Below are 1,137,518 nucleotides of genomic sequence, written 5' to 3' on the forward strand. Positions count from 1 at the left end.
CTGTTAAACTGCAAGGACAGGATTTATAAACAATGCTTTTAACACCCATGTCACTGTTCTACCTACTGTACCAAGTGTAGCCAGTCTTTGATCTCATGGACTGAGCCTGAAGAGACCCTGTGTGCCCTGGTATCTTCCAAGTCTTTTCCCTCTAATACTCCTGTGTCTATTTCAGTTCATAGGACTGGAGCTCTCCCTTAGTTTCTCTGCCTAGACTTTTTATTATTTCCAATAACAGCCTACTAGCTAAACCCATTATATAACTGAGATTTGTCATGTTCCCCTTTCCTATGTCAACTTCTGATGAGAACTCTTTGATTCTTGTAACTGTCAGAAACACATCTGACCTTGCCCAGTTCTTTATTATTATACATTATAGTCTTCTCTAGGCTCCATAGACAACTCCCATCCTAATGGCCAGGCCTGCCATCTTTTCTACCAAAATTCCATCAATCTTGTGGTCTAATCTACTTGGGAAATTATGATACTCTGCCATAGTTTTTCCCAAAGACTTGGAGTAGAAGAGATTTTGTGTCGACTGTTTTCATTTCTCTCTTTTAGTGTTAAGATTGAGCTTGCTCGTTAGCAATTAATTGTTCATTTAAGAACTAAGCAAACAGCTATTACTGACTGCAATGGACCCAGAGATACAGCCACATGAGATGATGCAAGATTTAACCCCAAGTGGATAAACTAATAGAGAATAGTCGACACCCTGTTTTACTGAAAGAATTAGAAATCTCCTAGATGGACATTCCAGATAAGTTAGCTATTTCAGTTTCCTTATCTCTACCTTGTCTACCCACTGTGCTTGCTTCTCCAAGGCAAATTTGTTCCACATCCCCTTTGAATTATCATCTTAATTCTGCCTTGGAGACTTCGTCCATCAACCTTTGGCTCAGAACAGTTCAGTTTGTCCATTTATTATGTGACCATCTCCTGAATATCTGATTATTCACAAAGCTTCCATTTTTCCTCTGACAAATTAAAAGAGAGGTAGAAATCTCCCAACTCTACCTTTTCCTAAACAACAACTACCTTTTCTTATGTATTACTACCTTACAGACACATTCATTAATTAAATGCATTGTTACAGCTCTAGTCCAAAAGAGATAAAAGAAGTTAGAAAGATAAACTGTATTTTAAAATAATACCACAAATAGTGTTAATTTTACTTACAATCTGTTTTTTATTTCAGTGACTAGATGGTGTTAAGAATCAGGCAATTGGTAATAAATATTAAGTTAAGTGCCCAAAGAACTGGACAAGATATCAATAGGACTTAAATTCTCTTCTATCTCTTTGCTGTTCTCTGTGATATTGGGCAATTCTTTATTATATTTTTGGATTCCCTGAAGTACAGAAAATTAGACCAAATGGTGTTTTAGATTCTAGAACATTTTGTTGTGGTAGCATACTATAACCTTGTTTTAATGTTTTATTAAGAAATAGATGAAAAAAAAAAAGAAATAGATGTTAACTTATTTAGGTTTCTTTTATCTCATTGTAATCTACCAGATAATTTATTTCTACACCATTGAAAATTTCAAAAAAAAATTTTTTTTAACTAGACTGTTGAGACTCCTGGTACACTGTTTATTTCCACTTTATTATACTTGACTCTATAATAAAATTTCATTTGCAGGTTCTAGTCCTGCCTCATCTGGAATAAGAGATATTAGGAAAGTGGTCCAGTGTCTCTTCTCAGATAGGAATGTGAAGAGGGTGTAAGGTCAGCATGGAGACATCAGGAACAATCAGTGACAGGCCCCAAAGAGAAAGATGAATCTCAGAGACAGATCTGAGCTGATTCACTAGTTACCTCTTACCTCTGAAAGATTCTTCTTCTGTTTCCAACCTAGGCTGTGGGTTTTATATTTGATAAGAAAGGAAGCTTTTTATTTATGTACTTAACCTTCATCTAAATGAGTAATTACTACATGCCAGGCATCAGGCAAGGAACTGGGGACACAGAGAAAGCAGAGGAGCTCAGTGCATGCAAACAGATATTAATCAAATAATTAATAAATGCAATTACACAATGTGGTAAATGCTGATATAGCACTTAAATTGTGAAGAAACATAAAACCGAGGAAAACTTGACTTTGTACACAGATATTAGTTATGGACATTATTAAAAAGCAATGGTGGCAAACAACTAAATATAAACTCATTGAAAGAAGATTTAAAGGCCCCACCAGAAACACTCAAACCTCAAAATTCAAGCCAATGTCAACCATTTGTAGGTTCGATCCTATTGATTCATTTAGTTATTCATGCAGATGTATACAATATTATCTACCATGTATGCAATATGATGGTAAAGACAAAAAGGTTTTTTTACAATTTGACCCTTTTATTTATCACAAATATACAACTAGTCAGTGTTGATTGATTAGTTGTGACATTTAAAAGATATACAGGTAGTTCTGTTTTTATAATATATTGCCCCTGCATTAACAGTGTGAGTGATCTGTTATTCAATGTCAGTTAATTTTTTTCTGACTACCCCTTATTTTTCTTGATTATTGAGGAGTGTGATTCTGTAGTCAGTGTTCACTCTCCCTTCAGTGGGAGAGAAGGGCCCAAAGGGTGCTCTGGGAACCCTTTAAAATAAAGGCATATTCTTGAAAAGTATAATTAGAGAAACAAACTAAGACTTATTAACATATGACCATGTCTGGAATTTGTTCTTTTACTCTAATTGCTGGTTTCACTATTGGAATGTTCATAGATATGTCATTAGATGAAGGCCAATGCATCTCAGCATAGATGCTGGCAAAAGTCTCACCAAGAAAGACTTGGCTCTATTACTAATTCAACAAAAGTAACATAGGACTGAGCAGCTTGTAATTACCTGTAGAAGTCTTTAATGTTGGAACTTGAGATCCAATTCAGCCACATTTGACTGCATGTTAATAGTGTTCCCTTTTAATAGGATAATTCTTGAGTGTTGTTGGCTTGGCTTTTGAGAGTTTCTTGAGTGTTCTTAAGCTTTGCAGAATGGTGCTCAGAAAATCTATCTTTAATGTCTTGGGATCCTGATGAAAAAGCTAATAAACTCAGACTGCATTTACCGAAATTTAATATCAAGTCAGAAACAGATTACAAATGAAGTATTATGTCCTTTTCTGGATCAGTACTTCAACAGTGACACTCACAGTTATGAAATACAAGTTGCAAGAAATGCCGCTTAAGAAGGAGCCTTGGAAGAAAGTTTTACAAATAATAGTTGAGAGAATACTGGATGTTTTCCCTAAAGAAATAAAGACTCAGGGTTGGGGAAGATGTCAGGAATTGGGGAGAAGTGAAGTTACAAAGGATTTGCTTATTTAAGTTTGCTCCAAAATTCTGCATGAAGTCTCAGTGGAAGTTTTTTGCAGGCAGATTTGGGGGTCTGAAACTAGGAAGCTATTCAAATATAGAAAGAGATATCTCTCAAAACAGAAATGATATTTCAGATGAAGCTGGGGACTCCCTATAATCTATAGAAGGGAATCCTGTGATTGGAGAAAGTCAATATGATTTAAAAACAAAGGCCTTGGAATTGGGCACATCTGAGTTTTTAGACAAGCTTATTAAGTTTTGGTCTATAAATATGAGTAAGGTATTTACCTTATCTGAACCCAAGTTTTATCTTTTTAAGATTTTATTTATTTTTATTCATTTTAGAGAGGAGAGAGAGAGGAAGAGAGACACGCATACAGAGAGAGAGAAATGGGGGAGGAGCATGAAGCATCAACTCTCATATGTGCCTTGATCAGGGAAGCCAGGGTTTTGAACCGAAAACCTCAGCATTCCAGGTTGACGCTTTATCCATTACGCCACCACACATCAGGCCCAAGTTCTGTCTTTTTAAAAATAGAGATAATGTGTTTCTCAACATGTTTGTTTCATACTGAATAAGTAAGACTTTGTATGTCTGTAGTCTATTGAAATGCTTGATACATAGAAGGCACTCCTGCGAGCAAACTGTAAGATCACTTCCAGTTTTAAGAATCTCAAATTCTGAGAATGGTACAATGAGTATAGAATAGTTTTTGCTAGTTATTTTGTTTCATGCTAGTTCTATCTTTTCTTATACATATTATAGCCTTGCTTAAATACTTCATTTACTGGCTTGGAGGACCCTACGTTGAAAGCTGTGATGAGCAGTTCTGAAATCAATGTGAGATTACTCAGGTGGCGGTTAGTTTGTTCATCATAAGCAAGTCTACCGGAGAGCCCCTTGGTTAAGAGGAAGCTAAGTAACCAGCCACTTCTCCGACATGCATGGCAACGACATGCATGGCAACGAGAGGTAACGGCCTCTCTTTGAAAAATGCACTTTCCAAAAGCTTCACTGTATTTTCCCCTTCTTAGTTCTTCTTGTAATGACTAGAGGTTCCGGTGCTTCTCACAGGCCCTCAGGTAAACTTCTAGGGGCCCATTGCTCTTAAACGTGGCACACTTTGTGGTGTTGTTTGTCCTAAACCTTAAGTGGGCCTTACCTGCCCATTTGAATTTTTATACTGTTTGAAAACTGAATTGTTCCTAGAACTATGTTTTTACCTTTTAGCCATGGAAGTTTAGAAAATCAGAAGAAAAATGCAGAGGCTTCCTACCCCGTCTCAATTATTCAATGGGAGAGCTGAAGTCCAAAGACTTGAGCGGGCCTGTTCAAGACTGCATATTTGTTATTGGACACTGGAACTATATCAGTTAAGATGTTCTTAGTTATATAAAAAAACCCTGACTCTAAACTGTGTTAAACAATAACAGAATGCATTATATCATGTAATGGGAAGTCCAGAGGTGGAGCATTCTACAAATAAGGCACAGTCAAGAGCTCTGACTCTATTACTCTGCTCTTCTCTCTGCTCCATCCTTTCACCAAGAGTCAGCTTTGGCTCGGGCTTGCATCCCTATTCTCTCAACATGCTTGCGGACTGTAATTGTGGCAAAAATAAGTCTTTGTTTTTGTCCAACTTTTGAAATAGATTCTTTCTTCCAACCATGGAATAGAAGTTCTTTTTCTGTAATCTGATTGAGCCAAATTGGTCATGTGTTCTGCACCAATACAGTCACAGGGAAATGCCTGTGCAGTGATCAGTTTAAAGCTGGATCCCTGAGTAAATCACTAGCTAGGGGATGGAATGACTGTAATTGGCTTAGTTATTCGGATTCATTTCTGGAGTACAGATAAATTAACCTTTTCCTGAGTCATAAATATGACTTTCAGGGAGTGGTGAAGGGTAGTTACTTAAACAAAATTAGGGAAAAGGAGAGAACAAATAACGTGTAAGCCATTCACGGTGTCATCTACAGGGACACGGGGACCCATGCTGTCTAGTCCTGTGTTGATGATGAAGGAAGAAAGATGAGCTCTGGAGAAATCCAGTAACTGAAAAGGTACCACATTCAAAGTAGACATTTTTAACTCATGGACACAAACAACAGTGTGGGGATTGCCGAGGGGGTGGGGCAAAGTATAGGGAGGCAGTGGAGGGTGTGGGAGGGTAAATGGTAATGGACAGAGACTTGACTTGGTGTGGTGAACACACAACACAGTGTACAGATGGTGAGTTGTAGAATTGTGCATCTGAAACCTTTATGATTTTTTTAACCAGTATCACCCCAATATATTCAATAAAAAGGGGCAAAATAGAAATTTTTATAATTCTTCGTATGAATAACGATGCTAAGACATTCCAAAGAGAAAATAGTAAACAAGAAAGTCAACATTTTTATTCTTCTGCCAAGAGAATGACATCTGCTATGACATCACAGGTGGATACAGCAGCATATTGTATCCTGATGTTGCCAAGGCAACATAGTCCAACCCTGACAATAGGGTAAGGTGACAGAATAGAAACCAATTTTTTTAAAGATTTTTTTCACTGTGAAGAACAGTTTAGACTAAAACAAGACATTGTTGAAGAATATTTTAGTTTCCCAATGTTAGGTTAGCCAGAGAAAAGAAAATGAATTACTACAGATCTATATTTTTTGGATACTTTTTGGTGGGTTAAAAAGAACAACAAATCCTAATGGATTGGAGCCCTTCATGATGAATCTCAAATGCCTTGTTTAATTTCTTTATCTAATTCTTGTTTAATTTTTGAATTTCTTATCAATAAGACAAAGGTCTGTGCAGATGTGGCTTCTTTTTTTCTTTTAAGAGACTTTATTTTTTTTCTATCATTTTTGGCGTAATTCTTACAGCTATTTGATGGGGCTTATTCCAATACTTTTTCATACCTGCACTCCACAGAACTAGACAAATAGAAAGTACTTAATTATAGCCTGGCCTGTGGTGGCACAGTGGATAAAGTGTCGACCTGGAATGCTGAGGTCACCGGTTTGAAGTCCTGGATTTCCCTGGTCAAAGGCACATATGGAGTTGATGCTTCCTGCTCCTCTCTTTCTTTTCTCTCTTCTCTTTCTCTACTCTCTAAAAGGAATAAATAAAAAAATGTTAAAAAGAAAATCATTCTATATTTGTTGGTGAACTGCTCTTTCCTCATGCTTCCTTATTTTATTTTATACTCCACCATCAATTTTCCAAATTAATTTCTTTTATTTGCTTCTTTTTTTAAGGATTTGCCCAAAACTAATAATGGGTTACAAACACAGTTTACAGAACAGCATGAATCTCATCAAAGAAGCATAACTTACACTACCTTTTACCAGCCTCACATATAATTTGTGATCCCTCATTTATCTTCCCAGTTGACTGAAATTTCTATATTCCCTGTGAGCAACAGAAAATTGTCTCAGTGAGTCATCAACACTAATTATGCAAAAATTGTGGGGCTTTCTTATTTATTCATTTATTTATTTATATAAAAATTATTATGGCGTGACCATTATGTGCCAGGGCACTGTTCCAGGTGTTGGATATATAATTATGGAAGAATTCTACTTTCAGATACAGAGAACTAGAAAAATCTATGTCCATAAGCACTGATGCTTTGATCATTTCTATATGATTCACTATATGATTTTTACCATTTTATACCAACATTTATTTTAATCATTGGGTTGAAACCTGTTTACCATAATGTAATACATTTAATGGTCAGCTCCTTAGCCAGTGTTTCTTTAGTACCTCACCTTGGTCCAGAGTTATAATACCTTAGTTCAAATTCATAGCCATTTTTCCCAAAACTTATAATCGAACCAGAGAAAGTAAATCTAGAAGAAGTGGTATTTGTGTGAAATGAATTGCAGTTAACTTCACTTTTTCGTTCTTTTAATATTTTTTACTGAATTTATTGGGGTGACGTTGGTTCACAAAACCATACAGGTTTCGAGTGTACAGCTCAACAAAACATCATCTGCACCTTGCACTGTGTGCTCATTGCCCAAAGCAAGGTCTGCTTCCATCCCCATTTATCCCGCCTTTGGCTATCACACACTGTTGTCTGCGTCTGTGTTTTCTGAGTGTGTGTTTGCTTGATAGTTGACCTTTTGTCACCAAGCCCCCCAACCCCCTCCCATCTGACAGCTGTCATTCTGTTCCATGTATCCATGCCTCTGTTTCTTTTGTTTGTCAGCTTATTTTGTTCCTTATATTTTACATATAAGTGAGATCATATAGTATTTTTCTTTCTCTCACTGGCTTATTTCACATAGCATAATCATCCCAAGTCTATCCCTGCTATAGCAAAAGGTAAGATTTCCTTTTTTATGGCCAAATAGTATTCCATTGTGTAAATGTACCACAGCTTTTTTATCCAGCCCTCCACTGATGGGCACTTGGGCTCTTTCCAGATCTTGGCTATTGTAAATAATGCTGCAATGAGCATAGAGGTGCCTATATTCTTTTGAATTAGTGTTTTTGGTTTCTTTGGATATATTCCCAGAAGTGGGATTGCTGGGTCAAAAGCAGTTTCATGTTTAATTTTGTGAGAAAACTCATACTATATTCCCTGGTCGCTGTACCAGTCTGCATTCCTACCAACAATGTGTGAGGGTGCCCTTTCCTCTATACTCTCACCAGCACTTGTGTATTAATTGATGATAGCCATTCTGACAGGCATGAGGTGACATCTCTCTATGGTTTTAAACTGCATTTCTTTGAGGATTCATGACAATGAACATTTTTTCTATTGTCTATGGGCCATCTATATGTCCTATTTGAAAATGTGTCTGTTCTGATCCTTTGCCCATTTCATAATGGGGTTGTCTTTTTGGTGTTGAATTGTATATGTTTTTTATATAATATGGAAATCAAGCCCCCAACAGATATATCATTGGCAAACATGTTCTCCCATTCAATGGGTTTCCTTTTCATTATGTTGGTGGTTTCTTTTGTTGTGAAAAAGCTTTTTAGCTTGATGTAGTTCCATTTGTTTATTGTTTTGTTTCCCTTGGCTGAGGAGATATATCAGCAAAAATATTTCTGCGAGAAATGTCTGAAATTTCATTGCCTGTTTTATTCTAGGAGTCTTATTATTTTGTAACTTATATTTAAGTCTTTAATTCATTTTGAGTTTATTCTTGTGTATAGTGTAAGTTGGTGTTCCAGTTTCATTTTTTGCATGTATATTTTTAATTTTTCCAACACCATTTATTGAAGAGATGGTCTTTACTCCATTGTATGCTCCTGTTTCTCTTGTCAAATATTAATTGACCATAATGATGTGAGTTTATTTCTTAGCTTTCTGTTCTGTTTCACTGATCTATATGCCTGTTTTCATGCTAATACAATACTGTTTTGATTACTATGGCCTTGTAATATAACTTGATACCAAGTAGAGTGATGCTTCTAACTTTGTTCTTCTTTCTCAAGATTGCTGAGGCTATTTGGGGTCTCCTGTGGTTCCATATAAATTTTTGGATTATTTTTTTCTATATCTATGAGATACACCGTTGGTATTTTAATAGGAATTGCATAGAATCTGTAGATTGCTTTGGGTACTGTGGATATTTTAATGATGTTAAGTCTTCTAACCTATGAACATGGTATATGCTTCCACTTACTTATATCTTCCTCAATTTCTTTCTTTAGTATCTTATAATTTTCAGTACAGGTCTTTCTCCTCCTAGGTTAAATTTATTATTCCTATTTTTCTATGACCTTATTTTTTTTTTTGTTGCCATATTTAATGGGGTTGTTTTCTTAATTTTTTGACTTGATAGTTTATTATTGTTGTATAAAAATGCTACTGACTTCTCAATATTAATTTTGTATTCTGCTATTTGCCAAATTAATTTATTAGGTCTCATAATTTTTTAGTAAAGTCTTTAGGATTTTCTATACACAATATAATTGATCTGCAAATAGTGATAGTTTTATTTCTTCCTTTACAATTTGGATGCCTTTTATTTTTTCTTCTTGTCTGACTGTTATGGCTAGGACTTCCAGTACTATGTTAAATAAGAGTGGTGAAAGTGGACATCCTTGTCTTGTTCCTGATCTTAAGGGGAACACTTTTAGTCTTTGCTCATTGAGTATGATGTTGGCTGTCAGTTTGTCATAGATGGCCTTTATTACACTGAGGTTATGTTCCTTCTATTTCTTCTTTGCTGAGAGATTTTATTCTAAATAAGTGCTGAATTATATCAAATGCCTTTTCTGCATCTATTGATTTGATGATGTGATTTTCATCCTTCATTTTATTTATGTGGTGTGTTACATTTATTGATTTGTAAATATTGTACCAACCTTGCATCCCTGGAATAAATAAATCCCCCTTGATCATGATGTATGATTTTTTTTAATGCATTGCTGGATCTTGTCTGCTAATATTTTGCTGAAGATTTTAGCATCTATGTTCATCAAGCAAGCCAAGTGAGTCAACAAGTGTGGGATGGAGTGCTGGCAATGTGATCAATGTTGGAAAGAATAGGCCTCTTTCCAAAGCTACAGTTCAATTACTGTCTGAGTCTTTGGCAAGAGGTTCTCCAGAAAAAGAGCACCCCAAAGGTCCCTGCTTGGCATAGTTAGCAGACCTCCTCTGCAGGACCCAAGCACAGCAAGGTGGTATTGCCTGTAGTTGGAGGGCCAGGCAATGCACTCCCCAGGCTGATGCTATAACAGCGGAAGTGATCAACCCTGGTATGGTGGCATCTGGAACTCTAGTAGACTTCCTTCTCTCAGGTAGACTGAATTTCCACTGATTTTCACCACCAGGTGCTATGTAGGATCCTCTTCCCATCTCTGTTGCTCTGGGTTGAGACCCCATGTGTCTGGGCAGAGGAGCTTTGCAACCAATATATCCCTCCAGCTTCTTAGTCACTGCACATTGATGCTGGTGTCAGCCCCTTCTAGGTCTCTACCCTTCTTACCAGACTCCATGTGGCTTCTTCTGTAAATCTTTGGTCATAATATTTCGGTTCAGCTAGACTTCCTTCAGTTGGTTATTAAGGTTTATTGAGCTATAATTTAGCTGTAAATCCAGTTTAGTGCCAGGAGCAGGTTCCATCTACTCTGCAGCCATCTTGAAACCCCTCTTTATTAAAAAAAATATATACCTGTCACCATAGCCTAATTTTTAAAATAGCAAGCAAACAGTAAATTTGTGAATACAACAATAACAAAAATCACTAAAAAACAATACATCTGGAGACTTCTAGCTTCCATATAGGCAGTGAAAAGCTAAAAAAAATGCTGCTTCTATCTAACAACAGAAGATTTCAAAAAATTTTAAAATAATCTAACTTTTCTTGAGAGCCTTTCAGAAAAGCACAAAATCTTATCCAGATCCTTCTCCCTTAAAGAACAAATGTTCAACTTGTCAATGAAAGGCGCAGAAAACCTCTTTGCTCCCAGAAAATAGGTAAAGACTCATTTCATCTGGGAAAAGTGAAAAGGAATAAATATCTCAGTGATTAGAGGAGGGACAGGAAATGATACTGGTCCAGACTGTTTGATGTCTTCTACTCGGGGAGAAGGACAAGCTCACCAAGGAAGCCTAAACTCTAAGACCCTCTTACATGGGACCTACCAAAGAATGAGGTAAAGCAGGGCAACAGAAATTTCCTTCATACCCCATTACAACTACCATAATAGCAACCAACAAATAATAAGCAATAGAAGTCTACTTCTGCATGAAAGGCAAAAGTGTTGGGGACACAAGTTCTCTAATATGAAGGTACACCAAAAAAATCTAAATCTGATAGTAGAGCAGGAACACTGACAAGAGCATCTGGCAAACCACAAGGTAATACTAGAGGAATTAAACTAGTGAGGCATTGAAGCAACAAGAAAATTGAAACTAGCTGAACTTTTTGTCATATTGACTTAAATCCCAGCAGAAGATGATATATTCCTCTTTGCAGGCATAAATAATATTTACCTCATTCTCTACTATTTTATATATACTTTATTCAGCATGAAATAAAAAGGTATAATAACCACTGTCAAGAGACAAAGTAATCAACAGAACCAGACCCACCAATTACCCAGATATCAGAACTAATAAGAATTTAAATCATCAATGATTAATATACAAGGGTAGGTAAAAGTAGGTTTATAGTATTGTTTAAGTCTCTATTTTCTGTTTAATTACCACCCATCATTACCTAAAAGATAATTCATAAATAAGGATACAAAATAATAATGATAATAATATAAATAAATAATAATACAAGAATCTCTGTGTCACCTACTCATAACTGTAAACCTGCTCCTGCTCACCCCTGTATTAAAGACTCTAGAGAAAAGGTGGACAACATGCATGAACAGATGGGAAATATCAACCCAGAAAACTGAAACTGAAAGAGAGTATCAAACAGAAGTGCTTGAAATAAAACACACTGGAAACAGAAATAAAGAAAAACTTTAAAGGACCCACTTATTGTAAAAACATCTTGTTTTAGAGATGGTAAAACATGAAAAAATATAGTCTTAGAATTGATGATATACAGGTACATTATTTAATCCTCACAATATTCTGAGGCAACTACTATTAGTATCTCCATTTTACAGAAAAGAAACTATCTTAGTTCAGAATGCTATAACAAATTACCACAGACTGAGTAGCTTATAAACAACAGAAATTTATTTCTCAAACTTCCAGAGGCTGGAAGTCCAATATCAGGGACCCACCATGGTCAGGTTCTTATGAAGGCCTTCTTCTAAGTTGCAGACTGCTATCTTCTTGTAATTTCAGGTGGTAGAAAGAAATCTAAAGAGCTGTCTGTCTCTTTTATAAAAGTCCTAATCCCATTCATGAGGGCTCCATCATCATGACCTAATTGTCTCTCAAAGGTCTCACCTTCCAATATTTTCACATTGGGGGTAAGGATTCCAACATTTAAATTTGGAAGAACACAGATATTCACTTCAAAAGAAAACCCAAGTATCTTTAACAGTGCCTGATCATAGCAGACACTCAATAATTATTTATTGAATAAATTGAAAAACTAGACTCAGAGATCCCAACCATACATGTTTCTTTTTCAAAATTTTTAAAATGCTGGAATATGTGTCATAGTAAATAGGAATATGTTTAATATTTAGTGGTGTCCACTGTGATCACTGCCTTTAAGAGGTTAATAGAATGTAGTGGTGATGACCAGAGATTATAATAACAACCTGCCTGGACTTGAATCTTGGCTCTAATACTAGTTATATGATTCTGGGAAAGTAACCTAGTGTCTCTTTACCCTAATTTCATGGCCTTTAAGTTAACAATAATAATATATTTACCACATAGGGTTTTGTAAAGATTAAATTAAGACACTAAAAATACTTAGGAAAGTGTCTATCTAGTACATTTAAATATGATATAAATGTTACCTATTATTATCAACAACTTATTTGGTCACTGGGCACTCCTATAGTTTTAAAATTGTTTTAAATATTTTCATACACTTTACTAATATATGTATATTTTGTGAGTACCTTCCTCTCTAAGAGTCAAAGTACTTCATTTTAAGTTTCTACATATCTTGGAGGAAACACAGGGCTGATAATCATGCCCAGGGCATATATAGACTCAGGTGAAATTATACAAAGATTTACTATTATTTATTGTGATAATTATGGTAGCGGTCCAATTTTCAAAACAAAAGCAATAACAATACCATTCCAGGAAATCAAGTTATTCAAAATGTACACAATCATGATATTGGATTTGAAAAGGATTTTACATAAATTGAACCTCATCAAAATTAAAAATTTTGGTCCATCACAGGATTTTATGGACAGTGAGAAGGCAACCTACAGAATGGGAAAAAATATTTACAAAGTATATATGTAATAAGGAATTAATATCCAGAATTCATAAAGAACTCCTAAAACTGAAAAGATAACACAATTCAAAAATGGGCAGAGAACTTGAGTAGACATTTCTCTTCAGAAGAAATACAAATGGCCAATAACCACATGAAAGGATGTCTAACATTATTAATCATTAGGGAAATGAAAATTAAAACCACAATGAGATACCACCTCATGGTTTTAGTTTGGGGTGATTAAAAATCTCTGGAGACAGATGGTGGTGATGTTGTGCAACATTGTTAATGTACTTAATGCTACTGAATTCTACACTTAAAGTGGTATAAAATGGTGGATTTTATGTTATGTATATTTTACCCCAAATTAAAGGAAAAAAAAGAACAATACATGTACACACAATGCACTGATATCTAGTTCTCCCCAGTGGCTGATAATCTCCTTAAATCTAAGCACCTGTCATTCTTTTTTGATTGGCCTATTGTGTCCAAATATTGATAACAAGGTGAATATTCAAATAAGCTTCATGTGTGGTCATACCCAACCAGTTTTGCCTATCCAAGCTTTTCATTCTAGAGGAATGGCACTATCTGTTATGGGCTAAATCAGGGGTAGTCAACCTTTTAATTCCTACCGCCCACTTTTGTATCTCTGTTAGTAGTAAAATTTTCTAACCACCCACTGGTTCCACAGTAATGGTGATTTACAAAGTAGGAAAGTAACTGTACTTTATAAAATTTATAAAGCAGAGTTACAGCAAGTTAAAGCATATAATAATAATTACTTAACAAGTACTTTATGTCAGATTTTCGCTGTTTGGCAGAATAAATCTTTATAAAACAACTTACTATAGTTAAATCTATCTTTTTATTTATACTTTGTTGCTCCACTACCGCCCACCATGAAAGCTGGAATGCCCTCTAGTGGGCCGTAGGGACCAGGTTGACTATCACTGGGCTAAATTTTCATCCAACCAAATTCCCAAGTTAAAATCCTAACTTCTACTATCTCAATATGACTTCTTTGGAGATAGTCCTTAAAGAACTAATTAAGTTAAAATGAGCACCTTATTGTGTATTCTAATCCAATATGACTGATGTCCTTAGGAAAAATTGAGACAGTTACTACAAAGGGATGACCATGTGAACACATGGAGAAGGCAGCCATCTACAGGTCATTTGAAGCCATGGAGGGAGGTCTAAGAGGAAACCAACTGCTGACACCTCCAGCCTCCAGAACCGTGAGAAAATAAATTTGTATCAGTTGAGTGACCTAGTCTGTCGTATTCATTACAACAGCCCTAGAAACTTCATACACAGTCTTTGAGCAAAATCTCCATTTCCTAAGAGATTGAAGCAAAAGAACTTCTTGGATAAAATGTATGGTATTTAACTAAACATTTCTCCCCAGAAGTTAAGCTTATTTCTGCCTATATAATTTGCCTTTCAGATAAAAACAGAAGACATTGTATGCTTTAATTTTTTTCTTTTTCTTTTGACCAGTGAAAGACTGGGTGAACTACTCCTAGAGACATATTTTATCTTACACTATTCTGCCGATCTTTACAACAGATACTGGCTTTCTTACTTTTTTCTTCTTTCCTTTTTTTTTTTTTTTTTTTTTTTGTATTTTGTCTAAATTAGAAGTGGGAGGCAGTCAGACAGACTCTCACATACGCCCAACCAGGATCCACCGGCATGCTCACTGGGGGGCGATGCTCTGCCCATCTGGAGCGTTGCTGTGTTGCGGCCGGAGCCAAACTAGTACCTGAGGCCAAGGCCATGGAGGTGTCCTCAGTGCCCGGGCCAACTTTGCTCCAATGGAGCCTTGGCTGCAGGAGGGGAAGAGAGAGAGAGAGAGAGAGAGAGAGAGAGAGAAAGGAGAGGGGGAGGGGTGGAGAAGCTGGGTGCTTCTCCTGTGTGCCCTGACCAGGAATTAAACCTGGGACTTCCACACCCCAGGTTGACACTCTATCATTGAGCTAACCAGCCAGGGCCCAGATGTTGCCATTTTTTATGCCCTGCTAAAATGCTAGCACTTCCAACTAAACATGAGTTTTCTCTTTAAATTAGTTTAATTTTCAAAAACTTTTTGTAGTCCAGCTGGAAATGAATAAGCTTAATCTTGATCATCAGTTTAAAAGAGAGCTCCCAAGAGGTTATAATCAATTGTCCCAAGGCAAAACTTATAGTGAAATTCTGAAGAACAACATCTTCATGTCTTTAGCTGAAAAAAAATCCAAATTATTCTATAGGATTATTTAAAAAATTTTTTGTTTAAAGCAATATTTTGTGTGTTTTATGTGTAATCACCAATTTAATTTTTACAACATCGTAGAGGCTCTTACTATCCTTATTTAACAATCCCAGTGAGCTTGTTACCTGACCTACATCACAAAGCTAAGGAATGAGAGAGCTAGCTTGTGAGCTATGGCAGTGTGGTTCCAGGGCCCATCCTCTTAATTGCTGATCTTCAAGGCCTCCTCCCACTTTCACACCAGTTTTTACTTCTGTGACTCCAGTTAGTTGGGTTAGAATTTGCTTTCCATGATCTATGTCTTTCAACCCATTGATTTGTATATACCACCTCTCTGGGCTGCATTATAGGCAATTCCTTCAAATTATATCTTCCAACTCATTGTTTCTTCAGGCCTATTTAATTTTTGGTTTCATTCAGCCACTGAAATATGTGTATATATAGTGAATTTGAAATCTACAAGTTCTTTCTAAAATCTACCTTATCATTATATATATATATATATATATATATATATATATATATATATATATAATACATTCTTATTTTTCCCTCTTTTATTTGTTTTAACCTTTTACAAATGGTTGTTTCACATTTTTATTAGATTATGCCAATATCTAAAGTTTTTGGACATTCTAAATCTTTTACTTATTGCTTCTGTAATTTCTCTTTTGTTTTGTGGGTTTTGTTTTTGAATTGTGGACCATGTTATATTAAATAAAATCTGTAAAAATCCCAAGAGCCAGTGGGGGCATGTTGACTGCAATGATGTGAATATCTACTTCCATGCAGACCCATCTTCTAGCTTCCTCCTCTGCTCACTGACTTCCCACTCCCCACTCTGGTTTTAGTGCACTGATACTATTTATTTAATTCTTAGGCCACCCCCCTACTAAGTACAATATTAAAATTATGTTCATTGTATTTGCATAACTCACTATTAATTATATTTCATCCAGAAGACCCTTTAGAGTAAATAGTTGGCCAAATTAGTGGAAATTGAAATCTGAGTCTTCTTTAGGAAGTTAAAATTTCCAGGTCAGGTTGTCTGAATGTTTGCCTACATTCTCCAGGAGGATAACACACCATCCGATTATTCATGTCTAATCATCCTAGATTCTCTAGTTCTCTAATGAGAGCAATGAAAGTTAGAGGGATAAAATGAATATCCAAGTTACTTCTGCAACTGAACAACAACAGAAAAGATTAGAACTTATCGCTAGAACCAAGAAACTTTACAGGCTTATCTAGCTCTATATCAATTGGACTCAAATAAATATTCAAAGAAAATGGTAAAAAGAAGAGCTCTCCTAGCAACAGACTGCTTGGTCTGTATAAGTAATCCAGAATGTCCAGCAAAGACCACTTCACCACCCATTTAGTATACAAACCACATTTCTTTCTAACTTGAGTTTGATTCATACTCACAAAGTGAAGTCACCATAAATTGGAAAGAAGGAAAATTTACCAACTGACCAGATATTTTTGAATCCTGGACACATGATATGTTACCTGTTTTCGAGAATATAAAAGAATGACCCAAATCTAGATGCCTTACTCAAGAAAGCATATACATTTGCATTCTCAGACTGATAACAACTGGATGGTAGTTTTTCTAAGGAGATTTTGCAAAAGTCTCGCTTCCCTACAAATGCTCACACCAAGAATTTATGGTTTAAGAAGACTATTTTCTGGGGTCTGAGCAGACTGGAGTCACTTTGGATTATAGATTAAGTAGTGAGGAAGATCTGTCTTAAGGACCTGCCTTGTGTCTTAGAACTGATTCACCTTTTTTGGTAGTAAAGATAGCAGATTAAGGAGGCCTAAAAGGGTAACATGGACAGGTCTTTCCAAAATCAATATATAGGTTGTATAAATAACACTTGCTATGCTCCCGGTGGCTGGTGTAGAGCCTGACATTTCAAAGGCTCTCAAATAAATATCACCTGATTGAATTTTTTAAAAAAGAATTACTGAATCTTCTTTGAGCTTTAGTGACAGTGTTGTTTTGTGCCACTGGATGGTGCTATAAAACTACTTACAGACACTTAAATAGCAAGCTATCAGGCCTTCCAAGTGGCGATATGTCATTGTTTCAGCTTTTCAAATCGTCTTCATGTGGGCGTCATGCAGCTTTTTCTTTCTGAGAAATGAAGAAATGTTTCTGATTCATTCTTTTTTAAAAGACTGTTATTTTTAGAGCAGTTTGAGGTTCACAGAGAACGATATGGAGATTTTCCGTATATCCCATACCTCTATGCATGCAAAGGTTCCCCCATTATCAACATTATCCACCGGAGTGGTACATTTGTTACAACTGCTGGACTACAATTGACATGTTATTGTAACCCCAAAGCCCATAGTATATATTAAGGTTATTTTTTGGTGTTATACACTTTATGGATTTGGACAAATGTATTTGCCATTACAGTATCATACAAAATATTTTCAATGCCCTAAAAATTTTCTGTATTCTGCCTACTCATCCCTCCCTTTGATTCTTTCTTGAAAGCAGAGATCATAACAGAAACACTTCTACTAAAATTGGATCCACACTGAGAAGATTTCTACAGCTTTAATGCTCAGAATAGAAACACATCTGAGGAGTGTTTTTGTCAGGAGGGGCAGCCTAGATTAGCTAATTTAAAACCAGAAATTCCAAATTTTGCATTCTAGGACTCTCTCCTTCAATCCTTTCAACCAGAATAGCTTCATGTTAGGGATGGGGGTAGAAATATGCTTTGTCTTGTTTTTAAGAATGTTACCCTATTAGATGAAGCATTTTTACAAACTACCAGGTACAGTTATTTCAATGGTCCTTCTAGTTCTAACATTCTGTTCTAACTTCTTTCGTTTTCTTGGTTGACTGTTTCACCTTGGTCAACTTGTATGCAGACTAAAACCACGTGGGGCCCTGGAGTAGCCTGTAAACAACACAATGCAAGTCTGTGCTCACCCTCAGTGCTCTTATCTCTGTCACCCTGAGCTCTGGCTGCCTGGCTCAGACAAGCCTCCACTCAGGAGGACGTATTTGTGGGAAGGTTGTAGAAACACAGCACTTTTATGGTAATCCAGTTACTTAAAGATCAAAGATAGCACTTTTTACAGTGAGCATGAGGAAGTACATAGGCAGAAACTGAATGCAAAGTCCCTCAAGCAGGAAAGCACCAAGCTGGGGCAGCCTGTGCGCAGAGGCAGAAACAAAGTGAGCAGACAGAAGAGGGTCAGAGAGGTGAGCATGCGAGAAGATGACGTGAACCAGCTCCATAAGCGCATCTGAGTGTCTGTTATGTGCTGGGCTCTAAGGATACCAAGATGAATGTAAGGAAATTTCAAGAGCTTGAAAATGGACACATAAATGGAGAGCTAACAGGCCACATTTAAGTGCTTTGAAAGTGAATGAAACAGGGTGCTTGGGCAACTTAAAGAAAAGGCACCAAACCTTGTCGAAGGGTTGGAAGTCTTTCTAGAGGAGTTGGTGCCTGAACGGTATCTCTGTTGTCCTAGAAACTACCACTGCAATCATTCTTGGTTCAAAGGTTCTTATCAATTTTTTACAAAAATTTTTTTCAATCAGACTTCTTCCTTGATGATTTATCTTTTGATGGTTGCTTTCATATAAATTATATAGTATTAATAGCTACTCTTTGTTAACTTCGAAGCATAGTGCTAAGCACTTTACCTATTATTCCACATTTAATCCTCACAACAATCCCATGAGATGGGCAGGTAGTAAAACCCTACCATTGAAGATTTTTATGGAAAATTTAAAGCCCATTCAAAACTTTAAAATATAAGTACAAATAACTCAATTATACCCATTCCCCAGTATGAACAGTTATCAACCTCTGCCAAAGGTTTTTTATTTATACCCCATGCATTTTCTGACATCAGAATTATGTTGAATCAAATTTCAGACACCGTGTCATTTCTGTACTTAACTCAATGTGATCATCTAAAAGATAAGACTACTTCAAGAAACTTAACCACAAATTTGCTTCTAGCTAATATGAAAGACAAGATCTGGGTTTATCCTCCTACCTGAAATAACCAAAAAAAAAAAAAAAGACAAAATATGTCAGTTGATGATTTTCATGATAGTGGACATCAGGCAACGAAGGACAGTGATACCTGGGATAGGAATAACAGAGAAGCTGCACCCTCCCCTTTCCCCAGCTTACTACCTTGAGAGAGTCCAAGTGGAAGGAGGAACACAGCACAGTCAGATGGACTCCCTGAGCAGGCTTTTTGTAAGAGTAATCATTTGATTGTAAAATTAAAATGGAAATAAAAATGATTTAGAATAGACAAAACAACTTTGAAAAAGAAGAGCTATTGAATAGCTTGGAGGAGAAATAAAATAAAAACTATAAAGTTACAGTAGTGAAAACAGTACCATAAGCTCTGGCCGGTTGGCTCAGTGGTAGAGCGTTGGCCTGGCGTGCAGAAGTCCCAGGTTCGATTCCCAGCCAGGGCACACAGGAGAAGCGCCCATCTGCTTCTCCACCCCTCCCCCTCTCCTTCCTCTCTGTCTCTCTCTTCCCCTCCCGTGGCCGAGGCTCCATTGGAGCAAAGATGGCCCGGGCGCTGGGGATGGCTCCTTGGCCTCTGCTCCAGGCGCTAGAGTGGCTCTGGTCACGACAGAGTGATGCCCCAGAGGGGCAGAGCATCCCCCCTGGTGGGCAGAGCATCACCCCTGGTGGGCCTGCCGGGTGGATCCCAGTGGGGCGCATGAGGGAGTCTGTCTGACTGTCTCTCCCTGTTTCCAGCTTCAGAAAAATACAAAAAAACCCCCAAAAAACAGTATCATATTGGCATCACCATAGGCAAATAGATCAATGGATCAGAATAGACCACGTATATATAACAACAGATTTTTGATGATGGTATAAAGAAATTAGTGGAAAGAGGATAATATTTTTAATAAAAAGTGCTGGAACAATTGAATATAAAAAAAGTAAAGTTTAATACATACTTTGTACTATCTACAAAAAAATAACTCAAGTGAATCTTAGGACTAAATTTGAAACCTAACACTATATAATCTTTAAAGTTCTAGAATATGGGAAACCTTTGTGACTTTGAATTGGGCTAAGTCTTCTTAGATATGACATCAAAAGCACAGTCCATAAAATAAAATATTCATCATTTAGACTTTATCAAAATTTAAAATATATATTCTTTGAAAAACTCAATAGAATAGAAAGATAAACTACAGCTTAACAAAAGATGTTTGAAAATCGTGTATCTTATGAAGGACTTGATCGTGTGTGTGTGTGTGTGTGTGTGTGTGTGTGTGTGTGTTTGCGTGTGTTTAAGGCACTTCAACAAGGAAGTTCCTAATTTTTGAAAATTAGGAACTTGAAAAGATGCTCAACACCATTAATCATTAGAAAGATACAAATTAAAACCATAGTGCAAGACACTATATACTTATTATAATTGTTAAAATAAAAGATGGACAGTACCAAAATGTTGTCAAAATTACAGAGTTTTAACTAGTATAGAACCTAGAGGCCAATCTCTAAACACATTTCTAATTGCCTTGCTTTACCAATAGTATCAAAATGTTTTGGTTAAACACTCACATACCTAGTTAGGGAACCAAAATTTGAGGTAAATAATTAAATGGGCCCAGAAAATGTGGTCATTTGCCTTCTTTTCAAGTCAGGGACATTGAACAATTAGGGACTCTATGAGATTGGTGAGTTTGGGGAGTTTTAATGCATATTGTGGACTCCAAACATGAAACAAGATTTAGGGGGCTCCTAACCTAACCACACCTGAAGCTTCCCTATGAAAGAAATAGAGAGCCTCTAACCTGGGACAGTAGGACACATTTCCTTCCCTTGACTGTCAGTCTCCACAGTTCAAATACCCATCATACATTGAAGTGTGATATTGTAACTCAGCTAACTGCTAAGAATAGGAGGAAATCAGTGGGGTGGTTTGGAGGATGGTTGTTATATGTATTGTGGCAAATACTGGATGTTTTTGCCTGGTGAGGATGACCTAGAAATGCAAGGAAAACTCAAGTAGTATTTTCAAACAAGCTGGACAATAAATTATTACAAAAAAATAACATGAACTTAAGCTCTTGTCTCTGATCAATAATTTAACACTATAAATTAAGACAGTAAATAATGGTTATTATTACTTAAACAGTTTAATAACTGACTTAAACAGTTAAATTTTTAGCAAGAGAAGTGGCACATTCAGGATTCAAATCATGGAAATTAGAATTGAAAATTTTTCATTGTTCTGAACACAGCTCCTCATGTTCTGCTGTCCTTCCTCTTTCTTCCTCCTTGGCCAAATTGTGAGGTTGTCTCAAATACTCCCTTCAGTCACCAAGTTCCTTAATTTTCTCATCTGCAAAATAGAGACAAATATCACTATACTCAAAGAGCATAACAAGAGTCTAATATATATCCCTTAAGTGAATTAATGAATTGGTTTCTCCACCACTTAAGTACTATCACAGATCACATCGGTGATGATAATCTTTCAGTGACTATAAACTCTACAGAGAATGTAAACTATTTCCTGACTCTGTAAAAACCAACTTCCTCATTTCAGAAGAAATGACACCATTAGCAATGAGTCAATACCATAAAGCTTTCATTTCCTATTACCTACATATTTTTTCAAAAATTTTCAGTGCTTTTAATATTTCTTTTTAAGTTGGAAATCATCTCAGCAGCCTTCTACTGTTACTGCCTTTTTACATAAGAACAAAGTAAAGGCCTGAATCACTGAACGACTGACTTCCATTTAGATAGCAGAGTCCCTAGGCCTAATGATCTTTCTTCTGTCCAAGAGCAACTATTAATAAAATTGCCCATCCTCAATTCAATCCCAGGATAAATAACAGTATCCTGCTGCCATTACATCTGCTCTTGGTACTGGGTAGCAGAATTGAATCTGTTGTGAAAATTGACTAAAGAAGTGGTAGGAGCCATTAAGGAGTATGGCTGTCAGACTGTTTAATTCTCTAACACCTGAATTATCCTGAAGTGCTCAAACATCAATAGGGAGTGCATATCAAAGAGGGAGGATGTGGAAGGTTTGTTTAGTCCTGAGGGTAGGGCATTAATGCCACAGCACAGGATGGCTTCAACTTCCAAAGAAACTGCAGGAGTGGGGGGTAAGGAGAAATGATTTGAAAAACTGTTCAGTGCAAATCTATGCCAATGGGGAGACCCATCTCAGCCAGGCTAGTTCTGGAGAGACCTTTCGTAGGGATAGAAGGGTTCCTAAATGATAAGATGGGTCACAATCCAATGGGACAAAAAAAAGCAATTTCCAGAATATGAAAATTTAAAGCAAGTAATCTGGGGATACTCAGGTGTTATTAACAGAAGTTACACATCTACTGCTTTGAAATGTACACCATCTCAAACAACTGACCATAGCTTAGTTTCCAGAGAGCAGACAGGAAGCCCTGCCCCAAGTTTTACCTGCCTGCTTGGTGGACTATTCCAGACGTAGTTAGGAGATAGAGCTGGCCATTCCTTGCCATACCTATTATTGGAAATCATACTCTCTTTCATATTACAAGAACAATTGTAACTCAGAATCATAAAACTTTAGTGAGAAAAACCCTAGAACAGGGTTCTATCTTTGACACTACTGATATTTTGGGCCCAGTAATTATTTTTTGGGGGGAGGGTTGTTCTATGTATTGTTGGGTGTTTAGCAGCCTCATTAGATGTCAATGAGCAGCTCCCCAAAAATGTCTCCAGACATTGTCAAATGTCCCCTGGGGAGCAAATCTCTTTCTGTTGAAAACCACTACCCTAAAACACTACCCATTTCTTCTCACATCTTGTGTACACAGAAAGGGAACATATTTGTATAGGACGAGGATTAACAGGAGGGGATCTAATAGAAATGGCTATATAAAGCTCGGTAAAAAAAATCACTACACTTAATTATTTGTATACTTGGAAAATTTTAAAAATTTAGGAAAGTATTACATAAATATTTAAATTTATATAAATACATTTTAAAATAAAATCATTTCAAAAATTTAAGTGAGATATTTGAACTTGACTTTCTCTGGCATAATATCTTTTAGAAACAGATATTATGCTTGAAATGGCTATATGCAATACTGGCCAAGACATTTTAATGATGGTTACTTTAAATTCTTAGTGGTCTCTGTTAGAAGGAAACTTTATTTTCACAAGATGATAAAAAAAATTTTAAATGATTTTTACAATCATTTGAGATTTGTAACTTTTGATATTAAAGAACCTAATAGATTATCTTTTTGTTCTTTTGACAAATCAATGCTTAAAATTTCTTATGACAAAGCAAAAGTGCTTCAAATCTGTACTTTTACATATTATGTGTTTCAAAATAATAAGAAAGGTCCAACTTCTACATTTCAGATTCATTGTAAGAGCAGTGTCCTGCAGCTAGCTTGGAAATAACTAAGTGGGATTCTTTTCCATCAGCAGCAAATGATAAGAGAATCTGATTTATGTAAAGACAGAGATTCTGAGCTAATACTTGTTGCTGGGCAGACCAGACAGCCCCACCAAGTTTCAGCATATTTCTATCTCCAAGTGTATGCATATTGGGCTGAGTTTCAAGCTCTGAGCATCTGGCAACAATTCCCTTCTAATCGTCAAGACTTCCTCTAAGATGGTTAGTGGTGTGGTCTGAAGTTAACTGCTGACATGGTGGAAAAACACCTCCTCGACATCACAGTTGAGCAATGCATGGCAAATGTAGCTCATTATGATTGCTGTTTCCTTTTTCTTTTTCTTTTAATTTTTAAATTTTATTTAAAAAATTAATTTTAACAGGGTGACATTGATCAATAAGAGTACATAGGGCGGTGACGTCACGGAAATGGCGCCGTGAGAAGCACGTCCGACAGCTCTCCCCTAAATCACAACAAATTTATCAACTAGAAACAGAAAAATTTATCCTCGGAGCATTCCGGAGTTCCACACAAACTGAAAGCAAAAGGACTGTTATCACTTGAATCTGAGAGACGAGGGTGTGGAGGAAGCTACCGCAGCGACGCTCATTTAAGCCGCCAGGGAGTGCGCCTGCGGTGAGTCAGCCCATATACTTGGGAACCGCGAGCCCCCGCGAGCTGCCGCGAACCCCCGCGAACCGCCACCGCGAGCGACCGCCACGAGCCGCCGCGCGTGCGCCCGGTCCGGTTGAGCACCGCTGACGTTCCCAGCGGCCCGCACACTGCAAGTGGGGGTCGCCGGCCACCGGTGCCCTGAGCGCCCCATTCGCGCGCGTGCCTTGGGCATTCCACGTGCCCAGGGCGCCCTACTGGCCCGCACACCCAGGGGGCTCCATTATCCTGCGCCTGGTGCGGTCCAGCCGCCAGCGGCGGGGCGATCGGGAGAGGCTTGGGAGATTCTCTCCGTGGGCGGGGCACCTCACCCAGCCATTCAAGCTAACAATCAAGCGTTGGGGGAGGGGTGCGCGCAGGCAGCCTAAAATACCTTCGGAAACACAGCTGCGACCCAATCACTGAAATTAGCTTAACCCATAAAATCTGCGCACCCTCGGTTCTAATTGATAAGATCTCTCTCAGTTCAGCGATCCAAGACAAGAGGCGTGATATTTTTTAGTGCCTCTCGCTAAAGGGGCGGGGGCAACTTCTGATTGATAGAGCCTCCATATTCAGGGATAAACGCTAACAAGAAGGACTTGGCAGATAATAAGGTCTATACTACACTAGTCGTAAGCAGAGACTAGTGCCTCTTCTTCCCTGCAAAAACAGGCTACAAAGTGTGGAAAGCCTGTGGTGAGAGGTCCAACTAAATGATAGGCGCTGAACAGTCACCTTGACAACAATTGACTCCCACCCCCGCCTGATTACACTGGAGGCCCTGACTGTCAGAGCCTTTCCCAAAGCCTTGCACTGAGTGGGGATAGAGTGGGGATTTCCCAGCTCTTTGAGCCTCTTACTCCCCAGGCAGAAGCAGTTGCAGCCTTATAGCTGGATCACCAGGCTGCTAATTCAGAAAGGGGGGACTAGGAGAGAGAATCCAGGAAAGCAAACTCTCTCATCGTTGGACCCTGCAAACGCCAACAAGCCTTTACTTCCAGCAAGACTAAAGCCAATTATATGACATTGCCATAGAATCCCATCAACTGCAAATCCCTACCTAAGAGTGACACAGGGGCAGAGCCTGGGGTACAGAGTCACCGACTAGGAAGAGGGAGAGAAAAGAAAAAGGAAGAAGTTAACCTCTCAAAATCAAGAAAAACCCACAGACTTTACAACTTGATCCACTAATTTTTTTTTGTTGTTGTTGTTGTTGTTGCTTGTTTCTTCTATCTTTTTGCCTTTATTTCCTCCACCTCGGTCCTTCTATTCTCTGCCCATCTTATGCTTCCCCTTTCTTGAACTACACTACCCATGAGTGTTGCATTTTATTTTTCTTCTTCATCCTCACCCTCCTTTAAGGTTATACTCCAAAACACTTAACTCTCACTCTCTCCTCTTTTGTTTTTTTTTTTTGTCTTGCTTTATTTTGTTTTTTTCTCCTCCTATTTTATTTCTTCCTTCGTTTTTCTCTTTTTCTTATTTTTTCCTTTCTATTCGTTTTTTCTTTTCTCATTTTACTTTCCTCCCATATAATCCTCAATCACGAACAAATTAGTTAATTAGGCTTTTTTTGGGTTTTATTTCTCTTTTTTGATTTTGTTTTTATTTATTTTTTCTCTTGTTTGTTTATTTTTGTGGCATTTTGGGTCCTCCCAACCCAAGGTCTCCATTGTATTTAGTCTTCGCTCCACTTAATACAACAGATTTTTACTTATTATTTTTATTTTTCCTTCTTTATTATTCTTTTTTGGTCCTTTTTTCTGATTCCCTCTTATCCCTCTCATTATATCTCTTAGTTGACCATCACTTACAAACAAATCATCTTATGCTTGTCTAAGATTTTCTTCCTTTTTTTTTTTTTTTTTTTGCATTTAGTAGGTCCCTACTCCCTTTTTTTGCCCCTTGAACTCTTCACCCCAAATCAGGCCCTCCATTATAGGCACAATATTTCCCTGAGGAGGGGAGAGGAGGGAAAGAGAAGAGAGAAAAAAGGGGGAAATAATAAATTATTACTGTTTTTTTTTGTGGGGTGTTTTACCCTTTTTTTTTTTCTTTTTACTCTTTATTAATTCTAATTAGTGCTATCAATAAGACCACCCTCAGATGCCGATAAGAAAGAGGAAATCGAATATTATGGATACAAAAGAAAGAGAGGTAACACAAACAGATGTGGAAAAATCTATGGAGAAAAGACTTAACATATTGGAAGCCTTGGAGCTAAATGACAGAGAATTTAAAATAGAAATCTTAAAAATACTCAGAGATATACAAGAAAACACAGAAAGGCAATATAGGGAGATCAGAAAACAACTCAATGAACACAAAGAATATATTACCAAGGAAATTGAAACTATAAAAACAAATCAAACAGAAATGAAAAACTCAATTCACGAGCTGAAAAACGAGGTAACAAGCTTAGCTAACAGAACAGCCCAGATTGAAGATAGGATTAGTGAAATAGAAGACAAACAACTTGAGGCACAACAGAGAGAAGAAGAAAGAGACTCAAGAATAATAAAAAATGAGAAAGCCCTACAGGAATTGTCTGACTCCATCAGAAAGAATAACATAAGAATAATAGGTATATCAGAGGGAGAAGAGAAAGAAAATGGAATGGAGAATATACTCAAACAAATAATAGACGAGAACTTCCCAAGCCTGTGGAAGGAACTAAAGCCTCAAATTCAAGAAGCAAACAGAACACCAAGTTTTCTTAACCCCAACAAACCCACTCCAAGGCACATCATAATAAAGATGACACAAACCAATGACAAAGAAAAAATTCTCAAGGCAGCCAGGGAAAAGAAGAGTACAACATATAAAGGAAGGCCTATTAGATTATCATCAGATTTCTCAGCAGAAACTCTACAAGCTAGAAGAGAGTGGACCCCAATATTTAAAGCCCTGAAAGAGAGGAACTTTCAGCCAAGAATACTATACCCATCAAAGCTATCCTTCAAGTATGAAGGAGATATAAAAACATTCACAAATACAGAAAAGATGAGAGAATTTATCAACAGAAAGCCCCCACTCCAGGAAATACTAAGGGGGGTTTTCCAACCAGATTCAAAGAACAAAAGAAAACAACACCACAAGTAACAGCTCCACCAAGAACACAATAAAACCAAACTTAAACTGTGACAACAAAGGAAAAAAAGGGGGGAGAGGATGGAGATTAACAGTAGCAAAGGATGATGAAGTGCAGAAATACTTATAAGATAGGGTACTACAATGAATATGGTAGGAACCCTTTTCATTACTTAATGGTAACCACCCTTAAAAAAACCACCACAAAAACACTTGACTTAAAAAAGGTAGCAACAGAGGAAAGAAGTATGGAACACAAACAAACAAAAACAAATGTTAGAAAAACAAAAGAGAAGAATCAAACTAGATACAAAACTAACAGAAAGCAATTTATAAAATGGCAGTAGGGAACTCACAAGTGTCAATAATTACACTAAATGTAAATGGATTAAACTTACCAATAAAAAGACACAGAGTAGCAGAATGGATTAAAAAAGAAAATCCAACTATGTGCTGCCTACAAGAAACACATCTAAGCAACAAGGATAAAAACAAATTCAAAGTGAAAGGCTGGAAAACAATACTCCAAGCAAACAACACCCAAAAAAAAGCAGGTGTAGCAATACTCATATCTAATAATGCTGACTACAAGACAGAAAAAGTACTCAGAGACAAAAATGGTCATTTCATAATGATTAAGGGGAAGTTGAATCAAGAAGACATAACAATCCTTAATATATATGCACCAAACCAAGGAGCACCAAAATATATAAGACAGCTACTTATTGACCTTAAAACAAAAACTAACAAAAATACAATCATACTTGGAGACCTCAATACACCGCTGACGGCTCTAGATCGGTCATCCAAACAGAGAATCAATAAAGATATAGTGGCCTTAAACGAAATACTAGAACACCTGGATATGATAGACATCTACAGGACACTTCATCCCAAAGAGACAGAGTATACATTTTTCTCTAGTGTACATGGAACATTCTCAAGAATTGACCATATGTTGGGCCACAAAGACAATATCAGCAAATTTAGAAAAATTGAAATTGTACCAAGCATATTTTCTGATCATAAAGCCTTGAAACTAGAATTCAACTGCAAAAAAGAGGGGGAAAAACCCACAAAAATGTGGAAACTAAACAACATACTTCTAAAAAATGAATGGGTCAAAGAAGAAATAAGTGCAGAAATCAAAAGATATATACAGACAAATGAAAATGAAAATACGACATATCAGAATCTCTGGGATGCAGCAAAAGCAGTAATAAGAGGAAAGTTCATATCACTTCAGGCCTATATGAACAAACAAGAGAGAGCCAAAGTAAACCACTTAACTTCACACCTTAAGGAACTAGAAAAAGAAGAACAAAGACAACCCAAAACCAGCCGAAGAAAGGAGATAATAAAAATCAGAGCAGAAATAAATGAAATAGAGAACAGAAAAACTATAGAAAAAATCAATAAAACAAGGAGCTGGTTCTTTGAAAAGATCAACAAAATTGACAAACCCTTGGCAAGACTCACCAAGGAAAAAAGACACAGGACTCAAATAAATAAAATCCAAAATGAAAGAGGAGAGATCACCACAGACATCATAGAAATACAAAGAATTATTGTAGAATACTATGAAAAATTATATGCCACCAAATACAACAACCTAGAAGAAATGGATAAATTCCTAGAACAATACAACCTTCCTAGACTGAGTCATGAAGAAGCAGAAAGCCTAAACAGACCAATCAGCAGGGAGGAAATAGAAAAAACTATTAAAAATCTCCCCAAAAATAAAAGTCCAGGCCCAGACGGTTATACTAGTGAATTCTATCAAACATTCAAAGAAGACTTGGTTCCTATTCTACTCAAAGTCTTCCAAAAAATTGAAGAAGAAGCAATACTTCCAAACACATTTTATGAGGCCAACATAACCCTCATACCAAAACCTGGCAAGGATGGCACAAAGAAAGAAAACTACAGACCAATATCTCTAATGAATACAGATGCTAAAATACTAAACAAAATACTGGCAAACCGAATACAACAACATATTAAAAAACTAATACATCATGATCAAGTGGGATTCATCCCAGAATCTCAAGGATGGTTCAACATACGCAAAACGGTTAACGTAATACACCATATCAACAAAACAAAGAACAAAAACCACATGATCTTATCAATAGATGCAGAAAAGGCTTTTGATAAAATACAACACAATTTTATGTTTAAGACTCTCAACAAAATGGGTATAGAAGGAAAATATCTCAACATGATAAAGGCCATATATGATAAACCATCAGCCAACATCCTATTAAACGGCATAAAACTGAGGACTTTCTACCTTAAATCAGGAACAAGACAGGGTTGTCCACTCTCTCCACTCTTATTCAACGTGGTGCTAGAAGTTCTGGCCAGAGCAATCAGACAAGACAAAGAAATAAAAGGCATCCATATCGGAAAAGAAGAAGTAAAGCTATCACTTTTTGCTGATGATATGATCCTATACATCGAAAACCCGAAGGACTCCACAAAAAGATTATTAGAAACAATAAACCAATACAGTAAGGTCGCAGGATACAAAATTAACATACAAAAGTCCATAGCCTTTCTATATGCCAACAATGAAATATTAGAAAACGAACTCAAAAAAATAATCCCCTTCACGATTGCAACAAAAAAAATAAAATACCTAGGAATAAACATAACAAAGAACGTAAAGGACCTATATAATGAAAATTACAAAGCATTGTTAAGGGAAATCGAAAAAGATACAATGAGATGGAAAAATATTCCTTGTTCTTGGATAGGAAGAATAAATATAATCAAAATGGCCATATTACCCAAAGCAATATACAAATTTAATGCAATTCCCATCAAAATCCCTATGAGATTTTTTAAAGAAATGGAACAAAAAATCATCAGATTTATATGGAACTATAAAAAACCCCGAATAGCCAAAACAATCCTAAGGAAAAAGAATGAAGCTGGGGGCATTACAATACCTGACTTTAAACTATATTATAGGGCCACGATAATCAAAACAGCATGGTATTGGCAGAAAAATAGACACTCAGACCAATGGAACAGAATAGAAAGCCCAGAAATAAAACCACATATATATGGTCAAATAATCTTTGATAAAGGGGCCAACAACACACAATGGAGAAAAGAAAGCCTCTTCAACAAATGGTGTTGGGAAAACTGGAAAGCCACATGCAAAAGAATGAAACTCGACTACAGCCTGTCCCCGTGTACTAAAATTAATTCAAAATGGATCAAAGACCTAAATATAAGACCTGAAACAATAAAGTACATAGAAGAAGACATAGGTACTAAAATCATGGACCTGGGTTTTAAAGAACATTTTATGAACTTGACTCCAATGGCAAGAGAAGTGAAGGCAAAGATAAATGAATGGGACTACATCAGAATTAAAAGTTTTTGCTCAGCAAGAGAAACTGATATCAAAATAAACAGACAGCCAACTATATGGGAACTGATATTTTCAAACGACAGCTCAGATAAGGGCCTAATATCCAAAATTTACAAAGAACTCATAAAACTCAACAACAAACAAACAAGCAATCCAATAAAAAAATGGGAAGAGGACATGAACAGACACTTCTCCCAGGAAGAGATACAAATGGCCAACAGATATATGAAAAGATGCTCAGCTTCATTAGTTATTAGAGAAATGCAAATCAAAACTACAATGAGATACCACCTCACCCCTGTTAGATTAGCTATTATCAACAAGACGGGTAATAGCAATTGTTGGAGAGGCTGTGGAGAAAAAGGAACCCTCATTCACTGTTGGTGGGACTGTAAAGTAGTACAACCATTATGGAGGAAAGTATGGTGGTTCCTCAAAAAACTGCAAATAGAACTACCTCATGACCCAGCAATCCCTCTACTGGGTATATACCCCAAAACCTCAGAAACATTGATACGTGAAGACACATGTAGCCCCATGTTCATTGCAGCACTGTTCACAGTGGCCAAGACATGGAAACAACCAAAAAGCCCTTCAATAGAAGACTGGATAAAGAAGATGTGGCACATATACACTATGGAATACTACTCAGCCATAAGAAATGATGACATCAGATCATTTACAGCAAAATGGTGGGATCTTGATAACATTATAAGGAGTGAAATAAGCAAATCAGAAAAAAACAAGAACTACATGATTCCATACATTGGTGGAACATAAAAATGAGACTAAGAGACATGGACAAGAGTGTGGTGGTTACCAAGGGTGGGGGGGGAGGGAGGACATGGGAGGGAGGGAGGGAGAGAGTTAGGGGGAGGGGGAGGGGCACAGAGAACTAGATAGAGGGTGGCGGAGGACAATCTGACTTTGGGCGAGGGGTTTGCAACATAATTTGATGACAAAATAACCTAGACATGTTTTCTTTGAATATATGTACCCTGATTTATTAATGTCATCCCATTACCATTAATAAAAATTTATTAAAAAAAAAAAATAAGAGTACATAGGTTTCAGGTAAACATTTCTATAGCATTTGAACTGTTGATTATGTTGTATACCCAGCACCCAAAGTCAAATCATTTTCTGTCACCTTATATTTGTCCCACTTTACACCCTTCCCCTACCCCTTCCCCATCCGCCTCTTCCACATCCCCTTCCCCCTGGTAACCACTTCACTTTTATCTATATCCATGAGTCTCAGTTTTATATCCCACTTATGTGTGAAAACATACAGTTCTTAATTATTTCTGATTTACTTATTTTACTCATTATAATGTTCTCAAGGTCCACCCATGTTGTTGTAAATGTCACTATGTCATCATTTCTTATGGCTGAGTAGTATTCAGTTGTATATATGTACTACATCTTTATCCAATTTTCTATTGAGGGAAATTTTTAGTTGTTTCCATGTCTTGGCCACTGTGAATAATGCTGCGCTGAACATGGGGGTGCAAGTGTCTTTACATACCAATGGTTTTGAGTTTTGGGGGTAGATACACAGTAGAGGGATTGCTGGGTCATATGGTAATTCTGTTCTTAATTTTTTGAGGAACCATCATACTTTCTTCCATAATGGGTGTACTAATTTGCATTCACCCTCCCAGTGAATGAGGGTTCCTTTTTCTCTACAGCCTCTCCAACACTTGTTATTACCTGTCTTGTTGATAATAGCCACTCTAACAGGTGTGATATGGTATCTCATTGTAGTTTTGATTTACATTTCTCAAATAGCTAAAGAAGATGAGCATCTTTTCAGTTATCTCTTGGCCATTTGTATGTTCTCTTGAGAGAAGTGCCTCTTCAGGTCCTCTCCCCATTTTTTAATTGGATTGTTTGCTTGTTTGTTGCTGAGCTTTGTGAGTTTTTTTTTTATATATTTTGGATATTAGGCCCTTATTGGAGCTGTTGTTTGCAAATATTATCTCCCATTTAGTTGGCTGCCTCTTTCTTCTTTTTTTTTTTTTTGTATTTTTCTGAAGCTGGAAATGGGGAGGCAGTCAGACAGACTCCCGCATGCGCCCGACCGGGATCCACCCGGCATGCCCACCAAGGGGCGATGCTCTGCCCATCTGGGGCGTTGCTCTGTTGTAACCAGAGACATTCTAGCGCCTGAGGCAGAGGCCATGGAGCCATCCTCAGAGCCCTGGCGAACTTTGCTCCAGTGGAGCCTTGGCTGCAGGAGGGGAAGAGAGAGAGAAGAAAGAGAGGGGGAGGGGTGGAGAAGCAGATGGGTGCTTCTCCTGTGTGCCCTGGCCGGGAATCGAACCCGGGACTCCTGCATGCCAGACCGATGCTCTACCACTGAGCAAACCGGCCAGGACCTGCCTCTTTCTTTTGCTGCCAGTTTTGTTTGTTTGTTTGTTTGTTTTTCTGTGCAGAAGCTTTTTAGTTTGATATATATAATTCTATTCATTTATTTTCACCTTTACTTCCCTTGCCTTTGGGGTCTAATTCATATATTGTTCTCTATGGCCAAGGTCCATGAGCTTAGTACCTATGTTTTTTTCTATGTGATCTGTTGTTTCAAATCATATTTAAGTCTTTGATCCATTTTGAATTAATTTTTGTGCAGGGGGACAAATGTCAAATTTTATTCTTTTGCATGTGTCTTTCCAATTTTCCCAGCACCATTTATTGAAGAGGCTTTCTTTTCTCCATTGTGTATTTTTGGCTCCTTTGTTGAAAATGATTTGTCCATATATTGTGGTTTTATTTCTAGGTTCTCAATTCTGTTTCATGAGTCTGTATGTCTATTTCTCTGCCAATACTATGCTGTTTTGATTATAGTGACTCTATAGTATAATTTGAAGTCAGGTACCTGACTTCATTCTTTTTGTGATACCTCTGGCTTCATTCTTTTTCCTTAGGATTGCTTTGGCTATTCAGGGTTTTTTATGATTCCATACAAACCTGGTGATTTTTTGTTTTATTTCTTTAAAAAATGACATTGGGATTTTGATTGGGATTACATTAAATTTGTGTATTGCTTTGGGTGATTTGACCATTTTAACTATGTTAATTCTTCCAATCTATGAAGATGGAATGTTTTCCATTTCATTGTGTCTTTTTCAATTTCTTTCAATAATGTTTTGTAGTTTTCAGTATATAGATCCTTCACATCCTTTGTTAAGTTTATTCCTAGGAATTTTTTTTTAAGTTGTAAAAGGAATTGTTCTTTGAGTTCATTTTACAATGTTTCATCATTTGCATACAGAAAAGTTGTGGACTTTTGTATGTTAATTTTGTATCCTGTGACTTTACTGTATTGATTTATAGTTTCTAATAATTTTTTGATGTAGTCTTTGGGGTTTTCTATATACAGGATCATGTCATCTGCAAAAAATGATAGCTTTACTTCTTCTTTCCCAATATGGATGCCTTTTATTTCTTTCTCTTGCCTGATTGCTCTAGCTAAAACTTCTAGAACTATGTTGAATAAGAGTGAAAAGAGTGGGCAACCTTGTCTTTTTCCTGATTTTAGAGGAAAAGCCTTCATTTTTTCACCATTTAGTATGATATTAGCTGATAGTTTGTCATATGTGGCCTTTATTATGTTGAGGTACTTTCTTTCTATTCTGATTTTATTGAGTGTTTTAAACATAAAAGGATCTTATGTTGATATTATTGAATGCCTTTTCTGCATCTATTGATAGTATTATATGATTTTTGTTCATTGTTTTATTGATGTGGTATATTATGTTGATTGATTTCTATATGTTAAACCATCTTTGTGCTCCTATAATGAATCACACTTGGTCGTGATGTATAATTTTTTTAATGTGTTGTATTAGATTTGCTAGTATTTTGTTTAGGATTTTCACATTTGTATTTATTAGAGATATTGGTCTGTAGTTTTCTTTTTTTGTGTTGTCCTTGCTAGGTTTTGAGATGAGGATTTTGTTGGCCTCATCAAATGTGTTAGGTAGTATTGCTCGTTCTTCCATTTTTTGCAAGACTTTGAGAAGGGTAGGTACCAAATGTTTTTTGAATGTTTGATAGAATTCACTAGTGTAGCCATCTGGTCCTAGATTTTTGTTTTGGGGGGGCTTTTTGATAGTTTCTATTTCCTCCCTGCTTATAGGTCTATTTAGGTTTTCCACTTCTTTATGACTCAATCTAGGAAAATTGTATGGTTCTAGGAATTTATCTATTTTCTCTAGGTTGTTGAATTTGGTGAAATATAATCTTTCATAATATTCTACTGTGAACCTTTGTATATCTATGATGTCTGTGGTAATTTCTCCTGTTTTATTTCAGATTTTGTTTATGAGTTCTTTCTCTTTTTTCCTTAGTGAGTCTAGAGAGTAGTTTGTCAATTTTATTGATGTTTTTAATGAACCAGCTCTTTGTTGTACTAATTTTTTTTCTATAGTTTTTTTGTTCTTTATTTCATTTAGTTCTGCTCTAATTTTTACTATTTCCTTTCTTCTGCTGACTTGGGATGGACTTTGTTCTTCTTTTTCTAGTTCCTTAAGATGTGATGTTAGGTTGTTTACTTGTGATCTCTCTTGTTTTTTTGATATAAGCCTGTGATAATATAAACTTTCCTTCTATTACTTCTTTCACTGCATCACAGAAATTTTGATATGTTGTGTTGTCATTTTCAGTTGTATATATATATATATATATATCTCTTGAGCTCTGCTTTTATTTCTTCTTGACCCAGTCATTTTTGAGAAGTATATTTGTTTAATTTCCCCATTTTTGTGAAGTTTTGTACTTCCTTTTTATAGTTGAATTCTAATTTCAAAGCCTTATGATCAGAAAATATGCTTGGTATAATTTCAATCTTCCTGAATTTGTTGATGTTAGTTTTGTGGCCCAACATATGGTCTATCCTTGAGAATGTTCCATGCACAGTAGAGAAGAATGTATAATCTGACATTTTGATAGGAAATGTCCTGTAAATGTCTATTATGTTCATTTGGTTCAGAGTGCCATTTAAGGCCAATACTTCTTTATTGATTTTTTGTTTGAATGATCTTTCTAAAGCCATCAGTGCTGTGTTGAAATCTCCAAATATGATTGCTTTTTTGTCTGCTTCTATTTTTAGATAGTTTAGTAGATGTCTTATATATTTTGATGCTCCCTGATTCAGTGCATATATAGTAAGAAGTGTTATGACTTCTTGACACAATGTTTGCTTTATCATTATGAAATGACCATCTTTGTCTGGTTATATTTGTTGTCTTAAAGTCAGCATTGTCAGATATGAGTATGGCTATATCTGCTTTTCTTTGGATAATATTTGCTTGGAGAATCATTTTCCAACCTTTCACTTTGAATCTACTTTTGTCCTTGCAGCTTAGATGTCTCTTAAAGTCAGCATATGGTTGGGTTTTGTTTTTTAATCCAACCTGCTACTCTGTGGCTCTTTATTGGTGAGCTTAGTCCATTTACATTTAGAGCAATTATTGACACTTGAGGATTTCCTATAGCCATTTCATGTTTTGTTTTTTGGTAGCCTTGTTTGGTTCTTCTCTTCTTTGTTTCTGTCAGTTGTTTTTGTTTGGTGGTATTCCATACTTTCCCCTGTTTCTTCTTCTTTTAACTAGTGTTTTTCAGTACTGGCTTTTTTTTTGTGAGTAGTTACCATTAGGTTATCAAGAGAAAAATATACATATGCACAAGAGTTCTTTGTCTTATGAGTGCTTCTGCACTCCATCCTCCTTTGCTACTGCAGATCTTTATCCTCTCTCCTTTAATGTTATTGTTGTCACAGATTATCCTTGTTTTTATTATGAGCTTGTTGGAGCTTTTATTTGTAGTTTTGATTTGTTTTGTTCTTTGTAACTGGTCAAATATCCCCCTTGAGTGTTTCCTGCAGTGGGGGTTTTCTGGTGATATATTCCCTTAGCTTCTTTATGTCTGTAAAAGTTTTTATTTCTCTTTCATACTTGAAGAATATCTTTAATGGATATAATATTCTTGACTGGTAATTCCTCTCTTTTAGTACTTTGAATGTTTGGGTGTACTATCTTCTGGCTTGTAGAGTTTCTGCCAAGAAGTCTTATGATAACCTAATGGACTTTCCTTTATATGTTATGTTCTTCTTTTCCCTATCTGCCTTGAGGATTCTTTCTTTGTTTGATTCTCAACAACTTTATTATGATGTGCCTTGGAGTAGGTCTGTTTGGGTTGAGATAACTCGACATTTTGTTTGCTTCTTGGATTCAAGGCTCTAACTCAGGGATCCCCAAACTATGGCCCGCGGGCCACATGCGGCCCCCTGAGGCCATTTATCTGGCCCCCGCTGCACTTCCAGAAGGGGCACCTCTTTCATTGGTGGTCAGTGAGAGGAGCATAGTTCCCATTGAAATACTGGTCAGTTTGTTGATTTAAATTTACTTGTTCTTTATTTTAAATATTGTGTTTGTTCCCATTTTATTTTTTTTACTTTAAAATAAGATATGTGCAGTGTACATAAGGATTTGTTCATAGTTTTTTTTATAGTCTGGCCCTCCAACAGTCTGAGGGACAGTGAACTGGTCCCCTGTGTAAAAAGTTTGTGGACCCCTGCTCTAACTCTTTCTATAGACTTGAGAAATTCTCATCAATTATTTGTTTGAATAGGCTCTCCATTCCCTTCTCCTCTTCTTCTTCTGATATGCCCATTATTCTTATATTGCTCTTTCTGATGGAGTCAGACAATTCTTATAGAGCTTACTCAGATTTTTTAATTTGTTAGTGTCTCTCTTCTCTCTGTAGCATCTCTAGTTGCCTGTCTTCTATGTCACTGATTCTTTTCTCTATTTGGCTTGTTCTATTAGCTAAACTTGCTACCTCGGTTTTCAATTCATGCATTGAATTTCTCATCTGTTTTAAAGTTTCAATCTCCTTGGTGACGTATTCATTTTGTTCATTAATTTGTTTTCTGAGCTCATTAAATTGCCTTTTGGTGTCTTTTTGCATCTCATTGAGTATTTTTAAAACTTGAATTCTCTATAATTTATCTCCAAGGCTTCTATATGATTCAGATCATTTTCTGAAGATTTTTAATTTTCTTTCTGAACTACATCTCTGTCTTATGTATAAATGGTATTTAGTTTCTTCTTCCTTGATAGCATTTGAATGTGGTATTGTTAAGAACCCTAAAGAAAAAAAAACAACTAAAAAAATTTAAAAAATTTAAAATGCAATAAAAATATAAAAACTTAAAAATTATAACAGGGCCTGACCTGTGGTGGCTTAGTGGATTAAAGTGTTGACCTGGAATGCTGAAGTCACTGGTTCAAAACCCTGGGCTTGCCTGGTCAAGGCACATATGGGAGTTGATGCTTCCTGATCTTCCCTTTTCTCTTTTTCTCACTCTCTCTTTCTCTCTCTTTCCTCTCTAAAATGAAGTAATTTCTCTAGGATAATTTCTATTTAAAATATTCATGTTGTAAGTTACTTCTTAAGGATAAAAAAATCCCTCTCTACTTCCTCTCTGGTTTCTTCCTCTAATCTTATTTAAAGCTAAGAGAAGAGAAGGGATGTTTGGTGTTGTCCTCAAATGAATGAAAGCCACTTTTAACAAACTTTTAAATACAGTTGACATACATAATATGGACTAATGGATAAAGAAGATATGGTACATATATGCAATGGAATATTACTCAGCCATAAAAAGAATAAAATCTTGCCATTTGCAACAACATGGATGGATCTAGAGGATATTATGCTAAGTGAAATAAGTCAGACAGAGAAAGACAAGAACCCCATCACAAGTGGAATAGCTAACCCATAAGCTTCCTTAGTTTTCTGAATTTTGGCCCTTCGCTTTGTACCCCAAGTCCAAATAATTGCTAAGGTTTCCCTTGTTCTGAGCAACCTGATTAGATACACTTGGCCTAGACTGCCACTCTCTGCTCCCCAGTAAAGGTGAGACATGTAGTGAAAGAACAGGATAGAGATAGTGTGTTCGTGACAACCTTTCTGAAAGTAGAGTATAGGAGAGCAGGAAACCACATGGTAAATTCCATACTGTAGGCCAAGAAATGGGCTTATAAACACATTCTTACCTTTTTGATCTTTTTCTTCTCAAGGTTGTCTTAAATAAATTTTATTGTGTACATGTATCATACTATGTTGTTGTTGTATGTGTGTGTGTGAATTATTGCTACCATTTCAATAAAATACAAAGAGAAGATTGGAGGCCCTTGACATCCAAATCAAGTAATATGATGTATTTTTTTATTTGAATCTCATACTTTGTAAGGTAGAGTTAATTTTATTTCCCTCATTTTGAGGAAATGGAAATTTAGAAAATTAGCAAGTTGGATAACTTTTACAAGTTATCCTTCTCTTCTGAGAATCTGTTTGTTTGTTTTTTTCACTTATAAAAATAGGGGAATTGGTATAGCCAGTCTTACAGTAACAATATATTATAATTAACCTGGCCCAGATCACACAGCTAAAAAAGGACTTTCATCCAGATAGCCTATCTCCCAATTTTGTATATAATCTTCAAAATAACATGGCTTATCTGAAAGGATGACACTCAAAGAAAACTGGTATGCCACAATCTAGGGTAATAATGTCAAGAAGTGCTCTTTGAACTGCTATCCATTTGAGAGCCAGGGTAATCTGTGTGGACCACCTCCTCTGTGTGGTCATGTATTAGGGTTTCCCTGAGGAGGTGGTCATCTGGTCCTGGCTATTTCTAAGAACCTAGATGTTCAGAGTGTGAGAATCAGGATGTGGTAAGAGAATCAGACAGCAACAGAAGCCTTGTATCCTCCTACCTGCCCCCCCCCACACACAAAGCCTGACCTTCTTAACCATAAGAGATAGACATCAGCCTGCTGGAATTTTAAGGCATCTGCATACAGTAGGCTTGAGATCTAGTCTTTCTGCCTCACCACTTAGAAAGTGAGGAAATAGTGCCTTTCTTGTCATACCCAACCATGAGATATACATCTTGGCTGGCATGGCATAACAAGTCCAGACTGCAAGTGAGAAGGCCTCATCTGAGTTCTAAATAGCCATGTAACCTTGGGAAAGTCACTAGACCTCTTTGAATCCTGGTCTCCACATCTTTAAAACAAATACAGATATATTATTGGTCAAACAATCTCTAAGACAAATGTTCTCATAAGTTTAAATGGTATTATAAGTAACCTAAGGACCTTTTTAGAATGCATCCTTTATAAGGGTCCTGGTTCCTGTGATTCTGATTCATTAAGTTGAAATAGGGAACAGGAATTAGATTTTTAACAAACACCCTAAGCAATCCTGCTGGATGTAGTCTGTAGACATCACTTGCGGCAGTATTTCAGGGCTGAGAGCCCCTCCAACTCATACTGAAAAGATTGTCCATCTCCCTGTATAGCCAACCAGTCATTAAGTGCTGTTGACTCATCATGAAAAATATCTGCCTCATCCACCCCTTTCCTTTAATCCCACAGCATCACCAATTTTATGTCAGCCTGATGGCAATGACTTCTGATTTGAATTCCTGCCTTCATTATTCTGCCCTCACGTTCTCCCATTACAGTCTGCCTGTATTCCTAAAACCTCATCAAAATCATGCAATGGGTGTTAGTTATCTGTAAATGAAATCCAGACTCCTTAATCTAGCAATTATCTTCAAGTCCTTATCTTCTGCATGACCTCCATAAGAACTTTTTGCAAAAGAAGAATTTGACTGCTTAAGGTTTCCTGAATGAGCATCCTCGTGTATCCTAAGTACCATACCCTTTGCTCATCATCTTCTCTCTGACCTTCTCTCCTCAGTCCCTCTGTACCCACTGTCTAAATTCTATTCATTCTTTTGAAGCCCAGATTTAAAGTTTCCCTCCTTTACAGTGTCTTTTCTGACCATGCCTCTTGATCATGAGCTCTCTCTTCTTTATTCCTATAACTCTAGTCCAGTACCACAAAAGCTCATTCTAACTTTTCTGCCTACATCGTGTGCTTTCGTTAGATACCTGGCTCACCCAAGCACAGTGGTGTCTCTCAGCTGTTAGGCATCTCTTTATCTTCTATAAGGCTTTATATGGCATTCATTGCAGATTTATGGCAGTCTTTCCTCACAACCTTTATTGGTTAAACAGCAGAACTAGTATGTACTTAAATGAGCCAATTAACTTCTGAAATTTTTTCTGTTGGAAAAAATATAAGAACCAATAAAAGACACTCCTCATCCCAGGATGTTACAAGAAACCATTTTATTAAAATTATTTTTTATTAAAATTTTAAATGTATTGTGTTAACATGGGTACAAGTATCTCACTCAATATAACACCTCACCCCCCAACAATGTTCCCCCTATTCCACCCCTTTTGCCCCCCTCCATCTGACTCCCTCTCTCACTTCCCTCTGGGTTTGCTGTCCTGTTATCTGTATCTATATGTTATGTATACAGTATATAATTTCACAAATCCCTTCACCTTCTCTGATCCCATCCCTTCATCCCCCTTCCCTCTGACAGCTGTTCCTCTGCTCCCTATGACCCCGCCTCTGCTTCTATTCCATTCTTCAGTTCACCATGTTCATTGGATTCCACATATAAGTGAGGTCATAAGATATTTGTCTTTCTCTGTCTGGCTTATTTCACTTAGCATAATAATCTAGTCCATTCATGACATCACAAAAGGTAAGATTTTCTTCTTTTTTCATGGCTTTGTAGTATTCCATTGTGTATATGTACCACGGTTTTTAATCCACTCATCCACTGATGGACACCTGGGCTGTTTCCACATCTTGGCTATTGTAAACAATGCTGCAATAAACATGGGGGTGCCTATCTTCTTTTGAATCAGTATTTGGGATGCTTAGGATATATTCATAAGAGTGGAACAGCTGGGTCAAAAGGCAGTTCCATCTTTAATTTTTTGAGGAAACACCATACTGTTTTCCACAGTGGCCACACAAGTCTGCATTTCCACCAGCAATGCAGGAGGGTTCCCTTTTCTTCACACTCTTGCCAACACTTGTGTGTTGATTTGTTAATGAGAGCCATTCTGACAAGTGTGAGGTGGTATCTCACTGTGGTTTTAATTTGCATTTCTTTGATGAATAGTGACATTGAACATTTTTTCATATGCCTATTGGCCATCGGTATGCCCTCTTTGTAGAAGTGTCTATTTAGTTCCTTTGTCCATTTTTTAGTTTATTGTTTACCTTCCTGGTGTTGAGTTTTAGAAGTTCTTTATAAATTTTGTGCATTAACCCCTAATCAGATATCCTGACAAATATGTTCTCCCTTTGTGTGGGTTGTCTTTTTTATTTTGTTAATAGTGTTTTTTTCCTTTGCAAAAGCTTTTTAGTTTGTATAGTCCCATTTGTTTATTTTGTCCTTTATTTCACTTGCCCATGGAGATATACTAGCAAAAATATTACTACGAGAGATATCAAAGAGTTTACTGCCTGTTTTCTTCCAAGATATTTATGGTTTTGTGACTTACATTTAAGTTTTTTATCCATTTTGATTTTTTAAAATATTTTATTTATTGATTTTTTAGAGAGAGAGGAGTGAGAGAAAGAGACATAGAGAGAGAGAGAAGGAGGAGGAGCAGGAAGCATCAACTCCCATATGTGCCTTGACCAGGCAAGCCCAAGGTTTCGAACTGGCGACCTCAGTGTTCCAAGTCGACGCTTTATCCCTCTGCGCCACCACAGGTCAGGCCTCCATTTTGATTTTATTTTTCTGAATGGTGTAAGTTGGTGGTCTAGTTTCATATTTTTTTGTAGGTAGCTGTCCAATTTTGCCAACACCATTTATTAAAGAGATTGTCTTTACTTCATTCTATACTGAACTCTTGCCTTCATTGTCAAATATCAATTGACTGTAAAGGTGTGGGTTTATTTCTGGATTCTCTGTTCTGTTTTATTGATCTGTATGCCTATTCTTATGCCAGACCCAAGCTGTTTTAATTACCATGATCTTGTAGTATAACTTGATATCAGAAAGTATGATACCTCCCACTTTGTTCTTCATTTTCTAGATTGCTGAGTCTATTTGGGTTCTTTTTTGGCTTCATATAAACTTTTGGAATATTTGTTCTAGATCTGTGAAGTATGCCATTGGTATTTTAATAGGAATTGCATTTAATCTATAGCTTACTTTGGGTAGTATAGACATTTTAATGATGTTTATGCTTCTTATCCATAAACACAGTATATGCTTCCACTTCTTTGTATTTTCCTTGATTTATTTTTTCAATATCTTATAATTTTCAAAGTACAAGTTCTTTACCTCTCTGATTGAATTTATTCCTAGGTACTTTATTTATTTATTTTTGCAATAGTGAAGGAAATTGTTTCTTTAATTTCTTTTTCTCACAGTTTATTCTTGGTCTAATAAAATGCCACTGACTTGTGAATATTAATTTTATATCCTGCCACCTTGCCAAATTCATTGACTGAGTAGTTCTTTGACTGAGACTTTAGGGTTTTCTATGTACAATATCTACAGTATCCTGTCATTAGCAAATAAGGATGTTTTGCTTCTTTTTTTCCAATTTGAATGCCTTTTATTTTTTCTTCTTGTCTGATTTCTGTGACTAGGACTTCCAGATCTATGTTGAATAAGAGTGTTGAAAGGTGACACCCCTGTCTTGTTCCTGATCTTAAGGGGATTGTTTTTCATTTTTTCTTATTGAGTATGATGTTGGCTGTGGGTTTGTCATAGATGGTCTTTATCATGTATGTTCTCTGTATTTCCACCTTGCTCAGAATTTTTATCATAAATGGGTGCTGGATTTTATCAAATGACTTTTCTGCATCTATTGATATAATCGTGTAATTTTTATTCTTCATTTTGTTTATGTGCTGAATCACATTTATCAATTTGCAAATAATGTACCAGTCTTGCCTCCCCAGAATAAATCCCACTTGATCATGATGTATGATCTTTTTAATGTATTGCTGAATCTGGTTTGCAAATATTTTGTTGAGAATTTTAGCATCTATGTTCATCAGGGATATTGCCCTGTAGTTTTCTTTCTTTGTAGTGTCTTTACCTGGTTTTGAAATGAGGATAATGCTTGCCTCATGAAATGAGGTTGGAAGTCTTTCTTTCTCTTTAATTTCTTGAAATAACTTGAGAAGGATAAGAGTTAGTTCTTCTTTGAATGTTTGGTAAAATTCACCTGTGAAGTCATACAGTCCAGGACTTTTGTTTGTTGAAAGTTTTTTGATAACTGTTTAAATTTCATTCATTGTCATGGTCTGTTTAGGTTTTCTGATTCTTTGTTTCTGGGAATTCATCCATTTCACATAGGTTGTTCAATTTTTTGGCATACAGATCTTCATAGTATTTTCTTACACTCCTTTGTATTTCTGTGGTGTCAGTTGTTATTTCTTCACTTTCATTTCTAATTTTATTTCTTTGCATCCTCTATCTTTTTTTATTGATGAATCTGGTTAAAGATTTATCAATTTTGTTTACCTTTTCAAACAACCAGCTATTGGTTTTATTAATCTTTTGTGTTGTGTTTTTAGCCTCTATGTCATTTATTTCCCCTCTGATCTTTATTATTTTCTTCCTTCTAATTCCTCTAGGGTTTGTTATTCTTTTTTTAGTTCTTTTAGGTGCTGGGTTAGGTTGCTTATTTGAGTTTTTTCTTGCTTCTTAAGGTATTCCTGTAATGCTGTGAACTTCCCTCTCAGGACTGCTTTTTCTGTGCCCCATAGATTTTGGGTTGTTGTATGTTTGTTTTCATTTGTTTTAAGAAAATGTTTTATTCCTTCCTTGATCTCATTGTTAACCTATTTGTTAATTAATAACATGCAATTTAGCCTGCAAGTGTTTCATTGTTTTTCAGGGGTTTTTTGTAAGTGATTTCTAGTTTCATGTCATTGTGATCAAAGGAGATGCTTGATATAGCTTCAATCTTCTTAAATTTATTGACACTTGTTTTGTGTCCTAACATATGGTCTATCCTAGAGAATGTACCATGAACACTTGAAAAGAATGTATATTCTGCTGCTGTGGGATGAAAAGTTCTGAATATATAAGTTAAATCCAATTGATCTAGTGTGTCACTTAAGGCTGCTGTTCCTTTGTCAATTTTCTGTTTGGTGGATCTATCCATTGATGTTAGGGGGGTATTAAAATCCCCAACTGTTATAGTATTGCTATCAATCTCATCTCACCCTTTATTTTCATCATAATCTGCTATATATATTTAAGTGTTCCTATATTAGGTGCATAAATAGTTACAATGGTTATGTCCTCCTGTTGGATTGCTCCCTTTATCATTATGTAATGACCTTCTCTGTCCCTTACTATAGCCTTTGTTTCTAAGGCTTTTTTGTCAGATATAAATATTGCTACCTCAGCTTGTTTTTTCATTTCTGTTTGCATGAAATACTTTTTTTCTATTCCTTCACTTTCAGATGATGTTTATCTTTTGTTCTGAGGTAAGTCTCTTGCAGAAAGCATATATATAGGTTCTGTTTTCTAATTTTTTTTTTTACAGGGACAGAGAGAGAGTCAGAGAGAGAAACAGACAGGGACAGACAGACAGGAACGGAGAGATGAGAAACATCAATTGTTAGTTTTTTGTTGCGCATTGCGACATTTTAGTTGTTCATTGATTGCTTTCTCACATGTGCCTTGACTGTGGGCCTTCAGCAGACTGAGTAACCCCTTGTTTGAGCCAGCGACCTTGGGTCCAAGCTGGTAAGCTTTTTGCTCAAACTAGATGAGCCCGTGCTCAGGCTGGTGACCTCAGGGTCTTGAACCTGGGTCCTCTGCATCCCAGTCTGATGCTCTGTCCACTGCACCACCACCTGGTCAGGCTATAGGTCCTGTTTTCTTATTCATGCAGCTACCCTATATCTTTTGACTGGAGCATTTAATGCATTTATATTTAAGATTATTATTTATATATACTTATTTATTGTTATTTTAGTCTTTAAATCTATAATCCTCTTTCTTTTCATTTCTTTTTTCCTTTCCTCTTTTTATAGCAGACCCCTTAACATTTCTTGCAGTGCTTGTTTGAGTGTAATTAATTCCTTGATTCTTTTTTGTCTGGGAAGCTTTTTAATCTCTTCTTCAATTTTAAATGATAACCTTGCTGGGTAAAGTAGTCTTGGTTGTAGGTTCTTGTTTCACATAACTTTGCATATTTCTTTCTAATCCCTTCTGGCCTCAAGTGTTTGTGTTGAGAAGTCAGATGTTATCCTTATGGCGGCTCCTCTGTAGGTAATTTACTTCTTTCCTCTGGTAGCTTTTAGTATTCTTTCTTTGTCTTTTAACTTTGGCATTTTAATTATGATATGTCTTGGTGTAGGCCTCCTTGGGTTTCTCTTTAATGGAACTCTCTGTGCTTCTTGTACTTATGTGACTTTTTCCTTCATCAATTTAGGGAAATTTTCAGCTACAATTTCTTCAAACAGGTCCTCTAGCCCTTGTTTATTCTCTTCTCCTTTAGGAACCCCTATGATGTGGATGTTGTTTCTCTTTATGTTTTCACACAGGTCTCCTAGAGTTTCCTCAGTCTTTTTGAGACCCTTTCCTTTTTGCTGCTCTGATTCTATATTTACATTTATCTTGTCCTCTAAATTGGTAATTTGATCCTCTGCTTCATCCAGCCTGCTGTTGATTCCTTCTAGTGCAGTCTTCATTTCTGATATTGTATTTGTCATTTTTGACTGGTTCTTTTTTATGATTTCAATGTCCTTTTTGATGCTAGATATGTATTTGTTTAAGTTGTCATTATGATTATACATTGTTGCTCTAAGATCCTTGAGCATCCTAAAAATCATTATTTTAAGCTCTGCATTTGGCAGTTTGGTTACTTCCATTTCATTAAGTTCTTTTTTTTGGGGGGGGTTCTCTTGTTGATTCCTTTGGGTCATATTTCTTTGCCTATTTTGTGTGTGTGTTAAGTAGCACTGTCTGACTTTGGAATTTATTATGGTGTCTTAGTGAAGATCATCTCAGTGGTACTGACCTCCAGGCCACCTGAGTTCCTTGCTCTAGGAATTCTTCTTAAGGGTGGTATTTACCCTCTTGTTGTATGTGTATATTGAATGCAGTTGGTCCTTTTATGGGTGCAGTTATCCCTTCAGGCTGGCTGGCACTAAAGGTCAACCTTATCATGTGTATTAGACTCTGGTCATATTTATATTCTGCAGTGTCTAGTGTCTGCTGGACTCCTCCTTTGGGCATGCTGCTTGTGTAGCTAGCTGAGTCTAACATTGGTGCTGTCTTCCACCCACTACTTATTGTGTTGGTTCTAGGTCTTCTTGGACTGGCATTAGCTATTGTGTGTAACCTGCCATGAGCTACCTGTCTGAAGTCACTGCTCTGTTCATTGTTTGTGTCTGAGTTTTCTGTGCCTGGGTAGAATGGGAGGGCCCAACCTGTGTATAGGGATCAGCTTCCTCCTGCTTAGAGGAAGCAGCTCTGCAAAAGCTCCAAGCTCTGCAAGATTTGCCTCCACTTTTCAGCTGTTTTTGCACCTGTGTGGTCTCCCCTAGAGTCTTCTGTAGAAAGACTATAGTATGGGTTCAAACTGGCCTCACCCACCAATGCCCCTATAGTTTGCAATCTTGATGGGTCAGGGCAACTGAGGCTGGGAATACAACATTCGTGGGATCCCCTACTTTAGGGGTCTCTTGGTCAGGAAATCAGTATGGGGAAAGTGGCCCCTACTTCAGAGCTTAATCCCTCAGACACTGTTGGATACTCAAATTCTATTTCTCCCCAGTGAGGTGAGCAGTAGGTTCAGACTGGGTGGGGCTGACAATCTCTTCTGCAGAAGTTCTTACAGCTGGTGAGCCCCTGCTCTTAGGGAGGAAGACTGAGAGAGTCTTCCCCTGGGGCTGACTCTGCTCCTCCCCCCCGAAAGTGGCTAAGCCCCTCAACCAGACCAAACAATAAGCTCACGGGACCTACACTTTAAATGACTTTACTCCAACCCTCTCTCCCTTCTTCCTGTGGAACCTAGCCCAGCAGGGCAGGATATCCAGTACCTGGGCTGACTGACTCTGAAGCTCCACTTTGTCCAATGCACATGAGCTGCTGTGCTGGTGCTGATCATAGAAGAGCAGAATTCGCCTCAGCTGGGCCAGATGTGAGGGGCCCTTCCTTAGGATACCACACTAGCAAGGGTTACTAGGTCCTGAACCTAAGCTCTCTGCAGCTGGCCACTGGATGTGCTGGCCCTGGGCCTCCCTGGCAGGAACCCAACAGAGATTTATGGAAGACACTGCCTATAACTGCCCTCAGCAACCTTCTTGAAGTTACAAGCGATCCAGAGTTTATGGCTGCCTTTGCTGGGTCCAGGTGCACATGGAAATACTAAGCTGCACTTCTAGGCTGGCTTTTACCTACACTGGGCCTGGGAGAAGGTTTGTAAAAGGCCAAGGTTCCCTGAGCTCCGCCTTCTGCAACCTCTGTCTGCTGGCTGCTTGTTGGGCTAGGCCACTGAAAAAACCTGTAGTAGAGTCTAGTGCCTGCAGCAGCAATTCAGGGATTAGGAAGGTGATGGGTGTGGCTTTGCCCCTAAACCCTAGGTGTCAGTCTGTCCAGACTTTTTCCATAGACCTCAGTAGACGGTAGCCCCCAGTAGTCCAGTGGGTGTGGCTTCTGAGACCCAGAGATGTGGACTGTCTGCAGTCTGGAGAGTTTCTACTGAATCTCCCATGAGTTGAAAGTACCAGTCATAGTGTTGGGAGCATGTTGGGGGGAGCAGATATCCTGATTCAACACCAGAAAACTGAGTCACTGACTAGCCCACAGCTTCCTGGCTGACTTCTCAGAATGACCCAGTTTCCATAAGGTGGGGCAGGAGAGACTCCCAAGGGTTGGCAGTTGCTTTCTCCCAGGCTGATGCCACATTTAGGGGACTGCTCCACCCAAGAATAATGGTAACTGTAATATTGAAGAATGACTCAGCATTGGGGTTCTGGTGGTCTTCCCCCACAGTGTCTCTCCTTGGGCCACCAACTTCATACTCTCCTCCTGCAACTCTAGTCCTCTCAGCCCTCCCCCTCCAGAGCCCCAGGTAAGTGGTTGTGATTGAGATTGTCTGTGCTGGCCTTGGCTCTCTTCACTGCCAAATGCTATGTGAGAGCCTCTTCTAGGCTCTGGGGCTCTAGGCTGGGATGCTTGGCCTGGGGCTTAAGACACCTTCCTCTCAGGGTGATTCTCTCATCAGTGAAAGTCCCTCCCAACCCTCTTCCACTGCTTACACCTGGGAGCAAGGCAGCCCTTTCTGCATCTTGGCCCTTCCTACCAGTCTTGATGTGGCTTCTGTGATCCTTGGTTGTAGACTCCTTTTCATTCAGTTCAAAGTTAGATTTTTCAAGATGATTGTTCTTAAATTAAGTTGTAATCCAATTTGGTTCTGGGAAGTGGCAGTTTGGATGTCTGCCTACTCTGTTGCCATCTTGGAATCTCAAGAAACCATTTTTTGAAAATTAATAATTGTTGACTAAAACAAAATGCACAGGTGCACATGCCTGCTTAGATGAAGAACACTTCCTTCAAGTAGTAACGCAGTATTTTTCCTCTGTGAAGGATTTCCTGATGGCCTCAGATACACTTCTTGTAGTGAATAATAATATTTATTGAATGGTACCAAAATCAGGCACTTCTAAGTACTTCATATACAGTATTTTATGTAATTTTCACAATCACATTATTTATTAATCATTATTTACTTTATTTTAGAAATGTGGAAATTGAGGCCCCAAAAAATAAATAATTTAGCAAAACTTACCAGCTGATGTCAGAGCCAGAATTTGCTCCTAGGTCAGTATGATCCCAAAGCTTAGTCATGTAGTCATTACATTATGCTGCTAACCTAATATCCTGCTGACCAAACATCATCTGGTTTCCAGTTATTGCTTACAAGCTAGTCATCTGGGAAGACAGTGAATTCTTTGGAATTGAGCTCTTTAATATTTGGCACTTAAGTAGATGTTTACTTAAAGCTGAATGAATTCAGACTGAAAAATAAGATAAGAATGAGACATAGACTACAATATACTAGGCCAAGGATTGAGACAATAAACAGCATCAACAATGTGAGAGGAGGCCCTGGAAAGTTGGCTCAGTGGATAAACCATCAACCTAATGTGCCAGAGGTTGCTGGTTTGATTCCTGATCAGGGCACATACAAGAAGCAATCAATGAGCACACTATGAAATGGAACAACTAAATCAAACAATGACAAAGGGAGGACTTAAAGTTTGCCTTTGAGATAACAATGCCCCCTGATCCTACGGTCTCTTCTTAATACTATTGACCTGTACAAGCTCTTAATCAGTAACCAACATGGTATGTGCAGCAAAGTGCCTAAATTACTTAATAATTCAGATGATCCATATATTACCTGGAAAAACAAGTGCAAAAGCCCTGAGGTGGGAATAAATTTGGCTGTAATAAGACTAGTATGGCTATAACACAATGAATGAAGGAGAATGTGCTTGGAGATGAGCTCACAAAGATAGTCAGGGCCAGGTTATATGTAACTTTGAAGCCATTCACTAATGGAAAATACAGGTTTTATTCAATGCAAGAGTAGCATTGAAGGATTTATAGCAAAGGAGTGCCATGATTTGATTTAGTTTTAACTAGATTATCATGGATGCTGTGTAAAGATTAGCCTGGGAATGGGGCAAGGTTTGAAAAAGGGAGGTTGTATGTAGGCTATTTTATCAGTAGAACAGAAGAAAAAGCTTAGACTGGGATGATAGTATTGGGGTGGAAAGTAGGGTCTGGATTTTGGATGTCTATTTTGAAGGTGGAGCAAATCAGTTGCTAATGTATTCAATGGGGGCAAGGAAGGAAAACTGACTTGAGTAACTGGTTAAATAAAGATGCTACTTCCGAGAATGTAGAAGACTTAAGAAGAAGCAGGTTTGGAAGCTCAACCCAGCCTTCATTCTACTTTGGATATGGACACTTTGAGGGGTTTATTAGGCATCTTAGTGGAAATGTTCAAAGCCATTGAATATGTGAGTTGGGATTTCAGGAGAGAAGTCAGGACCGTAAGTACAAACTTGGAAGATATGAGTATACAAATAATGTTTCAAGTCTTGAGTCACAACAGGACCACTTTAGTTAGAAGTGAATAAATATTTGCTAAATATTGTTTTTGTTTGTTTGTTTGTTGTTGTTTCTGTTTTTTTGTATTTTTCTGAAGTTGGAAACGGGAAGGCAGTCAGACAGACTCCCGCATGCGCCCGACCGGGTTTCACCTGGCATGCCCACCAGGAGGCGATGCTTTGCCTATCTGGGGCGTTGCTCTGTTGCAACCAGGGCCATTCTAGCGCCTGAGGCAGAAGCCATGGAGCCATCCTCAGCACCCGAGCAAACGCTGCTCCAATGGAGCTTTGGCTGTGGGAGGGCAAGAGAGAGACAGAGAGGAAAGAGAGGGGGAGAGGTGGAGAAGCAGATGGGCGCTTCTCCTGTGTGCCCTGGCTGGGAATCAAACCTGGGACTCCTGCACGCCAGGCCGACACTCTACCACTGAGCCAACCGGCCAGGGCTTATTTGCTAAATATTGAATGAATGTTTAAGGATAGAGTTTGAGTCAAAAGATAGGTCTAACTCAAAGCCATAAGGAATGTGGCTTACACTGATCAGTTGTATGACCTTGAACAATATCCTTTCTGATTGTCAGAACCAGAAGAGAAAACAATTTTATTGAAGGAAAGAGAAACAGAGACCAAGAGAGACTAATAGAAGGGTAAAGCTACTGAGAAAAAAGAAGTATAAAGAAGAGTACCAGAAGGAGCAAAAAACATAAAAGGAAGAGGCCAGTGGGGGATGGGGAAGAAGAAAACCAGAGTCTAGATTCCTGGCTGGGATCCTGATGTTTCATTCTCCAGCAGTCACGTACGTACTTGGTCATTTGTGTACTAACAATTGCCCTCTACCCATTGAGTGCTTTCTTTAGTTTTGGTGATCGAATTTTCCAGAAAGACTCATGGAACTTACTCTACAAGCCCTCTTGAGAGCAGTTTATTTCTATTTGGCATCAAGAATAACTATCTTTTCCTGAGAAATTTTAGACAAATCCTGAAAAATCTAGCAATCCCGTAACTAATCAGGCTTCTTTTGTGTGTCAATGTTGGGAAACTTAAAGCCTTATGGGTAGCATTTTCTTCATAAGCCTCATTCCAACTTTATTTTATGCCCCAATTATGCTTGTCCTTTTTATTTATATGTACTTCTTGTTTAAATTTCTCTGTTGTCTTTAAATATCCCTGAAAACCACCTCAACTGCTATATGGAACAAGGCAGGAAATAACAAACAATGCATCATCTGAAAGCACCTTCATTTCCAATTATTGTCCCATTGCCCTTGTAAACTTATTTGTCAGACATGTGTCTCAACTTCTGGTAGAGCAATTTGTCATTCAGGTCCACCAAGAGATTGTGCCTTGAATTTATGCTCTGCCTTCCTTTGCCTAGGGGGTGAAATAAATGAGCTCAGTCCTCCTTCCTCCAGTCACTCTACAAATGAGGGGCAGTATTAGCTTAACTTATACCAGGCATAAAAGAGATCCAAATGTTACCAACACAGTCACCATCACCTCTTTTGTCAAGTTAGGCTTGTTCAACTCCATCTGGGAAAAAAAAAAAAGGCGCACCAATACAGTTATTTCCCTGCTTTGGCTTATAACAGGGGTCCCAGCTTGACAGTCTACATTGTTCTAGAATACAATTCTTAGCACATATGGAAGACAGGTAGTTTGGACGTCTTAGAGAGTGTCTATATGAAGGCTTACTGCTTGAACCAAAGTCAGCTCATATCTGGAATGGAGAAGAAGCAAGGTCATATTATGGAGGCTTTGGCATTGGTCATGACAGAAGACAATGCTGCTACAAACCTGAGTGGGAAAAGAGAAAAATAATAGCCAAGAGCACTGTATGAAATGGGCCACTTTCGGGAGATTCTCAGAATGAACAAGGGAGGAGTTTGAAGGGGCTGGAATTACTGCAACAGCAGGTAGGGGAAGAGCCAGAGAAATACTGATTTGATATTGAGTTATTGAAATCCAAGCTGGGTTGGCCTAGAGACATTCTAGTTAGAGACTATTTTTAGAAGGAGTTGTACTATTAACAGCATAGAGAATGCTTACTTAAATGTACTTTGATTAGCTTCCAGGAACTGAGTAAATTTCCCTGTCATGCCGAAGAAACCTTCATGCACTGTTGGGAATGAATAAGGTGTACACTGGAGATGGGAGATGATCTTCCAGTCATTGACCAGTCATTTGTGAACATTTATTAAGAACTGATTACAGGCCCTGGCCGGTTGGCTCAGTGGTCGAGTGCCAGCCCATGGTGTGTAAGTCCTGAGTTCAATACGCAGTCAGGGCACACAGGAGAAGTGACCCTCTGCTTCTCTACTCCTTCCCCTCCCTCCCCCCCTCTTCCTCTTCCCCTTCCACAACCATGGCCTGACTGATTCAAGGGCATTGGGCCTGGGTGCTGAAGATGGCTCCATGGAGCCTCCACCTCAGGTGCTAAAAATAGCTCAATTGCAAACATGGCCCCAGATGGGAGAGCATCAGCCCCAGATGGGGGTTGCCAGGTGGGTCCTGGTCAGGATGCATGTGGGAGTCTGTCTTTTATCTCCCCTCCTCTTACTTAAAAAAAAAATTATAGTTTTTGGGCAGATCAATTTATAGAAACAAATAAGTGGTTGTCATAGAAACTGCAGATAATGACAGTCCCCTCTAGACTCCAATGAAAACCAAAAAGCCCTCTAACCAAATTATTATCTGTAGCCAAAAGCCTAGGAGCTTCAAGACTGTTCTAATACTAGACTTCTGGTTTTATGCTGGACTCTCCCATTCTAGTTCTGAAATATGCTATGAAATCATAGCCCTTCCAATAAGGGCAGATAATAAACCCTTCAAGGTCTATACTACCTTTCTTTTTAAGTGATAGAGACAGAGAGAGGGACAGATAGGGACAGACAGGCAGGAAGGGAGAGAGATGAGAAGATGAGAAGCATCAATTCTTTGTTGCAGTACCTTAGTTGTTCATTGATTGCTTTCTCATCTGTGCCTTGATGGGGGGGGGGGTTCCAGCTGAGCCGGTGATCTCTTGCTCAAGCCAGCAACCTTGGGCTCAAGCCAGCGACCATGGGGTCGTGTCTATGATTGCATGCTCAAGCCAGCAACTTCGCAGTTTCAAAACTGGGTTCTCTGCATCCCAAGCCAATGTTCTATACACTGCACCACCTCTTCATCAGGCTATGCTACCTTTTTTGGAGCATGCAAATCCACCCTTGTCTTACATTTATTTTAATCTGGCTTACATTGCAGAATGAGCAAAGGGGTAGGGAAGAGGGCAGGGCATCTGATATATAAGACAGCTGAGTTGATCATATACTATTTCTTCTATTTGGTTTTCACTAATGATTTAAACAGGCTAGAATCCCAAAGATGGATGGCAAAGGGTAAGGTCAACTGGCTTGCCTTTCACTTTAAGCACCCGCCCTCTCAAATTCCAATTCTACTACTTGAAGATTCTTTGAAATTAGGCAAATCCTAAGGCCCTCAGAGACTCAGATGCCTCAGAGAGCAAATGAGAAGCTAAATGTGAAAAGTTTTTGCTTTTTCTTTTAAATAGTAAGAATTGATGGTACATTTATTTAGTTTTCTGGAGAAAGATTAGCACTCAGTTCAGGACTCTGTTGCCTTCCTTCAACTTTGTGTGCTCAGGCTCTTTGTTTAGTTTTGTGTGCTCAGGCTCTGGCACCATGCCCAATTCACTGAGGGGTTTAGTAAATGTTTGTTGTTAAAGAAATAAGAACGAGTTGTAATCACTTTGCCTGGAATCTCTTTGATATTTGATTCCAAGAATCAGAAGGAAAGTCTTCAAATCATTTTGTCTATGCCTTTGCCTCTGGCCATACAGGACAGGCAGTTGATATAGAGTGAAGCTGTTTTCAGACTATGAGTGTTTGTAGTTCTTACAGCTAATCAATAGGGGATTCGGATAGAAGCTCCAAGAGGACACAGAACAGAGCAGATTCAGCCTACCTGCACACCAAGCAGTCTTCTTTCTGCACAAACACCAGCTGTGAGGCCTGTCTCCTCTAAAATAGTCCACCATCCTTATGTTCCCGTTAGCTGATGGGATAATATTTCTAGAAAAGTCCTATTAAAAATGCAAATGTGTTCTCAGAGAATGGTATTGTAGTTTGCAGAGTCATTAATAAGTCTTTGAACCATCAGAGGGTTGGGACCACTGAACAGGAAACATGTTGGGCAGGGAAAGAGAAATTGAGGATAGAGTAGATAGAGGGTTGTTTTTTCTGGGAACACAAATAAGTTGAGTGCCCCCGTGGGTCCCACACAAACTGAGGACAACTCAAAAGCACTGGGGAGAGAGGACTGAAAGTGTGGGGTGGACATGTAAGGCGAATGTGGCCAAGTCTGCCATTTGAACCAATTTTTAAGGCAATGAAGGATTTCAAAGCATGATCACTTTAATTTTCTCATGTAACTCTCATGACAACTGTGTGTGGTAGTCAAAGATGATTGTGATCATCAGCCCACAGTTTCAGGTGAGGAACCTGAGACCCAGACCCATCACGAGGTCTAGTTAAAATCACTCAAATATTATGTCGTACAAATGGTATACAGTTTACTTCTTTTGACTCTTAATTGAGTACTCTTTTATTAAATTCTTCTGCCTCTCTTACTTGGGTAACCTGCCAACAAAACAATGATAATAAAATAAAGTTAATATTAGCAGCCCTCTTTCGTGATGCTATTACTGTGTAGCAGGCATTGTGCTAAATAACTGAGAAACATTTTATCTTTTTTTTTTAATTTTATTGATTTTTAGAAAGTGAGAAGAGGAGTGGGAAAGAGAGAGAAAAGCATCAATTTATTGTTCCACTTATTTATGTATTTATTGGTTGATTCTTTTGTGTTCCCTGACCGGGGATTGAACCCACAACCTTGGCATATGGGATGATGCTCTAACCAACTGAGCTACCTGGCCAGGGCCTTAATTATCACATGCATTATACAGGTGTGGGAAATGAGTCATGGGGGATATCAATAATGTGCTCATATGCCTGTATCTGGTGAGAAATGGAGCATGAATTCAAATTCAGGTCTGTCTGCTGTCAAAGTCTGGGAGTACTCAGATCTCTTGCACTAAAGGACCTCTGGAATGGAAGGATCTTAAAGGTAGTTTGGTATAATTATTCATCTCCTTTTCCAATGTTCCCCTAAATGGTTCTGTATGTGTTTGATCTAAAGAAATCATTCTCCCTTTTTCAGTGGGTAGCCTGTTCCATTTTAAAACAGTTCTCTTGCTTATGTCCAAAAGGAGAGAATTTTATGTTTTCAGAAGTGGCTACAAGAACATTTTCGTAGAAAAACATGACAGGACCCTGGCCGGTTAGTTCATTGGTAGAGTGTCAGACCGGAATGTGGATGTCCCAAGTTCGATTCCTGGTCAAGGCACACAGGAGAAGCACCTATCTGCTTCTCCATCCCTCCTCTTCTTGCTTCTCTCTCTCTCTCTGCCTCTCTCTCTCTCTTCATCTCCTGCAGCCATGGCTCGATTAAAGCGAGTTGACTCTGGGCACTGAGGATGGCTCCGTGGCCTCCACCTCAGGCGCTAAGAAAAACTCAGTTGCTGAGCAATGGAGCAATGCCCCGATGGGAAGAACATCACCCTCCGGTGGGCTTGCTGGGTGAATCCTGGTTGGGGCACACACTGGAGTCTGTTTCTGCCTTCCCTCCTCTCACTGAATAAAAAAAGAAAGAAGGAAAAACACTTTGATCATCTCACTTGAGGATGATCATAACCTTTCAAGTTATGAGAGTTGACTGCTGCCTTTTTTAGAGAAAAGGACCAGGGGACTACAAAAGAGAGGATGAATTATAGCTTTCAGAGTGCTTGGTGAATGAGATCATGAAAAGGGGGTGGGGTGATGAGGGAGGGTAAGTAAAGTGATGGCATGCTGTGTGCTTCTTCATGTATCTCCTCTTGAACCACCGCTCACCAAAATAAAAAAAAAAAAATCAAAAAGTTGTGAAAAGTCTATAAAACTCTAAAACATTTGTTTGGATTTTTATGGAAACCTTTGGAAGGTTTGGTCTGGGATATTCCCAAAGAACAGAGACAGTGCTTGTTCAGAAGAGCTGCTCCTATGAGCATAATGCCCAGAGATCTGGCAAAGGACTTGGAGACTAAGGCCCTCCTGAATGGTAGGAGTGTGGTAGCTCTAATTAGAGCTCCTAAATCTAGGGAGGCCCCAGCTGATGCTTGGGTTACAGTTAGAGACATTCTCCAGACCACTGGACTTGTGGTTTTTCTTTCAGCTGAATTGTTCCAAGTGAAAAAGGAGAAAGATTAATCCAGTAGACTCTGGATGTGAAATGATATACTTTTTGAGACTTCCTCAAGTCCTTAACTTCAAGAATATTGCCATAGCCCATGACCTCCTATACATTAATCTATAAGATGAGGGTGATAATATTTCTTCAACGGGGTTCTTTGTGAGGATTAAGTAGAATTATGTACCTGAAGGAGATTAACTCCATAGAGAATCTGATGCCAGGCAGTCAGTTAAGCTCATTCATTTGCTTAATGACTTGCTTTTCATAGTATGATCCAAATCTGTGCCTCAGCAAATTAAAAAATGGTGGCAAAACATAGCCTTTGGAGGGGAGCTTGAAAATAACCGAAACCTCAAATACAAACATTTCAAGTGCCGTTATCTAGCACAATATTCAAATGATTCTTCTATATTCTCTGGGTTTGAAACTCTTTGAGTCTTTGCATGTCAGCCATCAGTTTCACATTTGAAAGATGAATGTGTCAGAATAATAGTGCTATCTTTTTTTCTGCCAGCTTTTCCTTCCAGCAAATGGTGATCTCATCTCTGAGGCCCATTTCTCCTTCTTACCAATTAATATCCAGGGGCAGGTGGTAACTGTTGATTAGATCCCCACTCCTTGCCTATTATGTCATCAACAGAGCTAGAAGGAGATGCCGTTTAACTGTGGCTGGAGCTACGTTCAGGACAAAGAAAAGCCTGGGATCAGAGATCAAAGCTTGGCTGGAAGCCAGGGGTGTGAGCTAAGATCATCTTGTTTTTGTTTCCTGGGGGATTTGTAAGAGGCAACAATTTCATTTGCTTGATTAGAGAATATGAATCCTAACAGCCGAGAGAGTGAGTGAGGTCAGTATCAAACAGTTTGGGGAAGATAGGGTGCTCACAAACACATTGTAAGCATCCCTGGGTAAGCTGGAACACTGAGTCTGTACGTTTATACCATCTACGTGAGTGCCTGACCTCCGCACGTGGGATCATTGACTCTTGTTGGAAAGTGACCAGTTCAGGTGCCCCAGCTCCCTGAAGATAAGACAGAGGAAGTGATGACAAGAAGGGAGAGGCTGAAAAACTGCATTCCCAGGATGAGGAGGGGGGTCAGCCGAGTGACTTGGGAATGTTGTTTCTTGCAGGAAAGACATGGCGTTATCTCTGAACCATCTGGTGGCAGTGGGAACAAGACTGGGAAGAAGGCTCTGAGCGGTGGTCACGTAGCCTTGTCTTACTATTTGCAAATGCCTATGATCAATTTATTTCCTGACAGAAGCGGGTCAGCAAATAGCCTGGGTTCAAGAAAGAATGGAGCTTCAAGAAATGAGAGAATCTGCAGAGGCTGTAGGATTCCTTCAGCAGAAAACTGAAATGCTTTCTGAAGCTTCTTGTAATATGGGAAAAATCGCCAGACTGTGAGAATGGAGGGTGTCTCTGACCCTTCAGTGTAAGACTTATAACTCCCTAGGAACCTTTGTGCAAGGTGGCGTTTGTGGCACCCTGAATTTCAGTCTGGCTCTCATCTAACTTTGGTTTATTCCACATTAGTGATTACAAAACAGTTGGATTCACTCACAACATTAAAATATCAAGGTATTTCACATAAAATATAGATTACTGGCTCTTCTCAAAGAATGGGAAATGTGGCAACACTGGGTCTGTGTTTTCCAATAGCAACATTTGACTGGAGTTGAGTAGTAGCTGCTCCCAGAAGCCAGGTAGTAGCTCTCCACTCCCCATATGTCCTGCCATATACCTCACTCAGAGTCCCCATTTCTATTTATATTTGTGACTCCTGCTCAGTAATGTAACACTGGTGAAAGCAAGAAATGTGAGCATGTGTCCTGAGTAGAGTTTTGTTCCCAGCACATGTCTGCATAGTGCTGGGCAGTGCATAGGCATTTAATAAATATGTATTTACTAATAGTGAATGAATACAGCTCTGCGGAAGCAAATCAGGTCTGCATTTAAATCCAGGCTGTGTGATTTTGGGTGAGTGATTGAACTCTCTGAGCCTATTTTCTTCATTTATAAATTAGGGATTAAAAAATAGCGACCTCATAGGGTGGTCTAAGAGAATGAATACAAAATACTTAGTGTGGGGCCAGTACACAGTCAGCACCCAATTAAAAAAAATTGCTGAATGCCTGACACAAGAATTAGAGGGTTGTGATCCACAGGCCTCCTATGTTGAACAAAGTAAAAATGTGTTTCACTAAGCAAGCCTGGGAATTGAGAGGAACCAGAAAAGAATCATAAATAGTGACCAAAATAGTGTCTCTCACAGAAAAATAACTTGCTCCTCAGTTTCACCATTGACAATAGAGGTAACAGGATGATTTCTTTGCAGGAATATAGTGAGAAAGCTTCTGGGAGGGAATGGAGGTTGGATTCCAAGTCCAGGCTTCAGAGATAAAGAGGTGTGTAATATCTGCCAGGTGCTTTTCTAGACTACTAGATACATTTAATACTTCAGCTTCCTCTGTTAGAAATTAAAGGTTGGCCTGACTTGTGGTGGTGCAGTGGATAAAGCGTCGACCTGGAAATGCTGAGGTCGCCGGTTCGAAACCCTGGGCTTACCTGGTCAAGGCACATATGGGAGTTGATGCTTCCTGCTCCTCCCCCTTCTCTCTCTCTCTCTCTCTCTCTCTCTCTCTCTCTCCCTCTCTCCCTCTCCCTCTGTCTCTCCCTCTCCTCTTTAAAATGAATAAATAAAAAATAAAATAAATAAAAGAAATTAAAGGTTGTAGTATCTATTCTATGAGATTTGATCTGATTAGTTAATATACGGATTCATATAAGACGCTTAATACACTGGGTAGCAGAAAGGAGATGATCAGCAAATGATGTATCTGTTAGTTTGAGAGCAGAAACACCACTTTGAGGTTTACAGTCCTGAGTACTGTTCTTTTTTTTTCTTCCTGAGTTCTGTTCTTTATTCTATCACTTTACCATGTGACCCTGGGCCATTCACCTTTCTTCTCTAGGACTCTGTTTCCTGTAATGTGAGAATTAGTGTGTGTAGTGGATGCTGTGGAGTGCTTCCCTTCAGAACAAAGGCATTCAGTCCCCTCAGTGGCAGGGAGTGTTGGCTGCTGATGTCCAATAACTGAGCTCCTCTTGGAGAATTGCTCTCATCCAAAGGTAACTGACTTGTGACATATACCCCCTCCCTGGGGCCGGTCCGTGCAAAGGTACAGAGTACAAAGAGGCTAATGTAGGGCATCTCCGAAGGGCCTTCCCAGCTTCAGGGCTCTCCCATGGGATCAGCTATATCCTCAGTTTTATTGTAATTCAGCTTGTCCCTCTGCTCAGTCCTGTTTCTCACACTCCCTGTTGATGGGCCCAGAAATCACTCTCCAAGAAACGTCTGAGTACAAACCCTTCCTGAATCTGTTTCCAGGGAACCTGACCAATGACTTTTTGGGTGATTGCAGCTTCTGTCTCTCTGAACTCAATTATTATTATTTTTTTTTGTCTTGCTGCATTTGGATTAGATTATAAGGAATTGGCATGTAATATAGAGGAAGATCAAGATTATCTTCCTATGAAATTCTTAATATAGACTCCAGAGAATTCTCTAATAAGGATCTTAAAACAATGTGGCATTCCAGCATGTATTTTCTGGAAAGATACTGGGATCCAACTAAGTGGAAAACCTCATGTCATGAGGTGACACAGAATTTTGGAGCTTGAAGGACACGTACACAGTTCTGTGAGACAGGCCTTCCAAAGGTCTATGTAAAAACATGGAAGGAGTTCCTTCCTCAAGCCTGAGGAACTGATTAAAATTTACTCCTCAAAATGCTGCATGCAGGTTCTGCCCAGACTCTACCTTCTCACCAACAGGAGGAACGGACTTTGGTAAATGCTGCTTTTGATCCAGAAGGAGGAAATTGTGCAAGTCAGCTGGGAGGGGGAGATCCCATCCAGCGGCAACACCCCCAGCTGGCAGTCGCTCCCTAACATTGGCGTTTCTGTGTGGGAATGGTGAGAGAAGCCCACCTTTCTCTGCAGAGGTGCAAGAATTGTGACCGAAGCAGGATGACCTTCAGCTTGTCACTTTAGTTCCCAAAAGGTGATTGTGTGGCCAGCCCTCAGACTGTGCATCTGGGCCCCTCCAAGAACACATGAGCAAAAAGAACCATGGCTGCAGCTGGTGTTTGCACACTCAGCCCCTGGGGACCTGATGCTCAAAGTCACATGAGTCCTCTCTCTGGTTCAGAAGCAAAGGGGGAGCCAGACAGCTCACCTCGTCCTTCACAAAGACTTGCAGGAGAGGGAAAGCACCCCGGCTGGGGTCATAGGAGGTCATTTATGCAGATGGTTTGAAGGTCTGAGAAAAGGAGGGGAAGAGAAGGAGGCCCTCCCTGCGGGACTGGGTTCTGAACATCTGCCAGAGATTCCTGGGGCATCCAAAGGAGTGGAGGATGTGTTTTGGAGTCAGAAAACTGATTTGAGTTGTATTTCCCCCTTGTCTGAAACAAGAAATGATGGTAAGTGCCCTGGCTTCACAGGTTCACAGGTTACAGTAAGGATTAAGTGGAGGTCACAGGTCTAGAGCAGTTCACTTAGGCCCTGGCCCTCAGCAGACATGTTCCCTGAGCATTTATTTTCCCGGGAGGCTGGATTAGAGCAGTGCAGGCTGTGGGAGTCTGGCTCCAGGTGCTTCCAGGCCAGGTGTTCACCAGGAGTCTGTTCAGGAAATCCTGTAACACACAGCGACTAGTGCCTGGAATTGTTATTGCATCCTGAGTAGGTCAGCCTCCTGCATTTAAAGTCTGATCATCATCATCACTAGAGGAGGATTGTATTTCTCTTCTGATTTTCCAGACTAACTTCTACTGGTCCCTCTTGAGTCCTCTGGGCATCTCACTTAAATTGGCAGAAGGAATCAGTGGAGTTGTTTTCTCCATTATTGAGGCTACTACTACAACAAACTCTTTGAGTACTTCCTACGTGTCATCTCACTTAATCCCCCTGCTCAGTAGTGAGTGGGGCAATTTCATCACCTGGAATGAAAGTTTCATGGAAGGGGGTTGCTGGAAGAGAAGAAAAATGGATCGAAGCAACGTGATAGTGAATGAAACTTGTTATTGAGTACCTACCAGACCTGACCTGAGGGCTCCCAATCATCCAGGTGCACTGCCGAGGACCTAGAGTTTCTTTATTAACAAGTGGAGGCAAGAGTAGCCACAGTCCATATTAGAGCATCCTCCCGAACTAGCTCCTTGTCAAAGGTTTTGTGTTTTGCTATAAAATACCTTCAACGTGTCCTTTTCAGCATCTCTGGGCCAAGATTTTCCTATGCCAAGAAAAACAAACTTCAACTTTTACTGCTTAAAACTCTTCTTGATGTGAGAGCTCACCTCTTAAATTAAACCTTTCAGTTCAGGTATGGGGCTGTGAGGGGAAGGATATTTGCCCCTATGGCAGTTTCAGGATTACTGAGAAAAGTTCAGCATTGCCTGTGAAAACCCAGCAAGAACTCTTTGTGGACATTTCTCAGAAGCTTGGGGGGGGGGGGTGTTCAGAGCCAGAATGGAACACTAATGCATTCCTTTGCTGTGGAGTCAGAGAGGACCTTCCCAAGCCTCTCTTGTTCTAGAGAGCGCCTTGAACACAGGAATTATCTGCCTGCCTGCCTGCTTTTTTCTTTCTCTCCCTTCCTTTTTGTTTCTTTTCTTCCTATAATTTTTTTTTAAATAACCTTACTTCCAAGTTTTGGTTTGCCACTCTCTATGTAAGTTTGGGCAAATTAACCACTCAGAGCCTCGTTTTCCCTCTCTAGAAATATGTAAAGTGATTCCTAGCACCCTCTTCAGTCCTCAAATCAAATTGACATGAATACCCAGGATAGTACATAAGCGGTTGGGTTTGAATCGCATTTGTCACTTCATAACCTTGGGCTAGGAAGACACACTTCATTCTGGCTTATTTTTTCTAACATGGAGATATCAGCCTCATTGGGTAGAGGACTGGAAATGACCATTGTCCCGAGCACACTTACTTTATGCCTGATTCTTCTCTAAGCTCTTTCCATGTGCTGGCTCATTTAATATGCCCACTGTCTCTGTGAGAAGACATTTCATTTTTGTTAGTGTCCTTGCTCATTTTTTCCTGGCATATTGAGGATTTTGCTTGCTCATTTTAAACTTAATTCCGTTACTTATTTTTTATTTATCTACAACTGTAGTGCAGGTGGCTTTTCTGTCTTATTCAATATATTCTTTAAAAATATATTGTAAAAGCTATGACCAAGCACAGACCACTAAGATAATAGTGCTAAAACTTTATACATTATAACACTACAGAAATATACAAATGGCTGATGTCCATACCAGACAAATGTAATTTGAATCTCTGAAAGTAAGGCCAGATATTGATGTGTTTTAAAAGTTCCCTGTTTATTCTAACAATTTTCTAGAACTAAGAACCACAGCCCTGTGTCATGAATCTAAAGATACTTGTCTAGAATAATAAGCCATGAATAGATGTGGGTAAGGTTGTTATCAACCAGGACTCTGTCTTATCTTTGCACCCACATTTCTACAATTAACCTACTTGTCAAATCTCCCTCTAAAATCAGAATACATGCTCTAGGATATTTCCCAAATTAACTGCATGGGTCTATCATTCCTGAAATTCAGCTTTTTTTTCTTTTTGCTTTTTAAAAAAATTTTTATTACAGAGATAGAGAGAAAGACAGAGAGAGGGACAGATAGGGACAGACAAACTGAAAGGGAGAGAGATGAGAAGCATCAATTCTTCATTGTGGCTCCTTAGTCTCCTTAGTTGTTCATTGATTGCCTTCTCACATGTGCCTTGACTGGGGGGCTCCAGCAGAGCCAGTGAAGCCTTGCTTAAGCCGGTGATCTTAGGATCAAGCTAGTGATCTTGGGTTTCAAGCCAGCTAACTTTGGGCTCAAGCCAGCAACCATGGGGTCATATCTATGATCCCACACTCAAGCCAGCAACCCTGTGCTCAAGCTGGTGAGCCCGCACTCAAGCTGGTGACCTCGGGGTTTCAAACCTGGGTCCTCTGTGTCCCAGTCCGATACTCTATCCACTGCACCACTGCCGGGTCAGGCCTGAAATTCAGCTTTTTGAAAATGAGAAACTTTGCTTATTTCTTGATTTATAGAAACTTATTCCATAGTCGTTAAAGATTATATTAAAAATGGCTCCTTCATCACACCTACAAGCTTTCTCAATCCTGTGAGTTACAATTGATATGTATTTGGGGGCTCAAGGTTAATGAAAGAATCCTTATGTTCCTTTTTTAATTTATTTTTTATTTTTATTTTTTTGTAATTTTCTGAAGCTGGAAACGGGAAGAGACAGTCAGACAGACTCCCACATGCGCCCAACCGGGATCCACCCGGCACGCCCACCAGGGGGTGATGCTCTGCTCACCAGGGGGCAATGTTCTGCCCCTCCAGGGCGTCGCTCTGTTGCAACCAGAGCCACTCAAGCGCCTGGGGCAGAGGCTGAGGAGCCATCCCCAGCACCCGGGCCATCTTTGCTCCAGTGGAGCCTAGGCTGCAGGCGGGGAAGAGAGAGACAGAGAGGAAGGAGAGGGGGAGGGGCGGAGAAGCAGATGGGCACTTCTCCTGTGTGCCCTGGCCGGGAATCGAACCCGGGACTTCTGCACTCCAGGCCGACGCTCTACCACTGAGCCAACTGGCCAGGGCCTATGTTCCTTTTCCATTCCTCTCTTACTTTAGGTTATATTCATGTGTCAGTTATTCATTCAATAAATGCTTTTTGAATAGCAATGCTGTGCCTGGCAATGTGCCAGAAAAATGATAACATATACTAAAACCAAGAGGGAGCTAGCACTGCTGGCTCACTAACAACTTTCTCTAAAAAAAATCTTTTTCGTAAACCCCCTCTTCATTTCAGCAACCTAAACCTCTCACCCTTTCAATGTGTCTGAGTCATCCAGTGGATTCTTGATTGCTTCCTTTTTGTAGCCATCCTGGGTGGACAGCCTCAAAATTCACTTCTGTGTCTAATACCTCGTCTATCTTGCCTCGTTTACATCTTATTACACTACGAAGGTGGATAAGCCGATAGCCCGTTTATCAAACCTGGTAGATGAATGCAGAACACAAACCTGCCCACGTGGCTATTCATGTAAAGGTCTATTGCAGAGGTCAGGAAACTTTTTGTCTGAGAGAGCCATGAATGCCACATATTTTAAAATGTAATTCCGTGGAAGCCATACAATGACCCGTGTATGTTACGCATTATCCAATAAAAAAAATTGGTGTTGTTCCATTGTCCTTCACAGCTGTCGGAGGACAGCTGTGATTGGCTCCAGCCACCCACAATCATGAACATGAGCGGTAGGAAATAAATGGATTGTAATACATGAGAGTGTTTTATATTTTTAATGTTATTATTATTTTTTATTAAAGATTTGTCTGCGAGCCAGATGCAGCCATCAAAAGAACCACATCTGGTTTGCAAGCCATAGGTTCCTGACCCCTGGTCTATTGTACAGCATTCCTACCTGAAGACAACTTGTATTCTCCAAAACATGCTTCGTGTCCTGGAAGCCTAATTCAACATAGCCTACGTGCTGGCTGTCAGTTCCCTGGGCTAAGAGTTTACACAGTACACAGAAAACAAGCCAAAATCTGTTGTGAAAAGGTGAAGTAACTGGCCTTTCTATTTTTTTCCCTGCCTGTGCACACTAAGGTAATTCCCACTTTTATTATTCCATGATTATACTTCTAAATTCCCTTTTTATGCTAAGGAAGTTTATTATATGAAGCTAGAATGTTCTGGATTCTTTAATATTTTAATTCTTCTGATCCTCAGAAACCCCTTGAACGTAAGTACTGTTTATCGATGCTACAGCTTGCGAAGCTGAGACTCTGAGTCATTATGAATAAGCTGCCTAATTTCTGGCAGACAGCAAGTGGATCAGTCTGAGGCGTGAGCCCCTGTGCTTTCTGCAGCCTCAGTAGCAGCAGCAAGCTCCAGCTCACCCCAGGCCACATCGTTAACGGATAACAATACCTGTTTCCACCGGATCCAGATACACCCACGAAGTCCTCAGCACGCTCTTACCATGGCCACTAATTACCCTTCAGAGTTGGTAGGCAAGTTGAAGACTGTCATCCCTTCCCAATATGATGGGAACTGTCATATTAACACATCCGAAGCAGATTAGTCCAACTTTCTACAGTATCTTGAAAAATATTAATATTTTTAACCTAAACCCCTCTCAGTCCTCTCAGAATAAAGATCAAGCCTATGTGCTCACCAGTGTTCTGCATACCCTGGTCCTTTCCTATCTAGCCAACCTCATTTTGAATCTCTCTTTTTTCTGTCCTCCAGACACAGTGAGAATCTTTCACTGTGCTCCCTTTTCCCTTGGGGCTTTTGCACATGCTGCTCTTTCTCTCTGTAATATTTATTCTCTCCTTCCTCACCTAGTTAACTTCTCTTCTGCCTTTAGACGTCTGCTTGCCGTCTCTTGAGTCCCACCTACATCAGATCAGACCCCCATTTATCCTTTTTAACACTACAGAACTTTTTGTCATGAAACTTACTATGGTTTATGAATGTGCATTCATTGTCACAATTTAATTAATTCTATCCCTTATTCACTTACTTTTATAGCTTTTCATAGTTCTAGTGTTTGGTACATAGTAGGCTGACAACAAACAAACAAATAAATACAGACCAATGTTTTAAAATTTTAAATTAGAGGAAACTCCTGAATTTCCAGTTTCCTTTGAGCTTTGAGCATTTGAAGTATACTATTAACCACAATAAATGTTCAGAGAACCTGTCAGGAAACAATGCCTTTGTGCACCGAGGCAACATGGCAGCTCCCCTTTCCCTGGCAGGCCCTTGGTCACAGGTATGTGCATACATGCTCTCTGCTGGGCTTCTCTGTTTCCACCTGGAGGCAGTGGACAGAGTGATAAAGAAAGAAGTGGAAGTGTTAAGGTCAGGCTGGGGTTTGAATCTCAGCTCTAATGCTCTGTAGCTGTGCAACATTTGTCATGTGGCTTAGCCTCTCTATTTCTCAATTTCCTCATCTGTAAAATTTCTCATTCAAACGATTGCTGGAGATGTGATGGGAAAATGAATTTGAAGCGCCCATCCAGCACAAAGATTGGCTCTTTCTTCCCCTAGGGAAAGCTACAATGGTGCCTTTTAAAAATTAGGTTATATGGCCCTGGCCGGTTGGCTCAGTGGTAGAACGTCGGCCTGGCGTGCAGGAGTCCCAGGTTTGATTCCCAGCCAGGGCACACAGGAGAAGCGCCCATCTGCTTCTCCACCCCTCCCCCTCTCCTTCCTCTCTGTCTCTCTCTTCCCCTCCCGCAGCCAAGGCTCCATTGGAGCAAAGTTGGCCCGGGTGCTGGGGATGGCTCTATGGCCTCTGCCTCAGGTGCTAGAATGGCTCTGATTGTGGCAGAGCAATGCCCCAGATGGGCAGAGCATTACCCCCTGGTGGGGATGCCGCGTAGATCTCGGTCGGGTGCATGCGGGAGTCTGTCTGACTGCCTCCCCATTTCCAACTTCAGAAAAATACAAAAAATAAATTTAGTTATATGATTGAAGTAGCTGGCATTGTGTCATGGCACATGGTTTTAAACACCCCCCCCCCAATATTAACCCATTTTCAACTCACAAGAGCCCTATGAAGCAAGTCCTGGCATTATCAGCCTCATTTTTCATATGAGGAAACTGAGGTTCAGAGAAGTGAAGTAACTTTCCCAAAGTCACACAGCTAAACTCAAGTAGTTGGTTTATGCTCTTTAGACAACTACGTGGCTAGAGAATTAGCAAGGAATCATAGGCAGCAAAGAGATCATTGAATTTGAAAAGAAGAAATTCTTTACAGTTTGTTAGATGACCTTGGTCACTTCTGTTCTCCCTTCTCTAAATCAGGGCTAATACTCCCTCCCTCCAAGGGGAGAGAGCCCAGCGAGATAACAACTGTAAAAACCCCTGTACACATCAGGCATCGGATAAATTTTGGCCCTTGCCTCTCATGATAATAAGCGGGAGCAATTTCTCTCTCTCTCTCTCTCTCTCTTTTTTTTTTGTAAAAGCATAACCTTAGGATTTCCTCACCAATAAACTGGGCAGGGTAAAGAGAACTTTGGCACTCAGCCAGCTCTAGAGTTTCTCGGACAAAAATTGTTGACAACGAGCCCACGCAAACCTGGAAACTCCCAAAGGGTAAACTGCGCAGGCTCTGACCCAGAACAGACTTCCCTTGGTTTCTACAGAGTTTCAACACATCTGAGGCTCTTAGAGAACTAAGCCCAGGGTTCCAGAAACGCAGAGCTCAACACGGAGAGAAAGAGCTGTGTGCCTTTAAAAGGGAAAGAGTCTTGGTGATTGAGTTTAGCAAACATGGCTCCAGACACACTGCCCCTGACCTTCAGAACCATCAGGAATGTGTCCCTAGGAGCCTCCTCTGCATAGCATCATCCCGAGTAGTGGTTTTCACATTTTATTTTCTGACATTGGCCCTTTGATTATCAGTCTCTCTGGTCTGTAAAGCAGAAGGGTCTGCCCAGGGTGGCCTCGGGACATGTGCTGAACACTCTGAATCCTAAAGGAAGGGTTGGGTCTGTATAATGCCTCGGTTTTTCCCCTGAAAGACAGAGAAAATAATGGCTCCTATCTCCTGTGGTTATTCAGAGGATGTGGTGAAACAATAAACATTCAGAACTGAGGACGGGGTCCAGTCTTCAGTAAACACTCAATAAATGTGGGCTGTAGCTGTGTTGTTACAGTGGTTAGACCACTTGCCCTAGATCACACAGCAAAGTAAGTCAAGAAATTAGAGTTGGAGCAAAGATCTCAGAGAACGGTAACCCAGCTGTTCTTGTCATCTGAAGCAGCCTTTCTCTGCCAGGTCTGAGCCCCAGTTTCCTCCTTTGTATAGTGAAAGGCTGAGTCAGTGTTATAGAATTGTGTAGTGTGACAAAGCCCCCGCCCCTTCATCCCATGTGGTCCCACCTCATTCCAATCCTTCCCAGGCCCTCATCCTTCTGAGATGTTTGTACCCTGACAGGCTTCCTCCAGCCCCAGAAACTCCCTGTGGGATAGAAACATACACAGATTTCTCTGATCATTGTTTTTCTGCAAATTCTCATGTTTTGCTGGGCAGTGGACTGGATGTGTCCATCAAAAAGGTGTCTGTGACTTGCAGCAGTCCTGAGCCAGTGTTGTGCATACTCTGGCCCTGACACATCTGGCTGTGTCCTGGCCTGGGTCAGCTTGGCCAGTAAAACAAAGGCAAGTGCCAGGTCTGCATGACAGAGGGGAGAGGAGCCCTGTTCCCATGGCAGCAAGTATGTAGGGGCAGGTGACACTAAGCTCGTGAAGATTTGAGCTAAGGAAAGCAACACAGGCTGAGGCGCAGCCTAACTGGTGGAACAGGCAGGAATTTGGGAGGTAAACAGATTTCTTCTCTGCATCAAATTAGCTTAGCATCTTACACAAGTGACTTAGCTTCTCTGAGTTACAACTTCTCTGGAACTGAGAGGTACTTGTGCCCTCCTTGTGGGGCCCTGAAGAAGGTTAAGAGGGTAGTTAGTGTAAAGCATTAGACAGAGACTCAGTAGGGAGCTGTTTACATATGTATCCCTTCTCTCATCTCTTCTAATATCAATGCAAATAAGGGAATGGGGTCCCAGGAAAACGAAAAGAGAAGGAAGAGTTAACATTAGTATTCGGTATATTCTTTATAACCTATGAAGTAGGGTCTATTATTATCCTCATTTTACACATGAGAAAAATGAGGCTTAGAGAGGACAAGCAACATGCCCTCCCCACAGGAAATGATGGCAGTAGGACGTGAACACAGACCTCTGTCCCCTGACCTCGTCCGCCACCCCAGCATCCGTCACTCACAGCGTCTGTCCAAGCAGCTGTGAAGCAGGCCTCCTTTCCTCATTTCTGGGAGATCTTTCTCACAGCTGACAACTCTTCTTAGCAAAGTTCTGCCACTTCCTCTCTTGATTTAACCTCAGCTTCGCCTTATTTATTTATTTATTTTTTGAAACAATAAATCTATTAGCTGTTCGCTGTGTCATATGAGAAGGAAAGGTACAGCTAGGGCAGGAATACTGTCCCTGACCATCCAGATACACTAGCCGAGGACATATGTTCAGGCTGGCTTGGGCCTGGGCCTGGGGCTTTGGGTGAATCTGACTGTAGTCTCTCAACTATGTGCTTCTGATTCTTTGCTGGGCCGGTTGACCTGCTCTCGGTCAGTGATTGGTCCATCCTCTATGAGGGACCAGGACTTGCTCTGCGCATCTCCTGCTCTCTTCCGTTGCCCGCCCAGCTCTTGACATCCACAGTTCTCCTTCCCACAGTCTTCAAAGCCTTTAAAAATCCAGTCACATCAGCTGTCAACTCCTCCCACTTCCAGGCATCCCTGAACTTCTCATCATACCACGTCAGAGCTCTGGGTCTTCCCACACGCTGTCCTGTTTGCCCAGGCCGCCCACTTCTGCCCTCTCTAAATGGCAAACTCTTTCACGTCCTTCAAGACCGGAGCCATGACATGGCATGACTGCCATTTACATTGTAGCTTGTGAAAATGACACCACTGCCTCCACCCACAACACATCCTTTCGATGACAGGGACCTGAGTATTAGAGCAGGAAAAGAGAACCATGCTATATTTGGATGCGAGGTGGGTAGAATGCCCTGATTTCCTCAGTTCTGTCACCAGGTTCTGTGCAAAAAAACTCTGAATCTGCTCAGGAATCTGGGTAGGTGAGGATTGCTCCTTTGGGCAGCAAGACTAAGGTCTTAGTCAAGTGGCGAGAACTTGAGATGAGTGATAAAGAACCATTGGTCTTCTAGGTCATGTCTGCAAGGGGATCATCTGAGATAGTCTGGGGTTTGGTGAGAAACACCTACTTTGCTTGCAAATAACACCTGGCCTTGCCAATCACCTGCTGTATAGGTCCTTGATTTCTTTATCTGAAAAATGAGAAAATTGAATCAGAAAGAGCTATGCTCTTTCAAGTGCTGACATACTATGAGCTGGAGATCAACACTTTTAAACATGCTTTTTCTTATTTTTTTTTTTTGGATTATAAAATAATGTATTCTAATTGGAAAATCTGAATAGCATAAAAACTATAAAACAAAAACCAGTCAAAAACTTACCCCTTAGCCTGACCAAGCAGTGGCGCAGTAGATAGAGCGTCAAACTGGGACATGGAGGACACAGGTTTGAAACCCTGAGGTCACTGGCTTGAACGTGGGTTTATCCAGCTTGAGCGCTGGGTTGTTGGCTTGAGTGTGGGATCATAGACATGACCCCATGGTCGCTGGTTTGAACACAAAGGTGGCTGGCTTGAACCCAAGGTCACTGGTTTGAGCAAGGAGTCACTCACTCTGCTGTAGTCCCCCAGTCAAGGCATATATGAGAAAGCAATCAATGAATAACTAAGGTGCTGCAACAAAGAATTGATGCTTCTTATCTCTCTCCCTTTCTGTCTGTCTGTCCCTATCTGTCCCTCTGTCTGTCTCTCTCTGTTTCTGGCACATACACACACGCACACACACAAGCTTACCCTTTAGAAAAACCTAATACTAGTATTGATGTTTTCTTTGTCCAATAGTATGCATTAGTATGCATTTGTGTGTTTATGTGCTGATTTGTTTTATATATTTTTATACAATTTTTAATAAACTTAAACCTAAATATATGAGACTATACAATTAAATATTATTTACAGATATTATTTTAATGGCATCATAACATCTCATCATTTAATTTTTTAAATATTGTTGGACATTGAGACTGTTTGAAGATTTTTTGCCAATATAAATAATATTATAATAAAACCTATGTATATACTTACATTTTTTCTTAGTCAATTCTACTTAAAAATGGAATAACCAAATTTAAGGATTAGAATATTTTTAGGCTTTTGACATACAATACCCAAATCCCTCTCAAAGAGTTGTATTGATTGATAGTTCTACCAGGAGTGTGTGAGGATGTGAGTGCTAATTTCACTGGAGTCTCAGTATTGGGTTTGATCTTTTAAAATAATTTTGTCAATTTGAGAAATAGATATCATTGTTATTTGAACCTGCATTTCTGTTGTTACTTGTAAGATGAATATTTTTCACATGAAAATTGGCTATTTTGATTTCTTTCTCAAGTGAACTTTTCATAAACTTCACTCATTTTTTCATTTTCTTACTAATTTTTGAAACTCTATTAATTTTGAGGTTCAAAATTAATTCTATTGACTTTTAGAAAGTCTACTCTATAAGTTTTACCTTTTATATATGTGGTATATATTTTCTACATTTATTGTTTCTTTTACTTTTGCTTGTGGTGAGTTATAACATACAAAGTTTAAATTTTATGAAAAAATTAATCAATTTTTTCTTAATAGTTTCTTTCCTTGTATTTATGCTTAGAAAAATCTATATCTACCTTGAGATGATAGCCTCCTTTTATTTATCATAGTTCATTTCTACCTTTAACTCTAAAACTAATTTAAATTTAATTCCTATATAATATAAAATGAGAATATATTTACTAATAATTAATAACGGCTCCAGGTTTGGATAATATTAACCAAGACTTCCTTTCAAAATTGATTTGATATAAAGCCTTCATTACTTATTAAAGTTTTATATATAAGAAGTTTAATTTCTATGCTTTTTGTTACATATGCATTTTTTTATTTTATAATACTGTCTCTTGTCTTAATTGTTACAGTTTTACTACAATTTTAATTATCTAGAAGTTCATGTTATCCATAATTTTTTCTTTCAAAAACTCTTCAGCTATTTTCTCTGCTTTGACCTTTTAGATAAATTTTAAAATCAGTTTGCTTAGTTTCTTCTCCAAAATACCATTGATTCTTTTCTGAAATTACATTAAGTACATATGCAAATTTGAGGTGAATTTATATTATTATATGAGTGAGTCTTTCCAAACAGGAGGATAAGTCATCCTTTAGGCATTTAAGTAAAATCTCCCAGTTACTTTTCTCTTTTTTAAAAAATGTTATTTATTGTTTTAGAGAGAGAGGAACGGGGAGAAAGCCAGAGAGAGAAAGAGAGAAAGAGGGAGACAATGATTTGTTGCTTCACTTATTTATGCGTTCATTGGTTGATTCTTGTACATGCCCTTAAAGGAGATCGAATCTGCAATCTTAGCCTATGGGAGCAACACTCCACCAATTGAGCTACCCAGCCAGGGCCTCCAAATTTTTTTGTATATTTCCTGCCTGTTTCTTCTTAAATTTTTTCCAATGTATTTTCTACATCACTGTAAATGTGATCATATTTTTATTACACTTTTTCCACGGTTATTATTTTATACTGATTGTTTAGCATTAATTGATCAACAAATAATATTAATGTGGCTTAGGTGATAGCATGCAAATCATATGTACATATCATTTCTTCTTTCCTAGTGGTGTGAGGAGACAGGAAATTCTGTTTTATTCCTGTTCCTAAACTTCGTCCACCAACCATGCACCAAGTATTCATTCCTAAACATATTGAGTGTGCCTACCATTTGCCCTGTGTTGTTTTTGGCAATGGTATCAGCCACTGCCACCTTCAGCCTTTCAGAGTTTGTCCTTCAGTTTGTCCTCTGCCTCCTTAAGCCACAGTAAGAGGTTGAGTGTGTGTATTAATAACACTTTCTGGCAGCCTCCTGATTCTTATTTGGAGGTTTCCTGGATTAGGAAGCAAGAGCTCCATTTTAATTAGCTTCTCAGGAGGTGTTTGCACAATTCATAAAACAAATAAACCTGCTTTGGAAGCCAGAAGCTCAACGCCTGGAATTCTGGTCTCTAGAGTGAAGTTCCCTGGAGCAGTGTTTCTGGGAAGGGTGATCTGAATTGTGTCGGGGAAACAGTGGCTCCGGCTCCGCTCCTCCTCACTCTGGGTGACAGGCTTGGGCTGTTGCTGGGAATTAGTGCCAGCATGACGCGGAGTCATTCCGGAAACCAGAAAGAAAAATAAAATCAGTGATCCTGTCTTTATTTAAATGTCTTTATTTTGTTAATGATTGAGTTTTTGCATTAATTTTTATTTTGGGGACTATTTTATTTAAATATTGTTATTATTATTTTTATTATTATTAATTTTTAGTTATTTAGATTACACAGTTTTTGGCATCCCTGTCAAATTTTACAGCCGAGTGCAGTGCCTCGCTTTCTTTACCGCAGTGCTGCCCCGCTGGGAACACCTCTGTAATGGGTTCTGTTGGGGCCCCTCCTCAACATGTGCCCACCTTCTAGAGCAGGGGTAGTCAACCTTTTTATACCTACCACTCACATTTGTATCTCTGTTAGTAGTAAAATTTTCTAACCGCCCACCGGTTCCACAGTAATGGTGATTTATAAAGTAGGGAAGTAACTTCACTTTGTAAAATTTATAAAGCAGAGTTACAGCAAGTTAAGCATATAATAATAATTACTTACCAAGTACTTTATGTCAAGTTTTTGCTAAGTTTGGCAGAATAAATCTTTATAAAACAACTTACTATAGTTAAATCTGTCTTTTTATTTATACTTTGGTTGCTCTGCTACCGCCCACCATGAAAGCTGGAATGCCCACTAGTGGGCAGTAGGGACCAGGTTGACCACCAGTGTTCTAGAGAGAAATACAGGCCCCAACTTAGAAGTTAAAGACAGTTTCTGGCGGGTTAAATGTACATGTGTATGTGTAAATTTTTGTTGATTTATCAGGTATTTATTACGTACTTTCTGTTTGCTGACCCTTTCTGTAGATGGTGTATGATCCACGCACACCTCTGTGTGTTTGCCTGCACAGATGTGCATAATCAAATCTTAAAAGAAAGAACTAAACTATGAAACAACTCCAGAGTTCTTATCAGCTTTTCCAGAAATACTTGCCACATCTCTTCCAACTCCCTAAGGAGATCTCCTAACAAAAGCTTCTATGATTGCATAACACCTCTATTTTCTGCTAGCATGAGACTTTCCTCGCTGTATCAATGAAAGGTTCTCTCACCTGTCTTCCCCATAACTGTGTATATATTTATATATACGTGTGTGTATGTATGTATGTATGTATATATTTACATATATACATACATACATACATACATTTATACTCAGGTGCAGAACTTAAGAAGGTACGAAAAAAAAAAACTCAGATAAACTAGAAACATAATTAAGCTGTTTTTTAGAAGACCTGAATAATATTTTGAGGAAAGCAATGAAGACCCCCAGTGTTAGATGTGTCTAATGAAGACACAAAACTTTTAACTTAGAAAACTTTTACAAGCAGAAATTTCCAGAAAACAAAACAAGCTAAAAACAATACAAAACAAAATAAAGGTAATGCAGGTAGTAATTAAGCCTGCAGACTCTAAGTCTGAGCTCCTGAGCTGTGTCCTGTCTCTTCTTCATTAGCTTGCCTCCTAGTTCTCTCAACTGTGTGTAAAGCGTCAATAAATTTTATCTTTTCCTTATTCCTCAGAACTGATTTTATTAGCCAATGTACAAAAGCTATAATAAATTTTAGTGGTGTTATTATTATCCATCAAATATAAAACTTTGAGCAATGTAACATCCTTGTGCATTCTCCAAAATACATTGGTAACAAAATGTACTTCTGGAAAAATCATATAAAAGTTGTTAGCTTTAAGCTAGGTAAGTGTCAAAGGTTTGCTGACAAAAATGATAACATTGATTTTGAGCTAATTGTTTATAGGATGTTCTTTTTTATACATACATATAATAAAAAGCCCTACATAGCACTCTATTTGTACTATACCTGTCATTTATTTTACATTTATGTATCTTATAAACTCTGGGTTAAATTGTTTTTATTTTTGCTTAAGCCAATTATGTTCTGAAGAGATTTTTAAATAAAAAAATGTATATAATTTAATGGCATAGTTACCATTTTTGGTTCTCTTCGTTTCCTGATGTAGATCCAAGTTTCCATCTGGTTCTCTTCCTTTTGCTTGAGGATGTCTTTTAACATTCCTTGTGCTGTGAATCTATTGGCCATACATTCTTTCACATTTTATATATCAGTAAAAGCTTTTGCTTCTTCTTCATTTTTAAAATATCCTGACTCCTTATTATTTATTATATTTTAAATTTTATTTTTCAATTACAGTTGACATTCAGTATTATTTTTTATTTCAGGTGTACATAATGGTTAGACAATCATATAATTTATAAAGTGTTTCTCCTGATTCTTCAATTGCCTACCTGGCACCATACTTAGTTATTACAATATGATTTGACTATACATATTCCTTATGCCAGGGGTCCCCAAACTACGGCCCGCGGGCCGCATGCGGCCCCCTGAAGCCATTTATCCGGTCCCCGCCGCACTTCCAGAAGGAGCACTTCTTTCATTGGTGGTCAGTGAAAGGAGCATAGTTCTCATTGAAATACTGGTCAGTTTGTTGATTTAAATTTACTTGTTCTTTATTTTAAATATTGTATTTGTTCCCATTTTGTTTTTTTACTTTAAAATAAGATATGTGCAGTGTGCATAGGAATTTGTTCAAAGTTTTTTTTATAGTCCGGCCCTCCAACGGTCTGAGGGACAGTGAACTGGCCCCCTGTGTAAAAAGTTTGGGGACCCCTGCCTTATGTTGTACTTGATATCCCCATGATTATTTGTAAGTACAAATTTGTACTTTTTAAAATCTCCTCACCTTTTTCACCCATCGCCCCAACCCCTCTATGATCTGGCAACCAGCATTTGTTCTCTGTATCTATGTGTCTGTTTCTATTTTGTTTGTTAAATTATTTTGTTCTTTAGATTCTGCATATAAGTGAAATCATATGGTATTTTTCTCAACTTTTTTTTTTTTTTTTGTATTTTTCTGAAGCAGGAAACGGGGAGAGACAGTCAGACAGACTCCCGCATGCGCCCGACGGGGATCCACCCGGCACGCCCACCAGGGGCCATGCTCTGCCCACCAGGGGGCGACGCTCTGCCCCTCTGGGGCGTCGCTCTGCCGTGACTAGAGCCACTCTAGCGCCTGGGGCAGAGGCCAAGGAGTCATTCCCAGTGCCCGGGCCATCTTTGCTCCAATGGAGCCTTGGCTGCGGGAGGGGAAGAGAGAGACAGAAAGGAAGGAGGGGGGGGTGGAGAAGCAAATGGGCGCTTCTCCTATGTGCCCTGGCCGGGAATCGAACCCGGGTCCTCCGCACGCCAGGCCGATGCTCTACCGCTGAGCCAAATGGCCAGGGCCTTCTCGACTTATTTTACTTAGCATAATACCCTCTAGGTCCATCCATGCTGTCACTAACCATGAAGGAATTTATTGAACCACAATGAGATATCACCTCACATCTGTCAGAATGGCTCATTAATAAATCAATGAACAAGTATTGGGCAAAGATGTGGAGAAAAAGGAACCCTCGTGCACTGTTGGTAAGAATGCAAATTGGTGCAGCTGCTATGAAAAAACAGTATGGAGGGTCCTCAAAAAATTAAAAAATGAAACTGCCTTATAACCCAGCAATTCTACTTCTCGGTATATATCTGAAGAAACCCCAAAAACTAATTTAAAAAGAGATATACAACCCTACTGCAGCATTATTTACAATAGCCAAGCTATGGAAGTGTAAAGCCAGAAGCCACGGCCACCATCACAGCCGCCTGGCTCATGCAGGTTTAGGTTCGCATTTAATTTGGACAGATAGTAAAGAAACTGCAGAGCCAAAAACTGGTGGTCCATTTTCCTTTATTCTAGACTCCTATCGGCCAACGAGTAAAACACAAACACATGGGCACCAAAACCCATTCTTTCTGTTTTTTTCCTAGAATCAAAGGCTCCCACCTCAGTTCGCCTCTGTTTTGGTTCTGCCTCCTCCCCTCCAACCACGTGGCCTCTCTCCCCTGAAATAACGTGGTCTCTCTAAAATGGCCTCCTAGCTCCTCCTTTTAAAACTTTTTGGTGTGAAAGCCCTCCCCCAACACACATTAGCAAAACCAGGCCCCTTCTCAAGCATGAAAGGCAATTAGCTGTATCATGTGAGAGCAGCAGCCATCTTTAACAGAAAGAGTGCACATAAAATAACTTATCTGCCCAACAGGAAGTAACCCTACTGCCCATCAATAGATGAGTGGATAGAAAAGTTTTAGCATATATATATATATATATATATATATATATATATATATATAATATGAAATATTATTTGGACATAAAAAATTAAATCTTCATTTTATTTATCTTTGTGTGTGTGTGTGACAGAGACAGAGAGAGAGACAGAGAGAGGGACAGACAGACAGGAAGGGTGAGAGACGAGAAGCATCAATTCCTTATTGTGGCACCTTAGTTGTTCATTGATTGCTTTCTCATATGTGCCTTGACTGTGGGGGAGGGGACTACAGCAGACTGAGTGACTCCTTGCTCAAGCCAGTGACCTTGGGTTCAAGCTGGTGAGCTGTGCTCAAACCAGATGAACCCATGCTCAAGCTGGCAACTTTGGGGTTTTGAACCTGGATCCTCTATGTCCCAGTCCAATGTTTTATCCACGGTGCCACTGCCTGGTCAGGCAAAAACCTTCATTTTTAAACAGTATTTTTACTTGGTATGGAATTCTTAGCTAACATTTTTTTTTCTTTCATTAGAAGATGTTGTTTAAAGGTCTTCTATTGTTTTTAACAAGAAAGTTATTGACATGTTTGTTTTTAATCAGGCATTTTAAACAATTTGAGTATGTACTTGTAGTTTTCTTTGAGATTTTTACTCTTGGGCTTTCTTCAGCTTCTCAAATTTGTGGAGTTATACTTTTCATCAAATTTGGAATTTTCCCAGCATTTATTTTAAAAGAGGTTTAAATAAACTCCTCCCCCTTCTCTATAGGACATCAAAGCACAGTAGTAATTGTTTCATTTTTTTTTTTCAATTTTAAAGATGTCACTCCACCGTTTAGTAACTGATTACAAAAATAACCATGGTAGATATCTTAGTTTATCCTTCTGATAAGCCTGTTGATCTGGTCTTCCCTGTTACCAGCATCCCCACCTTCTGCAAAGTGGGTGGTCTTTTTCTTTATTCCACTGCATGGATAATTTGAAGGGCCACAGGCAGTTGTTTGCCTCTTTGAAGTGTTTTCCAATGGTACAGATCTCATGAATTAGATCCTCCATGCTGATTGTGCCACAGTTACCAGGAGATGAGTGACCAGTGCATTATCTTTCAGAACAATTCGGTTTTTTGTTGATTTTGCCATAAACGTCTTTGTAGATCAATTTATTTATTGACTTCAGGTTTGCGTACCCCCATGCAGTTTATGGTCCCACGATCCTCAGCATTTTAATCGAAGCCTTGTTGAGCTTCATGGAGGTGCCATTGAGCATGGTGCAGGCGCAGCAGCTGCAGTACTTTGTGGACCTTTGGGCGCACACCACTGACACCTCTGATCCTGATGACAAATGCCAATTTGGGTTCCACAGGTACATAGAAGTCGCCAGCCTTTCTCTCCATTCCTAGCCACTTGAATCTCAGTTCTGTACATCTGCCTGTAGGCCTTGTGATAGTGCTTAGCTTTTTTGTAGATGAGCTTCCTAATGGCCTTTTGGAGCACCTTTTTTTTTTTTTTTTTTTTTGTATTTTTCTGAAACTGGAAACGGGGAGAGACAGTCAGACAGACTCCTGCATGCACCCCACCGGGATCCACCCGGCACGCCCACCAGGGGCGACGCTCTGCCCACCAGGGGGCGATGCTCTACCCCTCCCGGGCGTCGCTCTGCCGCGACCAGAGCCACTCTAGCGCCTGGGGCAGAGGCCAAGGAGCCATCCCCAGCGCCCGGGCCATCTTTGCTCCAATGGAGCCTTGGCTGCAGGAGGGGAAGAGAGAGACAGAGAGGAAGGAGGGGGTAGGGGTGGAGAAGCAAATGGGCGCTTCTCCTATGTGCCCTGGCCGGGAATCGAACCCGGGTCCTCCGCACGCCAGGCCGATGCTCTACCGCTGAGCCAACCGGCCAGGGCCTGGAGCACCTTTTGGGCAGACTTACTATCTCAGGTGCTTGATCTTCAGCCCTGCGAAATTCCTTTGCTTTTTCTTCAGGGTTTCCAGCACAACAGGAACCTCCTTCTCACTGGAGTTAGCATTCTTCTCTCTGACATTTGTATTCTCATCTTCTGCACCCTTCATGGTTTCAGCCAGAAAAGAGCTGGTTCATTTTTTTTTATTCACCTCTTTTTTTATTTCATTTTGAGTACTTTCCATTACTATGTCTTTAAAATCACTAATCTTCTTTAATGTTTAATCTGTTACAACTCTCACTTATTGCATTTTTATATCTTTCTTAGCTCTCCTTAACATTGTGAACATATGGAATATGTTCAGTTGTGTTCTTATCTCTTTTAATATTTTTGCCAATTCAAAGTCAGTTTTCTTTGATTGATTTTTTCGCTCATCATGGACTGTATTCTCTTCTTTATGAGCCTGGTAAAATTTCATTAGATACCATGCATTTTGACTTTATCTTGTTTGGTGCTGGATAATTTGTATTCCTGTAAATATTCTTGAGCTTTATGCTGTGATTCAGTTAGGTTTCTCGGAAACAGTTCAATCCTTTTGGTCTTGCTTTCAAAATTTATTAGATGAGACTACAGTAGTTCTCAGTCTAGGCTAATTATTCCTTACTGGAGGCAGTCCTTCCTGAGTACTTTAATGCCTCATGAATCATGAAATTTTCCAGTCTGGCTGGTAGTTACAGACACTCTCTTCAGCTCTATGTGAGCACAGGATACTGTTCTCTCTTATCTGCTCCAGTAATTCTTACCTTTGTCTTGGGTAGTTTTCTCATAGGGATGTGCTGATCAGTATTGTGCCATTCACTCCAGGGTTTCTTTCTTCAGATATCCATAGTTCTCTCAATGAAGTGTGAAGCTCCCTATTTTCTGGTACTTCATCCTGAATTCTAGCCATCTTGTTTTCCCTAGTGTAGGGCCTGTGGCCGCCACCATCGTGGCCATGGAGGTTCACACTGGATTTGGGCAGACAGTAAAGAAACAGTGGAGCCAAAAAATAATGGGCCATTTCTTTATTAATGTCTCGCACCAGCTAACGAGCAAAAGGGCAAGGTAAACACTTCCTTTTCATTCAGGGCTCCCAAAGCCCTGAATCATTCTCCGGTTCCACAACTGGCAGAATCTTCTCTGGTTCCTCCTAGAATCAAAGGCCCCACCAGTATAAGCGGAGCTTGCAAAGCCCTTCAGCTCTGGTTCCCCATCTGCACACTTTCTCTTTATCTCTGCAAAACTGGCTTCTTCAACACTTTGCATTCTCTTCGTTCTCCCTGCAAAATTGCCTGGGCCCACAAAGACCCCCTCCTCCAGCAAAACAATGGCCTCTCCCAAGCAGGAACCAATCCGCAATTTGCAATCAACTACCCTGCTCTGAGAGCAAGCACACTTGTAGCTGTCCAGTGCCATTTTTAACAATAAAAGTGAGCAAACTCAAAAATTATAAATTTTATGCTCATTTGCCCAACACCCTGACTCTCAGCTCTGCCTCTTCAACTCAGGGAGTCATTGGGGCTCTGCTGGGGTTACTGCTTTCTATGCTATAGCTTGGAAATTTTCTCAAGGACAATTGTTGGGCCCACAGCACTTGTTTCCTGATATGACAAAGCACTCTCTTTCGCTGACTAACACCTAGTGCCTTAAAAGTATTATGTGTTATCAGGTTTTACTTTTTGGTTATTTTGGGCAGTATGGTACACTCAGTTTCTATTATTTCATATTAACTGGAAATAGAAGTCTAAGATTGCCTTTTTAAATTTTATATGTACCAGTCTCTGCAAAAAATCTGATACAGAATCTATATTTTGCAAAAGCAAGGTATTCTGATGGATTCTTCCAGTTATAAACCAGAAGATTACATCTTTATATTTGGAGTGTTACTCATGTACTAGCATCATCAGCATCATCTATATAGGAGCTTGCTAAAAAAAGCAGAATGGCAGGTCTCACCCAAGACCTACTAATTCAAAAGCTGCATTTTAATAATATTCTCAGTTGATTTGTACGCACATTCAAGTTTGAGAAGTGCCAGATTGGTTAATTTCAAAGTTATCTTCTAACTTGAAAGTTCTATGTGCCTGTGAAATAAACAAGGTAGTTTCTAAGAGAGTAAGGTACATTGTGGAAAAGTTGTCATTTGTTAAACAAATAAATTTACAGTTTGTCATATTAACTACAAACATAACAAAGGGCAAAGTAAAAGGGCTAGCAAAAGGCCAAAAAAGAACCAGACAAATAATTACAGACTTAACTTACATTTATTTTTGCAATTATTTGATTAATATCTCTATATGCTATATATATATATATATATATATATATATATATATATATATATATATATATTGTGTTTCAGCAATCTATCCTAAGAAACGTGCTTGGCACATGTCAGCATTCAGTAGTTTTTGACTGACTGATTAACCAACAGAATTGAACAGTTAGATAGTTAGATACACGGTCAATGTGGATATTTTTATGCCTCTGAAAAAGGCAGTTGAGACATGGAGAGCTCAAAAGGAGCAGAATAATTTGACTCAGAAGAGATGGCTCGCACTATCTAAGAAACATTAATATTCAAGAGAATTTAGTCAGAAAGCTTACTCAATTATTTAATAAACATTCTTCATAAATGAGAAAGTAACCAAGGGATTTGCATTTTTATATAATTACAACCAAAGGAAAAGAGATTGTTGTTGAAGAGGAAATAGCACCCTTGATGGCTGCATAATGTGGGGTGGTGCACTCTTATGAGGAATCCCATTTATGCCTCAGATAAGTGACTTTGTATCAGAGACTTCCTTATTTGTATATTTGATTAAAGGTTTTTGGTTTCTACACTATAAAGTGGGGCAGACTGGGAGCTTACTCTCTCTCTGTTCCTGAGATTAACAATAGAACAGAGAGCAGAGTAAGGCCACGTGGAGGAGAGGAAAAGCAGCCAAGATAGAGGAATGCCGAAGAACAAATCAGTATGTGCAGAGTTTGTGCAAGGAGAAGGAGATGGGGAACAGAGGTTATTAAGTCTGGTGAGCTAGGAACCTTTGGTTCTAGGAAACTCAGATAAGTCAGTGGCTTTGTGAGCACTGAATGAGTGGGATTTGGAGCCCAGTGTGTGTTTTTACTTGCCCGCCAGGTGCAAGCTAGGATTAAAGCTTATGGCCCACCAGTTCTTGGCTCTGTTGTTTCATTACTATCTGTCCGAATCCAATGTGAACCTGCATGGGCCAGGCGGCTGTGATGGTGGCCATTGGCTACTGGCTTTACAAAGGTGCTATCATCAGACTTGAATTTTGGAAAGATCATTCTAATTACAGTATGGAGGAAAGATCCTTACAGGATAATACAAAACATGGTAACAAGTCAATAGCTAATCACAGGAGTTCAGCCAAGACAAAATAATGTCTTGAGTGAGATGGGGCTGTGGAGATGGAGAGAGATGTGTGAGTGTGGAGTTATTTAGGTATTGCATTTACAGATTTTGGTGATAGATCATATTAGAGAAAGAAGAGGAATAAAACTAAAGAATAAATCCCTAATTTTTGCCTTCTACAACTGAAAAGATAGTCAAGTTGTTTTCTGAAAGATAGAACACCAGGAAAGTACTGGTTAAGGAAGAGGCATGGTTTCAGCATTCAATGTGTTGATTTTTTTATATTTTTGTGACATCGAGTAGATATAAAGTTGAATATGATAGTCTAGAAATCAAAACAGCCTAGGTTGGCGGTATCCACAGATCATACATATGATACTTGAAGCCCTTGAATGTCCTAGAAAGACACTACACAGTAAAAAAGAGGGTTGGACTAATCCTTGAGGAACTCTGTTATTTAATGAGAGAATATAAAAAGGATAGACTTGTAAAGGAGATTGAAGAAGAGAAATCAAAAAACAAGGAAGTGGAAGTATACCAAGAAAATCTAGTGTCTAAAAAAGCTAAAGGAAGGGAATAATTTAAAAAGTATGTGGTCCACAAAAGTGAATCCTGCTAAGAGATTGAATACAATAGGAAAGAAAAAAATATTGATTTTATTTAGAAATATGGATATTACTGGTAAACTTAAAGAGATAATTTTTATTGGAGTAATTGCCCATAGACAGTTTTCAGTAAATAAAGAATAAAGGGAAGGTAAAAAGACAAATAAAGGCAGTAAGAACAGCCAGGAAGCCCAGTTATAGAAAGACAACTGAGAGAGAATAAGGGAGGGAAGACTGCAGGATCACTGACAATGTCTGCCGGAGAAGGCAGAAGTGGTCTGGTTCAGAGCACTGATGAAAGGGTTAGTCTTAGGAAAAAGATCACTTTTTCCATTATATGATAAAAAGGAAGATAAAGGTGTAAGTGGATTTGTAAGTTTAGTAGAGGAAAGTTGAAAGAATTCCTTTCTTCTGATATCTTTGATTTTTTTTTTAATAAAAGAACACTGACCCTTTCTCACTCATCATTTCTTTTACTCAAGAAGAATATTTGTTTAAAATTAAGTTAAAATACTTTCAGAGGATGCTAAAAGAACTCAATCATCCAATTGTTGGGGGAAGATGAGACTGTTGAGCCTAAAGAAATGATAACCTGAAGAAGGGAAAGGCTAACAATCTTTGAATATATAAATAATTTTTTTTACTGGTTTTTCTTTTTAAAGATTTTATTCATTATAGAGAGGAGAGAGAGAGAGAGAGAGATAAGGGGGGGAAAGCAGGAAGATTCAACTCCCATATGTGCCTTGACCAGGCAAGCCCAAGGTTTCGAACCAGCAACCTCAGCGTTTCCAGGTTGACGCTTTATCCACTGCGCCACCACAGGTCAGGCCTATAAATAATTTTTATGTTAAAAGATAGTTTTTTTCTAAATTATCCTAAGGGTGGTACCTGGCTAATGGAAAGTGTGAAAAGGCCTATTTTGACTCAAAATTAAGACAAACTGTATTTTCTAACTGTTCTTGTTGCCCAAAAAGTGAAATAATATGAAGATGTGGTAAATCTTGCGATACTGGAAGTGGTTTTACAAGGGGACTTTTACTTGTTGGGGCAGGTGCAGAAAGGGAAATTCAAGCAGGGAACAGGGTGCTTCCTTTTACATCATGAAGACTATTTGTTCTCCTCTTTTCCAGCATGAAGTTCATTCCCCCAAAGAAGATAGAAAAATGGGAAGATAGGAAAGAAAGATAAGATAGGAAGAAATAATTATAAGCCTACAGTTTTCCTTTAAATCATGTTACTTCTACACTTTTGGCCCAACTCACCTATCCTTTCTTGATTTGTGTGTGTGTGTGTTGGGCGGGGGTGTTTAAAACAAAAAATATGAGCATTTGTGCTACCCATAACCATTTCAGACAAATAAGTAGCGACAGGGATTGAATCTTTTATGGGCACTTGTAAATAAAGCCAGTAGCCACGGCCACCATCACAGCCACCTGGCCCATGCAGGTTCGCATCTGATTCGGACAGATGGTAATGAAACAACGGAGCCAAGAACTGGCGGGCCATTACCTTTTAATCCTAGCTTGCACCTGGTGGGCAAGATATACACACAATGGGAAAATACTTCCTTTTCCATTCAGGGCTCCAAATCCATTGATTTATCAGAGTTTCCTAGAATCAAAGCTTTCTACCTCACCAACCTTATTCATCTCTGTTCCCCATCTCCTTCCCTCTGCACAAATTATGCATAAACTGGCTTCTACTTCAGCACTCCAACATCTTGACTGCCTCTCCTCTGCAATGCTAATTTCAGGAACTGAGAGAGACAGACGCTGGTCTCCCTTATTTTATATTTTAGAAATTAAAGCCTTTAAGCCAGTATACAAATAAGGGAGTCTCTGATACAAAGCCACTTATCTGAGGCATAAATGGGATTCCTCATAAGAGAGCACCACCCCACATCATGCAACAGTCAAGAGTGTGGGGAAAAGTTTAGTGTTGAGAAGATCTTAATATTAAAAAGGTGGGAAAGGCTTAGTCTTAAAACTAAACCTTAGGCTAAAGGACCTTGCCTGCTTATAGTCTGTCCCCCACAGCCAATTCAAACTATAAGTGAGCAAACATTTACATCATATTTGCAAACTTATTTGACCCACAGCACTTTATTCAGATGGCCAGTAATCTGCGGAGATGGGAGTCATGTACTCAAAGCCAACTCAACCTCCTATTGCAAGCCATTAAGTCCACTGACCACAACCAAAGCTATCATTACTCAAGCTAAAATTTTAACTCTTGACATTCTCGCTATCATTTTTTTACTTGATTTTCATCAGAGCTTTGAATACTCCTCTATTGTCCTCAGCAATTTTTCACCTAACTTATTCTCATTTTCTTACTAAGCACATATTGACGTTCATCAAGTCGCCATCTTGATGCTTCTTTTTTTTTTTTTTTTTGTATTTTTCTGAAATTGGAAATGGGGAGGCAGTCAGACAGACTCCCGCATGTGCCCGACCGGGATCCACCCGGCATTCCCACCAGGGGGCGATGCTCTGCTCATCTGGGGCATTGCTCTGTTGCAACCAGAGCCATTCTAGTGCCTGAGGCAGAGGCCATAGAGCCATCCTCAGTGCCCGGGCCAACTTTGCTCCAGTGGAGCCTTGGCTGAGGGAGGGGAAGAGAGAGACAGAGAGAAATGAGAGTGGGAGGGGTGGAGAAACAGATGGGTGCTTCTCCTGTATGCCCTGGCTGGGAATCGAACCCGGGACTCCTGCACGCCAGGCCGATGCTCTACCACTGAGCCAACCGGCCAGGGCCGACGCTTTTTTTATGGTCCCAAACTTTTGCATTTGTTCTGGAAAAGTTGTTCCTCTTCCTTCATTGTTTTATACCTATTATTTACAACATGAGCTCTTCAGACAACATTTTTGTACAGTACATCAGTATTTTTCATTTCTATTTTGACATCCAGGAAAAATGGATCTTCACAGATTTCACAATTATCCATTCATAGTCATCAGTGCATTTAATTATCACAAGGACTCCTCGAGATGTGAGTTATGTGCCACCAGCTCCAACAGCATCACCACTAAGGTAGTCACTATCACAGTTCTCTCCATCCATGCTGTTTAAAGAGACAGGTCCAGAAAAGAGAACTGAAGTGCCTCAAGTCATCTTATCAGACAGCTGAAAAGCAGACCCATACTGGGATGTGCATGACCCTAAAAACTAGGCTCTTTCTCTATGTAAATCTGTTGCCCCAGGACTTGTTTTGCTATTGAAAATTAGGAGTTGGCAGAATCACTGTTTCCACAACAGCCTGCTATTTCCCAATACAAACTGTAAGTGAGCAAACATATATATCATATTTAAAAACTTATTTGACCAACACTCCACCCTTTTTGCTCGCTTCATAATCTAAAGCACAGGTATTCCTGCACAAGGAAATTAGGCACATTACACAAATTACAACAACATGACAAATCATACAATTTCAACAATTACAAAGATACACTTCACCAGTCTCTGAGCACTTTGCCAAAATGTCCTCGGCCTTCTTTCTAGCCATGGGAAAAGCTTCCTGGGGCAGGGAAGGGCATCCAGCAAAGCTGCTCCTCACCCCCATCAGGGTATTTCACATTGTCCAAAATCCATAAGTCCATCCAACAAAGGAGCCAGTGCTCACTTCAGTCACAGTCCAGGAATCAGTCCACACACATGGGACCTCAGCCACCCCCCTCATCCCTGCCGTCCTGGAAGGTCTTACACTGTCCCAAAGAGGAGTACGTGGCAATGGTAGTCAGCATTTTCATCTCTGCTCCGGAGAGCATGATAGCATTCACCCCTATGTCCCAAAATTGCAGACCTACCAGGGGCATAGTAAGAACTCCTTGCTGCTGGGCTCTCATCTTCTGGAGACTGCGGATTGCAACTCCAGCCTGATTTTCCTCATCCTCCAAAGAGGAACTGAAAACATCAGCTCCCGCTGCCGGACATGAGTCCCAGGCCGCTGCCGCCCTCTGCTCCACGGGCCTTGCAGCCCTGGCCTCCTGCCACTGCTGGCTCTCTACAACATTCAGGGCAATCTCCAACTCACAAACCTGTGATTCCTTCTCCAGTGGCTGCTCCATTTCCAGGCTAATCTCGCAAACCTGGTCGGCCTCCTCCAGTGCTTCCTCAGCTCCAGGGTCAGCATCTGTTTCTTCCGTGTTTGCTCCAGCTCCTTCCACTGCTCGGTTTGCAGGTCCCAGGCAGCCTCTTCCACAGAACTCTCGGTTTCCTCACACATGGCTGTAAAAGTCAGCCAGTCTATGATCCCCAAAAGGACAGCCATGGGGAACCATAACAGCAGCCAGTCCTCTACCATGCACCTCAAGGGTGATGGCTCCATACCCATCTCTGAATCCTGCCACAGACTACGCCAAATGTAAAGCCAGTAGCCACGGCCACCATCACAGCTGCCTGACCCATGCAGGTCCGCATTTGATTCTGACAGATGGTAATGGAACAGTGGAGCCAAGAACTGGTGGGCCATTAGCTTTACGCTGCAGGCAAGAAATACACACAGTGGGAAAACACTTCCCTTTCCATTCAGGGCTCCCAAAGCCACTGACTTATCCGAGTTTCCTAGAATCAAAGGTTTCTAGCTCACCAGACTTATTCACCTCTGTTCCCCATCTCCTTCTCTCTGCACAAACTGGTTTGTCTTCAGCACTCCTCCATCTTGGCTGCTTTTCCTCTCCTCCACGTGGCCTTACTCTCCTCCCTGCTCTCTACTCTAATGCTAATCTCAGAATCCAAGAGAGAGCAAGCTCCCGGTCTGCCCCACTTTATAGTATAGAAACCAAAAACCTTTAATCCAATATACAAATAAGGAAGTCCTGGTACAAAGTCACTTATCAGAGGCATAATTGGATTCTTCATGAGATTGCACCACCCCACATCATGCAATCAGTCAAGGGTGTGGGGAAAAGCTTAGTCTTAAAACTAAGCCTTAGGCTATAATGACCTGGCCTGCTTACAGCTTGTCCCCCCACACCCAATACAAACTATAAGCGAGAAAACATATATATTATATTTAAAAACTTATTTGACCAACAACCTCCCTGCTTAAAATTTTTTTGTGGATTCTTTTTGGGTTTAGGGAAGAGCAGAATCCTTAAAATGTCCTGTGAAACCTTGCCTGTGCATGCCTCACCAGTCTCATTTTTTAAATTAAACAGACCTTTTGTTCAGTTTCTTCTATGTGCTCTGCTTCCTCTGCGATAGGGCTTTGGCACGAGTTGTTTTTTACAGTCATAAAATGTTTTCCTTTCCTTTTTTTTTGCAAATTGGCTAAGGTGATTTCTCATAATTACTCTCATATTATTAGAAACTTGTATCAGTTCTTAGTAACATTCAACCTTTTAAAAATTTGATAAGTATGTGTCTTTCTAACTACAAATTTACTTCACGAGAGTAGGGCCTTTTCCTGAATATTTCCAGTGTCCAGTAAAGAACCTGGTCCACAGTGTGAAATCAATAAATCTTTGTGGAATGAATAAGTATATGGATGGGATTTAGCAATACTCTTTTATATCTCTATTCTTTTTACGTGCTCTTTCTTCCTCTGGAATATAGCCCATCCCGTCCTTCTTCCCCTGTTCCTTTTGTCTACTGATTGCTTTAGTACCCTTGAAGACTCAGGCTTAAAGATTCAATCTTCTCCTCTTACGAGAAATACTCCTTGTTCTCCCTCACTCCCCCTAAAAAGAGTTAGGTGCTTCATGTTTGTGTTTTTTATGCATACCTCTACTCTAGCACTTCTTATAATGCGATGAAATTTTACTTCACATCTGATTTCCTAAATCTTCAAATACACAGGGAAGACAGACAATGACTTGGAACAGTGTCTGAAATGTATAAAGAACTCAATGTATGTTTACTAAATTAATCAATGGCAGGTGCTGATGAACCATTATTTAGAAGAGTAAATATGTTGTCATCCTTCACAGTTCTATTGGCCTCTTTTCTGAAACTAACACTTGGGCACAGAAGACAATTTTCTCAGTTAGAAGGAGATAACCCTTAACTAAGAGTAAACAAATACCATGCTTGACTGTCCAATTAAAGCAAAGAGGTGTGAGGAGAGCCTCTCTTTTTTATGTGGTTACATGTCTCTCAATGCAAGATTTCCTAGGATATTAAAGAGAACTCAAAATATGTCATGAATCTGTTGGTGTATGATAGACAAATATCTCAATCACTAGAAAGAAAGAATCCGGCAGTACAGATTGTCAAACATGGCATCAATTGTATGAGAACTTCTAGAACAGATTATTAAGACATGGTTTGTAGGTCATTTGAGAGGAAAGTAATTAAGATGAGCTCTTTAAGAGCAAGTCATGTTGTAATAGTTTCTTTTCAGGTAGTAGATTGTACCAAGGAGGGAAGTGCTTTAGACACTGTGTGTCTGAATTTCAGAAAAGCCTTTGATCACATTTTTTCTGATATATTTTTGCACATAGTGACTTTATAGTTGACTCACAGCCATTGCCCATGGAACACTGACTAATGGATAGATGCTGAGTGATGCTGAACATACCTCCATACCTTGTTCTGTGCTCATTAAAAATTATACTAACAGGGTAAATGAAAATATAGAACACATTATTATCAAAGATCACAAATGCTGGGGTGGGGGACATAGATAATAAATTATCAGAATCATAATTCAAAATTATTTTTAAACTGAAAACAATGAAGAGCCCTGACTGAATTGCTCTGTTGGTTAGAGCATCATCCCAATACACAGAGGTTTCTGGTTCAATCCCTGGTCAGGGCACATGCAGGAGCAGATTGATGTTCCTTTCTTTCCTTCTCTTTCAAATCAGTAAATAAAATTTTTTAAAAAGTGATGAAGAGCTTTCCCCCCATACATATATTATCTTATTTAATCATTTAATTAGGTATTAATATTACCAATAACTGTCAAACCTTGCATGCCTGAATGTATTAAAATCTTTGCATAAGTTATGTTACTTAGTCTTTCTAAATAATCCTTTGATATGGGCATCATTGCTCCATTTTACAGAAAACAAAACTGATGGATCAAACAAGTTAAGTACTTTCTCTAAGGTCTCAAAGGTAGTGCTGGAGCTAGGATTTACACACAGGTCTGACTGACACCCAGACTGAAAACCCTTTTCCTTACACTCTACTGGTTTTTCAGATGAAATGTCCAGGGTAAATGTTGCACTGAGTTATAGAAACTCAATCCTACAAAGAGAGAGCAGAGGAGACATGGTTTCACAATGGCTCATGTGAAAGGTGTGAAAGGTTTGTTTGCTTATAAGCACCTTATGAGTCATCAGGGTGAGTCAGTGACTTTTCCTGAATGAATAGAATCTTAGGTTGTAGAACAGCACCCAGAACAAAGAAGGGCAAGAGTCACATTGTGCTCAGCCCTGACTGAAATATGGTGTTTTCCTTTGGGACACTCATCCTAAGAAAACAGTGTCAGTGTGAGCAACCCCAATATCTTGAACATCTGACCAGGATGATGTATTTAAGTCACAAGAAATGACCGAAGGAACTACAGTATAGAAAACACGCTACCTCCAACTATATATAGTTAACATTTGTTAATGTATACTATGGGCACTATTCTAAATATCTCACAGCCTTCATTTATTTAATCTTTATAATAATATGTGGTCTAGGTGCTGTTATTATTACTTCTATTTAACAGATAAGAAAAGTGAGGCTCAGAGAGGTTATATAATTTTCCCTAAAGTCTCATCATAAACTCTTAACGTTTGGCTCCTATTTTCAACTGGAACAAGAAATTAGAAGAGGACTTATATATATTATTTGGCTATGGAAGGAAAAAGTATAAACCAGAGAGCATGCTTTAGGAGAGTACAATGTGATTTAATTTCAAAACCTCAAGAATTTACATCATCTCAAAACAATATTGCTGCCTTCTCTGTCATTGAAAACTTTCCAGCAGGCATATTTTTGAGGCATTCTGTAGCATTGGAGAAGGGTGGGCTAAAATGATTGACACATTTTCTTCCATTTCAGTGAGCCTATCCGCGTCAGCATAGTTCCGTATCGGTGGATTGTAGTGAGAGAATTTCTCCTCCTGGAATCTTGAGGTGTATGTAGAAAAATCTAGATTAACTGGAAATTGACCTATGGAACCCTAAATTAATCAAAATATATTGCTGCATTATGCTTTTTAAAGACAAACAATGAGTTTTTTCAAGTATTTTAGTATCATTTATCTTTTCATCCATGAAAACATACATCCAGACAATAAAAATTTATTGAGCACTTTCTATATGTAATATGATTCCATCTTTAGCTGTCTATTGTTCATTCCATTGAACCGTGAGAAAATTTAGACCTAAATTCCCACAACTAGGAGGGGACAGAGTAAGGCCTGGGGCACAGGTTTGTCAAATCTTACTTTACCCCGCATTCTCTACTCCTTCCCTGAGAAAGTCAGATAGATTTATTTCATAAGTAATTTCAATAACAGGATTTTCTACCTTGTGTCTTGGGTCATTAGCTCAACAAACATGACAGGGCACTCCTTTCATTTAGGGCCAACAGAGTGTTGACAACTGATACAAAGGTTAAAAAAGAAACAAAACAAAATACATTGTCTTATCTTGGAGGGGCTCAGTGTTGAGTGGGGGAGACAGATCTGAAAACAGATCATTGCCATCTAGTGAGAGAAACTGAGCGTCCACTTGCTGCAACATACATTCTTCTCATCTTCCTATTAACTGGGGTTGTACTATCATCAACACCCAGATTTATTCCAGAAAAAATGTCCTAGCATAGTCGAGCCAGGCATGATGCTAGACATTGTGGAAACAGGGCAAAGCACCAGACGTGACCTCTGCCCTCATGGAGGATAAAGTGACTTGATTTCATGGGAACATTCTGAGCTGACTCTTCTTGAGATTCCCATGTAGACACAATGGAGAAAACTGTGGAGTCACATATCACTTGGACATTAGGTTAGAAGTCAATGATAAATATATAATAATAGAATATAAACCAAATAAAAGAGCTATACTGAACATGACTTGTATCTCAAAGCATACAAAGGGCTGGTTTTGTTTATCCCACAGACCACTTTTCCTTTGTTTTTATTTTTACCAAAGCACCAAACAACATGATTGACTTGCTTTGAGGGTTCACGCTTTGCAGAAAAGCATATCTTTAACATCCCATTCAGCCAACACAGTGAGAGGCATGCAGGGACTGATACCAAGTGAGGAAGTAGCATTTTCGTGTTTCCACTCACACTCCTCCAGGGTTTGCCCTCAGAGCACTGAATGTGGAGAGACATGAGAGTTGCTTAGGCTGAAGCAGGAGATCCAGAGAGTGTTCTCAGGCAACAAGGGGGTAGTAGAATTGCGCTACCAAAGATCTATAGAAGAATTTCTGCCCTTGTGGGGATGGGATAAAATTTGAAGGATAGGTAAAAAAAAAAAAAAAAAAAAAAAGAAGGAAGGAAGGAAGGAAGGAAGGATGGAAGGAAGAAAGGAAGGGAGGGAGGAAAGAGACTCTGGTAGAGTCACACTCAAGACTCCAAGTCGCACCCACTGAGCAGAGGGCAATGCTCAAGCATCAGTGCAAAGCTGGCAAAGAGCACGAGCAGGGCTGGGCTGGGCCAGGAGGTAGGGGTGGCTTGAGTGCCACAAAGAAACATTTAATCTTTGTCTTCTTTGCCACCTCTCAGAGCTTTGTGAATGAGCTTCCCATTTTTATTGGGGGAGATATAATAAGATGGAAAAAGGTTCTGCTATCTGAATTTTTAGGAGAGCAATGTGTACATGTGTATTTGCACAAAATAACTGTTGAGAAGTTCTTTGGTTTGCAAAGTGAGATAGATTTCCCTAAATTATGCTCCACCAACAAAAAGCAAATGATAACTGTGGTGCAAATGCCAGGAAGAATGACTGACTTTGCTCCTGAGAAGCAGGGTTAATGAGTTGAAGGAGAGAGGGAATATGGCACCTGTGTGGTAGCAGAAAGCACCATGCTATGGAATGTGACCTCCCAAGACACTCTGTAGTTCCAATTAAATCTATAAAAACACAACATGCTTGGTGTGGGCAGATTTCTTGACAAAACTACTGAAGAGATCACATTTGAGGTCAGGGATGACCCCAAACACAGGGCAGCTAATTCTGTTGGCTCTGCTTAAAAATATATCTCAAGTCTTCTAACTCTCAACAACTGTGCCACCACTAAACTTGTCAAGTTCCTGTCACTTCAGAAGACTATTGCAGTAGCCTCCTAACTAATCTCCTTAATTCTATGATCCTCTGTATGCAATGCAGTTTATTATCCTTATAGAATAATCTTGTAGAAATGTGGGTCTGGTTACATTAGCTCCCTGCTTAAAACGGTCCAATGACTTCCCAAAGTCCTTACAGCGCCTGAGGACTGTCTGTGACCTGGCTGCCATCCTCTTTCTTCCTCTTCTTCCTCACCTGGACTTCTTGCTGTTCATTGAAGTTGACAAACCCATTGCGTTTTCAGAGCTCTTGTATTTGCTACACCCGAGTCTGGGCCATTAATAATGGGTGAAGCGGAGATTCCGAGCCAGGTGGGTGAACTTCAGAGCCATTGCTCTTAACCACTGTCACTAGGCAACCTCATAGCATACATTACACTATTTGATACTATATTATTTATCTTTTTATTTTTTCCTCCCCACTTAGATATAAACTTCCTAAAGGCAGTGACTTTGTCATGTCTATTATACAGCGCCTTACACTCAATTGGCACTTTATAAATATGTGTGGAAGAAACAAAGTCTTAGCTGACATCTGTGGTACTATGGCTGGACACTTGATCCCTTGCTTAAGCCAGCAACCTTGGGCTCAAGCCAATGACCTTGGGGTCATGCTATGATCTGTTCAAGCCAGCACTCCGTGCTCAAGCTGGTGAGCCAGCGCTCAAGCTGGCAACCTCGGGGTTTCAAACCTGAATCCTCAGTGTTCCAGGTCAATGGTCTATCCACTGCACCACCACCTGATCAGGTGTGTTGAGGGATTTGATTGATGTGGGAGGTAACCAGGTTGGAGAATTCATGGCAAGGGATACAGGATGCACAAAACATGTTTATATTATAAATGGGATTTGCCAGCAATCCTACCACATCTTGGTTCACAGGTGTTAAGGCTCATATGATCATTAATTTGATCAGTGAGGAAGACATGGGGCTCAGAGAGGTAGTGATGGAATGGTGGGAAAAGGCCTGAGTTTATTATACCATTCTAACAGATTTATAGTTCCCATTTTACTGAAGCCCAGGGAGTAGGTGACATGTCTAAAATTGGGCAATTAGTAAATGGAAAAGTTAAAATTAGAACCTAGGCCACATGGCAAGGAACTCCACTCAATAAACCTTCTTTTTCTTGGACTCAATTAGGCTTTCTTCAGTGGAATGAGAATTACTATGACCCTCCCCCTCCACTTAATTATGTCAAAATTAGCCTGTGGGGATATATTAGGAAAATGCCATCCTATATGTGAATACATGCTCACACACATGTATGTATTTCAACTCTGAAGGTTCCTGAGTCTATAAACCAGCCTTAAGCTCCTATGTAGTTTGTTAAGTACTATCATCTTCAGGCTCGGCAAAAACGTCATAATAATTTCTGTTTATGCAGGTTCTCACTGCCCTCAGAAACACTGGTGTGCCGTTGCAGGTAGGAGGTGGTTATACTGGTGGCCAGTGTTCTGGAGGCAGCTGATTAACTTTCTTTTGAACTGACCTTCATTGTGGGTTTCCTGAGAACAGAACTAGGGTTTAGCATTCTGGAAAGCAAGTGGTGAGCAACAGCAGCAGCTTGCATGCCCCTGGGGTGTAGAGCTCTGTCTTATTCATCTCTGATCCCTGTTTCTTCTCTGTATCGGAACCAGCGCCTCGCCCTGGTGAGTGCACAATGTCTGCATACAGTTGCTGGGAAGGAAAGCTGCTGTGGTGTGAATGCTTGAATCACCCCAAAATTCATGTTGGAATCCTAACCCCCAAAGATGACATTAGGAGGTGGGACCTGTGGGAGGAGCTGGAGTCATGAGGGTGGAGCCCTCACAAATGGAGTTAATGGTCTTATAAATGAGAACTCAGATAGATCTCTAGTCCGTTCTACTATGGGAGGACACAGCAACAAGTCACCAGCTATGAACTAAGAAATGTGTCCTTCAAGTGTATGGTGGTTATGGCGGGTGGGGAGGGGAATGGAGGGGGTGGGAGGAGAGGAGGGGCACAAAGAAAACCAGATAGAAGGTGACGGAAGACTATGTGACTTTGGGTGATGGATATGCAACATAATCAAATGTCAAAATAACCTGGAGAAGTTTTCTCTGAACCTATGTACCTTGGTTGATTAATGTCACCCCATTAAAATTAATTTAAAAAAAAGAAAGAAATGTATCCTCATTAGAATGTGAACACATTGATGCCCTAATCTCGGACATTCTGGTTCTAGAACTGTGAGAGATAAATTTCAGTTGTTTTTCAGCTAGCTAGTCTGTGGTATGTTGCTACAGTAGCCCACATGGATTAAGACAAAAGCCTTAGTTACAAGCCCATTTCTCTCTTCTGGAACAGTGGTTCTCTACTCACAATTACACATTAGAATTACCTTGGAACAGTTTAAAATATCTGATTCCCAGGGCCCCACCGAAAAACAATTCAAACAAAAATGAAGTGAGGATGGAGCCCAAACATCCATATTTAAAAAAAGTTATCCTCCAGGTTATTCTCATTATGCAGCAAGGGTTAAAAACACTTCTCTAGGCCCTGGCCGGTTGGCTCAGTGGTAGAGCGTCAGCCTGGCGTGCAGGAGTCCCAGGTTCGATTCCCGGCCAGGGCACACAGGAGAAGCGCCCATCTGCTTCTCCACCCCTCCCCCTCTCCTTCCTCTCTGTCTCTCTCTTCCCCTCCCACAGCCAAGGCTCCATTGGAGCAAAGTTTGCCCGGGTGCTGAGGATGGTTCTGTGGCCTCTGCCTCAGGCGCTAGAATGGCTCTGATTGCAGCAGAGCAATGCCCCAGATGGGTAGAGCATCGCCCCCTGGTGGGCATGCCGAGTGGATCCCGGTCGGGCGCATGCGGGAGTCTGTCTGACTGCCTCCCCATTTCCAACTTCGGAAAAATACAAGAAAACAAACAAACCATAAAAAAAACACCATTTCTCTATAGAAGCAGACCTTCAAACATTTATGCTTATGTATAGCTGTAGATATGTTGTTAAAAGCCACACTTACGGCTTTTCTAACCAATTCATTTTTGTCCCTCAATCAGTAAGAGCTCAGGGAAGGGGGGTTGGCAATCAGAAGTCGGGGGTGGTGGTAAAGTGCTATAAATATTAGCTCTGAAACCAGCAGGCAAGCTGGTTCTGCAATGTGGCCTCGCCTCCAATTGGCTTTATACAGAAATACTGTAATTTCAGTCTATTGTGTGAGTTCTTTTAGAGCAAACCCTCTTAGGTGTTCACAAACCACTACCCTGTCATTAAAACATCACAGGCCAGTCACTGATTCTTATTTGCAAACTTTGTCACCACACACACACACACACACACACACAACTTCTCAGGATAATTATTTTTTAAAGCTGACTTGAAGATTTCAACAAAATATTTAAGTATTTTGCTTGCAAGGTTCACATAGTTTTTCCCAGAAAGAAAAGCTTAGCCGTATGATTAACAGCAGACTCTGGGGACTGTACTTGAAGAGAACTCTTTGCACCTCAGATTTCTCATGTACCAAATGACCGGTGGGACCATCTGACTACAGTAGGCTAACGATCTGTGATTCTGTGGTTCACCTTTGAAAGGATCCAGCCAAGCTGGAGATTCCCTTTTTTTATCTAGTAGATTAAAATCTTCAGAGTCATATGGTGGTTTTTGTTTTCCTTCACTGGCTCCCTGCTTGCACCACTGAGCTGAGTGAACTGTTGCTAAGAAAATGTGTAATGTCGCAAGCTCGGGGACTTTCTGGACACAAATTCTGAAACTTCAGTTTTGATAGTGGTGAAGCAAAGCGGTTGGTTTTCTTTGTGGGGTATGGTAGGAGAGAAGAGAAAAGAGATCTGCTTTAGATACGTCAGAGCTAACCCCAAATAATTGGGCTTACGGTCTAATCTAATCATGCTTTTGTTTATTCACTTCATAGAAAAGTCTCTTAAGAATGCATTTGAACACAATATATAATAATAATAATAATAATAGTACTAGAACATACATTGTGAGAAACTTTTGAAAACAATAAAAGGTCCACCTGAAGTAATGCAGTGTTCATAGACAGACAAACCCATTGGTCATGCACATTGGTGCCATTTCCATAGCTCTGAGTCACAAAGCTGAACTGAAAGCATGAAGTATATTTTACAGACTGAGACTGAAGCCAGTAAGAGGCCGAACAAGTGTTATCAGAAGCTTCACATTTGCATAATTTACTACATCAGTTCACATTTTATTGTAAAATTCACATTGTTTTATTCTCTTTTGTAATTAATTGGAACATGACATCCCTGCTTAATGGCAGGCAGGAGGCTTTCTTTGCAAAGTCAGTAGCTCAGGAACACTCAGAAGGACCATCTGTGTGCAAATGTAGTGTTGTTGCTTTTTAAACTGAAACCACAATTATAATAGAACCCAGTTATAACCCAACTCATGTGTACACAGATTTGGATAGAACATGGGAGAAAACCACATCCTGTTGCCCCCTACCCCTATCAAGCTATACAAAAGAAAAAGTTCAGTATAAACTGTTTAGTATCTAATGTGAGAATCCTGTTTCCAAAACTGGTTTGTAAAAGGGTTGCGCAGTATTGGCAACTCAGACAGGGAAAAGGGCAGACCCTCTGAGTGAAAGCCCACTGATGTCCTCTCCGGTGAGGGGCCCGTATGTCTCTCTTAGCGATGTTCAGGTTATATAATACACCATACAAAACATTACAAGAGAAGTTGCAACTCTTAGGCAGAGTTTTCTACACAAATTTAACACCACCATTGGCAGGCAATGTTAGATATATAAATTAATAACTTACAAAAATTACATTATATACAATAAGTAATAAATACACTGCTATAAACAGAAATGGAGGTGTTAGTGCAGAAGGTAGTGCAAGAGAAAGACGGCAGCATTGAATGGAAAACGGCATAGTTGGGTGTGAGAGTGGTGAGAAGAGTGAGAGGACAGCACGGAGCCGTGCAGCTCCGGGGGCACAGGGGTTCAGAACACAACGGGACACACTGCTTTGTTAAGCTGAATCTTATACAGACTGTGACTGTGAACAACACAACTTCCTCTTCCTATCTCTTAGTCTGTTCAAATTGATTCTGTTGTCGGCAAAAATGTAAAATTCCAGAGGAGAAAAAAAATACTGTTCAAAGCAAGCAAACAGAGAGAAAGTTGGAAGGGCAACTGTGGAGCTGGAAGGGACAACAGGAGAAGGAAATCGAATGTGGTTAGAAGTGTGTCTTTTCTATTTGCAAAGGTAACGGTAGTAAAGTGAAAGGTATTGCCCAAGAAAGAAGGAAGACTTTTCTTTCCTTTTTTTTTCCCCCCCCAGAAAGAGTCAAAAATGTTTGTATCAACCTTGAAAGCTTATCTGTGTAGAAGTTGATACTACACTGTAGGTATTCAACAGACATTTTTAAAGACATGAAAATGTTTTACAAAAAAGGCACACAGGTTGGCAGACAAAGGGACAGGTGAGCAGGTTTATAAATGAACGGATTAATCAGTTCAGTCACTAGAGGGGACAGATTCCCAAAACTTAGTGCAGAAAAAATCTCTCAGGTTTGTGTCTTCTATTTTCAAGCCATTTAGTCGTGATCTGAACTTGGCCTCCAGTACCACATAAAGCTTCAGCTCTCCACCAGGCTTGAGAGCAAGGCAAGTCAACTGTGGAGTTTCCTGAGCTGCTGTTTGCTTCACGGTCTTTCACTCTGGCTCCAAACTCAAGTAACTGGAAAAGCCACATGGCCCTTGTCCTGTGCAGGCCTTGGCCCCCATGGCGGGCTGGCCCTACCATACAGCTGGCATGCTTGTCAAGGGTGGAATGTTCATCTCCACACAGAGAAGGAGATTAGGTGTCGATCGGGGACCTGTCTTCTGTACCAATGACTACATCAGTTTCTCCCAGTGAATCCCTAGTTTCTGGGTCAATCACACAAACTGTCTTTGTGCTGCTGAAATAGCTATGTCCCTCTCCCTCTTTTTCAGGTCCTTCAGAATCCTCCTCTTCCAGGGTCAGTTCAAATTGAAACTTCTCCATCAGTCCCTGGCAGTCTCTGTTCTGCTCGTCCAGTGGTGGGGAGGGACTCTGGGGTATCATGCTCTGATACCAGTTCCTGTTATCTTCTAATGTATCCAGAATGTCCTGGGCATCAGGCTGTACCAGATCTGCCCAGGTTTCCCACAGTGGATGGACAATGTAGTCAATGAAACCAACCTGGAGAAAAATAAAGTTACACGCCTGTTATCGTGATTGACCCTTGAAAACCAAACAAACTGTCCCAGTTTTTATGCAAAAGTAAAGCGACAACAACCCAAGAGAGATCCATAATAATGGATTCCATTATTTGAGCACATACTGTACGATATATCTTGGACATAATATATGTTATCACTCTCAATCTTGCAAAGTAAATATTGTTATCCACTATTTACAAAGGAGGAAGCTGAGACTCCCTGAGATTAAATATCTTGACAGAGGCCGCAGAGCGGCGAGTGGCGCAGCTGGCACTTGGTCCGGCTTTGTCTGATTTCAAAGCCTGTGTTCGTCGCACGTCTCACTCTGACTGACGACTTTTCCTTTTCCGTGCGCCAGATAAGAAGTCTGGACGTAACCCTGGCTGGGAATGACTTTGTCACTACTTGGATTCTGTGAGTCATTCTCCGAAGAAGGAAGCCCCAGGTCCAATGGGCTCTGACTCAACATGCTTTCCCTGATAACTTGAAAATAGGCTGCTGTTCCAAAATGAAAGGGAGCCAGCCCCTGACTATTCTGAAACATCTCGAGTTCCGCGGAATGCTTTTGGTTTGTAGATGAGTTTGGCAAAACATCTGAAAATACTTCAAGCTCCTAAACCAAAAAACGATCCCCTTTGTGGACACATCTGCAATTATAGGGCCCGCAGTCATTTCCAGCAGGGGAAAGAAGGGAAAATAAAAACAATGAAGCCATTCCTGTGCTGGTGTTCCTGTGAATGAATGTGAGGCTTATGGCTCTGCGATGGTTTACACAGGGGCTGTGCATCCTGCTTGAGCTGGCTCTGTGGCCATATGCTGACCTCCTCATTGTGAGACAAACAGGAAACAGTGGGAGTGGGGGCAGGTTGAGGGAAAGAATAAACAGAAGTGGGATGAGAGAATGGAATTCCCCTGTCATGGTCTCGGGACCTGGAGAGATGCTGGGTCGGGATTCAGGGGGAGATGAGCAAGGGCAATTTATAGGTACCCATGGGGATACTATGTAGCTACCTTTCCACACTCTTGGAAACTTCCTTTTATTAACATTCTTGTTGTACCCTGTTAAAGAATCTTAGTCACATGTGACTCTTTTACATCTCTCTGTTTATTTATCATCTACCTATCCTCTATTATCTATCTATCTATCTATCTATCTATCAATCATCATCTGTCTTTTCTCTGGTGCTTCTGTAGTTTTAACAAACAGAATTCAACATGAAAAATAGGGCACCTCTAATCTGCACTGGTTTTCAGAACCAGACTGCAGGTGATTCAGGTATTTCTCTTGCTTTCACCCACACCTTTTTTTTTTTTAATCTCTTTTTCTTCATTATGTGTGTTTAATGGATTTTAGTGACTATTTTCAAGGTGTTTTCCAGGGACCTGAAAAAAACAAGCTCAATCAGCTGAACACAATGCAGTCATTTCCTTTCTTCATTTGTTTTGCTTCTGCTAAATGCTCAGCATTTTTCAAAAGGTGGCCTCTAGTTTCTTACTTCCTGGTCCTGGGAAGAGAGAGCTCTACAAATCCTGAAAAGCATCTAACCAAGGGCTTGATTGCCAGACTACACAGAGAAGGGACACTGGAGCGCATCTGTGGAAACACCTGGGTGGACCATGGTGTCAGGGCCCCAGAGAGACCTGTTCACAGTGATGGAGTGAATCGCTTTGGGTGGAGGGTGGCTGAGTCACTGAAGAGCTGGTGAAATGGACCAAGAGGACAGTTTTTTTTTCACCTGATACACTGGGGAAATACATGTTGTGTCTGTCTCGCAAGGCTGTGTGGAGGTTCAAATTTCAAATAGGATAATGTATGAAAAAATACGTGGAAAACTTCAGAGACACTAGCTAAATGAAAAACATCACTGTATTAATTATTCCCACTAATTAATTAACTACTGTCTTGTTCTAAGTAAGGCTTTAAGGCAGCGATTTTCAACTCATGTGCCACAGAACATTTAAAACATGCAATAACTGCCTAGTCATGGGCACTGGCCTCTTTTCCCTTAGATTGTCAAATTAAAAAAATGACAACCGCAAGCCCGACAGCTGCTATCCGGTGTGAACGAATCAAAATTATACCTATTTTTTTTGTCAGATCAGCAAAAATATATATATTTTTGGTGTGCCACAGAATTTTAGTAATTAGTTTATGTATGCCATGAGATAAAAAGGGTTGAAAATCACTGCATTAGGGGTATTTAAATTGTCCCTAAATTAATGTTATCTTGCATTTTTAAAGCATATTAGATTTTTAGGCACTTTCACAGATTTTAAACTCATATGATTGGTTTTTTTTAAAAGAAGCAACAAAACAATAACTGCAAAGGAACTGTACATTACAGGTGTATGTAAACTTGGGGGTAGCAGGTAGTGAGGAAGGAGGATAAATACAAACAAAAATACTCTGAAGGCTTGTGTGATAAAGACCCTGCACATCCTATAGACTCATTCTCAGTCCTGACCACCCGGCTCAGGCCATTTGTTGTCCTGAAAAGAAATAACATTGCCACAGGCCCTAAACCTTTGTAGGGATAATTGCACTTGTTGGCACTACATTCTATGCAGCTAGAGGCCTCTGGGGCATTTCTGAATGCCACTGCCTCCTGTATATTGTTTCCAGTCCTCAGCCCACAGGGAATTTGTAACTTTGGATACAATCAGAAAATGACAGCATATTGTCAGAGTGTAGATGTAATCTTGGAGGAGGACACAGGACGGAGCATGGACTATGAGATAGAAGAGAGCTGTAGGAATGAGATGTACTTCCTCTGAAGATGGGGGCAATGTGCTTGATTATGAAGCCAGCACAGATGGGGTGCAGGGAGCAAAAGTAAGAGATCCTGGGTAGAGAGAGAGCTGGGAGAAATCTGTATGGATGAGTGAAGGAGGCTGTAGTGTTCACGTTTATCGCTGGATGCGTTAAGGTCATAGAGAGCTAGCTAAACTGTTGAAGGCTACATAGTTCAAACTTCACTGTATAAAATTGAGTGTAATGAAGAAGGCAAATGAGTCGTGAGTATAATGAAACTAAATGGGTAGTTGCTCCTTTATAATTTCATATATATATTCCATTAAAAGAAAAGAACTAGGCCCTGGCCGGTTGGCTCAGTGGTAGAGTGTCGGCCTGGTGTGCAGAGGTCCTGGGTTCGATTCCCGGCCAGGGCACACAGGAGAAGCGCCCATCTGCTTCTCCACCCCTCCCCCTCTCCTTCCTCTCTGTCTCTCACTTCCCCTCCCGCAGCTGAGGCTCCATTGGAGCAAAAGATGGCCCGGGGGGCAGGGGATGACTCCTTGGCCTCTGCCCCAGGCGCTTGAGTGGCTCTGGTCGCAACAGAGCGACGCCCCGGAGGGGCAGAGCATCGCCCCCTGGTGGGCAGAGCGTCGCCCCCTGGTGGGCGTGCCGGGTGGATCCCGGTCGGGCGCATGCGGGAGTCTGTCTGACTGTCTCTCCCCGTTTCCATCTTCAGAAAAATACAAAAAAAAAAAAAAAAAGAACTAAACAGAACCCTCCAGTTCCACCACCAGCAAAGCTCACAAATATTTTGAAAACCTTCTGTTAGATACCTGGGATTTTTCCACAGAAGCCGTGTGCTTGTCACACATTGGGCTAATCTCCATTCCCCTCTCCCGCTCTTTGTCTCCCTGCTGGAAAAATTCCTCCATGATGCGGTCTGTCCATTGCCGATACAATTCCAAGGACTTGGTGGGGTTGCTCAGGTCTGCACAGTGTACCATGTTGCGAAGGACCTGAAATCATCAAGTTTTGGAAATCCCATAAAATAAGGTATAAATACTACCAGAACATCTCATCCCTCTTGTACTAGTACACTTGGTACCAAACCCAAGAACATTTTAGTTACATTATAATTATAATGTGTGCACCAAAAAAGCAGACTCACAATGGTGCTGGTCAGAGTTGGTTATTTACCAGTATAGGAGTCCCAAAAGGGAAAATGTGTGTCTTTTTAAATTGATGGTCATTGGATATAAAAACTGGAAAGGACATTAGAGGTCACATATTGCCATCATTTCCTTTCCTCACTTTGGAAAAAAATGCTAAGAATTACTCAAAGTCGATCTCTTCACATTTTCCACTTGTCCAAAGAGGAGACCAGCTGATAGTAATTTGTATAACCAAAACAGACTTCACAAACAGCAAGTCAATGGTATTTATATCCAAACATAAGTTTTAGGGACCAGCAGTCACGTACACTCTATTACAGATAGATCTTGCCATTTATTTTTAGAACTAAGCAATTCCATAATTGGGGTTATGTTTTTCCTCGTAAATTAGAGAATAAGCTGTAATGTTTTCTTTAGTTATTTCTAAGTTTGCTTACTTTGTTCTTAAAATAAGCCCAAAGTTATAGTAATAACCTGGGACATGCAACTAACTTAAGTTTCTTTTCATTTTATTTAAATTGTTGTTTGGTTTGGCTTTGTGTCAGATCAAAGACTTTTATAAAATACCTGTATACGATCAGTGTAGTTGTCCAGCAGAAGGACTCCTGAGCTTGTAACTTTCTTTGTTTCTACCATTGTCTTCAGGTCTGCCAGCAGGCTCATATGCTTGGACATATCAGTTGCTAACACCTTGGGCAAAAACAAAACAAAAATACTCAATGAACTCAAGTTTGTCAGTGAGAATGTGATTTTTCCTCCTGCGACAGTAAGAGGAAGAGAGGCACACAGAGAGGCTGCAGCCTTACCATATCAATAACCATTTTCCTGAGTGTCTGACGCTGCTTCTTGGTGAGATTCTGAAAGATGTCACAGTGCTCTTCTTGCAGCAGTTTGAAACCCACAGCCAGATGGTGGTTTTCCAACACAGATTCGTCATTGTACATCAAAGCAAGTTCTGAATCTAATAAACAAGAAAAAAAATGACTTAATAAAAAGGGGTATAATTCGAAAGTTGGCATCAGCTTAATGTGAAATCTGATCTAGTTCTAGTCAAATAGTTTTAAGAACCAAGGTCCACATGTCATGTCCCCTCAGAGAAAGTCTCCCTCTACAAAGGAATGCAGTAAGTTTCTAAGCAAAATGTGGATATTAGTATATAAACTTTTTCTGTTTAAAATTCATTAATTTTAAAATCCTTTTTCTCTTTTTTCACATTATAAAGAATTTGACATTAGGTACAAGCATTCTTCAGCTGCTAAATCCTATTTTTATCTCAGATTGTAATTTCCTTTATGTCTTCACACATTTTGTGCTTTAGAATAGAAAAAAACTGAGAATACCACTAAGCTTGATCAGATGTATTAGGATTTTCAAACTTAATGACTTTTTTATATGCTTGCCAGCTTTGTGAATTGCAAGTTTTGGATTTTCGGAGAAGATAATGGTGTGAATGTAAAATTTCATTTTATTCAAATAATGTAGCTTTTTAAAGCATTCCATAAACATGGTAACAAAACAATAATACTTTTTAGAACAATCTTGATGTCAAATTTTCTGCTATCTGGGTTTATACATCAAAGATGGCAACATCTGGATATATAAACTACGGCTTCCAGACTGCCTTTCACACAGAAAAGTCAGACATCTTTCATTAGGCAGAGCCCTGGTCTGCAAATGAGAGTATGGTCATCAAACTCATGAAGTCATATTTTCTTTTAATCAAGAATAATGGTCAAGCGATGGCAATATGTCACTAATTGCAGGTGCTATTACTCACACACCATTGCTTTCACTGTGTGTTTGGAGTTATATCCTCAGAAAAGGTAATGGGATATATAGTCATTTCAGCACTCTTGCCCTGCTCACCCCTTGTGGTCAAAGGTACAGAGCTGTAAAATGTCTTTATATGTTGTAATGTTGTAGTGGCTGTAACAGAATGACCTTTTTTTTTCTCTGTGAAGGTAACTGGCCTGTACATGGATTGATTTATGACTCCACACTAGGTCAGCTGATATAAACTGACACAGACAAGTAGTTGCCCAAAGTTTATGTTCTTTCACCATAAGGACTAGGTAAAAAACAAGGTACCTGACACCTAGATGACTCAGATATTCTGACGATAAAGTATGACAAGGAGTCTGTTACAGTGAGTAGCTCAAACATTTCTATGAAACTATTAGCATTTGATGTTAATCCTGAAAACAGGAAACCAATATTCTCACAAAAAAATTAGATTTTTGGCATTTAGAAATAGTGCATTAACTGAGAGAATTTATGAATTTTCATTAGCATATATACTAAACATTCTGAGCATGACAAAAGCTTTATTGAGGATGGCTGAGGATCCCAAGGCTGGACCAGCTGTGAAAGTCAATCCTTCCTACTACAGACTAATCCATAATCAAACTTATGCAGTTGGAAGAGAGTTTGTGGGGATGAATTTTGGAAACTCATTCCAGTGCTTTTTCTCTGAGTCTTATTTCTGTTTAGAGGTTTCCAGGCTCAGATCTAATATTTGGGCCTGCTTCCTCAGCAGAGAGGGACATTAGTGGGTCACCATGCTCTGTGTGAGAGCCTTGCATAATACTGAAACTCATTATCACATTGTTCCCAATTCTTTCCTTGTGCTTACTGGATAATTCCACATCTGTTACTCTTTTCTCACATATCGTATTTTCCAAACATTGAGTACTTTTTATGGCTCCCCTCTGACCCCATGCAAGTTCTCCATGCAGCTCAAAAATTATATTGCCCCACTGGACACAGTATCCAGGAAAGGTCTGACCAGTGTGAGTGGAATGGAAGGATTACCTCATTATCACTTTTATTATTGTCTATAACAAAAACATTAGGAGGGAAAAAAAAATTAAGCAGTGACTCATACAATTATCTCAAATGACTTTTCTAGTGGTGAACTCACTTGTGTTGATGAGAAACTGGTTGGATACTCCAGGATGATCAACATCATGAATAGCAGCTGCAAATATGGCAGCCAGGATTTCCAAATCTGTGAATACAGCCTGCAGAGCAAAATGAACACATTCAACTCCCTGTTCCATCTGCCAATCCTGTTTATTCACTTTCATGTTAGAGTATCCCATTGCGTTCTTGTTGGGAGGAGGACTGTTTGTTGATTTTTATAGGGTATCATAAGTATTTTTAATTAAATGCAGATTCCATCCATCCCCATAAGGTTTCATGTGAAAGGAGGGGCGGCTGGAGACCACGCCCACAGACTGAGACCCGGGAAGGCCTCCGTACAATGCTGGTTGTGAACGATCAGCTGGTACCCGCTGTGTTTTTCTTGGCTAAGTGGTATGGCAAAATGGTGCTTATATAACACAAGCACACACAAGTTAAAGAAACTAATCAGACCATCTGTGCTCTGAGATAGTTTTCAGGCTGCACAACTTCAAGAACAAAGGCCAAATTCCAGACTCATAAAACTGGCAGTCAATTATTTCCCACAACTAAATTTGCTGTGTGGTCAGAAGATTTCATATATTCATTCGTCCATTCATTTAGTGCCTATCCACTAAATGTTTACTAGAGGCAAGATTTAAGAACAATTCTAAGAAGTGAAACCCAGTGCCCCACTGCTCAATTCCTGCATGCCATGTCATGAAGCCTGTGCCCTCACTGGTACACGATGATTTAAATTTCATCTTTATATAAGTATATATTCCTTCTGGCAAAAATGTATTTTTCTGGCTGATAAACAGTGTTGGTCTATTCTGACATTTACACAGAATATTTCCTTCAGGGAAATAGAAGAGCCTTAATTCTATCTCACTTTCACAAGTCTTCCTGGATTTCTTCTCTTAAAAAATATGAAACCCAAGCAATAGAATTATGATCTATTTAATCTTTCTTCACCTTCCAAATTTACCTTCCAAATTTACCTTCAACGGTGAGGCTGGGTTAAGGTTGGCCAGTCCCTCCCTGCACTGAGCCGCTCACTTTGGACAAACTGACCACTACTGCCACATGTCCAGGAGGAACATGGTCTGCCGGGCACAGTGCTGCTAATATCAGTACAAACCAATGCATTAATCTGGTGCGGAAGGAGTCACAGTCACCTCTCAGCAAGATGTCTACCAATTTTCAATTCTAGATTTTTAGTTACTTTTTCTTCAGCCCATAGAATCAGTATTATGAATTCGTAGGAAAATAAGTCTATGGATGCTTATTTTTAACAGGAACTAGACAGAAAACTTTATATTATGTTTCTGTGCTATACCTCACAATGCCTGGGATGGTGTGAGCAGTTCAGATCAGAACATGCATGTTGAGGATATAACATATACCAGTCACTGAACTAAACACGTATTAGATACAAGAGATACAATAAAAAATAAAGTATCCTGTTAATTGCTTGATAATTAAACAATTTTTCAATTGCAAGGGGTATAAAAGGAAGGTTGCTTTGATATGAGTAACCCAAATGATAAGTATTATACATAATCAAGAACCAGTTCAAGAATATGCAGTCATCTGATGATATTATTTCTGCAAATATATTACATATTGTATGGCACTTTTTGAAGAGGATGGGCAGGTATGCAAAAGAGATCATAACTACTCACATCCAATGCTGGTGTGGAAAGAAGAACGTGGGTTGACTGGGCGACATCAGCAGCATGTAGGCTGTTATGATATGCCACATCAGAATGGTAATGGTCTTCTAAAGTCATCATGTAGGTTACAAATGTATCAGAAGAGATTTTGAATGTCTTTAGGAGGTCTCTCTCCTATATCGTAAAATGGATTAGAAAATAAACAAGTGGATATCCAGAAATGAAGAAAAACCAAATCAGAAAAGTAAACTGAGATAGAAAAAAAAATCATAGTCATCCAATAGACTAACTAACATCCTTTCCTGTTTACTCACCTGGAATATGGCATACATGATACATGTTAGGGGCCTATTGTGTGAATATCCAGCCACATTGAAGATATTAAGGCCCCATTTGTTCAGGTCTTCCAACTCCTGTAATTAAAATTAGAGGAATTTAGGGAAAAGGATAGGATTTCTTTTTCTTTCTTTTTAGTTTTTAGCATACCTCATTTTTTTTTTTACTTACTTTTTGAACAATGGCTAGTTAAGTCATTTGAGTGTCTATTTAGAGTGTTCTACTTACACAAAAATGTTAACATAGAATGGCCTAGGAGGTTGAGCATTCTCTTCATTCTAGTTACAAATTTCTGTATATTTCATTTATAAGTTTAGTTGCTGAACTATATTTGCCTCATCAGTTCTCAGCTAATGTTGTGCTCAGAGGTAGCTGAAAGTGATTAGAGCTAGAAAACCATTTCGGAGATATTCCTCTGTTCTTTGGTTATTATCACTAAGGGCCAGGTCAGAGAGACTCAGCAGCTAAATGTGCATTAATCAACCCTAATTTAATGAAGAATGCCAGTCATGTACTATATCCTATATGGTTCCTAAGCCACAGAGAAACCTGGAAGAAACATCCTTCAGTCCTATGTTGTAGGATTATTCTAAGGTTATCTGATTAAAGGAACAATTTATTCCATTCTTAATTATTGTTTAGAGTGAGGGATCTAGATACTCCTTAGAGGGTTAGCCCAATGTGTAATCAACCTTACTCTAATGATATCTTTCAGAAGGCCACATGGAATGTCCTTTTGCTCACAGTCAGCTCATTTCATTTTCACGAGGCTGGAAGACCTCAGCAGTTCCCTGCGTAGCCTCCTAAAGCATGTGTGAACTCTTTCTGTGCCTTCTTCCACTACCGGGGTTTGGGCTCAAGAGTCAGTGCTGTCAGTTTCTCTCATTTCTTCTCCAGCTCTGCCCATTGGCCCTTGGCAGACCGTCCCTAAAATGTTCTCTGGGGTAATTCAATCCTGCCACTGGCTTCCCCTTGGATCCCTCCAGTGTGCCTTCAGTATGATTCTCAATCATGAGAAACTATCAATTTACAAATCCAAGTTAGGGTAAAAAAAAAAACAACCCTTTGATATAGAAAAGGGGTCTTTAATTAGGCACCAATCAATAGACAAGAAGGCCATACCATCCTCCTTATCATACAATTTAATAATTAAGCAAAGGCGACCACTACCATTTTCTGGCAGGTAGGTTGAGGCATCTGTCTGCTATGAAGTAGGAAGCTACATGCACACACCCCCCAGGGCACACCTACCTTGGCCAGATGATCTTCATTTTCTGTGTTGACTCCAAAGCGTGAGATGCTTGTATTGTTTAAGCTTGAACTATGCATCAGTTTCTTCACTCCGCTTATCTGTGTCATGAGCTGTTGTTTTTTCTTTTTCTCTCTATCTTTCTGGGTGGGAGATGGGATCTCAACATCATTCTGCTTGTCTGCAACAAAGATATTTGTTTTTCAGACCACGACTGTCAATGAGAACCCATTGCAATATGCAAAACAACTTCTAAGCATTCTCAATGGATTTGCATCTTATCAAGAACTGTCATGCATGATCTCACTTGATCTTCAGGACAATCCTGTGAGGTAGATGAGAAAAATACTTTGCTCTGTTTTGTTCCTAAGTGAACTGAGGCCCAGAGGAGCTAAATAAGTTGTCTAAGAAGTGGCAAAGGTAGGATTCCATCCCTGAATTTCTCTCTGCCGTCTAATTTAGGAGAATCACACTTGTACATTTCCAAGGTGAAGCATCAATATTGGTTTTGTTTTTGTTTTTGTTTTTTTTCTGAAGTTGGAAACGGGGAGGCAGTCAGACAGACTCCCGCATGCACCCGACCAGGATCCACCTGGCATGCCCATCAGGGGGCGATGCTCTGCCCATCTGGGGCATTGCCCTGTTGCAACCAGAGCCATTCTCACACCTAAGGCAGAGGCTACAGAGCCATCCTCAGCGCCTGGGCCAACTTTGCTCCAATGGAGCCTTGGCTGCGGGAGGGGAAGAGAGAGACAGAGAGGAAGGAGAGGGGGAGGGGTGGAGAAGCAGATGGGCGCTTCTCCTGTGTGCCCTGGCCAAGAATCGAACCCAGGACTCCTGCACGCCAGGCTGATGCTCTACCACTGAGCCAACCGGCCAAGGCCAATATTGGTTTTTTAAAATTAATAACTTATATGTTTGTATAATAGAAAATTTTCATGCAGCCAAGACCAGGTGCCTAAAAACAGGCTTTATATTCTGCTCATATTTTTATATGTGCATTAATTTTTAAATTTAAAAAACTACTTAACTTTAGCTGTCTATAACTTAGAATTTCAGTTTAGGTAAGCAGAATATATGTCAGACTATAAACTTCAAATAATTACTTTAAAGCCTTGGGTTATTACCATTTGAGGTTTAGAGGAAGACTATAATTTCAGTTTTATTTCATGTCTTGTATCTATTAATTCTATTATAAATAGTAATAAACAGTGTCTCTCATTTGTAACAGGCATTACATTTATTAAAACATGTATGCTTACTAAATATTTATGATCATCACATTTAATCTTTTAAAAAATTCTGCTACCAGGTAATAGTAGAACTAGAATTACTGGGGGGAAAAGCATGTCTATCTGCTCATAGAAGCACTTTTCTCTAGATCATGCTACTAAAAGTATCAGCAATCAAATATTCTTCATTTCGCAGAGGGATATATCCTGAGTGCTTCTGAAAAATGCATTCACTCGCTCAGGCCACAGGAATGCCTGGGAGTGCACTGAGGCAATAATTTATTAAATAGCTTAAAAGCTACTGCATTAAACTAAATGACGCTCTGTGGCTGAAAGAGTTAATGTAGCTTTCAAAAGTTCTGACATTTATCTCTCTGCTTGTTACAGTGAAAATTAGTACAAATACAACTTTTCCATTTGAAGATGGCATGTGTCCAGGTGGCATTCTGTGATCTACACTATTTGCTGTCGACTCTTGCAGATGATGGCATAGTCATATGTTCTTCTCAGTGGCCTCTGCCTGCGCACAGGGCCCTAGGGACAACTCGTCAAAGCAAAGCAAGCACAGGAAGACAGGAGCAGCCATCATGTACACCTCAACACCTGGCTGTAGGGCTGGAGTGAGGATACTTCTCTCTCCTCAGCATCTCAGTATCTCTGTTGCCCACAAGCTCCTAGACTCATCAGCCATACTGTGACTTTTGCTTAGGGAGGAAATTTAGTGGTCATTTCAATGAGTTTAGGGGTTTCCAACCTGGTTCAGAATCAGAACCACTCAGGGAACTTTCAAAAACTACAGACGTATGAGCCCCACCCAGCCCTACTGAATCAGTGCTTTTTAAAAGCTTCCCAAGTGACTCTGATGGTCAGAGCCAGGTTTGGGAACCAGTAATATTACCACACTCTCACTTTTCAGATGAAGTCAGCAACTTGCTCAAGCTCAAAGGGCAATTTGTTCAACAGATATTTATTTTGCAATTACTGTGTTCCAGATACAGTGATTTCATAGCATAGAACCCAGGCCTTGAGGTTCCTATAAAAAAATTTTTTTTCTAGTCTCACAATCTCTGGCATTAAAGATGATATATTACATTGTTTTTGAAATTACTTTTCTCCCTTCCACTTCATGCCTAATATTGACTACTTATGCTAAAATGAAAGGTCACAATAGCCCATGACTTTCCCACCCAGCGTTCTTCACCCTTCTTCATGTCTAGTTGAAAAAGCTGTTGGATTCTCTTGTGTCTCTAGTCAGTGGGACTCACAGCTTTTTCCCTTTGTTTAATTAAAGATCCCCTGCAGCAGTGAGTAATTGAGCTGAACCACTACTGTGTCTAAGGCTGGAGCATTACAATAAAGAAGAAAGCCAATGTTCACACAGTGCCAATTTGACATTAATGGGTGTTTCCCTACGCAGGCACTGGAACAATTAATAGGTTTCCCCTATTCTAAATTTCCTCTGTTAAATGCTTTTCCCTGTTCTGAGTTTCCTCTGTTAAATGCTTAGCCAGCATAATGTGGAAATAACCTGAAACCCAGACTCAAAGAATCACAATAAATCTTCAGTGAATTTACATTTACAGAATGGTCAGATGACAGTAGGAAAACAGTGGACCCACAGAAAACCACCACCACCAACAGCAACAACAACAAAAAAAACAGATGTAAAAAAAAAAAAAGTCATGTCAAAATTCAGCTAATGGCATAATTTGAGGTGCTTTACTTGCTAAATGATAGCATTTGAGCATTCAAAGTTCCCAAGTTCTTTTCCTTGTACCTTGAAAATTCTGTGTTTTGGCTTTTGAGACAGTAAGGAGAGTTGTTTTTTTCTTCTGTTTATAACAATATTAACTAGATTGTAATACCACAGCTAAGCACCTTGCTTTATCTATGCTTCCTCCCTGCAGGTCCTGCTTTACTTCTCATACCAGCACCTGAAGTCCATTTCCATATAATACCATCCAGAAGGGCCTGAATGGTAAATAGTCCCTTGCCCGCCTTTTGGATTATCTGGACAGCGTCCTTTTTGCTGGAAATGTAACACAAATTTCACAGACCCCTGGCGTAAGGGATTCCCTCCTGATGATGAAACATTTTAACATTCAATGACTCTTATTGAGATACTGCTCTTCCAATTTAACTTAAATTGTTAAGGTCTTCTCATTCTGTGCTCACTGAGATGGTTGCTATCCTCTAATAAGACCTTTCTAGGTATATTAATGGAAACTGTTAAACATTTAATTTTTATGTCCAACAATCCTGATTCCTAAAGACTTTTCTCCAAAAGAATAGGAATATTACTTAAATACGTTTAAATGTGATTTTCTTCCATATGTTCTAAGTTCCTACCAGCCTTCTTTCCTAGTTAAAGAAGTGGCAGGATATTTAGATGTAGGACTCAAGAGAGCCAGGTCTTACTTCCGACCCAGAAACATATTAGCCACATAATCTTGTTTGAGTTACTTTGCCGTTTTGTAGGTCTCAGTTTTCTCTCTTGCAAAATGAGGAAACTGAATTACGAGGCCATTAAAGTTCGTTGTGGTTCTGACAGTCCATGAAGAAGGCTTCATTCATGGTCCTCCAGGAGTATTCACCATGCTCACAAGAAAGGACTAAGAGTTCCATATCCGGCATTTGCAGTTTGGAAACAAGCTTTGTTTGTTTGTTTGATTGATTCATTGCTTTTTAAGACTGTCAAATTGAAAGTCTACAGTCTATTACAGAGAGTTCAGTTTGCCAGGTATGTTAAGCAAAACTAATAAATGCCATCTATATCAGTCACAGAATGTTAGAATTGGAAGGGATCTGGGATATCGTCTATTCCAACGTTCCCATTTTACAGATGAGGCAACTGATGCATCTTGTGGTTATATGATGAGGTTTCTATCTTCCTATATTTTCCTAAGAATATTTAATATTTTAATCTGTCTGTCTAGTCTGTTAGATCAGGCCCACTGTGTGCACGCACACATGCTCACACACACACACCACCCTCTTCATGCTCAGTCTGCAAAGACTGAGGTCCTAACAACCTTCCTCAACAGGGTGCTCTTGATAATTTAATGTTTGAAATGATAAGAAGCCAAATAATTGGTCTTCCTCAAGAGATGGGCCTAAATAGCAATGAAATGTTCAATAGAGAGTTGACATTTGCCTGTTCTTGAGAAACAAAGTGTTGAGACTGAGAATTCATCTTTATTATCTTATCAGCTTTTGCACTTGATAGCCTTGGACAACAAAAAGATGTGAATTAGCATTCTACAATACACTTGTCCCTGGCAGGTGGGTAGTGAAAGAAATGACAGTGAGGAGGACTGCTTAGGTGCAGTATTAAGGGCTCAGGGACATTATGAAGCTTTACTCTGGTCACAAGTATCTCTTCTAAGACAGAAGAGCCCTGGTATTTTAAAATGCAATATTCCTGAAAACAAAAAGGAATTCTTGCACTTAATGATTTTATTCTTCTCTTCCACAGTCCTGACCTGTAAAATGTCCCTAAAACAGTCTCCAGCTTATGAAAAATAATTGGGTGCTACACAGAAAGGACTACATCTGAAACGAACAGGGGAAGATGTCTTCCTTCAAAGGAGAAATGGGGAGATAACGGAGAATAAAAAGGATCAGTATATAATGCTTCCTGTTCAATTAGATTCTAGCTACCTCTTGGAGCTCAGATGTCTGAAAAATTTTTCTCCTTTGTTCTTTCACAAAGGCCTAACACAACTGCAGCTGGAGAAGACCAGGTGTTACAGACACCCACACACAGGAAACATCTGGGAAAGCACTTGTTAGTCGTCAGGTTCCTCAGGTGCCCATTGGCTGCGGAGTAATTCTCTGAGCTTTGCACTAGGCCAGTCTAAAACTGGCCTGCTGATAGCAGGAACTGTTTTGGTGTTAGACAAACAGGATTGATTTTTAAAATAAAAGCAGAAGAGGTACGTGTTTCTATAAGGCATCAAGGCAGATGCACATTGATTTAATGATATGTAGCTCTGTCAAAAAGAAGGAAGGTATATTCAGCTCTAAGAACAGGTCATTTCCCTGGAAAGTAGAGTTCTGGGTACAGGCATAATTCAGGGGTAATTGAAAGTCCACAGAATCAGAATCTAAATGCCATCCATTTACTTTGAAATTAAGATTTACAGATTCCACTAAATAATTCTACTAAATTATTCATTAAAGAAAAATATAGCCCAAATAAATTCATTATACAATAGGATGGCTTTACATATGAGGTCGGAAACCCCTACTAATCAAACAGGATGCACGAAGTAGTTAAGGAATCACTGGTGGAAACCCTTTTTGTGTCATGTGTTAAATACTAGCAATGTGACTACAGAGCAGAATAGATAAAGCCTCAGATTGGGAAGATAACAATGCTGCTTTCAGGGAGCTAAATCTTTCAGTTACAAAGATTCTTTCTCCTCTACCTCCAATTGTTTTTTAAGAAATAGCAAAACAGTAGTCAAATTACTTCCAAAGCTTATCCTCATGGGCCAAATTACCATAGTTATTCACCAACCACATCTCTTAAAAAACACCTAAGAGGAAGTCTGTTCATAGCCCAGATATTGAAAGAATTTAAAGAATACCACTTCCCAGGAACCAATGGAGTCATCCTGAGAGTTCGGGGGATTGAAACCACCATTTCCAGCTCTTGGCAGAGATGAAAATAGGTGGGTAGATAAGGGTGACCTGAGGTCCATAAAAATACACTTAGATGATAATAACTTCTGTATTTGATGGATATTTTTATTTTTTATTTTTTCTACATCTTCCTGCTCCTTTTTACCCCTTTAAGTATGGCTTTAGTTCTTACTTTAAATGGATTTGTTTTTCTATGACTTTCCCTCATTTAAAACTCACATAGGGATGTTCCTGGTTTGTAGGGATTAATACTGAAAAACTATCAGTTATGAAAGAGGTTTCCCAGTTAATATCTTACCTAAGAAAGTATTTGAAATGTATTCAGACACCTGGTTCCCCGATCGGCTCATTTCTGAGAGGTGTGTCAGCTCCCGGTTCAACATCCTTTTGAACTGTGTATAAAGAACAAAAATGTATTAATCACCCCCAAAATAACAAATTATCACTTTACATGTTTGCAAATTTGCTATCTAAGAACCAAGAGAGATTCGATGAGCTGATACCATTAGATAAAAGATGCTGTTTCCACGAAATACCATGCCCCCTTAATAGTGAATTATTCCAATGTCATGTTAAGAAAGGTTTTCTTAACATTTCTTAGAATTTGAATTTGATTTCTTTTGAAGATGCAAACACAGGAAAAGGAATCTTAACAGAGGTCTACATAATTTCACTTGAAAATCTAAGAACATTTAAAAATATATTTATTGGTAATAAACTCTAAAGCTATAATTTGAGTTAATAACCTACACAGTGAGAAGAAATTATATGTGAAAAGATTTAGGGGAAACAAAGGAGTAAAAAAACATCCTTTAAAAAAAAAAAAAAGAGTTGCGTAAAAGTTATTGTCTTTTAATCTTATTAAGCAAAAGAAAAAGGTTGTCTTTTAATCTTATTAAAAGACAGCACGGTCTAATTTAATACAGTGTAATAATATAACATGCCCTTATTTCATAATAAGCAGCTTCACTGGACTAAGTGACAACACAGATTAAATCATTACAGATTTTTTCCTACTTCATAAGAAAGATACAGATATAAATGTTTCAAATTCTATCAAAGATACACAACAGAATCAAATGAACCCACCTTGATGTAACCCCAAGATACAGATAACAAATAGTTTGCCTCAGGCATTTTGGAATGCTCTCCTTGCCACAATCCACAGATCCCTTTGAAAGAATTCACAGTTCTGAGAGAGCAATCCTGAAAGGTTCAGGAAAGCCTTGCACATTCAGTGGCAAAATAATCAAAATTTAGGAAAGACAAAGCCTCCAAAACTTAAGGTATTTCCTAATCCAAGCAAAGTCCATCTTCACACTCCATTCTTGCAAGAAGCCTGTGCTCCTTGCTTCTTTTCTGGCAGAAAGAGGAATAAAATCAGGAATTGCAGAAGGAGTAAGAGCCTGTCCAAATGGATACAGCTGGCTGGTGTGCAGCACTTATGAATTATGAATAGTCCTAGTGGCTGAAGGGATTTCCACCCTAGCTTAGTCCTGTTCAGCTGAACTCTGAAAGGAAGGAGCAGATCTTCTTTGCTGAGGGGTTGCCAGACTGGGAAACACAGCCATCTTTTAAAACGGAGAAGATTAAAATGGAGGAAGCTCCATGAATATTAAGTAAATCTGAAGTCAGTACCCTCCCCCATTTCAACTAGGTGCTCTTAACCCTCTCTCCTCTGCAGAGACCAACATTCTGCAGACACCGCCTCTCTGCAGAGCTCAGCCACTCGAATGGTTTCAAAGTGATGGTGCTCTAATATGCTTTCTGAACATTCAAAAATACAATACAATAAAAAAAGGTTAAGACTGTGGATGTTTTCAGATGAGGCTTTCAGCGTATAAAAAATAGTTTTAAAAAACTTTTTTTTGGAGGATTTTCTTGCTCACCATCCCTGTGCCAATGCATGTAGCCTTTTACAATGACACGAATGGGAAAGAATTATTTTATTTTGAAACCACTTCATATGCAGAAGGCACTTTTCTGCACACCATCAGTTCATTAATATACATACTAGATGATGTTCAACAAATTAAACATATTTAACCTTTTGATCTAGTATCTAGAATGTGTTCAGAAATAAAAGATATTGCTTGCTGCATGAATAGTGAATTATTTAGGGTTCTGAACAACTATGCTTTTTTGGTAATTTAGTGTTACATCTTCTAACCCATGTTGGAAATATTTAGGAGTTAAATTTATTTTCATTTTATTTTAGCAGGCCAGGACATGTTGAGAAAGTCATTCCTTTCCTCAGGTGCTTCCCCACCCCCTCCTTGTCAGTGTGAGAGAACAGGCAAGTGGGATGTCTAAGGCTAGCAGTGCCCTACTGTAGTGGGATTCCCTGCCCTGGGCCAACCACTCCCTGCCTCTCTTCTCTCGGTTACCTCACCCCTGACTCCCAGCAGTTCAGGTACAGCATGTTAAAGGAGTAGCAAAGCACCATGGCAACAGCTCCCCCCACCCCCACACAGACAATTGACTCTCTTTCCTGTGAGGCATTCCCCTTTCAAATGAGCATCCTGCGCTGGCAGTGGCTTCACCGCACACATCTCAGCGCCCTTTATACCAGTGTCTGTGCCCCGGGGACCGGGCATTTTGAGGTAAAGCAACGCAAGTCAGTACTGCTGCCTGCTGACTTGCTGCACCTCATACTGTTCTCAAAGGGGCACAGTCACCCCTTCTGGGTGACCCTGTTGTGTACGTGTGTTTTCCCATGATACAATATGTATGTTACAGTAACCAGGGATCTCTGAATCAATCCCCTCAGCTACTGCTGAACCTCTTTGTCATTTTGAATTCCAGGTGAATCGAGTAAGTTCTAAGTTATTTGGTTTTTAAGACATAACTGCTCAGTCTTGTGTGTGTGTGTGTGTGTGTGTGTGTGTGTGTGTGTGTGAGAGAGAGAGAGAGAGAGAGAGAGAGAGAGAGAGAGAGAGAGGAACAGATAGGGACAGACAAGAAGGGAGAGAGATAAGAAGCATCAATTCTTTGTTGCGGTACCTTAGTTATTCATTGATTGCATTCTCATCTGTGCTTTGACCAGGGAGCTACAGCAGACCGAGTGACCCCTTGCTCAAGCCAGTGACCTTAGGCTCAAGCTGGTGAGCCTTGCTCAAACCAGATGAGCCCACGCTCAAGCTGGCAACCTCGAGATTTCGAACCTGGGTCCTCTATGTCCCAGTCCTACACTCTGTGCGCCACTGTTCAGTCTTAATGGCATCTCATTTTCAGTTCTCTAAGGACAGGCACTTACACTAAAGGCTTAGAAGCTGGAAAAGACAGGTTACTGTGCTCTGATTGATCAGCTGAATTTTGGCAAAGAAGCAAGCTTTACTTGGAACATTGCAAAAATATCTCATAAAAAGCATATAGAGACAGATGATTTTTTTTAACTAAGTCTCTGCACTAAGACTTAGCCAAATGTAACATTCGAATAATCATCTTTATTTTGGTTCCTTTGGTCTCTCAGAAATATTTAGAAAGATTTTGGAGTTAATCAGGTTTATATTATTTAAATCATATCATTTTATCATGTATTTGTTAAATATTTATTGAAGCATTGAAGATATAGCAGTGAAAACAAAAACCTTTTCATACTTTTAATCAACTTACATCGTAGCAGAAATAGTAAGATATATTAGAGCATGTTAGTAAACCCCGAGAGTTAAGAGTCTGGGGAGAGTTGGGAAAGTTATTTATTAGCTTTATTGGTCCTTGAGCTCAGAATATAGGAGCAGGCAGAAAATTCAATTATAAACAACTGGGGAAGGAAAGACTTTTCTCCTTTCTTCCTATCGCCTCCCATTGTCATAGGACCTTGTTGGCATACATTATAAATTGGTCCCAATGTGAGAGCAGGGAAGTGGCTCTCAGGTACAGGGCTGAGAATAAACCAAACTTCTCACCTTTCCAGCCTAGCCTACAGAAGGGGCCAGTACTCACGTAAGTAGTTAACAGATGAATACCATCTCCCTACAACTCCTGCCTAAAATAGTACTGTGAGTCTTCGCTAGAGGCATGGAAATGCTACCAAAAAACAAAGTCATCTTAAGGTAACTGTAAAACTCACATAATGAAATACGCAAATGGTGGTCACTCAGTGTCAGAAAGCAATGGAGTTCTTTAAATGTTGCTTAGCAACAGCCGTTGGTTTTCCTCCTCTGTAAGGGAGGGCCCAACCACACTGACTAAGGCAATCACTGCTCTCTTCAGAAAGCATTTATGAAGGGCCCACTTATGTTGTGCTCTGTACACACTAAGGAAGGCAGACACAGCCTTCAAAGAGCAAACAGGGGGGACCTTTTACATTCTAGCAATGTGGAGTCCAATTAGTATGATTAGTACTGGCTTGTGAGAAGACACATCAAGGAATGGAATAGATCTGAACTGTGTTTGAGGTTAAGGCTGAGGAGACAGTCGGGGAGCTCAGCTCAGTGGGGTTTTCAGTGTCTGACTCCCAGATAGGAGCTGTTTCTGCTGAGCCAGAATCAGCAGTGATGTGCCAGACGAATCTAACCTCTCATTCTCAGTTCTCAATAACAGTCCGGCGAAGTCCCTTCACCCCTCCTATACAAAATGAGAGTGACATATGATTTTAGGATCTCAGCCTCTCAGCCTGAACCTGTCCTGACTCTGACACATTGTGTGGCAGTCTCCTATAGTCTGCACATATTATTTACCAGCAACCAATATTTCCCAGAAAACAAAACCCTTTCAACACTACGGAAAAAAACAACCAAAATTAGACATGCTTTAGCCCATGAGAATAAGTTGCCAACAAAGGAAGAAAAGTATTTATCATCCTTCCAGAGTTTTATATTTCAAGAGTCTTGTTGGAGTCTCCCTGCCCTCTTATCAAGTTGGGTATTCAGTCCAAAAAGAAAAGTAAAATAGGTCTGGAAAGAAATCATGTCTCAAGGAGTTACAAAACTGAGAAGGGACAGACATTATTACTTAATCAACTACTGTAGAGAAAGCCACACACACTATGTCAAAGATAAATGTGCCTGTACTACCTAACATATACAGATTCTGTTTTTCAGTTAAGAATCTGCCTTCCTTCACAAGAAAACCTTGTTGGGGCCTACTTAGAAATAATGTCCCCAGAGGAAATGGCCGAAGCCCCTTTTCAACACAGACAAGCAAAGTTTGTGAATGAACCTTCAGTAACATCAATTCCTCTGATGCTTTCTTAAGCTTACATCTGACGCTAGATTCGCGAGCACTGTAGACGCTGCAGTTTTGTTTTGTTTTTTGAAAAGAGAAAAAGATATTCCCTACATAAATGATTTAATATTGTTTGCCTAGACTGTATGTTATAAAAGCACATGAATTTTTTTTTTAATAAGCTATCTTCAATAGTGGGAAGTTATTGAAAATACCTCAGTAGCAGAAGCTGAAACTCACAGTTGATATGAACATTTTGTTTATGGCTTCAGTTTTTCTTTAGCTTCAGTGCTACATACAAAGAGTATTTTTTTCTGAGACAGATTCTTATGAAGTGATGGAATGTTTCATTATTTTCTATATTTCTCATCCGACAACTAGTCTGAGCTTTGTGCAAAGATCCACAAGCAAGCTAGGGGCTCTCTTGATAATGTTCTTAGTTAAATTAATCACATAACAGGGGTGGACTAGAATGAGCTCAGAGATTCATTCTAGTCCTAAATTTTAGTGTTTTTATGTTTTTAAGAGTAAGATAAATCCAGAAGAGTAATAACACAAGGGGCTACTATCCAGCACATGAAAAAGCTACCTTAAATGTAACCTGGGCTTGTCAGGGGATCACCTAAAAATCACTTAGGAGCAAATCTCAAGTGATCAAAAATATCCTTCTGCCTCTCAAAGACCAGATACAGCAAGTACTTTCCTGTCCTTGATAACCTCATGATGAAAGCGCTAGGTGAAAATTGTGTGCATTAAAAAGAACAAAGTTGCCAAAGAGAGGAAGACGTCTCAGTTGATACCCTTGTGGGTGACTGTCTCCACCGGAGCCCATCTGTGAGACAGGCGCCTTATTGTGTGAGATCTTCCTGTTTTTGCAGTATGAAACAACTGCCCAAGTCATTAAAGTCACAATGACTTTGTTCGGGGCTACATTTTGACTCATATTTTACACTTTGTTCGTCATAACCTAATAAGAATTCCCGGGTATCAGGAAAGTGGAGGGGGCCGAAAATTCCTCCTGAAATCACAGAATGCCAGCAGCGGTAGGCGGCAGTTGGAGCTGCAGCGGGCGGCACTGTTCAGTGAGAAATGGAAGTAAGGACAGCTTGTCTCCGTCTTGGTTCTGGCACTAACCAGACGTGTAATCTTGGGTCAGATGAACTGACTTTTGGGGCTCAGTAATTTTTAGCTGTGGGTTCAGTTTCTTTCATTATAAAATGGCTAATTTCTAAGATTTCTTCTGATTAAAAAACAAACAAACAAAAACTTGCTTCTTCCATACCCCTAAGCTTACATGGGAAGATATGAACGAGGACCCCAAAAAATGAAAGACTCTAATTCTTAAACACCTACACTTTTCTTTGCAAAATCTGATTTAAACAACCACTAAAATAAGAATATAATGTGCTTTCTCTAAAGTCCTTTATCAAACTCACAGTTTCCACAATTCTTAACATTTCAGATGATCTGACAGTGTGCATCTTATCTGTCTCCTTTTTGTCTTTCCCCATAAACTCTATTATCTGTTTGTAACTTGGTTTCTTTAATGAAATGTTTGTCATATTTGAGAGGCAAATAAAATCGAAAAGAGTTAGTTTGTAAGTAGATTAGCACCTACTTTACTAGAGACTCTAGTTTCATGATGAACCACCCTAGCAAACAAGTTCTACTGTATTAATATCTGTAGCAAACGCCTAGTACACCAGGAAATACAGTTAGGTCATTCTAACTGTCTATGTGCCAAATAAGAAAGAAACTCATCTAACTATATTAGAATTGAGTGATTCTCTTAACTGCCCCATAATATGGTACTCCACAATAAATAAGCACATAATGAAAAACAAGCACAAACATCTCTACCATAATTCTGCAACAAAAGTTGGTATTTATGGTGATGCTACATAGAATAAATTCACTTGCTGGTTAGAGGACAAGTATCTACCCAAGTAACATTTTAAAAGTCAAAGTAGGGCTTGACCAGGCAGTGGCACAATGGATAGAGCATCGGACTGGGATGCAGAGGACCAGGTTCAAAACCCCAAGGTCGCCAGCTTGAGAGCGGGCTCATCTGGTTTAAGCAAAGCTCACCAGCTTGAGCCCAAGGATGCTGGCTTGAGCAAGGGGTCACTCGGTTTGCTGTAGTCCCCTAGTCAAGGCACATATGAGAAAGCAATCAACGAACTAAGGTGCCGCAACAAAGAATGGATGCTTCTCATCTTTCTCCCTTCCTGTCTGTCTGTTTCTATCTGTTCCTCTCTTTGTCTCTGTCACACACACAAAAAAAAGGTCAAACTAGGGAAAAACTGTAGTACTTTCATATAGAGGATTGAAATAAAATATCAAAAGAATTTAAATACAACTTAGAATACAACTGCTGTACCACTTGAGACTAGCTCTGGAACAACCCTCAAGATTATTAGTTTTTTCTTCCTATCTATCCGTTTGCTGCCATTCATTTGTCTTGGAATTTCTGAAAACTAAGAATGGCACACATTATTGGGACACTAAAAATTGATCTTGCCTAGCCTCAAAGTAATTTCTATAAGAATGCTAACAGAAGTCCTGGCCAGTTGGCTCAGCGGTAGAGTGTCGACCTGGCATGTGGAAGTCCCGGGTTTGATTCCCAGTCAGGGCACACAGGAGCAGTGCCCATCTGCTTCTCCACCCCTCCTCCTCTCCTTCCTCTCTGTCTCTCTCTCTCTTCCCTTCCCGCAGCCAAGGCTCCATTGGAGCAAAGTTGGCCCCGGGCTCTGAGAACGGCTCTATGGCCTCCGCCTCAGGCACTAGAATGACTCTGGCTGCAACGGAGCAATGCCCCAGATGGGCAGAGCATCACCCCTGGTGGGCATGCTGGGTGGATCCCGGTCAGGCGCATGCAGGAGTCTATCTGCTGCCTCCCTGCTTCTAACTTCGGAAAAATACAAAAAAAATGTTTAGAGAAATATCTCAGATCTAATATTCCCCTATCTTCAAAAGTTGCTCAGTGACACAGTTAAATAGACAAAAGGTACTATATTTATACCCAAAGACTTATATTTTCACTATGCATTTTTAATTATTCATATATACTCACATACTATACTTACAAACTCTCTGTGTGTGTATGTGTGTGTTTGCACATATGTAGGATTGCTAGTTTTAGTAAATAAGATTCAGGACACCCAGTTAAATCTAAATGAACAACAAATGTTTCTTTTTAGTTAAGTAAATCCTAGATATTGCATACTAAATATCCCATAAAAAGATTAGACTTCAGTCATATGCTCATAATGTGTCAGGTTTAGAAGTCCTGTATATTTTTAGATCAGTTAAAACATCCATACTTTTTCTTTTTGACAGAAGTCTTTCTTTCTGGTGAAAAATACAAGACCTGCAAGTGTTAGTGGAGCTTCACGATTTTCTTTTGTTTCCTTGGCCCCTCCCCTTTAATCTGTATGTTAATAGAGATAAACAAACAATAAAAAGCACTTTGGCAGATTTAGTGACCTAGTGTAATAATTAAATATAGGAGAGACCTTTTTCCTAACAAATGACAAAACTATTGTAGCAACTGAGAAAAATCAAGGAAATAAAGTACACTGCTTAGTTATTCTTTTGTTTCTCCATTTACATCTTCTACAACTTTTTCTGTGCATAATGATTAATATTTAACCTACAACTTCTCAAGCCACGTTTAAAGCCATGGGATGTTACTGTGATTCCAAAGCAGATGACTAAGGTCTTTTGAATCACTTCATAGCCAGAATTCTATAACCTATTATATATGGTTTTTTTAATCTATTATATTTTCAAAATTAGAAATCTTACCATGGATCAGATCCAGTCTAGTGTTCTCCCCTGACTAGTGGGAAAACAAGACTTAGCTTCATGACCTTCCTACCTGACTTGAAAACGATGCAGAACAGGGAAATCACCCCCCAAAACTGTAATTTCTTTTCATAACCCTTTTAAGTATTGGTCTTGATCCTCTTTAAGAACTAATTTACAATTATATTCTATAGGATCTCCTAGATTGTTTAAAATTCTGCGTTAAGTATTGCCTTATTAAAATTTTCAATACTTTTGCAGTCACAAATATGAACCATAGCTTGTTTTGAGATGACTACCCTTTAAAACATACCATGTATATATAATATTGTGTAAAATATTAAATATATTGATTTCAGCTAGGAACTTTTACAAATCCCTGAGATAAAAGATAAACTTGTCATGGAAATCCTGCTTCTAGATTAGCAATTTCTCAGAACTGAGACAGACCCCTGGTCTGGAAATTTTCAAAATCAACTCTAGAGACTAATAAATAAGAGAAAACTCATATCCTTTCTTTCCCTAAAGGCCAATGCGTTGGCCTGACCTGTGGTGGCACATTGGATAAAGCATTGACCTGGAACTCTGAAGTTGCCGGTTTGAAACCCTGGGCTTGCCTGGTGAAGGCACACATGGGAGTTGATGCTTCCTGCTCCTCCCCCCTTTGTCTCTCTCTCTCTCTCTCTCCTCTCTCTCTCTCTCTTTCCTGTCTCTCTAAAAATGAATAAACTAAAAATAAAATAATAATAGAAATAAAAGCCAATGTGTTATCTGTTTTGCTATTTTGGTAACAGAATATATATATATATATATATATATATATATATATATATACACACACACACACATATATATGATTTCAAATTGAAAAAATTCTGCCATAAGTTGGTATTTTAAAATAATTTTAAACCATAAAAGATAAAAACAGTAGTCTTAAGCAATTTTATCATTCAAAAAAAAGATACACTTGTTTTGCATTTTATTTTTACCATAATTAGCTACCATAATTTAGAAGAGATGCATGGATGCATTGCACCGCAAAGTACCCCAAGATGTTTGCTGGGTTTATGGAAGGCTTATAAAAGTAGTTTCAGTAGGATGCATAGGTCATACATGAGGTAGATAGGGTTCTGGTTACCGGTTGACCCTACCAGTCTGACAGCATTAAGAAGACTCTCATAGAAAACCCAACAATATTCTTGCATGAGATGGCATCAGCTGAGCATCCAACTGAGTCTGGAAATAAAATCCCGTACTGTAACTTAGTCTGAGAAACACAGAAAATTGTTGAGTTTCCTGGAGACTTTTTCCAACTTTAAAATAGGAAGTTTAGAAATAATGTATGTAAAGTGATTGGCAAGGTATCTAAGGCCATTATAGGACTTGTAGTTTATTCCACAGGATTTGTACTTGAAGCTGATTTTTGCTTCTGAATTTTAAAAGAATATGAGCTCACTTGAGTTTATATTTGGGTGGAGGTTTCGGTTGGCTCTTTGACACTTAACCTCTTTTCTTCTCGTTGTTGACAACTGCTTGTATAATTAACTACAGAATTCTCACAATACGCTGCTGCAGGTGTGATGCAGGGCTAAGTCATATAGATTACATGACACAGGAGTTACTCATAGAAGTTCTGGCTTGCTGGTTGATATTTAGATTATTCACTAGTCTAAGGAGTGTAAACCAGAATTGCCAGATAGATAGAGCTTGTCAAATGAAACCATAAATCAAAATGGCCTTGTACTGGAGCCATATCATTTTTTAAGAAGCTTATTTGGAGATTTCTAGATGTCGCTAACTCTATCCATTCATAATTCCATGACTTAGTTAAAATCCTTAAATTAAGAGACTTTAGAACTCTTTGTGTATTAACCAGAGGCCAAGAATGCTCACAAATTGCCTGACATAAGAATAATTGCTCCAAATATGCATTTTGCTCAGATTTCCACAGTTGAGGTCAATCTAGTTACACATTTGAAGTAATTTGAAGTAATCAAATACAGTATGTGGTTGAGATAGGGATGAGAGGAGCATCAGCAATATGTCAGGAATGAAAAACATAACCAAACAATGTCAGAACGGCTAAGATGCTATTCTCCATACACAACAGCTATGGAGCATGGCTGAGTTTCAGACACATGTTCACAATCCTCTTTCCACCTGAGTATGCACTAGCTACTGCCAGTCTCTGAAGGACTTAGATGCTTGCCCAAAGGATGCACAACTTTCAAGAGAAAGGTAAGCTGAATACCATATTGCCAAATGAAACAACAACAAAAATATGCTTCACAGTTAAGCTCACAAGGAAAGAGCATTTGTCCCTATTGACTTTGTTCTCTGCTATCCAAATTGGGGAGAAAGCTCAGGGATTAAGATTTCACTGCTTTGAAGAGTCACTGTGAAGCAAGTATCTATGTGTGGGAAGGTTGTCATTGAACCTAACAATTAGAAATCTGGAGTTAGGCTTGGAAAGCACTTGCATATAGCACGGTGCACTGTAATAGGAAACAGGATTCTTAGCTTCTAATGGATTTGCCACTAACAACATAGCTGGTCCTGGACAAATTAGATTACATTTCTGAGCCGCATGCAATTGATCCACAAATATTTATTTGAATGCCTACCAAGTGCCTAAAGGTATGCTAAATGCTGTAACTACATAGCAAAATGGTGGGATCTTGATAACATGATACGAAGTGAAATAAGTAAATCAGAAAAAAACAGGAACTGTGAACAAGGTAAACATGATACATGTCTCCAATAAGCTTACAGTCTATAAGAGTACAAATTAAGTTCTACAACAAAACACAAAACCCATAAATTATGATAGCAAATTGTAAAGCAAACAAGCTGTTGAGTTAGGATAATTAGAGAAGAGATAACATCTACACTGAGGTCTGGAAAAATAAGAAGGAGCCTTGATCCAGCTCTATGATTATATTATATGTTGTATAAGCAAGCCATAGAATAATATAATAGATTGATTGCCCTGTGAATGTATCTTTAATTTTTAAATCATTTACTTTGGAGCAAAGTGAATAAGATTGGATTCTAAGCATCTCTACTTCATAGCTGAAGGGTTTAGACCAATCAGTTATCTCTCTTGCATCTTGGTTTCACACTGAAAATAAGGATATAATACGTTCCTTAAGGTGAGCATTATGTGAGATAACATAAATGAAGCCTATGTGAACAGGAAAGGGCCCTACAGATGTGTTTCTATGCTACCTTGGAGCTGGGAACACAAACTTTTATACACTTAAAGAGAATGGCCCTTTAAATAATGCTCTACTCTGGCACCACAGGAGGCTTTGAGAGCAAATAAGCTATAAGTGAAGAGATAGGCCTTAAAACTCCCTGCATAGCTCCATAACTAATGTTCCCTCAGACACGATTAAAGTTCTTGAGGAAATGCAGTCCTGGATCATGTGGCTAGATTTGAAAAGCAGAGATTAAAAAAAAAAAAATCTCTTCTGGATTATTCCTTAATAATACCTCCACCAAGGGTACAGGGGGATAAATGGCGATGCACGTAGACTTGGCATGGGGTGGAGGACGAACACTCAATACAGCACAGAGATGTGTTGTAGAAGTGGGCACCTGAATCCTATATAGCTATCTTATAGCTATCTTAACCAGTGTCCCCCCAATAAATTAAATTAAAGATACCTCCTCCTTTACTACCTTTATGGAAACAAACTCTCATATTTTACTCATTTTCACAAATATATTTATCTTACTTCAAAAAGAGAGAGAGGGAATCCATTCCTGCTCCAGAATGGATTATACCTTTGTTTGCTTTTTCTTTTTTTCTTTTTTGCGAGGTTCTCCTATTTTATGATTTACTCAGAGCTCTGAAGGGTCTTTTTTAAAAAGAAATATATGCCCTTTCTCAGTTTAAAATTTTTAGGATCCCCAGAAATATAATATATCATTAGATTATGACTTTATCTTAATACTTTAAACATGCAAAAGAAGAATATTTGTAAAAGCCCACTTTAAAATATTGCAATAAAAATAAAATAAATTCTCTGAAGCTAAACTATACTGATTTAAAAATGTTTAAAGAATATACTGTTGAATCTTGATGAGATATTATCATAAGCTTCCACGCAGTGGGTAAGAAAGATGCAAATAAATTTTGTGCAACTAGATCCTGCGACCTGGCAAGACAGCAGGAAAAAATTCAGTGGCAGCTTACCCTGTCAGGAACACAAATATCGTTCTGGACCTGGCCAAGAAAAACATATCCATTGCATCAATAACCACAGATATATCTAAATCATTCTGACTCAATTACAGATTGAAACCAGCAGTAGAAGTCTCAATGAATTGGAGCTGTGCCCTTTCAGCTTAGTGGATGGGTAGCATTCTGGCCAGTTAAATTGACCCTTGTGGGCCATGGGATATTTAGAGCAAGAGTTGGAGTCCATTTCATTAGTGAGCCATCACAAGGTCCCTAGCTTCTCACAATCAAATGAACATGCATATTATCACTGGATGGTCAAAGGACAGTCCATGAATTTAAATTCTTTGAAAATGCTAAAAAGTTTCCTTTTTTAATATGGATAAAGTCCTTAACCAACTTAGCATTGTTCAAAAAAGTTAATTATCAGAAGTCCCCATATAAACAAAATTTCTTATTTTTTTTTTAATTTTTCTATTGATTTGAGAAAGAGAGAGCAGGAGAGAGAGAGGAAGGAGGGGTAAAGACATAGGGAGAGAAAGAGAAGCATCAACTCGCTGTTCCACTTAGTTGTTTACTCATTGATTGCTTCTCACAATGCCCTGACTGGTGATCAAACCTACAACTTCAGTGTACTGAGAAGACACTCTATCCACTGAGTCGCCTAGCCAAGACCAACAAATTTCTTAAATGACCAAATCAAGTAGAATTGCAGAGAGCTTTCTAAAATAAAATAAACCCCAAATCAACTACCACCAATGGACAAAAGCCTTCAACTGCTTTTTACTTCTCTTTTTACAGTTAAAGAGGTATAGAGCTGTGCTTCTTTGATATTTTTTGGCCTTACTACTGTAAGCAAACATGGTGTCTCAAAAATTTAAAATACAATTTCAGACCTCAAGATTTTGCAATCTGGAACAAATATAAATAAAACCCCAGATAACTAAACTGTTAGCTATGATACTGACTGATAAGATAAGTAAGAGAGTGGTCTATGAAAATCTAAATAAAGTCAGAGCATTTAAGGTAGAGTTGCAAAAAAAAAGAAAAAGAAAGAGAGAGGGAGAGATAAAAAGAGAAAGGAAGAAAAGAAGGAAGAAGGAAAAAAGGAAGGAAAGGAGGGAGAGAGGGAGGGAGGAAGGGAGGGAGGGAGGGAAGGAGGAAGGAAGGAAGGAAGGAAGGAAGGAAGGAAGGAAGGAAGGAAGGAAGGAAGGAAGGAAGGAAACAAGGAAACAAGGAAACAAGGAAACAAGGAAACAAGGAAACAAGGAAACAAGGAAACAAGGAAACAAGTTTGGCATACCAGAAACAGGTTCATAGTAAAAGCCATGCTTTCAGTAGATCTTCTGACATCATGGATAGAAAGAGAGTTGGAAGTCTACTGTTTCAACCAACAGTAGCTATTAAAATGTTTGTGTATTTTTTTAAAACTGTCAGTTATTTTCTTATACTCAAGCAATTATCCTGGCTATTAAATTATTGAGCACCTTCCATGAATCTCCTTTTATATATTTTAGCTTATTAATTTAAGTCTTCTACATCTTACTTATCCCTAATAACCAAAATATTAAACTTCCTTACCCACCCCAAAGTTAGGAATTTTCTTTTCATTTTTTATATATGCTAAGAAATTGTATCTCACTCTGTCCTCCTTAGTAATATAAGTAATAATTAGAAATGGGTAGATACCAAAAGACCAAAAGTAAAACTCTCAAGTATATCTTAGGCATGAAATAGTTTCCCATATAAACATTATAACTGAGATGACCAAGTATCCCTGAGTCATTTTCCTTTTTTAAGTAATTAGGTTAATAGTTCTGAATTTATAATATTTTACAACAAAATATTTGCAATGTCTGCTTAACTCAGATCTCTATAAATATTAAAATCATTTTAAGACCCTTAAATATACACATAAAATGTTCTGCTATTATATAAATGAGGATTATTCGATTATAATTGTTTAAAGGGTATTAATTACATTGATGTTTTATCTAAATATGTAGCTGCCAACACTGTTGAACCCAACTCTACCAAGATGTCAATCATCTAACTCAAGAATCCAGAAATCATAATTGAGTTGTGAGAGTTCTGCATAATCTGGGTCACTGGGCAGAATCAATCTAAGGTGTAGCAAGAGGGCCAATTGGAGATCTCCATCTTCCTAAACTAAGAGCTCTGCTAAGTAGCAGAGAGAATCCAAGCACTATTTTTTCACCAATTGGTAAAACTGTCCAATTTATCAACTTCAGAGAAAGGAAAAGAAGTTGAGGGCAGTTATATTAATCACAGGGATTTTACTACATAAACTTTGGCATTGGGATTAGTGGGGAAGCAAACAAGTATCACAAGTGTTAAAAATGTTCATGTCCTTTAACTATTAATTCCAGTTGTGGGAATCTAACCTAGGAACAGCATCAGATTGCCTTCATAAAATGAGATTTCTTTTCTTAATGATATACACTGCTCACAAAAATCAGGGCATCAGGGATCATGCAGATACTCCAGTACTCTCAGCCTTTTGTATAGTGCATTTTCACCAATGAAATAAAAGTTGGTTTTGCACCTTATTTGCATAACTGAACAACTTTCTTTGACTTGTCATTTGCTTCTCTGATGTTCTTGTTTAATAAAAAAAAAATCAAATGCTTCTTTTTTTATCACTTCATATTCATTTTGAAATATCTCTTAATTTTTGTGAGTAGTATATATATTTTAATTCATATATACATATGAATTAAAATATAATATGTATATTTAATTCAGAAATTAAAACAGCAAAAAGTGAAGAAAGACACCAATAGCAGGTGTATTTAAAGCAACTCACAATGACTTCCACTGGATTTTGATAAAAAATTTTTCAGGAAAACTAAATTTGTTCTCTACTTGTAACAATTAAGACATGTATAGCTTTAACTCAAGAAAGGTAAATAAATGGACAATGAGAAAGTTAAAACTCAACAGTAATGAAAGAGGGGATGTCCCAGGTCTTTCTTAAGTATAACCAGCCTTTAGCTGCCAATGAACAGCAAGCTGAATGTGTGATCAAACCAGTATTTTAGTACCTAGTTCTTCCACTAACTAACCTTATGACTCAGGAGAAGTGATGTCATAGTATAATTATTTTTCATATAGATTGTGTTTTATTTTTTACAAGGATCTTTGGAGTACATTAGCTATTTAATCCTCAGTTTTTATAATCCTCATCTATAAAATGAAGTTGATATAGATAATATATAAGGCTCCTTTTTGGGCTTAAAGTTCTAGGATTTTATCTAATGCAACTGTGCAAGACAATAAATAGAATACATTTAGATAAATTTTAGTTTGGTTTATCAACTTTCACCATCCACTCTGACCAATGACATTAGATCAGGGGTCCCCAAACTTTTTACACAGGGGCCCAGTTCACTGTCCCTCCAACCGTTGGAGGGCCAGACTATAAAAAAAACTATGAACAGATCCCTATGCACACTGCACATATCTTGTTTTAAAGTAAAAAAACAAAACAGGAACAAATACAATATTTAAAATAAAGAACAAGTAAATTTAAATCAACAAACTGACCAGTATTTCAATGGGAACTATGGGCCTGCTTTTGGCTAATGAGATGGTCAATGTCCGGTTCCATATTTGTCACTGCTAGCTGTAACAAGTGATATGATGCGCTTCCGGAGCCGTGATACGTGCATCCCGCGTCACCGGAAGTAGTACTGTACATGAGCAACGCTGCCACATACAGTACTCCAGGAGCACAGGATGCATCCTGTCACTGACCACCAATGAAAGAGGTGCCCCTTCCGGAAGTGTGGCGAGGGCCGGATAAATGGCCTCAGGGGGCTGCATGGGGCTCACGGGCCATAGTTTGGGGACCCCCTGCATTAGATAGTTGCCAAATTATCACTTCACTTTGCCCTACCTGATCAGTATTAGAACACAGACTATATGATGCAGTTGGAAAGATATTTAAACTTCTTTATATTTTCTTTCCAAAGTAACTTTTTAAAATTTATCTTTTCAGATATCAAATGCCAGAACCCCTCATCCAAAATCTAAATTTTAAAAATTGTATTAATCATTTTTTACTGCCTATCTGTACTCAAATTTCATTTTGGTAATTGCTAAAGGTTATAACATTATGTACTATGCTGTTAGCAGGAGTGAAAGAAACTTAGCCATTTAAAGTTTTTAATGGTCATTTTTTAAGATAGTCATATTTTGAATAGCTAAAAAACAACAACAAAGAGATGAAATTGAACCATGAAGATAAATTTTCTTTACATTCACTAAACTTTCACTCATCTATGAAGGCTTTATGTTTTGAAAGTGGTATATTTTAAAATTGCAATCAGTTAGCAGAAGAAACATTTGACTGATGAACAGGATTGTGTTATTTAAAGCTTTTAAACTCTACTCCATAAAAAGAAAAAGATTCTCAGACACTTCCTAAAGAGAAAATGATTATCAGGCATTTCCCAAGACAGAAACAAAAGAAACAGGAGTTTTACTGTCTTCTTCATTTCTAAATAACTTAACAGTCCTTTCTTTGTGGAAATGCTTGGCTGCTTTAAAGTAAATCAAACAAAGGAAGTTACAGTAAATGTCCAACAGACTAAACAGTTTAGCAGCAGTTGAGGTGAAGTATCACGTACGAATGGGCAAGACAGAGTCCTTGAATAATGCTTAAGTAAAGGGATGTGCAGGGATGCATACTACCAAATGGCAGAGAGTGTGAATCTATTGAATGTGACACAAGTTTGCCCTGGCACTTTCTGATTAGGTAGGTCCTGGCTTCCAAGGAACCGAGCTCTCCACTTGCTGAGCACACATACTTAGAAGTAAAACATTTTGGAAGCATTAACTCCACCCTTGGCTTTTCTTTCATAGATAATAGTGGCATAGATTTTGGGAGCCTTTTAGGCCGAGACATATTTTAAAAGAAAAAAAAAGGCAACAAAGAAATGTAAAACAGGCCCTGGCCGGTTGGCTCAGTGGTAGAGCGTCGGCCTGGCGTGCGGGGGACCAGGGTTCGATTCCCGGCCAGGGCACATAGGAGAAGCGCCCATTTGCTTCTCCACCCCCACCCCTCCTTCCTCTCTGTCTCTCTCTTCCCCTCCCGCAGCCAAGGCTCCCCGGCGCTGGGGATGGCTCCTTGGCCTCTGCCCCAGGCGCTAGAGTGGCTCTGGTCATGCAGAGCGATGCCCCAGAGGGGCAGAGCATCGCCCCCTGGTGGGCAGAGCGTCGCCCTTGCCGGGTGGATCCCGGTCGGGCACATGCGGGAGTCTGTCTGACTGTCTCTTCCCGTTTCCAGCTTCAGAAAAATGCAAAAAAAAAAAAAAAAGAAAAAAAAGAAAAGAAATGTAAAACATTTTTTTCATTAATATATTGGAATTCTATTTTTCAAAATTCTATTGTTCTAGAATTATATTTGACACTCTAAACGTCATCATCTGATTTTTTTAAAGGGGAGAGAAAGGTTCCCCTTAAAATGACTAATTTATCAGATTTTGAGAATATATGATAGCAGAAGAAAGCCAGAGGTGCTAGCCTTGTCAGCTAGCCAGAAGTGCAGCAATCAAAGATAATGTTCCCTCACTTCATTCCCGCTTGTTTTTTAGAGATTTGTTCACTTGGGGACTTTAAATGAGTTAGCTAAAAGATTGGACTAAATTAATCAGAATTCAGGGAAGAAAATAGTGTTGTAAATACCAATGCAAAATATAAAAATTAAGTAAAATATAAATCAAATTTACTACAAAGCACTAGACAACTTTTAAGATCTTTTTGTTTTTGTTTTTATTTTTATATAACACTCGAACTTGGAATACTGCATTATACTCTCAATAACACAACTCAATTTTATCTTAGAAAGAGTAACTGAAATAATGCCAGATAAACAATCAACAACTTAATCTTCTCTTTTATCTTTGTTTAAAGACGAAGTCCAAGAAAGACAGTCTACATGATACTTCTAGGAAATTCTCTATATTAATTATGGCTACTGAAGAAGCATCACTCCTCTATTTTATGGTCATGTTGCATGCACTGGATAAGACATAGTTTATGATGAAATTGCCCTTATTATCTGAATGATAGTAAAAAAAATAATTTGTAAGTAGATTAGCCTCTGTCCATTTTCTTTTCATTTTGACTGTTAGAGGGGTGGGGAAAGAGAATTTGGGGTAGGTTAAGATCCTTTAAACAAAACTTTATCTTAGGCCATGCTGGGCAAATAAGTTTGTAAAATTTGTGTTATTTGATTTTGCTCACTTTTATTATTAAAAATGGCCGCTGCCCATGTGAAACAGCTAATTACCTTCCTGCTTGGGAGGGGCTTTGTTATGCTAATGTGTGCTGGAGGACAGGTTTTCATGACAAAAAGTTTTAAGAAAGAAGGAGAAAGGAGAGGAAGTAGGCCTTGCTTTTGCAGAGTGAGAGCAGGGAGGAAGAGTGTTGAAAAAGAAGCCAAGATGGCGGGGTGCGGAAGGAGAAGCCAGTTTGTGCAGAGAGAAGGAGATGGGGAACAAGAGGTGACTGAGCTGGTGTGGGCCTTTGATTCTAGGAAAACTCAGATGTGTCAGTAGCTTTGTGAGTGCTGAATGAGTGGGTTTTGGTGAGCCCTCTGTGTTTTTGTGTTTGCACACTGGCCGGGTACAAAGCTAGAATAAAAGGAATGGCCCACCAGTTTTCAGCTCCACTCTTTCTCTACCATCTGTCCACATCACATTCAATGAGAACCTGCAAGAGCATGGCCACCACAGCGCGGCTACTGGCCATACAGGCCACAATTCAGAATTTTGGGAAATAAATAGCCTCGAATTTAGCATACTGATCCACTATAAGCAGTGGATTAGTTTAATATTGTTATTTGCAGTTTTATAATCATTTTCTATAACTATGGGCATTCTTCCTCCTCTTCTATGTTAATGGATACTGTTTCTCATCAAAAAGACTGAGCTTGAGATGATTAATTGTTGCTCTAGTAGAGTCCAAAATATGGTAATTGCAGACTTAACTAAAGATGGCCAGAGTTGAAGAAATTCTGTACATCCTCCCAGAAACCATGACAAAAATCCCCTTATAAGAGATATTAAATAAATATCTTTATATTTATCATCCCATTGAGATCATTGATGGTGAGTCAAATGGCCCTGGATATGAATCCTGACTCTCTTCTTTACCTTAGGCAATTTATTTTAAGTCTCTAAGCCTCACTTTGCTCATTTGTAAAATGGGGACAATATTACCTATTTCAAAGGTTGCTGTATTAATGGAAGAATATAGGCAAGGAGCTTAGCACAATGTCTGCACACAATAAATACCTGTAAATAGTAGGTGGATTTTTACTATTATTGTTCTATCAATGAATGCAAAAATTGAAGGAGACCATGGAGATAGTCTTCTCTATTTTGTTTTGTAGATAAGAAAAAGATTCAAAATGATTAAATTGATTAAGATAATACATTTAGGACCTGGCTCAGTGGATAAGGCATCAACCCGGCACACCAAGGTCGGGGGTTTGATCGCTGGTCAGGGCATGTATGAGAAGCAATCAATGAATGCACAACTAAATGGAACAACTAAGTGGAACAATAAGTTGATGCCTCTCTCTTTCTCTCCCTTCTCCTCTCTCAATCTCTCTCTCCCCTCTTTGTCTCTCTCTCAAATCAATGGAAAAAAAATTTTTTTTAAAGATAATACACCTAAATTGAGGCCGAGCTAGAACTCAACTCATGGCTTATTTCTCAGGCTGTTCTCACTTTGCTGCTTCCAGTTTTACATAAATCTGAACAATAAAGAAAAAAAAAGTAAGAGCAAAATATGTATGAGTCCCCCATTTGGCTTTCAGAACTGATTTTCATTCTCTTCTGCCCTCTGGTCCAGGGTCACATTGAACATTTATTTGTGGGGCCACAAACCATAAGTGTAAATATGTAAAGATTTACATTGAGCTCCCTTCTACCTTGACAGACAGCTTGGAAGGCCAAATCAAATTTAGAATTTCTCAACTCCTAAAACAGGACAGGAAAGGATCAGGCAGGATCTAGTTCCTGGATCATGGCCTGCCCCTTCTTTCCTCATGTCCTACCACCAGCAGAGACCAGTGTGTGAGCCTTTGAATAGGCTCTGCCACAGCCATGTCCAAGTTCCTTCTGCACAACTGTCCCAACTAAATGCAGTCTCTTTGCTACTCTTAGGGCTTCAGGGTGTATACCCTGCATCACACCCAGGAAAAAGCCTGTTCAGCCCTCCATAGTGGGTTCAAAATCACTCAGAGAATGTGGGGGTCAAATGAATGCAATGTGGTCTGGAGTGGGGTACACAGGCTCCCTTGAGCTGGCAGGTGCCTCCCCTCCTGGAGCAGAGTGCAGCGGGAGGAAGAGCAGGCGAGGGCTCTTTTAAATTACGGGGCCCAGGAAAAGGACACCACTTGTCCTAAAGGTGGTACTGCACTAATTATATCACTTAATTTTAGGCAAAAGTGGAATGAATACCTTTCAATAATTGGTCACCTGCTTATCATCTTCCTGACAGAGTTCTAAGGTGAACTTGATGAATAGGATCTATATTCTTTCCGTTCTGCTGGATCCAATGTTTCGCATACTTACTGATTATTCAGTTAGATACATAGTGACTCAGTCAAATTTAGGGTAATTGTGGTAGGCAGTTAGACAAGAATGAGCAGACAAAAGACAATAAACCAGGTAGGAAAGGTCATCAGGGTGAGAAGCCCCAGGTGCCTAGCAATAGGCAAAATCGGGAAAATAAGAACCTCATTCCCAGGGTAACATTTATTCCTGTAGCATATCGCTTGTCATGTATGTGGTTTGGACCCTCGCCTTTCCTTCCCTCCCCGGGCATGTTGCTAGCCAGGTGGTAGACCCCCTTAGAGGAGGAACAAGGGGGCTTAAGAATAACTGCATATGACTCCCATACAAGCCCTTGCATGACTACTCACTTATGCATTAAGCCATCAACACAACAGGGTTCTGACTGGCATCAAATAATTGCAGGAGCCAAGTTTCAGGTCTGTTGACCATGAACACATGAGTTTTGGTCACATTAAAGATAAAATCTAGGCCTCAGTTGTGTTTCAGCTCCAGGCCCAGAAAAGCAGCAAGGCCAGGCAGGGCAATGCCATGGCTGACATCAGGACCAGCTGCAATGACGAATGACCACTTGCTCTGGCACTGAACAATCATTATAGCTCACAACCCTGAATGACACACCTAGAAAGCTGGTGAATAGTTTATTAAAATCCTTCCTTGAGACCTCCAGGATCAAGTCCCTCGGGACTGAGGACCCAACACGTGTTCTGTCTCTCTGGAGCACACCACGCCTTTCCCCAGGCTCAGTACCTCTGCTTTTCTTTCTCCTACGCTCCAAGGACCCTTCTTTTGCTTCTGTTACTTGTTTGCTGAGCCCAGGCAGCCCAGCTGGCTCACTTCTTTCTACCTGTGTAACTTTCTAAATAGACTTTTTCCTTCAATTGAAGTCTTGGCTCTAGATTCTTTCTCAGCCAAACTCAAGAACTGAGGTGTTTGAACTGAGGTTCCGTCTAACTCCACCAGTAATATTCTGGTTTCATTCCATGGTAACATAATCAGTCTACCATGATCACATTCCAGTGTCGTACAGCTTGGGTCCCAGGTGGTTACAGATTGGAAGATGTATGCCTTTATCCTTCCCATCCAAGAGCACATACAACTAGTCAATTAGTGGCCTTTACACTCAACACTCCAGTAGGACCACACTTGAATAACTAGAAAAAGGAATTTACGCAGCCAGGGGGACTCACTTCCCCTGTGATGGTATCTGTAGCTGATTTCATGATGCCTTCCGAGAAAAGGAACTGTCAATCCACCGTTCCTACCTCATAGTTTTTCTTAGCAAACATTTACTGAAGTACTAGGTCCTGATGCTTCGGTCCAAAGAAAGTACTGATATTATTCAGGATTGATATTTCCTGCTAGGGCTCAAACCTGTGTAGTACACATAGAATAGTCCCAAAGCAAAACTAGTCTAGAAAGAAAAGGATAGTGAGGGTGCTAGTCAGAACAATTTGGAGTTGCTTAAACATAGATCCTTCATGAATACCAGAGCATGTTCATCTTTCAAAAAACCTGCAGTGTGCTGGGTATGAGTGATCCCTTTGCCTGTTTTCACCTGAAAATGTTAGGCGACCGTTTCCCAGTAAAAGCTGCCCTCTTTCTCCTCAGTCACAACTATGCTTCACTGGGATTGTTCTGTCTTGGTCCTTCCTCAGCCACTGTTGTTGCAACTCTGTACTTTTCTGACTGCATCTGTCAGGAAGGAGACAGGAAATTCTAGTCACCCTCACGGCAGCTGTGCCGTTCCTCCTATCCTCCTCCAATGACTTCAGTCAGCTTCGGTGACACAGGGCAGGAACTGAGCCACAGTGAAGGTCAGGAAGATAGGTCAGTGTTTATGCCCGTTGGGCTGGGGATCCTGCTGAGGCTATTTGGTTTCTTCCTTTCTATACTGTTTCTTTTTCCGTTCCTCTTTTTTGTAATGCAGAACCAAAGCATCCTGTTTTCAAAACATCTGACTGTTTTGCCACTGAGGAACTCATGCTCTGATGCATGTCACTGAAGTATAAAACAATTCTTCTAATTCAGGAGGCAAAAAAAGTTGAAACACCAAAATCAATGAACAAATCTAAGAAACCAATCTGTCGTTAAAGAAAACAGCTCTAACACATCTAACTGAACTTGGGCTGCTAGTAAAAGGATCACTAGACATCCATTTCATCTTGAAAAACAATGTCATTGCCTCACACAACTCCTGTTTAATTTATTCCATCTTGTTGTAATTCTTGGAGCAAAATAATCTATGCTATCAACCCACCTGACTGCATCTTTCTTTATGAATCTGGGTTCCATTTGGCCTGTGGCCAGCATAAAAGACTGAGGGAAATTTAGGCCAAGAAGACTATGTTTTTATAAGTCACAGAAACAGTTCCTTATCTAACTTTCTGGGCTCTAAAGCACACTTGGGAAAGCCAGTTACAATCTTTGAGTCACAGTTTTCTTCAAAATATAAAAGGATTAGGAAAAAACAACAAAATCCACCCAACCCTACCCAGATGAAGTAAATATGGAAGACCGCTTACTTTTCCTCCACTAGACCCAGTCAGCTCTCTACCAGCTACATATAGATGGGCACATAGGAAATTTCCAAACACTACTTAAGGGAAACACTTGCTCTCCCATCTTAAATAAGTTCAGAGGCTGCAAAAAAATTCGGTAGTCACTTAGCTGCTCAGAATTAGGGACACATAATTTTTTGCAAAGATGTAGTATATGCTACTAATAAGTTATCAATGATTAAAGTTTTACTACACATCAGGTGCTTTGCTGAGTGCTTTAGATGCATTATGTCAATCACAGCAACCTAGTGAGGTAGGTTTACAGATGAGAAAATTAAGTCATAGAGGGGTTAGGTTGGCCAAGTAAACTATAGGAACAGGATGTGAAGCATGATCTTTTGACTCCACAGCCCATCTTCCTTCTTGGAGGATGCTTTTCACATACTTTATAGAACGTCTCACACTTACTGTCAAGTATGTACCTCTGAGATTTGCCATGGCTCATTTTTTTAAGTGAGGGTAAGCAAAAGATGACTAAACCAAAGACTACACAGTACTGAGAATGATTATGATGATGACGACTAGATTTTTAAACAGCAACTAGGATGGAATGCTCCAATAATTTCAATAGCATTTAAAATTGAATTGACCACAAAACTATTCATATTATATTATATTGTATTGTGTTTTATTACATGATATTAATGTGCCATGGATTAAACTTTACCTGAGACAATTATCTAATCAGGACTTGGGGGGGGGGTAAAGGGAGCTAAGTAAAAAGAGAAAGATCTTTTTTAAAAATTGAAATTGACTTTAGCTGTCAGCTGGGCATTATTCATCCACTGATTGACTCCTTAGCCCTTCCACCTTTCCCCTGCAGATTCAGAAAATAGGGGAGGCGGCATGCTTAACTGCATGAGAACTGAAGTAAGGGTTAGCCCTTTCTTTAGGGTTAGCTCTATTCAACTTTCATTGCTTCCCGCACACAACACCATAAAGGAGGAGCGGAAGCTTGAAGTGACTGGGATTCTTAGCCGGACTGACACAGTCTCTCTGGTCTCAGAGTCTTATTAACTATGACACTGACTATAAAAAATTTTAAATACATTTGTAAGACAGACAATGCTTAACTTCAGCCCTCCAGACACAAACCTAGCTGGAATCTACAACTCATCAATGCTCAAAATGAAAAACAGGGGCCATCTGCAGTTTCTCAACGACTAGCCTTCCCCCGCCCTGCCCCCCTGAGTTAATTACCTATTTTATCTTAGTGATTCCAGAAGAAAGTTCAGCGTGTTTTTTTATGGTGAAACCTGCTGAAAAACTACCCTCAGAAGTTGGATCTACATCTTGTATGGGTGTCAATGGTCACAAAATGCACAGGACAGGGGATCTGTTGATGCTCCAAAAGTTAAATAAAGCATGTATGAAAATGCTCGCACATGGAGGACAGGGTGGTTTAGAGAAATTATGCAGTTAAGCCCTTCTCATGGAAAAGCAGTGAATCGAGATTTACAACAGCCTGTAAAAACCCAGGATTTAGCCTTCAATTGAGAACTTCAGAGAAAAACAATTTAAATAGTTAAACCTCAAAAGTTTTCTTTCTTTTTTTTTACTTGAATGTGAACTAAAGTGTAAAAAAACGGGGGGGGGGTTGCCCTTTCATTAACGGATAAACCAGGAGAAAGAAGAATCTCCCCTCCCCTCCTGCAGGACCTCCTACAGAGGCAATGCTTCCTCTGCTCAGATCCTTTGAGCAGGAGCCAGCAAGCCTTGATAGGAAGGTGATACTTTTAACTCCAGGAAAGAGGGAGGAGGGACCCACATTCACTAGTGTACCTCAGGGCTGGAAAGGGCCTGCTGGCAGGTATGGAGAAAAATCTCTTCCTAGTCCCGGAACCATGAAACAGTAATACCTCAGGCTAGTATAATTAGGGATTCTGGAAATGTGAGCTCATGAGGGTAAAGTGTGAAAGCTTTCCATCTCTATATATGTGTATGTATAATCACTCACGCACATACATGCCTACACTCTTCAAGGGAAAAATATATGCAAAAACAACAACTCTCACTACATCAGTTAGCAGTCTGAATCCAGGTTAATAAACAAATTCTGTAATGATAGACCATTAAAGATCTTCAATACTAAGTTTTGTCTGGAGATTGTATGTTAAACCATTTCTTTGCAGCATGGGTGAAACTTGATTTCAAATCTACACTTAGAAAAGCAGCAAACTTTCTTTTTTTGGAGACTATACATTATTTACTTTTTTTTAATCTTAAATTATGCCAACATAAAAAAATAAATGTTAGAAAAATCTCAGAATGTCCTGAGAAGAATTTCATAACTTATTAAACTTCAGGGGAAACCATTCCCTCCATCGATATATGGAGGGCACATTATTTTCTCATTAAAAAATAAATATATATATATTATATATGTAAAACACCTGATTGCAATGCCACATTTTTACATATTTTATGCTGTATATTCGTTCAGATTTTATCTTCCTGATAGTTGTTTTTAAAAAATGTATTTCCATGTGTTCAGTGATTTGTACACTTTATAAACACTTTTTCAAATCTATTCTGAACTACATCAAGAAGAAAGTTCGGTTTCTGGAAATTAAAGCGTGCTGAGGATTTTAAACTTTCCTGAAGCATCAAGATACAAAGCAAGTTTGGCACTTGGGAACAGAATCTTCTGAAGCAGATCAACAAACCCACTCTTACAACTGCGTCCCGGGTGCACCTCTGCGGCAGGCAGGGGCCAGGGGAGCCCGGAGCTCCATGCGCGGTCCCACTTGAATGAATAAAACGGTCCCCTCTTACCTTGTTAGAAGCCATCTCACTGACAGAGCGGTAGGTCTGTATGGTCTCTAACTGGTCTAAGCACCAGTCCAATTCCTCCAGTGTTTCCATTGCTAATTTTTGATAAGATTCTTCTGCAAACAAACACACAGACATGTAGTTAGGCTGGAGCGGCTGCAGGCTGTCCATAGCAGAGTCACCGTTGCCGCTGCTGATCCCGGAGCTACTGAAGGTGGCCCCGTGCTCCTTCATTATTTGCGCGCCGACTCCTTCCTTCCAGCTCTCTCCACCAGGAGAACAAATCACCGTGGTGCTCTCTGGCCCGGATGGCTGGTGCCAGGTTTTCACCCCCCCTGCCTGGATGAGGTGTCTGTGATCTATCAAGAAACTTCCCCTGAGGAAGGAGGCGGGGAATCATCCCTTATAAACTCATCGTCATGCATGTGTCCTAAATCTAAAGGCAGAGCAGTGAGCTTTCTCAGGCTCTGTCTGCCTTAGTCATCTCGGGGCTGTTTAGGGTGCGTGATGTCACTTCTGAGTGTTTGCCGTCTAGAGGAGAAATGAGGAAAGCGTTCGCTCATTTTGCTTTTCTTCTAAATGAAACAGGCGAAAATGGGGGGGGGCGCTAACAGTTTCATTGGAAGGCTGCGCATTCATTCATTCCCCGGAATGTGTGCCTGTTGGATTAACTTTTAATTCCGCAAACACTGACCCGCACAAGTGAGAGGCATGGGTTATTCTTCCCCCTTCTCTGAAGCTCTCCCCTAAGTAGAGCCAAATGAGGTCTCCCTGATAAGACCTCAGGCTATGGGGGACTGTCTGGAGTTCTTTGTGAACACGTTTATTGGCCTGGGAGTCTGGCAGCTCTTGTTATACTAAACAAAGCTAAAACTTCTCTGCTATTGCCAGGATCGCAGGGAAATTCTGAACCGGACTTGCAGGTGGAGCCAGATGTGAACGCTGCAGATTTTCATTTTGATTCAAGTCAGGGGCACTGGTTTGTTGTTGTAGGAATCTGGACTTTCTGGGGATATTTCTCAGTGGACTATTCAAAAAATACTGTTTTTAAGATCATATATTTGCTGGATAAAATAAAACCTCTTTTTAAATTTAAGTTCTCAAAATGTCATTCCATAAGCAAAAAAAAAGAAATAAAAATTTGTGCATCTAAATTAATACTTACTGACGTAAAAAAAAACACAACCCACGTTAGCAACCACTGAATGAATCTTTATAAATGCAGAATGAATTAATGGTGCTACAGCCAATTATGAAAATCAGTCAGACTCTCCTGTATATACGACACCAATGAACTCTACCAACCTTTCTGGAATATAAACAATAGGCACTGATAAAATTAAAAATCTTGTATGAAATTATATAAAAAAGAAAAGATGACACACACTTCTGTCAGATTTAGAATACATTTTTCATGTGTTCATAAAGAAATTCTAGGGAGACCATGTAGCTTTTTAATATCATTTAAATAAATGTATGTGTGGAGCATTCACACTTGAAGCTGAAGAGGGAATAAATAGATGATTCCTGTAGTCCCAGATGCACATTTCGAAGAACAGGTGTTCTGTTTATTCCCCAACTATGTGTTCACTTCAGGATAAACGGGTCAAAAGTCAATATCCTGTGTGTCATACTTTTAAAAACCCCACAAAACCACTGGAGATGACTTCCTCTTTTTTTTCACACTCCTCAAAACTGTGCAGACAAGAATTGAGGTGTTTTCAGTAAACCCCAATTCAAGCCAGACGTGCCTGTACCTTGCCTGCTTTCTTCCTCAATTTTGCAATGCCGCTTCAACATGAAAGAATCTCCTTACTTTCTCTCTAGTGTGTCCAAAACACCCCCTGCCTCCTCTGTTTCCTTCCACAGAGCACTTTTTCCAAGAAGGTTTTTCTGAAGAGACAGAATGCTCCCATCCACGTTCCCAGCCTATCATAAAAGAAAAAGTCCAACCAGTTCCCAACTAGCTGGTCTTTACTACCTTAGTGTCTCCATATCGCAGCCTGTGGTGACTTAGATCAGCCATTCCTTAGGACAGTGGGGGATGAGCAACTTGCTCAGAGCCTTTTGAATTAATGATATGCAGAATGACTGTAAAATGAGAGGATACTTTTTTTTTCACTGAGAGGAAAAAAGGGATCCGATTTCCCCTCATTTCTGACAAAGAAAATACAGTAATTATAACAGCAATAGCACTGAAGAATGAGGAGGACTCTGTAAAGATCCAATTAAGTGTTACCACCACAGCTCATTCATCGTCTATTATAGCAATTTTCTACTGATGTGCGACAAGAGGCACACTGGTGTGACGCAAGCATTTTAAAACCATGCAGTACCTGACTATTTATTCAGGGACACTGACCTCTTTTCCTTTAGACTGCCAAATAAAACAAAAAATGACAACAGCCGATATGACAATAGCCGTCTGGTGTAAATGCATCAAAGGATACCTATTTTTTTTTTCAGATTGGCAAAAAATACATTTTTTTTGGTGTGCCACAGAATTTTAGTAATTAGTTTATCTGTGCCACAAGATTAAAAAAGAAAAGGTTGAAAATCTCTGCTCTATTACATAGAACAAGCACATATGTGCGCCCAGAGCTGGTGCAATACTGAGATGTCAGTGACAAGCCAATAGATATGACAGAACCTTCTTACTCCACTGCCCTCTCTTAATTCTAGCCAGCCAAAATATTGTGTCTGAGATTTTTATTTATTTATTCATTTTAGAGAGGAGAGAGATGGAGAGAGAAAGAGAGAAGTAGGGGAGGAACAGGAAGCATCAACTCCCATACGTGCCTTGACCAGGCAAGCCCAGGGTTTCAAACCAGTGACCTCAGCATTCCATGTTGACGCTTTATCCACCTCACCACGACAGAACAGGCCAAAATATTTTTAAGTGAAAAATATTACATTTTGAAGTTAATGAGGATTTGTTTCTTCCCAGATTCTTAATGCATAGTCAAGACTCTGTGTCCCATTTTTAGAGCCTTCTTATCGTAGAGGAGATTAACTAAGAGAGGAGGCACAGATGTCAGAGGGGGCTAACTTTGGGGGCATTGAACCCCTGCTGATTATGGGTATAGCCAAAGGACAGGTCCAACGCAGCTCAGGATTGACCTTTACATTATAACTTTGTAGCACCAGCACCAGATCCAGAGCTTGGTACCTAGCAGATACTAAGTGCTTGAAGGAATGGAAACCAAAGGCTTGACCAAGCAGCCTGCAAGTGCTTGGGCACGGAGAGGCGGGATGGAACAACTCTAGCATCCTGGAAAGATCAGCAGCTTTGCAGTGGGACTCACACACTTTGACTTTCTCTTCTACCACTCAACGGTGTGATCCTGGACCGTAATTTCTTACATCTTAAAATGTAATACAAATCTTACATCTTATAATGTAATACAAATATTTATCTCATAAGGTTATAAAGGGATTAAATAAGAGAAAGTATATAAAGTGTCTGGTATGGCGGCTAGTTCTTAATAGGTGATCAATACATAGGAGTATAATTTTTGTGTGTGTGTGTATTTTTCTGAAGCTGGAAATGGGGAGGCAGTCAGACAGACTCCTGCATGCGCCCGACCAGGATCCACCCGGCATGCCACCAGGGGGCGATGCTCTGCCCATCTTGGAGTGTCACTCTGTCGCAATTGCAATCAGAGCCATTCTAGCACCTGAGGCAGAGGCCACAGAGCCATCCTCAGCGCCTGGGCCAATTTTGCTCCAGTGGAGCCTTGGCTGCGGGAAGGGACGAGAGAGACAGAGAGGAAGGAAAGGGGGAGGGGTAGAAAAGCAGATTGGCGCTTCTCCTGTGTGCCCTGGCCGGGAATTGAACCTGGGACTCCTGCATGCCAAGCCGACACTCTACCACTGAGCCAACCAGCCAGGGCATAGGAGTATAATTATTAATGGCAATAAAATAACCCAAAGGCTTAGCATTGGGAGGTGAGGAGAAACAGGAAAGAACAGAGAAGAATTGCATATTTAACAAGGGTTTTTACAGTCAGGGACAGTTACATAAATTGCAGAATCCAGTACAAAATGAAAATGCAGGGCCCCTTGTTCAAAAAGCAGGAAAAAGTACTTTAAAGGGAGTAAAGTAGGAAGTTGTAAGGACACTGGCGTATATTCCACTGTCCCATCAGACTTGACTTTTTCCCTTCTTTCTTTCTTTACCTGTCATAGTAGTGTTATCTTTCCTTAAATTTTTTATTTAAAATAGTTAATTTACAGAAAAATTGCAAAGAGTTTTTATATATTCCACATCCAGGTATTTTTTATGGTCGACATCTTATGTTATTCTGGCCCAGTTAATGAATGGTGTGGTGTGTTTTACTCACTCTGTAATGTCATGTTTCCCCAGGCATGGGGATACCAAGGCAAGAGTGCAGACCCTCGTAGGACTCTGGAGGCCATGCCTCCTATGGCTTTGGACACACACACAGCTCGCCAGTGGCTTGGGTGGGCCCCTCTGCCAGTTGCTGTCTTGGTGTGCTGTGCCCTAGCTAGGGTCAGGCTCTGAAAAAGCCACCCATTTCCCTTCCTCGCAGTTCCAATGTGCCAATCCACAACAGACAGATGACACCTAAGGGCACTACAACCTCTGTACTAGGACATGCTAGATACCCAGATCAGAGGTGAACAAGAGGCTCACCCCCACCAAGACATGGCCACTGTCTACCATGTTACAACCATCCCAAGCCAGGGCAGAAATGACTACTACTATGCCCCCCTTGAAATTTTGCAAAGCACACAGGTCCTACTCTTTGCACCTGCAGCCAGACCCGCTCTAGAAATGGATGTCAGCTGTGGTCATGGGTGGGGGCAGGGAGAGGGATGCTGGGTGAGTCCCAGGGTGCCATGGGTCAAGGAAATGGGTGGCTGAGAACACATCCAAGGGAAGCAGGCAGGTAGCAGAAGGCAGCACAGTGTATTAGCCATGGCCCTAAGGCCATTGGAGTATACTACTACACATTGTCCCATCAGACTACTTAAAAAACACTTAAAATAAGATGAAAATTATTTGAGTTTCAAGACAGTAACTACAAGACTCTTCTGAGTGTGGGGCCTGTGCAATTGTACAAGTTGCATGCCTAAGAAGCTGGTCCTGTTTCCTGTTTTACAAAAATGGCTCTGTAAAGAAACAATGCTTAATTCCACAGAAGCAAGTCTCAAGGGGAAACAGGCAGATAATGAAACAGTGTACGGTCATGGGGTCAACCCTATTTGTCAAGAATTTTCAGAGGGAAGGAGGAAGAAGGAGAACCAACCTCCCTTCTATTTTTCCCTTCTTTCCCTCTTTCACTCCAACAAGAGTGGCAAAGGATGGTTTACTTCCTTCTGCAGATCTGGTAGGTATTGCATTGAACCCTGAGAAACAGGAAGAGAAAATGGATGGATAATTATACTTAACGCTAATCTGTAATAACATGCAGAATTCATACAGCTTGTTCTCAAAGAAACTCCAACTCACTACTCATTAATCCTCGCAACATGTCTGTGTGACAGGTATTAAAGAGGTATGATTATATTTAATTTACCTTAAGCACTAGCTAAGAAGTCAGAAGTTAAATTATTAGAGCAAGATTTCTGGCAAGACTATATCTATCCAGATCTAAGAAATAAGAAGATTTAGCTCCATGTTAAAAATGCATGTAGGCCTGACCTGTGGTGGCGCAGTGGGTAAAGCGTCGACCTGGAAATGCTGAGGTTGCCGGTTCGAAACCCTGGGCTTGCCTGGTCAAGGCACATATGGGAGTTGATGCTTCCAGCTCCTCCCCCCTCCTCTCTCTCTGTCTCTCCTCTCTCTCTGTCTCTCCCTCTCCTGTCTAAAATGAATAAATAAAAAAAAAATTAAAAAAAAAATGCATGCATTCCTGAAAATGCTGCATTTATAGTGACATCTTACTCTCAGGTCTTTGCTATTTGAAATTGTGTAATTGCTTTATTAAATTTGTCATTTCTTGAGTCTCCTGTTTCCTTTTCTGACCCACCTAATACAGCTATTAGCACAGGGAGGCTGTGCAATATTCACTCCAAAGGCCTGGTTGGTTCTGGTCCTGCATCTTGCTTCAGTGAGTGACCTCAGGCAAGTTATCAGAGTTTGCTGAGACTAAATTTCTTTCTGTAAAATGAGGGAAGAAAATACACCAAATCTCACAAGGAAGGCAGAAGAGAAAAATACATACAAAATCAGCCTAAATATTTTATGTATTATGCACATTTTGTAAATACTGCATTTATAGATGGAATATAGGTGCATTACAAAAATCAGAAAATTACAGAGAAGTAAAAGTTTGCAATGATAAAAATGTCACATTTTGCCAAGCTGAGGTCACCATGCTAACTACTTTGTGCATATGTGTAAGTGTGCATATGTATGTACAGAATCGAAATGTTGAATAACATTCTTTTTTATGATCCCCCTTTTCTGTTTTAATAATTTTTTTATTTCAGCTAATATGTAGGCCATATTCCAATTTCCCCAATTTTTTTTTCATGCAAATCCAGTAGAAATGTGTGTGTGTTAGCAGGGAGGTGTTGAGAAGGAGAGATCCAGAGAAGGGTGACAGGAAAGGCTAACGGGAAACCTCAGCCTGGCCGCAAATAGCTTGCTGCTCATAGTTTGAAAACATGGAAACAGATTTCAGCAGTTATGAAGTCAGTGCCCCAGGTGGTAACAGACCTCAGGTGCCCTAAAAGTTTCCTTCCTCCCACTGTGTGTGTGTGTGTTGTGTGTGTGTGTGTGTGTGATAATAACATTTAACATAAGATCTACCCTTTAAAAATTTTTCATATATGATTCAGTATTAAATATATGCACCATACTCTACAGTAGATCTCTGGGACTTTCTCACCTTGTGTATCTGAAACTAAGTACCCTTTAACCAACACCTTCCCAATTCCCTTACCCCATCCCCTGGTAACTACCATTTTACTCTCAGCTTACGTGAGTTTATTTTAGATTTGATAGAAGGGGTCATTCTACCTACAATTTTGACATAGTTCTGTATATATCAGAAACATACCTGTCAAGTTTCCCCTACTTTCTACTCAAAGGCAGCACATAGAAATGTAAATGACCTTCTGTTTATCTGCCTCACTTAATCAAATTCTCTTCCCACTAGAGAAGGTGCTAACAACTATTTGCAGGTTCTGGGGTGGTAAGTCAATCAGCATAACTGCCAGGGGCAACAACAGTGATAAACCAGATATTAGAGCACATAAAAATATGATTCAGCTATAGAAAGTTTTAAAAAAAGCAAAAATGAATTTATGCTATTAGAAAGCAAGATAGGGGTAGCTTGCAGGGTTAGTGACTGGGAGGGGCCTTTGGGGGGGCCTTTGGGGGGCTGGCAATAACCTATCATTGGGCCTGGGTACTGGTTATGTGGGTGTGTTCGTTTTATGAAAATTCACTGACTTCTACACTTGTTGTTTATGCACTTTTCTCTGATTTTCCATGTAGGCTTTCAACGGATAGTCCCGTCTAGGGAAAGCCCAAAAGAGCAGGATTTCTAAAAGTAGCTTTCTTTTGTTGAACTATAGCAATGGCTATCCACAAAGTTTGAGTAAATCTCACATAGCTGAAAAATGACCCACAAAAGACATTGGTTTTGATATTGCACACACCAGGATTCTCCTAATTAAAACCAAAAGTCAATGGAACACATTGACGTTACAATCTATTTACTAGCAGTGTGACCTTAGACAAGGTAAGTACCCTGACCATGCTTCCATTTCTTTATCTGTAAAACAGGAAGATGGCATAAACCAGCTGCTGAGAAGTCAGTGAATCAATGCATGCCAAGCATTTGGCACAGCCACTGGCATGTATCAGGAACTTCATTCTCTCTCTCTCTGGTCCTGGTCCCTTTCCTGAGGGGAAACTACCACGTATTTGTTAGCCGAGTGGAGTTTTGCTCTTGTGCTAAGGAATAGAGCATGCAGCCATGGAATTCTAGAGTCCTCCCCACCGTGTGACCTCAGATCGGTAATTCAGTCCAGAGATATATTTTCTTTTGATGAACATTGGTAAATAAAATGTCCCTGTGTTACAGTCCAATGTTTTAAAAAGCATGTTGTTTTAACCTCTAATAAAACATTCTTAGAACAAATCACAGGAACTGGATAACACACACTACATAACACAATTCTTCTAAAGGCAGTTTGTAAGCCTTATGTGGCCTTTCTTTAGGCAGAACTTTGTGTGTCTTTATAAATATAGAACTTTCCAATTGCATATGACAGGGATTTCACTCTGCGTGGATTCAGAGAAGAAGAGGGTCACTAGCCTCAAGGGAAATAACAGTGAAAAGTAGGTCATTTTGATGCCAATCTCCTTAGCAAACTCCTCTAAGACTACGTGTTAAAAAACACTCCTATTACAACTAGCTTTTGTGTATGTAACTTGACAGTTTACCGAGCACTTTCACTGGCAGATCTCATTTTTTCCTTGAAAAAGAAACCTCATGAGATAGAAATTATTATTGTTATGACATACATTTTCCATTATGCATGTGAGAAAATATTGAAGCATGCAGATATATTTAATGATTTAGTCATCTGATGAGAGAGCGGGGGAGGGAAAGAAGAGAGAGAGAGAGAAAAAAGGGAAAAGAAGGGAAGGAGAGGGTAGAAGAGGAGAGATGAAAGATTGAAAAGAAGGAGGGAGAAGGAAGGGAAAAAGGGAGGAGAAAAGAGAGAACTTAAGTTCTCTAAATTTTGTGATTTTTTTGTTGCACCACAGGGGCCTGTGATAAACTGTCCAAGTTTCTCTCTCCCCCAGGCAGGCTTACACAGGCATCACTATGTCTTTGACACGCCAACCTCACAGCCCTCCTTCCTTTTGCTGTACCTCCCACTTTTTTGATGTCTTTACCCTTAACCAAACCTGATCTTCCAAAGGACCTTGACTTGGCATTTACTTACTAATGAGAATCTGTATTCCTCCAGATGGGGTGGAGAATAAGCACTTAGTAAATTGTCAATATCGGAGACTATTATTTGTAGGAAAATTCGAAGAAGTAATGAGAAACTTGGGAATGCAAACTCATGCAGCCACTGTGGAAAAGTGAAGTTTTCTCAAAAACTTAAAAATGGAACTGCCTTTTGACCCAATGATCCCACTCTTGGGAATTTATCCTAAGAATCCTGAAACACCAATTTGAAAGAATATATGCACCCCTGTGTTTACCGCAGCATTATTTATAATAGCCAAGATCTGAAAACAGCCCAAGTGCTCATTAGTTGATGAGTGGATAAAAATGCTGTGGTAATTATACAATGGAATATTACATGGCCAAAAAAGCCCCAAATCTTGCCTTTTGTGACAGCATGGATGGACCTGGAGATTATTATGCTAAGTGAAATAAGCCAGTGAGAGCCCTGGCTGGTTGGCTCAGTAGTAGAGCGTCGGCCTGGCGTGCAGGAGTCCCGGGTTCGATTCCCGGCCAGGGCACACAGGAGAGGCACCCATCTGCTTCTCCACCCCTCTCCCTCTCCTTCCTCTCTGTCTCTCTCTTCCCCTCCCCCCCCTCCCTCTCCTTCCTCTCTGTCTCTCTCTTCCCCTCCCGCAGCCGAGGCTCCATTGGAGCAAAGTTGGCCCAGGCACTGGGGATGGCTCCATGGCCTCTGCCTCAGGAGCTAGAATGGCTCTGGTCACAACAGAGCAATGCCCCAGATGGGCAGATCATCGCCCCCTGGTGGGCATGCCGGGTGGATCCCGGTTGGGCACATGCGGGAGTCTGTCTGATTGCCTTCCTGTTTCCAACTTCAGAAAAATACAAAAAAAAAAAAATGTTAAAGGGATTAGCTAAAAACATATATGCATAACACATAGATACAAACAACAGGGAGGCGACAGCCTGACAGGCAGGGAGAGTAGGAGTAGGTGGAGGTGGACAAGGAGTGGGAACATGGGGAAAGAAGAGACTTTGCTCGGGGCTGACAGTGCACAATGCAGTGTGCAGACGGTGTTTCATTGAGTTGTATAATTGAAACCTGTATGGTTTTGTGAGTCAATGTCATTCCAATAAATTTTAATTAAAAAAATAAAAAAGAAGAAATAATGAAGTCCCAAACTGGGGTGTTATTAGAGGGAAGTAAAGGTTTATTTATATCTTAAAATGATCTTCACTTATATATTGAAAGTTGTCAAAGGAATTTCAACAATCAAGGGAGAGTAGAAGCAAAAGTGTTGGCCATTGGGGGTAGAGGCGGTTGGTGGCAGGGAGAAGAGGGCTTGAAGTTTCTGTCTCTGGAAACATTGGCAGCTAAAATCTCTTTCACTTGCCGATAGGAAAGTGCCTCCTCTGGTGCTCTCCTGGGTGGTGGCTCAGATAACATAGGACTTGGGGACTTGACCAGGTGAGAATTGTGTTGCATTTGACCATCAAATGTTGCAGAAAGTCTACTACATACAGTCTTTTCCAGTCAACAAGACACTCTCAAGTTTGCTCGTTTTCTTGTGTAAACAAACCCATGAAAGTTATCTCCATTTTTACAAATGAGATCATTGGGGCACATCAAAGTGAGGGGACTTACTTCAGAAATCTGGTATTTCCTCATTGTCCAATATGGTAGTTACTAGTCATGTGTGGCCACTGAGCATTGAAAATGTGACAATCTAATGTGAGATGTGCTTTACGTGTAATAGACACACTGCATTTCAAAGAGTTTGTAGAGAACAAATGATGTACAATATTTCCATAAAGTTTTATATTAGAATACATGTTGAAATGATCATTTGGATATATTAAGTCAAGAAAAATACATTATTAAAACAAATTGTACCTTTTTCTTTTTACATGTTTACTAGGAAACTTAAAATTATCTGTGGAAATTGCATTATATTTCTATTGGACAGCATTGTTCTAGAGCACAAGGCTACAACCAGGACTTGAACACTTCAAGGTCAACATTCCTTTCGTCACAAATGCTTGCTTTAAAAAAGGTGGTATAACAGTAATGATTATAGTCAATATTTATTGAGTACCCGTTATAGTTCCTAAACACTTTACATGCAAGAACCAACTTAATTTCCATCCTAATTTCCCGAGAATTATTTTATGTATAATAGGTCACTTTCTTTTGCAGATGAGAAATAGAGAAATTCAGTAGCTTTCTCAGGGTCACAGACTTAGTGGAGCCAGAAGTCAGACTTAGGCAGTCTGCCTCCAGTACCACTGGAGATGTCTCAGAGGTTGCCTTTGTTGGGTATGTCCCAGGGAGACCTTTGTATTGGCTTAGCTTTACTTTTGACCTACCATAAGTCAGGCAGTACACGAGAGATTTTGGATGTTACCTCATTTAATCTTTCCAACAAACCCATTAAGTAGTTATTATTCTTATTTTATATGTGAGCAAACTGAGGCTCAGAGAGGTTATACAACATGCTGGAACTCGGTACTCCAACATTGCAATGGTCTTGAAAAAGCTGAGCCTGAACCTCCCCCGGCAGTCCCTTTGGAGTGGGCTCCAGGAACCTGTTGTTTGTAGAACTGCTCTAAGTGACCTTCCTGCCACCCAGGTTTGGCAAAAACCACCCGACCAGAGTCTTTCATTTTCACATTTTCACCCCTGAGAGTCTATCCTCTTCTGGCTCTTTGGGGAGTTGGTAAAAACATTCTTAATAAAAATGGATAAAAAAGAAAGAAACCAGTATTTCCTTCATGCAGCCTTCAGTAGGGCTGGCTACTCATTTAGCAGGATCCCTGCATCTTTCAAAGTCATCATCATCTACCCCCAAATGTGGGCTACAGTGGTTCAATTAAGCAGAGATAATCATAGATTTCAGAAGACATGCTTAAAAACATCTAAGCAGCCCAGCGGTGTCTGAAATGAGAAAGGTGGAGTTTCAGGGAGTATAGAGGTGTCAGGGCTTGGAGGAGGGAACACAGCAAGAGACTTGTGTTCTCAGGGTGATTTATGGGGTTCAGGATGATTCAGTCAGAACCACTGGATGTGAATGAAGGCATAGAACTAGAAAAACCAAGTGACTTTGTGTGTGTGTGTGTGTGTGTGTGTGTGTGTGTGTGTGTGAGAGAGAGAGAGAGAGAGAGAGAGAGAGAGAGAGAGAGAGAGAAAGGTAGGAAGATTAACAGTATGCTTTTTTTTGCAGCCTTGTTTGCAGGTAGACAAGCCATTGCTTTATGTGACAGAATCAGAACTTCCAACTAGCATATAACAAAATATAAAAGTATGCCCCAGGTTTCATGGCAACTCAACCCAACACAGTAGCAAACAAGAATTGTTTGAGATTCAGAGAGAGAAGCCAGCACTGTGTGTGTCACAGCCGGCTGGGCTTCCTTTGGCTAATTTCTCCTGATTTAGCGGTACTTCCGTTCCTGCCCTAATTTCCCCTGGTTTGTAAACTACGTCACTTAACTGAACTCAGCTCCAGACTTTAGAAAAACAAAATTTTGTATTTCGGCAGTGGTTTTCTTGGCATTTCTACTTCTGACGAATTTAACTTAACTCTGATTTTTCTTTTTATCTTTTAAAGATGGTGGCCAATCAGTGGTGCTTACTCCTCTATTTCTACCTTTCTAATGCAGTGTCTCCTGCCGTATAATGCCGTGTCTCCTGCTGTATAATGCCGTGTCTGTTTAAAAGTGATTAAAGATTTCAGTATTTGCTTTAAACCAATGTTTACCAGTGAAATCCCGCCAACATAAATGTGCAGGCGAGGTAGAAAATATTGGTTTAAATCAATCTCTTCCTGAACACCACATACAGACAGGGACTGTAAAATGTTTTGCATGTCACTTCAGAGATTCTGGCTTCTTTGAGGCAGTTTCACACATATATCAACTTAACAAAGATTCAGAATAGTCTTAGAACTGGGATAATCTAGATAATAGATTCTGATAGTAATATTTTTATTTCAAACTTTTCTTAAAATTTATGATTTTTTTAGAGTGAGTGAGGGGGAGAGAGAGAGAGAGAGAAGCATTAATTTGTTGTTCCACTTATTTATACATTTAATGGTAGATTTTTATATGTGCCCTGACCAGGAATTGGACCCACATCCTCAGCGTATCAGAATGATGCTGATGGTAATTTTTTTTTTTCCCCGAAGCTGGAAACGGGGAGAGACAGTCAGACAGACTCCCGCATGCGCCCGACCGGGGTCCACCGGCACGCCCACCAGGGGGCGATGCTCTGCCCACCAGGAGGCGATGCTCTGCCCACCAGGGGGCGATGCTCTGCCCCTCCAGGGGGTCACTCTGTCGCGACCAGAGCCACTTCAGCGCCTGGGGCAGAGGCCGAGGAGCCATCCCCAGCGCCCGGGCCATCTTTGCTCTAATGGAGCCTCGCTGCGGGAGGGGAAGAGAGAGAGAGGAAGGAGAGGGGGAGGGGTGGAGAAGCAGATGGGCGCTTCTCCTGTGTGCCCTGGCCAGTAGTCGAACCGGGACCCCTTGCACGCCAGGCCGACGCTCTACCACTGAGCCAACCGGCCAGGGCCATCTGATGGTAATTTTTTAAAAGTGGTTTTATTAGCTAAGGTTGTTGTTTGTTTTGTTTTGGTGGTTTTTCTGGCATTTATCACACAATGTCATGTAATCTAGTTTAAAAGATTTCCCTGAATTATGAATAGTATTCAAAATAGTACTAAACAAGAAAATGCTGATCTTAAAAAAAATAGATTATACTGTAAAGCTTATTGCAAAAATAGCAGACATTTTGTGATTAAATCAGCCTTGTTGAGTGATTGCTTTAATTTAGCAAACATTTAGTGAATTGAATTCATTCACTGATTGAATTTATTGAATGAATGAATTACTGCTACACTTTGAATGGATTTCAAATAGTTGTAGCTTGGAGTAGAAATTATTTTTCTGAAACTGAATAGCACAGGCAGCCAGAAGACGGAAGGCCCCAGCTGGCACCTGGCAGCTACAGCCCCAGGAGAAGAACGGGAGAGGGTAAAGAGTGAGTGAGTTTTACATGGCCCAGGCTCAGAACTAAGCCCTTCATGGAAACTTGGAATTACAGTTCCCACACCACACTTCCTCTTAGGTAGCGCAGGCTGGGTCTAAGGTGTGGAAGAGGTAATGGCTCATCTATAAAAAAAGGCCACTGAAATTGCTAATGGCAATTCAGGCCCTGAACAGTGCCTGGTAAACAGCAGGCGCGTAATCAATGCTTTCCTTATAAACAGATAACATGAAATGCAATAGTCCACTACGATTTTGGGGGTTGAGTATAGAATGTTCCAATCCAGATTTAGAGACAAGAACAATTTCAATGTCTAGTAATGACAACATCTTTACTGTTACTTTCTCTAACTCCGAATGCTCAAGAGCCTTGTTCACTGAACACTGAAGGACCATGGGAAGGATGGATAAGAATAATGTTCATCACAGCCACTATTAACTGAGAATCTATCTGAACAAATACCTCTAATCTTCAAAACCACCTTGTGGGGTAGACTGTAGTATTGTCATCAATGTGTAGACAGGGGGCAGAACGGGTGGAAAAGGAAATGTAAATGAAGCTGTAAAGGTAGTCTGGGTGCCTGGGCTTGATGGCAGGACTGAGTTGGGGTTGGCGTGGTTACAACAAACAAAAGAGACAGTACTGTGGTCCTCAAGGAATGTGTGCTTCAGGAGGGGAGCAGTAATGCAGACACAGAATCGAAACAGCCAGGGCCCACCATGGGCTCTGGGCTAAATCATCAAGGAAGGACTGGGAGCAGCAAAGGTGTGCTTGTGCTTTGAACAGAGCAGGTGTTTAATAAACATTTGTGCAAGTGCACTAAACCTAATTGAAATAAAAACCAGATAAAGGGTAATCTTAGGAGGAAAGACATAGAGTCCAAGATGAAATACAAAGTTAGGTGAGTCTTACTGAACAGAGTGTTGAAGAAAAGTGGTTAGAAAGTCAGAGCTGTCCAGATTATGACAGGAAGTGGAGAACTCTGAACTTGAAGAAATAGTAGGGAGCTATGGAGGGAGGGGGGTTCATGAACAGGAGAGAGACCTGAAAAAAGAGGCAATTTAAGACAATAGGTCAGCAGCACTACTTAAGATGGCTCTCAATGGGAAGTAGCTAGAGTTAGGGACCCCCAAAGACTTTATTTAGGGACCTAAGTTGAAAACCTTGCAGGTAAAACAGGTGGTGACAACAGGACTGAGTATAAGAGTTGAAACTGCTAAGTAATGCTGGAAGAAAAAATCTGTCTCCATATGGAGTAGGGAGGGGTAGGTATCCAACATTGTCACCGAGGTTTCTAACCTTGGAGTGGGACATAAGAGGAGAAGCACCGACAGATAAGAGGGAATTAGGGAAAGAGGGGAGGGCACTGAGCTTGCTGTGATTCCTAGATGGTTGCAAGGATTTGGGGTGGACAATAAGTGGACAGAGCTTCAGGCATGGGTTGCTACAAGGATTACATGCTGGGGGTGGTAAGCATATACTGCATAGCCATGACTTTCCAGGACAGCTGTCCAATTGGCTCTTGGAGAAAGGTTAATAACAAATACTTAAAAGATTCCTCCAGCTTATCTCACCAGCTCTATTCTCTCTTCCACTCCCCCCCCCCCTCTTCATTTCCCCAGTCCCCAGTTGCCACATAGCCAAAGCAAAACTATGAGTGATGTATGTCTTGGATGATTTACAGCTATGTAGGACACAAGCCTGGTATAAGAGATTTCTCTCTACTCAGCATCTGTAAGGAACCAGGCCAAATTCTCTGTAATGGTAAAGACCGTTAAAGCTGGGAGGGGCCTTAGAGACCAATCATATTTAACCCAACTTCTTGGTTTGTAGGCGATGAGACTGAGGTCAGGAAAAGGACATTTTCAAAATCATACAGCCTCCACATATCAGCAGAGATAAATTTCAATTTTTTAGAGAACCTATTGCCACTAAACCGTGCCTCATCTCTGACTGGCAATATTTAAAGTACCATTCAATTAAACTGCTGTTTATTGAATACATAACACAAGTCAGTCCCTATGCTAGGCACCGAGAATACTGAGAAAGGCATTGCCATTGAGGCAATTACAGCTCAGAAAAACTGTTTTGAGAATATGAGTAATTACTTCTCCTTTGGTAGAGGTGTTGGGGAAGGTTTCCAAGAGGAATTTGCACCTAGGCTGGGATTTAAAGGATGAATAGAAGTTTGCTTGGCAGGAGATAGAAAAAGAAGGTAAGTGCAATCTAAGCAAAGAGAATAGCATATATCAAAGTAAAGAGACAACACACTATATAGTACTTGGAATTACTACTAGGGTTTGGTAGTTTTATGGCAGGGTAGAAGAGGAATAGTAGGCAGAGCACTGCTAGAGATTTTTAAAGTATGTGTTGTGGGGGATGGGGTGTGAAAAACATGGCAATGATATCCATAAGGTCCCTAAGTGATGTTCTATAGAGCTTCAGTCAGCATTGGAGATATATGGAGCACAAATCAATAAACTTTTTAAAGAGGGCACTGTATTAATTATTTTAGGATTCTGGGCCATTTGGTCTCTGTTGAAACTAATCAACTCTGCCATTTAAAATATAAAAGCAGCCACAGACAATACATAAATAAACGCATGTGGCCATGTTCCAATAAAACTTTATTTTTGCAAAAACAAGTGGCAAGCCCATGGGCTGTATTTGCCAATCACTGTGATAGAGATATCCTGAAGTCCTGACAATTACTCTTAATACTTGTGGTTGACAGACTAATGCCCCCCCCAGGTGTTTACGCCCTAATCCTTGCAACATGTAGATAGGTTATATGGCAAAGGAGAGTTAAGGTAGCAGATGGGAATAAAGTTGCTACTAAGCTAAACTTGAAACATGAAGATTATTTTGGTTTATCTGGTGGCCACAATGTAGAAGTGTCTTTACATATGGGAGAGGGTGACAGCTGAATGAGTGTCAGAATGATGGAAAGTAAGAAAGATTCAAACAGTCATTTCGGGCTTTGAATATGGAAGAGGGCCAGGAGCCAAAGAATGTAGGCAGCCTCTAGAAGCTGGAAAAAGCAAGGAAGTGGATTTTTCCTCTAGAGACTCCAGAAAGGAATACAGCACTGCCAAAACCTTAATTTGTAATGTTTTAAGCCACAAGTTAGAGTAATTTGTTACAATGGCAATAGCAAATGAATACAATACCCACGTGGGCTAAACCTAAATATTGTGGAGCAATCCAAGCCTAGTCTTCAGGGTTAAAAACTCAGGTTTAACGTCCATTTAAATGCCTTGTTAGATGAAAAGGGTAAGTTTTAAAAAGCTGGGTTTGGACTTGGGGAAACTAGGCAACACTCTCAGGGAGTGTCTGGAATAAGGAGCTGCTTTCATACTGAAAAGGCTTTGTGAATCCCTGATGCAGTGTAAGAGGAATTGAAACAAATTTTCCCTTCAGTTTGTGTTTCTCCAGAAGCTCCCAGAGCTGCACACTTGGGGATTTATGTCTAAGGAAAGAAAAACTCTGTGAGTGATGGTGAAAATGAAAGTCCGAGAGCAGGGCCCCGAACACGGTGCTGAGTGGGGAAGTGGGCTGTCAGAGACCAACCCCTGACGTTCTATTCCGCTGGCACCAGGCCACCCTCTGCCCCCTTGCTGTGCCACTGTCCCATTTACGTCAGGGGGAATACAGTCTGCTGCTTTAAAAGTATGTCATGACGGAAATGAGAGCATGGTGCCGGTGACATCTGACAAAGGTGGGAATATTCCAGAGCCTCGCTTGAACAGCGCTAGCATTCATGTGCTGTTAGGGGTCATCTCAGAGACAGTGGCTGCCAGGCACACTGAGGTGGCTCAGTGGAGGTCAAGGGCTCCCGCCCACGAGCTCTTTCAAACTACCTGTCATGGCTGGGAGCAGAGACCACGGGTTCTAACCTCCCTTCCACACAGCGAACATCTTAAGAGCAAAGACCTCCAGCAGCCCACACATGCCTTCCTTCTACTTCACGGCAGCTGTCACTGCCCAGTGGCTAGCTAATCATTAAGTAAAATCAAGGAGACGGCAAAGGCAGATCTTGTCATAATAATGACAATTCTCACAACAAATCCAGAAAGTACAATTAATTTACAAACCACTCTAACTTATACTGTCTCAAATTATTTTCTTAGGATGCTTTGATACAAGTAGTAGCAAACCCATTTTGCTTATAGAGAGAATGAGTTTCACATACGTGGAGTGACGATTTTATCACTCCACAGCTAGTAGTTCAAGAAGCTGGGGTCTCAACCTAGGTCTTGGGCTTCTGAGGTTGGAGATCAGGTGCATCCAACAACTACCCCACTCCCTCCCTCCTCTTCTTCTGTCCCTTCTAGAAACATCAAGCATCTATGATGTATCAGACAACACTGTAAAAGGTCCCATGGATACAAAATGCACCAAGACAAGGTTCTGGACCTGAAGAAGGTCACACTTAACAGGGAAGCATGTGCTAATTGTGATCCAACCTAATAGTAAGACATTTACTGAGACATCTATGTGCCAGGCATTGTACTAAAGATTTCACACACTATTAGTGTTTATCATGTTAAGAGGTAAGCATTATCTTCCCCATTTGACAGAAACGGAAATGCAGATTTAGGGTCACTCAGTATCTTGTACATTGCAGCCAGAATCCTTATTCTGTCTTGAGTCCCAACCTTATACTCTTAGCCTCTGTGCTGTGCTATCTCAACACAAGCACTAGTGCAGTGATCGGCACTGAGGCAGTGAGAAGATCGGAGAAAGATAAATTGACTGCTCAGTGGAGTGAAAGAAGGAAGCTTTCCTGGGAAGTGGGACATTTGTGTACACTTCAAGTGAATCAGGTCACTTGAAGATAATCTTTAAGCTTGGCCCCTGGTTCTAAAAACAATATGAGAAGAGAACATCCCAGAAATTTATTCCGTTTGAAAAAGAGTTTTCTGAGTAACTACTAGGTATAAAGCATTGTTCATGGAACTCCATGAAAAATCAGATTCAAGCCTGACTCTCTTTTTATTTCTTTATTATTATTTTTTATTTTTGGACTTCTATATTTAGATTTTATTCATTTTTAGAGAGGGAGGGAGGAAGGGAGAGAGAGAGAGAAAGAGAGAGAGAGAGAGAGAGAGAGAGAGAGAGAGAGAGAAAGGGGAGGAGCAGGAAGCATCAACTCCCATATGTGCCTTGACCAGGCAAGCCCAAGGTTTCAAAGCAGCAACCTCAGCATTTCCAGGTCAACACTTTATCCACTGCGCCACCACAGATCAGGCATCAAGCTTGACTCTTAAAGAGATAGCAATCCTTCATTTGTGCTGAAAAAACGGAGGTGAAGCTACCTCTTAAGGGCAGGATGGAGCAGAAGAAAAAGTTCTGAACTGGGAGTTTGGAGATTTTGGTTCTAGTCCCAGGTTTGTCATCAGTTCATGCTGGAAGGGCCCCTCCGCCCCTCTGTGCTCCCCCACTCCTTCAGTTGTGAAGTGGGGGTACTGGAACAGATTATGTTTAAGGGGCTCTTTTAGTGCTGCTGTTCCATTATGCTAAGACTTGTCAAGAAAGGACAGAAAAGGGACTTACCCGAGAGAGCTGGCGGGTGGAAAGGGAGAGAGTAGGTGTCCTCATCAGAAGCCCTCCTAGAAGAGGTACCTTTGTCACCTGAATCTTGCAGGCACCCAGCAGCCACATGATGTGAGCTGCCAGGGTCCCAGGCCTGTTCTCTCCTCTTGGCCTAGCAAGATCATCCCTAAATAATGAAACCACAAAACAGGTGCCTGAAGAGGTCAATGTCTGTTGGATACCTTGAACATCAACAGCAGAAGTGGCTGCTTGAAGCTATTATACTATTATAGCTGTTGTTATTTATAGAATTACGGTAACAGACACTATTTACTGGGAGTATTCTATACACAAAGTGTCATGAAGAATGTCTTAATTACAATGATCTATTCCTGTTGGCAATTGTAAGCAGTGTTCTCTCTGCCCTAGAAGCAAATCATTGGCTTGAGAAGATTAAATAACTTGCTTGGAGTCATAGAGCCATGAATAAGTGGCAGAGCGTGTCCTCTCGTCCTAGACTGACTCCAAAGGCTCAGCTCTTCACCCCCTGTTAAACTCTGCCACAGTCTGTGACGCTGCCAATCTGGGTCCTCTTCCTTCACTTAGACCTGCAATGAGCAACTGAAAAGATATGCAGCCAGTAAGAACCATACTGTCCTCTTACCTTAAAATACGCAAACTGCTTTCTCATTCATCACATCATTTAATTCTCACAGCAGCTGGAGAGCTAGATGGAGCATTACCATCTAGCTCCATCTATTTTATGGAAGAAGAAACTGAGTCTTAAAGTCGACTGAGTAACTGGGGGTTTTCCTAAACCTACTTGCCTTATTAATCATGTACTTGTCTAAACTTCTGACTACTCTGGGACATTATTTGTCAGAACACGGTGTCTTGTGTCTTAAAGCGTATCCAGCTATTTATATTTGCATTTCAGAATGGTTACCATCATAGGGCCTTCCTGGAGGAGAGATATTACCAAATGACAGCTGATGTTTCCTTAAACCTTCTTCCAGGACTAAGTGAATATCATTTCCAAACAACTAGAATAGTTCAGTGAATTGTAGAGATCCAACCCCTCATAATGATACAGTTTTCTTCTTTCAAAATGCTGGTACATTCATTGAACCCCATTCTCTTTACTGAGTTGACAATATATAAATACATGTAAACTGCATAGAACATTTTGAACTTCCTTTTCTAACTATAAGTCTGTATGCAATGCTATAGAGCAGATCATGAAGCACTCTCTTATAAATTTTCTGCACACTATATCTAATGTGATTTTAACATAGCTCTGTATATATCAGAAACATATCCATCAAGTCTCTCCCATTTTCTACCCAAAGAAAGCACATAGAAAAAATGTAAAAACTTTTTTGTTTACCTGCCTCAATCAGACTTTCTTTCCACTAGAGAAAGTGGTAGCAATTCACAGGTTGTATGGTGGTTAAATCAATCAGAACAAGTGCCAGGGGCAACAACAGGGATTAATCTCATAAACATAAATGTCCAGCAAAAGAAACCAGATATTAGAGCACATAAAAATATGATTCAGCTATAGAAAGTTTATAAGAAGCAAAATGAATCTACTGTATTTATGTTTCTCCCATCTAATAACAACTGAAAAGGCCCTACATCAGCAGTATCTCATCTTTCTGCTTCTACTGCCATCTTCCAGAGAAATAGTTTTAAATCCTGTTTCTACCTCCTCTCCAGCCCCTCATTCCTTCAATGTTTATTATTTTCCTTCCTGCTTCTGCTCTCTCTAGTCAATGGCAACTGTTTCCTCTCTCCCAACTTCAGTGGTCTCCTAAATGTAAATTTAGTGATCACTTCTCAGTATTCACTGACCTCTGTCATGTTGGAGTTAGCAACTCTGATCTCTTCATTGGCAATCTCTTTTGCTCCTATCTCTTCAAATGTTATTTTCATTTTGATGGCCCCCAAATCTTTGGTTCTGAACTTTTACTGAAGTGCCACATCTACTTTTCCAACCAACCACTCTATCTTACCACATGATTACTCCATTTCTACAAACTAAACTCATTGTAAGGTAAGATCATCTTATGGAAGAAATGCTGTTCAGGGAAAACAAGATATATATTTTTAAAACTGGTTATTCCACTAACTTGCTGGGTGATCATAGAGAAGTCATTTCCTCTCACTGGATTTCTTCTACATGAAGCCAAGGGACAGGGCATAATCATAATAACTTCTATAGCTCTAAAATTCTATAATGCTATGTTTAAAGAGATAAAGCCATCATTTTCTTCCCACCTACAAACTGCCCTTTCCCCTGACTTTCATGTTTTTATTAATGTTACCACCATTCCCTAGTCATCTGAACTTAAAATCTCTGTTTTACTTCCTATACCTTCGTTTTTTATAATTTCTACAACCCATCACTTGGTAGGCTCCATGGGTTCTAATTCAAAAATATCTATTGCATCCAATCCCATTCTTCCCTTTCTCATTATAAACTACAGTCAAGCCCTCATTTAACTAACCAGATTTTGGCTAATGGTCTTTGATAGTCACTTTTTCATTGGTTTTCATGTTTCGGTCACCAAAAGATTGATTTTCTTCACATGTGGTTCTTATTACAGTAAGTACCAGCTCAAAAATCTTTAACAACTCCCATGACTTATTAAATACATCCAAACACCTTCATTTAGTGTTTAGAGTTCTTTATAGTCCAAGTCTAACATCTGATACTTTCTTCCTTTACTTATTTTGTGCTACAACCACAGGGGTGGATTTGTTACCCAAATAAGTCCTGTTATTTTCAGCTCCCTCACCTAGTCTGTGCTGTTTTCTCTGTCTGGATGATGTTCTCTATAATATCATGTTGTAATCCCTTGAAATCCATGCCATCAATCAAGACCCAAGTCAGATATTAACTTCTACGTACTTGAAGACTTCCTGGATTCCCACAGCAGAAAGCCATCTCCTCTGCTCAGAATGCCAGTGCCTTTGCAGTCCTCTGCAGTGACCATTTATCATGCTCTAAGCTGATTTAAAATGACTTAGATGTGCTCATTTTTCTTATTATCTGGAGGGCAGTGGAGCTGTTCCCTGTGTACCCAGAACAGTTCTTCTATTGCAAGCTTGCAATAGAAGAGGGATAAAAACATGAATAAAAGTACTTAATGCTGTACCTAGTGCATGATAAAATAAATGTCAAAAGGAACATGCCCTTAAGGAGTTGTTAGGGAGACAAATTACTATCCAATGAGATAATTAGAAAACTAAGATTTTCTGAAATATCAGCACCAAATTGAAATATTTCTGCATTAGATTCAGATTTTATTCTGGGTCAGCTCCAAGTAACGAAGATATTAGACACAAATCATCACGGGCCATTATTTCCTACGAGTAAAGTGTAGAGTTGTCAGATATAGCCAAAAACAAACGAACAAAAGACCAAGACATCCAGTTAAATTTAAATCTTTTTATGCAACAATTAGTTCTTATACTAAAAAAAATTACATATTTGAAATTCAAATTTACTGGGCATCCTATATGTTATCTCACAGTCCTAAATATGGGGACAGTTCTCAATCATCTTACTTTCTACTCCAGAATTCTCTGTTCAGTAGCATTTTCAGAAAAAGAAAAGAAAACCGTGCTGGTCCCTCAGCTCTTAATTCTTTTCCCTTAGATCTTTGCACTCAGGTTTCAGCTCAATGAGAATAGGCCCCAGGGGCCCTGCTGGACTCTGTCTAAAGTAGCACCTCGTTGTCCTCCAGCCCTGTCTCCAGTCACTCCTTATCTCATTAGCTTGTTTTCTTTTCATTATCTGCAATTACCTTCTTCACTCTTTTGGGCTCACGTTTATTGTCTGTCTCTCTTTGTCACTGGAATGTGATATTCAAAGAGAAGAGTCTTTACTGTCCTGTTCACAGCTATATCCCCAGCATCTACAACAATGCTTGCCAGATGAAACACTTAAATAACCAAATAATACAGTAGGTGCTAAAAACAATTTTTTTTTGACCAAATGGCTAAGGGGATCCAAGAGGGGAATAAAAACATTGAATATGGGTTAGTGTGGTCAGCAAAGGCTTCTTAGAGGAGTGGGATTTTAATAGTTTTCAAGCTGTGGTTTGGAGGGAGGAACATTTTCAGGCTGTACATGTTCCTGCCCCCCGCCCCCACTTCACAGGGCCTATTGCAACATAGGGCGAGAGATGAGCAGATGTTTCATGTCAGAAGGCTTTGCAGAGAATTCTGATACAACCCCTTTAAGTCCATTGAAGAACATCAACCAATAAGAATGGGTGGGATTATTTAAAAAGATGAAAAATATCAATTAATAGCTTAAAAAAGAATGGGTAAATCTGATTAAATAGAAAGCATTTAGAATGGTATTAGTAGTACAGAACAATGTGAGGTGAGCACCAAAAGAAGAAAATGAACAGTAAGTGTTGGGGGTAGGAAAGTGCTGCTCAGATCAGACTCGAGAGTAAAAGAGTTTGTGCCTCAGCCTATGGACAATGGAGAACAAAGGAAGGCTTTTCAGAAGGAAGTGAAATCATGAAAATAAGAATTGATAACTATAACTATTGCCAAACACAGCCTACTGCTTATTTTTGTATATAAAGTTTTATTGGAACATGGCCATGCCTATTTGTTTATATGCTATGTCGACTTTTACTGGAAGTTCAGTACAATACCTATAATGTTTATCTTTTATAAAGCGATGTAAAGCTCTACATGCTGTTAAAGATTCTGCCATTGCAGAAATAGCCTCACTGCCAAGGCTCAGTGAAATCATTTTATATGATGATGACATTCAACATACATTAATTCCTAAATACTTTTATAGAAACCTGTAAATACAAGTATAAGGTTAAGTGCTGGGTTTTATATTTCTATGACTTGTGACTCTTAGGTCTTGTTAATCATCTATTATATATACCATATTCCATCTCTATGTGAATCTGATAATATATAACAGTCATATTATAGGGTCTTCTAACTCACAAAAAATAGGAAGATATAATTATAAACAACCACGTACAAATTTAGGTCTATTCCCAGAAACTGATATCTGACAGAGGACTGGCATGAAGCTTGGTTCCCAGCAATAGCACTAGACATAAGAGCAGGCTGGGTGTCATGGCTAAGCTTTCCAGTAACTCCAAAAATATCTGCTCTTACCTCTTTCCCTATTTAGGTACACAGACACTAACTTCCATTCATGTTACACTTCTAGTCTTCTCCAAACTCCAAGTCTTACTTCTGGGAATAATCTAACATTCTATGTAGATGGCCAGAGTTTGCTTTCCTGAGAGCCTCCTTCTGGAAAGTGTACTGTCTTAGATGGCTTTAAAACAGCTTTCAATCTCCTCTTAACCCTCATAGTAACGTGGAAGCAAAACTTCCTGGTTACAGTAAATCGTGCAGCATGGATTCAAGAAATATTTATTCAGAATCTGTCATGGTATTGGACTTACAATGGTGAAAAAATAACCACTAGTGAATGACTTGTGGTTTTAGTGCCTAGATGGAATTATATTCCAATATGTGGTAAGGATAGTGCAATGGTAGTCACTGGGTGTCACAAAAACCTATAGGATGGTCACTTAACAAAGTCATGAAGACCTGTTGGAAGAAATGGTACCCAAGTGATAAACTGAAGGAGTTACATAAATGAAGAAGAGGATGGAGGAAGGGAGCCAAAAGAAGAGAAGTTCTGAAGGCCCAGAAAGAACAGAGTACCAGATTCTCATGTTAACAGTCTGTTATAATTGGTTGCTGATTATCTGAGTATAGCTACAAAGCTTTAAGGTAGATTCTAATCAGGCTTTGGTGTGTTGCTCAAGAAAGCAAGGACTTTGGCTTCTATTCTACTTTCATATTGCCATTACAATTTGTGTGTGTGTGAACTCTGGCCATCACTTCACCTTTTAGGACATCAATTTTCTCATTTGTCGAATGGGGTTTATACCTGCCCTCACAAGAATTTGCAGGGATCCAACACACAAAGTGTGGGAAAGTGCCCTGCAATCTCCATAATGCAAGGATTATTAATCTAATTCCTGCCACCACCCAGGCCACTCCCTGTTTCCTCCCTCGTTGCCCATTCAGATTTGCTCAGCAAATGTAAGCTAATTTTAATGTCATCAGCTGACAATAAATCAAAAAGGGTGATCCAGAGTCAAACGACCAGTTTTTAAATTCTCCCAGACCACATCACAGTCCATGTTGTAGTAACAGATAACAATAAGATGACCATCAGGGAAATTTACAAAACTGGGAAATTCTTTTTGCTTTTCTTGAATTTGAACAGGGAAGGGCCTCAGGAATGTTACTTGGTGAGGGAGAGATGCTAAGAGGGGCTGGTTTGTGGATGAACTATGCATTTCCATTGTTTCCTATCTCTAAAGCCAATGAGTCCCTTCCACTTCAGGCCCTTTTCAAGTCCTGCAAAAACCAGTACAGAGGCAGTGAACTGCAATCTGGAAGCAGTTGGGCTTTCCCTGTTTTTACCCAGAGCTTCTGTGTCTTAATACCTCTCTGCTTTTAGGCTTATTCTAATTTAAAGTCATATGGGAGGCCAGTGGCCACTCTCCAGACAAAGTTAATCCATTGGATGAGCAGTAAACTCCAAGCTTTAGAATGAACATTCTCTTGTGTTCTCAAAACCCAGTGAACATGGTCCTTGTGTTTCTCTCATCACAAAGTCATTCCTTAGGAGAAGTTCAGCAACAATCACAGCAAGAAAAAAGTCCCTGGAACTCCCATGGGTGTAAAAATCGAACCAGTCATTTGGGAAAGGAATTAAATTATGCCCCTGGGGAAGAAAGGCTATGGAATATTGGTAGAATCTTGATAGAATTGTGACCTGGTTATAGGCGGTATTTAAAATAAACTTTTAACATTTTCATTTCATTGTTATTATTCCATCATGAGGTCACACTTATGTGTTTGCAAAAAAATTCTTTATTTAATCCCTTCATTGTTTTTTTTTGTTGTTGTTTTTGTTTTTTTTTGTATTTTTCTGAAGCTGGAAATGGGGAGAGACAGTCAGACAGACTCCCGCATGCGCCCGACTGGGATCCACCCAGCACGCCCACCAGGGGCAACGCTCTGCCCACCAGGGGGCGATGCTCTGCCCCTCTGGGGAGTCGCTCTGCCGCGACCGGAGCCACTCCAGCGCCTGGGGCAGAGGTCAAGGAGCCATCCCCAGCGCCCGGGCCATCCCTGCTCCAATGGAGCCTTGGCTGCGGGAGGGGAAGAGAGAGACAGAGAGGAAGGAGGGGGGGGTGGAGAAGCAAATGGGCACTTCTCCCATGTGCCCTGGCCGGGAATCAAACCCGGGTCCCCTGCACGCCAGGCCGACGCTCCACCGCTGAGCCAACCGGCCAGGGCCTCCCTTCATTGTTTTTAAAAATTATGAGTAGCCAACCTGGCGTAATTAAAAAAAAAAAAAAAAAAAAAAAAAGGAGCATTGTCCTAGTGGCAAGATCAGGGATCCAGCCCCAGCTCTCGCACTCACTTGTGGTGAGGGTTCTGACACGTCCCTGAAACCTCGCCAGGGCTCAGCTAACTCCTCTGAAACACAGAGATAATAGTACAAGTCTTCTAAACGTCAGGATCAAATGGAGCTAGGATGAGAGCCACAAAGAGAATGTGAAAGTGATTTGAAGATCGTGATCTCTCTGACTTGGTCTCCCAGAGTCCAGACCTCCTGCCTCACCAGGAATACATCAGACCCTCAGGAAATACATTCTGGTCAAATGAAGAAGCTCCAAGTTGGATTCTCAAAATAATGGGGGAAAAAAATGTGTCCTTAAATTATTAAAATGTACCAATTGACAAAAACCTGCTTGTTCCATGTTGGCTGTTGGGTAAATGGGGCAGCCACGTGAGGCATAAAAAAATACTCATGTGTCCACTCATGAGCTAACAAACACCTTTCTTCAGAGTGTTTAGGGAGATGCTAATCACACATGCACATGCACACTGACTCTCCTTTACTAAGGAGAAAATAAGACCTATTAGTAGTAGTAATAGCATGATTTTCAGAGCTCATGCACGTAAATATTATTTATCAGTACTGCCATGTTTGGGTGATTATTTTCAGATTTCATTCTGGGTTAAGTCCAAGTAACTGGATGATAATAGATACAAATTACCCTGGGCCACTTTTTCATATGAATAAAATGTAGAGTTGTCAGATTTAGCCAAAAACAAACAAACAAACAAACAAAATGGGACGTTAAGTTAAATTTAAATGTCAGATAAACAATTTTCCTAGTTCTTATACAACAATTAGTTCGTATACTAAAAAAAATTTTCTTGTTATATGTTGGAAATTCAAATTTCAAGAATGTTAGAAGACCAGAGACTAGTCCATTTTAAAATAATACATTTGAGGCCCTGGCCAATTGGCTCAGAGGTAGAGTGTCAGCCCGGTGTGTGGAAGTCCCGGGTTTGATTCCCAGGCAGGGCACACAGGAGAAGTGCCCATCTGCTTCTCCACCCTTCCCCTCTCCTTTCTCTCTATCTCTCTTTCCCCCTCCCACAGTAAGGCTCCATTGAAGCAAAGTTGGCCCAGGCACTGAGGATGGCTCTATGGCCTCTGCCTCAGGTGCTAGAATGGCTCTGGCCGCAATGGAGTGATGCTCCAGATGGGCAGAGCATCGCCCCCTGGTGGGCATGCCGGGTGGATCCTGGTTGGGTGCATGCGGGAGTCTGTCTGACTGCCTCCCTGCTTCTAACTTCAGAAAAATACAAAAATATAAAAGAAAAAAGAAGAAGAAGAAAAGAATACATTTGAAATGGGGCTGTATACCAAGTGACTAGCAACTGTGATTGCCCAATCCAGCCAGGGTAGAGAGAGCACTTTGGTATAGAGTCACTTTCATAATAGAACAAAGGTCCTCTGAGAAACCAAAAACGTAAAGCAGGGTAAAGACTTTATGAGTGTAGGGTTTGTATCTAATTTATCTTAATAGTAAACAGCTATACTCACACTGTAAGCATCTTAATCAATGTTTGATAAATGTATCAATGAATGAGTGCCTGGGGAATGGAAGGAGTTCTGGATATGGAGTCAGATGTAGATGGTAACCCACAGTGTCAATCAGCTATGTAAGCATGAGAAAGTCATTCCAAATCTCTGTGTCTCACATATGAAATGAGAGGGTTGGTTAAATCAGCAGCCCACATTTGATAAAATGCAGCAAACTGACTAATCTCTGAGCTGATAGATGGTGCCACAGTTGCCACTGCACCTTTAGAATGATTTTCAGGTTTCTTGGTGATCAAGAAGAAGTAAATCCAACCAGTAGTGATATCCCTGGCTGCAGTCTGAGTGTTACCAGGTGCCCAGAACTAACATGGTAATATTTCTTAGAAAATGAATTCAACGGAGCTGTTGGCTTTAGCCAGCCACTCTGTTGATGTAGGATGAACCTGTCAACTTTAAGAATAAAGTAAGACCCTTGAAAGTCTTCTCACATGGCTGAAGATAAAGGAACACTAAAGAGAAGACATTTCTTCTGGATGCCTGTGTTTGTGCAATAGACCAAGTGTCCCCAATATGCATGTGGTTGGATTTAAATATGTATGCCTTTATTATTTTATATTATAGCATGTTATTTTTCCTTGTGATATCTTCATCCTGCAATCAAATTCTTTATTATTAAGACGTACTAGAGGCCTGAATAGTGTGAACATAATGCTTTCTGCTGCATTAAAGGTGTTCAAATCTATGTAAAAGACCTTCCAGGTTACAGTGATGCTTTCAATAGTGACGTTCCTGGCAGAAGGCTGAGAGGAAGACATCTCAAAGTCCACTGTGTGAAGCCTTTCCCCAGTTTGTTGGGGAAGGTTTGTAAGTCAGAAATCTAAAAATGTCAGGTGCAACATTTACTTGACTGGTTACATATAGGTTTAACTGATACATTCTGAGATTGTGTGGTTAGTGGAAAGATTACACATTTTGAAGGTTTAGATTCATATTGGACTCTGTTCCATAAGAATTGAATGACTTTGGACAGGTGACTGAATCTATTTATTTTTATCGAGCAGTAGTATATTTATTTTTTAAATGGATGCAATAATCTTACCCCTAGTTTCAGTGTGAGGATATAAAACAAACCTGTGAAACACCTAGCACATAGTAGGGGCTCCATAAATGTTAACCCTTCTGTTTTATCTAGAAAGCTCTGCCTTTCTGTGGTCTGTGGTCTAGTTTGGCCTCATCACTGAACCAACTGAGACCTATTAGGTAGTTAGACAAACTTCCCCTTCTCCTGATCCCACTTGCCAAAAGGTATTCTTTCCCCCAAAATATACTCTTCCTCCCATTTTCAAAATTTTAATAAAAGAGCCCCACTCATCCTGGTATGACTGTGAATCTTAAGTTTGAGAACAAGTCAGTGAGAGAATAAATGTATATTATTATATTGCCTATTCATGAACTTAGTAAGAGAGATGAGATTCATATAGTGTCATAGAATTTACCATTCTATTTTTACCATTTTATTTTTATTTATTCTCTTTTATTTGTATTTTGACAGAGACAGAGAGAGAGAGATACAGATAGGGACAGAAAAACAGGAAAGAAGAGAGATGAGAAGCATCAATTCTTCGTTGTGGCACCTTAGTTGTTCATTGATTGCTTTTTTATATGTGCCTTGATGGGGGGAGGGCTACATACAGCAGAGCAAGTGACCCCTTGCTTAAGCCAGTGACCTTGGGCTTCAAGTCAGTGACCCTGGGCTCAAGCCAGTGACCATGGGGTCATGTCTACAATCCTACGCTCAAGCCAGCGACCCCATGCTCAAGCTGGTGAGCCTGTGCTCAAGCCAGCAACTTCAGGGTTTTGAACCTGGGTCCTCTGCATCCTAGTCCAACACTCTATCCACTGCACCACTGCCTGGTCAGACTCTTTTCAATCTTATTGCTTGGATAAATTATAAAAATAAAGCAATACCATCATTTTACTTGTCTTAGTTTGTGGAAAAGTTTGAGGCCTGCTTTATAAAATTTGTTTCTTTGTTTTGTTTTTCTGGTAGGAATGTACTATTGAGAGATGTCGGTAAGCTGATGAAATTCAAAAAAGTTTAAAACAATGCCTACATTATGTGGTAGAACAAGTTACTTATAAAAGTACAAAAATGGGAAAGGCCCAAAATGAAACCTGGGAATACAAACATCCATTCATGGAATGAGAAACAGTAAAGGGCATTAGGTAATAATGGATTTTCCATCCTAATGGATCTTACATAAGGTCTTTGTGAAGAAAGGGAGTAAAACAACTCTAGTACACTGAGAAATTCGTTATTTTCCACCCAAGACCCTGAATCAGAATCTGTGTGAGTCTACCTAATATTCAGTGAATGGTGATATGGTTAACAGATGCATAACAACAACAAAAAACTGACAAAGGAAGAAAAAAGAATCAAATGCCCATTTGTGGCAACTCAAAAATAGAACTGAAAAATCTCCACAAAAATCAAACATCCTTGAAATGACTGAACTGAATTTTGGCCTAACAGCTTGAAATACAGCATTCTTTAAGAAGAATGTCAGAACCTGGAAGTGTTGCCTCACAGGTCAGAGCCCAACTTTAACAGAGAAGTTATAAGGAATAATTATGCATATCATGCATACTTCAAGGAAACCTGTGGTAAACTCAACAAGAAATTTATATATATTAGAGCTGTTGGGAATTATTGAGGGCCCATTTTGAGCAATATATTTATTTATACAACAAATACATGCCAACCAAACTTCTAAGTTCATGAAAATGGACCAAAGTAACAAAAATTCCTGCCCTCATGGAAATTATATTCCATTAACTTACAATATCTACACAATCCTAACTACAGCAATAAGGGATCATTACTATTTTGCTGATGAGGAAACTGAGATTTCAAAAAATTGAGTAACTTGCCTAAGGTTACAGAGGAACTGATTAGCCAGAATTCAAATCTAGTTCTGTGCAGCTCCAAAGCCTGAGTTCTTACCTACTTGCTACACTAGCTCCTATGATTTTTTTTTTTTATTTATTCATTTTAGAGAGGAGAGGGAGAGACAGAGAGAGAGAGAGAGAGAGAGAGAGAGAGAGAGAGAGGAGAGACAGAGAGAGAGAAGGGGGAGGAGCAGGAAGCATCAACCCCCATATGTGCCTTGACCAGGCAAGCCCAGGGTTTCGAACCGGCGACCTCAGCATTTCCAGGTCGACGCTTTATCCACTGCGCCACCACAGGTCAGGCTAGCTCCTATGATTAACAGAGGAATTTTGATGAGGGGCACCATGTCTACTCAATGTCTACACAAAGTATGCTTTCCATAAGAGCATGCTTTCTTGTTTGCAGTAAACAGAACTTAACTATGCTTTCTTGTTTGCAGTAAACAGAACTTAACAAAGAGGTAGCTACTTGATACTAAGTACCCACTAATAGGCAGGTTCTCATTTATCCAAAATTTATTAATTAGGAACCATGAAAGCTGGAATGATTTATTCAAAAAGAAGAACAACAAAAAAAAGTAACTAAGTATTCTAATTCTGCCAGGCTATCCTTCATAAATAAAGGTAAATAAAACCATTCTTAGACAAAATAATAATAATAAGGAGAAGCAAACAGAACACTGAGTTACCTTAACCCAAACAGACCTACTCCAAGACATATCATAATGAAATTATCACAAACCAATGACAAAGAAAAAATCCTCAAGACAGCCAGGGAAAAGAAGAATACCATATAAAGGAAGGCCCATTAGGTTATCTTCAGATTTCTCAGCAGAAACTCTACAAGCCAGAAGAGAGTAGACCCCAATATTTAAAGTACTGAAAGAGAGGAACTTCTAGCCAAGAATACTATATTCATCAAAGCTATCCTTCAAATACAAAGGGGAAATAAAAACATTCACAGATATAGAAAAGATGAGGGAATTTATCACCAGAAAACCTCCACTTCAGGAAATAATAATAATAATAATTAGGTATGTGTCAAACCTTAGACAGTATCCTGGGGATATAAAATAAGACATAGCTTTTGCTTTCAAGGAGTCCATTGGAGAAGAAAAACATAAAAGCATGATTAGGCTGAGACAAAGATAAGCCAAGGGTAAGCAAGAAAGTGCAGGAAATGGGTCAACATAGCCTGAAGGGAAGGGATGTTGATCTCATAGGTGGAGTTAGCCCAGTAAAGAAAGAGGCTGTATAGAAAGGACTACACTGCTCTGTGTAGGAAGAGAATGACACGGCAGGAAACTGAAAGAAGCATAGAGTTTGAGAAACTGCAATTCTAGTGTGAAGGTTGGAGTGTGAGAGAGATGCTCCTGAAAACTGGCTGCACTGAATTTTAGCAATGTAGGGGAAGTTGATAACAGGGGGGAAATTAGGGAGCATACTTAGAGAGCCAACAGTTATTTATAACATCTATTTCAGGGGTCCCCAAACTACGGCCCGCGGGCCACATGCGGCCCCCTGAGGCCATTTATCCGGCCCCCACCACACTTCCGGAAAGGGCACCTCTTTCATTGGTGGTCAGTGAGAGGAGCATAGTTCCCATTGAAATACTGATCAGTTTGTTGATTTAAATTTACTTGTTCTTTATTTTAAATGTTATATTTGTTCCCATTTTGTTTTTTTACTTTAAAATAAGATATGTGCAGTGTGCATAGGGATTTGTTCATAGTTTTTTTTATAGTCCGGCCCTCCAATGGTCTGAGGGACAGTGAACTGGTCCCCTGTGTAAAAAGTTTGGGGACCCCTGATCTATTTAATGGGTCTTGGCCAGCATTTATTTAAAACAACAAAAGACTCAAACACACTGAACAGAATAGAAAACATCAGGTAGAACATATATAGTAAGGCATTGTTTTATAAAACACAAATATGCGGAGACTGAATCTTGAAATAAAATGTATGTCTTACTGCAAGACATTATCAAAAAAATGTGAAAGTCACTGCTTTAGTCTGTACCTCCCAAGGGCAGAATGTCTGATTTGAACCTATTCAACAAGGTTCTCTTGGGGGACCTCCTATCTATCTATTGTTGTCTGAAGACAAAAGATAAGGTCACTTGGAATAAACCTGCCCCAATTTCTTAATCACCTTCCATACTTCAAAGTCCATGATCTAATTCTAAATCTCAGTGACTATACAGAACAATTCCAATGGTCAGGAATATTTCTCAAAGCAATTAGTATTTCCATTTTGAAAAAAGGGAGAAAAAATAGCTACACAAAATGAAACTTTCAAGTGACTCCAAGAAAGTTTGGGGCCAGTGAAAAGTTCTCTGACCCAGCTATGTTTTCCACCAAATGAATCACCCAGGTACTGTGCCAATGCATGTGAATCATGAAACACGCCCTATGTTGTATCTTTGTCTTCTCATCCTTGACACAGGGATTTTCCCTAAAAGATCTTTTTTGGATTTTCCTCCTTTTCTCTTCTAATTCAATTTATTGCCACTTTCTCTCCTCTTTGAATTTCCTTTACAATAGCCCCTTCTTATTCAATGTTTTGCCATAGTTACCCATAGTCAACTGCATTCTGAAAATATTAACTAGAAAATGACAGAAATAAACAATTCCTAAGTTTCATATTGCTTGGAGTTCTGAGTAGCATGATAAAATCTTGTATTATCCCACTCCATTGCATCTGGGCTATGAGTCATCCCTTTGTCTAACAAATCCACATTGTACACGCTCCCTACCTGTCCATTAGTCACTTAGTAGCCATCTTGGTTATCAGATTGACTGTCACAGTATCACAGCATTTGAGTTCAAGTAATTCTTATTTTACTTATATTGGCCCCAAAGCACATGAGTAGTGATGCTGACAATTCAGATATGCCAAAGAGTATGTAAAATGCTTCCTTTAAGTGAAAAGGTGAATAGTACATTAAGATATTTTGAAAGAAAGACCACATGCAAATAACTATCATTATAGTATATTGTTATAATTGTTCTATTTTATTAGTAGTATTATTGTTAATCTATTATGATGCCTAATTTATGAATTAAAAATAAAGATAATATGTATAAGAAAAAAATAGTATACAGTATAGAGAATTTGGTGCTGTCCACTGTTTCAAGCACCCACTGGGGGTATTTGAACATATCTCCTGCAAATAAGGGGGGAACTGTTGTACACTGTTTCATCTTGTTTCTCTCTTCTGCATAAAAAGTTAATATACAAAGAAAACCCATATAAAATATGGCTTTTAAAGAACTTAAGGTGTCATTGTTTCTTTCTTTCAAATTTATAGTGGCTCAGTGGTAGAGAGTAGGAGCAGTATGTGGATGTCCCAGGTTCGATTCCTGGTCAGGGCACACAGAAGTGCCCATCTACATCTCTACCCCTTCCTCTCTTGCTTCTCTTTCTCTCTATTCTCCTCCTGCAGTCCTGGCTTGATTGGAGTGAGTTGGCCCTGGGCACTGAGGATGGCTCCATGGCCTCTGCCTCAGGTACTAAGAAGAGCTCAGTTGCTGAGCAACAGAGCTACTCCAGATAGGTAGATCATCCTCCCTAGCAGACTTGCCGGGTAGATCCCGGTCGGGGTACATGTGGGAGTCTGTTTCTGCCTCCTCTTCTCTCACTGAATAAAAAAAGAAAGAAAAGAAAATTTATAGTTATGTTTGACAAGAGTCAAAGAGAAAGTTAATAGAAGTAGTTTAATAAATATGTCTTAACTGAATTATCTGGCTAAAGTAGGCTATTAAGATAATGAGATTGATAAAAAAAAAAAACACGTCAAAAATCCACTCTGAGCCTAAATTAATTAGACTGTTGGCCAATATCAGCAGAATTAACCAGAAATTGTTTTGTGGGTCGTATACTCATTTGTCTAGGAATCCACTATCAGAAGTCAGTGTTGAATAGGACTGGTTGTCTCCCAAGCCCTAATAATTTATCCTTCTCTAAGAATACATCTCTCTTCTCTGAGCTATAAAAATTCCAATTGTATTGTGAACAGCTTTTGTAGAATCATAGACTTTTTGAAGTTGAAAACAAGGTCCAGAGTTTCTAAACCAGTTTTACAAGGTTGAGAATAAAAACATCACATACCTGACTCTCATGAAGATTCAGATGGCACCTTGGTTGGGATCCTATGCTCTTTACATTGCTATTGGGTAAGAAGAGTTTGTCAAGATTTATTTTCTGTGGTTTCTAAAGATATTTTTCTTTTATTCTTTAAGTGAAAAATAAATGTTGAATATGCTTTATTAAACTATGTATAAAACTTGGGAATCGCTGATATAGTTCAACTCTTCATTTACAGACCAAGACAGTGAATCCCAGAGACAGTACATGATTTTACCCCAGGCTCTGCCTTCCATAGACCTGGTACAGTGAGTGAGAAACATAGAGCAGATGCCTGACAAATATTCAATGCAACCTCCTTTAAAATGGGCATACAGAAAAAAGAGTGAGCAAGGAAGTGAATGACAAGAAATAATTCATTGAGCTACAATATCATGGTTAACATTTATTTGCTAGGAAGGGTGATTTTCCAGAAGACTTCAGAATTTGCCCTTAATTTCTGTCACATTTTAGTCACTCTGCCAAGAGCCCTACAGCAAATAGCTGCTGCACATGAGGGGACACTTGTCCAAGCAAGTGGCATGGAAACAAAGTTGCTTTGTTCGGAGTGGCCCAGTGCTTTCTCTTCCCCCTCCCACTAACCTCAAAGACCTCAAAAAAGGTCAGTTTGTGAAGTTCTGGTGTGTACATGGGTAAACTTGAATCATCATGTGTCACAATCAGAACCAGTAAGCCAAATGCTATGAACCAGATGACCATGCCATCTCCAAATAAGTGAGTACAGCAGGTCTGGGCTTCTGGGTCACCAGGATACTCTAGCTGGGTTTGTTTTTCATCTAACCTGAAAGGAACTCTGGCTTATTGCAAATATCAATACCTAAAGCAGGGGTCCCCAAACTTTTTACACAGGGGGCCAGTTCACTGTCCCTCAGACCATTGGAGGGCCGGACTATAAAAACAACTATGAACAAATCCCTATGCACATTGCACATATCTTATTTTAAAGTAAAAAAACGAAACGGTAAAAATACAATATTTAAAATAAAGAACAAGTAAATTTAAATCAACAAACTGACCAGTATTTCAATGGGAACTATGCTACTCTCACTGACTACCAATGAAAGAAGTGCCCCTTCCGGAAATGCGGTGGGGGCGGATAAATGGCCTCAGGGGGCCGCATGTGGCCCGCGGGCCGTAGTTTGGGGACCCCTGACCTAAATAAAGCTATTTGTAAAATATCTTGAATTAGTTCAAGTTTACTTAGAAGAAACAGAAAGATAACAGAAATATTTGTTACTTTTCAAATTATATAGCATTAGAAAGTCTGAGAGAGTCTCAGGCACAGCTCACAACTAAAAAAAGTAGAAGGAATAGGGACGTAGAGTTGATTACCTGAGTAATTTGGACATTTAAAACAACAAGGGAGTTATTTTATATAAGGCAGATATTTGAATTATGTATGTTCACTGATAATAGTGATCAAAATTATGGGATACTTGTTCCACTGTCTAGCTTATCCCATTTACTAACCATACCTACCATTTCATGAGCATGTACTACTTGGCAAGCCTGTACTTAGTGCTTTATACACAGAGTCAGTATTATTAACTTCATCTTTCAAACCATCTCATTTTCTTTATCTTCAAAACAGTTTTTGCCTAAGAATTTGCTATGTGTGAAACAGGCATATGAAGCATATAGTTGGCACAGAGTAAGCATTCAACCAGTTGTTGGCTTTTATCATTGTTTTAATGATAGTTTATTATCAGTATATCTACAAATAATCTGGACAGTTAAAATTGCCCAGATATCAAGCCTAAAATGTTCTTATTGACCTCAATTATCTTAGAATTTGTTATAAAGATCAAATCTGGATTCATAATTACAGGCTTGGAAAAGATTAGGTTATTGCCAGACCTCAGGGCTCATGAAACTCAGCTTAGGCTATGTAATTTGTGTCAACACATTTGACTTCAGGGGAAATTGTCTTAACATAGGTTATGAGACTTGTAAAAACCAACAATTATAAGTTCTTTTTTTTTTAACAGGCTGGTTGCTCTGAAAGAGGGAAATATGAATAAAACCCATCAATTATATAATCATCCCTGAAGTATTAGTTCCTCATTTTGAGAACAGGAGAGGGTAGAAACCAGTCTCAATATAGTTGATAATAAAAATCAGGTGTTTCTGAGTAAAATTTATAGAATAGTGACAACATATGATAACACACTGATATACACAATAGTTGCATCTGCCAAGGATGCTCACTGATTTGCTATTATACTATACTTGTTAAGGAGCCAAAGTTCAGCAGTTAGACTTACTGGATTCAACTCTTGGCTTCTCCCCTTGTTAGCTTCCCGATTTAGAGAAATTATTTAATCTTCTTAAAGCTCAGTTTAATACGGACTGATAAGAATACCTTCCTTACTGTGTTGTGTTGAAGATTAAAGCACTTAGCCCAGAGCCTGATACAAAACAGTTACTCAATAGACTTAGCTATCGATTGCTTTTTGTTGTCAATTAAATGCCTTCTCTGATCCCCATTCAGGAGATCTTGGCAGTGGGGAAAGTTAATGGTGATTTTGGGGTAGAAGTGCCACTGTTACTGATAGGAACCTGGTAAGCTGTGATGTAGAGTGGGACAGAGCTTGGATCTCTTCTAAGTATATGGTTCGGACCTGGCCAATTTCTGTCATCATTCTAATGGTCTGCTGTGGGTCATTTTAAATATCATTTTCTCATTGAGGCCGTGGTTCCTCCATCTGGGCTGGAACATCATAGGTGGGGGGTAGGTGGAGGGCTTCTTGTGGTCAAGTCTCCAAAGCAACTTCATGAGAGTTTACTAGAGGCTAGAATGTTACTGGGGATAGTAGAGTATTTGATTACTGCTGCCATTGGAAACTACCCCTGATTCCAAATTAAGCATCAATTAAGTCAGGTCACTGAAGTATGATTACTGAAAGTTGAAGAAGTCCCATTTGATTTTGTGATAGATTTACCAAGTATTCATGATTTCAAATCTCAAATGAACTCTCAATACTGCCTACAAGTTCCCTTGGGTACTTAGACATCTGTGACACTATGTCCTACCTTTCTCTCCTTAAACTTCCCATCTGCTGTCCCTTCCACAGTTTAAACTATGGGCTGAGAACTCTCTCTTTTGATTGACTAAGTGTACAGACCTATCTCATAAGAGTCTTATGAGGATTAAATGAGTTAATAAATGAAAACTACTTAGAACATTTCTGGGCTACAGTGACTATTGATAAGTATAAAAATAATGATGATTATTGTTACCTTTGCCTGAACACATTTCTTTCCTCTGCTCTTTCACCTGAGAAAGCATCCCTGCTCCAGCCAAAAACCAATCTCTCAACCCACTGGCCTTTGCCTTCTTAGCATTGTCTCTTTAATTACCCCCCTCCCCCATCAGTAACCTCTCCTTCTCTCTGATTTTTTTCAGCAGCATACAAACATGATTTACTATCCTCAAGTGTTCAACTCACTCTGAATCTGGCTTCTATCCTTATAAGCCCTATACATCTGCTCTTGTCAAGATCATCAATGGCTTTCATGTTACCAAATTGAGCAGTCATTTTTTTTTATCCTCAGCGTATTTCAATACAGTTGGTGGCTATCTACTTTTAAAAACACTCTCCTCTTTCAAGTTCTATGACATCACATTCTCCAGAGTTTTCTCTTACCTCTTTGATCATTCCATCTCAGTCTTCTTCCCAGTGTTCTCCTCTCCTCAGTATCTGAATGTTGCCCTTTTCCATGGATATTGTCCTGGACTTGTATCCTCCCTATATACTCTCACTCATGCCCACAGCTTTATTCACAATTTGTATACTGAAAACTCCAAATTTAGATCTTTAGCCTAACCTTTCCTATACCTACAGAACTTCTCTTCTAGGATGCATCACAATACTCAAAGTTAACAGCTAAGACCAAACTCTTGATTTCCTTCCCACCCCACCCTCCAAAACTGCCTGTTCTAACTGTATCTATTTTTAGTGAGTGGCATCAACACCCATGCAGTGGCTGAAGTCAGAAACCTGCATTTCATTCTTGGTTCTTTTTTTTTCTCTTAATGTTTCTATCTTTACCCCTCCCCATCTAATCCATTTCCAAGTCTCATCTATTCCATCTCTAAAGTATATTGCAATGTTGCCCACTTCTCTTTATCCTTGTTTATCTACCATCTTAGATGAAGCAACCATCACCTTTTACCTAGACTACTTCCACATTCCTCTCACATCCAATTCAGTTTATTATCCACTCTAATGTCTGCATGAGGTTTAGAAAGTTATGTAACATTAACCCCCCCCCCCACACACACACACACACTTTTTTTTTTTTTACTATTTCCGTGCCTTATCAATTTGCTTTAATAAAGCTCTACAAGAACCGGCCCCTTCCCATCCTCAACCCTATTTCCTACTGTTCTCCCCCAGCTCACTCCACACCAGCCATACCGGGCTTCTTTCTCAAATGCACCAAGTGCAAGACTTTTGAACATTCTGTTTCTCTGCCTGGAATAGTCTCTTTTTTTCTTATCTTTCAAGCTTCGGGTGAAATGTCACCTCCTTAAAGAGACCTTTTCTCATTTCCTATCTAAACAACTTCCTTTCCCCTCCCATTATTTCTTACTTCTCTGACCTCTTAATACCCTTTAAAACACTAAGCAAAACTTGTTTATTTTCTTGTGTATAGTCTGCCTCTCCCTTCTGTTTCAAAAGGGATGAGGTCCATTTCTGTTTTATTCACCTCTGCCTAACAAAATAGGTGACACATAGTGGAATCTACATAATACTTCTTTAATAAGTGAGTGAATAAGTGAATAAATAAGGAGTCATCAAAGTGTTAATCTGACCAGTTGAAACCACAGAACTGAAACAGAGCTTTGGCCAACTCACTTAAAAAGCTGGACCGTGACAAATTATTCTCCCAGAAAGTGGTGCCAAGTCCTGTTGATGATGGTGTGTCCCATGACTGTGACGGGATCTTTCCTTCCTCCAGTTTTATGCAGATTCTATGCCTCCTCTGTGAAATCCTTACCCCTATCTGTTTAACTCCTAATCGAGATCCAGCTTTAATTCCCTGTCCTTGATGAAATGCCTCCCCAGATTTCTCACCCAGAAGGTCCTCATGATCCTCACAAAGTTTATGGCACACACTTGATAATTGTATTCTATCATATTTTGTACTGTTATTATGAGCCAGGCACTGGGTATTAGAAAATAGGGATCAAACAGTAAGTTCTTTGAACTAACATTTATTCAGCATCTTTTACACCAGACCATCTTAAGCATTTTTATAACATTAATGCTCATTAATTCTCACTACAAACCCATTTTCTATTTCTTTTATAACAAATATTTTCACAGTATATATTTTGCACCAGGCCCTAGTCTAAGGGCTATACAAATAATAATTGTTTAACCCTTATAACAAATCTAAGATGCAGGTTGTATTATTATCCTTATTTGATAGTTTGGGTAACTGAAGCAAAAACAAGTTATTTGCTTAAAATCATAGAGCTAATAAATAACAGCCAGAAGTTGGACCCAGGCAGATGAGGCTCGAGGATCTCCGTTCTCAACCAGCATTCTAGCAACCTCTCAGCTCCTGTAAGGTAGGTGAGATTACTCCTGTTCATCAGAAGTAACTCAATTTAGAGGTTAACTTGGCTAGAGCTACTCAGCTTATTCATGTACCCAACATCAGATGTTTATCAAGAGCCTACGAAATGTCAGACCCGGTGCTGGCTTCTGAGATATACAATGATGGAGCAGTGTTGTCCTCAGGGAGTTTACAACCCAGCTAATACCTCAGCAGTTGCTGATTAAAAAGTTTCTGGCTCTTAAACTAAAGTAGCCTTTCCATAATCTGATTTTCCATTAGAGCAAATTGTGGTGGGGGGGGGGGTTCAGAGACACCTCAGCTGACAGGTGGTAGAGGTGGGACAGCCATGAAAGGCTTCACTGACAAAGGAGGTAAGGAAATACAATGGAGTAAAGACAGCCTTCAACAAATGGTGTTGGGAAAATTGGACAGCAACCTGCAAAAAAATGAAACTAGACCACCAACTTACACCATTCACAAAAATAAACTCAAAATGATAAAAGACTTAAATGTAAGATGTGAAACCATAAGCATCTTAGAAGAAAACATAGGCAGTAATAAGCTCTCTGACATTTCTCGCAGCGATATATTTGCTGATTTATCTCCACGGGGAAGTGAAATAAAAGACAGGATAAACAAATGGGACTATATCAAATTAAAAAGCTTTTGCATGGCCAAAGACAATAAGAACAGAATAAAAAGACAAACTACACAATGGGAGAACATATTTGACAATATGTCTGATAAGGGGTTAATAACCAAAATTTATGAAGAACTTGTAAATCTCAACACCAGAAAGACAAACAATCCAATCAAAAAATGGGCAAAAGAAATGAATAGACACTTCTCCAAAGAGGATATACAGATGGCCAATAGGCATATGAAAAAATGCTCAACATCATTAGTCATTAGAGAAATGCAAATTAAAACCACAATGAGATATCACCTCACACCAGCCAGAATGGCGCTCATCAACAAAACAACACAGAATAAGTGCTGGCGAGGATGTGGAGAAAAGGGAACCCTTCTGCATTGCTGGTGAGAATGCAGACTGGTGCAGCCACTGTGGAAACAGTATGGAGATTCCTCAAAAAATTGAAAATCGAACTGCCTTTTGACCCAGCCATCCCACTTTTAGGAATATACCCCAAGGACACCATAGAACGGTTCCAGAAGGAGAAATGCACCCCCATGTTTATAGCAGCATTGTTCACAATAGCGAAGATCTGGAAACAGCCCAAGTGTCCGTCAGAGGACGAGTGGATTACAAAGCTTTGGTACATATATACTATGGAATACTACTCAGCCATAAGAAATGATGACATCGGATCATTTATAATAACACAGATGGACCTTGATAACATTATACGGAGTGAAATAAGTAAATTAGAAAAAAACTAAGAACTATATGAATCCATACATAGATGGGACATAAAAATGAGACTCAGAGACATGGACAAGAATGTGATGGTAACAGGGAGTGGGGTGGAGGGGTGGGGAAGGGGCGAGGAAGGAGAGGGAGGGAGTGGGGGGAGTGTAGGGGCACAAAGAAAACCAGATAGAAGGTGATGGAGGACGATTTGACTTTGAGTGAGGGGTATGCAGCATAATCAAAGGTCAAAATAATCTGGAGATGTTTTCTCAGAACATATGTACCCTGATTTATCAATGTCACTGCATTAAAATTAATAAAAATAAGATTTAAAAAAAAGAAAGGCTTCACTGAGGTAGAAACCCTAGCTATCACTTCTATTGTTATTTAGATGTTTAAATGTTTCACATTTAAATTTCATCCCCACCCGTACTCATTGTCATCTCCATGAGAATTGGGATTCTAATTTAACATCCCTATAGTGTTTTTTGTGACAGTGGTACACAAGACAGTCTGTATTCCATAAACAGGATCTTGAATGAGTTGTGACTGGTTGAGTTCTCTTACCAGCTAACAGAACTGGAAGTGTTAGTTTTGCTACATTTAAGATTTGCCATGTCAAGCTTCTTCAAGCCTGAACACTTAATTACTATACCAGACATCCACTGACTTTTCCTGGCTCTTAGGAGACTGTGACTCAAAGACTGAATGGCATAAAACCAGGAGACGTTCTGAATGCTCTTTTTACCACATGGCCCAGGTCTTATGCACTTCCAGATTCAATATTGTCCTCCCAAAGGAACCTCACAGCCCCATCCGCTCCTACCAAGCTTTGTGAAATGAGGAGTCCTGACGTCATGACCACAGATGGTTTTATGTTTATGTTGCCAAAATAGGCAAGCTGAATTCTGACATGTTTTTCCCACCAGTGGAATGAAAAGCACCAGGGCCTTCGTCCTTGGAAGTGATGAAAAGCCTACCCAAATGTATACAGAGCAAACACCACTGTTTGCCATGCTGCCTTGTTTGTTCTGGAGAAATGTGGGTTTATTAATAATAAAGTTTCACCATGAGGCAAACACATCTGGGTCACTAAGGATCACTTATAGTAAGTAACTCAGGAAGAAACCTCATACAGTAATTTATTCCTTAATCTGCCAAGGCCATGGACCATGTTTCTGCCTTCTGTGTTTTAATAGCATTTTAAAATAAAAGATGAGATGTTACACCAAGCTCTCACTTGGGATTCAGAGTTATTATTAATGATAGTGCTCATAATGGAAAAATGTAAAACAAAACATACAAAAAGTTTCAATTCCTCAAAATTTCAACTCATAGTCCTGAGTAGGCTGTCCCCCCAACTCCCACAACTTCTCTCTTACTTAGAGAGAAAAACTCACTAGAAGACTTCAATTCATAGACGCACGTAGCATCTTCTATGTCGACTCATGGGCAAAGGAAAAAAAATCTGCATTTATTTATTTAGTACTTATTTATTTAACCTTCTGGCTGGGCTGGGTTGTTGAATTTGGTTTTACATCCTGAATTACAAAATTTATGATGGGAATGTGTGTCAGCTGTGTGCTGAAGGAAAGAAAGACCTCTGTTCTTTGTCTTTTCTCTTAATAGCACCAAGAGTCCTACAAGTTTGTTTAGAGAAGTTAAAATATGTCAAGAGTAAGAGCATAACTCTAGCTGGGCTTCCTTTTATATTTTCTGTTCTTTCCTTTGGACAATACCCTGGGCAGGCTCCTAGTACCTTCTGCCTGGGCAACTGTACAGTTGGCCTCCTTTAGACTCCTCCCATCCAGTTGGCCAACGGCTGCCACAGTCAGAATCAGCTAAGCTTTTTCTAAGAGACCACCATATGCCTGCTCTGTGCATAATGTGGTCAAATATGGATCTGATACTTACTTCTCGCCAACACTTTGTGAAATAAGAAGGGGTGCAGTATGAACAGTAGCCAAGAGCATGGGCTAAGAATCAGGCAGAAAGTTTGAATTCTAGATCCACTCCTTCTCTCCCCACCCCCACCCTGCAAGCTGCCCCTGCAAGCTTTCTTGAGATAAAATTGATGTATAACATTGTATAAGTTTAAGGTGTTCAAAGTGGTGATTTGATACACAATTTGATGTATTGTGAAATGATTACCAAAATAAAGTGGGTTAACACATTCATGAGTCCTCTTCTTCTAAATGGAGACTTTGAGAAAGTCAATATCCTCTTCTGTACAGTGAAATAAGAACAGTCCCTAATACATGTAAAGGATGGCACAGGGACTAAGGTCAATAATATTGAGATAACTATGTGTGGTGCCAGGGAGTACTGGAAATATTGGGAGAAATATTTTGTAAAGTTTACAGTTGTCTAACCACCATGCTGTATAGCTGAAACCAATACAAAATTATTGAAAAGAAACTGTAATTGAAAAATTAAAATAAAAAGTGAAGAAAACCATTAAAATTTTAATAATATCTGAAAAAATGTCCCTACTTTACAGAGTTGTTTTTGTTTTTAAAATAACTTTATTGAGACACATTTCACCTTTTCCAAGTGTACAAGTCAATGATGTTAGTAGATTTACTAAGTTGTGCAACCATCATTATAAATCAGCTTAAAAACTTTTTCATCACTACACTATGATCCTGTACCTTTAACTGTTAACCTCTCTCTCTTGCCCCACTTTTTGCCTTCATATCTTTACTTTTCTAGGACATTTCATGCAAATATCATATACACTGCTTACAAAAGTTAGGAGATAAGGAACATGCAGATACTCCAGTACTTTCAGCCTTTTTTTTTTTTTAATAAATTTTTATTAATGGTAATGGGATGACATTAATAAATCAGGGTACATATATTCAAAGAAAACATGTCTAGGTTATTTTGTCATCAAATTATGTTGCAAACCCCTCGCCCAAAGTCAGATTGTCCTCCGTCACCCTCTATCTAGTTCTCTGTGCCCCTCCCCCTCCCCCCTAACTCTCTCGCTCCCTCCCTCCCATGTCCTCCCTCCCCCCCCCCCCCTTGGTAACCACCACACTCTTGTCCATGTCTCTTAGTCTCATTTTTATGTTCCACCAATGTATGGAATCATGTAGTTCTTGTTTTTTTCTGATTTGCTTATTTCACTCCTTATAATGTTATCAAGATCCCACCATTTTGCTGTAAATGATCTGATGTCATCATTTCTTATGGCTGAGTAGTATTCCATAGTGTATATGTGCCACATCTTCTTTATCCAGTCTTCTATTGAAGGGCTTTTTGGTTGTTTCCATGTCTTGGCCACTGTGAACAGTGCTGCAATGAACATGGGGCTACATGTGTCTTCACGTATCAATGTTTCTGAGGTTTTGGGGTATATACCCAGGAGAGGGATTGCTGGGTCATGAGGTAGTTCTATTTGCAGTTTTTTGAGGAACCACCATACTTTCCTCCATAATGGTTGTACTACTTTACAGTCCCACCAACAGTGAATGAGGGTTCCTTTTTCTCCACAGCCTCTCCAACATTTGCTATTACCCGTCTTGTTGATAATAGCTAATCTAACAGGGGTGAGGTGGTATCTCATTGTAGTTTTGATTTGCATTTCTCTAATAACTAATGAAGCTGAGCATCTTTTCATATATCTGTTGGCCATTTGTATCTCTTCCTGGGAGAAGTGTCTGTTCATGTCCTCTTCCCATTTTTTTATTGGATTGCTTGTTTGTTTGTTGTTGAGTTTTATGAGTTCTTTGTAAATTTTGGATATTAGGCCCTTATCTGAGCTGTCGTTTGAAAATATCAGTTCCCATATAGTTGGCTGTCTGTTTATTTTGATATCAGTTTCTCTTGCTGAGCAAAAACTTTTAATTCTGATGTAGTCCCATTCATTTATCTTTGCCTTCACTTCTCTTGCCATTGGAGTCAAGTTCATAAAATGTTCTTTAAAACCCAGGTCCATGATTTTAGTACCTATGTCTTCTTCTATGTACTTTATTGTTTCAGGTCTTATATTTAGGTCTTTGATCCATTTTGAATTAATTTTAGTACACGGGGACAGGCTGTAGTCGAGTTTCATTCTTTTGCATGTGGCTTTCCAGTTTTCCCAACACCATTTGTTGAAGAGGCTTTCTTTTCTCCATTGTGTGTTGTTGGCCCCTTTATCAAAGATTATTTGACCATATATATGTGGTTTTATTTCTGGGCTTTCTATTCTGTTCCATTGGTCTGAGTGTCTATTTTTCTGCCAATACCATGCTGTTTTGATTATCGTGGCCCTATAATATAGTTTAAAGTCAGGTATTGTAATGCCCCCAGCTTCATTCTTTTTCCTTAGGATTGTTTTGGCTATTCGGGGTTTTTTATAGTTCCATATAAATCTGATGATTTTTTGTTCCATTTCTTTAAAAAATCTCATAGGGATTTTGATGGGAATTGCATTAAATTTGTATATTGCTTTGGGTAATATGGCCATTTTGATTATATTTATTCTTCCTATCCAAGAACAAGGAATATTTTTCCATCTCATTGTATCTTTTTCGATTTCCCTTAACAATGCTTTGTAATTTTCATTATATAGGTCCTTTACGTTCTTTGTTATGTTTATTCCTAGGTATTTTATTTTTTTTGTTGCAATCGTGAAGGGGATTATTTTTTTGAGTTCGTTTTCTAATATTTCATTGTTGGCATATAGAAAGGCTATGGACTTTTGTATGTTAATTTTGTATCCTGCGACCTTACTGTATTGGTTTATTGTTTCTAATAATCTTTTTGTGGAGTTCTTCGGGTTTTCGATGTATAGGATCATATCATCAGCAAAAAGTGATAGCTTTACTTCTTCTTTTCCGATATGGATGCCTTTTATTTCTTTGTCTTGTCTGATTGCTCTGGCCAGAACTTCTAGCACCACGTTGAATAAGAGTGGAGAGAGTGGACAACCCTGTCTTGTTCCTGATTTAAGGTAGAAAGTCCTCAGTTTTATGCCGTTTAATAGGATGTTGGCTGATGGTTTATCATATATGGCCTTTATCATGTTGAGATATTTTCCTTCTATACCCATTTTGTTGAGAGTCTTAAACATAAAATTGTGTTGTATTTTATCAAAAGCCTTTTCTGCATCTATTGATAAGATCATGTGGTTTTTGTTCTTTGTTTTGTTGATATGGTGTATTACGTTAACTGTTTGGCGTATGTTGAACCATCCTTGAGATTCTGGGATGAATCCCACTTGATCATGATGTATTATTTTTTTAATATGTTGTTGTATTCGGTTTGCCAGTATTTTGTTTAGTATTTTAGCATCTGTATTCATTAGAGATATTGGTCTGTAGTTTTCTTTCTTTGTGCCATCCTTGCCAGGTTTTGGTATGAGGGTTATGTTGGCCCCATAAAATGTGTTTGGAAGTATTGCTTCTTCTTCAATTTTTTGGAAGACTTTGAGTAGAATAGGAACCAAGTCTTCTTTGAATGTTTGATAGAATTCACTAGTATAACCGTCTGGGCCTGGACTTTTATTTTTGGGGAGATTTTTAATAGTTTTTTCTATTTCCTCCCTGCTGATTGGTCTGTTTAGGCTTTCTGCTTCTTCATGACTCAGTCTAGGAAGGTTGTATTGTTCTAGGAATTTATCCATTTCTTCTAGGTTGTTGTATTTGGTGGCATATAATTTTTCATAGTATTCTACAATAATTCTTTGTATTTCTATGATGTCTGTGGTGATCTCTCCTCTTTCATTTTGGATTTTATTTATTTGAGTCCTGTGTCTTTTTTCCTTGGTGAGTCTTGCCAAGGGTTTGTCAATTTTGTTGATCTTTTCAAAGAACCAGCTCCTTGTTTTATTGATTTTTTCTATAGTTTTTCTGTTCTCTATTTCATTTATTTCTGCTCTGATTTTTATTATCTCCTTTCTTCGGCTGGTTTTGGGTTGTCTTTGTTCTTCTTTTTCTAGTTCCTTAAGGTGTGAAGTTAAGTGGTTTACTTCGGCTCTCTCTTGTTTGTTCATATAGGCCTGAAGTGATATGAACTTTCCTCTTATTACTGCTTTTGCTGCATCCCAGAGATTCTGATATGTCGTATTTTCATTTTCATTTGTCTGTATATATCTTTTGATTTCTGCGCTTATTTCTTCTTTGACCCATTCATTTTTTAGAAGTATGTTGTTTAGTTTCCACATTTTTGTGGGTTTTTCCCCCTCTTTTTTGCAGTTGAATTCTAGTTTCAAGGCTTTATGATCAGAAAATATGCTTGGTACAATTTCAATTTTTCTAAATTTGCTGATATTGTCTTTGTGGCCCAACATATGGTCAATTCTTGAGAATGTTCCATGTACACTAGAGAAAAATGTATACTCTGTCTCTTTGGGATGAAGTGTCCTGTAGATGTCTATCATATCCAGGTGTTCTAGTATTTCGTTTAAGGCCACTATATCTTTATTGATTCTCTGTTTGGATGACCGATCTAGAGCTGTCAGCGGTGTACTGAGGTCTCCAAGTATGATTGTATTTTTGTTAGTTTTTGTTTTAAGGTCAAGAAGTAGCTGTCTTATATATTTTGGTGCTCCTTGGTTTGGTGCATATATATTAAGGATTGTTATGTCTTCTTGATTCAACTTCCCCTTAATCATTATGAAATGACCATTTTTGTCTCTGAGTACTTTTTCTGTCTTGTAGTCAGCATTATTAGATATGAGTATTGCTACACCTGCTTTTTTTTGGGTGTTGTTTGCTTGGAGTATTGTTTTCCAGCCTTTCACTTTGAATTTGTTTTTATCCTTGTTGCTTAGATGTGTTTCTTGTAGGCAGCATATAGTTGGATTTTCTTTTTTAATCCATTCTGCTACTCTGTGTCTTTTTATTGGTAAGTTTAATCCATTTACATTTAGTGTAATTATTGACACTTGTGGGTTCCCTACTGCCATTTTATAAATTGCTTTCTGTTAGTTTTGTATCTAGTTTGATTATTCTCTTTTGTTTTTCTATCATTTGTTTTTGTTTGTTTGTGTTCCATACTTCTTTCCTCTGTTGCTACCTTTTTTAAGTCAAGTGTTTTTGTGGTGGTTTTTTTAAGGGTGGTTACCATTAAGTAATGAAAAGGGTACCTACCATATTCATTGTAGTACCCTATCTTATAAGTATTTCTGCACTTCATCATCCTTTGCTACTGTTAATCTCCATCCTCTCCCCCCTTTTTTTCCTTTGTTGTCACAGTTTAAGTTTGGTTTTATTGTGTTCTTGGTGGAGCTGTTACTTGTGGTGTTGTTTTCTTTTGTTCTTTGAATCTGGTTGGAAAACCCCCCTTAGTATTTCCTGGAGTGGGGGCTTTCTGTTGATAAATTCTCTCATCTTTTCTGTATTTGTGAATGTTTTTATATCTCCTTCATACTTGAAGGATAGCTTTGATGGGTATAGTATTCTTGGCTGAAAGTTGCTCTCTTTCAGGGCTTTAAATATTGGGGTCCACTCTCTTCTAGCTTGTAGAGTTTCTGCTGAGAAATCTGATGATAATCTAATAGGCCTTCCTTTATATGTTGTACTCTTCTTTTCCCTGGCTGCCTTGAGAATTTTTTCTTTGTCATTGGTTTGTGTCATCTTTATTATGATGTGCCTTGGAGTGGGTTTGTTGGGGTTAAGAAAACTTGGTGTTCTGTTTGCTTCTTGAATTTGAGGCTTTAGTTCCTTCCACAGGCTTGGGAAGTTCTCGTCTATTATTTGTTTGAGTATATTCTCCATTCCATTTTCTTTCTCTTCTCCCTCTGATATACCTATTATTCTTATGTTATTCTTTCTGATGGAGTCAGACAATTCCTGTAGGGCTTTCTCGTTTTTTATTATTTTTGAGTCTCTTTCTTCTTCTCTCTGTTGTGCCTCAAGTTGTTTGTCTTCTATTTCACTAATCCTATCTTCAATCTGGGCTGTTCTGTTAGCTAAGCTTGTTACCTCGTTTTTCAGCTCGTGAATTGAGTTTTTCATTTCTGTTTGATTTGTTTTTATAGTTTCAATTTCCTTGGTAATATATTCTTTGTGTTCATTGAGTTGTTTTCTGATCTCCCTATATTGCCTTTCTGTGTTTTCTTGTATCTCTCTGAGTATTTTTAAGATTTCTATTTTAAATTCTCTGTCATTTAGCTCCAAGGCTTCCAATATGTTAAGTCTTTTCTCCATAGATTTTTCCACATCTATTTGTGTTACCTCTCTTTCTTTTGTATCCATAATATTCGATTTCCTCTTTCTTATTGGCATCTGAGGGTGGTCTTATTGATAGCACTAATTAGAATTAATAAAGAGTAAAAAGTAAAAAAAAAAAAAAAAAAGGTAAAACACCCCACAAAAAAAACCAGTAATAATTTATTATTTCCCCCTTTTTTTTTCTCTTTTCTTTCCCTCCTCTCCCCTCCTCAGGGAAATATTGTGCCTATAATGGAGGGCCTGATTTGGGGTGAAGAGTTCAAGGGGCAAAAAAAAAGGAAGTAGGGGCCTACTAAATGCAAAAAAAAAAAAAAAAAAAAAAGGAAGAAAATCTTAGACAAGCATAAGATGATTTGCTTGTAAGTGATAGTCAACTAAGAGATATAATGAGAGGGATAAGAGGGAACCAGAAAAAAGGACCAAAAAAGAATAATAAAGAAGAAAAAATAAAAATAATAAGTAAAAATCTGCTGTATTAAGTGGAGCGAAGACTAAATACAATGGAGACCTTGGGTTGGGAGGACCCAAAATGCCACAAAAATAAGCAAACAAGAAAAAATAAAAAAAAATAAAAAACAAAAGCAAAAAAGAGAAATAAAGCCAAAAAAAAGCCTTGAGTCCCAAATTAACTTATTTGTTCGTGATTGAGGATTATATGGGATGAAAGTAAAATGAGGAAAGAAAAAACAAATAGAAAGGAAAAAATAAGAAAAAGAGAACAATGAAGGAAGAAATAAAATAGGAAGAAAAAAACAAAATAAAGCAAGAGAAAAAAAAACAAAACAAAAGAGGAGAGAGTGAGAGTTAAGTGTTTTGGAGTATAACCTTAAAGGAGGGTGAGGATAAAGAAGAAAAATAAAATGCAACACTCATGGGTAGTGTAGTTCAAGAAAGGGGAAGCATGAGATGGGCAGAGAATAGAAGGACCGAGGTGGAGGATATAAAGGCAAAAAGATAGAAGAAACAAACAACAACAACAACAAAAAATTAGTGGATCAAGTTGTAAAGTCTGTGGGTTTTTCTTGATTTTGAGAGGTTAACTTCTTCCTTTTTCTTTTCTCTCCCTCTTCCTGGTCGGTGACTCTGTACCCCAGGCTCTGCCCCTGTGTCACTCTTAGGTAGGGATTTGCAGTTGATGGGATTCTATGGCAATGTCATATAATTGGCTTTAGTCTTGCTGGAAGTAAAGGCTTGTTGGCGTTTGCAGGGTCCAACGATGAGAGAGTTTGCTTTCCTGGATTCTCTCTCCTAGTCCCCCCTTTCTGAATTAGCAGCCTGGTGATCCAGCTATAAGGCTGCAACTGCTTCTGCCTGGGGAGTAAGAGGCTCAAAGAGCTGGGAAATCCCCACTCTATCCCCACTCAGTGCAAGGCTTTGGGAAAGGCTCTGACAGTCAGGGCCTCCAGTGTAATCAGGCGGGGGTGGGAGTCAATTGTTGTCAAGGTGACTGTTCAGCGCCTATCATTTAGTTGGACCTCTCAACCCAGGCTTTCCACACTTTGTAGCCTGTTTTTGCAGGGAAGAAGAGGCACTAGTCTCTGCTTACGACTAGTGTAGTATAGACCTTATTATCTGCCAAGTCCTTCTTGTTAGCGTTTATCCCTGAATATGGAGGCTCTATCAATCAGAAGTTGCCCCCGCCCCTTTAGCGAGAGGCACTAAAAAATATCACGCCTCTTGTCTTGGATCGCTGAACTGAGAGAGATCTTATCAAATAGAACCGAGGGTGCGCAGATTTCATGGGTTAAGCTAATTTCAGTGATTGGGACGCAGCTGTGCTTCCGAAGGTATTTTAGGCTGCCTGCGCGTGCCCCTCCCCCAACGCTTGATTGTTAGCCTGAATGGCTGGGTGAGGTGCCCCGCCCACGGAGAGAATCTCCCAAGCCTCTCCCGCTCGCCCCGCTGCTGGCGGCTGGACCGCACCAGGCGCAGGATAATGGAGCCCCCTGGGTGTGCGGGCCAGCAGGGCGCCCTGGGCGCGTGGAATGCCCAAGGCACGCGCGCGAATGGGGCGCTCTGGGCACCGGTGGCCGGCGACCCCCACTTGCAGTGTGCGGGCCGCTGGGAACCTCAGCGGTGCTCAACCTGACCGGGCGCGCGCGTGGCTGCTCGCGGCGGCTCGCGGCGGCCGCTCGCAGTGGCGGTTTGCGGCGGCCGCGGCTCGCGGGGGCTCGCGGCGGCTTGCGGTGGCGGCTCACGTCGGCCACTCGCAGCGGCTCGCGGTTCCCAAGTATATGGGCTGACTCACCACAGGCGCACTTCCTTGCGGTTTGAAAGAACGTCCCTGTGGTAGATTCCTCCACACCCTCGTCTCTCAGATTCAAGTGATAACAGTCCTTTCGCTATCAGTTTGTGTGGAACTCCGGAATGCTCCGAGGATAAATTTTTCTGTTTCTAGTTGATAAATTTGTTGTGATTTAGGGGAGAGCTGTCGGACGCGCTGCTCACGGCGCCATTTCCGTGACGTCCACTTTCAGCCTTTTGTACAGTGCATTTTCACCAATGAAATAAAAGTTGGTTTTGCATCTCATTTGCATAATTGAATAATTTTCTTTGACTTGTCGTTTGCTTTTCTGATGTTCTTGTTTAATAATAAAAAAAATCGGCCCTGGCCGGTTGGCTCAGCGGTAGAGCCTCGGCCTGGCATGCAGGGGACCCCAGTTCAATTCCCGGCCAGGGCACACAGGAGAAGCGCCCATTTACTTCTCCACCCCCCCTCCTTCCTCTCTGTCTCTCTCTTCCCGTCCCGCAGCCAAGGCTCCATTGAAGCAAAGATGGCCCGGGCGCTGGGGATGGCTCCTTGGCCTCTGCCCCAGGTGCTAGAGTGGCTCTGGTCACGGTAGAGCAAGGCCCCAGATGGGCAGAGCATGCCCCCTGGTGGGCATAGCTTCACCCCTGGTGGGCGTGCCAGCTGGATCCCAGTCGGGCGCATGCGGGAGTCTGTCTGACTGTCTCTCCCCGTTTCCAGCTTCAGAAAAAAAATACAAAAAAAAAAAAAAAAAATCAGGCCCTGGCCGGTTGGCTCAGTGGTAGAGCGTCAGCCTGGTGTGCGGGGGACCTGGGTTCGATTCCTGGCCAGGGCACACAGGAGAAGCACACATCTGCCTCTCCACCCCTCCCCCTCTCCTTCCTCTCTGTCTCTCTCTTCCCCTCCCACAGCCGAGACTCCATTGGAGCAAAGATGGCCCATGCACTGGGGATGGCTGTATGGCCTCTGCTTCAGGCGCTAGAGTGGCTCCGGTCGCAACAGAGCAATGCCCCAGATGGGCAGAGCATCTCCCCCTGGTGGGCATGCCGGGTGGATCCCGGTCGGGCGCATGCGGGAGTCTGTCTGACTGCCTCCCCGTTTCCAGCTTCAGAAAAAAAAGGAAAAAAAAATCTTAAAAAAAAAAATCAAAGACTTTTTTTAATCACCTCATATTCATTTTGGAATATCCCCTAATTTTTGTGAGCAGTATATTTTATGGTATTTCATGGCTGGCTTTTTTCACTGAGCATAATATTTTTTTAAATTATTTTTATTTATTTATTCTTTTTTAGAGAAGAGAGACAGAGAGAGAGCTAGAGAGGAAGAGAGAGAGATAGAGAGAGAGAGAGAGAGAGAGAGAGAAAGGGAGAGAGGAGCAGGAAGCATTAACTCCCATATGTGCCTTGACCGGACAAGCCCAGGGTTTTGAACCAGTGACCTCAGCATTCCAAGTCGATGATTGATCCACTGGGCCACCACAGGTGAGGCCCTGAGCATAGTATTTTTGAGGTACATCCATGTCATACGAAGCATACATCTTTAGATTGTTCCTTTTTACTGCTGAATAATATTTAACTGTATGGACGTGCCACTTTTTATCTATCTGTTCACCATTTGATAGATGGTTGGGTTGTTTCTCCTTTCTGATTATAAAAAATGCTGCTAAGAACATCTGTGTTTAAAACTTTGTGACAATATATATCCTCAGTTCTTTTGTGTAGATACCTTAGAGTGAAATGAAGGGGCATATTGTAAACTTATTTATTTATTTTAAATCTTTTTATTGATTTTAGAGAGACAGAGAGAGGACGAAGGAGAGAAAGAGAGAAAGAGAGAGAGAGATAGAGAGAGAGAGAGAAGCATTCATTTGTTGTTCCACTTAGTTGTGCACTCATTGGTTGCCTCCTGTATGTGCCCTGACTGGGAATCAAACCCACAACCTTGTCATTTTGGGACTACGCTCAAACTAACTGAGCTCTAACTGACTGGCCAGGGCCATGATACATTTCTTTTTAACCTTTAAGAACTCACAGGGTTGTTCTGAGGCTTCAGCACTGCACAGAGATGGCCTAGCCTGATGCTGCATAAGAAATATTGGTCATGCAGATTGTTTTTGCTGTTGCTGTGTCTGCTTTTTTTTGGATGTTTCATCTTCCTCACTGTGTAGATGAGGAGGCTAAAGTAAATCTCAGAAAAAGTCAGCAACTTGTTCAAGATCACACAGCCAATTAGATGGATGAATTGAAATTCTCTCTCATGTTTTCTGACTCTAAGCTTGACACTGTTTTCTGTCGTTAGAGCCATCCGAGGAACCAAGCCCTGATAGTGCACATCCAGCAAAACAAGTATCAGCGGCCCTTTGCTGCACATAAAATAAAATCGCAAGTCCTCTGCTAGGTATACAAAGCCTTGTATTATTTTCCCATCCATCTTTCCTGTTTAATCTCTCACCACATGTACCCCCCACCTTCCTTTCATGAATCCCCTAGGATGAGTTTCATTCGATAACCAGTCTATACTTCTTGAGCAACCTTGTTTGAGCATGATCTGCTTTCTTGAATGGTATTTTTCACTTTTGCTTTTTGAAATCATATATCTCCTTTAAGGCAAATTTCAAATCATATTTCCTTTACCTTCCTTGTGTCAGTGGCCCTGGTCAAAAGTAATCTGTATTCTCCTCATCCACTTAGTTATAAAGGGGCTCAGTCGAGAAGAGATCCGGCGTGTTCAGGGTGATATGGCGGTAGACACCTATAATAGGTGCTCAACGAACATGCTGATGTAAGCTGAAATGACTAAAAAAAAACAACTCAGCAGCATAATCAATGTCTCATGTATGAAAAGTAATAATTAAAAAAATTCAATAATAACTCATTTATATATATATATATCCTAGGCATAGCCCAGTACAGAGGGTTTTTCGTACCTGGGAGAGGATTCTGCTCTTAATCACTGCCTTCCTCTGTGTGACCAGAACACTGTACTCATGCTTCAGGCAAGTTCTTATCACACTGTGTTACAAATCCACTTATGTTTGTCTGCCCCACAAGACTGTGAGTTCCTCCGGAGAAGACATTATCTTATTCATTCCTGTATATCCATTGCCCAGCACAATGCCTGATCCATGTAATGATGAGTCTTTACTAGATGCTTTTAGAGTGAATGAACAGAGGATGGGTGAGTGAGAGAATGAGGGGCTTTCTCTCTATCGATCAGACAACCGATTAAAATTAGCCAGTATACACTTGCCTAGCATAAGAGTTCTAAAAGAGATTTCTACTTTAAGAAAGACTAATTTTCCCATTGGCCTACTAATTGTCCCTCTTCCTCCAAATGCTCATCTGATTAAGTCAATAAGTATATATGTAGAATATTTTCCTTTTTGTCCAGTTCTTTCTTTATCCCTTTTTAACCAAGGGCCACATACACACAAGAAAAAATATTTAAAGAGAAAAATTTTCCAAATTAGATAAGCTCCAAGACACAGTGACTTTTCCTAAGTAGGTTGTTAGATTCTACCAAGGATCCAGTAGAGGGCTTTGCACATAATACAAACATTGTGAATAGTTGTTGAATAATTGAATCCAACAAACACTTATTTAGTGCCAATGAACACAAATGGGTTTTGCTAAGAGTCCTGGAACAAGGGGGCTAACAAACATATATAATAGAAATAATAACAACTATGTCTTCAGTCATTGCTCTATGACTGGCACTATTTTAAGGGTTTTATAATAAATAACTCATTTAATCCTCATAACAACTCTAAAAGGAAGATATTAAAAATGAAGAAAGTGGGGATGAATAGCCTAAACTATCAAAAGGTTTAAGAAGTAAGTAGCCTAATAAACAGTAGCACTGGGATCTACACACACACAGGCAATCTGGTTCCAGAATCTCTCCGACAAGAATGCTTTTAAGCTTAGCTGAGGGGCCGTATCCCCTTCATTTTGTTTCTTCAGTGCCCATAAACACTTATAACCATTTGCTATTGAACTATACCAGTCACAAGCATGGCAGGGATTAGGAAAATAATAAAGATACATCATGTTATACAACAATAATATGGCCTAATGTCAGGGTAGGAAGAAGTGGAAGAAGCCCAGGGTTTGGAGCCAGTCCAGTGAGACCTGGGCTTGAACTCCAGATTCACCCGTAACCAGCCCTGGGATAATTTCTTCTCTGACAAAAAGCTGTCAATCCCAATACCCACATAACACTGTTGCTTGGCCAGGAGCCATTTGGAAAGTTTGAACTATCTTTAAGATTGGATTTTAGACTCAGAGACTCAAAACAATTCCAAATGAAGGTGACTAGGTCTGAGGTTAAAAGCTTTACCTCAGGTCACACACCTGGTCGGTACAGGTACTAAAATTTAGTTTCCGGGGTTCCAGTTCAGTGTTCTTTCACTTAAGTCACAAAGTTTCATTTGAGGTAGGTTAAGTTGAACAAAACACCGTAAGAAGCAAATTACTCAAAACGGGACTTTCCAAACCTATCTAGAATTGGACATCTGCCTCCTTGTGTTCAAGTAAGGCACGCCCCAGTTTCACTGTAGATCTGAAATCTCAGTCTCCTTGTGATGTCAGAGGCTGGGATATCTTTTAAGCAGTGAGTAATGCTCTGGTGATATCTCCTACTGCTCTGCTATGTCCTAAAAATTCTCTGCTTCCTTTTGCAGCCAGGATGACCTACTCGATGCCCCAAAGAAATACCTTTCAGTAAGGGGAACTTAGTCCCAGAGAGAGGAAGACACGATCACCTCCCTGTTGGCTCATTTATTTTCCTGAGAGGAGACAGTGGCTTGAAGTGTATGTTCTTCTCTAGTTTTAGAACAAGGAGAAAGGAGCAGATTAAATGTAGCACAAGAACAGGAGAGTTTTAACCAGAGAAAACTGAGTGTTGTTAGAGCGGGAAATGTAAATATCATTCCAAAGGTGTATATACCTTTAAGGCAGGTACCTATAGCACTAGTACTTACATGATAGTACAGAGACTAATGCCATGTACACAGGTTTTGGAGACAAATAAGCCACAGTTCAAATCTTAGCTCTGTCCTTTAATAGCTGAGTATCTTTATACTAGTTTCCCTCATTGAGCCATGGTTTCGTTGGTTTAAAAAAATGGGCTAATAACACTGACTTCATAAAGGGTCATTAATGATGGGGAAAAAAAAACTTATTGCTATCTCTAAGGGCAAATCTAATACTTAGTAGGGCTTTAATATTATGTAAACACTTCTCCCCCATGGCTTGTAGTTGAAACAAGTGCTTTATACTGAGCTCTTTGGAAACAAAGGAGACACTCTAGGGCAGGGATCCCTAAACTACAGCCCAGGACCGCATGCGGCCCCCTGAGGCCATTTATCTGGCCCCGCCGCACTTCCCAGAAGGGGCACCTCTTTCACTGGTGGTCAGTGAGAGGACCATAGTTCCCATTGAAATACTGGTCAGTTTGTTGATTTAAATTTACTTGTTCTTTATTTTAAATATTGTATTTGTTCCCGATTTTTGGTGTTTTTTTTTTTTTTACTTTAAAATAAGATATGTGCAGTGTGCATAGGGATTTGTTCATAGTTTTTTTTATAGTCTGGCCCTCCAACGGTCTAAGGGACAGTGAACTGGCCCCCTGTGTAAAAAGTTTGGGGACCCCTGCTCTAGGGACAGTGTGGAGTTGAAACTGACTTATCAAACCACTGTTCTATCATATGTACTCACAAGGCAGGAAAAATCTCAGAATTGAGTCCACCCTCCCTCTGAATAAGAGACTCTCATGTAAAACTTTTCATATCTGTCTAGACAAGTGTTTTTTAAGCCAGAAAATGTAGAATGAACCTCTCCCCATGGAAACCCATCCATTTCTTACCAGATCTCTTATGGGTTAACGAGCTCACTGAGGTAAACATCTTCTCTCCTATGAATTTTGCCCACTATAACATGCTTTTGCTCTTGGCCCTGGCAGCAGAGAGGAATCAAAAGGGAACATTCCCCAACACTGTTTCCTGCTAACAACTGAAGTGAATTTTCTCTACAGACACTTGAGGAGTGGGACGTAGTAAGTTATCCCACCAACAAAATGAGGAAATGGAATAGGAGCACATTCTATTACTGCTGAGAGGAGGAGGTAGAGGTAATTGTTTCTACAACTTGGGTTAAACAAGTTACTCAAAACTTGAAAGTTAAGATTTGGGGGGAAAGAGTATGGGGAGATGCTAGTTCCTTAAATTCAGAAATTATCAACAGTAGGTTCAGGTTAGTAATTTGCTAAGAGCAGTTCTCTATCAAAAGATAAACAAAAGTGAGGAAGAAACTGTACCTTGAAGACAGGATCATAAGGTCTAAAACATTCCAGCCTGGAGGTGGTTATAGGAGCCAGGTGGCTTTGGGTTAGACTGCCCAGGTCTCTCACTGAGATGCAGGGATAGAGGTGACAGCGGAAGCTGGGAGCTGTGGTGAAATACAAGGCCATGAACAGGGCGTGGAGAGTTGCCTGGTGTAAATGTTGCCCAAAGGGGTGGAAGGCCTTATCTCTGAATAGGTGCTTTCTCAGTGACAGGAACACAAGACTCAGAAGGAAAGTAGAGATAAGGAGCCTTGAAAATTCAAGCTTGAGAAGGAAGGACTCTCAAGGATGTCATAGTGAATCTGGGTAATATTCATATTTCTTTCTTTTTTTTTTTTTTTTTTTTACAGAGAAAGAGAGTCAGAGAGAGGGATAGATAGGGACAGACAGACAGGAATGGAGAGAGATGAGAAGCATCAATCATTAGTTTTTTGTTGCGACACCTTAGCTGTTCACTGATTGCTTTCTCATATGTACTTTGACTGTGGGGCTACAGCAGACTGAGTAACCCCTTGCTCAAGCCAGTGACCTTGGGTCCAAGCTGGTGAGCTTTGCTCAAACCAGATGAACCCACGCTCAAGCTGGTGACCTCGGGGTCTTGAACTTGGGTCCTCCGCATCCTAGTCCGACGCTCTATCCACTGTGCCACTGCCTGGTCAGGCCACATTTCCATTAGCAATACACATAAAGAGGATTCCCACCTCACTCCTACCCCTTCCCACAAGATATTTCAGGCTAAAAGTTAACATCAATTGTGGTCTCCAACATGGGAAACACACTGACCAGCCTTCTTGCAAAGCTGAGGTTCTTTTCTCTCATGGCAACTCTGCAGAGAGAATGGTGAGAAGAATGGTGATGCGTTTGTGCTGTCACCAACGATTAGTGGATGTGCTGCCAATGCCTGGGCCCTGTTAGGTCGTTCACAGCACCAACACGGAGCCCACTGGCTTGGTGACAGGTTATAATAAAAACTTTAACTTAAGGAATACACAAAACCTGAACAAATATATAAATAATACAGGAAGAACTTATGCTCATGGCATAAAGAACTATGATGCTTTTAAAAAGCAACACGGGTCACAAATCATCTAATATTAACGTAAATCCAGTGGAAAATTATTGCAATAGGCAGAACTAATCATAGGAGGCTTTTCACAGGTAAGTTTCTGAGTCAGAGTAAAAGTACTATAGGAAAGGGGGAGAGAAGTTTGAGAGGCAGGAAGAGAGGGGCAAATCAGAGGCAAGCCTTGAAAGGGCCTGCAGGTGAAGAGAGAATCTGGCTAAACTTCAGATGAGAGAGGAAGAAATAATGGATAATAAGGTCAGTGAAAACAGAGGCCCATTGTGTTGACAAAAAGCATGGAAGTACCCTTATTTTCCCCGGGATAAGAACATAGCAAGCCAGCACGCACACGCGTCCACGCACATGGCAAGAACTGGACACTTGGAGAGCTGAAGAGCTCGTTGCCAGGGCCGGCGCTCTGCATGCAGACGTACAGTTGCCACTGATTGCCCAAGCCTTTCCAGCTATACAAAGGCATGAAAAGCTTCTCCCAGGGCTTCTGTACCACACTGGAGGTGTGTGTTGATTTCACAGAACTGAGCCTCTGTTAGCTTGAGCCTTTCTCAGCAATGTAGGGATGAAAAGGAAGTCAGTGTTTTGGCCTTAGCAGAATGACTGGTGCTCTTGGTGTCTTTCCAAAGCCAGCAACTGGAGAACGTCGGAGGTTTAGCCTCTGCCTCCTAGAGAGATAGCTGTATCACCTACGAGAGTGAAACAGCTCTTTCACAAGCCCAGTTGTCATTTTGTGCAGATGGCAATCCAGATTGACATCATAGATTTTGAAACAAGTTGTTTCAAGTTCCGAAAAGCTGAAACAGTGGGACAGTTGCAAAGTCATTCAGTTTCTCGTACCCACAAGCAAACTCTTCCTTATCAGCATCTACCCCTGACCCAAGGAAGTCCGTTTTTCCATGAATAGGACACTAATCTTTCTCTCCTTTTACTTCAATTCATTGTACAACCTCTCTTGTTATTCATTCTTTTTTTTTTTCCAAAATATAATTTGTATGCCAGGCATTGAGCATGCAATCTAATGGTGAAAGCAGGCAGTTATAATACCTTAAAAACAATTAAAATTTAGTCAGTGTTTTCTGTGTGCTGGCCATTGTTCTTTACATACATTAACTAATTTAGCTTTCATACAATTCTATGCCAAAGGTTCTATTATTGCCCCATTGTCCATATGAGGAAACAAAGGCCCAAAGATGTTGAATGACTTGTATATAAGCATACAGAAAAGAATACAGCCAGGACTAAACTCAGACAGTCTGGAGCTTGCCTTCTTAACCACGAAGGTGAATGGAAGGGACAGGTACTGAGTAGCATGACAGAAAAAACACATGTGCTGGGGAGCACATAGGAGGTGCCAATGGCCCAGATTTGTAGCCCAGGGAGAAATGCTGTGTTTAAAATTCAAATCAGATCATATCAATTTCCTTCTCAAAAACTATGAATGCCCCCCCCCCCCCCCCCCCCCACTGAATTTGGACTAGAAGCTACATGTTCTACAATGGCCTAAAAATGCTCTGTTTAGTCTGGCTTCTCTCAACTTCTCTGGCCTTGTCCTTCACCGGCACTCTACCAATCAAAGTTTCTGATTGTAGCACCTTTTAGGTTTTTTGTTACTGTCTCTACCCAGCCAACACCTACTCAGTGTTTAAGTCTGAAGTTCCAGGTCATTTACAAAAGTCTTCTTTGCCCCCAAACTACATTACTCCCAATAATAACTAATGATAATGATAAGATAGTAAACATTAAATAATAACTAGATGGTAATCAGGGTTCTAAATGCTTTACATATACTACTCACTTAAATATTACAACAATCCTAATGATAAGTACAAGAGTTAGTCCCACTTTTACAGGTGAGGCAATATTACAGCATTATGCACTTTTCTTCATTAAAATGATCAAATGTATGCTTGTGTATTTATTCACTTAATATTTCCTGGACTGAAGCTTCGCAAGGTCAGGGTCTGAACTCATTGTCTTCATCACTGTGTCCCAGCGTCTAACACAGGGTCTCATACACAGTCAGCATTTAATAAATGTTTATTGAATAAATGAAGCAATAAATAATGGGCATGGACAAGACATTTTTTCTCCTAAGACTTACACATTTTCTTACTACTTACAATAAAATGGATAGTTGACAGAAGAACTAAAGGAAATTCTCTCTTATCTAGTAATTCTTTAGGCTATAGAAAACTCAGTACCTTTGTTTGCTCTCCAGTTGTGAAATTCTCACCATCCCCCTTTCAGTTAGTTATAACATCCGAGGTTTACAACGGGGCAGAGGCAGGGACAGTGTGGTCTAGGCTAGAGGAAAGAGCATGAGTTTTCAAAAAACACAGAACTAGGTTTCACTTCTGACTTCATCATTTACTAACTGTGTACCCACAGTAAGGCTCATATATTCCCCGAGCCTCCTCTTCTAAGTCTGTGAAATAGGGACAATAATAGCTGCAAAACAGTTTATTTGGGAGAATTAAGTGAGATAACATATACAGAGGGCCCAGCAGAGTGCTTGGCACTTAACAGGAGTTGAATGGTATCTCTTTTCCCCTCCTGCAATCAGAGGCAGGCATGTGGGGCTTCTAAAATTCCCTCCTTACTAGACGAGCAGTACCAGCCAGACTAGACCCTGGAAATGCAAAGCCCAAAGTACAACTCAGGGGACAGGGGCAAAGACCGCCTTGTCTGACAGTACCAAATGCTCTGGATAATCACCATGGCCCCAGCTTACTCGGTGGACAAAGCCAAAGAGAGACAGAAAAAGTACACAAAACTCGGAGGGGTTACTTCCGTTCCTTGTCAACAGTACTTCTGGCTGGGGATACATCAAGGCAATAAACTGAGAAAAAGATCCAGTGAATTCTGTAGCCTGTTCTTTAGTTCAAGGGACAGTTCTGCTTTGCTTCTTTTCTCTTGTGTGAAACACTGTTCCTTGAAATGCTCCTGGCTTCCGAGAACACTTCTGGAGGTAACTCCATACAGGAGTTACTAGAAGCAAGCAAGCAGAATTTGCCCTGCCCCCAGGATCACATGGTCTTGTGGATGAAGGAGGCAGAAGGAAACTTAGATGGTCCTCTTCCTTCCTCCTTCATCTCCCAACATTCATATTCATTCTTCTATAGGCCAACCCTGACTTTTCATCTCCTCTCCTTCACAACAAGGAGGTGAGAAGTGGCAGATGGGGGTGACAATGCCCCCAACCCTCGCAGAAGTAATGGAGAAAGAGCATAAGAGTATTTTACAAAAGAGTCAGAGACCTCCCAGGCTGGACTCTGCTGATAGTACGTTTGTCTTCTCCCTGTAGGCTCTTCTGCACCAGCTCCTCCTCTCGGCCGAGCCTCCTGGGCTGAAAGCCCTGTGCCTGTACAGGAATGTGCGAAGGCCTGCATATTATACTTAAATACAACGGTAATGAGTTACATAGCTAAGTGCAGTCCTCCCAGGCTATGCAAAGGAAAACTCTCAGTTAACTAAGATCTAGTTTATCAGAATTCTGACTGAACGTTCTTCTTTGTACTCTAACATTGGGCATCAGCTCCATTCTCCCTCCAGCCCCCCTAGTTTTTCCTATATGTCCTGGAAGATCCTACCTTCAACTCCAAATCTGTTTCAATATAAGCAGATGTTTATGGGTTCAGGGAAAATGAATCTTAAAATTCAAAGAAAGATCACCTTCTAGTTTGCGTCACTATGGAAGGGAAGTAGATCGGAACCTCTTCACACATTCCAACGACGCTTTCTGTTTTGGTTCCCTACTGATACCAGCAGCCTGGGCTCTTCGCTTTCACACATTGACCACCTGCTCTGTGCCCTGTGCTGTGGGAAGCAGGTTGTAGAACACAACATATACCACTACTAACACTGGCATTTTCTCAGTGCCAGGAGGTATTTTATTTATGTTTGTATATTTAATCTTTACAACGAACATATGAGGTATGTACAGTTTCCATCTGAGCTTTGGAGATGATGTGGTTGGGACATTGAGAGGTTAAAAAATTTGTCCTAAAGTCACAGAGTGGAAGAGCAGGGATTTGAAAGAGGGAGTCTGGTTCCAGGATCTTCACTCTTTTTTTATAAAGATTTTATTTATTCACTATAGAGAAGAGAGAGAGAGAGAGAGAGAGAGAGAACGGGTGAGGAGCAGAAAGCATCAACCCCATATGTGCCTTGACCAGGCAAACCCAGGGTTTTTTTTTGTTTGTTTGTTTTTGTTTTTTTTTTTTGTTTTTTTTTTACAGAGACAGAAAGAGAGAGAGTCAGAGTGAGGGATAGACAGGGACAGACAGACAGGAACGGAGAGATGAGAAGCATCAATCATTAGTTTTTTCGTTGCGTATTGCGACACCTTAGTTGTTCATTGATTGCTTTCTCATATGTGCCTTGACCGCGGGCCTTCAGCAGACCGAGTAACCCCTTGCTGGAGCCAGCGACCTTGGGTCCAAGCTGGTGAATTTTTGCTCAAACCAGATGAGCCCACGCTCAAGCTGGCGACCTCGGGGTCTCGAACCTGGGTCTTCCGCATCCCAGTCTGACGCCCTATCGACTGCACCACCGTCTGGTCAGGCAAGCCCAGGGTTTTGAACTGGCAACCTCAGCATTTCCAGGTTGACACTTTATCCACTGCGCCACCACAGGTCAGGCCCAGGGTCTTCACTCTTAACCACTACACACATAGCTGTTCTTACTCAGTCCTCACAGCAGTCTTATGAGATATAACAGTAAAATGCCCACTTTTCAGATTAAAAAAAACAACAACTGAGTCTCAGAGAAGTAATTTGTCTAAGGGATTGACTCAAGATTCCCAACCCAATTCAATTCAATATGCTAGTTGACTACCTATCTTGTACCAGGCACTGTAACAGGCACTAACAGCATAAGATAGTGTATGATAAGTTAGTCCACATTTAGTCATTTTTTTTCACTTCTTTTAACACTGTCACTTCTTCTTGCAGTAAGAGATAATAAAGAGTTCACTTCCAGTAAAGCAAAGTCACATGTAGTCAAGATCAGTTAGGGACGTCAGCACTGTGCACGTGCCTGAGAGCTAGAAGATAGACAAGCCTTCAAAAAAGTTTAATATGAGCCTCACCTTCTTTCCAATCCTTTCTGATTCAGACATGGGCATACGCTCATTTGTATTTGTTCATTTCATAAATATTTATTGAGTATCTACTGTATTCTCGATTATATGCTATGAATTGGAGATAAATTCAAAAGAAGGGGATTAGGACTTGAACTTGGGACACTTAGCTTAGAAGGGGAGAAAAATTTAGTAATTAAATACAGCATACTATGACAAGTGCAATAATTGAGATAACAATTAAGATAATAACTGAGACCCAGGCTGAGAAGCACAGTTGGTTGGAACGTCATCTTAATACAACAAGGTTGCAGGTTTGATTCCCAGGCAAAGCACATGCAAGAATCAACCAATGAATGCATAAGTAAGTGGAACAACATATTGATGTTTCTCTCTTTCTCTCCCTCTAAATCAATAAAAAGTTTTTAAAGTTATATAAGGAAAGATAATAACTGAGAGTAATTTTAGATGAATCATGGGGAGCACATCTAGAAGATAGCAAACACGCTGAGTCTTGTAGGATTAAAAAAAAAGCACTTTTCAGATGAAAATGGGTAAAAGAACTAGTATTTACTAAGTATATACTTTATATCAGGACCTAGATTGAGACTATATATTTAGTTTAATCCTGACTCCAGAATCCAAGAATCAATGAGTATAAAGAACTTGTTCACAGTGACAGTGTAAAAAAAAAAATCCCTGAGCTGAATATGTGAACGGTATATTTGAGAAAGAACAGCCCAGGCTGAAGGAACAGCATGCACAAAGGCAGGGCAGCCGGAAGAGCCTGGCACATTGGAGGGACACTATGTTCAGAGCACCTTGGCCATCAACTGTGCATAGGGGCAGGGGATAGAGTGGGGGATGACAAAGAAGGAATTAGGAGCAAAATTTGGAGGACTTTGCATATCTGATAAGTGGAGATCTTATCCTGAAGTCAAAGGATAGCCAACTAAGAAAATAAATATATCATAACGACAAGAATTGGCTCTGGAAAGTGAAGAGAGAAGTAAGAAGGTGGATGATGAAGCCATTACTCAAAGTCAGGAAAATGAGACACAGAGCAGTGGTGAAGAGGAGGTGGATATGGACCTCCAGATGAACCAAAAAGGGCTCCAAAGGAGTCAGGTACCTGATGTTTCTATATATACTTACTAGTAGGGAAGTGGAGGAGTTTAGGGAGTAAAGGACCAGGGTCTGGAAACTGAGATGAGTGCCAAAACCAATAATGTGGATTCTGACAACCAGATTGAAGAATGATGCATATTCAAGATGGCTCCCTAACTGAGCCTGGGAGGTAGAAGAATCCAGGTGTGAGGTGGACCTCTGGCTCTGACTCCCGGGGCTGCCCAAGTGAATAGAGCTGTCAAGAAGATCCAGAAAAAGGCAGCTGTTTCCTGAAGGCTCATTCTGACACATCTGGGAGCTGCATGACTGGGCTTAAGGCAGGCAGCCATGGGGATTCGGGAGGACACAGGCACAGGGCAGCCTCCTGCCAGCTCTCTGCAGATGAAGCAGCTGAGAGAAGTGAATCTCTCTTCCCAGACTCCTCCATCCACACTTTGTTTCAGAGCCCTAGTGCCTGAGCACAGTGTAGGCTGCATAAAGGTTGATTCATAGATGAGGGCCTTTGCTATAAGCCACACAGGGGCGGCAGAAAGGATAAAATTGTGCGTGTGTGCATGCGTGCGTGTGTGTTTAGAAGAAGCTGTTTATTCAAGGAACTATACATCAAACACAGCTTTACTGGCAGACAATAGAATTTGCCTAGACAATTTATGCCACCAAATAAACATCAAGATAGGCTGTGTAGAGCTAAAGGTAAGGCACATTTTAAAAAGTGGATTGTCACCCTTCCTGGTCTCAATAACAGAAGATGCTTTTGCACGTAAAACAGGGAGGCAACTATATCTGAGCATCTGCCTGAGCCAACTGTAACCAAAGAGAAAGAAAGGCCGGAACTGAAATGCAAAGGAAAGAAAGAAACAGTGTTTGGACATAGGTCAGCTAAAGTATAAACTTTTCCCTTTCTCTGACTTACTGCTTTAGCAAAACCCGATGGTTGTCTTTGTAAAAAACGTGTCTGTATCTAGGTCCCTGGCAGTGATTTGCCTCTGGGAGGGCCAGCAATCTATTTAATGACTCCATTGACGTCAATGGCATAACTGAAATACTTACTAACATGCATGATTCCAACTTTCAGGGGGGGTGGGTGGATGGTGTTTCTCAGCAGTATGAAAACATGAAGTGGAGTCCACGCGGAACGAACTCAGTTCTTTAGGCAGCAAGTGAGAGGTTAGACACCGCAGGTCTCAGCAGTTTTATTTAATATGAAGAAACATGCACACTAAATTTAGAAATTAATTTCAAACGGGTGAAATAGTCATTAATGAGCAGGGCTTTATTTTTGGCAATGTTTGCTTAGAGGGTAACATTTTAACTATGTATTTGCACTTTAGTTGACTTGTCAATGTTTTTGCAACTACTCATACTTAATTTTAGACATATATGAAATAATTGCAAATCAATATAAATAACTCATTGTTGATGCTCTAGGGTAAAATTTCACAAGAAGGCTATTTTAGACAAAAGCAATTCTTATAAAACAACCATTTTGGGAATTATTCTCAGAATTACTGGGGCTTTTCTAGTGCATTTTGCCTTATTGTTAGGTATGCAAGTTGCCTAATCACTCAAGGTGAGTAATTAAGGCAATTATACCAATAATTCAGGCCACAAGGCATTCAGAACACAAAAGAAAAAATAATCTGTTATTTCTAGTTTTTTCCTTTTCCTTTCTCTCTCTTTCTTTTTTGTAATTTCTTTCAATCCCTTCTCTTCTTCTTTATCATGAGTGGTCACAGCCTTTGGTAACACAATTGATTTTACTTGTATTTGTCCATGAGTTTTGCAATCCTGCGTGACAGTCTTGCTTAATGTAGAAGTGAAGCGAATGGTCTGCTTATGCTGGGCTTAGCTTCCAGGCATCTGCCTCAGCTTGGCTCTCAGGCATGGCCTCGGGGCTCAGAGAGCCCTTTACTTGTACATGCACAGTTCCTCTCTCAGCCTTGGCCCTGGCAGCTCTGGCAGAGAATGAGAACTGAGTTGATGTCATGACTTTCTGAATTTCTTAGACTCCAAGAGAACTCACTGAGCCCCTTGTCCACTCCTCTCACAGACCCTGCATCTGGTACAGTCCCATGAATTCCAGTGGAATATTAATAATCAAAGTAAAGATACAGGAGGAACTCGTACTGAGAAATAGGCTTCCTAGGGGAAAACTTCTCATGTGTTTTATCAACCAGCAAAGAGTCATTTCCTCCCTAGAATGGCCTATATACTTAATAGAAGAAACAGATTCCCATAAGCACTAAAATATATATATATATTAATTAAGTCTGTTTTTCACTTAAGCCACCTTATTTCAGACTCACTGGAAAGCCCTATGTCTTCACACACAGCTTTTCTTGGAACACATTTAATTGACTGGAGTTGGAAACCACCATCAACCAAGGCTGAGGATACTCAGGTTGGTAGAGACGTGAGGTTTCGAGTAGTTTAGCTTGAATTCCTCAAGGAACTTCTCTAGTCATCTTTGTGACATGCTTTGCCGTCATTTACTATGACCCATGGACTTGTTTGTTCTTCATAATAGCTGATCTGTTACATTGGTGATGCTCTTGCTCAATACATTTATTGGTAAATTTTGAAATAAGAAAATTAGACTAGAACATCCCATCTTACACATCAATTTAGCTGCTACAGGGTTGTATATATGACACATATTATTACAAATCAAGTCACATTCACATGAACCAGAAGTGCTAGCCACTAGAAGGAACGCTTCTCTAATCCTAAGTAATGCAAAAAATACATATATAAAAAATCATTTTTTTTTTGTATTTTTCTGAAGCTGGAAACAGGGAGAGACAGCCAGACAGACTCCCCGCATGCGCCCAACCGGGATCCACCCGGCACGCCCACCAGGGGCTACGCTCTGCCCACCAGGAGGCGATGCTCTGCCCCTCCGGGGGCGTCACTCTGCCGCGACCAGAGCCCCTCTAGCGCCTGGGGCAGAGGCCAAGGAGCCACCCCCAGTGCCTGGGGCCATCTTTGCTCCAATGGAGCCTTGGCTGCGGGAGGGGAAGAGAGAGACAGAGAGGAAGGAGGGGGGGGGTGGAGAAGCAGATGGGCGCCTCTCCTATGTGCCCTGGCCGGGAATCGAACCCGGGTCCCCCGCACGCCAGGCCGACGCTCTACCGCTGAGCCAACCAGCTAGGGCCATAAAAAATCATTTTTTAAAGGCAGTGAACACTCGATAGTTGACTGTTTCAGTAAATTCTTACTTTCATGGTGTGCCTGTAATCATTACTGAAATGCATGGCCACGGCCAGGGATGGATGGGTGGACAAAGTGGGACAACTATCCTATACACACACACACACACACACACACCACCACCACCACCACCACACAGACCACATACCCACTTGCTCACACACTCAACCATGCACACACAAACACACATTGATTTTCTTCAATTATCCGATTTTTTCTGTCGAAAATAGTATTGTGTGCTGAAATTCTAAGAACTACTTTAATTTTCCACTTTGAGTATGTACAGAGGACAGAAGCTAAGTTCCTGAATCTTGTTTTGGAATGTTCTTTCTCCTACTCTATTTTTTCCCTAAGCATCATGTAGAAAAAGCTTGAAATTTCTACCTGGGAAAAGGCAAATGTGACAAAAACTGAAATGCTCATTAAACTTCACACCCTGATGTAGGATTTCTACATCTTTTTCCTTGACTTGGAAACATATGGCTTCCACTTTGCTCCACTTTCTGGGTTTTAAATTCTCTGTTACTTTACTCTAGCTTTCCTATTCAAAGTGCCAACTGACAATTTTTAAAATTGAACTCTTTTCATTTAAAACCTTTATGACCACACTGATATATTTAAGCAGTTATAGAGTGTGTTTCAAAGCTCTTTTAATTTCAGTGTAATAACGTATGGGGAATAGTAAAAGAAAACTCAAAATTGAATACTTTTTCATAGCCATAGAGATAAAAATACAGACTGATTAAATTTTAATTTATAAGCATCTTTCTTTTTTATTTTTATTAATTTTTATTTTTTTACAGAGACAGAGAGAGAGTCAGAGAGAGGGATAGATAGGGACAGACAGACAGGAACAGAGAGAGATGAGAAGCATCAATCATTAGTTTTTCATTGCAACACCTTAGTTGTTCATTGATTGCTTTTTCATATGTGCCTTGATCGTGGGCCCTCAGCAGACCGAGTAACCCCTTGCTCGAGCCAGTGACCTTGGGTCCAAGCTGGTGAGCTTTGTTCAAACCAGATGAGCCTGCGCTCAAGCTGGCGAGCTCAGGGTCTCAAACCTGGGTCCTCTGCATCCCAGTCCGATGCTCTATCCACTGCACCACTGCCCAGTCAGGTAAGCATCTTTCTTAAGATGAAGTCTTCAGACTCTTTGTAGTTTTCCTGGTCAATATTTACTGTCTTGCTACTATGTGAACATCACTAGGCTAAAGCATATTAAATGACAAAGACCTGAATAAGGTATAGCCACTACCTTCAAAAAACTTCAATAATGGAGACATAAGCCATGAACAATAGAATATCTGAGAATGGAATTCTTGCCAGAGCACAAAAAAGGAAGAATTACACTGATTTTCTAAAAAAAATATTAAAAAAAAAATTGAATGTCTTTGCAGAGGAGAGATATTTATGTTGTAATAATTTTGGTTAAACAGTGAAAAGGTTACTTCAGACTGAGAAATTTGCTTTGATTTCCCTCATGAATATCCTAGTTAATGATTGATTTGCAAAGCAAATGTATCATTTTAATCATGGTTTCTGACAATCAGCATTTAAAATAAATTGCACTGCTTTCATTCAGACGCATTTAAAAATGCTTTTTAAAAGGAATTGCCTTTCCTCTCTCTCTCTCTGTCTCTCTGTCTCTCTCTCTCTTTCTGTCTCTCAAATTTGCTTTTATACAAGAATCTAGTTACCTTAGCCAGGCTTTCCTAACAAAGTGGATTATTGCTAAAACGGGGTAAATGATTGTGTTTCTCGTATTTTTTTTTATTTTTTATCTTGGATCACAATTCAAATACATGAGTCTTCAGGGCTAATAAATGAACATTTGATCTTAGTATCATGAACAATGACCTTTACAACAGCACTCTGGCTTTCGGTTCTGTTTGCTCAGAGCCACTTATTTTTCATTCCCCTTTAAAGTTTCTATTTAAACACACCTCTTTGTCATATGCTGATAAATATTAAAATAACAGGAAAAAATCTGCCTGACTCATTTAAGCTGATAATAAGAACAAAACACAGGATGTGTCTGTGTCCTCTTTTCTCTTTTGACTGTGTTTCAGCAGTAAGATTTTGAAACCTATAATTATGTAATAATTGGGTATCACTATATTCCCTTCCCGATGAAAAGCCAGGATATTTGTAGTTTGCCACAATGACGGACAAAAACAAATTGCCTAAGTGGTATTGTCATTTCTTTGTTCCATTGTTTCAAAAGAACCTAGCAAAAGGCTCTGGTTGCCAAGCTGTAGTTACTGTGCCAATAGCACAAAATGACCTTTTCAGCAGCATCTTTGGTTAAAGAGCTAATTTATAAAACCATAAACATCACATTTCTCTTAATGTATTTATTACAAGAAGAAGAAAACTTAGTTTAAATATTTGAACTGGGCCCTTGCCCGTTGGCTCAGTGATAGAGTGTCGGCCCAGTGTGTGGATGTCCCAGGTTCGATTCCTGATCAGGGCACACAGGAAAAGCGCCCATCTGCTTCTCTATCTCTATCTTCCCTTTTTGCTTCTCTCTCTTCCCCTCCTGCAACCATGGCTTGATTGGAGTGAGTTGGCCCGGGCACTGAGGATGGCTCTATGGCTTCTGCATCAGATGCTAAGAAGAGCTCGGTTGCTGAGCAATAGAGCAACACCCTAAATGGGCAGAGCATTGCCCCCTATTGGGCTTGCCGGGTGGATTCCAGTTGGGGCGCATGCAAGAGTCTGTCTCTTTGCCTCTTCTACTCTCACTGAATAAAATATATATATATTTGAACTGATTCAAATTTTTGGTGCATCCGAGAAAATTTGGCTAACAGAAATGTGAGTGAAGGTGTCTCACTGGTAGGCCAGTATGACAAAATGATATTTTCTAAACCACCTCCTTTAATCTCCAAGTATGTAATACCAGTATTATATTAAAACACTCTATCTACTTTCTTTTTATAAACTTCTAAAGGAAATAGTACATCAGCACACTAGGCTTTTGAAGTCCATAGATACAGTACTATTTTCTTCTCTCTGATTCATATTATGACACTCTAGAGGTAAACTCTACCAAATATCTTCCTTTTTCACTTTTGTTCTTGTTCTCAATCATTTCCTCATTATATATATATATATATATATATATATATATATATATATATATATATATAGTATTTTTCCAAAGTTAGAAGAGGGGAGGCAGTCAGACAGACTCCTGCATGAACCCGACTGGGATCCACCTGGCATGCCCACCAGGGGGCGATGCTCTGCCCATCTGGGGCTTTGCTCCGCTGTGGCCGGAGCCATTCTAGTACCTGAGGTGGAGGCCATGGAGCCATTCTCAGCACCCAGGCCAACCTTGCTCCAATGGAGCTTTGGCTGTGGGAGGGGAAGAGAGAGACAGAGAGGAAGGAGAGGGAGAAGGGTGGAGAAGCAGATAGGTGCTTCTCCTCTATGCCCTGACTGGGAATTGAACCCAGGACTTCCACATGCCAGGCCAACACTCTACCGCTGAGCCAACTGGCTAGGGCCCTCATAAAAATATTTTTAAAGCATGCTCCATAAATATTTCAGAAGTCAACATAGCAATGAAACCTAATGACTTTGTTCCCTTCTTTTATAATAAAAGTTGGGTTTTTGTGTTATTTCCATTGTCCTTATGGCCATGGCGCCAGTAAGAGAACATAACATCTGCTGGAAACATGGAAGTGTCAGAGGAAACGTTAGGTGCAGTTAGGCAATCTCACTAAAAGTTACTGGACTTGTGTGTCTTGTGGTTTTACTCGGGACCACTGACACACTAGTGAGGTCAGGTCAAGGGGAAAAACTCCATTTTGCACTTTAAAAAATGTTACCTAAGCCCTGGCCAGTTGGCTCAGTGGCAGAGCGTTGGCCTGGCGTGCAGGAGTCCTGGGTTCTATTCCCAGCCAGGGCACACAGGAGAAGTGCCCATCTGCCTCTCCACCCCTCCCCCTCTCCTTCCTCTCTGTCTCTCTCTTCCCTTCCCGCAGCCAAGGCTCCACTGGAGCAAAGTTGGCCTAGGCGCTGAAGATGGCTCCATGGCCTCTGCCTCAGGCGCTACAATGGCTCTGGTTGCAACAGAGCAATGCCCCAGATGAGCAGAGCATTGCCCCCTGGTGGGCGTGCCGGGTAGATCCCGGTCGGGCGTATGCAGGAGTCTGTCTGACTGCCTCCCTGTTTCCAACTTCAGAAAAATGAGATGAAAGATGAGAGGAAATAAAAATAAAAATATCAGTGGAAGCCAAGAAGATAGACTATAAGGAATGAGTCCACATAGTATGACAGTTTGCATAGAGATAATACATAAACATTTTGACCATATATTTCATAGTTATTACTTTTGAACTCATTTAAAGCTTAGTAAACCACTTCGCTATTTGACTCCTTAATGTTCTTTTAACTTCAAATCTGTTTGTGGAACTTTAAAAATTCTTCTATTTGAATGAAATTGTCTAACGACACAAGGCATTTCCAATTTAAAACTGGCAAACTGAAAACTAATATGAAGGTACTGTTTCCTAAGCTATTTAGAAAAGAAGTAACATTATTCCTCCACCAATATAAAAGTAAACACGTTTTGACAGTTAGTTGCCTCTTGTGAACTAATTTCTGAAGCTCAACTGGCAAGAAGAATAAACCCAAAACAAAACCAAAATTAAAAAAAAAATACTTGTTTTAATTTGCTTAAGTAAGTTGAGAGTTTTACACAATATAGCTACTATTGTTCAGATCAAAGGCTTTATGGAAAAAAATAATGGCCCTTATAATAAAAGGGAAAAAGCAGTAAAAAACAAACAAACAAAAAAACACCTCTGAGGAAAAAAAAAAATTGGGTGACGTCTACAAGAAATGATTTGTGACCTAGAAAAAAGCCCTTGGTTTCACACTTGGAAAGAGTGTATATTCAAGGGGCATCTATGATTGACAAGGAGAGGAAAACCACTAACAGCCTGGGGGGCCCTCAGGATAACAGGAGGGCAACAGGGCATTTGAGGTTAGGTCTCCTGGAGTTCGCTGAGGCCAGCAAGCTGAGGTCAAGCTGCACCATCAGTACAGCTCTGCCTCCTGTTCCTCTTCTGGGAAGCAGCATTACCGCTCATCTATCACATTCTGAAAGTCCGGGCATACATGTGATGGGAAAATCATTTGATACAGCTTTTCATTCAGTTTCACAAAAAATGAGGTCAAGCTCTAGTATGCTTTTGAAAAAAAAGTCACCAAGAGAAACACTTTTGAGGGCCATGATACACAAACAAATGCTATTATGCTAGGAAAGGTTCTGTGTAAGAGGCACACTTATTATTCTGAAACATGTAGACAGGCCATGGCACGGCTTACCTTGCAGGTTGACTCTGGAGACAGGGGGCTGACTAGCAGCTGGGGACCTCCTGTGGAGACAGAGTGAAAAGGCGTCTGAGTCTTTGTAGGAATATACTCTCCCCGAGATCACTGAGGAGTTTCCCAGGTCACAATGAGCTATCAAGTGTGACATAATGCCTTCTCCGGAAGGCGGGCTCCTGTAACATGCGTAGATGACTGCAATTCTCTCACATCCAGACGGCCTGGAATTTCCCTGTGCATGGATTCCTGGATGCTCCTACACTCCAGGAAGGAAGTCCTTTACTCCAGGTCCCTCACCACCTCCTCCGTTTTAGTTTCCCTGCGCTAGGAAGCCCTCATAAGAGGATATCCTTGCTCAGGAAGGGTAACAAATGTGAGAGCGAATCCCAGCTCCTTCAGGCAGTGCTGTAGAAAGTTACAGCCTGAGGAGCCCTTAGAGATCAATCAGTCCAGGCCTCTCATTTCTGCACCTCGGGGACCCAAGACCCAGAGAGGTAAAGTCACTCACCAAAGGTCACACAGCCACTAGGAATGCTAATTCGAGTTTCTTAGTGTATGGAGCAGTCTTTTCAGGGAGAAACTGGGTAATTATTATTCTACATCATAACAAACCTGCTCACATCAAGATCCAAATGGGAACAAGCAAAGTCATGCTCCACAGATACTGGGACTGCTTCTCCTTTTCTTTCTTGTTTTTCTTTGTTTCTACTTTTTCTCCCCCCACATACCAGTTTGGCTGCCCTCACCATCCTTCTTATGTTTTGCAGATCTACCCAGTGCTCCTGGATTCCCGATGCATTACCAGAGAACCTCCCAGAAATAGTACAGAGCAGAGAGGCCTTCCAAATTTGGAGTGCATCAGGATCACCTGGAGGCTTTCTGAGCCATGCTGGATCTTTCTCCATGGTTTCTGACGCAGTCAGCCTGCGGCACGCTTGAGACTTTGCATTTCTGACTAGTGCCCATGAGCTGATGCTACTGGTGTGCGAATGACATTTTCAGAATTGCTGGTATAGAGGACTCTCTGACTCGTTAATGATCAGCAGGATATTAGCAAGGAGCAAGAAGAGAGTGGGATTCTAGGCCAGTGGGTCTCTAAACATAGGTGACGTCTGACTCACGTGGGCAGCTGTAAAAATAAGGAAACCCTTCCCTATCCTTGGAGAGTAGATTTCAGTATATCTAGGACAAGGCCTAGGAATCTGTAATTTTTTACTTCTCTATGAATTGTGATGTACAGGCAAGTTTGGGAAAGAGGCCAAATTCTAAATGTTAGAGAATGGCCCGCAAAGGTGTTGCAAGGGAAAAGGCTCCCTATAGGGGTGACCACATAGGCATTTCCCTAGGTTTTTATTAAGTGCTCCAAATTTAGTTTTGAACCCTTTGGGGTAATATAGTTTCTAGGCAACTATACCTTATAGCAGCGGGGTCTGATGGACAGAGTTCACATGGATCACATTAATTAGCTAGGTGGGGGGTCCTAGGCAAGGTACTTTTAAAGCCTTTGTGGCCTGTGTGGAAAGGGAAGGGAGATTGCCCTACAACGACTGCTTTGTTCTGCTGGGCACTGTGCTAAGCACTTTTAAGCTTCCACTGGGAACGTTATTATCTCATTTTAAGGATAAAGCAGTTGAAGCCCAGAGAGGTTAAGAGACATGTACATGTGGTTTATAACTGGCATGGGATTCAGAACTAAGTCTTCCTGAATTCAAAGGACATGTAACTTTCTGTGATTCCACCTGCTCATAACACCAGTACTCAAACAGAGGGCTGTTTTTTAGAAAAATTAAGAGATTAAATTTCAAACTCCTTAACCTGGCTCAAAGTCCTCTGCTTTTTGTTCTCAGTATGCTTTCCTTGGTTTCTCTCTCTGAATTCCTCCCTGCCTGACACTTCATTTCAAACCACTGACTGTCTGGTTGTGCTTATGCATCTCATACTTCACCTTAGTAGCACTTCAAAATGATAATTTAAAAAGCACGGTTCAGATAGTGTTCAATACAGAACTCCTTAATTTAAGTGTAAACTTTATGCAGGCAGGGAACAACTTGTTCCCTACTGAATCTCTAGAACCCAGAATGGTCTTCCACATGCCAAGTACTCAGTAAGTTCTTATTGAATAAAGGAATGAATGAATGAGTGAGCTAACTCAGACACTGCCAAGGCCAGATTTTATCTCTTCCTTGTTCTTGAACATGTGCTATCCCTTTCCTAACACTGCTCAAGCCATTGCCCTAAGAGGGAAGCTCTCCCTGTACAAACTCACACATCTAAATACCGTCTAACTTGCTGTGATGTATAATAAAGTTCAAAATTCAGTCTTTCTCCTATTGCCCCATGGAATATCCTAAGTGAAAGGAATGATAAAGGTGTCATTTGTTACTTTAATAAGGTGACTTTTGGAAAGTCCCTGGAACCAGTTGCCAGAGGAACCAATCTTGTGATTTGAGAATTGGAACTTTCAGCCCCACCCTGGACCTCAGGGGAAAGGAAAGAAGGGTATGGGCCCTGGCTGGTTGGCTCAGTGGTAGAGCGTCGGCCTGGCGTGCAGGAGTCCCAGGTTCCATTCCCAGCCAGGGCACACAAGAGAAGCACCCATCTGCTTCTCCACCCCTCCCCCTCTCCTTCCTCTCTGTCTCTCTCTTCCCCTCCCGCAGCCGAGGCTCCATTGGAGCAAAGTTGGCCTGGGCGTTGAGGATGGCTCCATGGCCTCTGCCTCAGGCGCTAGAATGGCTCTGGTCACAACAGAGCGATGCCCTGGATGGGCGGAGCATCGCCTCCTGGTGGGCATGCGGGAGTCTGTCTAACTGCCTCCTGGTTTCCAGTTTCAGAAAAAAAAAAAGGGGATATGGAGATTGATACAACCACCAATGGCCAAGGATTTAGTCAATCATGTTTGTACTGAAGCCTTTGTAAAAACCCAAAGTTACTGGGTTGGTTACCATGCGGAGACTGGCTTGTTCAAAGAGCCTGTGGATGCTCCCGCATACCTTGTCCTATGCATTTTTTTCCCATCTGGCTATTCCTGAGTTCCATCTCTTTCTGATAAAGCAGAGATCTAGTAAGTAAAAATTTAGTTCTGTGAGTCACTCTAGCAAATTAATCAAACACAAGGTAGGAGTATTGGAACCTCTGATCTAGAGCCAGTAAGTAGGAAGCATAGGTGACAACCTGGATTTGTGATTGGCATCTGAAACTGGGGGTAGGGACAGTTTTGTAGGACTGGGCCCTTAATCTGTGAGATCTGATGCTATCTTCAGGTAAACAGTGTCAGAACTGAGTGGAATCGTGGGGTGCCCAGCTGGTATCATGGTGAATTGCTCTGATGTATGGGGGAAAATAAACCATACATCAAAACTGGTGTTAGAATTACACTTCTGAAGGTCAAATGCCATCTTCTCCAATGGATGTCATCTTCTTAGCTAAAAATTATCTTCTCTCTAATTTCCCATGGTGCTTTTTTGATACCTTTAGGAGTATTTCCTCATGTTACAATTCACATGGGCACATGGCATCCCAATCATTAATCTGTGGCCCATTGATGGCAGAATCCAGTTCTGATTCTTTTTCATATAACCTCTGCAGGGCCCACCAACTTGCCTCACAAACAGTAGGAACTCCATACACATTGGTGAATTGATGATTAAATGAACCATTGATATGAAAATGATTCAAGGAGCCAAATATCACATGAATGTTTAATCTGGTTTCCTTTTTCCCCATAGAGTCTTGGTTCTCCCTACTACTAAAACACAGCATGCACTCCTGTTGCTGGGCCCTTGCAAGTTGAAACCAGCTGAATGCTTTCCCGTCCTCTGTTAGCGACAAACTCCTTCACATGTGCTGGGACTTCACACAGGCATCACCTCCTCCGAGGAGCACTTCCCTGTTGTATGGAGTCTTTGCCTGTGCTATCTGTAGTTCCTATGCTTGCCCCATCACAGCACTGCTCATGCTAGATAACAAATCCCCTTTTCCCGGCCATCTCCTCAACTCACCTGAAAGAAATATAAGCAAAAACTGAATCTTATTCATCTGTGTAACCTTGGAATCAGCAAAATATTTGGTATGATATACCGTATTTTTCACTCTATAAGATGCACCTGACCATAAGACACACCTAGGGTTTTAAGGAGAAAAATAAGAAAAAAAAATTCTGAACCAAATGGTGTGTTTAAAATATTTAATAAAATACTGTATTTTTCGCTCCATAAGATGCACAGGCATTTTCCCCTCCACTTTTGGAGAGAGAAAAAGTGTGTCTTATGGAGCAAAAAATACAGTAGGTATTCACTATGTAGTCATTGGATTAATATATGTTTATAATAATTTTATTTTACCTAATTCCTGAATTCCAAAAAAAGGCTTTTATAAAAGGAGACATTGAACTAAAAGACCCTATGTGCTGGAAATTTCTTCTTTCTTAATAGCATAGCTACTCATGGCACCTAATTCTTCCAATGGCTTCTTTAAAATTACAAAAATTACATAAATTTTTTTGTCTTAGGAGTTAATTTTGAAACTATAGCTTTCATTTAGAGTTGTTACGTAATTCAGATACGCATCTGTGTCTATAGGCTGTGAAAAGGCAAGAACCATGTTTATTTGGTTTATCACTTAGACCTGGAACAAAAAAAAAGAGCTTCAATCCATTTTAAATAAATGAACTTGATACATCGTAAATTATTTCTGAAAACTGCATTATGGCTTATAGGGCATTAAAGTGCCAATTAGAAGACAAGTGCCAGAAAGAAATGGCATTGGTTGCTCAGTTTCCAGTGGCCCCCAACTTCTGGAAGAACCATAAAAGTTATATGCCTGAGTTGCTGAAGAAGGTAACATTAATAGGAAGGCTACTATGGCCTCAGCAGTGAATACGTTTCAGCCCTGAAGAACAGTGGAGAGGGAACTGAAGTACGAATATGAAGAGAAGAATCCTAAATCTGACTCTGGCTCCTTCCAACCATAGAGCCACAGGGAACCCACTGAACCTCTGTTTCTTCGTCACTTGGGGAGAGCAGGCAGCAAATTTACAATGTGCCAGGTCCTGTGTGAGGGGTTTTACCATATATTTCCCTACGTACTCTGAGAAAATTTGTCCAGCTCTTTCCAACTCTGAATGTTCAAAATTTTATTATTCTCAGCAAATTTAACTCCATGCCAAAATACATAAAGCAATGAAAGAAACTTCAGCTGTACACTGGAAAAAAAATTAAGTGGTTATTAATTCTGTCTCAAAGATTGCATGTGAGTGGATTGAATTGTGTCCTGGAAGAATTCTAATGCAGAGATGTCCCATGATTTCCTGAAGCCACTGGTGATATCTGTGAGGTTAGTGACACTGTTGAATGACAGGAGATATACCTCTTTGTTCCCAATACCAGTCCCCCTGGTCAGACTGCTGAATGGCAGGCACTCTCACTCACACATGTGATTTCAGCAGTCTGGAGGCAGTAAATGCTTTAGGGGCACTTATCTAAATTTACAACTTAAAATGAAAGCCTTATTTTCAAAATTAACTATTGGGACAAATAAAATACAGGGTTTTGTTTTGTTTGTTTTTTTGTATTTTTCTGAAGCTGGAAACGGGGAGAGACAATCAGACAGACTCCTGCATGCGCCTGACTGGGATCCACCCGGCACGCCTACCAGGGGGCGACGCTCTGCCCACCAGGGGGCGATGCTCTGCCCCTCCGGGGCATCGCTCTGTTGCAACCAGAGCCACTCTCGGGCCTGGGGCAGAGGCCAAGGAGCCATCCCCAGCGCCCGGGCCATCTTTGCTCCAATGGAGCCTCGGCTGCGGGAGGGGAAGAGAGAGACAGAGAGGAAGGAGGGGGGTGGAGAGGAGAAGCAGATGGGCGCTTCTCCTGTGTGCCCTGGCCGGGAATCAAACCCGGGACTTCTGCACGCCAGGCCGATGCTCTACCACTGAGCCAACTGGCCAGGGCCAGAAAATACAGGTTTTAATGGGAAGCCAAGAAATACAGGCCCAATCAAGCATTCCTCGATGGAACAATTCATGAAAGTACCAGGAAATCACTTCAACGAGACTTTGAGATGTTCCTCCTTTGGGTGGGAGGGCTCAGGCAGACAATGAAATGCTTCTACACAGAGCAAAGAGCCAAAAGATAAAGAAAATCTTGACTTCTGAGCAGTATGGTTCTACGTGGGAGTTCCTTTCCCGTATAATAAACCACACTCCAGATAGTTCATAAAAAACACTCCAAGGATGTATGAGTGTTTAAATGTTACATTCAAGGCAAGGGGTAGCACTCCGGAACCCAAAACAAATACCTTAGAAAATAGTTTCCGAGTTCCGTGAATCTCACACATTAAGTTGTTGGGATAAGTGAGTATGTGGAGTGAGGGGGTCAGGGAATGCTCTCAGTACGGTGGATCCATTCTTGGCAGGGATTCTTGTCTTCAGTTTTCTTTATCTGTTTGAGGGTATTCACTATCTAAGAATAGAACACAGTGTATTAAATGGACCCTGCCTTGAATTTTTGTTGGTTGGTGTTGGTTTCAAGAAAGTACTTGAAATCAGTAAGAGGATCAGCTCTACTAATATGGGTATGGATTTGAGAAAGATCATTATCAGTGATGTTACTGCGGAAAATGTATTCTACTTGGTCAGTGTGGTTTGGTTGTGACCAAAGATGAAACAAAGGGCCATGATTTGGGGGATGATCCTCGGCCAGAGTGTGAGGATGGGCTCTCAGTCAGCTCTGAATATGGCAATCATGGTCGGAGGGTAATAAAGTTCCTGAAGGTTTTTGTGGCTCAAACCACCCAAGTCTATAGAAAGATCTTGTTCTAGAGAAAGTACCTTCAGCTGAGTACTAATCAGCTGAGTTAGGTGGAACACCCCAATACTTAAGATACCCCTCTGATCCCTCCCCCTCCCCCCCAACCCTGGCTCCCTGGAGCTATTTAATGTAGTGATCTTCAGTCCTCATTTGCTAAGAAGCCTTTGAAAGTGTCCTTATTGATCTCTTCTTCCCCAATTCCAACCTTCACCATCTTGGTACAGGGATTCATTCTTCATATTTTAATTCCTAAAAACACTCACATAGCTCATGTTTCTGCCTCAGGCTCTCTGATCAAAGACTTCAGAAATTTCTTCTCTTGGCCTGACCTGAGGTGGTGCAGTGGATAAAGCACAGACCTGGAATGCTGAGGGTGCCAGTTCGAAACCCTGGGCTTGCCAGGTCAAGGCACATATGGGAGTTGTTGCTTCCTACTCCTCTCCCCTTCTCTCTCCTTTCTCTCTCTTTCTCTCTCTCCTTTGTAAAATTAAGATCTTTAAAAATAATTTTTTTTCCCACAACCCAGAAGATGAAATGGAGGGAGTGAATGAAAAGAGCACTGCAATGAGAGTCAGGATAGCAGGTTGCAAGTATGACTCCACTATTCACCAGAGGTGCTATGTTCTTGCACAAATCATTTAATCTTTCTAAGCTTTGTTTCTTTATCCACATTGTGGGGGCAATGGTATCTTCCATGAATACCATTTATGGTGGTTGAACTGAAATAATGAATGTGAAATCCCAAAGTATTACACTGTTTCTAGCGTTAGGGAGAGAAATACAACTACCAATTTAAATAGCTCACATTTATTGAGTATCTACTATGTGCTAGATTCTGTTATAAATACTTTACAAGGATCAACTCACTTAATCCTCAGAACAACCCTATTTTACTGAGTGGGAAACTGAGATGTAGAGAGGTTAATTAGCCCGTCACATAATTTTCAAGTGGGTAGAATTGGGTTACAGAGCCAATAAGCATAGTCTCAAATGCCATATTTTATTTTAAAAAAAAGGTAGGGAAAGAAAAGATATCACTTATGAAAAAGTAATGTCTTAAATAATTGGTGGTTTTTTCTTCAATAATTATTTATTCAGAATTCATATATATGATGAATATTTATAGGACACTCACTATGTGCCAGGGATTCTGCCTGTTCTTGGAAATTCAAGGAAAAGTGAATGTAATTCTTAAGAGGCCCCAAGAGGCACATTGTCCAGGGGTGGGCAGAGTTCCATAAACGGTGTGATAAGGTTCACAGAGTCTTCTGGGGCCACTGAGGTTGCTCAGCCTGGCTTAGGGTGGTCAAGGAAAGCATCCTGGTGAAGGGGATTCTAGAGATGAGTTATAAAGGACAAATAGTATGTAGTCAGGCAATCACTGGCAGGTGGAGAGAGACATTTTAGGATGAGACAACAGTTATGTCCAGAATCAATGTGGAGAATAGAACATGCAGAGAACAACCTGACCACAATTGTTTGAATGTGATCCCATGTGGTCAGCGACCTGGTCTGACTTTCATCACTGTATTACCCGGCACTTTCTATTATAATGTAAGCCCAAAGGGAAGAGAACTTGTATGCTTTGGTCACTGTTGTATCACTAGTGACTGGTACAAAGTGGGTGTTCAATAAATATTTCTAAAATATATACATATATGCATGAATGAATAAGACCACTAAATAAATACTTACCAGGTGAATTATTTAATAAATGGCTAAACAGGGAGTACCACTGCAAAAGAGGCTGGGTAAGCATCTAGTTTTCATGTATATTGCCTCAAATATTAACCCAACAACCATCAGTCAAACTAACTTGAGTTGGAGCATAAAGTGTTTTGCTAGCCAAGTGTCCACTTTTAAACTTTATCTGCATGGTAACAGTGAACTATTGAAATGCCTCAAGCTGGAGAGTGACATGGTCAAACAGCGTGTGAGCAAAACCACTCTGGTGGCAGTCTGGGGACTGGTGGAGAGGAGAGAACAATGGCGGAAAGATCCCATTGGGTATGCAGAGCTCCCAGAGGAGATTCTGTTCCAGGTTGGAGAACAGTGAAATAAAAAGAAAAGTTTCAACGCAAACTTTACTCTCACTTTTAGCAACTCCACCCCATGAAAATTTGGATCAAAGCAAATAGAGAGTGATGAATAATTCCACGAAGAATGAAGAGACAGAGTGTTCTGTAGCCAACACTAGCTGGAAGAATCAGGAGACTTAGGATTTGGCCCCGGTATGGCTATCACCTATGATGTGGTTGTTAGTAAGTCTGGGTTTCCCCTCCTATGAAATAAAGAGGTTGAATCAATGGTTTCAAAGGTCTTCTTCAGCTTTACTATCCCAGGATCATGGACTCTATGACCTTGTGAGCCCTGTGATGACCTTTTAAAATACTGACAAATGAACTGCATCACATTGAGACTCAGGTTAAAAGGATTTTGGAGAAGAAAGTTACTGCTAGGATATCAAGTTTAAACTCTCCATTTTACAGATGAGTGAATGAAGGTTCAGCGATGTTAACTGAAAAGACCAAGGTTCTGTAGTTCGTTGGGGAGAAAGGAGAAGATAATCAAATTGCGTGAACCTATTTATATATTATCAAAAATTAGACTATTTGGACTTGAACTTTTTGGTACCTTTAATCTTAAGTTTGAATCTTTGAATTTGTTAATAACTATACCAAAAGAATTTTAATAGCATTTCTGTCCATGACTGATAAGTATTCATACTTTTCAAAGTAGTAAATATAAAAGTCAACAAAAATTCTTATTTGTTGAACTCCTACTCTCTTGTAAGTGTTAAGGGTACAGAGATGAATAAGATTCAGACTAATTTCTAACATTTTACCAGTTCTAAAATACTATGGTACTCCATTTTATTTTCAAATTTCATCATATATCTTAATTAAGCTTGGATGGCAGATTTCCATGAAATTGTGAGTCTGTGCATGTGTTTGTTTGTTTTAGATGTTGTTCAATGGTTTCATCTCTATGAAAGTGATTCCTAATTGCACATAAAATCCATACTTACTTGTTGGATGTCGCATGAAGGTTTGTCAGGATAGTGAAGTTGTTTCGCACACTTCGCAAGCTGGCAAGGACCTATAAGAAAAGTGTTTCAAATGTTGAGAAACAGAATAATGTAAATGGGAGGGTTTAGAAGTCACACTTAGAAGCTATATCCAGGATGGAGTGAGAGTGATCCAGGTCCAGCATGATACATACCTGGGCAAAAGGTGTTACAATCAAGTCATCGCCGTGCCTGGTGAAAAGAGAGAAAAGAAACATTTAAAAATGCATTTGAATTATAACTGTGTAGCCCTGGCCAGTTGGCTCAGTGGTAGAGCGTCAACTTGGCATGTGGAAGTCCCTGGTTCAATTCCTGGTCAGGGCACACAGGAGAAGCGACCATCTGCTTTTTCTCCCTTCCTCTCCCCCTTCTCTGTCTCACTCGCTCTTCCCCTCCCACAGCCATGGCTCTATTGATTTGAGTGCGGTGTTCCTGGGCACTGAGGATGGCTCAGAGGAGTTTCCCTCCGGGGCAGGTGCTAAAAATAGCTTGGTTGTTATCATGGTCCCAGATGGGCAGAGCATTGGCCCCAGACAGGGCTCACCAGATAGATCCCCATAGGGCACATGCAAGAATCTGTCTATTTTCCCTCCTCTCACTTAAATAAAAAAATAAAAAGTAAATAAAAAAGGAATTATAACTGTGACATATACGCTGCAATATTAAATAAACTTTATCAGAGTTAGCAACACAAATGTTATACAAGTCCTTCTACCTAGATATAAGACAAGACTGATTTAAATGGGGATCTCAGGAACTTGAGAGAAAAAAGAAAAAAACTACCAGTTTGTGGCTCTTAGATTTACAGTGACTATACATTAAAGCATTTGCAAGTAAGCATATATCCTCAGGGTATATTCCCATTAAAGAGAAGACTTAGAGTACTGTAATTCAAAGCAACTTGTGGATTTGGGTTGCCAGAGCCAGGAAATTTAAAGGGAGGGTTGCTCACGGGCACAGACAGAGTTGGAAAAAATGGCCTAACAGTTGGAATAAAGGTTAACTTTGGATTTCCTGGCTTCTGTTGATTTGAACCACAGCCTTAATGCCATTTAAACACAGATTTCTGTCTGCAAATCCCATTACTTTTTGTTTTTAATATAAGCTTTTTTCCTTAAAGTACCCAGGGAAAAGCTTTTAATGGGAGAGTGTGAAAGGAACCTACTATTACCCTATCATTGCTACTCATTTTGTCCCAGAGGTCTGAGTAAGCTGTACCTCCTGATATGTAAATTTGTACTTAGGAACAGTCAAAAGTGTGTTTTCAGAAATGTATTCTCTCTCTGGTATATGCTTTGGTGATGAATCTACTTAAGGCCACGTGTAGCAAACTCTCCATTAAAGTCATTAGAAGACCCGTTGGCCTGAGCTGCAGACACAACCTTAGGCAATTTGCTATCATAATGTGAATCATAACAGCCACAAGGAAGTCAGTTGACAGGCTGCTTTCCTCACCGTCTGATCTGCATGCTCTGTCCTCAGGACCACCATACAAATATGGTATCTTATTAGTTAATTATGTGAATGCAACCAGTAATTGTTGAGCACCTGCTCATTACCAGGCATCGTGTGAGTCCTGGGGATTCAGACTTGAACACATGCGCACGAGGGCCTCTTCTCTAACAAAGGCCTTATTTAATATAATACTTTTTTCTTTTTGCTATTCTGATTGAATGTTTTTTGCTTCCTTACATTCCAAATTGCTGATTTGCTTCTCAGCTTGTTGTAGTACTATACTGTTAATTCCCTGTAAGTTATTCTTTTTTTTTTTTTGTATTTTTCTGAAGCTGGAAATGGGGAAGCAGTCAGACAGACTCCCGCATGTGCCCAACCGGGATCCACCTGGCACGCCCACCAGGGGGCAACGCTCTGCCCACCAGGGGGCGACGATCTGCCCATCTGGGGCATCGCTCTGTCATGACCAGAGCCACTCTAGAGCCTGGGGCAGAGGTCACAGAGCCATCCTCAGCGCCCAGGCCAACTTTGCTCCAGTGGAGCCTCGGCTGTGGGAGGGGAAGAGAGAGACAGAGAGGAAGGAAACGGGGAGGGGTGGAGAAGCAGATGGGTACCTCTCCTGTGTGCCCTGGCTGGAAATCGAACCCAGGACTTCCGCACGCCAGGCCGACGCTCTACCACTGAGCCAACCGGCCAGGGCCTGTAAGTTATTCTTCATTTCAATTGCTGTAGCTTTCATTTCTGACTGGTTCTTTTTTATGGTTTCTATGTCCTTTTTTATGCTTATTATTTCTTTGTTGAAATTCTAAGTTCCTTGAGCGTCCCCAACCCTTGTTTTGAACTCCATATCTAGTAGTTTGCTTGCCTCCATTTTGTTTATTTCTTTTTCTGGAGACTTCTCCTGTTCTTTCATTTGGAACACATTTGTTTGTCTCTGCTTTTTTTTGGCTGTTTCTGTGTGTTTATTTCTATGTATTTGGTAGAGTTGCTATGTTTCCCAGACTTGATAGAGAGAACGTGTATAGTTGGTGTCCTGTAAGGCCCAGTGGCACAGCCTCCCAGTCACCTAAGCTGGGCACTCCAGGTGCTTCCCTGTGTGGGTTATGTGCACTGTCTTGTTGGAGCTGAGCTTTGCTTGCTGTTGGTGGCCCTGGTAGAGACCTACCCCCCAGGTAAATTGCATGCAAGGATCGGCTATGACTGCAGTGAAGGAGTGGTTATGCAGGAGTTGACCCTACAAAGCAGGACTTGGTTCAGTGGGGCTTTGGTGCTCACTGAGTCTGCCCTTTGAATGTGTTGCTCATGGCAGTGGCAGGATTGTACTCTGGCACAGTACAAAGCTGTCCATGGGGTGCACCGGCTTTAGGACCTCCCAGAAAGTGCAATGTCAGTCACTGCCTGTTTCCCTGCCTGGGGCCAACTGGCACAAACTAGAGAGCAATGTGCAGATGGCTGCTATTTGTGCTGAGCTTAGAGGTACCCCGGAGAGGCCAAACTGTGAACCTAGGCCAGCTGCCACTAGTGCTGGGCCAGGGGCCACTTAGCAAAAGGTACGGGGTTCGCAGAGGCCAGATGCTACATGCTTGAGAGATTTTAAGAAAAGTTTGAAGCATGAGGCAAGAGAGACCATTTATATGAAAAAGCCACTGAAAACAGCTTGGGAGGGCCCACAAGTTGGGTGGAGAGGGATCTCAGGGAATCACCTGGGTGGGGAAGACAGTGTAAGCCAGGTTAATGGAAACTCAGAGATAGAGCCTGCCTGATGGCTCTATGTGTGTGTGTCTCAGAAATGGCCTTTGCCAGCACTTTTGTCTGGCAGAAAGCTGACCCCTTCCCACAGTTCTTGCTCTGAAGCCTGACAATCTACTTCTTCCTCGTATATCCCTGGTTCCTTTCAAGATGTTGCCCTGGTGCTGGAGCTCAGAAGGAGGGAGTCCAAGTGAGTCTATGCAGATCGCAGTACGTGGAACTGCTGGGACTACAGCAGCCCTTTGTCTCTCTCAACCACAATCCCTGCTGGGTTTTACAGCCAGAAGTGATGGGGACTTCTCTTCCTGGCTCTGGACACCAGGGCGAGGGGGCTTGCTGTGGGGCTGGTCCCCCTCACTCCTCAAGAGGAGCCTCTGCAGCTGAGATAGCTCTCCTGATTTTAAACTGCCACATGTGGGTGTAGGACCAGCACCTTCTCATCTCTGTCCCTCTTACCAGTCTCAATGTGGCTTCTTCTTTAATTCCCTTGTTGTAGCACTTCCATTCAGGCATATTTTAAGCAATTCTGAACGATGGTTGTCCTGTAGTTTAGATGTAATATTGATGTGGTTGTGGGAGGATGTGAGTACCATGTTTATTTATGCTGCCATCTTGACCGGAAGACCAAGGCAAATACTCTTATATCTATTTTATAGCTAATAACAATGCTCAGAGAAAAGTTTAGCAATGGCTTAACTAGCACATAACTAATACACGAAAGAACTTAAGACTGCGTGACCTGTGGTGGCGCAGTGGATAAAGCGTCGACCTGGAAATGCTGAGGTCGCCGGTTCGAAACCCTGGGCTTGCCTGGTCAAGGCACATATGGGAGTTGATGCTTCCTGCTCCTCCCCCCTCCTCTCTCTCTGTCTCTCTCTCCTCTCTCTCTCTCTCTCTCTCTCTCACTCTCTCTCTCTCAAAAAAATGAATAAATAAATAAATAAATGAATGAATAAAACTGTGTGTCAACTATTTAAAAAAATAATCAGACTAAAATAATCTTATATTTAAGAACTTAAGACTATTTGATTCCAAAAGTCTGTGCTTTTAATCATTATGTTTTCTGTTTTATGATGACTCTGTATAGTTGACAGATTGAGTTATACAGAATCCATGACTCCCTCTCCCCACACACAATTATAACATAGCATGGAAGACAGAAAAATATTCAAAACACTGTAATAGATAGTATAAATACAGTATGAGACATACAAACATGGATAGTTAACGGGGTGTGAAGAAGAGGTGATATAGATGAGAGGAAATAGGAATGTCTGAATGGGTGATGTAGAAGATGAACTTCTAAGGGCAAGCTTTAGTGGCTTGGATGGTGAATACTACCAATGAGAGAAACTGTCAGAGCAAAGGCATTGAAGTGGAAAAGTACTGAACATGCTCACTGGGATGCCTGGTGGTTGTTTGGGTGGAGCCAAGCACATTAACTACAGACATTTGTAGATGATAAGACTAGACCTTCCCCTCTACCCATATTGTGGACAGAATCGACCATGGTTGTGGCAGCCTTAGTGCTTAACTCCCTCGCAAGAGATGAGCCAGAGATTTTTAGTGAGGTAGGCAAACAGAAAAGTGCTTCTGAAATTAAAATGCTGTGGACACCAAAGGATACATTAAAGAGACGAAAGAGCCAGGAAAATAATTAGCGGGATAGTGCAGTCATCCAGATGAGATGAAATAGGTGAGGCAGAAGAAATAGGAAAAGACTGGCTATTTAATTGGATAAGGGGGTCATAAAACAACATTATTTTCCTTTTTAAAAATGGGTACTTGGATAGATGTAGGAGTGGCCTACAACAGTGGGGATTGTTAAGTCAATGGCAGGGGGTGGCTTTCTGAGGTGGGAGGCCATATATAAAGCCAAAGGAAGAACGTCAGGGGTCCTGCAAGGAGCCAAGAAGAGATACAAAATAAAGAGGTAAGAGGGAAGCAGTTGTGATAAAGGCAACATGATAAACTGTATCTAGAACTGCCCCTTCCTAGGCTGTTTTCCTAAGATAAACTTCAGGTGAGTGAAATATCTTGTTATTTATTTAGATTTTTGTTGTGAAGTTCACATTGTTCTTAAGACATTGAGGTGAGTTGGGGATAAAGTCATGGAGTTAGAGTTAAGTAGATCATCTTTGACTCCTGGGTTTCTGGAGTCTAAATATTCAACAATAGCTAGATAATATAAGCAAATCTCATGCATATGTAGACCTAAAGCTGCAGTATTGTTGCATAATGGGAAGTTATTAAAACTGTACAAACTAATGATTACGGGTAGTAAAGAAACATTAACAGGGCACCATGTCAACATGACTATCATTCTGGAACCTTTGAAGTTTAAGAGAGCGGAACATTTTATAAGCAGGATGATAGAGTTGCGGATCCCCAGCACTGGCTCCTTTAAAGGGATTTGAGCTGCAAAATCTAAGGCTGTATGTCAACAGCTGCAGGAGAAATGATCAGATAATTCATGTACAGGAAAAACCAAACCAAACCAAACAAACAAAAAACAAAACTTGTATTTGAGCACAGCTAGATTATTTACAAAACTACACTAAATTTTTAAATCAGAATTTGACATAGTAATCATTAAAAAGAAAATGACATGGCGATAACAAACCACTTGGTTGGTTATGAAAAGCAATTGATGTATTTAGTTTCCCAAACCGCTAGAGAGGGCTGTGCCTCTCAGGAAGGAGGTCAGATATTCAGAATCATAGCACCAGCATCATCTAGTGACGAAACCAGCACATTACAATTTGATAGAATAGTTGAAGATGAGAACACTGGGTCGTAGGTGTATCTTAAACAATAAAATGGTTTTTTTTAGAAACCAAAAAACTTAGTCCCTACTGCTATATTCTAGATTTTATTAATTTCACTTTTCTCTGTTTCATACCTATGACAACAGTTTTACTTGTATTTTTCAGACAGACATACTTATCTGAGTTAAGAGAACAGGTTCTGGAGCCAGACAGCACTGGTTTGCTTCTCAGTGACACGACTGCTAACTAAGAAACATCAGGCAATCTCTCTATGCCTCAATTTCTTTATCTGTAAAGTGTGGTATAATTTACAACAGTGCTTGACACATAAAAGCTCTTTAGTTACTTGGGTATATAGTTATCCTTATTAGTTGTAGGTATGGTTGCTATTACAATTAAACAATTGTTTTATCATCCCAGCTGGTGAGAACTTCTTTAGGATAGTCATTATCTGCTCCTGTCCCAATCAAGAGAACTATTAAAATTGTACTTTGGGGCTTACAAAACATTTTCATATACATTATTTCATGTGATAAGAGAATGTTCTTGACCCTAGGGAACAGTGCAACCACTTATCTTGTTGGTCAAGATTGAAACCTGATGGTCAATCACCAATCTCTGTTGATCCTAACTTGCAAATATTTATTAACCTGCTTTAAAATATTATTAATCTGCTCTAAGCTAGATTCCCATCCTCTGTTTTGTGTATCACCGAAGCAGCTTTGGTCTATAGGCTGCTCAGCTCTCAAACCAGTCTTCATACTGGAATCAAAGCTATCTTTCAAAATCTTTCCTCTGATTACATATTTTCCTGCTGCAAAGCTTCCAGCAGCTTCCCACTGCTTGCCTGCAGCATAAAGGCCAGCTCCATTGCTGAGAGCCTGCATGATGAGGTTCCCACTTACTTCTCTAGCCTCATCTCTCACCACTTCCTCATCCCCTCCCATCTTTGGCTTCAGCCACACTGAGCTGTGGTTTCCCACAATGCTCCTAACAACTAGAGTTAGGTAGCATGTGGCCCTTCCTCTGGTACCCCTTCTGCTTTGTTAGCTCTTCTAGCTTAGCTGTAATTCCTCAAAGGTGGGTATTTACCTGCCTGGCCGGAGACCTCTCAAAGTCTTGTGCATGCTTTTCTATGACTGCCTTACTTTTTAGCCCCCTTGAAGACACAGAAATGTCCAATTTGTTAGCAAAGTACCTAAATTTAAGTAAGTTTTTATTCTTTTTTTAAAAAAAGAAACAATGAATATGATCCTCATAACATCTAGAAAGATAGTAAGAGATTAGTATCATTATTTTAACATTTCATCCTCATTTAGTATCTGTTTATGTTCTGGATATTCCATGGTTTAGTCTCTCAGGCTCCCTGAATTTAAGCCTTGGTCCTCCATTTATTGGGCAAGTTACTTAATCTTGCTGTCTTCCAATGTTCTCATCTTTAAGACAAAAAAATTATAATACCAACCACATGGGGGTTATGGGGATTAAATGAGTTAAAATGTGTAAACTACTTTAAATAGTACATAGCACAAAGGAAATGCTCAATAAATGTGCATTTTTATTTACAGATAATTTAGACACTATAAAAGATTTGCTGTCTTAAAGCCATGTGTGATAGTAGTAAGTCTAACTCAAGCCTTAGATGCTACATTGTACTTTTTTGGTAGTCCATCAATCAATAGGTACTAATTTAAGTGAGCTGTTAATTCTCTCTTTCCTCTTGGTTGTTAGATCTCAGTTCCCTTGACTGCTGGCTGTAGAGACAACTTAGTGCTCACATAAATGGTGGCTTTAAGAAGTTCCTTGTCTATATAAGACTTTGCAAATGGGATGACCAAATGAAGAAAACATAGATCTTTCTTCTTTGTGGCTGTTCAGGTGAACAATCAAACTTGATCCTGTCTAGAGTGGTTCCAGCCACAGTTTTGGGCAAAATAACTGGCCTCACTGGTTTCCCATACTTTCTGTTCCTATTGGGAAATTTGGTCTACAAAGATATGTTAGAAATGACTACACCACAGGAACTGAAACCAACAGATTATTGCCACATCTAGGAAAGCATCTGAAATTTCTTTTTTGGGAAACAATGGTGATCTTGTTTGCTTTACTAGACAGCTTTATGTCAGTTTCTTTTGTTGTTAAAAGTTAAGACCACTTTAATTTTCTATATACATTTTTTTACTCTGTTAACATCTTTTCACTCTCTCGCCCCACCTATATTTCTTCTTACTGTTCTGAAAGAGTTCAGATGAGACATTTTAAAAAGCCAGTGTTGTCTCTACTACTAGGTTTTAATGATGCAAAGTTTTACAACTTACATAAATTCACAACTGCTCTGGGCAGGATGTGAGGGGCTCCAGGACAGAGACCATGCTGTAGCCTTGATGCAATGGCTTTCACATCAAGACATCCTTCTTTTCCTTTGCTTTATGGGTATAAGCAGGAGAAATAGTGAGAGGTTTGGGCTTTGCTGCTCCTCTATTTCAATTCACCCTGAAGAGTAATAATTGAGTGAAATAGCTTCAAGAGCATTTCTTCAGTTTAGCTCAAGATCCCTGTGGGACACTGGATTTTCCAACCTGGTCTTGACAGAATGAAATACCAGAAGAATCTGGATATTATTCGAGCTCTACTTCTTGTTTTTTTGTTTGTTTGTTTTTTTAGAAATATAAATTTCTAAACTGACAAATATAATATATAAAAGTTTTATTATAATGTTGGAATATCTGCAAAACCAAATTTTGTGCCATTTTTATTCACTGGAAATTTTAATACATGCTATTGTTAGTATCTTTGCTAGGGTGATATTATGTTGCCAGCTGTTCTTTCTTGATAAGTCTGTTGTTTATTATGAAAGTGTGCCTTCCTATCCTTTATTAAAAAGTTTTTTTTATTTAAAAATTGAAAGTGATACTTGATAACAACATATACAGTCCTTACTTGCTTAAATTTAAAATTGGAAACATGTTGGTTCTAAAGTTAGAAGAAAATTTTGCTTGTTGGTAAAACTGAAAAGAAGGTAAATCATTAGTATTAAGGACCCTCAATACAAAGTCACTCAGAACTAGATTTCTGTTTCTACAACTATAGTCTGAATTTGACTGTGATTATTAAGGTCTCTTCAACTTCAAATTTTCTGTGACCTTTTGCTTCTAAGTAGGAATCATCAGAATTTAATCTAAAATTTGGTTAGAACCTTCTGAGGAACCTCTGAAATGAATCTAAGACCCATTATGCTGTTCAGCATAGTGTGAGGGACTGGTAGCCGCCTTCCAAAGCTAGTCTTTTATCTGTGAGATGCCATGTGAATGAAGCTCTAATTAGTTTAAGCTCATCACATTTCCCATGCTCTCTACACGGGAGTCTCTACCTGGGAACTTTCTAGCTGTTTCTCTTAGTGGAAGAAAGAATTCCAGGTATATTCACTGTCAAAGCCCTTTTCTTTTTGGTCAGACCTGATCTTCAGCAATGTGGTTACCTCTACTCCAGCCTCAGGTTTCTTAACTGTGCCTTCTTCTGTTGCCTACCTGGTGGTATATTCTACTGTGTAGTTTGAAGAGCATTGGTGGAAAGAGTCCAAAAGTTTTGAATATGGTCAGCCTTAGCTACACCATGGGACACCACATGGCACACACTCATGGTATAGGGGTAGGTTTCTCAGTCTCTTAGAGTCTCAGTTTCATCATCTATACAGTGGAGATAATAATGGCACCTACCTAGTAGGATGGTTATGAAGATTAAGAGAGATAACATAGCCCCTTGGTAAGCACTCATTAAACATTTTACCCATTAGCCGTAGAGTTATGTGAGTGTTCCTTTTATATTTCTTATATAATGGTAACCTCCCTGAGAACCTGTTACCTTTTTGAGAATATCTGGTTTTAACTCATCTGTAATTTTTCCACTGTTTTGTTCATCTTTTATCCATAGAGCCAATTACTCTGCCTGTCACATAGGAGAGATTCAGTAAATATTTGCCAGGTGAATAAATAAATGAATTTTGGCCTACCCAATTATTAATTTAGGGCAGGGGTGCTTCTATTAAAATTGGCTAGAAGAAATGCCCTGGGGAATATTTTCTTATGGGTAGCTTTAAAAAGGCCCTTGCCTCTTTCACAAGAGGGTGACCCTTTTTAGCTTCCTTTACAACGGAGGAAGAGAGAAAGCCCAGGGGAATTTTCCAAGCTAAAACCTTAAGGGAGCTACAGATATTTTTATAACATATGATGTTAAAAACAATTGTACGTGTGCCCAGAAACCTTTTAAGGCATACATTTCAGCATTCAAAATTTACTTGGCTTCAAAAACTTAATAAACTAATAACACAACCCCACCATTGTTCTTTAAATAAAAATTAGAGATCTACAATTAATAGCAGCAAAACAGAAACATTAGTTGTGCTTAATAAGATGGTGGAGAGTGTTATGTCTCAACAAGGAGCCAGGCAACAAGTGGGCATTGTGTTGAGGTTCTGGAGAAAAGACGCAGACATGTGGCTGGAAGACAGGCTGTTAAATGTCACCAAGCAAAGGCCACTGAGAGAGGATGCATGTCACCAGGCACCATTTCCTTCTCCACCATGGCCTCATGCAGCACACACTGCGGAACATTGAAGTGCGACTTGCAAAAAGTGGTAAGGTTCTCATCCTGTAAACGATTCAGCAGTTCAGGAAATGAAGCTGAATGAATTTTTTTTTTAAGTTGTCTTTTATTTATTTATTTATTTTTTTGTGGCAGAGACAGAGTCGGAGAGAGGGACAGACAGACAGGAAGGGAGAGATATGAGAAACATCAATTCTTCGTTGTGGCTCCTTAGTTGTTCATTGATTGTTTTCTCATATGTGCCCTGACCAGGGAGCTGCAGCAGACAGAGTGACCCCTTGCTTGAGCCAGTGACCTTGGGCTCTAGCTGGTGAGCTTTGCTCAAACCAGATGAGCCTCCACTCAAGCTGGTGACCTTGGGGTCTCAGACCTGGGTCCTCTGCATCCCAGTCTGACACTCTATCCACTGCGCCACCACCTGGTCAGGCTGAATGAATTTTTTTTTAAGTATCAATAACAAATGTAAATTTAAGACCATGCCCAAGGTTTGTCATACCCCTGGAGACCCTGGCTCTAGAGCATTAATGGTTTTAAGATCGTCATCACTGTCATCTCTGCTCATGGTCCTTTTTGTCCTTCTTCCTTCCTGGGGACTCAGGGGAAAAAGCTGTTGTCACTGCTGCCATGACAGGGTTAAAGAAGAGGTAAGCGTGAGACCAGAAGCCAGACAGAGCTGGTACTTACTGCTCGCTGGGAAGTGAAGAGTTTCTAGACATCGCCTTTGGTGACAAGTCATAGTCGCTGTCCGACCTGTAGAGGAAGGACTCTCTGCGCTGGCTGTGCCCGGGAAAGGTGGCGTGAAGTACCAAGCCAGAGGAAGAGCCGGCCTGGGGGTCCAGTGGGCTCCGACCAGGGGAAGGGCCATTTTCCACATCAAAGCTAAAAAAGAAGCAGAAAACTCTGGTCACATGAGAAGCATGGAAGAGGGCATCTGACATCCCTACAATGCAAGCCAATGTGTGCCAGGCACTTTACATAAAACCTCACACTTGACGACGAAAAGTTTTCATCCTCCAAACAGCTCTGAGTTGCAGTCATTATTATTCTCACTTTAGATAAAGGAAACAGTTCTTAGAATGTTAGTCATTAGCAAAGAATAAAGCCAGGATTTGAACCCTGTAGCAAAATACAGGAGCAACTTTGGCTAATTCAAAATAAGAGCCAACCATCAAATAAGTTGGTGATAATAACTACAAAGACAGCACTTAACACAGCACCAGGTGGCAGACACTGAACACTCACTGGAATGAGGCTTCCTAGCTGGGAAACTTCCTCCTGCCATGCTAAATATCACAGTGTCATTAAAGATAGAATATGCGTATTTTTTAAAGTTTTGGGAAGCAGCCTGACCAGGCAGTGGCACAATGGATAGAGCGTCGGACTTGGATGCGGAAGAACCCAAGTTCAAGACCCCGAGGTCGCCAGCTTGAGCGCGGGCTCAACTGGTTTGAGCAAAAGCTCACCAGCTTGGACCTAAGGTCTCTGGCTCCAGCAAGGGGTTACTCGGTCTGCTGAAGGCCCGCGGTCAAGGCACATATGAGAAAGCAATCAATGAACAACTAAGGTGTTGCAATGAAAAACTGATGATTGATGCTTCTCATCTCTCTCTGTTCCTGTCTGTCTGTCCCTATCTGTCCCTCTCTCTGACTCTCTCTCTGTCTCTGTAAAAATAAATAAATAAATAAATAAATAAATAAATAAATAAATAAGAAAATAAAGTTTTGGGAAGCAAGTACTGTACTATCTGAAATTGTCCACTGGCTGATTAGATGGGAGGCTCAGTCTGAGATTTCATACTCATGTCAAGTGTAACCATAAGGAATGACTTCATCTGATAATGCCCAACTGCCCTCCAGGGTTGCAGAGTTTCCACTCTGAGGGAGGATACAGCCACTTGCCCCAACAGAGGAGTGCTTTAAGATTGCTGGTCAGTCTCCCTCACTTGTGGAAGTTACTCCAAAGCCCAGAACTATTTGGACAAGGTCTGGCCAACAGGCATGCGAAGTGGTAGAGATTCTGTTTCTGGTTTCCCCATCCTGGAAACCAGAAACCTGAAGCACTGTGTGTCCTTCCCACACTCTCCATCATCCCCTACACGTTTTCCCTGCTTGCACAACCACCCTTAGCGTCAAAGTGACAATAACCCTCTTGCCTAGCATTTCTCTAGACTGCTCACTGCACCCCAACTAAAGCTCTGCAGAGAGGTGTTGGAGAAAGTATGAGGTTGGGGATGCTCTCTTTGCCAAGTCAGATCACAATGGTGGGCTTCCTTTATATTCCTCTAGCTGCCATCATTTCTTTTTACATGCATGGTCCTTTTCTTTCACTGTTCTTTTGGGTAGATTTTGCTTGTATTTCTTTGGTTTACAAATTGCTTTCTGATCAGTTATTCCACTTATCCCTCATCACACCCTGCAAATATAGATCCCACTGTACATTCGAGGAGAACAAGGCTTAAAGAGATTTTAAATACCTTGCTCAAAGTCACAGGCTAGTCATGCGTAGAATGAGAATGGGAACACCTAAGTCTTCCAATTCATTTCTCCACAACCTCAGGCTTCTCTAATCACAGTGTTGCAGAAAGGCTCACCAGGTAACAGAGTGAAGTTTCCCTTCAGTCTCTGGATTCAAGCTAAGTGTGTGTTTGTTGTGTAGTCAGTCAGATTATGAGCAACCTTGGCTGTTATCTTACATGAGGATAGGAACAGCAGCAAATTACCCTGAAGCTGTAGGAGTCACTGAAACAAGAAACCATTTTGTTGTAAGAAATGACAGAATACAGGACTGTCATGCTTTCCTGGAGATCATGCTGAGAAGGGGCTATAGCCAACTCGCAAACTCCAGGTGTCTTATAAGAAGCAGCAAGCGAGACTCTGGTTAAAAGGACAAGGAAGAGCCACAACAATTCAATATGCATTCCGGCTTTCAGGGCACTGCAGATGGATTTCCAAAGCAGGCTGCAGGGCTCGGATGGGGCTGCCTTTCACGGACTGCAGGCAAGCAGGCAGGTGGGCAATCGCTCACACATAACAGCCTGTTCGCCCACCTGCCCAGAGGTAGGTCTCTGTTGCAAGCTAAGTGAAAATACAATGAAAGCTGACTTGCAAACTTTCTTTGGGTCAGATCTATACTAGTAGTAGAGCAAAATAAAGAGCTCCTTAGTGGACAAGGGTTCCTTTGTGCCACCTGGATCCTGTGGAACCAGTAGGTCCTGATGCTGGCTCTGAACTCTGAACTCTGCTTGAGGACAAAGAGGAGAGGTTCTTCATAGGTGAGTATGGGGCTACATAGAGCGGAAGAGTGGGCTTGGGCTTTGAAACTTCATGTGTATTAATATTGCTACTCATTTGGTTGCATCTGTGCAGCCTTCATGGGTATTGAAACAAACATAGAAATACTTCTGTAACTGTTGGCAGCCAGCCCCTGACCCAGGTCCTCCTGAATCTGCTGATTGTCCAGGTGATCTTGTCACTGAAGAGTTGGGTGTCCGGGACAAAAGGAGGCTTCTTCCTTTAACACTACCTCAATCTTTAACCTGTGCCCATTAAGTTGGTCAATGCCCATGAGGTACCAGTCATTAAATGTTATGTATGTCACTGCTGCATATATCTCTGCTAAAATCTCAAAAAAGGTGCCCACTGGGTATTGTTGTAAGGCACCAAAAAGCTGAAAATTAATACTGATATTCTGGGAGGAAAGGTCAGGCTTTCCTGTCCCACCCCTCCTTTGGGGAGGGGAGGAAGAAGAATGTAGAAGTTTCTAGCTTGCAAGAACAATGGGGTCATTTAGTTTTAAATGTAAAATAAAGGTTAACCGAGAAATTTCTTCTCTTTCAATAGGAGGCAGAATTTACATACCATCTTGCATTGATTGTAGTTCCTCCCCTTTCCTGGAATCTTGAGAGTAAAATACCCCTAGGATAGTGAGGAAAGATGAACCCTAAAAGATTTGTAAAGATCTTTAATTGTGTTACCTTGAAAGTCTTAATGATTCTGAGATTCTTCCAAACAAATGTCAGCTTGTGCCATGACGTCATGCTCTCCCCGCCCGTGTGTAATCAAGGGTATATAAGCAGCCCCTGAACTATTTTTTAGGACTGCATGATTTGGGTCTGATGCCCTGTGTCAGCCATATGTGGCCGGCATATCTAATAAATCTCTTCCTTTAATAAAACTCTTCAGAATTCATCTGGACTGGGTGTCTCTACGTGAACTCGATGAAGTGAGGTACAATGCCCTTCAGAATCTGGGGTGCGGTACTTTATAACAGTATGCCAAGCTCTCAGAACTTTTTCCATTTCGGGTTTCCAGCGGGGCTCACTCTGGCCTCTTTGCTGACAGAAGCTTATTTTCCTAGTGGGCAGAAAATAAGTCCACAAGTCATCCTGTCCCTCTTTTGAGTCGCAGGAAAGTCTTGTCTTGCCAGGTAAGCAAGGACTACATCCAGATCCCAAAGCTCTCTCCATGGTGCTCTCTTCTTCATTCTTTCTTTCTTACCCTGCTGAAACTCAGAGAAGAGCTTGCTGGAACTCAGAAGAAGCCAGGAAGGAATTCTCTGGTCCAAAAGAGCAGTCTCAGTGAGACAAATGGACTTTCATATTCCCTGGGGTCCTGTTTCAAAGCAACCGACACAGCTGTACAACTTAGGAACAAACATGAATCACCAAGCAGACACTAGCCCCAGTCACAGCAGAATTAGCGAGCAGACATCACAATACATCCCACAGACCCAGGGCTGAAGGATGTGGGCAAGGGAAAGACTGAGGACAGAGTGGAGCAAAATGAATATGCCACACAAACTGAAATGCAATTAGAGACATGGAATCTGGAATACCAGAAACGAACATGTAAAGGAGGTCATTGTTTATTTAGGTTAACTTTTGCTTCTGCCTTAATCAGGATCCACATTTCACCTTTGGGTTTCTTTATATTGAAAAAAATATATAAAAGTAATGTAAGCATGCTTTATAAAACATAGACAATAGAGGAAAAATATCACCTTTATGAGCAGTTTAGAACTTTTCCTTCTGAATATTTTCCATATGGATTTGGGTACTGATTTTGTTTTCACAAGTATTTTGCATTGTAGTACAGTTTCCAGGATTTTCCATGGGCTGCTAACTGGTTCATCTAGAAGCTGTATCGTCCTTTCTAAAGCGTGTTTCCTACTGTTGTCTGTCATATTTATGATCTGAAATATCACTGCAGTTGATATCCTTGAGCTCGTAGCTACTTCAATACTTAGATTTCATTCATGAGTTTCTGAATATTTGTCTACATCTGCCAGGAAGGGGTCATCCATATCCAGCATATGGACCGAGTCAGTATTGAAAGTGGCCTTTTTGCTAGGACCAGAGACCCTCTCCACACACACTCTCCCAGGCCCCTGTCTCGGCCTTGCTCTCTGACGGCCAGGATTCTGTAGGCTGCCCTCCCATGTGACTCTGCCTGCTTCTCTCTGCTTTGATTGATTGCCCTGGACTGATCAATTGCTTGTTGTCTAAGACCTAATATTTTGACACCTTTCCCTGCTTTGGACCTAGAATTTTCAGCTCTTTCGAGATGGTGGTGGTAGTGGGCGATGCCGTGTATGAGAAGTGGTGTGCCTGTACCTGGAATGCCTTTCTCACCACTGTCTCTCATCCATCACTCTCTTCAAAATTCAGCTCGCATCACCTCCTCTGGCCAGGGTTCTCTGACACAGCAGCCTGGTGCCATCTGGGTGCACATTCCTCCTCTGCGTTTCCTACACTCCTTTATACTGTACTGCTCCTCTGTTTTAATTTTATACTTATTTAGCTGCTTCCAATAGATTTTTTATTTCTGAAGGAGAAGGGACCCAATATGACTCACTTTTGTATCCCAGGCATCTGGATCAAAGCTTTGTAAATAGTCTCCAAAAAAAAAAAAAAAAGTCTGCAAACCAATTAAAGAATACTGCAATTTGCCATGAAATGTTTTCCTTATGTCTTCCCTCTTGCTGTCTCCTCACACTTATCCCAGTTCCCTCTGGCATGAGTGTCTGCTCTTTCCTTCAAATGAGTCTTACAGGGATGTGGCATTAGCTTATTTGATAAGCCTTGTAAAACAATCATCTAAAAATAAAATAAAGTAGAATAAAACAAACTGCTGTGTTGTCCCCAAACCAAGCAAACTCACATAGAAAAATCACTGGCTTTGATATTTGAGACGATGACATCTTTATACAAACCCCGAGATGGGAAAAGGGGAAAAGCTTTCCTACATCAACTTCTGTTTGCCTTCTTTCTTTTTACTAAAAGCAGAATACTTTCTGCCTCACACTTTCGCTCCTGGTTTTTATTCCTCAGAAATTCATGCACAGCCAGCCTTGAACTGATGATGCAGGGAGAGAGCCAGCAGATGGCAGAAGATGGCCACAGCTCCCTCAGACTGCACCCCCCCCCCCACCCTCCCATTCGAGCAGGTGCGGCTGCTTGCCAGTCTTGGAGGGAGAAATATGACTGAAGCCTTATTCATAAGCCTGGGAGGAAAACCCAGGGATAAAGAACAGAACCACAAGGTTTACATGAAACCTTTTATTAAACTAAGAAGGTTCTACTTCCAAGAATTCAAGCTAAGCCGGATGGTGGCAGAAGTGCAGGTAATTGGCCCTGGGGTGGTAGTTTATTGATCCCCAATCACCTGCATACACCCCAACTTCTGTAACAAAGACTCATGAAGCAACGTCCAAGGAATAATTTATTTCCAAAATCAGAGATTTTTTTCTTTCAACTCAGTCTTTAGCTTATTCTGACAAATAGCCCTCCCCTCCTCCAAAAAAATATCATAAGCTTTACAAAGAGGTTTAAACGCACAGGTGAGCAGAGTGGCTCACCACCGTTTTTGGAAAGTGCTCTACTGTCTCAAGTTTGCTTTTCTTTCTTAAATATTACCCATTGATTATCTTAATTCTCACAACTCTGCTTGATTTCAAAGAGAAGAAAACAGAGGTTTTAAAAAAATCTGCAGAGTGACCCCCCCCTCCATGTTTCCGCAGAACCCTGATTGACCCCAGAACCTACCATGCTAGACTGTATTCCTCTGGTTACGTAGCTCTTCCACTCCCCTTGACTGTGACCTTGAAGCAGGGACTAAGCCTTAGTCATTTTTGTATTCTCAGGGCCTAGAACCGAGTCTTATGTCAGAAGACACAAAACAGTTATGTTGAATAGACACGAGGACCTCACAGTTTTCTCTCTCATCTGACAAAACATCATTTCAAGTTGGATTCAAACCTTTGGCAGGTGAAGACCTCAGAGGAGTTCCTAAACAGAGTCAGTAGTTTCCTCTCTTCATCCTGACCCACCTTCCCCACAATATAAAAGGAACTCAATTCCAATATTTTCTTTTCTTTTTTTCAGAGAGAGGGACAGATAGGGACAGACAGGAAGGAAGAGAGATGAGAAACATCAATTCTTCATTGTGTCTCCTTAGTTGTTTATTGATTGATTTCTCATATGTGCCTTGACGGGGGGGGGGGGGCGCTACAGCAGACCTAGTGACCCTTTGCTTGAGCCAGCGACCTTGGGTCCAAGGTGAATTTTTGGACCCAAGGTGAATTTTTGCTCAAACCAGATGAGCCTGTACTCAAGCTGGCAACCTCAGGGTCTCGAACCTGGGTCCTCCACATCCCACTCCGACACTCTCTACTGTGCCACCACCTGGTCAGGCTCAATTCCAATTCTTTTGGCTTTTGAAAACTTTTGTGTCTATTAAAGGTGTATGTTGTTTATTGAGTGCATGTATGTAAATGAGTTGGGAGTATTCATTAAAAAAATACTGTTCCTGTGAAGTGCTCTTTCAAAATATTTCCCTCGGAAGACAAGATGACGCTGGAGTAGGCGGACGTACCAACATCCACCTCCCAGACCAAAGTGGGTTACAAACTAATTTTAAGAACTATCATCTGGAAAAACCAACTTTGGACTAAACTAAGAGGACTCTTCAACCAAGGAACACTGAAGAAGCCACATCGAGACTGGTAGGAAAAGCAGAAATGTGGAGAGGGCTGCCCAACTCCCCGGAGTGAATGGCAGCTGGGAGAGACTCGCGTGGCAGGAAGTGAGTTTAGCAGAGAGGGGAGGGTCCTGAGCCCCAGGAACAAAGCCTCAGCCTGCATCCCCAGAGCCCAGAAGAGGCGTAAGGACAGTATTTAGCTGGAAACAAGTCAGGATACTGTTTGTGAGAAAGAGTCTGATTTCTCAGACCCAGGATTCTTCTTAAAGGGACTGCGCAGAAAGCCTCTCTCACAACCACTCACCCGGGGCTCCAGGGGACAGGGAGAGAGGACCGGAGTAGCAGGAAGAGAGTGTAATCTAGGAGGCACAAGGAGAAACATTTTGGGAGACAGCCACCCTAACCCCTGGGACGAGTCACTCCCCAAATCTGAAGTGAATATTTCCCCCGGAAACAGCAATACCAGCAAAGGGAAGCAGGAGAGCAGCCAAACAAGCTCCCCTGCGGCACTGAGAGCAGAATTGCTTAGAAGGAGGGAGCTTTCGGGGTTACAGTAGTGAGTGTTAGGGTCTGAGCTGTAGCGCCTGCACCCCAAATGGCTGAGGGCTCACCGAAGGGCGGGCGGCAGCAGGACGCAGAGGGGCAGCTGGGGAGGAGTAGGCGTGCAAAAGCGGTCAAGCTCAGCTGCCAGCAGCCTGAATCCAGCCTGCGGGAGAAGGGCGGGAACCCGAGAAGGGGTGGAGACCAGCCCTTGAGCAAGGGCAGAGGAGCATAGTCTTGCACCGCCCGCCCGTGGAACCAAGGCTTGTGGCCTGACTTGGGAGCCGGCTCCTCCCATGAGGGTGGAGCCAAAATCCCAGAACAAGCGGAGTTCTGCTACTGAACTGAGCGTGTGCATGCAGTCCTGCCCGGCCAGTAGAGCCAAGGCTAGCAGCCGGTTCCACGAGCGGGCTCCTCCTGCAAGGGTAGGGAGAAAGCCCGGAAACAGGCAGAGACCCGCAGCTGAGCAAAGGTGCTTGCCAGTGCTCTCAGGACCGAGCATAATGCCACCCACGGGGGCGTGACAAAGGCCAAGACCACCAAGGCTTGTGCACCCGAGCACATGATCACAGCCACTCCAATGAAGGAGAGGTGGAAACCACAGCAACAGCCCCAGTGGGCAGGCACCAGCAACGCCCAAACCCAAAAGCCCTAGGCAGCAACAGAAGAGGGGGTGGCGGGCCTGCAGACAGACTATACCTAGTGAACAGAGGCCATACCCAGTGGACTCCAGGGGCCAAAACCTTCCTTTACACAGAGAAATGTGGAGGCAGAGAAATGCAACACAAATGAACCAAGAGAAATCCCTAGAAAAGGACCTAAATGAATCAGATATAACCAAATTACCAGATGCAGAGTTTAAAATAACGATTGTTAGGATGCTCAAAGATATTAGAACAACAATAGATGGTCATTACAAAACCTAAATAAAGAGATAGCAAATATAAAAAAGGACATTGAAATAATAAAAAAGAATCAGAAATGACAAATACAATATCAGAAATGAAGAACACAATGGAAGGAATTAGCAGGATGGATGAAGCAGAGAATCGAATCAGCGAGTTAGAGGACAAGATAAATAAAGGCACAGAAGCAGAGCAGAAAAAAGAAAAGAGACTCAAAAAGTCTGAGGAAACTCTTAGAGAGCTCTGTGACAACATGAAGAGAAATAACATCCGCATCATAGGGGTTCCTGAAGAAGAAGAGAAAGAACAAGGGAGAGAGACTTTGTTCAAAATATTTCCCTCAGTTGTGCTCAGAAACTATTATCTTCAAATGCTTGCTTATCATTTTGATAAAACTGAATAACCATTTATTTATGTGTTTATATTGGTCATTACCCCAATGTGCTATCTGGTCCCTGTAAACAAGCAAGCTGCTGAGGAAGATGCAGTTTTACCTACTTGACAGTGACCCACCTTTATACAGAGGTGGGCAAAAGTAGGTTTACAGTTGTGAATAAACAAAAGTTTTATTCTTGTATCATTATTTACTTATTAATTATGGCATTTATTATTATCAATCTACTTTTGCCCACTCATGTATAATTAATGGCTGCAGGTTGCAACAGTCCTAATTTCTAATTAAGGACTTAACTGTGTGAACACACAGCCAGCATGACAGACAGCCCAAGAGCCTACTGAAGGAAGGCACTTCCTCTGGCAATGGCTACCTCCAAATATCACAGCTTGGCCCTACAAATACAGTTCGAAAGTCTACGACTACCCTCCCATAGAGTAGGAAGAACTGTGATGTTCAACTCATCTGAATTCTAGAAGCAGCTTCCTACTGCTCTCCTTGAAAATTAAATTAATGGCAATAATGTAAAACTGCCTTTCCCATAGAGAGGTTTAACCAGACAGAATAATGTTGCAAAACTCTGGGATTCTGGAGCTCTGGCTTCCAGTGGGGAAATAACTAAAATGAAACAGGAATTCTCTGCATCCTGTCCTCTATTCCTTAGTTATTCTCCACTAAAATGAATGAAAAAAAAAATGAATAAGTTGAAGATCTCTGAAGTGACTCTGAGATTGACATTTCACAGAAGTTTTGGACATGGAGGAAAGATTCACTTTCAAGTGTGGTTTAATGTAGTTTTATATTGGTAGTGATAATTCACTCATTGAACAAACAAATACTTATTAAGAATCTACTATGAAACAAAGCACTGTTCTAAGTCTGAGAATACAGCAATATGTAATACAGAAACTCTCCAACTTTAAACCACTAAAAACCCCTAAAGGATATGGCAACTCTTAAAAGTAACAATAACTTTTGATAGGATAGTGATTCTAAGGAAAAGTAAGGGTCTGCCAGATGATAATAATTTTGTGCGGGAATGTGTATTGCGTGTGGACTTCAGAAAGGTGGGGCAGAGGGACCAGAGACTGAGAATAGACGAGTTTGTGTGGCTGCTGCCCTGGTTGTACTTTGAGTGTACAAATTATCCTACCAGCTCAGTATTTTCCAGCTTACATTCTCCACCTTTCCTAAAAAAGTATCATAAAAGATAAACAAATTCTTTCTTAACAAGATACAGACATTCCCACTTATCATTTTGGTGGTCCTGCTAATAAGAAAATCTATTAATCTATTAATTAAATAAAATAATTATTAAGAAGTACGTATATTTAGTAAGCTTACAGCTGCTCAGAAGTAATTGAAATTCCCTTCAAAAGAAATGAAATTGATTTGTGAATGAATTAACTGAAGCAATGACTTCAATATATTGTTGCTTTTTAAAAAAATAAGTTCTCATATACCAACTGGAAATCAGTTCTAGAATTCTGCTTGAAATCTATAGTTAAAATATTGTAGATAAATGGTCATTTTGCTTGTTTGACTACTCTAGTGATGGGAGACATGTTACTCTCATAAGATACTAAATTTCACTTCTGGATTAATTAAATTCTAAAATTCGAGCCAGACAACTTGAATGAATTTTACACTTTAGCCTACACCTCCTCCAGGCCCCATCCCCATCTGCTTACATACCCTGTCCTTGTCACTGTGGAAAATAGAATCAGCATTCTACTCAGTTATATGAACCAGAATCATCCATGGTGTTGCCTCTTTCCCCAACCCCCTATTTTGTCTTTCTGTTGGCCAACAAGTCCTTTCCATCTTACATCAAAATTATATACTTTTCTCTATCTCTGCTGCCATCACTGTTTCAGGGCGTTAAAATCTTACTTGAACTGGAATAGCCACCCTGTGAACCTCCCTGTTTTTACTTTCTCATCATCCACTAAAACCCTTCTCCACATAACAGCAAGAACAATCTTTTAACACAAAAATCAAATGATATTATTGTACTTAGAATAAAATCCAAACTCTTTACCCTGGATTAAAACTCCCTCCTAGCCCTGGCCAGTTGGCTCAGCCTGGCGTGCGGGGGACCCGGGTTCGATTCCCGGCCAGGGCACATAGGAGAAGCGCCCATTTGCTTCTCCACCCCCCCTCCTTCCTCTCTGTCTCTCTCTTCCCCTCCTGCAGCCAAGGCTCCAGTGGAGCAAAGATGGCCCGGGCGCTGGGGATGGCTCCTTGGCCTCTGCCCCAGGCACTAGAGTGGCTCTGGTCACAGCAGAGCGATGCCCCGGAGGGGCAGAGCATTGCCCCCTGGTGGGCAGAGCGTCGCCCCCTGGTGGGCAGAGCGTCACCCCTGGTGGGAGTGCTGGGTGGATCCCGGTCGGGCACATGCGGGAGTCTGTCTGACTGTCTCTCTCCGTTTCCAGCTTCAGAAAAATACAAAAAAACAAAAAAAACAAAAACAAAAAAACAAAAAAAAACTCTCTCCTAGCTCCTGCCACCCCTCTAACCTCATCTTTTTTTAAAATTCAGCAATGCATTTATTTTTATTTTTAATACATTTTTATTAATTTTAATGGAGTGTCATCAATAAATCAGGGCACATATGTTCAAAGAAAACATGTCCAGGTTATCCTGTCATTCAATTACGTTGCATACACATCACCCAAAGTCAGACTGTCCTCCTTCACCTTCTATCTAGCCCCCCCCCCCACATAACCACCTCATCTTATACCACACTCTCATCTCCTCAGTATGAATCAGCCCCATGGGCTTCCTTTCTGTTCCAGAAACATGTCAAATCCTTTCCCACCTCAGCAATTTCTCACATGTGTGTTGGGTTCACTTGTGTATTTTCTTTGCTTCAAATAGTTCCTGGCTCAAAGTGCTTAAGAAATATTTGTTGAATGAATAAATAAAAGTTGGTCTCTGTTTTCTCTCCTCTACTCTTTGTACAGCTTCCTTATTATTCTTTAAGTCTTAGGTTAAGTCATAAAAAGATTTATGTTTAAAACAAACCAATCCACAAACTTCTTCTCCCCAAGAGAGCTTCTTCCCCAAACTATTGTTTAAAGTAGGTCCTCTTGTCTTCATAATACCTATTATAACTTTTTGCTATATCAACTTGTATGCTTACTATTTTTGAACTTGTTTCTTCTCTCATGAAATTCTAAGCTCCATTTGCTGCATATAACAATGTATTAACCAATGCCTGCACTGTGCTTGGGAGATACTGCTAGTTCTGAAACAATGTCTATTTAATGGATTAATGAATGAATAAACGAGCAAGTAAGTGTATTAAACACAAATGATCACCTCAGTGATTCATAGCAGACCCATTTTATTGCTATTTAAAAATACATATTTCTTTATCAGGAGAAGGGCTCATTTACTGACTTCTTGTCATTGGGATAGCTCCCACCCTAAACCTAAGAAAGCTCATTTGATGTAAAAACTTGTTACAGGTTTGAAGCATTTTTTTGGGAGGGATTATTACTCTAGTCTTATTTCAGAAAATGAGACTGGTTTTAATATCAAATTCCATAAGTCATTGACCTTTCAGAGAGAGATTCAAGTAGGTGTTTAGGTCTTCATTGAATATGCATTCCCTGTCTTGGGTTTGTGAAATGCCATTACTTAATGTTTCAGGATCTTTGTATTTTAAAACATAATTTATAACCTCTTGAGAATAAATATGCTACATATCTCCTTTTTTGGTGAAGGAAGCAGGGTGGAAAAAGTGGCAGTATGGTTTGCTATAAACTCAAATAATAAACATAAAATTGGAAATCATTGCCTCAGCCTCCGGTTTTCAGAGCACTTAATAGTGTTTATGTCAGTTAACATCTGGCTTCCAAATGTTATCAGTCTTTAACACTGCATCTGCAGAAAGCTTGGCATTTGAGTTTTGGAATATTCTTTCAGAAAGAAAGAAGGGGCGAGAGAAGGAGGATAAGAGAAAATAAAGGTAGAATAATGAGATCTCGGAATCTTTTCTTCTTGACTTAAGTAGTAAAGTTAAGAAAGCTTTATATATATATTTTTTTCTCACAGGTCCTGAGCACTTACAATGTGTCAGGCCATGTGTTAAGTATTCGGTATATATTAACTCATTTTATTGCTGTGGTCACTCTGGGGAAGGTGCTCACTTTATCCTATGGATTTAAAAACTGAAATTCAAAGGTTTAAAATAATTTGTTGAAGACCACTCAGCTATTGAACAGTGGATCGTGAATATAAACCTGGTTTGATTGGCTCCATGAACAAATCAATCAACTCACATCAATAGACATCTGTTCAGTCTTTCCTCTTGTTACCATGTAAATATATATTTATGATTGCATTTGTAGCCAAGCTTTCTGTTCTGAATGCTGCTCTTTTTCTCCTATGTATAGACTACCCCACTAGAGTAACTTTACTCTTTCTTACATCATCATTTTCCATTTTGCACATCAGCAAACAATCTGACTGAAAAGATTTATGTCTAAAACAAACCAACCCACAAACAAAAATAACAACCAAAAAGACTCCTCTGAGACGTCTGCAAATTGAAAGAATTCATCACCAGAAGACTTTAAATACAAAAAAGGTTAAAGGAAACCCTTCAGGCAGAAGAAAATGATACCAGATAGAAATCTGATCTACACAAAGCAATAAAGATTTTTATTATTATTAAAATTTCTTCAGGAGATGACGTCAGAGTAATGGCGGAGTAGGAAGCGATACCGATAAATCTCCCCCAAACCTCAACAAGATCTTCAACCAGAAACAGAAAAACCTATCCTTGGAGCCTCCAGATGTTTCGCAATACACCCAAAGGTATGATCGAGCGAAAAATTGGCTAAATATATAACCAAACCCCAAAGGAAATAGGGAGTAAGAAATGCTCTGCCTTCCTCACTAACCTAAACAGGGCGACTTTCTCTGGTAACTGTGAATATAGAAACTGAGGCGGGCAAAGGGGGTGAATAGATCCAGGCCACGGCACAAACGGCCGAACCAGGCTGTGGCATGGAGATCCAAGCCAAGGAAAAACTGTTTCTGTGACAACCTGGGCAATACAGCTAACACTCGCGCCAAACCCAGACAAAGAAAGACAAGCGGGGCAGCCATTTTACCTGATCCCCTGGTAGCCGCATAGTGGGCGAGAGATTCCTTCCAAAGCCCCCGGAGGGTGCGCCCGTGTTACTCCACAGAGAGGCAGAGTCGGAGGCCTTTGTGTGGGCCGAAAGCCTCCGGGCTGCCCCAGCACCCGGGAGAGCTGCACACGGGGAGGAAGCGAGAGCTAATTCCAACACTGGAACTTTTCAGTGCGGGCGGGAGGTTTCACTCAGAGGGCGAGACTCCGACCTCACATCCTGGTCTGCGTGCATGGAGAGTGGGAAGGAGACTCCTCCCAGCACCTCCAGAGTGGGAGCCCGTGTTGTCTCATGGAGGGGCAGAGTCGGGGGCCTTTGTGTGGGCCGAGGGCGGAGTCCCGGGCTGCCCCAGCGCCTTGAAGGAGCAGCACACGGGGACGAGCGAGAGCCAATTCCAACATTGGAACTTTTCAGTGCAGGCGGGGGGTTTCACTCAGAGGGCAAGACTTTCGGTCTAACATCCTGGTCTGCACGCGCAGACCCGCCCGTGTTACCGGACAGAGTGACAGAGCCAGAGGTCTTTGAGTAGGCGAAAGCCCCGGCTGATTATGCTAGCAGCTCTGACTGACTGAGCCTTACCCAGAGCCCTGTGCTGAGTGGAAATAAGAGTGGGAAGTTGACCGCTCTTTGAGCCTCTTACTATCCAGGCAGAGGCAGCAGCAACCCCATAGTTGGATTCTCAGGCTGCTGGTTGAGGAAGGAAAGACTAGGAGAGAGGCTCCTGGAACATGGACTCTCTCACTGTCGGAGCCTATAAACGCTAATGAGCCTTGACTGCCAACGAGACTGAAGCACAATACATGACATCACCATAGAGACTTATCAACTGCAAACCTCTACCTGAGCGTGCCAAAGGGGCAGAACCCGGGGTACAGAGTCGCCAACCAGGAAGAGGGAGAGAAAAGAAAAAGCAAGAAGATAACCTCTCAAAATCAGAATAATCCACAGACTTTATAACCTATCCCATTTTATTATATTTGTTCGTTTGTTTCTCTTATCTTCATCCTTTATTTTTTTTTCTTCTTTTTTCTTTTTTTTTTTTTCCTCCTCCAATTTGGTCGTTTAAATCCCTACCGGTCTTACTCTCTCCTCTCCTTGAACTACACTACCCATAAGTGTTACATCTCCCATTATCTTTTCTTTCCTCTTCCTTTCTCTCTATGAGGGTTGCACTCCAAAACCCTTAACTCTCTCTCTCTCCTCTTATTTCTTTTTTCTTCTTTTAGTGGTTCCCTCTTTTTTTTTTCTCTCTCTCTCTCTTCTTTTCTCCCTCTATATTAGTTTCTTCCTTTTTCCTTTACATCTCCTCTCATTCAAACCTCAATAACAAACAAATTATTTTATCTGGGACTCAAACTTATGTTTGTGGCATTTTGGGGGGTTTTTACTTCACCTTTTTAACTCACTAGCAGTGCTCCCATCCCTGGCTCTCCATTTTATCAAGCTCTTGTTCCACTAAATACAATAGTAATTTTTTAATTTGTCCCCCCATTTTCCTGTTTCCCTCTTATTCCTCTCATCATAACTCTTAGTCAACCAACACCTAAACGCAAATCATTTTATTCTTGATCCAAATTTTTTCATTATTTACTTTTTGTGGGTCCATACCACCACCTCTTTTTTTATTTATTTATTTTTTCCTTGCCCCTTTATTACTTTTCCCCAATTCAGGCCCTCCATTACAGGCATTGTTTGTTCTATTAAATACAATATAATTCACAGTTCACCACAAGATTTTCTCAAGAAAGAGGGGAGAGGAGAGGAGAGAAAAAAAGGAGGGGGGGAGAATAATTTCCTTTTTTAAAATTTTTATTTTATTTTATTTTTCTTTATTTCATTATTAATTTAAAAAAAACAACTTTTTTCAATTTTTTATTTTTTTAACTTTTTATTAAATCTCATTAATACTATCAACAAAACCACACTCAGATGCCATTAAGGAAGAGAAAATCGAATATCATGGATACAAAAGAAAGAGAGGTAACACAGAGAGAAGAGGAAAAATCTATGGAGAAAAAATTTAATATATTGGAAACCTTGGAGTTAAATGACAGAGAATTCAAGATAAAAATACTAAAAATACTCAGAGATATACAAGAAAACACAGAAAGGCAATTTAGGGAGCTCAGAAAACAACTCAATGAACACAAAGAATATATGTCCAAGGAAATTGAAACTATAAAAACAAATCAAACAGAGATGAAAAACTCAATTCACGAGCTGAAAAACAAGGTAACAAGCTTGGCTAATAGAACAGGCCAGATAGAAGAGAGGATTAGTGAAATAGAAGACAAGCAACTTGAGGCACAACAGAGAGAGGAAGAAAGAGACTCAAAAATTAAAAAAAATGAGATAGCCCTACAAGAATTATCTGACTCCATCAAAAAGAATAACATAAGAATAATAGGTATATCAGAGGGAGAAGAGAGAGAAAATGGAATGGAGAACATACTCAAACAAATAATAGATGAGAACTTCCCAAGCCTGTGGAAAGAACTAGAGCTTCAAATTCATGAAGCAAACAGAACTCCGAGTTTTCTTAACCCCAACAAACCTACTCCAAGGCACATCATAATGAAATTGGCACAAACCAATGGCAAAGAAAAAATTCTCAACGCAGCCAGGGAAAAGAAGAATACAACATATAAAGGAAGGCCCACTAGACTATCATCAGATTTCTCAGCAGAAACCCTACAAGCTAGAAGAGAGTGGACCCCAATATTTAAAGTACTGAAAGAGAGGAACTTTCAGCCACGAATACTATACCCATCAAAGCTATCCTTCAAATATGAAGGAGAAATAAAAACATTCACAGACACAGAAAAGATGAGGGAATTTATCATCAGAAAACCCCCACTCCAGGAATTACTAAAGGGGGTTCTCCAACCAGATACAAAGAACAAAAAAATAAAATAAAATAAAGCCACAAGTAAAAGCTCCAAGAAGAACACAATAAAACCAAATTTAAACTGTGAAAACAACAAAAAGAAAGGGGGGAGAGCATGGAGATTAACAGTAGCAAAGGACGATGGAGTGCAAAAGTACTCACAAAATAGTGTGCTACAATGAACAGGGTAGGAACTTTTTTCATTACCTAAAGTTAACCACCATTGAAAAAACCACCACAGAAGCACATGAGATAAAAAAGATAGCAACAGTGGAAAGATGTATGGAATACAACCAAATAAAAAAAAGATAAAAAAACAAAAGAGAAGGATCAAACAAGACACAAAACTAACAGAAAGCAATCTATAAAATGGCAATAGGGAACTCACAAGTGTCAATAATTACACTAAATGTAAACGGATTAAACTCACCAATAAAAAGACACAGAGTAGCAGAATGGATTAAAAAAGAAAATCCAACTGTATGCTGCCTACAGGAAACGCATCTAAGTAACAAGGATAAAAACAAACTCAAAGTGAAAGGCTGGAAAACAATACTCCAAGCAAATAACATCCAAAAAAAAGCAGGCGTAGCAATACTCATATCTGATAATGCTGACTACAAGACAACAAAAGTACTCAGAGACAAAAATGGCCATTTCATAATGGCTAAGGGGACACTGAATCAAGAAGACATAACAATTCTTAATATATATGCACCAAACCAAGGAGCACCAAAATATATAAGACAGCTACTTATTGACCTTAAAACAAAAACTGACAAAAATACAATCATACTTGGAGACCTCAATACACCGCTGACGGCTCTAGATCGGTCATCCAAACAGAGAATCAACAAAGATATAGTGGCCTTAAACAAAACACTAGAGCACCTGGATATGATAGACATCTACAGGACGTTTCATCCCAAAGTGACTGAGTATACATTTTTCTCCAGTGTACATGAATCATTCTCAAGAATTGACCATATGTTGGGCCACAAAAACAACATCAGCAAATTCAGAAAAATCGAAGTTGTACCAAGCATATTTTCTGATCATAAAGCCTTGAAACTAGAATTCAACTGCAAAAAGGAGGAAAAAAATCCCACAAAAATGTGGAAACTAAACAACATACTTTTAAAAAATGAATGGGTCAAAGAAGAAATATGTGTAGAGATCAAAAGATATATACAGACTAATGAAAATGACAATACGACATATCAGAATCTATGGGATGCAGCAAAAGCAGTGATAAGAGGGAAGTTCATATCACTTCAGGCATATATGAACAAACAAGAGACAGCCCAAGTGAACCACTTAACTTCACACCTTAAGGAACTAGAAAAAGAAGAACAAAAACAACCCAAAACTAGCCGAAGAAAGGAGATAACAAAAATCAGAGCAGAAATAAATGAAATAGAGAACAGTAAAACTATAGAAAAAATTAATAGAACAAAGAGCTGGTTCTTTGAAAAGATCAATAAAATTGACAAACCCTTGGCAAGACTTACCAAGGAAAAAAGAGAAAGAATTAATATAAACAAAATCCAAAATGAAAGAGGAGAAATCACCACGGACACCGTAGATATACAAAGAATTATTGTAGAATACTATGAAAAACTTTATGCCACTAAATTCAACAATCTAGAAGAAATGGATAAATTCCTAGAACAATACAACCTTCCTAGACTGAGTCAAGAAGAAGCAGAAAGCCTAAACAGACCTATTAGTAGAGAAGAAATAGAAAAAACCATTAAAAACCTCCCCAAAAATAAAAGTCCAGGACCTGACAGCTATACCAGCGAATTTTATCAAACATTCAAAGAAGACTTGGTTCCTATTCTACTCAAAGTCTTCCAAAAAATTGAAGAAGAAGCAATACTTCCAAACACATTTTATGAGGCCAACATAACCCTCATCCCAAAACCAGGCAAGGATGGCACAAAAAAAGAAAACTACAGACCAATATCTCTAATGAATACAGATGCTAAAATACTAAACAAAATACTAGCAAATCGAATACAACAACATATTAAAAAAATAATACATCACGATCAAGTGGGATTCATCCCAGAATCTCAAGGATGGTTCAACATACGTAAAACGGTTAACATAATACACCATATCAACAAAACAAAGAACAAAAACCGCATGATCTTATCAATAGATGCAGAAAAGGCTTTCGATAAAATACAACACAATTTTATGTTTAAGACTCTCAACAAAATGGGTATAGAAGGAAAATATCTCAACATGATAAAGGCCATATATGATAAACCATCAGCTAACATCATATTAAATGGCACAAAACTGAAGGCTTTTCCCCTTAAATCAGGAACAAGACAGGGTTGTCCACTCTCTCCACTGTTATTTAATGTGGTACTAGAGGTTCTAGCCAGAGCAATCAGACAAGACAAAGAAATAAAAGGCATCCATATCGGAAAAGAAGAAGTAAAGATATCACTTTTTGCAGATGATATGATCCTATACATCGAAAACCCCAAAGAATCCACAAAAAGACTACTAGAAAAAATAAGCCAATACAGTAAGGTCGCAGGATACAAAATTAACATACAGAAGTCAATAGCCTTTCTATATGCCAACAATGAAACAATTGAGAATGAACTCAAAAGAATAATCCCCTTCACAATTGCAACAAAAAAAAATAAAATACTTAGGAATAAACATAACAAAGAATGTAAAGGACTTATATAATGAAAACTATAAACCATTGTTAAGAGAAATTGAGAAAGATATAATGAGATGGAAGAATATTCCTTGTTCTTGGTTAGGAAGAATAAATATAATCAAGATGGCTATATTACCCAAAGCAATATACAAATTTAATGCAATTCCCATCAAAATTCCAATGACATTTTTTAAAGAAATAGAGCAAAAAATCATCAGATGTATATGGAACTATAAAAAACCCCGAATAGCCAAAGCAATCCTAAAAAAAAAGAATGAAGCTGGGGGCATTACAATACCTGACTTCAAACTCTATTATAGGGCCACGACAATCAAAACAGCATGGTATTGGCAGAAAAATAGACACTCAGACCAATGGAACAGAATAGAAAGTCCAGAAATAAAACCACATATATATAGTCAAATAATTTTTGATAAAGGGGCCAAGAACATACAATGGAGAAAAGAAAGCCTCTTCAATAAATGGTGCTGGGAAAACTGGAAAGCCACATGCAAAAGAATGAAACTGGACTACAGTTTGTCCCCCTATACTAAAATTAACTCAAAATGGATCAAAGATCGAAACATAAGACCTGAAACAATAAAGTACATAGAAGAAGACATAGGTACTCAACTCATGGACCTGGGTTTTAAAGAGCATTTTATGAATTTGACTCCACAGGCAAGAGAAGTGAAGGCAAAAATTAATGAATGGGACTACATCAGACTAAGAAGTTTTTGCTCAGCAAGAGAAACTGATAACAAAATAAAGAGAAAGCCAACTAAATGGGAAATGATATTTTCAAACAACAGCTCAGATAAGGGCCTAATATCCAAAATATACAAAGAACTCATAAAACTCAACAACAAACAAACAATTCAATAAAAAAATGGGAAGAGGACATGAACAGACACTTCTCCCAGGAGGAAGTAGAAATGGCCAACAGATATATGAAAAGATGCTCATCTTCTTTAGTTATTAGAGAAATGCAAATCAAAACTGCAATGAGATACCACCTCACACCTGTTAGATTAGCTATTATTAACAAGACAGGCAATAGCAAATGTTGGAGAGGCTGTGGAGAAAAAGGAACCCTCATACACTGTTGGTGGGAATGTAAAGTAGTACAACCATTATGGAAGAAAGTATGGTGGTTCCTCAAAAAACTGAAAATAGAACTACCTTATGACCCAGCAATCCCTCTACTGGGTATATACCCCAAAAACTCAGAAACATTGATACGTCAAGACACATGCAGCCCCATGTTCATTGCAGCATTGTTCACAGTGGCCAGGACATGGAAACAACCAAAAAGCCCGTCAATAGATGACTGGATAAAGAAGATGTGGCACATATACACTATGGAATACTACTCAGCCATAAGAAATGATGACATCGGATCATTTACAGCAAAATGGTGGGATCTTGATAACATTATACGAAGTGAAATAATTAAATCAGAAAAAACCAGGAACTGCATTATTCCATACGTAGGTGGGACATAAAAGTGAAACTAAAAGACATTGATAAGAGTGTGGTGGTTACGGGGGGAGGGAGGAAAGGGAGAGGGAAAGGGGGAGGGGGAGGGGCACAAAGAAAACTAGATAGAAGGTGACAGAGGACAATCTGACTTTGGGTGATGGGTATGCAACATAATTGAAAGACAAGATAACCTGGATTTGTTGATCTTTGAATATATATAACCTGATTTATTGATGTCGCCCCATTAAAAAAATAAAATTATAATTAAAAAAAAAATTTCTTCAAAATGCAACTGACTAAAAACAAAAATAAAAATGTATTGTAAGGTTTACAACACAAGTAGAAGTAAACATAATAAGAGCACAAAGGCAAAAAAAGGGAGAAATGGAAATATATTGCAAAAAGGTTCTTACACTATATGTGAAGTGGTATAATATTACTTGAAGATTGACCATGATCAGCTAAAATTTACACTAGAATCCCTAAAGTAACCATTAAAATATAAAAATAAAGAGTTAACACCAAACATGTATATGGGTCTTGTTTTCTTATCCATTCAGCCACTCTGTTGGAATATTCATTCCATTTGCATTTAAAGTAATTATTGATAAGTTCATAGTTATTGCCATTTTATTGTTCATATTTTGGTGGTTCTTCTTCTTCTTCTTCTTCTTCTTCTTCTTCTTCTTCTTCTTCTTCTTCTTCTTCTTCTTCTTCTTCTTCTTCTTCTTCTTCTTCTTCTTCTCCTTTCTCTTCTTCTTCTTCTTCTTCTTCTTCTTCTTCTTCTTCTTCTTCTTCTTCTTCTTCTCCTTTCTTCTTCTTCTTCTTCTTCTTCTTCTTCTTCTTCTTCTTCTTCTTCTTCTTCTTCTTCTTCTTCTTCCCTTCTTCTTCTTCTTCTTCTTCTTCTTCTTCTTCTTCTTCTTCTTCTTCTTCCTCCTCCTCCTCCTCCTCCTCTCCTTTTCCTTCTCCTTCTTCTTCAAGTCCCATTAACATTTCCTGTAATCAGTTTGGTTGTGATGAACTCCTTTAATTTTTTCTTGTGGGGAAACTATTTAGAAGATTACTTTGTAAGTTTTATAAATGTCTAATCACTATGCTATACATGGGAAACTAATATAATATTGAATATCAACTGTAATTAAAATGTTTTTAAATTTTTAATTGTTAGATGACAGATCAATGTTTAGTCTGGGCCTCTAGAAATAAACTACCAGAACACCAACAAAGAGGAAGAAGAAAGAGAAGAGAAAGGAGAAGAAGAAAAAGAGGCGAATGAGGAGGAAGAAGAGCTCTATCTATGGAAATAAAATGGAAGCATAAAACAATTATTTAATACACAACAGAGAAAGAGGAAAGAGCACTTCACAGAAAATCCCTTTGTCAATATCATCAGTGCCCAGCATCTTGCCCAAACCAATGGTCAGTTCTCAGTCACCATCTTTCTCAAAGTGTCAGGAGTGTTTGATACAATTTATCCTTCTCTTTTTTTTTACTTTGACTTCTCCTGGTTTTCTTACTATTTTATTGGCCTTTTTAAGGGCATTAATCTCTTCCCAATGTCTACATATTGGAGAGTCCCTGGGCTCAGCTAGCAGCTCTGTTTTCTTTATCTATACTTTATCACTGCTTTTATCATGGTATAAAATGCTGTCTATTTACCAATGACTCCCTAATGGTGACTACAGAAGAAAATGATGAATGTCAAGAAGCTCATAATCTAAATACACAAAGCTGGAAATTTCAAAAGGAGAAAGACGATTTAAAGAGTAAAAGTGGTATGGATGCCAGATGCTGCCAGTGAGACACCCAGACTGTGTCTTATAGTTCATTTAAGACACTGTCTGCATTGCTTTCATATATCACTGCCCTCAGTTCCAGTGGTAATTTTATGTAAAATGCATCCAATTTCTATAAAACTACTTAGCATTGATTTTGCATCTGAAGAGTTTCCAAGGCTCCAAAAATAAATGATATCATGATTCTATTAGAGCTTAAGCAGAGTCTCCAGGCTTCACTGTTCTTTGCCATTATTTTTAGAAATTAAATCTTCCTGTAATCAAAACCAAATGTCTCTGAGTGGCTTGCCCTTCATCAGGGTAGTCTCTCTTCTCATTCCCCAAAGCCAAGGTAAGGTGGGGCCAAGTCAGGTTTGGGGAATGGCCTCACCATTACAGTACCTTGGGGAACTGTGAGAATCCTTTACCTCACACTTGGCCTTCACATAAGAAATAAAAACCTTATATTATTATGATAAGTTTCAGTTTTCTTGAAGAGCAATCCTTTCGAAAGAAGGATACAGGACCAGTGTTTTGAAGTGGACAGAGAAGTCCTTTCTTTTTAATCAATGTGAATTTATTTTCCTCTTCAGATATCAATTCCTATTCATGACTCCTTTTTTTGGAAAGGCCATTACTCCTTTACAAATATATCTTTTCAATAACAAACAATAACTGCTCCAGTTATGAGGAAACACAGCTGCAAAACATTCTCTTCCTTTGCATTGCTTCTCTAGTATCCTTCATTCACAGTTAAACAAGTCATTTGAAGGGCTGATTTATTTGATTCAGAGATAGACATCCCCTGAATATTTCTTCTCAGCCCTGTCAATAATCCCATTTCCTTATTTTATCTTTTCACAACCAAGTCTCTCAACACAGATTTCTTCCTTAATACTCAATTATCTTAACTACTGGTAAATTACCCAGTCAAACCAAAACATCATTTCAGTAATCAAAAGAACAGAGGGCTCTTCAGAAGGGGTTTCTGACTCACATATTTCTGACTCACAGGTGGATGTACTGTATTCTGTGTCAGCTCAATAATATGGCATTACATGGACAAATAAAAACACCACCTCACGCACTCTAGCTGACTTTCTTGCATGTTTCCTTCTCAGCTTTACAAATGAGTCATTTAACTTTTTCAATATTTGTCAACATGTTTTTAAATTCTGTTCTGAAATGTGACAATTCCACTCTAGACAAGGGAGAAATAATACTCATTCCAATTCCATGTAGGTTTTACAATTTAGCAACTATTTTAACATGAATTAGAAGATGCTTATGATCATTGCTTATTTAATATAAGTAGCAGCAACTTTTATTTTTATTAGAAAAATTGAATTTGGGAATAGTATCTTTTTTTGTCTTTTACAGACTAACAGTTCATGTACTAACTTTAAATATTGCTACATTAGAAAAAAAATATTACAGAGGACATAAAACACTCAAATCTCCCTTAGTAATTCATGTGGTAGAATTATCATGTCTGATTGGCACTTAAGGCACTTTCAAACTTTTGTTATTTTGCAGTACAAAATACAAAGTGTATTTTAACTCTCCTGTGCTAAATCTTCATTATATCACCATTGCAGACAGTTCAAATACCTCTGGCTGGTAGTCAAGGTTTTAATGGTACGATATGAACTTGACAGTCTAAGCTTCTGTGCTAGGATCACTTATCTATACTCTAACCAAGGTGAATTATGCACCCTCCCTGAATTGCATGTACTTGCTTTTGCTTCTACTTTCTTACTTCCTCGACTATCCTTCCGTCTAGAACAGGGGTCGGGAAACTTTTTGTCTGAGAGAGCCATGAACGCCACATATTTTAAAATGTAATTCCATGAGAGCCATACAATGACCCGTGTACATTATGCATCATCCAAAAAAAAATTTGGTGTTGTCCCGGAGGACAGCTGTGATTGGTTCCAGCCACTCACAACCATGAACATGAGCGGTAGGAAATGAATGGCTTGTAATACATGAGAATGTTTTATATTTTTAACGTTATTATTATTTTTATTAAAGATTTGTCTGCGAGCCAGATGCAGCCATCAAAAGAGCCATATCTGGCTCATGAGCCATAGGTTCCTGACCCGATCTAGAATATTCTTTATGAGATTTCCACAAATACAAATCTATGTGCGAGTAAAAGACAAAGTCAAATCCCAAGAATTATGAAAAATCCAGCAACTCTAACTGTGGGAGTGACTGCCTAGAGATTGTTAAGTGTCCCTGTGTTGTTAGACCCATTAAGAAATACTCAGAGTGACTCAAGGGGCCCTATATATAGTGGGAAAGAATTGTCCTGGGAAAGATCTACTTAGAAACAGTTTAATTTAATGGATCAGGCAGATGTTTGAAATGAGACAGACCTGGTTTGAATAGAAACTCTTCCATTTTCTAACTAAAGGGACTTGGACTTAATGTCTCTGAGACTTAGTTTCTTCATGTGTAAAATAGTGATAGAAGAGAAAGCAAAAGGCTTGCTGTGAAGATTAAATAAGAGGTGTAAAGATTTAAAAGCTCAATTCTGTAGTCTGTTAGCCATGCCAGCACAGAACAAATGCAGTAGAATAGTTTATTTAGACAGAGGGTTGAGATGTTGCTATTCCCTATCTGTACCCCTGAAATGTAATTCCCCAAGACCTGTAGAAATCACAGGCAGCCCCAAAAGTTCTCATGTGGCCTGAAAAGCTGCTGAAGTATAGAGCAGGTACTGAGCAAAGAGTTGCCAACACCTAGGTCTGTGAAAGTGTGGTGGCCACCCCATAACGGAGGCTCTGTGGAGGATGTACCAAAGCCAGGAGACTAAATGGAATCTCGAAAGATAAGCAACTCAGAAAGAGCTAAGCTGTGTATGGCAGGCACTGAATTGGCTGCCCCAAAGGCTCACACAATCTGCTTCCTACTCTGCTTTGAGACTAAGAGTGTCCAAGTGACATAGTTTTGGTTAGTAAACTGGGGAAGGGGCTCCTTCCCAGATTTTAAATCAGGTACAGAGAGTCCTTAGGTTACAACAGTCTCACAATATGATGTTTCAAGTTTATGATGCTCACTCCCATAAAAACTTAAAAAAAAATGAGACGTGAGTGTTTTGGCTTATGCTGTTAGCATTATACTTACAGACTACATAGGGGAACTACTTTGGTTGCACATGGTAAGAGAAAACACAATAATGCAGCATATGAGTGAGGGAGTTGTCACCTCCAGTATGCTTACCTACACCATTTTGGACTGTTAAAAGCACAAGTGTTCATTTGTGTTACTTTGGTTGCAGACTTTTTGGCCCTTATCATGGCTCCTAAACAAAAGTCAGGGTCTTCAGATGGTAGTGCTTCAAAGAAGAGGAAAGCCATCACGATGGAAGTGACCTTAGACATTGTAAACAGACCAGAAAAAGGAGAATCAGCCATGAACATTGGCCATGTGCTAGGCCATAGCTGCTCTACTGTAGTAACAATTCTCAAGAATAAAGACTGTATCCTAGAGCATGTAAAGGTATCAGATCCTATGAAATCAACCGTGATTACTAAACAGCAAAGTGGCATAATGATTGAGATGGAAAGATTGCTAGTTTTGTGGCTGAAAAACTAGTGGCATGTACCAGTTAGTCTAATGTTGATTCAGGACAAGGCTAAATGATTGTTTGAGGCAATAAAAAGTGAAAAGGGGGAAGGGAGTGAAGAGCTTGTGGATAGTAGGGGTTGGTTCATGCGTTTCAAAGTTGGTGCCAAATCGTATAACCTTAAGGTGCAGAGAGAAGCTGCTAGTGGGGATGAGAAAGCAGCAAGTAAATTTCCTAATAGGCTGGCTGAATTAAAGATGGGGGCTACTGTGCTAACATGTGTTTAATGTTGACAAGACAGGCCTTTTTTGGAAGTGTATGTTTAACTGGACCTACATCGCCAAGGAGGAGAAGACAGCACCGGGCCATAAAGCTGGCAAGGAGAGACTGACTTTGCTTCTTGGGGGGAATGCTGCAGGTGGCTTCAAACTCAAACCTCTGTTGGTGAACCAGGCAGAGAATCCAAGGACACTAAGGGCATATTTAAGGGTCAACTGCCTGTCATATGGAGGTCTAACAAGAAGGCATGGGTGACGCTTCATATTTTTGAGGATTGGTTTTCCAGCCATTTTGTGCCAGCAGTGAAGGACTGCTATGTTAACAAGGGGCTGCCTTTTAAGGTGTTGCTGGTCTTGGACAATGCCCCTGGTCACCCTGCCCACTTGAGTGACTTTACCCTAATGTCAAGGTGGTTTACCTTCCACCTAATATAACTTCCCTTTTACAGCCCATAGACCAAGGTGTCATTGCCTCTTTCAAAGCCTAAAATCTCTGAAGGACATTTGATATGTCCCTAATGCAATTGATAAGGACAAGAACCTGACACTCAAGGACTTTTGGAAGTCTTATAACATTTACAATGCTGTAAAAATCATTGCTTTTGCCTGGGATGAAGTGAGGTAAACAAATTTAAATGGTGTATGGAAAAAACGGTGTCCCCAGTTTGTGTATGACTTCCATGACTTTGAGGAGTCGGTGGAGGCTGTAACAGAGAAGGTTGTTGCCAAGGATAAACAGCTTAATTTGGAGGTGGAGGCTGAGGATGTCACAGAGCTACTGGCATCACATGGAGAGGAGCTGTCTGTCTACTGAGGACCTCATTCAGCTGGAGAAGCAACTGATTGTAAAAGAAGAGACAGAAACCCCAGAAACCAAAAGATTCACTACCAAGAGTTTGGCAGAGGTTTTTCTATGGTAGAAGATGGGTTGGTAAAATTTCAGGTTGAGGACTCCAGAGATGACAAATTCAGTGAGGTCTACAGAGCTGTTATGGATGCCTTGCAATATGATAAGCAGATTTTGGAAGAGAATAAGTCATCAACCTTTCAGTCTAGCCTGGAACAATTCTTTAAGAAGGTAGAGAGGCCTGCAACAGATCCTATATCCTCTACATCAGCTGCTGCTTGAGATGAAACACCTGTAGTACAGGTAGAATCATCTCCGTCATCTCCTGCATGTTCCTTAGACAATCCTGATTCACCTGACACAGTATCTCCAGCATCTTCTGCAAGTTCTCCTGTCTCTCCAGTTTCCTCCTCCAATAGATTACTCTCTCCCACCTTGCAATGCCCCTTCCAGTGTACAAGCCAACCACAGGAATAAAGGTAAAGAAATTTTTTTATATTCATTTTTTGTCATTTTTTCTGTTACTACAGTATAGTGCACAGTACATTATATTTATGTCTTTTTCCTTTTTTTTGTGGCTAAGTTGTGTTTTTATGTTCTACATTATGATTTTACAACTGTGTTAAGATAGGTAAGTGACTTAGGCTAGGGTGTATTTTGACTTACACTAAAATTCAGGTATGTCACTGTCATAGAAATGGAACTGTGTCATAGTCTGACAACCCCCTGTATATAAACATGCCATTTTTGTAGGTTAAAAATAGTGAGTGAAAAGCCAGCAATTTCATATAGTTTCAAACTTTACTACTTAGGAGAACTCTTGTTCTTTGCTCTTTACCTTTTTCTTTTTTCATCTGCCTGGAACAGGGGAATCAATGCATAGACAACCAGTAGCAATTGTATGGTTTTGAGGATAAGGACCAGGGTTTCAGAAAAAGAAGATAAAAAAATCTTAAATCTCAGGACTCTAGAGTAATATAAGGCCCTGGACTTACATTACCTGAAATACTTGTTGCACTAAACAAATCCATATGTAACTGTTGGCCACTACAGAAGGGTGCCTTTTACACAGCTGAAAACAACCTTAATTGATGCCTAGGTGCTAAGTCAGCAGGCAGATAACTAGCAGCCTGGACCAGGAGGAAGAATAGCCTGAGGGGGGTCAAGTACCTCTCAGGATGAGAAAAACCTCTGGAGCAGAGCCAAACCTTCTGCTGCCTCTCGGGGCAACATAAGGATGTTCCTTTTCTGAAAAGGAAAAGAAGGAAAAGAAAGGAAAGGAAAAGGAAGAGAATGGGACGGAAAGGGATGAGAAGGAAATTAGTGTTATAGGAGAGTGGCCATTTTAAACAAGATGGTCAGAGGATTTCAAAATGGCAGCAGAGTAGGCAGACATACAAACTGCCACTTTCTGGGACCAAACTGGATTACAAATTAATTTAAGAACAGTAATCATGAAAAACCAATTCTGGACTAAAAGAACAGGACTCAAAAACCAAGGAGCACAGACCAAACCACACCGAGATTGGTAGGAAGTACGGGGATGTGGTGGGTGCTCTCCCGCTCCCAGGAGCGAGGGGCGGCTGAGGGTCCAGAAGGATTCTCTTCATGGGGAGAGGGGCCCTGAGAGGCGCTGGTGCTCAGTCCAGCACCAGAGCCCCAGCCTAGAGACCCAGAGACTGGAGGAGATAGCCAGACAGCATCGAGTGGGGAGAAGAGCGGGATTTCTGTTGTGATAGACGGCTTGCGAAGAAGTTGCAGCCTTAAAGGGCCAGCACAGAAAAGTTCACTCACAGCCTGTTGGGCAGATAAAATATACTATGCTCACTTTGTTAAAGATGGTGCTGCCCACATGAAAGCCCGTTACCCAGGTGATATTAGTTGCTCTTCTTGCTTGGAATGGGCATGATTATATTAATGTGTGTTGGGGCGGGCTGTGGGCAGGCAGGATCCTTGTAGCCTGGGGCTTGGTTTTAGGACTAAGCCTTTCCTACTCTTTTTGATGTAGGGTGGTGCACTCTCATGAGGAATCCCATTATGCCTCAGATAAGTGACTTTGTATCAGAGACTTCCTTATTTGTACATTAAATTAAAGGTTTTGATTTCCACACTATAAAATGGGGGAAGACCGGGAGCTTGCTCTCTCTTGGCTCCTGAGATTAGCATTAGAGCAGAGAGCAGGTTGGAGAGCAGAGGAAGACCACGTGGAGGAGAGGAGAGGCAGCTAAATGGTGGAGTGCTGAAAGAGAAGCCAGTTAGTGCAGAGTTTGTGTAGAGAGAAGGAGATAGGGAACAAAGGTGAATGAGGCTAGTGAACTAGAAACCTTTGATTCTAGGGAACTCGGATAAGTCAGTAGCTTTGTGAGCACTGAATGAGTGGGTTTTGGAGCCCAGTGTGTGTTTTTACTTGCCTGCCGGATGCAAGCTAGGATTAAAGATAATGGCCCACCAGTTCGTGGCTCTGTTGTTTCATTACTGTCTGTTTGAATTTAATGAGAACTTGCACGGGCCAGGCAGCTGTGATGGTGGCCATGGCCACTGGCTTTACACAGCCACTTACCTGGGGCTCCGGGAACGAGGAGAGCTAAAGGACTGGTCTTGTGTGAGGAGGGTGGGGTGATGGAGGCACAGGGACACAAATGGTGACAAAAAGAAGAATATCTGTGCTGAATCATTCTCCAGTATGGAGGCAGCCATAGGCAGGGGGAGGGGCACTCCCTCCGTCCAGCAAAAGCCTAGTGTAAAGACAATTGACTTGCCTCCAGAAAGCTCTCCAGCTCCAATCAGCATGAAAGGCCATTCAGAAAGGAAGAAGTAAAGGGGAGGGGCAGTGACTCAGGTTTCCGGGAGACCTGAGCTACACCTCCTCCTTCTGATACAGAGAATGCACACCACCCCCAGAGAGTAACTAGGCAGACTACACCTTCTGGTTCTCAGAGGTCACACCCACTGCATTCCTGTGGACTTACCATACAGAAAAGAAAAAGAAAAAGAAAAAAAGGCCTGGATAGAGTTTCAACTGGGGCCAAAGAGCAAGATATGCCCACTACCACCCGCCTCTGTCCTAAACACAGATGTTCCCTGCTGGGCTCAGCAAAAACACAGCAGGGAAATTAAGACTTTTAAGCAGCTCAACTTGTTAAGGAGAATTCAAATTCAAGCAACCAGCAGAGGATGAAGAATAAAGATCTGGAGGAGGGGCCACATTCCACATACAAACCTCAGCTGCCCAACCCCACCAAACTTGCAAACCACACACAGAAGAAATGGGAAGACAGAGAAATGTAATCCATATAAATAAACAAGAGAAAGCCCTAGAAAAAGAACTGAATGAGATGGAAATAACCAAATTACCAGATGCAGAGATTAAAATAATGATTGTTAGGATGCTTAAGGATCTTAGAGCTACAATGGATGGTCTTAATAAGCACTTAAATAAAAAAATTGCAAGCATTAAAAAGGACATTGAAATTATAAAACAGAATCAATCAGAAATGACAATTAAAATATCAGAAATGAAGAACACACTAGAAGGAATCAATAGCAGGCTGGATGAAGCAGAGGACTGAATCAGAGGACAAGATAAATAAAAACACAGAAACAGAAGCAGAAAAAAAAAGAGGCTCAAAAAGTCTGAGGAAACTATAAGAAAACTTGTGACAATATTAAGAGAAATAACATCCACATCATAGGGGTTCCTGAAGGAGAAGAGAAAGAACAAGGGGTAGAGAACCTGTATGAAGAAATCATAGCTAAAACTTTCCTAAATTGATGAAGGAAAAAGTCACACAAGTTCAAGAAACACAGAGTCCCGGAAAAGAGGAACCCAATGAGGCCTACATCAAGACACAACATAATTAAAATACCAAAGTTGGGAGATAAAAAAAAAAAAAAAAGCAGCAAGAGAAAAGAAGTCAATTACCTATAGAGGAGACTCCATAAGGATGACATCTGACTTTTCAACAGAGACACTTGAGGCCAGAAGGGAATGGCAAGAAATATTCAAATAATGCAAAAAAAAAAAAAAAAAAAAAAGAGCCTACAACCAAGACTTTTTTATCCAGAAAGATTATCATTTAAAATTGAAGGAGAAATAAAAAGCTTACCAGACAAAACACAAAAATAATCAAATACATATTAATTATAACCTTAAATGTAAATGGATTAAATACTCCAATCAAAAGATATACAGTAGCTGCCTGGAAAAGAAAACAGGACCCGTACATATGCTGTCACAAGAGTCCCACCTCAAAACAAAAAATACAGATAGACTGAAAGTAAAAGAATGGAAAAAATATTTTATGCAAATAGAAATGAAAAAAAAAAGCTGGGGTAGCGATACTTATATCTGACAAAATAGACTTTAAAACAAAGGCTATACTAATGGATAAAGAAGGTCACAACATAATGATAAAAGGAGCATTACAACAGGAAGATATAACTATTATAAATATATATGTGCCCAAATAGGAGCACCAAAATATATAAAACAGATTTTGATGGACAAAAAGGGTGAGACCAACAGCAATACTATAATAGTAGGGGATTTTAATACGCCACTAACATCAATGGATAGAACCTCTAGACAGAAAATTAACAAAGAAACAGTGGCCTTAAATGACATACTAGATCAACTGGATTTAATAGATATCTTCAGAACTTTTCACCCCAAAGCAGCAGAATATACATTCTTTTCAAGTGCTCATGGTACATTCTCTAGGATAGACCACCTGTTAGGACATAAAATGAGTCTTAATAAATTTAAAAAGCCCTGGCCGGTTGGCTCAGCGGTACAGCGTCGGCCTAGTGTGCGGAGGACCCGGGTTCGATTCCCGGCCAGGGCACACAGGAGAAGCGCCCATTTGCTTCTCCACCCCTCTGCCGCGCTTTCCTCTCTGTCTCTCTCTTCCCCTCCCGCAGCCAAGGCTCCATTGGAGCAAAGATGGCCCGGGTGCTGGGGATGGCTCTGTGGCCTCTGCCTCAGGCGCTAGAGTGGCTCTGGTCGCAATATGGCGATGCCCAGGATGGGCAGAGCATCGCCCCCTGGTGGGCAGAGCGTCACCCCATGGTGGGCGTGCCGGGTGGACCCCGGTCGGGCGCATGCGGGAGTCTGTCTGACTGTCTCTCCCTGTTTCCAACTTGAGAAAAATGAAAAAAAATAAATAAATAAAATAAATTTAAAAAGATTGAAATTCTATCAAGCATCTTCTCTGATCACAATGGCATGAAACTAGAAATCAACTACAATAGAAAAACTGAAAAACATTTAAAAACTTGGAGACTAAATAGCATGCTATTAATAATGAATGTGTTAACAATGAGGTGAAGGAAGAAATAAAAACTTCTTTGAAACAAATGAAAATGAACATACAACAACTCAAAATTTATGGGGTACAGCAAAAGCAGTCCTGAGAGGGAAGTTCATAGCATTACAGGCATACCTTAAGAAGCAAGAAAAAGCTCAAATTAACAACTTAACTCTGCACCTAAAAGAACTAGGAAAAGAACAGCAAGTAAAGCCCAGAGGAACTAGGAGGAAGAAAATAATAAAGATCAGAGAGGAAATAAATGACATAAAGGAAAAAAAAAACCAATATAGAAGATCAATGAAACCAAGAACTTACCAAGAAAAATAGGCAGAGGGCTCAAATAAATAAAATTAGAAATGAGAGTGGAAAAGTAACAACTGACACAGCAGAAATTCAAAAGATTTTTAGAAAATACTATGAAGAACTGTATGCCAAAAATTGGACAACCTAGATGAAATGGATAAATTCCTTGAAACACAGAATCATTCAAAAATCAATCTGGAAGAATAAGAACACCTAAACAGACCAATTACAAAAATGAGATCAAAACAGTTATCAAAAAACTCCCAACAAACAAGAGTCCTGGGCCAGATGGCTTCACAGGCAAATTTTACCAAACATTCAAAAAAGAACTAACTCCTATCCTTCTCAGGCTATTTCAAAAAATTAAAGAGGAGGGAAAACTTCCAAACTCCTTTTATGAGGTGAACATAAGCCTCATTCCAAAACCAGGCAAAGACACTACAAAGAAAGAAACTATAGGCCAATAACCCTGATGAAATTAGATGCTACAATTATCAACAAAATATTAGCAAATCAGATCCAGCAATACATAAAAAATATCATACATCATGATCGAGTGGGATTTATTCTGGCGAGGCAAGGCTGGTACAATACAGCTAGTGCTCGACTTACAACCACGATTGGTTCCGACAGACCGGTCATAACGCGATTTTGTTGTATGTTGAGTAAGCTGTATGTACAGTACTGTGAAATGATGTTATAAAAATCTTTAAGTCATATTTTATCATAATTTTCTTTCATTGTTGTTATATATCATAATTTTCTTTGTTCATTTTTTGCCATTTGTATCATCTCTATACCATTTTGTTTCTTATTTTTAATTTCATCAGGTTTAAGTAAAACACTGCATTACCAGTACAACTGGTTTAATATTTGCAAAACATAAAAAATTACAAAATACAGGTGCATACAAAAATACAGGTGTAAAAAATACCACAGGAAACATTTTCCAAATTGCAAAATATATCAAAATATATAAACATGTATGAAACATTTTATTGGCCAGCACTGTCGAATGCCCAGCTGGGCAACGCTTGTGCTGCCAGACATGGAGCAGTCGTGGCTAGCGATTGTGGTTGTAAAGTCAAATGTTCATAAGTTGCATAGGTCGTAAGTAGATCAATACCTGTATTTGCAAATCAATCAATGTGATGCATCCCATAAACAAAAGGAAGGATAAAACCCACATGATAATATTAATAGATGCAAAAAAAGCATTTGATAAAATTCAGCACCCATTTATGATCAAAACTCTCAGCAAAGTGGGAATACAGGGAACATACCTCAACATGATAAAGGCCATCTGTGACAAACCCACAGCCAACATCATACTCAATGGGCAAAAATTAAATGCAATCCCCTTAAGAACAGGAACAAGGCAGGGGTGCCCCCTTTCACCACTCTTGTTCAACATAGTTCTGGAAGTCCTAGTCACAGCAATCAGACAACAAGAAGAAATAAAAGGCATCCAAATTGAAAATGAAAAGGTAAAACTTTCATTATTTGCTGTTGACTTGATACTGTACATAGAAAACACTAAAGTCTCTATCAAAAAACTACTGGACCTGATAAATGAATTCAGCAAGGTGGCAGGATATAAAATTAATATTCAGAAATCAGTGACATTTATATACACCAACAATGAACTGTCTGAAAAAGAAATTTAGGAAACAATCCCCTTCACTATTGCAACAACAACAACAAAAAGTAAAGCAACTAGGAGTAAATTTAACCAAGGAGATTAAAGAACTGTACTCAGAAAATTATAAAACATTGATAAAAGAAATCAAGGAAGATACAAATAACAGGAAGCATATATTGTGTTCATGGATAGGAAGAATAAAATCATTAAAATGTCTATACTACCCAAAGCAATCTATAAATTCAATGCAATTCTTATTAAAATACCAATGACATACTTCAAAGATATAGAACAAATAATCCAAAAATTTATATGGAACCAACAAAGAACACAAATAGCCTCAGCAATCTTGAAAAGAAGAATAAAGTGGAAGGTATCACACTTCCTGCTATCAAGTTATACTACAAGGCCATTGTATTCAAAACAGCTTGGTACTGACTTAAGAACAGGCATACAGATCAATGGAATAGAACAGAGAACCCAGAAATAAACCCATAGCTTTATGGACAACTGATATTTGACAGAAGAGGTAAGAGTATACAATGGAGTAAAGACAGTCTCTTTAACAAATGGTGTTGGGAAAATTAGACAGCTACCTGCAAAAAAATGAAACTAGACTACCAACTTACACCATTCACAAAAATAAACTCAAAATGGATAAAAGACTTGAATGTAAGTCATGAAATCATGATCATCTTGGAAGAAAACATAGGCATTAAGCTCTCCAACATCTCTTACAGCAATGTATTTGCTTATTTAACTGCATGGGCAAGTGAAACAAAGAAGAGGATGGACAAATGGGACTATATCAAACTAAAAAGCTTTTGCACAGCTAAAGACAACATGAACAGAATAAAAAGACAACCCACACAATGGGAAAACATATTTGCCAACACATCCGATAAAGGGTTAACAACCAAAATCTATAAAGAACTTGGAATACTCAACACCAGGAAAGTAAACAATCCAACCAAAAATTGGGCAAAAGAACTGAATAGACACTTCTCCAAAGAGGACATACAGATGGCCAATGGGTATATGAAAAAATGTTCAATATCCACTAATTATTGGAGAAATGCAAATTAAAACCACAACGAGATATCATCTCCCACCAGTCAGAATAGCGCTCATCAACAAACAACATGGAATAAGTGCTGGCGAGGGTGTGGAGAAAAGGGAACCCTCCTGCACTGCTGGTGGGAATGCAGACTGGTGCAGCCACTATAGAAAACAGTATGGAGATTCCTCAAAAAATAAAAAATCAAACTTCCTTTTGACCCAGCTATCCCACTTCTATGAATATATCTTAAGAATAACAAATCACTGATTCAAAAGAAGAAATGCACCCCCATGTTTATTGCAGCATTGTTTACAATAGCCAAGATCTGGAAACAGCCCAAGTGACCATCAGTGGATGAGTGGATTAAAAAGCAGTGGAACATATACACAATGGAATACTACGTAACCATGAAAAAGAAATCTTACCCTTTGCGACAACATGGATGGACCTGGAGTCTATTATGCTAAGCGAAATAAGCCAGGCAGAGAAAGAAAAATATCATATGAGCTCACTCATATGAGGAATTCAATGAACAATGTGAATGGAGGAATGGAAGAGAGGCAGAGAAGGGATCAAAGAGTCCAGAGGGAAAGCGGTCAGAGGGAAAGGGGATAAGAGGAGGGGAATCAAAGAAAGGGAAGACAGTAGTGAAAGTATATACACATAACACAGAGAGATAGAGGGCAGGATAGTAAATCATGGAGGGAAGGGGGAAGGTGATTAGCAAGGCGGATGGATATCTGAGGCAATATCTGAAGAACAGCTAAAAGGCCAGTGTGGCTGGAGTTAGGTGAGGGGGGAGGAGAGTCCTGGGAGATGAGGACAGGATCATGTTACATAAAGCTTTCAGAAAGCATGTGTGAGAAAGACAGGGACCAATGGTGACTGCACGGTTTATGCCTCAGCAAATAGAAAGCCCGAGATGTCATCTGAGATGAGGAAGAGAGTGGAAGGGGCAGGTTCTGGGTCTGGGGGTGAAGATCAGATCCTGTTGAGTTCAAGATGACAGACTTCAACAAGAAATGTCAAGTAGGCAGATGGATAGAAGAATCCAGATTTCAGGGGAGAGAGACACAGTTCAGGGTGACATGAATGTTTCACAAGATTGATAAGTCAAAGGACAGTCTGAACAGAGATGCATATTTTTTCACAAAGTGAAAAGTTAATTTGTCTGCATATATTAGTTTCCTGTCAATTGATGTTTAGCTGATGTGTAGGAGTTTGGGGTTTGGGGAGGATTAATTTAAACAATATATACAAAGGACATATTCAGAATAGATATGTGACAAATGATAACTAATATATCTTATCTATTTACATTTTTTCTAGGGATTTTGTTAAGCACTATGCATAAACTAACTTATTTTATCTTTATAAACAGTTGACAAGTATATAATTTTTTAATTGATTTTTAGAGAGAGAGAAAGGGAGAGAGCCAGAGACAGAGAAAAGGAGAGAGAAACATCGATTAGTTGTTCCACTCATTCTTGCTGTCACTGGCTGATTCTTGTAAGTGCCCTGACAGGTGATTGAAACCTCAACCTCAGCATGTCAGGTTGATGTTGTAACCAACTGAGATACCCGGCCAGGGCTGAGATACACATTTTAACCTCTTTATATATATGAGGATACTGAAGTCCAGACAATTAAAAATCTTGTTCAAAGTCACAGAGCTGGTAAGCAGAAGAAACTGGATTTATACAAAGATCTTCTTATTCCTAAACCAATGTTCTTAGCCTACATACTATACCAGCGTTACAAACTTGGGAGCCCTTAGACGTAAATTTATGCAGTGACTCATTCTATCACCTCCTCCACATTTCACATTGGGTGCCTAACAGTATGAAATTGGCTAAATATAAGATAACAAGGAATAATACAATAGTTGGGGTCTTGGTGAACTAGATGCATGCACAGCTTAAAGAAATTTAAATTTCTTTCAAATATTTTATTGGCCAATCAAAAGGTCTGATAGAATTATAATCTCTGCATTCTATCACTTCACCTTCGGACCCACCCTCACCAACTACGTAAGGCTGAAGACCTGAAACTGCAGAAACAGAATAACATTGAATTTCAGTATGCAAGTGAGCAACTGCTTCTTAGCAAAATATTTTCGCTCTAGATCTGTAGTGACTGAACAAACAGAAGAAATCACCCTGGTACCTCGTTTTCCTTTATACATGATACTACAGTGAATGTGTTACTTCCCTTTAGTGAGGGATTTATTGATGGAAAATGTTGCAAATCCATGACAGTGAATTTGTTTTCAAAGAAAAGAGAGAATCAACCAATGAATGCATGAATAAGTGGAACAAAGCAATGTTTTTCTCTCTCCATTTCTCTCTCTAAAATCAATAAATTTTAAAAAAAGAAGAAAAAAAACGAAGGGATTGAAACCTCCAGTCAGGAGGAAAACAAAATAAAACTGGAGATTCAATAAAGAGTATGAATTTACATAAATTAAGGGTGATTAAAAAAAAAAAACCTCATAGCTAAGTTAAGCATCAAATACATCTTCTTTAATTGGGGGGCCCAAATATTCAGCTCATAATTGATAGAACCCCAATGTAAATGACTCCTGATTGGGACTGCACCTAATTCTGGCTTCAAAGCCCATCAGAAGTGCCATGGAGCTGGTATATCTATACTCGAGGGGGCACACGTCTTCTTCACTTCATTCAGTTCAAATCCACTTGATGAGGAACTCATGTCTTTCAGGGTCTTCCATTATAAACTGCGAGGGTGAAAAAATATTCGAGCTAACATTCAGAGTGCAGTAGTTCTTGGAATACGTACTGAGTAGAGCAAGATGAGAACTGATAACGCACTATCGGTTTCGGAGAAAGGGAGAATACTGATCATGTGGCTTTCATTTTCGCGTAGTATACAATAGCCTGACTGAAGTGGGTTAAAGTGAGAATGGGAAGTGAGGAGATAAAGACACTTTTTAAAAAGAGTTTTACTGTGAAGAGGAGGGCAGCTCTTGAAGAGTAACCAAAGGGAGCTACGGAGTCCATTCAGCTTCTTTAATGTCATGCTTGAGTGTTTGAAAGAGAGAGAGAAGGAGAGAGACAAAGAGAAAATGATGATCAAGGTGGGGGAGAAGAGAGATGCAGATGCCAAGTCCTAGAGGAAGTGAAACAGGATGGGTTCCTGTGCACACTGAGGGGCTGATCTGGGTTCATGGATTGTGTCCAAAGGGGGAGAAGAGTGTTTTGCTAGATTTGGGGACAGTTAGATGAATTAGCTCTCCTGTGATTTATCCTATTTTCTCAATAATGTGAAATAGATAAACATGGTTTCGTAGGTTTCAGGAGAGATGAGATAGTGTGCAATAGTTGTTTTAGAGACTGGGAGAGTGAATTGACCTTAAACATAGGGTAAAATCACTGAGTAATGTTGACAGCTCATCTGAGATTTAAGGTCACTAATTTAGAATGAGCCCAAGGAGCTGGCTGAGTATTTTTCTCCAGCCATGTCCAGTTGTTCTTGTGCTGATGCTAGTAGATGAAGAGTTAATCAGTTCTAAATGTGGCCTATGAGTATGGTGGGAAGCTAAGTGTGTTTATAACAATGTGATTGTAATGATAAAGCCTGAAATTAAGATGAGTAAGGAAAGAAATGGGGGATGTATCTGAGAGAGGTTGAAGGGATTGAAGGTCATGAAAAGGTGTTAAGGTTAATGGATTAGAAATCATTGTGGGCTATATATAAGTTTAAGCAATGAGAAACAGAGACAAAATGGGAAGTAGGAGTCTGACAATAGGATGCTTGACATCAAGACCTGGGAGATGGTTGTTATTGGTAACCAAATAGTCTAGGATAAAGATGGCAGAGAAGATTGCTTAGTTGGGGCGAAAAGATTATTCCAAGTAGTAGCAAGTAAATGAGATCAGAGTATTGAATAGATCATCTCTGTGGTTATGGTACTGATCACAGATGATGACACAACTTGTAGTGGAGAGAAAGAGTGAGTCAAATGCTTCAATATTCAGTGAAATAGAGGGGTGACCCAGAAGTCGGTGGATGACTGCACTCAGGGGGGTGAGTGGGTGGTATCGCCCAATGGTATACACTTCAAAGGAGTCGGGCTTTCAAGAGAGAAAGGTAATAAAATGGTCCCTAGACAGCAATAAAAAGTAAGAATGATGCTTCTTCTAGTCCTAGATCTTATAGTGCATGGAATATGGGAGAAAAATAAAAGGTAGTTATCTCTGAGGAGCACTTCAAGGATAGCTCAGTAGCCAAGAGACAGCCAGGTGTCAGAGCAAAGACAGGGAAAAATCAGTTAAGAGACTGAAAAATTCAGGAAACTGGATGAATTCCCAGACCAGAATGGTGGGAAAGTTAGGGGAAATTAGTTTCTATTAGGGGATGTTCGGGGCCACACAGGGTTAAATGTCAGGGTGATTATGGAAAGCTTGGACTTCTAATGGTAACTAAGGAAAATAGGAATAAAAGAAAAATGAGAGGAATGGAGATGGAAAGTAGAAAGGTCTGAGGAAGGAAAGAAAAGATTTTGGAACTGAAGTTCTTCAAGGATCTTATCTGTGTGAATATCAAAGCACCACAGAATAGGAAGGACAGGGAGGAGAGGATAGAACAAGTATAACAGGAAACTTGGTCTTGAATATGATTCTGTTACTTAATTGCTACATGGCTTGGAAGGATTTATATGATATAGCTAATCCTAAATTACCTAATCTATAAACTAGTCATAACTTTGCATAACTCAGTGTTGTTACAATGATTAATTGGATAATATGTTTTACATTTTTTATTAAAAATAAAATACAATGGATTTATTTTTTGGTTGCCAAGCATGCATTTTCTAATTTACTTTAAAGTAATATCTCAATTTGCCCTTGAGCAACTTTATCTTCCCCACTAGATAAAGTCAGCTGACATAATAAGCAATCAGCGGTCCTGATAATATAAGAGCCCCAGTGTGATCCTGGCTGGGTTAAACAAGATACTCCATCTTTGCAATTTAAATACTAGCTAGAGGAACAAAGAAGCTAAAAATAGGCCCTGGCCAGTGGCTCAGTGGGTAGAACGTCTCTCTGGCATATGGACATCCCAGGTTTGATTCCCAATCAGGGCACTCAGGAGAAGTGACCATATGCTTTTCACCCTCTCCTTCTCCACTTTTTCTCCCTTTTCCCCTCCTGCAGCTGCAGCCAGTGGCTCGATTGGTTTGAGCTGACCATGGGCACTGGGGATACTTCCGTTGGAGCATATCAACCTCAGGTGCTAAAAATAGCTCAGTACTCAAGCATTGGCCCCAGATGGAGTTGCTGGGTGTATCCTGGGTGGGGCTCAGGTGGGAATCTGCCTCTCTATCTCCCTTCCTCTCACCTAAAATAAATAAATAAGTAAATAAATAAATAAATAAATAATAAAAGAAGAAGAAAAAGAAGCTAAAAATGGCTAAAATTTCTTTCCATCCCAGTGGGGTGGCCTTTATCAGATGGTTCTGGTTGGGAGGGCTTTCTAGAAGGTCTTGTTTCTTTTTTTTTAGGGTTACCTTCTTTTTGTTTATTTCCAAGCCTGGCTTCCAACAATTGTGGAAGCTTCCAATACCTTCTGAATCAGTTTCAATTTGTTTGTTAGTCAAAATCAACATTGTTGTAAGAAACCAAAATACCTTAACTGGCATATTAAAACATGTTTTATAAATATTGTTATTGCTACTGCTACTACTAATAGCAGTAAAATCTATGTCTGTTTACCACTTTAGAAAGAAATAGCCAAGGCTTAATTGAAAAAATAAATGAAGATAACTTCATGTCATTCCCTGGAGCCCTGGCAACATTTTAACTTCTTCTCCTTCATGGGACTATCCGTTCCAATAGATGCTGTTACCCATCTCCAGAAAGCCCTCCACAACCATTTTAAGACATCTTTCTAAAGCTCTAAATTTGTCATACTGATCTGTGCCACTAAGAAATAGTAGCACAGGGAAAGAGAGTTTAGGAATATGAGCAGGGAAGAATAAATCAAGATAAAAAGATAAATTAGCAAGTAGAAAGAGCAATGATTCAAAAAGGGAGCATCCATTCTAATTTATTATGCAAAAGGCTCCACTCTCATCATTCATCTTAGCCTGCAAGCAGCATTCAAGGCTTCTTTGCAATTTTAATTATCAGTTTTGATTACTAATATCCACATAAAACCCCCCTCAACTTCATACTGCATTAAGAGGATGCTAATATGACAGGCTCCTGAATGTCTCCTACTTTATCCCTTGGAAGTTACAAAGACAGTTTGGAAACTAAAACGTTTTCTCTCTCTAATGGAAGGGAGGCGAGACTAAGAGAAAAGTACCTGAACAAAGAAGTACTGAATATTAATCTGGAGCTATGATGCTTGGAAGTTGAAGATCGAAGAGCGTCTTGTTATCAGCTTCTCTGCTCTTTCTACAGTAAAAAAAAAATATCTGATCTTGTAAGCTTTTTGAGTGCTTAGCCTCAGACTATGTCCAACTCTCCAGACATTTATGACACTCCACGTTTTCTTTCTTTTATTTAGCTTCATGCTCTTGGAAATTTTTCTCTCAAATCTGGTTTGAAGGAAGTAGCTTCTTCAGCCCCCAATTCTGCGTTGTCTTAGAAGATAAGGAGGCAGGCCTTCCTAACTATAAGAGGTCTGAATCTAATCACTATGGAAACACTGTTAAGGAATCACCACGTAATAAACTGGAGAAATGGTAAAGGTTTCCAGAATTATATGAAGTACAGAGTCTCTGGTCTTTTGTTTCTAATTTTCTTGCAGACATGGTGACTGGAAGTGTGATTGTGCTCCTGTTCTCAGGTTTTGTTACCGAGGACAAGGTCCATCTCCATCTCTGTCCTTCGTCTGCTCCTGTGTCTCTACAAGGTCATTCAGAATCCTTCCTCAATAACAGTCTTTTTTTGTTTGTTTGTTTTTGTTTGTTTGTTTTTGTATTTTTCTGAAGCTGGAAACAAAGAGGCAGTCAGACTCCTGCATGCGCCTGACCGGGATCCACCCGGCATGCCCACCAGGGGGCGATGCTCTGCCACAATCAGAGCCATTCTAGCACCTGAGGCAGAGGCCACAGAGCTATCTTCAGCGCCCGGGCCAACTTTGCTCCAATGGAGCCTTGGCTGCGGGAGGTGAAGTGAGAGACAGAGAGGAAGGAGAGGGGGAGGGGTGGAGAAGCAGATGGGCGCTTCTCCTGTGTGCCCTGGCCGGGAATCGAACCCGGGACTCCTGCACGCCAGGCCGATGCTCTACCACTGAGCCAACTGGCCAGGGCCATCAATAACAGTCTTATTGCCAGTGCTTGACCTGAAGATTCCAACCATAATTTTTGAGAGCATAGTTTTTGGTAAATGGAAATGGGGATATCAAAAACTTTTATTTGGGTAATTTGATCCCTGTATTGTAATGCCAGATGAGGTAACACCTCTTCACATGTCGTTGACAAAACCAGAAATCGCTAAAGAAACTTAGCATAAAAATGGGGTGTAGAATTCAAAGATAAACCAAGGATAATATTGTGCTTTGGAAATTTCTCTGGATTTCAATTTTCCCCATATCTTGGTCTTCACCAGCATGTGCAGAAAAGAAGGAGCTTGCTTTGTGACCACAACTAAAACCACAACTTAGGAAAGTGCTATTACATGTAAAATGATGCTGCGACAATAAAATCACTTTCTTTGAAGGTTTGCTAACCAGTTTCGACCTCTATGAAATTTCTATAGCACCAAATAAAGGCAAGGGATTATTAGTAGTGGCAATAGAGCTGGTTGAAAGACATGTCACTTAAATTATGACAAATTATATGTCCACTGGTACCTATCACCAACCTCTACCATTATAGTGCCTGTGACACTGGACCATATTCCAGGAGAAACCATAGTAGAAGAAGACCTTTCTAGTCATGTCTTACCTAAGCCTCTATTTCAGAAAGGACATACTGTACATGACTAAATTTTCCTCTGTGACAATGGGACTCTAACATATTAGCAGCCCCTAAGTGAGATGTAATTTGATTTCGTTAACTCAACCTGAGAAAACAAGAATACTGATGCTATCAAATGTTTTTGGCAGAAATGTTTCAATGAGAGCATGACTCTTCTATAAGAAAAACATAATTGAATCCCACAGTTAAAAACTCAGTAAAATAGGTTTTTAAAAGATGACTGTTGCTATTCTTATAACTCTATTAACCCATCAGCCAAGTTTATTTAATTCTATGAAATGCTAGGTCCTATGCTAGGTGTTAAGAGTGTTAAGATGAATAAATAGCATCTCTGCTTACAAAAACATTACAGTCTAACGGTGAAATAACATATACACAAGGATCTGACAGAGAATTTCATCCAACATCATGGTATTTTTGGAAGATAAGGAAGAAGTCCCACAGAGGTGATGAAAATATTAAAATTTGCTGGGCTGGAGATAGGGAGATGAATACATATATTAAAAAGTATTAGTTATCTAGGAGGAGCATAATTTTTTGGCAAATGAAAATGAGACTATTAGGAGAAAAAACAGCAGTACTTCTTCGCCCACAATGTGGCTAGTGAGTTATCTCACCTCCCTTCTCTGCACTTTCCAGGCATTGAGAAAGAGACAAAGAAAGATTGAGAAGCCCTGGCCAGTTGGCTCAGCAGTAGAGCATCGGCCTGGCGTGCAGGGGACCAGGGTTCGATTCCCAGCCAGGGCACATAGGAGAAGCGCCTATTTGCTTCTCCACACCCCCCCCTCCTTCCTCTCTGTCTCTCTCTTCCCCTCCCGCAGCCAAGGCTCCATTGGAGCAAAGATGGCCCGGGCGCTGGGGATGGCTCCTTGGCCTCTGCCCCAGGCGCTAGAGTGGCTCTGGTCGCGGCAGAGCGACGCCCCGGAGGGGCAGAGCATCGCCCCCTGGTGGGCAGAGCATCACCCCTGGTGGGCATGCCAGGTGGATCCCGGTTGGGCGCATGCGGGAGTCTGTCTGACTGTCTCTCCCCGTTTCCAGCTTCAGAAAAAATACAAAAATACAAAAAAAAAAAAAAAAAAAAAAAAAAAGAAAGATTGAGAGAGAGAGACTCTAAGTCTAGTTCCACAATGGAAGCCTGACACCACTCCCATCTCCCACTCATGGAGGCCAGTGAATTGTGAATTTCTGTCATACTGACTCTGTCCTTGGACTTCATAAGGATACTCTCTCAGTGCATTTGGGATCTCAGATGACCCTGACTGGGACTATCCTAGTTTCCTCCTTGTCATCTATCTAGTAATTAGGAGCTACTATTTTTGATGGGCACCAAATCTTTCTGCATTTTTCATGCACTGGATGGTAATTTCTATTTGTGCGCTCTAGCCTTGCAGAGGTGTTCAGTGGGTTATCACTGCTTCTCCTAGTGTTCTTCCTGCTTTTAATTTCTCCCCCATTAATCCATCTGGTAACGTGGTCAGCTTCATCTTTCTGTAATCTATTTCTAGCTAAGCTACTCTCTTCTTCAACACCCATCAATATCTTCCCATTGCCTATAAAATTCTCACCAATGAAAGTTCTTAATGACCTGGCCTCAACTACTTTTTCAGTCATACTTTCTTGTCTTTTCTTGCTAACCTTAGCCAACAACTACACAGAATTTCTCCAACTCCATGTATACAGTTAAGATTCCAGCCTCTGAATTTTGCTTGTTATTCCATTACTTGGAGAATACATTTTCTCTCTTGCCCTTCAAATCCCAGCCATCATCTAGGGCTTTATTCAAGCTTCCTCCAGAGTGCTTTTTCCTGATATTTCAAATATACTCTATGAATATATACTCTATGCATAATATCATCTGAGTTATTTTAAGAGATACTCAATAAACAATTACTCTATGTACAATACAATTCATGACACTTAGGATTTAAATAGTTACTATTAAGAAATCCACTGTAAAATAGGAGGTAGGACTATAGAGAATTAACAACATAAATTCAGTCAGCAAATATATAATCACTGTTCTTACTAGATTCTAGGCACACACAAAACTATATTTTTGGAAGTTCAAATACAATTTTACTTAAAAAAAATTTTTTTTATTTTTTTATTTTTTTGTATTTTTTTGAAGTTGGAAACTGGGAGGCAGTCAGACAGACTCCCGCATGTGCCCGACCGGGATCCACCCTGCATGCCCACCAGGGGGCAATGCTCTGCCCATCCAGGGTGTAGCTCTGTTGCAACCAGAGCCATTCTAGCGCCTGAGGCAGAGGCCACAGAGCCATCCTCAGTGCCTGGGGCCATCTTTGGTCCAGTGGAGCCTTGGCTGTGGGAGGGGAAGAGAGAGACAGAGAGGAAGGAGGGGGGGAGTGGAGAAGCAGATGGGCGCTTTTCCTGTGTGCCCTGGCCGGGAATCAAACCCGGGACTCCCGCACACCAGGCCGACGCTCTACCACTGAGCCAACCAGCCAGGGCTACAACTTTACTTTTAATTTTTGTTCTTATCTGGGTCACAGTAGAAGAAATGTAATCTATTTTATTTTAGAGTTGGAAACACACTCTTCAATTTCTCAGCCTCATCATTGTTTGCATTTTGAAAAAAAAATGTACCACTACAGTTTGAAGATGAAGGCATAATTTGAAAATAGAAGAGAAAGAAAATAGAATAATAAAGGGTAGCCTCTCATAAACTTAGGTTTATGAAAAGTGAATAAACATTTTTTCAAAGAAGGACATACAGATGGCCAATAGATGTATGAAAAGATGCTCAATGTCACTAATCACCAGAGAAATGCAAATTAAGACCACAATGAGATATTATCTCATACATGTCAAAATGGCTATCATCAAAATATCAACAAACAGTAAGTGTTGGTGAGGATGTGGTGAAAAAGAAAACCTCGTGCACTGTTGGTGGGAATGGAGATTGGTTATAGCCGTTATGGAAAACAGTATGGAATTTCCTCAGAAATTTGAAAATAGAACTGCCTTATGTCCCAGTGATTTCACTTCTGGAATGTCCAAAGAAAGTCAAAACAGCGATTATAAAGAATATATATAGGCCTGACCTGTGGTGGCGCAGTGGATAAAGCGTTGACCTGGATTGCTGAGGTCAACGGTTCAAAACCCTGGGCTTGGCTGGTCAAGGCACGAATGGGAGTTGATGCTTCCTGCTCCTCCCCCTTCTCTCTCTCTCTGTCTCTCTTTCTCTCTGTCTCTCTTCTCTAAAATGAATAAATAAATAAAAATAATTAAAAAAAAAAAAAAAAAAAAAGAATATATATAGCCCTATGTTTATTGCAGCATTATTTTACAATAGCCAAGCTGTTGAAGCTACCCAAGTGTCCATCAGTAGATGAGTGGATAAAAAAGTTGTGATATATATATATCATATATATATATATATAAAGGAATATTACTAGGCCATAAAAAGGAATCAAATCTTACCATTTGAGATAGCATGAATGAATCTAGAGGGTATTATACTAAGTGAAATAAGTTAGAGAAGGACAAATAGCATATGGTTTTTCTTATATTTGGAATCAAAAGAATAATAGATATAAACAGTACAGTAACAGACTCACAAATATAGAGAATAGACTGATGGTTGCCAGAGGGGGGTTGAGGTACTGGATGAAAAAGGTGAAAGGATTGAAAAGTGCAGATTGGTAGTTATAAAATATTCATGGAGATGTAAAATACAGTATAGGGGATATAGTCAATAATACTGTAATAACTATGTGTGATGTCAGTTAGGTACTGGAAATATCAGGAGAGGACACCTTGCGAAGTATATGCTTGTCTAACCACTATGTGATACACCTGAAACTAACACAAAATAATATTAAATGTAAACTGTAATTGAAAAAAATGTAAAGAAAAAAATTGGTCCTGGCCAGATGGCTCAGTGGTAGAGCATCAACCTGGTTTGTGGAAGTCCTGGGTTCAATTCCCAGTCAGAGCACACAAGAAATCAACCATCTGCTTCTCCACTCTTCCCCCTCCTCAGCCTCTCTCTTCCCCTCCCATAGCCATGGCTTGATTGATTCAAGTTAGTTGGCCCCAGGTGCTGTGAGTGACTCCCTGGAGCCTCTACCTCAGGTGCTAAAAATAGCTCAGTTGCCAAGAAATGGTCCAAGATGGGCAGAGAATATTGCTTGTAGGGGGCTTACTGGATGAATCTCAGTCAGGGGGCACATGTGGGAATCTGTCTCTCTGTCTCCCCACCTCTCACTTAAAAGAAAGAAAAGGAAAGGAAAAGAAAAATGTTAAAGAAAAACCTGAGACTCAGATAAGTCTTGCTTAAGTTCACACAGAGGATATGGCAGAGAAGTACTCAATAATTTAATAATGTCCATTTCATTATTTCAGAATACCCCCTAAAGGAGTCTATAAAAAGAATTAATAAATAAATGGATGGGTGGGTGGGTGGGTGAATGGACATGTGAATGATAAATTAGTGATTGAGTGAACGTATTAGGGCCATTTGATTCAGTTGCACCCATGTTGAAGTGTATCCGTGGTAAATGGAAAGGAAAATGTATTGGAAATAAGAAAGCTTGGATGCAAATCCCAGTTCTGCCATTTACCAGTTATGAGAACTTGGCAAAGTTTAGTTTCTCCAAGTGCATTTTTTTTGTCTACAAAATACAGTTGCTAATAAATTCCCCTTACAGTTACAGTAAGGAGTAAATGATAAATTGTTCAGAAGTTCCTGTATTAGGACTGTTAGTAAACAATAAATAATAATTGCATGACAAAACCCAGGACTTAACAGAAAAATAAAAATTTTCAAGAAATTATATATATATATTTGTATTTTTTTGAAGTGAGAAGCAGGGAAGCAGAGAGACAGACTCCTGCATGCGCCCAACTGGGATCCAAACAGCAAGCCCACTAGAGGGCGATGCTCTGCCCATCTGGGGTGTTGGTTATCCATTACGGCATTGTTTCATTGCAACCTGAGCCATTCTGGCACCTGAGGTGGAGGCCACAGAGCCATCTTCAGTGCCCTGGCCAATTTTGCTCCAATGGAGCCTTGGCTGTGGGAGGGGGAGAGAGAGAGAGAGAGAGAGAGAGAGAGAGAGAGAGAGAGAGAGAGAGAGAGAGAGGAAGAACAGGGAAAAGGGTTGAGAAGCAGATGGGCACTTCTCCTGTGTGCCCTGGCTGGGAATCAAACTTGGAACTTCCACATGTTGGGCCGACGCTGTACAGCTGAACCAACCTGCCAGGGCCAATAAATAATATTTTGATAAGGAATGTAAAACTAATAAAAAAATAAACAAAAACATAAATACCCTAAATAGCTAGGTTAATTATTCTCCATTTGGTTTTTTCTGCCTAGATCCTTCAACCTAATCTCCACCCTTCTCTGTGATATATGGAGTTAATCCCTAGGTTCCCTTGTCTTCTGACTTTGGTTAAGTTCAGCCAATGGAAGACACCAGCAGGAGATAGGCAGGCAGAAGTAAGATGCCAGTGCATTTCTTCTCTTGTTCCTCCTGCTTGGCACTGTAGTTTTGGTGGAGGCTGCATACTACACCATACCAACCCCATCTCCTCTTACTACTCCTTCAAGACTAGCACTAATAACTACCCCTTCCACTGTTGCTAATCCTCAACATTACTTATTGGTTTCCTTAACTCTGCTTACACTTCTGTAAATAAACCTTTATCAAATTTCATTCTCAATATCAGCTGACTGTGCCCTTATATTCCCAAGACTCTGACTGGTATACTGTTAGAGTAAACATTCAGTGAAAAACTATAATAGCTTCATATAACTTTCCAAAAATAAATAAGGATGAAATGATCCAGTGGATTAAATATAGGCACCAATGACATACATGGGTAAGGTCCTGGAGAGGGTAAGCTAAGGTCTCTATAAGCCACCACATTCTTACTCTTATCCTTAATAACATGCCTTATTTATCACGTGAAAAAAATAACCTTGGAACAGATGAATGAGGCAAAATATCATAAAAAGAGAAGAATTTTGGGGTCAATACCCAGTAGAGGGATTGCTGGGCCATATGGTAGTTTTATTCTTAATTTTTTGAGGAACCACCATACTTTCTTCCATAATGGTTGTACTACTTTACATTCCCACCAACAGTGAATGAGGGTTCCTTTTTCTCCATAGCCTGTTGAACCTGTCTTGTTGATAACAGCCAGTCTAACAGGTGTGAGGTGGTATCTCATTGTAATTTTGATTTGCATTTCTCAAATAGCTAGTGAAGATGAGCATTTTTTCATTTATCTGTTGGCTATTTGTATTTCTTTTTGGGAGAAGTATCTGTTCATGTCCTCTCCTCTTATTTAAATTGGGGATTGAATAAAGAAGGTATGGTACATATATACAATGGAATACTACTCAGCCATAAGAAACAACGATATAGTATAATTTACGACAACATGGATGGACCTTGAGAACATTACACTGAGTGAAATAATTAAATCAGAAAAAGTTAAAAACTGTATGATTGTACACATAAGTGGGATACAAAATTAAGACTCATGAACATAGATAAGAGTGCAGTGGTTACCAGGGGAGGGGGTGATGGGGAGAGGGAGGGTGGAGGAGGTTGGGGGGAAGGATATAAAGAAGGACAAATACAAGGTGATGGAGGATGATTTGACTTTGAGTGAAGGGTATACAGCATAATCGACTGCCCAAATGATGTGAAGATGTTTACCAAAAACCTATGTACTCTTTTTTTTTTTTTTTGAGACAGAGAGAGAGTCAAAGAGAGGAATAGATAGGGACAGACAGACAGGAACAGAGAGAGATGAGAAGCATCAATCATTAGTTTTTCGTTGCGACACCTTAGTTGTTCATTGATTGCTTTCTTATATGTGCCTTGACCATGGGCCTTCAGCAGACCTAGTAACCCCTTGCTTGAGCCAGCGACCTTGGGTCCAAGCTGGTGAGCTTTGTTCAAACCAGATGAGCCCGTACTCAAGCTGGCGACCTCGGGGTCTTGAACCTGGGTCCTTTGCATCCCAGTCCGATGCTCTATCCACTGTGCCACCACCTGGTCAGGCCAAAATCTATGTACTCTTGTTGATCAATTTTACCCTGTTAAATTCAATTTTCTAAATAAATAAATAGATAAAACAGCAAAAAAGAGGGGGGAATTTAAGTTCAAGGCTTTATTCAATCTGAAAAGCAAGGGAATTTTGTAGCTGGAGCTGGATCTAGGGCCATGACTTGTCCTCAATCCATCTTGCTGTGCATATGTTCTGAAGCTGACATTGGGAACATGCTGTCCAGACAGTCACAGTCAAATCGACAAAGAATTGGGCAAATTAATGGCTGTGCTGACCCAAGACAGACTTCTCCAAATAGCCTTCTCTGCCTTGTGGCTGAAAGGAATGATTTCAGTATCCTTTTCCTTTCTTCTCTTGCACATCATGAACTGACTCACTGGGAAATGAATATGTCAAATTCTGTCTCTAGCTAATAGGTGACTGACCGCTTTGAGATAATTTTAGGGATATCTTAAGAAAGCAAGCTTAGAGTCAACTTGTATGCCTTCTCTAATAACATAGCGACCTTTTCTTAAACGTAACATATTATATTTAATGACTAATACGCTGGATGTACTGGAACTGAATCCACTAAAGTAATACAGGCAATTCAGATATTCAGTTGCATATTTGTAGTTGAAAACTGTGTTACCACTTTGTGGCACTGGTGAACCAGTTTTGGTTTGGTTTTTTTTTTGTTTTTTTTTTGCAAAATGTCAGTTCTGGTATGTATAAACTAAGTATGTTCTTTTATTTTTAATTACTCTCTTCAAATATACCTTTTTCAATTTCCCTTTGCTATGACACTTTAATCACATCCTGGGCAGGCCCTGTAATTTTGTAAGCCATGCCACTTTAAAACTACAGTCTTCCATCAAACGCCATGTTTTCCCCTCTCTCATCACTGGCCAGGCATCTAGCCTTTGCTCTTTCCCTCCTCCCTGTGCAGCAGTTTACAAGGTGGGGTGCAGAGTCTTGTTTTATGTCAACTCCTCACTCCTCCTTCCAAGGCAGTCTTCTGAGGTTTGGGGACATGCTAGAAAGAATAGGGGAGGCAGAGATAGTCTTAGGTATCTGGTCACTTATTGGTTCAGGGGAAGTTTCCCTGGTCTCTGGTGCATGCTGATGAGCTGGTGTCCATGCGAATGGGGTGGGTGGTTTTCCTGAGGTATGTCAGCTTTGACCCAGTCCCCTGTCTCTGAAAATTCTGGCAGAGAGCAACCATCATATTGTTCCCCAGCTCGAAAGGACTTCATGCCTTCATATAACTTTAGTTGGAATATTCTATTACTTGACCAGCAGCAACCTGGCCAATTCATGGCTCTCACCTTCCATGTTAACTTCCACATAAGCCATAAGCCTTCGTGTACAGTCATAGAGCAAATGGAATGATCGCCTTCCTTTCCCTAGTAGAGCAGGGCTGGAAAGTGCATCTCCAGCCCCCAGTGCAGGGTTCTTTGCATTTTGATACTGCTCATCTCCTTCCTGGCCTCTCCCAGCCCCAGGATTTTATCTCATATACCATCCTAGAAAAGTCCTGTTCTTCATTGACTGTCAAAACTATTAGCCTCTAGAATGAAGATATTTGCTGGGACTAACTCAAAATAAAACCTTCCCATGGACATGTTTCCTATGACCTGATATCTGTTGAAGGGATCTCTGAGGAGGCCTCTGTCTGCATCTTTGTAAATTGGCTGTGCTGAACTTTCCACTCCTGGGCTCTATCTACTTGTCTTAACGCCCCGTTACCTCTTACTAAACTTCTCTCACCTGTCTCAGCAGGTTTCCGCTCCTTGTTACTAGAGTCTACCAGGCGTCCCCAAACTACAGCCCACAGGCCACATGAGGCCCCCTGAGGCCATTTATCTGGCCCCCACTGCACTTCCGGAAGGGGCACCTCTTTCATTGGTGGTCAGTGAGAGGAGCACTGTATGTGGTGGCCCTCCAACGGTCTGAGGGACAGTGAACTGGCCCCCTGTGTAAAAAATTTGAGGACTCCTGGTAGACTTTCTGCTTTCATCCATACCCACTGCTGTTTGCCCTACTCCAGTATCTGCTCTATCCTGATAGGTATACCTAATTCTTGTTCTTGACCCTCCAACTCTTATTCATTCCTTCAAGCCTGCTCATACTATGACAAAGAATCACTTTTATGTTAATTTAGTTTGCATCAAGCTGCCCTAATCAATTGAGATTATTTTGGATCCTGAGTTTGTCATAATAAACAGTGGTATTTATACCACATTTGAAGTCACATCTTCCAATTCGTTAATGGGTTTTGGAGTCATCCAGACCTGAGCTTGAATCCTGGTTCTGCTACTTGTGACTTGTGACTTGAAACAAATAATCTCTCTGATTACAGGTTCTGGATCTTAACAATTAATGGAGATAATATTCAGATTAAGCAAGGCATGTTTTACTGGACCTAAGACAATACTGATTTTAAGACACATTCATGGAATATTAAAATTCAAGAAGAATGCATATTTTAGAATTGATGCAATAATATATGTGCATCCTTCAGCCCAATAATTAACCGGGAGTAGTAAGTGCCCAGTAGGTAGAAGTGATTTTCCCTCTGACTTCTCTGTGATTTTCCTTTACTTCACTCTCTTCTACCTTTGAAAAATCAATCAAAACTATGAAAAAAATAAGAAGGAAAAATAGGGGATGAATAATATATCTGAGGATTCTCCTGATTTTTCTTTTGCCCGAGAGGCTTTTCTTTTTTTTTTTTTTCACTTAAAGTCTACATATAGTACTCATCTCAGAAGTAGTTTCCTGGAAATAATGTTTTTTTCCCACTTTTGGAGATCAAGAACATTTCATGGACCAAAAACAAAAGAAAGTTTTTCACTTAAGAATAAAGGAATGTTGCTTGACTTTCATTGTATTATGCCCAAGATAATAGTATGTCTCTTGCCACAGGTATGTTTAGTAAATCTAATTTTCTGCCATAGAAATATTATTTTCATACAACAAGTATCTGCATGGCTGGCAGAAATGTCAGCAAAGATAGGCTGGACTACATAATGGAGAAGTTCTGTCATGATAAATAGTTCAAACATTTCTTTTGAAAGTGATGGGTGAACTTGGTAAGATCTTATATATGATAGATATGAATGAGATAATCAGATTTACATTTCCAAAGCAATCATTCAGTGGCAATGCAATGTACTGAATAAATGAAACAGAGGTGCTCTAAATCCAAATAACAAGACAAAATAAATGCATGGTAGAGAAGCAAATTAACACAAGCATTTCCGGCCACACATATGGTCCCCATCAAAAAGGAAGATGAAAAGAATGTCAAATTTACTATATACAGTCAGTTACTATTTACAAAATCAGGCTTCAGGGAGGAGATCTTAAGAGTTCAAAAAGCACAAACAATGTTAGGTCAGTTTGGGATACTTTATGAAATAAACCTATTATTCTATAATAATAATGTTTATAGTACTTAAGTAAAATTATCAAAACAGAAATAAAGAGTAGATCCTAACAGTTCTTATCTCAAGGAAAAATATTTCTTCTTTTTTAAATAATAATATGAGCCAAGTCCCTAGCCAAGTAGCTCAGTTGATTACTGCTTCATCCTGATGTCAAGATTGCAGGTTCGATCCCCTGTCAGGCCACATACAACTCTTAATCAGTGAATGAATAAATAAGTGAAACAACAAATCAATGTTTTCCACTCTCCCTCCCTCCCTCTAAAATCAATCAAATAAAATTTTTTTAAAAAAACTATATGAGATGATAGCCTGATCAGGTGGTGAGGCAGTGGACAGATCATCAGACTGGGATGCAGAGAACCTAGGTTCAAAACTCTGAAGTCACCCGATTGAGTACGGGCTCATCTGGCTTGAGCACAGGCTCACCAGCTTGAGTATGGGGTTGCTAGCTTGAGCGTAGAATCATAGACGTTACCCCGTTGTTGCTGGCTTGAGTCCAAAGGTCACTGGCTTAAAGCCCAAGGTCACTAGCTTGACCCAAGGTCACTGGCTTGAGCAAGGGGTCACTTATTCTACTGTAGCCCCCGTCCCCCATCAAGACACATATGAGAAAGCAATCAATGAACAACTAAGGTGCCTCAAAGAAGAATTGATGCTTCTCATCTCTCTCCCTTCTTGTCTGTCCCTATCTGTCCCTCTCTCTCTCTCTCTCTCTGTTTCTGTGACAAAAAACAAACAAAAAACTATATAAGATAATAGATATTATTGAACTTACATGATAATCATTTTTCAATATATGTAAGCCATTGTTATTATGTATACTTTACACTTATACTATATGTAAATTATATCTCATTTATTTATATATAAAACTGAAAAAAGTAAACACAAATATGCCACAGGTATCTACAAAGATCTAGAAATTAAGATAGCCAGTGGGATACCTGGATACCAGGTCTGGGCACCAATAGTCTTATTTGCAGACTTAATAGGTATTTTAAGGTAGATGTGGAAGGGGACTTGAGGACTGATGATTTTCAGCTGAAAGAAAATATCTGGAAAGATATTCCCTGGGAGGGCAGCAAATTGGTCTGAATAGAAAGAAAACCAAGGTACATTGGTCCTTTCTTGAGACACTTATTCATGTGTAGTGGACAAGTTGGTGGTGCTACTGAGATCTCACCCTAGTCCAGTCTCAAGGAGTTTCCTACAGCTTTTCGGAAAGGAGAGCTCCTTTAGAGAGTTTAATGATGCACAATGAAAGACTGTCCATAGGAATCCAGACTAATGAATTATCGGGTCCCTGAGGTGGAAAAACATAGGCAGAGGTGATTAACAACCTTACTAATTCAGCCAAAAAAAAAAAAAATTACATGACTAGGAAATAAGACCTGACTGAGCCATCCTTGAGAAAGAGATACAAAACTTTGGGCGCCTCCACAGATTTTGGAAGAAATATTACCACATTGTTATATTCTGTCTAGACTCACTGACCATGTGACTTGAAGGCTTTTAGCTTTGAGAAGTCTCTAGGGCAAGTGAGGCCTTCCTGCTGTGCTGGCCTGCAGTGCTCCTTCTTAGTGGGCTGTATCTGTTGATGTGTGTTAGGAAGCTGTATGGAGTGTGCAGTATGTCTCAGAAAGTGGATCAGGACAGAGGTCTCCAGGATTTGGGTCAATTCAACAAATATATAATGAGAGCCTAAATGGGCCAGGAACTGTTCTAGTTGTTGGTTAATGCATTAGTGAATACAAAAGAGATGGCATCAAAGTGTTTACTTTTAGTGAAAAGAGAAGACAATAAAACATAAAAATAATAAAGTCAATTTTATAGTATTTAAGGAAGTGATAAGTGCTCTAGAAAAGAGGAAATAAAGCAGAGCAAGATAATGAATTTCAGAAATTAGCTAGAATCCATGTTATTTCCTATAAGATCGGCTTTGTATGAGGAACAATTAAAGCATTACTCCAGACAAATGCAAAGTTCAAGAAATGTTTTGAAATGATACAATTGGTACACAAAGACACATGCACCTCCATGTTCATAGCAGCATTATTCACAGTAGCCCAGAAATGGAAACAACCAAAGTGTTCCTCAACAGAAGATTGGCTAAAGGAGATCTGGTGCCGATATACAAAGCAATATTACTAATTCAGAAGAAATGATGATATATTGCCATTTAAGACAACATAGATGGACCTTGAGAACATTATGCAAAGTAAAATAAGTAAATCAGAAAAAGCTAAGAACTGTATGATTTCACACATAGGTAGGATATAAAACTGAGACACATGGACATAGACAAAAGTAATGTGGTTACCAGAGGGGGGTTGGTAAAGAGGGACAAATATACGGTGACAGAAAATTATTTGACTTTGGGTGATGGGCACACAATGCCCATCAAATATTATAGAGATGTTTACCTGAAACCTATGTGTTCTTATGAACCAATGCACCTCATTAAATTTAATTTCTAAATAAAAAAAAGATACCAATGATCTAATAAAACTGATATGTTCTCATTCATAATTGCTCCAAACAAGAAACAATCATATATCAGAAGCGGGCAAGTGAAAAAAGAAACAAGGTCTAACAATATAATGGAATACTATCTATAAAAAAGAATGAACTGATATAGGCAACCATATGTGACTCTCACAAAATATTATGTTTAGTGAAAAAAATCAGACATGAAAGAGCATTTTATATACTGTACAATCTTTTTTACATGAATTCCTTTATTGGCAAAGCTAATCTATACTATTAACAGTCATATAAATGGTAACCTGGGGCACGGGGACTAGGGTGACCACAAGAGGGCACAGGAAATATACTAGCTGATGGAATATTTGGAATATTGTATAGCTTGAGAGGGCTGGTATACAAAGGTACATACATTTTCCAAATAGCATTAAATTCATCTCTTAAAAGATTGCATCTCATTGTATATAAATCACAGCTCAACAAAGCTGATTTTAAAAATTACATGCTGGCTAGCTATTGTACAAATGTATGGTAAAATAAACCCTGAATTAACTATTAGTGTAGATTGGTGCAGACTTTGGAATTAAACAACTGAGTCTGAATCTAAAACATTCCATTCATGTAACCTTGAATAAATTAGTACAGATTTTAGAAAACTGCTTTCCTCATCTATCTTACAGTAAGGATGAAAGGAGATACCATGAAACAGCCTAGAATGCAGTAGAAATTCAAGAAATAACAATTTCAGTAAACAACTGAATTGGAGCCATGGTGTTATGAGTAACCCTACACATAGCTTACTTTTAAGTAAAGTAGATGTTAGCAACTCTTTTCATGAAGATTGTTATTAAGCAAGAACTCATTATTAGACTGACTTGCTACTATCTATGAAACACATATGAAAAAGTCTAAAATTTATGATGTCATCTGGCATGAGACTAAGGATTCTGGCATATGTTATTGAGTATAACATAATTCTGATGAGTCTGAAATGGCCTGACTAGGTGGTGGCACAGTGGATAGAGCATCAGAATGGGAAGCAGAGGACCCAGGTTCAAAACCCCAAGGTTACAGGCTTAAGCATAGTTCACCAGCTTGAGCACGGGGTCACTGGCTTGAGTGTGGGATCATAGACATGACCCCGTGGTCACTGGCTTGAGTCCAAAGGTCGCTGGCTTGAGCAAGGAGTCACTGGCTCTGCTGTAGCCCCCTGGTTGGGGCATATAGGAGAAAGCAATCACTCACTGAACAACTAACGAGCTGCAATGAAGAATTAATGCTTCTCATCTCTCTCCCTTTCTGTCTGTCTGTCTGTTCCTATCTGTCCCTCTCTCTGTCTCTGTCACAAAAAGAAAAGAAGAGAAAAGATGAGGAGAGAAAAGAAAGAAAAGAAGAGAAAAGAAGAGTAAAGAAAAAAGAAAGAGTCTGAAATGGTACAGAGTTGGAACATTTTCTTTGGAGTCAAGACAGCCCTGCTCTGCTGCTATGTAGGAGTTAAGAACTTTGGGCATGCAAGCTCCTTCCCTTAGCTTCAGATTTTCATCTGTAAAAGGCAGTATGTAAAGCAGCTCAAAGGGTTGTTATGAAAATTAAATGAGACAATACAGTCCTGCTTTGTAATAGTTTAATGACTTTGAAGGAGTAAGACAATATTTTGTAGGAAATTAATAACTTTATTATATGTCTCCAGTAATAACAATAAGGCTCATTACACTAAAGCATATTTTAGGCTCCCCTACAATGACAAAGAAATGAATATCTTCTGAAGAGGAAGATTATCAGAGCTTCTTTTGACAATTAGCTTAGGAATCATTCCAGAAGAATCTTCAAGCAGTTAAGCACTTATTAATAACCTGCGTGGGCCCTCTATCTCTGAAACTGGCAGGTGCTAGCTAGAACAGCCTGCTGGAAGTAGGTGCTACCTAGGCCATAATTCTTTCAGGAATCATTCATCTTTTTATTCCCTTTAGCTATCAGGTAGTACATACTCACCAGTGTTACCTTGGGGTGGGGGGTTAGTTAAAGCAACCGGTACCAGTGATTGCTTATGTAAGCCAACCTGTGCTCATTCTCAAGGCTCCTTTCAGACAAAATTATGGAAATTATTAGCAACCAGTTATAAACGGTGGCCGAAAATGACAGGAAATATTGAAGGGAAACACCTAGAAAGCATGGAATATTAGCAACCGAGGCTATTTAATTTGTACAGGAAGCAGTTCAAATTAGTGGAAAACTATACCATGTGATTGTGAAAATGAGAGATTTCCCTTAGGATTTATTTAAAATTAATCTAAGTAATTGAGCCATGCATAAAATAAAGAAGTCACACATTTTAACATCTTGGAAGGTACACTAGTAACTGGTAAAATCAAACATAAAGAGGATAAACAAGTGGAGGTCAAACCTTATGGTTCTTTATGCAATTCTGAAGACTTAATCTCAGGATACAAAAGTACTCAGAGTATTTGTAATTACAAACCAATAAGAAAATTCATCAAGAAGGAATAATTATGCAATTTCTCCATGACTTTATTGTGCAAGGCTTAGAGAACAGGAGTAAGTAGATTCTTTTATCAGTATGACTGCTGCAGGCAATGACTCACCATTACAACTGGGACCACATCCTACAGTAGTGTTTTCCCCTTTGTGTATCATATAAGATATTAAGCAGACTATATTTCACAGTAACTTAAAACAAACATTTTAGAAACCCCCAAACCTGATTCAATTTATGAGATTTTTGCCAGTAACAAGATCAGCAACAGGACTAAGTAAGCTATTACTAAAAATACAAAGAAATTTATGTTTCAAAATGTTTTTTGTTTGCCTCAAATTGTTGGTCTTAAATAGTGGAAAAATAATTTACATCTTCAGTGACCCGTGGTTTCATAAATATTTATGATAACAAAATGTCATCTGTGTAAATAATTGTCATCTAGTTTCTAAATTCTTGAGATGAACACTACAAATTGTATTAAGAAACATTTGATTTGCTCTAATCCTGCTACTGAGTTTTCATCAGAACATTATAACAACCTCATTATAAATCTGAATATTATTAACAATAAATGATGGCACTCAAAGACTGAAACAGATAACAATAAACAACATGACCATAAACAAGTTACTCTAAAAACAAAAATGAAAAATCTTTTAACCCTCTGTTTATCTCAATGTGAATTGAGAATTTATAACTTTTTGCCTGATAAGTGGTGTTTATTTATACAGTTCCATTACTATTTCCAGTAAAGCTTGTAACTGGAGGAAAAACCCCCACAGAATTTCCTTTCAGTACAAGGCATGTACTGGATGATTGTGAGTGCATAACCACTCAGTCAGAGTGGACTCAGCTCTGGCTGTTCTGCCTGAGGAAGACAGAGAGGAGCTCACTCAAAGGCCTCTGGCGGGAGCTGAGAATCAACTGGTCCATCAGAATTAAGCCATATTGTAATGTAGAATCTTTTTTTTTTATTTATTATTGATTTATTTTAGAGAGACAGAGAGAGGTAGGGAGACAGAGAGAGAGAGAGAAAGAAAAAGAGAAAGAGAGAGAAAAGCATTCATTTGTTGTTCCATTTAGTTGTGTGTTCACTGGTCACTTCCTGTATATGCCCCGACTGGGAATTGAACCCACAACATTGGTATTTTGGGACAATGCTCTAATTGACTCAGCTAACTGGCCAGGGCTGCAATGCAGAATCTTGTTTGTGTTTACCCTATAAACCATTTTTCATTTAAATTATACTGTATGTTCTAAACTCACATACTGGAAATTCAAAAACAAGTGAAACAAGGCACTGAGCTGGAGGACCTTACAAATTTCTGAAATTTTACTCATGATTATGTGAGTTCCATACTCTCAGCCCTATGGGACATGGCCTACCCATGTAGATGCTAGCCACACTTGGGACTATGTGGGTCAGATCCCAGCTCTGTGACTTACCACTCTCTTCACCTGTGACAGATTTCTCTCAGGCTTATTTCTGAACCAAGTGAACTGCTGGCAAAATGAAGGTCATGGTAAAAGGGATCCACATCTCACTCTATCATTAATTATTATCCTAACTAAAGGATTTTTTTAAAGACAAATAGCTATTATAGAATGCTTGGTATGTCTGGAATGCCCAGATCTTCTAGTTTTTGCTACTCTTTCCACCTTTCTTCCCAGGGTTACCAGAACACCCCATTCTTTGGTCCTTCAGAGGCATCTGGCCTGAGATGCTGGAGCACAAGCTGGGCTGCACTGCTCCAGGCCAAGCAGCCTCCTGTTTCTAAACGGGGAAACACAAGTGCCCTGGGAGGTCACTAACCTACCTCATAATGGGTTTTCATTCCTGTACGGTAGATTACAAGTTTCCCTGAGAGAAACTGTATTGGAAAGAGAAACAAAAAGAGGCCACTAAGTAGAAACTGCCCAGGTGTGAGGGTGTCTGGCAGTGCAGGCCATAGTGAGGAGCAGCGGAGGTTCTGGGGGAAAAGTCAGACTGTGCCTGAAGCCATACTGCTGCCACCTCCCCACCAGTGTCCTGGAAAAGTTTACAAACTCCTGATTCCTGGCATTTTGTTTCAGCTCTCTTTCTCACATTCCCCCTTCGCCCCTGCTATCACTGTAAGTATCTAAAAGGTCCCGACAGGAGGATAATTACATGTTACAACTGCCTTCAAGGACAACTGAGCAGAGCCAGTCTATCTTAATGCACAAAAATATCAAGGAAAGCAATAGGGTAGGAACCAAAAAGACTAGGGTTGAAAGAGCCATTTACTAGTTACATGACTTCTTTTTTCATATATAAAATAGAAAAAATGTGATACTAAACCAGGTTTCACAGTACTTGTGACAATCACATGGAATATTTACGCAAATATGTTGTAACCAGTAGCAAACTGTAAAGAGGTTAATAAATATTATTCCACTGTAAGAGTGAATAAGATTACATAAAGATCTTAACAATAGTATAGCACTTGATACATGCTACCTATTGTGATTGTCATTTTGAAGTTATTACTGGTAAAAACAAACTTCAGGAGTGCTGATGATGAACTAGTATTTTGAAAAAGCAAGATGAAAAATCTAATAAATAGAACCATCTTAACATTAACAACACACAAAAGCTTAAGGGAAAACCAGAAGAAAATATATAAAAATGGTATCAGTAATATCTCTGAGTAGAGAAATTACAGGTTTCAAAGGAAAATTTATTGAAATGTTTGCTCAGGACCCTTTCTTTTTGAGGAAGTCTGCCCCACCTTCTCAACCCCATGCCCAGTCCATTTGGGTGCGGTAGAAGCAACTGCGTTCGCTATCACACTTTTCCATCCCAACCTGGGTCAGGGATGAGCTACGTAAGTTGGACGCATTCATCTCTCAAGAGTCTAGGTATGGAATGGATAGGGAGAGTGATAAATACACAATCTGTATAGCCAAAGCGTAAATTTTAAAACTTGGGAGATTGGTGGCCATACTTTCTGTCACATCTGCTGGAAAAAATAGGATTACCAAAAACACTTAGGGACACAGCAGAAGTGCAGAGAGAAGCAGCGGAAGGCCAGTCAGCTCAAATGGTTTTTAAAACATTGGAAACACCTGCATTCCTACCACAGTGTCACTGATACTTCATCAACCCTACAGCACATGCTTCTTTTTTGTTTTATCTAGCGTGACTGTGGTTCCTGAGTGCTTTACCAAATATAAGGGGATTTTAAAAAGATTTTTGTTATTTTTATATATTTTTCATGGCAAGCATATACTTCTTTTATAACCAGAAAAATTATATTTTAAAAATAGCTGTGTGTGTAATGAGTGAGTATAAAGGTAAGATATAGAGCTATAACACCAGCTATTTTGCAATCACTCGGAAGAGTGGATTTTTATATCAGGTTCAATAAACAACTTCTGCATCCAGGACTCACTAGAAAGGGCACCTGGGGCTCACTGCAGAAGGTTAGCCACTTGGTTTGCTCTTAAGTCTCCAGATTCAAATTAGTGTATAAGTGGCATTAATAGTGTATTAATACAAAGACACTCACATTCTTCTTGCAACTGAGGACTTACTTGTAGCAGCCATGGACTTGACCCAAAAAAGCTCTTTGCAAAGAAAATACTAAAAGCAGTGTGAGTTCCCTCTCTCTTAATTCTGTTCAAACACACTAACTTGCCAACTCAACAAAAACCTGTTCCTTCCTAGCCCACTGAAATCGCAGTACATGTTAAAGAGACATGTACAGCAGTAGGGTCTTCCTTTTTCTTTTCAGATAAAATGCCGGTGTATTTTTTATTTTATTTCATTTTAATTTTTAATTGACTTTATTAGGATGACACTACTTAACATAATTATACAGGTTTCAGGTGTCCAATTCTACAACACAGCTCTACACTTGTGTGTTCCCCGCCCCCTAAGTCACATCTTTGTCCATCACCGTTTATGTCTCCGTACCCGCCTCCAACTCTCTGCCTACCAGCAATCACCACACTAGTGTCTGTGTTCATTTCAGATATATCTCCTCAGGCAAGGGAAAAGAGACAGAAGATAAACAAATGGGACTATATCAAAATAAAACATTTTTGCACTGCCAAGGAAACTAGTAACAAAGTGAAAAGACAACCCACTAAGTGGGAGAACCTATTTGTTGATGTATCTAATAAAAGATTAATGTCCAAAATTTATAAAGAACTTATAAAGCTCAACACCAAAACAACAACAAAAAACAACAACACCAAAAAACCCCCAAACAATCCAATTAAAAAATAAGCAAAGAACCTAAATAGATACTTTTCTAAAGAGGGCATATGTTTGGATAATAGACAGATGAAAAGATGCTCAACATCAGAGAAATGCAAATTTAAACCACAATGAGATAGCACCTCACAGTTGTCACAATGACTATCATCAATAAATCAACAAACAACCAGTGCTAGAGAGGCTGTGGAGAAAAGGGAACCCTTGTGCACTGTTGTTGGGAATGCAGATTCAGATTGGAAAAACCACTGTGGAAAGCGTTTATCTCAAAAAATACAAAATGGAACTGCCTTTCAACCCAGTGGCCCCACTCCTGGGAATATATCTTAAGAAGCCTGAAACACCAATTCCAAAGACTATATGCTCCCCTATGTTCACTGCAGCATTATTTATAAGAGCCAAGATCTGTAAACAGCCCAAGTGTCCATTAGTAGATGAGTGCATCAAAAAGCTGTGGTACAGCCTGACCAGGTGGTGGCGCAGTGGATAGAGCATCAGACTGGGATGCTGAGGACCCAGGTTCAAGACCCCGATGTCGCCAGCTTGAGTGCGGACTCATCTGGTTTGAGCAAAAGCTCACCAGCTTGGACCCAAGGTCGCTGGCTCAAGCAAGGGGTTACTTGGTCTGCTGAAGGCCCGTGGTCAAGGCACATATGAGAAAGCAATCAATGAACAACTAAGGTGTTGCAATGAAAAACTGATGATTGATGCTTCTCATCTCTTCGTTCCTGTCTGTTTCTGTCTATCCCTCACTCTATCTCTCTCTCTGTGTCTCTGTAAAAAAAAAAAAAAGCTGTGGTACAGTTACACAATGGAATACTATACAGCCATGAAAAGAAGAAAACTTTACATGTTGTGACAGTATGGATGGACCTGGAGATCACTTTGCTAAGTTAAATAAGCCAGCCAGAGAAAGTCAAGTACTATATGATCTCACTCATATGTGAAATCTAATGAACAAAATGAATTAATAAGCAAAGTAGAGACAAACACATAGAAAACAGAGGACAGCTATGGGGGGGCGGGGAGTTGGGTGAGTGAGGAGGAGAGCTCAAACAAAAAAGTACAAAAAAATGCTAGTGAATTTTAAATGCGTTCAGGACAAATCCCAACTTTTAGGGGTTCTAAATTTTGTCTATGTTTTTCTTGTTTGCCTTACCCTTAAGTGTTAGTTTATTATTTATTTTGATGTTTTCAGAGAAAAAAAAAAGAACTAATACAAAATATAGATTCCAAGTCCCAAGTAGGAGATTTTGAAGAAACCACCACTCCAGGTTTTGTGTTCTCACTTGTCAACACATAGAAAAAGAGCAAAGCTGATTCTGCACTTTAGGTAAAATATCTGTACAGTATTTCCATTATTTTTGGCTGTACAAAAACACCATGTCTGAATATTCTACTTTAAAAAGCAATAAAAATGGTGTGTGTCTCTGCCTCGTCTTTTTACTCCCTCTCACAGTAAGAAAGATTGCTGCTTCCTACGAGTTACTACCCTCTGTAGGTTCTTTTGCTTTTTGGTTGGGTGAGATGCGTTCATCTGTCATCTGATACGGCCAAGAAAATGGCTCTAGGCCAAGCATTCAATTAGACATGGTCCCTTTTCAAGTGCAAAAAACATAAATTAAAAAAACAACAACAAGCTTTTATAAAATATTTTTTATTCCAAATCAAGAGATTTAATTTAGCCTTAAGACAGAGATTCACAAATCCGTATGCTTCTGGTTCCATAAAAATTAAATTACTAAGAATTATGTTCCTATTTGGTAAATTCAATAGTGATGGCAGCAACACAAACAGATCCAGAATCCAATCTCTGTAATTTGACTTAGCAAAAGGCATACTATTTACATGACTTCAGATATCTATGGTTTTTATTCCCTTTTCATTTTCTTTATCTTGCACTCCTGCTTAGTGCTCTTTTTTTGTTGTTACTCTTTCTGCTTTTCTATTTAGAGACAAACTTTCTTACCAATCAAGAGAGTATGATATTTCTCTGAAAAAGAAATATAGACAGAAAGCCTTCAGAATCTTCTTGCATTCCTACCAGAGCAATTAATATTTTTCTTATAGAGATGTGCTAGCCTAAGGGCCATGTCACTCTGCAGAAATCCTCCATGTCTGAAGTGATCATGGCAAAACGACATTGGACCTCAACCTTTCAGGGCTCTAGGCAGTATCTCTTTGAGTAGCAAGCTCTGAATCTCAGCACTGTAGACTGTTGATACAGCAAGGGCTTGGATATCTTCTTATTTCAAATATGAAGCAATTAAGGTCCAGGAAAGCAACATGTCATAGTAAAGCCCGAGCTCTACGTCAATTGAGTTTCCCCGATTTGACTTCCCCGCACAGTGGGACACTCCTGCTTAACAGCAGGGCAGGTGGCCTCTTCGAGACTACTCTTGAGGCAGCTATGAGGATTCTATATACTTAATTGGTGCCGAAACCAGCAGCCACCGGAGAAAGACACGACTGATACACAAGTTAGCTGCAAGAATCACACAGGCAGTTTATTACATACAAATCCTTTTGTCGTGCCTGGGTGCAGCTTAATAGGGCCCTGTCAGTGTGCTCCTCTCAGCTGTCCTTGGTCAGAGCAGCGTGGAGACAGTTCATGTTCAACGCTGGAGTCTGGACGACTTAACTGCAGCTGGGGGCCCCTGGGCTTTAGTACACTTTCTGGCCTACGCCTTCCGTGGGATTATCACATCAAACCACTTATTGGGAGTTCCTCCCAGGGAGCTCTTTTTTATCTATATAATTTCACATACATACTAACTGGGCCCTGCACAAAGGGCATATACATAGTCTTGCCTATCATATCTGTACAAACTAGATTAGTTCCCACCCAGAGGGTATAACCTTATCAGTTGCTTTAATGGCTTTTAATATTATATCCTAACTTGCTTTTATGTATCTTCTATATTTTTCTATATTTCTATACATTTAATTACTATAACATTATATTACTGTAACACTGTAATACAGCATGACATATCCAAGGTTATCTAATTTGTGGCAGTGAGCCCCAAAGTTAGAAATTTGGCTTCAGTAATAGTAGCTTTTCAGTTGTGATGAATAGGAGATATGTAAGGATGAGGAAAAAGTTAATCTGCTTGCTACTCTCTCTTAATGGCTCCCCCTGGCCTTTACTTTGAAATGTTGCAAAAAGTGTACCTTTGTAGAAATGTCAGGAAAATCTTACACTGGGGAGGGACCTGACAATTAGAGGAGTTTAAATCACAATAGCTGTTTAGCCACAGGGTTTACTGTGAAAAGTCAAGGCCTATAAATTAATCGAAATTTAGCTCACCAATCTTTAATCTTTACTTTGTATTCTAAGAAAACAGGGAGTATTTTCACCGATAATTCCCAGAGGCAAATGGTCCCAGAGGTGCCAGGTTCTCCCACATTCTGGCTGTCTTGAAGATTTACCAAGGGATAGGACCATCCTGACTGGGCCTGTGTGACATCAAAAGAGCTTGCAGAGGAGACGTTTCTGCAACTGAACCCCCACTTCTTCCATATTGTTACATGACTAACTGCATAGAATTTTCTCTTTTTTCCATTTTGCTCCTGAACTCTATAAAAACCACCAGCACCAGCAGAGGGTAAAGGCAGTTCTTTTGGACAGAAGTCACCTGCCTTCTCAAGTTGTTGCAATTGGACGACACACCTTATACCTACTCAGCCTTCACCTCTCTTTATTGGCGTTAAGGGTGGCGGGTAACCCCAAATCCAGCTTTGTTTTCCAGTTACAGCAGAGCTGACTCCAACCTCAGGCTTCCCGATTTCCAGTCCAGAATTCCTTCCCATACTACTTGGCCTTGGCAGGCTGTAATCAGTTCTCACATTTAAAGCTGTAATTTTTTTTTTCTTTTTTAACTTAGTTTCTCAAAAAGAGCACATTCTCAAGTTTTATAGCTTTGTGTCATTATCAAGTCATGGGTATCACTCTTGGAAAGAAATTCAATACAATGTTTTATTGAAGAGTTTCAGCCACTTCTTGTAGAAGTCTCTTAAGTCCATTGAACATACTAGTTTTGTAAATCATATTAACTAGCCAATTCTCTCTAACAAAATAAGCAAGGGAGAAGGAGAACAGAAAGTGGGGGAGGTAAAAAAGTTATCCAGAATCCAGTAGTGCCAGGAGTCTTAGGAACTAGGTAACATTTCTTATTTCACAGAAGAAAACTGAGGTTGGAAAGGCAAAGTAATTTTCCCAGAGATCTGAACCTGAACCACTTTGATTCTAAACTCATGCTCCTTGACTCAACTATTTGCAAATCAAGTATAAAGACAGGGAAGAGTGCTCTTTTGAAAGATCAAACTATTATTTACAAACACTCCTTTTTAAGTCCTTGCCATAAAAATTTTTCCTATATTACTCCTTTGGCCCTTTGGCAATGTTCCTCATGGAAGAAGGTCAAGTACTTAAAAGACTCCTTTTAGTCACGTTGTTAATAAATAAAGCAATGTTATCTAAACCTTTGTGCGCTTTTGTCAGTCAAAGACATCGCTAACTTTCTCTCCCACATGGGAAAATGTACACAAGGTCAAAGAAGTCCTGGAAAAATATAAATTTTGCAGAGTAGCTCTGTTCTCTTGGTGCCAAGGTGACTTTTGATTGGTTCCAAGAAGTCACCTTAGTCACATTTGAGTTCCTTTGTCATTCTCAGATTGCTCATCAGAAGAAAGTAGGCAATTAAACTTCAATCAGTAAGCTTTGTACCATTGACTATTCATTATAAGAAATCATCTTTAGACAATTTTTTGCAAGATATGAAACAAATGGATAACAGAACGTTCCTGGAAAGATGAGTACAAATCAAAGTTTGGTTTAATTTTTTTCAAAAATTCACTACTAATAATGACAATTTAAAAATTAATAGTGATGATTCACAATTATATATAGTTCAGTAGTAGACCAAACATTTTCAGACAGATAATCTCATTTAATTTTCACAAGCTACCTTTCAGTAAAATTCAAACATTAAGGGAGTGCTAATCTATGCTTTGCATTGAGCTAGGCCCTGGAGATACAAAAATAATAAAAAACAATTCTTGTCCTCAAGGAATTCACCTTTTTATTATTATTGTTAATTATCATTATTGTTATATAACATAGTAGGTAAGTAAAAACTAAAAAATTAGAATATATTTACCCACTGAGTCCAGTCACATCCAAGACTGAAACTGGAGTTGTTGGATTCTAAAACATATCTCTGTCTTACTACATCAAACTTTTGCTTAGCATGGGAGTAGAAACGTAAAGAAAAATGGATATGAATTGTTTTAAAAAGCAATCTTATTTATTACTTTTTAGTATATGATTTTCGTAAATTCGGGATTTTTAAGGAAATGGGCGCCTTTGTAACCTCTCTTGCTGTTAACACAGTGCTTTGCATTTCCTAATGTTAAAAGGAAAAGTCTCCATCATATATTTGCTTAACTAGAAACAGAGTCTAAGTTATGTTCATGTATGATATTCAACTAAGCAATTCATGGAGTATAATAGCTATTATATATTACCCCGAATCTCACAACTGACAAGATGAAGACTTGGAGAGAGTTCATATATGCAAAAGGAATCGGTTATTCAAGGGTTAGACAAAAAGAAATTAATTTAAAAATTTTAAGGAATTTGGCTTTAGGATGAGAGCTGAAGCACATCTTGATTATAGTCTTTACGTGCATGAGGAGTTATTATACCAGCTGGTATTTACCTCTAAGGACAGAGGAAAATGAATTCAAACTGCAGCCCTAGGGATTTAGGTTAGCTATGAAAAACGATTTGCTGACAGTGAGATTGCCAGTTACTGGGAATAAGATACCAGGGTAAATTGCGGGATCTCCCTAAAAAAAACAGAAAAAAATTTCTAATTCTTTTTTATAGTTCAAATGTGGCATGGCTCCAGGCAGAAAGGTGAACTAGTTAGCTTCTTAGGTTCCTTTCAGCTCAAGGACTCTGTAACTGAGAAGAATGCAGCCCTGAAAGGCGTCTTTTCATGGTGAGAGCAGCTCAGTGCTGAAGTTCAGAGCACCTAGGCTCTCCCTTGTACTTTACTAATCATTCCATATAAGCATTTCCTATAGACAGTAACTTCAAATCATGGTTTTCTTCCAAATGTCAGCCAGAATCAACTTAAAGGTGCCTTTGTTTCTAAAGGTTAAAAGGCCAAGTGTAGGGAATCGTTAATATTTCAAGAACTTGTGCTTCTCTCTCTGTTTCCTCTTATTCCCAAACTACGAAGGACCCCATTGTAAAGCTCTCAGATGATAATGCTCACCCCGTTAAGTTGATATTGGACTTTAGAGGTTATTCAGAAGCAAAGCGAGCACAGCAAAGGAATAGAAACCCACATAACATGGTGAACCACAGACCATCCTGTCTAGTTGACTTTGCTCAGGCAGGTCCCTTGGCCCACAGATAGCCACACTGACCATCTTTAGCTGTTAAAATACCACCAGTCTTTCAATGTGAAGTGCTACTTTATTCAAGGTGCACCTATCAGATGCCAGTACTTCTCTTATGTGCCCATCCAGTTCTGCCTTTTAATATAGTTATATGTGGATCTCTGTCTTAGCCCCAGTAGTCAAAGGTTCCTAAAGCCAACAACTCTGTCTTACTTCTCTTTTACCTTAATGCACCTACCACATGTAGTCAGTGGTCAATACCTATCTGCTAAAGTTAAAATGGTTCCAAAAGGTAGGTCAGGGGATTGATAACTATCTATCTAATTGGACAAATGATGAGTAAAGTAGAGCAGTGGTCCCCAACCGTTTTTGGGCCACGGACTGGTTTAATGTCAGAAAATATTTTCACGGACTGGCCTTTAGGGTGGGACAAATAAATGTATCATGTGACCAAGACAAGCATCAAGAGTGAGTCTTAGACGGATGTAACGGGGAATCTGGTCATTTTTAAAAAATAAAACTTAAATATAAATAAAACGAAAATAATGTAAGTTATTTATTCTTTCTCTGCAGACCAGTACCAAATGGCTCATGGACCGGTACCAGTCCGTGGTCCGGGGGTTGGGGACCACTGAGGTAGAGGATAGAGGTAGAGTTCCAAAAGCTGGGGTTTGAATCTGAGTTCTGCCTTCTACAAGATGAGTACCTCAGGCAAGAGTTTCACTTCAGCTTTTCACCCGCCTGAAGCTCAGTTTCCTCCTCTATAAAATAACGATCATTGTATTATTTACCTCACAGGGTTTCTGTCAGACTTAAATGGGAAAATGAAAACAATAATGCTTTGTAAACATTAAAGTGTTACAAAGATTCAATTATTTTTGAATGATACACCATGAAGCTTTGTGGTTGAATCAGAAATGGAAGCCACTTGGTATTGTGACTCCTTTCCTCCTGTGCAGGGGGGAAGGGGGGAATGAGGAAGGGGGAGGAATAAGGAGAAGGGAAAAGGGCATTCTCTTCCTGCCAGGAGTCCAGTGCCCAGCAGATGAAAAATTATATTTGGGCATATTTTCACATTAATGTTCAGCCAAGTCACTAAATTGCTATGTGACAGCATTTAGAAAAGTGACCTGTGGTGGCGCAGTGGATAAAGCATCGGCCTGAAACGCTGAGTGCCCCTGTTCGAAACCCTAGGTTTGCCTGGTCAAGGCATGTGTGGGAGTCGATGCTTCCAGCTCCTCCCCCACTTCTCTCTCTCTCTAAAATGAATTGTCTTAAAAAATACATTAAAAAAAGGAAAAGATTTCCTATGATAAATTGACATTTACAGTTTATCATATATACTGCTTACAAAAATTAGGGGATATTTTATGGCTTCGTATTCATTTTGAAATATCCCCTAATTTTTGTGAGCAGTATATTTAAGTATGCTGACAAAGCAGCTTTAAGAAAAAAGTCCACATTGCTAAAGGTGTTTTATTTTTTTTTTCTCCTCTGCTTCTTCCTGTGTATTTTCTCTTTGCTAAATTCATCTTAAAAGGAAAAAATAAATACAGACTTGAGAGTCTGTCATCTTCCTTGGGAAATACTACAACTTACTCTGTGCTTGCATGTGTGTCTGTCTATGGCCACCCCTCATTTAGAACTCAGCACAAAAGGCTGCCTAGAAGAGAATAGAAGAGGAAATGGTACCCAGAATTAGTCTAGGTGGTTAGACCAGTCCTGTCCCAGGGAGAGCTGTTTCCCATGGCACTTTCTGCTTCAGATATTCCTGATCTTAGAGACAAGCTGGATGCAGGTTATGATATCTGAGAACCCTGGACAAATGTGGCTCATTGTGCTATAATCTGATTTTAGAAGAGTTTACGCAATTCACATTCCTTGTCGGAGGCTTTCCCACACTTCTGGATAGATGAAGACATTTTAATAACTTTATTTTTTAATACAGGGAATTAAAAACATTTACCCATTATTAGAGAAAATGTAACAGCTACCTCTTTGAAGTGAAGGCTGGGTTATGAATCAGTGTTTTTCTGTATCTTCATTTCATTTATGTGCAGGTTTACTAGACACTCTGGACTGGTTTGAAATCTCCCAATGACGTCAATGGGGCAGAGAAATTGGAGCAGCAGAGACAGCTGCAATGCACCAAGTCTACTGAGGTTTTATTCTTTTCTCCCAGGGTGACATCTGAGACAGATATTATCAATCAAGCCCTCCTGGCTCAGCACCAAATCAAAGGCTCTTTATCATACAAAGCAGTAAAAGCTGCAATCAGATGATCTGCTCAGCTTTTTCCCTAGAATATCTTGTTCATGACAATTAATAATGCAATTAAAACTGAATTAAACAAGAGAAGGCTTACGAAATATTTAATTTAAGTATGGAAACTATTTCCTTTTATGTTTCAGTTATCAAAATATTAAGGATCACTCTCGGAATATATTTTGTATAAAAATTCAAAACAATTAAATTACTACCTCTTTTTAAAATGCTAATAAAAACCAAATGATAAATTTTAATCAGTTTCTAAGAAATGCCCAAATGTTTAGGAAAAAATATATAGGTACATACACAGCACAGCTTTGCAATCATTTAGAAAACAGCAAACAGCAACAATAAAGAAAGCCTGACAACTGACAGGAAGGAAACTAGTGCTCTGTGAATTAACATTTCTTTCAAAAACACTGAAAATAACACTGAAAGAAAGAAAATAGCCAACTTGTTTTGTTTCTTAAGCACAGCATATTGTTTACTGATTTTTCAAGGGTCTCTTCTTAGCAATAGTTTTACTTGCCTGAGTATACAATAGCTTATTGAAATCTAAAAAAATACAACACTTCATCTAATTATTATGTTTTAAAGTAAAGGCTTCTTTTCTGTCTCTTTTCATTCTCTCTCTCTCTCTCTCTCCGTTTCTCTCTTTTTAGGAAAGAAACTTTAAACTAGTAAGGATACCCACGGCTAATTACCCTTAAATAATAAACACCCTTAAAATGGATGTTTGTTTTCAAAGCTGCCTGGTAGAACTAGGTATAGAACACTCTCATCAGAGTGAAAAATATAGACTGTCATGCTGCCTCTCCTTGCCTTCTGCGGTGTTTGTTAGCAAACATGGTTGGTGATAAAATGTTAAGTGGAATAAAGGGGAAATTGAGGACAAAAATAAGGGAGAAACATTAATGTCAATCTCAAGGTTATATGGCCAAACTGAATAGGACAGAAAGCCATTTAATTTAGAAAGTCAAACTGGCCAAGAACAAGAAATATAGAAAACAATAGTCTTCAGCCATTGTTTATTATCCATTAAGCAGCATCAGCAGCTTACTCAATGTTATATTACATATGATAATTACATCTAACTTAATAACAGATCCCAGAAATAGGAAAGACCATGATGCAGGATCCTGACTTATTTTTTCAATAAGAAAAACAAGAGAACATGTGTTTAGATGTCAGCACTAAAAGTTTAGATTTGCTAGCATAACAAAAGCCTTGTCAAATAGCTATGCTTACCGAGGCATGGTGTCAAAAGTACTCTCTATGGTTTATTAAACAATAAGCCTCTTTTATTCCACAGTTCCATTCATTTAGCTGCGAAACAGATAATAAATCATAGCTAAAGCTACCAAATATATTGTATATTATTTATAAGGCCGAACTTCCTAACAGCTCCAGCCCTAAAGTTTCTCCCAACACTAGATTCAACATCCTTTTTATTCATCATAATAGTAACATATGGGTACTGAGGCCTGATGGATGTGGCTTTGTATCCCAGTTCCATCTGTTGGTAGATACATGTCTTTAAGGGACTCCCACTGAAAATGATAATGAAATAAAATGACACATGAATAAACATCGTAAACACTCAAAATGTGATAGCTATTATTTTTAGATACTTGCTTAGGAATGTATATGTACTTCAGGGCCAAGTACTATGCTAGGCAATGAGAACACACACACACACACACACACACGCACATGCACACTCACACACACACACACACACACACACACTGCAAAATCCACAGAGTAAACCAAGCTAGATACTTGAGAATCATTCTTGCCCCCCATATCTAATTACCACTACCAGTACCAGTGAAGGCAAAGTAGGGCCCTTTCGCAGATGCAGGAAATCTGTCTTATCAGCCGTGATCTGCCAAACCTTGCAAGTGTCACAAACAAATGAGTAACTGCCCAAGTTGTTACCTAGCCCAGACCACTCTATTCCCTTTACCATTCTTGAATTGGTTTCTTCTTTATCTGACCATTGATGGCCAGTGACTTGGAACTAATTAAAGCAGTGGAAAATGAAGTTTGATTGTTTTTTGACAGATGATTGGTATGTAGAGACTAGATTTTAAGCATATAGGCTTCATTATTCAAACTTTTGGTCCTTGAGGATCTTTCCCTTATTTACATCAGTTTTAGCATATAGTATGCCTTACAGTGCCTTCCAGGCCAAGCATGAGAACCGTAAGAATTTGTGCACTGTTGTTTTGTAAGCAATCAAAATAATTTTAGTCAAGAGGATCAAATATTTCTGAGTAAGCTAGAAAACATTTATCTGTTTATACAGACTACTAAAAATTTTAAACACATTCATTAGATAAAATTTAAATACTTATAAATTATAGTAATAACAATAATTAAAAGCACTGCCATTAACAAAGAATCAATGTGTAAACAAATTGTTTTTATCATTTGGTATAAGGAGCAAGAGTTTTAGATTCATACAGAGACCCAAATTTGTAATCAGATTTTGCTTAATATTTGTTCCATGAAAATGGAAAAATTAACGCCATGTAAATTTCAATTTTCAATCTGTAATATAGGGATTATAGTACTTATCTAATAGGTTTTATGAAAAATAAAAGTGTATAAAGTACTTAACTTGCCACAGAATAGATATTTAATATATATATTTAAATGTGTACTGTATTGATTTTGGAGAGAGAACGGAAAGGAGACAGGGAGAAGGAGAGGAACATCAATCTGCTCCTGCAGGTGCCCTGACCGGGGACTGACCAGGCACCCTCTGTGCTTCAGGGCGGTGCTCTAACCACCCAAGCTATCCTGCCGGGGCGAATATTTTTAATAGATTGTATTCTATTTTGAGTTTTTTTGGGGGGAAGGAAAAAAATTACATGAAAATTTCATAATGTCACCTACCATGAGCTTTTTCCCCCAAACAATATATAGATGATTAAGAGATACATATATAATCTCTTTCTTTTACTGTTCTTTTTTTAAGGGATGATAGGCATTATGATGAAACTTTATGGTACTTTAAAATCAGAATTCTAATTCTAAGACTTGTCCTTTATATCTTAGAAAGTGATTTTTAACTATGTGACTGAAATGACTTGATTTTCACTTGTATAATATATATTAATTTAAAAATAATGTAACTTTCACCTGTATAATATAATACCTACCTACCTACAGAAGCCTGTGCTGACTCTTTCAAAGCTTTGTTTACATAGTCATCATGGCACCTCACTTAAGAAAGGCCACAGGGCATGCTTGTTGCTTACCTTAGAAATCAACCCACGGGCTTACACTAAATATCCCTGAATGTGGTATCTTAAAATATCATAGAGCCTGTATATTTGTTATCTGGCTCCATTGTGCTATGGACATAAGCCTCAAGTTGACTTTCTGCCTGTAGCTTATGACACTTCTCAGTGACAAGAAAAAAAAAATATATATATATATATTTCACAGCTTTAAAATTTTGCTACTGTCAGAATAAAGGCTACAGAGCGTGGAGGAACAGTATATAAAAAAAATATGAGTTTGAACTCAATTGAACATGAACAATAAGGGTCACAAAAAATGGTTATGGGAATGACTGAGTCATTGACTCAGGGCGGGATAAGAAATCCTGCTGCAGTTTCCCTGAAGCCGGGAGGATGTTCTTACCACTTAATTGCCAGTCTAGCTAATTATTCCAGAATGTGGTGACCTTTCTTTGTTCTTAGAGGCTATGCATAAAGGGAAGAGCCCTTGTGAAATAGCACCCCCCCCCCCCCCCCCCCCGCCAAATTTCCCATAAAATAAGTAGGGTCTCAGACTGCCCCTGAAGCTCTAGGTATTCTTCCTTGTTGATGCGCACAGTGGGTGGCTGACTTTGGAGCTCAGGTTGAAGCTTTCTGGTCTGGTGATGTGTTCCTCCACGGTGTAGTGACACTTGTACACACTCACAGTTCTCTTTTTCTTAGTCTACTGCTTTAACTAGCTATTACTTTAGAACCCAGGCTGATGTTTCTCCACCTGGTGATGTTGTGCAGCTTATTGTTGTGTTGATTTTTTTCTTTATTCTAGTTTAGGTTATATAAATTCAAATCCCTTTAGATTTGCCTTAATTTTTTTTTTACTTTTATTAATCATAATAAATTTCCCCCTAAAATCCATCTGTGAGTAATTGCAACTCTGTACCACACCTTCTGCACAGCACACAGAGTCACTCTTAGTTTTAAAATAAAACCTTCCTTCAGACCAAGTATTTTCAGGATATAAAAGGATCAAACACCCAGGCTGGTCCCACGCCATCTCTCCCAAATCACATGAACTTATGTAGATATCTAAGTCCCAAGTACACAATCACAACTCAAACACCCTTCCCCCCACATACAAACACAAATACACTCATGCATACTCTAACAAATTTTACTGAGCACTTATTATGTGCTGCTAGACACTGTTCTAAGCATTTAGGATATGTCCCTTAACCAAACAGATGAAATTCCCTGCCTTCATGGAGTTCACAATCCAGCTGGGAGTGGGGGTTGGCATGGGAGGAGTGAGTAGACACAGAAAATAAACAATACACATCATCCACAGACTGTATCTTCCCCCAGACCAGTGTGCTCATTTCTATCACCACTCCTTTGTATGTGTTTTTACTTCCATTGATCTGGAAAGCTTCTCTTGCTGTCCTGAAAGACCAAGGTCAAATACACCTCCGCTGTAAAGTCTGTGCTAGCACTTCCTGGATCTTACGGAGCTTTGTACTTAGCTCTTTTATGGTCTTTCTCAGATTGTCTTCTACTTGATATGTGTCTGTCTTTCTCACCGGAGGACAAACCTCCTAGGAAGGAACCTAGCAAGGACTAATTCTTACTTAAGTATTTTATCACTTACTTAAGTATTACTTAAGTATTACTGTAGTAACACTCTCAGTGCATATTCAGTTAAAGATGGAATGAAGTTTTAGTCTATCACAAAGAAAATAATGATGAATTTTGAGGTTAGCTGTGATTAGAATGTTTTTTGCATACCATCCACACCAAAGTTTGGATAATAAATAAATGTTAGAAAGATTTTTCTAGATATAGAACTATTTTATATGAAATAAAATAACATTGTTTTATTAAAAACTGATTCATCAGGCACAGTAATGCAAAAGCTAGCTTAACTTGTTGACACAAATAGCCTTGATAGAAATACTGATTTTATGATTTTTCTTTTAAAATGCTTAATTTCATATGTGCTATAATCATTTGGATAAATTGAAGGGTATAGATCTTTAGTTTCTTCAAACTTCAGTTATCACAAGAAAACTGTATTACTCCAAGAAGGAAGTCTTAGCCATTAGACTAATTTACTGTGATTAGTGTAACAGACCTTACTCTGAGGAGCTGTGATTTAGGTGGGGAATATTCCAAGAGTGGAAGTCTGCAGCTTTTAGACACTGCCTACACCCTACTGCAGTAATAGATCTTTGCTTTTGGTGGGGTGGAGGGAATGCTTCTCCTCACATTCTCTATCAGATTAGCTCTCTGTTTCTTTGCCAGTGACCTCCAATCTCAGAATTTTTCTTCAGTCTGTCTTCAGCTTCCAGAACCTTACCTTTGTTGATTCAACAACAACATGTAATGAAAGAAGAAACTACTTTTCTGACAGAGAGCAAGGTCTAATGAGCAAGCTAACATCCTCTCCTACAATCGACTCTCAGAGTAATTTCAGGTCCTCTACTGAGTGAAGAAGCCATCTGCCTTTAAACAATTTACAGGACTGAGCACTACATAGATTTTAATCCTGAATAAGAATATGTGTTCCTTCCTAGTCTTTTCTCTAATGGAAAATAAAAACACACAACAAATAAAAGAAAACTTTTTCCCTGACCCTTAAGGAAATAATGTCATAGAAAAAGTTCATTTTTCTGCCCCAAATTTGAAGCCAGTATATTCATATTTCTTTTGTTCCCCCCTGACACGTAGCTGAGCAAATAATGTGATGATTTGATTAATATCTTACTCTGATTTAGTGTGTGCTCTACTTGAGCAAGCTAGATGCAGTTTCTTTAAATAGGGATAGCATAGGAAGGAAGAAGTAATTCTTTAAATGTTTTACACAATTTTTCTCATCAAAGCAGGTCACAGGCATTTATTCATACGGTTTGTGCTATGGCTAAAGTCTCAAGAGCAGGGTAATGTCCACAAAACTAAAAATAAAATATGTAAACACGTTTTTGAAAGTCCTGCATGTTTATATTCCAGCCAAATTAATTAGTTCTTGATTGAAATGTGTTTTTCTGCTGTCTGTACCTATCAGTGACTATGAGTAAAAAGTCATGTGAGTATTCAAGTTTTTCATTTTTTTTTATCTTCCTCATCGAGACCTGATCTCAGGCACATTTTTTGTTCTCATGCTGGCTTGGGTAATTACAGCAAAGGGCCTTCTCTGAACTAAAAAAAAATAAAATAAAAAGGAGTATCCTTCACAACAAACTTGCAAAAAGGACTGTAACCTAATAATTGCTGAAATAGTTTTTGTAGTTTGAGCATTCATTTTGTGCAGAATGTGTGACAAATACACTCGGTCAGGCTTCATAGATTTCCTATTATTCCAAAGAATAAACAAGTATTGACTTATTTCTAGAAACATTTACAAATCCGCAACTTAGCTTATAATATAATTGGCATGGTGGCCACATGGTTATTATTTTATTTATTTATTTATTTTTGACAGAGACAGAGATAGTCAGAGACTGAGACAGATAGGAACAAACTGACAAGAAGGGAGAGAAATGAGAAGCATCAATTCTTTGTTGCGGCTCCTTGGTTGTTCATTGATTGCTTTCTCATATGTGTCTTGACCATGGGGCTACAGCAGAGCAAGTGACCCCTTGCTCAAGCCAGTGATCTTGGGATCAAGCCAACGACCTTGGACTTTAAGCCAGTGACCTTTGGGCTCAAGCCAGCGACCATGGGGTCATGTCTATGATCTCACGTTCAAGCCAGATAAGCCCGCTCAAGCCAGTGACCTTGGGGTTTTTTTGTTTGTTTGTTTGTTTATTCATTTTTTTAGAAAGGAGAGAGAGAGGGAGAGAGAGAGAAGAGAGAGAGAGAGACAGAGAGAGAGAAGGGGGGAGGAGCAGGAAGCATCAACTCCCATATGTGCCTTGACCAGACAAGTCCAGGGTTTTGAACCGGCGACCTCAGCATTTCCAGGTTGACGCTTTATCCACTATGCCACCACAGGTCAGGCTGACCTTGGGGTTTTGAACCTCAGTCCTCTGCACTCCAGTCCGATATTCTATCCACTATGTCACCCTCTGGTCAGACAAACCACATGGCTTTAAGTGAAGCCCATATCCCACTTACTAAACACACTAAATGTAAGTGTGCCCTACTTTAAGGAATAATGTAGTTCAATATATATATATATATGATAAATAAATTGCTAAGTAATTTTACTATAAAAATAATTCTTCTCATCACTAATTGATTTAACTTAAGGTTTTTTTTAAAGTTGAATTCTCCTACGGTATTTTAAGTGGTTGTTGACATGTAATTAATTGATGTGGGTGTAATTGAAAATGCAGAGCTCAATTTTATTTTTTCACCTAAATTCAACGTGAGCTGTAGCTAAATAGAAAGAATGATTAACAAAAAAATATGCAAGTCAAATGAACTCAACTGGAAAAAAATAAATTTATACTTAACTCTTAAGGAGTTATAAACAAAGAGATAAACTTTTATCAGGAAGAGGGCTTAAAAGAATGCATTAGGCAGGTTTCTAAGCCTTTAGTTCTTGAACCTTGAAAACACACTATCACTTAAAATTTAACAGTTTATTTGTGACGTTCCATTTTGGTCATTGCGAATTGCGATTTAAGAGTTGACCAAGCCAATGGGTTACCTGAAAGGTTATAAATGTTAGGTTTGGGTTCATGGCACCTTTAAATCCAGAGCCTGCTTTAAAACTCAAATTCCCATCACCCATCTTCTCACCAGGGCTCAAAACAGAACATTCTCATCCCCCACTGTGAGGTTGCAGTTAATTTCCTTGCTACTCTCTTTCTTAATGACTTCCTGGCCTTCACTTTGAAATGTATTAAAAAGTTTATCTTTGAAGAAATGTCAGGAAAAGCCTACATTGGGAAGTGACCTGACAATTAGGGGAGTTTAAATCACAATAGTTGTTTGTAAAAGCCTAGCCACAGGCCCAGAGAAGCTGTCTTCTCATAGATCAGCTGCCATCTCCAAGGCAGTGCAAACCTGTAGGAGGAGGGGGGACTGGCTTGCTCAGGCCTCCTTTAGACAGTGGAGCTGGGAGGTAAACAATTTGGAGAAGCTGTGGCACCTCTCCAATTCACAGACGAAAAAATATTGCCTGTACCTATAGAGCAATGATGTAACCACTTTTTCCAAGACCCTTAACTAACCTATAAAAACCCTACTCCAACCCTCCCCAAGGTCGACACAGTTTGGTCTGTCTTGGCCACCTGCGTTCAGGCTTTTTAAATAAATTTTCCTTTTGGAACACATTAGCTTTGTGTTTTCAGTTCAGCTCTCCCTGGTGCCTACCCATAGACCCAGGAAGGGGTTTAGCCCGTCAGCTATTTCATATGGGATAAGTCAGTCCAGCTGGAGTTCTCTCCAGATCTGACCTAGTTGGGGGGGGGGGGGTTATACCGACCCGTCAGTTGCCAAGAGAAGTTGAAAGGAGGCTTTCCCCCTTCCCCACATCTACCTTCCATTTGGATGCAAAGGGCTTAGCCTGTCAGCTCTCCCTGTATGGGATAAGCCAGTCCAGCTGGAGTCTCTCCGGGTCTGACCTAGTCGGGTGTTTATACCGACCTGTCAGTTGCCAAGGGAGACTGACAATAGGCTTTCCCCCTCCCCAGTGGACCGGCCACGCCAGTTTCAACCTTTCAATAATCAGAAATAGATTCTTGTGGTAATGAATTGTGTCTTCATTTTGAGAATTAAGACAGTGAGAAACATGGAATTGTGGGTAGGAGGGAGACAAAAAAAAATAGACAACAACACTACTTTTATGGAAGCCCCTTTACTTCCATAAAAAATATTCTAACCTGTTTCTGCCTCCAGGCTGGCCTCACACATTGGCTATGTCCTTCCTTGGTGAACAACCTCTATAACTTTCAGGATAAAGTTGAAGCTATTATTTATATTTTTTATTTATTTATTTTTGAGAGAGAAGAGGGGAAGAGCAGAAAGCATCAACTCCCATATGTGCCTTGACCAGTCAAGCCCAGGGTTTTAAACCAGTGACCTCAGCTGTTACAAGTCAATGCTTTATCTACTGCACCACCACAGGTCGGCAAGTTGAAACTATTATAAAAGCTTATGAAAGCTTATCCAGCTCTCCATCTGCCTTTTTAGCATTACCCCAGGCAATCACTTCTCTTCTTATGATTTGGAAGGCAACAGTTTTTCCCCAAATGAATCTTGCTAAACTGTGCTATGCCTGGAAGGTCTTTCTTATGATTTTCTATCTGATTATGGCTTACTTATCCTATCAGAATTCTATTTATAGGTCATCTCCTTTGTGCTCCAATCTAACATAGGTGCAGCCAAAGCAGGCTGTGCATACATACACTTATATTATTGTTTTAACACATTAATTTATAATTGTTGGTTTGTTTGTGGGTTAAATTTATCTGATTGTTACAGAATTTTGGATCCCAGAAGCCTAGTACAGTACCTAGTACATAGTAAATGCTCAATAAATGAATGTGAAAATGTAAATGCATCAGCTGTTTTAATGGATACGTAGAACTTTTTTAAAGTTCATTTGATTAACATATCATTACTAAAAAATCTGCATTTTCAAACCAAATGCTCAACAATTTATAATGTGAAGGTGATGAGACAAATAGTAAAGAGACTAATATATATATGGAGTTAATTCTTTTGACCAGGCACTGTGTAAAGTATTTTATATCTCATTTTAAAACCGCAACCGGCCCTGGCTGGTTGGCCCAGTGGTAGAGCATCGGTCTGGCGTGCAGGAGTCTCGGGTTTGATTCCCAGCCAGGGCACACAGGAGAAACGCCCATCTGCTTCTCCACCCCTCCCCCTCTCCTTCCTCTCTGTCTCTTTCTTCCCCTCCCACAGCCAAGGCTCCATTGGAGCAAAGTTGGCCCCAGGCACTGAGGATGGCTCTATGGCCTCTGCCTTAGGCACTAGAATGGCTCTGGTTGCATGCCGGGTGGATCCCGGTGGGGCGCATGTGAGAGTCTGTCTGACTGCCTTCCCATTTCCAACTTCAGAAAAATACAAAATACAAAATAAAAATAAATAAAAACCACAATCAAGGGGGTTCAAAGATGGTTATGGAGTAGGCAGATGCACCAACTCCCACTTCCCAAACCAAGGTGGATTACAACTTAAATCTGAGAACACTCATCGTGAAAGACAAATTTTGGACTGAACTAGGAGGATTCAACAACCAAGGACCACCAAAGAACCCACATGGAGTCTGGTAGAAGGGTAGCAGAGAAGGCTACCCCGCTACCGGTACTGGGGAGCAGGGACTGGTGCAGTGCCGGGAGGAATTTTCACGATGAGGAGGGCAATCCAGCAAATTGCAGGTTCTTATCCCTGAAGCTGGGAAGGGGCTGACTGACTATATTTGGCTGAGAAAAAAGCCTGGACACAGTTTGAGAGAAGGCAGGACTCTCAGACCCAGGCTCTGTATTAATGTAACTGCATGAAGAACCTTGCTCACAGCCACTTTCCTGGGGCTCCAGTAGGACACCCTAAGCCCTGGGCTGAGTCACTCCTCAGATTTAAAGTGAACCAGCATCACTAGCAAAGGAAAGAAAGTGCCCCGTCCACCGGAGGCTCCCCTATCCTAGCTAGAACAAAGGTGCTTAGCACCAGGCACCATGTTAGGGGCACAAATAGGATGTGCAGAGGTCTAAGCTACACCACCCACTGCACTGCTGGGTGCTTGTCCAGGGCAGACAGGCTGGAGGCAGCAAGCCGTGGCTGCAGAGGTTCCAGCGAGCTCGTGCAGGCCTGCCCATGGAGCCCTGCCCATGGAGCCCGGACTGCTGTTGCCACTGAGGAAGCCTGGGCTCACATACACCCCTGCTCCCTGAGTGGCCCACCCTAGACGAATGCGGAGGCCCGAGAGTCAACAGAGGGGTAACATGCGGGCACACGTAAGCCTGCCAGTGAAGGCAGAATTGCCTGGCATCTGCGGGGAGCTGGCCAGGGTGAAAGCTGGCCCAGGCTGGGCGCCCTCTTGGCAGTGATCCAAGTGGAAGCAGAGCCCCAGTGGCAACTGAGTGGGGAAGTGCAGATGCGCGCACGAGTCTGCCAGTGACAGCGGAAGTCGCCTGGCAGCTGCAAGGAGCCAGGCAGGCGCGCAAACCAGCCAAGGGGTGGGTGCACCCTTGGCAGTGATCTGAGTGGAGGCTGAACCCCAGTGGGAAAGTGCAGGCACCCACAAGAGTCCACTAGGGATGGCGAAAGTCCTGCTGGCTACTGCAGGAAGCCCTGTGATGTGCAAAGCTGCTCAAGGTGCAGACAGGCCTTCAGCAGTAACATCAGAATGGGAAAACTTGGAAAAAATCCGAGAGGGTGCACGGGACCCCTGAGGTGACTGCTGAGATCTGAGCTGACAGAGGCAGTCCTGGAAGCGGTCTTAACGGGTGCACAGGCACCAGCGAGCCCAACCAGGGCAGCGGTGGTCGCGGAGGTGGGCTGAAGCCAGCAGCACCAGAGCCCAAAAGCCCTGGGCAGCAACAGCAGTGGTGGCCTGGTAGAGAGACCACAAATCAGGAGCTAAAATGTCTAGATAGAAAAATACCTGAAGCAAAGAAGTAGGCCACATCGAATACTGTACCTAATCACTGAATTACAGTACTGAGCCCAACAAGTAGCCAGCAATAAAATACAACAGAGCCTGACCTGTGGTGGTGCAGTGGATAAAGTGTCGACCTGAAATGCTGAGGTTGCCGCTTCAAAAACCTGGGTCTGCCTGGTCAAGGCATATATGGGAGTTGATGCTTCCTGCTCCTCCCCCCCTTCTCTCTCTCTCTCTCTTCTCTAAAATAAATAAATAAATTAATTAAAAAAATACAACAGAAAGAAGATTTTAGGGGAGCTTGAACTTTTAAAGTAACTTCTCCCAGGCCAAGAGCAGATAAAACCAAGCCTAGGAGTGCAGCTGATATTTACAATGGCACCTGGACCCAGCAGAGGCAGCCACAAGATCTGGATAACCTGTAGCTCCCAAAAAGTGGATAAGAACCAGTCACAGGCAGTGACTCCCACTGACCTGCCCAGGCCCAAACCAGGGAAATCCAGGGCAAACAGATAAAATGTGAAGACAGAAAAGTGCAATCCAAATGATTCAACAAGAGAAACCCTCAGAAAAAGAGCTGAGTGAGACAGATATAAGCAAACTACCAGAGGCAGAGTTTAGAATAATGATTATTAGAATGCTGAAAGATATTAGAACAACAATGGATGGTCACAGTGAGCACATAAATAAAGAACAAGTATTAAATAGGACACTGAAATAATAAAGAAGAACCAGTTAGAAATGACAAATATAATATCTGAAATGAAGACTACATTAGAAGCAATTAAAAGCAGCTAGATGAAGTAGAGGATTGAATAAGCCATTTAGAAGACAAGATAAATGAAAACACAGAAGTGGAGCAGCAAAAAGAAAAGAGAATTAAAAAATCTGAAGAAACTCTAAGAGAGCTCTGTGACAATCTAAAAAGAAACAACATCCACATCATAGGAGTTGCTGAAGAAGAAGAGAAAGAACAAGGGTTAGAAACCTTGTTCAATCAAATCGTTGTAGCCAAAATCTTCCCTAAATTGACATAGGAAAAAGTCACACAAGTTCAAGAAGCACAGAAAACTCTGTTAAAGAAAAACACAAAGAAATCCACATCAAGACACATCATAATTAAAATAGCAAAGCTAAAAGATAAAGAGAAAATATTAAAAGCTGCTAGAGAAAAAAAAGGCTATCACCTACAAAGGAGCCCTATAAGGATGACATCTGACTTCTAAACAGAAACACTTGAGGCTAGAAGGAAATGACAAAAAATATTCGAAGTATTGCAGAACAAGAAGCTACAACCAAGATTACTTTATCCAGCAAGGCTATTGTTTAAAATCGAAGAAGAAATAAAAAGCTTCCCAGACAAAAAAAAACCTCAAAGAATTCATTACAACCAAACCAAGACTGCAAGTAATGTTATGGGGACTGTTGTAAACAGAACAAAGGGGGAAAAGAATACAGCAAAAGAGGAATATAACTTTAAAAAACAAAATGGCAATAAACAACTACATATCAATAATAATCTTAAATGTAAATGGATTAAATGATCCAATCAAAAGACATAGGGTAGCTGCATGGATAAGAAAACAAGCCCCATACATATGCTGTCTACAAAAGACACACCTTAAAACAAAAGATACACATAGGCTAAAGTTAAAAGGATGGGGAAAAAATTTCATACAAATGCAAATGAAAAAAAACTGGAGTAGCAATACTTATATCAGATAAAATGGACTTTAAAACCAAGGCTATAGTAAGAGAAAAAGAAAGTCACTACACAATGATAAAGGGAGCAATTCAACAGGAAGATATAACCATCATAAATATTTACGCACCTAATATGAGAGCACCTAAATATATAAAGCAGACTTTGATGGATTTAAAGGGCGAGATCAACAGCAATACTCTAATAGTAGATTTCAATACCCCACTAACATCACTAGATAGATCCTCAAGAGAGAAAATTAACAAAGAAACATCAGACTTAAAGGACACACTAGATCAACCCAATTTAATAGATATCTTTAGAATCTTTCATCCTAAAGCAGCAGAATATAAATTCTTTTCAAGTACTTATGGTACATTCTCTAGGATAGACCACATGTTAGGACACAAAAGCAGTCTCAACAAAATTAAAAAGATTGAAATCATGTCAAGCATTTTCTCTGATCACAATGGCATGACTAGAAATCAACCACAACAGAAAATCTGAAAAATACTCAAACACATGGAAAATGAATAGCATGTTATTAAATAATGAATGAGTTAACAATGAAATCAAAGAAGAAATAAAAATTCATTTCCTAGAAATGAATGATAATGAACATACAACAACTCAAAATTTATGGGACACAGCAAAAGCAGTTCTGAGAGAAAAGTTCGTACCACTACAGGCATTCCTTAAGAAGTCTGAAAAAGTTCAAATAAACAACCTAACCCTTCATCGAAAAGAACTAGAAAAAGAACAGCAAGAAAAGACTAGAGGTAGTAGAAGGAAGAAAATAATAAAGATCAGAGCAGAAATAAATGATATAGAGGCTAAAGAAACAATACAGAGGATCAATGGAACCAAGAGCTGGTTCTTTGAAAGGGTAAACAAGATCGATGAACCTTTAATCAGACTCACCAAGAAAAAAAGAGAGAGAGGACTCAAATAAATAAAATTAGAAATGAGAGTGGAGCAATAACAACTGACACAACAGAAATACAAAATATTGTAAGAAAATACTATGAAGAACTGTATGCTAAAAAATTAAATGACCTAGGAAAAATTGACAAATTTCTTGAAACATATAATCTTTCAAAAATCAATCTGGAAGAATCAGAAAACCTAAACAGACCAATTACAACAAATGAGATCTAAACAGTTATCAAAAAACTCTCAACAAACAAAAGCCCTGGGCCTGATGGCTTCACTGGTGAATTCTACCAAATATTCAAAGAGGAACTAACTTCTATCTTTCTCAAGCTATTTCAAAAAATTCAAGAGAAAGGAAGACTTCCTAGTTCCTTTTATGAGGCAAGCATAATTCTGATTCTAAAACCAGGCAAAGACAACACAAAGAAAGAAAATTATAGGCCAATATCCCTGATGAACCTAGACGCTAAAATCCTCAACAAAATATTAACAAACCAAATTCCACAATACATGGAAAAAATCATACATCATGATCAAGTGAGATTTATTCTGGGGAGGCAAGGATGGTACAATATTTATAAATCAGTCAATGTGATCCACCACATAAACAAAAGGAAGAAGAAAAACCACATGATAATTTCAATAGATGCAAAAAAAGCATTTGATAAAATCCAGCACCCATTTATGATCAAAATTTTTAGAAAAGTGGGAATACAGGGAACATACCTCAATGTGATAAAGGCCATCTATGACAAACCCACAGCCAACATCATAATCAATGGAGAAAAACTAAAAGCAATCCCCCTAAAATCAGGAACTAGGCAGGGGTGCCCCCTTTCACCACTCTTATTCAACATAGAACTGGAAGTCCTAGCTACAGCAATCAGACAAGAAGAAGAAATAAAAGGCATCCAAATTGGAAAAGAAGAAGTAAAACTATCATTATTTGTAGATGATATGATATTGTATATAGAAAACCCTAAAGTCTCAGTCAAAAAACTACTGGATCTGATAAATAAATTCAGCAAGGTGGCAGGATAAAAAATTAATACACAGAAATCAGAGGCATTTTTATACACCAACAATGAAATGTCAGAAAGAAATTAAGGAAACAATCCCCTTCACTATTGCAACAAAAAAGGTAAAGTACCTAGGAGTAAGTTTAACCAAGGAGGTTAAAGACTTACACTCAGAAAACTATAAAACATTGATAAAAGAAATCAAGGAAGACACAAACAAGTGGAAGCATATACTTGTTCATGGTTAGGAAGAATAAACATCATTAAAATGTCTATATTACCCAAAGCAATTTATAAATTCAATGCAATACCAATTAAAATACCAAGGACATACTTCAAAGATATAGAACTCATATTCCAAAAATTTATAGGGAACCAAAAAAGAACACAAATAGCCTCAGCAATCTTGAAAAAGAAGAATAAAGTGGGAAGTATCATACTCCCTGATACCAACTTATACTACAAGGCCATTGTACTCAAAACAGCCTGGTACTGGCATAAGAACAGGCATATAGATCAATGGGACAGAACCGAGAACCTTGAAATAAACCCACAGCTTTATGAACAATTGATATTTGACAAGGGTGGTAATAGAGCAATGGAGTAAAGACAGTCTCTTTAACAAATGGTATTGGGAAAAATGGTCAGCTACCTGCAAAAAAATGAAACTAGACCACCAACTTACACCATTCACAAAAATAAACTCAAAATGGATAAAAGACTTGAATGTAAGTCATGAAACCATGATCATCTTGGAAGAAAACATAGGCAGTAAGCTCTCCGACATCTCTTGCAGAAATATATTTGCTGATTTATCTCCACGGGCAAGTGAAATAAAAGACAGGATAAACAAATGGGACTATATCAAACTAAAAAGCTTTTTTTGCACAGCAGAAGACAATAAGAACAGAATAAAAAGACAAACCACACAATGGGAGAACATATTTGACAATACATCTGATAAGGAGTTAATAACCAAAATTTATAAAGAATTTGTAAAACTCAACACTAGGAAGACAAATAATCCATTCAAAAAATGGGCAAAAGAAATGAATAGACACTTCTCCAAAGAGGACATACAGATAGCCAATAGACAGATGAAAAAATGTTCAACATCACTAATCATTGGAGAAATGCAAATTAAAACCACAATGAGATATCACCTCACACCAATCAGAATGGCGCTCATCAACAAAACAACACACGATAGGTGCTGGCAAGGATGTAGAGAAAGGGGAACCCTCCTGCACTGCTGGTGGGAATGCAGACTGGTGCAGCCACTGTGGAAAACAGTATGGAGATTCCTCAAAAAATTAGAAATAGAACTGCCCTTTGATCCAGCCATCCCACTTATAGGAATATATACCAAGCATACCATATCACCGACTGAAAAAAAGAAATTCACCCCCATGTTTATGGCAGTATTATTCACAATAGCGAAGATATGGAAACAGCCCAAGTGTCCATCAGTGGACGAGTGGATTAAAAAGCGATGGTACATATATACAATGGAATACTATGGGGCCATGAAAAAGAAGGAAATATTACATTTTGCAACAATATGCATGAACTCAGAAACTATTATGTTGAGTGAAATAAGCCAGGCAGAGAAAGAAAAATATCATATGACCTCACTCATTTGAGGAATCCAAGGAACAATATGAACTGAGGAATGGAATTAAACCTGAAAGAAGGGGGTGGGAGCTATTGGGAAGAGGGTAAGGGAGATGTTGAGGGGCATACAATAGAAGGGGGATGCTTTTGGGGAGACACTAGAATCTATGTAAACACAATAAATAAATTAATTAATTAAAAAAAAGAAAAAACCACAACCCAAAAGATAAACACCTCAATTAGACACATAATAATTACATTATTTTTAACATTTCATTTTTTTTAAGTGAGAAGAGGGGAGATAGTGAGATTCCCACATTCACCGCAGCCAGGATCCACCCCCAAAAAACCCATCTTAGCCCAATGCTCTAGTACCAAGCTATTTTTAGCACCTGAGGCTGACAGTACTTAGACCAACCAAGCTATCCTCAGTGCCCAGGGCCAACACTTGAATCAATTATGTCATTGACTGCAAGAGGGGAAGAGAGAGAGAAGAGGGAGAGGGAGAGGGAGTGAAAGAGGGAGTAGAAGAGGGAATGGAAGAGGGAGGAGAAGAGAAGAAGATGGTCACCTCTCTTGTGCTCTTGTGTACCCTGACCAGGAATCAAACCCAGGACGTCCATACACTGAGCTAATGTTTTATCCACTGAGCCAACCGTCCAGGGTTTCACATTTTATTCTTAATATAAACTTAGTATTTACTGAATGTTTCATAAATTCCAGTTACTTCATTAGGTGATTTGTTTCACTTAATTTTTCCAAGATTTTAAAGGAAGTATTATAACTTCATTTACAAACAAGAAATTGGTGCTCAGACTTGCCTAAGGTCATACTATGGGTAAATAATAAAACAGGGGTTTTCACCCATGTCAGTCTGGTTCTCTAGACAGTGTTTTTTCATTGAAGTATCACTGGGGTCCCCAAACTTTGGCCTGCGGGCTGCATGCGGCCCCCTGAGGCCATTTAACTGGCCTCCGCTGCACTTCTGGAAGGGGCACCTCTCTCATTGGTGGTTAGTGAGAGGAGCATATTTCCCATTGAAATACTGGTCAGTCTGTTGATTTAAATTTACTTGTTCTTTATTTTAAATATTGTATTTGTTCCCGTTTTGTTCTTTTACTTTAAAATAAGATATGTGCAGTGTGCATAGGGATTTGTTCATGGGTTTTTTTTTATAGTCTGGCCCTCCAACGGTCTGAGGGACAGTGAACTGGCCCCCTGTGTAAAAAGTTTGGGGACCCCTGAAGTATCACATTTCCCAAACTCTTTTCCAAAGGTTTATTAAAATATTAACAAGTACTTTAACCCCCCCAGAAAATATTTTATCTTAAACAGGTTTAAAGTACCTTTCCTTATTAAATTTATCCTCTTGTCAGAAATTCACAATGATATTAGTTGTATCTCACAGTTTTTCTAAGTTTTTTTGTTGTTTTTTTTTTTGTTTTTTTTTTTTAATTTTATTTATTCATTTTAGACAGGAGAGAGATAGGGAGAGAGAGAGAGAGAGAGACAGAGAGGTGGGGGGAGAGAGACAGGGGGGAGGAGCTGGAAGCATCAACTCCCATATGTGCCTTGACCAGGCAAGCCCAGGGTTTCGAACCGGCGACCTCAGCATTTCCAGGTCGATGCTTTATCCACTGTGCCACCACAGGTCAGGCTGTATCTCACAGTTTTTAAATCATCAAGAAACTTGCTTATCCATCTAAACAAGTTTTCTAGTGTTAAGAAACAACTTCCTTTTTATTTCTTCACAGAACACTAATATTGCAACCCATAAAGTTCATGACTGCCTTCAATTGCAGTTTTATTAAAATGGGGTTGGGGGCAGATTGAGGGGCTGAGTGAAAAAGGTGAAAGAATTAAGAAAAAAAAAAAAAGAAACCTCTTAGATATAGACAATAGTGTGGTGATTACCGGAGGAGAAGGCAGTTGGGGGGAGGTAGGAAAGGGTATATGGGGGAGAAATGGTGATGGAAGGAAACGTGACTTGGGGTGGTGAACACACAATACAATATACAGATGATACACGTTAGAACTGTACACCTGAAACCTATATACTTTTATTAACCAATGTCACCCTAATAAATTCAATAAGAAAGAAGAAATTATAAGTTATCTCTGAGCCTCCTGGTAGTCTTCTTTCATTGTGTATTTTTACTTTCTTCTGTTTATATCTTGGAAAAACACCCGTTAGATTTTTAAGCCAAATGTGAACAGTTCACTTATAAAACAACATATTTGAAAACTCAAAAAAAAAAATAGAGAGTTAAGGGTTTGTTTTCAAACCAATTGTTTTTTGAATTCCATTTTTGATAGGAAGAGTAAAAATTCAAAGTTTTTTTTTTTTCCTTTCACATCCCTTGCATTTTCAACTGACTATGGTGGGGGTTGGTGGGGGGGATGTGATCAGGAAAAACTGTGGTGTAGTGTGTAAGAACTAGTTATTCTCAAAGTTAAAAGTAAGGTACTCTGTTCTTAGTCATCAACACCACTATTTGTTGAACGGTTGAACATCCTGACTGAAGCCTGGGCTAGCTCTGTGCAGTCATTAGACCAGTCATCATTTCTGCTCTCTGAAAGTCTTGGTGTTCAGAGCAGTTGGAAAGTTAAATAATCCCTGAGCAAGTAATGCTTATGTTTAATAGGTAAGCTTATAGTCCTTGGTTTTGATGTATATGTAAATCTGGGACAACGAGATGACACAGAGTAAATCAGTGTAAAATGACACATTGCTTAGTTCTAGTTTGTAACACCCTCTGCCTCCCTCCTACCCACAATTCCATGTTTCTCACTGTCTTAATTCTCAAAATGAAGACATAATTCATAGAAAATAGAAATGTTTAAACAATTGAAAGTATTTTACATCTCTTAGCCTCTAAACAACAATATTTAAAAAATACTCAACTATTCATTAGCCACATAAAAGATATATATTTGAAAGTGGTTAAAATGTTTTCCAATTTGTTGTAATGGCTTATATTTCTTTTTGTAAGAGTCTAATAGAGAAAAACTTTTCAAAAATATTCTTATTTTAAAATTCATATGGAGAAAAATAAAAAATACCATTCACAAATTTGGTGGCACCCTGATGAAACACTTTATTTATTCTTGCAGAAAAACTTTACTCAATTCATTACTTATTCTTATAACTTAAAAAAAAGATAATGTAAATAACTTTTAACATATGAATGTATTCAAAGTATTTTTCCTAAAAATATCATTTTACAAAGCATTACATGTTCCCCAGCCTTTTGCTTATTTTAAATTTCTTATTATTCAATGATTTTAAATAGGAAACCATGTCCCAGCTCTCTTCCTGAACTGCCAGATAAAGTTTGCTCTTTGTAGCATTACCAGTACCTACCAGATACACGAATGTCGCCGGGGAGGAGGTAAATCAGTAACACGCAACATCCTAAAGAGCTGGTGCTCTCTCAGTAGCCCACCACTCGGGAACTTAGTTCATTTTCATTAGTTTTCCTGTGTTCTTGCTGCCACATAGTTATTGCTTAGCTCTTCGTCCTTTTATTTTTCTTTCCGATGGCATGCGACTTCCCATGGCAGAATAGAAATCATTTTGATACGAATAAAAATGACTTAACATTCAACATGTAAACAATCAGCTGGAACATCTTCAGTAGTTCCCTTTAGATATCAAACGAGAAAATCTATTTGCAGTCAAATCTGAAGGATAGCTTCCCATGGTATGTGTAGCATTTCTTCCAGTTTACTTTAGAAAAGGAAAGTATTTGAGTTCCCTAAATTGCTGAAAAATCTCCCTTTAAACAGCATCCTCTGTTTTCTCTCTTATTTTGCTTTTTATTCCTTCCACGCCTGGTGATATGTCAGCATGTTCCCGGGTTTTCATTTAACCAAAGGAGTGATCAGATTAATCAAAGAAAATGTTCTCATTTTCTAGCTTTTACATTGCGTTGGGAGCTGGCTCCTTCTGCATTGTTTAGCCTATTCAGAGCTCAATGAAAGAGCACCTAATGCACAGGGTCAGATTTCCTGAATGACATATGTTAGACCACAACAAAGGAGAAAACCCTGGAGAGATTATAAATCCTTTTCATTGTGGAGATTACAGAGCAAAGAAAATGTCTATGTTACACAAAGAAATAACAGTGTGACCGGAATAACAAATTCAATTTTGTTCAGGTTTGGGACCAACATCCCTGACTGCTCTAAGCATGCTGGTATGTATTTAAACTTTCACCTCTTGTCCAGGAAAACTGACATTTAGGCAGATACAATAGCCATTGAAGGCCACTGGGATCATCATTAACATAGCAAAACAGTAATAGGTTAAAAGATCCTTAGATCCCTGAAGAGGTAAAGCTGTTTCCCAGAATGACAAATTATACCTCAATGACATTCACCAGAGAGGACAAAGGTTTGAGCATTGTGGATCTCTGGGAAGAACATGATCAATGCAGTGGCTCACACTGACCAACACTGGTTTGCTATCAAATCAGAAAACATGTCTGAATGACTTCCCTTTTGTCTCTAGTTGTGGGATTTAGTCTAATTTATTGTCCTGAAAATCCTGTATTTTAATCGAATCTGTGCTCCTAGAAGTGACACCTGGTTCTTTATCTCAATATGCTTCCAAATTTCACATTCCCACACCTCACCATATCTCAGAGAAGCTGGCTTTAGGAGAGGACTCAATGCGATGGCAGCGACAAGTATAAAAAAAAAATACAGGTTCACAAATGATCAAAACTTAGCTATAAAACCCAGTTTTCTAGACAGTCTTCCTCTTGTGTTCTTGCCTCCCTAGGGTCTCTTTTCAAAATAGCAGCCAAAAACATTCTTTGAAAACCTGACTTAGGTGACACAATTCATTCGCTGAACTCCTTCCAATTGGTCCCCACTTCATTCAAAGGGAGAGCCAAAGTCCTTACAATGGTTTATGAGGCTTTAGATATAATACCCATAATCTCCCTAACCCCACTACTCACTATGCTCCCCTTTCTTCACTCTGTATGAGCTGCACTGATCCTTTGTTGGTTCTAGAGTATGCCAGGCATGCTTCTGCCTCAGGAATTTTTCATTGGGTATTCTCTTCCCTAGTTCCCTACATGGCTCACTTCCACACTACCTTGAATCACTGCTCAAATGACATCTTGTTATTGAGGCCTACTATGACCATCTCACCCTAGCACTTTCTTTACCTTGCTTTATTATTTTTGTGCATAGCAGTTATCACCTTCAACATATATACTTTATATATTGTGTGTATCATCTGTATCCTCCCATGAGCATGTGACCCCAAGAAAAACAAGATTCCTATATTTTTCTGCTGCTTTATTGTCAGTGCCTATTTTAGAACCTAGCACAGTCTGACCAGGCAGTGGAGCAGTGGATAGAGCATTATCCTGGGATGCTGAGGACCTAGGTTCAAAATCCTGAAATTGCTGGCTTGAGCACGGGGTCACCGGCTTGAAGTTTGAGTATGGGATCATAGCCATGACCTTGTGGTTGCCGACTTGAACCCAAGGTCGCTGGCTTGAGCAAGGGGTCACTGGCTTGTCTGGAGCCACCGCCTCACCAGTCAAGGCACATATGAGAAAGTAATCAATAAGCAGCTAACGTACTGCAACTAAGAGTTGATGTTTCTCATCTCTCTCCTTCCTTGTCCTCTGTCCCTCTTTATCTCTCTCTCTCAAAAAAAAATCTAGCACAAAGTAAGTGCTCAATAAGTATTTATTGAAAATTAATTAATAAATACATTAATAAAGCAAATGCCAGTCTACAGGCTTACTGCTAACAAGAAAAAAGAATAGTTGGCCTAGTTTATAATTAAATAAAAGTTGTTTTCATCAAAATCATATTTTGAGTCAAGGTAACTCTCTTATGGCAAAAGGCTTTATTTTCTCTGATGGTTTAGGGAGCAATATAATTATTGAAATGGACTAAACAGAGAAGGGGGAGTCTTTGGTGAATGTAGTCCATTTAATCCAATCAGGCATTATAATGACTTTTGAGTATGCTAATAAAGGATTGTTTTTAGATTCTAAAGGAAATATAAAATTAGTAAAGGCTATCTGGGAAGGCTTGATAAGGGGAATTTTAAAGATGACATGTAACTAATTCACCACCACAACCACAGCAAGAGAATATGCTCTTACTCTTGGAATCAGAAAAAAAAAAAAAGGCACCTTATATATTTTTTCAGTTGGATTATAAAATTCCATTGGATTATCAAAACACTGAAATTCCTTTTTTAAAAAAAATAACACTTTTATTGAGATATCATTTCAACTTCATAAAATGTCTAATTCACTAGTTATTAGTAAATTCACATTTGTACAACCACCGCCACTATCCAATTTTAGCACATTTTCATCATGCCTGAAAGAAGCCTCATTTTCATTTTACCCTTTTACTAGCCCTTGGCAACCACTAACCTCCTTTTGTTTTTACTGATTGACCTATTCTGAACATCTCGTTTAAGTGTAATCGTGCAATATGTGACTTCTTTCACTTAACATAAAGTTTTCAAGATTCATTCATTTTCTAGCATGTACAGTTATTTAATTTCTTTTTAAAGCTGAAAAGTACTCCATGTTATATCACATTTTGTTTATGCTGGTTGCCATTTGAGCTGTTTCTACTATTGGGTTATTATGTATGAATAATGTTTCTATGAATATTCAAATACAAGTTTTTGTGTACATGTATGTTTTCATTTTTCCTAGAGTAAAATTTCATTTTTTTCTAGGACTAAAATGGCTGGATCATATCATAACTCTGTATTTTACATTTTGAGCAATAGCCAAACTATTTGCAAAATGGTTGTACCATTTTCCTCATCAACAATGTCTGAGGGTTCTGATTTTACATTCTCTCCAAAATTTGTTATTGCTATCTTTCACTTTTTAGACATCTTAGTGGATGTGAAGTAGTATCTCACTGTGGGTTTAGCTTACATTTTCCTAATGACTCATGATGTTGAGCATATTTCTATGTAGTTATTGGCCTTTTGTGTATTTTCTTTGGGAAAATGTCCATTCAAATACTTTGCCCATTTTTAAATTGGATTATTTAGCTTTTTATATTTGAGTTGTAATAGTTCTTTATATATTTTGGAATTAACTCCTTTGTCAGATATATGATTTAAAAATATTTTCTCCCATTCTAATGGCTGTCTTTTCACTTTTTAACAGTGTTTTTAGTAGCATGGGAGGTTTTGATCATAATGAAGCCCAAGAACACAGTTAAAAAGATAGCGTGGTGGTGCACGGATTCAAATATAAGGTAAAGAAACTAAGTCTAGAAAACACAGCTTGCTCAAGGTCAAAATCAGGACCCAAACCTAAGTCAACTGAATATATGTCATGTGCAGTATGTTCTACTGTTTTACTGCCTGTAACAGATGTTGGTCTTTTAATAAGAACTGAACTATTGGTGGTAGAAATTCCTTAGCATGGGGAAAACGACCATATGTGTGATATATACATTACTCTGCATTTATGTCTGCAAAATGGCTCTCTTTTGGTTTTGTATTAAAGCATGTCATTGATGGAGTGAATCCTGGTTTTCAGCCAAGAGGGCTAGGCAACATGGGGAAGTTATTGGGAGAAAAACGATGACAGAGACTTGTACTCTTATAGACCAACACATCTCAAAATTTGTACTTAAAGCTCATGAGGCAGAAAAGCAATAAGGAATAAATGTTTTCTGAGAGCACAAAGACATAAGCTGTACATCAACAGCTAACAGCACACAAGCCACCAAAACAACTTTGCCTGAGCACACTGTTTCATTCAGTAATAAGTCACAGACCAGTGCTGTGTGGAGATCTTTCAGAGGCTGGCTCTAAAAATACGAAGAGTGATGGGCTGCTAGACAGCCTGAAGTACTGAAACAGGGCAATGCATTTCATATCACTAATTTTTAACCTCATCAGTTTTAAATGACATTTAAAAAATTATTTTGCTTGGGAACAATTTTCATGATGAAATGTGACTTAATTGGTCTAAGTATCTTCTAATAAATGTGTCTGTATGGCCAGTAGCCATGGCCACCATCACAGCCACCTGGCCCATGCAGGTTTCATTGAATTCGGACAGATGGTAATGAAACAATGGAGCCTAGAACTGGTGAGCCATTACCTTTAATCCTAGCTTGCACCCGGCGGGCAAGAAATACACACAGTGGGAAAACACTTCCTTTTTTCATTCATTGCTCCCAAAGCCACTGACTCATCCGAGTTTCCTAGAATCAAAGGTTTCTACTTCACCAGCCTTATTCACCTCTTTTCCCCAACTCCTTCTCTCTGCACAAACTCTGCATAAACTGGCTTCTCCTTCAGCACTCCAACATCTTGGCTGCTTCTCTTTGCAATGCTAATTTCAGGAACCAAGAGAGAGCAAGCCCCCAGTCTGCCCCATTTTATAGTGTAGAAATGCAAACCTTTAAGCCAATGTACAAATAAAGAAGTCTCTGATACAAAGTCACTTATCTGAGGCATAAATGGGATTCCTCATACGAGTGCACCACCCTACATCATGCAACAGTCAAGGGTGTGGAGAAAAGCTTAGTTTTGAGAAACCTTAGTATTAGAAGAAAGGGAAAGGCTTAGTCTTCAAACTAAGCCTTAGGCTATAATGAGTTTGCCGGCTTACAGCCTGTCTCCTACATCCAATGCAGACTACAAGCGAGCAAACATATATATCATATTTACAAACTTATTTGACTGACAGTGTCTCTGAACAAAATCTTATGTGCTGAAGAATTTGAAAAGTTATGTGTAAGCCATCTCCTTATACAAGTATTTCTTTGGTATGAAAAATCAGAATCTATACTATTTGACTTAAAAATAACAAGAGTAGTAATAATGGTAGTAATAAGCAATAGTTACTATAATAGTAATAAAAGTAGTACAGTGGTGCCTTGAGATACGAGTTTAATTCATTCTGTAACAAGCTCATAAGTCAGTCTACTCATATATCAAACAAATTGCGCTGCCGATACTGGACCCATGCGCCAATGTGCCAACTAGTGGCAGCTTCTCGAATCATGACTCGTATCTCAGAATTGCACTCAGATCTTGAACAAAAATACGGACAAAGTCACAGCTCGTATTTTAAAATTGTATGTTGGTCTGCTCATATCTCAAGGTACCACTGTATAATTATTAAAAATAATAGTGGTAATGATAGGGGGAACTGAAGAGTTTAAATTTTAGCTTGAGTAATGGTAGCTTTGGTTATGGTCAGTGGGAATAATGGTTAATTCGAGTAAAAATTTTGTTCCAGGAAGTAGGATACTTGAACAGGCCTATAGGGTATAAGAAAATCTGCAAGTGCTTCAGCTTTATGCCCCAGGGGACTGCAAGCAAAGCCTTTGTGCTCCAAGGAAGGAACTCTCACTGACTATAATCCAATTAACTTTGACTATGATCTAGATTACTTCTTTGAAATCCCAAAACTCTTACCTACCTTTTTCTGCCCCTTATAAAAAGGTTGGCTAGGAATTTTGGTGGCAAGATGGCGATGGAGTAGGTGGACATACCAACCTCCACCTCCCAGAACCAAAGTGAATTACAACTTAATTTTAAGAACCATGATCTGGAAAAACCAATTTTGGACTAACTAAGAGGACTCCTTAACTAAGGTACACCAAAGAAGCCATACAGAAACTGGTAGGAAAAGCAGAAACACAGAGAGGGCTGCCCTGCTCCCAGGAGCAAACGGCAGTCTGGAGAGACTCGCGTGGTGGAAAGTGAATTTATCAGAGAGGGGAGGGCCCTGGGCCCCAGGAACAAAGCTCCAGCCTGCAGCCCCAGAGCCTAGAAGAAGCATATGGACAGTATTTAGCTGCAAAACAAGTCAGGATACTGTTTGTGAGAAAGAGATTTCTCAGACCCAGGATTCTTTTTAAAGGGACTGTGCAAAAAACCTCTTTCACAACCACTCACCCAGGGCTCCATGGGATGGGGAGGAGAGGAGAGGACTGGAGTAGCAGGAAGAGAGTGTAATCTAGAAGGCACAGGGAGAAACACTTTGAGGGACAGCCACCCTAACCCCTGGGCTGAGTCACTCCCAAAATCTGAAATGAATATTTTCCTTGGAACCAGCAATACCAGCAAAGGAAGCAGGACACCAGCCAAACAAGCTCTTCTGCAGCACTCAGAGCAGAGTCGCTAAGAAGGAGGGAACCTTGGCTTAAGGAATACAGTATTGAGTGCTAGGGTCTGAGGTGCAGTGCTCCCAACCCCACTGCTGAGGGCTAGCTGGAGGGCGGGCGGCAGGATGTGGAAGCGTGGTCCTGTCGGCAGGGGTGGAAGCCAGGCCAGCCACAACTGAGGCCTGGCATGAACTCAGTCTCACTCAGCCAGGGCAGAAGGGGCACATGCAAGCTGTCCTGCCGGCTGTATGCCTGCCCACAATCCAGCATGCAGGGGAAAGACAAAAGCCTGGGATCTGCAAAGGCCCATGGCTGAGTGTCAGCATGCAGCCCTGCCCAGCCCACAGAGCCAGAGTTTGCAGCCTGAAGCGTGAGTGCAACTCTGCCGGAGGGGGTGGGGCGAAAGCCTAGGAACAGGTGGAGATCCAGGGCTGAGTGCAGGCACACAGCCTCACCCAACCTGTAGAGCCGGGGCTTGGGGCCCTATGTGCAAGAATAACTCCGCCTGTGGGGATGGGGAAAAAGCCTGGGAACAGACGGAGAACCACAGCTGATCGCAAGCGTGCAGCCCCACCTGGCCCATAGAGCCGGGGCCTTGAGGCCCAAATTGTGAGTGCAGCTCCGCCCATTGGGGCGGGGCATAAGCCCGGGAATAGGCTGAGATCTGCAGCTGACCAAAGGTGCTCACCCTTGCCCACAGTGCTGAGGCTTGTGGCCCTGGCTGGCATGCATCCCCACCCGCGGTGGCAGAGCAAAGGCCGAGGCCTGTAGACCCAGGCACATGAACACAGCTCCTCCTGTATAGGAGAGGCAGAAACTGCAACAACAGTCGCAGCCAGCTGTCACTGGCAATGCCCATACTGAATGCCAGAGGCAGCAGCAGAGGGGGTGGTGGGCCTGCAGACAGACCACACCTATGGATCACAGAGGCCACACCCATTGGACTACAGTGGCAACACCCTTTTTTTTTTTTTTAACAGACAGAGAGAGTCAGAGGAATAGACACAGTCAGACAGACAGGAACAGAGAGATGAGAAGCATTAATCATTAGTTTTTTGTTGCACATTGCAACACTTTAATTGTTCACTGATTGCCTTCTCATACATGCCTTGACCGCGGGTCTTCAGCAGACCAAGTAACCCCTTGCTCAAGCCAGCGACCTTGGGCTCAAGCTGGTGAGCTTCTGCTCAAACCAGATGAGCCCTCGCTCAAGCTGGCAATCTTGGGGTCTCGAACCTGGGTCTTCCGCATCCCAGTCCGATGCTCTATCCACTGCACCACCGCCTGGTCAGGCAGCAACACTCTTCTTATACACAGACAAAATGGGAAGGGAGAGAAATGCAACCCAATACAATCAAGAGAAATCCCCAGAAAAGGACTTGAATGAGTCAGATATAATCAAATTACCAGATTCAGAGTTTAAAATAATGATTGTTAGGATGCTCAAAGATCTTAGAACAATAATAGATGATCATAACGAACAACGAAATAAAGAGCAAGTATAAAAAGGACATTGAAATAATAAAAATCAAATCAGTCAGAAATGACAAATACAATATCAGGAATGAAGACCAAAATGAAAAGAATTAAAACAGGATGGATGAAACTGAGGACCAAATCAGCAAGTTAGAGGACAAGATAAACGAAGGCACAAAAGCAGAGCAGCAAAAAGAAAAGAGACTCAAAAAGTCTGAGGAAACTCTAAGAGAGCTCTGTGACAATCTAAAGAAAAACAACATTCGCATCATAGGAGTTCCTAAGAAGAAGAGAAAGAACAACGGAGAGAAACCTTGTTCAATCAAATCATAGCTGAAAACGTCCCTAAACTGATGCAGGAAAAAGTCACACAAGTTCAAGAAGCACAGAGAATTCCATTAAAGAGAAACCCAAAGAAATCTACCCAAAGGAATCTACACCAAGACACATCATAATTAAAATAACAAAGCTAAGTGATAAAGAGAAAATATTAAAAGCTGCTAGAGAAAAAAGGCTATCACCTGCAAAGGAGCCCCCATAAGAATGACATCTGACTTCTCAACAGAAACACTTGAGGCCAGAAGGAAATGGCAAGAAATATTCAAAGTAATGCAGAACAAGAACCTGCAATCAAGACTACTTTAGCCAGCAAGGCTATTGTTTAAAATTGAAGGAGAAATAAAAAGCTTCCCAGACAAAAAAAAAACTCAAGGAATTCATTACAACCAAACCAATGCTGCAAGAAATGTTAAGAGGCCTGTTGTAAACAGATCAAAGGGGGAAAAGAATATAGTAAAAGAGAAATACAGTTTTAAAGAATAAAATGACAATAAACAACTACATATCAATAATAACCTTAAATGTAAATGGGTTAAATGATCCAATCAAAAAACATAGGGTAGCTGCGTAGATAAGAAAACAGGACCCATACATATGCTGTCTACAAGAGACACACCTTAAAACAAAAGATGCACATAGACTGAAGGTAAAAGGATGGAAAAAAAAATATATCATACAAATGGAAATGAAAAAAAAGCTGAGGTAGCAATACTTATATCATACAAAAGGAACTTTAAAACAACAGATATAGTAAGAGATAAAAAGGTCACTATATAATGATAAAGGGAGCAATTCAAAAGGAAGAAATAACCATCATAAGTATTTATGCACCTAATATGAGAGCACCTTAAAGCAGACTTTGATGGATATAAAGGGCAAGATCAACAGCAATACTCTAATAGTAGGGAATTTCAATATCCCACTAACATCACTAGATAGATCCTCAAGAGAGAAAATTAACAAAGAAACATCAGACTTAAAGGACACACTAGATTAACTTGATTTAATAGATATCTTCAGAACCTTTCACCCTAAAGCAACAGAATATACATTCTTTTCAAGTGCTCATGGTACATTCTCTAGGATAGACCAATGTTAGGGCACGAAAGCGGTCTCAACAAATTTAAGAAGATTGAAATCATATCAAGTATTTTCTCTGATCACAATGGCATGAAACTAGAAATCAACCACAACAGAAAAACTAAAAAATAGTCAAACACTTGAAAACTAAATAGCATGTTATTAAATAATGAATGGGTTAACAATGAGAACAAAAAAGAAATTTAAAAAGTCCTAGAAACAAATGATAATGAGCATATAACAACTCAAAATTTATGGGACACAGCAAAAGCAGTACTGAGAGGGAAGTTCATAGCACTACAGGCATTCCTTAAGAAACTAGAAAAAGCTGAAATAAACAACTTAACTCTGCATCTAAAAGAAATAGTATAAGAATAGCAAGTAAAGCCCAGATATAGTAGAAGGAAGGAAATAATAAAGATCAGAGCAGAAATAAATGACATAGAGGCTAAAGAAACAATACTGAGGATCAATAAAACAGGAGCTGGTTCTTTGAAAAGGTAAACAAGATCGATGAACCTTTAATCAGACTCACCAAAAAAAAAAAAAAAAAGAAAAAGAAAAGAGACAGGATTCAAATAAATAAAATTAGAAATGAAAGTAGAGAAATAACTACTGACACAACAAAAATACAAAGGATTGTAAGAAATTTCTATGAAGAACTGTATGCCAAAAAATTAGGCAACCTAGATTAAATAAACAAATTTCTTGAAACATAATTTTTTAAAAATTAAACTGGAAGAATCAGAAAACCTAAACAGACCGATGCAACAAATGAGATCTAAACAGTTATCAAAAAAACTCCCAACAAACAAAAGCCTGGGGACTGATTGCTTCACAAGTGAATTCTACCAAATATTCAAAGAAGAACTAACTCCTATCCTTCTCAAGCTATTTCAAAAAATTCAAGAGGAAGGAAGACTTCCAAGTTCCTTTTATGGGCGAGCATAATTCTGATTCCACAACCAGGCAAAGACAACACAAAGAAAGAAAATTATAGGCCAATATCCCTGATGAATCTAGATGCTAAAATCCTCAACAAGATATTAGCCAACCGGATCCAGCAATACATGAAAAACATCATACACCATGATCAAGTGGGATCCATTCTGGGAAGGCAAGGCTGATACAATATTTGCAAATCAATCAATATGATTCATCACATAAACAAAAGGAAGGATAAAAACCACATGATAATTTCAATAGATGCACAAAAAGTATTTGATAAAGTCCAGGACCCATTCATGATCAAAACTCTCAGCAAAGTGGGAATATAGGAAACATATCTCAAATTGATAAAGGCCATCTATGACAAACCCACAGCCAACATCATACTCAACGGGAAAATATTAAAAGCAATCCGTTTAAGATCAGAAACAAGGTAGGGGTGCCCCCTTTCACCACTCTTATTTAACATAGTCCTGGAAGTCTTTGCTATAGCAATCAGACAAGAAGAAGAAACAAAAAGCATCCAAATTGGAAAAAAAGAAGTAAAACTATCATTATTTGCAGATGATATGATATTGTATATAGAAAACTCTAAAGTCTCAGTCAAATAACTACTGGACCTGACAAATAAATTCAGCAAGGTGGCAGAATATAAAATTAATACTCAGAAATCAGAGGCATTTTTATACACCAACAATGAAATGTCAGAAAGAAATTAAGGAAACAATCCCCTTCACTATTGCAAAAAAATAATAAAGTACCTAAGAGTAAATTTAACCAAGGAGATTAAAGACTTATACTCGAAAAATTATAAAACATTGATAAAAGAAATCAAGGAAGAAACAAACAAGTGGAAGCATATACCGTGCTCATGGTTAGGAAGAATAAACATCATTAAAATGTCTATATTACCCAAAGCAATTTATAAATTCAATGCAATACCAATTAAAATACCAATAATATAATTTAAAGATATAGAACACATATATTTTTTTTCTTTTTTAAAAATTTTAACTTTACTACTGAATCTCTGTAACTTATTCTTCATTTTTTTTTTTTTTTTGTATTTTTCCGAAGCTGGAAACGGGGAGAGATAGTCAGACAGACTCCCGCATGCACCCGACCGGGATCCACCTGGCACGCCCATCAGGGGGCGATGCTCTGCCCACCAGGGGGCGATGCTCTGCCCCTCCGGGGCATCACTCTATTGCAACCAGAGCCACTCTAGCGCCTGGGGCAGAGGCCAAGGAGCCATCCCCAGCGCCCGGGCCATCTTTGTTCCAATGGAGCCTTGCTGCGGGAGGGGAAGAGAGAGACAGAGAGGAAGGAGAGGGGGAGGGGTGGAGAAGCAGATGGGCGCTTCTCCTGTGTGCCCTGGCCGGGAATCAAACCCGGGACCCCTTGCACGCCAGGCCGATGCTCTACCACTGAGCCAACCGGCCAGGGCTAGAACACATATTTTAAAATTTTATTTATATATGGAACCAAAAAAGAACACTAATAGCCCCAGCAATCTTGAAAAAGGAAGAATAAAGTGGGAGGTATCACACTCCCTGATATAAAGTTATACTACAAGACCATTGTACTCAAAACAGCTTGATACTGGCATAAGAACAGGCATATAGATCAATGGGACAGAACCGAGAACCTTGAAATAAACCCACACCTTTATGGACAACTGATATTTGACAAAGGAGGTAAGAGCATACAGTGGAGCCTATAATGGAGTTTGCCTCTTCAACAAATAGTGTTGGGAAAGCTGGACAGCTACCTCCAAAAAAATGAAACTACACCACCAACTTACACCATTCACAAAAATAAACTCAAAATGGATAAAAGACTTAAATGTAAGCTGTGAAACCATAAGCATCTTAGAAGAAAACATAGGCAGTAAGCTCTCCAACATCTCTCACAGCAGTGTATTTGCTGATTTATCTCCACAGGCAAGGGAAATAAAAGACAGGATAAACAAATGGGACTATATCAAACTAAAAAGCTTTTTTTTGCACAGCAGAAGACAATAAGAACAGAATAAAAAGACAAACTATACAATGGGAGAACATATTTGACAATGCGTCTGATAAGGGGTTAATAACCAAAATTTATAAAGAACTTGTAAAACTCAATAGCAGGAAGATAAACAATCCAATAAAAAAATGGGCAAAAGAAATGAATAGACACTTCTTCAAAATGGACATACAGATGGCCAAAAGGCATATGAAGAAATGCTCAACATCACTAATCATTAGAGAAATGCAAATTAAAACCACAATGAGATACCACCTCACACCAGTCAGAATGGTGCTCATCAACAAAGCAACACATAATAAGTGCTGACGAGGATGTGGGAAAAAGGGGACCCTCCTGCACTGCTGGTGGGAATTCAGACTGGTGCAACCACTGTGTAAAACAGTATGGAGATTCCTCAAAAAATTAAAAATTGAACTGCCTTTGACCCAGCTATCCCACTTTTAGGAATATACCCCAATAACACCATAGCACTGTTTCAAAAGGAGAAATGTACCCCCATGTTATGGCAGCATTGTTCACAATAGTGAAGATCTGGAAACAATCCAAATGTCTGTCAGTGGACAAGTGGATTAAAAAGCAGTGGTACATATATACAATGGAATACTATGGGGCCATGAAAAAGAAGGAAATCTTACCTTTTGCGACAACATGTATGGATATGGAAACTATTATGTTAAGTGAAATAAGCCAGGCAGAGAAAGAAAAATATCATATGACCTCACTTATTTGAAGAATCCAAGGAATGATGTGAACTGAGGAATAGAATTGAGACAGAGGAGGGATCAAAGGGACCAGAGGAAAAGAGAACAGAGGGAAAGGGGATGATAAGATGAGATAAATCTGAAGGGAAGGGGGGAGGGTGCTATCGGGAAAGGAGTAAAGGAGATGTTGAGGAGAATACAGAGAAGGGGGGAGGCATTCGAGGCAACACTAGATGACTTGGGAATGAAACCCCCATCTCCCCAGATTGCCAGCCATCTGAATAAAGCACCCATAAAGATTCAATTTCTGTCTCTGAATTGGTGACAGGCAGCACAAACTCTGTTACATTTTTCAGTTTCAGTAAGATATTAATAATAGTACTAATAATTACATCTACACAGTACTTTAATGTTTTTAAAGTGCTTTCACGTTTATCATTGTATTTAATCCTCATCACAATCTTCTGGGAAAGTATCTTTATCTCTATTTTGTAAATAAGGAAAATAAAGTCCAGATTTAGTCTCAACAAACATCAGTGTATCAAGTACCATGTCAGGTACTTCTGCCCATGAAATCTTATCTACCAGACAAGAACAACAATTGGGGCAGTTACTGTTAATTTCATTCTGCAGATGAGTCTCAGGGAGAAATTAAAAGCTGCCCAGTCTTATAGCTAGTAAGAGGCAGCAAAGAAATTTGAGCACAGTTCTTTGGAGTTTAAGGTATTCCTTTTTGAGTAAAAACCGTAGTTCTTGAGAAAATGTTTATAAATAAAACTGAGCCTGACAAAAATTTTTTACAGAGGTTGCATAGGTGGGAGTTGCATTTTGCTTGTGAATTTCAGTAAGAAAAACAACAATGACAACAAAAATAGTTCATGTTCATTGAATACTTACTCTATGTCAAACATTGGGTAAAGTAAGCATTTTGAATTTATTGTCTTTTAATCCTTAAAACAACCCTCTATTATTTTTTCAATTTAAAATATTGAAAATTGAGCTTATTCAGTAACCATGACCACTTCAAGTCACATTGAATTGGGTCTTCTGTTTCTTATAGACAAAACACAATGATAATTTATCCATTCATTATCCTAGTGACTAATAATCTTTAACACATTCTTCAATTTACTTAAGGTCCAGCACCACCTCATCCACACACTGTGAGTAAAAGCCAGTACAGATTGGCAGCAAACTAAAATCTGTAGTCATGGATCAGTCAGCTAGCTGGTTTACCCAAATCTGAGTATGCTTTAACAGGGTTTCTCAGCTCTAAAACCAGATGACAACAACGAAGTATGTAATAGCTTCTTCCCCTTGACTGGAAGCCCTAGACTCTAGATTTTATATGTGTGTGAGACTAAAGACTCACCAGAGTGGCAGAAAGAAAGTAGGCAGATCTGTGCCCCATACCACCTTGGAGTCTTGTGAAGGCACAGCTTAACCTGTGCATTAGTTTTCAAGTCAAGATAAAGTAAGGAAGTAGAAAGTCCCTGGACCATTCGGTGCCTCAGCACTGACCACTTCATACTATAAAAGTGGGAAGCTCCCAAAAACCACTTCATTTTTTGCAGTGCTCAAAATTTCTTGGCTTAAAACTATAGCCATTTGATAAACACCTACCTGGCACTAATAAGTACTCATATTGGCAGGGATGAGTGTCAAGGGCTTTAGGTAGTTTCTAATTTAATAACACAAAGAAGCTTATAATTTTGTTATCATTAACTTAATTTTAAAGAAAATAGACCCAAAGATCCAAGAGATTAAGTCACCTGCTAGAGGTCACAAAACTAGTGGATGAATCTGGAATTCCAGCCCAGATATGTTTGGCTCCAAAGCCCTTGCTCTTTGCACTATCCAAAGTCTGAAGAGTATCAGTTCCACCACTTATTATTGTAGCTGTGTGTCTTAAGAGAACTTGTTTATACTACTGAGCCTCAATATCTTCATCTTTAGAAGTGAATAATAATAGAGCTGCTGTGATGATGAAAGAAGGGTAAAATATAAATACTACTGTCAACCTCATCGGTTTGGTAGATAAATAGTTAATGTGCATGGAAACACCCGGTAAGCAATACAATACCATATAAATACGAATTTAAAAATAATTAGAGCTTCTGTAGAAAAGAGATTCTAAAAAGATAAATTGATTCTTATTCAAAGAATTGTGTTAAACCAGAAACACACTCAGAGCAAGAATATCTTAATACTTAAGAGTTGGGAGATTATCAAAAAGCTTCTGCAGAGAACAATTGCCCTGCATGCAGGCAGAGAATCAGAGAAGACATTCCAGAGAGAACAAAGGCCACTGTGTGTGTATGTGTGCGTGTGTATTCAGGTTTCCATTTCTGTGCCTGTTTGTGAATGTCAGTGCCGAGACAAGCTTCCCTGTTGAGATTTCACCTCTACATGTGGTTATCTGCAGAGCTCCAGATGTTCTGTAAGCATTGTTAAACATCCTATTTAAATGCCAAAAAAGAAAAAGAAAGAAAAAAGAAAAAGTTGCTTACGGCAACTATTTCAACATAGTGTATTTCCAAAATTTGGGAGTGTAGACCATAATTTTTAAGAGAGAAAAATAACTGCTTTTTCATCTTTCAGAAGACTGGTTGTTTCTGGCTGTTGTTTTTTTTTTAATTTCTTCCTGAAAATGCACACATGACCTTTAGAATAAAACTTTGAACTGGAAATAATAACATGTTGATGTTCTGACAGCACCACTCTAGAGTTATTGCTGGAGGGCTGAAAGCCAACTTGGCTCCTGATCATGAAGTCTGATGGAGCCACCTCTCTTGATGGCTCTTTGTTTTTGTATTTAAATAAATCTGAGAGGCACAGTCAGTATAATTAGATCTTTAGAGGCACCAAGAATCAATGTGACTTTGAAAAATTTTCCATGAAAAGATCTCAGAGGTTATAGAATCCAATTTGATCATCTTACAAAGAAGGAAACTTAAGCAGAGACTTGTGTGGGGACATTTGAATAGATTTTTCCCTATAACTATATTATATACTTGTGTCCCTTAAAAAACAAACAATAATAAAAACCTAAGCAGATTATGTCACATGTTAAATTACTGAGTTCTAACTCTTTTAGAGGGGTATAAAGAATTGGCTGTATAGGTGTGGTAAACAGAGCAGGGGCAGTGGTTAGAAACTCACAGACCTGAATTCAAATGTCATGTAGCTAGCCACTTAACAAGTGACAAGTAACAGAATTTCTCTATACCTTGGTATTTGTATCTATAAAATGGAGATAATATATAATACTATTTGGGTTTCCTTCAATTATAAATTCCAAATATATAATTAAAGTGGAATGTAAGTGGGAAAAAAGGCATCTATTGGTTCATATAATAAAACCATTGGAAGAATGAAAAAATGGAAAGAGTAGAGATAATTCCAACTTCAAGGAAGACTGAATAGAATTCAAACACCTTTGGGTCTCTTTGTCTCTGGAGTGCCTCTGTTTTTCTCTGTCAGGTAAATTCTCTCAGTCAAGTTCCACCTAGTGGGTTATTAGTGAGACGTGGTCATAGCCCATGATTGGTAGCCTTGTAACTAGAAGGAAGAACATTTTTTCCTCTCTAGCAGGAAATTATAAAAATCCTCTGTGAGGACTCTAATTGGCATTTCTTTGGTCACATGATAATATCTCTGGCCAGCATCTGGAAGCTATATGCAAAGTCCCTATTAAACAGCCAGTGTTTGGCTGGGGAAAAGGCATTTTCTGAAAGAAAAAGGAAACTATTGTGGACAGACAAAATTACAAATATCCACTATAAATGCCTACCTCAGAAATGTAAAGATTACATAAGAAAATAGAATTAAAATACTGGACACAAAAATGGTAGCTGCCCCATCCTGCTGTAAATCTTCTGGAAGAAATTTTTTTATTCATTTTAGAAAGGAGAGAGAGAGGGAGAGAGAGAGAAAGAGGAGAGAGAGACAGAGAGAGAGAAGGTAGGGAGGAGCAGGAAGCATCAACTCCCACATGTGCCTTGACCAGGCAAGCCCAGGGTTTTGAACCGGTGACCTCAGCATTTCCAGGTCGATGCTTTATCTGGAAGAAATTTTAAGTGTCTTCCAGGCAAGTATAGAAAGCACTGAATTTACAAGCAGTAAAGATGAGCAATGTGAAAGCTTTTAAAGTAATCTCTGAATGGGAAAAAGAGGACAGACATTATTCCAGATTGCTAGGGTTTACCCTCAACATTACTCTAGCCCAGTGGTCAGCAAACCGTGACTCGTGAGCCACATGTGGCTCTTTGGCCCCTTGAGCGTGGCTCTTTCACAAAATACCACATGCAAGCACTACTTCAGTAAGAAATGTACCTACTTATATAGTTTAAGTTTAAAAAATTTGGCTCTAAAAAGAAATTTTAATGATTGTACTGTTGATATTTGGCTCTGTTGACTAATGAGTTTATCAACCACTGCTCTAGACTATGTCCAAAATTCCATTATCCATGACTGTAAGGCTGGTGGCCATGACCATGCAGGTTCACAATGGATTCAGACAGATGGTAAAGAAACTGTGGAGCTGGAAAATGGTGGGCCATTCTGTTTATTAGAGTCTCCCAATGGCAGATGAGCAAATAGGCAGGGAAAACTGCTTCTCTCTCTCAGGGCTGACTAGCAAAGAGGCCAGGGATGGGGGGACCGATTCTCCAGAAAACAATAGCAAAAATGGCTCCTCCCAATGGCAGCAGGCAATCCGCAATCTACAATCTGCCACCTTAAGGGCAAGCACTTTTTAAGGTGTTTCTCGCTTCCACTCTTAGCACAGTGCTTAAATCCACACAGTGACACATTAGAGTGAGAGGTTGCTGAGCCAATGAAATGCTGTTGATGTGTCTGTCACAAGCCTGCACCCTACCAACATAAACTGTAACTACATTGTTGTTTTAATATATTTTCATTTATCTAGAAGAATCTTAAATCAAAGTTCTCAAATTGATTTCTCAGAATAGTTTGGAGATATTAAAAGTATATATATAAAGATGATCACTTTTTACATGGACTTTCATGGAACGAGTTCTTAGCCTCTGGTCAAAAATTTTATATTTAAGTCTTGTTTTCTCATTCTCAAAAGTTTTTTGGGGTATTGTAAAGCCAGTAGCCAGGGCCACTATCACAGCCACCTGGCCCATGCAGGTTTGTATTGGATTCGGACAGTTAGTAAAGAAACAATGGAGCCAAAAACTGATGGGCCATCATCTTTAATTCTAGCTTGCACCCATGGGCAAGTAAAAACACACACTGGGCTCCAAAACCCACTCACATTCAGTGCTCACAAAGCTACTGACTTATCCGAGTTTCCTAGAATCAAAGGTTTCTAGCTCACCAGACTTATTCACCTCTGTTCCCCATCTCCTTCCTTCTCCCTTCACAAACTCTGCACAAACTGGCTTCTCACTCAACACTCCACCATCTTGGCTGCTTCTCCTGGCCTCCTCCACGTGGCCTTTCTCTGCTCTGCTCTCTGCTGTCTCCTCTAATGCTAATCTCAGGAACTAAGAGAGCAAGCTCCCATTCTGCCCCCACTTTATAGTGTAGATATACAAAATAGGGGAAGTCTCTAATACAAAGTCACTTCTCTGAGGCATGATGGGATTGCACCACCCCACATCAAAAAGAGTGGAAAAGGGCCCTGGCTGGTTGGCTCAGCGGTAGAGCATCGGCCTGGCGTGTGGGGGACCGGGTTCGATTCCTGGACAGGGCATACAGGGAAGCACCCATTTGCTTCTCCACCCCCCCTTCCTCTCTGTCTCTCTCTTCCCCTCCCGCAGCCAAGGCTCCATTGGAGCAAAGATGGCCCGGGCGCTGGGGATGGCTCCTTGGCCTCTGCCCCAGGCGCTAGAGTGGCTCTGGTCACGGCAGAGTGACGCCCGGGAGGGGCAGAGCATCGCCCCCTGGTGGGCAGAGCGCCGCCCCCTGGTGGGCGTGCCGGATGGATCCTGGTCGGGCGCATGCGGGAGTCTGTCTGACTGTCTCTCCCTGTTTCCAGCTTCAGAAAATTAAAAAAAAAAAAAAGGATAAAAAAAAAAAGGGTGGAAAAGGCTTAATCCTAAAACCAAGCCCCAGGCTACAAGGATCCTGCCTGCCCACAGCCCGCCCCCAACACACATTAATATCACCTGGGCAACGGCCTCCACGTGGGCATCACCATCTTTAATAAAGTGAGCATAATATATTTTATCTGCCCAACAGATAATTACACTTAAATACACTCTTGGACTGATATTCTACTGACAAAAATAAAAACCATAAAGAATTAAGCAAATGCATACTATATTGACAGTGACTAAGGAAAAATAAAGTGAACTAAGAAACAAAAAGATGTAGAAAGGTGAGGGAGGGATTACTTTTTAGTAGAATAAAAAGAATTGAGGGAGTAAATCATGGGAAAATGTGATGAGAAAATATTCTAGAAGGGACTAGAATGTGCAAATCCCCTAAGAAACAAATAAATTTGGGCAGAAGGCAGGAATTAGATCTCATGGATTTTATAGGTGCTGAAAAGAACTGTCAGTCTTAATTAGAATGAGAAAGAAATCCCACTGGATGGTTTTGCATTTAAAAGGACTACTTTGACTGTTCCATAGAGAACTGACTACAAAAGAAGGAAGAAAGAAAGCAGAGAGCCCTGTTAAGAAGGTGGTATTTCAGAAATCTAGGCTGGTGATAATGGTGGCTTTGCCTAGAGGTTGGTAGAGGTAGAGGTAGTAATAAATAGTAGTCTTCCAGATATATTTGAGAGGTAGTGTCAACAGGACATTGATTGCCGACACACTGGGTCTGAAGAAAGAGAAGTATCAAGAATGACATCTAGGTTTTTGGCTAGGGCACCTAGATGAATATAGCACTACTCCCTGAGAAGGGGAACATTGACAATAGAGCAGGGTTTTCCAAAGTTTTGCTTTAGGAATTTAAGCTTGAGATTGCCTATCTAGAGAGAGTTAAGAAGAGATACTTGGATTATACAAGTTTGCAGTTCAGGGAGAGAACTGAGTTGAAGATACAAATGTGAGTATCTGCCATTTGCAGATAATATTAAAAAGTGGAATCTGGTTTAGATTTTTTAGGTAGTGAGTGCAGACAAAGACAAGGTGACAGACAAGAACTGGCAATGGGACACTTCAAATTCTAGAGGAGAGTCAGTGAGCTGTGAGAGTCAGTGAGAGTCAGTGAAATATACTGTGTCCAAAGCCAAGTGGAGAAGACTGTTCAAAGGAGGAGGGGTGAATGCACAAGATAGAGGTTTCTTATTACCTTAATCAAAGCAATTATAGTGGAGTTGTGGGAATAAAAACCAGGTCTGAGCTGATTGAGGCAAGAATGTCAGATGGGAAAATAGAGACAGTGAACATAGATAGATCTTGGGCTTTGTTATAATAAAGAAGGCCCATGGGGCTATTTCTGGTGGAGAACATGACATCTAGAGAAGGAGTCTTAAGGATGGAGATATTACAGAATGCTTGTACACTGAAGATAACGGTCCAATGGAGATTGAGAACTTGACGTGTAAATAGGATAATAAATGTAAGCGTGCTTTGTACATTAGAAAACACTATGCAAATTTTAGATGCAGGTGTTTAATGATTTGATCTAAATAAACACTGACACTCTAACATTTTGTTACCCACATCTCACAAAACATTGCTTCATGTCCCTATTATAAATATTTATGATGACATCATAAACACTCTCTTGATTACTTCTTGTTTTGTGTTCAATTTATAAGAGTTCCTTTGTTAGTCACAATAATAGCCATTGAGTCTGAAAAAGGATGAAATTGTCCATGTACCAATGAACTCACCCTCCTCGGTTCCTTTCACTTAGTCCTACTGGATATGAAGCCAGATAAAAATACAAATGCCACTTTTTAAATCCACTCTAACAAGAACATAGCAAGTGCTTATGTTACAGAAAGCAATTGCAGGTTTTGTGAGATTTACACATTAGTTACATTAATATTATTTAGACATTAAAACTTATCAGCCTATCTCTTACATTTGTTTTCACTCTGTCCCATATTTTGCATTTTCTACTGATTCCACTGTATACAAAAGCAAGAACATGGAACAGTATAATATATTTCATGAATGCCAGTGACTTTGTAGAAGCATAAAGTACAAGAACTTAGGCAGGGGCAGGAAGCATAACTGGAGAAGTAGGCAGTAAATATCCTCAGACTGATATGGATGACAAATGTGATTATTTTAAGAAGGAAATACCATGGTTTGACATTTGTTTTGGAAAGACTACTTTTTTGAAGGTGGATTAGAAGAGGATAAGTGAGAAGTAAGGTTATCAAGAGCCTCATTTAGCCATTTATTCATTGTTTTAAGTACCTACAGATGTCAGAAATTATTCTAGATTCTGGAGATACTGCCAATAGAAGACATAATTCTTCCCTAGTGGAAATAACTACATTTCATATGTATTATAATATAAACGTACAAACAAAACATACTTCATTTAACAATCTAAATTTATAATAAATAATATAGAGGTAATAACTGACAAGTAACTGCAATCTATGATCAACTCTTGGTTATGTTAGGGAAAAATAACCAATCTGTGAATAAACCCTGCTCAAAATTAATTTTAAAAATGCATTTGTCAACAAATTACACTTAGAGTGAAAAAGAGGCATACAATTTTTAGCTGAAAAGTCATGAGTTAATGGGCATCTGAGGCAACCAAGATAAAACTGTGAGGGAGCAGGAATTTATAGGTAAGCAGAAGTCATGAGAAAACAGAATAGACAGAGCAGTAAGAGGAAAATGGTGCAACTCTCCTGAGAGAGGAGACATCATAAGAAAGAGAGAGCTTATTCAGCTAATGAGAAAGAAACAGTGAACAGTGGACTCTAAGGCTGTCTTCCTTTCTGGTACTGATTTCAGCTCCAACCTGAACACAACCTTTCAGATGCATCCTGAAAACTCCAGCTTATTACTTGAGAAAACTTGTGTAGGTCTCTATTCCTTGCAGTCACAAGAGATTGGGGGTGGGGACATTTTGTTGGTTGTCTTTACTAGCTTATTCTCTGAGCAAAGGCAAAGAGTGGTGGATGGAAGAGACAGGCATAAGAAGAGTTTTGTGTTTTCAGTTCAAACAAAAGTAAAAGGAATTTTGAAAGCATTTTGCTTTTGTAAATGAAGCATGTGTAGCCACCTTGACACTTAACAAATGCATCTAGAAGAACTCCTGCTAGCTGACAGTGCTTCAGATTGTACTGCAGAACAAAAGGAAAGAGCATGTTTAATTCACAAAGTCCTTTATCTATGAATGAAATAAAAAAGTGGACAATAGCAGACAACAGGATCAAGGACGGCTCAAAGCTCAAAGTAATTTCCCTAAGGCCCGTTTTAGCCTCCCAGCTTCCCTCTATCCTTCAACTCCCTCTTATGACGCTTATCCTCAAACATGCTCAGGGCTCATTCTATCAAAGAAGCACTTAGTCTTTCCAGGAACACTTACAGAACATTCCTCTATGTGTTTGGTACTGTGCCTCATGTTGGGGTTATAGAGATGAAAAGCACATTTTTTTCCCTTTAGAGTTCAGTCTAATATGAGAAAGCAATCAATGAACAACTAAGGTGGCTTAACAAAGAATTGATGCTTTTCATCTCTCTTTCTGTCTGTCTGTCCCTATCTGTCCCTCTCTCTGTCCCTCTACTAAAAAAAAAAAAAAAAAAAAAAAAAAAAAAAAGGAGTTTAGTCTAGTGGACAACTCAGGCAAATAATACATAAGCAAATAACACAGGACCCAGAAGAGAAGCCGCTAGCTTTTCTGGGTAGTAGAAGTTTTCCAGGGTGGGCAATTTAGCTAAGTCTTAAAAGAGGAGGAGACAATGTGGGGTAAAGGAAAAAGAGAAGACATTTGAAAGAGCTATCACTTATGGTCATGCACAACAGTGTGCTGATTACAGGGTGGGGGGAGGTGAAGGAGCGTAGAGCGGGGATAAATGGTGGTGGATGGATTTGACTTGGGAGGGTGAACACACAATACAGAGTGCAGAAGATGTATAGTAGAATCGTGCACCTGTGAGACAATCAGCATATGCATGTAGTAAATCCTCCTAGGTATATTTGGAAATAGGGTAATTCTGAACCCAAATAAATGGATCCCCAATAGCAGAATATCAGGCATTATTGCATCTCAGATCAGTTGACTGCTTTGAGCCTCCTCAATCAAACCACACAAACTACTCCTTTTCAGGTATGATGAGGACAGAGCTTTCTAGCCCACTACAAGTCAGCTGTCTGTTCTGGCTAATGTCTGTATTGTAGAAGTGTTAAGGTGAGGAGATGCTGAGGAGCGAGTGACTACTTTTCTATAGCAGAAATTAATTCAGTTCAACAAATACTGATGGACACCTACAGTTTCCTGATTTTCCCTCCACATTAGACTATGAACTCTAACATGTCATTGACAAGCTTCTAAAGTGCTCAAGATGTGTGTCTGATTGATCCTTCTACCCCTCTGCAGTGAGCACAGGCACTGGCACAGAGGAAGGGTAAAGGCTAGAGTGTGAATGAAAGCTCTATACCCTCTGAGGAAGAATGGAAATTAAAAACAAAAGAAAAAAGCAGGAGGTTCTTGACTCCATCAGGCCACAGGGAAGGTTGCCATGAATACGTTTCAGAATAACGCAGAGCCGAGCAAGGTGACTGTGCTGCCAGGAAATCCACTGGGGGTTCCAAAGGGGGAGAGATTATATCTGAACCAGAAAGCAGCCAAGATTTGGGAAGGCAAATAGCATTTACGCGGGGTCTAAAGAAGAGGAGAAATTTGACAGCTCAGATAGAGAAAGAGAGAGACTCTACCGCAGGAATGGAGTGACAAGCAAAGGTGCCAAAAGGCAGGGAAATAAGTGCAAGGCTTCTTCAGAGCATGATTGGCAGCTGGGTGTAGGGCATGGGCAGGTATGGAAACATACAAAGTAGGAGAGAGGGGCAGGTGCTATGTGACAATTGTGGTGACTTATTTTATATATCAACTTGTCTAAACTACCGGTATACTACTTGATTATTTAATTAAACACTAATCTGTGTATCCCTGAGAAGATGTTATATAAATGTGGTTAAAGTCTACAGTTGCTTGTAAGTGAAGGAGATTATCCTCAATAATGTAGATGGGACTTCACCAATCAGTTGAAGGCTGTAAGAGCAATAATAGGCTTCCCAGAGAAGATGAACTTCTCCCTCAAGACGGCAGACTAACACTGTTTCCAGTCTGCTTATTTCAGACTCAAGAGTGCAACATCCACTCTGGTTTGAGTTTCTGGTCTTCTGGCTTGCACTACAAATTTCAGACTTTCTAGCCCCACAATTATGTGCCCTATCTATCTATCTATCTATCTATCTATCTATCTATCTATCTAGCTATCTAGCTATCTAGCTATCTAGCTATCTAGCTATCTAATCAATCATCTATCTATCATCTATTTGTTGATTGATCAATTGATTGATAGAGATATAGATATAGAGATATATATTGATATATTCATATATAAAAATATGATCTATATCTCCTATTGGTTCTGTTTCTCTGGAGAACCCTGGCATATACAGATGTAGATTGTCAATTTTAAAAAGCACAGACCTTGCTGGGAGGTGGAGATGTGTTGCTGCTCCAGTCTTTGTTGCCAATCCAGCTGTTTACCTTTGTCTTCTGTCAGAGGAAGAGCCTAAGAAACACTAAATGTTTCTTTGCTTGGGGACCCTATAGTGCTTCTTTGTTTTCCATATTTCATATTCCAAAGCATTTAAGTAAATAGCAGTGGGAGTTGCTTCCAGATACAGAAAACAAAACATGTCATTAAAAAAGTTTCTAAAATGGATTTTCCCTACCCTAGTATCAGGCTGTGTCATGATCACCAGGATACCCAGAGACAGCTCTGTTAAACCAAAAATCTTAGAGCATAATTATGTTTCAAAACACTACAAAGTTGCTTTTTATTAATTCAAAGAAAGATATCATCCAAATAGATTTTTATCATTTTTATGTTACAGCTATTTTGAGGCTGTTTAGGTAACTTTTTACTGAAGGGTACAAAATATGCTACTGACACACAATAATAATTTGTCATTCAGCTGAGATAATTTTAATGAGCCTTTACCAATGTTGTACCTGGTACTGTGAGAAACACAGAGATGTCCAATAACCTCTCAGCTACCCAAAATACTGGGGTAAAAGTTATTCTGGTTAGCTGGGGTTACCTATTAATTCAACAAATATTTGTTTCATGTCTACAATGTGACAAGTTGTTTGCTAGATTTGGGATAAAGAGATGAATCAAACCTGGTGCCTGCCATCAGAGTATTTATAGTGCACGAGAGAAAGAGATTAGCAAAAGCATGCAGAGTTGTTAGATTTCTTTACTAACATTTCACTTAGAGAAATAGAAAATCTTCTTTTTTTTAATTTATTCATTTAGAGAGAGAGAGAGGTGAGGGGGGGAGAGGAGCAGGAAGCATCAATTCCCATATGTGCCTTGACCAGGCAAGCCCAGGGTTTCAAATCGGTGACCACAGCATTCCAGGTCGACGCTGTATCCACTGAGCTACCACAGGCCAAGCAAAAATAGAAAATCTTCATTGTGAAAGTGACACTTTAGGTGAGTCTTAAAGCATGAGAAGGTATTTCTCAATTGCACAAGACTGAGGAAAGGAGGGAGCGGGGATGAAAAAAGGTGTAGTTCATTCTGGGGAGTGGGAGCTTCATGAACAAAGTTGTGAAAAGAGAGTGATTTTATTTCTAGAAACTGAATATAATAGTTAATTAAGACTGTAATGGATTTATCATAGTGTCTGAGAAAGAATAACTATTATTATCATTAGTTCAGCATATATAATGCTTACAGAAGTAGTGTCAATAGATGAATGAAACTGGAGAGGTTAAGCAAGTTCCAGATTAGGAAAAATCATGAATGAAGCTAAGGAGATTACATTCTAACAAGTAGGTAATGGGGAGTCACTTCAGCTTCAACTGCCTTGGCTTTCTGTTTTGAACACCAAACTCCATGACATCTTATTGTTCCTTCTGCCCATAAATCTTTTGACCACAAACATCCAACAAAGAAAAGTCTAGGACCAGATAGCTTCACTAGTAAATTCTACCAAATATTTAATAAATTAATACAAATATGTATTGAAACCTTCCAAAAAATAAAAGAAAACACTTTCTAACTCATTCTATAAAGTCCATAATACCTTGATTTCAAAACCAAACAAAAACATTACCAGAAAAGAAAAATATAAGCCAATATCCTTCATGAATATAGATAAAAATCTTTCCAAATATACTAGAAAATTAAATTCAACAACACATAAAAAGTATTAGACATCATGGCCAAGTAGAATTTAACTCAGGAATCCAAGTCTAGCTTAATATATAAAATAAATTGCATAATATATGATATTCATAAAATAAAGGGTAAAACTCTTCTGATTATCTCAATAGAAACAACAAAAGCATATGACATATTCCAACATTCTCTCATAATACAAACACTCAACAATGTAGGAAGAAAAGGAAATCTCCTCAAACTATGAAAAACCCATGGCAAATATCATATTTATTTTTATTTATTTATTTTTTTTACTTGTCCAAGTTTTTATTTATTTATTTATTTTACTAGGGTGACATCAATAAATCAGGGTACATATGTTAAAGAAAACATGTCCAGGTTATCTTGTCAATCAGTTATGTTGCATACCCATCACCCAAAGTCAGATTGTCCTCCGTCACCTTCTATCTAGTTTTCTTTGTGCCCCTCCCTATTCCCCTTTTCCTAACCCCCCCAACCACCACACTCTTATCAATGTCTCTTAGTCTCGTTTTTATGTCCCACCTACGTATGGAATAATGCAGTTCCTGTTTTTTTCTGATTTACTTATTTCACTTCGTATAATGTTATCAAGATCCCACCATTTTGCTGTAAATGATCCAATGTCATCATTTCTTATGGCTGAGTAGTATTCCATAGTGTATATGTGCCACATCTTCTTTATCCAGTCTTCTATTGAAGGGCTTTTTGGTTGTTTCCATGTCCTGGCCACTGTGAACAATGCTGCAATGAACATGGGGCTACATGTGTCTTTACGTATCAATGTTTCTGAGTTTTTGGGGTATATACCCAGGAGAGGGATTGCTGGGTCATAAGGTAGTTCTATTTTCAGTTTTTTGAGGAATCACCATACTTTCTTCCATAATGGTTGTACTACTTTACATTCCCACCAACAGTGAATGAGGGTTCCTTTTTCTCCACAGCCTCTCCAACACTTGCTATTACCTGTCTTGTTGATAATAGCTAATCTAACAGGTGTAAGGTGGTATCTCATTGCAGTTTTGATTTGCTTTCTCTAATAACTAATGAAGATGAGCATCTTTTCATGTATCTGTTGGCCATTTGTATTTATTCCTGAGAGAAGTGTCTGTTCATGTCCTCTTCCCATTTTTTATTGGATTGTTTGTTTGTTTGTTTGTTGTTGAGTTTTATGAGTTCTTTGTATAATTTGGATACTAGGCCCTTATCTGAGCTGTTGTTTGAAAATATAATTTCCCATTTAGTTGGCTGTCTGTTTATTTTGTTATCAGTTTCTCTTGCTGAGCAAAAACTTCTTAGTCTGATGTAGTCCCATTCATTAATTTTTGCCTTCACTTCTCTTGCCTGTGGAGTCAAATTCATAAAATGCTCTTTAAAACCCAGGTCCATGAGTTGAGTACCTATGTCTTCTTCTATGTACTTAATTGTTTCAGGTCTTATGTTTAGATCTTTGATCCATTTTGAGTTAATTTTTGTACAGGGGGACAAACTGTAGTCGAGTTTCATTCTTTTGCATGTGGCTTTCCAGTTCTCCCAGCACCATTTGTTGAAGAGGCTTTCTTTTCTCCATTGTGTGTTGTTGGCCCCTTTACAAAAGGTATTTAACCATATATATGTGGTTTTATTTCTGGGTTTTCTATTCTGTTCTATTGGTCTGAGTGTCTATTTTTCTGCCAATACCATGCTGTTTTGATTGTTGTGGCTCTATAATATAGTTTGAAGTCAGGTATTGTAATGCCCCCAGCTTCGTTCTTTATCTTTAGGATTGCTTTGGCTATTTGGGGTTTTTTATAGTTCCATATAAATCTGATGATTTTTTGTTCCATTTCTTTAAAAAATGTCATTGGAATATTGATGGGAATTGCATTAAATTTATATATTGCTTTGGGTAATATAGCCATCTTGATTATATTTATTCTTCCTATCCAAGAGCAAGGAATATTCTTCCATCTCATTTGTATCTTTTTCGATTTTCCTTAACAATGGTTTATAGTTTTCATTATATAAGTCCTTTACATTCTTTGTTATGTTTCTTCCTAGGTATTTTTTGTTGTTGTTGTTGCAATTGTGAAGGCGATTATTTTTTTGAGTTTGTTCTCAAATGTTTCATTGTTGGCATATAGAAAGGCTATTGACTTCTGTATGTTAATTTTGTATCCTGCGACCTTACTGTATTGGCTTATTGTTTCTAGTAGTCTTTTTGTAGATTCTTTGGGATTTTCGATGTATAGGATCATATCATCTGCAAAAAGTGATACCTTTACTTCTTCTTTTCCGATATGGATGCCTTTTATTTCTTTGTCTTGCTGATTGCTCTGGCTAGAACCTCTAGTACCACATTAAATAAGAGTGGAGAGAGTGGACAACCCTGTCTTGTTCCTGATTTAAGGGGGAAAGCCTTCAGTTTTGTGCCATTTAATATGATGTTAGCTGATGGTTTATCATATATGGCCTTTATCATGTTGAGATATTTTCCTTCTATACCCATTTTGTTGAGAGTCTTAAACATAAAATTGTGTTGTATTTTATTGAATGCCTTTTCTGCATCTATTGATAAGATCATGTGGTTTTTGTTCTTTGTTTTGTTGATATGGTGTATTACGTTAATTGTTTTACGTATGTTGAACCATCCTTGAGATTCTGGGATGAATCTCACTTGATCATGATGTATTATTTTTTTAATATGTTGTTGTATTCAATTTGCTAGTATTTTGTTTAGGATTTTAGTATCTGTATTCATTAGAGATATTGGTCTGTAGTTTTCTTTTTTTGTGCCGTCCTTGCCCAGTTTCGGTATGAGGGTTATATTGGCCTCATAAAATGTGTTTGGAAGTATTGCTTCTTCTTCAATTTTTTGGAAGACTTTGAGTAGAATAGGAACCAAGTCTTCTTTGAATGTTTGATAGAATTTGCTAGTATAACCGTCTGGGCCTGGACTTTTTTTTTTGGAGAGGTTTTTAATAGTTTTTTCTATTTCTTCCCTACTAATTGGTCTGTTTAGGCTTTCTGCTTCTTATTGACTCAGTGTAGAAAGGTTGTATTGTTCTAGGAATTTATCCATTTCTTCTAGATTGTTGAATTTAGTGGCATAAAGTTTTTCATAGTATTCTACAATAATTCTTTGTATATCTATGATGTTCATGGTGATTTCTCCGCTTTCATTTTGGATTTTGTTTATATGAGTTCTTTTTCTTTTTTCCTTGGTAAGTTTTGCCAAGGGTTGTCAATTTTGTTGATCTTTTCAAAGAACCAGCTCCTTGTTTTATTAATTTTTTCTATAGTTTTTCTGTTCTCTATTTCATTTATTTCTGCTTGATTTTTATTATCTCCTTTCTTCGGCTGGTTTTGGGTTGTCTTTGTTATTTTTCCAGTTCCTTAAGGTGTGAAGTTAAGTGGTTCACTTGGGCTCTCTCTTGTTTGTTCATATAGGCCTGAAGTGATATGAACTTCCCTCTTATCACTGCTGCAAATATCATATTTAACAATGAAAAACTAAATGCTTTCTTCTACAATCAGGAAAAAGATAAGGATGTCCATTCAACATTGTACTGGAGGTTCTAGCCAACATAATCAGGCAAGAAAAACAAGTTAAAGGCACCATAATTGGAAGGAAGAAGTACAATTATTTCTATCGGGTGCTGACATGATTTTGTAAATAGAAAATTTTAAGAAATCCACAGAAAAACCATTAAACCTAATAAACTAGTTCAGCAAGGTTACAAATATAAGACCAATCTACAAAAAGTAATTGTATTTCTATATACAAGCAATGAACATCCTGAACATGAAATTAAGAAAACCATTTGATTTACAATAGCATCAAAACCGATAAAATATTTAGAAATAAACTTTACTAAGTGCTGTCTTCTATTTGTATTCTTCCAAAATTCATATTTTGAAATTCTAACCCCCACAGGTATTAGTAGATGGGTTCATTGGGAGGTGCTAAAGTCATGAGAATGGAGCCCTCATGAATAGAATTCATCATACCTTATAAAAGAGACTTCACAGAGACTTTTAGCTTCTTCCACTATAGGAAGACACTGTGCAAAGGTTCAGGCTATAAACCAGGAAGTAAACCTTCAGTATAAAGCAGGGGTCCCAAACTTTTTACACAGGGGGCCAGTTCACTATCTCTCAGACCGTTGAAGGGCTGAACTATATAAAAAAAACAACTATGAACAAATCCCTATGTACACTGCACATATCTTATTTTAAAGAAAAAAACCAAAACGGGAACAAATACAATATTTAAAATAAAGAACAAGTAAATTTAAATCAACAAACTGACCAGTATTTCAATGGGAACTATGCTCCTCTCACTAACCACCAATGAAAGAGGTGCCCCTTCCGGAAGTGCAGCAGGGGCCGGATAAATGGCCTCAGGGGGCCGCATGCGGCCCACGGGCTGTAGTTTGGGGACCCCTGGTATAAAGCATCTAAAAAGGCACTGTGATCTTGAACCTCCTGGCCTCTATAACTGTGAGCAACAAATTTCTGTTGTTTATACACTATACAGTTGGTAGTATTTTGTCACAGCAGCCTAAACAGACCAAGACATCAAGGAAGCATAAGACTTGTACAATGAAAACTATTAAACATTGCTGAAATAATTAAGAAACTAAACCAATAGAGAGAGATCCCAAGTTTATTGATAGGTAGACTTAATGCTTTTAAAATGACAGTACTCCCCAAAGTGATATACAGATTCAATGCAATCTTTATCAAAATCCCAATGGTTTAAAAAAAAGAGAGAGAGAAGTTTATCCTAAAATTCATATAGGATTACAAGGGATTCAGAATAACTAAAAACAATCTTGAAAAACAAATTAGGAGGTTTCATACTTCCTGATTTTAAAAATTAACTTATAATCAAAACAGTGTGGTACTAGCGAGCATAAGGATAAATATATAAATCAGTGGAATAAAATTCAAAGTCCAGAAACAAATCATTCAACTAATTTTCTACAAGAATACAAGACAATTCATTAGGGGTAAGAATAGTCTTTTCAATGAATGGTGCTGAGAAAACTGAATATATACATGCAAAAGAGTAAATGTAGACTTCTACCTCACACTATATTCAAAAGTTTATTTAAAATGCATAATAGATTTTTATTATAAAAGCCAAAACTTTAAATTTTTAGAAGAAAACAGGACTATACTTCATGATCTTGAGTTAGGCAATGGTTTATTAGCTATGACACAAAGCACAAATGATAAAAGATAAAAAAAGAAATATGACTACATCAAAATTAATGTGTTACAAATGATATCATTAAGAAAGTAAAAAGATAAATCTCAGAATCAGAGAAAATATTTATAAATCATATAGCTGACAACTAAACATGCCTGTGTCCAAAATAGATAAGGAATTCAATTAAAAACCAACTTATTTAAAGAGATGGTTTACAAAAAATTTATACAAATAGTCATTAAGCATATGAAAAGACACCATTATTAATAAAGAGAGATGCACATAATACCACAATGGAAAATTCGTTATACCTTCTAGGATTGCTAAAATAATAGAGACAATTGCAAGTGTTGGTGAGGATGTGGAGATATTGAGAACCTCATTCGTTTTGGTGAGATTGTAAAATGGTGCAGCCACTTTGGAAAAATTTAGCAATTTTTCAAAGAGTTAGAGTTATCATACGATCTAATCATTTCAGATTATACTCTTAGTTATACATAAAAACTTATACATGAATGTTCATAACAGTATTATTTATGATAGCCAAAATGTGTAAACAATCCAACTGTCCATCAACTAATGAATGAATAACAAAATGTGGCACATCTGTGTAATGAAATGTTATTCAATAATAAATAGGAATGATGTACAGATAAATGCCACAACATGAATGTTTCTGAAAACACTATACTAAGTAAGAGATGACAGTTACAAACAACCACGTACTATATAATTCCATTTGCAAGAAATGTCCAGAGCAGATGAAGAGAAAATCAGTGGTTGCCTAGGACTGAAGAGGGTGAGATTGGAGAGTAAATGCTAATAGAGTACATGCTAATAATACAAGCTGTCTTTTAGGGTGATGGAAATATTTTAAACTTAGATTTTGTTGATGATTGCATAATTCTTTGAGGATTAAAGAGCTTTACACTTTAAAAGGATACATTTATGGTATGTGAATTATATATCAATAAAGATGTTTAAAACAAACAAAAAACATCTGCTAAGCTATAAGAAGTCAGACATAGAACCTATTGTGGGAGATAGAATTGTCATAGAAAGATTCAGGTAATAAGGGAATTTCAGTATCTCTGAAGAATAGATAGGTGCAGACACAAGGAAGCAGAGCATAGGAAACTCCATGGGGAAGCTGGTGCAAATCTTTACATTTGTGTGAGTATATTCTTTTAATCAGACAGATAATACAGTATAGCCATCTCAAAGAGAAGAGAACATGTTTATTCTCATTTCTATTGTCTTTCTGGAAGACTTAGGGGGTGGTTACATTGGTACAATGCAAATAATGATAGCCTCAAACAATAGAGTCATACAAAATCACTAGGCACCTGTCAGGACAGAGCTCCTACTACATGTCAGGCTTTCTCATTCTAGTTTCTCTTTCTGAGTGATTTAACACATTTCCACATGGAACTCCCAGAAACAGAATAAAGTAGCTAAGAAATGCCCCCTTAGAAGCACTCTATTACTGCCATCTATAATTTGCTCATTCCATCTTGACGTCTGACTGAATCCAAGTTGACATGAATATTTACCAGATTTAGATAATAGCTTTTACTTTGAACCAGGCACTTGAACTAGAAAAGACAATGCAATAGGTGTGAACTGATTCTCTTCTCCTTTGATTACATGAGGTTACTGAGAGGACAGTGTGAATGTGAACGTGTGGAAGGTAGCTGGTGTCATGGATGGGTGCGCTGTTGATGCACCAGTGGCCACGGGTTCAAGGTCCCTATCCTAGTTCTGCCACAAACTTACAATGGTTTCTTGAGCACGTCAACACTCAACCTAGTTCCATCCTCAGCAATTTGGCAGTATTTCCTAACATATGGTGCTGTTGGGATTGCCAAATATGATATTCATTAACTTAACAAATAGTTATTGAGGCTCTACTTTAAACTATGACAATGGGAACATGAAGAATTAAAGATGACCTTTGACTTGAAGAAGCTCACAGTCTAGGGTGAGAGAACTTTCTAAAGTATAATACACTGATCAAATGTGTTATTTTTGTTTTTCTTCCACATGAATTGTTCCTTCCCTCACAAATTGGCTCACTTGGGCTTCACAGACTGTCCACCGACTTCAAGGCAGCTGGCTGGTTCATTAATGCCGTACACAAACCCTGGAGAAAACAGGCTCACAGATCAAAACAAATTGAATTTCAGGCCCTGGAGTTGCATATAGCAACTCACCTGAGGAGTTGTTTGTTCTATTTACCCGTCATTTTTGATGCGTAATGGGTACAAGAAAACACAGGATTTTAAAGATTGTAAGTTTTTCTGTAGCATTAATTTTCCTCTATTAAAACATGATTCCTACCTTAGCTGTATGTTAGAATAGAAGCAAAATTTACATAAAATTTTAATATATGACCTGAGTCTTTAGGGAGAGCAAGCAGGATTCCCAATGTGTATGGTGATAATAAGATGATCATATTTCAAGTGTCTTAGCTGAGATCCTGTGAGGTTTGACTGTGTGGATTCTTGCTGCACTACGTCAGGGCCACCATTCACATAGACTGATCTGAACATGGCCCCTGGGAGTTGTGCACAGTGGTAACTGTTTAGTTGCTCATCTAGGAAATCAGAAGACTGAGTCTGTAAAAATCTTCTAAGTCTTGTTCATGATGAGTGGTTTTAATATAGTCTTGTTATTATGCTGCAAGTAAAAAAGAAAGATAAGAATATCTAACAGCAGGTGTTAGAAGTTACTTCCAAAACTGGAAGGGGGGGTTAACTGGTTGACCTATCAAAACTTTTTCTATCTTTGCTGACTTCTGAGAAACAAAACAACTATTGCAGTCATATAGTAATCATACAATTAACACATGCACACACCTAAATAATCGCAGAGATCATTACTCAATGTTACAGACCTGATACTATCAATCTGCAAAAATAAGAGAAAAACAATTTTTAGTATCTATCCCCAAAAGCACAACAGTCCACTGTGGGAAGCAAAGCAGCAATGAAACTGACAGAAAGGTACCGTCTTTTCATTTTATCTTATCCCACATTTCTTAAAGGGCAAGCACTAATAAGGCATAAAAGCTTTTGTGGAAATCACTTACCATCATCTGAAGACTACAGGATTGATATTTAAATCAAAGACTGAGAAATAACCTCGAAAGGTCCCTGGGACTCAAGGCCTCAAACACACTGCATGCTTTATACAAAGACAAATGATGAGGTGTCCTTCCCATGAAAGGCTCCCAAGTTTGGACTTTTGCAGTATATAAGAACTAACAGCACCTCAGGGTCTGGTTATACACCTGAGCGTTTTTAACCACCTATTTGTAGATGGCCCAAATATGAGAGCAGTGAAATATGAGTGAAGTCCATTTCTGCAACATGCTCACAGCACAGCTTGAGTTATACTACCTACAAAATTGTCTTGGACTCTAATACCATCAGTTACCTGGCTTCCTCCTAATTAACTTTTCATGGACCTTCTGCAGTTCTTTTAGATGCCTGCCCTGGAGACTACTACCCATTTCCATTTGTAAGCACAAGCTCACAGGAGCTGAAGGGCAAGCAATGTGCCTCTCATCACTTGACACAATGTCATCACCTGACACACTGCCTGGTACATAGGAGATGAGCAATAATATTTGCCGAATGTCTGGAAAGGATGGCCTGAATGCTTAAATTACATATTTCTTTTAGGAGCCAGCAGTCAAGTTTTTGGATTGCTTCTCAGGGTCACCAGAGCATTATCAGGGCATAAAAAAGTTCTATCTCACCTGTCAGTTCATTCTACTACCTTAAGAAGTTAGGTGTTTGACAGGGGACAGTGGTTTTGAAAAGTGGAGACGGGAGCCTCTGAATATCTATCTAAGAACAGTAGCCAGTAACCATCCCAGCTGTCTGCTGGTGGCATTTATATGCCTCTCAAGATGTTCTGTCTTCAGCTATTTAATTAGTTTACTTAAGAAAGACTGTAATGTTGTGTTCCTTTAACTCAAAGTCACTGGTGATAAAGCAACATGGCCTCTTTTCTTTTGTGACACAAATATTAATGTATCAGTAGCTCAATTACCTCTACATTGTTGGTGCCGCTGGAAAGAGAGTAATTTATTCTCTGTTAGAATTTCAGAACATTTAAAAAGCCCTATTTCCCAAGCCAGCTATTTATGATTAATTTGACAACTTTATTTTCATTAGATCATGCACTTCCTGAGGGGCCATATATACTTTTGTATATCCCTGGAACCCAGCACAATGACTGATACAGAGCAGGTGCACGATATATATTTATTTGATTGATGAATGGATGTTCAAAAATTACACAATGATTCAATAGAAAAAAAGGACAAAGGAACTTGAACTCTTTACCAAGTACTGGCTTGGGAAAATTAGTAAAGTTTTCTTTTCTACATCTTCACAATTCTTACAGCCTTTAACCGTCATTCAGAATTACTTGTGCTCTATTGTCAGCTATTTTTGCTTTTCTCCACAAGCCATCCACATCAATCAGGATTGAATTAAGCTGCATTAGCAGAAACTTGACCATAGTGGTTTAAACAAATAAGTCTATTTTTCTTCCATAAAAAGAAGTCTGGGATGGCACCCTGAAGCTATTGCTTAAAAACCAGGCTTCTTCTTCCTGCTCTAGAAACCTCAGTGGAAGACTTTGGCCATGGTGGTTACAAGATGGCTGCCCACCTCTGGGAACTTTGTGCCCTTTGAAAGAGCCTTCTAGAATAGTCTCTGAGCAATTTCTGCTGGTATCTCAATGGCCTACACTAAGTTACACAAAGTTGTCCATGCCGATAACAGGCACTTTGCTTCCCAAATTAGAATCAGAGCCCTATTTATAAAAAAAAAAAGGAGAGGACAGATACACGTTGAACGCCATGCAGTGTGTGCTACACCACCAGCCGCCCCAGAAGCACCCTTGCCGGCACAGTGTGGAAGGTCTTCTGAAGGCAGTGCCCTGCTCCAGTTCACCAGTCCTCTTCGGCTCACCTTCTTACCTTATTCCTTGATCTAAGAACATGCTCAGATTATTGCCCTGGATTCCAGATCTAAAGCCTGATATTGACCTATCTTTCCCCTTATTTGCCTGATATTATGCCCACTTTCCCCTTATTTGCCTGTCAATTTCCTCCTTATTTGTCAAGACCCCACTCAGATATTATCTACCTTCTCCAGTTGTGATAACAACTAATTAGCATTTTGGTGTAGAAATGGCTGAGGATATATTAGGATACAGTTAGTTGTAGATGATCTATTTTCTTCATTAGCAAGCAAACACTTGAAGATAAGGGTTATGTCTTATCTTTTATTGTAGCTCAATGTCTGGCAGAAAAGGGAGGTCCTCAATTAGTATCTTTTGTATTAATGTGCTGCTCTTCTTGGTTCTTCAAGCATCTTTTGTGCTTCTTACTCTAATCCACTGCCTGGTTCCTGTGTTGAGGTTCTTACACTACATCTAACAGCCTTTTATAAATGTCTGGTAAGACACGATGCAAAGCATGGATGCAAGATGAACTGTTCTCTCTGCTTAAGCTTACTCTCCATTTAATCTACCGATTTCTTAACACCAGGAGGAGAGTTTTCTTTAGAGGTCTTTCCTGGAGGCTGATGTGGGTATTAAAGGCAACCTCCAAATATTCTTTTCTTTTAGTCTCTTTCTGGACTGAAGACTACATATACACAAAAAAAATTACCAGATGTGGATAGATCTTGCAATATTATAATATCATTAGCAGATATTATAATATCATTAAATCAGAATATGACCCTAACACTTCCAAGAGAATATAAAGCTTAGCCCATGATGCAAATGCTGCATGCATAACTAACAGCAACTTGACAATATTTTCTATTCATTGGTGAATTTTTCCAAACACCCAAAAAATCTAGTCCAGAAATTATTTCCTTCTAACAGTGGAATTATTTTTAAAGCAGGTGTTCTAGTAAATTAACTCTACTGTACTTGCTTTCTAATGTTTCCTGTTTCAAACACACACATGCACGCGCACACACACACAGCCCTGGCCAGTTGGCTCAGTAGTAGAGCATCAGTTGGGTGTGTGGAAGTCCCAAGTTCAATTTCTGGTCAGGGTACATAGGAGAAGCACCCATCTGCTTCTCCATCCCTCTCCCCCTCTCTCTTTTCCTCCCACAGCCATGGCTCAAACAGTTTGAGCAAATTGTCCCTGGGTGCTGAGGATGGCTCAGTGGCCTTGCCTCAGGCACTAAAATAGCTAGGCTGCCAAGCAACAGAGCAGCGGCCCAAGATGGTCAAAGCATAGAATGAATCGCAGTTGGGACGCATGTGGGAGTCTGTCTCTGCCTCCCACCTCCCACTTAATTAAAACAAACAAACAAATAAATAACAATAAAATAAACACACACACACACAACACTGTCAGTGTGTTGGCGTACTGCAACCAAGTTCAAGTTCCTCCTATGGTTTTCTTTACTGGAAACTACTTACATACTGAAGTCTTAGTCAAGTATTGTAGCTTTCCTAATTTTGGAGTGAGTCCAATGAAGCAACATGTAAACTGGCAGAAGTGACTTAAAATCTTTCAGCACCACCATATACTGACTTTTGTAGAGGATACACAGAGTGATCTACTAGCTTCTTAAGTTTTCATGATACCTCAGGTGCCTAATACATTGTATTGCTTTCCTAGTTTGAGCAAAGAGTGTCCTAAAAGAAAAGTCCTCAAGCATCACCTGAGACTGGCCAGGGAAATGCTGCCCTAATGGTAGGGGCTCTAAGATGTCCTTCAAGCTCAGCCTGACAGGCCCAAAGGGGATCATATACTCTGTGTGACTTCTCCCAGAGGCAGGGAGAGGACCCCCATTCCCTGTTCCACTCCCAGAGCAGGAAAAGAACTTCTGTAATGGAAAGTATATCCCGGGGCAAATCACAGAGCATTCTGAAATGGCTCCTCTCTCTTCTTATTTTTTATAACTTTTTCCTTTCTCTTACATCCCATCCTCCACTAAAGTGGGGAAGTCATCCAATCTGAAAAGGTAGCAAAAATACCAGAAACCCGAATAAACAAATTACTTCCAAGGACTTGTTCACTAAAATAAAGTCATCTCCAGAAATCTTTGCTTAATTTCTTCCGCCCTAGTTTAGAGTAGGTTTCTCTCCTACATATTCCCAAAGCTCTCTGTAAGAACTGCAGGCTGCTAGAACAGCATTTACCACAGTACATTGTTCTAAGTTTTTCTCACCCGGAATTGTGGGAGCTCTTGAGACCAGGTTCCTGATCTTAATAACCTTCGTAAGGTATTCTCAGTGTTCAGACCACTACAGGGGAGACAGTAGGACCTCAACACATGTTTAAAAAATAAATGAAGAGTAAAATTCCTAAACCATACCTTATACATACATATACATGTAAATGCATATTTATCTACAAACAATAATGAACGTATATATTTAGCTTTGATTAGAATGATATCTTTGACAGTCAAATCTACTGAAATTTTGCACCCGTCAAAGAACAGTGTATTTGAAACCACTGTCTTCAGACAGAGACCTAAAATGTTCATATAATGTTTTTAAATATATCTCACAAGCTTCAAAACAGAGATCTAAAATGAAAGTGGGCAGCAGAAGTAAGGAAACAAACTGCCACAAAGAGAGAGAATTTTTGAGAGAGAGAAACGTATGTGAAATTGTTGTGTTCCAAGTAGTAGGGCAAGAGCGTCTGCAACCTCCTGCTCCTTCCAAAGCCAATGTGTCCTTCACAGAGAGGACTTCACTGCAACTTTAATAGGCACATATATCACAGTTAAACACTGTCATAAGTTAAATAATACTGTCTTGCACTCAAATAAATCTACAATTCCTGAAAGTCATGAGACTTTATAAAAGATGAATATTTTAAAGCTGGGTGACATAAACATAAGGATTCCTATACTTAGTATGAAAACATAACTGATTTCTGTATTTCTGCATTATAAACCAAAGCCATTTTTACTATTCACTTTGTGTGTGTGTGCATAGTACAAATTGAGAAGTTCAACAGATTTTGCCATTTTTTTTCTTACATGATAAAATAATCTTCAGCTCTTTCGACATTTAAATTATATTTTGTGCTGCTTATGCAATGATGCATCATTCTTTGCATTTAATTTGGGGTTATAAAAGTTGCATCAAGTTCTTTGTTTCCTGGTTTTCTATTTTTACATCTAAGAGGCTTTGCTGACCTCGTTTTGGTTCCTGGCCATTTCTGAGGCAATTTCAAGTGACTGGCCTTTCTAGGTTTGCAAGACTGGCACGGCAGAAGGGGAGAGCGCCAGCTGCAGCAAGTGGTTTGCTAACAAGCTGCTTTCCACACTTTGGGTAATTTTTTTCAAGGTGAGGAGAGTTTAAGATGAGCATCAAGAACAGCCTTCACGAGCAAAAAGAAATCTCTCATTTTAAGATCTTTGCCATTCCATCTGTTTCACATATTTTTCTGTATGCTTGTCATTTTTCTAGGCAGAGGCTATGGTTTATTTGCTTTAAATCTGCTTCAGTCACTGGCACAGAGTCTTATGTCAAATGTAGTAGGGTCACTGCTATGATTACTATCATAGCAGCTACCACTTACTGAACACCTCATATGGGTTGAGCCCAGTATGTATACAGCAAGATGCCTGATGAGAATTTTTTTTTTCACCCAATTGTGTCTACCTCTAACTAGAGCTGAGGGAACAGCAGGTATCTGACACTGGAGCAGATATGTTTTCTCATAGAAAGAATCACTTCAGTGACTATTCTGAGGAATGCCCATTGTCATAGGAGGGAGGGTGTAGTTAGGCAGAAATACCTCCAAAGATGTCAGCACTTAATCCTCCAGCATCTGTGGATATGTTTGTTACATTAAATGGCAAAGGGACTTTGTAGATGTAAGTACGGTTACAGACCTTAAGATAGGAAGACGATCTTGCATTATCCTAGGGTCCCACCAATCTGATCACACAAGGCCTTAAAAGAAGAGAATGTTCTACTAAAGGCAGAAAAGGGATGGGGAAGAGATATGAATTGTGGAAAGGGTCTTTGTTGGTTTGAAGATGGAGAGGACAATATAATAAGAAATTCAGGCATCATTAAAAAGCTAAAGGCTTCTAACTGCTTTAAGACAGAAACAAAGAAGCAAGCAGACAAACAAAACAAAAACAAGGAGCACAGTCTCACAAGTCAACAGGAACTGAATTCGCCAAGAATCTGCCTATCTTATTTAGCTTGTCGAAGTCTAAGCACCAGTGCCCTAGTTGAGCCAGGCTCTGGTCGAACTTCTAATTTACAGAACTTGGAGAGAATAAATAGTTGTTGTTGTAAGCCACTTAATTTGTGGTAGTGTGTTACATCAACAGTAGAAAACTAATACAGAGGTTGTACCCAGACCTCTTGGGCACCAATACAAGTTGTTCCTCCTAGTACACCTTTGATATATGGGTATATTAGGGAAAAAGCCAGTACATATATAATGGGAGTCAAGGAGCTTCCTTAGAAGGAACAACTCAAGGCCCTCATCACTTACTTTTTTGTAGTTCAGTGTTATCATAACCTATCACAATGGGCTGGGAAGTTTCTAACTCAGGTTTGTTGGCAGAAAAGGTCCCAAGAGGGAATTCACATTTGAGAAGGGTGTCTGGCCTGGTGATTTGGGTTTAATATCAGAGTTTAAGGGTTTACATAATATGTATAATGACAAGTTTATGTGGATTGACTATTCCTCTTTGATGGATCAGATTCAACAAACACTTGTTAGGCCTGAGTATTAGTAAAAAGTATGCCAATACTGTGGTAAGAAAGAGGTAAATAAGGTGTGGTCTCTGACCCACAAATCCTGACAGCTCTAGCATGGAACGTATCAGTGAGCACAGGCTCAGTAAGTATTTGTTAGATGAGTGGATGCATAAATGGATGAATGTGAATCCTGTGTATTGTCTCAATCATAGCTTATTTTGTTCATTTTTCATGAAAATGTAATATGTCTATGATTTTGATAGAACCCTAGATAGTAGCTGCTTATTTTCAAACTCTATCTATCCCCAACTCTCAGATTTGTGAGTCAACTCATTCTAAGTCTACCATCAAGGCCACAGTGAGTTCTCCTTTAAATCTTTAGTTGCCTGGACTAGTTATTCTGCAACTCATCATTATTGTATTATTTCTTTTCTTGTATTGTTATATCATCCTGATATTGTCTTGTTTCTTAAAGCCAGCCCCACTTTCCTTTTACTTTCCCCAAAGAATATAAGCTCCTTAAGAGCAGGAACTTTGTTTATTGTAAAGGATAAAACTGCATGTTGAAGCTAGACGAGCCTGGCTTTGTCACTTAGTATCTGTGTGACCCCGTACAAGTTATTTAGCCTCACTGACTTTGGTTTCTTTATCTGTAATATAAAAATATTAAGAGTTCTCCACTCTCATGGACTTGTTGTGAGGATTATATTAATTTATATGTGTAAATTACTTAGAATAGCTCCTGGCCTATAGGAAGAGCTCACCTAATATTAGCTACATATTTGATTTCCCAGCATAATACTTACCACAGTAACTAGAAGATATGAGATACTTCAGTAAATAATTATTAAAGCTAAGCTATAAAAAGGAAAAAGGAAAGGTGATAAGAGATATATGAATTTAGAACTATTTAAACATCTTTCTATTTTTACCCCTTGTTCTTTGATTGAATAGTAAAGATGAAACATAAAAATCTCTTAAGATGTTCAAGCACCAATAGCCTAACAATCTGGAGACTCCTGACTGTGACATTAGCCTCCTGGGTGATCTCAGGCAAGTCACTAAATTGTTCTGAATCACTGTTTCCATATCTCCATGTTACGTTCAATAATACCACTCCGATCAACTCAGACTTTCTAATCTCTGAATGAGTGGATGAGAATAAGTGATTCAGGTTCTGATTCATCACATTCAGCAGGATAGCCTTGCCCCTGACTTCAGTGAGCAAACTATTAATAAAACCATTAGATGTGATCTTCAACTTTCTGCTACCAGGAACAACCACATCAAAGTGCCTGTCTAGGTCCTGGCCAGTTGGCTCAGCGGTAGAGCGTCGGCCTGGCGTGTAGGAGTCCTGGGTTTGATTCCCGGCCAGGGCGCCGAGAATCACACGTGGAGAAGCGCCCATCTGCTTCTCCACCCCTCCCCCCCTCCTTCCTCTCTGTCTCTCTCTTCCCCTCCCGCAGCCAAGGCTCCATTGGAGCAAAGATGGCCCCAGCTGCAACTTCTAATCATATGATTCACGTACCTCTGAAATAGGGCTTAAAATGGGGTTCATTCTAGCTTGGTTTTGGTTGAGGCCTGAGACAACAGATGTCATCCAGACCAGTGTTTTTCAACTGCTGGTCCACAGACCAGTCTCCCAGAAATTTTGTGCTGGTCCATGAAAGAGTTAACCACCTTGATGTTGTATGAAGATTACAGACTCAAAGATCTTAATTGAATTTGCTTATGCCCAAGGTGATTTCTGCCTTAGTGATCACTAAAATGATTCTATTTTCCTCAGTCCCAAGTGTGAAAAGATTAAAAACCACTGATCTAGACTCCAGAAAAAAGTGCTAGAGCACCTGAGCAGAACTTGAAGCGCAAAGTGTATCTTAGATGAGAGTTGTACTACTGTATTTTTACAAAGTGGAACTGCAGAGGTGAGGGTGAAAGAAGTCATAAGTAATCTTTTTAAAAAAATTTTTAGTGATTATTGTATTGATTTGAGAGAGAAATAAAAGAAGGGAAAGAGGGAGAGAGAGAGACAGGAGCATGAATCTGCTCCTGACCAGGGATCAAACCAGCAATCACTGCACTTCGGGATATTGCCAACCGAGCTACCTGGCCAGGGACATGAGTGATCTATCAAAAGAGACACACTGTTGATGTGGAAGGAGTTATAGTAAGCATGTATGGTACGTAAGTATTCAATGAGCCCAAGAAAGTGTACACAAGAGAAAGAACCATCTTGAAACATCTAGAACAACCAGAGTAGCCCAAGACCAGATTACATTGGTACCAATCAAGACAGACCTTTCATGATCCTGAACTTCCTCCCTACTATTGTATGCTCAAAGTGTGAAGGAGCAGAAGGCTTAATTTAAAATGCCAATTTGAAATTTCAACTACTAAACCTGTAACACCAAAAAGAAAATCAAACTACAGTAAAAATAAAAGAAGGGGCCAAGGGTGTTTGAGTGTGGAGAGAAAAGGTAAAGGGCCATGATAGCTCTGAGAACTTTGGGTCTTAGGTACCACTTCTATCTCAGTGCATCGTATTATTAGATGGAGTTTTTAAACTGCCACATAATTGCACTGGTTTATTTGAAGCCACTCCATCGAGCCAACACTGTAACTCTCTGCAAAAAACAAAATTGTTTCTCAGGCTAAATCAGAGAATGCTTTCCCCAGGAACCCAGCTTGGATCTGGCACGACAAGAAAACTGTTCTTTTGATTTCAACATATTCATCTGGATGGACCTCATCTCAGAAAAAATTTCCACTCATTAATGGCAGCCTTAGGAGTCTTTCTTTCCAGTTTTTGTCTACATCATGTTTAAGATAGCAACCTATGCTTTTCTCTCCCTGCCTTTTCCCTGCCTGCTCATCTCCCACTGAAGTGAGAGGTAGATTCTAAGCTCATTGCCTCCAGGGAGGAGTTAGGAAAGGCAGAAAGATTTTAGGACATTGGATAATGGGAACACAGAGAAGGCTGAACCCCAGCTACCAACTCTTTCTACCGCCCCTCCCCCGAGGCTATGTTCCTGAGAGTAGATTGGTCCTGGGCTCTGCTCCTCAGTAGTATCATCAGAAAGATGGGAAGGCCTCGGGGGAGAGATGGCTTATTGGGTCTTCTAGGACAGCGTTGACTAACAGAGCCAAATATCAACAGTAGAACGATTGAAATTTCTTTTGAGAGCCAAAAATTTTAAACTTAAACTATATAGGTAGGTACATTATTATTATCTCAATTAGGGTACTCCTAAGCTGACCACACTCAAGGGGCCAAAGAGCCGTGGTTTGCTGACCACTGTTCTAAGAAGATAGGGTCAAAGAAAGATTTGCCTCAGATTCCTAGGCCCCAAGCATGGGAAGGAAACAATTGAAGGCTGCCAGACGTAAGAGGGATGACAAATTTCTTTTCACGGTCAAGTCAGCCTGTAGACCCAATAACCAAAGACAAGGTTTCCCTGTGGTCATACTTAGCAGTAAGATCCAGGAGTTGTGACTCACCCTTGAGAATGAGAACCCCAGGACGACCTGAGTTTAAATGTTCTGTCCTATTAACTAGAATAGGACTCAGAGATAGAAATGAAGATTGTTAGTGAAAGTAAAGTCAGTAATATTTATTACTTTCCCAAGTTTGCAAATTGAGTTTCAGAAATAAGTAATAATAATAATAATAGTAATATACAGAGGGATTTCTTTCCTGTGTTTATAGTATAAGAGGTTGGCAGGATGACGTAGGCCTTGCAATTTTGTGGGTGATTACATTGTGGAGTAAATGTGAATAGCACTACAGGAGAATAGAGGTAACCTACCCTCTTCTGTATCTGAATCCTTACTGCCAGGTCTCTTCCTATTCCTCCAATGTTCTTCTTATGCACTTAAAATAAAAATCACAAAACTGCAGTGTTAGAAGAGATTGCTGGGACTTTATGCCATTGATTTGAGGCACGTTTTCTATGCAAGTAACCTTGTTGATTGAACTCTAGCATCCAGCTGCCACCTCAGAGAATAGATTTTCTATAATACACTGCTGCTGCCTCTCAGATGTATGTGAATCTCTCTCATCTCAAAAAGTCTGTTACACAAGTTGATAACCGTGGTCTTCTCCAGTGCTCTTTTTCTTAAGTCATTGTTAAAGCAAAAAAAAAAAAAAAAAAAAGACATAAGTAGCCTGACCAGGCGGAGGTGCAGTGGAAAGAGCATCGGCCTTGGATGCTGTGGATCCAGGTTCAAAATCCTGAGGTTGCCAGCTTGAACATGGTCTCATCCGGCTTAAGCACGGGCTCACCAGCTTGAGTGGGGGGGGTCGCTGACTTGAGCATGGGATCATAGACATGACCCCGTGGTCACTTGCTTGAGCCCAAAGGTCACTCACTGGCTTGAGCAAGGGGTCACTTGCTCTGCTGGAGCCCCCAGGGCAAGGCACATATGAGAAAGCAATCAATGAACAACTAAGGTGCCGCAAAAATGAGTTGATGCTTCTCGTTTCCCTTTCTGTCTGTTTGTCCTTGTCTGGCTCTCTTTATCTCTCTTTCTTGCAAACAAATAAATAAATAAATAAATAAATAAATAAATAAGTAAAATAAAAGTAAAGAAAGAAAGAAAGAAAAGACAAGTATAAATGCAGATACTGCATAGATATCCACCAGCCCTGGCTGCTATCTAACACTGCCCTGCGTGATATGGAGACAGCAAAGACGGTCTGCCTAGGTATAGGGTTTCAAGGCAATGAGAAAAATAGAGAGAGAGAGAGAAAAGAAACATTCCAATCCCATAGCCTCAACAGCCCTTTACTTCTAACTCTCTTTGAAGATAGAAGGCCAAGGAAACAATCCTCTTTCTCTTTAAGAAAGGTCAGTGTTAATTTCTGGGCCTTCCTAGTACCAACAAAAAGTAAGATCAGAGAAAAGCCAGTATTTGCATCACTATTCTTCAGTCCTATACTACACATCTGTCTCTATCACTTCACAAAGCAATATCCTAAAAACAGCCCAGCAAACTAAGTCTTTTCCAGCAAACTAAGTCTTTTTATTCCCTTTTACAAATAGGGAAAATGAAACTCAGAGGATAACTTCCAATTAGAAAGAACCAGAGCTGGGATTTGAACTGAGATCTTTCTGATCTCCCCACTCTACTGCACTGCTCCCTCATCATCTCTTCTAGAGCATATACACTAAGTAATGCTTGAGTGACTATTGACTATACCCACATCTTTCAGGGCTACTCTAAGTCAGAATGATCTTATAAAAATACAAATAAGATCAAGTGACTAGACTGTTTAAGATGCTAATGAAGTCTCATCACATTTCTTTATTTTCTTTTTAAAATTTTTATTTATTTTATTTTTAAATGAATCAATTGAGGTGGCATTGGTTGATAAAATTATACAGGTTTCAGGTGTACAATTCTATAATACACCGTCTGTCAATTGCATCGTGTGTTTACCACCCCAAGTCAAGTTTTTCTCCATCATTATCTTATCCTTTCTTTACCCTTCTCGACATCCCCCACGCCCCCTTTCCTCCTGCAGTCCTCATACTCTTGTCTGTGTCTATTAGTTTTTTTTTCCTTTGCTTAATCCCTTCACCTTTTCACCCAGCTCCATAACTCCCATCTCCTCTGACAGCTGTCAGTCTGTTCTCTGTATCTATGAGTCTATAATTCTAATCACATTTAGAATAAAATCCAAATTTTATTTCATGGCCCACAGATGATCTGCCCCTTGCCTAACTATAGAGCCTCATCTACCCTTCCCCCCTCACTTGCTCTGCTCCAGCCACTCTGCCTTTCTGTTTTTCAGAGTTCTCCTCATTCCCTTATAGCAGTGGTCCCCAACCTCTGGGCCGTGGACTGGTACCGGTCCGTGGACCATTTGGTACCGGTCCAAAGAGAAAGAATAAATAATTTACATTATTTCTGTTTTATTTATATTTAAGTGTGAATGATGTTTTATTTCTTAAAAATGACCAGATTCCCTCTGTTACATTCGTCTAAGACTCACTCTTGATGCTTGTCTCGGTCATGTGATACATTTATCTGTCCACTCTAAAGGCCAGTCCGTGAAAATATTTTCTGACATTAAACCGGTCCATGGCCCAAAAAAGGTTAGGGACCACTGCCTTACAGGGTTCAGCATTGCCTTTTTGCTTGAAGGTCCTTCTCACAAATGCTGAAGTGGCCAATGTCTCCCTGTTCAGATGTCATTTCAAAGAGTGGCTCTGTTTATGTATTTATTAACTTACTGACTGTCTGTAGACCCCTGCTATAAGGTAACGTAACGTGAGAGGGACCACATCTCTCTTGCATAGTTCTAACCTCATTGCTTAGAAGAGTGTCTCATACACAGTAAGTGCTCAATAAATATTTGTTGACTGAATTAATTTGTTATTACTAAAGAACTTAAAATGTTAAATCATTATCTTTTTACAGGTTATTAATATATATGTGGCAGTCACACAATATTGAGAATTAATATTGGCATGAAGTTTGATTTTGTCATTTTCATAGGCAACATATTTTTAATGTAAATTAATTTAATTTTCTGCCCCAGCAAGATAGCTCAGTTGGTTACAGCATCATCCTGAAGCACTGAGGTTGCCGGATTGGTCACCGGTCAAGGTACATACAAGAACAGATTGACATTCCTGTCTCTCTCTCTCCCTTTCCCTTTCTAAAATCAATAAAATAAACATTTAAAATATACTAATTTTCTTTCAGATCTACAACTATTCTAGATTCAGAATCTGTTTTCTATGTTACTAATGTGTTTTTTGAAAAAAAATATGATTTTCCATAAATATTTTATGTTGTTTATAGTTCCTTATTATGATAGTACATTTTTTTGTTATATATGGAAAATGATAAGGTTAAGTATCTGCTAAGTAAAACTGACGTATTAACAAGGTTTCAGTAAAACAAACGATGTAAATGTCTGCTTCCAGTTGGCAATACTTATGCCAGATTTCATCTGTTCACTAGCTCTTGCCCTTTTCTGCTAATGGTGACATTTAGACATGTCCATCTTGCTTTTAGAATTAGCACAACTCTTTTGATCAATTCTGAGAGTGTCAGATTGTCAGTCTGGAACTAAGAAATTGAAATGACCTGCCTGGCAGGGGCTTATTTCCAATCTTGAAACTCATTTCTAATATCTGGGCTTTTATTTACAACGTCATGACATTTGGAGAGGGCACCCTGACTCCACACATCTTGGCTGTGTAGGCTTGGGTGAAGTAATAAAAAAAAAATTCCCCTAACCACAGATGCCTTATTTGTAAAGGGATCTACAGAAATGGACCCTGAATCTTTAAAATTGTGGGCAGGAAGCTTGCTGGCCAGTGCTTCGGGGAAGGAGATACCCACGAGGGACGAAGGAGACAGGACCGGGCAGAAGAAATGAACGGTGAAGCTGCTGCCCCGGAGGCTTCAGCTCCATCTACTGGTGCTCTGGCACCGGCATGGCCCTTCACTGAAGTGAGTGACTGAGACTAGGTGTTGAGCCTTCACAGTTCACATAACTCAGTCACTGGGTGAAGGCTGCCCCAGAAGGGAGTGTGACCCTGGGCAAGGGGGCCCTTTTTGGTTGAGAGCAATTCCTGATAGGAATCAGGCTAGTGAGCCTTCAACTGCCAACACCTGAGGGCACTTGGAAAGTGGAGTGGCTCTGTCCTTAAGGGGAACCAAAGGTGGTTCTTTTCAGGACCTACTACATGGGCTTAGTTACATTTCTTTGCCAAATTTCATATGATATCAAATGAGATCATGTGTGTTGAAAGCATCTGGCCTCGTTCCTGGCACTTAGATGGCATTTAATAAAAATTTGCTGCATGAATAAATGAAAGAAAAATAAATGTTTACTGATGCCACATCTTGTCAGTGTTTGCTATTCCCTGTCCATCGTGTGTGTGTGTGTGTGTGTGTGTGTGTGTGTGTGTGTGTGTGTGTGTCTTTCATAAGGTGACTCTACAGCATTGGTTCTCAACCTGTGGGTCACAACCCCGGCGGGGGTCGAACATCCAAAACACAGGGGTCACCTAGCCATCGGAAAATACATATTTGATTTAAAAATGTATTGTATAATAAATATGTATTTTCCGATGGCTTTAGGCGACCCCTGTGTTTTGGTCGTTCGACCCCTGCCGGGGTCGCGACCCACAGGTTGAGAACCGCTGCTCTACAGACTAAACTTTTTAGAGAAGTTCTACTGAAAATACTATGAGGTCCTGTCTCCATTTCACAGATTGATTGATTTTCCCATCAGCTTTGGTTAACGAGCTATACTTCAAAGTCATGTAAAGGATCAGATTATGTGGGTTGAGTTAGGCAGCTACATGTTGGACCTTTGAAGACAGAATTTTGGAGATTTGTAGTATTAGAGTTAGGCTAACTGGACACTAATATTATATTTTAAAGTATTTTAAACAACAAGTTCTATTTTTTAGGCTCTAAAGCTAACCTAGCAAGGTATTATTTTTAATTATTTCATACTCTCTGGCGCTCACATGAGATTTGCAGTAGAAATAAGGCAAATATAATACATCTTCTGATTCAGGAGAAAGTCGTGTGGTTTTACAAAATAAAAATTCACACTCCCCTTTATGGAATAGTTTCCACTTTTTAAAGAAATTCTTCCAATATATACTCTTTTATAGATGTTAATTAACAAATGTATTAGATTGATACTTCATTTATAGAGTATTAGGTGATTTGCTGAGTTGCAGAACTTTTAAGAGAGCTGTGGCTTCTAATTTTGACTATTATGCTATTTCAACCTCCTGTAATACCAATATGGTTAAATTTTTTTAATTTTAAAAATTTGTTTTCAGGCCCTGACTGGTGGTTTGGTGGTGGTAGAGCATCACCCTGGTATGTGGATGCCCTGGGTTCAATTCCTGGTCAGGGCACACAGGAGAAGTGACCATCTGCTTCTCCACCCCTACCCTTCCCCATTCTCTCTCTCTCTCTCTCTCTCTAGTCCCTTCTTGCAGCCCTGGCTCAATTGGTTCAAGCTCATTGGCCTGGATGCTGAGGATGGTTCCATGGAGCCTCTACTTCAGGCATTAAAAGTAGCTCGGTTGCGAGCATGGCCCCAGATGAGCAGAGTATCAGCCCCAGACGGGGGTTACCAGGTGAATCATGGTCCGGCACATGCTGGAGTCTGTCTATCTCTCCTCCCACTTGGAAAAGAAAAAAAAATGTCTTCATAGCATTGGAAATACAGTTAACAATATCAGGATGAGTATAGGTGGGTCAGGTGCATGCTTGAAGCAGTAGGAGGGCACTCTGTAAAGTACCTGGTTTTCTGATAACTTTGCTGTCCATTGAAACTAATACAGAATAATATTGAATGTAAAATGTAACTAAAAGTACATCTAAAAATTAAGACAGCTTTTTCTTCTTATTGTATAGTTAATTCTTTCATTCCATTACCAACCATTTTCATACCTCTTATTATATATCAGGTTCATGCCCCAAGATAAATAACACAGTGTCCCTAATGAGCACCAGCTACAACACGAGATGCAGCAGAACAAGAGATGCCTCAGACCTCTGGGGGTTGAGTCTATTATACTTCTTTCAGTTTCCTATTTCTTAATCACTACAGTATGTAAAACTAGGTTATTTGTATGGTTTTTAAGTTTCTTAAGATAAATTAGTCACTTCCAAATTCAAGTAAGTACTGATAAAATATGAAGCTCATTTTTAGCTCTCAGGGTGACAAATATCCTAATAACAGGCTGTTTCTTCTCAAGTGAACATCCTGAATACATGCTATTTAGACTGCAATATAAACGTAACCTGTGATCAAAGGAGAATCACAATACCTCAGAATTAAGCTTTTTATGAATGACACTAGTAAGGTGATGATAATGGCTCTGTTGTTAATATTTTTTGAAATCCAGTATAATCATGATTGCACTAATACAGGGTGATTTTTAAGGGAATAAAAATAAAATAAAGCATTCCTTTAGAAAAATCTCCAATGAGAGCTATCTTATGACACAGTATCTCCCTGGAGACTAGTTATAGAATTTATTGCAGAAAACATTTTATGAGATGAAAATGGAGTGTATTTGTTTCCTTGGAAACAAATCCTTTCACCTTCATTGCACAGAATTTTAAGCAAAGAGAATTTAGAAATTAGGCCCAAGATCTGCCTATTTTAAACTAACGAAGTTTTTAAATACGTGATATTATTAGAAATAATAGGCAATGAAGCCTATTTAGCTCAGTTGAGGTCAAACAAATAAACTAGGCTCGAATAGTTATAGAGAATCCCTTAGTTAAAACTATCAGCTGACTAAAAAAATTTCAGGCATAAGGAAAAAACTAAAACAGGTATAAATTGAGTAATAAAAATATTAGGTATTAGAAAGTTTTGTAATGAGAGTCAGTACTCTGATAATGAGAGTCAGTACTCTGACTATTGGTCAGTCTCCAGCTAATCCTATCTGGGGATAGACAATGTTCTGTTTAGGGACACAAGTTCTGTTTTCTTTGTTAAAGAGGGGCCTTATTGCCTTACACCTTTTACATCCCAGAGTCAACTTCCTGGTTATACTTGAAAAGGCACATGCTTTCTTCCTATGTATTATATACTCTTTGCAATGTAAAGATAAAAATCTCGGTGGAGCACTAGATGGGTTAGTACTAATTTTAACATTTCTCAGGCTTAATATGATTACTTCAGTAAAAGTAATCTTATCTTTAATTAAACTTTATACTTTAACTTCTGTACTCTCAAACCTAAAATAAAAATATTACAGAAATGCCTCTATTTTTCTCTTTGTTTCTTTAATGAAATGATTTAGCTAAGCTTTGAACATTATACTGGGTCTTCAAAGTTCAAATCACAAGTGTTCCTAATGTGGAAGAAGAATTCTCTTTTTCATTTTTTATTTTGAAATAAATTTAAACTTGTCAAAAAGTTGCAGCCTGACCATAAAAATTTCTTTATTCATCTCCAACCTGTGACACTCCCTCTCTTTGTCATTCATGATCTTGATACTTTTGAAGAGTATGGGTCAATTATTTTGTAGAATGTTGCTCAGAAGTGATGCACCCTTTAAGTGTATCTTATGACGGAGGGCACATGACTTTGACACATCATACTACCACTGATATTAAACTTGAACATTGGTTGAAGTTGAATCTGCTAGGTTTCTTCATTATAAAATTTCTATTTTTTTTGTCTTTGTCATTAAGAAGTAATTTGAGGTAGATAGGTACTTTGAAACTATGGAGATGTCTGTTCTTTCTCAAACCCAACAGTTGGTACATCCTGCCTGTAACCATTACTGCTCTATCCTAATAGTAACTTTTGTTTGTCTAATTTTTCTACATTTATTAATTCGAATTCTTCTGTTCAGAGTAGCTTTAAGGGAAGTTTTTGTTTTTGCTGTTCTGGTTTGAAAATTAATGATCACTTTACTGCACTGCCCTAGGTCTACTGAAACATTTATAAGTTTTAGAAGATCAAAGTTATTATCTTAATAAGGCAGGGTTGGGATAAAGAAATGTCACTATGGGCCAAGAAAGTTAAAGTTAAAGAAAAAAAAAAAGAGGGCCCATAAAGTGTATACTGTATGGAAAGCTTCTACTATTAAAACAATTTAATTGTGTTTGATATTAGGAACAGAGACATAGTAGGATTTTATTGTCTTGATTATTTGATTACATATTTGATGAATCATCAACATTTTGCTAGGTGAGGAACTGATCTTTTTATTGTGACCCAACACAAATATCTCTTCTCGAAAGACTTCTCTGACTCCATAATTATCCACTCATTTTTATTGTCTATTAGTGTGTACCTTTGACATTCTATATTTCTTACATTGTATTTCAATTGTAGACATATTCATTCATTCATTCTCTCTCTCTTTTTCTCTCTCACACACACACCTATTTTTTTTAAATTAGTAATTTTATTTTTTTAATGGGGTGACATCAATAAATCAGGATACATATATTCAAAGATAACAAGTCCAGGTTATCTTGTTGTTCAATTATGTTGCATACCCATCACCCAAAGTCAGATTGTCCTCTGTCACCTTCTATCTTGTTTTCTTTGTGCCCCTCCCCCTCCCCCTTTCCCTCTCCCATTCCCCCCTCCCCCCCGTAACCACCACACTCTTATCAATGTCTCTTAGTTTCACTTTTATGTCCCACCTACGTATGGAATAATGCAGTTCCTGTTTTTTTCTGATTTACTTATTTCGCTTCGTATCATGTTATCAAGATCCCACCATTTTGCTGTAAATGTTCCGATGTCATCATTTCTTATGGCTGAGTAGTATTCCATAGTGTATATGTGCCACATCTTCTTTATCCAGTCATCTATTGATGGGCTTTTTGGTTGTTTCCATGTCCTGGCCACTGTGAACAATGCTGCAATAAACATGGGACTGCATGTGTCTTTATGTATCAATGTTTCTGAGTTTTTGGGGTATATACCCAGTAGAGGGATTGCTGGGTCATAAGGTAGTTCTATTTTCGGTTTTTTGAGGAACCACCATACTTTCTTCCATAATGGTTGTACTACTTTACATTCCCACCAACAGACACACACCTTTTAAACTCTTCTCTTCTGGAAGTTCTTTGGGATCAGCCACATCATCAATTTACCACTGTAACTTAACAACATAGTGTTAATATTTATGAGGTTTTATATTAATGTTTAATAAATTCTGGATGGATGGATGAATTGAAGGATAAGTGAGCCAGAGTACCTGCCCTCAAGGAATCCAATATAGTGAGGATGTAATTATTTTTTATTCTTTCTTTTTTAGAGAGAGAGAAAGAGAGAAGGGGAGAGGAGCAGGAAGCATCAACTCCCATATGTGCCTTGACCAGGCAAGTCCAGGGTTTTGAACCAACCTCAGTGTTCCAGGTCAATGCTTTATCCACTGTACCACCATGGGTCAGGCCAGGATGTCACTTATTATAGGCAAAATATGGGGAAAAATATATGAAAATAGTCTGACTCAGACATTAAAAAGTTATGTAGTCATAGCAAAATTATTTTGCCTTTCTGGGTTTCAGTTTTCCTGTCAAATTAAATGATTAGATAATTTCTAAAGTCACTGTCTACAAAAATACTTTCCATCATTCTTAACATCTACTTGGATATTGCCAAAATATGAGCACAATACACTTTTTCAAAGAGTCTGATTGAGTAAAATTTATAAGCAAGTACATGTGCTGTAACATCAGAAATTTTATATTTTCTCTAAATTGCATTAATATAAAATTAGATTGTTTTTTATATTACTGTCAATCTGCTAGTTCTTCAAAACCATCCAAGGAGAATGATCATTTTCCATTTCAAACTATGGCAAAAGTAAGCATATATATATATGGTTTTTTTGGTGTTTTCCAATTCCCCTGGAACTATTGCATTTTTGCATTGTGCTGGTCTTGCTTCATACCTGCTGATGTTGTTCACCTCTCATGGGGTGAATTTATAATTTAAAAAATATATACTTATTGATTTTAGAGAAGAAGGGAGAGGGAGAGGGAGATATCAACTTGTTCTACTTATTTATGTATTCATTGGTTGATTATTTTTTTAATTATTATTGATTTTAGTGAGAAAGGAAGGAAGGGAGAGAGACAGGAACATGAGCTTCTCCTGTATGTGTCCCGACCAGGGATCAAACTAGCAACTTCTGTGCTTCAGGACGATGCTCTAACCAACCGAGCCATCCAGCCAGGGCTCATTGGTTGATTCTTATATGTGCCCTGACCAGGAATTAAACTAACAACCTGGGTGGATTGGGACAACGCTCTAACCAACTGAGTTAACCAACCAGGGCCAAATCTATAACTTGATAAATAAAATTAAATGCTTAATGGCACCACACAGACTTCTTTCTAAAGGACAATTTTCTTTAAACTTGCCAATGAAAGTAATGCTTTAATTTTGCTTTGCATTTTATATTTCAAAGAGCTTTCAAATTCACTTTGTATTAGAGAACATTTAAAAAACATGAATGAGCTGAACAGAAGTTCTATATTGTTATTATCATTATTATGATATGGCAGCCTGATGAGGTAGACGGAGAAGGCAAGAAACAATATCTAACTGTACAAGTCAAGTAACAAAGCCACAGTCAAGCTAAGGAATTTCTCACAATCGCATGTACTGTGACTTCTGGGTACTTTGAATGGTGTTTTACTCTTGGCCTAAAGACACTCATAATTTAATACACAATATATTAACATAATTAATTTGTTTTTATCTGATAAATTGATGGTAAGAAGAAGGTGAAACTGTTTTGATGATTATTTAATGACAATGTTTATCAGTTTAAAAGAATCAAAATGATATTAAAGCCTTTGAAAAAATAAATATAACGTAACAAAGGAGGTAAGAAAGGAATGGAAATGAGAGAAAGAAGAAGGAAGGCTGGAAGGCAGGCTCCATTACCAATCTTATCTCATCACTTCACTTGAAATATCAAGTTGAGACATTATAATTCCATTATCTAAAAACGCTAATGAACAGAAATGTTTTTGGAAGTGGAGTGCCAATATAAAAAGATATTTTAAGGGATAACCTTTAAAGTGGTGTCAAAGTGTTACATTTGTATGTTTTCATGTAAAACCTATTAGGATCTCAGCATACCCATTGAACTCACAGTTATCAGAACAGGCTTAGGCTGTGCTAAGAAATTTGTTGTTTTACCTATTAAAGTAGAATATGTTTACTAGTGTGTGAAAAAATACTGACCTTTTCAAATGACAAAATGTGATAGGCTGGATGTTCCCAGTAAAGGAAAAGAGAAGTAGATAAATGGTCAAAACATAGGGTTTTTGAAAAATCCAAAATAAACCCAATACCCCCTTACCCTTTACATATAAAACATCATATATCAGAGCAAGTTTCTCTGTCTCAATAAGAGTATAGAAAGAGGCTTCAATAATATGACTACATTCTCCCATAGGTGTTCTAAAGGTTATATTTGCAAAATTAACCCACTTATCAATCAGCTACCAATAATTCATTATCTTCATTAGATGAATCTAGGTTGTAGATTCTACCTGTATTTTGTAATAAAAATTTTTATATATCAAAATAAGTCTCTTAGGTCTAAAATTAAGCAACAGACAGTATAATTTACTTCTCTTCATAATTTTTAAAAGAGAAAATTCAACAAGAAGGCTTTGCCCTTAACCTGTTGCTCAAAAAGAAAAAAAAAATTCCCTTCAATGAGGATAATAGTAGTAGGAATTATAGTTAAGGAGTACTTCATATGTGCCAGTAAGTGTTCTAAGTGTTTTGCATGTACTGATGTGTGAATGTTCTCGAGAACCCTATGAGATGTAATGATTGTCATCATTATCCTATTTTGCTGATGAGAAAATTGAAGCTCAAAGAAACTAAATATCTGTCTCAGGATCCCACAACCAGTCAGTGATAGCACCAGGATTATAATACAGGCCAATAGAACTCCACAGTCATTGCTCTTAACCTCCACATTGTTTTACAAAGGAAAGAGGGAAGCAGGAAGAGAGAAAGGAGGACAAGAGGATAGAAGGAAGAAGGAAGAAAGAAGAAAGGCAAGGGAATTGGAAGCAAAGAGAGCTACAAGGCAGAAAGGAGGAAGGAGGAGGAGAAATAGAAAAAGAATGTGAAAGAAAATTCTATTAACTAAAGTTTCAAAAATGACAAATTCACTTTCTCAATGAACAGTTGTAAAACTCAGCTAATAAGTCATTGAGCATACGTTTGTGAAAGTGAAGAATGCTAACACATTTGTGCTGGAAAGTTGTGGGAAGGGAAGTTGTGCGGAAATAAGAATGCTGTATTGCTTCTTTCGACCTGCCTACTAAAAACTGTGTTGGTCCACTTTGCCTGAAAACTGCTACTAATAAGGGAATAAAAGAAAAAATAAATAAAAGAGAAACGGTCCACCATGAAACTTAGTTAAAGGGAAACAGAAGGGAATTTTTTTTTTCTTTTTGAGCAACAGGTTAAGGGCAAAGCCTTCTTGTTGAATTCTTGGTTATGATTAACAGTAAATATTGCTCCTGTGAGATACTCATAACTCATCGCTGTCTAACTTTCTAAGGTCTGACATTCTTGTTACAATTAGATGGTTCCAAATTATCCTCTCTAGCTTATTCCCCATAACGCCCCTCAGCCCAAACTAAACTGTTATTTCTCAAAATTACCCCATGCTTGCCCTCTGAGATATTCAGGTTTCTTCTTGTGTAACCACATGCTACATTTTTCTAAGTCCCAGCGAATATGCCCCACCATCACTATAAAATTTTCTTGATTGCTCCAAGATTGTTCCAATCAGAAGTACTCTTTCCTCTTCTTGAATTCTTGTCTGACTTTGTCTGCATTTGTCTTCACATTTTTTGTTTTCTTCTTGAGCCTCTTACATGCTTGCCTCGTTATCTTATTTCCTCAGGGTAGACTATAACCCTTGAAGCAGCACTACTGGAATATCTTTATAGACCTCATTGGAATGAAAAGATTGAGTTTTAGGTAGTAGACAAAAAGATTTTAAGTAACTATCTAGTTTCCACAACATATAGAACACTATTGGGACATAGACATAATCACTATATGGAGCATATATATATATAGGGCATATATATATATATATATATATATATATATATATGTAGATATATCACTTGTAAAACATACGGGGCACATAAAAAGACAAACTAAATTCAATATTACCAGAGAAAATACTAAGAAAATAAATAGTTCCATAATAATGTCTACAGAGGCCCCAAACTCAAATGCCTTAGGAACTGTGGGCTAGCATTCATAAGAGAAGCCAGAACTGGGCCTGGTGCAGGTAGAATAGAGAGAGATAGAGACAATGGCAAATAGAAAGTACATATTTACCCTTTCAAAGTGATTGCCTCTCACTGGAAATGAGCCGAAAATAGCTCAATGTGACTGTGTGGGAGAAAATTGGCCCACTGTGCCAGAAATTCAAATTTTGATGTTGAATCTTGCAATTTTTATATGTCTGCAAATAATCATTATGATTATTTTTGTGTTTTAACAAAACACTCTGCAGTGAAATAAAACCTATTTGTGTGCTGTATTCAGGCTGTGATCACCAGCTTGGGATACTAGATCTCAAATTTTCAGGCTGGCATCATGGAAAGATAGGGCGTCAGACATCTATGATATTTTTATGAAACACAGTAAGTCTTTCCTCTAATTCTTGACATCATTACTGAGGCAGAGAGAGGCAGTACTTGAAGTAAATTTCCCCATATAAAGTACAGCATAGGGAATATTAGTCAGTAATACTTGTAATGACTATGTATGGTATTAAATCGGTACTGGACTTAGTGGAATAATCACTTAGCAAGTTATATAAATGTCTAATCCAGTTGTACACCTGATACTAATATAATACCGCATGTCAACTGTAAATGTAAAAAAGAGAGAGAGAGAAATAAAAAAGAAGAAATATTTTTCCCCAGGAAGCTGGAGAAGGATGAGATGCACCCAGCTGTGACTCAGGGATGGGGTTTAAACACAGAAATTTATTGTCTCACAGACCTTGAGGCTAAAAGTCCAAAATCGAAGTGTCCGCAGGGTGAGTTCCTTCTCAGGACTGCGCGGAAGAAGCTGCTGCATGCCTCTCTCCCAGTGTTTGGTAACTTCAACTGTTCATTGGCTTATAGACAGTGTCCTCACTGTGTTTCCACATTATCTTTCCTCTGTGTACCTGTCTTTGTGTCTAAATTACCCTTTTTATAAGGACAGAGTTATATTGGATTAGGACTCTAACTAACTCACTTTAACTTATTCATCTGCACAAACCCTAACTGCATAGAAGGTGTAGCCACAGGTTCTGGGAATTAAGACTTCAACATCTTTTGGGGAACAGAAGTCAACTCATCACAGTGATACTGTCCACAATCCAACACTTCTTGCAGCACTCTCTCTGCTCCCTGGAAATCCCCAGCAGGAAGTGTGTGCTAGGAAGAAAGAGCTGAGAATTGTGGCGGTAGCATTAGTTAAAGACAGGGTCCTGGAACAAAGAACTGCACTTCTACTCTGGTTTACAGAGAATGCTAGAGAAAACAGAATTTCTTTTGAGAAATAAGTATATTTCCTTCCTCCCTGTAATTCAAAGATACATTCAGTTACCTGTACACGTTGCCAGGTGTACAAGCAGCTGCTCTGTATGTCTTAATCCAGACTAATGATTATAAAGGGACAGGTCCTACCTGATTCTATAGGCCACTGTACCAACTGCTCTGTACACAGCAACACACAAAATCACAGTGGAAGACACTGCCTAGCTTCTGCAAGCACACAAACTACATGGTAAAGAAACTCTTCTGAACGCATCTCTAACAATGAACTCTTGATCCTCCTGCTCCCTCATTTTCTTCTCAAATACCTTTGGAATGCAACCAGATGGAAATCATCTAGAACCCATTTGGGCCACACAGCTGGCTACATGGAGCTAACATGGGTCTTAAATGAGACTCACCAGTCTCCCTGAGGCCCTTCCCATGTGCAACCTTGAAAACACCAATATTTTCCTCTGGACAAATCTTGCTAGTTGTAAATGAAAATGTTGTAGAAAAGGTTACATAAAAAGGTGAAGGAGATGATACATGTGGAGTAGACAGCATTAGCAGTTTCTTTCTGTAAGAATCTGGGAAATTTTTACCAAAGCAGTGACATTTGCCCTGGTTTTGAAAAAATTGGTGAGGAATTCACCAAAGAACAAAGAAGTGGGGAATGAGCATTCCAGACAAAGAAAAAAACAATTGCAAATGTAAAGAGAAAAGAAAAAATATGGTACATTAGGAACAAGTGAGAAATATGTCTACTCAATTCTTAAATGCCACTAACTCTAAGATAGTTTAACAACATAAACAATGTAAAAAGAGTTTTGCGATTTTTAGGAAGAGAAGCGCTAACACAACTGTACATATACATTTTCATAATCATCCTTTTTTTCAAGCAATGATGACACATGAAAAAGAAAAATGTCCCAGAATCAAGGGAAAACTAAGTGATCTGATAAAATCCTACAAGATCTGTATTTTATAAGTTGGTGGGTTGTCAGGGTCTCAGAAAGAAACTCAGCTTATTGCCTGACCAGGCGGTGGCGCAGTGCATAGAGCATTGGACTAGGATGTGGAGGACCCAGGTTCGAGATGCCAAGGTGGCCAGCTTGAGTGTGGGCTCATCTGGTTTGAGCAAAGCTCACCAGCTTGGACCCAAGGTCGCTGGCTTGAGCAAGGGGTTACTCAGTCTGCTGTAGCCCCATGGTCAAGGCACATATGAGAAATCAATCAATGAACAACTAAGGTGTTGCAACAAAAAACTAATGATTGATGCTTCTCATCTCTCTCCATTCCTGTCTGTCTGTCCCTATCTATCCCTCTCTCTGACTCTCTGCCTCTGTAAAAAACAAACAAACAAAAAAACTCAGCTTATTAATGAAAAACTGAGTATTCACAATAGATAATGATTTATGTTGAGTGCTATGGGAGGAATGCAAAAATAATTTTGAGATAGTTGTAGCCTTGGGAACAAAAAAAAATGTCTAGGTAAATTCTGTATGTCACTACCACATCCCTTCTAACATGTTGATTTAATGTACTAATTTTTCTGCACACAATACAGTCTTATATCTACCAATATTAAATGTTACCTTGCCAAATAATTTCCATAATTATAGCTTGTGAAGATCTGAGATCCCAAGTTTTCTAATGAAAAAAAATTTTCTTTTCTTATGGGAGAGATGGACAGATAGGGACAGACAGGCTGGAAGGGAGAGAGATGAGAAACATCAATTCTTCGTTGCGGTTCCTTAGTTGTTCATTGATTAATTTCTCATATGTGTCTTGACCCGGGGACTACAGCAGACCAAGTGACCCCTTGCTTAAGCCAGCGACCCTGGGTCCAAGCTGGTGAGCCCTGCTCAAACCAGATGAGCTCGCGCTCAAGCTGGCAACCTTGGGGTCTCGAACCTGGGTCCTCCACATCCCAGTCCAACACTCTATCCACTGCGCCACCTCCTGGTCAGGCCTAATGAAATTACTTTAAATCAGTGTTAGCAACTGAGTGGTTATTCATCAACAGTTGTAAAGACAGTCAGAAGAAATTTCTCATTAACACTCAAAGTACATGAGTCCATAAATTTGATTTAAGAAGAAAATCTCCATACTATCATTAATTTCTTTCTTTCTTTCTTTTTTTTTTTTTTTTTTTTTTTTTTTTTTTTTGCTATTAGTAAGAGTTTTCTTGAGAAGACAAAGGGCTGGAATTGCACCCAGAGCAGCTGGGGTTTGTGTTGTGTGTAACCTACATCTTCCTATCTATTATTTTGCAGCCCACATTCAATAATTTTTTCTGAACATCTGTTATCTTTTATCCGCAGGTGTTTGTCTTCTTTTCCTTTTTAGATATTTAAACATAAAAAAAATAGAATTTTCAAAAATCTGATAAAATGCACTCTAATGAAAAGAAGGGGACAGGAGTCTGTCATCATAACTTTGGAAGACCAAAGGTGAGCGGAGGAGCGGTAAATGATGAGGCAGGACAAAGACAGACTCGGGCTAGTGACATCCAGGGATCTTCAGTTGGAAAGGGAGTGAGAATGAGCCCTCAGCAGGAAAACTGAAAAAAAGCAAGTAAAAAAATGTTTTTATATAGGCTTCTACATATTTATACCCCGACTCCAGTTCTCAGGCAAAAATTTGGAAGAGCTCCTCTAAAGACTGACTAAACTTCCAGGATATGTGTGTGTGGCAATAGGGCCAAGGAGAAGCCCAGCACAGAGGACCCAGTTCAATATCCTGTCGCTCACCCTGCCTGATAACCCTAAAGCTACACTTGTACATATAGCTCCAAACCAGTGTTTCTTAGTGACTCATCCTAAATATAAAATAAACAACCAGAAATCATTAGATATTTGAGAGAAGCCTACAACATGAGAGAGACTCAGATAACAAAATAAGAAATAGATGTAATTTGACAATTTTTCAAATTCTGAGTATGTCCATGCAAGTGAACATCAGTCTTAGTAAGTATCTCAGCAGAAAAGTAGGTTAAGAAGTAACTGCACTTCTAATGTTTGTTTAACCCTCCAGATTTCTTCTTTTCTGCACATTTATGAGCATTTTTAGGCTATGACAGCCCTGTAACTATTGACTAATGCAATCAAGGAAATAAAATAGAAATAAAATATTGCCAATGCTAAAAACAATGAGATAAAGTATTATACCTAAAAAGAGTTGAAAATAAAATTATAGAAAAACCGGTGTTAAAGAAGTAGACTTAAAGAAAAGAAGTAGATTAGAAAAATGTTAATTTTGAATATCCAGGGGACATTTTAAAAAAATGATACATAAATAATTTTGAATCTGTAGACACCAGAATTTGGACAAAAGAGCACAGTGATTTGTTTTTAAGTCAGGGATATTTTATCAGGATTTTCTACACCTTAAGTAAAATATGTCAACACTCAGCTCTTCCAGCCCTCCAGAGCAATGATTTGATAAATATATCTGCCTAGCCAATCAAAAAGGAGAAAGAGGTTTTCATACAGTGAAGGTTCCCAATGGAAAGTCCCCATAGTTCCAGCAGTTGACATTCATAAACGATTTTATGTTTGATTCGCATGTTATTGATTTCCTAGGGTCTTATTAACTTCTATGCAGGATTAGAATAAAATTTTGAATATCACTTGATGAGTTTTAGAAAATGCCATTCTGGGCTGTTTTCACTATGTAGCCAGGTTACTTCTTGCCTGGCAATGTACCCTATATTTAGTGTGAATTTCTCACATTAGGATTTATCTGTGGAGCTATTAAAACATTCTGATGCCTGGACCAACTCCAGATATTTAGATTCATTTACTGTGGTAAGACTTAAACATAGGTATGTTTTAAGAATTTCCCAGGTGAGTCAAAAGTAAGCAGGAGAAGAAAATCATTGCTCTCAAGTAAATCATCTAGGTCAAGAGTTTAAACTATTACTGACTCAGTATGAATCACATCATCCATTTTGAATATTGCTATTATCTTATCAATGTTTATTATACTCAGTTTTGCTCCATGATCAGACCATTTCAACAGGGGAAAATTAGGGTGAGACTGTTACTTAACAGATAAAACAATGTATTGGTGCCTGGAACTTTTCAAGAACAGATAGTATTGCAAACTCTCTAACCTTGGCAGGCTTTGAGTTTAGACAAAATTCAATGTTTTCTGTGGGCTATTTATTATATGCAAGAAATTAAAACATGAGTTAGACCTAGCCTCTGTTTTCCGGGAATTTTCAATCTAAAGTTCCTTCTCATTTTAAGTTTGTATAACTTGCATATCAATTATTTTATTTTTATCAGATTGATAATAAAATTTAGAATTAGGTATTAGTACTTTATGCCTTTTCCTGGTTTTCACTTTTATTTAAAAATCTAATTTATTATCTAATGTTACATTTACCTCTTACCAGCTATAAAACTTTTGGCAACTTAACATTCTAAACCAGAGGTAGTCAACCTTTTTATACCTACCACCCACTTTTGTATCTGTTAGTAGTAAAATTTTCTAACTGCCCACCAGTTCCACAGTAATGGTGATTTATAAAGCAGGGAAGTAACTTTATAAAATTTATAAAGCAGAGTTACAGCAAGTTAAAGCATATAATAATAATTACTTACCAAGTACTTGATGTCGGATTTTCACTAAATTTGGCAGAATAAATCTTTATAAAACAACTATAGTTAAATCTATCTTTTTATTTACTTTGGTTGCTTCGCTACCACCCACCATGAAAGCTGGAACGCACCAGGTTGACTACCACTGCTCTAAACCTTAGTTTTCTCATCTTTGAGAAAGGATTCATAAGAGTGGGAGTGCTTACCCTCAAAACAGTCTTGTAAGTATTAAAACTTATCCTTAAAACAGTCTCTTAGCACAGTTCCTAACACAAAGTAAGTGCTTAGTAAATGTTTATTATTTTCTACTGACTTTTAAGACAATATATCCAATACACAATTTACAATCTCTTTGCTTCCTATTATTAGAGTTGAAAGAAATGGAGATGTTTATTAAAATTTCTTTAACTCACTGACAAGAACCCTAACAATAGTGTACATAGGGAATACATTTTTGTAAAAGAGATATGAAGGGTAAGGATTACATAATAGATCAAATTGGGCTCGCTCTTAATTTAGTTATAAGCGCTGTTTAGACACATTCAACACCCATTTTATAATCAGCTGTTTCATTTCTTCTTCATGTTTGGGCTCTCCATTCTCTTAGAGCAGCTGTGCAATTCAATGACTGGAATTATCTTATTATGCACTAGCCCAGTGAGTATAAAACACATGTATAAAAATAATAAGGTCTTGTATTAGGAAATGGTTACAACACAGAGCAGCAACAGCAATTCTGAGCTTGCTTGTCTTGATGAAACCCATTTTTGTTTTATTCATCATTAGATATTTTCTAACTCTGCAAAATAATTTAAATTGATGTTTTCCTCTCAAAGTGCTAAAGTAAAATCTTGAAGGCAATTATAATTGTAAATTGATCACAAGCTTTGAAATAGCAACTGCAAATAAAGCAGCCCAAAGCAGAGGCCAGCTGTAGCATCACAGCAATGCAACTCCGAGTTTTTTCCTGCAGTGCAAAATGTTCTAGTTCAGTAAACACATTACCTTTTCTGCACGCTATTCGCACATCTAACTCAAATCCATAGGGGAAAGCACCTTTTTGTGCTTGAGAATACTAAATGTGAATTCCAGTTTTGTCTACAAAACTTGACATCCAGGGAGAAGAGAACAGAAAGGAGACATGGGCACTTCAGACTCTCATAATCACTAGAGTCAAACAGGAGCGCACTCTTTAGTGCCTGAGGTAGTGCTGGATTTGGAAGTGGAAGACCCAGTTTAAGTTCTGTGCTGCTATTTACATACTGTGATATCCTGGGGAAGTTACTGCATTTGTCTGAGTCTCTATTTCCTCCTCTGTGAAGTGGGTTATGGGGATCTGTCGATTCATGGACGTTAAGCCCTTGGTAAACAGAAAACGCTTCAAGATGATTAAGTGTGAGGACATGTGGATGCTTTGGCACTAGAGACATGGGAGGAAAACACACATGACAGTGGAGACAAAAGGAGACTGAGTCTGTGTAATAATCAGGCAGCCTGAGTGGTAGAAGCATCTTAGGTATATATTCACCTTCTGGTTTATGATGGTCATCCTATCTATCTGAATTAAACAAGAACCTATGTAAAGCATCTAGCTCACTATAGACAGCCAGTCTGTGTTTATCCACTTTTGAGTACTAACCTATGACTTATTTTCGCTGTCTGTTTTCATGTGGTTATTTCATTAATTCAACAGATATTTACTAATGCTCCATTGGTGGTAAAAATAATATAATTTTGCCCTCATTAAGGTTTGAGGTAAGATAGACAATAAAAAAATTTTCCCAAATATATAATTATAAATTATGTACATAAGAAAGGCTCTAAATAAAAAACACTAAAAGGAAACAATACAAAACATCCAACTTGAAAAATTTAAGATAATTTCTATCATCATTTCTACATTGGTTTTTCAAACATGTTTCCCTTTTTTCTACAAATAAACTTAAATTTCTAATTATGACTCAGTAGCTATAATTTTTGTAATCCCCACAGCATCTCATTCCATTCTTTGTCTATAATGAGTACTCAATACATATAAAGTGATCAACTTGTTTCATACATTCCTTATGGTCATTTTACTTTTCCCTGATTCATCTTTGGGTAAAAAAAAACATAAAGGACATAAAGGTCCTAAAATGGCAGAGCTCTAGATTCATTTAGACTCACAAATTGTAGATTTCCAGCATAAAAGATTTCATCCCGCCAGACAGGTTGGCACCATACCGTTGCTTCATTATCTAGGAAATGATGATTGTCGTGAACTCTAAATTGTTCTCTTTTAGTAGGGAACCATCACCAAACAACACAAAAATATCTGACCAAAGGAGGAATGATCCCTTCTAATCAACTATAAATCAGGGCAAATAATATGGATCTTATGAACATATCACTTATAGAGCCACTGCTGATGAGAAAGCTGAAATTAAGTAGGGAACAGTACACTTTTTCTCCAAGCCTCATTTTATATGGAATCACACCTGCAAATGTTTTTGTGACATAAACAAGAGCCCAGATTATGAGTGTGACTAATCAACATCTGCCAGGCACTAACAATCATGCTCGCTTGGGGCTAAAAAGGCAAAGAAACGTGATTTAAGAACATGTTTTAAGACACCTTAGTGGCAACTCACCATGATAGATTTCCCAGAAGCTATTTCATATATTTACAGTTCCACTGCGCTAAGTATCCTCTGCTCTCTCCACAAGCGTTCTCCACTCGTCCCCACTATGCTTTATGCTACAAAATTCTGCTCACCGGGACGTACACCATTTGGCTCCATTGCCCTAATTTCTCTTTGTGTTCAGTCACTGGAGAGTGGAAGCAGGATAGGAAAGGCATTTAAACTCCAAGGTTTTATCCCAAGAGCTCAACAAAGACCACCAAAAACCTTGTCTCCTGAGATGACTATCTCCACTTAGCTTTGCATATACTGTAACTAACTGCTCCCTCCCTTTTTCATTTGAGACTAAGGGACAGTAAAGGCACCACTATTTCTAACCTAGACAACTAAACTGCTCTTGGTGGCTTCCTTTGTGCATTTTTACAAATAAATATTTTTATACAGCCCCTGAAATTATCCTAATTTGGGAGTGCAATTTGCTTCATACTAGGATCTTGACATATATACACATCTACATTCATAGAACTTTACATTAGAGGAGAGTTCACACATATTACTGTAGCATTTCAATGTTTAGATGATGAGAAAGTTGCTTACTCAGAGTGACAAACTCGCTGGCAAAACCAGTACCAGATGGTGTTCCATCTACTAAGACAATGCTGTAAATCAGTGGTTCTCAAAGTGTGGTTCTTACACCAGCAGCTACAGCATCACCAGGCAATACATTATAAAGTCAGACTCTGAGGCCCTACTGCTGGACCGAAAAGTGTGTGGTTAATCTGTATTTACCAAGCCCTCTAGGTTGGTAATTTCAATGCACACAAAAGTTTGATAGCCACTGTCTAAGGCACCATTCTGTCAAACATTGAGATAAGGGAAAGCTCAATCTGGACTATGATGGGAGAAAATTCATTTTAATGGAAAAGCTAACTAAGTTCAATAATAGCTTTAAAATGAAACAAGTCCATCAATGTTCATAGCAGAATCACTTATAAGAGCCAAAAGGTAGAAACAACTCAAACATTGATCAACAGAGAAGATAAAAAAGAAAAAAATGTAGTATATACATACAGTGGAGCCTTAAAAAACAATGCAATTCTGACAATCCTACCATGTGGATGAACCCTGAAGACATTATGCTAAGTAAAATAAACCAGGCACAAAAAGACACATACTGTAAAATTTCATTTATATGAGGTACCAAGCATAGTCAAATTCATAGAGACTGATAGTAAAACAGTTGTTGGCAGGGGCTGGGTGGGGATGGGAAGCTATTATCAGTTTGGGAAGATGAAAATGTTCTAGAGAGGGAGGATGATGACAGTTGCCCAACGATGTATTTAATGTTACTAAACTATTCACTTAATGGTTAAACTGCTAACTTTTACATTATGTATATTTTATCATAATTATGTATATCATAATTATGTATATCATAATTATGTATATCATAATTATGTATATCATAATTATGTATATTTTAACAAGTGTCAAGTCTTTTAAAACACACAAAAAAAACTTCTAGAAAACTGTTTTAAATTTTATATCAGATAAAACTCTTCTTAATGAATCTTGGGGCTCAGGTCTTTTCATGTTGGTAAATATATATTTGGCTTGTCTTAAATCTTTGCTCAAAAGAGCATCATTTTATCCTTTACTTAAGTTGATAAAAAGTGTTTTGTTTTATCAGATAGGTAATCCTCATGACAGCTTTTTTTTACTTTTTTCTTTTTACACTTGCTTTATAGGTGTTAGAAAGATAGCTCCAACTTTGCCCAAATTGGTTATACTGGTCAGCTAGTGCCTTCCCCAACCCTTCTATAAAGTTCTTAGACAATTCCTATCAAGATAGGCTGGGTAACAGCATTAGTGATGGTAGTTGCATTAATTGTCATCATTATAGTTATAGAAATAGCTCGTTTAAATTGGGTGCTTACTACACACAAGAAGTTGCTTTAATGGGTTTGTATGTATTTTTTCATTATTTTCCTAAATGAAGTAAATACAACTATCTTGTATGCTTTGGAGAGATGACTAATTTTCCCAAGTTTACCCAGCTGGTTATAGTGGAAACAAGATGAAAACACAGATGGCTTAACTTCAGAGTCTATGCTTTCAGCCATTAAGCATCACTACCTCCCTTAGTAATATTTACCACATATTTGGCATCCACAAGGTGCCCGGAAGTGGGTTAATATGCTTTTTCATACACTATCTCAGAAAAGCATACTGAAGAGTTGGTTTAAATGTAGTCACAATTTGGAGAGTCTGTTCATACATTTCCCTCCTCCACTTTTTATGAAGTGGGTGCCTGCAGCCAGGTCATACACACTAGAGCTCTCCTATTCTAGTTAGAGCTGCTTCAGTAGAGGCAATGAGAAGCTCCAAGCTCCTCTGAACACTTAGAAATTGTACTTAGAAATGGGACAGAAGTTACTAGTTTGACTATGTTCATTATTTACTATTTTCTCAAACTCTCATCAATGTCTGCTTGTCACTGAAAACTTAGGTTTAAGTAAGGATTTAAAAACCTGGATCTCCTTCACCAAGGCTGATCTGCATTTATGAATACTTTCAAAGCTTCTGTAAGAACAATGAGGTTTACATGGTACCTACACCCAGTACTAGTGCTGGAAATTTACAGTAATGCTAACTTTTCAATTAAAATATGTTGACAGTGGTTGATCTTTCTGCAACCAGACAAATAAGAAAATCTCTTATCTAGCAGTACTTCACAAAAATTAACTGAGTCTCTGCGTATCATTTTAGGAAGAGCACTGCAGATTTGACCTCTGATATCATAGAAAAATACCTACTGTAAAATCCTAGCAATATTAATATGGCCTTCTGACTTCACTTACAGAACTATGGTCACACTTAAAGAATTATCCCATCATCACCAATTACATGTGCCTTTTCACATATAATTTGTCAAAAAAAAAAAAAACCCTCTAAGAAACAAAAATAATTTTAAATTTCCCCAAATATCTGTTGGTCTGTTTTAGATATATCCCTACCAGGATTATCTAAAACATAGTTTCATTGACAGTGAATCTTAATTACTATGCATTGATTATTTTATCCCTTAAAAATCAGGTGCAATCATTAGCAAGGTGTATAAAAATAACTTGGTTATTTCAGTCAAGACAGATTTTATTTCTTCATCCACCATCAGCACTATGGTCAAGACATGGGGCAGAGCAATGGCTGATGAGAAGAATAATGGGCTGAAGGCAATGCAGTGAGAACAGAGACTTTCTATATGACCAATGGTCATAAATTAGCTAAAATCTAGAAATAGTTAAGCTAATTTTGTTGGAAAATGAGATCGAATTATGTTTGAATTTCTTTGTCAGTTGAATCAGAATAATGTAAAATTGAATAGTTTAGATACTTTGCTCAATTAAGTACCTATAAATACATATATATATATATAGGAATACATAATATCATTGATAAAATACATTAAAACAAATGAGCATTTTTAAAAAAAAAATCCAAATGAAATGTCTAAACTTAGTTTCAACATAATAAACGTCAAGATTTATTGTTGCGTTATGTTATTTATTTCATGGCAATAGAAGCTGAAGGACAGCTTTCGTTGTCTTGGGTCGACACTTACGCAACAGAAATTGATGATATTCACCTGGCAGCTCAGAACAGTTTTGTACTCTACACTGTGCAATTTGTCTTCAGGCAGATTTGCTTTACATATCTCACAAAAGGTTTAGAATTGTCAAAACTCCTAAAGGGAAGAACACTAGCAAGTAACTTGGTATTCTCCTGAAAATGAAGGCATCTGTATGACAGTGTACCATCTCCTGAGGCAAGGATTCTAACAAATAAAGAGTCTACTTGGTTTTCATGGTGGACTTACCAGAAAAGTGTCATGGACATGGACAGCAGTGTGGTGATTACCAGGGGTGGGGGAGGGAGGTAGAGGAGGATATAGGAGGGATAACTGGCAAATTGACTTGGAGCAGTGAACACACAGCACAGTGTACAGATGATGTGTTATAGAATTGTGCACCTGCAACCTGTATATTTTAACCAGTGTCAGCCCAATAAATTCAATCAAAAGGGGAAAAATGTATCATGGAAAGGAAAGTATTATTAAGTATTATTTACTATTTCCTAAGTGGTCCAAACAGTTGAAAACATTTATAAAGTGCAAAAACAAAAATAGTTTTTAAGTTCACTGTATACCATAATCTTGAATAAATGGGAAAAATTGGTTAGCATTAACAACCCAAGTTCATTACTTCAATTTTCTCATTTCAGATGCATGAAATGGATGAGGGTTATCAATCTTCATTTAATTTGTATGTTGTGTGCTGGTGTGTTTTTATGCATTCGCAGTGGGCTATGACTTCCCATTTCTTAGAAAGTAATGGAGCATATGCTTTAGTATAAACAGATTTTGTAATGAAAAGTGAATTTCTCTCAGAGACTATATGGAAACCTAAAATGTTCTGGCATAGTACACAGGAGAAAAAATACCTATATAGCAAATTCACTGTGCTTAATAGCTATCATATCAACTCAATGTGATGAAATTATGGTACATTGTATATTTATATATATTTATTGTCTCTTTCTACTGTGTTTTTTTTTAATTATCATTATTGATTTGAGAGAAAGGAAGAGAAAGAGAAAGAGAGAGACATCAGTTTGTTATTCCACTTATTTATGCATTCATTAATTGATTCCCGTAGGTGCACTGACTGGGAGTCAAACCCATGACCTTGGCATATGGGGATAATGCTCTAACTAACTGAGATTCCCGGTCAGGGTAGCTCATACTAAAAACTAATGAATAGAGTAAAAAGGTTGCTGTGATCTTCACTAGACAAGCCAAAGCTCCTTTTAATGCCTTCCCATGCCAAATCAATATCTATTACCCTAACACTGTCAACATGTTGAACTTCACTAAAAGAAGACCCTTCTTAAAAGATAGATATGCTGGCTTCATTTCAGAAGTTTAAGACATAAAATAAGAAGCAGGGCAAGACCAAGAATTCTGATGAAAGAAAAAGGACAAAAATCTTTTAAAATTCCAGCCCCTTGGGAAAAGGCTGGAATACATTCAGCACCGGCCTTGTCTCAGGTCCTAGTGCTTCCTCACGGTAGAAGGAAGGATGAAGCAACATGGAAAAGCTTATGCAAGGCAGGATTTCCCTTACTCCATGATGCTCAACAAAATCAACAATTCATTTTAGCCCCTCTATGAAGAGTCAAGATAATACATTAGCAGCAGATAATAATTTAACAAACTCAACCATTTACCAATATGCTTACATGGCCTCCTACAACTAAACTAAATAGTCTGAGGGAGACAAAGTGATTTTACTCTATGGCTAATAACAAACCTTAATTCATCAGTTTTAGAAAAAATTATTTTCATAAATAACTCTAAGGATCCTTCTTTTTATATAATTAGCTTCCTCAAAAGTGGACTATGGTTTATCCTCTGGCATATTTATCTCTAAGAGGAAATTTTATTACTTTAGCCATATCTGGAACATGATAGCTAAAAAATTTGGAGCTAAAGAAGCTTGGCATGTTAATAAATTAGACATGAGGTTTTTGATTTCTTGTTCCAGCTGCCATTAACTTCATGTCTTGAATAAAGTCATATTCTGACCCAGGAAAGTGGGGTTCAGTTTTTTTCTATTTGTAAATTAAAGAAGTAGGTCTATCAGTGGTCAGCAAACATTAGTCAACAGAGCCAAATATCAACAGTAGAACGATTGAAATTTCTTTTGAGAGCCAAATTTTTTAAACTTAAACTATATAGGTAGGTACATTCCTTATTGAGGTAGCACCTGCATGTGGTATTTTGTGGAAGAGCCACACTCAAGGGGCCAAAGAGTCGCATGTGGCTCACAAGCCACAGTTTGCCAACCAGGGATCTAACTGATCTTGTAGATCCCTTCAAATTCTGTTCTTGTTTCTAATAAAAGACATTTGTTTGCTTCATTAAATAGGTAAGACAAATCAAAATATAAAAAAAGATTTATTTTGTAAAAATTTTAGCAAAAGCCCTTTATAAGGATGTTGGAATAAACCTCAGATATTTTCTCATAAGTTAAAAAATGCAGGACTAAAAGGGTCTAATGATAACCTTCTAAAACATCAAAGACTCTAAGAACAACACTGCTCACTTTACCAGCTATAGTCACAAAATTAATCCCATTGTTTCCCACGTACTGCTAGAATGACAATTTCTGGTTTACACAGAATTTAGTCTGTCTGGGACTAGTTACATTTCATAACATTCAAAATAAAGAGCACTTAGGTGGACATTTTTTTTTCCCTTGGAAGTATAATGCAATTCCATATTCAAAGCAGAGTAATAGCACAATGCAGAAAACTTTTTCTTAAAAACAAACAAAATCTCTAAATGATCTAAGCATGTAAAACTACTACATTCTACTTGAATTTAAATTAACGATTAGAACCAAAGGAAAAAACTCAAAAGCTCAAAGTTTAGTTTAGCTACCGATAGGTTGCTCTCAGCAAGTTTTAGTCATCTTTATTCAGCACTAATGCTTTTTTGGGGATGTGGAATTAAACTCTTCATCTAGAATAGCCTCTAAACAAACAACAGTGAGTTTGGAAACTGTAGTCTTGATGAGTTCTGATACAGCTGGCCAGCATTGGAGAAGTCTAGAAAGCTACAAGTGGTTCAAGCTAAACTTCAAATATCTGTAATGGAGAATTCATTTTTTTATTAATTTATTGGTTTATTAAACAATTATTTATTAAGCTTTTGCTTATATTTGGCACTGTTTCAGGACCTGTGGCTGCTGTAATAACACAGCAGTCAGAGTCCCTCCTCTTCCAGAGATTACTTTGAAGTGACGGGGGGGGGGGGGGGGGGGGGGGAAGGAAATGTACATATCAATACATAATACACCAGGTGCTGACAAAATCTATGAAGAAACATAAAGCAGAGTAAGAGAATGAAGAGTGAATAGGTAGTTTCACTTTACAAAAAATGACCAGCAAAGACATCTTTGTTCAAGTGACCTTTAAGGAAAGACATGATCAAAGCAAGGGCAAGATGGGACCATCTGGGTGATATGAGTTGCAGGAGAAGGAACATTCCAAGCAGAAAAAGCACTCTGTTCTCAGCCTCAATAAAACCCGAGTTCTGGAGTGATTGTTCTAAGGACAGAGACCACATTTTTCCCAGCACCCAGGACAACACTGCACATTGTAAGTGCCAAGATGTGCTTGGCACTGACCTAAATTGACTCTAATAAATCCACTGCCTGCTTACTTCAGTATTCAAGAAAGGGAGAAAGGATATGTGCTCTAGCTTTGCCTATCTGCAAAGAACTTCATTTTATCAGAGTTTACCATAAATTATGTGTCCAGAATTGTAAATAGAGAACAACAAGTTTTATTCTTTCTGTGAATTAATAGAAAAAATACTTTGGTCTCTCCTCTCAGTTCCTGGAACAGAGCTCCTAAGACTCTTCTACTTTCCTAAGTGATAAGAGCTCTAGGTGCATCTCTTGTTCTATTATTGACCCTGGCCCTGGAAACAGGGCTCCTGAGAGCCTTGTGATTTCCTGGGTGATAGGCGTGTCCTTTGTTGTAGTGAAGTAACTTTGGGTAAGCTCCTGGATTAACAGCTGGATGAGGACTGGTTACTAGGAAGACCAAGTCATAATTAGAAGCTTGGAATTTTCAGCTCACCTCCCCATTCTCTAGAGAAGGAAAAGGAGGAAAAAAAAACCTGAAAGTGAAGCTAATGATTAATTATGCCTACTGAATGAAGCCTCTATAAAGTCCAAAAACAACAGGGTTCAGGAAGCTTCCAGGCTTGAGAACACATGGGGATGCTGGGAGTGTTGTGCTCGAATAGGGCAGGAAGATCTGTGCCTTTTCCCTTATACCTTGCACTATGCATCTCTTCTACCTAGATGTTTATCTGTGTCCTTTATCATAGCCTTTATTTATTATTAAGTGAGAGGTGGGGAGGTAGAGAGACAGACTCTTGCATGCTCCCCAACCAGAACCCACCCAGCAAGCTCCCTACCAGGTGTTGCTCTGTCCATCTGGGGCTGCTGCTCCATTGCTCAGCAATCAAGATATTTTAGTGCCTGAGACAAGGCCATCGAGTCATCCTCAGCCCCTGGGGCAAACTTTGTTGTGACTATTCCAGCCATGGCTGCAGGAGGGGAAGTGAAAGAGAGAGAGAGAGAGAGAGAGAGAGAGAGAGAGAGAAGGAGGGGGGTGGAGAAGCAGATGGCTGATTCTCCTGTGTGTTCTAACTGGGAATCAAACTGGGAACTTCCACACACCAGGCTGATGCCCTACTGCTGAGCCAACCAGCCAGGGTATCATAGCAATTTAAATAATCAAATAAAGGTGTTTTCCTGAGTTCTGTGAATCACTCTAGCAAATTAATCAAACCCAAGGAAAAGTTTGTTGGAACCTTGATTTAGAACTACTTGGCCAAAAGCACAGAGCTTATAATTGGCATCTAGAGTTGGGGAAAGTCTTGTAGGACTGGAGCCTTCTACTGTAGAATCTGACACTCTCTCAGGGTAGATAGTGCCAGAATTCAGTTGAATTGTAAGAGATCTAGTTGGTGCCACAGAGAATTGCTTGTATTGGGGAGAAAGCTCCACACATTTGGTGGCTAGAGATGTCAGACATTCTGTGTGAGTAGTGAAAGAGACTCATGGGATAAACACACAGTCAAGAAGAATAAGGGTTTTCTCTACTTGAGACAAGAAAAACTGACTTACTTTCCTTTACTCTTAACATAAAAAAGCATAAGGAAAAACAAAGTTGGAATAAAAGTCAAAACCGTAAAAGTACATAAAAAGGTATCAATTTATTCTTTCATATTGCTCAAGATTTCCACCAAGCTGGAAACAAAAGATTTGTGAATTAGATTCAGTTTAGAGATTCTTGGCAACCAAGGAAGTAAAAAAGTGATGGGGGTGTATTATGGTAACTCATATTTTGTTGTGTCTCTATCAGTGTATTTGTTTGTGATTTAACAGAAGGTGTTTTATATGGCCTTACTGAAAACCAAAAGCTCAAATTGAAATATAACTGATGAAGCCATTCATGGGAGAATTAAAGGAAATCACTCCTTTAATGTCAGTTAAAATGTTTTTTTAATGCTCTAATGTAATATAGAAGTGGAGTCCTAAAGTTAAGAAACAGGATATTCATGATAATCTGTAGACTACCTTTCTTGAAGGTTAATGTGTTAATAATATTCTTAATTGTTTTTTCTTAGAAGCTAAACAGCAAAAATTCAGCTAACCTTCTGAAGGATCACCAGAAGTGCTGACATTTTGAACTAGTGATAAAAGGAAAACCCAGACTGCATAGGTCACATGTCTTGGTTTCAAAGATGATATTTGATTTCAAAGTACTTACAGTATTTGGACTTCTGCTTCTAGCCATGATGAAATAGCAAATTAACCTTCATTCCTTAATTATCTAGAAAACTGGACAAAATATAGGAAAAAATAAACTGTATTTTCTTGGCAAAGATAAAATAATGGGGGGAGTCCTGTGAATGCCCAGCATACAGTCTAAAGGTAGCTGCCCAGCTGCAATTCAGAGAGGGGAACCCAAATCGAGTCCAGAATTTTCTTGGTGAGTTGAAAATAAAGAGATCAGAGTTTAGGGAGGTCGGGGAGGTTATTAACTGCAAGAAAGAGTACCACAATTAAAAGAGTTACATGGAGTTAAGCTCTAGGAATCTACTGAGAAGTCCCCTTGAGTCTTGCTGACTACTGACTACTGATACACAATTGTGTGAAAAGAAACTACCAAGTCTGAAGAAAGCACCTTAGTCTGAACACATCTCAGAGCATATGTAGGACACATCATCATTCATATTCCTACCAGCCAGTGTAATAACATGGGGTGGCAATAAGAATCATAATAAAATGATCATCAGAGCAGTGCAGGTTAATTAGCCTTAGACTGAAGATTACTCTGACCCACTCTAAGTATAAAAACAAGCTCCAAAGGAATCAAACTGATTCCAAGTAGCTTAATGGTGCCAGAACAAAGTCGATAACTATTTAAAAGAATATCACAAAATCCAGCAGAAAACAAAGTAAATAATAATATTTCTTAATAGCTACTATAAATATGATCCAGTTGTTCAAGAGGATAGAGGAAAATATAAATATAAGAGAGAGAAAAAATGCAAGATACAACAAAGAGTCAATTGGAAATTTAGAGATTAAAAATGACAATATCTAAAATTTACAATACAATATACTGTGTTATTGCCAGATTAAACACTTTGGAAGAAAATTGTAAGTGAATGTGAAGACATAAATATAGACATTACAATATTCAGTATGTATAAAGAACCCCTTACTCTTTCAACTCAATTAAAAGACAAATAACATTAAAAAATTGGTCAAAATATTCAAAGGACACATTTCACCAAAGAAGAAATAAATACAAATGGCCAAAAGATCCTTAACATTGCTAAGTATAAGAAAAGCATAAATTAAAACTACAGTTAGAGGAGAGAGAAGATGGCAGCGGAGTAGGCGGATGCACAGACACCCAGCTCTCAACACCAAACTGGAATACAAATCAATTTAGAAAAAATCAGCATGAAAAACCAACACTGAACTGCAAGAACAGCTCTCAAAAACCAAGGAGCAAAGAGGAAGCCACAATAATCCTGGTAAGGAGTGCCTGAATCTCCTCTGCTTACAGGAACGGAGGGGGGGTGAGGCTGAGAGCCCAGAGAGGATTTCACAGAGGAAAAAGAGCAGAAACTACTGCTCACAGCCACTTACCTGGCGACCAGGGAGCAAGGTGGGTTGAAAAGACCAGCTTATCTCCCAAGTGGAAAAGACAGGGAGAGGGACAGACTGTGAGGGGCTAAGGTATGCAAGAAACAAAATAAAAAAGCTGACTCATTCGTGCTGGAGGCGGCCATAGCTGGGGGAGGGACTGAACCTTTCACAAAACAGAGCTGAAGTGCTTCCGGATCAGAGATCTCCGGACATCTATCCAGCTCCAATCAGCACAACAAGACACAGCTGAAAACAAGATGTGGGGAGGAGGGGCAGTAACTCAGGTCTCCATGGAGATCTGAGATACACCTCCCCCTACTGAAGCTGAGAGAAAAAACCCTGCCCCCAGTGAGATTAGTTGGAGGAAGAGACCTTCAGCGTCTCAGGTTACACCCACAGCATTCCTGGATACAGTTTCAAGGAAGCCCCCTGCTGAGATCAGTTAACAAGACTATCACCTGTTAAGAAAACAAACAAATCAAGACTTCAAAGCTGCCCAAATCCGAAAGTGGATTACAAATAATAGCTGATACCAACCCACGAAGACCTAAAAATAACACAACTGAAAACTGGAGGCAGACAACACCAAGCCTAGACTCAATCAACTCTACAAATAAAAAAAAAAAGAAGAAGAAGAAGATGAGAAAACAAAGGAGTGCAATCCAAATGAAACCACAAGAGACACTTTCGAGAGATGAACTGAGTGATATGGAAATAATCAAACTTCCAGATGCGGAGTTCAAAATAATGATTGTAAGGATGCTTAGGGATCTTAGAACAACAATGGAGGGGGAGTTTGAAAACCTAAATAAAGAAATAGCAAGTATAAAAAAGAATCAGTTGGAGACGACAAATACAATATCAGAAATAAAGACCACAATGGAAGGAATTAAAAACAGGATAGATAGAGCAGAGGATTGAATCAGCGAGTTAGAAGACAACTGGAATGAAGGCATGAAAGCAGAGAAGAAAAGAGAAAAAAGACTCAAAAAGTCAGAGGAAACTCTTAGAGAGCTCTGTGACAACATGAAGAGAAATAACATCCGCATCATAGGGGTTCCTGAAGAAGAAGAAAAAGAACAAGAGATAGAGGCTTTGTTCAATCATATCATAGCTGAAAACTTCCCTAAATTAATGCAAGAGAAACTCTCACAAATCCAAGAAGCACAGAGGACTCCATTAAAGAGAAACCCAAAGAAACCTACACCAAGACACATCATAATTAAAATACCAAAGCTAAGCGATAAAGAGAAAATATTAAAAGCTGCAAGAGAAAAAAAAGTTATCACCTACAAAGGAGCCCCCATAAGGATGACATCTGACTTCTCAACAGAAACACTTGAGGCCAGAAGGGAATGGCAAGAAATATTCAAAGTAATGCAGAACAAGAACCTACAACCAAGACTACTTTATCCAGCAAGGCTATCGTTTAAAATTGAAGGAGAAATAAAAAGCTTCCCAGACAAAAAACAACTCAAGGAATTCATTACAACCAAACCAATGCTGCAGGAAATATTAAGGGGCCTGGTGTAAACAGATAAAGTGGGAAAAGAATACAGAAAAAAAAAAAAAAGGAATACACCTTTAAAGAAGAAAATGTCAATAAACAACTACATATCAATAATAACCTTAAATGTAAATGGATTAAATGATCCAATCAAAAGACATAGAGTAGCTGCGTGGATAAGAAAACAGGACCCATACATATGTTGTCTACAAGAGACACACCTTAGAACAAAAGACACACACAGATTGAAGGTAAAAGGATGGAAAAAAACGTTTCATGCAAACGGAAATGAAAAAAAAGCTGGGGTAGCAATACTTATATCAGACAAATTGGACTTTAAAACAAAGGATATAGTAAGAGATAAAGAAGGCCACTACATAATGATAAAGGGAGTAATCCAACAGGAAGATATAACTATTATAAATATCTATGCACCTAATATAGGAGCACCCAAATATATAAAACAGACTTTGATGGATTTAAAGGGCGAGATCAACAGCAATACTATAATAGTAGGGGATTTCAATACCCCACTAACATCACTAGATAGATCCTCAAGAAAGAAAATTAACAAAGAAACAGCAGACTTATTGGAAACACTAGATCAACTCGATTTAATAGATATCTTCAGAACCTTTCACCCTAAAGCAGCAGAATATACATTCTTTTCAAGTGCTCATGGTACATTCTCTAGGATAGACCACATGTTAGGGCACAAAAGTGCTCTCAACAAATTTAAGAAGACTGAAATCATATCAAGCACTTTCTCCGATCACAACGGCATGAAACTAGAAATGAATCACAGCAGAAGAGCTCAAAAATTCTCAAACACATGGAAACTAAATAGCAGGGTGTTAAATAATGAATGGATTAAGAATGAGATCAAAGAAGAAATAAAGAAATTCCTAGAAACGAATGACAATGAGCATACAACAACTCAAAATTTATGGGACACAGCGAAAGCAGTGCTGAGAGGGAAGTTTATAGCACTACAGGCACACTTTCAGAAGCTAGAAAAAGCTCAAATAAACAACTTAACCCTGCATCTAAAAGAATTAGAAAAAGAACAGCAAGTAAAGCCCAAATGTAGTAGAAGGAAGGAAATAATAAAGATCAGAGCAGAAATAAATGACATAGAGCTAAAGAAACAATACAGAGGATCAATGAAACTAGGAGCTGGTTCTTTGAAAAGGTAAACAAGATTGATGCACCTTTAAGTAGACTCACCAAGAAAAAGAGAGAGAGGACTCAAATAAATAAAATTAGAAATGAGAGAGGAGAAATAACAACTGACACAACAGAAATACAAAATATTGTAAGAAAATACTATGAAGAACTGTATGCCAAAAAACTAGACAACCTAGATGAAATGGACAAATTCCTGGAAACGTACAATCTTCCAAAAATCAATCTGGAAGAATCAGAAAACTTAAACAGACCAATTACACCAAAGGAGATCGAAACAGTTATCAAAAAACTCCCAACAAAGAAAAGTCCGGGGCCCGATGGCTTCACAACGGAATTCTACCAAATATTCAAAGAAGAACTAACTCCTATCCTTCTCAAACTATTTCAAAAAATTCAAGAGGAAGGAAGACTTCCAAACTCCTTTTATGAGGCGAGCATAATTCTGATTCCAAAACCAGGCAAAGACAACACAAAGAAAGAAAATTATAGGCCAATATCTCTGATGAATATAGATGCTAAAATCCTCAACAAAATATTAGCAAACCGGATCCAACAATATATGGAAAAAATCATACACCATGATCAAGTGGGATTTATTCTGGGGAGGCAAGGCTGGTACAATATTCATAAATCAATCAATGTGATTCATCACATAAACAAAAAGAAGGAGAAAAACCATATGATAATTTCAATAGATGCAGAAAAAGCATTTGATAAAATCCAGCACCCATTCATGATCAAAACTCTCAGCAAAGTGGGAATACAGGGAACATACCTCAACATGATAAAAGCCATCTATGAGAAACCCACAGTCAACATCATACTCAATGGGCAAAAATTAAAAGCAATACCCTTAAGATCAGGAACAAGGCAGGGGTGCCCCCTTTCACCACTCTTATTTAACATAGTCCTGGAAGTCCTAGCCACAGCAATCAGACAAGAAGAAGAAATAAAAGGCATTCAAGTTGGAAAAGAAGTAAAACTATCATTATTTGCAGATGATATGATATTGTATATAGAAAACCCTAAAGTCTTAGTCAAAAAACTACTGGACCTGATAAATAAATTCAGCAAAGTGGCAGGATATAAAATCAATACTCAGAAATCAGAAGCATTTTTATACACCAACAATGAACAGTCAGAAAGAGAAATTAAGGAAACAATCCCCTTCACAATTACAACCAAAAAAATAAAGTACCTAGGAGTAAACTTAACCAAGGAGACTAAAGACTTGTACTCGGAAAATTACAAAACATTGATAAAAGAAATCAAGGAAGATACTAACAAGTGGAAGCATATACCGTGCTCATGGTTAGGAAGAATAAACATCATTAAAATGTCTATATTACCCAAAGCAATCTATAAATTCAATGCAATACCAATTAAAATACCAATGACATACTTCAAAGATATAGAACACATATTCCAAAAATTTATATGGAACCAAAAAAGGACACGAATAGCCTCAGCAATCTCAAAAAAGAAGAATAAAGTGGGAGGTATCACACTTCCTGATATCAAGTTATACTACAAGGCCATTGTACTCAAAACAGCCTGGTACTGGCATAAGAACAGGCATATAGATCAATGGAATAGAACAGAGAACCCAGAAATAAACCCACAGTTCTATGGACAACTGATATTTGACAAAGGAGGTAAGGAAATACAATGGAGTAAAGACAGCCTCTTTAACAAATGGTGTAGGGAAAATTGGACAGCTACCTGCAAAAAAATGAAACTAGATCACCAGCTTACACCACTCACAAAAATAAACTCAAAATGGATAAAAGACTTGAATGTAGGCCGTGAAACCATAAGCATCTTAGAAGAAAACATAGGCAGTAAGCTCTCCGACATCTCTCGGAGCAATATATTTGCTGATTTATCTCCACAGGGAAGTGAAATAAAAGACAGGATAAACAAATGGGACTATATCAAACTAAAAAGCTTTTGCACAGCTAAAGACAACAAGAACAAAATAAAAAGACAAACTACACAATGGGAGAACATATTTGACAATACGTCTGATAAGGGGTTAATAACCAAAATTTATAAAGAACTTGTAAAACTCAACACCAGGAAGACAAACAACCCAATCCAAAAATGGGCAAAAGAGATGAATAGATACTTCTCCAAAGAGGACATACAGATGGCCAATAGGCATATGAAAAAATGCTCATCACTAATCATTAGAGAAATGCAAATTAAAACCACAATGAGATATCACCTTACACCAGTCAGAATGGCGCTTATCAACAAAACAACACAGAATAAGTGCTGGCGAGGATGTGGAGAAAAGGGGACCCTCCTGCACTGCTGGTGGGAATGCAGACTGGTGCAGCCACTGTGGAAAATAGTATGGAGATTCCTCAAAAAACTGAAAATCGAACCGCCTTTTGACCCAGCTATCCCACTTTTAGGAATATACCCCAAGGACACCATAGAACGGCTCGAAAAGGAGAAATGCACCCGCATGTTTGTGGCAGCATTGTTCACAATAGCGAAGATCTGGAAACAGCCCAAGTGTCCGTCAGAGGACGAGTGGATTAAAAAACTTTGGTACATATATACTTTGGAATACTATTCAGCCATAAGAAATGATGACATCGGATCATTTACAATAACATGGATGGACCTTGATAACATTATACGGAGTGAAATAAGTAAATCAGAAAAAAAACTGAAATGAATCCATACATAGAAGGGACATAAAAATGAGACTCAGAGACATGAACAAGAATGTGATGGCAACAGGGGCGGGGGGGTTGGGGGAGGGGGGAGGGGGTGAAGAAGGAGAGAGGGGTTAGGGGAGGGGAGGGGTACAAAGAAAACCAGATAGAAGGTGACAGAAGACAATTTAACTTTGCGGGAGGGGTATACAGCACAATCAAATGTCAAAATAATCTAGAGATATTTTCTCTCAACATATGTACCCTGATTTATCAATGTCACTGCATTAAATTTAATAAAAAAATATTAATATTAAAAAAAAACTACAGTTAGACACCATAGATATTCACTTGCATGGAAAATATTTAAAAAGTAACAATACCGAGGTAGTGAACATGTGGAACACCTGAGCTCTCATACACTGCTAGTGGGGATGCAGATTGTTATGATCACTTTGGAAGATAGTTTTGCAGTTTCTTCTAAAGTTGAGTCTATACTTACCATGCCATCCAGTTTTTGCCTGCCTGGCCTCCAATGTTCCCTAAGTTGGGCCCTTGTCCACTAGCACAGTCTGTCCAAATGCCACATTCACACAACAAGCCCTATCCTGTAGCCACTCATCTATCTCAGTAACTTCAGAATTAAGCTTTCGCCTTCAAATCAAGGTTTTTGGTGATTGTTTTTTAAAGGCACTTATTACTATAAGCACTAAAATGTAACAACGTGCAGTGTTTCCCAATTTTTTCTGGTTTGTTTCTTCTAATTGCTGAACGTGGTCTATGCAACCATTCAAGGATCCTTCTGAAGCCTCGGAAACCTGTTCTCATTCTGTGTCCACTTCTGTGGCCTGCACTCCAGTCTTGCTGGACTTCTTTGGGTTCCTCTTAAGTCTCATAGTTTGTAAGTACATGTTCTTCCCTCTGTCTCCACTGTTCTTCACCAACCCTGCTCTTCTCTTCTGTTGTGCCTACTCAACCCTTTATAGCTCAGCTTACCTGTTAATTGCTCTGAGAAATTGTCCCTAACCACTCCTTCCCAAAATCAGAACAAGTTTTCTTGTTACACTCAAGGCATCATGTAGCTTTTTTTAAAAAACAATATTTAACGAAGTTGTAATTTTGCTTGTGTTTGTACTATCATTTAGTTAATTTATAATTCCCAATAATTTTATCTTATGCCCTGTTCCTTGACCCAGGAATCATGTTTGGTTTTATTTACTATTGTACTCTGAGCACTTAGCCCAAAGCAAGGCACTTAGTAAGCCCATAATAAATATTGGAATGAATAAATGAATAGCATGCAAGTAAATAGACCCTGACTCAAAATTTAAAATTGTTATGTACAGAATTTATTATATTTTTTTCTCTCTTTCCAAATGTTCATTACTTAGCCTGGTGATCCCTATACAAACCCTGATTTGTACTGAAAAAACTAAAGGAACTGTTGAACCCTGGTCATTCGTTAATTCAATCTTTCATGTTTATCACAAGCTAGTTCTAAAGGCACTAAAAATACAAAGAGAATCTATATGCATAAATTCTACTTCTAATCTTGTAAGCTTCTATTTCCTTCTTCTGTTGATATATTATGGATTTTAGATATATCACCGGACAATAGAGCTATCCAACATAGAAGGAAAAAACAATTTAGTAAGTTAAAGTAGTTAATGGTGCTCATACTGGCACAAAACTTTACTGATCAGTATAAATTAACAGTTCTTTAATAGACTCCCCCATCAGTGCTTGACATTGCCATTCATCTAAGCCTCTAAAATATATTTAATTAGTAAAATCAAGGCAGGATTATTGGGTCCTGCTCTTGAGCAAATATAACTCTTCTGCCTTCATTACAGACCCCTCAGATAATTATTAAAAAGTGTCTAAATTTTATCTGTTGACTATTTCTAAGGATAGTAGTAAATGAGAAAAAATGGGGAAAGAGTCCCAATTTCAGAAAAAAAATATATAATCAGGCATGAAAAAAATGATAAAAAGGAACATATAACCTAACGTGATTTTACTTTGCCATTTCCACATTATAATTTTTTTGAGTCATTAATGCCCATGGTGAAAGATTTCTTCATCATGAAGAGAGATACTCAGTGAGCAGTAACCTGAATTTTTTGAGCACTCATTCTTTAGGAGGGTTTTTCTCCTGTGCTTTTGAAGTTGCCCACAAGAGTTATGTCATTGCTTATAACCAAGGAAACCACAGGAAACTTGGTTGCTAGGAAACCACTGAATTGTCTTCACGAAGATCACCACAGTAGGCTTGGCTTAAATAGAACAGATGCTAGAAAAATAAAATTATAAAGTTGCAGTTGCCACTTTAATTGCCAGTTAACTCTTTTTACCTTCTAGACACTATTTGTCATTCCTGAAAGGCCATCACACAGGTAGAACAGGGGCCACGACAGGGTGCTTCCAGGGGTGTGAGGGAAGAAGCACCATGTTGTGTGTGAGCCTGGGCTTCATTGTACACATCCTTCCTTTGCCCAATTAACTTGGCTACCTAGGGAAATGGTATAATGAGAGCTACTGTCACATCAGCGAGGGGGTAGATTTTAAAGAAAACATACTTGTAATCGAGACTTTTCAAGCCTATGACTTTCCATACTCCCTAGCATGCTTTATGCAGAGTAGCAGAAGTCTGTGCCTCCTTCCTAAAATTTTTAAATGTTTTTTTTAATTATTGGTTTCATAATGTCAATAAATATGTATACAAATAAATATGAATATAATATTGTCGTCTAACGCTTTGGTGAACTATGACAATTTGTTCCTCCGAGTAATTAAACTGTGATGACACTATAAGAACACAGAAATGGCTAAACATGGCCAAGCTTCTGAATTGTTCAATATAAGTTTCCTCTTAGAAGATACGGTGTTCCAAAGTTAGCCTCAAGAAGCATGGTTTCCCATGACTTGCCCTACCTTCTATGGTACATTATTGATGAATTTATAAATCTACCTAACCCTGGTAGAGTAAATATTTCCAGCCTGTACCATCCCTGGAAGAAACAGGCTTTATAGCCTGATCAGACTATCACAGGAGGGATACTTTTTAAAACTTGTATCTCAAACCTAACTTTCAAGTTAGGTTTCTACTACTCTAAAACTCCATTTACCTTATTCATACTCTTGTCTGTTAGTAATGCTACTTGTATGTTTGCCAAAGTCACTTTGTCCCAAAGTTGCCATCTTTCCCACAATACCATTTTTTTTAATCAAAATGAAGTTATGAGATGTAATTCTTATTCTTTTTTCTCTTTTCTAAGAGTTGAATTTGTTAGCCACTTAAATCAGGATTATGTTGTATGCTTATCCAAACATAGATTTAGATTTCTAGTTGATATTCAAATGAATAAAGGTTTTCATGAACTTTATCCTATGGACAATGATGCTGGGGTTACCAATAGAAAGTTTTAAGGAAAACTGATAATATAATTATGATCAATAACTCTATGATAGTAGACTAACAAGAATTTCGGTGTAGAATTACACTGGAAGTAAACAGCATAGTTAAACCACTTGTGCATTTCAGAACACATGCAACAATAAGATTTTCTGAGGAAAAGAAACCCAAACCATCACTAAGAAAATACTTTACAATATTCAAGAAGCCTGCCTGATGATCTCACATGCCATCTTAGTAAGGTCACTGGCTCAGTTCACCCTTTACATATGGTAATGAAAAAAAAATCTACATTTTCACAGATAAGATGAAAATTTGAGGTTACTGCAAGTTGAGTTATTTGTATAATACTAAAGGTGGTCAATTAAAAAATGACATATATATGAGAATATCTATGTTGGTATAACTACATTGTCCTATCCTTGACTTTGCCTTGATTCCCTTTAGTAGCAATTGCTCAGACAAACATGTAGATAGCATGTTCAAGAAATCTAAGTAGAACACAAATCTGAGAGAGATAACAACCATAAGGTATTACAAATCAATATTCTAAAAATGAGTAATTGTCTCTAAATATAATATATCTGTAATGAAGTCAATGGTTACTATTTATAAGTTACTTTGTATAGATTGTCTCTAATTCTCACAGAGCTCTAGAAAATTCAGTACCATTATTTCCATTCCAAATATGAAGAAACTGGCACTCAGAAAATTTGTGTAACTTGTTGAGAGTTAGTTAATAAGCAACAGAGCCAGGACTTAAGCCCTTATCTATTTAGCTCTTTCCCAGTCAGACTGGCTAGTTTATGTTTTGAGTATAGCAAGCTCAGTAGCTTAATGCAGAAAATTTTATTACTAACACACACTACCTGTCTAAGTGGGTCATATGAGAACTCTGCTTATTATAGTCACTCGTGAACCCTGGCTGATGAAGGCTCCTATCTCTAAGGCTACAGAGGCAGAAAAAGGGGGCATGGTGATTTGTAAATAAAAACTTAAAGTGTCTGCTTAGAAATGACTTGACCATTTCTGTGATTCACATTTCAAGGACTAAAATCTAGTTATGCAGCTAAATCTAATTTACAAGGGCTTGAGGGCTGCAATTCTACTGTTCCGAGCAGAAGAGGAGAGCTGGAACATTTGTGAAAAGCCGCAGTGACCACCAGGCCCCTAAGTTCAAGTTCTCTTCATTTCAGCTTGTTGAATATTCAATAGGATGACACTTGAAAAAGATAAATGGATGGGCCTTTGTTTCATTTAAGGTGGAATAAAAAATAGAAAAACATAGTATAGTGTAGAGTAGATCTGAGACAGCAGCAGATGTAAAAATACTAAAGACTTATTAGAGTAGGCTCTCTAGAAAAGCCATCTATGTAATGAAGCTGCATGAATAGATTTATTAATAGCATTACACAGTCATGATTCAGGCAGGCTAATAATAAGTCCTCATATTTTCAAATCCATGTTTCCTGTCAAAACATTCTTTCTGAGTTAGAGGCCTCTTTATCTAATCAAATAATAGACACCTCCACTTAGATGCCCTGAGGTACTCGGAACTCATCATTCCACGACTAAGCCTATGAACTCCTTGTCCTTAAAATGTAAGTAAAATACCTCCTCACATATGTCTTATCTGCCTTCATTAAGAAAGCACCAGTCAACTCCCCAAGTGTGGAATCTCAGGCTCCCTCCTCTCTTCTCTGCTTCAAACAGCTGATGACCAAGTTTATCTGATCTTTGCTCAGCATTGTCCCTCCATTTCCAAGGGTCTGTGGTTCTTCTACTCAGCTGTTTTCTGAACTACTGTCATAGCCTCCTATTCATCTCCCTGACTCTAGTCTGGCCTGCTCCAAATCACTTCTGTGTCCTTTCGCTAGAGTAATTTTTCTAACATGTTTCTTATAAAACTGCCTCCCTTTAAAAGCCATTGACTGACCTTCCAATATCTATAAGATAAAGTTTAAGCCAAAATATGTAGAACTTGAAAAAGATAAATGGATGGGCCTTTGTTTCATTTAAGGTGGAATAAAAAATAGAAAAACATAGTATAGTGTAGAGTAGATCTGAGACAGCAGCAGATGTAAAAATACTAAAGACTTATTAGAGTAGGCTCTCTAGAAAAGCCATCTATGTAATGAAGCTGCATGAATAGAAGGTCCTTCACAGTATGGATTCTATATTTCTGGCTTCATCTTTTGTTCTTCAACCCCTTCTTTACAAGGATGAAGCTACCAGCTAGTCTAAGAACATGCACAACACAACACTCTGCTCTTCCACGACTCTGTGCTCTTGTACACACAGGTCTTTCTCCCTGGCATGAGTACCCGTCTCTTCACACACTGGTGAATTTCCATTCATTTTTTTTTAAAGATTCAACTAAAATATCACATTTCTCAATTACATTTCTCTTTTTCCGTCTTTTTTTTTTATTAAATGAGTGGGGAGGCAGAGAGACAAACTCCCACATGAGCCCCAACTGGGATCCACATGGCAAGCCCCCTATAAGGTGATGTTCTGCCCATCTGGGCGGCTGCTCTGAAGCTCAGCAAACGAGCCATTTTAGTTCCTGAGGTAGGTCATGAAGCTATCCTCAGCACCCAGGCCAACTTGATCAAACCATTCGAGCCATGGCAATGGGAAGGATAAGAGAGAGAGAGATGAAGAGAGAGAAAGAGAGAGAGAGAGAGAGAGAGAGAGAAGGGGGAAGGAAAGGGGGGAAGAGGAAGGGTGGAGAAGCAGATGGTGGTTTCTTCTGTGTGCCCTGACTGAGACTTGAACCCAGAACTTCTACATGCCAGGCTGACACTCTACTGCTGAGCCAACCAGCCAGGGCCCATTTCTCTTTTCAAACACTTCTATTATTAGCCTTATCACACTGTATTAAAATTACTTCTTTATAAGTCTATCTCCTCTACTAGACTACATGCTGTAGTAGGAGTTAATTTTCTTAGAACCAAACAGGGGCCCTAAAGTTTTGAAAGAATTAGAATGAAATGAGCTGGAGAATGAAATTCTAATTGAATGGAACGAATTGTGAGGTTTGCAAATGCAAAAGTGGCTTAAAATTTTCAGTACCTAAGTTAAGTGTAAAATTTTCACAGGCAAAATTAAAAATTAAGACATAAAAAGATAAAATGTGATTATTAGCAGTGTTAACCAGTAAAGTCCAATCTCTTGATCCCTAATTAGAATTCCCCAGTGATAAATGATATAAGAAAATAAACTTGAGAGTGTGGGATTTCAAGGACAGGAATGGTTCTGAAAACAGATCATGGTGAACCACTAGTCCTGGTCAGACGACTCCAAATCCCAGTGGATCCTTTACTAAGTGCACCTACCAGCTCCTTTATGAAAAGACACAAAATATTAACATCACACCTGACTATTCCTCTTTGAGGCATTTTAAATTAGCACAAAGGAAAGTGTTTCCCTTGAGAGCTATTCTGGCATTTTATACCCACATATTGCAACCGGTATGTGAGACCAAAGCAACATGCTTTTAATAAAACACTCCAAAAGTGTGGGAGGGGTATATTCCATTGCACTGGTGATAATTCTCTCTTTTTTCCTCCAGAGACGAGAGGCAGTGAACCCCACTGAGCTGATAAAATAGGCTTGAAGAATCCCTATAGTGAGAGTAGCATTAACAGTGGGATTGCATAGATTTCCTATTGCAAAAGCCTGGGTAGCATTTCATTATTGAAATTGCCTGATTGTTTCGGTTCAAACCTTTTTCCCAATTCCTTTCTTTCTCCATTTAAAGTCACTACAACAAACAAATGAAACAATAACACAACAAGCAGCAGCGTGGGTTGAGCTCCTCATTACCGACGACAGCTGTACAAACTTACAGTCAAAACACCTATTTCTAAGGTGAACACAAACAAAGCCGGTCATGATTTCCAATAACCTGTCAAGAGAGAATATTGTGCACTTTGGACGCTGGAGCTTTGTGCTCATGCTGGTAAAGTGTATCCAGAATCCAGAAGTTTCTGAAATCACAGTACCCAGCCATTCTGTTCATTATGGCAGCTTATCGGTCCGTGTTAACCTGCTGTCAAGTTATTACTGCTCAAGCTGCGTGCAGACCCACTCTACATTTCCCTTCTCCCAAAATATAACTTCTCTGATGCTCTTAGAGCTGCTTCATAGAGAACTAAATGGCTGGATGTTCTGCTAACTCATATTAAAACTTCCTTGTTCATTAAATCTGTACCTTTCCTTTCATTATTAAGAGGATGTTTAAATTTCCCTGTCTGTACTTATCTAAAAAAAAAAGCTTTTTTTTAAAGTCAATGACTTGCCCCAAACCCCTTCATCATTCTATGTTTCATAAAAAATTTTAATGGTGGTTAATCCTCTAAGTTCCACTAAAATTGCTCTGGGTCTAATGTTAGCTTAAGTTAGATACTTCTACCTGAAATCTGTAGGTTCTGCGCCATTTGGTCCCTAATTCAGTGGTTCACAAATTTTAGGCTTCATCATAATCATTTGGGAGTTTGTAAAACACACAGCTGCGCGAGACCTACGCCAAAGATAGTGACTCAGTAGATCCTGGATGGGCCCAGAGGGGGTACAGGAACATGCACACTAAATGGGCACCTCAGGTGTTTTATATACTGAGAGCCTCTGATGAGCCAATGAGAACAAAGTCCTGGCATAGGTATATTTTTAGCCCCATCCTCATTAACCCTAACATTTGCTTTAGCCTCACTGCCTCACTGAGTGAATCGGCATGCCCATACCCGCACCACCATTCCTGCCCTAACTCCATTGTATGGCGGTGTTAGCCTTGGCTTCTTGATTAGTACTTCTGCTTCCAGCCAAGACAAGAACCGTGCCTAGAATCTCAGCCCAATTTTCCAGGGCACTGACAGCCCTGTCTAATTCCCATCAGGAAACTCCCCTCAAACTCCAGTTACAACCTGAATTTCTACCAAAATCTAGGCAGAGCCCCCTGGTAAATGAAGAGACACCTCGATATATGAAAAAAGGCTGGAAAAACAAATGAGATCTACCATATTTGATCCTGGATGCATGGTATCCTCCAACTTCTATATCTGAGCCTTCAGATGTCTCAACTCATCTGTACCAATGCCTTCTCTGAGGGTGACACCCTAAGTTCGTCTATTGAATGAGTTTGTTGGGATGGAAATCACAACATTTGTTCTGCTCCCCACCCAAGGAATTGTTCTTACTGTATTTCATTTTGTTGCTATGACGTCAATGGCTGGATGCTGGGTCATTATAATAAGAGTCTCATGAAACTCTTTACTGTAACTACTGTAATAATGTTGGCAAGGATGTCGTTCACTAATTTATTCAATTTCCTCTTAATAAGAATCCTTGGGGAGAAATTTCTGCCTTGTGTTTGTACCAAAAATAGATTCACTGCTCATTAGTAATTGATTTGTTTTCTTTTTATTTCATGGACACTGAATGTTATAAAAGAGAAGGGTGTTGTGCTTGCATTTGCCTACTAAAAGCAGAGCCTACCATTAGTATTATATTGTATGTTTTAAGTCACATTCTCAGCAATATTGTTCCCACTCTTAATTTTCTATTTTCTTTCATCCCAATACTCTCTTGTTATAGTTCTCATATCACTTGTAAGCTGTCTTAATATTTTAAAATTTATTGATTAATTTGAGAGAGAAACATTGATTTGTTATTCCATTTATTTATATATTCATTGGTTGATTCTTGTATGTGCCCTGACCCGGGATCAAATCCACATATCAGGATCAAGCTCTAATCAACTGAACTACTTTGCCAGGGAGTAAGCTGTCTTATTTTTAAAAAAACCTGAATTAAAACTTATTTTTGACTCCTTTCTATTTTGTCCCTCTGGACCAAAGATAACAAGATGACTCAAAAGGATAAGGAAAAAAAATGATCTTTATCCATAAAGATGTATTTCATACTTCAGAGAAACTGCAATTCATTTAGGGGATTATGAAGTAATACAGAGTGTTTGAGATTTAGTTACCTACAATGTAGCTATGGAAAGAAGACTGGCATATAGAGAACAACAGAACACAACTGAAGGGTAAAAATGTTGAGAACAAGGTAATATTGAGACTCAATATTATGAGAGTTCAAAGATGAAGGAGATCAATGAAGGCAGAAAGAATTAGATGTTTTCCAAAAGAAATAGGACTTGAACTAGCACTTAGATCATGGAGAGAATTTAAGGTTTTAGATTGACAGAATGAGAAGAGAATCAGTCTGGACCAGGTGACATAAGGAGTAGAGCATGTATGGCACAGAACAAAGTGCAGCTAGGCGTAGCGGTATAGTGAGAGAGAAAAAAGTTGAGGTGAAACAGACATAAATTTGGATCTTGGCTTAACAGGTAAACTTCTTAACCTGATTCCTGAACCTCTCAGAATCTTTTCCCTCAGTTGTAAGTCAGGATAATTATGTCGATGAAGAGTCCTGCTTTTATTAAAATGAGAGATAAGCTGTGTAAAAGAGAGGCTATACAATGCCTAGCACACCTTAAGCCCTCAAAAGTTAGTCATTTCTGTGGAAGTGGCGATAAGTCTGGAGGTGGAATTGAGTATCTCCTATAGCAGCTGAGAAGTGGAACACATGAATGCATAGAGCTGGGAACAATTGGTGGGTGGTCTTGTAAGTTAGCTGATAAGTTTGGACTTGAGAGAGGAGGAATAAATAAAAACTATTAACTATTTAAAGTTACTGAACAGGGCAGTGACATGATAAAAACAGTGTTTAAAGAAGATTAATGTGATCGTGGAGGAAGGGAATGAAGGAGAAAATACCATGGGCATGGACACTAACTGATAGTATGCTGACAGCCACAAAGTGACAAAGAACAGGATGAAGGAGGTGGCAGAGGACTGAAAAGGGGAGGCTTGAAACACTTCACACAAAATGTGTCTTTACTTTCTCAGAGAGGGCATTGTGATGGAACACACAGGGGAGCTAAATAAGTCAATGGTCAAATCTAATCATAGTAATTAATAATCATCCATTGTTTGCTTTTATCTCCCACTAGATTCTGAACTTCACAAGGGAAAACAGCATTTGTATCCTGTTCATCAGTGCCTTGTGTAGTTTTCCAAGCATAGAAAATACTCATAATATTTTAAAATGCATTTCACTAATGAATAATAAATTAAATGCATTTTATGGAGGAAAATAAATTGAATGAATAAATAAATAAACACCAACTGTTATGATTAGTAATAGCAAACATTCATTTAGCACTTTATATAGAGCATTCTGTATGACTTAACATGAATTACCTTATTTCAATCCAAATAAAATTTCTATACAGTAGATACTGGATTTATCTCACATAAAATGAAGTACAGTAAGTTTAGGCAATTTACCCAACATTACTCAACTAGGAAAACAACAGAGCCAGTATTCAAATCTATGCCTTGCAATATTGAAGCTTGTACACTTACTCAGGAAATTGGGAATGGGTCTGGGAAAAAGAGAAAAGCCTGTCAAAAGAAAACAAAAGTAATGGAAACCAATTAACTTTTATACATCTTGCCATCCATAAACATTTATTCCTCATACCAATTCCAAAGGTAGATATACACTTAGGTTTAAATTCATCCCTTACTATGGTTATCCTAGAAAGGTCCTAGGCAAGGTCCCTAGCAAGGTCCCTAGAAAGAAAGAAGGAGGCTCTCTGTTATCAAGGAGATGAAAATTGAGCAGAGGAGAGTAGATGTGACAAGAAACATAAGCCAAAAGATAACAGTAAAAGATAGACGCAAAGATGCACTTCTTTAAGTATGCAAGAAAGATAAAGGTTAATAAACGTTAGAATGTGGGAGGCGGGAATGAATGCTATCATGGTCCTTTATTCCAGTAATTCCTTTGATTTCATTTTCTCACTTCTTTCTGCATATATATACTTCCAATTCTGCTCCTCTGTTATAAGGATGTATAACAGACATTAGTCCATCTCAAGAGTATTTTACAAAAAGGTTTTTTTTCAGGCATCTGATGACACTTTAAAATAGATGACTTATGAAGTAAGCACATGCCATTTCAGCAGGCAAAATTATTTTTGCTTATCAAGAATAATTGCAGACACACACACACACACACACACACACACACACACTGCCCATTTTACTCCCACGTGGGATGTTTCTCTAGTAAAGAATTTCAACTGAATTAAGAACTACTCAGTTGCTACAGTTAATCTGTTATCACATTAGAACTAGTTCTATGAAATAGTTTAGATATCCCTGCATTATAAGAAGAGCCATCGCAGACTTGGTACTTATCCTTCTCAAGGTCTTCCAAAAAATAGAAAAAGAAGCAATACTCCTTAACACATTGTATAAAGCCAACATAAACCTCATACCAAAACCTGGCAAGGATAACACACAAAAAAGAAAACTACAGGTCAATGTCGCTAATGAATATACATGCAAAAATCCTAAATGAAATCCTAGCAAATGGAATACAGTAACACATTAAAAAAAATAATACATCACAATCAGGTGGACTTTATTCTAGGATGGTTCAACTCAAGGAACCATCAACACAAGGATGGTTTAACATATGGAAATCAATCAAAATAATATACCAAATCAACAAAACAAAGAACATAAATCATAAGATCCTATCAATAGATGAAGAAAAGGCATTCATTAAGATACAACATCTTTTTATGTTTAAAACACTCAATAAGGCCCCAGCTGGTTGGCTCAGCTGTAGTGTCAGCCAGGCATGTGGATGTCCTGGGTTCAATTTCCAGTCAAGGCACACAGGAGAAGCAACCATTTGATTTTCTACCCCTCCTTCTTCTCTCTCTCTCTCTCTCTTTTTTCTCTCTTTCTCTTTTCTCCTCCCATAGCCATAATTCAAATGGTTTGAGTAAGTTGGCCCCTGAAATTGAGGATGGCTCTGTGGCCTTGCCTTAGGCACTAAAATGGCTCGGTTGCCAAGCAATGGAACCCCAGTCCCAGATGGGCACAGCATCACCCAGTAGGGGGCTTGTGGGGTGGATCCCAATTGGGGTGCATGCAGAAGTCTGTTTCTGCCTATCCACCTCTCACTTATTAAAAAATAAATAAAAGTTTAAAGAGAAAAAATACCACTCAATAAAATCGGAATAAAAGGAAAGTACCTCAACATAATAAAGGTCACATATGACAAACCATCAGCTAATATCATACTAAATGGTGAAAAAATGAAGGCCTTTCTACTAAAATCAGGAACAACACAAGACAGCCCATTCTTTCCACTCTTATTCAACATACTTCTGGAAGTTTAAGCCAGAGCAATCTGGCAAGAGAAAGAAATAAAATACATCCATATCAGGAAAGAATAATAAATAAAGAAATAAAAGTACCACTTTTTACAGACCACACAATCCTGTATATAAAAAGCCCCAAAGACTCCACCAAAAAACCATTAGAAACAATAATCCAATATGGTAAAGTCACAGATACAAAATCAATTTACATTCAAAAGTCTATTGTTTTCTTACATGTCAGTGATAAAACTTTGGAAAATGGATTCAAAAAAACAATTGCAACAACAACAACAAAATACCTAGAAATAAACATAACAAAATGATGTGAAGAACCCATATGCTGAAAAATACAAAGCATTATTGAAAGAAATTGAAAAAGCCACAATGAAATGGAAAAATATTCCATGTTCATGGATTAGAAGAATCAACATAGTTAAATGGCCATATTACCCAAAGCAATATACAAATTTAATGCAACCCCCATCAAAATCCCAATGTCATTTTTTAAAGAAATAGAACAAAAAGTCACCAGATTTTTATGGAACCATATGAAACTCAAATAGCTAAAGCAATCTTGAGGAAAATGAATGAAGCCAGAGGTATCACACTACCTGACTTCAAATTATACTATAGAACCACAATAATCAAAACAACATGGTATTGGCAGAAAAACAGACATATAGACCAATGGAACAGAATTGAGAGCCCAGAAATAAAACCACATATATATGGACAAATCATCTTCAACAAAGGAGCCAAAAACACACAATAGAGAAAAGAAAGCCTCTTCAATAAATAGTTCTGGGAAAACTACATGCAAAAGAATGAAACTTGACTACAGTTTGTTCTCCTGCACAAAAATTAATTCAAAATGGATCAAATACCTAAACATAAGATCTGAAACAATAAATTACATAGAAGAAAACATAGGTACTAAACTCATGGACCTTGGCCATAAAGAACAATTTATGAATTTGACCCCAAAGGCAAGGGAAGTAAAGGCAAAATTGAATGAATGAGACTATATCAAACTAAAAAACTTCTGCACAACAAAACAAAAACAAAAAACTGACAACAAAACAAATAAGCAGCCAACTAAATGGGTGATTATATTTGCAAGCAACAGCTCTGATAAGGGGTTAATATCCAAAATATATAAAGAACTTACAAAGCTCAGCAACAAACAAGCAAACAATCCAATTAAAAATTGAGGAGAGGACCTGAACAGTCACTTTTCCCAAGAGGACATACAAATGGCCAACAGATATGTGAAAGGATGCTCATCTTCACTGGCTATCTGAGGAATGCAAATCAAAACTACAGTGAGATACCACCTCACACCTGCTAGATCGGCTATTACCAACAAGACAGGTAATAAATGTTGGAGAGGTTGTGGAGAAAAAGGAACTCTCATTTACAGCTGGTGGGAATGTAAAGTAGTACAACCATTATGGAAGAAAGTATGGTGGTTTCTCAAAAAATTGAGACTAGAACTACCATATGATCCAGCAATCCCTCTACTGGGTATCTACCCCCAAAACTTGAAAACATTGGTACATAAAGATACATGCAGCCCCATGTTCATTGCAGCATTGTTCACAGTGGCCAAGACATGGAAACAACCAAAGCATTCCTTGATAGAGGATTGGATAAAGAAGATGTGGTACATACATACAATGGAATAGTACTCAGCCATAAGAAAGGATGACATAGTGCCACTAATGATAACATGGATGGATGTTTAGAACATTATACTGAGTGAAATAAGTAAATCAGAAAAAGCTAAGAACTGTATGATTTCACATATATGTGGGATATAAAACTGAGACTCATGAATATAGATAAAATTGAAGTGGTTACCAGGGAAAGGGAGACTGCAGGAAGGGATGAAGGAAAGGGTTTAAAGAGGGACAAATATAAGGTGACAGAAAATGATTTGACTTTGGGTGATGGGTATACAGTGTACAATATAATCAACAGTTCAAATGCTACAGAAATGTTTATCTGTAACCTATGTATTCTTATGGATCAATGTCACCCTGTTAAATTAAGTTTTCTAAATAAAATTAAAAAAATTAAAAGATTTAGTTTAATCTTTTCTAAACTGAATTTTGTTGAAACTGAATGAGGAAAGTATAGCCCACAGAAGAGTAGAGATAAAGAATTTCAGCTCCACAAGATGCTCAGACAAAGGCTGGTGGGACGTTACATCCAAGTGAAGAAGATTCAACACTGAAGCTTTTAATGAGCTTCAGAATTTTGATAATGGAAAAGACATATACTGAGTGCAAACTAATCTCAGTCTATGCCAGTTTGAGGAGCTTTACCCCTGAAGAATAAACAGCAATTGTTATAAAGAAAAATAATAAAAAAAACAGATTAAAATTGAATTTTCTCACAAGGGGAAAAGACCATGGAGAAAGCTTTGCATATCCAGTAGCAATGAGCTGGCAAGGCCATGATGAGGAAAGGGAGGAAGATTCAGGTCTTCATTAAGAACTAAATTAAGGCCCTGGCCGGTTGGCTCAGTAGTAGAGCGTTGGCCTGGTGTGCGGAAGTCCCGGGTTCGATTCCCGGCCAGGGCACACAGGAGAAGAGCCCATCTGCTTCTCCACCCCTCCCCCTCTCCTTCCTCTCTGTCTCTCTCTTCCCCTCCCGCAGCCGAGGCTCCATTGGAGCAAAAGATGGCCCGGGCGCTGGGGATGGCTCCTTGGCCTCTGCCCCAGGCGCTAGAGTGGCTCTGGTCGCGACAGAGCGAAGCCCCCGGATGGGCAGAGCATCGCACCCTGGTGGGCGTGCCGGGTGGATCCCCGCAGGGCGCATGCGGGAGTCTATCTGACTGCCTCCCCATTTCCAGCTTCAGAAAAAAGAAAAAAAAAAAAGAACCAAATGTAATACGGAAAAACTCTTTCTCATTAAACATCTACATTTTGAGAAGAGATAAGAAAGCCAAAGAGAATGTGCCTGTGATGCGCTCGGTGGCCATCCTAATGCTGCCTGAAGACAGAGCCTCTCTGTGACTACTGGGAGAACTTCCGTGAAGACATGCCCACCTCCCAACTTTATTTTCTGCATTTCCCATCATAGGTTAGACTTCATAGCATTTTTGGTATAAGTTCAGGCTATCCATCTGAGCAGTAATGTCCAAACATAAAAACCTTTGTTGATATTTTCAATGACTGTATTTTGAATTTTACTCATGCAGTCATGTCTACATTTTTCCCTTTTCAAACTGCAATCCTTGTTATAAGCTGATATGTTGTCATTTATTAAATACATAACTATATTCTTTAACCAGTTGGTTTTGTCAAAGTAATTATTTAAGTTCATCTTTTTTATTCAGTTTTCAACAACTTACATTACAGATATATCCTATTGGCAATTTCATGATGGGTTTAGGGAGCTGGGTTTGTAACACTTTGACCCAATTTTCTTGTGTGAACTGGAATAACTTTCTCACTCAGGAAAAGAAAGCACAATGTCTTAAGTACCTGAAACTGTCATAGCCTGGTCAATACCTCCCATTACTCTCAGAAACAAGCCAATGGGACAAATCCATCCTAGGGACACTTCTCTTAATATGCTACCCTGAACCTCTCTTACAGTTAGAGGCTTGGAATGTTACAGGACACACACTGTAGATACGTCTGGAGACAGAATGGGCTCTTGTCAGAACAAAAGAATTGTTTCTATAAGCATTAAAAAGTAGGTTACTTCAACTGTTCAATGAATAGTCAAATTATTTTCTTTAAGAACTTGTCAATCTATTTTTATTCTTATTTTTATTTCTTCAAAGAAAGGTTTCTACTTCATAATTGGAAAGACAATTTCATAATTCAATAAATTTTATTTTTAATAGAGTTCACACATCCTTCATTTAAATATTCCCATTTTCAATTCTGCCTTATTGCTTTTAATAGCATCATTGTTGCATACAAAATATGTTTTCCTCCCCAACATTTAGCCTCTTCAAATAATATCAGAGAGCTATTATCTCTTCCTTTGGTTTCTGCTCAGCCAAGCTGTGTTCTTTAAATAACTCTCTTTGTTCTCTTAGTCTGGGGTGCATTCTTTAAAGTTTGTTTAATTTACCGGCATTTGTTGAGTGGCATTACATGTGGCTTTACAAGTGTACTCCAAAATCTATGTATAATACATTTGATTAACCACCCTGCAGAATATCCATGGGCAATTTAGAGCACCAACGGGTTTACATGACATGCTTCACATGTAACCTGCAGGCTACCAGGAATATAAAACAACAGAGATAAAAGGTCAGAATCTTCAAGCTCTTTCGCTGTCAAAAGGGCACTTATGCAACTGTGACTCAATCAGCAGTTTTTAACCAGGAAAAAAATGTTCTATTTTAATCAGAAATACTGGTCCATGCTCAAGAGTTCACTGAGAAAACTTTCAATGGGATTGAGAGAGACTGAGAGAAAAAAAAGGAGATAAAGGTAGAGAGACACAGACAACTCAGAGACAGTGAGAGAGAAGCTCAGAGCACACACTTTCATTTTTAATTTTGTTCAAAGTGAATCAACATGTGCTATATGAGAAGGATGTGTAGACTATCTGGTTGCAAAATTCACCCCACTTTTGATCACCAGGTCTATCTGTTCTGAATATACCTAAGATCAAATTCCTCAGAGATAGGGAATGAGTCTATCATAAGTACCTAGTAAAGGCTCCAAAATCAACCTTTCCTGAATAAGTGAATTTTTGGGTGGGTGGTTGGATTGAGTCTCTTTCTGTCCCTTTCTGCCTACTCCCCTCCCCAAAGCTGTAAGTGGCCCATATTTTAAGAGAACAGAAGTGTTTTTTGATCAAACTTATAAAGTGATGTCAGCCACCTGATTGAACCCCTAATGTATCATATTACATGATTTCCTTATGCAATCCTGTGCTAGACTGTGGTGCGGAAAAGAAAGACAGGAACTAAAATATGTAACAAGATTTAAAGTCCAGTTTAATAAAATGGGAAGGGAAAGAGTCACAGTTTTGGACAAGGTTACAGAAGGGAGAGATAATTGATTTTGACTGGATTCTTGGGATTAAGTAGAAGCTGGGTAGAAGAGCAGACAAAGGGGAGAGGACATTCAGGGAGATGGTCAGTGGAGCATGGACGTTAAAAGAGCCTTTTAGCCAGGCAAACAATAATCTGAATCCCAGTTCTGCAGTTTTCTAGCTGTGTAACCTTAGACAACTTAATCTCTCTATGGTTCAATTGCCTCTTTGGTAAAATGGGCATAATAATAATTGCCAACTGTGTCAAATGCTCACTGTGTGGAAAGCGAAACACAAATGCTTTCCATGATTTCATTTAATCGTCAAAAAATCCAGGAGCTGGATACATTAAAAGAGATAATTCCTATAAATTGCTTAGAACAGTGCAGAGCACATGGTAAACATTAGAACAGATTAGGTATGACTATCATTACAATATTATTACTATTTTGAAGATAATAAAAATGGAGTACATAGAGGTATGCTATTTGACCAAGATCACACACACTGTAACTGGCAGAAGCAGGATTTGAATCAGGTAGTCTGTTTCTAGAGACAAGCAACTAACTTCTTAATAAAAACCATTGTGGCCTCTATTAACAAGTTAACAGTTATAATATGCGCCTTAGAAAACTTTAAATATTAGTGATTGTTCTTACTATTGAAGAGCACACAAAAATTATCATCAGAGACTGATACAGTTTACTCTTTCATTTAACCAAAATATAGAGAATATCTACATATACTCAGCACTGGACTAATTCATGGGGTCATAAATATAAATAAATGTAAACTTGTGGCCCTTGCTCGCAAGTTGCTTACAATATATAACGGAAAGTCAAATTCAGAAATTAATAACTGAACAACTCTGAGGAGTGCTCTATAAAAATAAGGATAAGGAAATTACACCTACCTTACTGAATTGTCATGAGAATTAAATTTAGTTGACATGTGTCAAATTCTTAGACTAGTACCTGGAACATAGTACATTAGCTATTATTGACTTTATTGTTATTATAATCCGAGTGGTGGTATATTCACAAAAAAAGTGAGTAGACGAAATATATTGTTTTATTTGGTTCACACAGTATATATTTTTTGTTTTCTTTTGCTGTGTTTTACTGTGAATGAGTTTGCTAAATATTTAAAAATTAGAAGATCACATGAAAATCCAAATTTCCAGTGTCCCCTGAAAGCACATTTCTGCATGACAAACATTAACAAGAGCCAGCATTTAAGAAGCTCAGCAGGTCCAGACATCCTCATCCCCCTTATCCCAGCAGGCCCAAGGCCCCTACTGCACAACACCTTTGAAAAAGAAATAATATGGGCTCTGGCCTGAGGACCTGCAGAAATCCCAATCTAGATCTATACCTTTCTAAAATAATTTATCTATAGGATTATAATGTTGGCTGAAATGTTTTTCTATTTTTATATCTAAGTGAATATTGCTTAATCTCTAGAGGTGGGAATAAAAGCACTGACAATCTTTGTTAATCCCACAAATTGTAGACAAACCAGAGAATATAAAGGCTGGAAGTCTCATTTTTTTTTTTAAAAAAAGGGCTCCTCAATAAGTTACCAGCATATAAAGAATTATATGACCCAGCAACTCCACTGCTAGGTACAAATATAATTGAAAATAGCTGTTTAAGAAAAATCGTATACAAAAATATTCAAAGCATAACTATTCACAATAACCAGAAGATAAACACATCCCAAAATGTGATCTATTCTACAATGGAATTCTTCAGAACTATTAATACATGCTACAATATGGATAAACCTTGAAAACATTTTGCTGAGTGAAAGAATCCAGGCATAAAAGGCTACAGATTGTGTGTCCATTGACAAAAAAAATGCCCAGAACAAGCAAATTCATAGAGACAGAAATAGAAAGCAGATTAGTGGTAGCCAGGGGCTGGGAGAGAAGGAAATGAAGAGTGGCTGCTTTTAACGGATAACGTGTTTTCCTATCGGGGTGATGAAAATGTTCTGGAACTAGGTAGTGTTGATGTTCGCAACACACAATGAACGCACTAAATGCCATTGCATTTTATACTTTATAGTGTTCAAAGTGGTAAATAGTATATGGTTTTGCCACAAAGAATTAAAGCATTGTTCACAGAACTTAGGTTCTTAAAGTGCAGGGGATTTATTCTCTCTTGTCAAAGTATCTTTTCTCAGTAAGCTTCTCTTAAATAAATGGATGGCTCAATCATCTCTATGTGAATGAATATCAAATAATTACTGAGCAAAAGAAAGTATGACCTGACTACTCCTCAACAAAGGCAGGTGGTATTGATACTAAAAATATTTTCTGACCAAGAACACATTTGGATATGTTTGTCATTATAAATGTACAAATAAATTCATTAAACCAACCCCTCTTCTGAGGTTGTAACAATGAGCAATTACATATCCAGAACCTTTTCTGACACAGACAGTGAGTCTAAAATGGATAGAAACACTAGCCAAAAACAGGTACTATGACAAACATGCTCTACTTAGAGCACCTACCAAATAAAAGCAATGTCTATGGGGTACCCAGCCTGACTTTCCAGAGGACCACTTCACTCCACATTAAATTTATTCCTATATTTAAAGCTAGCTCTCCTATACTCTGTTTCTTTTTCTTTTCCATATTTAATATCTCTTTCAACTCTCTCCTTTTATGCAATGGTTTCATTCCATCAAGCAACTTGCACACCCTTCCTGAGATGATCTCTACTTTGTTGATGTTCTTAACGCTTTGAGTAGTACAAACATTCATGTACATCTTCATGCCTCCTGACCATCCAGAGTACGATCGTAACAAAAAGTTTTATTTTAAAAATGTGTAAGGCAACATTAAAAAAAGGCAAATGAATGTTCTTCTTGTTTCCATAAATTGATTATCAAACAAAAGTGATTTTAAGTTAATAAAACTGTAACTGTAACTAATTTCATTTTTTGAAAAAAACTCACTCCTGGGGATCAGTGAGCATGAAAAAAAACCCTCACTACTCAAAGGTTTAAGGATAGTATAAAAAACTAGGCTTAATGTTCCACATGTAGTCCACAGGGTACCAGAAAAGGATTTCCAGAGCTCTGAAAACTACACTTCTATTAAAGCAGTTTAAATTTCTATTTATTTTGTGGATAATCACGTTTTCTGTCCCCTACTAGGTTTGTTGTCAACTAAAATTTGGAGATGATTTTTTTTCAAAAGACAAAAGGGAGAGACATAGTCACATCATTATATCCCAAAAAAGGGACAGGAGTTAGGAGTAGGGAGAGTAGGTCTGGAGAGACTGAAAAAGAAGAATGATACAAGGTGGTTTATGGATTCAGACCCTTTAGTCTCACACCACTGGGGTTTCCACTCTTCAGCAGTCATGCCTATGATCATAAAGCATTGGATATAGTTTTGAGACTTACTGTCCTCAAGCTTTTGCCAACACTACCTCATTAAATTCTCACCATGATGTCATAAAATAGGGTTGGAGAAATAAAATCACTGCCCAAGATAACACACTTTGTGGCAAAGCCTTGATTTAAACAAAGGTCTGCCAGACCTCACAAGAAAGGTGCATAGAGGTACCATCAAAGGGTTCAATCTACTAGGCACACTAACTTTTCTTGCCAGAGTTGGTCCTGCCATCTCTGGCATAGCAGCATAGAGTCCCTGTCCCAGAGACTCACAAGATCTAGAGGACCCATTTGTCAAACCACATCAATGCTATCGTCAAATGCCTGTACAGTAGCAAATATTTTCTTGTAAAGAAATGGCCAAGTTGTTTGTGGAAGTCTTAAGATTAGGAACAATTTATATCAGAGAAGTAGGGTATTTTTTGTTTGACAATTTGTTTCACCTTCACTTCCATCAATTGTAATCTGATTCCATGAATATACATTATATGTCTTTCTTTTGTGCTCCCATTTCCAACATATAGATTTATTATGTTGTATTTTCTGTTTGTCTCTCTCCTCTACTAATTTGCAAAAATTCAATGATAGGGATGATATTTGATTTCTCTTTGTATCCTTAGAACCTATCAGAGTACCTAGAATAGAACAGGTCTGCAAGAAATATATATTTTGGTTTGACTAGGCAGTGGTGCAGTGGATAGAGTGTCAGACTGGGATGTGGAGGACCCAGGTTCAAAATCCAGATGTCACCGGCTTGAGTGTGGGTTCATCTCATTTGAGCAAGGCTCACCAGCTTGAGCCCAGGTCGCTGGCTTGAGCAAGGGGTCACTCTGTCTGCTGTAGCCCCCTGGTCAAGGCATATATGAGAAAGCAGTCAATGAACAACTAGGGTGCTACAACAAAGAATTGATGCTTCTCATCTCTCTCCCTTCCTGTCTCTCTGTCTCTATCTGTCCTCTCCCTCTATCTCTCTGTCTCTGTCACACACAAAAAAAGAAATATATATTTTGTGTAGTTCAACAACTGAAACATCACTTGTCCTTTTCTTTTGGAGTAGAGGGACAAAAATTCTAGTGAGTGGGACATTTGGGGACCATTTTGAAAGCAACATTACACAGATACCAATATCCTCAAAACTACCATATTCACTCAATAAATAAATGGGAAATCTTCACTACCTAGACATTCAATAGACCAGAGAGCTACCTGATTGTCCACTCCAAGGACATATTAAATCTGAAAATTAAAATTGGGAAAACCATTTTAGTGGAATTGTTCTTAGAGAAATCACAAGAAAATGCCCACACAATAAGGTGAAAAATGTTAACACAAGAAGAGATAAGAAAAGACATAAAGCAACGAAGGAAGTTCTGTTTCCTTCACTTAGTAATGATTTGGATATATTTCTCTTTGGAGGAAAGTTAATTCTATTTATTTCACTGCTTTCTCATTATTTCTTAAGCAGTCTCCCTGGTATTCATCAGCCTCCAGAGATTTCACCATATGAGAAGTGCCCAGTAAAGGATTTGTCTTAAAGCTTCATTTACATAGTGAATAGTCTACTTGTATACATTTATTTGTGCTGACTTAAGGGTAAGTAAATAGAACTGAGGATGTAGTCTAAAATATACACAAGCCACGCACCAGTACTGGCGCTGTGGAGAGAACACTAATCTGACAAACAGGAGACATGGCCCTTAATGTCACCTAGCCTCTCTGTACCATAGTGTTTTCCCCTTTAAAATGAAAGGGTCATTCAAGTTCACCTCTAAGTCCCTCCTATGCATAAATTTGTATGACCTTAAGAAAGTGAGAGGTTTTTTTATTTACCCGCAGTGTCTGAAAAGTCAACATGCTATTTTTTCCTAATGTTATAGATCACATGTTGTCTGACCAGCATTTAAACAGGCTTTTCTTATAACATTATTTTGAGACACAGAAAATCAGTAATAACAAGAAAATCACCACAAATGATCTATGTGATCTCTTTTTGCAATACAAAATTCTCAATGCTGAAGAAGGTGACAGGAGGCGATAGCCAGGAGGAGAAAGCAATTCTCAAAAAATTAATTCAATCTAAGTGTCACACTTCTGGTATATTAGTATCTGGGAAGTCGTGTATTTGATGTAAGCTCTTTACATTTCAGTTTTACAGGACTGAAAAGTAAGGGATCACATCAGATTTATTATCTAAAGTGCTCAGGAAAGGATACTTTAAAATCTAAACCCTACAAATGTACAAGTAACACTAAGGTTGAATATCCTCCTTTACCAATTCAAATTTTTACATGTTGTATTTCTATAAATATAGATGTTTTTTAATCATCTAATTTCTATATATTCCTCAACAAAAAATATATTGTTCATAATAGAAACTGCCTCATGTTTCCATAGTAAGTTGACAGTCAAAATAACCAAAATGAAATCCTAAACCTTAAAAGCATCTCAAAATGCAAGTTTTAAAAACTTGTTTAGAGAAAAAGCAAGTTGCACCAGTCTGCATTCCCACCAGCAGTGCAGGAGGGTTCCCCTTTCTCCACATCCTCGCCAGCACCTATCGTGTGTTGTTTTGTTGATGAGCGCCATTCTGACTGGTGTGAGGTGGTATCTCATTGTGGTTTTAATTTGCATTTCTCTAATGATTAGTGATGTTGAACATTTTTTCATTTGTCCATCTGTATGTCCTGTTTGGAGAAGTGTCTATTCATTTCTTGTGCCCATTTTTTGATTGGATTATTTGTCTTCTGGTGTTGAGTTTTACAAGTTCTTTTTAAATTTTGGTTATTAACCCCTTATCAGATGTCGAATATGTTCTCCCATTGTGTGGTTTGTTTTTTTATTCTGTTCATATTGTCTTTAGCTGTGCAAAAGCTTTTTAGTTTGACACTGTGGAAAACAGTATGGAGATTCCTCAAAAAATTAGAAATGGAACTGCCCTTTGACCAAGCCATCCCACTTTTAGGAATATATCCCAAGGACACCATATCACCAACTGAAAAAAAAATTCACCCCCCATGTTTATGGCAGCATTGTTCACAATAGTGAAGATCTGGAAACAGCCCAAGTGTCCATCAGTGGACAAGTGGATTAAAAAGCTGTGGTACATATATACAATGGAATACTATGGGGCTATAAAAAAGAAGGAAATATTACCTTTTGCAACAATATGGAGGGACCTGGAAACTATTATGTTGAGTGAAACAAGCCAGGCAGAGAAAGAAAAATATCATATGACCTCTCTCATTTGAGGAATCCAAGGAATAATGAGAACTGAGGAACGGAATTGAGACAGAGGAGAGATCAAAGGGACCAGAGGAAAAGAGAACAGGGGGAAAGGGGATGAGAGGATGGGATAAACCTGAAGGGAAGGGGGGAGGGTGCTGCCGGGAGGGGGGCAAGGGAGATGTCGAGGGGAATTGGGGGGAGGGGGGATGCATTCGGGGTGACCCTAGAATCTATGTAAACACAATTAATTAAATAAAAAAGCAAGCTTGTTTTTATTGTATCGTAATACTTGAAATGATCTCCTCTTGATATTTATAGAGTATTTTATACTGCTATCAAGGCAAATTAAAAGCAATAATTTAAAAATTATTAAGAAAACTGTCACTGTTAACATCACTTTATACTCTAAAGAAAAGAATAATTTAAAAATATTTGTGTTTATAAAATAATGTTTCGAGAACTTATATGGTAAATATGTCATTTTTTAAAAAGGATTTTATAATCATAAATACTGATGTCTTATAGAACTGAAATCAAAGAATACTCCCTAAATTCCTGTCGATATAACTAAGTCTGAAAAATGTTCTTGCCTGACCAGGCAGTGGTGCAGTGGATGGAGCATTGGACTGGGACACAGAAGACCCAGGTTCAAGGCCCCAAGGTCGCCCGGCTTGAGCACAGGCTCATCTGGTTTGAGCAAGGGGTCACTTGGTCTGCTGTGGCCCCCTGGTCAAGGCACATATTAGAAAGCAATTAATGAACAACTTAGGTGCCACAACAAAAAATTGATGCTTCTCATCTCTCTCTCTTCCTGTCTGTCTGTCCCTATCTGTCCCTCTCTCTGTTTCTCTCTGTCCCTGTCACACACACACAAAAAATAAAAATGTTCTTAAACAATCTTAAGAAATATTAAAAATAAATTATAAACAAAAGTGCAGTAATTTTAGATTAATCAGTTATCTGAAAGGAATAAAGAATCTTTTCAAGTACATTCTCTGAATGTGCATGTTTCCATGGCAACTATCTCTTCCCTTTCCTACTTCCTAATATCATCATCAATCAATATTTTATGGTAATTGTTTCCATGGAAATCTGAATTTGTCTATTTTTTTTTCCTAGCCTAAATCACCACCTTCCCAAAAGGTGAACCAGAAATATATAATCTTTTGGCAAAGATAAATTTAGAGCAGCCAGTACTTCAGCACAAATTATTTTTAAGTGGTTTATTGTCATTTTGTGTTTCACTCTACCACCTCTCACCACTCCCAGTTCCCCACTCTATCTAGGTCTCCCTCTGTCATCTCCCGTACACTGACACATTCTTTTTTCTCCAGCTCGCAAATCTGTCTCTTCCACCCTCAAAGCCTTTCCTCCATGAAGTTAGTCTATATATAGTAACAAGAACACTCATATATTCCAACTAAAAATTGCTACAGACCTTCTCCTCCTGAAAAGAAAAGTGTAAATAGATACATTCATCACTCTAGTTTAACACATTTATTTAGTGCTTGTCCTGCATTTTATAAGCATTGAGCTAAGCACCTGTGGAGGAGGTGGCGGCACTCATCCCCAAAGATCTTACATCTTTTTAAAGGCATGTAGACACGAAACAAATACATTTCAGAGTAGCAGGTGTACAGAAATACTGCTTACCATAAATGAGGTTTTATAGTCCTGCTGGATAAACACACAAATACATACACACACAGGTAATGACAAGCATAAAGAAGCATGGAATCAATATAATAACAGAGGCTTGCACAAAAAGACAGAGTAAATTGGATTTTAAATAATCATTTATATATGAGCAGAATTCCACTCAAAATGGTTTAAATGAAAGAATATAATGAAGGGGCTATTTATAAAGATTATATTTAGCCTCCTCCTGGAAGTTCTTTCTGATCAAGATAGTCACTGTCCCCTAAAATGAAGATTAATTTAGGTGTCATTCTTTATACCACATGGCATGATGTTATATATCTATGATGGTATTCATCATAGTCAATATTAAAAGATTTTCTTTTTTGTGTCCTTACTAAACTTATGATCTGGAAAAGAATGGCTATTTTTATCTCCACATTATGTGCAAACATAGTATATGTTCACTAAATGTGTGGCCTCTACTGGAAAACTGAATCACAAATAATTAGATATATAATGTCTAGGAATTGGTATAATAAAAAGCTAATTGCAGCAAATGCTAAAATGCAAAAATATGCTAAGAAAAACAGAGTAGGAATTCATCCTGCGATAACACTGGGGAGCAATTTTTTTTCCATTTTCTGTTGCATGAGGTTTTAGAACTGTTTCTATATATTTCTGCATTAATGATTCCAAATATGAAATCTGTTTTTTGGTGCATGCTCTAGTTTTTATGCAATTTTAATTTCTTTTTGTTACAGTTAATGGCATGCATTGGTTTTTAAATCAGAGTTAAAGGGCAACAAATCTTGGATTGAACATCACGACAAGGCAGTTAATGTTTTACAAACATCATTTTTACATAATTTTAGTTGTTTTTTAATGTAAAAAATTATTATCTGATAAAAAACACCCTCTTATTTTGTTTTAAGATTGAATCATGGCTTCTTCGAGTAGGCGTAAATGTAAGAATAGTCCTGACACCTCCCATTATAAATGTGGCTGTTTTCAACATCACATTCAACACATTTCAACATCAAAGGTGCAATATTTCATCATTGGTGACACATGCACATATTGCCTATTTTCAAGTTTCCCTTGGTGATCAAGACAAGAATTGGGCTCCTCATATTGTGTGTCATAATTGTGAGGAAATGCTTTGTGACTATTCAAAAGGAAAACGCAAGGAATGCCATTCAGTATTCCTATGGTTTGTCTTGAAGCTAAGGACCACAGCAGTGACTGTTACTTCTGTCTGATCCATACAAAGTCATTGGCAAGAAAAAATGGCATATGATCACATATCCTAATATTCTTTCAGCAATATGACCTATCCCACACTCTGAGACACTCCCGGTTCCAGTTTTCAATGGTTTTATTTCTTCTATGGGTGAAGAAAGTGAACATAGTGATCAAGTGTATTTTGCTAAGATACATGAATAAATGGTTGTAGAATCTGAAGGGTCTTCTTCTGATGCCACGCAGTCATTAATGCCTCAGCAGTTTAGCCAACCCAAATTGAATGACTTAGTAAGAGATTTGGGCCTATAAAAGAAAGCACCTGAGTTCTTAGCCTCCAGGCTTCAAGAAAAGAATGTACTTCACCAGTTTGCTAAAGTATCCCATTTCAGGAAGCGTGAACATATTTTTGCAGACTTTTTTTTCGAAGACAAACACTTTGTTTACTGTCATGATATTAGTAGTCTTCTTAGCCAGCTAGGTGTTTATCACTTACAGTCCAACAGAATGGCGGCTATTTCTTGACAGCTCTAAATGGAGTCTGAAATGTGTTCTCCTACACAATGGTAATGTTTATGTAGTGGTTCCAATTGGTTATTCAACTGATCTGTGAGAAGATTATAATGACATAAAAAAATTGTCCTCAACTTCCTGAAGTATGAGGAACATAACTGGATCATTTGTGTGGATTTTAAAATGGTAAATTTCCTGTTAGGACAACAGAGAGGTTTCACGAAGTATCCTTGCTTTCTGTGTTTGTGGGACAGCTGAGCTCAGGAGAAACACTGGACACAGAAGGAGTGGCTGAAACGTGAAGCTCTGGAAGTAGGGATGCAAAATATTATGAATGAACCTGTAGTTAATCGAGACAGGATCATTTTTCCCCCATTTCACATCAAACTTGGCTTAATGAAGCAGTTTGTTCAGGCTTTGAATAGAGAAAGTGAATGCTTTCAACATATTATTTCTGCTTTACCTGCATTGTCTTTCGAGAAGATAAAAGCAGGTATATTAGATGGACCTAAATTTGAACCTTCATACGTGATGAAGAATTTGTCAGGAAGATGAATAAGGAGGAGAAAGCAGCATGGCAGTCTTTTGTGGCAGTTACAAAGAACTTCCTTGGCAACAAAAAAGCAGAAAACTATGAACTTCTGGTTCAAAGGATGCTGTTGGCTTTCCACAACATTGGATGTAACATGAGCGTTAAGATTCACTTCCTGAACAGTCACCTTGATAAGTTTACCAAAAATCTTGGAGCTGTTAGTGATGAGCAGGGAGAACGCTTTCATCAAGATCTGAAGACAATGGAAGAGCATTATCAGGGGCGATGGGACAGAAATATGATGGCAGGCTACTGCTGGAGCATCAAACGAGATTGTCCTCAACAAGTACACAAACACAAGAGCTACAAATGCAAATTTTTGCCTGAAGAGAATTTAAGTAAGTTTATCGCATTTTTTTTAACTTTTTTTTTATCGCATTTTTTTCCTTATACTTCAGGAAGTTGAGGACAATTTTTTATGTCATTATAATCTCCTCACAGATCAGTTGAATAACCAATTGGAACCACTACATAAACATTACCATTGTGTAGGAGAACACATTTCAGACTCCATTTAGAGCTGTCAAGAAATAGCCGCCATTCTGTTGGACTGTAAGTGGTAATACCTAGCTGGCAGAGAGACAGAGGGACAGAGAGAGAGTCAGAGAGAGGGATAGATAGGGACAGACAGACAGGAACAGAGAGAGATGAGAAGCATCAATCATCAGTTTTTTGTTGTAACACCTTAGTTGTTCATTGATTGCTTTCTCATATGTGCCTTGACTGCAGGTCTTCAGCAGGCCGAGTAACCCCTTGCTGAGCCAGCAACCTTGGGTCCAACCTGGTAAGCTTTTTTCTCAAGCCAGATGAGCCCACGCTCAAGCTGGCGACCTTGGGGTCTTGAACCTGGGTCCTTCCACATCCCAGTCTGACGCTCTATCCACTGCGCCACCACCTGGTCAGGCAGTTTACCTGCCTGATTTAATTTAATGATTAAAATAAGTGTTTTAATATGTTCTATTTCAAAATTGTAGACAAATTCTGATATAATCATATCTTTTAGTGTATTAGTGTATTTATTTCATTATATAAATTATTATATTTTCACAAAGATGATGCCTAAGAAGACATTCTACTTCATTATGTTAAACTAAATGTTGAAAATTTTACAATAAGATGAAAACCTAAAATCTTGAATTACAAAAAAAAAGCTGTAGCTTATGGAGAAAAACTAATGTCAGATTTGAGATCAGCACACTCGAATTAGGTAAGAACAAGTATTTTTGTGGATGCAACAAAAATTTTGTTCCCCAAAATAATCAAGAAAACTGTCTTAGTAGTGGTGACAATTTGAGTTGTCCTTTAAAGTTTGGTTAGGATTTTATCATCATACAAAGATAAAGCAGAAAGGGTATCTCAGGATGAAGGGAACATAATGAGTGGCAGCAGGGAGGAAATAGAGGATACTCAGAGAAAGCTAGGTGTTGATTAGATGTCAAAGATAAGAATGGGAACAAAGTTAGAGAAGTTGACTGGGACTATTGGTCTGAAGTTGTCTGTTCATGGCCATCAACTCCCAAGTCTAAAGAGACAGTAAGTAACCGTGTGAGAACCGAGTGGGGAGGTAACACAGTCAGCAAACAGAAATAGACCTTATCTAAACACCATTCTTAGAAGGGCTCCTGTATGTTTTGCTCCCCTTTTATTGGAAAATTCTTACTGCATTTGCCAGTTAGGTATTCATCTGGTGCCAGCATCTATCTATACAATTAAAAGTTTTATTTGTTAATTATATATCTTATTAAGGACTAGAATTCTTCTAATTCAAGACTTTATAAAGACAATATAAAATTGATGCAAAATGATTTAGCCAAAATGTGAGGTAAAATGTATATACAGTTACCAAACATTAAACTGAACATATACCTACCCACTATAAATCATAAATAATATACTTGTGGTTCTGTTGCTGAGGAATTGATCAAGCAATGGGGAATATCTTAGTCCTGGTCCCATTTTGGATTTCCCTTTTCTGTGATCCTGGATTGGTCTTCTTGAATGTCCCATTATATTTCTACATCCATTTAGGTCTATATTATAATAATTTTATACAAAATTATGGTTTGTATTAAGGATTATGTTTACGAAGAATTTCTTCCATATTTTCATCAGCAATTGTTTAATGTGTATTAATTAATATAGTAAAACATATGTTATTTCTTCAATCCAAGGCCCTGGCCAGTTGGCTCAGTGGTAGAGTGTAGGCCCAATGTGTGAATGTCCCAGGTCCAATTCCCAGTCAGGGCACACAGGAGAAGCTCCCATCTGCTTCTCCACCCCTCTCCCTCTCCTTCCTCTCTTTCTCTCTCTTCCTCTCCTTCAGACATGGCTCGATTGGAGTGAGTTGACCCCAGGCACTGAGGATGGCTTCATGGCCTCCACTTCAGATGCTAAGAAGAGTTCAGTTGCTGAGCAATTGAACAATACTTCAGATTGGTAGAGGATCGCCCCCTAGTGGGCTTGCCAGGTGGATCCCAGTTAGGGTACATGCAGGAGTCTGTCTCTGCCTCCCCTCCTCTCACTGAATAAAAAAAAATTGGTTTTTCAACCCAAAGATGTGTTATTTTAAGACACAGAATTAATTTAATGGCCCCACCCATACCCAGATGAGAAATAGAACATTAATCTCAATTGTAAAATCAATTCCAAATTCAGAAATGTTAAAATATACATTTTAAATAGGGGGGATATGAGTTTGCTTTGAATTTGAAAAATATGATAAGTCCTCAATGGGCAAAAACTACAAGTTTTTCCCTTAAAATCAAGAACAACACAGAGATGGGAGCTATCACCATTCTTATTCAATACAGTGCTAAAAGTCCTAGTCATAGCAATCAGACAAGAAGAAAAATAAAAGCATGCAAATTAGAAAGAACAAAGAAAAACTAAGAAAATAATACCATTCACAATTGCTTCAAAAATAATAAAATACCTAGGAATAAATTTAACCAAGGATGTAAAAGACTAAAAAAATTATAAGACACGGAAGAAAAAAAATGGGAAAGATATAAATAAGTAGAAGTAGAGACCATGTTCATGAATAGGAAGAATTAATATCATCAAAATGTCCATATTGCCCAAAGCAATCTATAGATTCAATGCAATTCCTATCAAGGTACCAATGGTGTATTTAACAGATCTATAAAAAATATTCCAAAAACTTACATGGAACCACAGAAGACCTCAAATAGCCACAGCAATCTTGATAAAGAAGAAAGAAGGTAGAGAAACCAAACTGCCTGATATAAAACTGTTCTACAAGGCCATAGTATTCAAAACAGCATGGTACTGACATAAAAACAGGCATATAGATCAATGGAACAGAATAGAGAGCCCAGAAATCAACCTGCATCTATATGGTCAATTAATATTTGAAAAAAGAGGCAAGAACATACAATGGGGTAGAGACAGTCTATTCAATAAATGGCATTGGGAAAATTGGACAGATACATACAAAAAAATAAAACTATACCACCTTTTCTTATAACATACACAAAATAAATTCAAAGTAGATTAAAGACTTAAATATTATACTTGAAACCATAAAAATCCTAGAAGAAAACATAGGCAATAAAATCTTAGACATTTCTCATAACAACATTTTTTCTAATATATGTCCTCAGGTGAGGAAAACAAACAAAAATAAACAAATCGAATTCCATCAAACTAAAAGGTTTTTACACAGCAAAGGAAATCATTAACAAAATGAAAGAACAACCCACTAAATGAGAGAATATTCTCATCAATACATCTGATAAGAGACTAATATCCAAAATTTATACAAAATTTATAAACTTCAATGCCAAAATAAGCCCAAACAATTCAATTAAAAAATGAGCAAAAGATCTGAATAGACATTTTTCTAAAGAGAACATACAGATGGCAAATAGATGTATGAAAAGATGTTCAATGTCACTAATTATTAGAGAAATGCAAATTAAAACCACAGTGAGTTAGCACCTCGCACCTTCAGAATGGCTTTCATCAATAAATCAACAAATAATGGGTGTTGGAGAGGGTGTGGAGAAAAGAAAAGCCTCATCCACTGTTGGTGGGAATGCAGACTGGTACAATCACTCTGGAAAGCAGCCATAAAAAGGAGGAAAGCTTACCTTTTACAACAGCAGAGATGGACCTGGAGAACACTATGTTAAGTGAAATAAGCCAGTCAAGGAAAGGCAAGTGCCATATGATTTCATTCATAGGTTGAATCTAATGAACAAAATGAACTAACAGGCAAAATAGAGATGAACTCATTCATAGAGAGCAGGCTAATAGCTGTCAGGGAACAGAGGGCTGGTGAGGAAGGTAGAGGGATTGAGCAAAAAGAAAGAAAAGACTCATGGATGTGGACAAGTGTGGTGATTCTCTGGAGTAGGGTGGGGAGAGGAGCTGGAGGAAAGTATAGAAGAAATTAGTGGTGATGGACAAAGACTTGACTTGGGGAGTGAACACATAAAGTATAGTGTTATAGAATTGGACACCTGAAACCTATATAATGATGGTAACCAGTGTCACCCCAATAAAATTCAATTAAAAAAAAGAAAAATTTAAGTCATAACTTTCAAAATTTTATCAATTCTTCCCCAACTTTGGTTCTATAGTTTTAGCTGTTGGTTAATTTTAACAGCTGCTACTACACAAATCTCCACAGAGGTTTCATCTCCTTAAATGTTCACTGTGAAAAATGCTTGCTGACTCTTACCCTGTTTCCCTGGAAATAGCTTCACTGGTCTCGAGTTGTTTCTACTCTTTGCTATTCTTTCAGCAAGAGTTCTCTAAGCTGTCTTGTACTTCTGGCTTTTTCAGTGAGACAAGAACATTTATAGATATAGCCCCTTCAAGGCACTGACTTTCAGTTGTTATATTGTATATGTTCTGTAGCTTTAACAGTTTAAGATTTTTTTGTGTGTGTATATAAATATCACAAAATAAAAATAGCAGCAAAATCTAGCGAACATTATGCACTGAACCAAAAAATTACACGAATTTTCTTGTTAAATTTTCACAGTAATCTTGTAAAATTTCTATTATATCCCAGATTTTTTTATATAAGAGAACCAAGTCTAAGGTTAAGTAGCATGCCTAAAATCATACTGCTTATTAGGAGTCTGAACCAAAATTTATATTTAAGCCTTTGGAATTCTAAAATCAACATTCTAAATACTGGGTTTTATGTGCTATGTCTTCAGAAGTTTAGTGCAGGAGGCTGAATGAGATGTAAGACATAAGACACTGAAAAGCAGAAATAGATATGAAGGTATAAGTTTGTAGTCAGAATAAAGAAATCCAAATGGTATATATGTGCATAATTATATTCTGCAGTTTTTTAGGAATGTATGTATCTACCTGAAATGTTCCAATTTTATTTACATTCTTCTCAATGTTGACACATCACATCTTCATTAAATTATCAACAAAGGCTGCACCAAAGTGTGACAGTTAAATTCAAAGGCAAAATCAGTGTTGTTTACTCAGTGTTACCACTCATTTCCTACTTAAGTTGGAAATAACAACTTTAAACACTTAGAAAATATGTATAGCAAATACTACTCACCAATCTGCAAGGTTTCAGGGCAAGCTTTTTATTTTTATATAATCAGTGATACAATGATAAATGCATATGATTGTGTACTTAAAACAGTAGGTTAAAAGTAAATTACAGTTATACAGTTCTTATGACAAAATAAAAGTTAATTTAATGTGTTCAATGTGTCTTTTTTTAAATTTCCACTATATCTACAGGACTCCAAAATGTATAGTTAACTTAGGAAATAGAGAAAGGTAATCTCATTATTAAGTACAACAAAATTAATTATGGATATAAGATACTCATCACAAATATTGAAAGTTAAGTGCTTGAACAAATTGAAAGAATAAATGGGTGATGTCACAGAAATGGCACTGTGAGCAGCGCATCCGACAGATCTCCCCAAATTTCAACAAATTCATCAACTAGAGACAGAAAAATCTATTCTTGGAGCATCCAGGAGTTCCACACACACACTGAAGGCTGCTTCCACTTGGAACTGAGAGTTGGGAGGGAGCTGAGGGTGTGGAAGAAGCTAACTGTGGCACGGATGTTTGTTCAAGCCAAGGAGGAGTGTGCTTGTGTGCTATCAACAAGACCACTCTCAGATGCCATTAATAAAAAGGAAGTTGAATATCATGGATACAAAAGACAGAGAAGTAACACAGATAGATGTGGGAAAATCTACGGAGAAAAAAATTAATATATTGGAAACCTTGGAGCTAAATGATAGAGAATTTAAAATAGAAATCCTAAAAATACTCAGAGATATATAAGAAAACACAGAAAGGCAACTTAGGGAGCTCAGAAAACAACTCAACGAACACAAAGAATATATTACCAAGGAAATTGAAACTATTAAAACAAATCAAACAGAGATGAAAAACTCAATTCATGAGCTAAAAATGAGGTAACAAGCTTAGCTAATAGAGCAGGCCAGATAGAAGGTAGGATTAGTGAAATAGAAGACAAGCAATGTGAGGCACAACAGAAAAAAGAAGAAAGAGACTCAAAAATTAAAAAAAACGAGAAAGCCCTACAAGAATTGTCTGACTCCATCAAAAAGAATAACATAAGAATAATCGGTATATCAGAGGGAGAAGAGAGAGAAAATGGAATGGAGAATATACTCAAACAAATAATAGACGAGAACTTCCCAAGCCTGTGGAAAGAACTAAAGCCTCAAATTCAAGAAGCAAACAGAACACCAAGTTTTCTTAACCACAACAAACCTACTCCAAGGCACATCATAATGAAGATGGCACAAACCAATGACAAAGAAAAAATTCTCAAGGCAGCCAGGGAAAAGAAGAATACAACATATAAAGGAAGGCCCATTAGATTATCATCAGATTTCTCAGCAGAAACTCTACGAGCTAGAAGAGAGTGGACCCCAATATTTAAAGCCCAATATTAAAGAGAGGAACTTTCAACCAAGAATACTATACCCATCAAAGCTATCCCTCAAGTATGAAGGAGAAATAAGAACATTCACAAATACAGAAAAGATGAGGGAATTTATCATCAGAAAGCCCCCACTCCAGGAAATACTAAAGGGGGTTTTTCAACCAGATTCAAAGAACAAAACAAAACAAAACCACAAGTAACAGCTCCACCAAGAACACAATAAAACCAAATTTAAACTGACAACAAAAGAAAGAAAAGGGGGGGAGAGGACGGAGATTAACAGTAGCAAAGGACGATGAAACGCAGAAACACTCATAAGATAGGGTACTACAATGAATATGGTAGGTACCCTTTTCAATACTTAATAGTAACCACACTTGAAAAAACCATCACAGAAGCACATGACTTTAAAAAGGTAGCAACAGAAGAAAGAAGTATGGAATACAAACAAACAAAAACAAAGGATAGGAAAACAAAAGAGAAGAATCAAACAAGATATAAAACTAACAGAAAGCAATTTATAAAATGGCAATAGAGAACCCACAAGTATTAATAATTACACTAAATGTAAATTGATTAAACTTACCAATAAAAAGACACAGAGTAGCAGAATGGATTAAAAAAGAAAATCCAACTATATGTTGCCTACAAGAAACACATCTAAGCAACAAGGATAAAAATAAATTCAAAGTGAAAGGTTGGAAAACAATACTTCAAGCAAATAACATAAAAAAAAAGCAGGTGTAGCAATACTCATATCTAATAATGCTGACTACAAGACAGAAAAAGTACTCAGAGACAAAAATGGTCATTTCATAATGATTAAAGGGACACTGAATCAAGAAGACATAACAATTCTTAATATATATGCACCAAACCAAGGAGCACCAAAATATATAAGATAGTTACTTATTGACCTAAAAACAAAAACTGACAAAAATACAATCATACTTGGAGACCTCAATACACCGCTGACGGCTCTATATCGGTCATCCAAACAGAAAATCAACAAAGACATATTGGCTTGTTCAACCACAAGCTCCCTGTAGACCTCATTGTCAACAATCTGCATATTTAAATGCAAAGCTTTTTCAGGCTTTGCTGTAACAATTTGTTATATCTCAAAATTTTATCTATTATATTTTCCATGTTCAGCTTTCTAACACATATATTATGTGGAAAAATGTGCTTTAAAAGTAAAAATATCTGGTGTTCTTAAACATTTAGTATGGTGGCACTGGAGGAGAGCGCCTGCATAAATCCCCACCCAGACAGAAAGACGCTGTGCTAAGAGGGCAAGAGTGGAATGTGCTTTAAAATAATTTCTTATTACTGACTTGAAATTCTATTAACAGTCATTCATTCTCATCTACTTGTTATTCCATCAGAGCATTGAAAGAAGCAGAAAAGCAGTTGTTTTTAATGTGCTTTTATCCATGAACAGAATAATAATTCTTTGGCTAAGACTAAGAATAGCTATTAGGTGCCAGAAACCAAACTAGCTACTTTATTAATAAATGCTTTATCTATTTTTATGCTCATGACAACTCTATTTGACAGGTATGGTTAGCCAAAAGATAGTTGAAGCTTAGGGAAGTTAAATACAAGCCAAAAGTAACTCACCTAGTACATGTTACATATGTGCTGTAGACTGTAATGTCCCTTCAAAATCCAAATAATTTTACTGATGCTTATCTGCATTGTTTGCACTCCTCAAAACTTAGTTTGATTAATTTCTTCTCTATGAACGTATCCTTGACAACACTAGTCTAAATCGATTTCTCTGTTTCTTCAAATCCTAAGGTAGTTTTATTGGTACTACATTATAGTGAGATGCCATGAAATTGACTCAGGAGGTAGTGAATGGGCAGGATATGGGAAACAATTACACTTAGAGAAGGAGAGGACTAACGAGAAGCATGATAGAAGAAGAAGCGAGAGGAAGCTGTGAGTACTGAATGTATATACATCATATATTCCAGAGCCATGTAGAGAAGTGAAGTTCAAGTACAGCATGCATGAGAAAGATGTCATTCAGGGGTGGCTCACAGGGAAAAATAGGCATCAACCTATATAGAGATAATAAGTCTATAGTGACTTATGGGAAACACAGACCAGGCTTGGAAAAAACCAAAGTATGAGAAAAATAAATGCCTTGCTGTCAAATGGGATGAAGCCAATTAAGAATCTTAACATGAGATCTACCATCTTAACAACTCTTTTTTTCCACACAATACAGCATTTTTAAGTACACACTATGTTGTGAGCAGACTTATAGAATTTGGTTGAAGAAAAGACAAACCACAAGGAAACTTTGGGAGGTGATGAATATTTTTATGACTTTAATTGTAGTGATGGTTTTATGGGTATATGAATACGTCCAAAGTCATCACAATGTATACATTAAATATGTGCTGTTTTGTAAGTCAATAATACCCCAATAAAACTGTTAAAATAAAATAATAATGACAAAAATGAGGGCTTGGCATATAGTTACCTATCCAAACAAATTACAATTAGCAAATTATGACCACTTTTGAAATTTATTTGTACCAAAACACAAACCATGTTATAAAATGGAAATATCAGAGGCAGGTTTGAGAGTCACACAGGAAGGTTCAAACGCCCTTCTACCTGACAGACAGAAGAGCTAAGTGCTTAAGAGTATGAGCAATTAAACAGACAATCTGGATCTAGTGTGACCAATTGTTCCAGTCTGCCTAAGACCGGTGCAGTTCTAACACTGAAATCCCTCTGTCCTGGAAAAACCCTCAGTCCAGGGATAAGCAGGATGGTTGGTCACCCAACCTAGGCTGACTCTCACTTCTACTACTTATCATGGACATGGGACCTGGGACCTTAGCCAGGTTACTTCAACTCTCTATGTCTCAGTTTCTCATCTATAAAATGCCAGTGATAATATGGGAAATATTTATGAAGTTGTTCTCCTTATTCACTGCTGTTGGGAATGTAAACTGATACAGACATTACAGAAGACAGTATGAAGGTTCTTCAAAAAAAATTAATAGAGTTATCATATGACCCAGAAACCCCTCTTCTAGGTATTTACCCAAAAAACTTGAAAACATTTCATTGCAAAGATATATGTACCCCTATGTTGACTGCAGCATTATTCACAGTGACCAAGATATGGAAACAACTGAAGTGTCTCTTGATAGATTATTGGATAAGGATGTGGTATCAAAATACAATGGAATACTACGCAGCCATAAGAAAAGATGAAATACTGCCATTTGTGACAACAAGGATGGATCTTGAGAATATCACGCTAAGTGAAATAAATTAGAAAAAGTCAAGAACCATATGATTTCATTCATATGTGGAATATAAAACTATAAGCAACAAATGAACAAACAAGAAAGACAAACAGCCCTAGCCATTTGGCTCAGTGGTAAGCATTGGCCCAGCATGTGGATATCCCAGGTTCCATTCCCAGTCAGGGCACACAAGAGAAGCGAACATCTGCTTCTCCACCACCCCTTCTCTCTCTCTTCTTCTCCCACAGTCAGGGCTCAATTGGTTCGAGTGCATTGGCCCAGGCACTGAGGATGGCTCCATGGAGTCTCCACCTCAGGTGCTAAAAATAGCTCAGTTGCAAGAATAGCCCTGATAGGCAAAGCATTGGCCCCAGATAGGGGTTGCTGGATGGATCCTGGCTGGGGCGCATGCAGGAGTCTGTCTCTCTATCTCTCCTCCTCTCACTTGAAAAAGAAAAGAAAAACAAACAAACAAAAACTCAGACACAAACAACAGCACAGCAGTCATCAAAGAGAAAGGAGGTAAATGTAGTAAAGGGAAAAAGGGGTCAAGTATATGGTGACAGAATGAGATTTGGCTTTGGGTGGTAAACACATAATGCAATATGCAGATGATGTACCATAGAAATGCACACTTGAAACCTATAGAATTTTATTAACCAATGTCACCCCAATAAATTTAATAAAAAATAAAATAAATGGAGTTCTGAGAAATAAATGATTAATATATATAAAGCTCTTGGAGCGTTGTCTGGGACACAAACAGCAAGTGCAAGTAGTTATCATAACTCAAACTTAGATTTCTTATCCAAAGATGAAGATGACAATATCTACTTTAGTGTTTCTGTGAGGTTTAAATTAAGATTATTATGTAACTCTCTCTTCTAGTGCCTGAATATAACAACATACAGTATTATTTGTTCAACAAACCTACAGTATATAAGTGAAAGCATTTTGTATAATGCTAAATAGTTATGAAAATATTCAAGCATTAGAGGAAAAAGAAACAGCTCTCAACTACTTAGAGAGACACAGATACTAGATAAATATAGAATAAATCCAGGCCATACCCCCTGGAATATATTTAGCAGTAAATACTCTGTCATTCTGCACTGTAAAGGCTAAAATGACCCCTGAAATAGTACATTATTCTGCACTGCGACCCTTAATGTCACTTGTTAAGTGCAAATCCTAAGATACATAGTTCTTGTGCTTGTGGGAAGAAGGTACGAATGTGTTATCCTGAATGTGAAATGAAGAAACTGTCCCTCAGCCTGCCTCCTGCATTCTCAGAGGAAGAAGGGCTAGCTAATATTCATTTCATCTTGTAGAACTGCCTAGTGTCATGGGGTCCAGAAGGCACACTCTAATTCGATCAGTTTTAAAAACGGTTGCAAGTTGACAGAATTTCAAGAGCAACATGTGCCTGTTTTATAAGTCCCTACACACTCCTAGTCATTTCTTTAAAAGGATTTAACAGTTCTGGGAAACAGCTGTGCTTTACAAATATCGGGGTGGGAGGAACTGGGTTAAAGAACAGAAGTGGAAAGAAAGACAGAAGAGAGATGAAAAAATTTGTCTTTGAACACAGGAAGCTAATGTACAGCATGACCTTTTACCACGCAGAGATCCAGCTTTCTCATATATATGATGGGTTTGATGGCAGTCTTAGGATCTCCTTAAACCCTACAAATACAATTAGGCATTTCCTCAAAACTCTTCAGTAGCCAAGAGTCTGCATATAAAATGAGCAAAACAGAAAATCTACAAGCATTTATTTTCATTGTGAATTCTTAAAGAATAGAGAGTAGATAATTTGATGACATGCATATATTTGGAAACTGACTTCTTAATTTTATGCACATATATTCATCCATATGATAATTTGTGTGCAATAGAAATAATTTTATACTGCTGATTGGGTTCTCCAGAAATCAAACTCAGAATTTAGCCTGCAGGATGTTGCTAAAGAGTGGTTTTGGGCTCAACACCTGTGACAGGGAGGGGAAGGAAGAACTGGCAGAAGGAGAATCTGAGCCGCAGTGCAAGCCTCCCACTGCCATGATCACCCCACAGACATTCCAGCTGTGCCACACTGGGTAAAACGGCTGGACCTTTATATCCCCAGCTCCATCAGCCTTGGAAGTGGGCTGTTCTGGGAATGACACGATCTTGGGTGAGCAGGCAACAGCTGGGACAAGTCTTTCTTTAGAGGGGTATATGAATGGCGTGTTACCATGTCCACCACAGTACATGAATGATGTTAATCTATAACTAAACATTTCTAGAAAATATATCAAGTTTTATAAAATATCACTTCTATATTTTATTCAGGGCATAAAAAGATGATTAAAATAATAGTTTTACCTTGGCAATCTATCCAATGAGTAAATAAATAAAAATATTAAAGTCAATAGGAGCTTTATGAAACTCAAAAGTAACATTTTAATAGCATTTTATTCATTTCCCTTGCAAATTATCTAGTTTTATATTTACATGTGTTTAATAAATGTTTTCTACCACTACCTACAGTCTTCAAGCATGAGCAAGTCATTCTCTTTTTTTAAAGAGAAATATGAGGAGGGGAAAATCTTTTTTATTTCTTCATTCTCAAATGCTCAAATGAGTGATTTTTATCCCAGATTTCATTTTTAAATCCTTTCCTCAATTAGGAAAGTTCACTCCATAAACGGGAATTCGAATTTGGTTCTCGCATATACTAACCCAATAATTTTGAGTTTGGTATTATTTTGTACCCTGTTTAAGGTCAAGTGACCTGCTCCAAATTCCAAGGCTGCTAAAAAATAACTCAGGATTCAAATACAGAGTCTAGAACCAATTTCAATATTTTTCCTTAATTTGTTTTCTTCCAAATTGAATTTTTAAGAAAGACTTCAGGATTGATTCAAGAAGTAGCTCTAAAGGAAAAAAGACAAGATATGTCTAATTTAGAAAATTTAGTTTTTCAAAATAGAAAAGTCATCATTTCTTTGCAGTCTTCACTCAAGTTGTGATAACTGCTTTTCACATTTCCTTTAGGAATTTTCAGTACTGAGGTCCCATGCCATATTACATGCTGTTCTCTAAAGTACTTCATGGGTGGTTTCTCCCATTCTCCTTGGGTGATACTTCTTCTTCCCATTGCTTTTCTACTCAATGTTTAGTCTGTCTTCTGTGTGCTTATAACAGGAGCAGTATTTATTTCTATAGTAACAATGATGCTCCCCTCACAGATGTAACACTACAGATTAACACACTTTTGTAGGATAACCACCCTTCCATTATTTTTAGTGTTTATGCTCCAGAAAGAAAAAATTAAAAGAATTTTTTTTAAACAAAGGTATACCTCAGACTAGAACCAACATTCTGCGGCTTTTTGGACGTGTTGAGTTCACATTTTATACAATATAAAAGTATTGCTTTTAAAGTAGAGCATGGCTTTGCAGTACAAGAGCAACATTATCCCTATAGAGCATTGTGCATCTCATGCATTAGTAGAAATATTTAGATTTTATTTATTCATTTTAGAGGACGGGGGAGGAGCAGGAAGCATCAACTCCCATATGTGCCTTGACCAGGCAAGCCTGGGGTTTTGAACCAGCGACCTCAGCCTTCTAGGTCAACACTTTACTCACTGTACCACCCCAGGTGGTAGGAATATTTAAATAAAACATTTTTATGTATAATTATATATATGTGTGTGTGCATATATATAAAATTGCTACATATATGTAGAGAAATCAACACTGTTTGTTACACCCACTTAGTATTCATTTGGTTTTCACAGAGTCAAGCAAAGAAGAACTATCTTGTTTCCCAAATGTTCCACATTCTATTTACACTAAATTATGTCACCAATGTCACGGTGGCAACAATACTGCAGAGAGCCTTGTTCCTGTCACTTGCACACTGATACAACAGAGCATTTGTGCAGATGAGTCATTAGTAAAAATCAATAGATTTTCTGTCTATATTAAAATAAATTTATATTTCCAATTGAGCACATGTAATTTATGGAAACAAATTTTAAAGTTGCTTGGTGTTTTATTAAAGCGACAAGGAATGTCCTGTGTTAAGAGCTCATCTATCTCCATAAGTCTGCATGGGAAAGTACTGAATAAAAACAACATAGGTAAAAGAGTGCTTTTGTTGCCTAATCTTCAAAACAATCCTCTTTTCAAGTTATACATCTAGGAGTATTTTTAAATATTTTTACTTATGTGGGTTTTTCAGACTGCTTTTCTTTAATTCTCAGCATCATTATGGGAACCTTAAATATAATTTTCCACCATGAAAGCAGAAAGTAGCTCAGAGTTCAATTTGTATTTTTGCAAAAGAAAAGGAAAGAGCATTTTGAGGAAATACATGATAGTGGAAAACTTGGGGCCAAGAAATGCTAGCATCAAGTTTTTGGCATCAGCGGTATCCAGACCTACTGCAGAGCCTTCTGTGTTTGTACTCGCAGAAAGACTGCACTGCAAGTGGGTGTGAGTCAGGTCCCAGAGCTCTGATGTCCTGCTCTATTCCCTTACAGTATTATTTAGAAAACCCGTGCTTATGTGATCCAGCTTTAGAAGATATGCTAACATACCAATTTAATACAAAATCAGCTATGTTTCAGTTACATAAGGTTTTATTTTTAATATAAAATGGAGGCCTAGTTGAAAAACCTTCGAAAATATCTTGGTGCTTACTCAGAATTTCTCTTCAGCATCTTCTTAATTTTAGTGAGAAACCTTGAGAGCATCTTTTTACTACTCAGACCATACTCTTATTTCAGCCTGTCAGCTGACAATACAAACACAGATGCCAAACTCCCACCCTTATCCTTCCAACCAGGCATTGAAAATGTATGAAACACATGAGATTAACTGACATGACAACTGTAACATTCAGGGACTTATACCTTTCCCTCTTCTTAATAACTAACTTTTTAAAGTGAGCATAGGGGAGATACAGAGACAGACTCCTGCATGTGCCCCAACTGGGATCTACTTGGCAACCACCGTCTGGGGTAGATGCTCTGCCCATGTGGGGCCACTTGCAACTGACCTATTTTTAGTGCCTAAGGGAAAAGCTCAATGGAATCATCCTCAGCATCTGGGGCTGATGTGCTTGAATCAATGAAGCCATGGCTGTAGAGGGGAAGAGAGAGAGAGAATAAGAAGGGGGAGGGGAGGAGAGGAGAAGCATACGGTTGCCTCTCCTATGTGCCCTGACTGAGAATCGAACCTGGGACTTTTACACACCAGGCAGACACTCTATCTACTACTGAGCCAACTGTCCAGGGCCATTACTGAATTTCAGATGAGAACAACACCCCAATATGACATGTAAGGAAACTGAAGCAATAAATATAAAAGTGACTTTAGGTTCACAGTAGAATTCACAAATAGAATAGAACCTCATCTCCTAATCCTAGTTTATAATCTTTCCTTTCTCAAAATAATAACTGACTTTTTAGAAATTAATTTAAATATAAGGGATGGAAAATCTAGTAAAAGCTCCCACAGTCTAGGGGACCAATCAGTTCCCATAGCAACTGTCATGGATAGATTCAGGAAAGATTTAGGGCTAAGTAGTTAGGAACTTTCCTCCCCACATCCCAACACAAACACTTAAAAATGACGGAGTCCCTCCTTCCTCCCTCACTAATTCCATCACTGACTCACTGTTACATTAAGAGTGGACATTTTGCATGTCCTCTGACATATAGTAAGTGAAAAGGAAGCTGCCTCAAGTAAAAGAGTCAAGAATGTTTAGATATTTTCATACATGTTATCAGGTCTGAAATGTTTAAGAATGAAGAACACAGGGCTGTCACTCAGAAGATTATTCTGCATCTCTTTTACTAAATGTGGGCTCATGAGCAAGTTAACTTTACCCGGCTTTTACCTTCTACCACTAGGGAATAAAGGAGCCAGACTTGACAATCATATTGCTCCTTTTATCTCTAACTGTCCATAGATTCCATGGTTTATTTCTCTTTGACTATTTTCTTTGCAGCCCAAGTAATATTGAACATGATAGTGACGCCTTCCAGAGAATTATTAAAAAGCACATTGAATACCACATTTTACTTTTTTACTCTCCCAAATTGGATAATACCTGGTCAAGATTTCTCACCACCATCCCCAAGTCATAAAAGGGTACACTCGTGGGAGCCTGTATTAGAGACTGCAGAAAAGATTATTCAATGTTACGTAGGAGGATGGTGGAGTTGATTGCTCCTTAGCTGTCAGGAAACAGCTCATTTAGAAGCCTTGGAGTATGGGGGTGGCTCAAAAGGAAAAGTTTACTCACAAATACAAGTGATGTCTGGATGATGAAATTCTAGTGATCAAAAGCCAAGGGAGACAATGATAGCAGTCGCATTAACCCTGTGTTCAGAGAATGGTGCAAGAGAAACAGTAATGAGGGAACTGTGAGCTTTCTGCCCGAGTTAAAGAATGAATTACACGGATGCCATGAATAAAAGGTTACTAGAAGCACATCTGAAAATAGCAATGATTTGCCAGGGACAACTCTACCAACCCAAAGAATGGAATCGATATGAATATCCTGTGAAAATAACCCATCTGTCACTTATCTTGTTGACCCCTTTCACACCCAAAGGTGCTCATCACCAGAATTAACGGGATCACGAATGCTAAATAAACAAGCAACACTTCCTTTGGCAGGGCAAGACAGCTGGGTTTGAAAATTTATTTAATTGGCATTTACATTCTGCCTCTATAAAGGGCCTGAACTTGCTCCACCCAAAGTAGGTGAGGCCAAAGTGCCAGCTCAGTAGATTGTAATCAGTTCAGTGAAAGCCCACAGCAAAGAGTTTTTCCCTGATCTCTTCAGAGAGAAAAGTTATTGCTCAATCATTTCTAGAGCTTATCCTGGAAGCACTTTGGAGTTACAGGTCTTAGGCATATAAAATAATTTCTGCTCAAATTTATTTTTTGCACCATAAACTATCTCAGAATACCCACATGGAACCCAGTTTGGGAAACTCTGATCTGGAGGTCGGCACGCTTAGCACAGTGGGTAGGAATCAAGTTTGACAATCTGGCTACTTAATTGTACAGATACTTGTTGTAGTCCATTCTAAGGAAAACTATGCTTCCTGCTCTTTGGAAAACAAAAATAACAAACACCTGCAGGATGCTTTTATTTTATGTGCCAGGCACTGATTCTAAGATTTTTTATCTATTAAAGCCTATAATCCATTTAACAACGCGGCAAGGTGGGTGTTATTATCCCCATCTGTTTAACAGATGATGAAACAGAGGTAAAAAGAAATTAAATACAACCAGTAAGCATGAAGCTGTGGACCCAATACAGTCACTCAGGCTCAGCATCCTTATACTTACTCTCAAAATAGAAACAGCAAAATTCATAAATTTTGTATTCCACCAAATCTTGCCACATTTCTCGCTAGTATGACCAGTTATTTCACAAGTATAACTATAATCATAAGAATTAATATTGTAAGGCTAAAAGCAATTCTTAGTTTTGCTCTCTTGATTTGCTTATAGTTCTCAAACTGTATTTTTAATCTACTTAAGTTTCAGAGAAGTGTATCTGTTTTGATTTGCAGGTTCTAAGCCTTCTGGTTCTTAAAGAACATACCTGAGTCCACTGTATGAACACTGTCAGGCACTTTGTTCAAAACTGTATAAAAAAAATTGATACTGGAGGAAATAGTATTCCTTTGTAAAGCAGTGTTACAAAATATTTTCCCCACTAGACAGCCTCCCCCACTCCTCACTGTTAACAATTATAATCATTCTTTTTAAGGTCAAAACATGTAATCCTTGATAATTCAAAATCTTCTTAAAAAGGTATTTAAAATATTTTGTGCAGATAAAAAAATAAGAATAGTTTAAATCTATGTTAACTATTTGACATGATGGTCCAATTTACCACCAATATAAAGGTTCTAGAATGTGTTCTACTATCTCCTAATTCTCTTTGTACTCTAGTTTCATTTCTATCATATTTCTTTGTGTTGAGAGATATTAAAATGGATAAAGACAGTTTTGAAATATGGCTTGAGGGATGTTGATGTGGTGATACATTTAGTTTGTGCTTAATAAAATAGATTTCTCTTCCTGAATTCTGTGAAGTTTGTGGGTTTCATCATTTTCTTCAAATGTGTAACTTTGTGGGGTTTTTCTAACTTTGAGTTAATATTTTTTACCTGATTTTAATTCATAATTTTGCATTCTAGGGTTCAGTCCCCCCAAAATCTGGAATTGGCCTTGCTGTTTCACACAAGCATTTAGAGTTCTCTATGTCACAAACTTTATTAAATGTTTGTCTAAATTGTCTCCTCTCCCATCCTTTTCACTACAGACCTTATCTGAGTCTTCATATTTAAATCATTTGCAGTCACTTGTTAACTGGTTTCCCTGCCTTCAGTTTTGCCCATTGCAAGTGTCTCTTGGCACGGCTGCTAGAGTCTAATTTAGCTAAAACTAAAAGCACCCCGGAAGCACCACCACCATGTACAAAATCAAGTCTGGTTTGCCAACATGGCTTCCAGCCTCAGTTGTGACCTGGTTCTCCACAACGCGCTCCCCTTCCCCTCACCATCCCCCTCATGTCCATGCTCAGCAGTTTTTAATTGTACATAGTTCCTGGAGCACTGTTTCCGTGTCTCGCGCCTCACTATCTGTCATGCTCATTCCCATTTCCTTAGTCAGACTCTCACGCTCTCTTGAATAAAATTTGAAAGTGTATGTCAGGAAAGGACAGTATTTTCATAAGAGAAATCCGCTATATGAATCATTTCAATAAAACATGCTTTGAGAGAGGTTCTTGAGGGATCCCCGGGATTGGATCATACCTCTCATTTTAGTTATGATGCCCTCCCTCTCTTTGGCAATCAACTTCTGGAAGGCTAGAAGAATTAGACTAGACTTCAAACAGAAGAAATAAAAATTTGGCAACCAAGTACTATTTTGAAATTTTAAATTGAAGGAAAGGAGTTAAAGGAGAGGAATCAGTCTAGAAAGAGTCGTAAGTGCTAAATTAAAACTCTATCTCAAGACAGACATCACACTTTGCAGATGCTTCCCCTATATTACGTGGTTCGAATTAGCATGCAGGTGGGTCAAATACACATATTGGTTGGTTATTTCAGCAGTAGGAGACTATAAATTATAACATAGAGCCAAATATAATCAGCATAATGTAAGAATTTTCTCAAATTCATTTGCTCACTGTGGGTCCAGAAAGAATATCTAATTAAAGATATAGCTAATATTTCAAGCATTTACTTCAAAAATATTGAGTTTATCATCTCTCTGCTAAGGCAATCCAAACCAGCTGCAGGAATCCTAAAGCAGCAGATAGAAACAATGCTCAGTTATCAAACAGTTTATTAGTTTTCTATTTTAATTTTATTTAGACAGTTTTAATGGGGTGACATTGATCAGTTAGAGTACACAGATTCAGAGAAAACATCTCCAGATCATTTTGACAGTTGATTATGTTGCATACCCATCACCCAAAGTCAAATTGCCCTCTGTCCCCTTTTATTTGTTTTCGTTTATGCCCCTCCCCTCCCTCTCCCCCTTCTCTCTTCTCCCTTCTTCTCCCCCTGGTAACTTCTGCACTCTTGTCCATGTCTATGAGTCTCAATTTTGTGTCCCATCTATGTATAGAATCATATAGTTTAGTTTTTTCTGATTTACTTATTTCACTCAGCATAATGTTATCAAGATCCATCCATGTTGTTGTAATTGATCCGATGTCATCATTTCTTATGGCTGAGTAGTATTCCATAGTGTATATGTGCCACATCTTCTTTATCCAATCATCTGTTAAAGGGCTTTTTGGTTGTTTCCATGTCTTGGCCACTGTGAACAATGCTGCGATGAACATGGGGGTGCATGTGTCTACATACAAATGTTTTTGAGTATTGGGGGGTATATACACAGTAGAGGGATTGCTGGGTCATATGGTAGTTTTATTCTTAATTTTTTGAGGAACCACCATACTTTCTACCATAATGGTTGTACTACTTTACATTCCCACCAACAATGAATGAGGGTTCCTTTTTTTCCACAGCCTCTCCAACACTTGTTACCTGTCTTGTTGATAATAGCTAATCTAACAGGTGTGAGGTGGTATCTCATTGCAGTTTTGATTTGCATTTCTCTAATAACTAATGAAGATGAGCATCTTTTCATATATCTGTTGGCCATTTGTATTGCTTCCTGGGAGAAGTGTCTGTTCATGTCCTCTTCCCATATTTTTTATTGGATTGTTTGCTTGTTTGTTATTGAGATTTGTGAGTTCTTTGTATACTTTGGATATTGGGCCCTTATCTGAGCTGTTGTTTGAAAATATCATCTCCCAAATAGTTGGCTGTCTGTTTTGTTTTCACTTTCTTTTGCTGTGCAAAAACTTCTTAGTCTGATGTAGTCTCATTCATTTATCTTTGCCTTCACTTCCCTTGCCTTTGGAGTCAAATTCATAAAATGTTCTTTATGGCCAAGGTCCATGAGTTTAGTACCTATGTTTTCTTCTATGTAATTTATTGTTTCAGATCTTATATTTAGGTCTTTTATCCATTTTGAATTAATTTTAGTACAAGTGGACAAATTGTAGTCGAGTTTCATTCTTTTGCATGTGGCTCTCCAGTTTTCCCAGCACCATTTAATGAAGAGTATTTCTTTTCTCCATTGTGTGTTGTTGGCTCTTTTATCAAAGATAATTTAACCATATATATATGATTTTATTTCTGGATTTCCTATTCTGTTTCATTGGTCTGAGTGTCTATTTTCCTGCCAATACCATGCTGTTTTGATTATCGTGGCTCTATAATATAATTTGAAGTCAGGTATTGTAATGCCCCCAGCTTTGTTCTTTTTCTTAGGATTACTTTGGCTATTTGGGTTTTTTTATAGTTTTATATAAACCTGATGATTTTTTGTTCCATTTTTTTAAAAAATGACATTGGAATTTTGATGGGAATTGCATTAAATTTGTATATTGCTTTGGGTAATATGGCCATTTTAACTATACTTATTCTTCCTGTCCACAAACAAGAAATATTTTTTCATTTCATTGTATCTTTTCCAATTTCCCTTAAAAATGCTTTGTAGTTTTCATTATATAGGTCATTTACATTTTTTGTTATGTTTATTTCTAGGTATTTTATTTTTTTGTGGTTGTGACCATGAAAGGGAGTATTTTTTTTTTTAGTTCATTTTCTGAAGTTTCATTGTTGGCATATAAGAAGGCAACAGACTTCTGTATTTTAATTTTGTATCCTGTGACCTTACTGTATTGGTTTATTGTTTCTAATAGTCTTTTTGTGGAGTCTTGGGGGTTTTCAATGTACAAGATCATATCATCTGCAAAAAGTGAAATCTTTACTTCTTCTTTCCCAATATAAATGCCTTTTATTTCTTTCTTTTGTCTGACTGCTCTGGCTAAAACTTCCAGCACTACATTGAATAAGAGTGGAAAGAGTGGGCAACTTTGTCTTGTTCCTGATTTTAGAGGGAAAGTTTTCAGTTTTTGCCATTTAATATGATGTTAGCTGATGATTTGTCATAAATAGCCTTTATTATGTTGAGATATTTTCCTTCTATACCCATTTTGTTGAGTGTTTTAAACATAAAATGATGTATCTTATTGAATGCCTTTTCTGCATCTATTGATAAAATCATATGGTTTTTGTTCTTTGTTTTGTTGATATGGTGTATTACATTAACTGTTTTACATATGTTGAACCATCCTTGTGATTCTGGGATGAATCCCACTTGATCATAATAAATTATTTTTTAATGTGTTGTTGTATTCGATTTGCTACTATTTTGTTTAGGATTTTAGCATCTGTATTCATTAGAGATATTGGTAGCTTTCTTTTTTTGTGTTGTCCTTGCTGGGTTTTAGTATGAGGGTTATGTTGGCCTCATAAAATGTGTTTGGAGGTATTGCTTCTTCTTTAATTTTTTGGAAGATTTTGAATAAAATAGGAACCAAATCTTTTTTGAGTGTTTGATAGAATTCACTAATATAGCCGTCTGGCCCTGGACTTTTAATTTTTGGGTACTTTTTGATAGTTGTTTCTATTGATATTTCCTCCCTGCTCATAGGTCTGTTTAGGCTATCTACTTCTAAGTGACTCAGTCTAGGAAGATTGTATTGTTCTAGGAATTTATCCATTTCTTCTAGATTGTTAAATTTGGTGGCATATAGTTTTCATACTATGCTATGATAATTCTTTGTATATCCATGATATCTGTGATGATTTCTCCTCTTTCATTTTGGATTTTGTTTATATGAGTCCTTTCTCTTTTTTCCTCAGTGAGTCTTGCCAAGGGTTTGTCAATTTGTTGATTTTTTCAAAGAACCATCTCCTTGTTTTATTCATCTTTTCTATAGTTTTTCTGTTCTCTATTTCATTTATTTCTGCCCTGATTTTTATTATTTCCTTTTTTCTGCTGGTTTTGGGTTGCCTTTGTTCTTCTCTTTCTAGTTCCTTAAGATGTGATATTAAGTTGTTTACTTGGGCTCTCATTTTTATCTCTTCTTTGACCCACTCATTTTTTAGAAGTATATAGTTTAATTTCCACATATTTGTGGATTTTTTTACTTCTTTTTCACAATTGAATTCTAGTTTCAAAGCTTTGTGATCAGAGAATATGCTTGGTATAATTTCAATCTTTCTGTATTTGTTGATGTTAGTTTTGTGGCCCAACATATGGTCAATTCTTAAGAATGTTCCATGTACACTGGAGAAAAATGTATACTCTGGCGTTTTGGGATGAAATGTCCTGTAGATGTCTATCATACCAATTGTTCTAGTGTTTTGTTTAAGGCCAATATTTCTTTATTGATTTTCTGTTTGGATGAACAATCTAGTGCTGTCAGCAGTGTATTGAGGTCTCCAAGTATGATTGTATTTTTGTCAGATTTTACTTTTAGATCAGTTAGTAGATGTTTTATATACTTTGGTGTTCCTTGATTTGGTGCATACATATTAAGAAGTGTTATGCCTTCTTGATTCAATGTCCCTTTTATCATTATAAAATGACCATCTTTGTCTCTGATTACCTTTGCTGTCTTGTAGTCAGCATTGTTAGATATGAGTATGGCTACATATGCTTTTCTTTGGATATTATTTGCTTGGAGAATTGTTTTCCAACCTTTCTCTTTGAATTTGTTTTTATCCTTGTAGCTTAAATGTGTTGTTGTTTTTTGTGACAGAGATAGAGTTATAGAGACAGATAGGGACAGACAGACAGGAAGGAAGAAAGATGAGAAACATCAATTTTTCATTGCAGCATCTTAGTTGTTCATTGATTGTTTTCTCATATGTGCCTTGACCAGGGGGTTACAGCAGACTGAGTGACCCCTTGCTTGAGCCAGCAACCTTGGGCTCAAGCTAGCAAGCCTTGCTCAAACCAGATGAGCCCACATTCAAGCTGGCGACTTCAGGGTCTCAAACCTGGGTCCTCCACATCCCAGTCTGATGCTCTATCCACTGTGCCACCATCTCTTCATGCTAGATGTGTTTCTTGAAGGCAGAATATAGTTGGATTTTCTTTTTTGATCTACTCTGCTTCTCTGTGTCTTTTTATTGGTGAGTCCAATCCAATTTGATTTAATTATTGACACTTGAGGGTTTCCTATTGCCATTTGATATATTCCTCTCTGATAGCTCCATATCTTGTTTGGTTCTTCTCTTTTGTTTTTATGTCACTTCTTTTTGTTTGGTTGTATTACATACTTCTTTCCTCTGTTTCTTCTTTTATTAAGCCATGTGTTTCTGTAGTGGTTTTTTGAAGGGTGCTTACCAATAGGTAATAAAAAGGACATATATTACATTCATTATAGTACATTATCTCATGAGTGCTTCTGCACTCCATCCTCCTTTGCTACTGTTCATCTTTGTCCTCTCCCCTTTTTTGTTTTTATTGTCACAGATTAATCTTGTTTTTATTGTGATCTTTTTGGAGCTTTTACCTGTGATTTTTTTTCATTTTATTCTTTGTATCTGGTCAAATAATCCCCTTTAGTATTTCCTGAAGGGGATTTCTGGTGATAAATTCCCTTATCTTTTTTATATCTGTGAATGGTTTTATTTCCTCTTTGTATTTAAAGGATAGATTTGATGGATATAGTATTTTTGGCTGGAAGTTCCTCTCTTTCAGTACTTTAAATATTGAGGTCCACTCTCTCTGGCTTGTAGAGTTTCTGCTGAGACATCTGATGATAGTCTGATGGGCCTTCCTTTATATGTTGTATTCTTCTTTTCCCTGGCTGCCTTGAGGACTTTTTCTTTGTCATTGGTTTGTGATAATTTCATTATGATGTGCCTTGGAGTAGGCCTGTTTAGGTTAAGGTAACTTGGTGTTCTGTTTACTTCTTGGATTCGAGGCTCTAATTCTTTCCACAGGCTTGGAAGGTCTCGATTATTTGTTTTAATATGTTCTCCATTCCATTTTTCTTTCTTCTCCTGCTGATATATCCATTATTCTTATGTTGCTCTTTCTGATAGAGTCAGACAATTCCTGTAGGGCTTTCTCATTTTTTTAAATTCATGAGTCTTTCTCTCCTCTTCTCTCTGTAGTATATTTAGTTGCCTGTCTTCTATGTCACTAATTTTCTCCTTTATCTGGCCTGTTCTATTAACTAAGCTTGTTACCTCATTTTTCAGTTCATGTATTGAGTTTTTCATCACTGTTTTTTTTTTATAGTTTCAATTTCCTTGGTGATGTATTCTTTTGTTCATTAAATTGTTTTCTGAGCTCTCTAAATTGCCTTTTTGGGCTTTCTTGTATTTCCCTGAGTATTTTTAGGACTTCAATTTTTAATTATCTGTCATATAACTCCAAGGTTTCCAAGCCATTGGAATATTTTTCTAGAGATTTTTAATCATCTATCTGAGCTACATCTCTATCTTTTGTATCCATGATATTTGATTTCTTTTTCTTTAGTGGCATTTGAGAGTGGTTTTGTTAATAATACTAATAAGAGATAATTAAAAATAACAAAAATTGAAAAGATACAGTAAAAAATGAAAATTCTATAATGATAAGTGGAACAAAAACTACAGAGAACAAGAAGCAGGAACTGAGGAAAGATTACAAAAGAGATAAAAAATGAAGTAAAAAACATACAAAATGCACAAAAAATATATAAATTTAAAATATAATAAACTTATTGATGTGATGATTGAATGAGAGAAAAAGAAAAAGAAAAAGGGTTATGAAATAAAACCCTCATAAAAAACAAGAATGAAAAATGTAACAACTATGGATAATAAAGTTCAAAAGGAAAAGGAAAGGATAAAAAGGAAAAAAGATAAAATGACCAAATGGAAAAAAAAGAAAAGAAAGTTATAAAAATGTAATTTTTTTCTGGCTTTGAGAGGTAGCTTCTTCCTTTTTCTTTGGAAGTTGGCACTGTACTATGGCTTTTGTACCTGTGGGGCTCTTGGGCAGAGGTTTGTTGATGTATCACTTGGAGGCTCTGACAATGGGAGACTCAGTTTTCCAGGTGCCTCTTCCCACATCCCTCCCACCTGAGCTAGCAGCCTGGAGACTTAGCTGTGAGGTTTATCCCAGCCACTGTTTACAGAGCAAGAGGCTCTAAGAGCAGCTAAGTCCTTCCTCCAGTACTGCTCAAAACACAGTTCTGAGTAAGGCTATGCCAACCAGAGCTGCCAGTGAGAGCAGGCAGTCTGGGAGCCAATTGCCAATCTAGTGCCTTTCTAAGGGGTAGTGGACAGGTCTAGCACATCTCAGCATGCCATAGGCTGGGAGCTGATTGCAGATCAAGGGCCTTTCTAAGGGGCTCAGGGCATGTCTAGTATGCCTCAGTGCTCCACAGGTCTAATCTCCACAGGCTTTTTTCTTGCGCACGGTTTGGTAAACTACAGCAAGCCACATGTGTGCCCAGCCCCCACACCTTCAGCCATGCACATGGAGGCTTGCACCCACCCACTTAGGTGGAGAGTGCCTGTGATCTCAGTCAGAGCCAGGAATGCAGGCCATGGAGGCACCCTGTCTACACAGTCTTAGGCCCTGGAATCCCGGCATTTGCTCACGTCCCGTGCTGGTGGCAGAGCTGGGAATGCACAAAGATGCTAGCAACAGCCCACACAGACGTTTATCACCAGCAATCTCAGGCCTAGCCCTCCAGCCTGCCAGTGCACACACCCATGCCAGCGGTGTCAGGTGGAGCCATTAGCCCACTGCCCAGGATCGCGAAGCTGGGAACACACAAGCTACTGCTGCTGGTGCCGGCTCCCGTGGGCTCTTGTACTTCAAATCTTTGTTGGAACCTGCCACCCATGCTCACCTGCATCCACAATCTTAGGCAGAGCTAGCATGTTCTTCCTTCTGCTTGATCATCCACCCTACCCCAGCACCATCCCTCTGACTCGGACCCTCTGCTTTGCTCGGCTTCAGATGAAAGTATTCCTTCCTCAGATCAATGAGGAAAGTGAAATACCCCATTCTCTATCTTATTTCCTTCAGAGTGGATTATATATTCAGCCACTTTTTCGCCCAATCATACCTTTGTCAGGTATGTGTATATTTCAGTTGCTCCTGAGACTTTTTCTCTGTCTTTAGTTGTTGAATTTGTTGAAATTTCAAGAGGAGATATTGGAAACACCCTCACAACATCATTTTTCTGACGTCTAGTTTTTTTTAAAATGTAAGTTTTGCTTTCATTTCACAACAGATACCCACCTATGCAGAAATTTGTTCAAAGATGTAATCAAAAGTTTTAGTTATAAAAGTCTTTTAAAAATTTTAAAAAATCTGTCAATATTTAGAGATTGGATCAACCCACACTTACTAATTATAAATCCATACAAATAAAGGATAAAGTATAAACTTCTTAAAACACTGTGTGGTGCATTGGAAAGAGGTCGAGACACTGTGGTAAGGTACCAAAGAATAGAAAATTAATATTAATGTTTTATGAAAATAGGTTTGTCCTCTTCTTTCTGTAGAGAGTGAAAGTAATGGAATGTGAAAGTTTCCTAGCTTGCAGAGACATATGGTATAGGAAACCCTTTTTACCAGGAAGCTTAAAGGACATTTTATAAATTAGGCTAGGCATACAGAGAGATTTTGTAAATATTAACTTTATACTTGTGTGTGATTTGCACCAACTTGGGATAGATAACAGTATTGTATTGTAAAGAAATGTTGTGCTGGGGAGGCTTAAATTCCTCCTTTCCCCACTTCTGTGAGAAACAGGGTAAAAACCTAGCCAGGTGTGAGGAATGGGAGGAAAAGATTAAGCAAATCTTTTCCTCTCCTCTTCTTTCTTCTTTAATGGGCTATTTGCAAGAGTTTATTCCCCAGTGCCATGTAGGCTCCCTGCCTCATCCTGAAAGCGTATAGTTAATGCACATACCTAGACAAAGGAATAGCGTAAACACTGAAAAATTTAGAAATGTCTTTTAATATGAAAAGCAACATTTTCACTATTGTGTTACCTTGTAAGTTTTGATATATAGGAATATTTTTACAAATCCTATAGACAAGTGTTATAAGCTTGCTAATGAATTGTTTCATCACTCTCCCTCCCCCTTTTCCCACCAACCTGTGTGTGATCAAAGGTATATAACCTGCCTCAGGGCTGTGCGCAGCACACATGATTTGGGTCAGCTTTGCCCCATGTTAGCCATATACGACTGGCATATACAATTTCCTCCTTTTAATAAAACTCCTTAAAAATTCATTTGGACTTGGTGTGTCTATGTCAACCCAGCGAAATGGTACTTTACAACAATCTCAGCTAGCATTTCATCCTGGATCCACTCCCTAGCTGTGTGACCTTCAGAATATACTAAAGCTCTCAATTTCTTCAAAACTAAAATTAAGTTAAAATAATTTCTATCTGTGAGAGAACAGAAAATATACATTGGTCTCTGTCCCTAGTTCTTAGTACAGAGTTCCTAAAATCCTTGTTCTATTTAGTTTCTTGTTCTAATATAGATCTTTGATTCTATTCCTGACACAGGGCTCCTAAAACCCCTATAATTTCCTGGGTGGTAAGAGAGTCACTGTTCTAATAAGGTGAAGGCTCCTAGATGTAGACTGGTCACTAGAAAGATCAAGCCATACATGGAGGCATAGAATATTTAGACTTACCCATTTCCCATTGTCCCTAGAGGGTAGAAGGTCTAAAAACAGAGTTAAAAATCTATCATGCCTACCTGATAAAGGCTCAAAAAAATCTCAAAGTACAATGTTTAGAAAGCTTCCAGGTTGGTGAACACAGGGAGGCATTGGGAGAGTGTTGTGATCAGACCAAACACAGGGGCTCCTCCTCCTTTCCACACACCTGGCTTTACGCACCTCTTCTATCTGGATATTCATCTGAATTTGTTACCATATCATTTTATAATAAACTGCTGAATGTCAGTGTTTCCCTGAATTCTGTGAGCTGCTCTAGCAAATTAATCAAACCCAAGGAAGGGGTCACTAGAACCTCTAATCTCTAGCCAGTTGTTCTGAAACACAGGTGACACAGCCTGGGCTTGTGCCTGGTGTTTAAAGTGTGTTTATTAAGGAGGTGTGGAGGGGGCAGTCTTGTGGTATTGAGCCCTTAACCTGTGGAATCTGATGTGATCTCAAGTTTGATAGAGTCAGAATTGAGTTAAATTGTGGGATACCCAGCTAGTGTCCTAGAAAATCGCTTGGTGTAGGGAGAAACCTCCATACATTTGGTGATAAGTATGCATGTATGAGTAGTAAGGGAGACCCAGAGGGAAGAAACTCATAGTAGGAAAGAACTGGGTATTTTTCTACACAGGAAGGTAGAAAACTGAGCTTTTCTAATTCAATACTCCATATAATTGGTGAGAAAATTAGATGAGAAAACACTTGTAAGGTATTTTGCATAATTCTTAGCCAACCCTAAATGATTCCCAATGCCCTCCTATATAACAAAGGGACGGTTGTTTATTTGATTTTCTAATTTCAAAACTATATCCTTAGTCCTTGCTAATCATCATCCTTAGCTGTCTGTAATTTATAATGCTCAAACCAACATCTTCATTTGCCTCTAGCCTATTTTTAAAAAAGAAAAAAGAAGAAAAGAAAATTACTGCACTACCCATGTTTCAATACAGAACACCTCCCCCTTTTGTTTTTGGTTCTGCTTGGACTCTTGCTGATTTTTAGGATAAATAACCAGGTCTAAAGCTCCTGAACTTTGAAGAAAAAAAAGATTAAACTGGATTTCCTCCTCTCACTGCCATTACAAATAAGTGACATAAGTTTTCATAAGTTTGATAATGAAAAGCAATACAGCTTTTCAGGAAAAAGAGAGCAATCTTCAGGCTCCTGGGCCACTTGAACAGACATCCCTGAAACAGTTGCTGCTCTCAGGTAGTACAATAAGGAGGCTTAGTTTTCATGTTCCCCTGAAGTTTCCATATGGAAGTTATATAAGTAGAAACCACTAAATCAGTTCAATGAAACCCAAACTGCTGAGTTTTGCACTCCTTTAAAAGAGGCCCTCTGTTTCCTAACCAGCATGCGTTTGGTAAATTTTCCATTGACTTGGAGGGCTGTCATGTAAGCCACTCAACTGGTTTTGCTCAAAGATTCAACACAGATTTAATGAAACAGTGAAACAAATCCTATTAGATGACGTCTCCATTTCACTTTATTTTATTTTACAACGGCATTCTATAGTCAAAAATTCAAAAGAATTTTCTTTAGTTTCCTTTCCTTCTTCTGAAAATTCTAAAGAGCTATTGTTAAAGGGCAGAGACTCAGACTTATTTTTATTCAAAAAGCACTAACACATAGACACTCAATAGGCATAGAACACACAGGAGGCACACAGATACGCCTGGCTGCTTTTACGAGGCTTCTTAAAGCTCAATGTCTAGCCTTAAACTCAAAAGTATATCAGAATATCTATAATCACACATTCATGGAAAGAACACATGAATTTCACACAGTAATAAAATAGTTAATATATAGATTACACTGTAAAGAATTATATCTTTGCAATTCTACTTTAATTTATTGTTTGCAGGATTCATACTACTAATGCTGTTTGAAAATTTCATAGGCAGAGTATAGTCAAGTTTTCAGTTTTACTGAGTTATAATTGACATGTGTACTATGTGTCGTTTTGATATGCTTATAATTGATTGCAAAATGATTACCACCATAGTGTTAGCTAACACCTCCGTTGCATCACAAAATTACCAATTCTTTTTGTGAGGAGAATATTTAAGATCTACTCACTTAACTATTTTGAAGTATATGATACAGTATTATTAACTATAGTCACCATTAAATCTATTTTTAAAGTAACAATTATATCTATTTTGATAATACAAAATAAGTCTTTTCAACAAAAAAAAATTTTCTTCTTTCAACAGATCAAAAACTTTTCAATGTCAGTGAAGTGTCTTATTTAATACGAACTGTCTGACTCAAAAGCCACTGCCTCAAGAACACCCACTCAGGAACAGCGAGGGAATGCAGGAAAGAAAAATGGCACTTTCTTGAGCACTTGTTCTGTACTGGGAGCTAGGTAGACTGCTTTCTCTACATTATCTTTTTCAACTTGAACTAGGTAACAAACATCAACTTGTTTCAGATGAGTGAGGGGGTTGATCAGGAAAATAAAGTAACTTATCAAGTTCATAGGGCTATTAAAGTGAAGGACTGGAGATTTGAACTCAAGTTGGTTGTACTCTTCAGTTTTGTTTTCCCAGCTCTGGCCATGCCTTCTGCTTTGTCCTAACTTATTAGTCTATCCCTCAAATTCAGTAAGTACATCTCTCATTCAAAAATGTATTTCAGACACATGAGAAGAATTACTGCTATTATGCATGCAGCAATGAACCAGTATATGAAGGTGTACTGGGCCTCAACATATACTTTGTTCAGATAAATAAATACATCATTATTTTGTTGTCTATTGATGTTAAAATATATCATAAAATTGAGTAGCAATAGTCTCATTTTCCTTCTTCCAAAAACACATAAAAATGTACCTATGCTGTTTTTGGTCTGAAAATATTAATATTAAAACACCTTTATTTGCAGTTATTTAAATGTAATGATTATATAACTCACTTCCCCCTCTACATGAAGAATTTTAATATTTATTTAAATTGAAGGCATTTGTGGGGGGTTCACTAGAAACTGGTTGATAAGGACCTCCTGCACGTTAGTGACCCCCATGTATAACATTTCCCTTGAAAATGGCTAATCAAACCCTGTACATCTTTCTAAATCTTTGTATTAAAAATAAAATTGAGAAATTTGTTTTTCTTCAAAGAATTAACTCCTTTAAAACATTTATTTAAGGCCCTGGCTGGTTAGCTCACTCATTAGAGCATAGTCTTGAAACACCAAGGTTGCAGGTTTGATCCCCAGTTAGGGCACACAAGGGAAGTGACCAATAGATGCACAACTGGGTAGAACAAGAAATGAATGCTTCTCTCTCTCTCCCTTCCTCTCTGTCTCTCTAAAACAATCAATCAATTAAGAAGACATTTATTTAACATTGACATATTATATATATCCATTATGTAAAGCACATAAATTTTACATATTCATGTATTCTTTCAACCTACTGGTTACATACTGAGTCAGACACGATGTCAAATTAAAAGGTAGATTTGATTAGATAGATAGACAGATAGACACAAAAATAAAACATGATCTGTCTCCTCAAGTTACTCATAACCCAAGAAGAGGAGTACAGGGATACAATATGTTTTATGTTGTGATAAATGCTATTACAAAGCACAGAAATCTAATTGGAGCACATAAGAGAAACAGTTAACTGACTTCATCCTTCAACTGACCATGCTTCCTATAAGACACGGAGCCCTGTCTGGAGGATTCAATAGAGTGGGGCAATTGGAGAAGTGAAAATGTTTCAAACACTGGGTGCAGCACATGCAAAAACAGCATGTTGTAGAAGCTGCAAATAGTTGTCCATAGCTGGATCTTAAGTTTGGAGAAAAAGAAGGAAGGAAAGAGAGAGAGGTTGGTATGATTTAATGACAAAAAGCTTCAGAGGCTGCACTAATGAATGTTGGCTTTGGATGAAAATGTGAAACAGTCAGCACAAAAATAGTACCAATTTGTCTGCTAGGGAAATGTTAAAACATTTTTGCACATCTGTGAGTATTGGCTAAAAAAAGAAATTTAGAATACAACTACTAAAATTGAGCCATTTTAAACAATATTCACTAACTAGGAGGTAAGCCAGCAGTTTATCTTTGGGCCATCATGCTCTCTAAGCTCTTTAGCTTAAAATGTTTGCTCAAAAAATAATCCTTTCATTTAAAACACAATGTTAATACTGTTGTAAAAAAGAAGGAATTATTCCATTCAACATATCATTTTGAGAATACTCCCAGATCCTATCCACTTCTAATCTTACCAATTCAGAAAAAAAAAGGAGGGGGGATGAAAGGTTTTAAACAAATGGAGCCATTAAGCCAAGAAGATTTGGCACCTCAAAATTTAAGTATAATTATCAAGTGAACAGGTATCTTCTATCTTTCTTACTTCCTTTTATAAGGCTCCCTTCTTCTCCCTCTCATTCCTCAACACCCTGAGCTTAAGGCTAACTTCCAATTGGCCGATTCAATAATAATACCTAAGGTCCTTCCTAAAAATAAGTCCAAACTAAAGATCTCTTTTATACCTTTGCTCTTGCTGACCAAAAATTTTATTTCCTGAGTAAAGTTACTTATTTAAAACTGCATCCAAAAAGCTCAGACATTACAGAATTACATTTTTGTGCTATATTAGAAACACACAGCTTTCTATCCCATTTATTTCATCAAAGCAAACCCTTGTTTATTATCCAACACCCTGTGCCTGAGATAGTCATCTTACTAAAAAGACAACCCAAAATAAACATCCACCACCTGAGTACCCAGTTTATTAAAGAGAAGTGTCACCTGTCACTTCAATCACTTAATGCAGCCAAGAATCTTAACATCCAATTTACTTCCACCACATAGCTTTTTATTTTAGAAGAAAGAAGATGCATTTTTGCCTCCAGGCCCCTTCTCCCTGCTGGCCAAGGAAGTGGACAGAATTAAGCATAACTGTAAGACATTCTGAGGTTCCTCTAGAGAATGGGTTCTTGTTTTTCCTTTCTATGATAGTGAAGGCCTGAGTGTCCTCAAAGCCTTCGGTTAAAAGTTTTATGTGTTCAGAGCTGGGCATAGACACAAACCAACATCAGAAAGCACTCTTCCTGCCAATACAAAAGTCATCCTAGTTGAAGAGGTTTCAAGATGGACATAGGGTGCTAGGAACAGCCAGTGTTCAAATGATGCAAGTACCTCCCCAAATACGAGGACCCATCCCACCCTCCATCCTAAAGACTTCAGTATAGATAGGGGATGAAGGTAGGAAAATACAGAATCTCAACCTCACCATCCTAAACTCCATTCTTAAAGAGGCAATATCCAAAATAGAACTTTCCTTCAAAATGCTCACCAAAATTGATTAGAAACAATTAATTAAATCAGTTATGGAAAGCAATCACCATCTATGTCTATTTATAATTCCAGAACACATTTATGGTATTTTTTATAATACCATGAAAAATCAAAATAATAGCCACTATGCATTATACATCAAATATTAAATATTTTACAGATATTATTTCTAATCTTGCCATAAACTCCATAAGACAGGAGAAATTATTTACCATTTTTAGATTCATAAACTAAGAGTAACTATATGGCTTCTCTGGGTCACAGCTAATTGAAGCCAACAAGATTAAAAGCCATGTTTATTTAGCTCAAGTTCATGTATGTATGCATTGATAGATAGACATATGATAGATAGATAGAAGATAGATAGATAGATAGATAGATAGATAGATAAGAGAGAAAGAGGGAAAAGTAAGTAATATCATTGGAGACCTCTGATACAAGCCACCAAAAATGGTAAAACCAAAAATGATTTTGGTATGTATTATACGAACTAAACAAATACAATGTTTGATAAATCAATTACCACTTATTTTCTGTGTCTTGAAAAGAAACCAATCTTTCTGCTTTGGGCAGGCAACTGATTTCAATGAGAAAAGTACTGGCTCTTTCTAAATTATGAAGTCTTTTATTCGATGCTCCACTAAGAAGTTAGGGAACAAGACAGGTTACCTGTGGAGAATACAGAAAACGCAGATGCCAACTCTATTTAATTCAGCCACTCAATCAATCAGTAATAACATCCACTGAGCATCTACTCTTTTCTGAACTCTTTGTTAGGTGCCTTATGCCAAATAAATAACAGCTGTCCCAGCTCATGGGAACTTAACAGTCATATTCAGGGAACAAGATCATAAATAACTAATTGCTTGATAGAGTGTGACCTCACAGAGGTAGAAATAGAATTCTGTGGGATTCTGGGGGAGTAACCTGTAACTCTTCCTGAAGGAATAGGGGAGATTTCACTGAAAATATGACTTTTGAGATACACACACTCAACTCCATTTAAAAAAAAATAACAGCGAAAGTGTGTCACCAAAATTGAAAACATGTACGGGATGTTTTTCACATGGACATTAAGCTATATTGATGACCTTATTACTCTTTTCCTGTTTATATGCAATGATCTTCTATCTGACTTGTTTAGCCTTTTTCTATTCCAATCATTCAACAAGCCATTGCCATCCAATTCTTAAAGCAATGCCTTCACCAGTTCAATCCTTGCTCAAGAGTCTATTTGCTAAACAGTCTCATATTCTTTTGTGTGCCTTAAAAACACCACCCAGAATATAAAATCCCACCTAAAATCCAACAACTTCATTTCCTATTTCTACCATCTCAAATATCTTGTAGATATCTACCTTCCCTCCATATTTTCAACTACTCCTTAAGTACTAGGTTGCTAATCTTATTAAAGCAAAACAAAAAAAATTTTTCTCTTTACCCCCACTTTACATTTTAGGTCAATATCATGGCATCATGGAATACTTCTCTGATCCCACTTTCCAGATATAGATCAAGAGCCCTAGTTATATACTTTTTATGACTCCAAGTTCTTTTCCTGAAAAATATGTATTCAATGGTTTATCATTAAGTTTTTGCATAATTGTTCAATTAATGACTAGATAAGAATATCCTTTAAGTTGTCTGTTTTTTTTTTTCTTTTTTTGAAGCTGGAAACGGGGAGAGACAGTCAGACAGACTCCCGCACACGCCCGACCGGGATCCACCCGGCACGCCCACCAGGGGCGACGCTCTGCCCACCAGGGGGCGATGCTCTGCCCCTCGGGGCGTCGCTCTGTCGCGACCAGAGCCACTCTAGCGCCTGGGGCAGAGGCCAAGGAGCCATCCCCAGCGCCCGGGCCATCTTTGCTCCAATGGAGCCTTGGCTGCGGGAGGGGAAGAGAGAGACAGAGAGGAAGGAGGGGGGGACGGGGGTGGAGAAGCAAATGGGCGCTTCTCCTATGTGCCCTGGCCAGGAATCGAACCCGGGTCCCCCACACGCCAGGCGGACGCTCTACTGCTGAGCCAACCGGCCAGGGCCTTGTCTGTTTTAATTTACCACTGAAACACTAAAGCCTACTACAATTACTGGTGAAAGGTAAGAACTACAAGGTAATTTTTTAATATGTGAGGGAGTAAATGAACCCTGCCTACTGTCCACATCTTGCTCTAGCCTGGTATCATACTGGCATACACCAGTTTTATTCCACCACCCAGAGCCCCATTACTTAACTTACTCAGAGCTTCTGCAGACCATCCCCAATTTTCCTCTACCCAAATTATACAAATCCTTCAAATTCCTAGAAAAGCTCTTCAAAACATTTTATTTGATCTGTTTCTGATTTATCATGTAATGTAGACTCAAGTTGAATAAAGATAAAAGGGAAGCCTCAACATATTTTATGTTCTTTTCAGTAACATTTTTCTGATTCATAATCTCTTACCCAGTGATAAAAATATCCTTCATACACAATTTATACTACAATTCAGAATTTTAAAAATAATTTTTATTGTTGAAATAGAAAAAAAAATTATCATTGTTGAAAATGATGCTAATCTTTAATTAAACTAGAATTTTCACTTTCATTTAGCCCATTTTTGTAGTTAACACCAGGAAATGATCCAAACTATATACAATGAATATAGTACACGGAAGTATTAGACTAAAATGCAAAGGGGGCCAAAGGACTCAGGTAGATTAAGAAGCTCTTCTCTAGCAGAGAGAAGATACCAGGAAAGAGAGAGAGAGAGAGAATGGTAACCAAAAAGAGAACTGGTGACCCAATGCTATCAATTGGAGGAGTGGATGCTTTGGTCAATGAAAATGGCAATGTCAAGCCAGTTCAGGGTTATCCTGAAAGAAAGTGAATGGTAAAATCAAATCTTTAAGACCAGAGAAGAAAAGCTAGAACAGATGGGGCTGAACAGAGGTAGAAGTAAAACAAGCCCTGGCTGGTTGGCGTAGTGGTAGAGTGTCAGCCTGGCATGTGGAAGTCCCGGGTTCAATTACCGGTCAGGGCTCACAGAAGAGATCATTTGCTTTTCCACTCCTCCCCCTTCTCTCTCTCTCTCTCTCTCTCTCTCTCTCTCTCTCTCTTTATCTCCCTGTTTCGTTTCCTCCCTCCATCCTTCCTGCAGCCTTGGCTTAAATAGAATAGTTCAAGTAAGTTGGCCTATGGCCTTGCCTCAGGCACTAAAATAGCTTGGTTGCCAAGCAATGGAGCAGCAGCCCCAGATGGGCAGAGCATCGCCAGGTAAGGGGCTTGCTGGGTGAATCCTGGTTGGGGTGCATGTGGGAATCTGTCTCTTTGCCTCCCCACTTCTCATTTAATAAATAAAAAAAAAAGTTAAAAATATGATCACTTCCAATAGTCAGCACATACAGCCTGAGTTCCTAGGAATGTGAAGGGTCTTCCAAAGCACAGAATAAAAAAAAAACAAAGATAGCAAGTTCCATGGATTTACAGGCTGATGTGTGCACAAAATTGTCCAGTGTCTGGATACTTTCTTCCTTTTTCTAACCTTTTAATGTTTGGTATATATTTCAGGTAATAGTGTCTTAGTTAAGTGAATTCATAAAGCTCTGTGGCATAAAACTAGATAACTAGGCAACCCAGAAATATTCTATGATACCATGAATAAATTAGATGTATTGTTTAACACTTAAATTAGGGATGATGATTCTTTTTCTACTGAAATATTCTGAACTAGAGTCCAAAGCAAACAAAACAAAACACTTTTTCTTCTTCTTTTTTTTTTTCAAAGACAGAGAGAGAGTCAGAGAGAGGGATAGACAGGGACAGACAGACAGGAACGAAGAGAGATGAGAAGCATCAATCATTAGTTTTTCGTCGCGACACCTTAGTTGTTCATTGACTGCTTTCTCATATGTGCCCTGACCATAGGCCTTCAGCAGACCAAGTAACCCCTTGCTCGAGCCAGTGGCCTTGGGTCCAACCTGGTGAGTTTTTGCTCAAACCAGATGAGCCCGTGCTCAAGCTGGCGACCTCGGGTCTCGAACCTGGGTCCTCTGCATCCTAGTCCGACACTCTATCCGCTGCACCGCCACCTGGTCAGGCTTTTTCTTCTTTAGAAACATGAAATTTAAAGCTTTCAACACACTTGTTATTTAAGGAAAAATTAAGGGTTATCAATCTTGATGACATAACCACTGTTAATATTTTAAACACACAATGCAACATCCATGGCACAAACAGATAAGGGTTAAGGGTATACAAAACACTTAAGAAAAAGGAGAGAAGAGTAGCTAACTCACAAAGGGGGAGAAAGAAATATAGAAACAGAGAAAGAGATAGAAAGATTAGGAAATCCGAGGATTTAGTGAAAGAATGTAAAGAAACTGTTATGGAGGAATAACAGTGAAGCACAGAAAGATCAAGATTAGGGGAGAGAATTCTCAGAAGCCAAGTGAGGGGTAGGGCTGGGACCTGTGCTACTGGGATAGTCAGGTTGTCCTTCATTGGAGTGGGTGATTCACCGAATCATCACCCATTGTCTCTCTTTTTGAAATGTTAATTAACCAAAGTCTATTATTAATAGCACAAGATGCTTTGAATGGAATGCTTAAGGTAAAATTACAAAAACAAATAAAATAAAAGAAAAGGAAATTTATTTTTCACCTCCTCTGCTCCTCCCACATGTTTAGGTTTGGAGCTTTTGCCTTATCATTTGGCACACTGACCTGCTCTCTGGCATCTTTCCTGAGTTAGTCTTGCTTTCAGCCGGCTACTAATATACTCCAACTAAGGTTCTGACTAAAAATCAAAATATATCCTCAAGTATACTACTTCCCAGAGGCATGTATGTTTTTAAGAAGAGAGCTCTCAATTCATTCAATAAATTGAAGAACAGTATGCACTAGGCCCATGATGGCGAACCTTTTTATAAAAACCACCCACTTTTGCAGTGCTGGTCAACCTGGTCCCTCCTGCCCACTAGTGGGCATTCCATGTTTCATGGTGGGCGGTAGTGGAGCAACCAGGTGGCGCCACGATTGGTCCACATGAAAGCTGGAATGCCCACTAGTGGGCGGGAGGACCAGGTTGACCAGCACTGCAAAAGTGGGCGGTTTTTATAAAAAGGTTCACCATCACAGCACTAGGCTCAAAAGTTAGTGGTAGGCCTGACCTGTGGAAGCGCAGTGGATAAAGCATCGGCCTGGAACACTGAGGTTGCCAGTTCAAAAAACCCTGGGCTTACTGGGTCAAGGCACATATGGGAGTTGTTCCTGCTCCTCCCTCCTTTCTCTCTCTCTCTCTCTCTCTCTCTCTCTCTCTCTCTCTTCTCTAAAATGAATTAAAAAAAAAAGTTAGTGGTAAACAGGCACTACCCCCTTGGAGTTCGGTATAGCTCTCAAAGAAGACAGTGGGCAGCAGCGTGGTAGGATGAGCAAGGAGAGCCTGGGCCAGGTACTGGGTGATAGGGACCATGGGAGGCAGGATTGTTTGGTAGATGCAGAAATGTGGGAGTCAAGTGTTCACTCCACTCTGTCCATATCGTCCTGTAAGATGAATTCTTCTAGAGAGTTCTCAATGATATTTATTCTGAAGCTTAGGTGCACGTTGTTGAGCTTAAATTGACCTCTTAGGTGTGACACTCATTTTCTTTTTTACTTCTAATTAAAACAGTGTTTGGCACAGAGTAGAAGCAAAAGAATAAAGAAAGGATGGGTGTGAGGAAAGACAAAAAACAAAACAGACTGCGTTAATAAGGATCAAATAAATGCTACCATGGCATATGAATCTCTACTTTAGACACTGTACCCTAAACAAAAGTCTATTCGTACATGGAAAGATCAGATATGTCATTTTCACCCTTGTAAAAATATTTTAAATGTTTGTACACATCATCAAAGGAAAAAGACAGTATTCTAAGGAGTTTCATCAGGTCAGCATCTCAAATGATACTTTATGATTTTTTTTTTTGGTTGTTTTTTTTTTTTCTGAAGCTGGAAACGGGGAGAGACAGTCAGACAGACTCCCGCATGCGCCCGACCCGACCGGGATCCACCCGGCACGACCACCAGGGACGACGCTCTGCCCCTCTGGGGCGTCGCTCTGCCGCGACCAGAGCCACTCTAGCGCCTGGGGCAGAGGCCAAGGAGCCATCCCCAGCGCCCGGGCCATCTTTGCTCCAATGGAGCCTTGGCTACGGGAGGGGGAAGAGAGAGACAGAGAGGAAGGAGGGGGGGACGGGGGTGGAGAAGCAAATGGGCGCTTCTCCTATGTGCCCTGGCCGGGAATCGAACCCGGGTCCCCCGCTCGCCAGGCCGACGCTCTACCGCTGAGCCAACCGGCCAGGGCCTACTTTATGATTTATTATTCAAAATGGTTGCATTTTATATATGTCTTTACACAAATCTTAAGAGCTAAAAAAACCCTATAGTATCTCAGATTATAATTTGAAACATTCAGGTCTCTCATGAAGAAGGTCATAATTACTGTGAGTAGCATTATCTCTACCACTTAATTATACTGTCAACATTGTATCATTGTAAAGTACCTCTTAGAAGAGATTATTAAATATTTATATCATTAATAATATTTTCCAAGCAACTTAAATGTATTACTTTAATTCTCAGAATGGTTTTATGAGATGGGCATCAATTCATCCCCCTTTTTTACTGAGGAGGATATAACATTTAGAGAAACTGTACTGCTTGCTCAAGCTAACAAGGCTAGTTGGTGGTGAAGCCATGGTTTATACCCAGATCTCCTCTCTCTCAGCCCTGAGCCAGAGCTACATTCTGTCTAATGGTCATTGTATCATTTACTTCAATATATTTCAAATTCTGTTTCATAGAAGCCCCAGTCTTTTAAGGAGCCACCTCTTGGGCCACCAAGGGACAGGAGAAATTGAGGGGACCATGGAGTAATAGTCCTCATATTAAACCAAGCAGCATTGCTTAAATAGATTTTAAGAGTTTGAGCCCAGATTATAATTTTATAAGTTAACTTGAAAAAATATTTCTTATCTAATAGAAAAAAAGTTGAAAATCACTGACTAGATATTCAAATTTTGATTGTTTTTCCCCATAAGCTTAAATTATTGAAGAGCTGTGAGCACCAGAACAATATGGGGTTCATCAAGAACTAAAGAGGAAGGAAAAATACAATTCCACCGCCACATTAATAGAAAATGAACCTTACAGGCAGCTGATCAATAATTAAAAATAAAAACAGGTGCTAATTTACTTGCAGGCTACAGTCCAACTCTCAAATAATAGGCAAACACACATACACAAAATGTATGAGTCACTGAAATATATCATATTTCTTCTATATTATTCCAAAGATTAGTCAATTTAAAATATATAAATTTTATTTTATACCTTAGGTGTACTGCACCAAAGTTGCACCAGTGGCAGATAGCTTTCCTCTGGCTAAACCATGTTTACTATGAATCTATTTCCCTCCTTGACAGTGTCTCCATGCCATTGCTCTTCTCTGTAAAGGAATGCCATATAAGAATAAAGAAGAAAGACTATTAATTTCTGTTTCATTAATCTATGATGAATGAGTGTTACATACCATCTAATATTCTCTAATCAACAATATTAGTCTATATATTTTAAATACCTGTAAGTGCAGAATTGTCTTCAGATTTTATATCAAGTTATCCTAAGTGCAGAATTGTCTTTAGATTTTATATCAAGTAATTCTAAGTTTAGCCTGCTAAGTTAGCAGGTGGTGGCACAGTAGATAAAATGTCAGCATGGGATGCTGAAGACCCAGGTTCAAAACCCCAAGGTCACTGGCTTAAGCATAGGTTCATCCAGCTTGAGCATGGGCTCACCAACTTGACCACAGGGTTGCTGGTTTGAGTGTAGGATCATAGACATGACCTGATGGTCTCTGGTTTGAGCCCAAAGGTCACTGATTTGAAGTCTAAGGTCACTGTCTTGAGCCCAAGGTTGCTGACTTGAGCAAGGGGGTCACTCGCTTAGCTGAAACCCCCCCAGTCAAGGCACATATGAGAGCAATCAATGAGCAACTAAGGAGCCACAACTATGAGTTGATGCTCCTCATCTCTTTCCCTTCCTGTCTGTATGTATCTCTCTCAATATCACTAAAAAAAGAAAAGAAAAAGAAAAAGGTATCTTAAGTTTAATAGTAAAATATTTCATGATTCTATGTCTAGATATAAGGAATTAACTTTATTGTTTTGATAATACAATTAAGACACTATTTTGTCCATAGTGCTGATTATTATAGTAACATGATTTGCAATTAATATCAAAAGTAAAAGATTAATTTTTAAATATTGTATAAGAATCAATATTGCAGTTGTCTTAGTTTAAGAAAAAAGAGTCAATAACCTCTTCATCTTTCATTTTCTTTTTTTTTTTTTAATAATTTTATTTTTTTTAATGGGGTGACATCAATAAATCAGGATACATATATTCAAAGATAACAAGTCCAGGTTTTCTTGTCGTTCAATTATGTTGCATACCCACCACCCAAAGTCAGATTGTCCTCTGTCACCTTCTATCTTGTTTTCTTTGTGCCCCTCCCCACCCTCTATCCCTCTCCCATTCCCCCCTCCCCCCCATAACCACCACACTCTTATCAATGTCTCTTAGTTTCACTATTATGTCCCACCTACGTATGGAATAATACAGTTCCTGTTTTTTTCTGATTTACTTATTTCGCTTCATATCATGTTATCAAGATCCCACCATTTTGCTGTAAATGTTCCGATGTCATCATTTCTTATGGCTGAGTAGTATTCCATAGTGTATATGTGCCACATCTTCTTTATCCAGTCATCTATTGATGGGCTTTTTGGTTGTTTCCATGTCCTGGCCACTGTGAACAATGCTGCAATAAACATGGGGCTGCATGTGTCTTTACGTATCAATGTTTCTGAGTTTTCTAATCTAAAACATTTAAACAATTGTAACTTGAAAAACAAATGTTGGCTCTAAAATAATTTGTTATGTAAATCACATTTCTTTTAACATATTTCTGCTCAAACTCTCTTGTATTAAATTATTTTCTACCAACCTAGAGCAATCTTCCTATTTAATCATATATTTTCAAATTGTATTGCGTTACTATACTAAAAAGGAAAGTGCATAAAGGTAACAGGTAAAATAAAGGCCACAGATTTGCATATGCATTTTCACAGTAATACTGGTGCACAAAATGATAGTATTTATCAAAGCAAACTTTGGTCGGCAGCCAAGTATAGTGCAATAGTCCTTTACAGGTATTATCATGACATTAAGGCAAAGCATGCATCCTTCCTAAGGAGCTCATTTGCCCAAGTAATTTTGTTGGTTTCTTTTTTTTTCTTTTTTAATTTTTTTTTATTTATTCATTTTAGAGAGGAGAGAGAGAGGGAGAGGGAGAGAGAGAAGAGAGAGAGACAGGGGGGAGGAGCTGGAAGCATCAACTCCCATATGTGCCTCGACCAGGCAAGCCCAGGGTTTCGAATCGGCAACCTCAGCATTTCCAGGTCGACGCTTTATCCACTGCGCCACCACAGGTCAGGCCGTTGGTTTCTTGTTGAAGTGATTAATATAGATCTGTGTTAAGAGGATATGCTCTGATCTGTTTCTTTGTTTTGTTTTTTGTTTTTGTTTTTGTAGCCAAAGCCTGAAATACTGCTTTCAGAAACTGGAATGGAGTTTCTGGCAATTTAAAAGCTAACACTTTACTGAGTATGCAGTATATGTACTATCTGAGTGCTTTATATGAATATCAATAATAGCAAACTGATAGTAGTTGTTATGTGTTAGTCAGGGTCTTAAGCACTTTTTTTTTTTTTTTGTATTTTTCTGAAGCTGGAAACGGGGAGAGACAGTCAGACAGACTCCCGCATGCGCCCGACCGGGATCCACCCGGCACGCCCACCAGGGGCGAGGCTCTGCCCACCAGGGGGCGATGCTCTGCCCCTCCGGGGCGTCGCTCTGCCCCGACCAGAGCCACTCTAGTGCCTGGGGCAGAGGCCAAGGAGCCATCCCCAGCGCCCGGGCCATCTTTGCTCCAATGGAGCCTTGGCTGTGGGAGGGGAAGAGAGGGACAGAGAGGAAGGGGGGGGGGTGGAGAAGCAAATGGACCCTTCTCCTATGTGCCCTGGCCGGGAATCGAACCCGGGTCCCCCGCGCGCCAGGCCGACGCTCTACCGCTGAGCCAACCGGCCAGGGCCTTAAGCACTTTTTATTAACTTATAAAATTATCACCACAATTTTAAAAATTAAATGCTATTAATTTCATTTTAAAGATCAGGAAGAAAAGACATCGGGAAGGTAAGGACTTTTTCCCTTGATATGACAGTCTGCAGAACTGAGATAAGTACCCAAATTCCCTGATTCCAAAACCTGAGAGCTTACTCGCAAAGCTACTCAGTCATTTTATAGACCTCTCCTAATTAGAGACATATGGGGATATTAGAAGATATAAGAAAATGTTAGCTAGATGTAGAAAGGAACCATTGATACTTGCAAGTTCATGCTCTATTCTGAGTGACACTGATTATTTACCCAAGGTCTAAAGACAGTTTGTGTCAAAGCAGAAATTGTAACCATGAGTCCTGACCACATCCATTGCCTCTCCTACTGTATATGTTAAAGCATTGAGAAAAAAAAGTCATTGATACTACAAGGCCATTTCTAGACGTCTAAAAAAAAAAACCCTAAGCTTATATTTACAATTTTTCTATAAAATATTATAGGCCAAATGCTATTGATATTTAAAATTCTTTTATTTTATTTTATTGATTGATGAGAGAGAGAGAGAGAGGCAAGAGCATTGATAATTCCTGATGTGCCCTGATCAGGGATCGAACTGGCAACCTCTGAGCAACTTGACAATGATCTAACCAACCAAGCTACTCAGCCAGGTAAAATTCTGTATCAGAGTTACAAGCTTGACTAAGAAGGACAGTGAAAAGATAACATTTCTTTGACTAGAAAAAAAAAAATGTATTTTATAAAATGTTTACATTCTAAAATATATATTCAATAATTCTTCAAAATTGAAAGTAAAAATAAACTTACTAAAATTCATTTACTATACTAAGCTTGATACAATACAACAAAAATTTCCAAAACTCACAATGAAACTAAAAGCATATAACCTCTATTGTTGATAGAAGACCTAAATAGACAGGATAATTTGTTTGGTGGATATTACAAACAGAGAATCAAAGGAATCTGAGAGTCAATTAGTTGTGAAATCAGGAAGAGAGGGTTGCATTCAAAGTTTGCAGCTTGGGAGATTTAGAGAATAGAGATAGCATAAATCAAATTAGGAAATTCAGAGAAGCATCAGTCTGGAAAAAAATCAGTATAATTTCAAGCTTCTTAAATTTATAGTATGGCAATTTAAATTGGCATAGCAGATTAAAAAGAATGGTAGAAAGGTATTATTTGTCTTTCAATCTACATTTGTTTTTAATTTAAAATTTTTAATTTATTGTGTTAGTATGGATTCAAGTGTTCCACTCAATATAACACCCTCACCCCCAACAGCATGCACCCCACTACACCCTGCTGACCCCTTCCTCTGACTCCCTCCATCCCTTCCCTCTGGAATTTGCTGTCCTGTTATCTGTATCTATGTGTTATCTACATATAATTTCACTAATCCCTTCTCCTTCTCTGATCTCGTCCCTTCATTCTCCTTCCCTCTGACAGCTGTCCCTCTGCTCCCTATAACCCCATATCTGCCTCTGTTCTGTTCCTCAGTTCACTGTGTTCATTAGATTCCACATATAAGTGAGATCATATATTTGGCTTTCTCTGCCTAGCTTATTTCACTTAGCATAATAATTTCCAGGTCCATCTATGCCATTGTAAAAGGTAAGATTGCCTTCTTTTTTGTGGTCATGTAGTATTCCTTTGTGTATATGTACCGCAGATTTTTTTATCCACTCAGCCACTGTTAGATACTTGGCTGTTTCTAGATGTTGGCTATTGTAAACAATGCTGCAATAAATATAGGGGTGCATATCTTCTATTGAATTAGTGGTTAGGGATTCTTAGGATATATTCCTAAAAGTGGGATAGATGGGTCAAAAGGAAGTTCTATTTATAATTTTTTGAGGAAATGCTATATTGTTTCTCATGATGGCTGCACAAGTCTGCATTCCCACCAGCTGTGAAGGAGGGTTCCCTTTTTCCAGATCCTTTTCAGCACTTGTGTGTTGTTTTGTTAATGAGAGCCATTCTGACAGGTGTGAGGTGGTATCTCATTGTGGTTTTAATTTGCATTTCTCTGATGATTAGTGATACTGAACATTTTTTCATATGCCTATCGGCCATCTGCATGTCCTCCTTGGAGAAGGGTCTATTAATTTCTTTTGCCAATTTTTTAATTGGATTGTTAACCTTCCTGGTGTTGAGTTTTAGAAGTTCTTTATAAATTTTTTGGTTATTAACCCCTTATCAGATGTATTGGCAAATATGTTCCTCCACTGTGTGAGCTGTCTTTTTATTTTGTTAATGGTGTCTTTTGCTGTGTAAGAGTTTTTTAGTTTAATATACTCCCATTTGTTTATTTTGTCCTTTATTTCACTTGCCTGTGGAGATATATCAGCAAAAATATTGCTACGAGAGGTATTAAAGAGTTTACTGCCTATGTTTTCTTCCAAGATTTTTATGGTTTTGCAGCCTACATTTAAGGTTTTTATCCATTTTGAGTTTATTTTTGTGAATGGTGTTAGTTGATAGTCTAGTAGTTTCATTTTTTTGCATGTACCTGTCCAATTTTCCCAACACAATTTATTAAAGAGACTGTCTTTACTCCATTGTATACTATTGCCTCCTTTGTCAAATATCACTTGACCATAAACTTGTGGATTTATTTCTAGGTTCTCTGTTCTGTTCTATTGATCTATATGCCTGTTCTTATGCCAATACCAAGCTGCTTTGATTACAATGGCTTTGTAGTATAACTTGATATCAGGAAGTATAATACCTCCCACTTTATTCTTCATTTTCAAGATTTCTAAGGCTATTCAAGTTCTTTCTTGATTCCATATAAATTTTTGGGATGTTTGTTCTAGGTCTGTGATTATGCCATTGGAATTTTAATATGAATTGCATTTAATCTATAGGTTGCTTTGGGTAGTATAGACATTTTGATGATGTGTATTCTTCCTATCCATGAACATGGTATATGCTTCCACTTGTTTATACCTTTTTTGGTTTCTTTTTTCAATCTCTTATAATTTTTTGAATAAAAGTCTTTTACCACCTTAAATTTATTTCTAGGTACTTTATTTTATTTTTTTGCTACAATAGTGAAGAGGATTGTTTATTGTTGGTTTATAAAAATGCCACTGATGGGCCCTGGCTGGTTGGTTCAGTGGTAGAGCGTCGGCCTGGCGTGCAGGGGTCCTGGGTTCAATTCCCAGCCAGGGCACACAGGAGAAGTGTCCATCTGCTTCTCCACCCCTCCCCCTCTCCTTCCTCTCTGTCTCTCTCTTCCCCTCCCACAGCCAAGGCTCCATTGGAGCAAAGATGGCCCGGGCGCTGGGGATGGCTCCTTGGCCTCTGCCCCAGGCGCTAGAGTGGCTCTGGTTGCAACAGAGCGACGCCCCAGAGGGCAGAGCATTGCCCCCTGGTGGGCAGGGCGTTGCCCCCTGGTGGGCACGCCGGGTGCATCCCGGTCGGGCGCATGTGGGAGTCTGTCTGACTGTCTCTCCCCGTTTCCAGCTTCAGAAAAATACAAAAAAAAAATGCCACTGATGTCTGAATATTAATTTTATATCCTGACACCTTGCTAAATTCATTTATCAGGTATAATAGCTTAGACTGAGACTTTAGGGTTTTTTTATGTACAGTATCATGTCATTAACAAATAATGACAGTTTTACTTCTTTTCCAATTTGCTCTAGGAATGCTTCTTGAGGGTAATATTTACCTTCTTATTGTATGTGAGTATTGAATACAGTTAGTCCTTTCATGGTGCTATCAGGCTGGGTGGCTCTAAGGGTCAACCTTGATCATATGTATTAGACACTGAGCAGTGTCTGTTCTGTTGTGTGTATTTATTCCCCACAGTGCCTGCTGGACTCCTCCTGTGAGCATGCTGCTTGTGTAGCCAGCTGAGTTTAGTTAGGGTTGGTGCTGTCTGCCACCTACTACCAGTTGTGTTGGTTCTGGGTCTTCTTTGGTTGGCATCAGCCATTGTTTGTAACCTGCTGTGGACTGCCTGTCTGGAGCTACTGCTCTGTTTGCTGTTTGTGTCTGTGTTTTCTGTGCCTGGGTAGTGTTGGAGAGGCCAATTTGTGTATAAGGACCACCTTCCTCTTGTTTAGAGATGACAGCAGCTCTGTAAAGGCCCCAAGCTCTTTACTTTTCAGCTGCTTTACCTTCTCTTGCAGCTGCCTGGTCTTCCCACAGAGTCTTCTGTAGAAAGATTGCAGTGTGGGCTCAGACTGGTCTAACTGTACCAATTCCTCTATAGGTTACATGCTGAATGGGTTAGGACAGCTGATGTTGGGAATACAACATTAGTGGGACCCCCTACTTCAGGGGTCTCTTGGTCAGGAGCTCAGTATGGAGAAAGTAGCCCCTACTCCAGAGCCTAATCCCTCAGACACTGCTGGATACTCAAATTTTATTTCTTCCCAAAAAGGTGAGCAGCAGGCTCAATTAGGTGGGGCTGACAGGCCCCTCTGCAGAAGTTCTTCCAACCAGTGAGCCCCTGCTCTCAGGGAGGAAGACTGAGAGAGTTCTCCCCTGGGCATGACTGTGCCTCCCAAGAAAGTGCTAAGCCCCTCTACTGGACCCAACAGCAGGCTCACAGGGACCCACACTTTGAATGTCCATGCTCTAAGCCTCTCTCCTTTTCCCCTGTGGAATCTAGCCCACCAGGACAGGATATTCAGCAACTAGGCTGACTGACTGTGAAACTCCACCCTGTCCAATGTACCTGAGCCACTGTGCCAGTGTGGATCACAGAAAGTGAAACTCACTTCGGCTGGGTCCTATGTCCGATGAGCCCTCTCTTAGGACACACCTCCAGTAAGGGTCATTAGGTCCTGAACCAATGCTCTCTTCAGCTGGCCTTTTGATATGCTGGCCCTGGGGCTCCCTGGGAGGAATCTAGCACAGGCCAGTGGGGGACATTGCCCGTGGCTGGCTCTCAGCAACCTTCTTGGAGCTAAAAGTAATCCAGAGTTTGTGGCTGCCTCTGCTGGGCCCAGATACACACGGAAATACCAAGCAGCACACCTAGGCTGACTTTACCCACACTGGGCCTGGGGGAAAGTCAGAAAAAGGCCAAGGTTTCCTGAGATCCACCTCTTGTAGCCTCTGTCTGCTGGCTGCTTGTTGGGCTAGGCCACTGAAAACACCTCTGGTAGAGTCTAGAGCAGGGGTCGGGAACCTATGGCTCACGAGCCAGATGTGGCTCTTTTGATGGTTGCATCTGGTTCGCAGACAAATCTCTAATAAAAAAATAATAACATTAAAAATATAAAACATTCTCATGTATTACAATCCATTCATTTGCTACCACTCATGTTTATGGTTGCAGGTGGCTGGAGCCAATCACAGCTCCAGGACAACACCAAATTTTTATTGGATAAAATATGGCGTTCATGGCTCTCTCAGCCAAAAAGTTTCCCGACCCCTGGTCTAGAGCCTGTGGCAATTCAGGGATTAGGAAGGGTAGTGGGTGTGGCTCTGCCTCTGGGCCCCAGGTGTCAGTCCAGACTTTTTTCACAGGCTTCAGTAGGGTGTGGCCTCAGAAGTCTGGTGGGTGTGGCTTCTAAGGCCCATAGGTGTGGTCTGCCCTCAGTTCTGGCAGTTTTTACTGAGACTCTCATGAGGCAGAAGCACCAGTCATACTCAGGAGCATGCGGGGGAAAGCTCTGACCTCAATGCCAGAAAACTGAGTCATTGATGCACCCTCAGCTACCTGGATTATTTCTCAGAAAGGCCAAGTTTCCATAGGGTGAGGGATGGAGGAGACTGCCCCGCCCAATAAAGATGGTAACTGTAGTATGGAAGGACTCAGCACAGAGATGTGATACAGGTTGGGTGGTTACCTGAATGAATAAGGAGTAAAATGAGGCAACCTCTAAAATATTTCCAAGATGCTGAGAAACCAGATTTATATTTTTAGAGACATTATGAGGATGCCTTGGTGAAAGACCCAGCTGAATATTACTGAAACAGTATTTATATATTATTTGTACCCATTATTGATTTTTTTTTTGTACTCTAGGACTCGTTGCAAGTGCAAACAATTATACTCCACATTAATGAAAAACACTGGTATAGAGAGTCTCCAAGACTGGAGAATCCAAAAGTCAAGAGGCAAGAAGAAACATGCACAGTAGTGGGGAGGCAGCATAGAGCTAAAAAAAAACCTCAGGCTGAAATAACCCCCAGAAATGATAAAAAAAAAATGTATCACTCCAATCTTCCTGTATATAAGTTTTTTCCTTTATCTTACAGGCATTTCTTCCTGAGGTCAAGCTTTCCCTTAACAGACACAATGTAGTTACAATGTACTTATATAAGAAACAGAAAATGGTGACTCAGATCGGGAGACAAGTCTCTACAACACTACCCTACTGCCCTATCCTACACTGATCCTTTCTTTGTAAGACTTTCTCTCTAAAGCATCACTGTCAAGGTTATACTTTATACTCTCTTTATTCCTCTACTACATAACTGATAATTACTTAATGTTGGTTCATGTTTGCATGTTTCTTTTCTCCCTCAGGTGGATTATAGGCTTTTTAAAAAATGAAGACTTTGTCTTGTAAATTGTCTTCCCCAGGAATCAATGGAATGTTGATTTTAACCATTTTTCCACCTAGAATTCTTCCTCTTATTCCAGTCTGAACTCTTTCTTACCACAGGCCCGACTATTGTGTAGAGTTTTTGATAGGTTCTATAGCCCTTAGTAATAACATCCTTTTCTGCCCTTATGGTGTTTATTGTCTCAACCACAAACTGGAACTGAGCATATGCTACCATGTCCTTGGCAACACTTCTCCTGTCTGAGCCAAAAACATGATCTTTTCCTGGAAAGAATGTGTGCCAACCTTGTGAATGCCTGACAAGATTACTTGTCTTCCTTGGTACATCAAAACTTTTGAGGAACCCAAAAATATTGTCCAGGATCTAGTATGAGGTCCAAAAGATTTTAGTAGGATGAAGTTGATATCCTAGCACCATATAGGCTATCCACAGAAAATCAGAGTACAGCTGCATAAACTATCTTTATTTCTACCATATTTATTGAACTAATCAGGTAGGCCTCAGGCTAGGAGTACAAAAAGCCTCAATAGACTGTTACACAAAATCTAAGTTTAGTTTACTGAGAGCTCTCCAAGGTACCAAAGGACTATAGCCAGTCTACTCACAGAATGGTAATCAGTTTCTTAGGTAATGATTTTTGAGCTCGGAAATGCACTCATACATTTAGATACTATTGCAATATCAAATAAAATATGTGGCAGACAACTAGCCCCAGACAACGCTACTGAAAGAATAACCACGTCATCAAAACTATATGTCATCATATTACAATGTGTTTAAATATGAACATAGTAATTAAGAATTATCATCATTAATTTAAGAGTATAATTACTCCCCAAAGCAGAAAAAAGAAGAAATATGCTTTCAGTTTTATAAGTAGTGTCATCATTATAAAATATGAAATTATATGTTATGTCCTATACCATTTTATCTTTAGATTAGTCTGTATCACAAAAATTTAAAATTATTTTCACAGACATTTGTATTTTGCCTTAGAACACAGTGGGCCCTCAATTAACAGGACTGGATAAATGTATAACATAAGCATATTCACTAATTTAAAATTATGCTCTATAGACCCTTCTATAAAATAGTATCACTTTGAGTCTGATGATGCTACTTGTTTCTAAATCCTACCCTTAAGTTGAATTACTTGGAAGACCATCTAAGATGCTGTCATTGTAAAGTGGTTTCTATGGTTCAATAAAAGATATTATAATATTAATCTCATATTGGAAATGTCTTGTGAGATTTCCTTTTGTATCTGCACAAGCAAAGGCAAAATAAAAATACTGATCACTTCCTAAGGTATATAAATGTCTAATCAGTAGCTTGTAAACCTGAAGCTAATATAATATTGTCTGTCAATTAGAATGGCAAAAAAATATGTTTTTAAATACTGAATCTTAAAGCCTATTCAGTCTACCATATTATAAAAGTCACAATGACATACTCTTTGGGTGGAAATGTTTGTCTTACTTTTTGCTAAAACATCTATATAAGTCCTGTTACACGAGCAACAGTTTCTTTTTTCACCTCGAAAGTTCTATGGAGAGCTATATAAAAGATAGCCAGCTACCCAGGTGCCAATCTATCAGTGATTTTAAAATACAACTGAAATAAATGGTGCCAATTAACTCTGATTTCCACATTCAACTATATGTAATTGTTGAAATGTAAATGATTCTTAGAAAGCACTTTTGAATAAAAATTGTCTTAACTCATTAATAGTGGATTATCTTCATTAAGTGTTTTGTACTTCACAAGTAGCTAGAGTCAGGGGATAAACAGTAATTGCCTCACCTGGGCATCTAAACCCAAGAAATGGATGGTATAGAGATTTTTACCAGAAAATAATAATTTATTTTGTTTACAAATTTACTCAAAAGATTTCTGGTCTTCCAAGTCACAAATGATAGTTTAAAAAGAAGACTATAGAAATATGGAAACATTTTGCTATTTCTAAAATACTGGCTATGCTTAAACAGAGTAGGTTGAAATTAGCAAGACAATATGATTCTATATACAATTTTTCACCACAGAAAACCAGTAGTCCACCACCATGACTGATTTTATGTAGAATATATTGAGATAGTATTAGCTTATAGACATGATAAATTAATATTATATGTTAATCTTTTATTTAGGTAACTTTATTTTTTATTTTTTAATGTATTTCTTTTAGAGAGGGGAGAGAATGAGAGAGAAAGAGAGAGAGAGAAAGGGGGAGGAGCAGGAAGCATCAACTTCCATATGTGTCTTGACCAGGCAAGCCCAGGGTTTCGAACCAACGACCTCAGTGTTCCAGGTCGGTGCTTTATCCACTGTGCCACCACAGGTCAGGCTAGGTAGCTTTATTTTTAAACACATCAATATTAAATAGGTTGTAGGCTAAGTCTAGTGGATATAATGCTCTTCTTCCAGACTTATTTTAACACTTAATTTATTGATATGTATCAATTCAGTAAATATTTACTAAAAGCTTTTTACATGTCAGGCACAATGAAAAGTGCTGGTTATACAAAGACAATAAATTACCTGCTCCTAAGTCTGCTCGCATATTCAACAGTCTGATAGAGAATGTCAAGTATGTAAACCCAGAAATGGCAAAGAATTGCTTGAATGGACGCAATCCAAATTCCAGAGAGCCATCCCCCAGCCTTTTTGCTTGAAGCCAAGGCTCCCAATCCTAACCAGTTCTGCTCCTCATCCCACCCCTCTCCTATTTGACTTTTTTCTATGCAAAATTTGCTTTTCTTTCTCCTTCAACAGCTGTCCTACATATTATGTTCCTGGGTATATCCACCATCTCCTTCTTCTCAAATATGACTTGGTTTGAAAGCGAGCTACACTGTTCTGCTCCTTATCCACATATTGTTGATCACTACAGTCCTTTTGGCTGTAACTATTTTATCTTGGGAGGGGATAAAAATGTGATATAAATATCAAAAGTTTAGGGAATCTACAAAGTTCCTGATGACCCCATTTCATTTTATGATATCTTGTATTTCCTATTTCTCTTGTTTTTTTCAATCATTTTTTATTTTGCGATTACAGTTGACATACAATATTAAAATAGCTTCAGGTGTATAACCCAGCAATTAATCATTATATAACTTACTTTGTGATCACCCTGATAAGTCTCATTCATACCCATCTGACACCACACAGTTATGAGAATATTATTGACTATATTCTCAATGCTGTAGTTTACACCCCCATAACTATTTAGTAACAATCAATTTGTACTGCTTAATTCCTTCACCTTTTTTACTGTCCTTCAAACTCCCTTCCATATGGCAATGTCAAAATGTTCTCAGTATGTATGAGTCTGTTTGTATTACATTCTTGGCTAAGATATTTAATCTTTTATTTTTTTAATGCTTTCTGCATCTTTCCTCTCATTAACTGGATTACCCTTGATATCATGGTTTATAATTGTACCAAAAAAAATTATTTGTGCAGCCTTGGTTGGATAGCATTGCCCAGAAGTGCAGAGATTGCTGGTTTGAGTCCTATTCAGGGCAGATTCAGGAACAAATCAGTGTTCTCTCTCTCTCTTTCTCTGTCTCTTTCATCCTTCCTCTCTCATTAAAATCAGTAAATAAAATTTTTTAAAATATTTGTGCCATTTAGATCTCTAATGTCTATATTTTTACCTCCACTGAAGCAGGTTACATTGAAAAGGATGATGCAAATGGTACAGTTTGATAGCTGAATAATGATGTCAAAGATAATACAGGCGGTAAGTAAGAGTATGTGGAGAGGCAGAGACACGGTCGCTGAGTTGCAGCACTCAGTACTTATTTATCAAATTAATGAAAGAGTAAACTCAAACTTCACCTTTTTGTTTCAACTTTACTTCAGATTCTGAGCTGAATGAACCCTTTCCATTATGCCATTCTATAAAACAAATACAACAATGACAACAGCTAATAATTATTGTGATTATTATGTGTCAAGGCACTGTTTTAAATGCTTTCAATACCTGAACTCAATTTTCACAACAGCTCTACAGAGTAGCTGCAATAAATTCCTCATTTCATAGATGAAGATATTTAGACACAGAAAAGGTAAAATAACCTACCTCAGGTCACACAGTCAATAATTAGAAGAATTCTATCAAACAGCCCACCCACAAACATACAATATAAGCTCCTGGACATGAGTATTTTTGTCTTGTTGATCTCCGGTTCTCAATGCCTAGCCTTAGAATACTGCCTGGAATATAGGAAATACTTGGTATTTTTTGATAAATGAATGAATGAATACTTTAATAATAATAAATAATATGAACCAGCCATACCAGCCAAGCGCAATGCCATACCTACTTGCCAACTGCAGGTCTCCAAAGTTAAGAGGCATTCTCAGCTATTCATCACATACCAGCTGATGCTTTATCCAACCCTTTCCTCTTATTCCCTCTGGAAGATGAAGTATTACTTTGATCTCTGTTATACCATAGTGGTATTATCCACACCGACTCACTGGCCTTGTTTCTGTTTCTTGAACATATGCCAAGAACGCTTCCGCCTAAAGCTTTTTCACTTGTCTTTTTCTGTGCTTTGGGATGCAAGTGCTCTTCTTCCGGTTCCTCATGGGTAGAGACTTTCAGCCAGTCAGATTTAGGCACAGTCATGATCTACTCAATGAAGGTCCCTTTCTATAAACAATATAAGCATGTCTGGAAAGATTCATATAATTACATATAATTTGTTTATCCACATCATGTCTAATTCTTAGTTATTAATGATAAACAGACTTGAATTGCTAAAAAAAAAAAAGAAAAAAAGGTTTCCCTGACCATATACAACATTACTGTAGGCTGAAGCCACAGGCTCCAGCCCAGTTCAGCAGAGAGCCACACTTTAGAATTTCAGAGACAAGTCCAGGTTATTATAAAGTAACTTATTTCCTGTTTATATTGTCCTTTGGCATTTTTCTCCCACAAGTAGATTAGAAACAGGCTGTAGACCTTCCTGTAATTCTTGACCACCATACAATCAAACAGCACCCCAAATTCCATGATCGGCTTTATAATTATTCACTGCTGCCTGACAGAAAAGGGAAAATTAATGTATAAATGAGCCAAGTCGTGATGTGAGAATGTAACAAAGGACAATCCTGAAGGGAAAAATAAACTGTAAAATAGCAATCCATTGTTAAAATCTAATTAGATTTATATGAAATTTAGGTTTCTTTAAATTCCTCTAGCCATATAATTGGCCCCTAGGCAGTCAACTGTACAATAATCATTGCCAAGGTCTCTAATGGCATAAAAGAGGACCTCCCAATATTCTGGACCCACAGTGCTATCCCTTCTCTAGCGTATCCTCTGTTATGCATTCTATACTCTAGGACAAGGTTTCTCAACCTCAGCACTATTATTTGTGACCCAATAATTCTTTAATGTTGGGACATGCCCTATGCATTTTAAGATGTTTAGCAAAACCTCAACAACTCTCTCCTGGATACCAATAGCAACCTCCACACATGCACACACATGATGAATGACCATAAAATCTCTAGAAATTGCTAAATATTCCTAGGGGAACAGAAATTACTCTCAGTTGATAATTCTAGAAATATTTTCTTCTAAATCCATTATGGTTTGAACCAAAGTATAAGAGAAATGACAAGTTTACAGCCATGTGGTTTGAGTTTGGCTTAAATCTGTATCAATCTTTTCAACAAACAGTGCTGGGAAAGTTGGGATTCCACATGTAAAATAATAACATTGGACCCTTACTTTATACCATATCAAATATCATTTTCAAATAGATATGATATAAATATAGAGCTAAGACTGAAACTCTTAGAAGGAAACAAAGGAGAAAGCTTTATGACATTAAATTTGGGAATAATTCCTTAGATCTGACAGCAAAAATGCAGAAAACAAAAGTAAAAATATGCAAATAAGACTACATCAAAAGTTAAAACTTTTGTGCATCAAAGGATACAATCAACAGAATGAAAAGGGTACCTAAGAAAAAGGAGAAAATGTCAGATAAATATTTAATATCCAGAATATATAAAGAACCTCTGCAGCTTAAGAACAACAAAAACAAACTTGAATTGAAAATGAGTAATAGACATTTCTCCAAGGAAGATATACAAATGGCCAACAAGCATATGAAAAGATTATCACCAATTATTAAGTAAATACAAATCAAAACCACAATGAGATATATATATATATATAATATATATACAAGTAGAATGACTACTGTGAAAGAAATAAAAAATAAAGAAAACAAGAAAGAAAGAAAGAGAGAGAGAGAGAGAGAAAGAAAGAAAGAAAGAAAGAGAAAAAAAGAAAAAGAGAAAGCAAGTATGATATATAGATACTTCTGGGTATATACTCCAAATAACAGAAATCAGCATCTCAGAGAGTTATTTTTATACCCATGCTTATAGCAGCATTATTTACAATATCTAAAAAGTGAAAGCATAAGACCAAAGGTCCATAGGTACACAAATGGATAAACAAAATATAGTGGTTTCCAACAGTTGGAAGGAAGGAAATGGGAAATTGTTGTTTTTTGCAAGATGGAAAAAATTCTGGAAATTGGTTGCACAACAATGTGAATGTATTTGACACCATTGAACTATATATTTAGAAACACCTAAGACAGTAAATTTTATGTTATGTGTATTTCATCACAATTTTTTTAAACTATCAGAAAATAACTAGTAAAATGAAGACCATTTTCTCAGATTTGAAAATTCTAAATCCAAAGCATTATCTTAAGAGTATCAGGGCCTTAAATAAGAGTTATCCTTAAGCTACTATGACCCATTGGCATTTCTGAATGAATAGCAGCCTCTCACTGGCTACCATTGTGATTCGTCTTTGAGTCTCCCTATTTCAACATATGGCAAACTCAGTCATTATTCATTCATTCTTCATTAAACACTAAAGTAAACAGATATTTATTGAGTGCACCTATAAGTCAAGCGTGGTACTGGGGGCATTACACGGGTGTAAAATTCAATTCTAAGAAAGCAATAATACATTTTGGCAAATTTTCAGTAGAACACAATCAATCATAGCATAGCTTAGTAGATAAGAACATTGACTCAAGCCTGACCACCTAAGTCTGAGTTCTGGCTGCGCCACTTGTTAGCTGTGGTCTTTTTGCCTCACTTTCCTCATCCTTAAAATGGAGATACAAATAATACTTTATAAAGTTTCTATGAGGATTAAATGATTGGATATTTGTGAAGCTAGCATATAAGAAGGACTACATAAGCACTCACTAAAGAAATTCACAAACTTGTCTTGACCACCTAACTAAACAGAACACACCCTACTAGTAGCTATGAACATTTGCCCTTAGAACCTAGTATTGAACATGGAAAAAGAGGATTCCTAGTTGTTTGGCTATTTCAAGAGAATGTTCAAATTCTTGAAAATATCATCTCCATCTGTAATGACTGAGAACAGATTGTTTAATGGAAAGGAAATATGGCAACTGCTAACTTGACTTGTACTAGACTCACAATGTAGCTACTTCTCTGGCCCTAGCAGCTCCAAACTGAACAGAAGGAAGTAGAGGGCAAGCCTGTCGTCACAGTGTGTACACTACTATTGTTTTCAGAGAGAAATGCACCATTCAAATCAAGTGTCATTCCTGAGTTACAACAGGAAAAAAACAGCTAACGCAAAAAACAAATGCAAAGTTTAAAAATATCTGGTTTATCAGAGTCATGGATGGAATTATAATGATGCTATCTGAGCAGAAGCCTGAGCTGCATTACAAATGTGGAATCTTTTATGAACACCAGATGGAAACATGAAATGCCTACGGAATTTGAGAATATGTTAAAAATGGAAATCCCAATACAAATACAAAAACTACTTCTGATGTATGCTACTGCAAAATTGGAAAATATTTAGGACATAAACTCCTTAAAAGATTGTCGTTCACTGAAAAATAAACTTAAGAATTCTCAACTAGGAAGAATAAATATAATCAAGATGGCCATATTACCCAAAGCAATATACAAATTTAATGCAATTCCCATCAAAATTCCAATGACATTTTTTAAAGAAATAGAGCAAAAAATCATCAGATTTATATGGAACTATAAAAAACCCCGAATAGCCAAAGCAATCCTAAAGAAAAAGAATGAAGCTGGGGGCATAACAATACCTGACTTCAAACTCTATTATAGGGCCACGACAATCAAAACAGCATGGTATTGGCAGAAAAATAGACACTCAGACCAATGGAACAGAATAGAAAGTCCAGAAATAAAACCACATATATATAGTCAAATAATTTTTGATAAAGGGGCCAACAACACACAATGGAGAAAAGAAAGCCTCTTCAATAAATGGTGCTGGGAAAACTGGAAAGCCACATGCAAAAGAATGAAACTGGACTACAGTCTCTCCCCCTGTATTAAAATTAACTCAAAATGGATCAAAAATCTAAACATAAGACCTGAAACAAGTACATAGAAGAAGACATAGGTACTCAACTCATGGACCTGGGTTTTAAAGAGCATTTTATAAATTTGACTCCAAAGGCAAGAGAAGTGAAGGCAAAAATTAATGAATGGGACTACATCAGACTAAGAAGTTTTTGCTCAGCAAGAGAAACTGATAACAAAATGAGCAGAAAGCCAACTAAATGGGAAATGATATTTTCAAACAACAGCTCAGATAAGGGACTAATATCCAAAATATACAAAGAACTCATAAAACTCAACAACAAACAAACAAACAATCCAATTAAAAAGTGGGAAGAGGACATGAACAGACACTTCTCCCAGGAAGAAATACAAATGACCAACAGATATATGAAAAGATGCTCATCTTCTTTAGTTTTTAGAGAAATGCAAATCAAAATGGCAATGAGATACCACCTCACACCTGTTAGATTAGCTATTATTAACAAGACAGGTAATAGCAAATGTTGGAGAGGCTGTGGAGAAAAAGGAACCCTCATACACGGTTGGTGGGAATGTAAAGTAGTACAACCATTATGGAAGAAAGTATGGTGGTTCCTCAAAAAACTGAAAATAGACTATTTTATGACCCAGCAATCCCTCTACTGGGTATATGCCCCCAAAACTCAGAAACATTGATACGTAAAGACACATGCAGCCCCATGTTCATTGCAGAATTATTCACAGTGGCCAGGACATGGAAACAACCAAAAAGCCCGTCAATAGATGACTGGATAAAGAAGATGTGGTACATATACACTATGGAATACTACTCAGCCATAAGAAATGATGACATCGGATCATTTACAGCAAAATGGTGGGATCTTGATAACATTATACGAAGTGAAATAAGTAAATCAGAAAAAAACCAGGAACTGCATTATTCCATATGTAGGTGGGACATAAAAGTGAAACTAAGAGACATTGATAAGAGTGTGGTGGTTACGGGGGAGAGGGGGGAGAGGGATAGGGAAAGGGGGAGGGGGAGGGGCACAAAGAAAACTAGATAGAAGGTGACAGACGACAATCTGACTTTGGGTGATGGGTATGCAACATAATTGAACGACAAGATAACCTGGACTTGTTATCTTTGAATATATGTATCCTGATTTGTTGATGGTGCCCCATTAAAAAAATAAAATTATTGGGAAAAAAAACAACAAAAAAAGAATTCTCAACTGGTGAAAACTTGGATAAAAATAAAATCTTTCATGGAAGTTCAAAAATCAGCATTTTGACCTAGAAAAAAATGTGATAAGATATAGCTCTTGATATTTATCATTATTACAATACAAAAAAGAAAATAGTTATAAAATCTAGGACTCAATTAATAATAAATTTTTTAACTGAGAATTTAGAAGAGGGTTTAAATATTATAACTTAAAAAAAGATACATAAATTCTCTGTGTTTATATTTGAAGATAAAACTGTTCCTTTGAGGGGTTACTATTTTATCTATCACATTGTATTTTAAGTTTTACCTGTTCATATTTCTCTCTCCCATTCAACTTACAGGCTGCTGACTTCATTTGTTTCTTTTTTTTTTTTTAATTTAATGCAGTGACATTGATAAATCAGGGTACATATGTTGAGAGAAAACATCTCTAGATTATTTTGACATTTGATTGCGCTGTATACCCCTCCCCCAAAGTTAAATTGTCTTCTGTCACCTTCTATCTGGTTTTCTTTGTGCCCCTCCCTTCCCCCAACCCCTCACTCCTTCTTCGCCCCATCCCCCCTCCCCCCAACCCCCTCCCCTGTTGCCATCACATTCTTGTTCATGTGTCTGAGTCTCATTTTTATGTCCCTTCTATGTATGGATTCATATAGTTCTTAGTTTTTTTTCTGATTTACTTATTTCACTCTGTATAATGTTATTGTAAATGATCCGATGTCATCATTTCTTATGGCTGAGTAGTATTCCATAGTATATATGTACCAAAGCTTTTTAATCCACTTGTCCTCTGACGGACACTTGGGCTGTTTCCAGATCTTCGCTATTGTGAACAATGCTGCCACAAACATGGGGGTGCATCTCTCCTTTTGGAGCCGTTCTATGGTGTCCTTGGGGTATATTCCTAAAAGTGGGATAGCTGGGTCAAAAGGCAGTTCGATTTTTAGTTTTTTGAGGAATCTCCATACTGTTTTCCACAGTGGCTGCACCAGTCTGCATTCCCACCAGCAGTGTAGGAGGGTTCCTTTTTCTCCACATCCTCGCCAGCACTTATTCTATGTTATTTTGTTGATGAGCGCTATTCTGGCTGGTGTGAGGTGATATCTCATTGTGGTTTTAATTTGCATTTCTCTAATGATTAGTGATGTTGAGCATTTTTTCATATGCCTATTGGCCATCTGTATGTCCTCTTTGGAGAAGTGTCTATTCCATTTGTTTCTTCATTCATTTATTCATTCAAAAAAGGGACAAAAGCTCCCTTCTCAGGGTTCCCAGGAGGAACATGGGCTGAGGGAGCAGAGCCATGGACTCTGGGAAGTGGCTGGTTTCACACTCTTGACAGTAGTGGTAGAGAGAATACCTATCAAAAGTCCATTTTTCCTTCTTCTTGGGTATTAATATGCCTTTGCCTCATTTGCTAATAAAACTGATAAATGAAAGGTAAAAAAAAACAACAAATGTTTGTAACATGGATATGACAGCTGGAGTTCTGGAAGCCATCTTGTGACCTTGGGGATGAAAACCATATGCTAAGGATGATGGAGTTACCATACTAGCCATGAACAGCCTACCTCTAGAACTTTTTCACATGACTAAAGTTTTTTTTTATTTTTTACTTAAAAGAAGCTTTTGGATAAATATATAGGACTGGATTTCAGAGAAGACTGGCTAAAGATATGATTTGGGAATCATCAGTGTACAGATATTATTTCATGTGATGGGTCTACGTGAGATACTTGGCCTAGGGAGTAAATGTAGACAAAAAAAAAGAGAGAGAGAGAGAAAGGGGTCAACATTTTTGGGGAGCATGCCAATGTTTAAAGTTTGAGGACATGAAGAGGAACCAGCTGAGGAAACTACGAAAGAGCAGCCTCTGAGGAAGGAGAGATTAGGGTCTAGGAAGACAAGTGAAGGTTGTGTTGCAAGAAGGGGAGGAATGAACAGTGTGCTGTGCTGCTGACTGGCTGACTGAGATGAGGGGTGAGAATTGATCATTAAATTTGGCATATGGATGTTTTACTGGAGTTGTGAGGGGAAAGCTTGATTAGTTTTCAAAAGAGAATTGGTGGAGAGAGAGTTAGAGAGAAGTATAGACATTTATTCGGAGAGTTTTTCCATAAAGGGAAAAAGAAACATAGGTGGGTACATAGGGTCAAAGAGGGCCTTTGAAGTAAAGAGTTATAGCACATTTGCAGAATGGTGGAAACAACCTAACAGGATTGAAAACTGATGATGCAGGGGACAGTAGGAACAAATACAGGAACAAATGTGAGAGGAGATAAACTGTGTGCACAGTTGAGGGACTGGCCTTAACCAGGTACAGAGAGTTAATCTATAGAAACAAGAAAGCAGGAAACATGGGCACACAGAACAGGTAAATATATAGTACACATGGTGAATGAGTGAAAGGTTTGCAAATAGAACTACATGCCTGGGACATCTGTCTAGCATCTGCGTCCCATGCCTCCAGGGGATGGGAAAATACTATTCCATCCCCTAAAATATTTTTCTTTGCCTCTGCTCTCTAATGTGTCAAATTCTACAAGAAGATATTCTTCTAACTTAATGGTTATTACCCTAAAATGGAATAACACAATAAACCCCATGAGCCAATTATGCTTAAGTGAGAATTAATTTGTTGGGTCCTCGCTGTAAGAAGGCTTTTAAAAAGGAGAGATGAGAGTATGATAACCCTGAATGTTTTCCCTTTGAGGTTGGGAGTTGGAAATGAAGACGGGTGGAGTGGGCACTGTTAGAAGGTACCACTGAATCTATGGAACTTACCAATACAGGGGCTCCTCAGGTTACAACACAGTTCCATTTCTATGACAGTGACATAACCTGAATTTTGGTGTAAGTCGAAACACACCCTAGCTTAAGTTACTTACCTATCCTAACACAGTTGTAAAATCATAATCTAGAACATAAAAACACAACTAAGCCACAGAAAAAGAAAAAGGACATAAATATACCTGTACTGTACTGTACACCATACTGCGTATTCTTCTGCCATGCGAAACCAAACTAATTCACCTACGTAGTCTGTAAGTATGACACTAATAGCGTAAGCTGAAACACTCACATCCCAATCTTTTTAAGTTTTTATGGTAATGAGCATCGTAAACTCAAAATGTCTAATGTTGAGACTGTTGTAACCCGAGCACCCCCTGTATATACAAAGTGTAACTCTAAGAACACATGGGCTAATTCTTGGTTTGCTATTTGTAGCTTGGTTACTCAGCATCAGTCAGTCGACCTCTGAGTCTCCATTTCTTCATTTGTAAATGGAGAAAAGAATTAAATGATATAAAATGTGTGTGGTATAGTTTTTCTATTATTGCCCTAGCATAAAAAAATTAAAATATTGCTATATTTTACTCTGTCTTAAAGCATATTTTCTTCTTGCACACATCAGCAAGACCACTTACATCTGACCCCTCTTTCTTTATCAGACCCCCAGCACAGCTCCCTAGTGGTTAGTTGCTGAAGAAAATGAGCCACCACAACAAAAACAGATTGAATGCTCCATTTGAAAAGGCGAGCAGCACCACCGCTCTGCAAACCTTTACTTTCATAATCAGATTGGTACCACTTGGTAACAGTGGGAGAGCCATTATGTTTTATACTTGTACACTTGTAATGTTGACATCTATCAAATAAAATCAATTCATGTGCCAAAAGATTACACGCTCTCCTTGGCTAGAACAAAGCCCCTTGATGACAAGGTGCATCATGTTTGCATCATCCCACAATTAATATTTGTTGATTGGAAGCAATACAAAATGAAAATGCAAGCCACACGTCAAAATTAATTCATAAATAATGTCCTAATTAATTTATAATTGATGAGCAATGTCTATCTGGCTTTTACCCTTTGAAAAAAGGACTAACATACACCAATACAGCAATGCTTTAAGAAACTCTAAACATAAACATTTCCACTTTCAGAGTACTAAGTACTTAGCAAAAGCCTTGCTAGGGTTCACATAAAATACAAAATTCATTAATGCATTTTAAAGCTGAGTCATGTTTTTGAAAACCTCATATGCATAAAACTTTCTAGAAGACTTTATTTCTTCTGAATGTCTCTACCAAGTGACTCTTCAGAAAACCAAAGCACTCTATAATCACTGAGATTCAATATTCATACTCTAATGTATAAGGTAATTATTAATCCATTTGACAAAAAAGCTACCAGCAGAAAATGTATGCATATGTGCTCACTGGGTATTTGGGATTCAGCTGGCATTAAAACTCAAATCCCTTTAATACCAAGCAAGGACTGAGCTCTATAAAGAGACAGCTCTTTCATAATATTAGATTCTGCAAAGCTTTATTCAAATGAAGCAGTTGTTTAATTTAATCTTAATTGTCAGATAGATTCCTAAAAAGTCTTATTTTTATTAATTTAGATAGAACTTCGAAGTTGGCATGACTTTTGTGAAGTATGAAGTATTTTACCATATTTTTCACTGTTGCAAAGCTTTGAGTTTATTTGAATAGCCATTTTTCAATGAAATACCAATTCATTCAAACAGAACCCCTGTCTTAAAGATATAACCTTTTACTGCCTTTCAACTGCTAGGTAACAGAATCAACCTGATCAGTGACAATGTAAGAAGGAAGTCTCTGTCAAAAGAGAACCAATAACATTTATTTCTGTTTTTATTCCTAAATATTCTTGGAAACAACCAAGAAATAAAGAGCAATTTGATTTAAATATTGTCACATCATCTGAATAAAGATTAAATACAACTTTCACTCCCCTGAATATTGGTTATACCAGCATTCCAATATCTTTCTGCAGGAAGCGTGAAAGTGATGTCAAGACTCATGGTAGTAGATAAGATCCAAAGCTGCCATTTATTCTCATCCCTGTCTCCATAGAGTCTTTCACTTGTGTGGTCTTATAGAACAGAAACTACTCTCTTTTTTTAATAAAATAAAATGACTGTGATATTTAATAATGCTTACTAAAAGAATGATCTCTATATACAACCCAATTAAACCTGCACTATTTAAATCAATTTACTTAGTATTTATTGGTATTAGTTTATCATTCCTTTGTCCCATAAAGTTATCTTTCTTCTTCTAGCAAATAGGTTCCAATTCCTTGTATTTTAAACAATTCTAATTAATTTCATAAAAATCACATATGAATAGGGAAGGAATTGCTTTATCTCTATTTTACTGATAAAAATGTTGAGGATCCCAAAATGTTAAATTACTACTTCTGCCTTACTGAGAAACAACAACAAAAAAAAACCAAATTGTAAGTGGTGACACCAGAAAGCATGTTGCTTGTCTAGAATCTGACTCCAGATCTTGAGCTCCTTTCCCATTGCCTTTCATGAATACACTGTTTTATATAAACGAATCTCTAAGAAGTTAGATTCCAATGACTAGAGAAAACTTCAATGACATTCTGGTACTTTGATAAAAACAACACTTAAAAAATTTATCAGAAATTTATTTAAAGAAATAGTGTTTCATTGGCATGTAGTTTCACTAATAGAGACAAGTATCAATTTTAAGATGGCAACTGGAATTTTAGAAAATAAAGATGGAATTAGAGATGACATCAGAGTAATGGCGGCATACAATATTCCTGATCTTCCCCCCTTGAAACTTCAACAAATTGAAGTTATAATGCAGCAAAGAAACTCCAGTTGGGTTTGCAGACACACCTAAAAGATCCATGCATTAAATGGACTAAAGGTGGGGTGGGTTGAAAAGGGGAGCAGAAGATAAAAACACACTGAACACACTCATGGTTGGCTCCAGAGGGGAGACACACCTGAAGTGACTGGGGTTTTTTTCTCTGCTGGACTATGGGGAGGAGGGAAGCTCGGGGTGTCTTGGTTTTGTCTCAGCATTACAAAGAGGAAAACCTGGAGTTACTGGATCTCCTTCTGCCAGAAAGAGCGGTGATATAGAGGGGCAAAGGGGTAGATACGGAACCAAAGTGGCCAGTGTGCAGAGTCATGACCAGTGTTCCCACAGTCTGCATGCAGTCCACACTTGGCAGACAGAGAAAACTAATGTGTGGCCCTCCAACCTTCCAGATCCTTCCTCCCTCACCTCATGGGTTTGGAAAGTGGCAGTGATAGACCCCACAACTAGTTCCCCAGAGCTGCTCTCTGACCTGAAGAACAGAGGTGCTCTGTGTCTAGTACCCTGGTCTGTTGAGATGTGAGGAGGAGTGGTAGGATGTCTGAGACTGCCATTGCTAGAGCTGTAAAGCCAAAGCTGTAAAATCCTCACAACACACCCACCCACCAATGCAACTGCAGCCACTGCCTACATCATTGCAACAGCAACATCTCAGCAGAGGCTAGTTCAGGAAATTTCACAGACGTAAAACTTATAGAACAGTGACACCTATTGAAAGAAAACTGTAATCTCTCAAAACTAAAATTTATTTTTCCTTTATCTTTTCATTTTATCCCTTGTTTTCTTCTTATTCATTTTTCTCTTTTGAAAAATTTCCATTTATTTAATTTTTATATTTTTATTCTTATTTTTATGGGTATTTAGTTTGTACTTGACTTTTTGGTTTTGGTTTATGAGCTTTGTTTTCTGTGGTTTTTCTTTTTTACTTGTCATTATTTTTTAAATTTTTATATATTATATTGTACTTTTTTGTTGTTGTTTTTAAGGTTTTTTTTTTTTTGGTTAGAGTTCTTAACAATACCACTCTTCAATGTCATCAAGGAAGAAAACATCAAATACCATGACTACACAAGACAGAAACATAGTTCAGAAAGAAAATGAAAAACATCCAGGAAAAAAATCTCAATCACATGAAAACTTTAGTGTTAAATGATAGAGAATTCAAAATTGAAGTTCTAAAAACATTCAACAAGATGCAAAAAAACACCAATAGGCAATTTAATAAGCTCAGAAAACAAAAGGAATATCTCATCAAGGAGATGGAAAATCAAAACAAAAATGAAGAACTCAATATATTAATTGAAAACTGAGGTAGCAAGGTTAGCTAATAGAACAAGCCAGATAGAGGAAAGAATCAGTAACATTAAAAGAAAATCATAACATATAAAGGAAATCCCATCAGGTATCATCAGACATCTCAGCAGAAACTCTGAAAGCCAAAATAGAGTGGACCCGCCATTCAGGTTTTGAAAAAAAGTAATCACCAGTGAAGAATACTATATCCATCAAAATTATCCTTCTAATATAAAGAAAAAATAAAAACTTTTGCAGATGTACAGAAGCTGAGGGAATTCATCACCAGAAAACCCCCACTGCAGGAAATACTAAAGGGGCTTATTTGACCAGATACAAAGAACAAAACAAATCAAAACTACAAGAAAAAGTACCAACAAGGTCACAGTAAAAATGAGGATAATCTGTGACAACAATAACATAAAAGGAGATAGGATAAAGATCTGCAGTGACAAAGGAGGATGGAGTACAGAAGCACTCATAATATAAAGGACTCCTGTACATATGAATATTTTTCTCTTAATAATCTAATGGTAACTTCCCATGAAAGAAACCACTACTGAAACACACAGCTTAAAAAAAGAAGAAACAGGAAAAAAAACTATGAAATACCAATAAACAAAAACAACTGAGAGAAACACAAAAGGGAAGAACCAAACAAAACACAGAACTACCAAACAACAAAACATAAAATGACAATAGGAAATCCTCAAGTGACAATAATTACCCTAAATGTAAATGGACTGAATTCACCAAAAAGAGGCACAGAATAGCAGATTGAATCAGAAAACAAAACCCAATTGTGTGCTGCCTTCAAGAGACACATCTAACATGTAAGGACAAAAGTAGACTCAAAGTGAAAGATTAGAAAACAATTCTCCAAGCCAATAATATCCAAAGAAAAGCAGGTGTACCTATACAGAGATCTGACAATGCTGACTTCAAGACAACAAAGGTAACCAGAGACAAAGATGAGCAGTTCATGATAAAGGGGACATTGTATCAAGAAGTCATAAACTTCTTAATATATATGCACCAAACCAGGGAGCACCAAAGTATAACATCTACTAACTGATATAAATATAGAAAAAGACAAAATGCAATCAAACTTAGAGATCTCAGAAAATCAATAAAGAAATATTGGCCTTAAACAACACACTAGACCAAATGGACATAATGAACATTTAAAGGACATTTCATCCAAAACATCAGATTATGCATTCTTCTCCAGTGCTCATGGCACATTCTCAAGGACAGACCATATGTTGAGCCACAAAACTAACATCAACAAATTCACAAAGATTAAAATTATACTAAGCATATTTTCTGAAGATAAGGTTTTGAAATTAGAATTCAACTGTAAGAAGGAAGTAAAGAAAGTCACAAAAACATGGAAACTAAACAACATACTTCTAAAAAATGACAGAGTCAAAGAAGAAATAAAAGCAGAGATCAAAAGATATATATAGACAAATGAAAATGACACCACGACATATCAAAATTTTTCTGGGATGTAGCAAAAGCAGTAATATGAGGGAAGTTTATATCATTATAGGCTTATATCAAAAAATAAGAGAGCCTGACCTGTGGTGGCGCAGTGGGATAAAGCGTCGACCTGGAACACTGAGGTTGCCGGTTCGAAACCCTGGGCTTGCCTGGTCAAGGCACATATGGGAGTTGATGCTTCCTGCTCCTCCCCCTTCTCTCTCTCTCCCCTCTCTCTAAAAATCAATTAAAAAATCAATAAAAAAAAAAATAAAAAAAAAAAGAGAGATCCCAAGTAAACAATCTAACATCACTTCTTAAAAGAACTAGAAAAAGAAGAACAAAGGCAACCCAAAGTCAGCAGAAAAAAGATTTTATTGGTAAAATCTCAAGAGGAAGTTTTGGGCAGGTCAGACACCAGCAAGAAAGACTTGGATCCCTTAATTTCTTTGTCCTGTCCTCCCCAATTTCTCTTCAGGAGGCCTAAATAGTTCTAGGTGAGAGAGAGCTCCTGAATGAACTGAATGAACTGCTGAGGTAACAGTGGCCCAATTAAGCCACAAAAGCACTCTCAGAATCTCTACGCTGTAGCAAACAGTCTGAGCTTTTTAATTTGTGCAAGAATAGGGAGGCAAGGGCACATTTTAAGATAAATGAGTTTTTGATGACACCAGAATTTTCCCAAGATAGTTGTTCACTGAATCCTATATTGGTTTTTTTTTTCATATGTGAGCTCCTAAAATAGACAAGGCATTTTCTTATGCTTTTTTCCCTTTTACTTTCACACTTATTGGTGAAGTGGATGGAATTACTTCAAAATGGTTCTCTTCTTATCTCTTTCATACAGTCGATGGTAACACAGAGCTTTTTAAAATATATTGATGATAGCAACCAAACAAGGCAGTAGAGCTTCTTACTGGGAATATAATCTATTCACACTGGATCTTCTGATATGTGCTTCAACATAATTTAACTTGGTTCATTAAAATGTGATTATCACATGAAAATAAATGAATGTGATTTTGCTTCTTTAGTATATAAGATGATCACACAGTAGATATTATAAAATTATTTCTTTACAAACTCATATGCACTTTGCTCTTTTGAAGTGACATTTTCTATACCCAGTGATGCTTTTCAAATAATAAAAAATAATTTCTTCTTTGCCAACCAAGACTGACAATAATATGAAAGTTTGCATATGCTGAGAGGTTTAGTAATATAATTAAACAGTAGCATCTATTATGTTACCTATAATGCATGAAGTATTGTACTAAATGCCCTACTACATTATCTTAGAAGATAGATAGTGGATTATATAAACAGATATGTTTTTTATTTTAAATTAACATTTGAAAATAATTAAACATAAGGCTCTTTTTCTCCATTTTGCAAATGAAGGAACTGAGGTCTAAGACAGTTAACCAATTGATCAAAAATCTCAATAGCAAATCAAGAGAAAATACTAAAACCCATCTAACTTTCTTGACTCCAGGTAATGTAACATAAAACAAAGATTAACACTGAAAAATAAAATTCAAGATTACTTCAAAATAATACAATGATAGAATCCCATGTGAAGTATGTTAAGACATTATATAATGTTCTATACTAATGGCACACTTTGTTTGCTTGTTTGTGTGTGTATGTGTGTGTTTATGTGAGAGAGAGAGAGAGAGAGAGAGAGAGACAAAAGGGAGAAGCGTCGGCCTGGCATGCAGGAGTCCCGGGTTCAATTCCTGGCCAGGGCACATAGGAGAAGCACCCATCTGCTTCTCCACCCCTCCACCTCTCCTTCCTCTCTGTCTCTCTCTTCCCCTCCTGCAGCCAAGGCTCCATTGGAGCAAAGATGGCCTGGGCGCTGAGGATGGCTCTGTGGCCTCTGCCTCAGGCGCTAGAATGGCTCTGGATGCAACAGAGCGACGCCCCAGAGGGGCAGAGCATCGCCCTCTGGTGGGCGTGCTGGGTGGATCCTGGTCGGGTGCATGCGGGAGTCTATCTGACTGCCTCCCCATTTCTAGCTTCGGAAAAATGCAAAAAAACAAACAAACAACAACAACAACAACAAAAAAAAACAAAAAGGGAGAGAGAGACAAAAAAGGAGAAAGATGAGAAGCATCAACTCATAGTTGCGTAATTTTTTTTAGTTGTTTATTGATTGCTTTTCATACGTGCCTTAACCTGGGGGCCTCAAGCGAGCCAGTGACCCCTTGCTCAAGCTAACAACCTTGGGCTCAAGGCAGTGACCACGGGATTATGTCGAATGATCTCATGCTTAAGCCAGCGATCCTACCCTCAAGCTGGATGAGCCCGCGCTCAAGTTGGTGACCTCACAGTTTTAAACCTGGGACTTCAGCATCTCAGATCAATGCTCTATCCACTGTACCACCACTGGTCAGGTTAATGACACAAGTTTTATAGGCTTAAAAAAAATAATTGCTCCTCTTGGGGTAGAAAAATGTGAATGCTACAGACATTCATCCTCTTAGGAACTATTTTAAGCACCTCAAACGAACAATTTATCACCACGAAAAGTCATAAACTATTATAGATACCTCTAACTCTGCACTCTATCTCAATAGTTTACAATACTTTTAAAAACAGGGCTACAAACTTATTTAAAATTTGTCAGCATGTTAGTACACTATTAAGAATTAATCCCTGGCCTGCGCAGTGACTAGAGCATCAAACTGGGATGTGGAGGGCCCAGGTTCGAAACCCTGAGGTTGCCAGCTTGAGCATGGGCTCATCTGATTTGAGCAAGACTCACCAGCTTGAGCCCAAGGCTGCTGGCTCGAGCAAGGGGTCACTCGGTCTGCTGTAGCCTCCTGGTCAAGGCACATATGAGAAAGTAATCAATGAACAACTAAGGTGCCACAACGAAGAATTGATGCTTCCCATCTCTCTCCCTTCCCGTCTGTCTGTCCCTATCTGTCTCTGCCACACACACAATAAAATAAAATAAAAAAGAATCTCTGAAATCATGGTATGAGAACATGCTGATGGAATAGAAATCATCAACTAAACACATACACACACATATGAGATTATATTTATGGATAAAAATACAGACAAAGTAAATGTGGAAAAACATTAATAAGAAGGTGTTTGTTGTACTATCTTTTCAACTTTTTAAAATTTTAAATCTTCATGACCAGTGATTTCTCCCCGACTCACAGATATCTCCACCTTTTCACCCTCCCGAACATTTTAGCTGCACATAATTAATGTTATAAATTGTCAGGATATTTCTATGACTTTACCGAGCACAGCTACAGAGAAATATTTTTTTCTTTCTCCAGTAATTTATCTTGTTTTGCAAGTACTTGGAGATTTTGGAATTTGTGTGAGATGCCTCCAAACTTCTCATCTATGCTCCTTTGTTTGCTCCAAGACCAGGAGAGATCCCCACCATATTGGGGATTGTCATCCCCAAAATGATTCCTAGAACACCGATTTCCAGAAAAATACAATTTTTAAAGCAATTTTTGAAGCCACACTACTGAAACTCTTTAATTTCCAATCTGTGTAGTTTGCAGTAAATCTGAGTTGTAACGGATGCAGGTCGAAGAGAAGCCAAGTCTGCCAGGTGAGCACACCCTGGGACAGGTGCTCTTTTCTATGAAAGGGCTAGAGAAGCCATCATTCCTATTCCCTCTCAGAGAAAAAATGCTTACATTCTAGCAAGAAGCCATCTGAGAAGGTCAACACTTTATTTCATCCTAAAGTACACAGTGGGATTCAAACAGATCTGTGTCAAACAATTTCTAGGAAGGGCAGAGGTCCCAACCTCTCAGTTCAGAAAAAAATGAGATAGAACCAAGTGAAAATTTTTACTCCTGGTGATGTCTTTTGTAGACTACAAGGGTTGTTAACTCAGTTTCCTTATTCTGCAAGTCACAAACTATTACTTCCAAGTTACCTGGGGAAAATCCTCTAAAGTGCTCAAATTTCTGTAGCCCCTTTCAACATTTTAAATGTTGCATCAGTGAAAAATATAGAAAAACAATGTAATGATAATATGCATGTATTTTAAAGGCCTAATAACAAATAGATTCTTGTATACGATACTCAGACAGTTAATAAGAGATACATAGAGCTTTTCTGAGGTGTGGCACTTACTGTGCAGTTTGAGGCATGAGGAATAACTAAAATAAATAATTGCAAGATGCTACAAACAAATATTTACAGCACTACAGGCTAGGTAGTATGATTTGTACACAGTGGCTTAATTAAATAGCTTATCATGTAAAACGTTTAACCTCTAGTGAGATATTGTCATTAAATCTGTATCTATAGCACCCTAGAACACAGAATAGAAAGCAAGTTAGAGAAGCCCTACTGCCAAAAAGGGAACACAACTATTATGAGCTGAATAAACTAAGGATACTTGGAGAACAAGCATCAACTAAGCTTCTTTCTCCTCCTTCATATCTGGCTGAAGGAGAAGTGCTCTAAGAATAAGGAGCAGGAAGCAGAAACCATATTCAGTCTTTAATTTTTTTCAGCAAATATTTATTAGGTGCTAGCCTTTTCTATAGGGGCCCAGGATTTAGTAAACAAACAAAAAAAAATCCTGCAATTAAGTAAGATTGGCAGACAATAGAAGATAAAAACAATATAATAAATATGGTTTTTTTTTCCAGATGATGTATTTTTAGGTAATAAGAAGTGCCAAGGAGGAATATAAAGCAGAGTTAAGAGACCAGAAAGTGAAGGGTGCTTTTTTCGATAAAAGAGCCAGAGAAGCCCTTGTTAGCATACATATTGAGTAGAAACCTGAATGGATGAGAGTGAGCCCGGGTCACATCTTCCAGGCAGAAGAAACACCAAGGGTAAAGGTCCACCAGTGGAAGCACGCTAGGTTTGTTGAAGAACCGAAAGGAGGCTACCATGGCTCACACTTAGGAGATGAGGTCACAGGGAGCCTGAGACCAGATAATGTAGGGCCTTTTGCACCATAGTCAGCTTTTTCAATTCTTTTCTGAGAACCATTTAAACGCCTCAAGCATAATGTTTCTGATGTCTTGACAGTGATATTACAGGAGGAAGCACTACAAATACCTATAGGGAGAAAAACTGAGAGACAACAAAAGAATAGGGAAAGAAAACAAAAGGGATTTTGCAAAAGGGTCTAAGACTTTAGCTGTTGGATAATAGGCCCGGTTGCTGGGCCACCTTCCAGCATGTGTTCTGGGAGTTGTCATCATTACTTTACAAAGCCCTTTTTACAGTAAACATTTTTAAAATCCAATATATTGAACATTTGAGACACTAAAAGGCCAGGGAAATGCCATTTATAGATTTGCATTACTGAGAAAGTCCTCTGATTAAAGCAACAGACTCAGGCTCTGAGGCATAGACTTCCACCGGCATCCAGCTCAGACTGTGGACTAAGATAATTTCCATAAAAGACCCACCAGGATTATACAGAAAACACAACACAAAGCACCTCCAGTAAATTAGGACAGAGCATTAGGGTTTTCTTCAGATGCACTCATCCTCCCACACACCTTTGTTCTGTTTGATACATCAGCTAGTACCATCCATAATGTCACATGATATAGATGATAAATGCAAGGGATACCAAATTTGCATACTTGCCCCCCCCCCAGTTTCTATAAACTGTAATGTGTTAAGTCATAAAGAATGGCATAAGCAGAGTTTTTGATGTTACGGGATTTACACAATAATTAGAAGTCATTATCTCTCAAATGCACATTCTCCCTTTTCCCTTTGCTTCTAATCTCCTCGTCCACCAGTCCATTCTCCACAATGCCTGCAAAGTATCTTTTCCAAAGAAAGGGCTATTTATGCCAATTCCTTTCTCACAACCTTACAGTGGCTTCCCGCTAGTGATGGAATAAAGCTGGGAGTCTTGTGCATGACATTGCAATCCCTGAAGTACGGTTCCAATCTATAAGCACAGTCTTACTCTCTATCTTTGCCAGCCTGCATCTTAGGCTTTAACTCCAGTGAACTTTGTTCACTTTCTCCCATGCTCTGAGTTCAATTCCAACTCAGCCCCTTAATAGCTGCGTAACCTTGGCAAATTACTTATCCTTGTGCTTCATTCTTTTTCTGATAAAATATAAATAATAATACTACAATATATAACTCATGGATTTATTATGACACTAAATAAGTAAATACATTTAAAACAATGTCAGAAATATTGTAAATATTGAATAATTGGGAGCTACTATTATCATTTGTTAATAGAATTTCTTTGTTATTTTTTTTTTGGCAAAACAAACAAACAAAAAAAACCCTCTTGCCTCTCTTTTCCTGGAAAACTCTTAATGATTCTTCAAGACACTACAAAAATTACATCTCTTCTCTAAACCTTCCCTAACACATTGACTTCGTTTGTAGCAGTATTTATTTCTTCGGGGCTCTTATAACAAGTTGATCATCATTCCACAGTATCATTATTTATACACCATTGGTTAATTGTTAATAAATAAATTTGTTTTCCAAGTATTATATAGTTCTTTGAAGACAAGGACTCTCTCATTTTGTATCTCCTAAATCCAGAGGAGGGTTTAGAGCATAGTAGACCCTCAATAAATGTTTTGTTCAATTGAATGTTTAGTCAATAAATATATAAAAACAAACAGTTCTCCAAAATATCCAATATTGATAGGAAATAATTTAAGGAAATTGAAGAATCCAAGGCACATATTTAGTAAATTTAGCTAACAAAACAAAACCATATTGCATAAGACAATAAATGTGCCTCAAGTTCAGGGAGAGGTCAAGCATGTACTTAATTGTTTTGTTTTTGTTTTTGTTTTCACTCTTCTCCAGTTATCCAGCTTTGTCTTATCAGGTATAAGTTCCTTTAGACTATGAACTGTATCTTTTAATATGTTTGCATTCAGTTATTAAGCACAAAAGTTCACATTTTGTGAACCTTTGTAGAAACAAAGATAGATTTCAATGATATAGGTAGAACTATAAGGGGAAAAGAAAGAAAAATGCAAGTATTTTTTTCTAATACTAACTCTAACTGAAATAATTTTGTTCCCTGGGCAAGTCTGGTCCCATGTGCAAGCACAGACAGACAGACAGACAGAGGATGGTGCTCAGCCACCAAGACATTTGCTTTTTAAGAGGAGAGTGTAAGGAAGAGGTGTTTGATGGGCCCAAGAAGTATTTAAGACCATCAGCAGTAGCTTTCTTCAGAGAGCATCATGCTGCTGCCAATGGAGAAGAATGGACGAGGGAGGTTAGAACATCAGTAAAGGACACAAGGTTGAGAAAGCTGTAAACTGCATGACAGGTGCCAGACAAGAAAAAACAGGCCACATAATCCAGGTAGGATTGCATTATGCCTCAGAAGTTTTCACCCCTGATTTGGGGTTGAGGATGAACAACAGGCTGACCTAAGAACTCTGGCATTAATTTCCCAATTCCCCATTTAGCAATGTTGAGCATTCTATTGACACTTTGCAAAGGTGACATCTATTTTATCTATAGTTTCTTATACCATTTAATAATAAGTGTGATGTCCACTTCTGGATTTCAGAATTGAAAGAATTATTTGGAAACTGGGATGGTGGTTCAAGGTCAAAACAATGATTAACAAAGTAGAAATACTTGGGAAAAGCTAAAGCAGTTTAGAACATTTTTTCATATCTGTAACATGTAATATTAAAAAGAATATGAATTTAGTTTATAGTCAAATGAAACTTTAATGAGATAACATATGTGAATATTCTAGTAAAAAATTTAAAAGTATAAGGTGTTGGCATCCATGTGGGTTAAATGAGGTTTTTTTCCTTGCTCACAGCAGTGCTCAATTCTATACATTGAGTGAATAAAATAAAACAAAAAACAAAACAAAACAAAAAAACCTCTGGGACCAGTTACTAATGATCTTCAGATTCATACAGGTTCTTCAAAGTCTTAATATCTATTGAAGACCAAAATACAGATTATAAATATTATATATTATATATAGGTTGACCATGAGAAAAAATTTCCCAATACCTGGACTATGAAGTAATGAAAATGTGTACTAAGTGAGGTTATAGAACTATTTTCTCCAGAGTCTTAAAAATAGGGCAGATATCCACATGTTAAAGATGGAGTGATTGTGGTTCTACCCAAGGGTATAGAAAGCAATGAGATAATCACCCAAATTTCTTCCAGAATTAAGACTGTGTAAATATTCTGATTAGAGTCAGCACATTGAATATCTACTTTCTTCAGATATTTACTTAAGTAATGCCACAGTCAGTATTTAACAAGTGTTTCTTAAACCTTCTGCCACTAGCCCACACTTCACAACTTACTTTTAAAAACCAGAACTACATGTTCATCTGACCAAAATATGAAATCTACAAATAACTGAAGATTTTAAAAGTGTTCAGAGGTTTTAGAAATAAACTGTATCCTCTGAATTGTTTGGCTTCATCATGAAAATTACTTTAATTTAAATGCTAGAATCAAAACAATCCAATCTTCTTAAAAGAAGCCTACTGTCTACTGTAAAGTAATAACATGTTTTTAGAGACTTCTAAGTGCGTATCTTGGAATTTCTAACTTAAATGCAGGGTTTGGAAAATACCAATCGTTGATTATGAAAGGATGGTTACATTTCATCATGACAACAAGGCAAAATGAGGTATTTATGCTCTTATTTTCTCATGTTACTATAATATATAATGTTTAAAAAAATGTAATTTTTAAGATTTATGTGAAAGTCATTCAAATACAGGACATGTGTATATTTTCCAAATAGACATTTTTATTGAGTGTTTCATAAAAATAAATTTGAAAAATATTAAAATACACTCACATAAAACAATGAAATAAACATATATTAGACATAATCGGGAGCTGAAGACAAACTCTGACACAGCTTTACAAGAAACATATGAAGGGGAATATCTGAGCTGGGAGGGGAAAAGGGTGAAAATGAATCATGGTCTTAACTAAAGTTATAAAGTATGTGTGAGGATTAATGTATTATTTAAACCTATATTGTGTTACATTATATCAAAGCCATGTGTTTTATTTTTTAGCAACTGGTAGAAAATATTATTTTAACTTATCTAGAAGATCACTTTAATAGCATTAAGTTACCTCAGATATAATTTAATTGTTCTTTTTTGTAACTTGCTGCAAGGAAATCTGTTCAATGCATAATTAAGACTGGCTTTTTAATCATTTTACAATTTGAATTTTTTTGGAAAGAAAAAAATACAGTGCTTATAACTCTATGTTTTAGCACATCAAATGTTTATTCTAAGTAAACAAAAGGTCAAATTATTATGTTCAAGAACTCTACAATAAAGAAAATATTACCAAGGTTTTATGAAAACTTAGCATTACCTGAAAATTAGCTGACTAAAATTAAATGTCCTTCTGATCAAAATAATGGCTTAACATTAACCCCAAGTAGCAAAAAAATAAGAAGTTATTAGTAAATTATATGTATTCTATCCTTGTTGCTTTTATGAGAACTAATTAACAAAACATCTACATACCTTCTCCTATTCAGTTATACTACATAGCAAATTATATAAAAATACACACACATTAAGAGTGGGATAAACCATTAGACAAAAGACTTCTTAAAATCAATACATATATAAATATATATATAAATCTTCTCTTTATACAAATGATACAATTGGTAGATTTTGAAAAACTCATGTCTACTCTACAAGTCTGAGATTAAAATTAAATAAGATTTAATTCATTAAAAAGATCACTAAAAAGTTTTTAATAAAGTAATTACATGAACAACACTACATTGTCAGAAAACAAAAATAACTTTATCATTTTTAGCTAGGTAAAGTATGTGTTGGCCAAACATGTAATGTCCATCAAGGGCAAGCTACATATTTCTAGGCGTAACTCAACTTGTGAATGCACTGTGCACTGGATTAGGCAGACAAACACTTCAGAGAAGTAGAAAACAGAATTTAAGTACAGGGGATCCTCGGGTTACAACAGTCTTAACATATGATGCTTCAAGTTTAGGACACTCACTCTCATAAAAACTTTAAAAAATTGAAATGTTTTGGCTTACGCCATTAGCGTCATACATTTTTTACACTCTTTTTTTTATCATATTTTCTGTTACTACAGTACAGTGTACAGCACAGAATATTTATGTCCTTTTCCTTTTTCTGTGGCTTAGTTGTGTTTTTATGTTCTAGATTATGATTTTATAACTGTGTTAGGATAGGTAAGTAACTTAGGTTAGGGTGTGTTTTGACTTACACCAAAATTCAGGTTATATCATTATATTAGGAACAGAACTATGTCGCAACCTAAGGACCCTTCTGTAAATATATATTAATTTTCAGAAACTAGATATCCTCAGTTTATCACATTGGTTGACAATCTAGCATGCAATCACAAAATTGTTGTGTTAGAATTACCTTCCAGAGGTACTAGCTCCCTTTATTGTTATGGTCCTTATTAAATAAAAACTATAGGAGTACAGATACCCAGTGTTGAAGGGTATTTTAAACTGAAAGAAAACATATTTCAAAGAAATCTGAAATGGCATAGCTCTTATAATTAAAGTTTAATTTCTATTGTGCTTTCTCTTACATGTCATCATTATGAGTTTAAGGAAGCTAGTCTATTGAATGTAACACATGTATTAAAGCTGGCAGGTTCAGTACAATTGCTACAGAGGTGTTCTTGAATTATTTTTACTTAGCATTCCCAAATAAATTGGAAATGTGTTTATTTATTATCCATATCTTTAAGTCAATTTTTCTTTTACAAATATAGGGTTTTAAAGATAATAGCTACTTTAACCATAAATAAAATTAATTAACTATGTAATTTCAGAGGTGGGAAATTAGTTTTCCCTTTACTCACGTTGTGTAAAGATAAAGCCAACAAAACAAAAACCTACTAGTTTATATACTACCAACATGGCAATACAGTAAGTTAAATTTGACTTTAGACATTGTCTTCAGAAATAAGCTAGAGCTAAAATTAAAACACTGTTCCTTGTACCAAAAACATATTACTCAAAATATCATCAATAACCACAAAGCACACAAAAATCACCCATCACCTCAGCAGCAATTAAACAAAAACCTGAATATTTTTGTTTGACTCCTCCAATTCTCAACCTACCTAGAACTAGCTAGGCATTTTTATAAGCAGTCATTTCAGTGACTCTACAGTCAGTGGCTTATTTTATCTGGAAACAGCTAGCACACGATGATAATTTAACACACAGTGCACCACGTATTCCTCAGCTGACCCACTCTCTATTCATTTCACACTTGTGGTCTGTATTCTAAACAAAACTCAAATGTTCTATTTTCTACATTTCTAAATCAGTGCTTACTAATGAAAAGCACTGTAGACAGTTCCAAGTCACATCTTACCACGTATGAGCCACAGTGAACCGACGACGCTGCCGAATGCTTTTATTCACCAGCAACTTTCTGAAAAAGCATGGTGAGTTCCTCGGTGAACTGCGTGGAGAAATTTTAGGAGATGTAGGTCTGTTTCCCGGTAGTCTCGGAAGCTCAAGTTCTAAGTGCATTTGCTCCTTGAATGTCTTTATGCAAACCTCAGATTCAGAAGCAGTAAGCTCCTTGGAAGAATCTTTTGCTGTCATGTCTTATATGGAGTGCTAGCTTTCACCATCCAAAACAAAAACCTCAAACATAGCAGAGACACAACACAGCTGCAGGTTAGGAGGCTGGCAAGTCTGAAAACTATTCTCAGTTTAATTTAGGAAGCTAAGGCTCCAATGTACGAACTGCTTAGAGCAAGAGCAGCATACTGGAAGAATAGCAAGTCAGGCTGTCGCAAGGAGCTTTATCAGCCTGGCTTTGCCTCTGAAAATGCACTGAAGTGCTTCCTATGTCAGTAGCCTCCTTGTGGATGAGGTTTGTCTGCAAGCTACACACTGACACTCACTGAATTCATTCAGTTGAATATATCAACTCATGAAATATTCATAAGGCTTCTGATAAATCCTTTTTATGTATATTTAAAAAAAAATCTTATTAAACAAGTTGCATTCACCAATGGAAAGTAAGCAAAACCTAGTCACCTAGTCACTTGTTCTGTTCTCACCAAGAGCAGACCCAGAGCCTGTCAGCATGTGTGGTGTATAGTCTTCATTCAGGATTGTCCTGCTCTGTAAATGTACACACAGTAACTCCACCTACCAAGTGCTTATTGGTCCAGGATTATTTAAACAACTGCACTCTGTTTCCCTCTGAACAACACCCTCCATTGCTCAGACTTTCACAGAGTCTGTGAAGCTACTGTCCTTAACCTCTGTGAAAACATTAAATCAGGGATTGTCAAAAAGACTAGCTAAAACAGCCCCCCAAATTCCACTGCTGAATGAGGGAGCTGATTTGCTGATGTGTTTTTTTTCCTCCCTTCTCCAGAAGATCCAAGACAGCATCAATATAAAAAGTGTCAGCTAAAATTTAAAGTTGATCTTTAGTCCAATAAACATTACCCTCCTTCTTCTCTTTAAGCTCATTGTTCATGGGTTGCCCACAAGCAGTCTCTCTGTTAGATACAAAGTCAGCTTTGAAAGACAAAGCTTCCCAGAATGAAAATGGAGGTGATAACTCCCAGTTGAAGTGCAGAGTCCAAGGTCAAGAATTATGCATGTGTTTGTGTTTGTGCAAGAAGGTGTCCAGTGTTTGTGCATGTGTGGGTATATTTACTTGCAAGTGTGTGTGTGTATGTTGTTTACAAAGGCATGCAAGTGAGACACGAGGGCAGGAGAATCCAAAAAAATACTGCAGTTTCCAAAGCAGATCAGTGTAGCCTGAAATTTCATTTTGAAATATGCTGGAATGCAGCCTCTACACCTTAAAAAGCATGAGGAAATAAAAAGAATACTGTGGTGTTTCAAGTGTATGTATGCTGTGAAATGTCTGTGCCGGCAACGATTGCCCCCAGGGCCAGCCTGATCTCACACAAGTGTGACAGAGCAAAACTAGGGCTGGTCAGCAAAAGTGACAGTTAAAGATTCACAGTGAGACTTCAGTGAAAAAGGGAGACATCTGTTTTGTCCTCTAAGATGTGAGGACTTCCACCTTTCTAAAGTCATTCGTGTATGTCATATGCTCTGGCTCAGAGGTCGGAAATCTTTTTGGCTGAGAGAGCCATGTACGCCACATATTTTAAAATGTAATTCCATGAGAACCATACAACAACTCATGTACATTATGCATTATCCAATAAAAATTTGGTGTTGTCCCAGAGGACAGCTGTGATTGGCTCCAGCCACCACATGAGCGGTAGGAAATGAATGGATTGTAATACATGAGAATGTTTTATATTTTTAACGTTATTATTTTTTTAATTAAAGATTTGTCTACGAGCCAGATGCAGCCATCAAAAGAGCCACATCTGGTTCGTGAGCCATAGGTTCCCGACCCCTGCTCTGGCTGAATAGCTTAAAGGCTGACTGTGACTTATAGAAAAATATATGCTCCATCCCAGCCCTTGGGGGATTCCAACATAATAAGAAGGATATAACCTACTAATTTACGGGTACCACCTTGGAAAGATGTCAATATTTCAATAATACATTAAAAATATATTATGAACAAATGCAAAGTCGTGGCATTTTTCAGTCGAAGGGTATCACCTTGTTCAGCTCATTTCAAAGACAAAAAAACAGACCTAGAAAACTTCAGTGACTTATCCAAAGTCATATTTGTAGCGGACATCATAGCTAAAACAAGAACCCAGGCTTTCTGACTCCCAATTAAGTGTTTTTTAATCTTATGACAGAAAGAGGTCAAACAGTCATTTTGGACAGCTAGGCCCAGAGAATGTTCTTTATCTATCTGAAGATATTAACTGCCTTATTTGAGAATAGAATGTTAGTAATATCATGGTTAATGCTATTATTTACTGGATTATGAAAACAAAGTTGGGACTTTCTTCCAACAAAAATGTGATTCATGGCCCTGGCCGGTTGGCTCAGTGGTAGAGCGTCGGCCTGGCATGCAGGAGCCTGGGTTCAATTCCTGGTCAGGGCACACAGGAGAAGCACCCATCTGCTTCTCTACCCCTCCCCTTCTCCTTCCTCTCTGTCTCTCTCTTCCCTCTCGCAACCAAGGCTCCATTGGAGCAAAGTTGGCCCGGGCACTGAGGATGGCTTCATGGCCTCTGCCTCAGGCGCTAGAGTGGCTCTGGTTTCAACAGAGCAACATCCCAGATGGGCAGAGCATCGCCCCCTGGTGGGCATGCCGGGTGGATCCCGGTCGGGCACATGCGGGAGTCTGACTGCCTCCCCGTTTTCAACTTCAGAAAAATACAAAAACAAACAAACAAAAAATGTGATTCAAAGTTGGGATATGAGAATATGTGATATCCTGTTGATATTTAGAGTGGCTTTTTTGAAAAAAAAATAGCAATTGGAAGTCACTAAGGTCTTTTCATATTGATTCTTATGGCTGCCAAAATATAGTAAGCATTTGGGAATTTTTTCTCCCCAAATTATGGCAAATTTCACACCCCAGATTTAGCTGGACCTAAACTGGGGTTCAGATAAGGAAATGTTGACATAAACTTGCTTAAAGCATAACGGATAGTAGAATTATAATTACTTTCTGATTCTTATAATATTTTCAATTTACATGACATTATGTGACATTTCACATTGCTCTTTTCACTTTGCCTACTATGACAGCCAATGTCCTAGTTAAAGAAATTTGGTGAATAATCCTAAGAAAAAAAAATCTCACAAATATGTAAAGTTTGCTAATTCTTCTTACTCTAGTTAACATTGAGGAATACCGAAGACAATTGAATGCAAAACTTAAAACATAATCAGACTATTTACTTTAAGGTCTGAATTAGTTACATTTAAGAGGAGAAAATTCATGTTTACAGGTAAATGTATGAAAGTTTTATTTCTAGACTCAAAATGCCAAATAAAAAAGAACAAAAAAACCAAACCTAGACACTGTGTTAATATTGAAATTAAAGATGAATCTAGACAGTAGGAAACAGGTGGTGGTACCTAAGAAAAGGTAAACAATTGTCAATCACAATAAAAGGAAATAAATTCCTGCTTTATTTCAGCTAAGAATATGCTGTTTTGAGAGAGATAGCCAGAAAGAAAGAAAATAGAGTTTATGTGCCCTTTAGAATGCCTAGGAAGGAGTCAAATACCAGTGAAAACCTCCCAATCCACAGCTAATGCTTAGCTCTTGATACTTCAAAGTGAGAAATGAGTAATTCTAAGTCAATCTATTAGTGCGCAGATAGCTGCCCTTGGGAATTAGTTGAGAATTTCAATTATAGCAATGACTCTACTTTTAATAATGAAATTCCTGCCTGACCTGTGGTGGCGCAGTGGATAAAGCGTCAACCTAGAAACACTGAGGTTGCCGGTTCAAAACCCTGGGCTTTCCTGGTCAAGGCACATATGGGAGTTGATGCTTCCTGCTCCTCCCCCTTCTCTCTCTCTCTCTCTCTCTCAATCTCTCTCTCTCTCTATCTATCTCCCCCCTCCTCTCTAAAATGAATAAATAAATAAAAATTTAAAAAAAAAAAAAAAAAAGAAATTCCTGGTATTCACGTCTATCTAAGCCACATGAATTAAGAATTTATCATAATAAATTATCAGTAAAGGAGCTGAGTAGAGTTATATGGTCAGTAACAATCAATATGGTTCTATGGTTCTATTTATAAATACTATGAACAATTTTTTATTTTTTATTAAATTAAAATGGAAAGCTAATTAATCACATTCAAATAAAATAATAAACTTATACTGCAAGTATAACATTGTTTTTTTACATAATGGCTATGTAATCAAATTATTTTAAATAAAAATAGTTACATTCTTTTTTCATTCAGTACCTTTCAGAATAAAAAATTAATCTGGAATAGATTTTCTCAGAATTGAGTGACCAACTCTTAACTATCGTTATAAAAATAAAGTATTTTAGCCCTGGCCTATTGGCTCAGTGGTAGAGTGTCGGCCTGGTGTGCAGGAGTCCCGGGTTTGATTCCCGGCCAGGGCACACAGGAGAAGCACCCATCTTCCCGGGCACTGAGGATGGCTCCATGGCCTCTGCCTCAGGCGCTAGAATGGCTCTGGTTGCAACAGAGTGATGCCCCAGATGGGCAGAGCATTGCCCCCTGGTGGGCGTGCTGGGTGGATCCCGGTCGGGCGCATGCAGGAGTCTGTCTGACTGCCTCCCCATTTCCAACTTCAGAAAAATACAAAAAAAAAGTATTTTAAAGACACAAAACTGCAAATTCTGTAAATACAAAGCTGAACATTTGAGAAGACAGAGTTTATTCAGAATTTTCTTTTTAAAGAGGAGTAGATTTAAGACTACCAATATTATCTCTTTTTCTGAAACAACATGCTATCTGAGCATGGCCACGAAGCTCTGTAAGATATACAGTCTCTTCTTGTAATCAGACAAGGTAATAAATGAATACGGATCACCAAAACACAACAGCCTCTTTGAACAAAATACTCACTCACCATGGATGGGTGGTACTTCTCCCAATTTCTCAATTGTGGTTTGAAGAAATGGAACCAGAGATGTGTTTCATATGACTGAAGAAAACATAAGACTCAACTGAATGGAAATAGTTGCCTAGTGATCTAGGGAAAGAATGATTAACTGATCACTCTTAAGAATTAAGGGATTATAGAGTAGTTTACATAGATTGCATACCTACTTGTGCCAAATATTGTTGAAAGCATTTTAATATAAATTATTTCATTTCATCCTCAGTGTAAACATATCAGACAAGTGCTGTTGAAGTCCTTGTTGGATTTCCCCATGGTACTAAACTGTGATGTCTGCTAGGGCTAGGCTCAGTCTCATGTTCATTTCCAAAATACGGAACAGAGTCTGGCACTGAGTACTCAATAAATGTTTGTAGACTGCATGTACATTATTTTGCCCATTTTAAATTGAGAACACCAAGACACAAAACTGTATAGCTTTTAAGGAATTGGTCCTATACCAAGCTTTTTATAACAGAAAATACTTAATGAGACAGAAGAGAGAATGCTTGCTCCCAGAGTGGTCTAGTCATGTCACTAAAAGTATATCTTCACAAGAACTAAGTGTCCTTGAGTCTGAAAATTATCTAGCATGTGAATACTTCATTTTTTAAGATGATGTGAATGCTTACTTTTATCCACATGATACTATTTTATTATTCATCATTGGTAAAGTAGTACTCCAGAAAGATGAGGTTTAATCTGTGCCACCTAGCAATGTCACCTGAATCCTAGAGGGAGGTTGGGAAGCTTATATCCTAGATGTCTAAGCATAGTATTATCTGGTTCTCAGAAATGGTTCTATTCAAGAAAGAAAAGCCTTCCAGTGACTCTTCATTACAGCCAGACTAAAAGCAAAAGTCCACACAATGGCCCTACCTAACCTTTCTCTGTCCTCATGTTGGTACTTCTCTAACTTCACCTCTTTCTTCTCTTCCCATTAGCTCTTCTGCACCAGCCTCACCAGCCTCATTGAATATGTCATGAAAGTTTTTTCTTCCCCAAGATATATGCATGGTTTCTTTCCTCATCTTCTTCCAGGGTTTGCCCAAAATATACTTTTTTGATGAAATGTTTTCTAATCACCCTGTTCAAAAGTATACTCTACCCTGTTCTGCATTATTTTTCTTCATAGTACTTGTAAACATATAATATGTATATATTATTTGTTGACTGGTTACTATCTTTTATTACTACTATAATTTAAGTTTCATGAGGGCCAGATCTTTGTTTTATTCAATCTTATAAGTTCATTTCCCAGAATAATACTTGCCATCATAGTAGGGCAGATTTGGGGGATGGGATGGTAATTACCATAAAGAATTTTATAGTTCCCAACCCATTCTTTCAAAAGAAATTTGTACCACAGCTTATCCTCCATCTCTAGTAATCATCAGTCTCTTTTCTGTACCTATGAGCTTGTTTTTTTTTTAAGATTCAACATATAAGAGATCATATGATATTTGTCTTTCTCCATCTGACTTATTTCACTTAGCACAATGCCCTCATGATCCATCCATGTTGTCACAAATGGCTAGGTTTCATTTATTTTTATGGCTGAATAATATTTCATCATATATATACAAACCACAGTTTACCCACTTATCCATCGATGAACACTTAAGTTGTTTCTATGTCTTAACTCTTGTAAATAATGCCACAATGAACATGAGGATGCATATATCTTTTTGATTTACCCAGAAGTAGAATTTCTGGGTCACATAGTATTTATTTATTTATTTATTTATTTATTTATTTATTTATTTATTTTAGAGACAGAGAAAGCATCAGAGAGAGGGACAGATCGGGACAAACAGGAAGAGAGATGAGAAGCATCAATTCTTTGTTGTGGCACCTTAGTTGTTCATTGATTGCTTATTAATTGATTGCTTTCTCATATGTGCCTTGACTAGGGGACTACAACAGAGCAAGTGACCCCTTGCTCAAGCCAGTGACCTTTGGGCTCAAACCAGCGACCATGGGGTCATGTCTATGATCTTACACTCAAGCCAGCAACCCATGCTCAAGCCGGTGACCTCGGGGTTTCAAACCTGGGTCCTCTATGTCCCAGTTTAATGCTTTATCCACTGCACCACCACCTGGTCAGGCATTATATTTTTAAATTTTTGAGGAATCACCATACTATTTTACATAGTGGTTGAACCAATTGACATTCGCACCAGTAATGCACACAGGTTTTTTTATATCACATCCTTGCCAACATTTATCATTTCTTTTTTTATTATAGCCATTCTAACAGGTATAAAGTGATATCTTATGTTTTTAATTTTCATTTCCTTGATAATTAGTGATGCTGAGTATATTTTCATATACCTGATAGCTATCTGTATGTCTTCTCTGGAAAAATGTCTATTCAGATTTCTTATCTGTTAAAAAATTTTTTTTTGCTACTGAGTTGTATAAACTCTTTATATATTTTATATATTAACCCCTTATTGGATATATAATTTTAAAATATTTTCTCTTATTTGGTAGGTTTGCCTTTTTTTTTTTGATAGTTTCTTTTGCTATGAAAAAACTTTTTAGTTTGATGTAGTCCTACTTGTTTATTTTTGCTTTTGTTGCTTTCACTTTTGAAGTCAGATTTAAAAAAAGTATTGCTAAGATCTATATCAAGGAGCTTACTGTTCATGTTTCCTTGTAGGAAATTTATGATTTGGGGTCATGCATTCAAATCTTTAGTTCATTCTTAGTTCATTTTTGTGTATGCTATAAGATAGTGGTCCAATTTCATTGTTTTGTGTGTGCTCTCCAGTTTTTCCAATATCTTATATTGAAGAGATGTTTCTTTCTCCAACGAATACTCTTGACTCCTTGGTCATAAATTAATTGACTATTTGGGGGTTTATTTTTAGGCTTTCTATTCTGTCCTATTGATCTATGTGTTTGTTTCATGCCAATACCATACTGTTCTAATTACTATGGTTTAGTAATATAGTTTGAAACCAGGAACTCTAATGCCTCTAGCTTTCTCAAGGTTGCTTTGGTTCTTCAGGGGTTTTTATGGTTTCATAAAAATTTTAGAATTATTTGTTCTGGTTTTTTTAATGCAATTGGAATTTTGGCAGGGATTGCATTGAACCTGTATATTGCTTTAGTAGTATGGACATTTTAACCATATTCTTCCAATCAATGAGAACAAGATATTTTTCCATTGATTTGTGTCTTCTTCAATGTCTTTCATTAATGTCTTGTTTTTTAACATATATGTCTTTCACTTTTTTAGTTAAGTTGATTCTAGGTATTTTATTCTTTTTAATGCAATTGTAAATGGGATTGTTGTCTTTATTTTTTCTGATAGTTTGTTTTTAGTGTATAGAAATACAATAGAATTTTGTGCTTTAATTTTGTATCCTGCAATTTCACTGAATTTGTCTATTAATTCTAACTAATTTTTCATAAAGTTCTCAGGATTTCTAGATCTAATATCATGTTATCTACAAATAGTGATACTTTTTCTTCATCTATTGAGATGATAACATGATTTTTATTCTTCATTTTGTTAATGTGGTAAATCTGCAGGCTGATTGATGTATGATAAATCATCTTTGCGTTCCTGGAATAAATCCCATTTGATCATGGTGTATGAATTTTTGTTGTATTACTGAATTTGGTTTGCTAATATTTCTTCTTCTTTTTCCAAGTGAGAGGGGGGGAGACAGAGAGACAGACATGTACCTCAATCAGTATCTACCCAGCAACTCCAGTCTGGGATCAATGTTCTGCCCATCTGTGGCCATGCTCACAACCAAGCTATTTTTAGTGACTGAGGCAGAGGCTCCATGGAGCCATCCTCAGTGCCCGAAGTTGATTTGCTCAAACCAGTTGAGCCATGGCCACAAAAAGGGAACAAAGTGAGAAGGGAGAGAGGTGGAGAAGCAGATGGTCACTTCTCCTGTGTGCCCTGACCACAAATCGAACCCATGACAGCCACATGCTGGGCCAATGCTCTACCACTGAGCCAACCAACCAAGGCCTGGTTTGCTAATATTTTGTTGAGGATTTTTGCATCTGTGTTCATCAGGGATACAAGCCTATAATTTTCTTCTTTTGTGCCGTCCTCAGGATAATGCTGGCCTCAGAAAACGGGTTTGGAAGAGTTCTCTCCTTCTCTGCTTTTTAGAAGAGTTTGAGAAGAATTAGTATAGTAGATATTTAAATAAGTATTTGTCAAATTAATAAATGATCTCGTAAGTGAAGAATAAGATGAGGGAGCAGGACATTAGATTAAAACAGGACACACTATCTCAAACTAGAGCAAGAGCTATAACAGAATTAAGCAATAGCCCTTTCATAATTTTATATATTATTTATGTAGTTTTAACTGCCTGAAGTGTAATATGTTTATTTTCTTGCCAAGAATACTGTGTCTCACCCATTAAGGCTAAATTCAAATGAAAACTCTTCAGTAAACTCTTTCCCAACTTTCATAGGCAGAGTCAGATGTTTCATACCATCTGTACTCCACCAGCACTGAATTCATCCCTCAGAACGTTTCATCATACATCATAGTATATATTTTTGTGTGTGTCCTGAACTAACTTATAAGCTCTCTAAGAAATAAACTATTTTCTTCATCTTAATATCTCCAGAGTCCGACATTGCATTCTGATTAATTTTTATTGATTGAAACAATAAATAAAAAATTAATGTAGTGCTTCAAGTTGTGCCCTCCTGTTAGCCCAGGGTTTCTCTTACTATCTAGAGAGCTAGTCCACTCAATATCCTAATTTCTTGAACTTAAACTGACACAATATCCCTAAATAAGGTTCCTAAATCATAGCAGGTTGGCTATGCTTACCATTTTAACTAGCATTTCTTTGTTATTTAAAAATATTAGTATTGTTGTTGTTGCTATTGTTATTTATTCACATCCTCAGCTCAGTACAGAAGCACAATCCCCATGTGTTACAATCCTTATTCGTTAAGTGGTGAACAAGTAGAATAGTCTTCCTCGGTCCTCTTCTCTCAGTGCTTTCCTGTTATGGCAGAGTAATTAGGCACTTCTGTTCCAAGACACATTCTGTGAAGTCATACTGCACATACAAAAGTACTAAAGAAGCTCTTCTCTTTGTTTCCTAGGTCATTATTAACATCAAGATATATTAGCAAGGATGATTCAGACACCTAAATGCAAGAAGAAAATCTTTTCGTAGGGTGTTTCAAAATCTGTATTAAGAAAGGGTACACCAGTTCCCAAAGATAATACTAACCTGTCAGCAAATTACCTAAAATAATGATTTCAAATGACTAAGCTATTAAGGACATATATATTAAAAATAAAGGCACATTTGGAAAAACTTCTTTCTCTAAAATGAACTTTTATCTTTTCATTATTTTCTACCCTGTCAGAAGTCTTCTATGAAATATATAAGGAAAATAGGATATAGTATTAATCTATAGTTTAAAAAGTATAATGTAAATAATTATCTGTGCAAAACCAATTGACTATGATAATACAGAGATCACAGAAAAAGTATGATGTATAAAAATTAAATCAAATTCACTCTATTGCCATTAAAAAGAGAATAGTTAAGGATTCATTTCATGTTTAAACATATATTTGCAAGCTATTTTATAGAAACAATATTTTAATAGATTAATATTTTAATTGAATGAGTCTGAAGTTGGTACAGAATAGATATTAATATAGAAAATGTTTATTTACAAAATAACAGATTAGATAAAGATTGAGTAATTTAAAGATTTGTTTACTACATATTCTCTTAATTTAAAATTTGTTTATATCCAAATTTTTTAAAAAATAACATTAACAGTAATATACTTTTTATTTATAATGAAGAAAACAGAATTTTATCTATCAAGACTGGCTATGAAGTTCTAGAATTAAGATATGGGAAAGGGAGTGGGGAGAAAGAAGTAAAGAGGGACAAATATAAGGTGACAAAAAATGATTTGACTTTGGGTGATGAAAAGACAACACACTGAATAGGAGAGCATATATGCCAATGATATATCTGATACAAGGTTATATCCAAAATTTATAAAGAACTTATAAAATGAAAAAGCAAAACAAATAAACAGACAAAAATAAAACAAAGAAATAAACCAATCCAATTAAAAAATGGACAAAGGACCCTCTCCAAAAAGGACATACAGATGGCCAATGGACATGAAAAATGCTCAATGTCACTAATCATCAGAGAACTGCAAATTAAAACCACAATGAGATATCACCTCACACCTGCCAGAATGGTTATATTATCAATAAATTAACAAACAACAAGTGCTGGTGAGAATGTGAAGAAAGGAATCCTCGTACACTGCTAATGGGAATGCAGACTGGTGCAGCCACTGTAGAAAACAGTATGGAGTTACCTCAACATATTGAAAATGAAACTGCCTTTTGACCCAGCAATCCCACTTCTGAGGATATATCCTAAGAATATCAAAACACTAATCTGAAAGAATATATGCACCACTAGTGGTGGGATTCAAGTAATTTAACAACTGGTTCTCTGCCCTAATGACTATTTTAAGTATAAAAAAAGATATACCAAAAGCTAGTTTATTATTTCATGCATTTAATACTTAACTAAGAACAATAAAAGAGGTACACAAAAATAGATTGTTATAAGAAAAGAATTTTAAAATATTAATGAAAAACATTAAATAATACCTGACAAAAAACAGTAAAATTGTTATTTAAGATATTTCCATATTGCTTCTTGATTGGCATCCTCACTTGCAATTTTTTTCACCCATGGATGGAATGAACATTACTATGGGTGCTTAGAATATGCTGTTGCAGAGGTGAATGTTAAAAAGAGTAAGGAATGTAAATTTGTGATTTCCACATTGGGTGGCTTCCCAGGTGCCCACCTTAGAGAGAACCCTGATTGCAAGTGCCATTTTAACAACCAGTTCACTGAACTCAACAAAAAATTAAGTATTGGTTTTGCCAAACCTGTGCAAACCAGCTGAATCCCACCATTGTATACCACTGTGTTCACTGCAACATTATTTACAATAGCTAAGATCTGGAAATAGCCCACGTGCCCATCAGTAGATGAATGAATAAAAAAGCATTGGTACATTTACACAATGGAATAGTACTTGACCAATAAAAAGAAGAAACTCTTGCCTTTTGTGACAGCGTGGATGGTCCTGAAAATTACTAAGCTAAGTGGAATAAGCCAGTCAGAGAAAGACAAATACCATATGATCTCACTTATATGTGGAATCTAATGAACAAAATAAACTGATGAACAAAACAGAAACAGAGACATGGACACATGAAACAGACAGACATCTGTCAGAGGGGAGGGGGACAGAGAAGGCTGAAAAAAGAGGGTGAAGGGATTAGCCAAAAATCATATATATGTAACACATAGACACAGACAACAGTGTGATGAGAGCTAGAAGAAAAGGGGGCTAGTTGGAGGTGGGCAAAGTTATAGAAAATGTGGACAGAAAGAGGCTTTGCTTGGAGTAAAGGGTGCATGATGAGGTGTACAGATGGTATTTTATGGAGTTGTACACTTGACACCTGTATGGTTTTCTGAACCAATGTCATTCCAATAAATTCAACTGAAAAAAAAACTACAAAAAGGAAGTAAAAAAACACAAATATATGAAGATGAACTAATATGCTACTAAAAATGACTGGGTCAAAGAAGAAATAAAAGGTGAGATCAAAAGATATATAGAGACAAATTAGAATGACAATGCAACATATAAAAACTTTGGGATACAGGCCCTGGCCAGTTGGCTCAGTGGCAGAGCATCGGCCTGGCATGCAGGAGTCCCGGGTTCCATTCCCGGCCAGGGCACACAGGAGAAGTGCCCATCCGCTTCTCCACTCCTCCCCCTTCCTTCCTCTCTGTCTCTCTCTTCCCCTCCCGCAGCCAAGGCTCCTTTGGAGCAAAGTTGGCCCAGGCGCTGGGGATGGCACTATGGCCTCTGCCTCAGGTGCTAGAATGGCTCTGGTTGCAACAGAGCAACGCCACAGATGGGCAGAGCATCGCCCCCTGGTGGGCATGCCGGGTGGATCCCGGTCGGGCGCATGCGGGAGTCTGTCTGACTGCCTCCCTGTTTCCAACTTCAGAAAAATACAAAACAAAACAAAACAAAAAACTTTGGGATACAGCAAAAGCTGTATTAAGAGGAAAAAAAAAACTCAAAAAAACAGTAAAATTGTTATTTAAGATATTTCCATATTGCTTCTTGATTGGCGTCCTCACTTGCGATTTTTTTCACCCATGGATGGGTGAAACCATCCATGGGCAAAGTTATAGAAAATGTGGACAGAAACAACCTAACATTACCTCTTAAAGAACTGGAAGGGAAAAAAAGCAGACAAAAGTCTGCAGAAGAAAATAATAAAAATTAGAGCAGAATTCAAATAGAGAACAAAGACTATACCAAGAAATTAACATAACAAAGAGCTGGTTCTTTGAAAAGATTAATAAAATTGACAAACTCCTGGCTAGACTAAAGAAAAAAAGAAGAGACATATAAACAAAATCAGAAACAAAAGAGAAAAAGTTACCATAGATATACAGAAATATAAAGGATTATACTAGAATACTATGAAAGACTATGCCACCAAATTTAATAACCTAAAAGAAATTGGTAAGTTCCTAGAAATACAACCTTTCTAGACTGAATCAGGAAGAATAAGAAAAATCTAAATAGACTGATCAACAGTATGGAAATTTAAACAACTATCAAAAACCTCCTAAAAGGTAAAAGTTCAGATTCAGCATGTCTTTAGAGTTCAGCTAAGAAGTTATATTTATTAATAGTCCATTCCATTTTATTGCTAGATAGTTTCAAATGTATGGTCATACTACAGTTTGTTTATCTAGTTACCCATTGAAAAACATTTGTGCTGTTTCTAGTTCTGGGAATTATGAATAGAGCTGTTATAAACATCTACGTACAGGCTTTTGTGTGAATATTTTCTGTCATTCTATGGGAAACACCCAGAAGTAAGATTCCTGGGTCATATGGTAAGTGTACATTTGTTTTTCTAACAAAATGTCAAGCCATTTTCCAGAATGACTGCAACATTTTTGCATTTCCATCAGTATCATAGAGAGTTCCCAGTTGCTCCTCAGACTTGTCAGCATTCTGTTCAGGGGGAAAAAAAGTGAACCCTTATTATTTATTTTTTTAATTTTAGCCATTCTAACAGATGCATAGTGTTGTATTTTTTTATTTTAATGAGATGACATTGATAAATCAGGGTATATATGTTCAGAGAAAACATCTCCAGGTTATTTTGACATTTGATTATGTTGCATACCCATCACCCAAAGTCAAATTGTCTTCTGTCACCTTCTAACTGGTTTTCTTTGTGCCCCTCTCTTCCCCCCCACTCCCTCCCTCTCCTCTCCCCACCCTCCGTAACCACCCCACCTTGTCCATGTCTCTGAGTCTCATTTTTATGTCCCATCTATGTATGAAATCATATAGTTCTTAGTTTTTTCTGATTTACTTATTTCACTCACAGATACATAGTGTTTTATCTCATACTGGTTTTAGTTTATATTTCCCTAGTGGCTAATGTTGATCATCTTTTTATGTGTCAATGGTATAGCCTCATTGGTAAAGTGTCTGTTCAAAATTCAAGCCTATTTTTTATTTAGACTGTTTCTTTTCTAGCAGTTGAGTCTTCTTCTCCAATCTGCCCACTGAAGTACTTTTCAGAGTTCTCAAATAGCTCATCTGTGCATTCTGTCCAGGACTTAAAGCTCTGTTCAGTGGTGGAAACAGAATGGACCACGATTACTCCCACTTTACCTGGAAACAGAAAGTTTAATAGAGTAATATCAGCTACAAAATCTAAAACTTTCATAATTGCTTTTATAGTTCATAAGCCTTTTACTTTATCAACACTGTTCCCAAAACCTTGAATGCTTACATTCTTGACTTTACTGTTTCCATGCCTCTGGGGGGCTTGCATCTTGGACCATCCAGAGTGATTTCCTAAAGCTTCATCTTGCTGTAATTAGTCCTCAATGCAACCAATGGGTCGTGCTATCCTTCAGCAGCAGGAGATTCAAAGCCTTTTCTGGCTATGTAAGAAGAATTCTAGGTGATTCCTAATCTATATATGTTATTTGGACCACTTTCCCAAGCAACAGTTTTTATTTTTTCCCACTGCCAGCTGTGGCACCATGAACACTCCTAAAGAAATCTGATCTTGGTACTTTTCCTGACTCTTTCTCTAGTCCTCCTAATTCACACATTCCTCAAAGATCTGCTTACTGAACAGATATTTTGTGCCAAGAATATGATTTTCTATTTTCTTTGGTAAGCCTGGATTATTGCATGGTTTTCATATTACTTACTAAACATAAAATAATAATTCAAAAAAGCTTTGTGTAATTTTTACTTTACCTGTGGACATGATCTATTTTTTTTCCAATTACTTTCAATTAACTTGGTTTGTTTATCTTGCATTTGGTGAATCTTTGTTCTATCCATACATAATAAGTCTTCACTGGCATGCTATCACACTGAGAAAGTGTCATCTATCAGTCTGAAAATTGCTTTCTTGCATGTATGTGCTTTAAAAAAAATATTTCTTTGCTCTTAGAAAGTAAAGACCATACTTTCTTCTTTACCTAAAACTCTTACACACATATAAAAATGATTTCTGCATGCTAAATAAGTGTTGAAAAACACAAGAATATGAATCAACAATACCTATTCATTCACTGGGATTAGTTCAATGTGAATTGTGAGTCAGGCACTATGCTGGTCTGAGGGAAATTGCTGTGAATAAACTCAACCTACGTCTGTTCCAATGGCCTGAGTATTATCCTGATTTTAATCATAATTCTAAACTTATTTGCCTCCTTATTCACCTGCTTTCCTTTTAACAAGAGTCAAAAACATGTTCTCCTCTGTTTCCCTCGGTCACCTGGGCCCCCTCTGTTTCCCAGCAGGTTATCCTCCTCATGAATGTCCTATAAGACCCAATATGGAGGCACTCATCATCCAGCATTTCTGCATCTGTTGTCCTCGGTACATCTATCCCATCAGACCTTATTCCTTGTTGATAGCCCACCTATAACTTTTTTTTAAATATTGAAGAAATTTAGATGCTAGCCAGTGACACACACCAACAAATGCAAGCAAACAAAACCTCTTGTTTCACTTCTTCTTGAATTCTAATAGGAACACAGATTTCTGTCCAGTTTTCATTGTAAATGGCAAGTAGTTTTTCTTTATTTTGAACCAAAGTATGACTCCAAATTCTTCCTAATTCTTCCATTTTTTTTTCTAATTCTGTCACCTGGAATTAAAATAAATGAGTCATATGTTAGCCCTTCAAAGAGATCTATCCTTTAATATGATACTTTTATTTTTTCATCTTACATAACTATAGCTCTTTATTCTTCATCAGACTCATAGACTGAACCTTCGAGGGTAGACTAGTTTGCTAGGGTTGCCATAACAAAGTCCCACAAGCTGGGTGAATTAGGCAACAGGAGTCTACTGCCTCACAGTTCTGAAAGCCAGGAGTCCAGAATCAAAGTGTCAGCATTGTTGGTTCCTCTTGTGCAGGGGTCCCCAAACTGCAGCCCCCTGCGGCCATTTATCCAGCCCCCGCCACACTTCTGGAAGGGGCATTTCTTTCATTGGTAGTCAATGAGAGGAGCATAGTTCCCATTGAAATACTGGTCAGTTTGTTTATTTAAATTTACTTGTTCTTTATTTTAAATATTGTATTTGTTCCCGTTTTGTTTTTTTACTTTAAAATAAGATATGTGCAGTGTGCATAGGGATTTGTTTATAGTTTTTTTTTTATAGTCTGGCCCTCCAACGGTCTGAGGGACAGTGAACTGGCTTCCTGTGTAAAAAATTTGGGGACCCTGCTCTTGAGGGTTGTGAGGAAACGATCTGTTCTAGGCCACTCCCTTTGGCTCATAGACAGCTTTCCTTTCCCTACATCTCTTCACATTATATTCCCTCCATGTATATCTCTGGGTCTCTAGTTCCCCTTTTATAAGAACACCAGTCTTATTGGATTAAGGGCCATCTTAATGACCTCATTCTAACTTGATTTCACCTGTTATGATCCTGTCACCAAATAAGGTCACATTCTGAGGTAACAGGGTTGAGGACTTCAACATGTGAATTTGGAGGGACACAATTCAATCCTTTATATTCTACCCTCTGACTTCAAAACCCATGTCCTTCTCACATGCAAAGTACAGATTCATTCACAGCATCTTAATGTCTCTCACTCTCTTAATTATTCCAGCATCAGCTCTAAGTCTAAAATCTCTTTTAAACCATCCAAATCAGTTATAGATAAAATTAAGGGGAAGATTTATCCCAGGCAAAGTTTATCTCCATTTCTAAACCTACAAAACCAGATAAAAACAACAGTGGCACAGGCACAGGATAGACATTCCTACTCAAAAAGGAATAAATAAATAAAGGAATCAAGGGTCCCAAGGAAGTCTGAATCCTACCAGAAAAAAATCCATTATATATTTTTTTATGTTTATATATCTTTACAATAATATCCATATGATTTATTTTTATTTAATTTATTGAGGTGCCTGGTTAACAAAATTATATAGGTTTCAGGTGTACAGTTCTATAGTCTTTCATCTGTATTACTGTATTGTGTATTTACCACCCCAAGTCAAGTTTCCTTCCATCCCCATTTATCCTCCTTATACCTTCTTCTACCTCCTCCATCTCCTTTTCCCTCTAGTAATCACAATACTGTTGTCTGTACCTCTGAGTTCTATTTTCTTAATCTTTTTACCTTTATCACCAAACACCACAATCCCCCTCTCCTCTGTCAACTGTCAATCTCTTTGTCTACAATTGTTTCTATTTTGCATGTTAGTTCATTTTGTTTATTAGATTCCACATATGTGTGAAATCATATGGTATTTATCTTTCTCTGGTTGATTTATTTCATTTAGCTTAATATTCTTCAGGACCATCCATGCTGTTACGAAGACTAAGATTCCCTTCTTTTTTATGGATGAACAGTATTCCATTATGTAAATATACCACAGCTTAAATACTCTTTGGTTCTAGCTTGGTCTGCTGGACTCACTGGCAATAGTGGTCCTGCTTTCTCAGTCCTGAGGAGTTGAGGCTCTTTCCTCTATAACCCAAGGGGTGAGTCCACCCTCTGAAAATGAGGATGAGGCCCCCCCACCCTTCTGCAACCATCCTTATTTGTGCCCTCTGGGCTTGTAGTGTCTGTAGCAGCTTGCTGGACTCTGAATCACCTTCAGGTTGTTCTTCACTTTTCTTGACTGATGACACATATTTGCAGCTGGATAAATCTATCAGCTGTTTCCTGCCTGTAGAACCTCAAAAGTCTGACAGCCTTTTTTTCATTTCATCCTGGCTCTCTTCAGTCCAAGATAGCAATGTTTCTGTTGATTTAAGTTTTTCAAAAACCTTATTGGTTTCCTGTGCTATTCACTGGGTGTAAGCCATCAGATGAGGTTCCCCACAGATCTTTCCTGACAACTGCACCTCTATTCCTGACTTTTGCAGAAGTGGTTAATTGAATACATGAGTTATATGCCTAATTATTTTGGCAAACAGCTGTGTAGTTACACACTTGATGTTCTCTCCAGAACACATCTCTCTCTCTCTCTCTCTGCAATATAAATATACTGAAAATTTTCCCAGTCTTCAAGTCATTGTTACATTTTACTTCACAATTTTTTCTTCAATTTACCTCCCTCCTCTTGCATTTTACTATAAGCAGAAAAGAGAAACCAAGTTGTGCCAACAACACTTTGCCTAGAACTCTCCTCAGTTAAAGATCCAAGTTTGTCACTGACAATTTCTACTTTCTAGCCACACACACACAAATTAGGACACGATTCACCCAGTTCTTTGCCACTTTATAACAAGGGTTACCTTTCCTGCAGTTCTTCACTTCTGAGATCTCAACAGAAGGTTCATCTTTCTACTAAGTCTCCTCAAGGTGAGTGAGGCTTTTTGTTTCCAGTGCTTTAAAACCCTTCCAGTCTGCACCCACAATGCAATTCCAAATCTGCTTTCATATTTTTAAGTATTTGTCACACAGGCACCCTACTTCTTGGTACCGAAATCCGTATGACTTTGCTGGGCAGTTGAAAGGTAAGTACCACAGGCTATGTGGTTAAACAACAGAAACTTATTGCTTTACAGTTTTGAAGGCTAATAGTCCTAAGCCAAGACATTGGCAGAGTTGGTTCCTTCTGAGGCCTGGGAGAGAAGGGTCTTTTCCTGCCCTTTCCCAGTGGGTTGGGGAGAAAAAGGGAAAAAGGGAAGTTGGGGGAAAAGATAAAATAACCAATATTTATTAAGAGCTTACTATGTACTGCATCCCTTTGCATACATTATTATCACATTTTTAAAATTTTTATTTAGGGAATTAAATTTAACATGGTGACATTGATCCATAAGAGTTTCAGTTTAATTTTCTAGGTTTCAGGTAAACATTTCTATAGCATTTGAACTGTTGATTATGTTGAATATCCATCACCCAAAGTCAAATAATTTTCCATCACCTTATATTTGTCCTCTTTACTCCCTTATCCTTACCCCTCTCCACATCCCCCTCCCCAAGTAACCACTTCGCTTTTTTCTACGTCCCTGAGTCTCAGCTTTATATCACACTTATGTATGAAATCATATAGTTCTTAGCTTTTTCTGATTTACTTATTTCCCTTTGCATAATGTTCTCAAGGTCCATCTATGTTGTCTTAAATGGAAATATATCATCATTTGTTATGACTAAATAGTATTCCATTGTATATACGTATCGCATCTTCTTTATCAAATCCTCTACTGAGGGACACTTTAGTTGTTTCCATGTCTTGGCCACTGTGAATAATGTGGTGATGAACACTGGGGTGCATGTGTCTTTATATATCAATGTTTTCAAGCTTTTGGGGTAGATAGTAGAGTGATTGTTGGGTCATATGGTAGTTCTAGTCTTAATTTTTTGAGGAACCACCATACTTTCTTCCATAATGATTATATTAATTTGCATTTCCAACAGCAGTGAATGAGGGTTCCTTTTTCTCCACAGCCTCTCCAACACCTGTTATTACCAGTATTGTTAATAATAGCCAGTCAAACAGGTATGAGGTGGTATCTCACTGTAGTTTTGATTTGCATTTTTCAAATAGCTAGTGAATACGAGCATCTTTTCATATATCTGTTGGCCATTTGTATGTCCGTTTGGAAGAAGTCTTTGTTCAGGTCCTCTCTCCATTTTTTAATTGAATTGTTTTCTTGTTTGTTGCTGAGCTTTGTGAATTTTTTTTATATATTTTGGATATAAACCCCTTATTAGAGCTGTTGTTTACAAATATCATCTGCCATTTAGTTGGCTGTCTGTTTTGTTGTCAGTTTCTTTTGCTGTGCAGAAGCTTTTTAGTTTGATATAGTCCCATTTATTTATTTTTGCTTTAACTTCCCTTGCCTTTGGAGTCAAATTCATAAATTAGTCTCTATGGCCAAGGCCCATGAGTCTAGTACCTATGTTATCTTCTATGTAATTTATTCTTTCAGATCTTATATTTAGGTCTTTGATCCATTTTGAGTTAATTTTTGTTTAGGGAGACAAACTGTAGATGTTTCATTCTTTTGCATGTGGCTTTCCAATTTTCCCAGCACCATTTATTGAAGAGGCTTTCTTTTCTCATTGTGTGTTTTTGGCTCCCTTCTCAAAGATGGATATACACTAAATATATATAAACATATGGATGTACACTAAATATAAAGTACACTGTATACAAACAACCTATTAACTCCAATTATGTTATACCCTGAAACTGAAATTGCTTCTTTTTAAATTCCACATTTCAGGACAATAAAAATAATTTCAATATGCAACAAAAATGATTTATTTTTAAAATGATTAGTTTCACCAGGCAGCAACTAATTTGACTAATACATTATTTTAAAAAATAATTTTATCTTAATGCACTCTTAGCCATTTTAAGTCAACTTTCGAAGGGAAGATATTGGCTTAATATGCCTTAGTACAGTCATTCATTTGCAACTCAAAATTAGAATTTATTTTTTACATGTTGTTAAAAACTGTAAATTTTTCTCAGATGCCTCCTTTTCTTTTTGATCTTAAATACAGTGTGTCTGTAAAGTCATGGTGCACGTTTGACCGGTCACAGGATAGCAACAAAAGATGATAGAAATGTGAAATCAGCACCAAATAAAAGGAAAACTCTCCCAGTTTCTATAGGATGATGTGGCAGCATGTGCACATGTGCAGATGATGACGTAACACCGAGTATACAGCGGAGCAGCCCACGACCATGCCAGTCGAGATGTGGACGGTACAGAGGAAAGTTCAGTGTGTTCTGTAGCTCGCTAAATTCGAATCCGTGACCAAAGTGCAACGTGAATATCGATGCGTTTATAACGAAGCGCCACCACATAGGAATAACATTACTCTGTGGGATAAGCAGTTGAAGGAAACCGGCAGTTTGGTGGAAAAACCCCATTCTGGTAGGCCATCAGTCAGTGATGAGTCTGTAGAGCAGGGGTCCCCAAACTTTGTACACAGGGGGCCAGTTCACTGTCCCTCAGACTGTTGGAGGGCCGGACTATAAAAAAAACTATGAACAAATCCCTATGCACACTGCACATATCTTATTTTAAAGTAAAAAAACAAAATGGGAACAAATACAATATTTAAAATAAAGAACAAGTAAATTTAAATCAACAAACTGACCAGTATTTCAATGGGAACTATGCTCCTCTCACTGACCACCAATGAAAGAGGTGCCCCTTCCAGAAGTGCGGCGGGGGCCGCATGTGGCCCCTGGGTCGTAGTTTGGGGACCCCTGCTGTAGAGGCTATACGGGATAGCTACCTAAGGAGCCCTAAAAAATCTGTGCATGAGCCCACATCGAACTGCACTGAATAGGTATGAAACTGGGAGAGTTTTCCTTTTATTTGGTGCAGATTTCACATTTCTATCGTCTTTTGTTGCTTCTCTGTGATCAGTCAAAAGTGCACCATGACTTTACGGACACACTGTAGTAAAGGTAAAAATATTTTCTTATGATTTCTACTTCTAGCCTGTGTTAGCTTCGAACAGTCAGTCCTGAGACTTATGTTTTGAGACTCTCGTTTAAAAAATTAATCTCTTGGATATCATTACTATAATCAGTGTTTTGCTATAAAATCTGTACTAATTTTGCAGGTTCTAGACTCAGATTTTAAACTGTTTAGTTTGTGCTACTTTAGTTATAACCAATACTTTCACTTTATTTTTGGTAACCTAGAAATTTTAGAAGTGGGAAAACAAGTTCTTAATAATACTGTTTTTTTATTCTCTTTAAAGTTTTCTCCTTTTTTTGGAGGACAGGTGTACTTTTACCAAATACTCTAAGATTCGCCTCATATCAAGCCGTAAAGTAAAATCGAGGGACTTTTTAACTCCCTTCCAGTTTGTGCTAGCAGCAGACCTTGCTTCAGTGTTCTGGATTTCCAGATACATTTTGGATTTCAATGGGTACAGAATCCAGTAAAATTAGCAATCATCTCTTGTCACACACATGCCAAAGAATATGTCATCTTTATAAAAATATAAACAAGCTCACAATACAGTATGTTGAGAACATAAATGAGATTTGAATAAAAAGAAAAAGAATGCCCTTCCCCCTTTGTAGCAAGTGATTTATGTCTCTGGCTGTGTCTCAGTGGTGGAGTATCGGCCTGGTGTGTGGATGTCCCAGGTTAGATTCTAGGTCAGAGCACACAGAAAAGGTGCCCATCTGTTTCTCCACCATTCCCCTTGTCTTTTCTCTTTCTTTCTTTTTTTTCCCTCTCTTTTTCTCTCTTCTCCTCCTGTAGCCATGGCTCAATTAGAGCGAGTTGGCCCTGGGCACTGAAGATGGCTCCATGGCCTCTGCCTCAGGCATTAAGAAGAGCCCAGTTGCCAAGCAACAGGGCAATGCCCCAGACTAGCAGAGCATCGCCTCATAGGGGGTTTGCCAGGTGGATCCGTTCAGGGCACATGCAGGAGTCTATCTCTGCCTCCCATCCTCTCACTGAAAAAAAGATTTAAAAAAAGTGATTTACATTCTAAAATCACAGCCTATGATTATGGCTTTGGATTCCACCAGATTTTTTTTTACACCTAGGGAAATGTGCCTCTTAAGGCAGAGATCCAAATTTCTGAATCGTGACAGCAACAGCTGAAGACTAAAGATAGACAGTCAAAACAGCATTTTCTGTACATTTTCAGTTGTTCAAAAAAGCAGTTACAGTGTATTATGTATGAAGTATATTGTTTTAACCCTGTGATTGTTCTACTATGGTAGAAAGTATTATTTTATGCCTTGTTTTTACACACATCTTCAAAGTGAGGATGGCTCTTTTTCTTAATATAATATTTTCAAATGTATTTTATGTAGATGTGAATAATTCTATCAATAAAACATTCCTATTCCCAATAAGTGCTGAAATGACTTGTGGCCCATCACATTACTAAGCACACTAGTTTTACCTCTGCCTGGAAAGTGTTCTTTCTAGACCAGGGGTCCCCAAACTTTTTACACAGGGGGCCAGTTCACTGTCCCTCAGACCGTTGGAGGACCGGACTATAAAAAAAACTATGAACAAATCCCTATGCACACTGCACATATCTTATTTTAAAGTAAAAAAACAAAATGGGAACAAATACAATATTTAAAATAAAGAACAAGTAAATTTAAATCAACAAACTGACCAGTATTTCAATGGGAACTATGCTCCTCTCACTGACCACCAATGAAAGAGGTGCCCCTTCTGGAAGTGCGGCGGGGGCCAGATAAATGGCCTCAGGGGGCCGCATGCGGCCCACGGGCCGTAGTTTGGAGACCCCTGTTCTAGACCTTCCTCCCGTTTCCTCCAGGTTTCTGTTCATGCAGATTTTCAGAGAGGCTTTCCCTCTAGGCACCCCATGTCAACTAGCACTGTGTGCCCTCTTTATTTTTCTAATAGCATCTATCACCCTCTGACGTTGTTCTTGTCTGTCACAGACAAGAATAACAGATCTTTACTTTTTATTTACCACACTTACTCCAGCACTTAAAACAGTGCCTGGTATACAGTAGGTGTTTAATAAATGTCAGCTTAAATAAAGTTCACTTAGTTATGCTGCAAGAGCATTTATCCTTGCTTCCATGATGCACCATCTCCTTCTCTGTTGCCTCAACTAAGTCCTTAAGCAAATTCATTTTTAAAGCCACCAAAAAGAGAAGCTGCAGAAAGACACATGCAGAATGACAGAGAAAAGGCAAGGCTAACACTTGCCTTAAATTTACCATTACTATTGCCCTTTTAGCCAGCACTAGTGGGGTGTCTCTGAAAGTCTAACCTTCGATATGCAGAAGAATATTGCAATTATCTATTGCTTAGCCTGAAAGCTTTCTTGTTAGACAGAAGGCATAGAAGATGTGAACTTGTGACCTTCCCGTGGAGTAGCTGCACCACCACCCAGCAGGATTCGCTCTTTCAGATAGCACAATGGTGACACTGTATGGAGCATGATTCACAGGAGAAACAGGAGCTCTGCCAACAGAGGAAAGCAACCTCTGCAGAGTGTTACATGCTGAGGTGGCTTTCTGTTCATTTCAAAATAGAAGCAAGCAATTTGGGGGATGGTAACTTGCCTAAGTGCCAGTATATGTCCCTTAGGTGGGAAGACCCAGGACGTGTAAATTGCTTCTTTTCCTTTTTTTCTGGAATGGAGTTCCAATAGGAAACTTTATTTTGGTGTGAAAGAATCAAAATGTTCTTTGAACTTGATTTCCAGTTTTTCACAGCTCAATAAATACTGGATGAAGGTAAGGATGATGACAAGAATTAGAGAAACATTTCAAATACAACTGAGTTAGATGGCCAAAAATATTTATTAAAGGGACAATATTCAATGGGATTTTAAAGAATACCTATTAAAAACCAAAATGTATATAAAAGGATAAAATGCCAAGGTTAGAGACTCTCAATTCTGTATAAAATTGTAAATGATTCAGTATTCAAAACATTGAGCTTGTTGTCAAGGAAGTTTATGGTAAAGCATCATAATTCTTTCAATTCTAAGCTATCATTTATATTGTCCATAAACACTGTATTAAAATTAAGAACTATGTTCCCATAGATCACATTATATATATTTCCTAACAAACATTCTTGATATTTTTTATTATGATTACTAAACAAAAATACAGCCATCTATAAGAACTCTGTATGTGAAAATGCATATGTGGAAACAAATTAAGCCCTTGCACATTGAAGAGCAATCAAGTAGGAGAATGATCTAAGTGAATGAATTATTTATCAGGAGTCTGTGCAGAGCTAGCCTCTTCATCATAGGGCAATTCCTTTAAGCTTTGTTTCTTAGTCTCTGGCTTGTAAGATGTAAATGTTTGTAAGTGTTTTGCAAGATATTTCCTGTAAATTAACAAAGTACTATTTAAAATGTAAATGGCACTGCAGTTGCAATGCAGACTGGCACACAAATCTGGATGATATATTCCCTTGCAGGATCTAAAAAGTGTTACAGACATCACCACATTGATTTAAAAGTAGTCCCCTAAAATGGCCTGACCTGTGGTGGCATAATGGATAAAGCATTGACCTGGAATGCTGAGGTTGCCAGTTCAAAACCCTGGGCTTGCCTGGTTGGGAGTTGATATTTCTTGCTCCTCCCTTCTTTCTCTCTCTCTCTCTCTCTCTCTCTCTCTCTCTCCTCTCTAAAATGAATAAAGTCTTAAAAAAAAAGTAGTCCCATAAAGGAGGAAATTCTAGCCTTGTTGTGGCCCCTTCACTTTGATACATAACCATTTGTCTAATTTCTCAAACTTAAATAAAGTATAACTTTCTCCTCAGGTTTTCAAAACAAAGAGAAAATATTTTTAGAATAACATGGACTAGGTTTCTGAAGATTAGAATATTTAACATTTCTTGAAAGAAAAGGCAAGAATGCATTGCTGTCTGCATTTCCCTGTAGAATCCAAAGTTATGCTAGACTTTTTCTTCAATTACCAAGCCCAAAACATATACAAAGGAAAGAGTCATTTGTTGAGGAATTATTTTTATTAAATGCTTAAAATATCTTATGTAATGATTAATATAATTTCATAAGGTTTTAGTAAAGAGAAAAATCTCAAAGAAAAAGTTGAGGCCCAGATACCTTAAGAAACTTACTCTATGTCAAAGTAATGATGCCCCTAGATTTTTCTGTCTATAATTTTTTGGTCTTTTCATCATGCCAGTGGTTTCATGACTGGGACCACCAAGTTCATTTAGGGTTATATTTCCTAAATCATATTCTGAACCTGTTGTAAAGATGAGCTCTCTCCTGGATCAGAAACCCTAAGGGTGGGACCCAGCAATGTGCTTTACCAAGCCTTCAGGTGAGTATGTTGTATACCAACCTGTGTGTACCACTGCATTCCACCATGTTTCCAGAATTGATCTCACAGAATTCTAACATACAAAGAAGCCAAAAGAGGAGTAAAAGGCAGAATTATATAGTTAGTAGGTTGAATTTCCCTAATTTCAGTTTTACTGAGCTATAGGAATTAATTAACCTTCAGTTAAGATAGTAAGCATGGACATTCTGAAACTCAGAAATGCTTAGGTCAATGTGATAAATAGGTGTTATCTCAGGTGTCAAGTCAAATCAATTGGTTGTGACTGTCTGTAACATGAAGATAAGAAGGTTTTGAGGCTGCATTTAGTGGGAAAGAATGCTGCGATCAATTACTAATGTCTGCCATGGATCAAGGATAAGGAAATCACAACATCCAAAAGGTATAGAGTGATCAGCTATGAGCAGCTCTCTAATTATGCTAACATTGGAATGCCTCTTATATAAAAAACCCACTTAAAGTTATAGTTTTAGAGATTAGAGACCCATTAGAAATAACAGGGAGAACTTAATATAGAATTGAGTTAAAGCAATTTATGATAATTACAAGCACAGTTTTATTTGTTGTAGTTGGATGGACCAGTTATTGATAACGTGCCTCAAGAACATCTTTGAGTTTATTAAAAATTACTCTATTGGAACCTTAAATGCATATTACTAAGTGAAAGAAGTCACCCTGAAAAGGCTACAACCTCTATAACTACAACTATATAACATTCTAGAAAAGGCAAAATCATGAGAATAATAGAAAGCTCAGTAGTTACCAGGGTGGAGAGATGAATAGACAGAGAACAAGAGATTTTTAGGGCAGTAAAAATACTCTGCATGATATTTTAATGGTGAATACCTGTCATTATACATTTGTCCAAACCGATAGAATATACAATACCAAAAGTGAACACTAAGGTAAACTGTCGGCTTTTTGGGGTGATTATGATGTATCAGTACAGATTCATCCTTGATAAAAATGTATTTCTGCTGAGTGATGTTGATGATGGTGGGGGAATCTATGCATGTGTGGGAGCAAGGGCATATGGGAAATCATTGTACCTGCTTCTTAATTTTGTTGTAAATCTAAAAGTACTCTAAAAAATAAAGTCTTTGAAAAAAAGCATTCTGATACAACCACATTTAGGGAGGAGATATCTATAAAGATATTAGGAAGGAGGGCAATGGTGATCTAGAGTTTTCATCTTTGTGACATAAAAATTATTCCAGCGCTACTTTTCTGTGCTATAAAGGTTTCGCATGTTTTATATTAGAGTTGTTTCAGATTTGTCTGATGTGTGAATGTGTCTATCTACCCATTGCAAGCTCCTTGAAAAACAAGCTCCTTCTCTTTGTGTTCCTCCCACAATACCTTCCTACAATCTTTCATTCACAAAAGCACTTCAAAATTCATTTACAAATGACTTAACAACCAAAAAAAATAGCTACCAATTCCTAAGCATCTACTATGTTCTAGTAGCTTTGCAAATATTACAATAACTTTGCAGTGTTTTTATTTTCTATTGTACACTTAAACTCAAGTTCTGAAATGTAAGGTTCAAAGCCAAAAACAAGTAATTCCTGAAGGCTTTAGTCAAACCCAACTTTGTTCCACTCTAAGGTTCTTTCTACAATTAGAATGCCTTCTCTAAAAATCAATTTTTCTACAAAATAAAGTTTATATTTATTATGTTGTATATAAATAAATATTACTCATATATAAACATAAAAATAGCCACTGAGTTTGAATATCTACATTAGCAAACCTACATTCATTCATTATTATCTATGAATTGAACCATTTTTATGTCACCTATTTATCTTCAGTGTAGTTCTGTGAAAGTGGCATTATATTATGGTATTATTCTATGTGGCTTTCCAATTAATGAAAAAAAGGGGGGCTTGGTTTTTTTTCCCAATGTTGTCAATCAGCTAATGCTCAAAGCTGTGTAGCCCTGGGTTTTCCTCATAAAAACAGAAGGCATACATTTTCAGCCAAGAGAACACTTTGCTCCTAGAACTTTACATAAATGCAATCAAAAGAATGTACAAGACAAAATATTCACTGGACTGACAATTCTCTAAAGCAACAATTTGTCACACTCAACTCTATGCATGACACCTAGTAGACATTCAATAAACTTTTAGTACTAGAGAAGTTAAAAATAATAAAGTATGTTATTTTCTCCTCTTTTACCTGAAAAGAGGACTAATTAGTTAGAGTAAATTGCATCTTAATGTAGGAAAATATTTTAAATACTGTCCAGAAATAGCCATGCAGAAAAAGTAAGTCAGAGTCCATCAGATCAAATGTAATTTCTTATACCTTTCCTCCACTTCCACTACTTTTTGGTCAATAGCACAGACCTTCAGGTGTTTCTCATCCAACTCCACATGTACCAATTAAAAAATATCATCATTCTTTGGCCAAAGCTACTTTTATCCCAGAAAGACTGATCTAGAAGATTACAAATTGTTCCTTCTTCAAGGAAATAATCAGCTTTACCACACCTCTTCTCAAATAATTTAGACCTATAAAACATCATAGAAAAAAATAACCCTAAGACTCAGAACATGGGACTTCTTCAGAACTCATGACCTTTAATAAATGCATAGTCTAAATGACAGAAAAGTCCTTTGTATAACATAGCAAGAGATTGTGTTGTAGAGAACTGTACACACACATACCCAGCAGGTCATTAGAAGAAACAATCTCCTAGCATTTTGGGAGACTGACCATGTAAATGGCACTGATTTGTAAAGCAATTGACAAACTGCCCATAAAGTTTATGTGTCAAAACACCTGTATGTAAAAGTGTGAGAGACCTAAATGCTTAGGCACTTCAAAATCAGATATATCTGTTAAAAAAAAAAAACTCCAGAAAATACAACAAATGGACAGTAATAACATTTTAACGAAGGTTTCTGGACCAGAGTTTCTACCCAATGTGACTTCCTGACAGAGAGAAGCAACAGTGGGAGGCCAGATCATTTCTTGGTAACATACCTAATGGCTTTTATATGTATAAGATACAAGATATGGCATTTAAAAGTCCAAAAGAAGAAAAGATTATGTCCTACTTTATTTCATTATTGAATATGATGTTTGTGTCAAAAATCCCTCAAGTTATATATTGATATAGCTAAAGCATATAGCAAAACACCTGCTTAGGCATTTTTGAGACTATTATTTCAAGCTAGTCTAGTTAGTCACTAATCATTCTTCCTCATTTTTAGATTTGATTTGTCAAAAGCAGCTGAAACTGCTGATATAACAGCATCCTCTCTGAACACTGTCAGGGACTATCATGTTCTACTGTTGAAATAGTTGGAATAAATATTCTCAGCAGTTCATTTCACGTCAACTACGTATCATTGTTCAAATTCTGCCAATGGCTACATGTGTGTCATCAACTCTCCTTTACTCATTGATGGGTCCTTGAATTTAAATCACACAGGCCCTTCATGAAATGATTCCTTTAGAATTCTCCCCAGTATACCTATTAATAGAAAGCCTAAGAAAGTACGTAGTACCATGTAGATCTTCATTGCTGAGGAAGGCAATGGCTGCTATTCACATGTCTGCTGCTTTCTACCACATCACTGATACTTGAAAGAAAATTTAATGGAGATGTTTTATGTAAAAAAAAAAAAAAAGCAATCAGGATATCAAAAGACCAGCTGCCATTTTCTAAGCACATAATCATAACATCATAAATTAAAGTATAAGAATTAGTCACCTATCTCAATTGCCTAGAATTCAGTCATTGGAGAATTAAGGTGATGAAGCCAAGACTAAAGTTCTGTATGCCTCCAGGTATCACTATTTCTACTTTCCCCTTCTCCATACTTCACTACAATTTCTTATCTTTCTGAATACACCCTCCTAACCATGTCACTCTCTTGCTTTGCAAGTTTCAACAATCCTGAGAACCTAAGAGATAAATTCCAATCTTTCTAGTCAATGCCCCTCCTTTCTTATCCTGAAAAAGTAATAAATTTTTCTGAGGCAAACTCAAGCAAAGTCCCTGTTTCACCTAACCCAGGGCTTCCTTTCAGCCTCATTTCCTGCCAGTACTCTCCAAACATTCCCCATACCCATGCACAGAGTCCTCTAGCTACACGTTTTCATACTTCCATGCATTTAATCATTCATGCTGCTTGTTTGCAATGTTCTTCTCTCTCCTCTCCCCTAGTGAATTCCAATTAACACCCTAGTGTATGTCACTTGATCACACCACTTGGAAGATTTCATTGACACTTTCAGATTAGTTTTCCACAACCTCTTGGTATTTCCACCGTCCTCTGTAGGTATCTTTACCATAAAACTTATTACATTTTGTATTTGTTAATTACAATTAACATATCTATTTTCCCTAGTTGTCTATGAAAATGATCTCTCTCTGTCTTAATGATCTTGATATTCCAAGTCCCTACCAAAGAGTAAAGCACATTGTCACTTTTGGCTGGTTAAGTGAATGAAGTATGGATCCCAGGATATATAGCACAACATATCATACCAGCACCTCTAGACAATAATCTTCCCAATGCACATATCACTCTTCTGCAAAGGGTCACAAGAAAAAACATAGTCTAGCCCCTGCCACTAGACATGTATTTCAAAGTGCATGTTTCAAGTGAGGCTTCCATTGCCAGCTTCATATAAAAGAACAGAACTTTTATGACCCTTAGAGTGTAACTTACTTACAAAATTACCTGTAACTCTTCATAAATTTTTAGTAATATCCATATAATTAAATCAGTTTGACTGCCACTACAATAGGAATACAATAAAGATTTGTTGAATAAGTAAATGAAAAAAATTATTCATATATAGAAAACGATTCTTTAGTTTGAAGTTATAAAGTAAAAAGTAAAAGTATTCACACTTGCTTACTCTTTTACCTAAGAATGTTGAATAATGAAATGAACCTTTGAGATTGATATTTAGAACTATTCTGAGTCTAAAACAGTTTTATGACTAATTTTTATCTGCTCTGGCTTAGAAATGCATTAAAGTGAAAAATAAGTAAGCATTCTTAAAGTACTGTCAAAGAATATTACTGACATAGCAATTCAAAGCAAACACTGAAAGGGTCTAATGAGGCCCTAGCCAGTGGCCCAGTGGATAGAGTGTCATCCTGGGGTATCAATGTCCCAAGTTTGATTCCTGGTGAGGGCATACAAGAGAAACAACCATCTGCTTCTCTCCTTCTCCCTTTCCCACTTCTCTCCCTCTTCCCCTCCCATCAGTGGCTTTATTGGTTCAAGCATCAGCCTCGGAGCTAAAAATAGCTTAATACTTGAGCATTGGGCCCAGACAAGGTTGCCAGGTGGATCCTAGAGAAAAATAGGGTCTAATAAAAAGGGGAACCCTCCTCCACTGCTGATGGAAATGCAGACTTGTGCAGTCACTGTGGAAAACAATATAGCGTTTCCTCAAAATAATTAAAAATGGAACTGTCTTTTGACCCAGCTATCCCATTTTTAGGAATATATCCTAAGAATACCAAATTACTGATTCAAAAGAAGGTATGCACCACCATGATTATTGCAGCATTGTTTATAATAGCCAAGATCTGGAAACAGCCCAAGTGTCCATCAGTGGACAAGTGGATTAAAAAGTTGTGGTACATATACACAAGGGAAGACTACCAGGCCATGAAAAAGAAGAAAAATTTTACCTTCTGCAATGGCATGAATGGACCTAGAGGTTATTATGCTAAGTGAAATAAGCCAGGCAGAGAAAGACAAATATCATATGATCTCATTTATATATAAAATCTAATTTAAAAAGTGAGCTGAGGAGCCCTGGCCGGTTGGCTCAGCGGTAGAGCATCGGCCTAGCATGCGGAGGACCCGGGTTCGATTCCTGGCCAGGGCACACAGGAGAAGCGCCTATTTGCTTCTCCACCCCTCCGCTGCGCCTTCCTCTCTGTCTTTCTCTTCCCCTCCCGCAGCCAAGGCTCCATTGGAGCAAAGATGGCCCGGGCGCTGGGGATGGCTCTGTGGCCTCTGCCTCAGGCGCTAGAGTGGCTCTGGTCGCAACATGGCGACGCCCAGGATGGGCAGAGCACCGCCCCCTGGTGGGCAGAGTGTCGCCCCTGGTGGGCGTGCCAGGTGGATCCCGGTCGGGCGCATGCGGGAGTCTGTCTGACTGTCTCTCCCTGTTTCCAGCTTCAGAAAAAATGCAAAAAAAGAAAAAAAAAAAAAAGTGAGCTAAGGAATGGAATAAAGGCTGAGGCAGGGTCACAGGGACCAGAGGGACAGCTGTCAGAGGGAAAGGGGATGAGGGGATGATATCAGAGAAGGTGAAGGGATTAGTGAAATTATATATACATAACACATAGATACAGATAACAGGACAGCAAATCCCAGAGGGAAGGGGAAGGGGGAGAGGGAGTCAGGGAGGGGGGCCAAGGGGGGTATAATGGCTGACACAGGGATGGGTGGTGAGAGTGCTATATTGAGTGGGACACTTGAATCCATGTTAACACAATAAATTAAAATTAATAAAAAATTTTTAAAAATTTTAAAGGGTCTAATGACAACACAAAGGGAAAAAGGATTAAAGAAACAAAGCCTCTACTATAACTTAAACATACTTCTTTTTTAAATGCTTTTTCTTTTTTTTTTTTCTCAAGTGAGAAGCAAGGAAACAGAGAGACAGATTCCTGCATGTGCCCAACCAGGATCCACCTGGCATGCCCACGAGAGAGTGATGCTCTGACCATCTGGGGCATTGCTCCATTGCAACCAGAGCCATTCTAGTGCCTGAGGTGAAGGCCATGGAACCATCCTCAGCACCTGGGCCAGCTTTGCTTCAATAGAGCCCTGGTTGTGGGAGGGGAAGAGAGAGATAGAAAGAAAGGAGAGGGGGAAGGTTGGAGAAGCAGATGGGCACTTCTTCCGTGTGTCCTGGCCAGGAATCAAACCTGGGACTTGCACATGCCAGGCAAAGCTCTACTACTGAGCCAGCTGGCCAGGGCCTTAATGCTTTTGAAAATCACAAAATCACAGTAATAAAGTGATTAATATACAGTAAAGTATAGAGATGCTTTGCATGGACAAGAGTGTAGAAATATCCATCATCGCAAATGTAATAAATCTAAATTTTGAAAATTTTGATAAAATTTCAGCAGTGTAAAATGCAGGATATCTTTTCAAGAAAGATAATGTTTTGAAACAAAAATAAAACAAAACAAGGTTTTTCAACTAAATGAGTGCCTGGGATACTTAATTGATTTCCTAGCAAATTAAGAGGTAATGCCTGAAAATAGTTTTTTATTCTGTGTATGGTAGCAATTAGTATTACTCATCAAGTATCCCATCTGTCTTCTTCCTTGGCAGATAGCACTTTCTGGCCCCCTTGTGAGAATATGGAGCATGTGACTAATTCTGGCCAATGACTAATAACTGGATGTAACCAAACAATTCACTGTCAGAGCTCTCTTTGTCCTCTTTCACTTCTCGTGAAAATGTTTGAGATAGTGGCTGCTATCAGCCCAGGTACTGGAAGGATTATGATAAATCTAGCTCATGTATATCTAAGATGAATGTATAGTGTGAGCAAGAAGAAAATCTAAAGTGTTTTAAGCCTTTGAGAGTTTAAAGTTTTTGTTACAGAAGCATAACTAGCCTATCCTGACTTACCATGCAAAACTGGGATGTTTTCTGGGTAAAATTGGAAAGAATGTTTTAAAACATACACTATTAGATCAAAGTAATAAAAAAAAAAGTATGCTATGCCAAAATGTGGCTGTGTTCATCTCAGTATAATTTTCCCCATTTTATTAAAGTATAGAGATGCTTTGCATTAAGAATATACTTATAGCCTGACTGGTGATGGTGCAGTGAAAAGAGTGTCAACCTGGGACACTACAGTCCCAGGTTCAAAACCCTGAGGTTGTTGGCTTGAGCTCGGGTCACCCGACTTAAGCAAGGGTCATCAGCTTGTGTGCGAGAGGGTCGCTGTGATTCCATGATTGCTGGCTTGAAGCCCAAGGTCACTGTCTTGAGCTCAAGGTCGCTGGCTTGAGCAAGAGGTCATTGCTCAGCTGGAGCCCCCCAGTCAAAGCATGTATGAGAAGCAATCAATGAACAACTAAAGTGACGCAACAATGAATTGATGCTTCTTATCTATCACCCTTCCTGTCTGTTTATATCTCTCCCTCTCTCAATTAAAAAATTTAAAAAAGAATAGTCTTATAGTAAAAGAAAAATATAGGTAGAGTTATAATTGCATGACAATATGCCTTCGCTGAAATGTTCCTTTTAATCCTTGGTTTACTCTAGTATGCTAAAAATATGACAGTTTATAAAATATAGCTTATAAGCTGTATTTTAAACATATATCTCCACTGTAATGTGAAGTCTATCGACTCTGTTATCAGAAAGCTAGAAAACACTAAATTTGTCATCGTCTGGTCCATTCAAATAATTAACAAGGAAATACAATTTTGACTGCAATTTTTCTGAATTAATTATCTTATCAAAGAGAGCTCTATGATGACAAACAAATCCTCCAATCAGGATAACTTCCCATTAGTACGAGATTGTACTTTAAGTAAAATGTTTTCAGTATAAACAGGGTAGAAGGCACACACTTTTCACATTGGAGAAAGGCCAGAGCCTGAGTGTGCCTTGTCTGCAGACATATTCTCTATGGCATATGCAATACCTTATACTCAAAGAAGACATTCAGTAAGCATCTTCTGAATACACAAAAGAATAGCAGGGCTTTGGCAATAGGGAGGGAAAGGGAAAAAAAAAACCCTTAGGGATCCATTAAAATCATAGGTACTTTAATTAGAAAGAAACTTCTCCTGGAGTTAATCTAATCCAATCCCTTTTTAAACAAATGGGTAAATGGAGCCACAAAGAAGAGTCATACATTGAGTTAATAGAAAAGTTGGAATTAGAACTCAAGTCACTGGTCTCTCTGTCCATTATTCTTTCCATTATTACTTTTTATTCAACAGTGAACACAGATTTGAGACTTACAGGTAAAAACATTTTCCAGTTCTATCAAGTATGCATACTTCTAGTGGATGCCTATTAAATGTCAGGCACTGAGCCAGGCACTTGGGGAAAAGGTGAATAAGATATGATCTTTGTTTTAGAGAAATGCACTCATGGTTACCTTGATTCATTAATTGGTAACCCTAAGGTCTGACAATGTTTATAGTTCAGTTAAAGTTTTTTCATAAGATACACTTTAAATTTATGGGAAAGAGAGATATTGTTTTAAGTAAAAAATCTGACAAGATTCCCCAGAAATAATCACAATTGTTCAACATTTAAATGTATAGTAGTGTCTAATGTGGTTTGCTCCTTATAAAATGTATTTAATTTTTATTCCAAGAATTCCATCTGTCTGTACTAGATTGACTTTGACAACAATATGTGCTTTGTAACCCTTGGAGAATAGGATCCTGCACCAATTTCACTGAAGTTTGTAACTACAGACTGTACAAAGCTGAATTCTAATTAATAGCACAGTGGAAGCTTTGTTCTCCTTGCTCCATGGGTGTGTGAGAAGCCTTAACTCTTAAAGAAGTCATCAATTCATGTTGCCCAAGGTGTTCTCATTCCTCAAGGTTACTCTTGCTCACCTTTCCAAAACCTACCCCTTAATAAAAGGGCAGAACTTTAATGAATTACTCACATGCTTCTGCTCCATAAATTTAACATATACCTAAGCCTCTCCTCATAGTTAATTGTGTATTACTATCCTCTTCAAAATTCAGCAAGTTTATTAAGATTACCTTTTCCTTTAACTAAAATAGTCAAGCAGCTCAAGGCAGTAACACAGAACACAACAGACAATGTAAATACCACATAAAGCAATGTCACTCTAATAATTCTACCAGGTATAACCACTGTTACAATACTGTATTGGTATATAGTGTTTTCTAGTCTTATACTTAACACACACACACAGATAAAAAGTGTTGTCATACATAGAGGCTAAAGAAACAATACAGAGGATCAATGAAACCAAGAGCTGGTTCTTTGAAAGGGTAAACAAGATTGATGAACCTTTAACCAGACTCACCAAGAAAAAAAGAGAGAAAACTCAAATAAATAAAATTAGAAATGAGAGTGGAGAAATAACAACTGACACAACAGAAATACAAAATATTGTAAGAAAATACTATGAAGAACTGTATGCCAAAAAATTAAACAACGTAGATGAAATGAACAAATTCCTTGAAACATATAATCTTCCAAAAATCAATCTGGAAGAATCAGAAAACCTAACAGACCAATTACAACAAAGGAGATTGAAATAGTTATCAAAAACTCCCAACAAACAAAAGCCCTAGGCCTGATGGCTTCACAAGTGAATTCTACCAAATATTCAAAGAGGAGCTAACTCCTATCCCTCTCAAGGTATTTCAAAAAATTCAAGAGGAAAGAAGACTTCCAAGCTCCTTTTACAAGGCAAGCATAATTCTGATTCCAAAACCAGGCAAAGACAACACAAAGAAAGAAAATTATAGGGCAATATCCCTGATGAATATAGATGCTAAAATCCTCAACAAAATATTAGCCAAGCGGATCCAGCAATACATGAAAAAAATCATACATCATGATCAAGTGGGATTTATTCTGGGGAGGCAAGGCTGGTACAATATTTGTAAATAAATCAACTGATTCATCACAACAAAAGGAAGGAGAAAAACCACATGGTAATTTCAATAGATGCAGAAAAAGCATTTGATAAAATCCAGCACCGATTTATGATCAAAACTCTCAGCAAAGTGGGAATACAGGGAACATACCTCAACATGATAAAGGCTATCTATGACAAACTCACAGCCAACATCATAATTAATGGGCAAAAATTAAAAGCAATCCCCTTAAGATCAGGAACAAGGCAGGGGTGCCCCATTTCACCACTCTTATTCAACATAGTTCTGGAAGTCCTAGCCACAACAATCAGACAAGAAGAAGAAATAAAAGGCAATCAAATGGAAAAGAAGAACTATAACTGTCATTATTTGCAGATGATATGATATTGTATATAGAAAACCCTAAAGTCTCAGTCAAAAACTACTGGATTTGATAAATGAATTCAGCAGGGTATAAAATTAATACACAGAAATCAGAGTCATTTTTATAAACTAACAATGAACTGTCAGAAAGAGAAATAAGGAAACAATACCGTTCACTATTGCAACAAAAAAATAAACTACATAGGAGTAAATTTAACCAAGGAGGTTAAAGACTTGTACTCAGAATATTATAAAACATTGATAAAAGAAATCAAGGAAGATACAAACAAGTGGAAGCATATACCGTGTTCATGGTTGGGAAAAATAAATATCATTAAAATGTCTAAATTACCCAAAGCAAGTTATAAATTCAATGCAATACCAATGACATACTTCAAAGACATAGAACAAAATTCCAAAAATTTATATGGAACCAAAACAGAACACAAATAGCCTCAGCAATCTTGAAAAAGAAGAATAAAGTGGGAGGTATCACACTTCTTGTTATCAACTTATACTACAAGGCCATTGTACTCAAAACAGCTTAGTACTGGCATAAGAACAGGCATATAGATCAATGGAACAGAACAGAAAACCCAGAAATAAACCCACACCTTTATGGACAATTGAGGTAAGAGCATACAATGGAGTAAAGACAGTCTCTTTAAAAAATGGTGTTGGGAAAATTGGACAGCTGCTTGGAAAAAAATGAAACCTTTGTTTCTCATGCACTCATAAACTAATTACTAAAGAAAAAGGGGCCCTGACCTCTTCTTCCTTAGTAACTAATTTATTTGTGCCATGAGATGAAAATGGTTGTATTTAGTCAAGGGCACTGACCTTAGTAATTAGTGTGTGTTTGTGCCATGAAAAAAAAAAGGTTGAAAATCACTGAACTAGACCACCAACTTATAGGAATATATCCCAAGAATATCATATCACTGACTCAAAAAAAGAAATGCAGCCCCATGTTTATGGCAGCATTGTTCATTTACAATAGTGAAGATTTGGAAAGAGCACAAGTGTCCATCAGTGGATGAGTGGATTATAAAGCTGTGTACATATATACTATGAAATACTATTATAGGGCCATGAAAAAGAAGGACATATACATGGATGGACCTGGAAACTATTATGTTGAGTGAAATAAACCAGGAAGAGAAAGAAAAATATCATATGACCTCACTCATTTGAGGAATCCTAGGAACAATGTGAACTGAAGAATGAAATTAAACCTGAAGGGAAGGTGGGAGGGAGCTCTTGGGAAGGGGGTAAGGGAGATGTTGAGGGGAATATGGGGGAGGGGGATGCGTTTGGGGAGACACTAGAATCTATGTAAATGCAATAAATAAATAAATACATGTCATAAAGTTTTGGGTTTTTATTAAATTTATTGGGGTGACATAAGTTAATAAAATTATACAGGTTTCAAATGTACAATTATAATTCTATAATACATAATCTGCATAGTGCATTGAGTGCCACCTTCCAAAGTCAAATGTTCTTCCATCACTGCTTATTTGACTCCCCTTATATCACAAAGTTTTATAACTTGCTTTACCACTTAGTATATATTCTAAATATCTTTCCACAGCAGCAAGTGTTGTATATGATGTTTTTAAATGGCCTAGTAGCAATTATCTGACTACAAATTAAATTATGCTCATTTATTAAATATGCAGGAGTTTTACTCTTTTTCAGAATTTTAAACAATGCTTTAGCAAACAGCTTTATGTACTCTCTTTTATGTACTATCTATTATTTAGACACATGTCATCATTACTTTACATTATCAAAGACATTAATGAACACACTGTAACATAAAGAATTTTTTGGTGAATTGATTTTCACACTATGGTTTATAAAAGTTAATTACTCTTACTACAACTCAAAGTACAATGAACAATGAATCTTTACCTTTTATATTCTGGTGTTTTGTTTGTTTGTTTGTTTTTTAGTGAGAGAGACAGATAGACAGGAAGTGCGTGAGGGGGACAGACAGACAGGAAGAGAGAAAGAGAGAGGAGAAACACCAATTCTTCACTGTGGCACCTTAGCTGTTCATTGATTGCTTTCTCATATGTGCCTTGACTGGGGGCTACAGCAGAGCAAGTGATCCCTTGCTCAAGCCAGCAACCGTGGGCTTCAAGTCAGTGACCTTGGGCTCAAGCCAGCGACCATGAGGTCATGTCTATGATCCCACACTCAAGTCCACAACCCTGCGCTTAAGCTAGTGAGCCTGTGGTCAAGCCAGATAAGCTCATGCTCAAGCCAGCGACCTTGGAGTTCCGAACCTGGGTCTTCACTATCCCAGGCCAATGCTCTATCCACTGTGCCACCACCTGGTCAGGCATACCTTTTACATTCTAATGCATGCCTATGGAAAGCCGAGACTTAGAGTCTTTAATTACAGGTGTCATTTTGTACCTTAATTTTTACAATTCTTTGGAATAATTTACATGAAAAACTTTTAATTTTTTAACTGTTGTTTTTCTCTTGGCACATAAACTGGGAAGACTTTTGTAAATAACAACTATTTAAGCAATTCATTTAAAAGGGGCAGTTGTAGTACAAATATAGAATTATTACACATGACTCCATTTCAGCCAAATGCTGCCAAAAAAGAAAGTGTGTATGTGTGTGTGTGTGTGCATGTGTGGTGCACATATTTGTGTGTATGCACACACATGTCTGACATAAAGTAAATTTTGTCCAGGCAAAAGTCCAATAGCAAGTATTTAACAGTGATATGTCCAGTATTTTCAGAATAAATGTCTTTCAGTCTTATCACTCTCAAAAATAAGAAAAAATTGCTTTAGAGAAGCAGTTAGTAATGGAATTTTTCCAGTATTTCACCAATCTCTGAAAATGTATAAAGCCACCTACAAGCAGAAACTGGAATAAAGGGGTGGGGGGAAGAAAAAAATATCTAAGTTCCATGTTAGAATGTATTTGCACAATCCAGGCTTAACTAATAAGCTTGGGTAACCAGTTTATTTCTAAATCAGGATGAAAGATTCTGCTTTTGGAAGACAAATAGTGTGCTATTCAAAAAATAAAGACTAAGTGTGACAACACTTGCCTCAGGCTTTTTACTTAGCTTGTTACAAAACTGAACAAGCTAAGGAAAAGCACTGATCAGGCGGTTAGTAGCCACGTGGCTATAGGGTAAGACCATCTCATCGCCAAATTAATGGACATCATTTTCTGCTTATGGAAGGCTCGAGTTTGACGGGGGAAGGTAAGTTAACGACAGTCAGATCTAGGTGCAAATGTCAGAGCCCTGGCCACAAAATCCCCTGAGAATCTATGTTTGTTGCTGTCTCTCAAAGGTGCTTTCCCACTGCTGACAAGCAAATTGTATTTCACAGTGAGCAGCAGCCTTTCTGTAGGGGAGCCAATGTGTGACGCCGGAATTCAGCAGATATTTTTTTTATAAAGGTTTTGTTTAGCCTGACCTGTGGTGGCACCGTGGATACAGCATCAACCTGAAATGCTGAGGCTGCCAGTTCGAAACCTGGAGTTTACCTGATCAAGGTACATATGAGAAGCAACTGCTTCTCATCTCCCCCTTCTCTCTCTCTTACTCTCGTCTCTATAAAATCAATGAATAAAATCTAAAAAAAAATCAGTACTATAAAAAAAAAGATTTTATTCATTGATTTCACAGAGTGGGGCAGGGGGGAGCAAGACATTTCAACTCATAGTTGCTTCACTTCACTTGTTCAAGCTTGGCCATATATGTGCCTTGATCAGGTAAACCCCGGGGTTTCGAACCAGCTATCCACTGTGCTACCACAGGCCAGGCCTAGCAGCTATTTATTGACATATTCTTCACTGTACATTACTGGGCAAGCTGGGGAGGAAAGGAGCTTACTGACAGTCTCTCCCTTTGAGAAGCCGATGGAAGCCTGGAAGGCAGACTTCCCAATGTTTACAGTTTCAGGTCCAAATGTACCACTGTTCTAATCAGTATCTTTGAAGTTGCAAAGTTCAAATACACTAAAAAAACATAAAACAAAACCCCCCCAACTGTATGAAAATAAAGGAGAGGGGACCTGAGGGAGAGAGTATTCTAGGTAGGGCAGTATGGATTCAGTGATGTGCTGGAACTGACTTGTCACAGTGTGAAAAAGCTGACTTGTTAAAACTTTTGGAACTTTTTCTACCCAGTTGATATTGCATTGCGAGTTTGGAATCAGCCAGGGTGGAAATATTTACACCATAGAAATTGGTAAACACTACAAATCAAATTGTGGTCTGTTGCTGTTGTCGTTTTCTGGAGAGCCAGATGTTAGACGCTTCCTAGTCCACCCTTGTATATACCTGTTTCCCGGTACTCTGCTAGCTTAGGCCTGGAGTTATTAATAGCACCTACTTTTACTCTCAAAAGTTTTTCAGATGAACTCTCTCAGTTTATGATATAGAGATCTCTGGGATCCAGAATAGAAAATAGACCTGCCTCATGAGGCCTAAGGGGCTAGGAACTATAAATGGGAAAGAAACTGCTATTTCCAGGACTGCCATTGCCATTTCTTTTCCTCAGGGACATCATGCTTTTCCATCTTTGCTCATCTCTGCACTTGTTTTTTTTTCTCTTTCTGCAGTTTCTAGATCAGTTTACACATGACCTCAAGTAACTTCTTGAGCCCCACATGTGGATACCTTTCCTATTCTAGGGCCCTCCATGGCTGAGCAATAGTCTGGATAGCTTTCTTCCAAATGTTGAAAGAAAGAATCAGATTTGGCCAACTCATCTGTTTGAGCCAAGTCAAGTGACTCACACGGTCCTAGTTAGACAACAGAGTCTGCTTGTGTGGGTCAGCGTTCCACCTCTGCCCGATCAGCCATGGCTGGGAGGTGTCCATACACAGTAGCACACTCTCCCTGGCACTTATCTGTAAGCACGAGGACATAGTTATTACACTTAGTGTTACCAGTTCTTTAGCCACACTTAATTATTAACTCTGCTATTTTCTGCACTACTGTTCTCTTCCAAACCTCCATACCTTTGCTTCTACCAAAACAGACTCTCTTCACTCCCACTCTCATCTTCTCCCTTCAGGAATTCATCCTCATCCTCCAGAAAATAAGTCACATATCAACCTCTTGGTAGTTTCCCATATCCCTTTTCACATAATTATGTACTTTTTACTTGTCTATCTTCTCAATGAGTTGCTCTGCATTTTCAAACAAGACCAGGTGTTGCCTCACCAACTTACTAGATATGTTACTTTAAGAAGGTTATTTAGAGTCTCTGAATACTAGGGAATAGTTATATTTATTTGGTATGAATGTAAGGATTAACAGCACATAGCAAGTACTCTGTAAGCACTAATTAGTATCATTATTCTTATTATGATATTACAGCTGAATATACCTATTATAGAGGAACTATAAAATTATTTTAATAGGTATAATTTCCCAAAGAGACAATGAATTACATAGGAAACCCAACAATTTGCATGGTTCACCCTGGCGGCCTTGCTGTTTCTCAGAGAAAACAAGGCTACATTCTCCTTTCAAGGTCTTTCACCTTCTGTTCTCTATGCCTAGAGCTCACCTTTCTTACATGAATGTGTGGCTTTTTCTTTTATTTAATTCAAGGCTCTTTTTTTCATCCTCTGAAAAAACATGATGAGACACTATCTAAAATAGCAGGTGCCAGCATTCTCTGGTCCTTAATTAAGTTTTATTTTTCTCCATATTATTACCAAACACCGTGTGTGTGTGTGTGTGTGTGTGTGTATGTGTGTTTTACTGTTACCCTTACAAATACAAGCTCCAGGGGCAAAGTATTAGTCCATTTTATTCATTGTTGAATATCCAGTGCCTGGAACAGTACCCATTGTAAAATAAATGTATGTTTTGCTTGTATATATTAAGTCCTCAATAAATGTTTATTGATTTTAACTAACTTTATAGATAAGTGCAAAAGTATAGGCATGTATCATGTGGAAGTTAAACTTACAGAAGGGAGCCATTATGATCTCTTATTTCTATAAAGCTTTAGTTTATAAAACATGTTCACAAGTATCTTTTTTCTTACTCTTTCACTTCAAGCTTTCTAGAGACACTCAGTGGCCTCAGTGGGTACTGCTCTGAACTGCTGATCGCTCTAGTTAATGAGATTGGGGCACTTGTCATAAAGTTGGGTAAATTTTTTTTAATGGCCATTATTTATTAAATGGATATCACAGTTCTGAGAATTCAGTGTCATTCTTATCTTTCTTTCACAGACAAGAAATAGGAGACTCGGAGAGTTTGTCCAAAGCCCAAGAGCCAGAAAATGGCAAAGTAGGGACTCAAACTCAAGCCTTTCTGATTCCTAGTGATGTTAAACTCAAACAGCTCTGGATCAGAAATAGAGAGTGTTAGTTCAACCATTAGCAATCATGATAATATACTCCACCAATTTTCTCTTGCTTCAGTTTCTCTTTCTCAAAGAGTAAGATGAATACAGTCTCCCACATCAACCAGTAGCAGACACTGAAGATGGTGACCTACCATCTCCACTGTGCCTTGGGCTCCCCAGAGAAAAATTCTACATGAATCCACTGTGCTACTATACAAAAGCACATACTCCTTTCTCAGCCACTGATTCCCTAGGGCAGTGAAACACAACTCTGAAAGGGGATGAAGTCTCCTGCAGTCTCCCCCATGGTTCTCCTGTCCAGACTCTCAGTCATAAGACATTAAATGATTACTCAGATGTAAAGAGCTAAAATTAATAAATGCAATAATAAAATTTGGACTTTATAAGGCATTTTGTATTTCGTTTAAGTTAGCTGTATTAGTTAGGGTTTGTTTCTTTTTTTTCCTAGAGAAAGAATATATACACAGAGATAGAGATTCACAACAGACAAACAGACAGAGACACAGGATGTATTATAGGTATTTGCTCACTTCATTATGGAGATCAAAAAAATCCCATATCTGCCATTGGCAAGCTGCAGAACCAGGAAAGCTGGTGGTATAATTCAGTCTGAGTCCAAAGTGCCAGTGTCCAAGGGCGGAAGGGATGGTTACAGTGTAAACAGACAGCATATTCACCCTTCATCTACTTTATTGCTCTAGACAGACCCTCAGCGGCTTCCATGAAGCCCACTCACAGTGGGGAGGATGATAATCTAAGTCTACCCATTTAAACACTGCTCTTTTCCAAAGACATCCTCACAGACACATCCAGAATTAACATTTCATCAGCTTTCTTAGGCATCCCGAATGTAGCCCAGTCAAGTTGACACAGAAAATGAACCATCACAGTAGCCTAGATTAAATCATAGGAACTGGATGGGGTAGACATGTAGAAGTTTAAATATCAAATCAAATTGCTTTTTCTGTTGAATCCCTGAGTTCAGTTTCTCTCCCTGTGTGTGGAGAGGCGTGGTGAGGCAGTGGGCCACGCCTGGGCTAGCAGTCAGTACCGCCCACTTACGCATCTCATGAACTGAGGGTGAACCAAACCAAACCAAGCTTCCACATCCTCCCCTATAAAATGAGAACACTAATATCTACTTTGCAAGGGCATTATATTAAGAATAATATAGTTAAGCAAATAAAGAGTCTATAATATAATAAGCAACCAAAAAATGGTATTCTTATTATTGTTACTATTCCCACTGCACTTGCACACCCACCTCCAAGCCGGTTCACCTGCACAGACAGGCCAGAATACTGGGCACCAGTTTCTCTCCCTCCCCGACCTGCTGAGTTACAGCAGACAGGAAGCTCACTTGCTCTGTGAATGACTCATCCTTTATGTCAAACATGCACATCTCCAGGCATCATGTCTACTTTCCAGTAATAAGATTGAAAATGCCATTTAAATGAATTTAGATTTCTAGAAAATTATCATACAGAAACACTACAAAACACAATAGTAACTAGTCTTCTTCCCAGAATTAGGTGACCATTATGCAATCAAACCACGCAGCAAATATATATAAAATTGTATACAATTTGAAGAAATGCTAATTAGAAGGTACTGTTTACAAAGCTAGCATTAGAAGAAATGTCATATACATGATAAACAGCCTGGGTCTACCTTTGTGCAATCCTCAAATGAGTATCCATTTGAAAGAGTTGCATTTTGTATTTAAACCTACACAAAATGTAACAGCATCGATTGTACAGAAAACGAACAGTGTAACAATGCTGCCCTCTTGTGTTGAAAAATAAAACAAATGAACATTTTAAATTCTGCTTATTTAGGGAGGAATAGAATGAATTCACATTTTAAATGGTTATTTAAATATATCCCATAATACTTTATATATGTCTTATAAGTTTTAATATTTCAAAAAAGAAATTTTTAATTTTTTCCACAAAGAAAGGGAAAGAGAGAGAGAGAAGCATTAACTCATTCCACTTAGTTGTTCCATTTACTTGTGCATTCCCTGATTGCTCCTCACATGTGTCCTGACCAGGAGTTGAACCCATAACAGTAGTGTGCTAGGTTGAGGCTTTATCCATTGAGCCATCTGGCCAGGGCCTCATGAAGAAATTCTAAAAGAGCCTGTTCACAAGTAAAAGTGCAATTCCATAAACAAAAGGCATCTGTAATACAAATCGCCACATTAGTTTACTGTCCTTTCTGGTTTATACAGCTCCCTTTACTCCTGAGGAAAATGCACTGTGGTTTTTGATAAGTCACAACCTTTGCCAAATCTATGCACTATCAGATATATATATATCTGATATATATGTATATACACACACACACATACATACACACATACACACACACACACACACACACACTTCGTTAGTGGTTGGCTGGGTTTATTTAACAGTGGAAGGGTGTGTAGGGCCTCGGGCATTAGGTGGCACCGGGTGTGGATTTTATACTCATTGCAACAATTCTCTCCAGATGGGGTTGTTTGCACAAAACTAGATGACTCTAATTTTACAGGTCCTCATGCCTGTGTATCTTACTCATTTGCTTTTTTAAAAGTGGGTTTTATTTTGCTTTAGTTTGATTATTCTCTGCACTATACCTTGGGGTCATCCTCAAAAATGATGTAAGAATTTAAACTTCTCTCCTAGAGCTTATCCTTAACCCTTATGCATTTGGGGGTGACTAACAAGGTAAGTTTTCACTTAAGGTGGTACCAGACTCCAACTAGATGCCAAGAAAAAGCAGTTCACAGGTATCCCAACCTTTTCTCTATAAAAGACCTTTTTCATTATTTTCTTTCATAGCATACCTTTTTTTGACAAGTTTGAGTATATTTCTTAAAATCAATAATAGTCAACATTTAAATGAATACTAAAAACTAGGTACCATGCTGAAAAGTTCCAAAGAATTCATTTGACATTCACACCAATCTGTGATTTTAAGATGGGACACAAAAAATACAATAAATTCAAATTTTTTTTTAATTTAGACAATTAAATTTAACAGGGTGATATTGGTCAGAGTACATAGATTTAGAGAAACCATCTCCACATCCTTTGGACAGTTGATTATGTTGTATACCCATCACCCAAAGTCAGATCATCTTCTGTCACCCTATATTTTGTTTCTCTTTAAGCCCCTCCTCTTCCCTCCATCCCCCTCTCTCTTTACCCTTCCCTTCTCCCAAGATATGATCATTAAGAAATTACAAAGCTCAGCTCTGAACTCAAGTAACCTGATTCCAGAATCCATCAGCTGAGCCTCACTCATTCTGATTTTGTCACATGGTAACCATTGTAGTGCTGTTTGTTCATTACTCTTTTAACTACCAAATTTTAAATACTTATAGTCCCATTTATCAATATTTTCTTCATGAGTAAAGAGGTCCAGAATCCAGGGTTCAAGAATTTTCTCTGTGGCCATAAAACAGAGAGAACAGAGACCTGACTCGATTTCACATCTTTCAGACCCCTAAAGGCCATGCCTCTTGTTAAAAAGTGATTATGAATTTCAACATGACACCCAAGCATTAAATCGAGAAATGTGCCCATCTGACTATGGGGTGCCATGTACCAGTCACCTGCCCTGCATCTACCTCCAGGTTCAATAGTCATAAGGGAGCTGCAGAAAACAGACAAGCAACATCTATTCCACTTTTTCATTACAGCACCTGTGGCTATCTTTTCCATACCCCATGTATGGCCACAGCTCAAAACTATGTGAAGAAACTTGCTAGGAGTCCAAGAAAAGAACAAAAAGATATAAAGCATAGAAGTGAAGAGGCAAAGAGCACTAAAGGCTGGTAACAGTCATGGTTTCCAAGACACAGAACCTTAGATTCTTAAATAATAGGACTTACAGAGTAAAGATCGGAGTGCAGTTCCCTTCATTTGCAGACCACAAAGTGAGTTAGTGACCTCTTGTGAATTATGTCTACTCTGGGGTCTCCATTTCTCAATTTTTCATTTTAGAATGATGTAAAACCAGGTTATTTCTAAACGTCTCTCAGGATTAAAACTCATGACATGGTGTAGATATACTAAGTATGTACTCTACGGAGTCATGTTAGCTTTAAGTATTTTTGAAAATGAGAGCATTTTAGTCGAGTGAGTCCAGGGAAACAGACTCTGAGACAGATCTGCACGCAGAAAGTTTATCCGGGGATGCCCACAAGGTCATCAATACCTGTGAGGAAATGACAGAAACAGTAATCTCCGAGAAACTGAACTATGATATGATCACAATGAAGGTCACTACCAACTCCATAGAAAGCTCTGAGTTAGGATGGTGCTTGAGTGTTGTCCCGAACTGGGCACACACAGGTACATGCGATGGTCATTGGATGTAGGTTGACCCTTGAGCGTGGCTGTCAGACAAGGACAAGTAAGAGGTACCCACACTCCCAGCAGCTGGGAAAATTGAGTGCTTCGGTCCTGAAAAGGGGTTGAGAGGGGCTATTGGCAATAATCCAAGACATAATAGTACAAAGACAATACAGTTTTATTCAATACTCATCCCCAAGATTAATACCACTGTTACTTTCTTTTTAAAACTTCTACTTCCAGCAATATAATAAAATAAGGGCTTTAGTGACTTTGTGCTGCAACGCAGATTGATCATTGATAGAACCCATTTTGTGATATGTTGCTATGCTCGCAAACACAGCCTACCCACCAAAAACAAATAAAATTTACTGGCTGGGGGCTGGGAGGGCAGCCACTGAATGCAGTGAGCCGTGAGAACTGAGGAGAGGCAGAGTGGTCTGGAAGCCAACAACCCCACCAGCACTATCAAAGAATGTGGATGGAAAGGAAGTAAGCCTGTGACTCCTTTGTTAAACCCTTAGGATCTTAAAATGGTTCTGGGTCAAAGGCACCCTTGGCTCCCAGCAAAACAAAGCCTCTCTGGAGGGAAGTCACCCCAATTTAAGCTGGGGGGATTCCCACATAAATATAATCTATTAATAAGCACACATTAAAATGTCACAAACACATTAAGGTAAGCAGCAGGGAGTAAAAGGGAACTCCAAGAAATATAGAGTTTGGAATTGTCCAGTACAGAATATAGAAGTACTAAGTTTGAAGTGTTTAAAGAAGTGAAGAATAAAATTACAAAGAAGACCAATAGGGCACAATAGTTTTACAAGATATTACCACTGGGGGGAATGAGGTAAAGAGTATACTAGGTAAAGGGTGTCTGACGACATATGAATCTATAATTATCCCAGAATAAAAAGCTGAATTAAAAAATAAAAGCAAGCCTTGGCCAATTGGCTCAGTGGTAGAGTGTTGGCCTGGTGTATAGATGTCCCAGATTCTATTCCTGGTCAGGGCACACAGGAGAAGCAACCATATGCTTCTCCACCCTTCCCACTTCCCCTTCTCTCTCTCTTCCTCTTTCTTCCACTCCCACAGCCATGGCTCAATTGGTTCAAGCCTATTGGCCCCAGGTGCTGAGAATGGCTCCATTGAGCCTCCACCTCAGGTGCTAAAAGTAGCTCAGTTGCGATCACCAGCCCCGGATGGACAGGGAATCGGCCCCAAATGGGGTTGCCAGGTAGATACTGGTTGGGGTGCATCTGGGAGTCTGTCTCTCTATCTCCCCTCTTCTCAACTTGAAAAAGGAGAAAAAATAAAAATAAAAGCAGTGGGAACAAAAAGATAGATCACCTACAAAGGGGAAGGTGGTCACACCAGAGAACAATCTTCTGAACAACATGGAAACCAGAAGACAGAAGGTGCAAATATACATACTTTAAAAGAGACACACCTAGAACATAAAAACATGAAAATTTGAAAGTAAATACATGGACAAAGGACCCCCAGACAAATAAATGTATGTTAAATAAAAACAAAAAAACAACAATAAAATATCAGACAAAATAGAGTTAAAGACAATAGAATTATTAGCATTAAAGTGAGTCACAATATAGTGATAGAAAGTATTTTGCATCAGTTTTATATGTATATTATATATATAATATATATTCTGAAATTATATTAATATAACTTCAAATTATTAATCAAAAATTGATAGAACTCCAAAAATATACTATCACCACCAGAATGAATGATATCAACATGCCCATCTTTTAATTACTTTTAGGTCAAGCAAGAAAAAAAATTGAAGTTTTGAAAGAACAGCAGAGACCCATTTGAAAAATTGTTCAACTTCACTAACACAAATTAGAGACTCAAGGAGATACCAACACATATCAACTAGATTGGCAAAAATTAAAAGCCCTGGTAATATAAAGGGTCAGAGAGGAATAAACAAATAGAAACTTTCAAACAAATGTTTGAAAGCTTTTAGGAGTATCCATTTTCAACCACTTTGACACATAATTTGGCGTTTTCTAGTAAAGTTCAAAATGTGAATACCCTCTTAGCCAGCAATGTCACCAATGCATACTCCTTAGAGAAAATCTTGCATGTATGTACCAGCAAACATGTATAAACAAACATTCACAATGATAGAAACAAAGGTAGCTCCATCTCATTTTATCTCGTTTATTATTCAGGTATTTCACAAATGTTGTTGGAAAGAAAGGCTGCTGTCACTGGAAAGCCACTGGGGAAAACCATAAGGGGGAAATTCTCAGAAACACAAGGAACTACAGTCTATATATCTCTTTCTATATCTGCATCGAAAATAGAGTTTATACATGATTGAATGTTCTGAGTGTGTGGGTGCCTGCAGGCCTGCATGTGTGTGTTTTAAATTGAGAGGCTTTGAGAACATGGAGGAAGGAGGGACTGATTTTGCTAGAAAAGGACAATGCTTGATGGAAAAGCTTCAGAGAGAAAACAGTGCTGTGTTCTCATTGTTAGTTAACCCAACACCTTCTGCTTCCTGAATAAAACAGGACTATTAGCCCAAGAAACCAAAAATACTGCTCTTTAAAATGTGCTGACTTAAGATGTTCTCAAACCTTAAATATACCCCAAAGGACTAAAACTGGCAATTCCAGCAGTCTTCTCAGAGCTGCAGCCTGCCTTTCAGAAGGTACTGCTTCAGCTGATATATCAGGAAGAATTTGCTGACAGTATGGAAGAGCCCATCTTTAAATAAGGTACTAAAAAAAACCCATACAAAACCTGTGGAATTTCTCAGGATTCCTCTTAAAATATCCCAGCGGATAATCAATCACTGCAGAACCTAAAGGCATTTGAATGATTTCAGAATGTTATTGCCCATACATACAGTATTTGCTATATGGTAGATTTCTTTTTTATAATCAGTAACTTTTTTTATTATTCCATTTAATTTAGTTAAAAATTATTTGTTTAGCACCTAATATATTCCAGGCATTTGATTAGTTCTCAGAAAGGCAGAAATGAGTAAGACACAGTCTCAGTCCTCAAGGAACTCAGAGATCAGTAGGTGACTAGCATATGATTCAATAGATGACTAATAGATGTGTTCCATGCAACAGAATTATGTTTACAAAGTTCAAAGGGGGATCAAGAGACCTTACCCAGGGAAGCAAAATAAGAGCAGGTTTTGAGTGACAAAGGGTGTGGTTAAGATGGAAGCTCAATGGAAGAAGGAAGTTTAAAATCTTCCTAGAGGGAAAGGGGGTGAGGGTTAGGTCGCGGTGGGCAGGGGTGGGGAAAATGGGGACAGAAGAGATGTTGCTAGGGGCAGAGAGTGCACAAGGCAGTGATGGTGGTTTGTTGAGTTGTGCATTTAAAACTTGTATGGTTTTGTGAACCAATGTCATCTCAATAAGTTCAATTAAAAAGTTAGTTTCTTGTGTTTGTTTCTTTGTTTGTTTAACCTACTGTTACGGAACCAGGCCGGGGTACTAAAACGAGCCTTGTGTGACACAGACCTGGGCCCGAATCCCAAGTCTCACTGCTATTACTTAAGCAACATAAATTCTTCACTTCTGTGCGTGTCTGCGTGTGTGTGTGTGTGTGTGTGTGTTAGTGCTTACACACCTGCTGCTTGGCTCATTATGTTATAGTAATGGGTTATGCTTTTGTTGCTGATCTCATTTTTTTTCAAGCATTAGGAGGAAGCACATCTGTGCACAGAGAAAGAAACATCCCTAGAAGTGTGACTGTTCCCCAGTACCATGATTGACTTCAGAGAGCATTTTTATAAATTGTCCACACTCCAAAGAAGCACTTCTCTGCATTTCTTGTTCTAATCTTCAAAATAAAAGGTCATTGTGTCATACTACCAAAAGTTTTCTGGCTGTGCTACAGCTGATATGGAGACAGACATGGCTTCTATGTGGTGAAAGAAAATACAAAATATTGCAATATTCTTCTCATTTAGAATAAATGCAATAGAATTTCTGATAATAGCATATCATTTTCCAGCAGTGCCAGCTTTCTTTTTCTAGCATCTCTATGTTTTTGCTCATGGTTCTGGAGGAATTCACAGATCCACGCAGGATTTAATAGCCGCACATGGAAACTATGGAGCACTTTGTAATATTAAACAATCTGTATTACCAGTAAATGTGTGTATATGTAAAGCTAGATGTAAAATGCACGAAGTGCTATACCTTGGCAACTGGATACACACTAGACACTAGAATTTGAAAAAAAATTACTTTTATGAAATACTGAAGTTATTTAAATTTTCTAAAACAGTAAATACTTTTCCACATGATTTAATAATTTAAAATACTACATAGGGTATGTCTAAAATACTTGTGCTAAATAGTTGTAAAGAGAGAGGTTTTCAAGATAGAATGTTGCCCAAAATTCCAGACACATTCTTCATGCATGGATAGCCTGTGATTTCAATTTGTTACTAGAAGATATAGTCACAGCTGGGCTGTTAATTATGGTAATATATGAAGCAATTTAAATATTACATAAAGTTTTTTACAGACCTGCCCAAAATGAAACAACTTAATAAAATACTTACCAATTTACCCTTAAAACAGCACATACTAGGAATACCAACCAAATGCTGTCAGAGGTACAAGATTGTATTTAACCATGATAAGAGATACATAAGTAAATAAGCAAAACAACAGAATATGCTCAAGTAGAAACAAATAATGGTGTTTGGTATAAAATATCATTAATCTTGAATTAGAAATACTATGTAATATTTTGGTAGAAACTGTTACATGCTATTAAAATTTAGCAAAAACATACAAAAACAAAAACAGATACGGGTTTGGTTACTTCATTTTTTAAAGAATAAAAAGCATTTCCTTTTGTATGGTCTGTGCTGGCACAGTGGATAAAAGCTTCAACCTGAAATGTTGAGGTTACCAGTTCGAAAACCTGGGCTTACTCGGTCAAAGCACATACAGGAAGCAACTATAAGTTGATGCTTCCAGCTTCTACCCCCTTTTTATCTCTTTCTCTCTCCCCTTTCTCTAAAAATCAATAAATAAATTTTAAAAAGCATTTTTAAATTTTTGGAAATAAGTGTTTTTATTATTAAAATAAACTGCACGTAAAATTATGCAATATGATGACCTCTAATAAAATGTAAAAAAATTAGAAAGAGGAAGTGAAAAATGTTGCCTAATCATTAAGAAGTAGAACTGTGATGTACAAATAAAATTGAGACTATATTCTGGCCCTTCATGGACTTGAGCCCCTGGCCAGTTGGCTCAGTGATTGAGTGTCAGCCTGGCATGTAGATGTCCTAGGTTCAATTCCTGGTCAAGGCACACAGGAGGAGTGACCATCTGCTTCTCCACCCTTCCCCTTCTCTTTTTCTATCTCTCTCTTCCCTTCCTGCAGCCATGACTTGGTTGGAGCAAGTTGGTCCCGGGACACTGAGGCTGGCTTCATGGCCTTGCCTCAGGCACTAAAGTAGCTCAGTTGCCGAGCAACAGCCCCAAATGGGCAGAGCACCCCCCATAGTGGGCTTGACAGGTGGATCCTGGTCAGGGCACATGCAAGAATCTGTCTCTCTGCCTCCCCACTTCTCATTTAAGAATAAAAGAAAGGACTTGATATAATTTCAATTGAGTAAGATGTTTGAACAAACTAAGTATCAATTTTTTATTTTTTAAAGTTTTCTTTTAGTATTTGAGCATTGGATTAATATTAAAAAATAAGTAGACCCTGGCCGGTTGGCTCAGTGGTAGAGCGTCGGCCTGGCGTGCAGAAGTCCCGGGTTCGATTCCCGGCCAGGGCACACAGGAGAAGCGCCCATCTGCTTCTCCACCCCTCCCTCTCTCCTTCCTCTCTGTCTTTCTCTTCCCCTCCCGCAGCGAGGCTCTATTGGAGCAAAGATGGCCTGGGCGCTGGGGATGGCTCCTTGGCCTCTGCCTCAGGCGCTAGAGTGGCTCTGGTTGTGACAGAGCGACACCCCAGAGGGAAAGAGAGTCGCCCCCTGGTGGGCGTGCCGGGTGGATCCCGGTCAGACGAATGCAGGAGTCTGTCTGACTGTCTCTCCCCGTTTCCAGCTTCAGAAAAATACAAAAAAAAAAAAGTAAAACTCCATGTGTCTACATCGGTGGTAGTCAACCTGGTCCCTACCATCCACTAGTGGGCATTCCAGCTTTTATGCTGGGCGGTAGCGGGGCAGCCAAAGTATAAATAAAAAGATATATTTAACTGTAGTAAATTGTTTTATAAAGATTTATTCTGCCAAACTTAGCGAAAATCTGACATAAAGTATTTGGTAAGTAATTATTATTAAATGCTTTAACTTGCTGTAACTCTGCTTTATAAATTCTAGAAAGTAAAGTTATTTCCCTACTTTATAAATCACCATTACTGTGGAACCAGTGGGCGGTTAGAAAACGTTACTACTAACAGAGATACAAAAGTGGACGGTAGGTATAAAAAGGTTGACTACCCCTGCTCTAGATATTGCTTTATGGCTGTGGAAAATCACATCTATACATGACAGTAATATTTTAAAATTTTTATTTATTTATTTATTTTTTTGTATTTTTCTGAAGTTGGAAACGGGGAGGCAGTCAGACAGACTCCCGCATGCGCCCGACCGGGATCCACCTGGCACACCCACCAGGGGGCGATGCTCTGCCCATGTGGGGCATTACTCTGTTGTGACCAGAGCCATTCTAGCACCTGAGGCAGAGGCCACAGAGCCATCCTCAGCGCCCGGGCCAACTTTGCTCCAATGGAGCCTTGGCTGCGGGAGAGGAAGAGAGAGACAGAGAGTAAGGAGACAGGGAGGGGTGGAGAAGCAGATGGGTGCTTCTCCTGTGTGCCCTGGCCGGGAATTGAACCTGGGACTCCTGCACGCCAGGCCGACCGCTCTACCACTGAGCCTATTAAATTTATTGGGGTGATTAATAAAATGATACAGGTTTCAGGCACACAAGTCTACATATTATATCGCACTCTTTTCACCACCCCAAGTCAAGTGTCCCTCCATCATTGTCTACTCCCCTCTGTCCTCCTCCTCCTCCCCTCAGCTTCCCTCTCCCTCCTGCAATCCCCACACCTTGTCTGTGTCTATAAGTTCTTTTTCTTTTGCTTAATTACTTCACCTTTAATCTATTTACTTAAAACAAATATTTGCTTTTTTTCCAGAGATCATGATAATATGCAATCCCCTTAAAATATGTGAACAAATATGTAAGTTAATAGTTTATTTCTAAATCTAAGCATTCTTTACCAGTTTTAATGACAATTTAGTTGCCACTGCTTCAGAGGAACAAAAATTCTTCAACTGTAATAAAAAAAACATTGCCCAGGAACTATAATAACTCCAGACAGTTGGTTTAATTTGGCAATACTTATTAAAAACTAGTTATCCTGATGATATTACTCATTATTATGCTGAAATGAAGGCAAAAAATTTAATGAAATAAAATAAAAATCATTAATAAAATTTATCTTCATTATTTATTTAAATATCACTGGATCTTTCACAGACCATTCATTATGCAAAATAATCATTAAATTTAACATCACTGATATTTTATCAACTTGCAGTCTTATAAAAAGCATGTGTATGCATTTTTATATTTTTTTATTATTATGAAGGTAAGATAATTATTAGTTTCTTAGTGCTGCTGCAAAAAAATCATCACAAACTCAGTGGCTTAAAAAAACACAAATATATCACCAAATAATTCTGAAATTCTGAAGTCCAAAATAGGTGAGCAGGGCTGCACCTTTTCTGAAGGTTCTGGGGAGAATGTATCTCCTGGCTTTCCCCATCTCCTGGCTACCTGTATTCTTGCTCATGGACCAAGCTACTCCAACTTCAGCTGTTGTCACAGCTCCTCTGACTCTCCTGCCCCTCTCATAAGAATTCCTGGGACTTCATTTGACTGGATTACCCAGGATAACCTCCCACCTCAAGGGTTTATTTTAATCTGCAAAGTCCCTTCATCATGTAAAGCAGTGGTAGTCAACCTGGTCCCTACTGCCTACTAGTGGGCGTTCCGGCTTTCATGGTGGGTGGTAGTGGAGCAACCAAAGTATAAATAAAAGGATAGATTTAACTATAGTAAGTTGTTTTATAAAGATTTATTCTGCCAAACTTAGCGAAAATCCGACATAAAGTACTTGGTAAGTAATTATTATTATGTGCTTTAACTTGCTGTAACTCTGCTTTATAAATTTTATAAAGTAAAGTTACTTCCTACTTTATAAATCACCATTACTGTGGAACCGGTGGGCAGTTAGAAAATGTTACTACTAACAGAGATACAAGAGTGAGTGGTAGATATAAAAAGGTTGACTACCCCTGATATAAAGTATCATATTCACAGTCTCAGGTATGGTGGGGGTTATTAACCTGCCTACACAGAAGACAACTTTTTAGCTTGCTCTGTAAATTATAAATATAAATATATGTTGTGTGGGCCTCCAATGTGTACTCTGGCACCAAGCCCTATAAATGTTGGAAGTGGGCCTGATGTTTCCCCTAAAATAAAAGCCTAGATAATAGGAAGGTCTTGAGATAGTAAACTAGAATTTGGACTATGGATGTCAGACACGGAAAAGAAAATTCCTGCATCTCTCTTGGCATAGCCTTCAAGGATGGAGACATGATTAGGGGTACTTCCAAATTCCAATGTCAAAAACTGTTCTATGTCCTGTGGAGGTGGCCTGAGAAATAGTCCCTAAGATCTACTGCAAACAGGGAGCTAGGAACTGATGATGACTAAATGACAATTTGTTATAATTTACTGAACCTTTTCTATGAGTCAAGCACTTTGCTATAATGCTTGACTTCTATCATCCCAATTTTCAGAACAGCTTTGAAAGGTGGTTATTATTATCATCATTTCACAGAGGCAGAGCTTTAATATCAATATAATTAAGTGAAAAATGAGATTCAAAGCCTAGTTTGTCTGACTATAAAACTGATTCTTTTAGCCACTATACTTCCATATTTTATAAACCACTGTATCTAATTGTACAACACTCTAAAAATTCATTTTCCTTTTATTATGGACAAGCCAGTAAGAAAGTTAAATGTCCCTTCTGCACCGTGGCAATGAAGGGTTTATTTGCCTGGAGTGCTGAATGGCGCAGCACCCCCTGAGGCCAACAGGGGGGCATCAAAGGGGGTCGGCAGGAAGTTCCCTAGGACAGTGATTTTCAAACTTCAGCAGACCTGGAAAAGTGATTCTCAAACTTTAGAATCACCTGCAGGGTTTATTAAAACACAGATCGCAGCCCCCAGGCCCAGAGTTTCTAATACATATAATAGGTCTGGGATAGAGCCCATCATTTCTATTTTAACAAGGTTTGCAGGGATGTTAATACTGTGGCTTAGAGACCAAAGTTTGAGAACCCCATCCTAGGAAATGGGGTTCCCGTGAGAAAGGAGAACTTCAGGGAACAAGAGTGAAGGCACAGGTTTCTACCATGGTTTTCCTCACAGAGAGATTCACCTTTCAGGCCAAACCTTGGAGTAGTGGGATATGCTTCTTCACAGTGAGGAGTCAAGGCAAGCTTAGAATGATGGCTGGAATGTTGATAGCTAAGAAGGAGAAAATGAAAAGGGGACCCTGCAGTGAGTGAGAGGGTGAGTCTCGGGCTAGAACAAGGGAGTTATATGCAGGGAAATGGGACGTTAGATGAAAGATAACTTTAGTGTAGACTTTGAAGGAGTTCATTGAAAGCAACCATAATCCCTTATTTTTATGTGGCTTCTCACAGTTTTAAAAGCATTTAGCAAGCTTCACGATTTTTCAAGTGTTTATGTGGCACAGAACACTCATTCTGCGTGTGCTCACTGCTTTGGGGAGTAAAGAGGAACAGGATGGTTCTCAACATAAATTGCTTTTTGTCGACTTGGGAGACAATGACTTATTTCCAGAACCTTCAAGAACACTGAAGCCCTAAGATGCAGTGATAGATTTTTTTTTCTGGCAAAACCCTGCCAATTCGCATACTCAAACTGAAAAAATCAAAATATCACTCTTAACCATTCGGAACCATTTTGGATCATCCTTTCAACCTTCCTTTTTTTTCTTTCTGTCTCCTTCTCAGGAATAATGTACACTAGTATAGAGACATTTCCACTTGCACAAGGAAAGCCAGAAGGTGCAGTATTTTCAAATTCTGTCATGCCATTCCATATGAGATAATGCATCTGGAAGGAGTTGTTCTCATAATCTCTCACCCCAACCATTATAGAATAAAAGTAAATGTAAGAAAGAAGGATATAATGGATGCAATTAATCAAAGATCACAGTGGGAAATATTCTCAATTTGAGGACTTCAAGAGTTCACAGCAACATGACCTGTGGTGGTGCAGTGGATAAAGCGTCGACCTGGAAATGCTGAGGTCGCTGGTTCAAAACCCTGGGCTTGCCTGGTCAAAGCACATATGGGAGTTGATGCTTCCTGCTCCTCCTCCCTTCTCTCTTTCTCTCTCCTCTCTAAAAATTAATTAAAAAAAAAAAAGAAGCCTGACCAGGTGGTGGCGCAGTGGATAAAGTGTCTGACTGAGATGCGGAAGACCCAGGTTCGAGACCCTGAGGTTGCCAGCTTGAGCGTGGGCTCATCTGGTTTGAGCAAAAATTCACCAGCTTGGACCCAAGGTCACTGGCTCAAGCAAGGGGTTACTCGGTCTGCTGAAGGCCCATGGTCAAGGCACATATGAGAAAGCAATCAATGAACAACTAAGGTGTTGCAATGTGCAATGAAAAACTAATGATTGATGCTTCTCATCTCTCTCTGTTCCTGTCTGTCTGTTCCTATCTATCCCTCTCTCTGACTCTCTCTCTGTAAAAAAAAAAAAAAAGAGTTCACAGCAGACCAGAAGAGAAATCTTATTTACAATAGTGTGTTTTTAGGAGAAAAAAAAAAGGTAAATTGAGCATTTGGGATTTATGGTCAGTAAAATTGAGTGTAATTCCACTGAAAAGTAGAAAAGATAAACACAACCTTTCTACCCAAGCTTAGAGCAAATTTGCAAACAGTTTTTAAAACATATATTTTTACTAAGGATAGAGAATAACTCAGAATTTGCTGATCATTACAGTTCATAATAGCACCAACGCTATTGTATGTAACATATCTGGGGTCACTGTTACAGCAATGCTTTTCTCTCCTTTCACACCTATGAACTCATGAAGGCTTTCCTATGACCTATTGATGAGGAAGAAAAAGTGAGTTGAATGCTATCAGCCATCAAACATCAAAACAGAAGTCTTTTCAGCAAAAGCAACAAAAGAAAAAATAAGTAAATAAGCTACATCAAACTAAAAAGTTTCTGCACAGCAAAAGAAACCATCAACAAAATAAAAAAGCATCTCCTGAATGGGAGAAATAATTGCAAATTACATATCTCATAAGGGGTTAATGTTCAATATATATAAAGAACTCATACAACTCAATAGCAAAAAAATATATTTAATTAAAAATTGCAGAGTATATGAATAGACATTTTTTCCAAAGAACACATACAGCTGGCCGACAGGTACATGAAATGCTGCTCAACATCTCTAATTATTAGAGAAACAAAAAACAAAACTACAATGAGATATCACTTTATTCTTGATAGAATGGCTATTATCAAAAAGACAAGAAATAATAAATGTCAAGGATGTGAAACAAAGGGAACACTTATAAACTGTTAGTGAGGGAATATAAATTGGTATACCAGTATGAAAACAGTATGAAACTTCTTTTATTTTCCTTTCCTTTTTTCTTTGACAGAGACAGAGTCAGAGAGAGGGACAGATAAGGACAGACAGGAAGGGAAAGAGATGAGAAACATCAGTTCTTCATTGCTGCACCTTTAGTTGTTCATTGATTGCTTTCTCTTATGTACCTTGACCAGGGGGCTACAGCAGAGTGAGTGACCACTTGCTCAAGCCAGAAACCTTGGGCTTAAACCAGCAACATTAGGCTTCAAGTCAGTGACCTTCCAGCTCAAGTAAGCAACCATGGGGTCATGTCTATAATCCCATGCTCAAGCCTCACATGGGCTTAAACTGGTTAGCCCGTGCTCAAGTCAGATGACCTCGGAGTTTCGAACCTGGGTCCTCTGTGTCCCAGTCCGACTCTTTATCCACTGCACCACTGCCTGGTCAGGCCAGTATGAATCTTCTTTATTTTTTTTAAATTTAAAACTAGAACTACCATATAATCCAGCAACTCCCCTTCAGGGAATTGTCCAAAGAAAGCAAAAACACTAACTCAAAAAGATGTATGCACCCCTTGTTCATTGCAGCATCTTTACAATAGTCACAATCTGAAAATAACCTAAGTATCCATGGATGGATGAATGGATAAAGAAAATGTGTAGGGAAGGGGGAAAATGGGTAAAATGATGAAGAGAGTCATAAGGTGCAAACTTCCAATAAAAGAAGAAAATAAGACCAAGGGATGTAATGTACAGCACAAAAACTATAGTTAATAATCTAAATCACATATTTGAAAGTTGCTAAGAGAATAAATCTTAAATGTTCTTATCACAAGAAAAAAAATTCTGTAACTGTGTGGTGATGGATGATAATTAGACTTATTGTGGTGATCATTCTGCAATATATGCATATATTGAATCATTACATTGAATACTTGAAGTAAACATAATGTATCAATTATACCTCAGTTTTAAAAAATGTAGTCTTTATTGTGAAACCTATACATCAATGATTATGCTTCGATTAAAGCAATTTTTGTTTGTTTTGCTTTACCTTAAGGCAGTGGTTTTCAAACTTTTTGAAGTCAGGGCACATTTAAAATCCTACAAATAATTGTAGGCACACTATATACAAATTTTTGAGAAATATGTTATAATAATTAAGTCAAATATTAAAGAACAAAATGTAAAGTCCAAGTGTGCTTTTATGGTTAACGAAATAAATACGACAAAATTAAATTTATTCTGACATTAAAAACATTTTTATGTTACATTTTTTGTTACGCTTTTTAGAATTCGTAAAAAAGAGTGGTTAAAAAATAAAAAAAACGACAAAAAAGTTATCTTTTTATATACACAGATACATTCTTAGTAAGATTTAGTAAATTCGGCAGGCCCTGGCACAAATATATTAAGTTTTTTCATTCTTGTGTTTATGAGAAACATGAGCCTGATGTGTCCTAGTGATTTCTTCAATGTTTAGGCACATATTTGAAAGGCAAACTCTCATTTCCTCATCAATACACTGAAGAATTCCTCTCTTTTTACTCTTAATTGTGTTGAGTGCAGAAAACTCCCACCATACATATCATCTTAACTTTACACCAAACAAAGGATAGAAGAAACTTGCCTCCAGTCTTTCTGGGGAACATGGGAGGTAGTGTAAACAATCCAGCACCACAGTTTAACAGCCTTTTGCAACCTAATCAGGCAAGTGCGGTGGGGGGTTGGGCAGACTGTCAGTTTAGAGTCAATTCCCCACACATCTGTTCCCCAAAAATCTAAATTCTAAAAACTCTGTTGGTTTTTTGGTGCCCAACAGGCACATATTTCTCTGGAATACCTTAGGGCGCACATGGAAATCTAGGGCACACCAGTGCACCCTCGCACACACTTTGAGAACCACTGCCTTAAGGACTAATGCCCACTTCACGAGGTTGTTGTGGAGGTAAGTTTAAATAAAATATGGGATGGGAAGGAGTTTATATATTATGTGTTATAATAAGAATATTATTTGTATTGTAAAGTATTATACTTAGTAGAATCATATAGGCCAGATCTTATCTTAAGAACTTTCTACATAAAACTTGTACTTCCAATGTGCTAATATAATAATTTTGACCTGATTGATCCCAGAATATATAAAGCAATGCAGTGTCAAGGGGATGGTGAGTGATTTTAAATATCCATTGTTCATTATCTCATATACCTGAGACGGGGTACCTGGGGGAAGAAGGACTTTGTGAATTGCTTACTTGCAGACTGCAATGCTTGATGCACAAGTCAGAAATGCAGTTTCTGTAGTCAAAAGATTTTAGTGGGTGGGGAAAAGTCTGGTAAATGCTCAACAGATGTGTGGGTCAGTTTCCAATCCTGACACCAGCTCTTGTTGAATGGACGGCATTTGTGCACAGAATCTGTGGGTTGTTTTGATCGTTAAAACAGGGCTTTAGGATTTGTAGTTGAGAGGCAGCCCAAAAGTATAAAATACTTTCATTGACAACCTCATCAGACCATAAACTCGTAACAGACTGTGGGAACAATAAAGTACAACCATGTTTCTGAGCCACCACCTCAGCAGACTGACCGGTCTCCCCCTTTGTGGCAATGAGAACCCGTGCAATGGCTTCCAGCCTTGCAGAAAACATTGGGAGGATTGGCACCACTCTCCCCAACTGAGGTGAAAGTTGGGACAGTGAACACTAAGGACATCACACCTAAGTTAATAGATGCCCAAATAGAATCATATGTTCACATTTAGGGAAGCAAAGCACAGCCCTCAGACAGAAGGAGGTGGAAGGCAAACTGATATTGATATTTATCTTTTTTTTTTTTTAAAGAGACAGAGAGAGAGTCAGAGAGAGGAATAGATAGGGACAGACAGACAGGAACAGAGAGATGAGAAGCATCATTCAGTTTTTCATTGCGCATTGCAACACCTTAGTTGTTCATTGATTGCCTTCTCATACGTGCCTTGAACTCAGGCCTTCAGCAGACCGAGTAACCCCTTGCTTGAACCAGTGACTTTGGGTTCAAGCTGGTGAGCTTTTGCTCAAACCAGATGAGCCCTCGCTCAAGTTGGCGACCTTGGTGTCTCAAACCTGGGTCTTCCGCATCCCAGTCCGACGCTCTATCCACTGAGCCACTACCCAGTCAGGCTTATCATTTTCTTTGAGGAAGAAAAAAAAAAAAGAGAGAGAGAAGCCAGACTATTTCTTATGAAAAAGTGTACTATTAGGTAAATGCTGAAACAAGACCCCCTGCCTTTATCTCTGGGCCTCTTCCTATCAAATTGAAAATGCAACTGACTAAGGCATCTACGGCCATACCACCATGAGTGCACCCGATCTCGTAGGATCTCGAAAGCTAAGCAGGGTCGGGCCTGGTCAGTACTTGGATGGGAAAGTGCCACTGACAATAGTTCTATTGCATCATTAAGACGTGAGCATTCTCAAAGCAGCACTGTTATCTAACACAAGTACATTCAATCCCACAACAGGTTAGTTGGCTTGGCATAGAAAAAAAAGTGCCCCTACCAGGGGTCCCCAAACTTTTTACACAGGGGGCCAGTTCACTCTCCCACAAACCATTGGAGGGCCACCACATACAGTGCTCCTCTCACTGACCACCAATGAAAGAGGTGCCCCTTTCGGAAGTGCAGCAGGGGGCCGGATAAATGGCCTCAGGGGGCCGCATGCGGCCCGCGGGCCATAGTTTGGGGACACCTGCGACAAAACCTAATGCATGGATATCTAGACAATACATGCCTTTGAAAGAAGAGCAGAGGGTCTACTCTCCCTTATTCTCAGCAGCTGACCTAACCTCCTACTTTATTGAGAAAATCTAGGCCAAAGTTCTCAAAATGTAGTCCCCAGGTCAGTTCTATAGGTATCACCTTAAATCTTGTGAGAACTACAAATTTTCAGGCCCTATCCCAGAATCTCAACTCTAGGGTTGTGGCCCAGCAATCCGTTTTTCAGTAAATCTTGTAAACGCACTTGACAATTTGACAACTCCTAATTTTCACCTTTGGAGATGAGGTTCTCCTATTTCTCTTTTCGTCATTTCCAATATATTCTTTCTGCCTTACATTTACAGATTTCAAAGGGAGATATTTCTATTTTTGTTGAAAGGTCACCTTTCCCCTTGTGCTTCTCCCACTCTATTCTATATCAGTTACTGCCCAGCTTCCTATCTTCAATCTCTCCCCACCTAGCAGGGCCTTCTGTTCAGCATCCTAAGAGTCTCCACACTGTAATACTTCTTCATTTTGTCTACCTCAATTAACATCCATTCGCACTCTCTCCTTTCACAAACAAAAATCTTAAAAAGTAGTATCTTATTGCTATCCTTTCTCCCTAAGCTTTAATTTCTGCTTTCTAAAAGTTTTATTTTCTCTTCTAATATAACATCCAGAACACAAAAGAACATATGGGCGTACCAAACAGAACTAGAGCATTACCAATGCACTGCTGCACATTCCTCCCCATCCCTCAGCCTCCCGGGTCATTCTTAAATCCAGTGCATTCTGACTCCATAACTCTGCTAAGACAAGACTTTCACTGGCATTAGTAGCATTCACTAAATTGAATTATCCCAGGGTCTTTTCTCAGTCTTCATCTTACTTATACTTTGTGCAATGTCTATCTTTCATCACCAAAGCTTCCATATGGCCTAACTTCTCCTGTTGCAGTAATTCTCTATTCTTGACCTCAGACTGCTCATATTCTGCTTTTTCCCTGGCTCCTTCCCCTTTACTCAGCCCGATGGGTTATATCCTTAGTTCAAGATAAAATATTGCTATTGATTAATATCTGTACACTTGGTCTGGGCAATCTCACTCATTCCATTACTTCATTGCCACTTGTATATCTACAGTCTTCAAACTAGGATACAAAAATGCTGAGGTCGCCGGTTTGAAACCCTGGGCTTGCCTGGTCAAGGCACATATGGGAGTTGATGCTTCCAGCTCCTCCCCCTTCTCTCTCTCTGTCTCTCTGTCTCTCTCTCCTCTCTCTCTCTCTCTCTCTCTCTCTCTCTCTCTGTCTCTCACCCTCTCTCTCTCCTCTCTAAAAATGAATAAATAAAAAAAATGAAAAAAAACCCAGGATACAAGACATGTTTTTAACTGCTTCTGATGTTTACTTAGTACTTTAAACTCACCCTATTCAAAATTAAAACACAATCTTTCACTTTGTACTTTGTACTCAGCCCTCACCCATTGTTTTTAGCCTTCCTCGTGGCATTACCATTTATCCAGTAGATCAAGCTAGAAAGCCCTACGTGTCCACAGCTTCTCCTTGCTCCCATTCTACATTCAACTGAGCACCAATTTCCATCCATTCAATCCCAATGTTGCTCATATTTTTCTCCTCCTTTTTATTCTACACATCTACTTCCCTGCTCAAATCTCTCAGCATTTGCCATTCACCTCCCTCTGAAAGTCTCCTCACTAGATTTCCAACTTTCCAACTTTCTCTTTCCAAACAACTTCTACATTGTCTCTTATTATCTTACTAAATACAGATGTATAAAAATACTTCAATGGCTCCCATTTATTAATTTGCATAAAGCCAAAACTTCAAGACCCTTCATGTTCTAGCCCCTGCTTTTAAAACTCAGATTTTCACCTAAGTGGTGGTGGCACAGTGGATAGAGTGTCAACCTGGAACCCTGAGGTCACTGGTTAGAAACCCCAGGCTTGCCTGGTCAAGGCACATATGAGAAGCAACTATTATGCATTGATGCTTCCCACTCCTCCCTCCCACCTTTCTCTCTCTCTCTCTCTCTCTCTGTTCTCTCTGAAATCAATAAATAAAAGTCATATTTCCTAACTTTTATTTAAGCCATGTCTCCACCACACCTTCTCACACACCTTACACACCCTATGAACACCTGCATTCCTTCAATATGGCATGTTGTCTCAAGTAGTCATGGTTCTGTTCCAGCTATTTTCTCTGCCTGTAATGTTATTTCAACTCTGTCCCACAGATAGATGCTTCCTCACCTTCAAGGTCAAGAACAATCATCTTTCACTGTTGTTTCTCCCTCCAAGGAAGAATTAAATGCTCCTCACATGTATTATTCTAGAACTACACACATTAAATTATGTATATTAATTTGCTTACATAAGTTTTTCCCACTAAAGTCTTAAGATGTTAAAGATTCGTTCACTTTTTTCAACACTCGCCCCCTAGTTCATGGCAACCACTTACCTTTAATGTATCTCTGTAGTGTTGCTTTTTTTCTAGAATACTATATAATTGGAATTGTACAGCATGGTACCTTTTCACTTAGAAACGTGAATTTAAACTTCATTTATATCTTTTTGGGCTTGATAGTTTATTTCATTTTATCACCAAATACTATTCCATTGTATCGATATACCATAATTTATTGGTTCACCTATTAAAGGCATCTTAGTTGCTTCCAGTTTTTGGTGATTTTTGTATAAAGCTATTACAAATATTTTTGTGCAGGTTTTTTATGAATATAAGTTTTAAAATCAGCTGAGTAAATACCTAGAAACATGATTGCCAGATCATATAATACTATGTTTAACTTTATAAAAATCTGCTAACCCAATCTTCCAAAATGGTGCTTTCCCACGAGCACAGAATTAGAGTTCTTCTTGATCTACATTCCTGTAAGCAATTAGTATTGTCAGTTTTTTTAAAGCCATTCTAATAAGTGTGTAATGGTGTCTCATTATTTCTTTAATTGGCAATTCTCTAATGGCAAATAATTTGAACATCTTTTCAAATGCTTCTTTGCAATCTGTATATTTTCTTTGGTTAGTTGTCTCTTCAGATCACAGGCCCATTTTCTAATTGAATTGTTTGTTCTCTTATTATTAATTTTTTTTAAGTTTTTTGTATATTTTGGATACAAATTTATCATCAAATATGTCTTTTTAAATATTTTTTCTTAGTCTGTGCCTGGTCTTTTCATTCTTCTTATTGTCTTTAGATGTTTTTAATTTACTGAAGTCCAACTTACCAATATTTTTTCTTTCATGGATTATGCTTTGGTGTTATATTTAAAAACCTGTGGCCCAATCCAAGGTCACCCGTTTTTCTCCTATATTTTATCTTGTAGGAATTGTATAGTTCAACATTTTACATTTTGGTCTATGATCCATTTTGAATTAATTTTTGTGAAAGGTGTAAGGCTGTATCTAAATTATTTTTTTGCATATGAATGGCTAATTGTACCAGGACAATTTTTGAAAAGACAATCCTGGCCCTGGCCATTTGGCTCAGTGGTAGAGCATTGGCCTAGCATGTGGATGTCCCAGGTTGAATTCCCAGTCAAGGCACACAGAAGAGTCCCTCTACTTCTCCACTGCTACCCCTCTTGCCTCTCTTTCTCTCTTCTGCTCCTGCAGCCATGGTTCAATTGAAACGAGTTGGCCCCAGGTGTTGAGGATGGTTCCATGGCCCCTGCCTCAGGAGATAAGAAGAGCTCAGTTGTTGAGCAATGGAGCAACGCCCCAGATGGGCAGAGCATCGCCCCCTAGTGGGCTTGCCAGGTGGATCCTGGCCCAGGTACATGAATGAGGGAGTTTGTCTCTCTGCCTCCTGTCTTCTCACTGAATTTAAAAAAAAAGAAAAGAAAAAGAAAAGCCAGTCCTTTCTTGATTGAATTGTATTTTGTCAAAGATTATTGACTATATTTTGTAGGTTTATTTCTGGAATCTCTATTCTGTTTCATTGTTCTATGCATCTATTTTTTTGCCAATATAATGCTATATTGATTACTAAAGTTTTATAAGTCTTGAAGTCACACAGTGTGAGTCTACCAACTTTCTTATCTTTTTTCAGTATTATGTTGGCTATTCTAGATACTTTGCCTTTCATATAAAGTTTAAGATGAATTTGTCTTTATGTACAAAATAGTTTGCTGATTTTTGTTAAAATTACATGGAATCTATAGGTAAAGTTGGGAAAAATGCACCTTAATAACTTTGAATCTTTTAACCCCTAATCATAGGAGACCTCTTTATTTAGACACTCTTTGATTTCTTATCAGAATTTAGTAGCTTTCTGCTTCTGTGTCCTCTACATATTTTTAGATTTATATCTAAGTATTTCTTTTTTGTTTTCATGCTACTGTAAATGGCATTTGTTATTATTATAGTTCAAATTGCAATTACTCATTTCTGGTAGGTGGGGAAGCAATCAACTTTATATATTAACCTTGTATTCTGTAACATTGCTACACTTATTGATTAGTTTCAGGAAGGTTTTTGTTTGTTTTTTACAGTTCCTTGGAATTTTCTGCATAGACAATCATGTCATCTATAAAGAGTGTTTTATTTCTTTCTTTCTAAACTGTATATGTTTTATTTCTTTTTACTGTCTTATTGCATAAGCAAGGACTTCCATTATAAAGTTGAATAAATTTAATGACAGAATATCCTCATTTTGGTCCCAATCTTATACAGAAAGTATCTAGTTTATCACCAAATAATAAACCATGGTATGATTATACTATAATTTATCAATTCACTTATTAAAGGAATGTTGGGGATTGCTTCCAGAGTATGTTAGCTATAAGTTTTGCCTCCAGTTGAGGAAGTGCCCTTTTATTTCTACTTTGATGAGAGGTTTTTTTTTATCATAAATGGATATTGGATATTGCCAAATACTTTTTCTGCATTAATTGCTAAAATTATATGATTGTTCTTTGTAAGTCTGTTGATATAGTAGATTGCATTGACTGGCTTTCAAGTGTTGAACCAGCCTTGCATATCTGAAATAAATCCTACTTGGCCAGGACATATATTCCTTTTTATACATAGTTGAAATCTATTCGATAATTCTTTTGAGGATTTTGTATCTATGTTCATCAGAGATATTGGTCTGTACTTTTTATATATATATAACATCTTGTCTGATTTGGGTGGTATGGTAATAATGGTCTCATTACTCTCCACTTCAATTTTCTGGAACAGATTGTAAAGAATTGGTATTATTTCTCCTTAAATGTTTGGTAAAATTCATCAATGAAACATTCTAAACTTGGAGCTGTCCTTTTTGGTAAGTTATTAATTTTCTTTTCAATTTCTTCAATAGATTTCAACCTGTCTGTGTTATCCATTTTCCCTCTGTGAGTTTTGGTACTTTGCATTTTTCAAGTATTTAGTTCATTTTACCTAAATTTTCAAATATGCGGGTTTAGATTTGCTTACAATATTCTTTTTCTTTTATTTTTTTTTTTTGTATTTTTCTGAAGTTGGAAACAGGAAGGCAGTCAGACAGACTCCCGCATGCGCCCGACCAGGATCCACCTGGCATGCCCACCAGGGGCTATGCTCTGCCCATCTGGGGGCGTTGCTCTGTTGTGACCAGAGCCATTCTAGTGCCTGAGGCAGAGGCCATAGAGCCATCCTTAGTGCCCCAGCCAACTTTGCTCCAAAGGAGCCTTGGCTGCGAGAGGGGAAGAGAGAGACAGAGAGGAAGGAGAGGGGGAGGGGTGGAGAAGCTGATGGGCGCCTCTCCTGTGTGCCCTGGCTGGGAAGCAAACCCGGGATTCCTGCATGCCAGGCCGACGCTCTACCACTTAGCCAACCGGCCAAGGCCACAATATTCTTTTATTGTTCCTTTTTTAAATCTAAAAATATTTTTATTAATTTATTTGTCTAACAAACTTCTTTATCATGGATAGGTCTTTTGTCATTCTTTTAATCGCCATGAGAGCAATTTGATCTCTTTTATTTCTGAAAATGGTATAATCCATATTTTTTTTCTTTTTTTTGGTTAAGCTTGCTGGAGGTTTATCAATGTATTAATTCTTCCAAAGAACTATATTTTGGTTCCATTGTTTTATTTATTCTTTTCTTGTTTTCAATTGCATTGATTTCTGTTCTAATTTTTATTACCGATACTGATTTTCTTCTACTTGCTTTAGTTCTAAATTGTTCCTTTTCTTTCTAGTTTCCTGAGATAGAAGCTTTACTGATTTTAGCTTCTTTGCTCTTGTCAAATACTGTATATATTATAATGCTATAAATTTCTTTCTAAGCACTATTTCTGCTATAACATAAATTATAATAAATTATATTTTTTATTTTCACTCAGTTCAAAATATTTGTAATTTTCTCTTGAGATTTCTCTTTGACCTAGCCGTTACTTAAGACTTTGGTTGTTTAATTTTCAAACATTTAAGATTTTTCAGCTATTTTTATGTTTTATTTTTCTTGCTTAATTGCATTGTAATCTGAGAATATATTTTGTATGATTTTTATTCTTTTAAATTTGTTAAGATGTGTGTTATAGCCTAGACTAGTTGTATCCAGGTGAATATGCAATGCAAGCTTGAAAAACAAAATGTATTCTGCTGTTGTTAATTGGAGTGTTATAAAAATATTCAATTAAGTAAGTTCATTGGTAGTGCTGTTCAGATAGAATATATCTGTAATGATTTTCTACCTGTTTGGTCTATCAATTACTGAAAGGGAGAGTAATGGCGGGGTAGGAAGCGATACCGATAAATCTCCCCCAAAACTCAACAAGATCTTCAACCAGAAACAGAAAAACCGATACTTGGAGCTTCCAGATGCTTCGCAATACACCCAAAGGTATGATTGAGTGAAAAATTGGCTAAATATATAACCAAACCCCGAAGGAAATAGGGAGTAAGAAATGCTCCGCCTTCCTCACTAACCTAAACAGGGCGACTTTCTCTGGTAACTGTGAATATAGAAACTGAGGCGGGTAAAGGGGGTGAATAGATCCAGGCTGCCGCGGCACAAATGGCCAAACCAGGCTGTGGCACAGAGATCCAAGCCGAGGAAAATCTGATCCTGTGGCAACCCGGGCAATACAAGCTAACACTTGCGCCAAACCAAAACAAAGAAAGACAAGCGGAGCAGCCATTTTACCCGGTCTCCTGGTCGGTGCGCAGTTAGTGGGCGAGAATTTCTTCCTAGGCCCCGAGAGTGGGTGCCCGTGTTGCCCCACGGAGAGGCAGGGTCAGAGGCCTTTCTGTGGGCCGAGGACAGAGTCTCTGGGCAGCCCCAGTGACCTGGGAAAGCCACGCACGGGAGGGAGTGAGAACTAATTCCAACGGTGGAGATTTTCCGTGCTGGAGGGTGTTTCACTCAGAGGGAACCGCGGCCGGCCTCATATCCTGGTTTGCGCACGCAGATAAGGAGTGAGTGATTCCTCCGAGTGCCTCGGCAGTGCGCGCCCATGTTATCGCAGAGAGGGGCAGAGTCAGGGGCCTTTGTGTGGGCCAAAGCGGAATCTCGAGCCGCCCCAGCGCCTTGCAAAAGCCGCGCACGGGGACAGAGCGAGACTCAATTCCAACGCTGCAACTTTTCCCTGCGGTTGGGGGTTTCAGTCAGAGCATGAGACTGCTGGCTGGATATCCTGGTCACACACAGTGAGTGAGAGTTTCCTCCAAGCGCCCCCCAGAAGTGGGCGCCCGCTTGTGTTACCGGACAGAGTGGCAGAGCCAGTGGTCTTTGAGTGGGCGGAAAGCCCGCCTGATTATGCTAGCAGCTCTGACTGACTGAGCCTTACCCAGAGCCCTGTGCTGAGTGGAAATAGAGTGGAGAGTTGCCAGCTCTATGAGCCTCTTACTATCCAGGCAGAGGCAGCAGCAACCCCATAGCTGGATTATCAGGTTACTAATTGAGGAAGGAAAGACTAGGAGAAAGGCTCCAGGAACACGGACTCTCTCACTGTCAGAGCCTATAAATGCTAATGAGCCTCGACTCCCACGAGACTAAAGCACAATACATGACATTGCCATAGAGACTTATCAACTGCAAACCTCTACCTGAGTGTGCCAAAGGGGCAGAACCCAGGGTACAGAGTCACCGACCAGGAAGAGGGAGAGAAAAGAAAAAGCAAGAAGATAACCTCTCAAAATCAAGAATAATCTGCTGACTTTATAACCTATCCCATTTTATTATATTTGTTCGTTTGTTTCTCTTATCTTCATTCTTGATACTTTTTTTTCCTCCTCCAATTTGGCCGATTAACTCTCTACCGGTCTTACTCTCTCCTCTCCTTAAACTACACTACCCATAAGTGTTACATCTCCCATTATCTTTTCTCTTCTCTTCCTTTCTCTCTATGAGGGTTGCACTCCAAAACCCTTAACTCTCTCTCTCTCCTTTCTTTTTTCTTCTTTGAGTGGTTCCCTCTTTTTTTTCTCTCTCTCTCTTTCTTTTCTCCCTCTATATTAGTTTCTTCCTTTCTCCTTTACATCTCCTCTCATTCAAACCTCAATAACAAACAAATTATCTTATCTGGGACTCAAACCTATGTTTGTGGCATTTTGGGGGGGGTTTACTTCACCTTTTTAACTCACTAGCAGTGCTCCCATCCCTGGCTCTCCATATTATCTAGTTCTTGTTCCACTAAATACAATAGTAAGTTTTTAATTTGTCCCCCCATTTTTCCGTTTTCCTCTTATTCCTCTCATCATAACTCTTAGACAACCAACACCTAAAAGCAAATCATTTTATTCTTGACCCAAATTTTTTCCTTATTTGTTTTTTGTGGGTCCATACGCTCTTTTTTTTTCTTTTTTCTTTTTTTTTTTTTCCTTTTTTTTTTTTTTCTTTTTTTCTTTTTTGCCCCTTTATTACTTTTCCCCAATTCAGGCCCTCCATCACAGGCATTGTTTGTTATAACTCACAGTCCACCACAAGATTTTCTCAAGAAAGAGGGGAGAGGAGAGGAAAGGAAAAAAAAAGGGGGGGAATAATTTCCTTATTTTTTAAATTTTTATTTTATTTTATTTTTCTTTATTTCATTATTAATTTTTTTTTAAAAAAACAACTCTTTTCGATTTTTTATTTTTTTATTTTTTTTAACTTTTTATTCTTTATTAAATCTCATTAATACTATCAACAAAACCACCCTCAGATGCCATTAAGGAAGAGAAAATCGAATATCATGGATACAAAAGAAAGAGAGGTAACACAGCTAGATGAGGAAAAATCTATGGAGAAAAAATTTAATATATTGGAAACCTTGGAGCTAAATGACAGAGAATTCAAGATAGAAATCCTAAAAATCCTCCGAGATATACAAGAAAACACAGAAAGGCAATATAGGGAGCTCAGAAAACAACTCAATGAACACAAAGAATATATGTCCAAGGAAATTGAAACTATAAAAACAAATCAAACAGAGATGAAAAACTCAATTCACGAGCTGAAAAATGAAGTAACAAGCTTAGCTAATAGAACAGGTCAGATAGAAGAGAGGATTAGTGAAATAGAAGACAAGCAACTTGAGGCACAACAGAGAGAAGAAGAAAGAGACTCAAAAATTAAAAAAAATGAGATAGCCCTACAAGAATTATCTGACTCCATCAAAAAGAATAACATAAGAATAATAGGTATATCAGAGAGAGAAGAGAGAGAAAATGGAATGGAGAACATACTCAAACAAATAATAGATGAGAACTTCCCAAGCCTGTGGAAAGAACTAAAGCCTCAAGTTCAAGAAGCAAACAGAACTCCAAGTTTTCTTAACCCCAACAAACCTACTCCAAGGCATATCATAATGAAATTGACACAAACCAACAGCAAAGAAAAAATTCTCAAGGCAGCCAGGGAAAAGAAGAATACAACATATAAAGGAAGGCCCATTAGATTATCATCAGATTTCTCAGCAGAAACTCTACAAGCTAGAAGAGAGTGGACCCCAATATTTAAAGTCCTGAAAGAGAGGAACTTTCAGCCACGAATACTATACCCATCAAAGCTATCCTTCAAATACGAAGGAGAAATAAAAACATTCACAGATACAGAAAAGATGAAGGAATTGATCATCAGAAAACCCCCACTCCAGGAATTACTAAAGGGGGTTCTCCAATCAGATACAAAGAACAAAAAAAAACAGAGCCACAAGTAAAAGCTCCAAGAAGAACACAATAAAACCAAATTTAAACTGTGACAACAACAAAAAGAAAGAGGGGGAGAAGATGGAGATTAACAGTAGCAAAGGACGATGGAGTACAAAAGTACTCACAAAATAGTTCGCTACAATGAACAGGGTAGGGACCCTTTTCATTACTCAAAGGTAACCACCATTGAAAAAACCACCACAGAAGCACATGAGATAAAAAAGATAGCAACAGAGGAAAGATGTATGGAATACAACCAAATAAAAACAAAAGATAGAAAAACGAAAGAGAAGGATCAAACAAGACACAAAACTAACAGAAAGCAAGATATAAAATGGCAATAGGGAACTCACAAGTATCAATAATTACACTAAATGTAAACGGATTAAACTCACCAATAAAAAGGCACAGAGTAGCAGAATGGATTAAAAAAGAAAATCCAACTGTATGCTGCCTACAGGAAACTCATCTAAGTAACAAGGATAAAAACAAATTCAAAGTGAAAGGCTGGAAAACAATACTCCAAGCAAATAACATCCAAAAAAAGCAGGTGTAGCAATACTCATATCGGATACTGCTGACTACAAGACAGGAAAAGTACTCAGAGACAAAAATGGCCATTTCATAATGGCTAAGGGGACACTGAATCAAGAAGACATAACAATTCTTAATATATATGCACCAAACCAAGGAGCACCAAAATATATAAGACAGCTACTTATTGATCTTAAAACAAAAACTGACAAAAATACAATCATACTTGGAGACCTCAATACACCGCTGACGGCTCTAGATCGGTCATCCAAACAGAGAATCAACAAAGACATAGTAGCCTTAAACAAAACACTATAGCACCTGGATATGATAGACATCTACAGGACATTTCATCCCAAAGTGACTGAGTATACATTTTTCTCCAGTGTACATGGATCATTCTCAAGAATTGACCATATGTTGGGCCACAAAAACAACATCAGCAAACTCAGAAAAATTGAAGTTGTACCAAGCATATTTTCTGATCATAAAGCCTTGAAACTAGAATTCAACTGCAAAAAAGAGGAAAAAAATCCCACAAAAATGTGGAAACTAAACAACATACTTTTAAAAAATGAATGGGTCAAAGAAGAAATAAGTGCAGAGATCAAAAGATATATACAGACTAATGAAAATGACAATATGACATATCAGAATCTATGGGATGCAGCAAAAGCAGTGATAAGAGGGAAGTTCATATCGCTTCAGGCCTATATGAACAAACAAGAGAGAGCCCAAGTGAACCACTTAACTTCCCACCTTAAGGACCTAGAAAAAGAAGAACAAAGACAACCCAAAACCAGCCGAAGAAAGGAGATAATAAAAATCAGAGCAGAAATAAATGAATTAGAGAACAGAAAAACTATAGAAAAAATTAATAGAACAAGGAGCTGGTTCTTTGAAAAGATCAACAAAATTGACAAACCCTTGGCAAGACTTACCAAGGAAAAAAGAGAAAGAACTCATATAAACAAAATCCAAAATGAAAGAGGAGAAATCACCACGGACACTGTAGATATACAAAGAATTATTGTAGAATACTATGAAAAACTTTATGCCACTAAATTCAACAACCTAGAAAAAATGGATAAATTCCTAGAAAAATACAACCTTCCTAGACTGAGTCAAGAAGAAGCAGAAAGCCTAAACAGACCTATCAGTAGAGAAGAAATAGAAAAAACCATTAAAAACCTCCCCAAAAATAAAAGTCCAGGGCCTGACGGCTATACCAGCGAATTTTATCAAACATTCAAAGAAGACTTGGTTCCTATTCTACTCAAAGTCTTCCAAAAAATTGAAGAAGAAGCAATACTTCCAAACACATTTTATGAGGCCAACATAACCCTCATACCAAAACCAGGCAAGGATGGCACAAAAAAAGAAAACTACAGACCAATATCTCTAATGAATACAGATGCTAAAATACTAAACAAAATACTAGCAAATCGAATACATCCATATCGGAAAAGAAGAAGTAAAGGTATCACTTTTTGCAGATGATATGATCCTAATCATCGAAAACCCCAAAGAATCCACTAAAAGACTACTAGAAACAATAAGCCAATACAGTAAGGTCGCAGGATACAAAATTAACATACAGAAGTCAATAGCCTTTCTATATGCCAACAATGAAACAACTGAGAAGGAACTCAAAAGAATAATCCCCTTCACGATTGCAACAAAAAAAATAAAATACTTAGGAATAAACATAACAAAGGATGTAAAGGACTTATATAATGAAAACTATAAACCATTGTTAAGGGAAATCGAAAAAGATATAATGAGATGGAAGAATATACCTTGTTCTTGGCTAGGAAGAATAAATATAATCAAGATGGCTATATTACCCAAAGCAATATACAAATTTAATGCAATTCCCATCAAACTTCCAATGACGTTTTTTAAAGAAATAGAGCAAAAAATCATCAGATTTATATGGAACTGTAAAAAACCCCGAATAGCCAAAGCAATCCTAAAGAAAAAGAATGAAGCTGGGGGCATTACAATACCTGACTTCAAACTCTATTATAGGGCCACGACAATCAAAACAGCATGGTATTGGCAGAAAAATAGACACTCAGACCAATGGAACAGAATAGAAAGTCCAGAAATAAAACCACATATATATAGTCAAATAATTTTTGATAAAGGGGCCAACAACACACAATGGAGAAAAGAAAGCCTCTTCAATAAATGGTGCTGGGAAAACTGGAAAGCCACATGCAAAAGAATGAAACTGGACTACAGTCTCTCCCCCTGTACAAAAATTAACTCAAAATGGATCAAAGATCTAAACATAAGACCTGAAACAATTAAGTACATAGAAAAAGACATAGGTACTCAACTCATGGACCTGGGTTTTAAAGAGCATTTTATGAATTTGACTCCAATGGCAAGAGAAGTGAAGCCAAAAATTAATGAATGGGACTACATCAGACTAAGAAGTTTTTGCTCAGCAAGAGAAACTGATAACAAAATAAACAGAAAGCCAACTAAATGGGAAATGATATTTTCAAACAACAGCTCAGATAAGGGCCTAATATCCAAAATATACAAAGAACTCATAAAACTCAACAACAAACAAACAAACAATCCAATAAAAAATGGGAAGAGGATATGAACAGACACTTCTCCCAGGAAGAAATACAAATGGCCAACAGATATATGAAAAGATGCTCATCTTCTTTAGCTATTAGAGAAATGCAAATCAAAACGGCAATGAGATACCACCTCACACCTGTTCGATTAGCTATTATTAGCAAGACAGGTAATAGCAAATGTTGGAGAGGCTGTGGAGAAAAAGGAACCCTCATCCACTGTTGCTGGGAATGTAAAGTAGTACAACCATTATGGAAGAAAGTATGGTGGTTCCTCAAAAAACTGCAAATAGAACTACCTTATGACCCAGCAATCCCTCTACTGGGTATATATCCCCAAAACTCAGAAACATTGATACGTAAAGACACATGCAGCCCCATGTTTATTGCAGCATTGTTCACAGTGGCCAGGACATGGAAACAACCAAAAAGCCCATCAATAGATGACTGGATAAAGAAGATGTGGCACATATACACTATGGAATACTACTCAGCCATAAGAAATGATGACATTGGAACATTTACAGCAAAATGGTGGGATCTTGATAACATGATACGAAGCGAAATAAGTAAATCAGAAAAAAAACAGGAACTGTATTATTCCATACATAGGTGGGACGTAATACTGAAACTAAGAGACATTGACAAGAGTGTGGTGGTTACGGGGGGGAGGGGGGAATGGGAGAGGGATAGGGGGTGGGGAGGGGCACAAAGAAAACAAGATAGAAGGTGACAGAGGACAATCTGACTTTGGGTGGTGGGTATGCAACATAATTGAACGACAAGATAACCTGGACTTGTTATCTTTGAATATATGTATCCTGATTTATTGATGTCACCGCATTAAAAAAATAAAATTATAAAAAAAAAAAATTACTGAAAGGGTGGCATTGAGATCTACAACTATAATTGTGGATTTGTCTATGTCTCCTTGCAGACTTATTAGTTTTGCCTCATGTATTTTGATGCCCTGTTGTTAAGTACATACACATTAATGATTGCTACATCTTCTAATGTAATGGTTCTCTATATTCCTGGTAATTCTCCTTAATTTGAAGTCTGCATTAACTAAACTTAATATAGCTACATTAGCTTTCTTTTGATTAATATCAGCATAGTATATCTTTCTCCATTGCTTAGCTTTTAACAAATCTAAGTCTTTATATTTAACGTAGGTTTCTTATAAATGGCATGTAGTTGGGTCTTGTTTTGTTTATCTGACAATCTCTGTTTTATAATTATTTTATTTAGATCATTGGTATTCATATTTAAAGTAGTTATTGATATAGTTGGGTTAATAGCTGTTTGTATTCATTGTTCTTATTCTTTGTCTTCTCTTCTTTTTCTGCCTTCTCTGTTTTGTTTTTTTTAATAAATTTTTATTTTAATGGGGTGACATCAATAAATCAGGGTACGTATATTCAAAGAAAACATTTCCAGGTTATCTTGTCATTTAGTTCTATTGCATACCCATCCCCCAAAGAGAGATCATCCTCTATCACCCTCTATCCAGTTTTCTTTGTACCCCTCCCCCTCCCCCTCCCTCTCTCCCTCTTCCCCTCCCCCCACCCCCCTTAACCACCCCACGCCTATCCATATCTCTTAGTCTCATTTTTATGTCCCACAAATGTATAGAATCCTGCAGTTCTTGTTTTTTTCTGATTCACTTATTTCACTCCACATAATGTTATCAAGATTCCACCATTTTGCTGTAAGTGATCTGATGTCATCATTTCTTCTAGCTGAATAGTATACCATGGTGTATATGTGCCCCATCTTCTTTATCCAGTCTTCTATTTTTTTTTACAGTGATTAAAAGCCTTTAAGCAAATTCTTGGCCAGGACAGCAAGAATCCATAAAAGAGTAGTGTCCTTAACATGTTCACCAAGTCCAAGTTGGCCCCATCACCATGCCAAATTCCTGAAAAATGCAATCCAACCACAGTTCAGTCTGTTAGGAGCTGTCACAGGGAGCAGGAGTCCAGGAAAAGTCCACATCCAGGAAAAGTCCTCATGGCACTGGAATTGTTGTCACCATTCTATACTTTGCAGCTCATGTCCAAGATCCAATGACAGTTGCTTCTAACTTGTAATGATTCAGGTAGACTGGAAAAGCCATTTGCAGCATGCGTGGATATGGAGCTTCTATTCTCCTCTGCCTGGAGAGATGAGACCAGGTTGCTTTTCCCTGGAGCTCTGCGACTGTGGCATGGTAAAGAGAACCTTGGGATACACTAAGCTGGGTGGCAAAAGTAGATTCATAATAGAAGTTGGCAAAAGGGGGAAAGAGAGCTCTAAATTAGGAGTAGGACCCAGACTGAAATATGAGTGGGGTATTGAGGTAGGAGGAATAAAGGAAACACTATATATTAAGCAAAGCAGCAGAAAATAGGACTATCAACACCCACAACAGAGATCTTTGAGGGAAGAATAAAAAACCTGACTATTCAGGCAAAACATAGTTAAGTGGCCCTTGTGCAAATGAGATCAGTTTACCTGCTTCTTGGAAGTAATACCCTAGGCTCGTCCACAGTGTCGTAGATGGGGCCGACAGCTCTGGGCACCTTCAGCCTTCAGTGGCTAACCCCAGCATTCTGGGCAAGGTTAGGTCATAGGTGGCTAGAGCAGATCTGGAAGAGACTGAATCCTCCTTTAGAGGAGCGAGGGGGAAGCCTACCTTCCAGTGTCCCTGTTTCCTCACAGCAGAGGCATGTAAGCCTGGCAGGCTTTAGCTCAATGACCTTCCTATCCACTATTGAAGCAGGACCCAGATGGCATCCTATGAGACCCCTTTGGGGCATTGGAGCCTTTAAGGGTATATCCTAAAAGCTGGTAGTTCCCCTGATCTCTATTGGGCTTTTTCTGCCTCTAGGTATCTTAAAAGCCATGCTCAGAAGATCTCGCTGAGGGGTTTGAGGATCCCCATCCGCCTATATAAATCTTTTCCATATATCTGGAGCTATTTGGAAAAAGACAAAACAGTGTTATTAGCTAGATCTAATAAAGAAGGTAGTAGTTTGCTGGCGAAAAAGATTTGGTGTCTCCTGTTCATCAGCATTCAAAAGAAATGTAAAAAATATTTTTTTAAGTAAGAAGCATGATATGGTAGACCCGTAGTAGTTCCAGGATATGACTTCCCCCTTTAAAAAAAAATTTTTTTTAAATTGACCTTAAAATGTTTACTGAGTACACTTTAATAATACCTTAACTTTAAAGATTGTAAGCATGACAAAATACAGTAAATGCTTTTGCTCCATATGCAGGAGCATTTTCAGTTTAGCCAGTTTAAGAAATCTAATAATAGAACAATGCATACAATAAGCTATAACATGCTTAGCAGCCTCTCCTGTTCTGACAGAGGTTACTATAGATCCAGAATATGTATCCACTGTAATGTGGACATACGAGTGTTTGCCAAATGAAGGTATATGAGTAACATCCATCTGCCAAAGTTGTCCTGGTAGGGGTCCTTGAGGGTTAACTCCAAATGAAGGGGCAGTATAGGAACCCTTGGACAGGATTTCCCAATCTGCCGTGCTGCTTCCCGAGAAAGTTGAAACTGTTTACACCAGGCTGCAGCGTTCTGGTGATGAATAGTATGAGACTGACTTGCTCAGTCTGTCATGGTTGCTCCATATAATTTTCTCTTGGGTAGCTTGATCAACAAGGGCATTCCTAGGCCCTGGCCGGTTGGCTCAGTGGTAGAGCATTGGCCTGGTGTGCAGGATTCCCAGGTTCGATTCCCAGTCAGAGCACACAGAAGAAGCGCCCATCTACTTCTCCACCCCTCCCCCTCTCCTTCCTCTCTGTCTCTCTCTTCCCCTCCCGCAGTCAAGGCTCCACCAGAGCAAAGCCACCCCAGGCACTAAGGATGGCCCCATGGCCTCTGCCTCAGGCGCTAGAATGGCTCTGGTCACAACAGAGCAACACCCCAAATGGGCAGAGCATCCCCCCCTACCCCGGTAGGCATGCCAGGTGGATCCAGTCAGGCGCATGCGGGAGTCTGTCTGACTGCCTCCCCATTTCCATCTTCAGAAAAATACAAAAAATAAATAAATAAAAGAAAAAATACAACAACAACAAAAAAGGGCCTTCCTTTGTGCTAAAGCTCCAGGGAGCATGGAGTGAGCTTGAGTATGTCCTATGAAACATGGAGCTCTATGTTGACATATAAGTCTTTTAAGAAGGAGGAACTGCTAAAATAGTTCATCAGCATTTCTCCCTAAGACAGCAGTTTTTATAGTGGAAACACCATAAGTAAATATTTGCTGTCTGTCTATAGATTAAGGGGGGAATATGGCAAATGCTGAAAAGCCGTGCTCTTTGTGCCCCTCCCCTCCCCCAACCCCTCCCTCTCCTCCCCCCACCCTGTACCCCCAACACTGTTGTTCATGTCTCTGAGTCTCATCTTTATGTCCCACCTATGTATGGAATCATATAGTTCTTTTTTCTGATTTACTTCTTTCACTCAGTATAATGTTATCAAGGCCTATCCATGTTGTTGTAAAAGATCCTATGTCATCCTTCTCTGGTTTTAATTGAGCATTTTATAATTCCATTTTTCTCCTCTCTTGACATACTAATTATATTTTTAAAGGAAATTTGTGGTTTGTCCAGAGTTTTCAACATATTTTATTAATCTAAAGCTGCCTTACTGTGTAGTATAGATATTTTAAAACAGAATAGCCCCTACTGCTCCCTCTTGTCCATTATGGCATTGCTGTCATTCATTTCACTTATCCATATATTCTGCATTGTTACTATGGCATTGTTGTCATTCACTACATTTATTCACATATTGTATGTTGTTATTATCTTTACTTTAATCAATTATAATTTATGTAGACAACAAAAATATTTAAGAAAACTAATGTTATTTTAACCTCATTTATTTCTTCTTGTACTCTATTGTTTATGTAGATCCAAGTTGATGCCCTATATCATTTTCCCTCTCACTAAAAACTTCAATTATTACTTCTTTCAAGAGTAGAGTGTTGGTAATGAATTCCCTTAAGTTTAATTTGTATGAAAATGTATCTATTTTCCTTCGCTTTTGAAGTATAATTTTGTTACTTATTGTTATGGGTTGATGGGGGTGGTTTCTTTCAATATTTTAAGTAACTAACTCCAATCTCTTCTTGCTTTCATGATTTCGAACAAGAACTTTGTGGTAAATCTTATCCTTGCTCCTCTCTACATATGTTTTTTTATTCTTTGGCTTCTTTCAACAGTTTATTTTCTTTTTTAGTTTTATGTTGTTTGAATATGTTATGCCTAGGTATAGACATTTTGGTATTTATCCTTATTGGTATTCTTTAGTCTTTCTAAGTCTGTGTTCTTTTTTTGTTTTGTTTTTTTTTAAATAATTTTTTTAATGAGGTGACATCAATAAATCAGGATACATATATTCAAAGATAACAAGTCCAGGGTATCTTGTCGTTCAATAATATTTCATACCCATCACCCAAAGTCAGATTGTCCTCCGTCACCCTCTATCATGTTCTCTCTGTGCCCCTCCCGCTCCCCCTTTCCCTATCCCATTCCCCCCTCCCCCCCGTAACCACCACACTCTTGTCAATGTCTCTTAGTTTCAGTATTATGTCCCACCTATGTATGGAATAATACAGTTCCTGTTTTTTTTCTGATTTACTTATTTCGCTTCGTATCATGTTATCAAGATCCCACCATTTTGCTGTAAATGTTCCAATGTCATCATTTCTTATGGCTGAGTAGTATTCCATAGTGTATATGTGCCACATCTTCTTTATCCAGTCATCTATTGATGGGCTTTTTGGTTGTTTCCATGTCCTGGCCACTGTGAACAATGCTGCAATAAACATGGGGCTGCATGTGTCTTTACATATCAATGTTTCTGAGTTTTGGGGATATATACCCAGTAGAGGGATTGCTGGGTCATAAGGTAGTTCTATTTGCAGTTTTTTGAGGAACCACCATACTTTCTTCCATAATGGTTGTACTACTTTACATTCCCAGCAACAGTGGATGAGGGTTCCTTTTTCTCCACAGCCTCTCCAACATTTGCTATTACCTGTCTTGCTAATAATAGCTAATCGAACAGGTGTGAGGTGGTATCTCATTGCCGTTTTGATTTGCATTTCTCTAATAGCTAAAGAAGATGAGCATCTTTTCATATATCTGTTGGCCATTTGTATTTCTTCCTGGGAGAAGTGTCTGTTCATATCCTCTTCCCATTTTTTTATTGGATTGTTTGTTTGTTTGTTGTTGAGTTTTATGAGTTCTTTGTATATTTTGGATATTAGGCCCTTATCTGAGCTGTTGTTTGAAAATATCATTTCCCATTTAGTTGGCTTTCTGTTTATTTTGTTATCAGTTTCTCTTACTGAGCAAAAACTTCTTAGTCTGATGTAGTCCCATTCATTAATTTTTGGCTTCACTTCTCTTGCCATTGGAGTCAAATTCATAAAATGCTCTTTAAAACCCAGGTCCATGAGTTGAGTACCTATGTCTTTTTCTATGTACTTAATTGTTTCAGGTCTTATGTTTAGATCTTTGATCCATTTTGAGTTAATTTTTGTACAGGGGGAGAGACTGTAGTCCAGTTTCATTCTTTTGCATGTGGCTTTCCAGTTTTCCCAGCACCATTTATTGAAGAGGCTTTCTTTTCTCCATTGTGTGTTGTTGGCCCCTTTATCAAAAATTATTTGACTATATATATGTGGTTTTATTTCTGGACTTTCTATTCTGTTCCATTGGTCTGAGTGTCTATTTTTCTGCCAATACCATGCTGTTTTGATTGTCATGGCCCTATAATAGAGTTTGAAGTCTGGTATTGTAATGCCCCCAGCTTCATTCTTTTTCTTTAGGATTGCTTTGGCTATTCGGGGTTTTTTACAGTTCCATATAAATCTGATGATTTTTTGCTCTATTTCTTTAAAAAACGTCATTGGAAGTTTGATGGGAATTGCATTAAATTTGTATATTGCTTTGGGTAATATAGCCATCTTGATTATATTTATTCTTCCTAGCCAAGAACAAGGTATATTCTTCCATCTCATTATATCTTTTTCGATTTCCCTTAACAATGGTTTATAGTTTTCATTATATAAGTCCTTTACATCCTTTGTTATGTTTATTCCTAAGTATTTTATTTTTTTTGTTGCAATCGTGAAGGGGATTATTCTTTTGAGTTTGTTCTGAATTGTTTCATTGTTGGCATATAGAAAGGCTATTGACTTCTGTATGTTAATTTTGTATCCTGCGACCTTACTGTATTGACTTATTGTTTCTAGTAGTCTTTTTGTGGATTCTTTGGGGTTTTCGATGTATAGGATCATATCATCTGCAAAAAGTGATACCTTTACTTCTTCTTTTCCGATATGGATGCCTTTTATTTCTTTGTCTTGTCTGATTGCTGTGGCGAGAACCTCTAGTACCACATTAAATAAGAGTGGAGAGAGTGGACAACCCTGTCTTGTTCCTGATTTAAGGGGGAAAGCCTTCAGTTTAGTGCCATTTAATATGATGTTAGCTGATGGTTTATCATATATGGCCTTTATCATGTTGAGATATTTTCCTCCTATACCCATTTTGTTGAGAGTCTTAAACATAAAATTGTGTTGTATTTTATCAAAAGCCTTTTCTGCATCTATTGATAAGATCATGTGGTTTTTGTTTTTTGTTTTGTTGATATGGTGTATTACGTTAACCGTTTTACGTATGTTGAACCATCCTTGAGATTCTGGGATGAATCCCACTTGATCATGATGTATTATTTTTTTAATATGTTGTTGTATTCGATTTGCTAGTATTCTGTTTAGTATTTTAGCATCTGTATTCATTAGAGATATTGGTCTGTAGTTTTCTTTTTTTGTGCCATCCTTGCCTGGTTTTGGTATGAGGGTTATGTTGGCCTCATAAAATGTGTTTGGAAGTATTGCTTCTTCTTCAATTTTTTGGAAGACTTTGAGTAGAATAGGAACCAAGTCTTCTTTGAATGTTTGATAAAATTCGCTGGTATAGCCGTCAGGCCCTGGACTTTTATTTTTGGGGAGGTTTTTAATGGTTTTTTCTATTTCTTCTCTACTGATAGGTCTGTTTAGGCTTTCTGCTTCTTCTTGACTCAGTCTAGGAAGGTTGTATTGTTCTAGGAATTTATCCATTTCTTCTAGGTTGTTGAATTTAGTGGCATAAAGTTTTTCATAGTATTCTACAATAATTCTTTGTATACCTACGGTGTCCGTGGTGATTTCCCCTCTTTCATATCGGATTTTGTTTATATGAGTTCTTTCTCTTTTTTCCTTGGTAAGTCTTGCCAAGGGTTTGTCAATTTTGTTGATCTTTTCAAAGAACCAGCTCCTTGTTCTATTAATTTTTTCTATAGTTTTTCTGTTCTCTAATTCATTTATTTCTGCTCTGATTTTTATTATCTCCTTTCTTCGGCTAGTTTTGGGTTGTCTTTGTTCTTCTTTTTCTAGTTCCTTAAGGTGGGAAGTTAAGTGGTTCACTTGGGCTCTCTCTTGTTTGTTCATATAGGCCTGAAGCGATATGAACTTCCCTCTTATCACTGCTTTTGCTGCATCCCATAGATTCTGATATGTCGTATTGTCATTTTCATTAGTCTGTATATATCTTTTGATCTCTGCACTTATTTCTTCTTTGACCCATTCATTTTTTAAAAGTATGTTGTTTAGTTTCCACATTTTTGTGGGATTTTTTTCCTCTTTTTTGCAGTTGAATTCTAGTTTCAAGGCTTTATGATCAGAAAATATGCTTGGTACAACTTCAATTTTTCTGAATTTGCTGATGTTGTTTTTGTGGCCCAACATATGGTCAATTCTTGAGAATGATCCATGTACACTGGAGAAAAATGTATACTCAGTCACTTTGGGATGAAATGTCCTGTAGATGTCTATCATATCCAGGTGCTATAGTGTTTTGTTTAAGGCCACTATGTCTTTGTTGATTCTCTGTTTGGATGACCAATCTAGAGCTGTCAGCGGTGTATTGAGGTCTCCAAGTATGATTGTATTTTTGTCAGTTTTTGTTTTAAGATCAATAAGTAGCTGTCTTATATATTTTGGTGCTCCTTGGTTTGGTGCATATATATTAAGAATTGTTATGTCTTCTTGATTCAGTGTCCCCTTAGCCATTATGAAATGGCCATTTTTATCTCTGAGTACTTTTCCTGTCTTGTAGTCAGCAGTATCCGATATGAGTATTGCTACACCTGCTTTTTTTTGGATATTATTTGATTGGAGTATTGTTTTCCAGCCTTTCACTTTGAATTTGTTTTTATCCTTGTTACTTAGATGAGTTTCCTGTAGGCAGCATACAGTTGGATTTTCTTTTTTAATCCATTCTGCTACTCTGTGCCTTTTTATTGGTGAGTTTAATCTGTTTACATTTAGTGTAATTATTGATACTTGTGAGTTCCCTATTGCCATTTTATATCTTGCTTTCTGTTAGTTTTGTGTCTTGTTTGATCCTTCTCTTTCATTTTTCTATCTTTTGTTTTTATTTGGTTGTATTCCATACATCTTTCCTCTGTTGCTATCTTTTTTATCTCATGTGCTTCTGTGGTGGTTTTTTCAATGGTGGTTACCTTTGAGTAATGAAAAGGGTCCCTACCCTGTTCATTGTAGGGAACTATTTTGTGAGTACTTTTGCACTCCATCATCCTTTGCTACTGTTAATCTCCATCTTCTCCCCCTCTTTCTTTTTGTTGTCACAGTTTAAATTTGGTTTTATTGTGTTCTTCTTGGAGCTTTTACTTGTGGCTCTGTTTTTTTTTGTTCTTTGTATCTGATTGGAGAACCCCCTTTAGTAATTCCTGGAGTGGGGGTTTTCTGAAGATAAATTCCCTCATCTTTTCTGTATCTGTGAATGTTTTTATTTCTCCTTCATATTTGAAGGATAGCTTTGATGGGTATAGTATTCGTGGCTGAAAGTTCCTCTCTTTCAGGACTTTAAATATTGGGGTTCACTCTCTTCTAGCTTGTAGAGTTTCTGCTGAGAAATCTGATGATAATCTAATGGGCCTTCCTTTATATGTTGTATTCTTCTTTTCCCTGGCTGCCTTGAGAATTTTTTCTTTGCTGTTGGTTTGTGTCAATTTCATTATGATATGCCTTGGAGTAGGTTTGTTGGGGTTAAGAAAACTCGGTGTTCTGTTTGCTTCTTGAATTTGGGGCTTTAGTTCTTTCCACAGGCTTGGGAAGTTCTCATCTATTATTTGTTTGAGTATGTTCTCCATTCCATTTTCTCTCTCTTCTCGCTCTGATATATCTATTATTCTTATGTTATTCTTTTTGATGGAGTCAGATAATTCTTGTAGGGCTATCTCATTTTTTTTAATTTTTGAGTCTCTTTCTTCTTCTCTCTGTTGTACCTCAAGTTGCTTGTCTTCTATTCCACTAATCCTCTCTTCTATCTGACCTGTTCTATTAGCTAAGCTTGTTACTTCGTTTTTCAGCTCGTGAATTGAGTTTTTCATCTCTGTTTGATTTGTTTTTATAGTTTTAATTTCTTTGGACATATATTCTTTGTGTTCATTGAGTTTTTTTCTGAGCTCCCTAAATTGCCTTTCTGTGTTTTCTTGTATATCTCGGAGGATTTTTAGGATTTCTATCTTGAATTCTCTGTCATTTAGCTCCAAGGTTTCCAATATATTAAATTTTTTCTCCATAGATTTTTCCTCATCTAGCTGTGTTACCTCTCTTTCTTTTGTATCCATGATATTCGATTTTCTCTTCCTTAATGGCATCTGAGGGTGGTTTTGTTGAAAGAATAAAAAGTTAAAAAAAATAAAAAATCAAAAAGAGTTTTTTTTTTTAAAAAAAATTAATAATGAAATAAAAATAAAATAAAATAATAATTTTTTAAAAAAGGATATTATTCCCTCCCCTCCTTTTTTCCTCTCCTCTCCCCTTTTTCTTGAGAAAACCTTGTGGTGAACTGTGAATTATAACAAACAATGACTGTGATGGAGGGCCTGAATTGGGGAAAAGTAATAACGGGGCCAAAAAAAGGGGGGGTGTGGATCCACAAAAAGCAAATAAGGAAAAAATTTGGGTCAAGAATAAAATGATTTACTTTTAGGTTGATTTACTGTTGGTTGTCTAAGATTTATGATGAGAGGAATAAGAGGAAAACAGAAAAATGGGACAAATTAAAAAAATACTATTGTATTTAGTGGAACAAGAACTAGATAAAATGGAGAGCCAGGGATGGGAGCACTGCTAGTGAGTTAAAAAGGTGAAGTAAAAACCCCACAAAATGCCACAAACATACGTTTGAGTCCCAGATAATATAATTTGTTTGTTATTGAGGTTTGAATGAGAGGAGATGTAAAGGAGAAAGGAAGAAACTAATATAGAGGGAGAAAAGAAAGAGAGAGAGAGAGAAAAAGAAGGAACCAGTAAAAGAAGAAAAAAGAAAGGAGAGTGAGAGAGTTAAGGGTTTTGGAGTGCAACCCTCATAGAGAGAAAGGAAGAGGAGAAAAAAGATAATGGGAGATGTAACACTTATGGGTAGTGTAGTTCAAGGAGAGGAGAGAGTAAGACCAGCAGAGAGTTAATCAGCCAAATTGGAGGAGGAAAAAAAGTATCAAGAATGAAGATAAGAGAAACAAACGAACAAATATAATAAAATGGGATAGGTTATAAAGTCAGCAGATTATTCTTGATTTTGAGAGGTTATCTTCTTGCTTTTTCTTTTCTCTCCCTCTTCCTGGTCGGTGACTCTGTATCCCAGGTTCTGCCCCTTTGGCACGCTCAGGTAGAGGTTTGCAGTTGATAAGTCTCTATGGCAATGTCATGTATTGTGCTTTAGTCTCGTTGGGAGTCGAGGCTCATTAGCATTTATAGGCTCTGACAGTGAGAGAGTCCGTGTTCCTGGAGCCTTTCTCCTAGTCTTTCCTTCCTCAATTAGTAGCCTGATAATCCAGCTATGGGGTTGCTGCTGCCTCTGCCTAGATAGTAAGAGGATCAAAGAGCTGGCAACTCCCCACTCTATTCCCACTCAGCACAGGGCTCTGGGTAAGGCTCAGTCAGTCAGAGCTGCTAGCATAATCAGGCGGGCTTTCCGCCCACTCAAAGACCTCTGGCTCTGCCACTCTGTCCGATAACACAGGTGGGCGCCCACTTCCGGGGTGCTTGGAGGAAACTCTCATTCACTATCTGCGCGCGCAGACCAGGATATCTGGCCAGCAGTCTCACGCTCTGAGTGAAACCCCCAACCGCATGGAAAAGTTGCAGCGTTGGAATTCGCTCTCGCTCCTTCCCCATGTGCGGCTTTTGCAAGGCGCTGGGGTGGCCCGAGATTCCGCTTTTGCCCACACAAAGGCCCCTGACTCTGCCCCTCTCTGCGATAACACGGGCGTGCACTGCCGAGGCACTCGGAGGAATCGCTCACTTCCTATCTGCGCGCGCACACCAGGATATGAGGCCGGCCGCGTTTCCCTCTGAGTGAAACCCTCACCAGCACGGAAAATTTCCACCGTTGGAATTAGTTCTTGCTCCCTCCCATGCGTGGCTTTCCCAGGGCACTGGGGCTGCCCAGAGATTCTGCTTTCGGCCCACAGAAAGGCCTCTGACCCTGCCTCTCTGTGGGGTAACACGGACACCCACTTCCGGGGCTTAGGAAGAAATTTCTCGCCCACTAACTGCGCACCAACCAGGAGATCGGGTAAAATGGCTGCCCTGCTCGTCTTTCTTTGTTTGGGTTTGGCGCGAGTGTTAGCTTGTATTGCCCGGCTTGCCACAGGATAAGTTTTTCCTCGGTTTGGATCTCCGTGCCACAGCCTGGTTCGGCCCTTTGTGCCGCAGCCTGGATGTATTCACCCCCTTTGCCCTCCTCAGTTTCTATATTCACAGTCACCAGAGAAAGCCGCCCTGTTTAGGTTAGTGAGGAAGGCGGAGCATTTCTTACTCCCTATTTCCTTCGGGGTTTGGTTATATATTTAGCCAATTTTTCACTCGACCATACCTTCGGGTGTATTGCGAAGCATCTGGAGGCTCCAAGTATAGGTTTTTCTGTTTCTGGTTGAAGATCTTGTTGAGTTTTAGGGGAGATTTATCGGTATCGCTTCCTACCCCGCCATTACTCTGACGTCATCTCCAGTCTGTGTTTTAGTGTTGTCATCAGTTTTGAAAAATTCTCAACCATTACTTCAATATTTACTTTTGCTTCATTGTCTATTCACTTCTGATATTCTAAATATATATATGTTATAACATTTTAAATTTTATCATTGTCCACTAGGTTTGGGGGTTTTCTTTTCTCTTTACATTTCAGTTTGGGAAGTTTCTAGTCACTTAACTTAAATCTCAGTGATTCTTTCCTCAGCCTTAACCAGTTTGGATGAAATGGATGAATTCCTAGAAACATACAGTCTTCTAAAACTGAATCAAGAAGAATCAGAGAATCTGAATAGATTATAGCCAGTGAAACTAAAGCAGTAATAAAAAAACACTCAACAAACAAAAGTCTTGGACTTGATGCCTTCACCAGTGAATTTTACTAAACATTCAAAGAAGAATTAACATCTATCATTCTCAAACTATTCCCAAAAATTCATGAGACCCTTGGCTGGTTGGCTCAGTGGTAGAATACTAGCCCAGCATGTGGATGTCCCAGATTCGATTACTGGTCAGGGCACACAGGAGAAGTCATTTGCTTCTCCACCTTCACCTTCACCCTTCTCTCTTTTTCTCTCTCTCTCTTCTACTCTTGCAGCTATGGCTAAATTGGTTTGAGCACATTGGCCACAGGCACTGAGGATGACTGTGTAAAGCCTCCACTTCAGGCACTAAAAATAGCTCAGTTGAGAGCATGGCCCTAGATGGACAGAGCACTGGCCCTAGACAGGGGATGCTGAGTGGATCCTGGTCAAGGTCCACTTGGAAAAAGAAGAAAAAACACTTAAGAGGAGGGAAGACTCCCAAGCTCATTTTACAGGCCAGCATTATCTTAATTCCAAAACCAGGTAAAGACACTACAAAAAAATGAAAATTAGAGGCCAATATCCCTAATGAACATAGAGGTTAAAATACTCAAAAAATATTAACAAACTAGATCTGGTAATACATTATGAAGGTCATACACCATGGTCAAGTAGGATTTATCCTGAGTGTGCAAGGTTGGTATAACATCAGAAAAACAATACACCACATAAAATGAAGGATTTTCACATCAGTATATCAACAGATGCAAAAAAAAAAAAAAGCATTTGATAAAATCCAGCACCCATTTATGTTAAAAACTCTCAGCAAAGTGGGAATAGAGGGGACATACTTCAATGTAATATAGGCCATATATGACAAAACCACAGCCAACATCATATTCAATGTGCAAAAACTGCAAGTGTTTCCCTTAAGATCAGGAACAAGGCAGGGATCTCTGCTATCAACACCTTTATTCAATATAGCACTGTGAGTCTTAGTCACAGCAATCTTACAAGAAAAAAGAAGAAAAGGGCATCTAAATTAAAAGAAAAGAGAGGTAAAACTATTATTATTTTCAGATGACATGATAGTATATATAAAGAACCCCAAGATTCCAAGAAAAACTACTAGACCTGATAAGTGAATTCAGTAGAGTAGCAGGATATAAAATAAATATCTAGAAATCAGTTGTATTTTTTTTTTAGATTTTATTTATTCATTATAGAGAGGAGAGAGAGATAGAGAGAAGGGGGGAGGAGCAGGAAGCATCAACTCCCATATGCGCCTTGACCAGGCAAGCCCAGGGTTTTGAACCGGCAACCTCAGTGTTTCCAGGTTAACGCTTTATCCACTGCGCCACCACAGGTCAGGCAGTTGTATTTTTATATATCAATAATGATCTATCAGAAAAGGAAGCCAAGAAAAAAATACAATTTACAATTGGTTCAAAAAGAATAAAATACTTAGGAATAAACATAATCAAGGATGTAAAATATCTATACTTGGAAAATGATAAGACACCGAAGAAGAAAATTAAGACACAATCAAGTGGAAGCATATACAGGGTTCATAGATAGAAAGAATTAACATCATTAAAATGTCCATATTATCCAAAGCAATTTATAGATTCAATACAATTCCTATCAAAATTTCAAGTGTGTTTCACAAAACTAGAACAAATATCCTAAAAATTTATATGGAACCACAAAAGATGCCAAAAAGCCACAGCAACCTTAAGGAAATTGAAGAAAGTTGGAGAAATCACATTACCTTATATCAAACTACCTTTACAGTGGCCTACTACAAGGCCATAGTAAAAAACAAACAAACAAACAAACAAACAAACAAAATCCCCCCAAAACAGAAATACAGCATGGTACTGGCATAAAAACAGACATATAGATCAATGAAACAAAATAAAGGGCTCAGAAATCAACCCGCACCTATGGGGTCAATTAATATTTGACAAAAGAGGTAAGAACATACAATAAAGACAGTATACACAAGAAATGGTGTTAGAAAAATTGGACAGATACATGTGAAAAAATGAAACTAAACTGCCTTCTTACATCATACACAAAAATAAACTCAAAATAGATTAAAGACTTAAATAGTAGACACAAAACTATGAAAATCCTAGCTGAAAACATAGGCAGTAAAATCTCAGACATTTCTCGTAGCAATATTTTTTTCTGATATATTTCCTCAGGCAATGGAAACAAGAAGAAAAGATAAACAAATGAACTACATTAAACTAAAAAGGTTTTGCATTGCAAAAGAAACCAACAAAATGAACAGATACCCCAATTAATGAGAGAACATATTTGTTGACACATCTGAAAAACAATATCCAAAATTTATAAAGTACTGATAAAACTCAACACCGAGAAAACAAACAATCCAATTTTAAAATGTACAAAAATCTGAATAGGCACTTTTCAAAAGAGGACATACAGATGGCCAATAGACATTTGAAAAGATGCTCAATGTCACTAATAATCAGATAAATGCAAATTAGAACCACAATGAGATATCACTTCACACCTGTCAGAATGGCACTCATCAATAAATTAACAAACAAGTGCAGGCAAGGATGTGAGGGAAAGGGAACCCTCGTGCACTGCTGGTGGGAATGCAGACTGGTGCAGCCACTGTGGAAAGCAGTGGGGATTAATTTCAAAAAATTACAAATGCTTCTTTGTTTCCTCATTTTGGCAGTGTTTGTTTCTATGTATGGGGGGTCCTCAGGTCATGACACAGTTCTGTTCCTATGACAGTGATGTAACCCAAATGTTGGTGTAAGTCAAAATACACCATAGTCTAAGTCACTTATTCTAACACAGTTGTGAAATCCTAATCTAGAACATAAAAACACAATTAAGCCACAGAAAAAATATAATGTGTATTCTTCCACCAGGCACAACCAAACCAGTTCACCCACATAGTTCGTAAGTACAACACTAATGACATAAGCAGAAAAACTCATGTCACAATTTTTTTAAGTTTTTATGGGAGTGAGCATCGTAAACTCGAAACATCATATGTTGAGATTGTTGTAACCTGAGGACCCCATGTATTAAGTAGAGCTGCTATATCTTTCAGGCTTGGTAGAGTGACCTTATGCAGTGGATGTCCTGTAGGGTCTAGTGGCACAGACTCCTTGTTCAACTGATCTAACCACTCCAGGTGAGCCCCCTCCTCCCCAATAAGCTGAGTACACTCTCCTGTTGCAGTTGAGCCTTGATTGCTGTTGGCATGTCAATGAGAGCGATTTATCCCCAAGTAAATCAGCTGCAAGGACTGGCTGCAACTACCACGGAGAGTCAGTTATGCAAGGGTCCACCCCATGGAGCAGGGCTTACTAGTGCCCACTGAGTCTGCACCTTGAGTGTATCACTTGGGAGGTGGTTGGGTGATGCTTCCACATAGTCTGAAGCTGCCCATTGGATGAGCTGGCTCTGGAGCCTCCTGGGAGGTGCAGACCAAGGTCAGTTGCAAGTTGTGTTCTGCCCAGGGCTACTCGGTACGAGATACAAAGTGATCTGCAGATGGCTGCTACTTGCACTAGGCTTGAAGGTGACCAGGAGAGGCCAACCTGTGAACCAAGGCTAGCTGCCACTAGTTTTGGGCCTGGGATCACTTAGCAAGAGGTATGGGGTTTGTTTGAGAAATTTTAGGAAATTCTGAAGCCTGAGCCAAGACAGGCCATTCGTATAGAAAAGCCACTGGAAACAGCAGGGGTATGTCGGCAAGTTGGGTGGGTGGGATGAGGGAGGTCAGAGCCTCAGGTAATCACCAGGACAGGGAAAACAGTTATAGGCAGGTTGATGGAGACTCAGATATGGTATCCATCTGCCAGCTCTGTGGGAGAGGATTTATAAAAGGAAAAATGGCTTCTGCCAGCACTTCTGTCTGGGAGAAAGCTGCCTCTTCAGCTCTCACTCTGATGCAAGACAGTCAGTTCCTCCCGTGAGTCCAAGATGCTACCCCAGTGCAGGAGTGTGTCCAAGTAAGTCCATGCACAGGCCCTTTAAGAGGAATGCCTGGGACTCCAGGAGCCCTGCTTACCAGCGAGCCACAATCCCTGCTGGTTTTTATAACCAGAAGTTATGAAAACTTCTCTAATTGGCACTGGAACCCTAGGCTGTGGGCCTGGTGTGGGGCTGGGACCCCTACTTCCTCAGAAAAGACCTCTGCAGCCAAGATAACACTCCCAATTTTTATTGCTACATGTGGGTGTGGAACCAGCCCATTCTGCCTCTCTGTCCCTCCTACCAGTCTTGATGTGGTTTCTTCTTTATATCATTAGTTGTAGGACTTCTGTTTAGCTAGATTTCAGGTTGTTCTGAATGATGGTTGTCCTGTAGTGTAGTTGAAAATTTTAATGTGGTTATGGGAGGATGTGAGTACAGTGATTTCCTACACCGCCACCCTGACCACAACTGATAGAATAGTGATTTACTAAACTAAAACATATTGACATACACTAAATAGTTCTTTGAAAAAAAATAAAGGTCATAGGCAGTAATTTTGCTTTCCCTTGACATTAATAAAAATGTCTCTCATTTCTTTCTCAATAGGCCTTTTCTGATCTAAAGAGGTAGAAAACATCTCTACTGATTACAAGGCTTCATCTTCTACCCAAAGGGAAACAAATTGTCAAAATGTCAATAGCCTTAGGTATCCCACAGATAACTATTGTAATATTCTAATAAAATGAAATTGTATTTGGAGTAACTGAAAAATAAAACTTAGAACTGACATTTAATTTTGAGGCTACTCACCACTCCTGGCTTACAGTTGTGATAGCAATGCTTGGAAGTGTTGTCAAAGGTAGTGTGGTCGGTCTGGAAATGCCGTCACCATCAGGAGTCCTGGCCTTCTCACTCTGCCTTTGGGACAGCGGCGGTAACTGTAAGTTTCCTGAGCAACATCTTCTCCCTCTCCAGAGGTCAATCCCAAGTGTGTTACTAGAACTGTAGGATTTACTCAAGCTACATTCAAAATAATCTTTAACATTCTGGAGAAACCACAGGGAAAGAAAAAAAGAGAGAGAGAAAAAATTCAGATGTTAAAAATGATGCACAGTGGAATAAAATAAGAAACTAAATGATCAGGTGGTCACTCATAAAGTCCTGATTCATTATCTCACAAGCTTAAGAGAAAACAAGAAAGGAGAAAGGTTAATTCTCAAATTTTAGAATAATATATCAGTTGTGTATTTATGGTGATCTTTGAGACTGTAGGTAATGTTTTCCATTTATGGCATGTAGATTGAACGGCTTTTTATCTCTCCCTTTTAAGATCTTTCTTTCTTTCTCTCTTTTTTTATTTGCTAAAATAAAAGCTTATAACAGGAAACATACTTAGGAAATTAATGATAGCATTTAACAACATAGAAGCAATCTTTATTGGCCAAAGAATAAAGTTTGTAGTTCAGTGTTTTAAGATAAAAATCTTTTCTATCATAGAACAGCAAGATGAAATAATTTTCAAATTATGGGTGACTGTTAATGTTCCAGTGAAAGGTCTTCTCAGGGTTAAGATTTATTTATTTTTTTTATTATATAAGAGCTCAGGAAAGAAGAGTATAATTAATTCAGTCCTGGGCTGAACTGCAATGTTCAATACTTGCCTTGATGTTGACATGAATAGAATTTTTGTGAGATTTACTTGTGTACTATAACCAATGACAAAAGTTATTTATTCTTCTTATATATCTCAGTGACTGTGGTTCCTAGTACTGTTGGGTGTGAGAGATCCAAATGAGCTACTGCCTGGTATACTATTCATATGAGCTGAAAGACAAAATGTTATAATGGCCACTGAGAGCAACTTGGAATTTAAAAGATATAACTGTCATTTTCTACTCTTACAGGGAATAATTGAAGTCCTACCATCAGGCCAAGGCCTTTCACCTGAAAGTCATTTTGTACCTACAAAAAACAGGTACAGTTCTTCCTATTATCCCTTCAAAATAGAGTTAGGAGAATCTAGGACTAGATGTTCTGAGGTTTAAACAAATAAACATTCACTGTCCCCCTCCATTCATATTTATATTGGTTCATACTAGAGTATATAACTTAAGTTTAAGGTCTAACAATGTTCTTTCAACAAATATTTGTTGCACACCTATTATAGTTTCACACTGTGCTATTTAAGAAGAATACAAGAACAAAAGGCACAACAAATGTTCTCACAGACCTTGTATTCTAGCAATTTATACTTATCTGATCCATACAATATTTTGATGGAAATCTGGGCCTGAATAGGCCTGACAATTTTCAGGGATACCACTCTCCCCACTAAAATGATACCTAAGCATATTCTCTGTGCATGATTTATGGTTTTGGAATACTATTTATTTAAGATTACATAGAAACAATTCAGTAAAGAAAGAAAACAAAACAATCTGGAATTCTCTAGAGTTTGAATTATTCTGCAATGTATATAGTGTTTCACTGTTTAGTAACTGGTTGCTATATTAAATACACTGTAGGCCTAGCACTTACTGTAGTTGATGTGTGTGTGTGTGTGTGTACGCACGTGCGCACACATGTTAGAAATAAGAGGCTGAAGTGAAAACAGAAAAATTAATTTTCCTTCTCAGAAAACATAGACTGGTTAAGAAAACAGAATATACAAAGTCCTCCTAAAGAGATTTAGAAACAAATTAAAATCCAGAACTCAAAACTATAAATCAGTCTAGCTCCAAATATGCATGTAAAGAAAATACTAGGCCATGAATGGTTGGCTCAGTGGATAGAGCTTTGGCAAGCATGTAGATATCCCTGGTTCATTCTCTGGTCAGGGCACACATGAGAAGCAACCATCTGCTTTTCTGCCCCAACTTCTCCTCCTTTTATCTTTCTTTCCTTCTTGCAGCAGTGGCCCAACTGGTCTGAGCATGAGCCTTAGGCACTGAGGATAGCTCAGTTGATTCAAGCATTGGCCCCAATGGGGGTTGCTAGGTGGATCCTAGTCAGGGCACATGCAGAAGTCTGTATCTCTATCTCTCTTCCTCTCACTTAAAAAAGAAAAAGAAAGAGGTGGAAATCAGAGTAATGTCAGCATGAGAAATACTCCTGATCTCTCCCCTTGAAATGTCAACAAATTGAACAGCTATAATGCAGTGAAGGAATCCCAGCTGGGCTTGCAGGCATGCCAGAAAGATCCGTGCACCAAATGGATGTAAGGTGGGACAGGTTGAAAAGTGAAGCAGAAAATAAAATGCACTTGTGGTGGGCTTTGGAGAGGAGAGGAGACAAACCTGAAGTGACTGGGTATTTTTTCTCTGCTGGACTATGTGGAGTAGGGAAGCTTGGGCTCTCTGGATTTTGCCTGGGGGCAGGAAAATGTAAACTTAGAGTGACTAGGTCTCCTTCTGCCAAGAGGAACAATGAGATAGAGGGGCAGAGGGGGAGATAAACCAAAGCAGCCAGAACATGGGGTTATAGCAAGTGTTCCATGGTCTGCCTGCAGCCTGCACTCAGGAGAGACAGGAAAAGCTAAAGTGCAGTTCCTGAAACTCCCAGATCCCACCTCTACCACCTCATGGTACTGAGAGTGGCAGAGAAAAACCCTACAGCTAGCTCTTCAGAAACAATCTATTAATATTTCCTGAAGAACAGAGGTGCTGCACATCTGGTCCTTAGATCTGTGGAGATGTGGAAAAGAGCACCCAGAAGCCTGAGATCACCATAGCTACAGCCATAAAGCCAGAAAGCTGAAGCCTTAGAGCCAAAGCTATAAGGCCAAAGCCATAAGTTTGAAACTATAAACCCCTCACAACATTTCCCACCCACCAATGTGACTGTGGCCCTGCCTACATCATTGCAACAACAACATCTCAGTGGAGGACAACCTAGTAACTTCACAGAGCTAAAAGTTGTAATACAGTTACACCTACTAGAATAAACCTCTTAAAACCAAGATTTATTTTTCCTTTTTAATCTTTTTCCTTTTTATATTCTTATTTTTTTCTCTTTTGAATTAAATCTTCTTTAAAATTTACATATTTATTCCTACTTTTTGTAGTGTTTTGTTTTTTTGTTTGTTTGTTTGCTGTTGATATTTTTCTGTGGTTTTTCTTTGTCATTTTTTTCTTTAATTTTTATATTTTTTTGTATCTTCTATTTTAATTTTTTCATTTATTTAGGTTTTTTCTAAGGGTTCTTAACAATACAACTTTCAATTGCCATCAAGAAAGAAGAAATTGAATATATGGCTACACCAGAAAAAGATGTAGTTTAGAAAGAAAATGAAAAAGTTCCAGAAAAAAATCTCAAACACATGGAAACCTTGGAGTTAAATGGTAGAGAATTCAAAATCTAAGTTTGGAAAATACTTTAAGAAATGTGAAAAGACACCAATAGCCAACTTGAGCTCAAAAACAAATTAATAAACAAAACAAATACTTCACCAAAGAGATGGAAGCTTTAAAAAAGGAGATGAAAAATTCAATATATGAATTGAAGAATGAGGTAGCAAGTTTAGCTAATAGAAGCCTAATATATAAAAGAATCAGTGGCATCGACAATAGGCAACTAGAGATGTTACAGAGAGAAGAGAAGTGAGGCTCATGAATTAAAAAAAAAAAAAAGCTCTACAAGAATTGTCTAACTCCATCAGAAAGAGCAATAAAAGAATAATTGGTATATCAGAAGAAGAAGAGAAGGAGGAGGAAAGGGAAAGCCTATACCAGTGTTTCCCAACCTTTTTTGTGCCATGCCCCACCTTAACCTTTCTAAAATTTTTATGTCCCCACCTATGTAACATACATAATTTTTAACATTAAAAAATTTATTTGTTCACTTAATAAACATAAATGATAGGTTCTAGGAAGAAATCACTATGAAATTGTTAACAAAACACAATAAGTAAAATTTCAAAACATATAATGAAAAACAGAAATTTAAATTCCAAATAATTTTAATACAGATTTTTCTGTATTAATTTATTATTTTAATTTAGTGTGATCCTTGTGCTTGATGCTTGCTGCACAGAGATTTTATATCAGGTTCCAATTTGGTTAGCTTTAGTCTCAAGTCTCCACGTTGTGTTATATCCAGCCGATTTCTTTTTTTTACCAGTAAATCATTTACAGCACTAAATCCACATTCAGCTAAAAATGAAGATGGAAATGGTAGCAATAGTTTTCTTGCACATTTGGTTGAATTTGGGTATTTGATTTCTGTTTCCTCACAAAGCCATGCCATCGCTCCTTTGATATTAAATAAAGTTTTAACTGACTCATCATTTTGCAATTCTGCGAGTTCTTCTTGATACTGCATATTTGATATATCAGACAAATCCACTAACATTGGCTGCATCATCCATGTTGGGAAATCAATTTGTTTTAAATCGGAAAATCTTTCTTTTAAATCAGCCGATAGAATATTCAAATGATTGACAATAACAAGTAAAGCGGTATCAGTTACTTCACATTTTTGGAGCCAATGAAACTGTTTAAAAGTTTTTGTTATTAATACGTTTCTGACATAACTTAATATTGGTAATGAAACCAAATATCTTTGCTTTTGCACCGACAAGAGTTTTATTTGTTCCTTGAAGTTGCTTATTTAATATATTTAGTTTTTCAAAGATATTGGCTAAATAACTCACAAATGCTTTACCATCTATTGTTAACAGATACTTCATTTCAGGTTTGTTGCTTAAAAAATCACTAAGAGTATCAAACAGTTCCATAAATCTTTTCAAACAGTTTCCTTTAGATAGCCATCTTACTTCAGTATGAAGTAAAAGTCTCACATGGTCTTCATTTTGTTCTTCACAAAATAGCTTGAAAAGACGCTCACATTTGGCACTAGCTTTAATAGCATTAACACACTTTATTACTGTATGTAATACTTCATTCAGAACAGGCGAGATGTTTTCAGCTACCAAGTTTTCCCTATGAATAACACAATGCACAAGAATCATTTCTGGATTCGCATCTTTCATCAATTTTAAGCAGCCATTTTTCTTGCCCATCATATTGGGAGCACCATCTGCAGCACAAGATGTTATATTTTTCATTGGTATATCATTGACATCTAAGTAGTTTTTTAGCTTATCATATATATCTTTGGAGGTAGTGGTGCTTTCTAATCTTTTACAGAACAACATTTCTTCAGCAAAATGTCCTTTATCAATATATCTTACGTAAGTTATCAATACTGCCTCACTGTCTCTCAAAGTTGATTCATCCATTTGCAAAAAGAATTTTCTTGTTTTCAGCTTTTCAATAAATTGTTTTTCAATATCCTCACTCATTTCGTCTATTCTTCTGCTAACAGAATTGTTACTGAGTGGCATAGCTTTTACATCTTTGTCATCTTTTTCAAGAACCGTTTTAAGAAATGCTGATATTGACGGTTTTATTAAATTCTCTTCTATAGTGTGATTTTCTCCAGTTTTAGCGATGAATAAAGAAATTGATAACTAGCCTCAAGAACATGATTATTAGTTGAAGTATGAGCAGTAAATAGAGACTTTAATATTGTTCTTTTTTCAAAATTTTTCTTTAAAGTTTTAAAGTAACTCAAATCTGAATTAATATAAGCACTATGTTTCGTCTTCAAATGCACCTCAAGACGACCTCATTTCATTGATTTGTTGGTCAAGCATTGCTGGCATAAAAGACAAAAAGGAATCTGCTCATCATGAACAGCGGGTATGAACCCAAATTTTAAATATTCCTCTGAATATTGACGAGTTTTTTTCTTGCTTGCACCACTCATTTTACTATGGGCTATAATAAAAATAAGATCAATTAAAAACTAATATTAAAATATGTGTTAAAATATATTCAATGTGACATAGAGTAAACATATACTAAAAATTCATATTTATTTAAGTGTATATAACACATTTACTACACTACCACCGCAAATCAAAAGGTATCTATATTTTTTCCACTTGACAAAATTTTCTGGAAAGTTATGCTTCTAAAATTAAAATTGTCGTGCATGCACTATTATAGCCCCAATAATATTTATAAAATATTAGTGCTTTCTAGCCCCGATGCAAGAAGTACTTAATAAAGAGTTTAATATTGATAAAAATAAAATCAAATACTTACCAATTATATCTATGCAATATATATATGTATATTTATTAAATCAACGAGCTTTTACAACAGTTTTGACTGACACTTATTTCAAATTAACACCAACTGAATGATGTGAAACACTACAGAAGTTGCGATGGGGCAATTAGGTGAGAATAACTGCGTTGTTTAGCGAGTTTTTAAAACGTCCGGGGTTCCCCACGGCAGACGGCACGGTCCGCGGTGAACCCAGGACGAAGTTTACTTGAAGACACCAATCACCCAGTTGATATTTTGGTCTCATCAAACAAAATTATACTTAATAATTATTTACCGCAATTATTTAAGAATTGCATTTTTTGTTAAATTTGGCACCGATATCTAGCATTGCATTTAAATGGCCCGAGGCAAAAGAGTTAAAGTCGTGTCAAGTCCATTTTCAAATTGCCCCCCTTAACTATCGAATTGCCCCCCTGTGGGGCGTGGGCCCCACATTGAGAAACACTGGCCTATACAAACAAATAATTGATGAGAATTTTGCAAGCCTATGGAAAGAGTTAGAGCCTTGAATCCAAGAAGTAAACAGAACACCAAGTTATCATAACCCAAACAGACCTACTCCAAGGCACATCATAATAAAATTGTCAAAAATCAATGACAAAGAAAGAATTTTCAAGGCAGCAAGGAATAAGAAGAACATACCATATAAAAGAAAGCCCATTAGGCTGTCATCAGACTTTTCAGCAGAAACTCTATATACCAGAAGAGAGTGGACCCAAACATTCAAAATACTGAAGGAGAGAAATTACCAGCCAAGAACACTATATCCATCAAAGTCATCCTTCAGATATGAAGGAGAAATAAAAACTTTTATAGGCATATGCATATGAAAGCTGAAGGAATTTATCACCAGAAAACCCACACTATAGGATACACTAAAGGGTATTCTTTGACCAGATACAAACAACTAAACAAATCAAAACTATATATAAAAGCTCCAACAAAGTCGCAATAAAAAATATATATAATCTGTGAAAATCATAACATAAAAGGGGAGAAGATAAAGATCTGCAGTAACAAAGGAAGATGGAGTACAGAAGCACTCATAAGACAAAGGACTCTTGTACATTTGAACATTTTTCTCTTAATAAACTAATTGGAATCACCCACCAAAAAGCCACCAGTGAAACACACAGCTTGAAAAAGAAAAGAAATGAGGGAAAGAAGAATGGAGTACCACCAAAAACAACCGACAGAAAAAAAGGAGAAGAACCAAACAAGACACAGAGCTACCAACAACAAAACATAAAATGGCTATAGGAAATCTTCAAGTGTCAATAATTACCCTAAATATAAATGGACTGAACTCACCAATAAAGTCACAGAGTAGCAGATTGAATCAAAAAACAAAAAAAACTGGCCCTGGCTGGTTGGCTCAGCGGTAGAGCATCGGCCTGGCGTGCGGGGGACCCAGGTTCGATTCCCGGCCAGGGCACATAGGAGAAGCGTCCATTTGCTTCTCCACCCCCCCTCCTTCCTCTCTGTCTCTCTCTTCCCCTCCTGCAGCCAAGGCTCCATTGGAGCAAAGATGGCCCGGGCACTGGGGATGGCTCCTTGGCCTCTGCCCCAGGCGCTAGAGTGGCTCTGGTCATGGCAGAGCGATGCCCCAGAGGGGCAGAGCATCGCCCCCTGGTGGGCAGAGCATCACCCCTGGTGGGCGTGCCAGGTGGATCCCGGTCGGGCGCATGTGGGAGTCTGTCTGACTGTTTCTCCCAGTTTCTAGCTTCAGAAAAATACAAAAAAAAAAATACAAACAAAAGGAACAGAACAACACAACATTTCAAAATTTCTGGGATGGCCTGACCAGGCAGTGACACAGTGGATAGAGCATCAGACTGAGATGCAGAGGACCCAGGTTTGAAACACCAAGGTCACTGGTTTGAGCGTGGGCTCACCAGCTTGAGCGTGGGGTTGCTGGCTTGAGCATGGGATTATAGACATGACCCTATGGTCACTGGCTTGAGCCCAAAGGTTGCTGGCTTGAAGCCCAAGGTTACTGGCTTAAGCCCAAGGCGGCTGACCTGAGCAAGGGGTCACTCACTCTGCTGTAGCCCCTAGGTCAAGGCACATATGAGAAAGCACTCAATGATCAACTTAGGTGCTGCAATGAAGATTAATGCTTCTCATCTCTCTCCTTTCTGTCTGTCCCTATCTGTCTCTTTTTCTCTCTCTCTGTCACAAACACAACTAAAAATTTCTGGGATGCAGCAAAAGCAGTAATAAGAGGGAAGTTTATATCATTACAGGCTTATATTAAGAAACAAGAGAGATTGCAAGTCAACAACCTAATGTCACTTCTTCAGGAACTAGAAAGAGAAGAACAAATATAATCCAAAGTCAGGAGAAAAAAGAAAATAGTAAAAATTAAAGCAGAATTAAATGAAATAGAGAACAAAAAAAAACTATAGATAAAATAAGTACAACAAAGATCTGGTTCTTGGAAAGATCAATAAAATTGACAAACCAGCCCTGGCCGGTTGGCTCAGTGGTAGAGCATCGGCCTGGTGTGCGGGGGACCCGGGTTCGATTCCCAGCCAGGACACACAGGAGAAGCGCCCATTTGCTTCTCCACCCCCACCCCCTCCTTCCTCTCTGTCTCTCTCTTCCCCTACCGCAGCCAAGGCTCCATTGGAGCAAAGATGGCCCGGGCGCTGGGGATGGCTCCTTGGCCTCTGCCCCAGGCGCTAGAGTGGCTCTGGTCGCAGCAGAGTGATGCCCTGGAGGGGCAGAGCATCGCCCCTGGTGGGCGTGCTGGGTGGATTCTGGTCGGGCGCATGCGGGAGTCTGTCTGACTGTCTCTCCCCGTTTCCAGCTTCAGAAAGAAAAAGAAAAAAAAATTGACAAACCTCTGGCTAGACTCACTTAAAAAAAAAAAAGGAGAGAGAAAAATCTCTTATAAACAAAATCCAAAATAAGAGAGGAGAAATTACCACAGATTACCACAGACATCATAGATATACAAATAATCATAGTAAAATACTATGAAAGATTATATGCCTCCAAATTAAGCAACCTAGAAGAAATGGATAAATTCCTAGAACTTTACAATCTTCCTAGACTGTGTCAAACAGAAGTGGAAAACCTAAAGAGATCTATAAGCGAGGAGAGAATAGAAACAACTACCAAAAGTCTTCCCCAAAACAAAGTCCAGGACCAGTTAGTTACATTGGTTAATTCTACCAAACATTGAAAGAAGATCTGGTATCTAGCCTTCTCAAAGTCTTCCAAAAAATAGAAGAAGAAAGAATCCCTAAAACATTTTAAGTGGCCAACATAACCCTCATACAAAAACTTGGTTAGGCAAGCACAAAATAATAAAACTACAGACCAGTATCTCTAATAAATACAGATGCAAAAATACTAAACAAAACACTAGCAAATCAAATACAACAACACATTTTTAAAAATTACACACCACTATCAAATGGGATTCATTACAGGAGCACAAGGATGGTTCAACATATGAAAATCAATTAGCATAATACATATAAACAAAACAAAGAAGAAAAATTATGTGAGCCTATCAATAAATGCAGAAAAGACATTCAATAAGATACAACATATCTTAATATTTAAAACACTCAATAAAATCAAAATAGAATGAAAGTACCTCAACATTATAAAGGCCATATATGACAAATCATCAACTAATATTCTAAATAGGGAAAAAAAATGAAGGCATTTCTTCTAAAATCATGAACAAGTCAAGGTTGCCCACTCTCTCCACTCTTATTCAACATAATTCTGGAAGTTTTAGCCAGAGCAATCAATCAGGCAAGAGAAAAAAATAAAAGGAATCCATATCAGGGAAAAAAAAGTAAAGTTGTCACTTTTTGCAGATGACATGATTCTCTATATAGAAAACCCCTAAGACTCCACCAAAAATCTTTTAAAACAATAAGCCAATACAATAAATTTGCAGGATACAAAATCAATAAAAAAAAAACCCACTGCTTTTCTATACGCCAATGATGAAACTTCAAAAAATGAACTCAAAAAACAATTATTTTTACAACTGCAAAAATAAATAAATTTCTAGGAATAAACAACAAAGAATGTGAAGAAACTATATACTGAAAATTATAAAGTGTATTGAAAGAAATTGAAAAAGACACAATGAAATAGAAAAATATTCCATATTCATGGATTGGAAGAATCAACTGGTTAAAATGGCCATATTATCCAAAGCAATATACAAATCTAATGCAATCCCATCAAAATCCCAATAGTGGCTTTTAAGGAAATAGAACAAAAAATCAACAGTTTGTATAGAACCATAAAAAGAAACCTGAATAGCCAAAGCAATCCTGAGGAAAAAGAATGAAGCCAGAGATATCACACTACCTGACTTCAAATAATACTATAGAGCTATGATAATCAAGAGCATGGTAGTATCGGTAAAAAAACAGACATAATACCAATGGAACAGAATTGAGATCCCAGAGATAAAATCACATATATGTGGACAAATCATCTTCAACAAAGGAGCCATAAATATATAATGGAGAAATGAAAGCCTATTCAATAAATAGTGCTCAGAAAAGTGGAAAGCCACATGCAAAAGAACAAAACTTGACTACTATTTGTCTCCCTGCACAAAAGTTAATTCAAAACGGATCAAATACCTACATATATGATCTGAAACAATAAATTACATAGAAGAAAACATAGGTACTGTGCTCATGGACCTTGGCTGTAAAGAACAATTCATGAATTTGACCCCAAAGGCAAGGAAAGTTAAGGCAAAAATAAATGAATGGGACTATATCAAATTAAAAATCTTCTGCACAGCAAAATAAACTGACAACAGAACAATAGGCAGCCAATAAATAGGAGATGATATTTGCAAACAACAGCTCTGATAAGGGGTTTATATAGAAAATATATAAAGACCTCACAAAGCTCAGCGACAAACAAGAAAACAATCCAATTAAAAATTGGGGAGGCCCTGGCCGGTTCGCTCAGCGGTGGAGTGTTGGCCTGGTGTGCAGAAGTCCTGGGTTCGATCCCCGGCCAGGGCACACAGGAGAGGTGCCCATCTGCTTCTCCACCCCTCCCCCTCTCCTTTCTCTCTGTCTCTCTCTTCCCTTCCCGCAGCCGAGGCTCCATTGGAGCAAGGATGGCCCAGGAGCCGGGGATGGCTCTGTGGCCTCTGCCTCAGGCGCTGGAATGGCTCTGGATGCAACAGAGCGATGCCCCAGAGGGGCAGAGCATCGCCCCCTGGTGGGCATGCCGGGTGGATCCCGGTCGGGCGCATGCGGGAGTCTGTCTGACTGCCTCCCCATTTCCAGCTTTGGAAAAATGAAAAAAAAAGTTGGGGAGAAGATCTGAACAGATACTCTCCTAAGAGGACCTACAAATAGCCAACAGATATATGAAAAGATGCTCATCTTCACTAGCTGTTCAAGAAATACAAATCAAACTACAATAAGATACCACCTTTACACCTGTTAGATCAGCTATTATCAACAAGACAAGTAATAACAAGTGTTGGAGACACTGTGGAGAAAAAGGAACCCTCATTCACTGCTGATGGGAATGCAAAGTAGTACAACCATTATGGAAGAAAGTATAATGGTTCCTCAAAAACTTAAGAATAGAGGGAAGAGAAAATGGTGATGGAGTAGGTGGATGTTAAAACTTCCACCTCCCAGAACCAAAGTGGATTACAACTTAGGAACAATCATTTTGAAAAACCAACTTTAGACTAATTTAAGAGGAATCTATAACCAAACATCACTGAAGAAACCTCACTGAGACTGGCAGGAAGGGCAGGATGCGGAAAGGGCTGCCCTGCTCCCAGGAGTGAGAAGCAGCTCAGAGGGTCTCTTATGGTGGGGTGGGTTACCTGGAGAGTTGTGGGTCCTCAGCCCCAGGCCCAGAACCCCAGCCTGGAGGCCCAGAGACTAGAGGAGGCTTATGGATATTATTGAGCTGAAAGAAGAACTGGGTTACTGCTTGCGAGAGGGAAATAGAACTCTGAGACCCAAGCTCCATCTTAAAGGGATCGTGAAGAAAACCTTGTTCACAGCCACTGACCCAGGGTTCCGGGAGCGGGGAGCACCAACAGGACTAGAGTTGTGAGAAGAGAATGTAGTCTTGGGGGCACAGGGAGAGACTATGGGGGACATTGTACTGGGTCACTCTCCAAACCTATAGTGGCCATATTTCCTGGGAGAAACAACGCCAGCAAAGGGAAGCAATTACCCCACCCACCAGAGGCTCTCCTGCTCCAGTCAGTGCAAAGAGTTGCTTAGAAGCAGGGGGTGCATCAGGGACAGAAGTTTTGAGTGCTGAGGTCTAGGCTACACTGCCCCTCACACTGCTGAGTACCCTCCAAAGGACAGGACGGTCCAGTTATGGTGAGGCCATGGCACTTGGCCCCCATGGCGACACGGGACAGAGCCTGGTGAGGTGGGACATTCCATGTGCCCACAAGGGGTGGAGCCTGGTGAGGCAAGGGGTCCCCAGCACCAATGGAGGTTGGGGCTCAGTGAGACATCCTGAGTGCCAGCAGGGGGTGGAGCCTGGCGAGGGGACCCATGCACCCACAGGGAAGCCTGACGTTTGGCCCTCCGGCGAGGGGACCTGTGCACCCACAGGGAAGCCTGACGTTTGGCCCTTGAGCCCACACACCCAGTAGTGCCAGTGCCCAAGTGCCCAAGGAAGTGGTGGCAGCGGGCCTGAGGAAAGACCACATCTCAGGAATAGAGAGGACACAAACACTAGCCAAGAGTAGGTAAAAGCCAGCCTACAAGTACAGCTGATATTTACAACACCATCTGGGCCCAGCAAAGGAAGCCACAAATTTTGGATCGCTTGTAGCTCCAAGAAGGTTGCTAAGGGCCAGTCAAAAGCAGTAAGCCCTACTGGTCTGTGCCAGGTTCCAGCCAGAGAGGTCCAGGGATAGTACATCCAGTGGCCTGATACAGAGAGCATCAGTTAAGGACCTAACAACCTTAGTTAGAGTGGTATCTTAAGGAAGGGCTCCTCACACCTGACCCAACTAAGGCATAGAAAACACTGGCACAAATAGCAAAAAGAGCAGTAGCAGCAGACAAATAGCTCACAGTGGATTACAAACAACAGCTGAGGCCAACCCAAGAGATCTAGACACAACACAACTGAAAGCTGGAGGAAGACAACACCAACCCTACATAAACAACACATCCAAAGGAGCAGTCTATACAACAAAATGGGAAGACAGAGAAATGCAATCTAAATGAATCAATAAGAGAAATCCCCAGAAAAAGAACTGAATGAAATGAAAATAACCAAGACACCAGATGTAGAGTTTAGAATAATGATTATTAGAATGCTCAAGGATCTTAGAGCAACAATAGATGGACAAAATGAGCACTTAAGCAAAGAAATAGCAAGCATCAAAAAGAACATTGAAATCATAAAAAAGAATCAGACAGAAATGACAAATACAATCTCAGAAATGAAGACTACACTAGAAGGAATTAAAAGCAGGTTGGATGAAGCAGAGGATCAAATCAACTATTTAGAGGACAAAATAAAAGCATAGAAGCAGAACAGCAAAAAAAAAAGTGGCTTAAAAAGTCTGAGGAAACTCTAAGAGAGCTCTGTGACAACATGAAGAGAAACAACATCCACACCATAGGGGTTCCTGAAGGAGAAGAGAAAGAACAAGTTATAGAGAACCTGATTGAAGAAAGCATAGCCGAGATACCACCTCACCCCTGTTAGATTAGCTATTATCAACAAGACGGGTAATAGCAAATGTTGGAGAGGCTGCGGAGAAAAAGGAACCCTCATTCACTGTTGGTGGGACTGTAAAGTAGTACAACCATTATGGAGGAAAGTATGGTGGTTCCTCAAAAAACTGCAAATAGAACTACCTTATGACCCAGCAATCCCTCTACTGGGTATATACCCCAAAACCTCAGAAACATTGATACGTGAAGACACATGTAGCCCCATGTTCATTGCAGCACTGTTCACAGTGGCCAAGACATGGAAACAACCAAAAAGCCCTTCAATAGAAGACTGGATAAAGATGTGGCACATATACACTATGGAATACTACTCAGCCATAAGAAATGATGACATCAGATCATTTACAGCAAAATGGTGGGATCTTGATAACATTATAAGGAGTGAAATAAGTAAATCAGAAAAAAACAAGAACTACATGATTCCATACATTGGTGGAACATAAAAATGAGACTAAGAGACATGGACAAGAGTGTGGTGGTTACCAGGGGTGGGGGGAGGGAGGACATGGGAGGGAGGGAGGGAGAGAGTTAGGGGGAGGGGGAGGGGCACAGAGAACTAGATAGAGGGTGGTGGAGGACAATCTGACTTTGGGCGAGGGGTACGCAACATAATTTAATGACAAAATAACCTAGACATGTTTTCTTTGAATATATGTACCCTGATTTATTAATGTCATCCCATTACCATTAATAAAAATTTATTAAAAAAAAAAAAAAGAAAAGAAAAGCATAGCCAAAAATTTCTCTAAATTTTTGAAGGAAAAAGTCATACAAGTTCAAGAAGCACAGAGAGTCCCACTAAAGAGGAACCCAAAGAGACCTACACTAAGGCACATCATAATTAAAATGCCAAAGTTAAGAAATAAAGAAAGAATACTAAAAGCTGCAAGAGTAAAACAGTCAATTGCCTACAAAGGAACCACCATAAGGATGACATCTGACTTTTCAACAGAAATACTTAAGGCCAGAAGGGAATGGCAAAAAATATTCAAAGTAATGCAGAACTAGAGCCTACAAACAAGACTTCTTTATCCAACAAGGCTATCATTTAAAATTGAAGGAGGAATAAAAATCTTCTCAGACAAAAAACAAACAAACAAACCCTCAAGGAATTCATTACTACCAAACCAATGCTGCAAGAAATGTTAAGGGACCTATTGTAAACAGAAGGGAAAAAAATGTAGTAAAAGAGGAATGTAGATTTAAAGAATAAAATGGCAATAAACAACTATATATCATTAATAACCTTAAATGTAAATGGACTAAATCCGGGGTCCCCAAACTGCGGCCCGCGGTCCACATGCAGCCCCCTGAGGCCATTTATCTGGCCCCTGCTGCACTTCCGGAAGGAGCACCTCTTTCATTGGTGGTCAGTGAGAGGAGCACAGGATGCATCCACATCCTGTGTGCCTGGAGTACTGTATGTGGTGGCGCCGCAAAGCGTGGTGTCGTTCACGTACAGTACTACTTCCATTTTGTTTTTTTACTTTAAAATAAGATATGTGCAGTGTGCATAGGGATTTGTTCATAGTTTTTTTTATAGTCCAGCCCTCCAACGGTCTGAGGGACAGTGAACTGGTCCCCTGTGTAAAAAGTTTGGGGACCCCTGGATTAAATGATCCAAACAAAAGACATACGGTAGCTGCGTGGATTAAAAAAAAAAAAAAAAACAGGATCTGTACATATGCTATCTACAAGAGACCCACCTCAAAACAAAAGATACACATAGACTGAAAGTAAAGGGCTAGAAAAAAATATTTCATGCAAATGGAAATTTTAAAAAAAGCAGGGGTAGCAATACTTATATCTAACAAACTTTCAAACAAAGGCTATAGTAAGGGATAAAGAAGGTCACTACATAATGATAAAAAGAGCAATCCAACAGGAAGATATAACTATTATAAATATCTATACACCTAACATGGGAGCACTTAAATATATAAAGCAAATTTTGATGGACATAAAGGGCAAGATCAACAGCAATACTGTAATAGTAGGATATTTCAATACCCCACTAACATCAATGGATAGATCCTCAAGAAAGAAAATTAACAAAGAATAGCAGCCTTAAAGTACACACTGATCTAACTGGATTTAATAGATATCTTCAGAACATTTCACCCTAAAGCAGCAGAATATACATTTTTTCAAGTGCTCATGATACATTCTCTAGGATAGACCACATGTTAGGACACAAAACGAGTCTAAATAAATTTAAGAAGATTAAAATCATATTAAGTATCTTCTCTGATCACAATGGCATAAAACTAGATATCAACTACAATAGAAAAACTGAGAAACATTCAAACACTTGGAGGCTAAATAGCATATTTTTAAATAAAGAATGGGTTAACAATGAGATCAAGGAAGAAATCAAAATGTTTCTTGAAACAAAGGAAAATGAACATACAATTCAAAATTTATGGGACACAGCAGAAGCAGTTCTGAGAGGGAAGTTCATAGCAATACAGGTATACCCGAAGAAGAAAGAAAAAGCTCAAATAAACAACTTAACCCTGTGACTAAAAGAACTAGAAAAAGAACAGCAAGTAAAGTCCAGAGGAAGTAGAAGGAAGGAAATAATAAAGATCAGAGCAGAAATAAATTACATAAAAGCTAAAAAAAAAAAAAAATACAGATTAATGAAACCAAGAGCTGGTTCTTTGAAAAGGTAAACAAGATTGATGAACCTTTAACCAGACTCACCAAAGAGAGAGAGAGAGAGAGAGAGAGAGAGAGAAGACTCAAATAAATAAAATATAAAATGAGAGTGGAGAAGTAAAAACTGACACAGCAGAAATACAAAGAATTGTAAGAAAATACTATGAAGAACTGTATACCAAAATATTAGACAACCTAGGTGAAATGGCAAATTCCTTGAAACATATAATCTTTCAAAAATCAATCTGGAAGAATCAGAATACCTAAACCGACCGATTACAACAAATGAGATTGAAACAGTTATCAAAAAAATCCCAACAAACAAAAGTCTTGGGCCAGATAGCTCCACAGGCAAATTCTACCAAATATTCAAAGAATACCGAACTCTATCCCTCTCAAGCTATTTCAAAAAAGTCAAAAGGAGGGAAGACTTCCAAGCTCCTTTTATGAGGTGAGCATAATCCTCATTCCAAAACCAGGCAGACAATACAAAGAAGAAAAACTATAGGCCAATATCCCTGATGAATTTAGATGCTAAAAGTCTCAACAAAATATTAGCAAACTGGATCTAGCAATACAAGAAAAAAATCATACATCATGATCAAGTGGGATTTATTCTAGAGAGGTAAGGCTGGTACAATATTCACAAATCAATCAATGTAATTCATCACATAAACAAAAGGAATGAGAAAAATCACATGATTATATCAATAGATGCAGAAAAAGCATTTGATAAAATCCAGAACCCATTTATGATCAAAACTTTTCACAAAGTAGAATTACAGAGAATATACCTCAACATGATAAAGGCCATCTATGACAAACCCACAACCAACATCATACTCAATGGGCAAAAATTAAAGCAATCGCCTTAAGATCAGGAACAAGGCAGGGGTGCCCCCTTTCTCCACTCTTATTCAACATAGTTCTGGAAGTCCTAGCCACAGCAATCAGACAAGAAGAAGTAAAAGACATCTAAATTGGAAAAGAAGAAGTAAAATTATCATTTGCTGATGATAGATAATATGATACTGTACATAGAAAACCCTAAAGTCTCAGTCAAAAAACTACTGGACCTGATAAATGAATACAGCACAGTGGCAGGATATAAAATTAATATTCAGAAATCAGAGGCATTTTTATACACCAACAATGAATTGTCTGAAAGAGAAATTAAGAAAACAATCCCCTTCACTATTGCAACCAAAAAAATAAAGTACCTAGGAGTAAATTTAACCAAGAAGGTTAAAGGCTTGTACTCAGAAAATTATAAAACATTGATAAAGGAAATCAAGGAAGATACAAACAAGTGGAAGCATATACCATGTCCATGGATAGAAAGAATAAATATCATTAAAATGTCTATATTACCCAAAGCAATTTATAAATTCAATGCAATTGCTATTAACATATCAATGGCATACTTCAAAGATATAGAATGAATATTCCAAAAATTTATATGGAACCAAAAAAGAACACGAATATCCTCACCAATCTTGAAAAAGAAGAATAAAGTTGGTGGTATCACACTACCTGATACCAAGTTATACTACAAGGCCACTGTACTCAAAACAGCTTGGTATTGACATAAGAGGCATATAGATCAATGGTACAGAACAGAGAACCCAAAAATAAACCCACACCTTTATGGACAATTGATATTTGACAAAGGAGGTACGAGCATACAATGGAGTAAAGACAGTCTCTTTAACAAATGGTGTTGGGAAAACTGGACAACTACCTGCAAAGAAATGAAACTAGACCACCAACTTACACCATTCATAAAAATAAACTCAAAATGGATAAAAGACTGAAATGTAAGTCATGAAACCATAAGCATCTTGAAAGAAAACATAGGCAGTAAGCTCTCCAATACTCTCGCAGCAATATATTTGCTCATTTATCTCCACAGGCAAGTGAAATAAAGGACAGGATGAACAGGTGGGACTATATCAAACTAAAAAGCTTTTGCACAGCTAAAGACAATATGGAACAAAATAAAAAAACATACCACACAATGGAAGAACATATTTGACTATATGTCTGATAAGTGTTTAATAACCAAAATTTATAAAGAACTTGTAAAACTCAACACCAGGAAGATAAACAATCAAATCAAAAATGGGCAAAAGAAATGAACAGACATTTCTCTAAAGAGGACATACAGATGGCTAATAGGTAGATGAAAAAATGTTCAACATCACTAATCATTATAGAAATTCAAATTAAAATGACAATGAAATATCAACTCACACCAGTCAGAATGCCACTCATTAACAAAACAACACATAATAAGTGCTGGCGAGGATGTGGGGAAAAGGGAGTCCTCTTTTACTGCTGGTGCAGACTGGTGCAGCTATTGTGGAAAACAGAATGAAGTTTCCTCAGAAAATTAAAAATGGAACTGCCTTTTGACCCTGCCATCCCACTTTTAGAAATATATGCTAAGAGTACCAAATCACTGATTCAAAAGAAGAAATGCACCCCCATGTTTATTTCAGCATTGTTTTACAATAGCCAAGATCTGGAAATAGCCCAAGTGTCCATCAGTGAACAAGTAAATTAAAAAGCTGTGGTACATATACACAATGGAATGTTACACAGCCGTGAAAAAGAAGAAAAATCTTACCTTTTGCAACAACATGGATGGACTTGAAAACTACTATGCTAAGTGAAATAGGTCGGGCAAAGAAAGAAAAATATCATATGACCTCACTCATTTTTTTTTTAATTATAATTTTATTTTTTTAATGGGGCGACATCAATAAATCAGGTTACATATATTCAGAGATCAACAAGTCCAGGTTATCTTGTCTTTCAATTATGTTGCATACCCATCACCCAAAGTCAGATTGTCCTCTGTCACCTTCTATCTAGTTTTCTTTGTGCCCCTCCCCCTCCCCCTTTCCCTCTCCCTTTTCCCCCTCCCCCCGTAACCACCACACTCTTATCAATGTCTCTTAGTTTCACTTTTATGTCCCACCTACGTATGGAATAATGCAGTTCCTGTTTTTTTCTGATTTACTTATTTCACTTCGGATAATGTTATCAAGATCCCACCATTTTGCTGTAAATGATCCGATGTCATCATTTCTTATGGCTGAGTAGTATTCCATAGTGTATATGTGCCACATCTTCTTTATCCAGTCGTCTATTGACGGGCTTTTTGGTTGTTTCCATGTCCTGGCCACTGTGAACAATGCTGCAATGAACATGGGGCTACATGTGTCTTCACGTATCAATGTTTCTGAGGTTTTGGGGTATATACCCAGTAGAGGGATTGCTGGGTCATAAGGTAGTTCTATTTGCAGTTTTTTGAGGAACCACCATACTTTCTTCCATAATGGTTGTACTACTTTACATTCCCAGCAACAGTGGATGAGGGTTCCTTTTTCTCCACAGCCTCTGCAACATTTGCTATTACCTGTCTTGTTAATAATAGCTAATCTAACAGGTGTGAGGTGGTATCTCATTGCCGTTTTGATTTGCATTTCTCTAATAACTAGTGAAGATGAGCATCTTTTCATATATCTCTTGGCCATTTGTACTTCCTCCTGGGAGAAGTGTCTGTTCATGTCCTCTTCCCATTTTTTTATTGGATTGTTTGTTTGTTTGTTGTTGAGTTTTATGAGTTCTTTGTATATTTTGGATATTAGGCCCTTATCTGAGCTGTTGTTTGAAAATATCATTTCCCATTTAGTTGGCTGTCTGTTTATTTTGTTATCAGTTTCTCTTACTGAGCAAAAACTTCTTAATCTGATGTAGTCCCATTCATTAATTTTTGCCTTCACTTCTCTTGCCTGTGGAGTCAAATTCATAAAATGCTCTTTAAAACCCAGGTCCATGAGTTGAGTACCTATGTCTTCTTCTATGTACTTTATTGTTTCAGGTCTTATGTTTAGATCTTTGATCCATTTTGAGTTAATTTTAGTACAGGGGGACAAACTGTAGTCCAGTTTCATTCTTTTGCATGTGGCTTTCCAGTTTTCCCAGCACCATTTATTGAAGAGGCTTTCTTTTCTCCATTGTGTGTTGTTGGCCCCTTTATCAAAAATTATTTGACTATATATATGTGGTTTTATTTCTGGACTTTCTATTCTGTTCCATTGGTCTGAGTGTCTATTTTTCTGCCAATACCATGCTGTTTTGATTGTCGTGGCCCTATAATAGAGTTTGAAGTCAGGTATTGTAATGCCCCCCAGCTTCATTTTTTTTCTTTAGGATTGCTTTGGCTATTTGGGGTTTTTTACAGTTCCATATAAATCTGATGATTTTTTGCTCTATTTCTTTAAAAAATGTCATTGGAGGTTTGATGGGAATTGCATTAAATTTGTATATTGCTTTGGGTAATATAGCCATCTTGATTATATTTATTCTTCCTAACCAAGAACAAAGAATATTCTTCCATCTCATTATATCTTTCTCAATTTCTCTTAACAATGGTTTATAGTTTTCATTATATAAGTCCTTTACATTCTTTGTTATGTTTATTCCTAAGTATTTTATTTTTTTTGTTGCAATCGTGAAGGGGATTATTCTTTTGAGTTCATTCTCAATTGTTTCATTGTTGGCATATAGAAAGGCTATTGACTTCTGAATGTTAATTTTGTATCCTGCGACCTTACTGTATTGGCTTATTGTTTCTAGTAGTCTTTTTGTGGATTCTTTGGGGTTTTCGATGTATAGGATCATATCATCTGCAAAAATGATACCTTTACTTCTTCTTTTCTGATATGGATGCCTTTTATTTCTTTGTCTTGTCTGATTGCTCTGGCTAGAACCTCTAGTACCACATTAAATAACAGGACCTCACTCATTTGAAGAATCTAATGAACAATGTGAACTGAGGAGCAGAATAGAGGCAGAGGCGGGGTCAAAGGGACCAGAGGGAAAGGGGATGAAATGATGGGAACAGAGAAGGCAAAGATATTAGTAAAATTATATATACATAATGCAGCATTATAGAGAGCAGAAAAGCAAATCCTGGAGGGAAGGGGGTACAGCATTGGTGGGAGGTGGGCAAGGGGATGTCAAAGGGAAAAGGGGGGTGGCGGGAGGAGATATATTCAGTGGGATGCTTGAATCTATGTAAATAGAATAAATTAAAATCAATAAAACTTTAAAAAATAATTAAGAATAGAATTACTATATGACCCAACAGTCCCTCTCCTGGGTATCTCCCCTCCAAAACTCAAAAACATTGGTATGTAAAGACACATACATCGCATGCTCATTACAGCATTATTCACAGTGGCCAAGACATGGAAACAACTCAAGTGTTCCTCGATAGAGGATTAGATAAAGAAGATGTGATACATATACACAATGGAATACTACTCAGCCATAAGAAATGATGACATAGTGACATTTACGACAACATGAATGAACCTTGAGAAAGTTATACTGAATGAAATAAGTAAATCAGGAAAAGCTAAAAACTTGTATGATTTGAGAGTCGTGGACATAGATAAAAGTGCAGTGGTTACCAGAGGGAAGGGAGTGTGGGGGAAAGGAATTGGAAGGGGGTGGAGGAAAGGGTATAAAGAGGGATAAATTTAAGGTAACAGAAAATGATGTGACTTTGGGTGATGGGTATTCAACATAATAAACAGTTTAAATGCTTTAGAAATGTTTACCTTAAACCTTTGTACTCTTATTGATTATGTCACTATGTTAAAAGTAATTTTCTAAATAAAATTTAAAAATTAAAAAAGGAAGGAAGGAAGGAAGGAAGGGGAAAGAAAGAAAAGAAAGAAAGGAAGGAAGGAAGGAAGGAAGGAAGGAAGGAAGGAAGGAAGGAAGGAAGGAAGGAAGGAAGGAAGGAAGGAAGGGAGGGAGGGAAAGAAAAAAAGAAAAGGAGGGAAAAAAAAGAAAGTACTATCTGGAGAGCACAGTCTTGAGAATATATTGTACCTCCTATGCAAAAAATACTATACCAGAGATCAGAGAAAGGTACAGGGGATCCTCAGGTTACCATAGTCTCAACATACATTCTGAGTTTACAATGCTCACACCCATAAATACTTTAAAAAATTGAAACATGAGGGTTTCAGCTTACACCATAGTGTCATATCTACAAACTGTGTGGGTTTGGTTGCACACAGCAAAAGAATACATAGTATTCTTTATCTTTGGCTTAGTTGTGTTTTTATGTTCTAGATTATGATTTTACAACTGTGTTAAGTAAATGACTTAGTCTAGGGTGTGCTTCAGTTTACACCAAAATTCAGGTTACGTCACTGTGTAGGAATAAACCTGTGTCATAACGTTAAACACTAATATGTTGAATATTTTTTCTCTTTTGGAAAATGAAAATATTATCAATTAGGTTTAATAGCAATAAATGAACTAACTGGATACTTTTGATATATGTTATTTGAAAAGTAACAAAGTCACACCTGCCATAAAATATCTTCTGCACTGACTTGCTAACAGGCTGGAATTTACAGACTCAAAAGTCATTCCTTGAGTTAAAAATATGTTTCAAAAGACCTAGTTAACTTGAAAATACATTACCACAAAAGAACATAATGAAAAAAGGTTTTTTGAAATTAAGATAAGTATCGGAAACATTAACATTGTTTTACAAACTCTAATTAACCCATGTGTAGTTATTCATAATTACCTGAAGCTCTCTAATTTATACAGTACTAACATACTCAAAGGCAAATTTTAATTCCATCAATTCTCAGTTACTGAACTTGTGACCTTAGACCTATTTTCTTACTGTAATGAAGAAGGCTGTCTCTATAACACTCATCAGATCAAAGATTTTGGGGAAAAGGAAATTCATTTGATTGTTAACCTTTGGAAATTACAAATTTCAAAATATATCACACTGCCCAAAATGAATAATCCCAAGGGAAACACCCAGCTTTTGATCATCTTCATGTTCTTAGATAATCTTTGTTAAAATCAATATTTTTGCCACTGTAATTCCAAAAGGTTATCATAGAAGAAGAGCTAACACGAATCTCTGCACTTCAGTAGGAAGTGATTGCAAGAAGAAAGAAGGGGACACCGAAGGGCTTCATTGTCACATCCTGCTAGCAAAGCTTGGGATGTAATGTTGGGACCCCTGAAGGGTCCAGACAAGGCATATTGATGTCTTAGCAGTCTAGGCTTTGTTGTTGCTATTGTTGTTTTGTTTGACTTTTTTTTTAGTGTATTTCATTCATTTTTGGAGTTTGCTTTAATTTTAAAATTCTCATTATTAAATGCATGGTGAGAATATGAGATTAGGTATTTCCAAGGACTTCTACTGTGCTTATGTGCACATTCAATTTAGATAATAGGCCAGAGTTTTTCAAACTGTTGAAACTAGAAGTGGAAATTATTGGCAACATTTAATGATACTTAGGGCTCTCATCAAGACTAAATGTTCCATGAGACAATAATAAAGGTAATTTTGTCTTTGGGAAAAAAAATGTGGTTTTATCATAGGAAATCACCACCAATTATGATGAGTTTTCTTAGAGGTAAGTTATGTATATAATCAGTCTCTCTCTGTCTATCCCTCCCATTCACCCCCCCCCCATTACTTTTACAAATATGTCATAAGGTTTTTGGTTTTGTCTTTTTTTTTAACCTATTTCCCTTTTTTCAACTGCTCCCCAAACCAGCTACTTCACTTCTGAATGACTCTGTAACCCCTTTAGTCAGTTAAGTGCCCATTTTTCGTGCTTGAATAGGACTTAACTTACCTCACCTCTAGAACTTAGTGCTCAAATGTGTGGAGTACTAAATGCATACTATTCTGATGTCATTCATCATCTAAAGTCTCCTAGTAAAGTTATTTGTGTACTGTAAGTGTATGAAGGCAGCAGTCACAGTTATTCCTTTATGCATTCCCAACAGAGCTAGACACAGTAATCTGGAATCAGTAAAGGCCTTTGTACATGCTGTTCCCTTTACCAGAAATGTTCTTCCCCATATCTTCACAGGGCTCACTCCCCCACTGCCTGTTTGTCCTCTCTGTCTCTATGACAGCTTCTCATGTTACCCTCCCATAAACACCCTACTCTCACCATCCAGTCATTCCTTGTCCCTGTCCAAGTTCATTTTTCTGTATGGTTCTTACCATAGCTAGGATTGTTGTATAATTTACTTACTTATTTCTGCCCTCTCCTCTGGAACATAAGCTCCAAAGGAACAAGGACTCTCTGCTATTTATTGATGAATCTCTAGAAACTCACCAGTGTTTGGCCTGTAATAATAGGTGCTAAATTAATATCAGGTAAATATTTAAGTCACTAAATAAAAGTTTGATGAGTTAAAATAAATGTGAATATAATAAAACATCCCTTACTCAAGGGTAAAACTTATTTTAAGAGTGTGGTATGTAAAATGTAAAATCTGCCAAGTTCCTCTTGTTCGGAGGGAATAGACGTGTGTGTAACATTTAGTGTGACCTTTTGCATTGTTCTCAAAGGGTTGAAGAGTGCAGTGAAATATAGGTCATAATTGTCCATGAGAAATAAAGTGCAAGCCATAAATGGGAGCCAAATGTGTAATTTTAAACTTCCTAGCAGCCACATTAAAAAAAAAGAAACAGGTGAAATTACTTGTAATAGATATTTTCTTAGCCTAGAATAAACAAAATATCACTTCATCATGCAATCTATATTAAAAATTACCAATAACATATTTTATATTTTTTCTATTTGTACTACTATATATTCAAAGCCAAGAACTATTTTATGTTTAGAGCACATCTCCATTCAGACTAGTGTTTAACAGTCATGTATGGCTAGTGGCGACCATGTCAGAAAATGCAAATCTCAGTAATTATTATTCTTTGTATGTGCTTTTCTTTTTTGCACATTCGTGTATGCAAACTTTCTGTCTTTTGGCTGTGGCGACCACTGCCTCAGGGAGGATCAGGAGTATTACCAGAAGGATGGTTGTTCATCTTTTAGATGGACTGTATTGCCTAGTTTTAGTCTTTCAGAAAATAGAATTGTGGAGCACACAGTATACAAACAGTATTAAGGAATAATCCCAAGTTTTTTTAAAAGAGAAAAACAATTTCTAAATTCCAGAAATTTCCTTTTCGATATCCTGAGTGAAGCATGGATGTCTAAACACAGCTTTTATTGTCTGTAACTGAGAACACAGAATATGAATTAAGGGCAGTTCCCTTGTGGTCAAGGGGCAGAAACGGGGGAACTAAAGAAATGAAATATTGTCACAGGTAACAAGAACAGAACACTAACAAGGTCCTGCAACACAAACGAGTGGAAATAGCCATAGCAAAGGATGGTGTTTTGGAAGACAAGATCCTTACAGCACACCTCCTAAGTCTCTTTCTGTGCTTACAGGTCCTAGAAGTTCCCACATTCAGATAGGGACACAAAAGGAAGCTGAGAATCAGCCTGCAGTTGCCTGCCAAGGGGCTTGCTGTACATGAGACAAAAGAACCAGGAGTTCATGGGGTGAACAGCCCAAAGGTGAGAGCTAACAGAAAGTGGAGCCTAGTCTTTTAAACAACTATATCCTCTACTGAACGGCTAGGTAAAGAGCCCAGGCAGTGGAGGAGAAGGTCACACTGCTTGTGCTGAGAGCAGTCATCACCTGGTACATCTGTCACATGCCTAAGCATGCTGGACCAAGGGCAGAGACTTGATGACCAAAGATTTGCAGAAATGATGGCTCCTCAACCGGGCAACAGTAAGCATTCATGGAAATGGCCAATACAGGACAAGGACAATACCACACATCTGTTACCATAATGCTTAATTAATGTTAAGTCTGCCCCTTTGCCCAGTGCCACGTGATCAAAGGGAAAGAGTAAGAAGTAGGAGAAATCCTGAAAGACTGTCCTTTACCTGAAAGGCACCATTTTACATCAACTTGCAAGGTCAAGTTTATTCCAGTGCCTCAGAGAACAAAGAGAATTACTTTGTTTTCCTCCCTCCCTCCCTTCTGTAAATCTGATTAGTGGCGTAATTTTTAGCTCATATTATAAACTTAAACTAAGTAAAGACTAGGCTATTAAAGACACGTTAGTGAGTGATTGATCAATGAAAGGTAAAGGAGACCATCTTAGCTGTCTAAGATGCAAGGCTCTGAAGATGGTGAGTGTACAGCCCTGGGGCAGGTCTTATCAAACAAAATGTGCATATCTAGTCCTCCTAGGATCTAGTTAGAATACAGTCTAGTCCAGGCATGGCCAACATACGGCCCATGAGTTTATGTGGCCCACAATTAAATTTTTAATATTCTCCGCTACTTTAAAATCTCAGCTACTCAGAAGCAGAAGCGTCTTTGATTATTGGAAATCGAGATATTTGAGAAGATAGTGATACGTGGAATTCTGTGACTAATCTAGGGTTAACTTCCAATAATTGGTCAAATGGATTCACTATATTTCTTTATTTTTTTAAAAAATTCTTTTATAAAGATTTACAACTTTTGTACTCGCCTGTACTCGATATTGTATATTAAAATTTTTTTCACTCACATTTATTCATAAACAAATTACACAATAAAATTTTGTTTACTTAAATGAATCATTCTGGTATTTAACTTTTTTTTTTTCATTTTTCCGAAGCTGGAAATGGGAAGGCAGTCAGACAGACTCCCGCATGTACCCGACCGGGATCCACCCGGCACGCCCACCAGGGGGCGATGTTCTGCCCACCAGGGGGCGATGCTCTGCCCCTTTGGGGTGTCGCTCTGTTGCATCCAGAGCCATTCTAGCACCTGAGGCAGAGGCCACAGAGCCATCCCCAGCACCCGGGCCATCTTTGCTCCAATGGAGCCTCGGCTGCAGGAGGGGAAGAGAGAGACAGAGAGAAAGGAGAGGGGGAGGGGTGGAGAAGCAGATGGGCGCTTCTCCTGTGTGCCCTGGCCAGGAATCGAACCTGGGACTCCTGCACGCCAGGCCAACGCTCTACTGCTGAGCCAACCGGCCAGGGCCACATTTTTTAATTTTAATATTTCCTCCAGCCAGTGAAAAAATTTTTCTTTCTAATCTGGCCCTGGGGCAAAAACTGTTGGCCAGGCCTTGTAGTCTGTAGTTCTGAGGTGTGGCTGAGACTCTGCATTTCAAATAAACTCCCAGGTAATGCTAATGTTACTTGCTCTAAAGACCACACTTAGGTAGCAGAGACATAGAAGATGTATACATCACAAACTTCTTACAAGCAGTTGTCAAAGACCCCTGACATAGAAGGTGACTATCAAAGTTTAATTGTATGTGGGTTAAAAAGTATGAAGGCTCTGGCCGGTTGGCTCAGTGGTAGAGCGTTGGCCTGGCGTGCGGAGGTCCTGGTTCGATTCCCGGCCAGGGCACACAGGAAAAGCGCCCATCTGCTTCTCCACCCCTCCCCCTCTCCTTCCTCTCTGTCTCTCTCTTCCCCTCCCGCAGCCGAGGCTCCATTGGAGCAAAGATGGCCTGGGCGCTGGGGATGACTCCTTGGCCTCTGCCCCAGGCGCTGGAGTGGCTCTGGTCACAACAAACGACGCCTGGGAGGGGCAGAGCATCACCCCCTGGTGGGCAGAGCATCGCCCCCTGGTGGGCAGAGTGTAGTCCCCTGGTGGGTGTGCCAGGTGGATCCCGGTCGGGCGCATGCGGGAGTCTGTCTGACTGTCTCTCCCGTTTCCAGCTTCAGAAAAATACAAAAAAAAAAAAAAAAGTATGAAAAAATGTCATCAGAAAACTGATAATGCCAACAGTCTGGGAAGAAGTTTCTAAGAGTTAGGATGTGAGCATACACCAAGGTTGATAGTTTTGTGAATGAAAACCACAAAGCTCAAACTGAGCCCATCTCCAAGGGGCAGAGAGGGCAGCGTTCCGCAGGTCTCCCTCACAGAATGCTGGGTCTAGGTGCTGGCAATGTCTTCCTCACAGGCATAGAAACACCTAGTGACAAAGGCTGATATTAAACAACCTCGCCTGTCCTTTAAATAGAACTGTGGAGTGATTTCCTTATTGAACAGAGAAAAAGGGATAAAATCTCTGACTTTTGGAACTTACGTCATCTGCCGTCACTGTCATCACACTCCTGCTTTTCTTCATTATAGAGATGAGAAATATCCCCTCTTAGGAAGTCTGTTATTCAGTGTAGCTTTGCTGTCACTTTTTAAACACCTACAAAGGAAAAAACATCACACACAAAATAAACAATTTGGTATTAGTTAAACACATATTTATATTCTCAAAATTAATGTTTGAATGTATGCAATATATACACATAAGTAAATATCACAATTTACCAAGCCAGTTCAATCTGACATGTGAGAAAAAAAGGTCATAAAATACAAAAATCCAAGAAATAAGTGCAAAGCTATTTGGGAGGAGAAAACTTATAACAACCGGGCTCCCAAATGATCAATGATCATTAAGAATGTAGATATATATGTATTTGTAAAAGGTTTTGTATTTAAAAAGTACTACCTCATACACTATTTCATTTGATCCCCATAATAGTCTGTAAAGTTATGTTCATCTTTTCTTTTTTCTAATGAGAGAACAGAGGATCAGAAGAATAATGTGGCCAAGGTAACAGCTAAAACATGGCAGATTTATAACAAGAAATATGACCCCTTGATACTATTGTCTAAAAAGAAAGGAAAAAGAAGAAAAGTAAACCAACACTAAAAAGTATACATAATCAAACAATTCTTAATTTCCAGGTTATTATTAGTTTAAACCTCATGCATGAATGATACGCAGACAAGCGTTTATCACAGAGAATTTGAGCAACCAGTAGATAAAAAGAGAATTCCCTGATTAAATCACACAAACCTGAGCATTCGAGGTAGAGGCACTGTAATTCATGACATCAGCTTTGTGTAAATCACTGGAAGTCACTTCAGAAACAACTTCAGTAACCTTACCAAAATTTAAGGGTGTATCATGGTTGTGGAAGCTCCAAAGAAAAACTAGTCTCTGACTAGTAAAACAAGCCCAAATTTAAAGTTCAGGCATATGATAGTCTACAAGAGAATATGTAGAACTCTGAATGTGCAGAATTGAACTGGCAAAGATATACTACAGAAATCATCAAATCCAAGAAGCGTTATCTATATGGTACTTTCTCAAGACCTTGGTAAAGAAAATGTCCTGTATTGTGGCTGAGCTCAAGAAGCTCCTGTTTTTTCACTTGGTACATTCAAATTCTTAATACATGCCTGATTTGAAAAGTCTGCCTCTGCAACATGAAGATATATATAGATTAAGAGAGTAATGAAATGGTAGTTATGTGTCTAGGAATACTAAGTAGTGTCATTGTACCATCACCCAGGAAACCAGGGTTGAATTTCTACCACATAATTTGACTATATTATGCAGGAATTGGCAGCAAAACTAAGAATAGATAAGAGAGTGGGGTGAGGGAGAAACTTCACCTTTTAGAGTTCTAAGGAGAGAACCCTACAGGCTTGTAAGAAGTTTGATTCCAGGCCCTGGCCAGTTGGCTCAGTGGTGGAGCGTCGGCCCGGTGTGTGGAGGTCCCCAGTTCGATTCCCAGCCAGGGCACACAGGAGAGGCACCCATCTGCTTCTCCATCCCTCCCCCTCTCCTTCCTCTCTGTCTCTCTCTTCCCCTCCCGCAGCCGAGGCTCCATTGGAGCAAAAGGCGGCCCGGGCCCTGGGGATGGCTCCTTGGCCTCTGCCCCAGGCGCTAGAGTGGCTCTGGTCGCGGCAGAGCGATGACCCGGATGGGCAGAGCATTGCCCCCTGGTGGGCGTGCCGGGTGGATCCGGTCGGGCGCATGCGGGAGTCTGTCTGACTGCCTCCCCGTTTCCAGCTTCAGAAAAAAGAAGAAAAAAAAAAAAAAGAAAAAAAAAGAAGTTTGAGTCTATAAGCCGAGGAAAAGAACTTCCTCAGCACACAGCAAGAGATGTTTACAATTGCTTAGCTCTTCTAACACTGTCCTATGAGGAGAGGGCAGACTCTCAGGGATTTACCCCAAGGCTGCTTGAAACCTACCAAAAGCAGACAAGTAACAGATATTTTATCACAGAGTTATAGCCAATCTTGAGTGCCTCTATAAGGTGGAACCTGAAAATAAAAGTTTATACTCATAAGCTTAAAAAAAAGCAAGATTTAAAATTTAAGTGTTATATACAGGACATAGAATTAGATACACCTAATGATTAGAATTCTATAAAAATACAAGCATAGAAAAATATTAAAGAACCTATGTAAAAAGAGTAAAATAGTAACAGTGGACATTTTGTGAGTTATAGGAGGTTATCATTTCTCAAATTTTTCAGATTTTTTATGATGTATTATTTTATGAGCCAAAAAATTATATAGATGTAGGTATATTTAAAAAATGCAGGTATATTTAAAGTAGGTTTATAGTTGTTGGTATAGAAAATAATACATTAATAAATAACAATAATAAACTGTGTTTTGCATACTCACAACTGTATATCTACTTTTGCCCCATTTTGTATATTTGTAGATAGATAGATGATATAGTTATAGATAGATATAGATATAGATATAGATATAGATATAGATATAGATATAGATATAGATATAGATATAGATATAGATATAGATATAGATATAGATATAGATATAGATAGATATAGATATAGATATAGATGGGACCAGAAATTATAAGAGACTATTAACTTATTTTTAAAATTATTTTATTCCTATAAAACTTAGGGTATCATATATTTGGAGGGTCAGTTTTTGAAAAGTAAATGGTATCTATAATGTTAGATGAAGAAACTAAGAAATGATGACAGGCTAAGACCCAAATTTTAGGTCACAGCCAGTTGACAAATTGTAATCTCTTAAATACATTCAAGGAGAGTGACAGCTGGATTCACACAGTTAATAAAATACATGAAGCATTATATTATTTCACAATGTAAAATGAAATATATAAGACTGATAAGTTTAGCATAAAGATTATCAAGATGCAAATGTTATTTGCAGTCAATTTCAAAGAACCATAATTAGTAGGTTCTGGTCTATGAAAAAAATAAGAAAATCAAAGTGATCTCTAACAAATAGTTTCATATATTGAATTAGTAAGAAAATCAATGAGGTAAATTTACTTTTTTTTAGTGAGAGAGACAGAGAGAGGGACAGACAGGAAGAGAGAAAGATGATAAGCATCAATTCTTTGTTATAGCATCTTTGCTGTTCATTGATTGCTTTCTCATATGTGCCTTGACCAGAGGCTCCAGCTGAGCCAGTGACCCCTTGGTCAAGCCAGACACCTTGGGCTCAAGCCAGCAACCTTGGGCTTCAAGCCTGTGATGACCTTTGGGCTCAAGCTAGCAACCATGGGGTCATGTCTATGATTCCATGTTCAAGTCAGGAACCTCGCGCTCAAGCTGGCGACTTCGGGGTTTCAAACGCAGGCTGATGTTCTATCCACTGTGTCATTGCCTGCTCAGCTACTTTTTATCTTATGTCCATTTTGGTTGGCAGGAAATGCACTTAAAACTAGGAATAAACAACACAACTGTGGTAGAAATGTCTAGACTAGCTTCGGCAGGGAGGAGCAATGATCACCAGGATTCTCCTGCAAAAATAAAGAGTAAGACCTTAACTACATCTTCTAAGACTTGTGTAAGACATTATGAGATACAAATACAAAGCAAATCCAGTCTTTAAGAAGTTTAGGTTTATATTGGAAAGATAGACATACACATATTACATAGGTACCCTGGTACATAGTAGGTACTCAAAAATGTTTGTAAAATGAGTGAATCAAAGAATGTAATAAATGCTGAAATCCTATATGTGAATAAAACTCTATCAGATAAAGAAGTAGTTGGTGTTGAATTTCAGGGAAGACTTCAGAAAGGAAATGGGGATTCTTTTCAGCCTTAAATAATAAGTAGAATTTGTTTAGTGGAGATAATAAAGAATAATATGGTGTGCAAAAAATATGAAAAGAAATTTAATAAACTATGGGTGTAATACCTGAAGGAAGATGCAATGTTAAAGAAATTTATGACAAGCAGAAAGATAAAATGTTCCAGGACAACATCAGGAGATGTTTTGGCAAGCTAGAGCATTTTTTTGAGGTCTAAGCCATGAAAATAAATTTAAGTTTTATGCCACTTTGAGTGCGAGAGCTTATTAGATAAATTCATGTGCCTTCAATTGAAAGCATGCCTGGCTATGAAAAGAAGGATATGAAGTAACAAGGCAATTTTCCAAATGTTCTACATTTAAAAATATATTATTCTATATTCAGGAATACAACCCAACATCTGTTATATAAAACAAAAAGAGAGAAAGAGAAGGAGATGTTATTTTCTGGTTATTCCTCATTGGCCCTTTGAGATCTACTCCTCAATCTTTGTCATCCTGCCTGTGCCCTGGGAGGCTGCTCCTTGGTGACTGTGTCCATGGCTCTCTAGCCCTCTAGTTCCTGGAGGTGTTCAGCCAATGGGAAACAAAGGCAACGGATTGGAGAGCAGGAAGAAAGAGAAGTTCTTCTCTGCTGACCATGGTGTAAGCACTGGCTCTATTTTAAGTCACAATCGTGCAAGCATCCCTCTTCCCAAGTGACAAGTTTCCCTGGGTTCCATTAACTAATGTTTCCACTTCCCCTTCAGATATAGGAGCTGGTAGCTCTTTCCACTATTGCTAGCCTTATGATGCTTCATCACCCCTTCCTGCTTACCCTCAGCCCTGCCCACACCTGGTGTAAACAGTGCCTCCATTAAACTTATTCTACCTCTTTTGATGCAGGGACCTTGACTGGTAACAGATCTGTTCCAAAAAAATTTGCAAAGCCAGTGGGCAATTTTAAAATATCTTCCCTCAGTGTCTAGTACAGTGACTGACACAAAATAGGGTTTCAATAAATAATTGCTCAAAGAATGAGTGAGTAAAATATAGTTGGAGTTCTAGAGTGGTTTTATGGCTTTTAGAAAAGAAGATCAGCAGGCATTATATCAAGTTGCTTTTGTGATGCAGAAATAGTTTCACATCCTGGCTCTTTGGTGGTGATGATGATTCTGTTTGGCGTTCTGAAAAATGTTATATTTAATAGCATAGTATGATATAATATAATATTATATTATTATTACACAATATTATATAATATAATTTAATATATCATATGTTATAATATATTATTGTATGCTAAGAATAATATCAGAAAATAAGGGTTATATATGCCATACCGTTGCTGATTAGTGTCAGTTATCTTTTATTAAAGGCTAACATAGATTGAGAATTTATCTTATGCCTGTTTAAGTACTATGCATACCTGACTTCAAATATGTATTATAAAATCAGCCAACCAAATAAGATGGGAACAATAATCATAACAGGTGAGAAAAACAAGTCTTATCACAGAAACAAAATATGCCCAAAGTCACACATTCTGCTGGATCATACTAGATCATTTTGGCTCTAAAGCCAAGACTCTTAACCTATCACTATGCAGTTAATTGGATTTTATTCACACCTTTTCAAGGTACAAGTGAATGAAGAGATTTTTTAAAATTAGTTAATTAATTTTTTAATTTATTGGGATGACATGGTTTGCCAACCCATTCAGGAAAGAGACTCTGCCTGGAGTGGAGATGTTCCAGGGTAACATCAGGAGATGCTTTGGCAAGCTAGGATATTTTGCACAATGCAGTGTGCAGATGATGTTATACTGCACTACATACTTGAAACCTAAATGAAGTGATTTTTACCTCATATTCTTTTTTTTTTTTTTTTTTTGGCAGAGACAGAGAGAGTCAGAGAGAGGGACAGACAGGGACAGACAGACAGGAAGGGAGAGAGATGAGAAACATCAATTCTTCATTGCGGCTCCTTAGTTGTTCATTGATTTCTCATATGTGCCTTGACCTGGGGGCTACAGCAGACCGAGTGACCCCTTGCTCAAGCCAGCAATCTTGGGCTCAAGCTGGTGAGCCTTGCTCAGACCAGATGAGCCCACGCTCAAGCTGGTGACCCTGGGATCTCAAACCTGGGTCCCCCACATCCCAGTCCAATGCTCTATCCACTGTGCCACTGCCTGGTCAGGCTACCTCATATTCTGATGTCAGATATATTAGTTAAATGGATCAGTTTTCTGGAACCATGCTCTTCAATCATGTGAGGACAAACAGTAGTAATTTTAAAAAGATACTGAAGTTTTTATGTGCCTCAAATTTAAGGCAAATGTAGACAAGAGAAGAAGTCAGGTTCTCTTAATTTGAGATTATTCTTCTAATAGCAATATTTGCTTCTTAATAAATAGAGCACCATATGCTTCATTAAAATGAATTATTTATCAGACTTTCTAAGGTGATAAGTAAATATGATGACCATAAATTCCATTTCTGGCATATTATAATAGTTTTCCTGTGGTTTTATATTTCTCCACATAAAAGATACTTTTAAAGTTATATTAATCTTTTATAACAGTCTGTTATGTTCAAAGACTTCAGCATTTCTCATATAATTTTGTCTTTTCTATTTCTGCCTTCTCCCAAGAGATTTAAAAGCTAACATAAGGGAAAGGACCCTGGTTACTGTGACAATCATGTGAATTTCTCTTTCCACAGGTTTTAATAACCCCTGGCTGATAGAAATTTCAATGACTTAGATAATGATTTTAAGATACTATATCATGGGTACATGCTAGACTAAACCTTGAAGAAATGAGAAAAATTAGAGTAATATTTTGAGTTTTTAAGAAAGCTATTTTTTCCAATTTAAAGATTTCTCTTTATTCTAAGATAATGTTCAAAAAAGTTTTGTTTTATTTTTGTTGTTTGTGTGTGTGTAATTGGTTTTTTAAACATTCTGAACTTAATAGGGCACAGATATGTACTGGTTTGAATTCTTCTTCAATGAGTGCTTTCCATCTGCAATGTCAAATCTATTTCATCTCTTACAACATTTAGGCTGAATCCATAACTTCAGTTTATCACTGTATTAAATCACATTTCCTTCTTTTTTCTTGGCTCAATGTCCAGTCTGTGTGGGCCCATTCAGCAGCCAGTATGCAGAACTTGGCATGAGAAGAAGAAATGGTCTACTTTTTCTTCTTCCTTCATCCTTTCCTTTTCAGGTTCTGTTTCCACATTGAAACAGAGTGGGAGAGTTAATAAAAAGAAGCAAAACCCTTCTTATTTAATGGGGCATTTAACTGCAGTCCTCTACTGGGTGCTACTACTTCTCTGGAAAAAAATAGACTGTATACTGATGACCTCTCTAAGACAGGTGTTCAAATGCTGGCTCTCTTCTTAGGGGTAAGTAGGAACATTCCTATTGAGAAAAAAAATCACTTTTCTAGTCTCTGTATCTCCCACCCCCATAGGTACACATTGGAACTTTGGCTGATAGAGTCCCTTGAGCAAAAGTCTACTCTTTTGATTGAAGTAATGGCTTACGCCCCAGAATGAGCTCAAGCATCCTTGTCACACACACTAAGTGACAAGACTGTTTTGGTACTATCTCTTCTTGCCACTCTGCCCTCTCTCTTCATTTCTCTTTCCTCCTTGCTCAAAATGGCACAAAGAGCAGAGGAGGAAGTCTTCTGCATATGTGACCGATGGAAAAATGAGATACTGTGTCAGTTTTTTATCAATGTATTTCAGACCCAAGCCAACTCTTCTAAACTCTGTTTTGTGATGCTGGTGCTGAGACATTGCAAACTATATTTCACAGATTCTCTTCCTGGCTGGCTTCCTGTAGTGCTGATAAAGGGAATCATTAGTAGGAAACTGGAAGAAATTTTCAGAGAAGGGATTCTCTTTCTCCTTTCAGGGATGCAGACAAATTGGGCACGCCTACCTGACAGACCCAGAACCAGCCACATGATACCATCATCAGGTGTCTGCTCACTAAGTCACAGCAGCTTCTTGGTGGTTCCAGCACCTACTGTGGAGTACTCCATTTGCATTCCTAGACTCTCATAACACCATCGTCCTCTTTCTTCCCTCAGCATTAGAAATGGTAGCTGCTTCACTAATCTTTGGGTTACCTGGCTAGCCCCTTTTCACTTTCATCATTCAATACTTGTGTAATCAGTTTCTTGTATTAAATACCTTTTGTTTTCATAACCAAAACCTGAGAGATCCAGAAGCTAATCTTCCTTTTATTGAAGGCAACCTCCACCTCTAGAAGTGGTTCTTCATCTTCAATAGGCCGATAATTGCCTTCTTCAAAACCTCTTCCCATTCTATCCTCCTCCCACCCAGAGTCAGTTTATATGAGCAGCAGGAGGTTGCTGGAGTGATGAGAGGTGTCAGACCCAATATGGCATCCTCTCGAAGGGGGCTGCAGTTGTATACTGCTCTCCCTACAGAATGTGGGATATTTTTAAGACTTTTAGTCCTCTGTTTTGGGTTACCATCCCCATTTCTTGCTTAACAGGAAAAGTCCTATTCATCAATCTTTCAGATATAAAAATGTCTCTTTGGCTAATGATGATAATGTAATGGGACATGAGCTTTCCAGATCTTCTGTTTCTTAATGGCCTCAGCAGAAAACTTAAACACTGACAACTTTATGTCAGCCCTCTAATACTTTGGAAATTTTATGGATTCATAAAGTACAAATGTCTAAGAACCTCTACACTACACCAGTGTGGCTTAACTTTACAAAATAACTAGAATAAAGTCTATTTCAAGAAAAGAAGGGGGTGATGGACACACAACATAATGTGTCATGGACATATATACCTGAAACCCATGTGTTCCTTTGGACCAATGTCATCCCATTCAATTTAATTTCTAAATAAATAAATACATAAATATTTAAATATTTAAATATTTTTAAAAAAGAAGAATCTTCTGGTTGGGCTAGCAGCTAATGTACTATAAATTGGAAGAAAATGTTTGACAAAATGGAATCCAAATTGCTATCTCAATTTGCTGCCACACAGTGTCTAGCTATAGCTATCTACCTATCCTCAATTGTCAAGAGGATTGTAAAGGTGTTGGATTCTAATTATCCATAAACTTTATGAAACCAGAGAAATTTCAGGAAACTAACAGAAGTAAACAAAAACTGTAAAAACCAACTCTCTAGATTCAACACATGGGTAAACATGTCCAGAATCTGATACATAAAGTGAAAAACTCCCCCCGTGATTTGTAGGTACTGTTCTCATGACACTTTCAGAAACTTGGGACTCCTGCACTCAATTATAGCTGTTTTTGAATTAGACTGTTGGGGAGATAAATAGGAGACAAATGTGCTTCCTCCTAAAAATTGTTGTAGTGGGAAGCCAATAATGGAGAGCAAAGGAATTTAAGAAAACAAAGTGTGTATGTAATATGAAAAGACATTTTCTGTATAAAAGTTAAGACGATATGCACTCAACATTTAGATTTAAGCATTTCTGGAAGAGAAAAATCAGATTGTTTAATTAGGCAATAAGCATCAAGAACTTGAGAGATAAAAAACTAAAAGGTATTAAGAACTTAAACCATTAGCTTAGCCTTAAGGGAGGATAGTAAGAAGCTAGGAAAATTCCTTGCCAAGTGGAATGAGGAAAGTGAGCTGGCAGCTGATTCAAACTAGCTTCATCCAGCACCCTGGCTCACCTGCCTTCTTCTTCCTTGAACAACCAGTCCCTTAAGCATTGAGCCATCAAGAGAACAAGGTTCTGATTAGCATCAAATAATCTTAGGAACAAAGACTGAGGTCTGCTGACCACAAAGAGAGAGTTTGGGTCAAACTAGAGATAATATCTAGGTCTCAGTTGTATTTCTGCTCCAGGCCCAGAAAAGCAGCAAAATCAGATCAAGTGACGCCATGGCTGGCAACAGGACCAGATACAATGACCAATGACCCCCTACCTTAGCACTGACTGATCAGCAAAGACCATGACCTTGACTCTACACACTCATTCTAATGAATCACCATAGTAAGGGACACACTGGAAAGCTAATGAATATTCTATTGAGACTCTCCTGCTGAGACCTCCCCTAAAATTCCTGGCTATAGGAAACAGATAAAAACCTTTAAGACAAAAGACCCAGCATGTTCTCTCTCTCTCTCTCTCTCTCTCTCTCTCTCTCATTCTCTCTCTCTCCCTCTTCCTCTCCTTTGCACACCCACACCTTCTTTCTTCAGACATGTATTTTTTATTTCTTTCTCCTATGCTCTAAGGTTCCCCATGAGATTTGCAACCAGGGGAGCAGTGGGTGGCAGCAACTCGTCCTGGGCTAACCCCCTAAACCTGTCTCCAGAGCCCTTCTTTTGCATCTGTAACTCAATTCCTGCATCTGTGCAGCCCAGCTGGATCACTTCTTCTGCCTCTGTGACTTTCTTTCTAAAAGGCCAAGGCAGCTCCCTGAGCAGCCTGCTGAACATCCTCTTCTAGTGTACTTTCCCTGTGATGCTAAATAAACTTCCTCTTGTGCTAGAGTTCCTGGCTCTGAATTCTTTCTTTGCCTACCTTAAGACCCAAGAGATAGGCCTGACCTGTGCTGGCGCAGTGGATAAAGCGTCGACCTGGAAATGCTGAGGTCGCCGGTTCGAAACACTGGGCTTGCCTGGTCAAGGCACATATGGGAGTTGATGCTTCCAGCTCCTCCCCCCTGTCTCTCCCTTTCCTCTCTCTCTTCTCTCTAAAAATGAATAAACTAAAAAAAAAAAAACAATTAAATTTAAAAAAATGAAATTAAATTAAAAAAAAAAAGACCCAAGAGATAACATCACTGCCAACAAGTGATAGAAGAAACAAAGAAATAATGGCATTCTTTTAATAGTCATCAGACTGCAAGGTAGCTAAGGTAAAGGCTGCTTTGAAAAAAAAAAGCGTGTCTCCTGAACAACCACTTAGAACCAATTTCTTCTGTAAAATGTGTTCTCTCTCAATTACTAATAGGATACAAATGGAAATCAATTCATACGTTGACAAGAAAATTTGTTAGCATACAATTTGTTTGAATGAATACTAATTTCTGACAATATCAGAACAGAGAGAAAGTGACAAACTATTCCCATGTTTCTACTTGTATAAATTATGCTTTAATGAGTTTATTATTGAGTTTCTCTACAGTAAAAACTGTCTAAATGGGAAAGTTTTAAATAACTGAATTATTATGCTTATTTTAAAAAATATCACTGGTACCACTAATTAATCTTTTATAGTTTAAATGCCAGAAGGTGACATATAAATTTTTTGTTTCAGCCATTTTCAGTTCCTTTGTAAGTATTGAGAAAGGATAAAGATGCCTTATATTGAAATGGTATATCCAAGCCCTATATTCAAATCAATGAACAATACACATTATAAGCCCATGATGGCGAACCTATGACACACTGTCAGCACTGACACACGTAGCCATTTTTGATGACACGCGGCCGCATGCAGCTGCATACCAGAGAAGTATGGGGCCGCATGCTGAAAAGGATGTTTCATTCTCAGCTCCAGCACAGCCAGGTTCAGTAGCCAAGGATAAAACATTTGCTGTAGTGTAGACACTCTGTGCGGGGGTCTGTAGGCCAAAAGAACAGAACTCCAGCACAGAGCGTCTAGTTCTGGGACTTCCTGTTAGGCCATTAGAGGATCTTTGACCTCACTTCTGGTCAGCAGAGCAGGGAGCAGCGGAATGCCGTGGGGGACGCATCTCTGGGGGCCCTGTGATTCCCATTACCAGCAACCACATAACCACAGCAACCATCATCCAATCTACTGTTCTGGTGTTGTGGATTTCTACAATAGTTTACCATCATTACTGAGATAAGTGAGGGGGAGGCTGGGAGAGGCAAGGGCCTGTGCTATGGGTGCCAAAATTTGCCAAAAATCCAAGCATAACTCCGATGGTATGTCACTTCAAGAAAAAAACCATAATTTTGTGATATTTATAGTTTAAATAACAAAAATGTATAATTGTAATATATAACTGTATTTAATAAACCAAAAACTAATTATTTAACTTACCTGCTTAGTGACCTCTTTGTTCATCTGTCAGTCAGTTTCTTTTGTCGGTCTTGATATTATTTAACTTGTGTGGGGTGCCGTGAACTAAGATAAGTGAAGGGAGGTGGAATTCTTTAACTAACCTGCCTATTAGTGACTTTTTTGTTGCTGAATTTCATTGGCTAAATCTTCAATTGAAGGTTGGTATTTTGTACGCTTCAAGCCCAAGTAAGTGCTACTAACTTCATCTGTCAATCTGTTTCTTTTGTTGGTTTTGATATTATTTAATGCTGAGAATAAGGTCTCACAAAAGTACGTAGAGAGAAAAATTGTGAGTAAAGCCACTGCTATATTTTTCAGGGTGCTAAAAGTATTTGGTAATCGGTTCCAGGAACTCCAAATTTCCTGTTCATAGTGGCACTCCTCTTGATTCTCCAAGCAGCACCTTTCCAGATTCTCAAGTTTTAACCTCAAGTCGACAAACACCTGAGTCTTGAAATTCTGCAAGTTGCATCTTATGTAAATTAAGATGGCTGCCGCTATTTCTAATGACGGAAAACGGCACCCATAGCACAGGCCCTCGCCTGTCCCAGCCTCCCCCTCACTTATCTCAGTAGTGATGGTCAATTAGAAATCCACGACACCCCAGAACAGTAGATTGGATGATGGTTGCTGTGATTATGTGGTTGCTGGTAATGGGAATCACAGGGCCCCCAGAGATGCGTACCCCATGGCATTCCGCTGCTCCCTGCTCCACCGGCCAGAAGTGAGGTCAAAGATCCCATAACGGCCTAACTGGAAGTCCCAGAACTAGATGCTCTGTGCTGGAGTTCTGTGGTTTTGGCCTACAGACCTCTGGCACAGAGTGTCTACACTACAGCAAATGTTTTATCCTTGGCTACTGCACCTGGCCATGCAGGAGCTAAGGATGAAACATCCTTTTCAGCATGCGGCCCCATACTTCTCTGGTATGCAGCTGCATGTGGCCGCGTGTCTTCGAAAATGGCTACATGAGTCCGTGCTGACGTCTGTGATGGTGAACCTTGTCATAGGTTCACCATCACAGACGTAGGCACTCATCAACTTCAACACTATCCTATCTTCAAAAGACTGAAATTATAAAGTACAACAGTTCATTATTGTTTTAAGCAAGCAAGCACAGAAAATTTCTATGTGCTCCTTTCTCAGAAATATAAATATTATATCAATACAGACTTTCTATGATGAAGATATGAAAAATGTGAGGAATCTTCCCATGACCTCAAATGAATCAATGACATGACATTTATTGGCTTAAGTGAATTAAATTGATATTAACTCTGCCAATGATTACTGTCTATTTAGAAGCAGACACTAAATTTTGAACCAATCTCCGCCAGCCCCACTACAAGGTCAGGGATTCATATTTATGTGAAAATATAAAAAAAGAATAAATCTTTAAAGCAGAAGGCTGAAACTGACATGGTAATGCCAAATACCAAATACCAGTATTTGGTAATTCCAAATACTGTGTAATATTGTTTTGATAAGGAATAAACATACAGAAATATTTTTTATTGTTTATTATAAATTCTTTTTAAAGATGTGAAATTAGGCCTCACCCTCAGAATGAACAGACTCACACATGAATCTGACAAACATCTAATACATTTTTGATATGTAAGGGGTAAGAAGCAGTTTTAAAAGACAAAGAAGCTTGTGAGCTACAAAAATCTAAGTCCTTATCGATTTTACATTATGAGGCTCTCTGAAAGATTTTAATAAGAGGTTCTGACACTTAAAAAGAAAAGTTTGAAAACTACTATATTATTGCCTATAATGCCCCTCATAAAATGCCATAGAGCAGTGGTTTTCAAACTTTATTCAAGTACCATCTTTGTAACTTTTGCCAAATGTGATTCTCTCATTTTACAGATGATATAAAGAGCCCTGCCAAAGTTGATTTGTCATTCCCCTAATGAGTGGCATAACTAGGACTAAATTTCCAGTAACCTGCATTTGGTCCACAGTTTGTTTCACTTCAGTGTCTACATTTGTTACCTCTAAATTTAAGGGCTTTGCTTTGTTTTGATATTAGCAAGACTTATTTATAAATTAGAGAGCATGTTAAATAGAAAAAAAGACTTCAGTACCAAGCAATTCATATATTCATGATCCAGGCACTCACTTATGCAGTCTTTTGTTCAACAGAGATTTACTGAGCACTACTGAGGGACGGGTACAGCACAGGCACCAAGAACACAGAGTTAAAAGACATTTCCTCTGTCATTGAGGAGCATATACAGTTTAAGCAATAAAATGGAAATTGACTATTGATGCAAGTGACATTATAGAAATAGTTACAAGATGCAGCAGTAGCATACTGGGAGGTTATATAAGTCTCCTGGGAGGACCAGGAAGAGACTTACAGAAAAGGTAAATCTGAACCATGTTCTTGTAAAATAAGTAAAATTTTATCAAGAAGGTGTAAGAGGGTAGTTAATTTCAAGAAAGCAAACAAAGGAATGAACAAACAAGAACTTCACTGATCTTTAGCTACCAACAAGAACCAATTAGTGACTACAAAATCTTTATTAAGGCCCTGGTGGCAGAGCATTGATATGGCATCACAGCATGAGACTGTCTAGAGTTCGGTTCCTGGTCAGGGCACAAAGAAGTGACCGTCTTCTTCTCCACCCCTCCTCCTTCTTTCTCTTTCTCTTTCTCTCTCTCTCTCTCTCTCTCTCTCTCACTCTCTCTCTCTCTCTCTCTCTCTCTCTCCCCCTCCCGTATCCATGACTCAACTAATTTAAGCATGTTGGACCTGGGTGCTGAGGATGGCTCCATGGAGCTTCTACCTCAGGTGCTAAAGGTGGCTCGGTCGCCAAGCAACAATCCCAGATGGGCAGAGCATCACTGTCCCCTAGGGGGCTTGCTAGGTGGATCCCTGTCAGGGCACATGCAGGACTCTGTCTGACTCTGCTTCTTATAAATAAATAGATAAATAAATAAATATATAAATAATCTTTATTAAGTCATTTCTCCTTCTAATTTGTGCTTTTATTAATAAAAAAAATATATGTATTGTATATATTCCTGATATGGCTTCAATTATATAAGATCAGTAGTTTTTAAAATGTTAAAAGATTGCATGCTTATACAATAAAGAAAGCAGTCATATTTCTAGTATGAGAGATAGGCATTTGCAGATTCTCTAATGTAAACTATATTCAATGCAAGCCAAGTGTTATATAAAGTGAAGATCTCTGAAAGTGGATTCAGGAGATCTAGGCTGAGATTCCAACTCTGTCACATACCATTTGTGGTACATTTAGCAATTTACCTGACCTTTCTGAGACTGTGTTCTTACTTATAAAAACAGGCACAGTGCCTCCAATTTCACAGTGTTATTGTTAGAACTAAATCAAACATTGAGTGGTGCCTGGCAGAATCTTGTATATATATAATAGGTTCTCATTTAATAATTTGCTAATCACAATCCCAGCAAAACATTTCAGTTAAATCTTATTTCCTCACCTCAACACAAAGATGCCCTTTCCACTTCCTTCCTTTTAAAATACAACTAAAATAACACAACCTTACATAATTCTGCTTTAGAGCTATTTATGCTTGAATTGTCTTATTACCAAGTGAATATAACTGCTTCCTTGGAGAAAGACAGTCTCCAGGGATCCAGAAAAGGGGTCAAAATGAATCTGAAAAGGTAAACATTACAATAATCATGAAAGGACAAATCATAAGATGAGGAAATAATACATATATTTGAAATGATATTAACCCAAATCCTTTAGGCTTTAGTCCATTCATGAATGATTGTAGAAAATAACAAATATTGATGAATTATTATCTAACTATGAATATAATATAGAACATTTTCCCTCAGTACTTGATGAAAAAATCAATAACTATTTTTCTTTTTAATCAAAAAACTAAATAGCATCATCTGAGTCACAAAAAGGCTTTTGGCCTTACCTATACTTTACAGATTGTCACTATAAATAGGTCACTCTCTTACTTACAGCCAATCCAAATTAAAGAATACTGAATGTGCTGTAGGAAAAATTTATATATACTTAAAGTGAAAGAGCATTTAAAACATAGGCTTCCCTGGTGGTAGCAGTGCTGTTCTATTAACAAATAATAAGACCTTTCATTTACACTAATGTATATGAAACCTAGTACAGTGTATATAGTAAGCAAGTAGACAGACACCTGCCTTTCTGACCCTGTTGAACCAACCTATGGCCCAAAGTATGTTAATAAAATGTTACCGCAGAAGAAATTTTGAAATAATGGATATATCATGCAGATACCATACAAAATTTTCTCTTTTGTAACATAAATTCAGTTTTATTATTGCTTGTGCCTCAACTATGTAAGTAAATATTAAAGGGCTTGGAAATATATATATATATATTATTTTATTTTTTGTCTTTGACTATATGATAATAAAATAACTACTGTTATCTTTGTTAAAGATGTTAAGTCTTAAGACTATATTAAGTAATACTGGCTTGAGAGAAAATCACTTTCATCGTCTACAGTTTCTACCTCTGAGGTCTGTTTCATTATCATCAAGTAGTGTTTTTAAGTGCTAGAGAGAAAATGAGGCAATGGGATAAAGACTGTTATGAGACATTTGTTCATTTTTTTAAAGACAATAAATAGCATAGATCTACTCATTGACAGGCACTGCTAACAACAGAAGACACCCAGTCTGCCCGCCAAAGAGCTCAGTCTAGGACAGTCAATGCTGAATGGGCAGTAATAAGCATTTTGCATTATGTAGAGTATAAATATATTGAAGAGATTGATTAACATGAATAAGAGGATTATAGATTAACACTAGAGCATGGTTTGGTTTTGTTTTTTTAGTAGAGAAGGAGGGACAGACAGAAAAGAAAAGAGATGAGAAGCATCAACTCATAGTTGCAGCACCTTAGTTGTTCGTTGATTGCTTTCTCATATGTGCCTTGATTGGGGGGGGGGTCTAGACAAGCCAGGGACCCCTTGCTCAAGCCAATAACCTTGGGCTCAAGCCAGCAACCTTGGGCTTTAAGTCAATGCCCTTTGGACTCAAGGCAACGACCATATATCTATGATACCACATTCAAGCTTGCAGCCTTGCGCTCAAGCCGGCGACCTCAGGGTTTCAAACCTGAGTCCTCAGCATCTCAGGCCAATGCCAGAGCATGATTTGGAAGGATGAATAGACTTCACCAAAGAAAAATAACTGAAAGGATAATCCAGTTAAAAGAAACATCACAGACATCCAACATTATTTTTGGTAAATTATGTCTACTTTGTATGGCTCCAAAGATGAGAATCTGCAGGATGAACAGCAGTGGAAAACAATACTAGAAAGATGTGTAAGAGACAGAACATGTTAACACTGAAATGTAATGCTAAGTGATATAAACCTTATTTCAAAGGAGGTGGGAAGTGTTTTTGCAGAATTGTAAGCAGGGAACCAAATGTATAGATTTGCACTCCAGAAAATGCATTCTTATGGTTAAGAAAGTGATCTGAAAGGAGTAGAATCTTGAAAAAAAAGATAGTAAAAAGACCAAAAGGGTTTATTTTAAAAAATAGGAAGAACATAAAGAGACAATAGTGACAGAAACCAAGGATGTAAAAAGGTTTAAGGAGGAGGCACAATATACAAGGTCTGATGACACAGATAGGTCAAGCAAGATAAAGACAGAAGTGATTATTAAAAATAGAAATTAGGTAGTCATTACTCAGCTTTGAAAGAAGAATCTACAACCTGACCAGGCGGTGGAGCACTGGATAGAGTGATGACCTAGGATGCTGAGAAACCAGGTTAAAAACCACAAGGTCACCAGCTAGAGCATGGGCTCTCCAGCTTGAGCACAGAGTCACTGTCTTGAGTGTGGGATTATAGACGTGACCCCATGGTCACTGGCTTGAGGCCCAGATTACTGGCTTGAGCAAGGGGTCACTCGGTCTGCTGTAGCTCCCCAATCAAGGCACATATGAGAAATCAATCACTGAACAACTAAGATGCCACCAGAAAGAATTGATGCTTCTTGTCTCTTTCCCTTCCTGTCTGTCAGTCTCTCTCTCTTAAAAAAAAAAAAAAGTCTCCAGAAAGTGAAAGATATAGACTTGTTGATTTGAGAGAGCTACAGGATGAAATCACCATCTTTAGAGGCTAGCCTAAGTACTAAAAAAAAATACCCATTTGGGATTGAAAATAAAGGCAACACTGCACAGCCAATTTAGGTTGGCTAAGAAGAAATAAAGTTTAAAATAAATCATCCATATACAAAACCCAATAACAAATAAAGAATTTCTTTTATTCCTAGAACAAAGTCCTGATCCCACTGTCATACAAACCTTCAACAAATAACTTGCCTAGAAGAGCTAATTTCACTCAACAATGAATAAGAATCAAAAACAAAAGAACACAAGATCTGTCAAAGGAAGGAAGGATGAGAGAGAAGGAGGGAAGGAGGGAAGGAAGGAGGTGGAAATAAATGAAAAACAGAGAACACCACTAAAAAATTATCATCAGGCTAGATAAAAATTTTAATCAAGCACATTGCTGTTAAATTGTGTGTGTGTGTGTGTGTGTGTGCACGCGCGCACGCACGCATGGGTAAAGGAGAGTGAAAGATGGAAAGATGACTTTGTAAAATAAGATCATAGAAGAGCCTGACCAAGCAGTGGTGCAGTGCAATGGATAGAGCATCAGACTGTGACACAGATGGCCCAGGTTCAAAACTCTGAGCTCACCGGCTTAAGCATGGGCTCATTTGGTTTGAGCAGGGCTCACCAGCTTGAGCCAAAGGTTGCTGGTTTGAGCAAGGGGTCACTCGGTTTGTTGTAGCCCCCTGGTCAAGGCACATATGATAAAGCAGTCAATGAACAACTAAGGTGCAACAATGAAGAACTGAGGCTTCTCATCTCTCTCTCTTCCTGTCTGTCTGTTCCTATCTGTCCCTCTCTCTGTCTCTGTCACAGAAAAAAAAAGATCATAGAAGAAATACAACAGTTGAGAGATCAGTGCCTAATGTATTTTAGTGGACACAATATCTGTCAAATGAATGACTATTATAATACAACATTAAGATAATAAAACTTGAATATAGAATTGGAAGAGCTTAGTAAAGGAGTCGAAGCACATGGTAAAATAATACAGATATAAAGGACAAACTGGAAATAGCAAAAAAAAGACCTGACAAGATGGAGACATATTAGGGCATAGACTTACATAAAGAAAGCAAAGTAAATTAGAAATGAACAAAGAGTTTTAAGGCATTAGAGAAATAGTGATAAAGAAAACAGTCAACACATAATTAGTATCATAGAAAAGGGAATCAAACAATGGAAAAGGCCTTTATATTAAAAGGCAAATATCTAAAGGCATAATTTAAGATAATTTTCCAGAAATACAAGAACATTGAAGGAGAATGAAAAGAAATAGTGTAGCTTAAGAGACCATAACAATGATATCTTAGTAAAGTTAATTTATTAAAAAATGAAAAAAGAGTCCTTTCAGATTCTAGTAAAGAAATTAAAGCACTATAAATTTTTTAATGAAAATTTCTATCACTACATGTATTTCTGAACTTCATATATTTGCAGTCATACAGTATATTCTCTTGTGTCTAGGTTCCTTTGTTCAGGTTATTTCACTGAGTTTCACCTGCTTTGTTATGACTATCAGCAGTTCATTCTTTTTTTATGTTGTTGAGAAGAATTACATTTTATAAAAATATCATAATTTGTTTAACCTCTCTCCTACTGATAAGACAATTAAGTTGTTAACACTTGGGCTATTATGAATATAACCACTAAATATGTTTTGTACAAGTTTTTGTGTGTTTCAGTTATGTTTATTTCTTGCAGGAATTACTTAAAAGTCAAATTTCTGAATATACTCAGAGTATTTAAAATTTTTTAATAACTTCCAAGCAGAATTCCACTGCAATTTTAGTATTTAATATGCCAAATTGTCAAGGATGACATCAGAGTAATGGTGGCATGAGAAATACTCCTGATCTCTCCCCTTGAAATGTCAAGAAATTGAACAACTATAATGCAGTGAAAGAACCTTAGCTGGGATCACAGGCATGCCTGAAAGATCCACACACTGAATGAACTAAAGGTGGGAAAAGTTGAAAATGGGGGTGGAAGATAAAATGTACTCATGGTAGGGGTCCAGAGAGAGGGTTTTTTTTTCTCTCTCTGCCAGTGCTATGGGGAGGAGAGAAGCTCATGCTGTCTGGGTTTTGTCTGCCAAGTATACAGAGAGGGAAGCCTGGAGTGATTGGGCTTTCTTCTGCAGAGAGGAGCAGAGAGATTAAAGGGCAGAAGGGGAGATATTAAACCAAAGCAGTGGCAGAACTGAGGGTCATGGCTAGTGTTCCTGTGGTCTGCCCACAGGCCACATTCAGCACACAGACAGAGAATACCAAAGAGTGTCCCCCAGGCTCCCAGATCCTGTCTCCCTCACCTCATGCAGACAGAGACTGGTAAACACTGACCCCATAGCTAACTCTCCAGAGCCACTCTCTCCCCTGAAGAACAGAGATGCTCTGCGGTCTGGTCCCTGGTCTGTTGAGACATGGGAAGGAGCACCTGGAGAGCTGAATTTGCCATTACTAATGCCATAAAGCCATAAAACCCTCACAACATGGCCCACTCAACAGGACTACAGCCTGCCTATATCATTGCAACAGCAACATCTCAACAGAGGTCAGTCCAGGAATTTCACTGAGCTAAAATTGGTAATACAGTAACACCTGCTGGAAGAAAATAGTATCCTTTCAAAACTGAAATTATTTTCCTTTTCTTTTTTTTCTTTTTTCTTTTTTTGTTCTCTTTTAAATTTCATTTTCTTTAATTTTTAAATATTTTATTCTTATTTTTGAGGGTGTTTTGTTTGTTTTTTATTTTAGTTTTCACTCTCTGTTTTCCATAGTTTTTCTTTTTAATTTATTATTTTTAAAATTTCTATATTGTCATTGAATTTTCATTTTTCAATTTTTTTTAGTAGTTTTTGTTAGAGTTCATAACAATACCACTCACAAATGCCATCAAAAAGGAAGAAATTAAATACCATGGCTATGCAAGACAGGGACATAAGTCAAAAAGAAAAATCTCCAGAAAATTATCTCAATTCAAACCCTGGCCGGTTGGCTCAGTGGTAGAGCATTTGCCTGGCATGTGGAAGTCCCAGGTTTGATCTCCGGTCAGGCCACATAGAAGAGGTGCCTATCTGCTTCTCCACCCTTCCCCCTCTTCTTCTTCTCTATCTCTCTCTTCCCCTCCTGCAGCCAAGACTCCATTGGAGCAAAGTTGGCCTGGGCAATGAGGACGGCTCCACTGTCTCCACTTCACGCACTAGAATGGCTCCAGCTGCAGCGGAGCAACACCCCAGATGGGCAGAGCATCGCCTCCTGGTGGGCATGCCGGGTGGATCCCAGCCGGGTGCATGCAGGAGTCTGTCTGACTGCTTCCCACTTCTGGCTTCAGAAAAATACAAGAAAAAAGTATCTCAATCAAATGGAAACCTTGGACTTAAGCAAGAGAGAATTTAAAGTTGAAGTTCTGAAAATACTCAATGAAATGCAAGAAAACACCAATAGGCAATTTAAAAACTTCAGAAAAAAAATTAAAATGAAATATTTCACCAAGGAGAGTGAAACTTTAAAAATAGAGATGAAGAACTCAATACATAAGTTGAAAACTAAGGTAGCAAGTTTAGCTAATAGAACAGGCTAGATAAAGAAAAGAATCAGTGACATTGAAGACAGGCATGGGAAATACTGAGGGAATTTACACCAGAAAAACCCCACTGCAGGAAATACTCAAGGGCAGCGGTTCTCAACCTGTGGGTCGCAACCCCGGCGGGGTCGCCTAAAGCCATTGGAAAATACATAATGCATATCAGGTATTTACATTCTGAATCATAACTATAGCAAAATTACAGTTATGAAGTAGCCACCAAAATTATGTTTTGGTTTGGGGTCACCGCAACATGAGGAACTGTATTGCGGGGTCACGGCATTAGAAAGGTTGAGAACCTCTGCTCAAGGGGGTTATTCGACTAAATACAAAGAACAAAACAAATCAAAACTACAAGTAAAACCTCCAACAAGGTCACAATAAAAACAAAGATAATCTCTGACAACATTAGCATAAAAAGGGAGAGGATAAAGATCTGCAGTAGCAAAGGAGGATGCAGTGCAGAAGCATTCATGAGACAAAGGGTGCTTGTACATAAGAACATTTATGTCTTAATAACCTAATGGTAACCACCCACAAAAAAACCACTACTGAAACACACAGCTTAAAAAAAAAGAAGAAATGGGGGAAAGTATAGAATATAACCAAACAAAAATAACTGACTGAAACACAGAAAAGAAGAACCAAACAAGACATAGAACTACCAGAAAACAAAACACAAAGTGGCTATAAAAAATCCTCAAGTGTCAATTATTACCCTGAATGTAAATAGACTGAACTCACCAATAAAGAGGCACAGAGTAGAAATTGGATCAAAAAGTAAAACCCAACCATCTCCTGCCTTCAAGAGACATATCTAAGCTGCAAGGATAAAAGTAGTCTCAAAATAAAAGATTGGAAAATGATTTTCCAAGCAAACAATATCCAAAGGAAAGCAGGTATAGCCATAATCATATTTGATAACATTGACATCAAGACAACAAAGGTAAACAGAGACAAAGATGGACATTTTATAACGATAAAGGGGACATTGTATCAAGGAGACATAACACTTCTCTTTTATTCTTTTTATTGTTTACATGGGAGGCAGAGACAAACTCCCACATGTGCCCCAACTAGGATCCACCTGGCAAGTCCCCTATAGGGTGAGGCTCTACCCATCTGGGGCTGCTGTTCCATTGCTAGGCCACAGTGTCATTTTAGCACCTCAGCTCCCAGGACCAACTTGCTCAAACCCTTTGAGCCATGGCCATGGAAGAGAATAGAGAGAGAGAGGTGAGGGGGAAGGAGAAGGGTAGTGAAGCAAATGGTCACTTCTCTTGTGTGCCCTGACTGGAAATCAAACACAGGAAAGCCATATGTCAGGCCAATACTCTTACCACTGAGACAACTGGCTGGTGCTTAACACTTTTCAATATATATATGGACTGAACAAGGGAACACCAAAATATATAAGACATCTGCTAACTGATCTAAATATAGAAACAGGTAAAACTACAATAATACTTGGAGATCTCAACATACCATTGATGGCTTCAGATCATCCAAATGGAAAATCAATAAGAAAATACTGGCCTTAAATGACACAATAGAACAAATGGACGTAATAGACATTTATAGGACATTTTACTCCAAAACATCAGATTGTACATTCTTCTCCAGTGTGCATGGAACATTTTTAAGGATGGACCATATATTGGGCCACAAAGCAAAATCAACAAATTCAAAAAGACAGAAATTATATTACCAAGCCTAATTTCTGACCATAAGGCTTTGAAATTAGAATTCAACTGAAAAAAGTAGAGACCCACAAAAATGTGGAAATTAAACAACATACTTTAAAAAATAGACTGGGACAAAGAAGAAAAAAATGCAGAGATCAAAAAATAAACACACACAAACAAAAATGACAACATAACATATCAAAATTTCTGGGATGCAGCAAAAGCAATAATAAGAGGGAAGCTTATATCAGTAAAGGCTTATATCAAGAAATAAAAAGATCCCAAATAAACAACCTAATGTCACTTCTTAAGAAACTAGAAAGAGAAGAATAAAGGCAATCCAAAGTCAGAAGAAGAAAGAAAATAGTAAAAATTAAAGCAGAACTAAATGGAATAGAGAAAAATATTATAAAAAAAATAATATAACAAAGAGCTAGTTCTTGAAAAGATCAATAAAATTGACAAACCCCTGGCTAGAGTCTCTAAGAAAAACTTCTTATAAAATCCAAAATAAAATGTAGTTAAACAAAAGATCATAGAAATAATATGAAAGATTATATGCCACCAAATTCAACAACTTAGTAGAAATGGATAAATTCCTAGAACCATACAATCTTCATAGACTAAGTTACAAAAAAAAGGAAAACCAAACAGATCTATAAACAGGAAGGAAATAGAAACAACTACTAAAAACATCCCAAAAAAACAAAAGTCCAGGACCAGATGACTACACTACTAAATTCTATCAAACACTCAAAGAAGATCTGGTACCTATCCTTCTCAAATTCTTCCAAAAAATAGAAGCAGCAGCAATACTCGCTAACACAATTTATAAGGCCAAAATAACCCTCATACCAAAACCTGGCAAAGAAAACAAACACATAAAAACTACAGATCAATACCTCTAATGAATACAGATGCAAAAATCCTAAACAAAATACAAGCAAATTGACTACAACAACACATTAAAAAAATAAAACATCACGATCAAGTGGAATTCATTTCATGAACACAAGGATGGTTTAACATACAAAAATCGATCAACATAATACACCACATCAATGAAACAAAGAACAAAAATCATGTGAACCTATCAATAGATGCAAAAAAGGTATTCAATAAGATACAACATCACTTTATGTTTAAAACACTCAATAAAATCAAAATAGAAGGAAAGCACCTCAACGTAATAAAGGCCATATATGACAATCCATCAGCTAATATCATACTAAATGGTGAAAAAATGAAGGCTTTTCCTCTAAAATCAGAAACAAGGCAAGGTGGTCCATTCTCTCCACTCTTATTCAACATAGTTTTGGAAGTTTTAGCCAGAACAATCAGGCAAGAGAAAGAAATTAAAGGCATCCACATCAGGAAAAAAAAAGCAAAGCTATCATTTTTTGCAGATGACATGATCCTGTATGTAGAAAACCCCAAAGACTCTATCAAAAAAACCTATTAGAAACAATAAACCAATACAACAAAATTGCAGGATAAAAAAAAATCAATATACAAAAGTCTATTGCTGCCTGACCAGGCGGTGGCACAATGGATACAGAGTCAGACTAGGACATAAAGGACCTAGGTTTGAAACCCAGGGAGGTCGCCGGCTTGAGCACAGGCCCATCCAGCTTGAGCGCAGGGTTGTTGGCTTGAGGATGAAACCATAGACATGACCCGATGTCACTGGCTTGGGTCCAAAGGTTGCTGGCTTGAAGCCCAAGGTCATTGGCTTGTGCCCAAGGTTGCTGACTTGAACAAGGGGTCACTCATTTGGCTGTAGCCCCCAGATCAAGGCACATATGAAAAAACAATCAATGAACAACTAAGGCAGAGGTCAGGAATCTATGGCTCGTGAGCCAGATGTGGCTCTTTGGATGGCTGCATCTGACTCACAGACATATCTTTAATAAAAATAATAATAATGAATAACGTCAGCGTAATGGCGCGGTAGGAAGCAATACTGATAAATCTCCCCCAAAACTCAACAAGATCTTCAACCAGAAACAGAAAAACCTATCTTTGGAGCCTCCAGATGTTTCACAATACACCTGAAGGTATGGTCAAGCGAAAAATTGGCTGAATATATAATCAAACTCCAAAGGAAATAGGGAGTAAGAAATGCTCTGCTTTCCTCACTAACCTAAACAGGGCTGCTTTCACTGGGAACTGAGAATATAGAAACTGAGGTGGGCAAAGGGGGTGAATAGATCCAGGCCACAGCACAAATGGCCGAACCAGGCTGTGGCACGGAGATCCAAGCCGAGGAAAAACTGTGCCTGTGGCAACCCAGTCAATACAAGCTAACACTCGCGGCAAACCCAAACAAAGAAAGACAAGTGGGGCAGCCATTTTCCCCGATCTCCTGGTCGGCACGCACAGAGAGTGGGCGAGAGATTCCTCCGAGTACCTCAACAGTGGGCACTCGTGTTAACCCACAGAGAGGCAGAGTCAGGGGCCTTTGTGTGGGCTGAAAGCAGAATCTCCGGGCCGCCCCAGCGCCCTGAAAAAGCCGCGCATGGGGAGGGAGTGAGAGCCAATTCCAATGCTGCAACTTTTCCGTGCAGGCGGGGCTTTCACTAAGAGGTTGAGGCGGCTGGCCTGATATCCTGGTCGGTGCGCACGGAGAGTGGGCAAGTGATTCCTCCTAGCATCTCAGGAGTGGGTGCCCATGTTATCCCACAGAGGGGCAGAATCAGAGGCCTTTGTATGGGCCAAAAGCGGAATCTCCGGGCCACCCCAGCGCCCTGAAATAGCTGTGCACAAGGACAGACTGAGAGCCAATTCCAATGCTGGAACTTGTCTGTGCAGGTGGGGGTTTCACTCAGAGGGTGAGACTTCCGGCCTGATATCCTGGTCTGCGCACAGATAGTGAGTGAGAGTTTCCTCCAAGCGCCCCAGGAGTGGGCACCCGCCCCTGTTACTAGACAGAGTGGCAGAGCCAGAGGTCTGTGAGTGGGCAGAAGCCCCGCCCGATTATGCTAGCAGCTCTGACTGACTGAGCCTTACCCAGAGCCCTGTGCTGAGTGGGAATAGAATGGGGAGTTGCCAGCTCTTTGAGCCTCTTACTATCCAGGCAGAGGCAGCAGCAACCCCATAGCTGGATTATCAGGATACTAATTGAGGAAGGAAAGACTAGGAGAGAGGCTCCAGGAACACAGACTCTCTCACTGTCGGAGCCTATAAATGCTAATGAGCCTCGACTGCCAACGAGACTGAAGCACAATACATGACATCGCCATAGAGACTTATCAACTACAAACTTCTACCTAAGCATGCCAAAGGGGCAGAATCCAGGGTACAGAGTCACCGACCAGGAAGATGCAGAGAAAAGAAAAAGCAAGAAGATAACCTCTCAAAATCAAGAATAATCCACAGACTTTATAACCTATCCCATTTTATATTTGTTCGTTTGTTTCTCTTATCTTCATTCTTTACTTTTTTTTCCCTCCAATTTGGTCGTTAAACTCTCTGCCAGTCTTACTCTCTCCTCTCCTTGAACTATACTACCCATAGTGTTACATCTCCCATTATCTTTTCTTTCCTCTTCCTTTCTCTCTATGAGGGTTGCACTCCAAAACCCTTAACTCTCTCTCTCTCCTCTTTTTTCTTTTTTCTTCTTTTAGTGGTTCCCTCTTTTTTCTCTCTCTCTCTCTTTCTTTTCTCCCTCTATATTAGTTTCTTCCTTTCTCCTTTACATCTCCTCTCATTCAAACCTCAATAACCAACAAATTATCTTATCTGGGACTCACACTTATATTTGTGGCATTTTGGGGGGTTTTTACTTCACCTTTTTAACTCACTAGCAGTGCTCCCATCCCTAGTTCTCCATTTTATCTAGTTCTTGTTTCACTAAATACAATAGTAATTTTTTAATTTGTCCCCCCATTTTTCTGTTTCCCTCTTATTCCTCTCATCATAACTCTTAGACAACCAACACCTAAAAGCAAATCATTTTATTCTTGACACAAATTTTTTCCTTATTTGCTTTTTGTAAGTCCATACCCCTTTTTTTTTTATAAATAAATTTTTATTTTAATGGGGTGACATCAATAAATCAGGGTACATACATTCAAAGAAAACATTTCCAGGTTATCTTGTTATTTAGTTCTGTTGCATACCCATCACCTGAAGAGAAATCATCCTCCGCCACCCTCCATCCAGTTCTCTCTGTACTCCTCCCCCTCCCCCTCTCCCTCCTTCCCTCCCCCCACCCCCCATAGCTAGCACACTCCTGTTCATGCCTCTTAGTCTCGCTTTTATGTCCCACCAATGTATGGAATCCTGCAGTTCCTGTTTTTTTTCTGATTCACCCATTTCACCCCGCACAATGCTACCAAGACTCCACCATTCCGCTATAAGTGATCCGATGTCACCCTTTCTCCTAGCTGAATAATATACCATGGTGTATATGTGCCCCATCTTCTTCATCCAGTCCTCTATTTTTTTTACAGTGATTAACAGCCTTTAAGCAAACTCTTGGCCAATACAGCAAGAATCCATGAATGAGTAGTGTCCTTAACATGTTCCCCAAGTCCAAGTTGGCCCCATCACCATGCCAAATCCCTGAAAAATGCAACCCAACCACAGTTCAGTCTGTTAGGAGCTTTCACAGAGAGCAGGAGTCCAGGAAAGTTCCCCACAGGAAAAGTCCGCATGGCACTGGAATTGTTGTCACCATACTATACTTTGCAGCTCATGTCCAAGTCCCAATGACCGCTGCTTCTAGCTGGTAATGATTCAGGCAGACTGGAAAAAGCCATTTGCAGCATGTGTGGATATGGAGCTTCTGTTCTCCTCTGCCTGGAGAGTTGAGATCAGGTTGCTTTTCCCTGGAGCTCTGTGACTGTGGCCTGGTAAAGAGAACCTTGGGATGCACTAAGCTGGGTGGCAAAGGTAAATTCATAATACAAGTTGGCAAAAGGAGGAAAGAGAGCTCTAAATTAAGAGTAGGTCTCAGCCTGAAATATGAATGGGGCATTGAGGTAGGAGGGATAAAGGAAACACTATATATTAAGCAAAGCAGCAGAAAATAGGACTATCAACACCCACAACAGAGATCTTTGAGGGAAGAATAAAAAACCTGACTATTCAGGCAAAACATAGATAAGTGGCCCTTGTGCGAATGAGATCAGTTTACCTGCTTCTTGGAAGAAATACCCTAGGCTCGTCCACAGTGTCGTAGATGGGGCCGACGGCCCTGGGCACCTTCAGCCTTCAGTGGCAAACCCCAGCTTTCTGGGCAAGGTTAGGTCATAGGTGGCTGAAGCAGGGCTGGAAGAGACTGAACCCTCCCTTAGAGGAGCGAGGGGGAAGCCCACCTTCCAGTGTCCCTGTTTCCTCACAGCAGAGGCGTGTAAGCCTGGCAGGCTTTAGCTCAATGACCTTCCTTTCGACTATTGAAGCAGGACCCAGATGGCATCCTATGAGACCCTTTGGGGTGTTGGAGCCTTTAAGGGTGTATCCTAAAAGCTGGTAGTTCCCCTGATCTCTATTGGGCTTTTTCTGCCTCTAGGTATCTTAAAAGCCATTCTCAGAAGATCTCGCTGAGGGGTTTGAGGATCCCCTTCCGCCTATATAAATCTTTTCCATATATCTGGAGCTATTTGGAAAAAAAACAAAACAGTGTTATTAGCTAGATCTAATAAAGAAGGTAGTAGTTTGCAGGCGAAAAAGATTTGGTGTCTCCTGTTCATCAGCATTCAAAAGAAATGTAAATTTTTTTTTTTAAGTAAAAAGCATGATATGGTAGACCCGTCGGAGTCATTGGCCTGGTGTGCAGGATTCCCGGGTTCGATTCCCGGCCAGAGCACACAGGAGAAGCTCCCATCTACCTCTCCACTCCTCCCCCTCTCCTTCCTCTTGGTCTCTCTCCTCCCGCCCGCAGCCAAGGTTCCACCAGAGCAAATCCACCCTGGACCCTAAGGATGGCCCCATGGCCTCTGCCCCAGTCGCTACAATGGCTCCGGTTGTAACAGAGCAACATCCCAGATGGGCAGAGCATTCCCCCCGGTAGGCATGCCAGGTGGATCCCAGTCAGGCACATGCAGGAGTCTGTCTGACTGCCTCCCCATCCCCATCCTCAGAAATATACAAAAAATAAATAAATAAAAGAAAAAATACTAAAAAAAAAGGGGGGGGGCATTCCCTTGTGCTAAAGCACCAGGGAGCATGGAGTGAGCTTGAGTATGTCCTATGAAACATGGAGCTCTATGTTTCCATATAAGTCTTTGAAGAAGGAGGAACTGCTGAAATAGTTTATCAGCATTTGTCCCTAAGACAGCAGTCTTTATAGTGGGAACACCATACGTAAATATTTGCTGTCTGTCTATAGATTAAGGGGGAAATATGGCAAATGCTGAAAAGCCATGATCTTTGTGCCCCTCCCCTCCCCCAACCCCCTCCCTCTCCTCCCCCCACCCTGTAACCCCCACACTGTTGTTCATGTCTCTGAGTCTCATCTTTATGTCCCACCTATGTGTGGAAACATATAGTTCTTGGTTTTTTCTGATTTACTTCTTTCACTCAGTATAATGTTATCAAGGCCCATCCATGTTGTTGTAAAAGATCCGATGTCATCATTTCTTATGGCTGAGTAGTATTCCATAGTATATATATACCAAAGCTTTTTAATCCACTCATCCTCTGATGGACACTTGGGCTGTTTCCAAATCTTTGCTATTGTGAACAATGCTGCCATAAACATGAGGGTGCATTTCTTCTTTTCAAACAGTGCTATGGTGTTCTTGGGGTATATTCCTAACAGTGGTATAGCTGGGTCAAAAGGCAGTTCGATTTTTAATTTCTTGAGAAATCTCCATACTGTTTTCCACAGTGGCTGCACCAGTCTGCATTCCCACCAGCAGTGCAGGAGGGTTCCCTTTTCTCCACATCCTCGGCAGCACTTATTCTGTGTTGTTTTATTGATGAGCGCCATTCTGACTGGTGTGAGGTGATATCTCATTGTGGTTTTAATTTGCATTTCTCTAATCATTAGTGATGTTGAACATTTTTTCATATGCCTATTGGCCATCTGTGTGTCCTCTTTGGAGAAGTGTCTATTCATTTCTTTTGCCCATTTTTGAATTGGGTTGTTTGTTTTCCTGGTATTAAGTTTTACAAGTTCTTTATAAATTTTGGTTATTAACCCCTTATCAGACGCTATGTCAAATATATTCTCCCATTGTGTAGCTTGTCTTTTTATTCTGTTGTTATTGTCTTTAGCTGTGCAGAAGCTTTTTAGTTTGATAAAGTCCCATTTGTTTATCTTGTCTTTTATTTCACTTGCCTGTGGAGACAAATCAGCAAATATATTGCTGCGACAGATGTCAGAGAGCTTACTGCCTATGTTTTCTTCTAAGATGCTTATGGTTTCACGGCTTATATTCAAGTCTTTTATCCATTTTGAGTTTATTTTTGTGAGTGGTGTAAGTTGGTGGTCTAGTTTCATTTTTTTGCAGGTAGCTGTCCAGTTTTCCCAACACCATTTGTTGAAGAGGCTGTCTTTACTCCATTGTATTGTCTTATCTCCTTTGTCAAATACCAGTTGTCCATAGAGCTGTGGGTTTATTTCTGAGTTCTCTGTTCTGTTCCATTGATCTATGTGCCTATTCTTATGCCAGTACCATGCTGTTTTGAGTACAATGGCCTTATAATATAACTTGATATCTGGAAGTGTGATACCTCCTGCTTTTTTCTTCCTTTTCAGGATTGCTGAGGCTATTCGTGTTCTTTTTTGGTTCCATATAAATTTTTGGAATATGTGTTCTATGTCTTTGAAATAAGTCATTGGTATTTTCATTGGTATTGCATTGAATTTATAAATTGCTTTGGTTAATATAGACATTTTAATGATGTTTATTCTTCCTAATCATGAGCACGGTATAAGCCTCCACTTATTCGTATCTTCCCTGATTTCTTTTATCAATGTTTTATAATTTTCCGAGTACAAGTCTTTAATCTCCTTGGTTAGATTTATTCCTAGGTACTTTATTTTTTTGGTTGCAATGGTAAAGGGGATTGATTCCCTGGTTTCTCTTTCTGACAGTTCATTATTAGTGTATAAAAATGCCTCTGATTTCTATTGATTTTATATCCTGCCACCTTGCCAAATTATTTTATCAGGTCTAGTAGTTTTTTGACTGAGACTTTAGGGTTTTCTATATACAATATCATGTCATCTGCAAATAATGATAGTTTTACTTCTTCTTTTCCAATTTGGATGCCTTTTATTTCTTTTTCTTGTCTGATTGCTGTGGCTAGGACTTCCAGAACTATGTTGAATAAGAGTGGTGAAAGGGGGCACCCCTGCCTTGTTCCTGATCTTAAGGGGATTGCTTTTAATTTTTGCCCATTGAGTATGATGTTGGCTGTGGGTTTGTCATAGATGGCCTTTGTCATGTTGAGGTATGTTCCCTGTATTCCCACTTTGCTGAGATTTTTGATCATGAATGGGTGCTGGACTTTATCAAATGCTTTTTCTGCATCTATTGAAATGATCATGTGGTTTTTCTCCTTTCTTTTGTTTATGTGATGAATCACATTGATTGATTTGCAAATATTGTACCAGCCTTGCCTCCCAAGAATAAATCCTACTTGATCGTGGTGTATGATTTTTTCCATATATTGCTGGATCCGGTTTGCTAATATTTTGTTGAGGATTTTTGCATCTAAGTTCATCAGGGATATTGGCCTATAATTTTCTTTTTTTGTGTTGTCTTTGCCTGGTTTTGGAATCAGAATTATGCTCACCTCATAAAAGGAGTTTGGAAGTCTTCCTTCCTCTTGAATTTTTTGAAATAGCTTGAGAAGGATAGGAGTTAGTTCTTCTTTGAATATTTGGTAGAATTCACTTGTGAAGCCATCTGGCCCAGGACTTTTCTTTTTTGGGAGTTTTTTGATAGCTGTTTCAATTTCATTTGTTGTAATTGGTCTGTTTAGGTTTTCTGATTCTTTCAGATTGATTTTTGGAAGATTATATGATTCAAGGAAATTGTCCATTTCATCTAGGTTTTCTAGTTTTTTGGCGTACAGTTCTTCATAGTATTTTCTTACAATATTTTGTATTTCTGTTGTGTCAGTTGTTATTTCTCCACTCTCATTTCTAATTTTATTTATTTGAGTCCTCTCTCTTTTTTTCTTGGTGAGTCTTGTTAAAGGTTCATCGATCTTGTTTACCTTTTCAAAGAACCAGCTCCTGGTTTCATTGATCCTCTGTATTGTTTCTTTAGCCTCTATGTCATTTATTTCTGCTCTGATCTTTATTATTTCCTTCCTTCTACTAGCTCTGGGCTTTACTTGCTGTTCTTTTTCTAGTTCTTTTAGATGCAGGGTTAAGTTGTTTATTTGAGCCTTTTCTAGCTTCTTGAGGTATGCCTGTAATGCTATAAACTTCCCTCTCAGGACTGCTTTTGCTGTGTCCCATAAATTTTGAGTTAATGTATGCTCATTATCGTTTGTTTCTAGGAATTTTTTAATTTCTTCTTTGATCTCAATGTTAACCCATTCATTGTTTAATAACGTGCTATTTAGTTTCCAAGTGTTTGAATGTTTTTCAATTTTTCTATTGTGGTTGATTTCTAGTTTAATGCCATTGTGATCAGAGAAAGTGCTCGATATGATTTCAATCTTCTTAAATTTGTTGAGCCCGCTTTTGTGCCCTAACATGTGGTCTATTCTAGAGAATGTACCATGAGTGCTTGAAAAGAATGTATATTCTGCTGTTTTAGGGTGAAAGGTTCTGAAGATATCTATTAAATCAAGTTGATCTAATATGTCTTTTAAGTCTGCTGTTTCTTTGTTAATTTTCTTTCTTGAGGATCTGTCTAATGATGTTAATGGGGTATTGAAATCTCCTACTATTATAGTATTGCTGTTGATCTCGCCCTTTAAGTCCATCAAAGTCTGCTTTATATATTTAGGTGCTCCTATATTAGGTGCGTAGATATTTATAATGGTTATATCTTCCTTTTGTATTGCTCCCTTTATCATTATGTAGTGACTTTCTTTATCTCTAACTATGGTCTTTGTTTCAAAGTCCATTTTGTCTGATATAAGTATTGCTACCCTAGCTTTTTTTTCATTTCCATTTCCGTGAAATATTTTTTTCCATCCTTTTATCTTCAGTCTGTGTGCATCTTTTGATTTAAGGTGTGTCTCTTGTAGACAGCATATGTATGGGTCCTGTTTTCTTATCCACGCAGCTACCCTATGTCTCTTGATCGGATCATTTAATCCATTAACATTTAAGGTTATTACTGATATGTAATTGTTTGTTGCCATTTTTTTTCTTTAAAACTGTTTTTCTCTTTTGCTATATTCTTTTTTTTCCTTTGATCTGTTTACAAGAGGTCCCTTAGCATTTCTTGCAGCCTTGGTTTGGTTGCAGTGAAATCCTTGAGTTTTTTTTTTGTCTGTAAAGCTTTTTATTTCTCCTTCAATTTTAAATGATAGCCTTGCTGGATAAAGTAGTCTTGGTTGTAGGTTCTTGTTCTGCATTACTTTGAATATTTCTTGCCATTCCCTTCTGGCCTCAAGTGTTTCTGTTGAGAAGTCAGAAGTCATCCTTATGGGGGCTCCTTTGTAGGTGATAGTCTTTTTTTCTCTAGCAGCTTTTAATATTTTCTCTTTATCATTTAGCTTTGGTAATTTAATTATGATGTGTCTTGGTGTTGGTTTTTTTGGGTTTCTCCTTAATGGAGTTCTCTGTGTTTCCTGAACATGTGAAATGTTTTCCTGCCTTAATTGGGGGAAGTTTTCTGCTATAATATGTTTGAACAAAGTCTCTATCCCTTGTTCTTTCTCTTCTTCTTCAGGAACCCCTATGATGCGGATGTTATTTCTCTTCATGTTGTCACAGAGCTCTCTTAGAGTTTCCTCAGACTTTTTGAGTCTCTTTTCTTTTTTCTGCTCTGCTTCCGTGCCTTTATTTATTGTGTCCTCTAACTCACTGATTCGATTCTCTGCTTCATCCATCCTGTTTTTAATTCCTTCCATTGTATTCTTTATTTCAGATATTGTATTTGTCATTTCTGTCTGATTCTTTTTTATTATTTCAATGTCCTTTTTTATATTTGTTATCTCTTTATTTAGGTTTTCGTAATGGCCATCTATGGTGGTTCTAATATCTTTGAGCATCCTAACAATCATTATTTTAAACTCTGCATCTGGTAATTTGGTTATATCTGATTCACTTAGGTCCTTTTCTGGGGATTTCTCTTGGTTTATTTGTGTTGTATTTCTCTGCCTCGGCATTTTCTCTTCACGAGAGTGGCTGTGATCACGTGCTCGGGTGCACAAGGGTTGGTGGCCTTGGCCTTTGCCCCGCCCCTGTGTGTGACGTTATGCTTGGTCCTGAGGGCACTGGCAAGCACCTTTGCTCTGCTGCGGGTCTCCACCTGTTTCCGAGCTTTCGCCCTGCCTTTGCAGGATGATCCCACTCAAGGAACAGCTGCTAGCCTTGGCTCTACTGCCAGGCAGGGCTGCGTGCCCAAGCTCAGCTTCGTAGTGGAACTCCGCCTCTTCTGGGCTTTTGGCTCCACCCTCGTGGGAGGAGCAGGCTACCAAGTCAGACCACAAGCCTGGGTTGCACAGGCGGGGCAGGGATGTGCTCCTCTGCCCTTGCTCCGGGGCTGGTTTCTACCCTTTCTGGGTTTCCCGCCCTTCTCCCGGAGGCTGGATTACAGGCTGCCGGCAGCTGAGCTTGGCCACTTTTGCACACCCCCTTCTCCCTAGCCGGGCAAGATTGAGCTCACACCTGAGCCCACTGGTGGCCAGCCGGCTTCCGCCCCTGCCAGCAGAACCACGCTTTTGTCTCCCACTGCCGCCCGCCCTCCAGGGAGCCCTCAGCCGCGTGGGTGGGGGCGTTGCAGCTCAGACCCTAAGACTCACTACTGTAGACCCGAAAGCTCCCTCCTTCTATGCGACTCTGCTCTGAATGCTGCGGGGGAGCTTGTTTGGCTGCTCTCCTGCTTCCCTTTGCTGGTATTGCTGTTTCCGGGGGAAATATTCACTTCAGCTTTGGGGAGTGACTCGTCCCAGGGGTTAGGGTGGCTATCTCCCAAAATGTTTTTCCCTATGCCTCCTAGATTGCACTCTCTTCCTGTTACTGTGGTTCTATCCCTCTCCCTCCGTCTCCAGGAGCCCCGGGTGAGTGTTTGTGAGAGAGATGTTCTGCGTGGTCCCTTTAAGAAGGATCCTGGGTCTGAGAAATCAGACTCTCTCACAAACAGTATCCTGACTTGTTTCCAGCTAAATACTGTCCTTACGCTTCTTCTGGGCTCTGGGGCTGCAGGCTGGGGCTTTGTTCCTGGGGCTCAGGACCCTTTCCCCTCTGCTAAACTCACTTCCCGCCACGCGAGTCTCTCCCTGCTGCCGTTCACTCCGAGAAGCTGGGCAGCCCTCTCCGCATTTCCGCTTTTCCTACCAGTCTCTGTGTGGCTTCTTCAGTGTTCCTTGGTTGAAGAGTCCTTTAGTTTAGTCCAAAGTTGGTTTTTCCAGCTGATAGTTCATAAAATTAGTTTGTAATCCACATTGGTTCTGGGAGGTAGATGCTGGTACGTCCGCCTACTCCAGCGCCATCTTGTCTCTCCCGCATCTCTTTTTATAATCCCCCCTTTTCCCCCCCCCCCTTTATTACTTCTCCTCAATTCAGGCCCTCCAGTACAGGCATTGTTTGTTCTATTTAGTACAATATAATTCACAGTTCACCACAAGATTTTCTCAAGAAAGAGGGGAGAAGAGAGGAGAGGAAAAAAGGAGGGGGGGAATAATTTCCTTTTTTTATTTTATTTTATTTTTCTTTACTTAATTATTAATTTTTAAAAAAAAAATTCTTGAATTTTTTTTTTATTTTTTTAACTTTTTATTCTTTATTAAATCTCATTAATACTATCAACAAAACCACCCTCAGATGCCATTAAGGAAGAGAAAATCGAATATCATGGATACAAAAGAAAGAGAGGTAACACAGATAAATGAAGAAAAATCTATGGAGAAAAAATTTAATATATTGGAAACCTTGGAGTTAAATGACAGAGAATTTAAAATAGAAATCCTAAAAATACTCAGAGATATACAAGAAAACACAGAAAGGCAATTTAGGGAGCTCAGAAAACAACTCAATGAACACAAAGAATATATTTCCAAGGAAATTGAAACTACAAAAACAAATCAAACAGAGATGAAAAACTCAATACAAGAGCTGAAAAATGAGGTAACAAGCTTAGCTAATAGAACAGGCCAGATAGAAGGTAGGATTAGTGAAATAGAAGACAAACAACTTGAGGAACAACAGAGAGAAGAAGAAAGAGACTCAAAAATTAAAAACAATGAGATAGCACTACAGGAATTATCTGACTCCATCAAAAAGAATAACATAAGAATAATAGGTATATCAGAGGGAGAAGAGAGAGAAAATGGAATGGAGAACATACTCAAACAAATAATAGATGAGAACTTCCCAAGCCTGTGGAAAGAACTAAAGCCTCAAATTCAAGAAGCAAACAGAACTCCGAGTCTTCTTAACCCCAACAAACCTACTCCAAGGCACATCATAATAAAATTGGCACAAACCAACGGCAAAGAAAAAATTCTCAAGGCAGCCAGGGAAAAGAAGAATACAACATATAAAGAAAGGCCCATTAGATTATCATCAGATTTCTCAACAGAAACTCTACAAGCTAGAAGAGAGTGGACCCCAATATTTAAAGTCCTGAAAGAGAGGAACTTTCAGCCATGAATACTATACCCATCAAAGCTATCCTTCAAATATGAAGGAGAAATAAAAACATTCACAGATACAGAAAAGATGAGGGAATTTATCATCAGAAAACCCCCACTCCAGGAATTACTAAAGGGGGTTCTGTAATCAGATACAAAGAAAAAAAAAACAACAAAGCCACAAGTAAAAGCTCCAAGAAGAACACAATAAAACTAAATTTAAACTGTGACAACAACATAAAGAAAGGGGGAGGAGAGGATGGAGATTAACAGTAGCAAAGGACGATGGAGTGCAAAAGTATTCACAAAATAGTGAACTACAATGAACAGGGTAGAAACCGTTTTCATTACTTAAAGGTAACCACCATTGAAAAAACCACCACAGAAGCACATGATTTAAAAAAGATAGCAACAGAGGAAAGATGTATGGAATACAACCAAATAAAAACAAAAGATAGAAAAACGAAAGAGAAGGATCAAACAAGACACAAAACTAACAGAAAGCAATCTATAAAATGGCAATAGGGAACTCACAAGTGTCAATAATTACACTAAATGTAAACGGATTAAACTTACCAATAAAAAGGCACAGAGTAGCAGAATGGATTAAAAAGAAAATCCAACTGTATGCTGCCTACAAGAAACTCATCTAAGTAACAAGGATAAAAACAAATTCAAAGTGAAAGGCTGGAAAACAATACTCCAAGCAAATAACATCCAAAAAAAAGCAGGTGTAGCAATACTCATATCTGATAATGCTGATTACAAGAAAGTAAAAGTACTCAGAGAAAAAAAATGGCCATTTAATAATGGCTAAGAGGACACTGAATCAAGAAGACATAACAATTCTTAATATATATGCACCAAACCAAGGAGCACCAAAATATATAAAACAGCTACTTATTGACCTTAAAACAAAAACTGACAAAAATACAGTCATACTTGGAGACCTCAATACACCGCTGACAACTCTAGATTGGTCATCCAAACAGAGAATCAACAAAGATATAGTGATCTTAAACAAAACACTAGAGCACCTGGATATGATAGACATCTACAGGACATTTCATCCCAAAGTGACTGAGTATACATTTTTCTCCAGTGTACATGGATCATTCTCAAGAATTGACCATATGTTGGGCCACAAAAACAACATCAGCAAATTCAGAAAAATCAAAGTTGTACCAAGCATATTTTCTGATCATAAAGCCTTGAACCCAGAATTCAACTGCAAAAAAGAGGGAAAAAAATCCTACAAAAATGTGGAAACTAAACAACATACTTTTAAAAAATGAATGGGTCAAAGAAGAAATAAGTGCAGAGAACAAAAGATATATACAGACAAATGAAAATGACAACACGACATATCAGAATCTATGGGATGCAGCAAAAGCAGTGATAAGAGGGAAGTTCATATCACTTCAGGCCTATATGAACAAACAAGAGAGAGCCCAAGTGAACCACTTAACTTCACACCTTAAGGAACTAGAAAAAGAAGAACAAAGACAACCCAAAACCAGCTGAAGAAAGGAGATAATAAAAATCAGAGCAGAAATAAATGAAATAGAGAACAGAAAAACTATAGAAAAAATTAATAGAACAAGGAGCTGGTTCTTTGAAAAGATCAACAAAATTGACAAATCCTTGGCAAGACTTACCAAGGAAAAAAGAGAAAGAACTCATATAAACATAATCCAAAATGAAAGAGGAGAAATCACCACGGACATCATAGATATACAAAGAATTATTGTAGAATACTATGAAAAACTTTATGCCACTAAATTCAACAACCTAGAAGAAATGGATAAATTCCTAGAACAATACAACCTTCCTTGACTGAGTCAAGAAGAAGCAGAAAGCCTAAACAGACCTATTAGTAGAGAAGAAATAGAAAGAACCATTAAAAACCTCCCCAAAAATAAAAGTCCAGGCCCTGACGGCTATACCAGCGAATTTTATCAAACATTCAAAGAAGACTTGGTTCCTAATCTACTGAAAGTCTTCCAAAAAATTGAAGAAGAAGCAATACTTCCAAACACATTTTATGAGGCCAACATAACCCTCATCCCCAAACCAGGCAAGGATGGCACAAAAAAAGAAAACTACAGACCAATATCTCTAATGAATACAGATGCTAAAATACTAAACAAAATACTAGCAAATCGAATACAACAACATATTAAAAAAATAATACATCATGATCAAGTGGGATTCATCCCAGAATCTCAAGGATGGTTCAACATACGTAAAACGGTTAACGTAATACACCGTATCAACAAAACAAAGAACAAAAACCACATGATCTTATCAATAGATGAAGAAAAGGCTTTTGATAAAATACAACACAATTTTATGTTTAAGACTCTCAACAAAATGGGTATAGAAGGAAAATATCTCAACATGATAAAGGCCATATATGATAAACCATCAGCTAACATCATATTAAATGGCACAAAACTGAAGGCTTTCCCCTTTAAATCAGGAATAAGACAGGATTGTCCACTCTCTCCACTCTTATTTAATGTGGTACTAGAGGTTCTAGCCAGAACAATCAGACAAGACAAAGAAATAAAAGGCATCCATATCGGAAAAGAAGAAGTAAAAGTATCACTTTTTGCAGATGATATAATCCTATACATCGAAAACCCCAAAGACTCCACAAAAAGACTACTAGAAACAATAAGGCAATATAGTAAGGTCGCAGGATACAAAATTAACATACAGAAGTCAATAGCCTTTCTATATGCCAACAATGAAACATTTGACAATGAACTCAAAAGAATAATCCCCTTCAGGATTGCAACAAAATAAATAAAATACCTAGGAATAAACATAACAAAGAATGTAAAGGACTTATATAATGAAAACTATAAACCATTGTTAAGGGAAATCGAAAAAGATATAAGAGATGGAAGAATATTCTTTGTTCTTGGTTAGGAAGAATAAATATTATCAAGATGGCCATACTACCCAAAGCAATATACAAATTTAATGCAATTCCCATCAAAATTCCAATGACATTTTTTAAAGAAATGGAGCAAAGAATCATCAGATGTATATGGAACTATGAAAAACCCCGAATAACCAAAGCAATCCTAAAGAAAAAGAATGAAGCTGGGGGTATTACAATACCTGACTTCAAACTCTATTATAGGGCCACGACAATCAAAACAGCATGGTATTGGCAGAAAAATAGACACTCAGACCAATGGAACAGAATAGAAAGTCCAGAAATAAAACCACATATATATAGTCAAATAATTTTTGATAAAGGGGCCAACAACACACAATGGAGAAAAGAAAGCCTCTTCAATAAATGGTGCTGGGAAAACTGGAAAGCCACATGCAAAAGAATGAAACTGGACTACAGTTTGTCCCCCTGTACAAAAATTAACTCAAAATGGATCAAAGATCTAAACATAAGACCTAAAACAATTAAGTACATAGAAAAAGACATAGGTACTCAACTCATGGACCTAAGTTTTAAAGAGCATTTTATGAATTTGACTCCAAAGGCAAGAGAAGTGAAGGCAAAAATTAATGAATGGGACTACATCAGACTAAGAAGTTTTTGCTCAGCAAGAGAAACTGATAACAAAATAAACAGACAGCCAACTAAATGGGAAATGATATTTTCAAACAACAGCTCAGATAAGGGCCTAATATCCAAAATATACAAAGAACTCATAAAACTCAACAACAAACAAACAATCCAATAAAAAAATGGGAAGAGGACATGAACAGACACTTCTCCCAGGAAGAAATACAAATGGCCAAGAGATATATGAAAAGATGCTCATCTTCTTTAGTTATTAGAGAAATGCAAATCAAAACGGCAATGAGATACCACCTCACACCTGTTAGATTAGCTATTATTAACAAGACAGGTAATAGCAAATATTAAAGAGGCTGTGGACAAAAAGGTACCCTCATATACTGTTGGTGGGAATGTAAAGTAGTACAACCATTATGGAAGAAAGTATGGTGGTTCCTCAAAAAACTGAAAATAGAACTACCAGATGACCCAGCAATCCCTCTACTGGGTATATACCCCAAAAACTCAGAAACATTAATATGTAAAGACACATGCAGCCCCATGTTCATTGCAGCATTGTTCACAGTGGCCAGGACATGGAAACAACCAAAAAGCCCGTCAATAGATGACTGGATAAAGAAGATGTGGCACATATACACCATGGAATACTACTCAGCCATAAGAAATGATGACATCAGATCATTTACAGCAAAATGGTGGGATCTTGATAACATTATACGAAGTGAAATAAGTAAATCAGAAAAAAACAGGAACTGCATTATTCCATAAGTAGGTGGGACATAAAAGTGAGACTAAGACATTGATAAGAGTGTGATGGTTACGGGGGGAGGGGGAAGAGGGAGAGGGAAAGGGGGAGGGGGAGGGGCACAAAGAAAACTAGATAGAAGGTGACAGAGGACAATCTGACTTTGGGTGATGGGTATGCAACATAATTGAACAACAAGATAACCTGGACATGTTATCTTTGAATATATGTATCCTGATTTATTTATTTATTAAAAAAATAAAATTATTAAAATTTAAAAAATAATAATAACATTAAAAATATAAAACATTCTCATGTATTACCATCCATTCATTTCCTACCACTCATGTTCATGGTTGCGGGTGGCTGGAGCCAATCACAGCTGTCCTCTGGGTCAACACCAAATTTTTATTGGATAATGCCTAACGTACACCACGGGTCGTTGTGAGGTCAGGAAGTATATTTCCTTCCTTTTAATCAAGTAGTCAGCTAGCTAATTGCAGCAACCCTTTTGACAAAGATGGCTAAAAGAAAAAACAATGAGGAGTATTGTACTTTTCAGCAGGAATGGACAGAGGAATTCGCCTTTGTGGAGAGAGCAGGTTCTGCAGTGTGTCTAATATGCAATGATAAAACTGCATCAATGAAACGGTCTAATATAAAGCGGCACTTCGACACTTTCCATACTACATTTGCATCAAAATATCCAGCGGGGGACAACAGGAAGAAATCATGTCAAGAGCTACTGTGCAGAGTGGAAGCTAGTCAGCAGCAACTCCATGTTTGGACCCAACAAGGTGACTCACTAGCTTTGCTGGTGCTTTAGCAATTGTGAGACACAGAAAACCATTCACAGATGGGGACTATGCCAAAACACTCATGCTTGATGTTGCCAATGAACTTTTTGACAACTTTTTGGATAAAGACAAGATATCAAATGAATAAAAGACATGCCTCTGTGGACAAGAACTGTTCACGATCATACCATCATGATGGCAAATCAAATTGAGGCAACACAAGTGAAGGACATAAATGCAGCACCATTCTTTTCTCTCGCTTTGGATGAGTCAACAGACGTAAGCCATTTATCCCAGTTCAGTGTGATTGCAAGGTATGCTGTTGATGACACACTACATGAGGAAAGTCTTGCTGTTTTGCCTATGAAAAAGACAAGAGGGGAAGATTTATTCAAGTCTTTCACTGAGTTTGCTAAAGAAAAAAATCTACCAATGGATAAACTTATTTCAGTGGATACTGATGGTGCTCCATGCATGGTGGGGAAAAACAGAGGATTCGTAGCACTTTTTCGTGAACATGAAAAGAGACCCATCCTAAGTTTTCACTGCATCCTACATCAGGAGGCGCTTTGTGCTCAGATGTGTGGTGAGCAGCTTGGTGAGGTGATGTCGCTGGTCATTTGGGTGGTCAACTTAATTGCTGCCCAAGCTTTAAATGATGGCCAATTTAAAACACTGCTGGATGAATTTGGGAATAATTATCCTGGTCTGCTTCTGCACAGCAATGTGCATTGGTTGTCAAGAGGGAAAGTGCTCAGCTGTTTCATGGCTTGTCTGAGCAAAATCCAGACTTTTCTTGAAATGAAAAACATCGAGCATCCTGAGTTAGCTACACTGAGTGGCTCCTGAAGTTCTACTATCTCGTGGATATGACTGAACATCTGAACCAGCTCAATGTGAAAATACAAGGTGTTGGAAATACAGTCTTATCCCTTCAACAAGCAGTGTGTGCATTTGAAAACAAGCTGGAACTCTTCATTGCAGACATTGAAACAGGTTTACTACACTTTGAAAAACTGGGAGAGTTTAAAGATGCATGCACACAGCAAGTGACCCTGCTCAACATCTTGATCTCCAGCAGCTAGCGGGCTTCACATCTAATCTCCTGCAGTCATTCAAAGCGCGCTTTGGAGAATTTCATGAGCGCACTCGTCTTTTTAAGTTCATCACCCATCCACACGAGTGTGCAGTGGATAGAGCCAACCTGAGTTACATCCCCGGTGTCTCCGTCAGAGATTTTGGGTTACAAGCTGCTGACCTGAAGCCCTCAGACATGTGGGTGAATAAGTTCAAGTCACTGAATGAAGATTTGGAAAGACTTGCACGACAACAAGCAGAGTTGGTGAGCAAACACAAGTGAGGAGAAATAAAAAAACTTCAACCCGCGGACCAGCTGATTGTCAAAACTTGGAATGCGCTTCCCGTCACATACCACACACTTCAGCATGTGAGTATTGCTGTACTGACAATGTTTGGCTCTACATATGCATGTGAGCAGTCTTTCTCACATCTAAAAATCGTTAAGACCAACCTATGATCACGTTTAATGCATGGAAGTCTCAATGTCTGCATGAAGCTTAACCTCACCATCTATCAACCAGACTACAAAGCCATCAGCAAACCCATGCAGCACCAGAAGTTGCATTAGTGGTAAGAAGTACTTTATTCATCACTGGTTAGCAACAGCATAACAACATTATTAAAAAGAATTCAGAGATTTATTGTACTTTAAAAGTGTTGGTCTTACATAAAATGCACACATTTACTTGTATTTAATGTTAAACCATATTGTATGGCTCTCATGGAATTTATTTTAAAATATGTGGCATTCCTGGCTCTCTCAGCCAAAAAGGTTCCCAGCCCCTGAACTAAGGAGACTAATGAGCCACAACAAAGAATTGATGCTTCTCATCTCTCTCCCTTCCAATCTGTCAGTCCCTGTTTGTCCCTCTCTCTGTCACTTGCCCTCTGCTTCTGTCCAAAAAAAAAAAAAAAAAAAAAAAGAAAAAAGAAAAGAAAAAGAAGAGAAGAAATGAATGGGATGATGTCAAACTATAAAGCCTCTGCACAGCAATATATATATATATATATATATATATATATATATGGCCAATAAAATGCAAACATATTTTTGCAAACAACAGTTCCAATAAGGGGTTAATATCAAAAATACATTAAAAAAACTCGCAAAGCACCTGACCTATGGTGGCGCAGTTGGATAAAGTGTCAACTTGGAAACGCTGAGGTCGCCAGTTCAAAACCCTGGGCTTGCCTGGTCAAGGCACATATGGGAGTTGATGCTTCCTGCTCCTCCCTCCCCCTTCTCTCTCTCTCTCTCCTCTCTCAAAATTAATAATAATAAAAAAAAAACAACTCGCAAAGCTCAGCATCAAACAAGCAAACAATCCAATTGTAAATTGAGGAGAGGACCTGAACAGACACTTCTCCCAAGAGGACATACAAATGGCCAACAGATATATGAAAAGATGCTTATCTTCACTAGCTATTCAAGAAATTCTAATCAAAACTATTGTACATGAGATACAACTCACACCTATTAGAATGGCTATTATCAACAAGATCGGTAATAAAAAGTGTTAGAGAGACTGTGGAGAAAAAGGAACCTTCATTCACAGCTGGTGGGAATGCAAATTAGTACAACCATTATGGAAGAAAGTATGGTGGTTCCTCAAAAAAATTAAAATAGAACTACCAGATGACCCAGCAATCCCTCTACTGGGTATCTACTCCCCAAATTAGAAAACACTGGTATGTAAAGACACATGCACCCCCATGTTCATCACAGCATCGTTCACAGTGGCCAAGACATAGAAACTGCCAAAGTGCCCCTCAATAGAGGATTGAATAAAGAAGATGTGGTACATATATACAATGGAATACTACTCAGCCATAAGAAATGATGACATATTGCCATTTATGACAACATGGATGGATCCTGAGAACATTATACTGTGTGAAATATGTAAATCAGAAAAAGCTGAGAACTATATGATTTCACATATAGGTGGGATATATAACTGAGACTTATAGACATAGATAAAAGTGAAATGGTTACCAGGGGGAGGGGTATGTGGGAGAGGGGTGGGTGGAAGGGAGTGAATAAGGATAAATGTATGGTAATTGAAAATAATTTGACTTTGGGTGATGGGGATACAACATAATCTACAGTTCAAATGCTATAGAAATGTTTACCTGAAACCTATGTACCCTTACTGATCACTGTCAGTGATCAGTAAACTGTTAAATTTAATTTTCCAAATAAAATTTTAAAATTATAATAATTGAAAATATTTTATACACCAACCAGAAATGTATGAGAACCCAGTAGTTGCAAATTCCCACAAACATTTGTTTTTTTTAATTGAGACATTTTATGAGGTACAAAATGGTAACAAACTGTGGTTTTAATTTGCATTTCCCTGATAATAGTAATGTTGAAAAGTGTCATGTGATATCAGCCTTCTGTATATATCATCTTCTATGAAGTATCTGATCAACTACACTGGCCATTTTTAATCAATTTGTTTATATTCTAATTATTAATTTTTGTAAATGTTACTTAATATTAATACATGTTCTTGCTAGATGTATTTCCTCATTTGTAGCTTGACTATTTAGTTTATTAAAGTGATTTTAGTGAGGATTTTTTAAGTTGATGAGTCAAATTATCAATTTTTTTCTTTTACATGTACCATATTTTATATTCTAAGATCTTGCCAACCCAAGAATCTCAAAGAGCTATTCTTATTTATAATCTTATCCTTTATGTTAAGTACTATGACTATGTTTCATATGAAATTGTTTGTGTGTAGTGGGAGACAGGGCCAATGATCATGTTGATCTAATGTTTATCCAGTTGTTCAAGTGCTATTTTAAATATCAGCATACCTGAAGTAAACATAACATTAAAATTTACCAACTTTCAGCTGACTAATGAACACAGTTCTGTAACATCATCACCACAATATATAATATTTCTATAAAAAAAGGTCTCTCTTGCCCATTTGTAATAAATCTCTTCTCCCACAGCTAGCTCCTGGCAACCACCAATGTGCTCCTTGCCACTACAATTTTGTCTTTTCTAGACATTATTAAGAATAAAATAAGATAGCAACAGTCTTCACAGATGGCTTTTTTCATTCAGCATAATGCTTTTGAGACTCATTCATGTTGTCATGTGTTTTATTGTTATTATTGAGTGGTGTTCCATGGAATGGTTACACCACAATTTGTTCATCCATTAATCAATTGATAAATATTTGGGTTGTTGGTGGGTTTTTTTTTTACTATAAACAAAGCTGCAGTGAACATTCAAGTATAATATGGTATTTGTATACCCATATGTTTTCATTTCTCTTGGGTAAATACCTAGGACTGGGACAGTTTAGTCATTTGATAAGTGTAATTTAATTTTATAAGAAACTATCAAATTGTTTAGCAAAATGGCTCAACTATTTTGCATTCTCTACAACAGTGTATGACAGTTCCACATGCTCCACACTTTTCCTAAGACCTGTATTGTCAAGATTTTTGGTTTTTCTTTTCTTATTTTAGTTATTCCAGTGGGAGTGCAGTGGTATCTTATGGTTTTGCTTTATATTTTCCTATTAATTGATAATAGTAAGCATCTTTTCACGTCTTTATTTTTCTTTCATATATCTTCTTTTGTGGATTATATGTTCAGATTTCTTGTCTATAATTTTCTGTTTTTTTCCTCCTTACTTACTTACAGGAGTTATTTCTGTACAAGATATATGCTTTGAAAATATTTCCTCCAAGGCCAAAGCATATAGTGTTATTTTCTGAATAGTGTCTTTTAAAGAGCAAAGCTTTTTGGCCTGACCTGTGGTGGCGCAGTGGATAAAGCGTCGACCTGGAATGCTGAGGTTGCTGGTTCAAAATCCTGGGCTTGCCTGGTCAAGGCACATATGGGAGTTGATGCTTCCTGCTCCTCCCCTCTTTCTCTCTCTCTCTCCTCTAAAATGAATAAATAAAAATTTTTTTTAAAAATTAAAGAGCAAAGCTTTTTAAGTTTGATGATTTCCTATTTATTATGTTGTGTACTTACTGTGTTCTAAGAAATCATTGCTTACTTCATAGTCACATAAATTATTCTATGTTTTCTGCTAGAAACTGTATATATTTTAGTTTTACATGTACATTCAAATTCTAATTTAAGGAGTTATTTGAATATATGACAGCAGTTATGATCCAATCATTTTTTCCATTTGTGTTAGAGCTTCCAGCACTGATATTTGAAAATACTGTCTTTATCCTCACTGAATTACTTAAGCAATGTAGTTTAAAAATTACTCAATCAGGCCCTGGCCGGTTGGCTCAGTGGTAGAGCGTTGGCCTGGCGTGCAGAAGTCCTGGGTTCGATTCCCGGCCAGGGCACACAGGAGAAGCGCCCATCTGCTTCTCCACCCCTCCCCCTCTCCTTCCTCTCTGTCTCTCTCTTCTCCATTGGAGCAAAGATGGCCCGGGCACTGGGGATGGCTCCTTGGCCTCTGCCCCAGGCGCTAGCGTGGCTCTGGTCGCAACAGAGCGACGCCCGGGAGGAGCAGAGCATCACCCCCTGGTGGGCAGAGCGTCGCCCCCTGGTGGGCGTGCTGGGTGGATCCCAGTAGGGCGCATGCGGGAGTCTGTCTGACTGTCTCTCCCCGTTTCCAGCTTCAGAAAAATACAAAAAAAAAAAAAATTATTCAACCATAGATGCAGGAACTACTTTTGGACTCTATAAATTCCCTTAACCTTTAGTGGTCTTCCCTGCACCACACTGTCTTAAAATCAGTTAGTGTAAGTCATCTAATTCTATTTTTCTTTTTCGAAATTATTTAGCAATTCAAAGACCATTATTTCAATATAAATTTAGAAAATATCCTAAAAGGTTACTGTAGCTTTGTTTGTAAATACTTTTTGAGTGGAAAATAAACATGAACCCCTAAAAGGTCCAAAGATTGGTGAAAAAAATGATCAGAAGGAATACTCCTTCCGAAGAATGACTCCCACACACACCCTTTCCACAACCACCATCCACCATTAATTCATCTCTTCCTCCTTGAGGGGGTACAATATACCTTCATTACATTACATTTTATATACAAACCATATTTATTATATTAGTGTTTACTACTTATTACTTGTTTTCAATGTATACTTTTTTTAATTTATGAAAACTGTTTGAGTACCATAGGATACGTTGACATGAATGACATTTTCTCCATGAAAATATTTTTCATTTAAGGTCTTTTCACTAATCAGCAGGATTTTCTAGAACAAATTAAACTACTTAAACAGACGACTAGTATATTCTGTACCTTGTCATAGTGATATGAAGTAGCTTAATATTAAACTACTTAATATTAAGTAGCTTAAGTGTAAGTATCTTAAGTGTGTCTATTTTAAATACAATGCTTCCTTATTATGTGATACTTAACTCCTAAGTTACTAATTTTATATATAAAGAGGAATTGTTTGATTCATTGCTGTCTGTTGCAGGAAATACTATTTACTTTTCAACTCTATATTACTTATTCTACTAACTATAATTTCTCTCCATCTGAGGGGTACATCTGACTGATTGAAACAGAGGTAGCATAGATTGGCAATGTCATCATGAAATATAGCTCTATAGAAAAAGAGGGAATATATCAGGAGAAGAAAATCAACAGACAATGAATAAAAGTTTTTTGTTGTTTCGGGTAAGAGTGGACTTGAATAAGTCTGTTAAGAAGACAGAGCTGATACAGTGGGAGGGATTGAAGGCAAAATGATAACTGATGGACTTGAAGAGGCTGAGATCTACAGCACTGATAGACAACCAGCTTTAGACAGAAGCATGGACTGTGCTTTAGGATAGGTACAGATGCAGGCACATTTCTAAGTGAAGAAAGAGGTTAAGTAAACAGAGTTTATATTATTTTAACAACTGGTGCTAGGGAACTAGAGGCATCATGACTTTCCAGACTTACTAGTTGAGCAAAAGGCATAAAAAGGTTTTGGGGTATGTTTTGTTTGGTGAATCTTTTTAACATAAAACAAGATCCTCACCAACTTAAACAAGCTCACTCAACTAAAAATAGTAACATATTTATGTTTTTGCCCCTGTCAAAATATTTAAGTCACCAGCTCTTAAGTTATATGCTATCAATATTATGAGTGTCTCTGACTTATAGAATGTTACAAACAGAAGACCTTAGCTCCAGTCTGTTTTAATTACTATGGTCTTAAGTAATATCATTTCACAAGCCTCAGTTTCCTCACCAGAAAAATAAAGGGATTGTGGAAGGCAGTTTCTATTCCCTTCTAGCTCTGGGATTCTATGATTTTGCTAAGTTTTAAAAGGCAAAGAAGCAAAATTTGGGGAACTGCTATTAAATAATTTCTCTGTATCAAAGCATAAATTGATTTGAAATTAAAAACAAAACATCTATAGATTAGATTTAACAATACAGCTTGACTTCTGAAAAAGACAGTTATAAAGAAGATGATCAGATCAGAGATGACATCATGGATCATCTGAGACTGCACCCAATTCTATTAATGGCTACTAGAACGACTGTTTGACCTCTTAAAGGCACAATGCATTTTCTACAATGAAAAATGAAAATAATATGATCTTTTTAATCTTAGTCATGAAGTATATCAAAACAATTTATATATATGCCAACTACTATTAGTGCACTACATCCTAGAAATTCTGCCCTGACTTTCATTAAATGAAAAAGCATTTGTCTTAAATCCACTAAAACACTGAAATATCAAACAAAGAAAAGATATTTTTTATGTAACTCACACTTATGTTACTGAAACAAGAAAGGTATGTTTTGTAACATTGAAATGACCACATTGGGCAGGCTAGTTCCTGTACCAGAACAAACACAGAAGATTACATCAAAGAGACAGAATTATACTACATCCTTGCAAGGTCTGTAATCACTACCAAGGAAGAAAGAGTGGCTAACTCTTAGACAATATATATTTCCGCCAGCTGATAACTATTTACCTTAAATTAACAAATAGTGATTATTCAAAATGTAAAAAGACTGGATATCCATTAGATCACCTCTCATCTTTAGCACATGGTATAAGTAAATGGATGCTCAAAACCTAAATATTAAATTAATTAACTAACTAAAAATAAAGGACACTACGTTTCTCTCAGCCCTGCTTACAGCAGACTTCAATTATTCTTTAATTAGTTGATTTTATTTTGTTTCCAAAACTAGAGTCAAATGACACTGAGATGAAAAACATGTATATTTCAATCTTTCACAATGTCTAGCTTTGTTGATTGATTAAGTTGTTATGGATAATCAAATTACCACAGTAAGAAAAGTGCTACACTAACCAAGTATATTTGCATCTTCTGTGGTGTCTAATTTATCCACTGATTAAACTTCAAATTTTATATTTTAACTGTATTAAAATAAACATACAATGTGATGTACTGAAATACATATATTCACACATGCAGTCATATATGAACAGACACAGAAATAGACTTTCCATAAACATGCACACCATCATAAGTCAAATGAATTGTTTTCTTTTTTCTTTTTTCTTTTTTTTGTATTTTTCTGAAGCTGGAAACGGGGAGAAACAGTCAGACAGACTCCCGCATGCGCCTGAGTCTGATCCACCCGGCACGCCCACCAGGGGCGATGCTCTGCCCCTCCGGGGTGTCGCTCTGTTACGACCAGAGCCACTCTAGCGCCTGGGGCAGAGGTCAAGGAGTCATCCCCAGCGCCCGGGCCATCTTTGCTCCAATGGAGCCTCGGCTGCAGGAGGGGAAAAGAGAGACAGAGAGGAAGGAGAGGGGGAGGGGTGGAGAAGCAGATGGGCGCTTCTCCTGTGTGCCCTGGCTGGGAATCGAACCCTCTGCACACCAGGCCGATGCTCTACCACTGAGCCAACCAGCCAGGGCCAAATTATCTTTAAATATGTTAGTTTCGTTGAAGTAAAAGAATTGCACCTGAATTTGAAAAGAAAAAAAAATGCTGTGGTACATTTACACAATGGCCATAAAAAATAAAATCTTACCCTTTGCAAGAGCATGGAGGGAGCTGGAAAGCATTACGCTAAGTGAAATAAGCCAGTCAGAGAAAGACAAGTACCATATTATCTCACTCATGTGTAGAACCTAATGAACAAAATGAATTAACAAGCAAAATGGAGACAGACTCATAGATAGAGAGCAGGCTGACAGCTGATGGGGAAGGGGTAATGTTGGGTGAAAAGGGGTGGATGGATTGAACAAAAAAAGGACAGAAGGAAAAAGAAAAAGAAAATTCATGAATACAGACAACAGTGTCGTGACTGCCAGGGGTGTGGGTGAGGGGGAGATAGGGTGGACAAATGGTGATGGGTTGAAGACTTGACTTGGGGGTGGTGAACACGCAATATGCTATATAGTAAATTAGGGGATCAGGGAACGTGCAGATACTCCAGTACTTTCAGCCTTTTGTATAGTGCATTTTCACCAATGAAATAAAAGTTGGTTTTGTATCTCATTTGCATAATCTAACAGCTTTCTTTGACTTGTCCTTTGTTTCTCTGATGTTCTTGTTTAATAAAATAAATCAAAAGCTCCTTTTATGGCTTCATATTAATTTTAAAATACCCCCTTATTTTTGTGAGCAGTATATGTTGTAGAATTGAGCACCTGAGACCTGTATAATTCTGTTAACCAGTATCACCCCAAAAAATTCTACTAAAAATTTTTTTAAAGTAAAAAATATATATACTGTACATGATACTGAATTTTTCCAGACCAAAAAATAAGAGCCAATTGATCAAACTTTCAATTACAGAATTCCTGAACTCATTGTAAGATTTGCATTTCCAGCAATTTTAAATTCCTCATATTCTCAATGGTAAAAATAGGATTTTTTAAATTTATAGGTTAGCTGTTTAAGTTGGAGAAAGTTAAACTTTAAAACTATTGAGATCACCAAATTAATAGCTATTCAACCTTGGCATGATTCATTTTGGGGGTTACAATGAACCTTTGGTAGGATTATGAATCCAGTGAAGGTTTGCGATAGGAAGGAATGAGCACTGTGCTTATTGCTCATAGCAGTAGATATGAACCCTGTAGCATAGAATTGTAGCTTTTCCATGAGGATGTCTACTGAACATCATGGCCCCAAGTCAAAGGAAACTTCTAAAGGCACGAACACTGTAGGCCGCAATGCTAATCAATGTATCTATCCTAGGGTGCCCACTAAAGCAGCAGCCACACAGTGTGAGGCCGGTCAGAGTGTACTAGGAAGGCTCTCCCCTGCCTCTCCTCTGCCAGCTCCCAGTCAGATGCTGAGTTATCTGGCACCTCGTTAGAACAAATATACAGTTTAGGCAGCAGCATGTACCTTCCTTGGCTTCAGTTCTAAACACACCTGATATGACAAGCATTTTATTTTTTTTAACAATTTACGACTTCACTTTATATGAGTTTTTAGCTAATACTTTATAATAGCAAATATAAACAATTAAGAATTTATATTAGCAATTAGCTTTGAGTTACCCATAGCGTAAATAGTGAAGTGTGAGAAGCAGAGAATTAATAATGCTGTACATAACATTTCACAGTGCTTTACATAAGCACCTTATCTAATCCTTTTAACCTCATAAGGTATATAATTACTACTCTCATTTCAGACGAGTAAATGAGGTTCATAAAGGACAACTGGCTCACCCAAGGTCAGATAACTAATAATGTGATATAAATTAAGGACTCAAATTAAGACCTCAATCCCAAATTCAGTATTTTTTCCATTCTTCAAGGCCTAAATTGAAATTAGATTTTTTTCTTGTATCTTAAAGGCATTTTGATCTTCAGCATTCCCTATTAAAATTCAAATGTTCTTATTAGATTACTTTCCTTATAAAATCTTTTTGAAAAATCTTACATGTATGTGTATATTGACATACCATGCAAACATATATAATACATTAGAAATGCCATTCATCGTTCTTCTGTAAGCTGAAACTTTTACATACATATCGTTTTTTAAATAATTACCATGCAGAAGAATATACAATTTAAAATCCTTTGTTTAACCTACCCTTACATTATAGACCCTTCACTGTGTGGTTATTCAATATAATAATGATTGTTGACAGGACAACATCCATTGTATCCTCATCATAATCTCACCATTTGCATATTACTGGATACTAAGATTATATTCAGGTTTATGTTGGAGAGTATGCTGCTGACAAGAAAAATATCACTACACTTCTAGGAAAAGACTGATTATTCAGTAGCCATGGTAATAAGTAGGTACCTAGATGGATTTAAACTTATTTAATTGGTCAATGACAACTCACATCAATAACCAACTTTCTGAAAGTCAGCCAATCAATGATAGGCCAAGATGCTGAAAGTCAGCCAGTTGGAAACAGCCACACTTCAGTGATCATACTTTTGAAAGTCAGCCAATCAGCAACAGGCACACACTGGTAGGGTCAACCAATTACTGAACAGTCCCATACTGTTTTAGGCCCCCAAATAGGAAACTCCATACATCCCCAAATCTTACAAAGTCATTTTTATGCTTTGCCCAAAAATGCCCATGCCTAAAAAGGCAAAGCTCCTCTTTGCTTAAAAAAGTAAGAAATTGGCCCTGGCCGGTTGGCTCAGCAGTAGAGCTGGCTCAGCAGTAGAGCGTCGGCCTGGCGTGCAGGGGTCCCGGGTTCGATTCCCAGCCGGGGCACACAGGGGAGGCGCCCATCTGCTTCTCCACGTCTCCCCCTCTTCTTCCTCTCTGTCTCTCTCTTCCCCTCCCGCAGCCGAGGCTCCATTGGAGCAAAGATGGCCCGGGTGCTGGGGATGGCTCTGTGGTCCCTGCCTCAGGCGCTAGAATGGCTCTGGATGCAACAGAGCAATGCCCCAGAGGGGCAAGGCATCGCCCCCTGGTGGGCACGCGGGTGGATCCTGGTCGGGCATATGCGGGAGTCTGTCTGATTGCCTCCCTGTTTCCAGCTTCGGAAAAAGGGGAAAAAAAAAGTAAAAAATTAAGTATGTCATTTCAGTTATTGGGTAGAAGTCTCTTTTTTTAACAAAGATCATAATTTGTGCATATAGATTTATTATTTCTTTTAATTTTTGAAAACAAATTCTCAGTAATTAGTAGACCAAAGAGCATAGTGATATATATGTTTTGCCATGCTATTTTTCTTTAGTTATTTTGATTTGTAATGTAATCAGCAGTATATAAATGTATCTGTGCTAAAACAACTTCAACAATACTGATGCTATTATACTTTTAAATGTTTGCTGATCTCATAGGCATAAATTGGGTAGTTTAAGGTTGCTTTAGTTAGTACAGTGTGTCCGTAAAGTCATGGTGCACTTTTGACCGGTCACAGGAAAGCAACAAAAGACAATAGAAATGTGAAATCTGCACCAAATCAAAGGAAAACCCTCCCAGTTTCTGTAGGATGATGTGGCAGCATGTGCACATGCACAGATGATGATGTAACATCGTGTATACAGTGGAGCAGCCCACGGCCATGCCAGTCGAGATGTGGATGGTACAGAGGAAAGTTCAATGTGTTCTGTGGCTTGCTAAATTCGAATCCGTGACCAAAGTGCAATGTGAATATCGGCGCATTTATAACGAAGCGCCACCACATAGGAATAACATTACTTGGTGGGATAAGCAGTTGAAGGAAACCGGCAGTTTGGTGGAGAAACCCCGTTCTGGTAGGCCATCAGTCAGTGACCAGTCTGTAGAGGCTATACGGGATAGCTACCTAAGGAGCCCTAAAAAATCTGTGCGTGCATGTGCTCGACAATTACACCTAAGCAAGACTACAGTTCATAAGGTGTTAAAGAAATGTCTCTGTTTTATGGGGTACAAATTGCAGCAACAAATGGAGCCCACATCGAACTGCACTGCATAGGTATAAAACTGGGAGAGTTTTCCTTTTATTTGGTGCAGATTTCACATTTCTTTCGTCTTTTGTTGCTTTCCTGTGACCGGTCAAAAGTGCACCATGACTTTATGGATACACTGTATTTTTAGACCATTTCTCAAGAGTACAGATTGATATAAGATTATGAGAAGACCAGAACAGATTTCAGAAAAGGAACTGGGATGGTACAAAAAAATAAAGCGACACCCTTGTGGGCTTCATTGATAATTACAAGCATGAGAAAACAATTACTCTTTACAAGAATTAGCCACACATGCTTCTTAAGAATGAATGTTGTGGCCCTGGCTGGTGAATTTTGTTGGTTAGAGCATCCTCCCAAATTGCCAAGGTTGTGGGTTCCATCCCCCATCGGGGCACATAAAAGAATCAACCAGTGAATGCATAAATAAATGGAACAATAGATTGGTGTTTCTCTCTCTCTCTAAATCAATAAAAAAATTTTAAAAATATTTTTAAAGAATAGATGTTGTAAATTGGGCTCTCGGTGAAGCTGGTATTGAGGCTCAGATCAGCATTCCAGATAGTAATTAGGAAGCATTATCAGGATTCTCATCTGTGGAAGTGAGGACAAGGAAGCAGGTCTGGAAGGGGAGAAGCTGAGCTTTAATGCAGCCCCAACAAAGGTCTCAAAAAACCCAATGGATCCCCCAAGCTGAGTCCAAACACCAATCCCTTTATACCCCACAATGATGAGTTACTGAGTGCAGGCTGCTCTAGGAAAGGGACAAGACAGTGGTGAGAGCAACTGACTGAAAGAATTCGTGAGAGAGCGGACAGCCATTCATCAGTCCTGAATGAGGGGTCTGCATGTAGCCCAGTACCCAGAGCACAAGCAGAAAACACACTCCCAGGGTTTCAGAGCATTTAATAAAGGGACATTGTACAGAGGAATAAGCAGGGTTAAGGAAATTAGAAAAAAATGATGAATCACCTAAAGGCTATCAGGAGTGGGAAATTATATCACCCCTAGGCATTAAAAAAAAAGAGAAGGGGACACTGCCACTGAAATCCAATAAGAACTGAAGTCAAGAATGAGAAACTATTTGTCAGCAACTAAAGGACACTGCCTCTGTCAAAACTATGGTCTGGGAGGGCAGAAGAAGGGTAACAAACACCTCAACTGTCTTCACACTCCCTCTCTGCTTCTTCTATTGCCTTCTATAAGTCAAAATTAAAGGGAATCCCAAGAACAAAAGAGTACTTATCATGGAGTCCCCGAGGTCAACCCCTTACAGCAGAGAGAAGAGCAGAAAACAGATCTGAAGACAGAGAATAAGCCGCAGAGGCAAGGAAATGTATAGCTACTCAAAAGATGGCCACCTACTCAAGCCTGGCCTGATTCACTTTTGTCTAAATTCTGAGTCCACACTAAAAAGCCAGCAGAAGTCGTCCCAGTGGCTGACATCACTGGAGACTCCTTCTGTCCATGTGTTAACCGGGAACTGAAGCAGTATATAGCTTGAGCTCTTGTCCAGATTATCTCTACCCTGGCCAGACCTCAAAACTAACCAATGATGGTACAAACAGTGAAGAGCCAGACTCATCCACATCACCTTCTCTTGTCTTGTAGTGATCGTGATGCATAGGAGTATTTGGAGAAGCAGAAATACTAATGATTTGCGGAAGGGAAGCTAACTGCATTTTCCCTTTTGTAATTTCATTTCAGAGTCCTTTTATATAAGGCAAGAAAGATAATCAGGCCAAGAATAGCATTAACCTTATGCTGGTCTGTGAAAGCAATGAGAACTGAAAGACAAATGCAACCAATCTTTAATAATCTAGGGAGTAAAAAGTCCTTAAATCTATTTAGGAATAGATACTCTTCAATGTATAAGTGACCTTGAGCTAAAAGGAAATTGGTCATTCTCTTTCTACTTTCTTTTATATCCCTTATACTCTACGTATAAAGGCCTACTCATTGTTCCTGATAAACAAGTCTCTTGAAATATTTCAAAGCTTTTTTTCATGCTTTTCATGTGCCCAAATGCCCACCTAACCAGATTCCAGACAACCTCCTACTTCTTTCAAAATCCAACTCAAATCACAATCTTTCTCTATTGCTTTTCACACTTCTGCTTCCTCTAGTCTAAATTAAATCTTTTCTCATCTGTTCTTCTGTAATATTCTCTATACATATTAAATTATTTATGTTTTGCAGATTATTTATCAGTGAATTTATCTCTTTCCCCACTAAAATGTTTATTTTATATATCTCTGAATTTCATCATTCCAACAGGTTCATAACATTTATTAAGCAAGTGAATGGCCAAATAAATTTTTATATGAAATACTGGAGAGGGATAAAAACAGCACACACCTGTGCCTGCTACACAGTAAGTATGTATTAGTTATGGGCCTGTGTTCTGGGAACCAGTCTTCGCCCTTCCCCTGGTTTGGTAGAATATACATATAGGTAAGTGTTTAAAGAATTCAGATAGTACTTGGCATGCAATAATTTTTCAATGAATTAGGTATTGTCACTATTTAAGTATTTTCTAAAATATTCATATTTATTTTATAATTTTTGAAAACTTTTCTGCTAATTGCAATTTGAAAACATTACACAAAAAGATACTTTCAGGGTATCATTTCCCACCATGAAAAGATTTCAAATTGTATGAATACAAATGAAAACAGTGATTAACTATTCTATATATGTACAATGTGTCATAAATTATAAAAATTTATTGATCAACAGCTTTCAGATCACATATTTCAGAAGCCCTGACCACCAATAATTTAAACACTTCACTAAAGAGGACCCTGAGGAATCTGGCCTATGCATTCACACTAATATAAAACAATTTAATAGTAAATTTTAAAATACCTATTTTATTTTTCTAAATTAATATAAATCCAACAATAAGACTTTACACATATGTGTATGTATATATGTATATGTAATATATATGTAACTGTTAATATATTTTGATCATTTGACAAAATGCTAAGTATTTTTCTATTGTGTATTGTAATAGTCATAAAAAGCTTTACCATCCTAAACCATAGATACTGGCACCTTCTTAGAGTTGTTTTAGTTCATTGAATTTTTGCAAAAATTGATAGCATTAAATTAGATAAAAAGTGTTTATGGCCCTGGCCAGTTGGCTCGGTGGTAGAGCGTCGGCCTGGCATGCAGGAGTCCCAGGTTTGATTCCTGGCCAGGGCACACAGGAGAAGCGCCCATCTGCTTCTCCACCCCTCCCCCTCTCTTTCCTCTCTGTCTCTCTCTTCCCCTCCCGCAGCCAAGGCTCCACTGGAGCAAAGTTGGCCCGGGCGCTGAGGATGGCTCTGTGGCCTCTGCCTCAGGCACTAGAATGGCTCTGGTTGCAACAAAGCAATGCCCCAGATGGGCAGAGCATCACCCCCTGGTGGGCATGCCGGGTGGATCCCGGTCAGGCACATGTGGGAGTCTGTCTGACTGCCTCCCCGTTTCCAACTTCAGAAAAATACAAAAAAAAAGTGTTTATGGCAAAAAATTACACTGTGTATGTATTGGTTTATAGTGGGGAAATTTAGAATAAAAATGATAATGAAATAATTATAAATGACTCAAGTTGATGGTGGAATGTTATGATATGTAACAAAACTTTTCATCTACATTGGTCTTTAAACTCTGAGAAATTCATCCTGCCCTTCTAACTTATTTCAATTTTTTTCACTACTTGGTACATGAAAATAAATAATAGGCAATAAGATGAAGATCAGGATATAATACAAACAGAAAATAAATTTACAGAGAATATTCTTGAATAAACCATGAAAAAGAAAAGTAATCAGATCTTGGTACAAATCTTTAGCTCCATTTATAAGGTATCATGTCAAGCCCTAGCAAATGTTTGTAGAATTCAATGCTTCTGTAAAATACAAGTCCTATGCATGAAATGAAAATCTTGATAGCAAAAAAGAAGTATTTATGTTCATATATTAAAAGAGTTCCTTTATATTAAATTCCTAATTAATTCACAAAATATTTTTCATGTCTTTTATATGTTTCCAAAGAACAATTTAGAAAGTTTTGTGATGACTAACTAATTGCTTCATACAACATAGTTAATTTTAAAAGATAAATGCCTTAAAAACTGGTTTGTTAGCATAATAATATCCAGGTCCATCCATGCTGTCACAAAAGGTAAGATTTCTTTATTTTGTACAGCTGAGTAGTATTCTACTACATAAGTATACCACAGCTTTTTTTATCCACTTATCTACTGATGGGCACTTGGGCTGCTTCCAAATCTTGGCTATTGTAAATAATGTCACAATGAACATACAGGTACATATTTTTTCAAATTAATGGTTTGGGTTTCTTTGGATGTATTCCCTGAAGAAGAATTTCTGGGTCATAAGGCAGTTTCATTCTTAATTTTTCGAGGTAATTCCCTACTGCTTTCCACATTGGCTGCACCAGTCTGTATTCCCACCAACATTGCACAAGGGTTCTCTTTTCTCCACACCCTTGCCAACACTTATTATTTATAAATTTATTGATGAAAGCCATTCTGACAGGTGTAAGGCAGTAGCTCATTGTGGTTTGATTTGCATTTCTCTGATAAGAAATTTTAGTGTATCTTTTCATATGTCTGTTGACCATCTGCATGTCCTCACAGATACAGAGAACAGGCTGATAGTTGTCAGGGGAAGATGATGGGAGCTAGGTGAAAAAAGTGAAGGGCCTAAGCAAAGGAGAAAAAGCTCATAGACACAGATGGTGTGGTGATTACGGAAGGGGAAGGAACGGGAAAGGGAGTGGGGGGAGGTAGAAGAGGGTAAAGAGGGGATAGATGGTGATGGAAAGAGACTTGCCTTGGGGTGGTAAATGAGCTGTACAGTGTGCAGATATGTATTACAGAATGGTACACCCAAACCCTATGTAATTTGGCCCTGGCCAGTTGGCTCAGAGGTAGAGCATTGGCCTGGCGTGCAGGGGACCCGGGTTCAATTCCCGGCCAGGGCACATAGGAGAAGCGCCTATTTGCTTCTCCACCCCTCCCCCTCTCCTTCCTCTCTGTCTCTCTCTTCCCCTCCCGCAGCGGAGGCTCCATTGGAGCAAAGATGGCCCAGGCGCTGGGGATGGCTCCTTGGCCTCTGCCCCAGGTGCTAGAGTGGCTCTGGTCGCAGCAGAGCGACACCCCGGAGGGGCAGAGCATCGCCCCCTGGTGGGCATGCCGGGTGGATCCCAGTCGGGCACATGCAGGAGTCTGTCTGACTGTCTTTCCCCGTTTCCAGCTTCAGAAAAATACAAAAATACAAACCCTATGTAATTTTATTAACCAATGTCACCCCAATAAATTCAATTTTAAAGAAAACTGGTTTCTTGCCTATTATCTCACACTTTATAAATTCACACATCACATTCTACTATATTAATCTCTATTTCTTTCTCTATTTTTTTTAAGATCACCCCAATGCTTAGAAAAATTCAGTGACACTTATCTCATAAAGCTCAGACTTTTTGCCTGGCTTTCTGGGACACGATTCCCCACCTTTCTTTCCAGTCATCTTGGCTGCCTCCAGCCAAGATGATCACTTACCTTACACTCCTCAGTTCTACCTGGTTGCTCCTGACCTGTCCCTCCCCTTTGAAGGGGAACCCCACAGACACACATGTTACACATACACACACAACTTCAAAGCCCAGCAGAATCCCTGTCCTCCTGGCCAGAGTGGAAACCACTTCCCCTTCAGAACTGTCAGTGCATGTCACTTGCATACGAGCCACCCATCCAGAGCCCTGCAGTTTCTAGTCGGAATGGTTCTTTTCCCATGTCCCTCTGGAGGTAAGCTCTGGAAGAGCAGGGATTCGTTATCATAGCACCAGTACTTGGTACATAGTATGCCCTCAATAAATATTTTTTGAATTAATGAATATGCGTATATGAAGGTGTGGATCCAGATGCCAGCTCTGAACATGACTGAGCAAACCACTTAATTTCCAAAGACCTCAAATTGTCTCACTTATAAAGCGGGGAAAAAACCCACTAACATCTGTATTCCTTCCTCACAGGGATGCTGTCGACATCACATGAGATAATTTATGTAAAAGCATTTTCTTTACTTGAAATGTGCTACACAAATGCTTTCATTATACTTTTTGATATCCCTCCAACAATGCTTAATATGCAGTACTTTGCACATAGTGCTTTGCATACAGTAAGCATTCGATGAAGCATGCTGATTAATTGAGGATGGGGAAAATAAATCCATTATCATTGCCATTCTGTCCTCCTTAGAAAATTGTGATAGCTAAATAGCTGCTTTTTTCCTCTTCCCTCGATATTAAGTGAATGGAGATTTACTCTGCCAATCTATTCATTGAGTGCTGAGGATTACAAGGCTGCTGTTGTTGGGAACTGTTAGTAAGTAATGTCTGCTCAGATGCAGGAACGCTGTGTGTCGACTGGTGCCTGAGAAGCAACCCTTCACTTAAAAGTAAAGTCCTCTTTGTATACCTGGTAACTAGTTAGAAATACAAATGAAGTACAAATTCTACTGAGCTATGTGCCAGGCATTATGCCAACTGTTTTATACCAATCCTAACGGTAAGGTTGTGAAATAATTTCCCATTCTCATTTTTTTTTTTTTGATAAGGAAACAGAGGCCTTGAGGAGTAAATCAATTGACTTGGGTTCCAAAGCTGAAAAAGGACTCTGTCTAATACTAAAACTTCAATGTTCAACAACCATTACACACATTACTTTGCTGTTAAACTAACATACCAGTTAAGATTACAAAAGAGAGGATCTGTGATCACCAGGAGATGAATCATAATTGGAAAAATTTTGGTCTTAACTTTCATCTATAAGGTCTGGTCCAGTACTCTAGGTCCAGGACCAAGTCTGACTTTAGTTATAAGATTTAAAATATACAAGAGATTCAATTAGTCTGCCATTTACAGAGTTCTGATGGTAGGTCTCTCCCTAATGGTCAATCTTCTCCTTGGCAACAAATCTACCTTGAACTCCAATTCTGGTACTAGGTCTCTGTTATTTTCCCCTCTTCCTGGGTCCAAATATTCTATGCAAGATGTCAATATTGATTATGTCCAAGGGCTATAGCACTCATAACATGGTTCTTCCTTTAATTTTGGCACCTCTAATTAGAAAGCTCCAACTCTCTTGACCCAGACATGCTCTTTCTTACCTATGGTTTTTAGACCATTAAAATTACCTATACCTGGACCTATGTAAGTTGCAATATATTGCTATCTATCACTATGCTCTCTAGTAACCTTTCATGGCTCTAAATTAAACAAGGATAGCCTTGGCAACACCCTTAGGGTGACATTGAGACATTAATGCTGGTAATTTATTTAGATGGTCTGATCAACTAATGCTGATTTGAAAGATGAATTAGTGTATTGTATTTTGCTGATTTTTTTTTTGTCTCAGAGACTTTTACTAAGGAGTGCTAAGCACTCAGATGAAGATTTATTGATTTCTTTTTAATTACAGCCAAATATCCTCTGGATGATTTTTAAGTAAGAAGTAAAAATTTAACACTTCTATTTTTAAAATTTTAGTTTTGTTTAGTTTTGTTTTGTTTTTTGGCCAGAGGTGAGTGGGTTAGTGCAAGATGAGTAAGAAATAATATATTTGAATAACTTTGTGCTCAATAAGTAACAGAAGGTACTGCTGTGAGCATTTCAGGACATGATCTGAAGACAAAATAACATTTAAGAGCATGAATATGTTGGTTGTGGAGAAACGATTAGGTTGAGCAAACCTTTTACAGACTTGTTGGCCTAGCTCTGAAATTTATTCAGCTTGGAGCAGAATATAAATGCATAATGAATCAATCCTTTTGGGAAATAATTTTCTTTGTCTCTCTAGTCAAAAATTTCTTAGAGATTTTAAACTGTTGCCTGATACTGTAAAAATGGATAAAATAAGAATGCACTGAATTGAAAAAATATCTGCTCTTAAATTAATCTTATGACATATGCAAGCTGTCTTAGTTCTTAAATTTCCCACAGCCAGACTCATATTTTCAACACTCTAATGAAAGCAGTCAAAGTTATGGAGATAACAACTAAAGGCTCTGATTGCCTTTATGAGAACATTTTTATGAGAAGATGAAAAAGTAACTAGCTATCATTTGAAAAATAACTGGAATTTATCATTCATACTACAATACAAAAATCTACATTTTAAAATATGTGATAAAGGTAGGTAATAAACGTGGCTTTATTCCAGCATTCTGGTGATTAAAACTTAAAACAAATAAATTCACACAACTATCACCCTAGAGATTATAAGCAGTGGGTTTTAATCAGCTCTTGAGAAATGTGCACAAACAATGCAGCTCCCTCTCAGAGAAACAGGGAAGAGTTCCAACCCTCTAGGATGCAATTTCTTCTCATTGGACACTGACAACTCATACTTAATTCCATGATAATGGTTGGTTATTACAAGTGGTTCACAAATTCTCTCTGTGACGTAGGTAAGCTCCTTCAGTCTTTGTACCTACAACACACACACACACACACACACACACACCTTGTTGTTTGATCCTTTCAAAAATGTTACAACTACCATTACTTCAAAATAATTACTTTTATTTATCCCAAATTTTTGCAACTAGAGCATCTTCCAAAAATCAGACTGGGCTTCCCATTCCCAAATCTGGACTTGATCTTCAAACATTTGACCCTTTTCTACTCTCCATCTCTGACCCAGATTATTTCTAGTTCACATACTGTCTCTTTGATGTATTGATGCTTGTTCACCAGTTGAATCAGTGCCTCGCTGAGTTCCTGTCACATAATAGTTGCTTGATAAATATTTGTTCAATGAATGAATAAATAAATGAGTGATATATATGGTTAAACCTAGCTATTTGCAAGAGGAAGTAGTAACGGAAGGGAAACATTAACCCAGCTCTGTGCGGCATCCTTTAAACCAAGCCTAATTCTTACACTTTATGAAGCACTCTCTTAGTCACTAGGTAATGTTATTCAAAACTTCCTCTGTTGATTGTACTTCTTATACCATAACAGTGTTTAACAATCTCAGTCTCCCACTGGATAGCAGGGTTCCCAGAGCCTGGAACATAGTGGGATGCTCCACTGTGGGAGAGGATAATAGAAATGCCTATACTTCATCAGAGGTGGTAGCAATCAGTGAAATGTCTGAGAAAAGGAATAAGTTTGGGCCAGAGGAAATCTGAGCAGCCATCTGGAATCTTAAGAATTAGACAGTTTCTGCCAGGCCTGTGGTAGCACAGTGGATTAAGCATTGACCTGGAACACTGTGGTTTCCAGTTCAAAACCCAGGGCTTGTCTGGTCAAGGCACATATGGGAGTTGATGCTTCCTGCTTCTCCCCACCTTCTCTCTCTCTCTCTCTCTCTCTCTCTCTCTCTCTCTCTCTCTCTCTCTCCTCTCTATAAAAATGAATAAATAAAATCTAAAAAAAAAAGAATTACTTTCTATAAAGCAGAGGTCATCAATATCAAATGTAGCACTGAGGACAAAGAAACTGACCACTAAGAATGGGAGAGCATTAACCATGTTTCATATATACACCTCTTTATCTGCAGGACCCAGCCCTGAGTCAGACATTTGTTAGCCGCACATCAAACATTTATTAAATGACAACCAAGTGAGTGAAATGATGACTTTTGTAATACCAATGTCAGTGGAATTTGCAGTATCAGAGTCAGAGGAGAAATAAGAGGATTCTTAGAAGAAACATATGGTGAGGCAAAGTATGTGTTCTCCCTCCCCACTATGGCTGAAAAATCAATAAATATGTACTGGTCAACAGACTGACATCTGTTCCTTCTGAGTAAGTCCCTCTGTGTGAAAAAAAAGACACTGACCACTCTGAACAATGGCAGGACACAGAGAACAGATTCTCAGGTGAGGGGATAATGAGTCAGATATATGCTTTAATCTACTGCTTCCTAAGTATTCATAGGGGATGGGATATATAAGAAATCATAACATCTGTATAATATATTAAGGTAAAAAGACAAGGCTGCTTACAGCTGGGGGCTGAAAGTTCTAATCCAGGAGATTAGATGTCTCAGCCACCCCAAGGGCTATAGCAAACCTGTAATCTATTCGTATTAAACATGCTGGGAAGCTTTGGTTTGGTAAAAAGTTGGGAGAATTACCAATCTGTCAGACAGACCTTTTTAAGGTTAAGATACAAATATCTTACAAAGTTAAAAAGAAAGAACATTGCCCTTCTCTGCTATTGTAGGTTGTTAGGGAGCCATAATATTTGAACAGAACTGGAATGATTTTTACTAGATATTCAAGACTTTAAAATCTGCTTGGGGGCCCTAGCTGGTTGGCTCAGTGGCACAGCATCAGCCAAGCATGTGGATGTCCTGGGTTCGATTGCCAGTCAGGGCACACAGAGGAAGTGACCATCTGAGTCTTCACCCTTCCCTATTCCCCTTCTCTCATTCTCTCTCTTCCCCTCCACAGGCATGGTTCAATTGGTTCAAGAGCATTGGCTCCAGGTGCTAAGAATGGCTCTGTGGAGCCTCTGCCTCAGGTGCTAAAAATAGCTCAGTTGTGAGCATGGACCTGGATGAACAGAGCATTCGTCCCAGACAAAGGGGTTGCCAGGTGAATCCTGGTAAGGCGCATGCAAGAGTCTGTCTTTCTATCTCCCCTACTCTCACTTGGAAAAAGAAGAAAAATATTTTTTAAAAATCTTCTTTGGCCTTCCTTTACCTTCTACTGTAAAAATCACTTTCTTGATAGTCATATAGCTCAGTGGTCCCCAACTCCCGGGCCGCAGACTGGTACCAGTCCATGGGCCATTTGGTACCGGCCCACAGAGAAAGAATAAATAACTTACATTATTTCCATTTTATTTATATTTAAGTCTGAACGATGTTTTATTTTTAAAAAATGACCAGATTCCCTCTGTTACATCCGTCTAAGACTCTCTCTTGATGCTTGTCTTGTAAGTTCGACAATTATATTTAAAAATACCACAGTTTTTATGCCAGTCACATAATTTTATTTTGTGCAGTTATCCATCCCACCCTAAAGGCCGGTCTGTGAAAATATTTTCTGACATTAAACTGGTCTGTGGCCCAAAAAAGGTTGGGGACCACTGATATAGCTCATCCTCTAGTTCTTATAGTCTTATATAAACATTCTATTTTTTCCCCTTAGTCAAATTTTTAAAAGTGTTCATATTAATGAAAATTTCAAACATGTCCCACAGTAAAGAGCAAATACCATAATAAACCTCAATCACCCCGCTTCAAAAAATATTCCATGACCAATTTTTTTTCATCTATACCTCATTTATTTCCTTGACTCTAAACATCATAGTATTTTAAAAGCAAATATTTTATTATACATTTCTAAAGGTTAGGGATTCTTTTAAAAATGCCCTCAGTATTAATATCACATTTAAAAAATAGAATAAATCCTTAATATAATTAAATGCAATTACATTCTTATTTTCTCATAATTTTTATAGTTTTTTTAACTCAAAATCCTAGTATAATCTATACACTGCACCTTGCTAATATGTTAATATGTCATTAAAGTCCATTTTTTAAATACTTTCAGCTATTTGTTAAAGGTACTATTTCTTCAGCAGGCTTTCTTCCCACAGACCAGAATATGTTGTTTGTATTTCTATAGTAGGGTTTAACATGTTCTGGGCTGTATTTCCAGGAATTGGTGGTCATATCTAGAGCTTATTATGAAGTAAGTATTATTGGTGGTGGTGGTTTTACTTGATGAGAAAATACTTTAGAAATCGTACCTAATCAGTTAGTTTTGTTATAGGTATATATTTTATAGGTTTGGGGTCATCTACCTTAGTTATTTTTTTAATGGTGAATTCAGGAAAAATTAAAAATTACCTATCAGCACTACCTTTTTTTTAAAGTATTTCTTAATATTTACATAATTTTTTTAAGTTTCAAGAGAAATTGTTTTAGATTTTCCTTTCGTGTGTGTGTGTGTGTGTGTGTGTGTGTGTGTGTGTGTGTGTTTGGGAATGTTAGTGACAGTTCTCTTCTCTCAGATTTCTGCTAACAAGTAATATATGGGTGCATACTAAAGGAAAAGCATACCTGGGAATTCTTAATGTTGGCTTATTTTCATTATAATTTACTTATATTTATATAACATTAAAAAGGCATGAAGTCCCTTAGAACCATATAACCATAAAAATAAAACTTTTGCATTAATTATTATGAAGTCATTTGGCCTTCACTTACTTCCAATGTAAATATAAACTCAACAGAAGAAAAGGGAATCCAAAAAAATCTAAAATATTTTTTGCCACCTACTTTTTTCATCAAACAGAAAATTTAAACATTCTCATTGTACTCAGAAATAACCAAAAATAAGTTCTCAAAGCTCCAGCTATCTAGAGATGCCAGTTGGAGAAATACTGAGCATAGAAGGGAAATATACAAGAGTCTGAGTTAGAATACATGGAGGCTAAAATGTGGCAGTTAGGGAAATAATAAAATTCAAACAGCTCCAGAGTAAACTAAGAATTCACACAGTACCGAAAGCAAACATCTCTAAAATGGGAGCAAAATACTCTTCCCATCTCTCTCCATAGTGGTTTATTACAGAATGGGGATTGTTAATTGATGGAAGTGAGGCTGAAGAGAACAAACACAGGAACAGGAACAAAATCCTTTGTAAAGCTATTGCATCAGCCCAGAGACACCACATACAATCTTATATTGCTAACGGCATTGTAAGATCTGGAAGTATGTTCACTTTTCTGAAGGTTGAACTAGTGTCTTTTTTTCTATCAATCCCTTTGTGATTCTAAAAGACCCCAACTGCACCATCATGAAAACAGAAACATAGATTATCTTTACAAATGTTCCAGACCAGAAATCACAGCTTAACTGACTCTCTGGTCTCTCATTTACCCTGGTAAGAGGCTGCCTGGCAAACAAAATCAGGGTCATGGGGGTGGAATTTACCACTCTGGTAAATTCTCTGTCTTAGTTTAAAAAAAAAACACCTCTTAATCTTTGAAATGCTAAAATAGCCAAACCTAATTTCTATTATGTGAACCAGATGATAGAAGCACAAAGAATGCTATATATAGGCTGGTAAAAAGGCCACATGTTTGTAACAGAAATGAAAAACTATAAAACCAAGCCTAAATGTTAATAATATAATGCTTTCAAACTTCTAATTCTATATACAACATTAATCAACATCGTCACACTTTTATCGAAGACAATGGAATGCTTCCAAGCAAATGTAATCCCCAACATGTCATCAAGCCATATTTCAACAAAGTTTGTAAATCAATAACTTTGAATTTTCAGCCAGATAGCCTTCACAGCTTACTTAGAACTTGGGCACACTTTCTCATATAAAAAGATTATAAATCATATAGGTACAATGATATTTGAATTACCGTTCATCTTCATGTAAATAAAATAGGCTTTTTGAGTTGGCTTGTGCACCTAACCACCATTTGTAATAAGGAGGTAACAAGAAATAAATGCTGATTGTATAAATTCAAGTGTTCACAGCTGAACTGAACTAATTTTTCACACTTTTAAAGATTTTATCAATGACTACAACAAGCTGCCCAAGAACTTAAGTTAATGTTGCCATCTAAGAATGAAACCTTCAAACAGAAACCATAAATTATGAAATTAGTACTCAGCACCAATATCCCTTACTAAAAGTGATATATCTGTATCTATTGGAGGAATTTCAAGACCAGGCTAAATATCTAATGTGCAAGGCCAGGAAAGTACGTGTGAATATGAAAGAAAGCTCTTCCCTAGTCATCGGTGTTACGTAACCTGCTTGCAAAAAGAGAATGTGGTGACAGGCTGGTGCGTGTGAGTCATCAATCAAAAACCTGCAACTTTTGGTACAACACAGTCAAGGGCAAAGATATACTGAGTCTAGAAGGCACAAAAATCTGGTCAGTTAGATAACTGACTTCAAATATTCATATATTCCATAAATAACTCTTGGATGTATGCAATGTTCTCAGTGGTCTTGTAGGCAACAAAGATATTTTAGGGATTAAAACACACAAAAATTACATTCTGGGTGGGATAGAAAGAAAACAAACAAAATAAACTGATGTTGTAGCTATATCAGAGGATACCCAATCAAAAAAATCGAGAAAAAAAAGAAAATAGGCAGGAAGGATGGGATATAATTTTAAATAGGTTGATGAGAAAAGATCAGGAAAGGTGACTTTGACTAAGAACCCACTGATGGTCAAAGAAGCAATGTGGATACCTGATGTATAAAACAAAAAGCAAGAGAACAGAAATGCTAAGGCCCTGATGTTGAAACATACCTGGAGTGTTTGAGAAAGAGCAAGGATATCACTGACACGCATGTGTGACAGGAAAAGGGAAGTAGCTATGCAGGGCCTTGTTGACTATTCTCAGGGACTTACCTTGTGCTCTTGGGATGGAAAACCATTGGAGAGGGTTAATATGATATAACTTATAACTACTTTAGGTACTATGTGAACATTAAACTGGAAGAAGGAGTGTATGCAAATTGTAAGGGATGAAGCAGAGAAAACAGGTAGAGAGCTACAATATTTCTAGCACAACCAGCACCATTAATGGTGACAGCATGGTCACAACAAAAATGGTGACAAGATACTGAGCTGTTTTGATGGTAGAACTGACATAATTTCTTGAAACACTGGGTGGTAAGAGAAGGTGAAAGAGCCAACAATGAGCCCAAAATACGTGGCACAATCCACTGGCAAGGCAGGGTTGCATTTAACTGAGGTAGGTATTTTTGGGAGATCTATATATGTGAGACTAACAGTATTCACAAGATTTTTCTGTGTCTGAGGCAAGCAAATCTTAAAAATACACATCTTCATCTCCCTATAGACTGATTCCATGGTCACCAGAAGAGCTTTCAATCAGTATTACTGCAATCCACCCTACAGTATTAGGGAGATAGTATTCAGGATAACAAATAGGAATATTTTAGCCATAAGAAAGATTATTTTCTATCATGTTAAAGAGCTGTTCCATTCAATGCTGGCTTGAGAAGTCTGAAATCATTCCCATATTTGCTTCTATGTAATGTATCATGGGGGTTTTTTGGCTGCTTTTAAGTATTACTGTTTACCTCTAGCTTTTGGCCATTTAATTACATATGTGGTTTTTGTGTTTATCCTATACCAACTAAATAAACAGAATTCACTAAAATCTTAACAATGATGATAATTCCAATCCAGATAGCTTTATTGAAGAATTCTATCAAATATTTAAGAAAAAATACAATACCTATGTGGGTTTTTTTGTTTTTGTTTTTGTTTTCTGAAGTTGGAAATGGGGAGGCAGTCCGACAGACTCCCGCATGTGCCCAACCAGGATCCACCCAGAACACCCACCAGGGTGTGTCACTCTGTTGCAACCAGAGCCATTCTAGCGCCTGAGGCAGAGGCCACAGAGCCATCCTCAGCACCCGGGCAAACTTTGCTCCAATGGAGCCTTAGCTGTGGGAGGGGAAGAGAGAGACAGAGAGGAACGAGAGGGGGAGGGGTGGAGAAGCAGATGGGCACTTCTCCTGTGTGCCCTGGCCGGGAATTGAACCCAGGACTCCTGCACTCCAGGCTGAGGCTCTACCACTAAGCCAACCGGCCAGGGCCACAATACCTATGTTATAAAAACATTTAAATATTAGAAGATGAGGAAATACTTTCCAACATGTCATGAGGCCAGCATAACTCAGGTACCTTAGTCAAACAAAAGAAAAACAGGAAACTAGAAATCAGTATCCTTCATGAATATATGTAGATACAAATTACTCAAGAAATCTTTGGAAATAAAATCCAGCAATATACAAATGGTGATACGGTACAATAACCAAAAAGGATTTATCCCAGGAATGTAAAGTTGGTTTCACACTGTAAATCAATCAAGGTGCCCTGACCAGTTAGCTCAGTTGGTCATCCCAAAACACCAAAGTTGCAAGTTCCATCCCCAGTCAGGGCACATATGGGAAGTGACCAATAAATGCACAACTAAGTGTAACAGCCAGTGAATGCTTCCCTCTCTCTTTCTCTCCCTTCTTCCTGTCTCTCTAAAATCAATAAATTTTTTAAATCAATAAATGTAATTCAACAAAGTAACATAATAAAATATATGTTATCATTTCAAAAAATGACAAAAAAATTCCTAATTAAAAATATTTTTAAACTATCAGAAAACTAGAAGAAGACATATCTATCAGAAATACCTTCTATCATCATGCTTAATGATAAAGAAATAAATGCTTTCCCCATAATATTGAGTATTAAAGGTAGGAATTGAAATCTAATCTCTTGCTTCTATTCAACATATAGCAGTAACCTTAGCCATTGCAGCAACATGAGAACAGAAAATAAAAAGCATAAGACAAAGGCCCTGGCCAGCTGGCTCAGCGGTAGAGCGTCGGCCTGGCATGGGGGGACCCGGGTTCGATTCCCGGCCAGGGCACATAGGAGAAGCGCCCATTTGCTTCTCCACCCCCCCTCCTTCCTCTCTGTCTCTCTCTTCCCCTCCCGCAGCCGAGGCTCCATTGGAGCAAAGATGGCTTGGGCGCTGGGGTGGCTCCTTGGCCTCTGCCCCAGGCGCTAGAGTGGCTCTGGTCGCAGCAGAACAACGCCCCCTGGTGGGCAGAGCGTGGCCCCTGGTGGGCGTGCCGGGTGGATCCCGGTCGGGCGCATGCGGGAGTCTGTCTGACTGTCTCTCCCTGTTTCCAGCTTCAGAAAAATACAAAAAAAAAAAAAAAGCATAAGACAAAATAGAAAATACTAAATCCTTCTGTGTGTGTGTGTGTGTGTGTGTGAGTGTGTGAGTGTGTGTTTCTGAAGTGAGAAGCAGGGAGGCAAAGAGACCGACTCCCACATGCGCCCAACTGGGATCCACCCAGCAAGCCCACTGGGATGATGCTCTGCTCATCTGGGGCATAGCTTGGTTGCAACCAGAGCCATTCTAGCGCCTGAGGTGGAGGCCATGGAGCCATTCTCAGCATCCAGGCCAACTTTGCTCCAATGGAGCCTTGGCTGTGGAAGAGGAAGAGAGAGACTGAGAGGAAGGAGAGGGGGAGGGGTGGAGAAGCAGATGGACATTTCTCCTGTGTGCCCTGGCTGGGAATTGAACCTGGGACTTCCACACGCCGGGCTGACACTCTACCACTGAGCCAACTAGACTGGGCCAGAAAATACTAAATTCTTAATTAATTTAGAAAACAATGATTCTAGAGCAAATAAGAAAGTTTATCAAGGTCTCAAGATATAATGTCAATATTTTAAAAATCAAGAATATTTCTCTATACTAGCAAAAGTTGAAAAATAAAATTTTAAATATTATTTAAAATAATACTTAAAATCATAAATTTTTCTGAACACATTTAACAGTGTAAGTGTAGATGGCAAACAGACAAATGAAAAAAAGTTTAATGTCACTAAATCATCAGAGAAATGCAAATTAAAACCACAGTGAGATCTCACCTCTTGTTACCTGTCAGAATGGCTATTATCAATAAATCAACAAACAAGTATTGGCAAAGATGTGGAGGAAAGGAACCATTATGCACTGTTGATGGGATTGCAGATTGGTTCCACCTCTATGAAAAATAGTATGGAAGTTCTTCAAAAATTAAATTAAAATTTAAAAAATTATAACCCAGCAATTCTGCTTCTGGATTTTCTATCCAAAAAAATCCAGAACACTAATTTGAAAAGATGTGTGTTCACTGAAGCACTATTTACAAGAGCTAAGATATGGAAGCAATAGGCAAGTGGATAAAGAAGAAGAAGTACATATATTCAATGGACTATGACTCAGCCCTAATAGAGAATGAAATCTTACCATTTGCAACAACATGGATGGACCTAGAGCATATTATGCTAAGTAAAATAAGTCAGACAAAGACAAATACCATATGATTTCCTTATACATAGAACCTAAAAAACAAAATGAATGAACAAACAAAACAGAAACAGCCTCATAGAGAGAACAGAGGGTCACAAGATGGAAGAGGATTGGGGAAACAGGTGAAAAAAGGTGAAAGGATTAAGTAAAAATTAGTGGTTACACCACATATATATAGTCAAATAATTTTTGATAAAGGGGCCAACAACACACAATGGAGAAAAGAAAGCCTCTTCAATAAATGGTGCTGGGAAAACTGGAAAGCCACATGCAAAAGAATGAAACTGGACTACAGTCTCTCCCCCTGTACAAAAATTAACTCAAAATGGATCAAAGATCTAAACATAAGACCTGAAACAATTAAGTACATAGAAGAAGACATAGGTACTCAACTCATGGACCTGGGTTTTAAAGAGCATTTTATGAATTTGACTCCACAGGCAAGAGAAGTGAAGGCAAAAATTAATGAATGGGACTACATCAGACTAAGAAGTTTTTGCTCAGCAAGAGAAACTGATAGCAAAATAAACAGAAAGCCAACTAAATGGGAAATGATATTTTCAAACAACAGCTCAGATAAGGGCCTAATATCCAAAATATACAAAGAACTCATAAAACTCAACAACAAACAAACAAACAATCCAATAAAAAAATGGGAAGAGGATATGAACAGACACTTCTCCCAGGAAGAAATACAAATGGCCAACAGATATATGAAAAGATGCTCATCTTCTTTAGCTATTAGAGAAATGCAAATCAAAACGGCAATGAGATACCACCTCACACCTGTTCGATTAGCTATTATTAGCAAGACAGGTAATAGCAAATGTTGGAGAGGCTGTGGAGAAAAAGGAACCCTCATCCACTGTTGGTGGGAATGTAAAGTAGTACAACCATTATGGAAGAAAGTATGGTGGTTCCTCAAAAAACTGAAAATAGAACTACCTTATGACCCAGCAATCCCTCTACTGGGTATATACCCCCAAAACTCAGAAACATTGATACGTAAAGACACATGCAGCCCCATGTTTATTGCAGCATTGTTCACAGTGGCCAGGACATGGAAACAACAAAAAAACCCTTCAATAGAAGACTGGTTAAAGAAGATGTGGCACATATACACTATGGAATACTACTCAGCCATAAGAAATGATGACATCGGAACATTTACAGCAAAATGGTGGGATCTTGATAACATGATAAGAAGCAAAATAAGTAAATCAGAAAAAACCAGGAACTGCATTATTCCACACGTAGGTGGGACATAAAAGCGAAACTAAGAGACATTGATAAGAGTGTGGTGGTTACGGGGGGGGGGGGGGGGCGGAATGGGAGAGGGAAAGGGGGAGGGGGAGGGGCACAAAGAAAACACGATAGAAGGTGACAGAGGACAATCTGACTTTGGGTGATGGGTATGCAACATAATTGAACGACAAGATAACCTGGACTTGTTATCTTTGAATATATGTATCCTGATTTATTGATGTCACTCCATTAAAAAAATAAAATTAAAAAAAAAATTAGTGGTTACAGAACAGTCACAGGGTTGTAAAGTACAACATACAAAATACTGTTAATGATACTGGGATAACTACAAATGGTGTCAGGTGGGTACTTAGAATTATTGGGAGCAATCATTTCATAAATTACATAATTATCTAACCACTCTGCTGTGTACCTAAAACTAATATAAAATAATATTAAATGTCAACCATAATTGAAAAATTTTTAAATTTTTTAAAGATATACAAATGGCCAATAAGCAAATAAAAAGGTTATCAATATCACTTGCCATCAGGGAAATGATAATTAAAACTAGAAAGATATACCAAAAAAATCTACCATATTAAATTCACTACAAGAGCTAAATGTAAAAAGGTTGATAATACCAAGTGGCCATGATTATGTGGAGCCACTAAAACTCTCACACATTGCTGGTTGGTGGGAATGTAAATGGTACAACCACTCTGGGGATTAGTTTGGCAGCATCTAGCATAGTTAAACATACAGTAGTGCCTGATCAGGCAGTAGATAGAACATCGGACTGGGATGTGGAGGACCCAGGTTTGCAACCCCAGGGTCACTGGCATGAGCACGGGCTCATATGGTTTGAGCAAAGCTCACCAGCTTGAACTCAAGGTTGCTGACTTGAGCAAGGAGTCACTAGGTCTGCTGTAGCCCCCTGGTCAAGGCACATAGAAGAAAGCAATCAATGAGCAACTAAGGTGCCACAATGAAAAATTGATGCTTCTCCTCTCCCTTCTTGTCTGTCCCTCTCTGTCTCTGTCACAAAAAACAAACAGGCCTGACCTGTGGAGGCACAGTGGATAAAGCGTCGACCTAGAAATGCTGAGGTCGCCGGGTCGAAACCCTGGGTTTGCCTGGTCAAGGCACATATGGGAGTTGATGCTTCCAGCTCCTCCCCCCCTTCTCTCTCTCTGTCTCTCCTCTCTCTCTCTCTCTCTGTCTCTCCCTCTCCTCTCTAAAATGAATAAATAAATAAATAATTAAAAAAACAAACAAACAATCAAACAAAACATACAGTAGTAACACATGACTCAGCAATTCCATTCTTGTTTATCTACCAAGAGTACCAGTTGTCAGTTTATTGACTCCCAGCTCCAACTCCACTTTTCACTGCCCTGATCTGAGATAATGGAGGTGGAGCCAGTAAATATTTCTCCCTTGACAGATGGCACAACGTTAAGCTTTGTAGTAGAGGGTTCTGGAGATACAGTGGCAAAGCAAGGGATTTCTCTTTCTTGTTCTGATGCACAACTCACATTAGGCTCCTGCAGGGCTCACTTTTTGCCCCCCTGAAGTGCCTAGTGACCGAAAGCATATGGCTTCTTCTCAAAGGCAGCTTCACTTGGCACACCATCAGGCAGCGTTGTAGGAAAGTGCCGCTGTAAGGACATCGCACTGTGAATAGCTTATCTCAGGAACCACAGACCAGCTTCCCCATCAGTACCTTCTGCTAAGCAACTTCCTTTGAACAGCTTTCTCTAGCACTCAGAGAGAAGTCTCCCTGGCAAGGCAACTCCACTTGACCAGATTACCTCAGCACACCTTTCAGATGCTTCCCTATTGAATGCCACTGTGTGTCTTCTCTGGGTAAACAGCTTCTTCCCTTAGTACCCCAAACAATAATTTCCCACTGAGTATGGACAACGTGGCACCTGCCCTTGGACAGTTTTCCAGCCTCACCCAACTCTCCACTCCACACCCCCATCTCTGTAGTGAAATCCACAGTTTAGCTGTCCTTTCCTCTCCAGTATTCCTGAAGGCAGATATCCAGTGACTACTGTTGGTGAGGTGCCTCATGGGGATTCTCTACCATCCATTGAGCCATGGTCATGCCCTCTCAAATTAGCCCTGGATCTCAACCCAAAAAAGGGAATGGCCTTCTCCTTGGGTGTTTTATCTCAGTCCTAGTGGCAGTGGCTGCTCCCTATATTTTAGAATTCTTTTTACCCCTTAATAACCAATTCCACTTTACTACAATCCTCTAATAATAATCTCCTACTAATAATTACCTGCTGGCCCTGGCCAATTGGCTCAGTAGTAGAGCATCAGCCCCAAATGTGGATGTCCTACATTCGATTCTTGGTCAGGGTACACAGGAGAAGTGACTATCTGCTTCTTCACCCCCTCTCTCTTCTCTCTCTCTCTCTCTCTCTCTCTCTCTCTCTTTCTCTCTCAATTCCCCTCCTGCAGCCATAGTTCAGCTGATTCAAGTGCACCAGCCCCAGGAGCTGAGGATGGCTCCATGGAGCCTCTGTCTTAGGCACTAAAAATAGCTCAATTGTGAGCATGGCCCCAGATGGGCAGAGCATCGGCCCCAGATGGGAGTCCTTGGGTGGATCCCAGTTGGGCACATGCCTGTCTCTTTATCTCCCTTCTTCTCACTTGAAAAAAGAAGAAAAAGGGGGAAAATCACAGTAATTTGAATAAGAAAAGTTTAATCAAAAAATAATATTAAAATCATTAACTGGCAGGTATTGGGTGCTGAGGTATTATACAAAGAAGGAAAAATTTCCTGTAATCTAATTAAATACAATGTCATAAAAAACTAGAGTACAGAAATGATGGTGGAGAGGCCCCTTGGATGTCACTGGGCAGAACTCGACACTGCAGTTGAAAATTCAACAGCTGGGATTCTCTAGGCTTACAGTTACACCATATGTCAAACTTCAGCACACTGAAGTAATAGAAACTTCAACAAAACTACTCCTAAAGAGAACTACTTTACAAATCACTTTCACCTGAGAATTCTTTAATAATGCTGTAATAAAAACAACTGGTCCGTTCATCTGCATATAATTTCTGAAAAACTGTCCAACTGGTCATATCATCCTACTTTTGAGCCAAGGAGCAGAATATAATGTCCTGTGTCTTCCCTCTGATTCTTTTCATCTCCTGTTTGTAGTTTCTGCTCATTCAAATAATGTGGTTGGGGGAAAATAAACTACATATTTTAAAAATCCATCTTTGGGGTTTGGTCACTAAACAGTTTTGAAAGAAAACTCCTATAATAAACAGGATTATGTAAAACTCGAATTAAGTTTTTGTTTGTTTTGTTTACATTTTTTTTAATTTCAAATCCAACACAAAGTAAGTTTGTAAGCTGTTATTGGCTGCTGAGTTAACGGTAATGACTAAACCAGTTTAACTAGAAAGCTTCCATTTGTCTAGAACACAGTGGTCTTTAAGAGTCCGTCTCTGAAAACACAATTCTTCAATAATGTTAGACCCTTCCTCACCCAATGCTACATTCCTACGTGAACTACTTTTATCCTTCTTCAGAAAAGTATTTGACAAATACCATATGATTCATTTACATGTAAAATCTAAAAAACAAAATAAATGAATAAACAAAACAGGAACAAACGCATAGATACAGAAAACAGATTGATGGTTGGCAGTGGGGAGAGAGATTGGAGGCTGGGTGAAAAGAGAAAGGCTTTAGAAAATATAAATTGATAGTCACCAAACAGACATGGAGGTGTAAAGGACAGCATAGGGAATTTGGTGAATAATATTGTAATAGCTATGTATGGTGTCTGAGAAGTACTAGATTTGTTGAGGGATCACTTTATAAGTTATTTAAATATCTAATCACCATGTTGTGCATGTGCACCTGAAACTAATATAATATTGAATGTCAATTGCAATTGAAAGTAAAAAATAAATTTTTTTAAATTATTTGTTTTAGGACCATCTGGATACATTGTAGGCTGCCTGAAAGCATAGAAACCATTTTACTTCCTGCACAAACACTAGTATCCCGTAAATGCTCTTATGCTATTGACTGCTTTTGCTGCCTTTTCCACAGGCCTCAGTCCATATTTATAAAGCAATTTATGAACTCCAAACGTCAGATACTTCAGATGTACCAACTATTTTTTTACATATTGAAGACATGTACATAAAAAATGTTCAGGATAAATGCTGTTAGGTGGTACTTTGTTTCCTTCGAGATCAAATACAAAGTGAAAACCAGAAAAAAAAATGACAGCCCGAAACTTAAAAATTATCTAAGCCATCCATTCTTTTTTTTTTTTTTAACAAGGACAGAGCAAGAGTCAGAGAGAGAGACAGATGGGGACAGACAGACAGGAACGGAGAGAGATGAGAAGCATCAATCATCAGTTTTTCGTTGCGACACCTTACTTGTTCATTGATTGCTTTCTCATATGTGCCTTGACTGTGGGGCTACAGCAGACCAAGTAACCCCTTGCTCGAGCCAGCAACCTTGGGTCCAAGCTGGTGAGCTTTGCCGCGCTCAAGCTGGCGACCTCGGGGTCTCAAACCTGGGTCCTCCGCATCCCAGTCCAGTGCTCCATCCACTGTGCCACTGCCTGGTCAGGCTAAGCCATCATTAGCCTTGTTTGGCAATTCACTACCAGAATTGTCTATAATTGTTTTATCCTTACTTATGTCACATTTTAGAAACAGGCAAGTAATATTCAATTTCACCACGCAAGCATATGTAGAGATTTCCATTTTTAGAATAATTATATTTAACTAAAAGGAAATTTTAAATTACAGTGTCAAAAAATTATATCATTATCCTTTTTTAAAAATTAGAAGAATGATTTGTTTGGATAGAGAATGTATTTGCAAATGTAAAGAAAAAAAGCAGACATGGAAAAAATATAACCTGTCTTTCAACATCTACTGATTAAAAATTAACTCAACAAAGTGATTAAATGCATGTAGTTTCTTATGAGCTTTTAGCTTTATTTTTCAGATAAAGAAATTTAAATTTAGATAGATTAATAAGCATGTCCCAAGTTATACAGCTAGGAAGTGAAAAAAACTAAGTTTAAAACATACCTTGTGTTTTTTACTGTTAAGATTGGATGCCTCTCATGGACATTGATGGTTTTAGTAGTGGGAAATATTCATGGTCTTTTTTTCTAATTAAAATAATTGGGGTGACATTGGTTAATAAGATTATATAGGTTTCAAGAGTGCAATGCTATGACACATCATGTTCTCTCTTAATAGCTGTAACTTGGGGAAAGAAAGAGCAAAGTTTTCTATACAAGAATTAAAGTATCTAACCTCCAAATAATGGAGGAGAAGCAAGCAAATTAATTTTTTTTAAATTATCATCCTCAGGGGTTTTCCTGGGAACTTCCTGAAAGGTCTGATTATGTTTCTAGTGTGTAGGAAGGTGAGCCTTCTCAGCCTCACTCTTGCTGGTGATTATGCCTAAGGGTATAACTCCGACATTGCCTCTTCTCTTCACACTCTCTCGGTGTACCCAAGGGCTTCCAAAATAAATCCATAATTCCTTAGCGTAACAGATAAGGTCTTTTAAGAAATAGCCTCCATCTAAATCTCCAGTCTCATCTATTCCTTCTGTTATCTGCAAACATACTAGGGATCTAATAATTTCCCCAATAAGTATGCACTTTGAAACATCCATGCCTAGGCACATATAATGCCCTCTGTCTAGAACCCCTTCCTCCAATTCCTTATCTGTCTAGCGCAGGGGTAGTCAACCTTTTTATACCTACTGCCCACTTTTGTATCTCTGTTAGTACTAAAATTTTCTAACCGCCCACCGGTTCCACAGTAATGGTGATTTATAAAGTAGGGAAGTACTTTATAAAATTTATAAAGCAGAGTTACAGCAAGTTAATCCATATAATAATAATTACTTACCAAGTACTTTATGTCAGATTTTCGCTAAGTTTGGCAGAATAAATCTTTATAAAACAACTTACTATAGTTAAATCTATCTTTTTATTTATACTTTGGTTGCTCTGCTACCACCCACCATGAAAGCTGGAATGCCCACTAGTGGGCGGTAGGGACCAGATTGACCACCGCTGGTCTAGAACAAGCTTCCATGCATTTTCTAGATGCTACCCATTTTCCAAAGATGTCAATGTCTTTTATGTTGGGTGTACCTCATGCACTTTGCATACAACTCTATTACCATGTAATACACTGCTTTTTACTGTTACACACACATACACACACCATTTGACTCTGAGCTCTTTGAGGGCACGGATTTATTCTTCTCTGCTTCTATTTTCAGTATTTTGCATGTCTGGCATGGAGTGAGTCTTTATTTATTTATCCAGCAAATATTTACTGAGCACATGTTAAGTGCAAGGCGTCGTGCTAACCTTAGAAAATAAGTCAGATGAACTTGGCCCGTGACTTTACAGACACTACCATATATAGCAAAACTCAATAAATACCTCCTGATTTAAATCATATTCCTTGTTATGGTTTGCCTAAATATTCCTATTCATGAGTCTTCATGCATGCTGGTCCTTTGCCTGGAATGTCCAACTCTCTCCTCCACATTTAGACAAATTCAATTTGTCTTTTAAAATCCAGCCCAAGGCCCTGGCCGGTTGGCTCAGCGGTAGAGCGGCGGCCTGGCGTGCAGGGGACCCGGGTTCGATTCCCGGCCAGGGCACATAGGAGAAGCGCCCATTTGCTTCTCCCCCCCCCCCCTCCTTCCTCTCTGTCTCTCTCTTCCCCTTCTGCAGCCAAGGCTCCATTGGAGCAAAGATGGCCCAGGCACTGGGGATGGCTCCTTGGCCTCTGCCCCAGGCGCTAGAGTGGCTCTGGTCGCGGCAGAGCGACGCCCCAGAGGGGCAGAGCATCGCCCCCTGGTGGGCAGAGCGTCGCCCCTGGTGGGCGTGCCGGGTGGATCCCGGTTGGGCGCATGCGGGAGTCTGTCTGACTGTCTCTCCCCGTTTCCAGCTTTAGAAAAATACAAAAAAAAAAAAAAAAAAATCCAGCCCAAATTCTATGCTCCCAAGCTTTACATGACTGGCACCATAGCATTGACCTCACCAAGAAGTAAACCCATTCCTTTCTTCCTTCCTCATCCTTCTGACTTTCTTATTTCTGTCAACAGCAGCAGCCTCCTCCCAGTGACCCAGGTGCAAAATCCTGGACTCATCTTTGCCTGTTCCTTCGCTCAGTCTCCCACCTCACCAACTGCCAAATCCTGGTGCTTCTGCCTCTGCAATGCCATAGAAACCTGTTCCCTCCCCTTCGTTCCCACTGCACTGACCTCTACCTAGCCTCTAATTACTTCTCATCAGTCTATTGCTAGAGCAAGTATCTTTCTCAGGTCCTCTGCCGATTTCAATGTATTCCAAGTTAAGCTTCAAAGAACATAAAGCTAATTATTTCCCCCTTGTTCATAAATCCATAATAGACCTTCAGTACCTCAAGGTTTGGACTCCTTCCTTAATGCTGTTTTACTTTCCCAACCTCTATTCTTACTATTAAATACTTCTTTATATACACCCTGCACTCCTGGTAAACTGGACAATGTGCTGTGTCACAAATATAACTTCAGTCCATGTCTTTGCTCCTGCTGCTCCTTCTCTGCTCATCTCCGCTGTTATTAAATCTCACCACACTCATGGGGCCACATCTTTCACAAAGCCTTTTTTTGATTGTTCTCTCATAGTGCCTTCCCCAAAGACAGTCTCCTTCCTCAGAAGCTGCATGTCACTTCATAGCAAATTTTGATACAATATATTTTGTCCTGTTTCAGCTGATTATTTATTATACCAGACTCAACTAGACTTGATACCATGCAAGCCACCTTTTGTGTCACCTTAAAGTATCTTTTTTGTTTTTTTTCATGTACTTTTATGATATCTGAATTAATAATATACTGGATCCCAACACTATCATTATTTGTGTCTGTGTCTATTTCTTACACTGAAATAGTCTTTAATACTAAAAGACAATATATTATTTATTAGTACTTTTTGTGCCTGGTATATAGTCAGAGCTTAATAAATGTATTTTGCATGATTGAATCCTTAATACATCAGCTAGAATTAATCATTTATCTTACTTATAGCCAATGTAGTATTAAATCTAGCTTCCAATTTTCCATGGTGTAAGATTCATCTCCATGACTACAATAAAATTAAAGATTAGGTTGATTTAGTCTTCATAATTAAATAATGGGGTTTTTAAATTAATTTTAATGGGTGACATTGATAAATCAGGGTACATATGTTCAGAGATTTTTTTAAGACAGATATTGGTATACCCTTCACTATTTCCTTTTGTTACTGTAGTTCAGAATATATAGTGGTTATCAATAAATGTTTACTAGTTGCTTGATGGATTAATTACTTGATTAAAATAGAAAACAAGAAACAACCCAAAATAGAACTTCACTTGTACAATAACAAGCTAAAAGATTTGTTTCCTAATTTTAATCTACTGAATAAAATTTTTGCATGTTATGCTAAAGATTTTTTTTTTCTTGTGGGAGAGACAGAGAGAGTCAGAGAGAGGGACAGATAGGGACAGACAGATAGGAAGGGAGAGAGATGGGAAACATCAATTCTTCGTAGCAGTTCCTTAGTTGTTCATTGATTGATTTCTCATATGCGCCTTGACCGGGGGGCTATAGCAGATCAAGTGACCCCTTGCTAGAGCCAGAGACCTTGGGCTCAAGCTGGTGAGCCTTGCTCAAACCAGATGAGCTCACGCTCAAGCTGGCGACCTCAGAGTCTCGAACCTGGGTCCTCCACATCCCAGTCCAACGCTGTATCCACTGCACCACCGCCTGGTCAGGTTAAAGGTTATTTTTAAAAGTAAAATAAACCCTAGAAATAATTTAGACTAGAAATTAAACTTATGAGGTAGAGGAAATATAAATTCTTGAGAATCTATTGAAGTTTAGATTCCTCCCAAAGAAAAATATATATTCTCAAACATCTATACATCATTTTGCATACTGTCAAAGTCATTTGAGCCCTTCCTTAGGGTCACTTATGACATTAGTTTTAAAATCCCTTTCCTTGGCCTTCATGTTAAAGATGAAAAATAATCAGGTTCAAAGATGGTAGGCTACTTATCCAAGATTACACAGGTAACTTACCCCAGACTACTGTTTTTTTTTTCACAACACTAAGTGTTAAAATAAATGGAAATGTTTAACACTATAAACTCTAAGTGTAAAGCTACTCTTTGAATTCTGTTAAATAGTTTGCACTAGCAACCTCAAGAGATTCTATGCCTGTGTATTCTTATTTACAAAATTTCTGAGAAGCCCCAACATGACTCAACTTAATGATTCCACAATCGTTATTTTTCACTCTTGCAATAAATACTCAATTCAACGCAAAAAGCAAACATTGACTGCTTTTTCTGTGTTAATCTCTGTGCCAGGTACTAAAAGTACAGAGATGAACAATACACATACAAGGAACAAAGATAGCCACGTCATCTGTTCTTGAAGAAGGAAAGTTTGTCTAATTCATTCAGTATCCAGCACAGAGTGGGTAACTAATAAATATTCTTAAGGTATCTGTTTTACACAATATAAGAGGTAGTGCATGCTCTTAAGTAGCTCATATTTTCTGGAAAGGTTGTTTTTATTTTCTGTTATTTCTATTTTCCCAGATGCATCATCAATTTGTTGCTTTGTTTATTTTTTTGTATTGTTAATGTTTATTATTGTCGCAGCAACAATGAACTACTTGGAGTAGCAAACTGTCATTTGGTTACTGTTCTTCACATGGGGCACAACTTGTCCCAGTAAAAATGAACTACTCAGAGATTAGATGACATGCTCCAAGGGGCCAAGAGGAGGCAAAAGCCCCAGTTAACAGACTGAAGGACTGAAGCCTTACTCAGCCTTACTCAGATATTTATTAGCCAGTACACATAACTCAAAGAAACAGACAGCAACAGTTTTCAGGGGGTGAAGTAAAGGACAAGGCACATGCTGATTTCAAATCTTGGTTCTGAGAGCCTAAACATTTCTTGGTACTGAATCTTATCCTGCTGTTTTGCTGTTTCCAGCATGCACTGTTTCCAGTATGAGTCAGAGAGGCCCCTGGACTCTCATCCACTCAGGGCTTTCGCCCTAGGGCACCTCCCTGTCTCTGATTGTTAACCTAACTCGGCATATTTTCATAGCATATTCCCACATATCATAATATTGAAAAATGCTAAAAACAAACTAAATTTTCAAGAGATTATAATAAAATTGCAACTATTTGCTTTAAAAAATCAGGATAATATTTCAATATCTCCCCAAAAACATTCTTTTTAAATTTAACCACCGGTAATTAGTTTTGCATCAAGTTTAAAAGTATAAACACACACTTTTCTCTTTAAATTATTATTATTTTAGATAATTATTTTAAAGTGTGTTGCATTCTTATAGCTTCTTCGTCTAATCTACATTTATTTTGAAGAATTTACAGTCATTTGCTTGTATTACAACTTTTCCATACTTCCCATGCACAACTCACCCTTGAACAATGTGGGTTTTAATTTCATGGGACCATCTGAACAGATTTTTTTCAATAAATGATGTAATATAGTTCCTTATGATATTCTTAATAACATTTTCTTTTCTCTAATTTACCTATTGTAAGAATAGGGTAGATAATACACAAAACATACAAAATATGTTACTAGACTGTTATCAGCAAGGTTTCTGGTCAACAAGTAACTGTTGAAGTTGAGGGAGTCACAAGTTATACGAGCATTTTTGACTGTTAGGGGCGCATCAGCACCCTTAACTCCTGCATTGTTCAAGGGTCAACACTGTACATCTGTATATTTAAACCATAATTCTTACCATATTTTCTGAGGAACAATAAAATTAATAACTATTTTTATTATAAATAGGATCATTTGTTTTCAGATAATTCACTGTTAGTGTATAAAAATGCTACTAATTTTATGCTAATTTTGTGTCCTATAACTATGTTGAATTCCTTGATTATATCTAACAGCCCTTTCAGTGGAGTCATTATGATTACATGTTCATCTGCAAATAGAGACAATTTTATTTCTTCCTTTCCTATCCTGATGCTTTTTAATTCTTTTTCTTTCCTGATGGCTAGATTATTTATTAACTGAATTTTAAAGACATGGTTATATTTCTCAGTTGAGCTTTCTACTAATTTTAATAATCACTTTTTTTATGTATTGTGATATTTACATACATTATCTTCACTTTTCTTCTTTTATTTTTTCTATATTAAAACCACAGAAAAATGTTTATCTAACTCAAGAACTCAGATCTACCCTAGGAAAGTTAAAGGTAAAAAGCATGGGGATTTAGTGTAGGGGTTTTAACTTCTGCTACTATAGTTATTTCCAAATCCTAAATGGCACAGCAAAATTCCATATCATACAAATGCCGTCTGCACAAATCACTAGTTACAGCTAATTCTCACAAATAAATTATTCTTCCTAGAACAACCTTTTTAAGTTCATCACTCAACACAATAAAATAATACAAAGCATTTATTAGCTTCAAGATCAGTCTTGGTTCCATGAAAACCCATGCTTGCAATTGTCATTTTTAAGCAACAGAAACTCAAGAGCTTAGAATTGGTAGAAATAATTAACATCAGAGGAGCTTTGCCAAACATGCAAAGAAAACAAGAAAATTTTTTCCTGCCTTTCTTACTAAAGGAAAAAGAAAGTAGAGGAATGCAATTAGAATAACCAGGTATTCTCAAATCATCTCCCAGGGAATTACTAGCACAACCTGCTCTTGCAAGGAAAAAAAAAACCAAACATTAAAAATACACAACAAGCTAGATGAAGAAGAAAGAATCAGGGGAACCAAAATGTAAATTGTACAAACAATTTATTTTTTAAATTATACACCTTGTTAAATCTTGAAAGTGCATGTTGTTTCTCTGTCGCTTTTATTTCCACATAATTTCTAACATCATCTTCCACAACTAAGAGGCAATTAAAGTTCTTATACACATTTTTTATTTTATCTTTACACAAAACATTACAATCATCTTTTATTTTATCCAGAACACAAAATAGTGAGAGTATCAGTGAAATACCTTACCTATTTTGAAAAACAATGTTAATTTTGGGGCACTTTACATACAAATTACACACAGAGGCTTCATTGGTTACAGCTGCATTCCTAATTTGAATAGAAAAAGAAATCAAGATGAACAAAACTCATCACACAACTAACTACACATATCTTATCTAGCTATGAAACTTTAAAAAAACTGGATTTCATTGTCATGATAAAGTTTTATTTTCTTTCTTTTTTTTTTTTAGTGAGAAGTGGGGAGGCAGGCAGACCCAGCAACCGGGATCCAGCTGGCAAGCCTCCTACTGGGAGATGCTCTGCCTATCTGGGGCCTTGCTCCATTGCTCAGCAACCTAGCTATTTAAGCACCCAAGGGGGGGCCATGGAGCCATCCTCAGTGCCTGGGGCCAACTTGCTCCAACCAAGCCACAGTTGTAGGAGGGGAAGAGAGAGAGAGAAGGAAAGGGGGGAAGGGGTGGAGAAGCAGATAGTCACTTCTCCAGTGTGCTCAGACCAGGAATTGAACCCAGGACATCCACACACTGGGCTGATGCTCTACCACTGAGCCAACCGGCCAAAGCCAAAGTTTTATTTTCAAAGAGGAAAAGAAGATACCACAAAAGTACAAAACATCAGATGTGCTTAAAACAAAATCATAGCCCAGTAAGGCTGACCATCAGCTTTCACCTCACTCTGTGGTGTTCAAACCACTGCAGCAGCTGGACTGTCAGACACAGCATCTTTATCCCTGTGAACCAGGTCTGGGAAATGGTATTTCAGAAGCTGTCCATTTAGATGTGATAAGCATTGTATCTTTTATGTAATGGGTATTTTAAGTAGTCTATAGAGAAAAGTGAAAACTACTTTGTTCTTTATATATGTATGCCTAGAATATCTATCACCATGGCAGTTAATGACAAAGAACTGGTGCTGGTCTATTCAACTTAGAAAAATATATACAATGAACACTTTCAGCAACTGACCTCTTTCATACTAGGAGCAAATAATACTCAGCAAATATGGTGGAAATACAAAAGGAAGTAGTTTCCCCCTGAGTTTGGATTCCTCTTTTGAAATCAGTAGTTTTTATTGCTTCCAGCCCCATGAAGGCTAAACAAAGCAAATGGTCTGTCTTATAAGAAAAGAGAACAGAGGCCGGATGATCGAGCATGCTCCTTTACTTCCATCAAGACCCACATTCTGCTTACCACACAAAACCTGTTAGGCAACATGGTCTGAAATATACAGCAAGAGAAAAATAATCTTTTGGATAATGACAGAGGTAGAGATGGGAATGGGGAGACAAAAATACAGCAATAGAGACAAAAATATAAAACAGTTGGAAAAGAAATAGTGTGTTTAGGTGAGTCAGTATAAGCACAGAATGCTAGAGCAATAAGAAGGCTTAGTGATCACCTAATCTAACCACTGTACTTATACCTATGGAAAATGAGACCCAGAGATGGTAATTTTCCAGAAGAAGGATTTCTGACTAATAAACAATAGAATGTTGCTCTTGTTAGCTACCTACTGTCAAATATCATTACATGGGGAAAATGACTAGTTAGCAGTATCAAAAGAATATAAGGATCAGGCAAATAACCTAACAGAGCAGGGCTGACCACAAATAAAATATCAGCCCATCGGGACATGGTGGGAGTGGTGGTGAGACAGACAGTGTAGGACCCACCCAGAGATGGTGGCAAGGCCCTGGCAGGTAGTGTAATTGGTTAGAATGTTGTCCCAACATGCCAAGGTTGCAGGTTGGAGCCCCAGTCAGGACACTTACAGGGAACAACTGATGATGGCATGAATAAGTGGAACAAACCAATGTTCCTCTCTCTCTTTCACAAAATCAATACATTTTTCAAAGAGTATAAAAATTTTGTCTTCAAAAAATAAAGAGGTTGGCACAAGTGGATTTTTGTCTCGTCTGGTGTTAGTGAATATACTGAATTTTTAAGAGAAATTCAGAAATTTAGATTTTAATAGACATTCCTTGATATTTAATTGTTGGAAACTAATTAAAGTTTTTTTAATTCCCACGCAGATCTAACATATCTGTAATCCAGACACTGCCTACAGACTGCTAGCTCATGAATCCTGCTCTACAGCAATCCAAATATCCTCAGAAAATATTTTTTGAGATCCAATTTAGGAGACTAAGATTTTTTTGTGTTAAGATCTTATCTCTTTGCCCCAAAAATCAGCACTCTCAACTATAAATGTATCTGTATTAAACACCACAAGGCGCAGTGGATAGAGCGTCAGACTGGGATGCGGAAGACCCAGGTTCAAGACCCCAAAGTCTCCAGCTTGAGCGCGGGCTCATCTGGTTTGAGCAAAGCTCATCAGCTTGGACCCAAGGTCACTGACCCAAGAAAGGGGTTACTCAGTCTGCTGAAGGCCCGCGGTCAAGGCACATATGAGAAAGCAATCAATGAATAACTAAGGTGTCGCAACGTGCAACGAAAAACTAATGATTGATGCTTCTCATCTCTCATCATTCCTGTCTGTCAGTCCCTGTCTATCCCTCTCTCTAATCTCTCTCTCTCTCGGGAAAAAAAAAAAAAAAAAAAAAAAACACCACAAGGGGAAAAAGGATGTAAAATTTTTTTCAGGAATTTGTTAAGGGCTCAGGGATAGCTTTAGGAAGCTCTGACTTTAGGAAACTTGGGAGAATAATTCCCCATTTGCAACCTGAACAGCACTAGATGCCATTTCTTATGTACAGTGTATAAAACAGCAAAGGCCAGCACACACACACATACACAAAAACCAGAAAGCAAATCTAACCTCCTCCAAACCTTCCCACGCATGCTCCCTGGTTTCTCACATCTGGCTTCATTTAAAATTCCTGCTGTTCTTGTTATTATTCAGTCAGTAATTCACCCATTAAATACGTATTTATTGAGCCCCAAAAACAGTGAACCTAACGCAGTCTGTATCCTCATGGAGCTTAAATTCTAGAGGCGGAGAGAGAGAGATGGACACAGTAGTGTACTGGTAAATGCAGTTCTCCAGAGAAAAATCTCCCATTTGTAGTGTTTGATGATTTCTGCAGTATAAATACTCATGTTATAGCTGTTTTCAAGCTACTATCACTGACAGCAAGTAGGGGAAAATGTTCAGTAGCACACCATTGTACATTTCCACCATACAGAAACAATAGGTCTAAAAAAACATCAAGAGCATAAATAATACTAAAATGTAGCACAGTAATTAGATAATACTGAGTTTGAGTATTATTACCTTCTTTTTAAATTTATTTCATGATGTTTATATAGTTTAATTTTTAATAATTTCTATGTTTAACAACTCACTCTAAAAATTCCTAAAAATTTACAGTTTGGTTCTCTTGGCCTAAAACAAGCTGGCTCTAGCACAGTACTGGAGATAGAGACAGAGAGAGGGAGAAAGAGATTTTTAATATAATATAAAGAAATGATAAGTTGGATGAAGAAAAATAAGGGAGAGGAAAAGATAGAGAAAATACAGGAGGTTATCCATTAGAAGAGACCTAAGAATCAAAAACTCTGAGGCTAGAAGTGGCGATTCAATGACAGGATGCCTTTTACCACATACCTGCCTAGTATAACCAACCAGTGTTTTAACACCCCCTAGGTTGGATGCTCACCACTCAAGTATCTCATTCTATCTTTGGATATTTCTGACAAGAAAAAGCACTTGCTGTTATTATGCTAAAAATCTTTTCGAAGTTGTGGTTTTTAAATTGAACTTTGTTAAGGCTTAGGAATTCTACAAATGGGCCCCCAGGATCTCAGAGGCCTCGAGCCTGGTAAGGGGAGGGATGGCAAGACTGGCTGGAGGGGCCAGTGCAGCTTCTGTTTCTAGCAAAGAAATGGCATGATTTATTTCATTATATTTTGAGAATTTCTGTAAGTTTATATGTGAGAAAATATTTTTAGAGTTAAAACCTGAATAAAACTCACTGCTATAATTATATGTACTTATTAGTTATATTATATATTACTTATTATATATACTTATATATTATATACTTCCACAAATTTATAAATTTTCACAATGATGTGTATCCTTGAATCATTAAGGACAACTAGATTATGCAATAGTGACAAATGATCCCCAATGTCTAAGTTGTTTAATATGACACATTTATTTCTCACTTATGCAAATACACTCTTAGTCCAGGTGTCATTGCTCAGTTCTGCTCACACTCATTCATCATAGAAAGTTATACATGTAACTAAGGAAGAAGCAGAAAAGGACATACTTCCTGTGCTCAGAAGGAATAGATGTGAAAACATTATTGAGCAGCACTAAAATCTACTACAATCTTTTACTCATTTGGCTTTACTATTTATACCCACCTAATAACTTTAACCAGAAATATACACCATTAGATCTATATAAACGCCTGAAATTCTGATATTTATCACTACGTCCACTCTATTTCCTACTACTGATAACCATTGATTGAAGAAGAAGACATACCTTTCCAACACTTCTGAATTTGACTTCTAACACTTTCAAAGAGGTTTTCGATGACTACCATAAGTAGAACCTAAAATAATGTTGCCGTCTGAGGATAAAAACTGCAGAAAGAAACCACGAATGGCAAAACTAGTTTGTTGTTGTTGTTTTTGTCCTTCGAGGCATTTTATTTACATATATATATTACATCCCTAGAAATAGAATCCCAGTATTTTCCCTCCTGTGTGTTTTCATCTTGTTTCTTCATGGTCTGCGATGCTGACTGAGGTTGTCAGTACAATGAAACCAAACTGACAGGATGGAAGCAGGTTGTACTATTTTCCTAGATCTTTGAGTTGCACATCAAATCTGGGCTGATTACTCCACACTTGTTTAATCTGCCTGTGAGGTTCACAATAATTTTTCCAGCTCTGTGGTCATCAATAATTTCAAATTAGCCAATATAACCATGCTTCATTATCATAGTCAGAAACCCGACAATGACTTTGGAGCATGACCTAATGAGAACCTGACATTTTCCTCTCTTTTCGGCATTGTTGATACTCTTGAGAGCATCAGATAGGACATTCAGGCCCACCATCATTGCAAAATGGAAAGATGGCAGAAAGAGCCAAAATTAGTTCTTAGTAAAAATAGCTTACTCCAAAAGATATGTACGTGAGTCTATCTGGGGAATTCCAAGTCCAAGCAAAATAACTAGTGTGCAAAGTCAGGAAATATGTCTGAAAAAAAGAAAGAAAAAAAATCATTAATGTGTAGCTTACTCAAGCTTTATTCCCATTGCAAGGGTGAGATTGATACTTTTTCCAGGTCTCTACATTTCCAGCTGAAAGCAAAAGTTATCCCACACTTATTACATACAAATAAATGCTGAATGCTAAAATATTTTCTTCTCCTTCTCTCTCTCCCTCCCTCCTTGACTTTTTTTTTTTTTTTGACAGACAGAGAGAGAGTCAGAGAGAGGGACAGATAGGGACAGACACACAGGAAGGGAGAGACATGAGAAGCATCAATTCTTCGTTGCGGTTCCTTAGTTGTTCAATGATTGCTTTTTCATATGTGCCTTGACCAGGGGTCTACAGCAGAGTGAGTGACCCCTTGCCCAAGCCAGTGACCTTGGGCTTTAAATCAGCAATCTTTAGGCTCAAGCCAACAACCATGGGGTCATGTCTATGATTCCACACTCAAGCCAGCAACCCTGCGCTTGAGCTGGTGAGTCTATGCTCAAACCAGATGAGCCCGCACTCAAGCCAGCAACCTCAGGTTTCGAACATGGGTCTTCAGCGTCCCAGTCCAATGTTCTATCTACTGCGCCAGAGCCTGGTCAGGGGCTTCTTCTTGACTTTTATGTTAAGTACTCTCAAATGTTCTTCCTCTATTTTGGAAGTGGTGAAAGCTTCTTAACATTCCAGAATAACTCCCTAGAATAGGATGAGTAAGCTACAGCCCATAAGCAGAACCCAACCTACATTGTTTTTATGACCCATCAGCTAGTAATGGCTTTTAAATTTTGAAAGGGTTATAAAAACAATAGGAAAGAAAAATATTCAACAGTGACCATATGCAGCATGCAAAGCCTAAATTATCATATTTACTATCTGGAACTTTACAGAAAAAGTCTGCCTATTCTTGCTCTAGAATGAAAAGCCACATATTGATGGTATATCTATGATTCAAGTTCAATGATACCATGAAATTCCATCAGGACATTGGGAAGCATGGACAATATGCATATACATATATGTACCACAAGAACTTACAGGTATACCTAACTCCTAGAAGACAACTTTTCCAAAATAAGAAGTCATGAATATCTACGAAATATGGACTTTGAGATAAAAAATGTTCCTTTGTGTGAAGAATTTGTTAAAACTCCCCCAGGTGGCAAAATTAGCAATTTCTCTGTATACCAGGCATTTCTCTATGGAGATGAGCACAGAATATTTTATGGTAATCCAGATTTAAAATATGATGAAATTTTAATATGAGTCAAATTTCCACACAGATCATAATATCATCTAAGAGTATTCACAATTAGTACCAGAAAGATGTAGTATATAAAAAGAGTAAGAAATTGTTATAAAATCTCAGAAAAAGAAAACTAAGGGAGAGTCTCTTGAAGCTCACTTTAGAAAGATAACAGAAACCTCACCTAGAGGTTATTTAAATGATTGATAGACAGATGATAGATAGATAGATAGATAGATAGATAGATAAATGGTTTCTAGAATACTATAGAGAAAATTACAGATTAATGACTCTTTCAACATATGATTCTATCAATTAGAATGTATTATGTTTTCAATAACAGAAAATCTAATGAATAGTAAAAATAAGACATTTACTCAGACTTATACATGGAGGAGGCAACCCAGGGTTCATTCCATTGCTAAACAGCATCATCATGAACCAAGCTCTTTCTCCCTTATGTTCGAACTCCTCAATGTGCTGGCTGTTTTTCCCTGGCAAGTCACGGGATGACTACTGTGGTTCCAAAAAAGTATCATTTCACCAATATTTTAAGAGAGAAGTAAAGGGAAGAGACGATACCAAGGACTTCTCTTCATATGCTTGTCCCTTTCATTAGGAAGCAAATTATCTTTCTCAGAAGGTCGTCAACAGTCTTTACCTTATGTCTTTTGGGCAAGAACAAATACAAATATTTGGCTTTCTGACTTCTAGTGTAAAGAGATAAGAGATAAAAATAATAATAAAGGGTAAAGAAATGCTTTGTGGTCACCAGCCAATCAGATATGCTACTAATCTGAATGATATTGAAGGATTTTATTAAAGAAAATAACTACATTCTCTATCATCACTATGAGAGATAGAACATATTGCCTGCACACCAGGCCATCTCATATTCAGGGTCAACCGCACTAAATCTACTAAGAAGAATTTGCTGTATAATGAAATTGTAAAATGACAAAAAATGGTTTTAAACAAGAGAATTTCTTGGTGCATAAATTGAATATATGTGGAATATTTTTGTTGGAGAGTATATATATGTATATATTTCAATAATTTCATCTCAAATTTTTTTGGAAAATTCATATAAAAACAACTTTATGAAAAATTTATAACTCACAAAAGAAATTCAGTCTTATTCTTCTATATTTCCATATAATTAATCCTTTAATATTTATTCATATATATTATTAGCTGTATTTTTATAAGCATTACTGTCCAGTTTACTTAAAAAGTTTAATCACCAGATTTAATTTCTAATAAATTTAAACTTTTATTTAAGCAAACTCACATTAAAATATTTACTATTTCAGATGACGTCAGAGTAATGGCGGGGTAGGAAGCGATACCGATAAATCTCCCCCAAAACTCAACAAGATCTTCAACCAGAAACAGAAAAACCTATCCTTGGAGCCTCCAGATGCTTCGCAATACACTCAAAGGTATGGTCAAGTGAAAAATTGGCTAAATATATAACCAAACCCCGAAGGAAATAGGGAGTAAGAAATGCTCCGCCTTCCTCACTAACCTAAACAGGGCGGCTTTCTCTGGTAACTGTGAATATAGAAACTGAGGCGGGCAAAGGGGGTGAATAGATCCAGGCCGCGGCACAAACGGCCGAACCAGGCTGTGGCACGGAGATCCAAGCCGAGGAAAAACCGATCCTGTGGCAACCCGGGCAATACAAGCTAACACTCGCGCCAAACCCAAACAAAGAAAGACAAGCGGGGCAGCCATTTTACCCTGGTCAGTGCGCAGTTAGTGGGCGAGAGATTTCTTCCTAAGCCCCGGAAGTGGGTGCCCGTGTTACCCCACAGAGAGGCAGAGTCAGAAGCCTTTCTGTGGGCCGAAAGCAGAATCTCTAAGCAGCCCCAGTGCTCTGGGAAAGCCGCGCATGGGAGGGAGCGAGAACTAATTCCAACAGCGGAAATTTTCCATGCTGGTGAGGGTTTCACTCAGAGGGAAACGCGGCCGGCCTCATATCCTGGTCTGCGCGTGCAGACAGTGAATGAGAGATTCCTCCGAGTGCCTCAGCAGTGCGCGCCCGTGTTATAGCACAGAGGGGCAGAGTCAGGGGCCTTTGTGTGGGCCAAAGCAGAATCACGGGCCGCCCCAGCGCCTTGCAAAAGCCGTGCACGGGGACGGAGCGAGACTCAATTCCAACGCTGCAACTTTTCCATGCAGTTGGGGGTTTCACTCAGAGCGTGAGACTGCTGGCCGGATATCCTGGTCTGCGCGCGCAGATACTGAGCGAGAGTTTCCTCCAAGCGCCCCGGAAGTGGGCGCCCGCCTGTGTTACCGGACAGAGTGGCAGAGCCAGAGGTCTTTGAGTGGGCGGAAAGCCCACCTGATTATGCTAGCAGCTCTGACTGACTGAGCCTTACCCAGAGCCCTGTGCTGAGTGGAAATAGAGTGGGGAGTTGCCAGCTCTTTGAGCCTCTTACTATCCAGGCAGAGGCAGCAGCAACCCCATAGCTGGATTATCAGGATACTAATTGAGGAAGGAAAGACTAGGAGAAAGGCTCCAGGAACACGGACTCTCTCACTGTCGGAGCCTATAAATGCTAACGAGCCTCAACTGCCAATGAGACTAAAGCACAATACATGACATTGCCATAGAGACTTATCAACTGCAAACCTCTACCTGAGCGTGCCAAAGGGGCAGAACCTGGGGTACAGAGTCACCGACCAGGAAGAGGGAAAGAAAAGAAAAAGCAAGAAGATAACCTCTCAAAATCAAGAATAATCTGCAGACTTTATAACCTATCCCATTTTATTATATTTGTTCGTTTGTTTCTCTTATCTTCATTCTTGATACTTTTTTTCCTCCTCCAATTTGGCCGATTAACTCTCTGCCGGTCTTACTCTCTCCTCTCCTTGAACTACACTACCCATAAGTGTTACATCTCCCATCATCTTTTCTCTCCTCTTCCTTTCTCTCTATGAGGGTTGCACTCCAAAACCCTTAACTCTCTCTCTCTCTCTCCTTTCTTTTTTCTTCTTTTAGTGGTTCCCTCTTTTTTTCTCTCTCTCTCTCTTTTCTCCCTCTATATTAGTTTCTTCCTTTCTCCTTTACATCTCCTCTCATTCAAACCTCAATAACAAACAAATTATCTTATCTGGGACTCAAACTTATGTTTGTGGCATTTTGGGGGTTTTTTACTTCACCTTTTTAACTCACTAGCAGTGCTCCCATCCCTGGCTCTCCATTTTATCTAGTTCTTGTTCCACTAAATACAATAGTAATTTTTTAATTTGTCCCCCCATTTTTCTGTTTTCCTCTTATTCCTCTCATCATAACTCTTAGACAACCAACACCTAAAAGCAAATCATTTTATTCTTTTTTTTTTTTTTTTTTTTTTTTTTTTTAGACTCTTCAAGAAGGGTTTTAATGTTTTGCACATTTATTGGTATACTTTGCATTTAAATTTTTGCTGTACAGTATATCCTTGGCTCACATTTTCTTTCCTTGTTACTGTGTTTTCTTCTATATAAAGTGTTGCTTTTTTTTTTTTTATTTTTTTATTTTTTTTTATAATTTTATTTTTTTAATGGGGTGACATCAATAAATCAGGATACATATATTCAAATATAACAAGTCCAGGTTATCTTGTCGTTCAATTATGTTGCATACCCACCACCCATAGTCAGATTGTCCTCTGTCACCTTCTATCTTGTTTTCTTTGTGCCCCTCCCACCCCCTATCCCTCTCCCATTCCCCCCTCCCCCCCGTAACCACCACACTCTTATCAATGTCTCTTAGTTTCACTTTTATGTCCCACCTACGTATGGAATAATACAGTTCCTGTTTTTTTCTGATTTACTTATTTCGCTTCGTATCATGTTATCAACATCCCACCATTTTGCTGTAAATGTTCCGATGTCATCATTTCTTATGGCTGAGTAGTATTCCATAGTGTATATGTGCCACATCTTCTTTATCCAGTCATCTATTGATGGGCTTTTTGGTTGTTTCCATGTCCTGGCCACTGTGAACAATGCTGCAATAAACATGGGGCTGCATGTGTCTTTACGTATCAATGTTTCTGAGTTTTGGGGATATATACCCAGTAGAGGGATTGCTGGGTCATAAGGTAGTTCTATTTTCAGTTTTTTGAGGAACCACCATACTTTCTTCCATAATGGTTGTACTACTTTACATTCCCACCAACAGTGTATGAGGGTTCCTTTTTCTCCACAGCCTCTCCAACATTTGCTATTACCTGACTTGCTAATAACAGCTAATCGAACAGGTGTGAGGTGGTATCTCATTGCCGTTTTGATTTGCATTTCTCTAATAGCTAAAGAAGATGAGCATCTTTTCATATATCTGTTGGCCATTTGTATTTCTTCCTGTGAGAAGTGTCTATTCATATCCTCTTCCCATTTTTTTATTGGATTGTTTGTTTGTTTGTTGTTGAGTTTTATGAGTTCTTTGTATATTTTGGATATTAGGCCCTTATCTGAGCTGTTGTTTGAAAATATCATTTCCCATTTAGTTGGCTTTCTGTTTATTTTGTTATCAGTTTCCCTTGCTGAGCAAAAACTTCTTAGTCTGATGTAGTCCCATTCATTAATTTTTGCCTTCACTTCTCTTGCCATTGGAGTCAAATTCATAAAATGCTCTTTAAAACCCAGGTCCATGAGTTGAGTACCTATGTCTTCTTCTATGTACTTAATTGTTTCAGGTCTTATGTTTAGATCTTTGATCCATTTTGAGTTAATTTTTGTACAGGGGGAGAGACTGTAGTCCAGTTTCATTCTTTTGCATGTGGCTTTCCAGTTTTCCCAGCACCATTTATTGAAGAGGCTTTCTTTTCTCCATTGTGTGTTGTTGGCCCCTTTATCAAAAATTATTTGACTATATATATGTGGTTTTATTTCTGGATTTTCTATTCTGTTCCATTGGTCTGAGTGTCTATTTTTCTGCCAATACCATGCTGTTTTGATTGTCGTGGCCCTATAATAGAGTTTGAAGTCAGGTATTGTTATGCCCCCAGCTTCATTCTTTGTCTTTAGGATTGCTTTGGCTATTCGGGGTTTTTTATAGTTCCATATAAATCTGATGATTTTTTGCTCTATTTCTTTAAAAAATGTCATTGGAATTTTGATGGGAATTGCATTAAATTTGTATATTGCTTTGGGTAATATAGCCATCTTGATTATATTTATTCTTCCTAGCCAAGAACAAGGTATATTCTTCCATCTCATTATATCTTTTTCGATTTCCCTTAACAATGGTTTATAGTTTTCATTATATAAGTCCTTTACATTCTTTGTTATGTTTATTCCTAAGTATTTTATTTTTTTTGTTGCAATCGTGAAGGGGATTATTCTTTTGAGTTCCTTCTCAGTTGTTTCATTGTTGGCATATAGAAAGGCTATTGACTTCTGTATGTTAATTTTGTATCCTGCGACCTTACTGTATTGGCTTATTGTTTCTAGTAGTCTTTTTGTGGATTCTTTGGGGTTTTCGATGTATAGGATCATATCATCTGCAAAAAGTGATACCTTTACTTCTTCTTTTCCGATATGGATGCCTTTTATTTCTTTGTCTTGTCTGATTGCTCTGGCTAGAACCTCTAGTACCACATTAAATAAGAGTGGAGAGAGTGGACAACCCTGTCTTGTTCCTGATTTAAGGGGGAAAGCCTTCAGTTTAGTGCCATTTAATATGATGTTAGCTGATGGTTTATCATATATGGCCTTTATCATGTTGAGATATTTTCCTTCTATACCCATTTTGTTGAGAGTCTTAAACATAAAATTGTGTTGTATTTTATCGAAAGCCTTTTCTGCGTCTATTGATAAGATCATGTGGTTTTTGTTCTTTGTTTTGTTGATATGGTGTATTACATTAACCGTTTTACGTATGTTGAACCATCCTTGAGATTCTGGGATGAATCCCACTTGATCATGATGTATTATTTTTTTAATATGTTGTTGTATTCGATTTGCTAGTATTTTGTTTAGTATTTTAGCATCTGTATTCATTAGAGATATTGGTCTGTAGTTTTCTTTTTTTGTGCCATCCTTGCCTGGTTTTGGTATGAGGGTTATGTTGGACTCATAAAATGTGTTTGGAAGTATTGCTTCTTCTTCAATTTTTTGGAAGACTTTGAGTAGAATAGGAACCAAGTCTTCTTTGAATGTTTGATAAAATTCGCTGGTATAGCCGTCAGGGCCTGGACTTTTATTTTTGGGGAGGTTTTTAATGGTTTTTTCTATTTCTTCTCTACTGATAGGTCTGTTTAGGCTTTCTGCTTCTTCTTGACTCAGTCTAGGAAGGTTGTATTGTTCTAGGAATTTATCCATTTCTTCTAGGTTGTTGAATTTAGTGGCATAAAGTTTTTCATAGTATTCTACAATAATTCTTTGTATATCTACGGTGTCCGTGGTGATTTCTCCTCTTTCATTTTGTATTTTGTTTATATGAGTTCTTTCTCTTTTTTCCTTGGTAAGTCTTGCCAAGGGTTTGTCAATTTTGTTGATCTTTTCAAAGAACCAGCTCCTTGTTCTATTAATTTTTTCTATAGTTTTTCTGTTCTCTAATTCATTTATTTCTGCTCTGATTTTTATTATCTCCTTTCTTCGGCTGGTTTTGGGTTGTCTTTGTTCTTCTTTTTCCAGTTCCTTAAGGTGGGAAGTTAAGTGGTTCACTTGGGCTCTCTCTTGTTTGTTCATATATGCCTGAAGCGATATGAACTTCCCTCTTATCACTGCTTTTGCTGCATCCCATAGATTCTGATATGTCGTATTGTCATTTTCATTAGTCTGTATATATCTTTTGATCTCTGCACTTATTTCTTCTTTGACCCATTCATTTTTTAAAAGTATGTTGTTTAGTTTCCACATTTTTGTGGGATTTTTTTCCTCTTTTTTGCAGTTGAATTCTAGTTTCAAGGCTTTATGATCAGAAAATATGCTTGGTACAACTTCAATTTTTCTGAATTTGCTGATATTGTTTTTGTGGCCCAACATATGGTCAATTCTTGAGAATGATCCATGTACACTGGAGAAAAATGTATACTCAGTCACTTTGGAATGAAATGTCCTGTAGATGTCTATCATATCCAGGTGCTCTAGTGTTTTGTTTAAGGCCACTATGTCTTTGTTGATTCTCTGTTTGGATGACCGATCTAGAGCCGTCAGCGGTGTATTGAGGTCTCCAAGTATGATTGTATTTTTGTCAGTTTTTGTTTTAAGATCAATAAGTAGCTGTCTTATATATTTTGGTGCTCCTTGGTTTGGTGCATATATATTAAGAATTGTTATGTCTTCTTGATTCAGTATCCCCTTAGCCATTATGAAATGGCCATTTTTGTCTCTAAGTACTTTTCCTGTCTTGTAGTCAGCATTATCCGATATGAGTATTGCTACACCTGCTTTTTTTTGGATGTTATTTGCTTGGAGTATTGTTTTCCAGCCTTTCACTTTGAATTTGTTTTTATCCTTGTTACTTAGATGAGTTTCCTGTAGGCAGCATACAGTTGGATTTTCTTTTTTAATCCATTCTGCTACTCTGTGCCTTTTTATTGGTGAGTTTAATCCATTTACATTTAGTGTAATTATTGATACTTGTGAGTTCCCTATTGCCATTTTATATCTTGCTTTCTGTTAGTTTTGTGTCTTGTTTGATCCTTCTCTTTCATTTTTCTATCTTTTGTTTTTATTTGGTTGTATTCCATACATCTTTCCTCTGTTGCTATCTTTTTTATCTCATGTGCTTCTGTGGTGGTTTTTTCAATGGTGGTTACCTTTGAGTAAAAATCATTTTATTCTTGACCCAAATTTTTTCCTTATTTGCTTTTTGTGGGTCCATACCCTCTTTTTTTTTCTTTTTTCTTTGTTTTTTTTTTTTTTTGTCCCTTTATTACTTTTCCCCAATTCAGGCCCTCCATCACAGGCATTGTTTGTTATAATTCACAGTTCACCACAAGATTTTCTCAAGAAAGAGGGGAGAGGAGAGGAGAGGAAAAAAGGAGGGGGAGAATAATTTCCTTTTTTTAAAATTTTTATTTTATTTTATTTTTCTTTATTCCATTATTAATTTTTTTTAAAAAAAAACAACTCTTTGATTTTTTATTTTTTATTATTTTTTAATTTTTTTTAACTTTTTATTCTTTATTAAATCTCATTAATACTATCAACAAAACCACCCTCAGATGCCATTAAGGAAGAGAAAATCGAATATCATGGATACAAAAGAAAGACAGGTAACACAGCTAGATGAGGAAAAATCTATGGAGAAAAAATTTAATATATTGGAAACCTTGAAGCTAAATGACAGAGAATTCAAGATAGAAATCCTAAAAATCCTCCGAGATATACAAGAAAACACAGAAAGGCAATTTAGGGAGCTCAGAAAACAACTCAATGAACACAAAGAATATATGTCCAAGGAAATTGAAACTATAAAAACAAATCAAACAGAGATGAAAAACTCAATTCACGAGCTGAAAAACGAAGTAACAAGCTTAGCTAATAGAATAGGTCAGATAGAAGAGAGAATTAGTGAAATAGAAGACAAGCAACTTGAGGCACAACAGAGAGAAGAAGAAAGAGACTCAAAAATTTAAAAAAATGAGATAGCCCTACAAGAATTATCTGACTCCATCAAAAAGAATAACATAAGAATAATAGGTATATCAGAGGGAGAAGAGAGAGAAAATGGAATGGAGAACATACTCAAACAAATAATAGATGAGAACTTCCCAAGTCTGTGGAAAGAACTAAAGCCTCAAGTTCAAGAAGCAAACAGAACTCCGAGTTTTCTTAACCCCAACAAACCTACTCCAAGGCATATCATAATGAAATTGACACAAACCAACAGCAAAGAAAAAATTCTCAAGGCAGCCAGGGAAAAGAAGAATACAACATATAAAGGAAGGCCCATTAGATTATCATCAGATTTCTCAGCAGAAACTCTACAAGCTAGAAGAGAGTGGACCCCAATATTTAAAGTCCTGAAAGAAAGAAACTTTCAGCCACGAATACTATACCCATCAAAGCTATCCTTCAAATATGAAGGAGAAATAAAAACATTCACAGATACAGAAAAGATGAGGGAATTTATCATCAGAAAACCCCCACTCCAGGAATTACTAAAGGGGGTTCTCCAATCAGATACAAAGAAAAAAAAAAAACAGAGCCACAAGTAAAAGCTCCAAGAAGAACACAATAAAACCAAATTTAAACTGTGACAACAACAAAAAGAAAGAGGGGGAGAAGATGGAGATTAACAGTAGCAAAGGACGATGGAGTGCAAAAGTACTCACAAAATAGTTCGCTACAATGAACAGGGTAGGGACCCTTTTCATTACTCAAAGGATCCAGAAGTTTCACAAATCTAAGCAATTAATTTATTTTAATCTTCTAAGTCTTTAAAATGAATAAACAATCTTTCTCCATAAAAAAAAAAAAATTTACTATTTCACATCACTAAGAATTTTTTTCCAAGTATCTTTGGTCTTAAGGGTACAGTTTATTGTATAATTTTAACTATTTGCATAAACAACATCAACAATAAAGCCCATGGCCACCTCTTATCTTCACATCAAGCATGTGAAAGATACTCTAGCTAGGAAAAAAGCACACATGACTCAGAGATGTCATTCTTGGCCTGGAGGAATCAACTGGTTTAATAAAAAGAGAAGAATAAAAAAGAAGACGATGACTAAATCCTGAGACTTGGGTTCTATTTTCACTCCACCATTTCATTTATTCACAAAATATTATCATCACCTAGTATAGAAAAGGCACTGAGATGAAAGTGGAGGCTTGGACATTCAAGGACTATCTATCAAAGACAACTGTGACATCAGGTTGAAAGTTGTAAGGAGAGTAAGGGAAATATGAACAATTACAAAATGTTACAACAGTGGAGCTCACGGTGACCAAGCATGAAAGGAAGAAACCATGGTGCCCATATTGAAATTAACAAGATATTAGAGTCAACAAAAGTAAAAGGTATGTGATAAAACTACAGGGACTTGCCTGACCAGGTGGTGGCACAATGAATGAAGCACTGACCTGGGATGCTGAGGACCCAGGTTTGAAACCCTGAGATCGCCAGCTTGATCACAGTCTTAGCAGCTTGAGCTGGGGGTGACCGGCTTACGTGTGGGATCATAGACATGAGACCCATGGTCACAGGTTTAAGCCCAAAGGTCACTGGCTTGTGCCCAAGGTCGCTGGCTTGAAGTCTCAGGTCACTGGCTTGAGCCCAAGGTTGCTGGCTTGAAGTCCCAGGTCACTGGCCTGAGCCCAAGGTTGCTGGAGCCCCCCCCCCCCCCCCCCCGTCAAGGCACATATGAGAAAACAATCAATGAACAACTAAAGTGCTGTGACAACAAGCTGATGCTTTGGAGAGTCATCAACATTTTTTTACAAGGAAGTTAAATGATCAGTCATAACTAAAGTCTAGGAAGAATGGGATCAGACGAGTGAAAAGAGTATTGCAAATAGATGAGATATGCTGAGGTGATGGGGGTCTGAACAAATACAGATACTGTAGAACAATGAGGAAAGGTCAGAGAGTAGACAGAAAACACTCTCACCCTTGGCTCTTTTCAGAATTACTGGTGGAATTTTTTAAATGCAGATGCATAGGAAAAGAAAGGAATATGAATTGTAAAGAAGAATCAAGAATAATAGATACACAGAAGGAAAGATGTTCAGCCTCATTAGATATCAAGAAAATATAAATTAAAATCACTATGAAAACAAAACTTGGGCATTAACAAGTAAGCACAGAGATATGGAACAACCCAAATTTTCATGCATGACTGTGGCCATAAATTGATATAACCACTATGGAAAAAACCACTTTGTCATTATCTTGAAAAGTTTAAAATATAAATGCAAAGATCTAGTCCAACAATTCCCCTCCTAGATATATGCCCTAGAGAAGCTATTTAACATGTACACCTGGCAAAAAAGAGGAAAGAAGGGAGGGAAAGTGAGAAGGAGGGAAAGTGAGAGGGAGGGAGGGAAGAAAAAAATCTAACTCTTCATCCATGGGAGAGTGGATGAATAAATTAGGCTAAAGTGATAAGTACAGTGTATACTAAATAAATGAATCCCATGTAGTCACCAGCATGGATGAATAGAAACACCGTAAAGGGGGGGGGGGGAGGCAAGTAAACATTATATGTAGTATGACAACATTTATATAAAATCCAAACAAATTTGACCATTTATTGTTTAGGAAGGCACATATGTGTATATGTAAAAAAAAAAAACCTGTAGCCCTGGCCGGTTGGCTCAGTGGTAGAGCGTCGGCCTGGCGTGCAGAAGTCCCGGGTTCGATTCCCGGCCAGGGCACACAGGAGAAGCGCCCATCTGCTTCTCCACCCCTCCCCCTCTCCTTCCTCTCTGTCTCTCTCTTCCCCTCCCGCAGCTGAGGCTCCATTGGAGCAAAGATGGCCCAGGCGCTGGGGATGGCTCCTTGGCCTCTGCCCCAGGCACTGGAGTGACTCTGGTCGCGACAGAGCGATGCCTCGGAGGGGCAGAGCATCGCCTCCTGGTGGGCAGAGCTTCGCCCCTGGTGGGCGTGCTGGGTGGACCCCGGTCGGGCGCATGCGGGAGTCTGTCTGACTGTCTCTCCCCGTTTCCAGCTTCAGAAAAATACAAAAAACTAAGCCTTAGGCTATAACGACTGGGCTTGCTTTTTTTTATTAAAAAAAAAAAAAAAACTGTAATGAAATCTAAAAGAAAGATAAGAATAACATTCAGAACAGATATTACCCTTGAAGGGAGGGAGAAGAAAATGAGAGACCAAGAGTACATTAGTCCTCTCTAACCTTTGGGGAGATACTCCAAGACCCTCAGTGGATGCCTAACATCATGGACAGTCCCAAAACCTATATATACTACTTTTTTTCCTTTAAATACATTTGTGTGATAAAACTTAATTATCAATTAGGCACAATAAGAGATTACGAATAATAGCTAATAATAAAACAGAACAATTATAAAAATAAAATAAAATAAAAAGCAAAGACCTGGAAAAAATAGAACAATTATAACAATATACTATAATAAAAATTATGCGAATGTGGTCTTTCTCTCAGAAAACTAGCACAAATTTCTTTTTCCTTCCTCACAATTTCACTGATAGATTTGTTTTTACCATAGATCTTAGCAAGAGATTTTTTTTCTTTCCTTACTAAATCGAGAACTTTTTCCTTTTCAAGTAAAGAAAGCACTTTATGGTTTCTCTTTGGCATAGCAGAGTTGCCAGCATCACAACTTTTGCAATTTTAGGTCATTATTAAGTAAAACAAGGGTTACTTGAACACAAACACAGTGATACCATAACCAAAGCAATAGCTAAGCGACTAACGGGCAGGTCGTATGTCCAGCATGGAAATGCCAGACAAAGGGACGTTTCCCCTCCCAGATGGAATGGAGAAGAATGGCACACTCAAAGCAACACACGATTTAAACTTATCAGTTGTTGTGGCCTGACCTGTGGTGGCACAGTGGATAAAGTGTCGACCTGGAATGCTGAGGTCGCTGGTTCAAAACCCTGGGCTTGCCTGGTCAAGGCACATATGGGAGTTGATGCTTCCTGCTCCTCCCCTGTTCTCTCTCTTCCCTCTCTCTCTCCCCTCTCTCTCTAATAAAAATGAATAAATAAAATCTAAAAAAAAAAATAAATAAATAAACTTATCAGTTGTTTATTTCTGAAATTTTCCATTTAATGTCTTCAGATGGCAATGGACGATGCATAACTGAAACCTTAGAAAGCGTCGCCAAGGAAAGGAGTGGGGGATGGGGGAGCTACTTAATATGAGAGACCACAGCTCTATTGGTAATGGTCTCTTTTGTTTTCCTTGGGTTGCTAAATGAAGTCCTTTATTTTGTATTTATAACTTATTTTTGTATTCCATATTGTATTTATTCCTCAATATCTATGATGAAGCTCACACAATACCAACACAGATACTTTTACCCCCACATATTCAGAGATGGTTTTCAAGAGTGGTAGCCTGTCTCCAAGCCCTCACAGGTGACCTGTCATGTGTGCCAGGAATGAGAACCACTGTTCCAGGAAAGAGAAACCGGCAGGGGATGAACAATTTACTGTTAGGTTGTAGGATAGGAGTATAAAATGACACTCAATTTTGAGTTGCTTTTTCTAAAAAGAGAAACGGATACTTTTATAACCAAAATAGAGAATTCAGAAGAAAAACTGGATTAAGGAGAACCACATACAAGGTAAGTTTAAGATATAAGTACAGCTATGATCACTTGTTGAAGGTAACTGGATAAAGCAGTTAATTTTCATTAAATGAAGAACTTTTATCTGTCTAAAGACCAAAACTGGACAAAGTAGATTTCTTTGGGAGATAGCTTCCAGCCCCAAGAATTATTATATAGAATCTATGCTACTTTCCAGGAAAATGAGGCAAAAGACCTTGTTAAAATGCTTTAAAATTAAAGAGTTTTTAAAAATAAAACATAACAGGATTAGAGCTTCCCAAACCTTCAATCTTCTACAAAGGGTATCCCCCTGCGCTTATCTGCATTGAAAGGAATAACTGTTGCTATGGCAATTACTCTCCTACAACCTTAAACAAGAATAAAAAGGCTGCTGTTTATAAATGACACACCACTTTACGCTTTCTAGGTGCAGTATGAGCTGTGTGCCCTGTGCCGGACCCGGCTGCGGTCAAGTTGGAGTCATTATCACTGAACAAGTTCCCTGTCCCCTGTTCTACATTTATCTCTCCTCAATGGATTCGCACAAGCTGTAGGGTTTGCAAATTATGGTCAGGATACCTGAAATTCTTTATTGTGATTCTAAGTAGCTGAATGGATTCTGAGGCTCTGGAGAAAGAAATTTCCCCTGCTGGGGTCGTCCATGTACCACAATGAACCCTGACTTATTTTACAGGGATACATACAAGAGTCCAGAAGTAATGAGTGCTTATCAAATCTCGCCTAACTTCACTTACCCTGCTCCTTCCTCAGAACTAAAAGTGGAATGAGGGAGTAATTATCACTATAATTATTTCCAGAGTAATTATTGGAGCAACCACTGATTGTCAATATACCACATCATCATATTATTTATTATACCAAAACACTGAGGTAAATATTATTCTTATTTTGCAGATGAAGAACCTAGAAATTGCCTGACCTGTGGTGGCACAGTGGATAAAGCATCGACCTGGAAATGCTGAGGTTGCCGGTTTGAAACCCTTGGCTTGCCTGGTCAAGGCACATATGGGAGTTGATGCTTCCAGCTCCTCCCCCCTGTCTCTCTCTCTCTCTCTCTCTCTCTCTCTCTCTCTCACTGTCTCTCTCTCTCCCTCTCTCTCTCCTCTCTAAAATGAATAAATAAAATAAAATTTTTTTTAAAAGAACAGAAATTAAAGGGAATAATTATTTTTCCCATGGTCTCACTGTTTTCAGAAGTAGAGGCTGAATTAAAACCTAAATCAAAGGAGTTTAAAATATTTTTAAAACAACCTAGTTCCAACTTTATTTAAAACCTATGCTCTTATTCTGCCTCTAGACCTCCTATTAAGGTAAATTTCATGACCCCATTGAATCTCTTGTACTAATACACATTTCTGACCATACATAATCTAATTCTCTAAGTGAGAAAGCAATGACTTGATGAATCATTATGGTTTCATATTTTACTTTAACCATAAAACTGCTCAAAGTTCAAAAAGTGCATATCCTAACTAACAACATTGGAAGTTCCACTTTTTTTTCTGTAGTGAATTATTGAAATTGGTTCCAGTCATTCAAGGAGGAACTAGCCAACTTGAATATACTGCAGAGAGAAAAGCTCTCTGTACCTCAAATATAGGATCTTGACTGCACTTCCACGCTTGATCTTTGTCTCTAAAAGATAAATATTGTCACTATCACTTCTACCTTTTAAAGTCTGAACAAATCTAAAAATAATCACTTATTTGTCCCTTTGGCTCCAATGCAGTATTTGACAGCAAAGACCTTTCCTAACCAAATTTTACAGGGTTTTTTCCTAATCAATCTCCTGCTTATATATAATACTGCCCTTATTCTTTATCTTCTGTTTTTCTTAAACCAATTTTTCTGAAACTATACATTCTTCATTTATTCTATCTCTGGGGTCATTCTTTCTCAAGCTTCTTTAATTGTCACAGCAAATATTTCCCTGCTATTTACAGAACAATTAAAAACCGTAACGAACAGCAGGGAAAATGACCAAAGAGATATTAGATGAAGTTATATTAGTAAGCACTGGAGACTAGGAGCAAATAGCAAAGTCATTCAGAATCAGCTCTGGAGTTAGACTAATCAAATCACAGTTCCAGCACATCTTCTGGCTTTGTGACAGTCAATCATTCAATCACCAAATATTGAGAGCTACAATGTACCAAGCATAGAAACAGGTGTTAAACAGGCAGTGGTAAACAAAACAATTAGGTCCCTTATGGTCCATTATTTTAATGTTTGCTATATATTTCAGTTTTCCTTTCTGAGGTGCCATCTTTATTAGAGGATTTTAGATAGCCATCCTGTTGTACTTAGGAATGGTCAGGTGACTTCCCTCAGCCAATGAAACACTGACCAAAGTTCAAAAGCTATCATGTAGTTCTGTGTAGCTTTTCTTTCTGCTATGACAACTAAGCTTCCAGGTAAAAACTAGTCTGTGAGACTGATCCCAGAGAGAAATCTGAGTGTAGCATAATGGCATCCAACTCACAATGAACATGCAGTGTGAATAAGAAACCAATTTTGCTGTGTTGAGTTTTGAAGTCACTGAAATTTTGGGATTTTATTACTGCAGGATATCCTGGCCTATCTTAAGTTTTACTATCCCTTGCTTTACTTAGCTCACAGTCCAGTGGTAGGAAGAACATTAAGGAAATAACAACACAATAAAGAGTAGTATCTCTAAGCTTCAACTTCTTTATTTGCATAATAACATTCACCTATTAGATGTATTGCAGAGAACTTAAAAGGACAATATAAGTACAGTTAACTTTTATACATGTATTAAACATCTATGATATAACAAGCCCTTAAATAATTGAGGAAAATATGGGTCTAGCCTTTGAGTATTTCCCAATATTTATAAGAAGACCCCAGAATAACCAAAAAAATTACAGTTCTGTACGTATGGTGTGGAAAACACAAGAAAGGAAGTTACTCTGCAAGGTAAAACTGAGCTCACCAGAGGAAAAGTAGTTTTCCCCAAAGAAAGGAACAGCATCTAGAATGAAGGAAGGAAGAGAAAAGGGCCTGAGAAACAAGTAAAAACATGAAGAAGAAAAAAAAAGACCACAGCACTGTAGAAAAGTGCAAGAAATTTAATAAAGCTAAAGAATAGAACTCAAATAGGAAAGAAACAAGACACCAGGGAAGGCACTTATGCAGAGTCTTATGGGGGGAGGGGGGTTGAACTAGTGTGCAAGGCCAAGACTTGCATTTTATCACACAGGAAGCTACTAAGGATTTAAACAGGGAAATAACCACAGCCAGATTTGCATTCCAGAAGGCAGTGCTGAGGTGGAAGGGTCTAGAGCAGAGGTGAGTTAAAAGGCAGCTGAGGCATTCTAAATGAGGTATGAAGAGACCAAAATCAATGGCAGTGGCAGTGGAGCAAAGAATTTAGCTTTGTATTCTGATAAATAAAGCGGAAAGGCCCAGATATTTTTATCTGACAAAAGAAATCTTACAAATTTATCTGGACAAAAATTTTCCTGAGGTGTTAGTCTTTTAGGAATGACTATAGTATGTGGATCCTTACAAAATGTAAGTCATATAGCACAATGAACTTTATCTTCAATTACAACTTCACAAATGATATTTTTATAATATGTATTATTGTGAGATAAGAAATTATACATATTTGTTGAAAATACAGGGAAGGCTATGTAGACTAAAATGCATACATAATCTAAATAATCCAACTACCAAAAGAAAACTATCATTAATTTTTAGTGGATATTCTTCTAGCCCTTTTTGTTTATTCATATATGTACAAAATACAACCAAAATTCTATTTTATTATTTTTACTTATTTTTAAAATACTCTACTTATTAATTTTAGAGAGAGGACAGAGAGAGACAGAGAAAGATAAAAGGGAGGAGCAGAAAGCATCAATTCTACTCGGATGTGCCTTAACCTGGCAAGCTGGGGGTTTCAAACTGACAACCTCATTGTTGCAGGTCCACTCTTTATCCACCGCTCCAACACAGGTCAGGAAAAATTCTGTTCTTTTAAAAAAGAAAATTTATATATAGAATCTGGCCAACATGTCAGTAAGAGTTGCAATTATAAAGATGGGGGAACTAGAGTTTGATATATCACTGCTGGAAAAAAATAAAGCCAATTCATGTGTACACTCCAGTGACTTAAGACTCCCCAATAACCCTATACACACACACACACACACACACACACACACACACACACACACTTTCCACTGTTAGAAAAGTCTCATTTTCATATTTAAGGCTCAGGCCGTTCCTTTTAAGATTAAAACCTTACACTGACTTCAAAGTTCTTCTACTCCCCTGCTATCAGTAAAACCAAGCTTACGTTGACTCTTACAAGTTGTGAGTATAAAATGAGGCATCCTGACACAACTCCTCTTTCCCCTGAACGACTGACTCATCCAAGGAAGGAGAGGATAAAAGGGGCGCATCTCTCCTAATGTACCTGGGGGAGACAGGCCTTCTCCCTCTGGTTCTCTTCTTGGTCATCGTTCCGCTATTAATAATAACACACTGGCTCTAGATGCCTTCTAAGCAGCAGGCATCTCAATCATGTCCTTTTCATTGGGCCTCCCTTCCCAAACACTGTACTCCCCAAAAGACTGAAGACTAAACAACCATCTCTGCAGGGCACATAGTAACCTTTTCCTCAACTTTGGACCTCAGCTGCAAGTCCAGATAATATTCTGTTTTATGAATATGTTTAGAAATATGTTATTTGTTTTGTTAAAAAATTATGTTTCAAATTATAATTTTATAAAAATTACTTTAAAAAACATTTTAGAGACAGGCTGCTTACAAAATTAGAATTAAATTATATACATAATATTGTATCTTGTCCTTATTTATACTAGATCATATACATTTTCCCATATTCACTCAATATTCTTCAAAAAAAATGGTCTCTATGACTTTTATCTAAATAGTATAATATCTTAAATCATACAATTGTTTTCCACCTTTGCTCACTATAAATAATACTGTGGTTAACATACTTGATTATAAATCTTTGCAAAAACTCTTTGTTCACTATCTTAGATTTTATCTTAAAACTGAAACTTGAGTATAAACATTTTATGGTTATTAATGCAAATTGATGATTTGACTTTAAAAAAAACATTGTACCAATTTACATTTTTATCCACAGCTTAAAAGATCTTTTCACTACAAATTCTTCAATATTAGCTATTCTTTTTTCTGAAATCTTTTCTGAATTATCCATCTGATAGTCAAAATATGGTACCCTCTTGATTTAAGTTGCACTGCTTTGATTGCTATAGAAAATTAAAATATTTTCAATTGTTTATCAGCTGTCAGGGTTTTGATTAATGAACTACAACCATACTCTCCACCTCCCCCACACACACACACACATGCTACACACATACCCTCAGTTTCTCTCTGTCTCACACACACACACACACAATACATTAAAAATTAATAAAAATGAAATAAGAATAACATTAACCAAAAAAATTAGCTTTCCTAATGTTTAGGGTAATTAGAAAAGAATTCTTAATTTTAGATAACAATTGGACATGTCAAGATTCTTCTGAAATTGAAGCGTAAGTAGCAGAGGTGCACCCACAGAAAAGAGAAAACACTGAGCCATGCATGTGTGATTTTTTTTCTCCCAAATTCTTACATAAGATAAGTAGATTCACCCCACTCAGCAGACTGAGAAATAAGGAAATGGCCCAAGGTCACTCTGGCTGAAGTCCTCTTATGTGGAAACATGAGGCAGGGAATGAGGGCTCACTCCTTACATAAGACATATGTGCAAATTATTTTATTGGTTGTCTTTATGGTCCTGGCCTATTTTTTTTCTAAGGACAATAGTATTTTTATTATTGGCTTAAGAGAATATTTTCTTTAATAAACATCTTTGTCATATACACATCAAATGTTTTCCTCACTTTATTTTTAGCTTATAATTTAATTGAGCCAATACTCTTAATTGTACATTTGAAATCTCTATAAACTTTTTTTGAAAAAAGCTTTATTTTAGTATTATTTTTTATTTCTTCTCTTTTATAACTGTTATAACATTGAACTTATTGGGGTGACACTGGTCAATAGGACCATAAATTTATATTTTCATAAAATTTGCAAACATCACATGGAAATCCAATGTATACTACATTCATCCATTTTCCCACTAATGTGTTCTTACTATTTCAAAAGCCAATCCAAGATCCCATATTGCATTTCATTTGTTTGATTTCTAATTTTAGTTGTACTCATTTTTTACTTAATTTACAGAGCTAAGAGTGTTTGATTCCTTCTCCCAAACTGACCAATCATTTGATAAATAAACATTGTGTCAACTTATAAATGACTTCCAAATAAATATTTCTTTTTTAAATTTTTTTATTAATTTTAATGGGATGACATTAATAAATCAGGGTACATATGTTCAGAGAAAACATCTCCAGGTAATTTTGACATTTAATTATGTTGCATACTCATCAAATAAATATTTCTTAAATTAAATTCCTACAAAAGCAGGAATGTGATATTTAATTTGGCTCTCAAAGCACAAAATATGTGTGCTCAAAAATGTGCATTTACTGAGAATGAACAAATACATGTATTCTGGAAAGTGCAATAAATTTAGTATAGCCATGCACATCTGATAACCTAGAAAAAATAAACTATTTTATAAGTAGGTATTTATAGCTGGTATATTTGTAATACCCTGTAGCTGGGAAGGACTTAAATCTCAACCAATAAATAACAGATAAACAAAACTGGCATATCCATGAAGCAAAAAAAGAAAAGCCAGCCTGACCAGGCGGTGGTGCAGTAGATAGAGCATCAGACTGGGATGCAGAGGACCCAGGTTCAAGACCCCGAGGTCACCAGCTTGAGCGTGGGCTTATCTGGTTTGAGCAAAAGCTCACAAGCTTGGACCCAAGGTCGCTGGCTCGAGCAAGGGGTTACTCAGTCTGCTAAAGGCCTGTGGTCAAGGCACATATGAGAAAGCAATCAACGAACAACTAAAGTCTCGCAATGAAAAACTGATAATTGATGCTTCTCATCTCTCTCGTTCCTGTCTGTCTGTCCCTGTCTATTCCTCTCTCTGTCTCTGTAAAAAAAGAAAAGAAAAGCCAAATATAAATGGATTAAATAATCCAATCAAAAATATAGGGTAGCTGCGTAGATAAGAAAACAGGACCCATACATATGCTGTCTACAAGAGACACCTCAAAACAAAAGATAAACATAAACTGAAAGTAAAAGGTTGGAAAAAATATTTCATGCAAATGGAAATTAAAAAAAAAAGTTGGGGTAGCAATACTTATATCTGAAAAAATAGACTTTAAAACAAAGGCTATCCAGTGGTATCTTGAGATATGAATTTAATTAGTACTGTAACCGAGCTCCTAAGTCAGTCAACTCATATATCAAACTGCCAATACTGGACCCGTGCACCAACACATCAACTACTAGCAGCTTCCCGAATCACAACTTGTATCTTGGAATTTCATTTGGATCTTGAACAAAAATACAGACCTAGTCTCAGTTTGTATCTTAAAAATAAAAATTTGTATGTTGGTCTGTTCGTACCCCAAGGTACCACTGTATATATTAAGGGATAAAGAAGGTCACTACATGACAATAAAGGGAGCAATCCAACAGAATGGTATAACTATTATAAATATCTATGCACCTATTATAGGAGCACCTAAATATATAAAGCAGATTTTGATGGACATAAAGGGTGAGATCAACAGCAATACTCTAATAGTAGGGGATTTCAATACCCCACTAACATCAATGGATAGATCCTCAAAAAAGAAAATTAACAAAAAAACAGCACACTTAAAGGATACATTAGATCAGGGGTTGGGAACCTTTTTGGCTGAGAGAGCCATAAACGCCACATATTTAAAAATATATTGTAATTCTGTGACAGCCATACAATGACCCGTGTGCTTTATGCATTATCCAATAAAATTTGGTGTTATCCCAGAGGACAGCTGTGATTGGCTCCAGCCACCAGCAACCATGAACATGAGCAGTAGGAAATGAATGGATTGTAAAACATGAGAATATTTTATATTTTTAACGTTATTAATTTTTTAATTAAAGATTTGTCTGCGATCCAGATGCAGCCATCAAAAGAGCTACATCTGGCTCACAAGCCATATGTTCCCAACCCCTGCACTAGATCAACTGGATTTAATAGATATCTTCAGAACCTTTCACCCTAAAGCAGCAGAATATACATTCTTTTCAATTGCTCGTGGTACATTCTCTAGGATAGACTACATGTTAGGGTTCAAAATGAATCTCAACAAATTTAAGAATATTGAAATCATATCAAGCATCTTCTCTGATCACAATGGCATGAAACTAGAAATCAACTACAACAGAAAAACTGAAAAATACTTAAACACTTGGAAACTAAATAGCATGTTATTAAATAATGAATGGGTTAACAATGAGATCAAAAAAGAAATAAAAACATTCCTAGAAATGAATGAAAATGACCATACAACAACTCAAAATTTATAGGACACAGCAAAAGCAATCCTGAGAGGGAAGTTCATACCATTACAGTCATACCTTAAGAAGCAAGAAAAAGCTCAAATAAACAACTTATTCCTGCATCTAAAAGAATTAAAAAAAGAACAGCAAGCAAACCTAGAGGAAGTAGAAGAAAGGAAATAATAAAGATCAGAGCAGAAATAAATGACATAGAGGCTAAAAAACAATAGAGGATCAATGAAACCAAGAGCTGGTTCTTTGAAAAGGTAAACAAGATCAATGAACCTTTAACCAGGCTAACCAGGAAAAAAAGAGAGAGGACTCAAATAAATAAAAATAGAAATGAGAGTGGAGAAATAACAACTGACACAACAGAAATACAAAGAATTATAAGAAAATACTATGAAAAACTATATGCCAAAATATTAGACAACCTAGGTAAAATAGACAAATTCATTGAAACATATATTTTTTCAAAAATCAATCTGGAAGAATCAAAAACATAAACAGACCAATTACAACAAATGAGATCGAAATAGTTATTAAAAAACTCCCAACAGCCTGACCTGTGGTGGCACAGTGGATAAAGCATCAACCTGGAATGCTGAGGTTGCAGGTTCAAAATCCTGGGCTTGCCTGGTCAAGGCACATATGGGAGTTGATGCTTCCTGCTCCTCCCTCCCCCTTCTCTCTCTCTCTCTCTCTCTCTCTCTCTCTCTCTCTCTCATTCTCTCTCCTCTCTAAAAATTAATAAAAGTAAAAAAAAAAACTCCCAACAAACAAAAGCCCTGGGCCAGATGGCTTCACAGGCGAATTCTACCAAATATTCAAAGAAGAACTAACTCCCATCCTTCTCAAGCTATTTCAAAAAATTCAAGAGGAGGGAAAACTTCCAAGCTCTTTTTATGAGGCAAGCATAATTCTGATTCCAAAACCAGGCAAAGACAACACAAAGAAAGAAAACTATAGGCCAATATCCTTGATGAATTTAGATGCTAAAGTCCTCAACAAAATATTAACAAACTGAATCCAGCAATACATGAAAAAAATCATACATCATGATCAAGTGGGATTTATTCTGGGGAGGCAAGGCTGGTACAATATTCGCAAATCAATCAATGTGATTCATCACATAAACAAAAGGAAAGAGAAAAACCACATGATAATATCAGTATATGCAAAAAAACCTTTTGATAAAATCCAGAACCCATTTATGATCAAAACTCTCAGCAAAGTGGGAATACAAGGAACATATCTCAACATGATAAAGACTATCTTTGACAAACCCAAAGCCAACATCATACTCCATGGGCAATAATTAAAAGCAATCCCCTTAAGTTCAGGAACGAGGCAGGGGTGCCCCCTTTCACCATTCTTATTTAACATAGTTCTAGAAGTCCTAACCACAGCAATCAAACAAGAAGAAGAAATAAAAGGCATCCAAACTGGAAAAGAAGAAGTAAAACTATCATTATTTGCAGATGATATGATATTGTATATATTGTAGAAAACCTTAACGTTTCAGTCAACAAACTACTGAACCTGAAAAATGAATTCAGCAAGGTGGCAAGATATAAAATTAATACTCAGAAATCAGAGGCATTTTTATATACGAACAATGAACTGTCAGAAAAAGAAATTAAGCAAACAATCCCCTTCAATATTACATTAAAAAAATTAAGTACCTAGGAGTAAATTTAACCAAGGAGGTTAAAGACTTGTACTCAGAAAATTATAAAACATTGATAAAAGAAATCAAGGAAGATACAAACAAGTGGAAGCATATACCATGTTTATGGATAGGAAGAATAAACATCATTAAAATGTCTATATTACCAAAGCTATTTATAAATTTAATGCAATACTAATTAAAATACCAATGATATACTTCAAAGATATAGAACACATATTCCAAAATTTTATATGGAACAACAAAAAAAAACACACAAATAGCCTCAACAATCTCAAAAAAGGAGAATAAAGTGGGTGGTATCACACTTCCTGATATCAAGTTATACTACAAGGCCATTGTACTCAAAACAGCTTGGTACTGGCATAAGAACAGGAATGTATCAATGAAACAACAGAAAACCCAGAAATAAAGCTGTACGTTTTTGGACAATTGATATTTGACAAAGGAGGTAAGAGCATACAATGGAGTAAAGACAGTCTCTTTAACAAATGGTGCTGGGAAAATGGAAAACCACATGCAAAAGAATGAACGGTGTCTAGTTTGTTTCCCTGCACAAATATTAATTCAAAATGGATCAAACATTTAAATATAAGATCTGAAACAATAAATTACACAGAAGAAAACATAGGTACTAAACTCATGGACCTTAGCCGTAGAGAACAATTTATGAATTTGACTGCAAAGGCAAGGGAAGTAAGGGCAAAAATAAATGAATGGGACTATATCAAACTAAAAAGCTTCTGCACAGCAAAAGAAACTGACAACAAAAAGTAGGCAGCCAACTAAATGGGAGATGAAATTTGCAAACAGCAGGTCCGATGATAGGTTAATATCCAAAATATATAAAGAACTCACAAAGCTCAGCAACAAACAAGCAAATGATCCAGTTAAAAAATGGGGAGAGGACCTGAACAGACACTTCTCCCAAGAGGACAGGACATACAAATGGCCAATAGATATATGAAAAGATGCTCATCTTCACTAGCTTTTTGAGAAATGTGAATCAGACCTACAATAAGTAACCCACACCTGTTTGATTGGCTATTATCAACAAGACGGGTAATAACAAGTGTTGGAGAGGCTGTGGAGAAAAAGGAACCCTCATTCACTGCTGGTGGGAATGTAAATTAGTACAACCATTATGGAAGAAACTATGGTGGTTCCTAAAAAAAATTAAGAATAGAACTACCACATGACCCAGAAATTCCTCTATTGAATATTACCTCAAAACTAAAAAACACTGGTATGTAAAGACACATGCACCCCCATGTTCATCACAGCATTATTCACAGTGGCCAAGACATGGAAATAACCAAAGTGTCCCTTGACATAAGATTGGATAAAGAAGAGGTGGTACATATATACAATGGAATACTACTCAGCCATAAGAAATGATGGCATAGTGCCATTTATGACAACATAGATGGACCTTGAGAACATTATACTAAGCAAAATAAGTAAATCAGGAAAGCTAAGAACTCTATGATTTCACACATAGGTGGGATATAAAACCAGGACTCATGGACATAGATAAAAGTGAAGTGGTTACCAAGGGAGGGGGATATGGGGAAAGGAGTGAGAGAAAGGGAGTAAAGAGGGACAAATATAAGGTGATGAAAAATGATTTGACTTTGGGTGATAGATATACAACATAATTAACAGTTCAAATGCTATAGAAATGTTTACTTGAAACCTATGTACTTTTATTGATCAATGTCACCCTGTTAAATTTAATTTTCTAAATAAAATTTTTTTAAAAAAAATATAAAGGAAAGGCAGAGGCAAAAAGAGTACTTATTGTGTGAATCAATTTACATAAAATTCTAGAGCTACAAATTACGCTACAGTGAAATAAAGGAAATCAGTGGTTGCTAAGAGGGAGAAATGAAGAATAGATTGCAAAGCAGCAGGAGGAAATTTTTTAAGATAATAGAAATAGATTGATAGTTGTGGCAGTCACACAAGGGATACTATTGTCAAAATCACCAAATTGTAGACTTTAAGTGTAATTCATTATAATAAGCAATACTCCAATAAACTGTTTAGAAAACATTGTAGAAAGTGCATAATACATTGATTATAGAAATATATATTACAATTCATCCTTGATCAATTTATTTCATCTTTATAAATTTGTTTTCCTGTGTTGTCTACATCACACACATACATATTTATGCGCGCGCGCACACACACACACACACAATGATATGATAGTGTGCTTTAAATAAATTTAATCATAGGGATGTGGAAGCAAGAAAAACTTTAAATACTAATACCAATCTATCAAACTAGAGGAAAAGAGTGATGCTATGTCTCTTGAGCTGTTTCTGCCAACCAGCAGCTGCCTCACGCAAGGCTTTGGCAAGCAACATGCTTTAGTCGATTAGTCAATTCACAACTGAACTTTCTGTCAAGTGTTCCCAGTGCCCCGGTCCTTCTGTTCACCTGGCTCTTTACTCGGGTATTGCCCAAGCTCAAAACTTGGCCTTCTGCATTGCTCTGTCTTCTTTCTAAACCTTTCCTTAGGATCACAAGAACACTCATGGCTTCTAATATCATTGCAACGCTGAAGACGAACAAATCTACAATGCCTCCTGCCTGTTGGACATACCATTTTCCAAACTTCTATCCTAACTCAAATTCGTTATTTCCAATCATATATTTTCCCCATCCAATTCTCTTTCCTACTCTCGCATTACTGCCAAAGAAAAAAATTACTCTGACGCTATCTTTGAGTCTTTCTCCATTTTTTAAAAATTACAAATCCTGATGATTTGACCCTCAGGCCCTAATTTGCTACCAGTGGCTGTGACTCCGGGACACTACAGAAGACCCTCTCCTCAGGAACACACCACACTGCTATGGTACACAACATTTTTAACACAGTCTTGCACATGATCTCCACCCCATCCACGAACATCCGTATCACTACGTTGTTCACTTCTAAAACCTGGTTTTTGATGTGGCTCTTTCTTGAGTATTCCAGAATCATTTTCCAAGTACTGTCCAGATACTTGTTATTTTGTGTTGCACAGATATCTCAAATTTGGGATGTTCAAAACTCCCCACTGACAACTTGCACCTTTTTTTTTCACTGACTAAAATTAATGAAAAGTTTAAATAAATGTCAAAAAACTAATTAAAATGGTAACTTGAATATTATTATTGACTTCTTTCTCTCCACTCTCTTCACATCTAAATGATTATTAGGATGGCCTGACATAATTGGCTAGGGTGTAAATACAGCTTCCTTTGCCAAGGTGGGAGATATGCATATATTTCTGACATTAGGCCTATGTATTCACTCAATTCTTTTCTGGATGAATATACAATGAGGGAGTGATTCATTCCTTTTCAGTTTAGTAGCCAATACTCTAAATCCTCAATACCTTATTCTTGGATTCCTTTGGCATCTTCCTAACTCCCTGTTCCCAATCTCTTTTCAGTTCTAACATACCCCACCATGTCTTAAAATAGATGCATCACTTTCTTCACCATCCCCTTACAGAAACTTCAGCATCCTTATCTTCATTCTTAAGTCTTTCTATTCTTGACACAGTCTCTCCAGGGTGGACTGGACCTTTTAGAAAGAATCTGATAGTCAAATAGAAAACAGAAAGGCTAGAGAGGGTATACACCTTCCTCACCTCCCCCGCTCAGCTCAGTGCTATTTCCTGCGTTATCCTGGGGGACTTAAGAATAGAGCTTCCTAACCAACATGCCACTGGATATCACTTTTTGTTTTTGTTTTTGTCTTTTCTTTTAAGTGAAAGGAAGGGAGATAGAGAGACAGACTCCCACATGAACCCTGACCGGGATTCACCTGACAACCCTTATCTGGGGCCCATGCTCTGCCCATCTGGGGCCCATGCTTGCTACAGAGCTACTTTTTAGTGCTTGAAATGGAGGCTCCAAAGAGCCATCCTCAGCTCTCGGGGCCAAATCAATTGAGCCATGGCTGCAGGAGTGGAAAAGAGGGGGGAGGGGGAGGGAAGAAAGAAGAAGCTGATGGCACTTTTCCTCTGTGTCCTGACTGGGAATTGAACCCGGGACTTCCACACACCACGCTGATGCTCCACCACTGAGCCAACTGGCCAGGGCCCACTGTATATCATTTTGTACAGGAAGCTGAGATATGCATCCCCTCCCACACAATAGCCATGCAGTTGCTGGAACTAAAAACAGTGTTACCTATGCACCTTATGTGTTCCCTACAAATATTAACATCTCCAATGTATATAAAGACAAAAGACAAAAAAAAAAAAAAACATTTGAGAAGCATTTCAAATATCAAAATAGGCCCTCGAGCATCTAAAAACAATGAATCTACATCATCGCATTTTATTGTCTGGGGAATTCAATGCCATCACCTATAGTTAAATTACGTTTGGAAGGAATCTGGCTCAGTTGGCTTCAGGCCAGGGGAAGCAGCAGCAGATGAGACATGCTGCTTTTCATGGTTATACAAGTCAGGCGTGGCCGGGCACGGAGCGTTGTCATCTAAGGGAGGAGGCCCACGGGGAAACTAAATCAGGTCAGTAACTAACCTCCAAGAGGACCCAGGAACCTCCAAAAGGAATCCTCAGAGCAGAAGCTGAAAGCCAGGAGCAGAACCCAGAAATGAGTCAGAGGAAACGCCACAAAAGGTCAGACCTTGGAGAGGGAAGCGAGAGATGCCAAACAAGCAGAAGGCTAAGGGCTGAGATCAGGGGTGAGTCAACTCAGCTGCTCTTGAAGCCAAAAGATGGCTCTCCGTTGATCCACCAAGAGGGTTAGTGATTCTTTACTGTATAAAATCAAACCAACCAAATGTAATTCTTCGTGGCAAACTAAATAAATCAGCATGCTAGTTTAAAGTTCCATGTAATGGCCCTATGTTTTTGTTCGTTCAGGTTTACATCTTCCCCCTACTTTCTTCATTTCTCTTCTGTGTACTGTTTTTTATTTTACATAGTTTTAATTTAATGTGAAGGCAACAGGAGCTTTCAAGTTGTTCCAGGTAGACAAAAAAGAAACATTTTTAAATTGAATGTAGTGGGGTGACACTGGTTAACATAATTATATAGGTTTCAGGAGTCCAATTCTACAACACATCTCTGTACACTGTATTGTGTGTTCACCCCCTCAGTCAAGTCTTCACCCATCACCATTTATCCTCCCTGCACCCTTCTCCTTCTCCCCCGGCCCCAGCAATCACAACACGGTTGTCCATGTCCATGAAAAAAAGAGACATTTGTGAAGCCAGTAGCCATGGCCACCATCACCGCCTCCTGGCCCATGCAGGTTCGCATAGGATTCGGACAGACGGTAATGCAACAACAGAACCAAGAATTGGTGGGCCATTAGCTTTAATCCTAGCTTGCACCCAGCAGGCAAGTAAAAACACACACTGGGCTCCAAAACTCACTCATTCAGTGCTCACAAAGCTACTGACTTATTTGAGTTTCCTAGAATCAAAGGTTTCTAGCTCACAAGCCTTATTCACCTCTGTTCCCAATCTCCTTCTCTCTGCACAAACTCTGCACAAACTGGCTTCTCCTTCAGCATTCTGCCATCTTGGCTGCTTTTCCTGGCCTCTTCCACATGGCCTTTCTCTGCTCTCCTACAGCATGGGCTCCTCCTAGAACGTAATCACTCTTCTACCCTTTTAAAACCTTTTGGCGCAAAAGCCCTCCCCCAACACACGTTAATACAATCACGTCCATCCCAAGCAAGAAGGGCAACTATAATCATCACCTGGGCGACGGGCTTCCACGTGAGCAGCGCCATCTTTAACAAAGTGATCTGCCCAACACATTTTTAACCTGATTGAAATTTAAGTATATGTAATAGTTTCCTATTATAAAGTGAAAATCTGGACTATTTCATTTTCCTAAGTACTGTATTAATGATTCTTTGTTATTACTAGTAGCTTCCATTTACTGAGATTTTTAACCTTATGTTATATACTGTGCTAGGTGATATGAGAAAACCCATGCTTAAAAGAGATCAAGAAATTTTCCCAGAATGTTAGAACTAATAAATAGCAGGGATAAAATTTAAACCTTGGATGTGTCTGTTTCCAAACCCTGGGTCCCTAATTATTGCACTAAGCTAAATTTTACTCAAAAGATTTTTATTTAAATATGACCCACATAAAATGGGTCATTCATTTCATGAACATCTATCACAGCACTACAATATTAAATACTTTTTTTGGTGTCCTTAGGGGCAAAGGAAAAAGAAGAATCATCATAGTGCAAGCCTTTCAGAACCCTCAAGTTAAGTTTGAAGGCACAGTCCTTGAAATAAAGTAAAAATTAGTTCAAAGTTATATATAATCCTTGAGTTTGAGTCCTGAAGATGCCACTGCCTAGCAATGTGACCCTGAGCAAATTATTCCTCCCATGTGAAACTGAGCTCATAAGGGTGTAGCAAGGTTCACAGGGTGTTCTGAGAATGGGATGAGATAATACCAATCAGTGATTCTCAGCCTCAGGTGATTTCTTCCCCACCCAAAGGCATTTGGCAATGTCTGGAAGCATTGTGGGTTGCCACAACTGGGAAGAGGTGAAGGAGTACGACTGGAAGAGTCCAGGAATGCTGCTAAACATCCGATAATGCACAGGACAGACAACTTCCCCAACAACAAGGCATCATCTAGCCTCAAATGTGCACAATGTTTTAAATGAGAAATGCTATACCTCCCTAATGGCTCTTATGGCATTTACATGAAAAGGTATGTCTTAAGCAGCAAATAATAATAATAATAATTTTTAAATAAATGTAAAAAATTAATAATTTTTAAACACAACCCTTAAATATAAGAACTTACAAGGCAATGGCATAGTGAGAGCTCAGGCTTTGGAGTCAGATGGGCCAAGGAGCTAGTCCCAGCTCTGTGTGATATTGAATGAATTACTCAGAACCTGAACCTCTCAGTTGCCTCATCTTTAAAATGGAAATATTAATAAATATACCTATTTCTTGTTATCAGTATATGTTTTAAGTGAGATAAGTTATCCACCTAGTACATATAAAACTCTCAATAATTATTTTTTTTTTACTTTTAACATATTGAGTCTTAAACAAGACTTAAGTATAAAACTTTGGTGAAAGAAAACAATAAAATCACTTTATGTTGTATAGACTTAACCTAATTATTTAATCTGGCTGAGACTTATTATTTTCATTTTCTATATAAGTATAATAATGCCTATATTTGCAAGGTTATAGTAAATATTAAATGAGACAGCTTTCTAAAACCTTGAGTAAGCTGCTTGGCAATAAATATTAGTTACCTTCCCCCCAAAGAGGAAAAATAGGTTTTTTAAAAGTACTAAGGTTGAAATAAATAGTAAAAATTGCCTTTGCTACAGCAGAAAGCCTGGACTGAGGAGAACTGGAATACTCCCTAATTATAAACACTCCACCTTGGAGACGCCCTCTAACTGCATTTGAAAGGAAAGCTATACATTGCACCTCTCTCTCCGCCTACTAGCTTTTATCAGCCCTGCTTCTTTTGGCCTAGGAATGTCACTATGACTTATCTAGGTTGCAAGACAGTACAGCCCTTGGCTACAGTTACTAGAAAATAAAAATTGAATTCTTCAACTAAAAATTTAACTGCATTTTATGAGCAACAAAAAGATCCAGAGCAGCAACTTCAAAAGCGAGCTAAGCACAAGGCATGATTTATTAGAAGATATTTGCCATCCTACCTCTGAAAAATGATCATTAATGAGGTTTTATGGCCATCTCTGAAAAACCATTGTTTGTCAGGCAGTAATACCAAAGATGAAATTACTTATTCAGTTACTGACTGCCAAGCCAAGGCAGATTATATCTAAAAGTATCATAAAGGCTCTTTCAGAAAATACAGTTTAAATTTCAATGAAAACAAGAAAATAGTCTAAACCCCTGGTCGGCACACTGTGGCTCGTGAGCCACATGCGGGTCTTTGGCCCCTTGAGTGTGGCTCTTCCACAAAATACCACGTGCAGGCGCTACCTCGATAAGGAATGTACCTACCTATATAGTTTTTTTGTTTTTGGGGTTTTTTTTACAGAGGCAGAGATAGACAGGGACAGACAGACAGGAACGGAGAGAGATGAGAAGCATCAATCATCAGTTTCTCGTTGCGCGTTGTGACTTCTTAGTTGTTCATTGATTGCTTTCTCACATGTGCCTTGACTGCGGGCCTTCAGCAGACCGAGTAACCCCTACTGGAGCCAGCGACCTTGGGTCCAAGCTGGTGAGCTCTTTGCTCAAGCCAGATGAGCCCGCGCTCAAGCTGGCGACCTCAGGGTCTCGAACCTGGGTCCTTCCGCATCCCAGTCCGACGCTCTATCCACTGCGCCACCACCTGGTCAGGCCCTACCTATATAGTTTAAGTTTAAAAATTTTGGCTATCAAAAGAAATTTCAATCTTTGTACTGTTGATACTTGGCTCTGTTGACTAATGAATTTGCCGACCACTGTCTTCTAAACCACCCAATTCTAAGATATTAATGTTAAGGCTTTTTAAATATCATGTATCACGTGCTTAAGGTAATTTCTCAATCAAATGAAGGCAATGTTTAGATTTCATTTACTCTAATATGTCAGGTATGGAAGATGTGTCCATATAAAATAAAATAAAAAATATAACATACAATGTGTCCGTAAAGTCATGGTGCACTTTTGACTGGTCACATGAAAGCAACAAAAGATGAAGAAATGTGAAATCTGCACCAAATAAAAGGAAAACTCTCCCAGTTTCTGCAGGATGATGTGGCAGCATGTGTGCATGTGCAGATGATGATGTAACACCGTGTATATAGCAGAGCAGCCCACGGCCATGCCAGTCGAGGTGTGGACAGTACAGAGGAAAGTTCAATGTGTTCTGTGGCTCACTAAATTTGAATACGTGACCAAAGTGCAACGTGAACATCGGCGCATTTATGACGAAGCGCAACCACAGAGAAATACATTACTCAGTGGGATAAGCAGTTGAAGGAAACCGGCAGTTTGGTGGAGAAACCCCGTTCTGGTAGGCCATCAGTCAGTGACGAGTCTGTAGAGGTTATACGGGATAGCTACCTAAGGAGCCCTAAAAAATCTGTGCATGAGCCCACATCGAACTGCACTGAATAGGTATGAAACTGGGAGAGTTTTCCTTTTATTTGGTGCAGATTTCACATTTCTATCATCTTTTGTTGCTTTCCTGTGACCGGTCAAAAGTGCACCATGACTTTACAGACACACTGTATAACTCTGCTAGTTGAAAGGTTTAATGAGTGTATTTCCATTTGAAATTACTCATTTGCTGCCATTTGGCCACTGATGATCTTACAGCAAGTCTATTGGGTGTCTTGCATGCAATTTCTGACCTCATTCTACATTTTAATATGCCAAATATCTACCCACATACTGCACGGCATGCTCAAAAGCAACTTCACTCTGTTACAATCTGTACATATTCTAAAGCCCTGACCTGTCTACATAAAAGTGAGCTACTTTTTACTTCTCTAACAGAGAATGACAGCTGCCTTATATGGGAAGCATTCACCTGATTCTGTGTCCCTCTAAACATAAATCACACTGTAAAGCCAGTAGCCACGGCCACCATCACAGCCGCCTGGACCACGCAGGGTTGCATTTGATTTGGACAGACGGTAATGAAACAACAGAGCCAAGAACTGGTGGACCATTATCTTTAATCCTAGCTTGCACCCCGCGGGCAAGAAATACGCACAGTGGGAAAACACTTCCCTTTCCATTCAGGGCTCCCAAGCCACTGACTTATCCGAGATTCCTAGAATCAAAGGTTTCTAGCTCACCAGCCTTATTTACCTCTGTTGCCCAACTCCTTCTCTCTGCACAAACTGGCTTCTCTTTCAGCACTCCGCCATCTTGGCTGCTTCTCATCTTCCCCACGTGGCCTTTCTCTGCTCTCTTCCAGCATGGGCTCCTCTGCCTCATTTTATAGTGTAGAAATCAAAACCTTCAATCCAATTTACAAACAAGGAAGTCTCTGATACAAAGTCACTTATCTGAGGCATAATAGGATTCCTTAAAAGGGTGGGAAAAAGCTTAGTCTTAAAACTAAGCAGTAGGCTATACGGCCCTGCCTGATTACAGCCTGTCCCCTACACCCAATGTAAACTATAAGCGAGCAAACATATATATCATATTTACAAACTTATTTGACTGACAACAACCAAAAAGCTTCCAACCTTCATAAACTGCAGGATGCATGCAGAAACCAAGACTACAACCTTTGGTATTGCCTGCCTCCATTGTTAGTGTCATGTTATGCTGTTAGCTTCCCTAAAACACAACACGTGTACAGTCTTACCATATCAGGACTCTAACAATCCTAAAGGTCTTCCCCTGCCCTTAAGCTCACATTAAAGTGTGCCCTTAAGGCACACTCAAAATTCACATGTGACGCCAACCCATCCTTCAAACACAGCTCCCCTTCTATGTGGACAATTATCTAGAATTAGTTTGTTCACCCATTGCCTTATACTGTCTGCCTTCAAGAGTTTGTGCTCTTCCCCCTGCTCGGTGGGCCACACCCCCTTTACTCTACACTGACTCAACCCCCCCTACACCTCTCCTACTCACAGCCCTGAGACCACCCAGCTGGAAGCAATTTAATGATCAACAATGCAGAAAGAATTAAGTAAAGTGCAGTATGTTTATTCAATAGAATAATATGCAGCCATTCATAAAAATGCTAGAAATCTATATTTTTCATTCAATTTTGGGAAAATAGATACTGTTTTAGAATATCATGTACATTATGATTGTAAATCTACACAGAGGAACAGCTGGAAAAATGTTTCCCCGATGAACCTGCTCAGAAGGTTCCTGAATCATAAACGTGGTACTTCTTATGTTTTAATCACCTCCAAGTTTAGGTGAGTCTTCTGGCACATGTGCTGCTTTTAGAAGTAAAGGCTCCCCAAGGATTCTTAACATTTTATCTTGAGAAAATTCAGGCTCTTTTTTACTTTACAGTTAAGGCACACAGTAGAATACTAAGGGGGTTCTCTATCCTTCTATCTATCTATACTAAAATAAAACATATAAAAATACAGAAGATGTGAAAACTGGATTTGAAAAGACAAGAAATTTTGGAGGGTTTATCCAGATGGTTCAACATCTAAATATCATGCACACTTTCCACATCGTTATGGTTCTGAAATCAGATACATCTTCTAATCAATAGTGTCTTACAGTTGTTCTCAGAAAGGCAGGGGTAATGAGCTAGCTGTCATGACCTACACATTCATGAAAACTTGCAGAGTATTGGTTTGGTTGGAAGAAAACCCCTGAGACAATAATGGGAAACTGTTTCAACATCTAGAATAATATGCTTGCAAGAACGGGATTGAAGCAGTGAAGAATCAAGCATTTTTCACAACATAGCCATAGCATGTACCACAAAGCAAGTTCACTCTCCGTGATGGCCAAGCATCTCTTCCACCAGCACTACTCCTGGCACACAGAGTGATGGTGCATGGATGAACACACACAGTAATGACTTGGAGTTCAAAGGGGATTCAGAAGAGATAAATTCTAAATAAGTTTTCACAGTAGCTCATCCAATTTATTTCACTATTTGTTCCTTTTTAATGCATTCACTGGAAAGATACATGATACATTTTATATTTAATTAAGACTAAACATGTTCTTTCAATCAGAATATAATTAATATTCTAAGTGACTCTACAATATTGTTCATAGTTTAAATGAAAATATATTTATCTAAGTGATACTTAAAATGATAGTGTATCTTACAATGGAAAGCATATCAGATCAGATGAAACACAGTAATAGAAGTTCTAGTAAGAGAAAGACAAAAAAGACAAATGAAAGAATCTAAAATATTTCATGGATTCTAAAAAATTAGGAAATGACTTGTGGGAAAGTGGCATCCAAAAAGAATTCTACCTTCAGAAAAATTATCCATCAGGTGTAAAAATAAATAAAAGCATTCTCAGATATAAAACATCTTAAAAGGTTTGCCTTCAACACACTGTTTCTTAAGTGATATTGGAGGATGCACTCCATATATATAAAAATGATATTAAATCAATAAAGAGAAAAATATGAAACACCAAAAATCAGATAATAGATGGACATGCCATTATCTCCCATTGGAGGCTGTGGAAACTGAGTTGTTGCGAGCTCCAGTTATTGGGCAGTAACTCCATCACCACCTCACTCAGCTTCCCAAGGATCAGCCCAAAGCCAAGCACTGCAGAGGATCATAGCCCTTCTGTGTACTGATCCACCACAGGGCTCTGCCCAGTAACCATGGATCTATCAGATCCAAGAAACTCCAGAGCACCTCAGCGTTCCACTTGGAACCTAACTAGCAATGGCCAGCCTGGATTACTCAGCTATGTTGATGGCGGTGGTGATTGGGGGAGGGGGATGAGTTGTAAATAAAAATGTGCTTCTTTCAAAAAAAGAAAGAAATGAAGAGCAAAAGCTATAGGATCTAACATAGGAAAGAGGTAAAGAAATCTGCAGAATGACTGCAATACTATTAGCTGTACACTAAAGCCCATTTCCTCTTCTCAGGAGACACAGCTTGACAGCATTATCTCAGCCTCTCTTGTAACTGGGTTTGGCCACAAGACTGAGTTCTAGACAAAAATATATAAATGGAAAAGATGTAAGCTACTCCCAGGACTACCTCCAAGCCCTGACTGGCTTTGACCATGACTACTTTGGAACCATATACTGAAAATAGTTAAGTGCCTCTAACCAGGGTCCTGACTCACTGCAGGAAACAGAACAGCACCCCATCTCTCTCACCTGGAACAGCAGATCTGAGCTTCCAACCACCTCATTCCCCTCTCAAACTTGCCTGGAACAGCTCAGTAGTGTTACAGGAGCAAGAAATATATTTCTGTTGTGTTTGAGCCATTATAGATTTGAAGCTACTTGTTACCTCAGCCTAAGCTGACTCTGACTAATTTAGATGAAAAAGGAAAATTCCAAAATTACAACAATGAGCAAATATACGGACAGCTTGAGGATGCACATGCCCAATAAAAAGATAAAAGTATAAATTGTTAGATTAAACTGAATATATTAAGAAGAAATATGATTAGTGCAGGAAAATAGTGAAAGATACTTTGAAAACTGAACAAAACAAGATAATTGAAACAGTTATGTAATATGAGGAAAATAAAAACATTTATAAGAAAAGAAATATAATCATAGTACAGTAAAGGTTTTGGCTGTGAATTTAACAATTCAACAACTAAATTAAGGAACCAAAGTAGATGAATGGGTTTGTCTTCAGCTATAACATGGAACAACTATATACAAAATAAAACTAAAAATCAGCAAATATTGCATAAGCATCTTGTTTCCACAAAATGGAAGCAAAAAGGAAGCAACAGTAAAAAGTCTGAAGGTAATGCCTTTAGGGAGTAGTAATCTGAGATGAAGAGTGGTACAACAAGGAACCACTGCTTTTAGATAATATATCAGAGTGTAAATGTGCAACCTGATAAATTTGTAATCATTTATTGCATTCTAATGTGAACAAACATATCAAATTTGTTTGCCTTAAGCTGAATTATAACTTCTCAGAATGGTCACACTTCTTATGTCATGTAAATTGGAAGCTCTAATTGGCTGCTTTATATGCTTCTGGTTACTTTAAAAAGACATGATTATAGAAAGAGTTTGATAGACAAAATCTTTTAAAACAAGGGAGTTAGAAGCAGGGAAATGGCTGATTTAAAATCCTCATTTTCCAGATGAGGAAATGGCAAATCTCTTGGCAATTTGCCATCTTCTTCAACAAAAGTAAACCCAAAGCTTCCAAGGTATGGAGTGAAAGAAGAGCCTCCATTTGGGAAATGACAGCTGGAAATCTAGGGGTATTTGGCAGCCACAGCTCCTCAAGCCGCACAACAATCTCCTCCCTATCTTCTCTTAGGGATTTTCTATATTCTCATTGTTGCCCCTCCTGCTGGCACCACGCTGGTCTGGGATAGGGAGCACTCTTTCCATCTACAGCTCTCACGGAGATCTGACCGTCCCCTTAATCTTCAAAACACAGTGAAGACCATCAAACAAGACTTCCTAAAGATGTGGAGAAATTTTTTAAAAGAGAGAGAGAAAATACTCTGGATAATCTGATTTACAAAGTATGACATATTTTCCTTGACTGGCCAACTTTGTTCCATTTTAGTTACTGCCTCTTCAGCATAAACCACAAATAAGCCCAAACCTAAGCATTTATCTTGAACAAATCATCCGAAGAGAACAAGGCACAGGGCAAAGCAAAGCTGCCCTCTTCATACCCAATCCCAAACCAGCTTTCACTGGTCAGTCTCATGGCTGACTGCCCATCACCATAAGATTGACATAAAAAAGAGTATTCCTCCCACAGAGACGAAAACTTTTCCCCATGACTTCAACTGGTCAACTTAAACACCTTAAATCTTGAATGCCTGAAGAAAAGTAGATGGCTTAAGAATGTTTCTTTACACCAGGGGTAGTCAACCTTTTTATACTTACAGCCCACTTTTGTATCTCTGTTAGTACTAAAATTTTCTAACCACCCACAGGTTCCACAGTAATGGTGATTTATAAAGTAGGGAAGTATTTTATAAAATTTATAAAGCAGAGTTACAGCAAGTTAAAGCATATAATAATAATTACTTACCAAGTACTTTATGTCGAATTTTCGCTAAGTTTGGCAGGATAAATCTTTATAAAACAACTTACTATAGTTAAATCTATCTTTTTATTTATACTTTGGTTGCTCCGCTACCGCCCACCATGAAAGCTGGAATGCCCACTAGTGGGCGGTAGGGAACAGATTGACTACCACTGCTTTACACAAAGCAATTGAATAATTTTCTCAGTTTCACAGATAATTGTGGCAAACCTGAGACGTAAGCCTCGCTCCCTGGCTCAAAATTAGGGTTTTTATATGATACAATGGGACTGATTTTCAAGGTAACTTAGCACAAAGAAAGCATGGCAGCTCAGGTAGAAATAAGGAACAACCTCCTGTCTCAAATTATCTTTCAAGAAATAAAAATCTGTAGTCAAAAGGATAACAAAGCCTTTATTGAAGACACTGCAAAAATCTATTTTGAAGATTTCTATGAGTCAAGTAGAACCTTGTTATTTTCAAGGTATAGTCATTGGAAGTTCCATGCTAGGTTTTAATCAGTTTTTCCATTTCCATAACCACTTAAGAGACACAAAGGACTTTTATATCTGGGCATTATTCAAAAAGTTAGCTCTCTGTCTTTGAAACTCTGTATTTTCTTTTCCCCTCACAGTGAGATTTACCTTTGATATTTCAATATAAGAACGTAAGAATGTATTGCTATATTGTTCTCCTTTATTTAAAGGAAAAAAATTGACATTGAGGACCACATTCAAAATTTCTAGTTATTATAATCAATTATAGAAATGCTCAAAAATCATCTTGTTTGCACATTAATAACACTATTAATAGAACTTACTTAACACTTTCGAAGTAAAAAAAAAAGCACTTCACATCCATTATTTCACTTATTTTATTACTGTCCCTCTGAAGTGTGGTGAGAACAGTTGCTCCATCTTATTTTAATGGAAATAAACTGCCAGACCTGTGGTGGCTCAATGGATAAAGTATCAACCTAGAATGCTGAGGTAGCTGGTTCAAAACCCCGGGCTTGCCCATCAGAATACATATGGGAGGTGACGCTTCCTGCTCCTCCCCATCCTCTCTAAAAAAATGAATAAAAATCTTTTTAAAAGGTAAAGAAAAGAAAGAACCTTAACCAGAAAGATCCATTATCTTTCTTGATCTGGATAAACAGCATCAAAGTAACATGCCTACATCAACTATAGGATAAATCCTCAATTACAGGGTTTGCCTTCACTATCCCAAATGAAAATGACAAAGTAGAAATGTTGGAGTTAAGCCAAATTTATTCTTTTTAAAATAAATATTTTATCTTGGATATTATTAATATTCATAATTAAAAATTTTAGGACAAAAAATAGCACAAAATATATAAATGCAAATTTAAACAAAAATAAAAGCACAGTATATAATATTGTCACTGCCTGACTTATAAGAATTTCACACTCATATATGTCATTGTCATTATAGAAGGAAATTATAACTTTTGCCCACTATTACCTTAATACCGATGATTACCAACATCAAGATATGCTTTGAGATGTCAGTCAGCTATCTTGACACAAAGTGACAACTGATACAAATTCTAAATAATTATACCTTCTAGGACCTTAAGGCAAATAATAAGTAATAACTATACTTAAACTGTCATATTTTTAAGATGCCTTAATCCTTGACAACAGCCTTGTACAGTTGCTCCAGCCTTGGGCCCTCTCCCTTCAGGCATCTTATGGCACATACAACAATAAACTCCTTACTTGTAGTGTAGTATATTTCAAATTATCAGTTATTTTCAAATGAATGCAATCCTAATTGAAAAATATAAATGTGTCCCAATTAGATCCTTATCTTTCTCTTATCATACGACTTAATGCAAAAATTAATCCCTGAATTTACGTAAATCAGGTAAATCCTAACAAAGAATGTGCAGACTATGTCACACCAAAATGTATTACATATGCTTTATATCCACTTTCTGTGAATGGCTATCCTTCTTTAAACTTTAAAGTCCTCCTCTTAAAGTATTTCTTAGTCATATGAAAGTGTGAAGTCAGAAGAAATCTGCTAAAAAAACAAATTTAGACTAAATGGTATTGAGGGCAACCCACTCTGCTATACATTTTTGCCTATAAGACAAATGAGGAAAACATTTTTTCAAGATTCATTGGTATTCTCTAGCAGTATCCTCATCTTACTGAAGATTATAACAAAGTAGGAAGTGTGAATCACAGAAATAGTTTTCCTCTTATAAATTTCACCCATTAAGTAAAACTTAAAATATTTTTTAACAATATAAAACTGACATTCTTAGAGTCTTATGCTGTCCTTCATGCTGTGAACAAATTTACATAGTCACTGTGACTATGTGAAGCTGGGAGGAACAAATTACCTGATAAATAGTGAAAGAAACATTTATGGGGGTTTTTTTCTTTTCTTTTCTCATGGAATAACAAGATTAGAGCCAGGCAATGCAGGGCTGATAGATTTACCCTGTGATGCCATCCAGGACCCAAGCTACATCATCTTTGCACAATGGCTTCCCACCACAAATCAGGAATGCATGAACTACCAAGAAAGAAGAGGAAAGGGTCAAGGGTAAGAGCCTTCTCCTTGAGAAGCATTTGTTTTTTGTTCAAGAAAGGAAGCATTTTTCACAAATCATCATCTCATTTTTGTAACATAGGCCACTCTCGGCTTCAAGGGAGGCTGGAAAGTAGAATGATTTGCCTTCTAATTTGTACAGCAAAGGAAGATGAAAAAGAAAAAGATGAATGAATGCTAATGAGCAATCTACAGTGTTTCCACACCTCCACACCAATTAAATCTAGTGCCATTCCATTAGCACAGGGGTCAGGAAACTACGGCTCGCAAGCCAGATATGGCTCTTTTGATGGCTTCATCTGGCTCTCAGACAAATCTTTAATAAAAATAATAATAATGTTAAAAATATAAAACATTCTCATGTATTACAATCTATTCATTTCCTACCACTCATGTTCATGGTTGTGGGTGGCTGGAGCCAATCACAGCTGTCCTCTGGGACAACACCAAATTTTTATTGGATAATGCGTAACGTACACAGGTCGTTGTATGGCTCTCATGGAATTACATTTTAAAATATGTGGCGTTCATAGCTCTCTCAGCCAAAAAGGTTCCTGACCCGGCATTAGCATCATGACCACTGTCATTATCTCTATCAGCACTAAAGTATTTGTTCCCCAAATGACACTACATTGTATCCATATAGCTGGGTAGTCCTAATTCAATCATAACCTCTGTAACTATTACAAATTTCTGATATCAAGGTATTATAATAATTTCAAACATAAATATTAACTCCTTGGAGAATTTTTTATGAATAATACTTAATTAATAAATTAAAATTCCGCCTGACCTGTGGTGGCGCAGTGGATAAAGTGTTGACCTGGAATGCTGAGGTCGCCAGTTCAAAACCCTGGGATTACCTGGTCAAGGCACATATGGGAGTTGATGCTTCCTGCTCCTCCCCTCTTCTCTCTCTCTCTCTCTCTCTCTCTCCTCCTTCTCTCCTCTCTAAAATGAATAAAGTCTTAAAAAAATAAATTAAAATTCCCTTAACATGTCAAATAACACCTATTAATTGAAAGTTTCATCAAATCAGAATGCTGCAAAGAATCTTCGCAATTATTATAACTTGAAGTCTTATTTTATACCCTGAGGCTTACAGAGGGAATGTCATTTAGTGGCATAGTAGAACTGGAACTCAAAACTTCTGACTCCCAGTACTCAATTATTCAATTACAAAAAAAGTAACCCTTAAAAAAAATCTCTTCAATCTTTTAAAATATGTAAAAGCACTATAAAAAAGAACTATTATTTATTTTTGTCCTTGTTTTTCAGCATTGAGTGTTATTTTGTTTTACTCTAGGGTGCATTATGATACTTTAGTAATTTCAAGGTCCTACTTCTCATCCAGGGAGTTGTTCTAGTCACAGAGAATTATATAAGAGCTTCCTTTATGTATATATCAGCAGCTTCCTTAAAAGTAATTTCCAATACTTTAAGAAATACTGGCCTCTCTCCCTAATCTCTGAATTCAGAGACATTTATCATTCTGTGCTTTTAAATTATTTTGATCTATTATTTGAGAAAAAAACCCCACAAATGTAGTTTTTCTTCTTACCTTCATGAATTCCCAATAAATACATCAACTGCCACTACAAGCTTTCTTCTTTCAACCCCCTGACACTCTGTATGGGTGAAATTTAATTTAAATGACCAGCAGAAGAGAAGCCCTACTACAGAAATCTACTACAGAAAGGGAGAAGTATCTCCAAGGAGCCATGTTTCTCCAAAAGGATGGCAGCAGACAAGCAGACAGGAGTAGATGAAAAAAATCTGTTCAAGGCACCTTGAGGTGTGTGTGTGTGTGTGTGTGTGTGCGCACGCGCGCGGGAGGAGAGAGCAAGCATTGTGGATTGAGCTGCCTGTTTCTGTTCCTACAATATGTTTTAACACCTGCTGAAGGAATGTTATTTACCCAGTTAGTGGTCCTGTGTAACCACTGTTACTGGCTCTCTATAACCTGCAGGAAAACAGATTCCTCGGCACACCAATGCACTGTGCCAGGACAACTGCCAGGATACACAGGATCCTCTAAAGGAGAGTCTGACTATTGAATGAGGTGTTATTCCTGTGCCACTTTCCCTAGCAAAGACCAATCACCAATCACAGAGACCACATAATACAAATAACACAAAACCAGTATTCAGTGGCCTTCCCTCAGAGTTCACAAACCTTCAATATTGTATGCAAATTTTTGAATTTACGTTTATTTCTCTGGTCCATATGTTCATCAGATTTTCAAACAGCCTATTATTTCGAGTACCATCATGCTGTTCCAACATGTTAAAGTGGTGGGGTATTTTTATTAGAAAAAAGGAACTGAGAGATCATGCCTCGATCTAAAATTTTAAAGATTTTATTTATTCATTTTTAGAGAGAGAAGAGAAGGGGGGAGGGGCAGGAAGCATCAACTTCCATATTTGCCTTGACCAGGCAAGCCCAGGGTTTTTTTTGAACTGGCAACCTCAGTGTTCCAGGTAAACATTTTATCCACTGCACCATCGCAAGTCAAGTTTGATCTAAAATTTTAATGTCTTCTAAAAAGAAAGTGATACTGATTTCTTAAAGAAATTATGAAATACTAAAAATTCAAAATAAAAAAAGTCCTGATATTGTTGAACTGAAGGAACATAGGCTCCTTTATGGCCTTCAAAGTAGTACTTTTCCTAAGTACCAAACAGTAGGGTTGAAATAGGTGATTTCTGAGTTCACTTTCAGTTCTAAAACTTCCATATTTCTATGATTCAGCACTGTGGTATAAACCAAGAGAGCCAAAGACAGAATCCTAGTATCTTTTCCTTAATTCACTCAAAATATCAGCAAGTTGCATGTGCAAATATCTCATTTATTTTCTCTACAGTTTAGTGTCCATCTGATTAGCATTTTCTAGATATGGCAACAAATAAAAATGCCTAATATTTTTCAAGTGCTTTAAGACAACTTGGAGAAAAATGGTTGATAGAGAAAATATCAGATTATTCTCTTTGATTTCACTGACAAGATATGACTTAACATTTACCTATCCAATTACAGTAAGAGCAATTTAAATCAGATATGTAGCTGTTTTTTAAACTGAGGTCTAGTCTGTCTCTAGAACAAATACATATTACTGTAAAACACAAACTAGTACTCTCAAGTATATTAATGGAGAGTGTAACTAAGGAATTGAACTAGAGTATTTTTAAAAAGCACACATTTCCAGTCCAGCCAAGATGGCATACGTGCATTTCTCTGGACCTCTCCCCACTTAGTACACTATAAACCCTAGAAATAATGCAAAAGACAATCAAAGGAGGACTCAAAATGGTGAAAAGAAAGAGGCGGACTGGTTGGTGACCCTTGGACTCGAGAAACAAACCAGCCGTAGGTTGCTTTATTACTCCCTACCCAACAGCAGGTTACCCTTGCCAGAGTCTCCAACCCCCAAGCTAGCAGGAGATGATACAGGTTCCTCCCCTGTGTCTAACTGAGGTCCAGCCAATAACACCAGATGGTCTCACAGTATTGGCAGGGGGAATCCTGCCACAACCGCTTCATACCCAGAGATCCCTTCCCTGTAAGCCAAGAAATCCCTTCCTTCATCAAGAAACACCAGCAGGCCCTGGCCGGTTGGCTCAGCGGTAGAGCATCGGCCTAGCATGCGGAGGACCCGGGTTCGATTCCCGGCCAGGGCACATAGGAGAAGCGCCCATTTGCTTCTCCACCCCTCCGCCGCTCCTTCCTCTCTGTCTCTCTCTTCCCCTCCCGCAGCCAAGGCTCCATTGGAGCAAAGATGGCCCGGGCGCTGGGGATGGTTCTGTGGCCTCTGCCCCAGGCGCTAGAGTGGCTCTGGTCGCAACATGGCGACACCCAGGAGGGTCGCAACATGGCGACGCCCAGGATGGGCAGAGCATCGCCCCCTGGTGGGCAGAGCGTCGCCCCCTGGTGGGCGTGCCGGGTGGATCCCGGTCGGGCGCATGCGGGAGTCTGTCTGACTGTCTCTCCCTATTTCCAGCTTCAGAAAAAATGCAAAAAAAAAAAGAGAGAAAAAAAAAAAAGAAGCACCAGCAGACCTGGCCCAGAAGGTTCCTTCTGCCCCTTCCAGGAGCATCAGTAGGGGTCAGTGGGAGCCACAGAAGCACCAGACAAGCCAAGCACACTTCAAGAACAGCATAAAACTTCTGGAAATTTAAACTGTCACTGAAAATACAACACACAAGAAGTAATCCCGGACCTGTGTGTAAAACTTAAACAAACTGACTTTTAAAGTATAAGGTTTAAACAGGACCCAGAGACTCCTAACATTGTAGCCGAAGTGTCCAGGGTATAAACACACTAAAATAAGAAAAGACAACCAACTGATACTAACACAGAAGTGAAGCAGATATTAGAATTACCTGGTAAGGATTTCAAAGCATTCATTTAAAAATGCTTGAACAAGCAAACTCAAAGTCTCTGGGAATAAATGAAATAGAAAATACAAAAACATAACTCAGCAAAAATGTGTAAGTTTTAAAAAAAACAAACTGGAAATTATAGAACTAAAAAATACAGTAACCAAAATAAAGCACTCACTGCGTGCGCTCAGTAGTGAAGATGACAGAAGATAGAATCAGTGAACTTGAGGGCAGATCAACAGAATCTGTCCAACGTAAACAACAGAGATAAACTAAAAATATTTTTTTAAAAGATGCATGGAAGTTCAAAGTTCTGTGGGACAATAGCAAAAGAGCCAACACTTATATCATCATAGTCCCAGAAGGAGATAAGAAGGACAGTGGGGCTAAAAAAATTTAAATAAATAAATATTTGAAGAAATATTGCCAGAAAATCTCTCAAATTTGGTAAGGAAAAAAACAAAAACAAATAAACAAACAAACAAAAAGATTCAAGAAGCTGATCACCCCAAATAGAACAAACCCAAAGAAATATATACCAAGACATATCACTCCTAAGTTTCTGAAAAACTAAAAGCAAATAGTCTTAAAACCAGCCAGAGAGAAACGGCCCATTGCCTTTAGTGGAGCATCAACTCAACTGACAATGATGTTCTCATTAGAAAGCAGAGGCGCCTGAAGGAAGTGATACATTGCAAGTAATAAAAGGGGAGAATGGTCAACAGAAATTCTTTCCTGACATGAATTGAACAAATCACATTCGATGATTAAAAATATGTTTATAATATGGTCTTATACTGAAAACAACAACACTTAAACAGAGGAGAGAGTAAACAGACCTAAATATATATAGTAACATCCTGAGCAACCACTGAGAAAACTATATACCAAGAGGTACACTTAAAACACTAGAAATGGGGGGGGAACGTGAGAAAGGGTAGAGGGGGGATAATGGTGATGGGCGGAGACTTGACTGGAGGCTAAACACATAACAGTGTACAGATGATGTGTTGTAGAATTGGGCATGTGACACCTGTATTATTTTGTTAACTAGTGTCACCCCAATAAATTCAATAAAAAGGGAAAAAACAATAGAAATAAATCAAAATAGAATCCTATAAAATGTTTAAGTAACTCACAGAAAGGCAAGAAAAAAGAAATTAAGGAATAAGAAATAGAGAAAACATAGTAAAATGGCTGACTTAACTCTAACGTAATCAGAGAAACTGGATCGCTTATCTGTTGCTGCCAGGAATGTAAAATGTACAATCACTCTGGAAAAAGGGTTGGCAATTTCTTATCAAACTAAGCATGCAATTACCATAGGACTTGACAATCACATGCTTGGGCCTTTAATTCAGAGGAATAAGACTTACATCCACACAAACACCTGTACACAAATGTGCATGACAGTTTTAATCCAATAGCCAAAAACTAAAAACACCCCAAATGTCCTTCAGTGGATGAATGCCTAAACAGCCAGTGGTACATTCACACCATGGAATAGTACTCAGCAATAAAGGACAAATTATTGACACAGGCCCTGGCTGGTTGGCTCAGTGGTAGAGCGTCGGCCTGGCGTGCAGTCCTGGGTTCAATTCCCGGCCAGGGCACACAGGAGAAGCGCCCATCTGCTTCTCCACCCCTCCCCCTCTCCTTCCTCTCTGTCTCTCTCTTCCCCTCCCGCAGCAGAGGCTCCATTGGAGCAAAGTTGGCCTGGGTGCTGAGGATGGCTCTGTGGCCTTTGCCTCAGGTGCTAGGATGGCTCTGGTTGCAACAGAGCAACGCCCCAGATGGGGAGAGCATCGCCCCCTGGTGGGCAGAGCATCGCACCCTGGGGGCATGCTGAGTGGATCCTGGTCGGACGCATGCAGGAGTCTGTCTGACTGCCTCCCTGTTTCCAGCTTCAGAAAAATACACACACAAAAAAAATTATTGACACATACAACTTGTGTGTATCTCTGCGGAATATTAGTGAGTAGGGGGGGACAACAATCTCAGAATTACATAATTTATGATTCCATTTAAATAACATTTTTGAAATGACAAAATTACAAAGATGGTTGTCAGAAGTCAGGAATGAGGCTGAAGAGGGAGAGGTAAATGGGTGTATTATATAAAAGGCAGTGCAAGGAATAATGAGGTAATGGACTGATTCTGTATCTTGATTGTGGTGGCTAATCTACAAGTCTATGTATGTGATAAAATTCAATAGAACTAAATACATGCACAAATGAGTATAAAAACTAGTGAAACTTAAATGAGATGTTTAGATTATATCAATGTCAATTTCCTGATTGTGATACTGTATTATAGTTTTTCAAGATCTTATTCTTGGAGAAAACTGAATGAAGAGTACGCAGGATTTCTGTATTATTTTTTACAATTGCATATAAATCTATAATGATCTCAAAATAAAAAAGTTAATAAAGAAAAGCACTGGTGAGAACTGTCGGAAAGTGGGTTTTTCACATAGCTTCAATGTGTTACTTTGCAGAGTGTGTATTAACCTCAGAGTTAAAAAAAAAAAAAGGAAAAGAAAACAGGAGAAATTTGGTAGGTACCACCTTTCAAGTGATTTAACTTAATCACCAAGAATGAGACAGACTCTCCTGCTGTGGTGCAATAGGAAGCACACCTCACCTAAGTACGAGAATGCTCACTAAAATTGTTCAGCCTGAACCTAATCGAGGAAGTACACTGTTAGACAAATCCAGACTGTGAGATACTCTCAAGGCAACTGCCCTGAACTCAATACAAATGTTAATGTCATATAAAGAGGGGAAAAGACAAGGGGACTAAAATAATTAATTTTTTTCAAAATAAAGTGAGGATATTGTGAAAAAAAAGTAACTGAAAAAAATTAATTTTCAGTGTATATAGTCACAAATACAGATAGACACCTTATTCCACTAGCATGGTAGGCTGAGGTCATGTGTCCTGCAAACACAGAGATACTTAGATTTTAATAAGACCAGAAAAACTGAAATAGGTTAAAGAGTTAAGATTGAAGCAAAAAACAAAGGCAATCAATAAGTATTAGAACAAAAATGAAACAAATACCAGAAGGGTAGGCACAGAGATTGGCAATACAGAAACCCAAAGTGATACACAATTTAGACACAGGCATGCATACCAAGAGATGGCAGGGGCAGGTAACTTGGTTTAGGGCCCAGGAAAGGAAGGTAACTGGAGCTGAGACCTCTGCATAACAGAGCATCCTGAAAGAGTTGACACTTAGTTTAAAAAGGACTAGAAGCCTGGCCTAGAAGTAGCAAAAAAGCCTGTCTCTTCCTGAAGCTCTGCATAGAAGGATAAAAGTATTCCTTAAATTCCTTATATTAAATCCCTAAACAATCACACATTCTGTTGAATTAACACATCGCCTATCAGAATTTTTCAACTACCAGCTGCAGACCAGTCACCCAGAAATTTCCTGCTGGTCGCTAAAGAGTTAACCACTCTGATGTTGTATAAACATTACAGACTCAATAATTTTGGTTCAATCTGCTTATGCTCAGGGTGACTTCTGTCTTAGCGGTCCCTGAAATAATTCTCCTGTTTTCACCAGTCTCCAAGTGTAAAAAGGTTGAAAATCACTGAGTTCTATATGGTACAAGAACCTCAAACCAAGAAATTAATGTAAAAGCTGATCTTACAGGTGTTAACTAGACTTAATGTGGTGGACATTTCACAATATATACAAATATCAAATCATTATGTTGTACACCTGAAGCTATATATCAATTATAACACAACATAAAAAATTTTTAAATGCTTATACTAGACCAGCAAAACCTTGGGATGTTCTACAGAACAAATCAAAATATCACTCTACAGGAAAACTTTCAAAAAGTGGGAAAAATATGACTGCCACAGAGAAAAACCAAAAGTAAAAACCTGGCTGAACATGAGAGCATAATCCAAATAACAAAACACATGAGGAAATGAACCACTTTAAAGTGGACGTACAGTTCTGGAGACCAGCAGACCCAACCATTGGGATGAGTAACTCCCAGAAGAATTTAAATAAAAGAACAATCAAAACCATAAAATAAATTCAGGTGTAATTATTAGAGAAAGAAAATAAGGATAGAATACACAATAAAAAGATAGGAAACCTAGAGGGGGAAAAAAACCAGGAAGATATGGAAAAGCATCGAATAGCACTTTCAGAAATGAAAACATAACTCATAGCTCAATGGATAATTTAAACAATAGATAGCATAACAAGGAAGAAAGAATCAGTTGGAAAATAGGCCTGAAAAATTAGTCAAATGCTACTTCAAATTTTCCTAATTGAAAATAATACCGAGGTAATAGACACTAGGATTAAAGCAAGAAGGTCCAACATATATCTATTAAGAATTCCAGAGGGGAAAAAACAGAATGGAGGCAAGATGATATATGATGAGATATAGTACAAATCTTTAATAATTCAAGCAATATAGGAGTCATCTGATTAAGTAAGTATAAGAAATCCCAAGGAGAAAAGTAAAAACAAACCCACACTTGGGCATGCAGCGGTAAAACTGCAGACCACAAAAGACAAAGAGTGATCCTAAAAGCCACCAAAAGACTTCTCATCAACAATAATAGAGGATGGAAGGCAATATCCTCAAAGTGATGAGCAAAATAATTATTAACTCAGAATTCTGCTCTCCCAGATAATCTGTTATTCAAGTGTTACGATGAAATGCAATTTTTAAAAAAAAGATTAAGAGACTTTTATCATTTGCATATGCTTATTGAAAAACAACTTCCATAAGAAGGAATTTGAATCCAGAAGGAAGGAGAGAGGTGCAATAAACAACAGTGAGCACAAGAAATGTGAGTAAATTTAAATAAGCATTGACTGTAAAAACAATTTTAAAAAAAGAAAAAACTATTTCTATAAAAATTACATACTGGAATTAAAAATATCACTCGACAATATTTTGAAATATAGAGCATGATAAGAATTCAAGAGAAGAATGGATATTATGATTAATATTATCTAAGACTGTTAAAAACACAAAAATGGCTATTAGAAGAATAAAAATGAAATATGTAACATTCAAATCAATAGATGTAAAAAAAAATAAACAGTCAGTAAAATAAAAGTCAGAAAGAATGGGAAAACAAGGAGGGATAGAAAAGGAGCAGGGACATGGAAATGTCCTCTAATGAAAAGTGGCACCACATTTTCAAAGATGAAAGATTAAAACTAACAAAATGAATTTACATAAAGGAGGTGTTGTTACAGGTTGGGGTCCATGGGGAAGAGTTGTGCATGCATCTCTATTAAGGACTGCCTTGCTATTAACATCTGAAAATGAGGAAAGGAGAAGAAATGGGAAACAGGAGACATGGAACCAAAATGGAAGGTCCTTCAGAGTTCTTGGAGTTGGGCTGAGATGGCCTAGCCTTTATACTCCCAAATGTATCAGCCATTGGATGTGAGCAATCCTATAAAGGAGCAAAGTGGTTTTCTGCAACTCAGGCAGTCCTCTAAAGGACTAACCCAGGGGTCGGGAACCTTTCTGGCTGAGAGAGCCATGGACGCCACGTATTTTAAAATGTAATTCCGTGAGAGCCATCCAATGACCTGTGTACGTTACACATTATCCAATAAAAATTTGGTGTTGCCCCAGAGGACAGCTGTGATTGGCTCCAGCCACCCGCAACCATGAACATGAGCAGTAGGAAATGAATGGATTGTAATACAAGAGAATGTTTTATATTTTTAACATTATTTTTTTTATTAAAGATTTGTCTGCGAGCCAGATGCAGCCATCAAAAGAGCCACATCTGGCTTGCGAGCCATAGGTTCCTGACCCCTGGACTAACCCTTCAAGATTATCTGCTGGAGGAAAAACTTTTGGAATGAGAATTTGACACATCATAGGGCCTGCCATATTACCACAAGGTACCTGGAACATCAGTTGCTCAGAGGAACCCATTTGCCCTGTGATCAACAATATCCCTCCCACACCTTCTCCGAATTCTGCTACTCAAATTTCCTTGGAAAGAGCAATGAAATCTTATGTCATACTGATAAAAGATAAATCCAATACACTAATCCTCAAATCTTTCTAACTCAAAACTACATCATGTTCTTCTTGCTCCATAATCAAAGTAAGCCAAATAAGATATGAAGAACCTGGGACTCTATTCCTTCACGATTTTAAATCTAGAGTTTTTCAACCAAAATTGAAGTATCATTCAATATTGTGTCTAATATTTTTTTTTTTTGTATTTTTTTTTTCTGAAGCTGGAAACGGGGAGAGACAGTCAGACAGACTCCCGCATGCGCCCGACCGGGATCCACCCAGCACGCCCACCAGGGGCGACGCTTTGACCACCAGGGGGCGATGCTCTGCCCCTCCAGGGGGTCGCTCTGCCGAGACCAGAGCCACTCTAGCGCCTGGGGCAGAGGTCAAGGAGCCATCCCCAGCGCCCGGGCCATCTTTGCTCCAATGGAGCCTTGGCTGCGGGAGGGGAAGAGAGAGACAGAGAGGAAGGAGGGGGGGGGGGTGGAGAAGCAAATGGGCGCTTCTCCTATGTGCCCTGGCCGGGAATTGAACCCAGGTCCCCCGCACGCCAGGCCGACGCTCCACCTCTGAGCCAACCGGCAAGGGCCTGTGTCTAATATTTTTATCAAACATGAATCCTTACTTGTACATATCATTATTATTAAATGCTTGTCTCTATATGGGCAACAAATTTCAAGATCAGAAAACCACCTATCTATGATTATTTTCTTACTACTTAAGGAAAAACCAACTATATTTAAAAAAAACAAGCATGCCCAAGTGGGTACCCTCTAGAGAAATTTAAGATAATTCATCTCTGCAAAATATGTCAAGTTAGAAATAAACTAAAAAGCAAATCAGCTGAGAATACAAGTAAATACACTGTAAAATCATCTAGCTTACATTATAATAAGGGGTGGGCAATAGTAGCTTTACACTTATAATAAAAATAAATAATACAACAATAAATTCTGTGTTTCACATAATCACAACTATAAACCCATTTTTGCCCACCCCTGCACAGTGAGATGATGAAAATATAAATTGCCTCAATGTGTCAATCATCCCATCCTCACAATTCCAATCTACTAAAAAATTGTATTTTTTTATAATTAATATTCTGTTGTTTAAAAAAAAATAATAGAAATAGCCAGCAAATATGTGACTAGTTAAGTCCTACCAGTACTGATTTGAAGACCTGAATAGACCATTGTCCTCCTGAAAACACAGGTTGATGTTAAGAGGATTCGTTCTTGGGATATCAGAAGATCAATGAGGTATGCTCAGAGGGAGGTGCAGCTGAATTTCTTTTCACTTGTTAAATTATTTGCTTTCTCCACCTTCTTGTAATGTATGTACAGATAAATTTCAAACCCCTCCTTCCACCTCGAACTTAAGCAAAATCACTTTGAAGTCCCCAAACTGCTTTTGTCATAACAACCAGCTTTTGGTGAAAGAAAGAAAAAGAAAGTGGATGATCCAATTAAAAAAAAACATTTCTGTATCTCAGTTTTTAATTTTTTTTTAATATGCTTTTTATTCTTGCAGGATAGCCCTAGGCTGTCAAGTAGCTGGAAATCTCTGAATTTAAAAGATGGATGTGATTCAAGGAACAGTTATATCACATACAGATCTAAGACACCAAACGCATAGATTTACCATTTTTGTTTAGTGGCATCATATACATGTGATGCAACATAATATAAATGCAATGTAATTTTAGCTGAGAGTCTTAAAGTATTTTTATAAATTACCCCAGGCTTGTGTGTATATTATATATACAGGGTGAGGCAAAAGTAGATTTACAGTTATGAGTGCGAGAAACACAATTTATTCTTGTATTCAATTACTAATTAATTCATTAAGTATTGTATGAGCAACTATAAACTTATTTTCCCCACCCTGTAGTATAATATATTTTATATATAATATGTTATATATTATATATATATTATACCATATATAACACATTATGTGTTATTTATAGGTATATATTTGTCTTTAAAATGAACCGCACTGTAATTCAGGGCTATTTTTCTTTGCTTTCCTCTTTATACTTGTTTTAAAGGTACTGACTACAGTGATTTAGGATTTTGTTTGAAGTATGACACATGGGGGGTGGGGGTCTGTGGAAAAGAAAAGAAAGCAAGCAAAACAGAAGCTGCAAGAGCAGGGAAAGCCGGAAGGAAAAAGGAGAAAACCACTACACACACCACCACCACCACCATCATCATCACCACCACCACCACCACACACTTGTAGTTTAGAAAGGGCCAAGCCCTGAATATAATCCGGCACCCCTCTCCAAACATGAAACTGAGCTTCCCTAAAAGTTCCTTGGCAGAACGTTCGTTAGGCCGCGTCTCTGCTGCGCCCCATTGGAACCCCAGCCACCGTGCCTGCAGGTCCATCCTGGGGCCACAGCTCAGCAAACTCTTGGGTACTCCAGGCTCCCTCCACTCCTGCCCGCCGCAGTCAATCACTGAGCACCGCGCGCCAATCCACCACCCACTCCTGGGTGAATCCCTCTGCCATTCTCCATTCTACCTTGGTTCTCTCTCCTTCCCGGGGACTTAACAAGAGGTCCAAGGGCGGAGGCAGAAGCAGAGAAGGAAGGGGCGAAAAGAAAGGGCCGGTTGACGACCACGACGCCGTCAAAGCGACCGTCCCTGTACGACCCCATCCTCCCTTCGACCCCCGTCAGCCTCAGAGCACCCTACACTCCCCACTGAGGCTTGCATGTGCAATGAAGTAAGAGAAGGAGGGAAATAAACCCGCAGCCTCCTCGGCAGCCCTTACCTCTGGCTACCCTCGCGGAAGCCTCCTCCTGCTGTTTGAGGCGCCGCTGGTGCACCGCCTTGGCCGCGGGGCCCTGGACGCTCGGCTCCGGCTGCGGCTCCGCCCCGCGCAGCTCGTCTGTGCAAGGCGAAGGAGCCTTCCCCACTCCCGGGGGCACAGGAGCCAGCTAAGAGCACGGTTGTGTTCCTTTCGTTTGCAGCCCAGCGGGCAAGAGGGAGCCCGCAGACGCCGAGGCGGGGCGGGAGACAGGGAAAGGGGCGCACGAGCCGGGGGCGGCTGCGGAGTGGGCGCGCGGACCGCCCAGCGTCCTGGACCCGGGTCTGGGAGCGACGCGCCCTGGAGCTCCTCTCTCCTCCGCTGGCCCCCAAACCGCCCCTCTGTGTCCCCACCGCGTCCCTCACCCCCCACCCCCACGGAAGAGACAGCTCGCTGGTGGCACTTGGTCTGCCGCTCTGCGCTCTTCAGCCCGTGCGGGGAATAACAATGTGCTCGTAGTGCATGAACTAGATGCTGTATAGTAGATTGTAACTGCTGAGGCCACCACCTGTCAATTCTAAGGAGCAGAACACACTATCTCCAACCGGCTGGCCTCTCCCTAAATCCCCACCTCGCTGTTTTCCTCCCCTCCTACCTCGCCGACCTCCCGCAGTACTCCACTGGCACGATACCAAGGGAGTTTTGCAAAATAACCCTCACTCCCAATCAGGAGCTCACGGCATCTCTCTTCCCACCAGAGCTGAAAGATTACGCACCCAATGCCGAATGCCAAAAATCCTGGTTTGAACCCCAAACTCGTCCGTCCCCCCACCCCCCCGCCCCCATTCATAATCCCAGCGGCCGTCTGCCACTACTCACCCTCCCGCTGCCGCCCGCGCTTGCTGCGATTAGTCCTCCTGGAACGTGTCAGTCACTCGCTGTTCATCTGCCATGAATACAGTACTAGAAGCTCCGCAGCTACGGGGTGCACAAAAGGGGATGAGGAGCGGGGCACTTGGAGCTCGGGGTAGGGGCAGGTGAGGGAGCGAACGGGCGAATTATGTGGAAGAAGCTGGAGTGAGGGTGATAGCCCGCCGCTCTCCTGTTGAACCGAGGAACTCCAGAAGAGGTAAGTGTAGTGCTGCTGAAGCTCTGTGGAGGTGCTCCATCAAGACTCACTGAGAGTGGGTCCCATAACTTGGGAATTTGCGTGAGCCAGCAACAGGCACCTGGGAGCATGACGGTCTCTAAAAGAACGCAATGGGATGGTGGGGAAGCCGGGGTACACTAGCTTCCTTTTCCCCAGTTGATCAACCCTTTTCAGTCAGAGAAAGAGAAGAAAACTAGCAAGAAAACAAGGAGGAAGATGGAGATGCTTATTGAACGACTGCAACTATCCAGAGACCAGAAAGATTTTAATGGGTAAAACTGGACTGTTTCTCAATTTACTCCCATAAACGTTATGGCAAACCAGTTTTGCACCAAGCACAAAACACTGGGACACATGCTGGGGCGCAGTCCCTGCGCCCAAGGAGGTCATAGCCTAGTGAGAGAAGCAACTATGAAAAGCCTAAAACAGACAATACAACAGAATCACATACCAATTCCATTAGTGGGAGGAATTTTCTCTAGTTGGAAGGGAAATGGGTCAGGGAATTAGTTCTCTTCTGAACCGTGTATTAAAAGGTAATTGGAGCTTGCCAAAGGCAATAACCTTCTATTACTCACCCATTATCCCGAACCAGCTTAGCCTACGCACACTATGAACCTCATACCTGAGAGCTTACCAATTTAGGGACTTAATGGACTCCTGCCCTGCCCTGTTTCCCCTTTGTGGTTTTGGAGGAAACATTTCGAACACAAGTCAGTGGAGTGTAGAACACCCAGTTCTCCACAGCTTAAATATTGCCTTCTTGGGCCTGTTTCTTTTTGTACCATCTACCTTATCTATTAGCTTGAAATTGAGGCCAAAGTGAAAATTAATAATACCGAGGCAGTGAACATCTGGAAGGAAAGCAATAAATTCTGCAATGCAGTCATGATTCTGACACACTCTCTTTTAAGTAATGACATAATCTCTTTTTCCTGAACTTCAGTGAGGATTAATTAGACAGATTTATTAAATCTAAAGAAAGTGTTGCACAAATAGAGTGTGGGATGAGAACCTAAATTTTTATTCAATCTAAAGAAAACAAACAAAATGAATCAGTTTGAGTGGCATGCTCTCCCCCTGAATATTAGAACTTTGAAAGATATTAATAACTACTAAAGCATCCAAGGTTATTGCATCATCTTCAGAAAAATATGTTCAAAGGGTTCTTATTGCAAAAAAAAAAAAAAAAACTATTAAAGGGACACCAGTATGAAGATAATGTCACCTATTTAAACATCTTTCCCACTTCTGCTTAGAAATTTTATAAACTAACAAAGAGAATGGAAAAAAATGTCAAATGCCACTTTCAGCAAACACAGATTTTATGCGCAAACTCCAAAGTACTTATAAAGGTTGCTGAAAGTAGCTGAGTTTGGGCAGAAGGCAAAAGGAAAAGTCCCAAGGAGGAGAGTCAGAGGGTATCAGCAGTAGGGACATCGGTAAGTACCAGCCAAAATCTGTTTCCTGAAAGTGAGGGGTTTGCCATAATTTTCCTCAGTAGAGAAAGATTAAATTAAACTTACTTCTTAATGGAGAAAAATACAAAAGCAGCTATGTCTTTCCAAAAAGGAAGCAGGATCAGAAAAAATAAAGCAGAAGAGACACACTAAGATGGGAAGAAAGGGTACAATTTCCAGGGGACCCAATAGCAGGAGGTCAGCAAAACTATAATCGTTGAAGATGAGGTGATTATCATGATGTGTAAAAACCCGCTTTCTTGTTTAAAGAACTGGGGAGCACAGAGCTGATACCAGATGGTCTCCTGAACCAGATTTACTTCAGAGACTCAGAGGGAGTGAGTTACAGAAAAGCCATAATTACCGGAAGCCGTCTGTTTTGGGGGCAGCAATAAAAGTGCATCTATAATCTATTGCTGCCTGGCAAACCACCGAAAACAATGATTTAGTAAGCTACCGAATATTTTGCCTAAAATTCAATGAATTGACAAGTTAGGATGGGCTCAACTGGGGTGGTTTATCTGTGCTCCATATGGTATCAGCAGGTCCCATTCACATATTTGGGCCTCAGAAAGGATGGTTTGAACACTTGGGCCTCTTTCCAGGAAGCTAACGCAGGCTTTTTCACATGGAGGTAGAAGAGCAAGCAAGAGACAGGGCAGACCCCAATCCAATGTTCATGTCCTTTTCAAGGTTCTGCATGTATCATACTTTCTCATGTCCCATTGAGTAAAGCAAGTTCTACAGTCTAGACCAGCGGCGACCCCTGTGTTTTGGTCGTTCGACCCCCGCCAGGGTCGCGACTCACAGGTTGAGAACCGCTGGTCTAGAGCATGGAGATGGGGAATGTCCATGTTGAAGGGTAATTAATAGAAATCTACCACACAAAGTAAGAGCTTTTGTATTGAGAAAACAGGAAAGCTATCTTGATTCCTGTATTTCAGTAACTTTCTACAAAGACTGACCAAAAGAACACAATTTGTTCATTAGTGAGTGGTGATGAAGAAACTAGCACAAAAAGGATACAAAGAATCTGTAAGAAAAATTCGGGCCTGACCAGGTGATGGCGTAGGGGATAGAGCATCGGACTGGGATGCAGAGGATCCAGGTTCAAAACCCCAAGGTCACCAGCTTGAATGTGGGCTCATAAATTTGAGTAATGACTCACCAGCTTGAGCACGGGGTCTCTGGCTTGAGCTTGGGATCATAGACATGACACCCTGGGTCGCTGGCTTGAGCCCAAGGTCACTAGCTGAAGCAAGGGGCCGCTCACTCTACTGTAGCCCCCTCCCCGTCAAGGCACATATGAGAAAGCAATCAATGAACAACTAAGGAGACTAAGGAGTCACACGAAGAATTGATGCTTCTCATCTCTTTCCCTTCCTGCCTGTCTGTCCTTCTCTCTGTCTCTCTCTGTCTCTGTCATATACATACACAAAAAAAAAAAAATCTGAAAAGAAGCATCAAAATTTACCGATAGATGAGAGAGAAAAAAGTTACCACAAAGGCAGTGGAAATTGTGACTAATGTATTCTTCAATAAATACAAAAATCCAATAAAAATAAATAACACTTGCATAGTAGTTAATGTGTTGGGATATTGATTCCAACCACTCTATAGATGTGGTCTCAATAGATTCACACTAACTATGTGTAACAGTGCAAAGATAAACACTAAGAAATTTAAGTTTTAACAAAATATGATAGATAAAATGTAGAGTAGGGAAGAGGGTGCATGCTAATTTGTTATTGCTCGTAACTAATTATGTCTTAAATAATAGAAGATTGTGAATACAATGTGATTTTATTTTAAAGGTACCACTAGAAAGAAAATATACACCCTAATGCACACCTTTCTAAATATCAAAGAAACCATCAACACACACACAGACACACACAAACTCACATACTCATGTACACAGGAAAAAAACCCCACCTGATGCTATCTATACACATATGTACAAATATGTATCCAAGAATTAAGTGCTTCTAAATAAATATATATTTTAAGGTTTTTAAAAATTAATTTGTTAGAATGACACTAGTTAACATAACTATACAAGTTTCAAGTGACAATGCTACAACACATCTCTGTATACTGTGCTATGTGTTCACCGTCCCGTCCCCCCCCCCCTTGAGTCAAGTCTTTGGCCACCACTATTTATCCTCCTATTCCTGCCAACACCTCTCCCTCCCAGCAATCACCACACTATTGTCTGTGTCCATAATTTTTTGTGTTCCTTTTTGCTCTATCCCTCGCCCAACTCTACCCTCAATAGCTGTCAACCTGCTCTCTATGAGTCTGTCTCTATTTTGCTTCTTACATTTTGTTCATTAGATTCCATACATAAGCCTGACCAGGCGGTGGTGCAGTGGATAGAGTGTCGGACTAGGATGCAGAGGATCCAGGTTCGAGACCTCGAGGTCCCCAGCTTGCATGCGAGCTCATCTGGTTTGAGCGAGGCTCACCAGCTTGAGCCCAAGGTCGCTGGCTCAAGCACAAGGAGTCACTTGGTCTGCGGTAGCCCCCCCCCCCCCCCCCCCCCGTCAAGGCACATATGAGAAATCAATCAATGAACAACTAAGGAGCCACAGCTAAGAATTGATGTTTCTCATCTCTCTCCGTTCCTGTCTGTCTGTCCCTATCTGTCCCTCTCTCTGACTCTCTCTGTCTCTGCCACAAAAAAAAAAAAAAAAAAAAAAAAAAAAAAGAAGATTCTATATATGAGTAAAATCATCTAGTACTTGCCTTTCTCTACCTGGCTTATTTCATTTAGCATAATAATCTCCAGGTCCATCCATGCTGTTGCAAAAGGTAAGATTCCTTTATTTTTTATGGCTACGTAGTATTCCATTGTGTAAATGTATCACTGCCTTTTTATCCATTCATCTACAGATGGGCACTTGGCTATTGTAAATAATGCTGCAATGAACATAAGGATACATATATTCTTTTCAATAGTATTTCGGGATTCTTAGGATAAATTCCCAAAAGTGGGATCACTGGATCAAAAGGCAGTCTCATTTTTAATTTTTTGAGATAATTCCATACTGCTTTCCATAGTGGCTACCCCAACCTGCATTTCTGCCAACAGTGTACAAGGGCTTCCTTTTCTTCACACCCTCACCACACTTGTTGTTTGTTGATTTTTTGCTTTTTTAAGTGAGAGTAGGGGAGATATAGAAACTTCCGCATGCAACCTGACCAGGATCCACCTGGCAACCCCCGCCTGGGGCCAATGCTTTGCCCATCTTGGGCTGCCTGCATCGAGCTATTTTTACCACCTGAGACAGAGGCTCCATGGAGCCATCCTCAGTGCCCAGAGGCTATGGGCTCAAATCAATCAAGCCATGACTGTGGGAGGAAAACGGGGAGGGCAGAGAAATAGATGGTTGCTTCTCCTGTGTGCCCCATTGAACCCGGGGCCTTCCATATGCTGGGTTGATGATCTACTGCTAAGCCTACCTGCCAGAACTTTTGTTTCTTGGGAGTGTTTTTGGGTTTTTTATTACTGCTACACTTTCACTGGCTGAAATCTTTCTATTCAGAATCTCAGACTTCCTGATTTAGTTTTGTAAGAGTACGTGTTTCTAGGAATTTATCCATTTTAGTCAGATTGTCTGATTTGTTGACAGAGAGTTGTTCATAATATTTTCTTTTTTTTTTAATAATTTTATTTTTTTAATGGGGTGACATCAATAAATCAGGATACATATATTCAAAGATAACAAGTCCAGGTTATCTTGTTGTTCAATTATGTTGCATACCCATCACCCAAAGTCAGATTGCCCTCTGTCACCTTCTATCTTGTTTCTTTATGCCCCTCCCCCTCCCCCTTTCCCTCTCCCATTCCCCCCTCCCCCCCCATAACCACCACACTCTTATCAATGTCTCTTAGTTTCACTTTTATGTCCCACCTACATATGGAATAATGCAGTTCCTGGTTTTTTTCTGATTTACTTATTTCGCTTCGTATCATGTTATCAAGATCCCACCATTTTGCTGTAAATGTTCCGATGTCATCATTTCTTATGGCTGAGTAGTATTCCATAGTGTATATGTGCCACACCTTCTTTATCCAGTCATCTATTGATGGGCATTTTGGTTGTTTCCATGTCCTGGCCACTGTGAACAATGCTGCAATAAACATGGGGCTGCATGTGTCTTTACGTATCAATGTTTCTGAGTTTTGGGGGTATATACCCAGTAGAGGGATTGCTGGGTCATAAGGTAGTTCTATTTTCAGTTTTTTGAGGAACCACCATATTTTCTTCCATAATGGTTGTACTACTTTACATTCCCACCAACAGTGGATGAGGGTTCCTTTTTCTCCACAGCCTCTCCAACATTTGCTATTACCTGTCTTGCTAATAATAGCTAATCGATCAGTTGTGAGGTGGTATCTCATTGCCGTTTTGATTTGCATTTCTCTAATAGCTAAAGAAGATGAGCATCTTTTCATATATCTGTTGGCCATTTGTATTTCTTCCTGGGAGAAGTGTCTGTTCATATCCTCTTCCCATTTTTTTATTGGATTGTTTGTTTGTTTGTTTGTTGTTGAGTTTTATGAGTTCTTTGTATATTTTGGATATTAGGCCCTTATCTGAGCTGTTGTTTGAAAATATCATTTCCCATTTAGTTGGCTTTCTGTTTATTTTGTTATCAGTTTCTCTTGCTGAGCAAAAACTTCTTAGTCTGATGTGGTCCCATTCATTAATTTTTACCTTCACTTCTCTTGCCTGTGGAGTCAAATTCATAAAATGCTCTTTAAAACCCAGGTCCATGAGTTGAGTACCTATGTCTTCTTCTATGTACTTAATTGTTTCAGGTCTTATGTTTAGATCTTTGATCCATTTTGAGTTAATTTTTGTACAGGGGGACAAACTAGTCCAGTTTCATTCTTTTGCATGTGGCTTTCCAGTTTTCCCAGCACCATTTATTGAAGAGGCTTTCTTTTCTCCATTGTGTGTTGTTGGCCCCTTTATCAAAAATTATTTGACTATATATATGTGGTTTTATTTCTGGACTTTCTATTCTGTTCCATTGGTCTGAGTGTCTATTTTTCTGCCAATACCATGCTGTTTTGATTGTCGTGGCCCTATAATAGAGTTTGAAGTCAGGTATTGTTATGCCCCCAGCTTCATTCTTTTTCTTTAGGATTGCTTTGGGTATTCGGGGTTTTTTATAGTTCCATATACATCTGATGATTTTTTGCTCTATTTCTTTAAAAAATGTCATTGGAAGTTTGATGGGAATTGCATTAAATTTGTATATTGCTTTGGGTAATATAGCCATCTTGATTATATTTATTCTTCCTAGCCAAGAACAAGGTATATTCTTCCATCTCATTATATCTTTTTCGATTTCCCTTAACAATGGTTTATAGTTTTCATTATATAAGTCCTTTACATTCTTTGTTATGTTTATTCCTAAGTATTTTATTTTTTTTGTTGCAATTGTGAAGGGGATTATTCTTTTGAGTTCATTCTCAATTGTTTCATTGTTGGCATATAGAAAGGCTATTGACTTCTGTATGTTAATTTTGTATCCTGCAACCTTACTGTATTGGTTTATTGTTTCTAGTAGTCTTTTTGTGGATTCTTTGGGGTTTTCGATGTATAGGATCATATCATCTGCAAAAGTGATACCTTTACTTCTTCTTTTCCGATATGGATGCCTTTTATTTCTTTGTCTTGTCTGATTGCTCTGGCTAGAACTTCTAGTACCACATTAAATAAGAGTGGAGAGAGTGGACAACCCTGTCTTGTTCCTGATTTAAGGGGGAAAGCTTTCAGTTTAGTGCCATTTAATATGATGTTAGCTGATGGTTTATCATATATGGCCTTTATCATGTTGAGATATTTTCCTTCTATACCCATTTTGTTGAGAGTCTTAAACATAAAATTGTGTTGTATTTTATCGAAAGCCTTTTCTGCGTCTATTGATAAGATCATGTGGTTTTTGTTCTTTGTTTTGTTGATATGGTGTATTACGTTAACCGTTTTACGTATGTTGAACCATCCTTGAGATTCTGGGATGAATCCCACTTGATCATGATGTATTATTTTTTTAATATGTTGTTGTATTCGATTTGCTAGTATTTTGTTTAGTATTTTAGCATCTGTATTCATTAGAGATATTGGTCTGTAGTTTTCTTTTTTTGTGCCATCCTTGCCTGGTTTTGGTATGAGGGTTATGTTGGCCTCATAAAATGTGCTTGGAAGTATTGCTTCTTCTTCAATTTTTTGGAAGACTTTGAGTAGAATAGGAACCAAGTCTTCTTTGAATGTTTGATAAAATTCGCTGGTATAGCCGTCAGGGCCTGGACTTTTATTTTTGGGGAGGTTTTTAATGGTTCTTTCTATTTCTTCTCTACTAATAGGTCTGTTTAGGCTTTCTGCTTCTTCTTGACTCAGTCTAGGAAGGTTGTATTTTTCTAGGAATTTATCCATTTCTTCTAGGTTGTTGAATTTAGTGGCATAAATTTTTTGATAGTATTCTACAATAATTCTTTGTATATCTACGGTGTCCGTGGTGATTTCTCCTCTTTCATTTTGGATTTTGTTTAAATGAGTTCTTTCTCTTTTTTCCTTGGTAAGTCTTGCCAAGGGTTTGTCAATTTTGTTGATCTTTTCAAAGAACCAGCTCCTTGTTCTATTAATTTTTTCTATAGTTTTTCTGTTCTCTAATTCATTTATTTCTGCTCTGATTTTTATTATCTCCTTTCTTCGGCTGGTTTTGGGTTGTCTTTGTTCTTCTTTTTCTAGTTCCTTAAGGTGGGAAGTTAAGTGGTTCACTTGGGCTCTTTCTTGTTTGTTCATATATGCCTGAAGCGATATGAACTTCCCTCTTATCACTGCTTTTGCTGCATCCCATAGATTCTGATATGTCGTATTGTCATTTTCATTAGTCTGTATATATCTTTTGATCTCTGCACTTATTTCTTCTTTGACCCATTCATTTTTTAAAAGTATGTTGTTTAGTTTCCACATTTTTGTGGGATTTTTTTCCTCTTTTTTGCAGTTGAATTCTAGTTTCAAGGCTTTATGATCAGAAAATATGCTTGGTACAACTTCAATTTTTCTGAATTTGCTGATGTTGTTTTTGTGGCCCAACATATGGTCAATTCTTGAGAATGATCCATGTACACTGGAGAAAAATGTATACTCAGTCACTTTGGGATGAAATGTCCTGTAGATGTCTATCATATCCAGGTGCTCTAGTGTTTTGTTTAAGGCCACTATGTCTTTGTTGATTCTCTGTTTGGATGACCGATCTAGAGCCGTCAGCGGTGTATTGAGGTCTCCAAGTATGATTGTATTTTTGTCAGTTTTTGTTTTAAGATTAATAAATAGCTGTCTTATATATTTTGGTGCTCCTTGGTTTGGTGCATATATATTAAGAATTGTTATGTCTTCTTGATTCAGTGTCCCCTTAGCCATTATGAAATGGCCATTTTTGTCTCTGAGTACTTTTGCTGTCTTGTAGTCAGCATTATCCGATATGAGTATTGCTACACCTGCTTTTATTTGGATGTTATTTGCTTGGAGTATTGTTTTCCAGCCTTTCACTTTGAATTTGTTTTTATCCTTGTTACTTAGATGAGTTTCCTGTAGGCAGCATACAGTTGGATTTTGTTTTTTAATCCATTCTGCTACTCTGTGCCTTTTTATTGGTGAGTTTAATCCATTTACATTTAGTGTAATTATTGATACTTGTGAGTTCCCTATTGCCATTTTATATCTTGCTTTCTGTTAGTTTCGTGTCTTGTTTGATCCTTCTCTTTTGTTTTTCTATCTTTTGTTTTTATTTGGTTGTATTCCATACATCTTTCCTCTGTTGCTATCTTTTTTATCTCATGTGCTTCTGTGGTGGTTTTTTCAATGGTGGTTACCTTTGAGTAATGAAAAGGGTCCCTACCCTGTTCATTGTAGCGAACTATTTTGTGAGTACTTTTGCACTCCATCGTCCTTTGCTACTGTTAATCTCCGTCTTCTCCCCCTCTTTCTTTTTGTTGTTGTCACAGTTTAAATTTGGTTTTATTGTGTTCTTCTTGGAGCTTTTACTTGTGGCTCTGTTTTTTTTTTGTTCTTTGTATCTGATTGGAGAACCCCCTTTAGTAATTCCTGGAGTGGGGGTTTTCTCATGATAAATTCCCTCATCTTTTCTGTATCTGTGAATGTTTTTATTTCTCCTTCATATTTGAAGGATAGCTTTGATGGGTATAGTATTCGTGGCTGAAAGTTCCTCTCTTTCAGGACTTTAAATATTGGGGTCCACTCTCTTCTAGCTTGTAGAGTTTCTGCTGAGAAATCTGATGATAATCTAATGGGCCTTCCTTTATATGTTGTATTCTTCTTTTCCCTGGCTGCCTTGAGAATTTTTTCTTTGCTGTTGGTTTGTGTCAATTTCATTATGATATGCCTTGGAGTAGGTTTGTTGGGGTTAAGAAAACTTGGAGTTCTGTTTGCTTCTTGAACTTGAGGCTTTAGTTCTTTCCACAGGCTTGGGAAGTTCTCATCTATTATTTGTTTGAGTATGTTCTCCATTCCATTTTCTCTCTCTTCTCCCTCTGATATACCTATTATTCTTATGTTATTCTTTTTCATGGAGTCAGATAATTCTTGTAGGGCTATCTCATTTTTTTAAATTTTTGAGTCTCTTTCTTCTTCTCTCTGTTGTGCCTCAAGTTGCTTGTCTTCTATTTCACTAATCCTCTCTTCTATCTGACCTGTTCTATTAGCTAAGCTTGTTACTTCGTTTTTCAGCTCGTGAATTGAGTTTTTCATCTCTGTTTGATTTGTTTTTATAGTTTCAATTTCCTTGGACATATATTCTTTGTGTTCATTGAGTTGTTTTCTGAGCTCCCTATATTGCCTTTCTGTGTTTTCTTGTATATCTCGGAGGATTTTTAGGATTTCTATCTTGAATTCTCTGTCATTTAGCTCCAAGGTTTCCAATATATTAAATTTTTTCTCCATAGATTTTTCCTCATCTAGCTGTGTTACCTCTTTTTCTTTTGTATCCATGATATTCGATTTTCTCTTCCTTAATGGCATCTGAGGGTGGTTTTGTTGATAGTATTAATGAGATTTAATAAAGAATAAAAAGTTAAAAAAATAAAAAAAAATAAAAAATCGAAAAGAGTTGTTTTTTTAAAAAAAAAATTAATAATGAAATAAAGAAAAATAAAATAAAATAAAAATTTTTTAAAAAAGGAAATTATTCCCCCCCTCCTTTTTTCCTCTCCTCTCCTCTCCCCTCTTTCTTGAGAAAATCTTGTGGTGGACTGTGAGTTATAACAAACAATGCCTGTGATGGAGGGCCTGAACTGGGGAAAAGTAATAAAGGGGCAAAAAAGAAAAAAAAAAAAAAAAAAAAAAAAAGAGCGTATGGACCCACAAAAAGCAAATAAGGAAAAAATTTGGGTCAAGAATAAAATGATTTGCTTTTAGGTGTTGGTTGTCTAAGAGTTATGATGAGAGGAATAAGAGGAAAATGGAAAAATGGGGGACAAATTAAAAACTTACTATTGTATTTAGTGGAACAAAAACTAGATAATATGGAGAGCCAGGGATGGGAGCACTGCTAATGAGTTAAAAAGGTGAAGTAAAAAACCCCCAAAATGCCACAAACATAGGTTTGAGTCCCAGATAAGATAATTTGTTTGTTATTGAGGTTTGAATGAGAGGAGATGTAAAGGAGAAAGGAAGAAACTAATATAGAGGGAGAAAAGAAAGAGAGAGAGAGAAAAAAAAGAGGGAACCACTAAAAGAAGAAAAAAGAAAGGAGAGAGAGAGAGAGTTAAGGGTTTTGGAGTGCAACCCTCATAGAGAGAAAGGAAGAGAAGAGAAAAGATAATGGGGATTTAACACTTATGGGTAGTGTAGTTCAAGGAGAGGAGAGAGTAAGACCAGTAGAGAGTTAATCGGCCAAATTGGAGGAAGAAAAAAAAGTATCAAGAATGAAGATAAGAGAAACAAACGAACAAATAAAAAAAAATGTGATAGGTTATAAAGTCTGCAGATTATTCTTGATTTTGAGAGGTTATCTTCTTGCTTTTTCTTTTCTCTCCCTCTTCCTGGTCAGTGACTCTGTACCCCGGGTTCTGCCCCTTTGGCACGCTCAGGTAGAGGTTTGCAGTTGATAAGTCTCTATGGCAATGTCATGTATTGTGCTTTAGTCTCGTGGGAGTCGAGGCTCATTAGCATTTATAGGCTCCGACAGTGAGAGAGTCCGTGTTCCTGGAGCCTTTCTCCTAGTCTTTCCTTCCTCAATTAGTAGCCTGATAATCCAGCTATGGGGTTGCTGCTGCCTCTGCCTGGATAGTAAGAGGCTCAAAGAGCTGGCAACTCCCCACTCTATTTCCACTCAGCACAGGGCTCTGGGTAAGGCTCAGTCAGTCAGAGCTGCTAGCATAATCAGGCGGGCTTTCCGCCCACTCAAAGACCACTGGCTCTGCCACTCTGTCCGGTAACACAAGCGGGCACCCACTTCTGGGGGGCGCTTGGAGGAAACTCTCACTCACTGTCTGCGACCAGGATATCCAGCCAGCAGTCACGCTCTGAGTGAAACCCCCAACCGCAGGGAAAAGTTGCAGCGTTGGAATTGAGTCTCGCTCCGTCCCCGTTCGCAGCTTTTGCAAGGCGCTGGGGCGGCTCGAGATTCCGCTTTGGCCCACACAAAGGCCCCTGACTCTGCCCCTCTCTGCGATAACATGGGCGCGCACTGCGGAGGCACTCGGAGGAATCGCTCACTCCTTATCTGCGCGCGCACACCAGGATATGAGGCCGGCCGCGGTTCCCTCTGAGTGAAACCCTCACCAGCACGGAAAATCTCCACCGTTGGGATTAGTTCTCACTCCCTCCCGTGCGTGGCTTTCCCAGGCCGCTGGGGCTGCCCAGAGACTCTGCCCTCGGCCCACAGAAAGGCCTCTGACCCTGCCTCTCCGTGGGGCAACACGGGCACCCACTCTCGGGGCCTAGGAAGAAATTCTCGCCCACTAACTGCGCACCGACCAGGAGACCGGGTAAAATGGCCGCTCCGCTTGTCTTTCTTTGTTTGGGTTTGGCGCGAGTGTTAGCTTGTATTGCCCGGGTTGCCACAGGATCAGATTTTCCTCGGCTTGGATCTGTGTGCCACAGCCTGGTTCTGCCGTTTGTGCCGCGGCGGCCTGGATCTATTCACCCCCTTTGCCCGCCTCAGTTTCTATATTCACAGTTACCAGAGAAAGCCGCCCTGTTTAGGTTAGTGAGGAAGGCGGAGCTTTTCTTACTCCCTTTTTCCTTCGGGGTTTGGTTATATATTTAGCCAATTTTTCACTCAATCATACCTTTGGGTGTATTGCGAAGCATCTGGAAGCTCCAAGTATAGGTTTTTCTGTTTCTGGTTGAAGATCTTGTTGAGTTTTGGGGGAGATTTATCGGTATCGCTTCCTACCCCGCCATTACTCTCTGACCCGTTCATTTTTTAAAAGTATGTTGTTTAGTTTCCACATTTTTGTGGGATTTTTTTCCTCTTTTTTGCAGTTGAATTCTAGTTTTAAGGCTTTATGATCAGAAAATATGCTTGGTACAACTTCAATTTTTCTGAGTTTGCTGATGTTGTTTTTGTGGCCCAACATATGGTCAATTCTTGAGAATGATCCATGTACACTGGAGAAAAATGTATACTCAGTCACTTTGGGATGAAATGTCCTGTAGATGTCTATCATATCCAGGTGCTCTAGTGTTTTGTTTAAGGCCACTATGTCTTTGTTGATTCTCTGTTTGGATGACAGATCTAGAACCGTCAGCGGTGTATTGAGGTCTCCAAGTATGATTGTATTTTTGTCAGTTTTTGTTTTAAGATCAATATGGAGCTGTCTTATATATTTTGGTGCTCCTTGGTTTGGTGCATATATATTAAGAATTGTTATGTCTTCTTGATTCAGTGTCCCCTTAGCCATTATGAAATGGCCATTTTTGTCTCTGAGTACTTTTCCTGTCTTGTAGTCAGCATTATCCGATATGAGTATTGCTACACCTGCTTTTTTTTGGATGTCATTTGCTTGGAGTATTGTTTTCCAGCCTTTCACTTTGAATTTGTTTTTATCCTTGTTACTTAGATGAGTTTCCTGTAGGCAGCATACAGTTGGATTTTGTTTTTTAATCCATTCTGCTACTCTGTGCCTTTTTATTGGTGAGTTTAATCCATTTACATTTAGTGTAATTATTGACACTTGTGAGTTCCCTATTGACATTTTATATCTTGCGTTCTGTTAGTTTTGTGTCTTGTTTGATCCTTCTCTTTCGTTTTTCTATCTTTTGTTTTTATTTGGTTGTATTCCATACATCTTTCCTCTGTTGCTATCTTTTTTATCTCATGTGCTTCTGTGGTGGTTTTTTCAATGGTGGTTACCTTTGAGTAATGAAAAGGGTCCCTACCCTGTTCATTGTAGCGAACTATTTTGTGAGTACTTTTGCACTCCATCGTCCTTTGCTACTGTTAATCTCCATCTTCTCCCCCTCTTTCTTTTCGTTGTTGTCACAGTTTAAATTTGGTTTTATTGTGTTCTTCTTGGAGCTTTTACTTGTGGCTCTGTTTTTTTTTTTGTTGTTCTTTGTATCTGATTGGAGAACCCCCTTTAGTAATTCCTGGAGTGGGGGCTTTCTGATGATAAATTCCCTCATCTTTTCTGTATCTGTGAATGTTTTTATTTCTCCTTCATATTTGAAGGATAGCTTTGATGGGTATAGTGTTCGTGGCTGAAAGTTCCTCTCTTTCAGGAATTTAAATATTGGGGTCCACTCTCTTCTAGCTTGTAGAGTTTCTGCTGAGAAATCTGATGAGAATCTAATGGGCCTTCCTTTATATGTTGTATTCTTCTTTTCCCTGGCTGCCTTGAGAATTTTTTCTTTGCTGTTGGTTTGTGTCAATTTCATTATGATATGCCTTGGAGTAGGTTTGTTGGGGTTAAGAAAACTTGGAGTTCTGTTTGCTTCTTGAACTTGAGGCTTTAGTTCTTTCCACAGGCTTGGGAAGTTCTCATCTATTATTTGTTTGAGTATGTTCTCCATTCCATTTTCTCTCTCTTCTTCCTCTGATATACCTATTATTCTTATGTTATTCTTTTTCATGGAGTCAGATAATTCTTGTAGGGCTATCTCATTTTTTTTAATTTTTGAGTCTCTTTCTTCTTCTCTTTGTTGTGCCTCATGTCGCTTGTCTTCTATTTCACTAATCCTCTCTTCTATCTGACCTGTTCTATTAGCTAAGCTTGTTACTTTGTTTTTCAGCTCGTGAATTGAGTTTTTCATCTCTGTTTGATTTGTTTTTATAATTTCAATTTCCTTGGACATATATTCTTTGTGTTCATTGAGTTGTTTTCTGAGCTCCCTAAATTGCCTTTCTGTGTTTTCTTGTATATCTCGGAGGATTTTTAGGATTTCTATCTTGAATTCTCTGTCATTTAGCTCCAAGGTTTCCAATATATTAACTTTTTTCTCCATAGATTTTTCCTCATCTAGCTGTGTTACCTCTCTTTCTTTTGTATCCATGATATTCGATTTTCTCTTCCTTAATGGCATCTGAGGGTGGTTTTGTTGATAGTATTAATGAGATTTAATAAAGAATAAAAAGTTAAAAAAATAAAAAGTCGAAAAGAGTTGTTTTTTTAAAAAAATTAATAATGAAATAAAGAAAAATAAAATAAAATAAAAATTTTTAAAAAAGGAAATTATTCCCCCCCTTCTTTTTTCCTTTCCTCTCCTCTCCTCTCCCCTCTTTCTTGAGAAAATCTTGTGGTGAACTGTGAATTATAACAAACAATGCCTGTAATGGAGGGCCTGAATTGGGGAAAAGTAATAAAGGGGAAAAAAAAAGAAAAAAGAAGAAAAAAAAAAACAGAAGGGGGTATGGACCCACAAAAAGCAAATAAGGAAAAAATTTGGGTCAAGAATAAAATGATTTGCTTTTAGGTGTTGGTTGTCTAAGAGTTATGATGAGAGGAATAAGAGGAAAATGGAAAAATGGGGGGACAAATTAAAAACTTACTATTGTATTTAGTGGAACAAGAACTAGATAAAATGGAGAGCCAGGGATGGGAGCACTGCTAGTGAGTTAAAAAGGTGAAGTAAAAAAACCCCAAAATGCCACAAACATAAGTTTGAGTCCCAGATAAGATAATTTGTTTGTTATTGAGGTTTGAATGAGAGGAGATGTAAAGGAGAAAGGAAGAAACTAATATAGAGGGAGAAAAGAAAGAGAGAGAGAGAAAAAAAGAGGGAACCACTAAAAGAAGAAAAAAGAAAGGAGAGAGAGAGAGTTAAGGGTTTTGGAGTGCAACCCTCATAGAGAGAAAGGAAGAGGAGAGAAAAGATAATGGGAGATGTAACACTTATGGGTAGTGTAGTTCAAGGAGAGGAGAGAGTAAGACCGGCAGAGAGTTAATCGGACAAATTGGAGGAGGAAAAAAAATATCAAGAATGAAGAGAAACAAACAAACAAATATAATAAAATGGGATAGGTTATAAAGTCTGCAGATTATTCTTGATTTTGAGAGGTTATCTTCTTGCTTTTTCTTTTCTCTCCCTCTTCCTGGTCAGTGACTCTGTACCCCGGGTTCTGCCCCTTTGGCACGCTCAGGTAGAGGTTTGCAGTTGATAAGTCTCTATGGCAATGTCATGTATTGTGCTTTAATCTCATTGGCAGTCGAGGCTCATTAGCATTTATAGGCTCCGACAGTGAGAGAGTCCATGTTCCTGGAGCCTCTCTCCTAGTCTTTCCTTCCTCAATTAGTAGCCTGATAATCCAGCTATGGGGTTGCTGCTGCCTCTGCCTGGATAGTAAGAGGCTCAAAGAGCTGGCAACTCCCCACTCTATTTCCACTCAGCACAGGGCTCTGGGTAAGGCTCAGTCAGTCAGAGCTGCTAGCATAATCAGGTGGGGTTTCTGCCCACTCAAAGACCTCTGGCTCTGCCACTCTGTCCGGTAACACAGGCAGGCGCCCACTTCTAGGGCGCTTGGAGGAAACTCTCGCTCACTATCTGCGTGCGCAGACCAGGATATCCGGCCAGCAGTCTCACGCTCTGAGTGAAACCCCCAACCTCATGGATAAGTTGCAGCGTTGGAATTGGCTCTCACTCCATCCCCGTGCGCGGCTTTTGCAAGGCTCTGGGGCGGCCCGTGATTCCGCTTTGGCCCACACAAAGGCCCCTGACTCTGCCCCTCTGTGCAATAACACGGGAGAGCACTGCCGAGGCACTCGGAGGAATCTCTCGCTCACTATCTGCGCGCGCAGACCAGGATATGAGGCCGGCCGTGTTTCCCTCTGAGTGCAACCCCCACCAGCACAGAAAATTTCCACCATTGGAATTAGTTCTCGCTCCCTCCCATGCGCGGCTTTCCCAGGGCGCTGGGGCTGCCCAGAGATTCTGCTTTCGGCCCACAGAAAGGCCTCTGACTCTGCCTCTTTGTGGGGTAACACGGGCACCCACTCCCGGGGCTTAGGAAGAAATCTCTCGCCCACTAACTGCGCGTGCGCCAACCAGGAGATCGGGTAAAATGGCTGCCCCGCTTGTCTTTCTTTGTTTGGGTTTGGCACGAGTGTTAGCTTGTATTGCCCGGGTTGCCACAGGATCAGTTTTTCCTCGGCTTGGATCTCCGTGCCACAGCCTGGTTCGGCCGTTTGTGCCGCGGCCTGGATCTATTCACCCCTTTTGCCCGCCTCAGTTTCTATATTCAGAGTTACCAGAGAAAGACGCCCTGTTTAGGTTAGTGAGGAAGTTGGAGCATTTCTTACTCCCTTTTTCCTTCGGGGTTTGGTTATATATTTAGCCAATTTTTCACTCGACCATACCTTCGGGTGTATTGCGAAGCATCTGGAGGCTCCAAAGATAGGTTTTTCTGTTTCTGGTTGAAGATCTTGTTGAGTTTTGGGGGAGATTTATAGGTATCGCTTCCTACCCCACCATTACTCTGACGTCATCTCCCATAATATTTTCTTATGATGCTTTGTATTTCCTTGTTGTCTGTGTTACTTCTCTCTCATCTCTGATTTATTTATTTGGGTCCTCTCTCTTTTTTTTTTCTTGCTGAGTCTAATTAAAGGTTTGTCAATCTTGTTTACCTTTTCAAAGAACCAGTTCTTGGTTTCATTGATTATTTTGTATTGAATTTTAGTCTCTATGTCATTTATTTCTGTTCTTATCTTTATTATCTCCTTCCTTCTAATCACTTTGGGCTTTGTTGTTCTTTTTAACTTCCTTTAAATGGAAGGTTAGATTGTTAATTTGGGATTTTTCTTATTTCTTGAGGTAGGCTTATAATGTTATAAATTTCTCTCATAGGACCACTTTCACTGTGTCTCATAGATTTGGAGTTGTGTTTTCATTTTTATTTGTTTCAAGGTGTTTTGATTTGTTCCTTGATCTCATTGTTAACCCATTCATTGTTTAATAACATGTTGTTTAGCTTTGATGTCTTTGTGTGTTTTGCACTTTTTTCTTGTGCATGATTTCTAGTTTCACACCATTATGGTCAGAGAAGATGCTTGATATGGTTTCAATCTTTTTAAATGTGTTGAGGCTTGTTTTGTATCCTAATATGTGGTCTATCCTGTAAAATGTTTCATGTGAACCAGAAAAGAATGTATGTTCTGCTGTTTGGGGGTTAAATGCTCTCAGATATCAATTAAATCCAGCTGATCCAATGTGTCATTTAAGACTGCGTTTCCTTACTGATTTTATGTGTGCATGATCTATTTATGTCAATGGGGTGTTAAAAATCCCCTACTATGTGCTCCAAATTGAGTGCTTAAATGTTTACCAGGGTTCTCTCCTGTTGTTTGAATTATTCCCTTTACCATTATGTAGTGTCCTTCTTTGTCTCTTACTATAGTGTTTGCTTTAAAGTCTATTTTGTCAGATATAAGTATGGCTATCCTAGCTTTTTTTCCCTTCCTATTTGTATAAAGTATCTTTTTCTATCCATTTACATTTAGTCTGTAAGTGTCTTTCATTCTGAGCACATATATGGGTCTTGCTCTCTTATCCATTCAGCTACCCTGTTTTTTTATTGGAGCATTTAAATAATTTACTTTTATTTTTTTATTCAGTGAAGGGAGGCAGAGAGACAGACATGTGCCCCAACCAGAATCCACTCAAAAAGCCCAATACGGGGCGATACTCTGCCCATCTGGAGCATTGTTACATTTCTCAGCAATTAAGCTCTTCTTAATGCCTGAGGTGAAGGCCATGAAGCCATCCTCAGTGCCCAGGGCCAACTCATTCCAATCAAGCCATGGCTGGCTGCAGGTGGGGGGGGGGGAGGGAGAGAGAGAGAAAGAGAAGAAAAAGGGGGAAGGGTAGAGAAGTAGATGGGCACTTCTCCTGTGTGCTCTGACTGAGAATCAAGCCCAGGACATCCACACACCAGGCTGATGTTCTCCCACTGATCCAACAGGTCAGGGTCAACAATTTACATTTTAAATGATTATTGATAGATATGTATTTATTGCCATTTTTTTCTTTTAACTATGTCCCTCTGAGGTTTTTTCCTTTTTTTAAAGAAGGCCCTTTGACATTTCTTGTAATGCTGGTTCAGTGGTAATGAATTCTTTAGCCTCTTCTTGTCTGGGAAGCTCTTTAGTTCTCCTTCAATTTAAAATAATAGCCTTGCTGTGTAAAATAATCTTGGTTGTAAGTCCTTGCTTTATATCACTTTGAATATTTTATGCCAATCCCTTCTGGCCTAAAATATTTCTGTTGAGACATCAGCTGACAGTCTAATGGAAACTCTCTTGTAAGTAACTAACTGCTTTTCTTTTGCTTCTTTTAAGATTGTCTTTTTTAACCCTCACCATTTTAATTATGATGTGTTTTAGTGTGGGCTTCTTTAGGACCATCTTGTTTGTTACTCACAGTGATTCCTGAACTTGAGTGTCTTTTTCCTTCACCAGGTTAGTGAAATTTTTTATCATTATTTCTTCAGATAAGTTCTTGACCCCTTGTTCTCACTGTTCTCCTTCTCTTGCCCCTATGGTATAGATTGTTGTGCTTCATGTTGTCCCAAAGGTCCTTTAAACTCTCCTCATTCTTTTTAATTCTTTTTTCCTTTTACTGCTCTGATTGAGTGTTTTTTTCTACCTGGTCTTCCAAATCACTGATTCAATTTCCTGCTTCATCCAACCTACTGTGTATTCCTTCCAGTATATTCTTGACACCAGATATTGTATTCTTCATTTCTAACAGGTTCTTTTTTATGGTTTCTAAGTCCTTTTCTTATGCTTGATAACTCTGTTGAAGTTCTCACTTTGTTATAGCTTTGAATTCTATATTTGATAAATGGCTTGTCTTCATTTCAGTGAAGATGTCTCCTCTGCTGTCATTTGGAGCTTGTTTCTTTTCTCCCTGTTTTGGTTGCCTTTTATGTTTGTCTCTATGTATTAGGTAGCTCTGCTATGATTCCAAGTCTTCACGGTGTGGCCTGATATAGTAGGTATTCTGTTGGTGCAATCTCCTTGATCACCTGAGTAGGGTGTTCCAGGAATAATCCTTGGGTGATTGAGACTTGATTGCTATTGGTTCTCTGTGCATCAGTTTGAGCCTCAGGCTAGCTGACTGTGAGGCTCTACCTCCATCAAAGTGTGCGATCCTCAGTGCAGGTGCTGACCATAGGAAGCAGGATTCACCTCAGCTAGGTTTGGTACCAGACAAGATTTTCCTTTCAATATACTGTTTGTGAAGCTAGTTGGATTTTGTTCTGATGTTGTCTGAAGTTGTCCACTAGATGTGATGGTCCTGGGCCTCTTGGGAGGAAGCCTGGTGCAGGCCATTGTGGGACACTGCCTTTGATTGACCCTCTGCAACTTGTTCAGAGCTAAAAGCGATCCACAGTTTGTGGCTGCCTCTGCTGGGCTTGGATGCATGTGAGAAAGACCAAGCTGAATACTGAGGTTGACTTTTCTCAACACTGGGCCCGCAAAAGACCTCAGGCACCCTGAGAGCCACTTCCAGCCACCTCTGCCTACTGGTTGTTAGGCTTGGTCACTAAAAGAGTCTCTGGTTGAATTGGGATAATGGGGCTAGTGCCTTTCTCCTGAAGAGGAGGTATCAGTCAGGCTTCAGGGAAGCTAGTGGTTGTGGTCCCACTCCATAGTTTCCAGTCCCAGTCTATCTTTTTGCAACCAGGAAGATGGTTCTACTGAATCTCCCATGAGAAAAAATGCCATTCAGATTCATTTGAAAGTTTGGGGAATATCCACTCACCTTAATGCCAGATAACTGAATCACTGTCACCACCTGAGTTTGTTCAGACCTCTACTCTCTGACTACTCAGCAGGACCTAATCTCTGCAGGGTAGGGCAAGAGAGAATCCACAAGGTAGGACAGTTGGTTTCTCCCAGGTTGACGCCATTGGGAGGGAAGTGCTCCACCCAAGAAATACGGCGATTGTCACACTGGAGAACAACTCAGCACAACAATCCTAGGGCTCATCCCCCGTCACTGTCTTTCTTCAGAGCCACAAACCTCAGAGTCTCCCCACATGCCTCTGGTCAAGCAGCTCTCCTTCCAAACCCACAGAAAGTCCCAGCACATTGTTGTCCTGTCTCCATACATGTGGTACATTCAGCCACATGGAACTCAGCCTCACCTATGGGCACAACATTCCAACAGGTCAGAGCAGGGGAGGACACCAGTTGTGTGCTTTACATCAGTGGTCCCGAAACTTTTCTGGGCCACGGACCGGTTTAATGTCAGAAAATATTTTCACAGACCAGCCTTTAGGGTGGGACGGATAAATGCACAAAATAAAATTATGTGACCAGTGTAAAAACTGTGGTATTTTTAAATATAATTGTCGAACTTACGAGACAAGCATCAAGAATGAGTCTTAGACAGATGTAACAGAGGGAATCTGGTCATTTTTTAAAAATAAAACATCATTCAGACTTAAATATAAATAAAATGGAAATAATGTAAGTTATTTATTCTTTCTCTGTGGACCAGTACCAAATGGCCCACGGACCAGCACCGGTCCATGGCCCGGGGGTTGGGGACCACTGCTTTACATGGTGTGGAGATCAACTTTCTTCCCATCATCTCACCTGGTTCTACACCATTTTTCTGTCTCTCTGCACACAGCAAATTCAGCCAAGCATCATGCTGGGTGGGGGGAAGAAGGGTGCTAGCTGTGTGCTCAAGACTGGGGAGATGGGGCCTTTTTCCAAAGCTTTCCCACCCAGTCACTGTCCATATCTCCCCACAAACCTGCCCTGAGAGAGGGGATCCTCAAAGTCACTGCTGGTTGCATCCTGCAGACCCCTCTATTGGACTTAGTATGGCAGAGTAGCCCCACCAGCAGCACGGGGTGGGGCGGAGAGGGAGTGCGCTCCTCATGCTGGTACTGTAACAGTAGGAGGGTTCGCTCCTGTGTAGGTGATGTCTGGGTGACCCAGGTTGACTCAGTCTCCTCTGGTTTTCACCAATAATTGATTTGCAAGCACCTCTTCCAGCTTCTTGGAGTTGAGAGCCTTTCAAGAGAGGGAGTGCTGCTGCCACAACTGTGTCAGAGGGCCAGCCCTTTCTGCATATCCACCCTTATCAATCTCTAAGTCAGTGGTCCCCAACCCCCGGGCCGCGGACCAGTACCGGTCCGTGGGCCACTTGGTACAGGTCCGCAGAGAAAGAATAAATAACTTACATTATTTTCGTTTTATTTATATTTAAGTCTGAACAATGTTTTATTTTTAAAAAATGACCAGATTACGTCTGTTACATTCGTCTAAGACTCACTCTTGACACTTGTCTCTTAAGTTTGACAATTATATTTAAAAATACCACAGTTTTTACGCTGGTCGCATAATTTCATTTTGTGCATTTATCCGTTCCACCCTAAAGGCCGGTCCGTGAAAATATTTTCTGACATTAAACCAGTCTGTGGCCCAAAAAAAAGTTGGGGACCACTGCTCTAAGTGTTTTTTTCTGCAAATCTTTGGTCATTACATCTCAGTTTTCAACTGTCTTTCAGTTGGTTATTCAGATTGGTTGCATTGTAATTTAGCTGTAAATCAGGTTTGTGGCCAGAAGCAGGTGAGTGAAGTATTCACCTACTTTACAGCCATTTTGGAATCTCTGTTGTTTTTGTTGTTTTTAAAAGAATCTTCAGATTGAGTTAAAAGCAAAACTTAATACAAGATACTTTTTAAAAAGATTTGGGATGGCTCAAAGCAAAAGGAAAATTGCCTAAGCAAGCAATGGCGCAGTGGATAGAGCATCAGCCTGGGACACAGAGGACCCGGGTTTGAAACCCCAAGGTCACCAGCTTGAGTGCAGGACCAACCAGCTTGAGCATGGGATCACTGGCTTGAGTGTGGATCACAGACATGACTCCATGGTCGCTGGCTTGAGCCCAAAGATCACTGGCTTGAGCCTAAGGTCACTGGCTTGAGCAAGGGGTCACTGGCTCTGCTGTAGCCCCTGGTCAAGGCATATATGAAAAAGCAATCAATGAACAAATAAGGTGCCACTGAATAACTAAGGTGCTGCAACTATGAGTTGATCCTTCTTACTTCTCCCTCCTGTCTGTCTGTCCCTATCTGTCTCTCTAACTAAAAAAAAAAAAAAAAAAAAAAAAAAAGGAATAGGAAAATCAAGGTTTTACCAAGATAATGAATGCCCCATCCCTTGCAATATACAAAAGTAATAATAATAATAATAAACAGAAGTTTCACCTTGATATCAGACAATGAACAGGTAAAAGATAAATATAATATTTATAAACTGAATGCATCATAGCACAACTTACATAAGTATCACAGGAGATAGAAAGACATAATCAGAAGGAGATCAAAAATAGAAGAACTTTACTCATCTTTCTTAGTTTAACTTTGGATATATCAGACTCTGTACCTCAAAAGTAAATATTATGTATTCTTTTTAAAGACTAATATTTTATTCAGAAAAATTAGCCTTATATTAAGCCATAAAGAAACTTCAATAAAATCTAAAAAAAGAATTATGAATAGGCCTTGGCATCCATCTAGTGTTCCAGAGGTCATGGGTTTGACTCTGAGTCAGGGCGCATATGAGAAACACTCAATGAGTCTACAATTAAATGGAACCAGTAAGTAAAGCAATGAGTTGATGCTTCTCTCTCGCGCTCCCTTCTCCCCTTACCTTCCTCTCTTTCTCTCTCTCAAATCAATGTACAAATTTATTTTAAATTATAAAAAACATTCTATGATTATGGTACAATAAAATTAGAAATAAATTTTAAAAGTCAGAAAAATTTCTCCACCTAGAATTTATAAACAAAAAACTCCTTAAATACTCTTTTGAACAAAATTATATGATTTTTGCTTGACTTGTGGCAGTGCAGCACGTAGAGAGTTGACTTGGAATGCTGAGAGGAAACTGAGGGCTTGCCTGGTCAAGGCACATGCAGCAAAGCAAGCAATGAGCAACTAAAGTGAAGCCATTATGAGTTGATACTTCTCACTCTCTACCCCCACTCTGTAGAAACAATAAATAAAATCTTTTTTAAAAATTGTATGACTTATAGTAAACATTGATAAATGAAAATACTGCTTTGAATTCTGTGACACAGCATTAACTTATTTAATTAAATAAGCATTAATTAACTCAAAAAGGTAGAAAAACAGAAGAAAAGAGCTAAGTAATTTAGAAGAAAAAATGAATGAGCTAGGAAAGAAAAGTGATTAGAATTAATAAATCATTCCAAAAACTGTGAATTTTTTAAAATTATGGAAATTAAATACCTAAAATAATTGTTAAATTAAGAGAAAAATATATAAATACAAAAATATGAAATAACAAAGTAAGCACAGAAACAGTGAATGTTAATATAATCCTAAAAGCTAGTCTACTATAATGTCTTTATTATTTTTTTATTTTGCTCCCCTAAGAAGTACACTTAATTTCATTTCCCCCTTGTAAGAAAAATTAATTTCTAAAAGATAATATTTTGTCAAGGGGGTGGGGATTTTGAAGGCCACAAATCATTGTAATACCAAAGATATATTGATTGTCCCATTGAGAATGCATGCTCTACTGGAGGAAGATACATTTGAATATGCAGGTAAAATGAATACTTTTGGTAGTAAATATGATTTGCAAAATCTGTACCTAGAAGACGTAGAAAATTGAAAGAGAAGAAATTGTAAAAATTGTCAATTTCCCAACAAATTACTAAGCCAATGATTTTTCCAAGGAAATTTTATCAAACTTTTAAAGAGTAGATAATTCATATGATAACCACTAAAAAGCATTAAAAATATGAATATTTCCCCTGACCTGTGGTGGCACAGTGGATAGTGTCGACCTGGAATTCTGAGGTCACTGCTTCAAAACCCCACATCTGTTCAGTCAAGGTCCATATGAGAAGGGAGTTGATGCTTCCTGCTCCTCCCGTGCTACCTTTCTCTCTCTCTTTCTCTCCTCTCTCTAAAAAATTCAATAGATAAAATCTTTAAAGTATTTTCCAATTAAATTGTGTAAAAACAAGTGGTGCTGGAACCAAAACTTAACAAAATTTGCACATAAAAAAAGAAATATTACTTATAAATCCTGAATACAAGAATGTAAGGATAACTTAACATTATTAAATTTATTCAGGCAAATAATCATGTGGAAAGATCAAAATATTAAAAACACAGATTATATCTAGAGACATCAAAAAGACATCTGAAAACATTAACAGCCATTTTAAAAAAATAAAACCTATCAATTATCTAAGAAAATATGAATACTTCCTTAACGAGACATAATAACTATCTCAGCCTGAAAACTATGTTTAAAGAGAGAATATTAAAGGATTTCTACTAAAGTAAGGGAAAGGACCATGATGCAACTATTACAAATATTTTTTAACATTATTCTTGGGTTTCAAGGCAGTGCAAAGGAAAAAAAACTGAAGACAGAATTAAGGCTGTAAAACTGTCACTATTTGTAGAAAATATGAGAATCTATCTGGAAAACTTACATCTACTGAAAATTATTACAAACAATAACCAATATATCGACATATAGGAAAATGTGCTGTTACAGATACAAACAACCAGTTCCGGGTTTAATCTAACATCATCCCCCCTGTGCCTGCATTTGGGCAGCGGAATGTACCTGAAAAAAATGCACAATGATGCTGACTGGTTTTTGGGTTTTTTTTAATTTTTTTATTTTTTCAGGGACAGAGAGAGTCAGAGAGAGGGATAGACAGGGACAGAGAGAGATGAGAAGCGGGTCTTCAGCAGACCGAGTAACCCCTTGCTCGAGCCAGCGACCTTGGGTCCAAGCTGGTGAGCTTTTTGCTCAAACCAGATGAGCCCGCGCTCAATCTGGCGACCTCAGGGTCTCGAACCTGGGTCCTCTGCATCCCAGTCCAACACTCGATCCACTGCGCCACCACCTGGTCAGGCGATGCTGACTGTTCCTATTTCACATTCATGACCATTAACTTCAGGCAGTCCTTGTGGTGACAAACCCATTATATGTTTATCCCAAGTTAATTTACTCTCTAATAGTTTAGACAGTAATTTCTTTTATTCTTTTGCCTCAAAGTTTTAATACATAATGTTTTCTCTTCACCCTGTCTTGATAACCCTTCATCTCCTATTTTCATTGAGAAAACAGGCAAGTTGCTGGCATTTCCATATAATGCCACTATCACATTTCCCCAATGCATGGACCATGACTTCACTCCTAGTGCAACAGATGAACTGTCGTTGCTCACAGCTGATGCTTCCTCCACTCGTACTCAGTATCCCATCCTTTCTTTCCTTCTTCAAGATATTGGTCTTGCAAATACTCCATTGAATCATCGTTTTTCTAAGCTACAAAGATTACCTAATAAAATAGCCTCCTTAGCAAAGACTCATTCTTTTGTCTTATTTACAAAAATGTCTCCAGAAAATCTGCCTAAAGTCATTATACACATTTCTCATCTGCATCCTCTATTCTTTCTTGAACCCACTTTACCCAAGGTTTTCTCCCCACCTCTGACACGTGTTAAAGTCATCTGCTATCTCCATATTGACAAAAACTGTTCAGTTCTCAAATCATATTTTTGAACAAAACCAGGTAGTTAGTTCTCACCGTCTTTAAACATTTTATTACTTTGATTTAGGAATATCACTTTCTTGGTTCTCCTTCCAGCTCTCTGGACAGATTTTTAGTTTCTAGTGCTGGTTATCTCCATAAATTTTAAGTATTTGTATTCTCTAGGGCACAGTCCTTAAACCTCTTCACTTTCTAAACTCATTATATAGGTGAACTTATCTAGAATTATGGCTTTATATACCAATTATATATTGACAAGTTCCAAATTTATAGGGCAATATTTACTGTGATGGGTTTGTGAGTCAGTGTTTTTAGAGTGCCATGGATTTTATTTTTCTGGCTGGTGGGAGTTACTCCCCTGCTCCTTGTCCCAAGTCACTGTTATGGACTGAGTCATGATTGCCCAACTTCATATGTTGATGCCATATCCCCAATGTGACAGTATTTGAGATGAGGCTTTTGGGAGATAATTAGAATTAGATGAGATTATGAGGGCAGGACCTTAATGATGAGATTTGTGCTCTTATAAGAAGAGACATCAGAGAGCTTGCTTTTCTCTCCCTTCACTTTCCTGATGTACCAAAGAAGACTCAGGTCAGGACACAGAGAGAAGGCAACCATCTACAACCCAAGGAAAGAACTCTCATCTGAAATTCACCATGCTAGTGCCTTGATCTTGGACCTTCCAGGTCTCTTGAACTGTGAGAAATAAATACTTGTTATTTAAATCACTCAGTTTATGCTATTTTGTTATGGTAGCCCAAGCAGACTATCAGAGTTTATTTTTTCTTCTGTTTTCCTTGCTTGAGGAGATATGTCAGAAAAGAATGATAAATTACTATAAATTCTAATGCTTGTTTTCTTCTAGAAGTTTTATGGTTTCAGGTCTTATGTGTAAGTCTTTCATCTATTTTGAGTTTATTTTTCTATATGGTGTAAGAAGGTGGTCTAGTTTTAGTTTTCACATGTATTTGTCTGATTTTCCCAAACTTATTTATTGACAAGACTGTTTTTACTCTATTGTATGTTCTTACTTCCTTCGTCATCGATTTCAACATTATATTATTCTAAGCACTCAACATCATTCACGACACAGGAGAATATTCAATATATTTATATGTTTGATGAGTGTGGATTGAATGAACATGGAGCAAAGTGTTTTTTTATTATGTTAGTCATTAAATAATCTTTTCTTCTTTTTATATTTACTTTTCAATTTTATCATTAAAAATGAGGATATGTGAGGACCTCACATATAGAGAAAGCTGAGAAATGAGCTCTGGTTCTCATGAGAAACTGCAAGTAGGCCAAAAGCCAAAGAATTCCCGGGAACTAAGACTCCAAGATTTATTTTTTAAGTAAGAGTCAGGGAGGCAGAGAGACAGACACCCACATGTGCCCCAACTGGGATTCACCAGCTAAGCCCCCTACCAGGCAATGCCCTGTCCGTCTGGAGCTGCTGCTCTGTTGCTTGGCAACTGAGCTATTTTAGTACCTAAGACAAGACCATAAAGCCATCCTCAGTGCCTGGGGCCAACTTGCTCTATCCATTCCAGCCATGGCTGTGGGAAGAGAAAAAAAGAGAGAGAGATAGAGTGAGAGACAGAGAAGGGAGAAGGGGAGGGTTGGAGAAGCAGATGGTCATTTCTCCTATGTGCCCTGACCAGGAATCAAACCAGGGACTTTCACACACTGGGCTGAAGCTCTACTAATGAACCAACTGGCCAGGGCCAGACTCCAAGATTTTGTGGAACCACATTCCCTGTTGGACTGTGGTGCTGGCCAAGGTGCCAGGTTGGCAGAGGAGCCCAGTGACTAGGAGCCACACATGGAAGTGACGATCCATGATCCCCACCGAAGTATCCAGTGTGTCCTGGCCCTAGTGGACACTGGGGCTGACTGTACCCTTCTCTCTGGTAACCAGAATGTTTTGAAGGCCCAGTTTCATATATTGAGGGGTACAGAGGCCAACAAATCAGAAGGTTTACTTTGGGATTGGGTATTAGCTGGTTGCCTCCTCAAGCTTATGTTGTATATATTTCTCCCCTTCCAGGGAACATTCTGGGCGTTTATATTCTGCAGGGTCTTACAGTATCTACCACACAGACAGAGTTCTGGTTGTGTGTGCAGGTCATGAGGACAGTTGTGCAAGGGCATCTACACGTACCAGTAGTACTACCACAACCCCAACACACTGTGCGGATCCAACAATATCAGCTACCAGGAGGGCATGAGGAGATTGAGCAGACTATCTTGAAGTTGAAAGAAGCAAGTGTCATCCAACCAACCCATAGCCCTTCACTTCGCTGGTATGGCCAGTACAAAAGCCAGACGGAACATGGTGCACGACAGTTGACTGTCGAGAATTGAACAAGATCACACCACCATTGCATGCAGCAATGTTTTCTATTTTAGACTTGATGGATAAGCTCACCTGGATAAGGGTCACCCTGGGAACTTACCATTATGCAGTGGACTTGGTAAATGCTTTTTTCTCCATAGACATTGCTCCAGAGAGCCAGGAACAGTTTGCCTTCACTTGGGAAGGTTGCCAATGAACTTTTATTGTTTTGTTTCAGGGCTATTTTCATAGCCCAACCATTTGTCATGGTCTGGTTACCAAGGACATAGCCACCAGAAACAAAACCCTCTATGGTGTCATTGTTCCACTACACTGATGACTTGATGCTAACCGCTGATTCTCTTGCAGATCTAGAAGCAGCTGCAACCGGGTTGTGGCAAGCGCTGCAGGAATGGAAATGGGCAGCCAATGACTCCAAGGTCCAGGGACCTGGATTGTCTGTCAAATTCTTGGGAGTTTTCTGGTCGGGTAAGACCAAAGTGATCCCTGATACTGTAATAGATAAGGTTCAAGCCTTCCCTCAACCGCAGACAGTCAAATGGTTGCAGACCTTTGTAGGTCTTTTGGTGTATTGGCATGTGTTCATTCCCCATCTAGCCAAGATCATCCACCCTCTGTGCCAGCTGTGCAGGAGAGGGGAAGTGTGGGATTGGTTTGAAGAAGCAGAATGGGCTTTTAAGGATGCCAAGCCCTACGAATGGCTGATGCCATTAAGCCTTTCCAGTTAGAGGTTACTATAACCCCTGATAGGTTTGGATGGGGCCGATGGCAGAAGTTGGGACAAGAACATATGCCAATAGGCTTCTGGTCCCAGTTGTGGAAAGGTTTTGAGGTCTGCTACTCTTTGGTGGAGAAACAGCTAGCAGCTATCTATGCAGCTTTGTAGGCCTGTGAGCCTATTACTTTGCAAGGCAGGTGCAGGTCTGCACTGACTACCCAATAGCAGGATGGCTGCACTTGTGGGTGTCCACGCCCAAGTCCGGTGTACTGTAAACCCTCACTTTGGCTAAGTGGGGTGCCTATCTGGAACAGAGGGCTGTGCTTAATATTAACCCTTTGAATCAAGAGTTGCAACAGGTATTGAACCCCATTACCTTTGCTGAGTTGCCAGATGCTGTTGCCAAATTGATGTCACCGCCAGTCTCTATTGTGAAGGAATGCCTCCCATATCACCAAATGCCTGGTATACGAATGGATCCAGTAGAGGAAATCTTCCCACCTGGACTGCGATGGGAGCGAGCCAAGACACAGATAAATTGTGGTTTGAGACAGGGCGAGGCCAGAGCAGCCAGTGGGTGAAACTCTGGGCTGTCTGACTAGTCTTGATGTATGAGTAAGGCCAAGTGCATGTTTGCACTGATAGCTGGGCCATCCATCTTGGCCTTACTTTGTAGCTTCCTCAATGGGCTGTCCAGCAATGGGTTGTTGGGGGCCAACCACTATGGGGTCGACCCATGTAGGAAGAGCTTGGGGAAAGACGGCAGAAGAAGGGGGGCAGTGATATACCATGTTCCCAGGCACTGCCCTTTGTAGACTCCTGGAAATAATGAGGCAGATGCCTTGGCTACAGTTGAATCTCATCCTTCCTAGTGGAGACCAAGCTGTGCGGCTGCATAAGAAGACAAGTCATGCAGGGCCTTGAACCCTGTGGCCCTTGGCTGAGCACTGGGTTTTGACTGTCAGTACCGCTGACCTATAGGCTGCTGAGCATGAATCTGAGGCTTGTGCCAAGCATTTTCCATGCAGCTAGAGACTACCAGTTGTTCCAGGATAGGTTGAGAAGGGGTTAAGACCCCTGCATCATTGGCAGGTTGATTACATTGGCCCCCTGCCTGCTGTATGAAGGTACGGGTATACCTTTACTGCTCCTGACAGTTACAGGTTTAGGGAATGCTCGCCCTACTCAGGCAGCCAGCCAGGCCAACACTATTCATGCCCTGGAGAATTTGTGTGCCACTTATGGGAGACCCTCATGATTAGTAGTGACCAAGGAACCCATTTTGTAAGGCACAGGGCACAGTCTTGGGCTAAGGAACAGGATATAGAATAGGGGCTGCGTGTCCCATACCAGCCCCAGGTGGTGGGAACGATAGAGCAATATAACAGTCTGCTGGAGGACAAGCTGTTAACTTAGCAGTCTCACGCCCAGCATGGATACTTCTGGTTGGATACTTATGGGTTTGTGGACATTATGGCTGGCTTTACTTGCCTGAACATTGAACTGGTCAATGTACCTAGGGATGCCCATACGTCAGGGGATGCATTCTACATACACTAACTCACTGGCTCTTCAACTAGGACACTGTTTATCACTGCTGGCATCAGGCAAAGAGGCCTGCATAGTGGTTTTAACCCCTTGCAATATTTTTCCCTGAAGGAAGAGCCATTGATGTGGAATTACAGGGAGAAGCCTTGGCCTGGCATACTGTTTTACCCTTGAGTGTTGCTCAGCAGGCCCTTTCCCTGCTGCTTGATAAAACCACCCAGATGAGAAAGGTAGTGTTACAGAATAGAATGGCCTTAGACCTTCTAACTGCTTCCTAAGGGGGAACGTGTGCCTTTCTGCATACAGAATGTTGTGTATACATCCCTGACAATCAAGAGCAAGTGAAGGAAGCTCTGACAGAGATGAATGAAGAAGTGCAAGCCATACAGATGGCACAAGATGGCCCCCTGACCACCTGGTAGAACCATGTCGGAAACACCTAGAGTTGGGTCTTATTTGTCATTGCCTTAGTGACCATCTGTTTGGTAGTAGGATATTGTTCCTTGTACTGTTGTAGCCTTTGGGCCCAGAGAGCTAGTCTGCGAACCAAAGCCCCCATCCTGTAAGGGTAGAGCCAGAATGTGAGCTCTAGTTCTCATGAGAAACTGCAAGCAGCACCAGCTCTCCTGGGCTGGCCAGCCCGCTTGGGTGCCAGCTCCCCTGTACATTTGGACTAGTTTAGCCTTGGTTCTCCGGTGCTTTTAGGTCAGGCACCCAGAAGACTGCCTTTTAGGGCACGGGCTAGCTAACACAGCAAGTTAGCATCACCACACTGATAAAACGGTTGATGTAATGTTGGTACCTATCCACTATGTCTATAAGCCCTGTATATACCCACGCCTGCACTGGTAGCCTAGGAGCTGCAGAATGAAGCAAGAATAACACTTGAAGCATGCATCACTTGCCTCGACTCCTCGGGCTTCTTTCACCTTAGGGATCTCACCGCCGACATCATCCCTCGCAGAGCAGGTGTGCTCTGACAGAATGTTTTCTACATTCAAACTGATTTTTTTAACATTACTGTGTGTCATTTGTGGAATCAGTAGTGCTTGTGGTCAGAGAAATTACTACTCAAGATCAAGAATACTTGGTAAACATGCTTTTACTATAAATTTTTTTTTTTTAATTTTTCTGAAGCTGGAAATGGGGAGAGACAGTCAGACAAACTCCCGCATGCACCCGACTGGGATCCACCCAGCACACCCACCAGGGGGTGACGCTCTGCCCACCAGGGGGCGATGCTCTGCCCCTCTGGGGCGTCGCTCTGTTGTGACCAGAGCCACTCTAGCGCCTGGGGCAGAGGCCAAGGAGCCATCCCCAGCGCCCGGGCCATCCTTGCTCCAATGGAGCCTCACTGTGGGAGGGGAAGAGAGAGACAGAGAGGAAGGCGAGGGGGAGGGGTGGAGAAGCAGATGGGTGCTTCTCCTGTGTGCCCTGGCCAGGAATCGAACCCGGGACCCCTGCACACCAGGCCGACGCTCTACTACTGAGCCAATCGGCCAGGGCCGCATTACTATAAATTTTAATGATGATGGTAAAAATGTAAGTTTTCAGACTACATTAGATAGTTGGTTAATAATGTTCTGAACTCTCGGAGAACAACTTATTACTATATAGAAGATAGGAGAATTGAGTTGGTTTTATTATGGCTAAGCAAATGAGTTCTGTTCATTAGTCTGGAAGTAAGTGAATGACTCAAATTCATGCCAACTGCTTTACATGTATTTTTTTTTCATTCTTCCAACAGTCTTCTTGAGTACATATCAGTATGAATATAATGAATGACCACATACTATAGATATTCACGTCTATATAAAATCCTATAAATTAGTACTGCCATGAGACTACTGTATATCCCACTAGAGAGGACTGTTAACTTTAATAATACCGCTATTTTTCTGGGTCTTCTTGTAAATGAAATTAATAAACTTTTAAAACTCATGTGTCATACTCAGTATTAGTGTTTTAGAATACTAGGACGATCTGAATTTTATTTATGATGTAGGTTGTAGAGGAAAACATGGAGATATGAATTGCCTTGAATCCATGTTTTCACTTCAAAACAGGCCACAGTCTGTTTATGCTCACTCTCCAAAAGAATGGGTCACAGAAGTTAACCAGAACAAGTCTGTACTTTCCCAGACCGTGAGTTACCCTGTTCTTTCAGAATTGATAATGACCCTGACTTTGATGAGTTGAAGGTCCTCATAAAGTTGTCATGATCAGAGGATGCCTCTTGGTTCCCACTTACGGGCTGGGGTTTCCAAATAGCAGAGATGAACCCGTGGATGCTACAAGTTCATTAATAACTAGGCTCAACTTCGTGCTTTTGAAGTAAGCCAATCTTGGCCTAACACTTAATATAAAAGTGCTTACAAATAGGGCTGTGGGTAAATATATAGTTTCTTTAAAAGTTGTGATCCATTTTTACAGTTAAATTATAATTAATAAAAAAGGAAGATTATATACTTATATTTAAATAGCTAATAACTATCATGATTTCCAATCAAACAGTATAAAAACTCACTGAAAAGCCATGTCCCAGAGTCTATTCCATTCCCAGAAATAACCACTTTTGTTTGTTGGGTGTCCTTTCAGAAGTTTTTAAAGTGCTTATTCCATTAAGATATGTTTTTATTTTATCTGTTTGTTATCTAAAGGTAACCCACTACTGCCCACTACTGCCCTGGCCGGTTGGCTCAGCGGTAGAGTGTCGGCCTGGCGTGCGGGGGACCCGGGTTCGATTCCTGGCCACGGCACATAGGAGAAGTGCCCATTTGCTTCTCCACGCCCCCCCTCCTTCCTCTCTGTCTCTCTCTTCCCCTCCCGCAGCCAAGGCTCCATTGGAGCAAAGATGGCCCGGGCGCTGGGGATGGCTCCTTGGCCTCTGCCCCAGGCGCTGGAGTGGCTCTGGTCTCGGTAGAGCGACACCCCGGAGGGGCAGAGCATCGCCCCCTGGTGGGCAGAGTGTCGCCCCTGGTGGGCGTGCCAGGTGGATCCTGGTCGGGCACATGCGGGAGTCTGTCTGTCTCTCCCCGTTTCCAGCTTCAGGAAAATACAAAAAAAAAAAAAAAAAAAAAAAAAAACACTACTTTTTAAACTAAACATATCCTGGAAAATTTTCCATATCAGTATACTTTTTCTTTTTTTTTTTTTTTTAATTTTATTTTTTATTTATTTATTTATTTATTTATTTAATTACTTTATTTATTTATTCATTTTAGAGGAGAGAGAGAGAGAGAGAGAGAAGGGGGGAGGAGCAGGAAGCTTCAACTCCCATATGTGCCTTGACCGGGCAAGCCCAGGGTTTTGAACCGGCGACCTCAGCATTCCAGGTCGATGCTTTATCCACTGCGCCACCACAGGTCAGGCAGTATACTTTTTCTTATTTCCTGTATCTGCATAGTAGCATCCCCTCATTTGGCTGTTTCTCTTTTTTTAAAAATTGAGTTGTTTCCAACCGTTTATTATTTCAATGTTGCAACTAATATATTTATATATTTTTTTATATTACTTAACTTTAGTAACTGTCATATAGTAGTCACTATGTTTAGTATATATAGTAACTGAAATATATTAAAAATGAGATTTGTGGGGCAGCGTGTACATGCATTTTACTATTAATTGGTGTGGCTAAACTGCCTGACATAGGACTTGAATCTGTCTATGTTCCAATCACTGATGAATGAGGGTCTACCAAACTTTCAAATAATTTGAACTTGTTTGTCCTTTACCTTTAACTTTGTTTATGGTGTTTGTTCAATGTTTTTTCTTTTTCTCTTTGCTACACAGAAATTTTTTTCTTAAACCTTTTAATCTACTTTCCATGATTTTGGATTTAAAGGTTTTGACCATGTGTTCTTTTTGAAATTTTCTTATTTGTTTATTATTTTATAGAAAATTTAGAATCAGTTTTCTAGTTCTAAAAATACTGCTTGGGGGACGTTACATTTAAAAACTAGTTTCAAATTATCTTTATAATGTTGAATCTACGTATTCAAACATTGAATGTCCTTCCAAGTGTTCACTTTTATGTGTGTGTGTCTTTTGGTAGTTTACCAAGCTTTAAATCCGGATTCAGTTTTACAAAGTTAATAGCACAAGAGTGGCTATGCCAATAAGTGAGAACAGGAACAAATTATGTAACCTAGCTGAGACTCTATTTTCCCATTTGTCAAATCAGTATAATGTTTTCAGCTCGTGAGCTTATTGTCAGGATTAAATGATTTAGTCAAAAGTACATAATTAGTGACCTTTATGCGTTTCCTGTCTCTTTCCTTGATTTACCATCACTGAGAAATTAAGAAGTTATTCATTCAGTAAATCTCACTGCTGGCTTTGTTTCTGGGTATTCTCTCTGGTTCTAAAACCTTCCCCTGGTGACATCCTTCCTTCAAGCCCCAAGTTTTCATCCACAAAAGCAATATAATAAAATAATAACACCAATTACAAAGGGTGGTTCTAACAATCTAAATTACTTTTTTCCCTGTATCACTGACGAAGCATAAACTAAGTGAATATGTTTTTTTCAGCTTTGGAACATAAGATCAGGGAAGCCTTTTCTTAAGTGCCAATTTTCAATAAGAAAAGAAAAAATTGACAGTGGAAACATTCTAACATTAAATTCTATACCTTTAAAATTGTTGAGAAGTAGTCTGACCTATGGTGGCACAGTGGATAAAGCATCGACCTGGAAATGCTGAGATTGCCAGTTCAAAACCCTGGCCTTGCCCAGTCAAGGCACATATGGGAGTTGAGGCTTCCTGCTCCTCCCCCTCTTCTCTCTCTCCCTCTCCCCTCTAAAATGAATAAATAAATAAAAATAATTTTAAAAAGTTGTTGTGAAGTAAAGTTGATTCCACAGATGAGACGATTGCATGTCCTTTTACTATAAAAGGGCAATAAGATTCACAATAGTTTATCACAGAATACATGATTTTTGTATCATTATTTAAGAGTGGCTCTTAAATCAACTACCACCATCTGATTATTGTAAGAGAGAACTGCTACAGCCTGATCAGGCGGTGGCGCAGTGGATAGAGCATTGGACTGGGACATGGAGGACCCAGGTTTGAAACCCTGAGGTCGCAGACTTGAACACAGGCTTATCTGGTTTGAGCAACGTTCACCAGCTTGAGCCCAAGGTCACTGGCTTGAGCAAGGGGTCAGTCGCTCTGCTGTAGCCCCACGGTCAAGGCACATATGAGGAAACAATCAATGAACAACTGAAGTGCCATAGCAAAGAATTGATGCTTCTCATCTCTCTTCCTTCCTGTCGATCTATACTTCTCTCTGTCTCTCTCTGTCTCTATCACAAATATATATATATATATATATATATATATATATATATAGAGAGAGAGAGAGAGAGAGAGAGAGAGAGAGAGAGAACTACTACAGATTAACAATTATCAAATTAAAAACTAATTTTATTTGTTTGGTATCTGTCTTCTAAAGTTTTGTTGAACAGGGCCTGACCTGTGGTGGTATAGTGGATAAAGCACCAACTTGGAACTCAGAGGTTACTGGTTTGAAACCCTGGTTTGCCTGGTCAACTCACATAGAAGAGTTGATGCTTCCTGCTCTTCCCCCTTCTCTCTCTCTCTCTCTCTCTCTCTCTCTCTCTCTCTTTCTCCCCCTCTCTCTCTCTCCTCTGTAAAATGAATAAATCTTTAAAAAGTTTTTTTGAGCAGACTTTCTTACTCACTTACCACAGATATGCATTTTATAAGGGGTTATTCAAACTACTGGAATTTAAAACACAACTGAATAGAATTCATCATTTTAAAAACTCTTAGCCCTGGCTGGTTGGCTCAGCAGTAAAGTGTCAACCTGGCGTGTGGAAGTGCTGGGTTCAATTCCCAGTCAGTGCACACAGAAGAAGCAGACATCTGCTTCTCTACCTCTATCCCTACCTCGTTTCTTTCTCTATCTCTCTCCTCCCCTCCCACAACCATAACTCAAATGGTTCAAGCAATTTGGCCCCAGGCACTGACGATAGCTCCATGGCCTCTCCTCAGGCACTGAAATAGCTCAGTTGCTGAGTAACGGAGCAGCAGCCCCAGATGGACAGAGCATTGCCCTGTAGGGGGTTTGCCTGGTATAGCCCAGTTGAGGCACATGCGGTAGTCTGTCTCAGCCTCCCTGCCTCCCTGCCTCCTACCTCTCACTTAATAAAATGTAATTAAAAAAAAAAAAACTCTTACACATATTAACAAAAGTAAAAAAGACTATCATCCAATCAGTATAAATCACCTTCTTCACCACCCTCAGAGAGCTTACATATTGTCTTCATATAGGTCTTATATATTCTTTATATGGTTTCTTTCAAAATATTTTTTTCTTTTGGCTAGTATCTATTTTTTGACACTATTATCGATAATTTTTTTTATGTTGGAGAGGTATTTATTTTGGCTTAATATGTTTTCAAACCATCATCTTCCTGATATTTTTTTATTCTAATAGCTTTTCAAATTTACTTAGGTTTTCTAGTTATATATAATATGCCATTAGCAAAAAATGGTAATTCTGCTTTATCTTTTGTTCATTTACATTACTATTCCAATATTATTAACTAATCTTTTTGCAGAAATATTACATTGTACTGTTAGTCATTATTAGTCTTCTGTACTCCTTTCTATTTTTTTATTTTTATGAATTTGCAAATTTAATAATGAAAATGAAATATTATACATTATATTATGAAAAATATTGTATGCAAATTTTAACAAAATTTATTTCATTCTAAAGAAAATTTGAATCTTATTTTCCTTCATTTTACACATAGCTTAAGGATTTCTGTTTCACCAAATATTTTTTGATGTATATTTTTATTGTTTTTGTTTCATCATATAGTTCTACCACGAATCACTAAGACATTATTATATTATTGGATATTTAAGTGTTATATTATATTATTGGATTCTTAAGTGGAGAAGCAGGAGGCAGAGAGACAGACTTACATGTGCGCCCGAACCAGGATCCACTGGCAAGCCTCTATGGGGTGACGCTCTACTCATCTGGAATGTTGTTCCGTTGCTTGGAAACTGAGCTATTTTAGCACCTGAGGAAAGGCCATGGAGCCATCCTCAGTGCCAGGGCCAACTTGCTTCAACCAAGCCATGGCTGCTGGAAGAGAAGAGAGAGATAGAAAGAGAGAGAGAAGGGAGAGAGGGAGGCGTGGAGAAGCAGATGTGTGCCTTGACTAGGAATTGAACCCAGAAAAGCCACATGCCAGGCCAATGCTCTATCACTGAGCCAACCGGCCACCTATTTTTTTACCTTACATATAGGTTTTTTTTAATTTATTCATTTATTTGACAAAAATGTATTGAGTATCAATATACAGCAGGCAGCATTCTGAATGATAAAGATAAAATTCCTGCCCTTGTGGTGCTTACATACTAATAAAATATATAATAAACAAGCAAAAAACACATTATATCATATAAGAATTACGGAAGATAAAAAGTAAGAAATAAGAATAGAGGTTTCTAAAATAAAGATTATAATTTAAATAGAGTGGCATTGCAAGGTCTATCTAATCTGATGTGCTATTTAAACAGAAAACTTAAAGGGTTAAGGAGACAGCTTAATGTATATCTGGTGAAAAAGCATTCTAAATACAGTAGTGTCAATGCAAATGACCTGAGTTTGGATTTTGCTTAAGAACAACAAAGAGGCCAGAGTGGCTGGATTGGAGTGAGCAAGTGGGTAAATGGTAGCTAAAGTGGTCATCAGCACTTAGATGGTATTTAAAACCATGAGAATAGATAAAAATAACCCTGGAAGAAAAAAGGTCTGAGAACTGAGTCCCTTGAGCATTCCAGTATTTAAAAGTCAGAATATGTAGAGAAACCAGTAAAATAAAAGACTAAATATACATGACCATGGAGCTAGGAAGAGAACCACAAAGGAGTGATATATCCTGAGCCAGGTGGAGACGGTGACTCAGAACAGAGGGACTAACCAAGTCAGCTGAAGACTAAGAACTGATTGCTAATCATAGAAACAAGTTGGTCATGGATTATTTTTATTGTTTCTCTGAAGTGGCAGAGAGGAATGCCTGACTGGAGAAAAACCGAGAGCAAATATGGGAAGCAAAACATGTAAAAGCAAGAATATACAATTCTTTTGAGAAACTTACTGTAAAGGATTGCAGAAGTGAGGTCAGAAACTGGAAAAGGAAGTCAAATAAAGAATGTTTTCAAGGATTTTAAAGTACAGCAGCATGTTTAATATGAATGGACATGATCCTGTATAAGCAAAGAAACTGATGATGTGTGTAAGAAAGATTTGTTGGAGCAGTGTTTCTGAGTAAGCACAGGGGTGAAATATAGTGCACAAGCGTGCATAGATGAGCAGAGAAGACAGAGGAGGAGTGGTTGGTAGATGAACTGGGAGAGAGAGCTTGTGGCAATTTCATTCTGATTTCTCCTATTTTTCTCAGCAAAGTAGGAAGAGAGCACATCAGATAAGAGAGAAGAGGAAAAGAAAGGTGGAAATTTAGCAAACTCAGAGGTGGATTTAATGGCGGGGGCACCAGGCGTGTGCCCTGGGCCCTGACTTCTGAAGGGCCCTGCAAAACCCCAACTTTACACTTTTTTTCTAATGACACCAAGTTTGGTTTTCTATGTGCAGTTTTAACATTAATAGTACATAATATTTTTTATTTATTTAAAAATATGGTTAACATGTATTTTTATTTTCCCTGTCTCTCTCTTTTTTTTAAGGGGTCCAATATTTTCTTCTGCGCCTGGGGCCTCAACCGACCTTATTCACCTCTGAGCAAACTGATGTGAAAGCAAAAAGCTAAGTATAAAATAGTGGAAAATTCATGCAATAAGAGCCCCCTTGTGGTTGAAAATCATGAAATTAATGAGCAGTCACCACACTCTTTATTTTTCTCCAGACAGACTTGTCATAGTAAACTTGCTATTGCACAAGTTCCAAAAAGAGATGTCAACATGTTTTGAACAGGAGTGAAGATGTAAACATGTTTTGACCAGGAGTTAAGTGTGGCTGCTGTGAGCTTGATAGTGCGGGTTTTTAAAAATGATAAAATTAATATAAAAAATGTATGCAAACATGTTATTGAACTTGTAGCTTGTTATTGAACAAGACTTAAACAGGCATGACAGCCAGCTCATATAACTATCTAAGGGGCTGAAACATCAAGACCCTCTCTCCTTCTTTTTTTTTTTTTTTTTTTTTTTTCTCTCCTTCTTCTACTGCTGTTCCCTGCCGACATCTGAACATCGCAGATGCTTAGAGACTTCATCCCACTGAGCAAGGGCGTTCGGGGCCCCATTCTAAGCTGAACCTAGGCTGAGCCAGCCACTCCTCTGAACTTTAAGTGAATTAAATAAAGCCTATGTGCCTTTCACCTTGCATTTTGAATGTCTCGAAGTTGAATTGAATACTCCTAACACGTCGTAGACCCTTGTTTGTTCACCAGCAGGGAAAATAGTCTTCTGAAGGGTTACTACCACAAGACTGTTCCCCAGCTCCAACAGAGAGATGGAATATGATTTCACTTATATATGGAATCTAATGAACCAAATAAACTCCCAAAATAGAAACAGACTCATACATACAGAGAACAAACTAACAGTGGTCAGAGGGAAGGAGGTTGGGGGGGCTGGGTAAAAAGGTGAAGGGGCTAAGCAGCTACAAATTGATGATTACAGAATAGTCACAGAGATGTAGATTACAGCATAGGGAATACAGAATCAATAATATCATGATAACTATGTATGGGGCCAGGTGGGTACAAGCAGCAAGGGGACCACTCTGTAATCTACAAGATTTTCTAGCCACTTTGCTGTACATCTGAAACTAATACAAAATAATATTGAATGTAAACTGTAATTGAAATTCTTTTTAAAAGTTAAACTTTTAAAAAATAAAATAAAATGTCTAATTTGATGTAAAGTAATACTTTTTAAAGAAACTATAAAAATGCCTGACCAGGCGGTGGCACAGTGGATAGAGCATCGGACTGGGATACAGAAGACCCAGGTTCGAGACTCCGAGGTCGCCAGCTTGAGCGCAGGCTCATCTGGTTTGAGAAAAAGTTCACCAGCTTGGACCCAATGTCACTGGCTCGAGCAAGGGGTCACTGGGTCTGCTGAAGGCCCGCAGTCAAGGCACATAGGAGAAAGCAATCAATGAACAACTAAGGTGTCGCAAGGAAAAACTGATAATTGATGCTTCTCATCTCTCTCCGTTCCTGTCTGTCTGTCCCTGTCTATCCCTCTCTCTGACTCTCTCTCTGTCCTTGTAAAAAAAAAAAAAAAAAAAAAAAGAAAGAAGGAAAAAACTATAAAAATAAAGTACTGGAAAAATGAAAAAAAATATGTTGCTTTAACCACAATTTTATTTGAGCCACGTGGTAAGGACAAGGGTATGTCTAGAACAGCAGAAGATTGAATCTAATGGGTGAGGAAGAAAGAGCCTGAGGAGGACAAAGAGGAGTGTAGGCCAGGAGGGTCTAAAATTGTTTGAATTTTAGTACCTTAACTCTAACAGTCTTTCTAAGGACATCTTAAAGGGGATTAATTGTAAAAACAGAGGTGTTGTTCAAAGAGTTAGAATGCTCAGAAGTTAGATTATGGTGTTGGACAGCATGACAATATCTAGGGAATTTTTATGGAAATGAATAGCTCAGGTGGGATGGAGATGAAAACCATGGAAGAGAACTTTAATAACTGAGAGGCTTTGGAACGATTGTGCAAATATTGAAGCAACAAAGAATACAAAAGCAGTGCTGGAGATATTGGTAATAAGTCAGGAGATCAAATCTTTAGGAGTAAGAGAGACTGGTCTACAGTCTTTAAAAAAATTGCACAAGGAGAGATACCAGGTTCTGCCTTTTTCTTGCAAAAAGTTTAAAGCTGGGGATTGAGGTGGTTAAAAAGAAATAAGAGGTAATATTATAGAAGAGTCATTAGGTGCAGTAGCCTCTGAATTATTGGCTATTTCCTTAAGATGTGTTCCTGAATAAAATTCAAAGGCTTTGAATATTTTTGAGCACTAGGTCCTATTGCCAAATTATCTTCTAAAAGTGTGGTATCGATTTACAATTTCACCAGAAGTGAACAAAAATGCTCTTTTTATGAGCGTAGTCAACCCTGATAATTATCAGCTTTAAAATTCTTGCAAGTTTTGAATGCATATATTATATTACACTGTTGTTTCTATCTCATTGTATACATTAAATCAACATTTCTTCAGTGTTGACTGTGTGTTCGGCATTTTGTTAGACTCTGGATTTGTCGTTGCTCGTGTGGAGGTTATAATTACACCAAAAAAAGAAAGACTTTAAATTAAGAATTAATTGACTTCATGTCACCTGAGAGAGAAGTATTGGTGCTGAAAAGAGGCATAATGGGGAAGACGATGCCAGTCTTGTGAGTCAGGTAGATACAGAACAGAGTATTAAGTTGAGTCTTGATGATTATTGGTTAGGTATTTTTAAAATTATGTTTGGAAATTGATACTTTACTTTTAGCTTTTGTGATTATGTGCTTTCTATACTTTTAACTGAAATTGCATCTGCTCTTAAATAAACAGTGTATCATTGTACATGGTTTTCCTTGTGGTATGCCTTGGAACAGAATGTTAGTGAAATGCTGTTTTTACAATTGCTATTCTTTACATAACTTTGTACCCTTTTTCTTCTCTCCACACCTCACATTCTGGTAACAAACCCTGTTTTACTGGTCATACAGATGGTTTTATGACCATGAGTGGGCTAACAAATAATACCTTTCCACATGGTCCAACGTTGGGCACATCCTCAGACCATGTAGGTTTCTTCTACTTAACTGAAGCTGGTTGGGAAATTTTTTACTTATTCTCCAGAAACAAATTTGTAAAGATATAAGTCCTGGCCCTGGCCGGTTGGCTCAGCGGTAGAGCGTCAGCCTGGCATGCGGGGGACCCGGGTTCGATTCCCGGCCAGGGCACATAGGAGAAGCGCCCATTTGCTTCTCCACACCCCCCCTTCCTCTCTGTCTCTCTCTTCCCCTCCTGCAGCCAAGGCTCCATTGGAGCAAAGATGGCCCGGGCGCTAGAGTGGCTCTGGTCGCGGCAGAGCGACGCCCCGGAGGGGCAGAGCATCGCCCCCTGGTGGGCAGAGCGTCGCCCCTGGTGGGCGTGCCGGGTGGATCCCGGTCAGGCGCATGCAGGAGTCTGTCTGACTGTCTCTCCCCGTTTCCTGCTTCAGAAAAATACAAAAAGAAAAAAAAAAAGATATAAGTCCTGAGTCCTCTGTGGCTATAACTGTATGCTTGTGGGAATAGGTAGCTTGAATGAATGCAGTATGCAGATAGAGATAGGAGCTATTAAGATGAAAGTGGAACAAGGGGGTGCAAGAGAGAAAGCAAAGAAGAGAAAAGAAAAAGACAACAGTTAAGTCCCTGCATGCAGCCACCCCTGAGGCCAGGCCAGAAGTCTAGCCAGTCTAGCCCTTTCTGTTGCTTGAGTGAGTCAAGAAAGTCCTGATTTATCAGCCTGAGGAGTATTTGAATACCCATTAGCAACTGGCAGGGTGCCTTGTAAAATATATTAATAACCATATAGAATTTCATTTACTACATGCAGTACTACACACAGAGTACTGCACACAGTAGGAACTTAAATATTTATTGAGTGATTCAAGGAAGAAAATTATTAAGAGTATACACAAAATACAAGGTTTGTTATTGATGATGTTTTTTTATGTCCTGTTCTTTGTAACACTGGAAAGATTTTAAAGTGGCAATGTCTGGATAACTTCAGAAAAGCTAGACAAGAAGTGGTTTGGAAATAGTCAAGTGTATCAAGGTTGTATGCTTTAATTTGATTTTCAGAGATGAGATACATTTAAATGTACGTTTATTTAATACATGTCCACTCCTATTGTTTATTCTGGACGTCTTTTTCCTGGTGCTTTTTTCTATTACATATGCTAATGTATTAGTAAACTCCATTTGCCTTTTTTTTTTTTTTTTCCTGTTGGGTGAACCAGCTACCAAGGGACATCATTGGGGAGTGAAAGAAAGGAACAGGAAGAGCCATTATTACCTCCATGCCTGGGGGTGTATTTTTACTGCTCTCTGTAATCAGAAGTCATTATAGATGAAACCCAGTCCCTATAAACATAGCAGAAGATAAGGACAAATAACACTGTCCTCCATAAACATGGTTTAAAACTGGCATTTCAGGAGCCCAACCAGGCAATGGCACAGTGGATAGAGCATCAGCCTAGGACGATGAGGACCCAGGTTCAAAACCCCGAGGTCGCTGACTTGAGTGTGGAATCACAGACATGACCCTATGATCCTGGCTTGAGTTCAAGGTTGCTGGTTTGAGCAAGGGGTCACTGGCTCAGCTGAAGCCCCTCTATCAAGGCACATATGAAAAAACAATGAACAACTATGGTGCCGCAACTATTAATTGATGCTTTTTATCTCTCTCCCTTCCTGTCTCTCTCTCTCTTGCTTAAAAAAAAACAAAACCTAGGTTATAAGGAATAACTAGAGCCAACAGAAGTGAACTTGGCAGAATAAAATTCTTCTTTATTTACCACTTTAAAATAAAGTAGTCACATTTCACCTGTATTTCTTACTAAAGTTAAACCCCTAAAATTCTATTAGAATATAAAACACTATAAAATAGAAAAATATTCACCTTTCCATTGCAATAAAAATTTGCGCTTGGGTTTACTTTAATATTAAACAAATCATAAAATAAGCCAGCAGGGAAACAGAAAACCAGTTACTATACTTCTAAGTCTGTTGTCTAAAGTGCTATTACAAAACTGTATTATAAATACTGCGTAGGCAGTTTCTTATCCATGTACTTATTTCAGTTAAATATGTACATTTCCCCATGTATAAGATGTACAATTTTTTTAAAAATTTGGGGTCTAAAAACTAGGTGCGTCTTATACATTGGTTGTAGATTTTTTTTTACCTGCATTTCCCGTTTTTTCACACTTGTTTTAGCTCTCATTGTAGTAGATTTTTTAACTTGCATTTCCCACTTTTTTGTGCTTGTTGTCTTTGTGTTCATTGTTTTGCACTTGTTAACAGTATATTACAGTAGGTTACGTTTTGCCACATTCTACCCCAAAATAGCTCAGAAGAGCTTTTCATACAGTGCTGAACTCAAGTTAAAAGTGATCCAGTTTGCAAGAATAAATGGAAATCGTGCAGCTGAACGTAAGTTTGGTCCTCCTCCAACTGAGAAATCAATCTGAGACTGGCTATAAGAAGAAGAAAACTACTGAAAATGCCACAGCAGAAGAAGGCCAGAGAGGCAAGTCAGGAAAATAGTCTGATTTGGAGAAAGAATTGAAGATATAGATTGAAGAGCAAAGAGCAATTGGAATTCCTGTGTCCACAAAGATGGTTCAGCATGAGGCCAGAAGAATTGCTGATGAAAAAGAAGTTACTGATTTCAAAGGAGGACACAATTGGTGCTTCAGTTTCATGAAATAGAATGAACTAAGCATGCATACATGCACCAGACTTACCCAAAAGATGCCTGAAAACTGCCTCCTATGCTGATTTTCAAATGCAAAACAAGACAAAAAGAAGACATTTCTCGAGAAGTGATTGTCCACATTCATGATAAGGGTTGGATGGATCAGAATGGGATGAAGATCTGGTTTGAGAAAGTTTGGAGAAGGAGACCAGGTGGGCTCTTATGCAAACCTGCCCTATTGGTGATTGATCAGTTCAGGGCACACTTATCCAAAAACACAAAGAAGATTGCTGCAGAGCAAAAAACAAAACTTGCCATCATACCTGGAGACTTGACATCCCAGCTCCAACCACTTGATGTCAGCATTAACAAACCCTTCAAAGCTGCAATGAGAGATGAATGGAACCAATGGATGAAGTCTTCTGGGGACAATTTGACACCAGCAGGAAAAGTGAAGAAACCAACTATAGGAAAAGTATGTACCTGAATGAAAAGATCCAGGGATAATATCAAGATTGAGATCATTGTCAAGTCATTTAGGAAGTGTGGCATTTCAAATGCCATAGATGAAACTGAGGATGAGGCAATTTTGAAGACAGTGATTTGTCATCAGACACAGATGAGGACAAGCTAATGGATGGGAGTTTTGACAGTGATAAGGAGTTGTATGAATTTTGTGATAAATAAAACTTGAGTTCAATAACTTTATGTAATACATTTTTTAAAAATTTTAGACCCCAAAATTAAGGTGCATCTTATACATGAGGAAATAGTAGTCATCATGCTTTGAATCAAAAAGTTTGCTTGTGGCCCTGGCCAGTTGACTCAGCAGTAGAACATCAGCCCAGCATGTGGAAGACCCGGGTTCAATTCCCAGTCAGGACACACAGGAGAAATGACCATCTGCTTCTCCAACCCTCCCCCTTCTTTCTCTCTCTTTTTCCTTTTTACAGCTATGGTTCCAAATACTGGAACAAGTTGGCCTTGGACATTGAGGATGGCTCCATGGCCTTGCCTCAGGTGTTAAAATAGCTCTATTGCCAAACAATGGAACAGTGGCCCCAGATAGGCAGAGCATTGCCCTCTAGGGGGTTTTCCTGGTGGATCCTGGTGGAGGAGCATGTGGGAGTCTGTCTTTCTGCCTCCCTGCCTCTCACTTAATAAAAAAATAATAAAATTTAAAAAAATGTTTGCTTGCATATGGGCAAGTCATTTAACCTCCAAGCCACATTCCTTACCCTTTGAGATAAATGAATTAACCAACATCTTTTGGGCATATATATGTATAGGGACAGATTAAGGGCCAGAAATTTTGCTTTTGTCTGTCAGTATTACAACCAAAAGCCCAAAGCTGCAAGTAATAAATGAGGAGTACTGGCATGGAAATGTTACTGATACTCTTAAGGTATCATCTTTTGCTTTTGTTTTTTTATTTAATTTTTGAAGGATCTTTTAGAAAACAGTCAGTATAGAACACTATTTTTAGTAAAGAATGATCACAAGAAATTACTTTCTGATGCTTTCATTGTATTTTTTGAGTCTCAATTGGGTTTAGTGAACTTTTCAAAGAGGGTCTTCAGTACTTCTTTTGACATTTTCTTACCTATTACTGTCTGTTATCAATTGAGTCATTTTCTAGAACTGATTTTGTGAAGTTGAGGCCAAAAAGGCAAGGCTCAGTTGTTTCTTTTCATGGCTACATAGATTTTAAAAAAATTTTATGTCATAAAACATAGCCCCTTTTTCCCAATTAGATTTTTTTATGACTTGGGGGTGGTGGTTTTATTTGTTTTACTATGTTTTTCTCATTTAATTAAGTACTATAGGGGGAAATTCGATGATTCATCTTCATTCCATCATTTTTACCCAAGTGTTATTAGTGGAAAGTAAAGTTATCCTCCATGCATCCAATCTTATATTTTATTCATTCAATGTGAAACATCAATTTATGAAAAACCTACCTTGCACTGAGCATTGAAGCTATACTTCCATAGGCCAAAAAAGAAAAGAATTTTTATGATTCAAAAATATATGATCTCTTTCTTCAACCTCTCCAAGCTATGTCAACCAGAACTTTTGATTTGGTCACATTGACAATTCATGAACTTCTCAAGCTCTCTAGTTAATCAACATACCCACAACCTTGTCCACAGCACCAGCGTGACTTCTACTTTCCGTCTGACCTCCTCCAAAAGCTTTGACAAAAGCAGGAAGCTCTCTGTATCAGAAAAGAAAGCTGGAGCACTGAGACCTCAAATAACAATAAAAGTAATTGGTATAGGCCTTGGCATAGAAGTTGATATCCACTTGTGGATTCTAAGAAAACAAGAGAAACAAAAAAGTTCTATTTTATTAACTAAGTAGGTGTCTGTGCATTGTTTTTATCCCCAGGATCTTCAGCTTTCGGAGGAGTCCCTTCAGCCTCTGCAGCCATACAGGGACAGTACCCGGGAGTGGCTGAGACCACAGGTGTCATTATCGCCAAGTCTGCCCTGAGTTTTTAGGGGACTCGACAATATGACCATTAGCTTTGTTTCTTTCTTTGCAAAGAGGATTGTCAAGACTGAGTGTAATTGGCAGTATCTTTAATTCTTCATCTGGTGATGTTATCAAACAGCATAGAACTTCACAGATTGAGTGTTGCGTGTACATAGTAAGGTGTGTGCCTAATATGCAAAACTGTAATGTCTTGGCGAAGCAAGTAAACACATGGTGTTTGTTCTCTAACCATAAACACAAATGTCTCCACAATAATACACTACTATCAGTAAAGTATTCCTTTGCAATAGGTATACACTGTTATATTCTGTTATACAGTGACACCTAATCATATGTTGCAATGAGCCCCACATCTTTTAGAAGACTGCTTTACATGTGTGTGCTAAAATTTAATGTATATTAATTAAACTTTGCTTCAATACTTTTGGTGGTACCTCATATTTTATGGAGTTACTCCAACTAGACAAACACAGCAATTGGTATGTTTGTGCATCTTGTAATATAGCATAGCAGAGACTTTTCTAGAGGTTGTAATCTGGAAATAAATGAGCATTGTTCAAAGTATGTGACGTGTTTTTTTATTTTTATGTAAGTCAATGAAATATAGTGTATTTCTTAGGTATGCAATTAAGATAAGCAAGACAAAAGGAGAGATTTTCAAGATATGTTAAGGATCTAGATTTTTCTCAGACTCCATCATCTGAAAGTTTATTCCAAGATTCAATAATCTGATTATAGGCTTGAAATATTCTGGGCTGATAACCCATTAAATTCTTGAAACAATTATGTGGGTGAGATGATTGTTCAATTATTATTCTTTTTATTTTTAGTGAGAGGAGGGGAGATAGACTCCCGCATGTGCCCTGACTAGGTCCCACCCATCAACCCCTGTCTGGGGCCATGCTCTGCCCATCTGTGGTCGCTAGCAACCGAGCTATTTTTAACATCTGAGGAGGAAGCACCAAGGGTCCATCCTCGGCACCCAGGGCTGATATGCTCAAATCAACTGAGGCATGGCTGCAGGAGTGGAAGAATGCGACAAGGGGTGGAGAAGCAGATGGTTGCTTCTCCTGTATGCCCTGTCTGAGAATCAGACCTGGGACTTCCACGAGCCAGGTTGACGTTCTACTGCTGAGCCAACCAGCCGGAACCAGTTATCTATTATTCTTGATGCCTAGTATCTATACTTTCCTCTCTTAATAATAAGTCTTGATTTTTTAAATAAAAATCAATCTCTCCTTTGCTTTCTGCACAAACTCATGGGTGAAACATGGGGTTCAATCCTAATTTAAATCCATCCTAAATACAATCAGTGTATGACACATCAGCTGGATACATTCAGTGCTTGGCTCAAAGGGCAGGGAAATGTTACCAGCTGGAACATGTGTACCTGCTATCTGATTCTTTTCCTGGAGACAAGGTCAGCACAGCCAGGGCAGTTACAGATTTCTTTTCATAGAAATCAGGAAAGCTTGACACAGAGAGAAATTTGAGTGGAAATTGAGAATGAGACCATGTTAAGCCAATGCATAGAATCTAAAAAGGTTACAAAACATGAAAACTAATCTGGCAACAGAAGTCAGAATATTTGTATATGACAATCAAAGAGCTAATAAATAGTAAGTTAAGTAGGTACCAGAAAGAGGACTGTTGTCTAAAACTAGCCTTTTTTCATCATTTGCAGCTAATGCTTACAGAGTTGGCTCTATTTAAAGGCAAACACCATATAACCATCTGATATTCAATGATATCTAAATCTAAAATATCTGTACAGCATTTACATATTATTGTGTACCTGAAAATAATGCTGTCATATAGAATAAATTTAAGCTTTATATACAACATAACAGGAATCACAGGAGATAAAGTTCTGAGGATAGGAAGGTTTTTGGAAAGCATGTGTACAAGTGATATTCCCAGGAAGGATTTCTGAGGAACAGAGTGGGGAATTTATGGCTTAGTAATGTAAATATTGTGAGAAAACTTTAGGAGGAACCAAAAATGCTATTAATTGTAGTGTCAGACCCCTACCCCCTTGTGCAAACTACGTTCAAATACGGCAACTTCTAATTCAGAGCAAAATAGAAGAGTGAAAAACTCTTACCAGACAGTAAGCAGAAATAATAACATCAGAACCATAGCTCTGCTGAATTCTTTCATCATTAAATTGCGTTTTAATGACCAGGAGCACAAAAGATGCCAGCTAGTTAAGACCCTCTTCTCTTCTGAACACAGGTGTCAGGGACTGCAATTCGAGGCTGCGCTTGAGGAGGGTTCCCAGCAATAACAGCACTTTGACCTGACTAATTACAGGCCAGCAGGACTTCTCCTCCAGTATTTCCTTTCTTCTTCTGTCACTTTGCTCCTTGTCTCTCTTTAGACACTCCTCCAATTCAGCACCCACCTCTCTTTAAATCTCGAATTCTCTGTATCTTGATTCCTCTTCAGCCTTCTCATGACCATTTTGATCAGGGCTCACACCTTCTGTGCCAGCGCATTTGTTGTGCCCATTGCTGTACAGTGAGTTCCCTCCTGTGTTCTCTTTGGAACAGTCGTCCTTTTCTCTCATTCTTTCTAATGTCTCATCTTTTCCCCTAGCATTTAGGGGTTCCCTCAGCCTTCAGCATATCTCCTAATTTTAATGAGAGTAATTTTCCCCATAATTTACCCTCCAGAAAAACAGCTAAATATTTAGCTCTACTGAAGTTGCAGTGGACACACTTTCCTCGCTTACCTCCTCTCGATTCTACTATCCCGCCCATAAGACCTGAGTATTTACTGTTATGTGGGATTATAAATGTCCTGCTGTTTAAAAGAATTTGAGCAAAGCTTTCTATTACTTTCAATCAAAAGTATCCTAATGATAAAAATAATCATCTACTTTGGAAAGAGCTTAACTGTAGCTCCACCCCAAGATGACATCATAATCACCCTAAGTTCATAGTTTATATTAGGATCACTCTTGGTGCTGTATATTTTATGGGCTTAAACAAATGTATAAGGACAGGTACTCATCATTTTAACGTCATATTGCATACTTCACTGTCCTAAAAATCTTCTATGTCCTGCCAATTCATCCCTCCTCCACCACCACCCCGTAACCACTACTGTTTTTACTGTCTCGTTACTTTTATCTTTTTCAAATGTCAAAGAGTTGGAATCAGAGCATACATAGCTTTTCCAGATTAGATTCTTTCAGTTACTAATATGCGTTTCAGGTTCCACTATGTCTTAGGGTGAATTAATAGCTCATTTCTTTTTAGCACAAATGATATTTCATTGCCTGGATGTGCCAGTTTACTCACCTACTCAGAAAACATTTGATTGTTTCCAAATTTTGGCAATTATGAAGAAAGCTGCTATAAAAATCCTTGGGCAGAATTTTTGTATGAACACCAGTTTTTATTCCCCTTGAGTAAACACCAAGGAGCATGATTGCTAGATCATACGGTAGGAGCACATTTGGTAAGAAACTGTCTTCCAAAGTAGGCATACCATTTTGCCTTTGCGGCAACAATGTATGAGAGCTCCCGTGGCACCACAGCCTCATCAGCATTTAAGGCTGTCGGTGTTCATATTTTGGCCATTCTAATAGGTTTATAATAGTATCTTGTCTTGTTTTAATTTTGGTTTTACTAATGACAAATGATGTCGTTTTTTTAAAAACATAGGACCTTTTCACTTGTTTATCTTTTATCTATCTTTTTTAGTGAGGTGTCTGTGAAGATCTTTAAGCTATGTTTTAATGAAGTTGTTTTTTATATTACTGAGTGTTAAGAGTTTTTGCATATTTTGAATAAGTCTTTTATAAGCTACGTCATTTGAAAATATTTTCTCCCAGTTCATGGCATTTGTCTCACTTAAAAAACATCTTTTTTTACCTGACCAGGCGGTGGCACAGTGGATAGAGTGTCAGACTGGGATGTGGAGGACCCAGGTTCGAGACCCTTAGGTCACCAGCGTGAGCGAGGGCTCATCTGGTTTGAGCAGAGCTCACCAGCTTGGACCCAAGGTCACTGGCTCGAGCAAGGGGTTACTCAGTCTGCTGAAGACCCATGGTCAAGTCAAAGCACATGTGAGAAAGCAATCAATGAACAACTAAGGTGTCGCAACAAAAAACTAATGATTGATGCTTCTCATCTCTCTCCGTTCCTGTCTGTCTGTCCCTAGCTATACCTCTCTCTGACTCTCCCTCTGTCTCTGTAAATAAAAAAACAAAACAAAACAGTTTTTCTACTGATTAAGAAAGAGAAAGATGTATAACATTATATTAGTTTTATACATTCAAAACAATTATTCAAAAGCCCTGGCCACGTAGCTCAGCTGGTTGCAGCATCATCCCAATTCACCAAGGTTGCAGGTTCCATCCCTGGTCCAAGACACATATAAGAATTAACTAATAAATGCATGGATGGGTGGAATAGCAAATCGATATTTTTCTCCCTTCCTAGCTCTCTCCAAAATCAATAAGAATTTTTAAAATTTTACAAAATAATACTTAGATATTCATATATATTACAAAATCATCACCACAGTGTCTAGTTAACCTTTATCTTATACATAGTTATAAATATTTTCTTATGATAAAGACTTTTAGGGTATACTCTCTTAACAACATTCAAATATGCAATACAGTATTATTAACTAGGTTCATTTAGTTTTGCATGCAGATTATATTTATTTGAGCAACATTTGTATTGCATAGCATTGCCTTTGCTCCTTTGTCAAAAGATCAATTGACTATATTTACGGGGCTCTATTTCTGAATTCTCTAGTCCACCCCATTGATCTGTTTTTCTTTTGCTAATACTACACTCTCTTGATTACTGTAGATTTATAGTAAACTTTGAAGTCAGGTAGTATCAATCCCCTGGCTTTTTTCTTCTCCTTCAGTATTATGTTGACTATTCTCAGTTGGTTCAGTTCTTTTACCTTAAGAATTTAAATATGAAGTGGTACTCTCTCTTGTAGGTCAAACTTCAGACTAATTGGAAAGAGAAAGCAAAGAGGGTGAGAGGGTTAAGGGAGAAGAGAGATAGATTAGACAAGCATATTTTGAGACACTAGTTTAGACTTAATGCATTAGCTCTCTCCCTTGTCCTCTAAAAAGAAACCCATTAATAATTTTCCATTTATTCCCATAAACACTTTGTCCCTTTCATGGTCATAGCTAAGAAATAATGTAAGGACATTTCTCTCTTTGGCATGCATAACAAAATTAGGACATCCTTTTTTATTACTGGTGTGTCATTTCCCCCATTGGATGCAAGATGGTATATTTTGAGATTTTCCATTTCCATAAATATTCCTTAGAAACATTTGCTTTGCAGAAGAATACACTTGCATTGCATATGAGAATTTAGTATTAGGGTCAGACTGGAGAATTTAGCTGAATTCAAAAGCAATGAAACCACCATATGTCCCATGTTAATTATACGTAACATATCTTCTATTATAGAAGAGAAACATGCAAAAAAAAAAAAAAAAAAAAAAAGGAAAGACCGCCCTGGCCAGTTGGCTCAGCGGTAGAGCGTCGGCCTGGCGTGCGGGGGACCCGGGTTCGATTCCCAGCCAGGGCACATAGGAGAAGCGCCCATTTGCTTCTCCACTCCCACCCCCTCCTTCCTCTCTGTCTCTCTCTTCCCCTCCCGCAGCCAAGGCTCCATTGGAGCAAAGATGGCCCGGGCGCTGGGGATGGCTCGGGCGCTGGGGATGGCTCCTTGGCCTCTGCCCCAGGCGCTAGAGTGGCTCTGGTCGCGGCAGAGCGATGCCCCGGAGGGGCAGAGCATAGCCCCCTGGTGGGCAGAGCATCGCCCCCTGGTGGGCAGAGCGTAGCCCCTGGTGGGCGTGCCGGGTGGATCCCGGTCGGGCGCATGCAGGAGTCTGTCTGACTGTCTCTCCCCATTTCCAGCTTCAGAAAAATACACACACACAAAAAAAGACCAACTCTCCCAATTCAATTTTTAGAAATAAAATTTAAAACCAAGTACCATTAGTAGATTAGTTATTGGGGACAAACATGTATTCAGAAACTAGAAAATTTTAACTCTTCTTTCAAAATATATACTTCTCTATGTCTTTATTTCTTTTAAAAGCTCTTTTTACGTAGCCTTCTTGCCTTAGGTATATTAAGTATCCTCTGCTGCACAGAACCATACAATTACCAGGTAATCGATAATATCCACTGAAATAAAGATTCCAGTTTTTTGTTTTAACATTAGCACTAAGCTATATTTTTCTCTTATCTCCACCTGTATTTTATACTGGGTGGATAGATTTTTCTCTTCTTGATATATTTCTTGCCATAGATCACAATTGCTTCTAATTCCTTTCTCCTTTTAAATGTTCATAACTCATATCTGTTATGGAAAAAATAGAAAAGACAGGGAGGAAATTGGGGTGCATCATTCAAAATTCCACTACTCAGTGATAACCACTGTTAAAATGTTGTTTATTCATAACCTGCATATCTTATAGTTAAACATATAAATAGTATTAAAACATATAATTTGATTCTACATATATTCCCTGTACCTGCTTTTCTTTGAACATTTTCTGTATTGATAAATATAGACTCATTCCTAATTTTAAAGGATTCCATAAAACTTTATTATATGTATACATAATTTAGTAAAACCTTTAATGTTGAATGTTAAGTTTGCATCACTTCAAAAACATCTTTGAAAAAATCTTTGCATGTATTTTTGTTGTTGCTCTTTAGGATAGAGCTTAGAAGAAAATTACTGGATTTAGGAGTATGTAATTTTTAAGGTGGGTGATGCATTTTGTCAAATTATTCTTCAAAAACACTGTAACAATTTGTTGGGGAAATTTTCCAAAAATGTCCTAGAACCAACTTCCAAAGGAGGATAGGCCCAAGAAACCAACACAAGAGGCTTATAACTTGAGAGTTTATTAAGCGAACTTACAGAGCCAGATTCTTGGACAGCAGCGCGACAGTGGATCTCCTCATTAGAAAGGGGTGTGGCCTTGACACACACAGCCTCCAGAACACAGGTGATTTGTAGCCGAGTGACACATACTTGTTAAGATCTGTATATTCCAAAACTTAATGGGCCTATTTACCTATGTAAAAACATAGATAAATATGACATGGGCCCACCCCTCTGTGGGTGAATTAGTGGTCACTGAGAGCAACTTGTTCCTTAAGATGGCATCAGTGTGTCAAGCACCAGAAACAATTTTGCCTGATACAATTACACTTCCACCTGGATTATGTAAAAATTCCTCCTAATCCCACCTCACCAAAACCATTTACATACTTATTTTATTCTAACGAGCTCTTTTTATTATGAAATTGTTGATACTGGCTTAAAAAAATCAAAGAAAGGAAGACCAGTGTAATTTTTGAGAATCCCAAAAAGATTTTTGGTTGTTTTCCATTTACTGAACCTTCAAAGAGCCCCACATCAAATCTCTTACTCATATTAATATAAATCCATAGTCCTAATGATTATTATAGTTAAATTTGTTAAGAATTACTTGTTTTCAGCAAAACCACTATTAAACAGAATGCTATTCATTTCAAGATTCTGCACCAATCAATCTAAAAAGCTTTTATCCAAGTCCCTACAACTGAATATTGGCATTCTTTCCCAGTGGTTTAATGAAATAAGCAACAAAGAAAATAGGTTTAAATTGAGCTGCCAATTTAACTTGGGACTTCTGCCATCTTCTGACTGAGACTTGACCCAGCTATTTTTTACTTCTAATTGTTTCCATAAAGTAATTCTCCAGTATTCTTCAAAACATAGAGATTGACAGACATTTTCTTCAGCTGAATCCCCAGCTTTTCAAAATAGCAGAAGAAAGAAAATAAAATTTCGTGACTTTTTTAAAATGGGATGTAATGCCCTGGTTAGTTGGCTCAGTGGTAGAGCGTCAGCCCCACATGTGGAAGTCCTGGGTTTGATTTACGATCAGGGCACACAGGAGAAGCGCCCATCTGCTTCTCTACCCCTCCCCCTCTCCTTCCTCTCTGTCTCTCTCTTCCCCTCCTGCAGCCAAGGCTCCATTGGAGCAAAGTTGGCCTGGACTCTGAGGATGGCTCTATGGCCTCCGCCTCAGGTACTGGAACGGCTCCAGTCACAACTGAGCAACTCCCCAGATGGGCAGAGCATCACCCCCTGGTGGGCATGCCGGGTGGATCCCGGGCAGGCACATGCGGGAGTCTGTCTGACTGCCTTCCTGCTTCCAACTTCGGACAAATACAAAATGAACAAACAAACAAACAAAAAACCAGGATATTAAAATTAGGTCTTTTTATCTTAGTTTTAATTAATGTGGTGCATAGCAGATACCAAATTACAGGTACAACCTATAAAGGGGTTGAGAAAACAAATATAGAAATGGAAACATTTATAAAGAAATTTCTTTCTTTCTTCTTAGAGAGAGAGCAGCAGCAACTCATTGTTCCATTTAGCTGTACTATTGATTACTTTTCATATGTGTCTTGACCAGGGCTTGAACCTGAGATTGTGGTGGGTTCCAACCCAGAGATCCTAGGATCAAACCAGCGACCCCAGGACAGATGGAACCAGTAACCTCCATGCTCCGGGAGGATCCACTGAGCCTGCTGCCAGGGCTAAAGAAATTTCTTTAGAAAGAGCATGGTGTTGCCTTTATCCCAATCTATTCCACCCAAAATGAGAGGAAGGTTTATACTCATCATCTTTAGCTTAGTATAGGAAAGCGGTGAAGGAGGTATGAGAGAATCCATTAAGGAATGTTGCCTTGACCCTCAGGAGAGAAGGAAAAAGTGGCCTGCTGGTAATGATTAAATGTTGCTGCATTGCAATGGACCAGGACTCCCAGATTGTCAGAGCAAGGAGTGACTTCTTCTTCCTTATAGTCCTTATATGAGTCAGGCAAGAAGGAAGGCTAACCTGGAGCTATATTAAATTATGTCTACATGATTATTTAGGAGGGTGAAGCACAAGGGTGATCCACTTGAGGGATAGCTGGGAAACTAGCTACTTAGCATCTTCTAAGAGACAGCCAAGATCCATGCCCCCCCACACCTTAATGCCCAAGGGAAAAAACTGAACTACTTTTGGTAGCACATGCCACATTTTCTTGGAGTTCTAGGCATCTGCCTATCTCTTGCTTCTGAAATGTTCAGCATTTCCCCAGCACCTATCCCCACCCTTTTCTCATCTGCCCTTAGCCAGATACTCTCTGGCTCCGATTCCTAGGAAGCTCTGCACACCCCCATAAAGCCTCATTATGCTGCTGGCTGCTCTCAGATAAGGCCTGGAGCTGCTAGAGGGTAAAGACTGAGTCACTCATCTTCGTAGCCTTAGTGTCAGTTATAGTACCTGGAACATAATAGTCAACTTTGCTGCATGTCTAGGTTACAGGAAGGAGACTAGTAGACCACCGGCCTGGATTAGGATTGCAGAGGGGCTTTTATGTCTACTGGGGAATTCATATGTATTCGATCAATACAGGGTAACTTACGAATGTTTCTGTCAAGACGGTCAAAACTGGCCCTCGGGCGGGGGAATGCAGCATCTAAGTCAGATGGGCTGAAGAAGGGGAGACCGAAAGCTGGGAATCTTGAGAGGTTTGTGTTCTGGGGAAGCAGAGGTAATGAGGTAAAGCGGAGAGGCCACAGTGGGAAGGAGAGAAAGTAGAGACATCCTGGGGATAATCATCAGGACTGGGCAGCTGTATACATGGTAGGAAGAGTGAAAATTAACTCCTCGGTGTTATGCTTACGTTTCTGGAAAGTGATGGTCCTGTTTTCAGATAAGTGAGAAAGAGAAGAAAAAGTTTATTGGGCAGTTTTGGCACTGATATGCATTTAAGCTCAGACTACTTCAAAACTGCTGAGTTTTTGGAAAAGTAAGTAAGCCCCCATTTTCTCCCTGAGGATACTAACCATTATGAGGATTAAAATGAGTACATAGAGTTAAATCACCAGCACAACACTGGCCACATGGGAATTGCTCAATAAATTAAAATTATTTTGTTCCATTCAAAAACAGTATAAAGGTGAAGTAAATAAAGCAGGGGTCCCCAAACTTTTTAGTGAGAAGGTGAATTTGACTTCACTCATGCGGCATTTCATTTGCTAATGGGGGAACCTAGAGTTTAGCATCTCTCAGCTTGTGTTAACTGTGTTGGTTAATAAGTCTCAATCTTTGACATTCGCAAACCTCTCCAGTGACAAGTAAGTCCTTGTGGTTCCTTCCCTTTCTCCTATGATTTAATTCTGAACTAATAATGTCTGAACACCCACTTGCTTGTGATTGTTTCATGTGGCAATGGAAAGAGAAGTTGGAGTAAGAATGGGACAATTACTGTGGGCTGGGGACAAAAGTCATGCAGGAGATCTTGGGTGAAAACAGGTGGGGACTCCAGGCTGGTGCCAGGACAGGTCTTCTGACCCCGCACCAGCGTCCAAGCCAGTGAGATAGGCCTGAGCAGAGCGAAACCCTCTCTAGTGGCGGGCACACCCCAGTTGAAAATCCATGCGCTCATTTTTCAGCAAGCAGAGTCCATCAGCGAGAAGTCCCCAAATCCCTTGGGCCTATTTCAGGCTCTAAGTGTACTGCAGGGGCCAAAGATCTTCTGGGGAACCTTGGATGAACAAAGAAGAAAGAACTCTTATTTGGAAAATACCCACTATGCTCCAGTCAGCCCTGCTAGGCCGTGCATGAGAACCATCTATCTCACCTTCACAGCAAAAGTTCCTAAGACACGAGAGAGTGTTTTGTCCGTATCCTGTTTGAAGGTTGAAACTTCAGACTTTGGGGCAGAGGTCCTTCGCTTAGAACTTTTTAGAGATACTTGGGGAAAAGAAAGACAGAAGCAAGCCAAGGCTCTCAAAACAAGTTCTGGAGAGCAACTGCAGGTGGTTAAGCGTCTTTCTGCCTTCTCGAGGATGACCAGCAAGTGGCAGAAGAGCACAATTCAAATCAGAACTGTTGGCAGCATCTAGGAAAGTTGAAAACATCCTACCTTTTTTTTTTTAATTGATACTTTTTTCCCCACTTTCTGGACAACTTAATGAGTTTTATCCCAATTCATTAGCCCATGACTGTTTTCTTACCGTTTGGAAATTTGGAGTGTATGAATCCACTTTATTCACTCACTGCCATTTCAGTTCCCATACTCCAAGTGAGAGGATCTTTCTTAATGTAAAGCACACTATTTGAGAAGACAGTTTTGGCACTGATATGCATTTAAGCTCAGACTACTTCAAAACTGCTGAGTTTTTGGAAAAGTAAGTAAGCCCCCATTTTCTCCCCGAGGATACTAACCATTATGAGGATTAAAATGAGTACATAGAGTTAAATCACCAGCACAACACTGGCCACATGGGAATTGCTCAATAAATTAAAATTATTTTGTTCCATTCAAAAACAGCATAAAGGTGAAGTGAATAAAGCAGGGGTCCCCAAACTTTTTACACAGGGGGCCAGTTCACTGTCCCTCAGACCGTTGGAGGGCTGGAATATAAAAAAAAAACTATGAACAAATCCCTATGAACACTGCACATATCTTATTTTAAAGTAAAAAAACAAAACGGGAACAAATACAATATTTAAAATAAAGAACAAGTAAATTTAAATCAACAAACTGACCAGTATTTCAATGGGAACTATGGGCCTGCTTTTGGCTAATGAGATGGTCAATGTCCGGTTCCATATTTGTCACTGCTAGCCGTAACAAGTGATATGATGGGTTTCCAGAGCCGTGACACGTGCATCCCGCATCACCAGAAGTAGTACTGTACCTGAGCAACACTGCGCTTTGCTCACTGACCACCAATGAAACAGGTGCCCCTTCCTAGAAGTGCAGCAGGGGCTAGATAAATGGCCTCAGGGGGCCGCATGTGGCCTGCAGGCCACAGTTTGGGGACCTCTGGAATAAAGGAACAATCTAGTACAGTAAGGGGTGACATTTTAAATAGTTAAAAAGAGGAAGCGAAAATGACTACAACCAGAATTTTTCTTGTTAATTTATTTATAACTCCCCTATGTAGTGCAAGCAATGTCAACACTTCCTTGTCCTTCACGTTTCCCTCAAATTGATTTTGTTTAATGGCACTTAATAAAAACTTACCAAAGACCTACTAGGTATCAGGTACTATTATAGAAACTAGAGGTACAAATGTAAGTAAAACGTTTGATTTGTTAAATTTTTTTCTTGTAATATCATTGACTAATTTTGGTATTGGGTGTTACCTAGCCAAAGTTCAATGCCTGATGCTTCAAAAGACCAAAACTCATACCATCACTTTTGGAGTACAGAAAGGCATATTGATCAGGAAGTCACCAACGGAGAAGATGGGAGGCCGAACAGTGCCCCAAATCCATCTTGTTTACTGGACTAGGTTAAGGGTTTTTAAGGGGCTGGGGAAACAGGTACGCAGGAGTGCTGGTGGGGCAGGTTTTAATTGGAGGACCTGGGATCTTGGTTATTTATGGTAAGGGGGCGTCAACACCAAAACTTCCTGGACAGCAAACTCTTGGTTGCGATAAAGATTTTGGTGTTCAATTTCCAGTTATGTCTGAGCCTTTGGTTCTGTAGAATGGGTTTGGTGGACGATATACTTTGGATCTGGGTACAGCTAGAGGTCAAAGTCCTCTCCTCTGTTCATGCTTCTGCTTCATGACTTGTGGTTTTGGTCTGTTGTCTCCAAAAAACAACTCAGTATCTCAGTAAATGGGATAGGGCCATTTTGAGCTTGGTTTGTGGTTACAGGGGCATTTTTAGTTTCCTGACTTCAATAGGAAAAAGTAGGTACAGCACCAGTGATGGCATTTACAAACCAGTAAAAAGTTGCCACAAATACCATTGGAAACTGATAGATATGTAAATTCCAAACTGCCTTCTTGATGTTCCGCTTATCTGTCAGACCTCACCCTTACTGGACTATCGCCCCTGAGACAGAGGAATTCCAAAAAGCTGAGAAGCCGCCCCAAGGAGGGGCTCCGGACATACCAGGACTTTTGACTCAACACCCACATGCTCCAAGCCCCCAAGGAGGAGCATTCCGGGCATACCAGGACTTTTGCCTCAGTATCCCCTCAGGCTCTCCCAAACACTATATAACTCACCCCTAGTCTGTAACTGGTGCTCTTCTCCCCAGGACAAGTGCCCGGCAGGGTTCCTTTCTTCCTTTCAATAAAGCCTGTTACTCTGGTCTTTCGGACTCCCATGGATTCCAACAGAAACCACAAGGAGTTAATCAGAATGATTAAAAGTAGCTTTAAACTAGCAAAAGAGGAAAGAAGATAGCTAGGGACACCAAGAACAAAAGAATGTAGATTAAAGCATAAGAATCTGTGTCTTGTTCAGTGAATTTTTGGAAGAAGCTGTCTATATTTCATGCAGTCATCTACTTGGTTTAAGTGGGCGCTATAACATTTTGGAAGTCCTTGAGTTTTCTAGAAGATTCCTAAGAATCCCAGCTCAAGGTCTGGGAGGAGCACCATATCTGCAGCTCTCAGGTCTTTAGTGGCAGGCAGCTCTGCAGCAGTTCTCAGGAGAGTTCCAGCTGTAAGGGTTTGCACTTGATCCACCTAATAGCTCTCACTCCTAGAGTCAGAGAACAAATGTGGTGGTGGTGGTGGTGATAGTTGCAAAGAAGGTATACTTCCACTATATATTATGGGACTGGGAAAAGAAACACAAAGTACATCTGAGGCTTAGGCCAAGACTTTGTCTATCACTAATCTAGTGCTAACCTGTGGAACAGTGTAATATTTCTGATCTCTGAGAATCACTGTGAATTCAGAGCCCGTATCTAATAGCCCCTGGATGATCTGGGTATTTTCCTGTCCTCAGAGCACGGTTAATTGGATAAATGCCTGTAGTTACTCTCAGCTGAGGGTCTTTGGTTCTTTAAACTGACTTTGCTCTTGGAACATGCTAAGAAGCTATGCATCTCGACTATGGGTCCTCAGCAGACCCCAAACAACACCGTACTAGGCTGCCTATCTAGCTCATTTCTGAAGACAGGTTAAAACAATCTGTAATTCTAAGTTTCCTATCAAGTTAGAAGATATGATATTGCAGAAGAGGAAATAATATACCTTGGTTAAGGAATATTTTCTACCTTAAGTTTCCTTCCACTGCCACCCCTGGGAAGAGGAAACAGGCAGTTCTTTCCACAGTGATAGCCAATGTTTGAATCAATGGTGGGCACATGACTAAGGGTGACATCTGGCCAAATGTAAATGCATCAAGAGTGCTGGAAATTATTGAAGCCAATCAAGCTGTCTTCCTCAGTGATCTAGACTGTGGAATACAGAGGACTTGAATCTATGCATATCCAGCAATAGAGATTCCATGAGAAGCAGTTTGTGGGGGGTTGGGGGAGGGGATATTGAAATTAGCATGCCCTAGGGCGATCTCAGTTTCTGACAGATTTCCAATCTCAGTTCCAACCTAGTTTGGATGTAGCTGACTAGAGAGGTTGGTGCTTACAGATCAATCTGTGGGGAAATAAGAGGCTTTTATTACAATGACATTTCCCGTTTTATCTCTTTTAATATTACTTGCCCTAAAACCTGCTGTCTGATATTGATAACGCTTAAGATTTTTAAAATTAGTGTTGGCACCATATAACTTTCCCCATTTCTTTAATTTTAACTAATATGTGTCTTTATGTCTAAAATGAGTTGTTTCCATAAGTTCTAGCAAGTTTCATTCTGATAAAACAGACTACCAAAAAAAAAAAAAAAAAAACCCCACAGAATATATTATACTTGTTGGTGAATTTTTAAAAGTTTTCCTCTGGGGTTGGTAATGAGATACAGTTGCCTGCTTTTACCACATCATTTTTTGTTTGTTTGTTTTTGTTTTGTTTTGTTGGTTTTGTTTGTTTGTTTTAGTGACAGAGAGAGAGAGAGAGACAGATAAGAAGAGGATTTAAAAGCATCAACTCTTCATTGTGGCACTTTTTTAGTTGCTCATTGATTGCTTTCTCATATGTGCCTTGACCAGGGGGCTCCAGGAGAGCAAGTGACCCCTTGTTCAAGCCAGTGACCTTGGGCTTAAAGCCAGTGACTGTTGAGATCAAGCCAGCAACCATGGGTTCATGTCTATGCTCAAGCCAGCAGCCCCGCACTCAAGTTGGTGAGTCCACACTCAAGCCGGTAATTTTGTGCTCAAGCCGGTGATTTTGTGCTCAAGCCAGAAGAGCCCAAGCTCAAGCCTGTGACCTTGGGTTTTCAAACCTGGGTCATCAGCATTCCAGGCATACACACTATCCACTGCACCACTGCCTGGTCAGGCTTACCACTTCTATTCAACATTATAATGAAGCAAGAAAAAGAAATAAATAGACTAAGAATTATATGAAAACAAATAAAGCTGCCATTTTTCACAAATGACATCATTGTAGGTATAGAAATCCAAAGGATCTACAAACCTTTTCTCTATTAATATTTTAAATTATACCAATTATAATAGCATAAAAAATAATCAGCTGTCAGGGGATCTGGGTGATGGGGTGGAGGAATTGAGCAACAAAAAACAAAAAAAGAAAAAAACTCATGGACACAGACAACAGTGTGCTCAATTCTGGGGGTTGAGGAGGGGAGGAGAGTATAGGAGGGCTAAAAGGTGAGAGACGGAGACTTCACTTGGGGTGGCGAATTTACAACACAGTGTACATAGATGTGTGATAGAATTGGGCACCAGAACCCTGTATGATTATGTCAACCAGTATCAGCCCAATAAATGCAATAAAATAAATAAAAATGATAATCAAGTATTTAGGAATAAACCTAAAATTTTCTATATAAATCACGACACTGAAAAAATAAAATAAAACAAATCAGCTATTTTTAAGACTTTATTTATTTATTTATTTGAGAAAGAGAGAGAAAGAGGAGGATGAGGAGGAAGTATCAACTCCCATATGTTCCTTGACTAGGGAAGCCCAAGTTTTCGAACTGGCGACCTCAGTGTGCCAGGTCGACACTTTATCCACTGCACCACCACAGGTCAGGCAGATCAGCTATTTTTAAAACATAATTTTTTTCTAAGTAATCTATAAAGTTAATGAAATTCACAGATGCCCCTAAAATCCAGAGTGATTTAAGAGAGTAACTAATTGATTCTAGGATTTATGTGGATGTGTTAAGGGGCAAGGATTATCAATGAAATACTGAGGAAGAACCAGATGAGGATTTACACTTTCAGATATCAGGCTTTGGAGAGAGAAGATGGCAGCGGAGTAGGCGGATGCACAGACACCCAGCTCTCAACACCAAACTGGAATACAAATCAATTTAGAAAAAATCAGCATGAAAAACCAACACTGAACTGCAAGAACAGCTCTCAAAAACCAAGGAGCAAAGAGGAAGCCACAATAATCCTGGTAAGGAGTGCCTGAATCTCCTCTGCTTACAGGAAGGGAAGGAGGGGGGTGAGGCTGAGAGCCCAGAGAGGATTTCACAGAGGAAAAAGAGCAGAAACTACTGCTCACAGCCACTTACCTGGCGACCAGGGAGCAAGGTGGGTTGAAAAGACCAGCTTATCTCCCAAGTGGAAAAGACAGGGAGAGGGACAGACTGTGAGGGGCTAAGGTATGCAAGAAACAAAATAAAAAAGCTGACTCATTCGTGCTGGAGGCGGCCATAGCTGGGGGAGGGACTGAACCTTTCACAAAACAGAGCTGAAGTGCTTCCGGATCAGAGATCTCCGGACATCTATCCAGCTCCAATCAGCGCAACAAGACACAGCTGAAAACAAGAAGTGGGGAGGAGGGGCAGTAACTCAGGTCTCCATGGAGATCTGAGATACACCTCCCCCTAATGAAGCTGAGAGAAAAAACCCTGCCCCCAGTGAGATTAGTTGGAGGAAGAGACCTTCAGCGTCTCAGGTTACACCCACAGCATTCCTGGATACAGTTTCAAGGAAGCCCCCTGCTGAGATCAGTTAACAAGACTATCACCTGTTAAGAAAACAAACAAATCAAGACTTCAAAGCTGCCCAAATCCGAAAGTGGATTACAAATAATAGCTGATACCAACCCACGAAGACCTAAAAATAACACAACTGAAAACTGGAGGCAGACAACACCAAGCCTAGACTCAATCAACTCTACAAATAAAAAAAAAAAGAAGAAGATGAGAAAACAAAGGAGTGCAATCCAAATGAAACCACAAGAGACACTTTCGAGAGATGAACTGAGTGATATGGAAATAATCAAACTTCCAGATGCGGAGTTCAAAATAATGATTGTAAGGATGCTTAGGGATCTTAGAACAGCAATGGAGGGGGAGTTTGAAAACCTAAATAAAGAAATAGCAAGTATAAAAAAGAATCAGTTGGAGACGACAAATACAATATCAGAAATAAAGACCACAATGGAAGGAATTAAAAACAGGATAGATAGAGCAGAGGATCGAATCAGCGAGTTAGAAGACAACTGGAATGAAGGCATGAAAGCAGAGAAGAAAAGAGAAAAAAGACTCAAAAAGTCAGAGGAAACTCTTAGAGAGCTCTGTGACAACATGAAGAGAAATAACATCCGCATCATAGGGGTTCCTGAAGAAGAAGAAAAAGAACAAGGGATAGAGACTTTGTTCAATCATATCATAGCTGAAAACTTCCCTAAATTAGTGCAAGAGAAACTCTCACAAATCCAAGAAGCACAGAGGACTCCATTAAAGAGAAACCCAAAGAAACCTACACCAAGACACATCATAATTGAAATACCAAAGCTAAACGATAAAGAGAAAATATTAAAAGCTGTAAGAGAAAAAAAAGTTATCACCTACAAAGGAGCCCCCATAAGGATGACATCTGACTTCTCAACAGAAACACTTGAGGCCAGAAGGGAATGGCAAGAAATATTCAAAGTAATGCAGAACAAGAACCTACAACCAAGACTACTTTATCCAGCAAGGCTATCGTTTAAAATTGAAGGAGAAATAAAAAGCTTCCCAGACAAAAAACAACTCAAGTAATTCATTACAACCAAACCAATGCTGCAGGAAATATTAAGGGGCCTGGTGTAAACAGATAAAGTGGGAAAAGAATACAGAAAAAAGAAAAGAAAAAGGAATACACCTTTAAAGAAGAAAATGGCAATAAAAAACTACATATCAATAATAACCTTAAATGTAAATGGATTAAATGATCCAATCAAAAGACATAGGGTAGCTGCGTGGATAAGAAAACAGGACCCATACATATGTTGTCTACAAGAGACACACCTTAGAACAAAAGACACACACAGATTGAAGGTAAAAGGATGGAAAAAAATGTTTCATGCAAACGGAAATGAAAAAAAAGCTGGGGTAGCAATACTTATATCAGACAAATTGGACTTTAAAACAAAGGATATAGTAAGAGATAAAGAAGGCCACTACATAATGATAAAGGGAGTAATCCAACAGGAAGATATAACTATTATAAATATCTATGCACCTAATATAGGAGCACCCAAATATATAAAACAGACTTTGATGGATTTAAAGGGCGAGATCAACAGCAATACTATAATAGTAGGGGATTTCAATACCCCACTAACATCACTAGATAGATCCTCAAGAAAGAAAATTAACAAAGAAACAGCAGACTTATTGGAAACACTAGATCAACTCGATTTAATAGATATCTTCAGAACCTTTCACCCTAAAGCAGCAGAATATACATTCTTTTCAAGTGCTCATGGTACATTCTCTAGGATAGACCACATGTTAGGGCACAAAAGTGCTCTCAACAAATTTAAGAAGACTGAAATCATATCAAGCACTTTCTCCGATCACAACGGCATGAAACTAGAAATGAATCACAGCAGAAAAGCTCAAAAATTCTCAAACACATGGAAACTAAATAGCAGGGTGTTAAATAATGAATGGATTAAGAATGAGATCAAAGAAGAAATAAAGAAATTCCTAGAAACGAATGACAATGAGCATACAACAACTCAAAATTTATGGGACACAGCGAAAGCAGTGCTGAGAGGGAAGTTCATAGCACTACAGGCACACTTTCAGAAGCTAGAAAAAGCTCAAATAAACAACTTAACCCTGCATCTAAAAGAATTAGAAAAAGAACAGCAAGTAAAGCCCAAATGTAGTAGAAGGAAGGAAATAATAAAGATCAGAGCAGAAATAAATGATATAGAGGCTAAAGAAACAATACAGAAGATCAATGAAACTAGGAGCTGGTTCTTTGAAAAGGTAAACAAGATTGATGCACCTTTAAGTAGACTCACCAAGAAAAAGAGAGAGAGGACTCAAATAAATAAAATTAGAAATGAGAGAGGAGAAATAACAACTGACACAACAGAAATACAAAATATTGTAAGAAAATACTATGAAGAACTGTATGCCAAAAAACTAGACAACCTAGATGAAATGGACAAATTTCTTGAAACGTACAATCTTCCAAAAATCAATCTGGAAGAATCAGAAAACTTAAACAGACCAATTACACCAAAGGAGATCGAAACAGTTATCAAAAAACTCCCAACAAAGAAAAGTCCGAGGCCCGATGGCTTCACAATGGAATTCTACCAAATATTCAAAGAAGAACTAACTCCTATCCTTCTCAAACTATTTCAAAAAATTCAAGAGGAAGGAAGACTTCCAAACTCCTTTTATGAGGCGAGCATAATTCTGATTCCAAAACCAGGCAAACACCACACAAAGAAAGAAAATTATAGGCCAATATCTCTGATGAATATAGATACTAAAATCCTCAACAAAATATTAGCAAACCGGATCCAACAATATATGGAAAAAATCATACACCATGATCAAGTGGGATTTATTCTGGGGAGGCAAGGCTGGTACAATATTCGTAAATCAATCAATGTGATTCATCACATAAACAAAAAGAAGGAGAAAAACCATATGATAATTTCAATAGATGCAGAAAAAGCATTTGATAAAATCCAGCACCCATTCATGATCAAAACTCTCAGCAAAGTGGGAATACAGGGAACATACCTCAACATGATAAAAGCCATCTATGAGAAACCCACAGCCAACATCATACTCAATGGGCAAAAATTAAAAGCAATACCCATAAGATCAGGAACAAGGCAGGGGTGCCCCCTTTCACCACTCTTATTTAACATAGTCCTGGAAGTCCTAGCCACAGCAATCAGACAAGAAGAAGAAATAAAAGGCATTCAAATTGGAAAAGAAGAAGTAAAACTATCATTATTTGCAGATGATATGATATTGTATATAGAAAACCCTAAAGTCTCAGTCAAAAAACTACTGGACCTGATAAATAAATTCAGCAAAGTGGCAGGATATAAAATCAATACTCAGAAATCAGAAGCATTTTTATACACCAACAATGAACAGTCAGAAAGAGAAATTAAGGAAACAATCCCCTTCACAATTACAACCAAAAAAATAAAGTACCTAGGAGTAAACTTAACCAAGGAGACTAAAGACTTGTACTCGGAAAATTACAAAACATTGATAAAAGAAATCAAGGAAGATACAAACAAGTGGAAGCATATACCGTGCTCATGGTTAGGAAGAATAAACATCATTAAAATGTCTATATTACCCAAAGCAATTTATAAATTCAATGCAATACCAATTAAAATACCAATGACATACTTCAAAGATATAGAACACATATTCCAAAAATTTATATGGAACCAAAAAAGGACACGAATAGCCTCAGCAATCTTAAAAAAGAAGAATAAAGTGGGAGGTATCACACTTCCTGATATCAAGTTATACTACAAGGCCATTGTACTCAAAACAGCCTGGTACTGGCATAAGAACAGGCATATAGATCAATGGAATAGAACAGAGAACCCAGAAATAAACCCACAGTTTTATGGACAACTGATATTTGACAAAGGAGGTAAGGAAATACAATGGAGTAAAGACAGCCTCTTTAACAAATGGTGTTGGGAAAATTGGACAGCTACCTGCAAAAAAATGAAACTAGATCACCAGCTTACACCACTCACAAAAATAAACTCAAAATGGATAAAAGACTTGAATGTAGGCCGTGAAACCATAAGCATCTTAGAAGAAAACATAGGCAGTAAGCTCTCTGACATCTCTCGCAGCAATATATTTGCTGATTTATCTCCACGGGGAAGTGAAATAAAAGACAGGATAAACAAATGGGACTATATCAAACTAAAAAGCTTTTGCACAGCTAAAGACAACAAGAACAGAATAAAAAGACAAACTACACAATGGGAGAACATATTTGACAATACGTCTGATAAGGGGTTAATAACCAAAATTTATAAAGAACTTGTAAAACTCAACACCAGGAAGACAAACAACCCAATCCAAAAATGGGCAAAAGAGATGAATAGACACTTCTCCAAAGAGGACATACAGATGGCCAATAGGCATATGAAAAAATGCTCAACATCACTAATCATTAGAGAAATGCAAATTAAAACCACAATGAGATATCACCTTACACCAGTCAGAATGGCGCTTATCAACAAAACAACACAGAATAAGTGCTGGCGAGGATGTGGAGAAAAGGGGACCCTCCTGCACTGCTGGTGGGAATGCAGACTGGTGCAGCCACTGTGGAAAACAGTATGGAGATTCCTCAAAAAACTGAAAATCAAACCGCCTTTTGACCCAGCTATCCCACTTTTAGGAATATACCCCAAGGACACCATAGAACGGCTCGAAAAGGAGAAATGCACCCGCATGTTTGTGGCAGCATTGTTCACAATAGCGAAGATCTGGAAACAGCCCAAGTGTCCGTCAGAGGACGAGTGGATTAAAAAACTTTGGTACATATATACTATGGAATACTACTCAGCCATAAGAAATGATGACATCGGATCATTTACAATAGCATGGATGGACCTTGATAACATTATACGGAGTGAAATAAGTAAATCAGAAAAAAAACTGAGATGAATCCATACATAGAAGGGACATAAAAATGAGACTCAGAGACATGAACAAGAATGTGATGGCAACAGGGGTGGGAGGGTTGGGGGAGGGGGGAGGGGGAGAAGAAGGAGAGAGGGGTTAGGGGAGGGGAGGGGCACAAAGAAAACCAGATAGAAGGTGACAGAAGACAATTTAACTTTGCGGGAGGGGTATACAGCACAATCAAATGTCAAAATAATCTAGAGATATTTTCTCTCAACATATGTACCCTGATTTATCAATGTCACTGCATTAAATTTAATAAAAAAATATTAATATTAAAAAAAATTATAATAAAATGCCATCAGATGAAAAAAAAAAAAAAAAGATATCAGGCTTTATGGTAAAGGGCCAGTCATTAAACACCATGGGTAATTGGCACAAGAGAAGACCAATAGAACACAATAGTGTCCAGATACAGATTACATGTATATGGTTAGGACAAAGAAACACTACAATTCAGTGGGGGAAATGGTAGTCTGTTTGATAAAGACCTGATCAATTGTAAACACTTTCGAAAAAATAGAAAAAGACTGTAGTAAGCAGAATATTAAAATGGTCTGCCAGCATTACCTCTTCTTGGTATACAAGGCTTTGCAAATTCTCCCCCCACCCCCACCCCTCGGAGTGTTGGCAGAGCTTGCAACTTACTTTTAATCAATAGACTATGGCAAAGGTGAAGGGATTTTTTAAAATGTAATTAAGGTCTCTAATCAGTTGATTTAAAATTAATCAAAAAGCAGATTATCTTGAGCAGGCCTCACCTCATCAAGTCAGTCCTTTGCAATAATTGGGGTGTGAGCAACCTATAGCAACATTATATCCTTCTCTACCTTGCTGTCTTTGAGGAAACAAGTAGCCATGAATCCTACAGCTGCAAGGAAATAAATTCTGCTAACAATGATATGGACTTTGAAGAGGACCTTGAACCACAAATAAAACACCAATCAATTTAACACCTTTGATTGAAACTGTATAAGACCCTGAGTGGAGAACTCAGCTAATCCATTATGCATTCTGCTCATCACAAGGTTTCATTAGGAATAATGAAATATGTTTGTAATTTCTATATCTGACAAAGGATTCAGATATAGAATGTGTAAAACATGTTTACAAATCAATTGAAACAAAAGCAAACAACTAAGGAAATATATAGGCTAAAGACTAATCAAGGGCTTTTAAAAAGTGGTATCTGAAGAACTAAAATATACATGAAAAGATGCTTCATCTCGTTTCCCATCAGAGAAATGCAAACTGACGCTCTACCAAACCATTGCACATCCACTCAAGTACCTGCAGTAAACCATTTCTATCATCCAGTGAGATTTCATGGGAGTCAGGACTGGAAAGGTGATAGAGGGTACTGAAAACTGTGGAGAGGTTCAGGAGACAGGAGACAAAGGAGTAAGATGTGATAATATATTGGGTGGTATTAAATTCCCTGGCCAAGTGCCAAACCTTTCATGCAAAGGGTTTAAAGGTCCTGCCACAGAAAGCTAGACATCTGGCCATGGTGGAAAGTTAAGAAAAGTCTGGCACAGTGCCACTAAGAAGTGTTTTTCTATTACAGACTCAAAAGTTTTCCCTGACAGCTTTCCCATGAAATTACAGTGCTGTGAAATACCAGTCTTTAAGGCTGTAGACAAAATACATATTTACTGAAGGAATTTTCCCAAAGATGGGTCATCAGCATTGATTTGATATACTCGTATGTCTTATTCTACATAGAGAAATACAGATATACAAATAATGCTTTAAAATAAATATCGATATCTACACATATTTTATGTAGATATATAATAGATATATATATTTCTCTTCATCAATAATTCCAGTGTGTTGTCAATATAGTCTGTGAATAGCTTTACCTCTGCTTACATTGAGCTATTGATAGTTCCCATCCTTTCCCAGAGATTTAACTCCCTATTGTGGTTGCAACACATTTATTGCATATGGCTCTGCTTCAAAGGCAGCTATAAGAGAGCTCTTAAAATTAAGACCAGCGCAGCAGAAGAAACCAGAATGTTGAGTCAAAAAAAATACAATTGGGAAAAAAAAATTCCCTTTTTGTCTTTACTGTTAAGATTAATAAACTCGGCCCTGGCCAGTTGGCTCAGCGGTAGAGCGTCAGCCTGGCGTGCAGGGGACCCGGGTTCGATTCCCGGCCAGGGCACACAGGAGAAGCGCCCATTTGCTTCTCCACCCCGCCCCCCTCCTTCCTCTCTGTCTCTCTCTTCCCCTCCCGCAGCCAAGGCTCCATTGGAGCAAAGATGGCCCAGGCGCTGGGGATGGCTCCTTGGCCTCTGCCCCAGGCACTAGAGTGGCTTTGGTCACGGCAAAGCAACGCCCCAGAGGGGCAGAGCATCGCCCCCTGGTGGGCAGAGCGTCGCCCCTGGTGGGCGTGCCGGGTGGATCCCGGTCGGGCGCATGCAGGGGTCTGTCTGACTGTCTCTCCCCATTTCCAGCTTCAGAAAAAAATAAAAATAAAATAAAATAAATAAAAATATTAATAAACTCAGTAAAGAGAAATATCGGTAAAAGAAACAAGGTCTTAAAATTTTGGAGTTGAAAGACAACTCAGCCTGACCTGTGATGTCACAGTAGATGGGGCGTTAACCTGGAATGCTGAGGTTACGGTTTGGGGCCCTGGGCTTGCCTGGTTAAGGTGTATAGAAGCAACTACTATGAGTTTATGCTTTCCACTCTCCCCCCCCTTCTCTCTCTCTCCTCTCTCTCCTCTCTCTAGAATCAATAAATAAAATCTTAAAAAAAAAGAAAGAACTCAGAAATTAAATAAAACAAGTTTCTCATTTAACATTTAAGAAAATTAAAGACCACAGTACATAAGTTTCATCTCAATTTAGAAAACCATAAGATAACTTATGTAAAAAAATAAATCAATAAAATTATAATAACCCAATAGAAATTTAGACAAAGAATACGAAGGTAGAGAAAGACACATGGCTTATAAACATAAAAATATGCACAAGTTCATTCATTTTGTTAAAATACCAAAAGATACTTCAAAATTTGAGTTGGCTTCTTACCTTTGCAAGTGAGAGTCCTGACAAGTATATTTGCAAAAAGTAAGCTAAGACATAATTATATATGAGGATATTTACTTCAATATGGTCAATAATAATAAAGAATTAGAAACAACTTAAATGTTCATCTATTGTTAACTATTTATATAAATCATTGTAGTTTGATACAATGGTATACAATAAAACCATTAAAAATAATGGATTGGTATATTTAAGTGTATATGGAAATATCACCAAAATATATTAAGAGGAAATGGTAATTTTATAACAGCAAGCAGAACAAGATAACAACTATATATATAAAAAAAAGTATGTGGCATGACAATAACAGATTATTTGGGGTAATAGAAACCAAGAATTAAGAGTAGAGATTTACAATTTTTATTTTATGTTTCTCTGTACTGTTTAATTTTTTTTCTATATGTATTTGTTTTATTGATGTCTTAAAATTAAAAAGCAAGAAAGAGAACATGTTAAAATACTAGTCCAAATAGTAGATAAATACTCAAAATCAAAGTGACAAAGAAGTTTCCTAAAGAACTAAAGAGCTCTTGATGTTTAATTCAGTAATTTTTCATCTCAAATAGCTATACGTCCAGCAAGAATTTGGTGTGGGCTAATGTACTCAGCAGTTTTTATAAAGAATAACAGTAAAGAGAAACAAGTTGGATCCAAAATGTTTTCAAATGCCTTCCAAAGACAAGGCACTATGTAAGAATTTTTAAGACACAAAGACTAAGACACAAATCCTAAAATGAGTTCATAATAATACTATTTAGACTTCCATTCTAAACTTCTGACATTGCTTATAATTTTATAATAAATTATAAAAATGATAACAGTCATAATTTATACTTTATGAATATAAAGTAGATTTATGATAATTAAAATTTGTAGAATAATTAATGATGCATTTTTCAGTGCTTATGCTTACAACGTTTAACATACTAGTTATGACTAAATAGAAAGTGTTGACTGCATGCCAAATACTTAAGGACAAGTTTTAAAATACAATATCTGCAATATAACTATTTCACTATAAAATTAACTTGAAATTTTTTCAGTTTCAGGTTTTTGGAATAAATTATTTTAAATGCTCTGTCAAAAATTCTCACAAAATTGGATGACGTCAGAGTAATGGCGGGGTAGGAAGCGATACCGATAAATCTCCCCCAAAACTCAACAAGATCTTCAACCAGAAACAGAAAAACCTATACTTGGAGCTTCCAGATGCTTCGCAATACACCCAAAGGTATGATTCAGTGAAAAATTGGCTAAATATATAACCAAACCCCGAAGGAAATAGGGAGTAAGAAATGCTCCGCCTTCCTCACTAACCTAAACAGGGCGGCTTTCTCTGGTAACTGTGAATATAGAAACTGAGGCCAGCAAAGGGGGTGAATAGATCCAGGCCGCCGCGGCACAAACGGCCGAACCAGGCTGTGGCACACAGATCCAAGCCGAGGAAAATCTGATCCTGTGGCAACCCGGGCAATACAAGCTAACACTCGCGCCAAACCCAAACAAAGAAAGACAAGCGGAGCGGCCATTTTACCCGGTCTCCTGGTCGGTGAGCAGTTAGTGGGCGAGAATTTCTTCCTAGGCCCCGAGAGTGGGTGCCCGTGTTGCCCCACGGAGAGGCAGGGTCAGAGGCCTTTCTGTGGGCCGAGGGCAGAGTCTCTGGGCAGCCCCAGCGCCCTGGGAAAGCCACGCACGGGAGGGAGTGAGAACTAATTCCAACGGTGGAGATTTTCCGTGCTGGAGGCTGTTTCACTCAGAGGGAAACGCAGCCGGCCTCATATCCTGGTTTGCGCACGCAGATAAGGAGTGAGCAATTCCTCTGAGTGCCTCGGCAGTGCGCGCCCGTGTTATCGCACAGAGGGGCAGAGTCAGGGGCCTTTGTGTGGGCCAAAGCGGAATCTCGAGCCGCCCCAGCGCCTTGCAAAAGCCACGCATGGGGACGGAGTGAGACTCAATTCCAACGCTGCAACTTTTCCATGCGGTTGGGGGTTTCACTCAGAGCGTGAGACTGCTGGCTGGATATCCTGGTCACAGACAGTGAGTAAGAGTTTCCTCCAAGCGCCCCGGAAGTGGGCGCCCGCCCGTGTTACCAGACAGAGTGGCAGAGCCAGAGGACTTTGAGTGGGCGGAAAGCCCGCCTGATTATGCTAGCAGCTCTGACTGACTGAGCCTTACCCAGAGCCCTGTGCTGAGTGGAAATAGAGTGGGGAGTTGCCAGCTCTTTGAGCCTCTTACTATCCAGGCAGAGGCAGCAGCAACCCCATAGCTGGATTATCAGGATACTAATTGAGGAAGGAAAGACTAGGAGAAAGGCTCCAGGAACACGGACTCTCTCACTGTCGGAGCCTATAAATGCCAATGAGCTTCGACTGCCAACGAGACTAAAGCACAATACATGACATTGCCATAGAGACTTATCAACTGCAAACCTCTACCTGAGCGTGCCAAAGGGGCAGAACCTGGGGTACAGAGTCACCGACCAGGAAGAGGGAGAGAAAAGAAAAAGCAAGAAGATAACCTCTCAAAATCAAGAATAATCTGCAGACTTTATAACCTATCCCATTTTATTATATTTGTTCATTTGTTTCTCTTCTCTTCATTCTTGATACTTTTTTTTCTTCCTCCAATTTGGCCGATTAACTCTCTACCGGTCTTACTCTCTCCTCTCCTTGAACTACACTACCCATAAGTGTTACATCTCCCATTATCTTTTCTCTTCTCTTCCTTTCTCTCTATGAGGGTTGCACTCCAAAACCCTTAACTCTCTCTCTCTCTCTCTCTCCTTTCTTTTTTCTTCTTTTAGTGGTTCCCTCTTTTTTTCTCTCTCTCTCTTTCTTTTCTCCCTCTATATTAGTTTCTTCCTTTCTCCTTTACATCTCCTCTCATTCAAACCTCAATAATAAACATTTATCTTATCTGGGACTCAAACCTATGTTTGTGGCATTTTGGGGGGTTTTTACTTCACCTTTTTAACTCACTAGCAGTGCTCCCATCCCTGGCTCTCCATATTATCTAGTTCTTGTTCCACTAAATACAATAGTAATTTTTTAATTTGTCCCCCCATTTTTTCATTTTCCTCTTATTCCTCTCATCATAACTCTTAGACAACCAGCACCTAAAAGCAAATCATTTTATTCTTGACCCAAATTTTTTCCTTATTTGCTTTTTGTGGGTCCATACGCTCTTTTTTTTCCTTTTCTTTTCTTTTTTTTTTTTTTGCCCCTTTATTACTTTTCCCCAGTTCAGGCCCTCCATCACAGGCATTGTTTGTTATAATTCACAGTCCACCACAAGATTTTCTCAAGAAAGAGGGGAGAGGAGAGGAGAGGAAAAAAGGAGGGGGGGAATAATTTCCTTTTTTTTTTAATTTTTATTTTATTTTATTTTTTTTATTTCATTATTAATTTTTTTTAAAAAAAACAACTCTTTGATTTTTTATTTGTTTTTATTTTTTTTAACTTTTTATTCTTTAGTAAATCTCATTAATACTATCAACAAAACCACCCTCAGATGCCATTAAGGAAGAGAAAATCGAATATCATGGATACAAAAGAAAGAAAGGTAACACAGCTAGATGAGGAAAAATCTATGGAGAAAAAAGTTAATATATTGGAAACCTTGGAGCTAAATGACAGAGAATTCAAGATAGAAATCCTAAAAATCCTCCAAGATATACAAGAAAACACAGAAAGCCAATTTAGGGAGCTCAGAAAACAACTCAATGAACACAAAGAATATATGTCCAAGGAAATTGAAACTATAAAAACAAATCAAACAGAGATGAAAAACTCAATTCACGAGCTGAAAAACGAAGTAACAAGCTTAGCTAATAGAACAGGTCAGATAGAAGAGAGGATTAGTGAAATAGAAGACAAGCAACTTGAGGCACAACAGAGAGAAGAAGAAAGAGACTCAAAAATAAAAAAAATGAGATAGCCCTACAAGAATTATCGGACTCCATCAAAAAGAATAACATAAGAATAATAGGTATATCAGAGGGAGAAGAGAGAGAAAATGGAATGGAGAACATACTCAAACAAATAATAGATGAGAACTTCCCAAGCCTGTGGAAAGAACTAAAGCCTCAAGTTCAAGAAGCAAACAGAACTCCGAGTTTTCTTAACCCCAACAAACCTACTCCAAGGCATATCATAATGAAATTGACACAAACCAACAGCAAAGAAAAAATTCTCAAGGCAGCCAGGGAAAAGAAGAATACAACATATAAAGGAAGGCCCATTAGATTATCATCAGATTTCTCAGCAGAAACTCTACAAGCTAGAAGAGAGTGGACCCCAATATTTAAAGTCCTGAAAGAGAGGAACTTTCAGCCACGAATGCTATACCCATCAAAGCTATCCTTCAAATACGAAGGAGAAATAAAAACATTCACAGATACAGAAAAGATGAAGGAATTGATCATCAGAAAACCCCCACTCCAGGAATTACTAAAGGGGGTTCTCCAATCAGATACAAAGAACAAAAAAAAACAGAGCCACAAGTAAAAGCTCCAAGAAGAACACAATAAAACCAAATTTAAACTGTGATAACAACAAAAAGAAAGAGGGGGAGAAGATGGAGATTAAAAGTAGCAAAGGACAATGGAGTGCAAAAGTACTCACAAAATAGTTCGCTACAATGAACAGGGTAGGGACCCTTTTCATTACTCAAAGGTAACCACCATTGAAAAAACCACCACAGAAGCACATGAGATAAAAAAGATAGCAACAGAGGAAAGATGTATGGAATACAACCAAATAAAAACAAAAGATAGAAAAACGAAAGAGAAGAATCAAACAAGACACAAAACTAACAGAAAGCAAGATATAAAATGGCAATAGGGAACTCACAAGTGTCAATAATTACACTAAATGTAAACAGATTAAACTCACCAATAAAAAGGCACAGAGTAGCAGAATGGATTAATAAAGAAAATCCAACTGTATGCTGCCTACAGGAAACTCATCTAAGTAACAAGGATAAAAACAAATTCAAAGTGAAAGGCTGGAAAACAATACTCCAAGCAAATAACATCCAAAAAAAAGCAGGTGTAGCAATACTCATATCGGATAATGCTGACTACAAGACAGGAAAAGTACTCAGAGACAAAAATGGCCATTTCATAATGGCTAAGGGGACACTGAATCAAGAAAACATAACAATTCTTAATATATATGCACCTAACCAAGGAGCACCAAAATATATAAGACAGCTACTTATTGATCTTAAAACAAAAACTGACAAAAATACAATCATACTTGGAGAACTCAATACACCGCTGATGGCTCTAGATCGGTCATCCAAACAGAGAATCAACAAAGACATAGTGGCCTTAAACAAAACACTAGAGCACCTGGATATGATAGACATCTACAGGACATTTCATCCCAAAGTGACTGAGTATACATTTTTCTCCAGTGTACATGGATCATTCTCAAGAATTGACCATATGTTGGGCCACAAAAACAACATCAGCAAATTCAGAAAAATCGAAGTTGTACCAAGCATATTTTCTGATCATAAAGCCTTGAAACTAGAATTCAACTGCAAAAAAGAGGAAAAAAATCCCACAAAAATGTGGAAACTAAACAACATACTTTTAAAAAATGAACGGGTCAAAGAAGAAATAAGTGCAGAGATCAAAAGATATATACAGACTAATGAAAATGACAATACGACATATCAGAATCTATGGGATGCAGCAAAAGCAGTGATAAGAGGGAAGTTCATATCGCTTCAGGCATATATGAACAAACAAGAAAGAGCCCAAGTGAACCACTTAACTTCCCACCTTAAGGAACTAGAAAAAGAAGAACAAAGACAACCCAAAACCAGCCGAAGAAAGGAGATAATAAAAATCAGAGCAGAAATAAATGAATTAGAGAACAGAAAAACTATAGAAAAAATTAATAGAACAAGGAGCTGGTTCTTTGAAAAGATCAACAAAATTGACAAATCCTTGGCAAGACTTACCAAGGAAAAAAGAGAAGAACTCATATAAACAAAATCCAAAATGAAAGAGGAGAAATCACCACAGACACCATAGATATACAAAGAATTATTGTAGAATACTATCAAAAAATTTATGCCACTAAATTCAACAACCTAGAAGAAATGGATAAATTCCTAGAACAATACAACCTTCCTAGACTGAGTCAAGAAGAAGCAGAAAGCCTAAACAGACCTATCAGTAGAGAAGAAATAGAAAAAACCATTAAAAACCTCCCCAAAAATAAAAGTCAGGCCCTGACGGCTATACCAGCGAATTTTATCAAACATTCAAAGAAGACTTGGTTCCTATTCTACTCAAAGTCTTCCAAAAAATTGAAGAAGAAGCAATACTTCCAAGCACATTTTATGAGGCCAACATAACCCTCATACCAAAACCAGGCAAGGATGGCACTAAAAAAGAAAACTACAGACCAATATCTCTAATGAATACAGATGCTAAAATACTAAACAAAATACTAGCAAATCGAATACAACAACATATTAAAAAAATAATACATCATGATCAAGTGGGATTCATCCCAGAATCTCAAGGATGGTTCAACATACGCAAAACGGTTAATGTAATACACCATATCAACAAAACAAAGAACAAAAACCACATGATCTTATCAATAGACGCAGAAAAGGCTTTCGATAAAATACAACACAATTTTATGTTTAAGACTCTCAACAAAATGGGTATAGAAGGAAAATATCTCAACATGATAAAGGCCATATATGATAAACCATCAGCTAACATCATATTAAATGGCACTAAACTGAAGACTTTCCCCCTTAAATCAGGAACAAGACAGGCTTGTCCACTCTCTCCACTCTTATTTAATGTGGTACTAGAGGTTCTAGCCAGAGCAATCAGACAAGACAAAGAAATAAAAGGCATCCATATCGGAAAAGAAGAAGTCAAGGTATCACTTTTTGCAGATGATATGATCCTATACATCGAAAACCCCAAAGAATCCACAAAAAGACTACTAGAAACAATAAGCCAATACAGTAAGGTCGCAGGATACAAAATTAACATACAGAAGTCAATAGCCTTTCTATATGCCAACAATGAAACAACTGAGAAGGAACTCAAAAGAATAATCCCCTTCACAATTGCAACAAAAAAAATAAAATACTTAGGAATAAACATAACAAAGAATGTAAAGGACTTATATAATGAAAACTATAAACCATTGTTAAGGGAAATCGAAAAAGATATAATGAGATGGAAGAATATACCTTGTTCTTGGCTAGGAAGAATAAATATAATCAAGATGGCTATATTACCCAAAGCAATATACAAATTTAATGCAATTCCCATCAAACTTCCAATGACATTTTTTAAAGAAATAGAGCAAAAAATCATCAGATGTATATGGAACTATAAAAAACCCCGAATACCCAAAGCAATCCTAAAGAAAAAGAATGAAGCTGGGGGCATAACAATACCTGACTTCAAACTCTATTATAGGGCCACGACAATCAAAACAGCATGGTATTGGCAGAAAAATAGACACTCAGAGCAATGGAACAGAATAGAAAGTCCAGAAATAAAACCACATATATATAGTCAAATAATTTTTGATAAAGGGGCCAACAACACACAATGGAGAAAAGAAAGCCTCTTCAATAAATGGTGCTGGGAAAACTGGAAAGCCACATGCAAAAGAATGAAACTGGATTACAGTCTCTCCCCCTGTACTAAAATTAACTCAAAATGGATCAAAGATCTAAACATAAGACCTGAAACAATAAAGTACATAGAAGAAGACATAGGTACTCAACTCATGGACCTGAGTTTTAAAGAGCATTTTATGAATTTGACTCCAATGGCAAGAGAAGTGAAGGCAAAAATTAATGAATGGGACTACATCAGACTAAGAAGTTTTTGCTCAGCAAGAGAAACTGATAACAAAATAAACAGAAAGCCAAGTAAATGGGAAATGATATTTTCAAACAACAGCTCAGATAAGGGCCTAATATCCAAAATATACAAAGAACTCATAAAACTCAACAACAAACAATCCAATAAAAAAATGGGAAGAGGATATGAATAGACACTTCTCCCAGGAAGAAATACAAATGGCCAACAGATATATGAAAAGATGCTCATCTTCTTTAGCTATTAGAGAAATGCAAATCAAAACGGCAATGAGATACCACCTCACACCTGTTCGATTAGCTGTTATTAGCAAGTCAGGTAATAGCAAATGTTGGAGAGGCTGTGGAGAAAAAGGAACCCTCATACACTGTTGGTGGGAATGTAAAGTAGTACAACCATTATGGAAGAAAGTATGGTGGTTCCTCAAAAAACTGAAAATAGAACTACCTTATGACCCAGCAATCCCTCTACTGGGTATATATCCCCAAAACTCAGAAACATTGATATGTAAAGACACATGCAGCCCCATGTTTATTGCAGCATTGTTCACAGTGGCCAGGACATGGAAACAACCAAAAAGCCCATCAATAGATGACTGGATAAAGAAGATGTGGCACATATACACTATGGAATACTACTCAGCCATAAGAAATGATGACATCGGAACATTTACAGCAAAATGGTGGGATCTTGATAACATGATACGAAGCGCAATAAGTAAATCAGAAAAAAACAGGAACTGTATTATTCCATACGTAGGTGGGACATAAAAGTGAAACTAAGAGACATTGATAAGAGTGTGGTGGTTACGGGGGGGAGGGGGGAATGGGAGAGGGATAGGGGGTGGGGAGGGGCACAAAGAAAACAAGATAGAAGGTGACAGAGGACAATCTGACTTTGGGTGATGGGTATGCAACATAATTGAACGACAAGATAACCTGAACTTGTTATCTTTGAATATATGTATCCTGATTTATTGATGTCAACCCATTAAAAAAATAAAATTATAAAAAAAAAATTCTCACAAAATTAAATTTAATGCCATACATCTTAAGCATACTTAATTTTGAAAAAGAGATACCAGCAGCTTTTTAAAGTAAATATCAATTGATAAACTCCTTTTTAAAATAATTAAATCATTTTATATAAATGGAATTAGAGAGTAAAAGATGGTGACAGAGTAGGTGGACATTCCAAATGCCACCTCCCAGGATCAAATTGAATTACAACTTAATTGAAGAACAGCCATCGTGAAAAACCAATTTTGGACTAAACAAAGAGGAATCTATAATCAAGGATCAGAGAAGAAGCCACACAGAGACTGGTAGGAAGGGCAAAAATGGGCAAAGACATGGAAAGAGTTGCTCCACTCCCAGGAGCCAGCAGTGGCTGAGGGTCTGGAGGGACTCTCACTGTGGCGAGGGTCACCCTGAGAAGTGTGGTTCCTCAGCCCCAGGCCTGGTGCTCCAGCCGAGAGCCCCAGAGCCTAGAAGAGGCTCCCAGACAGCATTTGGTGGTGAAGAGCTGGGTCTGTCTGTGAGAAAGAGACAGAGCCGTTGGAGACACAGGCTCCATCTTAAAGGGATAGTGCAGAAAATTTCATTCATAGCCACTTACCCGGGGCTCCAACGGGGGAGGGATGAGAGGACTGGGGTTGTGTGAGTAGAGGGTGAAGTTGATGGCCCAGGGAGAGACACTGTGGGACCCTGGTGGCCCAGCCACCAGAACCCCTGTGCTGAGTCATTCTCCAATACTGCAGTCACCAACTTTCTTCGGTGGAGCAGTCCCCCCTGAGCAGCATCAGACTGGGGAAAAGCAACAGCTCTGCCCTTGGAATTTGCTCCTGCCCCAGTCATGGTAGGATCATTTCTGAGAGGCCAAGAAGCAGGGGGTGTGTCTGTGACTCAGTTTTCTGGTGTTGAGGCCAGAGCTTTCCCCTACCCGCTCCGGAATCTAAGACTGGTATTTCTGCCCCACAGGAGACTCTAGAAACTATCTGGACTGAGGGCAGACCACACTTCTGGGTCTCAGAGGCCACACCCACTGAACTCCTGGGGCCACACCCTATTGAGGTCTGTGAAAACAGACTGACACCTGGGGCCAAGGAGCGGAGCCACAGAAACCACTCTTCCTAATCTCTGAATTGCCACAGACTCTAGACTCTACCAGAGGTTTTTTCAGTAGCCAAGCCCAACCAGCAGTCAACAGACAGAGGCTGTAGGAAGCAGGACTCAGGGAACCTTGGCCTTTTAAGCGGAACTTCCACTAGGCCCAGTGTGGATAAAGGCCAGCCTAAGTGTGCAGCTTAGTATTTCCATGAGCACCAGGACTCAGCAGAGGCAGCCAAAACTCTAGATTGCTTCTAGCTCCAAGAAGGTTGCTGAGGGCCAGTCACAGGGAGTACCTCCCACTGGTCTGTGCTGGGTTTCTGCCAGGGAGGCCCAGGGCTGGCATATCCAGTAGCCAGCTATGGAGAGCAATGGTTCAGGACCTAACAACCCTTGCTAGAGTAGTATACTAAGGAAGGGCTCCTCAAACCTGGCCCAACTGAAACGAGTTCTGCTCTCTGTGATCAGCACCTGTACAGCAGCTCAGGTGCATTGGATAGGGTGGAGCTTCACAGTCAGCTGGCCTGGGTGCTGGATATCCTGCCCCAGTGGGCTAGATTCCACAGGGGGAAGGGAGAGGGGCTTGGAGCATGGACATTTAAAGTGTGAGTCCCAGTGAGCCTATTGTTGGGTCTGGTCGAGGGGCTTAGCCACTTTCTGGGAGGCACAGTCAGCACCAGGAGAGGACTCTCTCAGTTCTTCCTCCCTGAGGCCAGGATCTCACCAGCTGTAAGAACTTCTGCAGAGGGGGCTGTCAACCCCACTCCATCTGAACCTGCTGCTCACCTTGTTTGTTAAAATTAAATTTGAGTATCCAGGCCTGACCTGTGGTGGTGCAGTGGATAAAGCATAGACCTGGAATGCTAAGGTCGCCGGTTCAAAACCCTGGGCTTGCCTGGTCAAGGCACATATGGGAGTTGATGCTTCCTGCTCCTCCCTACCTCTTCTCTCTCTCTCTCTCTCTCTCTCATTCTCTCTCCTCTCTAAAAATTAATAAAAGAAAAATTTTTTAAAAAATTTAAAAAAAAAAACTGAGTATCCAGCAGTGGCTGAGGAATTAGGTTCTGGAGTAGGAGCCACATTCCCCATACTGAGCTCCTGAATAAGAGAGACTCCTAAAGTAAGGGGTCCCACTAACATTGTACTCCCAACTTCAGCTGCCCTAACTCAACAAGCTTGCAACTGGTAGAGGGGTTGGTGGAGTGAGGCCAGTCTGAGCACACACTATATAGTCTTACTACAGAAGACTCTGTGGGAAGACCAGGCAGCTATGAGAGGAGGTGGAGCAGGTAAAAAGTGGAGGCAAATCTTACGGAGCTTGGAGCTTTTACAGAGCTATTGTCATCTTTAAGCAGGAGGTAGGTGGTCTTTATACACAGGTTGGCACCTTTCACACTACCCAGGACACAGAAAATGCTGACACAAACAGCAGAAAAAGCAGTAGCTCCAGATAGGTATCCAACAACAGGTTACAAACAATGGCTGATGCCAACCAAAGAAGATCTAGAACCAATACAACTGGTAGTTTGTGGCAGGCAGCAAAAACCCAAGACTCAGCTAGCAATACAAGCAGCATGCCCAAAGGAGGAGTCCTGCAGGCACCAGACACTGTGGAGAATAAATATGCCCAACAGGACAAACATTGCACAGTATGCAATACATATGGTCAAGGTTGACCCTTAGAGCCAGCCAGCCTGAAGGGATAATTGTACCCATGAAAGGACCAATGGCACTCAATACTCACATATAACAAGAGGGGAAATACTACCCTCAAGAATCATTCATAGAGCAAGAAAAACAGGTGGCCTGGAGGTCAGTACACCAAATTCATCTTACTTATAAAGACACCACAAAAATTTTAAACTCAGACAATGCTTCCTAATACACAGACAAAATGGGCAAAGAAATGTGACCCAAATGAATCAACAAGAGAGATCCCCAGAAAAAAGAACTAAGTGAAATGAAAGTAAACAAACTACCAGGTGCAGAGTTTAAAATAATGATTTTTAGGATGCTCAAGGATCTAATGAATGGTCACAATGAGACCTTAAATAAAGAGTTAGCAAGCATCAAAAAAGACACTGAAATTGTAAAAAACAACAAGTCAGAAATGACAAATACAATATCAGAAATGAAGACTGCACTAGAAGGAATCAACAGCAGGCTGGATGAAGCAGAGGATCAAATCAAGAATTTGGAGAACAAGATAAATGTAAGCACAGAAGCAGAGCAGCAAAACAAAAAGAGGTGCAAAAACACTGAGAAAACACTTAAGAGACTTCTGTGACAACGTGAAGAGACACAACATTGACATCACAGGGCTTTCTGAAGGAGAAGAGAACAAACAAGGGACGGAGAATTTGTTTGAAGAAATCATAGCTGAAAATTTTCCTAAAATAATAAAGAAAAAAGTCACACAAGTTCAAAAAGCACAGCGAGTCCTGTTAAAGAGGAACCCAAGGAGGGCTACCAAGACACATCATAATTAAAATGCCAAAGATAAGAGACAAAGAAAGAATACTAAAAGTTGCAAGAGAAAGGCAGTTAATTACCTACAGAGGAGCCCCCATATAGAAGGCATCTGACTTCTCAAAAGAAACACTTGACGCCAGAAGGAATAGGCAAGAAATATTCAAAGTGATGCAAAACAAGAACCTACAACCAAGACTACTTTATCCAGCAAGGCTATCATTTAAAATTGAAGGACAGCCTGACCTGTGGTGGTGCAGTGGATAATGCATCGACCTGGAAATGCTGAGGTCGCTGGTTTGAAACCCTGGGCTTGCCTGGTCAAGGCACATATGGGAGTTGATGCTTCTTGCTCCTCCCCCCTTCTCTCTCTCTGTCTCCTCTCTATCTCTCTCTCTCTCTCTCTCTCTCCCTCTCCTCTCTAAAAAAATGAATAAATAAAAAATAATAAAAAATTAAAATTGAAGGACAAATAAAAAGCTTCCCAGACAAAAAAAACAAAACACTCAAGGAATTTATTACAACCAAAACAGTATGCAAAAAATGTTAAGGAGCCTGCTGTAAAAAGCACAAAGGAAAAAAAATCAAGAAAAAGAGGATTGTAGATTTAAAGAATAAGATGGCAATAAACAATGACATATCAATAATAACATTAAGAGTAAATAGATTAAATGCTCCAATCAAAAGACATAGGGTAGCTGCATGGATAAGAAAACAGGACCTGTACATATCTTGTCTACAAGAGAACAACCTCAGAACAAAAGATACACATAGACTGAAAGTGAAGGGATGAAAAGCAGTATTTTATGCAAATGGAGAAATGAAAAAAAAGCTGGATTAACAATACTTATATATGAAAAATAGCCTTTAAAAGAAAGCTATAGTAAAAGATAAGGTCACTACATAATGATAAAGGGAGCAATCCAACAGGAAGATATAACCATTGTAAATATTTATGCACCTAATAAAGAAGCATCTAAATATATAAAACAAACTTTAATAGACATAAAGGGTGATATTGACAATAATACTATAATAGTAGGGGATTTTAATATCCTACTAACATCAATGGATAGATCCTCCAGAGAGAAAATTAACAAAGAAACAGTGGCCTTAAATGACACACTAGATCAACTGGATTTAACTGATATCTTCAGAACCTTTTATCCCAAAGCAGCACAATATACATTCTTTTTAAGTGCTCATGGTACATTCTCTAGGATAGAACACATGTTAGGACACAAAATGAGACTCAATAAATCTGAGAAGATTAAAATCATATCAAGCATCTTCTCTGATCACAATTGCATGAAACTAGAAATCAACTACAGTAGAAAAACTGAAAAACATTCAAACACTTTGAGGCTAAATAGTATACTATTAAATAACAAAGAGTTAGCAATGAGATCAAGGAAGATATCAAAAATTTCCTTGAAACAAATGAGAATGAACATACAACTCAAAGTTTATAAGACACAGCAAAAGCAGTCCTGAGAGGAAAGCTCATAGCATTACAGGCATACCTTAAAAAGCAAGAAGAAGATGAAGTGAATAACTTAACCCTACAACTAAAAGAACTAGAAAAAGAACAACAAATAAAGCCCAGAGGAAGTAGAAGGAAGGAAATAATAAAGATCGGGGTGAAAATAAATGACATAGAGGCCAAAAAAAGAATACAAAAATATCAATGAATTCTAGAGCTGGTTCTTTGAAAAGGTAATCGAGATTGAAAAATCTTTAACCAGACTCATCAAGAAAAAAAAGAGAACTCAAATAAATAAAATAGAAATGAAAGTGGAGAAGTAACAACTGACACCACAGAAATACAAAGGATTGTAAGAATATACTATGAAGATCTATACACCAAAAAATAGGACAACATAGGTGAAATGGTTAAATTCCAAGAAATAAACAATCTTCCAAAACTCAATCTGGAAGAATCAGAAAACCTAAGCAGACCAATTACAACAAGTGAAATTAAAACAGTTATCAAAAAAACTCCCAGCAAACAGAAGTCCTTGACCAGATGGCTTCACAGGAGAATTTTAACAAATATTTAAAGAACTAACACCTATCCTTCTCAAGTTATTCCAAAAAATTCAAGAGGAGAGAAGACTTTCAAACTTTTTTTCTGACACAAGCATTATCCTCATTCCAAAACCAGGTAAAGACACTACAAAGAAAGAAAACTATAGGACAATATCCCTCATGAACAGGGATATTCTCAGCAAAATATTAGCAAACCAGATCCAGCAATACATCCAGAAGATCATACATCATGATCAAATGGGATTCATTCCAGGGAGGCAAGGTTGGTACAACATTCACAAATCAATAAATGTGATTGATCACATAAACAAAATGAAGGATAAAAATCACATGATTATATCAATAGATGCAGAAAAAGCATTTGATAAAATTCAGTACCCATTTGTGATCAAAACTCTGAGCAAAGTGGAAATACAGGGAACATACCTCAATATAATAAAGGCTATCTATGACAAACCCAAGGCCAACATCATACTCAATGGGCAAAAATTAAAAGCAATTCACTTAAGATCAAGAACAAGGCAGTTGTGCCCCCTTTCACCACTCTTATTCAATATAGTTCTGAAAGTCCTAACCATAGCAATCAGACAAGAAAAAGAAATAAAAGGCATCCAAATTGGAAAAGAAGAAATAAAGCTGTTGTTATTAACTGATGATATGATACTGTACATAGAAAACCCTAAAGTCTCAGTCAAAAAGTACTTGACCTGATAAATGAATTCAGCAAGGTGGAAGGAATTAAAATTAATATTCAGAAATCAGTAATTTTTTATACACCAACAATAAACTGTCTGAAAGAGAAATTAAGGAAACAATCCCCTTCAATATTGCAACAAAAAGAATAAAGTACTTAGGAGTAAATTTAACTGAACTCGGAAAATTATAAGATACTGAAAAAAGAAATTACAGAAGATACAAACAAGTGGAAGCATATACAGTATTAAATCATCAATAAAACATTAATAAAATGTCTATACTACCCTAAGCAATCTATAAATTCAATGCAATTCCTATTAAAATACCAATGGCATACTTCAAAATATAAAACAAATATTCCAAAAATTTATATGGAACCAAAAAAGAATCCAAATAGCTTCAACAATCTTAAAAATGAAAAATAAAATCACACTTCCTGACATCAAGTTATACTACAAGGCCATTGTAATCAAAACAGCTTGGTACTGGCATAAGAACAGGCATACAGATCAATGGAACAGAACAGAGAAAACAGAAATAAACCCACACCTTTATGGTCAATTGATAATTGACAAAGGAGATAACAGCATACAATAGAGTAAAGACAGTCTCTTTAATAAATGATGTTGGAAAAACTGGACAGGTATATGCAAAAAAAAAAAAATGAAACTAGATCACCAACTTACACCATTCACAAAAATAAACTTAAAATGAATAAAAGACTTAAAGGTAAATCACAAAACCATCAACATCTTGGAAGAAAACATAGGCAGTAAACTCTCTGAGAATGTGTTTTCTCATTAATGAATACTTTAAAAGGGTTTGTGCCTGACCAGGCAGTGCTGCAGTGGATAGAGTGTCGAACTGGGATGCAGAAGACCCAGCTACGAAACCCCAAGGTTGCCGGCTTGAGAACGGGGTTGCTGGCTTGAAGCTCAAGGTCTCTGGCTTGAGCAAGGGGTCACTCACTCTGCTCTAGCCCCCTGGACAAGGCACATATGGGAAAGCAATCAATGAACAACTAAGGAGCTGCAACAAAGAATTGATTTTTCTCATCTCTCTCCCTCCTTGTCTGTCCCTATCTGTTCCTCTCTCTGACACTCTCTCTGTCTTTGTCAAAAAAAAAGGTGGGGGGAGGGAGGTTGTAACTATTAAGATGACACTTGAAAGATGAAAAGTAGAACAAATTTCCTTTAAAAACTACAGAAGATAATTTGGAGAGAGGTTTTGTTTTTTTTAATCACATCTAAGATACATACAGTTGTTGTATGTCTTGATCATTTAACACACAGTTCAACTCCACACATGCCCCATAGACACAACTGCCACAGCCTAATTTGTGTACTGTGCCAGCCAAAGTATCTCTGGAATCTGCTATCAATTTGTGAAGAAAATTTATCTCTCCTCAGCTTTTCAATAGTTAAGAAGGATATTTCTAAGGAATATGCCATATGTTTGATATTTGGAAAAAGGAAGCCAATTTTATTGGAATGTTATGCTTAGGGTCATAAAACTTTATCCAGGCTGAGGATCACACACTGGTTTGAGAATTTCGCCCATGTCCTTCCACTAGTTGAAACTAGGTTTAAAAATAGTATCTGATCATGGCCCTGGCTGGTTGGCTCAGTGGTACAGCATTAGCCTGGCATGTGGATAGCCTGGGTTTGATTCCTGGTCAGGGCACACAGGAGAAGCGCCCATCTGCTTCTCCACCCCTCCCCCTCCTCCTTTCTCTCTGTCTCTCTCTTCCACTCCAGCAGCCAAGGCTCCATTGGAGCAAAGTTGGCCCAGACGCCGAGGATGGTTCTATGGCCCCTGCTTCAGGCACTGGAATAGCTCCAGTTGCAATGGAGCAATGCCTCAGAAGGGCAGAGGATTGCCCCCTAGTGGGCATGCTGGATAAATCCCGGTTGGGCACATGCGGGAGTCTGTCTCTCTGCCTCCCCACTTCTCACTTCAGAAGAATACAAAAAAAAAAAATAGTATCTGTTCCTATAGAAATGTAGTTTCTCTCTAAATGGGAATATAAGACTCCAACAGGAGGTCCAACTTTACTAAGTATTTCTTAATTTTTTATTTTTTCGTCTTTGTTCTTAGAGGTTTTAACCTCAAAAACTGTCATGGAGACAATGACTTCTTAGAGACCATATGGCATGTGTAAAGCCAGTAGCCATGGCCACCATCACAGCAGCCTGGCCCATGCAGTTTTGCATAGGATTCGGACAGATGGTAATGAAACAGTGGAGCCAAGAACTGGTGGGCCATCAGCTTTAATCCTAGCTTGCACCCAGTAGGCAAGTAAAAACACACTGGGCTCAAAACCCACTCATTCAGTGCTCACAAAACTACTGAATTATCCGAGTTTCCTAGAATTAAAGGTTTCTAGCTCACCAACCTAATTCACCTCTGTTCCCTATCTCCTTCTCTCTGCACAAACTCTGTACTAACTGGCTTCTCCTTCAGCACTCCACCATCTTGGCTGCCTCACCTCTCCTCCATGTGGTCTTTCTCTGCTCTCCAACCTGCTCTCTCCTCTAATGCTAATCTCAGGAACTGAAAGAGCAAGCTCCCAGGCTGCCCCACTTTATAGTGTAGAAATCAAAACCTTTAATCTAATACACAAACAAGAAGTCTCTAATACAAAGTCACTTATCTGAGGCATAATGGGATTCCTCATGAGAGTGCACCACCCCACATCATGCAATCAGTCAAGGGTGTGGGGAAAAGCTTAGTTTTAATACTAAGCCTTAGGCTATAACCACCCTGCCTGCTTACAGCCTGTCCCCCTGTTGGGCAGATAAAATATATTATGCACACTTTGTTGGGGATGGTGCTGCCCAAGTGGAAGCCCATCGCCCAGGTGATAATATTGATTGCCCTTCTTGCTTGGGATGGGCATGATTGTATTGATGTGTGTTGGGGGGTGGGCTGTGGGCAGGCAGGATCCTTGTAACAGCCTAGGGCTTGGTTTTGGGACTAAGCCTTTCCCACCCTTTTTGATGTGGGGTGGTGCACTCTCATGAGGAATCCCATTATGCCTCAGATAAGTGATTTTGTATCAGACTTCCTTGTTTGTGTATTGGATTAAAGGTTTTGAATCTACACTATAAAATGGGGGCAGACTGGGAGCTTGTTCTCTCTCGGTTTCTGAGATTAGCATTAGAGAGGAGAGCAGAGAAAGACCACGTGGAGGAGGCCAGGAGAAGCAGCCAAGATAGTGATTGCTGAGTGAGAAGCCAGCCTGTGCAGAGTTTGTGCAGAGAGAAGGAGATGGGGAACAGAGGTGAATAAAGCTAGTGAGCTAGAAACCTTTGATTCTAGGAAACTTGGATAAGTCAGTAGTTTTGTGTTAAGCCTAATCCAGAGGGACCAGAAACATCGAAGACACAAACAAGGTCTGTCGGTTACACATCAAAGCTTTATTGTCTAGCTTGGCCAAGCGGCAGCAACTCCGACAGGAGAGCGCGCCGGCCCTTTGTTCTACTTGGTTGTAAGTGGGAAGTACAGAAGCAAAAATTGTAATTAGGAGCCCTTTACCACTATTGGTTATAGTCATATGTCCTTTAACATGATAGGACCATGTTCAATTTGCAAACCATACATCATTTTGGAGAAAACAAAATTTACAAGTCAACACAATGGCAGAAAGATATCTTTTACATATTAAAAGGCATTCCTATATTATCTAGTGTTTATCTGCTATCTCTCTGTCCAGATTCACACGTGTTAACTACACGCATTTACATAGGAGAGGTAGTTTCCTTGGGGACAAATGCCCGCAAATGGCTCATAGTTATTGTTGGAATCCATGGGAGTCCGAAAGACCAGAGTAACAGGCTTTATTGAAAGGAAGAAAGGAACCCTGCCGGGCACTTCTCCAGGGAGAAGAGCACCAGTTACAGACTAGGGGCGAGTTATATAGTGTTTGGGAGAGCCTGAGGGGATACTGAGGCAAAAGTCCTGGTGTGTCTGGAGCCCCTCCTTGGGGTGGCTTCTCAGCTTTTTGGAATTCCTTTGTCTCAGAGGCGATAGTCCAGTAAGGGTGAGGTCTGACAGATAAGCGGAACATCAAGAGGGCAGTTTGGAATTCCTGTATCTATCATTTCTCAACTCTGTGGTTACATATAAAAGAAAGGCAGTTATTAATTTTATAATATATGGTGAGGGTTGATGAGGAGAAAGAGGAGAAAAAATTGGAAAATTCCCTGGCCGGTTGGCTCAGTGGTAGAGCATTGGCCTGGCGTGCAGAAGTCCTGGGTTCAATTCCCGGCCAGGGCACACAGGAGAAGCACCCATCTGCTTCTCCACCCCTCCCCCTCTCCTTCCTCTCTGTCTCTCTCTTCCCCTCCCGCAGCCAAGGCTCCATTGGAGCAAAGATGACCCAGGCGCTGGGGATGGCTCCTTGGCCTCTGCCCCAGGCACTAGAGTGGTTCTGGTCTTGACATAGCAATGCCCTGGAGGGGCAGAGCATCGCCCCCTGGTGGGCGTGCCGGGTGGATCCCGGTTGGGCATGTGTGGGAGTCTGTCTGACTGTCTATCCCCGTTTCCAGCTTCAGAAAAATACAAAAAAAAAAAAAAAAAAAGGAAATTATTGCTTCTTCTGGAGAGAACTCAAGAAGGAAACCTTGCCAAGCCAAGTCCCTCATCCATTTAAGGAGGTCATCAATTTCCATGCTGTAAGGTCTGAACCAGGCGATGTCCTCAAAAACCTGAGTGAGGAAGTAAAAAATTTTGTGAGGTAATAATTGTTAGTTGCTTGCTGCAAGTGCCAAGTGAACAGAGTGACATGGTGGTACATGGTCTCCTGGATGAACCTCATGAGACGTGCTGGTCTGGTTCCCCTCGAGTGGGAGGACATATAGAGATTTTAAGATACAGGAAACCTGTTGGTGTAAGTTTTTTAGAAGGATTGAATATGTGTGGTAAAGAGGAAGAGGGTTTGGAGAACATTCAGGAGGGAACTTCTCGGGCTGAGGGGCGGCTTCTTCCTGCTGTCATCCCTACCTATTTGATATTTCCCTCATGAAGTTCTCCTTGGGGTATTGGGGAATAGGAGTGTAGGAGCATTTGATTGTAGGTAATCCTAGAGATTTCTCTCATCCCGGCCTGTAGGAACTTAATAAAGAAAGAGGCAGGGCCTGACCTGTGATGGCGCAGTGGATAAAGCGTCGACCTGGAAATGCTGAGGTCACCAGTTCAAAACCCTGGGCTTGCCTGGTCAAGGCACATATGGGAGTTGATGCTTCCAGCTCCTCCCCCCTTCTCTCTCTCTCTCTCTCTGTCTCTCCCTCTCCTCTCTAAAATGAATAAATAAAAAATTGAAAAAAAAAAAAAAGAAAGAGGCAGGTATTTGGAAATTAGCAATGCAGAGATAATAAGGGTTGTATAGGGGTGTGTGTGTGAAAGTTCTTCCATGGTAAAGTTAGAAATATTTTTTCCTGGCAGCCCTGGAGAGAGCAGTTAGCTTAAGCTAAAAGAAATGTTTCATGTTCATTTGTAGGCTCTTCTTCAGCCAAGAAGACCAGCGATCTTGTCCCCTTAGTATGTGAAGGGTAAAAAGACTGAAAAGCATTAAGAGGTGAATGTTATTTATTCTCCTAGTCTTCAAGGATATGGGAGAGCTTTAGGGTTAGGGGACCTGTAGGGGTTGAAAAATAGGATTTAGGAGGTTTGCTGATACAGGGTTTCAGATTTTTCTGTTTCATGAGGGCAGGTTTCAGGGTTGATGTGTAGGGTTAGGTAGATTTTCCAGTTGTCTGATTGGTGAAGGTCTGCATGCGGTTCTGTAAGAAACTAGTGAACAAACGTAAGAGTCAGGGTTTAAAAGTTAGAAAAGTAAATAGGAGAGCAAGTGGACCAATGAAAGGCAATTGTCAAGATACCCAGGTTGTGCAAAACTACTGACTCCATGTTTACAAATTCGCTGGGCTTCAGAGAAAGAGAGAGAGTAGGAATAAGACAGGGCAGTGTGGCTAGTCCCCCTGTTCCTAGACCTACTTTTATAGAGATTTTTAAAGCAACAAGAAGAGAAATTACCTGTATAGCTCGTTTGGTCCTTAGATTGATGATAGTGTATTAGGAACTGGAAGAGGCTCATGGGGTGGGATTAGGTTGATATTTGGGGTGAGACAGATTAGGGTACAGATTTCTGTAAAATTAGTAAGGAGACACATATAGGTGTTGGTCTCATATGAGTAGAAAGCCCCTGATTGGGTGAGGCAGGCTGAGAGGTGAATAGAGAATGGAAGGACAAGGGGTCGGTTTCATTTCTCTGTTTCTAAGCTTCAGATGGTCAGGGTGAAGGAAAGAGTCATCCCAATAAGTGGGGAGAGTAGAGGATTGTTAGCTAGGGTAACTGATTAAACATTCTTTGAAAACCAGTTTTCTGACTGTACAAATTATTTTTACTCTGTACAAACTTCCTACAATCTGCACAAACCTTCTATAACTTACATAAACCTTCAGCTTTCATTCACTTTCTTATCCAGAAACAACTGGCTTTCATAACAACTTGCTTTTTCCTTTTTTTTTCAAAAGTATGTCCATACCTTATACCTTCTATTAACAAAACCATACAATTCCTTTCTAGTCAGAACTCTTGATTTAAAAAATTTTCACCTCTAGTGACAATCAAGTTGACTTTCTTTTTATCCTAGTATCCCTTTTCCAAAGCCTGACTAAAAGAGTCCTTAGTTTTTTCATATATTTGCCATACGTAGACCAACCAGCTTCAGGTCTGTGATTGGAGTAAGGCATGCCATCTTTCTATTTTAGCAGCAGTGGGAGTTGTCAGGATCGCGGTGTGTGGACCTGTCCATGTGAAAGTCAGTCCTTGGATGATGTAATGCTGGAAGTGCCTCTTGGACAGTCTTTGAACAGTTTGCTGAGTAACCTATAAAACCTGCAAGTACTTAGGGAAAGGGTGGTTACATTTCTATACTTTGCAGTTAGAGTTTAAATCTTAGTGACTACTGCTTCTAGCTGGAATTAGCAGCAGGTCACAGCCTATACTAGGCATGGGGCATTGACATAAGAGAAATAAAGGAGATACTAAACATTAAATAAAGCAATAAAATCAGACTATCAATACCCACAGTAGAGATCTTTGAGGGATAAATAAAACTTAAATATTCAAGCAAGGTGTTGGGCAGATAAAATGTATTATGCTCACTTTGTTAAAATGGTGCTGCCCACGTGAGGCCGTAGCCCAGGTGATATTGTGTGTTGAGAATCCTTGTAGCCTGGGGCTTGGTTTTAGGACTAAGCCTTTCCCACCCTTTTTGATGTGGGATGGTACAATCCTATCATGCCTCAGAAAGTGACTTTGTATTAGAGACTTCCCTATTTTGTATATTGGATTAAAGGTTGTGAAGCTACACTATAAAATAGAGGCAGAACGGGAGCTTGCGCTCTTGGTTCCTGAGATTAGCATGAGAGAGCAGAGAGAGCAGAGCAGAGAGCAGAAAGAGGCCATGTGGCCAGGAGAAGCAGCCAAGATGGCGGAGTGCTGAGTGAGATGCCAGTTTGTGTAGAGAGAAGGAAGAAGATGGGGAACTGAGGTGAATAAGTCTGGTGAGCTAGAAACCTTTGATTCTAGGAAACTCGGTGTTGGGCAGATAAAATATATTATGCTCACTTTGTTAAAGATGGCATTGCCCAGGTGAAATTAATGTGTGTTTCTGTGGGCAGGCAGGATCTTTGTAGCCTGGGGCTTGGTTTTGGGATTAAGCTTTTCCCACCCATTTTGATGTGGGGCGGTACAATCCAATCATGCCTCAGAGAAGTGACTGTATTGGGGACTTCCCTATTTTGTGTATTGGATTAAGGGTTTGGATTTCTACACTATAAAATAGGGACGGAGCGGGACCTTGCGCTCTTGGTTCCTGAGATTATCAGCAGAGGAGAGAGCAGAGAGGCGAGCGGAAGGAGGCCACATGGAGGAGGCCAGGAAAAGCAGCCAAGATGGTGGAGTGCTGAGTGAGATGCCAGTTTGTGTAGAGTTTGTATCTGGAATAAGGAAGGAGATGGGGAACAGAGGTGAATAAGTCTGGTGAGCTAGAAACCTTTGATTCTAGGAAACTCAGATAAATCAGTGGCTTTGTGAGCACTGAATTGTACTGGGTTTTGGAACCCAGTGTGTATTTTTACTTGCCCGCCAGGTGCAAGCTAGAATTAAAGACTATGGCCCATCAGTTTGTGGCTCCGTTGTTTCTTTACCGACTGTCTGAATCCAATGCGAACCTGCATGGGCCAGGAGGCTGCTGTGATAGTGGCCCTGGCTGCTGGCTTTACATTTGGCGTAGTCTGTGGCAGGATTCGATACAGATCGGCAAGGAGCCTTTGAGTGGTGGAGTAGAGGACTGGCTAGTGTTAGGGTTCCCCATGGCTGTCCTTTTGGGGATTGTAGGCTGGCTGACTTTTACAGCCATGCGTGAGGAAACTGAGAGCTCTGTGGAAGAGGCTGCCCGGGATCTGCAAACCGAGCAGTGGAAGGAGCTTGAGCAAATGCAGGAGAAACCGATGCTGACCCTGGAGCTGGAGGAAGCACTGGAGGAGGAGGCCGACCAGGTTTGCGACATTTGCCTGGAAATGGAGCAGCTGCTGGAGGAGGATTCACAGGTTCATGAGTTGCAGATTGCCCTGGATGTTGTGGAGAGCCAGCAGCGGCAGGAGGCCGGGGCCGGGGCTGAGGCTGAGGCTGAAGCTGAGGCCGGGCCCGGGGCTGCAAGCCCAGCAGTGGGAGTTGGTGTTTTCAGTTCCTCTTTGGAGGATGAGGAGAATCAGGCTGGAGTTGCAATTCGTAGTCTCCATAAGATGAGAGCGCAGCTGGAAGGAGCACCTACTACGGCCCTGGTAGGTCTGCGATTTTGGGACATAGGGCTGGACATGTTCTCCGGAGCAGAGATGCTGACTGTCATTGCCATGTCCTCCTCTTTGGGACAGTGTAAGACCTGCCAGGATGGCAGGAATGAGGGGGGTGGCTGAGGTCTCATGTGCACGGACTGATTACCTGGACTACGACCGGAGTGGGCATTGGCTCCTTTGTTGGATGGACTTACGGATTAAGGATTTTGGACAATGTAAAATACCCTGATGGGGGTGGGGGGTGGCTTTCCTAGAAGCACTCCCCTGCCCCGGGAAGCTTTTCCCATGGCTAGAAAGAAGGCTGAGGACATTTTGCGCTTTGGGCAAAGTGCTCAGAGACTGGTGAAGTGTACCTTTGTAATTGTTGAAATTGTATGATTTGCCATGTTGTCGTAATTTGTGTAATGTGCCTAATTTCCTTGCACGGGGATGCCGGTGATGTAGATTGTGGATAGTAAAGTGAGCATAGGGGTGGATTGTTGGGCAGATAAAATATATTATGCTCACTTTGTTAAAGATGGCGTTGCCCAGGTGAAATTAATGTGTGTTTCTGTGGGCAGGCAGGATCTTTGTAGCCTGGGGCTTGGTTTTGGGATTAAGCCTTTCCCACCCATTTTGATGTGGGGCGGTACAATCCAATCATGCCTCAGAGAAGTGACTGTATTGGGGACTTCCCTATTTTGTGTATTGGATTAAGGGTTTGGATTTCTACACTATAAAATAGGGACGGAGCGGGACCTTGCGCTCTTGGTTCCTGAGATTATCAGCAGAGGAGAGAGCAGAGAGGCGAGCGGAAGGAGGCCACGTGGAGGAGGCCAGGAAAAGCAGCCAAGATGGTGGAATGCTGAGTGAGATGCCAGTTTTTGCAGAGTTTGTATCTGGGATAAGGAAGGAGATGGGGAACTGAGGAGAATAAGGCTGGTGAGCTAGAAACCTTTGATTCTAGGAAACTCGGATAAGTCAGTGGCTTTGTGAGCACTGAATGTGACTGGGTTTTGGAGCCCAGTATGTATGTTTTTACTTGCCCGCCGGGTGCAAGCTAGAATTAAAGACTATGGCCCATCAGATTTTGGCTCCGCTGTTTCTTTACCGACTGTCCGAATCCAGTGCGAACCTGCATAGGCTAGGCTGCTCTGATGGTGGCCCTGGCCGTGGCTCCTGGCTTTACACTCGGATAAGTCAGTGGCTTTGTGAGCACTGAATGTGAGTGGGTTTTGGAGCCCAGTGTGTGTTTTTTGCTTCCCCGCTGAGTGCAAGCTAGGATTAAAGACTATGGCCCATCAGCTTTTGGCTCCGTTGTTTCTTTACTGACTGTCCGAATCCAATGGGCACCTGCATGTGAATGGCCATGATGGCGGTTCCTGGCCTTACACAAGGCATAGTAGATGGCCCTTGTGTTTACAAGAAATGAGATCAGTTTATCTGCTACTTGGAAGAAATACCTTAGGCTCGTGAACGATGTCCTTGGGCCTTCAGTGGCAATTCCCAGCACGCTGGGCAAGGTCAGGTCACAGGTAGCTGGAGCAGGGCTAGAAGAGACTGAACCCTCCCTCCATGGAGCAAGGGGGCAGCTTACCTTCTCATGTCCCTCTTTCCACAGCACAGGTGTGTCAACCGGTGGGGCCAGGAAGCCTGGCAGGCTTCAGTTCAATGACCTTTCTTTCCACTCTGGAGCAGGGCCTTGATGAAATGCTATGACCCCTTAGGGCACTGGAGCCAAAAGTTGGTATTTCTTGACTTCTTTTGGGCCTTATTTGCCTTTTCTGTTACTTCTTTGGTCATTATAGACCTTAAAAGCCATGCTCAGAAGATCTCACTGAGGGGCTTGACTAAGAGAGCAAAATTGGAAATTCAGTGTTTAAAGAAGCCTATTAGACCGAGGAAAGAAAAGATTTGATCTGTGGTGGTAGGTGGTCGGAGACTGTGGAGGGTCTGAGTTTGATTTAGAGTGAGACTTCAGGTGGTGGGGGTTAAGGTGATGCCTACATAGACTATGTACTGAGAATGAAGTTGAGCCTTAGCAGAGAAGACAGGATAACACTTCATAGTGAGGAAGTTAAGAGGGTGGAGGTGTGTCTCCTTGAGGCAGGCAGGGGGGGGCTGCAGAGGAGTAGGTCATCTACATATTGTAAGAGAGTACTAGTTTTGAGATTGCCTGCTGCTAAATCCTGAGCTAGTACCTGCTGAAACAGGTGTGGGCTGTTTTTGATCCCCTGGGGTAAAATAGTCCGTGTAAGTTGCTGGGCTGCATTAGTGTCTGGGTAAAGGCAAACAGAAAGTAAGAGTCAGGGTGTACAGGAATGGTAAAGAAGGCATTCTTGAGGGCTAGGATTGTGAATGAGTGGTGTTTGAGAAAATGTGTGACAGTAATTTACAGAGATTAGGGACTACTGGATGGAGGGGAATTACTGCCTCATTGATTAGGTACAAGGCTCGTACGAGGTGATAAGCTCCTGAAGGTTTTCGAACAGGAAAGATGGGGGTATTACAGGGAGATTCCGTGGGGATGAGTAAACCTGGTTTATGAGGTGGGTAATTACTGGTCTAAGGCCTTAGAAACAGACACAGTTACACATTAAACAAAGACTTCATATATTATGAATAAAGAAACTTAAATGAGCGCGCTTTACTTGTTTCAATTCAAATTATACTAGAGATATTTCCTGACAAACAATGAGACAAGACGGATTATTCACTCACACAGTTCAATAGATGATTTTGATTTTTTAACTTTTCAAGATGGCAGGGAGTTGCCAGCATAGAGGGGAGGAAGAGAGAAAGCAGACGGATGGACAATGTGAGCAGCTGGATGGAAAGAAGGGTAAGAATCTGCAGGAGGAGGAGGAGGTTAAAGTAATGGTGTGGCGCCACATGGTCAGAAGAGTCAAAAGGATTTAGAGCTCTGAGGAGAGGGGAGAGGATGAGGGGTAGTGGAAGGCACAGTCACAGTTTGTAAGGAAGGAGGAGGGGTCGGAGAGGAGACAGACATTACTGCAGTTTGTAAGGAAGGAAGAGAGGTCAGAGATGAGACAGGCACCGCAGCCAGAGCCACAGCTTCTAAGGAGGGGAGAGAGGATGAGGAACACAGTGGAGAAGGGAGAGGCCCCCGGCCAGCAGGGGAGGAGAAAGAGAGACTGGTGAAATGAGAAAACAGGATTTAGTGAAGGGAAGAGGCTTTCTGGAGGGAAGAGACTCCAGCAAAAAGATTTGCTGAGAGACTAGAGAGGGGTCCTGAGAGAGGGGTGCCCCGGGGGTCAGGCAGGAGAAGGAGAGAGTTTGGGAGTCCGCGGAGAAGGAAAGATTAGGAGCAGAGGTTTTAGGTGAGGTTTCTTTGGCCAAAAACGGCCTGCGTGTAGAACAGAAGGCACAGAAATTAAGGACAGGAGAGAAGGGAGAAGAAAGCCTGCATGTAAGGAACTTCTGATGCCCTCCCCATCTGGTGGCAGAAATTGTCAAGATCTCTTAGGATATTGTAATCGGATGTCCCGTTTTCAGGCCAATGGGAGTCATTGTCTAGTCTGTACTGAGGCCATGCCGTGTTAAAGAAGATTAATTTCTTCAGTTTGAGGTCTGAGAGACCGAGTTTGGTGAGGATTTTTATGAGACATCCTAGAGGGGTCTGGTCGGAAGGCTTAGACCCTGAAGAGCCCAGAGTGGAGACAGGTGAGCAAGAGGGGGCGTCCCCGCCTTTTGTCACTGTTCCAAGAGGAGAGAATCTCCGTGTGGGGGAGTCGTCCCTGATAGAGGTCGTCACCACCTGTCAGGGAGCTCCGAGGACGAGAAGTCCGAGAGAGTGGAGAGGTTTGGCTAGGCGCCTAGTCTTTCGTGCAGTCCTGTAAAGCCAGTGGGCAGGGCCAGAGCCACTATCACAGCAGCCTCCTGGCCCATGCAGGTTCGCATTGGATTCGGACAGTCGGTAAAGAAACAACGGAGCCAAAAACTGGTGGGCCATAGTCTTTCATTCTAGCTTGCACCCGGCGGGCAAGTAAAAACATACACTGGGCTCCAAAACCCACTCACATTCAGTGCTCACAAAGCTACTGACTTATCTGAGTTTCCTAGAATCAAAGGTTTCTAGCTCACCAGACTTATTCACCTCTGTTCCCCATCTCCTTCCTTCTCCAGCGTCAAATGCACAAACTGGCCTCTCACTCAATACTCCACCATCTTGGCTGCTTCTCCTGGCCACATGGCCTCTTCTGCTCTCTGCTCTGCTCCCTCTGCTCTCTCATGCTAATCATCCCAGGAACCAAGAGAGCAAGCTTCCGTTTTGTCCCCATTTTATAGTGTAGAAATCCAAACCTTTAATCCAATATACAAAATAGGGAAGTTTCTAATACAAAGTCACTTCTCTGAGGCATGATGGGATTGTACCACCCCATATCAAAAAGGGGGGGAAAGGCTTAATCCCAAAACCAAGCCCCAGGCTACAACGATCCTGCCTGCCCCCCAACACACATTAATATCACCTGGGCAACGGCCTCCACGTGGGCAGCGTTATCTTTTACAAAGTGAGCATAATACATTTTACCTGCCCAACAAGTCCACTGAGACTGAAGGTGAAACCCCTCAAAATGTGAGGCGTGTCAGAGAAAACCGTCCGACCAGAAAGGGGTGTTTTAGAGAGAAATTTAGAGGCCAACCAGGGAAGGGGAAGGGAGAAACTCCTTACCTTTCTGGTCCAGCAGGGGTTCAGGACAGGGTTAGACTGCCGGCCAATCAACCCACAATTACACATCCAAACAGAATCAGGGAGTAAGCCCGGGACGAGCTGCCACTGCCCATTGCTTCCCTGGTTGTAAGTTTGAATGGCAAAGAGGGATCGTCCAGGCAGTTAATACCCTGTCCCGGGTTTCGGCACCAAATGTTGGAATCCATGGGAGTCCGAAAGACCAGAGTAACAGGCTTTATTGAAAGGAAGAAAGAAACCCTGCCAGGCACTTCTCCTGGGGGAGAAGAGCACCAGTTACAGACTAGGGGCAAGTTATATAGTGTTTGGGAGAGCCTGAGGGGATACTGAGGCAAAAGTCCTGGTATGTCCGGAATACTCCTCCTTGGGGGCTTTGAGCATGTGGGTGTTGAATCAAAAGTCCTAGTGTGTCCAGAGCCCCTTGTTAGGGCAGCTTCTTAGCTTTTTGGAATTCCTCTGTCTCAGGGGTGATAGTCCAGTAAGGGTGAGGTCTGACCGATAAGTGGAACATCAAGAGGGCTGTTCGGAATTTACATATCTATCAGTTATAAGAAAAGGTTTATATTTGGCTTTTCTCTCCCTGCACCTGGCTAGCCATTCACCCCTTTCCCCACAGGTGTGGTGGAATGTCTGGGGATCCATGTTTTCCTCCCCTTTGCATTTACAATACAATGCCAAGGGCCATCCTGACTATGCCAATCACACAGTACAGAGACTATTCTCACAATTTCTCTGCACACCTTAACCCAAATTAATAAAATGTTCTTCAAGCCTCTTAAAATATTAATATTAATTCTGTAGCCTTTGGTACTTTACAACACCTACAGGTGAAGTGGCTCAGTGGCTCCTCAGTGAGTGCTGAATGAGTGGGTTTTGGAGCCCAGTGAGTGTTTTTACTTGCCCGCTGGGTGCAAGCTAGGATTAAAGATAATGGCCCACCAGTTATTGGCTCCATTGTTTCATTACCGTCTGTCCAAATCTAATGTGAACCTGCATGGGCCAGGCGGCTGTGATGGTGGCCTCGGCAACTGGCATTACGCCCCCACACCCAATGCAAACTATAAGCAAGCAAATATATATCATATATAAGAACCTATTTGACCAACAACATGCACTGAGGGACCTAGGGGAGACCGCCTCACAATCCCCTAAACAGGTTTTGTTAATCCAAATTCGGAGGGACCCGAAATATGGAAGATAGGAACAAGGTCCATCGTTTACACATCAAAGTTTTATTGTCTAGCTTGGCCAAGCGGCGGGAACTCCGACAGAAATCTGATGGAGAGCGTGCCAGCCCTTTGTTCTACTTAGTTTTTATAGTTTTGTAAGTGGGAAGTACAGAAGCAAAAATTGCAATTAGGAGCCCCTTACTGCTATTGGTTATAGTCATATGTCCTTTAACATGATAGGACCACGTTCAATTTGCAAACCATACATCATTTTGGAGAAAACAAAATTTACAAGTCAACACGATGGTAGAAAGATGTCTCTTTACATATTAAAGGCTTTCCTATATTATCTAGTGTTTATCTGCTATCTCTCTGTCCAGAGTCACACACGCATTTACATAGGAGAGGTAGTTTCAGTGGGGACAAATGCCCGCAAATGGCTCATTGCTATAAGAAAAGGTTTATTTTGGCTTTTCTCTTCCTGCACCTGGCTAGCGATTCACCCCTTTCCCCACAGGTGTGGTGGAATGTCTGGGAATCCATGTTTTCCTCCCTTTGCATTTACAATACAATGCCAAGGGCCATCCTGACTATGCCAATCACACAGTACAGAGACTATTCTCACAATTTCTCTGCACACCTTAACCCAAATTAATAAAATGTTCTCCAAGCCTCCTAAAATATTAATTCTGTAGCCTTTGGTACTTTACAACACCTGCGGGTGAAATGGCTCACTGGCTCCTCAGGTTTCATGAGATGGCCCTGTCCTCCAGTCCTTACAGGTATTTATTGATACACAGAAATAGAAGCAGGGACAAGAATGAGGAAGTCAGGAAGCAAAGAAGAGAATGAAGTCAAGAAGAGGAACTTCTTTAGAGTAGATTAAAGGGTAAGCAAAATAGCTCAAATGTCCACACCTATTGATTAATCAGAATTGCTAATTCCATCCCTATTGTGCTGCCTTCAGCACAGTACTGTGTTCAGTCCTTTTGTCAGTAAAGTCACTGTGGCTTTGCCGCACGGCACTGAACTCTGTTCCTGTTCTATGTTCCTGTTCAGGGCCTCTACAGGAAACCTGTAATCTCATTAACCTTGAAAAATGATTTATTTTCAATCTGTTTAAACTTGAATCATAGTTCAAATTATTAATTTCTGAGTTTTTTTATAGGAGCTACTATTTTTTTATTTACTTTTTTAGATTTTATTTATTCATTTTTATTAGAGAGAGAGGGGAGAGAGAGAGGGAGAGATAGAGAGAGAACGAGGGAGGAGTAGGAAGCATCAACTCCCATATGTGCCTTGACCAGGCAAGCCCAGGGTTTCAAACCGGCGACCTCAGCATTCCAGGTCAACGCTTTATCCACTGTGCCACCACAGGTCAGGCCATTTTCTGACTTTTTTATAATGAATTTTACATTTACAGAAACAATAGTAGCTTGTGTTGTAATTTAAGATCTTTAAATAAAATATTCAAAATTCCTGACTTATCCTAAATTTAAGAGTACTAACTCATATTTCCACTCCTTTCTCCCTTAAAATTTTTTACAGAATCTCTGGGAAAAAACAGAGTGTATCTGGTCATCTTGAAGCATAAAACATTCTAAATTTTACCTAAATTTGTATGAAAGTCCACTATTTAATAGCATAAAATTTTCATAAAGACCTAATAATATATAGTAATACAGGGGTCCCCAAACTTTTTACACAGGGGGCCAGTTCACTGTCCCTCAGACCGTTGGAGGGCCGGACTATAAAAAAAAAAAACTATGAACAAATCCCTATGCACACTGCACATATCTTATTTTAAAGTAAAAAAACAAAACAGGAACAAATACAATATTTAAAATAAAGAACAAGTAAATTTAAGTCAATAAACTGACCAGTATTTCAATGGGAACTATGGGCCTGCTTTTGGCTAATGAGATGGTCAATGTGCTCCTCTCACTGACCACCAATGAAAGAGGTGCCCCTTCCGGAAGTGCCGCGGAGGCCGGATAAATGGCCTCAGGGGGCCGCATGTGGCTCGCGTGCCGTAGTTTGGGGACCCCTGTAGTAATATATAGTAAAATGAACCTTAAGAAGTGAAAATCGGGCCTGACCTGTGGTGGCACAGTGGATAAAGCGTCGACCTGGAAATGCTGAGGTCGCCGGTTTGAAACCCTGGGCTTGCCTGGTCAAGGCACATATGGGAGTTGATGCTTCCAGCTCCTCCCCCCTCCTCTCTCTCTCTCCCTCTCTGTCTCTTTCTCTCCCTCTCTCTCCTCTCTAAAAATGAATAAATAACATAAAATTAAAAATTAAAAAAAAAAGTAGTGAAAATCAGAGCCTTAGCATACAGACTGATAGTAAATGTGATCTAAATCTAACATATACGAATAGGCCAAACTGTACCACTTTAGCCCTGTCCATGAAAGTCTCTTAAAATTTCACTATTTTTTAAAGTTTATGTTTGTTTTTCACACTGAACCTGCATCAGAATGGTATCAATGATCACAGGTTAATGTACTCTGACTAAATTGCCTTAACTCGGACCTACAGCACTTCGATGGTCCTGGGACTTCGGAATTCACTACTGCATCCACATAGCATAGTGATACCTTGGGCTGGTTGAAACATTAGTTTCTTTTCCATGTTGTTCGAGGTCCCACAATGTTGTGTCTCAATGAATATGGTCAATGTTTAGTCTCTAATTATATGCAGACTGGAGCAAATGTAATTTTCTATTTTTTCCATACTCTATCCTCAATTAAATGTCTATATTCTATGAGCAATACTAAAAATAGTTATCAATTTTACCAAAACTTCCATATATGTAATAATTTCTGCTTTTGAACCTGTAAAGCACTTAAAAATTAGTGAAAAAATTTTTTTTTCTCAATTTATGTTCAGATGGAACTAAGGCTTTTTTATACCACACTAATTGTTCAGTGAGTTATATGTCATGATATTATTTTTATTCTAGCTAGGTTTGTTTTATATATTTTTTGTTGTTGTTATTTCTCACACACATACCCCCAGAGAAAGAAAAAGAGTCACAGAGAAGGGCGAGAGATGAAAAGCATCAATTCTTCGTTGTGGCACCTTAGTTGTTTATGATTGCTTTCTCATATGTGCCTTAACTGAGGGGGGGGGGGGGTGGCTACAGCAGAACAAGTGACCTGTTGCTGAAGCCATCAACCTTGGGCTCAAGCTAGTGACTATGGGGGTGTGTCTGTGATCCCACGCTCAACCCAGAGACCCTGTGCTCAAGCTGGTGAGCCCGCATTCAAGCCAGATGAGCCTGTGTTCAAGCTGGAGACCTCGAAGTTTCAAATCTGGGTCCTCTGCATCCTAGGCTGGCACTCTATCCACTGTGCCACTGCCTAGCCAGGCTCAATTTTAATATTTCTTAATGTAAATTAAAATAATTAGGAGTCAATTGAATAGGCAAAGACACTCATAACAAGCTAAAACACAGACTTTAATTTACTCAACTGGCTGGCTAAGCCTAGGTCTTTGCTGCAGTGGAGTCCAGAACAAGCTTGCTTGGAGAAGCAGAGTACTAGCAGCAGTTGCCCAGGGGTCTTCGTAGGAGAAGTGGATGGAGTCTGTGTTGGAGTCTCAGGTGACTGCCTTAATCTTCACCTCAGCTACTTTTATCTGGTTTGACCACTTGTCACATCACAGGGTTACATCATTATACTTCAAACATAGGTCATACATGGGCTTGATAAGGTTGACTAATGGAGTTAAGAGAAAAAAGGGTGAACTCATTATACCTAGGTAATCAGGCCTTACCTAGTGGGCTTTTACATAAAATATAGTTAATCACATTATTTCTCACATGCAGTTGAAACATATGGAGTTATCTCAAACGGGTGTAACTAACCAGTTACACTTAACTCACTCTTAGTTTCCTTTTTACATTTTATATTAATTTGATTTTATTTTTACTATAACAGGTTGACAAATGAAGTTCTCAGAAAAGGGAATAAAGTCATTACACCTAGGTAATTAGCCCTAACACAGTGGGCTTTTACGTAAAATATCGTTAATCGTATTAATTCACACATGGTATTGGCACGCAGTTGAAACATGGAGTGATTTAAAAAGGGTGTAACTGGTTACACCTAACTCACTGTTAGCTTCCTTTTCACATTTTATACTAATTTAATTTTATTTACTATAACATTGTCAGAAGGTTATCCAGTGGAATACGTGAGCTCCTGAGACATCTCAGCAATACTGATGACAGGAAACAGCTTTATTGATTTCTAAGTGGCAAATAATTATAAAGTGTGGAAAACTATCTAGCACTAGGACTTTGACTCTTTGTCCAGAGCTGCTCATTTCAGATGGCTCTCCCTGAAATAGAGATGGCATGTAGGACTGTGTTGAGGTAACAGTGAAATCAGCAAATCCTCTCTCAAAGTAGGAAATTCATGTTTAACAACCCATCACCATTTTTGAGGACTAAAGTATTTCTTTTGATGCTGTTGATAAATCTTCACATTCTTACCTATTCCCACTGAACCTATTACCATCTGTGCAGTTTTATTAATTTAGTTTGTTGCCCAATATGCTGTCTTTCAATCTTACTGCCATTCCAAAAGCTGAAATTAAATAAAAAATTTTAAGTCTTTAAAAGCAAAGATGATATCTGTGTAATTCTCACTTAATTTTCATCCAGCATTATATTTCTATTTAACAAATTTTATTTGATTACACATCAGTTTTTTTTTTTTTTTTTAATGGAAGGCAATGCAAATATAGGTTAAAAACATAATCACTAGCATTGGAAAGATCTGGTTTTAAATCTAAATTATGGTTCCATCTTCCACTACCTTGTGACCCTGGGTAAATTATGTAACCTCCTGTTTATCTATTTATTTATTTATTTATTTATTTTTATTAAGTGGGATGAGGGGAGGCAGAGAGACAGACTCCTGCATGCACCCTGACTGGGATCCACCCAGCAAGACCTCTATGGAGTAATGCTGCTCTGCCCATCTGGACATTGATTTGTTCCTCAGCAACCAAGCTAATTTAGCACCTGAGGCAAGGCCATGAAGCCATCCTTAGCTCCTGGGAGCAACTTTGCTCAAACCATTCAAGCCTTGGCTGTAGGAAGGGATGAGAGAGAGGGGGGGATAGAGAAGTAGAGGAGGAGGGGTAGAGAAGCTAATGGTCACTTCTCCTGTTTGCCCTGACCGGGACTTCCACTCACCGGGCCAATGCTCTACTGCTGAGCCAACCAGCCAGGGCCTAAATTGTGTAATCTTCTAATCTTTAAAAGGAGTATAATAGTAGTATATGCCTCACACAATTATTTTAATAATTAATTGAGTTAAAGAATGAAAAGTATTAGTACAAGTTATTTTTTACATATAGACTGTTCAGTAAGTGTGAAAATACAGTGTACATGCAAGTGAGAATTTGGGGAAAACAATGATTCTGGAATAATGTACAGTAACATTTGGTAATCTAACTACATCAGAAAGTGAACATTTCAACATCATTATAGTGAAGAGTTAAGAGACATGTTTTCAAAAGTGCTTGTGTTGTTCTCAAAATACTGGTGTGGGAACTGCCATTATAATAAGTGGTTTCATTGTATGGCACATATCTTAGATTTAAAACATAAATATTGGCTTGCTTTTCAGTCTTCACAAGTATATCCCCTGGACCAGGACTAAATCCTCTATTTTTTTTTTTTTCCTTTTTTTTTTTTTTTTTTTTTGCATTTTTCTGAAGCTGGAAACAGGGAGAGACAGTCAGACAGACTCCCGCATGCGCCCGACCGGGATCCACCCGGCACGCCCACCAGGGGGCGACGCTCTGCCCATCCTGGGCGTCGCCATGTTGCGACCCTCCTGGGTGTCACCATGTTGCGACCAGAGCCACTCTAGCGCCTGGGGCAGAGGCCACAGAGCCATCCCCAGCACCCGGGCCATCTTTGCTCCAATGGAGCCTTGGCTGCGGGAGGGGAAGAGAGAGACAGAGAGGAAGGCGCGGCGGAGGGGTGGAGAAGCAAATGGGCGCTTCTCCTATGTGCCCTGGCCGGGAATCGAACCCGGGTCCTCTGCACGCTAGGCCGACGCTCTACCGCTGAGCCAACCGGCCAGGGCCTAAATCCTCTATTTGTATGCAACATTTAGTAGCATGCCTAACAGAGTAAGGGCTCAAGGCAAGTTTGTTAAATTAAAATATCTTTATTACTATTCATTCATTTAAATCCTTTTTTATTTTTCAATTACAGTTGACATACAATATTATATTAGTTTCAAGTGCACAACCCAGTGATTAGACATTACATAACCTACTAAGTGATCATCCTGATAAATCTTGCACTCATCTGGCACCATGCATAGTTATTAGAATATTATTGACTGTACTCTCTATGCTGTATTTTTGCATACATCCCCATGACTATTCTCAACAACCAATTTGTACTTCTTAATTCTTTCACCTTTTTCACCCATCTCCCCCCCCCCCAAATCTGGCAATCATCAAAATGTTCTCTGTGTCTATGAGTCTCTTTCTTTTCTGCTTGTTTATTTTATCTTTTAGATTCAATCTTTGATAGATATGTATTTGTTGTCAAATTGTTCATTTTTTATCTTTTTTATTTTTTTCTTAAAGAAGATCCTTTAACATTTAATATAATACTGGTTTGGTGTTGATGAACTTCTTTAGCTTTTTTTGTCTGGAAGTAATTAATCTGTCCTTTGATTCTAAATGATAGCTTTGCTGGGTAGAGTAGTCTTGGTTGTAGGTCTTTGCTTTTCATCACTTAGAATATTTCTTGCCAGTTCCATTCGGCCTGAAAAGTTTCTCTTGAGAATCAGCCAACAGTCTCATGGGAACTCCCTTGTAGGTAATTGCTGTTCTCTTGCTATTTTTGATTCTGTCTTTAACCTTTTCCATTTTGATTATGATGTGTCTTGGGGTGGGCCTCTTTAGTCCATCATGTTTAGAATTGTCTGTGCTTCCTGGGCTTGTATATCTATTTCTTTCATCAGGTCATTATTCTTTTAAATAGGTTTTCAATTTCTTGCTCTCTCTCTCATCTCCTTCTGCCACCCCCATGAAGCAAATGTTGGTATGCATGAAAGTTGTCTGAGAGGCTCCTTACACTGTCATTTTTCTTTAAGTTCTTTTTTTTTTTTTTTTGGTATGCGTGTTCTGATTGAGTTTTTTTTTGCTTCCTTATATTCCAAATCACTGAGTTGATTCTAGGTTTTGTCTTCTCTACTGTTATTCATTTCAGTTAGTGTGTCCTTCATTTCTGACTGGTTCTTTTTTATGGTTTCTGTGTTTATTTCATGCTGTTAAAGTTATTACTATGTTCCTAGAGCATTACTATAACCATTGTTTTGAACTCTGTATCTGACAGTTCTTTTGTCTCCATTTTGTTTAATTATTTTTCTGGAGATTTCTCCTGTTCTCTCATTTGAGACATGTTTTTTGTCTACATTTTGGCTGCTTCCCTGTTTGTTTCTATGTATTAGGTAAAACTGTTAGGTCTTTGAGACTTGGTAGAGTGGCCCTATGTAGTAGGTATCATGTAGGGCCCAGTGGCAGAGCGCCCTCGGTCACCCAGGCTGGGCATTCCAGGTGTGGGTTATGTGCACTGTCTTATTGTAATTGAGCCTTGATTGCTGTTAGTCACTAGGTGGGATTGGCCCCTACGTTGATCAGTTGCAAGGACCAGCTGAAACTATAGCTAAGGAGCTGCTGTGCAGGAATCAACCCTACAAAGCAGGACTTGCTTCAGTGGGGCTATGGAGCTAACCAAGTCTGCCCCAGTGGGTTGCTTGTGGATATGGTAGGGTGTAAGTTGGCATGGTTTGAAGCTGTCCACCTGGTACATTGGCACTGGGGACTCCCAGGAGGTATAAGGTTAGCCACCACCTGTGTCTTGCCTGGGGCCACCTGGCATGAGTTACAAAGTGATCTGCAGATGGTTACTACTTGTGCTGGGCTTAGAGGTACCCAGGACAGGCCAAGCTTGAACCAACACTGGCTTCCACTAGTGCTAGGCTTGGGACCACTTAGAAAGCAGTACAGGGTATACAGAGGCCAGATGCTGCTTGTGTGAGATTTTAGGAAAGTCTGAAGCATAAGGCAAGAAAACCTATTGTAGAGAAAAAAAGCCACTGGAAATAGCTTGGGTGGGCCTGCAAGTTGGGTGAGAAAGGGTCTCTAGGAATCACCTGGGCAAAGTGAACAGTGTGAGCCAGGTGGATGAAAACTCAAACATGTTGTCCACCTGTGAGCTCTGTTGGGGTGGGGGGGAGGCAGGAGGTCTCAGAAAAGGAACAATGACCTCTGTCAGCACTTTTGTCTGACATAAAGTTGCCCCCCACAGCTCCTGCCTTGATGCCAGACAATCCAATTCCTCCTAGTATGTCCCTGGTTCCTTCAAGCTGCTGCCCCAGTGATGGAGCTCAGAGGGAGTAAATCCAAGTAAGTCCATGCACCAGCCCTTTAAGAGGAACTTCCTGGGACTCCAGCAGTCCTCTGTCTCATTCAGCCACAATTCCCACTGGTTTTTATAGCCAGAAGTTATGGGGAGACTTTTCTTCCTGGCACTGGAATCCTGGGCTGGGAGGCCTGATGTGGGGCTGGGACCCCTCATGCCTCAGGGGGGACCTCTGCAGCATAGATATCTCTCCCAATTTTTGTCCACCACACATGGGTATGGGGCCAGCCTGTTCCACGTCTCTGCCTCTCCTACCAGTCTCTGTGTGGCTTCTTTTTTAAATCCTTCGTTGTAGGACTTCCATTCAGCTAGATTGCAGGTGGTTTGAAATGATGGTTGTTTTGTGATTTAGCTGTAATTCTGATGTGGTTGTGGGAGGATTCAAATATGACATTTACCTACACCACCATTTTGACAGAAAATCTAAATTGAAAAATCATTAAATCACACAGTGTAGTAGGACAAAATACAAATACATCACATATTTTAAAAATGCACAATGATTCCTATTAGGTATGTGTGTGTGCCTACGCATGCATGCCTAAATTAGTGTAAAACAATGACAACTCAAGGTAAAACAAGCACATCTTGAAAAATGAACTATATTTCACAAGTTTGAAGTCTTCTTTCAGATGTAGGTGTAATTCAGATTAGCTCTCACTGCACGGGTCTAATGTTCATAAAAGATATTTGTAGGGCTTATATTTAGGTAGAAAAAGCCACTGTAGTCCTTCCCACTGTAGCTTGTTAAAAGAATCATTAGAAGAGTCAGGATATGTGTTAAGCTCATGAAGGCTTTCTTACACTTTTTTATCTATATGACTGAGGACAGATACTATTGATTTTGAGACAATCCCTTTAAAATTTGACTCTGACAGTTTTCTCTTCCCGATCCACAACTACAGTGAAATATATTACATTTTATGTGATTCATTGTGACCTAATCTGAGATGTTTCTTGATTGAAATTAGACAGTGAGATCACACATTTTGTTTTCCATTATCTTCTGAGTCTGAGTGGAACAAGTCTGAAATTGAGGCATGTAAGATACAAAAGTCTTTTGACCAGAAGTTCCTAAGTTGAAATTATTTTCTACCAGATGTGAACAAGTGTCCTGGAGGATTCTGATGTCAGAGAACAAACAGTGGGCTGGGAATGGACACAACATCCTTGCCTCATCAGTCAAAATCTCACCACTCTCTTTTTTAATTGAGGTGACCCCTAAATAATAGACAGATTTTTCATCATTATTTTCTTCAGAGAAATGTCTCTCAGGACTCAGAAGTTTATCCAATCCTTCTGAGAATGTAAGGTGGGGTGAAATTATATTGGGATGCTGATCTGATAACATTAAAAGTGCCTGTGTTTCTATCTCCCATGAGCTATTAGAGAAAGAATCCTTTGATAGGGAATTTTCGCTAGAGAAGCATTTGCTGACTGAGCTATTTATAAGCATTTGCTTTTCATCAAAAGCACTTGATTTAGAGTTGCAGATCAGGGTGGCATATTTAACAGAGGGCTGTCTTCTGCTTTCATTCTCACAGGGTATCTTGTTGCTCTCTGCTTCAGAGAAGCTAGAACTATTGGGCTGGTCATTAATACAAATAGATCCCTTTTCAAGATCTGGAGTTGTCAAAAGTAGAGAAACCATCGATGTTGGTGCCTTCTCATCTTTATTTTTCCATGATGTATCAACACTGATATCTTCTGAAATGGTTTCAGGCTCCAAAAGAAGAGGACCAAATGTCACTGATTCTGTATGCTTGATAAAAAGATGCTCAAACGTTTCTGGCTAGAAGAAAAGACACATTTTAATGTTCAATTGTATTACCTTTTTTTTTTTTTTTGCTCCACTATTACATGCTTTGCAGAAATGGAAGTATGAAATGTTAATGCTAGAGGACACAAGTCAACCAAATATTAACTGGTTTGGGACTGAAACATATATCAAAACTCATAAAGGAAAAGCAGAAGATAATGCTTAAAAGTAGGATGAGACTGATTTATGCTTGAGTTCTATTTCTGTGGCCATAGACAAGTACATTAATCTCTCTGCCTTTTATAAGTTTCTTCATCTGTAAAAATGTGTTCAATACTTCATGGCATTGTGGCAAGGAGTAAATTTAATAGTGTCAAAAGGTGCTCAGCTCTCAACAAAGATTGATTCTTATAATTAGAAAGTACTATCTTCTGAAGAATTCCTAATATTTAGTAGCAAATTAGATTTCCACCAACTAAAAATTTTAACCTTAACTAAAAATAGTAAATTGAAATAAAATCAAATGAGCAAAGGACTTGTCCCAAAGATAGCTAAAATATCTACTCTATGACATAAGATTTGATGTGAAGGTAAAATATTTGTGATTGTTAAGAACTTATCTGCCTTACATCATACTAAGAATTTAAGACAATTAGAAAATAAGAACTAAGAATAGCTATTTGTTGAAAACAAAAAATTTGAAAGAGATTAAAGACTTTTAAATTACTATTCCTTATAAATAACTTCATATAAAATACATACTATCGGACATGTGAAATGAAGACAAAGACACAAAGCAAATGCATATTATATTTTTTATAAGAATGATGGTTATAGCACAAGAAAAAAATTCTCCCAAGCATCTACAAATCAAGAATATGTGTATGCAAAAAGTGCAACTCATACAATGTAAACATATAGAAAAAATAAACGTGAAGTAAAGAATACTGTGGACACATCACATTGAAAAATTAATATAACTAAATGAAGTACTACAGAAAAATTTGTATATCTTAAACTTTTGAATATTACAAGTTTTAAACTATTAAAATAAATTCAAATTTATTGCCTGAATTCATAATGGCAAATCTCTTCCATATAAAAACATAATTCATTTAGCATAGTTTTGAACTCTTAAATGAAATATGTTGGTGATTATGACTATTAAAGAATAAATAAACCAAAAATTAAACATAATAATAGACTTATAATGATATAAAAACACTGCAGAATGACAAATACCATGATAACATAACCTCTTCTGCTACCCTATAACATATGAAGATAAACTGTTCCTGTGCTTATATTTCTTTCTGACAGAAATCTATGATTAGATTTATGGTTTCCTTCAAATATTTGCCTGCTCATTTTGTTTTTTCTTAGGATTAATACTATATATGTGTTGAATTTCTTAAAATTTAAATTAACCTAGAAATAAAGATCACCAAATACAGGAATTACATACTGTCCATGTGAAAACAAAACAAAACAAAAAAACCCACAATTAGCCCATAACATGTAGTCAAACTCTCTTATGTTCTTCAAATGACATGTTTGGCATATTTCATGCCCTTTAAACTTCATAACTGGCAAGTACTTATTGACTCCAAATAAATTACATCTTCAAATGGACTCATTTCAGATGGATGATGTCACTAATAATAGATTAGAAATCACATACCCACATATTATTGAAGTATATTTTATGAATGAGTCATAAACCTTTATTAAAAATATGCTCCTTATAAATCACTTAAATCACTATATATGCATCTAATTTTTTAGAACAGTTTGCGTTCAGTTGGTAAGAAGTAAAGAATGTATTTTTTTTAATTTTTTTTTAATTCAGTGAGAGGAGGGGAGGCAGAGAGACAGACTCCCACATGTACCCCAACAGGGATCCACCCAGCAAGCCCACTAGGGGGTGGTGCTCTGCCCATCTGGGGTGTTGCTCCGTTGCTCAGCAACCAAGCTCTTCTTAGCGCCTGAGGTGGAAGCCATGGAGCCATCCTCAGCACCCAGGGCCAACTTGCTCCAATCAAGCCATGGCTGCAGGAGAGGAAGAGAGAGAGAAGCGAGAGGGGGAAGGGTGGTAAAGCAGATGGGCACTTCTCCTGTGTGCCCTGACCAGAAATTGAACCCAGGACATCCACACCTGGGCCAACACTCTACCACTGAGCCAACCGGCCAAGGCAAAAATGTCTTTTCTTAATTTCACACTTGGATTGTACATGCCAATGACATCTATTTAAAGTCAACAAAGGGGAAAAGGATTCAGTTCTCATTATTTTTAGTGGGTTTCTTTTTCAGTCAAATAAATTTATGAATAAAATGTAAATAAGTGATCCATGTAGCCTAAATTTGATCTTTTTTGTTTTGTCTTGTTTTGTTAATCAGAGACTTTGGTTTCCTTTGAATGTGAGCAACATAACACAGTTAGTATGCTAAGTTCATAGTCATAGCAGGTGGTCTTTTATTCAGGAAGAAAAGTCCTGCTTTGCCATGAAATACTTATAAAACCTCCAAAAAGTCTCCCATTTTGCATCACTGCCCACTCCCCTGTTTGCCAGAAGCTTTCAGAGGATCAGTGTAAATAAACTGAATTAAGGCAAAATTTTCATAGCAAGGTTGAATTGGAAGCTAATGTTTTCTGATCATCTAGACCTAGATATGTCAGGTCATTCTGATGTGAATTGTAATTTCCATGGGCCTGTGACCAGCATAAACTATAATTTCTGGCTTTCTTTGATATAAAATGGAAGTTAGCCCATGAGCCACTTTGGGGGCTACTGACCATGGAAATTCCCAGATTGACCATATTGAAGTGTCTATAAAAGCGGAAAATGTTGGACATAAAGATATAAATTAAATGCTTTTCCTGTATTCTGTAATTAGCCAGTGTATTTCCAAAGCTGTGTCAGAAGCTGTTGTTTTCACCTAGGTAGGCATTGCTTACTCTGTATTTGATGATATCTAATAGATATGTAGTAAGAGCAACTGTTATAATTTTCAATGTTTTATAACCAAATGATAAAATCAAAATCCAGATATCGTGAATACTGCTTTTTAAACGTTAGATGACCTGAAAAGTAATCATACATCCAAACTGAGTTGGACTCCAACCTTATATTGACCCCAAATTTACCAATCTTTTTTTAGTTCTAAATCAACATAATCCATCCTGTTTTAGTTCTCAATAGTTCAATCAGAATATTTTTTAGATTTTTCTTCCCTTCTTCAAAATATAAAAATCTTCTAATACTCTATAGAATGTTGGAAGTTGGCACACTGGGTTCATCCGCAGTGATCATGATTAGACTTCAAAGAATGTCCGTACTCTGTTTAGATAAAATAAACAAAATAAGAAAGAAAAATAAAAAATTACTCAGAAAAAAGATAAATGATATCTAAATATTTCTGTGAGGAATGGGTTCTGGACTTTAAATTCTTGAGTTATAATATAGTAATACAGCCATTTAGAAAAGGGTAAAATTTTAAACTACTGTGGCTCATCCCACTTTCTTAAAGTGTGCCTTAATGTCACACTCTGAGAGCAATCTTAATTATCCCAGCAAAGAAAAAACTATAGAGGAATAGCAAAATAAATAAAGGAGAGAAAACCAAAGAGCTAGAAAAATAAAAAGCAACATTAGATAGTTTGGAACAACAAAAAGTAAAACAGGAGAGCAGTGAAAACAAAAATGAAAAAACTAAGAGAAAGAAGAGCTGAAATAGTGAAAAACAGAATCATAGAATCATTATCATATTTTTAAACTTAGAAAAAGATGTAAAAAATCATCTGATATAATTATTTAGCTATATATATAGCTGTATGCAACTATTCAACTATATATTCCAGTATGTACAACTATTTGACTAAATAGCAGCTATATATAACTGCTCAACCATATATACAGCTATTAAACAATATATAGAGCTATATACAACTATTCAACTACAGACTCAGCTATGTATAACTATTCAAGTAGATATATAGCTATATACAACTATTCAACTATATATGCAGCTATATACATCTATTCAACTAAATACACAGCAGTTTTATTCAACTATTCAACCATATATACAACTATTCTACTAAATAGATAGCAGCTACATACAACTTTTGACTCTATATATAACTATTCAGCTATATGGACAGCATATTCAATATTAATATGCAGCAGTTATATACAGCTCTTCAACTGCATATAAAACTATATACAACTATTCCCCTCCCCCAAAGAAAAAAGAGAAAGAAATCATCTGGTCCATGTCTCTTCTCCTTTTTAGACCGAATCATTGAGGTTTATAGTTCCACAGTTAATTAGAGTAGAGTAAGGCCTTAAATTTTTTTTCCAGTCCAACCATCTTCCTATAGTACAATGGAAGATGAAAGATATCCCACAAACACAAAGAGACAGAAGAACATGTTCTTTGTTTTGCTTTTCCTACTTGCTGTGATAGATTTGAGCTGATTAATTCACTCTCTTCTGGTTCCTTATAACCCAGGGACATATGCATAAATATTAGGAAGAACAAGAAAATAAACAAAACTGAAATCCTATTTTAAGGAACTGTGGCATACACTTGTAAGCCAAGAAATGTATACTTCTAACTAGAACTTCTAACTCAAAACTGCACCAGCTCTTCCACACTTCTGCAAGGCCATTCTAGCAATGTCAGGATGCTCTGTCTCGGGTCTGGGAGGATGGAGCTTCCCTTCTTTGGAGGCCTAGAGCAGGCTAAGGAATGTAAAATAGTCATCAAATCATAAGAGAAAATCTGTTTTGTTTTAGCTTAACATTTCTAAAGGTTGTTAAGTAGAGTATACTTTTATAAAAATTGACATATATGTACACAACATATGAGCAGAGTTATATATTTTTAAAATACAGATGATTTGGAATTAGAGGAAGAAAATCATAGATAGCCAAAAATGCTAAAGAAAATGGTAAAAAAAAAAATGGTTAAAGTCTTTTAAACACTGTGAAATTTGAATGAGAAGAAAAACAAGGTTAATGAGTCACTAGAACATGTTTTTCTATGATACTAATTCAAACTTTGTCTAATATTCTAATTTTTATTTTACTTTTTTTAGATTCTGAAAGAAAAAATAGTGTAGAGAAATGAATCTCCTCCAAGGTGGATTAAGCATAAATGTTTCTGAATTCATTTTTAAAAAATGAAAAATGACTGAATGAGTGTAGACCAGAGAAGATGAGCAAAGGAAGCTACAAAAAAAACAACAACAAAAAACCTCCAAGGTGGGCTGTAGCTGGAGAGAAAGCCCGTTTGCCCTGCTCAGTACAGTGGAGGTGGTGGCTGAAGACAACACCGGTAAAAACACAGGAAGAAATGAGAGCTAAGGCAGGAAACTGGAAACTCTGCGTATGGAATAGGGCTCTGCTACTCTTCCGCTGCACATGGAAGAACCTTCATATTAGAACCACCCTCCACACCCAACTTGGGGTTTTGGGCTTAAAAAATAACTAAGGAGCTATCTGAGGAGAAACCAAGCAGCCGTGGGTACATCTTTTCTCATCTGTCTACCCACCCAGAGCAGCAATCCCTACTCAGTCAGCCTGTTTACTGTTTTATTCTTATATGGGAAAAGAAAACAAAAGATTGCTACCAGATATTTAGTGAAAGGCTGAGACCCAGAAAAAGTAAGGCCAAGAAAAACAACAGAAAAACATGATTGTAGCAAAACAAAGAATTCAGTAATAGAGGAAAAGAGAATTTTAAAAACAAACAACATTCTTCTAATTGGTATTTCTAATAAAATTCAAGAACACATTGCATGCATAAAACCAGAACAGAATACTCTTAAAAAGAATACTTGGAAGTTTACAAACAAAACAGTAAATAAAGTTCAATGGAAGCACTAGAAGAATAGGTTATTGCACTGTCTCAAATGCAAAACAACACAAAGAGATGAAGAGAGAATGAAATAGAGATCTATAAAGAGAGTCCAAAATCTAATGAATACAGATCTAGAAAGAGAGAATCAAAAAAATAAAATAAAAGAAGAGCAAATAATCAAAGACATAACATAATTTCTTAGAGTTGACTAGAGACCAAATTGAAAATGTCCTGAAATGATAACCAAGTTAAATGAAAATATCTGTCTTACAAATAAGGGCATTCACACCACTGTAGGTATTTTAAAGTCTTCACACTTTTTTAACTTACCAAAAATCTGAAAAAAAATTGGTGATATTTTAATCTAATTGTACATAAAGCCTGCCAGACAATCTGTGGCCTTATGGTCATCTTCAGGAAGCATATTTGAGACAGTGGGGTAGCACCAGTCTCTAAGCATGCACTGATTCAACCTACATCCACCAAGTGACTCCTTGGTGTCCGGTATTTTCCAGAGAAGGGAAAGACAATTGGTCCAGGTTCAAAGTGCATTTTGCTGAGGGGGGCCTTATCATTTTCCTGCCCTGATAAACACATAGAAATCATTCTCATGGTGGTTCATAGGGAAAATTTCAAAGCTTAACACAGGGGTCCCCAAACTACTGCCCATGGCCAGCATATGGCCCCCTGAGGCCACTTATCTGGCCCCACCGCACTTCCGGAAAGGGCACCTCTTTCATTGGTGGTCAGTGAGAGAAGCATAGTTCCCATTGAAATACTGGTCAGTTTGTTAATTTAAATTTACTTGTTCTTTATTTTAAATATTGTATTTGTTCCCGTTTGGTTTTTTTACTTTAAAATAAGATATGTGCAGTGTGCATAGGGATTTGTTCATAGTTTTTTTTTTATAGTCCGGCCCTCCAACGGTCTGAGGGACAGTGAAATGGCCCCCTGTGTAAAAAGTTTGGGGACCCCTGGCTTAACTTGTTGAAGAGAAAGTGTTTTAGCTTCTTTTAAAAAGATAAGATGGTTATTCCCAGTATTAATATATACCTATATAGTGAAGATTTTAAAGTTTGATTTAGCTAAATATTTAGATATTTTTGACCAAAAAACTCTCATACTAAAAGAAAAAAATCATATTTAAGGAGAATTATCTCCTTACTCTTTGTCTTCTATTCCTCCTACTTTCAGTTTTTGAATGTGCCAAGGTCCCACCCACAACACGGCTTTGTGCTTGCACGTGACCCTGCCAAGTCTCTAACCCTCCACCACAAAACCTAGTTAATGACTATTCATCTTGCAGATCTTAGCTTAAATGTTGCTTTCCCAGCATTATTTACAATAGCCAAGATATGGAAACCAACTTCATCAACAGATAAGTGGATAAATTAAGTTGTGGTACATATACAATAAAATATTATTCAGCCATTAAAAAGAAAATCCTACTCTTTGTGGCAACATGGATGGGCCCTGAAGGCATTATGCTAAGTGAAATAAATCAGACAGAGAATACAAATGCGTTTGATTTCACTTATATGTGAAATCTCGGGGAAAGAAAACAGAAACAAAGATCAGATTTGTGGAGAGTTGGGAGAGGCAGAATTGCAGGGAGGTGGTCAAAAGGCACAAACGTCTACTTAGACAATAAATAAGCACTAGGGATGATGACTATGTTTAACGCAGCTATATGATATATATAAAAGTTAAGATAGTATGTCATAAAAGCATGACAAAAAAATTATTCTTTTTCTTTTTTTCTATCTATATGAGATGATGGATGTTAACTAAATTTATTGTGGCAATTACTTTACAATATATGTAAATCAAATCATTAAGATATATACCTTAAACATATACAGTGCTGTATGTCAATTATATCTCAATAAAACGGAGGGGAGAGATGTTTTATTATCTTTACCTGCTCACCCTTACCTCCTAGACTAAGCTCTTAAGACACTGGGTTTCTTTCATAACATGTAGTTTAAAATTATAATACAATTTCCATTTATAAATTGATTGGCAATTGTCTTTCCCACTAGACTGTACATTCCAGAATTTCTGTTTTTCTGACCAGTATAGACCCAGGACCTAGCACAGTGACTGGCATAAAATAGGTATTCAATAAATGGTCCTTAATTATGAATAAATTAAATGAATTAATGAATGAATTTTAAAATGAATAAATTATTTTCGAGAGGAGAAAGATAAGTTCTTTCTATTCTTCTCTCAAACCAGCCACTCTTCTATGACATGTAAAATAATAATAACTAATATTTATTGAGACTTTACTACTTTACAAGTACCATCTTCTTTAATCCCCCAAATAACCCTATCAATTTACCTCATTTTACAGGAGAGGAAACTGAGACACAGAGAACTGAAGTAAAATCTTAATGAGTGTAAGAGTATGTATCACAGGGATTTGCACATAAATGAACGGACACTATTATAATAAACTACCAGCAATTCTTCAATAAAATCTTACTTTAATAACTTGCAGATAGCAGGAGGAATCCTGCAAATATTTGTGATGGGTAAAATACAGCTCTTGAACTCAGAGCACTCTGCACAATAAATTAAACAATAAAATGTTCTGGGAACTTTGGTGGGGATGAGGGGTATTCTCCTAAACTACACTGCTCACAAAAATTAGGGGATCAGGGAACGTGCAGATACTCTAGTACTCTCAGCCTTTTGTATGGTGCATTTTCACCAATGAAATAAAAGTTGGTTTTGCATCTCATTTGCATAATCAAACAACTTTCTTTGACTTTTCGTTTGCTTTTCTGATGTTCTTGTTTATTAAAAAAATCAAATGCTTCTTTTTTTATTGCTTCATATTCGTTTTGAAATATCCCCTAATTTTTGTGAGCACTATATATTTATTAAAGGAAGTGGGGGGGGGGGATATGGAGGAGTCTGTAGAGGTAGAAGAAAAGATTAAAGGCATGACTAAGGCCCAGGGGCAGAAAAAATTGGATATAAAAATTGATAACAGACTGTAAAGAGAAGTCATTAAGTACTAGTTTAAAGGGACTCTATCTCAGCTAAATGAAAACCACTGAAGACTTTTAAATGACTAATGATAAAGATGAAATTATTGAGACTGCATAATAACCTCCATATGATTATTGTTTAAAACATTTAGATATTTTGACATGAAAACCAAGTCCCTATTTTATAAGTTTTATGGGTGGAAATTTCTTTCTTCAAGGGAAATTTTGAGAATTAATAAAACATTTGTTTACTTCTAGAGCTTTCTGAGAAATTCTACTATAGATACAAGTACAAATAATTTTATTATAGTTGACTAATTCTTTTATTAAGTACTTTAACTTAAAAGGAACTATTTGCATAAGTGTAAACTTAAATATGATAATTGCATTTTTCAGATTGCAGTGTTTAAGAATGAGATTATTTATATAGCTTTTGAATTGATTTAAATAATTATGGAGACAATTATACATATTAAAAATACTCATTCCAGGCCTTTGCCTAAGCACAATCAACTTCTACCAAAAATGTGTATCCAGTATCTGTTCTCCATCAGATTTTTTTTTTTTTTTTTTTTTTTGTGGCAGAGACAGAGAGAGTCAGAGAGAGGGACAGACAGACAGGAAGGGAGAGAGGTGAGAAATATCAATTTTTTGTTACGGTTCTTTAGTTGTCTATTGATTGATTTCTTATATGTACCTTGACCGGGGGGCTACAGCAGACCGAGTGACCCCTTGCTTGAGCCAGTGACCCTGGGCTCAAGCTGGTGAGCCTTGCTCAAACTGGATGAGCCTGTGCTCAAGCTGGCGACCTCGGGGTCTCGAACCCGGGTCCTCTGCATCCCAGTCTGACGCTCTATCCACTGTGCCACCACCTGGTCAGGCTGTTCTCCATCAGATTTTATCCTTAACACTTTAATACTTCTTTTATTAAATATTTTGACACAGAAAATATATATATTATTATCTTTCATATGATAAACTACCTATTGAATTTTGTATTCCCCAGTTTCAAATCCTTACATCCTGCTACTCTTGAAAATATATAGCAGATTAAATAGATTCATATTAAAATGAATCAAATAAAATAAGAGCTTCTAAACCTTAAAAATGTTTAAAACTCTAGAAGGCATATGACATTTAAAATGCAATCAGATATATTTTGGGTTAAGAAAATTAAAAAGGGACCTTCTGAAAATTAAGTCCTTGTGCCCACGAACAGTTCTTGGGGTTTGGAACATCTTCCCAAAACAGCTTTTTCATTCTACAAAGGATAAATAAGGTATTAAAATTAGAGAAAAACATTCATATTGAAAATGTTAACAGTTAATGAATGTATAAACTAGGAATTAATCCACCACAGCTATGCCTCAGTAAGGTCTGATTCATTTTCACATGCTATCATATAAAGCCTTCCATCGATGAGCCATCTAGACGAAAGATAATAATCACTATAATAATAAAAATAGCCTACACTTATTGAAAACTGTGTGTCAGGCACTTTGCGTAGGTTTTTCTCAGAGAAAGTCAAATATTAAAAATGGTCATCAAGTGAGTTTCAGAAACAAGTCCACTTGATATAGCCCTATCAGCTCACTTGATGGAAAGATAAATTCTGATTCTAAAACCTACTCTCCCTCTTCTTTGCTAGAAGACAAAAGTTTCTGGAGAGATTCATTCTGTGAAATACACTCATCAGTCCAAACCTCTCAGCACAGCGTAATGCAGCACCCACAGAGCCACAAGAAATACAAGGCCATTTGCCAAACCAGACTGATTTTTAAAAAGCAGAGTGCTTCCTGATTATAAGTGAACTGACTGATGCAGGTAAATTTTCACCACTAAAAGTCCTCAACCCAAAATACACAACTCTGAAAGCCATTTTGTCATGTCCAAGAACATACAGCCTAGAATTTCCTGTTATATGCTTGCTATTTCCTGAATGTATTTACACAGAAAAATTAATTTTTTCCATGGGGTTTATGCTATACTAGCAAAACAGAATTTAGCTATCTAAAAACAGGCCTTTTCTTTTTCTGCCACTTAATTGTACAAAAAAAGATTTTTAGATATAATATTTTTTATTGTATTTTAAATCAAGGTTTAAATATGCTGAAGGTACTTAACATTAACTACAGTACCTTTGATGCAATATTAGCAATGTTCCGAGCAATAAGGTTGAAGAAGAAATAATTATTGGCACAATTACATATAGCCCTGGATCATTCTGGTACTTTTGAATATCACCTGAAAAAGAAATGCAATTCACACAGTTCTGAAGCTTGAGGAAAAAAATAATTTCTGTATTAAAAATTATAATGGATTTTTTTCTGATTGTATCATAAACCTGTATTAACTCTAAAATATAAAATTAAAAAACAAGAAAGGTAAAGTATAGCTATGATCACATTATTACAATAATTATTGTGTTCAGAATTACAACATTTGCATATCGTAATTTAGCAAAACTTTCTTTTTTCAAAATTATTTGTCAATTCTTTCCATTGGTCACTTTTAGGTTTTGAGTCCAAGAGCCATTTAAAGTTGTTATGATGACTCTCTGTCAGAGCATGTGCCTCTAAAGCCAACCTGCAACACCTTGTTCTGTCCAGACGCATTGACCCCCTTGCTGTTTCTTGAATCACCACGCATGCTCATTCACTCCTTTGTACTTGCTATCCCTGTGCTGAAATGCTCTTCGCCTCTGTATTTGCAGGGCTCTACCCACCTGTCTTCTCCACAAAGAAAAAAGTCCAATTTAGGCCATTCTAACTGCAACACCGCATTTTAAGTCTATCCCTTCATCTTACTTTTATTTTCATTCTTGGCACTTACTTCTACCTGATCTTATATTATACACGATTTCTTAATTATCATTCTCATTAGAATATTGGGGGGTTGAGCTCCACCGGGGCAGAGAATGATGATCACTGCTCAGTCACTGGTGCTTAGAGGAGTGGTCGATCTATATTTATACTGCTCACAAAAATTAGGGGATATTTCAAAGTGAATATGAAGCGATAAAATATCCCCTAATTTTTGTGAGCAGTATATTAACCCTTTGAGTAGTACGAACAGTCTTGTACATCCTCGTGCCTCCTGACCATCCAGAATACTATCGCAATAAAAATTTTTATTTTAAAAATGTGTAAAGTAATATTTTTAAAAAGGCAAATGTATGTTTTTCTTGTTTCCATAAATTGGTTATCAAACAAACATGATTTTAAGTTAAAAAAACTGGAACTGGAACTAATTTCATTTTTTGAAAAAAACTCACCAAGGGTGAGCAAGCATGAAAAAAACTTACTACACAAAGGATTAAATGATATATAAATGAATTTTTACAATTATTTTAATTCTAGAACCAGTTAAAATGTTTCTCTCTTGAAACTTCACTATTGGTGTCCTTGGATTTGAAAACAATGTGAAAAGTATCAATAATAGTAAAATGTGGATATGCCTAATATGGTACAGATCAGAAATAAGAGAGGCCCAGTCTATGACAATCTCTTGTTTTATTTTTAGAGGAAAAAAGTATTTCTTTTAGAAGACTAATTAAAATTTATAGGCTCATAAATATATGCCCCCAAATGTATTCTTTGGGGAAGGTGAACTTTTATACATTATATAAAAATGTACAGAAAAGTAATATATTTCTAATTAGTCTTTCTGAAAATGTATGTTATTGTACAGCTGTGTATTTCCCTTTACTTTGTTCACATCAACATTTCACTTAATTTGAGACTGAAAATTTTACTTACCAATTCAAGAATTCAATACCATGCCTGATTATTCTCCTTCTTACTATCGCTACGGAACCATGTACCCTGACTGCATGCACCCAGTGACACGTAAGACTCTGGACTCTCCCATGAGTTCGTCAGAAGGAGAATAACCAGATGCTAAGTAGGAAACCACATGTTGGTATAAAAAGAAACTAAAAGTAAAAGTTTTGGCTCTGGACGGGTAACTCAGCTGGTTTGAGCATCGTCCCTATATGCCAAAGCTGTGAGTTCGATCTCCAGTCAGGGCAAATACAAGAATCAATCAATGAATATAGGAATGAGTGGAACAACAAAACAATGTTTCTCTCTTTCTCCTTTCTATTCTCTCTAAAATAAATTAATTTAAAAAATTTTTAATAAATAAAAGTTTTACCTTGGGTAAAACTATTAATTATCTTCGGTTTCCCCACTCCTTCCATAAATATTGGGTAAAGACTAAATTGATACTTCTCAATGGGTATAAAATAATCTGAGGAGAAAACATATTAAATGGTCATTCCGAGTAAATATAAATGAGTGAAATCTATGTAAAAACATTTTTAGTGACCCTACCACATTTCCAAATATAGAAATTAGTTATTTAGTGATTGAAATTGATAACTGAGGTTGTTTTTTAAAAAATAAGCACTCCAAATTCTCCTAGTAATGACAATAATTTTACAAACAATATTTTTAAAATTTTACTTAGATAGATTAAAAAGCTGTGATACATATCATATATACAATGGAATACTATGGGGCCATGAAAAAGAAGGAAATCTTACCTTTTGCAACAACATGGATGGACCTGGAAACTATTAGGTTAGGTAAAATAAGCCAGGCAGAGAAAGAAAAATATCACAAGACCTCATTCATTTGAGGAATCCAAGAAACAATGTGAACTGAGGAATGGAATTGAGACAGAGGAGAGATCAAAGGGACCAGAGGAAAAGAGGACAGAGAGAAAGGGGATGATAGGATGGGATAATCCTGAAAGGAAGGGGGAGGGAGATGTTGGGAATTGGGAAAAGGAGATGTTGAGGGGAATAGGGTGGAGAGGGGATGCATTCGGGGTGACACTAGAATCTATGTAAACACAATAAATTAAATAAAAATATATAAATAAATAAAATTTTAAAAATCTTACTCAGAGACAGGAAATAATAATGTTTCAGAGGCATGTTCCAGTGAGAGCCACTTTGTCAAATGAATTTTTCATATCCCTGTCCAGGACAATATGCTTTACCTCCTCTCCTATACCTCAAAGTGAGCAATATTCCCTTTATGTAAGAATTTAGCTTATTTGGTTTCCCTATTCAAGGCAGTCGGAAGACTAGAATCTTGTGAAATCCAAACAAAAAATATGGGGCTGGAAACCAGTAATTTCCTGGCAATATCCAGAAGTCTAGATTCATGGAGGAAGGCCATTTTCATAGCAAAGTTCAAAATGAATCTAATAACTGCTATTAATACACAAACTTTCACAAGAGATCTCTTTGAAGCCACATGATTTAAAGGCAAGCACAGTGAGTAACCACCTGGACAACAGTGTTAATAAAATGAATTTAGGTGTCTATCAATAATTTGTTTAGCCTGACCAGGTGGTGGCACAGTGGATACATCATCAGCCTGGGACACTTAGGACTCAGGTTCAAAACCCCAAGGTCACTGGCTTGAGTGTGGGCTCATCTGACTTGAGCACAGGCTCACCAGCTTCAGCTCAGGGTCGCTGGTTTGAACATGGGATCATAAGCATGACCTCATAGTCACTGGCTTGAGCCCAAAGGCCACTGGCTTGAAGCTCAAGGTCGCTGGTTTGAGCTCAAGGTCACTGGCTTGAGCAAGGGGTCACTGGCTCTCTGGTCCAGACACATATGAGAAAGAACTCAATGAACTCAAGTGCCACAACTATGAATTGATGCTTCTCATCTCTTTCCCTTCCTGTCTGTCTGTCCCTGTCTGTTTCTGTCTCTCTAACTCTCTTTTACACTAAAATAATAATCATAATTTGTTTTTATTTACCCTAATGCTAGATTCTAGACCTTTGAAATAAAATAAAAATATGAGTACTTGGGATGATATTATGATATTATATAATAAGATCATGGCAATCTTTCACCTCCCAATACTTATACGTAATTCATATTTGCAGACGCTATATTGTGCACTTAAACTTTGTAATCACTTCCTGGGGCTACTGGTCTACTTTTAGAAATTTTTGCTGGTCTTTGTCACCAGGTCCTAGATCCTCAGACCTTCAGCATGGCACTCCCACTCACTGCTAACACAATTATATGTTGGTACACAATGTGGGAGAATAATTTAGCAGTAGATATCAAAAACCATTACAAATTGGTTTAAAGATAAATGTAAAGCTGGAAGCAATAAAAATAGTTCTCAATAAATAGTTGAAGTAGATTTTGGAATAAAATCTGGAATAAAAATAATAGTTAAAGGGATTGGGGAGAAAATAGAAGCATGTTTGTGACATATCAAAGGGACAAACCAGGAGAAAAGTGGTAGATGATATGGCACAATAACATCTATGTAAAATATTTAAATAAAAAAGGATCCGCTGAAATAAAATTAAATGTTTATGGTAAGGTGATAAAATTACAAGTATTAAGATGGTAGTATTTTTTGAAGTTTTATCTAACTGGCTCTCTTAATTGAATTAATAATATGTATTACCATACTAATCCATAAGAAAAACTTATTAAAGTACAGTAAACTTACCATGGATATAATACCTATTAACAGACGAAGGGATTCTACGCCATTTAATTTCATTGTCTTCATTAAGATTTTTCCACTCAAGAATAAAATACATCAGATTATAATCATTAAGTGATAACATCCAGGAAAGAATCACACAACTGCTGTTTAAAGGATAAGCATTGAGTGACTGCACAATATTTACTGAGGGGAAAAAAAAGAAATGTATTTTTAAAATAAAAATCTTCTAATACCCTTGAAGAACATATAACCTACTGGAAAAGGGGAGAAGGAAAAAAAGGCAGACATTTATACAAATAAACACAACACACGGCAATTATTTTTGTAATTCAAGAATCACATAAGCAGAGAGACGTGAGAACATATGCTATTGAGGAGAAACAAGATGCTACCTAAAACCTAAAAAAGGGATTTTTTTTTTTTTTTGTATTTTTCCGAAGCTGGAAACGGGGAGAGACAGTCAGACAGACTCCCGCATGCGCCCGACTGGGATCCACCCGGCTTGCCTACCAGGGGGTGAAGCTCTGCCCACCAGGGGCCGATGCTCTACCCCTCTGGGGCGTCGCTCTGTTGCGACCAGAGCCACTCTAGCGCCTGGGGCAGAGGCCAAGGAGCCATCCCCAGTGCCCGGCCCATCTTTGCTCCAATGGAGCCCTGGCTGCAGGAAGGAAAGAGAGAGACAGAGAGGAAGGAGAGGGGGAGGGGTGGAGAGGCAGATGGGCGCTTCTCCTATGTGCCCTGGCCGGGAATCAAACCCGGGACCCCTTGCACGCCAGGCCAACGCTCTACCACTGAGCCAACCGGCCAGGGCCAAAAAGGGATTTTTGTAGAGAGTTAAAAGATGTTCTTCACTGGAACTCTGCACAAGCCAATTAGTCATCCTTTCTGACTTCTTCCAGACCTTTCTCTCCCTCTGATGGCGTCCTGCTTTCAGAGCACAGATCAGATCATTTTAACACCCTCTGCAGAGTCCCATTACAAAGCCTCCAGTGGATTTCCACATATGGAGATAAAATTCCTGTCCTGTCTACCGCGCCCTGAGAGCCAAGCCTCAGTCTTGCCTTTGCCCTAAGCCTTAAGCCTTAAGGCAGGGGTCCCCAAACTTTTTACACAGGGGGCCAGTTCACTGTCCCTCAGACCGTTGGAGGGCCGGACTATAAAAAAAAACTGTGAACAAATCCCTATGCACACTGCACATATCTTATTTTAAAGTAAAAAAACCAAACGGGAACAAATACAATATTTAAAATAAAGAACAAGTAAATTTAAATTAACAACCTGACCGGTATTTCAATGGGAACTATGGGCCTGCTTTTGGCCAATGAGATGGTCAATGTCCGGTTCCATATTTGTCATTGCTAGCCGTAACAAGTGATATGACGTGATTCTGGAGCCGTGAGGCGTGCGTCCTGCATCACCGGAAGTAGTACTGTACGTCAGTGACACAGCGCTTTGCGACGCAGCCACATACAGTACTCCAGGAGCACGGGATGCAGACGCATCCCGTGCTCCTCTCACTGACCACCAATGAAAGAGATGCCCCTTCCAGAAGTGCAGTGGGGGCTGGGTAAATGGCCTCAGGGGGCCGTAGTTTGGGGACCCCTGCCCTAAGGACTTCTGCTCAGACTGTTCCTCTCTTGGGAGCCAATGTTCCTCCTCCCACCCTTTGGGGAAGTTCCATTCCTATAACTGTTCCTCAAGAAAACTTCTCTAAGCCTCAGTGCTAGGTCAAGTTCCTATTTTCTTTTCTTTTATACAATTATATTCCTTTCCAGGGAACACTTAACTCAGTTTGCAAACAGGCATTAGTTTGTACAATTATTTGATTAATGTCTGTCTCACTAATTGGACTCTATGAATGCTAAGACCATTATAGTTTTTCTCATGTTGGAATTCCCACATCTAACACAATACAGCATTCAATAAATGTTTCTAGAACATATAGAAAATATTTTTAGTAAAAACATGTGCAGATGCTATAGAACTTAAAAAAGTTTACACTATATGTACAAAAGTAACCACAATATAAAGCATGAAATACCTTAGAAAAGGAGAAAGCCGTCTGAGAGTTAAAAAGGATAGGACATGTCTCATTAAAGTAATAGGCAGAGCTGCTTTCATGGAGGAAATTGATAGAGGTACAGAAAATGTAAATTTTCCATTAAAAACTTATACTTTGAATATATAATCCATATCAGAAACTCCTATTGAACGTTGTTCTCTATTCTCTGATGAATCAAATATAGCAAGATTAATTAAAGAGAGTTTGTCGTTCATACTAAATGAAGTACAGGTTAATTTTCAAGTCTGAACAATTTCTTGCATCCATACAGGTCATACTATTAAGAATATATGTAATCCATATAACACATACACTTATTTTTATGTATTATATATATATGTGTGTGTGTGCATGTGTGTGTGAGTGTGTGTGTATATATATATAGAAAGAGAAATTGAGATTGATTTACTTACAACCTCCATAGGTCCAAAAGTATTAGGTTTATTAGAATATTCTAACTTATTATAATACTATTTGAACCATGTTCTACCACATGAAAACCCCAGGATCACATTATGTACTAAGACTACAATCCAGTATACTGTTTTTCAGACAAGAGACAAAAGTAAAAGAGAGATTTTTCAGATTCAGAGAATCATGTTTGCAAAGATTAAATATTTATAAGGGCACAGGTTTACTACCTTGAACTTTTCCTTACCTTTGCTCATAGGCCATGAAAATGTTAAATTAAAATTTGCAAAAGAGGCACCAATCGAATTGACGGCCAAGACTGTAACAGTATGCGTTTGCTCTGTCCACTGGAAAGTGAGTTTCGTGTGGGTTCCCACATCTTCTGACCAGGTCCCACTGTGGAAAGTGTGATGTTTGACCACGTATCTTCTCACAGTGCACAACGAGTCATTTTTCATCAAGGGCTGGAATAAACATAAAATTGATTAGTTTAAAGGCTACAGTGCTTTTTTATACCCACTTAGCTTGTGGAGTTCTTAGTATACATTTCCCATTGGCAGGCAGGGGTCAGACCGGAGGGAGCACTGCCTAATTCTGGGCTGAGAGATGGAGAGGTGGAGGATGGGAAGGTCTTCCTCTGACCACAGGCTCAGGAGGATAGGAAAGGTATTATCCCCCTTCTGGGTTTTTTTTTTATTTCCTTCTTAAGATTCAGAGAATAAATCTTTAGAAGATAATAAAATATGGAGACAAACAGAAAATTTTTTCTACCATACATTTCACTCTATTTCTAAAGAAAAGAAATATGGGCAGAGAGTTTAAAGTTTGCTCATGTAAAATTCAAGAGGAAAAAAAAAGGATAATCTTGTGGTTCCATAAAGGAACAGGAGAGCTGAAAAGTGTTAACCATCACATATATTAATCCCAGTAAAATCTACCACTCATTTTCTCTTCCCCTGATAGGCTGTCACTTCAGGTAACAGAGGCTGTCAGGACAATGTGTGTGGCACCCCAGAATTTTGGTCCTATAGTTTTAAAAAGAATCGTACCACATCACTGATAATTCCAGTGTAAAATACAGATTTAGTCCGATTCTATTCCTCCATTCGACAGAACACACCACTTCTCCCATCACCTGCACCGTTTCAGGTAAGAATAAGTGTTGCCAATCCTCTGTAACCCATAGAAAGCCTGATTCTATACGACATACCATACCAGTGCTGCTCAATTTCTTTCTTTTTTTTTTTTTTCATTGAGATTCATATAAGTCACATCATTCTGGTCTTCTGCCCCTAGCTTCTCTATAGCCAGTCCAACAGTGAGACACCTGGGTCCCACCATCCATATCCATTTCCTTAACTGTTCAATTACAGTTTACATGTACAGTAGCACAAGAATTGTTAGCCCATGCCCCATGATAATTCACTTTATCAGCTAGAACCCAGTGCGTAGTAACAGTTCTTTTTGCCTTTAGTTTTAAGAACCCGCTCATTTACAAAGTTATTTAAACCTGCCCCTTTTCCTTCCACCTCCTTCAGTGAAGTTAATCATAGACTGGAACAGTAGATTCTTTTGTCTCAGTCTGGATTCCATCCTGGGATCCTAGAACTCCCTCAGTTATTTATTTTTAATTTGCATACATTAAGGTTCGCTCTTTATACTATAAAATTATATGGGTTTTAACAAATGCATATGAACTCACCATGCTATGTACCCTCCCTGGCGATATACAAAATAGTTTCACCACCAAAAAAAATCCCTAGTGCTTCACCTATTCAAACCTTTCCTCATCACCCAAGCCCCTGGAAACCACTGACCTTTCTATCATCTCTACATTATGCCTTTTCCAGAATGTCATGTATGTGGAATCATTACGCAGTCCTTTCAGACGGCCTTCTACCACTTAGCTACATTTAAGATTCATCCACGTCCTTTTGTGGCTTAGTAGCAATTTCTCTTTATCACTGAATAACATTCCACTGTATGGAAGTACCATGGTTTGTTTATCCACTCATCTATGATAGAATATCTTGCTTGCTCCCAGTTTTTGGTGACTATGAATAAAGCTACTATGAATATGTATGTGCAAATATTTATGCGAACACAGTTTTCAAATCATTTGGATAAATACCTAATAGTATAATCCTGGATCATATGGTAAGACCATGTTTAACTTTGTAAGAAACTACCAGACTATCTTCCAAAGTAGTTACCAAAATATGCTCCAAACAAAGTACCATTTTGCAGTCCCACCAGCAAAGAATAAAACTCCCTGTTGCTTGTATCCTTGCCAGCAAGTTTTTTTTTATTTTAACCATTCCAAAAAGTATAGAATGGTATCTCATTATTATTTTAATTTGTAATTTCTTTAATGACAGATATTTGATGTAAACTGAATGTTTATGTCTCCCAAAATTCTGACAAAAAAAAAATTCATTTACTTGGGATTGAAGTCAGTTCATAAGGGGGAGAGAATGCTTTGAACATTGTTAGGCTGAATATCCATGGTTTAGGGAAATATCCATTATTTATTTGTCATTGTACAAAAAAATATTTCTTGTTTTAGATGTCCTTCACAGATGTAAAGAAGGCCATTTTACTTTGTTTAAATTTAATTTTTTTACTTATTTTTCTTTTCCTCTTTTTTCAAGTGAGAATAGAGGAGATACAGAGACAGATCCTGCATGCGCTCCAACCGGGATCCACCCAGCAACCCTATCTGGGGCCGATGCTCTGTCCATCTGGGCTATGCTCATAACTGAGCTATTTTTAGCACCCAAGGAGGAGGCTCCACAGAGCCATCCTCAGCACCCAGGATCAATGCACTTGAACCATCGAGCTATGTATGACTGCAGGGAGGGAAGATAGAAAGAGAGAGAAAAGTGGAAAAGGGAGGGGTGGAGAAGCAGATGGTCACTTCTCTTGTGTGCCTTGACCGGGAGTCAAACCCAGGTCATTCACACACCAGGCCAATGCTCTACCACTCAGCCAACCAGCCAGGGCCTGTTTAAGTTTAATATAAATAGAAATTTTGAACTTGAAGGAATACTAGATATCATCTAGTTAGTACAATCCTACTTTTATACAGATGAGGCTAAAGAGTCCAGGTGATTTGCCAAAATAGTACTGACATAACTGTAATATGGTAAGTTGATAATAGAATTAGTCTCCTAACTCCATGCTGGTGAGCCTCTTAGCTCTCTGTGATCACCTCTCAAAAATGGAAGTGAAATATGGGAGTTCAGAGTCTAAAAGTGACAGGATTATGAACAATGAAGAAAAACATAAAAAGCATAAATACTTTCCAAAGTAAAGTGACATTTCTCTCTTTTTTAGTGATGTCTTCATTAATTATTCTCCAAAACTCAGGTCCTCTCATAGGAACTGCAAAACAACAAGAGCCCAAGTTGTATAGGTGTTCTCAGTAGGAATATTTTTCAGTCAGATGTGAAACACACCCATTCACAAAATCTCTACAGACCTTTTATATCCTTGACAACTGTGTAGGCTGGAGTACTCCAGTTACTCCAATACCCCAGTCCATCTAGCCTCTTGCAGCGCACCTGAGCAGCATAGACTGCACACAGGTCCGGCACTGGGAGAAGGGCGGATTTTGATTTTGCATCATACACCTCATACATCTGTAACACAGTCAAAGCATTAGATTGATCATTGTTAACACACAGCTAGTTAAAGGGCCGGAAGTGCATTTTATTTTAATTTTTTTTTTTTTTTTTTTTGTATTTTTCTGAAGCTGGAAACGGGGAGAGACAGTCAGACAGACTCCTGCATGCGCCCGACCGGGATCCACCCGGCACGCCCACCAGGAGCGATGCTCTGCCCCTCCGGGGCGTCGCTCTGCCTGGGGCAGAGGCCAAGGAGCCATCCCCAGTGCCCGGGCCATCCCCGCTCCAATGGAGCCTCGGCTGCGGGAGGGGAAGAGAGAGACAGAGAGGAAGGAGGGGGGCGGGGTGGAGAAGCAAATGGGCGCTTCTCCTATGTGCCCCGGCCGGGAATCGAACCTGGGTCCCCCGCACGCCAGGCTGACGCTCTACCGCTGAGCCAACTGGCCAGGGCCAAGTGCATTTTATTTTAAACCTTAACACTATTCCAAAATTAAGAGGGAACTGATTTTGTGTCTTCTGGCTTTGGAAACACTTATATTAGCTTGGATCATGAGCTCCTTCAAGTTAAGGATTGTTTTAGTCATCTTGTTATTTCCTGCTCATAACCAGATTTGGTCTGGTTCAGTTGCAACCTTGCTTCCCAATCACTCTCTTAACCTTATTATTACTTATTCCTGTCCACTAATCCTTCCATCTATACAACTTCTAATGATTTTAACCTCGTAGTTACTAAGGCCTGCTGTAGAGAATCTCTGATATTCAGTCTCCTCAATAAGTAGGTCAACGGTCACATTCATTTCAGTTCAGTTGTCATAATCTAATGACATAGTTAGGGTCCCTGAGATTTGTAGGTCTCTGCAGGCTGCCATCAGAAAACTGACATGGCAAGTCATCTTATGCACACTTGAGAGTATGGGTATGATGCTGGTTGTTTGGCAAAAACAGCTTATTCCCAGATGCCTTCCAGGGAACACATGGATTCTAAGGAATATTATTAAATGTTAGAGGAAAAATGATTCAGTAAAATGAATTTGAGAAACAGGATGAAATAAAGTCACAACAATTTCTTTCGTGCATGACCTCTCTCAACCTTTCATATGCAATAAACTATGACTCTACATTAGAAACACACAGTGATGCAAGGTTTCCTAAACTTATTTAGCCATGCAAGCTTATTTTTAAGAAAAATTTTATGGGACCAATGTTCTATAAAAACTCACTTTGAAAAGTGATAGATTGCAGGAAATTTTTATTTCTTTAAGGGGTTAAATTTAGATCTCTAACAAAAAATATCTATGGAATGCAGGGGATATACTAAATAAATAAATAAATCTTATGCCAAAAAAATTTAATTTCATGCAATAAAATTCTTAACAATTTTAAGAAATAACATATAGTGAAGCAAGCTAAAGAAATTTCTGGATAAAAGTTACCTTCCATTGTATTTCTTTTCCATTTAAACCATAACGAATCTGGAACTGAAGATTATTCTCTGGAAAAATTGGCTTTTTCCAAGATACTTTCAGTAATCCGATTTTTACAGTAATTTCTGCTTTCACACTAGATGGAGGCAGTGGTTTCACTAGAAATTTCAAAAACAGTATATATTAAAGTAATAATGTTTAAAAACCATGATGATGATATTATAATCTCCATACCTTATAATCATAAAGCAATATCTTTTTTTAAAGTTTCACATTTATCTCATTTGATTCCCCTACTATTTGTATGCAATAAATAAGAAAAGAATTATTTTGCAAATAGAGAGATTAATTTTTTTAATCCTTTTTAATTTTTATTTATTTATTCATTTTAGAGGAGAGAGACAGAGAGAAAGAGAGAAAGGGGGGAGGAGCAGGAAGCATCAACTCCCATATGTGCCTTGACCAGGCAAGCCCAGGGTTTAGAATCTGCGACCTGAGCATTCCAGGCCGATGCTTTATCCACTACACCAGCACAGGTCAGGCAAGAGGTTGATATTTTAAAAATTGATACACTGTCCATGTCACCCAGCAAGTTTCTACTAGACCTGATTAGAAATTGAGCAATTGGCTCTGCAAGCAGAAGAAACCATGCTGAACACATGATAAACATCAATAGCAAACTGTTCCATGAAAAATTTTATTTAAAGGTAAAAAAACATGCACTGCATCTATTTCCACATATGTGAGTTTCAAACTCCTCTCCTATCTACTATAAAGTATTCCCAGATCAAGGTCAAAGGTAGTCTTGCAGAGTGATAGCCTAGTTCTCTCAAATACAAGAAAAACAGGCTTTTAAGGGGCAGAAATGGAGGCAAAGGTGACTAGAATGGCAAGAATTTTTTTTTTAAAGTAGAAAAAGACAATATAGAAACTCAATGTATTTGGAAATCAAAAGTCCCAAGAGCCAAGCATAACAGTGTGAGCACCTGAAGCTCCAGACCTCACTGACAATAATACTTTAAATTATTGATGTTAAAATACCTAAACTTTTCATTAGTATACAGTTTTTCATGATTATTCAGTTCTTCATATACCAAGAACATATTCTTTACCAATCAGTAAAATGATGTATTTTACCTCTTAAAAAGATATTTCCTCCCAGGAAAGGAAGTATAGTATGAATGTTTGAGAGACCCAAAGAGAGTAAATCTGTCACCATACTTGATTGAATCATGTGAATATAGTATGGATATAGGCCATGGATATCTAGTTTGTAATAAAAGTGCTTTGCAGTGGAATAGTTTATGTGGTCCCCACAATATTCACATTGAGAAGTATGAGGAGTTGTTTCCATTTATTGGGTAATAAAACCTCACAGAGCCCTTGTCTGGCTAGCCCAAGTTCATAAAGTTCCCACGAGGTAGAGCAGGCATTTGAACCTCAACTTTCATTTTCACATTGTTTTCTAGTACTATGTAGGCAATATAAGATCAATTTAAACTCCTTATTTAAGTACTGAAAAGAGTAACGTCAAGGTTATGCAGATACAGAACGGAATACTGTTGCATTTGTTAAATAGTGCCTGTAAAGTGTATCTGGGAGTGTTTGGGTGATGGGGAGGTAGAACGGTTCTTTGCTCTCCTAGGGTATTTAATACCAAATAGGTACTGCCGACAGTAACATCACTTCACATGGAACCAAACTAAATTGTGTGTGTGTGAATTAAATGGGACTTTATGTTGCAAAAGAAATCTAAATATTATAAGTTTACCTTTTATTGAACAAAATGCAGAGTTTGATTCTATGTGAAAGTACAATGAATCAAATAGTGATTTTTTGGCATAATTTCCCAACAAATAGTATATAGCTCTGAAATATATTCTTTTCCCTGTGCTGCACAATCATAAATGGCTCATTTCTCAAAGATTCCACAGTAATACCAGAAGTATATATCAAATTTTCCTAAGGCTTTCTGAATCCTTTGAAATCAAAATGTTTTTTTAAAAAGCATTTAAAATTTCATAATGGATGTCATCATTCCTTATCTATTTTCTCTTGTTCACTTGACTTTAGCTATTTGGATCCTGCACCCTATACAGCCTCATAAATTAAAGCCCTGAGTTACGACTATTCAGATTACAAAAACCATCAGAATACCTAAATTAAATTTTGAGATTTGAAAACATCAAATGTTTCCATACGTACACTGGGGAAAAAAAAATACAAAGTAGTGCATTATTTAGAACGTTATTAAATTTCATTCCCAGTGATTAATATAATCCATCAAATAGTATGCTGAAAATATTCCTATTGCTTAAAAATTGGGCTATAAATAATTTAAAATAAAATCACAATGGTAAAACATTCTAAGGCTGATTATCTTCTCAATTCCACTGTAAGAGAAGAAAATTAAATCTAATGTGATCAGAAGATGTAAAATACAACAATTACCCTGAATCAACCTAAATCCAAATCCGCTAATAAGAATGAAGACTCACGACACAATTTAACATACCCATGGAATCAGGAACAACACATGTTGGAGGAGAATCAAGTGAACCCAAAGAATGATTGATCCTTATCCACATCGTATAGCCGGATAATAGAAAGATTGGCTGAAATATGCACTCATAAGAACCGTCTCTCTGCAAATGGCAATCTTTGGGTTCAGATGTGGAATGAATAGATGAAACCTCAGGACAGTACAGGCTGCTCCTGAGAAGATATAAGAACAGTCAATTAATGAACGACATTGATGGAAGCAGTAAGATATTTGAGAATTCTACTTTGCTGTTTAAAAGATATAGTTTGCTTCATCTGAAAATAGATATTCTTATTAAAAAGCTATTTTTTAATTCCCAGCTACCTCACAATCTTGTTTTTCCATAAAAGCAGACTGCAGCCCTTATTAAATATTTCATTAAACACTAAGTGGGGATGCAAGTGAAATTAAATGACATTGTTCTAACAAGGACATAATGACCTAAATAGAGATAGAGCCTATAACATTTTAAGAGCTAAGCTAATATTATACGTAAGTGATACAACTTTAAAAGTATAGATTAAAGGTAGTAATGTGCATCCCTAAGATGGGAAGGAAAATAAATTTCTTACACTTTCAATATGGATTAAATTCCACAACACACTAAAAACATAGTCAATAGTAAATTACAGCATAATTACAGTGTCTTAATATTTCCCAGTTCAAAGCAATATAATTTTTAAAATACCAATTCTTGATTTGTATGTGAATCATGGTAGTCAAGCATATCAATCATCTTCTCAGAGAAGAAAAGTAAAAAATATTTTTATAACTAAGTCCCTATCAACATCCCACCTCAAAACATACAAAACATTTCTCTTCTTTGAAATTGCTCTTCTGCTACTATTTGCTCTTAATATGGTATTTTTAAAAGAACTTTTTGTTCTTTATTTTTATTCATCTTAGGGAGGAGAGAGAGAGAGAGAGAGATGGGGAGAGAGAGAGAGAGAGAGAGAGAGAAGAAGAAGAAGAAGAAGAAGAAGAAGAAGAAGAAGAAGAAGAAGAAGAAGAAGAAGAAGAAGAAAGGAGCAGGAAGCATCAACTCCCATATGTGCCTTGACCAGGCAAGCCCTGGGTTTCAAAGCAGCGATCTCAGTGTTCCAGGTCAAGGCTTTATCCCACTGCGCCACCACAGGTCATGCTTAATATGGTATTTAAATGGCTAAAGTGGCAGTTTCTGTTTCCTAATTAAGTATATTCTACCTTCTTATTTCAAGAAAATAATCTACGAAAATACTGTAATGGTGATGTTTTTATGGGAAACTTTTAACTCACCATATCTACAGAAAAAATAAAACAGCAAAAAAAATACATACCTATGATATCTCAGCTGCAAAGTACTCCCCATGAGGGATTGGATTGCATTGGTTGACCATCTGCAAGTCATTTTAGTTAAGTACCCATCAGTTTCACATAATATATTGATATTGACATCTATTTAAAACACATAAAAATATTAACATATAGCAAAAATACCAAAAAATTTGTAATGAAAATAAAACTTCCTTACATCTTCAATGGGAGTCTAATATAGAGTCCGTAAGATAAATACATCTTGTGGGACAAAGTGAAGAAGGCCTCAGCCTGCTTACCAATGACATATAACTCGGCATAGCGGTGGTGGCACTCCTGCTCAGTGCAGCAGTACACTGCATCATAGGCGAACTGTCCTCGAGGTCGGGTTGCATTCAAATTGGGAAGTGTCACTTTGCTAACGCGGTCACCCACAACATGATAGTGGCTCTCAGGAATTTTCTCAGCTAAATTCATCCACCAAACAATCTTTTTTGAGGAAACAATCCTGTTCTGACTTTTATAGATGCAGTGAAGAGAAACATTGGACCCCACACTTGTCAGAACTTTAAGCGGAAAGTATATGACATCTGTAATGACGGAAGAAAGGTAGGAAATCAGCTGAAGACAGAAAATACCATGTAAACAGTCAATGTTGTATAAGAGAATAATAGAGCATTTGGGATTTCGCTGCAACAGTAAAAGGGGTGTACTAAGAGACTGCACAAGTGTAACTGCTGGTTTAGGGCCTTGCACTCTCACTCTCAAATGACTTGCCCTTCCGTAAATGTCTTCAGGATTTCTCAGCATGGAGACTTTTTAATGATAAACTATGTTTTCGTGAGTAATAGTCACTTGCTAAGCAACACGTAGAAAATTAATGAAAGTGAAATACAGTCTAATTCCACAAAGATGTGTCTTCCACGAGGCTTTGCTTTAAGAATCGGTGATCTTACGGTGAGTTCTTAAATCACTGTACAAGAAAATCCTAAAGAAAAAATTTGTGGTTGCTATTGTCTCACTTGGATATACAAAAGTTTCACATCAGCAGGAGAAGTACAGAAATAAGCTTTACACAAGAAAACTAGTTAGGAAATGCAAAACTAATAGCACCCCAATACATAAAGCTAGTCTGTACATTACATGTCTGTAGTATCATGTTGAGATATGTAATGCCAGTCTCCTGTGGTTGAAGACCATAGGAACCATTACTTTTTTAAATATTATTTTAATGCCTATACACTATTCCATCCTACAATTTCAGTCCCCTATTGTTGGAAACATGGTTTATCTCCATTTTTAATTAAAAATAGAATAAAAGTCAAAAACTGTTAATATAGGAAGAAATTATTTCCACCAGAGTACATTACAAAACCAGTTATTTCGATTGTATAACTTAAGGTAACCCATTTCTGCTGATAGAATATGAATAAGTTTTCTTAAATGACATCTGGATTATCCCCAAAAGCAAAAACAAACAAACACTTCACTGGTTTTTAAGTTTTCTGTAATAGCATGCTGAACTCCAATATCTTTTTGTTTACTATCTATGTAAGGCATTGGCATTTTGTATGTCTCCAGTTCAGCATAAACAGGAAATAAAAGCTTAATAGCATGAAATTACTAGGCAGAAGCCGGTCCATTAGATGTATAAACCAGTGCAGGGCGGCACTCAGCCTCACTGGTCCATTACTTACTGCACACAAGTATCTAGCACCAACCTGTGAGACCATTAACCTACCTTCAGTGTGCTCCACACCTCATTACTGAACTGCTTCAAGTCTCAGACTGACCCATTTTTTAGAAAACGTGCAAATGAACTTTCAAAATTTAAGTTAAAGATTTTAGTTTTAAAGGTAATAAAAACTCAAAACATTTCCCTTCAAAATCGAATGCATATAGATAATTAAGGCTTAATTGAAAAATAAGATTAAAGTCATAGTGTTTGGGCATTATTAAATGTGAACATTTCAGCTTAAAATAAGAAAAACAATTTATTAAAAATTTGACAATTTCTGGCCCTGGCCGGTTGGTTGGCTCAGTGGTAGAGCGTCGGCCTGGCGTGCAGAAGTCCCAGTTCGATTCCCGGCCAGGGCACACAGGAGAAGTGCCCGTCTGCTTCTCCACCCCTCCCCCTCTCCTTCCTCTCTGTCTCTCTCTTCCCCTCCCGCAGCCAAGGCTCCATTGGAGCAGAGATGGCCCGGGCGCTGGGGATGGCTCCTCAGCCTCTGCCCCACGCGCTAGAGTGGCTCTGGTCGCAACAGAGCGATGCCCCGGAGGGGCAGAGCATCGCCCCCTGGTGGGCAGAGCGTCGCCCCCTGGTGGGCGTGCCGGGTGGATCCCTGTCGGGCGCATGCGGGAGTCTGTCTGACTATCTCTCCCCGTTTCGGCTTCAGAAAAATACAGAAAAAAAATTTTTTTGACAATTTCTAAAATTTACATTAAACAAATGTATTAAAATTATTGAGGTACATGTTCAATATTTAATTTTTAAAATAATATAAGTATGTATTTAATTCTCATATAAAATACGATACAATATTTAATTTGGAAAATTAGAAAACAATAATGATTTTCTTCTCATGGCCAAGTGCAACACCTTTGCAAGATCTACAATACATTAATGAATTTTACTGAAAGGAAATTCTATTGATAAATATTATTGAATTCTCAAAAGAATATATACCAAAACATTTGAGATAAAATCAATTTTTTAATTCTTGGAGCAGATTACTTAATATTTTTATGGAGAAATATTTTCTCTAACCCATTATAAGTGTTGCTATGTGTAAAATATAGAAATTATCTAATACCTACTTATCCTCTTCTTTGGCAGCAACAAGAATGCACTTAATAAATGTTATAAGAATTCAGCACTTCTAAAGTTGTTTTCAGTGTGTAGCATAATCTCAGTGCAATATCCTTGGACTTCATAAGTCCTGGCAAGGTCCTTAATTTTCCTCTAGAAGTCCAAGATCTTCCAGCATAATAGCAAAAAAACTTAGCCTTTTGCAAGAATCAATAATTCTTTGATTAGAAATAGGCAATGTTTCATTAACTGTGCACTTGGTAGGTAAAGTTTTAATATCAATAACACCACTGGATAAAAAGTAGTAGCTATAAAGGTACTGATAATTAGCCTTCTGTTTGTTTTGGCAGCAATACCTCAAGTAAGCTCTGTTCAAAATATAATAGATGATAGATGATAGATAGATAGATGATAGATAGATAGATAGAGTCCAAAGGGTCTGGAAATGATAAAGCAGGTGTGCTCATTCTAAATAAATATATAACTATTTTAAGGCTCCTGGCCTCTATGTAAAGAACATTGTGAATAAGCTGCAGTTTAGCTGATGTTAACGGTAACTTTAAAAATATAAAAACTGAAAGTAAAAATTCTCTAAATCAAGCATCAGGAGTAAAAAAAAAATTCTATTTTATGACATGATATGTAATATTCAAATAAAATTTCAATAGTAGAAATTTACATCAAATAAATATATCTGATTTTCAAAATATAAGCTAAGGAAACATTAATACCAGTAGTGTTATGAATTTGAAACTTTTAGTAACTGTATCTTTTGAATAAGAAAGTAATTCAACAAGATAATGCTTTAGATGCACAAAAACCTGGGAGCTCTTGTCCAAGTTTTCATTAACAAATTAACTTTTTCAAAATGTAAGTAGAAATCAATATCGTGCTCCTCTTTCTAATCTGTGCCACAAAATGTAAGTGTCTTATAACATGCCAAAGGCAACTTCAAAAAGTATATGACCTGTTGTTTTGGGTTTTTTTTTACAGAGACAGAGAGAGAGTCAGAGAGAGGGATAGATAGGGACAGACAGACAGGAACGAAGAGAGATGAGAAGCATCAATCATTAGTTTTTTGTTGCAACACCTTAGTTGTTCGTTGATTGCCTTCTCATATGTGCCTTGACTGTGGGGCTGCAGCAGACTGAGTAACCCCTTGCTCAAACCAGCGACCTTGGGTCCAAGCTGGTGAGCTTTGCTCAAACCAGATGAGCCCGCGCTCAAGCTGGCAGCCGAGGGGTCTCGAACCTGGGTCCTCCGCATCCCAGTCCGATGCTCTATCCACTGCGTCACCATCTGGTCAGGCATATATTCCCTTTTTAATAGAAGGTACCACAAAACTTACCTTGTGTAGTAAAAGTAAGAGGGGCACTCCAGTCACTCCAGATTCCTGGGCCATCGAGCCTCTTGCTCCTCACCTGAACCTCATACGAAGACCCAGGAAGCACACTGTCTACCAGCAGAGATGTAGCTGAGACAATCGTATCAGCCTGTTAAATATTTAAAATGCCAGAGCATCAAGTCAACATGGAGCCTCTACCAAAAGAGAACACAAGCAACTCTCAACAAATTTCAAAAAATTAAAATCTTACAAAGTAGTTAGCTGATCATCATGGAATTAAACAGAAATCAACAACCAAATAACAAAGGTTGGCACATGAGTCAATAAAATTTTACATAGCCCATGAGTCCAAGAAAATTACAATCACAATAAATGAACATTTTTAACTGGATGATAATGAATATTGATTTTTCAAATTTTTTCTAATGTGGGTGGGAAGTGTCAAGCCACGCTGATTACTGTAAAGCCCATGTAGAATATTGTGAAGAGAGAACTATAAACATTCTTAAAGGAAAGCTTCACATGTGTAATTTTTAAGAACCTAAGCCTGATGATAAACTAGATGAATCAAAATACAGTTTACCACCTGACCAGGCAGTGGCACAGTGGATAGAGCATTGGCCTGGGATGCTGAGGACCCAGGTTCAAAACCCGGAGGTAGCCGGCTTGAGCACAGGGTTACCAGCTTGAGTGTGGGATCATGACATGACCCCATGGTTGCTGGCTTGATTCCAAAGGTCACTGGCTTGAAGCTCAAGATCATTGGCTTAAGCGAGGGGTCACTGGCTCGGCTGGAGGGCCCCCACCATCAAGGCACATATGAGAAAGCGATCAATGAACAACTAAGGTGCCGTAACAAAGAACTAATTGCTTCCCATCTCTCTCCTTTCCTATCTGTCTGTCCTTGTCTGTCCTCCCTCCCCTCTCTCTGTCTCTCTTGCTAAAAAAAAAAAAAAAATACAGTGTACCAAGTAGAGGGGAAATAATTAAGAGACTTAACTCTGCATAAAAAAACCACCAGCAAGGAATTGCTTAACAAATAATTTCGGTTTTCTAATGATATACACCAAAACTATTGAACACCCCTGCCTCTTAGATTTTGTGCACCATAAAATGAAAATGGTGAAAATACTGGAATCAGTACACAACATAAGATCACCCCTAGTGTTTAAAATCTTATTTTCTCCATTTTACAGATCAGAAAGCTGAAGCCCAGAGAAGCCTTAACTTTGTTTTTTTTTTTCCAACAAAACATTAAGGTTTCCTATCCCGCTCTTTATGAAAATAAAGTCTTTAAAAAGTTAGCCCAACTTAAGCAAAAAACAGTTTACCTCTAAATTACATAACAATTAGTTTCACAAATCTCTTCTTTCTCCTCCTCTACCCCTGTTTGTTTTTATTGCAGAATGATTGGTTGGTTTTTATTGAGGTAATACTGGTTAATAACATTATATGGTGCTGGGAAAACTGGACAGTCATATGCAGCAGAATGAAACTAGACCACTATCACCTATCCCTCTCAGATTCACACTACTACTCCTATCCTCACACACTCCCCTGGCCTGCCTCTCATCCAGCTTACAGCTTCTAAATGGCTCTTTTCTCTATTTGGAATCCAATTCCCCCAGATACCTACATCACCTTCTCCTTTAAACCCTTGTTCAAATGTCACCTTTTCAAAAAAATCATGTCCTACTTCCATTTAATATTATAACCCACCATCTCTCACCAGCACTCCCAAACTACTTTTATTTTGGTCTACTATCCCAATGCACCCTGATGCAGGCAGAATTGTTCTTGATCTCTAGCTTAATAAATACTTACTGAAAGAATGAGAAAAGGATTTGATGCTTTTTTGTAATTTTCTGTGTATATATGTATATGCATGTGTACTTTATATTCTGTTGCATGCATGTTCTGCATTTCTTGTAAACATGCATGTTCTATACTACATGTAAACAAATATATTGAGCAATTTTAAAAAAGGAATTTAATATTTATATAAAATCAGAAATCAAAGAAGATCTGTAGATGAAAAAATTATAAATGAATTCAAGTTTGTGTAACTGAACTGCCTATAGCCATTGAACTGTGTGTGTGTGTGTGTGTGTGTGTGTGTGTTTAAATGTGAGAGAAAGAGAAAAGAGAAGAGAAGGGAAAGAGAACAGGGAAGAGGAAAGAAAGAGATATCAATCATAAACTTTTTTCCAGAAGAAGAGCTTTCTCTGGCACTGAATTCTGGGAGGAATTTGTCATGTTCTGCAATATATAACATGGATCCATGTATAAGCAATACTGAGTAACATGAAATAATGTTTCTAAAACCATTTTACAGAAGATGCAAAAATGCTGTTCACATGGTAATATCCTATGCTGATCTTAAATGAAAGTCAGAGGTATAATATTAAATTATAACTTATTCTGCTCTACAAAGAGCAGGCACATTTGGTATGCAAAGGGCACTTTCTATGGGACTTGGATGGGTTTCACCTTTACCTTAGTTGTCTCTCAACTTTTCTTACTAAAACATACTTACTAAAACATACTTACTTCTCTCAAACTTGCTGTGGAATTCTCTGAATATTTCACTTGATATTGAAGTTGAAATGGTACGGATGTTGAACTTGACCAAGAAATCTTTAAATTACCACTGTCTATGATTTCCATATGCAAACCGAATGGTGAATTCGGCTTCACTTAAGAAAAAAAAAAGAACACTTTTAAGTCAAGCAATTTTCATGATAATCATAAAATGAAGTCAAATTGAATTTTTAGCATATCCTATTATTTCAACTACTTAAAACATGACCTTACTGAAATGGATAACTATATAACCAAAATACTAAGTCTACTTCTTGTACATTATTATAGCAATCTCATTTCCTTCTTCTTAAATCAGTAAATAAAGTTATTTTGATAAACATGAATTCCTGCTGTTAAAAAAGTCTACTTAACTTTATTTAACCTAGCATTTTCCAGACTTACTTGAAGCCTCCTCCCATTATATCAACCCACTTGTTCTAGTGGATAACAGGGGAAAAAGCATTTTGCAGAGCACTATTTGGAAAATACATATAGATTTTTACATGCAAATTAATGTAAATTTGCATGCAAAAGTCAGAAAATCTCCCTTAACTTTGAAATACAACAATCCATACATACCTATTCAAATAATCCACAGCATTCATATTTTACATGTGGTAAACACAGCGTTAGTAGGCCCTGGCATGTCACCAGAAATGGGGATGGAGTGATTTCTAAGTTCATATGTATATGCATGTATTTATATATGCATATAAATTTGTGTATTATAAATATGTGGAATTATGTGTCTGTGTGGGTAGTTTTAAACAAATAAAAAAATCTTTAAATTATTTGTAGAGACTATGTAAACATGTTACAATAAAGGATCACTTGAATAAATTTATGGTTCATTCCTATAAGGGATATCTCTATAGCCATTAAAAGTCATATTGGAGAAAAATATTGAAAATATTTAATATTGTTAGTTATAAAAGTTTATTTTAAAATTTTAAAAAGGTTATTAAACACCATCTATACTTGAATTTCTGCTTTGTTAAAATTAAAAAGTATATATATATAAAACAAAAAATTCCAACATGATAGAAAACAGATGATACATTTTTCTTCTTCATGCATCTCTGTTTCAAGATTTTTATAATTAACAGTAATTACTCATACACATAGAAATAATCATTACATTTACTGACTTGAATTTTATTTTCAAGAAATAAAATGACAAATATTTCTTGTATCTTATATCAGAAATTTGGATATAGTTTTTCTCTTTTCCTTAAGTCAAAATTAATGAAGTTTTTACTTTATGCCACATATTACAAATTTTATTTACTTTACAAAAGGTACAGCTAAACACTAACATCTAGAAACAACAGGTGAAATTCACTGAGTTCCCATGAAGAAAAAAAACAAAACAAAACATAGACATCAAGTAATAAAATATAAACTATTGTACATTTCCTGTTTTCATATAAATATGCCTTAATATTAGAAATCTAAAATGAATTTCTCCCTGGACACTCTATGTACACAGTCCCAGATACACCCCCATTTACTGCTTCTTTCAGGTCAATATTCCTAGAAAGAGTTGGCATTCCTCACTCTCCACTTGGCATCCCATTCCCTAGCCAAGCTACTCTGATCATGTTTTCCTCCTCATCAGTCTCCTGAAACTGCTTTTATCAAGTTCACTACCCTCTGCCAAACTCAATGTCAACTGTCTGATTCATTTCACCCCACCTTGCAGCAGCATTCCACATAGCTGCTCACTGGAGAAAAAAACCTTTAATACTTTTTCCACTTGTCTTTGAGACCATAACATTGTTTTACTCCTCATTTCTCTCTAATCATCTCTCAGTCTTTCTCTCTCTGAACTCTAAATGGTTAATCTATACAATCTCAGAAACAACTATATGCTAGAGACTCCTAAATATATATTTATCTTTTCTGAACTCTAGGCTCATCTATCCTACTGCCGATTTAACATTTCTTGGGTTGCTATTAAGCCTCTAAAATATAAATATGATGTGCCATAACAGCTAGTCCTCCCAAAATTTCCCCATCTCAGTCTCTGGTACCACCATTCATTGGCACACTCAGGTCGAAGCCTAAGTGTTATCCATGAGTCCTCTCTATCCACACGCCATACTCAATTCCCTAAAAACTTCAGTCAGCAACATCTCCCAAATAGATCCCACGTTCACTGGTCTAACCCTAAGCCTGCTAAACAATTCCAACAACCTCTTATCTGGACCCTTTTCTTCTGTTTTTGCAACTACCCTACACCTCTTCTTCATCAATTTATTTCTCCATATGCAGAGTAAATTTTAAATATGAAAACACAAACACACATAGATATATGCATACACCTGATCTATTGCTCTCCTAGTTCAAAAGTTTCTATTGCATCTAATAAAATCCAAACTCTCTAACCATGGCTATGATATGATCTGGACACAGATAACTCTAACCACATATCTAAATATTCTACCTCATTCACTTCAACCAACCAAGCTCATTTCATTTCAAGGGTTCTGTGAATGCTATTCTTCCTGCTTGGGCATCTTTTGCTATGGATTTTTGCATGGCTATCTCATCTTCATCAGCTCAAATGCTATCTCCCAAAAGAGGTTTTCTGTGACCTCTACAGCTGAAAAAATAACCCCCACACTAACACTCTACAACACCACCTGTCATTTCTTTTATAACACTTAAAACTTGGGGATATTATTATATTCACCCACATATAAGAAAAATAATCCCCAAAGTTATTCCTAAAGAAAGACAAAATCTTTTTTACAGTTTTTGTAAAGTCTATCATATCACTTGCTCTTTATTTTAAAAAAAATTCAATTCAATCCTGGCTCTAAATGTTTCTGAAAATCACTTGATACAATACGTTATAAAAAGATAAAATTAATTATCTAAATAAAATTTTTTTAAAATAAATAAATGAATAAACAAAAGAGATGATTATATTTAATACACATTTTGTATCCTATTTTTCTAAGGTATAACTTCATGACTGAATTGCTTTAATATCACTGTGATTATGCTGTGAAGATCATAAATATACTCCTAGGATAGATACTTGAAAGTTCTAATGTTAAAACATAATGTCATATACATTCAAAAAGTGATATATCCCCAATAACTTAGAAAGGAGTAAAGGGGAAATTGTGAGGGAAATTATATTAGACACCTAGAAAAATGGCTCTAGTGACTTCAAAAACAATGATGCAAAGATGCATGTAAAAAGTTTCTATAGAATTATTTTAAAATATGAGTGGAAAATAGTAACACCTCAGTTATATATCATATATAATATATAATTTAACATATGTACACAAAACTCAGTAAGTTAAATACTTTAAGTTAACATTTACCTGTATTAGACACATTTTTAGTGATATTTTCAAGTTGATCAAAAGAAATTTGGAGGATCTTTGAACTAAAAATATGGGGCACTACTTATTTGAGTTTTCATGTGATCAGATTTGTATAGCAACTTCTCCTTATTTACATTCTTATTTCTGACCATTATTCTTTGTCCCTACTCTATGAGGTAAGAACTTTCTCTCATTCACCACTGTTTTCCCCAGCTCCTAAGAAATATTTATTGAAGGAATAAATTCAAGCAAAAAAAAAAAAGCTTCTAAGTATTTTCATAGTTATCTGTTCAGGACCTAACGACCTTTGCTGGCAATGTGTCCTAACGGAGGGCTCCTCGCACCTGGCCCAGATGAGGTGAGTTCCGCTGTTTGTGATCAGCACCAGCACAGAGGCTCATGTGCATTGGACAGGGTGGAACTTCATAGTCAGCCAGCTCAGGTGCTGAATATCCTGTCTTGCTAGGCTAGGTTCCACAGGGGGAAGGAAGAGAGGCTTGGAGCATGGACATTCAAAGTGTGGGTCCCTGCAAGCTTATTGTTGTGTCCGGTCAAGGGGCTTAGCCACTGTCTTGGGAGGCAATATCAGCCCCAGGGGAGGACTCTCTCATTCTGCCCCTTGAGACCATGAGCTCACCAGCTGGAAGACCTTCTGCAGGAGAGACTGAACCTGCTGCTCATCTCACTGGGGAGAAACAGAATTGGAGTATCCAGCAGTGTCTAAGGGATTTGGCTCTGGAGTAGGGGCCACTTTCCCTGTGCTGAGCTCCTGACCAAGAAACCCTTGAAGTAGGGGATCCCACTAACATTGTATTCCAAACCTCAGCTTTCCTAACCCCCAAGTTTGCAAACAGTAGAGGGGTAGGTGGGGTTAGGCCAATCTGAACCCACACTACAGTCTTTTTACAAAAGACACTGTGGGGAGATCATGCAGCTGCAAAAGAAGATTGAGCAGTTGAAAAGTGAAGGCAAAATTTACAGCAGTTGGGGTTTTTACGGAGCAACTATCATCTCTAAGCAGGAGGAAGCTGGTCCTTATACATGGGTTGGCCCCCTCCACGCTACCCAGGTGCAGAAAACACAGACAAAAAGCAAACAGAGCAGAAGCTCCAGATAGGTAGCCTGCAGCAGGTTACAAACAATGGTTGACACCAACCCTAGAAGAACTAGAACCAACACAACCAGTAGTGGGTAGCAGACTCGGCTAGGTACACAAGCAGAATGCCCAAAGGAGAAGTCCAGCGGGCACCAGACACTGGGGAGAATAAATATGCCCAAAAGGACAGACATTGCCCAGTGTTTAATATATATAATCAAGCTTGACCCTTAGAGCCAGCCAGCCTGAAGGGATAATGGTACACACGAATGACTAACTGCTTTCAATACTCACAACAGGAGGGTAAATACTACCCTCAAGAAGCATTCCTACAGCAAGAAACTCAGGTAGCCTAGAGGTCAGTAGCACTGATACCATCTACCTCATAAAGATACCACATAAATTTCAAAGACAGAGCAGAGCTATCTAATACACAGACAAAATGGGCAGACAGAAAAATATGACCCAAATGAATCAATAACAGAAATATTCAGAAAAGGACTAAATGTAATGGAAGTAACCAAAATACCAGACATAGAGTATAAAATAATGTTTATTAGGATGCTCAAGGATCTTAGAACAACAATGGATAATCACAATGAGAAATTAAACAGAGATAGCAAGCATCAAAAAGGACATTGAAATAATATAAAAGAACAAGTCAGGAATGACAAATACAATGTTAGAAATGAAGATTGCACTAGAAGGAATCAACAGCAGGCTGGATGAAGCAGAAGGTCAAATCAGCAATTTATAAGACAAGATGAAAGTAAGCACAGAAGCAGAGCAGCAAAGAAAAAAGAGGCTCAAAAAGACTGAGGAAACTCTAAGAGAGCTTTGTGACAACATGAAGAGAAACAACATCCACAGCATAGGGGTTCCTAAAGGAGAAGGGAGCAAACAAGGGATAGAGAACTTGTTTGAAGAAATCATAGCTAAAAATTTCCCTAAATTGATAAAGAAAAATGTCACACAAGTTCAAGAAGCACAGAGAGTCCCATTAAAGAGGAACCCAAGGAGGCCTACACCAAGACACATCATAATTAAATGCCAAAGATAAAAGACAAACAAAGAATACTAAGAGCTGCAAGAGAAAAGAAGTTATTGACATATAGAGGAGCCCCCATAAAGATAACATTGACTCCTCAATATAACATTTCAGGCCAGAAAGGATTGGCAAGAAATATTTAAAGTGATGCAAAACAAGAACCTACAACCAAGACTACTTTATCCAGCAAGGCTATCATTTAAAATCAAAAGGGATATAAAAAGCTTCCCAGACAAAAAAAGACTCACAACCAGACCAGTACTGCAAGAGATATTAAGGGGCCAACCATAAACAGCAAAGACAAAAAGAAATTGAGAGAAAAAGATTGTAGGATAAAGAAATAAAATGGCAATAAATAAGTACATATCAATAATAATCTTAAATGTAAATGAATGAAATGCTCCAGTCAAAAGACAAGGTAACTGCATGGATAAGAAAACAGGGCCCATATATATGCTGTCTACAGGAGACCCACCTCAGAATTAATACAGATAGAGTGAAAGTGAAGGAATGGAAAAAAATATTTCATGCAAATGGAAATGAAAAAGAAGCTGGGATAGCAATACTTGTACCTGACAAAATAATCTTTAAAACAAAGGTTATAGTAAGGGATAGAGAAGTTCATTACATAATAATAAAGGGAGCAATCCAACAAGAGGATATAACCATTGTAAATATTGATGCACCTAATATAGGAGCATCTAAATATATAAAGTAGATTTTGATGGACATAAAGGGCAAGATTGACAGCAATATTATAATAGTTGGGGATTTTAATACCGCACTAAAAGAATGGATAGATCCTCCAGACAGAAAATTAACAAAGAAACAGCAGCCTTAAATGACACACCAGAACAACTGGATTTAATTGATATCTTCAGAACATTTCACCACAAAGCAGCAGAATATACATTCATTTCACATGCTTATGGTACATTCGCTAGGATAAACCACAGGTCATGACACAAAACAAGTCTCAATAAATTTAAGAAGATTGGAATCAGATCAAGTATCTTCTCTGATCACAATGGCATGAAACTAGAAATCAACTAAAATAGGAAAACTGAAAAGCATTCAAACACTTGGATGTTAAACAGCATGTTATTAAATAACAAATGGGTTAACAATGAGATCAAGGAAGAAATCAAAAATTTCCTTGAAACAAATGAGAATAAACATACAACAACCCAAAATCTATGGGACACAGCAAAAGCAGTATCGAGAGGGAAGTTCAGAGTATTACAGGCATATCTTAAGAGACAAAAGAAAGCTCAAATAAACAACCTAACCCTGCACCAAAAAAAACTAGAAAAAGAAAAGCAAATGAAGCCCAGAGGAAGTAGAAGAAAGAAAATAATAAAGATCAGAGCTGGAATAAATGAATGACATAGAGACTAAAATAATACACACACACACACACACACACTCACACACACACACAAAAGATCAATAAAACCAACCGCTGGTTCTTTGAAAAGGTAAATAAGATTGAGAAATCTTTAACTAGACTCATGAAGAAAAGAAGAGAGAGGACCCAAATAAATAAAATTAGATATGAAAGTGGAGAAGTAACAACTGACACCACAGAAATACAAAGGATTATAAGAAAATACTATGAAGATCTATACACCAGAAAATTGGATAACCTAGGTGAAATAGATAAATTCCCAGAAACATACCATTTTTCAAAACTCAATCTGGAAGAATCAGAAAACCTAAACAGACTGATTACAACAATTAAATTGAAACAGTTATCAAAAAACTTCCAGCAAACAAAATCCTGGACTAGATGGCTTCATGGGAGAATTTTACCAAAATTCAAAGAAAAACTAACACCTATCCTTCTCATATGTGCCTTGACCGCGGGCCTTCAGCAGACCAAGTAACCCCTTGCTGGAGCCAGTGACCTTGGGTTCAAGCTGGTTGGCTTTTTGCTCAAACCAGATGAGCCTGCGCTCAAGCTGGCGACTTCAGGGTCTCGAACCTGGGCCCTCTGCATCCCAGTCCTCCTTCTCAAACTAACACCTATCCTTCTCAACTTATTCCAAAAAATTCAAGAGGAGGAAAGACTTCCAAGCTCATTTTATGAGGCAAGCATTATCCTCATTCCAAAACTAAGTAAAAACACAACAAAGAAAGAAAACTATAGGCCAATATCCCTCATGAACATAGATACTAAAATTCTCAACAATATATTAGCAAATAGGATCCAGCAATACATTAGAAAGATTATACATCATGATTGAGTGGAATTACTCCTGGGAAGACAAGACTGGTAAATATTCACAATTCAATAAATGTGACTAATTACATTAAAAAAATGAAGGATAAAAATCACATGATTATATCAATAGATACAGAAAAAGCATGTGATAAAATCCATCACCCATTTATGACCAAAACTCTGAGCAAAGTGGGAATACAGAGAACATATATCAACATGATAAAGACCATCTATGACCAACATCCAACATCATACTCAATGGGCAAAAATGAAAAGCAATCCGCTTTAGCTCAGGAACAAGACAGTGGTGTCCACTTTTGCTACTCTTATTCAACATAGTTCTGGTAGTCCTAACCACAGCAATCAGACAAGAAGAACTAAAGGGCATCCAAATTGGAAAAGAAGAAGTAAAACTATCATTATTTGCTGATGACATGATATGGTACATAGAAAACCCTAAAGTCTCATTCAAGAAACCACTAGACTTGATAAATGAATTCAGCAAGGTGGCAGGATATAAAATTAATATTCAAAAATCAGTGGCATTTTTAAAGTACCTAAGAATAAATTTAACTAAAGAGGTAAAAGATTTGTACTTGGAAAGTTATTAAGACATTGAAAAAAAGAAATCAAGGAAGATACAAACAAATAGAAGCATATACCGTGTTCATGGATAGGAAGAATTAGCATCATTAAAATGTCTATACTGGCCCTGGCCGGTTGGCTCAGCGGTAGAGCATCGGCCTGGCATGCGGGGGACCCAGGTTCGATTCCCGGCCAGGGCACATAGGAGAAGCACCCATTTGCTTCTCCACCGCCCCCTTCCTTCCTCTCTGTCTCTCTCTTCCCCTCCCGCAGCCAAGGCTCCATTGGAGCAAAGATGGCCCGGGCGCTGGGGATGGCTCCTTGGCCTCTGCCCCAGGCGCTAGAGTGGCTCTGGTCGCGGCAAAGCGACGGCCCTGGAGGGGCAGAGCATCGCCCCCTGGTGGGCAGAGCATCGCCCCTGGTGGACGTGCCGGGTGGATCCCGGTCGGGCGCATGCGGGAGTCTGTCTGACTGTCTCTCCCCGTTTCCAGCTTCAGAAAAATACCAAAAAAATAAATAAATAAAAATAAATAAATAAATAAAATGTCTATACTACCCAAAACAATCTATAGATTCAATGCAATTCCTATTAAAATACCAATGGCATACTCCACAGATCTAGAACAAATATTCCAAAAATTATATGGAACCAAAAAAATAAAAACCAAATAGCCTCAGCAATCTTGACAATGAAGAATAAAGTGGGAGGTATCATACTTCCTGATTTCAAGTTATACTACAAGGCCATTGTAATCAAAACAGCTAAATATTGGCATAAGAACAGGCATACAGATCAATGGAACAGAACAGAGAATCCAGAAATAAACCCACACCTTTATGGTCTATTGATATTTCACAAAAGAGACAAGATTATACAATAAAGACAGTCTCTTTAATAAATGATTTTTGGAAAATTGGACAGGTACATGAAAATAGACCACCAACTTACACCATTCAGCAAACAAACTTAAAATGTATAAAAATTTAAATGTAAGTCACGAAACCATAAACATTTTGGAAGAAAACATAGGCAGTAAGCTCTTTGATATCTCTTGTAGCAATATTTTTGCCAATACATCTCCACAGGCAAGTGAAATAAAGGACAAAATAAACAAATGGGACTATATCAAACTAAAAAGCTTTGCTCAGCAAAAGACACCATTAACAAAAGACAGCTCACACAATGGGAGAACATATTTGCCAACATATCTGATAAGGGTTTAATAAACAAATTTTATAAAAAAAACTTCTAAAACTCAATGCCAGGAAGTTAAACAATCCAATTAAAAATGGGCAAATGAACTGAACAGACACTTCTCCAAAGAGGACATACAGATGGCCAATAGGCAATGAAAAAATATTCAGTGTCACTAATCATCAGATAAATACAAATTAAAACCACAATGAGATACCACATTACACCTGTAAGAATGGCTCTCATTAGCAAATCAACACACAATAAGTGCTGGGAAGGCTGTGGAGAAAAGGGAACCCGCCTGCACTGCTGGTGGGAATGCAGACTGGTGCAGCCACTGTGGAAAACAATATAGCGTTTCCTCAAAAACTTACAAATGGAACTCCCTTTTAACCCAGCTATCCCACTTTAAGGAATATATCCTAAGAATCCCAAAATGCTAACTCAAAAGAAGATATGCACCCCTATGTACTGCAGCATTGTTTACAATAGCCAAGGTCTGGGAAGAGCCCAAGTGTCCATCAATGGACAAGTAGATTACAAAGCTGTGATACATATACACAATGGAATAGTGCACGGCCATGAAAAGGAAGGAAATCTCACCTTTTGCGATGGCATGGATGGATCTGGAGATTATTATACTAAGTGAAATAATCCAGGCAGAGAAAGACAAATACCATATGATCTCACTTATACGTGGAATCTAATGAACACAATGTACTGAGGAATGGAATAGAGGCAGAGGGGAGGTCAGGGGGAGCAGAGGGACAGCTGTCAGAGGGAAGGGGAATGAGGGGACGGAATCGGAGGTGAGGGTATTAATAAATTATATATATATAACACATAGATACAGATAACAGGACATCAAATCCCAGAGGGAAGTGGGGGAGAGAGTCAGAGGAAGGGGGATAAAAAGGGTTTAATGGGGGGCACGTTGTTGGGGGGTGAAGGTGTTATGTTTAGTGGAACTCTTGAATCCATGTTAACACAATAAATTTATAAAATTAATAAAAAAGGAAACTATGTTCAAGAAAAAAATAAATTACAATTGGAAAGGTTACAAAACTACTGATAAATCATTTCAGAAGCTGCTCATTAGACTCCCTAGCACTACATTCACCATCTTTATAGAGTTGGCAAAAGTGAGAGAAGCGAACGACAAATTATGTACGCAATCTGTAACCTGTTTGCATGACTGATGTTTAGAGCTGTGATCTTTCTTATGCACAACTTACCGATATTTATTGGTTGAACTGACATTAGAGGTGACTGAAAAACTACTGCAGCAGATGTGATTTTTAAATACATTAAAAGAGTGTGGTTGAGTCTGGCTGTTGGCACAGACACAGGGCATTCACAACATTCATGAACACTGCAGTTGCACTGAACGAGCTGAAAACTGTATTTCTCGGGGTCCAGCAATGACTCTTCAGGCCTATACAAAAAAAAAGAGCTAAATATTAATATAGGTGTGAAGGTCCTGGATATATTTTAAAATGTGGGACACAAAATCCAAATTGAGATAAGCTATTCTGGACACCCAGCTTAAAGGATACATTATATCAGGGAAACACAGCTAAGCATTCAAGCAGGCTAGCCATCAGAAATAATATAAGCAAGTAGCCAAGCAATGGGGAAGGCTGAAAGGAAAGAAAGTTGCTATCCTAAAATCCTATACCCAGTGTAAATAACTTTCAAAATAAATGTAAAATAAAGGCACTTTATTTCCAGATGTACCAAAATTGAAAGAATTCATCACCATGAGAACTGCATTACAAAACATGCTAAAGAAAGTCCTTCAGGCAAAAAGAAAGGAATGATAGCAGATGAAAGTCTGGTTCATGTTACACAAAGAAATAAAATTTAATTGAGAGGGTAAATATTTACTGACAATCTAGAGCAAAATTAATTACCTTATAGTGTGAGGTTTATAACATAAGTAGAAGTAAAATGTCTGACATTAGCACCAAGCTTGAGGAGGGTGGTGATATGTTAGTATACAGTAAAGTGACATAATACCATTTGGAGGTATACTATTAGGCTATAAGTAATGACTTATATTATAAATCCTAAAGTAACCACTAAAATAATAAAACAAGTTATAGCGAATAAGCTAAAATGATCAAGTCAATGGAGTATTACTGTAAAGATAGAAAAATAAATTACTGATATAGAGTAGAGACCATCATCTATATGAACAACCAAATTTCTACAAAGAAAAAAGGCAGTTCTGTGGATAAAGGGTAATCTTTTCAATAAATTGTGCTGAAACAATGGGATATCTATGTTCCGGAGGTGAAGGGGATCCTTTGATCCATACCTCACACCAGATTCAAAACTTACTTCAAAACAGATCAGCAATTCAAACGTAAAGCCTAAGCTATGAAACTTTTAGAATAGAATATGGGAAAATTTTTTGTAGCCTTAGGATACGCAAAAATTTGTCAGCTACAACACCAAAAGCATAATACACAGAGAATGAATTAATAAATTATACTGCTATCAAGATTGAAAAGTTTTATTCTTCAAAAGGTGTTATGAAAAATAACAAAAAGTCAAAATAAGCACGTGAAAAGAAACCCAACATCATTAGTCATTCAGAGAACACAAATTAAAAGCACAATAACTTACTACTATCCACATATTCAAATGGCTAATATTAAAAAGATGAATTTCACCAAGCATTGAAGGAGGGCGCAGAAGAATTAGAATTCTATTGCAATGCTTTGCCTACCACTGTGAACCTAAAAATGAATGAATTAACCTTAAAAAATAATTGTAATTAGCTGGGTAAGGTTACTAACTCAAGGCATAAAGAGTAATAGTATGCAATCAAGACACAGAGAGTTGTTATTTCTGATTTATTAGTGTTTCTTATTTTTTTTATTATAATTTTATTTTTTTAATGGGGTGACATCAATAAATCAGGATACATATGTTCAAAGATAACAAGTCCAGGTTATCTTGTCGTTCAATTATGTTGCATACCCACCACCCAAAGTCAGATTGTCCTCTGTCACCTTCTATCTTGTTTTCTTTGTGCCCCTCCCCACCCCTTTTCCCTCTCCCATTCCCCCCCCCCCCCCCCCCGTAACCACCACACTCTTATCAATGTCTCTTAGTTTCACTATTACGTCCCACCTACGTATGGAATAATATAGTTCCTGGTTTTTTCTGATTTACTTATTTCGCTTCGTATCATGTTATCAAGATCCCACCATTTTGCTGTAAATGTTCCAATGTCATCATTTCTTATGGCTGAGTAGTATTCCATAGTGTATATGTGCCACATCTTCTTTATCCAGTCATCTATTGATGGGCTTTTTGGTTGTTTCCATGTCCTGGCCACTGTGAACAATGCTGCAATAAACATGGGGCTGCATGTGTCTTTACGTATCAATGTTTCTGAGTTTTTGGGATATATACCCAGTAAAGGGATTGCTGGGTCATAAGGTAGTTCTATTTTCAGTTTTTTGAGGAACGACCATACTTTCTTCCATAATGGTTGTACTACTTTACATTCCCACCAACAGTGTATGAGGGTTCCTTTTTCTCCACAGCCTCTCCAACATTTGCTATTACCTGTCTTGCTAATAACAGCTAATCTAACAGGTGTGAGGTGGTATCTCATTGCCGTTTTGATTTGCATTTCTCTAATAGCTAAAGAAGATGAGCATCTTTTCATATATCTGTTGGCCATTTGTATTTCTTCCTGGAAGAAGTGTCTATTCATATCCTCTTCCCATTTTTTTATTGGATTGTTTGTTTGTTTGTTGTTGAGTTTTATGAGTTCTTTGTATATTTTGGATATTAGGCCCTTATCTGAGCTGTTGTTTGAAAACATCATTTCCCATTTAGTTGGCTTTCTGTTTATTTTGTTATCAGTTTCTCTTGCTGAGCAAAAACTTCTTACTCTGATGTAGTCCCATTCATTAATTTTTGCCTTCACTTCTCTTGCCTATGGAGTCAAATTCATAAAATGCTCTTTAAAACCCAGGTCCATGAGTTGAGTACCTATGTCTTCTTCTATGTACTTAATTGTTTCAGGTCTTATGTTTAGATCTTTGATCCATTTTGAGTTAATTTTTGTACAGGGGGAGAGACTGTAGTCCAGTTTCATTCTTTTGCATGTGGCTTTCCAGTTTTCCCAGCACCATTTATTGAAGAGGCTTTCTTTTCTCCATTGTGTGTTGTTGGCCCTTTTATCAAAAATTATTTGACTATATATATGTGGTTTTATTTCTGGACTTTCTATTCTGTTCCATTGGTCTGAGTGTCTATTTTTCTGCCAATACCATGCTGTTTTGATTGTCGTGGCCCTATAATAGAGTTTGAAGTCAGGTATTGTAATGCCCCCAGCTTCATTCTTTTTCTTTAGGATTGCTTTGGCTATTCGGGATTTTTTATAGTTCCATATAAATCTGATGATTTTTTGCTCTATTTCTTTAAAAAATGTCATTGGAAGTTTGATGGGAATTGCATTAAATTTGTATATTGCTTTGGGTAATATAGCCATCTTGATTATATTTATTCTTCCTAGCCAAGAACAAGGTATATTCTTCCATCTCATTATATCTTTTTCGATTTCCCTTAACAATGGTTTATAGTTTTCATTATATAAGTCCTTTACATTCTTTGTTATGTTTATTCCTAAGTATTTTATTTTTTTTGTTGCAATTGTGAAGGGGATTATTCTTTTGAGTTCCTTCTCAGTTGTTTCATTGTTGGCATATAGAAAGGCTATTGACTTCTGTATGTTAATTTTGTATCCTGCGACCTTACTGTATTGGCTTATTGTTTCTAGTAGTCTTTTTGTGGATTCTTTGGGGTTTTCGATGTATAGGATCATATCATCTGCAAAAAGTGATACCTTGACTTCTTCTTTTCCAATATGGATGCCTTTTATTTCTTTGTCTTGTCTGATTGCTCTGGCTAGAACCTCTAGTACCACATTAAATAAGAGTGAAGAGAGTGGACAACCCTGTCTTGTTCCTGATTTAAGGGGGAAAGCCTTCAGTTTAGTGCCATTTAATATGGTGTTAGCTGATGGTTTATCATATATGGCCTTTATCATGTTGAGATATTTTCCTTCTATACCCATTTTGTTGAGAGTCTTAAACATAAAATTGTGTTGTATTTTATCGAAAGCCTTTTCTGCGTCTATTGATAAGATCATGTGGGTTTTTTTCTTTGTTTTGTTGATATGGTGTATTACGTTAACCGTTTTACGTATGTTGAACCATCCTTGAGATTCTGGGATGAATCCCACTTGATCATGATGTATTATTTTTTTAATATGTTGTTGTATTCGATTTGCTAGTATTTTGTTTAGTATTTTAGCATCTGTATTCATTAGAGATATTGGTCTGTAGTTTTCTTTTTTTGTGCCATCCTTGCCTGGTTTTGGTATGAGGGTTATGTTGGCCTCATAAAATGTGTTTGGAAGTATTGCTTCTTCTTCAATTTTTTGGAAGACTTTGTGTAGAATAGGAACCAAGTCTTCTTTAAATGTTTGATAAAATTCGCTGGTATAGCCGTCAGGGCCTGGACTTTTATTTTTGGGGAGGTTTTTAATGGTTTTTTCTATTTCTTCTCTACTGATAGGTCTGTTTAGGCTTTCTGCTTCTTCTTGACTCAGTCTAAGAAGGTTGTATTGTTCTAGGAATTTATCCATTTCTTCTAGGTTGTTGAATTTAGTGGCATAAAGTTTTTTATAGTATTCTACAATAATTCTTTGAATATCTACGGTGTCCGTGGTGATTTCTCCTCTTTCATTTTGGATTTTGTTTATATGAGTTCTTTCTCTTTTTTCCTTGGTAAGTCTTGCCAAGGGTTTGTCAATTTTGTTGATCTTTTCAAAGAACCAGCTCCTTGTTCTATTAGTGTTTCTTATTTAATCTGCTTGGTCCCCTAGTCTAAGTCTTGTTGTAAATGAGAAGATTTAGAGTGGGAGTGTTGGAGGGTGTACCAATGCTTCACTCATCTCTGTCTTGCTTGAGCTATAATCATTCTGTCCATAAACACCAGGTGCCTTCTATCCAAACCACTCTGCTTTTTTAAAAAAACCTTGAGGATAGGGAGAGACTAGTTTTATACCTTGAGGATAGGGAGAGACTAGTTTTATTTGGGGATGATCATTGCCTTCAGAAATGCTGTAGTTCTTTTGGAGGAAAAAACTGTGTGAGAAATATACCAATTAAAACTTCAATGTGGAGAAGTGTTGCTTTAGAAGTCATGCTAACTAACATTCAAATGAGCATTCAGAGATATAAACACATGAAAGAAACAGACTCTAATCTTTCTATACACATCCTACTAGTATTAAATGTTGTGAATTAAGATAAATTTTCATAATTTATCATAGATTTTAGTATTAATTTAGTCCTAAAATAATCATCCAGGAAACAACATTTACAGATGTTTTAATGTGCAAAGCAGTCTACTGGGCACTGTGTAAGGCAGGGGTCCCCAAACTTTTTACACAGGGGGCCAGTTCACTGTCCCTCAGACCGTTGGAGGGCTGGACTATAAAAAAAAACTATGAACAAATCCCTATGCACACTGCACATATCTTATTTTAAAGTAAAAAAACAAAACGGGAACAAATACAATATTTAAAATAAAGAACAAGTAAATTTAAATTAACAAACTGACCAGTATTTCAATGGGAACTATGCTCCTCTCACTGACCACCAATGAAAGAGGTGCCCCCTTCGGAAGTGCAGCGGGGCCGGATAAATGGCCTCAGGGGGCCGCATGTGGCCCAGGGGCTGTAGTTTGGGGACCGCTGGTGTAAGGAATAATATTGTTGTAAAAGCATACTAAATTAACACAGACACTTAAATTCAAGTTCTTCTGTTTCCATATGAGCCATAGAATCTATGACTGTAGACATGGAAGGGTATTGTGTGAGCCTCAGTTTCCTCAATCAGTAAAACAGAGAGAATGCCTGCACCATCTGGCATTAGAAGGCTGTTGTAAATATCAAAGACCATGACATAAAAGTATTTTTGAAAACTTTAAGTGCTATATACCCATAAAATACTGTTTTAATCAGAGGTGGAATGACAGCACTTTCAATTTGATGTAAATCTTTAAACAAAACCAACAAAAAGCAATTTTAAAAAATATCATGCCATACCTTTTACGTGTTTTTCATATATTAAAATAAATGTTTTTATTAAAAGGATATGGAAGAAATTGAATAAATTTTGGTATTTTATGTCAGAAGTTTTGACTGAAAAAGTCCCAAATTTTAAGGAAAAATAGAACTGAACAGAAAAGAAGACATATATTTTCAACTAATATTTTTAAATGATAGAAAAGTCTAGTGATTTTTTAAAAATTTAGAATTACACTCTCTTGATTTAGATGGTTTTGCCAATCCCATCCTTTTCCAAACACAGTGAATATTTGTAGAATAGGGCTGATTACCAATTAGATTAGCTCTTTGGTTTCTCTAACACTTCACTTTTGTGTATTCTATTTACTCAATCTTCACTTTTTTTAAAATTTCAGTATACACAAAGAAAGTAAAAATATATAGCAAATGTTCATAGTAACTATATATAATGACTATACATAACTATATAATATGTATTACAGAAGGTTTCTCCAACCTGCTTGGTTTAAAGTTTAATTATTCTTGACCCTGTGTGACTTCTGGAAATTGTTTAGCTTACAGCTACTGATAATTGTCCTCTTCCCAGAAGTTTTTCTGTATGATATCATGGGCAGATTGGTATTCAGCCAAAGAGTCAAAGGGTCCCCCGTTAAAATTTCTGTGTACTGCCCAGCTTCCAGTACTTTGCTCCATGGATTCAAGCCCCTTCATACTGTCTGAACCTTTACGTATCTCTATCTTCTTGAATCAGTAATATTTCTGGGCTCTGCTTGACTTCCCAGCCCTGCACCATGTTCAGGAAATAGTCTCTAGTTCAGAAAGCCTGAGTAATGTATGACTCACTTTGATTCCTTCTCTCGGGAATCACAGTTCTGTTCTGCTTTTGTCCTATATCTGAAAATAGATGCTTCCTACACTTTATCAAGTTTTCTAGTTGTTGACAGAAGAGGTATATTAGCCCCCAGGCCTTATTATCCCCTCATGACCAGAAGTTACTTTTGTTGACTATTTTTATTAACTTCCGGAGATATAATGTAGTCCAAAACTTGGGTTTCTTTTTCTTTTCTTTTTTTTTTTTCAAGTGAGAGGAGGGGAGATAGAGAAATAGACTCTCACACACACCCTGATCAGGATCCATCCAGCAACCCCCATCTGGGACCATGCTCAAAATTGAGCTATTTTTAGCAACTGAGGTGGAAGATCCACAGAGCCATCCTCAGCACCCGGGACTGACGTGCTTGAATCAGTTGAGCCATGGCTGCGAGAGGGTAGGGAGGGAGGGAGGGAGGGAGGGAGAGAGAGAGAGAGAGAGAGAGAGAGAGAAGGGGGAGGGGAGGGGAGGGGTGGAGAAGCAGATGAGCGCTTCTCTTGTGTGCCCTGACCAGCAATCGAACTCAAGACATCCACACACCAGGCCAATGCTCTACCGCTGAGCCAACTGGCCAAGGCCAAAACTTGGTTTTCTTTAAAGAGACTAGTAAAATGGAGTGGTTACTTGATGAAAATGTGTGATCGGGGAACCCATGTTTTAAATGGGAATTATTAGAGCATATCTATCAGCTGAGAGGAAAACTTGACAATGAAGAAAGAGAGAGGATCACTGCAAGAAAAGAGTTCTTGAGTAGGCAACATGAGATGGCACTCAAAACCCATGAGAAAGAGTTCACTTTAGACAAAACACAGAGACATCACCCACAATTAAGAAGGAAACTGCATGGGCATTAACAGGAGCAGGCTGAAATATCTTTATGAAAGCCATCATAAGAGACCCTCCCCCCTGCTCCTTTTTCCCTGGTGAAAAATCAAAAGCAAGGTCATCTCTCTGGCTTTCTCTAAGGAAATCTAGCTGCAATGTTGTAAGGTGTTCTATGGGAAATTCTACGTGACAAGGAACTAAAGAGGACCTTCAGTTATAGCCAGCAAGGAGCTGAGGCCCTCAATCCAGTAACTTGTGAGGAACTTGGAAGCCCAAGGAGGGAGCTTGGAAACAGATCCTCCTCAAGTTAAACCTTAAAATAACTGCAGTCCTAGTGGACATCTTCATTGGAAACGTGTAAAAGACCTTGAGGTTGATGTACCTGGATTCCTGACCCACAGAAACTGTGAGATGACAATGTTTGTTGTTTTAAGCCACTAAATTTTAGACAATCCATTATATAGCATAGATAACCATGGCAACTATTGGTACCTGGAAGTGGGATGCTGCCATAATAAATAAAAATATGAAAGTAGCTTTAGAACCAGAAGATGGACAGAGGCTGGAGGGAGTTGGGAGAAGTATAATACAGAAAGCCTAAATTGCTTCACACATAATTTTAGTAAAACTTTGGATTTTGTGACACTGTTCATGAGGGAGGGCATGAAAAGGAAGCAAGAATCGTGTTATTAGAAACAAAAGGAACAGGATCTTTCTGGTGTAGTGATAGACAGCTAAGTTAGTATATCTGTGGTTGGGTGGACAGCACAGAATGTGCCTCCTGAACTATGTAATCTACTTCAACTTCCAAGCGATCACTGAAGGTGCCTCTTAGTTTCTTCTCACTGCAGAAGGAGAATGTACCCTGAAGAAAGGGCTGTGAAACAGAAGGAGCCAGGACTTGGAAACTGTGAAATGCCCAGCCTCTCTAGATGGCAAACGATGTTAAAATTAAGAAATGACTTCTCAGCAAAATCAAAAGAAGACAGAGAAGAGCTTATCTCTAAGAGATCTGAGGACTTTTATTTTATGGAGTGAACCCAGTGCTGGGATTCAGCAGATTTGCACCGGTTCGGCAGAACCGATACCTAATTTTTGGTTGAGTATGGTGAACTAGTTGGTTGTTAAAATGGCGCTTGTAATCAGGGTTCTCTCTAAGGTGGGCACCTGGGCAGCCGCCCAATGTGGAAATCACAAATTTACATTCCTTTTCTTTTTTAACGTTCATCTGCGCAACAGCGTTTTCTAAGCGCCCTTAGGAATGTTCATTCTGTTCATAGGTGAAAAAAATTGCAAGCGAGGATGCCAATCAAGAAGCAATGTGGAAACAGCTTAAATAACAGTTTTATTATTTTCCCCAGGTATTATTTAATATTTTTCATTAATATTTTATAACATAATCTAGTTTTGTGTACCTCTTTTATTGTTCTTATTTAAGTATTAAAGGCATGGAATAAAAAACTACCTTTTGGTATATCTTTTTTTATACTTAAAGTGGTCATTAAGAGAACCAGTTGTTAAGTTATTTGAATCCCACCACTGAGTGGACCCCAATAAGATTCACAGGAGGCTGTATGGTCTCAGGAGGAAATGACAGTAAAAGGAGCACTGCTAGCTCAGGCTGAAAGATGACAGAAGGAAGCAAAGCCACTGGACTTCCTACATTGTACTGACAAGAGGCATGCTGAGAAAACTCCTCAGCTGCAGAGATGTGCCACCTGTCATGAAAAAGGGAGGGTGATGCCTACGGCAGAATGCGGCACCCAGAAGGCAGAGCCTCGAAACATGGAGTATTACTCCTGAAGCTGAGGTAATAGAGGGAGTAAGCTTAATCTGAGAGGTGGAGGAAGAGTGGGTCAAAGTGTGGGATCCATGAAACTGAGATTATAGAAAGGGCACACTTATCATTAATGGCAAGGTCTAGAGTGTATCCGTGAGAATGAGTTAATTAGGTCAGGTAAAAAAATAAATAAACAAGAATAGCAAAAAGAAAGCATTCAAGAAATGGAAGCTCATTCACTAGTGAAGAGCCCAAGTAAACTAGGTGTTAGCAGTTACAAAGTCCAGATTCTCTGGGTGACCCTTGCTTAGTCATCCACATTGATCTGTCATCATTCTCCAGCTTCTTAACCCAACCACACTTAAGTTTTCAAGTCGGCAAATGTCTGTATGTGCCTCTGGGCCTTTGCAAATGCTCTTCACTCTGTCTGGCTCATTCTTCTCTGCCCCCTCAGGATCTTAGCACATACTTGTAGTATGTTTCCATATGTCCCTGTCTTTATTATGCCACAGCATTTTCAAACTTTATTATGCCCTTTGTCTTTACTATTAGCTCCAGGGGGGCAAAGGCTGTGTCTGAGTTTTAACTTTGTTCCCCACACTCAACTCAGTGTCTGATGTACACAGTAGGCCCCTCATAAAGGAAAAAAGAGACTTCAATTCTAAGTCTAAGAAAAAAGTTTTAAATCAGCCCCAAAATAGCACTTTTCTCTGGTATCTCTACTTCAGAATCTCTAACAAACATTAATATCTGAGCTCAAACAATGCTTTCCCTTAAGGAACAGAGTTATAGAGTTTTAAATCTCTTATAAACTTTAGGTGTTAGTTCCTTTTTAAAGTATAATTTTTTACACGTGGAAGCATTTGAAACCTCACTCTTGTGAATTCCCTAATGTCTAGAGATGGTGATTTTGATTTAAAAGTTTCTATAGTAAACAACATTGTGGATTTCTCTTCCCTGGAGGTCTCATTTTTTGTACTGGCCAGCTCTTCCTTCTGATCTGAAGAGTTTTACTTAAATTACTTGGAGCTATACTGCCCAAAGATGTGCACAAAATTAGAATTAAAGACAGAAACAGTATGTGATAATTGGTAAAATATACATATTAACCAAATCGTACAAAAGATAGAACAATTAATGTGGGGGGAAAAGAGAGAATGTTTCTCAAATTGAATGCACTTATGACTGGTTTTCCTGAATTAATATTTTTAGAAGTCTGAGTTCAAAATAAAAACAGATAAAAAGAATCTGCTAAACTCATCATATGAGCAAGTTTTGAAAAATCTAGTTAATTTATCATAATTTTTTTTTTCATTTTTCTGGGTCCTACCATTTAGAGAAATAGACCATTGGCTACTCAGATAATGCAAGTTAAAATTCTGAGCTATAGCTAAATTACTATGCAATTTTATAATACTCTGATATATTCATACAGAATATCTTTTTCAGAAAGTGCATTACTCAAGACATAACTGCAGTCTACACATAATAAAATTTAAATCCTTACACGTGGTCACAGAGCTTTAAAACTGAGCACGCTGTCCTAGCCTGCTGATAATATTTGAAATTCTCTTGAATGGGCACCCAGTGAGTTTTTTATCATTGTCCAAAGTATTTAGGTCACTGTTGGAATGAACTACATTGCAAAAGAATTCTTTTCCCTGAGTTAAAATCTGTTTTACCCAATAAAGCAGGAAACCTGCTGCTCCAAACTTCAAACATATCTTCATCCTATAGTACCTCTTTTATTCTCCCAATTCTCAGGAGACAAGGTGAGCCTTCTTCATTTTAATACCAACCCTCTACCTGTGCTCTTTTTCTGGAACTTGCCTATTCATACATCTTCAATAGGCCCCTTTCTATCATATCTTCAACTATTCTCTCCCTGCTGGGTCCTTTTTTATAGACTAGAAATAAGCTCATTCTTTCCTAAGCTTTAAATGTCCACCCTTAGCCCTGCATGACCCATATTCCTCCACCTTCCCCACTTTACAATCTCAGCTCTGCTTGTTGAGCCTCTAGAGATTTATAGTTCAGTCACTTCCACTGTGGACATTTCTCTAGGTGCCCTGGTTGTCCAGCACCAGAGAGGGAAATCTACCCTTTTATGAAACACTGGCAGCTAGGGTTCTTACCAATTAGACACTCCATTCAGGACACTGGCCCTAAGGAGCACTGCACAGAGAAGTGGGAACTAGCCCTGGCCGGTTGGCTCAGTGGCAGAGTGTGGGCCCCACATGTTGATATCCCGGGTTCGATTCCCGGCCAGGGTACACAGGAGAAGTGCCCATCTGCTTCTCCACCCCTCCTCTACCATCTCTCTCTCTCTCTCTCTCTCTCTCTCTCTCTCTCTCTCTTCTCCTCCCCTCCTACAGCCATGGCTCTGGAGTGAGTTGGCCCTGGGCACTGAGAATGGCCTCATGGAGCAACAGAGCAAGGGCCCCAGATGGGCAGATCATTGCCCCCTAGTCAGTGGATTTGACGGGTGGAGGGGCATATGTGGGAGTCTGTATCTGCCTCCCTTTCTCTCACTAAATTTTTTTTTAAAAAAGGGTAGGAACTAGCAGGGCTTCTAGATTCCTCAGGGGTAGCATCTAGCGACCAGCATTTAGATGTGGAAACAATTACCACAGAGACATTCAATTTCCAGAGGTGGCAGCAAGGGTACCCTAGGCTACTGGGGTGACTAAGAATTAGCTCAACATAAGTTATAAATATAATCAAATAAAAAATGAGGATGATGTCAGTAAATCATATTTTCTTCCTTTTTTGTATATATTAACTGTGTTTTGTACACAAAATGCAAAGAGTAACTAATTTTTTACTTTTACACATTAAGTGGTTTCCTCTGAATTGTCTCCTTCCCCTATCATTTCACATGTGGATTCTTGTTGGTGTTAACTTTACAATTTAGTGTTTTGTTTACAGAATACTCGTTTAGGTGGGACTGTGTCTGAATGGAAAGCGAAATTTATATTGTCAAGATATCATTACTTTAAATGTTGCCCAGAAATGGGTACAATGACAATTGGCACATAGCAGCTCCCCATTTAAGTGTTTCCTTTTGTTCAGAATGTAGTTGCATCTTATTAAGTGAAAGCATGAAGCTATAGGGAAGTTGTAGTTCAACTATATGTACAGAGGTGTGTGTAGATGCCATGCAGCCAGTGTGAGTCATGCTGGTGATGAAGCTCTTCCCTCTCAGCTTCAAACTCACCTTCTATGCTACTCTCCTTTCCCAAGCTGTGGCTGGAACTCAGCACAACTCCTGGATTCTGATTAATTTCTACCCATAGGGGGCGCTAGGAGACTAGAAAGCTAACGGAGGAACAAGGGACTTGATCCTTCTGGCTTTGCTTCTCATTCATCACCCCTAACAAACAGTCTTCACTGGGTAACAGCAGCTGATTTCAGTAACCGGGTTTTTTTTCCCCCCACATGCTCACAACCAACCATAGCATGCCTCCTCAGAGACCCTTCAACACCAGCCATCTACCATCCCCTCCTCAGGTATGTGTATTCCAGCTCTGCAAGGTTCCTTCGGTACGAACTCCTCGGACGTCAGCTCTTCAGGATCCTTCCTCCAAGCTTCCCTTGGTTCTGGCTACCTCTCTTTCCATTCCCTGAAGCAGCTTTGGCCAAAGGCCCCATTACTTCCACACTGCCAAATCAACATACTATTCAGACCTTATTATACCTTTTTGTCTAGGCAATATTATTTCTTCATCAATAATTTTTGGTTCATTAAAACATTTTTTGGGGGGAAGGGGGTAAATAGACAAAAATTCCTTAGAAAGTATTGTAGCTAATAATGGTTGAGGCCAGGCAGATTTGCACTGAATTTGAGCAGACAGTGGAACTGCGGAGCTGGAAAACATCAGGCCATACGTGTTTATTAGAGGCTCACAAAGTCAGGCAAGTGAATAAACAAAAAAGGGAAAGAGCTAATAAACAAAGGAAAACCTGCTTTTCACAGTGAAGGAAGGGAGCAGGAAAACCACACCTTGCAGTGGCGGGAGAGCGCGCTGGGAGAATCGCCCTGAAGGCGAGCACCCACAGGCTATCCACAGGTGGTGCTGCCACATGCTCACACGCTACTCAGGCAAAGGGCTTGCGGCAGTAAACCAGCAAGCAAGGCTAACACAGCTGTTTTCCCCACAGCCGTATTGATTCAACAAATAATTTTAAAGCATTTGTGTGAAATATTTCCAGGGAGTTCATTTCCAGAGTTAGGAATGCTGTTAAGTATAGCAAATGCTATGTGTGTACATTTAGTAAGTGGCAGTTCTGGGTTGATGCTAGAGAATTTAAATTTCTGAGAAGTTTCCAGATGACACTGATCTGCTTCTCAGTACTATCTACTCACACATTTTTTATTTAATTAGCTTTTATTCATCCCTGAAGACTCAACTCAGGTGCCTCCTTCCTTAGGAAACCTTCGCGCCTTCCTTCCCTCACCAGCTGTACAGGACATCCTCATCCAAGCTGCGTCGCCATGCCCGTGTTCCCACGGCTTCAGGTGCTGGACAGATAGACACCAGTAACCACTACAACTGAAACCCTGTGCATATCTCTCCCAACCGCTAGCCTGCAAGCCCTCAAGGACAGAGATCATACTGTTCTTTTTTTTTTTCTTTGTGACACCTTTAAGTTTCCTTTTAACCTTTTCTTATGGTAAAACACGCACAACATAAAATTTACCATTTTGAGTGCACAATTCAGTGACATTACGTACATTCACATTGTTGGGTAATTATTACCACCATCCAACTTCAGAACTATTTACATTTTCCCAAATCAAAACTCTGCACACACTTAAACAAGAACTCCCCACAACTCCTACCCCTAGTTTCTGGTAACCATCATTCTGGTTTTTGTCTCTATTCATCTTTATATGTGATGGTTTCTAACACATTGCCTCTTTTTTTTTTTTTTTTTTTTTTGTATTTTTCTGAAGCTGGAAATGGGGAGAGGCAGTCAGACAGACTCCCGCATGCATCCGACCGGGATCCACCCGGGATCCACGCCCACCAGGGACGAAGCTCTGCCCACCAGGGGGCGATGCTCTGCCCCTCCGGGGCGTCGCTCTGCCGCAACCAGAGCCACTCTAGTGCCTGGGGCAGAGGCCAGGGAGCCATCCCCAGCGCCCGGGCCATCTTTGCTCCAATGGAGCCTTGGCTGCGGGAGGGGAAGAGAGAGACAGAGAGGAAGGAGGGGGGGTGGAGAAGCAAATGGGCGCTTCTCCTATGTGCCCTGGCCAGGAATTGAACCTGGGTCCCCCGCACGCCAGGCCGACGCTCTACCGCTGAGCCAACCGGCCAGGGCCACATTGCCTCTTAATGGCATAATCTCACTAACTGCAGACTGAAGAAGGTAAGGCTTTCTCAAGCATCAGATAAAAGAACAAATGAGAAATAATTTTAAAGAGTTAAAATTCACATAGAAATGATAAGTATTGCCTGGCTGGTGATGGCATGGTGACTAGAGCATTGACCTGCAACACTGAGGTCCCCGGTTCAAAACCCCGACGTCACCAGCTTGAGCACAGGCTTGGCAGCTTGAGGGTGGGGTTGCTGGCTTGAGCATGGGATCATCCACATGATCCCAAGGACACTGGCTTGAACCCAGAGGTCACTGGCTTGAGCCCAAGATCACTGCATTGAGCAAGGGGTTACTGGCTCGGCTTAAGCTCCCTGGTTAAGGTACACATGAGATGTAATCAATGAACAAGTAAAGTGAAGCAACTACAAGTTTATGCTTCTCATTTCTTTCCTCTCCCTCCCCCCCCCGTCTCTCTCTCCTTCTAAAATCAAGGAAAAAGAAAAGAAATGGTATGTATTATCATTGGAATTATTAGAAAATTTGAATGATTTATTAGCTGTTAGAATTATAAGTAAATGGCTGTTTGAAACCACTGTCTTGGTTCTCTACTTAGCACAAATAAATATTAATCACCTATATTTTTAAGATAATAATAAAGAAAGAAATCTACCTGAAAAAGATACAAAACTAAAATTTTACATCTTCCACTCAAATATATAAGACCCCTAAATTGATTTCACACTTTTTTTCAGAATATATGCCCATTCGTAACAGCAATGTCTTGCCACCCGAATCAAAAGGAGGAGGAATGAGAAAACCTAATGGAAAAGAGGCAGTATAAAAAGATAAATAAATTGCCTTCTAGAAATCTACATAGACGTAAAAGGAAATGCAGGGATAGAAGAGGTTCCACAATCCAATTCTGTGTAAGAGCAATCTTGCCTTTTTTTTTTAATGTATCATAAAAATGTACAAATTAATTTATTTGGTACTTACAGAACATATAAAAGATGAACCTTAAGGTCATAATTCTTGAAAGAATTCTTAAATAAAGGCTCTATGTAACAGATGAGCAATTTCAGGTCCTCTTTCATCCAGCACTGTATGTTCCAGTTTGCACCTGAATTAAAAACAAACTACTTTAAATCTGAAAAACATTCTGAACAACTCACCGAAAGAGAAGAGCTAAATTAAATTTAGCAGTGTTCTGATAGAACTTGCATCACCCATTCGGAGAGGGAAGAAAAACAGGCTATGTCTAGTGGTATGTGTGCTGAAGTCACTCAGTCCTTTTGGCCTTCAGTTTCCTTTTTTGGTAAAGTGAAATAATTAAATTCAGTTATTGCCTCTCAAACTTCTTTTTTATCCTGAACCTGTTAAGTAGGACTAATCCTCAAAACAAAATCCTCACAGACCTCAGTCCATGCTCGCTTTCCAAGAGAAAAGAAAGCATTAAATATCAAAATACAAGCAAATTTGGAGCAATATTTATGGGTCTACTTTAGCAATAAAGGCACAATGATCACATTTGAACTATGATCCATGTCTTAAATCCTTATTATAATATTATAGGCTCCAAATATAACTGATGAAAGTTTATTTCACTGCACACTGAAAAACTCACCTCATTATGTAAGATAAACTATAGGTGATTGGTAATTTAGAAAGCAGGAATAGCAACAACTGAAAGTCATGACTAATGTAAGACAAGATCAAAACTACCTTAAGGCAACACTAATAGATTTCCCCAGACCTAAGGGAGTTCTAGCTAGAAGAAGGACTTTGCAACATTCTCAAACCTATGAAGCAAACAGCATACGTGGCAGAATAATCAATGGAAATTCTCAGTAACCGCCACTTAAATTAGTCATTTTAGTTACATAAACTTTGACTCACTTAGAAATAACTATTATTAGCCTTTATTTATACAGTACATAAAATTAAAATCTACAGCATCACAATCGTTCTTTTCAAGTGAAAAAGATATTAACATTTTTTTATCACTTCAAAGCTATTCCCAAGGGCCTAACTTCTTAAGTTCATTCTTAGTGCACTTAATAATCACTGGAATGGCTAAATTTCCTTACAAATTAAAAAAAATTGCTTCATTTTAATGACAATGCATTGCAATAAAATTTTTATAACAAAATTAAATGACTAGATTCAGTCAGAGGAACTGCTAACTTGTTTTAAAACGCTGATTGTATTGCATAGTTATGCTTTATCCTTATTCCTAAACTGATTTCAACAAACTGGAATGTTTCTTTCATCTAATCAGTGGTGCTCTACCAGGAGCAATTTGGTCCTCCATTGGGCATCTGGCAAAATCTGAAGATAGGTTCTGATTGTCACAAATGGGGAGGGTGTGCTATAGGCACCTAGTGGGCAGAAACCAGGGATACTGCTAAACATCCTACAATGCACAGAACAGAACCCATAACCAGAAATGATCTGGCCCAAAATGTCAACAGTGTTGAGGGTGAGAAATCCTGATTGCCCCTGTGTAGGAGTACTATACCTATGTGTGCCTTTATTCTCATACTGTAGGTGTCTCTATGCGGCTGAATCAATGGCCTCTGCTCTATCAGCTCTTCCAGAGGCTTGGAAATATTGTAATTTTGTTGTTTATATCTCCAGACGCAGCATTATTAACTACATTAGCTACATTCGGTATGCATTAACCTTAAACAAAAACTCCTTGATTTAAAATATATATTGGTTACAGAGTGATTCTTTGCTGGACCAATATTATTATTATTATTATTTATAAATAAATAATTATATTCATAAATAATGCTCTGAAGTTTAAATACTTTAACAGTTGACTATTTTAAATATTTTATCTATTTGACAAAATAAGGTGTGCTTTTTCTATTTTAAAGCAAGTGTAGAGAGACTACACTTACAGGTTTAAAAAACATTCCTTCATTACATTTTTATTTCCTTTTTATGAGATATAAAATAATTTGGGTTTTATAAGTTTGGTTGGCCATATGATGAATCCTAATTTTATTGCTAATATAGAATGATGATTTGTGTTAAGAATCTCATTAGGCCTTGGCTGGGTAGCTCAGTTGGTAAGAGCATTGTCACAATACGCCAAAGTAGCAGGTCCAATCCCCAGTGAGTATACGTACAAGGGACAACCAATGAATGCAGAAAGAGGTGGAACAACATGTTTCTCTCTCTCTCTCTCTCTCTCTCTCTCTCTCTCTCTCCTTCTCTCTCTCTCTCTCTTTTTCTTTGTCACTCTCTAAAAAAAAAGCTGTAAATAAACTTAAAAAAATCCCATCCATAAGACATCTATCCCATACAGTGAGTGTTCGGAGATGAAAATTTTTTGTTCAATACAGTTAAATAACAGCTAAATCTTGGAACTTTAAAATACTTACCTATTTGTTGAAAAACTAAAGAATTTACTGTTGGAACAAATGCCTTTCCTTCAATGTTGTCCGTATGTACAGAGCAGTTTTTATCTTCGTCACTCCAAAAGCAACAGTGGATAGTTGGTTTGGATGATAAGTTAGAATAGTAGGTACCACTTGAATTAAATTTAGCTTCAAAAGGGGTCTCATAATTTCCATTCAAATTTGAAGTGTTCTTTGAGATTCCAGAAGGCAAGAGGAAGTCAGAGGTTGTATTTGGTGGCATGCAAAACAACTTAAATCTCCAAGGAGTACTGGGAAATGCCATGTTAACTGCCGTTATCACATAAGTAAATTCTGTTTGGACATTAAAAAGACACATAGAAAAACAATAATTTTGACTAAGAAAAAAATAGGAAATATGTAAGATTAAACCATGCAGTGTTCAATAGTAATTATTGAACTTTCCAAGCGCTCAATCAGTACCATAGCTCTATGCTTTCACTGTACAAAGTGTTATACGTGAGAGGGTGCATTTATAGACAACTTCACCACCTAGCACCCCTTCTTGGAAATTCATGCTTCCTTTTCCTCATTAGTCTAACATATTTATATTTTAATGAATGGAAATTATAACTAAATATTTCCATTTTGTTTTCTAAAAAAATGATATTCTAATGAACTTCAGCATAAATAAGAAATCGCTGGACATGCAATTACATAAACAAATATTAAAGTGCTGTTTTAATATTTCTTAAAGAGAATAACACCAAAACATTAAGAATACTTTCACTGAATGCTTCAGAAAGGGTTTGTCTTCAAAATCAGGATAGCTAGATGATCTGACTCTTCCCACAATCCTTCAATATGTGACATCTTTTAAAAAATGTCCTTTACACACTCTCCAGGAATTGATATACAATGACAAGACGTCATATGTGAACCTTCTGTTGTTGATTAAAGACTATTATCACACTTTTAAGATACATAAAGTTAAGAACAATTATATAATACTGTACCAAAAAAAATCCTCAAAAGTGATATCTGCTTTTTAATAACTGTTTGAAAATAACAATTTTCCATAATTCTTTCTTTTGCCCAAATAATCCAACAGCTGTGTTACTAGACTAGTGTAGAATGAGAATTCTACATTGATTTATATGGAATAAATATTTTAAAGGATTAGGGTAAATGTAAAAATATAAGAAAATAAACATCATTAAAAAATAAATGCCGCCCTGGCCGGTTGGCTCAGCGGTAGAGCGTCGGCCTAGTGTGCGGAGGACCCGGGTTCGATTCCCGGCCAGGGCACATAGGAGAAGCGCCCATTTGCTTCTCCACCCCTCCGCCACGCCTTCCTCTCTGTCTCTCTCTTCCCCTCCTGCAGCCAAGGCTCCATTGGAGCAAAAAGATGGCCCGGGCGCTGGGGATGGCTCTGTGGCCTCTGCCCCAGGCGCTAGAGTGGCTCTGGTCGCAACATGGCGACGCCCAGGATGGGCAGAGCATCGCCCCCTGGTGGGCAGAGCGTCGCCCCATGGTGGGCGTGCCGGGTGGATCCCGGTCGGGCGCATGCGGGAGTCTGTCTGACTGTCTCTCCCTGTTTCCAGCTTCAGAAAAATGCAAAAAAAAAATAAATAAATAAATAAATAAATAAATAAATAAATAAATAAATGCCCAATCATTTTAAGTTATAAAAATAATACATGCAAAAGTATTCAAACAATACATAAATAATGACTGGTAACAATTTAGTTTCTAAACCTTTCTATAAATGTAAATTAATATAAATATGTATCAGATGAAAAAATGAAGGAAAAATCATTAGCACGACATATTATTTTGCACAGTGTTAATAATTAGCTACTATAACATCACCAAAAGTGAATCCTCATTGCAATTGTGTTCCTTTGTACATCAATATTTCTAACATGTTTCTAAAATTATAATTTCTCAAAGAAAAGAGACTAAGTTATTTCTTTGGTGTTACAAAACTATGAATATGTAATGGTACTAATTAAAAGCATTGTATTTTCTAGCAGCACATGGAGGATTCAGTTGGCTGAACTGAAATTAGCCTAAATTCCTCAAAGAGGTATTTGAAATTTAAAACATAACAATAAATGTCAAAGACATAGCAACTACTGAATCAGATTAATTAAAAGATAATTCTGTTTTATTTGCATGCTTTCTTTGCAAATGATATTTCTTTTCCTCCAAATGAACTCTAATCCTGCTAGTAGTCCAGAACTTGCATCTGAAAGCATATGTTATCATGGTAATAATATCCCAGGAACTTTTCTGATTCACAAACTTGATCAAACTACAAACCTTTTGGAAAGCTAATGTGAAACATTTGAGTGGAACCTAACAAACACTTCCTAAAGAATATAACAGAAAATATATAAGAAAGCATGGGTATGTTGTTATTTCCTGGTGGTCTTTTGTGGCATAGTTTTTTCTGAAATCTGTAACAGTGGAGTTATCCAGAGCATTTTCCGTTCACATATAGATGGCTACAATGAGAAAGAACACTGTGTGCAACAGGGAAGACTAGTAGAGAAGCTCTTGAGAGAGCCTTTAGACTGGTGGCTAATGAGATGCTCAGAACTAGTTGACACACAGATAACAATTGACAGATGAGATGGGTTTTGTTAAATATAGCTCCACTTTAATTTTAAAAAGGTAGAAAATCAACCAAAATTAGAGGATGAGTTGTTTTTTTTTTTCAACATCAGAATAAAACTAGAATGTAGTAAAAAAAAACAAGTGAGAATAGTACACTTAAAAGTCATCAACAATGTATGACTAATTTCAAACAATAGCCTGATGTGACTCAGGGCAGTTCAAATCACAAGATAGTAAAAGAACATCTGTAAGCTTTCTCTTGTGGATATTGCTGCAATAGGTAGTTGAAAGACTAGTATGCATTTAATTTCTGAAAGCATTCTTCCAGTGGTATTCAAAATGGAAATTTCTAAGGTATGCACCATCCTTTGCTAATATCCCTTTATAACATGATATTTGTTATTGTTTACTGGAGTTATAATACAAAATAGCATTTCAAATGGCATTCCCATTCCATTTGAGAAAAACCAATCATTTTGTGGTTTTAGTTGTTATTATCACCATGTAAATGGCTCCTTGATACAAAGAATTAAAGGTTTCTTAAAAGATTTTTTTATTTATTAATTTGAGAGAGAGAGAGAGAAGGGGGGGAGGAGCAGGAAGCATCAACTCCCATATGTACCTTGACCAGGCAAGCCCAAGGTTTCAAACCAGCGATCTCAGTGTTCCAGGTCGACACTCTTTCCAGTGTGCCACCACAGGTCAGGCCCAAAGGATTAAAGTTTTGTCTGTCAGCTGATATATGTATACACACACATACATCTGTAATTTAATAGTGTTACATTTCCTAAATAAAATTAAAATATTTAAATATCATTATATCTTGTTTCTAAGTATGTAAGGGTATTAATGTGTATACAAGATATAAAATTTTTGCTGTAAAAGAAAAAGTTAAAAAGCAAATGATGGACAGAGCACAAAGATTGGCGAACATAATAAATGATCAGGGCTATGATAATTAATATTATGAGTCAAATTTGTTGACGCCTACAAGGTACTCAGACATTCGGTCAAACATTATTCTGAGTGTGTCTGCGAGACTGTTTTTGGATGAACTTAACACTTGAATCAGTAGACAGAGTGAAACAGACTGCCTTCCCTAACATGGGTGGGCCTCATCCAATCAGTTGCAGACCTGACTAGAACAAAATAGCTGAGTTAGAAGGAACTCTTACTGCCTGACTGACATCGGCTTTTTCCTTCCTGTGGATTCAAACTGAAACATCAGCTCTTCTTGGGTCTCAAGCCTGCAAATGTTCAGAGCAAAACTGGTACCATTAGCTGTCCTGGGTCTCCAGCTTGCCTACTGCAGATCTTAAGGACGTAGCCTCCCTAGAGGTAAGAGCCAATTCCTTCTAAGTCTCTTCCTAAATATATGTATGATTTATATATATATATATATAAATCTTACTGGTTCTGTTTCTGTGGAGAACGCTAACTACCACTACAAAGCTTAAATATCTACTACATTTAAGATATTTCTAAAAATCATCTAAGGCCAATAGAATCCAGAAAAAGAAATAATGAAAATATATGAGTTAGAAAATTACATAATATAAATAGTCAATAAACAGTGCTCAACCTCACAAATAATCAAGTAAATAAAATTGAAACGAGATGCCATCTTTTGCTTATCTGATAGGGCAAAAAGTAAAAAAAAAAATGATATGCATCTCTGGCAGAAATGCAATGGAATAGCATTCAAATACTTGTATGCAGACTGAAATGGTACAAAGCTTTGTGATTTCAGAGTATCTATCAAATTAAAAAGTGTATACACTATTCAACATAAACATCCTTCTTTAGGAATTAATTTACACTAACATTTTTCCAAATACACAATAATATATGTATGTAAATTTCAATGTAGCATTTTTTGTTACGGAAAGAAAAATTTCTATCAGTGGGGAACTGGTCAAATAAATTAATAATTTAAGATACATTCATACAGTTCATTGTCATACTACCATTAAAGAAATAAGAGGCCCTGGCCGGTTGGCTCAGCAGTAGAGCATCGGCCTAGCGTGCAGAGGACCCGGGTTCAATTCCCGGCCAGGGCACATAGGAGAAGCACCCATTTGCTTCTCCACCCCTCCGCCGCGCCTTCCTCTCTGTCTCTCTCTTCCCCTCCCGCAGCCAAGGCTCCATTGGAGCAAAAGATGGCCCGGGCGCTGGGGATGGCTCTGTGGCCTCTGCCCCAGGCGCTAGAGTGGCTCTGGTCGCAACATGGCGACGCCCAGGATGGGCAGAGCATCGCCCCCTGGTGGGCAGAGCGTCGCCCCATGGTGGGCGTGCCGGGTGGATCCCGGTCGGGCGCATGCGGGAGTCTGTCTGTCTCTCCCTGTTTCCAGCTTCAGAAAAATGCAAAAAAAAATAATAATAATAATAAGTATAACAGTAAATGCTGAAAAAAACTGGTATGATCATTGAAAAGCTGTTAAATGGAAGAAGAAAATTGCAAAACAGTATATATTATAAACCAATTCCATTTTTGTAACTATAAATAGGAACTGTGTGTGTGTGTGTTATACTTCTGGAAGGGTATACATTAGGTTCTTTCCGAGAGGTTGAGAAGAGTTTTCATTTTCACACTATGTTCAAAGAGTTAGAAAGGTTTTTCATATTCACACTTATCCTTTTGTTCAGTAAGCATTAGCATAATCATTCCTAACTGGAAATGGAAAATTTATTAGCCAATAAAGAAAATAGTTTTGCCAAGGCAAAATCTCTACCTTACATATAGACATTTAAAAGGCAAATAACTTACCCCAAAGTAACAAAGCCACACAAAATTTTTGACAAGTCATCTTCAAAGAAGAATACCTGAAAAACAGTAAATCTATAACTAATATACATACATACACACACAGATAAAATAAAACCTTGACATATATACAAGCTGTCTGTGTAAAATATAAAAGGAAAAGGATTATATCCCTGGCCAGATAGCTTGGTTGGTTAGAGCAGTGGACCCCAACCTTTTTTGGGCCATGGACCGGTTTAATGTCAGAAAATATTTTCACGGACCGGCCTTTAGGGTGGGACGGATAAACACACAAAATAAAATTATGCGACCAGTGTAAAAACTGTGGTATTTTAAAATATAATTGTCGAACTTATGATATTTATTGGGCTAAGTTAAAGGAGGAACAAGCATGTCCTCATTATTCAGGCTATATTTAAATGTTATTCTGACAACATTTCATGTCTGACATCAATATGTAATATGATAGGTTCAGGCTTGCTACCAATCATGAACCTATGACAATAAAAATAAACATGAATCCACTGTGTACTCGTATGCAACTTTATTAGAAGCGTCCTCTTAACATCGCACCAACAACATAACATGAGTAACATCGTCTCTGCCTCCAAACACTTTACAGTCACTATGGTAACGTTTAAACATGCCTTAAAAATAAGATACAACACAAAAACAAATATAAAGTGCATGAAAAATACAACTCACCATTGTTATGAATATTGTAAGTTAAGGGTTATTTATTATAATGTTTATATAGAATGAGAGATAGTAGCCTATCTCTCAACAACCATAACGCTAAATCAATGGGAGCCCTGAGCTTGTTTCTCTGCAATGAGATGGTCCCATCTAGGGGTAATGGGAGACAATGACACCCGAAGTGTGTTGCTTATGTCCAGTCTATTCTGTAATTTTGTTTTGGTTGCTGTCACTGCAGAAAATCCCACTTCACACAAATAGGATATCGGAAATGACGACAGGGTTTTTAGTGCTTTTGTGGCGATCTCGGGGTATTCTGCCATGACTTTAATCCAGAACATCGGCAGAGTTGTAGTCTCGAACATATTTTTAAGGCCACCGTCATTTGCGATCTTCAGTAGTTGATCCTCTTCTTGCATAGACATGCTGGATTCACCTGGTTTGTTGACAAATGAATCACGGATCCACTCCTTGGCAATTCGTGGGTCTTTTGTGGTTGGGAAATAGCATTCAAACTCTTTTAAAAGGAAATACAGGTGACCATGCACCAGCTGGGACAATGAAGGCTTGGGCTCAGTCTCTACCAAAATTCCTGAGAATGTTTGAAACATGTCAAACATACCCTTGTTCATGTGTCGTCCCCACAAATCCAATTTGGCTTTAAATGCAGCTACTTTGTCTGCCAACTTGAAGACAGTAGTCATTTTCCTCTGAAGTGACCGATTGAATTCATTGAGGAGGTTAAATATGTCGCACAAGTAAGCGAGTTTTGCGACCCATACTTTGTCACTGAAATGTAATACTAGCGATGACTTTTTGCTCTCGTAATTCAAACACTGGCCAGGGACCTCCCTTGGGACAACCATCTTATTTCTGTTTTTAAGAGAAGGTGTCTGTGCTCCGCGTTCATTTCCTCACAAAGCTGCGCGAACAGGCGCAAGTGAAGGGCATGTGCTTTGATGTGGTTAAAAACTATAACAACATCATTCAATATGCTGTTAAGTTCCAGTGGTATATTTCGGCTAGCCAGCATTTCCCTGTGAATGACACAATGCGTAGACTCGCATTCAGGTGCAACCTCCTTAATCCGAGTAGTTAAACCAGACATCCTTCCGGTCATGGCAGCAGCTCCATCTGTGCCTATGCCAACACAAAAAGACTATTTCAGTTTTCCTGATATATAGTCTTCCAGCAATTTAAATAGTTCTGCAGCTGTGGTTTTGGTTGGAAATGATAGTGCACATAACATATCTTCATGCACATCCTCTTGATAAAGATAACGCACGTAAACAAGTAGCATTGCCTTCTCAATATCTATAGATTTGTCAATCTGGAGAGTGTACCACGGTGATTTATTAATCCTTTCCAACAATTGTGATTCAATGTCCTCTGCTATTTCCTCAATGCGCTGTGTGATGGTGGTAGCCAAAAGAGGCATCTGTGCTATCTTTTTAACCACAGCCTCTCCTAGAAGTTCACGACAAATGTCTTTAGTGGCTGGAAGGATCAATTCTTCACCAACGGTGAATGGCTTCTTAGCCTTAGCAATATGATTAGCCACAAGTATGATGCTCTCAGTGCACTTGCATTTATTGATGTAGTGGCCACCAGTAATTGTTTCTGTCCTTGTTCATGCTTTTTTCTTTCGAAATACTCAGAAGGCTTGTCTTTTAAAGTAGGGTGCTTGGTCTCCAAGTGGCGAAGCAGTTTTGAAGGCTTCATTGCCTCATTACTTAGCCGGTCGCCATATATTATGCAGAGCGGCCTTGGTGCGTGAGAATCACCAGTTGCAATAAATCCATACTTCAAGTAGGACTCCTGGTATTGTCTGTTAAATGAAGCCTTCTTTTTCTTCAAGGTGGTAGGTTCTTCTTCTGTCTCCTCACTGGCTCTTTTCCACTTCACAAAAACTTTCGATGGAATTTTGTTTTTCACTCATTTTGCTAGTTTATGGGTTTAATTTTAGCGGCAACGTATCACGTAACCGAGACAAGCATCAAGAATGAGTCTTAGGGCCCTGGCCGGTTGGCTCAGCAGTAGAGCATCGGCCTGGCGTGTGGGGGACCCGGGTTTGATTCCTGGCCAGGGCACATAGGAGAAGCGCCCATTTGCTTCTCCATCCCCCCCCCTTCCTCTCAGTCTCTCTCTTCCCCTCCCGCAGCCAAGGCTCCACTGGAGCAAGGATGGCCCGGGCGCTGGGGATGGCTCCTTGGCCACTGCCCCAGGCGCTAGAGTGGCTCTGGTCGCGGCAGAGCGACGCCCCGGAGGGGCAGAGCATCGCCCCCTGGTGGGCAGAGCGTTGCCCCTGGTGGGCGTGCCAGGTAGATCCTGGTCGGGCGCATGCGGGAGTCTGTCTAACTGTCTCTCCCCGTTTCCAGCTTCAGAAAAATACAAAATAAATAAATAAATATAAAAAATAAAAAGAATGAGTCTTAGACAGATGTAACAGGGAATCTGGTCATTTTTTAAAAATAAAACATCATTCAGACTTAAATATAAATAAAATGGAAATAATGTAAGTTATTTATTCTTTCTCTGCGGACCGGTACCAAATGGCCCACAGACCAGTATTGGTCCACAGCCCGGAGGTTGGGGACCACTGGATTAGAGCATCATCTTGATATGCAAAGGTTACTGGTTCAATCCCAGTCAGGGCACATACAAAAATAAATGGATGTTTCTGTCTCTCTCTGTCTCTCTCTCTCTCTCTCATTCCCTTCCTCTCTATATAAAATAAATCAATAGACTTTTTTAAAAGTTTAAAGGAAAAGGATTATAAATGTCTTTAAATTTTAATCATCTGTAGAACTCTGTATCAATATCAGAAAAGTGTCTCACATTAAAGTACAACTTTGTTATAGATTTATTCCTGTGCAATGGTATCTTACATAGTTAAAATAAGCCACATATTCATATATGACATAATTTAAAAATTGCCTTTATCTTTCCTATGATATAAAAAAGCCAAATAGTTATAGTATAAGTAATGACTGCATATTTTTTCCAATAAAGAGATAATTTTCCAGTTTGTTTTTGTAAACCCATTGTTCATTTGCAAATGAGGTAATATTCACACGTGCAAGCTATCAGAGTAATTCCAGGGAAGTCTGATGGCTTAATATATCCAAATGATAGGGTGACTTCAGAGACAAGCTTTCCCAGGAATTCTACTCAGTTTGAAACAAATCATGAGTATCTGTACTAGAGTGTCATGACTTAGAATGCTAGTATTATTCCAATTCTTTTATTATTATTATCTCAAATCAGAGATTCAATTCACTACACACAAGTGAATCTGAGCTTAACCTTCAAGTAAGCCCTGAATCAGGTGTCAGAAGCCTGGGGTGCCAATCTCGGCTCTCTTATTAATCAGCTGTAGGACTTGGGACCTCTAGACTCTAGACCTCAGGCTCCTCATCTACAAATCAGACTGATGGATGATCTCTACAGTCAAGTTTAGAACTTCCCATTACTCTGCATGATTTTATTTGAATACAGAAATCACATCTTTATCAGAAAGAATATTATAAAATATTAAGTGAAAAACACGTTTCATAAGTTCTGAGAATTGGTACCATGTAATGAGTAAACAGAAAAATGTGTTTGTGTAGTTCACAACTTAATAACTCTTGGGAAAGAAAACAGATGTGTAAAAACATTTTGTAGTCTGGTAATTTTGTTTTCCAGACTATCAGTTTGTCATCAGAATTTGGGTCTTTTATACACTGACATCATGATATTTCTTTAGGACTTCTAAAAACGAGTTCAGTTTGGAATCTTCATTATCTAATCATGTAAGATTATGCAAGTTCCTCCTAGTTTTTTTAATACTACCTGTTTCTGATACAAAATTTTCTCATAAAGCAAACCCAAGGGCAAGTTTCATAATGAAGATGTACCACAGATACAATATATCACTAGACTATGTTTCAAATGAACTGACTAGTGACCAGTCATTCAGTCCAACAATTAATCTGACTCACTTTTAACTCAGCTGAATATTATCTGCTGAGTTAAGTAGCAAAATAGATGTTTTTTTCCTTAAATAAGCTAACCATTCTTTTATTTAACGTTCCATGAAAAACACAAACTACTCTTATGGTTTGAAATCTTGCAGTCAGGCTTTGCTCTGGTAAAACAAAGAGACAGTCACAAGTATGAAAAGGTCATAGAAGAGAGTGTGAAAGGTGGTAACTTTCATAGACTCAAGGAGAAAATATTTCTATGTACCTTAAGTTGTACCAGAAAGAAATATAAGGAAGTTTAGAAAAACAAAAATAACACAGAAAAAGTGACAGAATATTTTAAACACGAGGGGTAAAAATCAAGCAAAGGGGAAACTTATAGTAAGATGACCAAACTAAGTCTAATATACAAAACACCATTAATTATAATTCAGTTCCTAAGGATGAGTTATTAATTTGCTTTAAGCTTTCTTTCAGTCAAATGTCTTCAATTATAAATTCAGTGCCGGGGTCCAGCCCTGGGGGGGATCCAGGGGTCCCACAGGAGGAGACGGCGTCGGCGAAATTCGAGTGAGAGAGCCGAATTCTTTTCTTTCTCTTTATTCTCTAGTTAGCATTTACTGCCAGGCATCTCTGCCAATGGCTGGTCTAACATTACTTTTTATGCATACACACTAAGTTACAATCACATAATATTTTGAATATATCATTGTTTTAGTTTCACTATGGTTACATATTTCCAGATAACAGTTAATTCATATCTATAAGCTACAAGTCAGGTGGTAAGTTATTCAAAGTACAGTTATACAATAACTTGAATAGTAATAACAATATTGGTACAAACTTCTAAAAGATTAGTACTAATTAATAACTATTTTACTGTTGTTGTGAGTCAAGGGCACAGAAAGAGATAGCAGACGAAATCATCAAGGACTAGCAAAGGACCACCGCTTGCTCAGGCAAATAGCCTTGAGTTCATGTAGTGTCCTAATTCTTTTCCCACAAGACTACAAAAGGCTTGCTATTTAAGAAACTAACATAGTATTAAGAGTAACTTTTACTTAAAGATACATAGAGTGCACCTGCAAGATAGCTTAGTAGCAACATAATATCAGAAGGCATTAATTGCTATTGCTTCTATGGATCCCCCCATTCCTCTCATTATCTGAAGAAAGAATTTTGGGGAGTATACAAACTCATGAGAGTGTCTCACTGAGAAAGCCCAGCAACTGCCTTCAGTCATAAAACAAGTCTCTTAGCAAAACATTCTTTTCTTGCTGACTGCATTCCCATCCCAGGCCACGCAATGGGCCATTCCATTACTCCTTTCCTAAGATTCTATTGTCTAGTCAAATTTTATTTATTTACTATATTCACACACTAGTTAAGTTCTAACTATATTCTTCTCAGAGTGTTCCACCATCTGCAGGTCAGGTAAGCAAGAAGAAAGGAAAGTTTCTCTACTCTATCACATGAAAAGGCTAGGGAGGAAAGATGATGAATTAAGTGAAGGCCGAAAGGTGCTCTGTGCACAGCCACTGCCTCCTATCCATTTACAAGTCACAATCTATTCTTTCTAACATGATTAATAAGAAGAAATTCTCCTACAAACTTAACCCTTTATGAGGGATATCATAGTCAGCCTCTTATGTTTATGAGCCCAGTTCAAGGGACTTACAGGCTTCTCTGTGGAACTCACACCCTCTGTCTCATTTCCAAAGAAATTCCTACGAATCTACAGGGAAAGCACGGTACTATTATCCCTGTGCTATAAATAATAGCACACACCCAAAAAGGGGGGATATAAGGCCAGATTAATTCAAAAAGTCAAAGGGGGAAGTATCGTTGTGCCTTTCCTTTGTGGTGACTTTGCCAACCCTCAGCCATTGGTCTTCACTGCGGTGACTCTGTCAACCAGCAGCCGTTGGTCTTCTCTGCTGTGACTTTGTCAATCAGCAGTTTTTGATCTTCTTCTGCTGTGACCTTGTCAGCCAGCAGTTGTGGGTCTTCTCCTGCTGTGACCTTGTCAGCCAGCAGTCGTTGATCGGCTCCCGACAATTCAGAATACTTAGAATAAGAGCAACAGCTCTTAGGGAAATGTATAAATAATCCTAACATCAAGACCAGAAAAAAAATTTTGTCTAACTTTACGATAACAGGTAGCATCCTCATGAACATCCTAACATTAGCAGAGTTTCATGGAAATTTCAAAATTCAGTCATTTCTCACCCCCTCCATTGCCAAGACCACATTCTAAGCCACCATCAATCACCTCTACCCTGGAAGATGAGAAGAGACTTTTAATTGGTCCCCCTGCTGCTTGCTGCCCTTGCTCCCCCATTCATTCTATTCTCAATGCAACATATCTTCCTAACACATAGGTCAGGTCAGGTCTCTCTTTCCCAAAACACTGCAGTACTCCTCTTTGCACTCAGTACAAGTCCGAGTCCTGCACAGCACTGCAAGATCCTGGATCTCTGTTGCTTCTCTGACCTCATCAACTACTGCTCTCTCCTTTGCTGAGGAGTCTTCCCTGACCAGTCTACCTAAAATTTCAGCATTTTCTACACCTTATTATGTCATATCTGCTGTTCTGCTTAACTTTTTTCTCATTATTTAACAATGTTCATATGCTTTTCTATTTTTCTTGTTTATTATCTCTCTCTACTAGGAGGTAAACTCCACCGACTAACAGATATTTTATTTTATGTTACTATTTTCTTTTCATCATTATATCCTTTGCATATAGAAGCCTGCCTCTCACATAGCAGATAATGCATATATATTCACTGAATGAATGACAAAAAGGTAAATAGCATATTCTTTAAACAATTAAATGACAAGTTAAAGTGGTAGTGTTTTAGACCTTAATAATTTTTTTAAAATACATATAAAACTTGATCTTTCAGCAAGCTGTTGTTGATGTAAGTAGATGGGATGACTACAGACTCAGACAAGATGGGGCTCTGCTCAGCTTTGGAACAGAACTTCAATTGTCAGTAACAGAGGAGGTAACTTCCAGTTAAAAATATTTTGTATCAAATCACTTTATGTCTACTTACATAGCAAAGTCCAGAGCTAAAACCACAAAAGAAGAGAATACTATTTCTCATATATTTATATTTGGAGTTGACTCTGATAAGCTACTGGTTATAATTTAAATGTATGCACTGGTTTAAAAAAATCAGAGAGTGAAAATAACATTTTACATACAGGAGTTCTCTATTTGATATTTATACTTTTAAAGAGCTTCCCTGGTGTTGCAGGAGTCTGCATTTTTACAGGGAAGTCTTTTCCTCTCTCAGCATAATTCCAAATTTGTATATATACAACAGAGAGTAAGGTCTAATTTCTTATGTATAAAAAATATTTTTGACATATGCAAATGGTTACCTAACTTGAAAACAAACAAAATAGGCCCTGGCCTATTGCTCAGTGGTAGAGCATCAGTCCGGAGTGTGGATGTCCCAGGGTCTATTCCCAGTCAGGGCACAGAGGAGAAGCGCCCATCTACTTCTCCACCCCTCTCTCTCACCTTTCTCTCTCTCTCTCGCTTTCTCTCTCTCTCTCTCTATCTCTATCTCTATCTCTATCTCTCTTCTCCTCTCCTCCTGGAGCAAGTTGGCCCCAAGTGCGGAGGATGGCTCCATGGCCTCCACCTCAGGTGCTAAAAAATGGCTCGTTTTAATGGAGCAAGGGTCCCAGATGGGCAGAGCATCATCCTGCATCATCCTGTAGGGGGGTTGCCGGGAGCATGGGGCCTATGCAGGAGTCTGTTTCACTGCCTCCCCTCCTCTCATTATAAAGAAAGAAAGAAAGAGAGAGAGAGAGAGGGAGGGAGGGAGGGAGGGAGGGAGGGAGGAAGGAAGGAAGGAAGGAAGGAAGGAAGGAAGGAAGGAAGGAAGGAAGGAAGGAAGGAAGGAAGGAAGGAAGGGAGGGAGAAAGAAGGAAAAAAACACAAAATATAGATGTTTAAAAATTAACTTTCAGTTTCTGCTCCCCTTTGGTATGAAATGTTGCTTATTCTCTTTTTGTTTTCAAGGTTAAGTATTAGGTATTGATATCTGCTTCCTGCTTTTCACATAGGTGAGAAATTGGCTCCCACAAATATTAAATATTGAATGAAGCAGACCTTTGTTTTTGTCAGTTACCAAGAGGTGTTTTCCGAGCTGACTCTTCTGAGACTTACAAGTTATTTTTGGCAGTGCTGTTAAGACTGTCAGGGCTGAGAGGAACAGAGTACTCAACCCCAGATCTGTAACCATCTGATGAGATTCCTCCAGCAAATGCTGAAGCTTACTTGTGGGAGAAAAATCTTCCTTTTACTTGGGCAATGCAACATCTTTGTTCACTAACAAAATCCTAGATGATTTGTTATCAGAAGAGGACTCTGTCTCTACCGACTTCTCATCTTCTCTTAAGGCAGAATCCAAACACTGGGAATGCTGGATGGCAATTAGCTCACTTGTGGAGGAGTTTTATTTTGTTCCGTTGGCACTTCCTGAACAAGTGCACAGACTTGTGTTGAACAGCTCTCTACAGCTGAGAGGCTTGAATATCCTCATCCACTCAATATCAGACATCTGGTCTTCAGCCTGGATGATGAAGTTACTCGGGTGGCAGCACCTAAACTCACACGTCATTTTCACCCTGTCAGGCTTTATTTTTATGGCAACATGAGACTCCCAATCTTTCTTGGTGTAATGCATCCAGTTTTTCTGGTCATTTTGCACCAGAAGTGTTGGCCAGGCCCAGGGATACACTGACATCATGCCATGGCTTTTATCAGGTCAAATGATGTTTATGAGAGCTGTTTCTCTTCAGTCTGAATCCCAAGTCGATTACCTTTGGGGTACTTTTATTTTCAGATTCAATCTGGAGTTTTCCTCCCAGAGACCAAGACTTTTGTTTCTCCATTAAGTCTGGACTCCAGGGCCTTTGATTCTTCCATTTTTGAGTTATAGTATATCTGTATTCCTGAGAATTTACCACATTGACATTAAGAAACTGTAGCTCACTCTGCTGTTTTACATAAATCTGTGTCAGACTATGCAGTTCTGCATTTGTGCATTTTTGCTTTGACGTTGCAATATCAAGTAATCATCTTTCTTTTTTTCTCTCTCTGCAGTGAAAACCAATTCATAGTGCAGGCAACTCTTTTCTTGCTTGAGGCAAATGATCTCTTCTCGCTGTTCATTATTTTCTGTTGTCTTTAATTTAGATCCTTTTTTTAGTTTATTGATTTCAATCTTAAGAGTGTTCAATTTCTGTTTATAGTCTTGCTTTTCCCTCACAATACAAGTCTCCACCATCTTAGCATCACCTAAGGCATGCTCTAACAATTTAAAATTTACCCAAACAGTCCACTATGTGATTGACTGCCTCAATAATACCTTTTCCTCAAGGTCTTCAGAGAGGAGAGAGGAATGGGTTGCCTCCTGTGCCATTTTCTGAAGCTGTAGTTGAGTCTCCTAAAGAGCTAGCTGGTATTCCATTTGACCAGATTCTATGGTTTTTACTCTCTTCGTGAGTGACCTGATTATTTCAGTTCTTTTATGTAATTCACCTTCTAATTTGCTGCAACTCTCCTCCAAAGTCAACACTTTCTGCCAATCCGCTTCCCATGAAAGAAGTTGTCTGCAACCAGATCACTGAGCACTTTATTGCAAACTTTCAATTCTTCAGTGAGCAGAGCCGCTGCAGCTCTTTTTGTTGTATCTGGATAGTGGAAATCTCAACTTCTGAACCGATGTTCTGGTGCCCAACTGGAAGGCTGTGGAGGAGTTTGTTTTATAGATGTTTCCTCATGGCCACCCACCCCAGAAAGTGACTGTGCACAACGTCACCTTAGAATACCCATAGGTGAATGGTGGGGCAAGCCCTGGAGCCCTGTGCCCTCCCTAGTCCAAGCAAGACCCAGCATATATTGCTTCATAATATTTTCTTATAACCCTTTGTAGTTCTGTGGTCTCAGTTATTACTTCCATCTTTCATTTCTGATTTTATTTGGGTTCTTTCTCTTTTTTTCTTTGAGTCTGGTTAAAAGCTGTCAATCTTGTTTATATATTTTTTTTTTCAAAAAAACAGTTCCTCATTTTCTTTTCCTTTTTTTTAGTTTCTATGTCATTTATTTCTGCTCTGATCTTTATTATTTCTTTCTTTCTATTATTCTGGGCTTTGTTTGTTGTTCTTTTTCTAGTTTCGTTAGGTATAAGGTTAGAATATTTATTCGAGATTTTTCTTCCTTCTTGAGGTAGGCTTGTACTGTTATGAATTTCCCTCTTAGGACAACTTTTGCTGTACCCCAAAAGATTTTTGAGTTGTTGCATGTTCATTTTCATTTGTCTCGAGGTAACTTATTTATTTATTTATTTTTATTGATTTATTTTGAGAGAGAAAGAGAAAGGGAGAGACAGAGACAGAGAGAGAAACATTGATTTGTTGTTCCACCTATTTATGTATTTATTGGTTGATTGTTTCATCTGTCCTGACCTGGGGTCAAACCCACAATCTCAGCAAGTTGGGACAATGCTCCAACCAAATGAGCTACCCACGGGACCTCAAGATAACATTTGATTTCTTCCTTGATTTTAATGTTGATCCATTCATTGTTTAGTAACGTTACTTAGCCTCCATGTGTTTGCGTGTTTTTCAAATTTTTTTCTTGTAATTGATTTCTAGTTTCATATCATTGTGGTCAGAGAAGATGCTTGATATGATTTCAATCTTTTTGAATTTATTAAGATTTGCCTTGTGTTCTAACATGTGAGCTAGCCTAGAGAATGCTCCACATGCACTTTAAAAGAATGTATATTCTGCACTTTTGGGTGAAATGCTCTTAAAATATTGATTAAATCCATCTGATCTAGTGTGTCATTTAAGGCCACTGTTTCCTTGTTGACATTTTTTTTTTTTTTTTATAATTTTATTTTTTTAATGGGGTGACATCAATAAATCAGGATACATATATTCAAAGATAACAAGTCCAGGTTATCTTGTCGTTCAATTATGTTGCATACCCATCACCCAAAGTCAGATTATCCTCTGTCACCTTCTATCTTGTTTTCTTTGTGCCCCTCCCACCCCTATCCCTCTCCCATTCCCCCCTCCCCCCCCGTAACCACCACACTCTTATCAATGTCTCTTAGTTTCACTATTATGTCCCACCTACGTATGGAATAATACAGTTCCTGTTTTTTTCTGATTTACTTATTTCGCTTCGTATCATGTTATCAAGATCCCACCATTTTGCTGTAAATGTTCCGAAGTCATCATTTCTTATGGCTGAGTAGTATTCCATAGTGTATATGTGCCACATCTTCTTTATCCAGTCATCTATTGATGGGCTTTTTGGTTGTTTCCATGTCCTGGCCACTGTGAACAATGCTGCAATAAACATGGGGCTGCATGTGTCTTTACGTATCAATGTTTCTGAGTTTTGGGGATATATACCCAGTAGAGGGATTGCTGGGTCATAAGGTAGTTCTATTTTCAGTTTTTTGAGGAACCACCATACTTTCTTCCATAATGGTTGTACTACTTTACATTCCCACCAACAGTGTATGAGGGTTCCTTTTTCTCCACAGCCTCTCCAACATTTGCTATTACCTGACTTGCTAATAACAGCTAATCGAACAGGTGTGAGGTGGTATCTCATTGCCGTTTTGACTTGCATTTCTCTAATAGCTAAAGAAGATGAGCATCTTTTCATATATCTGTTGGCCATTTGTATTTCTTCCTGGGAGAAGTGTCTATTCATATCCTCTTCCCATTTTTTTATTGGATTGTTTGTTTGTTTGTTGTTGAGTTTTATGAGTTCTTTGTATATTTTGGATATTAGGCCCTTATCTGAGCTGTTGTTTGAAAATATCATTTCCCATTTAGTTGGCTTTCTGTTTATTTTGTTATCAGTTTCCCTTGCTGAGCAAAAACTTCTTAGTCTGATGTAGTCCCATTCATTAATTTTTGCCTTCACTTCTCTTGCCATTGGAGTCAAATTCATAAAATGCTCTTTAAAACCCAGGTCCATGAGTTGAGTACCTATGTCTTCTTCTATGTACTTAATTGTTTCAGGTCTTATGTTTAGATCTTTGATCCATTTTGAGTTAATTTTTGTACAGGGGGAGAGACTGTAGTCCAGTTTCATTCTTTTGCATGTGGCTTTCCAGTTTTCCCAGCACCATTTATTGAAGAGGCTTTCTTTTCTCCATTGTGTGTTGTTGGCCCCTTTATCAAAAATTATTTGACTATATATATGTGGTTTTATTTCTGGACTTTCTATTCTGTTCCATTGGTCTGAGTGTCTATTTTTCTGCCAATACCATGCTGTTTTGATTGTCGTGGCCCTATAATAGAGTTTGAAGTCAGGTATTGTTATGCCCCCAGCTTCATTCTTTTTCTTTAGGATTGCTTTGGCTATTCGGGATTTTTTATAGTTCCATATAAATCTGATGATTTTTTGCTCTATTTCTTTAAAAAATGTCATTGGAATTTTGATGGGAATTGCATTAAATTTGTATATTGCTTTGGGTAATATAGCCATCTTGATTATATTTATTCTTCCTAGCCAAGAACAAGGTATATTCTTCCATCTCATTATATCTTTTTTGATTTCCCTTAACAATGGTTTATAGTTTTCATTATATAAGTCCTTTACATTCTTTGTTATGTTTATTCCTAAGTATTTTATTTTTTTTGTTGCAATCGTGAAGGGGATTATTCTTTTGAGTTCCTTCTCAGTTGTTTCATTGTTGGCATATAGAAAGGCTATTGACTTCTGTATGTTAATTTTGTATCCTGCGACCTTACTGTATTGGCTTATTGTTTCTAGTAGTCTTTTTGTGGATTCTTTGGGGTTTTCGATGTATAGGATCATATCATCTGCAAAAAGTGATACCTTTACTTCTTCTTTTCCGATATGGATGCCTTTTATTTCTTTGTCTTGTCTGATTGCTCTGGCTAGAACCTCTAGTACCACATTAAATAAGAGTGGAGAGAGTGGACAACCCTGTCTTGTTCCTGATTTAAGGGGGAAAGCCTTCAGTTTAGTGCCATTTAATATGATGTTAGCTGATGGTTTATCATATATGGCCTTTATCATGTTGAGATATTTTCCTTCTATACCCATTTTGTTGAGAGTCTTAAACATAAAATTGTGTTGTATTTTATCGAAAGCCTTTTCTGCGTCTATTGATAAGATCATGTGGTTTTTGTTCTTTGTTTTGTTGATATGGTGTATTACATTAACCGTTTTACGTATGTTGAACCATCCTTGAGATTCTGGGATGAATCCCACTTGATCATGATGTATTATTTTTTTAATATGTTGTTGTATTCGATTTGCTAGTATTTTGTTTAGTATTTTAGCATCTGTATTCATTAGAGATATTGGTCTGTAGTTTTCTTTTTTTGTGCCATCCTTGCCTGGTTTTGGTATGAGGGTTATGTTGGCCTCATAAAATGTGTTTGGAAGTATTGCTTCTTCTTCAATTTTTTGGAAGACTTTGAGTAGAATAGGAACCAAGTCTTCTTTGAATGTTTGATAAAATTCGCTGGTATAGCCGTCAGGGCCTGGACTTTTATTTTTGGGGAGGCTTTTAATGGTTTTTTCTATTTCTTCTCTACTGATAGGTCTGTTTAGGCTTTCTGCTTCTTCTTGACTCAGTCTAGGAAGGTTGTATTGTTCTAGGAATTTATCCATTTCTTCTAGGTTGTTGAATTTAGTGGCATAAAGTTTTTCATAGTATTCTACAATAATTCTTTGTATATCTACGGTGTCCGTGGTGATTTCTCCTCTTTCATTTTGGATTTTGTTTATATGAGTTCTTTCTCTTTTTTCCTTGGTAAGTCTTGCCAAGGGTTTGTCAATTTTGTTGATCTTTTCAAAGAACCAGCTCCTTGTTCTATTAATTTTTTCTATAGTTTTTCTGTTCTCTAATTCATTTATTTCTGCTCTGATTTTTATTATCTCCTTTCTTCGGCTGGTTTTGGGTTGTCTTTGTTCTTCTTTTTCTAGTTCCTTAAGGTGGAAAGTTAAGTGGTTCACTTGGGCTCTCTCTTGTTTGTTCATATATGCCTGAAGTGATATGAACTTCCCTCTTATCACTGCTTTTGCTGCATCCCATAGATTCTGATATGTCGTATTGTCATTTTCATTAGTCTGTATATATCTTTTGATCTCTGCACTTATTTCTTCTTTGACCCATTCATTTTTTAAAAGTATGTTGTTTAGTTTCCACATTTTTGTGGGATTTTTTTCCTCTTTTTTGCAGTTGAATTCTAGTTTCAAGGCTTTATGATCAGAAAATATGCTTGGTACAACTTCAATTTTTCTGAATTTGCTGATATTGTTTTTGTGGCCCAACATATGGTCAATTCTTGAGAATGATCCATGTACACTGGAGAAAAATGTATACTCAGTCACTTTGGGATGAAATGTCCTGTAGATGTCTATCATATCCAGGTGCTCTAGTGTTTTGTTTAAGGCCACTATGTCTTTGTTGATTCTCTGTTTGGATGACCGATCTAGAACCGTCAGCGGTGTATTGAGGTCTCCAAGTATGATTGTATTTTTGTCAGTTTTTGTTTTAAGATCAATAAGTAGCTGTCTTATATATTTTGGTGCTCCTTGGTTTGGTGCATATATATTAAGAATTGTTATGTCTTCTTGATTCAGTGTCCCCTTAGCCATTATGAAATGGCCATTTTTGTCTCTAAGTACTTTTCCTGTCTTGTAGTCAGCATTATCCGATATGAGTATTGCTACACCTGCTTTTTTTTGGATGTTATTTGCTTGGAGTATTGTTTTCCAGCCTTTCACTTTGAATTTGTTTTTATCCTTGTTACTTAGATGAGTTTCCTGTAGGCAGCATACAGTTGGATTTTCTTTTTTAATCCATTCTGCTACTCTGTGCCTTTTTATTGGTGAGTTTAATCCATTTACATTTAGTGTAATTATTGATACTTGTGAGTTCCCTATTGCCATTTTATATCTTGCTTTATGTTAGTTTTGTGTCTTGTTTGATCCTTCTCTTTCGTTTTTCTATCTTTTGTTTTTATTTGGTTGTATTCCATACATCTTTCCTCTGTTGCTATCTTTTTTATCTCATGTGCTTCTGTGGTGGTTTTTTCAATGGTGGTTACCTTTGAGTAATGAAAAGGGTCCCTACCCTGTTCATTGTAGCGAACTATTTTGTGAGTACTTTTGCACTCCATCGTCCTTTGCTACTGTTAATCTCCGTCTTCTCCCCCTCTTTCTTTTTGTTGTTGTCACAGTTTAAATTTGGTTTTATTGTGTTCTTCTTGGAGCTTTTACTTGTGGCTCTGTTTTTTTTTTGTTCTTTGTATCTGATTGGAGAACCCCCTTTAGTAATTCCTGGAGTGGGGGTTTTCTGATGATAAATTCCCTCATCTTTTCTGTATCTGTGAATGTTTTTATTTCTCCTTCGTATTTGAAGGATAGCTTTGATGGGTATAGTATTCGTGGCTGAAAGTTCCTCTCTTTCAGGACTTTAAATATTGGGGTCCACTCTCTTCTAGCTTGTAGAGTTTCTGCTGAGAAATCTGATGATAATCTAATGGGCCTTCCTTTATATGTTGTATTCTTCTTTTCCCTGGCTGCCTTGAGAATTTTTTCTTTGCTGTTGGTTTGTGTCAATTTCATTATGATATGCCTTGGAGTAGGTTTGTTGGGGTTAAGAAAACTTGGAGTTCTGTTTGCTTCTTGAACTTGAGGCTTTAGTTCTTTCCACAGGCTTGGGAAGTTCTCATCAATTATTTGTTTAAGTATGTTCTCCATTCCATTTTCTCTCTCTTCTCCCTCTGATATACCTATTATTCTTATGTTATTCTTTTTGATGGAGTCAGATAATTCTTGTAGGGCTATCTCATTTTTTTTAATTTTTGAGTCTCTTTCTTCTTCTCTCTGTTGTGCCTCAAGTTGCTTGTCTTCTATTTCACTAATCCTCTCTTCTATCTGACCTGTTCTATTAGCTAAGCTTGTTACTTCATTTTTCAGCTCGTTAATTGAGTTTTTCATCTCTGTTTGATTTGTTTTTATAGTTTCAATTTCCTTGGACATATATTCTTTGTGTTCATGGAGTTGTTTTCTGAGCTCCCTATATTGCCTTTCTGTGTTTTCTTGTATATCTCGGAGGATTTTTAGGATTTCTATCTTGAATTCTCTGTCATTTAGCTCCAAGGTTTCCAATATATTAAATTTTTTCTCCATAGATTTTTCCTCATCTAGCTGTGTTACCTCTCTTTCTTTTGTATCCATGATATTCGATTTTCTCTTCCTTAATGGCATCTGAGGGTGGTTTTGTTGATAGTATTAATGAGATTTAATAAAGAATAAAAAGTTAAAAAAAAAATAAAAAAATAACAAATCGAAAAGAGTTTTTTTTTTTAAAAAAAATTAATAATGAAATAAAGAAAAATAAAATAAAATAAAAATTTTTTAAAAAAGGAAATTATTCCCCCCCTCTTTTTTTCCTCTCCTCTCCTCTCCCCTCTTTCTTGAGAAAATCTTGTGGTGGACTGTGAGTTATAACAAACAATGCCTGTGATGGAGGGCCTGAATTGGGGAAAAGTAATAAAGGGGCAAAAAAGAGAGAAAGAAAAAAAAAAAGAAAAAAGAAAAAAGAAAAAAAAAGCGTATGGACCCACAAAAAGCAAATAAGGAAAAAATTTGGGTCAAGAATAAAATGATTTGCTTTTAGGTGTTGGTTTTCTAAGAGTTATGATGAGAGGAATAAGAGGAAAATGGAAAAATGGGGGGACAAATTAAAAACTTACTATTGTATTTAGTGGAACAAGAACTAGATAATATGGAGAGCCAGGGATGGGAGCACTGCTAGTGAGTTAAAAAGGTGAAGTAAAAACCCCCCAAAATGCCACAAACATAGGTTTGAGTCCCAGATAAGATAATTTGTTTGTTATTGAGGTTTGAATGAGAGGAGATGTAAAGGAGAAAGGAAGAAACTAATATAGAGGGAGAAAAGAAAGAGAGAGAGAGAAAAAAAGAGGGAACCACTAAAAGAAGAAAAAAGAAAGGAGAGAGAGAGAAAGAGTTAAGGGTTTTGGAGTGCAACCCTCATAGAGAGAAAGGAAGAGAAGAGAAATGATAATGGGAGATGTAACACTTATGGGTAGTGTAGTTCAAGGAGAGGAGAGAGTAAGACCGGTAGAGAGTTAATCGGCCAAATTGGAGGAGGAAAAAAAAGTCTCAAGAATGAAGATAAGAGAAACAAACGAACAAATATAATAAAATGGGATAGGTTATAAAGTCTGCAGATTATTCTTGATTTTGAGAGGTTATCTTCTTGCTTTTTCTTTTCTCTCCCTCTTCCTGGTCGGTGACTCTGTACCCCGGGTTCTGCCCCTTTGGCACGCTCAGGTAGAGGTTTGCAGTTGATAAGTCTCTATGGCAATGTCATGTATTATGCTTTATTCTCGTTGGGAGTTGAGGCTCATTAGCATTTATAGGCTCCGACAGTGAGAGAGTCCGTGTTCCTGGAGCCTTTCTCCTAGTCTTTCCTTCCTCAATTAGTAGCCTGATAGTCCAGGTATGGGGTTGCTGCTGCCTCTGCCTGGATAGTAAGAGGCTCAAATTGCTGGCAACTCCCCACTCTATTTCCACTCAGCACAGGGCTCTGGGTAAGGCTCAGTCAGTCAGAGCTGCTAGCATAATCAGGTGGGCTTTCCGCCCACTCAAAGACCACTGGCTCTGCCACTCTGTCCGGTAACACAAGCGGGCGCCCACTTCCGGGGCACTTGGAGGAAACTCTCACTCACTGTCTGCAACCAGGATATCCGGCCAGCAGTCTCACGCTCTGAGTGAAACCCCCAACCGCAGGGAAAAGTTGCAGCGTTGGAATTGAGTCTCGCTCCGTCCCCGTGTGCGGCTTTTGCAAGGCGCTGGGGTGGCCCGAGATTCCGCTTTGGCCCACACAAAGGCCCCTGACTCTGCCCCTCTCTGCGATAACACGGGCGCGCACTGCCGAGGCACTCGGAGGAATCGCTCACTCCTTATCTGCGCGCGCACACCAGGATATGAGGCCGGCCGCGGTTCCCTCTGAGTAAAACCCTCACCAGCACGGAAAATCTCCACCGTTGGAAGTAGTTCTCACTCCCTCCCGTGCGTGGCTTTCCCAGGGCGCTGGGGCTGCCCAGAGACTCTGCCCTCAGCCCACAGAAAGGCCTCTGACCCTGCCTCTCCGTGGGGCAACACGGGCACCCACTTCCGCGGCTTAGGAAGAAATCTCTCTTCCACTAACTGCGCACCGACCAGGAGACCGGGTAAAATGGCCGCTCCACTTGTCTTTCTTTGTTTGGGTTTGGCGCGAGTGTTAGCTTGTATTGCCCGGGTTGCCACAGGATCAGATTTTCCTCGGCTTGGATCTCTGAGCCACAGCCTGGTTCGGCCGTTTTTGCTGCGGCGGCCTGGATCTATTCACCCCCTTTGCCCGCCTCAGTTTCTATATTCACAGTTACCAGAGAAAGCCGCCCTGTTTAGGTTAGTGAGGAAGGCGGAGCATTTCTTACTCCCTATTTCCTTCGGGGTTTGGTTATATATTTAGCCAATTTTTCACTCAATCATACCTTTGGGTGTATTGCGAAGAATCTGGAAGCTCCAAGTATAGGTTTTTCTGTTTCTGGTTGAAGATCTTGTTGAGTTTTGGGGGAGATTTATCGGTATCGCTTCCTACTCCGCCATTACTCTGACGTCATCTCCTCCTTGTTGACATTTTTCTGGAAGATCTACCTACTGATGTCAATGGGATGTTAAAATCTCCCTTTATGACTCTAATACTGTCGATCTTTCCCTTTATATCCATCAAGATTTGCTTTATATATTTAGGTGCTCCTATGGCGGGTGCATAAATGTTTATAAGGGTTATATCATTTTGTTGGATTTATCTCTTTTGTATTATATAATGTCCTTCTTTGTCTCTTGTCATGGCCTTTGTATTGAAGTCCATTTTGTCGATGTAAGTATTGCTACCCCAGTTTTTATTCTTTTGTTTCCATTTGCATGAAATAACTTTTCCCATCCCTTTACTTCCAGTGTGGGTATATATCTTTTGTTCTCAGATGGGTCTCTGTAGACGGTATATATATGGATCTTGTTTTCTTACCCACTCAGCTACCCTATGTCTTTTCAGTTGAACATTTAAAGTAATTATTGATAGATACTTATTTATTGCATTTTATTCTTCATATCTATGCTCCTCTCTTTTATTTTTTTTCCTTTCTTCTTTTTTTTTTTTTTAAAAAAAAAACCCTTTAACATTTCTTCTACTACTGGTTTAGTGGTCAGGTACTCCTTTCATTTCCTTGTCTAAGAAGCTCTTTATTTTGCCTTCAATTTTAAATGATAGTCTTCCTGAGTAGCATAGTCTGGGTTGTAGGTTCTTGTTTTTCATCACTTTGAATATTTATATCAATCCCTTCTGGCCTGAGGTGTTTCTGTTAAGAAACCAGCTGATAGCCTAATGGGAGCTTCCTTGTAGGTAATTATCTTTCTCTTGCTACTCTTAAGATTCTCTCTTTATCTTTAACCTTTCCCATTTTAATTATGATGTGTCTTGGCGTGGGCCTCTTTGGGTTCATCTTGATTGAGACTCAATCTGTACTTCCTATACAGTTGTGTTTTTTTCACCAAGTTAGGGAAGTTTTCAGCCATTACTTCTTCAAAGAAGTTCTTATCCCTTGCTCTCTCTCTATCTTCTCCTTCTGGCACCATTATGATGCAGATGTTGTTATGCTTGACGTTGTCCCAGAAGTCCCTTAGACTTTTCTAATATTTTTAAATTCTTTTTTCTTTTTATTGCTCTGTGTAAAGCCAGTAGCCATGGCCACCATCACAGCTGCCTGGCCTATGCAGGTTCACATTAGATTCGGACAGATGGTAATAATACAATGAAGTCAAGAACTGGTGGGCCATTACCTTTAATCCTAGCTTGCACCCAGCAGGCAAGTAAAAACACACACTGGGCTCCAAAAGCCACTCATTCTGTGCTCACAAAGCTACTGACTTATCCAAGTTTCCTAGAATCAAAGGTTTCTAACCTCACCAGTCTCATTCACCTCTGTTCCCCATCTCCTTCTCTCTGCATAAACTCTGCACAAACTGGTTTCTCCTTCAGCATTCTGCCATCTTGGCTGCTTCTCCTGGCCTCCTCCACTTGGCCTTTCTCTGCTCTTTAACCTGCTCTCTGCTCTAATGCTAATCTCAGGAACCAAGAGAGAGCAAGCTCCCAGTCTGCCCCATTTTATAGTGTAGAAATCACAACCTTTAATCCAATATACAAATAAGGAAGTCTCTGATACAAAGTCACTTATCTGAAGCATAATTGGATTCCTCATGAGAGTGCACCACCCCACATCAAAAAGGGTGGGAAAGGCTTAGTCCCAAAACCAAGCCCCAGGCTACAAGGATCCTGCCTGCCCACAGCCCGTCCCCAACACACATTAATACAATCATGCCCATCCCAGGCAATCACCTGGGCAATGGGCTTCCACGTGGGCAGCACCATCTTTAACAAAGTGAGCATAATACATTTTATCTGCCCAACACTCTGCTTGGGTGTTTTCACTTATCTTGTCGTTTAAATTACTGATTCAATCCTCTGCCTCATCTAAGCTGCTGTTGATTGTTTCCAGTATATACTTCAATTCAGATATTGAATTCTTCATTTCTGACAGGTTTTTTTTATGGTTTCTATGTCCTTTGTAATGATTGATGTAGATAAATAAATGGAGTGCTCAATCCTCAGGCAATCCTCCACAAGTATAGCTCCCTGAATTGAGCCACTGATAGACACCAAACTATGAAGAGTTTAAGATAATACTGCCTAACATTCTCCTGGAATGTAGTCATTCTATGTTGACAGTTAAAAGGAGTAATGTGTCTTATGTGCATTTTTTAAAAACTCTTTCCGAAGCATACAAAGACTTATTTATAGGTTGATCTAAATAATGCATCCATTATACCTGGATGTGGAGGCAATAATTCAATTTGCATAACACACTGTTGGTCAAATAAGTTTGTAAATATGATATATGTTTGTTCACTTATAGTTTCCATTGGGTGTGGGGACAGGCTGTAAGCAGGCAGTGTGGTTATAGCCTAAGGCTTAGTTTTAAAACTAAGCTTTTCCCCATATCCTTGACCGATTGCATGATGTGGGGTAGTGCACTCTCATGAGGAATCCCATTATGTCTCAGATAAGTGACTTTGTATCAGAGACTTCCTTGTTTGTATATTGGATTAAAGCTTTTGATTTCTACATTATAAAGTGGGGCAGACCGCGAGCTTGCTCTTTTGGTTCCTGAGATTAATTAGCATTAGGCAGAGCAGAGTAAGGCCACATGAAGGAGAGAAGCAGCAGCCAAGATGGTGGAGTGCTGAAGGAGAAGCCAGTTTGTGCAGAGTTTGTGCAGAGAGAAGGAGATGGGGAACAGAGGTGAATGAGACTGTTGAGGTTAGAAACTTTTGATTCTAGGAAACTCAAATAAGTCAGTAGCTGTGGGAGCCCTGAATGGAAAAGGAAGTGTCTTCCCACTGTGTGTATTTCTTGCCCCCCAGATGCAAGCTAGGATTAAAACTAATGGCCCACCAGTTATTGGCTTTATTGTTTCATTACCGTCTGTCTGAATCTAATGAGAACCTGCATGGGCCAGGCGGCTGTGATGGTGGCCGTGGCTACTGGCTTTACACACACCAAACACAATAAGTATACTAGACACATCACTAAATAACTCATTAGTGATTACTATAAACTTTAAACAAAAGGAATATCAAAATCTATATTCTACTGAATTGTGATATTATGGGTTTTCAGAAGAAAACAGACTAACTTCTATCATAGGGAACTCTCTTTAACAATATGGTCTCAATCAGTGCTTGAATTGGTGGTTGGACAGAAAAGAAATTATTCACATCTTCCTCCAATGGTCTCAAAAAGTCTCAAGGTTTGTAGAAAAGTTTATGAGTAAGAAAAGCAATTCTGACAATTCTGTTATTTTAATGAATAAACTCAATAAGCTCCATCTGTCACTAATTTTTCTCTACTTTTTTGCAGGAGAAATAGCCATCTATCTTTCACATGAACAACATTTAAGCATTTCATTTAAATATAAATGAAAAACACTATTTCTTCAAGTGACAAAAATTTAACAAAATAAATATTGTCTGGTCTATTTATAGTAACCTTATCATTTTAATTGTTTACTTTTATTTCTTCTCTTAGGATAAAAATTGGTTGTGTTATTTCCATAAAGTAGCTTTAAAGACTTAAATTGTTTTTGAAATTAAAAAGATTTTTTTTTTCATTTTCTTGGCATAAGCATGTCATTTTGAAAACACACTTTCAAGTACTTTAATTTCTGATATGACTCTAATTGTCTGATCTTATCTCAAATTAACTCCTTGAAAATGCAGAGGGATCAGCTATGATTCATAAACTTAAAATCAACAAATTTTAGTCAGAATAGGTATCTTATCTACAAAGTAATTGTAAAATTTGTACATAGATCAACTCATTTAAATATTAACTGAATATGTGATAAAATGTAAGTCACCATATAAGGTGCTAAAAATATAAAAATTAATGAGGTTGTGCCCTGGCCGGTTGGCTCAGTGGTAGAGCATCGGCCTGGCGTGCAAGGGGTCCCGGGTTCGATTCCCAGCCAGGGCACACAGGAGAAGCACCCATCTGCTTCTCCACTCCTTCCCCTCTCCTTCCTCTCTGTCTCTCTCTTCCCCTCCCGCAGCAAGGCTCCATTGGAGCAAAGATGGCCTGGGCGTTGGGGATGGCTCCTTGGCCTCTGCCCCAGGCGCTACAGTGGCTCTGGTCACAACAGAGTGACGCCCCGGAGGGGCACAGCATCGCCCCCTGGTGGGCAGAGCGTCGCCCCCTGGTGGGCGTGCCGGGTGGATCCCGGTCGGGCACATGCGGGAGTCTGTCTGTTTCTCCCCGTTTCCAGCTTCGGAAAAATACAAAAAATAAATAAATAAATAAATAAATAAAAATAAAAATTAATGAGGTTGTAATTTACTTTGAGAAGTAATATCATTTTATGATTCCTTTACATGTCATATAATACCTATATGAATAAAGTACCATGGGACTTCAGATTCAAAATGGCAAACTGAACAAATAGATTGATTGTCTCTCCCTCCTGAGGTACATTTAGAATTATAGTAAAGTAAATCATACCAACCCATGAGAACAGAGAGAATGAGACAGGACCAGCAGCAAAAGAGAGCTTTAAACACATATTTGGAAGATCAGTGAAATAGAATGAATGAAGTAACCACCTAGGTAGGACATTTGGGGAAGGAGCTGTCATCAATGAGGAAACAAATTTGCTTGATAAAACCCTAGAGATGTTCTGAATGGTAAGAGGTAGAGGGAGAAATGGGGATAAAAGAAGAGAATGTTTTTATCTATATAGGTAAAATCTGACTTCTTCATCCCCTTATAGACAGTTCAGAGCAGCCAAATCCTATTTTCTGTAACTGTCAGGGGAGTGGTTTTACAAATAACTCCAGCTAGTTTAGGTAGAAACGAAATTTATTGAAGAATTTGAGGTTCTTCACAGAAACTCAGCAAGGACCAAGAACCCAACAAATAAAGCACACACAGCCAAGAACCACACCCAAAATCCCATATAGATTGCTGTAGATAAGACAGTCCTGCCATCACACCAAAGTCACTTCATGTTATAACTAAAATCTCAATGCCCTCTACCTCTGAGTTCCTCTAATCTCATCTGCTCTTTTCTATCCCACACTTCTGATCTAAAATCTGGCATAAATGCCTCTAATTGGTAGAGTCTAGTTCACAGTCTGCATGCAAGCAGCTATACATTTATAAAGCGGGGAATTCGGCAAACATAGGTAAAATATTAAAAAATGTCAGTGGCCAAAGAGGATAAAAAGTTGTCCAGCCCGGGCTAGGTAGTTCAGTTGGTTATAGCATCATCCCAAATGCTAAAGGTATAGGTTTGATCCCCAGTCAGGGCACATACAAGAATCAACCAATGGATACATAAATAGATGGAAAAACATTGATGTTTCTCTCTCTCTCTCTCTCTCTCTCTCACTACCTCTCTTTCTCTCTCCCCCTCCCTCTCTCTCTAAAATAAATAAATTAATAAATTTTTTAAAAAGTGTCCTATATACTCACATGTTAAAGAGTAAAAAGTACAAGTAATTAGAGAAGAACTTAGGCTTTTAGTATTGACTTGGCACCAACATAAGAACCTTATATGTTCTGACATTTAGGAGGACGGGCCTTCAATATAAATGGCAGCTCCCTGCTCAGTGCTTGAAATGAAGCTTATTGGTGAATAAACACTGCCCATATGCAGAGAATTCACATTTTTCTCATTTCTTCATGAACAGCCATGCTGAATTGAAACATTAAGACATGAAGAAAGTCTTTGGCATAATGGAAAAGTTTGTGAAAAATAAGAAATAAAAAAAGAAAAACCTACCATAGGGGACATAGCAATAAATCAGAGAAAAGAAAAGCTTTAACAAATGTTAATGGCATCCTCAGACACATTTCAGAAGACTTTGCATCCATAAGTTCAAAGATTGTTTTAACAAAAGAATAATTAGAGGAAAAGAACTTGGAAAATTAAATGGATAATTATAAACAAACTTTTCACTGAAAAGTTTAGAAAAATATTTGTGTAATTAATTTCTTGCCAAAGGGGAAAACGCCAACAGAGAAAAGAAGCTTAAGAAAAATGCCGTCAGATTCATATCCAACCTATAGTATTTTCAGAAAAAAAAAAAATCAATGAGATAATGAGAAAAATTTCCAGAGCTAATAAGAGACACAAATCTTCAAACTGAAAAAAAAAAAAAAATTCACCAAGATCCAAAGAAGATAAAAAAAAGTTTCAAGAGAAGAAAATACACTAAAGGAATGAGAAACAGAATGGAAACAAAAACTTCATACCCAAACACTGCATATTAGGGGATAATCCAATAGTTCCTGATGGAAAATCACTTAAAGTTTAAATTTCTATTAGCCAGTCAAGCCAGTATCAGAGCAAAACAAATACTTTTTTAATAATACAATGACCTAGAAAATTTATGTCCTGTGAATTTTTTTTCTCAGAAGTATCTTTATGAGGGTATTCCAGCAAAATGAGGAGTAAACCAAAAAGAAAAAAGAACATGTATTCAAGAAATCATGATTACAGCCCAATTGATGGCTCCACAGATTTAAGCTGCTAGAGTACAGGTGGCCCCAAAAGGAAATGGCTGGAGGAATGTGAGAATGGAGGCAACTCAGTACATAATATCATTCTGAAGCAGCAGAAAATAAAACAGGACACAGAATAGAATAAGGAAAAAAAGGAAGTCAGAGCTCAGAACTGAAGCCACTATTCAAATAAGAACCTGAGCTCAGAGGTCTTCAAAAAGAAGAATGGAATAGCCTGACCTGTGGTGGCACAATGGATAAGAACATCAACCTGGAACGCTGAAGTCGTCAGTTCAAGGCCCGGGGCCTGCCCAGTGAAGGTGCATACAAGAGGCCAGTACTACAGTCTGATGCTTCCCACTCCTCCCCCCTTCTCTCTCTATCTCTCTCCTCTCTCTAACAAGCCAATAAATAAAATCTTTAAAAAACAACAAAAATGAAATAGTCAAAAAAATAAAGAGAATGACTAAAAAAATGAAAATTAAGGATATAATGAAGAAAGACCATATGTCTTCTCCCAATAAGAAAGAATAATAAAATGAATTGAAAAACACTTTACTGAAAGTCCTGATCTAAATATGAACCAAATGAAATATGGCATAAATTTGAGCAAATGCTGGGTTTAAGGAACCCATTTGAAAAAATTAAAATTTTAAAGTAATAAAAGATTATTTGCAACACATTACAATGTATTGAATTTTCAACTCTTTGTTTCAACCAATAGATTAAAATAAAACACTTAATCAATTACCATACTAAACATAAAATATGATCAGTATTCTCACTGTAGTTGCCAAATTTGAGTGGTATAATTATATAGAGATAGTGGGAAGACAAAGGGTGAAATATCCCAAACTCATGAAGCTGGCGTCAAGAGAAACTGCAATAAATGGAATAAGAAATAGTAGCGGGAATTACCAATGTACCAATAAAAGAGCCCAGAAAATTAATATAATTATATGTAAAGGAGGGAGAAAGAAAAGAAAAAGTGAAATTAACACACTGAATTCTCTTCTACCGTGCTGTTTAAAGTTGTTAAATGAAAAGAAACAAAAAAGCAGTCAGTGTAAGCATATTATTTAGCCCTAGAAAAGTAACCACAGGTCTAAGAACCAAAACCAGAAATGATTCAAGTTAGTTGTTCCCAAGAACAGGACTGGCATAGTGAGGGTAGTGGGCCTGGGGATTACTGTTTTATTACTCCAGTATGTTTCTGTAGCCATATTCATGAAAATAATTCATGCAAAATTATTATTTAGTCCTTTTAATTAAATAAAATGCTATGAGATCTAGAGAAAATAGCTACTGTCAAAGTCTTAGGGAACAGCAAAAATTTCACAGAATTGAAATTTTAGTTAAACGCCAAAAATACAAAGGAAGAGAATAGTGTTGCATTTCTTTTATTTTAAGGGTCACAATATTTTCACACCTCCTGATATCTGGATCTTTGTTAAAATTGATGTCATCTTACAATCACCGATAACCTAGTAGCAGCTGTGATCTAGTTGTCACTGATTGCATACACGCAAACTGGGGCAATTGCCTCATGAGAGATTGAACAATATTAACCCATCAATATTTCGGTCAAAAAACTATTTAAAGACCATTTAAAGAAGGAATATGAACACTGAGTATTGTCTAGAAACCTTACATTGACATCTTAAGGTAGCATCAATAAAGAGCCAGCATAAAATTTGCAAAATTGACCAACTTGGAAGAAAACTTCAGAAACAATAGTGAAGCTTTCTGTTATGAAGCGCTATATCACAAATATTCTTGATAATCCAGAGTATGATATTGTTTGGGAAAACATGAACATCAACAACACTGAGATGCAAAGTGATTAAAAAGAAAACCAGATTCTGAATATTAAAGTAATTTCTTAACCAATTTCTTTCATTTATACTTTCTTAGGAAAGTGGTAGGATTTAAACAAAATCCTCATTTGAATAACTTTTAAAAAGGAGTTTCTTAGAGGGGACATCAGAGTAATGGAGGCATGAGAGATTCTCCTGATCTCTCCTTTTGAAATTTCAACAAACTGAACAACTATAATGCAGCAAAGAAACCCCAGCTGGGCTCGAGGGGCGGGGGGCCTAAAAGATCCTTGCACAGAATGGATTAAAGGTGGGAAAGATTGAAAAGAGGGGGCAGAAGACAAAATGCATCTGCAGTGGGCTCTAAAGAAGAGACAAACCCAGATGGACTGGGTTTTTGTTGGTTTGTTTGTTTTCTCAGCTGGACTGTAGAAAGGAGGGAAGTTCAAGCTGTCTGGATTTTGTCTGATGGGTATGGAGAAGGAAACCGGAGTAACTGAGTCTCCTTTTGCTGGGAGGAGCAGTGAGATAGAGGGGTAGAGGGGGACATAAACCAAAGCGACCAGAGCACAGGGTCATGGCCAGTGTTCCCGTGGTCAGCCTGTTACCAGCACTAGGCAGAGAAAGAAAATTAAAGTGCAGCCCCCCAGCCTCCCAGATCCTGCCTCCCTTACCTCATGGTACAGAGAGTGGCAGAGACAAACCCCACAGCTAGCTCCCCAGAGCCACTCTCTTCTCTGAAAAACAGAGGTGCTCCATGTCACCTCTGTTCCCTGAGTCTGCTGAGATGTGGGAGGAGTGCTTGGAGGCCTGAGATCGCCATTGCTAGAGCCATAAAGCCGGAAAGCTGACGCTGTAAAGCCAAATTCGTAAAGACCTCACAACAAACAGCCAGACTCGCCAACACTGCGGCAGCCCTGCCTCCACCACTGCAACAGCAACATCTCAGCAGTGGGCAGCCCGGGAATTCACAGAGCTAAAACTTCTAATACAGCAAAACCTACTGAAAGAAACTTCTCAAAACCAAAATTTATTTTTTTTTCATTTTCTCCATTTGTTCTTATTCTTTTCCCTCTTTTTCTTTTTTGAATTTCACTTTGTTCAATTTTTATATTTTCTATTCTTATTTTTTGTGGGTGTTTTTGAATTTTTTTCTTTTCAATCTCTATTTTCAGTGGTTTTTCTTTTTTATTTGACATAATTTTATAAATTTTTATATCTTTTATTCTATTTTATAAATTTTTATATTTTTTATTCTATTCTTTTAATTTTTTCATTTTTCTAGTTGTATTTTTGTTAGGGTTCTTAACAATAACACCCTCAAATGCCATCAAGGAAGAAGAAATCAAATACCATGGCTACACAAGATAGAGATGTAGTTCATAAAGAAAATGAAAAAATGTCAATCACATGGAAATCTTGGAGGTAAAGGATAGAAAATTCAAACATGAAGTTCTGAAAAAACTTCAAGAGATGTGAGAAGACAGCAATAGGCAACTTAATGATCTCAGAGCTGAGACTATAACTTTAAAAACAGAGATGAAGAACTCAATATAAGAATTGAAGACTGAGGTAGCAAGTTTAGCTAACAGAACAAGCCACATAGAGGAAAGAATCAGTGACATCAAGGACAGGCAACTAGAGATGCTACAGAGAAAAGAGGAAGACTCACAAATTTAAAAAACTGAAAAAGTGCTATAAGAATTGTCTGACTACATCAGAAAGAGCAATATAAGAATAATGGGTATATCAGAAGAAGAAAAAAATGGAGAGCTTATTTGAACAAATAATGCATGAGAATTTCTCAAACCTATAGAAACAGTTAAAGCCTCAAATTTAAGAAGCAAACAGAATGCTGAGTTACCTCAACCCAAACGACCTACTGCAAGGTACACTGTTAATATAATAGTCAAAAATCAATGACAAAGAAATAATCCTCATGGCAGCTAAGGAAAAGAAGAACATAACCTATAAATGAAAGTCCATTAGGTTATCATCACACTTCTCAGCAGACACTCTACAAGCCAGAAAAAATGGAACCAAACTATCAAAGTACTGAAAGAGATGAATTACCGACAAGAATACTATATCCATCAAAGTTATCCTTCAAATATGAAGGGAAAATAAAAACTTTAGCACACATACAAAAGCTGAGGGAATTTATGACCAGAAAACCCCAAAGCAGAAAATACTTAAGGGGTTATTTGACCAGACACAAAGAACAAAACAAATCAAAACTACAAGAAAAAGCTACAACAAGGTCACAATAAAAGCAAAGATAATCTATGACAACAATAACATAAAGGGTAGAGTATAAAGATCTGAAGTAGCAAAGGCGAATGGAGTGCAGAAGCATCATTAGACAAAGGACTCCTGTACATTTGAACATTTTTCTCTTAATTACCTAATGGTAAACACTCATGAAAAAGCCACTACAGAAATACACAGCTTAAAAAAAAGAAGAAGAAATAGGGGAAAGAAGTATGGAATACCACCACACAAAAACAACTAACTGAAACACAAAAGAAAGGAACCAAGGAAAACATAGAGCTACCAGAAAACAAAACAGAAAATGGCTATAGGACAGTGATGGGCAATCTTTTGAGCTTGGTGTGTCAAAATTCGCCAAAAAACCGAGCATAACTCAGGTGGTGTCACTTCGAGAAAAAAACCATAATTTCACGATATTTATAGTTTAAATAACAAAAATGTATAATTGTAAATATATAATTGTATTTAATAAACCAAAAACTAATTATTTAACTTACCTGCTTAGTGACTTCTTTGTTCATCTGTCAGTCAGTTTCTTTTGTTGGTCTTGATATTATTTAACTTGTGTGGGTGCCGTGAACTAAGATAAGTGAGGGGGAGGGGGAATTCTTTAACTAACCTGCCCATTAGTGACTTTTTTGTTGCTGAATTTCATTGGCTAAATCTTCAATTGAAGGTCGGTATTTTGTACACTTCAAGCCAAGCAAGCACTACTAACTTCATCTGTCAATCTGTTTCTTATGTTGGTTTTGATATTATTTAACGCTGAGAATAAGGTCTCACAAAAGTATGTGGAGGGAAAAATTGTGAGTAAAGCCATGGCTATATTTTTCAGGGTGCTAAAAGTGTCTGGTAATTGGTTCCAGGCACTCCAAATTTCCTGTTTGTAGTGGCACTCCTCTTGATTCTCCAAGCGGTACCTTTCCAGGTTCTCAAGCTTTGACCTCAAGTCTACAAACACCTGAGTCCAGATGCTGTCTTGAAATTCTGCAAGTTGTATCTTATGTAAATTAAGATGGCTGCTGCTATTTCTAATGGCGGGAAACAGCACCCATAGCACAGGCCCTCGCCTATCCCAGCCTCCCCATCACTTATCTCAGTAATGATGGTCAATTAGAAATCCACGACACCCCAGAACAGTAGATTGGATGGTGGTTGCTGTGGTTATGTGGTTGCTGGTAATGGTGATCACAGGGCCCCTAGAGATGTGTCCCCGGCGGCATTCCACTGCTCCCTGCTCCGCAGGCCAGAAGTGAGGTCAAAGATACCCTAACGGCCTAACCGGAAGTCCCAGAACTAGATGCTCTGTGCCTGAATTCTGTTGTTTTGGCCTACAGACCTCCAGCACAGAGTGTCTACACTATAGCAAATGTTTTATCCTTGGCTACTGCACCTGGCTGTGCAGGAGTCAAGGATGAAACATCCTTCTCGACATGTGGCCCCATACTTCCCTGGTATGTGGCCGCATGTCATTGAAAATGGCTACGCGTGTCAGTGCTGACACGCATGTTATAGGTTCACCATCATGGCTATAGGAAATCCTCAAGTGTCAATAATTACACTAAATGTAAATGGACTGAACTCACCAATAAGAGGCACAGAGTAGCAGATTGAATCATAAAAACCAAAACAAAACCATGTGCGGCCTTCAAGAGACACATCTATGCTGCAAGGACAAAAGTAGATTCAAAGTGAAAGGTTAGAAAACAATTATCCAAGCAAATAATATCCAAAGAAAAGCAGATGTAGCCTAACCAGGCGGTGGTGCAGTGGAAAGAGCATTGGACTGGGATGCAGAGGACCCAGGTTCGAAACCCCGAGGTTGCCAGCTTGACCACAGGCTCATCTGGTTTGAGTGAGGCTCACCTGCTTGAGCCCAAGGTTGCTGGCTTGAGCAAGGGGTCACTCGATCTGCTGTGACCCCCTGGTCAAGGCACATATGAGAAAGCAATCAATGAGAAACTAAGATGCCGCAATGAAGAATTGATGCTTCTCATCTCTCTCCCTTCTGGTCTGCCTGTCCCTATCTGTCTCTCTCTCTCTGTCTCTCTCTGTTTCTGTCACACACAAAAAAAAAGAAAGAAAGAAAAGAAAAGAAAATGTAGCCATATTTATATCAGACAATGCTGACTTTAAGGCTATAAAGTTAACCAGAGACAAAGATGGACATTTCATAATGATAAAGGAGACATTATATCAAAAAGACATAACACTTCTTAATATACATGCACCAAACCAGGGAGCACTAAAGTATATAAGACATCTACTAACTGATCTAAAAATTGAAGCAGACAAAAATCTAATCATACTTGGAGATTTCAACACACCATTGACAGCTTTAGGTAGATCATTCAAACACAAAATTAATAAAGAAATATCAGCCTTAAACAACACACTGGACCAAATAAACATAGTAGACATTTATAGGACATTATATCGCAAAAGGTCAGATTATACATTCTTCTGCAGTGTGCATAGAACATTCTTAAGGATAGACCATATGTTGGACCACAAAACTAACATCAACAAATTCAGGAAGATTGAAATTATACCAAGCTATTTTCTCACTATAAGTCTTTGAAATTAGAATTCAACCCTAAAAAAGGAAATAAAGAAACCCACAAAAAACATGAAAATTAAACAACATACTTTGAAAAATGACTGGGTCAAAGAAGAAATAAAAGCAGAGATTAAAAGATATATACAGACAAATAAAATGACAACACAATATCAAAATTTCTGGAATACTGCAAAAGAAGTAATAAGTGGGAAGTTTATATCATTATAGGCTTATCTTAAGAAACAAGAGAAATCCCAAGTAAAAAACCTAATATCATACCTTAAGGAACTAGAAAAGGAAGAACAAAAGCAATCCAAAGTCAGCAAAAGAAAGGAAATAATAATAATTAGAGCAGAACTAAATAAAATAAAGAACAAAAAACTATAGAAAAAATTAATAAAACAAAGAGCTGGCTTTTTGATAAGATCAATAAAATCAACAAACCACTTACTAGACTCACTAAGGAAGAAAGAGTAAGGGCTCATATAAACAAAATCTGAAAAAAAAAGACAAGAAATTACCACAGATATCATAGATATACAAAGAATTGTAGTAAAATATTCTGAAAGATTATATGCCACCAAATTCAAAAACCTAAAGAAAATGGATAAATTTCTAGAACTATACAATCTTCCTGGACTGATCATGAAGAAGTGGAAAACCTAAATAGACCTATAAGCAGAGAGGAAATGGAAATAAATATCAAAAATCTCCACAAAACAAAAGTCCAGGACCTGATGGCTACACCAGTGAATTCTATTAAACATTGAAAGAAGATTTGGTATCTATCCTTCTCAAAGCCTTCCAAAAAATACATAGAAGAAGAAGCAATACGCGCTAACACATTTAATGAGGCCAACAGAACCATCATACCAAAACCAGCAAGGATAGCACAAAAAAAGAAAACTACAGACCAATATCACTAGTGAATATAGATGCAAAAATTCTAAACAAAATACTAGCAAATTAAATACCACAACACATTAAAAAATAATACACCATGATCAAGTGGGATTCATTCTAGGAGCACAAGGATGGTTCAATATACAGAAATCAATCAACATAATCTACCACATCAAAACAAAAGAACAAAAATCATATGATCCTATTAATAAATGCAGAAAGAGCATTTGATAAGATACAACATTCTGTTATGTTTAAAACACCAAAAAAAATGGAATAGAAGAAAAGTACTTCAACATAATAAAGGCCATGTATGACAAATCATCAGCTAATATCATACTAAATGGTGAAAAAATGAAAGTTTTTCTCCTAAAATCAGAAACAGGACAAGGTGCCCACACTCTCCACTCTTATTTAACATAGTTCTGGAAGATTTAACTAGAGTAATCAGGCAAAAGAAAGAAATAAAAGGCATCTACATCAAAAAAAAAAGAAGTAAATGTATCACTTTTATCAGATGACATGATCCTGTATGTAGAAAACACCAAAAACTGCACCAAAAAATTAGAAACAATATTGTTTCTAATTATTTATTAGAAACAATAAACCAAAACAGTAAATTTACAGAATACAAAGTCAACATACAAGTCTACTGCTTTCTTATATGCCAAGATGAAACTTCGAAAAATGAACTCAAAAAAATATTTCTTTTACAATTGCAAAAAAAGAAAATACCTAGGAATAAACTCAACAAAGGATGTGAAGGATCTATATACTGAAAACTACAAAGCATTATTGAAAGAAATTTAAAAAGACACAATGAAATAAAAAATAGTCCATGTTTGTGGATTGGATGAATTAACATGGTTAAAATGGCCATATTACCAAAAGCAAAATACAAATTTAACACAATTCCCATCAAAATCTCAATGTCATTGTTTAAAGAAATAGAACAAAAAATCACCAGGTTGGTATGAAATCACAATTTACTTCAAAAAGCCTAAGTAATCCTGATGAAAAAGAATAAAACCAGAGGTATCACACTACCTGACTTCAAATTATACTATAGAGCCGCGATAATCAAAATAGCATGGTATTGGCAGAAGTAAAGACATACACACCAATGGAACAGAATCAAGAGCCCAGAAATAAAACCACATATATAGGGACAAATCATCTTCGACAAAGAAACCAAAAACACACAATGGAGAAAAGATAGCCTCTTCAATAAATGGTGCTGGGAAAGTTGGAAAGATACATGCAAAAGAATGAAACTTGACTACACCTTGTCCCACTGCACAAAATTTAATTCAAAATGGATCAAACACCTAAACATAAGATCTGAAATAATACATTACATAGAAGAAAACATAGGTACTAAACTCATGGGCCTTGGCCATAGAGAACAATTTATAAATTTGACCTCAAAGGCAAAGGAAGTAAAGACAAAAATAAATGAATAGGACTATACCAAACTAAAAAACCTGCACAGCAGAAGAAAAGGACAATAAAACAAATAGGCAGCCAACTAAATGGGAGATATTTGTAAACAATAGCTCTGTTAAGGGATTAATATCCAAGAAGTATAAAATACTCAAAAAGCTCAGCAACAACCAACCAAACAATCCAATTATAAAATAGGGAGAAGACCTGACCAAACACTCTCCCAAGAGGACATACAAATGGCCAACAGATATATGAAAAAAATGCTCATCTTCACTAGCTATTCAAGAAATGCAAATCAAAACTATAATCAGATACCACCTTACACTTGTTAGATCAGCTATTATCAACAAGACAGATAATAACAAGTATTGGAGAGGCTGTGGAGAAAAAGGAACTCTCATTCACTGCTGGTGGGAATGCAAATTAGTACAACCATTAGGGAAGAAAGTATAGTGGTTCCTCAAAAAAACTAAGAAAAGAACTACCATATGACCTAGCAATCCCTCTGCTGGGTATCTACCCAAAAAATTTGAAAACATTGGTTCATAAAGACACATGCACCCTATGTTCATCAGGGGACAAAACATGGAAACAACCAAAGTATCCCTCAATAGAGGATTGGATAAAGAAAATGTGGTACATATATATGATGGAATAGTACTCAGACATAAGAAATTATGACAGTGTCACTTACAACAATATGGATGGACCTTGAAAACATTAAACAGTGAAATAAGTAAATCAGAGAAAGCTAAGAACTGTATGATTTCACACATAAGTGGGATATAAAACTGAGACTCATAGACATAGATAAAAGTGAAGTGGTTACCAGGGGTAGGGTAACTTGAGATTTGCAGGAGTGAGGTAAGGGTGTAAAGAGGGACAAATATAAGGTGAAAGCAAATGATTTAACTTTGGGTGATGGGTATACAACATAATCAACAGTTCAAATACTATAGAAACTTTCACCTGAAACTTATGTACTCTTATTGATCAATGTCAACCTATTAAATTTAATTTTCTAAATAAAATTTTAAAGAAGAATAACTCTAAAAGGAATCTCTCAGTAGGCATAAAAAATTTCTAATGAGGCCCTGGCCGGTTGGCTCAGCAGTAGAGCGTCAGCCTGGCGTGCGGGGCACCCGGGGTTCGATTCCCAGCCAGGGCACATAGGAGAAGCGCCCATTTGCTCTCCACCCCCCCCTCCTTCCTCTCTGTCTCTCTCTTCCCCTCCCACAGCCAAGGCTCCATTGGAGCAAAGATGGCCCGGGCACTGGGGATGGCTCCTTGGCCTCTGCCCCAGGCGCTAGAGTGGCTCTGGTCGAGGCAGAGCAACACCCCGGAGGGGCAGAGCATCGCCCCCTGGTGGGCAGAGCATTGCCCCTGGTGGGCGTGCCGGGTGGATCCCGGTCAGGCGCATGCGGAAGTCTGTCTGACTGTCTCTCCCCATTTCCAGCTTCAGAAAAATACAAAAAAAAAAAAATTCTAATGATGAGAAAGCATTGTAAAATAGTTAAAGAGGCAGAGCTTTTTCTTTCTGAACAGTACAAAAACAATGGTTTGTCAAAAAACAACAACAACAACAACAATGGTTTGTCATAAAAAATCCACAATATCCAGATTTAAAGAATCACAACGAACTGGAAAGAGTGCTAATTAGGAGAAATCAAAGAGAATAATTCTAGTTTGGGGAAATCATAACAGATCTTAAAGATGAGTGGAGATTTCATTGTCCCTTTGATGAATGAGGATGATATGAAGCATATTTGTAAGTCTTATAAATAAGATTCAAGATTAGCCAAAGTATATCAATACAACGCAATAGAAACTCTCTGTGTGAGAACTTCTTTGCATATTTGGAATCAAAATACTAAGAAGCCATTTGTCCAGAAGACTGGTTTTTATAGAAAGAATATTTTTATATTTGTTCTGTGCAAAATCTTTTTCTACCCCAAATCAAACCTGTGATTAGCAGTGTTGTTGTAAGACACTCAGGTCCCTACAGAAACACCCAGCTACCTCCTTTAGTAAGTCTAATATAATAAATATGTCAAAATTGTAAAAGATAACATCTTAATAATATAATAGTAACTATAATTCTTGGGAGACTATTATGTATGTGTCAATACACTTTCTTTCTCTGTTTACTATATGTGTGTGTCTGTGTGTGTTTGTAATTTATTTTCTCTTTCATCTCCTAAACACTGACAAGTTTGGTTCATAAGTTTTGTTTTTGCATACAAAAATCTAATTGTTCTATTGTCTCATGTTTACAGTTTCTTAATTTTCATCGGTTTAGACACCCAAATAACAGCTGCTAGTTAAAGTAAAATGAGAAAATATAATTCTGAGAAAAACTACGTTGTCCTATGCCTTCACAAAATAGATATTTGGCAACAGCTGTTCTTAAACATGAGTTCACATTTTTAAAGCCTATTATAATACCATTATAGAAGCTCTTAAGAATCTCTGTTTGTCTGAAATCTTTAGCTTTTATCCAGTACAAACAGATAAACACTTATACCTTCTCATAAACTTTATAAACATTACTGTTCCAGAAATAGAGCCTCTCTCTCTCCCTCCTTTCTCCCTCCTTCCTTCCCTCCCTCATAATAAGCTCCCAAGAATTATAATTGCTGTTATATTATTAAGGTGTTATCTCTTATAATTTTGACATACTATATGTATCATATTAGACTTCTTCCCTCTCTCTCCACTTGTATTCCTTCCCGTCCTCTTTCTCTCTCTTTTTCATTCATTATTATACATATATGTATACATGTTTATAAGTCTATATGATTTCTAGATTTCCCCCACTAATTGGCAAAAACTTGAAAAGTAATATTAATACCACAATGCCCCTTAAGGGTCTCCAGTGGGTCGTTTTCATTTGCTAGTCCACAGTATTCTAGCTTGATTTAATAGGTCCATAGAGTAACACAAATTTTTTTTCAACTAGTTCTCAAATGTATGATTCTCCCCTTCAAGATCATCTAGAGCAGTGGTCCCCAACCTCCGGGCCGTGGACCGGTACCAGTCCGTGGGCCATTTGGTACCAGTCTGCAGAAAAAGAATAAATAACTTACATTATTTCTGTTTTATTTATATTTAAGTCTGAACAATGTTTTATTTTTAAAAAATGACCAGATTCCCTCTGTTACATTCGTCTAAGACTCACTCTTGATGCTTGTCTCAGTCACATGATACATTTATCCGTCCCACCCTAAAGGCTGGTCCATGAAAATATTTTCTGATATTAAAGCGGTCCGTGGCCCAAAAAAGGTTGGGGACCACTGATCTAGAGCACACTAGGTGGTGGCTCCACACATCTCTGCTCTGTACTCAGCAAGTTTCCATGCTAAACTCAGCTATGCTAAACAGAGCCACAACTGTAACCCATGAGTGAATTAACTAAACATTTCAATGACCAAGCAAATGCTCTCTCACACTAACTGAAAGTGGACTGTTTTCTCTTTTGGGTAGACTTTATTTAGTACCATAAAATTGTATAGTAAGAAGAATCTAGCCTACTAATTTTATGGACGAATAAGTGACTTGCTGACTTAAATTCAGTGAAAATCAATATCCCTCCCAAATTTCCCATAGCCTACTTTAAACATATTAAGTGTTCACAATTTAAAAAAAGATTTTAAACTTCTAATTTTATGACACTTAAATTTGACAATGATTTTTACTATATAGCCAGCATTTCTGTCTCTGATATATCAGAAACATTATATATATTTATATATTTGTATTTTTCTGAGGTGAGAAGCAGGAAGGCAGAGAGATAAGACTCCCACATCCCACTGGGATCCAACTAGCATGCCCACCAGGGGGCGATGCTCTGCCCATCAGGGGCATTGTTCCATTGCAACCGGGAGTCATTTTAACACCTAAGACAGAAGCCATAGAGCAGCGGTTCTCAACCTGTGGGTCACGACCCCGGTGGGGGTCGAACGACCAAAACACAGGGGTCGCCTAAAGCCATTGGAGCCTTGGCTGTGGGAGAGGAAGACAGAGATAAAGAGAAAGGAGAAGGGGAAGGGTAAAGAAGTGGATGGGTGTTTCTCCTGTGTGCCCTGGCCGGGAATCAAACCCAAGACTTCCACATGCCAAGCCAGTGCTCTATCCACTGAGCCAACCAGCCAGGGCTGTGATATTCCTTATACTTATTTATTTATTTTTTTTATAATAAATTTTTATTAATGGTAATGGGATGACATTAATAAATCAGAGTACATATATTCAAAGAAAACATGTCTAGGTTATTTTGTCATTAAATTATGTTGCAAACCCCTCGCCCAAAGTCAGATTGTCCTCCGTCACCCTCTATATAGTTCTCTGTGCCCCTCCCCCTCCCCCTAACTCTCTCCCTCCCTCCCTCCCATGTCCTCCCTCCCCCCCACCCTTGGTAACCACCACACTCTTGTCCATGTCTCTTAGTCTCATTTTTATGTTCCACCAATCTATGGAATCATGTAGTTCTTGTTTTTTTCTGATTTACTTATTTCACTCCTTATAATGTTATCAAGATCCCACCATTTTGCTGTAAATGATCTGATGTCATCATTTCTTATGACTGAGTAGTATTCCATAGTGTATATGTGCCACATCTTCTTTATCCAGTCTTCTATTGAAGGGCTTTTTGGTTGTTTCCATGTCTTGGCCACTGTGAACAGCGCTGCAATGAACATGGGGCTACATGTGTCTTCACGTATCAATGTTTCTGAGGTTTTGGGGTATATACCCAGTAGAGGGATTGCTGGGTCATAAGGTAGTTCTATTTGCAGTTTTTTGAGGAACCACCATACTTTCCTCCATAATGGTTGTACTACTTTACAGTCCCACCAACAGTGAATGAGGGTTCCTTTTTCTCCACAGCCTCTCCAACATTTGCTATTACCCGTCTTGTTGATAATAGCTAATCTAACAGGAGTGAGGTGGTATCTCATTGTAGTTTTGATTTGCATTTCTCTAATAACTAATGAAGCTGAGCATCTTTTCATATATCTGTTGGCCATTTGTATCTCTTCCTGGGAGAAGTGTCTGTTCATGTCCTCTTCCCATTTTTTAATTGGATTGTTTGTTTGTTTGTTGTTGAGTTTTATGAGTTCTTTGTAAATTTTGGATATTAGGCCCTTATCTGAGCTGTCATTTGAAAATATCAGTTCCCATATAGTTGTATTCCTTATACTTATTAAAACTTATTTGAAAATATTATGAGATTGATCACATCTTTAAGCTCGGCACATCAGACTCAAGGATTAGAGTAGATATACTTGATTTTTGTGTTGAAATCAACAGGAAGTATGAAGATAACCCTAACTCAAACTATTTTAAAAGATTGATAAATATATAAATATGCATTTTAAAACAGTATCTCCCCAATAAAATCCTACAGAAGCAGAAACATAGTGACTCGAGAGAGTCACTCCAATTGATGAAAGCTTCAAATCAACAGGAAAGCTTCAAATTGGTAGAAATATATCATTTCAAATGTGTATATAAATTATAATATAACCTCAAAATAACATTATAATGTAGCTTCAAAATATATAAGGTAAAAATTGAGAGTACTACAAGCAAAAAAGCAGAAATCCACATAGATGGTAGAAGATTTTAACACACTGTCTTAATGGTTGAATAGAATAAGCAAAACAATAGATACAAAATACTTGAGGATATATGATATGAGAATAACAATAACAAGTGACATTAACAGATTTAACATGTATTGAGCTCTGCTTCCCAAAACTGCAAATTAAACTTTATTTTCAAGTACCAATGATGTATTTATAAAAATTGACCATACAGAAAGACATAAAGCATGTTACAAAAAAAACCAAAGGAATGATATCAGACCACATTCTCTGACCACAGTTTTTAAGGCAGAAAAAAATAGCAAAAATATAACTGCACAAATGCCATATGTTATAACATTATAAAAAATCTTTTGAACAAACGACTAGACAAAAAAGATAAGATAAAAATATTTTTTAAATTGATGATAGTAAAAAAAAAAAAGCACCTCAAATTTTATTTCATGCAGGTTAAGGAGTCCTTAAATGGAAATTCAAAGTCATCCTGGCTGGTTTGCTCAGTGGTAAAGCGTCCACCCAGCATGTGAATGTCTCAGGTTCGATTCCCAGTCAGGGCACACAGAAAAGAACCCATCTGCTTCTCCACCCCTCCCACTCTTGCTTTGCTTTCTCTCTCTCTCTCTCTCTCTCTCTCTCTCTCTCTCTCTCTTCCCCTCCTGCAGCTATGGCTCAATTCAAACAAGTTGGCTCCCAGCACTGAGGATGGCTCCATGGCCTCGCCTGGCTAAAAAGAGCTTGGTTGCTGAGCAACTGAGCAAACAACCCAGATGGGCAGAGCATCACCCCCTAGTAGGCTTGCCAGATGGATCCCGGGTGAGCCTCATGAGGGAATCGGTCTCTCTGCTTCCCCTCCTCTCACTGAATAAAAAAAAGAAATTCAAAGTCATAGAAAAATAATAGTCCAAAAACAAAGGCTGAAAATTAATGAGCTATCATTTGTTTTAAGATGTTAGACTAGAACAGAAAAAAAAATTTAATGGAGAAAATAAAGATAAAAGTTGAAATTAATAAAAAACAAACATACAAAAGTAAAAATCAAAAAATATAAAATTGTGTTTTGAAAGATAAGTAAGCCTGACCCGTGGTGGCACAGTGGATAAAACGTCGACCTGAGGTCGCCGGTTCGAAACCCTGGGCTTGCCTGGTCAAGGCACATATGGGAGTTCATGCTTCCAGCTCCTCCTCACCTTCTCTCTCTGTCTCTCTCTCCTTTCTCTCCCTCTCTGTCTCTCTCTCTCCCTTTCTCTCTCCTCTCTAAAATGAAGTAAAAAAAACCTGAAAGATAAGTAAGTACTCTTCCTCTTAAAGCATGCAGGTACCTCTCCCATCCTTCCCTATTCCTTCAGGCATGTTACCTTTACCTATCTTTCTGCTGAGCTTCAAGGACCCCTTCTTTTGCTTCTGTAACTTGTTTCCTGAACCCATTTCTTCTATGATCACTTCTATCTCTGTGATTTTCTAAATAAACTTTCTCTTATAGTTTGAAAAAAAAAAAGAAAGGCAAGTAAAATTAATAAAATTCTGATAGGATCAAAAGAGAAAAGACACAGATAACCAATATCAGCAAAGAAAGAGGAACATTTGTGCAGAATTAATCAGGGCCAACTTTATGCCAATTAATTTTGAAAGTTTTAATATAATGGAAAAATACTTTAAAAATACAATTTGCCAAAGCTGATGGTGGGGGAGGGAGAGAGGGAAGTAAAAAGGAAAGAAGAAAGGAAGGAATGGAGGGAAGGAGGGAGGGAGGGAGGGAGGGAGGGAGGGAGGGAGGGAGGGAGGGAGGGAGGGAGGGAGGAAAAAAGTTGAATGGTCATATAACCAGGGAAAAATTCAACATGGTAAAAAATATGGTTTCACCAAAGATTTTTACAGTGCAACAAATAATTTTAAACTAGCAAAAAAACTCTTCCAGAGACTAGAAAAAGTTCAATACTTGACAACTCAAATTTATAGTTAATAACCGTAATACCAACACGCAACAAGTACAATGTGAAAAAAGAAGATAACAGCCAATCTTTAGACATAAATACAGACTTCTTAAAAGCCTTAGCAATATATTAGCAAATGGAATTTTGCAATGCATAAAAAGCTCATATAGTATGAGCAGGACTGCTATATAGTAAGGATAGTGGGGCAGGGGACTATTATGACTTAATATTTTTAAAATCAATTAATATAATTCACCTCATTAGTAAGTTGAAGGAAGAAAAGCATCTGATTAAATGAGAAAATATTAAAAAGCACTTGATAATACTCAACATCCATTCATGACCAAAACCCCAAACTATTAGCAAGCTAGAAATATTGAATAGAAGGAACTCATTAAATCCGATTAAGGGTATCTTACCAAACCCAAAGCAAACATCATTCTCAATGGTGAAGTGATTCTCCTTCTAAGCACTTAAGATCAACATAATATCTGAGGTCTTAGTCAATGCAGTAAGAGAAGGGGAAAACAAATTAAAGATTATAAAGGAAAAAACAAAATTGTCATTATTCATAAATGATAAGAAAACTAGAAAGTCCAAAAGTATCTCTATAAGCTGGCTTAATTTTAAAATTCAGCAGGGTTACTGGCAGAAAATATAACTATATAAAATCAAGCATTTTAAATATTACCCAACCTATTCTTAGGCCAGCATTAAGCCTATACCAAATAAAGATATTACAATAAATGATAACTACATGAATATAGATGCAAAAATACTAGTGGGCCAAATACAGCTGCATTGGTATTTGAATATATATTTTTATATCTTAGAATATAAAAATTAATCAATGTATCAATCAATAAATCATAATAAAATAAAAAAACATAATCATCTATATAGAAAAGGCATTTGAAAAATTCCAATACCATTTAATAATATAAACAAACTAGAAATAAAAAAAGAACTTCCTCATCCTGATAACAGCTACATATGATTAACCCACACCTAAAATCATAAGTAATAGTGAAAGATGGGATGTTTCTCTGCTAAAATCAGGACCAAAGATCTTTACTTTCACTTCCTGCTCAGCATTGAAGTAGAAACTCTATCCAGGGCAATAAGGCAAGAAAAATAAATAAAAGTTGTATAGGTTGAAAAGAAGTAAAACTATCTTTATTCTCAGATGACATGATCTTGTATATAAAAAATACTAAGGAAGTTACAAATAATAGTTATCTATTATAGCTAATAAATAACATATTAATATAATAAGTAAGTACATCAAGGTTGTTAAAAACAATATATAAAATCATTTGCATTTTTGCACACTAGCAATAAACAATTGGAAACAAATTTTAAAAATCATTTCAATTCCAGTAGCAACAGAAAGAATAAAATACTTAGTAATAAATTCAACAAAAGAAATGCAAGATTTGTACATTGAATACTCTGTCTAAAACATCATTAAAGAAATTAAAGAAAACCTATAGAAATAGAAAAATATCCCATATTCATGGACTTGGTTTTATTAAAATGATGATACTCTCCAAATTGATTTCAAGTTCAGTGTAATCCCTTCAAGATCTTAGCTATGCTTTGTACAGACTTAGGTTTATTCTAAAATTCACAAGGATATTTAAGAGAATAACAAATTAATATTGAAAGAGAACAAAGTTGAAAGATTCAACTTCCAATTTCAAAACTTTCTTCAGAGTTACAGAAATCAAGACAGTATGGTACTGGTACAAGGATAAAAATATAGATTGATGGATTAGAACTGAGATTCCAGAAATAAAACTTTACATTTTTCGCAAACTGATTTTGACAAGATGCCTAAATATGAAGAAAGAATGGCCTTTTCTTTTTTTATCTTTTACATTGAATTTTGGGGTGACATTGGTTAATAAAATTATAAGGAATGAATGATCTTTTCAACAAATGGTTCTGGGTTAAGTAGATATTCACATGTAAAACCTAAACTAGAAGCTAAAACTATAAATTTTTTTAAGTAAAACACAGAAGTAGAGGCATATTTTGGAGATATTATGGGTTCAGTTCCAGACCACTAAAGTAAACAAGTCACATGAATTTTTTTCAGTTCTTGATATATATAAAAGTAATATTCACACTGTACTATAGTCTATTAAGTGTCTAATAGCATTATGTATTAAAAAAACAATGTCTATATCTTAATTGAAAAATATTTTTTTAGGTCCTGGCCGGTTGGCTCCGTGGTAGAGCGTGCAGAAGTCCCAGGTTCGATTCCCGGCCAGGGCACACAGGTGAGGCGCCCATCTGCTCTCCACCCCTCTCCCTCTCCTTCCTCTCTGTCTTTCTCTTTCCCTCCCGCAGCGAGGCTCCATTGGAGCAAAGATGGCCCGGGTGCGGGTGCTGGGGATGGCTCCTTGGCCTCTGCCCCAGGCGCTAGAGTGGCTCTGGTCGCAACAGAGCGACGCCCCGGAGGGCGTGCCGGGTGGATCCCGGTCGGGCGCATGCAGGAGTCTGTCTGACTGTCTCTCCCCATTTCCAGCTTCAGAAAAATACAAAAAAAAATAAAATAAAATAAAAATAAAAATATTTTTTTAAATATGTTTATTGATTTTTTGAGAGAGAGAAACATCAATCTGCTGTTCCATTTAGCTGTGCATTTTTGATTGCTTCTTGTATGTTTCCTAACCAAGGATCGAACCTGCAACCTTGGCATATCCAGACAACACTCTAACCAACTGAGCTATCCCGCCAGGGCTAAACAACACTTCAAAAAGAACAAAATCTTATCATCTGCAATAGCATAAATGGACCTGGAAGGTATTATGCTAAGTGAAATAAGTCAATCAGTGAAGGACAAATATGATATGATTCACTGATAAGTGGAATCTAAAGAACAATATAAATGAACAAACAAAACAAACAGACTCAGATACAGAGAACAGAGACTGGTGGTTGCCAGAGGGAGAAGGGGTGGGGGACTAGGTAGGAAAGGTGGAGGGATTGAGAAGTGCTGATTGGTAGTTATAAAAGAGTCATGGGAATATAATTAAGGCATGGAAAATATATAGTCAATGCTGTTGTAATAACTATGTATGGTGCCAGTTGGTTATTGGAAATATCAGAGAAAACACTTTATAAACTATATGATTGTTTAACTACTATGCTATACAACTGAAACTAATACAAAATAACATTAAACTTAAACTATGATTGAAAAAACTTGTTTTAAAAAAATGTAAAAATAAGTAAATAAATTTTTTATAAAATAAAAATACTTCATTTTCACTGGTGGAGGGGCTTACCTTTAATTTGTAAAGAATGCTGTAACTGCATTCTTTCATGGTATAGTAACGTGAAATGCAATAAAATGAGGTATGCTATATAAATCTTCCTGACCTTGAATTAGGTAATGATTTCTTAGATATGACACCAAAAATAAGTACAAAAATAGATAAATTGGACTCTATTAAAATTAAAAATTTTGGAGCTTCAAAGGACACCATCAAAAGTATAAAAATGTAACCCATATAATCAGGGAAAATATTGGCAAATCATATATATCTTACAAGGGATTTTTATCTGTACATAAAGAACTCTTATAACACAACAATAGAAAGACAGATAACCCAATTAAAAAATGGGCAAAGAACACTTCTCCAAAAAAGATATAAAATGTCCAATAAGCACATGAAAAGATGCTCAACATCATTAGTCATCAGGAAAGGCAAATCAAAACCATAATGAGAAACCACTTCACAGCCACTAGGACAGCTATAATCAAAAGTACAAACAACAAAAAGTGTTAACAAGGATACAAAGAAATTAGAACCCTTGTATATTGCTGGTGGAAATGTAAAATGATGAAAGCTATTTTGGAAAACAATTTGGCAGATTTTCAGATGTTAATCATAGTGTTACCATATGACCTACTCCATATATACCCAAGAGAGATGTATACATTCCCACAAAAATTTGTTCACAAATGTTAGTAGAAACATTATTCATAATAATCAAAAAGTGAAAAACTATCCAAAAGTCCATCAACTGATGAATGAATAAACAAAAGTAGTATATCCATACAATGGAATATTTTTATTTGGCCATAAAAAGGAATGAAGACAGATCCATGCTACAGCAAAGAGGGAGGGAAGAAGAGAGTGAGGTGACATCATTATCCATACTCAAAATCAGTAAACAATAGATGTAGCATAAAATATATCCAGCAATAAAAATAAACAAACAATAGCCACTGTCAGCAACAGCATTCAACCAACAAAAAAATTACTGAGAATCACCTTGGTCAGATACCTTGGCTGGTTAGAGCATTTTCCCAGAGCACAAAGTTAGCTGATTCAATCCTTAGTTAGGGCACATACAGAAACAGCTTGATGTTCCTGTTTCTCTCTCTCTCTCTCTCTCTCTCTCTCTCTCTCCCCCTTCCTCTCTCACTAAAATCAATAAATTAAATTTTTTTTAAAAAAATGACTGAGAATAGGCTAGATCTTATTTCAGATACTAGGGATACAATAGTAAGTAAAACAATAACAAAAATCTGCCTTCATGGGGTTTATATTCTGCTAGATATGAGACAGAAAAAATTACAAATAAGAAGTCATACAGTACTACATAAGGCCATCCCAAGAAGACTGGAAGTCATTGAAGATTTTTCAGATACATAGAAACAAAGGCAAAGAGGCAGCCAAAATGAGGAAACAAAGAGAGAGGCCCCAAATGACAGAACAGGAGAAATCTCCAGAAAAAGAGCTAAAGAAAATGGAGGTAGGCAATTTATCAGATATAGAGTTCAAAGTAATGATTATAGAATGCTCAACAGCTGAAAAAGAACATAGAAAACACACAACCAGACCAGTAAGAAATAACTGACATCAAGAATACACAGGAAGGAATAAACAGTAGGATGGATAAAGCAGAGGATCAAATCTGCGATTTGGAAGACAAGGTAGAAAAAAAATATCCAATCAGAGCAGAAAAGAAATTAAAAATAATGAAGATAGTTTAAAAGACCTTTGGGAAAACATGAAACATAATAACAACCACATTATAGGGGTATAAGAAACAGAAGAGAGCAAGCAAAGGATGGGGGACCTATTTAAAGAAATAATGATCAAAATGTCCTTAACTTGGTGAAGGAAAAATACAGACAAGTCCAGAAAGTGCAGAAAGTCCCAAACAAGATAGACCCAAGAAGCCTACACCAAGACATAGATAATTAAATGACAATGGTTAAAGATAAAGAGATAATCTTAAAAGCAGTAAGAGAAAAGCAGTTAGTTATCTACAAGGGAGCTCCCGTAGGGTATCAGCTGATTTCTCAACAGAAACATTTCATGCTAGAAGGGATTGGCATAAAATAAGAAGGAGAAGAAGAAGGAGGAGGAGGAGGAGAAGGAAGAGAAGGAGGAGGAGGAGGAGGAGGAGGGGAGGTGGAGGAGGAAGAGGAGGGGCGGGGGAGGGTGGGGGAGGAGTGGAGGAGGGGAGGGGGAAGAAAAGAAGAAGAAGAATAACAACAACAACAACAAGCAAGAGGTTTTAGGGTATTAGCAATGCTTTTCCACTTACATATTGAATAGTGGGGTACTTGCCTCATAATTATCTGGTATGTTACTTGTCAACCAGTGCATTTATTTTATGTAACTTTTTCCTATAGATCAATGGTAGTCAACCTGGTCCCTACCGCCTACTAGTGGACGTTCCAGCTTTCATGGTGGGCGGTAGCGGAGCAACCAAAGTATAAATAAAAAGATTTAACTATAGTAAGTTGTTTCATAAAGATTTATTCTGCCAAACTTAGTGAAAATCCGACATAAAGTACTTGGTAAGTAATTATTATTATATGCTTTAACTTGCTGTAACTCTGCTTTATAAATTTTATAAAGTAAAGTGACTTCCCTACTTTATAAATCACCATTACTGTGGAACTGGTGGGCAGTTAGAAAATTTTACTACTAACAGAGATACAAAAGTGGGCAGTAGGTATAAAAAGGTTGACTACCCCTGCTATAGATGATATAGTTTAGTGTTTGAAATTTTTACTTAATAAGATCATGTGTGTGAGAAGACAACAAATAATATCACTACTTTATAAAGTATTTGAGAAGAATATTCCTAATTATAAGCAGACCAAATTTAAATTGAAACTCCAAAAATTATATGTCTAGGTTTAATTAAAATAAAAATTTGTAAATCACATAAAATCTTAAAAATTAAAGCAGACTAGCCTGACCAGGCAGTGGCGCAGTGGATAGAGCATCAGCCTGGGATGCAGAGGACCCAGGTTCAAAACCCTGAGGTTGCCAGCTTCAGCGCAGGATCATCTGGCTTGAGCACAGGGTCACTGGCTTGAGCATGGCATCATGGACATGACCCCATGGTTGCTGGCTTGAGCCCAAAGGTCACTGGCTTGAAGCCCAAGGTCACTGGCCTGAGCAAGGGGCAACTGGCTCAGCTGGAGCCCCATGGTCAAGGCACATATGGGAAAGCAATGAACAACTAAGGTGCCACAACTGCGAGATGCTTCTCATCTCTCTCTCTTCCTTTATATTCCTGTCTCTCTCTCTATCTCTCTCTCTATCTCTCTCTCTCTCTCTTAAAAAAAAAAAAGAAAGAAAAGAAAACGAATTAGAGCAGATGATAAGGTATTTTCTTTATTTTTAACTCCACAGAACTATATATGTGTTTGGCTCTAAGTATGAAAATATGGAGTACAGTAACTGCCAAGACAATTCTTTTTTTGGATCTTTTTATTTTACTTCCAAGACCCCCTAAGATAATGCACTTCACAAACATAAACCATTTGATTATATAATTGTGATCTAAGTGTGAAGGCATGGGCATGAATGATTTTTCTTGGAAAATTCATGAAAGTAAAATCCCCATGTTACAAAAAAGGAACAGAACCTCTGCCAACCGTAATGATGCTTCTAAGCCGTGAATGAGTTGGCTGTGGACTGTGAGCAGTCAGCTCCATCCACTGTTTCCAGCTGTTTTCCAGAAAGCAACGGGCAGCCAGCGTATTTGAATTCAACTACTCTGTATTCATTCAACAGTTCGATGAATTATCTGAGCATCTGTTTCAAAGAAGTTAATCATCTACTTCGCCAGAGGATATGAGGGAAGACAAATGCCTTAACAATTGATTGATGATATTTCCAGCCCAAAAAGCAAAAAGGCAGAGAATAAGTCCAAATATGTTCATAAAACAGTATTTAAAAATCCATTCCAGTCTCCCAAACTGCATACAACACACATGCGGTTGGAAACAAATTATTTTAGATCAAAGCCACTAAAAAGAGCCAGACCACTTTAAACCTATCCTAATGACTGATGACTAAGCCTTAAATAGCTTTGAATTACAAATAACAACAAAAGCTCTTCTAACATTCTATAGTTGTTCATTGTTGTTTTTTTAATCAAAAGGAAATAAATGGTTCGATGACACTGTATAGCACTTACTTCTTGAATAACGTGTGTGTGTGTGTGTGTGTGTGTGTGTGTGTGAGAGAGAGAGAGAGAGAGAGAGAGAGGAGAGAGAGAGAGAGAGAGAAAATTCCTAATTTCTGGTTTATCAGTTTAAACTTTGCTATTTTCTGGGATTCGTTCCAAGACAACTAAAATGCATTACTAGAGTTGGCATCTCTGCTCTTGAGCTTAATTTTAGAGAGGATGAAATCATTTTTTTAATATTCTGCACACACTTTATGCTAAAAGGTAACAAACACTGTTCAAGATCGGTAATTGAAAGGAAAGGTAAAATTTTTGTTTTTCTCCAAAATAATTTTTATGCATTCCAAATGTACAATACTTAAAGAGAGTAAGTACTATGCTAACGCCACATGTTTTGATGTAGGGTTGCAAATACTGGTTTAAAGTTGAACATGATTTTTTAAGGTAGCATGAAAGATTATATAAGTATTTACATGTAAACTATATATTTTTAACCCTTTTATAAGTATTTTTCTCTTTAATTTTTATTTGAAAAACCCTAAAAGTATAAATCATGAATGCATATAAACAAAAATGCCAAGACCAATGTCATGAAATTATGCATCTAGTGATGTTTGAATGTTATAAAATTATGACTCTAACATGTTCAAGAATTATACATTTTCAAATTGGGAAATATCTTAGATATTATTAAAAGGTTCTTGGAATGTTAATCCAACTCTCTAATTTGACAAATGAGGAAACTGAGGCCCAAAGAAGTGAAGCTACCCAGTGTCACAAACACATGGCAAATCATACCAAAATTCTGATTCCAATTCCAAAGCTCTTAAAGAGTCTGTTTCAATATACTTTAATATTTATGAAAATAACATTAACAGAGGTCACTCCAAGCAACCCCTCAATATAAGGAACTCCCACAGGCTTACAAAAAAGCCAGTGTCATCCTCTGTTTGTAAACACAAGTCCTAGAAACAGCTCCCACAATAACCAATGTCTTAGATGGCTTCATCATACCTGAGGTTTCCTAAGTAGTTCCCTGGTTGCATCTCTTTTTCTCACCTCGACAAATCCCTTTACATCAGTGGTTTTCAATTGCCCGTCCGCAAGAAATTTCCTGAGGTCCGCGAAAGAGTTACTGACCCTGATGTTGTAAGAAGATTATCTTCTGCCAGACTCGCATGGGTCCGCAGACAGGCGATTGAAAAGCACTGCCTTAAATAAGTGCTTTGGTTGAGATTGGGTCTAGTTATTTTTTCAATTTGCTTGAGGACAGCAAGAGCGGATGGAAAACAGAGGCTCGGGTCTACAACATATTTTTTGTTCTGTTTTGGTTTGTTTTGTTATCCAAACCAATAAATCTTTCCTCCGGGCCCCAAGACTTACTAATTTACGTCTCAATCCCTTCAGTTTTCAAAGTAAGAAGGAGTCCTGGAAAAGAAGTTGGCCGATTGGCACGTCCATTCGGTTGCGCCTGGCAGGTGTGCCTAGGCTCGGCTGGCTACCCTCAGCCGTGCGCCCTGATCCCCCGCCTCGCCTGCAGGGCCTCCCGATTGCCAGCCCCGGGGAAACCGAGAGCTCCCCGGCGCCCCTCCAGCTGCCCCCCGGGCGCTGGCTTCTCTGGTGGCGCCGCCAGGCTGCCCCGAACTCCCGGTCCCACGCGCGCCCCAGCGCCCAGTTCCTGCAGCTGCCCAGAGCCGGAGAAGGTGGCACTAGGCGGTCGAAGGAGAGAGAAGCGAATCCCACCTCGATTGCGGGGTCCAACACAGACGGAACGCAGAGATGGCGGCGGCACCAGGGCTCTGGCACTTGCGTGGCTCACGCTCAACTGGCACGGACTCTGCAGTGGGGCGGCTCCAAACTCCTCGCCGAAGGGACCGGGCAACTCTCAGGAGAGAGGAGAGTAGCCCAATGTGTGGGAAGGAGGAGCTGTAGGGGAACGCGTGGAGAGGGGAGAAGGGAGGGACGGTGACTGCCAGCGCCCCCTTCTCCACAACCAATTGGAGAGGGGAAGCGGATCCGGAACTGCCAGGGCGGCCGCGCAGGTGACCCGAGGCGGCCGCGGCCCGCCCGAGGGAGGAGGATAGGGAACTTGGGAAGGAGGACCCCCCAGCGTGCCGCGAGGCTGAAAGCAGAGGCAAACCCAGCAGGAAGACGGACCTTGAGTCAGTGGTTCTAAGACTCTTAAATGAGGCTGAGTCTGGTTACCCCTGCTCCTCCCACCTGCAGACTTCAGGCCTTTGCTCCATCGGGTGTGGAAAATGCTCCCATAAAGACTGCAGTGAGTGGGACAAGTGGGAAAGGAAAGCGAATTCAAAACAGCCCAGAATTAGTGAGGTACTGAGTGTTCTTTAACCATGGGTGTTTCAGCCAACCATTTTGGTCATGCTTGTCAGGAAGGCTGAAGAGGCCACTTATGCCATCCAGTTGGGGGTTGGACTAAATGACCTCTTATCTTTCAGTCTTAAAATTCAATGGCTTTTGACGTAACCACAACAAAAATAATGTCCTTGAACAGTCTGTTTCCGACCCCAAAGTAAATAGAGTAAATAGATGTTTTCTAGTTCTCCACTCAAAATGTTCACCCATGGATTTGTTTATTTATTAATACACTGCTCACAAAAATTAGGGGATCAGGGAATGTGCCGATACTCCAGTCCTTTCAGCCTTTTGTACAGTGCATTTTCACCAATGAAATAAAAGTTGGTTTTGCATCTCATTTGCATAATTGAACAACTTTCTTTGATTTGTTTGTTTTTCAGATGTTCTTATTTAATAAAAAAATCAAATGCTTCTTTTTTTGTCACTTCATATCCATTTTGAAATATCCCCTAATTTTTGTGAGCTTTATACATTTTTAGTGATATGTATTGTATGCCAAGCGGTATGCCAGGTGCAGTATGTTTCTTGAACTTGGAATTGTGGCAGACATACAAGCAAGTATTCATATAAATACCAATTGTGATGGGTGATAGCAAGGAAACTAAAAGGGTGAGGAAGAATGAATAAAGGGAAGCGGACATACTCTAGGTTGGGTAGATAGTTCAGTTTAAAAGGTTTCTAGAAATAAATTTGCCTAACACCCTCATAGGAAGAGGTACCGGAGGCACAGAGAGAAAGTAGCCCAGAGATAGATAGGACCATAATAAGCAAGGTCTCCTGGCTCCCTCACCCAGCCACTTTGCCAGCTTGTGGGTTTTGTAAATGGAACTTCTCCTGCATAGGAACATCCCTCCAGGACCAGTGTCATTTTTCTGACAAGCATTTGAATCTCCAGATTATTTGTTAAGGCAACTTTATTCAGAAAATTCATATTCATTCACTGTATGGATTTTCTGAGGCATCCGTAGTAGGCAAAAATAATACAGAAGCATTAACCTTTCCGTTTTCATCAAACTCCACAGAACAAACAATGGCTCCATTGGTTGGGGATAAAAACTAGAGTGGAGATATTGACTTTCCCAAATTATTATGAAATAAAACAACACAGCAGAATCTTTAATTAGATAATTGACATAAACTAGCATATTAGTTTCCTAGGCTGCTTTACCAAATGACCACAAATTTGATGCTTAAAACCACAGAAACTTATTCTTTCACTGGTTTGGAGGTCAGAAGTCCAAAGTCAAGGTGTCATCACTGGGTCTGCATTCCCTCCCAAGGCTCTAGGGCAGAATCCTTCCTTGCCTCATCCAGCTTCTGCCAACAGCAGGAATTCACTGACCTGTGGTTGCATCACTCCAATCTCTGACTCCATCTTCACATAGTCTTCTCCTCTGTGTCTTTCTTTTCTTCTAAGTACATTTGTCATAGGATTTAAAGTCAATCCAGATAATCCAAGATGATCTCAGCTCAAGATTATTACTTAGTTACATCTGCAAAACCCCCTTTTTCTTTTCAGTATGGTCCCATTAACAGGTTCTAGGGTTAGGATGTGGACGGACATATGCTAGGGGAAGCCACCATTCAACCCACTAAGTTAGTAAACTAATAGGGACCAAAATCATCGTCTACTGTGGTACAAAGGTATCATTCCAGCACCATTATTCAAAATTATATTGATACTAAGTATAAGTAACTATTTTGTTGTGAACTACTAAAAATAAGCATCACTAAGACTTGGCATTATGAGGAATAACTGCCACAAGGAAAAGAATTACAGGGACCCCAGCCTTCAACTCACAGGCAATACTTGAAGGCTAAACATGGCTCCTCAGAAGCTACCATTGTTAAATTAATACAGAAATATACTCCACATCCATAACTACAGACTTCTGATAATATTGTCCAATATTGAATGACTGCTGGGCACCAGGCTCCCAGCCAGGAGAGGTCATGGAACTTACATTCTCCAGGCGTCCCCAAACTACGGCCCGCGGGCCGCAATGCGGCCCCCTGAGGCCATTTATCCAGCCCCCACTGCACTTCTGGAAGGGGCACCTCTTTCATTGGTGGTCAGTGAGAGGACCACTGTATTTGGCAGCCCTCCAATGGTCTGAGGGACAGTGAACTGGCTCCTGTGTAAAAAGTTTGGAGACCCCTGTTAGACTATGGGACACCTTTGCATCCCATTCCCTCTGGCACAGGCCTGCTGTATATCTGAAGCCTAATAAAGTGTTGTATAATGAGTAGATGAGAAAAAGCAAATCACTACCAATTAGCTAAGCAATTATTACTATACTGAAAAACATCTCGATATGTAATAAGAAGATAGGATTTACTAGAACAAAACAGAACTTAGTAACCAGAACTTTAAAATGTGGGAATAGACTTAGAATTGGGCAATGGATAGAAACTGGAAAAATTTTGAGAAACATGATTAAAAAGGCTATCTCATCTTAAACAGATTGTTAATAGAAACATGAGTGCTAACAATGCCGTGAGTAAGGACTCAGACAGAAGTGGGGAGCATGGTATAGAAACAAACATCATCTTACAGAATACCTAAATCATCATGAAGAAACTGTTGGTAGAAATATGGACATTCAAGTGGCTGGTGGTGAGGATTCAAAAGTGAGTGAGGAACAAGTATTGGAAATTTGAGGAAAGAGGTTCCTTATTACATAGCGGCAGAAAGCTTTGTAGAATTGTGTCCCACAGTTATGTAGAAAACAGAACTCATTTACAATGATATTGGACATATAGCTGAGGAGATTTCCAAGCAAAGTGTTAAACATGCATTCTGGCTTCTTGTTGTTAAGAGTAAATGCAAGGAGAGAGAGATAAACTGAGGAAAGAATTTTTCTTTTTCTTCTTTTTTTTCCAAGTGAGAGGAGGGGAGATAGAGAGACAGACTCCTGCATGCGCCCTGACCGGATCCACTCTGCAAACCCCGTCTGGGGCCAATGCTCTGCCTATCTGGGGCCATGCTTACAACTAAATTATTTTTAGCACCTGAGGTGGAGGCTCCATGGACCCATCCTCAGCACCTGGGCCCAATGAGCTCAAACCAATTGAGTCATGGCTGTGGGAGGGGAAGAGAAGGAGAGAAGGCGGAGGCAGAGGAGTGGAGAAACAGATAGTCACTTCTCCTGTGTGCCCTAACCACGAATCGAACCAGGACATCCACACACTGGGCTGACACTCTACCACTGAGCCAACAAGCCAGGGCCTAAGATTCTCAAACAGGAAAGAACCAGATTTAATTATTTGATATGTTCTCAGTTTATCTAGTTTCCAAAAGAAGTAGGAATTAAGAGATTTATTGCCAAAAAAAAACATGTTGTAGAGAAAAAGAACATAGATGGTCAATCTTTTGCTAGTATATCAGAAAAACTAAAATATCAAAAAAGGCTCTTTGAAGAGATTCAGTACATAACTCATAGATCTCCTCAGCACCCCAAACAGAGATGGAATTATCTAGGGAAGATCTGTGGACAAGTTTCATTTCTTCGGAAGTGAATTTTTTTTAACATAGACAGGACACCTAGAAGGTTCTTGAGAATTTTATACCAATAGAAACACTGCAAGCTTGGAATTAAAGGAAGAGAGTGCAAAATAGAAGAAAGCCCCTGGACTCCCAAAATTCTACAGACAGAAAACAGGCTGGTGAAACTACACAGCTACAACCACAAGCGACTCTATAAAAAGGGGAGAAAATTCCTGTGGTCCACCATAGATCTAATGGATAAAAGGCTCTGTAGGAGGGGAAACAGATATCTGTATTTTAAAAGACATGCCAAATGAAACTGGAGAAAATTCATTTTTGGAGGAAGGCAAGAATGATAGTTTACTTCAAACACTAGAAAAACAATCATAAAGAGGATTGTGATAGATTGTTCTGTATAGCTCCTGTAAGCCAAACTAAACCCAGCAAGTGGAAAGCATAAATCAAACCAATAACCTTATAGCTCTCACAGCCATTAGAAATGAAATGGGCTACCTGGTGAGACAATAAGCTCTTCATCACTAAATATTTTGAAATAGAGACTAAAGGACTGTTCATTGGGAATATTATATGATAACACTGAGTGGGAAAGAGGTTAGACTAGAATGATGGTAATTAAGGCTCCCACTATACCAAAGAATCTATGAGTTGGAGCTGCAACTTCAGAGTGGTTATATGAAGAAGTTTTGGAATATAAATGACAAATTATATAGTAAAAATGTTATATTCACAGTGAAGTTGATTCACCATCCATAGAACATGAACAGTTCTTCCCCCCAAAGGCTTTACTTACTTGGCCCTCATCTTTCTCCATTGTAATAAATAAATAAATATTTTAATAAAAAATATGTATCTTATTTTTAAGACAGGGTAAATTGTAAATCTGAAACAGGAAAGTTAATTGATGCATATTATTATCAAAACATACATACCCAATCTTTGACTTTAACCAGTTAAAGAGTCAACAAGTAATTTGTTAACTTAGGAGGTACACGTTTTACTGTGATCGCTGTATTAATTGTGTATGAATTGTTTAAGTCTGGGGTACCAATACTCTGCAAGGACCATCAGTAAAGAAACATTATTCTTAATTCTAAAAACTAAGGGATGCCTGACCTGGGGTGGTGCAGTGGATAAAGCATCAACCTGGAATGCTGAGGTGACTGGTTTGAAACCCCAGGCTTGCTGGTCAAGGCACATACCAGAAGCAAGGACTATGAGTTCATGCTTCTTGCTCCTCCCCACCACCATCACCCCTTTCTCTCTTTACGCTCTCTCTAAATCAATAAATATTTAAAAATAAATGAATAAAAATTTAAAAACTGTGGGAGATTACCCCAATGTTAAAATTTCCTGAGAAAGACACAGGCAACAGTATGGTGGTTATCAAAGGGAAGAAGATTGGGGGTTAGTAAAGAGTAGAGGGGCCAAATATATGGTGACGAAAGATGATTTGACTTTAGGTGGTGGGAACACAGTGCCATACACAGCTTATGCATCACAGAAAAGTATACTGGAAACCTATATAATCCTATAAACTAATGTCAACCCAATAAATTTAATTTTAAAAAATGTTGTGAGAGCCCTGGCCGGTTGGCTCAGCGGTAGAGCGTCGGCCTAGCGTGCGGAGGACCCGGGTTCGATTCCCGGCCAGGGCACATAGGAGAAGCGCCCATTTGCTTCTCCACCCCTCCGCCGCGCCTTCCTCTCTGTCTCTCTCTTCCCCTCCCGCAGCCAAGGCTCCATTGGAGCAAAGATGGCCCGGGCGATGGGGATGGCTCTGTGGCCTCTGCCCCAGGCGCTAGAGTGGCTCTGGTCGCAACATGGCGACACCCAGGAGGGTCGCAACATGGCGACGCCCAGGATGGGCAGAGCATCGCCCCCTGGTGGACAGAGCGTCGCCCCTGGTGGGCGTGCGGGGTGGATCCCAGTCGGGCGCATGCGGGAGTCTATCTGACTGTCTCTCCCTGTTTCCAGCTTCAGAAAAATGCAAAAAAAAAAAAAAAAAAAATGTTATGAGAGTAATTTGAGACTATTTAGTTATCACAACCCTATAAAAAGCACCAGAAAGCCCAATATTTAATTTTATAATTTTTGTGTTGTTATAATTGCTCTGATTTATTCTTGCTGTAGGAAGGGAAAAGAGTGATAGATTAGCAAAAATGGAACCCCAAAATATGTAATGAGGATTTGTGATATGGATACAAAGTCATTTGGATCTAACAATAAAAGAGTTGTATTTGCAAACTTAAAAGATGCTATGGTAAGAAATAATACATCAATAAAATTAATCACAATAAATATTCTAGTTTATCTTTGGATTTGAGTAAATGCCTTCTTATATTTAATTAAACTGAACTGCATTTGTTGTATAAAGAATATACTGTTTAATTAAGTAATGGATTTTGAAATCAAAGCAAACATAGAAGAAAAAGCCTTTTACATAAGTATATTTAAACTTTGGGGTCACTTGACATGCCATTTGCAGATAATTAGCCAGTCAACTATTTGACTGAGTCAATGGTAACCAGTTCCCCTGACTACACCAGAAATATGCTTAACAGTAGGAAGTTTAGAGCAGACAATGTAAAAACTGATTTAAAAAAGCCTAAAATAAATTCTCTGCATAAAACACAAACAGTACCCCCAAAATACACTTCATTTTTCAAAGAGTTTTAGCAACTCATAGAATTAAATGTTAGTTAAATGAAGTAGTTAAAAAGCAATGAGAGGAAAACATTTTAAAATTTTAGAGAAAACTGAAACACAGGGAAAATCTGAGTTTCCAACTATTTAGTAAACAGAATAATTCGTACCAACTATAAATTTGGCTATCTTTAGTGCTAGCAGTTTTTTTTTCTTGAAGGATATTAAAACTTTCTCTTATTAAATTGCTACCTCCAGTCCCAAATTTTAATTAAAACTATTCAGGAGACATAGTACTTATAATATAATATTCTACTCATATAGTTGCTCCACAAACTTTTTTTTTTTTAATTCACAGTGGGATTTATTTACTCAGCAGTATCGATTTGTAACATTTTAAAATGCTAAACACTTTTCTAAGGTGCTAAGGATATAATAGCAAAACAGACATGGTTTTTTGCCTTCTGGAACTTTTTTTTATTTTTTTTTATAAATAAATTTTTATTTTAATGGGGTGACATCAATAAATCAGGGTACATATATTCAAAGAAAACATTTCCAGGTTATCTTGTCATTTAGTTCTGTTGCATACCCATCACCCAGAGATCGTCCTCCATCACCCTCCATCCAGTTTTCTTTGTACCCCTCCCCTCCCCCTCTCCCTCCGCCCCTCCCCCCACCCGCCGTAACCACCCCACACCTGTCCATGTCTCTTAGTCTCGTTTTTATGTCCCACCAATGTATGGAATCCTGCAGTTCTTGTTTTTTTCTGATTCACTTATTTCACTCCGCATGTTATCAAGATTCCACCATTCTGCTGTAAGTGATCCGATGTCATCATTTCTTCTAGCTGAATAGTATACCATGGTGTATATGTGCCCCATCTTCTTTATCCAGTCTTCTATTTTTTTTTACAGTGATTAAAAGCCTTTAAGCAAACTCTTGGCCAATACAGCAAGAATCCATAAAAGAGTAGTGTCCTTAACATGTTCACCAAGTCCAAGTTGGCCCCATCACCATGCCAAATTCCTGAAAAATGCAACCCAACCACAGTTCAGTCTGTTAGGAGCTGTCACAGGGAAGAGGAGTCCAGGAAAAGTCCACATCCAGAAAAAGTCCTCATGGTACTGGAATTGTTGTCACCATTCTATACTTTGCAGCTCATGTCCAAGTCCCAATGACCGCTGCTTCTAGCTGGTAATGATTCAGGTAGACTGGAAAAGCCATTTGCAGCATGCGTGGATATGGAGCTTCTATTCTCCTCTGCCTGGAGAGATGAGACCAGGTTGCTTTTCCCTGGAGCTCTGCGACTGTGGCATGGTAAAGAGAACCTTGGGATACACTATGCTGGGTGGCAAAGGAAGATTCATAATAGAAGTTGGCAATAGGGGGAAAGAGAGCTCTAAATTAGGAGTAGGTCCCAGCCTGAAATATGAGTGGGGCATTGAGGTAGGAGGGATAAAGGAAACACTATATATTAAGCAAAGCAGCAGAAAATAGGACTATCAACACCCACAACAGAGATCTTTGAGAGAAGAATAAAAAACCTGATTCTTCAGGCAAAATATAGTTAAGTGGCCCTTGTGCGAATGAGATCAGTTTACCTGCTTCTTGGAAGAAATACCCTAGGCTTGTCCACAGTGTCGTAGATGGGGCCAATGGCCCTGGGCACCTTCAGCCTTCAGTGGCAAACCCCAGCATTCTGGGCAAGGTTAGGTCATAGGTGGCTGGAGCAGGCCTGGAAGAGACTGAACCCTCCCTTAGAGGAGCGAGGGGGAAGCCTACCTTCCAGTGTCCCTGTTTCCTCATAGCAGAGGCATGTAAGCCTGGCAGGCTTTAGCTCAATGACCTTCCTTTTCACTATTGAAGCGGGACCCAGATGGCACCCTATAAGACCCCTTTGGGGCATTGGAGCCTTTAAGGGTGTATCCTAAAAGCTAGTAGTTCCCTTGATCTCTATTGGGCTTTTTCTGCCTCTAGGTATCTTAAAAGCCATGCTCAGAAGATCTCGCTGAGGGGTTTGAGGATACCCATCTGCCTATATAAATCTTTTCCATATATCTGGAGCTATTGGGAAAAAGACAAAACTGTGTTATTAGCTGGATCTAATAAAGAAGGTAGTAGTTTGCAGGCGAAAAAGATTTGGTGTCTCCTGTTCATCAGCATTCAAAAGAAATGTAATTTTTTTTTTTTAAGTAAGAAGCATGATATGGTAGACCCGTAGGAGTTCCAGGATATGACTACCCCCTTTAAAAAAATTTTTTTAATTGACCTTAAAATGTTTGCTGAGTACACTTTAATAATACCTTAACTTTAAAGATTGTAAGCATGACAAAATACAGTAAATGCTTTTGCTCCATATGCAGGAGCATTTTCAGTTTAGCCAGTTTCGGAAATCCAATAATAGAACAATGCATACAGACAATGAGCTATAACATGCTTAGCAGCCTCTCCTGTTCTGACAGAGGTTACTATAGATCCGGAATATGTATCCACTGTAATGTGGACCTACAACTGTTTGCCAAATGAAGGTATATGAGTAACATCCATCTACCAAAGTTGTCTTGTAGGGGTCCTTGAGGGTTAACTCCAAATGAAGGGGCAGTATAAGACCCCTTGGACAGGATTTCCCAATCTGCCGTGCTGCTTCCCGAGAAAGTTGAAACTGTTTACACCAGGCTGCAGCGTTCTGGTGATGAATAGTATGAGACTGACTTGCTTGGTCTGTCATGGTTGCTCCATATAATTTTCTTTTGGGTAGCTTGATCAACAAGGGCATTCCTAGGCCCTGGTCGGTTGACTCAGTGGTAGAGCACTGGCCTGGTGTGCAGGATTCCCGGGTTCGATTCCCAGTCAGAGCACACAGAAGAAGCGCCCATCTACCTCTCCACCCCTCCCCCTCTCCTTCCTCTCTGTCTCTCTCTTCCCCTCCCGCAGCCAAGGCTCCACCAGAGCAAAGCCACCCGGGCACTAAGGATGGCCCCATGGCCTCTGCCTCAGGTGCTAGAATGGCTCTGGTTGCAACAGAGCAACACCCCAGATGGGCAGAGCATTCCCCCCCCCCCGTAGGAATGCCAGGCGGATCCGGGTCAGGCGCATGCGGGAGTCTGTCTGACTGCCTCCCCATTTCCATCTTCAGAAAAATACAAAAAATAAATAAATAAAAGAAAAAATACAACAAAAATAAAAGAGAAAAAAAAAGAAAAAGAAAAGGGCATTCCCTTGTGCTAAAGCTCCAGGGAGCATGGAGTGAGCTTGCATATGTTCTATGAAACATGGAGCTCTATGTTGACATATAAGTCTTTGAAGAAGGAGGAACTGCTGAAATAGTTCATCAGCATTTGTCCCTAAGACAGCAGTCTTTAGAGTGGAAACACCATAAGTAAATATTTGCTATCTGTCTATAGATTAAGGGGGGAATATGGCAAATGCTGAAAAGCCATGATCTTTGTGCCCCTTCCCTCCCCCAACCCCCTCCCTCTCCTCCCCCCACCCTGTAACCCCAACACTGTTGTCCATGTCTCTGAGTCTCATCATTATGTCCCACCTATGTATGGAATCATATAGTTCTTAGTTTTTTCTGATTTACTTCTTTCGCTCAGTATAATGTTATCAAGGCCCATCCATGTTGTTGTAAAAGGTCGTATGTCATCATTTCTTATGGCTGAGTAGTATTCCATAGTATATATATACCAAAGCTTTTTAATCCACTCGTCCTCTGATGGACACTTGGGCTATTTCCAGATCTTTGCTATTGTGAACAATGCTGCCATAAACATGGGGGTGCATTTCTTCTTTTCAAACAGTGCTATGGTGTTCTTGGGGTATATTCCTAACAGTGGTATAGCTGGGTCAAAAGGCAGTTCGATTTTTAATTTCTTGAGGAATCTCCATACTGTTTTCCACAGTAGCTGCACCAGTCTGCATTCCCACCAGCAGTGCAGGAGGGTTCCCTTTTCTCCACATCCTCGCCAGCACTTATTCTGTGTTGTTTTATTGATGAGTGCCATTCTGACTGGTGTGAGGTGATATCTCATTGTGGTTTTAATTTGCATTTCTCTAATCATTAGTGATGTTGAACATTTTTTCATATGCCTATTGGCCATCTGTGTGTCCTCTTTGGAGAAGTGTCTATCATTTCTTTTGCCCATTTTTGGATTAGATTGTTTGTCTTCCTGGTATTAAGTTTTACAAGTTCTTTATAAATTTTGGTTATTAACCCCTTATCAGACACAATGTCAAATATATTCTCCCATTGTGTAGTTTGTCTTTTTATTCTGTTCTTATTGTCTTTAGCTGTGCAGAAGCTTTTTAGTTTGAAAAAGTCCCATTTGTTTATCCTGTCTTTTATTTCACTTGCCTGTGGAGACAAATCAGCAAATATATTGCTGCGAGAGATGTCAGAGAGCTTACTGCCTGTTTTCTTCTAAGATGCTTACGGCTTACATTTAAGTCTTTTATCCATTTTGAGTTTATTTTTGTGAGTGGTGTAAGTTGGTGGTCTAGTTTCATTTTTTTGCAGGTAGCTGTCCAATTTTCCCAACACCATTTGTTGAAGAGGCTGTCTTTACTCCATTGTATTTTCTTACCTCCTTTGTCAAATATCAGGTGTCCATAGAGCTGTGGGTTTATTTCTGGGTTTTCTGTTCTGTTCCATTGATCTATGTGCCTGTTCTTATGCCAGTACCATGCTGTTTTGAGTACAATGGCCTTATAATATAACTTGATATCTGGAAGTGTGATACCTCCCGCTTTATTCTTCCTTTTCAAGATTGCTGAGGCTATTCGTGTTCTCTTTTGGTTCCATATAAATTTTTGGAATATGTGTTCTATATCTTTGAAGTAAGTCATTGGAATTTTAATCGGTATTGCATTGAATTTATAAATTGCTTTGGGCAATATAGACATTTTAATGATGTTTATTCTTCCTAACTATGAGCACGGTATATACCTCCACTTATTCATATCTTCCCTGATTTCTTTTATCAATGTTTTATAATTTTCCGAGTACAAGTCTTTAATCTCCTTGGTTAGATTTATTCCTAGGTACTTTATTTTTTTGTTTGCAATGGTAAAGAAGATTGATTCCTTGATTTCTCTTTCTGACAGTTCATTATTAGTGTATAAAAATGCCTCTGATTTCTGACTATTGATTTTATATCCTGCCACCTTGCCAAATTCATTTCTCAGGTCTAGTAGTTTTTTGACTGAGACTTTAGGGTTTTCTATATACAATATCATATCATCTGCAAATAATGATAGTTTTACTTCTTCTTTTCCAACTTGAATGCCTTTTATTTCTTTTCCTTGTCTGATTGCTGTGGCTAGGACTTCCAGAACTATGTTGAATAAGAGTGGTGAAAGGGGGCACCCCTGCCTTGTTCCTGATCTTAAAGGGATTGCTTTTAATTTTTGCCCATTGAGTATGATGTTGGCTGTGGGTTTGTCATAGATGGCCTTTATCATGTTGAGGTATGTTCCCTGTATTCCCACTTTGCTGAGAGTTTTGATCATGAATGGGTGCTGGATTTTATCAAATGCTTTTTCTGCATCTATTGAAATTATCATGTGGTTTTTCTCCTTTCTTTTGTTTATGTGATGAATCACATTGATTGATTTGCAAATATTGTACCAGCCTTGCCTCCCCAGAATAAATCCCACTTGATCATGGTGTATGATTTTTTTCATATATTGCTGAATCCAGTTTGCTAATATTTTGTTGAGGATTTTTGCATCTAAGTTCATCAGAGATATTGGCCTATAATTTTCTTTTTTTGTGTTGTCTTTGCCTGATTTTGGAATCAGAATTATGCTCACCTCATAAAAGGAGTTTGGAAGTCTTCCTTCCTCTTGAATTTTTTGAAATAGCTTGAGAAGGATAGGAGTTAGTTCTTCTTTGAATATTTGGTAGAATTCACTTGTGAAGCCATCAGGCCCAGGACTTTTCTTTTTTGGGAGTTTTTTGATAGCTGTTTCAATCTCATTTGTTGTAATTGGTCTGTTTAGGTTTTCTGATTCTTCCAGATTGATTTTTGGAAGATTTTATGATTCAAGGAATTTGTCCATTTCATCTAGGTTGTCTAGTTTTTTGGCGTACAGTTCTTCATAGTATTTTCTTACAATATTTTGTATTTCTGTTGTGCCAGTTATTATTTCTCCACTCTCGTTTCTAATTTTATTTATTTGAGTCCTCTCTCTTTTTTTCTTGGTGAGTCTCGTTAAAGGTTCATCGATCTTGTTTACCTTTTCAAAGAACCAGCTCCTGGTTTCATTGATCCTCTGTATTGTTTCTTTAGCCTCTATGTCATTTATTTCTGCTCTGATCTTTATTATTTCCTTCCTTCTACTGGCTCTGGGCTTTACTTGCTGTTCTTTTTCTAGTTCTTTTAGATGCAGGGTTAAGTTGTTTATTTGAGCTTTTTCTAGCTTCTTGAGGTATGCCTGTAATGCTATAAACTTCCCTCTCAGGACTGCTTTTGCTGTGTCCCATAAATTTTGAGTTGATGTATGCTCATTATCGTTTGTTTCTAGGAATTTTTTTATTTCTTCTTTGATCTCAATATTAACCCATTCTTATTTCATAACATGCTATTTAGTTTCCAAGTGTTTGAATGTTTTTCATTTTTTCTATTGTGGTTGATTTCTAGTTTAATGTCATTGTGATCAGAGAAAGTGCTTGATATGATTTCAATCTTCTTAAATTTTTGAGACCGCTTTTGTGCCCTAACATGTGGTCTATCCTAGAGAATGTACCATGAGCGCTTGAAAAGAATGTATATTCTTCTGTTTTAGGGTGAAAGGTTCTGAAGATATCTATTAAATCGAGTTGATCTAATATGTCCTTTAAGTCTGCTGTTTCTTTGTTAATTTTCTTTCTTGAGGATCTATCTAATGATGTTAATGGGGTATTGAAATCCCCTACTATTATAGTATTGCTGTTGATCTCGCCCTTTAAGTCCATCAAAGTCTGCTTTATATATTTAGGTGCTCCTATATTAGGTGCATAGATATTTATAATGGTTATATCTTCCTTTTGGATTGCTGCCTTTATCATTATGTAGTGACCTTCTTTATCTCTATGGTCTTTGTTTTAAAGTCCATTTTGTCTGATATAAGTATTGCTACCCCAGCTTTTTTTTCATTTTTATTTGCATGAAATATTTTTTTCCATCCTTTTATCTTCAGTCTGTGTGCATCTTTTGATTTAAGGTGCGTCTCTTGTAGACAGCATATGTATAGGTCCTGTTTTCTTATCCACGCAGCTACCCTATGTCTCTTGATTGGATCATTTAATCCATTAACATTTAAGGTTATTACTGATATGTAATCGTTTATTGCCATTTTTTTTTTCTTTAAAACTGTATTCCTCTTTTGCTATATTCTTTTTTTCCTTTGATCTGTTTACAACAGGTCCCTTAGCATTTCTTGCAGCCTTGGTTTGGTTGCAGTGAATTCCTTGAGTTTTTTTTTGTATGTAAAGCTTTTTATTTCTCCTTCAATTTTAAATGATAGCCTTGCTGGATAAAGTAGTCTTGGTTGTAGGTTCTTGTTCTGCATTACTTTGAATATTTCTTGCCATTCCCTTCTGGCCTCAAGTGTTTCTGTTGAGAATTCAGAAGTCATCCTTATGGGGGCTCCTTTGTAGGTGATAGTCCTTTTTTCTCTAGCAGCTTTTAATATTTTCTCTTTATCACTTAGCTTTGGTATTTTAATTATGATGTGTCTTGGTGTTGGTTTCTTTGGGTTTCTCCTTAATGGAGTTCTCTGTGCTTCCTGAACATGTGAAATGTTTTCCTGCCTTAATTAGGGGAGGTTTTCCGCTATAATATGTTTGAACAAAGTCTCTATCCCTTGTTCTTTCTCTTTTTCTTCAGGAACCCCTATGATGCGGATGTTATTTCTCTTCATGTTGTCACAGAGCTCTCTTAGTTTCCTCAGACTTTTTGAGTCTCTTTTCTTTTTTCTGCTCTGCTTCCGTGCCTTTAATTATCATGTCCTCTAACTCACTGATTCGATTCTCTGCTTCATCCATCCTGCTTTTAATTCCTTCCATTGTATTCTTTATTTCAGATATTGTATTTGTCATTTCTGACTGATTCTTTTTTATTATTTCAATGTCCTTTTTATATTTGTTATCTCTTTATTTAGGTTTTTGTAATGGCCATCTATGGTTGTTCTAATATCTTTGAGCATCCTAACAATCGTTATTTTAAACTCTGCATCTGATAATTTGGTTATATCTGATTCACTTAGGTCCTTTTCTGGGGATTTCTCTTGGTTTATTTGTGTTGTATTTCTCCACATTTTCTCTTCACGGGAGTGGCTGTGATTACGTGCTCGGGTGCACAAGCGTTGGTGGCCTTGGCCTTTGCCCCGCCCCCATGTGTGACGTTATGCTCGGTCCTGAGGGCACTGGCGAGCACCTTTGCTCAGCTGCGGGTCTCCACCTGTTTCCAGGCTTTCACCTTGCCCTTGCAGGAGGATCCCACTCGGGGAACTGCTGCTAGCCTTGGCTCTACCACCGGGCAGGACTGTGTGCCCAAGCTCAGCTCAGTTGCGGAACTCCGCCTCTTCTGGGCTTTTGGCTCCACCCCCACGGGAGGAGCCGGCTACCAAGTCAGACAGCAAGCCTGGGTTGCATGGGCGGGGCAAGGCTGTGCTCCTCCGCTCTTGCTCAGGGGCTGGTCTCCACCCTTTCCTGCAGGGTGGATTACAGGCTGCCGGCAGCTGAGCTTGACCACTTTTGCACGCCCCCTTCTCCCCAGCTGGGCAAGATTGAGCTCACACCTGAGCCCAGTGGTGGCCAGCTGGCTTCTGCCCCTGCCAGCAGAACTGTGCTTTTGTCTCCCACTGTTGCCAGCCCTCTGGTGCGCCCTCAGCCACATGGGTGGAGGCGTTGCAGCTCGGACCCTAAGACTCACTACTGTAGACCCAAAAGCTCCCTCCTTCTATGCAACTCTGCTCTGAATGCCGTGGGGGAGCTTGTTTGGCTGCTCTCCTGCTTCCCTTTGCTGATATTGCTGTTTCCGGGGGAAATATTCACTTCAGCTTTGGGGAGTGACTCATCCCAGGGGTTAGGGTGGCTATCTCCTAAAATGTTTCTCCCTGTGCCTCCTAGATTACACTCTCTTCCTGTTACTCTGGTCCTCTCCTCTCTCCCATGTCCCCAGGAGCCCCGGGTGAGTGGTTGTGAGAGAGATGTTCTGCGCAGTCCCTTTAAGAAGGATCCTGGGTCTGAGAAATCAGACTCTTTCTCACAAACAGTATGCTGACTTGTTTCTAGCTAAATACTGTCCTTACGCCTCTTCTGGGCTCTGGGGCTGCAGGCTGGGGTTTTGTTCCTGGGGCTCAGGACCCTTTCCCCTCTGCTAAACTCAGTTCCCACCATACGAGTCCCTCCCTGCTGCCATTTGCTCCGGGGAGCTGGGCAGCCCTCTCCGCGTTTCCGCATTTCCGCTTTTCCTACCAGTCTCGGTGTGGCTTCTTCAGTGTTCCTTGGTTGAAGAGTCCTCTTAGTTTAGTCCAAAGTTGGTTTTTCCAGATGATAGTTCATAAAATTAGTTTGTAATCCACTTTGGTTCTGGGAGGTAGATGTTGGTATGTCCGCCTACTCCAGCGCCATCTTGTCTCTCCCCTCCACAAACTATTTTTGAGTGAATGAAGCATATATGAAAGAAAGACAAAGGAAACAAATATAACTGCTCACAAAAATTAGGGTATATTTTATCGCTTCATATTCATTTTGAAATATCCCCTAATTTTTGTGTGCAGTATATGCGCAATAAGTGAACACTTCATTGTCAAATTATAAATCATAAAAGAAAAATAAATACTAATCACAAGAAATTCTAGACATTAAAATATTCAGGAAATTATTGTGCTCTTCTAAGAAGTTCTGAAAAGGTATTCTTGGGGTTCAGAAAAAAATAGAAACATATCTACTATTTATACAATAAAATAAAAACACATTTAGAAAACAGTTATATGAAAACTTACCTACACACAAATGGGCATATCATTCTTTTTAGGAATTTTAGGGCCCATATAATATCCTTAAGGTACAGTTCTGATCATTTTATTCTGGTACTCAAAAGTATCTGTGGTTCTCCACCAACTACAAAATGAAGTTTAAACTCAGTCTGCAGAGTATTGGCCTGGGATGCTGAGAACCAAGGTTCAAAACCCCAAGGTTGCCAGACTGAGCACAGGCTCAACAGATTGAGCGTGGATTGCTAACTTGAGCATGGGATCATTGACATGTTCCCAAGGTCTCTGGCTTAAGCAAAGGGTCACTGGCTGAGCTAGACTGCCCCCCTCCCCCACCTCAGTCAAGGCACATATGAGAAAGCAATTAATGAACAATGTCACAACTATGCTCCTTATAGCTCTCCTTTTCTGTCTCTCTCTCTCTTTCTCTGTCTTACATAAATAAATAAATAAATAAATTATAAATAGCTAGTCTGCCTTCACATTTATTTTCAGTGTAATTTCCCAGTGTTTTCTTCCACTACAAAGGACAATTTGTAGTCATATAAACACAGCTATGCTTTTTTTTTTTTCAAGACAGAGAGGGTGGAAGAGAGAGAGAGAGAGAGCAGGACAAAATGAGATACCACCTCACACCTGTCAAGAATGGCTCTCATTAGCAAATCAATACACAACAAGTGCTGGTGAGGGTGTGGAGAAAAGGGAACCCTCCTTCACTGCTGGTGGAAATGCGGATTTATGCAGCCACTGTGGAAAACAGTATGGTGTTTCCTCAAAAAACTAAAAATAGAATTGCCTTTTTACCCAGCTATCCCACTTTTAGGAATATTTCCTAAGAATCCCAAAACACTGATTCAAAAGAAGATATGCACCCCTCTGTTTATTGCAGCATTGTTTACAATAGCCAAAATCTGGAAACAGCCCAAGTGTCCATCAGTGGACAAGTGGATAATAAAGCTGTGGTACACATATACAATGAAATACTATGCATCCATGAAAAAGAAGGAAATCTTACCTTTTGTGATGGCATGAATGGACCTGGAGATTATTATGCTAAGTAAAATAATCCAGGCTGGGAAAGATAGATATCATATGATCTCACTTATATGTGGAATCTAATGAACATGGTGAATGGAATAGAGGCAGATATGGGGTCACAGAGAGCAGAAGGACAACTGTCAGAGGGAAGGGGATAAGGGGACGGAATCAGAGGAGGTAAAAAGATTAGTGAAATTATATATGCATAACACAGAGATACAGATAACAGGACAGCAAGTCCCAGAGGGAAGGGGTAGAGGGAGTCAGGGATGGGGGCAAAGGGGATGTGATGGGGCACACTGTTCGGGGGTGAAGGTATTATTATATTGAGTAGGACACTTGAATCCATGTTAATACAAAAACTTAAAATTTTAATAAAAAAGAATTAAAAACAATATTTGAATTCAGGTATAATTTTATTATTGCACGGCATGGTTACTGGTTGTAAAAAAGTTTCAAACTTATCAAAATGACATAATTTTAAAAAAATATATAAAAGGCATACCTTATGGTTTTCCATTTGTATAATTAAGAACAAAAACAAAAATGCATTATATTTTAAAATTATTATTTACCTATAGTATCATTTAAAATTCACACACCAAAGAAAGATTTTTATTTTAAATTTTCTTTTTCTTTAAATATATATATATATATATATAGAGAGAGAGAGAGAGAGAGAGAGAGAGAGAGAGAGTAAGAATCTTCTATGTAACATAATTTCAATGGATTTTTAAAATATATATGCACAGGAAAAAATAGTTAGAAATACACTAAAATGTAAATAGGTTATCTTTGGATTGAGGAATAATAGATCAGTTTGTTTAGTTATTCAGTTGTGTGTGTGTGTGTGTGTGTCAGATACAAAGAGAGAGGGGGAGGACAGATAGGGACATACAGATAGGAAGGGAGATGAGAGGCATCAATTCTTTATTGCAGCACCTTAGTTGTTCATTGACTGCTTTCTCATATGTGCCTTGAACCGGGGTGGGGCAGGGGGGTAGAGCAAAATGAGTGACCCCTTGCTCAAGCCAGTGACCTTGGGCTCAAACCAGTGACCATGGGGTCATGTCTATGATCCCACGCTCAAGCAAGTGACCCCACACTCAAGCTGGTGAGCCCACACTCAAGCCAGCAACCTTGGGGTTTCAAACCTGGGTCCTTTGAGTTCCATTCTAATGGTCTATCCACTGCGCTACCACCTGGTCAGGCTAATCTATTATTTTTACCATTCCAAGTTATCTACAATGTTCATGTGTTACTTTTTTAGTCAGAAATTTTCAAAAATTATTTGAAAATATATATGGAAGATCATGTGTTCTTTGAAAATTAATCCTGAAACCTCAAGTCATGATGATGCTCCTTAAGGCAGTTGTGTACTATTCATTGGCAGCCTGCATCTCATTTAGTCTCCTAATTTGTTGGAGCATCTTTTCTTGTCCTTTAGCATGCTACTGGCATGGATGTGAAAGACAAGTATTGCTCTACTTAAAAAGCTACGTAATAGCAATGAAACTCACAGCAGCTATTTCAACTGTGATCTTAAGGCCATTTAGAGTAGAAAGGCAAGTCAACTGAATTGTTTATTTACAAAAATGCTGCTGTAAATAAACAGTTGGTTAGAATCGTTTTAGAATTATTCAGCTAAATGAAGTGTTCATAGAAATGTTACATATTTAAATCCCTATGACCTTTAAAGAAAAATGGCCAATATTGCTGATAATCCTGATGATCAGTACACATACACTGTAAATCAATCTTCACATAGCACAAAGCGCTTTGTTCTCTGCAGGAGTATAATGGGATTTGAGAACAAAAACAACACATCTATTCACTGGCCTATAAACCAAGCCTCATAGCTAAGCTGCTGCACAGTTTACAAATTTACCAAAAAAGTGTGTTTGTGTTTGTTTGTTTTCCCAGAGGCCAGGTTCTAGTTCTGAACTACTAGATCACAAAAGACATATTCATTATCTTCTTAATTATTTTAGTTACTTGGCTTGATCATATCAATGTGACAATAAGGAAACCTTTATTAGTAATGACCCTACTGGATAAATACCTAATTCAAACAGGTTGTGAAGGACACTTACTATCTTATCAGCTAGCCCCTCTTCTCCTCCTCCTCTGGTCAAGGTTTTGGGTTTTGTTTGTTCATTTGTTTTTGGCAGAGAAACTACTCCTTTTCCAACTTCAAGCACATGAATCTAGGGGGTCTGCAGGCTACTGCGTCCTGGCTTCAGAGGCCACATCGCTAGTGGTCCAAGCTGAATCTACCATAATATCTCACACCACTGACTCTGTAATTGGTCAATGGGGTGGGAACATAAATAGCAAAAGGCCAGTCAAGATTGTTCTGTGAGGAAACTACAGTCAATAATACTGAGGTAAATAAGTATGGGACCAGGTTGGACACTTGAAGCGGTAGGGGGACCCCTCTGTAAACTACATGATTTTCTAATCACTTTGCTATACCCCTGAAACTAGTACAGAATAATGTTAAATGTAAACTGTAATGGAAAGTACATAAATTAAAATAAAAACAAAATATTGGTCTATGAAATTTTTCAAACAGGATCTGGGACCGGGGGACCCAGGGTGGAAGGGGTGAAGAACTTGTTCTCCTCAGATGGTGCACTCATGTGGCTGTGAGCCGCAGCCACCAGCAGTGGGTTCTCAGCTGCAGAGAGGAACACAGCGTGCAGTAGAAGACAGAATTTGAATTCAAGGCCGTATAAGCGGTGTTCAGAAAGTATGACACAATTTTTTATGCAACTGAAATTAATGTCTTCACTGAGATCCTATTTTACCAACAGTTGTAACTAAACCTCAATGAATTCAGGTTCCTGTTTCTTTTCTGTAAATTCACTTCACTTCTAACTCCTCAGCAGGGGGCAATGGGCCAGTAAGGTAGGCAGGGCCCAGGTTCTGACCTTTGATCATCTGTTGAATTTGTCACCTGACTCTTCATCCTGTATGTTTTTCAGGTGTTGATCCACATGGGTCCATGCCAAAGGTCACTTCAGGATCAATGACTCTTTTTGCTTGCCCCTTTTACAAACACTTTTCTAGTCTATACGCAGCTTAGTGAGGCTTTCCAAGACCCAGAACCTTATCTGTGCTTCTCTCAGGAATTAATCAATTGTTCCTGCATCTTTCTGAGTCAAGCCGGAACTCCATGAGGCTGCTTCAGAAATGATTACCTTCATCACACAGCCATTTCTACACGCTGCCTCATGCTCCCCCATATGCTAGGAACAATGGGGTATCTTCTTCATCCCTGGCTCTGTCTAGGGTAAGGGGCAATGGTTCTTTCCACTCTATGATTCTCTCAACTATTGGATTACCCCCAAACTTTTCGAGAATGTCTGTTGCTGCTTCCCTATATGGTTGAGTCCCTGAATATAAACTTCATAAGTTACTTCACAATTTTTGTTTTAATTGTAGATTGGCTGCACTATAGTCCCCCTTATCTGCGGGGATACATTCCATGACCCCCAGTGGATGCCTGAAACTGTAGATAGTACTGAATCTTATATATACTGTGTTTTTTCCCATATATATACCTGTGATAAAGTTTAGCCTATAAATTATGCAGAGTAAGAGATTAACAATAACTAATAATAGAATAAAATGGTTGCACTGCACTCACCATTCTTGTGATAAGATGATACAATGCCTACGTGATGAGATGAAGTGAGATGAATGATGTAAACATTGTGACATATAAGCATTATGTTACTATAATGGTTAATTGAACACAAGTATTGTGATATCACTACAGTCTATTTGATAACAAAGACTGCTAGTAAGTGACTAATGGGTAGGTATGGAATAGAGCACGAACACGCTGGACAAAGGAATGATTCATGTCAAGGCAGGACAGAGCAAAATAGCACAAGATTTTATCACATTACTCAGAACTGCATGCAATTTAAAAGTTACATATGATACTATTTATTGCTAGAGTTTTTTTGGGGTTTTTTGCATTTTTCCGAAGCTGGAAACGGGGATGCAGTCAGACAGACTCCCGCATGTGCCTGACCGGGATCCACCCAGCACGCCCACCAGGGGGCGATGCTCTGCCCCTCCGGGGCATGGCTCTGTTGCATCCAGAGCCATCCTAGCGCCTGAGGCAGAGGCCACAGAGCCATCCTCAGAGCCCGGGCCATCTTTGCTCCAGTGGAGCCTCAGCTGCGGGAGGGGAAGAGAGAGACAGAGAGGAAGGTGAGGGGGAGGGGTGGAGAAGCAGACGGGCGCTTCTCCTGTGTGCCCTGGCCGGGAATCGAACCCAGGACTCCTGCGCGCCAGGCCGATGCTCTACCACTGAGCCAACTGGCCAGGGCCGCTAGAGTTTTTTATTTAATATTTTTGGACCACTGTTGACCATGGGTAACCAAAACAGCAGAAAGCGTATAGTAAATATGGGGAAGACTATACTTGATATGATAAAACACATTTAATTTAAACACCAAGAAACACAAATGCCCTTGTTTTTTACTCACTGATGGAGTCACCTGCATGCAGGGCCTTTTATTAATGGTACACCAACTTCACTTATTTTGCTTCCCCTTTGGCTTTCCTCTTTTGCTCCTAACTTAAGGTAGCTCTGCTAGTCTTCAGAGCCTGAATTTACCTCTGGTCTGCATTTTTGGAACTCAAAACACAGTCTGCTATAATATCTTCTTCTGTGGCAATAGATACAAAGATTCCCATGAGTGGAAGAGGATTATGGACTAAATAAATGAAAGTACTGGGGGAAAACATATCAGGTAATGTATCAAAATATTTCTCCACAGAGGGCACATGAGAGACAGAGGGCCTGCTCCTGCCTCCCTGAAGCCTGTTGATCAACAACTCTTCCCTTAATTCTGGAAGTTGCCTCGGGATCTTTCTTCAGTTTCCTTTTAACTTAAATTAATTCAAGATACACATGGCTAACCTAACCTAACAGCTTAGCCAAAAAGAAGAATTTTCATTTCGTAGGATCAGGAAGATTTAAACAGCCAAATAACAGAAAGAGCAGATGTGCAGCTGGTCTTCAAGAACCCCCCAAAACGCCACCAATCTTCTCCATCTCTTAGCTCTGCTCCCTAATACGAGTGGGTTTCATTCTCTCTTACTATACTCTCCACATGGTGGGAAACATGGCCACTGACCATTCCCAGGGTTTGCATTGATTGTTTTCTACCACCAGATAAAGGAGGAAATAAATCAGTATGTCAAGTTTCCAATTACTTGTTTTCAATAGTAGAAATGTAAAAAGAAAGAAAATTCTTGAGTTCACTGATTCTACCTCTCTGTCGTGTTAACAATAGCTAGTGGTTGGATTATAACTTGTGTAAAAAAGTCCCCTCTATTCAGAGACTAAACTATTCAGCCTTTTTAAATTTCCCTTTAAAAGTGTCTAAAGGGCCTGACCAGGCAGTGGTGCAGTGGATAGAGCGTGGGACTGGGATGCGGAGGACCCAGGTTCAAGACCCCAAGGTCACCAACTTGAGCGTGGGCTCATCTGGCTTGAGCTAAAAGCTCACCAGCTTGGACCCAAGGTCACTGGCTTGAGCAAGGGGTCACTCAGTCTGCTGAAGGTCCACTGGGGTCAAGGCACATATGAGAAAGCAATCAATGAACAACTAAGGAGCCGCAACAAAAAACTAATGATTGATGCTTCTCATCTCTCTCCGTTCCTGTCTGTCTGTCCCTATCTATCCCTCTCTCTGTAATATCACCTTACACCAGTCAGAATGGCGCTTATCAACAAAACAACACAGAATAAGTGCTGGCGAGGATGTGGAGAAAAGGGGACCCTCCTGCACTGCTGGTGGGAATGCAGACTGGTGCAGCCACTGTGGAAAACAGTATGGAGATTCCTCAAAAAACTGAAAATCAAACCGCCTTTTGACCCAGCTATCCCACTTTTAGGAATATACCCCAAGGACACCATAGAACGGCTCGAAAAGGAGAAATGCACCCGCATGTTTGTGGCAGCATTGTTCACAATAGCGAAGATCTGGAAACAGCCCAAGTGTCCGTCAGAGGACGAGTGGATTAAAAAACTTTGGTACATATATACTATGGAATACTACTCAGCCATAAGAAATGATGACATCGGATCATTTACAATAACATGGATGGACCTTGATAACATTATACGGAGTGAAATAAGTAAATCAGAAAAAAAACTGAGATGAATCCATACATAGAAGGGACATAAAAATGAGACTCAGAGACATGAACAAGAATGTGATGGCAACAGGGGCGGGGGGGTGGGGGGAGGGGGGAGGGGGGGAAGAAGGAGAGAGGGGTTAGGGGAGGGGAGGAGCACAAAGAAAACCAGATAGAAGGTGACAGAAGACAATTTAACTTTGCGGGAGGGGTATACAGCACAATCAAATGTCAAAATAATCTAGAGATATTTTCTCTCAACATATGTACCCTGATTTATCAATGTCACTGCATTAAATTTAATTAAAAAATATTAATATTAAAAAAAAAAAAAACATTTCTGGAACAAAGAAGTTCTAAGTCATTAGCACCAAACTTCCACACTTCATAGACAAGTCCTTTCAACTTTTTGCTAAAATTCCCAGATGCATTCTTATTCTCCTGTTCTATCCCTTCCCTCATCAGATCACTAATGAAATGTAATACTGAAAAGTGCAGAAAATAACCACTTCAATTTTTATAGTTCCTTCTATTTTCCCTTGAAACTATTTCTCTCTTTACCAGAAGTGGGACAATAAGTTATCAAAACAACTGAACCCTAGTAACTTGAGTGTCTGCCATGACAATTTTTACATTGGCAACGTTCACCAAATGTGTAAGATTCCTGTGGTAAAATGAATTACAGCTGAATTCCCTTATTGTTTCAAAGACAAATATTCATTTAGATCAATGGTTCCCAGACTCTGTATTTCAAAAGTAAAATTTTAAAAATGCATGGTGAACCAGCATAGATTTGCCAACTTTTTCTTTTGCCAACTAGGGTTTAGGGAAAATAGTGGTCTCTACTCTCAGCATCATTTCACAAAATAGAGAACATTCTTAAAGCCAAAGAGGTAGGCAAGACACTTTCCCAAATTAAAAAAAAGTGGGAAGTGAAGGTTGGTCATTATTCCCAAAAACAGAGAGTAGACAACTATACACTGTATCAATCAGAATTCTGACAAGAAACAAATAGTACTTTCAAAGAGTTTAACTAAAAAATTTTAGTGAAGAAGAGTCAAAAAAAGTTTGGGTGGGACACTTGGATCCATGTAACCACAATAAATTAAAATTAATAAAACTTTTTTTTTAATCCAACAATGGATGGTGAGTTACCAGATACTAGCCACAGCCGGAAACCATCACTTCTCCTGGGCCAGAAGTGGTGAGGAAAGGCAACAGTGTTTCCAGAGCCAAGTGAGCGCTGGAGTTGACGGAGCTGGAGTTGGGGCAAACACAGCCGCTTCCAGAACCACGGTGAGGAAGGGAGAGAGTGAGACTACAAATACTGTATCTATCTCTTCCATCCTGCCTGAACCCACCTGGAAACCAGAAGGCAAGGGCTATTGCAGTCCATGGAGTCAGCCTCCAAAAAGTAAAAAATGTAAAAAAGTATTGTACTTTTTACTGCAAAAAGTAAAAAATGGATCCAGGGTGGGGGTTCACTAGAGCACATTGATATATTCTGGGAGGAGGACTGGGAACAGACAAAGGGAAATGTGTGCATGTAAATGTCTTTTTTCATTTTAACTGCAGGAAAGTTACAAGAAAACTTTTATTTTAAGATATAATAGTACTTGTAATTATAGGCTTGAAATATTTTTCAGTGAGTGGTTCAACATTAGTGTTTCATCAAGTGATGCTCAAATGGATAACTTGTTCCAGTGCTTTATTTCTACAACAGCCATAAAAAATTCAACTTCATATAACTATAAAATAAAAGCAACACTCAACACATTAATTAGTTTGGAACATTTTTAATGAAGTAAGGATTATCAAAATATAACAGTTTCCATGTTTCAGAAATTTCTATACCAGAGGATCCCAATTTTGCTGCACATTGATATCATCTGGGTTCTTTTTTTTTTTTTTTTTTAATAAATTTTTATTAATGGTAATGGGATGACATTAATAAATCAGGGTACATATATTCAAAGAAAACATGTCTAGGTTATTTTGTCATCAAATTATGTTGCAAACCCCTCGCCCAAAGTCAGATTGTCCTCCGTCACCCTCTATCTAGTTCTCTGTGCCCCTCCCCCTCTCCCTAACTCTCTCCCTCCCTCCCTCCCATGTCCTCCCTCCCCCCCACCCTTGGTAACCACCACACTCTTGTCCATGTCTCTTAGTCTCATTTTTATGTTCCACCAATCTATGGAATCATGTAGTTCTTGTTTTTTTCTGATTTACTTATTTCACTCCTTATAATGTTATCAAGATCCCACCATTTTGCTGTAAAAGATCTGATGTCATCATTTCTTATGGCTGAGTAGTATTCCATAGTGTATATGTGCCACATCTTCTTTATCCAGTCTTCTATTGAAGGGCTTTTTGGTTGTTTCCATGTCTTGGCCACTGTGAACAGTGCTGCAATGAACATGGGGCTACATGTGTCTTCACGTATCAATGTTTCTGAGGTTTTGGGGTATATACCCAGTAGAGGGATTGCTGGGTCATAAGGTAGTTCTATCTGCAGTTTTTTGAGGAACCACCATACTTTCCTCCATAATGGTTGTACTACTTTACAGTCCCACCAACAGTGAATGAGGGTTCCTTTTTCTCCACAGCCTCTCCAACATTTGCTATTACCCGTCTTGTTGATAATAGCTAATCTAACAGGAGTGAGGTGGTATCTCATTGTAGTTTTGATTTGCATTTCTCTAATAACTAATGAAGCTGAGCATCTTTTCATATATCTGTTGGCCATTTGTATCTCTTCCTGGGAGAAGTGTCTGTTCATGTCCTCTTCCCATTTTTTTATTGGATTGCTTGTTTGTTTGTTGTTGAGTTTTATGAGTTCTTTGTAAATTTTGGATATTAGGCCCTTATCTGAGCTGTCGTTTGAAAATATCAGTTCCCATATAGTTGGCTGTCTGTTTATTTTGATATCAGTTTCTCTTGCTGAGCAAAAACTTTTAATTCTGATGTAGTCCCATTCATTTCTCTTTGCCTTCACTTCTCTTGCCATTGGAGTCAAGTTCATAAAATGTTCTTTAAAACCCAGGTCCATGATTTTAGTACCTATGTCTTCTTCTATGTACTTTATTGTTTCAGGTCTTATATTTAGGTCTTTGATCCATTTTGAATTAATTTTAGTACACGGGGACAGGCTGTAGTCGAGTTTCATTCTTTTGCATGTGGCTTTCCAGTTTTCCCAACACCATTTGTTGAAGAGGCTTTCTTTTCTCCATTGTGTGTTGTTGGCCCCTTTATCAAAGATTATTTGACCATATATATGTGGTTTTATTTCTGGGCTTTCTATTCTGTTCCATTGGTCTGAGTGTCTATTTTTCTGCCAATACCATGCTGTTTTGATTATCGTGGCCCTATAATATAGTTTAAAGTCAGGTATTGTAATGTCCCCAGCTTCATTCTTTTTCCTTAAGATTGTTTTGGCTATTCGGGGTTTTTTATAGTTCCATATAAATCTGATGATTTTTTGTTCCATTTCTTTAAAAAATCTCATAGGGATTTTGATGGGAATTGCATTAAATTTGTATATTGCTTTGGGTAATATGGCCATTTTGATTATATTTATTCTTCCTATGCAAGAACAAGGAATATTTTTCCATCTCATTGTATCTTTTTCGATTTCCCTTAACAATGCTTTGTAATTTTCATTATATAGGTCCTTTATGTTCTTTGTTATGTTTATTCCTAGGTATTTTATTTTTTTTGTTGCAATCGTGAAGGGGATTATTTTTTTGAGTTCGTTTTCTAATATTTCATTGTTGGCATATAGAAAGGCTATGGACTTTTGTATGTTAATTTTGTATCCTGCGACCTTACTGTATTGGTTTATTGTTTCTAATAATCTTTTTGTGGAGTCCTTCGGGTTTTCGATGTATAGGATCATATCATCAGCAAAAAGTGATAGCTTTACTTCTTCTTTTCCGATATGGATGCCTTTTATTTCTTTGTCTTGTCTGATTGCTCTGGCCAGAACTTCTAGCACCACGTTGAATAAGAGTGGAGAGAGTGGACAACCCTGTCTTGTTCCTGATTTAAGGTAGAAAGTCCTCAGTTTTATGCCGTTTAATAGGATGTTGGCTGATGGTTTATCATATATGGCCTTTATCATGTTGAGATATTTTCCTTCTATACCCATTTTGTTGAGAGTCTTAAACATAAAATTGTGTTGTATTTTATCAAAAGCCTTTTCTGCATCTATTGATAAGATCATGTGGTTTTTGTTCTTTGTTTTGTTGATATGGTGTATTACGTTGACTGTTTTGCTTATGTTGAACCATCCTTGAGATTCTGGGATGAATCCCACTTGATCATGATGTATTATTTTTTTAATATGTTGTTGTATTCGGTTTGCCAGTATTTTGTTTAGTATTTTATCATCTGTATTCATTAGAGATATTGGTCTGTAGTTTTCTTTCTTTGTGCCATCCTTGCCAGGTTTTGGTATGAGGGTTATGTTGGCCTTATAAAATGTGTTTGGAAGTATTGCTTCTTCTTCAATTTTTTGGAAGACTTTCAGTAGAATAGGAACCAAGTCTTCTTTGAATGTTTGATAGAATTCACTAGTATAACCGTCTGGGCCTGGACTTTTATTTTTGGGGAGATTTTTAATAGTTTTTTTCTATTTCCTCCCTGCTGATTGGTCTGTTTAGGCTTTCTGCTTCTTCATGACTCAGTCTAGGAAGGTTGTATTGTTCTAGGAATTTATCCATTTCTTCTAGATTGTTGTATTTGGTGGCATATAATTTTTCATAGTATTCTACAATAATTCTTTGTATATCTATGATGTCTGTGGTGATCTCTCCTCTTTCATTTTGGATTTTATTTATTTGAGTCCTGTGTCTTTTTTCCTTGGTGAGTCTTGCCAAGGGTTTGTCAATTTTGTTGATCTTTTCAAAGAACCAGCTCCTTGTTTTATTGATTTTTTCTATAGTTTTTCTGTTCTCTAATTCATTTATTTCTGCTCTGATTTTTATTATCTCCTTTCTTCGGCTGGTTTTGGGTTGTCTTTGTTCTTCTTTTTCTAGTTCCTTAAGGTGTGAAGTTAAGTGGTTTACTTCGGCTCTCTCTTGTTTGTTCATATAGGCCTGAAGTGATATGAACTTTCCTCTTATTACTGCTTTTGCTGCATCCCAGAGATTCTGATATGTCGTATTTTCATTTTCATTTGTCTGTATATATCTTTTGATTTCTGCGCTTATTTCTTCTTTGACCCATTCATTTTTTAGAAGTATGTTGTTTAGTTTCCACATTTTTGTGGGTTTTTCCCCCTCTTTTTTGCAGTTGAATTCTAGTTTCAAGGCTTTATGATCAGAAAATATGCTTGGTACAATTTCAATTTTTCTAAATTTGCTGATATTGTCTTTGTGGCCCAACATATGGTCAATTCTTGAGAATGTTCCATGTACACTAGAGAAAAATGTATACTCTGTCGCTTTGGGATGAAGTGTCCTGTAGATGTCTATCATATCCAGGTGTTCTAGTATTTCGTTTAAGGCCACTATATCTTTATTGATTCTCTGTTTGGATGACTGATCTAGAGCCGTCAGCGGTGTATTGAGGTCTCCAAGTATGATTGTATTTTTGTTAGTTTTTGTTTTAAGGTCAATAAGTAGCTGTCTTATATATTTTGGTGCTCCTTGGTTTGGTGCATATATATTAAGGATTGTTATGTCTTGTTGATTCAACTTCCCCTTAATCATTATGAAATGACCATTTTTGTCTCTGAGTACTTTTTCTGTCTTGTAGTCAGCATTATTAGATATGAGTATTGCTACACCTGCTTTTTTTTGGGTGTTGTTTGCTTGGAGTATTGTTTTCCAGCCTTTCACTTTGAATTTGTTTTTATCCTTGTTGCTTAGATGTGTTTCTTGTAGGCAGCATATAGTTGGATTTTCTTTTTTAATCCATTCTGCTACTCTGTGTCTTTTCATTGGTAAGTTTAATCCATTTACATTTAGTGTAATTATTGACACTTGTGGGTTCCCTACTGCCATTTTATAAATTGCTTTCTGTTAGTTTTGTATCTAGTTTGATTCTTCTCTTTTGTTTTTCTATCATTTGTTTTTGTTTGTTTGTGTTCCATACTTCTTTCCTCTGTTGCTACCTTTTTTAAGTCAAGTGTTTTTGTGGTGGTTTTTTTAAGGGTGGTTACCATTAAGTAATGAAAAGGGTACCTACCATATTCATTGTAGTACCCTATCTTATAAGTATTTCTGCACTTCATCATCCTTTGCTACTGTTAATCTCCATCCTCTCCCCCCTTTTTTTCCTTTGTTGTCACAGTTTAAGTTTGGTTTTATTGTGTTCTTGGTGGAGCTGTTACTTGTGGTGTTGTTTTCTTTTGTTCTTTGAATCTGGTTGGAAAACCCCCTTTAGTATTTCCTGGAGTGGGGGCTTTCTGTTGATAAATTCTCTCATCTTTTCTGTATTTGTGAATGTTTTTATATCTCCTTCATACTTGAAGGATAGCTTTGATGGGTATAGTATTCTTGGCTGAAAGTTCCTCTCTTTCAGGGCTTTAAATATTGGGGTCCACTCTCTTCTAGGTTGTAGAGTTTCTGCTGAGAAATCTGATGATAATCTAATAGGCCTTCCTTTATATGTTGTACTCTTCTTTTCCCTGGCTGCCTTGAGAATTTTTTCTTTGTCATTGGTTTGTGTCATCTTTATTATGATGTGCCTTGGAGTGGGTTTGTTGGGGTTAAGAAAACTTGGTGTTTTATTTGCTTCTTGCATTTGAGGCTTTAGTTCCTTCCACAGGCTTGGGAAGTTCTCGTCTATTATTTGTTTGAGTATATTCTCCATTCCATTTTCTTTCTCTTCTCCCTCTGATATACCTATTATTCTTATGTTATTCTTTCTGATGGAGTCAGACAATTCCTGTAGGGCTTTCTCATTTTTTATTATTTTTGAGTCTCTTTCTTCTTCTCTCTGTTGTGCCTCAAGTTGTTTGTCTTCTATTTCACTAATCCTATCTTCAATCTAGGCTGTTGTGTTAGCTAAGCTTGTTACCTCGTTTTTCAGCTCGTGAATTGAGTTTTTCATTTCTGTTTGATTTGTTTTTATAGTTTCAATTTCCTTGGTAATATATTCTTTGTGTTCATTGAGTTGTTTTCTGATCTCCCTATATTGCCTTTCTGTGTTTTCTTGTATATCTCTGAGTATTTTTAAGATTTCTATTTTAAATTCTCTGTCATTTAGCTCCAAGGCTTCCAATATGTTAAGTCTTTTCTCCATAGATTTTTCCACATCTATTTGTGTTACCTCTCTTTCTTTTGTATCCATAATATTCGATTTCCTCTTTCTTATCGGCATCTGAGGGTGGTCTTATTGATAGCACTAATTAGAATTAATAAAGAGCAAAAAGTAAAAAAAAAAAAAAAAAAAAAAAGGGTAAAACACCCCACAAAAAAAAAACAGTAATAATTTATTATTTCCCCCTTTTTTTTCTCTCTCTTCTCTTTCCCTCCTCTCCCCTCCTCAGGGAAATATCGTGCCTATAATGGAGGGCCTGATTTGGGGTGAAGAGTTCAAGGGGCAAAAAAAAGGGAGTAGGGACCTACTAAATGCAAAAAAAAAAAAAAAAAAAAAGGAAGAAAATCTTAGACAAGCATAAGATGATTTGCTTGTAAGTGATGGTCAACTAAGAGATATAATGAGAGGGGTAAGAGGGAACCAGAAAAAAGGACCAAAAAAGAATAATAAAGAAGAAAAAATAAAAATAATAAGTAAAAATCTGTTGTATTAAGTGGAGCAAAGACTAAATACAATGGAGACCTTGGGTTGGGAGGACCCAAAATGCCACAAAAATAAACAAACAAGAAAAAAAAATAAAAACAAAAGCAAAAAAGAGAAATAAAGCCAAAAAAAAGTCCCAAATTAACTAATTAGTTCGTGATTGAGGATTATATGAGAGGAAAGTAAAATGAGAAAAGAAAAAACGAATAGAAAGGAAAAAATAAGAAAAAGAGAAAAACGAAGGAAGAAATAAAATAGGAAGAGAAAAAAACAAAATAAAGCAAGACAAAAAAAAAAAAAAAAAGAGGAGAGAGTGAGAGTTAAGTGTTTTGGAGTATAACCTTAAAGGAGGGTGAGGATGAAGAAGAAAAATAAAATGCAACACTCATGAGTAGTGTAGTTCAAGAAAGGGGAAGCATAAGATGGGCAGAGAATAGAAGGACCGAGGTGGAGGAAATAAAGGCAAAAAGATAGAAGAAACAAACAACAACAACAACAAAAAAAAATTAGTGGATCAAGTTGTAAAGTCTGTGGGTTTTTCTTGATTTTGAGAGGTTAACTTCTTCCTTTTTCTTTTCTCTCCCTCTTCCTGGTCGGTGACTCTGTACCCCAGGCTCTGCCCCTGTGTCACTCTTAGGTAGGGATTTGCAGTTGATGGGATTCTATGGCAATGTCATATAATTGGCTTTAGTCTTGCTGGAAGTAAAGGCTTGTTGGCGTTTGCAGGGTCCAACGATGAGAGAGTTTGCTTTCCTGGATTCTCTCTCCTAGTCCCCCCTTTCTGAATTAGCAGCCTGGTGATCCAGCTATAAGGCTGCAACTGCTTCTGCCTGGGGAGTAAGAGGCTCAAAGAGCTGGGAAATCCCCACTCTATCCCCACTCAGTGCAAGGCTTTGGGAAAGGCTCTGTCAGGGCCTCCAGTGTAATCAGGCGGGGGTGGGAGTCAATTGTTGTCAAGGTGACTGTTCAGCGCCTATCATTTAGTTGGACCTCTCAACCCAGGCTTTCCACACTTTGTAGCCTGTTTTTGCAGGGAAGAAGAGGCACTAGTCTCTGCTTACGACTAGTGTAGTATAGACCTTATTATCTGCCAAGTCCTTCTTGTTAGCGTTTATCCCTGAATATGGAGGCTCTATCAATCATTAGTTGCCCCCGCCCCTTTAGCGAGAGGCACTAAAAAATATCACGCCTCTTGTCTTGGATCGCTGAACTGAGAGAGATCTTATCAATTAGAACCGAGGGTGCGCAGATTTCATGGGTTAAGCTAATTTCAGTGATTGGGTCGCAGCTGTGTTTCCGAAGGTATTTTAGGCTGCCTGCGCGCGCCCCTCCCCCAACGCTTGATTGTTAGCTTGAATGGCTGGGTGAGGTGCCCCGCCCACGGAGAGAATCTCCCAAGCCTCTCCCGCTCGCCCCGCCGCTGGCGGCTGGACCGCACCAGGCGCAGGATAATGGAGCCCCCTGGGTGTGCGGGCCAGCAGGGCGCCCTGGGCGCGTGGAATGCCCAAGGCACGCGAGCGAATGGGGCGCTCCGGGCACCGGTGGCCGACGACCCCCACTCGCAGTGTGCGGGCCGCTGGGAACGTCAGCGGTGCTCAACCGGACTGGGCGCGCGCGCGGCTGCTCGCGGCAGTGGCGGTTCGCGGCTCGCGGTGGCAGCTCACGTCGGCCGCTCGCGGCGGCTCGCGGTTCCCAAGTATATGGGCTGACTCACCACAGGCGCACTTCCTTGCGGTTTGAAAGAACGTCCCTGTGGTCGATTCCTCCACACCCTCGTCTCTCAGATTCAAGTGATAACAGTCCTTTCGCTATCAGTTTGTGTGGAACTCCGGAATGCTCCGAGGATAAATTTTTCTGTTTCTAGTTGATAAATTTGTTGTGATTTAGGGGAGAGCTGTCGGACGCGCTGCTCACGGCGCCATTTCCGTGACGTCACCCATCTGGGTTCTTAAAAATAGATAAAGATGATGCCTTGTTCACACTTCAGACATTCTGATTTAATTGATATGAGGTGACAATTGGCATAGGAAATTTTTTAGCAATGTATTTTTTATTTAGAAATTAATTTTAATGGAGTGACATTAATTAATAAGAGTATATAGGTTTCAGGTGAATTTTTTGATACACTTTTTATTTTAGATATTTTAGATTTAAAGAAAAGTTGTAGATATGATTTTACTCATATATGGGATATAAAACTGAAAGCATCAAATGAACAAACAAGAAGTACAAACAAACAAAAACTCACAGACATAGACAACAGTATGGTGGTTACCAGAAGGAGGGGGCGGGGGTAATAATGGGTAAAAGAGGTCAAATATAGAGTCATAAAAAAAGATTTGACTTTGAGGGGAACAGATGATGCAATATCCAAATTATGTATCAAGAATTGTATACTTGAAACCTATATAACCTTATTAATTAATGTCACCCCAATAAATTTTTTAAAAAGAATACCTGTGGAGATAGTAGAGTTCCCATGTACCTCATAGCAAGTCTCCCCTATCATTAACATCTTAAATTAGTATGGTGCATTAGTCATAATCAATGAACCAATGTTGATATATAATTTTTAAATAAAGTCCATACTCTTTTCAGACTTCATTAGTTTTTACCTTATGTCCTGTTCTATCCCAGGACCTCATCTAGGATAGCACTTCACATTTTGTTAGCATGTCTCTTTAGGCTCTTCTTGGCTGTGATAATTTCTCAGATTTCCCTTGTTTCTGAAAGTCTTGACTGTACTGAGGAGTAATGGTTAGGGATTGTGTACAACATCCCTCATTCGGGTTCTGTCTAATGTTTTCCTCATGATCACTCATGGTTATAGGTCATCTGAGGAGGAAGACCACAGAGGTAAAGTGCTATTCTCATCGCATCATGTCATACTATGTACATACTGTCAACAGACACCACTATAATGTTGACCTTGATATCCTGACCAAAATAGTGTTTATCAAGTTTCTCCCCTATAAAGTTAGTCATTTTCTCAACCCTTTCCATACTGTGCTCTTTGGAAGGAAGTCACTGTGCACAGTCCACATTTAAGAAATGAAGAGTTATGCTCTACTTCTTTGAGAATGAGGATCTACACAAATTATTTGGAATTCTTTTGTATAGGAGATTATTCTCTCACAGTTGTTTATTTATTCAATCATTTATTTATATCATTATGTATTTTCAGATATTTTATATTCTAGATAATAATCCAATGCAACTTATTTTTTTCAAATTATTCCATCTTCTGCTATCAGAAACTCCTTGTATTGGCTCTTGTCTCCTTTTGACATGCTTCATCACATGAGTATTTTTTAGCACTTTCACACTTTTTAGCACTATAAGATATTCCAGGCTTATCTTGTATGTTTCTTGCATAATCAGCCATTTCTCCAAGGATTCCTGGTTCCTTTTATTGAAGAATAGTACAAGAAACAAATATATGGATGCTGGATGTGTCCTTGCTTCTAAGCCTTTTCAGCTGATAGAGAAATATAAATATGTTTGCATACAACTAATCCCTGTATGTACACACATCTATAAATATTTTTATATATAACATCTGTATCTATAGTAAGGTAAACTTGAGTGCTTACTGATGTCTCCAACTCTAATCCATAACCATAAGGATTAACCTGCCTCTTCTCCTTGCTTACATTCAAGTTCCCACTTCAATTGTGAGAAACCTGGCTCCCACTATCTGACATTCATTTACTTAAACATTTAATTTCAGTATACATATATAGTGGTCTCAGAATTGTTAGTTCAATTCTCCATGGAAGACTTTATCAACTAGAATATACTGTTTGTGTACAATCTCTTTTTCCTTTAGTCTTTTTTTTTTTTCATTGATTTCAGAGAGAGAAAGATAAACATCAATTTCTTGTTCTACTTGTTTATGCATTCATTAATTGATTCTTGCATGTGCCCTGACAAAGGATCAAATCTGCAACCTTAGTGTATCCAGACAATATTCTGAGCTCTGGCCAGGGCTTTCCTTTAGTCTTATAATCTCCACTCATTATCATTTATTTCGGTCAGTTAACTTTTCCCCTAATTTTTTTTTTAAAGCAAGAGTCAGGGACAAAAAGACAGGAAAGGAGAGTGAGAAGCATCAATTTTTTGTTGCGGCACCTTTGTTGTTCATTGATTGCTTTCTTGTATGTGCCTTGCTGGGGAAGGTGGGGTGGGGGAGAGCTCTAGCTGAGCCAGGGACCCCTTGTTCAAGCCAATGACCTTGGGCACAAGCCAGAGACCTTGGGCCTCAAGCCAGCAACCATAGGGTCATATCTATGATCTCATGCTTAAGCCAGCAACTCTATGCTTAAGATTGTGAGCCCACGCTCAAGCCGGATGAGTCCACACTGAAGCCGGTAACCTCAGGGTTTCAAACCTGGGTCCTCAGCATCCCAGGCCAGTATTTTATCTACTGGGAAACCCTCTGGTTAGGCTTTTCCCCTAATCTTTGAAGCAGGATTTCTATTTATACATTTGTAACATAATGAGATTGTTTTGTCACAGTTGTATTTCACTCTTTAATCCCTTGACCTCCTAAATGTTTTTTTTTCACTTGCATACATTAAGACTTACTCTTTGTGTGGTAGAGTCCAATGAGTTTTGACAAATGCATACTGTCAGGTATCCACTATTATTGTATCATACGGAACAATTTCACCAACATTATCCTCTGTGTTTCATCTACCTTCCCCTTCCCTTAACTACAGAAATGATTGATATATTTATTGTCTTTATACTTTTGCCTTTCTAGAATGCTTTATTAATATAGTGGATAGGTAGGTAACCTTTTTACACTGGTTTTTTTTTTTACCTAGAAATATGCCATTCATCCATATTTCTTGTCTCGATAGCTTTTTTTTTTTGACTGCTAAATAATATTTCATTGCATGTTTGTGCCACAGTTAGACTATACATCAAGCTATTGTAAGATACCTTAGTTGTTTCTGGATTTTGGTGATTATGAGTAAACCTGCTATCAACTATCATGTGCAGGTTTTGAAGCAATAAATTTAAGTTGTTTTAAGCCACTCTATTTATCATAGATTTTTTTAAGGCAACCCTGGAAAACTAACATATCCACCGAGAAGACTGAGAAGGGGAAGCCAGATAGGTAGTAAGAAATCCAGTGTTGCCTGAAAAAGCAGTGGCACAGTGGATAGAGAGTCGGACTGAGACACAGAGGACCCAGGTTCAAAACCCTGAGGCCACCGGCTTGAGAGCAGGGTCATCCAGCTTGAGCACGGGCTCACCAGCTTGAGCATGAGGTCACTATGAGATCTTGACATGACCCCATGGTCACTGGTTTGAGCCCAAAGATCACTGGCTTGAGGAAGGGGTCACTTGCTCTGCAGTAGCCCCCTAGTCAAGGCACATATGAGAAAGCAATCAATGGACAACTAAGGAACTGCATTGAAGAATTGATGCTTCTCATCTCTCTCCCTTCTTGTCTGTTTGTCCTTCTCTCTGTCTCTCTCACTAAAACAAAAAAAAAAGGATTAAGAAAGACTTCATGGAGAGCATGGCATTGAAGCTGTAATTTAAAGCAGAAATAAGATTTCAATATGCAGAGAAGTATTGCAGCTGGGGATGGGAAAGTGAATGAAATTATGTAGAGAGAAAAAATCAGGACACATTGAAGAAATAGCCAACAGAAAACAAGTTCTTTATAGAGAAAATGTTATTTGGGGTCAGATCATGTATGTTCTTAAATATCATGATAAGAAATTTGAACTCTTCTTTAGAAAATGGGACATGGCACAATATTAAGTAAGGAAGACTGTGTGAGGGATGTTCTATAAATCGTGATAGGTAAGCAAAATGGAGAAACATTGGGGAACTATAGACAGACAAAACCAGAAATTATTAGAATGCCCAAAGGAGGGAGTCTGAAGACCTGAACTAAAGTGACAATGAGAATAGAAATATATTCCTATTTTTGAAGTCCAGGACCCACTGGTTGCATCCTATATGTTCCTGCACTAAACCTGACAACACGTGTCCGTGATAGAATTAGTTATCCTAATTGTACATGTGTAGAGACTGTGCCTCAGAGGTATTAGGTGTCATGCCCAAAGTCACACAGCTAATAAACAGTTACGTTGATATTTGTACCCAGAAATTTGGTATATTTTTAGGGTCTTTACTCATTAACTTACCCCAATTCATTCTACAGTTCATGTTGCAATTTTGGATTACTTGAAAAAATCATTTTTCTTTGTTTTGTTTCTTTTTTGCTTTTTTTTTTTTAAGCTGGAGACGGGGAGAGACAGTCAGACAGACTCCCGCATGCGCCCAACCAGGATCCACCCGGCTCGCCCACCAGGGGCGACGCTCTGTCCACCAGGGGGCGATGCTCTGCCCCTCTGGGGCGTCGCCCTGCCGCGACCAGAGCCACTCCAGCGCCTGGGGCAGAGGCCAAGGAGCCATCCCCAGCGCCCGGGCCATCTTTGCTCCAATGGAGCCTTGGCTGTGGGAGGGGAAGAGAGAGACAGAGAGGAAAGAGGGGGTGGGGGTGGAGAAGCAAATGGGCGCTTCTCCTATGTGCCCTGGGCGGGAATCGAACCCGGGTCCCCCGCACTCCAGGCCGACGCTCCACCGCTGAGCCAACCGGCCAGGGCCTGAAAAAATTATTAAATGAGACTATTTAATTTGCACCACATTTTAATTTTACACCACCCCTTCCAAAATGAAAAGAATATTGTGAAAACACAGCAATTTTGAGGGGGAAGGAACCTACTGTATTGGCTTGCAGCTGATTGTCCATATACTTCCCTCCAATCTTTCCCATCTCCTAAAATACAATGTTTCACTATCATAAGCATTTAATAGCCTTCTTTTTCCCGCTGGAACCGGAGGACATCAGGTGCATTTTGATGTAATAAAGAAAAGTACCCTTTGAACTATCTGTGAAGTGCTATTACTCACTGCACACTGACTTCCCTTTTAAAATGGAATCACTTAGTATTTCTCTGTCAGACCCTCACGGATGACCATTTATCCTTGAGACATACATGAATGAATCAGACAGTTTTTAATGACACTGAATTGGAAGGGAAATGGTACCTTGATTCCTGTTTGTAAATTTATTGTATCAAAATAAAGATACAAAATTTTAAGGAAGGCACTCTTATGTGCTTGATGAAATAGGACAGAAACTAGTTTTTGATGAGCTTTTAAGTAAATCCTTGATTTATTTATTTTTAATTAGTGAAATATTGTAAAGTCAAGTGTATACCTGCACATCTTGCACAGCTAAAGAAATGATCAATGTCATTGCAAGGGAACTGGCTGCCATCTTTTGAGAATTTAAACTAAACTAAAAAAAAGAGAGGGAGAACTGGAGGATTAGGAAATAAAAGCACAGGAATCAAATAATTGCTTTCTCTCCTTCTGTTTGTATAGTAAATGCACTTATTGTTGCTATGGCAAAGAAGCCAGTCTGTTTTTCTCATTTCTCTGCTTCTACCCCTTATTACATCCAACACCATAAAATGTCATATTTTACCATCATCTTTCTTGGGTCATTATGTTTACTAATCTATTCTGCATTTACTACTCTCCCCACAGTCTTTTTTATGGTAATACGAACTTAGAGGAAAAAGTAATTTCAGGTGAGAAAAATGGCTGCCGATGCAGTTAAAGGAATCAGGAGGCAAGAAATGATGGAAAGGAGGAAAAAGACCTCTGCAGTCATTTAACCTGGAGAGCGTTCCTAATCTCCTCAGATCCCAAAGTAAAACACTCTAAAAATGCCATTTAAAACAAATTCCACCTTGTTGATAAGCTAAGTTAACTTTGTAGAGATCTATTTTGGCTTTTGTTGGTCAAATGAGTTTTTAAATATGATGTATGTGTTTGCTCGCTTGTGGTTTGTATTGGGTGTGGGGGACAGGCTGTAAACAGGCAGGGTTGTTATAGCCTTAGGCCTACTTTTAAAACTAAGCTTTTCCCCACACTCTTGACTGATTGCATGATGTGGGGTGGTGCACTCTCATGAGGAATCCCATTATGCCTCAGATAAGTGACTTTGTATCAGAGACTTCCTTGTTTGTATATTGGATTAAAGGTTTTGATTTCTACACTATAAAATGGGGGCAGACCTGGAGCTTGCTCTCTCTCGGTTCCTGAGATTAGCATTGGAGGAGAGAGCAGAGAAAGGAGAGCAGATAAAGGCCACGTGAAGGAGAGAAGCAGCCAAGATGGCAGAATGCTAAAGAAGAAGCCAGTTTGTGTAGAGTTTGTGCAGAGAGAAGGAGATGGGGAACAGGGGTGAATAAGGCTGGTGAGCTAGAAACCTTTGATTCTAGGAAACTCGAATAAGTCAGTAGCTTTGTGAGCACTGAATGAGTGGGTTTTGGAGCCCAGTGTGTGTTTTTTACTTGCCTGCCGGGTGCAAGCTAGGATTAAAGGTAATGGCCCACCAGTTCTTGGCTCCACTGTTTCATTACCGTCTGTCTGAATCTAATGCGAACCTGCAGGGGCTAGGCGGCTGTGATAGTGGCCGTGGCTACTGGCTTTATAGCTTTCTAAACACAGATAATTCTAATGATGGAGGTCATATTCTCTTTTGTCATTTTTGGGCTGAGTTTATTAAAGCACAAAGTCTAAATTAAGGCAACTAATAATACCAGTACTCTATAATAGTCATATGACCATGAAAGGCAAAAACTGTAGATGAAAACAAAAACACGAAGTTAGTGTGTTCCAAAAATAAAACTTATTTTAAAAGTGCCTGGGTGCAAGTCGGTTGAGACCAACAAATGGCGTCATCCCTGAGCTGTGAAAAGGAATGGTAGATATAGGGACTAGGGGCAGATTAGCATATCTTGGTTTATGGCCCTGGTTACTGACTTGACCATGTGCAGGGGGATTCAGCTGCAGAAACGCCTCTGCAAGTTTTTCTGATGTAGCACAGGCTTAATCAGCATGATCCTATGTGGTGTCCTTCCTATATCACTAAGACAGTCAAGGTCAGGTATTTCCCAGGAACAGCCAGGTCCTGGCACATCTGAGCCTGTGGCGAGGCTTTTGCAAATAACTACTGTGATTTTAAACTCTTCTAACTGTCAGGTTTCTCCCCAGTGCCCAATGTAAGCTTTTCCTGACATTCCTGCAAAGATAAATTTTTTGCTACATTTCAAGTAAAGGCAGGAAGCCATTAAGAGAGAGAATAGCAAGCAAATTAACTACAACCTTAGAGTGGGGGATAGAAATGTTCTGTTTCAAGCCCTTTCTCCTCCTTTGGGCCTGTATTGTTCTCAACATGGCAGCTGAGTAGCCATTTTATCTATCAGACATATGGAGTAATCTGCCCAGATTATGATGCCACATTTGGTCAGCTCAGTAACACACTAATGAGTTTCCAAAAGATGGCAACTGTCCTGGCCCTTGGCTCAGTGCATAGAGCATTGGCTCAGTGTATGGATGTCCTGGGTTCAATTCCCAGTCACAGCACACAAGTGAAGCAACCATCTGCTTCTTTCCCCTCCCTCTCTCTCTTCCCCTCTCACAGCCAGTGGCTTGGTTGGTCTGAGTGTCGGCCCTGGGCACTGAGGATAGCTTGGTTGGTCTGAGCACCAGCTTCAGGTGCTAATGATAGCTCGGCTGCAAGCATGGCCCAAAATGGGCAGTCCCAGACAGGGGTTGCCAGGTGGATTCCGGTTGAGGTGCATGTAGAAGTCTGGCTCACTGTCTCCCCTTCTCTCACATTAAAAAAGAAAAAAAAGAAAAAAAAAGATGGCAACCAAGGTCTTTCAACCATGTATTCCTACTCATTAGCTCATTTGTGTATCCAAAGAATATTTAATATGGGCACATTGTGTGCTAAGCACTGATCTAACTTGAAATTAAAAACAAATAAACAAGAAAAATGAGTAAGACTGTTTTCCTATCTCTATAAAAATGTCACATTCCAATCCTGCTGTGCAAGAGGCAATTAAATGAACAGGATGCTTTAGTTTAAAAAGGAGAAAACTGAGAAGATAGTAAATGTAGACCAACGTCATAATCTCTAGAAAACAATCAGGAAGAGTGAGATAAGTGGTTTCATCCTGTTTATGTGCCCTGAGTGTGTAAACAATCAGTTCAAATGTTCTTTCTTTTATTCCCATCCTGTGCCAATCATGAGGGCAAAGGGATGCGTAAACTTTCCTTTTATAAACCCGTTAGTTACAGACTCTGTAATTCTGGGGGTTTTTTTTCAATTACAGTTGACATTCAATATTATTTTTTTATTAGTTTCCGGTGTACAACAAAATAGACAATCATATACTTCCCCAAATGTTTCCCTTGATATTTCCGGTACCGACCTGACGCCAAACACAATTATTACAATATTATTGACTATGTTCCCATACTGTACCATGACTATTTTGTTACTACCACTCTGTACTTCTCAATCCCTTCACCTTTTTCACCAATTCCCCAACCTCCCTCCCTTCTTGTTAAAACAACTCTACAGAACAAAGGTATTATGGGAAAGCTCAAGACAGGAAGGGTTATAGCTTTGAACAATCTAAGAATAATCCAGCAAATGAACAACCTGAACTTTATTTTCAAATATAAGAGAATAAGCTTTTGAGTCAATAAAAAAGTCTAGTAAATTTTAAAGTTTTTATGAAGCACTGGTGGATCCTGTTCAATGTAGTTTCCTGAGGTCTTGTGTGGGGCCTGGGATTCTTCATTTCTAATAAGATCCTAGGTTGTACTGATGTTATTGGTCCTAGTACTACATCTCATATTCCTACTCTCAAATTATCTGACAATAAGCTCACTAGAATATACTTGGTTGTTAGTCACTGGAACTATTTAAGCAGAAGCTGAATAACTGTTATTCAGGAATACCATAGGAAGGATTTCTGTACTCCATGTGAGAATGGGCTAGATCAGTGGTTCTCAAACTTTTTGAAGTCGGGGCACATTTAAAATCCTACAAATTATTGTAGGAGCACTATATACAAATTTCTGAGAACTATGTTATAATAATTAAGTCAAATATTAAAGAAAAAAATATAAAGTCCAAGCGTGCTTTTATGGTAATTAAACAAAATAAATACGACAAAATTAAATTTATTCTGACATTAAAAAACATTTTTATGTTACATTTTTTGATATGCTTTTTAGAATTCATAAAAAAGAAGAGTTAAAAAAATTTTTAAATGACAAATAAGTTATCTTTTTATATATATAGATACATTCTTAGTAAGATTTAGTAAATTTGGCAGGTCCTGGCATGAATGTGTTAAGATTTTTCATTCTTGTGTTTATGAGAAACATGAGCCTGATGTGTCCTAGCGATTTCTTCAATGTTTGGGCATATATTTGAAAGGCAAACTCTCATTTCCTCATCAATACATTGAAGAATTCCTCTCTTTTTATTCTTAATTGTGTTGAGGGTAGAAAATCCTAATTCACATAAATAGGATGTTGAAAATTGTAGTAAAATGTTCAAAACTTTTTTAGATATTCCACATATTCTTCTTTTACAGAAATCCAAAGGCTTCAAAACACAATTCCTTATGTTTAATCATCAATCCAAAACCCTCACCATAATATCATCTTAACTTTACACCAAACAAAGGATAGAAAATACTTGTCTCCAGTCTTTCTGGGAAACATGGGGGGTAGTGTAAACAATCCAGCACCACAGCTTAACAGCCTTTTGCAACCTAATCAGGCAAGTGAGGTGGGGGGTTGGACAGACTATCAGCTTACAGCCAATTTCCCACACCTGTCCCCTAAAAATCTAAACTCCAAAAACCCTGTTGGTTTTTTGTCCCCAACAGGCACATATTTCTCTGGAATACCATAGGGTGCACCTGGAAATCTTCTAGGGCGCACCAGTGCACCCTGGCATACACTTTAAGAACCAGTGGGCTAGATGTTCCCTTTCAAATCTAAATGATTTGACTCAGGGTTTTCTATAAGAGAATTAATTTTACATGTGCTTACATCATTAAAATATTAAAATACATGCAAATAGATCATGAAGAAAGTGAGACTTTTCTTCCTACTTCAATACATGTAGAAACAGAAGATCTTATATATTTAGTGACTTGCCCCAAACTCATTATGTCACACAACAAGCACTTATTCTTAGCCAGGATATGGCCTAGGGCTGGACATTCAGCAGTGAACAAAACCAGATAGGGTCCTAGACCTCCAAAAATCACAGTCTACCTGAGTAGTCTACAACACACCTTTGTGATAAATCTCCTTTTCTATCAGCACATTGAATTTTCAGACAAAGACTAAAATTAGATAAAACTGAGTATAATGACCATGAGACTTAGAGGAAGAGAATATTTTTGAAGTGTCAAGTGCCAGAGAAAAGCACTGCTTTAGGGTGGACAGCCTAACTGGCATTTTGACAAGACAGCTTTTTTTTTTTTTTTTTTGTATTTTTCTGAAGCTGGAAACGGGGAGAGACAGTCAGACAGACTCCTGCATGCGCTTGACTGTAATCCACCTGGCACGCCCACCAGGGGCAATGCTCTGTCCACCAGGGGTATATGTTCTGCCCCTCCGGGGTGTCGCTCTGCCAAGACCAGAGCCACTCTAGGGCCTGGAGCAGAGGCCAAGGAGCCATCCCCAGCGCCCGGACCATCTTTGCTCCAATGGAGCCTTGGCTGTGGGAGGGGAAGAGAGAGACAGAGAGGAAGGGGGGGGGGGGAGAAGCAAATGGGCGCTTCTCCTATGTGCCCTGGCCGGGAATCGAGCCCGGGTCCCCCGCACGCCAGGCCGACACTCTACCACTGAGCCAACCGGCCAGGGCCGACAAGACAGCTTTTCACTCCACTCCAAGAAAGTGTGATATTGACAAGGACTAAAACATCTTAATGTCTAAAGGTCCTGGCCAGGTAGCTCAGTTGGTTAGAGCATCATCCGATATGCCAAAGTTGCAAGTTCAATCCCCAGTCAGAGCACATACAAGAATCAACCAATGAATGCATAAATAAGTGGAGCAATAAATCAATGTTTCTCTCTCTTTCCCATTTCCTCTCTAAATCAATAAAAATTTTAAAAGCATTTTAATGTCTCCAAACAAAACAAAAACTCTGAAAATCCCATCTACTTATATTCCTATCAGATGACCTACACTTCCTACCCTATTTACTTCAGTTCCTGTTGCCTAAAATAATATGTCCAGTTTTCAACACAAATGACAAGGCATGACAAACAGTGAGAGAGAAAACAAAACAGTCTGAAGAGAGAAAGCATTCATCAGAACCAAATTAAAAAATAACACGTGTTCAAATGATCAGACTGGGAATTTAAAACAACTGTGAATACTATATTAAGGGCTATAATGAAAAAAAGCAGACAACAAGTAAGAGATTGGTAATGTAAGTGGAGAAATGAGAACCCTAAGAAAAAAACATAAAGAGAGACTGGAAATCAAAAACACCATAACAGAAGTGAAGAATGCCTTCAAAGGGCATGTCAGTAGACAGTAGACAAAACCAGGAAAAGAATGAGCTGGTCAGTAGAAATCACTTAAACTGAAATTCAAAGAAGTGAAAAAATAAAAAACAGAATGTCTAAGAGCTGTGGGAAATTTCTAAAAGATAATATATGTACAATTATAATGTCAGAAGCAGAAGAAAGAGATAATGGAGCAGGAGAAATATTTGAAGTAATAAAAAATTAAAATTTCCCAAAATTAATAAACGACATCAAACCACAAATTCAGAAAGTTCAGAGAATACCAAGCAGAATAAATTATTTTTAGAAAAAAATTAGGCATGTTATAAACCATCAAAAACAAAGATAAAGTCTTGAAAACAGCCAAAGGAAAAAAATTCTACTTGCCTATAAAGGAACAAGGATAAGAATTACAAAGAACTTCTAATCAGAAACAATGCCAGCAATAAAAGAGTAAAATAAAACCCTGGCAACGCAGAGGTTGCAGTTAGATCCTTAGGGCACATACAGGAACAAATCGATATTCTTTTCTCTCTGTCTCTTGCCCTTCCTCTCTCACTAAAATCAACAAATAATTTTTTTTATTTTAAAGAATAAAATACAATATTTTAGTGTTGAAAGAAAAAAAATAATCAAGAACCTAAAATTCTATTTCCTGTGCAATTAATCTTCAAAAGTGAAGGAGAAATAAAAACCTTCTCAAACAAGAGAAATGGAATGTTTTGTTGCCAGTGAAAGTACAGTTCTTTCAGGAAGTCACAAGAAAAGCATTTCAGGGACCCACACCTAGGATGAGGTGTAGTGGTAAGATTTATTGGAGCAGTAACAAACTGTCCTCAGGTGCCCATGTCTCTTCCACAGCCAGATGACTCAGCTCCGTCCGCTATGGAATAAGTCCAGTCTCTGGGACCACAAGCCCACCCTTGACTTCACCAAGCCCAGGAGGACCAGGGCCCAGAGATGCAGAACTTTTCTGTGTGTCATTTCCCATCTGCACATCTGCTCCCAAGACTGCACTTGGGCCACAACCAGTGCTGTGCTTGGGCCCACACAGCTGCTACAGAAAATGCACAAACTAATGAGTGAACAAATGAACACATGCATGCTACCAAGATGGGCCTTTTCTAAATTTTGATTATACTACCTCAGGATTGGGAGAGAGCAGGCTTTCTTTCAAACTAACCAATCTCTTTCTAACCCTTTACAGACCTTTCTTGGGTCCTTGCCCTAACCAATCCTGTCTTTTTCCCAGGTTTCCCAGGCTAGACTCCACCTCTTTATGTGACCATATTGGCTCTTACTGTGCATGCCTCAAAGTTTTGCTTTGTCATCTGGTTTCTATTGTGCATGCATGTAGCAAAGGAATTCCTTTTGCTGTTTTTATTCCTCCCTTGGTAATCCTGGCTAATGACTGCTTGCTTCAGGAACTAAGTCCTCCCAGTGAAGATGCGGCTGTCCCCTTAAGAGCCTGTGAATGCAGTGGCTTCCTAGTGAATCTGGCTTACTGTCCAATTCCATTTGCTCTCTTCATTAACTAACTACCTACACTAACAAATTCTACTCAGCATAACTGGAGATTCAAGAAATGTTGAAGTAAATTTTTATGAAAAAAGGAAAATGGTTTCATGCTACATTCATATACTTCTTAAATGACAGGATCATTCTGAGAAATATGTCATTATGCACTTTCATTGTTGTGTAGACATCATAGAGTGTACACTTAACACAAACCTTTAAGAACCTTCAGAAATGTGGAGGATGGAGAGATAATGGGTTTCCCTTATATTTGGAGAACAATGGACATGTGTACAATATAATTCTGTAAGGCTATTATGTAAAGAAACACATTACTATACAGTATAAATTTATAGGCCTATAGTAAAACAGGAATTGTACAAGTATTGCCACTGGGCAATTTCATGAGAGTAAATTGTAAATTCCAGTTCTTATGGACCACTTCAGACAAAAGAAAGTTGCAATTTATTTGTTACCATCCTAGTTAGAATAATCAAATGCCAGCACAGAAATTTCCTTTCAATTATGTTTTCTGCCTTCTTAAAATAAACAAATTAGCCTAACTGTTGGTGGTGCAGTGGATAGAATATCAACCTGAAACACTGAGATCTCAGGTTTAAAATCCCAAGGTCACCTGCTTGAGCATGAGCTGTCAGCTTGAGCAAGGGGTCACTTGCTCAACTTGAACCCAAAGGTCACTAGTTTGAAGCCCAAGGTCACTGGCTTCAGTCCAAGGTCGCTGGCTTGAGCAAGGGGTCATTGGCTCAGCTTGAGCCTTCTGGTCAAGGCACGTATGAGAAGCAATCAATGAACAGTTAAAGTAAAGCATCTACTAGTTGATGCTCCTCACTCTCTTCTCTCTCTCTCTCTCTCTCTTCCTTCCTGTCTTCCTCACCAAAAAAAAGGCCATTAAATGTGATTTTAATTAATTAATTAAACAGCACTGTCCCACCTCCCAGAACAAAAACAATAGCACCATGCAACTTTTAGGCCAAAAAGCAAACCTCCAAAGCAAATGCAATCAACCCCATAGACACGCTACTAACTCTGTTGATTACTCCTTTGCTTACATAAGTGGCAATGTTGTTGAGATGCACACTATTTTACTGATGGTAGAATCAAGGTCTGTTAGCAGAGTAGGGGTCCTATGGATAGCACATTAGACAAGAACATAGGGAAAACCAGGCCCAAGTCAATTTCATGAAGCAATTTAATTGATTATACATTTGATAAAGAATAAAGAAGTCAGTCACACAGCCCTATCCTCAAGAAGCTTCTAATCTAATAGGCAAGGCAAAATAAACAAATAAATGGTCGTTTGAAACATAAGAAAAGATATTAAGCTAAAAGATGTTCTGGAGATTAATTGCACAACAATGCGAATATATTTAACACTACTGAAATGTACATTTAAAATAGTGAAAATGGTAAATTTTGTTATGTATATATTCCCACAATTAATTTTTTTAACTTTAAACAGGAGAAAAGTGTTGTAAAAATTAAAAAATAAACCTGACCAGGCGGTGATACAGTGAATAGAGCATTGGCCTGGGATGCTGAGGACCCAGTTTCAAAACCCCAATGTCACTGGCTTGAGCAAGGGGTCACTGGTTCTGCTGTAGCCCCTGGTCAAAGCACATATGAGAAAGCAGTCAATGAACAACTAAGGTGCTGCAACTATGGGCTGATGCTCCTCTTCTCTCTCCCTTCCTGTCTGTCTGTCCCTGTCTGTCCCTCTGTCTCTGCCTCTCACTAAAATAAATTAATTAAATAAATAATTTTAAAGGGGGCCCTGGCCGGTTGGCTCAGTGGTAGAGCGTCGGCCTGGCGTGCAGGAGTCCCAGGTTCGATTCCTGGCCAGGGCACACAGGAGAAGCGCCCATCTGCTTCTCCACCCCTCCCCCTCTCCTTCCTCTCTGTCTCTCTCTTCCCCTCCCGCAGCCAAGGCTCCATTGGAGCAAAGTTGGCCCAGGTGCTGAGGATGGCTCTGAGGCCTCTGCCTCAGGTGCTAGAATGGCTCTGGTTGCAGCAGAGCGGAGCCCCGGATGGGCGGAGCATCACCCCCTGGTGGGCGTGCTGGGTGGATCCCGGTCGGGCACATGTGGAAATCTGTCTGGCTGCCTCCTTGTTTCCAACTTCAGAAAAAAAAAAAAAAGAAAAGAAAAGAAAAAAATGTAGTAATTCTAAAGGGAAAAATGTAAACAAAGATAACACTGGGGTACATTTTTTTTCATCTTCTGTTGCATGAAGCTTTAGAACTTTTTCTATATATTTCTGCATCACCAACTCCAAATCTGAAATCTATTGTTTGCTGCATGCTCTAGTTTTTATGCAACTTTAATTTCTTTTTGTTACAGTTAATGGCATACATTGTTTTTTAAATTGTAGTTATAGGGCAACGACTTGTGGATTGAACATAACCACAAGGCAATTAATGTTTTAAAAACATCACTTTTAAATAATTGTAGTTGTTTTTAAATGTAAAAAATTAGTATCTGATAAAAACACCCTCTTATTTTGTTTTAAGATTGAATCATGGTTTCTTCGAGTAGGCGTAAATATAAGAATAGTTCTGACACCTTCTGTTATATATGTGGCTGTTACACACTTCAACATCAAAGGCACAATATTTCATCATTTGTGACATGTACATATATTGCCTATTTTCAAGTTCCCCTTGGCGACCAAGACAAGAATTGGGCTCCTCATATTGTGTGTCATAATTGTGAGGAAATGCTTCATGACCGGACAAAAGGAAAACGCAAAGGAATGCCTTTTGGTATTCCATGGTTTGGCATGAACCTAAGGACCACAGCAGTGACTGTTATTTCTGTCTGATCCATACAGAGGGCATTGGCAAGAAAAAACAGCAGATGATCGCATATCCTAATATTCCTTCAGCAATACGACCTATCCCACACTCTGAGACACACACCATTCCAGTTTTCTATGGTTTTATTTCTTCTAAGGATGAAGAAAGTAAACATGGTGATCAAGTGTATTTTGCTAAGATGCATGAGGAAATGGTTGTAGAATCTGAAGGGTCTTCTTCTGATGCCAAGCAGTCATTAACCCCTCAGCAGTTTAGCCAACCTGAATTGAATGACTTAGTAAGAATGACATAAAAATTGTCCTCAACTTTCTGACGTATGAGGAGCATAACTGGATCATTTGTGTGGATCTTAAAATGGTAAATTTCCTGCTAGGACAACAGAGAGGTTTCACAAAGTATCCTTGCTTTCTGTGTTTGTGGGACAGCCGAGCTCGGGAGAAACACTGGACACAGAAGGAGTGGCCGAAACATGAAGCTCTGGAAGTAGGGATGCAAAATATTGTGAATGAACCTGTAGTTAATCGAGACAGAATAATTTTCCCCCCACTTCACATCAAACTTGGCTTAATGAAGCAGTTTGTTCAGGCTTTGAATAGAGAAAGTGAATGCTTTCAACATATTATTTCTGCTTTTCCTGCCTTGTCTTTCGAGAAGATAAAAGCAGGTGCATTCGATGGACCTCAAAGTCGAACCCTCATACATGACAAAGAATTTGCCAGGAAAATGTATAAGAAGAAAAAGCAGCATGGCAGTCTTTTGTGGCAGTTACAAAGAACTTCCTTGGCAACAAAAAAGCAGAAAACTATGAACTTCTGGTTCAAAGGATGCTGTTGGCTTTCCGCGACAGTGGATGTAACATGAGCGTTAAGATTCACTTCCTGAACAGTCACCTTGATAAGTTTACCAAAACTCTTGGAGCTGTTAGTGATGAGCAGACTACTGCTGGAGCATCAAACGAGATTTTCCTCAACAAGTACACAAACGCAAGAGCTACAAACGCAAATTTTTGCCTGAATAGAATTTAAATAAATTTTGCGCAAATTTTATGATTAAAATAAGTGTTTTAATATGTGTTCTATTGTGAAATTGTAGACAAATTCTGATGCAATCATCTTTTAGTGTATTAGTGTATTTACTGCATTATATAAATTATTATATTTTCACAAAGATGATGCCCAAGAAGACATTCTACTTCATTATGTTAAACTAAATGTTGAAATTTTTACAATAAGATGAAAACCTAAAATCTTGAATTGCAAAAAAACTGTAGCTTACAGAGAAAAACTAATGTCAGATTTGAGATCAGCACACTCGATTAGGTAAGAGCAAGTGTTTTTGTGGATGCAACAAAAATTTTGTTCCCCAGTGTAATTGATTGACCATGACCCCACCCAACCTCCACTCACCCACATGCACCCCCCTCTACAGCGCCTTGAGGGAAGAGACAAGGGAAGGCGAGCATTGATTTGGTCCCACACAAGATTGAGTCTGAAGAGAATGGAGCAAAATCAAGACTTTACCAAAAAAATATCTACTTTAGAAAAGAAATTTTAAAAAACTCCAGTTAGTTTAAAATATACTTTGGAAAATCAATTATCAAATGCTAAGAGAACAAATAGAAATATAAAAAAAAAACTAGAATTGGTGTAGAGGTTCAGAGAGAAGAGGACAAAGATGGACAAAGAACTGACAGGCCTGACCAGACAGTGGCACAGTGGATAGAGTGTCACCCTGGGATGCTGAGGACACAGGTTCAAAACCCTCAGGTCACCAGCTTGAGCATGAGATCATCTGGCTTGAGCATGGGGTCGCTGGCTTGAGTGTGTGATCATAGACATGACCCCATGGTTGCTGGCTTGAAGCCCAAGGTTACTGGCTTGAGCAAGGGGTCACTCGGTCTGCAGTAGCCTCCCCCCCCACCCCCCATCCAGGCACATATGAGAAAGCAATCACTGAACACCTAAGGAGCCACAACGAAGAATTGATGCTTCCCTATCTCTCTCTGCCTATCTGTCTGTCCCTCTCTGTCCCCTCCCTTCTCTCTCACTCTTACTCTTGCTAAAAAATTAAATTTAAAAAAAAAAGAACTAAAGAACTGGCAGTGTGCAAGAAGACTTGGCAGAGTACAAAAGCATACCGGAAATAGTAAAATACTAGAGCAATTGCTCACAACTGCTCTGGGCATCTCTAGCTCCGTTTCTAGGTTATTAGGCAAGCAATTCAGAATGTTTAGAGACAGAGCCTGGGTAGCGAGATAGTAAGGGATAATGCTGAAAAACAAATGCCAAGGATCTGCCAAAGAAAAAGGAGAATGGAGATCAGGAAAACTCTGGAGAAAATGGCTGCTAAAGTGAGCTTTGAAAGATGGATGAATTTTGTCATATGGGATGGTAGAAGTAAAAGGGTGTTTCCCTACGGAAAGGGCAGCATAACCACTAAAACTAGGAAAACCCAGGGGTCGTGCTAACACACCTAGCAGATAAATTATCTAAAACGTAGGAAAAATAAGAGAATAATGTGAGATAACCCTGGACAAAAGAGTAGGGTCACAATACTAGAGTTTTAAGAACCCAAATGAAGCATTAAACATCATTAAATTGGCAACAGTATTTTTAATGTGAAGTAGAGAGAATATAGAAAAGGTCTATTTAAAGGCTTTTGTAGTGACTCAGGTAAAATTGTACCCAACATGAGGTTTCCTCTTGATTATTATTCTTTACTAATTATTATTACCAGTACAATGTAAATTCCTAGCTGCTAATACCTAGCACATAGTAGAAGAGTAATAAATGTTTAATGCATTAATATATTTTGTACAATAAAGGAACATTAAATAAATTAAATAAGAGGGCTTGGGCTAGGATAACAACAATAAAATGGAGAACAAGTAGCAAAAAATTTAAGACAAGCCTCACCAGTGGTGGTGCAGTGGACAGAGAGTGTTGACCTGAGATGCTAAGGTCTCAGGTTTAAAACCCCAAAGTTGCTGGCTGGAGTGCAGGCTCGCCAGCTTGAATGCAGGATCATCAACATGATCCCATGGTCTTTGGCTTGAGCCCAAAGGTCTCCAGCTTGAAGTCCAACATCGCTGACTTGAGCAAGAGGTCACTGCTTCGGCTGGAGCTCCCAGTCAAGGCACGTGTGAGAAACGATCGATGAACCATAAAAGTGCCGCAACTACGAGTTGATGCTTCTCATCTGTTTCCCTGTCTCTTTCCCTCTGTCCCTTTCTTATACATGTATACATATGCACTAAAACTATGTTTTAAGACAAAATCAACATGATTTAATATTAGATTAGAAAGGAAGGAAAAATATATGATTTTGAAGTTTGGGGTCTGTGTGCTTTGGAAGTCGAGGGAGAAGAAGCTAGGAAACCTGCTTCTTAGAATGTAGACTTTTTCTAGCCCTGGCCGGTTGGCTCAGCGGTAGAGCGTCGGCCTGGCGTGCGGGGGACCTGGGTTCAATTCCCGGCCAGGGCACATAGGAGAAGCGCCCATTTGCTTCTCCACTCCCCCCCCCCCTCCTTCCTCTCTGTCTCTCTCTTCCCCTCCCGCAGCGAGGCTCTATTGGAGCAAAGATGGCCCGGGCGCTGGGGATGCTCCTTGGCCTCTGCCCCAGGTGCTAGAGTGGCTCTGGTCGCGGCAGAGCGACGCCCCGGAGGGGCAGAGCAGCGCCCCCTGGTGGGCAGAGCGTCACCCCTGGTGGGTGTGCCGGGTGGATCCCAGTTGGGCGCATGCGGGAGTCTGTCTGACTGTCTCTCCCCGTTTCCAGCTTCAGAAAAGAAAAAAAGAAAAAGAAAGAATATAGACTTTTTCTATATTCTCTCTACTTCACATTAAAAATACTATTGCCAATTTAATGATGTTTAATGCTTCGTTCTGGCTCTCAAACCCCTAGTATTGTGGCCCTACACTTTTGTCCAGGGTTATCTCACATTATTCTCTTATTTTCCTACGTTTTAGATAATTCACCTGCTAGTTGTGTTAGCACGATCCCTGGGTTTTCCTAGCTTCAGGGTTCTCCTACCCCACCTGTGCATAGAAAACCATTTTTAGTCTGAATCTTTTTCATTAGCAATATAAAGTATAGTTGAGCTTGGTAAATACCCACAGTATAGAAAGGAGCACAATAAGTAGATTTAAAAATTATCTCGATACACTTTTTGAAATGGCATAAGGTATTCTTAGCTACCTAAAAGCAGTCTAAGCAACCTGAATGCTTCAATGAATGAAGAGTTTAGGTTCCACTCCATTTTTCTCAGCACAAAATACAAGGAGAAAAACAGCTAATTAAATAGAAATGCTGCCCTATAGCTCATCTCACAGTTTCAGAAGCATTCCATTTTACTCTAAGTGCTCCTAACAGATACCTTCTAAAAGGCAGGGATACTGGTAAAACGAAACTTAATGTTCCCATCTCACAGTGTTTTCATGTCTGCCCTGATGGATAGTTAAATAAGCAAGATGATCTATATACTTCCTACTGTGATCTGGCTATTTGCTAAAAAGGATGTTTGTTCTTTACACCAGAGATATCCTGAGGTACCCCTAAGCAGTCAATCGTAGGAGAAAGAGGCTCTTTCCCAACAGAGAAAATGGCAGAGAGTGAATCACATTGATAAATCTGACCACATTTTTCTTTGAAATCTTAAACTAAAGCAATGGTAAATGATGGTATTTGGTTAGCTTAACAGTCAGGTACTTAGCATTAGTGAGTTACTTAGCAAGATATTCACTAAAAAATCTCATTTCTTTTTTCAGAGTAACATGAATATTTGAGATTTTTCTAAATGTTAGATTCTAAGCACAAATAAAAAGACCTATTAGCTGGAAATGGAGCCTTTTCTTAGAGTTCTTGGACCCCCTTGATAAATTCTGTGTGTATTGGAAAACAATTGCCTATGTCATTTACCATAAAGAGATTTTAAGTTTATGACAAACATGAATCACTTCACATCTGAACTAGCAGCAGTAAAAAATAAATTTTTTTCTTCTTTTCCAAGTGAGAAGAGGAGAGATAGACAGATTCCTGCATGTTGCCCCGGCCAGGTCCCCCATCTGGACCTGATGCTTTGCCCATCTGGGGCCATGCTCGCAACCAAGCTATTTTTAGCACCTGATGTGGAGCATCCTCAGTGTCTGGGGTGATGTGCTTAAACCAATGGAGCCATGACTATGAGAAGGGAAGAGAGAGAGAGAAGGGGGAGAGGCAGGAATGGAGAAGGACATGGGCGCTTCTCTTATGTGCCCTGACCAAGAATTGAACCCGGGACATCCACATGCCAGGGCAATGCTCTACCACTGAGCCAACGGGTCAGGGCCAGCAGTAAAATTTTAAGGCCAAGCCAATCTTGCTGCCAGCAACAAGGACTTATTTTAGGTAAATAAACAGAAGCACATTATACCAGGATATGTATAACTGTATGTTGCTCAGCCAACAGTGTTTTTACCTTAGAGTCATAAATCTGTGGTCATTGGGTCTGTTCAATACCCTGCTTTCCAAATAGTGTTCTAACCATATTTTTAAAAATCAACAGGCATCTGGACTCCTCATCCTCCCCATAAGATTGATCCAATGTTGCATGAACTCAAATAATTATTTACATTTCTGGATTTAAGTACTTTCCAATTCTTAGTTTAAGTCTGAGGAAACTCATTCATGAAGGAGTTAAAAAAATACTTCTACAAGTCACCCAAAAGGGTGAAGACCAAAATACAAGCACTTCAGCATAGAGTTGGCTAATAAGAACTTTTTCTTAGACCCAAAGATAAAAAAACAAACAAACAAAAAAACCACAAGATAGGCCATTTTCCATAAAATGTCTAAGAAGGGTTGTCAATAACTGTAGAATTATCCGGGGGTCTTAACACACAGTGTTCATTATGAAGAACAGTCACTTTTCATGTCTCTTTCCTCTAAATACCGTTCCTGCCACAGCCCAGACTGAAACTACTAGGATTGAGAGGGAAAAGTTGAGAAAACCCACAGTACATTAGGGAAAACAAACTCTACCAAAAAAAAAAAACAAAAACAAAAACTCAGAAATCTAAAAAGCATAAGGTAACTTGTTCTTACAGAAAAAGAAGCCTGGAACAGTCCTCATAGGAAAATTTGTATTATCCACAGGACAGGCCTCAAAATAAACTATGTTACCACTGACAAATTTTTAAGATTTTTTAAAACAAACATCAAGACTACCGGAAAACACTCTATGCTTTTATAAAATGCTCCTCTCAGTCCTCTACCTTGCAGGTTGTTTTCTACATTTTTCTTTGGAGGCATGGTCAGCAGAATCTCATAGTAATAAAAATAACAACAAAAGCTATTATCTTTCACATAGTACTAGGTGTCAGGCAGTATGCTGAGCATTTTATAGATATTAAGTATTTTAACCCTCACAGCAATTCCTCTAAGTTAGTAGTATTAACTTCACTTTTATTTTATTTTTTTTTAATGTTTATTTTTCTAGTTTCAGAGAGGAAAAGAGAGAACAAGAAAGAAGCAGGGCCTGACCAGGCAGTGGCACAGTGGATAGAGCGTCGGACTGGGATGCAGAGGACCCAGGTTCGAGACCCCAAGGTCGCCAGCTTGAGCATGGGCTCATCTGGTTTGAGCAAAAATCCCACCAGCTTGAACCCAAGGTCGCTGGCTCCAGCAAGGGGTTAGTTACTCAGTCTGCTGAAAGCCCGCGGTCAAGGCACATATGAGAAAGCAATCAAAGAACAACTAAGGTGTTGCAACGCGCAATGAAAAACTAATGATTAATGCTTCTCATCTCTCTCCATTCCTGTCTGTCTGTCCCTGTCTATCCCTCTCTCTGACTCACTCTCTGTCTTTGTAAAAGAAAGAAAGAAAGAAAGAAAGAAAGAAAGAAAGAAAGAAAGAAAGAAAGAAAGAAAGAAAGAAAGAAAGAAAGAAAGAAAGAAAGAAAGAAAGAAGCAGGAACATCTGTTCCTGTATGTGCCCTGAGCTAGGATCAAACTAGCAACCTTTATGCTTCAGGATACTATCCAGCCAGGGCATCAACCTCATTTTAGATACAATGAAATTAAGAGAATTGCAGAAAGGTTGTGTTGACTGAAAGGTAGCAGAGCCAGGATTCAAATCCCTCTTAGTGCCATACTGTTTTTACTGCTGATGAAATGGATAGACCAAGTATAAATTTAGCTATTGCATTGGTATTTGGACAATTTAAAAAAATGTGTCTTCTTTCTCATGTTCTCTCTCACCCCTAAAACTGAACTCACAAGTGATGAGGGCCAAGAGGTTCATCTGAAATTGGGATTACAGAAAACAATTTGGAAATGGGTATTTAAATGTTGGTTAATTTGGATGAAGTATAGAATAGGATGGAAGACATGAATTAAAAGGCCCAATGAATGGCCATCTTTAACTTTTATTTTTATTTAAGATGAGTAATCAGAGATAAAAAGTCAAGTCCATCTGCTGCACTGTAATTGTAACCAATTTTATTTATTTAAATGTAATCAAATATTCCTCACTGTTGCATTTGTAATCAAATATGTCTCACTGTTGCATTCTGGTAGAAAATCTTACCATATATCATATATGTGGATAGATAGATAGATAGATAGATAGATAGATAGATAGATAGATAGATATAAAAATATACTTTTATGTGGGAATTTCTATAAAATGTCTATATATGTATGTATAAAACCACCAGTTATCCAATATTTATTTACTATACCTTCAATAATCCAGAACCTAAGAGGAAAACAAAGAGTTGGCAAAATGTTTGCTTTGTACTGTGATAAACATAGTAAATCTGATGTACTTCAAGCACTGCAGCATCCCTGCATCAGCCCACACACAGAGCTTATGAACTTCTATTTTACTCATTGTTGCTCATGAGCTCAGTATTTGGTAACCTGTTTGTTTTGTATTCTATTGCTAATAGGAAGTAAATAAAAAGTGAAGAGTATTAGATGCAAAATGTGACAAATGACAGACATATAGTGAAACTATAGTAACTACAATTACATATAGTAGTTGCTTAATATACTGTTGCTAAAATCCTTTCAGAGAATGGTGTTTAGAAACATAACATCCACATCTGAACCTCCAGTTTACCTCCGAGAGAGGGCTTCCTAACAGGTTTAATCACGTTAGTCTCCATCTTCATTCTTGCCAGATGTACTCTCTGTACAGATGATGTTGCAGAAATGTTCAAAGAGACTCACAGTGACTCCAAAAGAACATTTTTATAAGTGATGTTATAGGCCAACTGTACAAATTGGTAATAGGAGCACTATCAGATCTATCGTTACTAATCTGTTTTCAGAATGATACTGAAAAAATAACGCACATTCTGACCAGAAAGGGAAATAAGCTGGTCTGAGTGTGTGTGTGTGTGTGTGTTGTGTGTCTGTGTGTGTGTCTGAGTGTGTGTGTGTGTGTGTGTGTGTGTGTGATTGCACTTGCGTGCATGTGATGGAGATAAAGGATTTATGTAAGTGACCTCCAAGATCATCTGTATTCATCAAGAGGCAATGTTCTCTATGGCAACTGCTAGAGGCAATAAAGCCATAAATTTTACATGCAGACTTCGGAGCCCACCAGACCTAGGTTTGGGTCCTGTCTCTCTCATCTCTATGTCTGTTTCTTCATTTGCACAATGGATACAATCACAATAATACAATTTAAAAAGATAATAATACACATAAGGCATTTAGTCCAGTGCAATGCTTGGCCCAAAAGAATGCACCGTACACTAGTTATGAAATTTACATAACAATGAGCATACAGTGAGCGTTCTTTTAAGTGCCAAACATGCTGATTGATTTCTATGTATTTTCTCATTCCCCTTCCCTAGCTAATAAATAAGAAAATTGAGACTTAGAGGAGTTGAGTAAGTTGTTCCAAGTCAAATAGCACGTGGCAGAGCTGGAATTTCAACCCAAGGACTTTAAAAACAAAAGTTTTAACCCCAGTGGTTTCTAACTACTGAACAGAGCTTCATGTCAAGTGTATTCTCCCCTCTGGGCATCTTTAAGACCTAGCTTCTGCCTGAAAAGGTATTGCATTGTGATTTTAAATTGCATTTACAAAACGACTAATGAGTTTGAGTACATTTTCATGATTTTGTTTGTCTTTCTCTTATTGATTGTATTCTGAACATGAATTATGTAATTCAGCGGTTCTTATGGGTCACGACCCTGGCGGGGTCGCCTAAAGCCATCGGAAAATACATAATGCATATCAGGTATTTACATTCCGAATCATAACTGTAGCAAAATTACAGTTATGAAGTAGCCACCAAAATTATTTTTTGGTTTGGGGTCACCGCAACATGAAGAATTGTATTGTGGGGTCATGGCATTAGAAAGGTTGAGAACCACTGATGTAATTATTTACCATGTTTACACATATACGTGTATATACATACATAAATATATATTTACATATAAATATACCTAGGATCCTTCAAATTCCCTCTTTCTACCAACTTACCATCATTCTTTAATGTTTGAGAAAATTAGTTCAGCTTTATAGATTCTTTTACAGTTTTCATTGTAACTCACATATTTATAGTTTCACATAACAAAGCTTGTGAACTGGGATGAGCAGCCTTATTTCCCAGGGCTAATAAAGGGCAGAGATGCACGTGGGACCCAGATCTTGAGTCCTAGCCTTGGTGTTTTTGCACTAAACTTTGCTGCCCTCATAATTTTTATAAACAGCCCTCTGGGCTCTTTTTTGTGTATTTAGTCCTAAATTTCTATTTGCAGAAATAATTTCTGGTTAGGAAATTCTGTAATTAAAGAATGACTTCAAAGCAATCCCCCATTGAACAATATGAGTGTGGGTTGCATGTTTTGAACATTAAGAATATCAAGAAGCCTTCCATTTATTTAGTTGCACAAAAGTAGTCATTGAATTCCTCTACCCAAAATGGCCCAATTAACTTTAAAAGCTACTCTAAAGGTATAGAGAGCTATAGGAATGACTAAATAGCACTGAAAACAGTACTCAGTTATTAAGAAGTTCAAAAATTAGGCAATCTGGTTAGTAGAAAGATGTGAATTAGAGGTATTAAGCCACCTCTTTGAGTCAAAATCTTCTAGAACCTACAGACACTGCAGTAAACAAAACAGGCCCTTTTGGAGCTGTGCAGTGATGGGCAATCTTTTGAGCTTGGTGTGTCAAAATTCACCAAAAAAACAAGCATAACTCAGGTAGTATGTCACTTCAAGAAAAAAAACAACATAATTTCATGATAGTTTAAATAACAAAAATGTATAATTGTAATATATATATAACTGTATTTAATAAACCAAAAACTAATTATTTAACTTACCTGCTTAGTGACTTCTTTGTTCATCTGTTAGTCCGTTTCTTTTGTTGGTCTTGATATTATTTAACCTGTATGGGGTGCCGTGAACTAAGATAAGTGAGGGGGAGGGGGAATTCTTTAACTAACCTGCCAATTAGTGACTTTTTTGTTGCTGAATTTCATTGGCTAAATCTTCAATTGAAGGTTAGTATTTTGTACACTTCAAACCTAAGCAAGCGCTACTAACTTCATCTGTCAATCTGTTTCTTTTGTTGGTTTTGATATTATTTAACGCTGAGAATCAGGTCTCACAAAAGTATGTGGAGGAATAAATTGTGAGTAAAGCCATTGCTATATTTTTCAGGGTGCTAAAAGTGTCTGGTAATCAGTTCCAGGCACTCCAAATTTCCTGTTCGTAGTGGCACTCCTCTTGATTCTCCAAGCAGCACCTTTCCAGGTTCTCAAGCTTTGACCTCAAGTTGACAAACACCTGAGCCCAGATGCTGTCTTGAAATTCTGCAAGTTGCATCTTATGTAAATTAAGATGGCTGCCTCTATTTCTAATGGCGGGAAATGGCACCCATAGCACAGGCCCTCGCCTCTCCCAGCCTCCCCCTCACTTATCTCAGTAATGATGGTCAATTAGAAATCCACGACACCCCAGAACAGTAGATTGGATGATGGTTGCTGTGGTTTTGTGGTTGCTGGTAATGGCGATCACAGGGCCCCAGAGATGCGTCCCCCGCGGCATTCCGCTGCTCCCTGCTCCGTCAGCCAGAAGTGAGGTCAAAGATCCCCTAACGGGCCCTGGCTGGTTGCCTCAGTGGTAGAGCGTCGGCCTGGTGTGCAGAAGTCCCGGGTTCGATTCCTGGCCAGGGCACACAGGAGAAGCGCCCATCTGCTTCTCCACCCCTCCCCTTCTCCTTCCTCTCTGTCTCTCTCTTCCCCTCCCGCAGTGAGGCTCCATTGAAGCAAAGATGGCCCGGGCGCTGGGGATGGCTCCTTGGCCTCTGACCCAGGCGCTAGAGTGGCTCTGGTCGCAATAGAGCAATGCCCCGGAGGGGCAGAGCGTCGCCCCCTTGTGGGCGTGCCGGGTGGATCCCGGTCAGGCGCATGCGGGAGTCTGTCTGACTGTCTCTCCCCGTTTCCAGCTTCAGAAAAATACAAAATAAATAAATAAATAAATAAAAAATAAAAATAAATAAAAAAGATCCCCTAACAGCCTAACCGGAAGTCCCAGAACTAGAAGCTCTGTGTGGGAGTTCTGTTGTTTTGGCCTACAGACCTCCGGCACAGAGTGTCTACACTACAAAAAATGTTTTATCCTCGGCTACTGCACCTGGCTGTGCAGGAGCCGAGGATGAAACATCCTTCTCAGCATGTGGCCCCATACTTCTCTGGTATACGGCCGCATGCAGCCACATGTCATCGAAAATGGCTACGCGTGTCAGTGCTGACACGTGTGTCATAGGTTCACCATCATGGGTCTAGTGACTGTTGTGGTGGGGAGGAAGAAGAAAGATAAGTTTATCTGGAGGAGAAAATATAGTAATTAAAAATTAATTAATTAAAATGCAATTTTTAATAAGTAAACGGTGAAAAATTCTATAGAGAAAATTTAAACAATAATGGGGACAGGGAATGGAAGTTGGCTATAGTTTTACGTGAGGTGGTCAGGGAAGATCTCAATAAAAAGGTGACATTTATTCCAATAAGATGAGTAAAAGTTTATAGCTACAAAAGATAAAGACTGAATGGAAACTCACAAAGTGCTATTTGTAATTATCTTTAGAAGATATGCTTTGGGGTCATCTCTGTGTGCTATGTTCTATAGGTGCATGCTTGTGTTTTTAATTAATTGGAGTTTTTGAGAAAGTACTCAGGTTACAATTTTTTAAAAGCTCCCGCAGTCAATTCTGATGTACAGTCAGATATAAAATGGTTTCCTTTCCACCTTATATTTTTGATTCTCTAGTCAAAAAGATCACAATAATTCTGGTCATATTGGATTCAATATTTCAAGTGATATACATTTTAAATCTGCCTGAAATTCCCATCCATTAGACTATTAAAGAGTCTAAACTCTTCGTTGTGCATTGTGAGAAATAAATGATGTAATCCAAATGAAAAGGTTAGCATCCTGCTCAATAAATGTTGTTACCATTACTGTTATTTTGTGAAAGGCTTAATGAATAAAACCTATTTGATCTGAACCTTGAAAAAGAAAAGGGATATGGGTAAATGATAGGTAAAGGAGGTAGATAAAGGTCAAACATCGGGTTTTCTAGGCAAAGATATGCCTGGTCAAAGTGGGGAATGCGCTCATCGTGAGCAAAGGCAACTCATTCTTCTATTCTGTGCACCATGAGTTGCGTGAGTGCTGGGATGCTGCCCATCTTGTTCACTGCTTTATCCCAGAACTTAGCACACCACATTACACAAAAGAGAGGTAGATAATTGCTGCATCTTTAAAATATTAGACCACAAGTAAAAGGTGTCCATTTCAGATCTGTACTCAAGCAATTTCTACATCAGTCATCATTTTAATAAGATGCTAACCAGAGCCATGCTGAGAAAAAGTTAACAAAGACACAATCAAGCTGTAAAAATAAAATGTAATCATTTGTTAGATTTGTATACAATAATTATTTATCTGGTATGATTAGAAAATTAGTAAATCTTTAGAATAGAAATATCACTTTAATGCTAAAATATTTTAATTTTATTTTTACAAAGGTGAATGGAATTATTTTTACATTTCATTAAAAATATCTGTGGCTTTAAAACACTGTATATAGATAGCCCTGGGTGGGTAACTCAGTTGGTTAGAGTGTCCTCTCCATGTGCCAAGTTTGCGGGTTTAATCCTGGGTCAGGGCACATACAATAATCAACCAATGAATGCATAAACAAGTGTAACAACAAATTGATGTTTCTCTCTCTCTTCCTCTCTCTCCAAAATAAATAAATTAAATTAAACAAAACATTGCATATAGGGGGGAAAAAGTGAGCATTTCGTTTATTGAATCTATGCCAGTTATGGATCACAAGTTTTAAGCAGCCCAAAATAATTTTGGTTAACTTAAGCAAATAAAGTATTTTAGTGTACTGTTTTAGGGAAGTCCCCCAAGTTAATGTAAAATTGAACAACCAATTGTGAAAAGGTCAGGAACCATGCAGTCTAAAGTTCTATGTGGAAGAAAAATAAATGTCTTTTCAGGGTACTACCAGGATGAAGGAGCCCCAACAGCTTTGAGTCACTCTACTCAACAACGTCCATCCTCCTACAAGAAAGCGACTGACCTGGCTTGGATCATATGTTCAACCTTGTCCAGGAAGAGAAAAGACACTTCAAGTGATGGTTCTGCGGGAACTTGAGTATAACTTGATTTCCCAAGAAGAATCACAATGACCACAGTGCTGCTTTCCAAAAGACAGCAGAATGAAAGCTGGTTAGTTATAGAGTGAGGTTATGAGCCAGTGATAGTCTACTCAGCTATTCAAGGCTACTTTTCCCTTTCACTTAATAGTCTCATACTTCTGTACATTTTTTTTAATTCAGTGAAAGGAGGAAAGGCAGGGACAGACTCCTGCATGCCCCCGACTGAGATCCAGCCAGCAAGCCGACAAGGGGGCGATGCTCTACCTAGCTGTTCTTAGTGTCTGAGGTGAGGCCATGGAGCTATCTTCAGCACCTGGGGCCAACTTGCTCTAATCAAGCTATGGCTGCAGGAGGAGAAGAGAGAGAGAGACAGAGACAGAGAGAAGTGAGAGGGGGAGGGATGGAGAAGCAGATGGGTGTGCTTCTCCTGTGTGCCTTGACTGGGAATCAAACCCAAGACCTTCACACTCTGGGCTGACGTTCTACCACTTATTTGTTTCTTGCTACTTTCAATTCGCTTACTTTGGTTCTTTCATTTACCTATCTCCTCTACTTGGCTATGGACAAGGAAATGATAGAATCAAGATTGTTAGACATATGCATATAATAAATCTTTAAATGAGTATGGGTCTTTGAGTAAAATGCAGGTGGCAAATGGATAGATTTGGTGTCATCTACACTGCTACTCACAAACTTAGTTGTTTAGCTAATTAAATAGTGACTAGATGAGAAACTTCTCTGTAAATGGTATGCTGTTATTTTTAGAAAACACAATATTCTTTTATAAATACTTTTCTAGTTCTATTGAGAAATAATTGACATACATCACTATATAAATTTAAGATGTATAGCATGATGGTTTGACTTACATATGTTCTGAAATGATTACCACAATAGATTCTGTTAACATTTATATTCTCATATAGATACAGAGAAAAGAAAGCAAATTTTAAAAAGAGGAAAACTTTTTTTCTCCTTGTGATAAGAACTCTTACAATTTACTCTCTTCCCTATAAATCCTATAGCAGTGTTACCTGTAGTCCTCATGTTGTACCTTACACCTCAAGTACTTACCTTATAACTGGAAATTTGCACCTTTTGACTACCTTCATCCAATTCCCTCCTGCTACCTCAGGTAACCACAAATCTGATCCCCTTTTCTGAGAGTTTGAGTTTTTCTTTTTTAGATACCAGATATAAGTGAGATAATACAGTATTTGTTTTTTTCTATCTGACTGATTTCACTTAGTATAATGCTATCAAGTTTCATCCATGCTGTCATCAATAGTAAGATTTTCTCATTTTTTAACAGTGAGTAATATTCCATTGTACATATATACCACAACTATTTTTATCAGTTCATCCATCCATAAACAATTGGGTTTATTTCTATGTTTTGGCTATTGTAAATAAAGCTGCTTTGAATATGAGGGTACAGATATCTTTTTCAGTTAGTGTTTTTATTTCCTTTGGATATATTTTCAGAAATGGAATTGCTGGATAATATGGCAATTCTATTTTCAACATTTTGAGACTTCTTCATACTATCATATTTCCCATAGTTATTATACCAATTTACAATCTCACCAACAGCACACGAAGGTTCTATTTTCTTCACATCCATGCCAGCATTTGTTATTCTTGTCTTTTTTATGTTGGCCATTCTAACAGGTGTAAGGTGATATCTCTTTGTGGTTGTAATTTGCCTTTTCTTAATGACTAATGATGTTGAAAATCTTTTCATATACCTGCTTGCTTTTTGATTACTATCTTCTTTGGAGAAATGTCTATTCAGGGTTTTCCCCCCCATTTTTTAAATTGGGTTATTTGGTTTATTTCTATTGAGTTGTGTGAGTTCTTCATATATTTTGTATATTAACTCCTTATCAGATATATGGTTGGCAAATACTGTTTTCCCATTCCATAGGGTTATTTTTTTCATTTTGTCAGTAGTTTTTCCTACTGTGCAGATGGTTTCTAGTTTGATACAGTCCCATTGTTTGTTTTTAATTTTGTTGCTTGTACATTAAGTGTCATACACAAAAAATCATTACCAACAGTCATGTCAAAGAGCTTTATTCTTATGTTTTCTTCTAAGAGTTTCATGGTTCCAGGTCTTAAATTTACCATATTTTCCCATGTATAAGACACACCCTTTTTCAAAAAATTTTGGGTCTAAAAACTGGGGGTGTCTTTTACAGTGGTTGTGGCATTTTAAATGCCATAGATGGGACTGAGGATGAGGCAATATATGAAGACAGTGATTCGTCATCAGACACAGATGACAAAAAGCTAATGGATGGGAGTCTTGACAGTGATGAGGAGTTGTATGAATTTTATGGTGACAATAACTTTGTGTAAAAAAAATAAAATAACTTTGTGTAATACATTTTTTTTCAAATTCTGGGCCCCAAAATTAAGGTGCGTCTTATACATGGGAGCATCTTATTCATGGGGAGAATACAGTAAGTCTTTAAATTCTCTTGAGTTCATTTTTGTGAGTGGTGTTATAATTATATTTTTAATTCATCTTTAACATAGCACTGAAAAAAGGAAAAATATTTGCTCAGTTTTGTAAGTATAAAACTGGAGCTTCAAAGACTTAAAAAAAAAGTACATGAATGGAGAGGCTAGTGCTAAGCCCCATGTGTCCGGTTTCTGCTCTAAAAGTTAGTTAATACATCCAGCTATGTCAATATGAGGAGAGCTACAGAATCATAGGTCAGAGGCAGCTAAAAACTCAAGCAATCACTAGGGAACATAGTAAGTGGATGATACAAACAGAAAAGTATGGATAAAATTCTGTATGTAACTGTTGAACAGGCACAAAATCCTAAGAACAGTATAAGTAAATAAATGGGAACAAACAGAGCAGTGTAAGTTAACTAAATGGTAACAGTCATAAGCTTCACCATGCAATCACTTTTAGTAACAACTTGGATAAAATACTGAAAATATGTTTATCAATTTTTAGGTGACACAAAACTGAGGATTACTAATATACCAGAGGACAGAAGCAAGATCCAAGCTGAAACTCTTGGTTGGAATTTAAACACAATGAAATTTAACATAGGTTTTTTTTTTATATTTATATCTAAAATTCAGATTTACAAACATGGTAATGGTGAAGCCTGACTTGACAGCAGCCACAGGAATTTTGGCTTATTGCAAATATAGAAATAATAATGATGATGATGCTAATAATACTTACCATTTATTTAGCATAGTGCTCAGCACCATATTAAGTTCTTTATATGTAGTATGTCCATTCTCACAACAGTTCTCAAAAGTAGAAATCATCATCATCATCATCCACATGTTATAGGTGAGAAAACTAATAATTTTGGAAGTAAAATGCCCAGACTCCAACAGCTTGTCTGTGTGGAAACCAAGAGTGAAACCTACCTAAAATCCATGTCTTAACTAATTATGCTACTGTTATTGCTTAAAAACAAATACCATCAGTAAAAGACTCAAGGAAGTCTCTTTGTAATACTCACCTCTCAATTGGAGCATTGTATGCAGTTTTCTGGAAATCAATAACTTTAATATTTATCTATATATACCTTTTATAAAGATGATAAGGTCATAATGCATCCTGAGAGCATTGGAAAGCATGCCATACAAGATATGAATGAGGAAACTGAGAAGAGTTTAAGAAATGCTTCACATTTGAAAGAATTATGCATGGTGTTGAGGAAGGGGCCAGACTAGACCCATTCTTTAGCCGTGTGACCTTGCATCAGTTTCCTCATCCCTAAAATGCATACAATGGTCCTTCCCTGGCACTGTTGGTGGGAGCAGTAGAAACAGAGCATGTGAAGCTCCTTGGAACAACTGAGAACACAAAAGTGCTCTAGGAGTGGTTTTATTACTGCTTTTTGTGGAAGTCAAAGGAAAATGGACCTTACTTCAAATGAGCAAGAACCTTTTAAAATGGCAGCTATCAGAAAGAGAATTAGCAACCTCATGCCTCGTGAGATACTGAACTTCTAATCCTGGGGGCATTTAGCTAATTTATATATTTCCTTCAGGGGAATATTACAATGCCTTAGATGAGTTTGGAGACTAAATACCTTTTTTTAAATTGATTTTAATTTATTGTGTTATACTCAGAAAATTACAAAACATTGATAAAAGAAATTAAGGAAGATACAAACAAGTGGAAGCATATACTGTGTTCATGGATAGGAAGAATAAACATCATTAAAATGTCTATATTACCCAAAGCAATTTATAAATTCAAAGCAATACCAATTAAAATACCAATGACATACTTCAAAGATATAGAACACATATTCCAAAAATTTTATATGAAACCAAAAAAGAACACGAATAGCCTCAGCAATCTTGAAAAAGAAGAATAAAGTGGGTGGTATCACACTTCCTGATATCAAGTTATACTACAAGACTAAATACCTTTTAAAGTTGAGATTCTGAATAAGAACAAATGTGCTTTCTTCCATCTGTAAAAGTGCTGACCAAACAGCAGTGGGAACCACGTTTTGAGCCACAGCAGTGAGGTGGGTGTGCAGAGAGACACCATCACCTTCTCCCCACACCCCACTGGGCTCGAGGGCATACCCTTTCCAGAAGTCTGATAAGGTAAAGGACTATTGATAATCCCAGGTTGGTGGGCACTCTTCATATTGTTAAGGAGGTGACTTTGGCATCAATCATGCCACAGCTCAATAACCCAGAGGAACAAAGGTGAGTAGAAGGGAAATGGAAAGGAAACTCTGCATGACCCCAGGTTAACTTTTTCCACCACTCCACCCCTTTGCCCTTTTACCCAAATAACAGCCTTGTTTATGGATTGCAGCCTCTGGATCTGAGTTGCTTCATTTTTACTACCTCACACTAGCATGCCACTGGTGAATTGATTTCATTTCTTTTTCTAAATGAATGTTTGGTAATACCTCCTATTACACATTGTGTTTTGAAGATCCGACTTGCTCTTTGCTTTATATTTTGAATTGGATTTTACAGTAGCATATTTATTTACAAAAGCATTTAAAAGGTTTTACTATGTTAGTAAAGCCTGGAAGTTTATCTGGGACAATGAAAAGGAGCGATTACAAACTGAAGTCAAGCATTGGGGAAGTGTTTGGGGCATTTTTGTTTACAAGCCAGAAGATGAAATCTACCTTTTGAAGTTTTCTTCTTGACACATTTCTGTACAGTCTAAAATGAAGTGATGAGGTTTTCTAATATCAGGGGATGCTGAATTTCTATTTTGGGCTTTGGAAAAATTCACAATATGAAACTTATTAAAGTCAAAATATATTCTGTTCCCCATGTTGCTCCTCCTGCCTGGAAATCTCTTCCCCTCACTCTTGACTGGACCATTTTCTACTCACCTTTTAGGTCTCTACTTAAAGATATCACTTCCTCATAGAGCCTTTCCGGTCTGCTTTGCATTAGGTTTGCACATCCAATGCTTTCATAACATTCTTCCATTTTTCTTCTTTATTTCCTCAATATTTGTAGTTATGTATTCATTATAACATAGCAGTTTCATCTTCTTTTCTGTTATACCTCAACACTTAACACAGTGTTTGTCATATGGTAGGTGCTTAATAAATATTTGTTGAATGAACAAGTGCATTCTAACTTTTTACTACATTAAGTCAAAGAAAAATAACTCAATGTTGCATTCTTATTGTGGGACATTTCCTCTAAAAGTTGTAAGTTCAACTCATTCTTGCATAGTTTCATCTTAGCATGTCAAAATGAAGAAACTGTAGGATTGCAGACAGACCAGGAGATATGGGAGAGTCTTTTTATACTTTGTTTGGAATTGCTGGATTGTCACTTTGGGAGAAGAACAGATTAAACCTGTTCTATGTATGCCTAAAGGACTTCAGAGGTGCATGTTCAGCCTGAACTATGAGCTAGATATATTGATGCAAAAGTTGTATAGTATCATTTTGTCAATAGTTCTGTATTTGAGTTGCTTAAAAATGGAAACTATGTTAATATTTTGTATATCAATTGTGTTAATTTTAATAAATTATATAATTATACATATTGTAAAATAAAGATCTATCTCCAGCTTTAAAAAAAATTGCCTGACCTATGGTAGCACAGTGAATAAAGCATTGACCTGGAATGCAGAAGTCGGTCATTCAAAATCCCAGGCTTGCAGGTCAAGGCACATATAAGAAGCAACTATGAGTTGATGCTTCCTGATCCTGTCCCCACCTTTCTTTCTCTCTCTCCTCTCTCCAAAATCAATAAATAAAATCTTTATTTAAAAAGTAAATAAAAATTAAAACAAATTCAACTCATTTTTTCACTACTGCTTTTTTTTTTCAACTTTGGTCCATATTTCTTGCTTTTAAAGTATAACACCATAGAATTTTGGTTGTAAGTAGATCCTTCTTGAAGTCATGATTCTGTTTGTCCATCAAAGATTCTTTCAAAGGTCTTTCAGAAAAACAGGTCAACCAGGTCACTTTTTAACTGACTAAGTGGGCAAAAGCATTCATGTGCAAAGGTCATGAGTAATGTAAACATTATAAAGGCACAAGGCCTGCCACTATGTCATTACTGCATTTCCTAATCCTTCCTGGGACTATAATGTCAAGATAATGTCTTGGAAAAAAGTAAAAATTTAACTCAAAATGTGGGTATATTTAACCAATAGCAGTGGTTTCTAATCAGTTTGCTTCAAAAATTTGCTTTTTGTTTTTTCCATATTCTGACCTTATAACCCCACTCTTACCAGAGATCCACTAGGTCAGGGACCAAGTCCATGTGTTCTACATCCTACCTTTAGTGCCTAGCACAGACAAGGTGCTCAGTAAACAATCACTGAGTAAATTAATGGGTCCTGCCTAAAGTATATTCTGCTTGCAGAGAGGTTAAGTAAAGGGTGATCAGAACAATAAATAGTTGGATAGATGGTGATGGAGGGAGACTTGGGGTGGCAAACACGCAATGTGATGTACAGATGCTATATTATAGAATTGTTCACCTGAAACCTGTATAATTTTATTAACCAATGTCACCCAAATAAATTCAATTAAAGATAATAATAATAAATATATAGAAATGTTTTTTTTCAACAGAAATTTATTTCTTACATTTTCAGAGACCGGGTAGTTCAAGATCAAGTTGCCAGCACGGCTGTGTTCTGGTGAAGGCTCCCTTCTTGGTTCAGAGCCAGCACCTTTTTGCTGTGTCCTCATATGGTGGAAGGGCAATATGCAGAAACTTTTGTATCAGTAGGGAAAGTTTTATTATAAAATTGGTTGTTCTTTAATCCAGCATTCCTTGATTACCAATCATCATGAGTACTGCCTTCTTTACTGCCACTTGCAAGAACTCCTTTGGGGGTCCTCTGTGTGAACTGTCTTCAAAGACTGATTTGGAATTACATTAAGGATATCTGTCTCAATTCTTGCTCATAACCTAATTATTGTCCCCAAACAATTATCAGATGTCTCAGTCATCCACTTCATTTACCACACTTGACTTCAAATAATCCTTGATAAGTATTTTAAATTATTTAATTATTATAAAAATTTTGAACATTTTTGAAATAAGGGTATAGGACCTTTCTCCCATGCTATTGTTTGGATAGAGAAAGCTCTCATTTAAATAGCATGTTCATTAAGTTTCCACATAAAGTTTAATTCCTATCACATATACATAAAAGAGCTTTCATTTTTATTCTAATGGCAAAGTCATAAGCTACTTTGAGTTATCAGTGGTACATCATCATGACTAAAATAAAAATTTTTTCTATTTTCTTATTTGGGAAGCAAGCAAATGATAGGAAAGGACCCCATGTGAAATTTACACTATTCATTTATAACATTATCTATGTTACTAATAGTTGCTATTATTAATAAATGTTCTTTCAGATCATGGAAATGAGATTAAAGTGCTCAGAGTTGCCTCTCTGGGCAGAACTAGAACCAAGAGTTGTAAGCTACAAAATGCCAACTTTTATTGTTAGAAAGCAACAGCCAATTATAAGCAGCATCCTACTTAAAATATGTAGCTTCCAGTTTTTTGGCCTCTGGTGTTTGTATGTTCACCATGAAGGGCTTATCATCAATCCTAGAAAAGACATATGATCTCTTTGGTTATTGTGGTGAGGTGGGGTAGTTATTTCAGTCTCTCTTGGTCTATTAAAATGCCGGCCTTAGAACAACAAGAGTTTGAAATACAATGCTACTGTTTAGGGAGGTATATGCTCCCTAGTGACTCATTGGAATTTGAAGTGTTTCATACAAAAATTATGTACTAGAATTTAGGGGAAAGGATGCCTAAGGGATGGTAAGAAGGGACAGACAGACAGAGAGGGAAAATTTCCACCCTGGCCAGCACCAAATAAACCTTTTTCATTTTGTTGGCTATATGCCACACTTAAGACTTCCTGGCTGGCTCTGACCTAATCTCATATCAAATGTCACTGCTGTGTGCTGAGCGCACATATTAGGCGTGGGTCTCTCCGTTTTGGCAGCTCTGGATCAGTGCAATGATCCTTGGGGCTCTAAGTGAGGACTGAGAATGAGAATAAATACAATGTTTGCTTACTGATTTAAAGTTGGGGTGCCCATGGGAACTCTTTTGACTGGGCCCAGATAGGTCAGCCTAGCCCAGTTAGAAAGGTTCTTACATATCACATACCTACACAAGGGCTTTTGCATATATACTCTCAGGTTAATTGTTATTAATAGTCACTCTCACCTGAACACAATTATTCTAACTAGGCCCAGTACGCTAATTTACTCTGTCTTACTCTTTCTGGCCAGTAACTCTAGGAGTTAATGCCAAATTTCAAAGCATAGCTCCTGAGTATTCCCTATGTTCCTTCAAGAAAACCTGGAGACTAGTCATCTGTTGCAAACAGCATGAAGTCCAAACACCCAGGCCCATCAGAATCTAGCTCCAACCTAACTTTCCAGCCCAATAAATTATCCTCTTCACAAATCCTTACTCCAGTGATCTAGTCCCCTAAACACACCATGTAATGCTCTAATTCTCAACACTTGCTCACCACTGAAACCCTCCAGCTCTTCCCTATATGGTCCCAAATTTCCAAGAAGCAGCTTGACATTGTACTCACATATTGTATTGTCATGGACTAGGGCTCACTGAGTAACCCCATGCCCCACACTCCACAGACAAAGCCCTGGCTCCCCTAGATTGGCCCACCTGGCTCAGCAGAGCGCAGGTTTATAGAGAGTAGTTGCAAACTGCCTGGCAAAACTTCAGCATGAGTAGCAGCTGTTCTCTCATCTGAGGCTCATCTCTTCCATTTGCTGCAGTTCCCAGCACTCCTGTATTTCTTGCATCCAACTTGTTTTACTCATTTTTTAAAATTTATTTATTAATTTCTAGAGGGGGGGAGGGGGAGAGGGAGAGAGCAAGAAAGAGAGCAATACCAATTTGTTGTTCCATGTATTTATGGTTCTTGTATGTGCCCTGACCAAGGATCAACCCTGCAACGTTGGCATGTAAGGACAATGCTCTAACCAGCTGAGCCAAAGCAGAAACAAGCTGGACACCCTAACTTGCCTCAGCCCTTCTCCTAGTCAAATGTCATGTCCTTCCTCCTATACGAGAGAGGCATACACGTCCTAAGCTTTTGTGAATTTTGCTCTCTCTTTCTATCAAGGTTGCAAGACAAAACTATTTATTTGCTTCTATTTAGTCATCCATTACTTTAGTAATTTTTTTTAATTTTAGAATAGTTCTAGGTTCACAGAAAATTTGCTAAAATTGTTCCCATATATGCCATAATTAATTTTCTGTTACTAACATCTTATATTACTATGGTTCATTTGTAGGAATTATAAACTGATATCAATACATGATTATTGATTAAAGTCCAAATTTTATTCATATTTTTTCATTTTTTGCCTAATGTTCTTTTTCTCTTATCAAGATCTTATCAGGAAACCTGAGATGAATCTGGCACTTGTTAGATGTGTTCTTGGGGAAGTCTCTGACTTCATCTCTCTGAGCCTCAGTATCTTCAGCTATGAAATAAAGTCCATTCATTCACTTAGCAACTATTTTTTGTGCATGTACTACATGCCAGGCATTCGTATGGCTGATGTGTAACATGGATTAGGGTCCTATGCTCATTTGGCTTATTTTATGTGGTCAAGAAAAACCAAATGAGGAGGTGACATTTAACAAAGGCTAAAATATAAAAGGAGAGTTAGTTATACAAAGGTGTGAGGGGAGATTGTGTCAAGCATGGTGTATAGCAAAGGCAAGGCCTCTAAGGTAAGATGAGCTTGGCATGTTCAAATAAGAGAACAGCTGAAGCTAATGACAGAGTAGCACGTCAATAAGGATGAATAAATAGGTAGAGGGTAGATCATTGTAGGAGCCTGTGGACCTTGGTAAAGAATTGGATTATGCCTGACCAGGTGGTGGAGCAGTGGATAGAGCGTCAGACTGGAATGCTGAGGACCCAAGTTCGAGACCCCGATGTCGCCAACTTGAGCACGGGTTTATCTGGTTTGCAAAGCTCACCAGCTTGGACCCAAGGCCGCTGGCTCGAGCAAGGGGTTACTTGGCCTGCTGAAGGCCCGCGGTCAAGGCACATATGAGAAAGCAATCAATGAACAACTAAGGTGTTGCAATGCGCAGCAAAAAACTAATGATTGATGCTTCTCATCTCTCTGTTCCTGTCTGTCCCTGTCTATCCCTCCCTCTGACTCTCTGTCTCTGTAAATAAAAAAATTTAAAAAAAAAGAATTGGAATATATTCTATGTATAATAGGAAGTTGTGACAGATATCAACCTCTTGCCTTTCAGCTCCAATTTCATCCTTCTTTGACCTGTGTTGTAATACCAGGACTGGAGCTTATGAACACTTTCTCTTTGCTAGTTGCACGGTGTTAAGCTTTGTCAATAGAGGGCAGTGGAAGGACCCTGCAGGAAGAAATGCAGGAAAGCACTTCAGGTGCTTTTTGTTTTGTTTTGTTTTGTTTTGTTTTGCTGTTGTTGTTACTGCTACACACAACTGCCAGTAGCAAGTTAGACAGGTATAGAGGACTTTTCAGGGAGTTCTGCTGGCATTTCCTAGTGAGTTTGGCCCCCTCCCCACAGGGCAGCCTCCAAGTGAGTTTCAGTGACATCTCTACGGGTAACTTCCCAGAAATCTTGTCAGCACTCTCAAGAGTGACTCTAAGCGCTTAACTTCTCAGAAAATGTCAATGTGATCCCAGTTGGCTTCCCAGCAAAGATCTGGTAATACAGCTGCTGGTTTCCTCCTTGCCACCATCTCAGCAAAATTCACCAGTCAGGGGGCATGTCACATACTAGTGATAGCAATCCGTTTCTCTTGGAGCACAGGTGAAGGGCTATTAGAGCTGGGGCAAATGAAGAAAAGAATATTTCTACCCCCAGGGAAAGAGGCAAGTATATATGCTGGCCTCCTAACCAGATAAACAGAAAACTTCACACTAAAGGCATATTCACTCCAGTTCCTTTTATCTGATTAACTATGTATGGCTAACAAAGGGAAAGAATGTCTTTGATGAACTAGCTTATCAGTAGACTGAACACAGCTGGAAAAAGAATCAGTGACCTTGAAGATATGTCAATATAAACTTCCTAAATTCAAAAAGCAAAGAAAAAACAGTCTGAATAATAAAAGAGAACAACTATCCAAGAACTGAGGGATATTTACAGAAGGTGTAACAGGTTTAATGAGAACAATAAGGAGAAGAAAGAGAGAAAGGAACAGAAGAAATGTTTAAAGTAGTGGCTGAGAATTTTCCAAAATTAATATCAGACACCAAATCCCAGATCCAGGCAGCTCAGAGAATACAAATCAAGAAAAATACTAAAAAATCTACATGTAGGCATATCATTTCAAAACTGTAGAAACCAGAGACAAAGAGAAAATCTTGAAAGAAGCTAGAATGGAAAAAACACCTACCTATTATGGACAAAAAGGGATTTCTACAGAAAGTAAATCTCACAGGGTGATCTAATCATACATTCCTAACTTGGTGAGTGGTCATGCCCCATGCATATAACATCTTTAGTAAAAGTTTATCTTTGCCCTAAGGCTTAAGCAAGCCCTGTCCATTGTTCTTGCATGTCAAGATTAACACACCTTTGAAATGCCAGAGTAATACTCTTTTTCTTCTTTTCTTTTTTAATTGAATTTATTAGGGTGACATGGGTTAATAAAATTATATAGGTTTCAAGTTTACAATTCTATAATACATCAAATGTACATCGAATTGTGTGTTCACCATGCCAAGTCAAGTCTCCTTCCTTAATCCTCTCTTACAAACCCTTGAGGTATAAATATCGTAGTTCCTTATTCTGGTTGTTTTGATGGCAGTTGTGTCAATCAGCTGGCAATATGTTTATTTGAGATGGATGTCTTTTAAGACAGATGTCTCAGCAATCAAAAGCTTAATATCAGGCACTTACACTGACACCGAGACATATCCAAAGCACAGCGAAGAAAAAGGAAACTACTGGCCTGTGAGAACTCATGCTGTTGCGAGCCACTCAGATTAGATACAAATGCACCATTAATTCAGTTTTGAAACTATATGAGTATTAGTTTCTTAATCTGTGGATTTGGATTATGTTCTATTATTCAATATTGAAAAAATAACTGTGGTATCTAAAATAGACAAATTTATATGGAAGCAAAAGGAAACCCCCATTAAATAAGCTAAGACAAAACAATTGATAAACCTAGTAAACAGACTGACCTAGAAAAAAAGGAATAAGACAGAGAATATCATTATACATCCTATAGGCATTAGACAATAATAAGGAAATCCTACAAACAATTCTGATCCCGTAATTTTACATTTTAGACAAAAGAAATTTTTGAAAGACACAAACTGACAAAACTCACTCAAAATGAAAGAGATTACTCAGAGTTCTCAACCTATTAAAGAAATTAAATTTATAATTTAAAAAGCACAGGAAATAAAAGAGAACTGATCAACTGGACTTCAAAATTTAACTTTTCACTTTGGCCCTGGTGGGACAATTCAGTTGTTTATCACCAAGGTTGTGGGTTTGATCCCAAATTATGCCACATCCAAGAATCAACCAATAAATGCAGAAATAAGTGGGAAAACGAACTGATTTTTTTTCTCTCTCTCCTCCCTGCTTCTCTTTCTAAAATCAATAAAATTTTAAAAACATTTTTAGAAATCTTTCATTTTCAAAGACATTATCCAGAAAGTGAAAAGACAACACCAACACACAGAATGGGGAAAATATTTACAAAGCATTTATCTGACAATTAGATGTACCTAGAATAAGTAAAAAAATGCTCTTATAATTCAATGATAAAAAAACAAACCAATTTTAGAATGAGCATGGATCTGGACATTTCTCCAAAGAAAATACATAAATACACAAATGTTCAATAAGCACATAAAAAGATGCTTGATAAGGTTTTATTTCTTTGCCTCTGCTCCTGAGAGGTAATCTCTAGCAACCTTCTTTTAAAAAAACTTATTCAGTGTGAGGAGGGGAGGCAGAGAGATGGACTCCTGCATGCACCTGACCAGGATTCATGCAAGTCCACTAGGGGGTGATGCTCTGTCCAATGGTTGCTCCATTGCTCAGCAACCAAGCTCTTCTTGGTGCCTGAGCTGAGGCCATGGAGCCATCCTTAGAGCCAGGGACCTACTTGCTCCAATTGAGCCATGGCAGCAAGAGGGGTAGAGAGAGGGAGAGAGAAGGGGGAGGGGTAGAGAAGCAGATGGACGCTTCTCCTGTGTACCCTGACCAGGAATTATACTCAGTACCTTCACACACTGGGCCTACACTCTACCACTGAGCCAACTGGCTAGGGCCTCTAGCAACCTTGGAAAACCTGGAATGTCCCGTTTGATAAAAGTAACTTTGTTTACATTTGATCAGGACAGATAGTCTAGGTAGGTGTCTTAGGGTGGGGCCTTCAGCCATGCCACCTGGTCTATGCTAACAATGTGATGTATGATGGGAGTCTTGGGCCACTGTGGGTCAAATAAGTTTGCAAATATGATGTATATGTTTGCTCACTTATAGTTTGCATTGGATGTAGGGGACAGGCTGTAAGCAGGCAGGGTCCTCATAGCCTAAGGTTTAGTTTTGAGACTAAGCTTTTCCCACCCTTTTTTTTTTTTTTTTAGAGAGGAGAGGGAGAGATAGGGAGAGAGAGGAGAGACAGAGAGAAGGGAGGAGAGACAGAGAGAGAGGAGGGGGGAGGAGCTGGAAGCGTCAACTCCCATATGTGCCTTGACCAGGCAAGCCCAGGGTTTCGAACCGGTGACCTCAGCATTTCCAGGTCGACACTTTATCCACTGCGCCACCACAGGTCAGGCGCTTTTCCCACCCTTTTAATACTAATATCTTTTCAACACTAAGCTTTTCCCCACACCTTTGACTGTTGCATGATGTGGGTGGTGCACTCTTAAGAGAAATCCCATTTATGTTCTGTCCTTGGAGTACAAAAGCTTTGCTTGCAGTCCCCTGGGGCACAAAGGTGGGCCACTACCAGATCTCAGAGATCTTGTTAAATCCTATAAGACCCTACAATGGTGGATCACTCTCAGATCTCATTAATTCATGTAGGCCTGCCTATTCAGGTATCTCAGTTTCTGGAACAAAGCTTTTACTTGCATTAACCATTATGTCCACTGACTATAGCTAAAATTTAAATTCTTGAGTTTACCCTACCAATACCACTGTTACCAGACAGGTGACCTGGACTTCTGGTCTGACTAGGGCCTGTTGGTAGTGTGTGGGCTCAATGACTTCATGCAGGAAAGATTTCACAACATGAGTCCAGGTGATTTTGAGAGTACATTTGTTAAAGCTGAGGTGTTGGTCAAATAAGTTTGTAAACATGATATATATGTTTGCTCGCTTGTGACTTATAATGGGTGTGGGGGACAGGCTATAAGCAGGCCAGGTTGTTGTAGCCTGAGGTTTGGTTTTGGGACTAAGCTTTTCCCCACACCCTTGACTGATTGCATGATCTGGGTGGTGCACTCTCATGAGGAATCCAATTATGCCTTGGATAAGTGACTTTGTATCGGAGACTTCCTTGTTTGTATATTGGATTAAGGGATTTTGGTTTTCTACACTATAAAGTGGGACAGACCAGGAACTTGGACACACAGAGTTCCTGCTATCACAATTGCAGGGGCTCCCCTGATATCTTGCCCTTCATGGGAAGAGCTGGTTTTCTGCTTTTCCCTTGTCTTCTTTTGTGGTTTGCCTGTCTTGGTGAGACACCAATAAATAGGATGGCCCCCCATCCTCTGACTCCGCCATTTCTTTATCGTCTGCCCGAATCCAATGGGAACCTGCATGTGAATGGCCACGATGGCGGCTCCTGGCCTTACAACTGGCGTAGTTTCCGGCAGGATTCAGAGATTGGTATGGAGCCACCACCCTTGATGGGTGGGATAGAGTACTGGTTGCTGCTCTGGCTCCCCATGGCTGTCCTTTTAGGGGCCATGGGCTACATGTTTTTTACTCAAGAGGAAACTGCCCGAGGTCAAAAGCTTCAGCATGAATTGCAAACAGAATGGCAGAAAAGGCTGGAATTGGAGCGAGCACTGGAGAAGGAATTACGGGTTCGAGAGTTGCAGTTTACCCTGGAAGCTGAACGTCTTCACCGGCAGTTGTTGGAGAAACAACTGCGGATTCAAGAGCTCGAGTCTCAGCTTCTGGCCAAAAGCCAGCAGCCACAGGAGCCTAAACGGTCACCAAAGGAGCAGCAGCATCCGTGCCGGTGGATTGGCTTTGAGTCAGCGGGAGCAGGCGCTTGCGACTCCTCTTCTGAGGATGAGAAGGCTCAGGCTGAAGCTGCCATACGCACACTGAGAGCCCGACCAGTTGTCGCCAAGAAGGTAAAAACCCAGCAACAAAGAGTCCCTCAGGGGCAGCCACAGCCTCCTGCCCAGGTAATGGAACACTCTGTGGTCTGGCCCTATACCCAGGCAGAGCTGATGGAGTTGGGGGCACAATTTAGGCAGAAACCTACTGAATCCCTGGTAGCCTGGTTACTACGATTATGGGATATAGGGGTGGATGGCATCATGCTCTCTGGAACAGAGATGGAGAAATTGGCCGCCATTACCACACACTCTTCCTTGAGGCAACGTCTTCAGAACTGCCATGGCAACCCAGGAGACCATACCCTATTAGAATGGGTGATGGCTGCCATTCGTATGGTCTGGCAGAATGCTGGAGAACTGCCGGGGGCAATAAGTCAGTGGCAGTGCTACAGTGAGTTAGTAAAGGTCCTTCGAGAACTAGGTATGAAGAATGCTGTTTTCAACCCTGGGTCTCGTGGGCCAGACGAGGAAGTGTTTACAGCCAAAATGAGGGAATTTGTCCTTGCTAGCGCCCCGTCAGCCCTTTTTGGGTCACTTGTGGCTATCTTGGGCCCCTATGTGGGGCAGCCCATCAATGCAGTTACACAGATGGTAGCAGATTTGGGAGAGCTGGAGGCCGCTCGGGATCATAAAACAGTGAGGGCTGCTGCCTATGTTTGCCCCCCAACTAACAAGGGAAACGGGCCTGTAAAGGTTACCCAAACGCAGATGTGGGTAGACTTGATTGCGGCTGGAGCAGATAAGGGGAAATTGGATGGCCAGTCTAATAAAATTCTTTTGGAGCTTTGGCGGCAGCTTAAACCAGAACAGAAGTTCCAGCCACTGAGACGAAAGGCCCCAGCAGCTACCAATAAAACGTTTGGTGCGCGCACAGCTTGGTTACAAGATTATATGATAGAGACAGCCGAGGGAGAGGGGAACTCCCAAGACCCATTGTACCAGTTTGAATAGGAAAAAGGCCGAGGGACCCGTCTAACGGGGATGGGCGGGGACCGGAGGCCACATATGGAACTGGCTATCCACTGGTCCCCTTCCAACGTACAACAGGTGTTGGCCTTGGTGGATACAGGTGCAGAATGTTCCCTTCTCTATGGAAACCCAGAGCGGTTTGCTGGGACCCCAGTTGCCATTGACGGTCATGGGGGCCAAACTGTACAAGTGAAGCCAATAACTATTCCATTGGGGATAGGGAGACTGCCTCCTAAGCCATATAAGGTGTATGTATCTCCTATTCCTGAATATACTTTGGGGGTAGATGTCTTGCAAGGACTGTGGTTGGAAACTACAGCTGGGGAGTTCCGGCTGCGGATCAGGGTTGTGAAGGCAGTATTGCGGGGACATGCATCACATTCCCCTTTGCAATTACCCATCCCTCGGCGTGTGACTAACACCAAGCAGTACCGCCTGCCAGGTGGTTATGAAGAAGTCACAGGGACAATCCTTGAACTAGAAAAGGTGGGGATCATCCGGCCAGCACACAGTCCTTACAACTCCCCAGTATGGCCTGTGCGCAAAGCGGATGGAACCTGGAGAATGACAGTAGATTACAGGGAACTTAATAAAGTTGTTCCCCCTTTGCACGCTGCTGTTCCCTCGATAGCTAACATGATGGATCGGCTAAGCCATGAGTTGGGGACATAACACTTTGTGGCAGACTTGGCCAATGCTTTTTTCTCTATTGATATAGCCGCAGAGAGTCAAGACCAATTTGCCTTCAGTTGGGAAGGGAGACAATGGACCTTTACAGTGTTACCCCAGGGCTATTTGCATAGCCCCACCTTGTGCCATGGGCTGGTGGCTGCTGACCTGGCTAAATGGAAACAGCCAGAGGTAGTCCGCATGTACCATTATATTGATGATATTATGCTAACTAGTGATTCTCTTTCAGAATTGGAGCAAGCAGTCCCTACCCTGCTATCCCATTTGAAAGCATGTGGCTGGGCAGTTAACGAGAACAAATTACAAGGACCTAGGTTATCTGTTAAATTCTTGGGAGTTGTCTGGTCGGGTAAGACAAAAGTTATCCCTGACGCAGTTATAGATAAGATTCAAGCATACCCCGTGCCCACTACGGTAAAACAGTTACAGGAATTCTTAGGTTTGTTGGGGTATTGGCGAGCATTTATACCGCATTTGGCTCAGTTACTACGCCCCTTGTACAACCTTATTCGAAAGGGGGTTCGCTGGGATTGGACTGAGCAGGCGCAAGGTTCATTTGCAGCTGCTAAGAGAGCTGTCAAGGTGGCACAGGCCTTGAATGTGTTTGATCCTGCCAGGCCCTGTGAGCTGGATGTTCATGTAACCTCAGAGGGGTTTGGATGGGGCTTGTGGCAGCGGACAGAGCGCCTACGGCAACCTATTGGATTTTGGTCCCAATTGTGGAAAGGTGCTGAAGTTCGTTACTCATTAGTAGAGAAGCAGCTGGCAGCTGTGTATGCTGCCCTCCTGGCAACTGAGAGTATTACAACCACAACACCAGTTACAGTCAAAACAACATACCCTATAGCTGGATGGATGAGAGATTGGGCAACTAAACCACGTAGTGGTATGGCCCAAATGTCTACCCTGGCCAAGTGGGGTGCCTATCTGCAACAACGCTGTGCTCTTAGCACCAGCCCATTGAGGGCAGAACTGCAGGAAGTCTTGGGTCCAGTCACCTATGCGACCTTAGAGTCAGGTGCAACTGGGGCTCAGGAGGCAGAACCTGAGGTCAGTCCCTACCAGGAGGGGCAGGTGCCCATCCCCGAAGATGCCTGGTATACTGATGGTTCCAGCAGGGGCCAACCTGCCAAATGGACGGCTATCGCCTTCCATCCGGCCACTGAGACTATTTGGATGGACACGGGTACAGGCCAAAGCAGCCAATGGGCAGAATTAAGAGCTGTTTGGCTAGTTGCCCATAATGAACCTTCACCTCTGGTGATCTGTACTGACAGCTGGGCCGTCTATTGTGGACTGACCCTTTGGATTGCTACTTGGCACATTAACCAGTGGATGGTAATGCACCGTCCATTATGGGGTCAGGCCATGTGGCAGGACTTATGGGAAATAGGACACCAGAAGCAGGTGACAGTATATCATGTCACAGGGCATGCCCCTCTAGCCCATCCTGGGAATGATGAGGCAGATACGTTGGCAAGGGTGCGATGGTTGGAGACTGCACCTGCAGGTGATGTGGCACAGTGGCTCCACCGGCACCTGCTCCATGCAGGACAGAAAACTATGTGGGCTACGGTTAAGGCTTGGAACTTGCCTGTGTCCTATGCAGAGGTACTTGCAGCCTGTGAGCAATGTGCAGTATGTTCCAAGGAACACCCTCGGAGACCATTGGTGTCACCTGGACAGATCCAGAGGGGTCATGTCCCACTGACACGATGGCAGATAGACATCATTGGACCCTTACCAAAGTCAGAAGGGTATCAGTATGCAGTCACTTGTGTAGATACTGCCACCGGGCTGCTTGCTGCTTACCCCGCTCGTAACCCTGACCAGAGGGCAGTCATACAGGCTCTGGACGGCCTGAGTGCTGCATACAGGCGACCGCTGGTCCTTGAAAGTGACAATGGTACCCACTTCACTGGTTCAACGGTGAGGCAATGGGCTCAAAAGCTGGGGGTGGACTGGAAGTACCATGTTCCCTACCACCCCCAGGCTGCTGGTATCACTGAGCGTTATAATGGACTCTTAAAGCAGGGACTGCGACAGGAGGGGGGCATCGGCTCTCTTACTGGATGGACACGCCGCTTATGGACAGTACTTTGGATTTTGAATGAGCGACCTCGACGGGGAAGCCCAGCTCCAGTAGAGGCCCTCCTGCATCGGACAGCTGCCCCTATTCAGTTGCAGATACGCACCAAGGACATTTTACTCAAGCCAGGTTTCGGACAGCAGGGCAACGTGCTCTTGCCTGCTCCAACAGCCCTTCTTAAAGGACAACGGCTTCAATGGACTTGGCCCTGGACTGTACAGGCCCCCCATCTGAGATGGGTGGCCTTGTTGGCACCATGGGGAAAGGGGTTAGAGGTGGACCTCCAGTTAACTCCTTGGGCAACCAGCACCTGGCCACCTAAGGTAAAAGTGTATTATCCCTTGAGTGCTCAAGGGGACAGTATTTTGAAGGGCACCTTTGTAATTTCTTTATGGCCAATAATGAGTTCCCCTATTTTACTACACATAGAACCAGCAGATGCTGGTGTATTGGCCAATAAGGTTTGGTATGCCCGCTCAGGGCGGCCTCTGGTGCCAGCTACGGTGCTGTCTGCAGACAAAACTCTGGCCTGTATTCTGCCAGAGGGAAAGGATTTGCCTCTCTTGGTGCCACTGACAGCTCTCTCATTTCGCCCATAGTTTTTGATCTGTTAATCCTATTGCTGTAGTTGGTACTATTTCTGTTTATGCAATGTATCCTACTCCTTGCACAGTGACCATCATGGAAGATGCCTGTGGTTTAGATTGTAAAGCGAGCAAAAGGGGTGGAATGTTGGTCAAATAAGTTTGTAAACATGATATATATGTTTGCTCGCTTGTGACTTATATTGGGTGTGGGGGACAGGCTATAAGCAGGCCAGGTTGTTGTAGCCTGAGGTTTGGTTTTGGGACTAAGCTTTTCCCCACACCCTTGACTGATTGTATGATCTGGGTGGTGCACTCTCATGAGGAATCCAATTATGCCTTGGATAAGTGACTTTGTATCGGAGACTTCCTTGTTTGTATATTGGATTAAGGGATTTTGGTTTTCTACACTATAAAGTGGGACAGACCAGGAGCTTGGACACACAGTTCCTGCTATCACAATTGCAGGGGCTCCCCTGATCCCTTGCCCTTCATGGGAAGAGCTGGTTTTCTGCTTTTCCCTTGTCTTCTTTTGTGGTTTGCCTGTCTTGGTGAGACACCAATAAATAGGATGGCCCCCCATCCTCTGACTCCGCCATTTCTTTATCGTCTGCCTGAATCCAATGGGAACCTGCATGTGAATGGCCACGATGGCAGCTCCTGGCCTTACATGAGGATACTGAAACAAGGAAGGGCCTAGAATAAAAATGAAGGGCAGAAACTGTAGGCCAAACTAAAAACACAAGGCTAGTGTGTTCCAAGACATAGTTTATTTTGTGTGTGTGTGTGTGTGTGTGTGTGTGTGTGGCAGAGAGAGTCAGAGAGAGGGACAGACAGACAGGAAGGGAGAGAAATGAGAAACATCAATTCTTCATTGCGGTTCCTTAGTTGTTCATTGATTGATTTCTCATAGATGCCTTGACGAGGGGGCTACAGCAGACCGAGTGACCCCTTGCTCAAGCCAGCGACCTTGGGCTCAAGCTGTGAGCCTTGCTCAAACCCGATGAGCACGCACTAAAGCTGGTGACCTCAGGGTCTCGAACCTGGGTCCTCTGCGTCCCAGTCCGACTCTCTATCCACTGCACCACCACCTGGTCAGGCAACATAAATTTATTTTTAAAAACGTGTGGGTGCAGACAGGCTGAGAACAGCAAAGGGTGTCAGCCCTAACGGAAGGATGGGGCAGGGGTTATATGGATTTGTCAAAGGACCCTGGGCAAAGGCAGCTACAAGATTCTTCTTGTGTTTGTGGTTGGGACTGGCACCAGTTCCTGAAAATTGTCTGCACTCTAATCCAATGGTCCCTTATCAGCATCCAGCTATAAGGGAAGTCTGAGCTGGATTACTGAGTAGGTAAATCCTTCTTCCTCCTTCAGGCCTGCATTGTGCTTAAGAAAAATGGTTGCTGAGCAGCAATTTTACTATGAAGAAGGTGCTATAGGAGAGAGACTAGCTGGGCTTTGCCTCTCTAGAAAACTTATGGGGTGTGGGTCAAATAAGTTTGCAAATATGATGTATATGTTTGGTCACTTATAGTTTGCATTGGGTTTGGGAGACAGGCTGTAAGCAGACAGGGTCCTTATAGCCTAAAGCTTAGTTTTAAGACTAAGCCTTTCCCACCCTTTTAATACTAAGATTTTCTCAACACTAAGCTTTTCCCCACACCCTTGACTGTTGCATGATGTGGGGTGGTGCACTCTTATGAGGAATCCTATTTATGCCTCAGATAAGTGACTTTGTATCATAGACTTCCTTATTTGTATACTGACTTAAAGGCTTTAATTTCTACACTATAAAATAAGGGAGACCAGGGAGGCTCTCTCTCTCGGTTCCTGAAATTAGCATTGCAGAAGAGAGGCAGCCAAGATGGTGGAGTGCTGAAGGAGAAGCCAGTTTGTGCAATTTGTGCAGAGAGAAGGAGATGTGGAACAGAGGTGAATAAGGCTCTTGAGGTAGAAACCTTTGATTCTAGGAATACTCTGAAGAGTCAGTGGCTTTGGGAGCCCTGAATAGAAAGGGAAGTGTGTTCCCACTGTGTGTATTTCTTGCCCACTGGGTGCGAGCTAGGATTAAAGGTAATGGCCCACCAGTTCTTGGCTCCATTGTTTCATTACCGTCTGTCCGAATCAAACCTGAACCCACATGGGCCAGGCAGCTGTGATGGTGGCTGTGGCTATTGGCCTTACATGGGGGGAAAATGAGCCTACACTGGAAAGTCAGAGAAAAAGGTTCTCTGGGTTCAAGGGGTTATCCTTGGATAAATTGCAGCTGCCTTCTGCTCCCCTTGTTGTAAGTCTTGTGGGGATCCTTAGAGTTTAGGAAATGCATGCCTGTGGAGGGAGAGAGAAAGGAAAGGTGCTGGCATACTCCAGGGAGGGGGAGCGCCAGTTGGGCCCTTTGTTTTGAAGGTGTTTAAAGGCTGGGAATTTAGGGGAGGATTTCAATAGAATATTCACCAGATTTCTAGGTGTGTCCTTTCAGGGTTGTGGGCTAAACCAATTGGTCAGCACCTGAGCACTCAACTATAGCTGGGCACTCAACACAGCTGCACACCTAGTTTTGCTGTTTTTCTGAGCCTGGAGCTAAAATACAACTAAAGGCTAGATGTTATCTCTAGGGAGAGGTGAACTTCTGGATCTGGCTATAAATTACTTCACCTGTTATTCAACTCTGTCTCAGTTTCCCCATTCTACTTGCCAAGAAATTTTCCAAGCTTGTTACTATGCTGCCTCACCACTACACGCCTATTAGAATGGCTGAAATTTCAAACCTGATGATTCCTTCTACTAGTGAGGATGCAGAACCGGGACTGTCATACATTACCGATGGGAATGAAAAATGGCACAGCCACTTCAGAAAACAAAAAGGTGGTTTATTACAAATTTAACCACACACTTACCATTCAACCAGAAAACTTGCTCCTAAATATTTCACCAAATAATAAGATACATTGGTGCCCCGACAAGAATATAATCAGCACCTCAGTTAATGTTAATATCTCTGGTCATTATGCAATCTTGTTTGGCTAATTAATAATAGCTCCCAACTTACTTGAGATGATATATGTTTTTGTTATTGGAAAACAATGTTATCCTCAGAAATATTTAAAATTAAGAATAGAAATGTTGAAGAGAATCAACCCCATAATATTAATTATTTTGTATTAAATTTCTATATATGAGAGTTGATGTAGTTTCATCTGTTAGAATTAGCAGGTTAATTCAAAACATGTAATTGAGCTATTGATTAAGACTTTTAAATTAAAATATTCTTGTTTATTTGCAGAAATGGAACAGTTATTTATATATTTATTTAATTTATTGTGTTTACATATGTAAAGCCAGTAGCCAGGGCCACCATCACAGGAGCCTGGCCCATGCAGGTTCACATTGGATTCCTACAGTCGGCAAAGAAACAACAGAGCCAAAAGCTGGTGGGCCATCATCTTTAATCCTAGCTTGCACCAGGCGGGCAAGTAAAAACACACACTGGGCTCCAAAACCCACTCATTCAGTGCTCACAAAGCTACTGACTTATCCGAATTTCCTAGAATCAAATGTTTCTAGCTCACCAGACTTATTCACCTCTGTTCCCCATCTCCTTCCTTCTCCCTGCACAAACTCTGCACAAACTGGCTTCTCACTCAACACTCCACCATCTTGGCTGCTTCTTCTGGCCTCCTCCACGTGGCCTTTCTCTGCTCTCCTCTCTGCTCTCCTCTCTAATGTTAATCTCAGGAACCAAGAGAGCAAGTTCCCGTTCTGTCCCCATTTTATAGTGTAGTAATCAAAACCTTTAATCCAATATACAAAATAGGGAAGTCTCTAATACAAAGTCACTTTCTGAGGCATAATGGGATTGTACCACCCCACATCAAAAAGGGTGAGAAAGGCTTAGTCCTAAAACCAAGGCCCAGGCTACAAGGATCCTGCCTGCCCACAGCCCGCCCCCAACACACATTAATATCACCTGGGCGACAGCTTCCACGTGGGCAGCACCATCTTTAACAAAGTGAGCATAATATATTTTATCTGCCCAACAACATAGATTCTTGGAACAGTTTTTTTTAAAACTACTAAGTTCAACATCTTACAGGTTAGAGACCTCTAACCTCAAAATTGCTAATATATTGAAAGAATTGCAGTCACAGACAATTCTCTGTTCAGTTAATGTAATCACCAAAGCTCCACAGGAAGATAAACATTGCTCATTCCTGGTAATGAGTTTACCACCACAGATTTATTCATTATATTCATTACAAAGAACTTCAAGAAGGAAGATAAAATTACAGCTAGCTCCCAAGGTTATCTTACTCACACTGTATTGGATACAGGAACAAGAAATGCCATCTGGCATAACCTCTCTCTGTACAACTGACATTCTTTTCACACCAAGCAAGTTTCAGTTCTGAGTTCATCTTTATTAAGTTTTTTTACCATTGGCTTTGATGAAAAAAAAAAAAAAACATAACAAAAAAACAGTAAATAAGCAATGGGCAACATTTAACAGTCTCTGTGGCTTGGGAAAGGGCATTGAACCTTGTGCTACACATAAGGAGGGTTAATTTTGTGGATGAAAAAGGGGTGCTAACAAATCATAAATTCCTAACTGGGCAGGTCATGGTGGGTAGTCACACCCCAGGCATATAACTTTAGTAGAAGGCTTATCTTTGCCCTAAGTAAGCCCTGGCTATTATTTCTGTGCATCTAGGTGAACACACCTTTGAAATGCCATTTTTCAGAGCCCTCCTAAATTATAACCACCCTCAAGAAAGTACATAATCTTAATTATCCTGTAATCCAATCTTCTACCTTGCTTTTCCCCACCTGCATGTAATCTTTCTTACATTCCCTCTGTAACTGGAAATAAATATGCTACATTACTGATTTACTGATATTAGTCTGACCAGCCATAAAATAGAGCTAAATAAGAATTTACTAACTAAGTAAGCTTATAAGAAATTCCTGTAAAATGTTAAATCCAGATTGTTGCTCTTAGAGCCATGATCCAATATTACTAGTTTTGGTAATCACAGGTATATATACTATAACAAATCAATAGTCTATAATCATTCCTGTACTTTCACATCTAGCCAAGTTCTCATTACAGTTAAAAGGCCTGTTCCCCTCTGGCTGATGCACATCAAAGGTTAAATCCGAATAAGAATAACTACTTCTCCTCACCCCTACTACACTGGGGCCTGCAGTTCTGATTCTCTGTAGTTCAAGGCCAAAGAAGACAGCTTGGCTGTGGAAATCTGTGGACACTCGTTACATGAAACAAAAATCCTAATTTATGTTACTTGCTAGCTTCAGTTTCTGCAACAATGGAACAGACTCTGACCTTGTGATGTGCCAGCTCCAAGAGATAAGGAGCCTTCGTCCACTTAACTGAACAAACTGTGCTAAATCCCCTCAGGAAAGAACTCTCAACTCTCTCCTTTTGATTCCTTTTTTCAGGTTTTGCTTATTCCTCCCCACCTCCTTCTCCCTTCTTATGAGAACCCCTACCTGCTCTCAACTCTCTCCTTTTGATTCCTTTTTTCAGGTTTTGCTTATTCCTCCCCACCTCCTTCTCCCTTCTTATGAGAACCCCTACCTGCACCAGAAAGGCGAGATAGGTTTTTGAGGACAGGAGTCCCCCATCTTCTCTGACGGCCAGCACTTGAACCTCTTTCCTTCTCTCCAGCACCTCTGTCATGTAATTGGTTTTCATGGCAACAGGCAGCCGGACCTGCGGGTCATTTTATCAGGTTTCACTTCCTTAACTTCTTTTTTTTTTTTTAATTTAAGTGAGAGGAGGGGAAATAAAGAAACAGACTCCCGCATGCGCCCCAACTGGGATCCACCTGGCGACCCCTGTGTGTTGGCTGATGCTCTGCTCATCTGGGACTGATGCTCACAATGAAACTATTTTTAGCACCTGAGCTGGAGGCTCTATGGAGCCATTATCAGTGCCCAGGGCCAATGCGCTCAAATCAGTCGAGCCATGGCTGTGGAAGGGGAAAAGAGAGATAGAGAGAGAGAAGGGGGAGGGGGAAGGAAGGAGAAGCAGATGGTCATTCTACTGTGTGCCCTGACAGGAATCAAACCCAGGACACCCACATGCTGGGTTGATGCTCTACCACTGAGCCAACCGACCAAGGCTACTTCCTTAATCTCAAGGGTATAAAAGAAACTACAAACCTCGTATTCTCCACAGTATTTGAGATCATGCTTCCTGGCAACTTGTTGTCAGTTTTGGCTCAAATAAATGCCTTTTTAAAAAATTCCATTGATTTGAGAGAGAAAGGAAGGAGAGGGAAGATAGAGGTGGGAAAGGAGAGAGAAAAAGAAGCATCCATTCGTTCCACTCAGTTGTTCCATTTAGTTGTGCACTCATTGGTTGCTTCTCGTAGATGTTCTGACCAGGGATCAAACCCACAACCTTGGTGCTCCAGAATGATGCTCTACCCACTGAGCCACTCAGTGAGGGCCTCAAGGAAACTCTTATAAAAAATTCTTTACCAGTTTGCATCTTCTTACATTGACAGAAAAAAACACAGGAGTGAGGTTTCCTTTACATATAAACAGAATATATATTGTAAGTGTACAACTTAGTAAACTTTCACAAACTTTAAAACTGCTCTGTAACCATCACTAGATCAAGAAACTGGACATTCCGGGGTTCCCAGAGCCCCCCTCACACTTTCCTACTGTAACCAGAGCCTTCAGAATAAACAGCCTGGATTGGTTTTACATGTCTTTATGCTGTCTATAAATAAAATATATGTCAAATAAACCTATAGATGAAATCATTTGATTCGTGCCCATTTAGATCTGGTTTCATTCACTCTAAATTATGTGTGCAAGATTCATTCAGATCTTTGCCTGTGATTATACGTCATTTAGTCTTGCTGTCACAAAAAATTTCCATAATTTACTTATCCATGGTACTGTTGATGAACATTTGGACTGTTTCCAGGTTTGAGCTCTTATAAATAGTGCTGCTAAGAATTTCGTAAAATTTTTAAGCAATATTTTTCACATTATATTTTTTTCAAGTCACAGTTTCAAATCTGAGGATGTAGCAAAGTGCTACCATATAACCAAAGAATTCCCACCTCAGTGGCCCAAAGTTCACCAAACATTTTTAAAATAATTTTTTCCACCTTATAGTTACAAAACAAAAGTGGGCCTGAGTTTGTAGGGGAGGAAGATACTTTCTGACTGTGACTCATCCTCATTGCCTCAGCCATCTGTCCCTGAACAAAATGCATTTATTTATGATTTCTGTGGTTTGCTGGTCTATTTTTTTTCTTTCTCTCGAAGACACAGTTAACATGAAAAAGTAAAATTTTAACACAATTAAAGGACTTCCATTAAGAGTTGTCATATCATTCTACTGCTGCTCAGATCTAGTGGCTTCATATCTCTAAGCAAAAGTCAAAGTCTTGACAACGGCCTGTATATAAGGCCCACTGGATCTGTCCAGCCCCTGTACAAACTATCCCCTTCACTCTCCTCCTTGCCAGCTGCCAAATGTGCTCTACTTCAGAATCTTTGCACCTGGTCATTCCTCTTCTTGGATCATTTTCACCCACTTGTCAACCCCATACCTACATACATCTTCTTTTCCTTCAAATATCATTGTCTAAGTTAGTCTTTTTTGGCCGTGGCATCCTAAATGGAAACCACTATCTCCTGCCCACACCCACACGCGCACTTGAACACATTATGTCTACCCCTCCTTCCTTCCCTCCTTTTTTTGGGGGGGGAGAGGCTTTGGCATTTCTACTTTCACTGCTAGAGCACCTGCCCCTGGAATAACATGTAGCACATAGTAGGTGCACAACAAAAATTTACTGGAAAAATGGACAAACCACCAAAAAAATAGAATTCCACCCTAAAAGTAGGTCCCATCATCATGCTTGTTCCTACATATTCCTCAAATCTCTTCTCAACCATCATCGCTATCCATTCTGTTTAAGTGGCCTTCACGCAATCATTCTCTGTGCTTTTTTTCTTTTTTTTTTTTACAGAGACAGAGTCAGAGAGAGGAATAGACAGGGATAGACAGACAGGAATGGAGAGAGATGAGAAGCATCAATCATCAGTTTTTCGCTGTGACACCTTGGTTGTTCATTGATTGCTTTCTCATATGTGCCTTGACCGTGGGGCTACAGCAGACCCAGTAACCCCTTGCTTGAGCCAGCGACCTTGGGTCCAAGCTGGTGAGCTTTTGCTCAAACCAGATAAGCCCGTGCTCAAGCTGGCGACCTCGGGGTCTCAAACCTGGGTCCTTCCGCTCCATCCACTGTGCCACCGCCTGGTCAGGCTCTCTGTGCTTTTATTGATTTATTTCTTCAAAGCATTCATTACTGTCAAATTTTATTACTCAAATATTTGTGTACTTTAAAGAATTATTGCCTGACCTGTGGTGGCGCAGTGGATAAAGCGTCGACCTGGAAATGCTGAGGTCGCCAGTTCGAAACCCTGGGTTTGCCTGGTCAAGGCACATATGGGAGTTGATGCTTCCAGCTCCTCCCCTACTTCTCTCTCTCTCTCTCTGTCTCTCTTTCCTCTGTCTCTCTCTCTCCTCTCTAAAAATGAATAAATAAAAAAAAAGAAAAAGAAAAGAAATACTAGTCAGTTTGTTGATTTAAAGAATTATTTGTCTCACCCATTTGAAGGTAAGCTCCATGAGGGCAAAGAATTTTTCCTGTTCACTGCTGTCTCCTCAGCTCCTTTTTTAAATCAAAAGTCATTTGACCACATATATATGGATCTATTTCTGAACACTTTGGTGCTCTTCCATTTACCTATATGAGAGTCCTTACTCCAATATCACACTGTCTAAACTAATGTACAACCTTAGAATAAGTCTGAAAATCAGGTAATATATTAATTTTTTCCAAAAACATTTCTGGGAGTCTGATTGGGACTGTATTAAATCCATAGAGCTATAGCAAGTTCTGTTCATTGTTTCTGCGCGTCCAGGTTAACACACCTTTGAAATAACCACCCTCAAGAAAGCACATAATTTTATTAACTTGTAACCCACTCCCTACCTTGCTTTTATCCACCTGCATGCACTCTTCCTTACGTTCAAATGCATAAAAGAAACTGAAAAACTTTTCTTCTCAGGAGCATTTGAAATCTTGCTCCCTGGCATATGTGGTCAGTATGGATCCAATAAACTCTTATAAAAATTTTCTGCAGGTTTAAACGTTTCTTTCATTAACAATATGTGTGTCAGCTGCCTACAAAAGGTACTTAAAGCCATGAGACAGCATGAGATCAAGTCAGTAAGTACAGATACAGAGTATGAAAGGTTTTTACTGAATAAATGAAGTTTACTCCTTAACATATGGTATGTATAATTTTCTATTAACTAAGCTTCAAATTAAATTTGTGGAGAGTGTATTAATCCTGTACTACTCATTAGCCCTCATAAATCTTTTACACAACTCCTTGCATTCAACTCTCACTGATATGCTTTAGGTGAAAATGTTCCATCTTCAAACTGCCTGTTTCTCCTTATAGATGAGTTATAGAAAGAGGAAAATGTTGGTGTCATTGTTTGGTAGGGACCCTGTTTCACAGCCTTAGGCTGATTGTCTCAAGGTGACAGAAAACCTCCATAACAGAAAACGCCATGTTTAGGCATGGTTAGTGTTATGCAAAGTGGGTAAACAGATTACTGTAGATTACAGTTCAAAAGTACCCGGTTGAGATTGGGGCTATAGTGCATTGGTTTAGGTACCACTGTGAGTCTCATAGCAAATACTTAGTGTGGCATCTTAAATAAATGAAGCTTCAGATTAAAACCTGTGTTTAAAACTCATTTAACTCCTTTTCATCACCAGTAAGTGTATTTTAGCAAAAGCATCAAGGAATAATAACAAACAGTGAGTCCGCAGTAGTCATGGCTGGAAGCGCTGGAGAATTCTGGATTTATCAGGGAAACAGGCATGGAGTTTTATGGGGAGGGCTGTAAGAATCATTACATTTGATAGAACATGGTGACAAAATTCATTTTTCAACTGCAAAGGTGCATTTGTGCTTTATATTGCCAAGTGAAAATTTTACTTAGCTAAGGTTGAATTGATGGCTTTATTATTGTTATTTTAAAGGCAAAAGTGAACACATAACTTTTGACTTAATGATAGCTAGTAATTAATTGGGAAGTATGTAAAACAGTTATAATTGTCCAATTTTGATAAAGACATAATCAGTAGTGAAGAGATAGTAAGCAGAGTCATTAGTGTGATCTCCAAATAAGCAATTTTTATTTTTATTTTTATTTTTTTACAGAGATAGAGAGAGAGTCAGAGAAAGGAATAGACAGGGCCAGACAGACAGGAACAGAGAGATGAGAAGCATCAATCATTAGTTTTTCATTGCGCATTGCAACACCTTAGTTGTTCACTGATTACTTTCTCATATGTGCCTTGATCGAGGGCCTTCAGCAGACCAAGTAACCCCTTGCTCAAGCCAGCGACCTTGGGTCCAAACTGGTGAGCTTTTGCTCAAACCCGATGAGCCCGCACTCAAGCTGGCGATCTCAGGGTCTCAAACCTGGGCATCCCAGTCCAATGCTCTATCCACTGTGCCACCACCTGGTCAGGCCAGATAAGCAATTTTAATATTAAGACCACTTTACCTATATGCCCAATATTAAAGATAAATAATTTTTTCAAATGATCATCTATTAGTTTTGTTCTGTGCCTAGTGACTACAGGGAAATTGAAATTTATTTACTTTTTAACAATATAGGGAAAGGTTTGAAATGTAAAATCTTCACCTACTTCAGTTCTTTTCTATTTTATTATTTTTTATGTTTATTTACTGATTTTAGAGAGAGAAAGGGAGAGAGTGAGAGAGAGACAGGAACATTGATCTGTTCCTATATGTGCCCTGACTAGGGATCGAACCAGCAACATCTGCATTTAACCCAGTGGTCCCCAACATTTTTTGGGCCACGGACTGGTTTTTTTTTTTGTTTTTTTTTTTATAATTTTATTTTTTTAATGGGGTGACATCAATAAATCAGGATACATATATTCAAAGATAACAAGTCCAGGTTATCTTGTCGTTCAATTATGTTGCATACCCACCACCCAAAGTCAGATTATCCTCTGTCACCTTCTATCTTGTTTTCTTTGTGCCCCTCCCACCCCCTATCCCTCTCCCATTCCCCCCTCCCCCCCGTAACCACCACACTCTTATCAATGTCTCTTAGTTTCACTATTATGTCCCACCTACGTATGGAATAATACAGTTCCTGTTTTTTTCTGATTTACTTATTTCGCTTCGTATCATGTTATCAAGATCCCACCATTTTGCTGTAAATGTTCCGAAGTCATCATTTCTTATGGCTGAGTAGTATTCCATAGTGTATATGTGCCACATCTTCTTTATCCAGTCATCTATTGATGGGCTTTTTGGTTGTTTCCATGTCCTGGCCACTGTGAACAATGCTGCAATAAACATGGGGCTGCATGTGTCTTTACGTATCAATGTTTCTGAGTTTTGGGGATATATACCCAGTAGAGGGATTGCTGGGTCATAAGGTAGTTCTATTTTCAGTTTTTTGAGGAACCACCATACTTTCTTCCACAATGGTTGTACTACTTTACATTCCCACCAACAGTGTATGAGGGTTCCTCTTTCTCCACAGCCTCTCCAACATTTGCTATTACCTGACTTGCTAATAACAGCTAATCGAACAGGTGTGAGATGGTATCTCATTGCCGTTTTGATTAGCATTTCTCTAATAGCTAAAGAAGATGAGCATCTTTTCATATATCTGTTGGCCATTTGTATTTCTTCCTGGGAGAAGTGTCTATTCATATCCTCTTCCCATTTTTTTATTGGATTGTTTGTTTGTTTGTTGTTGAGTTTTATGAGTTCTTTGTATATTTTGGATATTAGGCCCTTATCTGAGCTGTTGTTTGAAAATATCATTTCCCATTTAGTTGGCTTTCTGCACGGACTGGTTTAATGTCAGAAAATATTTTCATGGACCGGCCTTTAGGGTGGGACGAATAAATGTATCACGTGACCGAGACAAGCGTCAAGAGTGAGTCTTAGACGGATGTAACAGAGGGAATCTAGTCATTTTAAAAAAAATAAAACATCATTCAGACTTAAGTATAAATAAAATGGAAACAATGTAAGTTATTTATTCTTTCTCTGTGGACCGGTACCAAATAGCCCATGGACCGGTACTGGTCCGCGGCCCGGAGGTTGGGGACCACTGCTTTAACCAACTGAGCTATCAATCCAGGGCCTTCAGTTAACAGATATTTCCTTTCCACTTCTGCAAAAACAATGAAAAAGAGGATGAAACTTGCTAATAACATAAGTGGAAAATTTTAAGAGCCACCAAAGAAAGCACAAAGAAAAAAAATTTACTTCCCAATTACTGAACAAGACCTTCTAATTGACATTAAGCTGATCATCCTCCCATTATTCATATATAAAACAACAGAAATTTTTCTTTTTTTATTTTATTTTATTTATTCATTTTAGAGAGGAGAGAGAGAGACAGAGAGGGAGAGAGAGAGGAGAGAGAGACAGAGAAGGTGGGGAGGAGCTGGAAGCATCAACTCCCATATGTGCATTGACCAGGCAAGCCCAGGGTTTCGAACCGGCAACCTCAGCATTTCCAGGTCGACACTTTATCCACTGCGCCACCACAGGTCAGGCAAAAATTTTTCTTATGGTTATGCAAGATTGAAGCCCCACTTCAAGGTGTTTATAGACACAAAAGACTCAGGGAGGATCCTTTCTTGCCTTTCCAGCTTCTGGTGGTTGCCAGCAATCCCTGGCATCCCTTGGCTGTGGCATCATACCACCAATCTGTCTGTCATTACATGTTGTTCTTCCTGTCTGTCTATATACATGTAGTTTAAATCTCACAACTGAAGATGCTATGTTTAAATAGCAGGTAGATAAATGCTTTCTCCAGATACATTCAGTCTCAGCCCCTGATGAAGTATCTCGATGTATCTAGCATGTTTTCTAAATGAAAATGCATATGTACAAACCCTTGGACCAGAGACAATTACTGAGGAACTGTTTTTTTTATTTATTTATTTATTTATTTTAAGAGAGAGGAGAAGGAGAGAGAGAGAAAGAGAGAAACAGGAAGCATCAACTCATAGTGGTTGGTTGCTGTATGTGCCTTGACCAGACAAGCCCAGGATTTCAAACAGGTGACCTCCAGGTCACCAGGAACTTCCAGACACTTTTCCCAGGAAGAAAAACAAATGGCCAACAGATATATGAAAAGATGCTCACCTTCATTAGTTATTAGAGAAATGCAAATCAAAACATTTTATCCACTGCACCCACAGGTGTGGCGGAACATTTTTGTTTTTTTGTGGGTTTTTTTTATGAGCACTACCCAGTTATCTTGTTATCAAATTTCTATAAAAATTTAACTTTATGGAATGACGGCATGAAAGCAAGGAATAAAAGAGAAAAGAGACTCAAAAAGTCAGAGGAAATCCTTAAAGAGCTCTGTGACAACATGAAGAGAAATAACATCCACATCATAGGGGTTCCTGAAGAAGAAGAAAAAGAACAAAGGACAGAGACTTTGTTCAATCATATCATAGCTGAAAACTTCCCTAAATTAATGCAAGAGAAACTCTCACAAGTCCAAGAAGCACAGAGGACTCCATTAAAGAGAAACCCAAAGAAACCTACACCAAGACACATCATAATTAAAATACCAAAGCTAAGCGATAAAGAGAAAATATTAAAAGCTGCAAGAGAAAAAAAAGTTATCACCTACAAAGGAGCCCCCATAAGGATGACATCCGACTCCTCAACAGAAACACTTGAGGCCAGAAGGGAATGGCAAGAAATATTCAAAGTAATGCAGAACAAGAACCTACAACCAAGACTACTTTATCCAGCAAGACTATCATTTAAAATTGAAGGAGAAATAAAAAGCTTCCCAGACAAAAAACAACTCAAGGAATTCATTACAACCAAACCAATGCTGCAGGAAGTGTTAAGGGGCCTGTTGTAATCAGATCAAAGTGGGAAAAGAATATAGCAAAAAAGGAATACAGCTTTACCGAAGAAAATGGCAATAAACTACATATCAATAATAACCTTAAATGTAAATGGATTAAATGACCCAATCAAAAGACATAGGGTAGCTGCGTGGATAAGAATACAGGACCCATACATATGCTGTCTACAAGAGACACACCTTAAAACAAAAGATACACATAGATTGAAGGTAAAAGGATGGAAAAAAACATTTCATGCAAATGGAAATGAAAAAAAAGCTGGGGTAGCAATACTTATATCAGACAAATTGGACTTTAAAACAAAGGATATAGTAAGAGATAAAGAAGGCCACTACATAATGATAAAGGGAGTAATCCAACAGGAAGATATAACTATTATAAATATCTATGCACCTAATATAGGAGCACCCAAATATATAAAGCAGACTTTGATGGATTTAAAGGGCGAGATCAACAGCAATACTATAATAATAGGGGATTTCAATACCCCACTAACATCACTAGATAGATTCTCAAGAAAGAAAATTAACAAAGAAACAGCAGACTTATTGGAAACACTAGATCAACTCGATTTAATAGATATCTTCAGAACCTTTCACCCTAAAGCAGCAGAATATATATTCTTTTCAAGTGCTCATGGTACATTCTCTAGGATAGACCACATGTTAGGGCACAAAAGTGCTCTCAACAAATTTAAGAAGACTGAAATCATATCAAGCACTTTCTCCGATCACAATGGCATGAAACTAAAAATGAACCACAATGGAAAAGCTTCAAAAATTCTCAAACACATGGAAACTAAATAGCAGGGTGTTAAATAATGAATGGATTAAGAATGAGATCAAAGAAGAAATAAAAAAATTCCTAGAAACAAACGACAATGAGCATACAACAACTCAAAATTTATGGGACACAGCAAAAGCAGTACTGAGAGGGAAGTTCATAGCACTACAGGCACACTTTCAGAAGCTAGAAAAAGCTCAAATAAACAACTTAACCCTGCATCTAAAAGAATTAGAAAAAGAACAGCAAGTAAAGCCCAAATGTAGTAGAAGGAAGGAGGAAATAATAAAGGTCAGAGCAGAAATAAATGACATAGAGGCTAAAGAAACAATACAGAGGATAAATGAAACTAGGAGCTGGTTCTTTGAAAAGATTGATGAACCTTTAACTAGACTCACCAAGAAAAGAGAGAGAGGACTCAAATAAATAAAATTAGAAATGAGAGAGGAGAAATAACAACTGACACAACAGAAATACAAAATATTGAGGAGATGACGTCAGAGTAATGGCGGAGTAGGAAGCGATACCGATAAATCTCCCCCAAACCTCAACAAGATCTTCAACCAGAAACAGAAAAACCTATCCTTGGAGCCTCCAGATGTTTCGCAATACACCCAAAGGTATGATCGAGCGAAAAATTGGCTAAATATATAACCAAACCCCAAAGGAAATAGGGAGTAAGAAATGCTCCGCCTTCCTCACTAACCTACACAGGGCAATTTTCACTGGAAACTGAGAATATAGAAACTAAGGCGGGCAAAGGGGGTGAATAGATCCAGGCCACGGCACAAACGGCCAAACCAGGCTGTGGCACGGAGATCCAAGCCAAGGAAAAACTCTTCCTGTGACAACCTGGGCAATACAGCTAACACTCGCGCCAAACCCAGACAAAGAAAGACAAGCGGGGCAGCCATTTTACCTGATCCCCTGGTAGGCGCATAGTGGGCGAGAGATTCCTTCCAAAGCCCCCGGAGGGTGCACCCGTGTTACTCCACAGAGAGGCAGAGTCGGAGGCCTTTGTGTGGGCCGAAAGCCTCCGGGCTGCCCCAGCACCCGGGGAGAGCCGCACATGGGCAGGAAGCAAGAGCTAATTCCAACACTGGAACTTTTCAGTGCGGGCGGGAGGTTTCACTCAGAGGGCGAGACTCCGGCCTCACATCCTGGTCTGCGCGCACGGAGAGTGGGAAGGAGACTCCTCCCAGCACCTCCGGAGCGGGAGCCCGTGTTGTCCCACGGAGGGGCAGAGTCGGGGGCCTTTGTGTGGGCCGAGGGTGGAGTCACAGGCTGCCCCAGCGCCTTGAAAGAGTGGCACACGGGGACGAGCGAGAGCCAATTCCAACATTGGAACTTTTCAGTGCGGGCGGGGGGTTTCACTCAGAGGGCGAGACTTCCGGTCTAACATCCTGGTCTGCACGCGCAGACCCGCCCGTGTTACCGGACAGAGTGACAGAGCCAGAGGTCTTTGAGTAGGCGAAAGCCCCGGCTGATTATGCTAGCAGCTCTGACTGACTGAGCCTTACCCAGAGCCCTGTGCTGAGTGGAAATAAGAGTAGGGAGTTGCCCGCTCTTTGGGCCTCTTACTATCCAGGCAGAGGCAGCAGCAACCCCATAGCTGGATTCTCAGGCTGCTGGTTGAGGAAGGAAAGACTAGGAGAGAGGCTCCTGGAACACAGACTCTCTCACTGTCGGAGCCTATAAACGATAATGAGCCTCGACTGCCAATGAGACTGAAGCACAATACATGACATCGCCATAGAGACTTATCAACTGCAAACCTCTACCTGAGCGTGCCAAAGGGGCAGAACCCGGGGTACAGAGTCGCCGACCAGGAAGAGGGAGAGAAAAGAAAAAGCAAGAAGATAACCTCTCAAAATCAGAATAATCTGCAGACTTTATAACCTATCCTATTTTATTATATTTGTTCGTTTGTTTCTCTTATCTTCATCCTTGATTTTTTTTTCTTTTTTCTTTTTTTTTTCCTCCTCCAATTTGGTCGTTTAACTCCCTACCGGTCTTACTCTCTGCTCTCCTTGAACTACACTACCCATAAGTGTTACATCTACCATTATCTTTTCTTTCCTCTTCCTTTCTCTCTATGAGGGTTGCACTCCAAAACCCTTAACTCTCTCTCTCTCTCTCTCCTCTTTTTTCTTTTTTCTTCTTTTAGTGGTTCCCTCTTTTTTCTCTCTCTCTCTCTTCTTTTCTCCCTCTATATTAGTTTCTTCCTTTTTCCTTTACATCTCCTCTCATTCAAACCTCAATAACAAACAAATTATTTTATCTGGGACTCAAACTTATGTTTGTGGCATTTTGGTGTTTTTTTACTTCACCTTTTTAACTCACTAGCAGTGCTCCCATCCCTGGCTCTCCATTTTATCAAGCTCTTGTTCCACTAAATACAATAGTAATTTTTTAATTTGTCCCCCCATTTTCCTGTTTCCCTCTTACTCCTCTCATCATAACTCTTAGTCAACCAACACCTAAACGCAAATCATTTTATTCTTGATCCAAATTTTTTCATTATTTGCTTTTTGTGGGTCCATACACCCACCCCTTTTTTATTTATTTATTTATTTTTCTTGCCCCTTTATTACTTTTCCCCAATTCAGGCCCTCCATTACAGGCATTGTTTGTTCTATTAAATACAATATAATTCACAGTTCACCACAAGATTTTCTCAAGAAAGAGGGGAGAGGAGAGGAGAAAAAAAAGGAGGGGGGGAATAATTTCCTTTTTTTAAATTTTTATTTTATTTTATTTTTCTTTATTTCATTATTAATTTTTTTAAAAAAAAACAACTTTTTTCAATTTTTTATTTTTTTAAACTTTTTATTTTTTATTAAATCTCATTAATACTATCAACAAAACCACCCTCAGATGCCATTAAGGAAGAGAAAATCGAATATCATGGATAAAAAAGAAAGAGAGGTAACACAGATAGAAGAGGAAAAATCTATGGAGAAAAAATTTAATATATTGGAAACCTTGGAGTTAAATGACAGAGAATTCAAGATAGAAATCCTAAAAATACTCAGAGATATACAAGAAAACACAGAAAGGCAATTTAGGGAGCTCAGAAAACAACTCAATGAACACAAAGAATATATGTCCAAGGAAATTGAAACTATAAAAACAAATCAAACAGAGATGAAAAACTCAATTCACGAGCTGAAAAACGAGGTAACAAGCTTGGCTAATAGAACAGGCCAGATAGAAGAGAGGATTAGTGAAATAGAAGACAAGCAACTTGAGGCACAACAGAGAGAGGAAAAGAGACTCAAAAATTTAAAAAAATGAGATAGGCCTACAAGAATTATCTGACTCCATCAAAAAGAATAACATAAGAATAATAGGTATATCAGAGGGAGAAGAGAGAGAAAATGGAATGGAGAACATACTCAAACAAATAATAGATGAGAACTTCCCAAGCCTGTGGAAAGAACTAAAGCCTCAAATTCATGAAGCAAACAGAACTCCGAGTTTTCTTAACCCGAACAAACCTATTCCAAGGCACATCATAATGAAATTGGCACAAACCAATGGCAAAGAAAAAATTCTCAAGTCAGCCAGAGAAAAGAAGAATACAACATATAAAGGAAGGCCCATTAGATTATCATCAGATTTCTCAGCAGAAACTCTACAAGCTAGAAGAGAGTGGACCCCAATATTTAAAGTCCTGAAAGAGAGGAACTTTCAGCCACAAATACTATACCCATCAAAGCTATCCTTCAAATATGAAGGAGAAATAAAAACATTCACAGATACAGAAAAGATGAGGGAATTTATCATCAGAAAACCCCCACTCCAGGAATTACTAAAGGGGGTTCTCCAATCAGATACAAAGAAAAAAAAAATAAAGCCACAAGTAAAAGCTCCAAGAAGAACACAATAAAACCAAATTTAAACTGTGACAACAACAAAAAGAAAGGGGGGAGAGGATGGAGATTAACAGTAGCAAAGGACGATGGAGTGCAAAAGTACTCACAAAATAGTGCGCTACAATGAACAGGGTAGGAACCCTTTTCATTACGTAAAGGTAACCACCATTGAAAAAACCACCAGAGAAGCACACGAGATAAAAAAGATAGCAACAGTGGAAAGATGTATGGAATACAACCAAATAAAAACAAAAGATAAAAAAACGAAAGAGAAGGATCAAACAAGACACAAAACTAACAGAAAGCAATCTATAAAATGGCAATAGGGAACTCACAAGTGTCAATAATTACACTAAATGTAAACGGATTAAACTCACCAATAAAAAGACACAGAGTAGCAGAATGGATTAAAAAAGAAAATCCAACTGTATGTTGCCTATAGGAAACTCATCTAAGTAACAAGGATAAAAACAAACTCAAAGTGAAAGGCTGGAAAACAATACTCCAAGCAAATAACATCCAAAAAGAAGCAGGCGTAGCAATACTCATATCTGATAATACTGGCTTCAAGACAACAAAAGTACTCAAAGACAAAAATGGCCATTTCATAATGGCTAAGGGGACACTGAATCAAGAAGACATACAATTCTTAATATATATGCACCAAACCAAGGAGCACCAAAATATATAAGACAGCTACTTATTGACCTTAAAACAAAAACTGACAAAAATACAATCATACTTGGAGACCTCAATACACCGCTGACGGCTCTAGATCGGTCATCCAAACAGAGAATCAACAAAGATATAGTGGCCATAAACAAAACACTAGAGCACCTGGATATAATAGACATCTACAGGACATTTCACCCCAAAGTGACTGAGTATACATTTTTCTCCAGTGTACATGGATCATTCTCAAGAATTGACCATATGTTGGGCCACAAAAACAATATCAGCAAATTCAGAAAAATTGAAGTTGTACCAAGCATATTTTCTGATCATAAAGCCTTGAAACTAGAATTCAACTGCAAAAAGGAGGAAAAAATCCCACAAAAATGTGGAAACTAAACAACATACTTTTAAAAAACGAATGGGTCAAAGAAGAAATAAGTGTAGAGATCAAAAGAAATATACAGACTAATGAAAATGACAATACGACATATCAGAATCTATGGGATGCAGCAAAAGCAGTGATAAGAGGGAAGTTCATATCACTTCAGGCATATATGAACAAACAAGAGACAGCCCAAATGAACCACTTAACTTCACACCTTAAGGAACTAGAAAAAGAAGAACAAAACTAGCCGAAGAAAGGAGATAATAAAAATCAGAGCAGAAATAAATGAAATAGAGAACAGTAAAACTATAGAAAAAATTAATAGAACAAAGAGCTGGTGCTTTGAAAAGACAAACCCTTGGCAAGACTTACCAAGGAAAAAAGAGAAAGAATTCATATAAACAAAATCCAAAATGAAAGAGGAGAAATCACCACGAACACCGTAGATATACAAAGAATTATTGTAGAATACTATCAAAAACTTTATGCCACTAAATTCAACAATCTAGAAGAAATGGATAAATTCCTAGAACAATACAACCTTCCTAGATTGAGTCCAGAAGAAGCAGAAAGCCTAAACAGACCTATTAGTAGAGAAGAAATAGAAAAATCCATTAAAAACCTCCCCAAAAATAAAAGTCCAGAACCTGACGGCTATACCAGCGAATTTTATCAAACATTCAAAGAAGACTTGGTTCCTAATCTACTGAAAGTCTTCCAAAAAATTGAAGAAGAAGCAATACTTCCAAACACATTTTATGAGGCCAACATAACTCTCATACCAAAACCAAGCAAGGATGGCACAAAAAAAGAAAACTACAGACCAATATCTCTAATGAATACAGATGCTAAAATACTAAACAAAATACTAGCAAATCGAATACAACAATATATTAAAAAAATAATACATCACGATCAAGTGGGATTCATCCCAGAATCTCAAGGATGGTTCAACATACGTAAAACGGTTAACATAATACACCATATCAACAAAACAAAGAACAAAAAACACATGATCTTATCAATAGACGCAGAAAAGGCTTTCGATAAAATACAACACAATTTTATGTTTAAGACTCTCAACAAAATGGGTATAGAAGGAAAATATCTCAACATGATAAAGGCCATATATGATAAACCATCAGCTAACATCATATTAAATGGCACAAAACTGAAGGCTTTCCCCCTTAAATCAGGAATAAGACAGGGTTGTCCACTCTCTCCACTGTTATTTAGTGTGGTACTAGAGGTTCTAGTCAGAGCAATCAGACAAGACAAAGAAATAAAAGGCATCCATATCGGAAAAGAAGAAGTAAAGGTATCACTTTTTGCAGATGATATGATCCTATACATCGAAAACCCCAAAGAATCCACAAAAAGACTACTAGAAACAATAAGCCAATACAGTAAGGTCGCAGGATACAAAATTAACATACAGAAGTCAATAGCCTTTCTATATGCCAACAATGAAACAACTGAGAACGAACTCAAAAGAATAATCCCCTTCACAATTGCAACAAAAAAAATAAAATACTTAGGAATAAACATAACAAAGAATGTAAAGGACTTATATAATGAAAACTATAAACCATTGTTAAGAGAAATCAAAAAAGATATAATGAGATGGAAGAATATTTCTTGTTCTTGGTTAGGAAGAATAAATATAATCAAGATGGCTATATTACCCAAAGCAATATACAAATTTAATGCAATTCCCATCAAAATTCCAATGACATTTTTTAAAGAAATAGAGCAAAAAATCATCAGATTTATATGGAACTATAAAAAACCCCGAATAGCCAAAGCAATCCTAAAGAAAAAGAATGAAGCTGGGGGCATTACAATACCTGACTTCAAACTCTATTATAGGGCCACGACAATCAAAACAGCATGGTATTGGCAGAAAAATAGACACTCAGACCAATGGAACAGAATAGAAAGTCCAGAAATAAAACCACATATATATAGTCAAATAATTTTTGATAAAGGGGCCAAGAACATACAATGGAGAAAAGAAAGCCTCTTCAATAAATGGTGCTGGGAAAACTGGAAAGCCACATGCAAAAGAATGAAACTGGATTACAGTCTCTCCCCCTGTACTAAAATTAACTCAAAATGGATCAAAGATCTAAACATAAGACCTGAAACAATAAAGTACATAGAAGAAGACATAGGTACTAAACTCATGGACCTGGGTTTTAAAGAGCATTTTATGAATTTGACTCCAATGGCAAGAGAAGTGAAGGCAAAAATTAATGAATGGGACTACATCAGACTAAGAAGTTTTTGCTCAGCAAGAGAAACTGATAACAAAATAAACAGAAAGCCAACTAAATGGGAAATGATATTTTCAAACAACAGCTCAGATAAGGGCCTAATATCCAAAATATACAAAGAACTCATAAAACTCAACAACAAACAAACAATCCAATAAAAAAATGGGAAGAGGACATGAACAGACACTTCTCCCAAGAGGAAGTACAAATGGCCAACAGATATATGAAAAGATGCTCATCTTCTTTAGCTATTAGAGAAATGCAAATCAAAACTGCAATGAGATACCACCTCACACCTGTTAGATTAGCTATTATTAACAAGACAGGTAATAGCAAATGTTGGAGAGGCTGTGGAGAAAAAGGAACCTTCATACACTGTTGGTGGGAATGTAAAGTAGTACAACCATTATGGAAGAAAGTATGGTGGTTCCTCAAAAAACTGAAAATAGAACTACCTTATGACCCAGCAATCCCTCTACTGGGTATATACCCTCAAAACTCAGAAACATTGATACGTAAAGACACATGCAGCCCCATGTTCATTGCAGCATTGTTCACAGTGGCCAGGACATGGAAACAACCAAAAAGCCCGTCAATAGACGACTGGATAAAGAAGATGTGGCACATATACACTATGGAATACTACTCAGCCATAAGAAATGATGACATCGGATCATTTACAGCAAAATGGTGGGATCTTGATAACATTATACGAAGTGAAATAAGTAAATCAGAAAAAACCAGGAACTGCATTATTCCATACGTAGGTGGGACATAAAAGTGAAACTAAGAGACATTGATAAGAGTGTGGTGGTTACGGGGGGAGGGGGGAAAGGGAGAGGGAAATGGGGAGGGGGAGGGGCACAAAGAAAACTAGATAGAAGGTGACAGAGGACAATCTGACTTTGGGTGATGGGTATGCAGCATAATTGAAGGACAAGATAACCTGGACTTGTTGATCTTTGAATATATGTAACCTGATTTATTGATGTCGCCCCATTAAAAAATAAAATTATAATTAAAAAAAAAAAAGAAATACAAAATATTGTAAGAAAATACTATGAAGAACTGTATGCCAAAAAACTGGACAACCTAGATGAAATGGATAAATTCCTTGAAACATACAATCATCCAAAAATCAATCTGAAAGAATCAGAAAACCTAAACAGACCGATTACAACAAATGAGATCGAAACAGTTATCAAAAAACTCCCAACAAAGAAAAGTCCGGAGCCCGATGGCTTTCCAACGGAATTCTACCAAATATTCAAAGAAGAATTAACTCCTATCCTTCTCAAACTATTTCAAAAAATTCAAGAGGAAAGAAGACTTCCAAGCTCCTTTTATGATGCGAGCATAATTCTGATTCCAAAACCAGGCAAACACCACACAAAGAAAGAAAATTATAGGCCAATATCTCTGATGAATATAGATGCTAAAATCCTCAACAAAATATTAGCAAACCGGATCCAACAATATATGGAAAAAATCATACACCATGATCAAGTGGGATTTATTCTGGGGAGGCAAGGATGGTACAATATTCGTAAATCAATCAATGTGATTCATCACATAAACAAAAAGAAGGAGAAAAACCATATGATAATTTCAATAGATGCAGAAAAAGCATTTGATAAAATCCAGCACCCATTCATGATCAAAACTCTCAGCAAAGTGGGAATACAGGGAACATACATGTAAAACATGCTAAAGGCCATCTATGAGAAACCCACAGTCAACATCATACTCAATGGGAAAAAATTAAAAGCAATACCTTTAAGATCAGGAATAAGGCAGGGGTGCCCCCTTTCACCACTCTTATTTAACATAGTCCTGGAAGTCCTAGCCACAGCAATCAGACAAGAAGAAGAAATAAAAGGCATTCAAGTTGGAAAAGAAGAAGTAAAACTATCATTATTTGCAGATGATATGATATTGTATATAGAAAACCCTAAAGTCTCAGTCAAAAAGCTACTGGACCTGATAAATGAATTCAGCAAAGTGGCAGGATATAAAATCAATACTCAGAAATCAGAGGGATTTTTATACACCAACAATGAAATGTCAGAAAGAGAAATTAAGGAAACAATCCCCTTCACAATTACAACCAAAAAAATAAAGTACCTAGGAGTAAACTTAACCATGGAGACTAAAGACTTGTACTCAGAAAATTACAAAGCATTGATAAAAGAAATCAAGGAAGATACAAACAAGTGGAAGCATATACTGTGCTCATGGTTAGGAAGAATAAACATCATTAAAATGTCTATTTTACCCAAAGCAATCTAAAAATTCAATGCAATACCAATTAAAATACCAATGACATACTTCAAAGATATAGACCACATATTCCAAAAATTTATATGGAACCAAAAGAGAACACGAATAGCCTCAGCAATCTTAAAAAAGAAGAATAAAGTGGGAGGTATCACACTTCCTGATATCAAGTTATACTACAAGGCCATTGTACTAAAAACAGCCTGGTACTGGCATAAGAACAGGCATATCGATCAATGGAACAGAACAGAGAACCCAGAAATAAACCCACACCTTTATGGACAATTGATATTTGACAAAGGAGGTAAGGAAAGTAAGGAAATACAATGGAGTAAAGACAGCCTCTTTAACAAATGGTGTTGGGAAAATTGGACAGCTACCTGCAAAAAAATGAAACTAGATCACCAGCTTACACCACTCACAAAAATAAACTCAAAATGGATAAGAGACTTAAATGTAGGCCATGAAACCATAAGCATCTTAGGAGAAAACATAGGCAGTAAGCTCTCCGACATCTCTCGGAGCAATATATTTGCTGATTTATCTCCACAGGAAAGTGAAATAAAAGACAGGATAAACAAATGGGACTATATCAAACTAAAAAGCTTTTGCACAGCTAAAGACAACAAGAACAGAATAAAAAGACAAACTACACAACGGGAGAACATATTTGACAATATGTCTGATAAGGGGTTAATAACCAAAATTTATAAAGAACTTGTAAATCTCAACACCAGGAAGACAAACAATCCAATCCAAAAATGGGCAAAAGAGATGAATAGACACTTCTCCAAAGAGGACATACAGATGGCCAATAGGCATATGAAAAAATGCTCAACATCGGCCCTGGCTGGTTGGCTCAGCGGTAGAGCATCGGCCTGGCGTGTGGGGGACCCGGGTTCGATTCTCGGCCAGGGCACATAGGAGAGGCGCCCATTTGCTTCTCCACCACCACCCCCTCCTTCCTCTCTGTCTCTCTCTTCCCCTCCCGCAGCCAAGGCTCCATTGGAGCAAAGATGGCCCGGGCGCTGGGGATGGCTCCTTGGCCTCTGCTCCAGGCGCTAGAGTGGCTCTAGTCGCAGCAGAGCGACGCCCAGGAGGGGCAGAGCATCGCCCCCTGGTGGGCAGAGCGTAGCCCCTGGTGGGCGTGCCGGGTGGATCCCGGTCGGGTGCATGCGGGAGTCTGTCTGACTGTCTCTCCCCGTTTCCAGCTTCAGAAAAATACAAAAAGAAAAAAAAAGCTCAACATCACTAATCATTAGAGAAATGCAAATTAAAACCACAATGAGATATCAACTCACACCAGCCAGAATGGCGCTCATCAACAAAACAACACAGAATAAGTGCTGGCGAGGATGTGGAGAAAAGGGAACCCTCCTGCACTGCTGATGGGAATGCAGACTGGTGCAGCCTCTGTGGAAAACAGTATGGAGATTCCTTAAAAAACTGAAAATTGAACTGCCTTTTGACCCAGCTATCCCACTTTTAGGAATATACCCCAAGGACACCATAGAACAGCTCCAAAAGGAGAAATGCACCCCCATGTTTGTGGCAGCATTGTTCACAATAGCAAAGATCTAGAAACAGCCCAAGTGTCCATCAGAGGATGAGTGGATTAAAAAGCTTT

At 38.6% G+C, this 1,137,518-nt stretch overlaps 3 protein-coding genes, 2 non-coding genes and 4 pseudogenes across 12 annotated transcripts; 2 read left to right on the forward strand and 7 right to left on the reverse strand.

The window, feature by feature from the left end:
• Positions 1 to 64,926: 64,926 nt before the first annotated feature.
• Positions 64,927 to 65,002, reverse strand: TRNAS-GGA (transfer RNA serine (anticodon GGA)). Its single transcript has one exon. It is a non-coding gene; the product is annotated as a tRNA-Ser (tRNA).
• A 14,262-nt stretch (positions 65,003 to 79,264) lies between these two features.
• On the reverse strand, positions 79,265 to 81,741 carry LOC136330008 (large ribosomal subunit protein uL30-like; annotated as a pseudogene).
• Positions 81,742 to 98,408: 16,667 nt separating this feature from the next.
• Positions 98,409 to 648,177, reverse strand: PDE4B (phosphodiesterase 4B). 7 transcript variants are annotated; one of them, XM_066268958.1, is made up of 16 exons: positions 648,075 to 648,177; positions 619,366 to 619,601; positions 240,027 to 240,221; positions 228,924 to 228,960; positions 228,730 to 228,800; positions 218,893 to 218,942; positions 143,802 to 143,914; positions 116,993 to 117,086; positions 110,818 to 110,996; positions 109,545 to 109,643; positions 109,240 to 109,404; positions 107,574 to 107,673; positions 105,460 to 105,614; positions 105,221 to 105,343; positions 104,315 to 104,497; positions 98,409 to 100,727 (listed from the first exon to the last, which is right to left on the reverse strand). In XM_066268958.1, exons 1-16 carry the CDS (start codon positions 648,114 to 648,116, stop codon positions 100,362 to 100,364), a joined length of 2,208 nt encoding a protein of 735 aa, XP_066125055.1. In that variant the 5' UTR covers positions 648,117 to 648,177; the 3' UTR covers positions 98,409 to 100,361. The 7 variants fall into 7 exon arrangements, with proteins under 7 accessions (XP_066125055.1, XP_066125056.1, XP_066125058.1 ...); XM_066268959.1 differs by lacking the exons at positions 619,366 to 619,601; positions 648,075 to 648,177 and adding an exon at positions 524,191 to 524,896; XM_066268961.1 differs by lacking the exons at positions 218,893 to 218,942; positions 228,730 to 228,800; positions 228,924 to 228,960; ... (1 more) ...; positions 619,366 to 619,601; positions 648,075 to 648,177 and adding exons at positions 179,323 to 179,380; positions 183,006 to 183,609.
• Positions 648,178 to 739,000: 90,823 nt separating this feature from the next.
• On the reverse strand, positions 739,001 to 739,392 carry LOC136329027 (small ribosomal subunit protein uS8-like; annotated as a pseudogene).
• A 166,485-nt stretch (positions 739,393 to 905,877) lies between these two features.
• LEPR (leptin receptor) lies at positions 905,878 to 1,028,465 on the reverse strand. 2 transcript variants are annotated; one of them, XM_066268965.1, is made up of 19 exons: positions 1,028,211 to 1,028,465; positions 976,594 to 976,649; positions 971,229 to 971,558; positions 968,833 to 968,956; positions 953,151 to 953,350; positions 942,391 to 942,536; positions 939,844 to 939,988; positions 935,986 to 936,276; positions 935,710 to 935,827; positions 934,367 to 934,566; positions 931,861 to 932,009; positions 930,283 to 930,442; positions 930,103 to 930,185; positions 927,049 to 927,265; positions 924,329 to 924,511; positions 921,987 to 922,082; positions 919,970 to 920,075; positions 919,017 to 919,092; positions 905,878 to 909,000 (listed from the first exon to the last, which is right to left on the reverse strand). In XM_066268965.1, the coding sequence occupies exons 2-19, from the start codon at positions 976,631 to 976,633 to the stop codon at positions 908,176 to 908,178; spliced, it is 3,489 nt and encodes a 1,162-aa protein (XP_066125062.1). In that variant the 5' UTR covers positions 976,634 to 976,649; positions 1,028,211 to 1,028,465; the 3' UTR covers positions 905,878 to 908,175. The 2 variants fall into 2 exon arrangements, with proteins under 2 accessions (XP_066125062.1, XP_066125063.1); XM_066268966.1 differs by lacking the exon at positions 905,878 to 909,000 and adding an exon at positions 911,352 to 912,305 and having other exon boundaries at positions 1,028,211 to 1,028,462.
• TRNAT-AGU (transfer RNA threonine (anticodon AGU)) lies at positions 972,437 to 972,512 on the forward strand. The gene has a single exon. It is a non-coding gene; the product is annotated as a tRNA-Thr (tRNA).
• Positions 985,295 to 986,177, reverse strand: LOC136330009 (coiled-coil domain-containing protein 62 pseudogene; annotated as a pseudogene).
• On the reverse strand, positions 986,179 to 987,038 carry LOC136330010 (coiled-coil domain-containing protein 62 pseudogene; annotated as a pseudogene).
• A 78,145-nt stretch (positions 1,028,466 to 1,106,610) lies between the features above and the next one.
• On the forward strand, positions 1,106,611 to 1,109,193 carry LOC136329028 (unconventional myosin-VI-like). The gene is made up of 2 exons (XM_066264986.1): positions 1,106,611 to 1,107,265; positions 1,109,142 to 1,109,193. Exons 1-2 carry the CDS (start codon positions 1,106,657 to 1,106,659, stop codon positions 1,109,178 to 1,109,180), a joined length of 648 nt encoding a protein of 215 aa, XP_066121083.1. The 5' UTR covers positions 1,106,611 to 1,106,656; the 3' UTR covers positions 1,109,181 to 1,109,193.
• Positions 1,109,194 to 1,137,518: the final 28,325 nt, after the last annotated feature.

This window comes from Saccopteryx bilineata, chromosome 3, assembly GCF_036850765.1.
Source record: "Saccopteryx bilineata isolate mSacBil1 chromosome 3, mSacBil1_pri_phased_curated, whole genome shotgun sequence".
Classification (NCBI taxonomy): domain Eukaryota; kingdom Metazoa; phylum Chordata; class Mammalia; order Chiroptera; family Emballonuridae; genus Saccopteryx; species Saccopteryx bilineata.

What these genes read in the sequence shown, in the direction of transcription:
- LEPR (XM_066268965.1), bottom strand. Translation starts at nt 976,633, where the DNA reads ATGACTTGTCAAAAATTTTGTGTGGCTTTGTTACTTTGGG. An exon ending in TGTGGCTTTGTTACTTTGGG is followed by an intron (nt 971,559 to 976,593) that starts GTAAGTTATTTG and finishes ATGTCCAAACAG; the next exon opens with AATTTACTTATGTGATAACG. An exon ending in TTCATGGCCTATGAGCAAAG is followed by an intron (nt 924,512 to 927,048) that starts GTAAGGAAAAGT and finishes TTTTCCCCTCAG; the next exon opens with TAAATATTGTGCAGTCACTC.
- LOC136329028 (XM_066264986.1), top strand. Translation starts at nt 1,106,657, where the DNA reads ATGGCCCCCCATCCTCTGACTCCGCCATTTCTTTATCGTCTGCCCGAA. An exon ending in GACCAGTTGTCGCCAAGAAG is followed by an intron (nt 1,107,266 to 1,109,141) that starts GTAAAAACCCAG and finishes ATTCTCTTTCAG; the next exon opens with AATTGGAGCAAGCAGTCCCT.
- PDE4B (XM_066268958.1), bottom strand. Translation starts at nt 648,116, where the DNA reads ATGAAGAAAAGCAGGAGTGTGATGACAGTGACGGCAGATGAC. An exon ending in TTGTAACACCTTTTGCCCAG is followed by an intron (nt 228,801 to 228,923) that starts GTATGTATCATG and finishes CTTTTCTTATAG; the next exon opens with GTCCTTGCCAGCTTGCGAAG. An exon ending in GTGAGATGGCTTCTAACAAG is followed by an intron (nt 117,087 to 143,801) that starts GTAAGAGGGGAC and finishes CTTTATACACAG; the next exon opens with TTCAAAAGGATGTTGAACCG.